General features: G+C 44.3%; 4 protein-coding genes, 1 long non-coding RNA gene, 1 other non-coding gene and 1 pseudogene across 11 annotated transcripts in view; 3 read left to right on the top strand and 4 right to left on the bottom strand.

Annotated features, from left to right (window-relative positions):
• Nucleotides 1–202,699: 202,699 nt before the first annotated feature.
• ZFHX3 (zinc finger homeobox 3) lies at nt 202,700–484,611 on the top strand. 5 transcript variants are annotated; one of them, XM_070062682.1, is made up of 10 exons: nt 202,700–203,112; nt 320,616–323,446; nt 327,347–327,843; nt 379,798–380,029; nt 437,281–437,388; nt 456,329–456,462; nt 456,580–456,780; nt 468,005–468,107; nt 469,487–474,928; nt 478,714–484,611. In XM_070062682.1, exons 2-10 carry the CDS (start codon nt 320,662–320,664, stop codon nt 480,327–480,329), a joined length of 11,118 nt encoding a protein of 3,705 aa, XP_069918783.1. In that variant the 5' UTR covers nt 202,700–203,112; nt 320,616–320,661; the 3' UTR covers nt 480,330–484,611. The 5 variants fall into 5 exon arrangements, with proteins under 5 accessions (XP_069918783.1, XP_069918784.1, XP_069918782.1 ...); XM_070062681.1 differs by lacking the exon at nt 202,700–203,112 and adding an exon at nt 230,073–230,209; XM_070062680.1 differs by lacking the exon at nt 202,700–203,112 and adding an exon at nt 239,726–240,622.
• Nucleotides 229,670–231,279, bottom strand: LOC138846541 (spidroin-2-like). Its single transcript, XM_070062556.1, has 2 exons — nt 231,254–231,279; nt 229,670–231,125 (listed from the first exon to the last, which is right to left on the bottom strand). Exons 1-2 carry the CDS (start codon nt 231,277–231,279, stop codon nt 229,670–229,672), a joined length of 1,482 nt encoding a protein of 493 aa, XP_069918657.1.
• Nucleotides 464,459–626,945, bottom strand: LOC127491372 (uncharacterized). 2 transcript variants are annotated; one of them, XR_011384077.1, is made up of 3 exons: nt 626,781–626,945; nt 539,868–539,931; nt 464,459–468,082 (listed from the first exon to the last, which is right to left on the bottom strand). It is a non-coding gene; the product is annotated as an uncharacterized lncRNA (long non-coding RNA). The 2 variants fall into 2 exon arrangements; XR_007920037.2 differs by having other exon boundaries at nt 464,459–468,130.
• A 118-nt stretch (nt 626,946–627,063) lies between these two features.
• Nucleotides 627,064–800,593, top strand: LOC127491334 (ubiquitin-conjugating enzyme E2 variant 2 pseudogene; annotated as a pseudogene).
• Nucleotides 640,142–640,519, bottom strand: LOC138846542 (small ribosomal subunit protein eS17-like). The gene has a single exon (XM_070062557.1). It carries the CDS (start codon nt 640,517–640,519, stop codon nt 640,142–640,144), a length of 378 nt encoding a protein of 125 aa, XP_069918658.1.
• An 81,439-nt stretch (nt 800,594–882,032) lies between the features above and the next one.
• LOC127491415 (U6 spliceosomal RNA) lies at nt 882,033–882,139 on the bottom strand. The gene has a single exon (XR_007920076.1). It is a non-coding gene; the product is annotated as a U6 spliceosomal RNA (small nuclear RNA).
• A 267,159-nt stretch (nt 882,140–1,149,298) lies between these two features.
• Nucleotides 1,149,299–1,153,433, top strand: part of PMFBP1 (polyamine modulated factor 1 binding protein 1) — a gene marked incomplete in the record, with an annotated part of 50,588 nt that continues 46,453 nt past the window's right edge. Inside the window, 2 exon segments of the mRNA XM_070062687.1 lie at nt 1,149,299–1,149,436; nt 1,149,875–1,149,946. Coding sequence (XP_069918788.1) covers nt 1,149,896–1,149,946 — 51 coding nt within the window.

Genomic DNA, 1,153,433 nt, shown 5'->3' on the forward strand with positions numbered 1-1,153,433 from the left:
TTCCATTTTCCATGCATGCACACGTTAGGATAGAAGAGCAATGTCATACACAACAGAAACTCCTCCATCAATTGTAAGTCCTCATTCGCTAATGCTGGGTCCAGCAGCACGGGCTTCTCCTGGGATCTCACCAGAGACACAGGATCTCAGGATCCACCCCAAGCCCTCTGAACCAGAGTCTGCATTTTAAGACCTCCAGGTGATTTTTTTTTTAAAGATTTATTTTATTTATTTGAAAGACAGAGTTAGAGAGGTAGAGACAGAGAGGTCTTCCATCTGCTGGTTCACTCCCTAGATGGCCACAACAGCTGGAGCTACGCTGATCCGAAGCCAGGAGCCAGGAGCTTCTTCCAGGTCTCCCACATGGGTGCAGGGGCCCAAGGACTTGAGCCATCCTCTACTGCTTCCCCAGGCCATAGCAGAGAGCTGGATCGGAAGAGGAGCAGCTGGGACTAGAACCGGAGCCCACATGGGATGCGGGCGCTTCATGTCAGGACTTTAACCTGCTGCGCTACAGCGCCAGGCCCCTCCCTCAGATGATTCTTAACTTCACAGTTGGGGAAACTTTGATTAGATTGTGTGGACCTCCGTGCTCATAAAAGCTAGGCCTCTGCGTTGTCCCTGCCAGGGCTGGCTCTGAGGAGGACGCAGCATCTCAAATGGGATCAGGTACCAGCGTGAGGCATTTACATATCAAAGCTGTCTTTTCTTTCTCCCTTTCCTGTGCTGTCTGCACTGTGATGGATATGGCTGGCCAGTTAGTAACGCAGAAACTTCCCGGGACTTGGGACGTTTCAAAGAAGCGGAAATTCTTGGGCATCTCCAATGGGACCTGGGCACAGCCTGGTGGTCTCAGGCTGCAGAGATGAGGATGTGGCACCTGGGTTCGTTGGAAATCAGCTGAAGGTTCTTCCTGAGCTACAGCAGTAGCTTTCTTCCTCAGACCCCCAGCCTGGACGTCACCTCCAGGCTCTTTCGGAATCCATTGTCCTGCAAATCCGTTGCCTGGAAAGTGGCCAGGACAGAGACTGCCTAACTTAAGTTACAGGCGGATTTCTTTCACTCTCTTTCACAATGGATTATTTGGCCCACGCTCGAGCTTCCCTCTTCTCCCACATAACCTGGTGGAGAGCCCCTCTCTCCACCGCCCGTGGGGAACCACTTCCTTCCCAGAGACTCCGGCCCTGCTCAGCTTTCCCTGCCTCCCACCCAGCCTCTCCCATCACCCTGGGAGCGCACCGTGCTGTTGGCAGGGGACTGTGGTGCTTCCTCTCTGGTCCCAGGCCATTTTTCCTAGGCTGCTTTTTTTTTTTTTAATTTTTTTCTTTATTTTATTTGTGGTCTCTGTCATTTCGTCGGGGCAAGGGGGTCAAGAGATCTGACACAAAGTGGGGGGAAATGTGAAATCTGGAATCTATCTTCCAGACGGCGCAAGAATAAAAATTCATGGCAGGACGGCAGCTGCTGACACGCTACCAAAGACATATTGCAGGTAGCATTATTTATTGTGGCAAGGAGTTCATAGAAGTGCTACCTCAAAGCACCCTGAGAGATCCTAAAAAGCCCATCTCCCATCAGGTAAGGCAGATTTATGGGGGCTGCGCTTAGAGAGGTCAGGAGGTACGGCTCAGGAAGCAGGCTCCTTGCAGAAAGCCTGGATTCTCTTAACATATTCAGTGCAGTGTGATTGGTTCAAAGGAGGGCTTGAGTCTGTAATGTTGACCATAAAATTGCAGTGACACGCTGCTTCAGATAAGAGGCCTGGAGGAAGGGGGCGGGGAGACCGCGGGTGCAGGCCAGACCTGAGTATGCGCTCATATTTTAGGTTAATGCACAGGGAGAGGATGGGGGATGGGACAGGGCAGAGGAGTGTTTGCACAAAGGAAAGCCGGACCCAGCAGCCTCCCCACATCTGTGCACACAGACCCGCGGGGACCCCAGGGGTCTGGGGTTCGCGCACAGCCACCCGGAGAGAAAAGCGTGTGAAAGCCAGGCCACCCAGTCTGACCTCACCGTTGTCTGGGAGGCCACCCTGGGAAAGGACGGCTGCCCGCACAGCCCTGGCCAGCTTGGTCAGGTGTTCCCACCGCCTCTCGGGCAGCCCCGTGCACACAGTGTCAGTGCCCACGCTGCCTGCTGACCAGCCTCAGATGCACACATCTCTCCACACCCTGCATCCCAACGCAAGCCCAGAAGCAAGCTGTGTGCTGCAAGCTCAGCAGGGCTGAGAACAAGAGGAGGCTGCCAGGCGGGGCTGCTGGCGGCCACTTTTCTGACGTCAGCATGGTCCACACAGGCCCAAGGGCAGCACGGGCAGCCGGGGCAGGTGCACCAAGGGGAGATGCCAGAGTCTGGACTGCTGTCTGATTCGGCAGCAGCGCCTTCTTCGTGTGCTTGCTGATCCTGGCCGGTGTCCCCCGATGGTGTCTGTGAGGCACCGCGTTTCCTGTCCCCATGGGTGGCCTCCTGGAGGTCACTCGGACATTAGGTTTAACTGCTGTCGGCTTTGCACATCTGAGTTAGAGCGATGGAATATATAAGGGGAAGAGACGGCCATCTAAATAATTGAGGTGATTATCTTTTTCTGAATTATTCAGCCAGGACCTAAATTGTCCTATAAATTCACAGAAAGGTAGGTTTTTGGTTTGAATTATACAGATAATAGCTTTAATTCTTCACTTCTCTCAAGCTTGTAGGTCCAGTTATAAAGTGTCTCATTGAATCTGACGTCATATAAGCTTTTGGTTCCATCTGTTTTTCTGTCTTGTTTTTGTTTTTACGATTTGTTTATTTATTTCAATGGCAGAGTTAGAGAGAGAGAGATCTTTCATATGCTGGTTCACTCCCCAAGGGGCTGCAATGACCAGAGCTAGACCTACCTGAAGCCAGGAGTCTGGAGCTTCTTCCAGGTCTCCCACATGGGTGCACAGGTCCAAGCAGTTGAACCATCTTCTGCTGCTTTTACCAGGCCATTAGGGAGCTGGATCAGAATTGGAGCAGCTGGGACACAAACTGATGCCCATATGAAATATTAGCATCACAGCAGGTGGCTTTATCTGCTATGCTTCCATGCCGGCCCCTGTACCTTTTTAAAATTTTTATTTATTTATTTGAAAGGCAGATTTACAGAAAGGGGGGTGGGGGAGAGATAGAGAGAGAGGTCTTCCATCGTTGGTTCACTCCCCAAATGGCTGCAATTGCCAGAGCTGGGCCAGGCCAAAGCCAGGAGCCAGGAGCTTCTTTGAGGTCTCCCACGTGGGTGCAGGGACCCAAGCACTTGGACCATCCTCCACTGCTTTCCCAGGTGCATTAGCAGGGAGCTGGATCAGAAGTGGAGCAGCCAGGACTCAAACCAGCACCCATTTGGAATGCCAACATTGTAGACAGAGACTTACCTTCTATGCCACGACATCAGCCCCCACTTGTTTTTCAATGTTCATCTCAACCAATTGTGCTGTATGAGTTGGTGAAAAAAAAATGGATTAAAAAGATAGCTTTACTTTGGTGCAAAAAAAAAATTGGAAATCCATGCCTGTTTTTTTGTAACATGCACTTATAGTGAACATACTGAAGACCCATTGTCTAGGGCAGGCCTTTGGGTCTCTGTTTTGGTTTGGAAGGTCGGTTTCTAGCGTGAGTTCTTGGGGAGGGGCCGTGAGGGTTCTTCCCCTTGCTGAATGAGCCTTGTCCAGGTGCTTACTTATCACAGCGGTGAAGCTGATAAAATGTCTCCATGGCATTTTGCGCCATCAGAATCCCCTTCATTCACTGGCATATTCTGGGGATCTCTCCCACCCGTCCTGCTTCTGTTAATGCTAGGTGCTCACAGCAGGCAGTCCAAGGCCTTGCAATTTTTCTACATCACTTCCAAATCCACCCTCCCTCCTCGCTCTGTCCTGAGCGACGTGGCCACTGGCATTGGCAAATCCAAGAAGACTCTCAGAGCCCCTGAGTGCCCTGGTCAGCCCTGCCCACTGGCCTCCACAGCCACTCTCCCAAGTAGCACGGTTGAGCCCCAGAGGGCCAACGCTTGACCTCATTAATAGAGAAGGGGAGAGGGCTAAGTGAATGTTTTCACAGCCTCCCTTCTCCCCAGGCCACCTGGAGGTTAGCAGGGCCAGAGGCTGCTCTCGAGTTCATAAACCTGTTAGGGTATTCGGAGTCATGATTCTCTTACTCAACTGTCTGTGCTTTTCCTTGGGACAGCTAATCCCTCAGCGTGACTGGTGGAAGCCGCAGTATTGATTTCTGTGTCTCTCTAAACCTCAGTTGTGTTCAACGCTTGTTAGACATCTGAAGGCTCATCCACCAGGCTCTGGGGGCAATTTGAGAGCGTGGCTCACCAGGCTGCTCTTGAGAGAAGTTTCTGTGAGGTTGCGGGCCACGGCAATCGAAGGGATTTTCAAATGAGAGGAAGAGAGGGGACGGAGGGGGTGACACGAGGGAGGAGAGGAAGAAAGGATAAAGAGAGAAATGGGGGAAACAGCAGAGAGAGGGAACAAAGAGAAGAAAGGAGAGAGATGAGGGGCTTTCTCCTGCTAATGGAAATCGTGTAGGGTTTTCATCTTCTCCTCCTTCAGCCTCCAGCGTCCCTTTATTAACAAACAAACAAAAAATGCATGTGTTAAGTTTTCTTATCCACATCGGCTGGGATGAGAAGAGGATGCCCACCTGGCTGGTGCACCTGTCGGGGCGCACCTGTGGGAGCCAGTGGGCTGTGTGCCCGCTGCAGAGCCATGTGGTGCAGTATCCACAGCCTGCGTTCAGGTTGCCTCTCTCGTGTGCAGTGCTGAGAGCCTGAGGACGCTCCTGCCGTGACACTTTGAGAAAGGTCCATGCAAATTCAGTGTCTCTTCCGGGTCGCCACCCGTCTTCATAGAGTGTTGCTTGTGGTGAGCACAGCAGAAACTAGCAGGCTAGCGTCAGGTGTCCTTGCGGGGAGTTGAATCACCAGCTGCTGGCCGTGACCCTCAGGGCCTTGGCCCTGATTTCTGTGCTTCCCTGGTCCCCCTGCAGATGCCCGGGCTGCATGGGCTGCAGGTCTGCTCACACCAGCAGCTCTCCACTGAGGCCACTGTGGCAAGTGCACTGCTTGGAGACCTGTGTGTTGATTACGCCCGGTCACCATGGATGCACGACTGGCGTCTACTGGTGGATGCTGCTGGACCCCCCGTGAGGCACAGAAAAGATCTGAACTGAACGTCCAGTGCGGCCGAGATTGGGGAACCTTACCATGGGCTACCAGTACAGAGGCTTTCCACCATTTCTGTCTTATCTGCATCACACTTTTATGTGAAACCCGCCTTTCCTCACTAGAAGTAAATCAATGTCACTTTCATGGTGTTTTTTTTTTTTAAGATGTTTTGATGTCCAGGCCATACCGTCCATTGTCCTCTCAAACCAAGCTTTCTGAGGATAAGCCCAAGAAAATATTTCTGAAAGTGCCCCACTGGCGACTATTACGAGTCTCAGATCTGAGACTGCTAGGAAATGGAGGTGGTCCCTTCAAGCTGCTCTCAAAATCCAGGTTCGGATGCAGAGTGTTTCGATCGGGATCCTGTTCTCTGAGCTGTAGAACTGGAGTGTCCGCCAGTCTGGCGCAGCCCATCTCACTGGATGCCTGGTCCCCAGGGGGCTCACTTCTCCACCAAGAAATCGCGGTCCTGGGCTCCTCCCCTAGCTGGTAAAGCTGGACCTCGTGGTAGAAGCTCCATGACCCGGGGCCCAGAGCCACCTCCAGGGAGGGTCCCCAGGGGCTCCGTGCCCCCGTGCTCTGGCATCCCATCAAACCTAGTCTCTGTGGGAGCCGCACAGCCTTTGGGCATTGCATGGAGGCCCTTCCCGTGACCTTGGAACATAGTCGGGAAAGAACAGTGGCAGAGGGATCGCACAGATCTGAAGTGAAAAAGGTGGATCATTTCATGGTAGCACAAGTCGCGGTCCAAATAACACAGAGCTTTCAGACAATGACGCAGACAACCAAGATTCGTGAAACCTGCTCTCTTCTTGCCAACAGACAGAAAGAGGCTATGAACTTACCCTCACACTTCTCACAGTTGTGAGCATGGCTCGGCCTGTGGGGAGCCGACTCAGGAACACAGCAGGGCCGACACAGTGGTACAACTGATAAGCGGCGCTTGGGGTACCCTCGTCCGCTCTTGGAGTGCTGGTTCCAGACCTGGCTCCCCCATTTCTGATCCCACTTCCTGCTAACGTGGACCCTGGCTGGCAGCTCAGGTGCCCATGGGAAACCCTGATGGAGTTCAGGCTCCTAGCTTTGGCTTGGCCCAGTTCTGGTGGTTGTGGGCATTTGGGGAATGAAAGAGCAGATAGAAGATCTCTCTCTCTCTCTCTCTCCTTCTCTCTCTCTCTGTCTTTCTCTTTCTGTCACTCTGCCTTTCAAGTAGGTGAAAATAAACTTTTTTTTTTTCAAAGAAGGAACATAGAAAACCCATCACTAGGTTAGCTTGCTTCCTTCGCACCCTGCAGCCATGGTGGGGTGTGGGGCACCCCACATCTACAGGGCTGCACGGCTGGCCCTCTCCCAGCCTGGGTCTCAGCCTGCTCCTCCCGGCTGGGGCGTGTTATTGGTTTTCCTCCTCATCTGCAGCCTGGGCTCCGGCCCCTCCTCATTATCATTACCTTCCCCGAGACTCTGGTCTGCCCCTCATCAAGATTTATAGCGCCACATTCATTAGGTGATACAATACTGTCAACAGAATCAGCGGTGGCAGCGGCGGCCTCATTATATCCGTGGTTAACCCCTGCTTCCCCAGTGTTGGTCCCTGTCAGGGATTTTAAATTCAAATTAAATTTTAATGCAGCTGCTTTGATGTTCGAGGTAGAACTGCCTAGTCAGGAGGTGGCAGGGGATGGGGATTCTATTGTTCCGTTTTTCTTCCTCTTAAGAACTCCAACCACATGTCCCTGGAAAACACGTCTTCCCGCCCAGAACAGCCACACCCTGATGCTGTGACTGACTTCATTTCTCGATTGGAAGAATGAATTAAGGCAAATGTATTTCACATGTGTAGATCATACCAGATTGTCCAAAGACCTGCGTATTGGGCCGAGATGCTGTACGTGGCCCTAGGGGCCAGTGAGAGAATCCCAGCCTGAGAAATCATAGTAGTCATAATTTATGTTTAGGGGGGAAATGAGTCACTTTGGAGACTTCTTGACATTAAAAAGAAATAGCACCCTTTTTCCAGGCCTTCCTCTCTTCGTAGCTCTCCCTAGGTGCACAGATACTGCTGTTGTGTGTGCTGCTTACTAAATGCACAGAGTTTTCCTTGTCAGGCATTTGTCAACTGAAGTGAAATTGTCCCAGCTGTATTCAAAGCTCTGTAAGGTGGAGCCTTTGCCATATCTCGGGCATCTTTGCAAAGCAGTGAAATGAATTTTCACTGTGTAACTGGCGTGTGACAGGTGCTTCTCTCCACTTCCTGTCTCTCCCTCGCCTGACCCTATGCTATGAGAGTGATGATCCCCCCTCTCAGTACAGCATTCCCACTGGTGTTGATTGTCCAGCCCAGCCCCTCACCAATGCCCTTGGCAGCTCCCAGCAGCAGAGTTGCCCATTTCAGTCACATGGTACAGACCCCAATGTCTGAAACACATTCCATGAGCTAATTGGCCTCTCTTGCTCTCAGTAGCAATCTCTCTTAAAATTGTTGGTCGAAGGAATAGAATGCAATGTACTTCATAAACAGCATAAATAAAATATAGCATAATATTAATGGCATCCTCACCACGTGCCGGGCATGTGCTAAGTGCCATCCCATGGATTCTGCTGAACAATGCTCCAATGTAAGGTTATTATCACAGATGCTTTTCAGAGGAAGGATGAGCAGCTGAGAGATTCTGTAACTTGCTCAAGGTTGCGTAACAAAGGGTCAGGATTTGAACCAGCTCTGCCATCCTCAGCAACCACACGCATTCTCTCTGCACTTGTCTTCTCTCTCAAAATGAAAACCCATGAGACACCAGGGCCATATCTGTCCAATTGGTGACTTTCTAAAGTAAGCAGATCGCAGATAGAAGGATGTGACTCACTTGCATCTTTACTTAATTAATTTTTAGTTATTTGAAAGGCAGAGACACAAAGAAAGAGACAGAGATTTCACAACCTCTGGTTCACTCCCCAAAGGCCCACAACAGTTGGGGCTGGGGCTGGGGCTGGGTCTGGCCAAGCTGAAGTCAGGAATGAGAACTCATTGCAAGTCTCTCACATGGGTAGCAGAGACCCAGTGACCTGAGTCATCATCTGCTGCCTCCCAGGGTGCACGTTAGTGGGAAGCTGGAATAGGAAGTGGAGACGAGCCTGAAACCCAGAGACTCTGCTATGAGATATGGCTTCACAGCAATGTCTGAACGGCTGTACCAAACACCTGCCCCATCACGCCCATCTTTAATAGTGTATCTTAATTTACTTAGTCTTACCCATTCAAGATACTTTATAAAAGGGGCCAAAACCAAGGGTTTTGTATATGTGTATGTGTGTGTATGTGTGTATTATATATATATATATATATATATATATATGTATATGAAGATTTATTTATATACTTGAAAGTCATAGTTAGAGAGAGGGAGAGATAGACAGGCAGATCTTCCTTCCACTGGTTCACTCCCCTGATGACTGCAATGGTCAGTGCTGGACCAGGCCAAAGGCAGGAGCCAGAAGCTTTATCTGGGTCTCCCACATGGGTGGCAGGGGCCCAAACACTTGGGTCATCTTCTGCTTCTTTTCCTAGGCCACTAACAGAGAGCTGGATCAGACATGGAGCAGCTGGGACACAAACCAGTGCCCATGTGGGATGCCAGCATTACAGGCAGCAACTTTACCCACTACACACAACATCGATCACAAGGGTTGTATTTTTTTGTATATGCTTAGCACACCTGCTGCATCCTTGTGAGAAGATGAGATTGCCAGTTGTCTGCTAACAGTGCCTGTTGAGGCCTAAGCAGGTTTTCTCTGGAATCAGTACCTGTATCACAGGCGTAGAAGAGGACTCTTCTTGAATCCGTTGACCCTTGAAACCGGGGTTTGCATCCTGACTCCACCACAGGCTTAGCTCAGTGACCTTGAGCAATTATTTAACTTTTCTTAACCAGGATTTTGTATCTAAAAAAAAAAAAAAACAGATAATAATCATCCCTGCTTCTCATGGCTTCTAAAGAAGCAAATGAGATGGCTGTGTATACAGAACTTTGAGTAGCTACTCAATGATAGGTACTCAATATGTGTTCATTGTCATTGTCACTGTCAATATTATTATTAACATTTTGCCCTAGGCAAATCAATGCAAAGAATCCATCCATAACCAAGTTTGAATACACAGGCTCCTCGCCTGATGTTGGGGTCATGTCCTGACAAACATATCCCAAGTTCAAAGTGTAGCAGATTGAAAACACCCCTAACACACCCACCCAACGTTACAGCTCGGGCTGGCCTATCTGATATGTGCTCAGAACACTTCCCTTTGACCTACAGTTGAGCAAAATAACCTCATACCAAGCCTATTTTATAATAAAATGATGGATATCTCATGCAGTTTACTGAATACTATACAGTACTGAGAGAGGAAAACCAGATGATTGAAGGGGTCCACTTTTGCAGCCTTGTAAAGTCAAAAACTCATGAACTCGCATCATTGTAAGTCAGAGACGGTCTGTAGATGACTGTGTGTCTTGGGTAACTGATACCGACCAAGGGCATGAATGCTAATTCTGCACGTCTCTGAACAAGGGTCTGGGGAATAGAGAAGCAGGAAACAAGGGGGGAGCATTAGGACAATGGTTGTCTGCTAGGTTTGTTAGGCCCTGCAATGTCCAAGCCAGTCCTGAACATGCTAAAAGGGAGTGATTTTCTAATTGTGCTCAGAGAAGTTATCTTCACATTAGGGCAGTAGTCTGCCCTCCGGTGTATTTTCCAAGTGAGGCCTGGAGACGCAGCCTCTTAGTGTTAGTTTTGCACACGCAGAGTGGAGCCCTTTCCACTTTCCAGTTCTCTCCTCCTGCCTTCCCTGAGTGTATTTCCGCAATCTTCATAATTCTGCTGTAACACTGCACTTATGCATCCTCCTACAAGATCTGAGCTTGTAGTGATGTTTTTCAAGGAGAGGGTTGGCCATTCTTATGCTTTTTTAGTTATGTCTGTTAAAAAGAAATTTCCTAAGCATTTAGCTGGTAATATGAGCCGATTGCCTGAGTTATTTCTGAACAGAATGTGCAAAGGTCAGGACGCGATGGTTAGGGGCACACACACGCACGCACACACACACACACGGGGCTGGGATGAAACATAGAAGTACGAAGCTCTCTGAGCTGATGGCAATCCGTGGCTGAGCCCTGCGCCCTCTCAGGGTGGCTGGGGCAGTGGGAACTTGGGGAAGGAGCTGCAGTAGAAGCTGCTTCCAAGAGGGCCTCTGCTCTTGCCACCCTCTGTCTCCCACCTGTCTCTCCTGCCCAGCGACCCATTGTTCTCCCAGCCCCTGAGCCAGGTGAAAAGGGGCAGCTGCTGCCCCAGCATTCTGCTCCCTAACCCAGGCCCAGCTCTTCCCAGGCTCCCACAAACCACCCCCGCACCGTCCCCCCCCCCCCCCCCGCCCACCAACCCCTGCCCGGCACTCCGTGCTCCGCCATGGGCTGAAAGCAAATGGATCTACTGACATCCTAAATGTCATTACCTCCTGGAAATGGAAACCAGGCAGCCCTAGGAATATTGCCGATGGCTCCAGGCAGCCCTAGGAATATTGCTGATGGCTCCAGGCAGCCCTAGGAATATTGCCGATGGCTCTGCGAGAATTTCAAATGCTGTACAAGAGGTTGTGGGCATCTGGAAAGTGTGTGGAACCCGACTGTAAAGTCAGAGCTCAATTCTCCGAGTCCAGGAGAAAGGTGTCCTAATGCACACGCTAATCCCGTAGGAAATCCACACCTTTCTTTATATACTTAGGCCAAGCCGGTGAACACCTTGACAGACAATCAAGCCTCATTTGCTGTCACTTCCTCGACCACTTACAAGACCACTTACAAGCTTACCTGCAAAACAGCCAGAAAACAACCCCCAAAAAAAGGGAAGCAGAGATTGGGAGTTGTCCTCCAACCCCCAGAGACTGGATGGCATAGAGGTAGACCTCGTCCAGGAGTGAGGCTGGGGATTTTAACACCCATATCTATCCACAACGGGAAGCCACAGTGGCTGACATTCCTGCCTCATCCATGGCTGCTGTGAGTTCCTCTTGGCCCCAGGCCTGCTCCAGAACACAAGGGTATGGACTGACTTCTCCCTGTCTGCTGTCTCCCAGACGGGCACATTGCCCAACCCCCCGCTGTAGTTTGGAGCATCCTCGTTTGGGGGTCGGTGTTCCGTGTAGTGATGGGCGTGACTCCTATGGCCTCCACATCCTAGAGCAGAGCTTCCTGGTTTGAGTTCCAGCCAACTTCCTGCCGCTGTGCAGCCTGAGAGGCAGCAGACGGTGTCCCAAGCATTTCAGACCCTAACCCCCATGTGGCTGACCCAGATGGAGTCCTAGTCTCCTGCCTTCCACCTTGCCCAACCCTGGATTGTTTGGGCATTTGGGGAATGAACCAGCAAATGGAAGATCTCGGTCTGTATCCCTCTTCCTCTTGCTCTCGAGTGAAATGAAAATAACTTTTTGGAAAACATAAGCAACGTGTCAACACTGTGGGAAGGGCCTGCTCAGCGAGCAGAAGCTCAGGGACCCACAGCGCATCACCCACTGCCTCGCTCGTTTTAGGACCTGCCAGCACATGCTCTCAACTTTGTAGGCAAGGAAGGTGGTGACACCCACATTCTAGCAAGGGCCTTCCCTCCTCTCCAGGGTAAACTCCCTTCCACAAATCTGTGAAGTCCAGCGAAGGCAGGTTGCAAACGCACAGCAACATATTGTAGTAAACACACCCAGCACAACCTGTCATTACAGCGTGGGGTACTTTCATTATGATGGCAGCCTGTGTTGTGACCAAACCATAAATGGATTTATTGACAGAAGTCACTGTTCAGAAACTGAATTGTGTATTCTGTTCCTGGGCCTTGCTCTTACAGGTGTTTCTCCTTAGGCAGCCAAGGAATGATGCAGAGTTTTCTAGTGAGTGTTGGATCTCATCAAGGTATAAGGATGAAATGGGATAATGTATGATCTACCGGCGGTCCAAATCCTCGAAGTCTGTTGGCCAGCACTCACTGGATCTATGGCCAGTTGGCTTTGCCAGTGCAATTCCAGGGCTGCTCTGGCTCCATTGCCAGTGCTGACCTCCACAATCTGCCTTGATTGATCTGTGCTGCTGTGGTTGCCCAACTCTGCTTCCAGTGGACACGTTCTTCCGGTCCATGTGTTGAAGTAGGCGTGGTCACTCATCTCTCCCTTTGAGATGACTCTGACCACGAAGCGTTAAACTTCAGAATCAACACTCCCCTCATTCATTTCTGTCACTCCCACATCCTTGGGGCAGTCAGCTCTCTGTGGCCTCCATGCACCAATAGCAGAAAATAGAGAATAGGATACAGTTCGTGAAGCTACAGGGGCTTTATAGACACTGGAATCTTGTCATCGTCATTCCTGCCTTCCGTTTGAATTCTTCATCCTCTTCTCAGAAATTCTGGCGGAAACGAATTATCCTCCTAAATACGGGTCTTTCTGTGGCGGTTGGTGTGGTGCAGAATTGAGGGCCCTGCGGAGCTGCTTCCAGGATGGGTGGGATTCAGTCTCGTCCACAGCTCTTTCTCCAGCTTTCCCGGCTGGGACTCCTGCTTTCTCAGAGACTCTACCCCTGCAGTGCCTTCTCACACCTGCCTCTCTGTAGCTGGTGTCCCCACCCCCACTTCCCCACCCCAAACCCATGCTCTGCCCCCTGTAGGCCACTTTGTAACACACACAGGGAATCTGGATTTTAAGCTTGGTCTACCGTTAGGCACAGCACAGTGTCTCACCTGTCTGTTCCAAGGCAGCTAGGATGATCTCTCTCTCTCTCTCTCTCTCTCAACCACACACTTCCCTGGTGGTCGCCCTATCTCAACCTGAACTCTGTCAACTTAGCCCTTTCCACAACAACCAGTGTGTTGTCTTTTTGAGATTCAAGCCCCCTATTGAACATCCCCAAAGGTCCCACCTCCTACCTTCAACCCCTGCACAGAAGCTAGGTGACAGGTGTCTCTTGGCATGAAACCGTTTGGGCCCCAGGGTAAGCCCACAAACAGCCTTAGGCTTTCTGTGGTGGCCCATCAGGCACTCCCACCCCCCAGACACACGTGGCACATAGAGAAGGCATTTGCAGCGAGAGAAGGGCCAGGCGATTCCTCTGAGACCCTCGGGACAGTGCTTCAGCTTGAGGTAGGGGAGGAAACCATGGCCATTAAGAAGATGCACTTTTAAATTATTGGTTCCCTCAGAAGGTTGAGTTTTCATGGGAGCCACGTCTGAGTGTTGTTTTGCAATAAGGCCTGGTGTATCTGTAACTCAGCAGTGTCAGAGGTCTGGTTTAGGGCTGGCAGTTGAAGCTGCAGACCCTGCAGTGGCCCAGAGCCCTGGAGCAGCATGGCTGAGACTCCTTTGCAGGCTAGGAATCGCGTCAGAGGTCTGAGACTTCCCGCTTCTCCCTGGGGATGCCTGCACCTTCAGGTACTCTGCGTGCTGTGCTCTGCCACAAATGTTAATCACAGCGAGGTCACTGCCCTGCTCCAAGCCACCGCCTTCCTCCTGTTCAGAACTCGTTTTCCTCTCCTTGCAGCTCTACAGGAGGCCGTGGCCGATGTTCTGCTTGGATTTTGTGTTTCAAGTTCTCCCCAGTCCATACCACTCCCCGTAGAGAGAGTAACACCATGAGCTTGAGCGTGGGCTTCAGCTGCGTCTCGGGACTTCCCCGCCATGAGGGCTTAGTCCCGTCAGCTCAGAGCCTGGCTCCGCTCACCCAGGGGGAGAGCCAAGCCCGAGGGAGACCTTTATTACAAAGGCAGATAAACAGGGTCAAGCAACGCTCATGGCAAGAAGCCAGACAAACAACCAGCACCTGAAAGTTCATCTCATGGTAGTGAGAGGCCCAGGGCCAGCCCCAAAGCCAGGCCCCGCGGCCCTTGTCAGGGTCTCACGGGTCTCTCGTGGGGCGGCATCGCCAACTGTTGTGCAAGAGCCTATCTTTTTTGTGTGCAATGGCCATGATGGCTTGTGATGGGTTCTGATAGTTAGAGACCCCTGCCTGTTCCTTCAGGTTGGGTCCAGCAGGTGCTCAGAACCCTGCTGCTGGCTGCTCACCAGAGAGAGAAAGAGAGAGAGAGAGAGAGAGGCAGATGCCACCCACACTGCAGCTTCCTAATCAGTGGCAAGCAGATGCTGTCCATGTTGAGATGTCACTAATATAAAAATTAGTGTTTTTCTCTTTCTGCCAGAATGCAGGATTTACATGAGCCCTCGCACGGATCTCTGGAGGACTGGCATATAATCTCATAATAAGGAGCCACCTCCCATGCTCTCCTGGGCTCCTGTGCAAGTCCCCACAGTCTTCTGTGTGCCTGGAATACCTTTTCACCTGCTTCCTGCCCACCTGTCTGTCCTCAGCTCTGCCACGTTTCTTTGGAGAAGGCTTTCCTGACCATTTATGGTGAGCTGCAGTCCCTCTCGGGTTCTCGTGGTTACAACACTGTGATTCTATACTCAACTCCACCATTTGGTTCTGGTCTAAGGATTAGGGGCTTTGCCAAACTGTAATTTCCACAGGGGCAAACTCCGCAGGCTGGTCTAAGCCTCCAGTCCCCTGTGCCTGGCACACACCGTGCTTGGCGTGCAGTGGGCACACAGTAAATACTTGTTGAGCCCTTGTGACGTAGAGAAATGAGCTTCTGTCTGTGGGGAGCAGCTCGGACTAGACTAAGTTACTGGAATTAAGACTTATTCTATGCATCTGCTCTCCTCTGTGGGGAGCAGCTCGGACTAGACTAAGTTACTGGAATTAAGACTTATTCTATGCATCTGCTCTCCTACAATATGGCGCTGGGAGAGGAGAAAACAGCTTCTACCCAGCTGCCTCCAGTTCAACCAATAAACTGTAGGACTTGCTCCTGATTGGAGAGCAGCGTACTCGGCGTGTGGGCAGCCGAGTTAGGATTGGCGGAGGAGGACTATAAAGGAGGAGAGAGACGGCATGCACCAGGAACATCTATGGGGAACATCTAAGGGAACCCGTGCAGCCCCCGAGAAAGCCGGCCGGCGGTGTGCCGCTCCCCTGCGGAAGTGGGGAATGCGGCCAGGGGGAACTGCCCTTCCACGGAGGTGGAAGGGATAGTAGCCAACCCGGGAAGAACCAGCAGCAAACCCGGGGAGGGCCGAGCAGACAAAAGAACAGCGCAGGGTCCTGTGTCGTTCCTCCACGAAGAGGGGGAGCGACATAATGGTGCCGTGACTCGGATAGGAAACCTGACTCGGATAGGAAACTTAGGACGGATAGGAAACTTAGGAGAGAAGAAACGGGAAGAACTGGGAAAATATCGGAGAGAGAGACTAGCAAACAGCCAAGGGAAAATACCGGAGAGAGAGACTAGCGAAGAGCCTAGGGGAAAGCCGGACGAGAAAGGTGCCGGAAGAAGCTATTGAAAGCCTAGGCATAGACTTGGATATGGACTGTGGGAAAGAAGTCAGGATTTGAAAGCGAAAGTGAAAGCTTTCATAGACTCGGATGCGGACTATGGCGGGGAAGCTAGGAGATTGAAGGCGAAAGTGAAACCTGGAGGAGGCTTGGACTCGGATACGGACTGTGGGGAGTAGCCAGGAGAAATGAGAGGAATATTGTTGGAGGAAAACTTGGGGAAGCATACCGGGTAGAGAGAAATGTTGGGGAGGATGAAGCCGCGAGTGCAGGCCAAGCCATCTTGGAATTCTTCAAGTCACCCCGGGGAGCAAGAGGCGAAGATCTGGAACCAGAGGCAGAGACGTGGGCCGCCAGAATTCGCCAGGTTAGTCCGGGGAACTTGGACTGAGTGCCGGTGGTGGCGGAAACATTCACGGAGGCCGCCGCGTGCAGAGAGAGCACGGGGCGTTGGCGCGGGGCCGTGGTGCGGGCGCGAGGTGCGTGGAGACCGCGGAGCGTGCGCGCAGAGCCGGGAACCCGCCGGCGGGGCGAGGCGCCAGGAAGCCGCGCAGAACTGTGAAGCCGCCGCGCGGGGCGGGCGCCGGCGGGGCGAGGCGCCGGGAAGCCGCGCAGAGCGCAGAGCCGTGAAGCTGCCGCGGGGCGAGGTGCCGAGAAGCAGCCTCGGGGCGGGCGCCGCCGGAAAGCCGCAGGGATAAGAGAAACAGAAGTTTGGAAGTAAAAGTGAGAGAAATGGGAATGTTGGCAGACAGAAGTAAAATGGGAGAAATAGGAATGCCCGGAGATAGAGAAATAGAGAAATAAAAAGGCCTCCCTACAACACTGCAATGTGAGAGCTTGGATTCGGTCTGCCTAATCAAGTGAGGCGATGAGCACCTGCGGGCAGCTAGCAGCTTATGCACCGCAGGTCACCGAAGACAGGCACGAATTAACATCAGTAAGGCTTCCCCACAATACAACAATATTAAGCTTGGATTCGGTCTGCCTGATTTAAGGCGGTAAGCGCCAGCAAAGCTCGACCAGAGTATGAGCTGCAGGTCACCGAAGATAGGCACGAACCAACACTAATAAGTCTCCCCCACAAAAAGGCAATGAGAAGGCTTGGATTCCGTTTGCCTGATAGGTTTTGTAAGCCCCTGCGGGCAGAGCAGAGCATGCGCTGCAGGGCACCGAACACAGGCACGCATTAGCGCCTAAAAACCTCCTCACAACATGGCGAAGAGAGGACCCGGATTCGGTTTTCCTGATTGATAGGACTTGTAAGAGCCTGTGGCAACTCTAGCAAGTAGAGCAGAGTGTGTGCCGCGGGACACCGAAGACAGGCGCGTATCAACACCAAAAAATAAAAAGAAAGGGGGATCTGTGGGGAGCAGCTCGGACTAGACTAAGTTACTGGAATTAAGACTTATTCTATGCATCTGCTCTCCTCTGTGGGGAGCAGCTCGGACTAGACTAAGTTACTGGAATTAAGACTTATTCTATGCATCTGCTCTCCTACAATATGGCGCTGGGAGAGGAGAAAACAGCTTCTACCCAGCTGCCTCCAGTTCAACCAATAAACTGTAGGACTTGCTCCTGATTGGAGAGCAGCGTACTCGGCGTGTGGGCAGCCGAGTTAGGATTGGCGGAGGAGGACTATAAAGGAGGAGAGAGACGGCATGCACCAGGAACATCTATGGGGAACATCTAAGGGAACCCGTGCAGCCCCCGAGAAAGCTGGCCGGCGGTGTGCCGCTCCCCTGCGGAAGTGGGGAATGCGGCCAGGGGGAACTGCCCTTCCACGGAGGTGGAAGGGATAGTAGCCAACCCGGGAAGAACCAGCAGCAAACCCGGGGAGGGCCGAGCAGACAAAAGAACAGCGCAGGGTCCTGTGTCGTTCCTCCACGAAGAGGGGGAGCGACACTGTCCTTTGTTCACACGGAACGTGTACAGCTGTCCCTCTGATTCCCTCTGTGAATCCCAAACTCTGTGGGATTTCCAGTCTCTTAGCTAAAGTGGTGTAGTATTTGCATGCAATCCACGTGCACCCTCCCATATGCTGTAAATTATCTCTAGATTATTTATAATACCTAATACAAAGTAAGTGTACATGCGTAGTTGTTATTCTGTGTGTTTTTCGTTTGAAATATTTTGTAGGATTCTTTTTGTTGTTGTTGTTTTTTGCCTCTTTGATCTGTTATTGATTGTATCCACCAGCTGTCTGTGAGTGTGTTCACACTCTCGGCAGTACCTACAGCCCAGGTGTACAATCTTACCCTGCAGTCAGAGTCCAGGGGCTCCTGGCCCCAACATTGCTGAGCCACAGAGGGGCTGTCCCAAAGCTTCCTGGGTGGTGTGGCACTGGGGGCCTGGGGCAGCCTTCCCTGCTGGCCATGCCTTCTGCAAAACCCTTCGCCTCTCCCTCCCTCCTCTAGTCCTGGCTCATGTCCACATCTGGACTCCTCCAGGTTGGCAAGTGAGTGGCCACTTGTCATATCTTTAGCCTTTGTCAACCAATAGAGCTGAGGCTGGCTTTGCAGAGGGGATGGGACAAGGAGAGCTATGCAGTAGTAACAGCTGAGGCAAGCAGTCTCTCTGAGCACCCAGGAAAAGCTTTGTCTGCTCCATCCTCTTGTTTAAAGAGATGCATGGGGTACAACACCCAGTGGTTTTTACTGCACCCAGAAAACACACAGACAGGTTCTCCCGAGGCCCCTGATTTGAATCACCCACTTACAGCCTCACCAAAAGTGCAGAATTGCTGTTAATGACAGAACTGCGTGCCTGCCTCTCCCATCTGCTCACAGAGCCATCACAGGACTCATGCCAGTCACCGGCCTGAGCCACACGTTCGATTTCTTTCCCCTTGGAGGGCTATGCAGCCCACGGCGGTGTCTTTGCCCCCCTCACTGTTGTGTTCTACAAGGCAGCAGGCAGCAACTGGGGGCCTCTGCAGCTTGGGGAGAGGGACCCCGCTTCCGCCCTGGTCTCAGTTCATCCCCTGCTTGCCTCATTTCTTGAAGGAGTGAGGTTGATTTGGTACTTTTGGGACTCGGTGACATTAATGTATCTGTTTTATGGAACACAAAGTCGTTCTTAACAGCATCCTAGATCATAAAAAAGGTGTAAGGAGAGACAAGGAGGATTTTTTTTCCCCCTTGAAGATAATAGCAGTCAGGCTGAAGAAGAGAGGGGTCGCACGGCTGCTCTGCGATTGGAGGTTTCCCCCTCGCTTTGACATTTCTGCAGTTTCATCAGAAATTCTAAATAATCCATGTGAAAATGGGTGGTTATTTACCAAAGATGTATGCACTGTGCGCGCCTGGAATGCACCGAAGACATAATCTTGGCTCTCGGAGCTGCCTTTGGTGTACGGCAAAAGCCGCCAACGGAGCCGCCTGAGACGATGGGGGAAACCGAGTTAACCGGTGACAGAGTCCCAGGGTTTGATAGCAGGAGGCCTGGGGAAATCCATCTCGGCTGCAGACAGCAGGCAGAGGAGCTAAGTAGGCACATCTGGCCGGCAGCTTGGTCCTGCCATGCTGCAGAGCCGGAATCCCGTGCCTTTGTGTTTCTCAAGCTGGTTCCTATTTGGTGTGGGTGAGGAATAGCATCTTCGGCTGTGGGTGCAGGTGCTGCAGGTCGGCGGGATTCTGTCCCTTCCATGTTGTCAGGGCGCATCAGCAAGCTCTCGGCACCTGGCCTCATTTTTCCTTTTTATGCTAATGACACAGGATGGAGAAACAGACTCCTATGCAAGGATGCTGAGTCGGGCTTCTGTCTGCAGCCAGGCGCCCTGGATTCCCCAGGCTGCACTGGCATTTGGGAAATAATTCCGGATGCCCTCCTAGGCCCCTTTTCCATCATCTCTTTCCCGTCTCTCCACCCCCTGCCTGCGTGGCCAACCGTCTGCCGCCCCCACCTTGAGGTAGCAGGCAGGAGCTACTGGCAGCACCCTCCCCCCCCAGCCCCCCCAGCTTCCTCCTTGGCTCCCTGCAGACATTGATGTCTAAGAGCAAATGTGCAGGGTCAGAGCCTTAATGGGGGCACGGGCCGTCCATCTCTGCCAGCCCAGATGCTCCGTGGCCGCCGTGCATCCTGGGAGAGGGAGGAATGGCACGACAAGGCTGCGGGGCACGGGGCTCCCCCTGAGCACAGAGGTTTGTCGTCCTGCGGTTTGCAGGGGCCTGGGGTCGACAGTAGGGTTTGAAACCCTCCTGCAGCACATGGCCTGGACAATTCGATTTCAAATTCTGCTCCTGTGCTCAGGGCCACAGCGTAGGGAACTGGAAGAACAGCTTCACGCGAGTGCACAGAGCCACTTCCCTCATCTTTGGCAGCCCCGTCCGTGGAGCTCAGAATCGCGGCTTTGCACAAGGTTCCTTCTCCTGGTGAATTTTGTGCAGCTTTGAAAATCAGATTTATTTGTAACAGAGCATTCCTCTGGGGATGTTTTTCCATTAGTGTTTTTATTATTTATTTGCATGGGTGTGACATACAGGAGGCGGGGGAGAGGGGATGTGTATGCATGTGTGTGTGTCTGTGTGGGAGAGAGAGAGAGCAAGCAGGCGTGTTCGGAGGAAAGGATTGGTTGGCTCTGTCTAAAGCATTTGTCTGATGGTCCCTTGCAGAAATGCCTGCTTGACAGACTGTCTCAGATCCAGTGAGGCAGAGGCGGCTTCTCCGGCACATATTGCAAATTCCAAAATGCATAATAAATACACATTTTACAAAAGCAATATGTGTTTTAAAATATAATATATGCAAACAATCGTATAAATCACTAGGCTTGACACGAGCCAGCCGAAGAGGCTTCTGGGGAAATGGTGTAGTGCCTGCGCGTGTGTTTTTAATAATGTAAAAATATGTGTAATATGTTTGAAAAACAACAGCCAAAAACCCCTTCTACCTGCCAACTTCACAATACTTATTTCCCCAGAGCCTGCTGTAGCCTCGACTCTCTGAGAAATAATAGGGGGCTTCAATAAAAAGTATAAATATGAATAAGATGTGGGAGCTCCACCCGTCTCACTCTGTATTTCCCTGAAGGACTTGACCAGCCCAGGCTTCCTGTGTCCAAAGAATATGCCTTTGATGGCCTTCACGCGCAGGTTTCTGTAGTGCTATTACGTGAGGCAGAGCCCCAGATGCCAGAGAGGCGAGGGTTGCACTGGGTCCCCGCCCTGATGTGCACGGTGGAGCCTGAAGCCGTTGTGCTGTGTTAAGGACTAAATGTCAACCTTGACCGCGAGTTTGTGCCTTTGTCAGCTGGAGCCACCCTTCGGATTATTCTTCAGGCCTGAGTTTAGTGTTTAGTGGTTGAATGGCGCTGTTCTGGTGTTGGGTCATAATGGTTACTATTGGGTTGCTGGCTCCCACGGAGGCCTCCACTGGGTCCTGCAGTCTCTACTAGCATTCCTGTGGATGCTGTGTCTCAGAGTGTGCCAGCAGCCCGGTCCTGGCCCAGGTCTGGTGCCAACGTCGCCTCCCACCCGACCCTAGCTAGCAAAATGAACTACAGTTGCTCAAGTGTGAGAGCCAAAATTTTAACATAAAAATGAGACCAGTGCCCAGAAAGGGTAAAATATGTTTATCAGGAAGAAATTTATTACAGAGTGCCTACAGAAAACACAGACTGCCTGGCTGCATTTAAATGAAAGGATATTCATTTCATTGTTGTTCCTAACCCAGGGGGGAGAAAGAAGCAAAGGGAGTTCCCAACAATGAAAGATTCTTTAAGTAAAGTATGATACATCTGTATGGTGGAAAACTATGGAAGCTCAGAGACCTGGAAAAGTTTTCATGATTGATTAGCAAGTGCGAAAATCACATCACAGCAGACCAACTTACGATGCTCCAAACTGTTCCGTACGTTAATGCTTTTGTGCATTGCTTGTTGATGGCTGCAGACACAGTGCTAGACACTCAGTGGGAGCTCATGTCCGTGTTTACTAAATAGCATAGTATATAATGATGCATTTCATATATACTAATGTTTGATGTAGATTTACATTGAAGAGTCTACCTCGAAATGCTAGCACTGATTGTCTCAGGAGGGGGATTAAGTACCCTTTTTATTTTTTCTGTTTGCCTAGCTGCATGTGTTTCAACAATCAGTAGCACGTATTTATTCAATGAGAATTTCCAAGTGTTTTTATAAAATATTTTAGTGGCCCAGGAAAATAAACTAACAATTAAGTGTTTCACACGTCTCTGTGCATAAAAGACACCAGGCAGTGGAAATATGCTGAGTCGAGGGTCCTGTGGCAAGGCAGCTCTACCTCCTCCCCTGCGGGGAACCCTCCGAGCTGGGTGCCCGTGCTCTCTCGTTTTCTGGGACCCCCACATGTTGGAAGTCTCCCCAGTTGGCACTAGACCTGGAGGGTTATCAGGAGAAGCCGGTGTTGGATTCCGTCTTTTCAATCCTTTCACACTGGGTCACGGCCAGAAGTGGCCACCACGACTCCTCCCTCGTGGCGTGGAAGCCATCGTGAGAGAAGGGCTGGGCTCAGCACCGGGAGCGCCACTCATCCTTCTTTTCCACGCCTGCCCTCCGTGCTGGCCCACCCAGGACCTTACGCGTCATTGTCCTAACAGACAGCCTCAGCAAGCAATGCCGAACAGCGGTGAGAATAAACCAAGCGTTGCCAAGGTTTTACTGGAACACCACAGCACTCATTAGCTTCCCTGTTGCCCCTCCATTTTGCCCGACAATGGCAGAACTAACAGAGACAGAACCATATAGTCCACAAACTCAAAAAAATTCTCCACCTGGCCCCTCACAGAATAAGTTTTACTTGAGGAGTGGACCTTGTCTCGTCACAGGTTAAGCCACCGTTTGTAATGCCCACGTCCCATACCAGGAGTGCCCATGTGAGTCCTGCCCACTCTGCACTTCCCGTGTGGTTCTCATTGCATCCTGGGAAGCAGCCGATGATGGCTCAAGTACTTGAGTCTGCCACCCACTTGGTAGAGGAGAACTGGATGAGGTTCCTAGCTCATGGCTTTGGCCTGGCCCAGCAATGGCTGTTGTGAGCATCTGGGGAGTGAACCATCAGATGGAAGATTTCTCTCTCTCTCTCTCTCTCTCTCTCCCTCCCTCCCTCCCTCCCTCCCTTCCTCCCTCTCTCCCTCTCTCCCTCTCTCCCTCTCTCCCTTCCTCCTCCTCCCACTCCTTCCCTTCCTGTGTGTGTGTGTGTGTGTGTGTGTGTCTGTGTCACTTTGCCTTTCAAATAAATAAATCTTTTGAAAATGTTTTACTTGACTTCCTTTTTTTTTTCTTTTGAGAGGTTGAGAGACAGAACAACATTCAGGCAGGCACCCAGAGCTTCCATGAACTACTGGAACTCGGCCAGGCTGAAACCAGGAGCCTGGAACTCAGTCCAGAACTCCCATGTTGGTAGCAGCAACCCAAGTGCTACCTCCCGGGATATACATTAGTAAAGAATCAAACCCAGATATTCTGCTATGGAACATGAGGGTTTTACCCACCAGTCCAATTGCCTGCCCCTATTTGATGTTTTATCATACATTTATTATCCATTTGTTTTTTTGTGTGACTTCTCTGTCTTGGATATAATATCCTTGAGTGCAGGAGTTTGGTTTTCCTAACAGTTTCTTCTTTAGCATTAAGAATAATGCCGCCAGCGCCGCGGCTCACTAGGCTAATCCTCCGCCTTGCGGCGCCAGCACACCGGGTTCTAGTCCCGGTCGGGGTGCCGGATTCTTTCCTGGTTGCCCCTCTTCCAGGCCAGCTCTCTGCTGTGGCCAGGGAGTGCAGTGGAGGATGGCCCAGGTACTTGGGCCCTGCACCCCATGGGAGACCAGGATAAGTACCTGGTTCCTGCCATCGGATCAGCATGGTGCGCCGGCCGCAGCAGCCATTGGAGGGTGAACCAACAGCAAAAGGAAGACCTTTCTCTCTGTCTGTCTCTCTCACTATCCACTCTGCCTGTCAAAAAAAAAAAAAAAAAAAAGAAAGAAAGAAAAGAAAAAAAGAATAATGCCCTGTGCACTAACTTCCCCTGCAGGACCTCTTTCCTGGAAGAGTTGTATTAAAACTATGTCTAAGTGCTCCCAAAAGATGTATCATTCTTGGGTGCTTCGTTAAAGTTAATTAAGTTTCTAAAAAAAAAAAAACCAGTAAAATTAACTTCAAGATGCACTGACTTTGAACAATCCTTGACTTGACTGTTGAGGAAGATTTTTGGTTTATCTTGTGTTTTGTTTTTTTTTTTTTTTACCATGCAAATTGTTGAACTCTCTACTTAGTGTAGTAGTATAGTGTTGGTCTTCTGTGCATAAAGTTAATTGGAAATGGATCTTGGTGGAAAATGGGAGAGGGAAGAGGAGGAGGGGTGGGAGAGTGGGGGGCAGAATCATTATATTCCTAAAGTTGTACTTATGAAATGTATGAAAACTGTATTCCTTAAATGAAAGGTTTCTTTGGGGGGAAAATAAATTTTTAAAAAGTAAAAAACAACAATAAATAAAAAATAGTGCCTGGCACACACTAGATACTCAATAAATCGATATTGAAAGAATACAACAGAGCATAAAATCAACACGTGAAGGAGTCTGTCTGCAGTGAACAGAAGGCAGGGAGAAGGCAGTCCTGTAGAACTAAACCACATTGCTGAAAGGGGGACAACGTATCACAATCATGAATAAACTCACCCATGGGAGGGCAGGGAGACTGCAGAGCTAACGAGATTGAGGAGGAGAGCACTACCGTAGAGCACTACCGTAGAGCACTACCGTAGAACTCGTAGGCAAACTGCAATAGCAAAGGCTGAATTGTGATCAGTGAAAATAGCATTCTGATATAAGCAAAAGACAGAGTAATTGTGATGAGTGCATTGGGGGCAAAGAGAAAATATAATGAACGTGGAAAATACTCTAAAAATGATCCAGTGTAGTCAATGTTCCTGTAGCAGAGAAGCCACAATGGAAATATTTTCTAAAACATGAGAGCCAAAAGGATTCTCAAAAGTAAGGAAATAGCAGCATTGCTGATAAAATAATAAACAACACACAGGTAGAGAAATACTAAACTTGAGCCATATTCTGGTTACAAATTTTAACCTGGAAAGGAAAAGGAAAATTGTTGTGATTTCTAGCCTGAAAATGCAGGGGAGGTTGGGTGGAAATCAGTTCTTTGGCTTTGCCAAATGTGTGCTTATTGACAGACCCAAGAGTAATGGCTTCGCAGTACCAGGGGAAAGAAATGGGGCTTGGGAATGGGAAAAAGGGAAAATTGTTGTCAATTTTACAAGCATGTATACAAATAAGACACACCCTAAAGTATAGACTTCTGAAATTTTGCTTACAATGATTATTTTTCATGTTGGCATCAGTTTTAGGTATCACTGTGTCGAAATTCTTGTTTTGTTTCTTTAAAGTTGATTTCTCCATCGTCTGCCCCCAAACCAGGCCAAGTAATCAGGAAGATTGCCTCTTTCACTCCTGATGTTTGTACTCTCTGATCAGTGTCTTCCCCAAGTCTTTCTTTGCCTTTTAATTTTGTAAACTACTTTAGTGAGGTATAATTGACATGTAAAATGCAGTACATATTTAATGTATACATCTCAATGAGTTTGGAAGTAAGTTTATACCTGTGACACTGGCACCACCATCGAGGTCATCAGCATGTATCAACTCCCAAAGTTCTCTCCTTCTCTCTCTCTTGTTATTTTTATTTGTTCATCTCATTAAGAGCACTCTCCATAAGATCTACTCTCTTAGCAATTTTATGGATGCAGTACACTGTCTGCTGTAGGCACTCACTGAACTACTATAGCTTTCTAGCCATCATCGCCCCATTCTGCTTCTCAGCCCAGCTCCTGACAACCACCTCTCTGCTCTCTGCTTCTGTCCATCTACATTGTCACAAATGGCAGGATTTCCCTCCTGTTGAGGGCTGGGTAATATTCCATTGTGTGTGTGTCCTACAAGTTCTTCATCCAGACATCTGTCAATTGATATTTAGATCGTTTCCAGATCTTGACTATTGAGAATAATGCTGCAAAGAACATGGCAGTGCATGCATCTCTTCAACATACTGATTTCACTTCCTGTGTACATATGCCCAACAGTGGGATTACTGGACATATAGAAGTCCTATTTTTACTTTTTTGAGTAGCCGCCATACTGTCTTCCATTATGGCTGTATTAATTTCCATTCCCACTAACAGATGCAAGGGTATCCTTCTCTCTCTCTACACCCTCACCAACACTTTTTTTTAACATGAACCATCCTAACAGGTATAAGGTATATAACTCATTGTGGTTTGATCTGCATTTCCTTGATGCATAGTGATGGTGAGCACTTTTTCATGTACCTATTGCCCATTTATGTGTCATCTTTGGAAAAACGTCTATTCTGGTCCTTTGTTCATTTTTTAATCAAATTGTTTATGTTCTTGCTACTCAGTTGCCTGAGTTCCTCATGCATTTTTTTTTTTTTGACAGGCAGAGTGGACAGTGAGAGACAGAGACAGAGAGAAAGGTCTTCCTTTTGCCATTGGTTCACCCTCCAATGGCTGCCGCGGCCGGCGCGCTGCAGCCGGCGCGCTGCAGCCGGCGCATCGCGCTGATCCGAAGGCAGGAGCCAGGTGCTTCTCCTGGTCTCCCATGTGGGTGCAGGGCCCAAGCACATGGACCATCCTCCACTGCACTCCTGGGCCATAGCAGAGAGCTGGCCTGGAAGAGGGGCAACTGGGACAGAATCCGGCGCCCCAACCAGGACTAGAACCCGGTGTGCCGGCGCCGCAAGGCGGAGGATTAGCCTATTGAGCCACGGCGCCGGCCATCCTCATGCATTTTGGATATTAGCCTCTTATTAAACACGTGATTTCCATATATTTCATCCTATTCCATAGGTTTTCTTTCTTTTTTTTTTTTTAATTGTTTGCTGTGCAGAGTGCTATAGTTTCATGTAGTTGTACTTGTTCACTTTTGCTTTTTGTTACTTATTCTTTGGGGGTCATATCCAAAAAAATCATTGCCAATAACTTTCGCTGTATTTTCTTCTGAGAGTTTTATGACGTCAAGTCTTTCATTTAAGTCATTAATCCACTTGGGGTTGCTTTTTGTGTATTGGTGTATGTAGATATTGTATGTAGATATTCAGCTTTCCCAATACCATTTATTGAAGGTGTGTGTTCTTTGTGCTTTTTTTTTTAAAGATTTTATTAATTTATTTGACAGGTAGAGTTATAGACAGTGAGAGGGAGAGACAGAAAGTCTTCCTTCCATTGGTTCACTCCCCAGATGGCTGCAATGGCTGGAACTGTGCCGATCTGAAGCCAGGAGCCAGGTGCTTCTTCCCAGTCTCCCATGCGGGTGCAGGGGCCCAAGAACTTGGGCCATCTTCCACTGCTTTCCCAGGCCATAGCAGAGGGCTGGATTGGAAGAATGCCAGCCAGGACTAGAACCTGGTGATGCCGGCGCCTGAGGCAGAGGATTAACCTACTATGCTGTGGAGGGGACCCTCTTTGTGCTCTTGTTGAAATTTAGTTGCCTTTGGGTTTATTTCTGGGCTCTCACTCTGTTGTGTTGTTTTTCCACAAGCTTTTGTAACATGTGTACTTGTTACCAGCAGATTACAGGAGCATCTTGGATACTTTTTTAAATTTGAGAGACAGAGATGGAGAGAAACAGACACAGGGAGAACTCCTATCCATTGGTTTGCTCCTCAAATGCCTGCATCTCTCAGGGGATGGAAGGGGGTCAGGCCAAATTTAGGAGACAGGAACTCAATCCAGACTTCCCACATGGGTGTCACGGACCCAATTACTTGATCATCATTGCTGCCTCCCAAGGTCTGCATGATTAAGAAGATGGAGTTGGCAACCAGAGCTAGATATCAAACCCAGGCACTCTGATGTGGAATGCAGGGGTCTCATCCGGTGTCCTAGCTGCTAGGCCAAGTGCATTCCCCTGAGATGCTATTTAATCAGTTGCAATATCTCATTTTGGAGGTAGTGACTGCTCCCGAGGCTCAGCTGCAGGACTCCGTTCTGAGAGGTCATTGTTAATAATGCATACAACCTCCTTTGAGCTGCAGCTCTCGAGCCACTTGTCTTGAGATAGTTCCCAGTTCCTGCCAAGCTCCTAAATATAGGTAATAACTCCATTGTTGGGAAGATCCCACCCTGCATGGATGAAATGATCTGGCTGCTTTCACTGTGCTGTGTAAGATCACGAGAGGTATAGCAACAAAGGAGTTATTCAGGACTGATCCCCTAGAGAGTTCAGTAGAAATTTCCATGGAGTTCCTCAGTTCTTTTGTCTTAAAATTATTTTTTCCTGTTTAAAAGACAGTGTTCAATGAAATATGAGCTTTTCTTCTTTTTCTTTTTACTGTAACTTAGTACATCACTGTCAGACTCCTAATATGGGAAGACTATAAATAAATTGTATCCTATTGACTCTGAGTAAAATAAGATACCCAATAGCCTTATTGGGGGCAGATAATATGCATCCTTTGGATGTCTGGTAACAAAAACTTGATTACTATTTGGGACTCGGTTTTCTGAAAATGCTTTGGAGATAAAAAGCCAATATCTTTAGTTCATTGGGGTCAAAACTATTTGAGCTTAAAATGTGTGCAAAATGAATTAACTCTAATATGGACAAAAAAAATCTGTTGTAGAAGATGACTCACATCTTGATGCATAAAGATTGGGAATAAGGTGTGTAGACAGGGAGGTTAAGACTTTCCAGGAAGTTGTATTCCATTCCACTGAGTAGTATGCCTTGCCCCTTCCTAATAGTAGCAAAATAATAATAATAATAATAATAATAATAATAATAATAATAGAAGAGAAGTGAACAGTCTTGGAAGCTGTACTCTGAGCAAGTAGTCACAGCTTTATCCCTCCATCTGCATGAACACTTCATCCAAAACAAATGTGCCAAGGTTGACTCAATGTTTTGACTGAGACCAACATGATAAGAATACAGTTACTTAACAGGAAATTTCCAGCAACAAAAATGTTGTCTTAACCAAGTAGACTATGAAGACCCATTTTTTTAATAATTATTTAGCTAAGAATCTTCTTTGGGTTTAAGTAATCATTTTCCAAATTAAAGAGAAAGAGTAAGAGACATAAGATTGCTCCCTTTTGGAAAGATGTGTCTCTCTCACACCATGAGCAAGGTGGACGAATTCAGAGATCAAATCAGAAAATCACCAGTGACTGCTCTGCCAGGCTTATTGGTGACCTGTAGACTGGAATGCTTTCACTGGGCAACAGCTGCAAACTGATCAAAGTCATGGAAATGTCATTCACCCTTCAGTTGTGGGAATTATCCTCTCTATAAATGTTGAGCTCTGAGGAAAACTCTGTGGTGCTTTTGGATCATAATAAAGATCTCGTGGCCCCAGTGAGAGACGAGTAGGGTGACAGTGCTGAAAGCCGGGGTGACTGGCCTTGCTCCGGGGCTTGAGCCACGGCGCTGCCCTTGAGAATGCTTCGCCATCTCAGGCAAGGTTAGTGTTAAGTAAAGCTGGGGTGACTTTCAGTTCATTCTGAAAATTAAATATTTTCATTAGATTGAAAACAAGGACATCACCAGGCATTTTGTCAGCCCTGAGATTTGACATGATTAAAACACTGAGGTTATACCAACACTGTTTTTTATGAGTCAACTTAGCGAGTGTTTGTCAAGCCCTTAGCCATGAGTCATTTTAGGAACGATCATAAAACATGAGGCAGGATTACGTACCATACAGATCCTACCCCAGTATGTTTAATGAGAACAATTCAGGATACCCAGAAATACTTCACAGTCTAACAAAACTCTGCCTGTACAGAAACCTTCCTTTGGGAAAGTCAGTATTTTCTGCATTTTTGATCTGTCTTCTGATTAACAAAATTCCTCCTAAACCTTGGAAGTTAGGAAAGAGAATGGCAGACAAGAGTCCTAAGGAACTCCCACGTTCTAGAATGGTTGTGCTGGAGCACATATGATGGGATGTTTGTGCCACCCCAAACGTTACCTCTCTCATGTAGAGAAAGATTCCCAAATTTGTGGAAAACTTGATTGTCTTAAGTGGTTCCCATGTCAGACTATGAAAGTATTTTCTGCTTTTGAAAAAATAAGGAAATAACCATAGCAGGAGCATGGCAAGGTAACTTCATATCGAAGCTGCTTCCCTCTGTATATCAAAAGGTCATATTGTTCACATTAAATGTATAGAATTTTGCTGGCGCTGTGGCACAGCAGGTTAACTCCCTGGCCTGAATCGCCGGCATCACGTATGGGCGCGTATGGGCGCCGGTTCTAGTCCCGGCTGCTCCTCTTCCGATCCAGCTCTCTGCTATGGCCTGGGAAAGCAGTAGAAGATGGCCCAGGTCCTTGGGCCCCTGCACCCACGTGGGAGACCTGGAAGAAGCTCCTGGCTCCTGGCTTCAGATTGGCATAGCTCTGGCCGTTGTGGCCTTCTGGGGAGTGAACCAGCGGATGGAAGACCTCTCTCTGTCTCTACCTCTCCCTGTAACTCTGTCTTATCAAATAAATAAAATAAATCTTTGAAAAAAAAATGTATAGAATTTTTACAAAGGAAGTATGCAAGAAAAAGGAAGAAAGGGGGTGAGTGTTGGCCTAGTGTTTAAGTCAACAGTTGGTACACCACATCCTGTACTGGAGTGCCTGGGCCTGGGCTCTGCTCTCAACTCTACCTTCCTGCTGGTGGCTCCCTGGAAGGCATCAGGTAATGGATCAGGTATTTGGGTCCCTCCCAACCACATCAGAGACCCAGATGGCATTCTCTGCTCCTGGCTTCAGCCTAGCTCAGCCCAACCTGTTGCAGGCAATTGGGGAAAGCCGGCAAATAGTGGCCTTTCCTTTTTCTCTTTCTTTCTCCCTTCCTCCCCGTCTTCTCCCTCCCTCCCTCCCTCTCTCTTTCTCACTTTCACTCTGTATCTTTGCCTCTCAAAATAATATTTAATTTTGTTTTAAAAATCAGAGAAGAAAAGTAACCAGAGGCTGGCACCACAGCTCACTAGGCTAATCCTCCACCTGTGACACAGGCACTCCAGGTTCTAGTCCCAGTTGGGGCGCCGGATTCTGTCCCAGTTGCTCCTCTTCCAGTCCAGCTCTCTGCTGTGGCCCGGGAAGGCAGTGGAGGATGGCCCAGGTCCTTGGGCCCTGCACCCGCATGGGAGACCAGGAGAAGCACCTGGCTCCTGGATTCGGATTGGCACAGCATGCCGGCCATAGCAGCCATTTGGGGGATGAACCAACGGAAGGAAGACCTTTCTCTCTGTCTCTCTCTCTCACTGTCTAACTCTGCCTGTCAAAAAAAAAAAAAAAAAGTAAGCAGAGAAATGGGTAGGGAGTTTCCTTACACTTTATTGATTTCAAAATTATGTAACTTTGTCCTAGATAAGCAATATTACTTTACAAAATTCAGCCACGGAAAAGCAATTATCACTCCGTTGCCTGGTTCCTAATCAAACAGCACAACCAGCTAGATCAGAGCAAACATATTACACAGGCAGAAACCTAAAAAATATAAATTGGAAGCCTCGTCTAGTAATTCCCCAATGTCCTCCTTTCTAACCCTCCTGTACCTACCCATAATTCTTCATTGTTACTAACTTTATTATGTTTTTAATTTTTATTTGAAAATCAGAGACAGGATCTTCCACCCACTGGCTCACTACCTAAATGCCTACAACAACCAAGCCTGGGCCAAGCCAAAGCCAAGAGCAAAGATCTCAATCCAGGTCTCCTATGTGGATAACAGAAACCCAAGTACTTGAGTCATCACCTGCTACCTCCCAGGGAACACATTAGCACATTGAGAATGGAGCCAGGATGAGAAACCAGACACTTGGATCTGGGGTGCAGGCATTCCAAGTATCGTCTTAGTGCACCCCCATTGCACTAACTTTATCATTAAGTGTAAATTCATTTCATGCATTTGAATTACTGTATCACTCTTAAAGGCATATAGTGAAGTCTTCATTATGCATGAAGGTTTTAGCAGATTGGAATTTGAGGATGTAGAAACAGAGCTCCGTAAACTTCCCTGGTGTGAGATGACAGTGTGAGCTTCCCCTGTGTACCTACAAACCACAATGACCTGAAGCTTTGGCAAAAAACAGTTATGCTTACAGATTCAAGGAGTCTCCTTTTCAGATCCTAAGAAGAAAATTACATTGGGCAGGGCGGGGAGGGGAGAGAGAGAGAGAGAGAATCACACACAGGCTCAACCCTCTCTGCACCAACATATAAAATATAGGAGGAGCAAGTTTAATATGTAGGTGGACTCAAAAGCACAATAGCTATCTCCACAGAACAGAAATACCAAGTAATGAGCTAGGCTACCAGACTGTCCATCCAGAAACACCTGCTTTGGGCTCCCACACCATAATGGAGACTAAACTGTGCTTGGGTGAATGGGGATTGGTAGGCTCTGGGCTTGAATCCAAAGGCTAGGGCTGCTGCCGAGAGGTACAGCTTCACAGGGGCTGTGGACATGGGAAGCAGGACAGTGAGATGACTTCCAGAGAAATGGGTCTGCTTTTTCATTGACTGGGCTGCAAGATTCTGCGTATCACAGTGGAGCAAAAATCCGATAACTGCTATTCTAATGGCTCGACTCCAGGCTGCTGGCTCAAGGACTAAGTGAAAAGTCACAAAACTCTAGACAGAGATCAATGAACTTAGAGAAACAAAAAATGAAAATTACATTCAAAATAAAACTATTTACCCAAATTTAAAACCATGGGAAGAAAGCTAATGTTAATAGGATTAGCAAGCAAAATACACAGGACATGAATGCTCTATAGTTACTATTTTGAAAGTGACGAAGAAATTAGTCTGGTTAGGATGTTCAAAGATTAATAAGAAATTGCACCCATTTGAACTGAGTTAAAAACTGTCATCTGGAAATAGTCATAAATAAAAACAGTTGAATATGTGAAAATTATTGGCAGTGTTGGAAATCAAAAATCATTGTCAAAATCACACTACAGTTGACTCATGTAATCCACACACACACAAATTAATGATTCCTAAAGATAGATTGTGAAGCACTAACTTATGTCTAACACGAATTTCAAAACAAGAAAGGATAAGAATTGTGAACTTTGTAAAATTAGGAATTTAGTTTTTTTTTTTTATCAATGCACTCTAAATGTAATAAAGCCACTAAAGCCAGACAGGATGGAGAATTGTAAATCAGGTCTTCTGTCGAGTTTATCTCCACTTTGTTGACTGACAGTTTGGTCCCCAAGATTGTACTTAAAAACCCGAATGCTACGGGGCCTTTGGGGTTCTTCCCTCTCTTGGAAGTCCCCTTCATGCCAGCTGGAGGTCTTCATTCTAATAAATGCTTTATCGCAAATAAATAAATAAAGCAACTAAAAATACTTTCAGAATAGACACATTATATTGAGTCCACCAAAAATAATAATATAGTAATAAAGGTATCAGAGAGAAATACAGGTACTTAAAAAAGAAATGAAAATTAGATTAACTACAGGTATCTCAGCAGCAGCAACAGATGCCAGAGACAGGAAGTAATAAAGACTGTCGGTGTGTGCTTTAATCCCCTGCTAAACTATTCTTAAGACTGGGAGGATGCAGTTCTTCTTGGAGGTGGGTAGATCAGTTTTTCAGCATCAGAGCTTTACTAGGAAAGGTTAATAGAACCTACAGGGGATTGTTGAAAAGTAAGAGAAAAAAGGAAATAAGTGGAAGATGTCAATAAATTTAACTGTTTGCTTTTTAAAAATTTTTGTTTTAAAATTCAAGTGTTAGGGGCCAGTGCTGTGGAGTAATGGGTTGGGCCTCTGCCTGCTGCAGCAGCATCCTATATGGTCACCAGTTCATATCCTGGCTGCTTCTCTTCCGATCCAGCTCTCTGCTAGTGGCCTGGGAAAGCAATGGAAGATTGTCCAAGTGCTTGGGCCACTGCACCCATGTGGAAGACGTGGAGAAAGCTCCTGGCTCCTGGCTTCAGATTGGCCCAGCTCCAGCCATTGTGACCCTTTGGGGAGCCAACCAGTGGATGGAAGACCTCCCTCTCTGTCTCTCCCTCACTTTATCTGTAATTCTGCCTCTCAAATAAATAAATAGATCTTTTAAACAAATTAAAGTGTTAGACAGCAATGACAAAGTGGAGAAGGGAAGGTTTCAAAGAATCAAGGGTGTATTGTAACACACTAAAGAGCCTGAGAGACACACTGTCTACATCTAGTTTTTGTTATAAAAATATACAGTTAAGTATGTATGTTGTTAGAAGTAAGGATAATTTCTAAAACAATAGATGTACAAACTATACTCCAAAACTAGTGCAGATCACAAGGCCAACAATTGATTGTTTGAAAAACTAGGAAAACAGACAAATATTTGTATAGAATAATTGATAAAGAAAATGAAACTTGAAAAACAAGTATTAGGAATAGAAAAGGGAATTCACTACAAAAAATTTTTAAATTTTTTTATTTATTTATTTTTTTTTTTTATTTTTTGACAAGCAGAGTGGACAGTGAGAGAGAGAGACAGAGAAAAGGTCTTCCTTTTGCCATTGGTTCACCCTTCAATGGCCGCCACGGCCAGCGCACTGCGGCCAGCACACGCGCTGATCCAAAGCCAGGAGCCAGGTGCTTCTCCTGGTCTCCCATGTGGGTGCAGGGCCCAAGCACTTGGGCCATCCTCCACTCTGGGCCATAGCACTCTGTGCCATAGCAGAGAGCTGGCCTGGAAGAGGGGCAACCGGGACAGAAACCCCGACCAGGACTAGAACCCGGTGTGCCGGCACCGCAGGTGGAGGATTAGCCTATTGAGCTGCGGTGCCAGCCAAGTTTTTAAATTTTAATAGTGATAATTTTATGCCAATACATTCAAAACATGTAGGATATTTCTAATTACCTAGGAAAATGTAAACAACATAGATTGTCTAAGTACTCAGATTTGCTACCCCAGACAACACTGCATTTGCAAAGTTTTACAGATTTTTACTTGAAATGTATGGAACTGAAATACCCCTAACTTAATATATTTCAGAGAATATAAAAAGAAATGGTCTCCAACTCATGTTTTGAAACTAAGATAATCCCAAGTCAGGCAAAATCAAAGCAAAACAAGAAATAGGAAACCAGCCTCATTTATGAGTCTCAGTGCAGAGTCCTGACCAAGCAAACAAACAAAACACTACCAAATTGAAGTAAAAAAATACGGAAATTCATACTAACAAAGAAGAGTTAATTTCAGGAGTTCGAAAATTGTTCATTACTCAAAAAATTGATAAGCTACCATCCTTAACAGATGAAAGGAATAACTCCATGAGATCATCTCTTTGAGAGAAAAAGTATTCAACCAAGTAATTTCTTATTCACTATAAAAATTCTCAGCAACCTGGATGTGAGGAGTTTCGTAAACCAATATAGGATATCTAACAAATTACACAGTAAGCATCATCCTAACAAAACTCCATGAGAGTCATTTTCTTTTGATAGGAAAAAGAAAATAATAATGGTAATTGTGACATATATATATTCATAATAGCGAGGGAATTTCAGAGAGGGGCTCAGAAAGACTAATGGAGTAAATTATCCCTATCAGATTATCAAACAGATTAAGAAGCCGCAGTAATTAAAGCTATTGGTTTTGCTAAAGAAATAGACAGATGGACTAGAATCCAAAAATAGATCTAAACATGAAATAAAAATATATCACATCAGTGAGTAATTGATTAGGTAGAACCACTGTCTATAATTTGGGAGAAAATAGTGACGTTAATAAACCCAGATACATTCCCTGTGAATGAAAGATTTAACAAAAGCCTACATGTTCATAGGAGAGAACGCAGGGGCGCGTGGCACTCTCAAGCGCTGCACTTGCTAACGTGAAGAAGCCACAAAGGCAAACGCTGATGAGTCCGACTGTGCCACCAGTGGAGAAAAGCTGAGTCAGCCAGTACACAGATGAGCAGCGAGGGGCGGATGCTGGCCAGTGCTGTTTGGCTTGTCCTGGATTCTACATTGTTGGGTTCACAGTGGGCATTTGATGAATTCCTCCTGAGATAAACGCGGGAAAACTGTCTTCAACCAGAATTGGACAGAGTGGACTCAAAGGGCTTTATTTACATTGTTACATGAAAAGAATCTCAGTGATACTGGTCATTAGGAAAATGAAACCTAGAATCACAGTGAGACACTTTTAGATACTTAATAAAAATTCTAAACCCTGCAATTCCAAGTGTTGGCAAGGAAGCGGAGCAGCTGTGCCTTGCATGTGTTACCAATGGCAATGCAAAATGGCACATCTCACTTTGGGAAATATTTGGAAAACTTTTTATAAAGTTAAATGGATGGGGGCTGGCACTGTGGCGTAGCAGGTAAAGCTGCCACCTGCAGTGCCAGCATCCCATGTGGGCACTGGTTCAAGTCCTGGCTGCTCCACTTCTGATCCAGCTCTCTGCTATGAACTGGGAAAGCAGTGGAGGATGGCCCAAGTCCTTGGGCCCCTGCACCCAGGTGGGAGACCCAGAAGAAGCTCTGGCTCCTGGCTTCAGATAGGCTCAGCTCCGGCCATTGTGGCCAACTGGGGGAGTGAACCAGCGGATGGAAAACCTCTCTCTCTCTCTCTCTCTCTCTCTCTCTCTGCCTCTTCTCTCTCTGTAACTCTGACCTTCAAATACATAAATAAATCTTAAAAAAATTAAATGGATGATCAGGGACCAAGTCATACTACTGCAAGGTATCTACCAGGGTACTTCAAGAAGTTCATAGAAAATTGAATTAATAGATGAGTTTATTTAGTGCAAAAAATGTTTAAATCCATGAGTGTGAGGGAGGGTCTTCCAAAAGTTCATGGGAAATGCACATTATGGAAAAAGCATGCATGGATTTCCAAGATTTTTGTAACAAATCAGCTTCTCTCTTAATTCCATTTTCCAGAAATTCCTTTTCTTTTTTAAAAAGATTGACTTATTGGTCGATGATTGATTGATCTGAAAGGCACAGTGATGGTGAGAGAAATAGAGAGGTCTTCCATCTGTGATTCACTCCCCAGATGACCACAGGCCAGGAGCTTGGAGCTCCAGCGGGGCTTTCCCCATGGATGGCAGGGACTCAAGCACGTGGCCCATCCTCTGATGCTTTCCAAAGTGCACAAGCAAGGAGTTAGAAAGGAAGAGGAGCAGCCAGGACTTGAACCAGCAGTCTGATATGGGACACCGGTGCTGCTGGCAGCAGCCTAACCTGTTTCACCACAAGGCTAGTCTCTCCAGAAGCTCCTGGAAGTGCAGACGTTTGTATAAACATTTGCCCACAAGAGGCTTGTACGTGAGTGTTCACAGCCGCATTGCATGTAATCCTAAAAGACAGACACAAGCCAAGTGTCCATCTGTGGGAGAAGCTGGCACACCCACACCCTTACTGAGAAATACAGAGAGAAACTGCTGACAGCGTCATGCAGAATTAAAGAAGCCACTAACCACAAAAAAATACTGAATTACCCAAGTTACATGCATTCTCAGAAAAGCCTAACAATTGGGACAAAACTCAGGTGGGAAGCTGCCTGGGCAGGGCAACAAGGCTGGCGAGAAAACAGGAGGGAGTGGTTGTTGGGTGTCAGCAGAACTGCTCTCTGTGGCATCCTGGCTGCTTACGTTTGTCAAGACTCATTGAACCATTCATTCTCTTTAAAGGGGAGACTTTTCCTGAATGTGTAGGAGACCTTAATAAGCTTGACTTTTAAAGACAATGAAATCAATTAATGGTAAATACTGAATTAGGACAAAGGGTGCATTCTTGGAATAAGAACAGGAGCCAGGTTAGATGACAGAGCTAACAGGAAATAGCCCGAGGGCTTTGCAGTCTGCAAGTGTGGCCAGCCCAGGTCCTTGGTTCTGCCACATTGTGTGCACAGTGGTGGCCTGTGCTGAAAGCCCAGCTGCTGCCCTTGGAGGAGGGTCCCTGGGCCCACCCTGTTTGCAGTTGCTGTCTGGGGTAGCTGCTTGGGCTCCCTGCTGTGCGCTGGCCTCCTTGCTAAGAATGTCTTCCAGTGCAGGTTCTCCGAAGGTCTCCGCGGTTATCCCTAACTATGGGGAGACTGCCACGTTGCGGGTTGCACCAACCCCTCATTTTGAAACAAATGCCTGGTAAAAGGGCAGGTGTGCCCTGGGCCCTCTGTGATTAGCTGTAATTCTTGGCAGAGTGCGACACGCTTTTTCTCCTGAATTCACGCAAAGCACAAGGCATTTGCCACGGTGCTAATTGCTATTGGCTGAAAACAAGCCATCCCAGTATGTGGGCATGAGGCAAGACAAAACAGATGCCAAAGCCATTCAGAGCAGGGCCCTGTGCGGGGCGCTGTGCCCGTCCCTGTTAGAGAACAGGTTTGTCTAAATGTCAGTCCCCCGTGGGTGGGGTATGGGGAAGTCCTGCTGGCTGGGTAACCGGGCAACCACACAGCCCTCCCCCTCCCCCTCCCCTGCAGGCACTTGCTGCTTGCTCTCTGACGTTCTGGGCCTCGTGTGGAGTCGGGGCAGTCACAGGCGGTTCCTGAAGTATCTTCCCCAACACTCTGCAAGACCCAGAATTTCCTCCTCCATAAGGGAATGATGGCACCCAAGCAAAGCCAGTTGTAGGCCATGATAACTCAGACCACCTCACTTCCTTACAAATGCAAGTCCAGGGGCCGGCGTTATGGCACAGGAGGTTAGGGTGCCGCCTGTGATGCCAGCATCCCCTCTGGGGGCCGGTTCGAGTCCTCGTGGCTTCACTTCTGGTCCAGCTGCCTGCTAATGCGTCTGGGAAAGCAGTGGAAGATGGCCCAAGTCCCTGGGCCCCTATATGCACCTGGCAGACCTGGAAGAAGCTCCTGACTCCTGACTTCAGCCAAGCCCAGTCCTGGCCATTGTGGCCATTATGGGAGTGAACCAGCAGATAGAAGATCCTTCCATCTTTCCTTCTCTCTCTCTAACTCTTCCTTTGAAATGGATAAATCTTCAAAACAAAATGAAAGTGCAGGAAAACAGCAAGATTCCTATAATTTACTGTGAGGGAGAAAAACACCACCTAGCCAGTTCCTGCTCCATGTTATTGCATTCCCAGCCTGCACCATAGATGTGTGCAGGTGGAAATATCTAGTAGGTGATATCTTCTGAAATCTCCCAAAAAATGGCAATGAAGAATAAATAATAGGAATAATATTGCTGCCCATGTTTATCAACAAACTTAAAGGTAGTGTGAGGGGACTTCATATATGGAAAAAAATTAAAGACTCTTCCTGTGGCCCGTAATTATCTCTCTTCAATTAAAAATCAAACTCCAGGCTGGTGCCGCAGCTCACTAGGCTAATCCTCCGCCTGCGGTGCCAGCACCCCGGGTTCTAGTCCTGGGTGGGGCGCCATTTCTGACCCGGTTGCTCCTCTTCCAGTCCAGCTCTCTGCTGTGGCCCAGGAAGGCAGTGGAGGATGGCCCAAGTGCTTGGGTCCTGCACCTGCATGGGAGACCAGGAGGAAGCACCTGGCTCCTGGCTTCGGATCGGCGCAGCGCGCTGGCCGTGGCGGCCATTTAGGGGGTGAACCAATGGAAGGAAGACCTTTCTCTCTGTCTCTCTCTCTCTCTCTCTCTCTCTCTCTCTCTCTCACTAACTCTGCCTGTCAAAAAAAAATCAAACTCCAGGAAAAGTATGTGGTATTGAGAAAATTCATGTAATGAAAGCTTATCACCATGAAGGTGAGTGGAAACTGCCTTGCCGAGTCTTCCAGAACCCTCTGGTTTTGACTGGCTTCACTCCTAAGGATCCAAGTCCGCTGCCCCTCAATGTTCCTCCAGGCTGGACCCTGTCCACTCATGGGGGCTTTAGCAGGCAGAGGGGTGCTGGATGCAGAGGTTTTGTGGCAAGGGGTCAGGGCTCAGGAGGGAAAAGACATCTGGCGGCAGTGAACTTGCCACCTGACATCACTTAGCTTTGTCTCTTCCGTATAAAAATGCCCAGTGATTTAGAGAACGCTCCTTTTTCAAGGCTGGGATGCTGGATTCATTCAGACCTGAGCCTGCTTAGACACCAGCAGGGAGGACTCTGCACAATTTCTGCTTCTCCCAAACCAAGTCAGAATCATTCTCCTGCTGCCGTCGGCTGCCCCGTCACAGTTAGGGGTGGCTGTGTTGAAGCCATATGTTTGCTGTTGAAGTAGGATCACCCCAAGACCCCGTGCCCTGGATCCTGGATGGAGTCACAGAAGCAGTGGGATTTCCACGAGAACCCAAGGGAGGGATGGGAATGGGAGGAATTTCTTGATGCTGTAGAAAAGGGGAGGACACCGTCTCTTTTTTTCCTTCCCTTCCCTCTATTCCAAGTCAAGCTTTTCTGCCACTGCTATGTTTTTCCCTCTTCGATGACACTGTGTTCTCAAGCCTTCACAAAAATATACTCAACCCACAAACCATGCTTTTCTGTTTCATCACCACATACTTGATTGAGCACAGGGTATCCTGGAAATAGTATAGTGGCATTGGAGTTAAGATACCTGGGTTCAAATCCTTCTTCTGCTTCTCAGTACCCACGCAGCTGCGGCCAAGCTGTTTAAGTGTTTGGACTTTGTCTTTCCATCTGTGAAATGGGGACATGATGATAACTCTCACTCCTTCGGCTCTCAGACACCTGGCACTCATGGCTGTTCATGTATTTTTTTCTTTTTTCTTTTTTTTAAAGATTTATTTATTTATTTGAAAGAATTATACAGAGAGAGGGGAGGCAAAGAAAGAGGTCTCCCATCCTCTGGTCCACTCCCCAGATGGCCACAATGGCCAGAGCTGCACAGATCCGAAGCCAGGAGCAAGGAGCTTCCTCCAAGTCTCCCACGCAGGTGCAGAGGCCCAAGGACTTGAGCCGTCTTCCACTGCTTTCCCAGGCTGTAGCAGGGAGCTGGATCAGAAGTGGAACAGCTGGGACAAAACCAGCGCCCATATGGGAAGCCGTCCCTGCAGGTGGAGGCTTTACCCACTGTGCCACAGCGCTGGCCCCCGTGTATTTCTTGAGCCTCATAGGGAACGTGTCATGTTGCATGTAAGTTTGCCTCAGAAAGATTGGTGCATAAGGCATGCTATAACATGTGTATCTCTGACCTTCCCAACTACCCTCCACCAATGCAGAACCTGTGACGATCAATTTATGAAGCCACTGGGACTCAGCAACGAATCCAGTGTGAAGTGCCTACTGGTGCAGGCCCTGGGCACTGCCTCCTGCCCTATGGTTGCATTTGCATTTGTAATTGCTGCCCAGCTCCATGCTGACACATCAGCAAGCAGCTCCGTTTTCCTCTTGGAAAACTTCACTCCCTCACAGGGTGGGGAATGTCCTGCCTGCAGGCCGTTTAAGGCCTGGAAAATCATTTGTTCTGGCCCTGCCAAGGAAAGCGCTGGTGGGACTCAAAATTCAATAGTTTTACAGCAGGCTACTTTTTAAGTTGGTAATTGTATATGGCCCGTGAGTGATGTTACGGATATCTAAATGGCCCTTGGCAGGAAAAAGGTTCTCCCCAAAAAGTAAGCATCCCAACATCCCATATCCTGGCTGCTCCATGTCTAATCCAGCTCCTTGCTAATGCAGCTGCGAAAGCAGCAGAAGATGGTCCAAGTGCTTGGGCCCCTGCCACCCATGTGGGAGACGGGAATGTAGTTCCGGGCTCCTGGCCTTGACCTGGCCCAGCTCTGGCCATTGTGGCCATTGGGGGAGTGAACCAGCAGATGGAAGACCTCCCTTTCTCTATCTTTCTTTGTACCTTTGCCTTTCAAATAAATAAATAAATTTTTGAAGATTTATTTATTTATTTGAAAGACAGAAGTACAGAGAGAGGAGAGAGAGAGATCTTCCATCTTCTGGTTTACTTCCCCAATGGCCACAATGGCCAGAGCTGGGCCAGACTGAAGCCAGGAGCCAGAAGCATCTTCCAGGTCTCCCACATAATGCAGGGGCCCAAGCACTTGGGCCATCTTCTACTGCTTTCCCAGGCACATTAGCAGGTAGCTGGATTGGAAGTGGAGCAGCCGGAACAGGAACCAGCACCCGTATGGGATGCTGGCATCACAGGCAGTGGCTTTACCTGCTAAACCACAACACCAGCCTCCAAATTAAAAAAAAAAAAAAAAAGAGTTAGCGGTTTGTTTTCAAACTGACTGCTTGACGGCCATGTTTCCTGTGCTCTGTTAGCAGTCAGCTTTGGGAAGTTCCTGTCTGCCAGCCACACCCAGGGACTGCTTACCTCTTCCTGCCCTTGGGAGGACCTGCTTCCTCCAGGATGCGGCTCCCGAACAGAACCTGCACTGCCTTCCGGGGTGGCCGAAGCGCTGCCCATCCCTACAGTCCTTTTTATCCCAATGCCCAGAACCGTCCGTCAGGTGGATGGATGTTCTCCACCCTGGACGGAAAACTGTCCGGGGGAATTCCGGAAGGGCCAACGAGGTCACGGAACAGCGTTTCCAGGGTGGTGACACATCTTCATCCCTCTTCCAAAGTACTTCCCAAAAGTACCAAATATCCCACAAGCTGGAGGAAGCCTGCCTCCCACCTGCATGGCCCAGGCTTCCCAGCTTGTTCCCAGAGACCTACTGAGAAACCTGACATTCCTTGAAAATCATGGTGGGGTTCAAGCAGGAGGGAATTCTGAAAACTGAGGCCGGCACCCAGAGCGAGGGAGCCAGCCCCAGGGAGAAGACACCAGGTGCAAGGCTGAGCCCAGCTCGCCTGCTCCCCTCAGCATCTCCTGCTCTGGTGAGGGAGACACACGCAGCCCCTCCATTTCTGAGTCCCCGCAGATCTTACCCTTGTCTCTCCCAAGTCAAGTAATTCTTTGTTAGGTGCCCTGGGCCTCCTGCTAACCAAGAGGTGCCGGAGCTTCTGAGACTCTGGTTGGAAGAACCTGGGGGCTTGTGAGGAGGAGCAGGCATTCCTAGAATCATCTTGATGAGGGCAGTTGGGAAGAAAGAGATAAAAGACAAAAACAAAAAAACCCTTCAACTTGGAAGCAAGGTGGATGGAGGAGGATAATGGGCAGGAAATTTCATGGCAACCAAGAAGACCCTCCTTTCAGTAGACAGTAGAGGGGAAATAAGTAGAGTGGGGGTGGAGGGGTGGGGACAGGGCCCCGTGCAGGATTCTGTGACTCACGGAAGTCACTCCCTGGTGCTCGGTTTTATAGAATGTTCTCCCCCTGTTACCTAGCTCTTTCCAGCCGGTGCCGCCTAGGTGCTCACCCTTAAGCCCTCCGGGACTAATTTAACAACAGTGTGACTTGTGTCTCCAGGCACGTCTGGACTCTGTGGAGCAGGAGGAGGCAGGAGGGCCCTGCCTTGCCCTCTTGGCTTTTGCAGGACAGTGACCCAAGGCGCGGGAGGCTGAGGGCCTTTCTCTTCTCTGGGGGTGGGGAGGGTCCCTCAGCAGAGGCAGGGGATGCTTCTGGGAGCTGAGGGACACGGGCCAGGCACTGTGTGAAGTGGGAGAGACAGTCTAAGTGGAGAACTGGTCACCCAAGACTTCCTCGAGAGGAGCGGTACATGAGCTTCTACGGAGGACACACCACCCCTAGGGACGCTCTGAGCTGAAGAAGTCAGCTGGGAATGCCTGGGTGCCTCGGGCAGCTCTTTCAGTCGGGGCCAGGTCAGCTGACATCTTTGTTCTGCCGGAAGCTTGGAAGTGGCTGGATGATCCGGGAGCCATCTCTCCTGCACCTGGCAGTTGGCCAATGGATTGGTCTGGTGGGCCTCCTAGGGCTTCTCTCCTCAGTTCCACGTGGTCTGTCATCCCCCATAGGCTGACGTGTGGAGACGGACCCCACTCCTGCATGGGAGGGGCTACACGGCATTTGTGCCCATCTGCAACCCAGCACAGCAAACAGTCCAGACAGCTCGGTTCCAGGGAGGAGCTGGCTGACAGTGCCAGTTGGGCAAACACTTCGTCTTCTCAATCTATTTTCATCTCTCTGTCTCTCATCACCTGGAAAATAAGAGCCAGGGGTTAGATAGTCTCTGAGCTATCTATGTTGACGATGTTAATGGTTTCTGTGTGTATGAGTGGACTGAGTTTTGTGGTCGTCAGCGTTCCGGGTGCGTTACGTGATGCCTTCACAGCAACCCGGGAAGTCTCCTGTTATGGGAGAGGAAACTGAGGGGTGGGGAGGTTAAATGATGTGCCCGTGTCACACAGCTGGACCTGTTTCCCTGGTGGCACCTCCAGGTGTCCCCTGGAGCATCACAGTTCTCACCGGAGGTGTTGAGGGGGAAAATGCCTCGAGTGTAACCTGTTGGCCTTGAGTCCCCATTTCCGTGGTCTCTTTGCCAAAAATGCACACCCTGAGTCTGGTCCTGGGAAATGTCAGACAAACCGAAAGTGAGGGATGTTGTAGGAAACAGCAAACACCAGGTCCTGAGAGACAAAGACAGAGACCTAGTGCATTTGAAAAGACGTTACAGGGACACGACATTTCAGTGTAATGATCTTAGATTTGGATCTTAGAACAAGAAATGCATATTTCCTCTTAGGCTAGTAGGACAGTGGATAAAGTTCGAATAGATACATGGATTAGAGTGTTACATCAATGTTAATATCCTGATTTTAGCAACCTTTATCTTATTATATAACAATATGTGTTTGTTTTTAGAAGGCTTTCAGAAGTGAAACCATTGGAAAAAATAGTAATCTGTGTGTAGCACACAAATTTTATATATATATATATATATGGAGAGAGAGAGGCAGAGAAAGAGAGAAGGAGGAGGAAGGAAAGAGAGAGAAAATGAGAATTATAATGCAAATGTCTAAAATGGGAGCATTTTGACAATCTGGGTGTACAGGCATTCTTTCCACTATTTATTTTTTGCAACTTTTCTGTCATTTGAAATTTTTTAAATTCAAAGAAAATATATATACACTGACATTTCAATAGATTTTGTCAAATTGCTTGCTATAGAAAATGTACACATTTTCTCTCTCCCACCAGCCATGCACCAGAGTGGCACTTCACAGTTACAAAGTGCATTCACACGTTACACCAGGAGAACCCATTACTACTCCAAGCAAGAGACAAAGGTATTTTCTCCATTTTACATAACAGAAGTTTCCAGAAGTGTAGACATTAAGAGTAGTGGTTAAGAACACAGTCTTTTGAAACAATAATTATATGCTATTTCACCCTGATCAGACTGGCAAACAAAGTATGAAAATACTGAGCGTTGGCAGAGATGTGAAGAAAGGAACACTCCTGTAATGTGTTGGAGGGAATGTAATTTAGTACAGTCATTTTGGAGAACAATGTGGTGCTATCTAATAGAGTTGAAGATTTGCACATCATACAATCTGGGAATCCCTTCGCTAGCTATATTTCCTAGAGAGATATTCATCCTTTTGCACAGGCTTACCCACATACACACACACACACACACACACACACACACACAGAGCCATGTTTCCAGCAGTATAACTTGCAACAGTGAAAAACACAAGACAAGTAAGTGTCCACTGAAAGGGGAATGGTAGAATACATTGTGGTCCACCTATTACAGTATAGCAATTAAAATAAAATAGTTGGGTGGTTCCCACATAGAAAATAGTTCTCACATAGAAAAACTCAAAAAATGTAGTGTTGAATAAAGAAAGCAAGTTGCTGTGTAAGACTGTAAGCTTTTTGTAAATTTTTAGTGTGCTTTGTGTTGTTTGTGGGCATACTCACATCCATGTGAGAAGAGTAAAAAGTCTTTCCCAGGGAGAATACGACACCAGCCTCAGCCGAATGGTTATTTGGGAAGAAAAGGTGTGATGAACAGGACCAAGGAATCTAAAAGGGAAATTCATCTCCATTCATAACATTTTATTACCCCCCCAAAATAGACACAAAGCAAATAGGATAAAAAATAGTAGCATATGTGAAACTGAGGTGCTGAATACACAATTGTTTAATTAGACTTTTTTGTGCTTTTCGGAGTGCTTAAAATATATCACAGCCAAATAAAAAAATGGGAAATAACGAACATGAACCTTGAGGTCAAACCACCCAGGGCTCAAGTCTTCGCCAACACTGATGGGTTGTGTCGTGTTGGAGAGCTTCCTTAACATCACTGGAACTCACCATGAATGGAGTGGAAGTAATGCTTACTTTGGAAAGCTGATGTCAAGACCGAATGTGATGACACACACAAAGTCCTGGAACAATGCCCTGAGAGAAACTCAAAATCAGCAGTCATTGCTGTTCTCCAGTGGTTTTCAACCCAAGATAATCTTGCCCAAGGCAATGTTTGCTTGTTCTCCTGGGAGGTTGGAGGATGGTGTTGGCATCTCATGGATAAAGGCCTGGGATGCTCCTGACAAGCAGAGACCCCCACATACACGACAGAGGCTCGTTCACTCCAAATCTCAATTGTGTTGAATCTGAGAAATCTTTGTCGAGTCCAAGGTCACCCAGACTGATCCAGCCAGTTCAGTGTTCTTGCCTCTGCATCATATAAGGTTGTGAGCTTGCCCTTTCTCCTAATGGCTACAGTCACTAGTCATTTACCCTCCTGCCAGCCCCAAGCTACACATTGGGTAAGACTGAACTTCCTACTGAGCAGAACTACCACCTGACATAGGGAAAATTTTCATTTATATTTCCTAAGTCAGTGAATGAGTTAGTAATTAACTAATCAATAAATGTAACCTATTTTCTTTACTTTTTTAAAGAAATTACTAATAAGAACATATTCTATGCATTCTATAGATGCAGTTCCAAGAAGACAACCACACTTCCATCCTCCCCTGTTCCCTCCCAATCCTCCTCCTTCTCTCCCTCTCTTCATCAGTTTTTGCAAAGACGTAATTTGAATCCACTCTATATTCATGGGTTTAGCTTGCCACTAACCATAATATTCAACAAGTAAAAAGAAAGAAGACCACAGTTCCACAAGAGTGTAAACAAGAGCTAAACAACAATCATATCCCAAAATATCCATTTCATTCCTGCACAGTTTTTGGTGTTCTGTATTAACTGCCACATATCAGTGAAAACATGTGACATTTGTCTTTTTGAGACTGGATTATTTCTCTAAGCACAATGGTTTCCAGTTGCATCCATGTTGTTGTGAAAGACAGGACTTCATTCTTTTCTATGGCTGAGTCATATTCCATAGTGTAGACAGACCACATTTTCTTTATCCAGTCAGCAGTTGACAGACATCTGGTTGATTCCATGTCTTAGATATTGTGAATCGAAATGCAGTAAACATGGGGGTACAGGTAACTCCTTCCTAGGCTGATTGATTTCATTTGAGCAAGTTCCCAGGAGTAGAATGGCTGATCATGTCGCAGTTCTATTTCAAATCTCTGTCTTCCATAACGGCCGTACTAGTTTACATTCCCACCAGCAGAGTATTAGGGTACTTTTTCCCCACATTCTTGATAATGTTTCTTGTTTCTTTTTTATTTTTGAATATTGTTGCTGAGTTTCTTGAGCTGTTTATAGGTTCTGGATATTGATTCTGTATCAGTTGCATAGTTTACAAATATTTTCTCCCATTCCATCGGTTGCCTCTTCATTTTGCTGAGTGTTTCCTTTGCAGTGCAGAAGATTCTTAGGTTGATGTAATCTCCTTTGTCTATTTTTGCTTTTATCACCTGTGCTTCCGGGGCCTTTTTCCAGGAAGTCTTTATCTATGCCAATGTCTTGAATAGTTTCCCTAATGTTTTCCTCAAGTAATTTGATGATATCAGGTCAAAGATTTAGAGCCTTGATCCATTTTGAGTTTATTTTGTGGAAGGTGTGAGGTAGGGGTCTTGTTTCATATGTCTGCATGTGTAGAACCAGTTTTCCCAGCTCCATCGTAAGATTGGCCTTTCTCCAGTGGTTGATTTCATCTTGTTTGTCGAAGATCAGTTGTTGTGAATGCAGGGATGAATTTCTGGGGTTTTTGTTCTGTTCCATTGGTCTGCATGTCTATTTTTGTGACAGTACAAGGCTGTTTTGAATATAACTACCCTGTAGTATGTCTTGAAGTCTAGTATTGTGATTCACTTGGTTTTGTTTTTGTTGTTTGAGATTGTTTTGCCTATTCTGAGTCTCTTGTATTTCCATAAGAATTTTAGCATCATTTTTTTCTAGATCTGAAAATAATTCCATTGGTATTTTGACTCAGATCTGTACATTGCTTTCAGTATTATGCATATTTAGATGATATTAATTCTTCCGATCTATGAATAGGGAAGATTTTTATCTTTTTTTGTGTTTTCCTCTATTTCTTTCTTTAATGTTCTGCAGTTTTCATTGTAGAGATCTTTCACATCTTCAGTTAAATTTATTCCAAGATATTTAAGCTTTTTGTAGCTATTGTGAATGGAACTGATCTTTTTTTTTTGACAGGCAGAGTTAGACAGTGAGAGACAGACAGAGAAAGGTCTTCCTTCCATTGGTTCACCCCAAATGGCCGCTAAGGCCAGCACACTACACTGATCCGAAGCCAGGAGCCAGGTGCTTCTTCCTGGTCTCCCATGCTGGTGCAGGTCCCAAGCACTTGGGCCATCCTCCACTGTCTTCCTGGGCCACAGCAGAGAGCTGGACTGGAAGAGGGGCAACCAGGACAGAATCTGGTGCCCCAACCAGGACTAGAATCTGAAGTACCAGGGCCGCAGGCAGAGGATTAGCCAAGTGAGCTGAGGCGCCGGCCTGGAACTGATCTTACAAGTTCTTTCTCATCCATGGTGTGATTTGTGCATGCAAAGGATATTGATTTTTGTGTGTTGATAGAGACTGTTAGATCCCCTGTATAGAATCATGCTATCTGCAAACAGGAAATTTTTACTTCCTCCTTTCCAATTTATTTCCCTTGGATTTCTTTTTCTTGCTCAATGGCTCTGGCTAAAACTTCCAGGACTATATTGAATAGTTTGGTGAGAGTGGGCATCCTTGTCTGGCTCTGGATTTTAGTGTCGATGTTTCCAACTTTTCCCCATTCAGTATGATGCAGGATATTGGTTTGTCATAATTGCCTTGACTGTGTTGAGGAGTGTTCCTTCCATACCCAATTTGCTTAAAGTTTTTATTGTTAAAGGAGGTTGTATTTTATCAAATGCTTTCTCTGCATCTATTGAGATAATCATATAGCTTTTATTCTTCAATGTGTTAATGTGGTATATCACATTTGTTGATTTTCATATGTTGAACCATGTCTGCATACCAGGAATAAACCCCACTTGGTATCACAGGTGAATTATCTTTCTGATGTGTTGTCAGATTCAATTAGATAGTATTTTGTTGAGGATTTGTTGCATATGTGTTCATCAGGGATATTGGTCTACATTTCCCTTTCTTTGTGATATCTTTTTCTGGTTTTGGAATTAAGTGAATGCTGACCTCATAGAAGGAGTTTAGGAGGATTCCCTCCCTTTTAATTCTTTTGAATTGTTTGAGAATAATTTGAATTGTTTGAGAAGTAATTGCTATAAACTTCCCTCTTAACACTGCTTTTGCTGTATCCCATAAGTTTTGGTATGTTGTGTGGTCATCTTCATTTGTTTCCAGGAATTTTTGAATTTCCCTTTTGATTTCATCTATGGCTCACTGCTCATTCAGGTGCATGGTGTTCAGTCTCCACATGTGTACATATTTTCTAGAGTTTCTTAAGTTGACAATTTCCAGCTTTTTTTGAGTTTGCTGAGATTCACTTTATGGACTAGCATATGGTCTAGCCTAGAGAACATTCCATGCACTGATGAAAAAAATATATATTCTGCAATTGTGGGATGAAATGTTCTATAAATATCAATAAGGTCCATTTGGTCCATAGCATAAATTAGTTCTGTTCTTTCTGTGTTGATTTTCTGTTTAGTTGCTTTGCCCATTGGTGAAAGTGGGTGTTGAAGTTCCCTATTACTATTGTTTTGGAGTCTGTGTCTGCCTTTAGATTCATTAACATTTGTTTTAAATAGCCAGGTGCCTTGGCATTGCATATACATTTACCAAAGTTACATCTTCCTGTTGAATTGATCCCTTAATCATTACATAATGCCATTATTTGTCTCTTTCAATAGTTTTTGTGTTAAAATTCGTTTTGCCTGATATCAGAATGGCTACTCCTGCTCATTCATTGTTGATTTCCATTAGCATGGAAGTATCTTTTTCCATCCTTTCATTTAAACCTGTGTGTATCTTTGTTGGTGAGGTGTGTTTCTTGTAGGCAGCAAATAGATGGGTCTTGTGTTTTACTACTTCAGCCAGTTTGTATTTTTAATTGGGGAATTTAGCCCATTTACATTCAAGGTTATTATTAATAAGTAACAACCTGGTCCTGCCATTTTTCCATAGATAATAGTTTTCTTTGAGTTTCCTTTGTACTTTTATTAGATTTTCTGCCTTCATATTTGTTCATAATTATGACAATCATTCTGTGTTTCTATGTGTAGCACATCTTTAAGAATCATTTGTAAGGTTGGACAAGTGGTGACAAATACTTTTAGTTTGTTTAACCTTCTTACAAATGAGAGCTTTTCTGGGTACAGTATTCTGGGTTGACAGTTTCTTTCTTTTAGAACTTAGACTATGTCTCTCCAGTCTCCCCTGGCTGGTAGGGTTTCTGATGAGAAATCAACTGTTAGTCTAGTTAGGGATCCTCTGAGGGTAATCTGGCATGTCTCCCATGCACATTTTAGAAACTTTTCTTTATGTTTTACTATAGAAAGTTTGACTATAATGTGTCCTTGTGAAGATCTGTTCATGTCTATGAGGAATTCTATGTGCTTTCTGTACTTGGATCTCCCTTTTTTTCTCCAAATTAGAAAAATTATCTGCTATTATTTTACTGAACAGGCCTTCTCTTAATATATCTTCAGAAACTCCTAAGACATGTACGTTTGGTTGTTTGAGAGTGTTCCATAAATCCTGAACACTATTGTCAGTTTTTCTAATTTTTTATTTCTTCCTCTTTTTTTTTTTTTGACTGAGATATTTCGAAGGATTTGTCTTCTAGCTCAGATATTCTTTCTTCTGCCTCACTAAATTCGTTGTTAAGGCTCTCCACTGTATTTTCAATTTGGTATGTTAACTTCTTCATTATTAATATCTCAGTTTGATTTCTCTTCAATATCTCTATCTCTCAGCAAAATCCATTGTGAATGGGTTTCTTTATCTCATGAATTTGTTTCTCTGTGGTTTTGAGCAATCTTAATTCTTTTAATTCATTTCCAGGCATTTCATCATTCTGTTCTTCACATGCTAATAGTAAATGCTGTGTTCCTTTTGTGGAGTCATATTGTCTGTTTTGTTTTGTTTCTTGTATTGCTGCATTTATTTTTAGGCATCTGTGGAAGCATTTGTCGATTTTCTCCTCTAGTGGCTTTTGTCTTTGAACCATGCCTCTGTGTCTTACTGGAGTGGCTGCTCCTTCAGTGGGCATCCAGAGGCATGTGGTGCATGGGGCCAGGGAGCTCTGGTTAGGGCTCAAGGGTGGGCAAGAGTCCAGGGTGACACCCAAGTTGAGTGTGGTAAGCCTGCTCTGTTATCGGCAGTGGGGAAGGTGTGATCACCTCTGGTGGCATAATCAAAGCCTCATCTCCTCTCTTCCGAGGTGATCAATGCCTCAGGTTAAGCCACAATGGCTGCAACCCTCTCCCACGCAGGTGCATAAACCACACAAAGGATCTGCGGAGCCCTCGCTGTGAACACAGAACCCTCTGCGGTGACCAACCCCAGGTGGTCACTGAACCCTGACCCTCTAAAGCCCGACACAGTGATTACCCACAGACCCAGCCACACCCCACACCCTGTCGTGCAGTCACGGAATTCCCACAGTCATAATGTGCGGGACTCCCACAGTCACAGGGTGCGGAGGGCCTGCTTTCAGCCCCGTGAGCCTTCCCCACGCAGGGAGAGCGCAGAGGCCTCCCCAGAGCCAGCTGCCTGGGGTGCTCCTCCACTTTGGCAGTGTGAACCTCAGACCCTGTGATAGAGCAGCAGGATGGGAGCACCTGCAGTCCTAAACGGGTACCCAGCCCCCTACGAACGCTCCAGGCCAGACTCAAAGTCAGTGGGGAAGGTGAATTGTTCCCTCTGATAAAATCACGCGTGCGAGAGCTGTCACAGCCTCTGCTTGCACTAAGGTGGTTCTGTCTTCTTGCTGGTTTACTGGGACCCTTTCGTGGGGATGGGGAGAAAGAAATGTGCTTTTCCTTCACGAGTTTAGGTGGGTACCCTGCCCTCACTAGCGCTCCAGGCCAGACTCAAAGTCAGTGTGGTTCCCAGTGTCTCCCTCAGGTGGTGTGACCAGTGATATGGGCTCCTGCAGTCTGTTCTCACCTCTCTCGGAACCTGGCGTCTCCTCCAGCCCCCGGCTGCTGGCATCACAGGCAGTGTCCCCGTGCACTGCTGTGTGCTTGTACTGTCCATGCTCCACGCATCTCTCTTCTTCCTGCAGGCTTCTCTCCAACTCTCCCCTGGGAACGCACTTCCTTCACTTTTATTCTGCTGCCTTGCCCTGTTCAAAATCCACACGTCTTTTCCCTAGTCAGCCATCTTGGAATCCCTTGAGTGTAACCTCTTAAGCCAGGAATAACTAGCCACCCTTCTTGGCATGCTTTTTCTGACTTCCCACTCCACTGAAACGAGGGATAGTTTGGCTTTCATTATCTTTTATAAAGAGAACCAAAAATCAAGTGAGTCCAACGTCCTCAGAACCCTGTAGCTCCTATCAGAGTGACCCTCTGACACTGTACCGACCAGACCCCTGACAGTGCAGAGTCAGGCCGAGGAGCTGCTCTGACGTCCCCAAGACACGCCTGGAGCTTGCGGGGTGCGGAACTCTTGAGTTTCACCTGACAGTGATGACACAACGTAAAATGAGGTGTTGGCCTGCAGCTGCCGAGCACATTCGATACTTCAATCTAATTTGATTCCAGTGCAGCCTATAGAAAGCACTTTTTGTTCTTTGAATGGAGTGTGAATCTTCCCGTGCGACTGGTTACTTCTTGCTTTATTACAGGCACGTGTTTGGGGAGCCCAGACGTCGTGCTTTCGTGGAGGGCAGCTTTGGTTCCTGCTGCCGTCTTCTCCACCGTAGCTGTGGACAAGGTAAGATCAGCTGCTTCCTGAACTCACTGTCTTCTCATGCTTGCTTTGGCAATGCTGAAGTGCTCAACAATCATCCCAAGGGATATGAAAATAAGCAAGTTATATTATAAATCGGATCATATTATAATTATAAAACATTTAGATTATAATCTAAATGGGGTCCAGTTTCTGCTTATGAGCATGCATGTCCAACAGGACTTGGTGCAGAAGAGAGTCACCAAATGGAATGTCACAGTGAATGCATAGGCACTCGAACCAGGTCTTGCTTCTGGTCCTAACTTTCTGCGTGTGACCCTGAGGAAGCTACTTGTCTGCTCAGTTTTCTCATTTGCAAAATAAGAAATTCAGACTGGGTTGTTTTGCAGGTGTTTCTTTGAATTTTCAAGTACCACACTCTGGTGAGGGTTGAAAGCCTTGACTTCTAGCAGTGATTTTCAAAGTGTGAAGGACGGTTCATTTGCTTCCTTGACTGGAGAGCTTGCTAAAAATGTGACTTCCAGATCCTCATCCAGGATGGGTGAGTCCAGATCTCTAAGGCTGTAGAGAAGAAATGTGCTTGCAGGGGATGCACAGTAATGTTTGAGAACCTCTGCCCTAACTGTTGACACCTGTTGTTCTCATGAAATCCAGTGCGTGAAAAGTGATGTGGTGCGTTGGGTCTGCACTGACCGGAAACCCTCTGGACTGGCGTTCGTAGGGTCCGCACCCGAGAGCGCTGGTGCCTCCTGCTTCTTGGTTGAGTACCACCCTCATCAACATAGTCTCCTACTCAGCGTGTCGTGTACCAGAGCTGGCTCTGCTCCAGCTGGCTCCAGTTGAATTTGAGTAGAATTCTTTTGGAAATCGGCCACTTACAGGCGGCCCCTCCCTCTAGGTGATACTCCGAATGTGACTATGTTGACCTGCGTCCCTTCCTGAGATCTTACAGTCGTCACTTCCTAATTTGCTGTCGGTCTTGCTACAGAGGGCGAGGCTCTGCTCCCAAGGTGTTGTCCCTGTGGCTGAAGGGATGCAGAATCAGGGAGGCCATGTGTGCAAGTGGAAACAAGATGGCAGACCCTAGAGAGAAGGGACTGTGTCCTGAGATCCCAGAACAGACAGCCCTCTAGGCTCACAATAAGAAAGTCACTCCACTTGTGTTATATCCAGTTCAGTGGCCAGCACAGGATTCCCGGGCATCCCAGGCTTTCTAGGTTGTTTGTCTAAACCCTCAAGGAGTCACAGGGACCCCTAAAGAGACTTACATCTTAGAAGAAAGCTAAATCCTGGCTTAGAAACACAAACAGGTCCTCTGAGCACTGCCTGTGGAGGCTCCCTGCCAGGACCGGCCCAGCTGCTCAGTGGGGTCACTGTTGGGCTTCTCTAGAGCTTCAGCTGATAAAATTTTCTGGCATCAAATAAAAGGAAATGGAGCCTAAAGAATATAGTGTCACTGTTGTCTGCTGTGGACTGGACATAAAGCTCTTCTCCCAAATCACAGGCAAGTCATTGTGTGTGATCTGTCAGGTAAAATACTAACGAGTAACAAGTGCCCCTTCATGAGAGAGCCACTCACCCGTAAAGAGCATTCCAGGCAACACCCACTGCTGGCTGGGGATGGATCTGGGCTTTATTTGATTTGGAGTTGATTTATTTGTTTGCCTTGCTTCTAGAACAGGATAACTTGGATTTAATGTCTCAAATACCGAATCCAATACTTCTAGGTTCACTGACTTGTTATTATTTAGCATTTATGAAGTATATGTCAATGCACTTGGCACTGTACAATGACTCATAAAAAGGCATGATCCTGGCTGTTGAGCATAAGCTTGCTATCGGTTGAATTTCTGCCAGTGTGGAGGAGATGGCAGCAAAGGTCTGGACACACTTTGTCTCCAAAGCAACTCGACATCCTGGTTCTTCATTGCGTTGGAGCCCAAACCCCACTCTGATGTCAGTATTCCAGTGCAGTAGATTCGGTGCATATCTGCTGACATTTAGGAAAAGCTTATAAAACATGGAGAGAATGATGGATGGTTGGATGGTTGAATGGTTGGGTGGGTGGGTGAGTGAGTGGGTGGATGGAGAGCTCTCTCCTCAGTAGATATCTCCCATTTTCTGTTTATCACTTCACCTGCACTTTTATTTATATATCTTACAAACTTGTGGTTATAGAGGTAAACATAAATAAATAAAAATAAACAGTTAAAATTCCATAGCCTTTAGCAATGAAGATGAGTTCATTACAGCCATGAGGTAGGCAGAAACATGAGAAACTGATAGCATAGGATCTTATAAAATGGTTAGCAGTTTTACAGCTTTGTCTATTTCTAGATTTTTTTTTAAAGTTTAATTTATTTGAAATGCACAGTTACAGAGAGAGAGGCAGAGAGAAAGGTCTTCCATCCACTGGTTCACTCCCCAGTGGCCTCAACGGCCAGTGCTGGGCTGATCTGAAGCCAGGAACCAGGAGCTTCTTCCAGGAATCCTATGTGGGTGCAGAGGCCCAAGCACTTGGGTCATCTTCTACTGCTTTCCCAGGCCATCATCTGGGAGCTGGATCAGAAGTGGAGCAGCCAGGACTCAAACCAGCACCCATATGGATGCCGGTGCCACAAGCAGAGGTTTATCCTACTGTGCCAGAGCACCAGCCCCAACTTCTAGAATGATGTAATGTGTTACCATTGGTGGGATCTTGATAAAAGGGTTCAGGGCACCCTCTGTAATACTTTTGCTTCCTGTGAATCAAATTATTCCAAGGAAGAATCCCATGAACTTCAGTCTCTCATCTTCATGTCACACCGACTGTCTTCACCTTCCAGTCTCTAGGCCCTCAGCTGATAAGTGCAGACTAGGTGTGTCCGTTCAGCACGTCCAACAAAGCAGATATCGAAACGGAATGCATGGGGCAGGCACTGTGGCTCACTTGGTTAATCCTCCGCCTGCGGCTCTGGCATCCCATATGGGCACCAGGTTCCAGTCCCAGTTGCTCCTCTTCTAGTCCAGCTCTCTGCTGTGGCCCAGGGAGGCAGTGGAGGATGGCCCAAGTGCTTGGGCCCTGCACCCACATGGGAGACCAGGAGGAGGCACCTGTCTCCTGGCTTCGGATCAGCACAGCACCGGCCATGGTGGCCACTTGGGGAGTGAACCAGCGGAAGGAAGACCTTTCTCTGTTTCTCTTTCTCACTGTCTATAACTCTACCTGTCAAAAAAAAAAAAAAACAGAATGCAACAAGCAAGAGATTTATAAGGTAAAAAAAATGTGCTTGTGAAGATAAAGCACCAGGGAACAGGAGTGGGCAGAGAGAGGCATCGAATTGCTGGGCAGTTCCAGCACCTGTGAGAGGAGGAGGGAGGAAGAGCATCGGAGCAGGTGCGGCTCGGAGCCCTCTCAGGCTGGCGAGGATTCCTGAGCAAGCATTTGCTGCTAGCGGAGCCCCCACAGGGGCAGGTGTGTTAGTCAGCATGACTAGAGTACCTGAGAGAAGCTGCTTGGAAAGGAAGAAGGGTCGGGCCGGCACTGTGGTTCAGGGGTTAAAGCCCCGGTCCGCAGCACCGCCGTACCTTATGGGTGCCGGTTCAAGTCCTGGCTGCTCCACTTCCAATCCAGCTCCTTGCTAATGTTCCTGGGATGGCAGCAAGAGATGGCCCAAGTGCTTGGGCCCCTGCACCTGCCTGGGAGACCAGGAGGAAGCTTCTGGTTCTTGGCTTCAGATCAGCTCAACTCCAGCCATTGCAGCCATTTGCGAAGTGAACCAGTGCATGGTAGACCCCTCTCTCTCTCTCTCTCTGTCTCTACCTCTCTCTGTAACTCTTTCAAATATATAAAATAAATCTTCAAAAAAAATAATGAAAGGAAGGAAGAAGGCTGATTTTGGTTTGTGGCTTGTGGTTCACAGTCAAGGTCAAATGGCTCCGTTTGGCTGGTCTCTGAAGAGGGTAGAGGGTGATGGTTGTTGGAATGTGTGTGGATGAACATTCACGTGGTCAGTGAGGACGCAGAGGGAGGCTGGTCCACTCGGCTTATATAACCAACCCCTTGCAAGGACTGTCTTCCCAGAGCGGGTCACTAGTGACTTGGGCTCCTCCCCACCCACTCAGGCCTACCTCCCAATACCATAACTGGGTTAATCTCCCACCCCCTTTAGTACCCTCAGCTTATGCGGGAGTTAAACATCTACGTGAGCTGGGGAGCCACGTCCTGGCCAGTCTGTAATTCAGTCATTGACTGGAACAGCCTGGGAGCAGCATGGCGTGGGACAGTTACTGGGTGAGTCCAAAAGTACCAGTTCAGCCAGAGGTTGTGCACTTTTTAAATTTTGTTTCAGTTTTTATGTGTTCAAAAGGGACAGAGGGACAGAGGAAGAGAGAGAGTAAACGCTACCATTCACTGGTTTACTCCACAAATGGCCCACAGTGGCTTGGGGGTCACAGCCAGGGACCAGGAACTAAATCCGAGTGCACCTACGGGAGATGGGAACCCAGTTGCCTGAGCTATCACTGCTGCCTCCCAGGAAGCTGGAGACAGGAGCCAGAGCCGGGTATTGAACTCAAGTCCTCCAGTATTGGATGAGGGCATCCTAGCAGGTGTGTTAACCTCTAGGCTAAACACAGCCCCTGGACAGCTTGTCTTCAAGGCAGATGTCAGCCAGACACTCCCGGGGCCACCACGCTAGGCAGCCTGTTTCCTGCCAGGCACTCAAGTGCCCTTGTCCCTTGTCTTTCCGTTGACCTGCTATCCTAACTCCCAAACCAGAGTCAGTTCCACCTACTTCTTTGTATCTGCTCCCTGCCTACCCAGGGCAGTGCAGAGAAAGGCAGAGAACTGAACCATTTAGCACACCGCACGTGGGTCTCAGCCAGTCTCCAGTGGCCCTCGCCGCTCCTCGGGGTGTGGATCCCAGTCACAGTTCTTCACTGTAATTATCTCAACCCTGCCCTACTTTCGCTGGGCTTCTGCACTGCTTCCCTCCTGGCCTCCCTGCGCTCTCCTCACCTCCCCCTCCACGTCTATAGCTTCCCTCCCCCCACCCCTCTCCTCAAGGGTTGGGGAAGGAAAGGTCATGCTCCCCGAAGCCTCTCCTCTCCAACTCTCAGATGCCTCCCGCCAGCCCCCTTTGGTTGCTCCAGCTGTCCCCCTTTGCCCCTGGGCGTTTTGTTGTTCTGCTCCTGTGGGTTCTCCCTCTTGGCCGATGAACCTTGGCTCCTGCGTGCCAAGTTAGACATGTTCTACATCCTTCTATGCCTTGGAGTGCTCCATGTGCACCCCTCCCTTCCTCGCTGGTGAGCCACGTGAGTGATGCTCCTTCCCCAGCCCTGCCCTTTTCTTACCCCTCCGTTTCGCAGAAGCTGCCCCCTCATGGGTCTCTGGGTCCAAACCCAGCATCTCGTCTTGGTGGACTTCAATCCTGCCCCCCACCCCCACTCCACAGTCTCCAGTCTTTGGCTTCTGGGTCACGCCGCTGCTCCCAGCTCTCTTCCTGTCTTTCTGAGCTCGTCTCGTCTGACTTCCTGTCTTGGTGTCTCGGCATGAGATGTTCCCCAAGACTTTTCCCCATCACTCAGGATTCTGAACCCTCCCTCCCCCCACATTCTCACCCATTCTCCTGATTGCCATGCTCTGTACTCTGCAGAGGTTCTGGGTCCCAGCTCTGACCGCCCTGTGAGGCTTAAATTCTCAGACTGTAGCCCATGTGTCTGGTATCCCATGCTGCGCCTGCTTGCTCCCCATCTTCTTTTCTCCTCCCAGCTTCCTATTTCTTTTCAATCTGTCAGCCGTTCAGACTAGAGTCTCGCCTCGCAGTCGACTGGACTGTAGAACGCATTGCCCTGTCTTCCCTCTGCTGTGTCTTTCCCACCCTCCCTATTCCCATGATCCTCACTACCTGTTCTGCTGGTCCTGTGGACTCCTCTGAATTGGCCTTCATACCTTACGTCTGCTCTCCTTCCAGGCCGTCGCACTCACTGATGACAGTTGTATTTTCCTAAAAGCACAGCTTTCATTATGTCCCTTTGTGCTGAAAACCTTTGATGGCTCTACACTGTATAGGATAGGCAACTCCTTCATGCCCAGCCACTAAAATAATCTCCCAGCACACTTTTGGGTTGTTTTCTTTTTTTAAAGGGTGTATTTATTTGTTGGAAAGGCAGAGATACAGAGAGGCAGAGGCAGAGGCAGAGAGAGAGAGAGGTCTTCCACCTGCTGGTTCACTCCCAGATGGCCACAATGGCTGGAGCTAAGCCGATCGGAAGCCAGGAACAAGGAGCTTCTTACAGGTCTCTGACATGGGTGCAGGGGCCTAAAGACTTGGGCCATCTCCTGCTTTCCTAGGCCATAGCAGAGAGCAGAATTGGAAGTGGAGGAGCTAGGACTTGAACCGGTGCCCATATGGGATGCTGGTGCTGCAGACAGTGGCTTTACCCACTATGCCACAGTCCAGCCCCACCATGTTTTTTTTTTTTTAATTTTTTGACAGGCAGAGTGGACAGTGAGAGAGACAGAGAGAAAGGTCTTCCTTTGCCATTGGTTCACCCTCCAATGGCCACCGCGGCCGGCGTGCTGCCGCCAGCACACCGCCCTGATCTGATGGCAGGAACCACGTACTTCTCCTGGTCTCCCATGGGGTGCAGGGCCCAAGCACTTGGGCCATCCTCCACTGCACTCTCTGGCCACAGCAGAGAGCTGGCCTAGAAGAGGGGCAACCTGGAAAGAATCCGGCGCCCCAACCGGGACTAGAACCCGGTGTGCCAGCGCCGCAAGGCAGAGGATTAGCCTAGTGAGCCACAACGCCAGCCCACCATGTTGTTTTCTAAATGTTTTTCTTTTAAACACCTCTTACTAGCTAGATAGTTCTTCTGGCTTCTTCCCATCTCTCAGTGGCCCCAAAAGAAATTTAAAAATGTATGTATGTGTTTGTGTGTGTGTGTGTGTGTGTGTGTGGTTGTTGTTAAAAATCTATTCCTGGCCGGCGCCACGGCTCAATAGGCTAATCCTCCACCTTGTGGTGCTGGCACACCAGGTTCTAGTCCCGTTCGGGGCGCCGGATTCTGTCCCGGTTGCCCCTCTTCCAGGCAGCTCTCTGCTGTGGCCAGGGAGTGCAGTGGAGGATGGCCCAAGTCCTTGGGCCCTGCACCCCATGGGAGACCAGGAGAAGCACCTGGCTCCCAACTTCGGATTAGCGTGATGCGCTGGCCGAAGTGCGCCGGCCGTTGCGGTCATTGGAGGGTGAACTAACGGCAAAAAGGTAGACCTTTCTCTCTGTCTCACTATCCACTCTGTCTGTAAAAAAAAAAAAAAAAATCTATTCCTATCTGTTTTCACTTGGAGTGATCAGCCCCCAGAAAGGAAGGTGAAAGTGGAGCACTGTTCTGCTTCTGCTCTTTCCTAGGGTTTGTAGTACAGTGGCAAAGAGCAAAGCTCTGGGATTACGCTGGCTGGATTCAAATGCTGCCTCCACAGACATGTGATTTGCTTCTTCAAGCCTTGGTTTCCTTGTCTACGAAATGGACTAATAACTGTGTCTATGCCGTAGATTATTCTGATGACTAAATAAGGCCGTACGCAGAACAGGCTCCGAGCCAGTGTTAACTGTTGTTATTATCATCGTCGTGATTGTTTTAACTGACTTGCAGTATGACGTTGTCCTCAGCTTAATTATGCACTGTTTTGGCAAGAGAGACTAACTTGGGAATTCTCTACGACGGGTGAATTAATATCCCGAGCTCTTCCACCAAGATGTGGGGATAATCACTTTTGTCCTTTAGATTACTCCTGATGGCTCCCAGAGGATTGGCAAACCAAGAGTTTACATTATTCTCGTAAGACTGGACTGTTTTTGAATTTCAAGGGAGCCCTGTAGACATAGAAACCTCTGGTCCCCCACACATCTGATAAGGTGTATGGCTTGGGTTGTCTGTGAGACCGAGGGGCTAACAAAGCAAAATATAGGAAGGGGGAGGGGCTACATTAGTCGAGAAGATTAAAAAAAAAAAGAAAAATTAGAAATTAAAAAGTTTTTATTTTAATTAGTATGGACATTAAAATGAATGTTGAGGGGCTGGCACGGTGGCTCACCTGCAGCGCCGGCATCCCATATGGGCGCCAGGTTCTAGTCCCGGTTGCTCCTCTTCCAGTCCAGCTCTCTGCTGTGGCCCAAGAAGGCAGTGGAGGATGGCTCAAGTGCTTGGGCCCTGCACCTGCATGGGAGCCCAGGAAGAAGCACCTGGCTCCTGGCTTCGGGTCAGCGCAGTGCCAGCCATAGCGGCCATTTGGGGAGTGAACCAACAGAAGGAAGACCTTTGTCTCTCTCTCTCTCTCTCACTGTCTATAACTCTACCTGTCAAATAAAAAAAATGAATGTTGAAACTGAACAGCTAGATACTTTCATGTTTAGAAAGCAGTTAACACCACTGATTTATATTATATACTTAGAAATGGTTAAGTTGGAAAATTTGAAAATATCTAAATTTTATCACAATTTAAAAACACAGACAAATCTGGTCAGGTAGAATGTATAGCAATTAATATTTTATTTCCTAAGTGTTATATTGGATGGTAGATGTACTTTTGTCATCTTCACACTCTTTAAGCACCTCTGTACAAGCACCATGTTTAGTATGGTGTTTTGTGGTGTGTAGCTGTGTATTTTCTTCTAATGTGTTAGTACTCACATGGTAAGTTACTACTAATGAGAGAAAGGTCTTGTACATGAAAGGGTAATTGACTGTCAACACGATCATATCACAGACATGGGAGAAGAACACCTGTAGTCACTGGAAAAAAGAAAAGGAAAGCAAGGGCTTGGTTTGAGAATTTTTGTGATCACACTTCCATGTTCTCCATGTTGATGGGTCTGAAAGTAGTCTCTCATTATTCTCTTCCTTAATTGTAATGAATTTGAGCACTGGTTGGATTTCTTTTTTTGTGAAGTGCCTGTTCACGTCTTTCGCCCATTTTTCTGTGGGCTTTTTCTTTCCCATTTGTCAATACTACTTGTTACAATTTTGTTTTTTCCAACTTAGTATCATTTGACAAAGTCTCTTTTAGTAATAGCAAGGACAGAATACAGACAGAATTCTTCTCAGAGCCTCTTTTTATAATTGACTTCACAGAGAGAAAGTTAAGGACTTCTTCAAATAACTGACAAACTGCGAAGGCACACCAAGTAGAAATATCAGCATTCCTCATATATTCCCTGAAACTTGTCTGCAAACATGAGGCTGTCTGCAAGTGGCAAGGATGCAGCTGAGATAGATCCGTCAAGGGAAGGAGACTTGTTACTGAGACCAGTGTGCCCACTGACACTTGTTAGCATTTCTCTGAGAAACAAAATACTGAGCAACAAAAGCTTAAATTGATTGAAATTGTTTCCAATTCTCAGTCTAATGAAAGTGCTTCGGGCTCTGGGCCAGAGAATAGATTTGGGCCATAGATTGAACCTTTTTCAGGGCCTTAAATTTAAATGATGAGAATTATTTTTAAAGTACCATTCTACTCAGTCTTCTGGAATAAAAACATGTTTTTCAGTTTTTTAAAAAAAAACTTCAGCATAGAATGGACTGCTCTGTCTTTGACCTCACTTACCAGGCCAGAAAAATAGACTCTCTGTTCTTGTGCTTGCTCAGTTTATAGGAAATTCACCCATTGGAACCTCCCTGATCTACAACACACACACCACACACAGGTAGACATGGTGCAAACACAGGTACAAACACATGCACACAAACAGGATGCACATACAATCACATATGCACAATACACAGCACATGCATACAAACACATGCACACATACACACAAACAGTATACACAGAGTATACACACATGCACATATACACACTACACACATGCACACATACAAACAGTATACACAGAGTACACACACAAGCACACGTGCACTCATACATACTACACACATGCAAATGCACATACATGCATACACACAAACAGTACACATATGCGCAATTGCATACACTCTACACACATGCACATTTATACACAGATACCTTACTTATACAATACAGACACAAAAGCTCATATGCACATCACACATAAACACATTACACACAACTACACATGAACATATACACAGAGACACCTTACATACTCTATACATATGCAAATATACATGTAGATTTATCACATGCATGTTTACACGAGACACATTACTTATACAAACACACACGCACATATGCACACATACACATGTTGACCCTTTGTGCCTGAAAAGCTGGAGGCACATCTCCACATGCATCCAGAGCAGGAAAGCATTGAATGTTATGTTAGAAAACTTCTGGAATCCTCCGCTTTTCAACTAGCCAAGAACAAAGGATCCATTTTTAGAATCACTAGTTTGTGCACCCAGAAACTGAAGTCAGAGGCAAGTTCCAAGAGTGAACAGTGTACCGAATGTGCTGCTTATTTTAAGGACATCCTTTGCGAAGATGGGGTAGACCTGCTTTAAGAGACAAGCATTTAGAAGGAGCACATGCTATGGGGGCGCTCTCCTTGTTTCTTTACTTTTCATAGATCAGATGACATTCACAGTAATTGTAGGGGCTTCAAGGGGTCGCTTTGGCTGTGAAAGACCTCTCTTCCATAGCAGGTGTCATCCAACTGCTTCCAAACACAGGCCCACCCAGCCCTTCTGAGCTCAGTGGGCGGCAGGGACCCAGCTGGCTGCTGAAGGGTCCAGTCATCCTGGATTCTGGATTCTGGGGTCTCGGTGCACTTACCCTGAGGCTTCCTGTACCGGCTCAGGACACACAGCTCCAAGTCCTGGTGGTGACCTCATGGATCCATGACTCAGGAGCCCTTCCTTGGCCAAGTTCCTGCAAACCCTTGGCCACGAGGACAAAGCCAGGCCCTTTTAGTTAGTCACCGACTGCCGCCCTGGGACCTGGTACTCAGGGTGCTTTGCTTCTTAGATGCCCATGGATTACCCTCTCATTCCTCTTGCATCAGGCGTGGTGGGCCTGCCGTCTGCTGGGGGTGAACACCTTCGCATGATAGCCTTCTTCCGCCACGCACTCCAGGGAGCTCTGCCCCGGCCCTGCAGCCAAGCCCGGAGGTGCTGCTGCTGAGTGTGCAGGCTCTGCTGCAGGGCAGCCAGGGGTTCCTCCTTCCAGTTCCCTCGGCACTTTGCTGGCTGCCTCGCGATTCCAATATTCTTGTGCACCCTCTATAGATGTCGTTGCTGAAGTTGGGGGGAGGAGGAGGACAGGGAGGGTCTCCAGAGACCAAGAAGAATTTCGGGTCCTGCAGAGCACAAACTCTCACTGAGCCAGTGCTGCTGCTTCCCACTCTGCAAAGCACCCAATGGGCCTGAGCCTCCAGGACCAAGAAAGACCTAGGAGGCTCCGTCCTGTTTACAAGCTTTCTTTTGAGGGAGGGCTGCCTGTGTTCTACAGTTACCCCCAGAGCTCTTGACCTCAAAAGGAGACCCATATCTCAGTGGAGCTAAACACTCCAGGTGTCCTGTGCAGTCTCTGAACTTCTCTAGTGTCTGTGGAGTGGCAGCCTTTCTGCTACTTAGGGGCTTTGTAAAAATGTACTTGAGAGGCAGGAAGAGTGAGAGAGAGATGGACACACACACCAAGAGAGCTCCCATCTGCTGGTTCGCTCCCCAGATGCCAGGGAGCCTAGAACTCAGTCCAGGTCTCCCATATGCATGGCAGGGACCCAAGGACTTGAGCCATCACCTCTACCTCTTGGGCAGGAAGCTGGGACTGGGAACGGAGCTGGGACTCAAACGCAGGCACTTGATGGCATGAGAGCGTCGTAACGACTGGCCCAAAAGCCTGCCCCTGAGAGGGCTTCTGTTATTACTGTTAATTCTCCAAAAAGTAAGGCCATTGCAGAAATGTTGGGTTCTGGATGAGATGTGGCAAAAATCCAGCTGAAGCCAACGGACAGCTGGTACCAAAGCAAACACAGTGTTGGACCCATCCATGGCTTCCTTGGTGCTGTTCTGTGTCTCAGGAGTGATGAAATCACCAATGCAAAACCCTGGTGGCGGCTGTTCACAGCGGAGCATTTACCCTCCTGGGGAAATGTCAGCTCCCTCCAGCAGGGGGAATGCTGCAGGCACGCTCCAGACACAGCGCAAGTGTAAGAGCTCCGCCAGCTGGGTGTGTCCGCTCTTAAACCTCTCACCTTGGCAGATTAAATAGTTGCAGATGTTTCAGGAGAATGAGTGTTCTGGTAAAGGGACAGCCTCTGTCCGCTTTGGGTCATCCGTTCAACTCGCTAGGAGTGGAAGGAGGTCAGGGGTGGGTGAGGAATGTGAACATAATGGAGCGCAGTCATGGCGATGGACGAGGACCTCCTGCCTCCCAGGCCTTCCAACACCTGCTGAGAAATACTGTTCTCTGCCCAGGCGTGAGCGATCTGTAGCAAAATCTATCTCTTACGTGATGGACTACGTCCACCAACCCCCCTCCCCAGGCCTGCCTGAACACTTCCAAAGCTTGGTCCTTGCTTTAATAATGCAACTCAGTTGGGCGGAGGTGTGTCCACAGGTGCACAACACTGGCTCTGACCTTGGTGCCTCTGCAGGCTCCACAGCAGTAGCCCCCTTTTGTCTGACCACACACGTCTGAGTTGCCCCACAATCCATGGTGCACATCGTGACTTGTCTTTCTGTTGTCACTGTCCTGGGCATAACTTCAGGCCCTTTGATCCATCGTGCCAAGGCACTGCCCACGTCTACAAGGCCTCCCCCAGGACTGCCCTCCTGTCCACCTCACCCCACTCCACCTCATCACTGCCAAGGTTACCAACACCTTGGAACAGTGCACAGTGCACATGGACTTGGTGGAAATTAACCAACCTTGCCGGCGCTGCGGCTCACTAGGCTAATCCTCTGCCTTGCAGTGCCGGCACACCGGGTTCTAGTCCCGGTCAGGGCGCCGGATTCTGTCCCGGTTGCCCCTCTTCCAGGCCAGCTCTCTGCTGTGGCACGGGAGTGCAGTGGAGGATGGCCCAAGTGCTTGGGCCCTGCACCCCATGGGAGACCAGGAGAAGTACCTGGCTCCTGCCATCAGATCAGCGCGGTGCGCCGGCTGCAACGCGCCGGCCGCGGCGGCCATTGGAGGGTGAACCAACGGCAAAAGGAAGACCTTTCTCTCTCTCTCTCTCTCTCTCTCTCTCTCTCTCTCACTGTCCACTCTGCCTGTCAAAAAAAAAAAAATTAACCAACCTCATCCAGTTTGTCTAGCACAGCCACTCTCATCCACGGCCCCATGATCAGTTCTAAGCTTTGGGGCTTATGCATCCAGCGGCATTTCCCTCTAGGTTCTTCCAAGGGAGCATCTTGCAAATTGCTACAGAGAACAGCAGGAATAATTGATCCCTTTTAAAAGGAGCATTCCTTCTGTTGTTTCTGTGATCCTCTGGCTTTGTCTTACGTTAGTGTGCTGCGACTGTTCTCTGCTCATGGCTTTTTATATGCATAGGCAAGAAACATGAAGAAATCACGCTCAGTGATTCGCGCTCTAAAAAAATCTTCTATGTGGCTGAAGCTATTAGCTGTAGTGAAGGTGATAACCTGCAGAGTGATGGCCATGAGGACGTTGCAGCGGAGACACGGGGGTGGCAGAGAGCTGACGGTTGTGAAAGGAGGGTGTGGAAGGGAAACCGGGGCACATGGGACTTTACTGTGTAGTCGGGAGCTGAGCTTCGGGGGCTGGGTCCTTCTGATCCTGTCCTAACTAGCCAAATGATGCTGTGTTGATTCAGTCCCACTCAGCCTGTTTTCTCCTCTATAAAATGAGGAAGCTGACTAGGAATAGGTCTCTTCGACTCTTAGCTTCCCTGTTTCCATGAACATGCATGACCCTGAATCAGCTGGGAATCCAGAAAATTCTTAGAGAAAGCGACAGTAGCCAGCTGCTGTTTGTGTTGTATCTTCTGCTGCACTGAGCACACGTTACCTCTGACTCATCACACCATCTCTCCTTTAATCTCCACACTCATTTCAAAAGCTGGGTGTTATGGTCCCGCGCCATGGAAGAGGGGCTAGTTCTCAAAGAGGCTGCCCAACGTTGCTGTGCTCACAGATGCCAGTCCTGCTGGTGCGAACCCCAGACTCCTCGGAGAGCCACAGGAAGAGCCTCCCCAGCCTCCTTTTAAACCCATCAGTGTCGGGACCTCACCTGCTTCCCCTCCCTGTCCACTCTACATTCCCATTTTACTCCTTTCCTGACTTAGAAAACCCATGCACATCTGCGCCTTTGGCTTGTGTGAGGACAGCATCGTGTTTAGAGTTTGGCATCCATTCTGTGCCACGAGATGGGAATCGATAAGAAAAACTGCAAAACATGATTGCTGAGAAGCTGCTCACAGTATGAAATGAGTGAAGATATGACTCAGTGGGCAAGATTTAGCCCGAACACGCAGCTGCGTGAGACATTCGCATGTCTCTGTTGGAGAAGGACCTCCACCAAATGAATGGAAGTGGGTTGGCTAAAAAATCTAGGCATAGCTCTCACAAAGCGTTTGCATGAAAATAAACTTCCATAATTCCATTTTTCAAGACGCTTTTCAAAGTAGCCTCATACAGGCACAGATGCCGCACAGGAGTCATCTGTCATTTTTTGCCGAGGCCACCTCTGCATCACAAGCCTTGGGGGGAGAAGGGACCTGGCATTGGGAGTCTTCTGCCGGATTTCAGTGGAATCTGATGGCCCAGCCTTCACGTCTGATCACGGCAAATCAGTTTTGCTTCCTTGAGAAAAATGCACCAACTTATTGGAGACGCCTGCTGAGTTACCGTCATTCACGTGAGAAGTTCTAAGAAAGTGCAGGCGATCCTCTGCCAGAACGCACCAGTGTTATACAAACAACATCATAATTGTGTGCAAGGCCACCCTAGTCTGTACGTGGGAATGAGCTAGAGCCCTGCTCTTTCATTGGAACATTGTGCTAGCACAGTCATTTCTCATTGCCCGCAGATTCCGTGTTGGGGTGTTCACCCACTCACTGAAATTTAGCTGCACCTCCAAAATCAATGCAGGTGGCACTTTCTTATTCACAGACATGTGCAAAAGAGTGAAAACTTTCAGTCACCCAACACACACAGTCCTGGCTGAGGTCTAGCCAGGCAGCACCCTGCCCCCTCGTTTCGTCTCTCACACAGCAAATGAGTTTTCACAGAGCCACGTGTTGCACATTTTGTGCTTTTGGTCGGTGAGTTCACTGCTTAAAATGCCCCCCCCCACCACCAAAGCGTATATCAAAGCACTGTAGAGTGTTCCGTAGTGCAAAAAGGCTGTGCTGTGCCTTACAGAGAAAGCACACGTGTTAAACAAGCTTCGCTCGGGCATGAGTTATGATGCCGTTGGCCGTGAAGTCAATGTTAAGGAAGAAGCTGTACGTTTAATAAGGTGTGCTCCGACAGAAACACACATTAACCATGGCCGTGTATTGATCAGTTGGTAAAAATGTTGTGACCAGAGCCTCACAGGAGCCGAATCCCCTGTCTGCCCTGGGGGCACCTGTTCACTGTTTCACTAAGTGGGTGTCAGTGGTGATATTACAGAGCATAGCTACTGCAGATAGTGAGAATCAGTGTATTCCAAATTTAGGAATTCCTGGTAAGACCTTGAGATCTTGTTGGGACTGCCAGCGAGCTGTGGTACTAACCGACATCATGCTATTTCCTGGTGGAAGATGAGAACTTAGAAAACCTTCATCATCGCTTGTTCTGCGATGGTCAGATTTTCTCCCTAATCAACTCCTCCTACCACCTGAGCCTTCAGAATCCATGCTGCTGGAAGCTACACGAAGAACCAGCCCCTGACCTTGAGAGTTTTCACCTTTGTTGCAGTGACCAGGCTGAAGGTGGTGAATTTACCCAGGTCAAACGGCAAGTGGCAACACCTTAGAAATGGCGAGGAAAAGAATCTGTTCCCCGAGGCATAACCTAAGAGAATCGGACCACTTTTCTAATAGTAACCTTGAACTGTTAATTTAGTGTTTCCTCCCAGGAACTCTGCAGAGGAAGTTCGGCTTTAGCCGGAGCTTCTAATTAACTCCAAAGTTCCTACCACATCAGCAAACACGTAAAGACCACCCCAGAGCTGCTCTCTCACCTGGCAGAAGCCAAAGAACTGATGGAGGTGCGAACTGCACCGTAGGAAATCCCTTTTTCGCTTTGGGAAATGGTTGCTGTATTTCCCTCAGGTTGATTATTTTGGAGGCCAATAATCTTACAGCTGAGAAAATACTATTTATGGTATTCAGAATTAAAATGGTCCTATTAATTTATTAAGCTTCCAGTTTATGTCAGGCCCTGTGCTGGGTGCTGGGAACACAGACATAAGAGGCATAAAAGGCAGGGTTTCCGCCTCTGAGTGTCTCAAGGTCAAACTGGAAAACGTGGTCCTTGTGAAAGGGGGGCACAGAGGGTACAGGCATGGGGATTGTGGCAGCACATGACCCAGGGTGGGACAGTAGGGGGGAGAGGACGTGGGTTCTTGCTGGAACAGGATCTCTAAGGTGGAGGAGGAATGGACTAAATGAGACAAGTCAAGTTGAACATTCCTAGTCAAGTTGAGACATGAGAGTAGTGGACATTCCATGACCCAGGGCCCAGAGTGAGGAAGGAAGACTTTTGAGAGAGAAGGCTGGGGAGGGGAGAGGCCTGGATCCAAGATTTAGAGGATTATAAAGGAGGATAAGACTGAGATAAAATCCTAGAGGAAGTAGCCAGGAGCAGAGGAAGAATAGAATAATGTCAGAGATGATAGGGGGCCAGCGCCGTGGCTCACTTGGTTAATCCTCTGCCTGCGGTGCCGGCATCCCATATGGGCGCTGGGTTCTAGTCCCAGTTGCTCCTCTTCCAGTCCAGCTCTCTGCTGTGGTCTGGGAGTGCAGTGGAGGATGGCCCAGGTGCTTGGGCCCTGCACCCGCATGGGAGACCAGGAGAAGCACCTGGCTCCTGGCTTTGGATCAGCGCAGCTCCGGCTACAGCCATTTCGGGGGTGAACCATCAGAAGGAAGACCTTTTTCTTTTTCTTTCTTTCCTTTTTTTTTTTTTTTGTTTGTTTGTTTGACAGAGTGGACAGTGTGAGAGAGACAGAGAGAAAGGTCTTCCTTTTGCCGTTGTTTCACCCTCCAATGGCCACCACGTACGGCGCGCTGCGACCGGCGCACCGCACTGATCCGAAGCCAGGAGCCAGGTGCTTCTCCTGGTCTCCCATGAGGGTGCAGGGCCCAAGCACTTGGGCCATCCTCCACTGCACTCCCAGGCCACAGCAGAGAGCTGGCCTGGAAGAGGGGCAACTGGGACAGAATCTGGCGCCCCGACCAGGACTAGAACCCGGTGTGCCGGCGCCGCAAGGCGGAGGATTAGCCTAGTGAGACACGGCGCCGGCCAGGAAGACCTTTTTCTCTGTCTCTCTCTCACTGCCTATAACTCTATCTATCAAATAAAAAAAAAAAAAAGAGATGATGGGGAAAAGAGTTTCATGGAAGACGGAGTGGTCAAGGAAACCCACCGATGCAGGGCAGGAAAGCACAGTGTCCATGGCCATTAATGACCTGGAGCAGTTCCAGCAGAACTGCAAAGGGGGGGTGAAGAGGCAAGTGTAGACCAGCTTGTGGGCACACTTGACTTTGAAGGGTAGGAGGGCAACAGGAGCAAATAGGCTCTGGGGAAGTAAGGGGGGATTCTGTCATTGCCAAGTGGAAATGAACCAGCTTTTAACTGATGGCAGGACACACACAGACAGGTTTCCCAGTTCCGCGTGACTGCAAATTTCAAGGTAAAAACCTCAGGGTGAGGGAGCTAGAGGGCCCTAGAGAGGATCAAGGATCAAGTAAGCCTTGGGTCAGGGATTCCAAAGAGGGATTTTATGAGAACCTGTGGAGGAGGTCAACATGGCATCAGATTAAGACCCCTGTGACCTGCCTCTCTCTCTCACTGGTTTTCAACCTGAGACAGGTTCTCTTGCAGAGCTGGAGTGTGCTCATTACGAAATAAGCCAAATACCCTGCACCTCCCCCGTGTCGCCGGTTGCAGTGAGAATTAAACGGGATAACAGGTGTGATGAGCACCTTGGAAACTGGGAGGCCTTATCCATCTGTGAGATCTACTAGGCCTTCTCTCTGCCCTGGCCATTAACAGAGTTGCCTCTTTCTGTTGAAGCTGTTTCAGGCACCGTGACAGACTTTATTCCAAAGTCCTGGCACAATCTTTCTCTTCTACAGATGGTTTTTCTCTTACCCAGTGGAGATGATGAGTTCTGTAGATACACAAGAAGAAAAACTTTAAAAAATCAAGCTGAGAAGAGTTAAAAGAGCACTAATCACTAACCATTTTAAAAATAGATGGAGGAGCCATAGCCAGTTAGCCATAGCTTACAATGCTGAGCAATGGTTTGTGCCCTGGCTGCTCCGATTCCTATCCAGCTCCCTGCTAAGGCACTAGGGAAAGCAGTGGAAGATGGCCCAAGTACGTGGGCTCCTGGACCAACACGGGAGACCCAGATGAAACTCCAGGCTCCTGGCTTCAGCTGGCACAGCTCTGGTCATTGTGCCATTTGGGGAGTGAACCGCAGAAGGAAGATCTCTCTCTCTCTCTCTCTCTCTCTCTCTCCCCCTCTCCCCCTCTCCCCCTCTCCCCCTCTCCCCCTCTCCCCCTCTCCCCCTCTCTCTGTAAATCTGCCTTTTGAATAAATAAGGTGAATGTAAAACAAAAAGATAAAAGGGATTAAACTAGGTGGAGATGTGCATGAACAGAACAGGCATGAGGCAGGCATGAGGCACAGCAGGTTGTCCCTCTGCTTGGGATGCCCACATCTCGTCTCACAGACTCTGGGTTCAGTTCCTGGCTCCACTCTGCATTCCCACTTCCTGCTAATGTGCACCCTGGAAGGCAGCAATGGCGGCTCAAGTACGTGGTCCCTAACACCCACAGGGGAGACCCAAGTTGAGTTCCTGACTCCTGGCTTTGACCTGGCCCAGCCCTGTTGTGGCATTTGTGGCAGGGGACAGAGGAAAATACCCTTCACCCCCTTTCTTCCTTTCAAATAAACAATTAGCAAACACACTGGTTTTTAGCTGTTTAATCTTTCCAGTGGTGACCCTAAGGGAGATAAGCTTGGTTGACTTGTCTCCTGCAGAGAAAGACGACAGTCCACCATGCCTGCTACGATGGCGCGGCCGTAGGGCAAGCAGGCCACAAGGATCCCCATTTCCTTCCTCCCCTTATGGCAATGCATTAGTCCTTTCCTGCCGGTCCAGTAAAACACACACTTCCAGCTGTTTGTTATGCTATTGCTAGTGTCAGTATTTTTCTAATTAATACAAAATAAAATAAAATAAAACACGTGTGCTAGGTATTTTAGACTAAAACTAAGATTGCAAACTGACAGATGCTATGGGTCAAAGCCATCTTTCCAAACGTCTTATGTAAATCATAGATTTTTTTTTTAAAGTGATATATTTTACGTTTAAACATACCAGCTTCTACCACCTCTTGGAACATGACGAGATCAAGCAGCTCGGGCAGGGCTTTTGTTGGCCACATCGCAGGTGGCCAGAGCTGAGAGCCTGTGTTCTCCAGTTCATCCCAAGCGCAGCACCCCAGCAGTGCCCACCGCTCCTGGGAACTTCAGAATGACCCACCCCTGATTGAAATCCAAAACCATTAATGTACAATGGAAGGGAAGGGATTGTTCCTAAGGATGGGGGGGTTAAAATAAGGGAAAAGGAAGTAAACTTTGCCCAGCCCAGATATTTGGAGTGGGGAGGCTGAGTCTCAGCTCATATATAGGGTCTTGCTGCTTCAGCTTGAAGCTCTACAGACATAAACATCAACTGTTTCCTTATGTGCTTCCTTCGTAGGACAGCGATTAAAATACAAAGAGCACTGCCTTCAGGAAAGCCCTAACACATAGCCCAGAAGAAAAACTGTATGACTTCAAAAGCTAATGCGATTACCCCAAAGATTCCCGAATGCTCTTATCCTCATACACGCAGCAAACTTTGGTAACCTGGGCCTGGAGGGAAAGACATCTGGTGGACCACACTTCCCTTTCTAGAGTTAGGAAGGTAGAGCTCATTCCAGGCTTGTTAATGCTGCCATCCTGATCACAGCCGGTCTGTGCCCGTGGAGGAAGAAACAGTGCCAAGCAGGGCAGCCTTTGGCCCTCATCAAGTGGGCTGTTGTCTGTGGGATTTCCTGTTCTCCAGCCCCAGAGCAGAGAGCAGCCCCTGCTCCCCACCCCCTACCCGGCTTTGGCCGTCAGGAGGCTTAAAGAGGATCGTTTGTTGTCATTACAGCCCCTTGAAGCCCTTCCTTCCCTTCTCATTAATGAATTTCCAGTCTTTCATCCAAAAACAAAAACAAAAAAACAAACACAAAAGAGGACCTGACAGAGGACATAGTTAAGTGGCTGGCGCGCATGGCTGGGCCGGGTTTAGAGAGAGGAGCCGGCCATTTACTGATTGCAAGCAAGGAGGGGTTGGCGTCCTTGGTTAGTATGCTAATTTCATCTCCTGCATTTAACATTCAGGTCAGGTTTGTGCAGGCCCTCCAGAGCGGCAGAGTCCAGGGATGGGTAGCTGTCTGCCTTGCAGCACTGAACACTCGCTGCATGAATTACATCAGTGCCCAAACACTCAGTGTGTGCCGACTTCACCCTCCCTCCCACAGAGACCACAGACACGGAGCTACACACAGGCACACACGCTGTGCATAGGATGCCACCGCACGCACATGCAAACGCTGCAGACACGGTCTCTGTGCATCCACAAGACAGGCAACGTGAGGTGACTGAGTCCTCCACCACTGGCTCGGTTGGTTCCTCCTCCCGTGCGCCTCCAAGGCTCGCTGTCGCAGGATGTTTCTCCTGCGCGGGACCTTTGGACTGCACTGGGGAGTCAAAAATAAGCAAGCGACATGAAGAGAAAAAGCCCCTTCGAAGGAGGATGTCTTCTCTCTTGCAGTCCCAGAAATCCTGTAAAAGCCCAACTCCACTCATGTAAGAGAGAAGCGTAGATGTCAGCGAACACCCAGAAAGGAGGAAAAGCCCACTTGTTTCATTCCTGGGGGTCCCCACTTTGTCATGTGTGTTGGCAACCTTGTATAAGAGAGTCCCATGCATGGCTAGCTTTGGACGCACCTTCAAGCCACACAGCTGGGTGACAACAGAAGCGAAGTCCCCAGCTAGCTCCCACATGGCGGTCCCAATGGCAGCGGCAGTCGCCTGGCGCGTTCTCCGGAAGCCCGGCCAAGGGAAAGCTGGATTTCCTCAACCTCCTTTCCTGGCATCTCTCGGTGACATTGCAGCAGCTTCCTGGAGGCATAACCAGCAGCTCCTACTATCAGAAGGCACATGGGGGGGTTGCTGCGAATGAACCGAAGCGATTTTGAGCAAGCAGAAGGTTCCAATTAAAAGAGAAGGACAGGTTGGTTTTTTGTTGCTGTTGTTGTTCGTTTGGGTTGGTTTGATTTGGGGTTTATTTTTCCTCCGAGTTTGACAGAACCATATAGGCTGGCATGCTCTGCTTCCTTCTCTGCACACGCTGGTGCTCCCAAGTCCAGTCCTCTCTACCCTCACAATACCCCACATCTGCCGTCAGGAACACCGGGCAACCCCGTCGGAGCCTCCCACCAGAGCGACGGGTGTTTCCTCTAAGCTTCGGACTTGATATGCCGCGATTTTTTTTTTTTTTTTTTTTTGGCTCTGGTCCAAGATGTTTTCCTGTCATCATCTCACCGTCTTTTCTAGTAATCCCTTTTTTAAACATTGCCAACAATTAGTCGGTTTATCTACACCAGCACCAGCACCGCCGCCCCCATCGCCACGCAGGCACACTCCACTGAGCCCCATCACTGCCTGGTTCTGCCTTGAAGTATAAGAAATTACAGCTTCTCATTAGCTGGCGAGCACGTTGGGAACGGCTTTGTATTTACTCACTTAGTAAGTGACGCTGGCTTTCTCACGATTTCTCCGGCCGCGTGCCATCAGAGAGCAGCGAGCTGTTCCCGCGAACCCAACGACCGCATCTCCTCCGCCAGGCTCTGCCTCGCTGCCGCTGCTTCCCTCCTTGCCTGTCAGCGAGCCAAGGAATCCCCCCCAAAGCTCTTACATGGGAGATACCACAACCGTGAGTCCCTCGCACAGCAGGTGCACCGCATTGTACACGCAGCGACGTGGGGGCTTCCTCCAGCATCCACAGCACCTGGCACCAGGTGTCCGGTCCGGGCTTCGTTCCTTTCTCGCTGTTGCTCCCTCTTGCTCTCGCACCCCGAGCCGTGCCTTCTCTCCTCTTTCTCTCCTCCTTGCCGTGTTGCCGACAGACAGCCGCAGAGCCAGCCCGAGCTGGGTCCCTTCTCGCTTTCTGTTATTTTTCCCCCTGCAGCAGACTTTGGCTGCAAGCTGGATCGCCAAAGACACACGACTCACTCACAATGAATAATCAATACGGATATTGATCCGGGGAAAATGTTTGTAAATTCCTGAAAGAGAATCAGGAGCAGGGGGCAGGGAGGCTCGTGTGGGCCGACGCTGCGGGGCTCGGGGGCGGCAGGAAGCAGAACCGCCTCTGGGTCCCCGAGTCCGGCTGGCTCCGCGGTGACGGGTGCGGGAATGCGAGCGAACGAGGGTGTGCGCGGTGAGGAGGGGGCTCTGCTCTCGTTTCTCTACAGCTGCTTTCCCCGAAGAATCAGGAGCCAAGTGGTGGGGAGCCCCCGCCAGCGCCATGTCTTGGCTGCGGGCCAGCACTGTTTTGTTTTCATTATCACACGCTACTTGGCAATTTGCATAAATACAGGGTTATTTTTTATCGTGTCGCCCAAAAGATAGAAGGAGAAAAAAAAAAATGGAAGTCTTTGTTGTGTGAACGAGGGGCTCACTGCCTACTCATCGGAGCTAAGGATTTCCCACCAAGGCAGTGCTTTGGAGCGTGAGGACCGGGCTCCAGGAGACACCCGGGCAGGGACGTGGTCATCGCACTGAGAAGGGAACACAGCAGAGACCCAGAGTGGGATTTACCGAGACCTGCAGGGCACTCCGCTTGGTGAAGCCAAGTATCAGGGACCCACTTCCCTCTGGGGAGGAGCGGAGACTTGGACAAGCCAGGTAGCCACCTGGAGCCCCAGCGTCCAACCCCTGTCCTGGTAAGAACCGTTACACCCTCTCAGCCGTCCTTGATGGAAAAGGCAGGCGGGACGGTGAACCCCGGCTTGCTTCATCAACCCGGGTCCAAACACGGAGCGAGTGGGAACAGGTGGATCCTTCCCTGGCGGCTGCCACAACCCGGCGGTTTGCCCACAAGCGAGAGGCTCCGCACCTCTCTTTATCCCCTCGCCTTTCCCCACAGCTGCGGGCACCCTGCCCAGCCCTCTGACATGCGCCTGCCCCAGTGAGCTCCCCTCACAGGGAGCCTGCAGCTTCCGCCTCACTCTGAGCTCCAGGAACGTGGGCACAGGGTGTGCACAGCTGAATGGCAAGCCGTGGGTGGCTGTCTGCTGCACGCTCCTTCTGGATGTGGAGGTGAAGCCTCTGCCCCCCACCCCAGGGTGGGGGCATGCTCCTGCGTCTCAGGGAGTGGCTCCGCATTTTCAAAACACCTTCCAGTCCTCTCCAGCCATGGGATGGTGGCCCCCACCACGCCTTGACACCCATTCTCTCCATCTCTGCTTGTGAAGCTTGGTCATAGAACTGGGACCATTCTACCTTTTCTCTCATTGCCCTGTCTCTCTCCTGGCCTGGTGACACAGCGATGTGTCACCTTTGAGATAGCCATCTGCAGCAAGACCTCCTCATGAGGAGTCCATTCCAACACCCTATCCTGAAAGGAGCTGTCTGGTTATCAGCCTGCAGCAGGGGCAGGAGCACTGACTTTTCCCTTCCCTTTATGGCTTCTGGTTGGCCCCCACGATGCAATTAGCACAGGAATTTATATCACACAGGCCTCTGTGTGTCACAGCTGCTCAAACCCGCGCATCAATCCGCCGATCGTCCGTCCTCCTGTGACACGGATAAATCACAGCACCAGGCCTCCCTGAGTGGGTCTACCTGTGAAGGTACACAGGAATATCGCAGTTCAAGGAGACGCCAAAAGAGAGTGGCTCCTGAGTATCAGCAGCGGGGGTGCCTGAGGATGCCCAAGGAAGTGGCTCTCCTCCTCCAGCCCTGCAAACGCACACAGTTCTAGTGGGTGTCAAAGAGGTGGCCAGAGTTGAGCGTCATGGTGGATTCAGAAGCGGCCTGATCATGGCACACTGTGTACTTTTTTCTGATCCCTGAGATGTTTATTGCAAAACTGTGGCACTTTTAGAAACTGACTCATTTCCTGCCTCCAGCAAATATATTCCTCCAAAATAGTGAAATTATTTTTAAAAGCTCCATGAGGAGAAATTCCATTATCTTCATTGGTATTCCATTTCAGTTGGGTTCAGTCTTGGTATTCTTGTACCCTTGCATCTATCTACACCTTCATTCCAAATTTATTCTTGCATTCATCAATCTCTAGCATCTCTCCACTCATCTGGCTATATCCATTTATATATAAACTCTTCATTCTGCTTCCCATCTATTCAACCATGTGCATCTCGCTATCCATTTTCTAACCATGTATTGATCTATGAATATCTTTCTATTATCTGTCATCTACTTGTCTATCCATTTGTGTCTCTATTAATTCACTCGTCTGTATTAGCCATCTGGTTTTCTATCTATTCATGTATCTAGCCATTCAATCATCTATCATTTGCTTATCATTTACCATTCTCTTTGTACTGTGTGCCTTGTGTTAGCTATGATCTTAACACAATCCCAGATTCACATTCTCAATCATTTTTAAGGTAAATGAGGTCCGATTTCCAAATGAACTCTAAAAATACTACATGCTTAGTTGTCTGGCTTCTAGGTCAATGAAAGCAATGTCAGTAAAATCACATGATTTTAGGTAAGTTAAAAACTACAATGTAGGGGGCCAGCGCCATGGCTCACCTGGTTAATCCTCCGCCTGCAGCACCGGCATCCCATATGGGCACCGGGTTCTAGTCCTGGTTGCTCTTCTTCCAGTCCAGCTCTCTGCTGTGGCCCAGGAGAGCAGTGGAGGATGGCCCAAGTGCTTGGGCCCTGCACCCACATGAGCAACCAGGAGGAAGCACCTGGCTCCTGGCTTTGGATCGGCACAGCGCCGGCCATGGCAACCATTTGGGGAGTGAACCAACGGAAGGAAGACCTTTCTCTCTGTCTCTCTCTCTCACTGTCTATAACTCTACCTGTCAAAAAAAAAAAAAAAAACACTACAATGTAAATACCTTATTTGTAAAGATTTATTTATTTATTCAAAAGGCAGAATAACAGAGAGAGGGAGGCACAGACAGAGACAGAGAGGTTTCTCGCTCCCCAGCCAGGGCTGGGACGGACTGAAGCCAGGATCAAGAACTCAGTCCGGGTCTCCCATGTGGGTGGCAGGGGCCCAAGCACTTGGGGCATCCTCCACCACTTTCCCAGGTGCATTAGCAGGGAGCTGGATCAGAATGGAGCAGCTGGGGCTCAAAGTGGTGCCGATATGGGATGCTGACACTGCAGGCAGCGGCACACGCCAACCCCAGGTGGACATATTTTATATTGGGTTTCTATTTTCCTCGCTCATAGAAGTGTGGAATTCAACTCCCTTTTAAACCATGACTTTGGAAGAGAGGAATTTCAGGTAATGTCTAAATATAAATCTCATTGAATCTGTTGTATTACGAATGGTAGCAAGTCATGCAAAGTGGTCCCATTCAACCCGAGTTGACTTGAGATTACTTTCATCATCAAGTAAACCAAGTAGCAAAGCCTAAAATGATTAGGCAGCTGTACTTGTTTGGATTCCTCCTGTGTCCAGGTTGGGCAAAGAGTAGCAATTTGAGTACTAAAAATAGATTTGTTTTCCTCATTACTTTTATTTGAAATATTTTCCAGCCTGGCCAAGTTCAACAGCTTCTCAGCATGGCCCCAAGTTCTTTAGCTCTAAGGGAAATGGGTCAAGCAAAACATTACTGTGTTGAGAATAAATGTAAATGAGCAAATCTCATTTCTGTCCAGGACCAGAGCCCCTGTCTGTCGCTCTGAGTGGGGCAGGGTGAGGAGCTTGGACTGGTTTCCTCTCTTTCCAGAGAGTCCCAGCAGCCTGAGCAGAACGCTCACTGAGGAGCGGATCCTGTCATCACCGCCACGCTGGCTGGCTCTTCTTGCTTTGCAACCAGCACTGTCAGCTAAGCATCTGCGTTTACTGGTTTGTTTGTTTTAACTGAACATGACAGGATTGAGGAGGAGAGCATGGCCGTTCTGGAGTTGAAATCTCCAAAGAGCAGGCAAGGACCCACACCCTACGGTCCTTCCAACACACAAGGACACAAAACTCACCCGGCTCCTTTTCTCCTGATCTCTCTGTTCACTCCATCACTGCGGTTCTCTGGATGCCGTCGTGGTCAGAAACCAGATGCTGTGACCTCAGCTCCCGTGGTGCGGCCGCTTGTCCTGCCAAGCAGGGCTGACCTCCACACCCAGGACAGAGGACCCACAGCCTTTTTAGGGGCCCAGGAAAGTATTTTGACTTCCTTTGGGATCATTTGAAGAGTAAGCCTTTAAGTCAAAGAAAACGCTGTAGCATAATAGTCCCGTTATTACTAATGTCAGTGTTCATCTTTAGATCAATACAGTTTTAAAACATAAGCTTTAGTTGTTCTTAGGGAAGCAGAGGCCCTTGTCAGCAAAAGTGTGCAGGGTCGTGAAAGCCATGGATACAGTGGTTCTGGGGTTAACCAAATACCTATAACTTGGTGGTCACGCGCAAAGAGCGCAGTAGTTAGAGCTCTGTTCTGAAATGGGAGCGCCTAGGTCTGTGTCCTGACACAGGGCAAGAAGCTGGGTGGGACACAGAGTACACTGTGTGAGTCCCAGCTCCACTCCTGATTCCAGGTTTCTGCTACTGCACACCCTGCGGGGGAGGCAGCAGGTGACGGCTCAGGTAGTGGAGTTTCCACTCCCTGTGTAGGAGCTCTGGATTGAGGGCCCTTCTCTTAGCTCCAGCCTGGCCCAGCCTCGGCCACTGCAGGCATTTGGGAAGTGAACCAGTGGGTGAGATCGCTCTCTCGCTCTCTCTCTCTCTCTCTCTGCTCCTCAAATAAGAATTTTGAAATAAATAACAGATTCGGAGATTTGATCCTTCCCTAATCTAAAACCATCCTGCAGAAATCGTATTAAGAGCCACAGGTTTAAAAGAATATTGTCAAAACTTTCTCTCTCCTTTTCTCTCTTTACTTTATTATCTCCTCATTTTTTTTGTCATTTAACTCCAATTATGAGATGCTAAGTGCTTTTGGAAATTTCATTGTTAATATCTTCTTACAGTGCTATTAACGTAAATCAAGTTTAATAGTGTCCCAGCAAGTGTAAAAGCAATCAAAAATTCAGTACTCACGAATCATTCTGTAATTTCAGCATAAAATGTTAATAGAAATAATACCTAATACCATAAAATATCAGTAAATTCAACTTTAAATATTCGTGATGAATTACTTCACTATCCTATAGCATTTGTGGAATACTCTGGCACGAGGTGCTTAATTGGCCAAGCTGTACCTCTGTCACGCTCAGATCGCCAGAAGCGCCCGCCTCTGCTGCACCCCTGCCGGCCGCTCCCAGCAGAATAAACAGTGCTCTGTAACGTTCCTTCACTGGAAACACGCTCAGCTGTTCCCAGTAAGGAAAAGTGACTCAGGAGCAAAGCGGAAGTCCAGTCTACATGAAGGACGTTGGATGCAGGTGAACAAGGATGCGTGCTCAATGCCGAGAGCGCTGATTAGTAGCCGTGAGACACTGTGTTCTGCCGGGATGGCTGAGACCCAGGCTCTGTCGTCGGCGAGCTCCCTGCTTACGAAACAGGCCATGACAAGACACACGCGGCTGCTGTTGCAGGTGGTGTCGTGCAGACAGCGGCTCCGTGTGCTGGTGATGGGAGCCACAGATGGACCGTCGTTGGCCAGCTGATTTTAAAGTTGAGTAGAGGAGAGGCACTTTTGTTTAAAGCAGCATGTGCTTTAGGTATGGTACTCGAAACTCCCTTGCCACCGAGTGGTCTGTGTGGGGTGGCATGCCGTCTCTGGGCGAGGAACACCACCATGTTGGGTGTGTGTGGTTTCCGGTTTCAGCTTCTTTGAAGTAAAAAGAAAATTTAAGGGAACTGGGAGGCCACCGGAGTGCAGAATCCTTCAGCCAAGTTGGCCTGCCGGTACAACAGTTTTTGGTAACCCGCCTGCATGTGTTCACAAAGTTAGTTCAGATGTCGTGGAAACAATGCGTGGTCCCCGTCAGTGCTCAGTTGATGTTTATGTAATGAAGCCATCAACTGGTTAAAGGATGAACTTCCCTGGAGAGGTTGGGGTGAAACACAACTGATCCTTAGCAGGACATCACTCAGTCGGTGGGGCCAAGGCTGCGGAGGGGCCGAGGCTGTAGGTTATTATCGGGGATCCCCCTGGCATGCTGTCAGCCTCACACGGTCGGATTTCCACAGGGAGTAGGTCACTCATTAGCGACGGGGATGTTGCTCAAGGAGCCCAGAAACAAGTAACACAATGTTGGGTCAACTAGAAGTCACATAAGCCATTGTGCTTGTGCTGCGATCTTACTAGCAGAGCATGCTGTTAGTGGGTCCTGACATGAGGGAGGCAACTTGGGGTCTTTAGTACCCCTAACTGAGTAGCTTGCTGTGGATCTGACCTCCAGCCATTGGCACTCATTCAGATATTTTAAGGGGTGGTTGTTTGGTACGGCACTTAGAATGCCTGCACCCCCTTTTGGAATGTCTGGGTTTGAGTCCTGGCTTCACGTCCAACTTCAGCTTCCTGCGAATGTGTACCTGGGAAGTAGCAGGTTTGGGCTGAAGTTCTTAGGTCTCTTTCCCCTGCGAGGGAGACTGGGTTGAGTTCTTGGCTGTGACCTAGCCCAGCTTTGACTGTTGCAGGTGTTTAGAGAGTGAACCACTGGATGAGAGCTCTCAGTTCCTGTTTGTGATTCTCATTTCTCTCTCTCTCTCTCTCCCCCCCGCCCTTTGTCACCCCTTTCCCCTCTTCTCTATTCCTCTGTATATCTTTCAACCAAATAGAATAAATACAAATTTTTAAAAGTCTTTTCAACCCTGGCTTCATTTAAAACTTGTAAAGCTGTTCAGAGAAACAGTCATCGAATGTCTCCCCTTTGTAGTGGAGTCAGTACAATCTGTGCTTGCCAAAAAAGGCCTTCCTGGTATCAGGACTCCCTCACGTATGCGATGTAGGTTCATGGATTTGTGAAAAGCAATGTTTGGAAGTACACTAACAACTTTTTAAATTTCATTATTTTTGCATATATAAAAATATATAACCAGCACAGAATTGCATGATTTCATGCATATTATCTCTTAGGATGAGGCTAAGTCTATTTAAATAAAATTGGGGGGGGGGGGCAGTGCTGTGGTATAGTGCATAAAGTCACTGCCTGCAGTGCCGGCATCCCATATGGATGCCGGTTTGAGTCCCGGCTGCTCCTCTTCCCATCCGGCTCTCTGCTATGGCCTGGGAAAGCAGTGGAAGATGGCCCAAGTCCTAGGGGCCCTGCACCCACATGGGGGATCCAGAAAAGACTCCTGGCTCCTGGCTTTGGATCATTCCAGCTCCAGCTGCTGTGGCCATTTGGGGAGTGAACCAGCAGATGGAAGATATCTCTCTCTCCTTTCTCTCTCTCTCTCTCTCTCTGCCTCTCTGTAACTCTGGCTTTCAAATAAATAAATCTTGTTTTAATTTAAATTTATTAAAAAAATAAATACATAAAATCAGGAGTCCATGGAAAGAAAAATAGGAGGTCCCAATGAGGGTGGTACAGGATTGGCAAAAAAAATCATGAAAGTGAGCATCTAATGATTGATGTTCAGGAAAACCAGCTTAGACTTGAAGAGATTGCTCTAAATTACAGTATTCGACAATTCAGCTACCTCCACCCTTCAAATTTTTTTCAAAGATTTATTTTACTTATTTGAAAGGTAGAATGATTGGACGAGACAGGTAGGATGAGACACGTGTGAAATGACAGAGAGAAAAAGAGTTTCCATCTGCTGGTTCCCTCCCCAAATGGTCACAAAAAGCCAGAGCTGGGCCAGGCTGACCCAGGGGCTCCATCTGAGTCTCCCACGGGAAGTGGTTGCAGGGGCCCAAGCACTTGGGCCATCTTCTGCTGCTTTTCCAGGCACATTAGCAGGGAGCTGGATCAGAAGTGGAGCAGCCAGGACTTGAACCAGTGCCATTTGGGATGCCGGCACCGCAGGCAGCAGAACTCACTGTACCACAGTCAGAAAAGCCTAGAAGGTAGCCTGTGGCTGTGTGAAGCAAGTCACCTTTTGCCTCTGGGCCGGTATCTACCACGCTCCTGTTATCTTTGTCCATCTGGTTGAAACATTCAGGCTTCCACCCGCAGGCCTTAGTTCTACAAGAACAACTGAGAAACAGGATGTATGGAGTGGCTTTTCATCAGCCTGTGTAGAGCGGGGTTCCTGTCCCATGTTTCTGCAGAATCCCGTGCGTCTCTAAGGGCCACACGGAGAAACGGGACGCCCAGCACTCAGCAGCAGCCCTTGAAGTTGACTCCCTTGCTCAGGGAGCTCAGCTCATCCTCTCTCCATGGCTCTGTCCTCAGAACGTCCCCTGTCAAGTGCACAGGTGCCATCCCAGGGAAGTGCTCCTCAGGGCATAGCTGCTTTGAACAGGAAAAATCTCTGACTACTCTGTATGCATGTTATACAGCTAAATCTTTTTCTTTTAAATATAGTTTATTAGGGGCCAGTGTTGTGCCATAGTGGGTAGAGCCATTGCCTGCAATGCCGGCATTCCATATGGACTCCAGTCTAAGTCCCGGCTGCTCCACTTCTGATCCAGCTCCCTGCTGATGGCCTGGAAAAGCAGTAGAAGGTGGCCCAAGTGCTTGGGCCCCGGCACCCACACGGGAGACCTGGAAGAAGCTCCTGGCTCCTGATTCAAGTCTAACCCAGCCCTGGTTGTTGTGGCTATCTGGGGGAGTGAACCAGCAGATGAAAGACCTCTCTCTCCTTGACTCTCCCTCAATCCCTCAAACTCTGCCTTTCAAATAAATAAAATAAATCCTTTTTTAAAAAATAGGGTTTATTCTTTTACAGCAGTGTTAGGTTCACAGCAAAATTGAGTAGAAAATATAGCGATGCCTCATACACTCTCTCCTACACATGCATAACCTCATCCATTTCCAAGTATCCTGCGAGAATCACGCAACTCTGGTGCCACCTTGGGAAATTCTCAGACCTCATGGTTTCCATTAGGGTTCACTTTTGGTCTTCTACTTTCTATGAGTTTGCTAAAATTTGTAACGACACATGCCCACCATTATAGTATCACAGAATTGTTCTACCACCCTAAAACTCCTCTAGGTTGTCTGTTCATCCCTCCTTGCCCCTAATCCCTGCAAACAACTGATCTTCCTACTGTCACCATCTTTTCCAGGATGTTGTATAATTGGAATCATACATTCAGACTGGCTTCTTTCATTTACAAAATGAAATTAAGATTCTTGCATGTCTTTTTGTGACATGAAAGCTTGTTTCTTTTCCACCCTGCATGACATTCCACTGTGTAGATATTCTATTCATTTACCCATTCGCCTACTAAAGGACATTTTGGCAGCTTCCAAGTTTTGGTAGTGATCAAGAAAGCTGCTGTGATGTGCTTTCACTTTGTGAACGTAAATTTTCCACTCATTTGGGTAATAACAAAAATCACAATTGCTGGGTCGTATGGAAGAGTATTTAGTTTTGTAAGGAGCCATCACGTTGTCTTCCACGGTGACCGTGCCATTTAGCATTCCCACCCGCAGTGAGTGGGGACTCCTGTTGCTCCACAGCCTCGGCAGTGTTTGGCTTTGTCAGTGTTCTGCAAGATGGCCGCTCCAACAGGTGTGCAGTCACAGCTCACTGATGTTTCGATTCACGTTTGTCTGATAACATGTGAGATAGAGCGTCCTCTCGTGTGCTTGTTTGCTGTCTTTTTATCTTGTTGGTGAGGTATCGGTTAAGGTCTTTGGTGCATCTTTTAATTTTATTCTTTCTCCTTATTGTTGAGTTTTATGAGTTCTTTATAAACTTTGGATGACAGCCCTTTATCAGATGGGCCTTTTGCAAATATTAACTCCCAGTCTCCATCCTCTTGGCAATGTCTTTCACAGACCAGAAACTTTTAATTTTCACCAAATCTGGCTTTCATTTCTTGCATTCATGGGAAATGGCTTTGACGTGTATCTAAAAAGTTATCACCAAACCCAAGGCTGTCTAGATTTTCTCGCACATCAATCTTCTAAGTTTTATAGTTTGGCATTCTACATTTAGGAATGTGATCCACTTTGAGTCAATGTTTGTGAAAGATGTGAGGTCTGTGACTGGATCCATGTTTCGCCTTCTCTATCCAGTTGTTCTGACATCATTTGTTGAAAAGACTATTTTCTCTGTTGTATTGGCTGTGCTCCTGTGTCAGAGTGAGTTGACCATATATGGGCTCTCCGTTCTGTGCCATTGATCTATCTGTCTGTCTGTCTGTCTTGATTACCGCCGTTTAATGATAAGTCCTCCATCTTTGTGCTTCCCTTTCAGTATCGGGTTGGCACCTGGAGTTCCCATTCTTTTGCATCTCCGGATAAACTTCAGGGTCATCGTGTCGATAACCGCAATGTAACTTGTAGGGATGTTGATTGAGATTGTGCTGAATCCATAAATCAAATTGAGAAGAACTGACATGCTGACAGTGTTAAGCCTTCCCACTCGTGAAAAGCCAACAGCTCTCCATTCATTTGGATCTTCTTTTCTGCCACCAAATTTTTGTAGGTTTCCTCGCCCAGACTCTATGCCTTTAGATTTATAACTAACACTTCATTCCTGTTGAGACTGAGGTAGACACTGTTGTGTTTGGAATTTCAGATTCTGTTTCTTCATTGCTGGTTTATAGGAAAATGATGGACTTTTGCATACATGAACCTTGTGTCCTGAAGCCTTGCTGTAAACACTTATTAGTTTCTGGATGCTTTTTGTCAGATCTTTTAGGTGTTCTACATAGAACAATCATGTGCTCAGTGAACAACAGATCTCGCTATGAAAGGGAAAGGAGTGATACCTTAAAGCCAAATACTGCAGGGTTTATTTACTATCTACCATTCAATGGTTCACTCCCCAGATGCCTACAGCAGCCGTTGCTAGGCCAGGCTGAAGCCAGGAGCCAGAACTCCATCCAGGTCTCCCAAGGGGCTGGCAGGGACCCGAGCACCTGAGCCGTTACCTGCTGCTCCCTGTGTTGTGCATTAGCAGGAAGCAGAATCAGGAGCAGGGCCAGGAGTTGAATGTAGACGTTCCAAGGCAGGATGCCAGAATCCTAAACAACATCTTAACTTCTGTGCCAGATGTTCACCCCCACATGCTTTGAACATGGATTATCAGGCTTAGTGTCTGATGCTCATATAAGGAGAGTTCAATCACACCTTGTAAGTATCTTGTTCATCTTTGGAAAATAACTATAACAGCAGTGGCTACTTCAGGATCTGTAGTTTCATGGAAGCATGAGGAGGTAAACGCAGGAGGCTCCTGGAAAACAGAGATGTGCAAAGAGTAAAGTTCAACCCCGAGTTGTACATAAGACAAGGAAAAGTAACCTATCTGTCTAGCCATGGAGGGTATACTGGAAAACATGGTGTGCTCATGCACTCATGTGTGTGCAGCCACATTGTGAAGTAGTACTTAAACATGAAAATACACATCACACATTGATAACTGATTTAATAAGCTATAAAATGGTATAGATAGGAGATTTCAGCTTTTTTAAACTTACAAATCACTTATTTCTGAAATTTACCATTTTACTATTTTTGGGCTGCACTGTACCACAGGTAACTGGGACCTTAGTAAGTGAAGCCATGAGCAAGCAGGGACTGCGGAATCCATTTATGGGAGTCACCCCACCCTGGCAGCCTTCTACTCATAGCTCAGTCTTCACAGCAGCTTCCATTGTATTCATCGCTCTCACTAATCTCAGGTGACATTTTTTTTTACATTTTTAAAAATATTTTATTTGTTTGAAAGGCAAAATAGCAGAGAGAGGCAGAGAAGCAGAAAGATCTTGCATTTCTGGTTTACTCCCCACTTGGCTGAAATGACCAGGGCTGGGTCAAGCCAAAGCCAGGAGCCAGGAAATCTCTCTGGGTCTCCCCCATGGGTGGCATGGTCCCTAGCCCTTGGACTCTTTTCTGCTGCTTGCCCAAGTGTGTCACCAGGGAGCTGGATCAGAACTGGGACAGCCAGTATTCAAACTGGTGCTCTGGTACAGCATGCTGGCATCACAAGTAGTGGCTTAACCCACTGCACCACAACACTGGCCTCTATTTTTAAATTCTTAAAAATATCTGTATCTCTCAAAAATAAAATGCATATTTGCATATGAATAATCTATAAAATAAAATATATGCTTATATATGAAGTTGCAAAAAAAATTCCACAATGTAGGGCTAGTGTTGTGGCATGACAGCTTAAGCTACCACTTAAATGCCAGTGTCTGAAATTAGAGTGCCTGTTCAAGTCCCGGCTATTCTGCTTCCAATCCAGCTTCCTGCTGATGCACCTGGAAAGGCAGTAGAAGATGGCCCAAATGCTTGGGGCTCTGCTACCCACATGGGAGACCTGGATGGAGATCCTGGTTCCTGGCTTCAGCCTGGCCCAACCCCAGTTGTTACAGCCATTTGAGAAGTAAAACAACAGATGAAAAATTTCTTCTCTTTCTCCCTCTCTCCTTCTCTCCATGTCACTCTGCCTTTTAAATTATTAAATCTTTTTTTAAAAATTTGCAAACAGGGGCCAGTATTGTAGCATAGTGGATAAAGCCACTGCCTGCAGCTCTGGCATCCTATATGTGCACTGATTCAAATCCCAGCTGCTCCACCTCCAATCCAGCTTCCTGCTAATGCTCCTGGGAAGGCAGCAAAAGACAGTCCACATCCATGGGCTCCTGCACCCACATGGAAGACCCAGAAGAAGTTCCTGGCTCCTGGCTACAGACCAGCCCAACCCCAGCCATTTGATTTGGGGAGTGAACCAACAGATGGAAGATCTCTGTGTCTGCCTCGCTCGCTCTCTCTCTCTCTCTCTCCCTCTCTTTCTCTCTCTCTGCATATGTGTGTGTGTGTATGTAACTCTTTATAACTCTACTTTTCAAGTCAATAAATCTTTAAAAAAATTCATGATTTGTGAATGTAGATATCATGGTGCTTTTATTTTCTTTTGGGTTTTTTTTTTTTTTTTTTTGCATTTTCCATATTTTCTACAATGGGAACATATGTCTTTTTTTTTTTTTTTTTTTTGACAGGCAGAGTGGATAGTGAGAGAGAGAGACGCAGAGAGAAAGGTCTTCCTTTTGCCGTTGGTTCACCCTCCAATGGCCGCCGCTGCAGCCGGCGCACCGCGCTGATCCTGGCAGGAGCCAGGAGCCAGGTGCTTTTCCTGGTCTCCCATGGGGTGCAGGGCCCAAGCACCTGGGCCATCCTCCACTGCACTCCCTGGCCATAGCAGAGAGCTGGCCTGGAAGAGGGGCAACCGGGACCGAATCCGGCGCCCCAACCGGGACTAGAACCCGGTGTGCCGGCGCCGCAAGGTGGAGGATTAGCCTATTGAGCCACGGCGCCGGCTGGGAACATATGTCTTTATAAGCAGAAAGAAGTCATGATATAATATAAAGATCAGTATTTTGACATCTCTATGCATAAAATAAGGCTAGACGTGTGTAGTTAGATGACAAAGCATGCTACGACAGCCTGATGTACAGAATTGCCATTGTTTATGAGCCATTTGGATTTTATTTTTGACAGGCGGTGTTAGTGAGAGAGACAGAGAAAAGTCTTCTTTCCGTTGGTTCATCCCCCAAATGGCTGCTACGGCTGGTGCACTGCCAGGATCCAGGTGCTTCCTCCTGGTCTCCCATGGGGTGCAGGGCCAAACACTTGGGCCATCCTCCACTGCACTCCCTGGCCACAGCAGAGAGCTGGACTGGAAGAGGAGCAACCGGGACAGAACTGGCACTCTAACCGGGACTAGAACCCGGAGCACTGGTGCCGCAGGCAGAGGATTAGCCAAGTGAGCCATGGTGCTGGCCGAGCCATTTGGCTTTAATGCCACCAGCTCTGTGATCCGATGAGCGTGTTTGTGTTGTAAACCTTGTTTTCCATTATGATCATGGCCATGGGATGGGATATTATGATCAGCCAAATTTTCTTTTTAGGAGTATCTCATATAGAGTAACAGTTTCCAGAGAATCCAAATATAAATACATAAAACGAAGGCAATATCAAAATAATGGGAGCTGCCTGCGCTGACTGAGAAGGAATCTCATAATCCGTGGTGCTCTTTTCTTTGAGCTTCAGGAACGTGTGGGCAGGGGAAGCATGCGTGAGAGTCGGGAGGTGCGTCCAGTTCAGTGTCCAGGTCCAGTCCCCCCGAGGACGTCCTGACCTCACCCCTCCTTGGTGACTCTGAGTTCCTCGGGTTCTGGAGCACCTGCCTCACCTGCCTCGTCCTTGGCGTTTGTCAGCTCCCTCCCCTGGCTCCACCCTTTCAGACTTTCATCGTGGACTTTCAAGTTGTGGCCCTCCCACCCCTACAGAGGAGGGGACACATTCTCAGGTCCAGTCTTCTGGGAGGTCAAGTTCAGGACCTCAAGTGCAGTGGGTTGATTACAGCAGTAGGGTTCTCCTTTGCTTTCTAAGGACCTTTATCCATAGTGAATTCCATGGTGAGCACCCCAGGGTTCAACCCTTGGGTTCCTTGCTCTTGGTAACAGTGCTGCTTCCCTCCTGTGGAGTTTGCTGCCTGTCAGATATGCCAGGTACCTCCCTGGAACACTGTTGTCCCCTGAGCATACAGTCCCCACCACACACACACACACACACACACACACACACACACCTGTCCTCAACCTCCACTAAAAAGAGTTCAGGTAATCTACTAACACACAGGGCATTCTTAGAAAAATTAGAAATTAGACATTGAAGGCCACTCTTCCACTCTTGGAAGACAAACTTAGGAAAAAAAAAAAAAACCAAGAATGCAACTCTTCTGGGCGAATGCGTCCCTATGGATCCTCGGTTTGCAATGTACATAGATTTTGGCTCCTACTAGACCCTGAACCGGATATGCAGCATGAAAGCTGCACAATGAACACAATGAACAGCAGGGATTCCAAAGGCAAAGAATTCTAGAGAATCCTGCATTTTATTTCTGGCCTCATGGAGCTGTTGAATGCACACCGACATGTTAAAGGCGCTGAGAACGTGTGGACACCAAGCCCTACTTAGCTTCCTTTAACATAGCATTTCTTGGCCAGTGCCACGGCTCACTAGGCTAATCCTCTGCCTTGCAGCGCCAGCACACCGGGTTCTAGTCCCGGTCGGGGCACCGGATTCTGTCCCGGTTGCCCCTCTTCCAGGGCAGCTCTCTGCTGTGGCCCAGGAGTACAGTGGAGGATGGCCCAAGTGCTTGGGCCCTGCACCCTCATGGGAGACCAGGAGAAGCACCTGGCTCCTGGCTTTGGATCAGCACGGTGCGCCGGCCACGGCGGCCATTGGAGGGTGAACCAATGGCAAAGGAAGACCTTTCTCTCTCTGTCTCTCTCTCTCACTGTCCACTCTGCCTGTCAAAAAGAAAAAAAAAAAACCCATAGCATTTCCCACTCTTTTTTAATGGCAGGGTAAGAGAGGTAGATGCAGAGAGACCTTCCGTTCACTGATGCACTCCCTAACTGCCCACAAGAGCCAGCGCTGGCCAGGCCAAAGCTGGTAGCCAGGAGCTCCATGCAAGTCCCCCACGTGGGTGGCAGGGCCCCGAGCACTTGACCCACCAGCTGCTGCTGCCAGGACGCTTGCACAGAAAGCTGGGTGGGAAGCAGAGTTGGTGGTGCTCCAGCCAGTGCTCCCCTGTGGGATGTGGGCGCCCCAAGCTGAGGTTTCACCCTCTGCATCACAACACCCCAGTACCTCCTTTAACAAAACGGTTTGCCTTCCACCAGCCTTTCCCTGAGAAGAGGGGACCCTTCTTCCCTTCAGCTCTCACCAGTGGATTTCTGGGTAAGGCCAGTGCAGAAGTAGCCACCACAGCCCTCGCTGCTCGCTGCCTCTTGGGCCATCCCTTTATTTCAGGACCTCTTGTCACTGTTTGTCGAGACAGTGGTGGGAAATCGCAGTACACCTCGGACAACACGGCTTTGTGGGTCCAGCAGGGTCTTACCAGTCTGCTGGGCATGTCTTGGTGGCTGTCCTGCCCGGTCAGTAGACCTCACACAAGGTCTCAGCTCCCTCCTGGTCTGCAGTAGGACACAGTCAGGTACTGCTGCACCACTCCCTATTTACTTAGTGTAATTCTTCCTTTATTTCTGGTCTGCCCAGTCAGATCTTCTAGAGACTTACAGGCCAGTCCATATTAAGGGATGATTGACATTACAGTCTGCTGATGGTATGACTTGTTCATACCAACACAAGGTCTGTGACTGTTGATATACTTCCAAAAGTTCACTGAAAATGAAGTTTGTTCTGGTACGAAATTTTTTGACATTACGCATACCAAAAGTTCACAGAAAATGTGTTATAAGAACATTACACATGAATTTCAAAACCTTTTTCAAAATATTTATCTTTTCATTCCATTTTCCGTGAGCTTTTCAGCGTCCTTTCATATTAATTGTGGTTACTGCAAAGAACAGTAAAAATCACATTGAAAAACCCAAACATCCACCCACGGATGGACAAAATGTGATATCCATAGAGTGGAATATTACTCGGCCATTAGGAAGGAAGGAAGCAGGTGTTTAGCTAGTGGTTAAGCCGCCCACGTGTCGCATCAGAGTGCCTGGATTCAGCTCCCAGTTATGGCTCCTGACCCCAGCTTCCTGATGACGCCAGACCCTTGGAGGGAGAGGTGATGGTTCAGGTACCTGGGCTCCTGCCACCTACATGGGAGAACTGGATTGTGTTCCCAGATCCTAGCTTCGGACCACCCAGCCCCAGTCATTGCGGGCATTTGGGGAGTGAACCAGTAGACTGGAGTACATTTGTTATCTCTCTCTCTCTCTTTCTCTCTCTCAAATAAATATTTATTGAAAAAATAAATGACGCCTTGATACATGCTACAGTACGAAGGGACCTTGAGGACACTATGTTAATTAAAAGAAGCCAGACACAAAAGGTAACATATTACATGATTCCATTTATATGAAATATCCAGAATAGGAAAATCCTTAGACTCGGATTCACACTGGAGGTTGCCAGGAGCAGAAGAGAGAAGGAATTGGGGTAGTGATTATTAATATGTACAGGGTTTCCATTTGGAGTAATGAAAAGTTCTAGAATTATATGGTGACAATTGCACAATATCGAATGTACTTGTTGCCATTGAGTTATATGCTAAAGTGGTTTAAATGGTAAATTTTGTTGTATTTAGCATGATTTTTTAAAGTCCAGTTAATTCTGAGAAATCTTTGTGCTCAATAGAGATTCTTCTCAGAATTAGTTGAGCCATCCCTCCAGCTCAGAATTATTCTCCATAATCTAAGATTTACTCATCCAAAAAAATTTCACTGGGCAGAGTAATCACCACATTTCCGTTGTGAGAGTTCAGAAGTGCAGTTGCAGGGTGGCATTTTATACAGCTCCTAAGAAGCCACCCGGGGTGCCTGCACCCCATCTCAGAGCACGTGGTTTGAGTCCTGGGCCCTCTACTTCTGATTTCAACTTCCGGTAATGTGCACCTGGGGACACGGTGATGCTGGCCCATGTGCCTGAGTCCCTGCCACCCACGTGGAAGACCCAGAAGGAGTTTCACGCTCTTGGCTTATACCTGACTCAACCCTGGCTATGGCAGGTACTTGAGTAATGAACCAGTGGATGAAATCTCTCTCTCTCCCTCCCTCTCTCTCTCTCATTCTGCCTTTCAATTAAATAAAAGTACAATAGATAGAACTTTTAAAATAATACAGTAACCTAACAGTGGAATTCCTTTTCATCCTGCATGTCCTAGCACACGAAGTAGTTTCCTTCCCGTTACTCAGAAAGGGCTCTGTCGTCTCTGAGTGTACGTCAGTATGGGTAAGGCCCCACCATGTGTTATGCTCTGCTCTGGGTACCCCAACCTATGGGATGGGCTGTTCCAAAGCTGCAATAAATATGCATTGGATCGGAGCTGTACCGTGTGTATCCTGGAATTGACACAAGACTATTTGAATCACCAATCAATCTCATTTGTTTCAGTCCTGGCATCTGTAGGTTAGAAGAATGAGGTTATTTTAGGTCACTACAAAGCCACCAGCAGGGGGAAGTACGCCAAGGGAAGCCCGGCCTGCCTTGTGGCCCCAAAATGTCCTGGGCTCCTCTGTAAACAGGGAGCCTTCCTTTGTGCCTTCGGTAGAGAAAAAGTCGCCCTATTGTGAGGCTGTGAGCGAAACAACCTTTAATCCTTGCAAAGCCCAATAATATTATGTATATTGACTGAAACCCCGTGGAGTGGGCCTGACGGGGGTTTTCATTACCAGGGTACATTGTAACCTAGCTACCTTTGAAAAGTAACCAACATCGAGAGGCACTTGACATTTGCAAAGTATTATGGGTGTCCTCTCCATGTCTTCTCAAGTTCCCAAATTGACAATGGTCTTAATTTAAAAGTTAAGCCAGGGGATCAATTGCTTAGTGTAGGGCCAGGCTGCCCTTTTTAAAACAAAACAAAAAAAATCCCAAACCCCTGTGGGCCGGTGTGACCTGACTTCCTCATTTGGCTCAGATTTTGGTGAGTCACATGTCGTCTGGTGTTTGATTTCCAAGGAAGGTGTCTGAACTCGAACGGCATGGTCGTGTTCCACTCCTCCAGGTGTTGCTGAGACGCACGAAGGCTGCGGCAGCTGGTAATGAGTGGGTGAAAATGAAAAAGGAACATAAGTAGCTTCTTTAGCAAATCCCCTGGAAATGACACAGAGCCTGGAGGATCGATAGCATCGATCCACCCAGGGGCTGCAGGCCTGCTCCGTCTGAGTCGTCAGCCACAGTCACAGCCCGGGGAAAACAGCAACATTACGGGCAACGCTGCGACCAGATCAGCGGGGAAAATCAAACTGGAGCCTGCTTTCAGCTCCTTCTGTTTGGGCAATGGCCATGGGCCAACATTAGAGCAAGGATCAGGCTGAAGTCCCCGGGGGAACTGAAGTGGGCTGTGGTCTTGCTTTCGGGAGGTATCTTTATGACCTCGGGTGATACATGCACTTCTGTCTGCTCTCATAGCCCGGATCACTCACAGACCAGGTCTCCTGGACTGGAAACTAGGGAGCCCAGCTGACTTTTTTTTTTTTTTTTTTTTTTGGAAGAGTCCAGACAAGACTGGAGTCTGTCCCTGTATCTTACGGAAACGAGGCAGGCCGTCATCCTTACCACGACAATTCAGTTTGTTTACTGTGGGTGAATACTGGGAATTCAAAGATGAAGCCTGATTCTAGACTCCAGAGTACACGGTCTTTTTGAGAGAGGCAGACATGGTGCCCACCACATCCAGCATGGCAGGTGCTGGTGGACAGACCCCAGGTGTGCTCTGGCAACCAGGAGGAGGAAAACCCATTCATTGGGGGAAGGTTTGGCAGAGACCATGATACTTAAGCTAGAGTTGCATTGGTTGGAGACCTTGAATGACACAGAAAAGAACTTGGATTTGGCCTGTACACAGCAAGAAGCCACCAAGTGAGAGACTCAGATAATCCCATGGCAGTATGGGGAAGACGGCTATCAGCTCTTGCCACAATGATGCTGTGTAACCAACTTTCCTAAAACCACGTCCCTGCGACCAACAAGCAAGCACCTATCTTTGCCTTGTGCATCACAAGCCGCTTGGGTTCTGTTGTGCGTGGCTGGGTTCAGCTGAACTCAACTGCAGGCTGCAAGGCAGGCTCAAATCAGCTGTAAGTGCCTCCTCATGCTTTTCCAACCGGTTGCTCTCCCTGGCAGGTCAACAGCATGTTAGAGTGTGAACAGAAAGCTGCGTGAGGTCTCCCTGCTGAATCACCGTGTGCGCATGCACACTCACTCACACGCATTCTCTGTGCCCAGCCAAGGGACATGAGTGAGCCACACCCACGCAGCGAAGAAATGGACTCCACCTTTAACAGGAAGAACCGCAGAGTCGCAAGGCAAGAGGTGCAGACGTGTTGCTCTCAGCCTCAGAGGGCATGAAGGATTTTCAGCAGTGATTCATCCTCCGCACCACGCCGAGGACGAGCTGGGGGTGGAGAAACCGCAGGCAGCCTCTGATATGTTGAGTATGAGGCTGCGTAAAACAGAAGGAAACAGTGCGCTGAGCAACACGGAGAACTCCTCTGAAGCTGCAGGGTCCTTCCAAGTTGGCCGCCTTGTATATTTAGAACAGGGAGAGAACTCCAGCTAGAACATTATTAAATGGCTGGTTGAAACATTGAGGAATTCCCAGTTGAATTACAGTCCTGGCGGCAGCTGCCTTCCAGACGCATCTGGTTTGAATTGGCAGAGCTGCTGGTGTGGGTGAGCCTTTCTTTTGAGTAATGGGCCTGCATGGAAGGGGTGGAGAAAGGATGGAACTGTTGTCATGAAAAATGGGTAGAGAGAACAACGGAGCTACTACTGTTTTGCTTTGCAGCACAGAAGTGGGCCTGTGGTTCTGGGCTGGAGGACAGATTCTTCTTGGATTACCGGGTCCCCTCGGCTTCTCTTGAGCTTGTCATACCCAGTAGATGCTGTCACATCACATATTTGGATTATGAATTGATTGTTTCGCTTTTATGGGACTGGTATAATTAGTTTCACATTTTTAATTTATAGCATCAGCTAAGCTTTTTAATCCGTTATTTATGGCAAAGAACTAAGAACTAAATTGCCTCCTGCCCCTTCGACAGCAAGCGTTTTGGTTCCGTGGTCTGTGAACAGTTGTTTGGCTGAGCCTTGTGGCCTGCGTCTAGGAAAACTTTTCTCACAGAAGAGCTGCTGCTGCTGCTTTGGATTTCTTCATCCTCCAGTGCTGAAAATGCTGCAGAAACGAAATGCCTCAAGTGCTGAAATGGAGCCATGGTTCTCTAAAGTTCTGATGTAGGAGTAGGTGAAGCTGGCAGCGACGAGATGCACAGGCCAGAAAGTCTCCAGGGCGTGTCGTGAAAGGCTCTTCTGTTTGGTTGTACTTTCTGTCTCGGGCCTCCTCTGCAGAACTCAGGTGTATTGTTATTTCTGGAAACAACTAAGAAATCTTTAACACATGAACAGTGAACTCAGGGGGCCCGGATGTGTGAGCAGAGGGTCTGCGCCATCAACCCGGGGTCTTGGAGACCAGACAAGAGAAGGACTGAGCGGAGAGATGGACTCAGAGAGCACCCCGCGATACGTCTAAGGTGATTCAACAGGGCGCCCGATGTATCTGGTCTGGCTTCGGAGAGCCCCTGGGAGGTTTTAAGATTCCTCCTCTTTTCCATGGGATTGCATAGATGGCTGCAGATAGAGTCACTGGGAGAAATAAATCCCGGCCCACTTGTAGGTCTGGAAAGGCGGGATCCCTGATACCTCACACTCAGCAGCATTGCCGAGATGGCACGAGGAAGCATGGATGGCTTCCAGACTGGGAGCCCCGGTGGCAGCGGGAGCTGTACGCTGCAATTCAGGCTTCATTCCCAACTTTGATCCTTTGCCCGAGTGGGAGTGTTGAGGGGTTAAAGATGCACACGGGGCTGTGCAGGAGCAGTTCCTACAGGACAGAGAGGACGCTGACACGGGGCTGGGGTCCTCCCCGCACCCCAGCCCAGGCTGAGGGGTCTCGTGTATACTCAATGGTAAAGAAACACCAATTGAATCGTGTGTTTAATGAGGTGTATCGAACATGTAATAAGATACACATCTATTAAACAGTTGTGAAATCTCAGCAAATATGGTCTTAATAAGGAAGGGTGCAGATGGCTTGCAGATTGGACCCAAGAACAAAGGCCGAAGGAGCTGATGGAAGGAACAGAGAGCCATCCTCTGAAAGCTGAGAAGACAGCTGATTTTCAGCCAGAATTCGATACATGCATCTGCATTCAACTGAAGCAGACATGGGACCCAGGCCCATAAAGGAGTCGATCGTAAACTTCAAAACCTCAAGACCAGGAGAAACAGCGACTAAAGTTAAAGACAGAAAAGTGGTTGCTCACAAAAACGTCACCAGTGTTTTTCAGGACACCTTCGGGCTCCAGCAGCACACAGCCCTCAACATCACTCGTGCACCCTTTGGGCGTCGCCGCACTGCCGCGTCTAGTCTAGCCAAGAATCGGAAAACAGGAGAGTCACATGATATAAGCATTGTTAACTTGTTTTTCTTTCTCTAGAAAGTGGTGATTATCATATTATATTGCAGTATGCTGGTGGAGTGACCTCAGTAAACTTGTGGAAAACTGACCGCCTTATCCTCGCTCACGTGGGTCAGGCTAGGAGTCTGGTTGGGTGTGATTGTTTGCCAAGAGCTTGGTGCTCAGAGTTCAGAGAAAATGGAGAAAGCAGAATTGGTGGAGGTGTGGTGCCCTGTGAGTGAAATCTGCAATCAGCAGAATGCCTTCGACTGTGTCTCCCAACCTGTCTCAAGGCATTGCACCCGAGGGAAATGAGCATCTTTGCTGAGCAGACCGGAGCAATCAGCATCCGGTGTGCTGTGGGCACAGGGGCTCTGGCCCCTTGGCCTCACCAGACCACCTTGAAGACAGAAGAATCTGTCGCTCCCTGTCTTCGTGGAGGAACGACACAGGACCCTGCGCTGTTCTTTCGTCTGCTCGGCCCTCCCCGGGTTTGCTGCTGGTTCTTCCCGGGTTGGCTACTATCCCTTCCACCTCCGTGGAAGGGCAGTTCCCCCTGGCCACATTCCCCACTTCCGCAGGGGAGCGGCACACCGCCGGCCGGCTCTCTGGGGGCTGAACAGGTGTTCCCCTTAGATGTTCCCCTTAGATGTTCCTGGTGCATGCCGTCTCTCTCCTCCTTTATAGTCCTCCTCCGCCAATCCCAACTCGGCTGCCCACACGCCAAGCACGCTGCTCTCCTCCAATCAGGAGCAAGTCCTACAGTTTATTGGTTGAACTGGAGGCAGCTGTGTAGAAGCTGTTTTCTTCTCTCCCAGCGCCATATTGTGGGAGAGCAGATGCATAGAATAAGTCTTAATTCCAGTAACTTAGTCTAGTCCGAATTGCTCCCCACAGAATCCTTCTCTCATCACACTTTGTGGGGAGCTGTGTCTCACATCCCACAGAGAAACTCTGAGCTTTAGGGATTCAAAGGTCATACATTGACCTTCAGATCAGAAATCATCCCAGCCTTGAAATAATCAAAAAGTGCACCCTAGTAGTAACCAATATGTTGATTACTTCCTGGATATCTGGCATTGTTCTGAGTGTCTACATGTTCTTTTTTAAAAAAAAAAAATATTTATTTGAGAGATAGAGTTACAGACTGAAAGAGGAAGACAGAGAAAAAAGGTCTTCCATCTGCTGGGTCACTCCCCAGAAGGCCATAACAGCCAGAGCAGAGCCAATCTGAAGCCAGGAGCCTCAGGAGCTTCTTCCAGGTCTCCCACAGGGATACAGGGGCCCAAGGACTTGGGCCATCTTCTACTGCTTTTCCAAGCCATAGTAGAGAGCTGGATTGGAAGTGGAGCACCAGGACTCGAACCAGCGCCCATATGGATGGCCAGCACTACAGGCAGAGGCTTAACCTGCTGTGCCAGAGCACCAGCCCATACGTGTTCTTATTCATTTAAATAGCACAATAACTATCAGGAATATATTATCATTTCCTCGACTTACGAAATTGAGGAGCACATGAACAAAGTCACATACCCAAGATCCCCTATCTGGAAGACGGTGACGCTGAAATTCAAAGTCAGCTGACCTGGCTGCCAAGGGCACAAGGGTGCCTCAAACAGTTTTGAAAGGAGTGGGCATTTGGTGCAATAGTTAAGACACCACCTGATATGTTCATATCTCACATCAGAGTGTCTGGGTTTGAGTCTCAGGTCTGCTTCCAATTCCAGCTTCCTACTAATGTGCACCCTGGGAGACAGCAGATGATGGCTCAAGTCATTGGGCTCCTGACCCATGTGAGAGATCCAAACAGAATTCCTGGCTCCTGGCTTTGGCCTGGCCTAGCCCTGACTGCAGCAGGTATTTGGTGAGTCAACCATTGGATGGAAGATTTGTTTGTATGTGCGTGTGTCTATCTGTCTCTCTACCTTTCAAATAAATAAATAAAATGTTTAATGCTTATGGAAAGTAAAATTAAAATATAAACTGTAAATGAAATTTAAATTTAAATAGATTTAAAATGAAATTAAACGATAAATTTTGGGATCTTATGCACAAGGGGTCTTCAGAAAGTTCATGGAAAATGCATATTAGGAAAACCATTCACATGGATTTCAAAAGGGTTTTGCACCAAAATGAGCTTATCTTTTAATTCCACTTTCCATTAGCTTTTTGCTGTACCCTCCTGTTTGTAACTGCTACTCCATATCACACTCTGCCAGGTTTTGATGGTGGTGAATCACATAACAAAGCACAGTTGTAGAGTGTGTTGTGGTGAGCACTGGAGATAGCCCACAGCCCCACGCAACAGGCACAGGTGTGGGGGCAGACAAGCTGAGAATCTCCTTGTCTCCAGAGACCTATAACCCATGTGTGCCTGGGTGCACCTGTGTGGAATTCTGCTCTACCTAACTATCTGGGATGGTCACAGCAGGGCAGTTTGTAAGAGAAGAAGAAACACTTCAAAACGAGGTGATGGATAAACGAGATGCAGAATTAAAATGGATAAAGTGCACACACTAGGCAAACTTTACGAAGTATAAAGTACAAGTGTATTGGTGACATGCAATGATATGTAAAAAGAAACCAATAAGATAGTATGTAGATTTGCTCAACTCATTTAATTTGAAAGATTTACTTTATTTATTTGAAAAGCAGAATGACAGAGAGAGGCAGAGACAGAGCGAAAGAGATCTTCCATTTCTTGGTTCACTCCCCAGATGGCCACAACGACTGCAGCTGGGCCAGGCCAAAGCCAAAGCCAAGAGCCAGGAACTCCATCCTGGTCTCCCACATGAGTGCATTGGCAAGGAGCCAGATCAGAAATGGCACAGCCAGGACACAAACTGGCACTGCAGTATGGGATCTGGCATCACAGGCCATGGCTTAACCCACTGTGCACAATGCCAGCCCAACTCATTTCATTTTCAAATGAGGATGTATACAGGGTACATCAAGAAGTTTGTGAGAAAAAGGAATTTTATGATATACATTTTTCATGAACATTTTGAAGACTCCTTTGTATGTACTTATAGAAAACACAGAATAGTAACCAAGTTTCTACAACTGTGATCTCGGTTATACCATTACAGAACTTTCGAGTTTTCCTTCTTGCCTATCTGTCTTCTCCGTAGTGAACATGGATAGCTCGAAGCTCTGGAAAAGTCACCGGCTGCGTTCCTACAGAACAGTTATTAATGTTCAGAGTCCATTTCGTTCAAAACATAGCTTCTCAGTGACTTTCAACCTTTCATTGTCGTTGCTTTTAGAGGCAAAATTCTTTCTCATAACTCTTGTGCAGATCAACTAGAACTGCTCTGACAGAAGCCAGATGTGAGGCCCAGAGCCCACCCCCTCCTGCCACCCCCTCCCCACCACCCCAGTCCTAAGGTTTCTCGTTCACAAACCACCCCCCTAGACCACTACACAGAGTCATGTGTGCGCGGAAAACTTGCTTTAAAGAAACACAACTAGTTAAATAACAAAAATAATAATAACAAGTGAGAAAAGTAATGAAAGCTCAATTGTTAGAAAATTGGTTCTTTGAGATTTAAATTTGAGTGTATCAATTTTTCCAAATACTGCTAGACATGAGCCATGAGGCGGCTCTTTCCATGTGGCCTAGCACACGCCCTCATCATGGAGACAGGCACATGTCTCCCAGCTGTGTAATTTCTGATGTTTGATTTCTGTCTCTTTCTATGCTGCCCTGTATTTTTTCTTTTTAAAAAAATGGGTTAATGTGTCTTCATCGGTAAACAAGGTATGTGACCACCCAGTAACAGTTCCTAAGTATCACTGGGCATGACTTTAAGAAAAGTCCAGGAAGAAGCCAATTCTCAGCACCTTGCTCAAGTTTCACGCTCTTGAACAGCCCAAGTCAATTGCAATGGCTAGAAAATGACTTTGGGGGCCTGGCTCTGTAACGTACCAGGCTAAGCCTCCTGCTGTGGCACCAGCATCCCACATGGGCGCCGATTAGCGTCCCAGCTGCTCTTCAGATCCAGCTCTCTGTTACGACCTGGGAAAGCAGTAGAATATGGCTCAAGAGCTCGGGCCCCTGCACCTGAACAGGAGACCTAGAAGAAGCTCTTGGCTCCTGGCTTTGCATCAGCCCAGCTCCAGCCATTGCAGCCATTTGGGGAGTGAACCAGAGGATGGAAGACCTCTCTGTCTCTGTCTCTGTCTCTCCCTCTTTCTCTCTGTAACTCTACCTCTCAAATGAATAAATTAATAAAAAAAAGAAAATGATTTTGAAGAAAACTGGGGTTTTTTGTTTGTTTTATTTTAATGCAATGCAATCCCTATCAGTTAAGGTCAAGGTGCAAACAGATCTGCAGCACTGTCCTAATGTAGACTTTGAGTCTAAAGCCAGGAGCCTCTTCATCTGTTTCCTTAAAATGGATCCAATATTCCCGGTTGCCCCTCTTCCAGGCCAGCTCTCTGCTGTGGCCAGGGAGTGCAGTGGAGGATGGCCCAAGTGCTTGGGCCCTGCACCCCATGGGAGACCAGGATAAGTACCTGGCTCCTGCCACCGGATCAGCGCGGTGCGCCGACCGCAGCGCGCTGGCCGTGGCAGCCATTGGAGGGTGAGCCAACGGCAAAGGAAGACCTTTCTCTCTGTCTGTCTCTCTCAATGTCCACTCTGCCTATCAAAAAAAAATAAAAATAAAAAATAAAATGGATCCAGTAGTCAACCAGAAAGAGGGGCTTTCAAAAAGTGGCTGGAAAAATAGGATGAAAAGAGAATATGCATTTTCCATGAACTTCCTGAAACGTTCATTGTCAAGGACAGAGCTGCGTAGAGTGAGTCATCATTCAGTCACGGCAAGGCCATGGTTTATCTGTGCCTCCCAGCTGCTCGGAAAATCGAAAAGCCTTTTGGGAAAAGAAAATGCTAAGACATCCCTACTCTTTGCACAGTTTTCTTGTCTGCCACCTTGGCTGTCCCCGCTTGTAAGAGTAGCCTCCTGGGTCTGAGAGAGGATTAACTGTGACACCACGAGTGCGGCTCGGCTGAGCGGAGTTGAAGCCATGTTCTGTATGCTACAGGTTATTAGGGTTAGCTGAAAGAATGTGCATTTATTTACTGAAGGTACTTTATAAATCAATACCTTGTTTTTGAATTCAGGTCAATAGGAATAGCTCTGAAACACAACCAACAACTACAGCAACCCTAAAACAGCACTTTCAACTTATCGATTTTTAGAAAAGTATCTTTTCCTGGCATCATTCACACACCCTTGATAGGCAACTCGATGCAATCAAAAAATTTAATGGATTTTTTTTTACCCCCAAAATATATATTTATATTTTTTCCAATGTGTCTTTGAATTGCAGCCATTTAGGTTCTCTGAAAAAGGTAAGTTCAGGGAAGGAGTGAAGAGGGGAAGTTTGCAGCTAGTCCTTGCCATTTGCATGGGGAGGCGTTCTGCTGACTCGGCACGACAGCTCCGCTAACGGAGAGCTATTTGCCGTTTAGCTTCATCCAGCCCTTTGGTGGTTTTAGATTTTTCTCTAAGGTTCTGAGAGACTTTTATTTCCTTCCATGTAATAGTGGGGGAAGGAGGGTCTTCATAAAGCTCATGGAAATGCACGTGATGGAAGAGCTAGGCATGGATTTCAGCATTTCTTTGTACCGTAATAACCTTATCTAAATTCCATTTTCTGACCAACACTTGAAGTAGCTTTGTGTTTATGAGGCACCTTAGCTGAGCGTGGTCTTGACCTAGGTACTTCAGGATACGAACACAGCCAGAATAACGCTTGCTGACTCCCTGGTCAAGTCTTCTTCATCTGGGCTGTCCGTAGACTCCAGGGTGCTAGGGACCCCTCAGAGGTGTTTACAAACTCACGTGTGTGTGTGTGTGTGCACGCTCTGTCTTAGAGAAGGGAGAACGTGCATGGTTCTTAGGCAAACCCTGAACCACTGCTCTACCACAGCAATTCCCTAAGTGTGACCCAGAAACCCCTAGGTTTCCTGTTAAGACCATTTGCATATTATTACAGCAATGTTATTTGCCTTTTACTCTCAGCCCCTCGCAAGTATTCAAAAGACTTTTCCACAGACTCCATGACAGGCAACATTATAACAGACTGAATGCGGAGTGCATCTGAGCATCGAACTGTTTTCTGCTAAACCAGATGGCTTACCATTACTTTGTAGTTTCAGAGTTCTTTGGGGAAGTACTGGTAAGAGTTTCAATGGTTTATCTGCATACTCTTACCCAGATTCTTTCTGTAAAATAACATTGTCTTCCCTAAGTATTTTATCCAGTATTTCCTATTATGAAAGTGCTATATGACTCAAGGAAAACACAAAAGCATAAAACAAGGCACCCATGATCCCACCAGCCAGGGATGTCCACCTGTGTGTGTGTGTTTGTGTTCTTTTTTTAAAAAGATTTATTTATTTTACTTGAAAGTCAGAGTTGTAGAGAGAGAGAAGGCCGCAACAGCTGAAGCTCAGTTGATCCAAAGCCAGGAGCTAGGAGCCTCCTCTGGGTCTCCCATGGGGTTGCAAGAGCCCAAGGACTTAGGCCATCTTCTACTGCTTTCCCAGGCCATAGCAGAGAGCTGGATTAGAAGTAGAGCAGCCAGGACTTGAACCAGTGCCCATATGGGATGCCAGCACTGCAGGTGGCGGCTTTACCCGCTACGCCACAGAACCTGTTCTGTGTAGCAATTTTTTTTTTTTTTTTGACAGAGTGGACAGTGAGAGAGAGACAGAGAAAAAGGTCTTCCTTTGCCGTTGGTTCACCCTCCAATGGCCGCTGCAGCCGGCACACCGCGCTGATATGAAGCCAGAAGCCAGGTGCTTCCTCCTGGTCTCCCATGGGGTGCAGGGCCCAAGTACTTGGGCCATCCTCCACTGCCTTCCCAGGCCACAGCAGAGAGCTGGCCTGGAAGAGGGGCAACCAGGACAGAATCCGGCGCCCCGACCGGGACTAGAACCGGGTGTGCCGGCGCCGCAGTTGGAGGGTTAGCCTGTTGAGCTGTGGCGCCAGTGTGGAGCATTCTTGACAATACATTTCTTTCCTTCAGTTTTCTGGGCATAATTTGCCTCTTTAAGAGTGGGTGTGCTTTTTATTCCTGCATTTTTTTTTTGACAGGCAGAGTAGACAGCGAGAGAGACAGAGAGAAAGGTCTTCCTTTACCGTTGGTTCACCCTCCAATGGCCACTGCAGCCAGGAGCTAAGACTATCATAGAAACAGCATTTTATTTAAACAGATTTTATTTAAATCTCCTCTTTTAAAAAATATGAATTTTTTCTGATTATAAAAATTTACACGGTCTTTTTTAAAAAGCTCTTTGCAAATATACAAAATTTTGCAGAATTAAGTCACTCTTCATATCACTAGCCAGAATAATCATGCCTATGATTTTGGTGCACTTTTTTGTGTCTACATCTACATGTATTGTTTCATGCCCTTGATATCAGATTTCTTGCAGTTTTATATTGTTTTTCATATGATAAACACATGCCAGCGGAAAACTTGTCACAAACATCAGTTTGTTGATGGAGTAGTATTTTATCATACCGATGTAACATTATTTATTAACTATCCCACTGGTTTTCATATTGTTTGCATTTTTCACAAACGTGAATGGTGCCGCTATGAATATCTTGGGCAGACATAAATCTTTTCCTCTCCTGGAAGTTTTTTTTCACTTGCATTCTCAAAAATGGAGTCATCTGATTTTCACTTGGAGGCTTCCATCAGGCAAACATGCATGGGGCAGGGGTCTTACAGCACAGGCAGTGAGTGGACAGCGTGTTCTAGAACAGAAGGAAAAAGGGGATCCTTTTTTCTGCCCAGAGTCACTTGGAGATTTATAGCGTCATTTGTGGGCCATACAGAATTATCAACTGAAAAATTAGCCTGCTATAGATTTATTGAATTTCAGGTGCTGCCTGTGGTTGCCTTGGTGGGGGGAGGGGGGGGTCAGCCCAGATGATGTGGACCTTATGGGGTCCACAGGCTGGGTATTCCCTACTCCTGTTCTAAAGCAAAGTGACACTCCCAGAATTCTGCTCAACAGATTCTTAGAAGGAGAAGTATGGGGACAAAGGGCTTGAGCATGCGTTTGGCTCTTTTATTGCCAAATTATTGTCCAACAAGTCAGCGCGGTTCCCACTCCCACCCGCCATACTGGAGAAGCCACTCTCCATGCCAGTGTTGGATTTTCTGTCTTTGTCACCTACTTGTTGCCTCTTCCCTTACCCCAACGTCTCCTCTTCCCCCCTCCCCACCTTCCTCTCTTCTGCTCTCCAAACTGAGTTAATGGACAAAGTGTCGCCCTATTTTAATGTGCATGATTTTGATTTTTACTAAAGTTAGAACCACTTTCTCCAGTGTTTGCTGGCCACTGTCTCTGCCTCTCTACTGAGTCACTTTTATTTCCAAGGTGGCAGCCTTGCCCTGTGCCCAACCTTAGTGTCAGGTCTGTAGCTGTGAAACCTGGGAAGCCAACTGGCCCAAGGGTAGTGAATTCATTCTTCTGGCTTCATTTGCCTATTTGCTAAGCAAATGAACTAACCAGCCACTGTTAGAAATAGTTCTGGCTTGAAATACAAAATGTTGAAACCACAAGTAACCTTCTCATTATACCCTCCACTGGTAAACACCCTCCTCCAGTCTAATTTGGTGCCCTGTAATTGAAGAGGAAAGTGAATAACGTAGGCTTCAAAAAAGAGCAGTAACAGAAGAGTCAACTAGAAGTTGGTCTTATGTAAATGGTTGGGAAGCTCTAGACTTCTTCAGCATCTGGCTGGCTCTTTCCTTTCGGTTGAAGCTTCTTGAATGTTCTCCATAGCCTTTTTATGTGTACATGGAGCAACATATTTGAGATAGTCTTGGATGACAAGGGACATGCCTAATTCTCTTTCTTCAATCCTCCCCAAGCAGACACTTGCTAAGCTTTCTCTTTGGTTGTGTATCAAGTATAGTGGCCATATGCTATGGGGAGAAAGGAGAGTGGGAAAGATGATGGCTAGAAACATTACTAATAGAAAAAAATATTGAATGTGTGACAATTAAAGGAGGTGACCCCAGATGCCTCTTTGAGATCTCCTGCTATGATGTAACCGAGCTCTGGCCTAACTAGGAAAGACAGTAGTCACCCATCAGTTCCCCTGGGGATAGAAAGAGATCAACACTGAAGAGGGAGCACCCTGACGTAAAGGTCTACACCCAGCATAGTCCTTGCTTTCCTGTGTTCTGTTGACCAGATCTGGTTGTTAACTCTCTCCCACGCCTCACCACTCTCAACAGCGGCTCGTAACGATGACCTGAGGGCACAGCGAGATCTTAAAGTGCCCTGTGACTCATCAAAGAAATATTAAATTAAATGTATTTTGTTGTAGCCTAATTCTTTTAAAATTGGTCATCCGCATGTGGGATATATGATAATCCCCTATTAATCCAATATTTGATTCAACCAGAGCAATATTTGAGAAATCCATTTCCCAACCCCCGTGACGAGTGGATGGTAGCTTTAAAAATGGAGCCGAGCGTCACCAACTGCCTCCCTCCCTATTGTGTGTAGCTCAAGGAATTTACATAAGCACAGTTGAACATAAGTTGTTTTCTCGCTCTGCAATAAAAGTTCATTTTTAAAACCTCAAATTGCGATTTGTCAAAGTCCATTTGCTGGTTCTTTAACAATTTCAGCCAAATTGTAAATTGTATAACTGTCTGCATCATTTGCATACGTAATCACGTTAGAGTGATGGTATAATCTAGGCACATCATTTATGAGACGAGGGAACAATAGCGAGAGCTTCCAATTCTTGGGCTACTCAGTCATTTATTACGTGGATGATGTTTTCTTTCTAATTTCCACCAAATGATCTCTTTTAGAATGATGAACACTAAGGGCTGCTCTCCCCTGTGTATTATCTTCACTGTTTTCCTAATCTTGAATTGAGAGCCGAGACGAGCACCATGTTACATGTCTACATCATACACACACACACACACACACACACACGGTAATTTCAGTCCAAATAATAATGCAAGAACCCAATGAGATGTCGTCTTCAAATGGTGCCCCTGTGTAAATTAATCTCTGGGAATAGTTGTTGAGTATTCTTTTCTGTGCATTGACAATTTGCCAATTGCCCGCTTCCTATTTTTAATCAATCTTGCAGATAATTTACCAGCCAACTAAATTGTTTTACTGGCCTATCACACTCCTCTAGTCGACAGAGAGCAAAAGTAAATACAATCAGTCTTGTGTTGCACCATCAGAAATTTATGATGACCCCAGGCAAGTGGCTTTCTGCAAGACTAATTTATGTGTAGTCACATCTGTCACTGTGGCACTTGGACACGTCCTCGGCTTTTTTATTAGTTATTCCTGGTAACAACCCTGTGAGATCACAAGGTGGGTCAGACGTGCCCTTTCTCAAGAGGCCTCTGAAATTGCATTATACACCTACATGTTGGGCCTCAGCCCTCAAGTCGAGAGTGTGGTCAGGATGGTAGACCAAGGTCACCTCCAAGTCCTAGCATCTCTGCCGGGCCCTGATTCCTTACTCTGCGTATTAATTCTTTCCCCCACAGTTGACTCCGCAGCCCAGAGTCATAAAACGATTTAGTCATGGTGAGACTAGGCTCCCTTGTGAGTTAATAGTTAACACAGACTCAGACAAACCTGGATTCGAATCCTGTCTTTTACTGGAGGGTGGGGGAGGGTGTCTTGCGACAAGTTCCCTAATTTCTGCAGTACCCACAGTCCCTTCAGAGATAAGGAAAACAATGCCTGCCCTGTTTAGGTTATTGTGAGCACTAAATTAATAACAGCTCCCCTCCTAAGCGTTTCCTGGGCAGGGCAGTCTGTGCTCTGCTCTGTACTGGCTGCGCCATAGCCTCCAGGGTGAGATGAGGTGGGAGTCCCCATAGGAGAGGTGCGGAGCTTCCACTTCAGCATCCACGTCCATCCTTTCAAATACAGTAGCCGTTGTTACGAGGATGCTACACGGTAGAGCATATCACCTCGGTTGTCTTTCTTTCCTGTCTAAAAACCTGCTGTTTATTTACTGAAAACATCTTGAAATTCAGAGAAGAATCTTTCTGAGTTGCAAAAGCACAGGTTAATGGAATTTTAAATAATTTTGGCTTAAAATACTAAAGTGTGGGCAGAGAGCAATGGATGGATCTATCTGCTAACTCTCAGAACAAATCCATATAATCACAGTTTTCATACAAGCTTGAAACTCACCAGATCTAACCCTCTCTCCTGGGTCATAGACACACAGTTGTCACCGACTCAAATGGGAATCCTACCCGTGGACCACTGAGCACAAGTAAATGGTATTTTGGTACATACAGGGCTCTCAGAAGAACCTGTATCCTGTAGCAAGTGTTTGCCAGTATTGCTACCAGGAGTATTGCCACACCCCTCCACCTTACTAGTTAGGTGTGACGGATAAGGCTCTTTATGAAAGCTAGGAAGATTCTCCTGTGTGGTCAGGAGTTGTTTGAATGACCTTCTCATTTTTGTGACCTGATGGTATCATGTAACTCCCCACAAATATTTCTGGAACAGAAACAAATGTGCACCCACTTTAGACAAGACATTTTAGAGATAGTGAGATGAAAGAGAATTGAGTCCCAACCTTAAAGAGCTTACCCTGTTGAAAGAGAAGGGCAGGACTGTCCATGCTGCAAGTCCAAACTGTGAGATTTCAAGTAACATGCATGCATGTGAAGTGCAACAGGACCAGATGGCTCATGGAACCTTCCAGAAGAAGGGACCTGACAGCAAGGTCTCAAAGAGTTAAGTCTTCCTTTGCTCCAACCGTCTTTCTCTCCTACTGGGCACTGAGCACTCAGTGAGAGGAAGATAAAGTTGGGTGATATGTGGTCTCAACCATCAAGGTTATGCCAGGCGTGTGGAAAAGACAGATACACATGGCGATCAATGAGTATGGGACGGTGGGGTAGGGGCTAAGAAAGGAGGCACCAAGAGGCTGTAGCAGTGCAAACGGTGGGCTTCTAAATTAGAGTGAGATCAGGGGAGTCTTTCAGGAGGAGGTGATGTTTGAACTAGCTGCAGAAGAACAAGTTGGGAAGATCAGGAGGCAGATAGAAGACAAGAAGGAAGACTACAAGCTGTGTCAAGGCAGCGAGGCCGAGGGGAAATGATGAAGGACGGAGCCTTGTGACACCACAGGGAGTTCAGAGCAGGCAAGAGGAGCCGGGGAGAAAAGCTCAGTCAGATGGGCGGGTTGGTTGGGACTTTGATGCAGGTGGAGGAGAGCCAAGGAGGTGGTCATGCCAGACAGTAGGACCAGCATCATCAAAGGCACAGAGTTGCGAGAAGAACGTGACATGAAAGAAAGCCAACGAGCAGTCCAGTGTGGCCGCAGCAGAGGGAAGCCGAGAGTTGAGACTGGAGAGGTAAAACGAGGCCAGAGCCCGTCCTCCTGCTGTGGAGTTCCTGTCTGGTTGGCCAGCTCTCGGTGTTACAGTGTGGTCATTCTCGGCCCGGCAGTCCGAGCATCCTCCCTGGCAGTAGTGAAGGTTTTACGACTTTGATTTTGATTCCGGGCCAAGCCGGCCATATGGCTGGGCTGCCTCAGCACAGAGAGTCTTTGAGCCATTTGCTCTGGGTAACGTTCATATTTTCTTCTCGGGCTTTAGATGTCTCTGCCTTGTGGCTTTTGATCGGCCTCATATTTTGGCCAACAGTCACTGTCAGAAAAAGATGGCTAGGAAATAAATACCTAAGAGTTGGTTGGTTCAGAATGAGCACATTCTCTGAGTGGTGTTCACTTTAGAGAATTTCAAGGGCTCAGGAACTTGCTTCTGGCCACATCTGTGAATTCCAACAAAGTTGGGATTCTTACACATCCCTGTGAGGGGAGGGCCAACCAGAGCAGTGCCTGGCTGTAGCGTCCTTAGTGAGTCATCAGAGCTTGGATGTTTGCATTTCAATGCCTTTTTTTTTTTTTTTTTTTTTTTTAGAAAATGATCATGTGAGTCACAGTAAAAGAAAGCTCTTCCCACTGATTTATGTTCCTGGTGTTTTCTGGGAATTTTGTTAATCTTCAGAGAACAGTGTGATCATTTTTAGATTGCATTAAATTCCTCAGAAACACTGCCATGCCATAAATGCCTTTCACTCTTCAATGTACAGCAAACATGAATAGCTGACAGCAGTTCTTCCAATAAGTTTTCTCAAATAAATGCCTGCAGTACACCCAGCCATTTTTTTTTTTTTTTGGTATTGTGGATGCTAGTGAACCCCAATACTTATCCTCTAGGAAATTTCTTACTGTGCAGAATTGCCTAAAACAAAAACAGTAAATCTTCCTCATCATCAGTATCTGTTAGGACTTTTCAGCTCCCCTTTGCTTGCTCTGTAGAGCTTTTCTTGGACCGAGGCAGGTACAGGGAGAAGTATGCAATGGGTTAGCAGCACTTCCTTCTCAGACAGATGGCAGAATCGTTACAAATCCCTGCAAATCCAGTGAACCCGCCTAAACATGCCAGATTCACTTCACAACAAAAGGAAGCCCATTTGAGACAGAAAGATTGTTCATGGACAAACGTGCCCCCAATTAATAAGGAGGTTTTTTTTTTGTTTGGGTTGAGTTTGGTTGAAACTAACTAGAATCAAACTCTACGAGCTTGTGCAAAAGTGGAAGCATATTAATTCATGTATTAAAATGACCGGTTGGGGTAGACATTTGGCCCAGTGGTTAAGAAGCCACTTAGGATCCCCACACCCCATATCAGACTGCAAGGTTACAGTCCCAGCTCCTCTGAGGCCAGCTTCCTGCTAATGTGCACCTGGCAGGCAGCAGTGATGGATCAAATACTGGTGTCCCTGTCATCCACAGGGGGAACCAAATTCAATTCACGGCTCCCAGCTTCAGCCTGGCCCAGCCATTGTGGGAATTTGGGCAGTGAACCAACAGATTGAAGATATTTCCCTGTCTCCCTCCTCTCTCTCTCCGCCCCCTCTCTGTCTCTCTTTCACATAAAATGAGAACAAATAGGAATTGTTTTAAAGAATGATGAAAGCTATCGATAGGAAGTTATAAACAGCAGATGAAAAACTCTCTGTGTCGTCTGCATCTCTCTCTTCCTTTTAAATAAAGTGAAAGTGTCGAGGGTTGGTGGCTTCGGGCTTAGCTGGATTCAAGAACTCAAATAGTAAAATCTGAATCGCTCTCCCACCTCCACCCACCCACTTTGGTTCTCTCTTCCTCTGTTTGCCTCATTTTTCCAAGCATGCTTTTCGCACAGTCGTCCCTATCAGCTCCAAGCTCGTGTGCTACCAATAAAACCTCCCCCAAAGCGAGGGAGTGCCCTGTGACAAGTGGCTCCGGCAGAAGTCCTGGATTCGATTCTCATTGTCTCAGATGGGGTGGTGTGGTGTCCAGTTGGCCGGGCTTAGCCAAATGAACTAAGAGCAGGGACAACTGCCTCCCTGGGAACTGAGTTCAGAGTGTGCGTTCCAAGGAGAGGGACAGAGCAGTGCAGGCAACAACCACTTCTCCTGTTACAAGTCCTCAGTGAGCCCTAATGTATTACAGCGATTATACAAGTCGTGTGAAGGACATCCAACAGACAGTAATAAATGTAACAGGTCAAAGACAACTGAGAGTTAAAATCTTACCAACATTTAGTTTTAGAAAGAAATCTTCAAATGCCACAGACTAGAGTTCCTTTGATTGGTTGTTTTCACCAGCTTCAACACATTAAGCAGTAACCGGGCCAGATGTGTCCTAAAGTTACTTTAAGTTTGTTTTTTTTTAACATCTGTAATTCTGTGAATTATTTCAACTTATTGTTGTTGGAACCATCTAGAAATGGTTTTCAGGGTGCCACGTTGGGAAGCAATATGGTATTATATAAACGATCTGCTAGTTATTGGGGTTTTTTTGAGGGTGGGGTGACTGTGGCTTCTCCATAAGGCCAATCTAAGAGCCCCTCCTTCTAAGGATCCTTTATTTAATATCCTTTTTTGTTTTTATTAAGATTTATTTATTTATTCAAAAGGCAGAGTTACAGAGAGGCGCAGAGAGAGAGAGAGAGAGAGAGAGAGGAAGAGAGAGGTCTTCCATCCGCTGGTTCACTCCCCAATTGGCCACAATGGCCAGAGCTGCACTGATCCGAAGCCAGGAGCCAGGAGCTTCTTCCAGGTCTCCCAGGTGGGTGCAGGGGCCCAAGGACTTGGGCCATCTTCCATTGCTTTGCCAGGCCACAGCAGAGAGCTGGATTGAAAGTGGAGCAACCAGGTCTTGAACCAGCGGATGGAATGCTGACACTGTAGGCTGCAGCTTTACCCGCTATGTCATAGCGCCAGCCCCAATTTTAATATCCTTTCCATAGTAGAAGTGAAGAGTGAATTCAACCCTGTCCTTGGGTGGAAGAGCACATCATTTTTCATGATTATTTAGTATTAAATTTTTCTTTCATGTTTATGAATACATAAAATGAAACTTCATGAAAGCATTTTACGGGTAAAACAAAAAGTGTTCCCTAGAAATATATAATACAATAGCTGCATAAATTTTTTGAAATTTTTCAAAGTGACATAATGAAGTCTGGGTGCAAGACTTTGGAAATTCTGCCAATCGAACATGTTTTATTACTAGGAGTCTAAATTATACCTTTTTTAATAAAATACACTTTTTTTTAGTGTATCTCCTTCTTTTGTAACACTGGTGTGTTTTTCCCAAATGAGTTCTCTGGAAGACACTGGTCATTTTATTCTGCTGTGTCCAATATGGGAACATTGTCTGTCCTTCTATTTTTCCTCATGTGGAACCTCAATTACAACAAAGGGAAACATGTATCTCACAAATTGACTAGAGTGGTGACTAAGCTTTGGATAGATCATAGTCAATCTGGCTCTCCCAGCTTTAGGGTTATTTAATAGGCTTTTACTATTACTTTTTTTTTTTAACCAAGTACTGCCAGCTCCAAAGCTGAGTCTGACTGCATTTCAAAAATGAAAGTTGCCTGGAGTCCAGCAGCCCGAGGAGGACGGGGCCACACCCACGTGGAGTGGCCCTGGCCCTTCCTCTCCTTGCAGCGTCTCCTCCAATGTCATGGCGCCTTGCGTCCACCATGGCCTCCTGGTGGTGCTTGTCTTAGTGATTTTTTTTTTTTTTATCATTCCAGAAAAGAGAGTAGCCGAGTCTCCAGCAGACTCAGTGATCTTACCTTGAGGTGTTAAAAATCGCTAAGGGCTGTAAGGACTTGTGCAAATTACAGCCATGTGGAGAGGCGTTGAAAAATCAATAAGTAATGAAATAGTACTGGAGTGAAGTAGCCAAGGGAGCGGTGGGTGGGAAGCTCCCAAGGACACTGTCTCATTTTGTCGAAAGGTAAAGGAAGATGTTCGGATGTGTTTCTATGAAGCGGGCTTTCTCAGGAACAGGAAGCAAAGCTTCGGGCGTAGAAGGCAGCAGTCGCTCCAAGAGCCACAGAAGCAGAGTGGGCTGTGAACTTCCGGGTGCTGTTGTCACGTCTTAGGGAGCCGTGCGTTTTAGTCCAGTAAAGCAGTACGTTGGCCATTTTCTTCACCATCTTAGGTGTCTGCCCCACAGCTGGTTCTCTATACCCTGGGTGTTCCCCTGAACCCCATTTCCTCCGCTCTCTAAGGGACCATCCACATTGCCTCCCCGAAAGCCACCCGCCTCCTTTCTGACCTTGCATTAAGGACGTCCCCCAGGAACATGGGTGGGCCTGAGCTTCTGCATCAGTTTCCCGGGGCTCCCACCCATCTGCGGGTGACTACATTTGCACGCCCCACAGGCTGAAACTCGCTATTCTAAGCCTATGACCAAAGGCTTCGTTTCTAATGGAACATTTGTGAGGTTGAGTCCCTGAGCTGATATTTGAAACTAATTGATTTTTTCGTTATTATTTTTGAAATTACGTCCTAGCCATGCTATTGCTGTTCACCACTTGTTTTGAGATTGAAAATCTAAATTTTTTGAAAAGAAGGTTGTGTTATGTTTGCTTATAGCCAAGCATTAGGGGAGGGTGAGGAATCAAATTCGGTGGACTTTTACGAGAGCCTGCTTACCTCCCACCGCTGGTCAAGGTCTGTGTCATCCCTGCCCTCTCGGAGGGCAGTAGGCGGCCTTCTCTCCTATCACGGCCATCTGGCACGTGGACGAAGCTTCTGTAGGCAAGGATGTACCGTCAGCTGCCGAACCGGAGCTCTGGCTCCAAAAGCAGGAACCATCAAGGTGTCATCCAAGAACTAACCAAAATCGTGGGATTACTTTTTCTTCTTGGAGCTTTCTGGTTCAGATGTAGCTTTTGGCCTTTGTTTCTCAATAGACCAGTGAGAACTGAAGAATGTCAAGCTCTCTTTGGGGCCAGTTGCTGTTATTCCAGCTATTGGCATTGAAGCTTTATATATCAGCCTAGAAAGGCAAGAATTGTCGGTGTTTATGCAGTTTAATGTCTTTTGATATGGTGGCTTACATCTTAAAACACCACAGAAGACACTCTGCCTATCTCTTTTCCTTTTACCAACACCTAAGTGCATTTGGAACACTGATAAAACAGGGTGATAACCATACGCTGGAAGGCACTAGGATTTGAACCAGCTGCCATTCCATCCTCAGCCCATTTGTTCTATGTCAAGTATATTTCCTGATAGTTAATGAACAGGTTCTCGTTATTTTTAATGCTCCAACTCTCTCCACGTATATCATGTAATATTAGAAATTAGGAAAAATGACATATTTATGAAATGTATATCTGTTATTCAAATCCCCCCAGAAAACTACTTTTCTCTAAAATATCCAGAAGAGTAATGAAGAAGTGGCAAATGGCTGAATTGTCAGTTCATCTGACTTTGCATGAACCCGTGTAATCCATTTGCTTTCTTTGGGCTCATCAGATTCTACAATGTCTACACAAGGGTGCCCAGATGACAAATCCAACAGACAGCAGCTGTGTTCCACCGGTGACACGCAGGGTGCTGGCCGTGCTTTGTGGACGTGCTCAGAGGGAAGCCTTCCTAAGCAAGCTGCTGCCCCGTGGCTCTAGCCGCACCGCAGTTCACCTCCGATGCGGTGCTCCATGGTTCATGACGCGGCAATCACAGTCATGAGCTGATGTGTCTTGGTCTTTGACGTGCTTGGACAGGAGGCCACAGGTCCCAAGAGGAAAGCACGCCAAGGCTCCGCTGTGTTCTGCAGGGGTTGGAAATGGATAGTGCACAGGCAAATGCATTAGAGTTGAAGAGGGTTTTGTTTAACGTAATGGTTTCAGAGACGCAAGCAATTATGATGGGCGAGAACTCCTTCAGTCAGAGGACTGGGTGGAGGGAGAGGCCCTTCTTAGGCCAAAGGTGCTGGTGTGATTCCAGGTCGTCCTACCACCAGGAAACACTAGGGGTCACCATATTAATACCAGTGTCCTAGCTCCATTGCCCTCCAGAAAGCCTACCATCACGGAATCCTTGGTGGCTCCCTGTTCTGGCGGTTGCTCAGAGCCTATGGCACACGACCATTTGCAGTTAGAGTCCCCTCTAAGCTGCTTCCTAGCGAATGGTGTTTTCCAAGGGCCACCTGCATGGATTGATCCATCATATTGGGCTAGATGTAATCACACGGGGTATAAAGACCAGTTACCCAAATAGGGAACATTTTCCTTTAGCAGCTGTGTAGACTCCATTCAGAGGTTCTGCTACAGCTCCGGTCTCTTAACACTTTTTCTCTTGCCAAGACTCATACTTCCATGGAACGTTGACTGAAACTTTCATGTCTCTTCCTTTGTCTTCAACTCTTTATATTTCCAGTTCCCAGTTCAGAAATCACTTTTCAAATGGGGCCATATGCAGTTGTCTGTAATCTACAGACAGGTTGCCACGAGGCTCCAGTCCAATCCCTTGCATCAGGATAGGGAAATACTGCCCCAGGTCACTGGGGGCCCCACCCTCACAGCCATGGGTCTCCACTTGCTCCTGTTGCATCGTACCCCCACCACCACTGCAGGCAGGAAGCTCACTGGGATACAGCCTCTGCTGCCTGGGATTAAAGAAGTTGAAGACGTGTGAACAGCACTGAAATTAAAAAAAAAAAAAAAAAGTAGTATTTCAAGGGCAACAGATGGCCATTGATGATAATGGCAAGATCGAGGCCCAGATCAAGGGCACTCCCAAGCTGAAATTAATTTGAAAGCTGCTGGTGTTTTTCACTCTCTCTTTGTTTTGATTCCATTGGTCTATTGAGTACCTCATATATAAAGAGTGTGCATTAGGCAGTACATACATACATACATACATACTTACAGCACACACAGACATACATGCACAGAGGAGGTGACCACAGTCTCGGCCTTGTCCTCGCCGCCCCTGCGACTACGTCCTGTCTTCCCCCACTGCCTCTCCCCTACCCTGCTGTGTCGTGGCTTCTTCTCCTGTACTTCCTCTTCTCCCTCACTCCGCTTCATTTACTTGGACTTGATAGTATCTGTTTATCTTCTCTAAAACTTGATTTTTGAAACTTTCATATCTTTAGAAAAATAAAATAGAGGGTGAGCATTTGGCTCACCCCCACTCTGAATGTCTAAGTTCATAATGTACACCCTTGGAGGTATCACTGATGGCTCAAGTGGTCGGGTCCCTGCCATCCAATAGCAGACCTTGATTAAGTTCCTGGCTCATGACTTTGACCTGGTCTTGCCATTGCAGGCATTTAGGGAGTGAACAGACAAATGAAAGCTCGTTCTCTCTCTCTCTCTCTCTCTCTCTCACCCCTTCCCTCCTCCCTCCCTCTTAAATACTTGGTAAATAAAAACTTTTGAAAGAGGAAATGTCGGTACTACTTTGACTTTTGTATTAGCCTTCGACCAGTTTCTTCCTGTGGGTTATCAACCCTGGACAGAAAAAAGCAAGAGGTACCCACTCACTTCCTCTTTCGAGCCATACCCTTGGTTTGGCGGGAAAGTGATTTAAGATATTTCTATGTCTCAATTTAATTTTGCAAAATCAATTGTAAAAAAAAGTGGAGAGGCCGGCGCCGCGGCTCAATAGGCTAATCCTCCGCCTAGCGGCGCCGGCACACCGGGTTCTAGTCCCGGTCGGGGCGCCGGATTCTGTCCCGGTTGCCCCTCTTCCAGGCCAGCCCTCTGCTGTGGCCAGGGAGTGCAGTGGAGGATGGCCCAGGTGCTTGGGCCCTGCACCCCATGGGAGACCAGGAAAAGCACCTGGCTCCTGGCTCCTGCCATCGGATCAGCGCGGTGCGCCGGCTGCAGCGCGCTGGCCGCGGCGGCCATTGGCGGGTGAACCAACGGCAAAGGAAGACCTTTCTCTCTGTCTCTCTCTCTCACTGTCCACTCTGCCTGTCAAAAAAAAAAAAAAAAAAGTGGAGAAATAAATCTAGAACATGCAAAAGGTGGTATTTTTTAAGTAGGTATTTGGGGAGACTTGAAATATACTTCTGACTTGAAAATTAAACTCTTGTGGGCCCAACCCTTAATTCCTACCAAATTACAGTGAAGTCGTCCAAGGTATAATCATATTGAAGGGTGTATTTGCCATTATTTGTTTTTTAATTTAAGTTCTTCCAAACCCTAGCCTATACACGCTGTACTTAAGAGAGTTCTTCATATAGCATGAAATAAGGAAGCTCAATGTGAAACGAGAGGTTCACAGCCTGATCGTCCGTTTAAACCTCCAGACTTGGGAATTCTTAACAAAGTGACCCTTGGCTCTTGGCTGCTGGCATGGGGAAGAGGCGGAGGCACCACTTCTCCCAGGTTCTTTCAGAGCACAGACAAGTTCACAATGGTGTGCATCAAAAGCCTACTACTCAAAAAAGAGGCTGCAGAAAATCTAGTTTGGTTTCGTTTGTCTCATATGTTTTCTTTCCTTTACGGACCTCCGGGTGATAGCAAACATCAGAACATTTTCTTTAAAAAAAAAAAAGCTTTATTTATTTATTTGAAAGGCAGAGTTACAGAGAGATATAGAGGGAGAGGGACAGGGACAGGGAGAGGCAGAGAGAAAGATCTTCCATCTGTTGGTTCACTCCCCAGATGGCCACAACAGCCAGAGCTGCGCCAATCCAAAGCCAGGAGCCAGGAGCTTCTTCCGGGTCTCCCACATGGGTGCAGGGGCCCAAGGACTTGGGCCATCTTCTACTGCTTTCCCAGGCCATAGCAGAGAGCTGGATTGGAAGAGGGGCAGCTGGGACTCAAAGGAGCGCCCATTTGGGATACCGGCACTGCAGGCGGTGGCTTTACCCGCTATGCCACAGTGCTGGCCCCCAGAACACTTCCTGATGAGATATTTTTCCTTACTTCATCCAGAGCTATACTTGGATGATCCTGATGACCTAGTAAATAAGAAAATGAAACAGAAATTCCTAAGGGTGATGAACCGCAGTAACTCCATGGATGGGCCGAAACCCCTCGATAACACGTGTGAATCTCAGGGCCTGTGTTAGCTCTTCTGCAGAGAGTGTCTGTAACGTTGCCCCTCTCCTTCCACGAGCCAGGGCCCCCCAGAAGCTTAGGAGCCCCCTGGATGAGAGTGGTCTTGGTTTGGTGACATCTTTCAGAGGGGAATCAGAATCCTCAGCCTTCTTCAAAGCGTGAGCCAGAAACATCTGATTAATAATAACAGTTGTACACCTTTGGTTGCTTACTTGGCACGTGATGCGTAGTCACGTAATCCCTACTGATTGGGAGCTCTTAGTATCCCCATTGTACTGCTGAGGGTGCTGAAAGAGAGAGCGACGCCGCTTCCCAAGGACCAGACAGGTGGGAAGGTCACGACCGGGCCCCGGCCCACAGCCCGGGGTTTGACCACCCGCCTACCCTCTGTGCTGTGCTGCTCCTTGACTGAACGGTTCTCCCAGCCAGCGGTTGTTCCTCTCGAAGCAAAACAGAACTAAGAGTCTCAGAAAATGTGAACACTAAAGAGTGAGTCAGAAGATAAACTTTAACTCGCTCCACCCCAGTCCTGACTCCCAGGAAATGGACAATTCAGGGGAGTAGCAGCGAAACACCAATGTGGCCCCACCCCATAAAGAAGTGGCAAGGGTCGCAGGCGGGGGTCTCTGGCCCAAGGAGGTTGCTTGATCATCACCCTTCCGCCTGACGTGTGCCTAGAACTTTCTACCCGGCATTCCACAGCCTCATTTCTCCTTTCATCAGATGCTGCCCCATTATTGCTCCTGGCAGGGAAGTCAGGGTAGAGATCACAGACTATAACCCTGAGGCCCAGAGAGGTGGTGCCTGCCTGAGTGGGGGTCAGGAGACCGGCGATAGCCAAGTGCTGGGTGTAGGACCGAGCTCCGCTCCACGGACCAGGCCAGTTCTCTTGACCCTGTTCTTGCTGCCTCACCCATCACTGTCACTCGACATTGGGGACAGGCACTGAGAAGAACTCAGATTCCATGTGCACCCCTCTCTCTGCAGGATGGCACCCCCAACCAATGCAAAGAACCTTCTTCCCATTGTGTCATTCGGGTAACTCAGTCCAGCCACTGTCAGTTCTCCAGCTTTGCACACGGGGAAACAGGCCTGGCAGCGGAGTTAGGCACAGAACCCAGACGTCAGCCCTTGTGGCATGTGACTCCCAGGCATTCACTCTTCACCCTGTGTCGTCCGTGGACCGTCCAAGGAGACAGGAAAAGGCAGAGGAAGGGGAAATGCATGGCCCTGTTGGTGTGATGAGCAAGGCTTCTGCCTTCTCTGAGGACAGGGCAAACGGAAATCTGTTTAAAGCACTAGGGCTTGAGGTTAAAATTAAAGAAGACAATTAGGAGCGATTAGTCACTGGGACTGGGGCTCCGTGGGCGTCTTCAAAAATAGGATTGGCTCTCACTGGCTTGGACCTGCTACGGCAGAGCCTCTTCTAGGCCTGTGATTCTGTGATTAACTCCTGTCCGGCAGCCAAGCTGCTGGCGCTCGTTACAAACAATGACCCCATTTCTTGGGCGCTGTCGGGTCGAGCGGGTCCCGAGGAAATGTCTTTGGCACCCGGTGATGGTGAAATGAACACCCGCGGCTGGCTCGAGATGACTCTCCCATCTTGGGTGCTCCGGAGGGGATCAGTGGCTCAACCTTTGTGTCCGGAAAGCCCAGGAAGCCGGGAGGGGGCTGGGTTGCAGCGCCTCTGAATGCATCCATTCACACCGTGGCACTTCCCAAGCTTTCATTCATTCTGAGGTCCTCAGAGAAGCTTCCTGAGCAGAGCCAGAGGAGCCAGGACCCGGCAGGGGGATAAGGTGCTTGGGGAGGAGGTCAAGGGAGATCGGACTCCAGGGAGCAAGGCACCCTGAACACCCTGAACTGGAGAGGCTCAGGGGCCGGGGCAGCTGAGGCCCCACCGCCTCCACGTCCCCTGGGAATAAGCAGGAAAGCAACCTGTACAGGCCCTGTGGGAGTTTCGCGAGGGCGGGGGGTCACTGACTGAGCCCCACAAACAGCCTTTCTGGGAGCCCCAGGACGCTGCACTGACACTGCGCTCAGTGCAGGCTCCTCTCTGCCTCCAACCCCTGTCTGCTCACGAGCTTCCCACAGCACCTGGGCCCGGGCCCACCGGCTCTGGGCCACACACACAGAGAGGCTCCTCCCGTTCCTGGGATCCCCTGGTGCAGCCCCATGAGAACCTGGGTTTTCCTCCAGCAGAAAAAAAAAAATATATATATATATATATATATAGCCACAGCATTCTCGCTGAAAGTACCTGGGGCAGGAGGGGTCAAGAAAGATGGGACGTATGGCCACTATAAAGGGGAAAAAAAAGAAAAAGACAAGAAGCAGGAGGACTAAAACCAAGTGGAGCAGAGGGAAGTGAAAGGAAGGAGTTTTGGTTTTGGTTTGGTTTTGGTTTGGTTTGGTTTTTCTGCAGCAGTTTCTCTTTTGGAGATCTGAAATCTCTAAGTGTGACGTCAAAGCTTTCTCCAAATGACTGGACACGGGCTTTTTTGTTGTTGGGTTGCTGTACTCTCGGGACCTATTGGGATGCCCGGATAAAAATTAATTAGAGGCTGTTTGGAGGGGCTTTGCAAGACAGCCTGAGGCTACGCTTCAGTCTGGTTGTTAGAAGCCACATCATCTCCGCCTCCTCGCCCAGCGAACAGACCTGCGTGGGGGCGGCCGGGGGCAGCTGCAGACCGTTCAACACAGACATCAGAACCGAGACTTCCTCCCAGAGAGATTACTTACCACAGACCAGTGGATCTACCTGCTGACAACCTCAGAAATATGTCTTGTTTCATTTGCACACTTTTCCAGGGGTTGCCCGGGCAGTCTGCAGAATCCTAACGCAACAGCTCCAGCAGAAGGGCCCTGCCTCCCCCATGCTCCCGAGTGTGACTTTGGGGAAGGCCGGGGATGACAGGCACCACAGCCGAGGCCAGATCCTCTCCCACCACGGATGTGGCTTTTTTATTTATTTTTAAGAGGAGTAACAGACCAAAAAGAGGGCTCTATTAAGCTAGCACATTTCTGCTGATCAACGGTGGATTATTTCAGATGCAGACAATGTGCGAGAAAAAAAATCCTTCTCGTCTTTATTTGCTCCCTTCCCTTTCCCTCTCCTCTCTCATGCACACATAGCCCCCTTCTACCTGAAATACTAGTTCGGTGAATGACCTTGGAGTTTGATTAATCGGGAACTGGCTCCTTAAATGCAGTTGAAAGCATGGTGGAGTCGTGGCCTTTCCTCAACCACAAGTGGCTCTCCTTGGCTGGCTCTGTTACCCTGGAGATGGGGAATGCAGGCGGGCAGATGCTCGGGTCCTCTTCTGAGGTGTCCCTTTCCCACTGTGAAACATCTTTGCCTTGTGGCCTACGTCGTGGTTAATGCCTGAGACACTGGCATCCTACATGGGCTCCTGTTTGAGTCCCGGCTGCTCCTCTTCCCATCCAGCTCCCTGCTAATGTGCCTGGGAAAGCGGTGGAGGATGGCCCAAGTGCTTGGGCCCCTGCACCCACAACAGCTTAACCTGCTGCACACAACACGAGGCCTGATATTAAGTAGTTTGGTGCAAAAACATGAAATTTGTGTGTAGTTTTTTTTCATAATGCACATTTTTCCCTAAGCTTTTTGAAGAATCCTCGCAGGCATAGATTTAAAATTTTCTGCATCAAAATAAACTTATCTTTTAATTCTAGTTTTCCTTGAGTTTTCTGAAGTGCCTCCTACTTCAAATCGCTCTATCTGCAGACCAGTGTAAAGCTATCAACTGGTTTGTCCTCAGAGTGTTTTCTGCGATGCCAGGAGTCATCAAGAGCTCTGTTTTATGGATGGAAAAACTGAGATTGCTCTTCTTTCCCAGGTCCAGAAAAAGGCATTCTGGGAGGGAGCTCAGAGAAAACTCGGCCGGCCTTCCCCTCTCGCTAAACTTAGCTGTGTGTGTTTTACTGCCTCTAATTGTTTCCTTGCGTCATGGTGGGGTGGGGGTGAAAGAAGCCAACGGGAACAATTACTGAAAGAAAAACAGTCAGTTTTCCCCCAAACAGCCGTTTCCAAAACGAACGCGCCAGCTGTGTCGGATGAAGTGGCACCGTCCTGCCCTCGACCCCGCTTTCCCAAAGGTGCGGTGTCCCCTTGACCCCAGATAAGGACGGGGCCTGACGGGGCCACACCTCGGGAGGATGCACGAAGACTCCCCTTGGAATGCTTCCTGCTGAGCCGGCACCCTGGGCTTCTTCAGCGTGGATGGACACAGGTGGCGGCGAGCCAGCCGACATCCCCTCTGTCCCTTGCTTGTGTGTCCTCACCCCTCAGCCGACAGGCCTGCAGGAGCCCACGGCACAGACCGACCACAGTGCCTGGCAAGCAGACTCATGGGGGAGCCCACGACAACCCCTCAGCCACCCACTCTCTGCCCGAGGGAGGGGAACGGGATAGGTATGGCCGCTTTCAAGATCAGGCCGCTCCTCCCGTGTAGGGCAAGGAGCGTGGCTGCACAAAGCCATGTGCTCTCCGCCCCGTGCCTGCTTTCAAAACCAACCAGTCTGCCTAGAAATCAGTCTGCAGCCAGCGTGTTGAGAACCGTGGAGATTAAAGATGGAAAAGACCTATGAAGTCTTCCAGATCACTCCCCAGGGCAGACGCATCCCCAAGAGAACATTCGTTAGTGCTGTGTCAGCCTAATTTCAAGTGTGTCAAGCAATGAGGACACAGAAGGAGAGCCAGTGGCGTCTGCCCACCCTGGTGAATGACCATCACATGGCTGCTCGCTGGCCTTTGGCGTGGCCAAAAGGGGTGTGGGTTCCCCCTGGGGCCTGGCCCAGAAGACACCAGAAGCTTCTAGAAGGTAGAGACTTCGGAGAACACCTTCTCTTTCTGTTGAGCAGGGTGACATGTTCTGTCTTTTGTGGCAGCCAGCGCTGGCCTGTCGGTAGACAGGTAGCCACAAGGGAAGAAGGGAGAAGCCGGGTGTCTCAGGATTCATTTCAAAACGAAACAAACCCTACCCCCGGGATCCAGCCCTTTGTCTCGCAGGCTTCCTCCTGGTCTTCCGTCCTGCCGGGGCTTCGCACTAGAACACGCGGTTCTAAGTGACACGAACATAAGGGCAGCTGGCCTTGCCACAGCGTGGTGAAGATTCCTGGGAAAATGCTCTTTACCCCGGTCCCCAGCTAGGGAGGAAGGACGTCACGGTTCCAGGTTGGAGCGACTTCCCCCAAGGGCCCATGGCTGCTCAAGCTTGTAGAACCCAGAGAGCAAAACTGGGGGCCCCGCGTGTTCTTCTCCCCCGTCTGTGTTGCAGCGATGAAGTCAACTGAGCTAATCCTACAAAAAATTCCAAATCCAGGCGTCCCAAAGCCCACCTCTGTCCTGTGATGGGGGTGAGGCGGGAAGTGACTCCATGATCCCAAGTGGACAGCAGGCCATGGTTTTTCTGCACGTAGAATCACAAGCCAGCACAGTTTCCTAACAGGAATGGGATCCGTCCAACAAGGCCCAGCAGCTATGGCACTGGGAGACACCGTGCCCAGCTGGGGTCTGGGAAGAGCATGGGGCTCTCGTTCTCGACTGGGTGCCTCAAGCAGATTGAACTTTTCAGCATTGACTCACAACTTGGCTGCAAGTGCACTTCTGAAGTCCCCCCACCCACCCACCCCAGGTTTCTCTTTGCCTCTAAAACATTATCTCAGTATGGCAGCTTTATTTTTTTTTAAGATTTATGTCTTTTATTTAAAAGGCAGAGTTATGGAGAAGCAGAAAGAGAGAGAGAGAGATGTCTTCCATCCTCTGTTTCACTCCCCAGAGGCCACAACAGCTGGAGCTGTGCTGATCCAAAGCCAGGAACCAGGAGCTTCTTCCAGGTCTCCCACATGCGTGCAGGAGTCCAAGGACTTGGGCCATCCTCTGCTGCTTTCCCAGGCCACAGCAGAGAGCTGGATCAGAAGTGGAGCAGCCGGGACAAGAACCCCCTATGCCACGGCACCGGCCCCAGTGGCAGCTCCTTTAAGTTCAATGCCAACAGCTTGTTTGGAGAGGGCGGTGGGGGTTCGGGGTCAGGGATTAGGATGCCAGACTGCCGTTGACGGTTCTCTGTAGGCCAATCTGCTGCGTGCATCAGCCCCATTTAAAAAAAAAAAAATCCCCCTTTCCTATCTGAGAAAAGATCAGAACAAGAAAATGTCAGTTTGAGAGCTGACAGAATTCTGATAAGGATGAACTGGAAATGGGAGAAGGGGAGGGAAAAGCGCTGTCCCCCTCAGAAGTTCTTAATTTCATGTTTTTAGACAAACGCGCCTCCCGCCTCGTAGGTGATGTTGCCCAAGCCGCTGCTGCGATTCCAGTTCCTCTGCTCGAGAGAAAGGCTTTCTGTCTGGACTTGATCTGATTTCTACGGTCTTTCCACAACCTTTCAAAGATCGGGAAGGGTCATCCTCTCTGGCCCGGGAGCTGTGAGTGCAGTGACTCCCACCAAATTTCTTCTAAGGCCTGAGACAGCTCCCACTTTCAGAAGGATCTATAGATATTTTTAGAGTTACAGAGATCATTTAAATTCTCAGGCTTAATTGAAGTGACAGAGTGGAGAATGGAGTTCTACAGATGGAAACGTTTTCCAAGTGTGACGACCTCTGAGTGCAAACTTAATACCCACATAATAAAGGCTTGAAGATAATACAATGGCCATTGTTTCTGCGGCTCTCTTGTTTTAACTGATGTAGCAAGTTTATCATTAAAGGAACTGGCTGGTGTTTTTAAATACAGGCTGTGGGAAACATCAAAAAGTGACCCCCATTAAAAGATATCTTTTTCATGAAGAAAAGGCCAAGTCCTTTGATGAATAGAACGTTCTCTGGGAGTTAAGTGCTCTCTTGAATTTTTCTGTAAGCGTTTCTGGAGGCTCGGAGACGGCCTGGTTCTTCCAGGACCATTCATTGAGCACCTACTGTATGCACAGGCACCTGTGGGGCACGTCCTGTCACCTCCTGCGACCCTCTAGGAGCTGGATGGCACAGACGTTGGCATCCACTGCTTACAGTTGAGGAGGGGCAGGCAAGGAGAGGGCAGACCCACGCAGGGTCCCCTGCCACGGTGGGGCGCACTCCTGGTCCACACCTGCCAGGGAGGCGGGGTACCCTGGGTGAGCAGGGCACATCCTTTCCTTAAGAATTCTGTCCTTTGTTCATTCTGTCGGGATGCCCTAAGTGTCCTGTATGCATCTAGTTTTAAATAAGTGATAAAAATGCACTCGAGCTGTTTTTGAATTTAACTGGGCATCCTGTATTTACATTTGCTACGTCTGGCGACTCCAACCTCTGGGCTCATGGGCTCGGACCAGAGGTTGGCCCCTTCTTCCACAAAGAAGCAAGGGCCTTCCCAGGACACTCACTTACTCCCTGATGCCACAAGCAGTGCATCTGCTAAGCCTGCGCTAGAGTCGTTAAGAGCAGGACTCAGTTAGACAAGGGTTCAAATCCTTGCTGTATCGCCTGCCTCTCTGGGCCTCAGGCTGCCTATCTGTAAAATGGGGACAAGGTTAATGCCTACGTCATAGATCTTGTGGGGACTTAGGGAGTGAATGTATAATAAAGCACTTCAGTTCCTGACACATGGTAAATGTGCAAGAAGTGTCAACTGTTTCCTGTGCTCTCATCCTCTTTTTTAAAAAAAGATTATTTATTTATTTATTTGAAAGGCAGAGTTACGGAGAGGTAGAGGCAGAGGCAGGGAGAGTAAGAGAGGTCTTCCATCTGCTGGTTCACTCCCCAGTGGCCACAATGGCCAGAGCTGCACCGATCCAAAGCCAGGAGCCAGGAGCTTCTTCCCAGACTCCCATGTGGGTGCAGGGGCCCAAGGATTCAGGCCATCATCCACTGCTTTCCCAGGCCATAGCAGAGAGCTGGATCAGAAGTGGAGCAGCTGAGACTCGAACCAGCGCCCATATGGGATGCCGGCACTGCAGACCAGGGCTTTACCTGCTTCATCACAGCGCCGACCCCTCATTCTCTTTTAATTTAAATATTTTCATTTTATTTGAAAGGCAAAGAGACACAGAGAAAGGGACAGACACAGAGAGCTCCTCCACCTGCTAGTTCTCTCCCTGAATGCTCATAACATCTGGGACTGGGGTTGGGCCAGCTCAAAGCCAGGAGCCAGGAACTCAGTCCAGGTCTCCTAAGAGGGTAGCAGGGACCCAAGAACATGAGTCTTCGCCTGCTGCCTTCCAGGGTGCACATTAGCACATTAGCACATTAGAAGTAAAGGAACCTAGGGGCTGGCGCTGTGGCGTAGCAAGTAAAGTCGCCGCCTGCATTGCCAGCATCCCATATGGGTGTCGGTTCCAATCCAGCTCTCTGCTGTGGCCTGGGAAAGCAGTGGAAGATGGCCCAAGTCCTTGGGACCTTGCACCCACATGGGAGACTGGGAAGAAGCTCCTGGCTCCTAGCTTTGGATCGGTGCAGCTCTGGCCATTGCAGCCACTGGGAAGTGAACCAGCGGATGGAAGACCTCTCTCTCTCGTCTCTGCCTTTCCTTCTCCTCTCTGTGTAACTCTGACTTTCAAATAAATAAATAAATAAACAGTAGAGGAGCCAGGACTGAGACCCAGGCCTCTGATATGGGTGCAGCTGTTCCAGGCTAGGACTTCACTGTTGAGCTGCACTCTGGCTCCTGCCCTCAGCCTCAGTGGGTCCTTCTAAAGCCTCGTCCTGCTCCGGTCTCCCCATGGCTTTAAAACTCACTCTGTCAGAGACAACAAAATTTCTTAATCTGGCATATTATCCTGTGTGTCCTGGACCCGCCATCCTTGCCAGCTCTGTTCCTGCTGTCACAGATAGGAGATAATCAGTGTGTTTGCTGGGACAGTCTGTTAAATGTAACCTTGAATTTGATTGAGGGAAAAAGTTACTTTTTTTGTTTTTTCGGTTTCAGTCCCTTTTCTCCAAATATGAGCTCACAGAGATTGGCCCTTTGGGCTGCCTCATCCTTACGGAAGTGTTCCAGAGACATTGGGGTATCCTAGGGCCCTACACGCAAGAGCGCCACCCGGGCACGGGCCGAGTGCTAGGGGGCAAGTTGACAGGAAGACACAGGACTCTCTCCCCTCCTCCTGCAGGCTCCCCCCACCCCCACCCTTCCCCAGAGCCCTCTGGGAGAGGACCCTCTTGAGGAGTAGCTTGGCAGTAGCCAGGCCCTACCCACAATGAAGGGATTTTACTGCCACTTCCTGATGTCCCTATTTTCTCGTCCAGCCTTTTCACCTTATCTGCAAAAGTCTCATGGATGGCCACACTGCTGTCCCTTCTCACGGGCCAGCGTTGTCCCTCTGTCAGCCTGCCTGGGTGCTGCCCTTGGTGGCCTGGGCCAGCAGGGGTATGCACCAGCCCCGGTAACACCACTGAGCACGGAGCAGACCCTAGGAGCCCAGGAGACAGGGCAAGGCAGGAAGGGAAGTTAGGTCAGGAGAGAGGGTGGGCACACAGCCTGCAAGCACCCACATACCACTCAGGGAGAAAAGCAGCAGCAGGCAGGTCTGGCGTGGCCCAAGCCAAGGACACAAACCAGGCCTCTTAATAGACACATGGCCCACACCCCGGAGGCCCTGCTCCTTAGCAACCCATGCCCTGGCTTAAGTCCTAAGTTGCTGCCAGTTTCACAACTGGTTTTCATTTAAAGAGCTGCAGGCCACGCTCTTCCAGGGCAAAGAGAATTTTCTGCAAACAGAGCAGAAGAACGGGAGCAGGGCGCCCCCACGGTCTGCAGGGCCAAGATGCAGAGCCACGCGGGGATCCGCACGCATGCGCCCTGGAAACCACTCGGAGGCGGCTCAGAGGGGCAGAGCGGCCGAGCTGCAAACATTACTTCCTGTAAGGAGAAAAATCAGAGAAGCCTGGCCCGGAGCGTTCCGAATCCGAGGCCCGGGTGTGATGTGTGCCCTGGCACGTGGAAACATCGGCCGTCTCCGGAGGCGGACGGAAAGAGAAGAGCTCAGAGACGGCTCCAGATGAGGATCCGCGCAGACAGGGAGCGGCTGACGCATCCCTTCGGGGAGGATAAAGCAAACAAGAGAATGCACACCTCACTTAGCAGTGACCCAGTTGCGAAAGCACAGGAGAGCGTGCCAGGATAATTATGCAGCAACTTTATTAGCCCCTGCTGCCTTCTCCACGGCCAAGTGTGAACCCCTGAGCGTTCTCATCGAGATCTTCACCTCCCCTTCCTCCCGGCCCCAAGGTGAAGATCAGAAGAATCCGAGCCTTGTCCTGGGTTTCTGTGCGTCGGTGCCTCTGAGGGGCAATTAGAACGAGGTGACTCCTCCAAGGGAGACAAAAACCCATGGCTTCGTGCTTGGAAAACCACCTTGCATTGGGTGTGCAGAACAAGGCACCTGTCCCTCTGGGGCATGCTGCACCGGAGGACCCGTGCATAGCAGCTTGGCACGTGGAACATCTTTGGCTGGTGCCAGGTGCCTTTACCCGGCCCACAAAATGCCCACGTGCACACAGCGGCCCTCACAGGAGCTCTGCCCGTCTCCAGCGTGCTGCTCTGTGTGGAAGGTGATTGTCTGCTTCCTTCCAAGCAGTAAAGCCTCTTTGTCCTGCAACGTTTTTGCCTGGTTCCCTTTGGGTGATGGTTGTGTATCCACTGCCAAAGCCACCATAGAAGAGAAATGGAACTTGCATTATGATGGCAAAATGTCACCCTGAGACCACTCCTAGACAAAGGAGCCAGTGATGATGTTGAACAGCACCCTGTGGGCTTCCCAAGTCCACAGACGCACACATATGCTGCCCCTATCAGAATGGGTGGTGTGGTTTGGGGTGTCAGTCCCACTGCTACCACAGAACTGGAAAGCACAATTCATGGGCTCCACAAACTAGTTGCAGCCTAGCTTCTAAAGCCCTCCTTTGGCGGTTGGCTCCCAGACATTCCCAAAAGCAGGTCTTTCTGGTTTTTTAAGACTTATTCATTTATTTTAAAGGCAGAGTTAGGGCTGGTGCCGTGGCTCACTTGGTTAATCCTCTGCCTGCAGCGCCGGCATGCCATATGGGCGCCGGGTTCTAGTCCTGATTCCTCCTCTTCCAGTCCAGCTCTCAGCTGTGGCCTGGGAAGGCAGTGGAGTGCTTGGGCCCCTGCACTCATATCAGAAACCGGAAGGAAGCACCTGGCTCTTGGATTCGGGTCAGTGTAGCTCCGACCTTAGTGGCCATTTTGGGGGGTGAACCAATGGAAGGATGATCTTTCTCCCTATCTCTTTCTCTCTCACTAACTCTGCCTGTCAAATAAAAAAAATAGAAATAAAGGCAGAATTATAGAGGGATGAGAGGAGAGAGAGATTTTTCATCTGCTGGTTCACTCCCCAAATGGCCGCAATAGCTGGAGCTGGGCCAAGCCAAAGCCAGGAGCTTCTTCTGTGTCTCCCATGAAGGTACAGGGGCCCAAGCACTTGGGTCATCTGCTGCTGCTTTTTCCAGGTGCCCATATGAGATCCTGGCATTGCAGGCAATGGCTTTACCCACTATGCCAGTGCCGGCCCCAAAGGCATGTTTGTTACTCAAGAAGAATATCATACAAAGATGTAGAATGACAGTAACCAAGTGTTGCACCTGCAGGGACCAGGATGGCATACAGACTTCTGTTCCCCTGGGAATACCAACATACAAAAACCAGGAAGGGTGCATAAAAGGAGTTTCCATAGAAAGCTTGTGGGCCAGCGTCACAAACCCCCCACCTCCTATGGGGGTGTGCTTCATGCCCACTCGAGTCCCCCACATCCTCTCTTCAGTACCTGCACCCTCAGGACCTCCACGGGCAGGCAGGGTATATGGAGCAGCATTCTGGATCCTTCTAGTGAGTCTAGACCAGACTTGAGAGCAAAAGCAAAACTAAGTGGGTAAATAAATGAGAGTGAACTAAGACGATCCCTTTGTGAATGGATCTGAGTCCTGACTCTCTTCCCAACACGCCTGTAAATTTCCCCTACAAATATTTGGGTCTGTGTATAGCAAATCTGACTTTTGTGGAGCAACTTGCTCTCTCGGTGACCCCTGGGTCTGGGAGTTGGCTGGAAACAGAAATGACTGGCCAAAGCCTGGATGGAATCGTCAGGGCTTGGTCCCTGCAGGCTTTGTTCTTCAATCTGTTTATACAGTTTCCCGTAGGAGTCTGTAATTTTAATCAGTAAATATCTCCCTTGATTTATCACCTTCTATTGACATAGTGGTAATTCAAGCAGGGGAAACGATGCTGGGCCTGCTGTGTGTTTTTTCCCCCTCATCGGGCCCAGCCCCTGTTTGATTTTTCTCCATCCTCTTAGGTAATTGGGCCGCCTCTGACACTGTCTGTACGACAAGGCTGTGGTCAAGGGTCAGCGAGTTCCCCTTCTGAAGGGCGGAACCCTCTACCAATCCCGACACAGCCCCGTCTCGAGTTGGCTAAAGCCAGGGCAGACAAACCGCAGACTGATAGGACCCAGTGGATTTCCTTTAAAAAGTAGAAATCCAACATGTGCACAAAGAACAGTTATTCACTCTAACCCCTGAGATGGCTCGGAGACCTCCTGTGCTGATTTAGTGTCTGCATTGGGCGGGGAGACCCTCCCTCCCAACCCTTCTGAGTGTCTCTGCGTCGGGCGGAAGACCCTCCCTCCCAACCCTCTGAAGCTACTAGCACACATGGGGTTGGATAAGACCTGGTACTCATTTCCACTTTTCATTAATCCACTTATTGATTTACTATTGTTACTGGTAATTGGTCACATTCTTTGGACACACGGTATCCTGATTTCAGTATCATATTTGACCAAAAATATTCACAACCTTCCTGTGGTCAAGATAAGGAAATAGGTGAGGTGGAGTTGGAGCTGGCTTGGCATACCTCAAGGTTCTGTGCTAAACTACTTGTGTTACCTATAGGTGGCCCAGAACTAAAAGGAATGGCTGACGTTGGAGTACGGGGTCTAATCCTCGAAAGATCTCAATGAACTGGAACAATGACATGTACCTTAAAATGATAAAAATCCACATAAAATGCTAACCTTTGTTTCCAAAAATCAAATACTGAGACACCAAACAAGACTGCTCTGTAAACGCCAGTTTTGTGAGAATGTGTTTGAAGGTCAGGAGTCCACAAGCACAGTAAGATGTTAAGTATGTAACTCAGGGCTACCAAAAATACTAATGAAATCTTGGCTTGTGTTAATGGGAGGATGGTTCCCTCCAACAACAGTCACATTGGAGTCCACTCTCAGTGAAGATTTTCATCATCTTATTCTCTGTAGTAGCTAGGACAGTGCCTCAGATGTGGATGGGGGGATGGCTGGTTGGCTGGATAAATGGTTGAATGGATGGACGGTTGGATCTATGGATGGGCAGATGGACAGATGGATGGACAGACCACAGAGGAAGAAATTGACCCCTGGTTATCGCATATATAAAATACTATCTTGACTTTTCAATGTCATATATAAAGGTAAATAAAAATAAAGTGGAATGTTTCAAGAGAAAAATGACCAGAGGGTGAAGGATTTAGGAATGATGCTGTAGATAAGATGATTTGAAGAAACTGGTCCATTGAATCTGAACTAGAAATGACAAAAGAGCCTTTGAAAAGAGGGGACTGGGAAAGATTTGGAGTTTTGAAGACTTGTATATGTTAGCGGGATTTAACTCATTCACACTGCTTCAGTGGATAAAGTTAAAAGCATGTGGAAAAAGCACTAAGTAGGTAGATTTCTGCTCAGGATAAGGAAGAAGTCCCTGTCAGTTAGCGGGGTCCCCTAGTGACTACAGGCAAGTAGCCTGATTCTACTGATGGGTCTTTCCCTTTCTTGCGTAAGGCTGACCGTCACAGGCATCCCTTACCTGTAACTGTTGAGCCTCCGAAAGTTATTGCCAACTCTCGCTGTTCAATTCTTGATTTAGTAGTTCTTTACATTAAATAGTTTCTGTGTCTATCTCTTCCACTAAGTTTAAAATCCTTAAGAAGAAGGCCCGTGCCTTTCTTGTTCTTTATACATCATAGACAGTCAACATTTACTTTACTTGTTGAGTTAAAAAAGACTTGGCTGCCTCTTTGATTCAAGTCTAACACCAAAACACTCATTTGATCCAGTCTGAGATCCGTGGAGATACAGACACTCGAATAGCAGTATGGCAGCCTGCGGTGGTCCAGAGCTCTACGTGTTTGGGAAAGGAGACATCTGTGAATCTGCTTCTCTGTCTTTACAGTAAGCATAGCTGTACAGGGATACTTCAAAAAGTATATGGAAAAATAAAATTTAAAGATCAATTTATTTTGGTGCAAAAATTTTTTGAAATCTATGCAAAGGATAGTTCTTGAAAATATTCATGGAAAATGTGTATTATGCAAAAACTATGTATGGATTTCAAAAAATTTTAACAAAACTGAGCATATGTTTTAATTCAATTTTATGCAGACTTTTGAAATTACCTTCATGCTCTCAAGATTTACAATACTGTGTACATAATGTTTCACATGCTTTCATATAAAGGTAATCTTTAAATTTAAGGTGCCATTATGGTCTCGTACAGACTGCATTAAAGAAATGTTTTCTTGGGGCCAGTGTTGTGGCACAGCGGGTTAAGCCACGGCCTGCAGCACTGACGTCCCGTATGAGCATGGCTTCAGGTCCACTTCCCATCCAGCTCCCTGCTGAAGTGGATCCAGAAACATTCTCTACTTCCCCTTGAACGTTCACATTCCCTTTTGTTCTCCAAGTCCCCAGTGTGAAATTCTAAACAGCTCATTTCACTAAGACCCATGTATCTGCTGCCAGCGGACTATCTTTGCATGTAGTGGAAAAGATCTTAATTTGTCTTCTAAAGAAATTAATAATTACCCGAGCTTTTCCTAATAACTCAAACCACAGCATATTGTAGTGTGAGGGTTATACACATTCTGTCGTCAGACCACGTTAATGGGACGGAAGGCCTGAAATGCACAAGATGGACTTGTGTCCGTGACTTAGTCACACTGATGACGGTGCAAATCCAGGTGGGGAGGAAGATGGAATGTGTGTTCTGTGGGGGAAGAGTCGCGCTCTGCAAGCCTGCGCTGCTCCTCCTTATGACATCGTTGCTTGCATGATGTGCGAGACTGCGGGCAGGGCGGAACCAGCACAGCAGTGGGAAGACTTGAGGCTGGTGTCCAGCCTGCCTCTCATCACGTTGCCACATTCTTTCCCAAACGTGGCAGCATCACGGTGCATGGGGAAGGGAAATGACTTCCAGAGAATTAGCAAAGTGCATGGAGCCTTCCGTGGAAAAAGAGGGGGCGGGGTGGTAACCAATCCATAAATAATTTAATAATTCGTACAAGGGCAGTTTTCTTCTTGGTTACGAGAGAGAGAGAGAGAGAGAGCAATTCATGAGGACTAATCAGAATACCCGTTCTTCCGCTCATGCCACACAGCTTCACATAACACGATCTACACGTGCGGTCGGCAGTGATGAGGATCAGAAATGCAAACTGGGATTTCACCTCCACCTGATTTCCTGATCTTGGACATTCATGGAATAATGCATAGGTATTGATCTCTTAATGGTAGATGCTGCATTCATTCACCCCAACCCTTCCAACTTGCCAGGTGAAGACACACTCCTCACTGCACTCACTCTGGGCCGTGCATATTCTATTATTTATCATTTACATATAAATGAGAGTGTGTGCTTCTCAGGAGAAACTGACCCAGGAGCAAGGGAAGAGTGGAGCAGTGGGAGAGAGATGGGCCGTGCCTGGGTGATTTAGAGGTTTTCTGTAGCCAAGGTCAGTAATGGCAGGGAGAGGGAATATGTAACAGGATTTGGAGAGAAGACCACAGCAGAGGAGACAAGGTGGTTTGGAGATGGCTCTGGCATTAGAAGAGGACGGTGAGGAGTCTCACTCATTCATTCATTGAACAAGTATTTCTTGCCCTAGAAAAGGGTGTTAGACGTAGCCCTGCCTTCAAGTAAAAAAATAATACTCGTAGGTGATCACAAATTAGAAACAGTGCAGTGAAGAATGCAAATGGGCTGGTACAGGGGAAGATAATGGACTTGGCTGTTAAAGGGTTGGGAATCGTTGGAGGAGACCTCTAAAGAGTTAACATTTAAATTTGGACTTGAAGGATAAGAAAGAGCCAGACCTACAAAGAGGAAGAATAAGTGACAGAGGCTTTTATGAAGGCCTTGAAGCAGGAGAGTCCTTGGCAAATTCAAAGATGGGAACTGTTAATGGCACTTACACCTATTGAGTCCCTACGGAGGGCAGCCCCTGGTCCCAGAGCTTTGTGTGTGGTAACGCATTCACTCTCCCCGACCCCAGGAGTAGGCATTGTCTGTCCTCACTCCACTGGCGAGGCAGATGAGACCAGCTTGGCTGGAGCAGAAAGGACAAAGAAGAGACAGCTGAAGACCAAGTTGGAGAAGTAGGCAGGGGTCAGGAGAGTTTTCAGGAGGGAGATGGGCTTAACGGATGGTTTGATTTTGAAGGGCTCTCTCTGGTCACCCATTGAGGAATAGGCCAAAATGGACCAAGGGAGAGCTGGAGGGACCATAGCGAAGGCGTTTCAGGCTCCCAGGACAGTCGATGTGGCTGGGCCAGGAAGGCTATGGTGGAGGGGTTGGCAGGAAGTGTGGGGCTGGGAACATTTGGGGCCACATTGAGTTTTGAGAGGCAAACAGTAGGGACACAGAAAGCAAACACACAGACTCCAATCTGTTCCCTGCTCCCATCTACCATTAAAGAGTGGGAGGGGAGAAAGAGTCGGAGAATAGAGTCCTTGAAATTAGAAGTCTTTTCAGGCACCCAAGGAAGACCCTGCTTCATCATGCTTAGATACAATCACCCATTGCCTGCAATCTGTGTTCAGCTGCTCTTGTTCTAACCTTGTTTTCCTGTTAAGAGGACACACACACACACACACACACACACCCCTTCTGATTGGCTGAGCATTTAGAAGAATCGGGAAGTGAGGCTTCCTCCTTAGAGCGGGGACGTCTCCACACAGAGAAGAGATCAGCTACCCAGAAACTGTGGTTACAGACAAGAAAAACAAAGACTAAAAAGTGGAGACCGCTCACCTGCGGGAAGCAGGTCCCGCTAACCTCCAGCAATCATTAACTCCGCTCAAGGCCTCCAGAGCACACACGCACTGGGGAATTCTAGAAGCCCACACAGCAAAAGCAAAGCTGATTTTCAGCATAGGGCCCAAAGACAGAAGCAAGGAGTGGACAGGGCGCAAGCATTTTAATTATCTTACGCAATGTTCACCCCAGCACCGTTCCCCCAACCTTGAAGGAGTGAAGGCCAGAGGATGTATGTGGGAACCCCTTCCTTCCCCATGGCACACCCGAGGGGCTCACCCCTACTTCCACAGTGTTTGCTTCATGAGCCTGGTTGGGTGAACCTGCGGCCGCTCGGTCACATGGGCCAAACCTGAGCATTGAGGCCTGCTGGGTTTCCCAGGCCACCGTGGTTGGTGGTAGAACAGTAGCTGGGGGCCGCCCCTGGCCGTCACGTGGTGCAGTTCCTCTTCTGTGTTTTATAGAGATCGGGGTCTTGACCTTGGAGTGGAAGAGAGCAGAGCCTGCTTACCAAAGTGTCTGGGAAAAACTTGTAAGGAAAAGCAATTGGAGATGAGGGAAACTGGAAAGGCCAAAGGCATCCGGGCCCTTCATCACCGCCTGGCCCAGCCAGACTCCCTGGACGTGGCCTTTAGAGCAGCCAAGTGGGCCCCAGTGAGCAGAGAGGAAAACAGCTGTGAACAGGGCCAAACGCGAGTGGGTGTGACAGCCCGTGGCCCCTCCGAGATCTGAAGATGCACAGCTCAGAGAAAGCACCAGAGCCCCTCCAGGGGAGGAGGTCACCAGGCGCCCCTAACCGAGTCTCAGGGAGAGACCGCGAGGGCGCCTGGAAAAGTCCTCCCGAAGAGGCCCCGACCCCAACCCGGCGTTTCAGAGAAAGCGAGGAATGTCGGGGAGAGCATCACGGGACCGAGGCTGGTATTTTCCCAGAACTGAGAGAAGCCGTCACACACGCCCTGCGCCGCGGCCCGCTGCCCCTCCCCGAGAGAAGTCCTATCAGGAAACAGCAGGGGGAGGAACGGGAAAGCCAGGAGAAGCACCATGAGAAATCGAGACGGTCGCAATGACATCTGACACCGCCAGGCCACAGCTGAGGGACGCGGGAAAAGTTTTAGGGCGACTGTCATTGACCCATAGTCCCTCACTCCTAACCTTGCTCTCCAACATATGTTTCTCATTTCCTTGCTTATAGCTGGTCCAAGCTAATGATATGTGTTTTGGCCGGGATCCCGTGCTCGGCACACAGCCGGTCTTGTTCTCATTGTCCGGGCTACTTACAGAAACCTCTTTCTCTGTCTCTTTCTCTCTCTCTCTCAAAAAAGCTAGCTTTAAAGAACAGTCAATATGCAAAACAGCCCCATGCTCTGCACAGCTACCATCTTGAACGCGGCCCCCGCCCCCCTCGCACACCCACCCCGTCAGTAGAGGCCTGGAGAGACTGCCCACGGGTGAAGGGTAAGTTCAACACAAAAGCAGTGGAAATTCAAACAAATTGGCCCATTAGAGTCTCACACGGCTATAAATACAGCTCGGCGCGGGCTATTTTGAGGGACGGTGGCATGGGAAAGTTCGGCCTGGAATCTCGAGTCTGTCAGAGGAGACGGATCTCCCTCCCCAGACATGGGAAGAAGGCTGGGGAAAGGTGGCCGTGGGGGCCGGTCGGCTCCGGGGTGACGCGAAGGTGGACAGGGAGCGGCTGACAGGGCCGGGGCCGCCGGGCCTCGCGGCTGCTGGAGGCCTGCACTCCGCTGTCACTCAGAGTCCACGACCTCCGAGAAAGCTGGCCGTGACCTTTGGCTCCTCGGGGGTCAATGGACCATTTCACTCTTCCTGAAGGAGCCGGCCGGCGAGTGGAGGAGGGGTGGGAACCAGCGTGGCCTGGCGAGGCAGGACAGGCCCCAGCCTGCAGCTGACCCAGCAGAGAGAATTTCAAGGAGGCCATTTTTTTTTTTTTTTTTTTTTGCCAGTCAGACCCCACCAAAGGGTGGCACCCAATGTGTACCCAGTATGGAATCAGGGGCGCTGTAGCAGGGCTACGAGGGCACAGAGGCCCCTAGATGAGAGGCAGTGAAATACACGGGCAGATGTCAGGAGCCGCTCGGAGTTCTTCCCCTCAGGGTCTGGCAACACCCAGCCCTTGACCTCCCACAGTTGGGCGCGAGTGAGCTGATGCCCTGTGTACCTGTCTGCTTTTCAGACCCCAGTTCCGCTTCCCAATCCCCTCCCTTCCTGACTTCCGGGGGCTGCTCTGCCTTCCCGATTTCCTGTGCAGAAAGCATACTGTGGATAATCCACTCCATCATCCGGTTTGAGCACCTACTGTCTACCAGTCTCTGGGTGCGGCACAGCAATGGTGCAAGCACAGCCTTGCCCTGCTGGGACTTTCCGCCCAGTGGATGCGTGTGATCCACCCCTGACCCTACGGTTTCCTCGACTGTGCATGCAAATTTGCTGGGACAGCCCAGTCTGCATCTGTTGTCCCGGGTAATTATTAATAGCGCTGCTTTTCACTCTCCATCGTGTCCCAGTTTAGAGGATGAATTGTGTGGCTCCTCTATCTAAAGTCCCTTTGCAGAGAGCACTTTTTAGGTAGGGAATCGAATGCACAGAGATAAAAGTGCCAAAATAGAGCATCCTCTATTTTCGAGGCTTTTTGTGAACTTGCAGAAGTCAAGAGTAGGTTCCCAAATTATCATGAAAATTGCTCTAGCAGATTAAATTTTAATTAGCTCAGGAACAGCCTCCACTGCGTTCTGGGCTTGAATCCCTGCCGCGTGCTGCAGCTGGTTCCACAGTCGCCAGCATTGTCTGCTCTGGATTTTCCATGATGCGTCTGAGGCCTCCACCGGACTGCCCTCTTCCACCAGCTGGGGCACATGAGGGCACTTGTGCCTCCGCAGACCAGAGAGGAAGAGCCCATTCCGGTTACCATGACAACACCCTTTCCTGAACAGCTCTGACTGACACTTCCTGGGGAGACAGGAAGTAAGGACAGGAAGACACCGAGGTCATTCTCTTCCCATGTCCAGCCTTTCCCACCTCCCAGCCCCATCTGATATTTGACCCTTGCTAGCTCAGAGCTTCTTCTGCCAGTTCCATTCAAAAGGCTGTCCTGTGGGTAGATAAGCCAGAGGAACCCCCCCAAAAATTCAATCATAACCCACAGAGAAGTAGTGAAAGGAAGTTGCTCCCCAAAGTTACGTGGCTGATTCGAAAATAGAAAACAAAATGATTCCTGAACTGTCTGCGCTTTCACTGTCAGCATCAGGACACCAGCGATCATTCAGCTAATGGCACTGGGTGCCTGCTGTGTGTCGGGCACGGGCAAGAGACTGGGTAGAAAATGTTGAATAAAAGAGACAGAGTCGCTGCCCTCCTGGAGCTTCCGGCATCTGAAGGAGACAAACATGAAGGCGATGATCTGACAATAAATATGTAACTACCAACTGCAACCCAACTTCAGAGTATAAGAAGGTGTACAACAAAAGTGCATGATTTAGGGGCTGACGCTGTAGTGTAGCAGGTGAAGTGACACTGCAACACTGGCATCCCATATTAGCACTGGCTTGTGTCCCAGCTGCTCCACTTCTGATCCAGCTCCCTGCTGATGGCCTGGGAAAGCATGGAGGATGACCCTGGGCCTACTGCCACCCACATGGGAGACCCAGATGAAGCTTCTCTCTCCTGGCTTTGGCCTGGCCCAGTGCTGGCATTTTTGGCTGTTTGTGGAGTAAACCAGCATATGGAAGAGCTCTGTCTCTCCTTCTCTCTCTGTAACTCCAATTTTCAAAATAAATAAATAAATATTTAAAAACAAAAAAAAAAGAGTGTATAATTTAGTTTTGAGTGGGTTAGTCAAAGTTGCTATTAAATCTAGGCCCTGAAGCATGAATGAGCAGTAAGCCAAGAATGTCTGTTGTCCATTTATATCAGAGACTGTGAGTGTCCACTATGCTGGACACAGCCTTTATGCTTTACTGAAATATTTCACTTTGTGACCAGAAGCATTTTTTGAGGATGATATTTATAGCCTGCATCAAAAATGATACCAGGGGACAGCGATCCCTCACTTCTGGATGGTGCGCAAAGCTCCAGGTGCAATGCGTAACATGTAGGAAGTGCTCAGAGCGTTCCACTCGCCTGTCGGGGACCGTCTGAGCAAATGCAGGGTCTCTGCGAATGCTGGCTATCTGAATCCCCAGCACCTAGCACGATTCAGAGTATTGTTACCATGTCATAGTGTTATGTAGTAAGTGTTCCGTATACACTGAGAGAGTGAGAGGCTGGAAGAACAAATAAATGGCCTTTTATAGGACATCTTCACCAATATCCTCTTGTCTCAACAGCGTATCATTATTGCACCTTTCTCAAGGTTGGGATGCCAACAGGCTGAACAGTGGCTCTAAAAATAATTATAAAATGTTGCCCAAATAAAGTTTGGAAAGGCCGACCAAGGAGAAGAAGCACTTCAGGAGCATTTGAAATAGCAGGAGGAAACACAGGCCACAGAAGTGCAAGGGCGCACGTGCCCTAGAGAAGGGGAGGACTTTCCAGGGATGGGGTGCAACCAGGATGGGTGGGCGGCACTGCTGGGAGGTGCAGCAGCCAGAGACCCTCAGATGGTCCCCAGAGTTTCTGTGGGAGGAGACGATGCACTTGACTGGATGGTCCTTGGCCGAGAGGTGGATACACCCCAAGATCCTGGAGGGGGCGTGGGCAGTGGGTCTGGGAGAATGTAGCAATGTTAACGGGCAGGTAGGATTAGGAAGTGTTTTGAAACAAAAGTAGTGATAAGAAATCCGAACTCTGTATTTCAGATCTCCGAATCTCACAGGTTTTAGACCAGATAAGGAAAGATTCTACATGGATGATTTTATATTTTAAAAGATTCTCTAGTCTAAAAGAAACAAGTCTTGGAGTGGCCATGTAGCCTAACACTCAAGATACCCAGGTCCCATGGATGGGTACCTGGGTTCAGTTTCTGGCTCCAGTTCTTGACTCTAGTTTCGAGCCAGCAGCATAGATAGCTCAGTGAGTTCCTGCAGCCCACGTGGGAGGCCTGAATTGTATTTCTTGTTCCCATCTTTGCCCCTCAACCAGTTCCAGCTGTGTGTTGTATTTGGGGAGTGAACCAGCAGATGGGTGCTTATTCTCTGTCTTCTATTCCACCTCCACACACACACTACCACCACCACCACCAAATTGATGAATTTATTTATTATTAATTATTTAAAAGAGACATTCTTGGGACAGGTGCTTGGCCTACCAGCTGTCAGCTTGGACACTCACAGCCATGTCAGAATGCCTGTGTTCAAATCCTGGTTCTGCTACTCACTTCAGCTTTCTATTTACATCCATCCTGGGAGGGACGTATGTGGCTGGGTCTCTGCCACCCATGTGGGAGACTTGGATTGAGTTCTGAGTTCCCAGATGTGGCCTGGCCTGGCTCTGACTATTGTGGGAATTGGAGGAATGAACCAGCAGATGGGAGTATTATTTCGTTTTCATTCTTTCTCTCTCTCTCTCTCTGCCTCTCAAGTAAATGAACTCTTAACAATAAAATTGAAAAGAGGCCAGTCTTACTGTAAAAGATTTAGACAAAAGAAGGTGGAGTTTTAAACATGGGTAGAAGTTTCCCTCATCAAATGTAGCGGTGGGAAGGGTCAAGTCACTACAGTGTTGGAAATCTCAGGTTTAAAACTCACATTAGGCTGGGGACGAACAGGCAAGCAAAGTGTCTGAAAAAGTTCAGGGAAGTAGAGGGAAACCCAGAGGCCAACGTTACTGCCCCTCGTGGGAAGTGCTGATGTCCGAGAGGATTTTCCGCCACGCAGGCCTGGGTGGAAAGTTGCTGCCCTGTGGTTCCCGAGCTGGTGACAAGCTCCGTAATTGTTCTAGCACCATTGTTTTTCTTTGCAAGCCTATTCGTGAAAGTACCATAAAATCGTCTTGCCCAACACTCTCAGTTTCAAGAAATAGGATACGTAGCAGGTCGGGAGAAATTATTGCTTTTTTCCTACTTCACGGCATCTTGGCACAAGTTCAGGGCTGAAATGGTTAAAATATCAGCACATTTCACTGGTCTTGGGTTACTCATAAACATTGGGCAAAGCAATTTCATTCAATCGCACATATTAACTGCTTAAGTTCTTCTCTCTGAGGATGTGGACTGTTATTTTATGCCAAAAGTCTCGTAATTAAGTTTGACATAAGCGCATGGATTAAATACGTGGCTGGGGGAGGGGGCAGCGCAGAATGGAAGGTTTTCTCTCCTTGCCTTCTTGCCATATGGAGACTGTAACCAAATCATGTGCAAAAAATTTTAAGAGAATTTCCAATCTTATTACTCAGTGTTGTTTATCAGGTAAATTTGAAGGCCAATACAGTGACTCAACCAGTTTTTCTTTACCCTGATTTAGTGGTAAGAACCACGACAAAGCATTAACCATGCGGCAGCCAGAGAGCCCCGACAGCGTGAGCTGTCACATGGCAGAGCAGAACAGAGAGGTATGGGAAGCTGTTTCGGTGAGCACAGCATCGTGGCTGTTGTTGCAGCCAACTTCGCAAACCGGCCTGATGCAGGGCCACCTCCCCGCGCTGCAGCCAAGGTGACAGTGCCGTGTGGCAGTGGCTCGCCAGCCCGGGAAGGTGTGCGAGGGCCTGAGGCTCTTAACGCTGATGGCACTTTCAGCTCAAGATCGTCCCTGTCTGAAGGGTTCTCAGGTGACTCTGAAAAGGCCCAAATCACTTAAGCAGCATAATAACAAATTTACTTTCAATTTCTGGCCATATTCATGAAGGTTTCTTGTGGTTTGAGAGAGGAATGCTCTTGTTCCTCCCTTCCTCAAAACAGCTGAAAATAGCTTTTTCAAATGTTTGAAAGAAGAAAACATCCTCCTTGAGTTTCCCCCAAGTCCGAAGGAGCACACAGGAAATTAACCCTATAAAGGAAGCCCAGCCGCTGGCTGCCCCCTCGCACCACCCCGCCCCGCCCCGCCCCGCCCCGCCATGACTGCTTCCCTCCTGATGGGTTCAGCCCAGGGTCCCGCCCAATCCCAGCCCTTTGTTGGTCCTCTTTTGATGGGTTCAGCTGGGTTGCCTGCTCTCTTGGTGGCTTTGTTCTCCCCTAACTCCCCTGGAGCATGAAGAAACATCTGAACCCTGCCACGTTCAGGTTCTTGATACGTAGCCAATTGCAGTTGTTCCCAGCTACCTTCTGATGCGTCCCCACTTCTCCACTCTGGATCCTTGCCTTTTGAAAGGCCATAGACCCGGAGGTTCCTACCGCTAGCATAGAAAGTCCCATCAATCTTGTCACGCTGACTTCCGGCGTGGATTTCTGACCATTTTAGCATATCTGTTTTTATTTTATAATGAGTGGCCCCAACTGAGATGGAATTGTGAGAAAGCTTTGAAATTCACTTCACGAGAGTGAGAATAATTTATATAGGCTCAATGCAACTCTCTATAGTCCCCATCTTTTGGGGTACTGTCTTACCATGTCTTTCCAAAGCTCATTCTGGGCCTTCCAGAAGTCTTCTCATTTCTTAGTTCATCTTCCAGGTTTTATAACTTGCTTTTCTGATCTTAAATGACATAAGCCTGTATTAAGCTCTAAGTCTTAATGTATTCCAGGCTTCCTGGGTTGTACTGTACTCTTTCGTATCAGCCCCCAATGTGGTTCACAGTATATTTGCCTTCAGTTCTGTCTGTATCATTGTTGAGAACTGTCTGGTTGTCTCAAATGACTTTCACTTAAAGGCTCCTTCCTCTTTAATAGCTCAGATAGTCATTTTTATTCCCAAAACTTACTCTTTAGGGGGCAATTCATAAGACACGCGCAAAAGAGTTGAGAAATGCAGACTCCCTTAGCTGAGCTTTTGGTTAGGCTGTGACAGGTGGTGAGAAAGACTGTAGTGGTTTGCCATCCTCCAAGTCTAGTCCAGTGACTTGAAATTAATGGAACTGACCCAGGCCATGCTGAGAGAGAAGGGCTTGTTCTGCCTTCTAATTGGATCAGGGACCTACCCAGCTCTGCCGTTTGGTTCTGTCGATATCTGATTCCCTCCACAACAACTGGAGGAAGAAGCAATAGCTGAAACACAGACACATGTCACCACAGGCCAAGTGCACGTAGTGGTTCTTGGAAGCCTGTTAAAACCTTTCTGTACCTGAGCTTGGCCTAGCGTTGTCCCCAGGTAGCTCCATCTGTCCTCTCAGAGGCTGGCTTGTTTTGCCTCACAGCTTGGGCAATGCCAGCTTGGGCCTTGCTCTCCTCCTGAGCCTTGTGTCTCCCTCCGAGATGCCCACAAATGAGAAGCTAAGATCTAAACAGGAGTGTTGCCGTGCTGAAGATCATGGTTGTTTCCCCTGCTGTTTGTGCATAGTGTTCTTTGTTTCCAGTCCCCTTGAGAATGGTTCAGAATTACACGACTCCATGCATGTGGAGGAGTGGCAGTGTCCAGCAACATGGCACATCAAGAAGACAAGCTCTGAACCCCGACTGCCAGGCTTCAGATCTCAACTGAGACATTTATGAGAAGCCCGACTTCAAGCCTGTTAATCCCTGTGTTTCGTCTGCCTCATCTGTACTGGGGAGGTAGTAGAAAGGGTTAAACCCATAACGGGTCAATGAGAGTGCTTGCTTGTGTAAGTCTTCAGTAAGTCTTGGCTAGAACCAAAACTGCATTCGGATTCCACATTTTCCAGTGTGGGTCAGCCACGTGTTTTCTGGTTGGCGGTGAACTGGCTTTTCAATGTCAGAGGTGCTTAGGCTCTCAGGAGGATGAGTGACGAGCACACCCATCCTTGTTGCTGTGTGCTTGGCAGGGTTTAAATACAACCTTGCTGCAAGTCGAACAGTCAACCCATGCATGACTCATAGCCCCATGTTATTTAAGGACGTGGAGATTCGGGAAATGAAAAAATCGGTATAAAATTAATAAACAAAATTTAGTTTCAATATTCTTATCATCTCCACTACTACACGTAGCAAGAAATTGCAGAGTCCTGATGTGGGCTCCAGGTATAAGCCGGAACAGAGACTCCCCAGCACTAACACCTGCAGCAAGGCTGTCAAACTCTGACTTTCCTCTGCCAGCTCGGGAAAGTTCACCACAACGCCTACCCCACAAGGCTGTGGCAAGAACTAAAGAGAGCAAAGTTTTGTAAATATAATCACTGTTACTGTCAACCAGATAGTGTCCGTTAACTAATCTGCGTTGAAATTAATAATATGAATTTTATTTATATTTATACAAAATGCTGCTAAATACCTTTGGATTCCATCTCCCCCCATCCTTGTGCATACCTGCCCTTCTCTGGTGCCCAGATGAAGCCACCCCCTCACATACACACACAACAGCATAGTAGACTTGCACTCTCCTGAACTGTTTGTCCACTTATGAGTGTGCTTTCCACTTGCTTGGGTTGAATCATCTGTTTCCAAGAGTCAGCAGACTATTTCTGTCAAGGTCCAGACAGCAAATATTTTAGGTTCTGCACATCACACTGTCTCTGTCCCAATTCCTCAACTCAGCTATTGCAACACAGAAGCTCCATGGACAATATGTTAATAAATGGACATGGCTGAGCTCCAATAAAACTTTATTTTCAAATACAAACAGCAGGCCAGTTTTAGCCCAGTGGCCATAGTTTGCAGTCTGTAATCTGTAGAACCCCTTTTACTGGTGCCTTTTCTTACTCACCGATTAGATCGGCAGAATGTCAAGGGCATGAGTGGCTTTTCAGTGTTTACAATGTCCTATTCCCCGTTTTTTTTTTTGGATCCCAGCACCCAGCTTAGTATATTCTTGTTGGGTTAAACCATCTCATAAGAAGATTATACATTAATTGTGAATAGCTGAACTTAGACAATCAAGCCAGACAGAGGGCCCAGAAGAGTTGAATCAAGAAAAAGAGACGTCTTGTCCCCCCTGAATGAACGATGGCCATCTGTGTGTCAAAGCCAGGAGCGCAGGAGAAACGCTGCCCACCAATCACTGTCAAGTCCAGAGGGAAATGCTGTGGAAAACACCTGAAGACCACATGTTCCTGGAATCTGAGCGCTGTGCGTGAGGAATGCCCGTCAAGCCAGGACCACGGTCGCCCGCCTCTGAACGCACAGACAACAGCCGTTCCGCATTCTCCTTGAATTCAGAAGCATTTCTGTATTGCTTCCCACTTAGCTCCATCTGAAAATATTTTTATTTGTAGCAGTTCTACACTCTGCACATACATAGAATTGAGGTTCAAAGCATCAGGGCCTGGGGTGAAGCTAAGTTCCAATCTCTGAGCCTTCGAGTAAATCCCTTAACTTCTGCCAACACCAGTCTTTCCTCTTGTGGATCAGAGATTTTATGAGGGTTAAATGAGACCAAGGCTACGAAGAACTTAGTATAGGGCCCGGGACTGGGTGGCCGCTCAGTAGTTACTAGCATGCAGTGACAGCAGCCAAGTCACAGGAGTAAAAGCCGCTTCTTCAGTTCATCGTAGAACGATTCCCCGGGCCCAGAATTCCACTCCTCGGTATTACCCAAGAGAAGTGAAAATGTGCCTCCATGTAGGAACGTGTGTGGATGAGGCAAAAGTCAAAACAACTCAGTGGCCACCAAATGGTAAGTGGATAAACAACATGCAGGTAGTTATTTCTACACAGTGGAATATTATTTGGTCATAAACAGCCACAACATTCTGATACATGCTACAATATGGATGAACCTTGAAAGCCTTGTGCTAATGAAGCAGCAGGCCTCAAAGACCACATATTGTGTAGCTCCATGTGTAGAAAAGGTCCAATACAGGCAAATGCAGAGAGACAGAAAGCAGATTAATGGTCGCCAACAGCTGGGAGGTGGGGTAAGAAGGAACAAGGAGTGACTGTTAACAGGCGTAATTTTAGGGGTGAGGGGGTGATGAAAATGTTCTAAAAGTAGATCAGGGCTATTGTTGCACAACTCTGTGAAATGCTAAAAATCTACCGATTTGCATACGTTAAAAGGGTAAATTCTATGGTATGTAAATTATATCTTAAGAAAGCTGTTATTTTTAAAAAGCATTTTCTTTTAAAAAGCAAATTAACTCAGCTGTCCCCATCAAAAATTAATCTATAATATATGTATTTTTATCCTTGATATGAGCTAGAAATTTGTAATTTAAGAATTATGCACACACACAAAAGAATTATGTACAGATACCTTTTAAAAGCAGATTAGTTATTACTGAAGTTCATGATGTTTAGGTGCACTTATTGGGATGTGCATACATGGCCTTCCTTTATAAACTCCAGCTAATTGTAAGTTACTCAAAGTCAACAAGTACGTGTTAAGGGCCTGCAGTGTGCTACACATTAGCTTCATCACAGGGGATATACGAGACCAGGGAGGAAGCTTATCGTTCAGCAGGTTTTTGCACATCACAGCCACTGGATTTGGTCATATCCCTCTTTTCTGTTGCTGGCATAATGTGTATTTCTACATTGTAGTTTGTGTATTTGTATGATGAGGTTTGAGTTCTATTTGTGAACCATCTCAATAAGAACAATAGGCAATCTGTAAGCTACACAAAGTCTTTTCCTCCAGTTCTAGAAGTGCCAGTCCAAATCAAGGTGCCAGCGTGGTCAGGCCCCTGGCTCCTGGGCTGCATGATGTGGTCAGCTCCCTGGGACAGCCCTCTTCTGGGCTGGAGCATCCCACCCTGAAATAATGGAAAGACCATGAGAGTTCCTTTTTTTGTCTATTTAAGATTTATTTGAGGCCGGTGCCGCAGCTCACTAGGCTAATCCTCCGCCTAGCAGCGCCGGCACACCGGGTTCTAGTCCCGGTTGGGGCGCCAGATTCTGTCCCAACCTCTTCCAGGCCAGCTCTCTGCTGTGGCCTGGAAGTACAGTGGAGGATGGCTCAAGTGCTTGGGCCCTGCACCCGCATGGGAGACCAGGAGAAGCACCTGGCTCCTGGCTTCGAATCAGCGCAGTGCGCCGGCTGCAGCGGCCATTGGAGGGTGAACCAACGGTAAAGGAAGACCTTTCTCTCTGTCTCTCTCTCTCACTGTCCACTCTGCCTGTAAAAAAAAAAAAAAAATTATTTGAAAGAGCTACAGAGAGGAGGACATGGGTGCCAATTCAAATCCTAGCTGCTCCACTTCTGATCCAGCTTCCTACTAATGTGCCTGGGAAAGCAGCAAGAGATGGTCCAAGTACTTGGGCCCCTGCACCCGTGTGGGAGACCTGGAGGAAATTATTTGAAAGAGCTACAGAGAGGAGGAGACAGAGAGAGATCTTCCATCTGTTGGTTCATTCCCCCAACTGGCTGCAGGCCAGGGCTGAGCCAGGCTGAGGCTAGGAGCCAGCTCCATCCAGATCTCCCACTTGGGTGGCGGGGGCCCACATACTTGAGCCATCTTCCACTGCTTTTCTCAGGCCATTAGCAGGGAGCTGGATAGGGACTTGAACTGGCACCGCAGGCAGCGGCTTTACCCACTTCATCACAGCGCTGGTCCCCAAGAGTCTCCTTTAAGAGGGCATTCATGCCATTGGCAGAGGCTCCACCCCCATGAACTAATTACCTCCCAAAGTCACACCTCCTCATACCATCACAATGAGGAGGTTAGGACTTCCACAGATGGATCCAGGGGCACACAAACCTTCAGTCCCCTGCAAAGACAAAGACTAGAGGTGGAGAAATCCTGAGGGTGGGGAGGTCTGGGATTCTTCCCTCCATCCCACCCCCTCCGCCACCCAGGACAGAATAAGCATACGAGGACAGAATTCTTGTCCTACTTCTCAGGCAAGGCAGCCCTAATATCCTTTCTTTCTTCAACTTGTGATAAGAGAGATACTCACTTGAAAGGAGCAATTAAGGAATGAGATTATGATAGCAGTAATAAGGGACATGCAAATCGAAGAAAGGCTTGAACCAGCCTCCAAGATTAGCAAATGTGACTGTGGGGAGGGAAAGAGGAGGGAGTAGAAACCCACACCTGCGCGGCCCCCTCTGGAATTGTCACCCTCGGGACTTTTTCCTGATGGCTTCTGGTGAACTTGGGCCACGAACATGTCCAAAGCAATTGACTACTCAGGAGTCCTGCATAAGACTCTTGACCAGAAAGGGGCTGTTGCTGTTGTACATCAGTTGATATTCACATAACCAGACAATGCCTTGAGCTTAAGGAGAGCTGTCCCACATACTGCAGCCGAGAGGGGGAAAGTTACCCGTGTGGTTACGGTTTGTTGTGCAGCTTTTGCCACATCACAAACCACCCCAAAACGTGGTAACTGAAAACCATACATCGCTTCTCCCAGTTCCGTGGGGAAGCTGGGCGTTTCTCCTGGCCAGAGTCAGCCTGACCCAGGAGGACACGCAAGAAGGGCCTCGCGTGCGTAGTGGGCCGAGACTTGTGGGAGCTGAAGTCGTTCTCTGACCCTCCCAAGGGGGAGCCCAAGCTACTTCACATGCTGGTCTCGGGGTTCAGAGGGCTCCAAGAGAACCGGCCTCCATGCGCAAGCGCTTTGCGGGTTTCACCTGTAACACATGGGCTATTGTCCCATCGAACACAGAAAGGTCTAGGGCCAGATGCTAGGCTGTGAGAAGGCACTGACCAAGGGCCTGTATCACAGGAGTGGACAATGTCTGGCTCCAAGCCACAGATGTGGAACATAGCATGGACCTCTAAAGGAAGTGGCATTATCCACTAATTTCTACTGGCAGAATGGCCGACGTTGGGTTTAAGGTGTGCATGTCTGAATACATGGGTTTAAACTTTTGTGAAAGAAATTCATTAGTGAGGGGCCTGTGTTGTGTGCAATGCTGGCATTCCACATGGGTGCCAATTCAAATCCTAGCTGCTCCACTTCCGATCCAGCTCCCTACTAATGTGCCTGGGAAAGCAGCAAGGGGTAGTCCAAGTACTTGGGCCCCTGCCCCCGTGTGGGAGACCTGGAGGAAGCTCCTGGCTTTGAGCCAGCCCAGCCCTGGCCATTGCAGCCATTTGGGGAACGATCTAGTGGACAGATCTCTCACACACTCTTTCTTCCTCTCTCTGTAACTCTGTCTTTCAACTAAATAAAAAATAAATGTTTAAAAAATTCATTAGTGTATGTAACTGCTATGATCTGGATAAGTCTCTGAGTCCCCCAAAAGCCCAGGTTAAAGGCTTGGTGCCCAGGATGCCACTACTGCGAGAAGGCAGAAACTTAATCCAGTCGTGGTGTCCGGGGGTGGGCCTGGCGGGAGGTCCTTGGGTCACTGGTGGTGTGACCTCGGAAGGAAGTTTTCACAAGAAGTCTGATGATAAAAGCCACGTTGGGCGTGTCTCCCTGTCTCTCTTCCTGCTTCCTGTGGTCCTTACCTCTGTACGTGCTCCTCCGGTCTCACAGAGGCCAGACCAAGGCGGCCACCTGGACCCCCTGACACCGGCCTGGGAGCCCCCAAACCTCCTGCCCTCCATGGTAGCTTCTCGCAGACATTTGTTGGAATGTTGACAGTTACACGGTAACTGCCAAAAGAAAGGAGAGATGGAAGAAAGGAGGGGAAGAGAGAGAGAGAGAGAGACAGGGAGGGAGGGAGGGGAAGGGAGGGAGGGAAGACAGAAGAATGGGGGGAGGAGGAGGGAGGCCTTTCTTGGCAAGTCCAGTTTCATCCCTTTGCCCCGTTGAACACCAGCAGTCTTGCAAGGCTCCTGGACTGCTTGGTTGTGAGCTGTCTTGGGCAGCAGCCTCCGGCCCCCGCACTCTTCGGGGATCGGATTTCCACCCTGTGGAGGTGCTCGCAGGGCGTGTCCAGCCCGCAGAGCAGCGAACACTTGGCCGCCGGCACAGCCTTGCGAAGACCAAAGACGCAGGGCAGCAACGCCCCATTCTGAGGACATAATTAATGTGCTGCTAATTTTTTTTTCATCAACAAAGGATTACCAAAATACCGCATGATTTCCTTCAAAAATGTGACCCTCCCTTTCCTGTCTCGTTTTTCTTTTCCTGGATCTGGACATGGTTTCCATTGGCCTCACAAGGCAGTTATTTCTGTTCATTTTCCTCTGCTCGTCTCGGCTCCCCGCTCTTGGGGTGTCCAGAAGGGCTCGTGTGAATTTTCAGCAGAAACCCACGGGGCGGATTCTGTCTCTCGGAGGCTCCCGTCGGAAACGCGTCTCCTCCTGCTGAGGCCGATGGCTTCCCCCGCTGCTCCCAGCAAACCTCAGGCTGTTATAAAAAGCCAACTAGCTAAATAATGCCGGAGGAATCTTAACGACTAGGGTCATTTGGCCAACAGCATTACACAGTTTTTTCCTCTCAGAATTGAAGCATTCGAAATTACAAATATCCCATCCAATTCAGATTTAATTACCACTGTTCAAACTTTGAGAAGTTTCTCAGTTTCAACTATGGAGAATGGGAAACAGTGAACGCCTGCCAGGGCTGGGGAGCTGACTTGTTTCTACGGGGGAGTAGCAGAGGCGTCACTGTTGCCTCTTCCTCGTGAAATATCTACCGTGGCCCGGCCCTGTCTGTACCAAACATCCCTGAGTCACCCGTGTCCCCACCGTGATCCTTACCAAGTTAACCTGTCAAGAGCCCGGATGTCCCTCGGGGCCACTCAGACCATAGTTTCCACAGCCAAAGCCATGTCTGAGGGGCAGGCACTTGGTGCAGCAGTTCAGACGCCACCTGCGATGCCCAGATCCCACGTGTGAATGCCTGGGTTCGAATCGCAGCTCCGCTTCCCAGTTCCAGCTCCGTGCTAATGCACACCCTGGGAGGCAGAAGGCAATGGCTCAAGTGTTTGGGTCCCTGCAACCCACAGGGGAGACCTGGATTGAGTTTCTGGCTCCTGGCTCCGGGGTGGCCCTCCCCTGGCTGTCGCGGGTATTTGGCGAGTGAACCAGTGAGTGGAAAACTGATTTCTCTGTCTCTCTCTGTTCCTTTCCAGTAAATTAATACATTTTTGAATGCCATGTCTGATGGCTGGGGAGGTGCACGCTTTCACAATGGCAGAGGGCCCTGCAGAGAAGAAATGCCACAGAAACCCCGTGGCTTAATAGTCACCGGGGACCCAAACACTCTTGAAACTGCTTGGCACCATCTGTTAGGGTAAAGAAAGGGAACTGATGGGCCAGGAACTTTGGGGTTTCCAGACGACCCCAGCCCTGGCTTGTCTTCATCCCCGTGGATGGCCAGACTCGGAACCAGCCACATCTGTCCCTGCTTCAGAAACGTGGCTGCTGAGAAGTGAGGCCGGGGCAGAGGCCCGTTCAGGGGAGCCCTGCTTGTTCCGGGGAGGCAGATGCCTCCACGAGGCAACGTTAACTCACCAAAAGGGCCCTGCAAATCCAGTGATAGTATTACTAGCTGTTGATTTAAGACATCTTTTTAAAATGTTTTAAATTTATTTATTTTGAAAGCTAGAGAGACATAGAAAGAGATCTTCCACCTGTCAGTTCACTCCCCAAATGCCTGCAACAGCCAGGGCTGGGCCAGGCCAAAGCTGGGGGCAAGGGACTTCATCCAGGTGTGCTGTGTGGGTGACAGGGACACAGGTACTTAAGTGAGCACCTGCTGCTTCCCAAGGCATGCATTCACAGGTAGCAGGATCAGAAGTGGACCAGGATTAGAACCCAGGAACTGTAAAATGGGATATGGGTATGCCAAGAGATGTCTAAATTGCTGAGCCAAATGCCTACCCCAGTAATCATCTTTAAAAAACACGCACACACAGTTTTCTTTAAGTACCCCAAATCATTTTATTAAACTAGAACTCTACACTTACCTATTAGGTGGTTTTTATAATGAGCCTGAGTTTTGTGTAACCAGAAAAAGTTTATAAAACCTTTTCTAGATATATCTACTCAGAGGTAACATGTCTGTACACACCCATAGGCACACACATGAGTGTACATATGTGCACATATATATTACACAGTGAGTTTTCTCTATCTGTGGGTTGTATAACCACGGATTCAACCAATCAAGGATTGAAAATATTTGATAAAAATTTCATCTACTGAACTTGTAGAGACTTTTGGTCATTGTTCTGTAATCGATACAGTAAAACAACTATTCATGTAGCATTTACATTATATCAGGTATTACACGTAATCTAGAGACTGCTAAAGTATGCAAGGGGATTGTATAGGTTACATGCAAATATGGCACCCTCACCAGGGACCTGAACATCTGCATATGTTGGGGTACCAAGGGAGGGGGTGTCCCTGAGGACACCCATGGATGACTGTATCTAGTGACATATCTACAACACGTGTGCAAATATAATGACAAGTATTTCACTCTGTCACTAGCACCCACATGAAGCGTGCTGCCTCTTGTCTGTGTCCGTGGGAGGCCGAGCGACGGGGATGAGGGCTGTGTTTCCACTCAGCGTCCTCTTTGCCGAGGGTCCCGGGGACTGGGAGCTGGTCCTGGTTTCATGCATTCTGAGCATCACTGAAGTCCAAAACCCTAAAGGATTATTTACCCGAAAGCGTGTGCTGCCTGGGTTTTGTGGATCGAGTGCAGATCTGTTTTAAGCGGACATGAAAACTGAAAACCAGTGCTCTGTGCTGGAATTCAGCTCACGCTTCTTGGGCGCCACAGTCGTGGCTTTTGATGTGTTCTGAAGAAGGCTCTGGCTGCAGACCTGCCCCTGCTCTTCACCCGTCGTTAGTAACGTGAGGTTTTCTGCAGGTCGAACCTTTCCTATTTCACTTGGGCTTCTTCCCCCGGAACCTGTTTCTATTTACAAAAGCTCAGATTGCCATGGTAACTATCACAAGTCCCTAAAATGTACGTTGCTTTTCCTGTACTCAACCTACTCCAGAATCACAACAAATGACCAGAGATTGCGCAACAGTCACATCCGGGGCTGTGGAAAGAGCCCCACCCCCACCCCACCCCAAGTCATTAATTTCTTTCCATTCTGTTGCCTCTTGGGGGAGACTGACTGGCAAGCCCGCGAGGACAATAAAATCGTCAGCCAGACTCTTGTTATTTCAGACGGGGAGTCATTGTCCAGGGGCTGTGCACGCCCAGTCAGCGGTGCAGGAGCGAGAAGTGTTGAAAAACGGAACAGGAAACAGATGCGAGGCATGGTCTCTCCAAACTCCAAAAATTCTGAAAAACCTCAGCCCAGCCTGGTGGCTTGGCCATTGAGACACCGCTGAGATCTACAAGTTCCACCAAAGAGAGGCCAGCTGCACAGGCACAGCCGGCAGCCCTGCCACACCGCGGCCAGAGCCTGCGTGGGCAATCCGGAAGGAAGCGAGAAAGCCGGGCACTTGCTGAGTCGCCCCGGCCACGACGGACAGACGGACCGGACAGGGGAGAGGCTGGCGTCTGTGTGCTGCTGGCCTGCACGCCGGCTACCCACGGGGAGCTGAAACCTCGGCAGCCACGTGGTGTGGGCTGCCGAAGCCGCCTTTCTTTGCTGAGAATGAAGAGATCCTCAGAGATAGGTACTTGCTAAGAGCTCAGTCCTTTCTGTTGGCTGCGAGGGAAGCTCAGTCTTTCAGGGCGCACGGAAGGAAAGCGAAGGGGGCAGAATCACTGATTTCTTTAAAAGGCAGGCACATTCAAGAACTCTAAGAGTTCTTTTTAAAATGCGCCCCAAGGTGCAATGATCTGTCTAAAAAAGCGACTCCTAAAAAAAGCAAATTGATTAATTAATTTAAAAAAAAAAAAGTGATTCTTCTGCTCAAGCCCAGAGCGCCTGGAGGAACGCACTCCCAGGCCTGGGCGTCACTTGGCTTTGCTGCGCCGGGAGAGCCGGGCTGTGCTCCAGCAACCAGAAAGTTGACCCCGCTTCCTGAGGGGAAGCTACAATCCCACCGTCCAGCTGACCGCCCCCTGACAAAGCCGGACAGCCAAGCGGTCCGCAGCTCCCAGACGCCCCTCCCCCGCGCGGCCGCCGCGTTTTCCCTGTGACCTTGCGCAGCCTGTGGTCAGGAAAGAGCCTTTGAACACCTCTCCAGAGCTGCCGGAGCAGGCCTTTGATTACCCAGCTCAGCTGGTCTTCCCCGCTCGCTGTTGCTCTCCCCTCCCCCACCCACCCGGTAACCCAGGCAGGTTTTTTTTTTTTTTTTTTTAATTTTAAGCAACCCATTTTTTCCCCCCCGCCTCTCTCTTTTTCATTTTCTTATAGCATCCTAAACCTCAAGATTCGGGTAACACTAATCCTGATTTGTTTAGGGTTTATCTGCATTATTAATTCCAATCATGTTAAAAAGAAGCGCCGGAGGCCCCAGTGTGTATACAAAGTTTGGGTGTTGGTGAAGGGAGCCAGCAATCCCTGAGAAACATGTTTTCTTTAGATATCTTTTAAATCCAAACAACTTTCTTTTCTAGTCTGAAAATATTCCTGGAGATGGAACCCATCCTTTACAATTTCATTTATTTTATTTCTCCCCCTCCACCCTGTTGATATCCTTTGAAGCTGCTTCTCCTGCATTAATCTGCACTTAATATGGATTTAAACATCTACAATGGAAAATAATTTGGGTTAAAAAATAATCTGCCTTGATAAAGCTTGAAAACCTCCCACAACTGTCACCATCTCCGACAGCCAGGAGCGGAATACGCACATTAAGAGAAAGGAAAAGAGGGCAGGGAGGGTGGGACTTTAGATTTGTCCCTTGTTCAGGATGCATTTGTGTTATTTTATATTCATCTACGTTAGGACCCACTGCAGTTAGCAACATCCAGGGTCGTGCTGATTAAATGACTTCATCGTCCTTCGGGACATTGGTGCCCAGGTTGTGCTGGAAATATCTTGTATCTGTCAAGGGAAGCAACCAGCACCCATCCATCTGTCTCTCACAGTAGCCACCACCCCCACCCCCACCCCCGTCCCTTCTCTCCACTCTGTCCCACCCCCTGCTTTGTGCCTGTCTGCTGTTGCATGGTGCAAGGCTGGAAATAGAGTTCACCTTTCTCTGGGAGGGCTCCCCGGCAAGGCCAGGGTTATCAAGCGAATTCCTCCTAGGTTTGGTTCAAGGAGCTCCTGGGGACGGAAACGTCCAAGAGAATGTAGAGGAATTCAGATGAGACCTCCGTCCCTGCATGTTGGCCTCAGCATGCAAGGCAGAGCTAGATGTGTTTTGATGTCCCAGGGACTTGCAGAATGAAATGAGGCTGAGTCCAAGGACTGCTCCTGCAGGGGTGGAAAATATGCTCTCCATTCCTGCACCTGTGGCAGACATCACTAATCAATTGCCACATTCTACCCACTGAGTAAGAGCCAGCATCTCTATCCTGATGTCAGATTCCACCCTTCTCTCAGTCCCCCCAGGCCTTCCTCCCATTGGCCTGCCGACCTCCATTACGTGGGCTCCTGGACACTGTCCTCCTGTGACATTTCTGTCCCATCCAGGGACCCTTTCCTAAACATCACCACCCTCATTTCCCCTCCATGACAACTGTCCTGATTAACCCACACTAATATTCACTCTGTGGCCCTCATCACTTTTTGTTTGTGTTGTGCATTTTAACAACATTTGCCTCTTTCCAAAGTAATGGAAATTTTGTAAAATACAGACACACAAAAAAGTAGAAAATTCAACATCATATCTCAGTCTATTAGGGTAGACACACTGGTGTATTTTGGTTTTTGAGTTTTATGAAATGTTTCTGGTTTTTTATTATAAAAAAGGTAGATACAACACACATATAGTAGGTGAATTTTATAATTTTTGTGTGTTAATTATGCTCTATAAAGTCCTCTTTTGTCTCTATATTGTATATAGAAAAGAGAATACATAGTATGCATCTGACCTTTTTTTAGACAGAGAAAGCTTTCATCTGCTGGCTCACTCCCCCAGACGCTTGCAGCAGCAGGGCAAGGCCAGGCCCGAGTCTGGAGCTGGGACTCAATCCAGGTCTCCGACGTAGGGGGCCGCCATGACAGCTCTCAGGGTATGTGTTAGCTGGGAGCTGGGACCTGAACCCAGGCCCTCCAATATGCAAAGCAGGCATCTTAGACAACTGCTTAACTGCTAGGCCCCTGCATTTTTGAACAAAGATAAAGGGTTCATATTTTATGCATCCTGTGTATAAAGTCTGTAATCATTGTGATCTGACAGCTTTTAGATCCTAAAGCACATAATTGAACAACCTTAGAGCATTTACCTAAATTTCCAGTATTCCAAAGATATCTCGTGTTTGTCCATTCCTTTTTACTTTTTGACACCTTTTTGAAATATAATTTACATAACATGAAATTCACCCAGTTAAAGTGTACCATGCATTGGTTTTCAGTATTTTACAGGGTTGCACAACCATCACCATATTCAATGTTAAAACATTTTCGTTGGGGCTGGTGGTGTAACTTAGTGAGTTAAGCTGCTGCCTGTGACACTGGCATTCCTTATGAGCACCATTTCAAGTCCCAGCTGCTCCACTTCTGATCCAGCTCCCCACGTATGTGCTTGGGAAACAGCAGAAGATGACCTAAGTGCTTTGGGCTCCTGCCACCTACGTAGGAGACCTGGATGGAATTTCAGGCTCTTGACTTCAGCCTGGCCTAATCCTGACTGTTGCAGTCATCTGGGGAGTGAACCAGCAGGTGAAAGATCTCTTTGTCTATCCCTCCCTCTCTCTCTGTAACTCTGCCTTTCAAATAAATAAATAAATCTTTTTTTAAAAAAATACACTTTTATCACCCCACAGAGAAATCTGCTCTTGCTCAACAAACTTCCTCCTGCCCCTGGGCACCCACATATTTTCTGTCTCCATGAGTTCTTGCATTATGGCCATACATAAGTGGAGTCATTCAGTAGTGGGCTCTTGTGTCAGGTTTCTTTAACATGGCTTAATGTTTTCTGGATTCATCCACATGGTGGCCTGCCTTTGTTCCTTTTTATCACCAAATAATATTCCGTTAAGTTCGCCTGTTCTGCGAAGTGTCTGTTTTGTGGTATTCTAGTGATGTTCGTTTCAATACTTCATGGTTCTGTGTGGCACTCAAATCTCCATGTGTGCACATTTTAGCTGTGCCAGTGGTTGTTTTTTGTGGAATTCTGTTGAATGTACAAAGAGATCCAGTCCGGCTCAACAGTCGCAGATTGAGTATGGATGTGTGCAAGGTTCTTTGCTGGAAAACACTGGAGATAGAGAGATGGATGGGCAGAGCCTCGGGCATCCAGAGGCTTCCATCTGGTTACATCGGGTCCAGAGAGCAAATCACATCCTGAATCACTCTGAAACTCTTCCCTTTTCCTTGATCTTTTAGTGTAAGCTCTTTGGGGTGGATGTGTACATGTTTCTCAAGTTCGTTTCATGCATTTTCTGTTGATTCCGTGCTTTAAGCCACCCCAAATGGAAACTCTGAGTTCTCTTTCTTTCTGTTATGATCACACAGTGATAGTGATGGCAGCTACCCCTTAGATGCACCAAACGATGTGTGGAGCGCTGTTATTCTGGTGTACTGATGAAGGGACTGAGGCTGAGAGTGAACAACTCACTTTCTGAAGGCCATCAGATGATAAGGAACAGGACCAGGGCTTGAGCCCAGGACTGTACGACTTCAGAGCTCACGTGCTTAACCAATGGGCCACACTAACCCTAAACTCTATGGAGTATCTTCTTGTAGCCAGTGGATATCGACAATGGTAGAAATCAAAACTCCCCAAAGGCTGCTGCTTATGCTTTGCATATGAAATCATCAAGGGGCCAGAGCTGTGGCATAACAGGTTAAAGCCCTGGCCTGCAGCGCCAGCATCCCATATGAGCACCTGTTAGATTCCTGGCTGCTCCACTTCCAATCTGCTCTCTGCTGTGGCCTGGGAAAGCAGTAAAAGACGTCCCAAGTCCTTGGGCCCCTGCATCCACATGGAAGACCTGGAGGAAGCTCCTGGCTTTGGATCAGAGCAGCTCCGGCCATTGCAGCCATCTGGGGAGTAAACCAGCAGATGGAAGACCTCTCTCTCTCTGTCTCTACCTTTCTCTGTAACTCTGTCTTTCATATAAATAAAATAAATCTTTAAAATAAAATCATCAAATGTCATCTTTGGAGGTTAGCATTATGGAATCAAACTGTAGAAAACGCACTTAGGGATAACAAGTTAGGAACCTACGTGCATCGTTTAATGGAGCAGTATGTCAGATGTAGCCTCTGCGTCCTGCAGCCACTTGGACTGTCCACCTGCTTCCCAAGACACACTTGACTGTGCTGTGCAGTCATCTTCAGCAACAAGGCAGGTTTCAGCCGAGAATCCACATATCATGATGAAGACACTCGATAAATATTAAATAATTATTATTTCTTTCACATGCACTGACAGGATAAAGTCCTGGTAAAGAGGCTTTAAGATCTAATTACTTCGTAGGCATTGAAACCAACTGCTGGTTGAAAAATTAATTGTGGAGCAGTCAGACACAGAGTTGTTGGTTGTTTTGAGCAGCGGTGTCACTCTGAAACCCCATGGAAGATGGGGAGCCATAAGACCATCGTGAGCAGAGCGAGAGAAGACGGACGCGCGGCCGGAGCTGAGCAGACCTCGATTCATTGACTGATGACTTTGCCAGATGACATAGGTGCCAACTCAGTGACCAACTGAATTACCTAATCATCAGAATATTGTCAGGGATATTTGGAAGACTACAAAGAAGATCACCAAACATGAATAAAGGCCCCAAAGATTCATAAAAATCACAAGATGATGAATATCTGTTACCAATATTGATATGTTGGGGTGAGTGTTTTACCTAGCAGTAAAGACTTGGGCTAGGATTCCCACACCCCACACTGGAGTCCTTGAATCTGACTCGGCTCTGGCTCCTGACTCTGGGAGGCAACAGTGATGACTCAAGTAATTGAATTTCTGCCAATCATGGTGGGAGACCATGAAAGAATTCTTGGCTCCTGGCTTCAGCCATCTGGCCATTGCAGGCATTTGGGGAGTAAACCAGCAGACCGAAGCTCTCTCTGTTTCTCTCTCTCAGTAAATAAATAAATAAATTATCAATGTGATAATGTTGGTACTAATAAATAATACATAATAATGATAATATCTCTATTGACTGTGCTATATTACATTAATGTAATTAATATATCAACAATAATTACATTTCCTGAGCACTAACAATGAATCAGGCCTTATTTCAAGCTACACATACATACATACATCTTTACATATATATATATAATATATAATATATATATATAATCTCACTTAATCCTTACAATAAATTGTCAAGAAAATACAATCATCCTCATTGTTTAAATGAAGAAATAGAACCATAAAAAATGATGTGGTCTGCCCAATCCCCCACAGCTGATTTAAAACAACAGCAAAACCAGGCCAGGCTTTGCCAGGTGCAGGAAGATCCGCTCACCTGTTCTGTCATCTCCTAAGAGATCACCGAGTTCCTAGAAACTTCCAGAATCCCCAGGGATCATCCAGTCCTCAGGTGAGGACTGACTGCTCCATGGCACCATGGCGCCAGCTTCCCAAGTTCTAACAAGAGCAAAGTGTGTGTGTCCAGCAGGGGGAAGCTGAGCTCCCTGGGGAATATCTTTTGCTTACACCTGCTTTGCATATTGGATTTCCACGTGCGAGAGAAGAGTGTTCTGTTGGTGCAAATGGAGGCCAGATAGTGAAAATCTGGGTCTTTGCTCTACACTATTTCTTTGTCACAGGGACTGGGCTCCGCTGTGGTGGTGCAAATATATTCACTTGTAATATGTAAATGGGTGCACATGGCTGTGTCCCAGTAAAACCATTTATCAAAGTGAGCAACGAGCCAGATTTAGCCGACAAGCCATAGCTTGCTCTGGTCTAAGTCATCCTCTGCTGTTTAGTGGAATTTGTCTAAACTTTCTAAATATGAGGCTCCTTCAGAAAGTCCCATGAGAAATAGAAGTAAAAGATAAGTTTATTTTGGTGCCGAATATCGTTGAAATCTATGCAGTGTTTTCACAACATGCATTTTCCGTGAACTTTTTGAAGACTTTTTAGATACATGAATTTCAAAAATTCTTTTGCATCAAAAAGACTTATTTATTTTTATCTGAGAGGCAGAGAAAGGCAAGACATAGAGAAAGAAAGAGAGAGAGAGAAGGAGAGAGTGCACACTCCCATGTGCTGGTTCACTCCCAAATGCCTGCAGCAACCAGGACCAGACCACGCCAGAGCCAGAAGACAGAAACTCTGTCTAGTTCTCCTAGGTGGGTGGCAGGAAACCAATTACTTGAGCCATCGCTGCTGCCCCCCAATATCACTATCAGAAAGCTGGAGTGAACACTGGAACCACGTGTTGAGCCCAGGTACTCTGATGTGGGATGTTGGCATCTTAACCATCAGCTTAACTGCTAAGCGAAACACCCGCCCCAAATTTATCATTTGGTTCCATTTCCCACCACCCTTCTTTCTTTTTTTTTTTTATTTTATTTATTTATTTATTTATTTGACAGGCAGAGTGGACAGTGAAAGAGACAGAGAGAAGGGTCTTCCTTTTTTCCGTTGGTTCAGCCCCCAATGGCCGCCGCGGCCAGTGTGCTGCGACCAGCGCACTGCGCGGGTGCAGGGCCCAAGGATTTGGGCCATCCTCCACTGCCCTCCCGGGCCATAGCAGAGAGCTAGACTGGAAGAGGAGCAACCAGGACAGAATCTGGCACCCCGACCAGGACTAGAACCCAGGGTGCTGGCGCCGCAGGCGGATGATTAGCCAAGTGAGCCACGGCGCCGGCCTCCACCGCCCCCTCTGAAATCCCACCCTAGGTGGTTCTCTTGCTTGCTCACTAATGAAGGTGCACTGTCCAAAGCCCATGCCACAGTTTAAGGGGCTAGCAAAAGGATGTGATTTGAATGTGGACTTTGTGCCGGGTACTCCACTAAGAGTTCCACATTTGAATTAATCCCTGCTGAAGCTGTACTGGATGGAGAGCGTAATTCCCTTTAACACAGCAGGAAACTGAGATGTGGAACTAACGCCCAGAGTCAAGCCAACATCTCACCATATTGACGTGGCCAAAGCCACATCACTTGTCCTGTCATATAACATAATGGAAGTCTGTTCTTCTATAGGAAAAACAATTCAAGTTCAGTTAATAACCCTACTTTGCTCCCTTGCCCTCCCCGACGCTTCCCTCTTTCTAAGTTAGAGACTTAAGGTCTAGTACTCCCATTTCTGTATGGGTTTTTCCAACGCATGGCAAACTTCAATAAGCTGTTCTTCTATTTTTGCTTTCTAGTCATTTATTGTCCATCTTGGCAAGTTGCATTGGTTGCATGATCCTCCATGATCTATATGCCTTCTATGAAGATCATTTTTAAAAAGATTTGTTTTTATTTGAGAGACAGAAACAGAGAGAACTCCCATCAACTGCTTCATTCCCCAAATGCCTCCAATGGCTGGGACTGGGCCCGGCTGAAGCCAGGAGCCAGAAGCTCAATCCAAGTCTTTCATGTGGTGGCAGGGACCCAACTACTTGAGGCATCACCCCCTGCCTCCCAGGGTCTGCATTAGCAGAAAGCTAGAATCAGGAGTAGAGCCCAGGACTTAAACTCAGATGTGGGATGCAGGCACCCTAACCAGTGTCGTAACTGCTAGGCCAAACACCCACCCCTAAAGATCACTTTGTATCTCGATACGGTTTTCCGTGATTTCATACTGCTGGGAAAGCTTGCGATTCTAAGACTTTAGTAAAAATCCTTTTCTTTGACTACCTGATGGCAGCACTAGCCTGGTTATGCCACCAACAGATGAGTCTAGTTTCTCCTTTCTGAATGGGTTAGGTTGAAAACTTGAGACTGGGCTATGGAAAAATTAGTGTGTCTCTTCCAAACACATGTATTGTCTTCTGGGACATTTGCATAGATGCCTTGATGTTACGTCTCTTTTCCACTTGCTCTGGGTTGGTTTCCGTGCAAGAACCAATGAGTCCCGTTCAGCTGGCAGTGGGAGGCTGTGACCTCCAGTGGTTAGCAACAGTATCGCCGTGTCTCTTGCTTCCCGTGAACGTCTATATGCCCACGATGGAATGGCGGTCGGGCTGCGTGTGAAACAGAGGAGAGATCCGTCACTTGTGGGAAAACTCAGCCATCAATAAGCACTCTGCACGCCCCTCCACTGGGGACGACCACAGCGCTGGCTCTCCATCAACTACCACGCCGTCTTCAGCTGTGATGGCGCGCTTGCATCACCTCTGAGACTGGCAGGTTTCCAATAAAGCCAACAGCCCCCTCCCCCAGGGTAAGGTCATCTGCGGGAGGCAGCCATTGTCTTTTCGCCCAGCAATTTGACAACAGTGTTAGCTTACACTCTATTAGCCAGCGCTACACCCTGACCCCTGACCCTGACATTGACCTCTGACAGCCCTCTCCCGAGGTAAACTCTGATCTTTCGAGGTGGCCCGCCCTGCTGGTTAGCACCAGAGAAGGGCTGTCAGGACCGAGGAGGGCTCTCTGGTCACCCCTGCTCCCATCAGGGTGTTTAAGGCTTGAAGTACAGAAACAAGCCAGAGCTGAACCCTCGATGGCAAAGGTGAAAGTTCAGAAGCATATCCATCAGCAGCTGTCACCCAAGGACGATGGAAGAACCACGGAAGCTTTCAGCGCAGGGATAGCCATTGTCTCCAGACAGTCCTGCCCCTTAATGGAAAAGACATATCAAAATATGGCTTACAAAATAGAAAATAATGGACCAAGATGTGCATTACACGAGGGTGTTAGATTGCAAGGTACTCTGCAGTGGGGGATTTAGATTGAAGCGTTATGCCAGGGTGGTTAGGTTGAAATATGGATTATCCTAGGAATGTTAGCCCAAGATGTGCTTTATAACACAGCCGTTAAATTAAGATGTACTCTGCTGTGCAGGCATTAGCCTGAGATGTACATTACAGCAAAGTTGTTAGGGGAAGATGTGGATTCCGCCGTGGGAGGGGGCGTAGGAGGGAAGAAAAACACCTTGGGTTAGAGATTATTCAAGGTTACAGACGTCTTCTGCATTAGCTGGGTTTCAGGGGTTGAATCAAGGAGTAGGAAAGAGTGGAGAGTATAATGACCCTTCCCGGCTCCTTTTCTCCCCAGCCAAACAATCTGCCACTTTCCCCACTTTTCCTGTTAGGGACTTAAAGGCCTCCCCCATCAATAAAAACATTAGCTCACTAAACAGCCTGATGGCTTTTCCTTCCAGGCTTAACCCTTCGGGGGCTGGGGTTTCCTTTGGATTTGTAAAGATATTGATTGCAGATAATGTTTGCCTTTCTAACTCTCTCTTCCTTGGACGTGATGGATAGGTTCAGGGCTGCATCTCGGCAGCCAACTCACCGCAGCTACCCAGGGAAAGGGGAGTGGGAGGCAAGGCAAGTGCTCAGTAGTTAACACCGTTTGCATCCTTTCCCTGGGATGAATGGGCAGAGACGCCCCGGATGGGGAGAAGCACCAGAGCTACGGTCACAATCAGTCAGCACAAGAGTTCACGTTCACTCGTTCCCTTTCTCACCCTGATCCCTCTACCAATATTTCTTGGGTTTGGCTAAGAGCATTTTGTAATTTCCAATTAATATCAGTTGCCGTCTTGGGGTTGGCTGCACATACTGTGGTTTTGTAAGTTTGCTTTTATTTATTGGAAAGAATGGCAGAGGGAGATAAAAAGATATTCCGTCTACTGGTTCACTCCTTAAATGCTTGCAGCAGCCAGGGCTGGGGCAGGAGGAAGCCGGGAGCCAGTGACTCCTTCTGGGTCTCTCACATGGGTGGCAGCGACCCAAGCACTTGAGCTGTCCCTGCTGCACCTCCCAGGGGTGCCTATTAGCAGGAAGCTGGATTGGAAGCAGGAGCAGGCCTTACTTTCAGGCACACCGATGTGGGAGACCAGTGTCCCAGGCAGCAGTCCAGCCTGCCCAACACCTGCTGTGGGAGTGTGAGTTGCGTTTGGAAAAACTCCTTTTCCGACTAGAGACAGTATTTTCTGCAGAGTGTTCCGCAGGAGTGAGTAATGGGCAGCTGTGTCATTGGCTTGTGACACTGGCTGCTTTAATAAATCCTCCCCTTGGATGCGACTCTTACCCAAGAAAAAGAAGTGAGGAAGGACGAGAGGGTCCTGTGGCTCGTGAACCACAAAGATCTGTGGAACATCTGTCCAACAGGGTGTGGTCCTTTCTTCTCTTCCTTAGCTCGGGAGACATCTCTGTGGCCATCAGCAGTCCAGCCTAGTGCCGCTGCCGGAATCCAAGAGGGAGCCCCAGCTTTCTTGTTTCTCAGTGGAAGTCAACCTTCCAGCAGGTAAGTCGCAAAGACCAAGCCTGCAGACGAGGTCACCAAACAAAACCCAGCAGGTCATGGGACGTTGCTGTGTTAGGAGACATCTCTGAGCCCGAGGCTCCCAGAAAGAGGTAGGCGGGCCTTTCTGAGTGTGTGTGGCCACCTTTCTCTGGGTAGGAAGTGAACGTGACGACACTGTGGCTTAGGTAGCAGAGGGGTCCCTCCTGCCCCAGTGTGGCGTCGCCAGCGATCCCGTGGTGGGGGGTTTCTGCTCCTGCGTCTCGGGGCACTTGCTGAAGGCGCGCTCTCTAGACGTCACCTTGCTCTCCAGCCTCATGTGTCTTCCTAGTGCCCTTTCCTGCCTCGCTTTCTGACCTCACATTTTCCTTAAAATAGGCAATGAGAGCTATTTCTGGTCTCTGACAAGGGGTCTGTCCAACACACTCCCATGGGATGTGGGAACAAACTTCAGACCAATCCTGGAGAAGAAAGAAAAAGGGGTTGGCTTATTCCCAGACTCGGGTTTTAAGCGGAGCTTCTCTTGGGCTGAGTGAACTATTGAGGGCCCCTCCCTCGAAGGGGAATCTCAGTGAATCTGCTTCAACGCTGCCCGAATCCACACCCCTCCCTCAGGAACAGCGCAGGTTATACCATGATGAGAGCACGGTGGCCCCCACCACTGAATTGCACTGTGACTTTGGCCGGTCCCTGGCGCTTTCTGAACCTCAGTTTCTCCATCCATACAATGGGGTATCTCCACTACAGGAATATTGTAAATATCCAACGGGCTCGCGCCCAGAAAGTGCTTCCTCTGTGCCTGCCGCAGCGTAATTACTCCACCAACAGCAGCTGTTAGCTTTATCATTTTATTACCATACCAACCATTAGCAGCGGCAATGTGCTGATTCACCACCAGCTCCCGTGGCGTTGACTCAGCGCACGGGACACTGCCCCTCCTGCACTCATGAACACACCTAGCTTTAGAAACACACGGTACCTCTTGGCCTCACTACTTTACCAGGCTCCTCGGGTTGTAAGAATGTTCTCTGTCCGGGAAGAAGGGCAGCCCTGCCATTGATGGGGGAGACAGATTACAAGGGCCCCACTGATGGGATATAATCCCACTCGGTGCTCCCTGGTAACTAGCCGTGATTACATTTCAAAGGTAACAGTTCATCTCCACTGTGAATATGGGCATGCAGTCCATAAATAGGGCCTAATGTGATCCGACAGGCCTGATTTCTCTAGATATATATTAAAACAACATGCCCAGTGCTGATGGCTCAAAGGTCCTGACCTTTAACAAGGACTTATGACGTAAGGCAACCTGCCCCAGAGAGCGAGCGGGCAGAAGGCCAGGGGGACAAGGTCATCAGCTAATGAAGTGGTCAGCATTGAGTTTCTGTCACTCAGCTGGTTAAGAGGAAACTGAGAGGGAAGTCAAAGAAAATGGGAACATTTAAGAAACAAAGGCCGGGACCACATGTGAGCTAATGCTCCGTAGGTGACTTGATGATGTCAATAGGCAGGGTGACAACGCGCTGCCCACCGGGGCCTTGTGCAATTTTGTCTGCTGCACACAGGCTGGTTGAGAGAGCGTTTGCAAGCAGATACGTCAGTATGGACCTAAGTTTGAATGAAAATAAGCAGGTGCTACAGGGCCCTGCTCCTGGGTTCAAATGTGCTCGACACAGTCAGGACCAAGGTCAAAAGCGTGGCTCAGAAGGGGCTCCCAGACCGATTCTTGCTGTGCACGGGCGGAGCACCTCCTGAGCTTCGGAGTCCTTTCTGGAAAACGCCTAGGAAAATCGTAGTGACAGCAAGTGTCTACCTGAAAGGGAGGTTGGCAGGACTGAGGGAGAGAATGTACTTATGGGGATCCACACAGTGCATGGCACAAAGTGATTGCTCCAACGTGGGCGTTTATCGCTGTCCTTCCGTGAGCTTGAAACGTCTGAAAAAGTGCAGTGAAGACTTGGAGTAAGCTTCTCCTCGCTCCCATCGCGACCCAGGCAAGCCCTGTGTCCAGGACCCAGTCCCTGAGGACTTTTTTGGGTCTGGAGATTCTAAGAGAGTTGCATAATGGTTCCTATGCCATCAACCAATGCTGTTATTTTCTTTCAAATATGGATATAATTTTAAGCTTTCATTCTGATTGTAAAGGTAGCAAACAATATCTTGAAAATGTAAGCGATTTATAAAAGCATAAAGAAAATTAAAATCCCAGCACCCAGGAGCACACAGTGCTGTTCTGGGCTTAATTTTAATCAGATGTCTTTTTATGCATGTATACATATACATGTGTGTATACATACGTGTCATGTATACATATGTGTCAACAGTATCATATGTGCTGTCCACAGTAACATAGCATGTCAGTGAATTATAGATTTACATGTTCCTTTTTTTAAAAGATTTATTTATTTGAAAGACAGAGTTATAGAGAGAGGTAGAGACAGAGAAAGAGGTCTTCCATCTGCTGGTTCTCTCCCCAGATGGCCACAACGGCCAGAGCTGCGCTGATCCAAAGCCAGGAGCCAGGAGCTTCCTCTGGGTCTCCCATGTGGGTGCAGGGGCCCAAGGACGTGGGCCATCCTCTACTGCCCTCCCAAGCCGTAGCAGAGAGCTGTATTGAAAGAGCAGCAGCCAGGACTAGAACTGGTGCCCAAATGGTATGCCAGCACTTCAGGTCAGGGCGTTAACCCACTGTGCCACAGCGCCGGCCCCTGCATGTTCCTTTTCAATGACCAAACTGCATTGCTGTGTTGGATGCACCACCATTGTTTAACCCGTCTCCCTCGGATGGGCAGTAATGTTCACAACGCTCTCGCAAGCATCTTTGTGCCTGGTGAATCTGTCCAGGTGTCTCCTTAGGGTGAGTTCCTGTGAGCTGGAATTCTCAGAGACCTGTCCTCTTCCCCAAAAGTTGATGTGGATTCACACGGAGCCAGGAGGGAATGAAGGGGCAAGGAGCAGCTAAGTCAGTTCCTAAGTCAGCTGAGGAGTCCCATCAACCCCAGCAACTGCATCCACAGGGATGGAGGGCGAGAGAAATGAGACTTTCATAACCCCGCCAGGAGGCATGTACTGGAGCGAGATGTTTTTCCTCCTTTTTCCACCTCGGACTCTTCTCGCCCACTCTTCAGGGCCCCTGTAGGTCAAGCAGCCCTGTCTGCATTTTGCGGGGCCACACTTCACCCCCTGGGCGCCCCAGGTGGACTCTGTCTTCTCCTGAATGGGTTTCCCTCCAGTTGTTTTCCTCTCTATGGGGCCTGTGGGTTGATTAACTTCTTTGGGCAGGAGTAGGCACTGGGTCCTGCCAAGCAATGAGTTGAGTTGGGTGATTACATTGCGATGTTTTAATTTGCCTTTGGACAAATTCTCATAAGCTTTCACGAGAAAATCTCCCATTAGATGTAGTCATTTAATTTAAGAACAGTTGGGAGAAGAAGATGAGCTAAGATAACAGATGGAGGAATGCAGATGTACGCCTTCGAGGGACCCGAAAGCACTTGGAGGATTTGGCATCCAGAGAGACAGAAGTTCAGCCTCCACCGCTTGTGTCCATGGACTTGAGAAATTGTCGAGAAATCATTAAAATACAGGGATTTTCTCGGATGACTAGCAAGTTTCATTAGTTTCTCAGGTTTGTAAAATCCTCACGAGGTCAACTGGATACTTTCCACACACCCCACATCCAGCAGACATGGACACAAAAACAACATTCAAGTACCCTTATAGGAAGGCAAAACAAAGCAAACAGTAATAGCAAGGCTGCTGTTAGACCAGAAGTTTCCTCTGGTCACTTTGCCACAAAGATAACTTTTTAAATTCCCTGCTTACTCTGGCTTCCTTCAAACAGATTTTCTGGCCGTCCTAATTTGGTGTTTGTATAATTCAACATCTATTATTGTTTGGGGACCATGGTTATTATTTTAATTATAATTTAAAGCTGCCTAATATACCCAGAGGTCACTGGGCACCTAAAAGAAATAAATAAAAACAACTTGCCATTTTTAAAAGCGGCATGTTTATTTGGAAGTCCCAAGAGCCACTCAACCAAGACATCATAAAACCTTCAAATAAACTACAACGGAAACAAAATAAAATATCCGTTCTTAATCTCCTTAGAAGGCAAGCAAGAGAATTGCAGGGACTGAAGGCTGGCATGAGAACGCGGCGGCTGATTTCTTCACTGGGTTTGGGAGCTGCAGTGCGCAGTTCAGCATTCGCACTCCATGGAGCAGTCGCATGGCCCTGGGCCGGGCTGGACTGTGCCTGGGTCTCGCTGTGAGTTTTAGCTAATGAGAGGCCAGTAGAACAGTGAGTGTGCTGCCCAGAAAAGGGGGACATGGTAGAGAGCCTCTTTCTACTTTACCCAGACAACTCGGGATGGCTCGTCCAGTATGGGGGCCAATAAAGCATTCTAGGGTTTCAGTGGGTCTGCTATTTGAAATCATGGCACTGCTGTAATACCAAAGTCTAGTGTTTTTACATTTAGAAGGCTGAATAAATTGCAAAACAGTTCCATAATGTTCCTACATGTGAGTTTCCGTAACAGAAAACAGCAAAATCATTTTCAAATCATTTACTGCTGGTGTTCTCCATGTAATCAAAGCTGTTATGGTTTGTTAAGCAACAGAATTATCTAGTGGGCAGGAGGCTTCTGCTGATCCAAGACCTCATAGCTACACAAGGATGCAAATCACCATTGTTACAGAATCCGCGGGACACACACAGAAAGGACTCTCCAAAGAAAAGCAGCCATGTCCCTCTTCCCTGAAAGAAATAAACTGTCAAGGTTGGGTCACCCCAAATTCTGAGAACAAGTCAGAGAGTGATGGTCCCAGAGGGGCAAAGAAGGGGCTCCCAGATATCTTGTTTCTTAAGAAAAAAAAAAGGAAGGGAGAGAGGGAGAGAAGGAGAGAAAGAGAGAAAGAGAGGGAGGGAGGGAGGCAGGAGAGAGAGAGAATGAAAGCCAGGGAGGAAGGGAAGGGGTTAGTTGATGCCCAGGCTAGTAAATACAAATGGCTATGTGGATTAAATATAGAATAGAAATAGTGAAATGGTGCTTTTTCTTTTCTTTCTTTCTTTTCTTTTTTTTTTTTTTTTTTTTTTTGACATGGGCCTACTATGAGGCAACAGGGAGAGGTGGGGACTGTGGGAAGCATGCCCAGCTATGGCTGCTGCTGTTCTACTCCAGCTCATGGTGCCCACACTCAGTGTAACCACGGTTTTCATTCTCTCAAGAGAAGCTGGGAAAATATTGATCTTTTTACGTGAAATTTCTCAAATTTTAAGTGTTGGCAGTTGATTTGATTCAAGCACCTACACTTGGAATTGTGTCTTATTTGATATGTACCAAATAAAAGACCTCTGTCTGCCACATGTGCTAACAGTTCAGAAGTTTGCAAGCTCAAGAGAGAGAAATGAGTAGTTTGGAACAAAAAACAGCAACAGGTTCTAAAGCGTGAAAGGGATCACTTATTCTCAAGAGTTCTTTTGCTGTCTTTGGATAAGGGAGAGTCTCATCACGTCTCTGAACTAATTCCCATCTATAAAAGGAAAAAAATCCCTTTTCTCTCTGAATCCATCCAAAAATTAAAATAACTTTTCATCTGTTCCATCCTTTCTCTCGGCAAGTATTGGGTTGATGAGTGACTCTGAGGGGGACAAATGTCTGTGGCCTCAGACTTCTGAGCGGGTGGCTTGCATGTCAAAAGGGTTTGGGAAGAGGAGTTTTTTGCAAGATTGCCTGGATGAACTATAATTTTGGTTCTCTAAGGATATGCTTATGGATTATTTAAAGATACTATCCGTACAGAATTCCCAGCACCTCACATTAAATAGGTTGGCATTCAGAGGGTATATCAGTCAGTTTTTACTAAGTAGCGATGCAGGGACAAGCATCCCTCTAGGATCTGTGGCTTGTAACAAAGATCTGTTTCTCACGCTCGGGTTGGTTTCCTCTCTCCTCCCCTTCATCTTTGCTCTGAGACTGGGCTGAAAGCACAGACCCTGCTTCAGACATGCTTGTATTAGAAGTGAGAGGAGAAGCTACATCACGGCTCTTGAAACTTGTGCTCAGAAGTAGCACACACCACTTCCTCTTGCATTTTATTGGCAGCCAGAGCGCGATGCGTGCCCCAGCCTGTGGCTGAGGAGGAAGGAGAATGATGATCCTCTCTTGGGAAAAGCAGCACAGCCCACCCTCCGTATCCACAGGTTCTGCACCCCTGGATTCAACCAATGATGGCTCAAACTTAATTTTTTAAAGTCGCATCTGTACTGAACATGACAGATGTTTTTTCTCGTCATTATTTGCTGGACAGTGAAGCATAACAGCTATTGACACAGCATTTGCACTGTGTTAAGTATTATAAGTTATCCAGAGATGATTTGAAGTTCATGAGAGGATTGCCCTGGTTCCATGCAAATACTGTGCTATTTTGTATAACAGACCTGAGCAGCTGCACACTTTGGTATCTGCAAGGGATCCTGCAATCCAAGGCCCTGCAGATGCAGAAGAACAACTATATTTAGGAACAATTAAAAAAAAATCTCTGACAGAGGGCATTGCCTCGGGGACTTTGAGAGGGAACAATTGCAGGGAAGCTCCCCAACAGCTACCTCTGGAAAAACAAAGCCAGCCCTCCGGCTCCGTTCTGACCTTGATAGCAACCAATGTGACTGGCAGTGCTTAAAAGCATGATATCTGCAGCCAGACCTCCTGGGTTCAGATTGTAGCTCCACCTTTACTCTGTCTAAGACCTTGGATGTGAGATTCAAACCTTTTATGCCTTCGCTTCCCGGGAGAAGCACAGCTACCTCACAGGGATCTTGGGAGGATTCAATGAAAGAAAATATACATGTGAAGGCCGGCGCCGCGGCTCACTAGGCTAATCCTCCGCCTAGCGGCGCCGGCACACCGGGTTCTAGTCCCGGTCGGGGCGCCGGATTCTGTCCCGGTTGCCCCTCTTCCAGGCCAGCCCTCTGCTGTGGCCAGGGAGTGCAGTGGAGGATGGCCCAGGTGCTTGGGCCCTGCACCCCATGGGAGACCAGGAAAAGCACCTGGCTCCTGGCTCCTGCCATCGGATCAGCGCGGTGCGCCGGCCGCAGCGCGCCGGCCGCGGCGGCCATTGGAGGGTGAACCAACGGCAAAGGAAGACCTTTCTCTCTGTCTCTCTCTCTCACTGTCCACTCTGCCTGTCAAAAAATTAAAAAAAAAAATAAAAATAAAAAATAAATAAAAAAAGAAAATATACATGTGAAGATAGATGATGATGATGATAGAGTGAGAGAGATCCAAACAGAACCCTTACAACAGTGTATGGCACCTAAATATTGACCATTACTACAACGGTGACTATTGGAAAGCCACTGGCCCAAATGCTTCCTTCTCTGTGGGATCAGAACACCTCTGCTATAGCTAAATTGCTTAAAGTCAAGTCCCATGTTAAAATGCAGGTGTTTCTGGGGATGCTAAAATCGTATGTCTTTATCAACCACTGTTTATTGGGGATTACGTTGAGAACAAGTTCCAACAGGAAAGAATTCAAGAGAGAATCATGGAGACAAAAAACACAGAATCTGGGAGACAGGACCCCACCTCAAATAAACTTTTCGCCCCTGATGGTTTTACCAAGAGCACCCCTGACCAGACCAGTGGCTCTCAACCTAGGTGCAATAGTTTGTGAGGGCTGTCACGACGCAGGACGATAGAAATGTATTTGCTCATAGTTCTGCAGGCTGGGAGTCCATGTGGCCTCCTCCTACTGGGAGGACCTCCTTAAAGTCCCTGTCTCCAACTCTAGTCACACACTGACGTCCTGGGGGTTAAGAATTCAACATAAGAATTTTGAGTCGGTAACACATTATGGGCCGTACTTTAGAATCCCAAGGGATTACGGAAACCCTCTCCTGGGCCAGTTACCTGGGACTCAGTGCCGGTGGGACTCAGGACCCCAGACTTCTGAAAGCTGCCCAGGTGCTCCCCACGCCCGGCGCAGCTGACCGACACGGGAGCCGATGGCCTTGCACAGAAAGCACCTGCGGTCTGTTTCTTGGTCCCAGTGTTGGTCCAGCACAGACTTTCATGAATCCACACTTCTGCATCATGCTCCTGCGGAACCGATCCAGAGAATGCGTGCTGACTCAGAGGAGGGAGAGATGTGGCCCACATGGAGCACGTTTCTCTCCTCCCCTCCTGATTGATCACTTTATACAATAATACAACTTTTAAAAGCTTGAACCTGAGCTGAGGCTGTGACTGTGACACAATTAATCAAAGTCTTCAAGAATCATGTTACATTATGTGCTTCAAGCATTGATCCGTTTCACTGAAACTTGGCCTGAAATGCAACCTAGACTCAGGATATTGGATCCATACGAAGTGGCCAGGGTGCTGGCGATTGCTTTGTGTCTCCACGCGATATGTGGGCCTGTCACGGAGCAAACCAAAAACAGGACAAATCCCAACTCATTAGACAGGACGTCAACCAGTCCCCAGCTTGCCCCAAATTGCTGGGAGTGGAAGTACAGAGACGAGAGCGCTGATTATGGTGTCTTCCTCAAACCTGCTATCACCGAGCCTGGATGATGATAATACCGCTCATCCACGAGTCTCAGTCTCCTTACCTGCTCCCGGATTGATTACAGACAATCTTAGGATCCCTGGCACCACAAACTCTTCCTCCAGGGAGACACGTTTGGGATCCTTTCTAAGACAAAGTGTTCCGGGACCAAGTGCAATGGCTTCTCTACTCACAGGAGCACTTCAAGCCGACAGCAAGGCCTCGTGTCTCTGTGCACCGCTTTCTAGTTAACCCAGCACTTCACCCTCCCCACACAATGGCCCAAGGAGGTAGGGGAGCCAGGATTTATGATCTCCCTATTACAAAAGTGTTGCAAGTTGCCAAGGTCATGGAACTGGTGGTAGAACTGGAATACCTGGTTTTAGGACTCGAAGTCTGTGGCTTCCGGCACCTCCCTGCCCCAGGCAACCTGGGAGACCACAAAGAAAACCAGATCTTCGGCTGGCCCTCCGCAAAATCACACTGTGGGCAAAGCTCCTTTGAAGCCTTCCTCCCCACCACCCTACCGCCCCACCGCCCTGCTAGTGCCAGCGCCTCCTCTTCTCCAGGCGTTCCCCCTCCCCGGGCCCTCCCTGGCCAGCCCACACTTGGGCTAGCTCCCCTGGTACACACAGCTCGCTCTGACACTGCCCTGTCTTCGCTGGCCCAGTTAAGAATCAGACAGACAGGCTTCAAAGGCCAGCTCGCCGCAAGACCTAGTTCCGTGACCTTGAGCAAGCCGGGTTGTGCTTTCAAGATTCCTCCTCTACGACACGGGTTTTTACTAGAACCCCTTCGTAGTCTGCATGGAAGACTGGACAGGCCCTGTACTTACAGCACTCGGAGCACGTCTGGCGTTTAGTAGGTGCTCCAAAAGGGCATTTACTATAGAAATCATTTGTATTGAGTAGTCATTCTAAATCATAGGTAGAAGCGCTAGCTTTTAAAAAAGGGTTTATTATTTCTTTGAAAGGCAGAGAGACAAAGAGGTCTTCCATCCGCTGGTTCATTCCCTAAATGGCCGTAACAACCAGGTCTGGGCCAGCCTGAAGCCAGGAGCCAGGAACTCCATCCAGGTCTTGCCCAAGCACTTGGGCCATCCTCTGCTGCTTTCCCAGGCCATTAGCAGGCAGCTGGATCAGAAGTGAAGCAGCCAGGACTCAAACAGGCACCCATATGGGATGCCACCGTCATCAGCTACACCGCAATACAGGCCCCTAACTAAGCTAATGTTGTGTATTTTGCATTTTCCCCCTGAACTCTTGTGACAACCCTCCGAAGCAGATGGTCCCACTTTACAGATGAGACCCAGAGAGGCCAGTCAGTGCCAACGAGGGGTAGAACCTGCACTGCGGCCTGGGTGGTCTGACTCCAGAGCCAGCACCCAGCTCAGGCCTGAAGCTCCGGGTGCACGGCAAAATTTAATATTGTTCTTCGACGTTTGCATTTTTAATGTTTATTTGTTATTTGTTTTCACATATTTAAAAGGCAGAGGAGAGCGAGAGCGAGAGAAATTTCTCATTCACTGGTTCACTCCCCGTGTGCTTGCAGCAGCCAAGACCGGGCCAGGCTGAAGCCAAGAGCCCAGAACCCCATCGGCATCCCAAGCAGCAGCTTAATCCACTGTGCCTGCCCTGACATTTCCATTTTGAATTGAGAATATCTTTGAATAAAAGAAATAGCTTAAGGAGACGGTAGTTACATGGCACGATCGTTCTGGATCTGTGGTTGTGAAATATCGGCCGTTACAGCAAAGAACACAGACAATACTCTGGAGGAGCGCTGTTAGGCTGTGGAGCTGTGCCCTGAACTGAGGCAGGAAGCAGCAGGTGCACGACCTCTCTCTGGCTCCTGTCGTGGTTTTGCTTTCTGCAGTTTTCAGTCACCTGCAAACCAGGCTCAGAAATACTAATGTTTGTCTTGACTCTTTCAAGATATTGTGGTCACGTAAGTTTTATTCTAGAATATTGTAGCTGTTCTGTTTGTGTTTAGTTATTTTCGTCTCTTACTTTACAAATCAAGCTTTAGCATAGGCATGCACGCAGAGGAAAAATCATAGCACCCCAAGGTTTGGGGCTCTCTGTGGTTTCAGGAACCTGCTGTGGGTTTTGGGTTCCCAAGAAAGATAAAGCCCCCTGTGCTTGAATTTGCAAATCAGGCTCCACGAACTGGTTTTGTTGTTGCACCAACAGGATTTACTCTGAACCATGAAACTATTGCTTTACTCTGTTACTTCCTCCTTATATACTTTACGTGGAGAAATGAATGAACCAAGGTCACCATTCTTTGCCCTCAGGTTAATCATCCCAGACAGAGTTGAGACCAAAAGGACCAAAGGGCTGGAGTGCCCAACAAGATGGGACGTGATGAAGAGCCCGAGAGCACAGAGCCGCCTCGGGAGACTGCGGGCCACGGCCCTGTTCCCAAACGTGGCCTTTCCCTTTGTTTTTTTTCCTCTACCTGGAACTTTCCACTTTAATTATGTGGGTAAGGGGAGAGCTCACCTTCAGAGCTTTCAGTGTGCAAACGCTGACACACTTCTGGGGAAGCCTGTGCTGGGAAGAGAGACCCCGGTGAACTTCACCGTGATCTGAGCTCTGTGCCCCTGCTCTCAGAGGCCTTGCAGGGAGAGAGAGGACTGGCCTCCACGGTGTGGAATGCTGGCCTCCGTCCTCACAGGGAGGGACTGCCAGCAGCACACATAGGTTAGCTGTTTTTCCCCTTTTCCTGGTTTTGCCTCAAACATGAGGAGGATGGTAATTAAAACCATACTTAAAATATTAAGTCCACTACCTAAAGGAATGAAGTTTATGAAAGTTGCTAAGCGTTAAGTGCAGAAACTCAAAATAGCATGAGCATACTCCCCTCGGCACATGCCCAAAGTGTGGGTGGAGAAGAGCCCGAGCGTGGAGACCAGCGAGAGGGTGCACGCACATGCACACACACACACACACGCGCGCACACATGTGCACACATGCACATGCACACATTGACACATGTACACATGCGCACACACATCAATACACTAATCTATCCATAAGGCAAATGCATTTCTCCAGTAGCTAGCATTCGACAAGCAGAGAGCACAGATGACCTGTCAAATATGGCATTTGGAAGGGCTGTAACTCAGCAAAACTGTAGAATGATCCCACAGAGGCTCAGAGAAAATGGGGACAAATACTAGGCATCACTTCAGCTTGCCCACACCCAGTTCCCACATCCGTCCTCTGGGGCCAGTGGTACCCACTTGGGGAGGATGTGAGCAGACAGGGAGATGTCCAGCTCAGGACCTGCAGCAAAGGCAGCAGGTGCAGGCTACCTGTCTCCTGGGGACTCCCACGGTGTTCAGTTGATAAGAGGGGAGCACCCTCCCTTCTCCACACAAGGCTGGGTGGGATTTACAGATGAGTCCTGGGAGTTTCCCACCGTGAGCAAGGAATATTCCATCACCATCTTCCTCTCCCATACCAAAGACCGTAAGGAAAAAGCAGCATGGTCTAATTGACTAAAGGCTGGGCCTGGGTTTGAATGATAGCTTAGGACATAGGACAACCACGTACCACCCCCACCCTGAGGTCGGGGTGCAGAATGAGTGTGACCGTGAATCACCACTCTCCCGGGGCTCTTCTCACATGGAGTTTGTTCCCAGTGGCCCAGGCTGCAGTGCCTGTCAGCAGAACAGAGACCCCCTTAGAGGACCCCTGGTGCAGTGAGAGCAGCTGCTACTCCCCCACTTGGCTTGAGATCCGCTCTGGTGGGTGCTGTCTGAGGATCTGGCACTGCAGGCAGTCAAGGGACGTCCAGAAAGCAGCAGAGACAGGTGTGATTTCCTTACGTGTTTTGAAGTTCCCTAAAGGATTATTTTTGGAATTTCTTGGACCACACTGCCTAGTGCATACAGGTGCTCAGTGTTTGTCAGCGAATCTGAATACGTGTCACCATTTATTGAGCTGCCGTTACGTGCGTGGTACTGTACTCCGAAAACATCCTGATTTTGCAATTTAATTTTAATTCCACAAGTCAAAGGGAGGCACTAGTGCTTACCAGGCAAGAGAACAGGCTCTGAGGCTGGAGCTAGCCCCATCCTCCATTCTAGCTGGCTAACATCTAGAGAAGTATTTACATTCTGTGAGCCTTGGTTCCCTCATCTGTAAAATGGACATAATGCAAAATGTACCCCCTAGAATTGCCATGAGCCCCCCCACACACACACACACATAATTGGATAGCACAGTGTGTAGAACTTCATCTAATGTGTTTTTTTGTTGTTGTTGTTTTATTTTCATTTTATTTGAAAGTCAGAAAGAAGAGACATCTTCCGTGTGCTGATTTATTCCTCAAATGCTTGCAACAGCCAGGTCTGTGCAAGACCAAACCACGAACCTGTAACTCACTGTAGGTCTCCCACGTGAGTGGCAGGAACCCGAGCACTCAACCCATCACCTGCCGTCTCCCAGGGTGCACATTAGCAGGAAGCTGGAAGTGGAAGATGCAGGGCTAGAACCCAGGCTCCGAAGCACACCATGCAGATGTGCTAAGTGATATCTTTACCTCTCCACCAAACACCCACCCTATAAGCAGTATCTTGAAAAACATGAGAAATGAGGCCATAACAACCCAGCAAGGGGCCGGCGCTGCGATGCAGCGGGTTAACGCCCTGGCCTGAAGCACCAGCATCCCATACGGGCACCAGTTCTAGTCCCGGCTGCTCCTCTTCCAATCCAGCTCTCTGCTGTGGCCTGGGAAAGCAGTAGAAGATGGCCCAAGTCCTTGGGACCCTGCACCCACATGGAAGACCCGGAGGAAGCTCTTGGCTCCTGGCTTTGGATCGGTGCAGCTCTGGCCATTGTGTCCAGCTGGGGAGTGAACCATCAGGTGGAAGATCTCTCTCGCCGGTTCGTGTCCCACCTGCTCCACTTCCTGCTAATGGCCTCAGAAAAGCAACAGAAGAAAGCCTGAGTGTTTGGGTCCCTGCCACACACATGGGAGACCTGGATGAAACACATGGCACCTGGCTCCTGGCTTTGGCCTGGCCTAGCCTAGCCCAGCCCAGCCCTCTGTGGCCAGTAGGGGAGTCATCCAGTGGATGGAAGATCTCTCTCTCCCTCTCCCTCTCTCCCTGTAACTCTTTCAAATAAATAAATAAATCTGAAAAAAAAGAAAAGAAAAAGTCAGCCTTGGGCAGGTGGAAACAGAATAGAAACGAGAGGCATGAGTCAGTCAGTAAGTTTATTCTCAACCCTGCGCTAGGAGATAAGCTGGGAGCCAGTACAGAGAAGTGGTTTGCTTTTATTTTTTAAAAAAGAAGGGAGGCTCTCTGGGTAGACATTTGGCTGTGTGGTTAAGACGCCCCTTGAGAGGCCAGCGTGCATGTGAGGGTACCTGGGTGCCACGTCCCACCTCAGCTCTCCGTTCCAGCTTCGTGTTAACACACACGGTGTGGCACACACAGCAGCTGATGGCTCATGTACTTGTCCTTGCGACCCATGTGGGAGAAACCCAGATGGGGTTTCTGGCTCCTGGCTTTGGCCTGGCCCAGCTCTGAATGTTGCAGGCATCTGGAGAGAGTGAATCAGAGGATGGAAGACATCTGTTTCTCTCCCCATAAACCCCGACTTCCAAATAAGTAAATAAAATTTTTGAAATAAGTTTGAAACTGGAAACCAAAGAAACAGAAAGTTCTCCAGAGTTGATCTACCTGGAATCCAATTCCTGTCTGTCTTTGATGAGCTGTGTGACCCCGGGAAATTCTTTCGACCTCTCTGAGCTTTGAGCACCACATTTATAAAATGAAGATAGCAACAGATCCTTCCCACAGTGGCTTTGAGAATGACCCAAGTTGTATCCACGGAGCCTTGGCCGCGCCTGCAGCCTGCGAGGATCCTGTGTGTGCTCATGTTTGTGCTTGCTCTTGCTGCCTCTAGGTGCCTTCTATGTAGATGCATCTCGATCGGAAACATTAAGACCTGGGTTGGCCGGCGCCGCGGCTCACTAGGCTAATCCTCCGCCTTGCGGCGCCGGCACACCAGGTTCTAGTCCCGGTCGGGGCGCTGGATTCTGTCCCGGTTGCCCCTCTTCCAGGCCAGCTCTCTGCTGTGGCCAGGGAGTGCAGTGGAGGATGGCCCAGGTGCTTGGGCTCTGCACTCCATGGGAGACCAGGATAAGTACCTGGCTCCTGCCATCGGATCAGTGCGGTGCGCCAGCCACGGCGGCCATTGGAGGGTGAACCAACGGCAAAAGGAAGACCTTTCTCTCTGTCTCTCTCTCTCTCTCTCACTGTCCACTCTGCCTGTCAAAAAAAAAAAAAAAAAAAAAAAAAAAAAAGACCTGGGCCAAGTCGCTCGACTACTAGGAACTGATAGAGCTAGGACACTGAAACTCCCCGCACCCGTCAGAGGAGAGTCAGTTGTTGCGAGTAACAAACAAGCTCAGAAACTCAGCCCCTGCCCTCCTCACTCGCACAAAGTCCCTCGCGGGTCTGGACGACTCTCCAGGCGCGACTTTAGCACTGCAGCTGGTGTCACTCATGTCCTCGTCAGCGCACGTGCCTGCAGGCCCAGCAGCAAGCGCTCCCGCCCCGGAGGCACAACCCAGTGCTTTCTGTGCTCTTCTCATTGGCCCGAGCAAGTGACGTGGGGCGTCACACTCCGGAGGAGGATTTGCGATGCTTCTGAGGGCACTGATGGCTAGGGAAGCAAGTCATCGATGAGCAGCACGTGCCCAAAGCCAGGCTCCAGCCACCCACCCTTGTGTGTCTGTGAGATGGCACCAGCCACGCTCACCTCTCCCCGCGGAGCTGGGTTCATCCGCCTCACTGAAGAGCCAAGAAAAGCCTCATCGACTCCTCCACACCTGCCAGCCCAGCCTTGCCCCCTTCCTGCCCACCCCCCTCCCAGCCTTCTGCAGTCAGGGTTGACAACCAGTGCCCGGGCGGCTGCCAACAGAGCCACCAGTCTCCACCCAGGAGCCCCCCTCACCCATCCTTCCCCGGGCCCGGGGGTCTCCTGTGTCTGAGCCCCGCTCCCCCTTGGGGTCTCAGTTCCAGGACAGAGATGCTGCAGCCACTACTTGGGAAGGCTCTGGCCCTAAAAACATTGAGTTAGCAGCCATTCGGCTAAGTGGAATTGACTTTTTATTGGCTTTCTTCTGCACAGCTGCCACCAGCTCAGGCAGTGGCCCTGCCGCCTCTTCTCTGCCTGCCAGGCTGCTGCACGTTGCCGGCGGCGGCCTCGGCTCTGATCGATGCTCACCGCTGGGTAACAGCGCCCGCCCTGGTGTGCATCGACCAGCCCCGTCTTCCGACAGGTAGTCAGCGAACTCGAGGCAATGGCTTGAGATAAACACCGCCTTTCACTGCAGGTGGATTTCAAGGAGGCCCCGCGCCCCGTCTCTTAGACAAGCTGGAATCATAAAGTCAAGATCAATTCCTCACATGCTTGAGATCCTAGGAGAACTTTCTTGCCCTCCTCCTGTCTTCCTTTTCCTCGTATGTCCTAAGTGCCAAACAAGACACCCAGACTGGGGACATTGAAAATGCCACTTGAGAAAATGCGTCCACGAGCCAACCCTCTTTCCTTGTGATGAGATGCATCCGGACGGCAGAAAACCGAGGGCTGCTGGGGCGGCAGCCTTGTCGCCGGGCAACCAAGCATCCTTCCAGCTTCCCCAGAAGGGGTCTCCTGGAGCCCTGCAGCCCCGGAGCTGTCACCACCTTGGGGGTGGGGGAGGCCGTCCTTCAGTCCTCCTCTGTCTGTGGTCCAAGCTGGCAGGTGCATCTGCCAGGAGCTGAAATTGCAAAATGGGCTGCTCTCCTGCAACTGGTGGTAGGATGTGAAGGTGATTCGACTTCATGACATTTGCATTGCAACTGGAAAGCACACGCCTTTTTTTCTAACATGCATACCAGATGTGGCTGAATGACACATCTGATACCATCATCCACCTGCTATCTAGGCCCAACCCCCTGTCTTGTTTCTCTTTCTCCAGTGCCCCTAAACACGCTGACCCTGTCAGTCTCCACACCCTGCTAAGCCTTCCCTCACAGAGCACAGCCAGTGTGCCGTCACTCCAACTCAGCTTCTATCTTTCAACCCTCTCTGCCTTGGTGCTTACCCCATTGCGGTATCCTATAGCTCGTCACCTGGTTTCAGCTGTTTGCTACTCTGTTTGGCCCTGCACACATTTTCTGGGGCTTAGCTTCACAGTCTGGCCTTCAAAGGCCAGCCCTTAGCTGTCTCTCCAGGCTGCTTTTCCCATCCTCCCCCACAAACCCCACACGCTAGTCCATCTCTTTGACTCGCTACTTCTTCATGCATTTTCCAGCTCTGTGCCTAAAATACAAATACCGTGCTGCACCTCTGCCATGGGCCTGAAATCCTGGCTCAACTGTTTATCACCTGTGTGACCCCAGTCAATTTATCTACTTCTTCCTCGCTTTCTCACCTGTGAAATGGGAATAATCATTGAATCAACCCCATTGGGTGGATATGTAGGTGCAGCTCTCAGCACCGGTTCCCACACATGGTGAATTCCTTGTAGGTTCTTGCACACCGTGATTGGTGTGACTTTCTGCACTCCTCCAAGCCACAGCTCAAAGCACATCTCCTCCATAAACAGTCCCTAGGTCACCTTAGCTGAAAACACTCGTTACCTTCTCTGCCCCCACAGCCCTTGGTTTACCCTGATCATATAATAACACTTGCAGTCAATAACGACTATTCGGCCCTTGCTCAGTTGCTTTTAAAGCCTTGGGCCGGCATGGGCACCGTGGCACAGGTTAGTGACCACCTGGAATGCCTTCATCTCATATCAGAACACTGGTTTAGTCCCGGCTACTGTTTCCAATCCAGCTTCCTGCTGATGCACTGGGAAAGGCAGCAGATGATGGATCAGATAGCAGAAGATGATGGGTGTGCTTGGGCCCCTGCCGCCCCTGTGGGAGACCCAGATGGAGCTCCTGGCTCCTAGCTTCGGTCTATCCCACCCCTAGCCATTGTGATCATTTGAGGACTGAACCAACAGATGGAAGATCTTTCTCTCCCCCACCTCCTCCCACAAACAGCAGAAGAGACTCAGCCCCCAGGAGAAGGCTCCTTCCAAGCCTCTGCTGGCATCATGTTTTCTTTTTTTTTTTTTTAATGATTTATTTATTTACTTATTTATGTGAAAGGCAGAGAGACAAAGAGAGACCTTCTGTGAACTGGCTCACTCACCAAATAGCCACAACAGCCAGAGCTGGGCCGGCTTGGAACCAGGAGCCTGGAATCCCATCTGGGTCGCCCATGTGGGTGGCAGAGACCCAAGTACTTGAGCCACCGTCTGCTGCCTGCCCAAGTGCACATTAGCAGGAACCTGGATGGGAAGCAGAGTGGGCAGGACTTGACTCCCACTTGGTGAGGGGAGGGGCAGAACATTGCAGCCTTTTTTTTTTTTTTTTCATTCTACCACACAGGACACTCCTTTCTGGAAAGATCTATGCCTTGACAAGTTCATGTCCTTGTCCTCATAACCCAAGTGGGAACAGCAGTGTGGGCCGGCCCTGTGTTTTGGGGGGGCGGGCGCGTGGTGAGCAGCCGCTGCCCTGCCTGCCTGTTCCCTGGGGTGAATGCAATTCTGAAAGGGCTGGCTCTCAAATCTCAGCACCAGAGAGTGGATTTTTTTAAAAATGAGGCTTCCATAGGATTTTTGAAAGAATCTTTGTTTCCTCCGGTTGCCTCTCCCTTGTTGTAAATGTTGACTCCACCCAGTGGCACACCACAGCCAGCCGGGTGTCTCCTTCCCAGCCTTCCGCACCACCGTTTGCTCGGCAGCCACGTTCAGCTCACTCTGCCACAGAAGGCAGAGGGGAAGCTTTGCCCCCTGCTCTCACTTCCTCCCTCCTTTTCTCCTGTCCTCCGGGAGCTCACCCTTGTCTGCTCGGTCCCGCTCAGTACCCCGCTGGTGCCCTCCTAGGAAGATGTTAGGAAGAGCTGTAAGGTCTGCCCAAAGGGTTGCCCTGTCCAGGCCCCCAGGCTGGGCACTGCACATGGTGGCCTAGGGAAGTAGTCCAGAGACCGGGCCCCTGGGAAGCCCCAAGACAGAAAATTAATATAAAAAGAGGTTGTGTGTGCATTTATATTTAGAGTTACTTGTGAGCCACACGTGGCCGAGCGTTTACTCACTGATTTCACAAGGCTGGAAGGGGTACCTATGAGGCGCTAGGCCCTGGAAGTAGAAAACAGGGCTGCCGATGGTCTCAGAGCGGGAGCAGCTCCTGGAGAGAGCATGGGTTGGCGCCAGCCGCGCTACGCGGGAGGCTGTGGAGTGAGGATGTTCGGAGGCCCTGTGCCCAGCCCAAGATGATCAGGGAAAACCTTCTCAGGCAGGTAGGTACTCAGAGCCATCCTGCAGAAACGCATTCAGGCCGTGTATATAATCCAGAATCTTCCAGAAGACACATTGAGAAAGTAAAAAACAAACAGGTGAAAATCATCTGAGTATATTTCATTCAACCAAACGTAGCCAAGGTATTACCATTTCACTATGCAATCAATATAAAAATTATTGAGATATTTTATATTCTTTTTATTGTACTAAGTCTTTGAAATCCAGTGCGTATTTTATACTTACAGCACATCTCAATTTGGATGCCAAATTTTCAACAGTTAAAGTAAAATGTAGCCCTATCAAAGCAATAAAGTTGTGTTTAACAGAAACATATTTTATATTGCTCCAATTTAAAATTTGTAATTTAAATGAAATAAAGTAGAATATTCAGTTCCCTACTGGCACTAGCCACATGCAAATGCTTAACACCCAGGGTGGCTGGGGACCACCATACTGGGGAGCAGGGGTCTGAAAGGATAAAGAGATGTGAACAAAAATAGTAAGGGGAGAGCAAGCACTTGGCACAGCAGTTAAGCCACTGGCCAGGATGCCCGCAGCCCAGTCCGAGTCCCAGGTCCACTTCCAATTCCAGCTTCTTGCTAATGTGCACTCGGGGAGGCAGAAAGTGATGGCCCAAGTACCTAGGTCCCTGCCACTCATGTAAGAGACCTGGATTGAGTTCCTGGCTCTCAACTTTAACCCTGTCCAGCCCAAGCTGCTGTGGGCATTTGGAGAGTGAAGTACCAGATGGGAGCTCTCGCACACTTTCTCTCTCTCTCTCTCTCTCTCTCTCAAGTAAATAAATAAATATGTAAGAAAAAATAAATATTTCATTTTATTTGAATATTTCAAATAAATAGTTAGAAAAGAAAATGCAGGGAATAGGGCAAGAAAAATACTAGGATGAACCAAAGTACATAAAATAGCACCAGGCTGGCAGTCTCCGTGGTTTAATATTCCTGTGATGTGGTGGCCATGGGTGTGAAATAGAGATGGGGCCTGAGCCAGAAGGGGAGGAACAGACAAGAGGCAGCTGTCCAAGGCCCCGAGTGCTCCTACAGAATCGGGAGTCACACACTTCATGGGTGTGTACTTGCTGTGAGCACGTTGAGCCCAGAGGGAGGGTGCTCTCAGCAGTGGGCCCTGGCTGGAGCCCCTAAAATCCACTGGCTATGAGCCTACCCTCCTGGTGGCCTAGGTCAGAGGCTCACAAGTTCACAAGGTAGCTTGGCCTTAAGCAAAACAAAGTTTGGTATAGAATGAATGACATGTGTATTTTCTTTGACATAGCAAATAGAAGTCAACTTAAACAGCTTTCACTGAGTGCTTACTGGCTCACAGAGAACATTCCAGAAGGCAGGAATGTCCAAAAGCAGTCCAGACACTCAAGAGTATGGCCAAGTGCCCCAGACTCTGCTTCTCTCCATGAGGTCACCCACAAGATTGGCCTTTTGCTCCCCTGGGAGTCACAGGGTGGCTGCCCACTGAGTTGGGAGCCCCACATCTTCTCGAAGTGCCATACCATCATTCCAAGTAGGGTTCCTGAAATCCACCTGATGGGAACATCCCAGGAGAGAATGCCCTCCCTTGAGCACATGTGTATGAGCAGGGAACTACCATGTGCTCCCTGGCTCGAGCGCCCCCGGGCCTCACCGCGGGAGCAGTGCATGGGCTGCGTGGGGGTGGAAGAAGGGGACTGGGACGTGGGTGCAGGGGGCAGCCCACCAGTGTCCACCCTGCTCCGCCTCTCCGACTCCTCAAAGTCCACTCTTGCTTACCTTCCACAAACGCCCACACCCACACAAAAATGCATGCAGCTCAGATGGAAAGAACTCAAAGGCTTCTACAATTAGTACCTCCTGGGAAACCCCTCTCCCCAAAACCTTGTGGTCCAGTGGGCTGGGGTTCCATGAGAAGTTACCCACCACCCTCAGGGCGTTCAATCTGGGGAAGAAAGAGCAGAGTGTAGATACGAAAAGCTCTCTGGGAAAGTGGCCAAGAGCACAGAGCAGGGAAGAGCACCTCCGTCCCTCAGGACAACTTTGAACATCCCTGAGGAAGGCCCTGCGGGGCAGTGGGTGGTCTCTGGGAAGATGGCTGGAGAGAGCCCACTCCCGGTTCACAGAGCCCTCCCGGGGCACACGAGCCCAGGTCACTGTCTATAAAGGCACCAGGGCCACTGGTGAAAGCTCTGTCCTGATGACCCAATCACCTGCCAAAACCCTTGCATCGCAGGTGGAGACTTCCATGTGTGAGTTTCAGGGGCGTAGCCAGTCCCCAGCAGGAGGCCAGAAACGGCAGGCGCCAACAGTTGTCACCCTTTCTTGCTTTTCTTTGGCAATACACACCGCACAGGATGTCAGCAGGCTGTTCACCTGTTCGATTCTAGACAACTCCATTAGGCTGCAGCCATAGCCACTGGTTTTGTTTGGTCATGCATTTGAAGATTTGAAGATTTCTCTTTCCAGCCCCAAACCTCTACACTGTATCCAGTTGCCTCGATTGCTGGCTTTCAAACTTCTTGGCTGTGACTCAGAATGAGAAATGAGTGTGCGTGGATTCATTTGTGTTTATCTATAACCAGAGCCTGAGCTTCTCACCACGGCTGCATCTACCCTCACAGCATGTGGCACCTACTGGTATTCGCTGTCCTATTCCATGGGAGGAAGGGAGGGAGGGAGGGGAGGAGAGAGAGAGGCCACTCCTGGCAACTCCACAGCCTAGGGAGTATTTCTTCCAGTACCTTCTAGTGCAAACTGGTGCTTCTCCAAGCTCTGAGGAATATGCCTGAAGATGAGCAAATCCCTGTTAATCTAGAATTCTCAAGGGACACCCCACCACTGCCTCTCTGGATGACCTGGACTCCCACAGGGAAACTCTTGAGGGTGGGATGTTCTTCAAGATACAAAGGCAGTGAGGACAGAGGCAGGAGGATGGAGTAGAGGGGAGAGGGCAAGACATCTGGGCTGGGCAACCCTGCATTTGGCACCGCCTCTATCCCAAACTGTGAACTTGAGCAAGCTACCTCTCTGCGCCTCGCTGGCCTCACCTGTGAAGTTGTCAGTAACAGTGGCTACTAAAATTACTAAAATCTGGCAGCTAAAGGGACGATGTAAAGCAGCCTGCACTGGGCTGATGTGGAGTAGGGGGCCCAATGTGTTGGTGTTGCATTCTAGAAGCAAGGAGATGCCAGAACACGGGAGATGCTGAAGGTAGCCAAGGGTGGTTGTGGGTTCCAGGGCCCCTGGCATCTTTGGGCAGAGGTGGACTCTGGGTCCCTGGGGTGAGACCCAGTGCGGCACTTCAGCAGTGTTTGCTGACACTGGGCAGTGAGAGCAGCCAGGACTGGGGCTGGTTTATTTTCCAGAAGCTGGTCCTGCCCCATCCAGGTGTCGACTGTCCCAAGGAAAAGTCATGCTCCGAGTTCATGACCAGTAAAGAGAGCCTAGGGAGAGAAGCTGAAGCCAGCTCCTCTGTGACTTGGAACTCCCTGGGAATAGCTGCAGCTGGCCTGGGAGCACAGGGCGGGAGCAAGAGTAGCAGACCCCTTTGCCTGTGGGCTGCCCTGTGACAAAGACAGGCCAGCCGTGCCCTTTGTGGGGTGGTGGGGCTTAGACCTTACAGAAAATCACCACGTGAGGCGGCCAAGCTTTTGACAACAACTCAGTGGATGATTGATAAAGGTTATTGAAAATGCACCTTCGGGTAAAACGCCAACTTAGCAGAGTGGGCATTTGGCAAAGCGTTTCAGATGCTGTTCGGGACACCTGCATCCCTTCTCCTGCCGCCTGGTCTGAATTCCAGCTGCTTTGCCTCTGGTCCACCTTCCTTCTCATCCACATCCAGGGAGACAGCAGGTGATGGCTCACGTAGCTGAGTCCCTGCCATCCATGTAGGAGACCTGGCCCCAGCCCCAACTGTTGCAGATACTTAGGGGGTGAACTGGTGAATGGAGGTCTCTGCCCTTCAGATACAAGACAATAAATAGGGAGGGGCTGGCACTGTGGCACGGTAGGTTAAGCCACAGCCTGCAATGCCAGCATCCTACGGGGGTGCCCAAGCAGCAGAAGATGGCCAAAGTCTTTGGCCCCTGAACCCATGTGGGAGACCCAGATAAAACTCCGAGTTCCTGGCTTCTGCCTGGCTCAGCTGGCCATTGTCTGGCCATTGCAGACATTTGGATAGTGAACCAGTGGATGGAAGATTTCTCTCTCTCTCCTTCTCTCTGTTTCACTGGCTTTCAAATAAATAATCTTTTAAAAAAAAAAAAAAACGTGAAAATAAAGATATAACCTTCCAACTTGTGAGACTGTTACCAAACTCAGAAAATGAGTTATGTGTATGTAAAATCCACCCCCGCCCAAGTTTCTAGAAGAATCCTGATGGTAGAGACCAGCACTTGATTGAAAGCCTCTTGAAACAGAGAAATGGAACCAGGACCTGCCATCTGCGTTTGGGTCCACTGTTACCTCTTCTAGAACATTCCTTCCTTGCATTAAGGGTGATGCTGCCCTCCGTGTCTCTTCCCGGGTTCACACAGTGGGTGTAGATGATTATGGCTTGTGGGGTTCTTGCTTAATTATAATTGCTCACATGAAAGCAACACCTTGGATGATGCCGCGGCCTCCTGCCTGTAATGAGGTGTGAGTGGACGTGGGCCGTCTGTCCCGGTGCCTGTAATGTCTTCATTTCTAAACAGCAGCTGGGTGGAAGCTGGCAGAGGTTTGGCTGCTTCCTCCGGCCTTTTGCTAATCCTCAATTAGAACTTGTTCTTAATTTCCCAGCCCACTTTATCTGCCTTCAGGATATGGCGAAAGGTCTGCTGTGCCATCCTGGGAAGTGCAACGTCTTCCTCCGCCGCCGCCCTCCCCACTTTGTGGGCGCCTTCACGGCCTCACTGCCTCCTCTCCTGTCCCCTGGCTCCCTCCAGTCGCCTTCCTGTCTCCCTGCTGTCCTCCCTCCCTATCTCTCTTCCTCCTTCTCCCTCCCTCCCTCCCCCTACTCTCCCTCTCAACCTCCCCTCTCTCCCTCTCTCTCTCTCTGTCTTTCTCTCCCCCTTCTTTCTCTTCTCCTCCCTTTCTCCCTCTCTCTCACCCCTCTCTCTCTCCCTCCCCCTCCCTCTCTCTCACCCCTCTCTCTCTCCCTCTCCCTCCCTTTCCCTCCCCCTCCCTTTCCCTCCCTCTCTCTCTCCCTCTCCCCTTCTCTCCCTCTCCCCCTCTCTTCTTCTCCCTCTCACCCTCCCCTCTCTCCCTCTCTCTCCTTCGCTTCCTCCTACCTCTTTCCTCCTCTCCCTCCCTCCCCTCTCTCTCCTTCTCTCCCCCTCTTTCTCTCTCCCTCCCTCTCTCCCTCTCTCTCACCCCTCTCTCCTTCCCTCTCTCTCCCTCCCTTTCCCTCCCTCTCTCTCTCCCTCTCTCCCTCTCCCTCCCTCTCTCTCTCCCTCTCTCCCTCTCCCTCCCTCTCTCTCCCCCACTCTCCCCTTCTCCCTCTCCCTCTTCCCCCTCTCCCTTCCTCCCTCTCACCCTCCCCCCTCTCCCTCTCTCTCTCCTTCTCTGCTCCCCCTCTCCCCCTCCCTCTCTCCCCCTTTCTCCTCCTCTCCCCCTCCCCCTCTCTCCCCCTCCCTCTCTCCCCCCTCCCCATCCCCCTCTCTCCCTCTCTTTCTCTCTCTCCCTCCCTCCCTCTCTCTGTCCTCTTGCTTGTCTTTCCTTCTCTCATCCTCTCTCCTTCCCTCACCCATTCTTCCCGGGACACATGAGCTACTTTGAGGCTGTCTGATGTGCTTGATCACTTTGAACGTGTGCCCAGAGACACTCAGGCAGAAGACAGACTTTGGAAAACTCTCGGCCAGCAGCAGGCAAGGTGCAGGCCTGCCGCAGGCACGCGGGCGTCCCAGCCCCACTGGGGCGGCAGCAGCCCGGGACCGGCAGCAGCCCCGGGGGACACTGAGCAGCTCTTCCACCAGCTCCCCTGATGCAGCAGGGAGGGGTGGTGCCTGGGTGCTTCTCCCTCCCCACCCTCAACTAGCCTTCCCCTTCCACCCCATCACAGAAAGGAAAGTGTTAAAAAACAATGCTTTGGGGATGGCCTCCTTGTCAGCCTTTCAGTATGGGACCAAGACTCCATCACTCATCCCCTCACTCATCCCCTCCCTTCTGCCTGCTTCTGTCTTCCTAGTTTATCCACTCCTCTGTGGTCTCGCTCTCGCTCTCACTCTCACTCGCTCTCGCTCTCTCTTTCACCCCTCTCTTCTCCGCTCTCCCTCTTGTCTCTCCTGAGATGATGAGAGCAGGGAGAAGTGGAAAGTGGGGCACACTGGAGGGAAGTTGTCACACGTGCCTGGGACATTCCCCAGGTTATTTTTAGAACACTCCTTTCCCTGGAGGGAAAGGATGGTGACACACCCAGACCCGAGAGTTCGAGAATTCACAACTGCACACCTGTTCCCCAGCCCCTGTAAAGGGAATTGTGTCCAGGACAATCAGTGGGCTTTGGAGCCAGGAAGGACCAAGGCTGAATCCAGGCTTCCTGAGCCCCAGTGTAAAGGTGTTGAGCTTTCTGAACCTCAGTTTTTCCATCTGTAAATGGGGTACAGTAGTGCTTCTCGGAGTTCCAAGAACTCAGTGAAATAGCAAGTATGGTAGGTGCTGGGACCACTGTCGGTATGCATGTGAGAATACGGGATTCGTGAGGACTTAAGATGGATAACACCATTTGGCAGGTGAAGTTCATGAGGATGTCGCGTTGTCTGTGTCGGTGGCTGTGTGGGGCTGGTGTTGTTCCCTGTGGCTAGCGAGAGACTCCAGGTCCAGTTTTAATCTGAGTCTGCTCTAGTAACTGCACTTGATTCTTGGATGTTTCTACACGCTTGCTTTCCCTTAGACCGCCTATGCTTGTGCTTATTTTTATTTTCTTTTAAGATTTACTTATTCAAAAGTCAAAAGAGAGAGAGAGACAGAGTTTCCATCAGTTGGTTTACTCCCCAAATGGCTGCAATGGCCAGGGCACGGCCAAGCCAAAGCCAAGAGCCAGGAGCTTCTTCCAGGTCTCTCATGTGGGTGCAGGAGCCCAAGCTCTTGGGCCATCGTCTGCTGCTTTCCCACACACGTTAGCAGGGAGCTGGATCAGATATAGGGCAGCCAGGACTCAAACGGGCGCCCATATGGGATGCTGGCACTGCAGGTGGAGGCTTAACCTGCTGTGCCATAATGCCAGATCCATAAGTTTATTTTGATACAAAAAATGTTGGAAACTCAAACATATTTTTATAGTATATATTTTCCATGAATGTTTAGAAGACTCCCTCATAGAGAAGGATTTCAAAATTCTTTGCTCCAAAATAAGCATCTTTTTTAATGATTTTGGTTTATTTATTTCAAAAGCAAAAAAAAAAAAAAAAAAAAAAAAAAACAGAAAAAAATTTCCATCCACTGGTTCACTCCCCCAAATGCCTACAATGAACAGGACTGCGCCAGCTCAAAGCCAGGAGACCAGAACTCCACCCAAGTCTCCCACATGGTGGCAGGAGTCCAGCGGCTTGAGCCATCACCTGCTGCTGCCCAGGGTTTGCATCAGCAGGTAGCTGGGACGGGGAGCGAAGCCCAAACTCTGACCCGGGGACTCTGATGGGGGATGCAGACATTCATGGCAGCCCTTGACCACTAGGCCAAAAGCCCACCCCAGCTTATCCTCTAATTCCGTTTTCCACAAACGTTTTCAGGTGTCCTCAGCCCTGCTCTTAGGTGTCTGCTGATCTGCTTCCGTGGTGATCAGTCTTCGTCCTTTTCTGTCTGGATTTCAGGGAAAGGAGGAAAGCTGCTAAGTACGGAGGGACAGGAGAAAGTGCAGAAATCCACGCGCTCTCCTAGTCCTTGGTTCTGTTGTAGCCCTGCTCTAAAGGCTGAACACATGAAAATAAGTGACACCTGCTGTATGCTCTGGGGGACTCCATAGTCTACACTTAATGCTTCATTCTGGGATCTTAGATTTGAGGATAGGAAAAACAATAGCTCTCAAGAAAAGTATTGAGACATTTGATGAGACTCAAATGGGAGCGGGGGTTGGGTGATATACTGATGTTAAACCTCCTGATTTAGAAAAAAAGTACTTGCAGCAGTACATGAGAAACGGTGTAAGGATGTCCACTGATTCACCGAAACTTTATTTATAAAACTGACAGATTGGAGACAGGGAAAATGCTCAACAACAAACAAAAGGTTAAATGTATTTTTGGTTTGTTCTTATTTTGGATTACCATAAAGCTCTCCCACAGATTGAAGTCGATATATACGAACATGGGAAGGTGTCCAGGGTGGATTGTCAGGGGAGAATGGAAGCGATTTGCGGACCAAAATATTTGTGGACACTCCCTCACTCGCTTAGGGTTTCTCGGCTTAATGACTGTGAATGCACGCTTGGCACATTCTGTTCGCTTTGAGTACAGTGCTCAGTCATTGGCGTGAGAGGTTCAGCACTTTGCTGTAAAGTAGGCTTCCTGTTGGAAGTTATGCCCAGCTGCAGGCTAATAGAAGTGTTCTGAGCCCATTTTTTACAACAAGACAGATTTATTTATTTATTTGAAAGGCAGAGTTACAGAAGCAGAGGGAGAGGCAGAGAGAGAGTTCAGTCCACTGGTTCACTCCCCCAGGTCATCCCAGCAGCTGCGGCTGGGTCAGCCAAAAGCCTGGAACTCCACGCAGGTCTCCCACGTGGATGCAGAGAGCCCACATGTTGGGCCATCCTCCACTGCCTTCCCAGGCTCGTAAGCAGAGAGCTGGATTGGAAGTCGAGCAGCCAGGGCTCTAACCAGTGTTCCTAAGGGCTGGCATCACAACCGACCCCTTAACTTGTGTGCCACCACACCAATCCTGTCTGAGCCCATTTACAGTAAGCTAGGCTAAGGTAGGTTAAGTGTACTGAATGCATTTTTTACTTATAATATTTTCTATTTATGCTGAGGTCACATGCTTACTATGGGTACTTCGGGACATAACCCCATTGCAAGTTGAGGTGCACCTGTAGTGTGATGATGTTTTTGTGATAAAAACCCTAACGCTACACAGGCACACGCACTCACACTCTTTCACAGTTGTATGTGTGTAGCAAAAAGTTTGGGGAAATGTTCAGGAAGCAGTTACCAGGCCGCTCTCCAGAAATTCCTGGAGTCCTGGGAAAACACCACCCAGCTGCACCTCTGAGTCCCTAGGTGGGTTGTGGAGGGTCCTCTTGGCAGCACCTTGTGCTGTAACAGCAGACATGCCTCCAGCCAACCAAAAGTCCCCAACCCGTGCCCACCACTGAGCCTGCCCTTCCGCATCCCTGGGAAACGCCCCCAACGTGGCCCCACATGATGACTAGTGCCACCCCTCCCCCAGCCACAGCCACCAGGCCTGCAGGGCAGGCAGGGTCATTACTGAGTTCCCATGAAGGGAGTGTTTATTATTGTTGTAGGTTTGATGCTGATCCCAAAAGGACCTAATCAACAGGTAATAAGACCTCCTGGGAGAGATTAGAAACCTCAACTTTAACCCTGATGTAACCACAGCAAAGAAAGCCAGAGCCACTACAGGGCTGACCCTGCATTCCACAGGGGCCCAGAGAGGTGCTGGGGGCCGTGCTCAGGGATGGGCTGGGAAGGGAGTCTGAGGGAGCCGAGCAGATGGCCCATTCAAAATGCAGTTTACCCGGGAATGCACCTCTTCCTCATCTTCATCTTCCTCCTCCTCCTCCTCATGCCTCATTGAAAACCTGCACTACATGCATGGGATGCAGAAATCAACAGGCCAGGGTGGGCACTTGGCCCATCAGTTAAGACACTGCCCAGGACCCCCGCATCCCACGTTCCAGTGCCTGCAGTCGAGCCCTGCCTCCACGTCCTGCTCCAGCTTCCTGATACTGTGCGTCCTGGGAAGCAGCAGGTGATGGTGCTACCACCTGGGCCCCTGCCACCCACATGGGAGATTCAGTGCCGGGTTCACAGCTTCAGCCAGGCCCAGCCCAGTTGTGGTTGACATTTGGGGAATGACTCAGCAGATGGAAGATCTCTCTCTCTCTCTCTCTCTCTCTCTCTCTCTCTCTGTGTGTGTGTGTGTGTGTCTGTCTGTCTGTCTGTCTGTGTGTCTACCTTTCAGATAAGTAGAAATAAAAAAATGAATTTAACAAATAAATGAATAAGCCATGATCCTGCCCTCAAGATGTTCACAGCACTGTGGCATAGCGGGTAAAGCCACCGCCTGCAGTGCTGGCACCCCATTTGGGCGTCGGTTCTAGTCCCAGCCGCTTCACTTATGGTCCAGCTCTCTGCTGTGGTCTGGGAAAGCAGTAGAAGATGGCCCAACTCCTTGGTCCCCTGCACCCACATGGGAGACTGGGAAGAGACTCCTGGATCCTGGCTTCAGACCAGCTCAGCTCCAGCCATTGCAGCCATCTGGGGAGTGAACCAGTGGATGGAAGACCTTTCTCTCTCTCTCTCTCTCTCTCTCTCTGCATCTCTGCCTTTCAAATAAATAAATAGATCTTTAAAAAAAAAAAAACAGGTGCTCACAGCTTGGGAATTCAGACTGACTCTGCTGGGTCCGGGCACAGGGTGGGAACACAGGAGGGAATTCTTGAGTTCGTTGGCTGAGACGGTAAGCGCCCCAGCAAAGTGCACTGCAGTGGTGTCTTGCAGTATGTAGCTACAGCAGCATCTGTTAGCTGGGCATCACGCACGCTTACATTTCAACACTCACTTCTAACATTTTTTTGTCTGTGAAGCTGCTGTATGTGCCTTTCTTTTCTCTTCGGTTAGATGTAAATATTTGAAGCTAGTAATTAGTAGAAAAAATACAAATTTAAGTGTTTGCTTTTTGGTACTGCCTGTGACTCACCTTTCAAGCAGTTAGATGGGAAGTTGGTCCCATATATTAGCAAACCGAATAAGGCCTACTAAGATAACACAGTCATGACCCATTTTTCATTACCCTTGTGGAAACCAAGTGCGTTGTTACATAACTATCGCATGAGAACACCCTTGAGCTGGACCAAGCAACCGCACACGGGCGACACAGTTGTGGTCGCCGATGGACGGCTGATAAATGCTTTGATGACTTACACTTTCCAAGGCAGCGTCCCCACGATGAACGATGGTGCCTAGGAGAAGACGTGATATCCGCAAAGGCTAACTCAGCCCCACGTTTTTTCCAACTTGGGCAGAATTGCAACAGCCTCTCGATATCGTTGTGCAAGATTTTGCATCTTGCGTAAAACTAACTGCAAATGTCATGTCAGCTGGGTCAACTGATTTGAGCAGGCCCAAAAGCACAATAAAGATAGTGAAATTGGATGGCGACACGCAGGCCTCTCGCAGCTCAACCTTTGTGTCCTCAGAAGAGCGTTTGTCCGTAGAGAAGGAGCCAGCTTGCTTAACCCTGGGTCCTCATCCTGCTGGAACAAAAGTCCTGGAAACCAGACACTGGCATCATGCAGAAACCGCTGTGCGTCTGAAGTCTTCGCAGAGCCGGCAATGAGTGCCGACTCCATTCAGAGAAAACGGGAAGTTAAGTTCCGCAGACTCCTGCTGGACAACACATCTAGGCACCCGGCCTCTGGCACCACGGAGTGTGGAGGGAGAACAGGACCCGTGTCCCTAGGAAGCTGGCGCGCTCATTGAAGGGAACAGGCAGGAGTGGTTGTAACACCCTGACAAGGCCAGGTGTAGAACTGAGGGAGCCCCTCATAAGCCTCGGGTACCAGGGGCCTGGGGAGGACTCAGGATGAGTAGCTGGGTGCTCATGGCGGAGGGGATTCCCTGGCCCTGGGGCTGGGGTTCCAGGCAGAGGGCGTGGCACCTACAGAGGCACAGAGAAGAGGGAAGGCTGCAGCCAGAGAAACCTTGCTTATAACGATCTTGGAGGCCAAGAAAAATTTTTGATCTGGAAAGCCATGAAATCTATTTTTTTAATTTAACAACACACTAACAAATAGAATGCTAGAAAAATTACAGCGGTGGGCAAAGAAACATCCATGAATGGCTGAGTGTGAAGATGTGGCATTGTTGCACACCCCCGTTCCTCCCACTGGACGCCGGCCTTGCTCCTGTGTCCTCGGAACTGCCCAGCCACAGACCTGGCTGACAGCTGTCTGCCGTCAGGGAGCGCACAGTCAAGCGAATGACGCACATATATTCAGTCGACTGTGTGGTGATGGAAGCAAACCCAAAACACAACAGGAATGCGTGAGGAGGCCCAGGAGAGCTCCTGAACCAAGTGATGGCTCAGCTGCCTGCTGAAAATCAGCCAGGGGGCAGCGCCATGGCGCAGTAGGTTAATCCTGCACCTGCGGTGCCGGCATCCCCTATGGGCATCAGTTCGAGTCTTGGCTGCTCCTCTTCCAGTCCAGCTCTCTGCTATGGCCTGGGAAAGCAGTACAAGATGGCCCAAGTCCTTGGGCCCCTGCATCCACGTGGGAGACCCGGAAGAAGCTCCTGGCTCCTGGCTTCGGATCAGCTCAGCCCACTGCGACCATTTGGAGAGTGAACCAGCAAATAGAAGACCTCCCCCCCTCACCCCATAACTCTACCTCTCAAATAAGTAAAAATATTTTTTTAAAGATTTATTTTATTTATTTGAAGAGTTACAAAGAGAGAGAAGGAGAGGGAGGGAGGGAGGGAGAGAGAGAGAGGTCTTCCATCTGCTGGTTCACTCCCTAGTTGGCCACAACAGCTGGAGCTGTGCTGATCCAAAGCCAGGAGCCAGGAGATTTCCTCCAGGTCTCCCACATGGGTGTGGGGGCCCAAGGACTTGGGCCATCTTGTACTGCTTTCCCAGGCCATAGCAGAGAGCTGTATTGGAAATGGAGCAGCCAGGACTCGAACTGGCACCCATATGGGATGCCGGCACTGCAGGCAGCAGCCTTACCCACTATGCCACAGTGCCAACCCCAGTAAAAATCTTTAATAAAAAAATTCTCAGGAAGTATCTTGATAGGGGCCGAAGACAGGAGCAGGAACTCTCCAGAGAGCTGCCCCAAGACAGGCATGGTCTGGTTGAAGGACGAGGGAGAGTCTGGTTGCTTGAGTGCCTGGAGGCTGGGGTCCTGAGATACACCTAGCCCAGGATTAAGCTTCACCCAGAATTGTGACCCAAGGGTGACTTCACCAGGATGCAAACTGAGGAGCACCAGGGCCCCATGGCTACCATGCAGTGAGCACCCAACACGCTAGAACCCTAATCAAGAACTCTCATGTGTCCTTGGCTCATGTCTCCCTTGGCTTTCACCAATGTATTCCTACTCCCCTTTTGCACAAAAGTAAATTGGGGCATACCAAGGATAGGAAGTTGCTCAAGTTCACCTAATAAATGATAGAACTGGGTTCTGACCTCAAGCCCAGGTGTTTGTTTTATTTTTAGTCTTAGCAAATATAGGTAAATTGAAAGAGATACCAAGCAGAGACAGGCTGGCTGTGCTTATGTGAAGGTGCTTTGGAAAGCTGAAAAACATAAACAAACATCACTGCATGTGAGCGGGTGGCCTGTGAATAAGAAATTCCCTTGTTCAATTCAATTCAACAAATAATTGTCAAAGCACTCAACGTTATGTAAGGTTCTATGCTACAGGAAAAGCCAAGGGGACTAACAAAGAAATTTACTTTTGGAGCTTCAAGTCCAGTGAAGAAACAGATAAGGATGCATAGGTATTTTCCACAAAGTGGCTGGGAAATACGTGTTGGGAAGTGAGGGGTCCCGAGCCTGAAGCAGCAGCATTGGGGATGCACCTGACAGAAGCTCACAGGATGGGTCCAGGTGGGGATGGACGACACTGAGCAGGGGCGGCCAGTGGGGTGAGGATGACAAGAGGGTCGGGGTTGGAGGCCTGGGCTCTGCAGAGCAGCAGTGTCATTAACAAAGATAAAGAGGTCAGGAAGGCCTGACTGCATCTCTGTCTGCGAGTGAGACGGAGTGCGGAGCGAAAGCCGAACTTCCAGGAGCCCTGGATGGACTGTTCTTAGAGGAGTGCTTCTTGTCACTCTGCCCCTAGGAGACCTCTGGCCCGGTCTGGAGACTCTGCGGGTTGTCACACATGGGGCAGGGGATGCTACTGTATCCAGTGGGAGGCACCATGGGATCTCTACAGCCATGGATCAGACCGTGTCAACTCTTGAATGTATAGTGGCTGATATTGATTTGTTCATTGTATAAATTCTCTTTAGCACTTACCTTGGGCTACAGACCATTCTAGAACACCAGGGCCATCCATCTGCTGCCCTCTTTTTTCTGCCCTGTCCAGTCCTCCTCTGCTCACCATCCCAACCCTCAGAAACTAGGAGAAGGAAGATGATGGAAACAGAATGAAACACAGCTGGTTGGTGGAGCCCTGGAAATTGTCCAGTGCCCCTCCGCTGAATGCTCCTTACCCACGTTCATGGCTGATTATCCTGGTGAGATGGTGAACTTGTACATAGTATCCGAGTCCTCCGGACAGTGTTCCCAGGAAAGGGAATTCCTCTGAAAGAGCCCCAGCTAGCCAGATGCAGAAGCTCCCCAGGATGACAACAGCCATGGCAGGTGCTGATGGTAGACCAAGCAGCCCAGACGAGCCTGAGCACCTGAGCTGTCCCTGCTTCTTCTCTCCCCCGACTCCACGCCTGTTACTGCTAAGCATCGGACACACAAAGCTCACCTCTTAATATTTCCAAATGATACTGTGTTAAGAGCTTAGCTGTCTGGTAGGTGACAAAAGTTTTTTTAAAAAAAATAAATAAAACAACCCTGAAAACAAGAATTGCTATTCAAAGCAAAGTATTATTTTAGGGTGACATTATTTTTTAAATTCACAGTTTTCATTTGTTATAACATGTAGCAGTTCTGTGAACACACAGATAAGAGGATACAATAGATATTTGACAGTGCAGTTCTCAGAATATTTGCATATCCAAGAGATTATTTCAGCAAGTATACTTAGGCTGACCCTATTAACCATTCACAATATTTTGTCTTGAATCCAATTCACACTCTATAGACATGTCCAATTCACATTTCAGCTCTTACACTATTTTCCCTTTTAGACTTTATATTAGGAAATAAATCCATAACATCAAATGTCATGACAACATCTGCTGTGGCTGACATGATTGAAAGGGAATTTTACTCATCCCAGGTAATTCTGCTGCTTAATTTGTTCTGTAGTGTGCCTGAGAAGCCAGCTGTTCCGTCAAGTCCAGTGTAATGAGTGGAGGTCCCCAGTGCAACTTCGCCACCGGGCCCAGCCTTGGCAGTGCCACAGGGTCACTACAGGCAGTCCCCTGAAGCCAGAGTGGACGGGATGACTGGACAGGGCTTCCTGGGCATGCCGGCTTTGCCATGTGTGTGCAGGCAACTCTGCCAAGCTAGCAGGCAGATCATTCAGGGTATATGAGGGTATCTCCGAAAATTAATGGAAAACCTAAGTTTTTGTAGTGTAAAAGCTTTTTGAAATCCATTCTTAGTTTTTTCCTGGTAAATTAGCATTTTTCATGCGTGGTTTTCAAAAAAAATTTTTTGCACCAACGTTAACAGCTTTCAATTCCATTTTTTCCATTCACTTTTCAAAGTGCCCCCTTGTCTACTGTGCAATGACCTTTTCTGAGAAAATATAGGACAGGAGCTTAGCCACTTGTGTACCCCTGTTCTCAGCAGCTAAAAGGCAGAAGCAGCTCTAGTGTCCATCAACAAATGTGTGGATACACAAGCCGTGGCTTATATATCCAGTGAAATATTAGTTAACATAAAAAAGAATCAAGTTGGGATACATGCTATGACACAGATGCACCTTGAAAACGCTATGCTAAGTGAGACAAGCCAGACACAAAAGGACAAATATTATATGAAGCCATTTATAAAAAAAAAAAAAAAAAAAACAGAATAGCAAATGCACGGAGACAGAGAGGAAAGGAGAGGGTCCAGGGGCTGAGGGGGAACAGAGTAGCAACTGATTGCTTAATGGGTACAGAGTTCCCGTTTAGGGTGGTGACAAATCTTGGAAATAAATAGTGTCAATAGTTGCACAACACTGTGAACTGATTAATGCTACTGAATGCTACACTTAAAAAATGGATACAGTGGTTCATGTGACATTGCATGTATTTTACCATAGTGAAAAGTTAAATGACTTGAAATATATACATACATATGTATGTATATGTGTGTATATATATATATGTATATATATGGCCAGATAATATATGTATATATATGGCCAAAAGCAGCCAATTCAGTTGAAAAGGATCACGTGGCCGCTGGGTGGTGCAGCAGCTGAGCTGCCGAGTGGGACGCTGGCACAGCACCCTGGAGTGCCTGGCTTCAGGTCCCACTTCCACTTCCAGTTCCAGCTTCCTGCTGATGCCCTGACTGGGGGGCAGCACAGCAAGTGATGGCTCGAGCACCTAGGTCCCTGCCACCCATGTGAAAGAACCAGATAGAGTTCCTGGCTCCTGGCTCTGGCCTGGCTCAGCCCCAGCCACTGTGGGAATTTGAGGAGTGAACCAGCGGATGGAAGATCTCTCTCTTCTTTCTCAAATAAAATAAATTTTTTTAAAGAAGTCTTGAAAGCTATAAATGGAAAATTAAACAGACAGAAAGGAGAAAAGACAGAAGCGGTGGTCTCAAAACGGCTCTCTGCAAGCTGGCTTGGAAGGCAGCACAGTGGCTCTCGTCCTCCCGCGCAGCTCACCCTGCAGCTGTGTGGCTGCTGACAGCGTGGCCTCCGTGGCTGACTGCAAGCTCGCAGCTCCTACTTTGAGGACGAAGGTGCCCGGCTCCCTCGGCTGGGTTCCCATCTGTGCCAACAGGCCTGACGTGAGACGAGCTTCTGGAAGAAGCCTGTGGCCAGGCGAGCCGCTGCCTCCAGGAAGGTTCTGGCATGATGTCAGCCTCTGCCTGCGCCTGCCCTGCGTCCCCACCACGTGCTGGGAGTCCTGTGTTTTCGTGGGCTGAAAAAACATGAAGGGACACAGCAGGCGCACCCGTGGAGGACAGAAGGGCAGTCCCCTGAGCTTTGAAGGACCTGCCGCCCACCCTGCTGGCCCCTCCCGCTTCTCCCTGCTGCCCTCCGCGGACAAGGGCTGCTTTCGGAACCCGTGCTAGGCGCCCGAAGCCGGCGCAGGCAGGCAGCGGAGCAGGCGGGCGGGCAGGAAAGGGTTTCCAGGTCCCCAGGGGCCGGTAATCACATCCTCCAACCAGGTGCCGGCAGTAGGGCTCTTTGCTTCCAACCTTCCTGGCCCAGGGCCAGCGTTTCCAGGCCTCCCTCCGCCCCACGGCTCCTTCCCGTCATCTTTCCACCCAGAAGCCTGTTAACTGTTTTCCTGTGCTTTTTATTCCTATTTCCAGGCACCCCGTGTGCGTTAAACTTCAAAGAAAGTTTGCAGCAATAAGCACAAGGCTGTAACAAGTGGAAGCGCCAAATGGCCGTGCTGAGAACCGTTTGTTAAAATGAAGGGGCTGGGACTCCTTTTTTTTTTTCTTTCCTCCTCTTCTTTCAAACCAAGTTGCATTTGTGCCTGGATCAAGTTGCCCGGTATCAATCCTGAAATTTGTAAAGATGAAAAGCAGAACAGCCACCCAATATTTAAAATGTGAAATGATTATGAAATGGCACCAGGCCAATGTTTATGAATCATTGAATATGATCATAAAATCATAAAAAATAATCACCAAAAGGTAAATAAATTACCCGGCTTACTGCGTATTTTCACGTAGGGCCTGACACAAAAGCTGCGCCATGAATGATTTATACCTGTTTTAACAATAATACTCATTTTACTGAAAGACGGTCAGCACTTGGACTGCCGTGGGCAGCGTGCCAGTTGTCGAAAGGTTAATGTTTCAGCAGCAATACATTAAATTATGAATAATACCGGTCCCAAAATGGAAGGTTATTAGCTCAGTGTGCTTAATTAGCCCAGCTAGAACTGTGCCATCAAGAAGCAGTGCCCATTACTTGAGCGGTAGCTCTGATGGGCCAGGGCAACATCGCTGGTCCCGGAGATAGGCAGTGTGTGGGCGTGTCTTCTGTGAAACCGCGTCTCCAGGGCTGGTTCTCGGGAGGTGGAACCCGCCTATTGTTTATCCTCAAGGACTTTCCAAAAGCAAAGAGGAGATTGCCTGGATAAGCTTGGTGTTTGGCAACACAGACGTGGCTCAATCTGCCTCCATGTCTGTTTGCTGCTGCTGCTGCCCCTGCGCCCTACCAAAGAAGTGTCAGGTACGAGGCACAGGTGGGCAGGACACGGGCACTCTTCCAACACAGGTGCTTACTGAATGGCTGCTACATGCCCAACACTTGCAAAATAGGAAACAAACATGTCTTTAGATCCACTCGAGGGAACAGATAACCAAGTTGAACAACTAACCATGTGGTTCTTGCGTTAATTACACTCACGTGACTGCTATGGAGCGTGGCTTTAGCATGCCAACACCTGGCTAGGAGTTGGGGTGGGGTTCTTGACAAGAGCTACGTTTGCTCTCTTTCTAGAGGGTGGGTAGGAATGAGCCGGGTGAGTCTCAAGGAAAGGACCTTCCCGGGAGGGAATGTTTTAAACCACGCCTGGGTCTCCAGGAGGAACGGAGCCAGAGCAAAGTCAGCCATTGCTTACATGGAGTATTGGCAAACCACCTGCTGGCCAGGGCTGCAAGAGAGCTGCTGGGCACCTATCTTGTGTGTGCATGTGTGTGTCCACGCTCAACCCCACAACCCTCCCCATGTGCTGGGCCAGTCCTGGCACTGCCCTGCCAGGTGCTACAGTTCCACACTCACAGGCCCGGGGCTCACCCGAGCCGTGCCGGCCCCACCGCTGGAGCTGAGCTGTCTGCACCGCCGCCCACCGCTACTTAGTACTATTAGTAGCTTGTTTTTCTAAGCCCTAAAATTCATTTTCTTTTCCCGCCTCGCTTCCAGAAAAATAAATAAAAGTGAACACATCACTCATTTAAGACGAGGAATGGAATTTAGGTTGCGTTTTTCTTTCTATTTTTATGATTAGTTAGAATTTTCCTGGGAACGCCGCCAGGAGGGCATTATGGTGAGATAATGTCCTGTATTTAATCGGTACTGCAATGGCGAGCTGCGCTCTGTGGGGAGAGGCCGAGCTAACGCATCCTACTGTCCCGTTTTCAGGAGACGACCGCACAGCGCAAGATGAAGACGAGACTGACAAGTGGCACAGCTCCAGGCTGGAGTGACGGCCGGCGAGTGGACAGGGTGCGGTCGTGACCCCAGCTCTGCTCGCAGGACCTGCTGGCCCGGAGAGCCCTGGAGACTCCAACTGTGTGAACAGGGCCCCCAGACTGACCAAGGTGACCAGCTGGCGTGCCGCAGCTCCTGGACTTTCCCAGCGTCTTCTTCCACACCTGACCGACGTCTCTTGGCCGGAGCACGCTTGTGGCTGTCACACGTGCATCTTTTCCCTTTGCAACCCAAACACCATGTGCCAAGGGAGGCCCGAGGCCTTTAACTGAACCTGGAGGTCAGCACCAGGTAGGACCAGAAGAGCTCCTTCTCTCTGCGCGCATGCGGCCACCCCCAGCTCCCCAGTACTGGTGCTGCAGGCGAGAGCGGGCGCTTGGCAATTAGCTGAGCCGATCTTGTTGGCACCGTTGTTTGGTCCTTGGCTGACAAATGAAAGGCTCTCTGGCTGTGCTGAACAAGGAAAGGCCATCTTGGAGAGACGCCTTAGCGAGCTGTCTGAGGAGAAGGAAGGAAAACGGGAGCTTGGGGGCAGAGAGGGGCGTGTTCACCTGGGAGAAGGGGCGTTCACCCAGGGAATGGCGGCAGGGGTGCAGATTAGCCTTTGTCTGCAAATGGTGTGGGTGGCCTGGAAGGCCGGAGCGTGGTGTGGCGGGCACGCAGAGCCTTCCGGATTTTACTGTTGTCCCCATTAAACCCGGGGTCTGCAGGAGCTACTGCACAGGTGAGGGATGCCTCGAGCAACCCATAAATAGCGGAGTGAAGACAAACTGTTTATTGCTTAGCCTCATGAAGCCCATATAAACGCTCTCCCAGGGGCGCGAGAGCAGGCGCGAGCGGGAGCCGGCCCGCGTGTGTGTCCCGGGAGCGGCATCCCAGACACCGCGTTCGCGCTTGGCTTCCTTCTATGAAGGCGCCTGTTTGATGGCGCGTCCTGGAACAGCTCATAGCCGGTGCAGCAAACCCTGTGCACAGACAGAGCTTGCTTTTCCTCCTTCCTTTTCCTGTTTGCGGGGAGAATGAGGCCTTTCTCTCCTCGGCCCCTCGCGCTCCCCAAAGTTGTCTCACGAGGTCATTGCCAGCTGACAGGGCTCCTTTCAGTGCCAGGTTTGGGTGGAAACAATACGCTGCTTTCTGGGGGGCTGGTGAGGCCTTGGGCCTGACCGGCCGGCCCTAGATTCAAATGGGCTGTTGTTTCCGTCGGTTTCTTCAGACAGCTGGCTCTCTGTGGTGCAAAACTGCAGTCTTCATGCATGGGCGTGTGTGTGTCTGTGTGTGTGTGTGTGTACACGTGTGATATCTACATGCCAGCGGGGCCAAGCAAGGGAAGGGTGATTGGAGATCTTCGGGTCTGGTGTTAAGCCAGGGTTGGCCACTCACTAGCTGTGTGTCCTTGGACACGTTATGAAGTTACTTACTATTTAGTGTCCTTAATCCCGGCTCGTCCATCTGTCATAGCTTCACGTGCACACGTTCATGGGCTCTGTGATCACGAGGTGCCTGTGTGACTGTATTCACCAGTGAGCTTGCGAGCCCTGCACTGAATGCCGTGGAGGTTGGCAGAGCTGGTTTCTGAGAGCTGAGGAGACGTGTTGAATGTCCTGTCGACGGTCTCCATCACGGGCTTTATTGGTTCGCCGAGGCGAGTGGAGAGCAGTGAGAAGTGGAAGGAGCCTAGCTCGACGAGTTCTAGCATCTTGCAAAATCCTTATAGGTCTTCGCAGGGTTTCCAGCGGCAGTGTTCTTGCGTACCGCTGATTTAATATTTGGAGAACCAAGCAGCGCTTTCAAAAACTGTGTTCTGGGAATTTCTGAGTGAGGGCCCCGTCCTGCAAACTCCTGGGGCTGATGAGGACCACCAAACAGACGAAACCAGGTCACGGAAACTGAGGTTGACTGTTTTGAGTCGTTGTGAGGAATGATCAAACCCCGCAGGAAACGGCTAGCGTGAGCGACAGGACTCAGGAAGGCCGGTGCCTGGGATGCTGGGAGCCGTCTGGCACAGCCAGGCAGGCTGCTGTTGGCTGGCTGTGCAGGAGTGTGGCCCACTCGGCACAGTGTGCTGGCCTTCCAGGAAGGTAAGTCACTCACTGGTCCAAGAAAGAGGGATTCCCTGAGGAGCCGCCAGCGAGGACAGGGAGAGCCAGCCCGGGAGCAACCGAAGGCCACGCCAGCTCCTGTGTGGACCTCCACGCGGTGGGCCCCCCCACGCTGCCTGGCCCGTGTCCTTTCTGAAAAAGGCGGACTGTCGCTCCCCCTCTTCGTGGAGGAACGACACTAAACCCTGCCTAGGCTTCATATCCGAGTCACGGCACCATTATGTCGCTCCCCCTCTTCGTGGAGGAACGACACAGGACCCTGCGCTGTTCTTTCGTCTGCTCGGCCCTCCCCGGGTTTGCTGCTGGTTCTTCCCGGGTTGGCTACTATCCCTTCCACCTCCGTGGAAGGGCAGTCCCCTCTTCGTGGAGGAACGACACAGGACCCTGCGCTGTTCTTTCGTCTGCTCGGCCCTCCCCGGGTTTGCTGCTGGTTCTTCCCGGGTTGGCTACTATCCCTTCCACCTCCGTGGAAGGGCAGTTCCCCCTGGCCGCATTCCCCACTTCCGCAGGGGAGCGGCACACCGCCGGCCGGCTCTCTCGGGGGCTGCACAGGTGTTCCCCTTAGATGTTCCTCTTAGATGTTCCTGGTGCATGCCGTCTCTCTCCTCCTTTATAGTCCTCCTCTGCCAATCCCAACTCGGCTGCCCACACGCCGAGTACGCTGCTCTCCTCCAATCAGGAGCAGGTCCTGCTGTTTATTGGTTGAACTGGAGGCAGCTGGGTAGAAGCTGTTTTCTCCTCTCCCAGCGCCATATTGTGGGAGAGCAGATGCATAGAATAAGTCTTAATTTGAGTAATTTAGTCTAGTCCGGGTTGCTCCCCACAGCGGACCCTGCTCTCTGCCTGGATACAGGGGTCTTTTTTGCTTCTTTCGGCTCCTTTTCTGCCTTTTTCTCTTCTCCCTTGCCCCCTCCCCTCCCTTCCTCCTCCCACAAACCTGTATGGGACACAGCCTCCATGACGGTCACGGAGCTAGCACCCCGTCCTCTTCTATCAGTACTCAGAGCCAAAGTACTGAGTTCACAGTACTTTCCTGCCCTGAAAATATCATCACGTGGACAGATAGCCCCGCATGTGCTGTAGATGGAGTTGTGTGAACGTGGAGTGCACAGAGTGGGGAGAAAGGAACTCGGCCCGGAGGGGACGCTCAGAGGCTGTGTCAGGCTGACACTGACGCAGAGCGGGCAAGGAAGATGCAGGCGATGCGGGAGCCACCGGTAGATCTTTTGTGCACTGTGCCTGGAACTGGAGAAGGAAGCAAGGCTGGAGATGAGCCTCAGCATGGTGTAAGTTCAGGAGTATTTCCTCACCCTCTATCTGGCAGTCAACTGCCCAGGTCCGGACGCTCCGGCTGGCGGAAGCTCCAGATCCTGCCAGTCATTAACAAAAGAGTCACGTGCGTTACGAAACGTTTCCTCGCAGGGCAACATGGCATCTCAGGCCCTGGGTCTGCAAGGAGCCTGGGTCATCTATCCTGTCTAGGAATGAAACGTAAGCCATGGGACTTCTGCCGTCAGAGACCCGCCGCGGGACGTGGCAGTCAGTGCCGGGTTAGTGGGCATCGTGGCCACCCCATCTGTGGTTTGCTCCCTGTGGGGTCCCTGATGTGGTTACATTAGAGACTTTGTTCAGTGACGCAGTTGGCTTCGTGTTGGCCCAGCTCTGTCCTATTTGATTTCTCCTTGGCAACAGATTGTGTAGATTAGGAGAGGCAGGTCTGTCATCAGGAGGAGAGACACAGCCTTTGCCTTTGGATGTGTGTGGGTGTCTGAACCTGGGGCCATGTTTCATCCAAATGAGGATGCCCTAACCAACCCGAGGGCCTTCCAGCAAGCCACACCCTTCTGCTTCCCGCTCTTTCTGACTACACTCTGTGTCTGCACCCCCACCTTGAATACCAAGTGAGGTGAGCCCCCTTTCAGGATCTCAGGAGCCTGGAATCCCCCTGCAACTGGCCAGCACCATCAAGATCAGACGGCTGGCCTTGTGATAGAAGTGACACCTTATAGCCCTGCGCCCTTCACACTGGCCTCTCTATCTCCTTGGTGTCCGTAGTCCATGCACTCCAAGACCCACTTGATAATGGTTTAAATTTTGTTCAGTTACCTAAGCACATGTCCGCACTACCTATTCTGACCTGCCATACCTGCCTGGTCCCCAAAACCTCCAAGGCTGCATTCCTGCTGGTGGCTTTGCCCCATGCATGCCTCCTTTCCATACCTAGACCCAACGCTGAGATAGAATGCATTCAAGTGATGCCTCGGATAGTCCAGGCTGTGTGTTATCACAGAGCTGCTAAATACAAGTCCTGGAAACATAAGAAATGGAAGCATGGCTTGGCTGATCACCTTTCTTGTCCCTTACAATTTACAGCATTGCCTGGTCTTTAGTAAGATCTCAGAGTGTGCTGGAATTTGGTGACCCTATCTTTTACTCCTGGTAAGGGCCCAGAGTGACACAAGCAAAGTAATCTTCTCCATGAAAGACGAACAAACGCCACTTGCTTAGAGAGTCTCATAAGATTCTCATCTGTCGTGTCCCAGTTTTAATTAGAGTTATAATCATCTCTCAGGGGGTATCTCGGGGCTTCATTGAATCTACCAGCTTCCCCTTGATGCATGAAACTCGTGATGTTTAAAATATTGGCCATATCAGAAATGATAGCAGTGTGGGAACAGCGTAGGGGGGGTTCAGGCGGAAGGACTTCCCCTTTCACTCCAAGAGGATGAGCTGTTTTTGGAGTCAGCACAGAAAGCAGCACTTATGCCAGGTGGGGTTTGTTCCACGTCTGCCTCCCATTCCTGAATCATCACGGTTCCCAGTTACATCTTTAAAAGTTGTCATTCACAGCCCATATATGACCATGAACATGGCTCACTGGTGCTCCTTACAGGATCCTACTGAGCGGCCGCCGCCTGCTGCGCTGCCATCCCATATGGGTGCCAGTTAGAGTCCCAGCTGCTCCACTTTCGATCCAGCTCCCTGCTAATGCGGCAGAAGATGGCCGGAGTGTTTGGGCCCCGGCCACCCATGTGGGAGACCCAGGTAGAATTCCAGACTCCTGGCTTCAGCCTGGCCCAGCTCTGGCTGTTGCTGCCATCTGGGGAATGATCCCATAGAAGGAAGATCTCTCTCTCTCTCTCTCTCTCTCTCTCTCTGCCTTTCAAATAAAATAACAAATAAATCTTAACAAGAGAAGATCCTACCGAGCTGCCTCTCTCCATCGGTAGAGAAGGAGGCTGCCCCCAGTGGATGTCATCGAGATCCCCTGCAGTCGGCTGCCCCAAACGCAGGCCTATAGCCGTAGAGAGCATCCCAGAACTCTTCTACTTCCATTCAGACTGCCATCCAAATCCGTCCACTGGGTCAGGCACTCAGGCCTGGCACCTTTGCCTCGCAACTATCTTCCTGTGCTGTCACCTGTGACTTACTCCCCAGATGCACAGCAGGCAATTAGGACCCTTTAAAATGAACCAGCACTGTTAGCTTTGGGGCCGGAGCCACAGTCCTAGACTGAGAATGCCCAATAGGGATGCTCCTGATACTGGTAACATGAAGTTTTATTTCTTGATATTGCCATTTTGAGTCAGATAATTCTTTGTCGATGGAGGGAGTCTGCCTTGTTCATTGTACTATATTCGTTTGTACCCCTGATCCTTACCAAAAATGTCTCTGGAAACTTCCAGATATCCCTGGGGTCAGAGGTAGGGGGGGAGTCACCCCAGGTGGGAACCGCTGCCTTAGGCTTCTTGTGGAAGAGGGGTGTGGACCTGGCTGTGGGCTTCTGCTCAGGGAGTGAGAGCTAGAGTATCTGAGCAACTCGTCTGGCTTCTAAGAAACAGGAAACACATGACCCGCGAGAAAGCCGCTCAGCCCATGGAAGCCAGAGGCCCTGGCCGCACTCCTCACACCTGCTCACCGCTCTGTCTGATGTATCAGAGAGTCCCTCGGTGTGTGACCAGTCCTGATGTCCAGGAAAGCAGTGACACAGAGGGAAGCTCCATTTCCTTGTCCAGCTCGCCCAGGTCCTACTGATGCACTCAGTGTCGTCACGGGGCGTCTCATCAGAAGTAAGATCCTTAAAGAAAAACCTACTGCATGCTATGCTGACTTAGATGACTCCACTAAGGCAATATTTTTTTTTTTTTTGTAAAACCACCGTTCCTGTGTCTGATTTGGCCCTTACAACAGATCTAAGGAAGCTGTGATGTTTCAGAACTGTGTCATCACTTCTTAGTGTTTTCATCACACTGCATTTCAAAGAATGTCTTTTTCCAAGGAGCTCAGTTTTATATGCAGTGACTAAGAAAGTGTGGGGATCAGGGAGCTTTGTCCAGGCATACCACTTCCCTCATGCCTTCGAAACACAGTCTGCCAATACTCACAGTAGGGTCGGCTTTCATCTTATATAAAAATTGGAAGTAAATTAGTGGGAATAAAATGTAAAATTCACTCATTCATTCAAAAGAGAAGCTGCTGAGTAGAATACTGCACTAACTCTGAGATATTCAGAGGCATCTGACATATAACCGGGAAGTCCAACAGCTCTTTATCTGGTGCTAGGGCCAACAGGTGGATGACAACACATATAATTACAGGTCATTATGCCACGGCAAAGACGTGGAAAACAGGGCCACAGAAAACAGTGGCCTCTGCACACTGAAGCCCATTGCTTGACCACAGATGGTGGACACGTGTGTCAATGGCATGACCCATGAGAACACTTTGCTACCTTCATGAACAGGGTTGACATGTACCAGTCAGTCAGGGAAATGTAGAAGACAAAGAATGGGTCGAGTTTAGCAAGATGTTTGGTAATATATATGAGAGTACTTCCAAAAGTTCATGGAACATGGAACTGAAAGCCTGAACTTATTCTGGTGGAAAACTTGATTTTAAAATCCATGCAGTTTTTTTCATAATATGCATTTTCCAGGTGTTATGAGAAAAATTGCACCCCCAGATTTTTTGCACCAAAATCAGCTCCCACTTTTAATTCCATTTTTCCACGAACTTTTTGAAGTACCCCTATAGTAAATTGATGGTTTGACCATTTATCTCATGGGAATGAAGAAGAATGAGTTTGTTAGTATTGGCTGACTAATTGGTGCCAATGTGGAGGACAGTCATTCTGTGCTGGGACATTAAGGTTTTGGCCTCTTATTTTTTAAAAAAATTATTTATTTATTTATTTACTTATTTGAAAATCAGAATTACATACAGAGGTGCAGCAGGTTAAGCATCCACCTGCAACAACTGGCCATTCCATATGGGCACCAGTTCTAGTCCCAGCTGCTCCACTTCCGATGCAATGCCCTGCTAATGCACCTGGGAAAGACTGCAGAAGATGACCCAAGTGCTTGGGCTCCTGCCACCCATGTGGGAGACCCAGACGAAGCTCCTGGCTCCTGGCTTCAGATGGAAGATCTCTGTCTCTCTCTCTCTCTGTAATTCTGCCTTTCAAATTACTAAATAAATCTTAAATAAATAAAGTAGCTGAGATAGCTTGGGCTGCTGCACAAAATATCAGTGGCTCGTGGTGAGGGCTCTCCTGGGGTGAAGCACAAACATTCAGTCTCTGACCTCAAGCTTGGCGGGTCACCCCAAAGCAGAAGCTGTGCCAGCCACTCTGCACGCTGCGTCTTGGAGGTCCTCGAGTGTATGGAGGAATGTGGAAGAAGTGAGAAGCCAGGCCGCTGTGGTGGAGCGAGCAGACGTGGGCCACTGACATTTCCTCTTGGGCCACGGCCCTTTAAGAACAGCGTCAGACTCGCAACAGGAAGGCACAGGGACTCAGAACCAGGTCATGCGAAGCGCAGTTGCAGGAAGTGGCAGTTCCTAGCTCAGAAAGATCAGAGAGAGGTGGACGGCACAGGAAAAAGGGTGTCTGCACCAGGGAACCAAGCTTGCTCTGTGCGGCCTGATGCTAGGAGTCACGGGCTGCCACAAAAAGGGCGATTCAGGCTCCACATAATGACCATTCTTCCCGAAGCGCCGGAGCCATCTCCGGCGCTGGAGTTGTCCAGACGCAGCTGGGGAACGCACTCGCAGGGTTCTTCAGTGAGTCTGGTCGTGAGTGGGAAGGGGCAGTCCATCAAACAGGTGGGAGAGTCACCGGAAGTGGTGGTGTCTAATAAAAACAAAGAGAGCAGGGGTAGGTTTCCGCAGGGAAGTGGGATAAAGGCAGACGGCAGTGGTGGAGGTAGGCCATGGGCAATGCGCCGGGGAGACGTGAGTAAGTGGAGGATCCAGGGGTGGAGGGACCTCCAAGGATTGGGCCACACTGAAGCCAGGATCCAGGGGTTTCATCCAGGTCTCTCACATGGGTGCAGGGACCCAAACATGTGGACCACCTTCCACTGCTTTCCAGGGCACACGAGCAGGAAGCTGGTTTGGAAGTGGAGCAGCCGGGACTCGAACTGGCACCCATATGGGATGATGGCACTGCAGGCAGCAGTTTCAACCCTACACCACAAGGCCGGCTCTGACATTTCCAATGTTTATGGGAAGCAGTGGTGTTGATCTGCATGAGATTTACCACATTGACACAATGTGAGAATTTGCCCTACCTATTCTTGAAGCCATGTAATTCAGAAATCTCTTCAGATAATACCCAAATCCATGGCATGCCTCTGGGACCAGGCTTGTGACAGTAGAGGTTGTATGCCTCAACTATTTACTACTTCCTAATTGTTTTTGCCCAAATGGTCCCCAAACATACCTTAAACACTAGCAGAAACACCTTCTACTTCTACTACAACTAAATTTTTTGAAGGATATAATTGATTACAAGGGTATTTGTAATTAGTGGCTAAAATAGGACATTTTGTTTTCAGGAATGTGGCCAAAGGGTGGCCATTTGGCACAGCTGTTAAGATTCTGCTGGAAACACGCACACTCATATGGGAGAGCCCGGGTTCAAGTCCCAGCTCTACTTCCACTTCTAACTTCCTACTAATGGCACCCTGGGAGGCGGCAGGTGATGGTTCAAGTACTTGGATCCCTGCAGCCCACATGGGAGACCCGGATGGAGCTGTGGGCTCCCAGCTTTGGCCTGGCCCACCCCTGCCTGTTGTGGGCATTTGAGGAGTGAACCAGTAGATGAAAGATCTCTGCCTCTCTGCTCTTCAAATAAATAAAAAGTAAAGGAAAAAGAAGTTGGGGAGACCAAAGGAAAGCAGAAACCATCCTTTTGTTTTTAAAAAGAAAAGGGGAAGTTTGTAATATCCTAATCTGGAACTTTATCTGGAAAAAAAAATGCTTGCCGAATCATTTCTAGAATACTCTGTAGTGAATACAGTGTTGGGAACTCACGTCACTTGACAGAACAAGTCCTGTCAAACTGATTCATTTCCTTCCATGAAAGAGTAACAAGATTTCAGCAGATTGAGGGGAAATGATAAAGATAATCTGTGTTTTATTTAGCAAAATGCTTGAACCTGCTCCATCCCACCTCTTGGTCAACACATGCAGAAAAGTTGGGGATTAGTTGAGCTGCCGTCCTGGGGTCCAGATTTAACCACACATCCCTTTAGCCCAACAGCAGGGACGCTTACCTGAGCTCCTTTAGGGGGAAGAAATGACGGTGCCTCCCCCAGAGGGTCTTGGAGTGTGGACGAATGGATCTGATGTGCTTGGCATTCAGGGTGTTGATTGCTCAGATATGCTCAGAAGATCAGCTGGGAGTCTGTCATTTCTAGAAAATGAAGTCTGTGCTGGCTGGTCACCGTCCTTTAAGAACCCTGCACCCACATCCCTCTGAAAATCCCCCCGCAGAAGTTCTTGAGCGCTGTGGTTCCCAGGTTTCTCCATCACCAATGGGGGGCAGAGGGTACACAGGAGGAAATGGTAACTTTGAAAGCAAGGGAAATGGGTGGGGAAATAAATCTGTCATGTTGTCAAGTCCAAAGGGGCAAGGCACTCTGGAAATTCTAGGTAGCCTGGGAAAGAGTCTGTCCTTCCTAGGAAGGGCCAGAGTGCTACTTTGTTGCTGACTTGCTGGGTTTGCAGATCCTTCTTCTTGAGGACGTCCAAGCACCTGAACAGCACTTGTGGCATCTTGCACTATTCATCTTCACAGCACCCCTCCTGAAGGCATTTCCTTGCAATCCTTGTATTTTGGTAACTTTAAGGCTAGAATGGTGTGTATGGGGGACCCAGACATGAAAAAAGTTTATCCTTGATCTTCTTTCTTCATCTCAATATCCTGTTTCCCGGAACTAACATATTTCAACTTAGAGCCCTGGAACATGTAGGTATTTAAAAAGTTTATGGAAAAATAGGATTTAAAGATAAGTTTATTGGGGTGCAGAGAAATTTTGAAGATGATGCATTTTTCCCCAGTCACATTTTCCTTGAACTTTTTAAAAACGCTTCATACTCAAAAAGAACTTCTCAGTTCTGCGAAAGCCCCTCTCGTTCATATAGCAAGTTCATGGTCGGATCCTCTTACTCCAGCTCTGCCTTGCCAACCAAGTAGCATCAGGATATTATTAACCATTGCTGAAGCATGTCCTATACCAAGCGTTGTGCGTGACACTTTGTTTCTGCCCTCTCAATCCTCCAACAACCCCTTGGGTGGGTGCTGCTATTTCTAGCTGACAAGAAGACACTCTGAGGATTGTATGACTGGCTGGAGTGGCAGAGGTAGGACTGGAACACGAGACTTTGGTGATCTTTCCATTCTCTTAAGGTCTGTTTCATTTTTAATTTTAACAAAAGATCAAGTAGTTTTTCCTTATGTTTATTGACTTTTCGATGTGTTCAACTTTGTTTATTTGCTTCTATTTTACACAAGGATCATGGAAAATGGAGTTAAAAGGCAAGTTCATTTTGGTGCAAAAAAAAGTGTGGAAGCTATACTCCTAAGGGTCTTTAAAAACATTCATGAGGCCGGCACCGTGGCTCAACAGGCCAATCCTCCGCCTTGCGGTGCTGGCACACCGGGTTCTAGTCCCAGTCGGGGCGCCGGATTCTGTCCCGGTTGCCCCTCTTCCAGGCCAGCTCTCTGCTGTGGCCAGGGAGTGCAGTGGAGGATGGCCCAAGTGCTTGGGCCCTGCACTCCATGGGAGACCAGGAGAAGCACCTGGCTCCTGCCATCGGATCAGCGCGGTGCGCTGGCCACAGCACACCGGCCGCGGAGGCCATTGGAGGGTGAACCAATGGCAAAGGAAGACCTTTCTCTCTGTCTCTCTCTCTCTCTCGCACTGTCCATTCTGCCTGTCAAAAATAAAAAAATAAATAAAAAATAAAATAAAATAAGAACCATTCATGAAAGACCTGTCAAAAATAAAAAAATAATAATAAATTAAAAAAAAATTCATGAAAGAGATGAGTATTTGGCATAGGGGTTAAATGGCCACTTGGGATGCCTGGATCCCCGTACCCATCCACAACTTGAAATGCCTGTGTCCGAGGCCTTCCTCCACTCCTCTCCAGCTTCCTGCTAATGCGATCCCAGAAGGCAGCAGCTGACAGCTCGAGTGCGTGGTTCTCTGCCACCTACGTGGGAGACCCAAAATGAGTTCCAGGCTCTTGACGTTGGGTTGGCCCAGCCCTGGTGGTTGTATACATTTGGGGAGTGAACCAGTGGATGGGAGGATAGAAGACCATCCCCACCCCCACTCTCCCTCTCTTTCTTGCTGCCTCTCAAATCAAATACACAAGTAAAAATTAAAAAGAAAAGGTCGGCCGGTGCTACGGCTCACTAGGCTAATCCTCCGCCTGTGGCGCCGGCACCCTGGGTTCTAGTCCTGGTTGGGGCGCCGGATTCTGTCCCGGTTGCCCCTCTTCCAGTCCAGCTCTCTGCTGTGGCCCAATTCCTTGCTCCCTGCACCTGCATGGGAGACCAGGAGGAAGCACCTGGCTCCTGGCTTTGGATCGGCACAGTGCGCCGGCCGCAACGCGCCAGCCGTAGCGGCCATTATGGGGATAAACCAACGGAAGGAAGACCTTTCTCTATGTCTCTCTCTCTCTCTCACTATCTAACTCTGCCTGTCAAAAAAAAATAAATAAATAAATAAAGGAAAAAAGAAAAGGTCACGAAGGGGCAGGCATGGTTGCCTATGGTTAAGGCACGAGTTAGGATGCTCATCTCCCACACTGGAGTTCTCAGGTTTGAGCTCTGGGTCAGGCCTCTGACGCCAGCTTCCTGCCAATGCAGACTCTGGGAGGCAGCCATGATGGCTCAAGTACTTGGGCTCCTGCCAGCCACAAGAGAGTCCTGGATTGAGCTCCTGGCCTAGCCCTAGTCATTGAAGGTACTTGAGAAGGAAACTGTCGTGTGTGTGTGTGTGTGTGTGTGTCTGCTTCTCAAATTTAAAAAGTCATGAAAATGCAGAATTTAAACAAACTGTGCATGGCTTTAGGAAAACGTATGCACCCCCCCTCTTTGCACAAACACATTGAGGTTCCCTCGGATATTACTGGGCATACACCATCTCTGGCTTCTAGTCTGTCCTCAGCTGCTAATAGCTCATCTCTGATAGCTTATTTACTTTGAGAGAAATAGTAGATAACTAAATCCTATCTTTCAAAAACACACAGATAGTTAAAAAAACAATCATCAATCCACTTTCTGTTATTGTTATGTCATTTTAGCCCAGCCCATAGGGTCAGCAGCTGAGATTGGTTCTTTTAATAAGTAGTAATAGAGTGATTAGGCTTTTTAAAACATTAATCCGACCCCAGAGAAACACTCCGTAAAAGTCCTGAGGGTTATTCCTTCATTCTTTCTTGCTTATGTCTCTGGGCTCAGGACTGTCTTCACCCTGGAGTCACTATTTGCAATTCAGTGTCGTCATCACTGCCATCATCGTCGTCATCATTGTCATTATCACGATCATTATCCCCCCTCGCCATGGGCACATCACTGAGCACCAATTAGCACCGTGAGCATTCATGGAGATGCGTTCAGGGTAGACTCCATCTGGCGCTCTGCTCAGGGAAGCAGGCGGGGCAGTTCACACCATGAATACAAATCTGCCCGCGTCTTTCCATCTCATCACAGGTACCGAGACGGAAACAAGTGGGTCTTGCTGATGGGATTTTGGTGCCTGCATGGTTATAAAGTGATCCAGAGGTGTGGGTGTTGTGTGCAGTGGGCTAAGCCAGAGCTTTGGACACACACATCCCACATCAGAGTGCCTGGTTGAAGTCTCGGCTACTCTGCTTCTGATCCAGCTTCCTGCTAATGGGCCTGAGGTAGCAAGTACCTGAGTACCTGGGACCTGGGACAGCAAGTACCTGGCCCAAGTACCTGAGTCCCAGCCACACACATGGGAGACCCAGATGGAGTTCCAGGCTTCTGGTTTTAGCCTGGCTCAGCCCAACTGTTGAGGGCTGTTTGGGCAGTGAACAAGTGATTAGAAGAACGTTCTCCCTCTCTCTCTTTCAAATAGATAAATAAATAAATAAATCATTTTTAAAAATTGATGATAACTGACTAGCATAGACTCCAGTGACAGAGCCATCTTACACCTGCAGCTGGATGTGTGGCACTTGCACTCCCCCTCCACCGTCTTCTATGCCCAATTCCTCAGGGTTCTACAGAGATCGAGGTGACAAGAATGAGACCAGGACCCTCCAACACGACTCTGATTTGAGTTTGAAACCCACAAACATCATTGAACTGGTCCTCAGGTATCTGCCTAATAGAAAATGCACAACAGCCAGTCCTTGACCTGTAACATTTGAAAGTTAAAAATTAAAATGTATACAAAATATTTAGAAAGTTCCAGACTCCCGGCATGTCTCAGGAGGATTTAGAGGCTGAGAGTGCCAAAGAGATCCTGTGTGGCCAGGTCCCGCGGCCAGACCCCTCTGCCAGCACTGGAGCTCACTGAGTGGAGGGAAGAATGCAACCTCACGCACTCCGAGTTCTCTCCTGGCTGGTGCTGGGGCCTTTCAGCTGGCCTCTGTGAACGCGGCAAGCCCCAGCTCCAGGTCTCGGTAGGTCTTCCTCGCCATGCCATGTCTCTAACACTCTGGGCAACGCAGTGGCGACACGCCCGGCGAGCTCTCCACTTTCTCCCACAGGGGCGGGACCCACCTCTGCAACTGGTGAGGATTCTGAGTTCACACTTGAGCAATGATGACCTCATCACCTCACTCTGCCCCCTCCCCCACCTCCAAACTAAAAGGCAGCTAAGCCCAGGAGAAGACAACCTTGGGGCGGGGGGGGGGGGGGTGGGGGGGTGGGGTGGGGGGGGTGGCGGAAGGGCAGCTCCGGGTTCCCTTCGATCCCGTGTTGTGTCACCCTCTGGCCTCGTGACCTTGCTGCCCGCCTTGAAAGCATTTTCCAGGGGCACCACATCCCCCCCCCCCCTTTCTGCGAGGGTCAGTCAACAGCGTAAGGCTCGCATGTCTTTATTAAGCATGTTTCCTAAACTGCATGCTTTGGCTCCGTGCCCATGTGCACCAGGAGAGCTCCAGGGAGCAGGTGAACCCCAGAGCCCTGCCACATGGCTCCTCATGGAAGTAGCCTATGAACACGCAGGAGGCACCTGCGCTGCCCTCTGCTGCCCTCCTGGATACCTCCAGGGTTTTCCCGGCTCCCTGCGTCCCTGGCTGGGCGCCTGCTGAGAAGCCAGCTCTGTCCCTCACAGAACAGGGCCGGGCAGCTGCCCCTGCAGCAGCAGAGCGACGGCAAAGGCAAGCTGGGCGTACTCCCTGCACACCAGGGCAGGCCAGGACCTCGGGTCCGGCTACGGGGAAGGCAGCAGTGACGAAAGCCTGGGACGCAGACCGGGAGAAGAAAGGCTGTAGATAAATAAGGCATGTTTGACCAAACCCTCAGCCCCTAAATCTCGAAGGCCACTGGAGCAGGAAATTGAATGGCCAAACGGGAGCAGCGCGCTCTGCCCTCCCCCCACCCGTGGCCTGGCCGGTTTCCGAAGCCTTTTTAGATTTTGATTTTTTTCCCATTTAGAAACCTCAACCATAAAGGAGAAGCGTGTTTTTTCAAACAGCATGGAGACTCGAGTGGGGGACAGATCTGAAAGGGACTGAAAGAGGAAGGGAGACTTGCTGGAGAAGGCAGGGGGAAATGCAGGGGGAAACGCATGCGTGTGCAAGAAACGAGAAAACAAAGGCAAGTGTGGCGTGAGAAAGACGCGCGCTCAGGGCAGCAGGCGTGATGTGGGAGGGAGGGTGGCTACCGGCCGGCAGGCGGGCAGGCAGGCAGAGCTGGCTGGGAGGCAGGCCGCACATGTGGGAGAGAGACAATGATGTCAGCATTTCCTTCTGGGGTGGTCACGTGGGCCCTTCCAGGTAAACAGACTGGAAATAGACTCCATCAAGGCAGCGCCCGCTGGGGGAGGCGGGAGCCCATCTCGCCCCGCCCCCTCCTCCCTGCGCATCCTCCACACGCAGGGTTCCAGGTCTCAGAAGCCGATTTTATGAGCCAAGGACTGGGGCCCGGAGAGGGGGAGCTGTTTGCTTTTGTAATCAGCCTGAGGAGGTTAGAGAGAGTTGGATTTTCAGTGGGAGGGAGGTGGGGCTGCCTGGGAATCGGGGCTTGGATGCTGCCTGTGTCTCGGGCCGGGTCTGCACACCCTCCGGTGTCTCCTTTTGGCCTGGGTCAGATGGATCTAGATGAAGGCTGGACTGGCAGGCCGCGGGTTAGAAGGAAAGGATCCGATGCTGTCATTATCAGCATCAGGGAACGGCAAATGCTAGGAGACTGAGCCAGCCAGCGTGTGGTGAAGGGTGCAGTATCTGACCACGGTGCCACAAAGGGGAACCGAGACCCACCCCTGCCCAGGCCAGAAGAGATGAGGTGACAAGTCCCAGTGACTTGCCCCCAGAGTTCTTTTTTAAAAAAAAATTCTATGGGAGGTCCCCCACACAAAGCACAGCAGAAAGGGACTCCCTAGAGACTTGAGCTGAAAAGCAAGGTAGATGGCTCAGCTCATTTTCCACCTGGAAGGCTTTGGTCGGGGGTGGGGTGGGGGTGGGAGTGGGGTGAATGCCTTTTTCTTCAAATTCCTGGACATGGAGCCATGGAAGCTGCACAGAAATATCTCATTAGGTCACTGTTTGAATAATTTTGTGTGGAAGGCACAGACCTGATTTCGGTCACAGTTGTCTGTCCTCGTGGACATGTGGCCAGAGTCCCTGAGAAGCATCGCTCACACCGTCTCCCTGCCTCAGCACTGAGAGGCGTCCTGGGGTAAATCCTGCATCCAGGACAGTCCCAGGCCGACTGGACGAGCTGGGGTTCCTCCCAGGAGACCCGCAGCCCGCATCTTGTCTAAGCAGACATAACAAGGCATCTCCCCTCCAGAAAACACAACCAAAGCCCCTCTCACTCTCTTCCCCTCCTAGCCTCTCTGCCCTCACCCTTCCCTGATCGGTTTCTAGCAGGGAACATGGTGAGACAAATTTGGGCAGACGTGCCTCTGGGGATGGACTTAGGAGCTGGCAGACAGGAGCTAAATTAAAAGTTGGCCTTAGATGCACCTGGGGAACAAAGGAGGGGGAAAAACTAGGCACTGTTGCTGTGCTTCCCACCCCCACCTCCCTTATGCGGTGGGGTGCAGGCAGAAAGGTAGGGGTCCAATCAGTGCACACAAGTGTACTTCCAGTCCTTGGGTTAAAAGATAGATATTTGATACCCTTCTCCATTAACGAAATACGTCACTCGGACATGACTCTCAGCCCAGAGTTATTCTTGCAGCATTATGTAATTGGATTGCCTAGTCAGAAGTACTTCCTTAACAAGCCTTTCAGCCACCCCTCCGCGTGGGCCTGGCTGGTCCTGCCCGGTCACACACACGGGCTTGCACAGCTTCAACCCAACTCAGCACGGCGAGGAGAAATCGGCCCACGCCTACAGGCTGTGCAGAGCCACGCCAGGGAGTGGTCCGGCGCCTGGTAAGACCTGTGCAAGCCAGCGTTGGCCGGAGATTCTCCCGTGGCTGAGCCTCAGGATGGGCAAGGGAGGCATTTTTGTTCAGAGGGGGCCGCAGGGCTGCGTCCACACACACACTTCCCTACCCTAGGCTTTGCCGAACTGACCACTGGGGCTGGTTGTGGCACAGTGCGTTAAGCAGACTGGTTCCAGTCCCGGCTGCTCCACTTCTGATCTAGCTCCCTGCTAATGCCCCTGGGAGGCAGTGGATGATGGCCAGAGTGCTTGGGCCCCTGCAACCCACATGGGAGACTTGGATGGAGCTCCAGGATCCCGGCTTCAGCCTGGCCTGGCCTGGCTGTGGTGGCCATTTGGGGAGTGAACCAGTGGGTACAAGAGCTAACTAGTGCTCTTTCTATCTATCTATCTATCTATCTATCTATCTATCTATCTGTCTGTCTGTCTATCTATCTTTGCTCTGCACTGATGTGACCAGGACACCCCCAGGAGGCCCACCTTTGGGATGCCACTGCCCTTATTCCCCGTTTACTGGATTTCCTAATATTTTTCACCCGTGGCTGGTCACCTGATCATCCCTTCCTGCCGGCCCTGCTGCCTCACAGGAGCAAGGAGCTTGTCTCAGCATCAGACGTAGTTTAAGAACACTTACACAGAAACATAAAAAGGGCTGGTAGGAGCCTCTGCTGTCATGAGCAGTTCTGAACTTCAAATCCTGGGCTCCACAACAGCTCCACACATTGTCCCTTCTTCCCTTGGGAGCAGCTCCTCAGGGCCCACCAGTGACTTGTCTCCCAGCCGTGCGTCCAGCCCTGAACCCAGGCAAAGCCCAAGGGCGGCCCCGGAACACGTGTCGTGCCCTGCTTCAGCCTGCTGGCACTGCACTTGTATCTCTGGTCCTCCCTTGGGTCTCCTGGTTCTCTGCACTCTGACAAGAGGCAGCTGGCGGAACAGAAATAGCTTTAAAGCCCGGCAGACCTGGGTCCTAATTCAAGCTGAACCACGTAATTAGCTGTGTGACCTTAAATAAGTGACTTAACCTCTCTGAGTCTGGCATTCCTCATCTATGAGACGAGACAAATATCAGTTTCCCAGGGCCCCTGGGAAGAACTGAAAGCGACTGCATGTAAAGTGCCTGGCAGGCAGCAAGCACATAGTGTGTGCACAACAGGAGGATGAGAGGAGAAAGGGGCCACCTCGCCTGGCCCCTGTGCTCAGCGCCTTCCCCATTCCTGTGTCCTAGTTCTTTGAAAGTGCTGAGTTGAATCTCACCATCACTGGGGGCGGTGCCTTTGGTCCCAGGCTCCCAGACATGCCCAAGGCTATTCCTTCCTGGAAGCTTCCACCTGAAAGTCAGGTCCTTACCTGCTCCCTTCCAGCCCCGGGCTGCCGGCAGACCCCTCCAGGGCTGGGCACCAAGACCGTTGTATCAGCTTGGGTTTTTCACCTGCGCCGACCTGCCTGGGAGGGGTGGGGGGCACCCAGTGTATGTAGCAAAGGGACAAGGAGCGAACGTGTGGGCTCTCAAAGGTGGCTCGCTGTGTGACCTTGATCTCTGCAGCTAAGAAGCGATCGCTCTAACTCCCCCGCGGGCGGCCCAAGGGCAGACTGAGGTACAATCAGCTACCCGCGCAACCACAGGAGGAGACCCGGGAAGAGAGGTTCCTTGGAGATGGGGGCAGGCAAGAGCCAGCCCCGAGGGGTTCTCCAGCCCAAAGTGCAGGCGCACCAGGAGCCGGCCATGCTGGCCGTACCTGGAGGGCCCAGGGTGGGGCGGAGGAGGGCCCGAGGCAGCGCGCACCGCTGCCCCACTTGGCAGGAAGCCCTTCCCGAAGACTGTGAGTTTAACCTTTAGCATTCGAGCGTCGGGGCTTAAGTGTGGCACTGAGCGAGTCTCCCTGCCGCAGCGTTCCCAGCAGCGGAAAGAGGGGTCGGCACCCACCCGCCCGCTCTCCTCTTTCTTCCGGGGCAACCTGACAGGAAAGGAGGTGTGCGGCCCCAAACCCGCAGACACAGGCTCTCCTGGAGGCCGCCCGCTGCCTGGCCAGCCGCGCCTCAGTGGCGAGCCGAGCAGCCCCGAGGGGGTCTCCATTCCCAGTTCTGCTCTTGGAACCGTCCTCCTTCCGCAGGCCTCGGCTGGGAAGGGCTGCGTGAGACTCCAGCCCAGGGTCCTCCCCAAGTCGGGGATAGGACCCTCGAGTCGGCGTCTTGCGGGGGAGGGGGTGGGGCCCCTGCGGTCCAGCACAGGCTGGTGGGGCGCGGTAAGGGCGGCAGGAAGGGAGGCGCAGGACGAGCGGCCCCAGGTGGGGAGTCGGGTGCGGGGAAGTCAGGTGCTGGGGCCTGGGCGGTGCGGACTCGGGCCACCAGCTGCGCCCTTGTGCGCCCACTCCTTCCCAGGCCGCGGCAGGGGTCGGGCCCCTCGCCTGGTGGGTTTTCTGGGCACCCGCAGGGGCTCAAAGAGGGTGATCGAATTGCTCCGCCCCGGGGCCGTTTCCCCGCCCCAACGAAGAGCCGCGGGGCCAGGCCCCGCGCGCATCTGCGAGGGGCGCCACGGTCCCAGGGCAGCGGCTCTGCGCCGGCCGGAGCGCCCCAGCCAGCGTCTCCAGGGGCCGGAGCGCACGGGCTTCTTTCCGGGAGCCAGGAGCCAGCAGGAAGCAAGGGTCCCGAAATGGGGCTGGGTGTGTCAGACATTAGAGATGCGCTCGGGGAGGCTGGGGGCGGTCAGCACCTCGGGAAACTGTCTAGAGGCTGTGGTTCGTCGAGACGAGGTGGGGTGCGGGGCCGGCGCCTGGCCTCTACAACGCCCAGCCCGGGGAGCCGGCGAGCAGACGCAAAAAGCCTGCGTCCTACACCCGGGCCGGAGGACCCCGGCGTCGAACGTCCCTGCCGCCCCGCAGAGCTCTGGAATGAAACAGGGAGGCGGTGGCGAGGGCGCGCCGGGGACCTCGGCTGGGAGGGCAGGCAGCCCGGCGGGGGGCCCAGCGAGTCCACGCCGCAGCCGTGCGCACAGGCCTGGCGCGCTCGGGGACTCCTCGGGGCCCGCCGGGCTGCGCCCTGCCCTCACCGAGCGCGGGCCCCGAATTTCGTGCCGCCCGCGCGCGGGAAGATCGGGTTCGCCTTTTTCTGCATTTCTAAGAATGGGAAACAAACGAATCGGAAAATTTTTGCTTTGGAAAAATATGTTCGATGTCGTTTGTTGCTTAAATTGTCCTTGTAATTTTTTCCCCCAACTTCATTTGAAGAGAGGAAGAAAGTTGATGCGGGTACCATAGCGCGTTTCTCTCTAAACTGTCCCTTTAGACGTGCGGGCGGTTACTGCATGTGTTTTCTAGGGCGAAGAGAGCGAAATACAGGGGGAGGGAGGGGGAGGACTGGGAATATCTCTCTTAAATCCCATTACTGACTCCGAGGAGAGGCTCGCAAAACTAGGAGAAGCTGGTTCGTCCCCTACTGATTTCCTGCACTTCAAAGATTTCCTTTGCCCCTTAAATCAGAAATATTATGGCGCTAGGTATTTCTCGGTAAAAAAAAAAAAAAATTCACACGTTTCTCCAGAATATGTACGCGGTATAGGTTCTTTTCTCTTTTTCTATTTTTAAAAATATTTCTCAGCCAAAAAAAAAAAAAAGAGGGGGGGGAGGGGGTGGCTGAGGCACTCCCTTCCCTGGCCATTAAACAAGCCGAGCCTGCTTGAGACGCGGGCATGGGGGATTGCTCAGCCGCGCGTTCTTCCATTAGCGCCCGCCTGCGTGTGTGCGTGTCAGCAGCGCACGTGCCGCCGTGGGCACCGACTCCCCGGGCCGGGTGGACGGGAGCCAGGTCTCAGTTGTCCGCTCCCGGCCCCCGCCTGCGCCTCGCGGGCTTCCCCTTTTTCTGCCTGGGGCTGGCCACGACGAAACCTCGATCACTCCCCCAAGTTGTGCCCTTGGAAATCCCTACCGCGAGCGCAGCCGGGCCGAGGGCCTCCTGCCCTCCAGTCGTTCACTTTGTTGCGGGGTGAGGAGCTGACTTCTCTCTCTCCTCCACCCGCCCCGGGCTTTAGATGTGGCGCAAACTTAGAGTACCAGGTCAGCGAGGGGAGCCCGCGCCCGTGGTGCCCTCGGCGCAGGACCCGGGAGAGCCACGGGCGCCGCGCCTGCTGCCCCACGGCGGGATTCCAGATTTCCATTGCAAAGGAATCGAGGAAGCTGGGGATCTGCCCCCAGCGCTGGACCTGACTAGCTGTCCTGCCTTTCACAGTGCGCCGGCCGCGTATTCCAAGTGAAGGGCGGGCGTTATCATTTGGAACTCTTTCAAGGACCCTGGCGCTCCAAGTTGGGGCTAATTCTTTAAAGGTTTTACTTCTGAGAAACGGAGAGGAGAGGGGATGAAACATATCCAGAAATCCGTATACTGGGGATAACGCTCAAGAGTAGGAATCCGGAGTTCAAAAGAAAAAAGGTGGGGGTTTTGTTCCCTCCCCCTTGCCCCGGGGCTGAAATCTCTCAAGGTGCGAGCTGCCGATTTGGTTTGATTTCCGCGGTTTGGGGTCTCTGTCAGGGTTGGGGGCGGCCAGACTCCACAGACAGACCTCAGCTGTCGTGCGAACTGGCTGCTCTGCTCTTGGCCCTGGAACCAGAAGTTGCAATCAGGGTGATTCGTCCTCACCCCGGTAACTGGAGGGAGCGCATGGCGGAGCCTGCTCCGGCCATGCCCGAACACACCCCTGTCCTGTCCGAGGAAGCCTCGCTCACCACACCCCTCCACCTGCCTCGGGTCCTCCAGGGACCTAGTTCTTTCTTTTGGTCATTTCCAGCCAATTCTTGTCCCACCCCAGACTCCTTTTTCTTGGAGTAACTTTCCAAAAGAGCTGTCATGGTCTGTGCGCCCTACCTCACGGCCAGGGATGGATCCAGGAAGCTCTTTGTCAGTGAGAGTCTCTTCCTGGGCACCCAGCCCACCCCTGGAGCCCCCAGGACATCACCTGGGGGCAGAGACCCACATCCTGGCCAGCTTCACGCTGAGCCAAGACCAAAAAGAGGACTTTAGACGCTTTGCCCTTTCCCGGTGAAACGGCTCAGAGATAAATCAGAATTTGGTTTTTGGTTATCTTTCAAGCATGAACAATATTTTGACAAAAGTATCCTCTGAGCTCTGTGAGTAAAGAAAGCTCTGCACCCAGACCACAAGCATAAAGCAAGAAGCTGCATGTAGTGGACACCACTGTGTACATCTGCCCACGACTGGGGCAGACATGACCGGACTCTGAAGGGCTGGCCCCAACATCCAAACCCCCTCTCCCTGCCTGGGCCATCCTTGTTTTTCACAAATGGGGGTGCATTGTTTACCCAGATCCCCACTGCTCATGCCCTGGCACATGGAGGGTGAACTTTCTGATTTGCTGGTTGCTGCTCAGGGCAGAGCTGTTTAACCATAGGAACCAGCTGTGGATGCAGCAAGTCGGGGCCCTCAGAAAAACTGCACCCATCACCCCTAGGACAAAAGGGAGCCCACTGTGGGGTGTGTCTGGGGGTCAGTGGGTGGGCTGCGGTGGGGGAGGCAGAAAGATGGAGCGCCACGTGCCTCGCCTGCCTGCCTGCCACTCTCTCTTGCTTCTCCCTCTCTGCCTCATCTTCTGCCATTTCCAGAGGCAGGAAAAGGTGATCTCGGACTTGACCCCTAAATCACAGCTGCCGGTGGCTGCACCTCGCGCCGGGATGAGCGCAGCCCCTTCCCCTGGCTCGGCCAGCTTAACCCTTTTCTCCCCGCACGCGTGCGCGCGCAAGTACACACACACACACACACACACACACACACACACACACACGGCGCCTCTGACCCCGGCACCGTGCACCGCCTGCCTATTCGGCGCGGCACCTTGGATCCTGGGCTGAGACCACAAAAGGTCGAGACTGCGGGGCGCATTGAGCCTGGGGCACGGGTCGGCTGGCTGGCCCGGAGCGCAGCCAGGGAGCCCGAGAACGCGCTGGAGTTAGCGCAATGAGGAGGGATGTTTGGATCGTGTTAACTACCCAGACAGATGCACTTCGGCATGTCTGCATTTATGGAATCCATATGTTGTCGTGGCAAATGAAAGGACAGCAACACGTACATACAATAGACTTAGAATAACAATGCGCATTCAAAGAGGGACCCGCACATTCCTCGCCCTCCAACCCTGCTCTTAGATCCGGCGCGAAGAGTTAGTTGTACAGACAGGCGTCCTTTCAACCTCGCCTGCCTCCACGCGGGGTTTGCTCTTTTCTTCCACCTCTCCCCCCTTTTTTTTGTTTGTTTCTGTGCCCCCAGTCCCCCTTCTGTAGAAAACCCAGGGCCCAGAGCTAGGGTCTTTGGAAGTGAGATCCCTGCTCACTCCCTTCCCCCTGAAGACTGGCCCAAGACATCTTCAGCCCTCGAACCAAATAACAGCTGCTCCCACTGCAGCCCTGGATTCTCAGCATTGCAGGGGAGCAGACTTCCTCAAATTCACCGTCCACATCTTCATCTTTAAACCCACACAGCTACGTTGTGTTTGCAAAGAAGTGGCTTCACACAGCTCTGGAAACACGAACCCCCAACGAGACAGCCCTGGCAGAGCTCCAGGCAGACCTGCCTTTATGGACACCTTGTATCTGGGTGTGCACCTCTGTATTCACCAACACACAGATGCAGAAACATCTGAAGTCATCCACATGTATATTTAGGAGCCCTTTCATGCACGGACCTTTGTGTTTATATAGATACATATATATCCATTCATTTGAGCAAGAGACAGAAATGTACACACCAATGCCATATTTAGTTCACACCCCACTTTCCCTCCCTACTGTAAATGCCTTAAAAACAGATTGGCTTGAAATGTTCTGCTCTCTTGCCAGCTAAAAGGTTCTGAATTTCTTGGTCCCCCTTCTTCATTTTGTACATAAAATAATCCATATAGATGCTGGATTATCATCTAAGCATTATTCAATCATACAAGCTTGGTACCTCTCCTCCTTGTAACGAATTCACTCGGTAAAATTAGCATAAGTATTTACCAGATTAAGCTGACATTTTCCTATATTGCAACATGAAATACATTTATGTCCAGAATTCCCCCTGAACAGCTTCTACCAGCGGAGATACTGACTTCCTCCGCACTGCTTTATATAACAAACAAGCTACAAGTTCACTCCTAGTACTATTTACATTTTCAAAGAAAATAAATACATAGTATTTAAGTGATTTTTCAAGATCTACAAGGAGAAATTTAATTCTGCCGCATCTTTAAGAAATAAACTAACAGATTTATGAAGATTCGTGAAGACAGATAAATAGGAAGCAAACACACTCCTGAGGGTCTGAGCGATTTTCCTTACCTGATGTATTACGGACAAATTCAGAATTTACCAGTGTTCTTTCAGTCAGCTACATCTTACACTGCCCTGTACTTTGGACTGAAAGGGAAAGAAAAAAGATTAACTGTTGCCAAATGAAAAATCTAAAATAATAATCACAAACCGGACAAACGGAAGGTAAAAATATACAATGGCTACAATAAAGATAAATATTTATTTAATCAAAGTAGAGGTTGTGTTGGACTGTAGGAATGTTTCATCCTTCCCTTAAAAAAAAAAAAAAAAAAAAGGCAAGAAAGAAAAAAGCCAGAGTCTCTGCAGGCTGCGGAGAGTCCCCATTGTCCGGGGCCATGGAGAACCCAGAATGGCATTAACCTCACAAAAGACACATTGTGCAAGGGACAAAAAAAAGCCCCTTCTTCTACAATAACTTTTAGCTTTTTTATTTTTAGAAAATGACAAAGGTTTTGCAAGCACTGACTGGTGAAACCTGTAGCAAGCCAGGCTGGACTTGGCGTTATTGATCAGCTGTCCCGCATGGAAAAGCAGCCAGGAAAACTTTGAATGGCAACCCAGATTTGGCTCATAGAGAGGAAACCCCCGAGTTTTCTAAATGTATTTTCTTTTCTTTCTTTTTTCCCCCCCTAAATAAAACAGCATTATTCCCAGAGTGAATTCAGAAGGATTAGATGAAGTAGACCTGCAAAATCCTAAACCGGTTTTCTCCCCCTAGTCTTGACTAAGAAGCTGCATGCTCTTAAGAGCATTGGAAAATCTCTCAAAATGAAGAATTACTTTCTGATCAAACAGATTTCCTGATTAATCTCCAAATTCCTTCCCAAATAAATAATCTTGGTAGGCTGGGGCCACATTTTTTTTTTCCCCAAGAACAATGTTTTAGCGTGTGCTCCCTCTCTACCTAGTGTTACAGGGTTTGCTAATAATGCCTTCAAAAACATAAATGTTGCTTTTACATTTGTTTGCAGATCACTTAACGTGCAGATTGTATTTTATTTTACTCCAGACATTGTAATTTCAATGGTACTAGTTCATATTTAGAACTTACATAAATACATACTTGTCATTAAAAAAAAATCTGTGGCAGTAGCAGTGACGCTGAGGCTAGGATTTGAAGAGGGGGAGAGAGAGAAGGGTGGGGGGGAGAGAGAGAGAGAGAGAAAGAGAGAGAGAGAGGAGGGAGAGAGGAGAGAGAGAGAGAGACTCTTGTTCTTCCTGCGTTTGTTTGCTTGCTTTTTGGAGGTCTCCTGCACCAGCCTAAGTGATGGCTTTGATGTACTGAGAATTGGTGCAGGAGCAGGGTCCCTGGCTGCTGTCTTTGAGTCCAGGGATCTCCTGTGGGCTCTGGTGGGATGTACCGCTCCTAGCCTTTATCTGAAATCCATCCTCTCCCTTCAAGCCCTTTGACTTCAAGACTGTGCTCCAAACTCTTGGAGGTAGCTGGTGGACTTTTTTTTTTTTTTTTTTTTTTTTTTAGGGCAGGGGTATGTACTTTCCCCTCTTCCTACACTCCAGACCTTTCCTCGCTATTTAAATATATTGGCTTTCTTTCTTACGAACGTAGTCTGAAATTATTTTTCACTGCCTTTATTACATCCCCGCTTTTGATGGCAAAATAGCTTCCTGTGTTTTGAAAACATCTGCTTTCCAGGTTTTACACGAGAAAATTGATTTTACTTTTCTCTTAAGTCCAGAAAGGTAGAAAGTTAGACTTGTCTCCAAGTGCAACTTTCCCTTTTCTTGTCTTTCCTAAAGTTACGCCTTTCAGTTCTGATTCCCTTTCCTCCTTTTATTCCTTCTACTCATCACCCCCCCTCCCTCCCCTTCTAAAGAACCGGAGAAGATTGATTGCGTCTTATGTCAGAAGACAAAATTAACATATTAGATATAAATTGCCTAGGCTATGCTACGTGTTAAAGTTTTCCCCCTATTTTCTTCACGCATCCTCAGATTTGCTATTTAAAGTGGCCCCCGTTCGGAGTCTCCGCTCCCTCCCCTGCTCCTTCGCTGGAAGCTGTCCCACTCCCATGATCAGCACCCTCTTCTTTGAAGATGCTCTTTTCCTATTTAATTTAGACACAACCGCATTTGCTGGAAAAAAAAAAAAAAAAAAAGGAGAGAGAAAGAGAACAAGAAAGAGGGGGGGGGGGAGAGAAAGGAAAGAAAAAAAAATCTTAAAAAAAAATCTTAGCCAGGTTCCCATTGTTGGCTGCGTGCGCTCACTCCTGGGGTGTGTGTGTGTGTGTGCGTGTGGTGTGGCGTGGTGTGTGTGTGTTTTTAATACATGCATAAACTTTGGGTGCCTCTCTCCCTCTTCCCAGCCTCTTCTCCCATCCTCTCTTCCTGCTCTCTTTGCTCTGCTCATCACTTTCCCCTGGTTTTTTTTTTTTTTCCCTCCCTTCCTCCCCTCTGCCTCCCTCCACCTCCCCCTTTTCTTTTTTGCTGAATCTTATTGATCCAGAAGGTGGCTAATTAGCCCTTCCCGTCGTGCCTGGGTAATGAAGCACATGCGCACTGAATTAATCACAGCCATTTTTTGCAGGAAACTAATTAGCAGAATAAAGATCCAAAGACTTTTTTTTCTTTTCACTCATCAGCTCCCACTTCCAGCGCGTCCCCTCCGACCGCTGCAGCCACCGCCGCCGCCGCCGCCGCCTCCTCCTCCTCCTCCTCCCGGCCGCAGCCGCCGCCGCCGCCGCCGCCGCCTGCTTTGCATCCCAATTACAGCCTAGAGCCGCTGCCGCCGCCGCCGCCGCTTCTCCTCCGTGGCCCCTGCCCGCTCCGGGGGCTGTAAACTCCCCGCCAACCATGCTGCTCGGCGGCAGCGGCGGCGGCGGCTCCGGCTCCCCGGCTGCGGCCGCCTCCCGCCCCGGGCTCCGCCGAGCGCGCTCCAGCTCCGCCGCCGCCGCCGCCGCCGCCAGCAGCGCGTCCTCCGCCGCCGCCGACCCCCGCCAGCCGCCGCTGCTGCCTTGATGGGCTCCGCGGCCCGAGCGCCTCTTTTCGGGATTAAAAGCGCCGCCAGCTCCCGCCGCCGCCGCCGCCGCCAGCAGCGCCGCTGCAGCCGCCGCCGCCGGAGAAGCAACCGCGTAAGTGGCAACTTTTCCCTCTTTTTTTTTTTTTTTTTTTTTTTCCCGCCGCCGCCGCCGCCGCCTGCTCCTCCTCCTCCTCCCGCCGCCGCCGCCGCCGCCACCGCCCGGACGCGGGGCTCCTCGGGGCGCCCGGGCTGCTTTGCATGGGGCTCGTCCTGCCCCCTCCCGGCTCCCGCGCCCGGCCGCCGCCGCCCGCGCCCTGCTCGCTCGCTGCGTCCCGCTCGCCTTCCCCCTGCGCCAAACTTTCTCTTTCTCTTCTTCTTCCTCCTCCTCCTCCCGCGCCGCCGCCGCCGCCGCCGCCGAGCCCGGGCCGCCCCCTCCTCCCCGGCCCCCGCGCAGCCGCCGCCGCCGCCGCGACCCCCGGGAGGGTGGAGGCGCCCGGGGCGAGGCCCGCGCGGCGAGTTTGGAGGCGCCGCCGGGCAGGGCCGGCCGGGGCGCGGGCCGAGGGCGGGAGGGCGGCCGGGGTCCCAGCGCCGAGACAAAGGCGGCGGCCGGCGTGTGTGTGAGTGTGAGTGTGTGTGTGAGTGTGTGGAGGGGGGGTCCGCGGTGCCGAGCGCCCCCGCCCCCGCCGCCCCCGGCCCCCAACTTTGCCCCACCCCGAGAGGCGCCGGGGCTCCGGGCTGAGCCGCCGCGCGGGGCGCGCACCCGGCCCGGAGCAGTGGCCGCGGCTGCCGCCGGCGGGCGGGCGCCGTCCGCGCCGGGGCTCCACTTGCCGCGGCGGCCGGAGCCGGACCCGAGCCCCGGGCCCCGGGAGGGGGCGAGGCGGCCGCGCGGTCGTCCACCTGAGCGCTGTCCGCCCTGCCCCGCCGGCGGCGCCGCCGCGAGCGCCCGCAGGGGCTCTGCCCTGGACGCTAGGGGCTCCCGGGGGCTCGGGGCTGCGCCGCCGGCCAGGGCCAGACCCAGCTTGGCCGGCCTCGCTCGACCGGCCGAGTTGAGAGACACCGGAGGATTCCTTTTTTTTTTTTTTTTTCTTTTTTTTTCTTTTTTGGCTCACGAGAATCTGGGATTGTTTACGTTCGGTTCTGCACTCTGAGCCCTCACCCGGCTCCACGAGATGCGAAAACCATGTTCCTGAATTTTACATCATGCATTTTAATGTCCGTCCTTTTGCATATCTGTTGGAGAGTGGATCCTAGCGCCTTTCATGCAGTGTGTTTAAATTGTGTTTGGACTCGATGTTCAGAGGCTTCTTGTGGATCTATTAAATTAAAATATAAAAATATTTTACTTTGCCTGCGAATTAATCTGTTGCTGGGATCTGACTTTTGTAAGATGTTGTGCAATATCTTCGACTGGAGCAAATTCTTTGATTGCAAATGCTTTCAAAAATCACCCACTCTTAACTTCGCCCCTTGTTGCTTTGAAGTAGGGTAAATATGATAATTTTTATTGGTCTCAATTATTGAAACTTGATCTAAGGGCTCCATGGAAGAAGGAGACTGACTGCCTTTTTGTGGCCTCCGGTTGTAGTGAGTTTTAAAAGAGGGTTTGTTAAGTACCTTTGAAGAATATGACAGATGCTGATGGCTCGGCTGTAATGCAAATTGCAGGACATAAATTCACTTCGGAATTAAAAAAAAAAGAGGCTCGGCCCTTTCTGTGGGGGACGGTCGGGGATATATTATGTTTTTTTTCTGCTTTTTGCTCGCTACTTTGGGAGAATAGCTAGTTGCACACGGGCTGCTTTGGAGGTGCTTGGGAGATTGGGGAAGGCAGGGATTGATCCCCATCTGCATAATCAATAGGGCATTGAGTTGCAGCCGTGTACCTACATTACTGAACATTTCTGTGGTATCTACAGCGGGGGGCTCCGCCGCCTCGCTCCCCACCTTGCAGCGGACACAAGGCGCCAGAACTGACGGCCCAGCTCCCCGGAACGATCTAGGGGAAGTCCATTCCATAGTGGCTCCTTTTCAAACTCCTTCATTCCACTGGAGTTGTGTGTGTGTGTGTGGTTTTTTTTGGGGGGGTGCATTTGTTTACATGTGTGGAGGTCAGGTGCTGAGCCCCCACGGAGCAGATATCTTATGGACTGAGGGCAGTCCAACGGGGTGGGAGTTCGCTTATGGCGTGACCACTTCTGAAGTCCTCTTCTCATCTGTGGTGTTAGATTTCTTAGCTTGATGCGGGTACATTAGAGACAGGAGTGCAGGAGTAACATACTGGAGATGGGAGCAGTGTCAGCTGCTCAGAGAGAGACACAGTGTGGAAAGCGTGGTGGTAGGTGAATCCATATTTGGAGATAATTTTGGAATAGTCTAGCAAATGGTGCACGCACAGGATTTCGTAAAAGTGTGCACGGCGTCAGTTTTGAAAGGGTTGCGGTCTGGGGAGATGAGGTGTGGGCAGGAGAGCCCACTGGAGGCCAGCGGCCTCCTCTGTCTGCCTGTCTCCTCCCCTTCCCTCCCTGGGCTTTAGTTTTTAATTACTTAATGCTGAAACGCACAGGGCTTATATAAATATTTGCAAATGCTCTTTCCTATTGATTTCTCTGGATAAACTGCCCTGCTCTGGTCCAGAGAGGAGATGATCAGATCTGTGGACTTTTTAAACATAGAAAGCCTCTGGAGGAGAATTGGTCCGTGTGTGTGTGTGTGTGTGTGTGTGTACATGTGCACGCGTGCACGAGGGAGCTGGAGGAAGGTTTTGGGGGGCTACAGGGAGAATTCAGGCTCTTGGTGGTGTGGGCTGAGAACTGGGCTGGAGTTGGCCCTGTGGCCTGGCAGTCTTGACTGATGTGTGTGTGTGTGTGTGTGTGTGTCCGTGCACACTGTGTAGGTACTACACTGGGGGAGTAGGAATGCATATGCACATGCTCCCCCCCCCACATTAAATATGGAGCAGTTTTCCAAGGTTGGGTGACTGCCTTCTCCTCGGGGTCACGTTGAGTTCGAATCTGACCCATGCTGCAGGAATCCTGCATTGGGGAAATAAAAGAATATACTGCGCAGGGTCAGGTCAGCTGTCCAGAGGCCAGAACCCCTACAGCTGCTTTGATTTTATTTTTGTGGGTATATTTTAGACTCCTCCTGACGTGTCACAGACTGTGCCTTCGCAGTCTCAGGTGCTGGGTCTCAGGCTTAAAGGCACCTAAGCCTCTGCTCCCAGCAACAACAGAAAACCGATGGTACTGACTTGGAAACAAAACAAGAGAGGAGGGGGAGAGTGGGAGAAAGAAAAAAAAAAAAACCACCCTATTGAGTCCAGTCAAATAAGGTTGGGTCTCCAGATCCAATTACAAAGCAGCTTTGAATATGCAAGACAGTGCACAAGACCAGTTATTCCAGTTACAACAAACTATTAAAAAAGAGAGAGAGAGAGAGAAAAGAAAAGGCATGTTTAGGACGTAATTTGTTAGTACAAGGAAAAGAATCCCACATAAAGCTGCCTTTTTTCCTCCCTCCCTTTGCTGGCTTCACACAGAACTCACTCACCCTTTTCCGAAGCGCCTACTGTAGAGGTTCTTTTATTAAAATCTTTTGGATTTAGGAAGATCGCTGCGAGCAACACATTTTCTGTATTTTTTTCCCCTTTATCTTGGAGGGGAGTTGGCAGGGGTTCTGTGGTTTGCAGTTACACAATATGTTATCATGTTTTTAATCACTAAATCATTGCAGTGGTTATAGATTTACAGTCTTGGGGTATTACAGAGAGGAGCAACGGTGGCTATATATATGCTTTTAAATTACACCAATGTAAACTGCATGCCGCAGCTGTGACTGTGGGCGGCCGGCTGCAGTCTCCCACCCCCCTTACTTCTTCCTCCCTCTGTGATTTTTTTTCCCCCAAATTGGTTGTTTTGCTTAAAATAAGCTGCCCTCTCCCCTCCCCCACAGGCTTTGTCTCTTTGGCCTCCTCCTTCCCCCAAAATTAATTTCTATTTCAGACCTCAAACCCCAGGTAAGCTAGAGCTCAAACTGGTGAAATAAAACTTTGGATCAGAAAGTATAAAATAGTGATAATCATAATGGTGTTAATAAAATAATGACAAGTGCGGGTTTCCTACGAAGTCCTCTTGGTTCCCATGCCGACCTCTTGCATGGGGATGGATGGCCCCTTGCGGATCAGAAGGTGGGGTGGCACGGAGGGAGGGGAGGCCAGGCCTGTGTCCCTGCGAGGCCACTTTCGGCTTCTGTTTTTCATATTATTATGTAACAGAATCCTTGGCAGCATTAAAAATTCAGTATTACAAGCTGATTGTAATGCTGCCTCATTAGACAGCGCTGTCTGGCCTTGTATTAAGTGAAACCCGGAGCATGGCTTTTAGATTATAAACACCAATAAATATTAAGGGTCAGCAGAGAGGGGGACAGCAACTGGGGTTTGGGCCTTTCCTGCTGCTCTCCTCCCACCCCCTCCATGTTCTTCCCACCCTCCCCCTCCCCCCCTTGGTAACTGTCATGTGCTTTCTTGTTGGGATGCTGGTGTGTGGACCCTGGTGACATTTTAGGAAGGCTTTTTATAGAGTTATCTTGTGTACACAAAAGGTTTGGAAGTTTGTTTTGTTTTGATCTGCAGTAAACAGGTCCTTCACTTTGCTGATGTCATTTCCGTTCATATTTGAGTTGTTTATTGTGCTGCTTTGCAGGGCCCTCGCCTCCCTCCCCCCACCTTGCTCTGCAGCGGGAGCCTGCGGCTGCTCGGAGAGGGGGGGACGCGCTGCCGAGCCGCCAGGTCTGGGTTCAAAGGCTGAGGGTCGCGTGTCTTCGCCTCATTGCAGGGTTTGCCCGCTGGGGAAGACGCTCCCAGCATCAGATCGTCAAATCTGGTTAAACACTCGACATGCACTCGCCCTGGTATTTCCCTGGCACTCGGTGATTCATCTCGGCTTCCTTTCTTTGTAGCACCCCCCCCCCCAAACGCCCCTGCCACACCTTGTCTGTGTCTTTAATGCATCCTGATTGTCCACTTCCCTGGACCCCTCCCCCCACAGAAACCCTTGTAGGGACGACTTTGAGACTTTGATTCAGTTGCAAATCTGAACCTGGCATTAGCGGACTTCATGCTGTGAAAAAAAGAAAATGTTGCAAGGCCTTAACCCTGAGGCCTGCCCGCCACCTTCCACCCTAGTGCGGTCTGCTTCCCCCTCTGCGCCCTGCTTCCCTGGGGAGGTGAAGGCCATTGGGTGTGACTAGGAATGCCTGCGCTGTGCGGTGCCTCTCGCTGCCATGTGCTCCCCCTCCAAGACAAAACCGGAGGCTAGGGGAAGGGAAGAGGAAAAACTGACTGCAGGCCCCAAAGGCTTTTCCCATAATAGGATGATGGGTTTTAGGTGAAAAAAAAAATATGACTGTTTTGTTCTTTTAGGTTTAGAAATAACAGGGAGAGAGGGAAAAGCAGTCATTAGGAAGTTCCCCGAGCTGCCTTCCAACTGAGGCGGGTGAAAAATGAAGCAGCATTGACACTTGGCTCCGTGCGAGAGCTCCTGTAACCTCTCCCCCTGGCGTGGCCCTGGCCTTTTGTTCCTGGAGAACGGAGCTAAGGTGCTTTTTCTCCCAGACCACAGGCAGCAGGCGAGGAGTCCCCCTGTGTGCCTTGCCTTTGGATGGCTTCTCATGGTTATTGTCAATGCAGATTCCCCAAACAATCGCTCCAGCGAGACACCAAAGCAAAAACATTTGTCCTATTTTTTTAACCTCTTTGTTTTAGGTTTTTTCTTTCTTTTTTATCCATCCTTTAATTCTCACAGTTCCTATTTGTCTGCAGAGACACAAACGGAACAGCGTGAAGCACATTTTACCGTAGGCCTCACTGCCGACTGGAGCCGCCTCAATAGAAATCCAAATTCTGAAACACTGGCGGACTTGCAGGATATGCGAAATTTCAGCTCGGGGCTCTGAAGTCAGATTAGCCCAGATTTGGAACAAAAATGCGCTACAATGAGAAGATAAGAAAACGGGATTCTGGAATGATTTGGCGGAAAGCCTGCCAAGGGTCATCTTTTGTTTATCTTCTAGTGTCCTGCCCCCTACTTAGAAGGAGCTGCTTGATAGCAAAGAATGCAAACCCACATGCAATTCTTGGTTTAAGACAAAACCCTGGTCCTGGCGGTTTTGGGTTTTGTGTCAGATGCAGGGGTCACGTGTGCAAGAACTGTGGGTATAGACTGTGGAACTGATACTGTGTTGAGACTGATTTTAAAAACTAGGACTTATGTAGGCAGGCAATGTCCCCTCCCCCTTTTTTTCCTCTCCTGTTTCCTCTTCGCTGTCTTCTCCCTCCAACCTGCTTCTCCTCCAAGGATTCAGTGGTGTGTGCCAGGCCCACAGTAAAGGGATGTGTCACACAGCTGGGGACGGCCCAGGAACACCTCCAGACAAAGCGCCCCTCTCTCCTGTAATGTATGGATTCTGATTGCGACGCTGTCCTTAAGCATCTGTCTGCCTTTTCATTAAAATTCTCAATTTCAAGGTTTAGAAACACAAATGTAAGAATCCCCTTGGGTATCCAAGTCTTGCATGGCAAATTCCCTTTGCCCTTTCAGAAATAATATTTTTGTTTAAAAAGAGAGAGAAAGAAGGGGGTGGGGGAGAGAACCAGCTCTTTATGTAGCATTTAGAGCTCTTTGATTTTTGTATTTTCGCTTTCTGAAAACTTAGGCTTGGTAACTTGAAATTCACTTGATTTGGAAAAACTCTTCCAGATCATGGCTTCAAAAAAAAAAAAAAGTTACTCATGTGTGTCTTTGGTGTGTGTATCATTGACAGATTTAGGGGCCGAGCTAGGGAGGAGGAGGGTGGGTGAAGAAAGCAGATAGCGCATCACCTATGATTTGGGGGTAAAAACTAATCTATGGAATTAGCACTGCCTCGATAGATGGAAGCCTTGAGGTTTGTGTCAGAGAGCTGTGAATCAAAACAGCTGTGTGTAGGCCTTGGCGCACCAGCCTGCCGCGGTTAGGACGGCCAGTGTGGGCTGCCCTGGGGAAAGCCTGACCGGAGAGCCTGGCCACCCAGTGGCACTCAGACCCCTGAGCACAGCGTCCTGGAAATGATGGGGTGAACTCAGGCCACGGAACCAAATCCGGCTCCCAGTGTCTCCTTGTTTATCTCGGGGACATTTGTTTTTGTTTTCTTGCCTTCTTCTGGGTTTCTCTTTGCTGGAGCCTCCAGGTTATGGAAGCACCACTGGTTTTTTTTTAAAAAGTCCGCGTCGCGTGCATGTACCATTGCCTAGGAACAGAAGGATCTGGAAGAGGAAACAGATCCCTCTAACCCAGGGGTGCTGTGGAAAGAGAGCCCAGGTTGAACCAGAAGGCAGAATGCTGACACGCACTGTGTCTTAGCGCCGAGATCTATTTACCTTTGCTGAAGTGAAACGGTAGAGCGGTGGCGAGAGCGAGTGTGTCTGTGCAGAGGCAGGAGCAGGTCTGGCTCCGCTGGAGCGCTGTGATTCACCAGCCGGCTAAGCGTTAGGGGGCAGGCCTCTGGCTTGGAGAGGGGAAAGGGCTCGCGTTCTCGGATTCATTTTTTTAAGGAATATTTATCCTTTTGGCTGTTGCCAATTACGCCCTCCAGAGGCACCGAGACTGGGTATGGGGACGTGCGAGGGACGAACTGCCTGCTTCGTGAGTGGGTTTATTTGTCAACAGCTCAGGGATGGAGCGGTGAGCACGCCAGCCTGCTGCTGCCGGCTAGGCCAGGCCGCTGAGGCTCTCCCATCACAGGCGCCCGGCCTTCGCCGAGCCGCAGGCCAGAGTCTGCGGCGTGCATTTCAGAGACACTGTTGATCCGGCCTGCAAGTGCCAAAGTTGCAGAGGCTCTCTGGAGAGGGCCTGTTGGTGTTAGCAATGACAGTAACTCTTAGCCAAGGGAACACCCCGGCTTGGGCACAGTGCCTGATCTTCAGGGTGGCACCCAGGCCCTCCGCTCACCTGCCTGTGCGTTCGTTACCTGTTAAATTTGTGCTGGCAACAGAGGCAGGCTGGAGTAGGCCTCACCGCGTGTGTGGCTGGCGCTGGGCTAAGAGAAAGAACAGAGACCCAGGGTCACTCTCAGTTCTACTGGTCAGGCCTCCGGGGTGCAGGAGGCGGGCCTCTGGGTCAGCCTCTTGGGACCCTGGCAGTGTCCGGGGCCCTGCCCAGCAGCCTCTGCCTCCTCCGAGGTCACTTTTATAGCTGGTTCGTTGGGGCTTCTAGCTTTCGCTTTTTAATGTGGCTACCGCAGGTTCATGATGTCACAAGATTGGGAGGTGGTCCTCTGTGAACAGGAATTAAAGCAAAGCAGCCGTGTTGGGTTTTCTGGGAGGATCCATGTTTTCCTGGCATCTGGATGATGTCAGGTTGGCTGCAGGTTGGCTGCCTCCAGGTGAGGCCCGGGGAGGGGGGGCTGCCATCTTCCTTTTCCTGGGCGATTTGCAGGGGCGTCTCGGCATGGCGGGCATCACCATCTTCATGTATTATTCATGGTCAGTTTTTCAATTACATTATTAATCGGCCGTCTTTAAGGTGTTCTCAGCTCATGTGGCTAATAGAAATAATAGTGTGTTTTGAAAACACCACCTGTTCTGGGGCCTGAAGTGAGGCTGTCTGGAAGCAGCCTCCACTTCTCCCTCGGCCCCGCCCCCGCACTCTCACGTGGGCCTGAATTTGGCTTGTGCCCTCCTTTGTCCCTCACCGGACATGATTCCCCAGAGGCAGGCTTTGCTCCCTGGGCCCTCGATGAAAGTGTGTGTGTGTGTGTGCGCGCGCACACGTGTGTGCACGCGTGCACTTCCCCTCCTGGAGTCTCTTTTCTGGACTAAAATGTAGACAGGGGCTGCCTGTCCCCAACAGGTTAGCGATTTCCTTTCATTTGAACCCATATCATATTGTGCAGAGTGCCTTCCGCACGGGGACACGATGCTTGTCACCAGCCCTGCATCCCCCTGCCTGCTGAGTTAGCGTGTGCTTAATGCTAATACGATTCCATACATACTGCTGCTCGCCTCCTGAGCTTATTATATTTCTAACACTTGCATGGTTCATTATTGTGCAGTAGGAAAAGACTCTCCAGGCTGCCGAGGGCAGCCGGGTGGGTGGGTTGTAGAAAGGGAAGAAGCAGGTGCATTTCTGTGCCGAGAGCATCGTGAGTGAGGGTGGGATTTTGACAGGGATTTTTCGCTGGTGCCGCCTTCGCCCGATCAGAACCGGGACAGTGAACTTGGGGAGGTGCACAAAGTGCCCAGCACGTTAAATGCAGCCCTGGTGGTGGAATTCCTCCCTTGGAGGGGGGCACAGTGGACGTCCTGTGTGAAACGGCGTGGCTGTAGAAGGCGAGCCTCTAACCGCGAGCTGAGTTTCTTTGCGCGTCTTTTCTTCCTGTCCTCGCATTCTTTCCCTTTCTTTTTTTTCCTTAAAAAAAAAAACAAAAAACAAAAAACAAAAACTATCCCTCAAGTCAGTACAGGGCTGGGGATGTTTTCCTAAGTTTTTGTCGCCGCACAGCACAAGTGCTCCGTGGACTGTGTTCGGAGGGCGCGTGTGCGTTTGCAGCGCGCGGCTGTCCATATGGGCCGCTGTCCGCGTGTGAGAGGGGCCTGGCCGTGACGCGGGCGCGGCCCGGGGACCCGCGGAGGCTCCGCTTCGGAGGCCCCGAGCGGCTTGCTGCGGCCGAGGGCGCGCCCCTTTCTTCTCGCCCCATGCTAGGCCGGCCCCTGACTTTTGATGAGCCAGGGGTCAGCGCCTCGGGGAGGCCAGGGCTTTGTTCCCGCCAGGCCGGGGCCCTGGGGCGGCACGCGGGCCCCAGTCCCCGGGCGGGCGCGGCCCGGCCTGGCCCAGGCCCGTGCCCGGAGCGAGCGCGGCCGCCGGCGTCCTGGGTCCCCGGCCTGCTCCCGCCGCGACTGTAGATGTCGGGCTCTGCCCGGGGAGCCGAGCGGCGGCGGCGGCGGCGGGGCTGTGAGTTTCAAATTAACCTTCCGCTTTGTTGCTGTGTAATGTGGATCCCCCAAGGCCCCCCGCCCCGCCCGCCGCCCTTCCCCGGGCCGTGCGCGCCGCAAACTGCGAGTTGAGCTTCATTTACATAAAGCGATTCCGGGCGGGCGGCCGGCCGAGGAGGAGGCGGCGGCGGCGGCGGCGGCGGGCAGGCCGGGGCCGGGCCGCGAGCGAGCGAGCGAGCGTGCGCCGCGCCGCGCCGCGCCCCGTGGGTGAATCCCCGCCGCGCCCCGGGGACCTCCCTGCCGGGGACGGGCGCCCGCCGGCCCGGCCGCCGCCATGCGCCCCGGTCCGCGGCCTCGGGCCCCCTTGCGCCGGGCCGCAGCCACCCCGGAGCTCCGGGGGCAGCGGGAGGTGGGGAGACAGCCGCCGCGGGTGGGTAAGTTCGGGGCTCTGGTGCGGCTGGAATTTGCCGTGGTCGCGCGCGGCGACGGCGCCGCGGCCCCTGGACCTGCGAGTGCCCGGTCCCCGCGGAGGTGTGCGGAGGCTTTCGGTGCCAGGTGAGTGCAGCCGCCCTCCCCCGCCGCGCGCCGCCGGCCTGGAGCTGCAGGCAGGTGCCGCGAGTCTTGGCTGAACTTCCCATTCGCTCGGGGCGTGTGGGGGAAGGGCAGGCTGGATGCACTTGAACTACCCGGCTGCAGTGGGAGCCTGCCTGGGGTGAGAGCGCCTGAGTTCTGCTGGGCGTGGGGTGAACAACCCTTTCCTCCTGTCGCTTCCTTGCTCTGGGCACCCCCGTCTCCCCCATAGTCTGCTTTCAGATTAGTTCCTGCCTTCTCCGTTCTCCTGCTCTCGGTGCCGTTCCTAAGTTTGGGGTCCCTGCCAAGCCCCCCTCCCCCAAGACGCACCCCTGTCGGCCCGACAGCAGCGGCTGGTCAGTTGGAAGCGCTGTAAGCGACGTGCTGGTTGGGGAGTAATTAGAGGGGTATGGGAGCCCGAGGGCACCTTTGGAGCTCTCCTGTCCACCCTCTAATTTGGGTTTGTTCTAGCTCTGGAAAAACCGGAGCCGCCTTTCTTTCTTTGCCCCGGGCCGGGTGTGGTGGGGGTGGGGGTTCTGGAAGGGGGAGCTGAGTTTTCTTTTCTCTTTTCTTTTTTTTTCCTGCTCTAGGGTGAGGGATGCCCCGAGTTAGGCCCACAGCAGGAAAACCAACCGGTCATCCTGTGCTTGCAGGCACCAGGGTGCTCTCTGGAAAGTGGTCCTGTGTTGCCAGGGGGAAGTGCCTCAGCCCACCACAGCAGCACCGAACCTGGGAGCAGGTGAATGGGGGGGGGGCAGTCCTCCCCCACCCCCTACCTGTGCCGGTTAACAGGCCGGGAGAGGTCGGGCGACCCTGCTTCAGGCTGAGGCCTGCTGAAAAGGCATCGTGCAGTGACAACAAACATGAGCCTTGCAGGTGGATACTGAGAAAGTCACACGGCGTCATCTTATTCCGTCCCGTGCTTGGAGATCCTGGGAGACAAGTCCCAGCATAAATAGAGCATAACCCAGCACTCACCTAGCCCGGGCACCTTCTCCGCCTTGCCACCGAGCAGCAGGTGTGAGTTTGCGGAGTTGGTCCCTGGAGTCCCCTCATTCCTCCAGGCGGGAGGTGTCAAACCTTCATGTTCTTTTAATGACTGTGGTTTCTGGATAGGTTTCAAGGGAAACCCTAAAAATCACGAGTTTCAGTAGGCTGGGCTGGAGAGGGAAGCTCGAGTGCTGAGGCAGAGGTTGCACTGGGCAGGAAAGCCCACAGCTTCCAAGGGAAGCGGGTCGGGAGGGCTGCACAGGGAGCCAGGCCTGTTCCTTGTTAGGAGCCTGCGCTTCTGCATCCATCTTGTCACCCCGAGGTGCAGGGCTTCTCAGGAGCAGGCATGGGGTGTGAGGGAAGTCAGGGCCTGCTCCAATCAGTAACGCAGGCGTTTCCAGGATGGGGTCTTTGCAGAGAGGTGCCCCTGCAAGCCCCCTTTTAGAGGGTGTGTGGCGGTGAGGACCAAGAGCAGCTTGTTTCCCTGCGTGACAGGACCGAGGAGGTTGTCTCAGGTTTGGTTTCCAGCACAGTTTTCTGAAGGCATGTGAAGTGCCTCTCTTGACGGGCTGGGGCCACACTTGGCTCTTTTGATTTAATTACACAACATGGGACAGATGCAGAATGCAGAAGTAAGCACTTTCACACTTTAAAGAACAGTCCTTTTGGAATCACCAGTAATTAAGTCGCCTGGACACCTTCTGACTGTAGGTCATGGGTCATTCCCTTTCCCAAATCTTTTTTTTTTTTTTTGATTTATTTTATTTATTTGAAAAGCAGAGTTATAGAGAGAAGGAGAGGCGGAGGGAGGGAGAGAGGGGGAGACAGAGAGATCTTCTATCTGCTGGTTCACTCCCCAAATGGCCATAATGGCTGGAGCTGGGCCAGGCTGAAGCCAGGAGCTTCTTCTGAGTCTCCTACATGAGTACAGGGCCCCAAGCACTTGGGCCATCTTCTGCTGCTTTTCCAGGTGCATTAGCAGGGAGCTGGATTGGAAGTGGAGCAGCCGGGACTCGAACCAAAGTCCATAAGGGATGCTAGTGCTGCAGGCAGCAGCTTAACCTGCTATGCCACAGTGCCTACCCCACTTTTTTTTTTCTTAGATGGCTGCACTTTCTATGGGATAGAGCTACTGTTTTCCATTTCTCCTGAAAACAGTTTTGATTGACAGGCAACTATTGAGAAACACTTGGTAACGCATCCAGAATAAAAAAAAAAAAAAAACAAAAAAAAAAACAGCTGCTTCCCCAACTACCTGAAACTTTAATTTTGTTTTCTTCCCTTCTGTCTTTTGTTTGCATAAGCGAATGCCCAGGGAGGGTAGAAGGGCCCCAAATGAGATGGTGCTGCCAGCAAGCCTCTCTCCGGCTCGGCTCTCCGTGACAGCGCGGTGCCTGCCTTCCTGCTGTTCTGAGGTTGGGTTTAACTGCTGTGGAAACCCCGGCCAGCTGGACTGCCCAGTGGCAAGGAGCCGAAATACGCGAGATTTCAGTTTTCATCATTGTGACTTTAAGTGATCAGTACCAGACACTCCCAGGGCTGGCCTGGCTCACCTTGGGTGACCCAGAGCTGGTGAGTTCGTCAGAAAAAGTCTGTGATTACAGGCTGCTAGAAGAGTAGTATCTGGACTGGTGGTGGTTTGGCTGTTCTTTAGTTCTGGTCAGAAGTGGAGTCCCGGGAACATGTTCCTGTTGTCGCTGTGTGCTGTTGCTTACAGAATACGCTGGAGGGGTGGCTTGGGCTCTGTGTCTCTCTCCCTCTCCTCTCTCTTTTCTTCCAACTATCAGTGTAGCCCAGAGGGTACCCAGAAAATTAATTTTTTGAAGAGTTGCAACAGTTTCATCTTAAAGGTGAATATTTCAACGGCAAAGCAACATTTTGTAACAGTGCAGGGGCTGTGCTCTTTATGCTCCCCGCTTAAGAGTAGCTTACTGCTGGACCCACAGGACTTGGCCTTGGCTGGTGGGGAGGCACTGGTGATTCTGGCCTGAAGAAGCAGGCTTCACCTCACACTTGTGAGCACAGCAGGACAATGTACCTGACCCTGGACGTCAGGAACCTCGAAAAGTACAGTATGTGCTGTGGTTTGTACTTCCATCGGTTGTTCAGACGGTTGCTTGCTGTTGATCTGGCCCATTTCTGTACTGTTTGGGCCTGTTGGCCCCTCCTGGTTCCCAGGGCTGGTGTAATTAGCCAGGTTGGGGGCGTTACCCAAAGAACACCACAGGAAGGCAGATTCCACCATGGGGAGCCTCAAGGGGGCATCCAGATGCTCCCCTAGGAGAGTTTGCTTCTGGTGGTCCAGCTCTGGATTCCCCATCCTCTGCTGGAGCCCAGGGAAGCCGGCAGCCAGTCTGCACAGTGGCCAGGCAACGGGAACTCCTGGCAGGAGGTGGTCCCGGTGAAATTTCAAAGGTGCTTGTTGTGTGCAAAGCACAGTGTACCACGTCCTTAGGCCACTCAGGCGGAGAAACACACAGAAGCTAGGGTTGCGTCAAACTGCCCCGAGGGAGAGACCCGGGCAAAAATCTTGGCTGTCTGGCAAGCTACTTTCAAAATCCAGATTAAGGAGAAAAACTACCAAATCAACAACTGTCAGATTGCTTTTCTCTATAATTTAAAGTTGGCTGCCAGATTGTTCTCTTTGAACATGTGCAAAGTGACACTCAGATGTGAGAGGGCTTGGGGGGCTGCTATGGTAAATGACTCCTGTATGGACAGGCGCTAGGGAAGGAGGCCAAAAGCAAGGCTTAGCGGCGATTGACAGCAGCATTGTGCTCACTCTTCAGAAGCGGCCAAGCCACTGGGAGGTTTTCTTGTTCTGGTTTTCTTTCTCTGGGTCAGGGGACAGGACAGTGTGGACCAGGCAGTGGCCTAGCAGTGACAGGTGTGTTTCTAGAACATTCTTTGCACAAGGATGGTGCCCAGGCTTCTTGTTGTAACATTTTAAAGGTGATTATATTTTTCTTTGATGTTTCTGCCTTATTTTTTTTTTCTTAACCTGAAGTACTGGAGTTTTCTTTCTATTCTTTCCTCTTTTTTCCTTTAAAAGGACAAGGGTGCAAATAAAGATCGGGAAGGAGACATCGGAAGTTGCGAGGTGATTAGTTGGGCTCCATTTCAGAGCGAGATTCCTTGTTTGTTGATTTTAACCCTGGACAGGGCCTCTCCGCAGAATGCCTGGGCTTTCTCTGCCTGTCCACCAGAGTGTCACCACGCGGCCTGCTCCTTGGCGTGGGCATGAGTGTGCCTCTGCAGAGGGGCTTTTGCTGGCCACCCATATCCTGGGGCCAGAGTGTCCAAGGGGTTCACATGCTCACTCCTTGATTAATGTGGGGTTTTTCCATCCTCTGCCTCCCCGAGTCAGGTCTCCAGGCCTCCAGGGAGGGGAGGAAGGTGGTGGGCCCAGCAAGTGCCGCCTCATGCCCCTGCCTCTGCCTCCCTGGGCTGCTGGTGGTCTGGGAGTGGAGCCCCTGGGACGCCTCGCAGGGCACCTCCCTGGGTGAGTGGGGCAGGGCTGGTTCCAGCCACAGCCTGACCTCAGCGGCTTTAATCAGTGATCCTCCCGAATGTACTTTTCAGTGGGTGTCCTCAGTGGGTGTCCGGGGGCAGTGGTCAGGAGTTCGCGGAGTCCCTTGGGCCATCTGTAGGGAGCTTCTGTCTGGGGTTGGGAAAGCCGGCTCCGCTGGGCTCCGTGAAAAGACGGTGGAATTTTCATCTGCTGCTGATTTCACGCGCTGTCCTGAAAGCGATTTCGGCCACAAACCTTTGATCTGGGGGTGGGACCCCTGCCCCCCTCCAGGCCTCTGGAGGCAGGAGGTGGCGGCTGCTCTGACCTTTTACTTTGTCTGTATTGGTGGTTGGGGGGGGGGTAGTTCGGGAGTAGGGTGAGTTCTTGGGATGGTTTGAGGTGGCTGAGCCTGGTGGGGGCCCCTGGGCACGGAAGGACTGAGCTGCTCGGGATTCCTGGTGCTGGGGGTGAAGGAGCAGTTCAGACCATTTCTGCTGGTCCCTGACCCTGTCCGTGCTCTGCCCTTCTGTGTTAAGGTTCCAGATCGGAGGCTCTGTCTCCTGGGTGAGGCGCTGGAGACAGCTTAGCTGCCTGCAGGAGACCTGGTTTCAGCCCCCGCCCTCCGCCCCCCGCCCCCACCCCTGTGCTGTCAGTGCCTGTTCACACGGAGAGGTCTCCCCTTAGTGTCCCAGCAGCTTCTGAAAACGACAGTCTGAACTCCTGCAAGTCTATACAAAGTACGTCTGTGTGGACGTGAACTCACCTGCTTCCCACTCTGATGGTCCCTGAGTGACCTGTCTTGGACACTTTCTCTCTTCCTGGCCTGTGTGTGCTAAGGGACACGTCTGTGCCCCAGCCTCACCCCCTGTTTTAACAATTTTCCTTAACTGCTCAAGAAGCTGCCAGCCCTCTTGCACCTTTGCAGGCCCTGCTGCCTGCCTGAAACGCTCTTTGGCTCAAGGCCTCGGTTCTTCCTGTGCGTTTGGCTGGTTGGGGAGCCAAGTTTGCTTCCCTCGCGGCAGCTGCGTGATTTCTCTGTGGGATGTTTGCATCCGTGTTAAAGCGTCAAGTCAACTCTTGGGCACTTGAGGAAGAGGCCCGTGCGGTTCAGTGTCCGTGCTAGGGGGTTGATCACGACTAAAGCAAGTGCTTCCCGGTGCTCTGCCTGGTTATCGGATGCTGATAGGCGATTATGAGACTCCGAAAGCCTGTACCTGCCTGTGTGGTTCTGTGTTGCTTGCTTTTTTCATAAGATGGTATCTTGCCTGCTTTTGGAATGTCATTCTGGTTAAAGAATGGAAGAAGTGAAAATAGTAAAGGCTCCCCCCACCTTGTCCTTTTTCTCAAAGAGGAAGTTGAAGTTGGTTTTTCCCCCAGTAGATGTTAACCCCGAGGTGCCTGGGTGGGGCACGCAGGGGGCTTCTGTACCTTTTGAGGAAAAGCTCATCCACTTGCTTTGCTGCCCTTGCTGGAGGAACCCCGAGCTGCCCGGACAGTGGAGGCTTTGCGTGACAGAGGTGGTACCAGCGCAGGGGAGGGAGGCGTGACAGAGGTGGTACCAGTGCAGGGGAGGGAGGTATGGTCCCCCCCCCCCCCCCCCGCCACAAGAAACCTGGTTGGGGCCACACTCAAGATCAGAGCTTGGGTTCTGCGCTGGCCCTTGAGATGCAGGCTCTGTGGTTGACACTTTCCCAGGTAGAAGCAGAGGTGAGGCACGAAGGCCGGCTCAGGAAGCTGGCCAGTTCTTCTCTCTGTGGCCGCTGAGACCGTCTGGACCGGTCACCTGGCCTCTCTGAGCCTCGCTGTGTGAATCTGTGGAATGGGCATGACACACACCTTCTATTTGTGGTGGGAATTCTGCCTTTTCACACGGGTTTGTCCCTGTCCTCTTATCTTGTCCTTTTTTATATTGATGCTTACTGCCCCTGGCCTCTGCCACCTTTCCTTCCCCAGCAGCCTGGCAGAAGTGAACAGAAAGGTGCAGTGTCTCTTACGTCTTTTCCCCCTGGGCCCGGAACAAAGCTACGTGCTGTCGACAGCCCGCAGTTGTGTCCGGGAGTGACGGGGCTCCTGTAGAAGCCGGTGGCCCTGTCCTCCCCAGCCCTGCCCTATGCGTCCCCTACCCCCCACCCCCAAAAGCTGGCAGGCGGCCTTCTAAGTGAGCAGCCCACTCAATGACCCACCTAGAGAGGCCTTCCTGTCTGGCTTGTATATGCTAATAGGCCTGACTTGTCCTGGCTTGTTTGTAGTGATTTGTGGAGGCATTTATATGCAAATACTATCAACTTGCTGAGTTAATTATCACGTGCCTCCCCCCACCCCTTCCCACGTGGCCTCGCCGCCTGGCTGGGCTGTTTGCGTTCAGCCCTGCCGGCCTGCTGCTCTTCTTGCCTTGGCCGCCTCCATCTGTTGCCCTGTCCCCTTCCTGTACCAGCAGGCCCGGTCACAGTTCCTGCACTGCTCCGCTGCCCCCAGGAACCTGGGCCTCATCCGCGGCATCCCTGCTGGGTGCAGGGAGGCCTGGCTCCCGTGGCACCCCGTTCTGACCCAGAGCTGTCCAGACACCCCAGCCCTGGACTCCACAGGATCAAGTGGTTGCAGTTTCACTTTTATTACTCTGTTCCCACCACAAAAATGGCATCCCTTCTAGCCCCCGTCCCTGGAGGCCTAAGTCTTCAAGTGACTCAGGCCTGGTCGTTTCCTGGCTGGGCGTGGGGCAGTGGACATCCAGGGTCATTGCTCGTGGGCGGGGGCGCTCTTGGGCACTGCAGGAGATGGGTCACGTCCCTGGCCGCTGCCCCCTCGCGCCTGCCCCTGTGGCAGTCAGAGCTGCCTGCAGGAGTCCTCCTGTCTCCTGGGTCTTTGACGTTAGACCTGCGGGCTTGCAGATTGCCTGTGTCTCTCTGGGCCCCTCCTCCCAGGTAGATGTACTTGCTGCCTCGCTCTGCGTGTTGGGCCTGTCTGGTCTCACAAGGGGCCATTTGCTTAATTTTAAGGTCTTTCTTGTTAGTACTTGAAAATGAGGGCTCTGCAGCAGCCGTGGCCCTCCTGGTTTAGATGCGCAGATCCTGCTTACTTCAGTCCCTGTCCCCCCTGCCCCTGCCTCTGGCTTCCTGCAGACACTGGGAGGCAGTGGTGATGGACATCCCCCCTTCCCCCCCATATCAGGAGCAGTGGAGTAGGAGAGAGTTGGAGGTGGTCACAGGTGCTCCTGTGGCATCCTGTCCAGTTCAGAGTCGGAGCCTCATGCAGCATTAGGGCTGACGTGTATGTTTAATACCGTGCATGATATGGCCATGACGTCTCATGTCAGCGCCTGGGCCTGGCCATGTTTGCAGTGCTTAGGAGCCACTTGTGGGTGGCGCCCATCTCACTGGACAGTTGGGCTCTGGGATGACCCCAGTTCTTTTCTGTGGAAAGCCAGGCCGTTTGCTAGTTACTGAGTCAGGGAGAGAGTTTTTTCTTCCTGGCTTAAAAAAAAAAAAAAAAAAAAAAACCAAAAAACCAAGATGTGGGGAGGGGGGACACTGTGTTTCTTCTCTGCAAGGTTGGGCCTTGCGCAGCTGAGGAGGTAGAGCAGAGGCTGAGGGAGCTGGACCTGTAATCTCTGGGGGAGCTCCCCTGGCCTCCGTCCGAGGAGGAGGCCATGTGGGCGGCACCCTGGACCCGGCCTGCAAGGAGGGTAACTATTCCAAGGGCTCCAGGTTGTCTCACACCGCACGGACTAATGGTTGGGGTTAATTTTGTGTACAAGGTCCCTTTTGTTGGACAAGGGGGTGAAAGTCCACAGCTGTGACCGGAAACACGGGAAGGGCCTACTGGGATGACCTTGTTTTGGAAGGGACTCCATGGAATACTAATGGCCGAGGTCTGAGACAGGTGATGTATGTGTGTGTTTGGGCCTGCAGATAAGGGGAAGAGTATTTTAAAAGTTACTTTAGTGCAACCTCCCTGATAAGCGTGTGCCTGGGGCCAGTCAGGATTTATGGCCAGCTGGTAGTTAGGGCTGTGTGCTGGCCTCACTTTATCTGGAGCCCAGGCTCTGTAGTTTGACTGGTAGTGCTGTTTGTGTATCTGTTTGTTGGTGGGGGAGGCTGGGGTTTGATATCGGAGCTGACCCCCTAGTTGATGAGCAGCATTTTGGAATAGACAAAGGCCTGTTCAACGTGTCTGCTGCTGTGTTCCCCCCGGGGCCGCGTTGCTCCTGTCCATTGTGATGGTCTCACACACAGAGGCTGTGCAGAGTTCCCGGGAGCCCCCAGGCCTGCCAAAGATGAGGGGCAGGCAGGAGGTGTGGAGCCCCAGGTCTCTGGCGTGTCAGAGGTGAGCTGTTCACTGTGGCCTCTGGAGTTACTGAATGTGTGCCTGCAGGCTGGCCAGCACACCCAGTGCCCTGAGGACGACCACTTCAAGCTTTTTCCGTGCAACCGATGAGCAGTGGTATCTTCTGGTCCCCAGTGTGGTCTTTCATCCCTGCCCTGAGCCCAGGTCCCCCCAGAACTGCCTCTCTCACAACATAGAGATAGAAGTTTTCCTGGGGTGCTTTTGAGCTGTGCCTGGGTGCTCTCCTCACTAGCTGGACCCCTGGGCTTTGTTCTTGGAAAATGAGCTGTGTTCTGGAGCCTTTACTCATCGGGCTGGCATCTGGGTGTTGCTTAAACCTTGCATTGTTTCTGATTTGTCCTTGCACAGTCTAGTTGGAGGCTTTTGTTTTTTATTTATTTATTTTTTACTTGGAGGGCAGTAGGCTAAAATGCAGAGTTCTGATTGGGGCCTTGCTTGTCGGTAGGTTGGAGTAGGACGCCTGTGGGTGTCTTTTCTTTGAGGGTGGAAGACGTGGCCCTCAATTCCTTCACACCCTTCACTTTACGTGTTCTGTAAGCCACTGCCATCTGCTTTTAAAAATTTATTTTTTTCGTTTGAAATCCTCAAAGACAAAGGGGACCTGGAAGCTCAGACCTGTCCTGCCACATTCCTGAGTAATTTGGTTTTGATTAACCCAAGGAGAGAAGTTGGTTTCTCCTAGCGACCGACCCGAGGGGATCAAAGCGCCAGGAGGGGCAGTGCCCCCGATACCGCCGTCCCCTCCTCCTCCTCCTCCCCCTCCTCCCTGTGCCTGCCCCCCGCCCCCTCCTCTGGGTGCCTTTTCAACCTCCCCCTCTTCTGAAAGCCCGGGCAGGAGTTATTTCCACTTTCTGACTCCACTCCCAGTGGAAGTGTGTCCTAGAGCATCGGATGGCCAGGGCCAGAGAAATGCAGCCCCCTCCCCATCTCCTTTCTTCCTAAACTCCTTTTCCCCTCACAAAGCCGTGGCGCACATTCCAGTGCTAATCCTGCTGCCGGAGGAATGCAAATGGCTGTAATTGTGTGCCCCTGGACGGGCCTTCCGCATCTGTGCAGCTTTGCTGCTTTGAGGAGGTGGCTACAGAGTTCATTTACATGGAGAAACGAGCCGCCGGGCCTGTGATCCCCAGTGGTAGAATAGCGCTTACTAATCGGGAAGGGGCCACATGTGCCCGCCCCCCCTCCCCACTCACTGTGTGTGTGTGTGTGTGTGCGCGCGCGCACGCACGCTTGTGTGGCATATCTGTGGTACCTGGTACATACGTGTGGTGTGGTGTGGTGTATGTGTGTGTAGCCTGGTGTGTGTGTGTATATGGGCCCCAGCTCCTGCTGTTGGAATTTTATGGGAAGTTAAAAAGGGAGAACTCTGCTCTTGACAGTAAGGAATTTACCTGAAGCAGGAGACAAGCCCTGTGTAGGTTAAGCCTTGAATTGAACTAATAATAAACAACTTTTGTGTGTGTGTGTGACTTTGAAAGCTCATCGTGGTTCCTGAAGCCATGGGTGACACTTCGGAAGGGGATCGCCCCTGGGCAGGTGCTCGTGTCATCTCACCTGTGCGTCCTTACCATCCGTGGACAGGTCACGTGGGCGCTGAGATTACGCAGCCTGATGAGAAGCGTCGCTCGGGGGTTGGGACGTTGCAGCTTTAGGGGGACGTTTACCGCAGACCCTAACAGTCTGCCTCAGTGATGTCCAAGAGCCTGAATCTGAAGTTTAAAGGAGGGCGAGGCTCTTGTAGACCAGTGGGAACTGCATGGGATGCCCTTTCGGAAATGAAACAAACAGGTGGAATGAGTTGCAATGATGGATTCCATTTAGCTGGTGTATCCGAAATGTTACCACTTGGACGTGTAACCAATCTGAAGGAAACTGTTAAGGAGGTCATTTTGGCCTGGAGACTCTGGCTTGGGGTATATACTTGCTGCACTCATGCAAGTCACATTTCGTGGTGGGCAGTGTGGGCCTAGGTCCTGCCCTGAGCTTGTGGGAGACGTTCCTGGATGGAGCCGAGTTGCTAGTGGTTCCCTGTGATCCACTGCTTCCATTGACCAGGGCTCAGGGGTGCAGGCTGTCTGCACACAGCTCCCCTGACAGCCTCGTGGGATTGTTCACAGGCAGGAATGTGACGCTGGTGGGCAGACGTTCCGGAAACCATTTCCTGGGACCCCCCTTTCCCGTGACTCAGGACCAGCCCTGGCAGTAAGGCGTTGTCCTGCTCTGGGGCAGCCTGGCCCTCACGAGTGGCAGAGACTTAGGCTTCACGTGCCTGTCCTGAGCTTGCAGACAAACAGATGCGCCATCCTCTGCTGCAGCATGGGTGTGCGACCTGGAGGCCTTGGTTCCTAGGAGGTCAGTGTGTTTTCCCTCGCTCCACCCCATCCTGGCGTCACACTGGCTTCCGGGGGCCCACGTGGCACGCTGTTGCTGGGAGGAAGCTTTCATTCGCAGGCTTTGGGCAGAGTCACCCGTCACAACAAAAAGCCCTTGCTTCTCCTCTCCTCCCTTGGGATGCATCAGGATTTCCCATTTCTCCCATTACCTTCGTGCCTTGGACTGGACACCTCTCTCCCTCGTGTAGGGCTTGTGGGCATCTCTGGTTGGCCAGAGGGTGTGCTAAGGAAAAATCAGAAACAGCTTTGCCCGTGAGGACATGGGATGTCACAGAGGGGAGAAGTCCCAGAGCAGGAGTGACTTCCCAAAGCCAGGTAGCAGAGGTGCGGCTGGCTTTACAGCTCTCCCCAGCAGAATGGCAGGGCGGACTGGCTGCTGGCTGCTGGCAGAACGTACCCTATGGAGAATGCCCCTCTGAGCGGCAGGATAGTGCAGGGGTCCTCTCCCTATCCAGCTCGCCTTAGCTGTCAGGGTTCCCAGGACACCCGGCCAGCCTCTGCAGATCCCAGGGCCTCCTGCAAGAGACCAGGGGGATTTGTGTCCTTGGTAAACTGAGAAGTGGGTGTGGATTGGGGGCTTTGGGGGAGGGGAGGTATCTAATTCCTTTAACAGGCCGGTCCCTGGGCAGGCAGGGAAGAAAACTGTGAAAGTGTGAGGTGGAAGGGGCCTCTGCTGGGGACACACACTGCCTTGCAGCTGTCTGAGGACCCTGGGTGAAAAGTTCAAATCTGCATTTAAAAGGAGTGCCAGGGTTAACCCGCCCCTGCCCTCCAGTCCAGTGGAAACCTCGCCACTGAGGGCTGTGGTCAGGAATCCCCAGGACAGCCGGCAGCTCCCAGTTCACTTCCGCCCAGACCTGGCCGGGGGGCTGTGGGGAGCCAGGAGGGGACTGTGGAGGAGCAGGAGTGGCGGAGGACTAGCCCTGGGAGGAGGCGTGCGTTTCCCACCAGGTCCAACTCTGGGCTGGAAGGAAGCCGTGTGCTTGTGCATTCCCACTCAGCAAGGCCTCCCCAGGCCGGCGTGGGCTGTGGGGTGGTGCCTGGTGGCCTTTTGGTGGAGGTGGTGGCGCCTGCGCCCGGGATGGGCTGCTGCCCTGCCTGGTTCTTGGGGTCTACGGTGCTCTGCTGGGCCCTGCTGTGGATCAGGTCTGCCAACCCCTACGCCCCACCCCCACCCGCTGGCCTGAGTAAGGGACATTCTGATATTTTCCCGAAGCTTCCATGGACAGAACCAGGATGAGCCTGGTGGGGTCCCAGGGGGTCCAGGTGTGGGGAAGGGAGGAGGGAAGAGAGCCCAGATCGCATGTTCCATGCTGTGGAGGGACAGGGTCCACCTTCTCTCTCCGTCCCCCGCCTCTGACCCCAGCTCCCCTGCACAGAGGGAGGCTGCACCACAGCCCTGCCCGGAAACCCCTCCACTCAGGCCCAGATTTGTTGACTTGAGCATTAGGTGAATGTAAACAGTTCAGCCTCTCCGATTTTATATCCCTGAAGGCTGCGAGTGTGAATACAAATGGGTATCAGGCCCCTGCTGTTTCAATGGCCCTCCTCCGCCCCTCCTGTTGCTAACCATCAGGTCTTTAACCTGCCCTGAGGAGCAAGTCTTAGGTGAGCAGGAGGACCCCGCCCGGCGCCTTTGTCCCCCCACCCCCCACCCCTGCCCTGTCTTCATTTTCAATGCCCAGTCTTGAGACAGTGGTCTTGGGAGGCCCCGTTCCTGGAACTTTGTGCTGGAGAGAGCAGAAGCAGGACTCTGGGATGTCTGCTGGGTCTGAGCTTCTGTTTTGTAGGTTTCCCTAATTTTGTAAATGCGCTTGTGAATTTGCTCACAGCATGAAAGCAACTCCACCCCTCCCACCCCCCACCCCAGCACTGAAAGGTTCTGTGGGGATTTAGCTTTGGGGGCCCTGGAAGCAGAGTGACCAGCAGGAATGAGCCTGCTGGGCTGGTGTAACACTTTCTCTAGCTTTTGCCTCACTGGAGAAGGACACTCCCCGCGCCCCCACCCCCACCCCAACCCCCCTTAGGGGAATCTTAGGAACTCATAAAGTGTAGAAGGCCGTGCCAGGTCACTTAGCCACAAGGTTCTAGAATGTCCATTCTGTCAGGGCGTGGCCATTCCTTCTGCAAGTCCCCGCGCCCTCACTCCCCTGCCCCACCCCCCCACTCTGCTGCACACCCCGCCCTGCAGTTCCCGCCAGGGGCTCCCTTCTTCCCAGCCAGAGGGCCAGCGGACGTGACCTGGGCTCCCCGCCCAGGATGGCCGCATTCTGGTTCCTGCGTTCAAGGCCCGGGGAGTCCTGCTCTCTGCGGTGGCTCTGAGTCCAGTCACGCCATCACAGGGGCATTTTAATTAGCAGTGCCTTAGTCATTAGTGAGTTATTGTTTTTGTCTGGAAACACTTAAGTACTGTTTACTCGATGTCTCCACAGAATGCAAAACAGCAATTAAACAGAAATTTGTTGTATGAGACGGGGACCAAAATGGATCCTCCAAACAGAGGAGGATTGCCTTCCTCTTCGGCCTCCTCCTAACTGGAACCCGTCTGTGGGCCACAGGCCCTCTTTTCCTGCCCCGCCTGTCTCCAAGTAGAAGTACCCATGGACTTGCTGTCCTGTGTCCCCTTTCTTTGGTAAAGTGTTAGTGCTTCCTCCCCCATCCTGCCCCGACGACTTCTCTGTTGGCTACCTGGCTGCCTGGGGCGTTTCAGAACCGTTACTTAGGAAGATTGATTATGGTGAAATTGTGCACCTGTCCTCACATGATGATTCCTGGAACTTGAGAATATTTTCTCTTTGCTCCGTGTAACCAAGTGCTGTTGTGATTCCGATGACTGACTGTGGGCTCCTGGGAACGTCGGGTTGCCGGCATAAATGTCCCTTTTACTGAAAAAGAGATCTTTTTTATGGATTGGTAAAAAGGCGAAAATGAAGAGTTCATGCCGAGGTTGAAGGGAGAGGTGGCAGAAAGGAAGAAGAGGGGCTGGCGGGAGCAGTGGATGTGTGTGCCCTTCCCCCCAACCCAACAGCAGCTTCTGCTTTGGTGGGGTGCTCCCCTCCCACCCCAAGATCCTGTTAGAGGAAGTGAGTCATGGAGAAGGCCCAGGGACCTGTAGGGGACAGGTGAACTCTGACTGCGTCCCGTCGGCCTCCTTTGCAGGAGACAGACGGGCATGGAACTCTGCCCACCAAGTTCATCGGTTGGGACCCCTGCTTCCTCCCTGCTGTGGCTGTCATCTCACACTGCCTGTCTCTTCTTCTTTTTTCTCTTTTCCCTTCAAACAATATCTTCTGACTTCCAGATTTCTGATAAATTGATAAGAGGCCTCGCGTGAGTCAACAGAGCTGTAGACACTTTGCCAATATAAGCCCGGCTCTATTGATCCGCCAGTAAATTAAAGTCTTACTTAGAGGCTGCCGATATTTCTAATCTCCTGCCTCACCAATTACGTCCTCCTGGCTACCTGGAAGGAGGGCTTGAGCCTTTGAACCTTTTTGTTGTGGCTGGGAGGGGGCTGCTCCCCTTCTGTGGTATCGGGGGGCCTGGCCTTGTCTTCCTGCTAGGAGAAGGCGGTGTGTGGAGGAACGGGAGCCAGCATCGGGCCCTGCATGGAATCTGTCTGTGCTCCAAGGTTCTTGAGTCAAGATTTCTGCAAGACAGAAGTGGTCACCAGCGACGTCATGTCCTGGGGTGCGCTCTCCCTGGGCGGGCTGCGTGTTCTGATGCTAAGAGAGTGGATACTTTACTTTTATGTAAATATTTATTTATTTACTTGAAAGAGTGACAGAGGTACACACACACACATACACAGAGATTGTCCATCTGTTATTTCACTTCCCAAATCTCCATAACAACCAGGTCTGGGCCAGGCTGAAACCAGAGGGCAGGAACTCTAGCCAGTGGGTGGCAAGGACCCAAGTCCTTGGGCCATCTTCCTCTACCTGCCCAGGCACATTAGCAGGGAGCTGGCCCAGAAGTAGAGCCGCCAGGACTCGAACTGGCAGTCTGATTGCGGAAGCCGGCATTGGAAGCAGCAGCTTAACCTGCTGCGCCATGGTGTCAGCTCCTTCTGACTGTCACTTCACCGCGTGGCTGGCCTCTCTGCTGCGGTGGCGGTGAGCCAGAGCTGCCTTAGAAGCGTGCTGTTAGCATTTATCACCCCAGAAACCAAAGTGTGCAAAGAGACTGGGGAGAAGGGGAGGCCAGCAGCGGGGTGCAGAGGACAGGGGCTGGCCGGAGGTGGGCACATACTGCTGGGCTTGGCTTGCTTTCAGGGTCACTTTGCATGGAACAAGGTGCAGAACCTGTGTCTGCGCTGTGACTCCCGCCCCTGGTCTGCCCTCTGCCACGCCCCGCTGTCACTCGGTTGAGGCCGCGGAGCAGTCTTGACTGCTGGGATCTCCACATTCGGCCGTGGCTGTGTGAGCAAATCGTTCGTCCGATAAGCTCCTTTCAAGTCCTGTTTATGCCGTTGGCTTCGGGAAGAAATCTCCAGATAAATGCTGTGTTCTCTCTAATACTCCAGAGCGAGAAATCAATGGCAGGGATGATTCCTCCCCCGGCCCAGCGCGCGCTCCGCAGGCGCTTCCACCTCTGGCGTCACTTGCAACGGTGACAAGTTCCAGGCCCGGAGTCCCCGCTCCTGTGCAGCCGTCTGAGGAGGGCGCCTGCCCGGAGGACGAGCAGCAGGCGTGGACCCTGTGACCTGGCTGTGCTTGTCTCGCTCTGCTTCCCTCCTCTGCTTAACCTGCCAGTAGGAGGAGTTGCTGGTGGGCTGGGGCGGGGACTGTGGGAAGCCTGCCAATGGGGCTCATCAGCTGGCTGAGTTAAGGAGCTGGTGCCAGGGGTTCAAAGCCCCCCCCCCTTCCAGGCTGAGGCCCGGGACAGCTGCACCCCCCAGGCCTGATGATGGCCTCATCCCACGGTCACTTGGCTGAGGGCGTGAAGAAGCTGTGAGACAAGGAGCAAGCCCGGGAGGTTGACCCTGCCCTATGTTTGGACGGCATTGTATTGGAGGAGGTGTGGATCTTGTTCACACCTGTCGAGGCTGGCTTTGAGAGCAGTTTGGAACAAGACTTCTGTTGTTGCCCCAAAGGTTCCTCGGCTCACAACAGAGGAACTTGACTGTAGCAACTTGTTAATGTTCAATTAGGCAAATTCTGGGCGCCTGGGGCAGTGGAAGGTGGGGAGGGGAGAGAAGCCCTGGCCCCTGGCTCCTGGTTGCGGGGGTGGGCACTGGGAGCTGAGGTCTTGGCTAAGCTTGAAGCTCACCTGAGCTGGGTGGGGAGGAAGGCTGTGGTTCCTCTGCTTGAGTTGAGGTGGTCGCCCCCGTTTGCTGGCACGGCTGGTGCTCCACACCCCTGGGTGAGGCCGGGGCTGAGTGTGCGTGATGTGCACCTGCCTGTGGCCTGGTAGGAGGGAGGCCCCAACACGGAGTGTGGCAGCTCCCCCACTCCGCACTGTGTTGCCCCAGGACCGTGGTAGCACCTTGTTCTCTTTGGGGGATGGGAGCCTGCCTGGCCTCACCTGGGTTTGTTTCCTGGGTTTCTTCCGGACCCAATTCTTCCCAAATGACTGTCCGGCCCCTGAATGGACTGCGGCAGGAAGGCCGGTGCTCTCTGATGGGGGCCTCTTTGGAGGGACTTAGGTTTTCCCACGTGGCCAGGGCTCGCTCTTGGCTGTCTTTACAGGGTTGACAAAAAAGGAGGAGGAAACTTGGGACCAGAGCACTACTGTAAAGAGGAGCTAGAAGGTCCCTGAGGGGCTCAGCCCCTTCCTGTCCCCTGGGCCCATCAGCAGCCTGGAGCGGGTGGGAGGGGGTGCCCCCACCCCCGTCCCCTAGAGCCTGCTGTGAAATACTGCCCGTGTGGCAGCCTCTCGCCCCGTGTGAGCGATGAGGAGTGCCGGTGCCGGGCAGTGTATTAAACACAAGTTGAGCGCAGGAGGGGCAGTATATCACAGGAGAGAGATAAGCAAAGTTCTCTGATAGTGGATCAATAAAGGTTAGTGACATCATATCTCAAAGTGAGGGGACCTGCTTTCTGCACAGCCATTTATCAGATTCCAGCCTGGAAGGGCGTTAACCCGTTTCTGGCCAGTGGTGGTGTTGCTGGACACAGACCTGCGTTGCTTCGTGCAGGTGGGGGTGCAGGGAGGGGCAGGGTGTCCCTCGCCCAGCCCTGTGCTGTTGGTGGACGTGCCTTCTGCCTCGGGCCTGCGAGCCGGCAGTGGCTGGGGCATGGATCTCGTGTGCGTGCTTTTGCAAGAATTCCCACACAAAGCAGTGCTTCTGCTGAAGTCATACTTTTTCCTTTTGTATGATGTATTTTATTTATTTGAAATGCAAGCGGCAGAGAGGGAGGGAGAAACGGAGAAAGAAATCTTCCATCCATTGGTTTAGTCCCCAAATGACCGCAATGGTTGGGACTGGGCCAGACTGAAGCCAGGAGCCTGGAACTCCATCCGGGTCTCCCATGTGGGTGCAGGGACCCATGTACTTGGGTCATCTTCTGCTACTTTTCCAGGTTCATTAGCAGCGAGCTGAGTCGGGGAGCAGCCAGGACTTGAACCAGCCTTCTTACGGATGCCCGTCATGGCCTAATGTGCTACACCACGGCACTGGCCCCAAGGCTGACGTCTGAGGACGATGTCTGTGTGCTGTGGCGTGTAGCTTCATTGGTGTCACCTGGGCCCTGGGTGTCACGTCTGCTGTTTGACAGTCATGTAGTTTTGCCTGGGTGGGAAAGTTAAGATTGTCATCAGCCTGCGCTTGATCCACAGTGGTGCTTTTTGGCTTGGTGGTGCCCTGGGTATGTCGGATTGGCCGAGGCACTTGGGATTGGAAAGCGCAGTCTGCAGGCCACGTGTGTCCCAGCGCCGGTTTTCCTGTGGCCTGTGAGCCCAGCATGGTGTTTATGTTTTTAAATCGTGGGGGGAGATTAGAAGTACAATAATATTTCGTGACACACGAAAATACTAGAGACCGTATTTGAGTTCGTAAGTGTTGAATGGCAAGCAGCCACGTGGGTTTGTGTTCGGTGCTTGGCAGTGTGTGTGGCCGTGTGGCCGAGCGGTCGCTGCGAGAGGACGTGACCCAGAAACATTGACCAGGCTCTTGAAAGAAGTTTGCTCTCCCCTCTTCTAGGTCCTGATCTCACACATACTGTTCCCTGCACGGTGGCCTTGGGTGTGTCACTTTACCCCTGGTCTTAGGGATAAAATACGGTCCCCTGCCTGTTCCTAGGTGTTCCCAAAGTCAGAGGGACAGAGGAATCAGAGGTGGTTTGGACAATAAGCTTCGATTTGCAAGGTGTTTCCCTTTTTTTTTTTTTTTTAATTTATTTATTTGAAAGAGTTGCAGAGAGAGAGAAAGAAAGAGATCTTCCATCCACTGGTTCACACCCCACATGGACACAGTGACCAGCACTGGGCCAGGCCAACGTCAGGAGCTTCTTCCAGGTCTCCCATGTGGATGCAGGGGCCCAAGCACTTGGGCCTTCTTCCGCTGCTTTCCCAGGTGCATTAGCAGGGAGCTGGACCGGAAGTGGAGCAGCCGGGACCTGAACTGGCACTCATGTGGCTTTACCCACTAAGCTCCAAGGTGTTTACTTTTACTAGCTGGAGAATTGGCTCATTTAAACCCTCCTGGGGCTGCTGCAGTGTGGGCTTGGGAAGGTGGCCTCTGGCACCTTGGCCGGAGCTCTGCCGAGGTTGCCTGGTGACTGATCTCACTCCTGTGTTGTTTCCGGTGAAGTTTGAGAACCCGTGGGCTTGTGTCTTAACCAAGCACCTGCTTTTCCCTTTGCAAAGGGGATCACTTCTCCCCAGCAGCTGCCCAGAGTTTTATCCTTGAAGAGCTGGATCTCTTTCCTTCCCACCGGTGGCTTATGGACATGGAGAAGCGGGCCTCTTCCTGTAGGTCTCTGACTGTTTATCTTTTCGGCCGGGCCTCAAGAATCCACCGGCCGGGGTGCTGCCCTTGGCAGGGGCATTTCGGAGATGCCAGTTCCACGGCTGGGGGGCGGTTGGGCGAGGGATGGGGCCTGAGAGTGCAGCCCAGCGCTAATGGGAAGGAGTATTTCATTGAGGAAGTGCAGGTATCAGGAGCGTGTGATTGTGCTGTCAATACGGCCGTATTGAGTCCGTGAGAGCATGCACAATGCAGGGAAACACTTAACTCACTTGTGCTACTTATTGAGAAGCCAATAGCAATTTACTTGCTGACACTTGACGTCCAATCCATCCCCAGAGGGGGAGCTCCTGCACACCACCATGGTCTCGGTGGTCGGCCCCTGCTCCTCTCCGACCCTGGGGGTCTGCCTGTGTGTGCGTGTGCAGGGGCCGCCTGGCAGGCAGGGTGGTTGTGGGGGCTGGTCCTGTTTAGCTTCATAGCTGACAAGACGTTTCTCTTCCTGCTCGCTCTCGTACTTGTCTCCTTTCAACAAGTGCTAAATGATTGTCTCCGTTCCTCCCTGGGGTGTGTGAGTTTTCTGCACGTGGGAATTTTGTCCTCCTCTTGCCACATAAAAGTGAGTTGCTTAAGACGGATCCACGAGGGGATTATATGTGGGAGAGGCAGTCAGGGTGGGTGGTGTCGTGAGAGGGAGCAGGGAGCCTCCCTGTGGCCAGCTCCTGGGGCACGTGTGACTCCAAGGTGGCTGGCATGGCATGTCCTCCTGAGCTGCTTGTGGGGAATCTGTGCACGCCGTCCAGCTGCAGGGATTATGCTGTGGCCACATGGCTCGGTGGTTCCCGGGCCTCACGTCCCGGACCATGCCCTGAAAGTCTGTGTCCAACACAAAACCCTACGGAGGTGACCGGCCCCAGGCTCCCTCCCGTGGCTCCTCTGGACTCCAGGCTGTCAAGATTGGCTGCTGCCTGCATTCCTAAGCTGTGGGGGCTTGGTGCCCACGTCATTTGTATGCGTCTTACCCGGACATGTCTGCAGCCACCGTGTTCAGGAATTGGGCTTACCTCAGACCCAGCCGCCATGGGTGGTGCCTGTCGCCTGGGGCTCTGGGGGAGTGGGGAACAGGAATGGCCTGTGTGGGGTGGTGAGGCTCCGTGGAGACCAGCCAGTGGTCCAGTGGAGTCTACCACCTGCAATCTTGAAGTTGCTCCCCAGTTCCAGAAACTTCCATGCCTCCCATGTGGGTAGCAGGGGTCCAGAACCTGGGCCATCCTCTGCTGCTTTCCCCAGCACCTTAGCAGGGAGTTGAACTGGAAGCTGAGCGGCCGTGACCCAAACTGGAGCGTGTATGGGATGCCGGTGTCACAGACGGCTCCTCACCCACTGCGCCGGAGTGCCAGGCCTGAGGCCCTGCGAGCGATACCTGTTCTCCAGTTGGACCCAGGATACAGAGTGGACCTGCGAGGCAGCCCTGCCTCTGCTGTTTGCTTAGCACCCTGCCGGGGCCGTTGTGGCCCAGGACAGGTGCACTGTTGAGATACGATAGTGTGCACGCTCTGTGTACTGATGTCTTCCTCTAGGAAGAGAAGAGCACTCTGTGGAGGCCACCCTAGTGGGTTACAGGTGGGTGGCAGAGGCTGGTGCCCCCAGCTAGTCTGTCTTCCATGGAGCCTTGAGCCCCATGCTCCCTGTACGGTCCACCGTAGACAGGGCCATGTTGCTCTGGGACCAATACCGTGGTATGTGTTGCTGTAGTGTCCTTCCTCTTGGTCACTGTAGGCTCTCGGGTCAGTGTCAGGAGTGGCCAGGTGGCCCGAAGCGTGCCTGGTGGGCTGGAGGCTGTGGAGCTGCCCCCACGGCGCTCTTCCGGCCATGGATTCCAGAATAACAAAGGGACCACATGGAGGAAGGCTTCCTTGAGTTCCCCACTGCGGGTGTGTAGACTGCGTGAGAAGGCAGTGCCCTCCAGGGCAGCGCGGGAGCGAGTCTCGGAGGCACTGATAGACCACTGGGGATGGTGGGAGGTACTCGCTCATTCAGACCCTGGTGCTGCACTGAGCCCTGGGGGAAGGTCCATGCTGGTCCTGGCTGTTCCTAGGCAGGGGGTCTGGGTGGGCTGCGTGCTGTCCAGGCTGGGTGTTGTCCAGGCTGGGTGTGGCCAGTGTTCAGGTGGGAAGGCCCTGGCTCGCATGCCTTCTGGAATGGATGCAGATGGTCCTTTGGTCTTCGAGAACCCTTCAGAGCCTGTGGCTAGGAGGTAGCAACTGTGGGGAGCTGACTTGGGCTTACCTTAATTCGCCTGAGGCTCAGTCTTCATTTGTGTCCTCACTCTCACAGGCCACCTGCAGGCCCAGAGCCCCTGCTGGCTGAATCACTGCGGCAGGGCCCAGCGGAGCCCCTCCACCCGTGCCCTGCCCCTTCAGGCAGCTTCTGTCCCAGAGTGCAGACTCACGGCCTGTGGGCGAGACTTGGTGTTTTGCTCGGCACGTACTGTTTTAAAAATTGGAATATTTCACATAGAAATCTGGGTTAAGACCTTCTCTTTTAAAAAAAGAAAATCGGTGGATTTTGGGTCTTTGGGGCAAAATGTTGGCCCAAACAGGACCATGGCTGCCTCTCTTGGATGGGACACAGGTCTTTTTTGGTCACCAGAAGCCATTTCATTCCTTCTTACTTTACAACCTTCCACCCCCCCCTTTTTTTTTTTTAAGATTTATTTATTTATTTGAAAGGCAGAGATAGAGAAATCTTCTGTCCCTTGGTTCACTATTCAAATAGCTGCAGTAGCTGGGCTGGGCTGTCTGTAAGCCAGGAGCCTGGAACTCCTCCTGGGTCCCCACCATGGGGAGCAGGGGCCCAAGCACTTAGGCTGTCTTCCGCTTTCCCAGGTGTGTTAGCAGGGAGCTGGATCAGAAGTAGAGCAGCCAGGACTTGAAATGGCACCTGTTTGGCAGGTGGCGGCTTAACCTGCTGCACCACAACACCAGCCCCTACCCCACCACATTTTACTGTGTCACTTCCTGTTACCGGGCCAGCTTTGCTCATCATGGGTGTTACCTGCTTAGCCCTTTAGCCATGTGCTGTCTGTGGTTGCCGAGGGTACGCCGTCACTGGACAGAACCTGGGCGATTTTGTCTTCCCCCAGGGAAGGTTGACAGCCTGGCGACCTCTGTGGCTGACAGGACTTGGGGAGTGAGGTGTTGCTGCATTAGGTGGAGGCCACAGGTGCTGCCAGACACCTGTGTGTACAGGACTGCTCCCTTCACCTGCTACGGAAAATGTCCTGGTCTGGGTGGCAGAAGTACCAGGCTTGCAACACCTGGTTGCTTTCCCTAACTTGTGCTTGTGCTCCGGGACCTGCAGTGGCTGCCGTCCACCTCTCGTCTTGTGTGTGGCCTCTGGGAGGCCAGCCTGGAGCTCTGGTGTCAGTGCTGTTCTCAGGCTGCCCTCTCGGCCACACCTTCCTGCCCTTGACCTTTCGCTTGGCAGCCTCTTCTGGGTCTGGCACTGTTCTGCGTACTGGCAGTATTGCAGCGGGGATGAAAAAAAAAATCTGCCTCCCTCTATATATGTAATTGGTAAATAAAATACAGTGTGAGATGCTGAGAAGGAACAAGATGGGGGGGACAGCAGCACCCTGCAGGTGGAGTGAGGAGGGCGAGGAGCGACCTTGAGAGAGGGGTCGTTGGAGCAAGGCCTGGAAGGAGCGATGCAGATGGAGCTCTGGGCAGAGAGAGGTGATGCCTTCAGCCCCTGGTGGGGTGGCCATCGGGGTGCAGCGGGTAAAATCCCCACTTGGGCTGCCTGCATTCCGTATGGGAGTGCCTGGTGAGTCCTGGCTGCTCTGTTTCTGATCCGGCTCCCTATTAATGCACCTGGGAAGGCAGGGGAAGATGGCTCAAGTGTTGGGCCTCTGCCACACGCACATGGGAGACCTGGGTGCAGTTCCAGACTTCCGGTTCTTTTGGGCATTTGGAGAGTGAACCAGCAAATGAAAGATGCCTGTCTCTCTCTCTCTCACGATGATAAAACTAAGTGAACTTTTAAGAAAAAGGTTCATTTTTTTTGGAAGGTGGAGTTATAGACAGAGAGGACACAGATCTTCCATCTGCTGGTTCACTCCCCAAATGACCTCAGTGACCGGGGCTGGGCCAGGCTGAAGCCAGGAGCCTGGAACTCCATGCAGGTCTCCCATGTGGGTGGCAGGGACCCAAATACTTGAACCGTCTTCCCCTACGTTCCCAGTGCATTATCTGGGGGCTGGATGGGAAGTGGAGCAGCCAGAGCTGGAGCTGACGCTCATGGGGGCTGTTGGCATTGCAGGCAGCAGGCGCTAGTGTGTGCGGCAGGAGCGAGAGTGGGGAAGGGACGGCCGGGGAGGACCTGGGAGGTCACTGTGAGGCTCCCGCCGCCGCCCTAAGTGGGGCAGATGCTGTCCGGGACTTCACTGTAGGAGGAGCGCAGCCTGACTCGGGTTTGCTCAGTCTCCCTGCGGCAGCTGCGCTGGGGTGGGAGCAAGGGATGCTGGTGGGAGCCAGCCAGGTAAGAGGTGGCTGGAGGCTGGGAGGCTGAGAACGAGCTGTTGGCAGGGCCCGCTGCCCCTGTAGGTCCCAGCTGGCCTCTGAGGGCTGCTGCAGTCTCCCACGTTCCTCACCTTGGAGCTTGCTCACTCCAGCGTCTGCCCCACGTGCATGTGGTCTCTGTCCCTGTGGGGGTCTCCGGTTGTCCTCCTGCCGTCACTGATTGAATGCCAGCTGCACCCCAGTGTGAGCTGGACTTGGTGAGCTTGCACCTGCAGGCCCTTCCAAGGTCTGGGTGGACGTGAATGTCAAGGCAGGCACCTGCAGCCCAGTGCAGGCGTCCATCAAGAGGTTCCTGGGAATGGGCAATTAAAAGGTGAAGTTATTTTGGTGCAAAAATTTTTGAAATTCTACAAAATCATGGAAAATGCATTTTATGAAACAGCTATGCATAGATTTTTTTTTAAAAATTATTTATTTGAAAGGTAGAGTTAGAGGCAGAGAGAGAGAGAAAGGTCTTCTATCCTCTGGTTCACTCCCCACATGGCCACAATGGCTGGAGCTGCAGTGATCTGAAGCCAGCACCCAGGAGCCTCCTCCAGGTCTCCCACACGGGTGCAGGGGTCCATCCTACTGTTTTCCCAGGCCACAGCAGAGAGCTGGATCAGAAGTGGAAGAGCTGGGACTCGAATCGGGACCCATATGGGATGCCAGCACTGCAGGCGGTGGCTCTACCCGTTATGCCACAGCACCAGCCCCTATGCATAGATTTTTTTTATCACTGCATTTATTTTACATGTATAGAATAAGGAAGTTTGAAAAATATATTTTAGGACAAAATATAATTCCAAATTACTATGCATAGATTTTTTAAAACTTTTTTTCATCAAAATGACATACCTTTGAATTCTATCTTCCTTGAACTTTTCATGTCCCTTTGTATTTGGAAGGAGAATGCAAGACAGGAGGGGAAGAAAATTCGGGGTGACTGTAAGATTCTTGACTTGAGTGGCTGAGGGCCGGGGCACAGGACTGCTGTGGCCTTGCCAGGCCCTCAGCCCAGAACCTCAGGCCTCCCGCCTTTGACTGTGTCTTGCCTCCCTGCTCCAAGCCCCATCGATCTTGCCTTTTATTGAGTTACTGTATTTCTGCTCTATCACTCCTTTGGCCTCTGAGTTAGCCGCTCAAATGTTTCACTGTTTAATTGTGAGAGGGTGGGCGTGGTGCCAAGTCCGATTGAGGAAAACGGGGAAAGTAATTTAAGAGGCTTCATTTTTCAGAGCCCCTGGGCCTGCTGGGTAGGGTGTGCAGGGTGGGGACACGACTTGTTTCCCAGGTGGGAAACACCCAGGCTGAGTGTCTTAGGGGGTCACCTAACAGTGTGAACCCTCACAGGCAGGCGGGGTCCCTGGAGGGAAGGGTATGGGACTTCTTCATTTAACTGGACTGGAGTAGGACTAGGTGGACAAGGACCAGCTGGGCCTGTCCCTACCGGACTTTACCCTTCCCGCAGTAAAACATTTGCGTGGAGATGCGGGGAAGACATGGGACCCTGCAGAGTTGTTGAGATGGTCTCATCATTGGAGGCCTGGACCCATCAGCTGCAGGTGATCTCAGGGTCAGAACCCTCTACTGAAGGCAGAGGGAGCGGGGCAGCTGGACACACAATGGCTGGTGCCACGTGTTCTGCATGGCCGTGTCTTGAGTATTGCAGGGGATGACCCATTTTGGGGGCCCCTCTTGGCCCTTACGCTGTGTGTGGGAGACCTCATAACACAGCAAAACCGTGTCTTCATTCTTGGATGAAATGATCGGCACGTCAGCCCCCCATCGTGTTCCAGGGCGGTGCTTGGTTTGATCCAATCGGAAACTCCGTCAGGATCACGGTGTGTGTCCAGCCAGTGGGAAGCTGCTGTGTGTGGTTGGTTAAGTGTGCCCTAGATAATGTCAGGGAAGCCCCTGGTGCCTGCGTAGAGAACTTGCTGGACCTGGGTGCTGCTTGGGCGGGGGGCCCACACTCCTGGTGTCCCCCTTCTTTCTCCCTGCACGAGCTCAGCGCTCACACCAAGGGTGTGAAGGATCTGTGTAGCATGGGATGTCCGGGTGGCCCTGTGGAAAGGTTGAATAAAGAGTATGGGACCTATGAGGAGCTGGAACTTCCATATATATATATTTATTTATTAAAAAAAATTTTTTTTTGACAGGCAGATTGGACAGTGAGAGAGAGAGACAGAGAGAAAGGTCTTCCTTTGCCGTTTCTTCACTCTCCAATGGCCACCACGGCCAGCGCGCTGCGGCCGGTGCACTGCGCTGATCCGATGGCAGGAGCCAGGTACTTCTCCTGGTCTCCCATGGGGTGCAGGGTCCAAGCACTTGAGCCATCCTCCACTGCACTCCCTGGCCACAGCAGAGAGCTGTCCTGGAAGAGGGGCAACGGGGACAGAATCCGGCGCCCCGACCGGGACTAGAACCCGGTATGCTGGCGCCGCAAGGTGGAGGATTAGCCTAGTGAGCTGTGGCGCCGGCCACTTCCATATATATTTAAGAAGTGTCTCTGCTTGCCAAGGATGTTGGATGGTTCTCTCTCTTCTCTTGCCCATGAGCTCAATAAACAAACAGTCCTGGTTGCGGATCAATGGAAGAGATCTTGAGAAGGCTGTGGAGATGGGGAGAGGGTGGGGAGGCCCTGTGTGCCCTGGACGGTGGGAGACCAGGGCCATCTCTCTAGGAATTGGCTCGAGGTTTAGATTGCAAAGTTGCTTCCTATGTGTCAGGATGAGTCACTCTCCAGGTTCATGCCCTGTGGAGCAGGAGGGCAGACGCAGCCAGCACGGAGCGGGTCATTGCGCGTTGGGGCAGGTTAGGACAGGCCACGTGCTGTGCCTTCCAGGCTGCAGAGTGGTGAGGAGGGGTGTGGGGGCTCCAGGCCAGGGCCTCCAGTGCAGGCAGTGGGAATTACAGAAGGGTGTGAGTTCCTTTAGGTCAGTGGGGCTGGGGCGGGGGACGCTTGTCATGGCCTGGGAGCCCTGCCGCACACAGCACCCCCACATGCCTGTGCACACACGTGTGCACACGTGCGTTGAAGCTGGTAGCAGGTGCACACACGCACTGAAGCTGGAGGCCCCTCCCACCCTCCCACTCCCTCTCCCTCTACCCCACCCCCTGCTGGCTGGCTGGGGGCTGAGTTGGCCAAGGCCGTTTGCCTGAGGGTGTGAAGTGGGAGCTTGGTGGCTGTTGGCAGCCTCAGCAGCACCAGGCCACTTCTCCTGTGAACTGGGCAGGGAGGGCTTGGTAAAGTCCTGGTGGCTTTTGCTGCTTAATTCTTAGGGGCTCTCGGAACTTGCATCCAAGGAAAGGCAAGGACAAGAGTGTGATGGAGTGCAGCCCCCGGCTTTGGGGAGGGACGGGCGGTCTGGGAAAGCCGGGTCTTGTGGCCCTGGAGTCTGCATTGGCCACACTCTAGGGTGCAAACAGAACTAGGCAGCACGTTCTTGGTAATGAGGAGGGTGGGTAACCCGTGAATGGCAAGAATCGAGACTTTCAGGATAAAATCACGGTGGGCAAAGCCCTGGGAAGATTGAGGAATGATTTCAGTGATGGTGGTTTATAGAGGCTGGCTCAGTCTGTAGGGCAAGAGTTCAAGGTGAAGAGAATGAGCACACAAGTAAAAGTGTCACTTAACGTTCTAGTCGTTTATTGTCTAGAATTACTTGTGAGGATCAAAGCCATGAAAACACAGATTTCAGCTGAATCTTGGAAAAGAAGAGCGTGGAGGTGGGGACTAGGGGAGAAGGTGAGAAACCAGGGATGGGAGCAGACAGTGCAGTGGGAGAGCTCGCGGGCGCAGTCCTGGGCAGGCAGCAGGGACCCTTAGCCTGCCGTGGTTCTGCTCATCGCTCGCCCCGGCCCCACGGAAGGGGCCTGGCACGTGGAGGCGCTGCGACATTTGAATGCACAGGTGGACAGGCCTTGACTGTGGCGGTGTTGGGCTAGCAGAGGTCCATGTGGGGGACGGTGTTGTCCAGCGTCCTGAGGGTAGAGGGGTCAGCGAAGAGGTTGTGCTAAAGATCAGAAGAAGAAGGAGGTGTTACTTTGCCACGGCATTGGTGGGGAGCACCGGGAAGTGCTGGTGAGAATGGTGTTGGCAGGGCTTGGATGGCTTGGCCTGGGGGCAGGACTGTTGGGGTGGGGGTGGGCAGGAGAGGACCTAGAGCCCCTTGAGATTTTGCTTGAGAGTGTTCCCTGCTCTGTGGGCCGTGGAGGGTGTCTCCCAGGACGTAGCCTGTACCTGTATCCCGGAATGAAAACGCATGTAACACTCCCTGCCTCCCGCTCGCCATCCGTGTGGGAAAGCAAACCCGAGTCGCGTTGGCGCGGGTGCTGGCAGTGCACCGGCCTTCGGGGTCCCTTTGTCTGTTGAAAGACACACCAGGGACAGTCAGCTGACTCGCTAGGGCTGCACACCTGAACGTGGGTGGGGTCCTCAGTGAGATGACCCCGTGGAGGTGAGCGGGGCGGGCCTCCACGTCTGTGGGAGAGCTTTCCGAGTTCACGCAGAGGTCACGGAGTGACTGTGAATGGACATCGGACAGAGCGGGAGGCGTCCCGGAGTCCGCTGTGTCACGGGGCCTTTATAGGAACGCCATGTGTGAGTCACACGGCGAGGTCTGAGGAGGCTGCGGTTCTGTCCTGGGGCTGGGTTATTTTGGGGGATGGTGGGAGAAGCAAGAGGTAATGAGCGGTTACCTGGTCAGGGCGCATAAAGACGTTGGAGCTGGCCCAACCAGAAGCCACTGTTGCCAGAATGAACCTTCTTCTGGGACTTCCGATGTTCATTGTCCTCTGAAAGAGACCCGTTATGGACGGTGGTTAATGGTTCCATAACCACCCACTATGGACACTGGTTAATGGTTCCATAACCTCCCACTATGGATGCTGGTTAATGGTATTGAAGCTGCTTCGTCTTCCCCAAAGCAGCGCCTGGTGCCTGTGCACTAAAGTTGAAGGTTGAAGCCTCACTGAGGAATTGTAGTTACCGCAACCCTAGAAACCATCCCATAATACTTTGTTAATCTCTAACATGAAGAGAATGGGCTCAGCTGGGAAGGTGTCCACTGACTGGCAGACCAGGAGAGAGGACCAGTGTGGTGCCTGGGTGGGTGGGTGGGGGTTGGGAACGGGTCACGTGACTTGTGGGTGACCGACAGCAGGGGTAGCCTGGAGTAGGAAGCAGATCTCCGTGGGACCCTCCTTTGCATAGGCAGTCAGAAAGCGTCTGCACAGAGACAGGAAGTGGCTCTGCAGCAGCACGTCCGTCCGTCCGTCCATGTGTCTGGCCCAGCTCTGTGTGGGCCGGTCAAGGCGCTGTGCCTCGATTTGGTCAGCAGTGGCCCGTACCTGTGTGGTGTGTGAAATCCAGTCCTGGAAAGCTGGCTCCTGTGGAGGTGTTGGGCAATTGGGGCCGGCCGGCAGCCAGCTTCTGATGTGGTTGGCTGCCTGGCTCGCACCTCTCAGGTGCTGCAGAGATGGCGAGATCCAGTGGCCCCAGGCTACCACCGAGGTGGGCAGGATGCCACTGCCTCCCAAGCCGCCTCCTCTCTTTGTCCTCAGGAGCCCAGCAGGCACGGCCCAGCTTTCCAGTTCTGCAGGCTGGCTGCCTGGCGTCATGGCGGGGCTGCAGGTCAGCCCACTGTGCGTGCGATGGGCTGGCCGCGGTTGTCTTGGGCCGGCGCTGCGCTCGATCCATGAAAGGAACTGCGGATTCGGGGTTCTTCCGTGTGGATTTTCCAGCCCGGCGACTCCTGTTAGAGACGATCAAAATGTAGCACGTGAACGTTCCTCACTTACCTGTTTCTCTGGGATAATTATGAATTGCGGGTAGAGTAGGCTGGCGTGGGAGTTTGTTTTTTCCTAATGCTGAGATCCCTCCCTGAATGTCACGTGTAGCCCTCGCTTCTGGCATCAAGGACATCGGGTTCTGATTGGTGGTGATGAGGGGAGGGGGCTCTGCTACCCTCAGGGTCTCGGGAGGTGCTGTGAGCCCCTGGCAGGCTCGGGGCTTCCCGGCTGCTCTGGGTCACCGTCACAGTGCGCCTGTCTGTCTGTCTGCCTTCCTTCCTTCCTTCCTTTCTTTCTCTCTCTCTCTCTGTCTCTCTCTGTTTCTCTCTCTCTCTCTTTCTCTTTCTCTCTCTTCCTCTCTCTCTCCTTCCTTTCTTTCCTTCCCTCCCTCCCTCTCTCTCTCTCTCTCTCTCTCTTTCTTTCTTTCTTTTTTAGATTTTTATTTTATTCATTTGAAAGACAGAGGGAGAGAGAGAGGGGTCTTCCATTCTGCTGCTTCATTCCCCAGATGACCACATCAGCCACAGCTGAGCTGGTCCAAAGCCAGGAGCCAGGAGCATGTGGGTGCAGGGGCCCAAGGACTTGGGCCATCTTCTACTGCTTTCCCAGGCCATAGCAGAGAGCTGGATCAGAAGTGGAGCAGCTGGGACTCGAACAGGCATCCATGTGGGATGCCAGCACTGCAGACTGGGGCTTTAACCCGCTGTGCCACAGCGTTGGCCCCAGTGCCCCTTTTTTGAGCATTGTTGAGTTTCTGTTGATGCTCATCAGTTGGCCACGCCTCACACAGCAGGGATTGATGGTCCTGCCTCTGGGGGCCAGAGGTCTGGGCTCAGCCTCAGCAGGTCCATGGGAGGATCCATTGCCTGCATTTTCTGGGTTCTGGAGCCACACACAGCCCTTGGCTCACAAGGCTTCCCTTGCTGCTTTGCATCCCATTTCCATCCTCACAGCTCCTCCCTTGACCCCGCTGTGTCCTTTGTTCTCCCTGTATGGACCACTGTGGTCGTGGCAGGTCCTCTTGGGTAATCCCAGGTCCTCTCCCTTGTCTCCGATCCTTCGGTGGATCCCATCTGCAGAGTCTCCCCTGCTCTGATTAGCATGCGCCCATCGGGGGGCCATTCTCAGCCTCCCCAGAGCCCCCAGAGGGGATGGGTGCTGTTGATAGAGAAACCCCCACATGGCCCTGGAGCTGGGCAGTTTGCAGGGCTGAGTTCAGCTGTACAGCACAGTGCGGACTCGTGCAGCTCTCCCCGGCCCGGAAAAGGAGTTGATCCTAGAAACGGGGCAGGAGGCTGTGAGGTGGAATTTGGTAGCCGCTCCCATCCCAAAAGTAATGTGACATTGTTTGGGGGAGGAAAAGAGAGTGTTTACAACCAGTTCCCATGTGGGTCTGCGTCAATGAAGAATCAGGCTTGTAGGGGTCAGAGGCACCGTGCAGCGGGGAGTCACTCAGCTCCTGGGGGCCCTAGAGCCAGCCTCCCTGCTGCTCGCTTGCCCTCCTGGCCCGGGCGCCTCCCTCTGCATGTGGCTGCTGCTCAGAAATGGGTCCTCAGTGCCTGGGGGCTGTGTGTGCTGTGGGACCCTGGCTTCGGGCAGCCTTTAGGGGACGGGGAGTCCTGAGGGAAGGGTGTTCACAGGTTTGGAATCCTCCATGGGCGCATCGTCTGTCAGAGGTGCTGTTGCTGACACCGGTCCATTCCTGGGTCGGTCCCTGGTGGTGCCAGCTTCAGCCGTGTGGGTTTGCCGTGTTGTGAGTGGCCTTACTAAATACCTTCGTGGATGGATGTGGTCCTGGGTAAGGATCTTAAGTGCGTTTTGGAACACGTGCCTAGATTGTATTTCATGCCCAGGTCTCAAAACCGGAGTTGGAAATTCCTTTTCTCAGTTGCCAAGATTTAAGATGTAGGTGCTTTCCACCAAGTTCCAAGGAGGACCCGCAGGTTGAAGGCCACCTGCAGCCCTAGCACGTGGCTGCCGTGGGACGTGGGCCTCAGGGCCCCGTCACAGTGCAGGGGGTGAGCTGACAGGGCCGCACAGACGGACCGCAGCGTCGCTCTGGGTAGATGCACTGACTCCAGCAGGTGCTCTGGTGTCGCCAAACGGGAGGTCAGGTTCTTGGTCGGCGGTGGCTTCAGAGCCGCGCTGGGAAGTCGACTTCTTCCCGTGCCTGTTGTTGAGTGGTTCCCACAGTTGGTTCCAGCATTCAGCCTGGAGTGCTTTGTGCTTGATGAGCTGCCAGCATGCTGTTCTCCCAAGACGGTGTTCCAGGAGTGGCGGGAGTGTCTTCCTGCTCGGGCCTGGGGTCTGCCGCCAGCTCCCATTCCTGGTGCCCCAGCGTGTGTGTGAAGCACCCAGATGACACCAAAGCCGGGCATCTCACCAGCGGACATCGTACTCCTCTGTGTTTATTATCCCAGCGTCACTTGGGAGAGTTAGCTTCAGTCTCACGTGTCTACAGGAGGTCCCATGATTGAAACGTGTTCGGTGTTAGCCAGAGTGGGCTTTGATTTGGGTTAAGTCCTTGCTTTGGGTAGAGCCTATGTGGCTGCCGGGACAGACGGTGGCTGGAGCAGAGCTGAGACTGCTGGCTGCCAGCTCTGTCTGTCCGTCCGTGAGGTGTCTCGAGTCAGCTCCCCCGAGAAGAAGAGGCTGAGATGAGGAGACCTGGTTCTGCAGGTCAGCGGAGCAGGTCGTGCCCTGGGCTGCTGTGTGCCCAGCGCTCTGATAACACCGCTTTTTCGCTCTAATGCGTCTGAAATGTGGGTGACACTGTTAATTACGGCGGGATTAGCACAGCTGCTCTGCTCTGCCCCTGTACTTTGACACCTCTGCTTTGCTTGGGAGTGACCACAAGGGCGGTCATGTTCCTGTTTCCGAGTCAGAAAGTGGAGGGCATGTCGAAGAGCGCACGGGATGGGTGCTGGAACTCCCCGGCGTGTGGGCAGGCGGGATGGACAGGCACGTCCCTTGCCAGGCACTGGGGGCATCTGTCCTGTGGCTTGTCCCTAGCAGATGCCGTGGCTGTGGGCTTCCTTCCTCCCCGTGCCCTGTGCCCTCTGGGGGTGAGTTCTAGAAGCCCCCGTGTGTTGTGTTCCTTTCTGAGTTTCCTAAATGGGCGGGTCCAGCGCAGAGCGCGTCCTGACCTCGACCTCCAGTTTCCTGCGATGCTCATGGCCTCGCTTTTAAGACCTGGATTCCTGAGCTTTGGTGCTACCACCTTATCTTTGCATAAAATATTACGGATTTTAAGTAAATATATGATTACATTTTCTATTTTTTCCCATATCCAGGCTGGTGTGCTCATTTTTCATCCAGATGGAATGAATTTTTTTAAATAGACGAGGCATTAAATAACCACATCTCACTAATAATACTCCCAAGAGCACATAACTTGGTAGTGTTTGCAATTACACACAATGTAATCTGTTGTGTGTGCAGGCGTGTGGATTTCTGTTTACTGGCATCCTTCATTATTGGGTAACATAATATACAGAATTTCCCAGTTGCAGAAATGAGAGAGTGGGAAACAGATTTCTTCCACATAAATTGGAAAACTGATTTATGGTTTTTGTTTTTTCTTTTTCCTTGACAAAGTTTGTGGGGAGGGAGGGAGTTGGCAAGGTAGAACACTTATCTTCACAAGTTCACTCGGTGAATTTGGAACTGAATTTGCCAGAAGTCATAATGAAGAAGCCGACAGCAACTGAGGTGCACGATGCTTAGCCCCAGGAAGATGCAAGAAGCTGGGCGAGGAGGTGGAGGGCCCTGGGATTCACTCCAGCATCTCAGCTGCAGCGTCCCGGGTTTCAGGTGTTTTTTTTTTTTTTTTTTTTTTTTTTTTTTTTTTTTTTTAAGATTTACGTATTTATTAGAAAGGCAGAGTTACAAAGATGCAGAGATAGAGAGAGGGAGTGTGTGTGTGTGTGTGTGAGAGAGAGAGAGAGAGAGAGAGTGTGCAAGAGAGCTGCTGGTTTACTTTCCTGCAGCAAATGACTGCAACAGCTGGAGCTGGGCCGGTCTGAAGCCAGGAGCCTGGAGCCGCCTCTGGGTCTCTCAGTTGGGTGTAGGGGCCCAGGGACTTGCACCATTCTTCTGCTGCTTTCCCAGAACATAGCAGACAGCTAGATCGGAAGGAAGTGGAGTGGCCGGGACTCAAACTGGCGCCCATATGGGATGCCGACACTCTTCAGATCCTGCTCTCTGCTATGGCCTGGGAAGACAGTAGAAGATGGCCCAAGTTCTTGGGCCCCTGCACCCACGTGGGAGACCCGGAAGAAGCTCTAAGCTTCCGATCAGCGCAGCTCCGGCCATTGCAGCCATCTGGGGAGTGAACCAGCAGACGGAAGACCTCTCTCTCTGTCTCTACCTCTCTGTAACCCTTTCTTTCAAATAAATAAAATAAATCTTTAAAAAAAAATGACAGTGTGGTTGCAGCCTTGTTCCGCATTTAGAAAATAACACTTGTTGGGGCCAGTTTCGTGGGCTACCTTGCTGCGGGTGTCCTGGATCTGAGTTTGGTTAGAGTCCTGGCTGCTCCACCTCCTGTCCAGTTCATGCTTAAGCTCCTGGGAAGGCAATGGGGGATGGAGCAGGTGATAGGGTCCCTACCACCTGTGTGGGAGACCAGGGTGGAGCTCCTGGCTCCTGGTTTGAGTCTGGTCCAGCCCTCTCCATTGTGGAGGTCTGGGGGTGAACCAGAGGCAGGAAGAGCTCCCTTTCTCTCTGAATGTGTATCGTTTTGCATTTCAGATGAGTGGATAAGTTACTTTTATGTCTGTGTATCTTTTCTGTTCCTTGAAGCTCTCACAGCTTCTGAAGTGCAGCATTTCAGATCCTCCCTCTCCCCGCCCTGCCCCCTGCCTCTCTCTAGCCAGGGATGCCATCGCGTTGGGCCTGGGCCTTGCTCACGGAAACAGACTTCCACGTTTCAGCAAAGGAAGTATGGCCCTCGCTTTGGTTATGTACTTGGATCCTGTATCTGCAAAGGTTTTATTCCACTTACTGAGACACAGCTTTGCTTTCTGAATTAATTTTTAAACAGGCAATATATGCCTGTGATGAAATTTTCAGAAGGCAGGGAAGACTCTTCCCCTCTGCGTATATTGCTTGCCTCTGAGTCTGCCTTCCCCCAGAAGCTGTGTAGCATCCCCCTGCGCAGAACACCTGTGGGTGTGGCCAGCATCCCGCCACACACCAGCACATCAGAAAGTTCATGAGAAAATGACACTAAAAGCATTTTAGAGCAAAAGAATTGAAATGCATGTGTTGTTTTTTTTCATAATAAGTATTTTCTGCGTATTTTTAAAAAGATTTATTTTGAAAGAGAGGGAAAGAGAAAGATTTCCATCTGCTGGTTCAGACTGCAGATGGCCACAATGGCCAGCACTGGTGCAGGCTGAAGCCAGGAGCTTCATCTGGGTTTCCCACGTGGGTGGCAGGGACCCAAACACTGGCCCATCTTCTGCTGCTTTTTCCAGGTCATTAGCAGGGAGCTGGATTGGAAATGCAGCAACTGGGACACGAGCCAGCACTGATACGGGATATCATTGTTGCAAGCGGTGGCTCAACCCTTGATGCCACCATGTTGGCCCCTTCTGTGGACTTTTTTGGGGAGCAGGATTAATTATCTACTTGAAAGACTAAGTGCTTTTACATGTGTAAGAGAGAGAGCTCTTTCATCTCCTGGATCATTCTCCAAATACCTGCAAGTTAGGGCTGAGGCGGGCCAAAGCCAGGAACCAGGAACTGCACCCAGGTCTCCCCAGTGGGGGCAGGGCCCAGAGTACTTGGGCCATTATCTGTTCCATCAGCAGAAAGCTGGATCAGAAGCTAAGGAGCCTGGACTGGCAGAGACACAGTGACAGCGTGTGGGCTTCCCAGGCGTGGCCTCACCTGCTGGGCCGTGGTGTCTGCCCCTTCTGTGAACTTTGGGAAGACTCTCATTTCCGTAGATTTCAGAGATTTTTGCCCTAAAATAAAATTCCCTTTTAATTCCATTTTCAATGAACTTTTCTAAGTACTTTTACCCGAGTGGTTATTTTTACTATTTTAACATTCAGGAGCTTTCCTGTTTATAAGGTTTTTTTCCTTTGCCAGAATTCACTCATCTTTCAGAGGGTTTCTTTCCCTTGGAATTCTTACTCTGAGACATTAATGAGATCCAGTGACTTGAAAAATTAAAACTCTTCTGGAATCACACTTGAATCAAAAAATGAAATTGTTTTTGTAGCATCATTAGGAAATACTGAGAACTATTTTGAAGGTACAGGTTATTTCTAAAGGGATATTCAGGGGCACATTCGTAGCTTTCAAGCTTCTCATTGTTAAGAGAATGAAAGTAAACGAGTCAGGTCTTCAACTGAAAGAAAGAATGCTATAAGCCTAAATTCAGCTGGCAAAAAGAATTACAAGATGCAAATGATATCAGTGAGTTAGAGAAACAGACAAAAAATTGAACTGGTATTTATTGGGGAAAAAGATCCAGGAATGGATGAAGCTAACTTTTGTGTGTATTAAGAATAGAAAACCCCAGGGCACAAAGTAAAAATGAACTGATGGGATAGAGAAAGAGTAAGACGTTATGATACAATGAAATAATTGCCTTGCATTGTAAAATGCAACAGTGTTGAAAGTACAAAGTTGAAATTCTCAGCGACATGGATGTCTCAGGGAAATGATTCAGAAGTTTGGAACTTTAAAGCAGAAACTATTGATGAAAATGAATTTTAAAACTAATACTTGTAGAATCTCAACCCCGGTCTTCCACATGGGTGGTGGGGACCCACGTACTTGAGCCATCACTTAACTGTGACCCGTGCACTTTGATATGGGTTGTGGGGTCCCAGGGGGCTTCTGAACCACTAGACCCAGTGCTCACCCCAGATTCAGTGGTGTTTTCAAAGAATCGTAACAAAATAGGATTTATCTTAGAAAATTAAGAAGGGCTTAGTTATCAGAGCATGTTCTCTGGAAATAAGAAAGTAGGGTAAAGAAGAAAAACGTAGTATGTATTAGTAAAAGAATTTAGTAATTTCCACTTTTATTCCTTGTTTAGAATTTTTAAAAATCTAGTGACAGAGGTGCCTTGGCTTGATAATGAAACCCACAGCTGACACCTCAGACTTCATGGTGAACCGTGAGAGGCTGCATTGTGGAACTGGGATCAACCCATAGACTGCCTGTTGTACTCATTTCTTTCCCCTGCCTTATCACATTGGCCAGCATGGACCAACCCAAGTGAAATAATAGTTTAAAAGATTGGGTAAAAAATATTTGTAGGGGGCGCTGCGGCGTAACAGGTAAACTGCTGCCTGCAGTGCTGGCATCCCATATGGGCACCAGTTCGAGTCCTGGCTGCTCCACTTCCAATCCCGCTCTCTCCTATGGCCTGGGAAAGCAGTGGAGGATGTCCCAAATCCTTGGGCCCCTGTACCCAGGTGGGAGACCCAGAAGAAGCTCCTGGTTTCAGATCTGCCCGACTCCAGCTGTTGTAGCCCTAAGGGAGTGAACCAGCAGATAGACAACACTTTTTTCTCTCTTTCAAATAAATAAATAATCTTAAAATTATTTGCAGCTGTTCTTGTCTTCTTAAATCACTTAAAGTACATTGAAACTGAATTAAGTGAAGAGTTACAATGTAAAATTAAAAAAAAAAAAAACCACCCAGCTTTCTTACACACTGGAAGAAACCAGATATACTTTTAAAAAATTCTGCATGCCGGGCACCAACAGCCAAACTTAAATACCTGTGACAAACTGAGAGAAGGTGTGTGCAGCAGCTTGCCACATCAGGCTTCTCTCAAGTGTCCTTCATACACAAGAAGTTCCTAAAACCAGCGATGGATGAAGAAAGCGGAAAGTGTGTAACATGTGTGGGTGTAAGTGCAGGATGTCCATGTGAAGAGCCACACGGTACCGCATCGGGTTGCCTTAATTGACCACTAGCGAGGCTGTTTTCCACCAAAGCTCTGTCATAAAGCAGGGGTGCTGTTTTGGTGAGTGGGCAGGAAAAATAGGTACAGCCTTTCTGGAGTATAGTTAGGCAGCGTGCATCCAGAAGCCTTAAAATAAGACTTCTTTACCTTTGTCTTACCGTGAAGTCTTACTTGGCTCTACCTTTTCTTTAAAACGCAAGAATGTTGGTTTGTTTTTTCATGTACCTGAAAGGTGGAACAGAAAGAAAGGATGCAGCTGGAGAGAGATCAGTCTGATCTTCCGTGTCCTGGTTCACTGTCCAACTGCCCGCAATGCCAGGGCTGGGCGTGTTCGAAGCCAGGACCACCATTTGGGTCTCCCATGTGGGTGGCAGGGGCCCAGACAATTGAACCATCACCTGCTTCCTCCCAGGCTGATGAGAAGGAAATTGAATTGGAAGCAGAGTAGCCGGGACTGGAACCTTCACTCCAGGAAGGGGTGCAGGCGTGCCAAGCGTTGGCTCATCCTACAGTGCCTCAGTGCCCACCTCTTCCTCCCCACCCCTCTCCTCCCCCCAGCCCTAGCATACGTCGCCTGCTAAAATATCATGGAACTTAGATGTGTGTGACCTGTGTTGTTTCACAAGGACAGGGACGTTCACTGATCTGTCACTCATGTCTGGAACAGCACTGGTGACTTAGCGCCACTTCTAATAAGGAAGTCGTCAGAACCATGCAAAAGAAATGTGTAATAAATGAAGACATTCATAACAGACATTTATCTTAGTGAAAAATGGAAGCGGTGCAACCATCACACAGGGGGTTGATGTGGACTGCGGGGCCTCCATATGGCAAATTCTTACGTGTCTGTTTAACACTCCTGCCTTGTGGTTGTGACTGCGGGAGAACAGCCATGCGAACTGAACGGAAGGAGGCTGAGTGTACTGCAGCGTCTCGGCTTAATTTTAAAAATATGCATAAAGGAGAAGCTAATGAAGAATACAATACAAGCAACAGGGTTAACAGAGTGGCTCCTTCTAAGGAGCGGAAGTACAGACTACTTTTTAAAAATTTTAGTTTAATTATGTTCATTTTATTTGAAAGGGGGAGAGAGAGAGAGACAGAGACAGACCTCCCATCTGTTGCATCATTCCCTAAATGGCAGCGGCAGCTGGCCCAGAGCCAGGCCAAAGTCAGGGGCCTTGACCTCAGGTTTCCCACCTGGGAGGCAGGGCCACAAGTACTTCCATCATTTGCTGCCTTGCAGGGTTCACGTTGTCAGGAAGCTAGAATGGAGACCAAGACTGGGACTTGAACCCAGGCACTGAGAGATGGGCTGTGGGTGTCCCCAGCGGCGTCTCAAGCCTGATGTCTGCCTCCAGGCTGCTTTCAGTACTCTGCTTTCTGAACTCTGCGTAGTGGGTGTCTGGGACTTCTGTAACCGGAGGACGTAGGCGCTTGGCCGTCGGAGTGAGCGTGGACTGCTTTGGAGAGGGCCGGGCTGTGGATGGGCCTTGGAAGCCCTTTGTCTATTACTCAGCCTTGTGAATTAGCAAGAACCTACTTTAAAATAAAAATTAGGAAGAATGCTTCACAAGATGTCCTCAAGCTCCTCGGCCTTAATCATGTAAGGTGTTTACCGTAAGCCTCTGTGGTCCGCGTTTGTAAAAAGAACGGCAGGTGCAGGGAAGGGCAGGCTTGTGGCTGCCTCGCTCCTGGTGGGCGTGTCCGCGCTGTGCTCCTGCTGGGTCACAGATTGGCCAGGTAAACACGGATGGCAGCACAGGCGGGTGGGGCGAGTGCTCTTAGGGAAAGGAGGATTTGTTTCCCATCTCTTGTTAACCACGGACGGTGTGTCCATCGAGGCGTGATGACTGAGCTTCGGGCCTCAGGTGTCGGAGACACTGCCGAGGTGCAGGTGCAGGGTCCGGTGTGTGGAGCTGGCAGCGTTTACCTTGGTGCAGCTGAAGGGATTGTCCTGGCCAGCGAATCAGAAGCCCGTTCGGCATATTTGGGACGGAAGCCTCCCAAGTTCCTTAGGAGTCGTGTGCATCCTGGCTGGGGGTCGAGCTTTGTTTTGGTGCTCCGTGACTGGCTGTGGTCTCGGAGTTTCGTTCTGTAGAAGGGGCCCCTTAGAGTGGATCCTCTCTTCCCTGTACTTTGAGCCCGAGCATTCTGAAGGAGTCTGCAAGTCTGAGTTTGGGGGTGGTGCAGGTGGGTTCTGTTACTTTGTAGCTCATGGACCAGAAGGCGAGCCTGGCAGCCACCCAGGGGTGGTGTGGACCAAGAGGGAATCCCAGCCCTGCCACCCGCCAGCCAGCGCTTGCCTCGCCGTCTGCAGAATGCAAGACTGTGCTGTCTACCGTGGAGTCACAAACCAGTCTCAACCCTACTGGCTTCGGACAGACACTTAGGAGCTTACTTTTTTTTTTTTTTTTTTTAAGTTCTATTTGTTTATTTGTAAGGCAGAGGACAGAGAGAGTGAGAGGCAGAGAAAGAGAGACCTTTCATTCGCTGGTTCACTCCCCAAGTGGCTGCAACAGCCAGAGCTAGGCCAGGCCTAAGCCAGGAGCTTCTTCTGGGTCTCCCATGTGGGTGCAGGGCCCCAAGCACTTAGGTTGTATTCTGCTGCCTTCCCAGGAGCATTAGCAGGGAGCTGGGTCAGAAATGGAGCTACCAGGACTCTGGCCAGCTGCTCCTATGGGATGTCGGCCTCTTGGGCTGCGCCACAGCCCCAGTTCGGAACACTGTCTTAGGCTTGCCATGACTCTGCCTCCGGATCTCATGAAGATGCGGTCAAGGTGTTGCCCCGACTCTGGTCTCATCTCAAGACCCGGCTGGGTGAGGACCCGGCTCTCAGCTGGCTCATGTGGCTGCTGACCGATGTATTTCCTCAGGGATGAGTGGGTGGCGGGCTGGAGGCTCCTTCAGTTCTTTGCCACATGGGCCTCCTACAGAGCAGCCCCCAGGTAGCACTTGGCGTCCGTTAGGGAGCACCAGGGAGGGTGCTGAATACAGAGGCTGGGTCTCTAACCCCGTGCCCGGAGTGACATCTGTTAGGCTTCCCTCCTTCCCTTTGTCTCCTGTTCAGAAACGAGACCCTGTGTGCAGACAGCTCCTTCCCAGTGACAGAGCACTTCACAGGGCCTTCCAGGCTCTGGCTGCCCCAGGCCCGGTAGGGACCGAGTGAGGGGCTGCCGGGTTCAGCTGTCAGGACCACCTTAGTTGTTCCATCCTTGCTGCAACTCCCCGCCCTCGTGTCCCATCGTAAAACCTGCTGCACCTAAGGAGTGGGTGGGCTTCACAGGGACCTGCCAGTGGCTCTCGTCCCGCTGCCTGGCACCTATCCGCCGTCTTCCTGCTGTTAGCCCTGGCGTTGGCTGCTGGGCCCCCCTTCTCCCTCCCAGCCGTGGCCCTGCGTCTGCTGGGTGTGGCGAGCGGGGTGTAATTCGAGAGGGAGATGGGTGTTTGGCCATGAAAATGTGCAGTGTGTTGTCACTGTGGGTTAGGCAGCCGTGCAGGGAAACACCCAGGAGCTCCCGGAGCTGGAGGGGGCTGAGCTGAAAGGCTTCCTGCCATAGCCCCTTTCTGTGTCTCAATGCCGCCACTTAGCAAGCCAAGGGGAGGCCCGCCTGGCCTGGCACGGCCTTTGGTCAGGGGATACTCCAGCGGGACGAGCAGGGTGCCAGACATTGCCACAACCCTAGGAAATGAGTAAGGAGGAAAAAAAAAGAGGAAAGCAGAGTCCTCCCCTTAGAACAAGCTGCGCTTTGTGCAGAACGGACTCCAAATATGAAAAGACCATTGTTCCCAGATGGCTCTTTAATTCATGCTCCCTACTCACACCCATCAGCTCGCCAAGAAGAGCCAGCTCCTTCCTTCCTTTCTCCACGTGCTCTCCATCCCTTGCTCCGCTGCCGGGGGTCAGGGCCCAGGCCTGGTAGCTCTCGGGGCTGGGAGGATACTACTGACAGGTGTGGATGGGCAGCGGGTGCTGTCCTCGGCGCCCGCCCCAGATGCTTCCTAGGGTGAGCCCTCCACCTGTTGGAGAGCAGCCCTCTGCTTTTCCAGGTTCAGGAGCCTGGTTTGTCCCTGTGGGGCTCTGGGAGCACAGCCCGGCCTCAGCCTGTTCCAGTCCCACCCTCCAGAGCCCCGCGCACACCTTCTCCGCCTGTAGCCAAGACCACGAGCTGGAGGGGAACCGGTCTCCCGCGGTTGCCCTGCTCTCAGAGTTGAGTCTGGATGGAGGAGTCCCCGGCAGTGCTGGGTTCGCCAGTGTCGCTGTCTAGATCACGTCCTGCACTGCTGTGGAGTGGGGGGCGGCGCAGATGCCTGGAGGGGAGCTGGAGCTGCCGTGGTCGTCTGTGGGCTCCTGTGCGGCGCCTCCCTGCCCTGGCATGGGAAGCCCTCTGGATCCGCCTTGCCCAGGTCTGGCTGAGACACAGAGTTTTCTAGTTGATAGTTGCCACAAGAATGCCTGAAAATTTGATCTCCCCCAGAGCTTTGTCTCCGCCTGTGGTAACTAGTCAGTTTGCTGTCTGTCTGTGCCTTAAGATTCTGCAGGCGTGGCCTCTGTTGATGAGTCTGTCTCTTCCTATAAATAGTGTACATCGTGTGTGATGGGGGCAGAAACAGCTCAGTGTGATCTTCGGTTTGGCCACAGTGGGGGCATCTCAGGAGGAGGTGTGCTTAGCTGAGTGGTTAAGATGACTGCATTGTGCATTGGAGAACCTGGGTTCTGTTCCCGGCTCCGGCTCTTCCGTCTATCCAGCTTCCTGTCGGTGGCTGAGAGGCAGCAGGTGATGGCTCAAATGACTGGGCCCCTCCCACCCACGTGGAAGACCTGGGTTGAGGTGCCAGCTGTGGCCTGGCCTGGGCCAGGCCATTGTATGTGTCTGGGGAGAGAGCTGTCTCTCTGTCTTTGTGTGTGCCTCTCAAATAAATAAATAAATAAAACTGAAAATAATGGGAGTGTCTCACAGTCAGGAACACCCATGTACTGTGATGCTTTTGTGGCCACCACAGGGTTAACTGTGTGTGTGTTCATGCAGATGGAGGATTTTCCAGTTACAAGGTTAGGAGGATTTTAAATTAAGAAACCCTGGGGGCTCCACTTCAGTGGTGGACAAGCCCTCGGGAGATAATGGGAAGCATCCAGATAAGTGGTCCAGGAGGTTTTGGAAGTCTGTTGAGCACAGGCCCGGCGGCCAGCCTCTTTCCTTGATGTGTCACCCCAGTATCGCCGTCAGTGCTGGGAGTGGGGCGAGCGGGCAGAGTCATCACCACAGCAGAGGCAGCTCCAGGCCCTCACCTGCAGAGGAAGCTGGAGCCCGGCTCTGCTCAGTGCGAGGCGGTAGCTGCCGGCTGCCATGGCTGCTCGGCCCCCGAAGCATGACTGGGCCACCCATGTCTGTGCCGGGAGCATGCGACACACACCAGAGTCGCAAGGCTTAGTAAGGAAGCAGCAGTCAGGCATCTGCGGAAAATCTAGATGGATACCATTTGAAGTAACAGGTAGACATCTGGGGTTAAATCAGTTGTAGGAGGGGCCCTCCAAATGCTATGGAAGGCTGGCACCACGGCTCAATAGGCTAATCCTCGGCCTTGCGGCGCCGGCATACCGGGTTCTAGTCCCAGTTGGGGCGCCGGATTCTGTCCCGGTTGCCCCTCTTCCAGGCCAGCTCTCTGCTGTGGCCAGGGAGTGCAGTGGAGGATGGCCCAAGTGCTTGGGCCCTGCACCCCATGGGAGACCAGGAGAAGCACCTGGCTCCTGCCTTCGGATTGGCGAGGTGCGCTGGCCACAGCACACCGGCCGCAGTGGCCATTGGAGGGTGAACCAACGGTAAAGGAAGACCTTTCTCTCTGTCTCTCTCTCACTGTCCACTCTGCCGGTCAAAAAAAAAAAAAAATTAAAATGCTATGGAAAAGTGGAATGAAAAGAACCTGTGTTTTCCACGCTCCATTTGAAGCCTCCTGCCCCAGTGTCTGCGGTTAGGGACGCGGCTCGCTCCCCTCGTGGGTGAGGCATGGCGGAGGAAGGGAAACCCAAGCCTGTTCTGGCGATGGTCATGGGCCCCTGGGCTCTGTGGCTGATTGTGAGGGAGGCGATCTGGGTTCACACACCGGGGCGTTCCTTAGTGTGCATCTTCCCAGCTATGCAGAGGAGGACCTGCCCTGTAGACCCCCCGAGGCGTGGGTGCCTTCAGGTGAGCAGGGGACAATTATGGGACCTTACTTCATGGGGAGGGGTGAATCCCCAGCTGCAGCAGCCCTCCAGGGCAAAGGCCTCTCTTACTCAACTTGTGAGACCTTCAAGGGAAGATAAGGATTGCTCAAACGGACCTCTGGACCGTCTGACTCCATTGTTCTCTGCTCAAATGGACCTCTGGACTGTTGGTGTTGTGGCACAGCGGGTAAAGCTGCCGCCTGTGATCTCAGCATCCCATGTTAGCGCTGGTTCGAGTCCCAGCTGCTCCACTTGTGATCCAGCTCCCTGCTAATGCACCTGGGAAGGCAGACAAGGTGTTCCGAGTACTTAGGCCCCTGCCACCCACATGGGAGATCAGGTTGGAGTTGCTGGCTCCTGGCTTCTGCCTGGCCCAGCCCCAGCCCCAGCCCCAGCCCCAGCCCCAGCCCCAGCCCCAGCCCCAGCCCCATCCAATGTGGCCATTTGGGGAGCGAATCAGTAGATGGAAGATCTCTCTGTCTCAGTGTCTGTCCTTCTTTCCCTGTAACTGTGATTCAAATCTTTGTGATGGGGAGTGGAGACCCATGGGGGTGACAGTGTCCCACAGAGCCTGTCCGTGGGCCTGTGTGAGCAGCCTTTCGACCAAGGCAGAATTTGAGTTCTTGTGATGAGCTTTCTCAGGCTCCCTCGGGGAAGGAGGGTCTCTGTTCAGCAGGGCCCAGCGATTGGTTCAAGAGCACCAAGATCTCGTCCCTGTGGCTTGCAGTGTCTGGCCTCGCCCTTGGCTCTCAGCAGCGGAGGGGCCATGAGTTCACCATGTCACTTCTTGGTAGTAACGTCCCGAGGGCCAGCAGGGCTGCCAGGCCTGAAGCCTCACTGAGCTTTCTCTCAGCTGGGCTGCTGCTCGCAGAGGACTGGTCAAACCAGTCCGTATCTGGCTGATGATTATCAACAAAGTAAACTGCACTGCACAGCCAGCTTGGGTTTACCGGGTGAAACTGCCACGGCGCCGGGTGTGCGTTCACCGGGCGTGCGTGTGAGCCGTCGCAGCCGTTCCCGCACAGAGAAGCCCCGGCCCCCACCTCCCCGCCCTGTGGACTCACAGTGGCTGTGAATCTGTTCCTGTCGCGAGCTCGCTTGGTTGCCTGGAGAGCTGATGGGCAGTCGTTAGCTTACTGGTACCTGCAGGTGTCTGGGGAACCACGTGGGGTGGGCCTGCTTGGTGCTGTGGATGGAGGTGCACCCAGTCACACGAGGTGGAAAGCACCCTGCAGGAAACCGTATCTAGTAGGGCCCTCGGAGTGGGTCCTCACAGTGAAGAGGAAAGCCGGGATGGGCCAGGGCCTGTAAGCAGAGAAAGGAGAGACCCTGGAGTCGAAGGACCCGGGGAGCCGGGGGTCACCTCCATGGCACTTGTGAGTTCAGTTTCTGCCATTCTGAGTGTGTGCTTCTGTGACCCACTTGGTAATCTCTGAGGTCAGTTGGCCAGCCTGGGACTTTCCCGGAGTTCACGATGAGGTGCAGAGCCGCACAGGGTGCCAGCTCCCTGGTTTGTGGACCGACTGACTGACAGCCTTTGTGTGCTTCCTGTTAGAGGAATGTGGGGCCTGGCCCTGGGGACAGCAATATGACAGCTGGGATTGTGGGTGTGATCGGGGGACAAAGGAGGTGTCCATCAGAGGGGTCTGTGCCAGCGGTTTAATTTCCTTTATTTCAGGAGTGGAAGTTATTTAAATTACTTTATAGACTTCCTGTTTCCTCCCAAGAGCTCATTAAGTCCAGGCTGTACGGCTGCCTTGCTGTAATGGAGCTCCTGGGCCTGCAGTTCCCATTGTGTCCTCCAGGGCGCCTGGATCAGAGAACAGAACCGTAATGTGTGGGAGACTCCTTCACCGTGACCCTTGGAGTCCCTTACACTTGACATTGACGGTCTTCCTCAAGGATCAAGAATTTCCTGGCACTCTGGACTCTAGACTGTTCTCTGAGAATTGCCAGTTTCACTGTTCTGTTATGTAAAGTGGCAGGCATAGCTCAGCCCCCCGCCCCCCCAGGGTTGGGGACCCTGTCTGTGTTTTTGGTGCTTGGAGTGTAGCCTTGGCCTAAGTGGAGGAGTAGGAGCAGACACCTGTGCGGTGAAGGCCAGGGATTCCCACGGCACGGGTGGCACTGTGGCTTACCTGGACCCTCTGTTTTGTGACCTGTGAAGAAGGACTTTCAAACAGGGATTCAAAAATTGTACTTCAGCTTTCGAGAGATGGGTGTCTGGCTACATGATTTACCTTTCAGCCTACCAAGAAAATGATATCACCTGACCAGGAAGCACCCTGGCTCCTTGTACATCCTTAATTGTTCCTTCAGAGAAACCTGCCCAGCGCGCTCTTCCGCAGATCCCCAGTTAGAGAGGGGTTAGGAGGCGAAAGAGACGGCGTCCACATCAGCAAGCTGTCGCCGGCTCCCTGCAGATGTTGGCTCAGCTGTAAGGCGGGGAAGCCCACGCGGCTCTCTGTACCTGGGGACAGGTAGAGAAGGTGGGAGGCGGCCAGGCTGCCTTCCTTGCCTCAATGGCCTATACTCTGTGCCCTGAGGCCCTGTTACTGTGCCGTGTATCCCATTGGTAGTCAGTGCCTGTTCAGTTCCGGCAGATCCAGAAAATCTTGGAGGAGTCCCGGGAATGACCATACCTGGGGAGGGGTCAGGGGACCTGGTCTTTTCTAGCAGGCAGACGGCACTCTGTCTAACGATGGACATGATACAGCGACTTCCTTACATACAGCCCGAGTCAGGCTTGCCTGGCTGGGTGACTGCAGGTCTTAAATATTTGCTTGCAAGGTTAAAGTCTGTAATTTCTTCATAAAGAGTTCTAAAATAATGACGATGACCTGGTAGGCAAAATTCCCTTGTATTTTCTAAGAGCTTTTGATAAGGTCTCTCATAAAAGATGGAGAGAACAAAACCACAGTGAGACGCGGAGTCCTTGTTGTGGATTAAAACACGATTAAGTGACGGGAGCTGCAGAACACTGGTGTGGACCCCGTGCGCGAGGCGGGGCGAGGTTAACCCACGGGCGTCTTGGAGTCCGTGTTCGGGGTTGTGCTTATTAAGTATGTTAATTGCTTGGAGAAGGAAAATGCGGGGTGAGTCTGTGCCATTGGCTGCTGCCACCCCGGTTTTTATAACTGAGTTCCCGCCGGAGTCTCTGCAGCCGTGGCTGCATTAGGGGCCCAGGCGGCGCAGAGGAAATGAAGTTGGGGGAAGTCTTCGATGTCATTCAGACCGGCAGCGGCAGAAAGGGCGCAGCGCGGGCCCGAGGCCACCTGTCCCCAACAGCCTGCGGGCCACAGGAGTGCTTGGGGCGACTGCACTGGAGAGCAGTGGCTTCTTCAGCACAAAGCGGATCGTGGATGTGGGAGTGGGGGTGGCTGGGCTTGAAGGACGAGGGCTTGGTTTCGGGCAGTCGATGCAGGTGCTGCAGCATGTCCCTGCCATTTGAGAGCCGGGAGGGACACATGTGCCGCCTGTGTGACGGTGTTGGTTTCTGGGATCTTGGCGCAGGCAGCCTGCTGTGTGAGGAGATGCCCACTGTTTGGTTTCCCAGGGGGGACTTTGCACGTTGTTCTCCACACGTGGGACGGTGGTGTGGGCAGCCAGTGGAGCAGCCCGCCCGCCCGCCCGCAGCAGGTGACTCCACAGATCCCGGTATCTGTGGTCTTCTGTGAGGTGGACGAGGGTGTGCAGGCCACTGGGGGCGAGGAGTGATTGTGAGTAGACCGGTGAGGGGTGTGGGCTGTGCGTTGTGCAAGCAGGCCCAGCCCTGGAGCCGTCGGGGTGAGGCCCGCCTTCTTGTCTCTGTGGCCTCTCAGCTCTCAGGCTCCTCGACGGTGCTCCATCTCTGTGTGAAAGTTCTTCTGTGCGTGGCCATGCACCTCGAGAGCTTGTCCCTGCCTGGCCGGGCTCTGCCGTTCTCCCCCCACCGCCCCTCTCTTTTCTGTACCAATTTCCTGTCGAAGCTGTCCTTCTTACCCGGGTCCCACTTTAATTAAAACCCGGGAAGTGCTGGCCTCCCTCAAATGTTGCTGAGTCCCTCTTTTTGCCCTGGAGCACTTGCCTCTGTGTGGGTTGGGGTCCCGCGGACAGGGCCTCCCGGGGAATTTTTGCAATCCTGGTCCAGCATAGTTAGAAGCTGCAATTAGTCGGGGCTCGCTAATTACCCCGCCTGGCATTAGATGGCTTTACAGAGGCAGCCTGGAGCCTGTCGGGAGAGGCCAGCCGGAGGTCCTCTCACTGAACAGCCCTCTTGTGATAGCTGTACCAGGAGAAAGGCACTCATGGGGGCAGGCTGGGGAGCCGCCTTCGGGAGGGACCTTGCTGGGGGGAGGGGAGAGGCAGGAGTGCTATTGATGACCAGAGGTCTGGAGCCTGATAACCCATCTCGACCTTTCTCAGGGAGCCTGGAGGGAATTCCCAGGTGCCTTTCATGGGGAGGCGGGGCTTTAGCGAGGGGCAAGGAGTTGGGGAGGAAACCCCAGCCTGGCTTGTCACTGTCGTTGCAGTGGGAAAGATGGGTGCAGCCGCGGCCCCTGGCGGGTAGCGAGCTCCCCCAGCTCAGGGCATCCTGCCTGCTGCCTCTTGATGCCGCCTGCGCCGCGTGGTTGGCTTTATGCTGGTCTTCTGTTGGGCCCCGCTGAAAGCCGTAAGCGCCTGCTCTTGAGGATTCCAAGAGGGGATGGCCGAGGAATCGCAGGTAAATGGGACAGAGCTATGATGGGAGTACGAGATGCGTACCTGTAACTGCCCAGGGTCGTCCTGCCTGTGGCCAGTGGCGCCGGCAGGGACACCTGGAGAGGAACGGCTGCAGGCCTCAGTACAGGAGCCCCACTATCCACTGGTTCCTCTTCTGCATTCCAGTTACCGTGCTCAACTGTGGCCCGAAAATATTACACGGAGAAGTCCAGAAATCAAGACTGCCTAACTCTGAAATAACTTTTATTCTTAAAAAAGATCTATTTATTTATTTGGAAGGCAGAGTTACACAGAGAGAGATCTTCCATCTGCTGGTTCACACCCCAAATGGCTGCAGCAGTCAGGGCCAGGCCAGACTGAAGCCGCGAGCCAGAAGTTTTATCCAGGTCTCCCAGGGGGTGCAGGGCCCCAGCACTTTGGCCGTCTTCTGCTTTCCCAGGTGCATTAGCAAGGAACTGGATCGGAAGTGGAGTAGCCAGGGCACAAACCAGAGCCCATGTGGGCTTAACCGGCTGTGCTGCCACAACTCCAGACTTAAAATAACTTTTATTATAATGTATTGTTGTAGTTCTATTTTATTATTACTGTTAATCTCCTACTGTGCCTAATTTATAAGGAAAAAAGGCAGTGTGTGTAGGGTTCAGTACTACACGGGGCTTCAGGCATCTGAGACCCATCTTGGAACGCATGCCCTGAGCTTAAGGGGGGCCCTGCTTGTTTGCGAGCCTGGCCTGGCTCTTCCTTAGACGCGTGACTGCTGGCGACTCGCTCTTCTCAGAGCCTTGGGCATGTGTGTAGGGTCTGAGTGTCACTGCTAGGCACTCTCTCCTCTCTTTGTCTCTCTGAGCATTAATAGTAACACTTACTGAGCAGCTCCCATCCTGAATGCTTTACTGTCTCCGTAATCCTTACAACCATACGGGGCACATACGATCCTGGTGCCCTTTAAATGTGTAACGAATCTAAGCCCAAAGTAGGTTAATAACTTGCAGCTTTTAAATGACCTCAGTGCCGTGATGCCAGCCCAGAGCATAAGCTCTTAGCCATTGCTGTACTACATAAAACTGTAGTAATGCTATATTGCGTTAGACCATACTGCTGCTACACTATACACTACCACTGGATTGTTCAGTATGCTGTACTCACACTGTACTGTGTCATACTTTATACTGTACTAATAGTGAACCAAACTCAAAGTGGATACCGACCGTATACCTTGCTATACTAATACTATACCATTTGCCATATGCTATACTAAATCTGTATGATATGTATATGGCATACACTGTATCATATCGTATACTGACCTGGTTCTGGAGAAGGCTGATACTCTATTACATAGCGTGCTAGGGCTCTGCTGTATCTTACTGGGTATTACACTGGTGCTGTGCTCTGTACTGTAGTCTCCTAAAGCTGTAAGGCTTTGCCGAGTGGAGTGCGGGACTTCCTTGTTGTGTTAACTCCGTGCCCCCCTGGTGTGTGCATGCGGGATGTGCTGTTGGGAGAAAACGCCACCTAGCAGGGCTGGCAGGAGGTGGGTGTTCCGCCCCCGCACCCGGCAGCTGCGGCAAGGTCCCAGGTGCTCACCTGGGTCGTGAGCTGGGCCCTTGCCTGGCTGGGCAGGCCTGGCCTTGGCCGTGGCTCCCTGGTTCTCACCAGGGCAAGGTCAGTTCATGGTTGGCAGGGGCCTGGGGACAAGGGCACGATGTGTTAGGTTGATAACGTTCCTGCTGTCAGAGACATGGGCCCCGGAGCCCCTGAAGAACATCCTGTTCTATCTCTACTCGGGGACAGTGCGTTTCCCCGGCTTCAGAGCCAGGCCCTGGGGGACGCGGTGTCACCCACACCTTGGGGATTGCTGAGGGACAGTGCTGGGAGGTGTAGCATTCCCAGGGAGGAGTGCCTGTCTGGGCCCTGCTGGGTTTGTCTCACACACGCACAGAGGGAAGAGGAAACTCCTGCCCTGAGTTGGGCCCTGAGTCGGGAGAGATGGCCGCTGCTGCGGCAGCCCGGTCAGGGACAGGTTTGGAGAGCAGACTTTCCACTCCAAATTCCTGCTCTTTGCCTGAGCCAGAGCAGCCCCAGGCCAGTGCATGAAACCAGCTACGCAAAACTCAATTGTTCCCGAACTTCCACCCGCTGGCGCTGACTAACACCACTTCCCCTCCTGTAACGCCATGTTCGCATAATTAACGTATAATTTGATACCTGGAAATTCGTGCTGGGTGGAGTTGGCAAGGATGACTCAGCGGTCAGCAATCCAGACTCCAGGGTTCTGGAACTGTGCGCGCCGCCTCCCCATCTGCCGTTACTGCGAGCTGGTTTGGCCAGCACCCTGACGTCCTGAAGAGACCGTGGCCGACTGACAATTCAGTGGGTTTGTAGCTCTGACTGCCCACTCGTCCACTGGGCTTGTTCTTAGCTTGCTTCTCCTGTGGACTGGGGGCATTTGAAGCCACCATAGTTGATTTCATTTCCTGCTTCTTTATCAAGACAGTGGCATCAGTATTCAAACATGCAGTAAGTAATTATCAGTGGAGAATAAAGATGAAAAATGACGACGATTTTACAATTTAAATTTATAGTGTATGCTGATGCTTATAAGTTTTGTAGGAGAAATTATTTACTGTGTTGGCACTGGGCTTACTGTGAGGGAATCCTGGTTCCTAATGTATGTGTGATACCTGCCCATTTAAAGGTAGAGTGGCCGCAAGTCCCCTGTCCCCTTGCTAAGAGTCAGCAGCTTTGAGAGCCGACCAGGACGTCTTGGAAATGAGAGGAGACACTCAGAGCGGCACAGGTGGAGAGTTGCATGTGGCGTGAACTCGGAGGAAGGAGGAGAGCAAGTTCCTTAAACAGCAGCGGGAGATGGGTGCCAACTCTCACCTTGGCTCGGCCGTCACAGCGGGATGTGAGGGGTCCATGCTCCCTCCAGGCTGCGGGGAAGGTGGGAGCTGCAGGAGCGGCTCTGGCCTGGCCGTTTGTGCCCTGTCCTGCATTGGTGCTTGTGAGCCTTTCAGGGTTTGAGAACTTGACTTTGGAAAGCTTCTAAATTTGTTCCTAGTGGGTTGATTTATTTTGTTGAGGTCAAATTAGAGCTAATGGCCCTAATGGTTTACAATGCTCCTAAATGGTTCTTAGCACTTAGGCAGGCTTGGCTGGCCATTGTGGGCGGGTTTCCAAGTGTGGACCATACCATTCTTAGGGTATATTTTTTTGTGAAAGTCATCGTTGAGAGCCCAGCTCCTGTGTGCAGGCAAGGCTAAAGGGTAACAGCAGAATTGATCACACTTAGCGTTCAGTTTTCCCTTGGTGTCAGATCCAGGGAGGTGTTTGTGACTGCGGGCCCTGTGGGGCCGTGTGCCTCAGGTGGACACCAGCTTGGAGTTGCGTCGATGGTGGTGGCTTGTCCTCCTCCACCCTGCCTACGAGTGTGCTATGGACTAAGTGCAGTGAAAGGGGAGCCTCATAGTTCCTCCGGCCATTCCTTGTTGCCAAACAGATCCTGTGAGAACAGGTAACCAGGTTAAAGCAATCCCCGGCGCATCGCTTCCAGCCGTGCCGTGCTTTCTGTGAGTTCATGGCAAGGTCTTTGGCGAAGGGATTAGACTCTCCATAAAACTGGCTCCAGCTCTCTGATTTCGGTGTGATTGGGAGTAGGTGGGGCAGAGTCAGGTGTCTCCCAAGGAGCTGCGTGTCTCTTCAAGTCCCCGAGATTAAACTGTGTGTGCGTGTGCACAGGCACGCTCTGTGGCCATTGACCTTCCGGGGCTGCTGGGTGTAGCCGAAAAAGGCAGAAGATTGGGGAGGAAGAAGCTTCCTTGCTTGAATGGAGGCGACGGTGGCCAGAGGCAGACAGCAGCACTAGTGGATGCTTTCTCCCAGCTTTGGGGGAAGAACAACGCAGGGGGACTGCTTCCCGGTCGTCGTGCCTTGGCCCATCAGCTCCCCCCCTTACACTGCTCTTGCGGTTTTGAAGTTCAGGTCCAGCTGAATTCTGTTACAGGCAAAATTCTCTTGGCTGCTGTGGACTGAGGCTGTTGAGGCTTGAGTGAGGATGGGAGCTTGCTCACGGGGGCGCTGCTGGGTTCCTTCTACAATTTGACCCCCTTTCCTGCTCTCTCGCATTCTGCAAGCTCACCTTCCGCGTATCTGCAGAGCTCTGCCGTACTGAGGGCTCCCTGCTTCATCTGAGAATGGACTCGCTGGCTGTACTCGTCCTTGAGCAGCTGGACCCATGTGTCTCTAATCTGTGAGATGCCCACTTCTGCAGGGGGAAGCCGCCACGTTGCAGCTCATCTCGGAAATACGAAGACCTGGGTCTCAGGGTCCTCAGCCAGGACCCGGACCAAGAAAGAGTTCATGGCCACGGTTGGCGTCCTTGGCATGATGGGGGTCACGACCCGTGCCTCACCGAGCACCGAAGTCACCCTGACCTGTGTTGGCGGGAACGCGTCTCGAGTCAGTGGGTGCTTGATGGTGCTCAGTTAGGTCCACGGCCACCAGGTCCTCCAGAGAAGTTTTAATTACAACCCGTGGTGCTGTGGTTTCTTCAATGTGTTGTAGCAAATGGATGTCAGCCCAAGGAGCCCTGCGCGAGCCCCCTCCATCGATAAAACCCCGTAATTATCACGTGGCGGACTCTAAGGAGGAAATCTGAAGGCCTGGGCTGTCTGGGCGGCCGGGCTTCCGTCTCCGTTTTCCTGAAGTCGCTGGCGGGGTGGGGGCAGCGGTGGAGGTCCGGGTCTTGCAGGCTCTGCCTCTGGCGGCCCTGGGCAAGGCCTGCCCTTTGGTGGTGGGCACAGGGGCAGCAGTGTGGGGGAGGGTGATGGTTAGGATGGAGGGTCTTGCAATGGCAAATCTTTATTAGTTCTGTAAACAGCTTTAGGAAGCGCTAGGAGCATCTTGCAGGGACCCTGCAATTATCATAATAAACAGTTTTATCATCTGCTTGGCAATCAATATTGCGGCTTATGCTGCTTTAGTATCTCAGTGGTATTGATTACCTTAACAACTGTGCTGCGGTCCGCTTCCATTAACCCCTGCTCTGCCGGCGGGGCTGTGCCTTGGGCGCTTCAGACGGGAGACTGCGCTGGTCGAAGGCCAAGCGAGTGCCGGAATTTGACAGCTGGCCAGGGAGTCAAGCGCAGCTTTTATCTGAAAGTGCCCAAGAGAAGGAAGGGTTTTAAACAGGGAACCTGGAAGCAAATGCAACTTTTCAAAGACATCTCTCTCTCTTTCTCTCTCTCGGTGTGTGTGTGTGTAGGCAGTGTATAAAAGAATTAGAGCAGTGAGGTTTCTACGGTGACTCAGGAATTTGAAGGCTAAGAGCACAGATTGCCAGCCTTCCCACTCTGGGTCTGTCCCTGTTCTGCAGCTGGCTGCACCCCCCTGGGGCAGGCACTGTCGAGTGCAGAGTTTAATTGAGGACTGCGGCCCTTGTGCAACAGGCGTTCCTGGGACTCTTCGGGCGTTTGTTGCGTGACCCATGCTTTACTTTGAGAGAGAAACTACTTATTTGAGGACACGGAGTTCTAGGATTCAGGTTCCCCTGGACAGATCATCATCAGACGACAGAGCGCTGGAGATGGGTTTTGGTGCCGTCCGAGATGGTATCGCCGTCACTGCACGTCCTGTCTCTGGTTAATGTTTACATTCCCCTTTCCTCGTGATGAAATGAAGGCGACAAGGACAGTTGGCTCTCGGGAGAGTGACTGAAATCCAGTCCCCCGACAAAGCCAGTAGGCAGACCTTGTCATTAGGGGTCAGGTAGTATTAGGTGACTGTCATGCAGAAACTGTTGGGACAGAGCCCTGCAGTAGGACCATGGTGATGTGTGCTTGCTTTAGTGAGGTTTTGTCTCTTTTAATCGCTCTTTTGTTTTAATGAGAGGTGTGTGTGTGTATGGACATGGACATGGACATGTCCCTGTATTTATGGGTATGTACAGTTATCCTATATGCACGAACATATGTAAATACATACATGAATGTACGCTGTAGGTGCATCTGGACACACAGGTGAAGTTTATATACCCCCATATACATACATTCTGCTGCAGCCTAGGGGTGAGCTTGCACCACCGTAGCAAGGCCCGGGCTTCACTGGAGACTATCATTAGGGACCAGCATTGCAGGTGCAGCCACTCAGGTGATGTTCACCTGAGCGACCCTGGCTTCTACCAGGAACTCATCTACCATAGGTCATGAGTGCAGTTTTAGTTTGTGAATCCAAGTGTCACAGAGTCACTGGGGAATGGGGAGGGAGGAGGCAGTAGTTGGACGCGAAAGATTGTGAATTGGATGACAGCTGCCACTTTCCCGCCTGTCCTACCAGGCTGCAGCCTGTGGCTTCCTTATCCCTGTGTGACTGCCCAGGGGAGTCAGGAGCGAAACTTGATCAGATGGGGAGGAATCCAGCAGATGCCTGATCAGGATGAGGGCTGGAGGCAGAGCTCTGGGAAGTGCAGGCAGGGAAAGGCCCAGGGGGTTGCAGGTGTACTGGATTCCTGTACCTGAGGGTAAAGCCCCAACTTGCGAAAGGTCTGTGGGGTCCAGGCAGCAAGCTGTTTGTTGGCTCTGCCTGGTGATGCCGTGATGGGATCGGACCTCGGTATCGAGTCCCTGGCTGAGCAGGGCCGTTCTGTCTGCCCAGGAAGGGGGCAGTCCTACACGTGCAAGTAAGGAGGCCGACCTGTGCAGGAGGGAAGGGCCCCAGGATTTAAAAAAAAATTTTTTTTTCATATTTTAAAACCAGAGCATTTCTTGCTTAATTGTTGCAGTTCTTGGGGTTAGGTGCTGTTGCTCAACAGAATCTGTGTTTGAATCTGCGATATGCAGTGTTGAGGTGTGTCATCCGGCCAGTCCCTCTGGGGTTTGGTCTCTTTGCCTGGACACTTCAGTCACATGTCCTCTTGCACTTGGCGGGGTGGCCACATTTGCCACACGTAACTTCTGAAGGAGGTTGGCCTTGGAGCTGCAGCGGCGGTGGGATGTGTGCGTCTCGTTGGGATGCTGTCCAAGAAACAGTGGCCTTCCCTTCATCATCTCTCTGCTGTAGCCAAGACCAATAAGGGGCCCTGGGTTTAGTGATGGGTCTGGTCCCTGCTCAGGCCAGGCAGGTGCAAACGGTCATCTGTGCGTGCTTGGAGAGTTCGCATAGGACCGCGGCTTAGCAGAGCCCTCCCTCTTTTCTTTTTAAAGATTTATTTGAGAGGCAGAGAGAGAGAGAGAGAGAGAGATCTCGCCCATCTGCTGGTTCACTCCCCCAGTGGCCACAATGGCCAGAGCTGTGCTGACCTGAAGCCAGGAGCTTGGATCCATCCAGTACTTGGGCCATCTGCTACTGCTTTCCCAGGCCATAGCAGAGAGCTGGATCAGAAGTGGAGCATCCAGGGCTTGAACTGGCGCCCATATGGGATGACGACACTGCACGCAGTGGCTTTACCTGCTACGCCACAGCGCTGGCCCCAGAGCCCTTCCTCTTGACCCCAGCATATGAGGTCACCCTCCTCCCTGGCATGTCAGAGATCCCAGTCACTGACGCCCCTCAGCCCTGCTTTATCCAGCCTACCTTGGTTGCATAAATTTCTGAAAATGGTCCTCAGATCCACCTGCAAAGCCCAGGGGTCATTCCCCTGACTCCGATACCTTGGTTCTAGCAGGACAGGGACTGGGGCTCCACGGGACTCTGCCACAATGGCGGAGGGTAGCCGCCAGACTTGCGGAGCGCGGGACATTCGCGACAGGAAGGAAGCTGCTTTTCCTCTCTTTGGTGTCACGTGGGTCGTGGTGCAGTCACTCTGAAGGTCACGTTACTCGATGCCCTCACCTTGAACTCTGCACTGAAGTCACTCTGAAGGTCATGTTACTTGATGCCCTCACCTTGAACTCTGCGCTGACAGCACCCTGATGGGTTTTGCCTCATTCATTCATGAAGCACCCTGGGTGTCCGGGTCCGTATGGGCTGCTTCTGCAAACCGCTGTTTGAGCTGAGTGCTCAGCCTGTCTCCACTGGCAGGCTTGCCTGCGAGGCAGAGGGCACTCTGGAAGGAGCTGTGCTCATCTGCCTCTGTCTTGCGTTGTTTGCATGGCCACATATCCTGCCTCCAACAGGTAGTGCCTTCCGGGTCTGTACTGTAGGCCCCCAGCCCTCTGCCCAGTGGGCGTGTGTGACTGACTTAGTGTCCCCCCCCCCCCCCCCCCCCCCCCCGTCAAGAAGCTCGTCTGGGTGGAGCCACTCAGTGTCTGGTGGTGTTGGTAGCTCTGCTCTGCTTTGGAGGTCTGATCAGTGAAATCCTGGCTTTGGGTCTTTGCTATTTAGATGAAACGTGTGTTTTGAGGGATTTGGAAGCTGGGGGTTTTCTCTATGCTGCAGTTAGAGCTTTGTGCTTACCGCGCCTGTGTCTCTGAATTGAGGGATGTCTTCATACAGAAAAGAGTGTTGGAGTCGCAACGTGGGCACGGGGCCTGGTCCTAGCCTTGCAACTACACTGCTGTGTGGCCTGGAGAAGGGAACGCAATGTTTGAATTTTTTCCTAACCTCTAAAATCAGAAACTTGATTCCCATTCTGTCTGTTTGGGGAAAAAAAAAATGGCTTGGAGGCCCTGAGCCTCTTAATATGAGATTGAGACTAAAGTCTCGAAGAAAGCCAAGGGACCCTGTGCTGTGCTCCTGGGCGGGGGGCTGGGCGTGGTCCTGGGGGGGGGGGGCTGGGCATGATCCAAACATGAGGCTGCTGTGAAGTGCATTGGTGCTGAGGTGGGAGATCCTCCCCAGCCCTGCTTGATAAATAAACATCTTGTGTAAACTTGCCAGAGATGTTAGAAAATATTTTTTTAACCCATGAAATCAACAAGTAGAGGTTTTTATCAACGGATGCATTTTTTCTGTCCTCAGACTTTGGCTCAAAGCTCCATTAGCACTCACGGGCAGACTCACCTGTGCTTGGTGCTGACGGTGATGGGCGCCGTGCCATGGCAGGTGCGTGTTCTCTCTCACGGTGCTCACTGAGCAGTGTGCTACTGCTGCCGGCCTTCCAGGGATAGGAGGAGGTAGGGCAGAGGGCATAGCAGGTGCTGATTTTTATTTTGAGGTTTTAAAAAATGTATTGATTTTAAACAGTTGCAAAGAGAGGGTGAGGTGCGCATGTGTGCCAGTGGCAACTTTGTCAAAGGAAAAAACAGGCAGTTGTTTGGTGTAGCAGTTAACACGCTGCTTGGTATGCCCACGTCCCACACTGCAGTGCCTGGACTCAAGTCTGGCTTCATGTCCAAATTTACCTTCAAGCTAATGCTCTCACACAACTCCATCACCTAGATTTAATAATGAGCTTTTCATTAGATTTTTTTTAAGGTTTGTTTATTTGAAAGAGTTACAGAGAGAGAGGGACAAAGATCTTCATTCATTTGTTTAGTCCAAATGGCCACAGTAGCCAGGGTCTTGGACAAGCTGAAGCCAAGAGCTTCAAACTCTGTCTAGATTTCCCATGTATGTGCAGGGGTCCAAGCACTTGGGCCATCATTTGCTGCCTTCCCAGACACATTAGCAGGGAGCTGGATCAGAAGTGGAGCAGTGGGGACTGGAACTGGCGCTCACGTGGGACATGGGTGTCTATGTCGGGTCACCAGTGGCAGTTTAATCTCAGCGCCAACTCTCTTTCAATCTGTTTTGTTCACAACTGAAACAGTTTAAGCAGAAGTTGAGTGACACTTCCTCACTTTCTAAATTGTTCCATAACAAAATGGACACATTCTTAGCATCACGTAATCCCGGATTGCACCGTGGACTTAGCTGCCTGTGCTCAGCCGGTTGGTCTTAAGAATGGGTTTCCAAGTGCAGTCTGTGTAGCGCCCTGAGTTGTTTGGTTCTTAGGTGTCTTTTAATCTAGAGCAGACCCTTCTCCCCCCAGCCTCCATGCGTGCCCCCACCCATGCAGCAGGCCTGTGGATTTTGATGGATCATGGAGAGTAGCTAGCTGTGTGAAAGAGAAAGAACCCTGTGGGTGTGGGGTGTGACCATGCCAGGTCCTCCTCCGAGCCCTGCCGCTGACCAGCTTTTGACCACGACCAAGCCACCAGCACCCTCCCTGGTCATCTTTCTTCCCTGCCAAAAGAGGAAGCAAGACTGGACAGCCTTGAACTTGAGCCCTCTCACTGTGATGTCCCCACAGGTGTCACATAGTCAAGGCTGCAGGCACTGCTCGCCGCCAGTCTCACCTCACTTGGGGCACTTGAGAAATTATTGGAGCTAGACGAGAGTGGCTCGTTTTCTCTTGGGCACTGTGCGCCGGCACCCGAAGCCAGGTTTGCGTGCTTTCCTTCCGGACTTTTGGAAAGCCTGAGCCAGATTCGTGACTCACCATGCGGGTTTTCGCTGAATGTGTTTGAAGCTTCACTTTTGGCTTAAGTTTTTCTCTGTTTTTCTTCTGTCTGTCTTTTGCCCTGGCCTGGATTCAGGCTCTAATGTTGCCTTGCGTGTTCCCGTGAACAACATCCGTGAATGGGTGTGTGCCGAGCGCTTCTCCGAGACTCTCAAGTAGTCGGTGAACACGCAGAGGCCGGGCCCCTGTCTTGTGTCCAGATGAGGTGTTCAGGAAAAGCCTGCTTGCGAGATTTTGTTTTGACACATTGTCATCACTTGGGCTTTTAAAGTTGTCCACGTTGGTGGTGAGGAGGTGTTAGGAGCAGCATTCATTTCATGGTTGTGGCTTGGTTCTTCCTGCAGCCAGTTTTTCCCTGCGGCAGGACGGCCCGTTGCGGGTCTGGTGAGCACCTGGCTGTTGGTGGCTTTTGTACAGCTTGTCTTCTTGAGTAGTGCTTGGCTGTTTTTTTCCATGGGCCTTTGGTGAGTGAAGCAATGTTTGCTGGGCAAACAGTTGGAGGGGATCTTAACGGCTAAAACAGTAGCCATTCTGTGCGTTCCGGACCGAGGCTCACCTGTGGTTCCACGGGACCACTCTGCTTGGGGTGTCAGGATGATGAAGGTGGAGGGGTTGTTATCATCTGCTGCGATTGGACAGCTGTGCCAGCCCTTCCCCCACACTCAAGGCTCACCTCTGTTGCCGATTCCCAGTCAGCCTCCGCGGTTTCTGGGAGTCTGGGTTGACCCCTCCATGAGACGTCGGTACTCCAGCTGTCTCCTGTACATGCCTGCACCTCCACCTCCTTGCCCGTCTCAGGGCGGAGGGAGAAAGGCGTTCCTGTTAGAGGGTTGTGCCTTGCACCCAGCACACAGTAGGCACTCAGGAAGCGCTGGGTGCTTCTAGGACATACTCGCTACTGTTGCTTGGTGGCCTCCTCTTGTGGGCTGACCCTGGCTTTGGTTTTGAGGGGCTGCAGCGACTGAGTGTGAGGGATCCTGTTCTGGAGCCGACAGAGGAGAGCTGAGGTGCCCGCGTCGGCTCCAGGAGTCCTGCTGACATTCCTGTCCCAGGCTGACACTGTCCCGAGCCAGCAGCTTGGCACTTGTCCTCTCGTGGCCATTTTGCGGTGGACACTTCCGGCCCTTGGCTGGGCGTGGGCTCGGTCCAGAGGAAGACATGACCTCCGGTGGGGGGTGGGGTGGGGAGTGGGCTCTGGGTGTGGCTGGGAAGTTGAGGCTCAGGGCTTGTGAGTCTTCTTCTAATGGAATTTCCCATCACTTACTGCCCTGCTGATTTCTGATCAATGAAAATGAAATTGCATCACCTCCTCAGAGGCTCCACGTATGCCTGCTGCTTCTAGCTGTGTCAGTTCCGGTAAAATAATCTCATCAGGCGTGTGAGAGGGTAATAGGAAATAAAAATAAAAACCCACAATTAGCAAGAGGCCTTGCAGCTGAGTAACACTTTCCATCCCAGAGGCAGAAAGGGCTGGGTCGAGAGAGCTCGGGAAAGCGTCCCTCCAGGAAAAGGCAGTGTCCCCTAGGCCCCTTCTTCTCCCTTCTTCTCTCTTTCTCATCCCCTGAATTTCATTGTCCCCTTACCAGGTGAGGATGGCTTGAAATTGCGCACGGGTGGTTGGATGCTGCCCGGCTTCCGGGGACAGCCGACGGCCCCGTGGTGAGCACGTGCCGGGGTGGCGTTGGCCCGTCTCTTTCTCGGGTCCCCCACGTGTAGGCAGTAAACAAGCTGCAGAAAATTCTGGCGTCTCTTAGTGACGTGTACGGAGAGCGAGTTTTCCTCTGATCAGGGCCGGGGCGTCTGCTTGGTCTGGGGGCAGCCGGAGGCCGAGCTCAGCTGGTGGAGTAGACTTTCCAGAGGTGGTTCATTTCCGTTCCGAGACTCCAGCGCTCCCGTTCGTGGGCCGCGAAAACCTCGGCTGCCCCCGCTGCGTGACTCTGTGCAGCCCCCAGAGTGTGTCGTGAGCACGTGGCTCTGTGTCAGGCGTTGTTGGCTTCTGTGAATGCCTGGGAGTGCGGCGAGCGTCTGCCCGCACCAGCCCGGCATCTTTCGGTAAGACCTGGGGGAGGGCGGACGCTGTCTCTGGAACTTCCTGCTGCCTGTGTGTGTGGAGCTTGCTAAGTCATAAGGCCCAGCCCACAGAGGAACCAAGGCCAAAGAAGCCAGGCTGGGAAAAGAAAGGGCCTGCGTGGATGTGGGAGCCTGTGGGTTCTCCCAAGAGAAGGCCAGCGAAAACCAGGCTGTACCCCCGTGGTCTCACAGGAGGAGCAAGCCACACGCAGGCCGGTTGGGCGGTTCTGGTTCTCCTGGGCGGTTGTGGGACAGTGTGCCCATCATCCCGAGAGCAGAGCATATCAAGGGCTGTCAAGAAATGGCTGCCCTCAGTCCCCCACAGTGGACCGCCGCTTGGATTGTGGCAGGCCCCTGGGAAGGCTTTTGAGCATCTGGGGCACTGGTGCAGATGAACCAAAGTCTCAGGGCCTCGATCTGCCCTGCCCTGAACTGTGGGGCCTCGGGGCCGTTGCTTGTCTTGCCAGGAAGCTGTGTGCTGTGACCGTGGAGCCTGGTTCTTTGAATGTGGTGGATGTCAGGCCACAGGGACCACCCTGGGACGTGGAAGGACAGGCTCTGGCATCCTCAGAGTGGGAAGACCCCTGGATGGTGGCGTAGATAGGGTGAATCCCAGCAGCCACATAGGGTGCTGTGTGCTGCCACCACACCCCTGATGGGTGCCTGCAGGGATCTCAGGGGAGCACACCTGCTGTCATGGGAACCAGAAGGTGGGGTCTGTGTTGATAGCAGGGACGCTGTGTACGTTGTAGGTCCTGCATAGATACTTGCTGTGTGTCCCCAATCACCAGCGGCCGTGGAGGGCGGAGATCAGCATCACGCGTAGGATCTTTGTTACAGCTAAGGCTGGTAGAGCCCAAACCCCCGCAGTCTCTGTGTGACTGAAGCCAGAGAACTTGGCCCTATGAAGCAGCCATGTTTGATTGCTTTCCCTCAATCTCTGGGATCTGCAAGAGGAACGTCCAAAGTTTTCTCTTGTTCTGGCGCTAAGATTAGAAGCTTGGGTGGACGGTGTGGTGGGGTAAGCAGAGCCTGGGGGAGAATGGAGAAGAGGGTGCAGTTTAAGCTTGGGTGGAAGGTGTGGTGGGGTGAGCAGAGCCTGGGGGAGAATGGAGAAGAGGGTGCAGTTTGAGAAAGGAAGCCAGCGATCTTTGTATTAACATGCATTTTTCATACATGTGCGTGTTTGCACAGATGTTTCTCCTCTCTCATGCTAGACACTTAGCACAAGGTCTTGATCTACATTGATCACGTTTTATGACTTGAACTGGCAATTTCTCCCCCAGGACCAGACCTAACCAGGGTGTTCAGGAAGCCATTAAGGAAAAATATGTAACCACACTTATTCCCAAACTCAATTGTTCCATCTTAGCAATGCTCAGATGAGTGACTTTCAAGCATAATTAATCCAAGTACTATTTAACATGGCCTTGGTCATTCTTCTTAGCAGCTGTTGACCCAAAAGTAGCAGCACTGGGGCAGCAGGCAGGAGAAGGCCCCCCTAAGTGCCATTTTTGCTGAGTTTGGGAGAGCGTGATGATGACCCACAGAAGCCTGGTTCCTTGGGTGGCTTCTGGGAGGTGGAGGAAGTGTGAACTCTTGGGACTTGATGCCTTAGCAAAACATTTCCTTTTGTAGTTTCACCCAACTACCAAGGCCACTCTTGGAAGTGGCCAGGGGTAAATGGGTCTCAGTAGGTTTTTCTTGATTAAAAGTAGCAGTGCTTATAGTGGACTGCATAATTATCGTGTGGGTTGGAGGGGGTGCTGTGAAGAGGAGAAGGTGTGACTACCGCCCCTCCCCCTGCCCTTTGCCTTCTTTTGTTGAGTTTTCAGCCTTGGCATCGGGAGTCTTGATCTCACACTGGTAGCAGAGTCTGGGTCCGCCTCAGCCCACCCTGAAGTGCTCAGGTCCTGGTGCTGATTCTCGCCACAGCCCTCCTTTGCAGCAGGGGAATCAAACTTGGAAATAACTCCCTAGGCCCCGAGGGTTTGCGGACTACCTGCCATGCGGTTCGCACCTCGGGGCTCCAGGTGGCCCGGTGCGTGACTTCGGAGGGAATTGTGTGTGCCGATCTGGGGGCAGGGTGAGGGAGTGCCGGGGGACTCGCTGTGCCCGCGTGGCTCGCGCCGAGTGTCGAGGAAGCTCAGTGCCCACAACCTGAGGAGTTCTCTGCAGGTGCCTGGCCAAAGTGTGCAGCTCTGTGGTCCTGGGAGACTGTGCGTGTGTGGTCTGCCTTCACAGGGACGGTGCCCTCTTCACACACACACACACACACACACACACACACACACACCCGCTTCCTTTCCCACCTTATTTAGTGCTCTCTTTTGCTCCCTATTCCTTGAAAAGCCACGTGAGTTCACGAGCCAGGTTGATGTCAGGGGCCGCTTGCGTGTGCTTGCCTCCCTGTTCACAAGCCTTCGCAGCCCAAGCCTTGTTTGCTTTGTCACGCTGCCAGTTCCGGAGCCTCGTGCCAGAGCAAGCTGCTGAGGGTGAGCCCCCCTCCCACCAGGGGGCTGGCTTCCCGCTGAGGGGAAAACAACCCTCCCTCTCCAAGGGGTCCTTGCGGAGCTGCCTGCTGAGGGAGACTTCGCTTCCCCCAAGGCCACCGCAGCTTCCCCACTGTCCCTGGGATACGAGTTAGTGCAGTGGCTGGAGAGGGCACCTTTCCTCTCCCTGGGAGTCACGTGGGGTTTCCCAGGTGCTGGAAGTAGCTGCCACTGAGCCGCAGAGAAGCAGCTGCTGTCCTCTTGCGCATTTGTCCTCACGTACATCAGATGTCTGTAAAAGAAGTCCTAAGGCCAGGGGCTGCCTCTCCCTGCATTCCCAAAACTGCACCTGCAAGCAGAGATTCTGCCCAGGTTTAACTTGGCAGAAAGAATTGTGCTGCCTTGCTGGCGCTGCGGCTCACGAGGCTAATCCTCCGCCTGCAGTGCCAGCACCCTGGGTTCTAGTCTCGGTTGGGGCACTGGGTTCTGTCCTGGTTGTTCCTCTTCCAGTCCAGCTCTCTGCTGTGGTCTGGGAAGGCAGTGGAGGATGGCCCAAGTGCTTGGGCCTGGCACCCGCATGGGAGATCAGGAGGAAGCACCTGGCTCCTGCCTTCGGATTGGTGCAGTGTGCCGGCCGTGGCGGCCATTGGGGGGTAAACCAATGGAAAAAGGAAGACCTTTCTCTCTCTCTCTCTTTCTCTCTCTCTCTAACTCTGCCTGTCAAAAAAAAATAATAATAAATAAATAAAAATAATTGTCCTGCCTTGTGTCACAGCGGGCACCTCCATTGAGACGCATGTTCTGCTTCCGGGCCACCTGATAAGAACTCAGGGCCCTGAGAGCTCGTCTTCCCACCCCACCAGCGAGCGCGGCTTCGATGGCCCCTTTGCAGGAGCCTGGGCCCCGGGAGAGTCACTGCAAACTGTGCGTCCTGCCTGATTTTCACGAACGTCCCGCCACCCCAACGAACAGAGTTACTACGTTTAGGGACTTGCTTAGCTTCCTGGATTTCTGTTGTTTTGACCAGCTATTTGAGATGGCCAGAATGAGGGCTGTCTCTGTAAGCGTCAGTGATTTTTGGAATAGGAAACGATACACCTAATTCTGTCTGCCACAGAAATACTGGAGTAGAAAGAGTGCCTAAGCATCTGAATGATTGGGACTTTGATTTTTTTTTTTTTTCGGTGTGATGTGACGTCACACGTTCTCCACTAAAGCTGTTTAAGATGCTTCCTTGAAAGTGCTCTGTTTTGCTTTTTATCTTGCACATTGTGCCCAGCCCTGTGTGAGGAGATGAACAGAAGGACAAGCTGATGTTTGCTCTCAGGCATCTCTTGGTCAAGTGGTAGAGATAAAAGTAACTGAGATGAAAGAAGGAGCGATCCTTTCAATGACAAGCAGCTTGGTGATCCTCACTGCAGGAGTGCAGGGAGCAGAATTCTTCATGCTTGACTCACGGGACAGGATGTCACTGCATGCGTGAAACTTGAGTTTGTGTTTCTGAAGACCGGTCTGAGGTTTGGGTACAAGTTGGGGAAGGGAAAGGATATTCAAAGGACCTGGTGCTGCAGAAGCAGAGACAGGGATGCACAAGAGCTGGGGACGTGGTGGGGAGCTCGGAGGGAAGTGACAGAGATGATCGGGTAGTGCAGTAGACCGCCCTGTTTCTATGGCTGGAGTTTGTCCTGCTCAGTCCTTAGTCTGAAGATACTAAGTGGAAAATCAGCAGTTCCTCGGCTTTAAGTTGTATGCTGTTCTGAGTAGCATGGGGAAGCCTCGTGCCATGCCATTGCGCTCCCTTGGAATGTGACTCATCCCTTTGTCTAGCCTAGCTGTGCTTGTGTGCGCTGCCTGCCCGGTGGTCACCTAGCGGCTGCCTGGGTTGTCAGCGGACTCTCAGCATCTCAGTGCTTGTGTCCAGAGCACCTGTATTTTACTCTCTTACACCATCACAGCTCTGAAGCACAGGAGCCGTGGTGCAGGCAGTTCAGGTATGCCCAAGACAAGCCATACTGCTTCCTTTCAGTGGAAAGGCCGAGAAAGAAAACAAAAAGTCATGTGCTGAGCCTGCTAAAATTAAGATCTACAAAAAGAACAAATTTTCCAGCCATGAAAATATGAAGAAGAAAAAAAAAATGTTACTAGTTTTGTAGTTGAACCTCAAATTGCGTACATTACAGCCAAAGTGCTTCCTCAAGATGGAAATAGCACTGAGTTACAGGACCTGGTTCTGGGTGAGGTTTCCAGCTTGCGCTGGGGGCGTTGGAACACATTTCCTGCAGGTAAAGCAGGCTACTCTAGAGTGGGGGTAAGATCTTAGAGAAGACTGAGTGTTTGGGGAGTTGGTTCTTGGATGCGAGAGGCACCAGATGAACTTGACACTGGGAAGGCTAGACTCACCTTGCTGTTTTCTGCAGTCAAGGATGGTACCAAATGATCCTTCCAAAGAGATCAGGGTAGTTCCCTGTGGACAGGTGGAGTCCCGCCGAGTTTTGAGAGATGAAGCTGGCCACTTAGAGCAGGCTGTGGTCTGCTGAAAGTATGAGACGCGTGTTCAAACGCTAAGTCCGCAATGGAGATTTTTGTTTTGGGAGTCAACTCATAATTTCAGTAATTGAAACCACAGAAGTAGTTAAGGTAGTTGATGTACAGAGATAAGAGCAGAGAGCCAAGGGGAGAAAGTGTGATGATGTTTAAATGCTATAGGAGAGCAGAGGAGGGGTTTTCTGTGGGTTGAAATGATAGAGAACTTTATTGAGTAAGTGGAAGAGTGTATCCATGGAGAGCTGTAGCAACGGGGAGAGGAAGGCAGGGTAGACATCACAGAGGAGGGGGAAAAGAGCAGGAAAGGTTGTCTGTGAATTTTAGGAAGTCTCTGTCAGCGGTTTTGAATGCCAAGGAGCTTGGAGGACGTGAAAGCGGAAGAGAAGTCACCGACCAAGACCCAGAGAGCGATGCTGATGTTGGAGAAGGGTTAGGTCTTGGAGGTGTTGGGTCTTCTGACAGGTGTCAGGCTGTCACTCCCGAGCACCTGGCCCTGACCTCTGAGTGTGTTTATTACATCCCACAGTGGGTCCTGCGGCACAGGAGAACGTGCACATGCGCGGTGCACTTCCGCCCTCTGTAGTCGTGCAGGGCAGGGGGACTGGCCCGAGCCGAGAAAGGTGGGTGCTGAGAGGCTGGAGCCGTGAGTGAGGCGTGCTCGTTTGAGGGAGTCGGCATCGGAGAAAAGGGTGAAGGGTGGGGGGTGAGGTCCGAACTGCAATGTGAGCAGCTGGGGCTCCATCCAGGAGCTCACGGCACAGTGGACGGTTCCAGGGAGTCCAGCGGAAGGGGTGGCCAGTGAAACCTTGCAGCACCCTCTCACTAGTCACTGTGGAGGGGACTGTGCAGCTCTGCCATGGAAATGAGAGGCGGTTCACAGAGAAAGGGCACTTGCTGGTGAGTGTCTGCAGGCGGGCTCCGTTTTACTTGCAGAGAATTGAGGTTGAGAGGAATGCCCTCTCTCACCTGTCCAGTTAGAAACTTTTGGAAAAAAAACGAAGTGATATCCACTGTTGAGGGTGCCAAGAATTCATGTTCACGTGCCAGTGTGAGTGGGAGTTGGAAGGACCTTCCTAGAGGGTGCTCACGTGTGCCAGAGAGCGTGACGTGTTCCCAGTGTCTGAGCCAGAAACTCTCCTTTGAGGTGTGTGTTAGGGAATGTGATGTGTTAGGGCCTGGATATAGAGCACTAAGGGAGGCTTAGCTGGTTTCAGAGATGGCTAACCTAGTGTGCAACTCGTGGGAGATGCTCACCCCCATGCCCCTGAGTTTCCTTGTCTGTGAAGTGGGCTACCTCAAGGATCAGAAGAAACAGATTCTTTAAAAAAACAGTGCTTTAGCACCGTACCTCGTTCTACTAGGGGGCTCTGCTGTTCATTTTTATTATTTGGTTGTTAACATCTGTTCAAAGATTTATGGGTATTGATTGCAGAATTTACAGCAAAGTATTGCCAATCGTTTAGATGTGGTAATAGCATTTTTGTGAAATCACACCACATCCATGCAGTGCAGTATCTGTGCAGTTGCTTTAACTTAGGAGGAGTGTTCAGGGTCGCAGGAAGATCTCATACTGAGTTACATGAGAAGAGCAGCCCCACGAGGAGCGGTGCAGCCTGAAGCTGGCAAAGAAAATCTCTGGCCACCAGCAAGCAGAGGCAAACATCCTGAGAAGCTCTCTGCCACCCATGATTTTCTAGTTGTCTGGTAGAATTGTGATTAATTCTTGTTTTTTAATTTGAGAGAGAAATAGAGCTCTCTGATATGCTGGTTCTGGAGCTGGATCTGTCCAAAGCCAGGAGCCAGGAGCTTCCTCTGGGTCTCCCATGTGGGGCCCAAGCACTTGGACCAGCTTCCACTGCTCTCCCAAGGCACATCAGCAGGGAGCTGGATCGGAAGTGGAGCATCCAGGACTCTGACACCCACATGGGATGCCCGCACTGCAGGAGGAGGCTTAACCATTTATGCCACTGTGCTAGCTCCCCAACCATTTTTTTTTTAAATGATGAACTGTTACACTACTTTAATCAGGAGAAGTCATCAAAAATACACTGATATCAAGAGATGCCAGATGGAATCTGTAATCGTTTCAGCTTTCACTGTGCAGCCCAGGAGCAGGAATGGAGAGATCGAAAATGGTCTCTTTGGAGAGGGAGTTTGTGGGCAGTCGGGAGGAGATGAAGTTCTGGTGCCGGTACAGGGATCATTGAAGTGTTGGCGGTGATGTGTGTGGAGAGGTGTCCAGTTTAACTGCAGAAGCACCAGGGGATGGGTGGGGATTGCAGTGAGAGCCAGGCACCTGCCAGGTGGGAGGTAGTAGGTAAAACTGCTGAGTTTGACTGGGGTGGGGGTAGGAGCTGTTTCCAGTGTGTGAGGGGATTGGGGCTTCATGGTGATTCAGTCCCCATCAGGAGCCTCTTTCAGACCAGGAACCAGCAAAGGATGCTGGTCTTTGATCTTGGGGATGTGGTGGAAAGGCCTCCACGTGACCCAGGGGGGATGCTTAAGAAGTACCCAAGTGTTGGGATGCCAATACTGAGTAGCTGGTTAAATTGTCCGAAGTTTGTAGAAAACAATGGCATGCAGGTAATGGCTGGTAGCTCTTGGTTTTGTTACTGAATGTATGGATTTGGTTGTTGCTGGACTGTGGATGTATGTGTGTGTATACATTTACATTTGTTCTATTTATTTGAAGGGCAGAGAGAGGGAGAGATATTGAGAGTTTGAGATCTTCCATCCATTGGTTTACTTCCCAGTGCTTGTCCCGGGTGGGCCTGGGCTAGGGTGAAGCCAGGAATCAGTTACTCATTCCCAGTCTCCCATGTGGATGGCAGGAACCCCAGACCTTGAGCCACCACCTGCTGCCTCTGAGGGTGCACATGAGCAGGAATCAGGAGGAGAGCTGGGATTCACACCCAGGCACTCTGATGCAGGATGCCCGTGTCCTGTGTTCCTAGTTGCAGACCCCAGTGCCCACCCCCAAAACAGTGTTGACTTGCTCGTAGGACCAGCTCTTCTGTGCAGCACCTGCAGCTTGGGCTCCTGGCTTGTGCCTCTCGTGCTACCCCCACTCCTGCTCTGACCAGAGTGTGCGGTGACTGCGGCTTCCCTGTGGAATGGACTGAGCGGGCAGTTTGCACTTGAGGCTGATTGATATTCACACTGGAAATAGCACCCATGCACTTATTAGCAAACACAAAGCCCAGTGCCTGGACACTTCTTTGCTGTGCCTTCTGGGCAGTGGCTGTCCAGCAGCACAAGGGACCTGTGGAAGCACCGTGCTCTCTGGCCTGGCCACAGCTACAGTCATTCTTTAGGATTCTGGGAGTAGCGGACAAGCAGGTGGACTCTCACCTTTCTGTGTTTTAACACTTCCTGGCTTTGCAGCAGCCATTGACAAACTGTGTCACTGTGTTAAAGCACACAGTGGGATTGGATTCGGTTCTGCACTGCATTCCCAGTTCCACAGATGCCCCCGTCATTGTCTTTGCCCACCTCGGCATCTGGGTTGCCTTTGGGGGTGTTTTTCGTAAGGAGGTGAAGTTACTGGGGGGAGGGGATGGTGTATTTGTTGATGTGTGTTTTTCTCTCCAGTGAGCTCTGTCCACTGCTGGAGTTTGTTGTCTGTGGTGGCTGCTCTTGTCTTTTTATTTGGAACTGCCTTTTGCCAGGTAGGGAAGTCTGTCCAGAGGCGGGGTCTTGAGTGTCTCCGGTAGATGGCTCCGGGTTGCGTTACTTGAAATTCCGCCCGAGGTGCACTGGCCCTCGTCTGCTCCAGCTTGAGGGCTCCACTGGACACCTCTGGGCGAGAGCACGGGAAGAGCAGCTTCCTGTTCCTGACTCTGTTCACTGCCTTGTCCAGCCCCCGGCCTCCTCCCTCCCACCAAGCTGTGCCAGGAATCAGTTTCCCGTAAAGAGCACATCAGGGCTCGGCTGTTCATGCCTGCTTTTGGAAGTCCCCTACATGGTTTTCACTTTGGGCAGTTTATTTTTTCATAATTTCAGGTGTACGGGAAAGTTGTTAGGATTAAATGATTCTGGACCCTTCCATCCTGACTCCTCCCATGCTAACATCATGCCATGCCTCTGTGTGTGTGTGTGTGTGTGTGTGTAAATACGTGTGTATACACACATATACCCACTCATGCTTTCCCCAAAACATTTGAAGTTTGAGACATCATGCTCACAGGTACATATTTCTTCAGAACAACTCATTCTCCTAGATAACCACATCATTTGCATCCAAATTAGGACATGAATACTCATTCGTCTACCGTTAGCCTGTTTACAGACCGTATTCAGATTTTGCCAGTTGCCCCAGTTTTGTCCTTTATAGAAAAAGAACATCCCAGGTAATGGTCTCTGTTGCATTGTATTTTTCATATTCTTGAATCTGAAACATTTCTTCAGTCTTTTTCATATCATTGACATGGCTTGCTTTTATAATTTTTTTTAATTTGTGTTTACTTGTTTTTAAAAAATTATTTATCTGAAAAGCAGAGTTAGAGACAGAGGGGTTGGGAAGAGGTTGATTGACGGGTATTTCATCTCCTGATACACTTCCTACATGCTTGTAGTGGCCAGAACCAGAGAGAGAGAAAGATGTAACCTTTCTCTGCTGTTTTACTTCCCAAATAGCTGCAACAGCTAGGGCTGGGCAAGATGGAAGCCAGGAATTCTATCTGATTCTTCCACATGTGGGCAGGGGCCCAAGGTCTGGGGATGTTTCCTGCTGCTGTCCCAGGCACATTAGCAGGGAGCTGGTTCAGAAGTGGAGCAGCCAGGTCTCCAACCAGTGCCCCTGTGGGATGCTGGCCTTTTAGGCTGCTGCCCAGCTAGCTGTGCCACAAACGTCGGTGCCTATTTGTTTGAAAAGCAGAGACCGAGAAGGAGAGAGAGAACTCCCCTACCCACTGGTTCCCAGCAGCGGGGCTCCCAGGCTGAAGCCAGGAGCTGGGACCTCAATCCTGGTCTCCCCCGTGGCTGGCACTGCTATCTCTGAGCAGCGTAGGACATTCTGTAGACTGTCCTTGGTTTGAATTTGTCTGATGTTCCTTCGTGATTAGATTCAGGCTCTGTGTCTTTGGCAGGAGTGCCGGGGAGGGATGTTGTGTTCCGGGTGCATCCTATCAGCAGGCACGCGGTGTCTCTTTGTCTCCTTGCTGGTGGCGTGAACTTTGAGTTCTGACTCAGGTGGCGTCTGCCAGGTTTCTCCACTGTGAAGTTCGCGTTTTCCATTTGTAATTAATAAGCATCTGTGGGGAGATGCTTTGAGACTGTAAAACTCCTGTCGCTGTTGAAACTTCCCTCCGTTGGTTTTAGTGTCCACTGATTATTTCCTGAATGAATAATGATGGTAGTTACTAAAGGGTGATTTTCTAACCCCATAATTCTTGTTACGTCCGTTAATTGGGTTTCTATTCCAAGGAAGAACTTTGCTTTCACCCTCTTTTTTTTTTTTTTTAAATGAAATTATGTATGCGTTGTGGTGCAGGGGCTTAAGCAGCCATGTGGGGCCCCAGCATCCCAGATCAGAGTGCCAGTTCAAGTCCCGGCTACTCTGCTTCTGATCCAGCTCCCTGCTGATGCATCGGGAAGGCAGCTGATCATGGCTTAACCACTGGGCCCTCGCCACCTATGTGGGAGACCTGGATGGAGTTCCGGCTCCTGGCGTCAGCCTGACGTAGCCTAAGCCGTTGTGGGCATTTGGAAGAGCAAATCAGTGTTTGGAGATTTTCTCTTTGTGTCTCTAGTTCTGTTTCTCTCTGTTGCTCTGCCTTTCAAGTAGATGAAAATAAACATTTTTAAAGAAGCGTCAGATTAGCGAGTTATTGTTTTATGTGCTGTCCTGCAAACCTTTAGGCCCACTTATTTTCCTGCTCGAATTGCCCCTCGTGTGCCTCTGCAGCCTGGTGCTGTGCTATTTTTGCGCATCTTCCTCGCTCTTTGAGCACAAAGATGCTCCCAGCTCACTTTGCGCTGTCCCTGCACTGGTTCTGGAATTGGCCATTAAGAAAAAAAGAACTGGCCATTTGTCCAAGGAGCCCTGGTTTCATTTGTTGGACGATTGCACTGGACATTTCTTAAACTAAGAAAAAAGGAGAGGAATGTGGTTTAGGGGTCGTCTTTTTCCTTTCCATGTGTTACTTCTCCCATGACCTTAATTTCCCCCATTGTTTTATTCAGCAATTATTAAGCAGTTATGCTACAATTATGCTTGGGGGTAGCGGACACAAAATGACCCTTGGAGCATGAACTGGTGCTGGTCCTGGCCTAGTGGCAGAGACAGGCCAGGCAGTGGATCTGCACAGCTGTGTGGTCACCCAGATGTGCAGTGTGCCGCCGCGTGTGAAACACGGGAGAAGGTGACATCTGCTTGAGTAGACGCAGTTCAGTGCTCAGGAAATGGCCAGACGCTTTACTTTTTTTTTTTTTTTTTAAAGATTTATTTTATTTATCTGAAAGACAAAGTTACAGAGAGGCAGAGTGAGAGAGAGAGAGGTCTTCCATTTTTATCATTAATCAGCTTCATTTTTATCATTCTGAAGTTTCACGTTGTTTGGGCCTTTTGTTCCAACTTGTCCATCTACTTTGTCAAGATGCCACTGTCAGGGCCAGCGCCGTGGCTCACTTGGTTAATCCTCTGCCTGCGGCGCCCACATCCCATATGGGCACCAGTTCTAGTCCCGGCTGCCCCTCTTCCAGTCCAGCTCTCTGCTGTGGCCAGGGAGTGCAGTGGAGGATGGCCCAAGTGCTTGGGCCCTGCACCTGTGTGGGAGACCAGGAGGAGGTGCCTGGCTCCTGGCTTCAGATCAGCACAGGCATTTGGGGGGTGAACCAACAGAAAGAAGACCTTTCTCTCTCTCTCTCTCTCTCTCATTGCTAACTCTACCTCTCAAATAAAAGAATAAATTAGCTAATTTAAAAAAAAAAAGACGGCACTGTTGAGTGTTAGTTCTTCCTCTTGGCTTTGTGTGTCTGCAGATTTGGGTGTAGGCTTGGCCTTGTCCCTGAAATTGCTGACTTACAGGAACAGAAGACAGACATCACAGTCTTGAGGCATGTTATCAGATACTCCGACCTTCAATTGCCACTTCAGGTCATGGCGTTGGCCAGCTTCTAGCTGTCAGCCGGACTTTGTTATCGGAAAGACATTTTGCTTTCCTGGATCTAAAGAAAGACACCTTTTGGGATACCTTGCTGAAATCAAAACCAGCCTTTGTTGCATGTCTCAGATCCGGGCGTCTGCATAGGCTATGGTCTGGTTTATTTTATGTGTTTTCTTAGCACCTACAGTTAACAGCTACTTCCCAAGGATTCTCCCAGAGACTGCTGAATGCCTTCTAAGCCTATACAGAACTTGTGATATGCCAGCTTGGCCTCCCAGCTTCAGTGCCTGTACTGTGTCCACAGTGATGTGTGCACACCACACACTGGCCTCCTCCCTCACTTCATGTGACTTCTGAGTGATTTTGATGCTCCAGTATTCTGTTTAAGAAATAGGTGTTGGTGTTGGTGCTGTGCTATAATGGATTAATTAAGCCACCATCTGCAGTGCTGGCATCCCATAGGGGCACTGGTTTGCTTCCTGGCTATTCCACTTCCCATCCAGCTCCCTGCCAGTGTGCCTGTGGAAGTCATAGAAGATGGCCCAAGTCCTTGAGCCCCTGCAACCACATGGGAGACCCAGAAGACACTCCTGGCTCCTGGCTTTGGCCTGGCCCTGCCCCCGGCCATTGCAGCCATTTAGGGACTAAACCAGCAGATGGAAGATCTCTGTCTCTCCTTTTCTTTCTATAACTCTGCCTTTCAAATAAATCTTAAACAAAAGAAAAGAAGGCCGCCGCCGCGGCTCACTAGGCTAATCCTCTGCCTTGCGGCGCTGGCACACCGGGTTCTAGTCCCGGTCGGGGCACCGGATTCTGTCCCGGTTGCCCCCCTTCCAGGCCAGCTCTCTGCTGTGGCCAGGGAGTGCAGTGGAGGATGGCCCAAGTGCTTGGGCCCTGCACCCCATGGGAGACCAGGAGAAGCACCTGGCTCCTGCCATCCTATCAGCATGGTGCGCTGGCCGCGGCGGCCATTGGAGGGTGAACCAACGACAAAAGGAAGACCTTTCTCTCTGTCTCTCTCTCTCACTGTCCACTCTGCCTGTCAAAAATAAAAAAAAAAATAAATAAAAGAAAAAGAAAAGAAATGGGTGTTAAGGAAAAAACAAGGTCCAGTGACCTGGAGCACAAACCCCACAGCTGGCCTATCTGGTTTGCTACCTCGGGCAGCCTCAGTTTTCCCATATTTGAAATGGGGATGGAAATGGCATCCATCTCCTAGAGCAGGCACGAGGGTCGGAGTCCTGTCGTACTCAATGGCCTTAGCAGTGCCTCACTCACTAAGGGACGGCTTCCATCTGAAGGCTTTAATTTAGAAAGCTTTAGGAATAAGGGCACAAAGCAGGAAATGATGCCACCTGTCACCCTGTCCCCTTGAAATCACCTTAATATAAATCTCTAGCATTTCCACGTGCATGTCTATGTGTGCGTTGTTCAATTAGCATCCATGTGATCATTTTCCCACGCTGCAAGTAGTTCTTTAAAGGAATCATTTTCCTAGCATCCCGGGGCGCTCTTTGCCCTGTGGTTTGTTTAGAGTCTGCGTTAGCCTGGTTATTTCCAACTTCCTTTGCCCTGCCGCGGATGCAGTGGTGAGTATCTTACATCTCCATGCGTCCCAGTGTTGTTTCCTCAGAGCAAGTTCCCAGCTGCGGGAAATGCACAAAGGGCATGTGCATTAAAATATTTTAAAAATTAAAATTTCCTGATGGGGTAGAAATAGAGATCTTCATCTGCTGGTTCACTCTCGCAAGTGACCACAATAGCCAGGGCTGGGCCAGGTCAAAGCCCGGAGCCTGGAACTCCCTGCTCATCTCCTCTGTGGATGGCAGGCCATCACCTGCTACCTCCCCAGTTGCACGTTAGGAGGAAGCTGGAATTGGGAATGGAGCCATGACTGGACCCCAGGCAGGCATCCCAAGCAGCATCCTATCCATGGGCCAAACGCCCACCCCAGCGTGTGTGCCGGGGGCTCGCTGCTTCTCCCTGCAGGTAGCGAGTCCCTGGAGGCCCTGGAGATGGGGCATCCTCACCCACGCTGACGTGATGCCACACATGGGTTATTCACAGAGGCAACAGTTTCACTGTCTCTATTCTCTCTTTGTTTTTCTTTCCTTCCCCTTTGTTTCCCTTCTTGGTTTTCTGCCAAACAGCCTCTTGTGAAAGGACCGCCTAATTAACCCTGTGCTAATTAACAATTTAAAATTACACAGTGCAACTGTTCATGTTTAATTCTCTGGGAGCTGCAGCAACAGCAGGAGCCCCCTCCCCTTCCTCCCCCGGCACCCGCTCCCCACAGCTTCCCAGTAACTGTTGCATCTCTCCCAGCCCTGTCTCCTTATAGCAAGGGGCTGAGCCTTTGGAGTTGAAGAGGGGGAACAGTGCCTGATGAATGGGTAGCTACAGGGCAACGGGGTGGGGTTGGAGCACTGTAATGTTTGCAGAGTAAAATTGATACATGCAGGGGCCGGCGCTGTGGCGCAGTAGGTTAATCCTCTGCCTGCGGTGCTGGCATCCCATATGGGCACTGGTTCTAGTCCCGGCTGCTCCTCTTCCAATCTAGCTCTCTGCAATGGCCTGGGAAAGCAGTGGGGGATAACCCAGGTCCTTGGGCCCCCACACCTGTGTGGGAGACCCAGAGGAAGTTCCTGGTTCCTCTTGGCTTAGGATCAGTGCAGCTCCGGCCGTTGTGGCCATTTGGGGAGTGAACCAGCAGATGGAAGACCTTTCTCTCTGTCTCTCCTTCTCACTGTCTGTAATTCTAACTTTCAAATAAATATAAAATTGATACATGCAAAGGTAGGACTTTGCAGAGGGGAGTTATAAGCTGGGAGGTGAGCCGGCGCCGTGGCTCAATAGGCTAATCCTCCACCTTGCGGCGCCGGCACACCGGGTTCTAGTCCCGGTTGGGGTGCCGGATTCTGTCCCGGTTGCTCCTCTTCCAGGCCAGCTCTCTGCTATGGCCAGGGAGTGCAGTGGAGGAAGGCCCAGGTGCTTGGGCCCTGCACCCCATGGGAGACCAGGAAAAGCACCTGGATCCTGGCTCCTGCCATTGGATCAGCGCGGTGCGCCGGCTGCAGCGGCGGCCATTGGAGGGTGAACCAACGGCAAAGGAAGACCTTTCTCTCTCTGTCTCTCTCTCACTGTCCACTCTGCCTGTCAAATAAATAAATAAATAAATAAATAAGCTGGGAGGTGCAGAGGTTGAGGGGTTCTTGACGAAGGTGTTCGAACTTTGCTTTTCTCCAAGTTTAACAGCTAAGCAGAGTAGGGACGGGGAAGGTGTACAAATTCTAGCCAGGCCACTCTTACGTCCTCTTTGTAACTGCCTTGTTGGAAAGATGCATGTGAAAATCTGCTTGAGGAGGGAGCCGGCACTGTGGTGTAGCTGGTACAGCCACTGCCTGGGATGCCGGCATCCCATACTGGCACTGGTTCTTGTCCCGGCTGCTCCACTTTGAATCCAGCTTCCTGCTAATGGCTTGGAAAAAGCAGCGGAAGATGGCCCAAGTGCTTGGGCCCCTGCAATCCATGTGGGAGACCCAGATGAAGCTCCTGGCTCCTGCTTGGCTTGTGGCCACCTGCGGAATAAACCAGTGGATGGATAATCTCTACCTCTCTCCCTCTCTCTAACTCTTTCAAGTAAATAAATAAATGATTTTGAAAGAATAAGTCTTGAGGGGCAGGTGTTTTCCCTACCTGTTCAGTTACCCACATCCCATATCAGAATGTCTGGGTTCGAGTCCCAGCTTCACCCTCAGTTCTGACTTCCTGTTAACGCACTCCCTTGGTGAGCAGCAGTGAAGACACGAGTTCTCGGGTCCCTGCCACCCACATGGGAGACCTGGATTCATTGTCCAGCGTTTAGCTTTGGCCTGGCCCAGCCCTGGTGGTGGCAGGCATTTAGGGAATGGATCAGCAGACGGGAGCATGCTCTGTGTCTGCCTCTCTGTCTTTGGAGGTCTCTGTCTCCCTGCCTTTTCAATGAACAGAATCTTAAGGGAGTCCTTGAAACACACACACAGTAGTGGGATCTTGTGCAGTACTCCTGGATGTGCATGAAGAGGATTTAGGGGTAACCAGTGGGAGAGAAGTGGCCTGTGGCAAGGGGTGAGGAAGTGCGAGTTTGCATGAGGGCTGGCCCCGGATTGGGTGAAGGACTGGGCTGGGGCGCAGAGCCCGGGGGCCCCGAGGCCAGGCGTGCACACTGGGTGGCGGGTCTGCTGGTGGAAATGCAGGGACCTGTTCGGTTCCCAGGCTGCCCTCTGTAACTGCAGATCATTGATTTTACGGGAAACCGTGTTTACAGACAGAGTGCTGATCGACCTGCCGAGTTGACTTCTGCCTCCTTAAGTAAGAACTACCTTTTTCTTATTGACTGGCTGATAAACAGAGCGAGAGTGACGAGAGTGATGGCCGCCGCTGGGTGGGTGGGAGAGTGGTGGATGCCCCAGTCCTTGAGCTGCAGGATGGGACAGGTGGAAGAGATTTGCCTCTGTGCCACTCGCCCCTCTATCCCCATCTGTGCACCCCCAGGGGCACAGGTGAGCGGGAACCTTAGGTCCAGCCTCCCCTGGTTGTCTGGCAATCCAGGTAGCATGCACAGGTGAGTTGGAGATGTGGTGGCAGGGAAGGCCTCACACTTTAAAGCACTCCCCAGGGATAGTGTGAAAATTCAGGTTCCGATGGGGTGGGGACTGCTGAGTGTGTGCGTTTTCCGCAGGCTCTCAGTGAGCACCAGCTAGTAGGCTGTGAACCACACTTGGCATAGTAGCCTGAAAGCAGGTCAACATGGACGAGAAGAAGCCTGGTGCAGGCACCCACCTGTGTTCCCCCCACCCGTATCTGTTTATTTTTTAATTGAAAGAGTGACAGAGGAAAAGGGAGAGACAGAGACAGAAAAAATGAGATACCTTCTGAGGGAGAAAAAGAGTGATGCCTACCAGCCAGGCTGGGCTAGGCTGAGGCCAGGAGCCAGGAATGCCATCCAGGTCTCCCATGTGGGTGGCAGGGACCCAGACACTTGAGCCGTCATCTGTGGCTTCCCAGGCACACTAGCAGGTGGTTCGCAAGCAGAGTAGCTGGAACTGGAACCAGACACTCTAATGTGGGAGGTAGGTGTCCCAAGCAATGGCTGTGGCCTGCTGTGCCACAAGCCTGTCCCTGTCACCTGTACCTTCACAGGCCATCGCCCGTGGACGGGTGAGCCCTAGTAGCCCCCAACTTGGGGTCCTGTGTCTTTCAGAGGTGGGCCCAGTGCCCTGGCCTGCCTTGGATTTGAAATCCATGGGAGTGAGTTTTAAGGAGTTCAGCTCCTTAGCCGGACAGTTTGTGGGGAGGAGGAGGAGGAAAGCCCACCAATTAATTGGTAAACGCTTGCAGGTTTCTCTGGCCCAGCCCAGGCTGGAGAAGAGATTGGCTTCGCTGTCGATAAACAAGTCCCTGGTGCAGCATCAAAGCCGTTCTCCTTTATCAATCGTGGCCTCCCCTTCCCGCATGTTCCTGTAACTTACCAAGCATTTATGACATTGATTTTACAATCGGGCTGTTAACCCTCCCACCCCTTCAGGCCTGCTAACCTTTTAGGCCTGAGCTGTCAATCACTTGTCAGCCAGCCAATCAGCAGCATCCTTAGGAAGCGTCTCCCTGCATTCTCACCTGTATCCCCCTCTCTCAGCCTTGCAGGAAGGCCCTCTTTAGTGTCCTCATCTCTGCAAGGGGAACTGGTGGTCACGTGCGCTGAGCTTGCAGCCTGAGCTGTGGGGATGTGGGTGTCTGTGCACATGGAGTTTAACAAAATTGTGGCACATCCTTCCAAGAAGTTATTTCTCCTGAGAGTCCGGGTTATCCTGCCTTCCCAGTCTTTTCCCGAGGGGGAGCTGTTGGCTCACTGTGCAGTCAAAAATCAACATATGGGGGAAAAAAGACAAGACAGAGGTTGTGTTGTGGGGGGAGGGGAGAGAGCCAGCCCGGGGAGGCCTTGGGTCAGCGAGGTGTGAAAGGGATGGGGAGTCCGAGGGAGGAGGAGCAGAGGAGGGGCGGCAGGGGCCGGGGGCTTGGCCAGGCGCTGAGCTGCGGTGGTCACCTGCTGCCCTCCCCGGGGCCACGTTCAGTTCCTCCCAGGGTGTGTTCCGTTCAGTAGCATGGAAAAGCGCCAGGCTGAAGGGCAGTTGCTTGGGCAGCGATTGATGGCTCAGAGGCAGGTGTGGGACCGGGGTTCCCCAACTGAGCTGCCATCGCGGACTGTCACCAGGCGCATGGGCAGGGGGCGAGGGTCCTGTTGGCGCTCCCTGCAAAGACCCATCTCCTCGCCTGCGCCTCTGTGTTTGGCCTGTAGCCTGCTTGGTCAGGGGCAAGAGGGTCCTCCCGGCTGGGGTAGAAGGCATGGGGGCCAGGAGACCTGTCTTGTCTTGAACTTGGTAGTGGTCAGGGTGGCCGTCGGGCCCACGTTGAGAGTCAGCCCCTCTGCTTTACTGCTTGGAAGGTGGGACCTGTGCCCGCACAGGGACTCAGCCAGGGCTGTCCGGACAGCGTCCCCAACTCTGCAGCCCCTTTTCCTGGGGGTACTGGGCCTCCCTGGTGACCACCACAGAGGGTGCCGTCAGCCTCCGGGACATTCGCCTTAGCTGGCCCCAGGTGCAGCTGGGGCCTCCATTGCTGTGACCTCGCCGCGCGCAGGAAGCAGCCCAACCCTCGACCGCTGGGACTCTGTGCCCATCACCCGCTCGAAGCTGGGCTGGCCGAGGACGGACGTCGAAGCTGGCCTGAAGCCCGACAAGCCTGCTCCCACTCCCGCTCGCCCAGGCCCTGACCCGCACCCGGACCCGGCTGCCGCCTCGCCCGCTCTCTGGCCCTCTGCGGGCTGCGTCCAGGGCCCGCCCCGGTGCCGCGTGCGCTGTCTTCGTGTTGTGGGTGTGGACAGAAGCCTCCTAGTGGGCTCCGTGCGTGCGGGACCTAAGCCTCGGCCCTCCTAACCTCTTTCCTTTCTCTCTCTCTCTCTTTCCCCTCTCTCCCTCCTCCCCCTCGCCTTCGCTCTTCAGGTCCGATCCGTACTGGGTGCAATGAAAGCTCCACGCAGGCCTTACCATGGAAGGCTGTGACTCGCCCGTCGTCTCGGGGAAGGACAATGGGTGCGGGATCCCTCCGCACCAGCAATGGACTGAACTCAACAGCGCCCACCTCCCCGACAAACCCAGTAGCATGGAGCAGCCCGCAGGCGAGAGCCACGGGCCCCTGGACGGCCTGAGGGCCCCCTTCCCTGAGCGCCTGGCGGAGGGCGCGGGCCCGGCCGCGCCGCCCGCCGAGCCCGCCAGCAAGGAGGTGAGCTGCAGCGAGTGCTCGGCCTCCTTCGCCAGCCTGCAGACCTACATGGAGCACCACTGCCCCGGCGCGCGCCCCGCGCCGCCCCTGCGGGAGGAGAGCGCCAGCGACACCGGCGGCGAGGAGGGCGACGAGGAGAGCGACGTGGAGAACCTGGCGGGGGAGATCGTGTACCAGCCCGACGGCTCCGCCTACATAGTGGAGAGCCTGAGCCAGCTGGCCCCGGGCGGGGGCGCCGGCGCGGGGGGCGGCGCGGGCGGCAGCGGCAGCAGCGGCAGCAGCGGCAGCAGCAGCGGGCCCCTCGCCTCGCTCTTCCTGGGCTCGCTGCCCGGGGCGGCGGCGTCGGGCCCGCCGGGGGAGTCGTCGTCGGCGTGCGCCGCCCCCGGCTACCCGCAGATCATCAACACCTTCCACATAGCCTCATCCTTCGGGAAGTGGTTCGACGGCCCAGACCAGGCTTTCCCGAATACCTCAGCCCTGGCGGGGCTCAGCCCCGTCCTGCACAGCTTCCGCGTTTTCGACGTGCGACACAAAAGCAACAAGGATTACCTGAACAGCGACGGCTCTGCCAAGAGCTCCTGCGTATCCAAAGATGTCCCCAACAATGTGGACCTGTCCAAGTTCGACGGCTTCGTGCTCTACGGCAAGAGGAAGCCCATCCTGATGTGCTTCCTGTGCAAGCTCTCCTTCGGGTACGTCCGCTCCTTCGTGACCCACGCGGTGCACGACCACCGCATGACCCTGAGCGATGACGAGCGGAAAATTCTTAGCAATAAGAACATCTCCGCCATCATCCAGGGCATCGGCAAGGACAAGGAGCCTCTCGTGAGCTTTCTGGAACCAAAAAACAAGAACTTCCAGCACCCCCTGGTTTCCACAGCCAACCTCATGGGCCCCGGACACAGCTTCTACGGCAAGTTCAGTGGCATCTGCATGGAAGGGGAGGAGGCCGGCCCCCCCGGCCCCGCCTCCTCGGGCCCCGAGCAGCCCCAGGCCGGGCTCTTGACCCCCGGCACCCTCTTGAACCTTGGCGGGCTCACCAGCTCAGTCCTGAAGACGCCCATTACCTCAGTCCCCCTGGGGCCTCTGGCTTCCAGCCCTGCCAGGTCCTCAGAGGGCAAGGACTGCGGGGCGGCCGAAGGGGAGAAGCAAGACGCGGGCGACGCCGACTGCTTCTCCGAGAAGGCAGAGCCGGCTGAGGAGGAGGCAGAGGAGGAAGAGGAGGAGGAAGAGGCGGAGGAGGAGGAGGAGGAAGAGGAGGAGGAGGAGGAGGAGGAAGAGGAGGAGGAAGACGACGAGGGGTGCAAAGGACTCTTTCCGAGTGAGTTGGACGACGACCTGGAGGACAGGCCCCACGAGGAGTCTGGAGCCGCAGCGGGCGGTAGCGGCCAAAAGGACCTTGCTCTCTCAAACCAAAGCATTTCTAACTCCCCCCTAATGCCTAACGTGCTCCAGACCCTGTCGAGGAGCACGGCTTCTACTAGTTCTAATTCCGCTTCTTCCTTTGTTGTCTTTGATGGTGCGAACAGGAGGAATCGTTTAAGCTTTAACAGTGAGGGCGTCAGGGCCACCGTGGCAGAGGGCGGCAGGAGGCTGGACTTCGCCGACGAAAGTGCCAATAAAGACAATGCCACAGCACCAGAACCAAATGAAAGCACGGAGGGCGAGGACGGGGGCTTCGCCCCCCAGCACCAGCACGCTGGCTCCCTCTGTGAGCTTGGGGTCGGGGAGTGCCCCTCGGGGAGCGGTGTGGAGTGCCCCAAGTGCGACACGGTCCTGGGCTCCTCCCGCTCCCTGGGCGGCCACATGACCATGATGCATTCTCGTAACTCGTGTAAGACACTCAAGTGCCCCAAGTGCAACTGGCACTATAAGTACCAGCAGACGCTGGAGGCACACATGAAGGAGAAGCACCCGGAGCCGGGGGGCTCCTGTGTCTACTGCAAGAGCGGGCAGCCCCACCCCCGGCTGGCGCGAGGCGAGAGCTACACGTGTGGTTACAAGCCTTTCCGCTGCGAGGTGTGTAACTACTCCACAACGACCAAAGGCAACCTCAGTATTCATATGCAGTCCGACAAGCATCTCAACAACATGCAGAACCTGCAGAACGGAGGTGGGGAGCAGGTGTTCAGCCACTCGGCCGGGGCGGCGGCGGCTGCGGCGGCCGCAGCGGCCGCGGCGGCCAACATCGGCGGCGCCTGTGGGGCCCCCTCGCCCACCAAACCAAAAACCAAGCCCACCTGGCGCTGCGAGGTGTGCGACTACGAGACCAACGTGGCCAGGAACCTGCGCATCCACATGACCAGCGAGAAGCACATGCACAACATGATGTTGCTGCAGCAGAACATGACCCAGATCCAGCACAACCGGCACCTGGGCCTCGGCAGCCTGCCCGCGCCCGCCGAGGCCGAGCTCTACCAGTACTACCTGGCCCAGAACATGAACCTGCCCAACCTGAAGATGGACAGCGCCGCCTCCGACACCCAGTTCATGATGAGCGGATTCCAGCTGGACCCCGCAGGGCCCATGGCCGCCATGACGCCTGCTCTAGGTGAGGCTGTCTCCACGTGTGTGCACGTGCGTGTGTGTGTGTGTGCGCGTGTGCATGGCAGGAGTTTGGACTGGGAGTGTGGCAAATGGGCTGAGCTGGTTCTCTTGATGCGTAGATTTTTGTCTTCCTCAGTTGCTGTGTAAACTGGGGTATCTTAAAATCAAGTCACCCCGCCCTGAGAACCCCTGGAACTCTGCGGACCAGTGGACAATTTCATGCCTTCACAACAGAGATGTGATGGAACTGAGGCTGTGGAGGGCTGGGGTTGAGATTCGAGTGTGTCATCCAGTTGTTGGCTTGTGGTCAACCTTCCTTACTGTTCTCATTTTCCTCCTCCTCTGTCTCTTGAAAAGTCGCCATCATCACTCCAGACTTCTGGGTCCCATTGAATCCTGATTGGAACAGGAAACTGTAGGTGGGATACTCATCTCCCTACAAGGGAAGAGGACAGCTCTTTCAGTAATTTAACTAGGGACGGTCGTCCCCATAGGACAGATCTGCGACCACGACTGGTTCTGCGCCTAGTCCGAGGCCGCCCAGACCGGGTTCCCCAAGGCTCCCCGTGGGTTTCCGAGGCTCTCGATGCAAGAGACGTGTTCATTTTCTTTCCTTCCTTGTGTTGTGGATGAGTTGTTGGTGATTAGCATACTTGGGACTTAATTGGGAATTAAATTGCTCTGGGGACATTATATTGAGTGGTATGATAGATGAAAAATGAATAAACTGAAAAATTGTCCATCAAAGAAAGCGAGGTTTTCTTAGAAGCTGGATCCTGGCTCATGGAGCCTCCACTGGTTGCTGTTAAAATCACCCTCGTTAGTGAAGCCAACTTGGCTGTGTCCACCCCCTGTCCTCTCCAGTTGGCTTAATATTTGGAGAAGAGGAGCAAGCATAGATGAGGAAATTTCAGAAGGTTTGTGGAAAGCATTCGTGATTGCAAAAGTGCTGCCTGAATTTCAAATATTTTTGTACTCCGTTTGCATGAGCTTTTGGAAGTCCCCTCGTACTGAGAATGACAAGTCCTTAGGTAGGAGGCGTCGTGGACACCTGGTAAGAAAATCCAGCCGTGGGTCTCGTGAGCACCCGTGCTGCTCCTGTCCCGCTTCCCCCGTTCTGGGGTCTCCGTTCCCTGACCCTGCTGACTAGCCCTCCTGGGAGCAGCGGCGACTGCCCGTTGCAGGGTGTGAGGAAGTACCTGTGTCCTGGGAGGGCTTAGGTGGGGGTGGGGGACACACGCCACCTGCCCTGGCCTTTAGGTGTGTGGTGTTTCGGTGCTGCCCTATTGCTGATAAATTGCATTTCAGAGCTTTCAATTTTTTTTTTTCTGCTGTGCATTTAAATTTGGATCCTTGGTACTTGGGTCTTGTTCTCCACTTTGAAGCGTTCACCTGTTGGCCCTGCATGAGCAGGTGTTTCACCGACTGGTTAACCATGGATGCGTAGGGGAAAGTCATCTTGTGTGTCTCCAGGCTGAACCGTGCGTGCCAAGGGTTGGGCCTCTGCACTGTGGGGCTTGTTCTTTCTAAAGACAGTAGAAACAGGAGTTTTCTAGTCTGGAGACAGATACGGGGGTAAATCAAGCAAAACGTGGGTGGAACGAAGGCTCGGAAAATGGATGGGTTCCCACTGTGTCAAAGGGCGACCTTCTCATTGACCTTGAAATGATGTCACTGAGACTGGAGCCGAGAAGCGGGGGAATGCTTGACTCTACACCGCGTGTCTGTGAGTGGGCTTCTGAGATTTCCAAGCCCCGCGTGTGGTCCTGGGAGGAACAGTTCTCAGAGGGGGTCCCGGCGACTCAGGTCAGCACTCGCCTGCCTCTCTCCCACTTGTATCTCATCAGAAACGGGGACTTCTTCCTCTCTTCGGTGTGTGGACGTCTCATTTTCAGTCAGGCTTGCTGGAAGCAGGTGGCAGCTGAGTTTCTTTTTAGAGCAGCCGTGATGTACTGAAGGTTAGGTTTTATTAAAAAGTGGGGAAGATCTCTGATGCTGCAGGTAGTTGGCATCAGAAACAAATATGTGTTTGCTCTTCGTCTTCCCTCGGGTGGCTCCTGCTTTGAGTGAGCGCCGAGTGTTCTGTGGGTGTTTTCTGCGGGTGTTCCCTGGCCCTCGTCCCCGTCCCCCGGAAGGGACGGAGCTCCCCCTGCGGCCCTCCTCCCTCCCCCATCATAGTTCTGGCTCCTTCCAGCAGGGCCCAGAGTCTCCCAGCACAGGCCACCAGCTCAGCCCCATCTCTTTCACTTGCAGAGCCTCAGGGAGCCTAAGTAAGAAAACCCTTAAAAAAAAAAAATCACAACTTTTCTTTGATGAGCCGCTCATTTGGATTCTAATCAGTCGTAAAAAATAACCTCAGCCCAACCACATGTAAAAGGTCAAGTTTAAATATCATGTGGGGCTGGGGTGGGGTGGAGGCAGACCTAATAGCTCCTGTGTAAGCTGAGGGGAGAGGCAGAAAATAGAAGCCAGTGCTCAGCTTTTTGTGTGGCTGTTTGCTTCGAAGGCTGCTCTTTCCAAGCCTTGCTTGTGATAGAAATAAGATCTTGCTCTATTAATTTATTGCCTGCAAAGCGGATCCTTTCCTTGGTCCGCGCCGGGGAGTTATGGACTGGAACAGCACAGGGGTAGAGGGGGCAGGTGGTCTTTCTGGGACACTTTTTCCAGGACTGTGAGCTGACCCCCCCATTCCATTTACTGAATGTATAACCTGGTGACTGCTTTTCTGTCCTTCGGCGGAGAAAACATTGGAGCGTCTGTGACAGTGGGCTCAGCATGTGGTGGACGGGCGAGGAGAGTCCTTGGTTGACAGCCAAGGTGCAGCTCTGTGTTGGCCGGGGACTGGCAGACAGCATCCATCCTATGGATGACCTGCATTTACAACTGCAAAGACTCAGAAAAGGGAGGCTTGGAAGAGGACGGGGCAGTGACAGACAGCGTCTGGACCCAAGGGGCGTGTTAAGGAGTAGAGAGGTCATCCCGGAAGTCTTGGGTTCAGAGCTGTGCCAGACAGCGCCGCAGTCCCTGGCCATTCACGGCTGTCCACGTTCAAGTTGCTTAAATAGTTTTTTGTTTATTTTCATTTTATTTATGTGTGAGAGAGTTGGGGGGGAGAAGTCTTCCATATGCTGATTCACTTCACAAATATCTAAAGCAGCTAGTGCTGGGCCGGGCTGAAGCTAGGAGCCTGGAACTTAATCTGCTTCCTCTGCATAGGTGGCAGGGACCCAGCTACTTGAGCTATCACCTGCTGCCTGCTGTGGTTCACATGAGCAGAAAGCTGGATTGGAAACGAAGACAAGACTCAAACCCAGGAGTTCTAAGCAGTGTCTTAACCACAGTGCCAAATGCCCGCCCACTGAGTTTAATGTAACTGAAATGAAAAACTCAGTTCCTTGGTTGCACTAGCCACATCTCGGGTGCTGACGTGTGTTGAGCCACGTGGCCAGTGGCAGCCTTGTCAGAGCAGCCAGTGCAGAAAGTGCTGATGTGTGACGTGCTTTCGCTACATCTGGAGCCCAGTGGGGCTTCCCCATACAGGCTTGGTATCTTACATCACAGTCATAAGTCATTGCCAGCCTGGGGGAGTCTGGTGTGTCAGGTTCTCCTGTATCCAGCACATGATGGGTATGGGAGGGGGGATGGGCCGAGATAGTCAAAGGGTTGTAGTTCTGGCTTTTTCCGGGTGTTCTTCTCCTAAAGATGGAAGAGAGAGCGTTGTGTGCATCTCAGAACATGTGCAGGGAAAATGCAGACTCATCAAGTGGGCTTGTCTTGTTTCCCCCCCGACTGGCAGCGTCTGACCACTCGCAGGGTGTTCTCCTTTCCTCCTTGGCCCTGGTTGAGGGTGGCGGAGGGCTGGGTGGAGCCTGGCCTCTGACTCTTCCTCTCTGCTTCCCTGCAGTGGGCGGTGAGATCCCCCTAGACATGCGGCTCGGGGGCGGGCAGCTGGTGTCGGAGGAGCTGATGAACCTGGGCGAGAGCTTCATCCAGACCAACGACCCGTCGCTGAAGCTCTTCCAGTGTGCCGTCTGCAACAAGTTCACGACGGACAATCTGGACATGCTGGGGCTGCACATGAACGTGGAGCGCAGCCTCTCGGAGGACGAGTGGAAGGCTGTGATGGGGGACTCCTACCAGTGCAAGCTGTGCCGCTACAACACCCAGCTCAAGGCCAACTTCCAGCTGCACTGCAAGACGGACAAGCATGTGCAGAAGTACCAGCTGGTGGCCCACATCAAGGAGGGCGGCAAAGCCAACGAGTGGAGGCTCAAGTGCGTGGCCATCGGCAACCCGGTGCACCTCAAGTGCAACGCCTGTGACTACTACACCAACAGCTTGGAGAAACTGCGGCTGCACACGGTCAACGCCAGGCACGAGGCCAGCCTTAAGTTGTACAAGGTAAGGCTCGGCGACCAGGGGCACCTGGGAGACAGGGGAGGTATGTCGGGGAGGGATGGGGCAGTCCCTGTCACAGCCGGGTTGGCTGCTGAAGGTAACATGGCATCGGGAGGGCAGGGGGCCTCTGCCTTGTGAGGCAGACGTGTGGTGATTGTCTTCTTCCGGTAACTCAGGGGGCCAGTGTCGTTTCCAGCAGCTGATGCTGCCTGTGGGCCTCCTGTCCCTCGAGGGTCTTGCCGGCTGGCTTTGTCCTGCCTTCGAGTAGGCTTGCGCACACCGTTGCGCTCCCAGGAGCTCCCTCTGGCCATCATGCCTGCTGCTCTCTGCTTCCATCTCCTCATTTTCTTATTTCTTCTCTCCTTTGTGCCCCTGCGGTCACTCATTCATGCAGCCAGCAGGTGTATACTGAGCAACTTCTGTGTATTAGGCACTGCATCAGTGCGTGAAATAGACAAGGCAGCCTTGTCCTCCGAGAGCTTCCATTCTCTCAAGGGTGGTGGACGATAAGCATGCTGGACAGTTGACACTGTGGGCTGGGAGGTGGTCAGGGCGATGGAGGGGAGTCTTCTTAGTTGTCTTCCTTTTTCTGGACTTCACCCGTTCTCCTCTCCCTGTAGTCTCTCCTCATCCTCTCCTCGTCTTCCTTTTCATTTTTTTTTTTTTTAAAGTAATTCAGGAGGCAGAGATAGAGAAAAAAAAAAACCCACTGCTGTTTGGCTCCCTGATGCCTGTGGTGGTCCTGGGCTGGGGCCTGCAGCTGGAAGCAGGGAGCTCAATCCTGAACCCTCCTGTGGATGGCAGGAGCCCAGCTCCTTGAGCCACCGCTGCTGCCTCCCGAGGTCCACATGAGCAGGAAGCTGGAATCTGGATGTGGGTGTCTCAGCCGCTGGGCCAGACGCCGGCTCCCTTTGCTTCTTCCTTTCCTCTCCCCCACCCCCCAGTCCTCCTCTGAACTCTGTAGACAGCAGCAGAGCGGGAGGTGCTGCGCATCCTCTAAATAGTCCTTTCACTCGCACGGCAGAATTGCTCCAGACGCTTCTATTGATTTTCGCTGGACTTAAAGCCTCACCTTTTTCTCTAATCATCCCATAATGGCTTTAGTATGAACCATCAGGTATGAATCGCCATAAATCTTCCCGGCCTCGTTCCGCGCCCGCGTGCCCCTTTTCCCAGTCCTCACTTGGGTTCTCAGTCCCTCCTCTCCCCTCTGTTGTCGTTTCTGGCGGCTCTGGGTCCCTGCGTGTGTGGTGCCACAGCTCTAGAGCTGGTCTCACCCCCTCTCTGCTCATCGTAGCTTCCCCCTGACCATGGCACATCAGGAGGACCTGTGGGCGCCTCCCCAGGCTGGTCTCTGCAAGGTCCAGCCCTGCCATTCATCACACACTTGCTTGTTCCCAGGGTGGTTCGAGGCCTGTGTGGTAACACAGGTGAGGAATCATTGTGGGGGAAAGAGGAGAAAGCAGGAAGGAGGCTGTGGGGACAGAATGCTCTGGAACTGCCTGCTAAGGATGCAGCGGAGGAAGATGTGGGCGCCACACCGCCAGCTCCCTTAAGTGGCCCTGGCTTCGTTTGATGCCACCATTGCAAGAAAAGGCTGCGTGCAGGGGTCTGAAACGGCCACAGGATGGAGCTGATGTGGCCGAGAAAACCTGCCCGTGGAAAGGAGAATTTCCAAAGGACCCGACAGAGTAGCATTTTTGCAGAGGCCTCAGTGTGCCCACCGAAGGTTGCCTGCCACTTTGGTGAAGGTCGGTCAGAGGTGGCATGGAGCGGGCGTCTTGCTCCCAAGGCGAGAGCTGCCCTTGCGGTTACAGTAGGCACCCAGTGGCAGTCAGCTCTCTGCCGCCTCTCTGCGGACCGAGTCCTGGATAAGGGCGTAGCAGGCATCAAACTTCGCTCCCCCGAAGATTGGAACCTGGAACCTGGGACACTGGCTGAGAATATCCCATTTTTGGTCCCCAAACCATGTCCACAACTCCCACCTGGGGACTCTGGGTGAGGTGCTTTCTAGTGACGGGTGTGAGGGAAGCATTTTATTTGTACTATACATTTTGTTTTTGTACTATACCGGTCCCAGTCACTTAACCTCCTGGGCCTTAATTTGTGTTTCCATTTCAGGTGGAGGAAACTCCTGCTCCAAATTTGCAGGGCAGATAGAAGGCTCCCAGGTGTCGGGGTGCAGGGTGGGAGGTCGCACCGGCCCCTGACGGGGAGGTACTGGGGTGATGCGTTTGACTGGCACCTCCCTCCAGGTGACCACCTGGGAGGCTCAGGCAGTGCTCTCTGCATTGGGAGCTCAGGCGGTTCGTCTGGTCCCATTACTCCTTGGGTAGTGAACGCCCCTCTGTTGCTGAGGCCCTGTCATGGGGGTGGGGGCCCTGTCAGCCCCTCCTGGATGACACAGGACTTTCCTTCTAGCGTTTGTCCTGAGCCCTTCTGTGTGTCTGTCCCTGTGACCTTGATAAGCTGCTGTGGCCACCGAGAGGGGCTCCTCGGCCTCGAGAGTCCCAGTGTGTGGATTTGGGGTGGGGGTTGGAGGTGGTCTGCGCCACTTTGTCCCTGGGCCCCGGCGTGGCCGGTAGTAGATGGACATCGACTGCATGCTATTTTTCCTCCTGCTAATGTAATCCATTAGCCCCGCATGCATAATCAGGTTTAGAGCACAGTTAACTGGATGTAATCGAGTTCTTCACCGTCTGCTGCAGCGAGCACTGCAGATGTAGCTGACCCCCGGTGGGCGCCCGGCCGCTCACCCACAGCCCCGTCCCCGGGCCGCCCCGCCCCACCCAGCCCTGTCCATGTCCCTGGCCCGGGAGGCTGCGGATCCTGCCCCGGGGCTGCTTTCCGCTGCACCTACTGCACAGGGCGCCGTGAATCTGGCTTCTCTGCTGGGTCTCCCTGGTAGCTGGGGGCTTTCTCTCCCATCCTCTTCCTTATTTGCATTGGTGGGGATGGAGCCCCCAGCTCAGGACATGCACGGCGGGTGGCCCAGCTTCCTTTGTCCTTTGCCCTCACAGCGATCAGAGTCAGAGCTGTGGATGCCATCAGTGCTGGTGCCAGGCATCCCTCTATCTGAAATCCAGATGCTCCAAAACCTGCAACTCCCTGAGTGCCAGTGTGATGGCGCAAGAGGAAAATTACACAGCTCGCCTCCTGGGATGGACCGCAGGCAGAGCGCAGGCAGGCGGCATGGCCCAGTAGGTGCGGCTGCTTGGGACTCCCTCCTCATCCCACGTCAGAGTGTGGTTCAAGTCCTGGCTCTTCCACTCCTGATCTAGCTTCCTGCTGATGCATCCTGGGAGGCAGCAGATGGTGCTTGGGTCCCTGCCACCCACCTGGGGGTCCTGGATGGAGTTCCAGCCTCCTGGCTTCAGCCTGGCCCAACCCTGGCAGCTGCAGGCATCTGGGGAGTGAGCCAGTACACGGAATATCTGTCGCTGTTCCTCTCTTTGTTTCTGTCACTCTGCCTTTCAAGTAAACGAAATATAAATAAATAATAAAAAACCGGAAGGATACTGAATGTATTGTGTGTATACGGCATATATAGAACACAAAAGAATTGTGTGTTTAGATTGGGTCGTGCCCAAGATCACTCATGTATATGCAAACATTTAAAAGTCCGGAATAACCTGAAATCCAAAACACTTCTGGTCCCAAGCGTTTCCACTAAGGGGAGTCTAACCTGCCACTTAGCTTCGTCCTGGGACTGAACTTGCTGAAGGCATGAGATGGCTTTTAGTATCGAAACCACAGAGGGAAGGGCAGACACCAGGTGATCGTATCTCCACTGCTTGGAGCTGTCTGGCCCGGGTGACTGTGTGAGAGCAGCGTTGCATGGAGGATAATATTCCAGTGTTCTTCCCCCCTGCCTCCTGGGAGAAGAGCAGGGGAGGGGTGTGGGGGAGGGGAGAAATCGGGAGCCCACAGTGTCTGATGGAGAAGCCCTTTCCGTTTCTCTGGAGCCCTGGTGACGGCAGTGCACTCCTGGTTGGGTTCCTCGGGCTGTCTCTGGTCCAGTCTCTTGTGGTTTTCGTTGCTATCCTGCCACCGGGGGGTCCCTGTGATCGGTGGGTTCAGCAGGAAGATCAGAGGCTCCCATGGAACCTCACAGCTGGGCCGGTGCTTGCTGTCCTCAGTGACTGCCTGAGACAGAATGGAGAGGCACCTGTATCTCCCCAGGGCTGGAACTCCAGGAGCTTCCGTCCACATTCTTCTGGTTTCTCATGCATACGTCTATCCCACTCCCGTAGCCCTGCACTCGCCGAGATGTGGGGTGGCCAGTACTGCCCAGTGCCTGACCTCAGCTTCCTAGGGCTGCCAGCTTCCGTCCCCGGTCCCTGGAGTGTGGGTGCCAGCTCTCCTGGATTCACCTGGCCCTCCCAGCCTCCTCATGGTGGTGTCTGTTTGGGATTGGGGGTGGGGATGGAGTGGAAAGGCAGGTGGCAGTCAGTGCACAGCTGTCAGCTGTCAGAATCAGGTTTGTCCTTTGATGTCTTTCTTCACCTGAGTGTCGTTGGCTTGGAAATCCATCAGCTTTACAGGTAGATGAAGACCCCACCAGAAAGAATTCCCTGGATGTGTTGCCTTTCGTTGGCTTTCCCAGTCATCTTTTTTTTTTTTTTTTAAGATTTATATATTTACTTGCAAGTCAGAGTTACACAGAGAAAGAAGGAGAGACAGAGACGGGGTGGGGGGGAGGGAGGGAGGGAGGTCCGTCCGTCTTCTATCCACTGGTTCACTCCCCAGATGGCTGCAATGGCTGGAGCTGTTCTGATCAGGAGCTCTTCCGAGTCTCCCATGTGGGTGCAGGGACCCAAGGACTTGGGCCATCTTCTACTGCTTTCCCAGGCCAGAGTGGAGAGCTGGATCATAGTAGAGCAGCCAGGACTTGAACCGATGCCCATATGGGATGCTGGCACTGCAGGTGGCGGCTTTACCTTCTACGCCACAGCACCGGCCCCTCCCATTCATCTTACATTATACACAGGAGGGTTGTCTGCCCCACTGTTGGGTCCCGGCTGCTTGTGAGCTGCCTCAACCCAGGGAGGCAACCAAGAGATAGGAAGCCAATGTCCAAGCCAACTCGACTTGGCTTACAGGAAGAGGGAGAGTCTGGCACCGTTTGCTAACACACACGTGTGCACACGCACTTGGCCCATCTCCCACACAGTGGCCTGTTCTCTTGCCCTCCTCTGAGGATGGTGCCGTGTGTGGGATGTGAAAAGCCCTCCCTTGGGCTCTACACCACTCCAGAACCATCTCAGTTTCTTAGCACCAGCTTCAGACAGCCGTTGGGGCTGCCTGCTAGCGGGGTCTTACAATCATCACGTGGTGGATAGGCTGATCACAAGATGTAGAAAAGGACAGATTGCAGCGTGCTCTGAAATGGGCCTTGTTTGTGCTCCTTGATGGGTTTTCTGGGGGTTGGGGGCGGCATGGGGGTCTTGGGAAGACGACTGTACCCTGCATGCCCCTGGGTGTTCACCAGCGGCCCCTGTCTGCTCTGAGAGCCAAAGGCCTATATCCTCCAGGGAGGCGTCCCTCCCCCAGCTGGCCTCTGCCGTCCTGTGGCTCCTTCTTGGGAGTGCTGCGGCCGGTGTCGTCTGGTTCACGGTGTGGTTCCGAAGCCATCTTCCTCCCTGCTCTTTCTCTCGTTAGGGAGACTTGTTTTAAGTGCTGCCTTCTGCCCCTCTTTCCTCCTACCTTGGTGCCGTGCACCAAAGAACAAAAGGAGGGGGTGTTTTCCTGGCGGTGACAGAGAAGGTGTGAAGGCCAGGTGTTTGAGGTTGAGCACATTTAGCCTCCCGTGTCCTCCTCGTCCTGGAGTGGCTGGGGCTGTGCTCACTTGGTGGCTGGGGTGGGCAGGTTGTGGGGTTGCTGGGCTGGGCTGGGCTGGGAGGGTGCCCATGGCCTGATGGGTCCATGCCTGGAGACTGGGCAGGCCTTGGAAGTTCTTCTGGCCACCTGTTAACTGCAAGGGGACTCTAGGAAGAAGGAAAGAGCAAATCTTTCAGGGTAGGCTCGTGCCAGGGCTGAGTTCTTCCATCAGAGCATAGAGCCATGCGTGCCGCCAACCGTGCACAGTGTGGTAGGCTGGTACCTCGCTGGGGCAGTTTCTTGCCCCGTCCTCCTCCAGAAGTGTCCCACCTACTTCTAGGTGTCCCCTCCTGAGGTGCTGTCTTGTACACCTGGCCAATGCCGGCAGGTGTAAGCCTTGCCTGCATTTCTCTGCTTGCAGCTCTGTGCACTCTCATCAAGGAGCTAGGGCCAGGGATGCTTTGGGCCCCCGCTCTGGGTACCTACTCATGGAACTGAAATCGCAGTAGGTGTGCCTTCCTTGAAAAGGCTAGAACTTAACAGGCCACTTGTTGCAAAACCAGTTTTACAGCCGTTAACCATAGCACTTTTATATTCTTTCTAAATGCTAGTATTTTTGTTTCTCTGTCTCCAATCTTTTTGTGGAGAGTTAAAAATCAAGAGGATTCTTTTACCATGTCGTGATCATTTCTAACAAGGTTGGTGTTCTGTGCTCGGCCAAGGGTAAGCTGGTGATCCCAGGTGGATCCCCGAGTTTTGATGGTGAAGTAACATGGATAGTGCATGTTCACTGGGAAAGGTGTGAAAAAAAAATTTTTTTTTGCACATAACATAGGCATTTCACAAAAGTATAAGATTGATACAAAATTGGAATTACATCCTGTCTACTAAGCCTCAGTCCTTTTTTTATATTGTGTTTTCAGTCATTTACAAATGAAAGTCCCTTTCCCTACTCTGACTTGTCTCTCCAGAAGCGCACCACAGATACATTTAGTTAGATCCTTTGGGCTGGTTTGTGCTCATGCAGACAGAAGTGTGCATTTGTATACATGTGTGTATATGCATACAAGTGGCCCCGGAAGACATGTCTAAGTACAGACGATTGGTACACTTTCAGCTTTGTCATACAGCTTCTGTCATGGACATCACTCTAGGTCCTTCCCTACACATCTTTCACTCTTTTTAATGGCTGCCCGGATTTCCGTCGGCTTTCCAGTCTCTCGTCGCTGCGCGGGGCCCGGGGGTGTGCAGCCAGCGTGCGTGGTCCCTCAGCGGGAGGTTGACCACTGTGGCCCCACCCCAGTAAGGGAGGCCCGGATCCCTGCCCGCTGACCAGTGCATTGTCAGCTTGGCAGCCTTCTGACGTGGCTCTAATTATGAGGTGGCTGAATGCTTGATGTATTCGTTCACCATTTTTTTCCTTGGTGGTTTTCCTGTCTGTGCCCTTCGCTCATTAGTTTTCTTCGTTTTTTTCCTTTTGCTGATTGGTTTACAAGAGCTCTTGGTTTCTCTGGGCCGCCAGTGCTGTGTGCTGTGGGTGTCGCAGTCATTTCGCCCAGGTTTGTGTTGTCTTCCACTTGGCTGCTATTGCATCCGACGTAGAGAAACTCGCCCTTTGTTTCACATCCGCGCTGCTGGTCTCTCTGTGCTTCTGACCCTGCGCTTTTCCACGAGGTGCTGTCTCCCTGCTAAGATGGTCGAGAATAACTCGCACCTGTGGAGAGCTGGTCTCAAGTCCGGGTGCACGCTGTTGGACCTGCTGGATTTCCAGTGACATCAGTTTCGTTGGTTTTTTTCAAATGCGGAAACTGAGGGCACAGAGAGGTTGCTGGTCGCGAGCCAGTGAGAGCCGCTGGCTCCGTATCAAGGTGCGGGCAGCTTGGCGCTGCTTCGGCACCATTACTCCTGTTTACACCTTGAGTGTGCAAGGGGCGTGCTGCGTGTCGTGTGTGTGCATGTGTGTGTATGCACACGTGTGTGTGTGCGTGTGTGTGTGTAGGCCTCCTGGTACGTGCAGGGCAGGTTAGGACTCTTCCTTCCACACTGCAGGGCTCCCGCGCAGCATTTCCTTAAACACGCATCCTTTCCCCGCCGCCCACAGCAGCCGCCTCCTTGTTGCTGGTGCTCTCACTCTTGCAGGGTGCCTTGGGGTGCAGGTGAGGTGGCCTGGAGGGTGAATGTTGTGTCCCAGGGCTCCGGGGAGGAGGAAGAGGCTTCACAGTGCCCAGGGCCTGTGGATGGTGAGGAAGCAGGGGTTTGGACAAGGAGCTGCCCTGGGGCCGGCGCTGGGGCGCAGCCGGTGAAGCCGCTGCCGGTGATGCGGACATCTTGTGTGAGCCTTGGTTTCAGTAGCCCGTTGTCAGGATGCTGGAGCGCAGCCCAAATGCCAGGCTTGTGTGCCCCACACCTTCTTGGGGGAGATCTCAAACTCCCCTGGACCCCACCCTCATCGACAGGGAGGGGTAGCGCTTGTGGAGTTGCTTGCAGAGAGACTGCTGCCTTCCTAGGGCTGCTCCTTCCGCCATGGGAGGCGCTTGCTGGGGACGTCCCCGGCATCCCAAGTGGCTGCTGTGCTTCGCTTGTCCTAGGTAGACAGTGTGCAGGGCAGCTGGGTGGGAGCTGCCGCGTGACAGGCCCGAGACGTGAACTCAGTTCTGAATCCTTTCAGCTTGCTGAGGACTTGGACTCAAAGGGCAAATTTGAATACTTGCCGTCCCAACAGGTGTTTCTGGTGTTTTGTTTTGAAAGGGAAATTGTAAGGGAACAATTAGGCATTGTCAGGAAGATTGTCAGGAAAAGGCGAGGGTTTTGAAATAATTACATAATACACCTGAGCCATATTCTTTATTCTGTTTTAAACATAACTGGAAACTATAAATACCATTTAAGTGTAGGGTGGGAAAGGCTGTTACTATGAGAGCCGTTTTGGTAGGACTGAGTAATTTTATACTTTAATAAAATGAAATTTCCAGTGCTGTTTTTTTTTTTTTTTTTAATAAGTAACCAGGATGTAGGATGGAAGTTGAACGTTTTTCATGACAGAAAATCTGTGGCTTGCCGAAATGACGGGGATGACTGAAGCCAGTGGCGTTAGGGAGGAGACCCCGCGGTGAAGGCTCCCGCGGAGGCCCGGGGTCGGGCTGCCAGCCACGTCGCGGGACGCCCAGTTAGGTGATAAATCTCCAATCCATGGCAAATGATGTCTCTCCTTAAATAGACTTCGTGCCTCCATGCCTGAAGCCCGCATCTGCTATGCAGCCTGTGTTGCACTGGGGAGCCCTGCCTTGCAGGTGAAGAAATGCAGGGGTGGGGCGGGGGGAGAGAGAAAGTGAGAGCAGGTGCCCTGCTAGGAAAGCCCCTTCCCAGTGCTTCGTAGCAAAAGGAGAAGTTACACGCGCCTCGAATGCTGACTGAGGTTTTTGTTATTAGTAGGAAACTGTCCCGTCACGTTTTCACATTTTCCGAGTTAAATGCATTCCCTATAATGAAATATATATATAAACACATATATATATTTTGCTGTCTCCTTTTGTTGAGATGCTGTCTGTCACCCAGCCAGGCAGAGGCCAGGTTCTTGTCCTTGGGAGACAAGTAAGTGCAGAAGAGCACCTTCCCATGGTTAACTCTGCTTACCAACCCTGCTGGGCCCGGGCTGGGGATCTGTGCTGGCTGCAGCTGGTGAGTCTGTAACCTGTGTTTGATTCGGTTTGGTTTGGCTCAGGGCATTCTCAGGGGAGTGTGTTCTGCTGCAGCGTCCATGTCGGTGGGGTGGGTCCCCCACACGGCAGGCTTTCCTGTTCACATTCCTTCTTTCTTCAGAACCTGTGCTGTGTCTCAGGAGCGCTTTGTGGCTGAGCACCTGTCAGGGTGGGAGCTGATGAAGGGGTGATTACGCTGAGGGCGAACCAGTTAGCAGCAGTGTGGAGCTGGAACTGTGTTTCTGGGATGCTCTTATCCCCTTACACCTCCTCCCAGCCAAGCGACCGCCTGTGGATTGGCGATGCCTGGGTGTGTCTGACAGTGAGGGTCCCCCTTTGTTGTCAGAGGAGCCCTGTTGTCACCAGCCTGTGGTTGATTGCGTGACCTTGACACACCTGGGTTTTCCTGTAGTCTCCATGGACGTGGACGCATCCTCACACCCTTGGGACAGTGCGACAGTCTTTCTTGCTGGGGTTCGATGTTTGCATCCTGAGCCCTCGAGTCCTTTTGAGGGGCTTGGGTGGGAGCTGTTGTCCCTGTGGTGGTCTCGCAGATGGATGCCACGCAGATTGGTCTGTGCTGGGGACTGTCCTGGTAGAGCAACCCCATCCTGCGTTAGAGCCCCACCTGCTGATTTCTGACAGGGCTCCTTTGAGCCGACTGTTTGCTTTTCCAGGCCCTTTTGGAACTCTTGTTCTGGGCCCGGGAAGGCTCTCTGATCAGAGCGGGTGTTCTCCCTCTGCTGGGGCCACTTGGGGCCTCGTGTGTGTGAGGTTGCAGGGGGGAGTAAAGGGTCACTCCAGAGGCTCACATTAGGGGAGGCGTCCCTGCTCCAGGGTGGTTTCCAGCGTAATCTTGCTGTGCATGGAGCCGTCCTGGCTTGCATTTCCCCTCTGCCACCATCTCCCTGTTTTTTGAAGTCTTTCAAGGCACGAGACACCTGGGGAATGTTCCTGGCTCTTCATTCCCCGTGGCACTGGCCCCAGGACTGGTCTTCTCGATGCTAGTCAGTGAGTGTGGCTACAGAGCCAGCTGTGGGAGTGGATCTGGCTGGACCTGTATGTGGCTGTGTGTTCTGTTTCTGGTTCTCAGATTAGGCTCTGACCACCACCACCACCACCATCATCATCATCATCTTGCCCAGATTGCATTTCCTGTTGGTGATGGCTTCAGCAAACAGTTTGTCCAGGAACAAGAGTTGGCCTTGGCCTGTGTCACTGTGTTCCGACCTTGAATCCAGACCCTGTTTGCTCTGGCTCCGTTATCGGTGGCCGTGAGCCTCTGGGGGCTCGGAATTTCTGCCAGGGTCAGACTCGGGCATCTGCAGGTTTGCCTGGAGGGGCGGCTCTTCAACTATGGGTGGTTTCTCCATGATGCTCCGCTCCCAGGGGCCCCCAGAGTCTTGCTTCTGCCTGGCTCCCTGAGACATCCTCTCACGCCCCCTCTCTGCCTGGCCTGCTCGTCACTCCGCCTGCAGTGTGGCATTTGTAAGAAAATCTCACCTGGGGAGGTTTCAGGCAGCAGCAGCGGCAGAGCCCAGCTCCGCTGAGGGGAGACTAATGACACAGCTAATTAATGCAACAGATGTCATTTTAAGTGCTCGTTTCTCTGTGACTGGGTTGCACGTGGCTGAGGTCGCTGAGTTAGGCTTTGGTTCCTGTTGGAAAACATCAGCATGGAAGGCAAAGCCTGTCCCTGCCTCAGCGGCGCATCCCTGGGATTCCAGAAGACTCGGCTCCAGGACCCACAGCCGGGGTCTCCTCCACCTGTGGCACGTTTGGCCTGAGCTGATCTCTGCCTCAGGTGCTAGCTGTTTCACCAGCTGAGAACCCAGCATTTCAGCAAAATTCTAGAAAATGGAATTCAAGGATATATTTATTGGGGCATCAGCGATTTTGAAATGTATGCACACTAAGGGTCAAGTTCATAGAAAATGCCCATGAGGAAAAAGCTGCGCAGGGATTTCAGTGTTTACCCCCCCCCCCCCCCCCCGTCTTTTAATTCCATTTTCCCACACACATTTAGGAGTGGCCTCAGGGCGATGGCCCTCCCTGTCCTGGGCATCTCGGGAAGGTGGCGCAGGTGGACACCAGATGATGGGCACCCTTTTCTCCCTTTGCTTTCGTGTCTTTACTGAAAGCGGGGCTGTTTGAGAGGAGTGCGGCCAGGGTGGGTTTGGAAGGTGCCCTCTGGGCAGCCCATGGCTAGGACGTCTGGGACCCAGGGATTTGTTAAGGATCTCCTTAGTTCATGCATAGGGCAACAAGTGTCCTTGATGGTGGGGGAGTGAGTGAGGAAGGAGGTGGTGTTATCCTTTGCTCCCTGTTCAGTGGTGGAATTGGAATGGACGGGTGGAAGGCGCTCTCTTCTGCACGTGGTCCAGAAGTGGCTGGAGTGACCAGGAGGCCGTGGACCTGCAGCTGGCAGCCTGTGCACAGGCAGACAGGTCACTCGCTGGGGCCGGCTGCTCCTGCCCAGGGCCACACTCAACGATGCTCACCCAGGAAGTGCATGCAGCATATCCTCTCCCAGCTGCTGAATCCGGAAGTGCCACGTCTGTACTGACGCAACGTGTTACCTGTGTCTTCTGTGTTGCCACATCTGTCCACGGTGTTCCAGCCCCACGTGACTCACAGCGGTCTGTGTCAGGCCCCTTCTCCACCTCGCTTCTCCTCCTCCTCCTCTTCTACGTTCTGCTTTGTGAAGCAGATTCTTTACTTCCTTACTTATCTGAAAGGCAGAGTAACAGAGAGGGAGGTCTCTCCTCCAGGTGGAAGAAGCCCAGTGCTTGGGCCATCCTCTGCTGCCTCCTAGGTGCGTTAGCAGGAGGCTGGATTGGAAGTAGAGGTGGCCTCCTGTCCCAGGCCCTCCAAGCAGCAGCTTCAGCCACTGTACTACAATGCTGTCCCCTGACTTCTCCCCTCTGTTCCTTGACAGCAAATGTTCCAACTCCTTCTAGCATTGGCCCAGGCCGCCTTTGTTTTTCAGTGACTCTTGCCAAGTGTCTCATTCAATCCAGTTTTTTTTTTTTTTTAAAGCTTATTTGAGAGGCAGAGTTTGAGAAAGAGAAGGAGAGACAGAAAGATTTTCCATCTATTGGTTCACTTCCCTAATGGCCACAATGACCAGGGCTGGGCCAGGCTGAAGCTAAGAGCCAGGAGCTTCTTCCGGGTCTCCCATGTGGCTGCAGGGGCCCAAGGACTTGGTCATCTTCCACTGCCTTTCTAGGCTATCAGCAGAGTTGGATTGGAGGTGGAGCAGCCAGGACTTGAACCTATGCCCATGTGGGATGCTGGTGCTGCAGGCTGTGGCTTTAACCCACTGAACTATAGTGCCGGCCCCAGTCCAGTGGGTTTAAATACCATCTGCCTGCTTGCTAATGACGCCTGCATCTCTGTCTCTATCCTTGACTTTTATCTGTATCCATCTCCATCCTGGACGTTGACAATTGGATGCTCAGACCGACACCAGCCCGGCAGAATGTGCTCCTGATTTCCCCCATGCCCTAGAATCTGGTACAGCCGCTCCATCTGCACAAATCCAGGGTAGGCAGGCATACCTTGGAGTACAGGGGATGCCACGTGGGGACCGGGGCACTCCACACCTCTCTGCAGCCCCGTCACAGACTCTGAGTTCTGTACTCCTGAGTTCACTGTGGTGTTGCTCTTCCGGGGGTCTTGTGGATGTTTGGAAGGGTGTCAGCAGGTGTCACCTGAGGGTTGGATAGTGAAAGGTGGGATCTTTAAACCTGGAGTTTAGAAGATTGGGTTCAGCCCTAAAACAACGTCTCCATCTCTCTCCTTAGAATCTCCTCTGCCCTTCCTGGACAAGAGGCTGGTGTCTAAATAAACGATGCTTACCTAGTCCAGTATTTGGTTGCCTCGGAGCCCTCTGAGAACATGTTCTTGGTGGCCGCCCATCGTCACCGGAAGAAACTCCAGCCTGCCTCTCTCCTCCCGCCCCATGTTCAAGCCACACAGCCTTGAGTGCCTTCTGAGAGCAGTTTCATGTTCTATCTTTAGGCAGTGGCTTTTCAACTTTGTGATTGTGATCTAAAAAGATGTACATTGTATACTGTGACCCAGCATGTGGGTGTGGGTAGACATTTGTATGTGTGACTGAAACAAAGTTGTATGAGGTAATTTTGTTCTCACTCCTGTGCCACATTCTGCTACTTTTTATTCTCTCTGGTTCTGGGGTGTTTAACACATGCTGCTTATACTCCTGACATTGATTTCCTGATCCCCTAAGGCAGGGACTCGCAACCCAAGGGAGCTGCAAACCAAGGTGCATGCCTGGCCCGCCCCTCGAGGTTCTAGTCTCTTTTTCTGTGAGATGCCTGGGTGCAGCTGCATGTGAGCCACTGAATTAGTGGATCACAACCCACAGCTTAGAAACCATTGCTTTCCAGCCTCCAACGGAGGAAGTGATCCTCCAGTAAGACCATCATATATGGATGCAAGGGCCACTCAGGTCTGTAGGGAGGTAGAGGAAGGGAGAAATCACAGCCAGTGGGCTAGGTCAGAAAATCCAGCTAGGAGAAGGGGGAGCTGCAATTTCAGCAAGATCAGAAGAGGGCAAGCCGGGTGGGGCCAGAGGCAGATGCGATTCCTTCTTCCCTGTGCCAGAGCTCAGGCCCCTGCACTAAGCTGCACAGAGCAGCCGGAGTTTCCTTTCCTGCCCTTGTGGCTGCTGTGACGTCTGAAGGAAAACCAGTCACGAGTTACACATTTCATAGTAGTCACACTGGGGTTTGTGCCTTTCTGCCTTTTTTTTCCTGGTAAGGAAAGCTGTTAAAATAATTTGAAAAAGTTCTCCACACCCCATAAGCAAATGTTAAACTACAGTGACTACGTACTATGCTGAATTCTTTGGACGAGGGAATAAAATATACTCTTGTCTACATTTTACTCTGGAATGCATCAGAAATATGCACTGGTGGCTGGAGAATGCCCTGGACAGATGAACTGCCCAGAATCTCTTTGTGACCTGGGTGGTAATATGCGTCTACTATATCTCCTGGTCTTTAGAATTGAAATGTTCTTAGGGAGAGGGGAAGGAACTAGAAACAGAGCTCTTATCTGTTGGTTCACACACACACACACCCAAAATGCACACAGCATTTGGGGCTGGACCAGGTAGAAACTGCGAGCCAGGAGCCCATTCCTGGTCTCCCATATGGGGGCCAGAAACCCAGCTCCTAAGCCATCTCCTGCCGCCTTCCAGAGTACGCATCACCAGGAGCCTAGAATGGAGATCAGAGCCGTGGCTTGAACCCAGGCCCTCTGGTCTGGGATGCAGGCATCTTAATGAGCATTTTCGCTGCGGGCATCCTCACACAGTGTGCACTGCCTGGCTGAATCCCAGAACCTAATGCCTGGGTGTTCTTTCCCTCTGAACTCCATCACGTAGATGCCGTGCGCTGGGACAAGGTGTGTCCTACACCTCTGCCCACCTCCCTTGCACCTGCACTCGCCATGAAGGGAGGATGAAGACAGGGCTCCCACGAGTGGTTTCTGTCTGTGTAAGTGGGGGCATAGGTTTTACTGGAGACAAACGCTCCTAGGTATGGGCACTAGTGTAGACTAGTGTAGCAGAGACAGTGGATGTCCCACTGGCTCTTGGCCACTGCAAAGTTACTTGGATGCCCATGCGATGGCAGTTGCCAAGCCTGAGTTCCCTCTTGCATCTAACTTCGGTCACATAAAGGAAGTAGGGGCGTGTCGGTACCTGCGGGGAAGTTCTGTTTTTGTCGCTACGTGTTACATAGATGGCAGTGGAGTCTCAGGCTCTCTGTCCTTAAGGCACCTTAGGGATGCCCACAGAGGGGGCATACAGGTAGAGCACCTGGAGAAAGGGCACTCTGGAGTGCTTGGGTTTTTAGAAGGGGAGAAGCCCCTGGCGTCAGGCTGCTGGGTTTGAATCCTGGCGTCTGGGACTTTGGCAACTGCATTCCTCTCTGTTCATCATCAATAAAATGGGCTAATAGAGCTACCTACAGGATAGGGCTGCGGAGCGAGTTGAATGAGATAATACATGGACTGGCCCTGCAGTGTAGTTGGCATGTAGGCCCCGTATGTGTACGTCTGTGTTCAGTGTGTCCTATATTCCTTGTTTTGATTTCTCTAAGGAAATATTTCTGAATGCCACTCTTGTCTTGATGGAGTTATTATCTTTCCATTGCAGTACTCCAGTACTCTCTGAAACCATGCCTTTTTTGCATTCTTCTTCTTCTTCTTCTTCTTTTTTTTTTTTTTTTTTTTTTTTTTTTTTTTTTTTTTGAATTTACTTTTATCTATTTGCAAGGCCAAGCAAGAGCTAGCGAGTGACAGAGGTCTTTGATCCCTTGGTTCACTCCCCAAATGCACACACCAGCAGGGGCTGGGCCAAGCCAAAGCCAGGGTACAAGCACTCCATCAGGGACCGACATACTTGAGCCGTCACCCGCTGCCTCCCAGTGTGTGCGTGAGCAAGAGCTGAGTGGGAAGCCAAGGCAGGACCGCAGTGGGGGACGTGGGAGTCAGATGGTGGCTTGACCTGCACGACCACACCCGTGGTGTTCTGACTTCCCGAAGGCCGCTTTTCTGTGCATCTGCCTCTGCATTACAAGGGCCACACAACTGGACTTACTTGACAGTTGGCGTGTCCTTAGCTTGAATGTGGAGGATAGAAATCCGGCCAGTGGGTTTGTGGTTTACTTGGGTGGAGCAGGCAGAAGGAGTTTCCCTTCCGAGTGTTGAGTGAAATGGCTCTCAGGCAGGACTTCAGCCTGGGCCTGTCTTCAGTGGTCCCCCTGGAAGGACAGGGTGCTCAGACACTCACCAAGGTCTCTCAGGCACTGAGAGCACGTGCGTGCGTGCATGCGTGTGTGTGTGTATGTGTGTATGTGTGGGGGGGGGGCGGGAGAGAGAGGGAGAGGGAGAGGGAGAGGGAGAGAGAGAGAGAGAGACAGTGTTTCAAAGGGATGCCTCTGCCTCTCCTGAGTGATGCAGCAACAAGTGAGTCCTGGGAATGAGGGAGTGGCCAAGCCCGCCTTTATCTCATCTTATCCCTGAGGAATACTGAGGCGTCCTCAGCCCGGGGACAGGGCGGTAAAGCTGCTTGCACTGACACTTTTATACTGTCGTCCCGCACACCTGGGAGACTGCAGCACTGGATTTTTTTTTTTTTTTTGATAACTTCCCAGAGGTTTCAGTACATACCTGGTTCCCTTATGCAATCAAAGTAAGATGCAAGGAAGATTTTAGGCCTGGAAATGAACACACAGTATACAGCACCCTCAGACCTCTTGCTACTTATTTTTTCATTCTATTACTTATATAAAAGGTGGCACCTCATATAAAAACACCGGTATAGTCCAGAAATGCACAGCTTGGAGGGTAAAGATAGAAAAATGAAGGTTAAATTCTAGTTAAACCAGAAGATGCTAGACACTTTTTATTTATTTATTTGAAAGAGGATTACAGAGAGAGAGAGAGAGATCTTCCATCTGCTGGCTCACTCCCTAAATGGCCACAATGATGAGAGCTGGGCCGATCCGAAGCCAGGAGCTTCTTCTGGGTCTCCCATGCTGGTGCAGCGGCCTAAGGAACTGGGCCATCCTCTGCCGCTTTCCCAGGCCACAGCAAAGAGCTGGATTGGAAGTGCAACAGCCGGGACTTGAACTGGTGCCCATATGGGATGCTGGCACTGCAGGCAGCAACTCCACCTGCTACACCACAGTGCCAGCCCCTAGATACTTTTTTTTTTTTTTTTTAAAGATTTCTTTCTTTCAAAGGCAGAGAGAGAGAGGGATCTTTCCATCTACTGGCTCACTCCCCAGATGGCTTCAATAGCTGGGGATGGGGCCAGGCCAGTACTTCTAGGTACTAGAAGCCTCTTCCAGGTCTCCTACATGGGTGTCTGGGGCCCAAGCACTTGGGTCATCTTCCACTGCTTTCCCAGGCCGTTAGCAGAGAGCTGGATTGGAAACGGAGCAGCCAGGACACAAACTGGTGTTGCAGGTTGCAGCTTAACCCGCTCCACCACAGCGCCGGCCTCACAGGTGCCCTTGTAGATGTCGTATCTGTGGCTACATACATCGGTAACCTTGGTGTGCCAGAGAATCTGCAAGGGGGCTGGCTGCTGGGCAGAGTGAAGGTGAGCAGGCTCTGAAGCTGCTGTCCCCACCTGGCCTGAGTGAGTTCATTTATGCTGAGAGCTGCGTGTCCATCCGTGGCCGAGATGACTTCACGTTGCCTTAGGAGCTTGCCTGAATGTTGACATGGGTGTGCCGAGTTTCCATTCACGGCACCAAGCACCTGCAGTCAAGTATGCAAAACTCTCTCCATGGCAACCCTCGGTGTGCCATTAATTTTAAATATTCCAATTTTTTTTTCTTCAAGCTGGAACTTTCTTTTTTAATTACCCACCCCTCTTCTGTCCTATTCATACGTGGGAAGTTAATCTCCTCAGCCACTCAAGTTTCGAACATTGTCTGGCTTGCCCCCTCCTCTTTTGCAAGGCGATTGTTTTTTTTCCCCTAATGAAATAAATGGCCAACCCTGGGATCTCTGATTACAGCTCTGAGTCAACAAGTGGGCGGAGCTGCTTCCCTTCTTGATTTGAAAGAAGCTAAACTTAATGGGAAGCAATCATCTTTAATACCTGAAACACAGTATGCAGGACAGAAAAGTCTCAGCAGATTCACTGCCGCCCTGCGACTAGATCAGTGTGAATACATCTGAGGTGGACTTGAGACGCGGAGCAGGTCTGTCTGGGGAATGGGGACCTGAACTGGCCCTAGCGTGAGTTTGGGCAACATAGGTTTCATGCCAGCATCCAGAGGTGTGTAGGGAACATGTTCATGGCTTGCGCTTGGAAACACCTATGAGAAGAAACGGAAACCCACGGCAATGGCACATTAAGTTTGCAAATTGGAGCATAAGTGAAAAAATGCAAAAGAAAGTTTTGCATCCAGCAACACGCATTTCACATGTGGTAATTATTGCTGTCAAACATGATATTGCAGTGGCCCATGTGTGAGCGGCTAAGCCATTAGTCTGGGTACCAAATTTCACGTTTGACACCTCTCCTGTGCAAATTGGATTTCTTACTGACCCATAGGTAATCGTTGTGTAATTCATTCATGACCATAGTCCTCCTGATTTTGGAAATAGCACAGGCATGGTTTCTGTTTTCTTTTTTAGTAGATCTTACAGATCTTCCCCCCAATGTCACCTCTGACCTGGCAGTCACTGTTGGCAATGGCTGGTTTTGTTTTGAAGCCTTGTAGTTTGACATCCTTGGCGGTGATGTCTTCGAGGCATTCCTGCTATTTTGTGCGCAGCCCTCGTCCTGGTCGTGTCGGGTGTTGGGGACATTTGGCCTCGAGCCCCTTCGGAATCGTGTCGGCAAGAGTGAATCATGCCAACGCCGCTGTCTCCCCCCTCCCTTCCTCTTTTCCTTTTCTTAAAGTTTAATGTTCACTTCCGCTTTTCCTCCCTCCCCACCCCCCAATGCTAAGTAGTTTGGCAAAGATTTCATGTGCAGAAGGATCCTCACGAGGCTCCCTGTGTTCGTGTGGGGGTCTGGAGCCTGGCGCCCCTCTGCCCCTGCCGTGGGCTCCGCATAATTGCTGCGGTCTCATTTCCCACAGCTGACGAGGATTATATCAGCTTGGTTTAACAGTCTCATTTTCTGCTCCCAGCGCACACTTGTTTTAATGTGTTTCGGTTAATGAGGTAGAAGAGAGAATGAGGTGTCACTGTTTACACACAGACAGCTGTGCGGGGCCCTGGCGCAGCCCGTGTGGCCCAGGGCATCCCCGTGGCGCATGATGCGGCCCACAGCGCAAGGACGCGGCTTTCTCGTGGCCCAGGCACATGACAATGATAATGAATCAAGCTCTGCCAGGTTGTCTCACCGATCCCGCTCCCTTGCCTAGATGAGTGTGTGAAGACGGAAAGGTTCAGAGCTTGGGGTGCAAGCTCAGGGTTTGTGCTGCTTGCCGTCACTCCGAGACGAACCCTTCCCACGCGAGGGGTCCCAGAGGAGCCACTCCCGGCGTGGCCGCTGAGTGAGAGACATCGGCGCCGTGCTGCGCTGAGGGCTGTAGAAGAGGCATTCACCGGTGGTCTCTGGGGCTGGGGTCTCGGTTGGGTCAAGACGTTGTTCTCTCTGCTGTGTGACTCTTAACCCCGGGAAGTTGGGAGCCTGTGTGAATAATGGAGCCAGTGGTGCCGCCACCCTTGCAGTCCCTCTGTGTGCAGGCCTGCGAGTGGCCAGGACCCCAGACCCAGAGGCCTTTGGTGTGTGTTTGCATCACCAGCTTCTGGGTGTCCGGGAAGTCCGGGGAGCACCAGCGGATCAGTGCAGGGTACCCTTCCCTCTCTGTACCAGCCTAAGCCATTTTGTCACCTGCACCCACGTGTGGCGAAATGTGCTGTCGTCTTTCCCACTGCCTCTCCCTCCATCTTTCAATTCAGCCCCTTCCTTTCCTTCCCTCCCTCCCTCCCTCCCTCCCTCCCTCTCTCTCTCTCTCTCTCTCTCTCTCTCTCTCTCTCTCTCTCTCTATGTGGAGAGCCCTAAATGGTTAAACCTGTTGCCTGGCCCTGGCGCCGTGCCAGCCCCATAGGGCGCTGCGCAGGCTGGAGGCCCCCCGCGCATCCCAGCCTCCCGAAGGCACAGCGGCCGTGGGTTTCAGCAGGAATTAAACAATTACTAAGTCTTAGTCCTCCCCACCTTCCGTGGATTGACTCTATAAATTGTCAGCCTGTTGACATTTTAATGCGAATTATGTCATGTGGTATCCCCTTTGATTTCGACATGCCTCAGTTTGTAAATACATGAGCCACTCAAAGGCTTGTGGTTAGTGTACACTCCGGAGGCCTCGGGGTGTTTGGTGGGGGAGAGCGCGCTGGAGAGAGCACACTGCTGGGAGTGTGCCTGGCCTGCAAAGCCTGTTACAGCTTCCTGGGGCAGCTCTGGGGGCGCACCGTGCCCAGGGCCTGCTGCCAGCCCTGCGCCATGCTCTGTGCCTCTCGGCTGCTCCCAGTACCCTGGCCAGGCCACTGCCTTCCCGTCTAGGTCATGGGGTATATTTTTAAAGATTGTATTTATTTATTTGAAAGCAGAAAGAGAGAGGGGGGAGATGGGGAGAGGGGACATCTCCCATCCGCTGGGTCACTCACCAAATGGCTGCAAAAGCCGGTAGTAGGCCAGGCCAAAGGCAGGAGCCAGGAACTCTGTCCTGGTCTCACGCGTTAGTGGCAGGGGCCCAAGGATTTGAGCCCTCATCTGTTGCCTTCTCAGGCACACTAGCAGGGAGCTGGATTGGAAGCAGAACAGTCAAGACTCGAACCGACGCTCCCATAGAGCACGCCGGCTTCACACGTGGTAGCTTAACCCACGCACCACAATGCCAGCCCCGTCCTGGGGTATGTTTGTGAGGTGCTTGGATGGCTGAACTTTCCCCCAGCTCACCTTGAGGTTGTGTCTTTCCTGTTGAGAGGTGTGATGTCTGCCCAGCACCGAGTTATTCTGATTCCCAGGCAGCTCCAGGGACTGGAGGAGCCTTCGCTGTAGCAGGTGTTTTTGCGGAAGGGCTCGGCTGTCCTCGTGGGAGAAGGATGGGGAAGAAACCTGGAAGAGGGGACCCAGAGGGGTGGGAAGTAGAGAAGAAAGGTGCAGCGTCAGGGACGGGGCGAGGCATGGAGGAGGAACTGGAGCTGCCGCGGGTCTGGATTCGGACAGTGCAGTTCTAGGGGAGAAAGGCGGACGTGGATTTCCCACCAAGAGCCGCTGAGAAGCCCTGTGCTAGATGATTCTCCAGCCCCCATGCTCACCACCCATTTGGCTGCCTGCTGGTCTCCTTATTTGAGAGCCTTCTTTACTTGTCCAAGCCCTGAAGAAGCTGGCTTCTTGGTGGTCCCTTGAGGGGACAAAACTGGGGACTGGCCGCCGTGAGGTTTGACTTAGGTGGGACGAGGCTCCCTGGCCACAGGCGGGCAGTGCTCTCTGCTTGGGCCCAAAGGGCAGTGAGAGCTGTGTCCTTCCCTTGTCTGAGTACAGCCGCTGCTGGGCCTGCCATCTGTGCTGGAATTGGCTGCTGTACAGAAATGTCATGGGATCTTTCACGGTCATGGGTGGTCGGGACCTAGTTCCCACGTGCTGGGTAATTCCAGTTTCATGTGTGAATAATGCCCATATTAAAGCAATTAGAGCTATACATAATCTGGGAGGGAAGAAGGGACCCACATTCCTGTTGCCCAGAGATGCTTCCAGCCCATTCGAGAAAGGTCTGCCAACGTCCTCGAGGGTTCAGAAAACTTTCTCAGTGGATCCTGTACTGGAGTGCTCTTTTAAGGAGTTATAAAAAAACCAGAAACGTGAAGTTGCTACGGATCCCTCCCTTGGCTTTTCCATGGATTTTTGTTGGCTTTTGTTACTTGGGGAAGGAGGTAATTGGGAGACGGGGGGTAGTGAGTGAGTGTGTGTGACACAGAGACAGGGAACAATACACACTTGTTAGTTCTGTGTAGGTGGTTACCATGGGCAGTTACATTGAGTTGCTCTGTTACGTCTAGCTTTATGTTTAGCCATAAGGACTTCTGTGAAGTCAAATAATGACGTTAGGATAATCATGGCCTATAAGAACATTACTCCTTGCTAATGAGAAAAAAAAAAGTGCAACTGATGGATGTGTGTCCAAATTAAGATAAACAGTGACTTCTAAGGAAAAAGTAAGCCCTGTGCTTTTTTTTTAATTCATTTTTAATTTCTTTTTGAAAGGCAGAGAGAGAAAAGCAGACAGAGAAGGATCTTCCATCTACTCATTCCCTAACGCCCACAGTGACTGTGTGGGGCTGGGCTGGGCTGAAGCCAGGAGTCCAGAACTTGTTCTGGGTCTCCCACATGGGTGTTGTGGATGCACCAACATGGGCCAACATCTGTAGCCTTCTTTCATAGCTGGAAGCTGGCATCAGAAGCAGAACCAGGACTCAAACCCAGGCCCTCCAGTAATGGAATGCTGGTGTCCCAAGCAGTATCTTTTTTTTTTTCCTATTTACTTGAAAGGCAAAGTGACAGAACGATCTTCCTTCCTCTCATTCACTCCCTAAATGGGCCACAATGGCCAGCCTGGGCCAGGCTGAAGCCAGGAGCCAGAAACTCCCATCAGGGTCTCCCACATGCGTGGCAGGAGTCCAAGTACTTGGGCCATCTTCCACTGGTTTCCCAGGCACATGAGCAGGATGCTAGACTGGAAGTGAAGCAGCAAGGACTCAAATTGTGCTCTGATACAGGAGGCCAGTGTTGAAAGCATTGACAGAACCCATTGAGCCACAGTGCCAGCCCCCCAAGCAGCGTCTTAATTGCTGTGCCAAATGCCTGCTCCAAGCCCTGTGCTTAAAAAAAAATAAAAATAAAGGAGTGTAAAATATTGTTTGCAACAAGTAAATAGAACAGTCACTCTCTATATTGTAGGGTGTATAAAATTAACCCTTAGAAACATCCTTTCAGAATCAGATGTGGACCTTTGTGTGAAACTGACAGATGTTATGTGACTTGGGAGGACCGGGGAGTAGCCGGCTATGCCTCTCCTGGTTTCACTCATGTCTTCCAGACGCTGTCAGTCCTGTGGGCTCTGCGTGTCCTGGGCTCATACCCACTCAGCCTATTGGGCAGTTGCTCAGGGGAGCCCGAGGCTGGGGGCGGGGGCAGAGTTTCCCAGCTCTATGTGTGAGACAGATTATGGACAGTTGTAGAAGTGGGGTGTGTGTGTGTGTGTGTGTGGTGGTGGTGGTGGGGAGTTCAGTTCATTTGCCTCCACACCTTCTTCTTTATCACCCATTCTTTGAAAACTGAAGGCACCTCAAGGTAATGGAAGATAATGGAAAGGCACCAGGCTAAATGCATACAGGTTGTGGGCTGCGCTTTAGCAAAGCTGGGAAGTGGCGTCAGCAAGATCGCCTATCCCTAATCTGTGGCCTGTGTTCCTGGCATCACTGCTATGGTTGGGGGCTGTTTATCTTGACCCATTCACGCCTGTACCCCCTGAAACATTCTGACCTTCAGAATTGTCTTGTCCTTTATTGAGTTACAGACATCAAGATGGGTTTTTATTATTGAACTTTATAAAAAAAATAATAAGGTATAGCTAGCTCGCTGTGTGATGGCATAATTGACAGGGTACAAACGCCCTTGACTCGCTGTAGCCGAGCTGAGCGTGGGGCTGCATTAATGGTGGGTGAGGATGGTGCACAAGGAGGAAGCCGGCCGGCCCCTGGGCAGCGCGGGGAAACGGGCAGCTGAGTAACTCACAGCGATGGCTTTGTGTGAACTGCACATTCCAGCTTGTTCCAGCCCCACAAGTTATTTGCATAGCACACAAAGCACAGATTGTACAATACAGGTATCGCCGGCACTGGCGGTTGAGCACGTCTGTGAAAGAACCTGTGTGTCCCTGGTGGAGGATGTTCTGCCCCAAACTGCCCCAAACTGTGACTGCCCACAGAGCTCAGACTTGCTGTTGGGGGTGCCCGAAGACGACCCCTGGACGTGCTCATTCCTCGGGTCTAAAAATGCTTTTGGACGAAGGGTAGCAGGAGATGGGATTGAAATCCCATAGGGAAGAGGTGCCTGGAGGAGGGCAACCCAGGTTAGCTTAATGAGAAGAGAAGAGGGAAGTTGGGGGGAGGGCGGGGGAGGAATGGGAGATTGAACAAGAAGGGTTTCTGACAATTAACTAATTCTCCTTGCTCTAACCCATGACAGAATTAATCACACATTAACACAGTGACAGCAAAATTAATGTCATATGCAAATCAATAGTGCAGGCTTGGCATTCCACAGCCCGTTGGCTCCATAAGACTGGCGTCACAGTGACACCCACCGAGCCCCAGCCCCTGTACGGGCCTGGTCCCACCCCAGCCTTGCTCCACCTTGGAGTGTCTGGGCAACTTTATAACTAACGCGACATCCCATCGAATCCACTGGATGCAAGCGGCTTAGGTGAGACCCATACCCAGTTTTCCAACTCCTCTGGAAGCAGGGTCAGGAATAACACAGGCCTTGGTTGGGAGCCCTTGGGCTGGCCCTAGTGCTTTTTTGCCGCTGCCCTGGCTGGCCGCCCCTTGGCTGGTAGGAAAGCAGGGGGCTCTTTGCTTGTGTCATTCCTGGGAAGTGACCACAGGGCTCCGGAGGTGACGTGTGGGAGATGCTGTATCAGGGATGTTGTTGTTGGCGGGAACAAGGAGTGGTGGTAATACAGCACAGTCCTGTCCAAAGTCGTTGTAGTTTGAGTTTCCATCCACAAACTACATTGTTTTATGCGGCTTCAAGGAGCTTGAACCTGCAGAAACCCACTCTGAAGGAGAAGCTGGGAGCCTCTGCTCATGCTGATGAATGACTGCATAGAGAAGGAAGAGCAGGGTGTTTATTGCATTCTCACTGCTGAGCTTTGTTCCCTGGGGCAGGCGCGGGCTGGCCCGCTGCGGGGATGTGCCCGGCCCACTTGCGCATTCACCATCCGTGATAATGATCGTGTCGATGCTTACTGAGCAGTAGCACCGCGAGCTGGGAGTGCTGCTGGACATGAAGACGCAGGCCTACCCGAGAGGGGCATCGTGGGAGCCGCGGGACGAGGCCGTTCGAAGTGGGATAGAAACAGTGAACGGTTCCCGTTGATCGCGAATGAGTATTGGCATTTTCTTAGTGGTGCTGATTCCCTCGGCTTTTTCATTAGCTCCCACTTCATCTGCCACCAAGAAGAGAGACTTGAGATTGATGAGGTCACGGCAGAGATCCGGGGAGCCACGGTGCTGGCTGTGAGATGGTTTCAGTCCCTGGGGGTGCCCGGGGCTTTCTTCAGAGGCAGGAGCCAGTGTGGGACTCCTATCCCGCAGCCTGAACCCAGATCCTGGAAGATCGCTAACCTAAACGTCCATCGCACACGAAGTGCCGAGTGTGAGTGCAGCAAGGATGGAAGCTGTGGGCTTTCGTGTATTTGATCCTTCTCCTAGTCAGAGGCTGGCTTGTGTGGACGTGTCCAGCGTGGACACACACGGGTACACACACCCCCACTTAGGTATGTGCGTAAATGTGTCTGCATTGGCTTGCACGTATGGGCCAGCGGCTTAGGTATTCCTCATTTCATCAGTCCTCACAGACGCTTTGCCGTGCGTGGACGTAGCGCTCTATTTAAGACGCCTGGTATGCACAGAGCAGGAGGTAGGTGGGGGGATTCTCCTCCGTCCCCAGGTGTGACAGGTGGTTGCCTTCATGTCATCCGTAAAATGGAGGTGTTCGCCTCACAGAGGGATTAGATGTGGTCGATGGGAAGGCATTCTAAAAACTACCCAGTGTGTGGCAATCCAATGCAGATATGTTACGATTAATGTGTGATCACACGAGACCATGTCGTGGGAGTAGAACCAGGCACTTGGGAGAGCACTTCAAATGACAGCCCCTCTCCCCCGCCACAGCCTTGGGTGTGTGGGTCGTACCCAGGCCTGTGTGGTGCTTACTCTCACTCCAACCTCTCTCTCTCTCTGTTTTTTAAAAGATTTATTTTATTTATTTGAAAGAGTTACAGAGAGAGGTAGAGACATAGGGAGAGAGAGAGAGAGCTTCCATCCTCTGGTTCACTCCCCAAATGGCCACAACAGCTGGAGCTGTGCTGATCCGAAGCCAGGAGCTTCTTCCGGGTCTCCCACGTGGGTGCCAGGGCCCAAGGGCTTGGGTCATCCTTTTCTGCTTTCCCAGGCCTATTAGTGGGGAGCTGGATTGGAAGTGGAGCAGCCAGGACTCGAACTGGCACCCAAATGGGATGCTGGTGCTGCAGACTGCAGGCTGGGTCTTTAGCCCGCTGTGCCACAGCACTGGCCCCTCTAGTCTCCCTTAAAGAGGACAAGGAGCTGGACCTTTTCCAGGGACTCCAAGGCCAGCCTTTCCTCCCAGTGCTGTAGGGAAGGGATCATCTGTGTTGCAGGTGCCACGCCTCCCCCTGGGCATCCACTGGCGTAACGGGATGATCTTACGCTCCCAGGGAACAGACAAATGGCAGTGGCCAGGGGAGCACACTTGCTGCCTGTGTGGATCTGTGGCCTGCTGCCCACGCCTCCGTGGCAGGGTGTGGGTTCAGCCATGTGGTGAGAAGCAAATGAGAGGTGAGGAGCTGCTCCCTCTCCCCGCAGTGCTTTTTAGAGGACCTTGGGAGGCAGGCCTGCTTTCGTTCTGCCGCTGTGCGTGTGGCCATTTTCCTGTTTGTCGGGATGGCCTTGCCTGGGATACCGTCTGCTGCCTGTGAGGGTTGCTAGGAGACGGGCAGAGGCCTGTCTCCTCTTGGCTCAGGACGAGGCCCGAGCCAGCGTGCTGAGTGCTGGGGCCGGCACACCATCCACCCTCTGCTCTCCGCTGGATCCGTTCCGTGAAGGGCCAGGGCACCGTGCAGAGGCGTTTGGCAAGGGAGACCACGCCACAGCCACTGTCTCTGATGTCCTGCTTGTGTTAGCATTAAGCTGCCTTCATGAGCAAATGCAAGGCGCCCCAAATGAAAATGAGATTCCTGGTCATCTTCACCCAGGGTCTTTCTCGGGTCCCCCCTGAGCAGACCACATCCCCTGTCTGCCCTCCAGCCCACCGGTCTCTCCAGGCAGCCCCTGTGTGTGGCTGCTGCTTCCTCAGCAGTGCCTTAGCTTTTGGAGGAAAGGGAAAGCTGGGTGTCTTTGACTGTGGGGTCTGGGAAGGAGGCAGCCGGGAGCGCCTCGCTGTGGGCAGCCTATCCGGGTTCCTGGACGCTGTGTCTCCTGGAAGCCTCATTGATGATGTTACGTGTAAGCTTCCAGTGCTCTGAGCATCGTGGACGTTGCGGTGGGGGAAGGAGTGAGCCAGGCTTGTGGTTCAGAGGTGGGCTCTGGGTGAGAGGCAGAAGTTCTGCTGGGACTTCCCTCTGGGTGGGTTTAGAAAGTTGTCTTCCACTCTGGGAAGCCGCCCTGCAGGCTGCGTGGGACAGGCAGCTTCCTGCTAACTGCTGAAGTGGATTGTGTCCCAGGCCTAAGGGAGGCCATGTTGATGACTGTGGGTTAGTCTGCTTTTTGCTGTTGTTTATCGAGATGTGAGGTGGCCTTATTGCGCCTCAGTATGTGAGACATACTCTTCATTCAGTTGCACTTTAGGTTGGTAAGCTGTTCAGTGGGACTGATGAATATGATTGCAGCCTGTCTTTGTAGCAGTTTGCTGTGCCGCTGTTACAAGTGATGGTGTGTGTATATTTTTCTAGTTGAAAAGATTCCCTCAGCATGGTATGTTATATATAGAGATTGTTCTTTTATTTTTATTTTTTTGTAGAATTGCAGTTTACTATATGTGTAGATTAGAGATGCCAAGGTGGATATTGCTAAAAAGAAAATCCTCATCTTGGTGATGAATTTTTTTCATTTTGACCGTTTTGGTCTGAGATATATACACACACACACACATACATATGTGTGTATATATATATTTTTTTTTTCTTAAAAGCCATTAAGGGGGGCATGATTTTTGGCATAGTGGCAGAGGTGCTGCTTGGGACACCTGGACTCCACATTAGAGGTCCTGGCTCTGAGTCCGGCTCTGTTCTGTACTCCAGCTTCCTGCTACTGGGCACCCAGGGAGGCTGCAGATGGTGGCTCAGGTATCGGGTCCCCACCATCCATGTGAGAGACCTGGACTGAGTGCTTAGCTTACAGCTTCAGCCCCTGCCAGAGGGCATTGTGGGCACTTCGGGGGCAAAACAGCTGATGGGAAGTCTCCATCTGGCTGTCAATAAAATACGATAGAAATACGTTTACAAAAGCTATGACGACACCTCGGTGCAGGAGTTTCCAGACCTGTGTGCACATCAGGATGAGCTGGGGAGCCCTAAGGCGCAGGTCCCGGAGTCCCCTCTGGAGAGATGAGGCCCCTGAGTGTGCAGAGGGCAGGGCTGTGGCTTCTCCTCATGCTTGCGTCTTTGACAGCGCCTGGGAAGCGCTGAACCCAGTGAAGGAGTATCCTACAGAAATGCCTCCGAAAAGTGGCCCCTGGGTTTCTCTGGATGCTTCCGGCTCCCTGCACAAGTGAGTCCGAGGGCGTGTTTACCTGTTGGGAAGCCCTGCCTTTGTGTTGGAAATCTGAATCCGTCTGCTCTACCACTGCTGAGGGGCGGCATCTGTGAGACAGCTCTCCCTTACGGTGCATCATGTGGTAGAATTTCAGGGACGCTGTGCATGCTTTGTCATTGATTGACCCCTTTTCTTTTCTTTTTTTTTTTAAAGATTTATTTGAAAGAGTTACAGAGAGAGGTAGAGACACAGATGTCTTCCACCACTGATTCACTCCCCAAATGGCTGCAACGGCCGGAACTGAGCTGATCCGAAGCCAGGAGCCAGGAGCTTCTTCCGGGTCTCCCATGCGGTTGCAGGGGCCCAAGGACTTAGGCCATCTTCTACTGCTTTCCCAGGCCCTAGCAGAGAGCTGGATCAGAAGTGGAGCAGCCGGACTAGAACTGGCACCCATATGGGATGCTGGCGCTTCAGGCCAAGGCTTTAACATGCTGTGCCACAGCGCCAGCCCCGGTTGATTGAGTTTTCAAGATTTTGCAAGGTGTGATTTTTGGGGTGTCACTGAATATTTTTCCGGCCTGACTGGTTTGTTAATGGGGCCGTCAGCTGTTCAGCTAGCTGCCCCTCTTCTTTCCGTCGCCCTCTGCACCCTGTGGTGCACAGCTCGCTGGGGCTTGTGACTGGTCTTAGTGGAAGGGGTTTTCGTGCCTCTCACCAGTGTCACCTGCAGGCCTGGGTGTGCCCATGGACACATGTGTCCAAGCGCTGACCTTGCAAGTCGTAGTCTTCCTGCTGAGGCCTTGCTGGCATGGATCATAGGGCGTCTGTCCCCATTCTTTGATGAGGACACCCACTTCCTAATCTTTGGCTCAGCAGTGGCATCAGACCCTTGGCTCCTGAGGAATACATGGTCCTGTGACGGTGTCGGGGTTTCGTTACTGCCTCTGTTTTTGTGGGACTGACAGACCAGGCCTCCCTGTCCCCTACACCTGAAGATTGGACGTGACCCTTGTCACTGTTTATTCCATTGTATCAGTGGGTTAGCCATCCTCCCACGTATGTGATGCCTGGAAGTGCAGCAGTGAAGTGTGTGATTTTCATTGATTTTATTTTTGTGTATGTTCAGCGGTGCTCCATATTTATTGTTAAAAAAGACTGGGAAATGCAGAGAAACAAGAGCCACCAGAACCATTCTTGTTTGACCCCCTGGAGGTGGCTTTAATTTTGAACACTATATGTGATTTTAGCTTATTTTCCCACCCAGGTGTGATGTTAGGGATACTGTGTGTATTTCGTAACTGGGCTTTGAAAACTGAAACATGTGATGCCTCTTGGGTGGCAGTCGTTGCTTTCCTACACCCTGCCTGTGGGCAGCAGCACAGAGGGGCACGGGGCGGCGTCTGATTGTGCGCAGTTCTTCACTGCTGCAGACACTTGAGTGCGCGTGGAACGGGAAGTGTCCCACAAGTGATTGCACCGCGTTCCAGCACAGGTCGTCGTGGGCAGCACCGTGGATCACGTACTTTGAGATTCCCAGGTTGAACACTTGTGTATGGTGGCGTCTCTGCAGTTTCTCTCTCTCTCCCCTCAGCGAAGCTTGGAAACGTGTTCCCGGGCCAGGATCACGTTCCCTTACACCCACTCTCAGTTTTCTCCAGGTTTTGTCTTTTGACACTTAGCTCCCTAATCCATCTGGAGTTTATTTTGGTCTATGTTGTGAGGCAAGGACCCCTCTGTGTTTATTTTTCCTCAATTAGGGATCCGGCCCCGCCCTGTTGGACTAAGCCGCTCACTCGTCCTTTCTTGCCGCGCCCAGAAGTGCCGCTGAATGACACCCTGGATTGCTCTGGGTCTGTTCCTGCACCCTCTCCTGTTCCGTTCGTTTGCGTTGACGTGGACCCGTGTGGGACTGCCTTCGTTATTTCGGTTTGCACTGCCTGGTATCGAGCAGTTCTCACCAGTTGTCCTTCAGAAACTGTGTTCCTTTCACCTGTTTATTCCTTTATGTGACGTTGAGACTTAACTGAGCTGGGCTGACGGCATGCCCTCTGCCTCCGTCTAGTCAGAAGTGTTGGCCAACAGGGGTCAGTGGGATCCTTGTGTTTTCCTGTCGCTGCTTCCCTCCAGGTTGGCTTTGGTTCGTGATTGGAGTTCTCTGGGCCAGTGAATCAGGTCCTCCGTGTGCTGATTGTTGACAAGCATCTCCTGAGAGCCAGACTCCGATGTCGCTCATCTTTGATAGTCCCCTGATCTGCCAGTGCAGTAGTATCCATAGCAATTGCCACCTTATTTGGGATACAAAGTGAAGGTGGAGAATTAGGGGAACAGAGAAAATAGTCTCTTGTTCTATACTTGGTGAACTTCTATTCTAGTGATTCATGGTTCTCTGTTTTTTGTAAGGCCATAGTTCTCTTTTTTAAGTACTTACAGACATCTGCTTAATCATTATAGGTTTTGGCCACATATGACGTTCCAGCCCATAATTTCCAGGTCCTGATGCCTTTAAAAATGAGAATGTGTACCTCTCTTCAACACTGCTTTATTTTTATCTGGATGAGTCAAAACATTAAAGTGCACAGAGAAGAACACATTGAAATGTTAAGCAATTACCTTGAAGGTGGTTGATTCTTAGACTAGGCCCTAAAAGTGTGCCTGGTGTGTAACGACCCTCAGATGTTAACCACTGTTAGACATCGCTGTGCACCTCTAAGATGACGATGGGGGGGAGGGAGGGAGAGAGAGAAAGGGAGGGAGGGGGGAGGGAGGGAGAGAGAGAAAGGGAGGGAGGGAAGGAAGGGAGGGAGGAAGGAAAGGAAGGAAGGAAGAAAGAAGGGAGGGGGGTAGGGAGGGAAGGAAGGAAGGAAGAAAGAAGGGAGGGAGGGAGGGATGGGGGAGGGGGGAGGGAGGGAGAGAAAGGGAGGGGGGTAGGGAGGGAGGGAAGGAAGAAAGAAAGAAAGAAGGGAGGGAGGGAGGGATTGATTTCCCATCCGCTGGTTTACTCCCTAAAGGACTGCAGCAGCCAGGGTTGGGCCTGGCCGAAGTCAGGAGCCAGGAGCTCCATCAGGACGTCCTGTGTGAGTGGTGGGAACTCAAGTACTTGAGCCTCCACCTGCTGCTTCCCAGGCCCGCTAGCAGGAAGCTGGATTGGAAGTAGAGGGGCTGAGACTTGAACCAATACGCAATGTGGGTGTCCCAAGTGGGGCCTTGACCCACTGCACCAGAGCGCCTGCCCTGCTGCTCACGGCTTCATCTGCCTTTTCCTGGGGCAAAGGCTGATACTGAGTCAGTGTTAGGAATTTCGAGGAGGCGGCAGGCCCTGCCTAAGCTCTCCTGGTCCTGCCTTGCGTTTCTAGAAGCAGCTGGTTTCTTTGCTTCTTTCTGATGTTAGCGTGTCAGACGTCCAGCAGTGGGAAGAAGGCACGTCCATGCCTGTATCCTTGGAAACTGTGGATCGGGAGGGCCGCGGGGGGAGTTTCTCCTCCGTCTGGCTTTCGGTCACTTCGGTCTGACCTCTGTGTGTATGACTGCGTGCCGCAGGGAACCCTCAGAACAGTAGAAAAAGTCAGTGCTCTTGGTGGAGGGGTTTGTGTTGTCTGAGTAACTTACCAGGAAGCAGTGTGGCCCCTGCATTTTCGGCATCTTCCTTACCTGTCGGTGGTGGGAAGGCCTGTGTGGAGCTCAGGTGCACTGTTTTGTGCACCGCTCTATGGAGAGGAAGCACAGCCAGTTAGTGTCGAGCCCCTGCCCCCCCGCCCCCCCCCCGTCTCCTTAGCCTTGTGGGGCTGACACTCTGAATGCCACTTTGGGGGGAGTGCTGCGGTGCTGTCCACTTTGACGTTCCAGGATTTTGGAATTCTGTATCAAGAGTCGGGGAAACCGAGAGGCCCCTAGTCAGCATGGGCTCTCTAGAGCTGGTTGGCCTGAGTTTGAGTCCTGCCTCTGCCCAACCCCCCTCCCCCACGCTGTGTTAACCTGAGCTAGTGATGTCACCTGTTTGTGGCACTTTTCCCGTCTGGAATCGGCAGTGCTTACACGTCCACAGCGCCCTTCCGGGTGTGAGCTGAGGGCACTGCAGCTGTTGGCATTTCTTCATTCTTTGTTGAGAACCTAAGTGTTTAAAACAAACACAACACACTCTGGCTTTCAGGATAGATAGCTCCATTCCATCAGCCCCTGGGCATGAAGAGCAACTTAGCCTTTTTACAAGGTTTTAAAAAATTTATTTATTAATTTGAAAGGCAGAGTTACAGAGATAGAGGGAAAGACACAGATCTTCAGTCCACTGGTTCATTCCCCAGATGGCTGCAACGGCCAAAGCTGGGCAGGGCCGTAGCCAGGAACCCGGAACTCCATCTGGGTCTACCACATGGTGGCAGGGACCCAAGTTCTGGACCAGGTACACTAGCGGGAGCTGGATCAGACTGGAGCAGCTGGGACTAGAGTTAGCACCCACATGGGATGCCGGAGTTGCAAGCAGTGGCCTAAGCTGCTGCCTCACAACACCAGCCCTGGATATTTTTATTTTGTGGAACACATAATAAGCAGAAGTGGAGCTGAGCTCACTCCCCTCCCTGTGAGTGGGGCTGGGACTGAGTGACTCACTTGTTAATGAATGAAGTGCAGAAAGGGAAAAACCATCACTCCCCAGTGGGGCAGCGAGGCCACCCTGCCTTCGCTAAGGCTGACCTCACCAGTGACAAATCAAGGGGCTGTCACGTGCCCCTGATGGGATGGACGGGAAAGGTGCTTCCCCCACAGTGGGAATTTTCCAGAAATCCACAACTTGGGTCTAATGGTGAGAAAGCATCAGACAGACCCATGTCTATGGGTACCTGACCAGCTAAACTCAAAGCCCACAGGTCAAGACAGGCAAGGAAGGGTGGAGGAAGAGAGTGAATGTGCCTGTGGGGTCCTCAGCAGGAGGACTGAGTGGGAGGACTGGGGTCAGCTGCAGGAGGCCAGTAGTTTAGTGCTGACGTCATGGTCATCGTGAGGTCTCCATTTTGACAGAAGGTCCCGGTGTTCAGCTGGAGAAGCTGAGGTTCCAGGAAGCAGACTGAGGGCAAGTGCAGACGCTGTCCTGTCTTCCCCCTTCTTGTGTGCACCTGAATATTTTCCAGAGCACAAAGTCACACTAAGACCTCCCCATGATTTTAGTTTCCTTTATAGAGACATTTAATGAGTTTAGAAGAGTCGCATGAAACAAGTGGGAGCCCCCGTGCCTGCCTCCCGTTCTTTCCTCTCACCTGCCCAGGAGAGCGACTCACAGTAGCTGGTGATCCAGGGGCAGGTGTTTAGACACCCACATCCCAGCTAAGAATACCTGGGTCTGGTACCACAGTCTGGCTTCTGACTGCAGCTTCCCGCTAACGCAGACCCTGGGCATCAGCAGGTGATGCCTCAAGTGGATGGGTTCCTGCCACCTGCGGGGGAGACCTGGATTGAGTGTCCAGTGCCTGGCCCAGCTTCAGCCAGCATGAGCACACGGGAAGTGAGCCAGTGCTTGGGAGATCTCTGTCTCTCTGCTCCTCAAATAAGGCAAACCAGACCTCTGAGCACCTTGTAAACATTTTCATTAAAGATCTTAAAATTCCTGTTTTGCTCTCGCTCTAAGGATACGCCTTAGATGCTGCATACTTTTTCATCTTTGTACGACAGTTAGCCAGCAGTCGCTAATCGGACATGGGTTGGTGCTTCAATAGGACTCATTTAAGGTGGTGTTTGTTTAGCCAGTGCTTAATTTTATTTTCCACTTACATTTCTAACCCATCCGGGTCCCGTTTAATATCGCCTCCGCCCTTGCCAGTCTTTCCAAAGCCTCCCAAATTAGCATCATCTGAGAATTTAATTAACTTGCTGTTTACTAACCCTCTCCTTTCAAGATAATTAATGAGGATGTTAAGTGACACTGGGCCTGACACCACTCCCTGTGGCACCTGAGCAGGCACCGACCCAAGTGGGGCCTGGCAGGTTGAAACCAGCCCACCCCCACACCCGCTTCAGCCCCTTGGGTGCAGGGATGGAGGGCAAACCTTTGCTTCAAATCCGGCTTCCATGACTCGCCTTTTATCCACTCGTTTTCTGCTTTGTTAATTAAAAAGCCTCATTTTACTTAGAGTGGAATGCTGATTTTTTTGTTATTCCCTAGACAGAGTCTACATTACCAGGCTTGAAATTAACCTAGCTGAGAACGTCCGTCTGGTGTTACAAGTCCCTTTTGTTTCCGTGGCAGTGCCAGCGTAGGTCTCCCTCAGGTTCCCCCCCCCCCCCCCCGGCTGTGCGCCTGCTTCGGGTAACCAGAGGTCACTGGTCTTGAATTCAGCACCATGCACTGGGATTTTCTGCAGTGACGGAGGAGTTCCGTGTCGGGCTCACCGTGGTGACCACGCCCCATAGGTGGCTGTTGAGCCCCTGGGTTGTGGTTTGTAGGGTCCAGGACCTGAACTTTGTGTTGTCTTCAAGGTCAGACGTCACAGGGGCTATGGTGGCTCCGTTGGCCCCTGTGATGTTCGTGGCCTTTGATCTGCCTTAGTGGGGTGGTCCGTGGCAGGACGTGAGCCCTGGCAGCTGCCACTCTGTGCCCGGCAGCTTCGTTCTCCCGGCGAGCAGGTAAACGGATGGCCTTGCCATACTCAGTGAGCTGTAATTAGGAAGGTAAGTTTTCTGAAGGAAGAAGATGTTACTCTCCAAATCCAAATGTAAATGACTTGGATTATCCGTGTCACTGAGCGCTTCATTCAAGCAGATAATTGAGAATTGACAGTGTCCTTTTCCCTCAATTACTTCCTGATAGTTCCATGTGCTGCAAAGGGAGGAACATGGGACTGCTCTTCAATAGCTGTGTTAATGTCCTCGTTCATTCTACCTGTTTCTACCAATTAGCAAACACGAACTCCTGTGGCAGCACCAGGTTGGCCTCCCCTGGCAAGCTGTGTGTGTTCCTGACTCCTCTCCCGCCTCAGGCCGGCCGAGCTCAGCTTCTCGCCTTTGCTTGTGCCGCGGGCAGGCTGCCCCAGGGCTGGGAGACCTGCAGTTGACGGCTGGGACCCTGGCTTGCTGGGGCCGCCCTGTGCATGCGTGAGGGAGTGTGGAGTGAGAAGAGCCAGCTCTTCCCCCAGCTCCCTGGGCCTCGAAAATCTCAGCTGTGTGGGGAAGGGACAGATTTTAGAATGTGTGACGTTAATTAAGACATCTACCCTCCGAGGGTGGCACAGCTAATACGCACAGCCCTGCTGCTTGCTACCGATGTGCGTCTCTGACTTCCCGCCCTCCTCTGTCCACTGAACTGCCGAGAATGGCATCTGGCCACTCCCCGTCCTCCCACCCCAGCGGTCACAGGTGGTTGTGAGAATCGGTTGAACCCCTGAGTGGCCCAACCCTTTGAAATCTTCAGGACTTGGTGTGTGTAAGATTGTGTTTATTTCCAAGTCCAGGCTGCCTGATCGCTCATTCTTCAACGGGAACATCATTTATGGCCTCCTGCTTTTAAGAGCAGCTTCGGAGGTGGAGCATGGGGCTTCGGGAGACACCCGGGGTGACAGTGACCCTAACTCTTCACCTGTTTGGTTTTGTTCCCTGGCTGTTGAAACCTGGATTGTTTTCAGCTACCGGAGGGCATAGAAGAAGCCGAGATTTTGTTGTTGTTAGTAATTCCATCATTTGGTTAGGTAAACGTGGGGTCCCTTACAGGTATTGTTACGCCCTGGGTGAATGTTTAACCCTGGTTCACCGGCCTTAGTCACCACGGTTGCAGGGTGAGATGCAGAACTTGAGACACAGCATGCCACGTGATCCAGACTGCTTGGGACACAGTTCTTAGGTTTGGAAGCAGGAAAACAAGGGAGAAGTTAAGCTTAATTATCATGGAATCATTGGGTAATTTACAGTAAGCAGGTTCTTTTTTTTTTTTTTTTTTAAAGAAAGGATTTATTTATTTATTTAAAAGGCGGAGTTACAGAGAGGGGGAGAAACAGCGACAGGATCTTCAATACACTGGTTCACTCCCCAAGTGCCTGCAACAGACAGGGCTGGGTTAGGCCAAAACCAACAGCCAGGAACTTCTTCTGGATCTCCCACGAGGTGACAGGTGCCCAAGCACTTGAGCCAGCTTCTGCTGCTTTCCCAGGTGCAGTAGCAAGGACCTGGATCAGAAGTGGAGCAGCTGGGATTTGAACCAGCACACATGTGGCATGCCGGTGTCACACAAGGCTTTACCTGTTGTGCCACAGCACCGGCCCCAAATGGTTTTTGAGTAACCACTGACCTTCTGTTTGAAACAGCTAATTATTACATCCAAAGTTCGCAAGCCTGGCTTTTATTTTTGAAAGTTGTGAGTGACTTAGTTTGCTTAGAAGAGAAAGAAAGAGGGTGAAAGTGACAGAGGAGGGGGGAGTATTTCTCTACTCTTCATTGCATTTCTGGATAAAGTTTTTTGCAGCTTTAGATCAGGCGCAGCATATCATTGCCAGAGGAAGAGAATCTGGCTGACTGCTTGTTTTTATAAATAAAGTTTTATTAAAACACAGTTACGCCTACTCTTACACATACCTGTTACTACTGTTCTGTTGATGGCACAGTGTAATTGATGTCATGGGGTGGTGTGGGCCCCAAAGCCTGAGGTGTGTGCTGTTGGGACATTCATAGAAGAGTGTGCCAGCCCCTGGTCTCAGTAACAGACGTGCCCCTTCCCAGGGCTTGTGTTGCCGTGAATCCCAGGGAGACCGGACTGACCCACGCATCTGCCTTACACACGCCATTATTGGCAGCTTGGTTGGTGCTGGTGTATTTCTGTGAGCCTGAGGATTTGCTTATTAGTTCTGGAATGCAGTGCCCCCAGTTTCACGGTAACTAAACCTGCATCGGCCTCACGCTCCCGGGCCGTCTCCCTGTGTCCGCGGCAAGGACACTGCCGCTGGTGGCTGAGGTGCAGGTGCTTTCGCCCCGAGGCGGGGCTGTGGCTCCACAATCAAGGCAGTCCCCTCTCCTCGTAGACAAGTGCTTCCCAGGCGCTGTCCGCTGGGCGCCCCCAGCCTTCCGGGAAGCCGGTTCTTCGCTTTGCCGTCCACATCTCAGTCCTTGTCGGGGACGGAAGGGTGAATCGCTGAAGGTCACGTCATAGCAGAGCCCTCTGGCAACGTGTGTCATTGTGTGAGTCATGTTGGCGCTGGGGCGCTCAGCTGGCACCAGCGGGATGCACACCCAGAGGCAAGCCCGGCCTCCTAACAGCTCTCTCCACACAAACTCTGATGATTTCATTAGTGAGGTAAGTGGACGGGCCATCAAGTAATTAATTTGCCTCTGTGTGGACGCAGGACCCCAGTGAGAGCTGATGGTGGGACGGCGCTCGGAGCCTTGGGGATCCCTTTCCCCCGAAGCTCATCGCCCAGCAGCTGTTCACTTCTAAGCTGCCTGTGCCTTCCAGGAAGCACAGACACCCTGATTAGCTCCAGGAGGCTCAGGGCCCCTGCACGAGGGCTGTGTTACTTCCTGTCCTGCAACCTTGGAGGACGGCATAGTGGCCAAATCCACTCTGCTCCACGTGGCTCCTTGTCCCCATCCCCCGGGGGCCTGGCTCTCAAGTGTCCAGCGCCAAGCAGAGGGCACACGGTCCCTGCTTTTAGGAACTTTCCCTTTGAGTTGAGGAAGGTGCCACTTTCATAAAGCTGGTAACTGGTGCTCAGGGCAGAAGGAGGAGATGAGTGAGCAAGACTCGGAGCCCAGAGGAGGACCACTCAGTGCAGAAGGAAATGGGCGCTGGCGTGCGGTGCTGAATGGGAGGATCGCGTCTGGCTGGGCTGGCGTGGAGAAGCATACTGGAGGGATACCACCAGCCAGTGCATGTCCTGACACGCCTGACACACACACATGCATCTTCCCCACATGCACATGTGTCCACACCCATCCCCCCCACATGCCTGCACACCCATACACATGTTCACATACACCATCCCACCACATCCACACACATGCCCACACACACATGCGTGTACACCCACACACGTGTTCACATACACCATCCCACCACATCCACACACATGCCCACACACACACATGCGTGTACACCCATACACATGTTTACATACACCATCCTACCACATCCACACACATGTCCACACATCCCCCCATGTGCATGTGTGTCCACACACACCTGTGCACCCCGTGACGCATGTATATGCACATCCACACACATGCCAACATGCCAGTGTTCACATGCACACACGTACACAATTCACATGCACATGTGTGCCATATCCATGACATGCATACACATGACATGCGTGTGTATACACATACTCATGTATACAGGCATGCACTTGCGCTTCGGCAGTAGACACAGTCACAGGCGCTTGACCACACGTGTCCCCATACAGACGCGTGGGCATATTCACACACACATGAGCATACGTGCACTCATTCGTGCACAGAGGAGACAGTTGAGGGAGGTGGAGTCGGTCACTCCGCAGGAGACAGGCTGGTGCGGGGGAAGTGGGGGATCTGCCTCTAGAGTGGAGGGCCTTCCCACGGACAGGGAGTGAGGACAGCATGGAAGAGGTACTCTGGCTCTGCTGTGTCCTGGGGGCGAAGTGTGAGGACGCGGGCAAATGAAAGCCGCAGGAGAGCCCAGCGGGGAAGCACAGGTGCTGCCCAACGCCGCCCTGGCCGCTCTTGGCCCTGGGCTTCCCTAGGGTCATCTGGAAGGGTCACTGGGGGATTTCTGGTTTAAGAGAAGAAAAGCTCCCCAGCTGTGTCGCTTCTGCAGAGCAGGCTACTGGCTTGTGTTTCCAGGGAGATGCCCCCCGCCCACGGGTGTGGCTGCATATCCGAGAGCAGGCACAGCCAGGTCCCTGTCCAAACGTCCCGGGTCCTCTCTACCCCCAACCTCCCCTACTCCATCCCAAACTCTGCTGCTTTGTGCAAAGATTTTCCCAGTTGCTGGTATTTTTAGAAGCAGGTTCTCTTGTAGAGAGAGTCCCCAGCCAGTCACGCTGGTCTTTCAGGAATGGAGAGGCCTGTGGGTGGGTGTCATGGCAGGCACGGGCGTGGGGGCACTGCCCTTGCTGAGCCCTGCCAGCCGGTTCGTGGTGCTGTGGAGGCCCAGCCGGGAGACGGCAGAGTTGTAGCTCCGGTGTGGAGGGGAACGTCTTCCAGATGGAGGTGTTGTCAGCCCTCCCTGGGAGTTATGTGTCGTTTCTGCCTGTGCAGGAGGTGTTAGGGAAGGTTTCTGAGTGGGAAAAGGCCTCAAGACCAGGGAGAGCAGGGTGGGTGCCTGATGTGGGAGCTGCCACGGGGCTCACTTCCTCATGGGGTGGGGGGTGGAGTGGAGGATGGAAGCTGGGCACGGGGGAGGGGTTGGGCCTGAGATGGGATGGGTCTTGAACATCAAGCTGAAGCCCAGGAAGGGCCCCAGCATGCTAGAGGACTTGCCTCAATGGGCAGCCTTTGGCTCCGTGAGAACCATGCCGAATCCTGGGGATGCAGGGATCTGACGTGGGCCCACCTTGAGATGCTGCTCATGGGTGGCAGGGAGTGAGAGGCTGAACCTGGGAGGTGGGGAGCCCCTGGAGGAGATGGGGCCTTTGCATGAGGGAGGGGCCGGTCTCTGTAGTGGTCTGTTTGCTTCTAGTGTGCTGACCCACCAGACCTGTGCTGAGACCTGCATTCTCAGTGTAATGTAGTCACGATACGAGATTGCTGACTTTGGAATTTCAGAGGTGAGACCCCCCCGTCATGGTCTGCTCAGCGACCTCAGGGGCCTATCACGGGGGCTGTAGGTTCTTTGGTTTCCTGAGACTCATTCCCGAAGGCCTTTGTGGGGAGGTAGATGGGCCAGAATCTGTAGTCCTTCCTCCGAGGCAGAAGTTCGTGGAAATAGTTTTCTGGATCTATCTTTGTACACTGAACTATTCCTCATCAACTCCGTAGTAAGCGGCCAGCGTGCCCCTCCTGGAAGCCTGCCATGGGGAACCCATCCCGCACCCCGAGTCTGGGGGCGGCAAAGCCTGCGTCGGGGTCACTTGGGCAGCTTGGTCTCACCCAGGCTTCTGGGCCTCGCTTGCAGGGTTTGTGCAGACGCAGGGCCCAAGAGCCGGCAAGCCTGCCATTCCTGGGGGTGCTGCTGCTCCCCGCCCTGTGATGGCCGCCTCTGGGAGCAGGAGCTGCTGGATTCTCACGAGGACCTTGCTGTGGCGAGGCCTCTTCCCAAGGGCTTCCCCAGCGGGCGGCCTTCCCAGGCTGTCAGGAGCAAGTGCAGAGACCCACGGCGGCCTCGGGAGAGGGGGAGAGGGAGGAGGCTCTCCAGACTCCCCAGGGAGCCCTCCCTTTCAGCCTGGGGAGAATTCGGACTCTAGCCATTCTTGTGGTGCTGCAGGGTGCTGGGCTGTGAGCAGTGACAGGCGGGACCCCTGACGTCCCACCTCCCCAGCTATGAGGGAGCAGCTGTCATCCAGACGACAACTTGGTCTCGGCCTCAAGACGGAGCAGCACGTTCTCATCCATGCTCAGTGCCCACCCGGCTGCCGGCCTTTCAGGGTTTATCCTTGTGCACCGCTCCACCTCCTGCCCAGTGCCCTGGAATGTGGAGACAAGGGTGCTGATGTTGAGCGAGGGCCGGAGGAAGCTGAGCAGACACCCAGAGGTCTCCCTGCCCGAGTCTGCGCTCAGTCTTGGCGTTCACGCCCACTGGAATGATTAATTGATGTCCTCCATTCTGCTGGACAATTAAGGAAAGCAGGAGAAGGAGGGAAAAGTCTTCAGTTAGACCTAATTTGGCACCATATTGTTTTCTGTTAATCTATTTTGTTTTCTGTCCGTCCGTCCCGTGGGACAAGTGCCTTGCTGCTTGCTGAAGCATGCATAACTAATGTCCTCATTAAGGCCTGATCTGTTTATCACGGCCATGCTAGGAAGCCAGCCTGCCAAACCTAGGCGCAAGCTGGGGGCTGTTCCCTCCCTCTGGGCCTCTGCCCCACCTCATTAAGCTGGTCCGGGCTATTGATTGGGAGCCTGTGTTTGGAAGAGTCTCCCTCACTCCATGCATTATCTTGACAGATTGATCAGACCTGATTGAGAACCTCTTAAAGGAACGAACAGCTGTAATGGGAAAGTTGGAGTCTGTCATCCGTTAGGATGATTCTGGGAGCCAGAAGAGCAAGGCTGACATCTTGGAGCAATTGTATTTACAATTAACATGGCTGAAAACGATTGCCTCTATTGATCCCCCCTTCCTGCAATTACAGCCCCATTGTTTACATTCCAGCACTTCAGTTATAAAAAGGAAATTCAATAATTATTGCATTATTTAAAGTTAAAGTGCCAGAGTTTGCTGGCTGCGCTTGCTGGTTGATTTAACGTTCGGTAAAATCCATGCTGAGCTCTCCATCTTGAGGCCGAACAATATCGGCTTTTAATGAGACTTCAAAAGGGTAGGGGGGGAAGGAGAGCAAGACCCAGGGCGCAGGGTGTTTGTCTGGGTTATTTATGGGGGGAGCCCAAAAGCAGAGTGAAGAAACCAGCCGCGTCCACACCGGCGAAGTTGTCCCTCTCGCACGTGCGGGTCCCTCCTGCCATTGGCTGTCTGCTGGCGTCTGCTCAGGGAAGCATGCTTCTCTGTTTGCTCTGTGGGTCCCTTGTCGCCCTCCTACCTGTGTAACTGTCTCCTTCCACCTTCATCAACACCCAGGGAACTGGAGGAGAAAGGCCGAGGTGTCGGCAGTGGCCGGAGTGGTCCACGCCAAAGGCGTTTGTTTAGAGAAATTCCCTCCCCTGCCCCATCGCTTTTCCATTTTCTCTTTCAAGGGAAAAATGAAATAAGATTTAAAAATATATTCAGCCCCTCTTGAGAGAGAGCAGCCAGCCCTGGGGGTGCTCAGTCTCCCCAGTCCCTGGCACGCCCCCTGCCCCCGTCTTCTCTTTGGTCAGGGAGCTCTGGGTGCCCAGAGGAGCCTCTGGCTTCGGGCACTAAAGCCGTGCTCTCCACAGCAGCGACCAGAAAGTTCAAGAGATTGGGAGGAATTTTAAAGACTGTTTTATTTTCCTTGTGTTGGGTTGAAAGTCTTCCGTGGGCTCGGTTCCAGCAAGGCGTCTGGACAGGTGCACTCAGCAGGAGGCAGAGCAAGGAACGGAAAAATGATGCCTCATGCTTCGCCATCAAGAGTCATGCTTCCAGCCGCAGCCCCGGGCTGCTGCAGACTGCAGGTGTGAGAGAGGGGGAGCGAGATGAATAGAGCCAGCTCTGACTTTTATGGAGTATGTGGAGCAGGCTGGTGGCGGGCAGCTGCTTCCGTGCGACTTTTTCATTAAGGAGGTGAATTCTCCTGTGCAGGTGTTGCGTGATTTATCTGGTGTAGTGTGCTGGACTCTGACAGTGTCTTTGGGAAAAGGCACACACAGATTTTTAGGTCCAGGAAGCCAAGTCTTCAGACTCGGGTCTCTCTTCCATGGCAGCTTCTGGCTGGTCCATAGCAGTGGTTCTCAAAGTGTGGTCCCAGGCCTGCGGTGGCAGTGTGACCTGGGAATGGTTAGAAATGCCAATTCCTGGGCCCAGCCCAGACCCGCTGAATCGGAGCTCCTGGGGTGGGCCGTGATCTGTGGCGTCACAAGGCGCACAGGTGCTTCTGATGCGTGCCCGAGTTAGAGAACCGCTGAGCTAGAACGCGGTTGCGTCATGAACCACCAGGCCCGCGGCGTCGTACCTGCCTGTCCGCGATGACGAAGCCAGATGCGGTCTCGCGGCACAAAGACTGTGACGGTGCACAATGTTTGGGTAGTCGGTCACGTCTTGCCAAGGATTTTTACGTAAATGTGCCCATGTGGTTTCAAAACCTGTCTGTGAGGAAGGCAGGGCAAGCGTCAGTGTCTCTGGTTTGCACATGAGGTAATGCACCTGTTTTGACCACCAGGCGAGTTGTGGTTTGTGTGTGTGTGTGTGTGTGTGTGTGTGTTGTTGTTGTTGTTGTTTTGTTTGTTTTTTGTTCCTGCTCTGTGGACCCTCATGTGCTTGGAGATAAAAATCAGCAGATCCTTGGGAGTGGATTTGGGGAGTCAGGGGAGTGTGTGTCAGCCGTTTGAGCTGAGTTCCCCTCCCCCCCCTTAGTCCTCATCTGGGATGTTGGCCAACAGGATGAAGTGCAGGGGCCGCATTTTCATCATGGTGGAGCTCTGATCCAGTAAACAGATACGGTTTGGTGGCAAGGCCATGGACTTGAGGCTTGGATCCCGCTCTACCAGCCGCTGACTTTGGCTGAGCTACTGAAATAGGAGGAAGAAGGCAACCCTGTGTGTGCTGCCCCCGCTCTGTGTTATAATTTCTGTGGATCACAATTTCTTTGCTACCAAACACGGGGTTGAAGGCGTGATGAGAGGGGACAGCACGTCAAGGAGATATGTGAATGAGGTCTTCCCTTCTCTGCTTAATGCCAAACGCAAACTAATTGGAAAAATTACAAAAGTAATAAATCACACCAGCCCTATTTATTGGAAAGGCGGTCGGTCCGTCAGGTGTTGGGTGTTTTAGGTGGGGTCCCACCAGTGGTGCTATGTGGGGGTTCAGTTACCGTCCCAACGCTGCACCGCAGGAAACCGAGGCACACCACTGTGGCTGACCTGCGTGAGGGCGCACAGCTAGTGGATCGTGAGGGAAGGTTGTCCACCGGGCTCCTCCAGGGCACACCCTGCCCCAGCGCTGCCGGGAACTAGCCTAAGCACGCACCGGGCGGCCTTCACACCGGCTCACAGGGGCTCGCAAGTAGCGCCAGGCACAAAGCACACCTCAGGGAAGGTGGGAGGGGCTCGTGTGGGGCGCTGGGAGTTGCAGGAAGTTTTTGGCGGGAGAGTTGGGTATTTTCCTCCCACATACACAGGTCAGCTTCTGAGCTCCTCACGTGCTCGCTTGACCCTCCTGGAAACCAGCCCTCACTCAGCTGGCTTCGGGGTGCTCTGATGGGCGCCTTCCTTAGGGAGGACCGAGCCCCGCTCCCCGTGTGTCAGCAGGGACTGCTTCCTGGGGTTCTCTGAGCAGGGGTCAGTGAAGGCTGTGGCGTGCGGGTGCGGCGTGCCCCAGGGTTCCGGGTTCGTGTTCTCGCATGAAGACTCGTAGCCAAGCGGGCATCGCCCATCCGTTCTTGCAGATTGAGAGTGCTGTTTTTCCTTCCAGGGCCAGGAGCGCTGAGACTTGAGAATCAGGCAGTGTCATACACTTACGGGAGAAGACGCAGGAATGGGCCATCTCAGCGGTGGCCTCAGAGCCAGCAGCTGTGGCTTGTTCCGGGGCCTTGAGGAGCCTGGCCTAGAAACCAGAAAATAGGTCGGAGCAACCCAAACGGATGGATCTAAAGGAACGTTTTTGCTTCCTTTGACTTTTTTCTTATAAACCGTGGTTGGGGCTCGTATCTTAGAGTGTCGGCAGGGCTCCTACGGTGCAGCAGGACTAAATTAGCATGTGCCAAGGACGAGGGCATGAGTATATGAAAAGCCAACATTTAACAGAAAATACGTAGATATATTTAGGTTGATCTTTCATGTGTCTTCCTGAAAATGTGCCGTTAAATTTGAAACTGTAGCACTGATGAGAAAGTTCGCCACCCTCACTCACGCCTGGTCGCATGGTACCCAAAAGGAACGTGTGTAGGTGTTCGAGGGACGTTCCTGAGCCTGGGAAGTCTGGTGTTGCAAAACGTCCCTGAAGCCCGGGTAGCGCAGGTTGATGGCTGTCACTTCGAACGCAGCTCCAGGTCCCAGTCCTGTTTCTCCCATGCTCTGTGAGACCCTGGGGGTCCACGTGACCTCTTGGAGCATCGCCTTCCTCCAAGGACCTGACCCCACGCTGTCTGCCTCATGGAGCTGTTAGGAGAAAACTCTGAACACGTGTGTCTTCGCTGCACCAGCAGTCAGTGCTGTGTCACGGAGGGTGGAGAGTGAACACTCGCTTAGGTGTTCCTTGTGTTCCGTGGGCTGATGCTGGGGAACCGGCAGGCTCACCTGGATCCTCCTCTTCCCGTTCCTTCCCGCCAGATCTGCTGTTCTGTAGCCATGTGGTCTGCTCCCATGGTTTTTAGCATCCTCTCCCCTGCCTCAGCCGGCACCTGCTGTGGGGAGCGGTTTTACCCTCCACGTGCCCTCTGCTGTGGGAGACCTCCGGTGTCGTGGCCTGGCAAGGGTTGGAGACAGGCTCTTCCACCTGCTTTTGCCCGGAAGCCTGTCAATGCCCTGAGGGGGGCCTTCCAGAATGTTCCATGGGAGGAGCGGGGAGAGTTTTTCCCCTCATTGGGAAGCGTTTCGGGGACAGCCCCTCTCTGCCAGAGAGCTTTGCCGTCTTCCTGTGCTCTCCGCCGATGAGGGCTGGGTTAGGGCTGCCTCGCGCTGGGAGAGGGTGGGCTGAGTGTCGATGGTAACAGGTGTTGCTCCCCGAGGAGGCTGCCTCGGTGGCTCGTGTGCGCGCACCCACGTGTGCGTATCAGAATGTACTTTGTCCATTTCCACTTTAAAGGGGAGGCTCTGACAAAAGCTGATCAATACTTTGCATTCCATGCATGAAGAACAGACGTTAGAAGTTTCCTCTGGCCAGGGAGGAGGGGGGAGCCGGGGCCCCTCCAGATTTATAGAAATCGATGTTCTCTGACAGAAGTTGGTTAGCTTTCCTGGGAAACAAGTAACAGGAACACATTTTTTTGATTTTCACGATGAATTATTTTCTAACAAGAGCCCTCTTTGACTCTCGGTGTTTGGCCGGGGTGAACGAGCGCCACATATTAATGGGATAGAGTCCCACAAAGCAGCGCAGCCCGGCCGCTCTGCCTTCTTCTCTGTTTTAATTATTAATTTGCTTTTTGCACTTGGCTTTATGTGCCAGGCTCATCGTGGGAGGTGCCTCAGCGCAGTGAGCGCTTTCCTTTGCTGAGTTCATCTCCCTGAACCAGATCTGGAGAAGTGGCGGAGATGGACGCGAGACCTGGATGCTCCCACATCGGGGGCCTCTGGGTGCCATGTTGAGCTGCCCCAGGATGCGAGGGGCATTTTAGCATGCAAATAGTCATCCTGGGATTGGCAGGAGGCACACACCAGGGACTCTGGCCTGCCCCAGTGAGCCCACCCCGGCTGCGGTTCCAGCAGCTGGCACTGACCACCTGACGTGTGTCCATCGTCTTCCTCGTTACTTGAGGTGCACACGGTCTGGAATCTGCTGCCCAGTGGCCATGTGGAGGGCGTGACATTGTTGCACTCTTGTTTTGCTTCCATTTAAGAGTCAAATTGGGCACTCCCTCCCTTCTCAGAGGTGCCTCTGTGAACATTCGGAAAGCAGGTCCTGTAGCCAAGCCCAGAAGTTTCTTTCCCTGGAGACCACTATACCTTTTAGCTCATCTTTTCTGTTCCTGTGCAGGTGCATTAAAAACCAGTCATGGCCATGGTGGGGTGGGGGTGGGAGGCGATCAGGGAAAACTGAAGTCCAGTTCAAGGTCATCCACAGAGCTGCCTGACGGGTGCTTTCGGGGACCTCCGTGGCCACTCTCGTTGTTCAGCATGGTTGGTCTGCCCATCCTGATTGACGGGCTGGTGGTGTTTCCTCATGAGCAGTTTGTAGGCAGCTGCTAAGTTTTGCTGAGTCAGCCAGGGGCCCTGTGATGTTCAGTGTCCAGGTGGTCTGCTCCCATGGTGGTGTCAAAGTGGAAGGGCACCTGCCGTCCTCACACGCCCATGGTGTGTCCTCTGCATTGCCTCCGTCTGTGTCTGAGTCACCTGCAGGCCAAGCCCCTAGGGATGGGCATATTCTCTGTGTTTACATCTGTGTGTGTGTTTGCATGGTGTCTCCCTTGTGTGTGTATGTGCGTGCGTGTTTGCGTGGTATGTCCTGTGTGTATGGGTTTGCATGGTCTCTCCTAAGTGTGTGTGTGTGTGTATTTGCATGGTGTCTCCTATGTGTATGTATGTGTATGGTCTCTGTGTGTGTGTGTGTGTGTGTGTGGTGTATGTATGGATTTACACGGTCTCTGCTATGTCTGTGTGTATGTGTATGTGGGTTTGCATGGGGTGTGTGTGTGTGTGTGGATTTGCACTGTCTCTCCCGTGTGTGTGTGGGGTGTATGTATGGATTTGCATGGTGTGTGTGTGTACTTGCACTGTGTGTGTGTGTGTGTGTGAGAGAGTGTGTGGTATATGTATGGATTTGCATGGTCTCTCCTGTGTGTGGGGTTGGCATGGTACCTGTGTGTGTGTGTGTGTATTTCATGGTCTCTCCTGTGTGTGTGTTGTGTGTGTGTGTGTCTGTCTGAGGCAGGCATTTACATAGCATCTCTAGTGTTGCAGATACTTAGAATCAAACTGAAACCAAGCCCCGCCAGCCGGGCTCAGCAGCCAGTTTTCTTTGGATCCCTGGGGAGCACGCGTCACAGTGTACTAACCACAGTTGAAGTTGTTGTTCTGTGTTCTTTCAAAAGTACCGTGATGACCTAGTGGAGGACCGTGGTTAGGAGTCATGAACACAGTCAAGACAAGAAAAATACGCAAAACACAATGCGGCCCCCTCCGCCCCTGTCGGGGGGCAGAGGCAGAAGGCTTGGGGAATTCGGCGTTTGCATGGGAGAAGATTTCCTGCCTGGCGAGGAGAGCGGGAGCTCCGGACGGAGGCAGTGCCTTTCCTGAGTGTACCCCTGGGACCTGCGCCTTGGTGGATTCTTCATATATTCCAGTGAATTTAATTAAATACATTGTGAGCCCAATTGAGGGTATTCTAATTAGCTGGGTCAGGAACAAATTATTCTCCTTCCTTCTCCAAATGAAAACATCTCTCTTCTGCAGCCTGCCCTTAGGTGCCCCGCCCCCGCCGCTGCTTCCCATTGCGTGGGTTCTCAGGCTGCAATTCAGTGGATGTGGCCAGGGTGTTGCTGGGAAGGAAGAGAGGGTGGGCGTTCTGGCCAGCAGGGTCATGAATGGACCCACCCTGTCGGTCTGTTGCCTGTTGCTGTAACCAGGTACCCATGTAGTTAGCATGTAGTTAGCTCACGGTTGTGGTTACTGGATGTCCAAGATCAAGTGGCCCCATCTGTCAGCCTCTGAGTGGCAACGTGATGGATGGCTTCACCGCGAGAGAGCGTTTGACCGGGAGAGACCAGGAGCCAGACAGAGGAGGGGTTTGGGGCCAGGCTTGGTCTTCTGCACCATCCTGCTGTTCTGAGAATTCACGCACTCTGTGAGACCAGTGTTAGTCCAAGGCTAGCACCCGCAGTAACCACAACACTAGGCTCTGTCTCTTAGAGCTGCACCACCTCTCACGTCCCCACCCTGGGGACCAAGCTTCCAGCAGGTGAGCCTCGTGGGACACACTCAAACCACATCCATACTGTGGCACCCGCTCAGTGCCTGGAACATGAGCAGAGGGTATGGCAAGGGTCAGAGGTTAGGACGCTGCCGACAGCTGGGGGTCCTTCTTGAACTGTAGATGGGGCAGCCTGCAGAGCAACAAGAAACTTAGAACAGCTTTTGTTGCATGCGGGTAGCAGTTGGGAGGCCCAGGCGGTGAGTAGAAGTTTGGAGTTGTGATGTGGACAGTAGAAGCAGGTGTCTCCTAGAGCAGTCCAGACAGAATGTGTGCTGGTTTGATTTTTGAGTGTCTTGCAGAATGAACTCAGAGTGGAAAGCAAGCCTTGAAGATTGAGTTAAGCTTTCATACATGTCTAAGAACAGACCCTTCACGTCCCCGTGTACCGTTGCTGCTGGACAAAGCTTTGTCTTAGCTGTTGTGTTTTATTTTAAGCAGGGGTTCCCACGGGGGTGCCTGTGTCCGTTCAGGACTCACACAGCCCTGTCACCCAGGAGCCCCTGGATTCGAGGACAGGAGGCTTCCGGCGTCTCAGTACCCATCTGACTCTTTGTGGTGACATCATCCTCTTCACTCGGATGGGAGAGACCCCGGCATCGGGGATGGCTGTTTAGAAATCAGGGCATTAATGCAAGGAAATGGTTTTCCATGAGCAGGTCAAGGGGGTTTGGCAGTATGGCCTGCCTGGTTTGCTCTGATTTCATGGTTCAGGGTGCCTCCATGCTCCCTTGGTGGGTCTCACCGCTTTGAATTCCACGGTTCTGTTCCGAGTCTCACTCTGGTCTCAGTGACCCTCAGCCGCAGCCCCCGGCTCTTGTGTGTTCCTTGCTCTTCACTGCCAGGCAGAACTCTTGCTCTGGTTTTTGGCTTTTGAGGGGCTTTGTGGAGATGATGGTGGGGTGCACATGGGCAGCTCATCCTTTACCTTGACGTCTGCCCCATCAGACCCGCCATTGACCCTGTGTTGAAGCCTCCAGGAAGCCCTGTGTTGGTGCGTTCCATCCCCCTGAAGTTCCCTGCAAGCAGCAATATTGCTGGGCAGACAAACTGCAGATAAATCTTTAAAGGCAAGAGAGTTCAAGTTGATTCAAGAAAACAGCCTGTTGCTGTCGGTGTCGTCTGTTCAGCAGGAGCGTTGAGCTCTCTGGTCTTCCAGCTCCCTGAGGTCGGGAAGCTGTTCTGGGGCAGCCATTCCTTGCAGGGAGGTGACTTTGCCCCAGGGCTCTGCACCTGACTGTTGAGTCACCTGTGGCAGAGGACAGAGGCGACCGCTCTCTCGTCGCCTTCGAAGCCCTTGGCGTCGCACCTGCTGGCGGGCACGGCCTCCTGCGGAAGCACTTGGGCTGCTTCACACGGCTGAGGGCCTGCGCCCGTCTCTAGCGACATGACCCTGGCAGTTGGTGCAGTCCCAGTTGTTCTTCCAGTAGGGTGCAAGCGTGGATTCTTCACGCCTTTTCAGCGAACGTAGGATGTGCGCTTACGCACGTGCACGTGTCATCAGACAGGAAGCACCCCAAAGGCAGCGCTCCCAGTGTGCCAGCTTCAATGTCCTCCGTGGGAAGCTGGACGGGAATGTGCAAGCAGGCTAAGAAATGGCGGACGTGGAACAGAACCAGTGTGGCCCAAAAAGCAGGCGAGCCACCCACCGCGGTCCCAGGATGCTCACCGTGTATTGAGTCTGGGGCCTCGGCAGAGGCGCCGGTGACGGGCCGGGTGGGAGTTGGTGGGGAACAAGGCAGAAGGAGCAATGCCCAGGCTTCCTAGAACCCCTGCAGGCCCGAAAGATGTGCGAGAGATGAGCCCCGGTCCCAGCGCTCGCTCTCCCACTGACTTGCCGGGTGCTCTGGGGCAGGTTACTTAAGCTTTCTGGGGATTGTTCCCCCTACTTCCTGGGCACCCAAAAGAATTGCTTCTCGCCCTACGAGGGTCGTTTAGAACGAAGGGTTAAGCCTCTGTACACCCAGAGTGTGCAGTTCCCCGTGACGGAAAAGGGTCACTGTGTCCATCGCATTCTCCCCGAGGGTGGGTGAGTGCCGATCTACCGTCACCTCCGAGTCTCCTGCACACAGGAGTCCCGGGCCTGCTGCCCGCCTCGAGGACTCCTGCCATTTGTCCATTCTGAACTTGAATCCCACGTGTGTCTGCTTCCCGCCAGCCCAGATGACCTGTGATAAGTCAGGTGTCCTAGAGATACTGACACAGAACTGATTTGGAGAAATGCAATTCTCTATCTTTTTTTTTTTTTAATGCGGAGGGGAAACATTTGGGGTTCTCTCAGTAGATTGTAGTTTTAAATAGGAAAACTTGAGTTTCTTTCTCGTGAAAAGCCAGACAGTAGCTTTGGCTGTGTGGGACTGAGCTGGGCCGCTGTGCAGGTGCGGTGACTGAAAGCTTTTCCCGAAGGAGGGTCGGCCGGGTGCTCACCCGCTAGTCCCTACCGCCCTCCTGTCTCTTTCACAGCGGTTCTACTCCCATGTCCTGATGGCAGCCTAGACGGGCCATAAATCAGTGAGCGTAGCTGTGTTCCAATAAAACTTTGTTTATAGAAACAGAGGGTCAGATTCGGCTTGTGGGCTGTAGCTTGCCAACCGCTGATCTAAATAAAGCAGGACACTTTGGCGAGCCTTTCATAATTGTGGCAGAAAATTCAGTGTGTTTTTTAACTCAGAGTCCATGGGTCGGGACCAGAGAAGTGCCCAGGCCTGACTGTGAGGCATCTGGCAACACTGGAACATCAGCGCTTCAGGTGCTCGGGAGCTGGGGACCGCCAGGAGGGGCCCTTTGGTTGGCAGACTACCAGCCCTGCAGAGCCCCCACGGAGGGACGTTTGGGGGACGGAGGAATGAGGACTCAGTGCTTACCCTCTAAGCTGCTAGAGGAGGGAGCCTTGGGGAGCATGGCAGCCACACACACACACACACACACACACACGCAGTGCCTGACGATCGGCAGCCGTCCCCTTGGCCGTGGAGCTGTGTCTCTCGGCCGCATGCCTCTGACTGCCACCAGGACAGGGCAGGCTCCAAGCGGCTGACCCAAGGCGTGTCCCCTCTTCTTTGTCCCTCGCAGCACCTGCAGCAGCACGAGAGCGGCGTGGAGGGCGAGAGCTGCTACTACCACTGCGTCCTGTGCAACTATTCCACCAAGGCCAAGCTCAACCTCATCCAGCACGTGCGCTCCATGAAGCACCAGCGCAGCGAGAGCCTGCGCAAGCTGCAGCGGCTGCAGAAGGGGCTCCCGGAGGAGGACGAGGACCTGGGGCAGATCTTCACCATCCGCAGGTGCCCCTCGACCGACCCAGGTGAGTGGGAGGCCCAGGGCTCCTCTTTGAGGGAGACGTTGCGGGTACGTCTGGCGGTGACGGGCCTTGGGGGTGTTCAGGAGGGATTCTCATGGATCCGTGCTTGTTGTTGGCACCTCTTTTCTTTGGCTCCTGCTTCCCAGGGAGCAGGCTGACAGCAGGTGCTCTGTCTTGTCCCAGAATTCCTCCAGCACGTCCCGGAGGCCGGATTTACTGGCTCAGGCCCCCCAGAGCGGATGCTGGCTTGTGCATCCCAGTAGGGAAAGAGTTGGCCGCCGTCAGGTCTGGTCTGTACAAATGAACTTCGGAGATCAACGCCGTAATTACTCTGAAAATTATGTTGGTTGCTGGGAGGCCTGGGCCGGCTCCTCAGCGTCCAGGCTCTCTGGGGGAACTCGCCCCTCCTGCCACCTCCTCTGCGGTCCCCCTCGTCTCTGCCTCCCTGGCTCGGCCTTGCTACCCTGGATCCCAGTGGGACCTCATTTGGTAGAACCCCTTCTTCTCTTCTGCTTCTTCAGCCTTCCCGTTGCTTTCTCTGACCTTGGAAGCACAAGACAGTTGCTTGCCTCTTTGTAAACAGGATCTCTCCCGTATCCTACGACCCTGTTCTCTCCCCAGCAGTGTCTTCGGGATTCTACTGAAAGACTGCTCTGTGTTGCCTTCTTATCCACCCCTGAGCCCACCAGGGCCTGTCTCTGGCCAGCACACCCCACCTGGACAGGGCACCGCCGGCCGTCGATGTCCCCAGCCCAGAACCCCCCACCGCTGCTGGTTCTTTGCTTGTTGACCCGTTTGAGGTGCTTGCCTGGACCCTTCCCTTGGCTGGCACGACATGTTTCCCTCTCTTCCCTTTGCTGCTCTGACTGGCCCCTGTGTTTGGCCCCCGTCCTCTGCCTGCAAGACCTATGCTGTCACCGTGCATCGGGCCCCGGTCATTGGTCCCGAGCCAGGGGAAGCTTTGGTTTCCTGTGGTTGCCGGCTGCCCTCGCAGGCATGCTCGCTCCTGTGCCTGGTCCTGCCGTGTGGCTGACAAGCCCCTGGCTCCCCACACAGGCTGTGCTCCTCTGGCTACATCTTGGGGCTCCATCTCCCCAGCACCTGCTCAGCCCTTGGGCTACCGTGGCTGTGCCAGTTTTCAATTTTCATGTCAAGGGAGATGAAGAGCTGCACATGCCTTCTTTGTTTTTCTTTTTCCTAAGATTTATGTTATTTATTTATTTATTTTAAAAGATTTATTTATTTGAAAGACAGAGTTACACAGAGAGGAGAGGCAGAGAGAGAGAGAGAGAGAGAGAAGAAGGGAGGGAGGGAGGGAGGTCCTCCATCTGATGGTTCACTCCTCAATTGGCCGCAATGGCCAGAACTGCTCCGATCCGAAGCCAGGAGCCAGGAGCTTCTTCTGGGTCTCCCATGCGGGTGCAGGAGCCCAAGGAATTGGGCCATCTTCTACTACTTTCTGAGGCCACAGCAGAGAGCTGGATCGGAAGTGGAGCAGTCGTATCTCAAACGGGCGCCCATATGGGATGCCGGCACTGCAGGCCAGGGCATTAACCCACTATGCCACAGTGCCAGCCCCTATTTTATTTTTTTTGAAAGGCAGAGTTACATAGAGGCAGAGGCAGAGCCAGGAGCTTCTTCCAGGTCTCCCCCATGGGTGCAGGGGCCGTAGGACTTGGGCCATCTTCTACTGCTTTTCTCGATCCATAGCAGAGAGCTGGATGGGAAGTGGAGCAGCCAGGACTAGAACCTGCACGCATATGGGATGTCGGTACTGCAGGTAGCAGCTTTACCTGCTGCACCACAGCGCTGGCCCCTGTGCATGCCTTCTAAGAACCGGCGCATCCTCCCACAGGCCCCTCTGCCTGGGTCTGGCCTGGGTCTGGCCTGGGTCTGCCTGGGTCTGGCCTGGGTCTGGGCCTGGGTCTGGCCTGGGTCTGCCTGAGTCTGGCCTGGGTCTGGCCTGGGTCTGCCTGGGTCTGCCTGGGTCTGGCCTGGGTCTGGCCTGGGTCTGCCTGGGTCTGGCCTGGGTCTGCCTGGGTCTGCCTGGGTCTGCCTGGGTCTGCCTGGGTCTGGCCTGGGTCTGCCTGGGTCTGCCTGGGTCTGGCCTGGGTCTGGCCTGGGTCTGGCCTGGGTCTGCCTGGGTCTGGCCTGGGTCTGGCCTGGGTCTGCCTGGGTCTGGCCTGGGTCTGCCTGGGTCTGCCTGGGTCTGCCTGGGTCTGGCCTGGGTCTGCCTGGGTCTGCCTGGGTCTGCCTGGGTCTGCCTGGGTCTGGGCCTGAGCCTCTCCCACGCTGCTTCAGTTGCCTCCATCTCTCACAGCCCCTTCCGGGACTGTTTGTTGCTGTCCTCGTGTTTCAGTCATTGTCGGTCAACTTTTAGCTCTGGAAGGAGAGGATGTTACTGCCTGCTCCTCCTCTTCAGACCCACCCCCTCGTGGCCACTTGCACACATGTGCCGTCCACAGAACCCAGGCACCACGCACACCAGCACGCCACATGACCACAAGCATGGACGCTGCACACCCCACAAATGCGCAGGACGCCATCCCCACGTACCCATACCCTGCACGGGCTCACAGCCCCACTGCAAACACAGGTACGGCACACACTCTGCCCCACATACACTCACTCACACACACACAGCCGCGTCCACACGCTCCCGTGCCCCCTCCCACACCCTCCAGCCCTCCCTCTGCCCTCCGCCTTCCCTTCCCTCTGTCTTCCATTAGGATGAAATAATAATTTGGGGTTATATTAATATTCAGTGTTTTCATTATTATAACTCTATAAATATTAATCACAGCTGAGCCATGTAGAGTTTTATAATTTCGTTTACCTTCTTGTACAACTTTTTGTTTTCCCTGGTTTTCCTGGTGCCATGATTAATTCATGCTAACCTTGCTGCGACAGCTCTTGTCTTGTCAGCTTTTGCTGCCTCTGGGAGGCGCCCCTCCCTGGCCCGCCCACCCCGCCTCTGCAGGCTGTCCCACCCCTGCCCTGCTCTTCTTGCCACCCCCCTCTGCATCTCTTCCCTTGCCCTCTGTGGGCTGTCTCTGTGCCCTTGTCTGGGTCATCCCACCATCCCTGTCCAGGTCACTCAGTGTCCCTGTCTGCGTCTTTTCAAGACCCCCGTGCCGGTCGACCTGCTCCCTCTGTCCAGGTCACCCGCTGCCCTGTGCAGTGAGTCGGCCACACACAGAGGTGAGGCCGCACCATGGTTTCCCAGTAGCTCCCGTGGGAGGAGCTGAGGTCTTCCCACAGCACCCAGGCCGGTTCTCCAGGTCAACCTGTCTCTTCTGGAACGTGCTGTTGGGCCCATTTTAGTTTCTGTCACCCCTAGGTCGCTGTGATGCTGTCCCTTCCGTCCCAGCCTTTCTCAGTGCCTTTTCTGGTCACAGTTCTGTGCCTTCCTCGGTGGGGCCTCCACATCGTCCTGGAGCCCGTCCCTGGGTGGTGGTCAGGGGCGCCACAGACTCATGGCCACGCCCGGGGACTGAGCGCAGCGCCGCCTGCAGCCGGGGACCCTGCTGTGCACCCAGTGTCCGCACCACCCCTGATGCTGCCGCCTCCCGAGTGGTTCCTGGGGTCCTCCTGCCTTCTGGCAGCTGTAGACCGATTTCTTCAGGGTCTGCAGGGTGTTTCTTTGGCCAGCTCTGTACGCATCCTTGTTCTGATGGTCCGCGTAAAGTGTGTGTCTTCCACTCTCGAGTCTGATTGGCTCTCCCGAGAGCTCCCTTTCTGTGAGCGAGGCTCTCCCAACCAGAAGGGGCACGGCTGCCGCGGCTGTGGGTCCCGGTCGTGTGCGCTGATGCTGCCCGGGAACCACGGCCCACGCCCCTGCCTGTGGCTTTCCCTCATTTGACGCCTGTTGGGGTGCTTCCCCCTTGTGTGTGGGAGCAGCCCCAGTGGCGATGGCCGACTTCCTCTCTGGCGTTGTCTTTGGCCTGGAGTCCTGTATGTGACTTGTTCCTCCCTGCCCAACCCCTGCTCCCCTCCCCCACAGGCACGCCAGGGAAGTGCGTGCTGTGCAGATGACAAAGGTGATAGGGTGACGGGCACAGGAAACCCCTGAAAGAAAACTCAGGTTGAAATTCAGCCTCCTGTGCCCAGGAATGGGCTCTCGAAGACGTGGGCGAATCCTTGGGAAAACGGGCACCCTGGGCCTGGCGGGCTTGAGCCGGTTAAGGTGGTCGGTGCCACAGCTGCTCACCAGGGCCCCAATTCCCTCCTCTCTGATGTCATGATCGAGACGTTAGGCTTTATGCTTGCAGTGTGGGGAGTTAGGATGCCTCCGTGTGCTTTCCCGGGCCCCTGCACTTGGACCCCACACTGCACGTCTGGGGTTGGGCCATCTGGAGCTTGCCGTTCTGGAGTTTGGTTGTTACCTGCTTAGATGCCGGTGTATTTTCCCCTCCTAAATTTCCTTTTCTCCTCTGAGCTCTGTGCACCACCAGGTTGTCAGCTAACGCCACCAGACGTCACTTCCTCTCCTTGCCTCGCTCTGACCCTCTTAGGGCCTTCCATGGTATCAAGATTTTTTCCTCGCTGGGGCTGCTGGAGTGAGCTGTTTTCTTCCCTGGGAATGGCAAAGATAGGATCTCTTCTGACTCTGTCTGCAGCTTAAGTCACGTGTCTGCTGGTCGGTCAAGTTCACGAGGACGTGTCAGTCTGGGGGAGGGTGTCCAGAGACAGGAAGTTGCAAAGGCTGCCTCTGGCCTTCAGAACACTGTGACGCTGGCTGAGGTTTCTGTCTGCCTCCACTGGCTGCGTAACCCCTTAACAGGTCTCGTGGCCTGATGTGTGACATCTGGGCCCTGGCCGCCATGTGCTGATGGTGAGGCCCTGTCCCTGGGTGCCCTGTGGTGGTGGAGCATTGCCTCGAGGTCCCTGGGCTGCCTGAGTGTCGTCCTCTGTTTTCATGGGGACGTGTTCTACCCTCACCCTGTGGTACACGTGCACGGTGGTGGCCATTCCTAATGGACAAATGACATTCTAACACACAGCTCAGAGGAAAGAAAGTGATGTCTCCGGTGAAGCCCTCCCCCACCCCCAACATTGTTCTCTTTTGACTTGTATTGGTTTTTTAAGTTTTTAATTAACTTATTTAGAAGGCAAAGAGAGAGAGAGATCTTCTATCTTTTGGTCCGCTTTCTGAATGCCTGCAAGAGCAAGGCTTGGGCCAGGTGGAAGCCAGGGACCTGGAATTCAGTTCAGATCTCCCATGTAGAGTCCAACTACTTGAGCCAGCACCTGTTGCCTGCCAGGGTGCACATTAGCAAGAGGCAGAATTGGGAGTGGAACCGAAACGGGAACCCAGGCGCTCCAGGGTGGGGTACAGTTTAGCTGCTGCACCCAGCGCCTGCCTCTTGACCTTGATGTTGGGTTGTTGCCCTGGCTTGGTTAGAATTCGGCCTTTCCTTTTATTTTTTTTTTTTGACAGGCAGAGTGGACAGTGAGAGAGAGAGACAGAAAGGTCTTTCTTTTTGCCGTTGGTTCATCCTCCAATGGCCGCCGTGGCCGGCGTGCTGCAGCCAGCGCACCGCGCCGATTCGATGGCAGGAGCCAGGCACTCCTCCTGGTCTCCCATGGGGTGCAGGGCCCAAGCACCCGGGCCATCCTCCACTGCCTTCCTGGGCCACAGCAGAGAGCTGGCCAGGAAGAGGGGCAACCGGGACAGAATCCGGCGCCCCGACTGGGACTAGAACCCGGTGTGCCGGCGCCGCAAGGCGGAGGATTAGCCTAGTGAGCCGCGGCGCTGGCCGGCCTTTCCTTTCATTCCTACCTGCACAACAGGCTTCGTGGCCTCATGTCCTGGCATATGTCCCTTAGTGGCCAGCACCAGCTGTTTGGTTCCCCTGAGTTGAGCAGAACCTCTGGGAAGATGGAAGGTGTACATGGGCAGCTGGTGTGTGGCATCAACTTCCCAGTTACCTTAGTGAAAAGTCGTTCCCAGCTCCCAGGTGAAACTGTCATTAATTTCACTCTCAGTGCCCTGGGCTCTAAGAACACAGACCTTCCGTCGCCTTCGCTGGCCTTTCTCGCCCTCTTCGTTTTGTCCATGCCTCATCCTCCACACGGCTGTTCCATGTGGCTGGTGACCTACACACGCTTCACATGCGTGCAGTTAAGTGTCATGTTCCCTGTGGAGGATCTATTGCATTCCAGACTCGGTGTGGGTTGGGGGACAGCTCGTGTTGCCTTGGCTTTCAGCACAGAGCCCCTGGTGAGTGCACTGGCCACCCATTCAAGGTACCCGGCAGTGGTCGGTCAGTCCCTTTGAGGGGGCGCCATCCTTCAGGGTGGAGGGAAAGATGGTGTCCGCTGTGACTGACCCATCTTGCCATTTAGGGTGCTGGCTGCTTGGGGTCAAGGAAGTGGATGCCGCTGGCAGAGAGATGTGGTGTGGGGGCCTGCCTTTCCTGAAATGCCCCCCGGCTTCCCTGAATAGATCACTTCTCAGAAATGAAGTTTGGGGAGTTCTCCTGAACTCACACAGCTTAAGCTGAACAGAAAATACATCATTTTCTGCTTTCTTATCTGCCTTTGTTTTTATTTTTCAGAATTGGCATAAGCTATCCTCTAAATGAAGTTCATCTTTTTTTACGAACAGCTAAATTACATACAATTTCAGCATAATTTTCCTCATAAGCCTAAAATATGCTGTGGTCAGTTCTGTGATTCTCAGTGTTGTTTCTGTAAAACCAGCCATGCCCCACCCCCTTTTTGCTCCGCGTCTTGCTGACAGGGCTCGGGGAAGGCATGGGGGTGCAGTGTCGCTCACTAGTGAGGTTGAAGGTCAAAGTGCATCAGAACAAATTGGGATAATGGACATTTTGAGCATCAGTGGAGGAATGGAGAAAATAAGACTTCGTTGTAATAAAAGACTACTTGGACAAGGATTGTAAGTTTCACAGGGCTTTTTAGAAACAAAGCTGTACCTTGCAGAGATACAGAGAAATCATCCTGTGTCTATGAAGAGAAAGAATACAATGTTTGCAAAAGAAGAATAGAGTTTGCAGAATACAGGGAGCTCCTTTTTTAAAAAAAAAAGATGTTTATCTTTCTTCTTTTGAAAAAAAATTATTTGTTTATTTTAAAGGCAGAATGTGGGGGTGGGGAGACAGAGATCTTAAATCCACTGGTTCACCCTGCAAATGGCCACAACAGTTGGGACTGGGCCAGGCCAAAGCCAGGAACCAGCAGCTCTGTCCAGGTCTCCCACTTGGGTGTAGGGGCCCAGGTACTTGGCCATATTGTGCTGCTCTCCCGTGTACGTTAGCAGGGAGCTGGCTCCAAAGGGGAGCAGCCTGCACTAGCACTGCAGATAGGATGGCAGTGTGGCAGGAGTGGCTTCACGGCCAGCCCCACTGGTGTTTTCCTAACAACTAAGAACGGCCGCTCTGAGCGAAGCGTGAGGTGTCCCGGGTGGAATCCGTAGAAACCAGGAGTTTCTTTCTGATATATATATATATATATTTTTTTTTTTTGACAGAGTTAGACAGTGAGAGAGAGAGACACAGAGAGAGAGGTCTTCCTTCCGTTGGTTCACCCCCCAAATGGTTGCTGTGGCCGGCGCACTGTGCTGATCCGAAGCCAGGAGCCAGGTGCTTCCTCCTGGTCTCCCATGGGGTGCAGGGCCCAAGCACTTGGCCATCCTCCACTGCCTTCCCGGGCCACAGCAGAGAGCTGGACTAGACGAGGAGCAACCAGGACAGAATCCAGCACCCCAACTGGGACTAGAACCTAGGGTGCCGGCGCTGCAGGCGGAGGATTAGCCTAGTGAGCCGCGGCGCCGGTAAGACCAGGAGTCCCAAGCACACCGCCGGCGTTGGCGTAGTGGTGGTGTGCTACTTGATAGAGATCCCAGCAGCCTTGCCGACAACATACCCAGGAAGTAAACCTCCGTTGTCTGGTTTTCTGTTTGTGAGTGTGAAGCGTGCGTGGTTTAGTTGCCGAGTCTCCTGCATTCTGCATTCATGTGGAGAGGCCAGGAGTGGTTCTTGGGGTGTACCCTGTCTTGTTTTTCTGTGGGAGCAGAGTCCCTGATTTGCCTTAATTAGTCCTCTAACAATCTGCAAAGGTCAGTGCCAATTGCCTGTTCATTTACATTTGTAATTGTGATGGCTTCTGATTACCTGTTCCTCATCCCATCCCTCTAAGTACATGCTAGTATGTCCTCCCTCCTCCTCCACACACACACACACACACACACACACACACAGTCATGAAAGCTGCAGACCTGAGCTGCGTGGTTCCAGAAGGCCGTCTTGGAGAAGCTCTTGCTTCTAAGTTGGGAATATGATGAAGCCACATCTACCAGCAAGAATCCATCACTACCAGCAAGAAACCCGAGAGCCATTGTCTAGGAGCCTTCTTGACCTGGGTAATTAAGGGCAATTCAGCTTTTCTGCTGCCTCTCTGCAAGATATGCGGATGCGTGGGCCTGCAGGAAGGTGGACACATGCAGAGTGCCTGTTCGCTGCAGTTGGCTGCTGCAGGCTTTCAAGGGTCCATCTGGAGGGGACGTGACATAGCCAGGTGCCGGTCTTGGCACTGGGTCCGGAGTCTGCAGCCTCCTGCCTCCCCTGAGCGTCTTACCTGTCTGTCTGCTGTGGGAGAGACCAGCACCTGCACTTCCTTAGCAGTCACCGGTGACCCTGGGTTGCTGGGGTTCCATTCATGTTCAAGATCCACCATGCATGCTTGTCGCGGTTTTCTGGGCTGGTCAAAGGCACTGGGGTGTTTGTGTTGCTCAGTGTCTAATACTAAGCACTGGCTCTCGGCTGCCCTCTGATTAGCCTTGATGGGGACACCAGCGTGTCTTCCGTGCTGTCCCCTGAGTCATACTGGTGTGTGTCCTCGTGGGCAGATGTGGCCCCCTCGGAGAGGCGCAGCACTGTGGCCAATCCCTAGTGGTCAGGGGGCAGGGGATCATGCCAGGTGGCACAGCAAAGAGATAAAAAGGAAGAAAGATTCCTGCTGATGGTTACTGGGATTAGGTGAGATCCTGTAGGGCGTGTGTGTGTTGAGGAGTGAGCAATGGGGAGGGGTCCACTAACCAGAGCCTAGAGACACTGGGACTGCCGATCTGCAGCCAGGAGCCAGGTGCTTCTTCCTGGTCTCCCATGTGAGTGCAGGGCCCAAGGACTTGGACCATCCTCCACTGCCCTTCTGGGCCACAGCAGAGAGCTGGACTGGTAGAGGAGCAACCGGGACTAGAATCCAGTGCCCATGTGGGATGCTGGTGCCGCAGGTGGAGGATTAACCAAGTGAGCCACAGTGCCGGCCCCCCAGATGTCATTTTGAAGAGCTGCAATGACAGGTGCTCCTGTGACCTTCAGGAATGTCCCGGGAATCCACTTCTGGGCTATTTCCAGCCTACCTGCAAGTCGCTCCTGTCCTTGGAAGGGTCTGTAAGGGATTGTAAAGAAATAGCTCAAAGACTTGCACATGTTCAGGGACCCCCTTCACACTGTGACCCTGTTGTAAGCATTACAGTCCCAGGTGACACCCTTGAAACGCTGGTGGTGGAAAGTTGCATGGCCTTGCTTGTCACCGTCGGCCCTGCCCCACTCCATGACTCCTGGGCTTCCAGCTCCTTTGAAAGCTACGGGAAGTTTTTCCAGCTTTCCCATATGTGAATATGTTAAAAACAGTTTCTAAGGAGTTATTTATTTATTTGAAATGCAGAGTTAAGAGAGAGTGAGCGAGTGAGCAGCAAGATCTTTCATCTTGTGGCTTACTTTCCTAATGACCACAGCACTACAGAGCAGGGCCAGGCTGAAGCCAGGAGCAGGAGCTTCATATGGGTCTCCCACATGGGTACAGGGGCCCAAGGACTTGAAGTATCCCCTGCTGTCTCCTAGGGTGCACATTAACAGGATGCTGGACTAGAAGAGGAGCATCCAGGACTCAAACCAGCGCCCATCTGGGATGCTAGTTTCACAGGCGGTGGATTTCCCGCTGCACCACAGAGCTGGCTCCATGAATAACATTCTGAGTTCAGTTTCTCTGTCATTCCTGTACTAGAGCGATTTGAAGCACTTACTGGTGCCATTGGGTTCCTGGCTACCTCTGTGGCCAGTAAAGGTTTGTAGGATCATTTAGGATGTGCTGTTGGCCAGCACTGGATTCCTCGCTGGTTGCCCTTAGGTTTTCACTGGCTTGGGCAATTTTTTTTTAAATTTACTTTTTAAGGAGTATGAATTTTATGTACAACTTTAGGAATACAGGTATTCTTCCCGCCATACCCGCCCTCCCGCCCACACTCCTACCCCTCCTCCTCCTCCCTCTCCCCGTGCCAGTCCCATTCTCCATTAAGATTCATTTTCAATTAACTTTGTACACAGAAGACCAACTCTTGACCAAGTAAAGATTTCAACAATTTTTGTGCGTACACACTCACACACACACACACACACACACACACACACAGAGTTTGAGAACTGGTTTTACAATTAACTCTGAATATAGCTCATTGAGGACAGATATCCTGCATGGGGAGCATGTGCACAGTGACTCCTGTTGTTAATTTAACAATGAACACTCTTAAGTATGACATCACAGACCACCCGAGGCTATTGACATGAGCTTCCCAGGCTCATGAGGCCTTTGGAGTCCACAATCTCCATCAGTGTTTGGACAAGGCCATAAGCAAAGTGATAAAGTTTTCTGCTCCCTTTAGAGAAAAGTACATCCTTCTTGGATGGTCGGACGAGTTTTGTGCTGCATCCCCATAATATGCTTTGGCTGTGTTCTGACCTGAGAGTTATTTATTTATGTAATTTATCTATTTGAAGTACAGAGATCTCCCTTTCACTAGTTCACTCCCCACATGCCTGCAACATCCGAGTCCAGGATTCAGGAACTTTAAAAGTGTCTCCTGTGAGGGTGGCAGGGACCCAGGTACTCAAGGCGTCAGCAGCTGCCTTCCAGGGTGTGCATTAGCAGGAAGCTAGAGTCGGGAAACTCAAGTCCAGGCACTCCGATATGGGATGGAGTATCTTAGCTGCCCACATGCCCACTACCCCTGGCTTGAAATACGGGACCCATGGGGCCACCTGCTTTTTGCTGACCTGAATTGGGGACGGGGGTATAACATTTCTTGCTTTCTCTTTCTGCTTCTGTTTTTCAGTTTGAGAAAAATGTGTCTTTAAATAGGCATTTAATTTCGGCTTTGCCACTCACATATTATTCCATTAGCAGTTTTGAGGGACTTTGAATGAACTTTGTAAAGATGTGGTTTTCAGAATGCATGCTAAGGGCTTTGTACAGTTCTATACCTTAGAATGGTCTTGAAGCCTTCTGTGTATATGTTAATCAAAGGAGCTATTTATTGTTCTGAAAAGATCCTGACCTCTGCTCTACTTAGAATACTAAAAACTGGACAGTATGTGAGTTTTTTGTTTTAACCCAAGATTTTATCCAGAATAACCATTTTTGTTATGAAGCCACAGAAGAACGGGTCCCTTTTTCCTGTCACCCCTGTCCCTGGTTTTCAGCCGTGTGCTCAGAATAGGGTGCTTCCTGGTGGGTTGTGTTGGGTGCTGGGACTGCCATAACACTACTGCGCACACCTGGTGGTATCAATAGCAGAAATTATTGTCCTGCAGTCTTAGAGGCGAGAACTTTGAGATCAAGGTGTTGGCAGATTTGGTGGCTCCTGAGGCTTCCCTCGTTGGCCTGCCGAGTGTCCCGTCCCGTGGCCCCTTGTCTGTGTGTGAGCAGTGTGGTGCTTCTGGGAGGGGCCAGCCACCCCGTGGAGTAGGGCCCATCCTATTTTAGCTTAATTGATTCTTTGAAAGCCATGTCTCCAAAATAAAGCCACGTTTTAAAGGACTGGGTGGGTGGATCTTCCTTCCTTCCTTCCTTCCTTCCTTCCTTCCTTCCTTCCTTCCTTCCTTCCTTCCTTCTTGTTTGTTTGTTTGTTTGTTTGTTTGTTTTAAAGGCAGAGTTAACGGGAGAGAGCTCTTTCATCTGCTGGTTACTCCCCCAAATGGCTGCAGTGGCCGGGGCTCGGTCAGGCTGAAGCCAGGAGCTTCATCCCGGTCTCCCATGTGAGTGCAGGCACCCAAGCACTTGAGCCATCCTCTGCTGCTTTGGCCAGGTGTGGGTAACAGGGAGCTGGATCAGAAGTAGAGCAGCTAGGACTCGAACTGACCCTATGAGATGCCGGTCTCGCAGGCGGCAGCTTTACCCTCTGTGCCACGGTGCCAGCCCCCCAGAATAATTTTTCAATTTAGTGTTTCCATATACTTTTTGGAATACCCTTGTGAAAGCAGGCTGGTGTTAGGTTCATGTGGATGGCATCTACAGAAATAGGACCCCTCTCTGCTGCCCGCAGGCACTTCTCAGGGTGAAGCAGCGTGCAGTGGACGTGTGCGTGGGCTCCGATGGCCTTGGCTTCGGCTCCGGCTGGGGTAAATGCCCCCCCCCCCCCCCGGAGCCTTGCGTGCTCTGTGACCTGTCAAGGTGCACAATTCTGTATGGTGTCGGTTGTCTGGGCTGCCGTGCGAACACTTCCTGTTGCTGGAGGTATCGGAAGACTTAGCTCTCCTTGGATTTACCCTGCTCCGTGTCAGAAGCTCCGTGGTGAAGGTTATATCGAGGCCCCAGGGCGTCAGTTTTCACCCGAGTAACGCTGAGTGGAGGGGGGCCCAGCCCCTGCTTTGTCCCTGGGGATTTTGTGTCTGTCTTCATCCCCAGTGCTCATCTTTCCTCAGGGCAAGCCTTGGGTGTGGGCATCACAGCGAGCAGGAAGCCGCAGTGCCGTCGCCGGGTGCCCAGCAGCGGCAGGTGCCTCGGGCGTCCAGTCTCCCACTGGTGCTGTGTGTCTCTGCGCCACGTGGGGTCATTTCTTCGCTGCCCCAAGTTCCCAGGCTGGGTCTCGGAGCAGAGGCCCAGGCTCAGGGGCCGCGTGCCTTTCCCGCCGCATCCCAGTTCCTTGTCCTGGTGCACAGGCCACACTCGGGTCTGCAAAGCAGTGTGTGTGGCCCCTTGCTCAGTTCTCTGAGGACAGAAAGGAAGAACTCCTAAGGCAGCAGCGTGGACAGGGGGAGCTGTTGTCCGTGATTCCGCACACATCCAGACGGCAGCCCCCGTCTCTGAGAAGCGGGGATGGCTTGCGTGGTTTCCCTGACACCCCAGGCCCTTCTGTGGTTTTCTTGAGAGAATCGATTCCAGAAGAATGGGGAACCCAGCAGGGGGAGAGGGGAGCCTCGGTCTGGCCGCTGCGGGCAGAGCTCCTCTCTCGCGTGGTCTCCGGTCGGGCACCAGCACCAGAACCCTGTAATGAGGATGTGGCGTCGGGCCACCTGGTCCGACCTGGCGTGTTCCTAGGGTGTTACTGGGATTCGGTGGTGGGTGTTAGCTGGACTTCAGGTTGAATGATTCAGAAAGCAGCAACAGCGGCTTCATGGGCAGTACAAGAAGGGAGAAAATCAAAATCAGGGGCCAAGACTTTTGGAAAAGAGGGAGAAGGAAGGTATGAGGAGCGCAGGGAGTGCTGCAGAGTTGGGGGGTGACGGGACCAAGATGAGGCGCCCAGCGGGGAAGAGGACAGTATTTGATTTTCCTCGCTGCTTTTGGAAAAGAGTCAGGCTGAGCAGGATGTGACTGATGGGAGCGTAGAGGAGTTCTTTAATCCTCAGCCCACGGGCCGTGGCCCTAGCGTGGCCAGGCGTAGCTCTAGGATCAGGGGGATCTGCCTGCAGGAAGAAAGCGCAGAGTCTGGACTTCTCCCTCCTAGCTGAGGGGAGGCAGACTCCAGTGAACAGATAGAGCATGTCAGGTGTGCATCCTGCTGTAAAAATAGAGCAGGGAGCAGACTGGGGGTGGGGGCAGGGCCCTGCAGAGTTCTCCCCTGCAGAGGTGACATTGGAGCTGGCCAGGGAGGAGGTGAAGGATGCAGAAAGTGCAGACAGCCTGGGCTGGTTGCAGGGCCAGGAAGGGGGGCAGAGGGTGGAGGGGAAGCTGTTGTCCCAGCAGCCTGGTCCTGTGGTCCTGGCAAAGGTGGGCGGAGACTTGCACTGTGCTACCATCAAGATGGAACGTCACCGAGAAGGTCTAAGCCAGGCAGAGCGCAGCGTGATTGACGTGTTCAGATGGCTCTGGACGCTTGGACATCCCTGTGGCTCAGTGAATTGTCTTTCCACTCCTCTTGTGGTCACTCGCAGGCCAGGGAGCGGGTGTGGGCCTGGAGGAGGACTGAGTCACCACGTCTCCAGAGTGATGACAGGGGCACCTGCATGTGAGAGGGGACTCGGGTCAACCCTGGGCCCCAAGGAAGTCAGGTGCAGGTTTACCTGGGATCGGCGGAGCTCCGTGGGCTTGTCCTTTAGCCCAGGGGTCGGCAAATTTTTGTGCCAAAGGAAATCGGTCCAGTGACTCATTGCTCAAGTGTCAAAACCAGGAGATGTCTGTCCTTGTGCCATGAGGAGGAGCTGTCCCCACCACAGTAGAAACACCCGACACAGATGGTGAGAAACCAGGCGTGGGCAGGTGTGCTAGGCGATGACTGAAGCCAGGTGGAGCATCACCGCCTACCCCCCACGCCCTGCAGGGGTCACGTCCTGCACAACATCTTGGCGTAGCAGATGGACAGCATTCATAGCCAGGACAGTGTTTCATGTCAGCATTTGCTGCTGTAGCCCCACAAAAGCGCATCTCTGTTCTTGGGCGACCCAAGGGCTGCGAGTCTTGGGGAGGGCTCATGACCTGCCTCTGACAGACAGACCTGAGCTGGTTTTGCCGCCATTCTCCTCTCTGCACACCCCAGGTGGGTCTGTAGATTTCCTTAGAACACTTACGACCTGGAGGCTTTGTGCGTTCTGTGCTATTTTTTAAAGATTTATTTATTTGAAAGACGGTTACAGAGTGGTAAAGACACACACAGAGAGGGTTTCCATCTGCTAGTTCACTCCCCAAATGCCTGCAATGGCCAGAGCTCAGCTGATCTGAAGCCAGGAGCCAGGAGCTTCTTCCGGGTCTCCCACGTGGGTGCAGGGGCCCAAGGACTTGAGTCATTCTCCTGCCTTTCCAGGCCATTAGCAGGGAGCTGGATGGGAAATGGAGCAGCCGGGACTTGAACCTGCACCCATACGAGATACCAGCACTACAAGCAGAGGCTTTAACCCGCTGCACCACAGCGCTGGCCCCTGGGCTTTAATCAGGAATCTAGACTGGTTCTTTGTTTTGGACTTTGGGGGGGGGGGTAGATGATGTGCGGAGGTACCAGCACCTTCCTTGACACACAGGCACGGGGGTCATTGCCTTGTGATCTTTTTCACCAGCTGTTTTCAAGGAAGCACCCCCACCTCCAGGGCTCCTGTCCCTGTGGGATTGTCAGGCTGCTGTTGGAAGACCCTGGAGGAGGGAGAATGTTGGCAGCTTTTGTGGATGTTTGGAAAGAATGTTTTAACTACACCTGGATGCCGTGTGTTGTGAGGACAAATTTAATTTGTTTTAAATATGTGGCCCTGGGCAGCCTTTTCTGTTTGTTTCTTCAGGGAGGAGAGGAGAAGATTGAAAAGCAGCAGCAAGCGGTAGTTTGCATTCGCTTTCTTGCAGGTTGGACCAGCCAGCGGAATGGAGATCATCTCTAAAGGATATGAAAGGCTTAATCATTTTAATTTTGTTTTTATTAAAGTTTATCGTAACGTTTTTTCCCCCAATGTGCCCTGGTAGAACTGAGGGAGAGACGAGGAGGTAATATAAATATACAGAAACCCCCAAGCAGTTGGTTAATGGAACTCCCCGGTGGGAGGCCCTGTCGGGCGGGTGGCCGGGAAGGGTAGGCCGACCGGCGTGGGCTGTGACAGCGCTGGATCGTGGCCACATCTCAGGAGGCTCCATTCCCCTTCTGCAGATGCTCCTTGTGCGAGCTCGGAGCTTTCAGTGAATGGAAGGAGAGGACCTGCCGCGGGTTCTCAGAGATGGTGCCTGAGCCGCTGGTAGCTGACGAAGTCTGGATGCAGAGCACGGCAGAAGGCACTTGTGTCGGTGCTCCCGCCCCTCCTCGCCGGAAGCGTTGGAAACAGTGCTGTAGCCACAGCCCAGGAGCTGCAGGCAGACGTGTGATGGTGTTTATATGAAATAACACCGTGGGAAGCAAGGAGATGGAAACGCCATCCTGTTAATCGGGGTGAAGCGTGCGTAACTGGGGTGGGAGGTGGGCAGGACTTCGGACTTGTTTTCTCTTTAGAAAAGGAAAAAAAGGGGCTTATTCCCAAAGTTGATTCATTTGTCAAAAATCACAGGAGTGGAGACTGGATGGTGCCACGTCCTCTCGCCTCTGCGGCCGTGAGGCCCTGGGAGCAGACGGGGTGCTGCATCGCTAGAGAGCGCTGATGTTGGCTTCCCCATTCTGTTTGCCCAGAGGCTGCAGATTGGACTTAGACGGTTGAGAGATTGTCTCAAGCAGTGGCATGAAAGCACTGTCGTCTGGTTAAGCCCGACTTAAACTGGCAGTTCGCCTAACCCTGATCCATGCCGGTCTTTAAGTTTTTGGTTGGGCTAGGGCTTTCCAGCGCATTGTCTGCTGTTTCTGGGGGCAGCGTGGTTTGTGTATCAGAGGAGAAGCAGCTTCGACTCCAGTTCCTCAAATCAAGGAGGGACTGCACTGGGCAGCTGTATAATGTAATAAGCTCTATAATATATATATGTACATATATGTAATATATATGTATGTACATAATGATGTAATAAGCTGTATAAAATAATAAGCTGTATAATGCCACTGCGTGGCACCTGTATAAGCGACAGTCATGGCCCTGGTAGGCAGATTGTCTACACAGTCACATGTTCCATCAAGGCCCCCTTGGGACCGGAGGACCCTTGGGATGCCTGGGCTGTGGCTGCCGGAAGTGAGGGCTTCCAGGAGGAGCTATGTTGGATCTGAGGCCTCCCTGAGGGCTGGACCCAGAACCATGCCAGGTCTCCCCTCTGAGAAGAGGGCCCAGCTTACAGGCATCTGCACGCCCTGCTGGCTGCGGTCCAGGCTGAGGGGTGTGCCAAGGGCCCCAGTGGCCTGTAATTTGGGCATTCTTGTAGGGAGTCACCTGAGCCAACAAGGGGCTGTTTGCTTGGCTCCTCGCAGCTGGTGCTCTGTGAACACTGAACGTGAGCAAACACGAGTCCATCTGGTTCTCTGCGGGCTTCCCAGTGGGAGCCCATCACCAGCGGACGAGGCAGCTCTCAGGGTGAGGAAGAGAGACCCAGCCCCGCTGCTGTCCAGGGCTTCTGTGTGCAGACAGTGTGCTGTCTGGTAAAAGGGCGTGGGCTCGTGCTCGTGAGGCTTCAGAGACGGCGAAGGCAGAAGCGGGCGCAAGAATGCAAGAGGAGTCTTGCGTGTGGTAGCTTCAGCTGTGGATGAAAGACACGCGTGAGGAATTTCATTTCTCTGCATTCCTGGGGACTTGACAGAGGGCTGTTAGGTCCAGAGAGGAAGCCCCTGCTGGGTGAGCAGGCGCCCGGTCTCCGTCCGTCTTTCCGGGTGACCTTGTCACTAAGGGCCTCTCACCTCCTCCTGGTCTCAGGATGGCTGTTCCAACGAGCGCCTGTTGGGAAGACATGGGGCAGAGGCCAGGGCGCCACCTGACTCTGCCTCTTTAAAGAGCCTCCCCTCAAAGCCCCACCCACTTACCTCCTGTCCAGCTCATTGGCTGGGACTTGGTCATGTGACCATTCCTTGGGCGTACCAGGTGGAGTTTTTAGCTGAGGCTGTTGCACCCTCAATGAACACTCTTGTCTGTTACCAAGGAAGAGCAGTTACTAGGAGGGCAGTGACAAGTCTCAGCCACAGGTGACTTCCAAGGTAAGGAGAGGTTCAGAGAACTGTGCTGCGATTATGGAGTGGAAGAGGGAGTAGCCATTAAGAATAGTCTTGATTAATATTTTAGCGTGTGGAAGAAAGCTCCATCAAATGGGGTGGAGAGAGCAAGATACAAAACCGTATATTATAGGATTGTCGTCGTGGCCTGAAAAAGGCATGTCTCGGTGCACGGAGATGTTGTCCCTGACGGTGGATGGCTTTATCTCCTTTGTACTTTTCTCTGTTTTCAAGATTTTCAACAAGAAGGCACTTAATGGTTTTATGATCAGAAAAAAAAAATTTCGCAAACTTGAAGTGTAAGGAGCAGAGAACCTGGTAATTATGACTTCATATATGAAATACACTCGATGGGCGAAATAGGATGAGCAGTAAAGGGAAAGTCTATAAACGCGAGGCAGTAATGGGTGCTGATGAGTGGCCGCGGCGCCGTGGATTGTCCGAGAACAGATCGCATCGTGCTAATGAGAGGCTGAAATGACGTCTGCCGGTTCTCACCGAAGAGGGAGGGTATCCAGGTGCGAACTTCTGCCCGGGGGGCTCCTTGGGGGCTTCCTTTGCCTTCTTGTGCAGGCTGTTGAGTGGCAGTTGCCCCCTCACTTTGGCATTGGAAACCTGGGGGACTTGCATGGATCTTTGTAGCTGTTCATTAGACCTTGTTTGTTGTAAACACTGCTTGTTGTGGGGGAATGTGGTACCGTGGAAGAGGTGACCTGTCCTTGTGAAAGACACACACACACACACACACACACACGTGCACGCACACAGCAGGTTTTGAGGTGGTAGGTAGGAAGTACCAGATGGTGGAGCAAGACAGTCGGTGTCTTGGCCTCTGCAGATGTGAGGAATGTACCCACACCTGGTGGGATGGGCGAGTGGAGATGAGTGAAGGAAGCCAGCCCAGGGGTGGGAAGGACCCGCCTGGTTTGGTCAGGGGCCAGTGAGCAGGCCCCTGTGGCTGGAGAGAGGACCTTGAGCAGGGACCAGACATCACAGTCCCGTTTTCTTCCCTCTCTCAAATCCAGTTTTTCCCCCCACTCCCCTAATAAAAGAAAAACAGGATTGAAAGTATGAGCATCATAGATTTATTAAAAACAAATACATAAAACCTCCTTTCCCATAATCTTCTAAACAGATTCAGAATCTAGAGAGAAATGTTCACGTGTAAACCCTGAATAAAAGAAAGAAATAGGAATAATGTATTGATTTTTTTTTTCACTATTTGTGTTTAGGGAAAGTGCAGGTGCTGGTAAGAGCTCTGTTTTTATTAACATTTTCATTAATAACACAATAAATAGTAAATGAAATTTGCATGTAATCTAAAATATTTATGCATGATATGTATAATTGCAAATACTTAATAGAAAAATTACATAATTAGACTAGAGATGTCAGAAATCTTACTTTCAATTTGTTCTTCTTTTAAATTTTTTATATAATTTCAGACTTATAGAAAAGTAATGAACATGGTAAAAAATTTTTACCCAGATTTCCCAAGTGTTAGCATTTGGCACTTGATTGATTGCATTCGCGTTTCACATTCTCATTCTCTATGTGCAGATGAGGACGAGAACCCAGATATAGATATATTCAGTGGTTTTTTTGAACTGTTTCTGTGTAAACTTCAAACAGAGTGCACCTTGATCTCTAAATACTTTAGTGTGTGTTTTCTAAAAGTAAGGACACTTTTACCTAACTGCAGGGCATTAGCATCAACACGAAACTGTTGGGTAAGCTACAGACCTTCTTCACGTTTCCCCAGTAGCGGCCTTTATTTGAAAAGAATATTCTAGATCACAAGTTCGATCCAGCCGTCCTGGCTCATTAGTGGCTGTGATCGAGGATAGCTCCTCTGTCTTTGCTTTGTCTTTTTGTGACCTTGACATATCTGAAGAGGCCGGATCACTTATTTTGTAAAGTAGCCATCGGTGTGGGTTTCTCCGCCATTTCCTGGTTATTAGAACCAGCTACGTGCTTTGGCAGGAATTCTAATGAGTCGGTGGTTTGTTCTCCCAGTCTGTGATACAGAGAGGTCCCTGGTACCGGCTTGTCTGTCTCTTCATGGGTGGGGTCAGCTTCCGTGTGACGATTCCTTCTAGGGTTATCTGTTATAAAGTTACGCTTCTCCCCTTTGTCATTAATGAGACTTTAGGAAAGAGATTCTTTGAGACTACTTAATGAGGAATTGAATTTTTAAATGAGATTATTTTGGAAACATAGAACTTAATAAAAATCAATAGGGAGACATAGTTGGCAAATGAAAGTGGTGGCCTTAGGTTTGTTCTCTCGTGTGCTTTTTGCTGCCTTTTCATTGATTGGGAAGTTCAGCAGACCAGAACGTCAGGAGAGCGGCAAGAACTTTTTAGAGCGCCGCTGCTCTCTGACGGCGCGGAGGCGGCGCGGTGGATTTGGGAGGCTGTGGCGCTGTGAGGAGCAAGAACATGCCTTCTCTGGGCCAGAGCAGGGTCTGGGGCATGTGCAAGTTGGTACTGTGATAAATCTGCGTCTCTTCCTAATTCTGTTGTTTAAGGAAAACCAGCCACCTTTACCGTCGGCTAGAGACGGCTCTGGTGGGCTGGGCCGTGGCGCACGCGGAGACGTTGCCAGCTGTCTAGCGGCACAGAGGGAAGTGAGGGCCCTGGGACCAGGCTCCCTGCTCAGGGTCACTGGTTCCTCAGTAGGTTTCTTCTTTAATGTGGAACTTATATTGTTGTTTTTTCCCCCAAGAATTGCTTATGTATTTGTAAGTCGGGGAAAGGGTGAGTTGGACAGAAAGAGGGAGGCCTTCCATCTGCTGGTTCCCTCCCCCAATGCCACAATGGCTAAGGCTGGGCCAGGCCAAAGCCAGGAGCCAGGAGCTTCTCCAGGTCTCCCACATGGATGGCGGGGGCCCAGGCACTTAGGCCATCCTCTGCTGCTTTCCCAGGTGCATTATTGGAGAGCTGGACTGGAAGCAGATCAACTGGTTCATGAACCAGGGCCCAAATGGGGTGTTGGTGTTGCAGGCAGCTTTACAGCCACGCCACAATCTCGCCCACTGTTTTTAGATGTAAAACCTGGTAATAGTATTTGATTACCTTTCCACGTTCTCTGCCAAATCTGGGAAGAATTTGAAGTCCTTATTCCCCAACCATCCGTCTCCCTCCTCTTTCTCCGGAGGGAGCAGTGAGAATGCAGATCTCTGGGCTGGGACGACTCGGGAAATCCGGGCTCAGTCTCTCTCGGCTGCCAGCTTTTCTGTCCCTTTGTCTCTTAGAAACACAGCTTTCTGATTTCCCTTGTTGCACAGAATCGTTGCCAGCTGTGTTGGTTCTCCGTGCTTGGAATCCCCCATTCTTCCCTCTTTTCCTCCCTGGAGGAACGTGTCTCTCCTTGGCTCTGGAAGCTGTACCCATAGAAGGGCCCATCTCTGATCCCCAGGGGGAACTGAGTCCTTGAGCCTGGTGAAACCATCGAGGTAGAGGATTCGAAGGGGAAGGCAACCTGCCTTGTGCCCGAGGAGTTCAGGCATTCAATAGGAAGACATTGCTAAAGATGCCGTCGGCACAGACTTGGAAAACCTCGCATCGACCCAAGTGTGGGGACCAATGGACTCTCTCTGTGGCCACGGTAGATCAGTAGAGGGGCAGAAGAAAGATCCTGGTGATGTTAGGAGGGGAGGGACCGTGTTGTCTGAGAAGGAGAGCATACATCCGCCTGTCCAGGGGCTGGGGGCTGCTGGATACTGGTACCTGGCCAAGTCATGTGATCACTGCTTGTTTAAATGCAGCCTGCCCAGCGGAACATGGAAAAATTTGAAGGTGAATGTCACGTAAAGAAACCGGAGTGTCTGGGGTGGTGGAACGGAAGGTGTTAAGGATGAGACACTTGGTACCATGTACGGGGTTTCTTCTGGGAGACGTGGGGAGCGAGCAGTCGAGGGTGATGCAAGGGATTGGGCTGGGGTCCTGGGTGGGAGGGAACACAACAGGAGTGACACCGGCGAGAAAGGAGGAGGAGGAGGAGGAGGAGGTGTACTTTGAAACCCCTCCCTGCCCACTTTTCTAAATGAATAGAACACTTAATCTGGACCACGGAGTCAGGTACATAGCAATAATTAGGCACTGTTTGTGTATCTCACATTGTTCCAAGAAGATCCGACTGTCCTGTTGAGCTGATTATTTAATAGACACTCACTGTTCCTCCCTGAAATAACAGCCCTCTATGGGGCAGGGCTCGCTGTGTGCCCCACTGACAGCAGCTCAGCCAGTCTCGGCTTCCTGGACGCCATCTTGCCGGACTCCCGTGGCTTCCCTCGTGGCCCCTGCGCACCTGAGCCACGCGTTTCCCGTGGTGTGTTTCCATTACTGCTGCTTCAGTCCGCAAGCTCCCTTCTCGCCGGTGAGTGAGAAGTGCCCGGAGCAGCTGGCTCTGCAGGTGCGTGCAGGGAGCCAGGAGTGTTAGCTGTCTGGTCCCACACAGCAGTCACTTCCTTTTCTTTCTGGAAGCAGACTGATCAGCTTGGCAGGCAATGACTGCATGAGCAAAAGCAGATGGGCCACCCCCAATAAATGTGGGTCACGCGTGTAAACCATGTCGCACGTGAGTGGAAGCCGAGTGTAGCCACTCGAGACTCCCCCGGGCCCCCGCTCCTCCTCCCGGACTTTGGACCTGGCTTTGTTCGGTTCTCTGCATTCTCGGGGTTCAGGGGCGCCACGCTAAAGACAAGGCCCTGGTTTTCCTCCTCAGGAACAGGCAGGATGCATGGGTCCAGCACTCTGTCGTCTGGGCGATGCCGTTCTAGACTCTGCCCTGCCCCCGTTACAAGGTGCTGGTTTGTCTGAACTTCACGTGGCTCCCCAGAGCCGTCGCATAGCATGCTAGGGGCAGTGTCCTGGGTGCTGCTGAGGGCGCGCCAGATCTCCCTTGAGGCCCCCGAGGCTTCACTGTGGACCCAACTGGCCGCCAGCGGGGAGCATTCGTGGCTGTGAGATGCTTTCTTAAGTGCTAGATAGGCCGTCCCTCCTCCAGAATAAGAATAGCAGCCCTCTGGTGCCTGTTTTCAAAACTTCACTGTGGGTGTGGTGGGTTGGCCATGGGGCTGAGACCCGCTCCTCCCACCACCAGCGGTGCCAGTGGTTCCTGTCCATAGAGCTTCCTTTCAGACAGGCCGTAGATCAGGGTGTTCGCTGCCTGTCCTCTGCCTCCCCGGTTTTTATGTGACTTGAGACAAAGCCAGGGTTGTGCCTGGGTTGTGCCTGTGTGGGTGATGGGCCGGGGGAGGGTGGGTGCTGGGGGGTAGGTTCCGTGAAAAGCTGGCACTGTGTGTACTGAGCTCAAAGTGCACTCGCTCTGAAGACCCTTTAGGGTGGCAAGAAAGTGCCTTGGAAGTGACCTCTGTCCTGCTCGGACCCAGAACCCATCTCAACTTAAGTCCCTGTGGCTGTCCTCTTGCCACACGCCATGAGCGTGGGGGGCCCTGCCTGTCCTCCCTGGCTGGGAGAGCTTCTCACGGTCACCTGGGAACTCAGACCCCAGCCTCTCTGAGCTCAGGGACCTCCCTCAGGTTCTGTAACCTGGGCGTCCCTGACCTTCTCGAACAATCTGATCAAAGAAAGGATCCCTGACCCCAGAAAAGGGTGTGCTCCCCCAAAACTCAGGCCGCTTATCTCATGGGCTGCCAAGTGCACAGAGCTGCGGTCCTATTACTTGTGGGAGGGGATGCGAAGGCCCACTGCGGGGATCTGCCCGTTCCCCCTCCCGCAGTGACAAAGGGAGACGGCGCCTGGCCTGGAGAGTGTGGCCCAGGTCAGCACACGCTCTTCTCTGCCGTGCACTCTGCGGCCCGACCCCCCCTCCCTCTGTTCCTCTGCCAGGGCAGAAAAGTGAGTCCCATTTCATTTTGGATCCTTTGATAGGACAGAGCCCTGGCAGGTTTTCAGTCTGTCCACAGTGATGGCTTTGTTGCTTTCCCCCCTGCCTGCGCTGGGGCGGCCCTCAGCTGTATCACGTTGTCTTTCTGTTCTGCAACCCCTGTGCCCCCCGGTCCTGCCTGGGGGCGGGGTCTGGGGGCTTGAGCCCGGAGCAGCTGGCGGCCATGCTGGTGTTGGGCAGCCCGGTCAGCTTGCCGTTTACCCCACCCTCGAGCACAAGAGGAGCCCTCTCCAGACGTGAGCGTCACGTGAGTGGGTGGCATAAGAGTGCCCTCAGCCCATGGGGAGCGCAGCCCCATGAAGGGCTTCCTGAGCAGGACGGGACCTTGGCCAGCGCTGGGACTGAGAGGAGCCAGCCCTGTTGCTCGACCCTCGTGGCTGTTGCCTGTGGAGGTGACCTTGACCCCTCTGGGATCAAGGTTGACCCCTCTGCTACTTCATCCAAGTAGCAGCATCGCTTTTGCTGGAGCTGCCCACTAGACTGCAGACCGAGGCTGCTGCCCTGGGATGGGAACACTGGGCGAGGGCCAGGTCCTGGCTCATCCTTGGAGCTCCCGGGAGGGTGAGGTGAATGCTGGGGTTTACACAGCCCATGTGCCCCTTCTGGCCCAACACAGAGCCACCATGCAGGCGAAGGCAGCAGCACTTGTAGTCTACCAGGGGACCGAGTGGGCTTGTCTGTTGGGTGAGGGTCACTTGGGTCTCAGAGGGATCCCAGCTACAATTACCTTATCCCATGGCCTCTGCCCCTTCTGATCTGCCTGGCCTCAGCCAGGTTCTCATTCTTGTGATTCCAGCTCTGCCTGCACAGGACAGTTCTGTAACTGAAGATACTTGTTGCTGGGACTCTGGGACTCATTCTGGTCCCAGGTTCGCTGCAAGAATATAAATGCACCTCTTTTAGATTCTTGTGCTAATGTCTTCTATTTAAAATAATTAAGATGGTTCAGCTGTCTGTCACTAGCCTGAAAGTAGGAAGGAATACACAATCACTTGTTGAAATAGTCTTATGGGGAGACCACTGTTTAATGTCTGCTCAGGCTGTCCCGGCTGCAAGTGCATCGGCACACATCTTTATTTGTGTCTTCTAGAATTCTGGGAGGGTCTGTCACTTTTCAGTTGGCATCATCACGACTCGTAAATTGAACACCACTTCCCCTCAATTGCCCTAGGCTCCATCTTCAAAACGGTAACATCTGGATGTCTCCAAATAGCCTCCCATGGGAATGATAGATGGCTTTCATTCCTGACTCAGACTCTGAGTTGGGCCATAGCTCTTGGAGCAGGGATGGGGGACCCTGATGTGTGTCCCCCATGTGTCCTGGTAGCATGGGTGACCATGCAGTGAGGCCCTGGGGCATGGGCCATCTTAGAGGTCACCTCACCTGCCCTCCTGCCAGCATCACTTGGGGCTGTATTCACAAGTTGCTAGAAAGATGGCAAAGCCTCAGGTGCATGCCTTGTGGTGCCTGATGGTCTGGAGTGGCACGGGAATGAAGGCTTTGATTCCTGGGGTGGGACGGACACTCCCTCCAGAGGCCACGCCGGTACAAGGACCACAGCACTTTGAGCCTCTGCTCTGTGCCTGGTGTGGCCGTGTTTGCCTGTGTGTCTGTATGTCTTCTAAGTGTATACAAGGAAGCTTCCTGCATGCTGGCACCTTCAGAGCCTCCAGGGACGTGGTGGTAAATGTGGGTGGCCAGGCTGCAGCTCCCAGGGGGCTTACAGGCAGGCAATAGGAAATCAATGTTAGGCAAAGCATTAAAATTGAGTATCAGGTGGGATGACCAGCGGCTGACTGGGTGCAGATTACAGAGTGGTGGCAAGAAATGGAGTTCAAAAAACCTTGTTATTCGACAGTTCCAAACACACACGCAGGTAGAGAGAACCACCCTGTGGGCCCATCCCTAGTGGATACCAACTAAGGGCCAGCCCTGTTTTACCTGTCATGCCCACTCTCTTCTCCAGATCGTTTCTCTGCTATGTCATTTCAGTCGTATTTCATTTTTGTCACTGTTTTAAAACACAGCTATAATAACATTATCAGACTTGTAACAAATATCAGTACATAAAGTCCTCAAAGACTCGGTCAGGAATACGTCTTCCCGCAGCAGTGGGTTTATCTAGACCCAGGTGCAAGCACAGTTGTGCGTTATCAGCGATGGGGTTGCCTCTCAGATCTCTTTGATGTCGAGGTTTCTTTTCAGACTTTCTCTTTTCTCCCTGCAGCTTTTGTTGAAGTAACCGACCCCTGTGTCTGGTGGAAATTCTTGCAGCCTGGATTTTGATGAATGCAGTTCCTTGATGTTGTTTAACATGTTCTTCTGTCCCTGCATTTCCTGGGACGAGACCATCGCAACTGGCGACTGGATTTGAACCTGGGCCGCTGGTACTTGGGTCCCCAAGGTGGCTTTCCGGGTGGCCGTGTGTCTTCTCGGGAGTGTTGGTGATGTTAGCAGCTGCCAGTGGTCATCGCCCAAATCTCCTGTTTGATTTGGAGTTAGCCCGGTGGTAATGTGCTCCTTCTGTCGCTCCTTTATTTATTAGCGGAGAATGTTGGTCACCAACTGTTCGGTAACCTTGAATCCTGCAGAGGCAGGTGAAGAGCCGGGTCCCTCGCCTGTGTTTAAGGTTGTAACTTTTAGATTGAGACCTGATTAGACTCTGTGAGGAACACTGGAGGCTGAGGCCCGAGGTGGTGCAAAGGCCCTGAGGCAGAGGAAGACCAGCAGAGTGGGCGTGTCCTGGGGAGGGGTGAGGCAGGTGGCACCAACTGCTGGGTGTGCCTTGAGGACCCTCAGTGACCTCATGTGTCTGAGCTTACCTTTTGGGTGCACAGTACACAGTTGTTCACACGTGGGAGATCTCAGGGAATGGACATCATAAAATTCCACAGGAAATTGTCGTATCTGTTCTTGTGTGGCAGTTGAAAAACACATGGTCGTGGATGAAGCCCCTGCCTCTGATGCTGACATGCCATATGACCACCAGTTTGAGTCCCCGATGTTCCACTTCTGGTCCAGCTCCTTGCTAACGTGCCTGGGAAAGCAGCAGATGGCCCGTGTGCTTGGGCCCCTGCCACCCATGTGGGAAACCCAAAGGGAGTTCCAGGCTCCTGGCTTCAGCCTTGCCAAGCCCTGGCCGTTGCAGCCATTTGGGGAATAAACCAGCAGATGGAAGGTAGTGCACACTTGCTCGCTCTCTCACTCTCTCCGGCTCGCCCTCCCTCCGGCTCGCCCTCCCTCCGTCTCTCCCTCTCTCCCTCTCTCCCTCTCTCCCTCTCTCCCTCTCTCCCTCTCTCCCTCTCTCCCTCTCTCCCTCTCTCCCTCTCTCCCTCTCTCCCTCTCTCCCTCTCTCCCTCTCTCCCTCTCTCCCTTTCTCCCTAAGTCTGCCTTTCAAATAAATAATTTGTTTAAAAATGCATGGTCTTTGCTGTTAGATTTTCTGGTTATGGAATCTTTTATATCTTAGGGATTTCATTTTTTTTCCTTTTTAAATATTTTATTTATTTAAAAGGCATGGTTGGTGACAGGGAACGAGAGAGAGATTTTTCCATCTGCTGGTTCACTCCCCAAATGGCTGCAATAGCCAGGGCTGGGCCCGCATGAAGCCAGGAGCCAGGAACTCCATCCAGGTCTCCCACGTGGGTGGCAGGGGCCCAAGCACATGGCCCATTTGCCACTGCTGTCCCAGGTGCATTAGCAGGGAGCAGAATTGGAAGTGGAGCTGCTGGCAGTGGAATGTGTGCCCTTACAGGATGCTGCCGTCTAAAGTGGCGGCTTTACCCACTGTGCCACAACACCAGCCTCAGGGATTTCACTTTCGTAGGTAGAACTTTGCTCTGGATTTCAGCTTTCAGGGTTTCCTTTAGGGGGTGACGTTGTTCTCTTGCGCTCATAAGACTGACACGCTGAGGTGTAGGGGTTCGTCGGTGTAGTGAAATGTGTGTGAGGGGAGGGAAATCCTCTCTCCCTACGGGCTGTGGGGAGCAGCGGGCTGCAGGGCAGGGCTTGCCTTGGTCTGCTCTGTGTGGAGGCCCACACGGCACCTTCACCCCGTGTGCCGCTTAGTTGCTGTCTGCTCCATCCTGGAGGTTGGGTTCACCTCCAGTGGTTACTGTTGTGAGATTTTCTTTTCTTTCTTCTTTTATTTTTTTTTTAAAGATTTATTTATTCATTTGAAAGAGTTAGAGAAAGAGAAGGAGAGACAGAGAAATCTTGCATCCACTGGTTCACTCCCCAAATGGCTGCAGCAGCTGGGGCTGGATCAGGCCGAAGCCAGCAGCTTCTTCTGAGTCTCCCACATGAGTGCAGGGCCTCAAGCACTTGGGCCGTCCTCTGCTGTTTTCCCAGGCGCGTTAGCAGGGAGCTGGATTGGAAGAGGAGCAGCTGGGACTCGAACCAGTGCCCATATAGGATGCCAGTGCTACTGGCAGTGGTTTCACCCACTTCGCATATCGCTGGGCCCTGTTGTGAGCTTTTCTATGACATGCTCACCGGAGAGATCTAATGCCCCTTTGTGCTCGCTGACAGTTTTTACAGAGATGGAAACATGCAGAAAGTGGGCGTGTCATGTGTCAGTCTGGAACAAGACAGCCCTGTGGGTGTGCAGGCAGTTTGTCCCAAGAGTTCCAGAAGAGCCGTGTAGACATATCTCAGCACGAAGGACCAGGTGCCTGCCCACTGGTCAGCACACTCTGCACAGGCACGGGCTGGTGCGGGCAACCTGCAGAAGCCAGGTAGTGGCTGTCAGCCAGTGAGTGGACAGACGGAGGGAGGCAGCAGCTGCTGGGCGTTGGGACGTGAGAAAGCCCAGGCTGTAAAGTCAGCCTTGCGGTCGCTCACACAGATGCATACGTGTGTGCGCGTGCACGCACAAGAACTCACCCTTTGGTGGTGTTAGACAAGGGGACCATCCCCGAGCGTTGTCAGCGCGGCAGCCAGGCTCACTCAGAGGCGGGAGGCGAGGGGGTGTGTCCTTGTGCGGAGGCCTGCAGTGTGGCAACCCCAAGGCGGCATTTACAAGTCTTTGAGTTCTGAAGGAGGCAGGTTTGCTGCGCAGTTATGTGTGAGCATGTTCATCTTGCTGTGTGAACCGGGATGTTCGGAAGGCCCTTGGTCATATCGGCACGAGACAAGACGCTATCCATGGGCTCCGTGTGCCTCCCTGCTCAGAACAGAGGGTAGGTTTTCTCAGTGGGAGCTGGAATCGGGTTTAAAGAGTGGGTGACAGGCGTCGTGTCACAATTTCAGCGTGGATGACCTGGGCTGGAACGAGGGGCGTGAAACGACTGGGCTGTGGAGAGTGTTCTCGGGACTCGCCACCCCTGGCGACGCACGATCTCTTCCTTTAAAATGAGCCTCCCCGGGCCAGTGATGGACAGCAAGCTAAGTCACCACCTGGGGTGACGGCTTGCTTTTTGGAGGACCAGTTCACATCCCTGGTGCTCTGCTTCTGATCCAACTTCCTGCTGATAACGTGCCTGGGGAAGCAGCAAATGGTAGCCCCGGTGCTTGGGCCCACGTGGGAGGGGACTGGCCCAGCCCTAGCAGTTGTGGCCATTTCAGGAGTGAACCGGCAGATGGCCGATCTCTCTCTGTCTCTCCCTCTCTTTCTGTGTCACTCTGATTTTCAAATAAATAAAATCTCTTGTTAGAAAGTGGGCTTCCCTTCCTCTTGCTGCTGCAGCCTCTGCTGTTCCTCACTGTTGTCAGCGGACGCGCGTGTGCCCCTGTGCCAGGTGGCCAGGCTCCCGGCCCCAGCGCCCTTGGAGCTAACTCGGCTGTGCAGACGGCTGCATTCCCTCTGATGGAGAGCCTGCCCCAGTCCTTGAGGACAAGGAGCTCAGGCCTGCGGCTTCTTCCGTGGTGGTGTCTGTGAAATTCAAGCTGCAGTTTGAATTCTCGAATGTCTTTATTTCCCTCCATGGGAGGCAGAAAAAAGTGGGGCCCTGGGCACGGGCCACCAGCCGTGCATAGCTGTGAAGGAGGTTGGGGGAGGAACACTGGGGCAGCCTTGGGCTGTGGAGTTTCGGCTCTTGCCCCAAAGTGGCCTCCCTGGGATGATGATGGTTGTCATGGAGATCCACACCCACGGACTGCCCTTTGCCCCATTTCTGCCCACAAAGAGTGGAATCCAGAGAACTTTCCTGCCTCCTGGACACGTGGGGAGGGGCGGGGCTGGTGAGAGCGAAGATGGTGAGCTGTGGCCCCACTGTGTGTTTCAGGCAGTCGTCAGTGTCATCCTGTTGATGGCAGTGCCCATCTGGGGGTTGCTTAAAAAAAAAAAAAAAAAAGCAACTTAAAGTAGACAAGTCTGTGTTCTCAGAAGCTGCAGTCACGTTGCATGGCTGCCTGGGTCCAGTTGACATGGCGAGGGCTATCAGAAGCCCAGACAGGGAGCCAGAGATGCGAGAGGGGGAGCGAGGTGGCCTGGGAAAGCCTGCTGCTGGCCAGCCCGGAGTGTGCGCCTGCTCGGTGGGCTCGGGAGCTGAGCATGAGAAGCAGATGGGCGCGGAAGTGGCCCGGACATGGCTATCTAGAGGAGCTCCCCGCAGCTGCGGTGTTTGGAGCGGCCTGAAGCAGACCTGGAAGGGAGGCGGACTCCGCGGGGCCCAGGGCTGAGCCGCCTCTGTTGCCCGGGTCGTGGCAGCCCCGGCACATCTGGGGCCGCTGGGGCCACATCTCTCCTGCGCTCTGTGCAAATTGGAAATGACTAACCTTGCCATATTTAGTGCAGCGCTAACGGCTGCTCGCCTCCAAGGGGTAATCACGCAGGCATAAATTCGGAAAGTTGCTAAGCTATGAGCAGTCTTACGAGCATTAAAAGTGTCCTCTTTGCCAGAGAGGTCATTCATAACTTGGCTACCCTGCTGATGGACAGTCAGTGATATTGATTGATTAATGTATAAAAGCACCAGATCCATTTGCTTCTATGAGGGAGAATAAAGTGCAGTCGACTCTCTCTTTATTTTCACCTCATCCTTTTGTTTGAAGGACGCTTCCCCCCTCTTTTTTGTTTTGCTGGCTAGGTTTAAGGGGGTTACAAAAAGCCGTTTTCTGCCAAGTAATGTGTTCACAAAGGGAACATTGATTCACATCAGTGTCGCTTGAATTACCCTTAAAGGTTTGCCAAGGAGTTGCTCTTATATTAACCTTCTGTGTGCGAAGGAAGAAAGAAATAAATAAGTCATAAAGTCAGCCTCGTAACTTTGGATTTAGTCTTGGACTTGATCTGAAATCCCCTCCACCGTGGCCGGTTGCGCGAAGGGCTTTGAGCAGAAGGGCCTCTGTTGCAGGGGCATGGGATGGGGGTGGGGTGGGTGCCCTGGCCGCCAGCTCCCAGAACAGGAGGCAGAGTGTGCGTCCCAGGCAGAGATAGTTCTGATTGGCTGCCCGTCTTGGCGTCCCCTTCCCTACGCTGTGGCAGTTTGCAGGATCAGCTCGGGGAGGCCGCAAGGAATCCCTTCCTTTGTCAGCAGGAGGAAGGGTTTGGGTGTGGAAGGCACCTTGGCTTCTCAGAGCCCGGGGAACCAAGCAGCCAGCCTCCTGCACCCTCCCGAAGTTGCCTTGTGCTTTGTCAGCGTGGCGGGATGGCGGTCTGAGGTTGAGAGGGAAACAGAACTCCTTTGCTTCTGTTCACTCCAACTTACTGTTGCTCAAAACAAAACAAAACAAAGCCACCCCATTATCCAGGCCGTCGGAGGAATTTCCTGTTCTTGAAAAACCCACGTGGGGCGGTGGTGTCTGAGACCTGAAGCGTGCTGCGCCCCCTGGAACTTGGCAGGCCGCAGGGACCCAGCGTCTGCCAGCCGTGCAGCCCCTGGAACTTGGCAGGCCGCTCGGAATCGTGCATCCGCCAGCTGACGAGCTCTGTCGCTGAGGTTTTTCTTTCAGGGACTTGATGAGAAATGGCCGGGGGGAGAGGCCGGTGCTAGATGTGCATGAAGCCGTCGGTCGGTGCTCGCCGGCTGGCTGGCGTGGGTTCTTCATGATTTCTTGTTGCTGTCGGCAGGGTCGGGAGGATTTTAAGGAGGCTGGCAAGCAGGGGGATGTGGACTTGAGGATCTGCAGGCTGCCTTTAACCCTTGGGGAAGTGCAGTCCGAAGCCTTGCTCCCAGGCGTCAGTGTGGAGGTCTTGCTAAGTGCCCTAGTGGCAGAATGACCTTCTCTTTTGGGCATCTGTATGCCATCTTTTTTTTTTTTTTTTTTTTACAGGCAGAGTTAGACAGTGACAGAGACACAGAGACAAAGGTCTTCCTTCCACTGGTTCACCCCCCAAATGGCCGCTATGGCTGGCGCGCTGTGCCAATCTGAAGCCAGGAGCCAGGTACTTCTCCTGGTCTCCCATGGGGTGCAGGGCCCAAGCACTTGGGCCATCCTCCACTGCACTCCCTGGCCACAGCAGAGAGCTGGCCTGGAAGAGGAGCAACCAGGACAGAATCCGGCGCCCCAATCAGGACTAGAACCCGGGGTGCCGGCGCCGCAGGCGGAGGACTAACCTAGTGAGCTGCGGCTCCGGCCCATCTGTGTGCTTGTGATGGCAGCCAGGGAGGGAAGGAGGGAGGGAGAGAGAGAGAGAGAGAGATCATCCATCTGAGAGGTAGCTTCCATGTGCTAGTTCACTCCTCCGATGGCTGCAACATCCAGTGCTATACTGCATGCAGGAGCCCAGAGCTCCATCCGTGTCTCCCACGTGGGTGGCAAGAGGCCCAAGCATTGGGCCATCATCTGCTGTTTTCCCAGGTGCATCAGCAGGGAGTTGGACGGGAAGTGGAGCAGCCAGGACTTGAACCAGTCCTCTGATATGGGCTGTAGTGTCACAAGAGGTGGCTCATCTTGCTGTACCACAACACAGGCCCCCTGTCTTTTTTTTTTTTTTTTTAAGCCAGGCCCACTTTCATGGCAATGCCTACCTTCCAAAGGGTGAAGGTGCCTCCTTCTGTGTTCCTTCTGAGGCCGATGTGGGTAGGGAAGGAATGACTGCTCATCACTTTGCCACTCTAACATCAGTGGTCACTGTGGGTGGCCGGAGCCCCAGAGGCGTGTGCCCTGTGCTCGGGTAGTGTTGGAGTCAGATTTCACTGGGAGTCTGGGCCCTTGGACGTGGGCAGCCGCCAGTCAAGTGATGGGAAAAAATAGATGGTTTTCCACCTCTCCTGGATGTGGCTTGGTTGGTTGAAGATCTCTAAGCTCTTCAGAATCTCTCCCAGTTGCTGAGTGAGCCGGCTGCACCTGGCCTGTGCTTTGCTAGGGATGTAGCTCTTCACTTGGAAGCCGGGGAAGCCCCCCGCAGCTGCCTGGGCTTAGCGTGACACCCCGAGTAGTCTCCTGTGCAGACCCAGGGAGCGCAGGGTCCGTGATGGTTTAGGACAGGTAGTTGCTTCAGTCTCATTGGCTTTTTTTTTTTTTTTTTAAAGATTTATTTATTCATTTGAAAGGCAGAATTACAAAGAGGCAGAGGCAGAGAGAGAGAGAGAGAGAGGTCTTCATTCCGCTGGTTCACTCCCCAGATGGCTACAACGGCCAGAGCTGCGCTGATCCGAAGCCAGGAGCCAGGTGCTTCCTCCAGGTCTCCCATGTAGTTGCAGTGGCCCAAGGACTTGGGCCATCTTCCACTGCTTTCCCAGGCCATAGCAGAGAGCTGGATTGGAAGAGGAGCAGCCGGGACTCAAACTACAGGCTTACCCACTATGCCACAGCGCCGGCCCCTCATTGGCTTCTCCTTTGTTCCGCAGTGCGGTAGGGGAACCACAGACAGACAGGTACAGCATCTAGGTTTATAGGTACATGCACACTTGCCATCAGTTTTCTTTCTCTCCCTAACAGCCAGAGTTCTAAATGCTCATTGCTAAGCTAAACCCAAGATGCAGGTGAAATGCTGGACCATATGGGGAGTCAAACTAACTTTACATAATTGTTTCATTAAAACCTTGGTTTTCTAATTGTGGTCTAAACACACGGGCCTCTTGCTAATGAAAGGCAACCTGTGTGCTTGGAGTTCTAATGCACAGCATTTCGTTTCCATTTTTTCTTTTTTTCTAACTTGAAAATCAGCATTTAAGTTGCCACCCTAAGGAAGGTGGCAGGTGGTATTTTTGCTATTGGGAGAGAAGTTACACAGTTCCTTTTGTCCATCCTTGTTGGAGACTTATCTAGGCCACAGTTGCTTTTCTTATTTCAAATTGCAATGAATCAGGGGCTGGCACTGTGGCACAGCAGGTTAAGCCACCACCTGGGAGCCTGGCATCCCATATTGGAGCACTGGTTCATGTCCCGGCTGCTCTGCTTCCAGTCCAGCTCCCTATGAATGTGCCTGGGAGGGCAGCAGAGGATGGCCCAGGTACTTGGACCCTCACACCCATGTGGGATACATGGATGGAGCTCCTGGCTTTGGCCTGACCAGTCTCACCCAGTGTGGCCATTTGGGGAGTGCACCAGTGGATGGAAGATATGTCTCTCACGCTCTCTGTCACTCTGCATTTCAAATAAATAAATCTTTGTTAAAAATTGCAACGAATGAGGTTTGTAAACCCTTCCTCTCCTAAAATGACCAGAAAGCCAGAGAAATGCCCATACCCTAAGTTTCTTTCGTGTGAGCATTGTTTTCCAGGGTCCTGATGTGGGAGCTGGAATGGGTATGTTTGAATGCTTGCTTTTTAAAGGGTGGGGTCTGATCCTTTATCGGCAGGTGAATCTTGGAACGCCTTTTTCCTCCTGCCCTCTGCTGAGATAAGAGGAGCTGGCTCAGAGGCTAGACTGATCCTGAACTCATTCTCTTTCCTCTATCTCTGAAAGACGAGTTAGGATTTGCTGTAGTAAAAATGACTGCTTCACCCGCCGTCTGTCCCTGTCCCAAGTGTTTCTGCCTTAGTGGCCGGTCTCTCTGTGCAGGGTCTCGACTCCGTGGCTCCTTTTTAGGAGCGGCTGCTGTCACCTGGAGTGCCTCCCCTCTGCGCTCAGGCACACAGTTTGCACACGCGTCCGCGCGCCCCAGCAGCGGGCGATCCTGACGGTGGAAAATGTGGAGATTTATCACCAGGTCTCGTTTTCCCCATTGTCTGCCATGACGGTTGTGACTGATGCGGAGGTGGAGCCGTTTGCTGTCCGTCTGCAGTGAACCCCGCCTCCCGGGGTTGATGTGACCGCAGTGTGGAATGTGTTCTGGGGCGGGGGGAGGTTGAACATGGCAAATTACAGCATAAATCTTACCCCTGGGCCCCAGCCCTTGCTCTTGAATTGGAGCATTTCTGTCTGTCGTCGGAAGGTTTTGCTGGCTCCGTCAGCCTTGGGTGGACCCATGATGGGAGGTTGTTGTTGGCATTGGCAATGGTTTTTCCATTTGAACTTGTCCCCCTCCCTCCGCCCCTCCAAATTTGTGTTTTAATTTTCTATTTCCTAGGTTGACTTTTTTCCCCCCTTTTCATTCTGACACTAATTATGCCAGCCGCATTGGGAGCGCTCACTGCTGGGAGGGACCCGGCTAAGTGTTCAGAAGGGCTTTAAAAACAGGCTGAACTCTTTCTTAATGAGGCTCAATCGGGCTCTCCTCCGGGTGGTTTTGTTTTGCTGATGTGTCAGTTTTTCGAGGATTTAATTGCGCTTTTTTTAGTATTAGTCTTTGAAATTGGCCTATACAATCTTGCTATAAAATAAGGTGTTTTCTTTATTTTTTTTTTTTTAAAAAGCAAAGAGTGAGTCATTTTTGTTTCCTCCCTTTTACTGTTGTTCGAGGATTGCACTGTTCGTCGCCCCAGCCGTCTCGTGAGCGGCGCGGCGCCGGAGGGGCAGGTGTGGCTGTGTGGACTTGGCTGATCTGGAGGCCTCAGAGGCAGTGCCCACCCGTCTCAGGCCTTGCATCTGCAGGGCCGCTCTGAGCACGTGGCTTTTGCCTCCCCTTCTGGCTTTGCTCCGGATGGAGAGCAGGGAGAGACAGGTGCACAGCTGCCCTTTCTTCAGGTGTGGAAGTGCTGCGTTCCCCCCGAGCACCTGGAGTCCTCAGTCTGGGGTGGGGACGGGTGAGGAACAGAAGAATCCCAGAGACTGAGGCAGGAGGCGGCAGGCAGGGCCGGGGAGAGGAGCAAGGCCGTGTTCTTGATGCTGTTATGGTTATGCAGTAGGAAAACATGCTTGAAGCAATCAGCGTGAAACTCTTAATTGCTCTGCTTGCTTCTTCTCTCCTCGTGGGACAGATCGTGCGAAAGCTGGAGCTGCCAGGGCCCCGCGTGTTAGCACACTGTCCCTGCTGCACACAACTATTTTTAACTGGTGCTTTGTTTCGCGAAGATGCACAAAGCTTTTTCTTCCCTCCTTGCCGTCTTCCCAAGGATGCCAGTGAACAGCAGAGGCAGGGGAGAGCAGTTCACTTCACTCGCCGGGTGCCTGGCTCTCCCCTGCTGCCCTGCCTCACACTCTTTGGGTTTCTTCATTCCCTGCCTTCAGCATGAGCACCCCCACCCCCCCGCCCCATGCATCTCGGGAACAAACCAACTTCCGGTTCCCACTTGCCCACCCGCTGCAGCGTGGCAGCTTCCCTCCGCGCCTCACCCTTCTTATGTGTGTCTTCCTCCTGGAGATTTTCAGTCCCCTCTCACGAGGGCGTAAAATCCAAGAACCAGATCTCAGAGATTTCAAAATAAAATAAAAGTAAACTCTGCTTAAAAAACACTTTAGCAGGAAAGCCAGGCTAATTGTAAATCAATGGGTCTTAAAATGCAGCATCGATCCCCAGTTAGCAGTTTGAAGGGGAGAGCGGTAATTACTGCACCAGAAGGTAGGTACTTTTTCCTCTTAGTAAGTTCTGGGCAGAAGGAAGGCTCATTAGGGCAGCACTTCGGAATCCGAGTAATTAGTTTAAAAAGTACTTTTGTGGTGTTATTCCCTTGGCCGGAAATTATTGGCGTCTTCGCAGATTTGTAGGTCAATTCTGATAAGATTTGATTTATTACTGTGATTGGTGTGGAAGAACCCTGATGGCTGCTCATGCAGGTGAGAGGGTCCAGGGAGGCGTGGCTCAGAGTCTCAGGAAGGAAGCCTGGTCTTGGCGTGGGTGGAGTTTGGTTCTGTCATGATTCCTGTTGGTGACCCCTAGAGTTGTGGAGCCAGGGCCCAGTGAGCACCCCAGTGTGCCGTTCCTGTTAGACCACTCAGGGCCAACCTTGCCGTCCCTCAGCTGAGCGAACCGAGTTAAAGAGGTGACGTTTTTGTCCAGGCACATGTTGACGAGATGGTTCGGTGACAGAGTTGGGATGTCACACAGCCGTTTCGCATTGGCCGAGACTGCTGTCCCAGAGGGGTACGTTCCGGGAAGATGTGGCTGGAACCTAGCAGGCACACACCAAGAGATGTGTGTAGCTTTGGAGAGGTTGCTTCTACGCTCTTGTCTTAGTGCGGGAAGCAAACTACCATGAAGGCGTCATGCCTGGCCGGGGACAGCCGCCACTTGGAGTCTTCACTGTTGCAGAGAAAGCAGGAGCCCTCTTGAGAGGCCTTGGCCTTGCTTCCGTGGGGTTGCCATCAAGAGATCCGTGTCTTTCCTCATTTTGTGTTGAGAGGACAGTGCAGGACACAAGGCAGGACTTTGAAGTCGTCGGTAACCTGAGTGCCGTTGTGCGGCTATTTGCATGTTGGAACATCATCTTTCCACGCCGGGGAGCATTAAGAGCTGGTTAACTGCACGGGAGAGTGTGCTGTCGTCTTCGAGCTGCGAGGCTTTCGCATTCTTAGGAGAAGCCGTGGTTCTCTCCGTCGTCTCTCGAGGGAGGCTCTCCGAAGAGCGCGCTCCACTTCCACTCCAGAGCATCAGAGGGAACCGCGGCCGCTCCGCTTCCCCCGTGGGACTCTCTTTCCCAAAAAATGAAAAGTTGGAACACAGCGTATACAGGCTTTTTTATTATTTACTATAGTTACTTTAGGAGTTGGTGTGGGTAGCGTTTATTTATTAAGTCAAAAAGCGAGAACAGAATCGATCAACATTTTGACAAAAACTAGAGTTGTGGAAGCCATTAGGTAATACTGTTTCTGTTTTGTGTATACATTTTGTTTTGGTTCGTGTTTATAGAAAATCCTCACTCCCACGGAAGTAGTTCTAGTCGGCGGCTTTGAGTAGCGCGCCCTGCGGTCCCGGAGGAGTTGTCGATCAAGCAGAGACCGCACAGGTTTTGTGCTAAGGTCTACGCAGAGACCCGTCAGCGTGGCCGTGCAGCTGGTCTGGCCCCCATTGCGTTATGTCGTGGCATATTCCGTACTTGGTCATACTTTCGTATTTCAGGATTTAAAATGAAGTTGGAGTCAAACTTTGCAGGACCCCTGCCGTAGTTCGGGGTTCCCCAGAGAGTACTGCAGACTACACTGTGCTCTGGGAACTCTGCTCTGGGGGACGCCACACCTGCTCCCGGCGGAATCCCCGAGCGGCTGCCGGGAAACCGCCTTGTGCCGAGAGCCTGATGAGGGCCGCGTCTGGTGTCGCCCTGTCCCCCTGCAGAGCGTGTGCAGCCTTCCTTGGCCCAGGAGGAGTGACCGTGTGGGGTGAAGAGGCCTTCGCCGTCCTCCTGGGCCTCTTGCCCGTCTTCTCTCTGCTGCCCGTCCGCCTCCGCCCTGAGTGGGTGGCCCCTGCCCAAGCCATCCTGTCCTGTTCAGGACCCTTCTCTCCTGTCCTGGGACTACGCAAGTGCTGATGTTCCACATGGAAAAATGGCCCGTTCCTTTTATAAATGAGGACTGACACTTCTGCTGCTCATCCTGGGAGCTCCGGGCTGTGCGTTCAGATGCTGAGAGTTACGTCCCCGAGCCGGGTCCCGTCAGGGCCTGTGCTGTCACTGCGTGGCCACCGAGGCCAGCTTCCTTTGCGGTACTTGTACTCTGTCTCCGCAAATTCAGTGTTCCTGCTTACAGGGCTTGTTAGTAGCATATGCACTGCTGAGCTGAATAGTGGGTTTTGCTCCTTTTTAAATTTCAAATTAATTTTTTTCCTTTTAGAAGCATTTAATATTTTAGCTACTGCCTTTTGGGGCAAATTCTGTCCTCCCTCCCACCCCCTGCCTTTAAGATGTATTTATTTGAAAGGCTGGGCCAAGCCAAAGCCAGCAGTCTAGAACTCCATCTGGGTCTGCTATGTGAGTGCCAGGGGCCTAAGCATTTGGGCCATCTTCCGCTGCTTTCCCAGGCACCTTAGCAGGGAGCTTGGATTGGAAGTAGAGCCCCCGGGACTTGAACTGGCACCTCTGATAACGATGCCAGCGTAGGACGCATTGGCTTAACCTGCTGTGTGTACCACAATGCCGGCCCTGCAGTGAATCTTTTTAAAGAGTGTCTTGGGGGTTAGGCCAGAACTGTGGGCACACCTATCTGCGGTGTCAGTGCCCTGCCGTCCCCTGGCCACGGGCACCGTGCTGCTCTAGAGGCCTGGTTCTGCGGATGCAGCCTGTCCCCTGAGCCTTTCCTAAAACAACCTGAAGACTCATTGCTGCCCAAAGACATTTTGTTCCCCAGCTACGATTTTACATTGATACAGACATGGCTGAAGTGATTTATTGCCTGCATTTCAGCAGACTCTGGACTGTCACTCTGTGCAGGGACTCACCTTGTATGGTGATGGGGGAGTGCCCTTTTCCATCCTGGAACTTGGGATTTAAGATGGGCAGTGGTGTTTCCATTCAGAGCCTGTGGTGGAGGCTCTGAGTGAGGTGGATGCCTTCAAGTGTGGTCAGTAGGGACTGGCGTTGTGGCGTAGTGAGTGAAGCCACCATGTATGTCGCCAGCATCCCATACGGGCACCGGTTCATGTCCTGGCTGCTCCACTTCTGATCCAGTTCTCTGCTATGGATTGAGAAAGCAATGGAAGATGGCCCAAGTCCTTGGGCCCCTGTACCCATGTGGGAGACCCAGAAGAAGCTCCTGGCTCCTGGCTGTTGCAGCCATTTGGAGAGTGAGCCCGCAGATGGAAGCTCTCTCTCACCCTCTCTTTCTTTCCCATTCTCTTTGTAACTTTGCCTTTCAAATAAATAAATATTTAAAAGCGTGGTGAACAGATATGACCATGTCCCTGGGAAGCAGCGATCTGGGATGGCCTCCCGGGATGGGCACAGGCCTGTTGAGGGTGGTTTGTGTTTTCTGGCTGGGCCTGCTGTGGCCTGGGGAGTTGTCCAGAGCCCGATCTGGGGACCAAGCTCTTTCCATCGGTGCCCACTGCAGAACCAGCTGACCTGGGGGCTCCTCCTGGTTGCCCTGACAGTCTCCACACCCCTCCCCACTGTCCTTGTAGCCCGTGCCCTTGCAGGGCATGGTGCGTTTGTTTCTCTGCAGCATGGAGAGGTGATTGTCACATGGGCGTGTGTGTGTGATTTTTTTTTTTTTTCGATTGATGAGCCCCAAGTGGCAGAGAGACCATCTGGAGGTCAGCAGAGAGCTGGGGATGGTAAGTACAGGCGTGCTTGGTGTGGTTCTGTCTTCTACCCCTGAACAACCAAGGAACCGAATGGCAGCCGCTGGCCAGGAATTGATTGCATTAATTGATTTGCCAATAAGAGAGCTTGTTACGTCCGCCATTGGCTAGGAGGCCAGCTGACAAGTCCGCTGATCAATGGCGCCAATGAAGATTTCATCCATTAATGAGCAACATGGTAATTAATGTTATCCGTAAACCAGTTAGTCTGGGGAGCTGTCGCACCAGGGAGTACAGTGAGTGGCAGCGCCCGAGGGTGGGCAGGCAGCCACCCCGTCTGGCCTGGATTGGGGTCTTCTGGCAGGGTCAGGAGGAGAGAACAAGGCCTTCCACTCTGGAGGGTGCATTTCAAGTGGAGAAAGTCAAGTTCAGAGCCCTGGGCAGGGCTGCAAGGAGACTGAGCCTGCCGGGCCCCATACGCAAGTGTGCTGAGCCCCCTCTGGTCCCCATACCTGCTGGGAGGACCGCAGGGCGTGCCTGTCTCTCCCAGCTCCGCTAACAGCACAGCTTTCCCACGCGAGTCTCTGCGGGGCTTTTAGGGGCGTAATGGAATGGCTGAGGCCCCAGTTACTCTGGTCCCCGCTGGGCATGCTGTCCCCAGGGACACTCCCATCCGTGGCTCACATGCACTGCCCTGTGTTCTGGAGGGAGGGCCAGGGCCTCTTCTGGGAACCATGAGCCAGTGGTAAAGTAATTAACATCCCCACCCCACCCCCACCCCCCCAACCCCACCCCTGGGTTTCAGTAGGAAGAAAGATTTTGCTGGAAGAAAGAAAGAAGGAGAAGCAGACGATGGAAAGCTGTGCCCTTTTCCTTCCCCCCTGGTTTTGTGAAATGACATCAGTGGGTTGTTTGCCAAGCATAACCTGGCAGCCTGGTGGCTCTGCCTGACTGCCTGAGATTTCTGGGGACCGTGCGGCTCGCCAGCTCCAGCCGTGGCAGCGTGCCAAGGTGACGTTCCGTGACTAAGCAGAAACGAGGGCGAGGGAGAGAGGGAGGAAAAAGGTATGTGTGGTGGGGGAGCTGGGAGAAACAGTGGTCCCGGGGTTGGGGGTGGCAGGGGAGACCAGGAGGCATGGCAGGGGGCCTCTGTGCAGGCAGGCGGCTGCCCGGAGTGCACCCTGGCGGGCCGGGGAGGGCTCCTGTGACACTGGGGCGTGAGTGAGTGCGTGTGTGTGTGTGTGTGTGTGTGTGTGTTGTAGGGAGCTCCAGGGCAACAGCCAGAAACAGAGCCTGGGAGGCGCTCAAGGGGTCCAACTTGGGAGGGAACCAAATGAGCCCAAGGGAAGGTGACAGCCCAGAGGGCCTGGCACCATTGAGAAGGAGGCTTAGGGAAGCTTTTATCTGCACCAGGCCCAGTGGATACTCCACAGCGGAGTTTCCTTTCCATTGTTAGGTATTGACCCTCAGAGACCCCTTGTGGATTCCCTAATTGAAAATTAATACTAGATCAATGCCACGGGCAATTTGCATATTGATCATAAACAACTTTGAAGGCACCGAGTGTGCGGCAGATCAATAGGGCTCCTGAACAGGCTGCAGAGCGAGCACCTCCCAGTACAGTGCACTCCGAAGAAAGGTTAATGATTTGGGAAGTTCCTAACTGCTCAGCCCAGGCCCCGCCCCGCCCCGCCCCACGCCGCACCGCGCCAGGCCTGTGCTGCCTGCCTGCCATTGCCACTGTGCCCTCCCCCACGTGAGCAGAGGGAGGATGACTGTGCTGGAGTGAGGGAGGGGCCGGCCGTGCGTGTTTTACAGTTGCCTTTTTTGGTGCTGGATGAAGTCTTGGGGCAGTTTATTCTGGGAAGCGCACTGTAAAAGGCAGCACAGCCAAGTCCGCAAAACACCGTTCTGCAGATGCTTTGCGTGGCATGACGTGGAGGGGAGGAGCCCGCCGTGCCCGGCCTCTCCCCAGGCTTCTGAGCAATGTGGAAATCCACCTGACTTCGACCCTCACCTGCGCTGAGTGTGGCCCGTTTTGCTTCCTGTTCACATGGCCTCTGTGGCTGGCTTTTCCCTCCTCGCTCGTCACCACCTCCTCCCTGCTTTGCACCTTCTCGTTTCTGTCTGGCTTGCGACCTCACCTTTCCCAGTGTCCCCAGCAAGCTGCCTTGGGGCTCCTCCCTGTGTTCCCCTTCCCGACTCTCTGGGCCCCACCTGTGTTTTCCTCTCTGCCTCCAACCTGGCCCAGATCCAGCTCCTCCTTCCTGCTGGCCATGGAAACAGTGTGTGGCCCAGCCGCCCCATGAGTACCCGGAACTTGCCCAGTCCTGTCCAGCAGCACAGCCCAGGATGTCCTGAGATTTTGAGCCCTCGAGGGTGGTGGCTCTCATGGCAGAGAGATGTGTGTGTCTCAGTGTGGGGAGACAGCTCTTGGGTGGGGGTGAGTCAGCCTGACTTCCCTCCAGGAGAGCAGCCTGAGGACTGTGCAGCCCCCTCCCCCACTCCCCCTGCACCCCGTGTCGGAGGAGTGAAGGGGCGGTGCAGCTGCAGAGGAGGGAGGGTGGCGCCTGGTATCCAGGTGGGAGGTTCTTTGCAGTACGCCAACCCCTGGGTTTCTGGGAGTCAGGACTGTCCTCACGCTGGCCAGTGGCGGGGAGCGGGCGGCGACCCCCTTTCACTGTGCATTTCTGCACCTCAACTCAGCCCTCCCAGCCCCCAGCCCAGGGAGCAGAGGTTATGTCTTGTCGCCGTCTATGTCTGTGTTTTACGTGCACAAGTGTGTGCACACAGACTAGACGCATCCCACATGCGGCTTCCGGAGCAAAGAGGGGGTGGGTCTGGGGTCCAACCTGCCCCGGGCGAGAGGTAGTGAGGGTGAGTGCCTCATTCTGATGCTCACGAAGTGCTGCAGGTGTGAGCCGAGCCTTGGCCCTGCGGTGACCCCAGGCCTCCAAGAACCTGTCCCTAAGAGCTGCCATGGTTGGTCTCGCACCTGCTCCCTCTCCCTACACCCACGGCTCCTCCCGCCCCAGGCCTTTGGCCACTGTTCCTGTCTGCCTGGGAGGCCTCCTACTCCGGCGGCCCCCATACCCTGCACCCTTCGGGTCTGCGTTCACTACCCCATCCCTGAGCGTCCCACACCAGTGCTGTCGGCCTTGCTTCTGTCCCTTTCCCCGCTGCGCCCAACTTACACCCGGTTCCCTTGATCTGTCTGACATACTGGCCCCCGGCACAGCGGCAGCTCCTGCTGTGTTCACGGCTGTGCCGTCAGCAAGGCTCTGAAGAGGGGCTCTGTGGACAGGTGGGTGAGTGTGACTCTGGCACAAGCAGTGGTGTGTGCCCTCCCCGGCATAGCCGTTGAGCAAGCACCTTGGCGTCATCGCTGTCACTTCCAAGCTCCGTGACCTTTGCCAGTGGTTTCCTTCTCCTCTGAGCCAAGCCTTTGCTTGCTCATCTGTGCAGTGGGAGTGCTGGTATTTTCAGTTGAATGGTGATTGTGTTGTTAAGGCTGCGTTGACCTGTGGTCCTGGTTTTCCTGGGTAGGCTCTGCGCGGGGAGACTGCACAGGCAGGAGGAAAGGGAGGCAGCTGGTGTTTGGCTCAGCTGGGTCCTGCTTGCTTAGTCCTTTCCTTTCTCTGTTTGCCGTTCGGGAGTTGAGATTGGGTTAAAAATGGCAGCCAGAGCGCAGGCTCCTAGGGCAGGGTAGGGGCTGCCTGGCATGGAGCATGGGGGCCTTGGGGGTGGGGTCGGACAGCCCGAGTGGCTTGATCCAGGGCCAGGCGTGGCCGCAGCCCTGCCAGTCCATCGAATGGTCCCGTGCATGTGATTCCTTCATTATGGAGCCTTTCATTGACTTGGCTGCGCTGTGCTGATGAACTGAGACTGGGGACAAGAGCACGTAATTGAGGGAAATAAATTCCCATCACAGGCCTGGCTGCAGCCTGGAGGAAGCACTCCCTGCTCCTGGGCACCGGCGGGGGCGGGAGGTGTTCCCAGATCCTGCTGCTGCCCCCTGTGCGTCTCCCCCTCTTTCTTTCCTTCCTGGACCCCTCGCAGGCAGGGAGGGCAGGGGTGGGGAGGAGTGAGCACATCTCTCCAGTCCTGCCTGTTTTGCCCTGTCTTGTTCCCCAGGCACACCTGCGCTCTCACGGGGCCTGTGCCCCTGTCTGTCTGCCCCGGCTCTGCCTGCCATCCTCGTAGCTCTGTGAGGACAGAGGAGGGAAGCACTCGTGCTGCCGTCACCTTTCATTCAGCCGGGAAACGAGGCAGGGAGGGCAGCGCGGAGGTTTCTGGGGCTACGCACTTGGGTCTGACTCGACAACAAGTCAGGCCTGGGATCCCAACACCACCCTGACGCAGCTCGCTCGGCCTGAAGGAGCTTGAAATCGAAGCCATTCGCATACAGCTAAACCAGAAATCACACAGCCGGCCACGTGGTGTAGCCAGCGTGCGGGCGCACACGTCTATGTGATGCATTTTCTAAAAACCTGAAAATTAGCAGCGTGGGTCACCCGAGCCTCTGAAGTTGCTTGTTCCTCATCATTGTTTAGAGCAGAGGGGAACCCACACACCCCCACCCCCGCCTCCCGAAACCCTGCCAGTATTTTCTGGGCCTTAAAAACCATTTCCTGGAATGCCGAGTCGTGTGTGCCATGGGCTGGCAAGGCACACAATGGCGGGGCTGGGTGGGGGGGGGGCGTTGCCTCAGCTACCGAGAAGCATGGGTGGCGTGGAGGCAGAGTAGAAAAGAGATGGAGAGCCCTCACTTGACACCCTCTGACCTCAGCCGGTGCGGCTGAATGCTGGAGAGCCAGTACTGAAATTGCAGTCACTTTAGATTATTTGGAGCGAAGAGAGGCAGGGAAAAAAGGGTCTGTTGACTCCAGGAAGCTGAATTCTTCCTCTGCTGAAAAGCTTATTAGTGGAAGGGGAAAAAGCAATTACTTGGCTTTTGCTAGTTCTCTGCGGCTGGGATCCGGGCTGTGACAGCAACCTGGTCACCAGCGCCTTGGGCCTCGCCCTGGATCCTGAATATCCTTGCTGGGCACTGCCCCACGCCGTGTGTGGGACCCTCCCCCTCGGGGAAGGAGCAGGAAGGAGAGGCGGGTGCCAGTGAGTGTGCAGGAGCGGAGGACAGAGCTGGGACTCGCACTGCCGCGGAAAGGGGCGCTGCTGTTTGGGGGGTACTGCATGGTCCCCGCGGAGGACGTTCACAGGAGCCCACCGGCCTGCAAAGCCGGACTCCGGGCTTCTCAGAGGCTGGTCTTATTTTTGTTGGGGAGGGCAGCTTTGTTTTTGTTTCTGGTGAGATCAATTTTTTTTTTTAATTATTTTTAATTCTCCCTACGCTGTTTGTCTCCACATGTAAAGACAAAGCAGACATTGCTTTGACCCACGGTGACACCACTGTTGGAATCCGTTTGCCTCGGCACCACAGTGTGGCCCGAGGACGAGTGCTGAAGAGCCAGCAGGCAGGGAGCAGCGCTCCGCCCGGAAGCCCGTGTGTCTGTCCTTGCTCATGTGACTGTGTCACTGTCACCTTGACCTCTGGCTCCCACCAGGGCTGCGTCCCTGCTGCAGCTGAAGAGCCCCCGCTGTAGGCTGCCTGCCTTAGCACAGGACCCTGGAGCCAGCCTCCCCGTCTCCGGTCCCCAGTCTCTTAGCGGTGGGCAGCCTCCCGCGGCCCCCCACACAAAGGCAGAGCTGCCCGGTGCCCAGGTTTCTGCAGGCAGCCAGCGTTCCCTCTGCTGGGTCTGTGGTGCTCATCTCCATCCTTTGTGCCCCCTCCTGCTTTGGAGACTTCCTCGAACACCAAATGAAATCCTGATTCCGCCGCCGAGCCGGGGTCTGCCCGCACTCGATCCGCTGCACCGTCAGCCCTTGACCCTTTTCATCTTGCCTGGCTTCTGTCTTCATTCTTCAAATGCTTTGTCTGGAAAGCTCGCTCCTCTGTCTCCGTTTCCATTCTCCTGGAACGTTTCTTGATCTTTCCAGCCCTTCACCAAATTTCTCTTGTACTTGAGTCAATTCACAAACTCCTGGCAGACAGAAATTGATCTTTTTTTTCCCCCTGCCGTAATATATAATTCATTTTAAGAAACAATTTTGCCTAGATTTTTAAGTTGCTAATTTGTTGCTGTCTGAATCCTTCTCCTCACCCTCCTCAGCCCTCTGATTCCATTTCAAGGTGGTGCTTGTTAAGCAGGGAGTCACTTACTTCACTTTCTCCTTCCTGGCCACTGGTCGTCTCATCCTGTAACACTGTGTTGCTCCTTGCCTGGCTCCCTTCCCACTGCAGGCTGCTTAGATCCTCTTCCTTTCTATAAATCTTGACCTTACAGAGTGAAGCCAGTTCTGTACTTGTTCTGGGTCTCCTTTCCTACTTCAGTCTCACCTCAGGGTCCATCTTCCCCTTGGAAAATGTTGCAACCTGTATCAACCAGGGGAGTATTTGCTACAGTGTAATTGGTTGCTCCAGGTTTCTATAAATCCAGGGTTGCTGCCAGGTGCCTGCTCCTGATCGCTGAGCTGTGATTTCTGCGCAGGTCTTGATGGCTTTCGCGTCCCAGGCTGTGCTTTCCCTCTCGTTGGCCTCACGCGTGTGTTGTATTCCAGCGTTCAGTCCATGAAGGAGTTCCGGTGTGAGTCTGGAATCTAAATTCTTCTTCCTGTGTTGTTTACCTTGAAGATCATCTTCCCTGTGTACAGCTGAGGTACAGATGTGGGAATGCACAGCTGCACATATCTGGCGGGGAGAGTCTGATGGGTGGTGTTGCTTTTCAGCGGTTGCTGGCCTTGTTAGGTCTACAAAACACCTTAGAGGAGGAGAAGCTGAACAGACACACGTGGTGTCCTGAGACCGAGTCAAAGACAGCATTAGGAGCTCTGCACGCTGGGAGGAGGGGGTGAAAGGGGTGTTGGGGTGGCACTGCTGTTAAACCTTAGAGAAAGGCCGTTTCATTGCGTCAAACCAAACCGTAAAACATAGAGAGGCTTTGGGACTGAACGGCTGCTGTCACTTTTCGAAGTTTCTAAAAAGGGGGAGGATCCAAGAATTTCCTCTGTCTCCAGGCAGAAGAACTGTGCAAGGTCCTGTTAAAAGCGACAACGAGCGAGCAGTTCTGTCGGCTTCCCCCGCCCCCACTGGTACAGGAACACTTTGGAACATGAACCTGTGGATTTTCTCCGTCGCTCAGCCTCACTTTCTTTGCACTTGCCCGGGAACCATCAGCCGAAACCCGCTGCGCTGACTGCCTGTTTGTTTCAGACTGAAGCGCGTTTAGGGACTTGATGGTTTTGGAGGATGGCCCAGTTTTTGACTTTACACGTGGAGATGCAGCCTCAACTGTCTCGGGTCTGACCATAAATGCTCCTGGAGGAGCCAGCCTCTTCTCCCCTCGCACCAGGCAATGCGGGGTGGGCCCCTGAAGGCTCCCCGGGATGATCGGAGATGGAAGAGTGTTTGCCGCGGCCTGCGGGATTTGTACACATTGCTAGCGTTGCACTCTTGGCCGTGCAGTGCTGTGCGTACACAGGTGACCTTTGTGCATGCTTGGGTCTGGTTGAGGGAGAACAGGTGTAGCTGACATTTTTCTGGGCGCCACATTGCCTGAAGCTGGCTCGATTTCTGTTCCCCAGATTTGGAAAGTGTCAGCCTTTGTGTGTGCTTTGTTTTTATGAATCAGCTTGTTTTTACCAGCTGTGCATGTAAGTGGCTTATGATCATGCAAAGTGAAGTACATTGGCAGGCATGCTCTGGCCCTGCAGCCCGCCGGTGGGAGGACCCTGAACTGCGTGCTGCACAGGGGTGCAGCTCTTTTCTGAACAGGTGAGAGCCTCTTCAGACACCGTGGACTTTAGAGTACGGCAGCAGACAGGCTGGGAATTCGAGGCCCACATTGGTATCGTCACGTGACTCAGACCTGGCAATCCTGTTTTTTTTTTTTTTTTTTTGCCATGGTGTGCTGTTTGTTTCAGTGGTCAGAAGCAAAATGTTTATACCTCCTTTTTCGGTGTGTTTGCTTGGCACGTCTTTACCTCCCGGATTCCATGCTTACCTGTAGCTGTCAGAGTGTCTCCCTCGCAGTGCCGTGTGTCTGGCCCGCGTCCATCACTGCTGATGTGCCCGTTAGGAGAGCTGTCCCACGGGGTTTCACTTACACCCATTAGGTTCTAATCACCATCATTTAATATCGCTTCTGCTACATCCTGCTCATTTCCCATACACCTTCATTTGTGTATAGATGCTTAAGTACATGTATAAGCGTTCCTCGGCTTTTTTTTTCTCATTCATGTATTTCCAATTAAGATAACTAATAAAGAAATATATGATTTTTTTTTTTTTGGCATTAAATGTGAAGTCTCTGACAAGCCACGTCAGCTTTGACTCAGGAGAGAGATCCCAGTCTTCTTTAATGGAAACTGTTAAATTTTCTGTTAATTGACTCTCTTCCTATCACTCATGTGTGTTTATCTGTCTTGTCTGCTCCCCTCCGACGGTGGACGCCTGGCAATGTTTATTTGCAGCTGGCTGTTATGGAAAGAGGGATGCGTGCGGGGACTGCTTCGGCCTCACACCTGGAATGTTAAAAAGCTTTCAGGCACATCTGTCCTGTTGAGAAATGTCCTTCTATAGAGGAGGGGGCCCGGAGGGAACCGGCACCCCCTCGGGGAGTTTCCGTCCTCCCTCCCTCCCACAACGGTGGGCTCCCATGACATCTGACCGCGTAGCTGGAAGACACCTTACTTGATACGGCCTCCTGCAAACAGCGTTTTGCTGAGAGCCAAGCCCAGAAACCTCTTTTTCACCCAGTGAGTCCTCCCTCTCCTTCCTTCTCCCCCAGGAGACCGTCTCCTAAGGCAGCTTTCTTGTCCTTGACCGCTGAGTTCCCGACTTTCAGATCTTGCCTTCTCCTCTTCCCCGGTCACGTGCTGGGTGAGAATCGTTCTTCCCTGCTACTCTGTCTCTAACAGAGGTGCGAGGACGCCCCCTCGGTCTCAGGGACCTTCTGTTTGGCATGCCTCTTCTTTTCCAGAACGTTCCAGTCTGGTGTGAGGTTAAACTGCACAAAGTACTGTTTGAAAGAAAGGAGGAAAAGAGAAAGGAACTTGTCAGGATGCATTTGTTAGATCACGTTTTAAATGAAGTACAATTGAAGGTAGTTTTTGTCCAAAGAAAGGAAAAACCCCTGCAAATCCGCTGAGCTCCCAGTGAGCGCGCCTCCTTTGTCGTGGAGCTGACATTGAAGTGTAATTTTTCATGGTTATTTGGACTGGAAAATGGGGGGGGGGTGTGGAGGGAGAGATGGGCCTGCGATTATTTCCCATAAATGACAACACAATCACATCACGCTCTGCTACAAACATGCTCGGGGAATTTGCCTTTTTGTTACATTTCATGTGTGAAAGGAGCAGCCCCGGCCAGGGCTCTGTGTGCACATCTAGGGCTGCTGTTCCCTGCTGGGTCCTGCACACCTCGGAGTTCGGGGGTGGACGGAGCGGGGCTGCTTCGGCCGCACCGACTCCCACCCCGTCGCGGGGCTGGGTTTGTGTTTCACACTCTGGAACTCACACCTTCCTGCTGTGTGCGTGTGTGCGTGTGTGCGTGTGTGCGTGTGTGTGTGTGTGTGTTTCCGGAATCTTCTGTGAATAGCCACCAGGCGAGTCAGCGACATATTTAGCTCCACTGAGCTTTGTCCCCGTACTTGGGCTTTCATCCTTTCTGGATGTCTGCAGGGGGCAGCCCAGGTGCTTCGGCTAAGAACACAGATAAATGGAACTTGTTGCAATGCTGGCTCTGGGCGTTTCCGCCCTTCTTCTCCTCTCTTGACCCCCACCCACCCCCTTAATTCTGCCGTGGTTTTGACAAACTGTTCCGGTGACCAAATGGCCTTGCCTGGGAGAAGAAAAATGGCAGGACCCGGCCCTCACTACCCCACGGCGGCGTTTGTCCCCCCACACCGCGTGCCGCTCTGTGCTCTTCCCGCAGGAGGGTGCGCTCCGAGAGGGGAGCTTGTCTCTGGGAGGCCCCAGCGGGCTGTGGGCACCCTGGACTCTCCAGGCACGCTTGCCTGCCAGTGCTGCAGTCAGAGGTGAAGTTCAGCACAGGGGTGCACGTGGAAACGCTCCCCCTGCCCTGGCTGGCGCTGCGGCCACGCCAGACCTCGCTTTACCCAGTGGGGGCTGAACTCGCACGGGCCGCAGCCCGGGGCCCAGGCTTCCCATTTTTCTTGTTTCTGTAAACAGTGGCGAGATCTTCAAATATACAAAAGCATAAATGGCCTCTATTCCCCAATTTGTCATTTTTAATAATACCCAGAGTTGCCTTCAGAGTGTTGATCCTTACAGCCTGGGTCGGCGGGTGGGGGGTGGTGGGGAGGCCCAGTCCCTCTACCCTGGGCCTTCCTCATGCTGGCTGGAAGCTGTTGGCGTTCAGCCCTAGGTGTGTGCGCTCAGTGTGGATCCCCAGTGGTCAAACCAAGTCCCGGGGCCCAGTGCTCCCCGAAAGGATCCATGGGAGAAGGAGTTTGTCCTGGGGAGGCTGCGTGGCCCTAGTCTTGCCCACGGCCCCTCCTGAGGTTGGCGGGGCTGCAGTGAGTCTGGGCGCAGGTTATCTAATAAAACAACTGCTGTGCGCTTCGGCCACTGTTTGTTAAACCATGGTGGGAAAATTACCTGCTGTGCGCTGGGCTGACCACTGCCTGGACTGGGAGAGAGATGCCCCCGGCAGGCCTAGCAGAGAGCCAAAGCAGGCGACAGAGGCCTGGAGCAGGAGACAGCCCCTGCCTTCCCCAGGCTCCGTGTCTCAGACTCAGACTGAGGAGTGGAGTTTGGAGGGACCCACACAAGCAGGGGCGCAGGAGGCCAGGTGGCCGTGTCCATGTGGACAGTGTGCTCTTGACCGAACGTCTGGAGTCTGTCATTGCCCTGCAAAGCGGGGATACAGACCCCTCAGGAGCAAATGCCTGCTGTCCCTCCCCCACCCCACGTGTCTCTTCCCCCACCCCATCGGCTTCCTGCCTGCACTCTGATGGCTTTATCTTGGCGCCCAGGCCCTCCCGCTTCGGCTTTGCCAGTCCCTCCAAGAATCCGTGCCCTGCTAAGACGACACAAAGTTGATGAGCAGTTTAAACAAACAACCAAAAATTCAGTGGTTATCCCCAAAGGACTTCTGGCATCTATGAGAATGGATAGGCCCCTGACTAAGATGCCCTGTATAAGGTTTATTAAGAGAACGCTGGAGCTGGGGGCATTGTCACCCTGAAAACCCAACCATCAGCTGGACGTGAATGCTCACCCAGGTTCCAGTCAGGTTGTTAGGGCTGGAGAAGCAGCGCGGCATAAAACCAGGGAGTGGGCATTTGGGAAGGTGTGCTTGGGAGTGTTGCTGGCAGCTTTTGACACTGAGGAGCTGGGTGCCACTGTGCAACAAGGATATAGCCCAGGGTGCCTGGAGAGGCACCTGCTGGTAGGGCCTTTGTCACCATGCAGTGAGATTTCATGTGGCAGAATGTCACAGGGGGAGGATGGCATGCTTAGCGTCCTAGCCTGCGTTTGCTGCCACAAACCTGGCTTGGAGATCGAACTCAGGACCGCAGTTGATGAGTTGGGAAAAACAAGGTGCCCATCCGGTTACTCGTTGCCGTCGGAGCAGAATGGCAAGGCACTGTGTTTCATTTGAAATAGGTCCCATCGGCCCTGGGAGTCATCTTTTACATGGTGGGGTTTGATGCAACCTGTCTTTGCAAAATAAAGCGCGTGCGTTCTCTGGGGTACCTGCAGCCAGTGGAGGTGTCCCGTGGAGGACAACATGCCGAGGAGACTGGACACACTAGAGACTCCTGCCCTGGTTTTTGCGTTGCACCAGCCAAGGCTGAGGGAGGACAGCTGATTGGCTGGAGCCTAGTGCGTCTCAGAGTCGGGTGCCCACACAGGTGGGGGTGGAGGGGAAACGCAGGGAGGGAGCACCTCCGTGAGTCCTCCCCTCTGCCCAGTGCAGGCGCCCCAGCACAGGCCACTTGATTCTGCCACCCTGTCTGTCACTCCTGGTGGCCAGGGTGTGCCTGGCCTTTCCTGCCTGCTTCAGTGGTCTCCCTGGGGTTAACTAGGTTGGAAATGGGGAAAGGAATGTCTCTAACCCTATCTTCAAAGTAAGCACATAGCTTGTTATTATTATTATTATTATTATTTTTCCCAAAGAAGAGGTCCTATATACACAATTAAAACTTGCTTCTGGTAAACCTCATTCCAGGAAAGATGAGCTTTTAACAAAAGGCTTTTGACAGCTGCAGGCTATTTCATTTTTTTAATGCCGAATGAAAAATCAATACATTTTTCTGGGTTATACATATTCAGAACAGGCCTGATATTTCCATTATAATGGAAAGTGGGTGTCTCTGCACATCTCGCCTGTCAGAGCTGCACCACCGCATTTTCCAAGCCACTGCTAAATATTTCAAACCTGATTTGATTGTGGTTCATGACAGCTAATGTTTCTCAGCTCTTGAGCGTGCCGACAGGCAAACGCACTTCTATTTCACCCCAACCCTGAAACACTGCCTCCCCCCCCCAAAAAAAAAAGGAAAAGGAAAGAATAATTTCATTCTTCGGGGATCACAGATTGGTGTACTATTTAAGTAACATGATCATGTGAGAGCCCTGGGTACAGACACCCTGATTCTTAGGAGAATTTCCACATTTCTGTCACATCGAGGCACTATGGGCGCTTTGTCAGGTTTGGGGAAGGTTTGAATTAATCGACATTATCCTGTTAAGAGTTGGGAACAGAGGGACTAGTCTTAATCATTGATTGACTCCCTTCCCTCCCTGCCTGTAAGTGATTTGTAAAACACCCCCAGCGGACACACCCCCCGACCCCCACTGTTGCGGGAACAGCACCGTTTTTGAACTGGAATGTGTTCTTGGGCGACACCTTCGGGGACTGTGTGCCACGGGCTGAATGCCGACCTCGTGCTGATGCCACCTCTCAATTTCTGGCGTCTGCCTGGTGCCCCTTCCACAAACCAATTTCCAGGATGTTTGTAAAATGCTTACAAATCCGCATGGGCTTGCCAGTTGGCACGTGTGCCTCCTCTGGGGGCAGACTTGACCGCAGATGGAGGAGACCTGCAGGCACCTTGACCCAGGTGAGCAGCAGACAGTGTATTCAGGGAACAATTTGCATTTGTGGTAAGCAAAACCACCTTGATGGAAGGGAAGTTTTCTGAGGCTGGGGGATGCCCCGCAGAACGCAGGCGCACCCTCGTAGGATGTGTTCATCTGCTGGAATTCTTACACCCAAGGCTCTGCCCTTCGCCAGAGACAGGAGTGCCGGAGCAGGCTGGGTCTGGCCCCGAGCTGGCGAGTGCTGTCTGGGAGATGGCGGTTGTAAAAAGGAGGTGGTAATGGAAACAGATGGTGTTACAGCCCCTCCGTCCCATTCCACATGGAAGTGAAAGGCGCAAGGGGCTCCAGCAAGACCTCATGGTTTTTCAAGATTTGTTTCAGTTTCCCTAGTGCTGCAGCATGCAAATGTGTGGGAAGCAGAGGGGACGCCCTGGCTGTCGAAATGGGACTCTGCAGGTGACAGAAGCGCCTTCCCCAGGCCTGGCTTGCGCTGGGCCTGCTGCCTCCTGCCAAGAACCAGGGTGGGGCAGGCGGCTGAGGTGACCTCTCTGCCCAGTTTCTGACCGCACACGTTCCTGGTGTGCTCTGCTCAGGCCTGAAATCCGTAATGCTTTAGGAGAGGATGGGTTTGATGTGTCTGTGTCAGCCTTGAACGTGGGATGGTGGCTGCAGTGTGTCTTGGTGTCTTGCTCTGAGTGACAGAATCTTCCAGATACAACCATACTTGTCCATCAAGTCTTCCCCTGTTCCTGCCAACTACGGGTAGCCAATATTACAGGCCAAAAAAAAGAAAAAGCCTGGCTTCTGTAATGACCCCAGCCAATTGCCACAGACTTCCATGGTCTGCGGGAGATACAGCTCCCTGAGCAGGCATGTCTCAAATGCACGTTCCTGGAGGGAACTGGCGCTGGACAGCAGCCCCGGGAGCTTGTCGTGGAGACGTGGATCTGAGCCCCTGCTTCCCACGTGTCTCCCATGCAGAGAGACCAAGGCGTTCCCCATGGGTGCCCAGGGCCGGGCCCTCGATGAGGGGACTTGCTTTTTGCTTTCAGGACCAATAAAACATTCCCTGCTTTCCAGGCCTCATGGGCCTGAGCTGTCCAGACAAATCCACAGTTTATTTCCCTGTGTTTTAATCATTTCTCTGCCTTTTTTGGTATTCAGAGCTCACAGTTTTCCGGTTACTGTCAGCTTGGGCTTTCATCCATTTTAAAGGGCTATTTTTCCTCTTGCTCTTGATGAGGATGGTATAAAGACAGATGGTGTAACTGCTTATGAATGTCCTATTTCTCCAGGAGCAGACAGTTCACTTGAAGACGTGTATTATTTCCACATGCTCAGGTTAGGCGGCCCAGACTTGCCTACCTCCTGCTGCCAGCTGCCCTTCCCGGCCTGGCCTTGCGGAGGGCGACACCTGTAGGTCAAAGGTGGAACTGCAGAGAGGCTCCTGCTTAGAGGAATGGGACCTGCTTTATGGCTGCGGGTGAGGTCACTGATCACTTTGTAAAGGGAGATGGCCGGTCCCCGGTTTCTTAATCATTTCTTCTTCCACCATGTTTATAATAGCCATTTAGTGAATGAGTCACAGATGATAACATTAAACCTAGGAATTCAGGAAGAGGCCTTGTTTTGTAGATCTTGAAAGAAAAAAAAAAAAAGCAAAGTAAGCTCCTGAAATAACCTCTTTCATTTATCCTCTCGTTGGAACTTAGCTGCTTCATTTTCTGCTTGCAGTGGGCCAGGGAGGGAGGAGAGCCAAGGCCCAGGTGAGCTTGCTGAATGAGGGCCCCGAGAGTATTCACCAAGCATCGTGAGGTCTCCTTGCTCCTGGTCCGTGATCTGTTCATTCTGTACGGTCTCTGTCTCCCACACAGATCTGCTTGAAAAGGCCCAAACACTGGATTAGTGCTGGGCGACCACAAGTTTTTCACCTTCTGTTTTGGTAACCACAGGCCACAAAATGCAGGAGAAAGGCGCTGGCCCCGGGCTGGCCGTGCCCTGGTAGTTTCCTCCCTTCTCTGTTGGCAGACACTGTTCGTCACCACCTCGGGGTGTCTCTGGTTTGTAGGTGTCAGGCTGTCTCCATCCAAGGTGGGGTGTGTGTGTGTGTGTGTGTGCGCACATGTGAGCTTGTGAGAGATTGGGGACATTAAGACATCTCTTTGCCAAATCAAATTTGAGTCATGATCAGCACTACAGATATTTTGTATTATAGCATGTCTTGGAACAAATGAGGCTGTTTTAGTGACCTAGCTGATTTGGATAGACCCAGTTTAGTACCAGTTGATTGACTGGATGCTGATATTACCAAAGATGAATTTTATAAATATAGCGTTGAACAGTTTTGTCAAAACCTTAAGCATGTGTATGGAGTATCTGCCTGGATATAATTAAGAGAGTCTGTGTATCATACTGTGTAGCTTGCTTGTTATCACTCAGCCAGTTCACGTGCATTGTCTCTACCAGATGTGAATGATGTTAGTATGGGGCTGTATATCTGACTGGGAGCTATGATTGCCTGACTTCTCACTATTAGGGTAGGGTCAGAGGCTTGCTGGTGACTTTACTTGGCAGTCAGACAAAAAGGAGACATAGAAATGATATGAGGAATACTTGTTTGGAGGTGAAAATAAGCTGTCCCAATGTCATCTGTGGTCCCAGTGCTGCCTCAGAAGCCCCCTTGTTGGTGGTAATGGAGAAGAAACGGCCCCTGACCTCTCGTTCAGTTGTCCAATTCTTGGAACTCCAGAATCTTCCTCCAGAGTTAGGAAAACTGTCTTCAGTTTTAGGAATCTTCTGAGATCAGTGTACTTTTCACTCTGTTTATATCCTTTTGGGGTAAAATTGAGAGATTATCATTTGGGGGTTCAGAGGCCCAGCGCCTGTGGGAACACTGACGAGTACAGGTGGGGTTGGAGAGCTCTTTGGTGGAGTTAGAGTCCCCCCCCCCCCCCCCAGTGCAGGGTTTTGGGTTGAACTCGATTTCCTGGCCCCTGCTGGGGCTGGCGTGGTGCTGGCCTTGGGTGTCAGACGTGGGCATGCTCTCAGAGTCTCCTAGTCATCGCGTTGGTATGAAAACGGTTCTCACCTTGGTCTGTCTGCTGTCTTCATTCCTTTAGCCCAGTTTTACTGAATGCAGGTTTGGATGATGTTCTGAAGGACCAGGAGAGCCTCAGTTTCTTTCCCCACGCATCTGGTGTGTCTTAACCCCTTCTCCACCTGGGCAGGCGGCATTGTACTTCATAAAATCCTACTTTGGGGAATGGCCATTTTGCCACCTTCATGACAACACCAGGGACTGAGCTGAGTTAGTTTTGAACAATTATTGGGTAAAGAATGGAATGACTTCAAAAAGAAAGTGTATGGCTCTGTCTCCCTGTCTCCCTTCTCATGCCTGGCTCCAGGAGGCATGCCTGTGAGATGCCATTTGGTTTGAAGAACTCTTTACATTGATAAACTCCTAGCAGGGATAGCCTGTGCCTCTTCAAGACATGATTGTCTGCAAAAAAAAAAAAAAAAACTTCATGCTGGTTGGACACATGCACTGGCCCTGTGGAGCTGACGAGGGGTCAGCAGTGGGGTCTGGTCTGGCCCGTTGGCTGGCCACCCGAGGGAGGGAGCTAGGCAGGAAGGTGAATAAGTAGCCACTTCCCTGCATTCTCAAGTCTGAGAGACCTGCCTGCTGCACCATCAGAGATTCGGATAGTGTTGCTGCCTCAATAGGGTAGATTTTCCAGTTAGAAAAGCTCAAGTGAGGCACTCAGAATCCATCTGGAAATGCCGTATGACCACACGTCTGGAGTGATCCTCAGCCTCATACCACCTGCTTCCGCACACCGTGCTGTCCGCTTACAGGCACAGTCAGGCTCGCAGGGGCCCTGGGAAGACAGGCAGGACAGAGGCACTGGAGACTGTGTTTTGTAGTTGGCGGTCCTTTGGAATAGAGGCCAGGAGTGCTTCGTCTTCTGGTTCTAATCCGTGACATTTGTGCTTTTCTTCTGTTTCAGAGGAAGCCATTGAAGATGTTGAAGGGCCCAGTGAGACGGCTGCTGATCCGGAGGCACTTGCTAAAGACCAGGAGAGTGGAGGCGAGAAAGACCAGAGCAAGTGGACAGGTAGTGCACGTGGCTGCCTCGGACCGCCCATGTCCCTGCCCTCCAGAACGAGGCCAGCGAGTCTGGAGCACATCCTTGCTTCATCTTCCCAGAACAAGTCTGGACTCCGAGCGAGTGGGAGAAGGGTTTTGTTTTGTTCTTCTTCAGTGGCCATCTTGATTCTTGATTGTCCTTTATCAAAGTATAGTAAGGAATTTTTAAGGTTTTTCAGTGGCTCTGAAGCCCACTTGTTTCCCGAGTATCCAGGTGTCGGGCCCTGTGCCTGGCACCTGCTGGGACTTCAAGGTCACCTCTCGTCTTCTTGGTGGTGTTGTAGGCCCAGGCCCCTGTCCTACCTGCTGCCACGGGCACCCCAGGGTTGGTTCTCTGCCCCCCCCCCCCCCGTCTCAGTCTCAGAATGGTCTGAGGGGATCAGCAGTGAGGGGTGGACCCCGTCTTGCAGCTGTTCTCAAGGCCTGCTCCTCGCCTGGGGCAGGCAGCCACACGTTGGAGTCCACCCAGAGGGGAGGCAGGCAGGCAGTGCAGCCGCGCAGGGAGCCGTCTTCCCCATGGTCAAAGAAATTAAAGAAGCCCAGACGGGAAGTGCTATTTCTGGAAAAGCTGCTGTTGAGAGAAGGGGAACAGCTATTTCTCAAGATGATAACATTTCCGTATTGAGGGAAGGAAGAGCTGAGACTCAGGAGAAAAGCTCGGATTTTTTGGAGGAGGAGGAAAATCATTTCTGAGAAGATTCATCAGCCCCAATAAGTCTCCCAGAAGCCACCACACTGATGAGTGGAAGTGATAGGGCAAGCGACAGAAATGCTTGCATTTGGCGAACCTGATTCTTGCTACTATTATTAATATTATAGCACTTGGATTTTTTTTTTCTTTTGAGAAAATATTTACCTTCTGGAGCCTGTATTGGTTGGGCCTTTGTTACTTTTCCAGGCACGACTGTTCTTAAATCATGTTCAGTGTTGGCCTTCGGTATTTAAACAAGATACAGAATCTTGGAGAGAGGCCAGAGGAGAGCAGTGAAAATGACTGAAGGTTGAGAATTACGGCCTCAGAGACGAGGCTGTAGAAATTGGGGCTGTCAGCCCAGAAAACAGAAATGTGGGAGGCAGCGAAACAGCTTCCAAATATCGGGGGGACCGGGTGGAGCTGGCAGTGTGGCGCTCCTTGGCGTCTCCCGGGAGAGGCGGACGGCACCTCCTTGCAGCTGAATGAGTGGACGGGCATGCCAGGCAGATTGCACTGTCCACACTGCCCAGGACTCTGCTTGGAATCGGGTTCTGTGGTGTCCAGTGGCCTGTACTCGAGAATAACGCTGAGGGCCCGGGCCAGGTTGCCAAGCAGGATCTACGAGGCAGGATCAGGGAGCAGTGGGTGCCTGTGTTCAGAGACCCTGGGAGGCAGGATCAGGGAGCAGTGGGTGCCTGTGTTCAGAGACCCTGGGTGTGGAGGGGGGAGGGTCACTGGCCTGTGGTGTCTGGACTAAGCTCCTGGTTTTCACTGTGACACTCGGGGCAAGCTACACAGACAGTGCAGGTGGCGGTGAACCGCAGCTGCCTAGAGGAGGTGAGCCGGGGAAGGGGCTTCACAGACACCCTGGGAGGACAGGCTGACCTTGTGGGCCACTGGGTGTTGACCTGATTTGCGTGCTCGTTTCTGGTCCTGGCTCTGCCGGCCTGAGCCATGTGACCTTGCTTGAGGCACCTGAACCTTTTTGTGCCTCAGTTACCTGCCGTGAGATGGGGGATTGGGAGCAGTGCCTCCTTCCACAGGACGGCTGTGAGGACTGTTGGACTGTGCCATGCCCAGGACAGTGCCTGGGATACGGTGAGCCCTGTAGGAGTGAGTTTCCGTGTCTCAGAGTTGAGTTAAGTGAGAGGAGAAGTAGTAGTGGGTTCCTACTGGGTCCTCCATTTGGATGTGACACTGTTTCCAGGCAGCATGTGGCTTCTGGGGGTTTTGAGAAACTGGGGATCACAGAGTAGAAGGCCTCAGTGAAACCGTTCCAGTGAGAAGTGGTTCCTGTCTTTGCTACATTCTGTGTGCCAAGGGCAGTATGAAAGCAGTAACAAGTAGCCACTGCTGGCAAAGCTCCTACTGTGTGTGCTGCCCGGGGCCAGGCAGTTGACAGGTGTTTCCCTAACCGCTGTGTGCAGTTGAAGGCAGGCTTTGTTGGGGCCGCAGGTCAGTCTAGTCTCTGAGTGAGCATCTAGTGTCCAGAGGGACTGTGTCTTCCTAGTGCTCGTGGGTGTGCTGGGCCACAGGGTGGCTACTCAAAGATGTGAAATGAGCACCCTTAAAGTGAATATCCTTTTTTATTTATTTATTTTATTTATTTTTTTGACAGGCAGAGTGGACAGTGAGAGAGAGAGAGACAGAGAGAAAGGTCTTCCTTTGCCGTTGGTTCACCCTCCAATGGCCGCCGTGGCCGGCACGCTGCAGCCGGCGCACCGCGCTGATCCGAAGCCAGGAGCCAGGTGCTTCTCCTGGTCTCCCATGGGGTGCGGGGCCCAAGCACTTGGGCCATCCTCCACTGCACTCCTGGGCCACAGCAGAGAGCTGGCCTGGAAGAGGGGCAACCGGGACAGAATCCGGCGCCCCGACTGGGACTAGAACCCAGGGTGCCGGCGCCGCAGGTGGAGGATTAGCCTATTGAGCTGTGGTGCTAGCCAAAGTGAATATCCTTAATCAGGCCTGGGTTTCTCATGCATTCAACCAACGGGCCTACTTCATCTTCACCTCCAAAAGACTAAGAAAGATGGACTGCAAGTAAAGGAATAACTCAGAGGTCACCTTGGCAGGCAGCAGCCCAGAGATAAGGGCAGGTTCTTTCTTGACCCTACGGGTGGCGCTCTTGTGCCCCGAAGCATGATTTTGCCTGTAGTGTGTGTGTGTAATCATAGGCTTTATTCAACTACTCGGGCCAGTTTCATCTTGGAATCAGTACAGGTGCCAGCAGCCTCTTCTGAGCTTTCTTTGAGCTGCTTCATATTTTCCAAAAACAAGCTGCGTTTCTTCCATTTATTCCCTAAATTGAGCTGTTCCTATCTGATTAAATGTGACAGGGAGTGCTTCCTCCTGGCAGATAAATAAATAGTGATTTCACAATTTGTTCTGTTGATTAGTGGCTGTTCATGATGCAGATTAGTAATATTTCAAATAGGCCTGCATAATTGGCATTTTCTCAGCTATTGATTATGTAGTTTTTCGGGTTTGTGCAGGAATGGCTAATCTTTACTAAAATGTTTTAGTTTCAGTGTGCTTTTACATTGAACTGGGACTTTCGATTTCCTCTCCTGGTGTTCCTCCTCAGGAATCTTATTTGGACAAGAGGCCTTTTACCTTGGGTGCCAGCAAGACAGGCAAGATAGTGATATGAATCCCGGCAGGTCAATACTGTGGTCACTGCCTGCATCCCTGCCCTGTGCAGGGTCCTGGGCAGAGTTCCACTGCTCACAAGCTCAGTGAGATGACAGGCCTCGTCTCCTGGGGATCCAGCCCTCTACTGGGGACTCCAGGAATGCCCGTAGTCATAAGAATGATGTTCCTGTAGGTCAGTGCTGTCCCGTGGACGTCTCTGGGCCCACAGAAATGTCCCACACCTATCCTGTGCAGTACAGGAGCCGCTAGCCACATGTGGCTCTTGAGCATTTAAAATGCGGCTGGTATCACCACCGAGGACTCGATGTTTAAGTTCCGTAGAATTCAAGTAAATATAAATTTAAATAGCCACATGTGCAGCTGCAGATAATCAAAAAGAACAAAACTATCGCTGAACAAAAGGCACCCTTGGTATCCTAACTTCGAGGTTAACCCTGTGCTTCCCACCTGTCCTTGCCAGCAGGCATGGCTCGCAGGGGCTCCTCTCCACAGCCCCTGGGGAGGCCAGGTGGGCAGGGGGCGGCCGATGCCAAGGACACTTGTGTGTGCCGTGATCGGGGGTGGGGGCAGGAAGCACAGATTTGTGTCTGACCTCATCTGACCCTTGCCCACTCTCTGAATCACCTGCTGTAAATAACCACCCTCCCCCCAACAGCGTTTTGCACGTCAGGAAGCTGAGCGCCCGAGTGCTCTAGCAAGTTGCCAGAAGGCAAAGTCAGGTTTGGCAGTGCGTTCTGGCTTACCAAAACTGAGGCCGGAGCGAAGCCTCTTCATGGTGTGCCATACCGCCTCTCTGCCCATGAGCTCTTCCCACCTAATCATTGGATCTGCTTTTCATCCCTGGCCCACGCACGCTCCTGGTTGTACCATGGCAGCCAGGTGTCTTGTTGGCATGGATACACCTTGTAATGAGCCAGTATCAGGCTCAGTCTGGAAGCAGATTGGTGACGTGGCAAGAGCAGTCTCAATTCGGAGTCAGGACGTCCACCTGGAAGCCTGAGTCCCTTGCTGAGGAAGCGTGGCTAGGTGACCCCCTGAGGTTCCGTGCTGGCACACGCGCAAGCAGGGTCATGTCAGGGCGGGTCTGAAGCACTCTCGTGGGCCACTGGAGGGGGCGGGGCGGGCAGCTTCTCCAGCCCCTCCCCTAGTGTGCAGCCGTTTCCACCCTGCAACTTTGTGGTTTTTTTCTTTTGAAATATGCAAAATGACCCCTGTTCTCCTTACCAGACTGAATCTGAGCATGTGTGTTCCATGAAGAGCCCCTAGTGTCAGCGATGAGCAATGATTAATGCAGTGATTATCTAGTCAATCATTAATTGCTATAAATTAAGTGATATACAATTAGTGTGATGCTTTATCACCAATGATTGGGGGGGAGGGGAGTTGAACTCTTGGCAGAGAATCCTAGCAAGATGGTCGTTTACGTCTTGTTGCCCGCAGGCTTTCCAACCACAGAGCCCCAAGCTGGGTGTGCTGAAGGGAATTGGAGACAGGATGCCCGGCAGCTATTGCTGCCTTAAGAAAAAGGAGCCAGGAATAGCCCAACTTAAAGTGGCACCATGATCGTGCTCCAGAAATCCTTAACTTGTGTTCATATTTGTATTTTTGTAAGAAAAAAAAAATGCTAGAATTGGTAGGAATGTACTTTGTTTTCTTTTTGTCCAGAGGAATGGCCTGAAGGGACTTGACTTTATTAGTTTTTTTTTTTTTTTTTTAAATCCATGATGCTCACCTAGCACAGAGCAGTCAGTGCAGTGGAGCGTCCCCGATTGGAATCTATGGAAGATGGCTATTCATGGAGGTAGTAATGGGCTGGCGCGGTCTCGGCCACTGCCAGAGAACAGTGTGCTTACGGGATACGGCGCTGGCAGGCTTGATTTCAATCGGAGTTGACATGTTTAACATAAATGTATAGTGTATGGCTCTTGCTGCATATGAATAATTCCTGCAGACTCACTGCCTTTCTAATTACTGAGTTTGAAAAAAAGCAGGTCAGGCACATCCTGGTGGAAATCTATTACCAGCCCTCCCCCTGTTCTCTCTGTTGTTTACAGCTTTGTATAAATAGAGATGCCGTTGTATGGGGAACTTAGTGCCTGCAATGTGATCTGTGACAGAGAATGGAAAGGGGCTGAGAACAGATCTTGCTGCCACTTCTTCTTCTTTTTTTAATGGGGTCCATAAAGATAAAAGGTATGTGTTGAAAGGAAGCATCCTGTGCTAGGAGCAGCACTGGGCTGCCAGGAGTCTGAAGCCCTGGTTCAAGGCCAGCTTCTCCCACTGAGATTCTCCTGCATGACCCTAGGTCCCTGGGCCTCAGTTTCCAAATCTGTAAAACAGCAGATTGGATTGAATTGTCTTAATTAAATTAATTAAAGTTAGTTGGTTCTGAAACTCTGAAGAATCACAGTGTGAGGAGGGTACTTGTAGGCTGGGACATGTAGAGCCTGGAGCCGAATGATTGCTGAGTGAAGCCGGGCCGCTGGGAACTTGTGAGGATTCCCTTAGGGGCTCCCGAGTGGCTAGTCAGTGCAGTGTGGCTCAGGAGTCTGGATAACGTGTTCAAATGGGTTTCTCTGTGACAGTCAAGGAGTAGAGGCCACCAAGCCCATGCTCCTTGGTGGGCTGCCCAGCTGCCACGTGCTCTGACCTAGTTCCTGGCTACTCGGGCTGATTGCACCATGGTGTCGCATCCAGGGGGATGAGGACATCTGTGGCGGGGGCCCTGGTGCTGCCCTGGAGCCGTGGAGTGGCCGCCCATTTCCCAGCCCTGCTGGCTGGAAGCCAGGCCCCTCACCACCACCTCACCTCTGCAGAAACCTTCGTGGAGAGCTCCGTGTCCTTCCTGCACTTGGCTTTGTTTCTCCAGCTCAGCCGTAAGTCTGTCTCTGCAGTGGCTGTGTGTGAGGGGCTCTGGGTGCCCAGCTCGCATGGCTCCTTTGTGGTTCACATTCCTGCAGTGGAAACTGGCTTTGCGTTTTCGCACTCAGATGGGAATTGTGTGGCTCTGTCAGCTTTTCCAGACTTCACTCGTTCCCCTTCCCCCACTCCCCACCCGTGGTTTTTTCCAGACCACTTTCCGTTTAACTTGGCTGCTTGAAGTCAATGCAGGCAGAATTTCTGTCTCACAATTGAAAACAAACCATGAACTATTTTTACGTTGGGAAGCAAAAATAGATAATAGGGTGTGGTGTGTATCTGGACTTGCCTGAATTCCAGTAATTCAGAGGTCCTGGCTTTGAGGATTTATATTGTAAGGCTTAGATATCTAAGCACAAGCAAAAATGTAAGGAACTCTTTTTTTAAAAAAAAAAAGATTTGTTTATTTGAAAGGCAGAGTTAGTGTGCAAGAGAGCACATGCAAGAGATCTTCCATCTGCTGGTTCACTCCCCAAATGGCTGCAAAGGCCAGAGCTAGGCCAGAGCTAGGCCAGGCAGAACCAGGAGCCAGGAGCTGCCTCCAGGTCTCCCATGTGGGTGGCAGGGTCCCAAGTACTTGAGCCATCTTCCACTAGCACACTAGTAGGGAGCTGGATGGGAAGTGGAATAGCCAGGACTTGAACTAGTACCCATATGAGGTGAGAGTGTTGCAGGCAGCAGCTTTATTTGCTGTGCCACAGTGCCAGCCCAGAACTCACTTTCTAGAAGTATGATATGTAATCACGTAATTAGGGCACAGTGTGATGAGGAGTGCCATCAAGGTATAGATGAAGTGCAGGAGAAAATGTAAATTAAGCAGCAAATCATTGTTTATCGCTGTAGAAAATACCTTATAGATTTGTATATTCTTAGAAAGTGGCTGTGTTAATCTTCAAGTCTTTGTTCCAGTTTTAGCTTTTGTATTGATGGGGAAGCACCTTTGTTATTAGAATCATAATCATGATTTTTTTAAAAACACAAAACCATGGTCTCTTTTTCATGGGGCTGTCAGAGCACTTTTTTTAAAAAATTGTTTATTTTTTGAAAGGCAGAGTCCCAGAGAGGCAGAGGCAGAAGCAGAGAGATACCCTCCATCCACGTGTTCACTCCCCAAGTGGCCGCAACACCCGGAGCTGATCCGAAGCTGATTCGATTTGGAGCCACGAGCTTCCTCTGGGTCTCCCACGTGGGTACAGGGGCCAAGCACTTAGGCCATCTTCTGTTTTCCCAGGCCATAATAGAGAGCTGGATCAGAAGTGGAGCAGCCGGGACTCCAAATGGCGCCCATATGGGATGCCGGCACCGCAGGCAGAGGTTAAGCCCACTGCACCACAGTGCTGGCCCCCAGAGCACTTTCATTAGACGGCTGCAGTCCTCTTGGGTCTGACGGTTTCTTGATTCTGCAGCTTAGAGACGAAGACCCACAGATGGGGAACTCACAGATATCGGGGTTGTGATGAAACCCCAGCTCGCCTTCTTAGCTGGCGATATGCTCCCCACACTGTGAAAGTGAAGAACGTGTAACTTAGTCGCTTTCTTTTCTGTGAAGATTGCGGAAGAACTTGAAAATCTCGCGCTTCTCCTGCTGTCTAGCAGAATTGTCAGCTATTCATGGTGAGGGCTTTGTGGCGTTTGTTGGTGTTTATAACCCCCAGCACCCAGCAAGTGCTCAGTACTGTTTGGTTGGTTCACCGATGATTACTGCGTAAACAGTGTGTCCTTAGTACTTTAGAGTCCAGGTCCTTCTCCCTGGCGTGTTGTGGCCAGCGCGGCCGTGAGTTACTGGGGTCATTCCACGCTGATACACAGAAAAGGCAGATTCAGAGTGCCTGTGCTTGTCCCGAGAACCAGGCCTCACTCACTCTGGGCATGTGGCCCCACAGAGACCCACGTTATTTTCCCGATAAGCCTAAGAGTGAAACCAGGTGATGGTACTTGAGTTTCCGCCGCATGCTATGCGGCAGGCTTCGTAGGCCTGATCTCTTGCTAGCCCTGCAGAAACCCTGAGAGCAGATGCTGTTACCATTGACAGGCAAGGAAACCGGAAGCCCCAGATCACACAGCCGGAATCCAAACCAAGGTGTGACCCACATCGCAAACCACTGTGCTTCCTCTTTCTTCGCAAGCTTTCCTTGTCTTTGCTTTCATTTTATTTGAAAGGCCGAGAGAGACAGTGAAATCTTCCGTCAGCTGCTGTATTTCCCAAATGCTCACATTAGCCAGTGCTGAGCCAGGCTGAAACCAGGATCCCCGAGCTCAGTGTGGGTCTCCCATGTGGGTGCCAGGGCCCTACGTACTTGAGCCGTCACCTGCTGCTGTCCAGTGCTGCCTGCACAGGAAGCTGGGATTGAAAGCCAGAGCTAGGGACTCGGAGGCAGGCACTCCAGGATGGGAGGCGGGCATTCCCAGCAGGGTCTCGCCCGCTACGCCAAATGCCTGCTCCCACCCCACCCCACCCCCACCTCCTCTGTTACCTAACAAGAGGAGCGCCTGCCTTTGGGTAAAGAGAATGTGGCCACGGGAGGACAACGGGTGGAAAACATCATTTTCTAAGGAACCTGAAGAGCCTGCCAGAGGTCGCTCATCCTAGGCTTCTGCGGGGCGAGGGAAGGTCTGAGTGCAGGGACTCCGTGTGGACTGAGGAGCCCTCAGTCGGCATTTCTCAGTGTGGGACTTGGCTGGGTCCTGTAAGAGACACGGAGAAGGTACCTTCAGTCTGCCTGGTGCTGAAACTTTAGGGAAAGGTGCAGCCTTGCTCCGGGGCTCTGAGTGGTCGCTTCCTTCCCTGAGTCCCACGCTTGGTGGGTCCTGGGAGCAAGGATTTTCTGTGCAGCAGTTCTTCGTCACCTTGTTGGACACACACCCGCATTTTGTGCTTATTGTCTCGAGTGCAGTCTCACCTTTAGGTGAAGGTAGGTTGGGAGTGGAGGGAGAAGCAGCAAGAGTGTTATCTTCTGGTCTCTGGGAGTCTGTGCTGTGTTGGGGCTCAGAGAGCCTGACCTAATTAATGTTTGATTCGATGGAGTCTGAATGAGCTTCTGTTAATTAACTTTGGCCTGGTCCCAGAATGGCTCATGGTTTTGATCTGTGTCTCACACCCCTGAGCTTTTTCCTGTGCCATTCCAGGGGTCTTAGAGTTTTCCTTCTGACTGGGGCTGCCTCCGTGTCCATGCTCACCACAGGCCTGTCCTGAAGCCAGAAGGCTGCACGCCAGGTACAGACCCTGCAGCAGCCCCTAACTGTGGTCACAGCTGCGCGTGGCGTCTGTCTACAGCTGTGGTGCTGTGCCGGCAGGAGGAGATAGGGACTCTAGGGGAACGTAGGAGAGGCCAGAGGCAAGTGGGCTGGCTGCATATTTGAAAGTCAGGAATCAAGAATGCGTCTCCGGGCCCTCTTGTCTGGCCTGAGCTGGCCTCTGCCGACAGTTCAATGTCTGCAGGTTATTAAGTAGAATCATAGCTCATGGTGACCTAAATGAGGTGGTAGCTCTGTTTTTACTGGTCATTCACAAGTCTGACACAGTAGGAGCAAGGCGTTTTGAGCCTCAAATGCAGGATACCCTTTTGGGAGCTCAAATCAGTGTAGTTAAGCAGCCTTATGCATATTTCAGCAAGGAATTAGTGCAACAGATTGGTACTTAGCACCATTTTCTCCCCAAAGATGTAGAGCAAGCATCAGCAACCACAGGTCAGCCTGGGCTCCCCACCCCTACCTCCTGGCTTCCAGAGCTTGCCACACTGGCTGCCCACTGAGAAAGCAGCACCCTCATAGCATGGCACCTGGCACCCCACTTTCAGAGTGCCGGCTCCTATACACATGGGCTGGTGTGGAGCTGTGCATCCTGGCAGGGTGTGGCTAACAGCCTGGAGCAGATGTGAGCCGTGGGAGCTCAGGCCAGGGAAGCCAGCTCCCAAAGTGCCGCCTCTTCCTGCAAGGTGGGGACAGCGCACAGGTGTGCAGCCTCTTCCCACAGAGGTTCTTTAGGACACGCAGCAACAGCGAGGTTTCCACGAACAAGGCCGACTCTTATTACTGTGGGTTAACCATGGGAGTTGTCCCTTCCAGCCTTCTGGCTTGGAAACTGTGTGTTCTAGAGGGAGCCATATTTAATCCTTCTCCTGGGGCCTGAGGGCACAGCTAGATCTACGCTTTGAGAGGAGGCCTGGTTTTTATCCCCTGGTTTCGATGAGAGTATCATGTCCTGTGAAACACAGGAAAGTGGACTAGCAGATCGGCCCATGCTTACCTGGCCCTTGATTGTAGTTAGACTTCAAAGCCAAATGGCTGCTATCAACTACAGAAAGCTTTGGCTCTCACAGTTCTCAAAGTGTGGTCGCTAGACCTTGACTCTGACCTGGAACTTACTGAAAATGCACATTCTGTGACTGAGAACTGCCGAACGGGAAACTGTAGAGGTGGGGCCTTCCATCTTGGTTTTAATGAGCCCTCCAGGGGACTGCCACACACTCTGGAGTTTGAGAACCTCAGGGCCTCCGTCTCGGTGACAAGCATGAGGTCTGGGGTCTTGTGCTTCTGGGCAGCTGAGTGCTGAGGCCCTGCCGAGGGGGAGAGGTGCCCAGCTTGCCTGGAAGAGGCACAGGCAGGCCCTGGCTTGCAGCACACGGGGTCATTGCTGGGAGGACTGGTAGTGGGAGAGCAATGGTCAGCAGCAGGGTCACGGGGAAGAGCAGTGGCAGACCTGCGTGTCTTCATCGGAACTGGTTAATAAGTAACACAAGGGTGAGGGATACTTGGCCCTCCCTGGACCACTCTTGCAACTTCTTGAAAAGCTGTTGTTTACAAATAGAAAGGAAAATAACAACAGTACCTGAGAGCTGTTGGCTGGACTTTCAGACTGCTCACCTGTCTGGTTCCTATTTGCGTTTCAGGAGAAGAATACCTGGTCCTTGCTTTCCTTTAAATCCTTTTCAGAAAGAAGAGTGTGCTGAGCTGACGAGAGCTGTGTGTCGTGCCATGCCTCTGCAGGCAGGTTCTTGGACTTTCTGGATAGGTGGCTTTCTCAGCACAGGAGCAACGTACCCTGTGGCTCCGGAGACAGGCTGCTTGGGATCTGCTCTTCTTACCCTCACGAGGCAGCGCGTCGAGGCAGGTCACATGCTTCAGGCAGAGAGGAGAGAAGCCCCAGGTTTTTTAGCCATGCACGAAGACCACCGCCAGCCTGGTGTGCACACGCGGGCCTCTGCTTCAGGCACGTGCCCCCTGTTCCTTCGTGAAGCATCTTTAAGTGCTTGGATTGAGGCGGAATGAGACTCTGCATGTTTAAAGACCAAGTTGGCAGCAAAGCAAACTCCTTAAAGGAACTGTTGTCCTCTGTATTAGGGGAGGAAGGGAATGCAGCCAGACTCTGGCCTCTTGTCAAGTGTGCTAGCTCCACAGAAGTTGAGTACGAAAGCCCAGCCTGACCTCTGCAGAAGGAATTGCAAGGAAACACCCGGAGTAGCCTCACTGTCAGCGACGCTGTGAAGGTCACAAGGTCCAGAAGCCCAGATGACCTTGTGGAAATGCCCCCTTTCTGTTTGAGTGTGAGTGCATGAGACGCCAAGGGAGAAGGGCCATGGATGGGAAGGGCCCACTGCACCTTCCATTTAATCTAATTACAAGTCTGAGCTGAGTGGCTGTCTTCTGGTCTTGTGAAACATCTGTGTGGGATGTGCTGGGGTGGTTATCCCAGCTCAGACACTGAGGACGCAGTGTGTGAGTTTTTTCTCCCCCATAGTCAATGAAGATAGCGAAGAGACTGCTGTAAATTCCTGGGGCAGGTGGCAGGCTGGTTTACGGAATGCAAGGCGATGAGAACCTCTGGCTTACGGAAAGTAGCATGAATTAATAATCATTTAATTGGCTCCTCCATTATGTTGCTGGTTTGGGAGATGTGAGTTTCGATGGAGGGGCTGTCAGTGATACTTAGCTAAGAGTCTGACGGTTGAGAAGTGGGGGTGGTGGCTGCTGTTGGTCTCTGCGAGGATCAGATGTCAGGCAGCATCTCAGGTCCTCCGTCGGCTCACCTTGGGACCCACGAAAGGAAGAGGATCAGCACTTTGGTGAACACCACCTCCAAGTGCCTCTCCACCCTGAAGAGAGGAAATGCAGAAGAAACTTCGGAGCCATGTGGACAGCAGGCGGCCCCTACCCAGGATCTCCTAAGTGGGATCCCTGGCCAGAGGGAGACTGGTCTGCGGCACAGGATGTCCACGGTGCCGGCAGCCCCACTGGCGTGTCCGGGGACAAGTCGGTGAATTTTGCTCAGGGGATATAGAAAGTAATTCTGCTAGTACTTTGGTTTTTGTGGAAGGCAAGTCGATGTCTTCGCTGGTGATAAGAGGAGGCTGAAAATTAGGTAACATTCCAGTGTTAATCCATTTCTAATTTTTCTTCAGATTTCTCATGAGGCAGAACTCCATGCTCACCTAGCCTCAGAGCTGTGTGGTCCATGCCACTAGATGAGGTGTGTGCAGGCGTTAACCCCTGGAGTCGCAAGCACAACTCGTTCATGTTTTCCGTGGCCAGAATTTCAGTGACTTGGGTCTGGAGTTTGTTAGTGAAGACTGGATTGGGTGAGAATTTGTTCCAGAAGAGGGGTTTTACCACATGAAGCTACAGGGTACCAAGAAGGTTGAAAGACTGTTTCTGCCACACTTGGCCATTTATAATCCAGCTAAGTGATACTTTTCTTACTTGTTCTTTAAAGTAAGGTACACATGAAGTTTGGTTAGCCTGGTTTAAATTATTCTATGTGCTTAGAACATAATAAAACCACTTTCTGAAAATTACAAACAAAACTTGCCTGAAATCAGGTGGGCTCTCTTCTTTTCCCTACTCTCTCTAATTAGTATGAGTAGGCAGGTCACTGATTATTGTTGGAGGTTAAATACTTATCAAACAAACGAGATAAGAATCGAAGGGTATCTGGAAGTTGACATCACCAGGTGTAAAGGATTTCCCCCTCATGGAAGCCATGCATTGACAGCCATGTATCCATTTGATAGCAAATTCCTTTGCCTGTCATGTTGAGGAACTTAGAGAAGAAAATGGAGACTGCGGAGTCAGGCCTACCACTGTCAGTATTTGTCTTTGCCAGTTTTAGTGGCCTACGCATCACAGCTTAAGAGAAAATGGTGGCTCTTGGCCCAGAAAACTGGGTTTGAATTTCCTGAACTCTGTAGCAAGGACTCCCCAGTCCTCTGTGGCTCACCAGCAAGCTGGCCAGGGCAGCCGTAACTCCCCGCAAGCCGACCAGCGCTGTTTCACTCCAGGGGAAGTTGGTGTGGCAAGGAGTCCACAGCGTCTGCTAGGTTTCAGTGAGTCTGACGTAGCATTCCGTTGTCACTGTACTCCATTCTCCCAGCTTCACAGAGTATGTCCTTTGTAGCGCATTCACTCGCATTTAGTGAATATGCCATGTTTAGATCCCTTTTGAAAAGCTAGGAGCCCAGTGTATTGCCTGTGGAAGATTCATTGAGAGTTAACAGATATTTTCATAAAACTGCCAAAATGAGAAAAATTGCTTTTACCAACAAAGTAAAAGATATTACCTGATGTTTTGCACAGTATGGTTCCAAATATCAACTCTTGGAGGGACAGTTGAATTTCAGTGCAAAACTATTTCATTATATATTAACAGCAGTACAGTGGCACAGTGAACTGAACAAAAGGCCCATGATGCCTTCTGTCATCTAAATATGATACTCATTTTGTTCTAGTCTTCCCCCCAAAGATGGATGGATGGATTGATTATTTATTTATTTATTTGAAGATGCCAGAGACAGGGAGGGACAGAGGGAAAGAAAAGGAGTTCTCTTCCATCTGCTGGTCTACTCCTGAAATGTTGGCAACCGGAGCCCGGAACTCCATCTGGGCCTCCCGCGTGGGTGGTAGGAACCCACGTACTTGGGCCATTATCTGCTGCCTTCCCAGGCACATTGACAAGAGGCTGGATTGGAAGTGGGTAGCTAGGACTCACACTGATGCTGATTGGGGATGTGGGCATCCCAACCAGCGATTTAATGCACTGTATCACAATGCCTACCCTCTAATATTTTCTTCTAATGTCTGTTTTTTCCATGGCTGTAACATGGTATGTGTAATTCAGCTTTTATCTTCTTTTCTGATTTATATTCTTAATGATTTTTTCCATATTGCTTCAAAGCTGTTGTTCTAATACCCTATAGAATGGTTGCACCATTATTTATATCTTGCCCTGTTGTAAGATGTCTAAATTGTCTAAATTAATTGTGTTATTGTAAATAACACCGTAGATCATAACCTTCAAGATATTGTTCTTTAAAATTTTGAGAGAAAGAGAAAGAGGAAGGGCCAAGGCTGGAGGTGGGCCAGGGCTGAAGACCAGGAAACGGGAACTCACTCTAAGTCTCCTGCCATCACGTATTACCTTTCCCGTTCCTTGAGCCATTATTGCCTCCTAGGAGGTGTAGCGGCAGGAAGCTGGAGTCAGGAGCTGGAGCTGGGGACTGAACCCAGGGACCCCCAGTTTGGGTGCAGGCATCTTGAGTGCAAGGCTGACTGCTTGCTGTGAGATGTTTGGTTTTTTTGTTGTCAGTGTAAATCAGAGTTTCCAGGCACTGATTGTTTAAACTGTGTCTTATCTCTTGAGCACATCTATTTCCATTTCACTAACGTGACATCATAGCAGGCTTAGAATGACCAGTAATTAATTTTTTAAATGTTTTTTTTTCTATATTGTGACATCTCTGCTAGAATTTAAGTTAAAGTTTAGAAAAGGCTTCAAAGCCAAAAACTACAGTACTTTGTCTCTTGGTATTCATTTACTTACAAGGACAGTGTATGCTAGTGACAGAACTGGATAGATAATGATTTGGAGACTCTGGCCCCTTTGATGTTGTTCAGGGAGCAGCAGCTTCAGAAAACTTTGTGGCCTGTATCAGACCCTCAGCGAGCATGTTGATGCGGAACTTGCACAGCTCTCAGCCTGCCTGGAGAAACTGTGCAGACCCTGGGACTGTGTCTCCATAGGGGTTACCGTTTTTAACATGTGAAGGCAAGCTTGGGATGGCCCTGTGTCAGCTGCAGTGGACCTAATTCTTAGGAGCCACCCCACATCACCCAGGGAAGCGCAGTGAAATGGCGACTGGGTGCTGATGGAGTCTCTCGTAAGAATGACCTTGCTAGCAGTGGCCAGTGTTCACTCCTAGGCAGATCTGATCTAATAAAGATGAAGGCTGTCTTGGATAGAAGGGACATGAACCCCAAAGTTTGTGCCCCAGGGCACGCAGGATTTCCTATTTCATAGCAAGGATGTGTGTTACTGGGCAGAAAGGGGAGAGAATGAGTGAGTGCTGATTCTATTTTCTAAAACACGTTATAATGGCTCCTTAGCTCGAGCTCACAAAAGAAGCTTTAGAATTCCAGAGCAGTTTGTGTTGGGGGAAAAAAAAAAAAAAGGTGATGTAAGTTTCTCCTCTCCCTGCAAGGGGAAAGAATAGTGGCTTCTGAAACCAGCATTCTCACCTCTGCAACCGCGCCGCCATTCATCGTGCGTTCGGCACTGAAGGAGAGGATGGATCTTTTGGTCCTGTGAGGAGACTTAGGCTGTGCTGTCACTGTGCGTGCTTTCCGGCTCCAGGGGAGTGAGATGAGTTGGGTGGTCTCATCCTCAGTGCACGCTGATTCGCACTACTGAGCAGCTGCACAAATGACTTAGCCCACAGGGGGAGTGACAGGCACATCGAGAATGGTTACAAGGCAGCGTTGTGGTTCTGTCAAAGCAGGTGCTGGTGCAGCTCACAGACTAAGAGAAGGCGGGGAGGAGTATTTGACATATAATATGTATCTTGGTTTGCTTCTGCTGCAAGGAGGGGCAGATACCAGTTCTTTCCTAACTAAGCCCCAAGCTTAACCCAGTGCCTTCGGTTGGGTGCGGAAGGAAGGTGAAGAGATGGCTGTGACAAGCAAGCACATAAAGTATCGTTTGATGTCTCTACCCACGCCACCTTTAGAGTGCATTTGAAGAGTTGATACATAGACAAAACCATTGAACAAAAATGAAAGTGATGGAAAATAAGAAAGTGTCTGGGGGCAGGCGGGACTTGCATCCCTGAAACGTTAACGACTGTGGCAATGGCAGTGTTGGGAAGGGCCCACCGCACAGCAGGGTCTGAGCCGTGTGATGGAAGGTTCCATGGGTCTGTGGGAGGCCAGGAGCTGGGAAGTGGGCCATGGGGGACCTGGTTTAGAATGTTGCAGCACCTAGTTAATCGGCAGCCAGTCCATCACATTAAATATCCAGCCGTCACGTATTACCTTTCAAGTGAAAATGAATAACTCCCATTAAGAGCAAAATGGGTTTGAAGTCGATTCGAGACAGATTAAAGTACTGTTATGAATGTGTGTGTTGGGAAGGGGGTGGGGGCTGTGTGTAATATGCTTGTCCTTGTACTTTTTAAATAATAGATGTCTTACAAACTTACGTAGACCAGGTTACCAAGATATTGGGGTTAAAGGTCATAAGATATGCATTCTGGGAAGAACAGCAACTTCCTGGAACATTACCTGCATTTGGCATTTATTTTTCAGAATTATTCTGTGGTCTTAGGATTTCAATGAATGAAGTTCATTTTCTAAAATTGTCAGGGTAGATGATTGGTACAGTGATTAAGACACTGCTTGGGACACCTGCACCCCGTATTGGAGTGCTTGGGTTCAGTTCCTGCCTCTGCTTTTGAGCCAGCTTCCTGCTACTGCATACCTTGGGAGACAGCAGGGGCTGAATGAAGTACTTGAGTCCCTGACACCCATGTGGGAGACCTGGGTTCAGTTCCAGGCTCTGAGCTTTGGCCTGGCTGCTCAACCCTGGCTGGTGCAGGAATTTGGAGAGTGAACCAATGAATGCAAGACATCTGTCTGTCTGTGCCTCTGCCTTTCAAATAAAAATTTTCTAAAAGTAATAAAGTACACATCTGTAATGACAGCATCTTGGTGTCCACATCAAACAAATGTCAATGTGGAGCATAAAGTGGAAGTACTTACTAAATAACTAGAGAAGGTGAGACAGCAGTTTTGGCAAGGAATAAAAATCAAGCTTCATAAACTAAAAACCTGAGTGCTGACTCACATTATTTTGATGACGACAATAGGTACATATTTTTTAACACTATTTTTTTTTAAAGATTTATTCTTTATTTGAAAGCCAGAGTTACAGAGAGTCAGAGACAGAGAGAAAAGGAGAGGTCTCCCATCTGCCAGTTGACTCTCTCAATGGCCGCAATAGCTGGAGCAAGGCTGATCCAAAACCAGGAGCCAGGAGCTTCTTCTGGGTCTCCCACGTGGATGCAGGGGCCCAAGGACGTGGGCCATCTTCTACTGCTTTCCCAGGTACATTAGTAGGGAGCTGGATCCGAAGCGGGGCAGCCGGGACTTGAACTGGCGCCCATATAGGATGCCTGTACTCAGGCTGTGGCTTTACCCACTATGCCACAGCAGCATTCTTAACACTGTTTCTTTTTAAAGATTTATTTATTCATGTGGAAGGCAGAATAACAGAGATCTTTCATTTGCTAGTTCACTGCCCAAATGGCCACAACAGCTGGGCCAATCCAAAGCCAGGAGACCAGAACTTCATTCCTATCTCCTACATGAGGGGCAGGAACTCAAGTACTTGAGCCATCATCTGCATTCCAGGTGCATTTGTAAGGAGTTGGATGGGAAGTGGAGTAGCTTGGACTTGAACCTGCAATCAAGTATAGAATGCAGCTGTCCCTGGCAGCGGCTTAACCCACCACACCAGAACATGTGCCCTTCTCATTTTGGGGGTTTTAAAGAATTCTTACCGCTTTAAACAAAACTGTGGAAAATGGAGTGCTATATCCAAAACAAATGAAAGGGCCAGCCCTTGGATACTGACCAGGTTTCAGTACAACCGGATCCAGCCATCCTGGGATTAGCATTTGCCCCGGAGGAGCCCTGCTTGTCCTGGTGCAAGCCTTCGCCCGGCGGATTGCTCCTGAGATCTGCCAGGTCCTTGTCCTCCCAGGACTCCTTCCACCATTGCCATGCCTGTTTGCTACTCAGGCCTAATGTGTTTCCTCCTTAATTACTGTTTTGTTCCTTCCGTGGTGTCAGCCAGAAGGTTGAGATTGTTTTCCACGTATTGATATGCAGATAGACACGTGAGCCTCCCTCAGATCACATTTACCAGCTGGCCTGTGCGTGAGGGCTGTGATTCCACAAGGTGGGAAAACAGGGCTGGGAGCACACAGAATGGCAGACCTCTGAGGCGCAGGCAGCTGGTCCTCAGGTTGACTTTGCTGGCTTCCCTCGGCCCTCCTTCCCCTGCAAGCCAGCAGACTGTGTCGGGGGTAGGGGGAGGTCGGAACAGATGGAATTCAGTGTCATTCAACGCCAGATTCTTTCATTCCCGTTCTTTCCCTTCTTTTCCTAAGGTTCGGTTGTTAAATTCAAGGTGTGAGGCACACTTGTTTCTTTTCCAGCAGGCGAGGTCAGTCGGTCCGGATGTTCATCCTTCTTGAGTCTTGGTGTTTTGCAGAACTCCTGTTGTACAAGTGAATGTTGCTTTTCACTCCGCGCAAACACTCTGCGAGCTGCCTGCTCTGGCCGCCGTGTTGCATCATCTACTTTATCTTTCTAGCATCATCCAGCCAAGCAGAGAAGGAGCTGACAGATTCTCCTGCAACCTCCAAACGCATCCCCTTCCCTGGCAGTTCGGAGTCTCCCCTCTCTTCAAAGCGACCCAAAACATCTGAGGAGATCAAACCGGAACAGGTGAGAGCTCAGTGGGATCTGCGGGTGGGGAATGAACTTCGGGGTGGGTGGGCTTGGGGCAGACACAGTTGCCGACAGGAAGCAGACTGAGCCAGTGCGCGGGCTGTGTTCCCACAGATGTACCAGTGCCCCTACTGCAAGTACAGCAATGCTGACGTCAACCGGCTCCGAGTCCATGCCATGACCCAGCACTCGGTGCAGCCCATGCTCCGCTGCCCCCTGTGCCAGGACACGCTCAACAACAAGATCCACCTGCAGCTGCATCTCACCCACCTCCACAGCGTGGCGCCGGACTGCGTGGAGAAGCTGATCATGACGGTAAGACAGCCAGGAGTGGGGTCCTGTCATTTTTATTTCTGTAGGGGTCAAAGGTGACACAGCAACAAGGCAGGATCATTGCTGTTGAATGGCAAAGCCAGCACAGAGCTGGAAACAGCAGAAAATGATCCTGGCTCTGTGGCCTCTGCTGTACTGTACCTGCCTTCGGCTTGGCATGACTGTGGCCCTAAGTGCCAAGCGTGACCTTCTCAACATCCTGTCTCCTCGTCGCCCTGCGGTGTGGGTTAACTAAGCGTTTCTATGAAGAAATCGCAATTCCGAGTCTCCACACCTTTACTGAGCAGCCATGATCTAGGGTAATTTTGTATCATTTCACTCACCCTTGTAAACAAGTCGTTTTAAAACTGGTTTCCCACTGGGGAAGGCATTTGGCCTCGGTAGTGGTTAAGATGCTGATTGGAACGTCCACCCTCCCTCTGGTCCACCTGAGTTCCATTCCCAGTCTGGTTCCTGATTCTAGCTTCCTCTCAGTGCTGGGAGGTGGCAGTGATGGCTCAAATGGGTAAGTTCCTGACACCCACGTCAGAGCTCTGGAGTGAGTTCGCAGCTCCTGGCTTTGGTGTCAACCATTCTGGGCATTTAGACGGTCAACCAGCAGATGGTGACCCTCTCTGTCTCTCTCCCTCCGAGTCTGTGCTTCCCAAGTAAAGAAATCTTGTGTTCCCATTGGTATGTGAGCAAACAGGCTCAAAGAAGGTGACTGACTTGATGCCATTTGTAAGTGGTACTGTTGAGCTGTGAGCCTACGTTTTTCCACTTGAGATGTAAGCCCTGTAACAGTTTCCCAAGTGGATGCTTGGTTCTCAGCGCAGGAGTGTAGACAACTGGATGTACTGTGTTGACTCATGCATGTGAGCTTCGCATCTGAATATTTTGCTACACCTGCATGTTTTGAAAGAAAGGTTCTAACTGGTCACTGCTAACAAATCTCAAAGGGTTAGTGCAAAGATTTAAATCCAATCATAACGTGGTCTTTGAAAATGCTGTAGGTGCTGATAATGTCCTCCCTTCAATTACATTGGGACTGCTTTGAAAATCCTTTTCCAATCACTAGAGGAAAAACCCCCAAAGAATTAGTCTCATCTCCAACTTCACATAATTTCAACAGTGGTGTAAGAGTACTGAGTTAATTTGATTGCTTTTTCATGTGCAGAGTTCCAGAGAGGTAGTCTATTCAGAATTCCATGTCATAATGTGCAGGTCACAGACACACCACCTCTTCCATTGGGTTACGCAGAATTAATCTTGTGAGTGATGTGTGGTCATGAGGAACATACAATTGATGATGCATCCGAGAACTTTACCAGCCAATGGAAAACTCAGAAGTGACCTAGCATGAGTTTCCTTTCAGAGCTCTTTCAAGTATAAATGTTTTCCATGCACAGTTTCCGAGGTTAGAGATCGCTGTGGAGAGAGTTAGTGGAAACCTCCCCCTCTGGATGGGTGGGTTTCTGTGTAAGGGGTTTCCCCAGGCCTCATCTCATTTCCCAGCTGTTCACCTTAGAACCACGGACATCAGAAGAAGTAAAAAGAAGACAGAGGGGGGACAGTGTTTTATGTAACTACCTTTTTATTTTGTTCAGGTGGTAATTTTTGCTGTTTTGTGTAGACTTAGTGTTGGAATGTGGGCCTATAGTGATCTGCATCACTGTTCGAGCACTAGAACTTTCATTTTTTTAAAAAAGATTTACTTACTTATTTGAAAGAGAGAGAATGAGAATGAATCTTCCATCTGCTGGTTCACTCCCCATAAAGCCCCAATAGCTGGAGCTGGGGCCGGGCCAGGCCACAGCCAGGTCTCCCATGTGGCTGTCAGGGCCCCAGATACGTCCATGGCTTTTGCCAGGCCATTAGCAGGCTGGACTGGAAGTGCAGCAGCTGGAACACAACTTGCACCCGTACTGTATAACAGCATTGCAGGCAATGGCTTTCCTTGCTACGTCACAATGCCAGCCCCCAAAATTTTTTACATCCCTGGGGCCTACAGTATCAATTATGTTTCAGATCTCTATTGTTTTATTTATATATATATACACACACACACATATATATAAAAATAAATAAAAGATTTATTTTATTTGAAAGAGTTACAGAGAGAGGTAGAGACAGATAGAGAGGTCTTCCATCCGCTGGTTCACTCCCCAAATAGCCACAATGGCTGGAGCTGCGCTGATCCGAAGCTGGGAGCCAGGAGCCAGGAACTTCTTCCGGGTCTCCCATGCGGGTGCAAGGGCCCATGGACTTGGGCAACCGTCTTCTACTGCTATCCCAGGCCATGGCAGAGAGCCGGATCAGAAGAGGAGCAGCCGGGACTAGAACCGGCGCCCATATGGGATGCTGGTGCTGCAGGCCAGGGCTTTAACTCTCTGCGCCACGGTGCCAGCCCCAATTGTAATGTATTTTTTAAAGATTTATTTGAGAGGCAGAATTATAGACAGAGGAAGAGACATAGAGAAAGGTCTTCCATACGCTGGTTCATTCCCCAAATGGCCACAATGGTAGGAGCTTCACCGATCCAAAGCCAGGAGCCAGGAACTCCTTCTGAGTCTCCCAAATGGTGCAGGGGCCCAAGGACTTGGGCCATCTTCCACTGCTTTCCCAGGCTATAAGCAGAGAGCTGGATCAGATGAAGAGCAGCCGGGACTGGAACCAGTGCCCATATGAGATGCTGTTGCTGCAGGCAGAGCTGTAGCCCACTATGCCACCATGCCAGCCCCTGTTAAACTTTAATAACAGCAATAGCAAGGTACATTTCAAGTAGGCTGCAGGTCACTCTGAATCTTCCTCATTTAGCAACAGTCTTTAGGGGATGATTATTGCTGCTATGTTTTCTTAGGTACCGACTGCTAAGATATTTCGGGGACTTACTCACTTGTGCCTTTGTCTGTAGTGATTCTCAACTATAGCCATACTGGGTTATTCTGTGCACACTGAAATTTCACATCTACTCTTAAAGATCCTCCATGACATGCAAAGTAGATCCCTGAAAGCAGTTAGTAAAGACTGTTCTGGAACTCCTGACAATCTAATTATTGCAGAAGAGAAAGTACTTTCTAAAGGGCGTGGCACTTTTATAGAAAGTCCTGGACCTCATCTTTGCACAGAGACAATAGAAGCGTTTTCTAGACATTGTTGGAAAGTGTGCAGATTGTGGGAAGTGTGCTGGTTAGGAGAGGTTGGTTTGCTAGTAGCAAGACAGAGCTAATGGACTCGGAAATCAAGTTGGAAGTTACGGGAAATGTAATCATGTGTTTCACTTTTTGCCTAAAGGCGTATGTGAGGATGATTTTCTACTTTCTCTTTGTATGGGAAAGTGGAGGCATGACATCATTGGCAACACTGCATTGGAGCTTCCAGCCATGAACATGGTTTGCATTGAGCCATATAAGGCTTTTCCACCTCAGCTGTTCAGTTCAGCAGGAAAAGATGCGCAACCAGGGTTAGAGGACAATTCTGTCATCCCACAGAGTGAACCCAGAATCCCACTGGAGGACTGGAGGACTGATTTTGGCTTCTGCTCCAATGAATCAAAGCCCATGCCAGTATCCTTCCTCTGAGAAGTTTGGTATTAAAATAGAATTTGCAACTGTTTTACAACTAAGTGATTAGAATGAACCTGTGGTTAAACAATGCCTCTGGAGGGTGTTTGACTGTAATTTTATGAGAAAATTGACCCTGGGAAAGTATTTGGTTCGGCTTTCCGACAGTATCTCTGCTTCTGGCCAACTAGTGCAGGGAACTCCGAAAACAGCATGACGAGGAAGGTCTCAAATCGCATCTCCATTTTCCATACGGTATCATTAAGGCCAGGGCCATCCATAGTCATTGAAACCTCCAAGAGAAGCAGGTTATGCCTGCTTTGTCCCTAAGTGGTGAGCATCAGCAGCAGCGAGAGCAGTGAATCTTCTTCCCTCCCCAGCAGGCTGACTGAGTTAGGTGTCGTTAGCTGCAAAATAGGAAGAGCTGGCAAAATCTCCCGTAGTTGATTCCTGGCAGACATGGGGTGTGTCCAGGGTATCTAAGCTGTAACTTCTGGTAGATATTTTTTTTTTTTGCTCTCTGGATCCAAAGTCTCAGGATCTAGCTTGAATTGGGTTTCAGTCCTTCTAAAAGTAAATTCCACCCTGATAAATGGAAATAGATTATTTTCTACACAATGTCTTTCTGTACAGTTGTAAATGGAGAGCGTTTTGAGGAGGCTTCATTTAATAATACCTTATCAGACAGCTTTCAGGAACCTGCAGTGTCTAATATGTCTGTTGCTATGGTAACAGCTGCTTGCTTATGCTCTGCATCTCATATCTATGTCTTCCATGGGCCCCCTTCTTTTTAATGAGGAGGGGGCTTGAAAAATATTCTCCACTGGGAACAATTGCAGTGCTGGCCTTCCACTGTGGAAGCCACACCCACAGCACTTCATTCTGCTTGGCGTATTGCTAATAGAGCTCCAACTGGTCCTTTGCACACATCACATGAAAGAAGCAAATCTCTGAAGCTTAAGGGAGCTAAGTGCCTCGCCACCCCTAGTGGGCAGCCTGCCCCTTGGGCCAGTTTCGCATCACTAAGTCCCACCTAGTCTGACCTATTCAGAGAAGCTTCAGGTTTCCAGCTGGTGGAGACGTGGGAGCTGCTGCTCCATGCCCCTGCTTTCCAAGTCTCTCAGGGAAGGTGGGGTAAGGGCATGGGACACAAGTTTCTGGCCCCTGAATGAGAAGAGGAAAGTCCATCTACAATGCATTTCACTACTCTTAAATTATTCTAACTGATCTCTGTCTTTCTCAGTGACAGGACACACCACTGGGATCCTGGCGCAATAGAATAGGGGAGTTTGCTTTGTTCCCTAATGACTTAACAAAACATGACCCCACAGAGATAAGGACTGACTCTCTTGAGCAGCTCTGACCACGGATCCTTTAGCCCTCTGGCAGTTCTTTAGTATTTTGTTTTCTGTACATGCAGAGATTTCCCTTCCATGTCCCTGGCCCTGCACTGCCTGCAGTTCTCTCAAGTCTCTTTTTGGGCAGCCATCACTTGTCCTCTGCGGTTTTTAGGTCGGTGTCTCTGACTTGCTGGTGCTCCGTGTTTGCTTATGGGTCTCTGGGACAGCCTGTCTGCACCCTCCCTCCCCTTGCTAGGGCTCCCAGGTGGCTACTGGCCCTGGGGCCGTCACACCCACCTGGGTACCAGCTCTCTCACTTTGTCTCCATCTCAGAGGAAGGTAATGAAAATAATCGGGCTTCATTAATTCCAAGCCCTGTGAGATGATAGCCATTTGGAGCCTGTTTGCCAATTAGATGGTCTAAATTAGAAGTGACCTTGGTATGCTGCCACTGCTTGCCTCTCAGAGTCTAATGAAGCTTTTCTCTCCAATTCATCTCCTCCTCAGCTCCTCTCTGAGGATGACCGTTCATGTGTTTCCTCTCTACTCCCCCCCACCCCCTTACTTCTTTTTCAATTGTTCTCATTCTCACCTTTTAAAATCTGGTTCTAGGCAACGTTTGTTTCTGGCTCATGTGAGTGTTAACGTGGCTGTTCAGAATTTTTTCAGAGTTTTATGTATTCAAAAAACCAGGCACACAAAAATAAACAACTGGATAAACAACCACACAGAAGCCACTTTAAAAAGGAAGGGAAGAGGTTGTTCAGTGGGTACAAAGTCAACAGCTAGGAGGAGGGAGTTCTGCTCGTGTTGACAGTGGGTGGTGGCTACAGTCAACACTAATATATTGTATACTTCAAAACAGAAGAGAGGATGTTCAGTGTTTCACCACAAACCATAAATACTGGAGGTGATTATGATGAAATAAGTTCTATCCATCAAGTGTATATGTATCAAAACTTTGTACTCTTAGGCCATAAATCTGTGAAATTACTATGTATCAACAAAGAAGTTAAAGAAATCGAGTCAAAGAAACAGGTCCTCTAGACCCTATGGTCTAGCATTCAGGTTGGCGCATTTAGAAGGCAGTGTGGGGTGAGCATTTGGGATAGCGGTTAAGACAATGCTGAAGATACCTGCTTCCCGTATCAGAGCTCCTGGATCTGTTGCCTGCTTCTTACTCCTGATTGCAGCTTCCTGCTGGCATGGACCCAGGGAAGCAGTGGTGATGGCTCACGTTGTATTCTTACCACTTACTTGGGAGACCTAGATTGAGTTCTGGGTTCCTGGCTTTGTTCTGGTTGAGCTCCAGCCATTGTGGGCATCTGAAGAGTAGATCAGTGGATAGGAGCCTGCTCATTCTCTTCCATCTCTTCAATAAATTGTTAAAAAATTTTAAAAAGGCAGTAAGGGGTGGGGGGTGGGGTGAGAGCTAGGTAGGGAGATTCTGAAGATCTGCTGACCTGCCAAGAAGTGCCTGGTTTGTCAGCTACAGTTGTACAGAAAGCAGCTAGTGGACCCCAGGAAGAAGAAAAATACCAGGACTCCCCTGGGAATAGTCACTTTGGGATGTCCCACCAGCTGGACTACGCATCCCTGAAAGCAGTTAGATTTTAACTTCATGTTTCTTGGACAGAACCAATATCTTGTTCACGGAGCAGAGACAGACTGGCTAGGTCTGTGCAAGGGAGGTCTGTGCCTGAGCCTTCCCCTCTTTCTTCTGTTGTCCAAGGTGAGGCTTCCTTGGGAGTCTGACTTGGTAGATGAATGCTTTGACATGAACAGTGGGACTTTGAGAAAGAAACCCCTATTCAAGTGAGCAATGTCAAGACTGTAAGGGTAAGGGTCTCAAAGAAACCAGGTTCAGCAGTGATTTCTACTTTCCAGCACAAATGTGTTGGTTACACAGATCAAGCTTGAATAAGCCTGAGAGTAGCCTTGAGACCAGAAGGTGAGTTTGTATGAGCCATGCCCTAAGAGCCAAGCAAAGTATAACTGTGGCTGTCCAGGGTGTTGTATTTGGCCATTCCAGATCTGTGACCTGGGTCAGCAGTGGGAAGAAATGCTGTACTTAGAACTCCAGCTTCTACCAAGAGAGAGTGAAGACTGGCAGCCTCTCCCAGGTGTCACAGTGGGGACCAGGCCCACATCTTGACTCTGTGCTCTATAAGCTCTGTGTTTGAGGCCACAGGGCCACTTAACTCCTGGAATGAAAGTCTTCCACCTTAATCAGCACCATGAAACTTCTATTTCTATTGTTATATGAGGGTACTTTAGTAAGTTCAGGGAAAATGCACATTACAAAAAGAACCTATGCATTTCTGCACCAACACAAGTACCTTTTAATTTCATTTCCCATTAACTTCTGAAGTATGTACCTTTGTCTAAGAGAACTGGTTAAAGAGGAAGACTTTCATCATTGGAGTACAGCTCCACATTTTTCTTGTTCCACATGAGACCTGTTTATCAGGAGCAGGTTAGACCCAGTTTGTCTCCATGCTTTCAGCACCCCCGCTCAGCTGCTGGTTTCTTCCTATGTACCCATCAACTCTGCATTCTCCGGGAGGAATGGAGCTCACTTGGCTCAGAAGGGGTAGGGAGGAAACAGGTGGTGTCAAGATTAGCGTGGAACTGCCCTTTGCCTGAGCCTGGCCAGTCTTGAGAGACTCAGATGCCAGGGAAGCAGTGGCTCTAATCATTTGAATTTTCCTAAGCAGAAAAACTTGTTTTACTTTTTGGTAAGACCCTGCATTGACATTTTCAGGTCACTCAGTGAGTATGGGGGGGGGGCATAAATCACTGTATTCAGTGTTTAGGGATATACACGTCATTAGAAGACCCAGTCTACATGGATGGTACAACCATCCAAAACAACTCAGCATTTCCAAAACAACTCAGTTACTGAGAAGGAAGAGCCTTGAGTGACTTTGTTTATACATCCATTTGACCACTATTTATTTACTAAACATTATACAGGGTCCCCGTGCTGCATGCTTGTGGGATAAACAGAGCAAAACAAGGTCTCTGTCCCCAAGAAGCTCACAGTCCAAAAATAATTCACCTTTTTAGAGATCATTAAGCCCCTTAGAAAATGTGCTCAAAGCTGAGATTCCTACAGCAAGTCATGTGCTCAAACCTCAAACTTTTTTGTTTAGCTTGTGAGTCCATGGCTTGGGGTATAAATGGAGTAGGAGAGTGGGCAGCTGGAGAGAAGAGGAAGGGGAGTAGGGGCGGGAGAGAGAAAAGGAAAGCTAAGAAGGTGCACACGTGTATTTCTCTTCCCCAGGTAAGGGAGCTAGGAATGGGCCTCTGCCTCTGAAGGTGGAGCACGCTTGGGAAGGCCCTGGTTATGCTTTAACCTCTTAAAACCTGCACACTGCAGTGCTCCTGGCGGGGGTGGAGGTGGCAGTGGGACCCTTACAGAACTGTGTTCAGCAGAGTAGTGACCGCCTGTCCCACTTTTAGCTGTCCATACGAGACTGTGGTTGGAATGATGTGAATTTTCCAGTGAGTTTGGTAGGCAGATCTGATTGGAAAACAAAGGCAGTGCCAAGGCAGGTGCCTCAAGGTCCCGATCCCGATCCCGATCCCCGATCCCTTTCCTCAGTGAGCTCTGTTAGCAGGATTACGTTTTGGCTCTGTGGGGGTGGAAAAGCAGGCACAATTTGAGTGAAAAGCTTTGGAAGCTGGTAGGAGCGGAAGGAGCAGGCCCAGGCTTGGAACATGAGTTTCTAAGAACTGACTCTGGGACCATCAGGCAGCCCACACAGCAAGGCAGCTTCCATTGTCAACTCCGGTGCACACGCATCACCCAGGTAGGCTTCATCAGGATTTCTGTGTCTGAGACTCCCTTTAGGGGTCCTCTCCTTTGCCTCCTGTGAAATTCTTGCCTGTTTAAATTTCATACACCAAACCAATTTTTTTTTTTTCAAGGAGAGGTTGAGTATACTGTAGATGAGAAGAGGCAGGTAGATAAAAGTACTTACTTAAACACATATGGGGCAAGACTTACAGGGTTGGAGGCCCAGATTAAGATGCAGAGGAGCATGTGAGGTTGATGATTATATTTCGGGGAGAGTTAATTGATGGAAGGTGAAGGCAGACAAAGAACCGCTGCTTACTGCCTTCTTGAATCCCAATCAGGAATTATGATTAAAGTCGCAGCGAGACAACAGAGGGCTGATGAATTGGTGTCTTTTTTTTTTTTCTTTTTTGCCGTCATTCACACTTGATTGACTTCAACCTTTCAAGTGCAAAAGTCTCTCTTTTCCATTATTATTCATAGCCATCTGAGTTTTTCTAATTAAAGTGTATGAAAACAATTACTGATCCGTCGTACTGAGTCTGTTAGAGGGGATGTCTGCCTTACTGTAATGCCTATAAAAAGCCCACAGTTTTCTATAATGATGTGCAGCTGAGGTGTTAGATAATTTTATTCTTTTTTACTCTGTAGGGCTTTTTTTTTTATTTCTCATGATTCATTTTCCATAATTCCTAAAGATCCCAGGAAAGGACTGCTCCTGCAGCTACAACCGAGAGGAGGTGGGGGGGAGTCTTTTTTCCTTTCCCTTTCTCCCCCTCGCACCCCCAACCTTGTGCTCCCCCTCGGCTGAGGACTATAAATTAATCGGTGACCTTTCACTTCTTGGATTCCCACTGGACCCCCCAACCACACTGGTCAGAAATGCTTTCTATTAAAAAGAAAATAGATGGAATGAGTTTGGCAATCTCCATTCCATTCCTAACGATTCATCAACAGCTAGCCTTAACCAGCTGCTGACGTGCCGCGTGTGAGGGTGCAGATGTCCCTGGGAGCAGGAATGCTGTGTCACACGTGTTCACCGGCCGTGCACCTGCTCTTTGCAAACACGGGGGCTCTGAGAACCTGTCTCTATAGTGCCTGTTGCTTACTTTGTGTACCTGTTGGCGTTGGTTGGGGTTGCTGAGATAATTCTAACATCCCTACACGTGATAGAGGAGTTACCTTTTTGGTGTTGAGGGGGGCAGTTTTCTGGTCTCCTCTAGGCATTGAGCCTATTGCTGATGACACCGGTGAACATGTCTGCAGTGACTAAGGACAAGGACAGGCTCTTCAAACCATTCAAAACTTCAGTCATTTATTAAAAATACTAATTTTGAACAAGTATCTAAGTGTTGTAATCTCTGCTATTTCAAACCCGTGTGTGCTGAGAAAATAATGCCTCCAGCTGGGGCTGGGTGCCATGTAGAGAGAATAGAGGTGACTGTACTTTTCTGTGCCTGTAACCTGTAGGTCAGTTCCCTTCTCAGGCAGTCATCAAATGGGAGACAGTTTCTAATTCATTTGGAAATATCATCATCACTAACCTGCCTACCCCATAGCAGGTCCGGGGGCTACTGCTGTATGTTTAAACAAAGAACCTTTTATTCTTACATTGGATACTGAGGGCTGCTTATCACATTAACACAGGGCAAATGACATCTTGTTTGGACAGGCTTCTGACCAGGTGGCAGGGAGGCCTAGAGATCTAGGTCTGAGGATCTGGCTTAAAAATTGTAGGTATCTGGGTCCAGGCCAGTTTCAAATGTGCTATATTAGAGAGCAATGCTCATGGTCAAGGTGGGGCAGCCGTGTTGTAGAATGCTGTGCAGGCTACCTGCAGAGGCTGGAACACTGGCCAGATGTCCCCTCTGATGTCGTCTGCCTCCAAAAGAAATTCAGGCTTGAGTGAGTGAGTCAGGAAAAACGCTTGTGTGCATTTGATGTCAGTTTGTAAAGGGTTACAAGATGTTGTTTCCTGGAAAATCCGCCAGTGTGTCTGGGTGTCCTTAGCCTTCCCTTTGTTCTCTTCGCTCCTTCTCACCCTTTTCTTCACTCTTACTCCCTCCTCTTCTTGCCTGAATACATTTTGAAAACAGTACTACAATGCTCCCTGCTTCAAGATTACAGTGTACTTTACTAGGTATGATTTAATTAGGGCCCTTATTATGTTTTCAGCAGCTTAAGGTGGGCCTTTCAACTTATCCACCTAATTGGTTGCACAAGAAGTTTCACAGCCCATGACAAAACATTGTCAGTGATCAAAGTCAAAATTCTGCATAAAGGAAAAATATTAATAATAAGATTATTCTTCAAGTGTGCACTGCTAATTATGTCCAGAATGTAACCGTAGAAACACTTTTGACTGATGTGAGCTTTGTCTAATAAACATGAATCTTCAGTGAGCTATGAAAAGTGACACCTTCAGCTTTATACTGGTGAAGGCTAATTTCGCTGTTTAAGTAACCGTTAGACCGTTCCTGTTTGCGCCCTTCCTCTCCCTGTGACCCTCCCTGTGTCCTCAGGTGACCACCCCCGAGATGGTGATGCCCAGCAGCATGTTCCTCCCGGCAGCCGTTCCAGATCGAGACGGGAGTTCCAACCTGGAAGAGGCAGGAAAGCAGCCTGGTCAGTGTCAGCATTCTTGACCCCTGGGAATGGAAACAGAATAAAACTGTGGGTGAAGACGTTCATGGGTGAGGGTTGTGGCAGTTCTTGACAGTACTCCCAAGCTCCGTGTAACTATTCAGGAGATGAGGGGCACTGTCATCATGGCATGCTTTCATGAAGTATAAAAAGCGAGAGAAAATGTTGGTGCGGACACATGGTCCCCAAAAGTGTACAGTTAGGAGTGAATAACCAGAGACTTGGTTGCTGGTCTGCAGACCCAGTATCCTAAGCCGTCAAACACTGCATCTCTGAGGATCTCACCGTTAGGGACTTGATTTTGGAGGGCGCTGGATTGTCCTTCCAGGAGCTGCCTCTGCACAGGGTCTTCTGGGATTGCCAGAGGGTGAGGTGTAGAGGTGCTTGGAAAACCCAGTGTTAAAGACACAAAGTACAAATTGCTGGGGCCACAGAGCAGTTGCCAGATAGGTCACTAGATCTCTGTGAGGCTACGTCTTCCACCCATTAAAAGCACCTAAGATTTAAGTTAGGAAGAGTTCAGCCTCACTACTGCCCAGCCGCTCCTCTTACGATTGCTCCATATTGGGCAGTGGACAGATATCCTGGCTGTAAGTCAGGGTATTTATAGGTGTGATGAGTTCATTGTAGAAAAAACCCTGATAATTGAATGATCTTTGCTTATTGAATATAGATGAGAATTGAAATTCCCATTATAACAACAAATCAACATTCCAGAATTTCTTACGTTACAGTGGACAGTTCTTGTAACTTCCCCACAACTGAAGACAGCATTAATTCACATATTCTGTGACTCACTAATTCACTGTTATAAATTGTTACTACATAAAAGTTCAAACAAAAAAAAAAGGGGGGATCTCGTGTAAAATCAGAAACCTTCAACTTGAGAAACTGAGGATTCTGAATCAAGCAATAAAAATAGATCTGTGATGCAACACAGGCCTATTACGAATTGGAACTTGGTATTTTTTCCCATCTCTTCCTGTACACCCTGTTGATACTGTGTACAGAGATACTTCAACAAGTTTGTGGAAAATAAGAGTTAAAAGATATGTTGATTTTGGTGCAAAGCAATTTTTGAAATCCATGTATATGAGAGGGCTTAAAAGACTATGAATAATACATATTATTAAAAAACTACATACGGATTTCAAACTATTTCTGCACCAAAGTAAACTCATCATTTAAGTCTATTTTCCATACACTTTAGGGACAAAAATGAAGGGAGGAGGCTCCAGACAGAGATTCCGTCATTCAGGTTGGGGTACGTTGCCCATCATCAGATTCTGCATTCACTGGGCCTGGGTGCCATCCCTGAAACAAAACGGCCTTTACCTGTGGGCTTGATGTTGTTTTTACAGAAACCTCAGAGGATCTGGGAAAGAACAACGTGCCATCTGCGAGCTCAGAGCACAGTGGAGATCTGAAACCCTCTCCTGCTGACCCCAGCTCTGTGAGAGAAGACTCAGGCTTCCTGTGCTGGAAGAAGGGATGCAACCAGGTTTTCAAAACTTCCGCCGCCCTTCAGACGCATTTCAATGAGGTGCACGCCAAGAGGCCTCAGCTGCCTGTGTCAGATCGTCATGTGTACAAGTATCGCTGTAATCAGTGCAGCCTGGCTTTCAAGACCATCGAAAAGTTGCAACTCCATTCTCAGTACCACGTGATCAGAGCCGCCACCATGTGTTGCCTTTGCCAGCGCAGTTTCCGAACTTTCCAGGCTCTGAAAAAGCACCTTGAGACGAGCCATCTGGAGTTGAGCGAGGCTGACATACAGCAGCTTTATGGTGGCCTTCTGGCTAATGGGGACCTCCTAGCAATGGGAGACCCCAGCCTGGCGGAGGACCACACCATCATTGTCGAGGAAGATAAAGAAGAAGAGAGTGACTTGGAAGAGAAACAGAGTCCGACAGGCAGTGACTCTGGGTCGGTCCAAGAAGACTCAGGCTCAGAGCCAAAGAGAGCACTACCTTTCAGAAAAGGCCCCAATTTCACCATGGAGAAGTTTCTAGACCCTTCTCGCCCTTACAAGTGTACTGTCTGCAAGGAATCTTTCACTCAAAAGAATATCCTGCTAGTGCACTACAATTCTGTCTCCCATCTACATAAGTTAAAGAGAGCTCTTCAAGAATCAGCAACAGGTCAGCCAGAACCCACTAGCAGCCCAGACAACAAACCTTTTAAGTGTAACACTTGTAATGTGGCCTATAGCCAGAGTTCCACTCTGGAGATCCACATGAGGTCTGTGCTGCATCAAACCAAGGCCCGGGCAGCCAAGCTGGAGGCTGCAAGTGGCGGCAGCAACGGGACTGGGAACAGCAGTGGTGTCTCCCTGAGCTCCTCCACACCCAGTCCCGTGAGCACCAGCAGCAGTAACACCTTTACCACCACCAATCCAATCAGCACTGGCATCACTCCGAGTTCCAATTTACTGAGCCAAGTGCCCCCTGAAAGTGTAGGGATGCCGCCCCTGGGGAATCCCAGCGGGGCCAGCCTCACTGCGCCTTCAGAGCCCAAGGAGGCCAATCGGAAGAAGCTGGCAGATATGATCGCATCCAGGCAGCAGCAGCAGCAGCAGCAGCAGCAAGCACAGACCCTGGCCCAGGCCCAGGCCCAAGTTCAAGCTCACCTGCAGCAGGAGCTGCAGCAGCAGGCTGCGCTCATCCAGTCTCAGCTGTTCAACCCCACCCTCCTTCCTCATTTCCCCATGACTACCGAGACTTTGCTGCAGCTGCAGCAGCAGCAGCACCTGCTCTTCCCTTTCTACATCCCCAGTGCTGAGTTCCAGCTCAACCCCGAGGTGAGCCTGCCAGTGACCAGCGGGGCGCTGACGTTGACAGGCACCAGTCCTGGCCTGCTGGAAGATCTGAAGGCTCAGGTTCAGGTCCCACAGCAGAGCCACCAGCCGATCCTGCAGCAGCAGCAGCAGCAGCAGCAGCAGCAAAGCCAACTCTCTCTGTCCCAGAGTCACTCTGCCCTCCTCCAGCCAAGCCAGCATCCCGAAAAGAAAAATAAATTGGTCATCAAAGAAAAGGAGAAAGAATGCCAGAAAGAGAGGGACGGTGCTGAGGGAGCAGAGGGCAATGGGGGAGCAAGGGAGTCGCTGCCAGATGCCTTGAAGCCCAAAGAGAAGAAAGAGTTGGCACCGGGGGCCAGTTCTGAGCCTTCCATGCTGCCTCCACGCATCGCCTCCGATGCCAGAGGGAACGCCACCAAGGCCTTGCTGGAGAACTTCGGCTTTGAGCTGGTCATTCAGTACAATGAGAACAAGCAGAAGGCGCAGAAGAAGAATGGGAAGACAGAGCAGGGAGAGAACTTGGAGAAGCTCGAGTGCGACTCTTGTGGCAAGCTGTTTTCCAACATCTTGATTCTAAAGAGTCATCAAGAGCATGTTCATCAAAATTACTTTCCCTTCAAACAGCTTGAGAGGTTTGCTAAACAGTACAGAGAGCACTATGATAAACTGTATCCCCTGAGGCCCCAGACCCCAGAGCCGCCACCCCCTCCACCGCCGCCCCCTCCGCCCCCTCTCCCCGCGGCGCCTCCTCAGCCAGCCACCACGCCAGCCATCCCCGTGTCGGCCCCGCCCATCACTTCGCCTACCATTGCCCCAGCCCAGCCTTCTGTGCCACTCACCCAGCTCTCCATGCCAATGGAGCTGCCCATCTTCTCGCCACTGATGATGCAGACGATGCCCCTGCAGACTCTGCCGGCGCAGCTGCCCCCTCAGCTCGGGCCTGTGGAGCCTCTGCCTGCAGACCTGGCACAGCTGTACCAGCATCAGCTCAATCCCACCCTGCTCCAACAGCAGAACAAGAGGCCCCGCACCAGGATCACAGATGACCAGCTCCGGGTTCTGCGGCAATATTTTGACATTAACAACTCTCCCAGCGAGGAGCAGATCAAAGAGATGGCGGATAAGTCCGGCTTGCCCCAGAAAGTGATCAAGCACTGGTTCAGGAACACTCTCTTCAAGGAGCGGCAGCGTAACAAGGACTCCCCGTACAACTTCAGCAACCCTCCCATCACCAGCCTGGAGGAGCTCAAGATAGACTCCCGGCCCCCTTCGCCGGAGCCTCAGAAGCAGGAGTACTGGGGAAGCAAGAGGTCCTCAAGAACAAGGTTTACTGACTACCAGCTGAGAGTCCTCCAGGATTTCTTTGATGCCAATGCTTACCCAAAGGACGATGAATTTGAGCAACTCTCGAATTTACTGAACCTTCCAACTCGAGTCATAGTGGTGTGGTTTCAGAATGCCCGACAGAAGGCCCGCAAAAATTACGAGAACCAAGGAGAGGGCAAAGACGGAGAGCGCCGTGAGCTTACGAACGATAGATACATTCGAACGAGCAACTTGAACTACCAGTGCAAAAAATGTAGCCTGGTGTTTCAGCGTATCTTTGATCTCATCAAGCACCAGAAGAAGCTGTGCTACAAGGACGAGGATGAGGAGGGGCAGGATGATAGCCAAAATGAAGATTCCATGGATGCCATGGAAATCCTGACGCCCACCAGCTCCTCCTGCAGCACCCCCATGCCCTCGCAGGCTTACAGCGCCCCGGCACCCTCCACCAATACGGCACCCTCTGCTTTCCTGCAGCTCTCAGCCGAGGCTGACGAACTGGCCTCCATCAATTCAAAAGCAGAGGCGAGCGATGAGAAACCAAAGCAGGCTGAACCACCCAGTGCGCAGCCAAACCAAACCCAAGAAAAGCAAGGACAACCAAAGGCAGAGCTGCCGCCGCAAGAGCAGCCTGAGCCGAAGACCAACCTGCCCCAGCAAAAGCTCCCGCAGTTGGCCTCCCCCCCTGCCTTACCCCAGCCTCCTCCACAAGCACCCCCTCCCCAGTGTCCCTTACCCCAGTCGAGTCCCAGCCCGTCCCAGCTCTCCCACCTGCCCCTCAAACCCCTCCACACGTCAACTCCTCAACAGCTGGCAAACCTACCTCCTCAGCTAATCCCCTACCAGTGTGACCAGTGCAAACTGGCCTTTCCATCCTTTGAGCACTGGCAGGAGCATCAGCAGCTTCACTTCCTGAGTGCACAGAACCAGTTCATTCACCCCCAGTTTCTGGACAGGTCGCTGGACATGCCGTTCATGCTGTTTGATCCCAGTAACCCCCTCCTGGCCAGCCAGCTGCTCTCTGGGGCCATACCTCAGATTCCAGCGAGCTCCGCCACTTCTCCTTCAACTCCCACCTCCACGATGAACACACTGAAGAGGAAGCTGGAGGAAAAGGCCAGTGCGAGCCCCGGTGAAAATGACAGTGGGACAGGAGGAGAGGAGCCTCAGAGAGACAAGCGCCTCAGGACAACGATCACACCCGAACAGCTGGAAATTCTCTACCAGAAGTACCTGCTGGACTCCAATCCAACTCGAAAGATGTTGGATCACATCGCGCATGAAGTGGGCTTGAAGAAACGTGTGGTCCAAGTCTGGTTTCAGAATACCCGGGCTCGAGAAAGGAAAGGACAGTTCCGGGCTGTGGGCCCAGCACAGGCCCACAGGAGATGCCCTTTTTGCAGAGCACTGTTCAAGGCCAAGACTGCCCTCGAGGCTCATATCCGGTCCCGTCACTGGCACGAGGCTAAGAGAGCTGGCTACAACCTAACTCTGTCTGCGATGCTCTTAGACTGTGATGGGGGACTCCAGATGAAAGGAGATATTTTTGATGGAACTAGCTTTCCCCACCTACCCCCAAACAGTAGTGACGGTCAGGGTGTCCCCCTCTCACCTGTGAGTAAAACCATGGAGTTGTCTCCCAGAACTCTCCTTAGCCCTTCCTCCATCAAGGTGGAGGGGATCGAAGACTTTGAAAGCCCCTCCATGTCCTCAGTGAATCTGAACTTTGACCAAACCAAGCTGGACAACGACGACTGTTCCTCTGTCAACACGGCAATCACAGACACCACGACAGGAGACGAGGGCAATGCCGACAACGACAGCGCAACGGGAATAGCAACTGAAGCCAAATCCTCCTCTGCGCCCAATGAAGGATTGACCAAAGCAGCCATGATGGCAATGTCTGAATACGAAGATCGGTTGTCGTCTGGTCTGGTCAGCCCAGCCCCAAGCTTTTATAGCAAGGAATATGACAATGAAGGTACAGTGGACTACAGTGAAACCTCAAGCCTTGCAGACCCCTGCTCCCCAAGTCCTGGAGCGAGCGGGTCTGCGGGCAAATCTGGTGACAGCGGGGATCGGCCTGGGCAGAAACGTTTTCGCACTCAGATGACCAACCTACAGCTTAAGGTCCTCAAGTCATGCTTTAATGACTACAGGACACCCACTATGCTCGAGTGTGAGGTCCTGGGCAATGACATTGGACTGCCAAAGAGAGTTGTTCAGGTCTGGTTCCAGAATGCCCGGGCGAAAGAAAAGAAGTCCAAGTTAAGCATGGCCAAGCATTTTGGTATAAACCAAACAAGTTACGAGGGACCCAAAACAGAGTGCACTTTGTGTGGCATCAAGTACAGCGCTCGGCTGTCTGTACGTGACCATATCTTTTCCCAACAGCATATCTCCAAAGTTAAAGACACCATCGGAAGTCAGTTGGACAAGGAGAAAGAATACTTTGACCCAGCCACTGTACGGCAGTTGATGGCTCAACAAGAGTTGGACCGGATTAAGAAGGCCAATGAGGTCCTTGGACTGGCAGCTCAGCAGCAAGGGATGTTTGACAATGCTCCCCTTCAAGCTCTTAACCTTCCCACGGCATACCCGGCGCTCCAGGGCATTCCTCCTGTGCTGCTCCCGGGCCTCAACAGCCCCTCCTTGCCAGGCTTTACTCCATCCAACACAGGTGAGTTCTGCTCAAGGTGATCCTCCTCAGTATGAGACTCAGCGTCGAGGTAGGGGCCTGGCACCCCAACTGAGCTGCTGTGCAGGTGGGAAGCTTCCCTTTCTAGTTCTTGATGAGCACCAAGACTTAAGTTTCCTTCTGTTGCATCTCCCCAGTGCCAGCATACGTGGCTCTTAGTTAGTTCAGGATGGGACCTCATGGTTCTAACGGTCACCTCCAAAATGACTCATGCCTTAATATTGAGTAGCAAAACCAGGGTGTATGCTATAAGCAGGAACCTGAAGGTCTTGGCATATTAATTGCTGGAAAATTTTCAAGAAAGAGATTTCTATCATAGACCTTCATTCAGTCCTTGTGGAAATGCCAATCCCAATTAGGTAGCTGTTGCAAATAGAAGATACCAAATGGATGCTTGTTCAAGTCCCAGCTGTTCCACTTCCTATCCAGTTCCTTGCTAATGTGCCTGGGAAAGCAGCGGAAGATGGCCCAAGTTGGGGTCCTGTCACCCACATGGAAGACGTGGACAGAGTTCTGGGCTGTTGGCTTTGGCCAGGCCCAGGCCCAGCCACAGTGACCATTTGGGGAGTAAACCAGCAGACAGATCTCTCTCTCTCTCTCTGTCTCCTCATCTTTCACTTTGCCAAGTAAGTCAACCTTTAAAAAAGACACCAGATTGTTCTAATTCTAGATCATACACTGTGCAAACTGGTCCAAGGCCTCAGCTTTCTTCAGAGAACTGCTGTGGCAGGAGTTACTCCTGGGGGTCTCTTAAAACAGTGGCCAGATCAGTCTCTAAGGGGACTGCCTTTCAACTCAGGTGCACTTGCCAGAAATTGTGTACTGGGTAGTGTGCTTCCTAGTTCTGCATGTCTCTGTAGGTCCCCCAGACAGAAATACTAAGGCTCCTTTTAGGGGTCCTCCGTCCCCATGTCCTTTTGCTCATCTTGCTTTCCTCCTCACACCCATTTAGAATCATGAGTATTTAATACTCTTATATTCTCACTTAATAGGGAGTTTGCTGTTCTTGTTTCTCTTACCCTGTCCTCACCCATCTAATTGGGATTGAACTGTCTTTCCTAGATTGAGCTTTCACATCCAGGGTCCTGTGAGGCTTACAACAGCCAGCACTGACCAGCACATGTGCACCAAAAGCACCTTTGGTGTCTCCTTGCCTTCAAAGACGTCCATGTGCTCAGCAGTGGAAGCACCTCTGCTGTTTGTCAGAGCAGCCCTAGTTTCTTGATGACTTAATGTCAAGTTTTATGATTTTGGCAATGTTTAAGAGAACATGAGGCTACTGCATCCTGGTCCTGTGTATTACCCAAAGAGAACAGGAAGAGAAAGCATGAAAACCTAGAAGTTGTTGCTTAAATGTCTTGGCAAGTAAAGGCACAGAGTGATGTGAAAGCCAGCTGGACGTAAGCCCAGAGAGAGGCTATGGGAAGTGGCCAGGGCACCGAGGTATCCTTGGAGCTCAGGACCTTGGCAGAGGGGCTTGGGAATGCCCACCATCAGTCATAATACTGTAGACCAAAGAGAATCAGGATGTCTGATCTATTCCCCTTGTTTTACAGATGAGAAAACTGAGGCCCAGAGAGGTCAAGACCATTCAGCAAGCTAGGGTAGGAGCCAGAGCTCCCGCCCAGGCCTCCGGGCTCCCAGTGCTATGTGCTCCTTCCACAACACCCAATATGAGCCAGTCAGTCAACAGGTATATGTTTAGTGCTGCTCAGGTTCTGACCACATAGAGTGGACTGAAGAAAGAAAGATATGCTTCTACTTACTCGAGGCAGACAGAGGTGCCCCAGTTACCATCTGACCTGGCTGTACTGCACCTCTCCAGAGCACTGCATCTGGGATGGGAGGGAAGTAAGTAGTGTTCATTAAGCACTGGTCAGGCCTAATGCTAAGGTCTGTCTCTGTGATTTGAACAGCCATCTGTTGTCCAAACCGAGGTTCTAAGAGGTTGCCTAGACAAGGTCACCCATCTCATGTCTGTCAGCCATAATCCACACAGGGTCTGTGGGGTCTACTATGTGGTTATTTAGCTACTGTACCTACTATGCTTGGTGCAGAGCCTGGTAAATAAAATCTCGGATGGAGGTACACACAGCCATCTAAAGCATTTTGGTCCTCATCTTTCTCCTAAAAGCCAGCCTGAAGCTATGGGGAAAAGAACCCTCTAGCCATTCCTTCCTTGCTCCACTGATCACTTGGAGCAGGCCCATTACCTACAGGTAGAGAAAGCGAGAGAGAGCCAGGTCCCAAGTTTCTAATTCGTGCTGCACACCCTGCCTTGCCTGTTTAACAGACTAGCTTTTCTTCAGTTTTAGAGTCGAGTCCCTCACGTCTCCTCTGATAACCTAATCCCAGTGGTCTCTCAGCTGCTGCGGGAGAGCAATCACTGATGCCGGGGGACACTACCCTTCTTGACCACCCAGTGTTAACGGGTGCTTGGCTGGCAGTGGCAGCTTGAAGCAACCTTGTTCCTCCTGTCTGCAGTGTAAGAGGGTTTGATGGACCAGTGAACACTGCACCACTGCAGTCGCACTAGGTCTGGGCCTGCCTCTCAAGGACAGTGTCGTGCTGTGAAACCCCTACCCCGTTTCATGGTAGCATGGTTCACGTGAAACGCTGCAGGGGGCTGGAAGATCTTTCTGAGTTGACATTTCAGTGTCCTCTGAAAGGAAGGGATGAGTGCTGATTCCTCGAATGTGGTGAACACAGAAGTGTGCTGAGGGATGTTGCTCGGGAGGTCTTCCCAGCTCCTCTCTCTTTGGTGGCATGTAGTCATTCAGCACACTTTGTCTGCTGTCCTTCCCTGCCACGAAGTTTGGCGTAACGTCAGAAGGCACCCACCAGGGGACAAGTGAGGCTGTGGGGTGGGTGAAGGCTCTGCCGGTAGTGCTGGATTGGGCCGACTATGATAGCATATGGGTCTGGTGACGCAGTCACGGATCTGCACACCCATAAGCAGCAGTGCCCAGAGGAGGTTATGCTGCCTTAAGGACTGATATGTCAGCACCTTGAGCTGTTCCACTTTGTACGCTGCTTTTCTCTCCCCTGCCAGATAATCTCTGGAGCCTCTGCAGCCGTCAGGGGCAGGAGGAGGCTGCTCATTTCTCCAGCCGACTTCAGGAGTCTGTTCCTCTACGGTTGCATCCTTCACCAGACTCGCTGAAGCGGATGTGCTGGGCCAAGGCACTGGAGCAGCTTCCCCTGAATGGGCTGCTTTTACGGCTCCCCAGGCCCTTCCTCCACACTCTCCCATTCAGCGACAGCAGCACAGAGGAGGACAATGTGTAGGGGCTGTTTCAGTTGTCTGTGGGGCCTTGGGGCCTTGCCAGGTTCCTTGCTTTAGCCCTGTCTCCGGTTGCCTCTGCTCTCCAGACGACTTCTGGTGGGGCCTCGTGGCTCTACTTTTTCTATGGCGCTTTGATGAAGGCCTTGGTTTCAAATGAGTCCCAGCTGTAAACAGCTAGTTTTACAGATGAATTGAGTTGGGCAGAGTGAATGGTAGCTGGCAGTGTGTGGCAGAGAAGACCTGAACTAGTGGATGTGGCAGGTTAGGCACGAAGTTGTTTAGCTGAAAGGGGAAGTGGAGGAGCTGACCCAAGGCTAGCCAACATTGAGCCTGCTGGTCTAGTTTTGTGCAAACTGTATGAGAGGGTCCTTCAGGCTGAAATCTTCACATTTAGGCTCGGTGTCAGTGACACAGGTGAAGCACCGTGGGCTTCAGTCTTACCTCCCGGACTGACGTGATTTCTCTGTCTCGTTCCTTTCAGCTTTAACGTCTCCTAAACCGAACCTGATGGTTCTGCCCAGCACAACAGTTCCTTCCCCTGGACTCCCCACATCTGGATTACCAAATAAACCGTCCTCAGCATCGCTGAGCTCCCCAACCCCAGCACAAGCCACCATGGCGATGGCCCCTCAGCAACACCCCCAGCAGCAGCAGCAGCCCCAAGTCCAGCAGCCTCCCCCGCCTCCAGCAGTGCAGCCACCACCCACGCTCCAGCCGCAGCCGCGCAAGGACAAAGACAGTGAGAAAGCAAAGGAGAAGGCACACAAAGGGAAAGGGGAGCCTCCGCCTGTCCCCAAGAAGGAGAAAGGAGAGGCCCCCGCCGCAGCGGCCACAGTTTCAGCCCCGCTGCCCACCATGGAGTACGCAGTGGACCCTGCTCAGCTGCAGGCCCTGCAGGCAGCCTTGACTTCAGACCCCACAGCGTTGCTCACAAGCCAGTTCCTTCCTTACTTTGTACCAGGCTTTTCTCCTTACTATGCCCCCCAGATCCCTGGCGCCCTGCAGAGCGGGTACCTGCAGCCTATGTACGGCATGGAAGGCCTGTTCCCCTACAGCCCTGCGCTGTCGCAGGCCCTGATGGGGCTGTCCCCCGGCTCCCTACTGCAGCAGTACCAGCAATACCAGCAGAGTCTGCAGGAGGCCATCCAGCAGCAGCAGAAAGTGCAGCAGCAGCAGCAGCAGCAGCCCAAAGCAAGCCAAACCCCAGTCCCCCAGGGGGCTGCTTCCCCAGACAAAGACCCTGCCAAAGAATCCCCCAAACCAGAAGAGCAGAAAAACGCCCCCCGTGAGGTGTCCCCCCTCCTGCCGAAACCCCCCGAAGAGCCAGAAGCAGAAAGCAAAAGTGCGGACTCCCTCTCTGACCCCTTCATTGTTCCAAAGGTGCAGTACAAGTTGGTCTGCCGCAAGTGCCAGGCGGGCTTCGGCGACGAGGAGGCGGCGAGGAGCCACCTGCAGTCCCTCTGCTTCTTCGGCCAGTCTGTGGCGAACCTGCAAGAGATGGTGCTCCACGTGCCCACAGGCGGCGGCGGCGGCGGCGGCGGCGGCGGGGGCGGCTCGTACCACTGCCTGGCGTGCGAGAGCGCGCTCTGTGGGGAGGAAGCTCTGAGTCAACATCTCGAGTCGGCCTTGCACAAACACAGAACAATCACGAGAGCAGCAAGAAACGCCAAAGAGCACCCTAGTTTATTACCTCACTCTGCCTGCTTCCCCGATCCTAGCACCGCATCTACCTCGCAGTCTGCCGCTCACTCAAACGACAGCCCCCCTCCCCCGTCGGCCGCCGCCCCCTCCTCGTCCTCCTCGTCCGCTTCCCCCCACGCCTCCAGGAAGTCTTGGCCGCAAGTGGTCTCCCGGGCTTCGGCCGCGAAGCCCCCTTCTTTTCCTCCTCTCTCCTCATCTTCAACGGTTACCTCAAGTTCATGCAGCACCTCAGGGGTTCAGCCCTCGATGCCAACAGACGACTATTCGGAGGAGTCTGACACGGATCTCAGCCAAAAGTCCGACGGACCGGCGAGCCCGGTGGAGGGTCCCAAAGACCCCAGCTGCCCCAAGGACAGTGGTCTGACCAGTGTAGGAACGGACACCTTCAGATTGTAAGCTTTGAAGATGAACAATACAAATGAATTTAAATAAAAAAATTAATAACAAACCAATTTCAAAAATAGACTAACTGCAATTCCAAAGCTTCTAACCAAAAAAAAAACACAAAAAACACAAAAAAAACAAAAATAAAAATAAAAAAAGGAAAAAAAAAGAAAAAGCGTGGGTTGTTTTCCCATATACCTATCTATGCCGGTGATTTTACATTCTTTTCTTTTAATATTTAAAAAAAAAAAAACCCTAACCCTGTTACATTGTGTCCTTTTGAAGGTACTATTGGTCTGGGAAAGGAAGTCCGCAGGGCCTCCCTAATGTCTTTGGAGCTTAAACCCCTTGTATATTCGCCCCCTTTCAATAAATGCCCACGTCGATAGCACAGAGGAGTCCGGCACGCACTGTATGGGAAAGCAGTCCACCTGGTTACAGTTTTAAACTTCTTGCTATCTTAGCATTCAGATACCAATGGCTTGCTAAAAGAAAAAAAGAAATGTAATGTCTTTTTATTCTCAGGTCAATCGCTCACACTTTGTTCTGTTTCCAGAATCATTGTTTTGTATTTTTTTTTCAGTTCCTTTTTTTTTTTTTTTTGGTTCCAGAAAAATTTTTCTTGTTAATTTAAAAATGGGCAGAAAGTATTTGAGAAAAACAATGTGAACTGCTTTAGCTTTCTGGGGATTTTAAAGGATAGCTTTTCTGCTGAAGCCAGTTTCAAGGGGAAAAGTTAAGCACTCCCACTTTCAGAAGAAATAACCCACACACACAAAGAGTGTTGAGGACTTGTAGCTTAAAAAAAGTAAGTTTTAAAAACTGACTTTCTGTATTTATGATAGATATGACCATTTTTGATGTTGAGTAGATTGTTGCATTGGAAATGAACTGAAGCAGTATGGTAGATTTAAAAGGAAAAAAAAAAAACCTTTTGTGTACATTTAGCTTTTTGTATGGTCCAGCTGACAGCTCCTCATTTGATGTTGTCTTGTTCATTCCTAGCAGATAGATTGCAATCCATTGATTCGCCTAAGCTTTTCTCCCTTAATTCCCCTCTCTTTCCTTTTCCCACCTCCCATCCTATAATCTCCCCTTTTGGTAGCTGCCTTCATTTCTTAGAGGGTAGCTGCAAAATTATTTTATAAAACTAAAAAAAGAATTTCAAAGGATTCTAGGGGTCAATAGGATCCTCACAAGATTATTTTTGGTTGGGGAGTTGAAACTTTTTAAAGGCATACTTCTAGTTACCTATGTCTGTTGGCCTTGTGTGTTTACTTTTATTTATCCTTCCTTTGGCCTTTCTCTGTGTCCCTTCTTTTCCTCTGTTTGGTAGACACTTCAAGTATTCTTTTCCTAAGAACGGCAAGCTAGAGCATTTGTTTCATTTTGTGTAATTGGGCCATGTACTTTTCTAAAAAAGTTTTTGGTTAGGGGTTTGGTTTTTGTTTTGTGTTTTTCTTTGCTCTCTCAGAAAAAGAAATTTCATGCTTTAAATAAAATCCAAAGACACACCCTTTCGCTGCTGATGCAGGAAAAAGGGAAAGGGTTCTTGTTACTTGAGAATTTGTTTCTGATTTAAACAAGACTTAGTTTGATAAAACAAAGAGTAAAACAGAAGATTCCCAGGTTGTTGTGTGCCTCCTCTGCAAGCAGAGAGGCAGCTATTAATGACAATTCCACATACCAAAAGACACATTTTTTACTTCCAAGTTTTGTCCTTGTGTTAGGCAGTCGGAGCGGCGAGTGATCCAGAGCACAGCCAACAACGAAGCAGATAGCAATGGGCAGAAAGCGAAAAGGAGCCGCACATGCGAGGCACTCGTGTTTATGTTGATATCCTGGAACACACACCACCACACCACAGACACCCTTTCTCATCTTTAAAAACAAACAAACAAAAAACAGTCTGAACTTTGAAAACTTCGTGCTGCTAAAACGTAGATTTTGGAAACAAATAGATGCTTTGCTGTTTCACTTTCATAGCCAAATGTCAACTGAAACAATTCCCCCTTGCCCCGGAAGTGTGAAACCCTTCTCCCCTCCATTCTCTTCCTTCCTTAGGTTTCAAAGGGAACTTTGAAGACTGTGAATACAGGTTCCATTGGTCACCTTTCCGGCTTCTTTCCCCAGTGCTGAAGCCACTCATCGACTTTGCAAAAAGACTGGAGCATTCCAAGATCTGAAAATGGATTTCTTTTTTTCTTTTTTCTTTTTTTAGCCGGGACTATTTTATTTTTATGAATTTGTTTTTAGTTTAATGAAATAGATCCTGAACTGTTGTACATATTTCTAACTAGGCTGATGCACAGTGCAAATTTTTTAATTTTTTTTAAGTAGAAATACTAAAGAATACCATCTAACTATTCATACCAGTATCGAGTTGTAGCATAAGGTGTCAAAAACAAGTACGCAAAACATTTACGGTTTTAACAAGCTATTTGCTTTTAACCAGAATTCTTGTATTTTCTCCCTGTGTTTGAGATGAACATTTTTAAATTTTAAAGTTGTACAGTTTTTTGTTTTCCATTATTTTATCTTGTTTGTAACTCTATGAAATATATATATATTTTTTGCCATTTAACTGTTGTATGTTACTCTGTGTCTGTATCATATAGAAAAAAAGTTGTTTTGTTTTTGGTTCTCTTTGTGATACCAGTTAACAGTTTAACACTAGCTTTACCTGTCATTCTGCTAGGTCTTCTCTGAAAACTTTGTTTTTAAAAACAATGATATTGCTTGGTAATAGTGCAATTTCTATCCCTCTCCTTTCCCCTCACCCCAGCGTTAAGTTTCTTCTTTGTCACTGTGCCGTCCCCTCCCAGTGGTTTCAGTGTTGTGTTGTTTTTGTTTGTTTTTGAGCTACTATGCCATCCTCCCTCTGTGAGGCAGAGTGACTGTCAGTGTTTTGTTATGCCATGCCTTGACCGTGGGTGTGTTTGGCAACAATGAGGTGGCTGGGTACATAGGCTAAGCTTGTGTCCACCCACTAGCGTTCCCCAGAGGGTGACTGTTTCAACGTGGAGTGGGTTGCACACTTTCCAATTGTCCTGTCTACCTGTAGGTTCATTCAAAAAAAAAAAAAAATGTAATTCTCAGCACTAACCCAGAAGTAGCAAAGCAGCCAGAGATGTTGAAAAATAAGAGGTCAAATATGAGCTAGTCAGATTGTGGGCTGACATCCACCTTGGCTTTGACTGGTATCATTCACAAAGCATGAGTTTACTACAAGGCTCAACGGTTTAGACTGATCTCACTCGGGGAATTGACTCCTGTCTGCTATACAGTAGGTAGTTGAACAGGATCTCTCAACTCACTTTTTAACTTAGTTCTTCACCTCCACTTTACTTCATTTTTTTGATTGTTGCTTTTTTCCCCCCAGTATTCCACAGTGTGGGTTGGTGCTGGACACGGTTCTGTCACAGCACCAAACTGATCCACCAAATCGGAGTTATTTCACCCATCCTTCCAAAAAGAAACTTAAGAAAAGTAAAACACGCACACACACGGAAGAGTTTAGTACATCAAGGAAGGGTTTTTTTTTTTTTTTTAATTAAAAGCTATTTAAATAGATGAATGTGGCCAAAGTTTTACACAATTGAAGATAAAGTAAAACAGACGGCATGTGTTTAAACCTGAGTTTATCAGGCATGGCAGGAAAGTTTCAGGAGAGAGAGGCAGTGACCCAAGCCAGTGCACTTGATGTTCATGGACATATATTTTTTTTAAATAAATTAAATTAAAACATTTAAAATAGAAGCATAAATTGAGTTGGCTGTTTGTTGGCGCTGAGATACTGCCCACTGTGAAACAAAGCTTTGACTAGTTTTTTTTGTTTGTTTGTTTACTTTCTTCAGGGGGGAGGGGGGCAAGTTTGGGTAGGAAAGAAAGCATAAATGAACGTGACCCTGAGGTGAAGAGGTATATGAACAGCCTTTGCAATGTACAAAAAAAAAAAAAAAACAAAAAAACAAAAAACAAAAAAACAAAACAAAAAAGAAAAACAAAAAAAATAGAGCAAGTGAAACCAAAAATGATGTTCTTGGTGTTTTTCTATAATGTAGTCTTGTTAGCTTTTTTGTTACTGTAACAATGCTGATCTTGAACTGTACCAAAATACATGGAGACTAACAGAACCACATGGAACTTTCAAACTGAAAAAAAAAATTTGTCACAAAAACTTTGTTGTCATAGTTAAGTTGATTGTAGATGGTAATTGAATATACTCCTTTGAAAATATTTCATCAAGTATGTTTCTTGCTCATTGTGATACATTAAAAAAATATGAGCAAAAGTTCTTGTCTCTGTTACCAGATTTTGTGTGTATGCATGTGCAGTGAATGACAGAGGAGGTTAGTGGTTGGAAATGTGTAAATTTAAACAGTATCTTACGGTAGTATAGGCAGTACTTGTTCTAAGATACACAAGGATGTACACAGGGTCTGTAGTGTTTCTAAATACCCTGGTCCTTTGAAGTTTGAGCCTGGACAGCACTTATTTCTTTCATTGGGAGCAGTAAGTCTGACATCTCACAGAATATCTGACCCCACGATGCCCTAATAGCCCCTAGGTTTTTGTTTCTGTTTTTTTAAAGATTTATTTATTTCAAAGGTAGCACAACAGATTTTCTATTTGCTACTCCATTCCCCAAATACCCCTCAACAGCCAGGACTGGGCAAGGTCAAAGCAAGAAATCAGAAACTCCATCTAAGTCTCCCATGGCAGGGTGGAGTGGGGAGGGCAGAAACACAACCACATGAGCCATCATCTGCTGCCTCCCTAGCACATAAGCCGGGAGCTGGATCAGAAGAGCAGAAAAGCCAGGACTCACACCATGCATCCAACATGGACCTCAGGCATCCCAGGTCGGGGCATAATCCCCTGCACCACAATGCCCACCGTGCAGATTTTCAATTCAGATGTTTATGGGAAAATTTTAGATACCTGGCAAAACCAATGCAAGGTTTTGCTGAAAGTCACTAGAGAGGTAAGTTCAACACTCTGAAAAGGGAATTGGATCTATATGACAGGAAGATATGAATGGTATGCTGAATTAAATGGATGATTGAACGCACTGACCTGTCCCAGCACAGGACTTTTCAGAACCCCTGTTAGAGCAGAATTTGACACAGGAATAGTCTGCACAACAGCAGTAGCATTCGTAAATTCCTGCATACAAGGAAGTACTCAGTCCTCTTATCAAAAATTGTCCCTTAACACAGAAAATGCCTGAAATTCATTAATAAGGAATACATCCAAGATCAGGCCCAAAGGCCTTCCGTTCATCTCTAATTTATAGCCACAGCTAATAAATAATTTATAAAACTCCAGCAGCTGGACTTGGATGGGACTGCAGGCTGGCGGTGTCCTTGCAAGGTCTGCATCATCTGCCCTTGGTCAACAGGGATATTTTTTCCCAAGAGTTAAACGACAAAATCCTTTGCTATGGGCTGAGACAGCCATTGTTAACCCAGCCTTTTTAGTTCCTGCAGCAGGCATCAAAGAAGAATCTCTGACCCTATTAACTCAAAATTTCAAAGAATTCTAGAAATGGCACAGGCATTACAAGTGCTCAGAGACGAAAGCTGGTTCCCTGGCCAATGCTTGAACCTCTGTGCCGAACAAGTAGTGCCACGGTCCCTCTTGGCACCCAGGTCTTGCCGAAGGCACTGTGGCTTGCTTCTGGTATTCCTGCAGAAGCTGATGGCTTCTATCTTATCATGCTTCATTGGTCCACAGCTGTGTCACTGACCTCATGCCACCTCATGAAAAGGTACAGTATGGTACAAATTGTTCACTCCCAAAGCCACATCTGCCTTTCTGAGCTACAATTATTTTAGGATCTGGCAAGATTGCATTGAGACTTTTTAAATGGAACTAGTTTTGTGGAGAGGTTTTGCTGCTTCAGCTTTTTGGAAGAAGGTGACTACCATTCAAACTCTTCCACAGTTAAATTTTTAACAAGAAAATAAGACAAAATTCTCAGTGATAGCTGAGCTGCTTGTATCAGAGAACTGCACCTAACTTACATCAGGAGGGGTTGGGTAAGAGCCCTGAGATCTTTCTGTTACTGGACAGGCATTTTACTCTTGCAATCTGGCTTCAGTATCATGCTCATGTGGGTATTAAGCTCTTTGGAATTAATAGGTTCTCACCTCTCTCTGGAAAAATGTGAAATGGCAACATCTTAAAATGGTTGATATGTGTTGGGTACCTGTTTCTAATTTTGCTTTAAAGAAATGTCTCTAGTCCCTGGCCCCCATTATAGACTAATGACCTCCCAAATCTCACTTTTAACAAGTTGAGACTTGGAGTTACAAGAGCGCAAGCAGTTTAAGAGTCAGCTTGAAGGATGAGAAGTTTGCACCTGATGCTCTGCCCTGCAGTCTTAGTTACAGCAGGACAGCTGTGCTTGCTCACCTCTGTGCATTATTACTGGAGGTAGACCAGCCAAGGTTCTGGTAAAACTTTCTAAGAAGTCAGTGCTCTCAGGATCATTAACATAGAGACAGTTGGCCATTATTCTCCATGATGAAGGTGGGTGTTTTCCTCCCCTCCATCCCTCTTTCCTTGCTCCTGCATTTTTTAAACTAGAGGCATATGTTCCTAAGATGTCTTCAATAGTTATGCTTGGTTCCTCTGAATCTGTCTCCTTGAGTTTTTAAGTTAAAGGCAACCAAATTAAATTTGGTTTTGATCCTTTATTAATTTACTACTGCTTAACTTCTTACCATATATGGAAGAGATGGACAAACAGGCTATTTAATCTACGTTTTTGAGTCCCTTATTAACATGGGAAAGAAAACTTGGGAGATCAACTTTTTTAGTCATGGGCCAAGATCACTTGACCTTGAATTGAGTGCTAGGAAGCAACTATGCTGGATAACAAATGAGAAGGGCATCAGTAGCTATTCCCTGTAAAGTTCAAAGCTGTTAAATACTCCCTCTTCCTTGTCTTCCTACCCTCAGTACACTACTCTTCCCTAAGTCCTATTATACATTGCTACTGTCTTTTGAACCCTCTGTAATGCCTATGGTAGGCAAAGTTGGTGATATCCATCCCCAGAATTCAAGACAGTGAAGAGAGGGGGAGAGGAACCAACCATGTGTTTATTAGCCTTTGTTCAATGCTCCTTACCATCACTGTATTATTTCATGAGAGATGCCAGAGAAGAGAAGTTCAGAGTGTGGGCTCCAGAGTCAGACTGATGGGCTTCAATTTCTGGCTCCACTATTGTGATCTTGATTGAGTTACTTATTACCATTATAAAGTGCTTCATAGGGATGTGACACATTGTCTGGTACATAGTGAGTGCTAAATGCTGGATCTTACTATTACTGTCAGTATTAACTTTTCTGCAGGCCCCTCATAACTACTGTTTTCTAACTCTCACTTTAGTTCTCAGAGGGTCTGAGAACTGCAGTTTCTAAGTCCCATCAAGCTTCTGCTGTGTTCATTTCTGATGCTGACCTGCTGCATGTACTTCAGAGGATGTAGAGATCCTTGAGGAGGTTTGGATTCTTGAGTTGTACAGGAGTACAGTAAGGCAGTTTGGATTTCAGGACTGCATCAATCAACCTGGAAGTGATTAATTTGGTCATGAGGAAGAATGGACTGTAGTTTGCTTTTATTTGCAAAAGTTGGCATTTCTGCTCATGACTTCTGTGAAGAGTGATTAGCTCAAATGTATGGAGCCACAGAACAGAGTGAATGGAGTAAGTGGTGACAATTTGCCCAATGCCTGATTCCAGGCAGGTAGATAAACAAATATAGAGCTATAGTATCTGAAATGCAATTGTGGGCCGGCGCCGTGGCTCACTAGGCTAATCCTCCACCTGCGGTGCCAGCACACCAGGTTCTAGTCCCGGTCGGGGCGCCGGATTCTGCCCCGGTTGCCCCTCTTCCAGGCCAGCTCTCTGCTGTGGCCCAGGAGTGCAGTGGAGGATGGCCCAAGTGCTTGGGCCCTGCACCCCATGGGAGACCAGGATAAGCACCTGGCTCCTGCCTTCGGAACAGCGCGGTGCGCCAGCCACAGCGCGCCGGCCGTGGTGGCCATTGGAGGGTGAGCTAACAGCAAAGGAAGACCTTTCTCTCTGTCTCTCTCTCTCTCATTGTCCACTCTGCCTGTCAAAAAAAACCAAAATGCAATTGTGAAACTAAATGAACTGTAGCAAAATGAAACTAAGAGGAACACACAGACAGGAATGAAGCAAGAGGATCTCTCAACCCCCAAACATAGGAAGAGGCTTTTTAAAATACTCTTATTCTAGTAAACTGAAAATCAAACATTTGGAAGAGGCAGGGGAAAGAATGCCAGCACAGAGACAAGGTTTTAGAAGCATGTTTCCATTAATAGTTTGTATATAAGAACTCTTCAATATATAGGCGTTAGGCGAAGACTATGGTCCTCTTTGTGAACCCTGTCTATTCTTAACCAGGAACTATGATGACCTTTGGAAACAAAAGCTGCTGGGGCAGGCATTTGGCACAACAGTTATGAGGCCACTTGGGATGCCCATCTCCCATATTGGAGTACTGGGTTTGAGGCCTGGCTCACTTCAGATTCTACATTCCTGCTAATAAGCACCCTGGGAAGCAGCCAGCAATGGCTCAAATGTTTGGGTCCCTGCCACCCATGTGGGAGATCCAGAATGAGTTCCTGGTTCCTGACTTCGGCCTGCCCCAGCCCTAGCTATTGCAGGCATTTGGAGCATTAAGATCTCTGTCTCTCTCTTGCTTTTAAATAAAATAAAAATTTTAGTACTTTAAAGATGGTGTTCTGCTGTTGCCTCATCTGCACTGAATCCAGCGACAAATCTATTCATCGTTTTAAAATGTATTTTTTTCTGTAGTTTTTAAGATTTTCTCCTAAACTGCTAGTTTTATCATATCACAATTTTATAATGACGTGCCTTGTTGTAGTTTTATTTATGTGTTTTGCACTTGTAGTTGTTGAGTTCTTGGATCTGTGGGATATTACTTTTTATCCAAACTGGCAATTTTAAAAATTATTTATTTATTTGAAAGAGTGGTGTGGTGGGGGAGGAAAGGAAGAGAGAGAGAGAGACCTCCAATCCTCTCATTCACTCCACAAATGCCTGCGATAGCTGAGGCTGAGCAAGGTCAAAGCCAGGAGATGGGAACCCCATCTAGTCTCGGTTATGGCTGGTGGGGACCCAAATACTTGGGCTATCATCCACTGCCTTTCCAGGCACATTAGCAGAAAGCTGATTGGAAGCCAAGTAGTTGGAACTCCAATCAACACTCCAATAGGAGATGCACATGTCACAAGCAATGGCTTAATCCACAGCACCACAATTCCTTCTGCACCCAATTCGCAATATTTTGGCCACCATTTTATCAAACATTTTTTATGCTCTTCATTTCCCCCACCTTTTTCCACCAGTAACTCCAATCATACAGGTGTTAGGCTATTTGATGTTAACTCAAAGCTTACTGTTGGCTGATTTGCTTATTTTTTACTCTTTTCTCTATGTATTGTTTTGAGCTTTAAGAAGTTATTTATGGGGCTGGCGCTGTGGCCTGTTAGGCAAAGCCTCCACTTGTGGTGCTGGCATCCCATATGGGTGCCGGTTCGTGTCCCAGCTGCTCCTCTTCTAATCCAGCTCTCTGCTATCACCTGGGAGGGCAGTGGAGAATGGCCCAAGTACTTGAGCCCCTGCACCCACATGGAAGACTTGGAATAAGCTCCTGGCTTCGGAATGGTCCAGCTCTGGCTGTTATGGCCATTGTGAGAGTGAACCAAGAGATGGAAGACCTTCCTCTCTGTCTTTCTCTCTGTCTGTAATTCTACTTCTCAAATAAATAAATAAAATCTTAAAATAAGTTATTTATCAGGGCCAGTGTTGTGGAGTAGCAGCTCTTGGATGCCAGTATCCCATATGACACAGGTTCATGTCCCCACTGCTCCTATTCTGATCCAGGTCCCTGCTAATGGTATGGGAAAAGCAGCAGAAGATGGCTCAAGTGTTTGGGCCACTGCTATCCAAATGGGAGACCTGGATGAAACTCCTGGCTCCTGGTTTTTGCCTGGCCCAGTACTGACCACTGTGGCCATCTGAGTGAATCAGTGGATGGAAGATTTTATCTCTCTCTCACACTCTTTTTCCCTAACTTGTTCAAATAAATAAGTCCTTTTTTAAAAAGTTATTTATTTGCTTATTTGTCTGAGAGACAGAGGTCTATCCATTGATTCACTCCTCTAACGCTCACAACAGTTGGGGCTGAGCCTGCTCAAGCCAAGAGCCAGAAACTCAACTCCCTGCCAGGACTTAAGCACTTGAGCCATCACCTGCTGCCTTCCAGGGTGTGTAATCAGCAGGAAGCTGAAATCAGGAGTGGAGTGAGGATTCAAACCCAGGCTCTCTGGTGTGGGATGCGGGCATCTCAAGTTACACCTTAACTGTTTTGCCAAATGCCTAACCCCTCCGTGGTTTATTGGGAATACTTTAAAATCCTGTGACTTGAAGTCTACTTATCTTTCCTATGTACCTTTCATTAATCCCATCCAGTGTATTTTTTTTCTTCTCAGACATTAATTATTTCATTTCTAGAAGTCAAATTTGGCTCTTTTAAAAATATCTTCCGTGTCTTTCTCAATTAACTTTTGAAAATATAGAAAACAATCATAATAATTATTTTACTGTCATTTGCTGCTAATTCTGACATCTGATGTAAGTCTTCAGTAGGTTTCAGTTGACTGATCATTCTCATTATGGGTTGTATTTTCTTGCTTCTTTGTGTGCCTAGCAATCTTTGATTGGATATCAGACACTATAAATGTTATCTTCTTGGGTGCAGATATTTTTGTATTCCTATAAATTCCTGTAAGCACTGCTCTGGGATTCACTCAATGTAGCTGGAAATAGTTTGAACCCTTCAGGTATTGTTTTTAATTTTGCTGGGTAGGGCCATAGCACTATTTAGGAATTATTTAAGCTTGTTTTAAAACACAAAAAATAGTTCAGGGGTGTATCTTGTGGCATAGTAAGTTAAACTGCTGCTTTCACCACCCACATCCCATAAGAAACATGCTAGATGGAGTCCTGGCTACTGTACTTCTGATGCAGCTCCCTGCTAATGTGCTTGGGGAGGCAGCAGAGGATGGAAGAAGTAATTGGGTCCCTACTACCCACATGGGAGACCCAGAAGGAGTTTCTGGCTCCTGGCTTTGGCCTGGCCCAACCATGACTGTTGCATACATTAGGGGAGTAACCCAGCAGATGAAAAATCTCTATGTGTCTTTCCTTCTCAATTAGTTTTCCTTTCAAATAAATAAATCTTTAAACATAAATAGAAACCACTTCAATGTATTCCTTTGCAGAGATAAACTTTTTAGTCTAATTTAAATATGGTTTGTGGGAATCCACTTCTTTAAAAGTGTAGCTCTCATTCTAAGATGAATTCATTGCACTGGGTATACTATATAGGAGACTGATAAAAACCAGGTCCCAGCAGGCTAGTCATTTTGCTAAACTAACTTATATCTTCTGTTTGTATGTTTATTTTGGTAACACGTAATTCTTACTTAATTGAAAAAGAAGTGCAATCAGATAAGTCTGCAAGGAAAACCTTAAATAGCCAATAGGTATTCATGAAACTGAACCAGACCTCGTGAAACAGCTGACACTGGCCGAGGTTTTACACACTCTAATTGTGGGGCTTGGAGGCTGGGGAGCAGACAAAAGATCTCTGCTAAGATGCAAAATGGCTAGAACTGAAGTTCTCTTTTAGGATAAAACCGTACAACAAGAATTTTCAGGCAAGAGAATTCAGACTAAGCAAAATAAGGACAATAGGAACCAAAGAAAGAGAAAAAGAAAGTGTGTTGTGAGCCCACATACAACAGAGAGGAGGAAAAGATCAGGAATTTGTAGATTGTGAGACCATATTTCTGATCACTCCATGAAAAACAAAAGAAGCTAGCAGTATCACCGGGGTTCTGAAGTTTAAAAAGTTATCCCAAATGATCTATTCCTCAATTAGCTTGAGCTAATTCACAGAAAAAGAATGTAGTTGAATTTCACTCAAAGTTTTTATAACAAAAAATAGCAAGGAGCAGAATAACATTCCACTAGATAATGAAGGAAAGACATGCCCACAAAATAGACAGAAGTCTTATAGTCTAATATTTAAAAATGAGCTAAGACAAAAACAAATTTTAAAAAGACACAAACAGCAACAAAACTAGAAAAATCTACACAATTACCATTTTTTTTAATCCATTAAAGGGCTGAGATTAGATAACAACAAGGACACCTGAATTTCCTTCCAAGGAAAAGGGGGACTCATGACTGTCTCGCTTCTAGCAGAGCGCAAGCAGCAGCTACTGTAAAAGCCTGTAAGAACTCAACTACAAATTTAATACAATGCCCGAGGGCTGATGCACCAGTTTGGAATAATTGAGGTGGGGAGCAGGTGAGTCTTCAAGTGAGTGTTACAGTCACTTGCAGCTCTTTTCTAAGGGCCTCGAGCAGGTGCTCTAGAAGTATGGGACAGGCCTTCTGGAAGTGATCAGTCTGCAGGGAGATGGGCACTAGCAGCTCCTGGCTCCCTGGACCTTTCTGTCCTACCAAACAGAACTGTCAGAGGGAAGGACAGCCAACATAGGGCTTCCAGGTCACAAGCAGAACACACCTTCTGGCTGGGGGAGAGAAGAGAAGGGAAAAACAAACAAACAAACAACTCTATACTTCTGGGACACGAACAGGGGCAGGAGAAGGCTTTGGGCCCAGAAACCCACACCAATACGCAGCAGGTGTCTACTACTAGTGCAACTACTCAGCCAAGGAAGAGTTTTCTTCCACAGAGAAGGAAAAGGAACACTGAGAAAGGCTTCTTCCCAGGATCAATGTGCCCAGAGTCTTCCTAAGACTGAGGCTGTACGTAGACAAGAAAAACATCCCCCTCTCCTCCCACTATGAGCCTAGCACTGATGGAGAAAAACCTTCTGAAACTCAAGAATCAATCCACAACAGAGCAACAGCACCTGACAAGTAGAGGACTTTGAAGTCGGCCTTATACTACTGAAGTCAACTCTACTGATTCCAACACTTAAAACAGAAAAGGCATATCTGTTTCTGGGATAAGGGCTTTTTACTTTACTCCCTACTGTTCTACACACAACCTCATGAAAAAATAAATAACCAAACAGCATTATTACATATGTAAGAATATGACATCATCTATGAAGTTACTTTAAAAATAACTTAACTAATTAAGGCTCTAGATGCAATTATCAACTCCCAAGGTGTCATGGGATGAATTGCATCCATCATTGCCCTGTAAACTCCCATGTTGAAGTCCTAATCCCCAGTACCTCAGAATGTGACTATATGTGGAGCTAGGCTCTTTCGAGTGATAAAGTGATGTCATTGGGGTGTGACTTAACCCAATATACTCAAAATACACTATAATATAATCTCAAAAATGAGATTAAGAGACAGAAATGCACAGAGGGAAGAGCCTTTGGCTAAGGAGAGAGGCCCAGTGGGTTAAACTAGAACCTGTGACACTGGCGCCCCATAAGAGGACCAGTTCAATTCTGCTCCACTTTTGATCCAGCTCCCTGTTAATATGCCTGGGGAAGCAGTGGAAGATGTCCCAAATGCTTGGGTTCCTTCACCCATGTGGGAAACATGGATGGAGTTCCAGGCTCCTGGCTTTGGGCTGGCCCAGTCCTGGCTGCTGCAGCCATCTGGGAAGTGAAACAGAGGACAGGAGATCCCTCTCTCTGTGTCTCCCTCTCTATGCCTTTCAAATAAATAAATCAATCTAAAGAGACAGAGGGAGGGAGGGAAAGGTAGGGGAGGGAGAAAGGAGGGAGAGAAAGAGAGAGAGAGACTCCCTCAAGGGAAAAAAAAAACAACCTTGCCAATATACTGTCCTTGGACTTGTAGTCTCTAGGCTGTGAAGAAACAAATTTTCATTGTTTAAGCCCCACACTTCCAACTGTGGCATTCATTTCAGCAGCCCAGCCAACTAGTACAGGAGGTATTTAAGAATATTTAACTGCAACTATAGCAGAGGAATGCAATAACCAAAATGTAGAGTCTGTGGAAAACTCTATAGATTAAATGAGTGGATTTCTTTATCAAATAAACTATGAGGAGTTAGAAGGAAACAACCTATACTTTAAACGCTACCTAAAAATTGTAATACAAATGGCAGTGCACTTGGATTTTGATTCAAACTATAATTTTTTTTCAAAATTATGATATTTAAGACAACAAGAAATCTGATGACTAGGAACTTCATAATATTAAGAAATCATAATTGAGGGAGAAGTGGTATGGAAATTGAATTCTGAGGGCTCCAACAATTAGAGGATTCTACCAGGAGATGCTTCACACAAGTCAGGACCCCAAGAGGTTAAATATAACCTTGTCGTTGAGGTAATTCCACAGGCAGAACAGGCTTCTCCCAGACTTCAGTTTGGGGTCAAATTCAAACTTTAAATTTGAGTTTTTGACTGATGGTAGCCCCTGTATCTGACACAGCAAATGTAAAGCTTATCTAGAAGAAGGTACATTCATCATATACCTAAAATGATCTCTTCAGATAAACTTCAGAGTATCCAGCTCACAAACATAAACAAGGACAAAGGAAATTAGACTCTACAAGTGAGTGAGAAACAACTGGTGAGACTTAAATTTTGAAATGATCAAATGCAGATCATTAAATAAGTATGCCAAACATATTTTAATAAAGGAGGGGCCAACACTGTGGCACATTAAAGCCCTGGCCTGTAGTACTGGCACTCTATATGGGCATGAGTCCCGGCTGCTCTACTTCCAATCCAGCTCCCTGCTAATGCACCTGGGAAAGCAGAGGAGGATGGCCAAGTCCTTTGGTCCCTGCACCCACGTGGGAGGCCAGGAGGAAGCTCCTGGCTACGGATTGGTTCAGCTCTGCCACTGCGGCCATTTGGGGAGTGAACCAGGAGATGGAAGACCTCTCTCTCCTTGCTTCTGCCTCTCTCTGTTTCAAATGAATGAAATGATCTTTAAAAAATTAAGGAAAAGCTTGATTTATCTTCACTGGATAAAAATATAACACAAAAATAATTAAAAACACAATAACTGAAATTAAAGATTCAACCAAAGAGTTGGACCTAGAGTAATACTTAGTGAATTGCAAAACATTTCAGTTTACCCAAAAATGCAGGCAGAGAAAAGAAAAAATAGAAAATACAGCTGAAAGAGTAAGAGATTAGACTTTGGTAAAAAGCTCTGAGATATATATTTATTCAGTGTCTCAGAAGCAGAGGAGAAAAAGGATAGTGAAGAAGTGTTTGAAGGGAAAATGGCTGAGAATTTTCTAAGAAAATGAAAGACAGAAATCCACAGTTTCAAAGTCCAGTAGAAGGTGAAAAGAACAAAAGAACTATGCATACACCTCATACTGAAAAGCAGAAACTAAGGCCAGAGCAAGCCTGTTCTTCAAAGAACCTTTAGATAGTCAGCTGATTATGCAATCACAACAGAAGACAACAGAATGGAATCTTCTTCCTGCAGAAAGAAAGAGACTTTTCAATATGCAATCCTTTACTCAGAAAAACACAGATGTAGAATGAAGGCAAAATACACATTTTCAAATGAATACAAAGAGTTGAAGATGTACTTCAGTTTGACGAAAAATGATCCAAGAGAGAAGATCTGGTACAAAAAGACATAAAAATTTTAAAAATATTAAAACTGCACAGTTATCTAAATAAAGATGGTATGCAACATTGTTGTATAGTTTTAAAGGCTATCTAGAATTTAAATATACATTGTTAGCATTTTAAATTAGGAGAGGATTTAAAATCTCCTGAAATTCTTATATTGTTCAGGAAGTAAATATAAGTACTGGGAGCCAACAGGCTTTCACATTTTTTTTTCTTTATTTTTTGTTTGATAGGTAGATTTAGACAGTGAGAGAGAGAGACAGAGAAAGGTCTTCCTTCCGTTGGTTCACCCCCCAAATGGCCACTACGGCCAGCACACTGCGCCGATCTGAAGCCAGGAGCCAGGTGCTTCCTCCTGGTTTCCCATGCGGGTGCAGGGCCCAAGGACCTGGGCCATCCTCCACTGCCTTCCTGGGCCACAGCAGAGAGCTGGACTGGAAGAGGAGCAACCAGGACAGAATCCGCGCCCCAACCAGGACTAGAACCCGGGGTGCTGGGCCACAGGCCAAGGATTAGCCAAGTGAGCCTCGGTGCCAGCCTTCATATGTTAATAATGATGGTTTCACTTCCTTTAAGTTTTATGCATCTATACATTTATATTCAAATACTAAAAATTACAAAGGGAGAGCTGAATATTTAATCAGTTCAATACATGTTCTAAAAATTAAGGCAGCATTCTATTAGAATAAAGCGTTCCTCAAAAAAAAATCACGTAAGAAATACAAATTATTTTGGTACAAAAAATTTTGAAATCTGTGCATTTTCTCTTTTCCAATATGCATTTTCCTTAAACTTTTTGAATATGGGCAGGTTTCACAATTTTTTGTACCAAGATAAATTTTTAATTCCATTACTACAAACTTCTTGGAGAACCACTGTATATCCACTAGTAAAACTGAAACCCTTACGCTTTTAACAGAAGGAACAAATCCTTGAGTACACATGTTTTTACTTGCTTTTCTTAGGACAGATTTATTGAAGTATAATCTACATATAATAAACATCATCCTTTTTAGGTGTGCAATTCTTTAAGTTCTGATAAGTGTATACACTGTGTAATCACACTAAAATCAAAATCAAAATACAGAATATTTCTATTGTCACTAAAAATCTCCAAGCTTTGTTGTTAATCCTCTTCCAATCCCCGGTCTGAGTAACCACTGATCTGTTTTCTTTTCCATAGGTTTGTCTTTTATAGAATACAATATAAACAGAATTATACAGTGTGAAGCCTTTTGTGTCTGGTTTCTTTCACTAAGTTTAAGACTTTGGAGATTCATCCACGTTGTTACATGTATCAGTAGCTACTTTTTATTGCAGAATAGTGTTTCATTGTGTGGCTATACCATGATTTAGCTATCCATTCATCAGATGCTAGATATTTTGGTTTTTTCCAGTGTTTGACAATTTTTAATAAAGCTGCTTTTCATGTATAGATCTTTGGGTGAACATCTTTTCATTTCTCTAAAATAAATATCCAGGCATGGGGTCTCTGGATCATGTAGTAAGCTTAACATATGATTTTATAAGCGCCTTCCTGTGGTACATGGACTCTAAGATAACTCCAAATTATCCTAGTCTCTGAGAATTTATGGTTTTATGTAATCCCTCCCCACGAGTGTGGCTGGGACCTATAATTTGCTTCTAACCAATGAAATATAGCAAAGGTAATGAGCTATCCCTTCCATGACTAGATTACATAGGATGGTGACTTCTTTGTTACTAGCAGACTCTATTATCTCTCTTCTTGGCTTTGATGAAGTTAGCTGATATATTGCGTGGTCCATTGACAAGAAACTGAGGGCAACCAACAGGCTGCTGTGAACTGAGGCTTTCAATCTGACAGCTGCCAAGAAGTGAATCCTATCAACACCCACAGGAGCTTGAAAGAGGATCCTTCCCTATCTGAGCCTCAACGGAGACCTCCAAATGAGACTGACAGCTTGACAGCACTCTTGTCAGAGACCCTGAAGCAGAAGACCCAGTATGATAATAAATGTGTGTTGTTCTGGACTGTTAAACATGTAACATTTCTTATGCAGCAACTGATAATTAGTACACACCCTAACTGTTTCCTAAAAGGATCATGCCATTTTGTACTTCCACTAGCAAAAAATGAGAGTTCCAGTTGCTTTGCACACTGGAAGAGTTTGATATTGAAAGGTTTTGTCAATTATAACATTGGTATCCCATTTTAACTCATTTCCTTTATGACTAAAAATTTAGATAATTTATTCATGTGTTTATTTTTCAACTACCTTATTACCAATGTATTTTAAAGAACAAAAGCTTTAAATTTCAAGTCCAATTTGTCAGCTTTTCTTCTGTGGTATTTATTTTTGGTGTCTTAACTAAGACGTCTTCATTAACCAAATATTTTCTCCTACCTTGTCTTCTAGAAATCTTAGTTTGAGGTTTTACATTTAGGTCTAAGAGTCATTTTGAGGTTTTGTTCATCATGTGAAGAACAGATGGGAGGGCACACTGTGGTACATGGGGTTAAGCTGCCACCTGTAGTTACCAGTGTCTCATATGGGGGCCAATTTGAGTCCCAGCTATTCCACTTCCAATGCAGCTCCCTGCTAATGTGCCTGGGAAAGCCGCAGCAGATGGCCTAAGTACTTGGGCCCCAACCATCTATGTGGGCAACCTGGTTGATGAGACTCCTGGCTGCTGTCTGCAGCCTGGTCCAGCCCTGGCCATTGTGGCCATTTGGGAAATGAAACAGCAGGTAGAAGATCAATCACTCGCTCTTTCTCTTCATCTCTCTCTAACTCTGCCTTTCAAATAAATAAATCGTTAAAAAAAAAGATTGGGGTTCATCATCATTTTTTTCATTTATGAGTTGATATCCAATTTTCCCAGTACTAGTTGTAGAAAATATTATAAATCCTCCACTGAATTATCTTGGCATCTTTGTTAAAAATAAGTTGGTCACATATATCTGGAACCATCCTGGACTCTTACTTATGTCTCTCTCTATCCAAGCCAACACCATATTGTCTTGATTACCATAGCTATGTCAGAAGTCCTGAGATACTGTAAGTTTTCTAATTTTGTTCTTTTTCAAAATCATCACTTCCCTCCAAGACTGAATGTCATATCAATACAAACTTCAATGACCTAATTCTAAAATGCATATGAAATAAAACAGACCAAGAAACACTCTACTAATCACAAAAAAGAAACAAGGTGTGATATTTTCTACAACCAGTTACTAAGACATGTTACAGAGGTAATTGAAAGAGTATAAACAACGCATACATGAGCAAACAGAACAAAAAGGATGGAACCCCAAATCAGACCCACATATATGTGGATAATTAATCTATGACAAAAGTAGCAATTTTAAGTGGTGTGAAAAGAATGAATCTTTCACAGGATGTACTGGAAAACTGAGTATCCTTGTGTGAAAACGTGTAATACCAAACTAATGTAGTATCAGTTTCAGGTAGACAATATAACTAAAATCTGTTTGGGTAAAATAACTAAGCTTTCAAAAGACAACATATAGAAGAACAATTTCAAGACCTTGGAGTAGAAGTAAATGTCTGTTAAAAATCATTTATGACAAAGAAATGCTGAGAAATGTGACTATATTAAGAACCTTTTCAGCATACCAAAAGACAGCTTAAAGAATAGGAAATGTGGCCGGCGCCTCAGCTCACTAGGCTAATCCTCCACCTAGTGGTGCCGGCACACTGGTTCTAGTCCCGGTCGGGGCACCGGATTCTGTCCCGGTTGCCCCTCTTCCAGGCCAGCTCTCTGCTGTGGCCAGGGAGTGCAGTGGAGGATGACCCAAGTACTTGGGCCCTGCACCCCATGGGAGACCAGGAGAAGTACCTGGTTCCTGCCATTGGATCAGCGCGGTGCGCCAGCCGCAGCGCGCTGGCTGCAGCGGCCATTGGAGGGTGAACCAACGGCAAAGGAAGACCTTTCTCTCTGTCTCTCTGTCTCACTGTCCACTCTGCCTGTCAAAAAAAAAAAAAAAAAAAGAATAGGAAATGCAAGCCATAGAGTAGGAGAAAGCAATTACAACATGTGCAACTAGCAAGGCTTATTATTCAGGATGTACAAAGAACTCCTACAAGTCATTAAGAAAACAAGAGACTAGTACATAAATGAGCAAAAACCCTGAACAGGCATTTCACAAAAGAAAAAATTCAAAAAGTTCAATTAACATATGAAAAGATGCTGAATCTCCTCAGTAATCAGGAAAATACAGATTAAAAACACCATGTAATAACTACTATACATCCACCAGCTTAGATAAAAATCTGATAATACCAAGTAATGGTGTAGATTTGGAGCAGCAAGCACTCTCATAAACTAATGGTAGCACTGTAAATTAGATACTATAGCATCACTAAAGATGGAGATATGGATACCATATAATCTAGCAATTCCAATCCTATTTGTTTACCCCAGAGAAATTCACTAACATATTCTACACACAATATAAAACATTCTTCCTAGCAGCACTTTTTGTAAAGGACCAAGGTTGAAAACATTAATTTTATAAAGTTATACCCCCCCCTTTTTTTTTTAAGATTTATTTACTAGAAAGTCCATATGACAGAGACAGAGAGAGAGAGAGGCTGTCCATTCACTGGCTCATACCCCAAATGCCTGCAACAGCTGGGACTGGATCAGGCCAAAGCCTAGCGCCAGGCACTCCAGCCTGGACTTGAAATGGCACTCTGGGGGCTGGTACTGTGGCACAGTGGGTTAATGCCCTGGCCTGAAGCACTGGCATCCCATATGGGTGCTGGTTTGAGACCTGGCTGCTCCACTTCTGATCCAGCTCTCTGCTATGGCCTGGGAAAGCAGTAGAAGATGGCCCAAGTCCTTGGGTCCCTTGCAGCTGAGTGGGAGACCTGGAAGAAGCTCCTGGCTCCTGGCTTCGGATTGGCACAGCTCTGGCCGTTGCGGCCAATTGGGGAGTGAACCATTGGATGGAAGACCTCTCTCTCTCTCTCTCTCTGCCTCTCCTCTCTGTGGAACTCTGACTTTCATATAAACAAATCTTAAAAAAAAAAAAAAAGAAAGAAAGAAATGGCACTCTGACAAGGGGTGCAGGGATCCTTAGTGTCAGCTAAGCCCACTGCACCCAAACACCCACCCCACTTTCATGCATCTTTTCATACTTCATTACAGCATGTGTTTCGCCAAGAAAATTTCAGCAAGGTTAAAACAAAATCCACACAAATTGCAAGACTTCCCTACTGGAGCTTTTTACTTTGAAAATTCATAAAACAGGAAAAGATATCCTGTGATTTCAACACTGTATTGTGAGGAAGGACATTTATAATTATTAATTGGAAGTGGGATCTCACAGCATACCTGTGGGAACATGTACACACATATTCATGTGCACAAACCCACACAGAAACACATGGAGAGGGGGAGAAAAGGAGAAAGAAAAGCAAGCAAGCTAAAGAGTGTGAGTATGGCACTCAGATTCAGAATAGGGTTTGAGACAGCAGGGTGAAGATGAAGCCAGAGAACAGAATGAGCAACCTGGGGATGAAAACAAGAGCGTGTATGGTGAGCCTGGAAGAAAGAGGATGAAGTGAAGTGTTTTCAGCTGAATCATTTCTAACTGCTGCATAGGTTGTTCTTTCTTCCATTTTTCTAGCATTAAAACATTATTAAAATTTTACTCAGTGACTAAACATATTACTAAATAAGAACCTCTTTCTGATTGTCTCTATTTTTCCTCCTGTGAGTACTGTCATCCAGAAAAGCTGGGTACAAAAGAACCCCATAGTAATTCACTTACAGTAATCTAAAGGAACAGAAGTTTTTCAGAAAGACCTTAAGCTCTACAGTGTGTCACCCACTTCATGATTCTTGTATTTAAGTGAAATGGGTGGTAGTAAATCTTCAGGTTTATGGGCAAGAAATGCCTTTATCGCCAATAAACATCAGTTTCAAACCAAAAGTAGCTCAGTAACATTCTTTTACATATTGTCAAATTACCTGTTAGATTCCCAAACCAAAGTAACTATTCATCCCTAGTGTGTAAGTTTACTATGGCATCACTGTACCAAAAATGGTTAAAACCAGGAATGTGACCTGATAAAATTTGGTCCAAAGAAGTAAGTTGGAGCTATAGGAAGCAAGGTGTATATTCAAACCGCTTCTTTATTGAAATAAGCTTGATATGTATAGGTTTTCTTGACCCACTGTGATATTAGGATCATCTGGTATGACATATAATTTTTGTTTTGTAATGGTTTAAATAATCTTTTTTTAAAAGGTTTATTTTATTTATCTGAAAGTCAGAGTTAGAGAGAAAGAGAGAGAAACAGAGAGAGCTTCCATCGCAGGTTCATTCTCCAAATGGCAGCAACAGCCAGGGTTGGGGTAGGCCAAAGCTAGGAGGCAGGAGCTTCTCTGGGTCTCCCATGTGGGTGCAGGGGCCCAAGCACTTGGGCCATCTTCCACTGCTTTTCCAGGTGTATCAGCAGGGAGCTAGATTGGAAGTGGACTATCCAGGACTAGAACCGGCACCCATATGGGTGCAGCAGCTTTGAATGTTGCACTACAACACCAGCTCCGTTAAATATTTTAAAACACATCTTAGAGGCCAGCACTGAGGCATGGTGGGGTAAGCCACTGCTTGTGATATCAACATCCCATATTAGAGTGCTAATTCAAGATCTACTTGCTCTTCTTCAAATCCAGCTTCTTCTAATGCACTTGGGAGGCAGCACATATGGCCTAGGTACTTGGGCCCCTACCACCCACATGGGAATCCCAAATGGACTTCCAGGATCCTGGCTTTGGCCTGGCCCTGCCCTGGCCATTGCTGCCATTTGTTGGGAGTAAACCTGTGGATAGACTTCTCTTTCTCTCTTTAACTCTGTCTTTCAAATAAATAAATATTTTTTAAAAAGAATGACATTCATCATAGCTTTTTCTTTATTTTTGAATTTAAAGGTTTATTCAGTATAAAGACTGATTGTGTTAGCACTAAGAAATTCTAAATTCTTAGCAAGAATTTACAAATTCCTTCCTATACTTCTATACTTAAATACAACTCTCACAGCTAAAATTTATGAAGGTGAGTACTCAATATCAAAGCATATTATTTTATTGAATTTTAGGTTTGGACTCAGAACTTAAGCTGTGCTCTTCTCTACTGAGTGCCAAAAGGAGTGAATTACTGCAGATTCTTGGCTGATATGGTAGAGAATTTTGTCAATGGTCACTGCCCCTTTGGAGACAAGTAACATCCAAAGGCTGAGTATATATATTTTTAAATAACCACCTCGATTTTGTCTTCTCCCTGCTGTAACTGAGAAATTATGAATGATGTCACTGTACAATAGGGCCCGCTCTGATTGCCCATGAACAACTCTGGCAACAATATGAGATATCCTCACCTGAAAAGCAACGAGTTCTTCAGGACCCTAGGAATGGCAGCCAAAGGGGTGTCAACAGCAATACCAAACACAGGAAAGATAATACAAGAGTGCCTCAGAAAATTCACAGAAAAGGAAATTAAAAGATAAGTTTATTTGGGAGCATAAAAGTTTGCAATCCATGCAGATTTTTCATGAAACATATTTTCCATGAACTTCAATTTGAAGACTCTTCCACATGCAATGATTTTAATTTTTTTTTTGATCAAAATAACCTTATCTTTTCATTCCCATTCCCACAAATTTTCTGAAGTCCCCTCATAGAATAGTCTGGGACATTAAGGATATCCACTTTGGGTTAAATTTGATAGCTCTCCTAATAGGGCAAAGCATTAAAAAAAAAAAAAAAAGGCCGGCAGCTATACTAAGAAGAATGGATTATCACGTCTAATTATGTGAGAGTTTTGCTAGCATTACCTACTTAAAGGTTCCCTTTCTTCAGATAAAAACCCCTTCAAGTCATTAATGTGTTTTGACAGGATACCTGCTGAAGTATTGCAAGATACCAATGAGAAAGCTCTTCCTTGGTCTTATTAACAAATTGTCCCAATAGTCGTCACACACAAATAGGAAGTGACTAACACACTGTCGCTGCCCTTTATTCACTTCTGTTGGTGGCTTCTTTGGACCTTTTCTAGAATACATCAACCGCTCAGCACCTTCCATTCTGTGCAGAAATGAGGACTAAAGAAGTGGAGGGGATCCTTGTATGACTTTCATCTTCTCAGAGTTCCTCTGTTTACAAAAGCAAACAATTTGAGAGACTGTAAAACTTGAAAAAGAGTGCGGTATCTGTGTATGAGGTCCCCAGAGAGGCCATTTAGTGTATCTGTCTGTCTTAGGACAAGAACAGCTCTTCAAGGTGTCTGAAAGAAAGGTGAAGGTCTTAATCTCTGCATGGACTGGTCCTCGATGTGGGCATATGCATAGTGTCTAGCTCTTTTGATATCTTGCCTGGGAACAAAATTTTGTCAGCTGTGCAGGAACCAGGTTACCATGAAACATAGTGAAATAACCCATAAAGCATTACTATTTATCAGGCAGAGCAAAGTAACCGTTTCCTTTAAATCTGCTTTTTTTCCTTGCTTTTTTCTTACCTAACCAGCTCTTCAACCTGGGCTGGAACTGATTCGGCCTTTACAACACTCTGTTACTGTTTGTTCTTTTCTCTAATAAGCACAATGGTTTACTCCCTTTCGAGGCGGGGCTCCATGTAATGAGTCAGTGCTTCTGTTAACTCCAAGAACTCTTAATTATTTCCACCATTTTCTCCATGTGTTTCCTTCGCTGACTGTGTGAATCAGAGGCAGGCTGCTGGCTGTCAGAGACTGGAAAAGTCACTGGCTTTCCTTGTTGGCAGAGAACTGAATTCTGCTGCGTCTATTCATGGATGGAGTATCCCGTCTCAGAGTTTGTGCAGTGCCTTCTGTTTTCAGTTTACTGGTGAACGGGGCACATCATAAGAACTTGGAGTGCAGCGAAAGCCAAATCAGACTTGACAGAAAATTATTAGCAGGGTACAGAAGGAAAAAAGATCCCCCTTCCTTTCTGTAATCAGGTTAATATGTGCATGGAATGTTTCACTTAAAAAGGTAGTGTGTTTTGGCAAAGCTGGTTTCTTAAGTAGAATTTCAGTTCCCATTATGCGAGGCTATCCATTGCCGCGCTGGCAGGGCCTTTGATCAGTGAACTCAGTGGGGGAGAAGGGCACAGGCACATTAATAACTTCAACATGTGGCCCTTCGGCCCAGCTGTACCCTCGACTTGGAAACAGGCCAACTGGAAAGGGGTTTCTCAACATGACCTGCATATGCATATTTTGGAAAGGGGAAAAGGGAAGGCAAGGGCTCAAAGAAGGAAATAAAACCAGATTTTATGGTAGTTCCTCGTCTTGTCCCTGTTACCTATTTGGGGCATTCTGCTACTACCAATTTGGAGCCTATGGACTCTGGCTCCATCCTCAACTTTTACTATCCTGATTCCTAATGTTTTCAAGATTAAAGCTGCTGTTTTAATTTACATACCAGCTCAGGACAAGGTTGGAGAGAGGCAGGAGAGGTAAGAGTCTGTAGGGATGAGAGATTAATGGGAACCAGGTGCCTGAAATAATAGCCCAGGGTCCATTTTGCCAGAACTGTCTCTTTTGCCCTTTCCCCCGTATTGGTATTTTTTGACTGTTTTATTTTTAACAGTCATGGCTTTGGGCCCCATTACATTTCCCCTGCAATCTACAGCCTACCTTGCTCCTTTAGTGTGTGTGTCCCTATATTATTCCTTTCGTTTTCTTCATCAAGGATGTTCACTTTCCTGTCCGGATGCAACCCTGCCACATCCTGAAAAGGCTGCTAGTCTACATCATGGTCATAAGCAGACTTGACTTCTTTTCACAAGTGTCTTTGCATCAACAGCCTTCACCGACCTTCACCTCTTATTCTCTCTCCCTTCTCCTCTTCCTTCTTAACTCTTAGAATATTAGCATTTGCCTGATCCATACTTTCCATGCTTCCAGTTCTCTAACTGCCTGATAACAACTTGTCACACTGATTAGCAGGGAATGGTCCCAAAGGTGCGATGTGTTACCTGAGGGCACTGCACAAGTTCAGACACAAATCTGATTTCTGTAACAAAGGCCAAAATAACAATCGCTTAAACAAGAGAGCAGCTGAGTTGTGTCTCATGTGACCCTCCAAGCATTAGCCACACGGGGCTGCAAAGGTAAATCCTGCATGGTACGGACCCCGAGTGCCATCCTTTTGCTTTCTCAGTTTCAACACAAAGTCTGCATTTTCTAGCCTTGGAATGCTTCTTCAGCCCCTGTGCCCATGTGCACAGAAAGTGAGAGGAAGAGTTCATTTTAACAGTGCTAGGTTATAATCATTATTTCTCATATTCTGATGCCCTGAATCTAAGCATTTAGGCACATTTACTTGCCAAGAAGAACTGGAATATGATTTCTCTGTTTTCTTTGCCGCAGAAATCTACTTATTAGCATTCTGTCTCAGACAACAATGGGGGTTATGAAATTGAGAAATAGTTATAAAACTCAACCAGTATAGATATGCAGTCTTCTAGGAAAAAGTGAGGACAACAGAAAAGAACAGGTAATAACAGTGTGATGGTCATGTTTTCTTTTTTAACTACTGTTCTCTGATCATCTCACTCACTTATTCATTCAAGAAACCAAGCATGCCATGACTGTACAAGGCTCTGAGCTTACAAAAGTGCTCCCAATGTAGACCTTGCCTTAATGTTTTTTCCTGCAGACATGTGGAGGCACCAGGCAGGAACACAGATTTGCATGGACATGGTGTGTTGAAGAATGGGGAGACTTTCATAAGACGCTGGTCAAAGGCTTCCACAGCTGATGAAGGGGAAGAAAGCCAAATAGAAATGAGAAAATAAAAAGCCTTACATGTCAGTATAGGGGCATTCAAATTTACCCTAGGAAAGCAATAGTGAGAGACTAAAGATAAATTAGCAGGAAATACATGAATGGATTTTGTTTTTAAAGGTATGATTTCTCTATAAAAGCGATGCTTGATCTGTTTGACTACATGAAAAATATGCTGACACAAACATGAACAAAATCAAAACACAAATGACAAAATGAGAAAAGTACTATCCACACTTGTAACAGACAAGGGGCTAATTTCCTCACATAATAAATCAAAACAAACAAACAAACAAAAAACTAATGACCAGGAGTCCAAGAGAAAAGTATGCAAAAGATTTGAAAAAAATTACTAATGACTTTCAAATATAGGAAACAAGCTCAATTTCATTTTAAGCAAAACAAACACTTGATATATTACATACAAAGTTTGCTAATACACCTTACTGGTGAGGGTTTCTGCAAACAGGCACTCAACACAAAAAGTGTTAGTTCAAAATGAAAGATTTTAAATTAAAACAAAGTTAATCCCCACTGTGGAAAAAGCCTCTAAAAAGCGCCCTCATTAATTCCTGCTTCCTGACATTGACGTCTTTGTGTAAAGCCCACCCCTTCACAGTGGGCTGGACACAGTGATGATGATGTTCTGCTTTTTTTAAGAACTGTTACTGGAAAGGCAGAATGACAGAGACAGGGGAAGAAGGAGAAGTGAGAGTGAGAGAGAGAGAGAGAAATCTTCCATCTACTGTTTCACTCCCCAAACGTTCTCAACAGCCAGGACTGGGACACCCTGAGGCCAGGAGCCAGGATCACATGGGTGTCGGTGACTCAAGCGCCTGACCCATGATCTGCTGCCTTCCAAGGCATATTATTAGGGAACTTGGACCAGAAGCAGCAGAGTCAGGATTCTAACCAGCACTCTGACTCGGGATGCAGGCATTGAAAGTGACCACTCATCCCACAACGATTCTCTTCTAGTCCAAAGAATCTAACAAAAGACAAAGAGGTTATTCTGAAGTTAAGTTACAAAAGGACAGTGGCTTCCAATTTGCTCATTCTGACCTGACTCTTGCCCTCTTCCTCACTCTGAGGAATGCCCGTTGTTGAGTGCTTTTGTGGAAAAGTCCACACAGAAAGAACTGATGTCTCTAGGCAAGAGTCAATGAAGACTGGAGGCCTCCCAACAGCCAGGTGAGTCTGAGGGAGACTGTAGCCCCAGATGACATTTTGATTATAGCTTTAAAGAGCCTGAGGATCTGGCTTACACACCCTTGATCCCTGCCCAGAGAAACAGAAATATAAATGTGTTCTGTGGAGGCCACTACGCTTTGCAACAGTCCGTCACACAGCAATAGATAACTAACATGGATTTTAGTACCAGGAAATGGGTTGCTGCTTTGGCTGTGGAACCAGGCGGTGGGCAGTGGCTGGGAAGATTCTGAGGAGCTTAAAGGAAAGTTCACAGGGTTAGCGCTGTGGCACAGCGGGTAAAAGCCCTGGCCTTCAGTGCTGGCATGCCATATGGACACTGGTTCTAGTCCTAGCTGCTCTACTTCTGATACAGCTCCCTACTACTGTGCCTGGGAAAGCAATAGAAATGCACCCAAGTGGGAGACCTGGAAGAAGCTCCTGGCTCCTGGCTTCAGCCTGCCCAGCCCCAGCTGCTGCAGCCATTTGGGGAGTGAATCAGTGAATGGAAGACCTCTCTCTCTCGATCTCTCTCTATCTCTCTAATTCTACCTTTCAAATATATTAATCTTTTTTTTTAAAGAAAGCTTAAAGTGATGTGAAGACACATAAGAGAAATTTCACCTTTGAGAAAGTTGCTGGTAAAGGCACACAAGAAAACGAGGAACATTTTATGGGAAAGTAGTGGAAGTGGGATCCTTTGTAAGCATTGGTGGGAAGCTTAGCAGTATAACGAGCACTCAAACAGTATTTTACACTTTATGTTCTGTGTGGGTGCAAACTGTTGAAATCTCTACTTAATATATACTAAATTGATCTCCCGTATGTAAAGAGAATTGAAAATGAATCTTGATGTGAATGGAATGGGAGAGGGAGCAGGAGATGGGAGGGCTGCGGCGGAGGGAAGTTATGGGGGGGGAAAAACCATTGTAATCCATAAGCTGTAATTTGGAAATTTATATTTATTAAATAAAAGTGAAAAAAAATAAAGTGATATGAAAGGGGCCAGTGCTGAAAAAAAAAAAAAAAAAAAAAGAAAGCTTAGCAGTAACAACGGCCTTCAGTAATAAGGCAAGCAGGATATGGGTTGAAAGATCTCTGTAACCTAGCTGAAATACCCAAAGTTAAGTTACTGCCTACTTTTTTTCTTGCTGTTTATGAGTAAAATCAGCAAAATCTGAGAGCAGGAAGAAAACTGGAAGGAATAATGGTTAAACAAAAAGCAATCAGAACTGGAAAACTGGGAATATGGCACAGTAAGGAGCCTCAGGAACTGGTCTCCCTACCTAGAAAACATTTGGCCCGGCAGTCTCTCTGAAGTAACTATTTTGAAACTGTAGTCCACCAGAAGGTTTGCAACTTCCAACAGAAGGTTAGGACCTTAAATTTCGGTCAGTTTCAGTTCCCAGTTTGCTAACAGCCCATTGCCCACCTTTGTAGTCCCATCACAGGCCACTGTCTGCCTTCCAGCAGCAGCTGGGGGGTGGGGGCAAAAAGAACTTCTCCTTGTATACAAGGATCTGCACTCTGATGGGTGATTGCATCTTCTGATCACAGAGGAGCAGATACAGACAGGAGAAGCCATTGTTTCAGTCCTTACCACCACTGCTAACAGCCCTCTGGAAGAAGCAACTTCTAGGAGATTTAAAAGGCTGGAACATTTCCTCCCTCCACTTTTATCTTCACCATTTTAGGAGCCAAATATTTAAGGACTAGAATTTTCAAAAGCAACTGTAAATACAAGAGAATTTAGAAAGTAGCTACACATATCCAAGGAAAGGGTACAGGCTCAGAAAAAGAACATTTGAGAAGGGATTAAATTTACACCTCAGGCTGATCCTGGCACAGAGACAGACTACAGTGCCTGCCTGCACCCGTTCTCCTTACCCACCCTCCTAAGCAAATCCTAAGAAAGGGGGAACCTGACTTCCAGAAATTTCAATTTTAATAATTAAAAAGCTTAAAAAGAAAGAGGAAATCACAGCTCATTCAAAGGAAAAAATAAATCTACAGAAACAAATCATTCTTGAAAAGGAACAGATGTTGGAATTACCAAAGACTTCAAAACAACTTCAAAACAAAAGGTGCTCAAAAAACTAGAGGAAGACATGTGAAAAAAATTTTAAGTTATTAATAAAGTAGAAATTTCAATAAAGAAATATAAAATACTGTTTTAAATTGGCCTGAAAAGCACAATAACTGAAATGAAAAATTCACTAAAGGGAGTAAAAAGATTTCAGAAGGCAAAACAAAGAATTGGCAAACGTGAAGAGACATTAAATTGTTGAGACTCAGGACAGAAAATATAGAAGAAAAGGACACAGCTTGGGTTGCAGCTCAACACATGGAACCTCACAATTTGGGGCGAGAAAGGAACAGAGATTATCTGAAGAATTTAGAGCTAAAAATTTGACTAAAATTACAGATATAGACATTCAAGAAACTCAGTTATCACCAACAGAATGAACCTGAAGAGGCTCATGCAGAAATCCATTATAATCAAACTATCAAAGCCAAAGACAAAACCGGCAGTGCAATACAAGAGAAGCAACTCATCACAGGCAAGTAATCCTCAATATGACTACAGGAAGATTTTTCATCAGAAACCTTGGCGGCCAGAAGGCAGTGAGCTGGTCACATTCAACATGCTGAAAGAAAATCTATCAAATCAAGGATTCTATCTCCAGCACTGGCGTTGTAGCGTAGCAGGTTAAGCTGCTGTCTGCAGTGCTGGGATCCCACATGGGTGCCGCTATAAGTCCCAGATGCTCCATTTTTGATCCAGCTCCCTGCTAATGCACCTGGGAAAGCAGCAGAAGATGGCCCAAGTGTTTGGGCCCCTGCACCCATGTGGGAGACCTGGAAGAAATTCTTGGCTCCTGGCTTTGGCCTGACCCAGCCCCAGCTGTTGTAGCCATTTGGGGGGTGAACCTGCAGGTAGAAGACCTTTGTCTGTGTCTCTCTGCCCCCCACCCTGTAACTCTGCCTTTCAAATAAATAAAATAAGTCTTAAAAAAAGAGAATTCTATCTTCAGCATAACTGTCCATTAAATGTAAAGGAAATAGGAACACACATGCAGATAAACAAAAGCTGAGAAAGTTCATTATCACTAGACCTGCCCTTCAAGAAATGGTAAAGGGAGTCCTTCAGGTTGAAATTAAAAGAAACTAGAAAGTAGGAGCTGATGTTGTGGCTCAGCAGGTTAAGCTGCCACCTGCAATGCCTGAATCCCACATGGGCACCAGTCTGTATCCCGCCTATTCCACCTCCAATCAAGCTCCCTGCTAATGCTCCTGGGAAAGCAGCAGAAGATGGCCTAAGTGCTTGGGACTCTGCAGCCATGTGGGAGACCCAGAAAAAGCTCCTGGCTCCTGCCTTCAGCTTGGCTTTTAGTCCTGGCCACTGAAGTCATTTGGGGAGTGAACCAGCAGATGGAAGATATCTCTGTCTCTCTTCACTCTTTGAAATAAGTAGTTAAAACATGGGGAGGGGAGCGGAGCGAAGAGGAGGGGAGGGGCGGGGCTAGGAGATCCAAGATGTCTGAATAGGATATAGCCACACTAACTTAAGCTGCTCTGGATATGAAAAGAACAAAGGAAGGACCACTTTTGTAGGTAGGGGTCTGACTGATGGAAATTTTCAGCAATGAAGACTCTGTGGGGCAAGAGGTGAGAAGACAGAGATACCACTGCAGTTTGCTGCCAGCGGCGAGCTGCCGTCTTACCACGTCAAGGTAGGAAGAAATTGCTGCATGCCCCACCACTGCTCACTGTTTTAGCTGAGAGGGAATTCTGCAGTCACCCACCTTTACTTCAGCCTGCAGAACTGACTGGGAACTGAGCAACTGCTGGTCTTGGAGCAGGGTACTATACATCACTCCCACAGGTGCTATACTTGGTAGCAAAAAGACAGGCAGTGTGCCTCTGTTCTGCTCCTATCAGCATCACAGTCACAGTCAGGGCAACATGTGGGGCAAAGGATGGATCCCCTGCAGCCTGCAGCTGTGCGAGTTTTGGGGCATCAGCCCCAGAGCTATGCTCACCTCTCTGTGTGAGCCAAGGGCATTCACCTTTGCTTCTGGGAGCACATACCAGAATCAGCCCACAAAGAAATCTGCTGCCACCCTGGAAAATCTGAGTAATGACTCCCCTGTACCCTGCAACATGAGGACTGTAACAATCTGTCCCAAATTTCTCAGTGCCACTGTCTCAGGTGTCCACCTGTCTGGACTCATACCCTTCAGAGTAAAATTTCCTATATACTTTATAGTCACAATGCAGCGCTGGAACAGGCTTCAGTTCACATCCCCTAGCCCTAGGACTAGGGCTGTTGGCATTATAAGCCACAGCACCAGCTGGATGCTCTTGACAGGGACCTGAGGAAGGGCCCATCCATATCACACAGTTCTAGAGCCACAGCAATTGATGCCACAAGTCAGGCTTGGCAGTAGGACAAGGGGACAGTCACCCTTTTTTCTCCCAGCACCAAGAACAAGGCCCTGGCTACCACATTCATGAAGACACTGACACCGAACTCTCTGTGGACCAAATTTACAGACCCAAGGAAACCGTTATTTATCTCAAAGTCACACTTCTATCTCTATGAAATGCAGCAAACTAGACCACTATGTCACTTATAGACACCACAGGCACTGATTAAGACAAAAGAAATCACTCACAGACTACACATCTAGGCTCACCTAGAACCAAAGCCCAAACGACAAACCAAGTAATACCCTGCATTCCAACTAAATCATCAAGTCTTTTACAATAAAACCTACTCCATAAAGAAGAAGGCATGAGTATACCAAATGGGCAGACATCAACATACAGACACAGGAGACATGAAGAAGCAATGTAGTATGATACCTCTGAAAAGAACACAATAGTCCTGCAGATTTAGATCCTGAACTGAAGGAAATCTTCAAAATGACAGAGAATTCAAAATAATGATTTTGAGGAAACTCAAAAGAATACAGACAGATTAAAGAAATGAGGAACTCATGAGTGAAAATATTACTAAGGAGGTAGTAGTCATTAAGAAGAACTAAATAGAAATTTTGGAGATGAAATCTTCAATCAGTGAAATAAATACACTTAAGCTGGTGCCGTGGCTCACTAGGCTAATCCTCTGCCTGCGGCACTGGCACCCCAGGGTTCTAGTCCCAGTTGGGGCACTGGATTCTGTCCTGGTTGCTCCTCTTCCAGTCCAGCTCTCTGCAGTGGCTCAGGAAAGCAGTGGAGGATGGCTCAAGTACTTGGGTCCTGCACCCACATGGGAGACCAGGAGGAAGCACCTGGCTCCTGGCTTCGGATTGCCACAGTGCGCTGGCCGCAGTGTGCTGGCCGTAGCGGCCATTTGGGGGGTGAACCAATGGAAAGGAAGACCTTTCTCTGTCTCTCTCTAACTCTGTCAAAAAATAAAAATAAAAACATTTAAAAAAGAAATAAATACACTTGAGAACTGTACATCAAAATAGACCAAGTGAAGAAAGAATTTCTAACCTTGAGGACAAGAATTTTGAATAATCCATTAGACAGAAATAAAAATACTTTAAAAGAATGAAGAAAGAAAGTCTATGGGGAATATGGGATACTATTAAATGACCAAATATCCATATTATAGGGATTCCTGGAAGAGAAGAAAAGGAAAAAGGCACTGAGAACCTGCTAAATGTAATAATAGTTGAAAATTTCTCAGTTCTTGAAAGAGACATGGACATCGAGATACAAGAAGCTCAAAGAACCTCAAGTACACTCATCATAAAAAGGTTTTATCCGAGGCATATTCTCATCAAATTGTCAAAAGTTAAACGACAGAATCCTAAAGACAGAGAAAAGCGCCAAGTTACATATAAAGGAAAACCAATAAAATCAACATCAGACCTCTCAATGGAAACCCTACAGTCCAGAATAGAGTCAGATGATACATTCAAGGTCTTAAAAGAAAATTACTTCAAACCAAGAATATTATATCCAGTGAAGCTATATTTCCAAAGTGAAAGGGGGGAGGGCCGGCACCGTGGCACAGTAGGTTAATCCTCCACTTGCGGCGCCAGCATGCCATATGGGTGCTGGTTCTAGTCCCAGCTGCTCCTCTTCCAATCTAGCTCTCTGCTATGGTCTGGGAAAGCAGTAAAAGAGGGCCCAAATCCTTGGGTTCCTACACCCACATGGGAGACCCCTGGAAGAAGCTCTTGGCTCCTGGCTTCAGATCTGCCTAGCTCCTGCCATTGCGCCCATCTAGGGAGTGAACCAATGGAAAGAAGACCTTTCTCTCCGTCTCTCCCTCTCACTGTCTGTAACTCTACCTCTCAAATAAATAAATAAAATTTTAAAAAAATAGTGAAAGAGAAATAAAGTATTTTCCAGATAAGCAAAAACGAGAATTCCCCACCACCTGACCAGCCTTACAAGAAATCACGAAAGGTATTCTGTATCAGAAGTAAACATCATGGCTTGTATTGTGGCATAGCAGGCAAAACCGCCAGTTGCAATGCCAGCATCCCACATGGGTGCCAGTTTGCGTCCCGGCTGCTGCAATTCTGATCCAGCTCCCTATTAATGGTCTGGGAAAAAGCAACGGAAGATAGCCCAGTTCTTGGGCCCTGCCACCCACATGGGAGACTTGGATGAAGCTCCTAGCTCCTGGCTTTGGTCTGGCCCAGCCCTGGCTGTTGCAGCCATTTGGGGAGTGAACCAGTGAATGGAAGATCTTGTTCTATCTCTCCTTCTCTCTGTACCTCTGCCTTTCAAATAAATAAATAAATATTTTTTAAAAAGAAGATGAAAACACATGATAATACCAAATTCATTAACAGAGCAGGTAGAATCATTATCCAATCAACAAAATGACAGGTCTTAATTATTATCTATCAATACTAACTTTGAATGTAAATGGATAAAATTCACCAACCAAAAGACTTAGGTTGGCTGAATGCATAAAAGACCATGACTCCAACATATGGCCTACAAGAAACTCACTTCACAAAGATACACACAGATCAAAAGTGAAGAGTTAGAAAGAGATATACCAGACGAACGGAAACCAAAAGCAAGCAGGTATAGCTACCCTGATATCAGATAAAATAAACACAAATCAAAAACTATAAAAAGAGATAAAGAATGACACTATATTTTGAAAAAAGATTCAATTCAGCAAAAAGATGTAACAATCAATCATAAATATATACGCACCCAACACAAGACCACCCAGGTACATAACAGCAAATACTATTAGACTTAGAGAAAGAGAGATTCTAATACGGTAATAGTGGGTGGCTTTGACACCCCACTCTTGTCAATGGAAAGATCATCCAGAAAAAAAAATTAAAAAAAAAAATAAAGTTACATCGGAGAGCCGGCGCCGCGGCTCACTAGGCTAATCCTCCGCCTAGCGGTGCCGGCACACCAGGTTCTAGTCCCGGTCAGGGCGCCGGATTCTGTCCCAGTTGCCCCTCTTCCAGGCCAGCTCTCTGCTGTGGTCAGGGAGTGCAGTGGAGGATGGCCCAAGTACTTGGGCCCTGCACCCAATGGGAGACCAGGAGAAGTACCTGGCTCCTGCCATTGGATCAGCGCGGTGCCATTGGAGGGTGAACCACTGGCAAAAGGAAGACCTTTCTCTGTCTCTCTCTCTCGCTGTCCACTCTGTCTGTCAAAAAAAAAGATACATCGGAATTGAAATATAGTATTGGACAGATGGACCTAATAGACAATTATAGGACATTTCATCCAACAGTTACAGAATACACATTGTTCTCAGAAAAACAAGAACAAACCAAGTCCAAAATCAACAGGAGGTGAGAAACACTAAGGATCGGGGCAGAAACAAGCAAAATTGAAACTAAAAAAATAACCGAAGATCAACAAAATAGAGAGTTGGTTTTATGAGAAGATAAACAAAATAGATAAATCTCTTGCCAGACTATCAAAGAAAAAAAAAAACAGGAAAAACTCAAATAAATAAAATTAGAGATGTAAAAGGGGACATTATAACCGACACCACTGAAATACAAAGGATCATAAACTACTATGAAGAACTACATGTTAATAAACTGGAAACCTTGAAAAAACATATAAATTCCTGGATTCATATAACCTACCAAGATTAATCAGACCCATAACAGACCCTAAACAGACCCATAACAAGCAGTGTGATTGAAGCAGTAATCAAAAGTCTTCCATCAAGGAAAAGTGTGGGACCTGACTTTACTACTGAATTCTACAAAACATTCAAAGAGGAAAGAACTCCAATATTTTTCAAACTATTCCAAAATATTGAACTGTATAGAACTCTGCCAAACTCCTTTTATGAGAACACCATTACTTGATACCAAAACCAAAGACAAGAGACAAAAAGAAAACTACAGACCTATGTCTTTAATGAACATAGATGCAAAAATTCTCAAAAAAATACTAGCAAACTGAATCCAAAACCACATTTAAAATATCATATATCACAATCAACTGGGATTTATCCTGGAAATGCAAGGGTGGTTCAACATTTGCAAATCAATGAATGTCATAAATCATATCAATAGAATGAAGAACAAAAACCATATGGTCATCTCAAAAGATGCAGAGAAAGCATTCAATAAGATTCAACACCTCTTCATGATAAAAAATCCTTTCACAAATTAGGTATAGTAGAAACATTCTTCAAAATTAAAAGGCTATAAATCACAAACCAACAGCAAATATCTACTGAATGGGGGAAAAACTGAAGCATTTCCCCTAAGATCTAGAACAAGGAAAGATGTCCACTTTTGCCACTCTTATTCAATATAGCACTGGAAGTTTTAGCAAGAGCAATTAGGAAGGAGAAAGAAGGGCATCAAAATTGGAAAAAAGGAAGCCAAATTATCTGCAGATAACATGATGTTATACATGGAAAATGATAAATACTCTACCAAAAAACTGTTAGAATTGATAAACCCATTCAGCAAAGTTGCAGGTTACAAAATAAATGTACCAAAAATAGGGGCTTTTTTGTATGGTAATGATAAACTCACAGAGAAATCAAGAAAGAAATTCGATTCAAAATAGCTACAAAAACCAAATATTTAGGAATAAATTTATTCATTTATTTTTATTTGAAAGGCAGAGAGAGAGAGAAAGAGAGAGAGAGGGAGAGGGAGAGAGAGAAATATGAATCCATGCACAAAGCTGGATCAGAAGTGGAGCAGCCAGGGCTTGAACCACTGCCCATATGGGATTCCAGTGTTACAGGTGGCATCTCAACCCTTTACAACCACAATGCTGGCTCCAGGAATAAATTTAAACAAAGAAGTCAAGGATTTCTACAATGAAAATTTTCAAACACTGATGAAAGAAATCATAAAGGACACAAAAAAATGCAAAGATATTCCTTTCTTATGGATCAGAAGAACATCATTAAAATATCTATACTATCTCAAGTAATCTACAGATTCAATGCAATTCCTATCAAAATACCAATGATAATCGTTAAGAATTAGAAAAGGCAATGGCAAAAATTCATATGGACTCACAAAAGACACAGAATAGCCAAAGTGATCCTGAACAATAAAAATCAAGCTGGAAGCCTCAGAATAACTGAAGTCAAAGAATACTACAAAATTCTAGTAACTAAAACAGCATGGTACCAGCATAAAAATCCATACACAGATCAATAGAACAGAAAAGAGAGCACAGAAATTAATCCACATACATATAGCCAACTGATTTTTGACAAAAGTGCTTAGACCACAGAGTAGAGTAAGGACAATCTCTTCAACAAATTGTGCTGGCAAAACTGGAGGTATATATGTAGAAGAATCAAATTAGATCCATACCTCTCACCATACTGAAAAATCAACTCAAAATAAATTAAAGACAGAAATTTAAGACCCAAGATTCTGAAGCTGCTGGAAGAAAATGGAAACACTCCAAGATGCTGTTATAGGGGACAACTTCTTGGACAAGGCCCTCAGAGCACAGGAAACAAAAGCAAGGCTAAATAAATGAGACTATATCAAACTCAGAAGCTTTTGCAAGGAGATGATCAACAGAGTGAAGATACATCCAATGGAGTAGGAAAAATACTTGCAAACCTCCTATCTGACAAAGCATTAATATCTCAAATATATCAGCAAGTTAAAAAATTCAACAACAATAAAAACCAATCAATCCAGTTGAGAAAAGGGCAAAGGATTTCAACACAGAATTGTCAAAAGAAGAAATGCAAATGGTCAAAAAATCTATGAAAAAATGCTGAACATCATTAGTCATCAGAGAAATGTAAATCAAAACCAAAGTGAGGTATCACCCCACCCCTGTTAGATTGGGTAAAATGCAAAACACAGATAGTAACAAATGCTGATGAGGATGTGGAGAAAGGAGAACACTTATGCATTGTTTGTTGGAGTGTAAATAGTGCAGCCGCTGTGGAAAACAGTGTAGAGATTTCTTTAAAAACTAGAAATAGACTTGCCATATGATCCAGCCATCCTACTACTGGGTATATACCCAAAAGACTTGAACACAACCTATCAATGACATACTTGCACCACCATGTTGTAGCAGCATTGTTCATAATAGCTAGAATTTGAAAATCAACCAAGGTGTCCATCATCAGAAGAATGGATCAAGAAATGTGGTATATATACACAATGGAAACATATGGATAGACCAGTGGAACAGAATAGAAACACCAGAAATCAACCCAAACATCTACAGCCACCTTATATTTGATCAAGGATCTAAAACCAATTCCTGGAGCAAGGACAGTCTATTCAATAAATGGTGCTGGGAAAACTGGATTTCCACATGCAGAAGCATGAAGCAAGACCCCTACCTTACACCTTACACAAAAATCCACTCAACATGGATTAAAGACTTAAATCTATGACCTGACACCATCAAATTATTAGAGAACATTGGAGAAACCCTGCAAGATATTGGCACCGGCAAAGACTTCTTGGAAAAGACCCTGGAGGCACAGGCCATCAAAGCCAAAATTAACATTTGGGATTGCATCAAATTGAGAAGTTTCTGTACTTCAAAAGAAACAGTCAGGAAAGTGAAGAGGCAACCGACGGAATGGGAAAAAACATTTGCAAACTATGCTACAGATAAAGGATTATTAACCAGAATCTACAAAGAGATCAAGAAACTCCACAAAAACAAAACCAACAACCCACTTAAGAGATGGGCCAAGGACCTCAACAGACATTTTTCAAAAGAGGAAATCCAAATGGCCAACAGACACATGAAAAAATGTTCCAGATCACTAGCAATCAGGGAAATGCAAATCAAAACCACAATGAGATTTCACCTCACCCCGGTTAGAATGGCTCACATGCAGAAATCTATGAACAACAGATGCTGGCGAGGATGTGGGGAAAAAGGGACACTAACCCACTGTTGATGGGAATGCAAACTGGTAAAACCACTATTGAAGTCAGTCTGGAGATTCCTCAGAAAACTGAATATAACCCTACCATACAACCCAGCCATCCCACTCCTTGGAATTTACCCAAAGGAAATTCAATAGGCAAACAAAAAAGCGGTCTGCACCGTAATGTTTATTGCAGCTCAATTCACAATAGCTAAGACCTGGAATCAACCTAAATGCCCATCAACAGTAGACTGGATAAAGAAATTATGGGACATGTACTCTATAGAATACTATACAGCAGTAAAAAAACAATGAAATCTGGTCATTTGCAACAAAATGGAGGAACCTGGAACACATCATGCTGAGTGAAATAAGCCAGTCCCAAAGGGACAGATATCATATGTTCTCTCTGATCAGTGACAACTAACCTAGCACGAAAAAGGAAACCTGTTAAAGTGAAATGGACACTATGAGAAATGGTGACTTGATCAGCATAGCCCTGACTGTTGATGAACAACTTAATACTTTATCCCTTTCAGTATTTTTTTTGGTTGTTCTACTTAATACTATTGGTTGAATTCTGTAATTAATACACAGTTATTCTTAAGTGTTGAAACAACTGAAAAGTGGTCACTGTTAAATATAAGAGTGGGAATAAGAGAGAGAAGAGATGTACAATTTGGGACATGCTCAATCGGACTTGCCCCAAATGGTAGAGCTAGAAACGTGCCAGGGGATTCCAATTCAATCCCAGCAAGGTGGCATGTACCAATGCCATCTCACTAGTCCAAGTGATCAATTTCTGTTCACAATTGATCATAATGATAGGACTAAGAGTCAAAGAGATCACATAAACAAGACTAGTGTCTGAAAATACTAACCAGTAGAATAAAAAAAAGGGAGAGAATGATCCAACATGGGAAGCAGGATACACAGCAGACTCATAGAATGGCAGATGTCCTAAACAGCACTCTGGCCTCAGAATCAGCCCTTAAGGCATGCAGATCTGGCTGAAAAGCCCATGAGAGTATTTCAGGCATGGAAAGCCAAGACACTCTGGCAAAAAAAAAAAAAAAAAAAAAAAAAAAAAAAAAAAAAAAAAAAAAAAACAACAAAACAAAACCCAAAACCCTAAATGACCTAAATGAAAGATCTCTGTGAGTGAGATCCCAATGGAAATAACAGGTCATCAAAGAAGGAGGTACCTTTTCTGAAGGGAGGAGAGAACTTCACTTTGACTATGAGCTTGTCTACATATGATCAGAGTCAGCGAACTCAAAAGGCTTCCACAGCCTTGGCAACTCATGCAAGAGCCTAGGGTGATTACTGATGCCATAAACAAGAGTGTCAATTTGTTAAGTCAACAGCAGGAATCAGTGTGCACTTACTCCTCATGTAGGATCTCTGCCCTTAATGTGCTGTACATTGTGATTTAATGCTATAACTAGTACCCAAACAGTATTTTTCACTTTGTGTTTCTGTGTGGGTGCAAACTGTTGAAATCTTTATTCAATATATACTAAACTGATCTTCTGTATATAAAGAGAATTGAAAATGAATCTTGGAAGGCGAGAGGGAGCTGGAGAGGGGAGGGTTGTGGGTGGGAGGGAAGTTATGGGGGGGGGGAGCCATTGTAATCCATAAGCTATACTTTGGAAATTTATATTCATTAAATAAAAGTTAAAAATGAAATACATATCAAAAAAAAGAAAGTGTGATATATATACACAATGGAATATCATTTAGCTATAAAAAGAATAAAATTCTGCCATTTGCAGCAAAATTGATGTAACTAAAGGATTATCATGTTGAGTGAAAAAAGCAGGGTGCAGAAAGACAAATACTAAATGTTCTCCCTTATATATGGGAGCTAAAATTTGAAAGAAAAAAAAAACACGAAGAAATGTCTGTGTGTACCAGTACTGCTGCAAATTTAGTTTTGTAAAACTTTATTTTATACCTATGCCAAACCAATGGTTCTAGTCCCAGTTGTGGCGCCAGTTCTGTCCTGGTTGCTTCTTTTCCAGTCCAGCTCTCTGCTGTGACCCGCGAGTGCAGTGCAGGATGGCCCAGGTCCTTGGGCCCTGCACCTGCATGGGAGACCAGGAGGAAGCACCTGGCTCCTGTCTTCGGATCGGCGCAGTGCGCCAGCCGTGGCAGCCATTTGCGGGGTGAACCAGTAGAAGGAAGACCTTTCTCTGTCTCTCTCACTAACTCTGCCTGTCAAAAAAAAAAAAAAAAAAAAAAAAAGGTAAAGAATGATACACTGAGGGGCCAGTGCTGTGGCATAGTAGGCTAAGCCTTGCCTGCAGCACTGGCATAACATATGGGCACCAGTTTGTGATCCGGCTGCTCCTCCTCTAATCAAGCTCTTTGCTTATGGCTTGGAAAGCAGTGGAAGACGGCCCAAGTGCTTGGGCCCTTGTACCTACATGAGAGACCCTGAGGAAGCTCCTGGTTCTTAGCTTCGAATCGCCCCAGCCCCTGCCATTGCAGCCATTTGGGGAGAGGATCAGTGGATGAAAAACCTTTCTCTCTGTCCCTCCCTCTGTTTGCAAATCTACTCTCAGATAAATACACTAATTAAGTAAAAAAAGAATGTTACATTGGGCAAAGCCACCACCACCTCCAACGTTGGCATCCCATATGAGTTCAAATCCCAGCTGCTCCACTTCCAGTCAAGCTCCCTGTTAAAGTAACTGAGAACACAGCAGAAGATGGCTCAAGTGCTTTGGCCCCTGCACCCACATGGGAGACCCAGAAGAAACTTCGTGCTCCCAGCTTCAGCCTGGCCCAGCCCCAGGGCCATGTGGCCATCTGGGGGAGTGAACCAGAAATGGAAGTTCTGTCTCTTCTCTCTCTCTGTAGCTCTGTGTTTCAAGTAAATAAAAAATAAATCTTTTAAAAGAAAAGAAAGTCATGCTACTATAGTTTTAATGATCTGTGATTACTTTAAAAATTTACTGTATATGGGTGAAATGGTCATTTTTCCATTCCATTATTATTTACAGTCATTATATATATTCTCACTAACCTGGGATATTTTTGCTCTTTACTTGTTAAACTTATTATTCAGTGAAGTATTAAGCTTTTTTACCATGGTGTAAATTTAAAATATGTTATCTCAGGAACTAAAAACAAAAGAGAAAGTAATGGAGAAGGAATGGGGGAAGGGAAGAAGAGAATATCATTATGTTCTTAGAATTATATTTACAAATCACATTGAATCTGTTAAAAGCTAATTAAAAACTAAAATAAAAAAGTAAAAAAAGAAACTAGAAAAAACATGAAGCTATATGAAGAAATAAATATATCAGTAAAGCTAAATATAGGCAGTTATAAAAACTAGTGTTATTATAGCTTTGATCTGACATTCCACCTTTTGTTTTCCTCATGATTTAAAAGACTGATTAAAAAAAACAAGTATTATTCTTTTGTTTTTGGACATACAATGTGTAAAAATGTGACACTATAATATCAATAACTGAAAGTGGGTAGGGACAAAATTGTACAAGAGCAGAGTTTTTGTAAGTTACTGAAGTTACCTTGATAGAAATTCAAATTAGAGAGTCTTAACTTTAAGGATGTTAACTATAATTATCCATGTTAATCAAAAAGAATATAGTTACAGAATACAGATCAAAGGAAATGAGAAAGGAACTAAAAAATTTCACTGCAAAAAGATGAATTAAACAGAAAAGAAGACAATGCAAGAAACGAGTGATAAGACTATCATAAGATATAAAGAAAACAAACATTAAAATAACGTAAGTCGGGGCCGGCGCTGTGGCATAGTGGGTAAAGCTGCCGCCTGAAGTGCCAGCATCCCTTATGGGTGCCGGTTCGATTCCCGGCTGCTCCACTTCCAATCCAGCTCTCTGCTATGGCCTGGGAAAGCAGTAGAAGATGGCCCAAGTCCTTGGGCCCCTGCACCCATGTGGGAGACCTGGAAGAAGCCCCTGGCTCCTGGCTTCAGATCGGCACAGCTCTGGCCGTTGCAGTCATCTGGGGAGTGAACCAGTGGATGGAAGACCTACCTTTCTCTCTCTCTCTCTCTGACTCTCCTTCTCTCTCTGTGTAACTCTGACTTTCGAATAAATAAATAAAATCTTTAAAAAAATAATGTAAGTCTATCCTGTGTAGATAATTAATCATAAATGGATTAAGCTTTCCAATAGAAAGGCAGAGCTTGGCAGAATTTTTTTAAATGATAAAACTATAGATTATCTGTAATAGATTCACGTTAGATCCAAAGACACAAACAGGCTGAAGGTAAAAGGATAAAAATATAGTCTATGTAAACAGTAACAAAAACAGAGCATGGGGCTATATTAAAATTAGACAAAACAGACTTTAAAATTTTTAAAGATTATAAAGGACAAAGAAGGACATTATATGTTAAAAAAAAGGTTCAATTCAGAAAGAAGACACATTAATAATCAATTTGTACACACTGAATAACAGACCATCCAAATATACGAAGAAAAAATTAACAAAACTGAAGGGATAATCAGACAGTTCTACAACAGTTGAAGACCTCAATACTCCACTATCAGTAAAGATTTAAACAACACAAAGTAAGGAAACAGAGGACTTGTATCACACTGTAAGCCATAAGATCTACTATATATACTTACTCAAAAATAGCTTATACATTTTTCTCATGGGTATATGGACATTCTTTAGGATAGTTTATATATTGGGGCATAAATTAAATCCTAATAGATATACAAAGATTTCATGCCAAATGTCATCTCTGACTGTAACAGGATGAAGTTAGAAATTAATAACAGGGGCCAGCACTGTGGCATAGCCGGTAAAGCCGCCTCTTGCAATGCCGGCATCCCATATGGGCGTGGTTCTAGTCCCGGTTGCTCCTCTTCCGATCCAGCTCTCTGCTATGGCCTGGGAAAAGAGTAGAAGATGGCCCAAGTTCTTGGGCCCTGAACCCAAATGGGAGACCTGGAAGAATCTCCTGGCTCCTGGCTTCGGATCTGCCCAGCTCTGGCTGTTGCGGCCAACTGGGGAGTGAACCAGTGGATGGAAGACCTCTCTCTCTGCCTCTCATTTTCTGTATGTAATGCTGACTTTCAAATAAATAAATAAATCTTTAAAAAAAAGAAAATAGATAGAAAATTGAAAAAAAAACCATAAACTTGTGGAAATTGAACACCACGTTCTTAAACAACAAATGGATAAAAGAAATTACAAGGAAAGCTAGAAAACACTTTAAAATGAATGAAAACAGTAACAAAACATACTAAAACTTATGGCACACAGCAAAAAGCAGTGCTAAGATGGAAATTTATAGCTATAAGCGTTTAAATGTAAAAAATCTCAAGAACCTAAGTTTACAATTTAAAAGACTAAAAAAGAACAAATTAAACCCAAAGCTAGCAAAAGCAGGATACATTAAAGATTACAGCAGATATAAACAGAGGCTAGAAAAATAATAGAGAAAATTAACAAAATGAACAGTTTCTCAAAAAGATTAGGCAAACTGCCAAACCATTAGTGATATTGACTAAGCAAAAAAGAAGACTCAAATTACTAAAATCAGAGATAGAGTGAGGACACTAAGAAAAGGAGTAAAGAGAGTACTATGAACAACTGTAGGCCGAAAAACTATTTAACTAGAGGAATTGGACAAATTCTTAGATGCACAAAACCTACCAGGACTGAGTCAAAAGAAATAGAACATCTGTATAGAACAGCAGAGATTAAATTGACTATCAAAAATCTCCCCCTAATAGCCCTAGATTTGATGGCTTCCCTGGTGAATTTTGCTGAACATTTAAAGATGAATTAACACAAATCCTTCTCAAACTTTTCCAAAATAGTGGAGAGTATACTTTCTGACTAATTCAATGAGACCCTCATTATCTAACACAAAGGCAGACAAAGATAGAAGACTATAGATCAATATTCCTTTGAACATTGATGCAAAAAATCATCAAATTACTACCAAATTCAGTGACATACCTAGTGTACTCTCATATATCATGACTAAGAAGGATTTATTCCTAGAATGTGTTCTGTGAATATCAGTTACTGAAATATACCACATTAACCAAATAAAGAGAAAAAACACGATTATTTCAACTGATGTAGAAAAAAATCATTTGACAAAATTCAGTGTCTTTTCATTATAAAAACATTAAACAGACTAAGCATAGAAGAAAAGAACACATTAAAATCATACTCAATGGTGAAAGACTGAAACCTTTTTCTCTATGATCAAGAACAAGTCAAGGATGCCTGCTTTTAATGCTTCTATTCAACATAGCTTCATAAGTTCTAGCCAGAGCAATTAGTCAAAAAAATGAAATAAAAGGTCCTCATGTTGTACAGAAATAAGATCATTTGTGAACAGACGACTATATATATAAAAACGTTAAAGATTATACAAAAATACCTTTTAGAACTAATAAATCAATTCACCAGACTACCAGAATACAAAATCTGTCGCTCCTCCACTCGCGGAGGAGCGGCACCAGGCCGGACGCTGTTATTCCCTCGCTGTTGGTTTTTTCTACAGTAAAGCAAGCACAAGTAAAGAGAAGAACGAAATAATGAGCTCCCCAGCGAACTCTCCACCAACTCTCCACCCCCGAACTCTCCACCAGCCCGAAGACAGTAGTTGTCCCAGAAAGTGCAGTTGAGTCCCCTTTTATAGTCCTCTTCCACCAATCCGTGCTCCTCTGCCCGCGTGCTGAGCACGCCGCTTTCTTCCAATCAGAGGTTGGGTCAGCCCCTGCAGCTCATTAGTCAAATTAATGAAGCAGCTGAAGCCGCTGTGTAGGACTTGTTTACTCCCTCTCAGCGCCATGTTGTGGGAGCCGGGCCCTGCTCCCACAAAAATCAATACTCAAAAGTCAGTTGTCTCTATACGCCAACAGTACACAACCTGAGAAAACAATTCCATTTACAATGGCATCCAAAAGAATATTTAAGAATTAGATTATCTAAGGAAGTGCATGATTTATAGAATGAAAACAATAAAACATAGATTAGAAAAATTGAAGAAAACACAAATAAATGGAAAGCCATCTCATATTCACGGGTTGGAGAACCTAACGTTGCTTAAAATGTCAATACTACCTAAAGGGATGTACAACTTCAACGAAATCCCTATCAAAATCCTAGCAACAGGGGTGGGCACTGTCATGCAGCAGGTTAAGCTGCCCCTTGGGATACCACAGCCTACATAGGAGTACCTGTCTGAGTCCTGGTTACCCAGTTTCTGCTCTAGCTTCCTGATAAGGTGCCTGGGAGGCAGCAGATGATGGCTCAAGTACTTGGACCCCTGCCACACATGTGGGAAACCCAGATGGAGTGTCTGGATCCTGGCTTTGACCTGGTTCAGCCCTGGCTGTAGCAGGCATTTGAGAAGTGAACCAGCAGATGGAAGTCAGTCTTTCCCTCCCCCTCCCCCTCCTCCCCCTCTCCCTCTCCCTCTCCCTCTCTCTCCATCCCTCCATCTCACTCCATCAATCTGTCTTTCAAACAAATAAATAAAACCATAAAAATTCCAGTAACATTTTTAAAGAGATAGACTAATCCTTCCTCAAATTTATGTGGAATCTAAAGGGACCCTGAAAAAGAAATACAATCTTACTACAAGCTACAGTAATCAGAACACTGTGGTACAGGCATACAGACAGATATACAGACCAAATGGAACAGAGATCCCAAAGCTAAACCCTTGCATATATGGTTGTTATGGACCAAATAGTGTCCTCCACAAAATTCGTATTTTGAAGCCTTAACTCCTTATTTGAGTGTACTGGAGACAGGACCTTTAAGGAACTGATTAAGGTTACTTGAAGTCATAAGGCTGGTATCCTAACCCAGCAGCATTGGTGTGTATAAGAAGAAAGGACACCAGAGCTCAGGCACTTGCTCACTCTCTCTCTCTGCCATGTGAAGACTCCAGCAAATAAGCCATCTGGAAGCCAGGAAGACAGCTCTCACCACGGTCCACCATATTCACACCCTGACCTCAGACTTCCAAATAAATTTTCCGTTGCTTCAGTTACTCAGCCTATGGTATTCTGTCATTGCATGCCAAACTAATATATGGTGATATGATTTACCACAAGGGTATCAACATCATTCAGTAAGGAAAGGACAGTCTTCAATAAAAGTATGCACTCACATGCAAAAGAATGAAGTTGGATTATTATCTAACACTATGTACAAAAATTAACACAAAATGGATTGAAGGCTTAAACATAATAGCTAAAATTATAGCACTATTATATCAAATATAGGATAAAAGTGTCATGACATTGGACTTGGCAATGATTTCTTGGCTATGATAGTAAAGGCATTGGCAACAAAAGAGAAATATTTGTAAATCACATACCTGGTATATTCAAAATACATGAAGAACCTCTAAAACTCAACCATCAACAACAAATAAACAGATGACCCAATTCAAAAATGTGCCAAAGACTTGAATCAACATTTCTCCAAAAAACGCATACAAATGGTCAATAAACAAATGAAAAGATGCTCAACTCAATTAGTTGTTACAGAAATGCAAATGAAAACCAAATGAGATATCCTCTCACACTGAGCAGAATGGACACTGTTTTAAAAAAATGTTGGCAAGGACGTAGAGAAAATGGAAGTTTGTATACACTTGGGGGAAAACTAAAGTGGCGAAGCTGCTATGGAAAACAGGATGGTGGTTCCTCAAAACCTTCAAAACAACTGTCAGATAATCCTGCAATTCCACTTCTGGGAATGTACCCAAGAGAAATGAAAGTCAAGAGGGGTCTGTCTGTCCACAACAGGCAAAAGGCGGAAGCAGCTCGACTGCCCATCTACAGATGAACAGACAGGCAAAATATATACACATGCAGTAATTCCGACATAAGCTACAGCGTGGGTGAACTGTGAGGACATCACACTAAGTGATGTAAACCAGTCACTAGTAGACAAATACTATATGAGTTCACTTAATGATGTTCCTAGAATAGTTAACTTCGTAAGGACAGGAAGCAGAATGGGAGATGTTGAGCACTGGGGCAGGGGGGAAAGGGAAAGTATTGTTTAAAGGGTACAGAGTTCCAGTTTCCTAAGACGAAAAGTATTACAGATATGAGTGGTGGTGATGACTCCACAACCACTTGAAAGCACACAATATCACTGATGGCATTCACTTAAAAATGGTTAGGATGGTAATTTTTATGTGTTTTTTACCACATTTTGAAGAAAAAACTTTTAAAAGAATCAGGACTTGATGGTTTTGAAACTCTCACTCTCTCCCAATTTAAAAGGTGCTACCAACATTAAGAAATGGATTCCAAGAAAGGTGTATACCCTAAGAACTGCCAGGAGAATCTTTACGTAAAGGTGGAGCCAAGAATGTCACCAAAAACGCAGATACAGAAAGATGAAAGTGGCACCCTCAGAACACTATTCAGTCACACAAAGAATCTTTTTGTTTTTGTTAAAAAAAATTTTAGGAAAATGCTTATTTTCTCATTTATTTTTATCAATTTCAGAGTTATATATCAATGGGGGAATCACAGTTGACAACTTACAAATTAGATACTTAAATTGACTGATACCATACCAATAAAATTTTACAACATGACCCTAGTAGTCAAGCTCTCAAATATCTTTTTTTTTTTTTTTTGGCTTTCATTATCTTACAAAGGATCTTTTAAAAAGATTCAAGGTTTGCTTCACAGTTCCTCTCAAATAGTAGGGTCTTTCGGAAGCACAAGAACTTTATCAATCCTGGCTGACACCTTAATCAAACCTTGTGAGGGACTCTGTCCTGAATGATACAGCTAAACTGAGGCTGGATTCCTGATTCAAAAAAGCTGTGAAACAATAAATGTTGTTACATTTGAAAGTTGTTACAACCTGCTAGGTCACCAAGGCCTGATAGAACCCATTAGGCTACTGGGCCTGAACTCCCAGGCCTGATGAAACTGGACGCAGATAATCTAAAGGCTAGTGGAATGTTTATTGCTCAGTAAAGCCTGACACCTGGGGACATCCCAACCTGCTAGGACAATGCACTGCAAACCTAACCAAGAAGCTTTCCTGCACATCTGCCAACTGCCTCATCAGGTTCCCTGTGGTACTCTTGCACTTCCCCCAACAAGCTGCTCAAGAAGGGACTCTGATGCTCAGATGAATGCAGCCAGGCTTCAAAGCCCCTGCTCTCCACCCGGGCATATTTGTTACAATATTTATAACAAATATTGATGTTAATTAAGTTATTTGCATGGGAATAAAAGCTTAAGTTTCCAATTCAAGGAAACTAGAGGGTACCAACAAAAAATGTAGCTAACAAAAGTCTAAACAAGGAAAAGGATAAAACACAAGAAAACAAAAAATTAGAATGGGGAAAGAATAGATTCAAAGAAAATGTAAAACAAATGATAATTACTTGGCCCAACTTCATATATTTGAACATATTCTTGACATGGATGTATTTTTAGCAAAACATAAATTGTAAAAATATACCCCTAGGGGGGCCAGCGCCGCGGCTCACTTGGTTAATCCTCCACCTGCGGCGCCAGCATCCCATATGGGCGCTGGATTCTGTCCCGTTGCTCCTCTTCCAGTCCAGCTCTCTACTGTGGCCTGGGAAGGTGGTAGAGGAAGACCCAAGTGCTTGGGCCTCTGCACTCACATGGGAGACCAGGAGGCAGCACCTGGCTCCTGGCTTCAGGTCGGTGTAGCTCCGGCCGTAGTGGCCATTTGGGGGGTGAACCAACAGAGGGAAAACATTTCTCTCTCTCTCACTCTCTATCTGTCAAATAAAATAAAAAAGGAAAAAAATACCCCTAGAAGATAGAGTAAATTACATATATGAATTACCATAGGAAAAAAGTTTAATGATCAAAGAGCTATCCTTTCCCACACAAGGCACAAAGAAGGAAGACTTCTGTAGTTCACTTTTTACTACTACTAATTGGCAGTGTTATAGAGGGAGGAGCTGATATAATTAGGTGTAATTAGGGAAAAGAAAGAAAAAGGAGGTATTATATTGTAAAAGAGGGAAAACTTTCATTATTTGTAGAAGGTACACACCTGTTAGGTTTCTTCAGGTTCTGAAAGCCACACATTCCATCACTAGCAAGACTAATCCCATCCACACATCAGGTAATATAAAAGGCTGCCAGCTTTGAGTGGGTTCAGGAATAGGAAAGAGCTCTGTAGAAGCCACAGACCATGGTTCAAGTGGCCCAGTAACTTGAGTCATACAATCGCAGATCCTATGTGTAAGTATCAGCTGTGCTAAAAGGTACAGCGTGTTTGTAGGAAGCTTTAAGACAATGTACGTAGAGCCCGGAGTCCTGAAGCAAAGCCACAACATCTGTAACATAAAATTATGTGACAAAAAAAACACACAACAGCTTCTGACATGGTAATAACGGAACCTAACAGAGATGGAACATTTGACCATGGGACACCTAGTTACCCTGTGTCCAAAACTGCTGAACTCAGTGTCATAAACTTAAGTCAGCTCACAAGCAATCCATTTTAAGAGGGAAATACCACATACAGGATAATTATGAGCATAATCCCAGGACACACATCATCCATCACACTTCACCAGAGCCCAACTATGGCCGATGTACACCTATGTACAACACACCAATATACAATGCACCTACGTCCAATCATATGAGAGAGGTAGATAAAGCACACGTTTGAAATAATGAATGGGTTAGACTCAAGCCAAAAGTAGGTGGTGGTGGTGGCTATGTTACAGTCTCATTTGGGGCAACCTTGAAGGACTGTGAAGAGAGAATATCTTCCAGATCACTGCTTCAGGCAATGGTCATCCACTCTGTGTGGAAGTAGAGTTGCTTGTGGCAAGAATACTGGAGGCTACTTCAAAAGTTCATGGAAGGGTGGGTGTTATGGTGCAGTCTGAAGGAACACCCACACTGTATACTGGAGTGCTGTATCAGTTTTGTTTGCTCTGCTTCCAATCCAGCATCTTCCTAATACATTTGAGAAGGCAGCAGATGACGGCCCAAATACTTGGGTCCCTGACATCCACATGGGAAACCCAAGAGTTCCTGGCTCCTGACTTCAACCTGGCCCCATCTAGGGAATGAACCAGCAGATGGACGGTCTCCCTCTTTCCCTCCTTCTGTCTCTCTCTTGTTCTACCTTTCAAATACAATAAAAATAATAAATAGATAAAACATTTTAGAGTACTCTCACATGTGGATTCATAGGCAATAAGAAATGACCTGGTCTATGGGACTCAGATGGGGAGTCAAGGAGATCTGCAGTTGAGACATATGAACAGGCTGAGAAAAGCCAGCACAAGGTGGAAATATCTTTGTATCACACAGTAATGCTCACCAGGAAGCATCCATCATGGAAGGAGCAATAACCAATCAAGCAAACAAAATGACTTGGTGAGTTAGTATTAGCCAGGTTTTGTCACTGCATACCCAGCCTGATAGTTCCTGAATGAAGTGACCAGAGTGGCAGAGATGGAAGATAAACACAGGCTCGGAGGCAGGGACTCTCATTATCCAAGACCAATACAGCTACTGTTGTCTCTGATACTAGGGATAACTTTGGTGCTGCCACAAATCCAAAGGGCAGTTCAGTTCTATTATGGTTATGAAGATGTATCCTGAAGTTTCTCAATGTCACAGTCCAAAGCAGTAATCAGAAACCCTTTTTCATGAGAAGATTTCACATGGGACCACACTCGTTGTTCATATGGAGCACCTGAAGTACTCCTTGCTGGAAAGGAGGCAAACTCCTAGCAAACACTGCCCATTTTTAAGTACACAGCACAGAAGCCCACTGACTTCAATTCTACCCATTGTTTTGCTTTTGCATGTATACTTGGTCCACAGAGATATTTACCTTTCTTAGACTATATTTTGATATTTTAATATTTTGCTAAATATTGCTGAGTGTTTTTTAAAAGCTTTTATTTACTGAATGCAAATTTCATAGGTACAACTTTAGGAATATAGTGGTTCTTCCCCTTACACCCACCCTCCCACCCCCACTCCCATCCCACCTCCTACTCCCTCTTCCATCCTGTTCTTCATTAAGATTCATTTTTAATTTAACTTTATATACAGAAGACCAACTCTATACTAAGTAAAGATTTCAATATTTTGCACCCATAATCATACACAACATATAAAGTACTGCTTGAAAACAAGTTTTGCAGTTAATTCTCATAGTACAACTCTTTAAGGACAGAGGTCCTACATGGGGAGTAAGTGCACAGTGACTCCCATTGTTGATTTAACAATTAACACTCTTATTTATGACATCAGTGATCACCTGAGGCTCTTGCCATAAGCTGCCAAAGCTTTGGGAGCCTTTTGTGACCACCAACTCTGTCAGTATTTAGACAGGGCCATAAGCAAAGTGGAAGTTCTCTCCTCCCTTCAGAGAAAAGTACATCCTTCTCTGATGGCCCTTTCTTTCCACTGGGGTCTCACTCACAGAGATCTTTCATGTAGGATATTTTTTGCCACAGTGTTTTGGCTTTCCATGCCTGAAATGCTCTAATGGATTTTTCAGCCACATCCAAATGCCTTAAGGGCTGATTCTGAGGTCACAGTGTTACTTAAAGTGATTGTCATTCTATGAGTCTGCTGTGTGGACTGCTACCCATGTTGGACATTACCTCCTTTTTAATTCTATTATTACTACCAGGTACTTGATGGTATTTATATGATCTTTTTAACACTTAATCTTATCTATATGTTCATTTTCACACTTAATGTGATCACTTTAACAATTAAGATGGCATTTTTACCCCCAATTTTAATGGGATCTGGAGTCCCATCACAAGTTTTTTAACTGTACCCTTAGAAGTTCGGTCCATAGGACTGTATGCAGAATTATGCATCTTTATAGTTACAAACTTCCTCCTCCCTTATTCCCCCTCTTGTTTTTTTACTGGGATCTATTTTCAATTGACTTTATATACATATGATTAACTCCATGTTAAGAGTGCTGAATGTTTTATATCATAAATTTATAGTTATTGTGATTAAAAACTTCCTAACATGAGCATTTAAAATATTAATTATTTAAGGAATGTTTTTGGGCAGGTTAAAGGACATTTAGAAAATAAATTGGATCCCTACTTCACATGTGTCACTAAAATAAATTCCCAATAGATTAGAGATTTAAAATTTAAAATAAAACCACTGAAATATGAGGAAGACTGTAGGGTACATGAAAATTTTTTGACAGAACACACGAAGTGCTAAACATAAAGGAAAAAATAAGCTTGATTACATTAAAATTAAGACCTGTGGGGCAGGGGTTATGAAGCAGCAAGTTAAACCACCACCTGGATGCCAACACCCTATATGAAGTCCCACCTCTGCTTCCAATTCAGCTTTTGACTAATTCACCTGGGAGGAATCAGATCGTGATCCAAGTACCTAGGTTCTGGCGACCCAGCGGGGAGACACGGATGGATTTCCTGGCTCCTAGCTTTGTCCTTGCTCAGTCCTTATCTACTGGGGACACTTGGGGAGCAAACCAACAGAAAATCTCAATCTCTCTCTCTGTTACTGCTTTTCAAAAAAAATCTTAGGAAAAGAAAGGATAACTTTGATACTGTTAAAAATTAAGAATTTGTATTAGCAAAAGACACCATTAAGAGAGTTGAACAGCTGGGGCCGGTGCTGTGGTGCAGTGGGTTAACGCCCTGGCCTGGGGCGCTGGCATTCCATGTGGGCGCCAGTTTGAGACCCGGCTGCTCCACTTCCTATCCAGCTCTCTGCTGTGGCCCGGGATAGCAGTGGAAGATGGCCCAGGTCCTTGGGACCCACGTGGGAGACCAGGAAGAAGCTCCTGGCTCCTGGCTTTGGATCAGTGCAGCTCCGACCATTGTGGCCATCTGAGGAGTGAACCATCAGATGGAAGACCTCTCTCTCTCTCTCTGCCTCTCCTCTCTCTGTGTAACGCTGACTTTCAAATAAATAAATAAATCTTTTAACAAAAGAGAGTTGAACAGCAAGCCATAGTGGAAGAAGATATTGCAGTTTATATATATAATAGAGGACCATATCCTAGAATATACATTTTTATGTTAAAAAAAAAACTAAAAAACCTCCTTTTTAAAACATAAGAAACTGAAATAAGTATTTCATACAATATGGTATAACAGAATAGAGTAAGCATGTGAAAACATACTGCATATAATTTTTCATCAGGATACAACTAAAATTACAATAAGAAACCACACTCACGAGAGTATTAGTTAGGATGTGGAGACAATGGCACTCTAACAAAATTGCTGGTGCAGCATAAAGTGGAAAAAGCACTCCAGAAAACTGGCAATATCTGATAAAGCTAACTTCAGGTCTATCAAAATTATACAAATCAGGTCATAAGCTTACATAAAGTCACAAAGAAAAAAAGGCAAGAAAGGGAAGAAAAAAAGAAAGAGAGGGAGGGAAGGAAGGAGGGGAGGGAAGGAAGGAGGAGAGGAAGGAGGGAGGGAGGAAGGAAGGGCATCTGTGGTGAAAGGCTTTGTTCCTTGCTGTTCCCTGGCTTTTCCACCGTCCCCCAGGTCTTCAACAAACACACCTAGGCCTTAAATGGACCTTAACACTTTCTCTGGTTCAATGTTATTTATATGTATTTAAAATGAAAGACTTAATCATAGCATTAGTCCTAAGTTGATTGTTGAGGTATACTTTAACCTTAGTAAAAGACTACAACTGAAATATTGAATCAGAATCAGAAGCTGAGACAGGCATTTGACTCAGCGACTGTCATGCAGGTCAAGTTGCCTGTGTTCCACATTGGAGTGCTTGGGTTTGAGTCCTGGCCCCAGCTCCAAATTCCAGCTAGCCACCAATGCAGACCCTGGGAGGCAGCAGGTGATGGTTCAAGATTTTGGGTCCCTGCATCCACATGGGGGAACCTGGATTGAGTTCCTGGCTCCTGGCTCTGGCTCTGCATCTGCTGTTGTGGGGGCATTTCAGGATATGAACTAGCAAATGAAAGATCTGTGCATCTGTCTCTTCTCTTTCTCTTACTGTCTTGTTTACTCTCAAATTTTTCTATTAATTTTTAAGACAATATATTTTTAATTTATGTTAAAGGATTAATATTACACTAAATAAAAAGGTCAACAAATAAAGTTATAAGATATAGTTCAGCAGGAATATAGTCAAGGGCTACAAACAATAATCCAATGAAAAGATGTTCACCTTCACTCACATAAAGTAAATTTTAAATAATCAGACTTAAAACTATAGTGGTTATACAAATAAGCATTTTTTAAAAAGATTCAGGAGATGCATTAAAGTATTGGTGGTTATTTTATGATTTCAAATTCGAAATAATCCTTTCCAATACACTGGAATTATCTTTTAACCGATCTGTCTTGCTCCTATTTCTTGGTTGAAATCTTCAGTATTCCTGACTGTAATCAGAATTCAAGGCCACAGTTTTACCCAGTATTTATTTTGTTTATAATGTCATCTATCATCTTAGAGCCCTGACAAACCTCATGTCAGTGGATCCACTAACCCTGCTGATAATTTATTACTGAAGGATAGCATCTGAGAGGCGGGTGCTGTGGTGCAGCAGTGTCAGCTGCGGCTTGTGATGCTGGCATCCTCATCACAGCACCAGGTTCGAGTCCCATAGCTCAGCTTCCTATCCAGCACCCTGCTCATGTGCCTAGTAAAGTACCTGGGTCCCTGCACAACGCATGGGAGACCTGGATGAAGTCTTGGTTCCTGGTCTCAGCCTTTTCTAGCCCTGGCTGCTGTGAGTATTTGGGGAGTGAACCAGCAGATGGAAGCTCACTCGCCATCCTCTGCCTCTGCCTCTGCCTCTCCCTCTCCCTTTGTGTGTTTGTCATTCTGTCTTTCAAACAAATAAATAAATATTTTTTTAAAAGAATCTCATCTGAAACCAGTAATCTTAAATTTAACATAGTTTTTTTTTATTCTAGAAAATGCTTTTAATTCCTGTTGCTTACCAGGATCTGAAGTTACTAAAGTTTATAATCCTTGTGTTCACTGAGTACTTCAGTTTAAAGCTTTTCTAAACCTACATTGTGTTTCTGGTGAAGATTTGTTTATTTATTTGAAAGGCAGAGTGACAGAGGAATAGACACAGAGAGATCTTCCATCTGCTGGTTCACTCCCCAGATGACGGCAACAGCAAGGCTGGGACATACCAAAGCCAAGAGCCAGGAAATCCATTAGGATCTCTCTCACAAGCATTGTAGGGACCCAAATTATTCGGACCATCACCTGCTGCCCTTAGGTGCATTAGCTGGAAGATGGAAAGCTGAGGCTGGACCTCACACTAGGCACTTTGATTTGAGAAGTAGGCCTCCCAGGTGGCAGCTTAACCTGCAGCACAAAAATCCCTACCCTGTGAACTCTCATCTTCTGGGAAATGCTAAACTGCTGCTTACACTGACAACCACTGACTATCCCATCATACAGAAGCACCAAAGCCAACGATCTAAATATTTACTCCTATGATAATTAATACTGCCATACCAATCTGTTAATAGGTCTTGCTAATACTGTATTAGGGCTTAAAAGGCAAGCATGGAGTGTTCTATTAAAAAGCAGCAACTTAGAAATCAGAGATATTTAATATGTATTATTTAATAATAATAATAATAATATTCATCTTAGAGGTCCTTCAAGTAATTAGGGATCCTTTTTCAAACACTGAAAAAATTTTAGTGCCTAAAAGAGAAGACGACTGAAATTCCAGTAAAAAGCTTGAACATTTCAAACAGTTTGCTGGAACAAAGTGAAACAAAGAAATCTCCCCAGATGGCAACCTTTTCCCCAGGGATCAAGAGGCTTGGGCACGGACAGGGGCAAGTAGGAGAGTACTTCCTGGCTCTGAACCTGCAGGAGAGCTTTTTCCTGACTGATTAAAGAAGCAAAAAAGGGTATGAATGAAAGCAATGTGGCCAAATGAGAGAAAGGGTTAGTAACGACTTTTTTCTTCTCCTTAAGAAATTTTAGGGTGATTTTGCACATGTGGAAATATGCAGGCTTCTGCAGCACAATTTCATCTCAGACGTTGAAACTGTGAAACATTCTTCCATACGAGCAATGAAGACAAAGCATCCTTAAGTAGCAATTAATGTATTCAGATAAGTTACAAATAATTTTAAGTATTCAACTCTATGTATACTGTATACATATTACATACATTATGACATTGCTTTTTATCAGAATTTGGTTCATATTATGTTACATACCCTACCACTCATATTTATTAACTATGACCTGGTTTCCTTTGTTACTCTTCTTATTAAAAAAATACTCCCAAAGTTTCAGTTTCTTGGATTTTCCTATGTTTCTGAGACTGTTCTTCCTCACTTAAGGTCCTGCTTTCTGTCTCCAAGCCTGGGCGGAAGAGTTCACAACAAAACATTCTGAGCCAGGGAATATAGGACAGAACTGGCCAGGAAAGCCCGAGTGGAGGCAGTGGACATCAAGACTTGAGTACGACGGCAGTTGTCAGGGATAACACAGAATCCACCCACCTCTACCTTGGCCATTGTGGAATACGAACTTCCAGCTGGACTATTGCTGGTATTAGTCTTCACTTAATCTTACTGAATAACAGACATTAGTTCTGTGTGTTGATTTCAGACAGGATAGAAGATGATGAGGATGTTTCTTAAAACTGTCACTGTGCTTATGTTATTCCCATTATTCTCTTCATCCTCAACACAGAATTTATGTTTAGCCTTCCACAACTGATAAATTTCTTACAACAGCCTTTGCACACCTCTCTGGAATTCTCTTTACCCAAAACACAATTTGGGCACTCTTTTTATGAACAAGTAAAACAGTATATGATTAAAATTCATATGAATCGCCAGGGTAATTGTTAAAAATAAAAAACACCAGTTTCTACCTCTGATATACAAAACTAGAATCCATGGAAGGGACAGGTGATTCTTTATTTTTAAAATATCTCCAAGTGATATTTTGATGCTGTAACTTGATACACAAGGTCATAGTACTTCTGGTGTGTGTGTGTGTATGTATATGTGTGTGTGTGTATATATATACACATATATACATATATATGTGTGTGTGTGTGTGTGTATATATATATATATATATATATAGTGTGTCTATAACATCCAAACAGAACATTTTTGAAAATCAAAGAAGGGCTACTAACACTTCATTGGCTCATCTTGCAAAAACAAACATTTCCGGGCAATCAGGATACAAGGTCATCCTAATTATAAATCACCATCTTCCTCCACCTCGGCCCTTTACCTATTTTTTAACAGCGTTGAGATAAAATTTTCATACCATCAGTATATTCATTTAAAATGTCCAACTCGGGCTGGCACCGTGGCTCACTTGGCTAATCCTCCGCCGCGGCGCTGGCACACTGGGTTCTAGTCCCAGTTGGGGCGCCAGGTGCTAATCCCAGTTGCTCCTCTTCCAGTCCAGCTCTCTGCTGTGGCCCGGGAGAGCAGTGGAGGATGGCCCAGGTGTTTGGGTCCCTGCACCCGCATGGGAGACTGGGAGGAAGCACCTGGCTCCTGGCTTTGGATTGGCGCAGCGCCGGCCGTGGCGGGCATTAGGGGAGTGAACCAACAGAAGGAAGACCTTTCTCTCTCTCTCTCTCTCTCTCACTGTCTATAACTCTCTTTCTGTCTCTCTCACTGTCTAACTCTGCCTGGCAAAAAATAAATGACTAAAATGTCCAACTCAGGACTAGCATTTTGGCACTGTGGGTTGAGCCACCACCTACGATGTCAGCATCCCATCTGTACACCAATTCGAGTCCTAGCTGCTCCGTTTCTAATGCAGCTCCCTGCTAATGTGCCTGGGAAAGTGGAAGATGACCGGGTTGGTTGGGCCTTTGCTACCCATGTGGGAGATGTGGATGGAATTTTAGGTTTCAGGCTTTGGTCTGGTCCAGCCCAGCCCCAGCTGTTGTGACCATTTGGGGTGTGAACCAGTGGACAGAAAATCTATCTCACTCTCTCTCTGTAAGGTTCTAGTTGGTGATTTTTAATTTTGCAACCACTACTCAATCAATTTTAGAACATTTTCATCATCCCCCATACCCTTCAGCAGTCACCCACATCTCCCTTGCTTCTCTTAAGCCCTAGGTAAACAATCATCTAGTTTTTTAAAATCTATGGATTTTCCTATGCTTGGAATTTCCTATAAAGCAAATAATACAATAAGTAATATTTTAAGGCCAGCTTCTTTCATTTAGCAAAAATGTTTTCACAGTTCATCCGTGTTGTAACATGTATCAGTGTTTCATTCTTTACAATTGCTGAGTGCTCAGTTACAAGGCTGTATCACACTATATTTATTCATCCATCAGCTGACAGACTCCAGGTTGCTTCCACGTTTTGGCTATCATGTATGAATGGTGCTGCTGTGAACGTTCATTGAGAAGTTTCTGTGCAGACATTCCTCTTGGATATCCATCTATGTCCCCCCAACGTTTGTCACCCCGATGCAATGCACTGACCTTGGAGGGTTCTTAGTAAGAGTTTTCACAGGCGTGTAGGAGAACAGGAAATCAGCGTGAAGACCTGAGAGGTAGAACATGATCTCACTTAGATTATATGATATAGCGGTTTTGCCCTAAAAATACACTTACACCCCTTCTAGAAATGATTCCAATAGTTGTTCAGAAATAAGAGTGGTTGAGGAAATGACATAGGTGGGGAGAAAGCAAACCTAAAGGATCAACAAAAATCCCTGCTGGGCTACCAGGGAGTCTTTAGGGTCTCAAGTCATTTATCAAAGAGCAGATGGACCAATATATTAAAATTAGTGTAAACGTTGCAAAAAACTTTGTTCTCTGACCAAAGACTTTCATTCTGCATCTTGAATAAAAAGTTCTAATTTCCAGTGTTAATGGTTTACTTACTGCTGACTTCTTTAATTTAGTCATTTCTTAAAATTCATGACATTGGCAGGCTGTTCAGGGAATGTATTTAACCTTACAAAGTTCTACACATAGGACTAATAGTCTTATGTGAAGAACGACACAGTAAAGTTAGTTATGTTAAAGTAAAATCAATACCTACAGAAGAGAAAATTAGAAAGGAAACCACTGATTTTCCTTTCCTCTTCTTCCATGTCACAAGACTGAGCCAGTTTGGAACTTTTAGGAATCATTATATTATAAAAGTCTCCAGGTTTCCACTCTAATGGGTTCCAGGTTTTCCTGCTATGGGGATGAAACTAGCAGACTTAGTAAATCCTTATTTATTTGTCCCAAAGGCCTGGCAGAACTCTTTCTTCTCTGGTGCTGGTTTCTATTCATTCACTGCCTCTTCTCAGGTTCTTTGGTTGCCCATCATTAATCTTTCAAGCTACAGCTGGGTGGGTTCAGAACAAAACCATCAGAGGAACTAAAAAATGAAATATTTACCTGCACCAACAGGGGGGAAAGACTCATCAACCTTATCCTTTCAGTGTAATCACATTCTTATTTTATTCACTTTCAAGATAGAAGACAGGAAACACACAAACACACACACACTCATTCTCTGTTTTTTAAATATATATACACATACATATATTTTGTACTATCTATTCTCATTTGTAATGAGGTGTAATATATAGAGCTCAGTTAGTTACCATGGAGACACTGGTTCTCTGTTTCTTATCACAGAGCCACACTATCGTCTGGTGTCAGCCAAGGAGGGATGACAAAGGCCTCCCCAAGAGCCTAGCTCTGCAATTACTGAGCAATCAAGCGCCTCCTTTAATAGAGCACATCCAGGTATACATGGCTCCTTGCTCAGCACTGTCTTGTCTTCCCTTTTAAACTTATACATAGCAGGATGCAGTTACTGACTATAGACATTTTCCTCTGCTGGATGGCCTGTTTATTCCTAATTTCAATGATATTCTCCGGTTTATATAACAGAGCTCACTAGCCACTGTCCTCATTATTTTTAAACCTCTCAATTTTTCAAATTGTTAATAAGTATTTTCTTTTGCAGACATACAGTGATCTTTTTGTGTATGAGTCTTTTTTTATGATTTGTCATTAACTGGCAAAGTGACAGAGGGGATAAAATGAAAATCAGTCTCTAAATTTACTCTTAGTCCTGAGTTTTCCCTAATTTCTGTAACCAAATCACTAAAGTCATTAATAAAGAGGAAAAAATCTAAATGACCAGCATTCATTCTCTGTCTTCTGGTAGTGATATAAATGAGATGCTAAATCAATCAAATGCATATAATGGGAAGAGAAATAGGCTGAGTTCTTTAAAAGGATTTTTATTGTGTTTGGGGGGGATATTCCTCAGATTTGTCTTGGATGCTCAGACTCAGACATTCTCAAGTCACTTGGGAATTTGAAGTGAAATAGAGTATGGACTGAGGCATTCAAATTAGCCTGAATCTACTAGTGTAGACAGACTTCTTTAGTAACAGCTCTCTAAATTTTACTTTGTGTTCTGTCTATAAGGTTATAACATATATAGCTGTATTTGATTTTGTTCAGAAGTTCTACAAATTCACTAACATGCTCTTATCTCTGAGACAGAAGAAATAGGTACTTAAAAAGCGTGATGGGGAGAGATGGAAACAGTGAGATACTAAAAATATACATGACATGGCCAATGCTGTGAGTAAATTTAAAATCCACGTGAGAAAACAGCCTTACACTTATGCACCAGGCTCAGTAATAGGAATGAAATAGCAAAGATATACAACAACATAAGTGTTTTGGGCAGGATCAATCCAAATCTAGAGTTATTGCTATCTTTTGAATGTGTCCTCCAAAGTTCACATGCTGAAAACTCAACACTCAATGCAACAATGATGAGAGGTGGGATTTAATAGTTGATTAGGCCGTGAAGGCTTTACCCTCATGAGCAGAGAAGTGTCGCTGTCCCAGGAGCGGGTTAGCTTTGCTGGAAGAGGCTTCCTGATAAAAGGATGAGTTCAGTATGTCTCTGAATTCATTGTCTTTGTGTCTTCCACCACGGGTAGACAGAGCATGAAGGCCCTCACCAGATGTAGTCCATCAATCTTAGACCAGCCTCCAGAACCATGAGCCAAATCAATTCCCATTGTTTATAAATGACTCAGGCTGTGGTATTCTCTTATAGCAGCTCAAAATGCACTAAGACAGGAAGATTTAGTGGAAGAGGTGAGATTTGACATTAATCTTGAAGAATGGAAGGAAGAGGAAAATATATTCTAGGCAAGGAAACAGCAGAAGCTAAAATGCAGTAGTGGGAATGGTCTTGGTCTTCCCAAGAGAACTGTGATAATGACAGCATTACTGAAGCAAACTATTTTTGAGTTTCAAGATGATGTCTAGAATCAGTTCAGGTGGTGATATCAGCTTCTTCCTCTCAGATCAACCCCCAAGGTGCTTCCCTACTCACTTTGTGGGGTTCAGAGATAGAGGAGGAGTGTAGGAAGAAGGTAGGAAAGAATAAAGAGGAAGAAGAAGGGGGTAGAGAAGGGAAGGAGAGGAAGGGACGAGACAGGAGGGAAGGCAAAGGAGGGAGAACAATTACATTCAAAATGACACAAAAAAGAAATGAAAAGCAGAGGTTGCTTTTTTTTTTTTTTTTTTTTTTTTTTTTGCAGGTGGAGAACAAAGAAGGTTTTCACAGGCAGAGTGTGGACACATTCTATGCTATATGATCCCCATATGCCAGGAATGTCATTAATTAGATAGAAATGAAGGACTGGAGACTTGCCAAATGCCGCTCAGGAGATCAAGGGCTACACACTCATATGTTTTCACCTATGCTCTGGAATCCTTAGCATAGCAGCACAGTATGTATAGGCTTTGTCAGGAGCTTGACAGGAGCTGGAATCAACAGGAGGGTTTTAACAGATAAGGTGAACCTGGCATTTGTATTACCGAAGGATGGATCCATAAATATACAATGTCTCTGAGCTGGACACTGGATAAAAAGATACTTGAAAGTCAGCATAAAAGTTTATTGGGCTACTTGAAAACATTTGCAAAAACATTTACTGAGAGGTGTTTGGAAAGAATGAAGACCTTTGTGGTAATATTAACAAGACGTGCTCCACAAATATGACCTATTTTGACTATGTGCCGAGCACCAAGTCTGACCTCACACAATCCTACCAGACAGTCAACTCCATACAGGACAGAAGAAAATGAAGTCCAAGACAGGTGAAGTCAGCTGCCCAAATTCACAAAGTGGTACGTACAAGATGGAACACAGAGACCTGCACCTATTATAACAAAGGCAGGATATGCTTAAAATAAATATATAATTATTGTAGCATCTATTTATTCAGGATTTTCCTCTCTTTTAACCACTTTTGATAAGGTTACAATGAGAAGGCATTAATAAAATAACTCATATTTTCTTTGTAAATACAAGCCAGGAGATAAAAACCAGAGAGGACATTTCGGAATACAGGAGGAACAGAAACAGTGCTCACAGGCTCTTCTTAGGATGTCAGAACAAAACAGTCAGTCAAGTGAATTTTGTCCCTTTAGCTGGGAAGAACCTTTGTGGTAGAGATGGAGAGAGAGAGAGAGAGAGAGAGAGAGAAGTAAAAAAAATTTTAGTAATTCTCATCTTCATTTATTTGCCATTTTATGGTTACAAAATTACAAATTCTGGGCCTGGCACCGTGGCCCTGCAGGTTAACACCCTAGCCTGGAGCGCCAGCAACCCATATGGGCGCCCGTTCTAGTCCTGGCTGCTCTACTTCCAATCCAGCTCTCTGCTATGGCCTGGGAAAGCAGTAGAAGGTGGCCCAAGTCCTTGGGCCCCTGCACCACATGGGAGATCCGGAAGAAGTTCCTGGCTCCTGGCTTCTGATCGGCATAGCTCTGGCCGTTGCGGCCAATTGGGGAGTGAACCATCGGATGGAAGACTTCTCTCTCTCTCTCTCTGCCTCCCCTCTCTCTGTGTAATTTTTCTTTTTTTCTTTTCTTTTTTTTTTTTTTTTTTGACAGGCAGAGTGGACAGTGAGAGAGAGAAAGGTCTTCCTTTTTGCTGTTGGTTCACCCTCCAATGGCCACCATGGCCAGCGCGCTGCGGCCGGTGCACCGCGCTGATCCGATGGCAGGAGCCAGGTACTTCTCCTGGTCTCCCATGGGGTGCAGGGCCCAAAGACTTGGGCCATCCTCCACTGCACTCCCTGGCCACAGCAGAGAGCTGGCCTGGAAGAGGGGCAACCGGGACAGAATCCAGCGCCCCGACCGGGACTAGAACCCGGTGTGCCGGCGCCCCAAGGCGGAGGATTAGCCTAGTGAGCCGCGGCGCTGGCCTCTCTGTGTAATCTTGACTTTCAAATAAATAAATTAAAAAAAAAAAAAAAACAAGATTACAAATTCCATGATCTGGGTTTCTTGTCACTCCTTGAATATGACAAGTTTATTCTTATCTCAGGTCTTCGCACTATTTGTCTCCACTTGAAATAGATGACTAACTTCTTAACACCCATGTCTCAGCTCAGATGTAAATTCCTCATACTTATCTCTCTTCATAGCACATAATACTATCTGAAATTGTCTTTTTAAAAAATATGTATTTATGTATAAAATTTTATTCATATGACTATAAAGTTGTATTCATTACTATAGCTCCATTTTTTAGAGGGGTCGTTGGCACATGTAAGCACTCAGTAAATATTTACTGAATGAATGACCACATACCAGTTAATGGGAATAGGGCACAACTGCTAATGCTCCAAAATCTAGAAAGCACATACATATATTCTATAGTCAATGTCACCACTAGGGGTTAATCTGCATATAAACTGGCTATATCAAAATATCTAAAAATCAGAGAATTTGATTTACTATCAAATTTTTACTGACTTATTTTTGCAGGAAATCCTTCAACTCTATTTAAATTTATTTAAATTCTTGGCATAGCTGTGTGCCCAGTTACTGTCCAAATTCCCTTCAAAGCACTGGTATGAAGGACTTTTGGAAAAATAAAGAAGAGCAACAAAATGTAAGTTATTTCAATGAGTTTTGAAGTTTTTATTGCCATTTCCAACAGACAATAAAACTTCTGTTTTCATTTGCCAGAAATGTCCGTGTAAACACTGAAGTTTTTATTTCTGCTTTTCTGACTAGTACAAGTTATACTGCTCTGAACAGCAAGAAAAGAACACCATGGTTAACAAATGAAAAACAGCTGGTCAAAGCAGGTAACTTCTTTGTTTACAATCCAGAGTTCCTTTGGGATTTTCTGGGTATTTGAAGAGAGAATGACATCCACAGTTGAGAATTCATTCTCACGCTCTTGCATGTGCACAGGTTTTTTCTGCTCGTTTTTCCTGGAATTACGAACACGCCCTTCATGGGTTTTATCGCATTCCCGTTTTGCTGGTCTCATGTTATGCTGAAGGATTGGCAGTCTGAATGCACATCCCCTCCCCCCACCCTCCCACTACAAGGCTTGGCAAGAATCAACACAGGAATATTTGCATTTGGTAGAAGATAAAGGTAGCAAACTCCTAACTCTAGGCCGAGAAGCAATTACACTGGAAAACACTGAATTATTTGTATCCCTACTGCCAAATTTTTGTTTTGCTTTGTTCTTACTTTCAGAATGAGGCTTAGGTAATAAATACAAGAAAATCTCATGTTGGATTTCACAAGGTGATCTCAGTTCCTTCCAATGGGAGTCTTAACTTTAAGATTTGTTTGTTTATTTGAAACAGTTTCAGAAAAGCACAGTTTCAAAAAAATGCAGAAGCCAGGAGGCGGAGCTTCTTCCAGGTTTCCCATGTGGGTACAGGAACCAAGCATTTGGGACATCCTCTGCTGCTCTCCCAGGAGCATCAGCAGGGAGCTGGATTCAAAGTAGAACAGCTGGGTCTCAAACTGGCACCCATATGGGATGTCAGCTCACAGGCAGCAGGTTTATCCACTATGCCACAACGCCAACCCTGGAAGTATTAACTTTTATTTATTTATTTACTTATTTGCTGGGCTGATGGCTTAAGGTTTTCCTATGGAGTCTTTCTTTTTAAACAGAGGCCATAGCTGTCATTGTTTTCTTGTGCAGATTTTTGTTCTTAATTCCTCAAGGAGTTCTGTTTCATTATTAGGATATTACACATTATTTCAACCCTCTTTTCACTGTAAGAAATTAAAACAGGTATTTGATGCCTTGGATGTATCTGTTGGAAAGGAGAGTCCCAGTCATGGTGTTGTTTCTGGTCACAGGAGTCCTTTCCAACAGACTGTAAATTACTAATCATTCTCTTTTTGGAATGCTATTATTGTGAAGGAAGGCATTCCCCAACACAGCATGTATATCTTGGAAACATCTCTAGCAATTTCATCTTACAAACTTGTAGTGTGGTTCATTTGCCTGGGCAAAGGGTGTTTTAAGCAAAACACAATGTTTAATGCATTGTATGAAATTCTTTTAAGGAAAGCTTTTGTCTTTTTATCACCACACCAGAGCAGGTGCAAGGTGATAAGAAAAAGCTGATCGGATTAACACAGGGCAGTGCTTAGTGAACTATGCATGGGTAAACAATATGGTAAGGAGAACCTTAATAAACTCAATAATGGCATCAGGAAATTACAATAGAACATAGAAAATAGTAATACAAGAACACATCTTTGGAAAGCTATGCAAAGTCTTTGAGATTACCCCAATGTAAAGAAGTGCCCTCTAGCTTTAGTAGCACCTAAAGTTAACAAATCCTGGTTTTTATCCTTTTTTTATACTTTAGAAATCTTATTTTTAAAACATATGAATTAAAGAGTAACAGAAAAAAAATTACAAAGATGTGATGGCATCCAAGAGGTACATATATCATCAGGAAATAGTGAGACTAATGAAAAAAGGGCTGACTTCTGGTCCTCAACAATCAAAAGTATATAATTACATGACTTTTCATCTGTATCACATTTTTTTTCTATAAAAAAGAACTGTGGATCCTGGGTTTCGGCACCAAAAAAAAAAAAAAAAAAAAAAGAGCTGTGGATAGGTGGTGTTACTGATGATGAAATAAGTATACTAACATTTATTCAACCAAATATTTTCCTTTATAGGAAAAAACCTGGGGAAATTATATACTTATTTCACTGGTAAACACAGTACACATTTTCTATTTTTCAGATTTTGCATTGCCTTTAGCATCAGCTTAAGAAGCCACTGGAAAAAAACAATTTCAACTTACAAATTCTCTTTTCAAACTATTCTTAATTTTAAATAAAAAATGTCACCACTTTGGTCACTAGACTTAGGTTCTAATTACTGTGATAGTATCAAAAATAAAAATAACATCAATCCAAAAACATTAAAAAATTATTAAGTACACTTTCAGAGGACCTTGCCTTCAATTTTTCATTTTTTTATTCCCTTAGCCAACGCTTCAGTCCTAGCCACCAGGACCTCTCTTTCAACTGTGCCTCTCTGGCAGTCGATTGTCCACAGTACTCTCAGCAGCACCCTCTCAAAGTATAGCTCCTCTCATTCCCTCCTGCTAAAAAGTCCTCAGTGGCTTCCAATACAAGAGGGAAGATTTTCCACTCTCATCTTCTAACACTTCTATAGTGCTTGCTCTGTGGCAGGCATCGTTCTAGATGCTTTATATATAGAGTTCCTCAGCTCAGTCCTGTGAGGGAGGCACAAATATTATCCTCATTTGACATAAGAGAAAATCAAAACACAGAGTCAAGTCACTTGTCAAAGGACAGTCAGCATGCTTCAGCGCTGAAATCAGTACAGAGACTCTGGCTCCAGCCTCCTATTTCTGCTTCTTTTCCTATCTCATCCACTCGTCACCATTCTCTGATACCAGGTACTTTTCTACCTTTGATCTTTGCTTTTAATTCTCTCTTTACCCATGTGCTTTCTTCTCTTATTTTCCTGTCTCCGTCCATCAAGACCCATCTGAAATGGACACTTTGCCCATTTCACAGCACACTTCACTTAAACTATTATAAAATCATATTTTATCCTATATTAATTTATAACACTGTCCCCTTTCAGTACTCATTGTTACCGGCACAAAGGAGATTGGCAGGCAATTGCTGTAACTAAAAATTAATGAACTACTGGATGTAATCATGGTATCGCCAAAAAAAAAAAAAAAAAAAAAAAAAAAAAAAAAAAAAAACCACAGGCACTCAACACATGTCAACTGGTTTGAAAAGACAAGTATATTCAAAAGGCTAGACTAGAGACTCTAAGGGCAATTTCAGAACTGTTTGACACTGATATAATAAATAAATAGCATTATAAAATAACGTTGAAAACGAGAACACATTTTTATGGATGCAGCTCTCCCTGAGCACCTGCTACACGCCAAGCAATGCAAGTTCGAGGTGGGGCTGGCACTGTGGTGCAGCAGGTGGGGCTGATGCTTGTGATGCTGGCACCCCGTACTGGAGTGCCAATCTGATCCTAGGGACTCTACTTCTGATCCAGCTTTCTACTAATGTGCCTGAGCAGGCAGCAGTAGATGGCCCAGGTGCTTGAACCCCTGACGCCCATGTGGGAGACCTGGATGGTGATCCTGGCTCCTGACTTCAGTCTGGCACAGCACTGACTATTGCAGCCATTTAGGTAATGAACCAGTAAATGGAAGATCTCTCTGTCTCTCTGTCTCTATTGCTCTGCCTTTCAAATAAACAAATAATCTTTTTAAACAGAGTTAAATAAAAAGAACTACACACATACACACATGTGTTCATACACATATTATATATCAGTCTAGCCTCCTCATTTTTTAAAAAGATTTATTTTATTTATTTGAAAGAGTTACAGAGAGAGGCAGAGACAGAGAAAGAGGTCTTCCATCTGCTGGTTCACTCCCCAGATGGCCACAACGGCCAGAGCTGCACAGATCTGAAGCCAGGAGCTTCTTCCGGGCCTCCCACGGGGGTGCCAGGCCCCAAGGACTTGGACCATCTTCTACTGCTATCCCAGGCCATAGCAGAGAGCTGGATTGGAAGAGGAGCAGCTGGGACTAGAACCGGTGCCCATATGGGATGCTGGTGCTTCAGGCCAGGGCTTTAACCCGCTGCACCACAGCACCGGCCCCAAGCCTCCTCATTTTTTCAGGAAAGAAATCTAAATGGGAAAGTAAGACTGGGATTTCATATAAAATATAAGATATCACTAGGGATTCTTATAAATGGGAAAGTATGATTGGTTAAAAGCCTTTAAAATATATACCAACTGGACACAGGTCTCCCTTCAGTGGGGATAAACAGGAAGGACCCAAAGATAAAGTCCTAAAAGCAATGAAGTATAATGGATACACTCCCAGGGATTTACAAGAAGAAGAGACTCTTGTGTTTTCTATATTTATAATGTAATCACTACTATGTATGGAATTTATGGGAAGTTAAGATTCCTCAGTGAAAGGTGCTATACTAGTTTAAACTATGAACAACGATGACAGCTTTGTCTGCCATAAAAAACAACGAAGCTTTAATACATTGCTTAAGGGGTATGTTTGAAGCTGTGGTATTCCCTAGATCTCCATATGAAAATATCCTTAAAACAACGTCCAGGTTTTTAAGGTGTGCAGATTTTTCTTCTTTATTTCAACAGATACTTGCACTTTTTCTCTTCTTCCTATGGAATAAGCCAAATCAAAATGTCTTTTCCTTTAGTTTTTGTTTGCTTAATCAAGATGATTTTCTTCATGATTGATTATAAAGGCTGTGATTACAGTATCAAATCTGTCAAAGAAACAATTTAATGTAAAACATTAACAATTTAGCAGTGTTTAAGTCTAAAACAATATAAAAACTCTGCATTTAATAAGGTGAATGAGGCTGGAGCTGTGGTATATTGGGCTAAGCCCTCGCCTGTGGCACTGGCATCCCATAGGGGCACCAGTTCATGTCCAGCTGCTCCTCTTCCAATCCAGCTGTCTGCTATGGCCTTGAAAAGCAGTAGAGGATGGCCTAAGTGTGTTGGCACTGGCAACTGCATAAGCGACCACCTGGAAGAAGCTCCTGGCTCCAGGCTTCAGTTCAGCATAACTCCAGCCATTGCAGCCATTTGGGGAGTTAACCAGTAGGTGGAAGACCTTTCTCTGTCTCTCCCTCTCTCTGTTTGTAACTCTCTCTTTCAAATAAATAATAAAATATTTCAGAAACAGAATAAGGTGAATGCATTTTCTCTCAATTGCAAAAGGAAGTTCTGGTCACCTTTATTATTTATTATTATATATTATGGTAAAGGGAAATACTTTGTAAGTCTTTATACAGTTTTTTAAAGGTAGTACTCCCTCTTTTTTTAATATTTATTTATTTAAAAGAGTTACAGAGAGAGGTAGGCCCAGAGAGAGAGGTAAGCCACCTGCTGGTTTGCTCCCCAAATGACCACAACAGCCACAGCTGAGCTGATCCGAAGCCAGGACCCAGGAGCTTCTTCCCAGTCTCCCACACAGATGGGGCCCAACAACTTGAGCCATCTTTTACTGCTTTCCCAGGCCATAGCAGAAAGCTGGATCAGAAGAGGAGCATGCAGGATTGAAACTGGCGCCCATATGGGATGCTAGCACTGCAGGCTGGGGCTTTAACCCACTGAGCTATAGCGCCAGCCCCTTTTATACACAGTTGATGGCCAAAACAAGACCATTTTCTGATGAGTTTATAAAGGTCACCAGCTATTATGAAACCAGAAAAGATAATATGACAACAGAAGCAAGACACACACTAGTAGGTAATAATTGTAGCTAAAACTTTGGGGGAAAATAGAATCAGAGAATTGTGTGGCAAGAGGGGACCATATTAGAATTTTGTCTTTTCTTTCTCTGGAAACACATGTCCACACACCCATTCTTGAAAAAACTAAATTTTTTTGTTGTTAGCCTCTCACAGATTCTATCATCCTCTTGTCATCCACGCTGTGATTATGCTGTTTAAGTCTACTTCTCTTCTTCTGTACTGAAGATGAAGAAGAAATAGCAGCCACTCTCTCTGCAGCGACAGCCTTTCTGTACTTGAGGGATCATGTTTAATCACTCATCAGCCTTATTATCTCCAGAATAAAAACACAGTAGAGGGTGTTTCTTAATGATGTGGTTTAATGTTGACCCACACATGGCATTCAAAATCCTTATAATCAAGTGGGGGAAGAGGAAAGAAAGGTACAGCAAGCAAAATGGAATGGAGAAATAATGGCTAAAAAGGCAAAAGGTAGAATAGAGATTCAAGATGATCAAAAATAAGACTGGGTGAGTGCTTCTCACATCCAAGACACGACTCAGAGTGCTTTGCATAGTCCCCTCCCTCCTCCTCTTAAAAACTCACTGAATGTATACTTTGTGTCGGGATCTTTCTAAGTGCTTTTCATTTATGAACTCACATAATCTTCAGAACATCCTGGGGGCAAGAGTATTCCATTCAGAAAAGACGACTGAAACATTTGTTCATAATACCTTCATCGAGCTGGTACTTTCTATAAGGCAGATATTATTTCCATCTGACAGATGAGAACACTGAGGATCACTGATTAAATGACACGCCCATAATCACAATAGCTAGGCAGGGAGGGACCTAGGATTTAAACCCAGAATGATCTGATTGCCAAGTACTTTTTGATTATGTATTTAACTTGATTGAGAGAAGAAAATAATTAATGACAAGCAGCAGCACTTAGAGTGTTTATTCCATTTCAGGTACTCTTTGAAGTATATGTACTAATGTATTTAATCCTCTTAACAACCCTGAAAATGGGTACAGATGAGGACAGTGAGGTACAATGAGACTAATATACCCAGGGTCCTTCAGTTGTGAATTGGAAAAGTCCTCTTCAAATCTAGGAAGTCCAGAGCCATGCTCTCATCCCAACACCATACTGATTCTATAATTAAAATACCAATGGGAAGAAATGTTTTGGGATTTTAAAGATTAAGAATGGTCTCACAGGGAAATATATCAGGGTACTTCAGGAAATTTGTGAAAATTACATTAAAAAATAAGTGTGCTTTGGTGAAACAGATTTTGAAAGCCATGTAGTTTTTCATACAGTGTATCTTTCTGGAACTTTCTGAAGACCACTTCTGTGCATGGAACCCTTGCTGAACACATCTGGTGGGCACTGTGAAGTGCCATATACATCAGGAAGAAAGCAATTATTTCCCCCAACTAGACCAAGTGCTAAAAGAAGACAGTCTTCAGTCATCAGCTTTCAGTTGAGGAAAATCTGCCTGCAAGGTTGTCTGAGGTCTTTGTTGGGAAACGCACCAGAGCTCCTCTTCCACAGGTGTTGATTCCAACTGCACTCCCTCCTATAAACACTCTGAATGTTAATCCCTACCTCACAGTGTGCGTCCCTAGGAAACTCACTCATGTCAACACTTTACATAATCTCATTTAACTCGTAGGAGCCTATGAATTAAGTACTGTTATCCTCATATACCCATTTTAGAAATGTAGACACAAAGACCTAACTTGCCCTCCTTCATAGAGCTGGTCAAGAATGAAGGTGGAACTTGAACCGAGGTTGTCTGATCCTGGAGGCTGTACTCTCAGCACCGACATGATCAGATGCAAAGGGAAAGATGGCAGGTATTCAGACAATCATCTGCTCAACAAGAATTTCACATGAGAAACAACAAAGGCATTCTTCGAGAAACATGGATCCTGAAGAAAAGGAAAATCTAATATTTATTTTTAAGGCATAGGTAAGAAAAGCAGTTGGAACGGCTTGAAAAGTATACAGGGTAGCCTGACACTTTTTCCTCTAGGCCTTCTACAACTTATTTCTTAGGCAGAGGGAATAAATGATATAATTCCTATTTGATAAAGGAGAAGATAATAGTCAATTAAATACATACCCTTACATATGAAATTATTTTAAATTCCAAGAGATAAGCTTTCATTTTCCAATACGATATGTTTATCATTTAATACATCTGCCTAACATCTTTCCTTATATGGGGGAAGTCAAAAACATAAAATGCCAGCAAATACCCTGCCTTTAACGAGAAGTTACAGAGTATGCTATCTATCTACAATATCCTAAGAGATATGGAACGGTGTTAATAGATGGGATGGGGAAAGAGGGCTGAGGAGGCACACAGCCATAGCTTTGGCCTGACTTAATGGTACAGAATCACGGATTCTACCCAGTCTTCTAAATTTCCATGTACTTTTATCTTTTTAAATTTTATTACTTTTTTCAAGGCAGACAGATAGGTTGAAGACATACACAAATCTCTTGACTGATATGTAGGCTTAAACTGTGTACAATCCACTTTTCAAAATTGTACTTCTTTCTTTGTAGGCACAGATAATCTTCTGTATTTCCAATGGTGGGAAGAGAAAAATTGCAACAAAAACATCCAAAATATTAAATTTATCTTTTCGGTACTCGTGTGTTCCAGGTGCATCTTTGATCTCATCTAAAATCTAAAGTAAATCTAAAACATACTCAGGACATAAGAGGACCTGAAAAACCAAGTTCAGCGAAAATGGGATGCAGTTAGCAAAGATTACATGCATCAGTGAACTGTACTAAATTGAACACTTTTAAATGCCAGAGATTTTCTCTGTGAAACTGGGGAGTTTGAAAGAAAAATCAATAATGCTGGGCAAGGGAAACCCACTTCACACTTCTCTAATTAGTCACAGCAGAATCTGGTGGATTTCCATATTACAACTGGATCAGACTTGTGAAATTGGTTTTGATCCCTGACTCACTGATACATCTTCCAGAAGAGGTTTCCCTCCTGACAATCAAAGACTTTTCAACCTTGAGTGATCCTGAAGATCACTTTTTCAGTTTGCACCCATCCTCCCTTACATTCCATGTCTGTCTCATGTTGACTACAGCAAATCTCCCTGGAGTTACCCTATAAAGCTCCACTTAAAAGAACAGGCAAAAGATCTTCAAACTGGCTGGATTGAAGTCCAGCTTGAGCCTTCAAAATCTATATTAGTAAGTGAAACCAGGCATAAAGAGGCAAAGTTCTTCAGATCTTTTATTTTTTAATAAATCGAATAAATATTGGCCATATTGTTTATATTAGGGCATGAACCTCTCTGTGAAGTCACTGCTCAAGTCTAATAATGGAGTAGGTAAAGGGTTTCTGTATTTTTCTGAATAATCAATACCAAAGCTGATGATGCAAATTTATTTGAACTCCAGGGAGCATATCCTTTGAAGTTCTGGGAAATTTTTAAATACAGTGGGCAAATCAATAACTGGACAAAAACATCTCTGTCATTGTGATCATTTTTATTTTGAGAGGACATATATCCTTAAATGAAATCTTTCACTCCTTCTAGCCTCAAATAATTTCTCTTATGAAAGGAACCATCAATTGAACATGAAACACCTTTCTTGGCCATAATTAGAAGTGGTACAGAGGTATCTCTCTGAATAGGATGACTCCTCAAGTCCCGAAGACTCTGTCTCTTTCCACTCTTTGTAAGGCTTTCGTATTTTTCTCCTTTTTCATCAATTCACATCTAAGTTTTGGAGCCGGAGCTAACTAGGATGGTTTGAGGGCATTTTCAGGAGGCATTCTATTGGCCTGGTTTGGTGGTATGTCCTGTTTGAAAGGGGATATATCTATGAGATTAAAAAAGATATATTTTTTCATTACTGCCTATTTTCACAGTCCACTAAGCAAAAATATAAAGTAATTCTTTTTCTTACCCCCATTTTCCCTTTCTCCCTTCGTTCTCTTTCTTCCCCTGTGGAGTTCAAATTAAAGAAAGGTGAAAATTGAAGCTGTTGTACGCAAGGCAATTGCAACATGCATATTTGATTTTTATGATGGATCTAAATTGCTGAATAAGGCCATGGAACAAAGGGAGACTGCAGCTTCCTGCCCATCACATGCAGCCACTGAATGCAGAACAAAAGCTTCGGCCATTAGGGGCTCAGCAGGGAGACACATTATATAAATGACTTTGTCTTCTCTGCCCCCTCCCCCCTACTGGGTGCACTGGACAGGGATGGGTGTGTGTGTGTGCATGTGTATTATGATTTGCTAGGACAAGAGATAAGAAATCCTGGGAGCAGCAATGGGAATAGAAATGAACAGTGCATTATGATTCAAAAGGGCCATGCTTTATGCACTGGACCAGTGTGGCTTTCAGTGCTGTGGTCACAGCGCCACCTAAGATAATGACTCCCCTGAGGAACTTAGTATGCTTTCAGAGTAACCTGTAGCTTTTCCTTATACTGATTTCTTTCTTTTATCAAGAATGAAGCAGAAGGAAAAATCCCTACAAAAATAAAAGCTTTAGTATTATGAGGTAATTTCCACACGTGCCTAAAGAATAATTCAACATACAATTCACAATGACACTAGTTTCCTAGGAAAACAAACTCTGAATCCCCCTTCCAGGATCAAGGTAGGAAAACAGAAGATATATCAATAAAAATTCCAAGCTATCACACAGCAGAGTCAAACTACTTTTATGAGGTTCCCTGTGGTGATGACTTGAATAGGTATTATCAATTCACCTGGCTTTAAACACCACCAATCCTGCACATGTGGTGAACAACGACTGCATAGAATTCTGGTTTGTAGAAGGATTTTAATAAATTTCACAAAGATCAATCATTTCACTACTTCTAATTCCATGGAAAGAGGTAGGGAATAAGAAGGAACCTCTGCAGTTTCCGAGTTGCAGCACAGGATGGTTAAGTACATTATTGAAGGTGACATGGTGAATTGGGAGTAGGTTAGGTTGAAATCCAGGTCACTGGATATCCACTTCTACCCCAACTACTATTGCACATTTCACGGGAGGAAATCTATCAATGTTAAGTTTCCACCACACAAACTGCAAGGATATTCCCTCCATCCTCCGGCTCTCTAACACAGTTGAGAACATCTGACCCAAAATAACTGTAAGCCCTTCAGTTATGTGTTGTAGAACCAGAACCGAGGGGTCTTGCAGAGAGGGAATCCTAATGACAGATCAACATGAGGGTACACAAATTCTGAAATCACCTCATAACAACTGAAATGTATAAAGCTAGCTAAAGGACATGCTATGAGACAACTGCTGTTTATCACATACCATAATTACTGTATAAAAATGGGCAATTCATTTAAAATACAGTTAAGTCATATGACTTATATGAAAGCTAAGAAGTTATGAGTGACAGTGGGTTGTCACTGTAGAGTAACTCAGTTCTGAGCTAGAGTTCACTGAGTTACCTTTTTTTAACCAGTTCTTTTGGTTTTCACTTTTTAAAGGTTCAATTTTTCTCTTTCTCTCTCTCTCTCTCTCTCTCTCTTAATGGGTAGGAAAGGTCTCAAAAAAACTTATGTTTAGTGGATTAAGGAAAGTAGCAAGACTTACGCTCATCAATAGTTTTAAGTAACTAGGATGAACAGATAGTAAAGCACAATTTGTAACCCTGCATAGCCAGAGATGGGAGGCTCACAGTCAGTATGGATTAATACAGCGATGGATGCGTATAGAAAGAGATTCCTGTATAGGCATGCATTTCTTTGGGCATTTACTTAGTTACTAATAAGGGCTAACTCTGATTCCATGTGCTATGGATTCTGTGAGAATAAGACAGTCATGGTCTCTGCCCTAAAGAGAATAATTTATCTTACGTGTGTCTGAGGGTTGCAGAGAAGATTTTAAACAGCTATACAAATCCCTACATTGGTTAACATATGACAAGACATGAAGAGAATGTGCAGTGCTCTATCAGAATGTGAACTGAGAGGACCTGCCTTAGTCTTTAAGGGAAGACATTTAAGCTGAGGCAGGAAAGCAAAAGAGATATGCTCTAACGACCACCATTTCACTTCAGAGTATATCTCAAATATCAATTATAAATGAAAATCAAGGAAATGCTGCTTTTCTTTAGGTTCTTTCAAACTTTCACCTCTCTTTTATCCTATTGAAAAAGCAAACTTTGCTATTTTGCTTAAAGTAAAACAAAGTATCAGTTTGGCAATCAGCCTTTAGTAATTCAAATTCAATTTCTTTAGGGTAAAAGTCAAAAGCTACAAGGTGATAACTGTGCTGTCACTAGCCACATGTGGTCCATTACATTTAAATTTATATTAAATAAGGTTCAAAATTCACTTCCTCAGCCTCACTAGACACACTTCAAGTGTGCAATAGTCACTGTATAGGATACTGTACCTAGAGACTATTAAATTAAAATTAAAATAAACAGGCAGCTCCTCAACTAAACTGGCCATACTGCAAGAGCTCAACTTCAAGCAAGTAGCAGCTTTCACAGTGAACTGCACAGACAGCATATTTCCACCACTGCAGAAAGAGCTATGGGCAGCACTGCAAGATTGGCTGCCACATTGTTCCCTCCCGAAGGCTTCTGTCACTCCACCATTCTGGAATCCTAGATGCTCCTGTGCATATTCCTGGAACACTCCTGCCTCAGGCCTTTGCATAGTTTGGTCCCTGCATTCCTCTCCATGCCCATTTTGCATCACAGTCCCCAATAACTTGTCTCTTTCTTAGCCACGCCAACCCTCTTTTTCACGCCATCATGCCCTAGGTCTCTCTCGCCTCAGGTTATCACCTTTCCCTGGAAGCTCCTCCCTTCCTCTTCCACAAGGCCTTCAAACATTAGCTCATTGAGTTTGAATGAATGCATGCTAAGGAAAAAACAGCCAATCTTGCTTAAAAGAGTATATTCTGTGCGTTTTCTTCCATGCATGGCAAGTACCCAAATTTCAAAGAAAGATTATACACAGTAAACACAAAACAATGATGGAGGCTGCAATAATTTGGGAGGTGTGATGTACATCTTTCAGGATACTAAAAAACAAAAAAGTACTGCTCTCCCAAAGAAAAACAGGTATTTGAAGAAGATAATCATGAAAGATATCCATATTACTGTTGATCTGAATTTTCTAATATTCTACTGTAATCATACATTGTTATAAGAATATTGCATTTCACTGCAACATCAAAAATTGTTCTGCTCCAGTGCAGCGAACACCCAGGAGGGAGACTGTTCAAGAACAAGAGTGCTTTTTTTCCCTTCCAGGCAGACTAAATTCTTGGTTCCAACTTTTGCCCATTCTGTGATCCTGAGCATGTCACCTTACCTCTCTGAACCCCAGCTGCCAAATGAGTATAATATTTGTATATACTATGTAGGGTGGTTGGGAAGATAAAATGAGATAATGAATGAAAATATTTAATAAATGAGGGTTTAAGATGCATATGCCAAAATGGCCACATTTAAAGCATCAGAGCTACCTGAGATCTTAATAAATAATTATTCTAATTCTTATTTTTTAATTTGAAAGTAAAGGATTTTAGTTTAAAAATTCAAAGGATGGCTTCTAATATTGGGTTTGCTCTGAAGAACACTATCTTGAAAGTAACTTGTCCTCATACTCTAGTGATCAATATTATCTCTAAAAAATTAAATTTATTTACATATTCAACATATTTTGTGGATCTTCTATCAGGCATAAGGATAATGTGTTTAGCAGAACAGATATTAATATCTCTTTTAGCCTTAATAATCTAGATAATTCCTGAATGCTCATCTAAGTTACCACCTGTCACATACATTATTTTCATTATGCCAGCAAGAAAAAATTTTAACAAATGACTTTTACTTAATGGATGGACAAAAAGTATTTTTATAAGGGTATTCTCAGCATGTTGAGAAAACAAAATTTAATTATTACATAGATTTGTTGTATAGGGGTGGGTATTTAGCACAGTAGTTAAGATACTGCTTGAGAGGTCCACATCCCATTTTGGTGGAATGCCTGTGTTTAAGTTCTAGCTCTACTTCTGATTCTAGCTTCCTACTAGTGTGTACCCTGGGAGGTCACAGGTGATGGTTCCTATAGTTGGGTCCTGACCCCCCACATGAGAGTAATGAGTTTTGGATTTCTGGCCCACTCCCAGATGTTGTGAGCATTAGGGAGTAAACTGCCAGATGAGAGGCCAGCGCCATGGCTCACTTGGTTAATCCTCTGCCTGCGGCACCAGCATCCCATATGGGCACTGGTTCTAGTCCCGGCTGCTCCTCTTCTGGTCCAGCTCTCTGCTGTGGCCCACGAGGGTAATGGAAGATGGCCCAAGTGCTTGAGCCCCTGTACCCACATGGGAGACCAGGAGGAGGCACCTGCCTCCTGGCTTTGGATCAGCATAGCTCCGGCCGTAGAAATCATTTCAGGGGTGAACCAACGGAGGGAAGACCTTTCTCTCTGTCTCTCTCTCTCTAACTCTGTCAAAATTAAAATAAATAAACTGCTAGATAAGAGATATCTCCACCCTTCCACTTCTTCTTTCACAGTTGTCTTACTCGTTCTCAGACACACACACACACACACACACACATTCTGTGTCTCTGCCTTCAAAATTAAAAAACAAATTTTAGTTCATGGAAAATGAAATTAAAACATAAATATATAAAACAAAATGGATTAGTTACATAAAAGACAATATAGCCTTATAATGGAATACTATGTAACTATTAAAACTGCAGAGACAGAAGTATATTTACTGGTACAGAAAGATAAAGGATACATTAAAATAACTACAGAAAGTAAAACAAAGTATATTTTCACATGAAAATTTTTTTGAAATCCATGCACGAGGCATCTTCAAAAAGTTCATGAAAAACGCACATTATGAAAGAAGTACAAATGGATTTCAAAAGTTTATTTTAGTACAAAAAGTTTTGTATTCCATTTTCCATTAACTTTTTGAAGCATCTTTGTAATCACGACAGATTGGTACATTTAAAAGGCTTTAAAAAGTACTATGTAAAAAAATTACATAGTGTATAGCTGCATAAGCAAAAAGAGTGAAAGGACATGAAAAATGTTGTTTTCTGGGGCTGACCTGTGGTGCAAGTTAAGCCTGTGCCTATGGCATCGGCATCCCATATCGGCGATGGTTCTAGTCCTGGCTGCTCCTCTTCCAATCCAGCTCTCTGCTATAGCCTAGGAGACCAGTGGAAGATGGCGATGGCCCAAGCACTTGGGCCCCTGTACCCATGCGGGAGACCCAGAGGAAGCTCCTTGCTCCTGGCTTCGGATCGGCTCAACTCTGGCTGTTGCGGCCATTTGGGGAGTGAACCAGCAGATGGAGGACCTCTGTGTGTCTCACTGTCTGGAATTTTACTTTCCAAATGAATAAAATTTTAAAAAGGAAAAATGTTATTTTCTGTATTAGTGGGTCTCAACTGTGTCTCACATTAGAAATCATAGGAGTGTGACCCAGATCTTCCAGCTGATGGACCATCTCTCTGTCTCTCCCTCTCTCTAACACTTTCAAAATAAATAAATATATCCTAACCAAAAAAAAAAACAAAACAAAAAACAAAAAAAAACAAAACTGTGATTATGAAGTGCCATATTTCTCCTTTTTTGTCTTGTCAATTTTTATTATTTTGAAGCTATGTTATTAGAGATTTACCCATTCAAAATTATTTTAGCTTCCAAGAGAACTAAATATTTGTAATCATCACACTTTAATCATTATTTTTTTTAAAATGACTTATTTGTTTTATATGAAAGGCAGAACTACTGAGAGACAGAGATCTTCTATCCACTGGCTCACTTCCCATATGGCTACAAAGGCAAGAGCTGGGCAGATCTCAAGCCAGGAGCTTCCTGTGGGTCTCCAACATGGTTTCAGGAGCCCAAGCACCTGGGCCATCTTCTACTGCTTTCCCAGGTACAGTAGCAGGAAACAGAATTGGAAGTGGAGCAGCCGGGACACAAACTGGCACCCATATGGGATACCAGCATCAGAGGTGGCAGCTTTACCCGCTATATCACAGTGCCAGCCCCAATGATTATGTTTTTAATGGTGACTTTATATGATATTAACACAGCTTTGCCATGTTTGTTTTGGTTAACATTTGTGTCATATTTGTTCATTATATCATTGGCCCCAGTACTTCACCTCATCCATTATGTGTGTCCTTTGCCATGTGATGATGTTCCTTCTTCTATAGGCATAGAGCACCTCCCCGCCCACTGTCTTTGGATACAGTCCTGTAACTCATTTTGCCTTGAAATGTTAGTAGCTGCACTGTTAAAAGAGCCTTGCATGTGCTTGTTCAACTGAATTTGCAAATGTTTCTACCATCCCATGAGAAGAACATTCCCTGATTAAACTGTAGTTCAAGGATCAAGATGCATGAGAAAGAATAAGCTATTTTTGTTTTAAGCCACTGAATAAAGAGCATATTTTATATATATATATATATATTTATATATATTTATATATATATAAAGGCTAAAAGATGATAGCAGTTTGAAGTAAGGTATTCTGGTAACAAAATCTAAAACAGGTGATGTGATAGCATACATGGACTCAGAAAGCAGTTTGTACAAAATTGAAATAGGAAGCTGAAAAAATGATAAGAAAATAGTCACAGGAGATTGGAAAAACAGTAACGCATGTGCTGGCAAAATAACCAGTAGAAATGTATGGAATAATCTGAGAGAAAATTACATAATAAGCTCATAGAGTTCAGGTGGTAGGATCTGAGGGAAAATATTGAGCATACAGGCTGCTTCTAAATGCCCTTGGTAAACTACTGGAGGAAAGAGACAACATCAGAGAACATGTGGTCTGCTTCCGAGTAGAATTAAAGGAACTAGGAAATGCACAGGTATTTCAGGATTGGAAAGCAAAACTGTTTCCCACAAAATAAATACTACAGCCATTAATAGACAGCTTCAAGGGATGAGTGTACGGCACAGTGGTTAAGGCACCATTTGGACATCTGCATCAAGTCCCAGTTCCACTTCCGATTCCAGCTTCCTGCCAATGCATAGCCAGTGAGACAACAGATGATGGCCCTAGGTACTGTGGGTCTCTGCCACTCACGAGGGAGACTCAGATGGAATTCCCAATTCCTGGTTTCAGCCTGGCCCAGCCATGGCTGTGTGGGCTTTTGGGGAGTGAAGCAGCAGATAGAAGATTTCTCTCTGACTGATGATCTATCTCCTTGCCTTTCAAATAAAATGAACAAATTAAAAAAAAAAAAATTAAAGAAAAAAAGAGCTCCAAGAAGACCAAACCCAGACCACTAAATCAAGCAGTTGACTATAAGATTGCTTGTGAAGATTTGTGAGTAAAGTGGTGTCTCACAAATCATCTCCACTTGGGTAAAAAGGATGACTTCTAGAAATACCAAAGGCATCGTCTAACAGAATTATCATGTACCTCCAAGTGCTTATGATTTAAGTCTAGACAGATTTGTATGACTTAACAACAACTGTGGGTGTGGCTCCTGGTACATACAGTGGCTTGAAAGCAAGCATATGAAAACCCAGAAAGTTTTTGTGAGATGAATTAGGAAAAGCAATGCAAGCCTGGACTAAAAGAAACAGTGATAACTTGAAGTATAAAGTACTTCTGGGGCACAGAATTCTGGGAATGTGCTGGGAGAACAAACATCAGGAACCCATGCCATCATCTAGACAATAGATGTACTGGTAGGCTCTCTGCAAGGTACCTATTTTGAAACTCTGAAGCTATTTGAAGGGTTTTAACTTCCATGGGAAGACAGATAGCTAACAGTGATCTTAGTGAAGTGGCAGGTAGCCATCCTCAAGGCCACCAGCTCCCAGGCTCATGTCAAGCAGCGTGCATACAACTGTGATAGCCAATGTGGCCAAGAAGGATCCTTAATACCAAGAAAGAGGAATCTTTTTTCTGACTGTTGATTGCTGCTGATAGTGGAGGGACAAACAGACAAGCAGCCATTGCTGCAAACCCTTCCCACTCCAGCTGAACGAACTTCTGGGGGGATTCAAAGGCCTGACACATTTTGTCTGCCTAACATTTTTTCTTTTACCCTTTCAGGAGTCAAGTATTTTTAAACTGAGGCATTAAAAAGCAATGCAACGTATGAGTGACTTAGAAAGCCTTGCAAACTTTCCAAGAAAATTACAGGCTCAGAAAAGACCCTAGAAGATCTCAAGTTTAAACCTCAAGCTGTGGCCAGCGCTGTGGCATAGCGGGTAAAGCTGCCGCCTACAGTGCTGGCATCCCATATGGGTGCTGGTTCACGTCCTGCCTGCTCCACTTCTGATCCAGCTCTCTGCTATGGCCTAGGAAAGCAGAAAATGGCCAAAGTCCCAGGGCCTCTGCCCCAGTGTGGGAGACCTGGAAGAAGCTCCTGGCTCCACATCAGCACAGTTCCAGCCATTGCGGCCATCTAGGGAATGACCCAGCGAATGGAAGACCTCTCTCTCTCTCTCTCTCTCTCTCTCTACCTCTCCTTCTTTCTCTCTCTCTCTCTCTCTCTCTCTCTCTCTCTGCCTCTCCTTCTCTCTCTCTGTGTAACTCTGACTTTCAAGTAAATAAATAAATCTTAAAAAAAAAAAACCCTGAAGCTGATACCCAGACACAGTACGTATTTGGGGGCATTTGGCCTCCTGATTAAAGTGCTGGTTAGTTATCCTCAGGTTCAATACCTGCCTCTGGCTTCTGACTTCAGCTTCCTGATAATTGCAGGTCATTGAAGGCAGCAATGAAGCTCAAATAATTGGGTCCCTTCTACCCATGTGGGAGACCTGGATTGAATTTCCAGCTCCCGGCTTCAGCCCACATCAAGGGCCAATGCAGGCATTTGGAGAGTGAAACCAGCAGAAGGAAGTTCGTTCTCTCTTTCCCTCTGTATCTCTAATAAATAATTTTTAAACAGCGGTAAACCACTGAGAATGATTTCCAGAGTTAAAAATTCAGTTTCTGTACAATTATCAACAACAAAAAAGTCACTAGATCTGCCTCTCATGAATTGGCAAAAGAAGTACTTCAGGTTGAAATAGAAGGACAATAGAGAATAACAAAAAGGTGTAAACAGAAATAAAGAACTATGCAAAAGTAAATATATGGGTATTTTAAAAAGTCAGTGACTTTAGTTGTGTTTGATACACAACTTGAGAGACATGTATTAAAAAGAGAATGGGGGCCAGTGCTGTGGCATAGTGGGTAAAGCCACGGCCTGCAGTACCAGCATCCCATATGGGTGCCAGATCTAGTCCCAGCTGCTCCACTTCCATATCCAGCTTTCTGCTATGACCTGGGAAAGCAGTGGAGGTTGGTCCAAGTCCTTGGGCCCTTGTTCCCACATGGGAGACCTGGATGAAGCTCCTGGCTCCTAGCTTCCGATTAGCTCAGCTCCAGCCATTGCAGCCATCTGTGAGTTTACCAGCAGATGGAAGACCTTTCTCTCTCTGCCTCTGCCTCTCTGTGACTCTGCCTTTCAGATAGATAGATAGATAGATAGATAGATAGATAGATAGAATCTTTCCCCCAAAAAAGAAAGAATATCTGAGCTAGAAGACAAATCTTTGGAAAAAACTCAGATCAAAAATATTAAGAAGAAATATGAAAAATTAAAAACAGTGTTGGAGATTTATTGGATGATAACAAATGACCCAACGTATGGCTCATAAGAGTTCCTGAGGTTGTGGAAAGACAGAATAGACTAGAAGGCTTATTCAGTGAAATAAGTACAGAAAACTTCCTTAATTTGAAGAAAGAAAGGGACATCCAAATAAATGAGGCACACAGAACTCAATAGAATGACCAGAAAAGATCTATACCAGGACACATTGTGGTCAAACTGTCCACAGTAAAACATAAAGATTCTAAAATTTGCATGAGAGAAACAGCAGATTACTCATAGCTGATTTCTCATAAGAAACCCTACAAGCTATGAGAGAATGGAGTTATACAGTCCAAGTCTTAAAAGAAAAATAACTGTCAACCCAGAACATTGTCCTTGCAAAGCTTTCATTTTTTGAATGAAGGTGAAATAAAGATCTTCTATAGCAAATAGAAACTGAAAGAACTTATCACTACTCATCCAGTCTTACAAATGATGCTTCAGCATGTGCTACATACAGAAACACAAAACACAGAAAGGTACTCATAATTATGAAAGAATACAGAAAAATCTCCCAGTAAATGTATAAAGGAAATCCAAACCATACAATAATATATTTATGGAAAAATGGAATGGCCAAGTCATTAAATATCAATAATAACTTTGAATGTTAATGGCCTAATTTCTCCAATTAAAAGAAACAGACTGGCTGAATGGATTAAAAAATAAGACCCATCTATTTGCTGCCTACAAGAAAAAACCCTACCAGCAAAGATACATGTCAACTGAAAGTGAAAGGATAGAAAGATATATTCCACGTTAACAGAAAGTAAAAATGAACAGGTGTAGCCATTCTGATATCAGACAAAATAGACTTTAACATATAAATTGATAAAAAAGATAAAGAACGGCATAATGTGATGATTAAGGGATCAATTCAGCAGGAAGATGTGATTAAAACAAATGTATATACACACTATGCGAGGGGGCCTGGCTATTTAAAAGAAATGTTAATGGATCTATAGGAGACATAGATTCCAATATAATAGTAATTGGGGACTTCAACACCACACTTACATCAATGGACAGATCAACTAGACAGAAAATCAACAAAGAAACAACAAAGCTAATCTATATTATGGACCAAATGGACTTAACTGATATCTGCAGACCCTTTCTTCTTCTTCTTCTTCTTTTTTTAAAAGATTTATTTTATTTATTTGAAAGACAGAGTTACAGAGAGAGGTGGAGACACAGAGAGAGGTCTTCCACCCGTGGGTTCACTCAACAGATGGCCACAACAGCCGGAGCTGTGCCTATCTGAAGCTAGGAGCCAGGAACTTCTTCCATGTCTCCCACATGGGTGCAGGGGCCTGAGGACTTGGGCCACCTTCTTTTGCTTTCCCAGGCCAAACAGAGAGCTGGATTGGAAGAGGAGCAGCTGGAACTAGAACCAGTGCCCATATGGGATGCCGGCGCTTCAGGCCAAGGCTTTAACCTGCTGTACCACAGCACTAGCCCATGCAGAACTTTTCATCCCACAGTTGCAGAATACACATTTTTTTCATCAATGCATAGAACTTTCTCTGTGGTAGATGATAAGCTACACCATAAAGCAAGTCTCAGCAAATTAAAAAAAAAAAATCAAAATCATACCAGGCATCTTCTCAGACCACAGTGGAATGAAGCTGGAAATTCATAACCTATAATTCTCCAGAAAATATGCAAACACGGGGAGAATGAACAACATGCTTCTAAATAAACAGTGGGTCATGGAAGAAATTCAAAAGGCAATAAAAAATGTCCAGAAACAAATGAATATGACAATATAACCTATCAAAACTTAAGGGAAGGCTGGTGCTGTGGAACAGTGCATTAAAGCCCTGGCCTGAAGCGCCAGCATCCCATATGGGCGCCGGTTCTAGTCCCAGCTGCTCCTCTTCCAATCCAGCTCTCTGCTATGGCCTGGGAAAGCAAAAGAAGATGGCCCAAGTCCTTTGGCCCCTGCACCCACTTGGGAAGACCTGGAGGAAGCTCCTGGCTCCTGGCTTTGGAGCAGCACAGCCAGCCGTTGTGGCCAATTGGGGAGTGAACCAGCAGATAAAAGACCTCTCTCTCTGTCCCTACCTCTCTGAACTCTGTCTTTCAAATAAATAAAATAAATCTTAAAATAAAAAAAAAAACTTAAGGGACAGAGCAAAAGCAGTGTTAAGACAGGTTAGAGCAATTGGTGCCTATATCATGAAATTGGAAAGGCATTTAAAAATGAGCTATCAACGCATCTCAAGGACTTAGAAAAACAATAAACCAAATCCAAAATTACTAAGAGGAAAGAAATAATTAAAATTAGAAAATAAACAAAATTGAAACAAAATACAAAAAAAATCAGTGAAATGAGGAGCTGGTTTAAAAAAATAAAAAAGAGCACAAAATTGATACACCATTAGCCCAAGAAAATCCCCAAAAAAGAGACAAGACCCACATCAATAAAATCACAGATGACAAAGGAGATGTAACAACAGATACAACAAAAATAAAAAGAATCAACTGGAATTTCTACAAACAGCTAGATGTCAACAAAATGGAAAATCAAGAAGAAATGGCTGGATTCCTAGATACATACAATCTACCAAAATTGAGGCATGAATACACAGAAAACCTAAACACAAAAAAAACCCACAGATATTGAATCAGGAATAAAGACCCTCCCAACAAAGAAAAGCCCAGGATTGGATGGCTTCATGACTAAATTCTACCAGGCTTTGAAGGAAACTAATTCCAATTCTTTTCAAACTATTCAAAGTAATTAAAAGGGGGGAATCTTCCCAAACTCCTTCCTTGAGTTCAGCATCACCTTAATTCCTAAACCAGACAAAGATATGAGAAAGAGAATTAAGACCAATATCAATGAAGAACACAGATACAAAATCCTCAACAAAATACTAGCTAATTGAATTCAACAACACATTAGAAAGATCATTTACCCAGGGTAAGTGGGATTTATTCCTGGTATGCAAGGATGGTTCAACATTCACAAATCAATAAAGGCAGTACATCATATTAACAAACTAAAGAATAAAAGTCATACAACCAACAAATTTTTGAAAAAGGAACAAAAATCATCTCTGGAGAAATGACAATCTCTTCAACAAATGGTCCTGGGAAATTTGGATCTCTGCATACCGAAGTGTGAAACATGACCCCTACCTTACACCTTATACAAAAATCAACTCAAAATGGATCATGGATCTAAATCTATGACATGATACCATCAAATTACTACAGGAAAACAGGGAAACTCCGCAAGATATTGGCATAGGCAAAGACTTTTTGGAACAGACTCCAGAAGCATAGGCAATCAAAGCCAGAATAGTCAAATGGGATTATATCAAGCTGAGAAGCTTTTGCTCTACAAAAGAAACACTCAGCAAAGTGAAGAAGCAACTGACAGAATAGGAAAAAATATTTGCAAACGATGCAACTTACAGAGAATTAAAATCCAGAATTCATAATGAGCTCAAGAAACTCAGCAACAACCAAACAATTCCATTTAGAAATAGGCAAAGGATTTTAAGAAGCATTTTTCAAAAGAAGAAATTCAAATATTCAATAGCCATCAGAGAAATTCTAATAAAAACCAGAATGAGGTTTCACCTCATCCATTAACACCTCTCATACAGAAATCGACATAAAATGCTGGTGGCACTCTGGCCTCAGAATCAGCCCTAAAGGCATTCGGATCTGGCTGAAAAGCCCATGAGAGTATTTCAGGCATGGAAAGCCAAGACTCTCTAGCAAAAAAAAAAAAAAAAACAAAACAAACAAACAAAAAAACCAAACCAAACCTAAATGAAAGATCTCTGTGAATGAGATCCCAGTGGAAAGAACAGGTCTTCAAAGGAGGAGGTACCTTTCTCTGAAGGGAGGAGAGAACTTCCACTTTGACTATGACCTTGTCTAAATAAGATAAGAGTCGGTGAACTCAAAAGGCTTCCATAGCCTTGGAAACTCATGACTGGAGCATAGGGAGATTACTGATGCCATAAACAGGAGTGTCAATTTATAAAGTCAACAACAGGAATCACTGTGCACTTACTCCTCATGTAGGATCTCTGCCCTTAATGTGCTGTACATTGAGATTTAATGCTATAATGAGTACTCAAACAGTATTTTTCACTTTGTGTTTCTGTGTGGGTGCAAACTGTTGAAATCTTTACTTAATGTATACTAAACTGATCTTCTGTATATAAAGAAAATTGAAAATGAATCTTGATAAGAATGGAAGGGGAGAGAGAGCAGAAAAGGGGAGGGTTGCGGGTGGGAGGGAAGTCATTGCGGGGGGGAGCCAATGTAATCCATAAGTTGTACTTTGGAAATCTATTCATTAAATAAAAGTTAAAAAAAAAAGAAAAAAAATGTTGGTGAACCAGGATGTGATGGAAAATGTACCCTAATCCACTGTTTGTGGGAATGTCAACTAATACAACTATTGTGGAAGACATTATAGAGATACCTCAGAAATCTGAAGATAGATCTACCATATGACCCAGCCATTCCACTCCTAGGAATTTACCCAAGGGAAAAGAAATCAGCATATGTAAGAGTGATATGTACCCTCATGTTTACTGCAGCTCAATTCACAATAGCTAAAGATATGGAATCACCCCAAATATGCATCATTTGATGACTAAAGAAACTATCATATACACATACACATAAATATATATAATGAAATACTACTCAGCCATAACAAAGAATGAAATCATGTCTTTTGCAACAAAATAGGTACAAATATAAACCATTATACTTAGTGACATAAGCCAGTCCTAAAGAGATGAACAACATATATTTTTCCTTGATCTACAGTAACTAATAGAGTAACAAAAATGAAATGTATAGGAGTGAAATTGACATTCTGAGAATCAGTGATTTTTTTACAGCCCTTGTCTCTACTGTTGTCCAACAGTATTTTTTTCTTATTATTTGTTGAACTCTTTAATTAGTGCTGGATCATGTGAACATAAAGTAAACTGAAAGTAGATCATTTTAAAAATTAAGAGACAGAACAAGAGAGGAAGGAGGAGAAAGGGTGGGAGCATGGGCCAGAGGGAGGGTATGGTGGGAAGTATCACTATGTTCCTAAATCTGTATATATGAAATTTGTTTACCTTAAATAAAATATAAAAGAATTGGTAATACTGTACAAAGTTGTAAACAAATTCAATGCAATCCTTATCAAGATTCCAATGACTTTTTTTTTACTTTGCAGAAATAGAAATATCCTGGCCGGCACCATGGCTCAATAGGCTAATCCTCCACCTGCAGCGCCGGCACACGGGTTCTAGTCCCGGTCGGGGCGCCGGATTCTGTCCCGGTTGCCCCTCTTCCAGTCCAGTTCTCTGCTGTGGCCCAGGAGTGCAGTGGAGGATGGCCCAAGTGCTTGGGCCCGGCACCCGCATGGGAGATCAGGAGGAAGCACCTGGCTCCTGCCTTCAGATCAGTGCGGTGCACCGGCCGCAGCACGCTGGCCGCAGCAGCCATTGGAGGGTGAACCAACGGTAAAGGAAGACCTTTCTCTCTCTGTCTCTCTCACTGTCCATTCTGTTAAAAAAAAATAGAAATATCCTTCCTCAAATTCATACAGAATCTTATGATACTCGATAAGAAAACAAACTTTAAAAAGAGATGGAAAAAGATACTACAGGGGTAGACTTCTGCCCTAGTAGTTAAGATACTATTTAGGGGACTAGTGTTTGGTGCAGTAGTAAGGTCTACATAACATATCAGAGGAACTGGGTTTGAGTCCCAACTCCGTTTTTGATTCAAGCTTCCTGCTGAAGACTTCCTACTGGGAGGCAGTAGGTGATGGCCAAAGCACTTGAGTCCCTGTCACCCACATGAGAGGCCATGAATGAGGACTGGACTCATGGTTTTGGTCTGGCCTAACCCAAGATGTTGTGGAAATTTGGGGAGTGAACTAGTAGATGGGAAATCTTTGTCTTGCTCTCTCTTGCACTCTGCCTTTTAAATAAATAAATAAATTTTTCAAAAACTCAAGATTTTTAAAAATAAAGAAGCATAATCATCACATAAGAATATTTTACTTATTTGTTTTGAAAAGATAAAGTTTAGAATATCCATGTCCCACATCAGCATACCTGGGTTGATTACCTAATCTCCGGACCCTGATTCCAGCTTCCTGATAATGCAGATCCCAAGAGGTGGTAGCGATAGTCAAATAATTGGGTTCCTGTCATCAACATGGGAGACCTGGACTGAGTTTCTGGCTCCCATCTTTAGCGTCCCTACTTTTGAGGTCATTTGGGGAATGAACTTCTTTCCATCCACTTCTCAGTCTTTGTCTCTCTCAAATTAAAATATCAAAAAAAAAATATTCCAGATAAATGATAACCAAAGAAGAGCAAGAGTGGCTATATTTATAGAAAAAATAGACTTTAACTCAAAAACTTAAAAAAACAAAAAAGATTATGATAAAACAGTCAATATATCAAGAGGTTATAATAATTTTGAATATATATGTGTGTAACATTGAAGCATTTAAATATATAAAGCAAGTATTAATAGATGTAAACGATGAGACAGTCTGCAATATATTAATAATGGAGATGTCAATATTCTACTTTCCTAAGGACAGATGATATAGACAGAAAATCAATAGGGAACAATGGACTTGAACAATACTTTAGAATAAAAGAAACTAACAGACATGTATAGAAGACTCCATTCAACAGCAGCAAAATACAAATTCTTCTCAAGTACGTAGAGAACATTATCCATGATAGATCATATGTTAGTCCACAAAAAAAGTCTAAATAGATTTAAAAAGATCGAAAACATATCAAGTACATTTCTATCTATAATGGAATGAAATCAGAAATCAATTACAAGAATTTTAGAAAAATCACAAATACATAGGAATTAAAAAAAATAGGCTCCCAAACTATCAATGGATCAAAGACAAAATAAAAGGGAAATTAAAAAAAATAACTTCAGACAAACGAAAATGGAAACACAACATATCAAAACTCATGGAATACAGCAAAAACAGTGTTAAAATCAATGAATGTCTATATTAAAAAAGAAGATTTTAAATAAATAACATTGCATCTCAAAAAACACTAAGAAAAGAAGAATTAAGTCTACTGTAAATAGAAGGAAAAAAACTATAAAAGCAGAAATAAATGAGACTAGAACAATATAAAAAGATCAATGAAACAGTGTTGGTTCTTGACAAAATAGACAAAATTAAAAACTTTTAACCCAACTAAGGAAAAAAAAGAACTAAAGCTGCTGGCGCTGCAGTGTGGCAGGTGAAACCGCTGTCCGCAGTGCCAGCATCCCATACGGACGCTGGTTGGAGTCCCAGCTGCTCCATTTCTGATCAAGGTCTCCGCTATGGAAAACGGTAAAAGATGGCCCAGGTACTTGGGCCCCTACACCACGTGAGAGACCCAAAAGTGATTCAGATCACCCAGCTTCGGCTATTGTGGCCACTTTGGGAGGGAACCAGTGGATGGAAGACCTCTCTCTTTCTCTGTGCCTCTGCTTCTCTGTAACTCTTCGAATAAATGAATAATTCTTAAAAAAAAAAAAACTAAAAAAAATGAGAAACGAAAGAGGAGATAATACAAATGATACCACAGAAATACAAAGTGTCATATGCAGCTACTATGAGCAATTACATGACAAGAAATTGGATCACCTATAAGAAATGGATAATTTACTAAAAACATACAACTCGCTAAGACTGATTCAAAAAGGCACTGAAAACCTGAACAGATCAATAACAAGTAAGCAAACTGAATCAATAACACCAATTTCTCATCAAAGAAAAGCCTAGGACAAGATAGCTTCATGGATAAGGACTATAGGCACATTAGGGACAATGTCTATGTTTGGACCTATGCACACACTTTGAACTGTGCACAAACCCAGCCTGCTCTAGCTATCAGCTTCATTCATACAGTAAGGACCTGAGTGCACCAGGCTCAAGCACTACTCAAGGTGTCCTCACAGGGACAGTGGCTAGGATTTCTATGCCCAGTGTAGCATACTGCTTGGGGTTCCTGACCCTACAATGGACAACAGTTACGGTTTCTGTGCCCTGACCTACCCAGCACCAGTTCTGTGCTCACTCCTGTGAACAGTGGCTGGGGCATGTGTGCTCTACCCAATTCTGACCCAGGGCCACTTCCATAGCTCCATTGCCTCCCTCAAGCAAGAAATGGCGGACAAGGACTGCTTGCTTAGCCCACTACCAGTGCTCTGGGGGCTCCAGGGTCAGGCAGCGGCTGTTAAGTCCATGAGCCCTGCATGTTCCCTGTACCAGCCCAGTCTGACCCCAGCACCGGTGCTGCTCTCAAAGCTCCAACCCCTGATATGAGTAATGACTGGGATTCTGCATGCCTGGTTCACTCATAGCACTGACAGGACCTGATTAGAACACCAGCACAGCACCTCACTTTAGAGGTGACTGGAGGACTGTGTGGCAGGGATCCAAGCAACTCCACTGAGCCCCATGAGTGCACTAAACCCTCATTACTGCTGCCATTAACTATAGAAAAAGTAGGCATAGGTAGACCATATATGTAACTAGAACTAAAGCCACAGTAGCCTACTAAACCAGCAAAGACCCAAATTCATGAAGAAGCCTTCAATTCACGAAAGCAACCCTTTAAAAGCCAAAGAAACAACTGATCCCTCATATGTGTAAAAATCAACAGAACAACCCAAAAAGTATGAAAAAGGCACTATGATATACCTAAAGCAACACAAAAACACCTAAAGATCAGACCACAAAGAAAGGCAGATTGATGAAATGCATGCTAAAGAATTTAAAAGTATAAAGATACTCAAAAAGATATAATTCAAACAGCTAAATGAAATTAGGAACTTTATGCATGATAGGAATGAGAAAGTCAGCCAAGAGACAAAGATTTTGAAAAAGAACCAAACAGAATTAGAAAAGAACTTAAGTCAAATAAAAAAATATAGTTGAAAGCCTCAGCAACAGGCTACAGTAAGCAGAAGACTATTTAAACTTGAAGACAGATCTTTTGAAATAGCTCAGATGATAAAACAAATAACAACAATAAAAACAACAGGAACAGCCTCTGTGAGCTTTGTTACATCATTAATTGAGCAAATATTTGAGTTTTGGGCGTCATCAAAGGAACAGAATAGTCTCAGAAAGCCCATTTAGTGAAATAATAGCTGATAAATTCTCCCAGTCTGGAGAAAGATATATGGACAGCCAAGTACAGCAAGCCCCAAAGATACAAGACAGGCAGGGCCAGAAAAGAACCTTACAATAAATCACAGTCAGACTCTCAAAAGCACAACACAAAGAGAGAATTCTGAAATTTCTAAGAAAAAATTACCAGGTCTCTTTTAAGGAAATGATTTTTTTCAATAGAAACCTCATAGGACAAAAGGAAATGGAAAGATGGATTCCAAGTTTAGAAAGAAAGAAAGTTGCAAATTCAGGATACTTTACCCAGTGGAGCTATCTTTCTGTTTTTATTTTTAATTTTAACAAGGTGAAAAAATTTCATGTATTTCATATATTCAGATTTAGGAGCATAGTGATACTTCCAACCATACCCTCCTCCCGCCCACACTCCCCCCCATCCTTTCTTATTCTTTTTTTTTTTTTTTTTTTTGACAGGCAGAGTGGACAGTGAGAGAGAGACAGAGAGAAAGGTCTTCCTTTGCTGTTGGTTCACCCTCCAATGGCCACCGCGGCCGGCGCACCGCGCCAATCCGATGGCAGGAGCCAGGTGCTTCTCCTGGTCTCCCATGGGGTGCAGGGCCCAAGTACTTGGGCCATCCTCCACTGCACTCCCTGGCCACAGCAGAGAGCTGGCCTGGAAGAGGGGCAACCGGGACAGAATCCGGCACCCTGACCGGGACTAGAACCCGGTGTGCCGGCGCCGCAAGGCGGAGGATTAGCCTAGTGAGCCGCGGCGCTGGCCCTTATTCTTTATTATAATTTTTATAATAACATATTTTCAGTTTATTTTATAATCATAAGCTTAAACTTCACTACATAAAGAATTCAACAAATAATAATAAAAAAGCACTGTTCCATAACAGTAGAGACAAGGGCTGTAAACAAACAAATCTCAAATGTCAATTTCATGCATGTACTTCACATTTTTGTAGCCTATTACTTAAAACAGATCAGGAAAACAAATTATATTTGTCTTTTTGGAATTGGCTTGTTTCACCAAATATAATGGTTTCCAATTGCATCCATTTTTTGGTAAAGATAGGATTTTATCCTTTTTTTATGGCTGAGCAGTACTCCATAGTGTATATATACCACATTTTATTTATCCAATCATTGGTTGATGGACATCTGGGTTAATTTCAAACCTTAGCTGTTGTGAATTGAGCTGCAGTAAACATGAGGGCACAGATCACTCTTTCATACGCTGCTTTCATATTCTTTGAGTAAATTTCCAGGAGTGGAATGGCTGGGTCATATGGTAGATCTATCTTCAGATTTCTGTGGTACCTCTATACTGTCTTCCACAGTGGATGTACTAGTTGACATTCCCACCAACAGTAGATTAGGGTACCTTTTCCCTCACATCCACACCAGCATTTTTTGTTTGTTGATTTCTGTATAAGAGCCATTAATGGATGAAGTGAAACCTCACTATGGGTTTTTATATTTTTTTCAAGATTTTATTTATATTATTTGAGAGTCAGAGTTACAGTGAGAGGGAGAGACAGAGAGAAAGGTCTTCCTTCCATTGGTTCACTTTCCAAATGGCCACAACAGCCAGAGCTGCACCGATATGAAGCCAGGAGCCAGGTGCTTCTTCCTGGTCTCCATATGGGTACAGGGGCCCAAGTACTTAGGCCATCTTCCACTGATTTCCCAGGCCATAGCAGAGACTGGAAGTGGAACAGTCAGGACTAGAACTGGCGCCCACATAGGATCTCTGGTGGCTAGTGATCCTGCGCATTTTTTCATGTGTCTGTTGGATATTTGAATTTCCTCTTCTGAAAAATGCCTGTTAAAGTCCTTTACCCATTTCTAAATGGGATTGTTTGTTTTGTTGTTGCTGAGTTTCTTGAGCTCATTATAAATTCTGCATAGTAATCCTTTATCAGTTGCATAGTTTGTAAATATTGTCTCCCATTCTGTCAGTTGCTTCTTCACTTTGTTGAGTGTTTCCTTTGCAAATGGAGAGGGTGAGGGAGAGGGGGAAATGGGTGAGGGGAAGAGAGAGAGGTAGAGGAAGAGAGGAGGAGAGGGAGAGAGAGCGGCAGAGGGAGAGGGGGGAGGGAGAGGGAGAGAGAGAGAGAGAGATTGATTTTCCATCCGCTGGTTCACTCCCCATATGGCTACAATGGACAGGGATGCAGGCCAAAGCCAGGCACCCAGAACTCCAATTTTGAGTCCCACATGGTTGTCAGGGGTCAAACACTTAGGCCACTGTCTGCTGCTTTTTCAGGTTCATTAGCAGGGAGCTAGATCAGAAGCAGAGCTGCCAGAATTTGAACCAGTGGTCCAATATGTGATGTAGCATTGCAAATAAAGGTTTAACCTGCTGCCTGTCTGAGAAATAAAGTATTATTAAAATGTCCATACCACTCAAAGCAATTTTAAGGTTCAAGATAATCATCATCAAAATATTAATAACAGTCTTCACAGAATTAGCAAAAACAATCCTAAAATTTATATGGGAGAACAAAAGCAATCTTAAACAAAAAGAATTGAACTAGAGGTTTCACAATATCAGATTTCAAAACAGAGAGGTACTGTTAAAAAAAAAAAACAGCATAATATCAACATATAAAATAAACACATAAACCAACAGACCAATGCAACAGAATAGAAATCCCAGAAATAAACCCAACCACCTATATTAATCTCTAACAAAGGTGCCAAAAACACTCCACGGGGAAAGGACAGTCTCTTCAAAAAACTGTGCTCAGAAAATTGATTTTCCACATGCATACGTCTGAAACAAGACCCCTTACTCTTTCCATAGCAAAATTTACTAAAACTGGATTAAAGATCTAAATATATGGCTTAAAATTATGAAACTACTGGAAGAAAACAAAGGAGAAACACTTTAAGACATTAGTATAGACAATGGATTTTGGGTAAGACACCAAAAGCACAGGCAATAAAAGCAAAAGCAGACAAATGGCACCATATCAAACTAAGAAATGTTTGCACAGCAAAGAAAACCATGAAAAGAGTGAAGAAACGACCAAGAGAATGGGAGAAAATGTTTGCCAACTATTTATCTGTCAAAGGATTAATATTCAGAATACATAAGGAACTCAAAAATTTCAACAAAAAATTTCAGTTAAGAAGTGGGCAAAGGATCTAAACAGACAATTTTCAAAAGAAGAAATTCAAATTTTTAATAAATAAATGCAAAACAACCAGTATCACTAGCTATCAGAGAAAGGCAAATAAAATCTTCAACGAGGTATCATCTTACTGCACTTAAAATGGTTATTATCAAAAAGACAAAAAACAAACACTGGTGAAGATACAGAGAATAGGAAATCCTAACATACTGTTTGTGGGAATGTAAACTAGTCCTGCCATTACAGAGAATGCTATGGAAGCACATCAAAAAATAGTAGAAAGGCCAGTGCTATGGCATGGTAGGCTGGACCTCCATCTGCAGCACCATCATCCCATATGGGTGCTGGTTCATGTTCAGGCTGCTCCTCTTCCAAACCAGCTCTCAGCTAATGGCCTGGGAAAGCAGTGGAAGTTGGCCCAAGTCCTTGGGCCTCCGCATCCACATGGGATACCCAGAAGAAGCTTCTGGCTTCTGATTGGCCCAGCTCCAGAAGTTGTGGCCATTTGGGGAGTGAACCAGCAGATGGAAGACCTCTCTTTCTCTCTCTGCCTCTGCCTTTCTGTAACTCTGCCTTTCAAATAAATAAATCTAAATCTTTAAAAAAATAGTGAAAATAGAGGCTATCCTTGTGCCATAGTGTGTAAAGTGTTACCTACAAATCTAGCATTCCATACAGGCACCAATTCATGTCCAGCTGCTCCACTCCTATCCAGCTCCCTGCTAATAACCAGGAAAAAGCAGAAGATGGCTGACCCATATGGGCCCCTGACCCCCAAGTGGGAGACCTTGAAGAAGCTCTTGGCTACTGGCATTGGCCTGGCTCCCTCTTGGCTGTTGCGGCTACTTGGGAAGAGAACCAATGGAGAAATGGAAGATATCCCTCTCCCTCCCTCTCTCCCTCTCTCTCCCTTCCTCTCTCGCTCCCTCCCTCTGTAACTCTGACCTTTAAATACATAAATAAATAAATCTTTAAAAAATAATAGATTTACCTTATTGTTCAGCTATCCCACTTAGGAGTATTTACGGAAAGAAAAACAAATCAGCCTATCAAAACAAATCTTCACCCTCATGCTCACTGCAGCACTATTCACAATAGCCACAATATGGAAACCACTTAGATGTACACTGATGGATGATTGGATCAAGAAAATGTGGTATGTAGAGAAAATAGCGTATTAATCAGCAACAAAAAGAATGAAATTCTGACATCTACAGCAAAATGGATGGAACTGGAGATCTTTACATTATGTGAAACAAGCCACACACAGAAAAAGAAGTATCACATGTTCTATCACATTTGTGGACATTAACAACAGAAAAACATATGGTCGATATAAATCTAAAATAGTGATCACTAGATGCTGGGAAGGGTGGAGTATAGGGAATATTGAATAATAGGTACAAAAACACAATTGGGTAGAGGTAATGCATTCTGGTGTTCACCAGAAAAGTAGGGTAATTATAGTTCATTATAAAGGAAAAGGAAGGACTGATTGTCTTATGTTATTTGTTTAAAGTATAAACATCTGTTGAAATACTGCATTGTATCCCATAAAAGTAAGCAGGTACTTCATAATAATTCAAAATTTTAGAAGTTTTTTTTAAAAAAAAAACACTCTTTATAGATAATTAGAAAAAAATACATAATTCCCAGTGGCATGTTAAGACAGTTTCAATTTCTCCTTGAAATTTTAAATGTATATAGCCAGTCCTCATTTACTTTTTGGTTATCTAAGCTGTAAATATTAACTTCTATTAAACTTAACTGAAAAGTTAGTTCCTTTTAACCACTTCATGTTTGTAAATATTGTCTTATTAATTTCATTTTAATATGATCTTGAAATGCAACACCATTTTCTCACATAGACTTGCTAGAAGAAATAGAAGTATATAATTGTATTCTTTCAGCTGTATTTTCCAGGTAGCATAATTTTGATCAGTTTTTTATTTACCTACTATTAGTCTCTATCTATTGCTTAGCCATCTTCATAAATGTTCTTCACAGATCCTGATCTTTTAACCTAACCTCATTGCAATGCATCTTAGCACTGTATTCATCTTCTCTGAGTCTTCATCTTTGGCAGAAGATGACCTTCAATTGTATTGACCTATTCTCAAGGGATTTTGAGCCAATGACTTGGTCTGCTCCCTAAAACCAATGTATTTTCTGTCCCTGCCCTATAAATGACTCTTTGTGAAACTATGAAATACCAAAATTTAAACAAATACAAGTCTAAACTGCATGTTACCAGGGAAAAATAGCCAACAAAGTTAAAAGGGAATAACTCAAGTAACCAGGAAATTGAGAACCATACTAATCAGGCCCTAAAAGTATTTTTATTTGGCATGAACTGCATGAATTCGCTGTCTACTTGATTCTGAATTCCAAACATAATTGTTTCATGCTCTACTCTCTACTTGTAAAATATTCCTGAATCTAAAAATTTACTGTTCATACTCGATATCTATAGTACTGAGTTTGATAATAAAAATACAGATTTTCAAAAATGTGCTTAACACCTATGTTTAAATTATGTTCATATTTAGCCTGTGCTTTTTGTTAATTATCACTCCAACTTTTCCTTCCTAGTATTAAAATCAGGGAAACCTGTCCATCCATTCTTCTCATTCAAAGTCTATTATTACCCAATTTCTATCTGAGTAACAGTTTATACTAAGATTTCCAGTAATAGGCTCTACATGTCTTTGTGACTTTCCTCATTAGCAGTTGATGATTGGCAATCTCTCCTAGTTATATGAGTGGTATATTAGGTGAAAAGACATAATGCTAGAGTGAAGGCTAAGGTTTAACAAATGGAATCATTATCATTCATTAAGCAAAAATTAATATTTGATTTGGTAAAATTTCATGTCTTTGGGGCAGTTAACTTTTATGTACTTGATTCACACTTTTTATGGCAATACTGAAAGAAAAATCTTGCAAGAAAAGTGTTAAAATCAATGAAATTTTGGAGAAAAGTGTCCACATTAGAAAACCATTGTTATAACCATAAAATCTCAGAGGTTTCTTACATTGTCTTGGGCTCATGAAAGAGCTTAAGATATGAATTAAGGATTGAGAAGTTTTCTCTTTCTCATAAAAGTGAGATGATAAAAAAAGATAAGAAGAGCAGGATTATTTGGTCTCCCTGCCTTCCATGATGCTCACCAAATGATGTTGAATAAAAACAATCAAAACAAATCTACAAGATGTTTTAAACATTTAAATCACACTTTTGTCTGCTGCATATTTTTTCCATTGTTCAAGGATTTGCAGTGGGAAAGGAAGCACCGCCCCTGAGAAACCAACCCAGAACCCATCATGATTTGTGCTTCGTTTGAAGTCTCTGAGGCTCATTAATGATACCTATGACTTTTTCTTTGTTTTTTTAGGAAGGCAGAATCCAGCAATAACTCAAATGCCCAGACCTCTCCCCAGACATCATTTTTCTAACAGTCCAAAAGGAGCTGATTCAAGGTCAGAGGTCATAGGCTGTGCTCCATTTGCCAGCTGGCAGTAAGCTCCAAGGACAGAGGGTGCAACAAGCGTGACGATTCCTCAGGATGCTCATTCACACAGCATTGAGAATATCCCCACGGATACCTCAGAAATACTCATTTTATCTCAGTTTGGAGTGTTGGGGAAAAGAGGATCAATTTTCTGGGATAGCCTTGCAAAACTTCAAATGCTATGCTGCCATATCACTGAGCCTGACGTAATTTTACAGTAACACAATAAAGCTTAGGAGAGGAAAAAAAATTTATTATAAACATGATACACTCTGTGACTCAGAATGGAGCAATACTGACTTAAGGCAAACATTTGTAACCTCAGTAGAGGGACAAATACTGACTGCTATAAGCACTCTACCTGGAGTGACAGGAAAACTCCTAAGTAGAGGCAAATGGTATTAAAAGGTTGATCTACAGTTATTTGGGGTGAGCTCTTTTGTCTCTCAAACTTCTTAAAATTTTGTGCAATGGTCCCATACTATATCTAGAATTTGACTCTTTTTCCCTTCCTAAATGGCTAAACTGAGATGCTGTGTGTAAGAAATGGAAAGTGACAAGATATGACCGAAGCATTGGAAATCAATCCAAACTAAATGTGCTTCTTAACTATAAGTGAACAGTTGAAAACACTCCTCTTTTATAGCCATGGAGATAAATACTCTGTTTTTATTAGGAAAAAATTGCTTTGGACTGAATAAAGTCATTTGATTAACAAGTCAAAGCAGATGGTTTATTGATGTTTCAGAAAGGAGTTTACAAGGTCTAGTGAAAATAGAGACTCAGCTCCGAATTAACAAATTACCCTGGTATATGGGACATTGACAGTTCACTGCTAATAGATTTATGGGTTACTGCTGGGTGTTTCATCCCCATTTGTTTTATTATGATAAAATATTGGGGCATGAGTAACCTATAGCCTTATTGCAATATACTATATTGACCTTTGGCCTTAAGGACCTGACAGCAAAACTATGTATTAGATTTTTAATTTGTCTTAATTTAACAATATCAACATCAGTGCTGTGTGGTTTATTTTGAAGAGGCTATTCAGTGTAACTAATACACAGCATGCTGGATTAGGATTTGCAAGAACACAGTAAGTTCTCAGAGGTTACAAGAGTCACGTGTTAAGATCCAAAAATCCCTGGAAAAATGACTTGGGGTATGAATAAAGAAAATGTAAAGAATTTCACCATTCAACTCAGAAAGAAATGTTTCTTGCCTCTGGAGAAACTTAGTATTTGAAATGAATCTTTTAATTCCAATCTTATTTTTAATTTCTCTAAGTTCATATTTTTGACTATAAATCTATCCAGAAATTTCATACAACCTGATCTTTACTCATTTTTCCATTTTTTTACATCTTCAATTATTTAGAACAGTTATTTTATAGTCTCTATTATTAAAAATTGTTGGGCATCTAATTCAGCTATAGGATTATCAGCTCATTTTTAGAAAAGTTCTATTTGTGGAAACTCTTAGTCAAAGGTTAAGTTTTCCAAAATCTTTGCTGTTCTGTTTTATCAGTGCTGCAAGGATCTCTCAAGCCTAGCTTGACTTTTTATGTCAATTTCTCAGTTTTGGAGTTTCTGAACCAAGCAAGCAAGTTAAATCTGACTCCCTAAACAAAGTAAGTACAAGCCTGCGGCTGTGGATATTTAGAGGAAATCAGGTACTTCATAATTTTCTTTTTCCACCCTCTCCCCTTAATCTTGAGCCAGAACTAGTCAGACAGCCCTAGAGTTAGCTGTTTCTTTATCATCTTCATAATAGGCTTCTGGGAAATACTTTTACTTACTTTCTTGTTAGCTCAGTCATGCATTCAAAGGGATTTTTTAAAAATAGTTTACCCGGAAACATTTTAGGGTAACAAATCTACAATACTGTCAGGAAGAGAAGTCAGAACTTTTAGAAATGTCTTCCTTCTGGGTGTACAGGCCTGCCACAGCCCCAGTGGGAAACTTGTGGAGATGAAGTATCCCTTTTTAAAAGGCTCTCTGGTATCATTCTGAGCAGCAATTTAGGATTATCAGAAAATCCAAACTCAGGGTGTCACTGAGGCAGGGACAGCCCCTGGCAGCAGTCTTGCAACAAGCCTCAACTCTGGGTGCCACCTAGTGCTGAAGTGGCAGCAGTGTCTACAGGTTTAGAGAGAAGCAGACTGCTTAGATTTCTGGTCACAAACAAAACAAGATTACAAAGCCTGGAAAAAGCAAATCTTCAATGCACAGACAACGTTATATGTCAACAAATGCCAAGAACTTTCAGAGAACAATAACTTCACCTAACAAACAAAATAAGGTAGCAGAAACCAACCACCTCATATCTGATACTGCCAAATACTCAGAGAAAGAATTTAAAATAGCAGTTTTAAGGAAATTAAATGAACGTCAAAATAATAGAGAAATAATTTAATACCTTAACAATGAGATAGAAATAATTTGAAAAATCAAACAGAAATCCTTCAAATGGGAACTATACTAAATGAAATTAAAAGCATGATGGAAAACATCTACAACAGGTTAGATCAAACAAAAGAAAATATCAATAAGCTAGAAGACAAGCTATTTGAAAATACACAGAAGAGAAAAAAGAATCGAGGAATGATGAAAGCTTACAGGAATTTTGGGAATACACAAAAAGAGCAAATATCTGAATAACGTGTTCAAGAGAGAACTGAGAATATCAAAGAGGTAGCAAGTAAATTCAAGGAGATAATTACTGAAAACTTCAGAAACCTACAGAAAGATAAAACTACCCAGGTACAGGCAGATCAGAGGTCGCAAAGTAGATTCAAACTAAGTCTTTCCCAAGACATATTATAATCAAGTTCTCCAAGGTTAAAGATAGGGAAGATGCCCAAGCTATAAAAGAAGCAAAAACAAAAAGGGGTGGGTGGTCCCCATTTGCGTGACTTCATACTTCTCAGCAGAAACCTTATAAATGGGAGGAAGCGGGATGAGACTTTCACTGAAGGAAAACAACTGCTACCCAAGAGTAATGCACCCAGCAAAATTACCCTTTAAATATGATGATAAAGGCATTATTCCCAAACAAAAGCTGAGAGAATGTATCACTACCAGACCTGTCTTAGAAGAAATGTTAAAGGGAGTTTTTTCAATAATAGAAACAAAGAGACACTATAGAGTAAGGAGAAAATATCAGAAGATAAAAAAACTCACTGGTAAGGATAGTTATAGAAATACAAAATGCTCTGATACAGTATATATGGTTTGGGAAGTATTTACATTTTTAGTGTATTAAAAAGCAAAACAATATTAAATCATTAATATGTTAAGAGATAGGCAATACAGAGAAGTAAAATGGGACATCAAAAATTTTAAATGTGGAACAAAGTCTAAGTATAGTGCTATTTAGTTCTTAGCTTTTTTGTGTTTCCCTATTTTTATAATTAATTAGCAGTTGGTCTCATTTCAAAATAGCTTGTTATAACCAAAATATGCTTTTGTAAGCCTTATTGTAACCAGAAAACAAAAAAAAAAACTTTTAATAGTTTAACAAAAATAATAAGCAAGGAAGCAAAACATATTACTAGAGAAAATAAATCACAAAGGAACTTTTAAGAGAGGGATAAAGAAAGTAAGTAATGATAATAAAACTAGAAAACAAGTATCAAAGAGCAGTAATTAGAGCTTACTGTCAATAATTAAGTTAAATGTAAATGGATTAAATTTTCCAATTAACAGATATAAAGTGACTAAATGGATATAATAAAAAGACCCAACGTTATACTGCTTAGAAGAAGCCCACTTTAATTCTTGTTAGTATTAATTAATAAGATTATTCTGTTTATTTGAAAGCCAGAGAGAAAGTAAGGGAGAGAGAGAAACAGAGAGAGAAAAAGAAAGAGAGAGTCTCTTCCATCTGCTGGTTCACTCCCCAAATGACCACAGTGACCGTAGCTGGATCAGGTCAAAGCCACGAGCCTAGAACTCCATCTGAGGATAGTAGGGGCCCAGGCTCTTGGGTTGTCTTCTGCCACTTTTCCCAGGAGCAATAGCAGGGAGCTAGATGAGAAGTGGAGCAGCTGAGACGTTAACTGCCAGTCATATGGGATGCTGGCATTGCAGATGGCAGCTTCACTTGCTGTGCCACTACACTGGCCAATCACTTCACTTCTAAGGACATGCATGTCCTAATAGCTAAATGATGGACTAAGTCATTCCTTGCAAATAGAAACCAAAAGAACACAGAAGTAGTTCTATTTCTATCAGATAAAATAGACTGAACTGAACACCAAAAAGGAAACCTGTTGAAGTGAAATGGACACTATGAGAAACGGTGACTTGATCAGCATAGCCCTGACTGTTGATGAAAAACTTAATACATTAAAAAAAAAAAGATAAAATAGATTTTTTAAAAAAAGATTTTTTAATTTATTTGAAACACAGAGTTACAAAGAGAGGTGGAGACAGAGAGAGAGATCTTCCATCTGCTGGTTCACTCCCCAGATGGCTGCAATGGCCGAAGCTGCGCCGATCTGAAGCCAGGATCCAGGATCTTCTTCCACGTCTCCCACGCTGGTGCAGGGTCCCAAGGACTTGGGCCATCTTCTACTGCTATCCCAGGCCACAGCAGAGAGCTGGATCGGAAGTGGAGCAGCCGGGACTAGAACGGGCACCTGTATGGGATGCTGGTGCTTCAGGCCAGAGCTTTAACCTGCTGTGCTACAGTGCCGGCCCCGATAAAACAGATTTGCAATCAAAAGGTATACAAAGAGACAAGGATGGTCATTATACAAAGAGGAAATAACACTTGTAAATATATCTGTACCCACTATTGGAGCACCTACACAAACAAAACAAGTATTAACAGACCTAAAAAAGTGAAGGCTCCAAAACAATAATATTAGAAGACCTTAACACCCAACTTTCAGCGAGGATATAATTGATCATTCCTAGAGAAAATCAGCAAAGAAATAACAAGAGTCAAATTGTACCTCAGGGGTGGGCACTGCGGTGCAGATTAAGCTATAGTTGGAGACACCAGCATCTCATATCACACTATCTGGTTCAAGTACCAGCTACTCTGCTTCCAATGCACCTTTTTGCTAATGCGTTCCCTGGGAGGTGGCAGATGATGGCTCAAGAGCTTAGATCCCTGCCATTCAGGTGGTAGACTCAGTTGGAGTTCTGTTTCCAGGCTTCAGCTTGGCCCATCCCTTGCTATTGCAGGGATTAGGGGAATGTACCAAAGGATGGAAGATGTTGGTATTTCTCTCTCCATCACTCTGCCTTGCAAATAGATAGAAAATATTTTTAAAAGCTCATGAAAAATAGGATTCAAAGATGTTTATTAACAACAATTAAAAAAGCTGTATCCTAGATCAATAGGACCCAGCAGGCATCTACATAACATGCCCTTCAGCAGCATGAAACATTCCCTAGGATAGATCACAGAGTCAGCCACAAAACAAGTCAACAAATTAAGAAAAACAGAGATCATGTTGAGTATTTCTTCTGACCACAATGTAACAAAACTAAAAATTGATTTTAATTTATTTTAATAAATAATTTAATTTAATACATGACAACTGAACATCTTACTTCTGAACAACCAAAGGATCAAGGAAGAAATCTTAAAACTTCTTTAAATAAATGAAAATGGAAACAAAACATACCAAACCTATGGGATACAGCAACAGTAGTACTAACAGAGAAGTTTATAGCAATGAATGCTTACATCAAAGAAGCAAAAGATTTCAAATAAACAATTTATCATTGAAACTTAAGAAATTAGAAAAACAACAAATCAAAACCAAATTTAGTAGAAGAAAATAAAATTCGGAACAGAAATGAAGAGTTACCGCTCCAAAAAATCCAGATTAATGAAACAAAGAACTAATTCTTTGAAAAGATAAAGAAAATTGACAAATCCTTAGCTAGACTAAGATAAAACAAGAGAATATTCAAATATGTAAAATCAGAGATGGGGCAACCATAGACATAGATTCTGCTCAGGAAGCCTGTACCCTTATCAGAGTGCCTGGGGTTCAAGGCCCAGCTCTGCTTCTGATTCCAGCTTCCTGGTATTGAACACCCTGGAGGCAGGAGGTGATAACACAAGTAGCTGGGTACCTGCCACCCGTGTAGGAGAACCAGACTAAGTTCTTCACTCCCAGCTTTGGCTTGGCTTATCCTTGCTTACTGCAGGCATTTGGCAAGTAGACTAACAGATGGGAGTTATTTCTCTCTTGCTGTTCAGATAAAGAAAATAAATAAAAATTAAAATCAAAGATGAAAGGGATACATTACCACTGATACTACAGAAATATCAAAGAATAATTAGACACTATTATAAATAATTATATGGCAATAAATCTGATAACCTAGAACAAAATGGAAAAATTCTTGGACACATATTCCGTTCCAAGATCAACTCACAGGGGCCGGTGCTGTGGCATTGCAGGCAAAAGCTGCTGTCTGCAGTGCCAGCATCTCATATGGGTGCTGGTTTGAGTCCTGGATGCTCCACTTCCAATCCAGCTCTCTGCTGTGGCCTGGGAAAGCAGTGGAAGATGGCCCAAGCCCTTGGGCCCCTGTACCCATGTTGGAGACCCAGAAGAAGCTCCTGGCTTCTGGCCTTGGATCAGCTCAGCTCCAGCCATTGTGGCCAAGTGGGGAGTGAACCAGCAGATGGAAGACCTCTCTCTCTCTCTTTGCCTCTGCCTCTGCCTCTCCTTCTCTCTCTGCATAACTGACTTTCAAATAAATACATCTTTAAAAAAAAATCAAATCACAAAGAAATAGAATACCTAAACATACGAATAGTGAGTACTAAACTAAGTGTACCATCAAAGAAAATGCTAGGATTTGATGCCTTTGTTACTGAAATCAACCACTCATTTAAATAAGAGCTGACATCCACTCTTAAATTATTACAAAAAATATAAGAAGGAATTCTTCCAAACTCATTTTACAACATCAACAGTACCATGATACCAAAACCAGACAAAAACACAACAAAAGCAAAGTAACAGGCCAATATCCTTGATGAACACAGACACGAAACACATCAGGAAAATACCAGCAAACCAAATACAACAGCATATTAAAAAATTATTCAACATATTCAAATAGGAGTCACCCAGGGATTCAAGAATGGTTTAACACATAAATCAATAAACCTAATATATTGCATCAATAGAATGAAGGCTAAAAACCGTATCTCAGTAAATGTAGAAAATGCATTTGATAAAATCCCACATCCTTTCAAGATAAAAATTCTGAATAAATTATGTATGGAAGAAACACATCTCAACATAATAAAGGTCATATATAACAAACCAACAGTTAACATCATACTGAATGGAATGAAGCAGACCGTTTCTAAGATCTGAAACAAGATAACAATGTGTATTTTTACCATTTTTATTCAACATATTAATGGAATTCCTAGCCAGAGCAATTATGCAAGAGAAAGAAATAAAGGGCATCCAAACCGGAAAAGGGGAAGCCAAATTGTCACTGTTCGTGAATGAAATTATCTTATATAAAGAAAATCCTAAAACCTCCAGCAAAAAACTATGAGAGGTAATAAATGAATTCAGCCAAGTTGCAGGGTACAAAGCCAATAGTGAATTATCTGAAAGAAAATTCAATAAAGCAATCCAATTTCCAATAGTTACAAAAAAAACACCTAGAAATGAATTTTACCAGAGAGGCCAAATATCTCTACAATGAAAATTATAAAGTACTGATGAAAAAAATTGAAGAAGACACAAAGAAATGGAAAGACATATTGCTTTTATAGATTGGAAGACTTATTATCATCAACATGTCCATAATAACCAAAGCAATTTATAGACTGAATACAATTTCTATTAAAATGCCAATAACATTCTTCACAACTACAAAAACACTAGTTTTCATAAGAAATAAAAGATCTCAAACAGCTAAAGATATTAAAAGCAAAAAGAACAAGGCAGGGAGCATCATGCTACCTGACTTTTAAATATATTTCAAAGCTGTAATAATTAAAATAGCATGGTATTGGCATTAAAAACCAATACACCCAAAGGGACAAATATCATATGTTCTCTCTGATCGGTGACAACTAACCGAGCACCAAAAAGGAAACCTGTTGAAGTGAAATGGCCACTATGAGAAACGGTGACTTGATCAGCCCTTGCCCTGACTGTTGATGAACAACTTAAAACTTTATCTCTTTTAGTATTTTTTTTTGTTCTACTTAATACAATTGGTTGAACTCTGTAATTACTACACAATTATTCTTAAGTGTTGAAACTTAACTGAAAAGTGATCCCTGTTAAATATAAGAGTGGGAATAAGAGAGGGAAGAGATGCACAATTTGGGACATGCTAAGCTGACTTGCCCCAAATGGTAGAGCTAGAAACATGCCAGGGGATTCCAGTTCAATCCCATCAAGGTGGCATGCACCAATGCCATCTCACTAGTACAAGTGATCAATTTCTGTTCACAATTGATCATAATGATAGGTCTAAGAGTCAAAGGGATCACATAAACAAGACTAGTGTCTGCAAATATTAGCTGATAGAATAAAAAAGGGAGAGAGCGATCCATCATGGGAAGCGGGATACACAGCATTCTCATAGAATGGCGGATGTCCTAAACAGCACTCTGGCCTCAGAATCAGCCCTTAAGGCATTCGGATCTGGCTGAAAAGCCCATGAGAATATTTCAGGCATGGAAAGCCAAGACTCTCTGGCAAAAAAAAAAAAAAAAAAAACAAAAAAAAACAAAAAACAAACAAACAACAACCCTAAATGAAAGACCTCTGTGAGTGAGAGCCCAGTGGAAAGAACAGGTCATCGAAGGAGGAGGTACCTTTCTCTGAAGGGAGGAGAGAACTTCCACTTTGACTATGACCTAGTCTAAATATGATCAGAGTCGGCAAACTCAAAAGGCTTCTATAGCCTTGGCAACTCATGACAAGAGCCTAGGGTGATTACTGACACCATAAACAAGGGTGTCAATTTGTTAAGTCAACATCAGGAATCACTGTGCATTTACTCCTCATGTAGGATCTCTGTCCTTAGTGTGCTGTACATTGTGATTTAATGCTATAACTAGTACTCAAACAGTATTTTTCACTTTGTGTTTCTATGTGGGTGCAAACTGTTGAAAGCTTTACTTAATATATGCAAAATTGATCTTCTGTATATAAAGATAATTGAAAATGAATCTTGATGTCAATGTAAGGGGAGACGGAGCGGAGGGGGGTTGCAGGTGGGAAGGAAGTTATGGGGGGGAAGCCGTTGTAATTCATAAGCTGTACTTTGGAAATGTATATTCATTAAATAAAAGTAAAAAAAAAATACACAGACCAGTTGAACAGAATACACACCCAAGAAATAAATCCAGGCATCTATAGCCAACTAATCTTTGATAAATGTGCTAAAACACGCAATGGAAAAAGTACAGTATTTTTAATGAGTGGTGCTGTGAAAACTAGATATCCAAATGCAGAACATGGAACCAAATCTCTCCCCATCTTTCACCTCATATAAAAGTCAACCCAAAATGGATTAAACACCTAAATGTAACACTCAAAATTCTGAAAACACTAGAAGAATAAAAATAGGGCCAGTGATGTGCTGTGGTAGGCAAAGCTACCACCTGTGATGGCAATATCCCATATTGGCACCATTAAGTATCCCAGCTACTCATTTCCAATCTAGCTCCCCGCTAATGACCTGGGAAAAGCAGAAGATGGACCAACTATTTGGGAACCTACCACCTACATGGGAGATCTGAATGAAGCTCCTGGCTTCAGCCTAGCCTAGTGCTGGCCACTGCAGCCATCTGGGGAGTCAACCAGCAAATGCAAGGTCTGTGTGTGTGTGTGTGTGTGTGTGTGTGTGTGATGCCCTCCCTCTCTGTAACTCTTTCAAAGTAAACAGATAAATCATTATACAAACACACACATACAAGAGATACTTCAGGACACAGGAATGAACAAGGATATTTTGGATCAGTCCCCAACAGCATATTTTCAAGCTACACATCTGACAAATGGTTACTGCCTAGAGGTGGGTGTTTGGCACAGTAATTAAGTTTCTGCTTGGGAAACAGAACACTTCTTCCAGATACAGGAAAGATTAAAATAGGGATAAGAAGCTAGCATTGAAGAATAAAATAATAGTTTGGATTTTTGTTCAAGAGATCATGGATATGTTTCAGAAAATATCTTAATCTTATTGAGTATTATCTAGAATAAATTTTTAAATTATTTTTCTTACTTTGTGATTTTTGAATACTATTTATTACAAAGATGAGAAGTCACTTGGGAATAGAATTTATGAGGTCCACAAGAACAATTATAAAGTACAAGCAATGAAGTTATTATTCCCTTGTCCACACAGTAAATAGAGACTGTATTATTGACATTCTTATATCTATTTTGAACTTTAAAAATTTGCTTTGAGTATTCCAAGGATAGTCAGGCACAGATTCACTTAGAAAAGATGTTATTTCAAAATTTAAATTGTAGTTTTGTAAGTATGGGAGCAAGATTACTAAATGGGAAAACTAGAACACAGATAGTTGTATTCTTGCATATTTAGTTATTCCAAAGAACTTTCACTCTTGGTAACTCAACTAGTCATTTTAATATGGGATTTTTATTCAGCTTTGACACTGTGGTTCATCATCTGATGAGATCTGCCTATTGTTCACAATCTCTGATTCGAAACAAATACATACACATCCTTCACTCTGGAGCTTTCACTCAGTTCTGCCAATTTATGAATTTATTGTTTCATATTCACTTCCAAAAAAATTAAAAATGAAAGAAATGTAGTTTAAAGAACATGTCTATTGTATTGCGACATTTTCCTTCCTTCTGAAGATAGAGGAAGAAATGAAACAGTGAAGCAGTTTAAAAATTTATTCTATAAATTCAGTGTGAACTGCACAAGAACAAAAAATCATCCCTACATTTTGAAAATCTGTCTACCAAAAAATGAAGATGATATTTTCCTTAGGAAAATAAAAGGAAAAAGGTTGACTTATTTTGAATTGCTAGAAGGGAAAATATATGAAACCAGGTAGTTGATGTTAATTTGCACCAAATTTTAGCTCTTCAGCAGTGCTGAACAATATCTGCATCTGAGGATGACATAGTGATGAATGGGACAGAAATTCATCTTTTATTGCCTCTCCCACTTTTTCTCAGTGACTGGTGGACAGCTGGATACAGAATTCTTATGATTTGTTCTCTAGCCCTTTTCCTCCTCTACTGTAATAGGATCTGCAGAAATAATTTAAAAGGCTGAAAGACAATTTAGTGTTCTCTCTAAGCTTTCTTTCTCTGTCCTCTTTATACATTACACATGCACTAGGTAACCCCCCACCCCCCAAGCAAACTAATTCTGCCATAAAATATTTCTGGTATTTATTCTTCTAATCCATCAACTGTCCCCAGTGTTATGTACAAGGCTTCAGATTAACTCTGATGCATGTTAGTCTTCTTGGTCTTCTCTTCAGACTTTACTTTGTACCATTTATTCTTTTAAAAGGTGCTGTGTTCTTTACTCTCGCTCTCCCTGTCTTTCTGTTTGTCTGTGAGAGAGTTATTATATAAAACAGAATTGTTTTTTATTAATTTTAATTTTATTTTTATTTTTTGACAGGCAGAGTGGACAGTGAGAGAGAGAGACAGAGAGAAAGGTCTTCCTTTGCCATTGGTTCACCCTCCAATGGCCACCGCGGCCAGCACACTGCGGCCGGCGCACCGCGCTGATCCGATGGCAGGAGCCAGGTGCTTCTCCTGGTCTCCCATGGGGTGCAGGGCCCAAACACTTGGGCCATCCTCCACTGCACTCCCTGGCCACAGCAGAGAGCTGGCCTGGAAGAGGGGCAACTGGGACAGAATCCGGTGCCCCGACCGGGACTAGAACCTGGTGTGCCGGCACCACAAGGCGGAGGATTAGCCTAGTGAGCCGCAGCGCCAGCCATATAAAACAGAATTGTTGAATCTTAATTTTTATTCTATCTTAATATTTCATTCCAATTCTTACTCCTTAGAAAAATAAAACTTCAGTGATCATTAAGGCTTTAAATATTTGAGTACTTTTTTTTATAAATGGAAACTTTTTTTTAAATGATAGACTTGAAAGTGAATGTAAAGACTAAGAATAAATAAGGCTTGTTAAATGACATGACACATCCAATGTAAAATGTAAGATAAGAAGATGCTCAAATAGCTAAAACACTGGGCACACTGCTATGTGACGCTGGAGCAGAATCTGCTATCGTGCAAGGACAGAATACTGATAATGTGATATGAAGTCTACAGAGTTAGCCTTAAACAATAGAGAGATGCAAGACTAAGCATTTTTGCTTCTGTAAAATCACATCTAATGAGATCATGAAAATGTTTCAGAAGGGTAGTGAAGCACTTTGAATTATGGCAATCTTTCAGATCAGAAGTGATTGCCATAGCTAGCATTCTTCCATTCCTTCTTTCTTCTAAGTGATATTTAAGAGTTGAGATGTGCTCATGCAGAAATATACATTGGGCCACCAAGTCAAAGCAAGAGTTTTAAGAGTAAGAGTTGTGATCAAAAGCACTAGTAGATACTAGTGCCAGCCTAAGTGAGGCATGGAATAACTTTTTAGTTTAACCAAGTCCTCTAAACAGCTACAGGATGAAACCAGAACCATACCCCAATTTTTGCCACTTGCAAATTAGCATCAGTTTCCTTTTATAGTTACCCATGCCATGTCCTTCATATTGAGCTGTTACCAATTAAGAGAAACGAACATATATTTCAAGGTAGGAAGGAATTTGGTATTTTGTAGGTCCAAATGAATCACATTTATAATGTAAAGGAATATGGCAGTTATAACTAGATACAATGGGATATTATTGAAAAACAAACAGTGAGGGGCCGGCGCTGTGGCTCAGTGGGTTAACACCCTGGCCTGAAGCACCAGCATCCCATATAGGAGTCGGTTTGAGACTGGGCTGCTCCACTTCCCATCCAGCTCTCTGCTATGGCCTGGGAAAGCAGTGGAAGATGACCAAAGTCCTTGGGCCCCTGTGCCCATGTGGGAGACCCAGAAGACGCTCCTGGCTCCTGGCTTCGGATCAGCACAGCTCTGGCTGTTGTGGCCAACTGGGGAGTGAACCATCAGATAGAAGAGCTCTCTCTCTATCTCTGCCTCTCCTCTCTCTGGGTAACTCTGACTTTCAAATAAATAAATCTTAAAAAAAGGACAGTTAAAATGAAGAATATAATAGCTACCGTAAAATAATTTATAGTTGGAAAAAGAATAGAAGGATGGTAGAATTTTGAAAAGCTTAAAAAAGAGACTTTAAAAAAAAACACTTCCATATCATATTAAGTGTACAAGAGGGGCAGGTGCTGTGGCATACTAAGCTAAGCTTCCACCTGTGGCACAGTATCCCATATGGGTGCCAGTTTGAGTCCTGGCTATTCCACTTCTGGTCCAGCTCCCTGCTAATGTGCCCAAAAAAGCAGTGGATGATTGCCCCAGTGCTTAGGCCCCTGCAACTACGTGGAAGACCTGCAAGAAACTCCAGGCTCCTGGCTTCTCATAAGCTCAGCTCAGGCCTTTTGGGGAGTGAATCAGTAAATGGAAGACTTTTCTCTCTGTCTCTCCCTCCTTAACTCAGCCTCTTAAATAAATAAAATAATTTTTTTTAAAAAGCATAAAGGAAGGCAAAATTAAATGATTAGGTAAAGACAGTTGTTGAAAGAAATGAATAACACCAACACCTGTAGAGTAAATTCAGAAGAGGAGAGAATAAAAGGATACAGTATACTAATTGCCAAGGAAGGAGTGAGACAGGACCACATCATAGCACAACAAAGAAGATTTCAGTAGAATGCGAAAATAGCTCTTTTGCTTAACTACTGTGAACAGAATAATAACAAGAATATCAAAAATATTATACAAAAGCCAGTCACTGAAGTCAATTGTTGAAGAAAAAAACTACAAAAATGGTTATTAGAGATTGGAAAAACAGTTATGTTTACAGATTTGTATATAGTAGGTTCAAAATGTTTAAAAACCTTTATAATACTCATAATTAAACTTACAGTTTAAGTTTTGTTATTGTTCTCTAACAACAAAAACAAAAATCATTCACTTTCCACATTCTCAAGATAACAGAAAATGAAATTTTGTATATAGCCTGGCACTGGCTTCATAAAAACTATAAACTCAGAGAGTCAAGATGGCAAGCAGAGAGGGAGTTTATTGTTCTAGTCTAGGGGAAGATAGTTAAAAAGAAAAAAAAGTGGTGAGTCTACAGTCTCAAGGCAGAGTTAAGAGAGAAAATGACAGAGGAAAGTTCACGCAAATTAGAGGGACACTGTGGACCTATGTGGAGGGTGTGGATGCACTCAACTCAGGAAACCAGCAGCTGAGAGCCTCACCAGCAGCTTTGGAATGAGGTGAGACCAGACTGCAACAGCCCAAGCCACTGGCAATAAAGCTGCGGGAAGAGCCTGGTGGGAGTCTGGCTTGGAGTCCTGGGGGGATAGTGTACCTGCTAACCTAGAGGGGAAAAAAGGTGAATAGTTTCTCTCTCCCTGAATACCCGGCACCAGTATCCTGTAACTAGCTCAGAAAGGGCGGGCACCATTTTGGACATACGCAAGAGTTGCACCAGCTCATATCCATGCACTCAGCAACCGGCCAAGAGGAGATGCCAAAGTCTGGTTGAGAGAACTGACAGAGAGCTGGGAGATTGTGACTGTGGGAGGCTTGTGTGCCAGGACTGTGAAAACACTGTGGTGTGGCTGGGACTTTAGGCAGTCACTGTGGGAGGCTCCCTTGCTCAGGGCTTCCTGATTCCATGGTGAAGGTCATTGCTGCAGGATCTGTGCTCACATTGAGGACTGCATAGATCCTTTGTGCGGCTAGCGCACTGCACCAATCCGAAGCCAGGAGCCAGGTGCTTCCTCCTGGTCTCCCAGGCAGGTGCAGGGCCCAAGTACTTGGGCCATCCTCCACTGCCTTCCTGGGCCACAGTAGAGAGCTGGACTGGAAGAGGAGCAACCAGGACAGAACCGGCACCCCAACCACGACTAGAACGCGGGGTGCCGGCACCACAGACGGAGGATTAGCCAAGTGAGCTGTGGCGCCGGCTGTGCAGTTTTTTTTTTTTTTAAGATTTATTCATTTATTTGAAAGTCAGAGTTACATAGAGAGAGAAGGAGAGACAGAGAGAGAGAGAGAAATCTTCCATCTACTGGTTCACTCCCCAATTGGCCATAACGGCCGGAGCTGGGCTGATCCAAAGCCAGGAGCTTCCTCCAGGTTTCCCACGTGGTTGCAAGATCCAAGGATTTGAGCCATCTTCTATTGCTTTCCCAGGCCATAGCAGAGTGGGATCACAAGTAGAGCAGCCGAAAAGTCATGAACTGACGCCCACATGGGATGCCAGCACTGTAGGCAGCAGCCTTAACTGTGACGCCGCAGTGCTGGCCTCAATTTGTGTGGTTTTTGTGGGAGTGCAGATGAAAACTGTACCAAATGAGCTAGCACCAGGGTATTGATCTCCTTCTTGGACAGGAGGTGAACATGAGACTACTCCAACAGAGTTGAACAAACCTCCCCTCTGATTTAAAGAAAAAAAAGATTACCACGCCCAAATTGGGTGTCACCTTAGACACTCCCCTCACTCTGAAGCACTAAACAGAGCTCCCTGATCATACGCAGCACATGCCTCTGAGAATTCACTGAAAGAGCAGACACTCCAGTAAGCCACAGAGAAATAGTTCAAAGAAAAAAGCCATCAGAGAGAAATAAAACAAAAAAACAAAAAACCAACATGAAGCATCATAAATGACTAATAATAAAAGCAGCAATTCAAGAAACAAGAATGAGGAAAACAACATGACACCCACAAAAGAACACAACACTTCAACACTAGAATGTGAAGATGAAGAGACTGATGAAATACCAGAAAATGAATTCAAAAAACTGATCGTAGGATTACTTAGAAGTAATCAGAAGCAAATTCATGAACTAAGGAAATCCATACATGACATGAATGAACATTTTCCCCTTGAAATTGAAAATTTAGAGAAATCAAAATGAAATATCGGAAATGAAGAATTCAATAGAACAAATAAAAAATATGGTGGAAAGCCTTAAGAACAGACTCAGTGAGGCAGAAGAAAGAATATCCAAGTTAGAAAACAAATCTCTGGAAATTTTACAGTCAGACAAAAAAAAAAGAAGAAGAAGAAGGAGAAGAAGAAATCAGAAAACCAAAAACCAGTGTTGGAGATTTATGGGATACTATCAAATGACCCAACATAAAGGTCTTAGGAGTTCCTGAAAGTGTGGAAAGACAGAATGGATTAGAAGGCCATTCTGGTGAAATAATAACAGAAAACTCCCCTAATTATGTCCAAGGACAGGAAGCACACGCAACTCCTAATAGACATGACCACAAGGGACCCTTACCATGATGCATTGTAGTCAAACTCTCCAGATAAAACATAAAAAGATTCTAAAATATGCATGAGAGACACACCAGATTACTTTCAGAGATCTCCAATTAGACTCACAGCAGACTTCTCATGAGAAACCCCATAGGCTAGCAGAGAATGGTGAGATGTATTACAAGTCTTAAGAAAAAAACCTGTTAACCCAGAATACTGTACCCTGCAAAGCTCTCATTTATGGATCAAGGTTAAATAAAGCTTTCCATAATAAACAGAGATTGAAAGAATTTGTCACCACTCATCTAGTCTTACAAAAGATGCTTAAGGATGTGCAACACACAGAAAAACAGTCATCATTATGGAAGAAGGTGAAGCCAGAAAATCTCCCAGTAAAAGTACAAAGAAAATCCAAAGTAAACAATAGGAATATTTATGGAAAGAATGGAAGGGCCAAGTTGTTACCTATCAATAGTCACGTTGAATGTAAATGGCTTCAACTCTCCAGTTAAAATATACAGACTGGCTTAATGGATTGAAAAACAAAACCCTTCTATTTGCAGTCTACAAGCAACACATCTCACCAACAAAGATACACGCATATTGAATGTGCAAGGATGGAAAAAGATATTCCCTGTTAACAGAAATCAAAAAAGAGTTGGTGTAGCCATCCTAATATCAGACAAAATAGGTTTTAACACAAAATCTGTTAAAAAGACAAAAAAGGGCACTATGTAATGATTAAGAGATCAATTTAATAGGAAGATGTGACTATTGTAAAGGAATATGCACCTAACTAAAGGGCACCTGGCTATTTAAAAGAAATGCTACTGATCTACAGGGAGACATAGAATCCAATACAATAGTAATGGGGGACTTCAATAATCCACTTTCAGCAATGGTCAGATCAACCAGACAGAAAATCAGCAAGGAAGCAACAGAGTTAGTTGATATTATAGACCAATTGGACCTAACAGACATCTACACAACTTTTCATCGTACAGATGCAGAATACACATTCTTCCCACCAGTGCATGGAAATTTCTCTAGGATAGAACACATGCTAGGCCATAAAGCAAGTCTCAGAAAATTCAAAAAAATCAAAATCATACCATGCATCTTCTCTGACCATAATGGAATGAATCTGGAAATCAACAAACTCAATAATCTCTAAAACATATGTAAACACATGGAGAATGAACAAAATGCTCCTGAATGAACAGTGGGTCATTGAAGAAATCAAAAAAGAAATCGAAAAAATTATGGAAATGAATGAAGATGAGAGTACAACATATCAAAACTTATGAGGTACAGCAAAAGCAGTGTTAAGAGGAAAGTTTATAGCAATTGGTGTCTATATCAAGAAATTGGAAAGGCATAAAATAAATGAGTTATCAATGCATCTCAAGGACCTAGAAAAACAACAGCAAACCAAACCCCAAACTAGTAGGAGAAAACAAATAATTAAAATTAGCAAAGAAATCAACAAAATAGAAACAAAAATAATTCAAAAGATCAGCAAAACGATAAGCTGGTTTTTTAAAAAACAAAATTGACACACCATGGGTCCAACTAACCAAAAAATAAAAAGGACAAAACCCAAATCAATAAATTAGAGAGGAGAAAAGAAATATAACAGATGCCATAGAAATAAAAAGAATCATCAGAAATTATTACAGAGAGCTGTATGCCAATAAACCCAGATACCTAGAAGTGGATAGATTCCTGGACACACAAGAGCCATGAAGTTGAGCCATGAAGACACAGAAAGCTTAAACAGACCAATAACCAAGACAAAGATTGACAGTAATAAAGACCCTCCCAACAATGAAAAGCCCAGGATCAGATGGTTTCACGACTGAATCCTACTAGACATTTAAAGAACTAGCTCCAATTTTTCTCAAGCTATTCAAAACAATTGAAAGAGAGGGAATTCTCCCAAACTCCTTCTATGAAGCCAGTATCATCTGAATTCCTAAACCCAGAAAAGATGCAACAAAGAGAATGAGAACTATAGACCATTTTTCCTGATGAAAATAGATGGCAAAAATCCTCAACAAAATACTAGCCAATTGATTCCCAATAGCACATCAAAAAGTTCATCTGGACCAAGTGGGATTTATTCCTGATATGCAGGGATGGGTCAACATTCACAAATCAATCAATGTGATACATCACACTAGCAACAGACATGATTGTATATATAGGGGATTCCATCAAATTGAATTGAGAAGCTTCTGCATTGCAAAAGAAACACTCAGGAAAATGAAGAGGCAACCAACAGAATGGGAGTAATTATTTGAAAACTATACAACTGATAAAGGATTAATAACCAGAATATATAAAGAGATCAAGAAACTCAACAACAACAAAGCAAACAGCCCCGTCAAGAAATGGGCAAAGGACTTAAACAGACATTTTTCAAAAGAGGAAATCCAAATGGCCAACAGACACATGAAAAAATGTTCAGGATCACTAGCCATCAGGGAAATGCAAATCAAAGCCACAATGAGGTTTCACCTCACCCCAGTCAGAGTGGCTTTCATATAGAAATCAATAAACAGCAAATGCTGGAGACGATGTGGGGAAAAAGGTATCCTAACCTACCATTGGTGGGAATGTTAACTGGTACAGCCACTGTGACAGACAGTATGGAGATACCTCAAATATCTATATATAAACCTACCATATGACCCAGCCATCCCACTCCTGGGAAATGAAATCAGCATTTGTAAAATATCTGTACCCCCATGTTTACTGCAGCTCAATTCACAATAGCTAAGACACAGAATCAACCCAAATGCCCATCATCTGAAGACTGGATAAAGAAATTATAGGATATATACAGCACGGAATACTACACAGTGGTTTAAAAATGAAATTCTGTTGTTTGCAACAAAATGGATGAAACTGAAAAACATTGTACTTAGTGAAATAAGCCAGTCCCAAAAGGACAAATACCTTATGTTCTACCTGATCTGTGATAACTAATACAGCACCTAAATGTAATTACAGAAGTTAAATTAACACTTCAAGATGCAATGACTTTGAACAGCCTTTGTCTCAACTGTTGAGGAACAGTTTTTTTTTTTTTTTCAATTTGTTGAGCTGTTTACTTAGTATGGAGTTAATCATATGTGTTCAAAGTCATTTGAAAATACATCTTAGTAAAAACAAGAATGGGAATATGACAGGAAGGAGGAAGAGGAGTAGTGTGTGGGTGGGAGGGCGGGTATGGTGGGAAGAATCACTATATTCCTAAAGTTGTATTTATGAAAAGCATGAAATTTGTATCCCTTTAATAAAAGGTTTCTGGAAAAAAAATTTTTTACACCATCATAAATCAACACTAAAGGCAGTCAGGAGTTTGGTGTTAACAACTTACAATAAATTACAGGAAAAGTAATTTAGATTTCAGACTATATTGCTGATTTTATATGAAATAATCTAGTTTTTACACTTAAAAAGAAAATGTATACACTCAGTGCTACTGCATATGTAAAGAGCTAAGAAAAAAGTGATTAACTGATTATAATCTACTCTAATTTTTAGTAAATAAACCCACACCAAGTAAACTTCATAAACTTTTCAAAGTGTTCATGATTTACTTAATAAAAATTTAAAAGGGAGAGAAGAATATTTCAATATTGTCATACATTTTTAAGGCCTAATTATTATTTATTATGCTCCCTGTGACACTGAATAGATTACAAAAATAATAAAATTATTATGGCTTATATGACAGAGACTACAAAGATGACATGGAAGTCCCACCATTTCACTTTTGTCACATATTGCCTGATAACACGCTGTTCCAGTGAAATGAGTAAAAAAGAAAGTGAACTTAAAGCTCATCATACCACATGTTAGAATTTGATTAATAAGTCAGGAATAAAGAATAGTGATCTATGACAAAAGGAATGATAATAGAAAAACCATAAGAAAGGAGTTAAATGGCACAATACTTTTTTTCTTATCAGTTTCTAAAATAAGCACAGGCTATTTTAAGAACCCCCCCCCCCCCCACAGAGCATATCCCCAGGGTTTATGCACAAGGAAAAAGTGTGACTCTTTTGAAACATTTTATCCAAATTCTGTGAAAATATAGAGTAGTCTTGGGATAAAGTGAATTGGAAAGAAAAACAAAAACATTTTAGGCTGGTACTTGGAGATATTTGAAGTACTCTAGGGTACTTCAGCAATCTATATGGGAACACTGATTTAAAACATACAACAAATTCTATTATGAATACCTTTATAAATGTCAACATTACTATAAAAGAAACAAAAACTCAGTGAATTCATATTATGACCTAAGGATTAGAGGATAAATACCAGATGACGTTTTCCAAATGATCCAAGTGCTCTTATATTTTGTACCCACAGTTTAGCATATGTGCTTTTTCTGCACTGTGTAGGAAAGAGAATAAAATAATAAAAAAGGAACATAGAGATCTAATTTTATGATTAGGATATGTGGATGGCAACAATAAAACAGGAAAACATGGGAATCTAATGCCATGGTTAAGAGAATTCTATAATTATTTTAATACTTGATAGTTTAAATCAAAATATAAAAAATATGGGGCAATCATCTGTGTTCAGGAAGCAATCTTTAAAAGCACTTTCAACAGATTAGTCTTCTGGGTTATAAAGAGAGAAGTCTGTATCACTGACCATTTCAAATGCAGCACTCAAATCTCCACATCTTTGTGACTCTATTTAGAATAATTACATGATAAAATTGTCATTCATGATTAAATTTCAGAAAAAAACCATTCATTATACATTAATCACTCAGAAGTCACTTTTTAATCTTTTTTGTTTTTATTATTCACATAGTATTTGCTTTTTAATTTTTTTATTTAAGGGCCAGCATTGTGGCATACCAGGTAACACCACCTCCTGTGACGCCAGCATCCCATAAGTGTACTGGTTCGTGTCCCTGCTACTCCACTTCTGACCCAGCCCCCTGCTAATCGCTTGGGAAAAGCAGCAGCAGATGTTCCAACTGTTTGGGCCCTGCCACTAAGGTGGGAAACCTGGATGAAGCTCCTGGCAACTGGCTTCAGCACACTGCTGGCCATTGCGGCCATCTGGGGAGTGAAACAGCACACAGAAGATCTCTCTTTCTCTGTCTCTCCCTCTCTTTAAGTAACTCTTTCAAAATAAACAAAGAAATCTTAATTTTTTTTTATTTGACAGGGCAGCAAGGATAGGAAGAAAAAGGGAGGAAATGAAAGGGAGAAGCTGGAATTAGGAGCTAGAGATCGCTAACGAAGTCAGCCACCCTGATATGCAAGTGTCTTAACAGTGAGAAAAATGCCTGTCCTTAGAAGCCGTTTAAATTACAAAATATTATATTGTAGAATTTCCATAAAACTTTAAAACAATAAGGACTTGAATCTGTGAAAAACAGAAACAAAAAATTTGAAATAAGGAAAAACCTCTTTGGGAAATTCTCTGAAGAGACAGCACAATTGAGGGATTTAAAAGAGTAAGACATACTAGAAAAGCCAGAATCAGAATTATCCATTTATTAAAATGAAACAGTAATTCTATCTGTCAAATGACAAACTCCTAGACAAAAGGAGTACATCAATAATTCCGACCTTAACTTCCACAGGAATACCAATATAATATTTCCCATCATTTTCCAAGTAATACCTAATAATATTTGTTAGAACCCAGGGAAAACCTGTAGAATGTGATTATGTAAGTTTAGGTGATAACCATGGTTCCTAACAAACTCAGGGAACTCACTACATTCAGATGCAGTACAACTGAGAAGTTGCTAAAACATTACACATGTTGTGAACGTCAGAGCCATGGTAAGTTACAAGGGATCTTAGAAATCTGTCATTTTTTGAGATTTGGAGTACAACTGATAATCACTCTCCCACAAAACAGACTTTCATATTACTTTTGGAGCTAAATAGCATGCTAGTTGAGCTATAAGAATTACAAAGCACAGGTCTTATTTTTCTTGTGTTTATATTACAAAGCAGCATATTCTTATTGTGAATCTACTGACTATACTCACAATCGAACAGTACAACATATTTACTAAAATTGACATTGAAAACCAACATCAGAATCAAAAAAATCCAGACATATCAGCATATTCCCTCAGATAAATCACTCCAACTTTTTCCCAGGCCTTTCCTTCTAAACCATACATGTATATATAAGAATATAAGTATGTGTGTGTGTGTCATAACTGTTCAGGACAAAATTTTATAACTTTGCTGACTATATCAGCAAAAGGAAATTATTTCTTCTTATGTACATTATCAAGAATCCAGAGCTGTTGCTATTATACCTTGGCAACAGTAAGCATGTGAGAAGTAAAACAAAATTAAGTAAAATCTAACTTGAAGTTTGCAGATATAAAAAATTTTAGCAATATAGAGTTTACTTAAAGGTGCCAGAATTATATGACATTATTCCCATTAATTTCTATGTAAAGATCAATGTATTACAGTAATGGCAGTTGGAGGGAACAAGGATAACGAAACATATAAGTAAATTTAGGAATTTCTTAGTGTGTTTAATTTTTACCAGTTCATAGCAGAGAGGGCCAAGAATCCTAGGCTAAGGCATTGGACCTTAAGATGAAATTTAAAGTGTCAGGAAACCTGAAAAAGTGGTGGAGTCAATATGAGAAATCTACCACTTACAATAATAAAAACACTGAAGCAAAATTCAGAGAAGTCTACAACTTTGCAGAAAAATGAACAGACTTTTAAAACCATTATACTACAAAAACAAAATAAAAACAATTTCATTATCATTTTACCAAGCTTGTATCTTACTGTAAAAATATCTTGTGGCTAAGATTATTTTTCCATTTTGAGATGTTACAAAAACCATTTGAGGAACCCCACCAAATTGGTAAGGCCCAGGATTCATGGGTGTAATTTTTTTTTTTTTTTGCAGAATATTTGGGAAGTTATTAAAATGGAAGACAACTGACCCTACATAAGGTCAGAAATCATTTTTTTTTTTTTTTTGACAGGCAGTTAGACAGTGAGAGAGAGAGAGACAGAGAGAAAGGTCTTCCTTCCATTGGTTCACCCCACAAATGGCCGCTATGGCCTGTGCGCTGCACCAATCCAAAGCCAGGAGCCAGGTGCTTCCTCCTGGTCTCCCATGTGGGTGTAGGATCCAAAGACCTGGGCCACCCTCTACTGCCTTCCCAGGCCACAGCAGAGAGCTAGACTGGAAGAGGAGCAACCGGGACAGAACTGGCGCCCCAACCGGGACTGGAACCCAGGGTGCCAGCGCCGCAGGTAGAGGATTAGCCTAATGAGCCACGGCACTGGCCTAGAAATCATTCTTAACCATAAATATTCAAAATGATTCCTAATATCTTTGCTTTAACAATGTGAAAGATTTAACAAAAAGATGAATTTCAAGGGAATAGTGCTGGTTTCTCAGAAAGAGATATAGATGTTAAGACCTAAATAAAAATCAAAAAATGCTAACAAATAATAAAAATTAAAAAATGCTAATAAGGGTATTGAGGAATATGTGACTCTCTAAATAAATTAATTTCTAGGTGAGCAAAATTCACTGGTAAACTATTCCATGCTTTAATTAAGTGGATATGATCGGTTTACTATTGAAGTTACTATTGAAATGCCTTTGAAAGATGAATAAGGATTAAGCTATGACAGGGTTACCTTAAGAAATATAAAAAAGACAACCTCTTGGGGTCTGCTCTTTAGAAAATACTGAATGCCATGAGCTACTTCAGGTATAGGAACATCATGTTTTTTATTCCCAATCAAAAAGTTTTTCTAAGAACTTAATGATAAATATGCATATTCCCAGCTTTTTAACCTTTCTACTCTTGAGTTCAGAGTTCTGCACTTTATAGAAGACCAAGTTATTTAAGCAAGAATAATGATCAAGTACACCATCTATGCACCTAGAGCATGAAGTGATGGGGCAGTTCCTGTTGGAGTTGTGTATTAAACAAAATTTAAATTTTATATCGAAGAGGGGGTATCTCCACATTAAGGAATGTTTACTGAAAGCAGATATGTGATGTTCTATTTACTTTTATATATTTCAAAACAAACTGCCATTGTATTCTATAAGCATTGAAGTAGCCAAATGATTAACACAAAATATTCTCAAAGCACAGGAAGGGATCTTAGAAATGATTTGGTCTCATCCTCCATCCAATGTAGGATTCTTTTCAGTTTCTTATAATAAAATATAATTTTATTCACACTGTTTTCTCAGTTTTATGGGAGTATTCCTGCATCCCTAAGCTCTTCATGACTTTATTATGTACATAAGGAGGCAGCTGAGCAAAATCCTCAAATGTTCCTTCTAACTCACTGATTCTTTCAAATTTTTTGTTAGTAGGAACTTACTGAGCCTAAACACCACGCATAGCTTCATGATTAATATTTTCATTGCAAATTTAAAGATATAGGTATTCTTAAACCACAAAAACTCAGATTCAAAGACTTTTTGTATTGAACTTTTTTAAAAAAACTATTTTATTTCACATTTAATAATAACAAATAATCATCCAGAAAAAATATTTCTTCATTCATTAATCTGAATGCCTCCTTGCCAATGAGTGGTACCATCTGGGATCACCTGATTTATGTTGTCATTATTGGAATAACTCACCGCTGTATCAATTCAGATGTACGGTTTATTTCTTTCAGTTATGCATTTACATCTCAACTACAATACACTTCTCAGGTATTACTCTTGTTTTTGCTCTTTGTTCAATAGGTGCTGGTAGGGGCATATGCCTGTCTTTGCAAATACTTAGTATATCCATCATAGTTTTAGCAAGTAATCAAGGGAGCCTACACATAATTTAACATAAATGGAAATAACATATTAGAAAGAATCAATTTTTAAGTTTAATTTGAGAGAAAAGGGAGAAGGCTAAGGTGAGTTAGGTAAGGTCTTCTGAGGCTCAGTGTTAAGTTACATGTCTCACAAAGGAAGGGTCACCTACATGAGAATATCGAGTCGAATCAGCAGTTACAAATGGAAAGACTTGTGAAATAGCTCAATATAACTTGCTGGAGATGAATATACTTGTCCGCAGTGTTCTAGGGCTAGTAATCATTTTTATTACTACTTCTATTTTGTCGACACTAGTTAGGTACCAACTTGACACAAAATAAGTTCTGTCTTCCAGATGTCCTTTCACTAGAGATATGAAGAACAGATCATTCTTTCTCTGACATGCAGTATATGTGGCCATAATCTTCAAAATCACCATATCATAAATTCATATCTACTTTGTTATTCATTTTCACCCTCAGGTCTTTTGGATCATTTGATGACTTTCAGACCTCACTCCTCTGAACACCTATTTTGTTTTATTGTTTTTCTCCTAATGCAGCAATAGTTTCTACTTTGGAGGCATAGACTCTCATTTGTTATTTCCACTCCACATTTTGAAGTTCTCTGGGTACCTTTACAATGCTTTGCTGCTCTCACTGCTATCTGTATCACCTCCTAATTTAATAGCATCTGTAAATTTCATTAACATGATTTCTTCTCCATTTTCTACACCAAGAATGGAGTAACATAACACTGACCTTTGCAGTACCTAGACACATTCTTCAACTTGATACACTGCCTTTTGTGGCTTACCAATATTTTTGATGGCTCTCTAGCCAGTTTTGAATCCATGTAATTCTACTTATAATCAGGCCAATTTGAATGAACTGTGCACAGTTTTCATGAGATGCTGCATGAAATGCTTCATTAATGAAATACTACAACTACTGTATTTTTTCAGTCCAGCTCCATCTTTATAATTTTAGTGGATTATATTTACTTCCTTTTTAATATGTGTATGATTCTTTTCATGTGAATACACAATAATCTTATTTTTTGACCACTCTAACTTTTAACTTCAGAATCCTTTTAGATACACAGAAAAGGTACGAAGATAGCGGAGTTCCCTTATACTCTTCACTCAACTTCTGTTCAAATCTTCTAAAACAAGACAAATTTGTCAAAACTATGAAATTAACACTGATATAACAATATGATTAACAGAATCACAGAATTCATTCTGATTCTACCTGGTTTTCCAATACGGTCCTTTTCTATGCCAGCATGATTGCGTATCACATTGCATTCAGTGGTCCTGTCTCCTTAGTCTCCAAAGATGCTTGACAGTTTCTCAGTCTTGATTTGTCATTACTGCTATAGATGGAATATTTGTGTTCTCTCCAAAATTCACGTTAAAACTCAATCTTCAAGGGTATTTGGAGGTGGGGCTTTAGGGAAGGGATTATGTCATGAGGGAGGAGTTCTTGTTAATAGGATTAGTGCCCTTATAACGGAGACCCTAGGGAGCTTCCTTGTCCCCTCAGCCAAATGGCTCACAGCAGGACAGAGGTCTCTGAGTCAAGAAGCAGGCCCTAATCAGACACTGCATCTATCCAGGACATGCCTCCATCTTGGATTTCCCAGCCTCCAGAATTGTGAGGAGTCTATGTTTGGTGTTAATACACCACCTAATCTATAGGATTATGTCATAACCAAAGACAATTATGTTGATACTCTTGAAGGATACTGGAAAGGTATTTTGAAGAATGTCCCTAAACTGGGGTTTGTCTGATGTTTTCTCATTATAAGTCTAGGGTTATTAGAAGACCACCAAAAAGGTGGTGTAAAATACCCTTCCTCAGGGTAAATTGCATAAATAGCACGTATCACCAGTGATGTTAACTTGGATTACTTGGTGTCTCCTAGGTTTCAGCATGGCAAGTTAGAATTTTTTCCATCTATGTATTCCTTGTTGGGATTATTATAATGCCATTGAGGTGGTAAAAACTAAGTCTTAGATTAGGGCAAAAACAAACAAAAAAACCAAAAAGATTTTTTATGCATAAAACACAGACAATACAAACAGTATATATATAGGTACATGTTGTATTTGTGCTAGATTTCACTAGAGCAGGGAGGATATTAGGAAAATATAGGCTCCTGCATTCAGGTGAGGGAAATAGTGGAAGGGCAGTGCTAACAAAAATGAAACAAAGACACACAAATACTGCTCTAGGACAAAAGTAAGCAAGCCGATCACTAAATCCAGACCATATTCAATGAGAAGGGACTTCAGCTCTCCCAGGAGGAAATATTCACATATAATTGGTTTCTTCTGTAAGAATACCTTTTTTAAAAGTCACCATTTTGATCTCTTTCACTATCAATAGTTTGGATATATGCTTTTGTGTGAGTTTGGATCTTTCAAGAAGCAAATCCCACCTTGAGATCAGACATGCAAAAAATTCCTTAGATTTACCCATAAAAGGTAAAAGGGAGAGATCAAAGGAAAACAGGAGAATCTTTGGGCTGTGAGGTAGGTCTAGTACTACAATGGAGAAAAGGAATGAGGCAGGACTGTGTGGCAAAAGGTTCAGACTGCAAACCATTCTAAGGAAGCTTCACCTAGGCTGATAGGGAGTGCTTGAACCAAAGTATACAAAGCTGGCCTGCATTTCCCAGGAAAGGATCTGCGTTAGAACCTTTACCAAAGGCAGACACTGCTGGGAAGGATCACTGAGGAACCATGGTCTTGGCAGGAATGAGGAGGTGGGTTCTAAAGAGCAGCACCTGGGGTGATCAGTCAGCAGATCTAAGCAGTATATTTTCAAGTTCACTGCTGACCTAATTTTATAGTCATACAGAAATACTTGAAATTATTTTGGTAAGCCTATCCACCTCCGTGGAAGGGCGATTCCCCCTGCCACTTTCCCCACTTCCGCGGGGGAGTGGCACACCGCCGGCCAGCTCTCTCGGGGGCTGCTCAGATGTTATCTGGATGTTCCCCTTAGATGTTCCTGGTGCATGGTGTCTCTCTCCTCCTTTATAGTCCTCTTCCACCAATCCCAACTCTGCTACCCACACGCCGAGTACGCTGCTCTCCTCCAATCAGGAGCAGGATCAGCTCCTGCAGGTTATTGGTCGAACTGGAGGCAGCTGTGTAAAAGTTGTTTACTCCTCTCCCAGCGCCATATTGTGGGAGAGCAGATGCATAGAATAAGTCTTAATTCCAGTAACTTAGTCTAGTCCGAGTTGCTCCCCACACACAGCTACTTGATGGCACTGTGGAACAATGAAAAGTAGGCAGAAACTAAGGAGACACAACCCTTTAAAGAAGGGAAACTAGAGGGCTGGCGCCGTGGCTCAATAGGCTAATCCTCCACCTTGCAGCGCCGGCACACCGGGTTCTAGTCCCGGTCGGGGCGCCGGATTCTGTCCCGGTTGCCCCTCTTCCAGGCCAGCTCTCTGCTATGGCCAGGGAGTGCAGTGGAGGATGGCCCAGGTGCTTGGGCCCTGCACCCCATGGGAGACCAGGAAAAGCACCTGGATCCTGGCTCCTGCTATTGGATCAGCGCGGTGCGCCGGCTGCAGCGGCGGCCATTGGAGGGTGAACCAGCGGCAAAAGGAAGACCTTTCTCTCTCTGTCTCTCTCTCTCACTGTCCACTCTGCCTGTCAAAAAAAAAAAAAAAAAAAGAAGGGAAACTAGAGGATGGGCCTTTGGCACAGCAGTCAAGACACCCTGGTGCACCAGCACCCCACTTCAGAGTGCCTGGGTTTGGGTCCTGCCTCCACTGCAGATTCAGCTTCCTGCTAATGCACATCTGAGGGGCAGAGGTGATCGTGCAAGTGCCTGGATCCCTGTCACCCACCTAGGAAACTAGACTGAGTTCCAAGGACCTCGCTTTGGATTGGCCCAGTCATGGCTGCTGCTGGCATTTGTGGAGTGCACCAACAGATGGAAGATTTATTTTCTCTCTCTGTTTCAAATAAAATAAAGAAATAAAAATAGAAAAATAAAGAAAGAAGGGAAGCCAACAGATCCTATCTATATTTATCTGGCTTTTCCAGTATGGTTACTCTCTGATCCATATAGTGCACTGGAACAGAACTTAAGTGGAAAGCAGCAGTTTTTTGGGTTGAGGAGTCACAGGTTTTAGTTTGAGGTTAATACAGCAACTGGCATTTTGAGATTCAATGACTATTTACAGCCTTTGTCTTTTCCATTGAGGAACAGTGTTTTCGTCTTCATACTATTTATTTAGCTCTTTTACTTAGTGTAGGGTTAACTTTATGATCATTAAGTAAACTAAAAGTAGATCACTGTAAAAATTAAGAGTGAGAATGGGAGAGGGAGGAGAAGGAAGGGTTGGAGTGTGGGCAGGAAGGAGGGTAGGGTGGAAAGTATCACTATTTTCCTAAGTCTATATATAGGAAATACATGGAGTTTATATAACAAATACAATTTTGAAAAAAAAAATAAATTAAAAATAAATTAAAAAAAAAAGCAACTAGCAATCAAAGGAAGAAATCTCCAAAAAGGCAAAGACTGGCAGGAGCAAGAGGGGAAGTTGCTTCAAAATCTGCATAATTCCTCCTCTCAAACCTTTGGGATTCCTGAACTACGATTATGCAGAATAAAATCAAGAAACCTAGAGCTAGGCAACACCTAAAAGGCTGAAACAGCTAAGTAAAATTTTAGCAGCTTCCCAGTGAAGTTGGGTCAGTTTAGAGGATGAGTTCCTTAAAATAAAGAGACCTGGTAAACAGTTCAAAATTTCTGTAAAGCCCAGAAGGGACTTAGCTGAAGAATAAGGTCCAGGCCTAAGACTAAGGAAAATACTTAGACAAATTTGAATAAATCCTAAAATCAAGCATCCTTATAATGAAGGAAATCACCAGTATACTAACTACTTGGTATCACAAGTTTGAAACTCTTCAGGGGAAGATAAAGAATCAAGATGCTCCCAAACATCATTTAGAATGGAAATACATAGTAAAAAAAAAAATACAGATAAAAGAAAATGTGGGGCTAGTGCTGCAAATCAGCAGGTTAAACTGCCAGCCGTTATGCCGGCATCCCATATCAGGGTACCAGTTCCAGTCCAGGCTGTTCTGTTTCTGATCCAGCTCCCAGTTAATGTGCCTAGGAAGGCAGCATTAGATGGTCCAAGCGCTTCAGCCCCTGTCACATACATGAGAGACCCAAATGTAATTCTAGTCTCCTGGTTACAGCTTGGTCTAATACCAGCCATTGCAGCCATTTGAGGAGTGAACCAGCGGATGAAAGATCTCTTTCTTGGGGCCAGCATAGTGGCACAGAAGGTAAAGCTGCTGCCTGCAGTGCCAGCATCCCATACGGGCACTGGTTTGAGTCCCAGCTGCTCCATTTCCAACCCAGTCCTCTACTATGGCCTGGGAAAGCAGCAAAAGATGGCCCAAGTCCTTGGGCCCCTGTACCCATGTGGAGACCCTGAAGAAGCTCCTGGCTCCTGTCTGTGGATTGGTGCAGCTCCGGCCGTTGTGTTCAATTGGGGAGTGAACCAACGGATGGAAGACCTCTCTCTCTCTCTCTCTCCCTCTCTACCTCTCCTTCTCTCTCTGTGTAACGTTGACTTTCAAGTAAATAAATCTTTAAAAAAAAAAAAGATCTCTTTCTCTGTGTGTCTCTCAATCACTATGCCTTTCAAATAAATAAATAAATATTTTTTTAAAAAGATACAGGAAAATATGAACCACAGTCAAAGGAAAAAAAAAAGATCTACAGATATTCTAGATGTTGGGATTAACAGACAAGCAGTTTAAACAGCTGTATATATGCTAAATAATGTACAAAGAAAGTAGGATATAATGGGTGAAAATGTCAGGAATTCCAGTAAAGATATGAAAACTGAAAATAAAATTAAATAAATATCCTACAACTGAATAATAAAATATCTGAAGTGACTGAATAAAATCATTAGATGAAGTTAATAGCAGATTGGATAGTTTAGAACAAAGATTTAGTAAACTTGAAGACATATCTCTAGAAATTATCTGAACTGAAGCACAGAGAAAAAAATATAAAATTAACAGAACTTCAGTGACATGCGTGATCAAGATTAAAAAATCTAACATTTATAATTGGAGTTCCAGCGGGAAAAGAAAAAGAAAATGGAGTAGAAAAATATTTAGTGACTATTTGGCCAAAATTTCTAAAGCTAATTTAAAAACATAGACCTGTATGTCCAAGACTCATAGAAAATCCCAAGAAAGATAAATACAAATAAAACCACAGATAGAAAGTCAAACTGCTGGAGACCCCAAATCATTTTCACTAAAATGGCAGTGAAGTCAAAGAGGGGAGCTCCTATCTTTCCTATAGCCAAAGCCAAGGCCTTGAAGGTCAAGAAGGCAATGCTGAAAAGTGTTCACATCAACAAAACAGAAGATCTCTACATAATCTACTTTACAGTAGCCCAAGAGACTATGGCTCTGGAGGCAGCCCAAATATCCATGAGTGAGTGAGCACTCATCAGAAAAGCAAACCTGAGCACTATGTCATAATCAAGTTCCCCCAACTACGAGTCTGATGTGGAGAATCCACAAGATATTCATTGTGGATGTCAAGCACAATCAGCATACATCAAACAGGCTGTCAGCAAACTATGATGTTAATGTGGTCAATATCAAAACCCTGATCAGGCTGACAGAAGTAGGAGTATGTTTGGCTCTTAACTATCATGCTTTGGAAACTGCCAACAAAATTGGGATCCTCTAAACCGAATCCAACTGGCTAACTCTAAATATGTGCTTTTCACCATTAAAACAACAACAAAAACTTAAAAGCAGCCAGAGGACCAAAAGATACACAGGGGAACAAGAAGAATGATGACTGACTTCCCATTAGGAACAACAGAACAGAGATCACAAACAACTTTTATCTCTATGTAATAAAGGGGAAAGTCACCCTAATATTCTATAGCCAGTAAAAATATCCTTCAAAAATTAAGGTGAAATAGACTGTGTCAGATAAATGAAAGCTTAGAGAATGTGTTAGTTTACATGGGGAAAAAAAGCTAAAGGAATCTCTTTATGTTGAAGAAATTTCACATAAAAATAAGATACATGAGGGGTCGGTGCTGTAGTGCAGCAGAAGTTGCGGCCTATGACTCCAGATCCCATACAGGAGTGCCTGTGTGTGTCCTGGCTGGTGTTTCAGATCCAGGTCCCTGATACTGTACCAGGAAAAGCAGAGAAAGATGGCCCAAGCACGTGGAGCCTTGCCACTCACATGGGAGACTCCAATGGAGGGAGTTCCTATTCCTGGCTTCAGCATGGCTCAGCCACGACCATCACAGGCATTTGAGGAATGAACCAGCAGATGCAAAATCTGTCTCTCCCTCACTCTAATTCTGCCTTGCAAATAAATAAAAAATAAAACTTAAAATATATGAGAAGGAATAAAAAGCACTAGAATTGTAAATATAAGACATAAATTCTCTAAAATTCTTTAAAAGTCAAATGACTTTTCCATAAACAATGCTCAGAAAACGGGAGACCCATATGAAAATGAATAAAGGTGAACCTTTACCTTACACCATACACAAACACAAAGATGGAGTAAAGCCCTAAATATAAGCACTAAAACTATAAAAAATTTAGAAGAAAACACAGGGAAAATTTTTATGACACTGTATTTGGCAATGACTTCTTGGATATGTTACCAAAAGCAAAGGCAACAAAAGACACATTGTACTACATCAAAATTAAGAACTGCTATGTGGACTAGAGTAGCGGCACAGTGCGTAAAGCCACTGCCTGCAATGCCAACATCCCATCTTGTGCCAATTCCTGTCCTGGCTGCTCTACTTCCAATCCAGCTCCCTGGTAATGGCCTGGAAAAAGCAGTGGAAGATGGCCCAAGTGTTTGGGCCCCTCCCTGTCACCATGTGGGAGACCCAGAAGCAGCTCCTGGCTCCTGGTTTCAGCCAGTCTCAGCAGATGGAAAATATCTTTCTTTCTGTCTCTCCCCCTCTCTCTGTAACTCTGACCTTCAAATAAATAAGTAAATGATTTTTTTAATGTACTATGCAGAAAAGGATACAATGACTGAAGAAGTAATTTATAGCATCAGAGAAAATACCTGAAAAACATGCGAGTAGATCTCACATACTGTTGATATTCAGAATACAGAAAGGACTCTGTGGTGGGCATTTGACCTAGCAGATGAGATGCCATTTAGAACAGCACATCCCACATTGGAGTGTCTAGCTTTGAGCCTCAGATCTGCTTCTGATTCTAGCTCTGGGCTAATATGCTCACTCTGGGAGGCACCAGGCATTGGTTCAAGCAGTTGTGTCACTGCCGCCCACAGAGGAGACCTGGTTTGGGTTCTTCCAGCTTTGCTCTCAGCAGTAAACTGTGGGCCTTTGGGGAGTAAACTAACAGATGAGAGATCTCTGCCTATTTCTGTGTCTGCCTCTCAAATACAAAAAGTAAAACAAATAAAAACTAAAGAATCTCTGCATCACAACAACAAAAAATAAATTTAAAAATTATTTGACTATACATATCTCCAAAGGAGATATACAAGTGGCAACAAACACATGGAAAGATGCTTAAGATCACTAATTAGGAAAATTCTAATAGAAACAACAATGTTACCTCAAACCTATTAAAATGGCTACTATGACCTTAAAAACTAAAAAATAAGGGCCTTAAAAATAAAGAAAATTCTGATACACACTACAATGAGCATGAAATAATGCAGTCAGAAAAAGGCAAATATTGTCTGATGTCACTATGCTAGTACCTAGAATAGTAAAATTAATAGAAAGTAGAGTGGTGATGGGGGAGAACAAATAGAAAGCTGTTGTTTAAAGGCTAGGGTTTCAGTTTTATAATATGAAAAGAGTCCTAGAGATTGGTAGAACAATGTGAATAACAAGACTGAAATGTACAAATTACACAATTTTAAGGTTATTTTAGTATGAGATTTTGTAATGTCAATTCAAGGTAGAATGCAATAATCTAAGTACATACACTGTACTCTACAAAGCAATTACTTAAAACCCCCCAAGTATTTAAAAGAATATACAACAGAAATAAAAAACACTCATTAACCTAAAGGTGAGAAAAAAAGGACAAATAAACAAAACAGAGGGGACAGCAGAAAACAACTATTACGTCAATGAACATAAATTCAAACAAATCAATAATTATAATGTAAATGAATTAACAATTAAAATTGCTGCTGTTCAAAAATATACTAACAAATTTTAACAGCCCATTTGAATACTTCTTCTAAAAACATGATTATAAATATTTGCATTACAGAAATGATGCCTCCATTAAGTCAATTCTGATTTTTCCCATGTATCATGGTTACATAGAAATCTGTATAAATGTCCATCTACTATTATAAACATTATAGATGTTTTAAAAATGCTTCTAATACAACAAACTGTTAGTGGCAATTTCCAGAATATAAAAATGATGATACAAAGCTAAGAAAATATCTAACAGGTGGATTGTTTTAAGGAGAAGTTTTCTTTTTCAGTGAATTGTAACCTTTTCTTCTAAATTCTGTCTCACTCTTTTCTTTCCAATTGCTTCTATGGTCTGTATGTTTTCAATTTTTATAGAGCTTATAAAATAGAATGTAACAAGACAGATGATCTCAATTTGTTATGAAAATTGTTTATATATCCACTCAGTTTGCAGAGTCAAGTTCATATAAGCAAACATTTTTTAATAGTGGTAAGGCAGAATGAAACAGGGAAATTAAAGCATTTCCCATACGTATATCACTATATATCACTCCTGTCTCTTTTGTAAGCTACTACATATCATTAATATAATGTTTGAGAACCCTTTCTGCATTCCTTCACAACTACTTTTTTAATTATCATATATGGCTCTCATCTTGGTGCTGCTAAAACAACAAAATTAATTTAAGATAGACAAGTAACTTTTCAACTGATTTTTTTGATGTTGTTCAGACAACAAAATTTTATAAGTCAGATATAATAATGCTACAAACTTGCTACTGTCCCAAGATTAAAATCACCTTAAGAAAGTAGCTACAGATAGCACGCCAATTATATTTTTTACCTGTTTCAAGTAAACATGATACTTCTAGATATTTTCTATTTTGGGTTGTGACACCTCAATAACTTTTCTGCTAGTAGTTCAAACATTAAAGAGTGGGGAGTGAACCAGCAGATGGAAGACTTCTTTTTCTCCCTCTCCTTCCCTTTCTTCCTCTCCCCCCCTCCTCTCTACCTAACTCTGATTTCAAAATAAATAAATCTTTAAAAAGCGTTTACATTACCCCATCTGATGTTTACCAATCTGCAAAAATGATGAAAAGTAACATTTAATTAATATTAACAACTACTACTGATAACAATATATGAGAAACTTTAAATCACTTTACATTCTCTCCTCATTTTGTCCTCACTAGAAAGTTGTGTGGTAGACACTATTGCCTCCATTTCCAGATACTAAAACTGACTTCAATGAACTGTTTGATAATATGCAATAATTTACAGTTGGTACATAATACAGTACTGAAACAGTATCAAAATTGAGAGTTCTACTGAATTTTGCCAATAACATTTCTAAAACCTATTAATATGCCAAACTTATAAAGAAAGTTTTTCTTTACTTTGTCTGAAATAGGCTGAAGCAGAACTCTAGGAAGTCTACCTGGAAATATATAGCTCACTCTGAAGAAATTTTGTAAAATGTACATTAGCATCAAAGAATCAAGGCTAAATCCTCATCACACCAAAACTATTTCCCAGTCTTCAAATTGGATACTAAATACAAGGAGAATGTTCTAGACTTTTTTGTTGACAGTTTTCAATGAGAAGGCTACACTGCACACATGTGAGGGTTTATTTGTTACTGAGGAAAAGCTTAATGTATCCCAACAAATAAAGTAATATTAATTATGCCTTTAGAGTTACTTATATACTGTTTAAAAGGTACTTTTAATTACCCTGCTTATACAACACAGAAGTCAGGTACTATGTTAACATCAAGCCTCCAGGTTTAGCATTACTTAGATATTCTATGCTCTGGACTCTTAGCTATAGAACCTTGTACTGCCAAATCTAATCAAACTTCTCTAAAACTAGGACAATTTTATTAAATTCTTATGGGAATTAGTTGTGTTTCTTCAGTATCTATCTCATCAATTTATAAAACAGAAGAATAAAATATTCATGCTGAATGGCCAGAATATTTACTCTCAAAGGAAAAATGTATCTGGAAAACCCAAATAATTTAATGTTAAAAATAATTTAATAAAACAACTCACTAATTGATAGGTTAATGCAACAATCCTCAAAAAAACAAAAACTAAATTGATTTCCTATTCATAGATATATAGACCTATTATTTGTGGTAAAATGCACAGAACATAAATTTACTATAATCTTTTTAAGTGTGCAAACTGGTAACATTCAGAACATTCACAGTATTTTGCAATCACCAGTATGTATTTCCAGAACTTTTCCATCATGCCAAATACAAACCCTTCTTACAAAGCAGTATCTTCCTATACTCCCTTATCTCGCATCCCAGGCTTACCTCTAATCTATTTCCTGTATTTATGACTCCTACCAGTTTGAATCATACAATATATGTACTTCTGTTTATATTTTGGATAACATGGTATTTTCAAAGTCCATTCATGTTGTAGCATGTGCTGTATTCCTTCCTTACCAAAGTTTCACCTTCTGCAGTTTCAGTTATCATGGTCAATATTGGTCCAGAAATAAACACTTCATGTGTTTTACACTGCAAGCCATTCTGGGCAAATACAATAAAACCCTGTGTCTTCCCATGCCATCACCATTTCATCCCCTTGGGACCTGAAATCCTCTTTGTCCAGCATATTCATACTCTATATGCTACCCTCCTGTTAGTCACTTGGTATTTCTTATCAGTTACCAAGTAGACTGGTAATTAACATAGTGCTTATTTTCTTTCTGTTCTTTTTTAAGATTATTTGAAAATGAGAGTTGCAGAAAGAGAGAGACACACACCTTCTATCTGCTGTTTCACTCCCCTAATCACCACAATGGCTCTGAAAGGGCCAGGCGGAAGCCAGGAGCTTAATCCAGGTCTTTCACACGGGTAGCAGAGGCCCAATGTTTTGGAACATCTTCCTCTGCTTTCCCATGACATTAGTGGAGAGCAGCCAGGACATGAACCAGCGCCCACATGTGATGCTGGTGTCACAGTTGGCAGTCTCACACATCACACCACAACACCAGCCCCTATGGTACTTATTTTCATATAACCCTTATGAAATAGCCTAAGGCTAAGTCACATTATCCACTGCACTTTATCTTACTATCCAGGCATTATATCATCTCACATTATCACAAGAAGAAGGGTGAATATAGTACAATAAGATATTTTGAAGTGTGTGCATTTGGCCCAGCGTTTGTCTGCATTCCATGTCAGAGTACCTGAGTTAGATACCCAGCTTTGGCTCCTGACTCTGGCTTCTGGTTATGTGAATCCCAGGAGGGCTTCCTGTCATCCATTTGGGAGGTCTACACTGAGTTCTAGGCTCCCAGGTTCAGCCTATCTAAGGATATTTGCAAACATCTGGTAAAAGAACCAGAGTATGGGAGCTCTCAGATTAAAAAACAAAACCAAAAAATTTAAAAAGGTATCCTGAGACGCTCACATTCATATAACTTTTACATATAACTTATTACAGTGTATTGTTATAATTAGTCTATCTTACTATTGCTGCTATCTCTTACTGTGCCTAACATAATTTTTTTTTTTTTTTGACAGGCAGAGTTAGACAGACAGAGAGAGACAAAGAGAAAGGTCTTCCTTTTTCCATTGGTTCACCCCGCCAAGTGGCTGCTACGGACAGCACGTTGCAGCAGGCACGCTGCTCTGATCTGAAGCCAGGAGCCAGGTGCTTCCTCCTGGTCTCCCATGCAGGTGCAGGGCCCAAGGACTTGGGCCACCTTCCACTGCCTTCTGGGGCTACAGCAGAGAGCTGGACTGGAAGAGGAGCAACCGAGACAGAATCTGGCGCCCCAACCAGGACTACAACTCGGGGTGCCGGTGCTGCAGGTGGAGGATTAGCCTAGTGAGCCGCGGCGCCAGCCTAACAAATTTTTTTTTTTAAGAATTATTTTATTTATTTGAAAGACAAAGAGAGAGGTAGAGCCAGAGAGAGAGAGTTCTTTCATTCCGGTGGTTCACTCCCCAAATGACCGCAGCAGCCAGAGCTGAGCTGATCCAAAGCCAGGAACCAGGAGCTTCTTCCAGGTCTCCCACGCAGGTGCAGGGGCCCAAGGACTTGGGCTATCCTCTACTGCTCTCCCAGGCCACAACAGTGAGCTAGACTGGAAGTGGAGCAGCCAGGAGCAGCCGGGACTTGAACTGGTGCTCATATGGGATGCCGGCACTGCAGGTTGGGGCTTTAAGCCACTGTGCCACAGAGCCGACCCCTGCCTAACATAAATTTTATCATAGGAATGTATGTGTGTACAGAAAAAAACATGGTATGTATCGGGTTCAGTATAGCTGAGGTTTCAGGCATCCATGAAGGGTCTTGAACATATATCCTTCACCTCATAGGGGACTACTAGAACTTCACTCCTTTGTACACCTGAAAAATATTCCTTTCTATGAGTTGATCAGTTAGTGGACATTAGGGTTGTTTCCACTTTTGGTTACTGTAAATAATGCTGTAATGAACATTGTTGTACATGTATCCATTTGAGTCTGTGGGAAAATACCCTATGAGTGTAACTGTTGTGTTTTACATTTTCAGGAATTGCCAAACCATTTTCCACTCCACTAGCAAAGCAAGAGAGGTCAAACTTTCCTACAGTTTTGCTAACATTTTTTTTTAAATAGCAATCCTAAATGGGTATAAAGTTGTATCTTAAAGCTTTTGATTTGCATTTCCCTCATGACTAATGAAACTGGCCATCTTTTCATGTGTTTACCAGATACATTTATATCTTCTTTGGGGAAATACCTTATTCAAATCCTTTGTCTATTTTAAAAGCTGGGTAGTCTTTTTATTGTTGAGTTGCAACAGTTCTTTATATATTCCTAGATATTATATCCTAACCAGATCTATGATTTGCTAAATATTTTCTCACATCTGTAGAGAACCTTCACTCTATTGATAGTGTTCTTTGACACGCAAAATGTTTAATTTTGTAGAAGTCAGATTGTCTTTTTCTTTTGATGTCTGTGCTTTTGGTGTCACTTTTAGGAAATCATTGCCAAATCCTTTACCCCTCCCTCTGTTATCCACAAAAGACCTCCAAGAAATGCAGGTTTGGCTAATGATGGGTACCATTAATATGATCATGACACTTTCACCTATCACTTTTTATTTCCTTTCTTTTTTTAAAAAATATTTATTTGAAAGGCAGAGTTACAGAGAGAAGGAGAGACAGAGTTTCTCCATCCATTGGTTCACTCTCCAATTGGCCACAACAGCTGAGACCGGGCCAGGTTGAAACTAGGAGCTTCACCAGGGTATCCCACATGGATATAGGGGCCCAAGGCACTGGGCTAGCTTCTGCTATTTCCCAGGTGCTGGATCCAGGGTACTTGATCAGAAGTGGAGCAGCTGAGACTCAAACTAGCAACCATATGGGATGCCAGCATTGTGGATGGAGGCTTAAGCCACTATGCCACAATGCCGGCTCCTGATTAAAAAGCTTACTTTATAATGGTATTCAAAATGGAAGCCCCCAATGGATTAGAAGAAATCTGAAGGGTTACTTCTTTAATACAATTACAATCTCTCACTATTTTTTGGTGGGGGGGCACATCTTAAGTTATGCTGCATCATAATCAATCAGCTGTTTCTTATCACCAACTTGTGTTCAACTGAGAGGAACCCCATAATTCTAGAGACGTTCCTCTAGTTAAGACTCAGTTTCAGAAGCCTCCCTATGCTCACCCCGCAACTCCTGCAGTTCTCATTTACATTAGATGGTGTCAATATTCTTGACACCTTTATTTTTTTTTTTTTTTGCTTTCTGCAGATTTTCTTCCCATCTTGTCTTTCGTGTACTACCTTCTTCAACATTCTTAAAAGGACAATACTCTCTAACTTTTCTTTATTGTCCTCATCTTTCTCTTTGCTATCTTAGAAATCATTACTATATAAAGGTTTTCCAATTTTTTCTTTACCCTTACTTCTTTCCCAGGATCTGAAATGGCATTTTTAACTTGCTGAATAGTTTCATGGATGAACTTTATTTCCTTCTAAACCAAATTCTCAGTATCTATTAATGGCTTATCATGCTACCTGTCACTCAAGATTTAATCTTTAGAATTATTTTTCAATCTCCCTCTTGCCCACTCACCATGGTCAACAGATCAGTGGGTTCTTAGATTGAGGTCTTAAACTGAAATGGATTAAAAAACCTAAATCAAAATCAAGAGAAAGGGTTGTTAAAAATGCAGATTCAAATGCTTCACCCTAGACTAACTGAAAAGGTTTTTAAGGATGGAGCCCAGAAATTCGCTTTTTAAACATCCCACAGAAGACTCAGGCACACTGCATTTTGAAAACTGCATTACATCAAGTTTCATCTAATTCTGCTCATTCTACCTTTCAGGGTCTCTCATCCATTTCTTTTTCCTTCCTACTGCCTCTATCCTAGTTTAGGGCTGCTTCATCTCTTAGCTGGATGTCTGTAATAGGATTTCCCTGCCTCTAGGATATTTCCCACTCTAATTTGTCCTACACACTGAGGTCTTATTAATCTTACTAAGTCAGAGCTCTGTTCATTTAATGTGACAAGAATTTATTGAGGGTATACTATATACCAGGTGCTCTAGGGCACTGAGCTCTGAGTAAGGCTGATCATCAGAATTACTAAGTAGGGGAAATCTTTTCAAAGCAAACTCTGCCACTTCTCCAGGCCTTCTAAATTAGAGTCATCAGCACGAGATATTCTTGCATATTTATAACAAATTGGGAGAAAATACACACATATGCAAATAACCACCATATAGTACACCAGTTAACTGCTGTTTTTAAAGACCAGCTGCCACAAAGAGATTCTCACTGCATTAAATATCTTCAGAAGCCGGCGCCGTGGCTCAATAGGCTAATCCTCCACCTTGCGGCGCCGGCACACCGGGTTCTAGTCCCGGTCGGGGCGCCGGATTCTGTCCCGGTTGCCCCTCTTCCAGGCCAGCTCTCTGCTATGGCCAGGGAGTGCAGTGGAGGATGGCCCAGGTGCTTGGGCCCTGCACCCCATGGGAGACCAGGAAAAGCACCTGGATCCTGGCTCCTGCCATCGGATCAGCGCGGTGCGCCGGCTGCAGCGGCGGCCATTGGAGGGTGAACCAACGGCAAAGGAAGACCTTTCTCTCTCTGTCTCTCTCTCTCACTGTCCACTCTGCCTGTCAAAAATTAAAAAAATAAATAAATAAATAAATAAATATCTTCAGTAACAACCCAGTTGAATGAAAACTTCTCCTCTTCTAATTTCTCATAGAACCTTTTCTACAACTTTCTTAAAGTCTTATTTTTATCATGCACTATAATTATTTTTAATTATCTCATTATCTCACTTTCTTTACACTTGCATTTGAAGATAGCACCTTGGTTTTATCAGTACATTTAGCATCAAAAGGAAATTTTGGGGACAAGTGTTGTGATTAAATTTCTGCCTGCAGTGCCACCATCCCATATAGATGCCACTTCATGTCCTGGCTGCTCCCCTTCTAATCCAGCACTCTGCTTGTGGCCTGGGAAAGCAGTGGAAGATGGCCTAAGACCTTGGGCCCCTGTGCCTACGTGGGAGACCCAGGAGAAGCTCCTGGCTCCTGGCTTTGGATTGGCCCAGCTCTGCATGCTAAGGCCATTTAGGAGAGTGGACCAGAAGATGGAAGACCTCTCTGTTTTTCCCTCTCTCTGTAACTCTAACTCTCAAATAAATAAACCTAAAAAAAGGAAATTTTTTGAGTTATTTACAAGATAACATGAATTAAAAAATTACTTGTGGGGCCAGCGTTATGGCATAGTGGGTACAGCTGCCACCTGTGGTGCTGGCACCCCCATATGGGCACCAGCTCAAGTCTGTCTGATCCACTTCCAATCCAGCTCTCTTCTATGCCTGGGAAAGCAGTAGAAGATGGTCTAAGCTCTTGGACCCCTGCACCCATATGGGAGACCTGGAAGAAGCTCCTGGCTTCAGATCGGCACAGCTCTGGTGTAGAGAGAACCAGTGGATGGAAGACCTCCCCACCTCTCCACCTCTCCTCTCTCTGTGTAACTCTGACTTTCAAATAAATAAATAAATCTCAAAAAAAAAAATGTGTATAGTAGTTCTCTTTTATCTGGAGGAATATGTTTCAAGATCCCAGTGGATAACTGAAGTCATGGGCAGTACTAAAGCCTATATTATGTTTTTTCTTATGTGTATGTACCTACCATAAAGTTTAATTTACAATATAGGCATGTAAGTGATTAACAACCATAACTAAGAATAACATAGAACAATTATGACAATATAAGGCAATAAAAGTTTATACTTTGGGGCCGGTGCCACGGCTCACTAGGCTAATCCTCTGCCGGCAGCGCCGGCACCCCAGGTTCTAGTCCTGGCTAGGGCGCCGGATTCTGTTTGGGTTGCTCCTCTTCCAGTCCAGCTCTCTGCTGTGGCCCGAGAAGGCAGGGGAGGGTGGCCCAAGTGCTTGGGCCCTGCACCTGCATGGGAGACCAGGAGGAAGCACCTGGCTCCTGGCTTCGGATCAGCGCAGAGCGCCGGCCACAGCGGCCATTTGGGGGGTGAACCAATGGAAAAAGGAAGACCTTTCCCTCTCTCTCTCTAACTCTGCCTGTCAAAAAAAAAAAAAAAGTTTATACTTTGGGACCACTATTAAATAAGGGTTATTTGAACACAAGCACTGAGATAATATAACAATCTGTTAATTCACATTGTTACCAAGTGACTAACTGGTAAAAAGATAACTGACATTGTGGGAGGGAACCAAGATTTCAACAGGCTACTCAGAATGGAATTTTCTACTTAATGTTTTTGTGTGCGGTTGACCAAAGATAAATGAAACTATAGAAGTAAAATTCTAAGTAAGTGGGTACTACTGTAGTTATACTATCTCAAAACAGATGTCCTTGTAAATTCTGAATATATGTTGACAAATTTGTAGATCTTAATTTCAGTATGGCACTTACTGCGGTTCCTTCAATACTGCAGGTATCCGAAAAGAAAATTAACTATTAACCAACAAGGTCTGGGAAAGCGTCTCTGCATATGTAAAAAACATACTTAATATGTTCAATATCCACTATAAGAGATTTGGAGTCCCAAAATAATAATATAGTAATTTTAGCAAATTGATGGTCCATTAATCAAAACAGCTCAAACTGGTGGTTTTTTTTGTTTGTTTGTTTGTTTGTTTGTTTTGGTGGTGGTTGAGGGGAGAAGGGCAGTCAACAGTTGCTGACAAATCTTAATCTGAATGCCTTATGCCTGGGCCAATATACTGATTTACTTCAGGTTCTACCATTCCCTATTCTTTTACACTTATCTAATTTATACATTCATGTCATCCATAGGTTTAAACAAGAGAATTCTTAATGGTGACAGTTAATTGCTCCCAATCAATTCGTTTTTCGAGTGCTTATACTGCTATGGGTTTAACTGTGTCTCCTTAAAATTTATGTGGAAGTTCTAGCCCCTAGTACCTCAGAAAGTAGTCATATTTGAGAAAGAAGGTCTTTAAGGTGGAAATTAAATTAAAATAAGATACTTAAGGTGGGTTCTAATCCAGTATGACTAAGTCCTTGCAAGAAGAGAGCATTTGCAGACAGATGTGCACACATACGTAGCAATGACCATGTGAAGAGACAGGGAAGAGACAGTCATCTACAAGTTAAGGAGAGAGGCTTCAGAAAGAAATCAATTCTGCCTACACCTTGATATTGGGCTTCCACTCTATAGAAGAATGAAAACAATTTTTATTGTTTAATCCTCCCCATCTGGTCCTTTGTTTGGTGGTGCTAGCAAACTAATAAAGCTACAAATTACACTCACTTAGGTACTTCTAACTACATCAAAACTTGTTTACCTTGCTCAAGACACTACCAGATACAGAAGTAAAAACAATTCTAAGTAGCTCAGACTCTAGAGGAGGCAAGTTATTAACATAAATAAGAAACATTATAAAGCATACAGCAAAAACACCAAATAAAGAATATATTTATAATTCTATAGGCAACCGAGAGAGGAAGTTTTGACTTTGGGTTAGATTATAAAAGATTCATAATTTGAGCTGAATCTTAAGAATAAACAGGATTCAACCAAATAGGAGAAGAAAATTACTAGGGTAAAGGGGAATACCTATTACTACAATGAAAATTTTTTTCCTTCTAAATATACTTCACTGAAGTTCAGTCTCCTGTTTCTGCTATCTACACTCTAAAATTATGTATTTTTAAATAGCCTAAGTACTAAATTTGGGTACTTTTTTCCCTGCCAGATAAATAACAGTTCAACTTACTTTGTTCAGTAAAATACTGACATCCAGAGGATACTTTGGTTCATTGCTAAGACCTCTGGCTCTTGCTAGGTTGGTTTTATTTTCACATGGTTTATGTAGGCATGAAAATGTTCCATGAATCAGCTCATGGAACATTTTCTTTTGAAAGCCTGGGTAGTTTTTGATCTCTTGCCTATTTATCAAATCTCATCACACTATAGGGCTCCACAACACAGGTGGCTTGTGCTTTCTTAAGTGCCTCTTCTTAAGAATATATTACTCAGTTCATCAATGTTTCATACCTAAGTATTCTAAGGTATTTAATTTTTTATTTAATGAAGTTTCAAACCTTTAGGCTGAGGAAGTTACTCAGACTATTTCATCTAAGCTGCTGGGAAAGTGCTCTGCAAAGCAGGGAGTTTTCAAGATGGAATTTTAAGAAAGGAGTTGGCAGGAGCCTAAACACAGAGAGACCTAAACTTTCATAGGTCGTTCCCTGCCTTAACTGTAGAGACTGAAATTTGTCATAAGTAGCTAAGTCTAAGTTTTGCTAAGGTTTTCTGCTTTATTTTGGTAACAAGAATTTCAAGAATTTAACAATGACTTTGTTAAAAGTTGTGATCTTAAAGCTGTGATTTTTTTTTTAAGGAATTTTATCTAGGGTTGATGTTGTGGCTCTGTGGGTTAACTTGGTCTTTGGAATGCCTATACCAGAATGCCTGGTCAGGTTTCCATCCAGCTTCCTGCTAATGGAGGCAGCAGATGACAGCTCAAGGGTTTGGGCCCCTAACACCCAGGTGGGAGACCTGAAGGGAGTTGCAGGCTCCAGGCTTTTGCCTGGCTGTTGAGGGCATTCAGGGTATGAACCAGTTGATGGAAGATCTTTTTTCTTTGTTCATCTCTCTCAAATCTTTAAACAGGAGAATTATGTCTGTAGAAAGCATTTTCTCCTCTTATTTCAACATTGTTTTCTTTCATAAATGAAATAACCTTAAGAGACCATCACTGTCAAGTGAGAGGCAAAAGGAGCTTTAACATTTGGCTTAAATTATTTTAGATGAAAACGATTCTCCTGAAGAAAGCTGGAGACTCAGCTGAATTAGTTTGATTCTTCTAATGGTTTGGTTCAAACCACAAGTGCATCTTACCATTTGCCTTCCGATTTTTTGGGCAACTAAGGCATTAAGTTAGAGAATCAATCAGAGTTACAAAAAATAAAAAGATGTCAGGCACTGGTCCGTTATCCAATTCAGGTGAAATTTTGGGGTCACAAAGAACCAGAATTGTGAATTTAATTGTAACTCAAAATGTAGCACAGACTACAGGCTGCAAAATGGGTTTAGTGCAATTTTTAAAAAACAGTGAGAAGTTACTGATTAAAGATCCAAAATTTCGACTTTTTTTTTAAAGCTATCAGCATGTGTGTGACAAACTGAATTCGGTGACGTTAACTTACTCTCGTAGAAAAAGCAGGCGGTAGTACCACACGCTTACCTTAGGCAACCAGCTTGCACTTTATAACTGCACAGGTAAATCGTTTGGTGAGACAGAAGGATAAAGGAAACGGAGCTGGTGCCCTTATCCTAGCACAGCACCAGCCCAAGTCCTCCCAGTCCACCTAGTCCTAGCAGGGCGGCTTTCCCGCCGAGTGTTGGCTACAGACCGGAAGTCACCTCAACCAGCGCCCCCGGAAGCCGTCGTCTTGGCAACACGGTATCCGCCCACCCTCTTGGCCTTAGCCACGCCCACTTTCTTGGTTGTCTAGGGACGGCCGGGCTTCGATTGGTCTATCTCCCCTTCACTCTGGGAGATGTTGAGAACGCTAGGCTCTGGAGACCGTATTCGAATCTGTGGCGCGCACAGTGTGCAAGGTGTAGCGTGCAGCCGGCGTCCTGCTGGAGCCAGCGGTCCTGAGGGTGAGCGACCGTGAGGGCAGCGCGACTGAAGGGCGGCCGGCGCTGGAGGGGCGCTGAGTCAAACAGGCGCCTCCAGTTGGCGGCCCTCAGTGCGCTGCGCGTCTTCGCTGAGGCGGAGGACGCCCTCCGGTTGCCTTCTCGCAGCCTCCCGTTTTCCCCCTCAGGACGTTGTCTTCGCGTCTCAGATACGTCACGGCTAGCTCGTTTCTGTCGCCCCAGAAGAAAGGCTCTCCCTAACGCTACCTTCTCTCTTCAGAAAGTGTTCAGCTCCCGTTTCTCCCTTCCAGAAGCAACGCTAGGGCCCCGACGTGCGTGCACGTCCCCCAAGTGCATTTTACTCCCCCGTGGTCTCTTCGATAGTTACGCCCCTCGTATTCGTCGCCGTTTTTATCAGAATGTGTGCGTGACAGGCAAAGCGTCTACCACACAACCTGGAGAACTTCCAGCTCCTCAGAAATGAGTCCAGAACGGTCCTCAGCTCGGAAGGGCGCTGCCGCCCTACTGGGGACGGCGTGGGGGAGGGGGAGAGAGGGTCGCGTGGACAGCAGCGAGGGAAAGCACTTTGTAAGGCGCTACAAAAAAATGTAAGTTATTGATGAGTTCCTGTCGAAAACAAAGATATTTCTTTGCTGGGGCCCTGTCGATGCATGCATTTCATATCGGGGTTAGGAATTTGTTCAGAGTGAAAAGAAAGCCAATAGGTCTGTTGGAGACCGACGCAAAGCTGTGAAAGCAGCTACTGATTGGCGTTGCCCTTCCCCTCTCTAGTACGTGCAGTGTCCAAGGATATTCGACCATTCCAGGAGCTTTGCAGACAGCTTTTCCTACGTCCCCTATCTGGGACTTTGAACATCCTCTTCTCTTCTACTTTAATGATTCAAAATGAGCTTTTGTTTTTACGGCCTCTAGAGTCGAAGTTAACTTTTCCCGTGTTTGAAGTCAGGGTTCCTCTTCAGAACCAGAAAAGAACATTGGTGCTCTTTTCCAGAATATAAAACACGCGATTTAAAAAAAAATCAGTTTCTGGGAGTTTACGCACTCCACATGTAAGTATAGATATTCCTATAACCCCAGTTAAGTTCTAGAAGCTTATTTCTGTTTTTAACAATTATTTATTTGAAAGTCTCAGAAACAGGTTCAGTCCCCAAATGATTGCAACAGGCTGGACTCCAGCTTTCACTCTGATAGGGGAGGCTGACGAGGCAAGTAGCCACTTAACCCACTTTGCCACAACACTGACCCCTATTTCTGCTTTTTAAAGAGCAGCAATGAGTAAGCAGAAAATCCAACGAAGGGTTTTACTTTTCCATATGTCTGTCGTTTAACTTCTGATTTGTTTGTCGAGACTTAGTTTTAGGGAGCTGAAGAATGAGTAAGCTGAAACATTCAGATAAGCACTGGTTTAAGAAAATTAGAGAAGTCGTGAAGTACTTGCTAGCTACAGAAAGGTCATTTAAAAATAAAAGTAAGAGTAGTAAAGGGTGTAGGGGCATGCACAAAAGAATTTGACAATGTGTTGTATCCATGATCTTTTTGAATTACCACAAAAAGTAGGAATATTCTTGATCAATATGAAGAGTAAAAATAATTTTTATAACTTAATTTTTCAGATATTAAAATTTTGTTAATTTCTACCAGCTTGTACTGAATATTATCTCCCCTATATTCTTCTGAAACATTTTTTTCATATGAGAGCTTTTGTTAACTTGAAATTTGTTCCTGTCTATGTTGTGAGGAATAGCTTAAATTACTTTTATTTTCATTGTTCTATTGCCACTTGGAAAATTATAACCTCTGAGCCAAGTCTGGCCTGCCACATGTTTTTGTAAATAAAATTAATGGAATACAGTCATCAGTTTTTAATTTATTGTCTTTGGCAGGTTTTGTGTAACATTGTCACGGTTGAGTGAGTAGCTGTGACAGAAAAAATATGCCCTTCTGAGCTTTAAATATTTACTGTCTACCCTTTTTTTATCGAGAAGTTTGCCAGCCCAGCATTAGGACATCCTTTCCCTGATAATTCATATTATAACTATACATATAATTTTAATTTGATACCTCTTCTTAGAATTTTCTTTTCTAACTTTTTAATTTGTCTCAGTTGTTAGTGGATATATAATACAGTATCTTCTTTAGAACACTTCTAAAATAAAGACTGAATATCCAGTAAACTGTTCCTCCTACTACTTTACCAAATTATTTTGCCTTAATTATTCATGGCCCTTTTAGCATTCATATAAATTTTATCATGAGCTTATTAAATACCATGAGAAATCTTTTTGGAGTTTGATAAAAATTGCATTGAATATACCAATTAATTTAGAAAAAAATTGTTATCTGTACAATTTTCATTCTTTCCATTCATGGACATAGTATATCCTGATGTTCTTTAGTTTTTTTTGTTTGTTTGTTTTGTTTGTTTTTGACAGGCAGAGTGGACAGTGAGAGAGAGAGACAGAGAGAAGGGTCTTCCTTTGCCGTTGGTTCACCCTCCAATGGCTGCCGCGGCTGGTGTGCTGCGGCTGGCGCACCACGCTGATCCAATAGCAGGAGCCAGGTCCTTATCCTGGTCTCCCATGGGGTGCAGGGCCCAAATACTTGGCCATCCTCCACTGCACTCCTGGGCCACAGCAGAGAGCTGGCCTGGAAGAGGGGCAACCGGGACAGAATCCGGCGCCCCGACCGGGACTAGAACCCGGTGTGCCGGCTCTGCTAGGTGGAGGATTAGCCTAGTGAGCCGCAGCGCTGGCCTCTTTAGTTTTTTAATATAATTTTGTAGCTATAACCATTAGTATTCATAAGGGAAATCTTTGGTTTTGGTTTGCTGTCATTGTCTAGTTTTAGAGTTAGGATAATGAAGGCTCACATCTTTAAATGATCTGAAGTGTGTTATATTGTGTGTTATATTCTCTTTCTTGTAATAGTTTGTGTAGGATTGGTATTAGATCTGTTAAATGTTTGATAGAATACATCCATCTAGACTTGACATTTTCTTTGTGAAATTAATTTCTTGATAAATAAGAAAATGAGTAAATCCTATTTGCATACAGCTTTAGCATTTCTAGCACTCTGTTTCTTCTTTGTTTCTTATGTTTTTCTTCAATTTCAAGAGCAACATTTATCATTGTTTGAAGTACAGGCTTATTGGTGAAGGTTTTGGTCAATGTTTGCTTAAACAAAAAAGACTAAAATGTTTTTCCTTAACTTTAATTCTAGAAAGATTTATTTTCATACTGGAAATAAAATTCTAGGTTGACTCTTTTAACAAGCTTTATTTATTTGAAAAACATAGTGACAGAGAAAGTGGGAGAAACAGAGGGAGAGGGAGAGGGAGGGAGAGAGAAATAGATCTTCCACTATCCATTTCATTCCTCAAATATCCACAACAGCGTGTGGACTAGAATTCCATCCTGATTTCCCACATAGGTGGTGGGGACCCAGGTACTACTGCTTTCCCACATGTATTAGCAGGAAGCTGGATTGGAAGTGAAGTAGCCAGGACTTGAACTCCAACATGGGATGTGAGCATCCCAAGTGGTTACTTAATCACTGTGACCAAGTTTAAGTATTTTTTTTTAACGTTTTTATTATTCTGTTGTCTTGTAGCTTTTTCTATTTTTTTTTTTTTTTTAATCTGAGGGCTGGTACAGGAAGGTATGGTTTGCTTCTTTGCCTCTTTTTTTTTTTTTTTTTTTTTTTTTGAAAGGTAGAGTTAGAGGGGCCAGCACAGTGGCACAGTGGGTTAACACCCTGGCCTGCAGCGCCGGCATCCCATATGGGTGCTTGTTCGAGACTCAGCTGCTCCACTTCCGATCCCACTCTCTGCTGTGGCCTGGGAAGGCAGTGGAAGATGGCCCAAGTCCTTGGGCCCCTGCACCCATGTGGAAGACCTGAAAGAAGATCCTGCCTTTGGATTGACGCAGCTCTGACTGTTGTGTCCAATTGGGGAGTGAACCATTGGATAGAAGACCTTTCTCTCTCTCTGTCTCTTCTCTCTTTGTGTAACTCTGACTTATAAATAAATAAATCTTTTTTTTAAAGGTAGAATTAGATAGAGATATCTTCTGTCCTCTGGCTCACTCCCCAAATGGCCTTAATGGCCAAGACAATCCAAAGCCAGGATCTTCCTCAGGGTCTCCCACATAGGGACAGGTTCCCAAGAACCTGGACCATCCTCTGCTGATCTCCCAGGCACATTAGATCAGAAGTGGAGCAATCAGGACTCAAACCAGCATCCATATGTGATGCTAGAGCCTCAGGCTTTAGCTTCACCTGCTATACCACAGTGCTGGCCTCAGCTTGTGGTTTTTAGTTATTTGTTTTTGTTTTTAGTTAGATATTTGGAATCATTGTCATTTTGTTCTTCAGTATCTAATATGTCTTTTCCCCTTGGTTGCCACTTTTTTTTTTTTATTTTTTTAGGACTTACTGAGATATAATTTACCTATGGTAAAACTTACCCATTTTAGGAATATAGTTTATGAATTTTGACAAACGTGAAAAGCTTTTGTGAACTACTACTACCAGAATTAAAACACAGAGTATTTCTCTAACTCTATAAACTACTCTCCCCTCTGTCATCAATTCTCTGTCCCTATTACTGGCCCCTAGCAACCACTGATGTGTGTTGTTAAAAATTTTGCATTTGGAGAAAATCAAAATCATGTTAATGGAATCATACAGTATAAAGTTGTTTGTGTTTGGCTTCTACTTGGTATTTCAGTTGGTGAGAATTTTATGATTCATCAGTGTTGTTGGATCTATCAATGCTTTATCCCTTTTTTGTGTTTGAGTACTATTTATAATTCTGTATCACAGTTTATTTACCAGTTAGGAGACAGTGGATTATTTTCTAGGTTTAGGCTGGTATATATAAACTGCTATAAACATTGGGCTACAGGTATTGGTGTCTCTGTAGATTTTTATTTTTGTTGAGTAACTACCTAGGAGTGAAACTACTAGGGCATATGGCAAAAATATATTTACTTTACAAAATGGTGCCAAAACTTTTCCCAAAGTGTCTGTTCTACTTATATTCCTATCAGCAATATGAGATAGACTCAGTTATTCTACATTCATATCAACTCTTGGTGCTGCTAGTAGTTTTAACTCAAGTGCAGGAATGGGGAATATCCCATCTTCAGGCTGTGTAAGGCCAACAAAATCATTTGGTCTGGCCCTGCCAACAGAACCACAGGCAGGACCTGAAGTTCAATAAATCTATAGTAGACTAACTTTAAGTTGATATCTTTGTATGGTTCACAAATAACATTATAAATATCCAAATGACCCTTGGCAGACAAAAGCTGTCCCACTCTTGATCTAGGGGAGTGTACTGATATTTCCTTGTAGTTTTAATTTAAATTTCTCTGAGATAATGATACAGAGAATCTTTCATGCATTTATTTGCTATACAAATATTAAAATATTTTTCCTAATTTTTTATAGCTTCATTGAGATACAACTGACACACAACAAATTGTAAAGTGTATACTTGAAAAAGTTTTGACAAAAGTGTATCTTCATGACACCATTATCCCAGACATGACGTGACGTGGATGAACTTCGAAAACATGCTGACTGAAAAAAGCCAATCACAAAAGGCCATGTATTGTATAAATCTGTTATATAAAAGTCCAGAATAGGCAAATCAATATACACATAAAGTAGGTAAGTGGTTGCTACAAACAGAGACAGGGAAAATGGTGAGTTACTGATATGGAATTTATTTTGTGGGATATAGAAAATGTTCTGCAATTAGATATTGTGATGGTTGCATGATTTTAATCATATTCCAAACTACTGAATTGCATACTTTAAAAGGGTGGATTTTATGGTGTGAGACCTCAACAAAACTTTTTTTGGAAAGGAAAAATATCACTAGTTCTGATCCATTAATGAATTGTTCAAAGAGCATTGTTTGTAATTGGACAAACATGTAAACTGAGTGTCCATCAGTAGAAAATGATTATCTGTATATATTCTCAAAATGAGAAAAATGAAGCTATTAAAATGATGAAGCAGGAGTGGGTGTTTGACATTGACTGCTGGGATGCCTACATTCCATATTATGGTGCCTCGCTACGCACAGCTTCCTGCTAATATGCCCCTCAGAGTCAGCAGATGATAGTTCAAGTTGTTGGACCCCTGCCAAACAGTTGAGTGACCTGGGATTGAGTTTATTGCTCCTGGCTTCAACCTGACTCCATCCAGACTTTAGGAGCATTTGGGGAATGGACAAGCACATGAGAGATCTTTTTCTCTCCCTCTCTGTCTCTGTCTCTGTAATTTTAAAAAAATAGTGATTCAGTGTTATAAATTTTGCAATCATAATTTGAGCACCAAAAAAAAGGTTTCAGAGAAAGTGAACAGATAAAATATGGACTTAAAGTTAACTATTTCAGAGAGTTTCTATGAAAATATATTTTGGATAGAACAAAATGATAGACCATGGAAGGGGTAAGTAATCAAGGTGTATTTTTTTTTCACCTGCAAAAGATTAGCAGTATTAAAAATGAGAACAGACAAGAGCCAGTTGAGAAAAGAATGTTAGGAAGACTGATTTGCGTACATGAAGTCATAATCATATAACTTCTTTTAAAGAAGTTGTGGGTTTCCTTTGGGAATACTACACCAAGGAAAAATGTAAAGTACAATGACCTGTAAGCAATTTCATTAATGCATATTTTGCAAACTGGTTCTTCTCTCTGAAGTCAAATCAATGTTTTCTAGGAGATTTTTGAGCAATATCAAGTAGTCTCAGAGGGAGGAAACCATAAGGATATGGAGTGTTAAGGAAAAGCTGTAAGGAACTCTTTCTGACATGGCATAGCGCCTAGTCAGCTGATGCCCTGAGCAATAGATTACACAGCCCAAATGAGGGTACTTTTTTATAAAACAATTATTGATATCAGATCCCATTCTAGTTTCAAGGAATTGTAAAGATTTGATCCTTGTCCTCAAAGAAGACAAAAATTTGTTCTAACTATACCATCAAGCCTGTTTTCTGGGAAGAGAAATTTTCATAAAGAGAGGGCTAAATAGGAGCTGTGAATCCAGGATCTGGGGTCATTTAAAAAGTGGTATCCAGTGGCCGGCGCTGTAGCACAGCAGGTTAACGCCCTGGCCTGAAGCAGCAGCATCCCATATGGGCACCAGTTCGAGACCTGGCTGCTCCACTTCCGATCCAGCTCTCTGCTATGGCCTGGGAAAGCAGTAGAAGATGGCCCAAGTCCTTGAGCCCCTGCACCCATGTGGGAGACCTGGAAGAGGCTCCTGGCTCCTGGTTTCAGATCGGCACAGCTCCGGCCATTGCTGCCAATTGGAGAGTGAACCAGCAGATGGAAGACCTCTCTCTCTCTCTCTCTCTCTCTCTGCCTCTCTCTGATGTGAGGAACAAAGGAGGCCCAAACCCAAAGGATTTCTAGAAACCCAGACCTACAGTAAATGGACAGTGACTATAAGAACTGTATACCACAATTTAAAAATATATTTATTTTACTTATTTGAAATGTAGATACGTTGCAGGGAGAGAGAGGGAAAGAGAAGAGGCAAACAGATCTTCCAACCGCTGGTTCACTTTCCAAATGACCACAATGGCTGAGACTGGGCCAACCCAAAGCCAAGACCCTGGAACTCCATTTGGATCTTCCATATGGGTTGTAGGGGCCCCAAGTACTTGCGCTGTTTTCAGCTGCTTTCCCTGGCACATTGGCAGGGGAGTTGGATCAGGAGTGGAGCAGCTAGGACTCGAATTGGCTGCTCATATTGGATGCCAGTATCACAGGTGGCAGCTTAACCGGCTGTGCCACAATGCTGGCCCCTGTGCAGCTTTATAAATTTGAAGACATTATCTATTGTATGTTGAATCGTGTTCCTTGAGCAGTATGTTTCTTAACCCCCATTATTTGTGAATGTGAACTTTCTTTGAAATAAGATCTTTGCAGATGTGATCCAAATTGAAATGAGGGCGTACTAGATTAGGGTGGGCCTAATCCAGTGACTGGAGTCTTTATAAGAAAAAGGAGAGGGAAGTTTGGATACAGAGACTCAGAGAACTGACATATGCTGAGAAACAGAGGCCTTGTGATGACAGACAGAAATTGTAGTTCTGGAGCTACAAACCAAGGAACATCAGTTATTTTCTGCACCCAAAAGCTAGGAAGAAAAAAGGGAAGGATTCTTTCTTAGACATATCAGAGTTCTGCTGCCAACTTAATTTGAGACTTTAGTCTCCAGAATTGTAAGAGAATAACTTTCTCTTGTTTTCAATCACTACTTCATAGTAATTTGGTGCTGCTGCACTAGAAGACTAATGCATTCTCCTCTAGGCAGTGGTTAGTTCCCAATAGCAATCATCAATAAAATAGTTTAAATGATAATGGCTGCTAAGCTTGCTTGGTACTGCATAAGAAAAAAAGACAATACCATGGAAATATTCCAAGATACGTTATGCTGTCCTAAGAAAGTTAGGAAAGCAGGAGTTTAGGCTTTAATTAATTCTGATTAGCTACTGTATGAGATTTTGGACTTAAGAACTGCAGGATAATGTAAGATTGAGTAAATGTAGGCATTTTAACTGTTCTGAAGATGAACTTACACAAGTACCTTGTAGTTGTTATAGAAATAAAGATGTGATTTCTCAAATATCATTCTAGAGGTAATGATACTCATCTGCTACTTTTTAATGATTTTTTTCTTACCTTTTTAATTGTAATGATTTAATTTTTTTCCTCTTACCTTTTTCTCTAGCTCTGAGAGAGTATCTAGAATTCTCTAAAAGTTTCTTTAGGTTAGAGAGGGATTGAAAATTTACATTGTCATGAAACTAACTTGTTAGAGCACACCTAGAACTAATTTGTAATATAAAAATAGATATTGGGGGGCTGGCGCTGTGGCGCAGTGGGTTAACGCCCTGGCCTGAAGCACCGGCATCCCATATGGGCACCGGTTCTAGTCCTGGATGCTCCTCTTCCCATCCAGCTCTCTGCTGTGGCCTGGGAAGGCAGTAGAAAATGGCCCAGGTCCTTGAGCCCCTGCACCCTCATGGGAGACCCGGAAGAAGCTCTTGGCTTCGGATTGGCGCAGCTCCGGCCATCACGGCCATCTGGGGAGTGAACTAGCAGAGGGAAGACCTCTATCTCTACCTCTCTCTGTAACTATTTCAAATAAATGAAATAAAATCTTAAAAAAAAAATAGATATTGGGGCCACTATTGTGGCACAATGGGTTAGGCTACCACCTCTGATGCTGGCATCTTATTTGGGTGCCAGTTCAAGCCCTGGCTGCTCCACATCTAATCCATCTCCCTGCTATTGCTCCTGGGAAAACAAGATGGCCCAAGTACTTGTTTCCCTGCCACCTACATGGGAGATCCAGATCAGGCTCCTGGCTTCAGCCTGGCCCACAGCAGGCCATTGCAACTACTTGGGGAGTAAACCAGCAGGTGGAAAATGTCTGTTTCTCCTCTCTCTGTAACTCTGCATTTCAAATAAATAAATAAATAAATCTTAAAAACAAACAAAAATAGATATTATTTTCATTCAAGGAAATAGATATCCAGAATTTGAAAATACCAACAATATATAAAAATTTCCTCTATATTTTTTCTAGAAAAGTATAAAAATTGCCTAAGAACTTAACATTAAATTATTAAAAAGACTCCTCCCATAATATAGAAAATAACTATTTCCTAAAGCAAAAAGGGAATCTAGAAAATTTAAGGTTATAATTAAATTGAAGCACTATCAGAGGAAATAAAGTGTATATCCAAATATCTTAAATCCCAGTAGTTTTATATTTTAAGAAAATGGTAAGATTCTTATTCCACCAACATGACAAAGAAGATAATCTTAAAAAAAAGCCATCTCTCGGGGGCGGCACCATGACATGGCAGGTAAAGCTGCCACCTGCAGTGCTGTCATCTCATATGGGCACTGGTGCAAGTCCTGGCTGCTCCACTTCCGAATGTTGGTTAAGATTTGGAGTAACTGCAACTTCATACATTCCTGAAGAAAAGGCAAAATCATATAACTACTTTGGAAAACCGTTTGACAGGTTCTAAGTTAACGTGAAGTTATTATCCAATAATACTACTTCTTAGGCTACCACAAGATTATAAATAAATGTTATTAACAGCTTTATTCATAACAACTCCAAACTGCAAACAACCCAAATGCCAATAAATGAATGCAGAAATAAATTTTAATACATAGATAAAAGCACAACAAAATATTAGTATCAATAATATAATGGGATAATCAGTGGAAGATAGCCCAAGTGCTATCCAGGCCCCTGCCACCTGGATGAAGTTCCTGGTCTAGCCCTGGGACGTTGCATCTGTAATGAAGGAGTACCACCTATTTGAAAAACCTGTGATAACAACTACCATTTCTCAACAAAATGTAAACTTATCTGCTTGAATACAATGGAAAAAAACCAAAAGCAAACAAAAACTTGGAAAAAGATTTGCACTGGTTGAATTTTCCGTTTTTTTTTTTTTTAATTTATTTTATTTATTTGAAAGGCAGAGTAACAGAGAGAGGGGGAGACACAGAGAAAGAGATCTAACATCTTCTGGTTTATTTCCCGGGTGACTACAATAGCTAAAACTTGGCCAGGCTGAAGCCAGGAGCCTAGAAGTTCATCTGGGTCTTCTGCATGCGTGGTGGAAGCCTTAGAACTTGGTCCATGTTCCACTGCGTTGCCAAGCACATTAGTAGGGAACTGGATTGGAAGCAGAACATCCAGGACTCAAGCTGGTGCTCCAGTGTGGGATGCCACTGTTGTAGGCGGTGGGTGAACCTGCTGCAACACAAGGCCAGCCCCAGATTTTCCATTTTTATGACTCTCTTTCCCTAACATACAGGCCTCAGAGGAGAACACATAGGGCAGCTAAAATTTGAATAGAATTTCACATGACTAGTCTGAATAACTAGACATTAGGATTTTGGACAACTCTAAGTATTTTTGTATAAGCTCTTCTCATATTAACCTGGTCCCTAAATTGAGCTTGGTTTATACAGTTTTCAAGCAATCCAACTAAATCTCAAAGATCTGATGAGAGATTCCAGCTGCTGACTATCATAGGGAAGACAACGTTGTGTTTAACTTCAATCAAGTTAGCTGCCCATAAAACAAAAATACCCATTTTCTTCAGAAACATAATTCAGATTCCCTATAACATCAAACTGTTCATAATATGATAAAATTATGACACCCAAATAAATGCTAATGTATGTTCTATACAGTAAATGTGAAAAAATCAATGGACTCTTAAGATGATTGAGATGTTGAGTTGGTCAACAGTGTAATGAGAAGTATTATTGTAGTAAAGTAGGAAGTAAGAAATCTCATTAGGAAAGTAGAAACTATGCCGGTGCCGCGGCTCACTAGGCTAATCCTCCGCCTAGCGGCGCCGGCACACCGGGTTCTAGTCCCGGTCGGGGCGCCGGATTCTGTCCCGGTTGCCCCTCTTCCAGGCCAGCCCTCTGCTGTGGCCAGGGAGTGCAGTGGAGGATGGCTCAGGTGCTTGGGCCCTGCACCCCATGGGAGACCAGGAAAAGCACCTGGCTCCTGGCTCCTGCCATCGGATCAGCGCGGTGCGCCAGCCGCAGTGCACTGGCCGCGGCGGCCATTGGAGGGTGAACCAACGGCAAAGGAAGACCTTTCTCTCTGTCTCTCTCTCTCACTGTCCACTCTGCCTGTCAAAAAAAAAAAAAAAAAAAAGTAGAAACTTTTTTTTTGACAGAGTGGACAGAGAGAGAGACAGAGAGAAAGGTCTTTTTCTTTTCCGTTGGTTCACCCTCCAATGGCCGCTGCGGTTGGCACACCACGCTAATCTGAAGAGAGGAGCCAGGTGCTTCTCCTGGTCTCCCATGCGGGTGCAGGGCCCAAGGACTTGGGCCATCCTCCACTGCACTTCGGGCCACAGCAGAGAGCTGGACTGGAAGAGGAGCAACCAGGACAGAATCCGGTGCCCCGACCGGGACTAGAACCCGGTGTGCCAGCGCCGCAAGGCGGAGGATTAGACTATTGAGCTGCAGCACTGGCCGGCAAAGTAGAAACTTAAAAAAAAAGAACAGAATTCTGGAATTAAAAAATAGGTCCCCAGTATACACAATTCACTGGGTAGGTTTTGCAAATGATTTAGCAAAGCTAGAGACAGAAATTATTCAGTCTGAGGACAAGAGAGGAAAAAAAATTAATAAAAAATTAACACCCACTGTCATGTAGGACTGTATCACAATGTTTCATCTACATCTTAGAGCTAGAGAAAGAAGAGTAAAAAAAAATTCTTGGAAGACATTTGAATAAAAATTTACCATATTAGTTGAAAGACAAATTTACAGGTTAAAAAGCACAGTGAAAAGCAGGGCAAATACAAAGAAAATGACAACAGAGTACATTCTACTCGGAGTATTTGAAAATCAAAATTAAGAGAAAATGCTAAAAGCATTTAGATTAAAAATTACAAAATACTTACTGAAAAAAATATGAATTACCACTTATTTATTATCATAAGATACATATCTGAAACCAGGGGAATGATATTAAATTATTGGGGATTAAAGAAAAAAGCCCCAAGTAAGCCTGAAATCTATTCAACAAAAATATCTTAAGGATGAAGGTCCAATAAACAAGATTTTAGGTATGAATTAGGAAATTTTCTTGGCTGTATGTCTTCAGTTCTGAATAGCCTTTATACTTTGGTTGATAATAAATCATTTTAAGTCTGGATTCACTAGTTATTCTGATTTATATGTCTGTTTTTTATGCTTATACCGTTACTGTTGTGAAATTAAGTATAATCTGTACGTTTTTAAGCCAATATCTAGTAAGTATCTAGTAGTGTCACTGCTCTAGCTTTTTATACTTTTTTTTTGCTGTTGTCCCAAGTTTATTGAAAATATGACAGCATAAAAGAAAGGCTCAAGTGCCTCAATGTGGTGTTTTGAAATTAATGCCAACTGTAGGCTGAGTGACCTGTAGGTTGGACGGTCTGCCATGGTCCAGAAGCATTTCCTTAGTGTCAGGATCTACTTTCATGATTTCCTGGTCTAGGATGGCGACCTCAGGAACAGTTATCTCCCCTTTCTCCTCCTGCAGCTTGATAGAGATGCCTCTCACTGGGCCTTTCTGAATGTGCTTCATCAGGTGAAGACATAACCTGCTATCTGGTTTTGGATCTTCTTGGGGATGATGGATATCTCTCCAATACCTACTTGTTGTTGTGGAAGTTGTTGTGATGCGTGTATTGCTTCTCAGTGATGCCTGGGCTGCTTGCTTTCTTTCTTTTTTTTTATTTAATGAATGCATTTTTCATTGATACAACTGTAGGAATATAGTGGTTCTTTCCCCTATACCCACCCCACCCCCAACTCCCATCCCATCTCCCTTTCCTTCTCCCATCTCCTTCTTCATTATGGTTCATTTTTAGTTTGATTTTATATACAGAGGACCAACTCCATATTAAGCATAGATTTCAACATTTTGCTCCCACACACACGCACAACATATAGAGCACAGTTTGGGAACAAAATTTGCTTTCCCACAATATGGTGCTGAGAAGGGAGTAACAACTTCTACACAGCTGCCTCCAGTTCAACCAATAAACTGTAGGACCTGCTCCTGATTGGAGGAGAGCAGCGTACTCGGCGTGTGGGTAGCAGAGTTGGGATTGGTGGAAGAGGACTATAAAGGAGGAGAGAGACAACATGCACCAGGAACATCTATCTGAAGGAACACCTGAGCAGCCCCCGAGAGAGCCGGCCGGCAGTGTGCCGCTCCCCCCGCGGAAGTGGGGAAAGTGGCAGGGGGAACTGCCCTTCCATGGAGGTGGAAGGGACGATAGCCAACCCGGGAAGAACCAGCAGCAAACCCGGGGAGGGCCGAGCAGACAAAAGAACAGCGCAGGGTCCTGTGTCGTTCCTCCACGAAGAGGGGGAGTGACATAATGGTGCCATGACTCGGATAGGAAACCTAGGCAGGGCTTAGTGTCGTTCCTCCATGAAGAGGGGGAGCGACATTTGCCTTTATTTTTATCTTATTACACTGTAAGGTGAGATATTTAATATAAAATATAAATGAGGCCACATCTTTGCCATATAATTGATGTTGGGGTAAACTGTTTGGTTTTATTTTAGATGGCTTGAGACAAGAGAGGAAATGTTAAATATATACACAAATGTTTCAATGTTAAAAAATTGAGAAATACTCATAGCTACAATGAGTCTTAGACCTCATCTCTCATTAGGAGGATTTGTTTTGGTGCCATATGTATTTTCAGTAAACTTTTTATTTTAAAACAGTTGCAAGTATAGAGAAATATTGCAAAGATAGTATAGAGAGTTCTTGTATGCCCAGAAGAGTTTCTCCTACTATTAATATATTATGCTTGTATTAGTATGGTACATTTGTTACAGTTAATAAAGTTTTATTGGTTCATTAATAATTGAAGTCTACAATATTATTCACTGCTATTGGTTGAGGTAGGTGTTTTTCAAGTTTCTCCATTGGTAGTTATTCTTTTTCCCCCTCTTTCTATTTTGTAATCTTTGGGAGGAAGATACTATACACAGTACACAATTAAGGAGTGAGGAGTTACGCTCTACCTCTGTAAATATGGAGTATCTTTGTAAATTATTTATAGTTTTTTCTGCGTGGAGGATTTGTGCATTCTCTCCCATTTGCTTATTCAATCACTTTTTTTTTTATCAGTGTACATTTATGGATAGTTACTTAATACTTTGGGTTATTATCCAATACTACTTTATTTTCTTGTACAGATTTTTTTCAGATTTGGACATTAACAGCTGTTTCATTTGTCTTCTGTGTCCCTTTGGCATAATTTCTTTCTGGGGACATACTTTTGATTATGCTATTTTGAAGGCAGATACACATTTTGATTGTTATATCACCTTCCTGTACGTAAGGAAGATGGGCAGGAAAGAAGTGACCAAAGCATAAAACTTACGTGAAAACCAGCAGTGAAGGAGAAGCCAGGGGAACAGTGTTGAACTTTTCAAATCATTAATTCTACGTCCTCAAGTTTGAAGTGCATTTTTAATGTAGTAGAGAATTATTGTTTTTTATTCAGACACAAAAATGGACCAGTCAACTTTTTGAAGGTCAGAGGAGGCAGGTGAGAAAGTAAAAGAAAATATTAGGGTTTCTAAAGTTGGTGATTGGGAGAATAGCACTGTTAATAGAAATATAAATGCAAGAGCAAACATATGTTTGAGGGATAAGTTAATGGAGATAGTTTAGGCCATAGCAATTTGAGAGAACCACAAAAAAGCCAAAATGAAGTTGTCTAGGTGTCAGGAATTAATGTACTAGAACTGAAGGAAAGTTTTTGTCCTGAGAAATATACTAATTCATTGACCACACAAAAGAGATATTTGAAAGTGTATTTATTTATTTATTTGAAAGGCAGTGCTACAGAGAGACAGGGAGGAGTGAGGGAGAGAAAAGGGAGAGGGAGGGTGTGGAATGAGAGAGAGAATATATAGATTCCATCTGCTGATTCACTCCCCTAATGGCTAAAACAGCCAGGTCTGGGCTAGAGGAAAGCCAGGAGCCAGAAATACCATCCAGTCTCCCATATGGGTGGTCAGAAACCAAGACTTGAAACATCTGCTACCTTCCCAGGTGCGTTAGCCTGAAGCTGAGTTGTTAAGTGGAGCAGCCAGGACAAGCACTCCATTATGTGTTGCTGGTGTTGCAAGCTATGGCTTAACCTGCTGCACCACAACACTGGACCACAGCAGAGATACTTGAAGTCATGTGTTTGGCAGAGATTCAGAAAGAAGAGAAAGGAAACAAAGATGTCTTAGACAATAGAAGGACAGAAGGTAATGTGAAGAAAATGACTGAAATGATCATACTTTATCTTTTATTTGTATTATGTATGCTTCTTGTATTGTTAAAACTTGGGCATTTTATCAATGAAAATGTTCCTAGTGGCATTTGTTGTAGTGTTAGATAAAATAGAAGCAACATAAAATATTCAGTACTGGGTGGCTTCCTTAGTGCCAGCACTGAGAGTAGTTAAGAAGACAGTGTGGACGTAATACTCAAACTGAGGGTCAGATCCTAGTTCAACCACTAGTAGTTGATTTCCCTTGGTACTTACTTGCTTTATGCGTCAGTTTCCACTTCAGAGGGCTTCACTGAGTGTAAAAAGTGTTCATGAAGTTCTTCAAACTGCCTGGTATGTTAAATAGTGCATTTTAAATAAATTATAAAGTGAATTATATAATTGAATAGCTTATCTTAAGCAATGGATGCAAAGACTAAGGACATGAACAACTATTTTGTCAGATGATGAGCATAATACATAATTCTATGTGATAACACCTCAAGGATAAAAATGAAATAACAACCACTACTTGAAGGAAACATGCTTAAATATGAACAGTGGATATAGGAGATATGGCAACATTTGTAGTTTATCTTTTCTTGTAATATACTCAAATATTTTTTCTCATTAATTTTTAATGGATTTTATTTTTTAAGATTTATTTTATTTTCTTCTACTTGAAAAGAGCAAGAGAAAGAGAAAGATATCTGCCATCTGCAGATTCATTCCCCACAATGGCAGGTCCTGAGCCAAGCCAAAGCCAGGAGTCTTGAACTCAGTCTGGTTTTCCCACATGGGTGGCAGGAGCCCAAGCATTTGGTTCATCATATGCTGCAACGTAGGATGCATTAAAAGGAAGCTGGTTTGGGGGCTGGTGCTATGGCACAGCTGGTTAAAGCCCTGGCCTGAAGCCCCGGCATCCCATATGGGTGCCGGTTCTAGTCCCGGCTGCTCCTCTTCCAATCCAGCTCTCTGCTATGGCCTGGGATAGCAGTAGAAGATGACCCAAGTCCTTGGGCCCCTGCAACCATGTGGGAGACCCAGAAGAAGCTCCTGGCTCCTGGCTTCAGATCAGCGCAGCTGCGGCCGTTGCAGCTATCTGAGGATTGAACCAGCAGATAGAAGTTCTCTCTGTAACTCTGTTTTTCAAATAAATAAAATAAATCTTTAAAATAAATAAATAAATCTTTTTAAAAAAGATAATCTCCTTTAAGTAAAAAGAAAAAAAAAGGAAGCTGGTTTGGAAGCGGAGTTACTGTGACTCAAACCTGCTCCCAGTATGGAATGTAGATGTCCCAAGTGGTGGTTTAACTGCTTCACCACAATGCTACTATTGGACTTTATTTTAGCTTTAGGTTCACTGCAAAGTTAAGCATAAAGTACAGAGTTCTCATACACTGCCTGCTCCTATACATGCACAATCTCTCCTACCACCAACATTGTACACCAGAGTGTCACATTTGATGAACCTGTGTTGATGCATCATTATACCCAAAGTCTATAGTTCACATTAGTTTTTACTCATGGTGTCTTATATTTATAATGATAAATGTAAAATGCCATGTATCCATGTTTTTAGTGTTATATACAATAGTTTCATTCCCCTAAAAATTTGTGGAAATCTCTGACCTTTTCTCTGTATCCATTATTCGCCCATTCTACAGTGTCTAATGTTTGGAATTATACAGTATGTAGCCTTTTCAAATTGGCTTCTTTCACTTAGTAAGACTCATGTGAAGTTAGTGCATGTCTTTTTGTGGCTTGATAGATCATTTGTTTTTAGTACTGAAAGATATTCTAATATATTGATGTAACACAGTTTATCCATTCACCTACTGAAGGACATCTTTGTTTCCTCTGAGTTTTGGCAGTTGTGAATAAAGCCGCTGCAAACATTCACATGTGTGTGTCATAAATTTTTTGGCTTTAAATTTTTAATTTTTGGGGTAAATACAAGTGAAATTGCTGGTTTTTAATGTTGAGTATACATGGTAGTGTCTCATTGTTTTAATTTTCCATGCTCTAATGACATGATGTTGAGCATCTTCTTATACCCTTACTTGCCATCTGTTTTTCTTCTTTGATGAATAATGTGTTCAGATGGTTTGCCCATATTGTTGACTTCTGAAAGTTATGTTCAAGAATTATGTTCAAGGATTGTCTCTGGTTTTGACAAATGCTTTCAGCTAAAAGATGTCTTTTTGGGTTGATGAGTTCTACTCAAATTAAATAAAGACAGTGTTACTTGTAGTGTCTCTTCCACATTCAGTAATGAATTTCTGTGGAAATGGGACTTTGACAGATTTTAACTTCTTAGACTGTTTTACTTGATTGTGGCTCTTGACTTTCAAGACTTCTGTGGTGGTGGGGATGGGCAGTACAGGCAATGCAAATACTCACTGTTCTTACGGTGAGAACCTGTTGTTTTCTTGAATAACAATTTTTTGGGTTGTTGCAAACCTCTGGTTAATTTCTAGTATTCTGAAAAGGTTGATTCTTATAGTTTTTTTAGTGTTCTTGTTGCATTTAGGGAGAAGATTTTTAGAGATATTTACTCTGAAATTGTTAGTTATCTACTGTCTTTTGTGAACAATGCCTTGAAATTTATAATTTAGTGGTTTAAGGTCTGGAATAAACTCCTTTCCTATGGAACAGGATAGCAAGATCTTAATTAATTGATCAGGAAATGTAATAAGCTATAAGTCTATCACGTCAGTTTATCTTTTTATTGATTCTGGGTCTAGATTAGCCAAACTTTGCTCTGTAAATAATGAGTGGTTAGATATCATTAGCATATAACCTTTAATGATTTATATCTTTATACTTAAATGATGAATTTTTGTTTAAATAACAGTTAATTCAATAATTTATTCTTCCACTGAGGATTTTTTGCTACCTGGAATGTCTTGACAAAATGGATATATTTGTTTCTTTGTTTTTTCTCCCTGTATGTTTTATAGGTAGTATAATATATTAAAGACTAGTGCTAGCTTTTCATTTTAATTTTCTGAAAGTATAGCAGGGATTTTTGACTCTGTATTGCTAGATTTTATTTTTTCTTTCCAGTTGTTACTTTATATGGAGTATTGTGGGGAGAGAAGAGTAGATGATTGATTTATGCGTGGTGAGTTGACTTGGCTAGACAAGCCATGTGTAGGTCAAACTGTTTGAAGGTGACCTGCTACCACTGTGGGAAGATTTCATTATATTTTCAATTTATTATGTTTAATTATACATGTACAACAAATGGGAGGTGTAAATGTAGATGGTTTTGTGGTGTTCCATTTAGTGTGATGGACATTTTGTCTTAAATGTCTACCCTAAAAATATCGGGGAGAAAAGTTTTCAGTCTGCCTGAATTTGCCATCTGTAAATTTATGCAAAGGACAATAATGTTAATCATTTAAAATTTTTACCCATATTGCCTTTTTGGGTTTGATTGAGTTATATTTGAGTTCTAAAAATTAGAATTCCATTTTACTTTTTCCTGAGGATGTATTGTAAAGTCCAAAATATGTTGCACAATTGTAGTTAAATCTCCTAGGTTTATGTAATTATTTTTCCAACCTATGATTTGTTTGGAAGAATGATAAGTGAATATTGGAATAGTTTTTTTTCCATCTGGTATAACTTTTATTATACAATAACTACATTAAAACATGAGACTTAAAAAAATGTAGACTGACCACTTTTCCAAAAGATAAAATGTTACATGAAGATCTAGTTTTTGTAAAACCATCTATATTTTATACATATCATGTTCTTTTTTGTTTTTAAATGGCATACGCTTGCCTTTTCAAAAAAAGATTTATTTATTTGAAAGGCAAAGTGACAGAGAGAGAGAATCTTCTATCCACTGGTTCACTCCCCAGATGGCCAGGGCTGGTCTGGGTCAAAGCTAGGAGCCAAGATGCCATCTGGGTCTTCCATTTGGGTGACGGGCCCATGTGCCATCCTTTTGCTGCTTTTCCAGGCGCATTAGCAGGGCGCTGGATCAGAAGCAGAGAAGCTGAAACTCAAACTGGCACCCATATGGGATGCTGGCATCACAGGCAGCAGCTTTACTTGCTGTGCCACAATGCCAACACCTAAACTGTAACTATTAAAAGAAACTCAGTCTTGGCTGGTGCTGCGGCTCAATAGGCTAATCCTCCGCCTGCGGCGCCAGCACCCCAGGTTCTAGTCCCGTAGGGGCACCGGATTCTGTCCCGGTTGCTCCTCTTCCAGTCCAGCTCTCTGCTGTGGCCCGAGAGTGCAGTGGAGGATGGCTCAAGTGCTTGGGCCCTGCACCCACATGGGAAACCAGGAGAGGCACCTGGCTCCTGGCTTCGGGTCAGCGCTGTGCGCCGGCTGCAGCGCACTAGCCGCAGCACACCGGCCGCAGCAGCCATTGGAGGGTGAACCAACGGTAAAGGAAGACCTTTCTCTCTGTCTTTCTCACTGTCTACTCTGCCTGTCAAAAAAAAAAAAAAAGAAGAAGAAGAAGAAAAAGAAAAAGAAACTCAGTCTTTTAACAAGGATGACATCAAAGGCATGACCTTCACATCCATTGATAAAACCTAAAAATTGATCAAAATGTGAATTCAGAGGGAATTTCAACAATGGATCAAGTATCTATGAAATCTCTTTCAGTTAAACTTAATATCATATGAAAAAAAGTTCCTTCCTGCAGTTCTTAATAGGTCCAAGATACCTACAGTCAAGTAGAAAGATAGAAGGAAAAGGATAAGGTAACAAATTTAAGAATGTCAAGGAAAGACCCATGGGTACGGCTGTTAAACTAGAGATTTCAGTGAAATAAAACAGACTAACATTGCATGTTTTGACTTAGTAGATACACAATATTTTTCCAAAATGGTTGCACCAATTTACATTCCCACATATAGTTTATCATCAGTCTTTTTATTTTTGGTTTATTTTGGGGTTTTATTAGTAGTGATTAGCATTTCTTTGATGCCTCATGAGATTGAGCTTACTTACATTTTCTGAATATTTGCATTCGTTTTTTGGCTAAAATGTCTATTCTTCACTATTTTTGTTGTTTTGGTTGTTTGACATTTAAGTACAGTAGTTGTACTTAAGTTTACACTTCAAAGAATTACCATTTTGGGGCTGGCTCTGTGGCGTAGTGGGTAAATTTCGCCACCTGTGGTGCTGGCATCCCATATGGGCACCAGTTCGAGTCCCAGCTGCTCCACTTCTGATCCAGCTCTCTGCTATGGCCTGGGAAAGCAGTGGAAGATGGCCCAAGTGCTTGGGCCCCTGCACCCACGTGGGCAACCCAGAAGAAGCTCCTGGCTCCTGGCTTCGGATCAGCACAGTTCCGGCCATTGTGGCCAACTGGGGAGTGAACCAGCAGATGAAAGACCTCACTCTTTCTCTCTCTCTTTGTCTCTCTCTCTCTCTCAGCCTCTCCTTCTCTCTGTGTGTAACTCTGGCTTTCAAATAATTAAATCCTTAAAAAATTATCATTTATTTTACATATGTAAATACATTCAGCTCAAGATATAAAACACTTCTAGCATCTAATAAGATTTCCTGTGTTCATTTCCAGACATAACTGGCCCCCGCTTTTTTATTTTTCCTTTAAAGATTTATTTATTTACTTGAGAAGTACAGTTACAGGCAGAGAGAAGGAGAGACAGAGAGGTCCTCATCTGCTGGTTCAGTCCCCAGATGGCTGCAACAGCCAGAGCTGGGCCCATTCACTGCAGGTGGATGCTTAACCTACTCCTCCACCCCAGCAGCCCCATCACTGTCCTTTTTCTTCCCAGAGATAACCACAGTTTTGTTGTTGCCAACTTTAGTTTATTTAAAAGTATATGCTACTTTGTGTCCATTTTTTAATTTAAAATCAATGATGTTATTTTTTGTAGCGATCTTTTACTCATCTTCATTGATGTACAGTACTATTATATGCATATACCACAGTTTATTCTCTTCTTAGATATTGAGATTATGCCTAGTTTCTGGCTATCCGGATTATAGTAGCTATGGGTATTCATACATACTTGAAGGAGGTTAATTTTTCTGTTTTAGTGGTTTAAAGATATAGATATTTACATGGATTGTTTTGCTTAGATCTTCCATGTCCTTTTCTATTTTTTTTTTTTTGTAAATCCATTTTGTACTAAACTATGGTATGTTGATGTCTTCTATTTGATTTCCTTCTTGAATCTTTATTTCTCTGCAATTCTGTTTTATGAGAGTAGTTCCTATGTTATTCAGTGGATAGATATTCATAGCTATTACGTATTGATTGTGAATTGGGGGCTTTAGATCACAAACTATTCTTTTTGTACATAATGATTTTTGATCCCAATTAATGTCTACTATCGGGATTACAAAATCAATTCATTTATGTTGAATCTTCTTTCCATCTCTCCCTCTCCCTCTCCCTGCCTCTCCCTTTCTCTCTCATAACAATTGTCTCATAACGTCTTTTCTTTCATTTTACCCTCTTTTGTTTCCTAGCTGTTTTCATGCCTTTGTTCAATGACACATATTTTTAGTGAACCTTTTTCTCCCTTGGGAATTTTATAATTCATTCTTCATTTCTCAAATAATACTGTCTTTTTCTTCTTAATTTCTTGTATGAGACCAGTTACCTTTCATTTTACATATTCCTCAATTTTGCCATTCTGTATGAATTGTTAAATGTTTATGTCTTATTTTCGTTAACAAGGAATCCCAGTTTATATGGAATGAGGGGGTTTATAAAGTTTATTCTTCTCTATTTTGTTATAATGAAGAGAATTTCTTTAATTTATAGTGCTTTTGTGTGTTTGGTGGGGGGGGAAGGTGACAGGATTTAGTGTCCCTCATATTGTGATTGTCTTTTATTTCTGTAAGACCATTGCTTTATTTCTTATTTTCTTCTTGTTACTTCTCTTTACTACCAAATATCAAAAGGGTAGCACTTCTAAATCAAATCTCCTCTTCCCTAGAAGTGATATTTTCCCAAGATTGTCTATTCTGTTTCTTGCAATTGCAAGTCCTATCCTTTTGATTCTAACAATAGCAAGCATTCTGATCTAACAGGCCTCAGACCTGATTTTAGGATTTTTCATTTTCTGGTACTCATTTTGTCACTTCCAAGCCTTGCTTCTCCTCTCCTCTTTTCTACACGATCTCTTTATCTCTTCTCTAGCATGGGCTCCAGAAATGGTTTTTGCATTTTTGTATTCATTTCTCTATTTGTATGTTTTTAAAGTTCAGCTTGTTCTTTGATTACCCTATAGATGTAAGTATTTTTTTTCACTCTTTTCTTTTTAGAGTTTTGTGGTGATTATGTGGAGACATTTGGAATTAGATATTTTCCAATTATTTTATGGGAAACTGGAGACCTTTTCCATTTTCTTGAAAATACTAGTCAAAGAATTCTTGAAGTCCAGATGTCTGATGGTTTGAATGCCTATTTCTCCTAAAGTTTCTTTCCTTTATTTTTTTTCTCTCATAGTTTTTTTTCTACTAGTAAGCCTTATAATTGTCAACTGAATGTCAGATATTGAATGCAATATTTTGAGAAACTGGATGATATTATCTTTTTGTTAAGAGAGTTTGTTTTGCTCCTGGCAGGTAGGTAAATCATGATGTTTTACTAATTATTCTTCTTTAGGGGGTTAGTCTGTTCTTGATTAATTTGCCATAGCCTTTCCACTGAAGTTTTTTTTTTTTTTTTTTTTTTTTTTTTTACTTAATTTGTGTATCTTTCAAACCTTCTAAACCTTCTAGGTCATTTATTCTTTTTTTTTTTTTTTTTTTTGACAGGCAGTTAGTGAGAGAGAGAGACAGAAATGTCTTCCTTCCATTGGTTCACTCCTCAATGGCCGCTTTGGCCTGCACACTGCACCGATCCAAAGCCAGGAGCCGGGTGCTTCCTCTTGGTCTCCCTTGTGGGTGCAGGGCCCAAGCACTTGGGCCATCCTCCACTGCCCTCCCGGGCCACAGCAGAGAGCTGGACTGGAAGAAGAGCAACCGGGACAGAATCCGGCACCCCGACCGGGACTAGAACCCGGGGTACCGGCGCCGCAGGCGGAGGATTAGCCTAGTGAGCTGTGGCGCCGGCCGGTCATTTATTCTTAATTTCTTCTTCTGTGGAGATATTTCCACACTGCAAAAAATATTTTAAATAGATTTGGTTATTTTATAATCTATGTTTAATAATCACAATAAATGAAATCACTACAGGTTTGTTTTTGTTAATTCTTTGCCACAATGCTTTGTTTCTTCATGGACTAATTATTCTACTGGATAACATTTGTGTTTGCTTTATTTAGTGTACCACCAAGGGAAACTGCGAATTGGGCACTATTTTATGCTTAATTTTTTTGTTTTGTTTTGGTTTGATTTGGTTTTGTTTTTGGACCTATTCAGATGATGCGAATTTGGGCTATTTATCTACTTGAGAGACATTATGGTTGCAACTGCTTAGGGTTCTATGTTTTCCCTGCTTTGCTTAATGCCAAGGCAACTTCAAGGCAGACTGTGTTTGCAGACTGCTAGGCCAAGATTGCTGGGACACTTTAATGTTAAGTGGAGGTAACCCTTTGAGTATACACCTTTATAAGAGAAAAGGTTCCTCTTAGGTTTTTTTTTTTTTTTTTTTTTTTTTTTTTTTTTTTTTTTTGACAGGCAGAGTGGACAGTGAGAGAGAGAGACAGAGAGAAAGGTCTTCCTTTGCCATTGGTTCACCCTCCAATGGCCGCCGCGGCTGGCGCGCTGCGGCCGGTGCACCGCGCTGATCCGATGGCAGGAGCCAGGTACTTATCCTGGTCTCCCATGGGGTGCAGGGCCCAAGCGCTTGGGCCATCCTCCACTGCACTCCCGGGCCACAGCAGAGAGCTGGCCTGGAAGAGGGACAACCGGGACAGAATCCGGCGCCCAGACTGGGACTACAACCCGGTGTGCCGGCGCCGCAAGGCAGAGGATTAGCCTAGTGAGCCGCGGTGCCGGCTCCTCTTAGGTTTTAAGGTAGTGTTTATTTTTGTTTTCTCTATCCTTCATTCCAAAATCTGTAGATCTAAGATTGTGGTCAAAATGGCTGACCATCATATAGCTTCAAGTAGATTCAGCACTCCGTGTGCCGTCTCTAAGTTCCTACTTTCACTTGGATTTTAGATAGGCAGTCTTACTCTTTTTTTTTCTTTTAAAGATTTATTTATTTATTTGAAAGACTTACAGAGAGAGAGAAGGAGAGGCAGAGAGAGAGAATGGTCTTCTATCTGCTGGTTCACTCCCCAACTGGCTGCAATGGCCAGAGCTGTGCCGATCCGTAATCAGGAGCCAGGAGCTTCCTCTGGGTCTTCCCAGTGGGTGCAGGGGCCCAAGGACCTGGGCCATCTTCTACTGCTTTCCCAGGCCATAGCAGAAAGCTGGATCAGAAGTAAAGCAGCCAGGTCTCAAACCAGTGCCCATCTGGGATGCTGGCACTGCAGGCTGCGGCTGTACCCGCTACGCCACCATGCCGACCCTTGCAATCTTACTCTTGTAGACTTCCAAATGCTCTGAAGATATTTTTGCATTTTTAGTTGTTTTATTTGATGGAATTTGTACTCTAGTCCTCCTTGTTGGCTAAAACAGAACTTTTTATTTGATTATAAAACTCATAGAGCTATGTATCAAGTCTTTTTCACTTAACATTTTCTTCATATACATGCACAACATAAAGTTCATTTTTACTTTTGGTGTGGGATTGTACTTATTATTTCTAACATTCGTGAAGCCCTTAAATAGTTTTCATAAGGTCGAGATTTAGGTAATAATCAATTTATCTGAGATATTTCTGTAATTCTAAGAATGTATTCATATGTAAGTCAAATTTTCTTTAATAGTGGAAAGTAAATAAAGATATAACATGAAGAGCAGGAACAGTCCCCCCGCCTTTTTTAAAAAAAAAGATTTATTTTATTTATTTGAAAGACAGTTACAGAGAGAGGTAGAGACAGAGAGAGAGAGGTCTTCCATCCACTGGTTCACTCCCCAGATAGCTGCAATGGCCAGAGTTGCACCAATCCAAAGCCAGGAGCTTCTTCCAGGTATCCCATGTGAGTGCAGGGGCCCAAGGACTTGGGCCATCTTCTACTGCTTTCCCAGGCCACAGCAGAGAGCTGGATTGGAAGAGGAGCAGCCGAGACTCAAACCGGTGCCCATGTGGGATGCCGGCGCTTTAGGCCAGGGCTTTAACCAGCTGTGCCACAGTCCCGGCCCCTAGTTCCCCTTCTAACTTGTTTACTCCTTAGTTCTCCATTGCCTGAGTGGTTAGACATTTGTTAAATTGATAAGTTTTTTTTAAGAATTTGTGTACTCATGCTATTAAGTATTCTAAGTAATTTCTTCTTTTTTATAAGATTTATTTTTATTTTATTTGAAAGGCAGAGTTAGGAGGAGAGAGAGAGAGAGACAGAGATCTTCCATCTGCTGGTTCACTCCTCTAATGTCTTCAATGGCTGGAGCTGGGCCATGCCAAAGCCAGGAGCCTGGGTATTCTGAGTCTCCCACGTGGGTGCAGAGGCCCAAACTCTTGGGCCATCTTCTGCTGCTTTCTTAGGCTCATTAGCAGGGAGTTGGGTTAAAAGTGGAGCATCCAAGTCTCGAACTGGCACCCATAGGGCATGCTGCATCTCAGGCAGAGGCTTAACCTGTCACTCTACAATGCCAGCCCCTCTAAATAATTTCAAAATTGATCTTTTTTAAAGCCTGAAGCCCCAAAGATAAGAGCCTGTTTTAAGGTGATTTTAAAATAGATTCCTATTATGAAATAGTATCAATAAAGGATGACTAAGATAGATATTTTATGTTAGAGTAATACATAATTTTAATGTTTCAATAATATTTGACTTTGTAAATAAATATTAAAAGTAATCATCTCAGCCGGCGCCGCAGCTCAATAGGCTAATCCTCCACCTTGCGGCACCGGCACACCGGGTTCTAGTCCCAGTCGGGGCACCGGATTCTGTCCCGGTTGCCCCTCTTCCAGTCTAGCTCTCTGCTGTGGCCAGGGAGTGCAGTGGAGGATGGCCCAAGTGCTTGGGCCCTGCACCTGCATGGGAGACCAGGAGAAGCACCTGGCTCTCAGCTTCGGATCAGTGCGGTGCGCCGGCCACAGCACGCCGGCTGCAGTGGCCATTGGAGGGTGAACCAAAGGTAAAGGAAGACCTTTCTCTCTCTGTCCACTCTGCCTGTCAAAAAAAAGTAATCATCTCATGATATTTTTAAAAATTTGCTGTCTTCTTTCCCCAGAAAGCATAGTAAGTGAAACCATCACTCTTTTCTAATCTTCATGAATAATTTCTTACTGGCCTTGGGTGAGAGGCTATTTTCAAGGCCATCACGTGATATCTGCAAAGGTACAGTTTACATCTTACAGCCTAGGCCTCTTGTGAAAGCACTTCTAAATTATGGAAGCAAAGAGTTTATGCTTGATCTTTGGATAATTTCAGTTGTAGACTTTAGAATGAAGCAAGTAGCAGAAAAAAAGGATCCTTATTAGAAGCATAAAACCTACTGACTGCATCTTGGCCAGTGTTCCCTTTTTTCCAGTAAGCTGTCTGCTATACAGAGGTGTATAACCCTAATGGCTTGTTGTATGCCATTAAAAGGTATTGTACACTCATAAAAGAATGACATTTTGATCAATGCTGTTAAAAGAATTACTGTCTTGACACAGAAAAGCTTTCCTGCTGCAAGTTTAAAAATATGCCTTTAAAAGCTTTTTATTGAATACCTTTGCATCCCTCAGAAATGTGCCATTTTGGCATGAGGTTACTCTGAAGTATTCCACATTATAACTTAAATGTAAAACCTCCTATTTACCATTAGAAGAGGCAAAGTCAAACAGGTATTTCCCTACCAAATGGAGCTTAAAGACTTGGTAGCATCTTAAACCACTGTATCTATCTAAAAATAGGATTTTTGTAAAGAGAAAGCTGAAAACTAAATTATTCCTTTTTATTTTGTGAGGTATTGATTTTTTCATGCTGTTTTGTTTAAACTTTGTGGTTTAATTTCCCTTTGGATTTAGGAATTATGCCTTTCCACCCAGTTCAGAAATAGATCTTTTCTAATCACCTGGGAATTGGTTCTCTTAAATGGTGATATGTTAGATGTGGTTTTCTGCTGTTTCTTTTTCTTTTATTATATTTTTGATTAGGAAGTTTTGAAAACCATGTCATAATAGACACTATCTTCCAAAGCTAAAGTTTTTTTTTTTTTTTTCTGTACACAGCTGATCTTTTACAGATTTTTAAAAAGGTATCATTGCATGGGCTGGTTCTGTGGTGTAGCAGGTAAAGCTGCCACCTGCAGTGCCAGCATTCCAAATGGGCACCAGTTCGAGACCTGGCTGCTCCACTTCTGATCCAGCTCTCTGCTATGGCCTGGTAAAGCAGTAGAAGATGGCCTAAATCCTTGGGCCCCTGCACTCACATGGGAGACCTGGAAGAAGCTCCTGGCTGCTGGCTTCAGATTGGCAAAGTTCCAGCTGTTGCAGCCATCTGTCTTTTTGCTTCTGCCTCTCTGTAACTTTGCCTTCCAAATAAATAAAGAAATCTTTTAAAAAATGTATCTTTGACTTCCAAATAAATAAATCTTTAAAAAAAGTATCATTGCTATAATTTTAGCTTTATTTTATACTTTTTAACTTTGCCTTCCGAATAAATAAATAAATCTTTTTAAAGAAGTATCATTGCCATAGTTTTAGCTTTATTTTATACTTTTTAAGCTGTTTCCTATTACCTAATATGTGACTTTATTACTTTTTTTAAACTTATGAATTCATTTAAAATCTGATACTCTGAAAACCATTATTTTCTTAAATAGTTTGATACATGGATGTTTATTTACTGGATATGTCTGAAATTTTATACTTTTCAGATCTGATGTTTAATCCTGATTTAATGAACTTTTCAGTGATTTCAGGGTGTGGATGTATTTTAAGATAGATGACATTGATTTTTATATAGCAAGTTAACTTTGTCAGTAAGGGATGACTGTGTTTATTACTACACTAAACGCCAGGTAATTTATACATATTTACAATCCTTTTTTTTATTTTTTATTTTTTTGACAGGCAGATTGGACAGTGAGAGAGACAGACAGAGAGAAAGGTCTTCCTTTTTCATTGGTTCACCCCTCAATGGCTGCCACCGCGCTGATCCAAAGCCAGGAGCCAGGTGCTTTTCCTGGCCTCCCATGCGGGTGCAGGGCCCAAACACTTGGGCCGTCCTACACTGCCCTCCCGGGCCACAGCAGAGAGCTAGACTGGAAGAGGGACAACCGGGACAGAATCCGGCACCCCGACCGGGACTAGAACCTGGTGTGCCGGCGCCGCAAGGCAGAGGATTAGCCTATTGAACCACGGCGCCAGCCATATTTACAATCCTAAAGCTTGTTACAGTTTTCAGGTGCCAGGTTGTGTGCTGAAGTAGTCCCCATGCCTCACAAAAGTTAGAGAACTCAATCAAATGATGAGTAATTTGTGGAGTTTGAATTCAAACATATGTAGTCTGACTATTAGCTATTGTGCTATTCTAATCTGTTTTATATTTCGTCTGTTTGTTTTAGGTGGTATTATCCCAGTTTTAGAAATGAAGAACCCAAACCTCAGACAGAGTAAGTACTTTGCAGGATGATATAGTGATGGAGTGGCGGAGTTGACATTTGAAATTAACTCTATTAGATTTCAAGCTATATTTGCTATTATGGCATACTAGCTACTTTTCCTTCAGTCTTTTCATTATACCCCTTCCTCTTAATTACATTTGTGTATTCAAACAGAGTAATTATTAGCAATCTTAGAAGAGGAATTTGTCTCATGATTTTTTTAAGTTATTTAATTAAAAAGCAGAGTTATAAACGGAGAGAGAGAGAATTTTCCATCTGCTGTTTCATTTCCTAGATGGCCACAATGGCCAGAACCAGGCTCGAGCTAGGAACCAGGAACTTCTCAGTCTCCCACATGGGTATTAGGGACCCAATCATTCGGGCCATCTTGTGCTGCTTTCCCATGACCTCAGCAGGGTGCCAGGTAGAAGCGAAGCATCCAGGGCATGAGTGGATTCCCATGTGGGATGCTGGCGTTGCGAGTGGTGGCTGTAATTATGGTTATATTAGGGTTATATTATAATATGACCTGCTATAATTATGACATGGGCCCCTGACTCACAATTTTTTTTATGATTTGGAGAAAAGCATATTGAAAAGACAGATAATTAGACTCTCAGTTGTGGATTCTTGACCTATCTCTGATTCTGGCCATATGAGTTGTACTACATGATTTTAAAGATTTCCTCAAACTTTCGATATAACTTGACTCTATTTTGATTTAATGTTTACACCTGTTCTTTTTATTTTGGGTACAATTTTATCTCTGTCACCCATTAGATACTAAATTTTATGAATGTTTTCGGGCAGGAAGCTCTGATTTTCATTCTTCACTTATGTGATTACATCTAATGTTGAAATTCTATGAGAAGGAATTCCACATAAAGAAGTAATCAATTTTATTTCAAAGACACTCTTTCTTTTAAACTACTTAAGAGACTCATAGTTTTTACAGTCAGATAATGATTGTGGAGATTTAGATATAAGAGATGAACAAAACCCTGCTTTATAAAACAATGTTTCTACCAAAGAAGATAGAAATAGGCAACTGCCAGCTTCAAAGTTCTTGTCAGTTCTTAACTGTATAGCAATGCTTTTAGAAATAATAATAGTAATAGATATTGATAATTATATGTTGTTATACTAAGAATTTTGCATACATTTATTATTTAGTACTCATGAAAATATTGTGCAATAGGTGCTGTTTTTTTTTTCTTTTTGAAGATTTATTTATTTAATTGAAAGAGTTGGAGCCAGCGCTGTGGTGCAGCGGGTTCATGCCCTGGCCTGAAGAGCCAGCATCTCATATGAGTGCCGGTTTGAATCCTGGCTGCTCCACTTCCAGCACATCTCCAGCCGTTGCAGCCATTTGGAGAGTGAACTAGCGGATGGAAGACACCTCTCTCTCTGCCTCTCCTCTCTCTGTGTACTCTGTCTTTCAAATAAATAAATAAATCTTAAAAAAAAAAAAAAAAACTCAAAGTAAAAAAAAAAAAAGAGTTAGAGAGAGCAAGAGACAAAGGAAGATCTTCCATCTGCTGCTTCACTCCCCAAATAGCTTCAATGGCCAGGGCTGGGTCAGGCAGAAGCCAGGAGCCAGGAGCTTCACCTGAGTCTCCCACGTGGGTGCCAGGTGCCCAAGGATGTGAGCCACCTGCTGCTGCTTTTCCCAGGTCATTAGCAGGGAGCTAGATTGGAAGTGGGGCAGCTGGGAAATGAGCTGACACCTGTTTGGGATGCCTACATCAAAGACATCTGCTTTATCCACTATTACCACAATGCCAGCCCCCCTCAGTAGATGCTCTTACTATCTCCATTTTACATACCAAGAAACACAGATTTAATAAAGTTAAGCAATTTTCCCCAAGGTTACTTTGTTGATAAGCAAGTGAAACTGATATTAAAACCAATAGACTGCTTTAGTCATTTTCCTAGTATTTAGAAAATGTAATCGTTTTAAGAGGTTACCTGTGATAAATGCTTAGTGATATGATTCTGATTTAAACATGAGAACTTTTAGAAGGGAGTAAGTGTGATAACTTGTGAAAAATGGCAGTTTCCAAGTTCTGAGATTTCTTTCCTGCCATTTACATATATTACTGATATAGCCATGAAACATATAATGCTACTGGACAAGTGTAAAATACCACTTATTTTCTGAAGATTTAATGACTTCATTATGTATTTCAGAAAAATAGTGTTTGGAGTTTGGGGTATAAATGGGTGAGAGTATGTCTGTTTTAACAAACAGAATCACATGTATTCATTGTGTAGACTGGGATGACTATTTTAGTTTGCTTAGACTGGGTTTTCTGGGTCATGAAACTTTTAGGACTAAAACTAAGAAAGTCTTGGGTAAACTAATCCAAATATAAACTTCAAAAAGTTCATGGGAAATGTGCATTATTAAAAAATTACTCATGTATCTATCCCAAAAATTGCACCAAAAATAAGCTCATCTTTCAATTCTATGTGTCCATGGTCTTTTGAAGTACCCTTGTATGTAAATACAGGGATATGAATTGATTTCAAAATATTTTGCACCGAAATAAACATCTTTTAATTTCATTTCCCATGAACTTTTTGAAGTACCCTCACATTTATATGTAGATTTGTGTAGGTTTTTGTGAACATATAATGGTCATGAGTGAGCTACAGGGAAACCAGATCTTTCAGAGAGTTAAACAGTCCTGAACTCAGACTGATATTTGTCTATTTTTATTAACAGAAAGCTTAGTCTCTTGTGTTTTCCCCATTTCAGATAACCTTTTCTTGTCATCTAAGAAATTAATTTCTTTGTTGGAATCATTGCAAGTAAACTTGATAGCAAGAATGCTGTTATTGAGGCAGCTTACACAGTGATTTGCTAAGTACAGCTTCTTCATAAAAGGTGAAGCAGAAGTCAATTTATCGATCACTACCAGGATTTCAGGAACCTGTTGAACTACCTAATTTTTCCCCCTTCTTCTAGAAGCTACTATTTCTGTTTCTGTTTATATCTTAGCCTTTAGTTGATTCCTTTGGAAGCATATTTTACTTGTATTCTCACATCATGTAAACTTTTTTCTTCATATTTTCTTTTCTCTAGTGTACAGTTGGAAATATCAAAAAATGATTTTTGGTAAAGACACAAGAAATTGCCATAATTTACCTGTTTTTTACTTATAGAAATGCCAATTTCATATAATTCGCCTAATAAACTTACCTTTTGGCTATGTGGAAATTCTAGGCTACTAACAAATCTTTGTGGGATATAGTTCATTGAAATTCTGGTTAATATTAAAGAACTGAGAAAAATTTTAGGTTACTCTATGCTGTCCATTTGATAAAAATAATTTCAAAAGGTGTGATTCATATGGACAAACTGAACATTACATAGCCATTAATATTAGACGGGCTTTAAAAGTTCATATTAATCAAATTAAGAATAAATTTACCTTTTTTCTCAATTTTTTAAAAGATTTATTTATTTATTTGAAAGGCGGAGTTACAGAGAGACAGAGGCAGAGAGATTGAGAAAGAGAGAGAGAGAGAGAGATCTTCCATCTGCTAGTTTACTCCACAAATAACTGCAGCTGGCAGAGCTGGGTCAATCCAAAGCCAAGAGCCAGGAGCTTCTTCTGGGTCTCCCACGTGGGTGCAGGTACCCAAACACTTGGGCCATTTTCCACTGCTTTTCCAGGCCATAGCTGAGAACTGGATCAGAAGTAGAGCAGCTGGGTCTCAAACTGGCACCCATATGGGATGCTGGCACTTCAGGAAGTGGCCTTACCTGCTTTACCACAAAACTGGCCCCCTCTTAGAATTTTGACTCATGATATTCACTTTAAGCTATAGTGAGTTATATAAAAACTTCTTTCATGGACTCAAACATGAAATTGTTGTTATACTTTAGAAGAAACAAATACAGGATGTCTCTTTCTGCCCTTTGGACAATCAGTTAAAATTGAGATTTGCTGTTCCAGATAGTTTAAGCACCTTAAACAAACATAAGGAGTAACTGAATTTTTTTTTTAAAAAGACATGCAGCCAGTTACTGTTTGTCTCATATGCTAACTATCGTGCTTTTGAGATTCTTTTATGTATAAAATTGCACATGTGAATATTTGGTCTTAAAAGCTTTTTTTTTTCTGCTCTCCTGCCTCATTAATCTCACCTCTTATCTAATGCTTGGCCCAATGAAAAAAAGGAATCTCCTTGTGGTTCTTAGGGGTACAGTAGACTAAGCTATACTTAGAATTTTGAGTTAAAGCAATTTCCCCACTTAATAGAAATAATAACCTACTGTAGAATTTTGAGTAATTAACTGTAGATTTAAAACTTTTCGTATCTCTTAAACAACAGATTTAGAGCTAGATATATCTTTCAACAGTGTGTTTCAAAACTGGAATTCCTGTCTGTGTTACAATTTTTTTCCATCATGATCTCTTTTATATACTTCTTGCAAGTATCTTGGTGTAGCTCTTGATCTTCCTTTGTTATCAGTATACAATATTTTGAGTACCCTCTATTATGAGGTATTTTACTTAGTCTTAGGTATTTTTCATAAGCTACTCCGTGACTATTAAGAATAATATTATCATACATACTAATTGTGATTTCATAGACTTTTTTCAGGAACAAAACATTATGATTATTAGTACCATTAAAAATAGTTTTCTGAGTCACTAGAACATAAATAATTGTCATTGTTATGAATTATATTATGAGGTAATGGACCCAAATATAATGAAACATGGTTCATTGCTCTAATATGTCTAACTTGAGTCTGTGCTAACACACTTTAGCTTATGTCTCTCTGGCTTACAAATACATAAAAGAAAATTGAAAGAAAGAAATAGGATATAGCTGAGCATTCTTGAATCCCTCTTAATGTTGATCTATAAACTAAACATCAGGCTGTATCTACTCATTTAAAATTTAGTTGCATATTATTCCAATACCTAGATGTAATTGCTGTCTGAAGAGCAAGACTACTTAATATTTGTGCAAATTATCTAAATAATTACCTTATTTTCACCTTTGGCATACTAGCTGTGGCATAATAATATTATATGTAATTTTAGAGAGTTTTTATTTTTTTACAAGAGTTATTTATTTATTTGAAAGTCAGAGTTAGAGAAAGGGGAAGATGGAGAAACAGATTTTCCATCCTCTGGTTCACTCTCCAAATGGCCTCAACAGATGGGCTGGGCCAGGTTAAGGCTTGGAGCCAGGAGCTTCTTCTGAGTCTCCCACATGGGTGACAAGGTCCCAAACACTTTGACGATCTTCCACTGCTCTTCTCAGGCCTTTAGCAGGGAGCTGGATCAGAAATGGAGCAGTTGGGTCTCAAACCTAAACCCATATGGGATGCTGGCATTGCAGGAAGCACCTTTACTTGGTATACCATGATGCCGACCCTCAGGATTTCTATTTTTTTTTTTTTTAATGTAAGCATCTTTTTTTTTTTTAAAGTTTATTCATGTATCTGAAAGAGTAATAGAAAGACAGAGAGAAAAATCTTGTATGCACTGGTTCACTCCCCAAATAAACACAGTAGCAAGATCTGGGCCACACCAGAGTCATAAGCCTGGGGCTCAGGTACTTGGGCCATCTTCTGCTGCTTTCTCAGTCACATTAGCAGGATGCTGAATTGGAAACAGAGTAGCTGGGACTCGAACCAGCACTCCAATATGAAATACCAGCATACCAAGTGGCAGCTTAACCCTCTGTGCCTCTATGTTGGCTCCCCTAGAGAATTTTTAACGTCTAGAGTTTCTTGAGTTGCCTTTGTGGTTGCTGAATAAGGACTTGGACTCTTTCTGAGTATGATCCTGATATTTTGATTAATTATATTGCTTGGACAGTGACTGACAGTCAAAGTTGATTTGATTGGTCCCTTAAGTTTCTCTGTTTTGAATTGCTGAGATTTAAAAACTCAATCATATGCTCAGAATTTGCCGTTCAAACTGACAGTTCCGATAGGTTAGATGGTACAATTACCATATATGCAGTAAGTGCCTTGTTATTGCTGTTTTATTTCCTTCCAAATCTAGGTGGAAGCTGTGGACTCTCAAGGTGAAAAGCTGCAACATCTATCTGTTGCCTCCACTTGGCTTTCATTTCTCTGTCGAGTTTCCAGCCCTGTATGCTGAACTGTTCCAGTCACAGCCCTAAACTCAGTGCTTTTCAGTAATGTTTTGTCAGAAAAAGTCTGTCCTCTTTGGTGAAATTGAAATGAGTAATAGTCTTTTGACACTAGTGGCAAGTGGCTTTCACGGTCCACAGCAGATCTAATGAGCTACAGCTGTCTGCTTGGAAATTCAGCTTTCAATTGTCTGAAGGAATCTCTAGAAAATAGACTTGAGTTTCTTTGTGCATCGAAACAACAACAACATAATCCAACTTATAAATGTGGTGTAAACTGCTTTGTAGACTCTATTGCAGCCCACAAAGTTTTCCAGTTTCATCTGTAATAGCTACTTTTTGTAGAAACCTTAAAAAATGAATGATGTAAGCTGTTTGACAAGGTACTTATGCATCAGGAACTCAATTTATGGTATGTTAATTCTACAAGATCAGTTGTGCATTCATATTTAAGAGCAAGGAAATTATATAAAACTATATGGCATGGATTATTGTACCTTGATCTTGGACTATCACATTCATTCTGCATAGTCCATGAGTCTTCAAAAAGTTTGTGGAAAATGTTATGAAAAAGCTACACTTGAATTTCAAAACTTTCACACCAAAATAAACTTTTTTTAAAAGTATGTAATTTTTTAAAAGATTTATTTATTTGAAAGGCAGAGTTACAGAGAGGCAGAGGCAGAGGCTGGTTCACTCCCTCAAATGGCTGCAATGGCCAGAGCAGGGCCTGTCCAAATCCAGGAGCCAGGAACTTCTTGTGGGTCTCCCATATGGGTGTGAGGCTCCAAAAATTTGAGCCATCTTCTGCTTTCCTAGGCTATAGCAGAGTGCCAGATCAGAAGTGGAGCAGCCAGGACTTGGATCAGCACCCATATGGGGTACTGGCATGGCTGGCGATGGCTTTACCCACTCTACCACAGCGCCAGCCCCAAAATAATCTTCTTTTAATTCCATTTTCCTCAAACTTCTGGAAGTATCTTGTACAACTAAGAATACTATGATATAGGATTAAATTGTATTTCATTAAAGCTTATAACAGAGTAAGATAGACATGTCTTTCAGTAGAGAATCCAATATATAAGCACAGTCATACTGAAGGATTAAGGTTGCAACCTTGATTATTTCTGATGTTCTTAGAATGGAGTGTAGTTTTTCATGTAAGAAAATAACTAGACCATTTTGTCTAAGCTGTTATAAGAGATTGTTCTCTCATAACCCTCCAAGGTTGAAAGAACCCCTGTTTTTTTTTTTTGTTTGTTTGTTTGTTTGTCTTGGGGTGTTTTGTTTTGTGTGTGTGTTTTTTTTTTTGTTTTTTTTTGGTTTTTTTTTTTTTTTTTTTTTGGACAGGCAGAGTAGACAGTGAGAGAGAGAGAGAGAGGTCTTCCTTTTTCCCTTGGTTCACCGCCCAGTGGCTGCTACGGCCGGTGCACCACGCTGATCCAAAGCCAGGAGCCAGGTGCTTCTCCTGGTCTCCCATGCAGGTGCAGGGCCCAAAGACTTGGGCCATCCTCCACTGCATTCCCGGGCTACAGCAGAGAGCTGGCCTGGAAGAGGAGCAACCGGGACAATCCGGTGCCCCTACCAGGACTATAACCCAGGGTGCAGGCTCCACAGGCAGAGGATTAGCCTATTGAGCCATGGTGCCAGCCCAGATAATGATCTTTTATGAATTAACTAAACTATTTTAGTGTATTAATTTTAGGAAAGAGTTCTCTGGAAATTGTTTGATCATTATTCAGAGGGGCAGTTTTAGGGGCTATTGATGATTATTTTCATATCAAATATAAGAAAACCTAAAGCCAAACATTGCATGACCTAATTTGCAAGTAGAACTGCCAGTGACTTCTACCAGCCAGTTTTTACTCTGCTGTGGTACATCGGAAAGGGGGGTTGTCATTGCTCTTGAGAAAGAGGATACAGGTAAAAGGAAGCGCATACAGAGAAATGTCATTAAATAATGGATCAGTGGAGTCTCTACTGAGGATTGTAGCAGTTGCACTTCTGCAGTATAGTGACTAGAGATTGTCTACTGAAGTGTGAACTTTCTACATCTTGAAGTAGGTACCACTTCTTTGAATATGAGAATCTTGATACCAGAAGGCATGAATCAACACAGTTGCTGTGATGCACAGAATGGTTTAGTGCATAAAGAGAATCAGCAAGGGGCTTCCAGAAAAAGAGTGACAGAACATGAGCCTTTAAGATAGGATTTGTATGGCAATGTCTCCGTTATCCAGAGTCATTCTATAGTAAGGAACATTGGAAGTTAACACCAGAGTCACATTATAATTTGTAGAATGCATTTCTTGTATATTTGTATTAGTTGATTTTAAAATAGAGTTAGAAAATTGTCACTTTCCCAAGAATAGAGCCTGTAAAAAGCTAAAGAAGACAGAAGAAACTAGAACTTATTAAGAAAGGGATTGTTATTAAGTTCATAAATTGTATTAGACCCCTTATTTTTCTTTCACTTAATCCCAATTTTTAAGCTGTTGCATCCCTCATTGTCTTCTCTTTGTGTATTCAATGTATTTTACAGCTTTGTTGAGATGCACCATACAACTCATTCATTTAAAATGCACAATGCAATGATTTTTTGCCTCTGTAGAGTTGAGCAGCCATCACCACAATCAATTTTAGAACTTTTCTGTTATCCCAAAAAGAAGCCCCATATTAATTAGTAGTCTTTCTGTATTTTCCCCCAAATACTTCATCTCTAGGTAGCCACTGATTTATGTGATCTGAGTATTAAAAGTTGTTGATTTGAAATTGCCTGAGCCTTCCAAGGATACTCTGCTTTATACCATTTGATTGATTATACAGTTGCAATAAAAAAATCTGTGACTCTTCTCTTTGTTGACACAAATCTTATAAATCAAAGAGGGTGACATTTAGGTGCTTTTTAGATATATCTAATTATACATAACTTCGTAAACATGATTTTCAAGAATTTGTTTTTATCATAGATAAAGTGCTATTAAATATACCTTCTCCCTCAACTCTGTCTCTGATCCTTAAAGATTCAGAATATCGATCTTTTCTGCGTCTTGGAGTTTTTGGACTAAGAGGATCTGATTCATTCTGACAGCACTCATAAGACACTAATGTATAACTTAGAAAACAAATTATTCAGTATAATGTAAAGCATATTTGCCAAACAGATTAGACTGTATATCCTTTAAACAATAGATTATTTTCCTATAAATAAACTATATGGCAAGCCAAAATATTATCAATAAATTGCCTTGAATGTGTAGAACCAGAGTAAGAGGCTAGTTATATAGTTCAAACATAGGGTGGCTCCACTCCCTTATAGTCAGACTGATAGGCAGAATAATGACCCCTACACACACTAATGATGTCCATGTCCTAATACCCAGAATCTATTACTTAACATAGCAGAAGGAACTTTGTATATGTGATTAAGTTAGACATGTTGTGATATGACAAATTGTCTGGCTGGGCCCAGTTTGATCACAGGGGTCCAGACAATTAACCTTTTTGTAGTGAAAGAGAGATGGGGCTATAGGAGAACTAGACAGAAACAACATGTAAGGACTCAACAGACCATTGTTGATTTTGAAAATGGCTGAAAGAACCAGGAGCCAAGCAATGCCGTTGGTCCTCCAGAAGCTGGAAGGGAATGGAGTAGTTTCTGCTCTACAGCCTTCAGAAAGGAATACAGCTTTGCTGACACCTTTGTCTAGCCCAGTGAGATTCATTTCAGATTTATGACCTATAAAACTGTAGGATAATAAATTTGCATTGTTTTAAGTCACTCAGTTTGTGGCAATGTGTTATAACAACAGTAGTAAATTAAGACACAGACCTTTAGATTTTTTCCTGTATGAATCCAGTAGGAAGTCTCAGGCAAATCCACTGTACTGTGTCCTAAAAACATGTTAAGTGTCAGCCTTGCCTCAGTGACTCTTCTTTCTCTGTGTCTCAGGTGCCTTTTTCAAAGTCCTTTCTGGACTTATCTATTAAAACACATTTAATAAGAACATGGACTTGAGAGTTAACTGAATCTGTTTGAATTCTGATTTTGCCATTTTCCTGTCTATGTATCCTTTGATGTGTGACATAATATTCTAAGATTTGAGTTTTCATGGACAAAATAAGGTAAATAATACCTGTCTTTCAGGGTTTTTGTCTGTTTCCTTTCTCAGGCTCATTTGTACAAACAACATAGGTGAATACTAACCCCATGAAAACAGCAGCTCAGGAGTCACACACCCTCATATTGGCAGAGAGGCTGTACTTTGGAGCTTTTGTGGTGCCCAGCACCTTTATGAGCAGGAGCCTGAGTCTGAGCCTGAGCTGAAAATGGAGCTGAAGGTACAGGTGCAACCTGGGCCTGTGCCTGGGCCTTCAGCTTGTTTTGGGCCTGGGTCCTAGGCTTGGTTTGAACTTTGGCCTTGCCCTTGATTTGAGGCTTGGCCTTCGCCTTTGCCTTTGACTAGGACAGCCTAAGACCCTTAACAATGTGGGCACAAGTATGCTTCCCAAGTTTGGGATGAGAAATGCAGGCAAGTTAATTGAGCTTTTGGCTGACACTCTTTGAAATCACAGGCTTAACTTCCTTAGGCTTGACAAGGGCCTGACTGCCTTAGGATGTGCACTCATATCCTTGGTGTGTTGGTCTGCATCTTCTTCAGTCCCTTCTTGTGTCTCTTGGCAAATTATGTTCCTCAGGAGCTTGGGATCCACCTACCTCCTTAAGAGATTGTACTTTTGCGATTGGGGTTTCTTGATGCCATTTCTGTGCTATTTTCAGGACTGGCCGTATGTGGTGTGGAGCCTGGACTTAGTCATGTCTGCACCATAACCCATCATTCCCAAAGCACATGGGGGCCTGAAAAAGCTTAGGGTTGTTTTAAGGATAAAATGAAATAGTGTATGTAAAGTGGCACAATATTTGATACATAATATGCATCTAAAACATGATAGCTGTTGTTATTTTTTAAGGGCTAAAAGTGGGATTTGCCAATGCTGTAGATTGTAACCCTTACTCAAATATAAATATATTAAGAACTATTGGTACAACTATTGTGTTTAGGAGACTATTCCATAGAATTGTCTCTGTAGCCATCTGGCCAATGATATTGATGCTTCTCACCAAAAGGATTATTTTTTGAAGCTGTAATGAGTAGGTAGAAACTGCCTTTGGTTTATGGTGCAAAATATAATACCTCTTTATATTCCCTTTCTTCTAGGAGATTATGTGAAATAGAATGAATTAAGGCAACCTGGTATTCTGTTTCTATAATTAAAAAATAATTCCTTAAGATAGGAATTGTGTCTAGAGTTTTTAAAAATCCCTAAAGCCTGGCAAATGGCTGAGTTGTAATAGGCAGCAATAAATGTTTATTGAACTGAACTAAATTGAGTTCTAAGCAGTTATTCTTTCACAATTTGTTCTGAATTCATCCTTTCTGTTGCCCTAATTTAGGCCCTTAGTTTTCATGCTTAGTCTATTACAGCAGTTTCTGAACTGCTGCTCTTTTTTGCCAGTTGTCTTTTCTCACTTTAATTGGTCTATCAAAGTACCAGCAAATTAGGCAAAGACTACTGTACATCGTGTCCTCTCTGACTGACTTAGTCTTCTTTGTCTTTGTACCATTGCTTATGGTGTGGTAGCCATACTATTTACCTGTTACCTCCCAACATGGCATGGTATACTTAAAAAATGATGTTTGTGTATCATAGTGGGTAGCAGTCCCACCATCTTATAGCTGAGGCTTTAGGCCCCAGTGGCTAAAGAGAATTTTGTCTCGGTACACCTGTAGTCTGCTTTAGACATAACAATGTACCTTATCACGTTGAGAGACTGCTTGATCTAGCATTTGCAAATGGTTACCACTGGATTTCATTCTGTGTTTTACATACATGTTTAATGAGCACCTACTCTGTGCTTTCTACTCTGGGGGGACATGAGAGCACTGAGTCCACTATGTTCCTATTAGAACCTTCAGTTCCAGGCAGACAGATCTGTATGCTGGCCACCAAATGGGGCTTCTGTATTCCTCTCATCGTTGCTTGTTTCTTTTACTGTCTTGAATAATCTGTGCTTCTTTCATCACCATCTGTTTAAATCTTCATCCTGTCTTCTCTGTGATGCTATCCCTAATATGGTTAAAATATGGCACTTCCATGTGTTGTGTTCTCTGTTTCCTTTACCACTGATTCACCCAGTTTTTTGCCCTCTGTAAAGTCTAGATTCATTCTTTTTTTTTTTTTTTTTTTGACAGGCAGAGTGGACAGTGAGAGAGAGACAGAGAGAAAGGTCTTCCTTTACCGTTGGTTCACCCTCCAATGGCCACCGTGGCCGGCACGCTGTGGCTGGCGCACCGTGCTGATCAGAAGGCAGGAGCCAGGTGCTTCTCCTGGTCTCCCATGCGGGTGCAGGGCCCAAGCACTTGGGCCATCCTCCACTGCACTCCCTGGCCACAGCAGAGAGCTGGCCTGGAAGAGGGGCAACCAGGACAGAATCCGGCGCCCCGACCGGGACTAGAACCCGATGTGCCAGTGCCGCAAGGTGGAAGATTAGCCTATTGAGTTGCGGCGCCGGCCAGATTCATTCTTTATATTAATTCTTGTTCTGTTATTTTCTGTATTATATTTGTTAATTTTTTCCCTTTTAAACATGTTCCTCTGTTCCTGTTTTCTAAAATATTTACCCAGTTCCCTCTCCACACAACTTTATGTTATATAACATATGTGCAATATTTAATATGATACAATAATATATTCATTATGCAGACATATTTTTGGCTCTTACTAGGGTCAGATATTATTCTAATAGCTTTACATATATTTAATATATTTCATCTTTTCAACAGCCTTATAGGTATAAAATATTTTTTATTCTCATTTTATAGATGAGGAAACTGAGGCATAAGTTACTTGCCAAAAATGCTACAAGTGTTAAGTATTATTGCCTTGATTAAAATGAAATCAACTAGTGCAGGCATTTTTCACTTGAGAACTCAGGCTGAGAACCATTCTGTTCTATTATGCTGTAAACACATATTTATGTGGATGAATAGGCCACTGCATACTAGTATTAATATTAATTTTCAACATTTACACTAAGGTAAGATAGACTATGTTAATATAAGGATGAAATAAGTTGTTATAAGGAATACAAAACCTGGAGGATTTAATGATGTACTGTCAGCAAATGGTGAGTATTACAAAAAAATCAAAACTGAATACCATTATTTGTAGAGCTTTTACTATTTGCCAAGAATAGATAGAACATCTGTATGAACTGAGTACTTTACATAAATTATCTCACAGAAACCTTACCATAATACTCATGAGTAGTGACTATTATCCTAATTTTATAGATGAAGAAAAATGTCTTAAGTATGTTAAATAATTTGCCATAGAGTTACTAAGCTGGGAACCAGCAGACCTAAGATTGGAACCTGGTTGCAACTGCCCTCTATTTTCATTGTGCTGTACTGCCTCTCTAATAAGAAGGTGCCCTAGGCCGGCGCCGCGGTTCACTAGGCTAATCCTCCTCCTGCAGCACTGGCACCCCGGGGTTCTAGTTCCGGTTGTGGCGCCAAATTCTGTCCCGGTTTCTCCTCTTCCAGTCCAGCTCTCTGCTGTGGCCCGGGAAGGCAGTGGAGGATGGCCTAAGTGCTTGGGCCCTGCACCCCCACGGGAGACCAGACGGAAGCACCTGGCTCCTGGCTTTGGATCGGCGCGGTACGCCAGCCGAAGCGGCCATTGAGGGGTGAACCAATGGAAGGAAGACCTTTCTGTCTCTCTCTCTCACTGTCTAATTCTGCCTGTCAAAAAAAAAAAAAAAAAAAAAAAAAAAAAAAAAAAAAAAAAAAAAAAAAAAAAGGTGCCCTGGCCAAAGAGCAGGACACAGGCAAGCAGGCTATTGGCTATTGTTAAAGCAGGCTATTGTTAGAATGCAGTTAACTTTGTGCTTAATTTTGAAAAATTGTATTGTGATAGTGCTAATTTGCCCTTCAAATTTGAAGGTGGAATATAGCCAATATTCTGGAATAAACCCAGTAAAAGTAATATTTGTTGTTGATAAACCTTTACTTTCTGGGTTTATTTTCTTTTGTGGTTCAGCTGTATCTTGTATAACATATACATGGTTAATAGCATTTATTTACATCCAGAGGTGCTTTATGATGTTAAGAGAAGTGTTTGTACTCAGGAAGTGAGTACTATGTAAATACTATATTTTAGTTCTTAGTGTGAACATTGACATGACACCATCATGTTTTTCTTTTATGGCATCACACTTTTCTTTGTCATTATTTTTCCCCTTTGACTGTGACAAAGAACTGACTCTGATGATGTCAACTCTTCATTGTATCTCAGTGGCTTAGGCTACAAATGTGGTTTCTTCTGTCTTTAATTAAACTTTTTTTTTTTCCCGGTGCTGTAGCTGGGAGCGGTATGTTGACACAACTCACTCTTGTACAGAACAGATTAAAATGTCAGTGCTCTAATGTTCTCAACCATGGGAAAAAATATTTGGGGTATTTTATTTATAACTTTTAAAAGACTCTTCTGTGGAGAAAGATTACTTGTAAGATGGAAAGCCAATTTGACAGTTAAAGGAACAGAACTCTAATATTAGTCTAACCAAAAATAGAGGATGAAAAGTATGAAATATTGGTGAAACTGTTTTCTAGACATTTAGAACACATCTTTCTCTCTATTTTCATCTTATTTTTCACTTCAGAGCATCTTTTAACTCCCTAATGTTCTATTTAACCCTCCCAGATGCTATCTACACAGAATATTGACAGTTTTTTTGCAAAAGGTACTTAGTCATTATACTAAACACATATATTATGTAGAAGAAGACTACTAGTCAAAGACAAATCCAGTGATATATTTAACCTTTAATTTTTTAAAGATTTATTTGAAAGGCAGAGTGACAGAGACAGAGAAGCAGAGAGAGATTGTCCATCCACTGGTTTACTCCCTAAATGGGCATCACATCCCAGGCTGAACCAGGCCAAAGCCAAGAGTCAGGAACTCCATCCACATCTCCTATATAAGTGATGAGACCTAAGTATTGGTGTCATCTTCCAGTGCCTTCTCAGGTACATTTGCAGGGAGCTGGATCAGAAAGAATCCAGGACTCAGTCTAGCACAGAAGGGATGCTGGTGTTTTAAATGGTGCTTTAACCTGCTGCACCACAACACCAGCCTCCTAGTTAGTGAACCTTCAAGTTAGACATCTGAATGCATCTATTTTTGCAATCAAGTTTTTAACATTTGATAGCTACTATTAGTTAATAGGCCAACAAATTCAAGATGTCATAGTTGAGACCCTTTTCTACATATCTGACATAGGTAAGATCTAAGCCATGTCAATTTACAATGGATGCCATGCAAGTTTCATGAGTAAAAATCATAGTAAAGAGATGGGGCTTGCTCTAAATTGATAAGGTATGGCCTTAATAATAGGAACTAAGACTTATGTGACTTTTACAATGTATCTGAAATACTTATGTCTATATGTATTGATTATTTAAGCCTCACAACCCTGAGTACATTAAATTATCCATTTTACAAATAAAAAAATTGAGGCAGTAAATGTCAAGTAATGTGCACAAGGTGTCACAGAATGTAGAGAGGCAGGATAGGAATCTAAGGGGTCTAGTTCGATAATTTATTCTATTAGAATTTCTGAAAGTTTATTAACTTTTGATATTGTGTATTTGGGAAATACACATTTTAGTGATGTTGTTAACCAACATGTAATATTGACTAGATGAAAATAAATATGAAAAAACAAGAATTCTTTTTTACATTTATATGGTAGGAGGTGCCAAAGTGCCCAGTCTTCAGCGTACCTTAATTAGCAAAGAAATATTGATTGTTTTGCTTTGTCCATATAAAGGCAAAAGGTAGCTTTCTAGAAAGGCAGACATTAGCATTCCAAGTGCCCACTCCATACTCCTAGTTTTGGAATTTAGCTGCCCTCTAGCAGACCATCTGCCTTTAAGACCTTATTTAGAGATTTGCCTGGTTTGAGCTGTCCCTTGGGCTAACAGCTGTGGAATCTGCATTTCTTTGGCATTTCTCCCTTCTATGTAAATTACAGATGTGCTTTAATGCCCTTTTGGACTGCTTTTGGGAAAAGAGGAAAGAGAAAAAGCTCTTTTTCTTTTTAAAGGGATCTATCATAGGTTCTAAGTAGAAAGAAATACAATTACAGAGTTTTCACTTTATGTTTCTCTTCAATCTTTGCAACTACTCCCTACAGCTTTTCTGCTGTGGGATCAATTTGTTGGCAAGGGTTATTCAAACATGAGTAGAATTTGTGTCCTCTTTAGATTAAAGTGCTAAAGCCAACAATAACAATTTTCATGTGGGAACTGGTGCTCAATATCTAAGTCAGACCATACTTGGTGGTCTGTAATTTACTCTAGATTAAAAACATGCTTTTGAGGGTAGAGAGGGTCTTTTTCTGGGTTTTTGTTTGCTCTCATTTTCAATCTTTCAGTGACTTTGTTTTTAATTTGGGGGTGGGAACTAGTGCTTGAGACATGTAATAGAGTTCTTTTAAAAAATTAACATTTGTATAATTTACAAACAGGTAAAGAATTCTGAATTATAGTTTAATGAATTTTGCATAAATGTAACTCAGTCCTTTCATGTTCACTTAGATTTTATTTAACTTTTACACTTTTTCTCTTATGGCTGAATAGTAAAACCATATAGTTTTGAAGACTCCCACTTAGTTTAGATTTTGGATTTCAACCTCAGTTGGACCCTAGTGTTATGTCGCAATTTTTCTCCATTCATCCTTCAGCTTCCTTTCCCACTCTCAGTAGTTATTGTGGGGCTTATCCTGTGCCCTTGGCAAGTGGCTAAGACCCTAATGGTGGAAATTTTCCAGCACCGCCCAGAAAGGCAGCCTGCCTGACTTTCAGGGTGACTGTGGGACCACAAGAAAATGAAACTGTACTGAGTTATGAGGAAGCTACCCTCTACACATAAGCTCCTCAAATCTTATCCCCTGAGCAGCAGACTCCCACTGCCCTGTGCACTGCTCTTTCTAGTGTATTTAATAAATTGGTCTTTACTCACTATTCCTGATGGCTCTGATAAATTCTGTCATTACTCGTTACACTGGCCCCTGTCTTTTACTTCCCAAGACATTTTATTGGCTCCTTTTAAAGACTTTACTTTTTATTCTCTCCTTTTGCTTTCTTAACTGAGGACTCTTGGCAAATGGCATGCCAGTTCAGAAGGAATTGATGGCTCTTGGCCAGGGCTACTCCCTTGTGGGGCTAGAACATCTCCATGCCTGGGCACCCCATACCAGAGTCCCTTGGGGCCAGGGACCTCAGGTTCCTTTCAGTCTTTCAGTGTATGGCCATTGTTGCACCTCTGGTAATTGATGACTCCTGACAAGATTACTCCCCAAAGCAGTCTGAAGGCTAGAGGGAACCAGATAACCAGATCAAGCTGCCATACCCAATAGAGGGAAAAAAAAAACCCTTACCCTCAGGACTATGAGGGTGGTCCATGGTCCTGAAACTCAAGGATTGTGACTCTTTAACCCTGGTAACTCCTCAGTGAGTCAAAATCTAGACCTCATGTTGCCATTCTGGCTGTGCTTTCTTGTGGCCATAGTCCCCTATTCTGACCTTCTCTCTTGACTCTTCCTGTTCTTTATGTCACCAAACCAGATGATTTCCCATAGCTATAAATTGGTGAGTCTCCTGTGACTAACCCAGTTGTTGACCTGGCCTGGCCACCTAACATCATTGGCTTTTTTCTTACCAAAGAAGTGCCATTGGTTCCCCTTCCCATGGGCCGAATGCCCTCACTGGAACTGGACACCAAATTAAAGTGAGTCTTCCTTTCCAAGGGTTTGCACTGGTTGCTCCTCGGCTGGGCTGTTCTATTCTAAGTGTGAGACATTCTTCCTCTCTTTCTTCAGACTCACTCCTGGGATGATTCTAAAAACTGGAAAAAATTTGACCCGCAGACCTTACAGAGAGGCATCTGGTTTTCCTTTGTAATGTTGTCTGGCCACAATACAAGCTTCCAGAGTGGGATGTCTGCCCCTTGAATGGAACTCTTAGCTACAAAATGTCCCTCAGCATGATCTCCTCTGTTGCAATCTTTCCAATGGGTTCAAGATTTTCTTATGTTCAAGTTTTCATGGCCATATTCTTAAACCTCGGCATTTGCATAAACTGCCAAATATAGTTTGCTAAATTTCATGGACCAAAAGACCCCTCTGAGATAATGGATGGTTCCTCATTTACCCTCACCCGAAGACATACTCCTCATGATGAGCCAGTTGCTCCTCTGCCTTATCAGGACCCATTCTCTCCTTCAAAAACCAGGTCAGTCACTGCTTATGATCATCAAGACCTGCCTTCTCCCTTTTACCAATATAATGTCTTACCCCTTTGCAAAGTGGCAAATGCAGAAAGGGGGACCATCAGTGTTCACGTTGCTTTCTCCTTGTCAGATCTATCCCACAGAGAGGCTAAACTTGGCTTTATTAGCCAAGACTCTTCTCACTTTATAAAATAATTTCAGAGACTAACAGTAGCCTTTGATATGACATGGTAGGATATCTGTATTATTTTCACCACATATTGCACAAATGAGGAAAAGATCTGCATCTGACCCAGCAATGGCTGATGAAGCTCATTCCCTAAACTCTGAAGATACATGGTTGGGCAGAGATTTAGTGCCAGTTGATGGACCCCCACCCCCCCATTGACTTATTAGGATAAGGATCTGGGCAGGGAACACTGAAATCACATGTTCATATATTTAATTGAGGACACGAAAAAGGCCATCATAAAACCCGTCAATTATATCAAAGTGGGAAGTTCTACAGGGGGCCTAATGAAAACCCCATCCTTTGTCACTCTAGACTGGCCAAGGTCATGCAAAAATGCACTTAGATCCTGAAAGTCAGGAAGGCCTTGCCATCCTGGCTATCAATTTCATCAGTAAGACCTAACCAGACATTAGACATTAGACAAAAATTGGACCAAGGATCACAAACTCCTTTCTCTACTTTGGTAGGAGACCTCAGAGACTGAAAGGAAGTAGAAGAAGAAACAGAGGGCAAACGATAGACTCAATATATGGCATCTACCACTGCTAGTTCCCTGCACATCCACGTGTCCACGGGGTGACCAATGGCTATAGAACCAGTATCTGCCCAAGTGCCTATGCAAGGTAATCCAAGAGAATGGCAAATGCCCCTGACTTTTTCCTTGATTTTAAAGAACCCAATAAAAAAGAAGGGGCAACTGCCTCCTTCTTAACTGATGGGTCCCAGAGGCTGTGCTAACTCTGTATCTCAATGGTTGAGCCACAAGCCACCCTGGATGTGGCAGGTAAAAAAAAAAAAAATAGAATTCTTTGTATCATGATGGTCACCTACTCTCCTTTACTACTTTCTCTGGACCCATATTTCAGTCTTAAAGCCCCTTACTGGCATAGATGGCCAAACCAAACCCGGGCACTTCACTTTCCCTTTTGTGTGCACCATAGGAGATTATCTTTACTCATACCTTCCTTGTCCTGCCAAATTGTCCCACCCCTTTACTCAGAAGGGGCATTTTGACACATTTCACACTAACCTTCCCTTCAACTCATGTGTCCTTTACTGTCACCATTGGCCCCTAATGCCACAAACCTGCTACCATTTTAAACCTTTGGCACACCTGCTATCTACACATATTGAGCTTGGGGGTATGTCCAATTTGTCCTAGTCCATGATTGGGCCTTAGTCACCATGTACCTAGACATCTATACTTTCCCCCATTTCTGCCTACATGGAAGCATGAGTCCATAGTTATTGTTCCAGGATACAGCCCTCAAATAGTTCATTAAACAGTTCATTACCTGAAGTGGCAATCTCTTTGTTCCAAAGGTACCCCTGTTTACACACCTGACTTGTAGCAAAGAGAAATCTTTTCCCATTTACACTTCTAATGCTGCCTCCTCAGGAAGGGGATCCTTAGTTGGTTCCTTAAATAAAGACCAATGGATGGACATTGTGGTATAGTGGGTTAAGTCGCCACCTGCAGCACCACCGTCCCATGTAAGCACTGATTTGAGTCCTGGCTGCTCCACTTCTGATCCAGCTTGATGTTAATGCACCTGGAAAAACTGCAGAAGATGGTCCAAGCACTTGATCCACTGTACACACGAGAATGATCCAGAAGAAGGTCCTGGCTCCTGGCTTTGGCCTGGCTTACCCCCAGGTATTGTGGCCATCTGGGGAGTAAACCAGCAGATGGAAGATCTCTCTCTGCCTCTGCCTCTCTATAACTCTGTCTTTAAATTAATAAAATAGATCTTTTAAAAAAATAAAGACCAATGCCAGAACACCTTCAAGGCAGGTACTCCTATACCCAAAAACACTTTTGTTTAGGTGAATCCTAAAGATCTTCCTCACAAGCAGGTCAAGAATTTTATTATATCTGTGGACCTATACCTGTTAAGATATAATTCACCTACAATTCTTCCACCCTAACCAATTTCTGCTAAGGATGCCCAATACAGGGATCCATTAATATCTCCATTGTTGCAGGTTCAAACAACTGTCACCTTATCAAAAGCTCAGTGCTTCCCAGTTACCTAGGACCCAACCAGGAGTGTTCTATACATATTTTTTTTCTTTTTTTTAAACTTTTATTTAGTAAATATAAATATCCAAAGTACAGCTTTTGGATTATAGCGATTTTCCCCCCATAATCTCCCTCCCACTCACAACCATCCCATCTATCACTCCCTCTCCCATCCCATTCTTCATAAGATTCATTTTCAATTATCTTTATATACAGAAAATCAACTTGGTATATACTAAGATTTCAACAGTTTGCACCCACACAGATATACAAGGTATAAAGTACTTTTGAGTAGTAGTTTTACCGTTGATTCACATACTACAACACATTAGGGACAGAGATCCTACATGGAGAGCAAGTGTATAATAACTCCTGTTGTTGATTTAACAATTGACACTCTTATTTTTGACGTCAGTAATCACCTTAGGCTCTTGTCATGAGCTGCCAAGGCTATGGAAGCCTCTTAAGTTCACAAATTCCAACCTTATTTAGACAAGGCCATAATCAAAGTGGAAGTTCTCTCCTTCCTTCAGAGAAAGGTACCTCCTTCTTTGATAGCCTGTTCTTTCAGCTGGGATCTCATTAACAGAGATCTTTCATTTAGGTGTTTGTTTGTTGTTTGGTTTGGTTTTTTTTTGTTTTTTTTTTTTTTTTTTTTTTTTTTTTTTTTTGTTTTTGTTTTTTTTTTGCCACAGTGTCTTGGCTTTCCATGCCTGAAATACTCTCATGGGCTTTTTAGCCGGATCTGCATGCCTTAAGGGCTGATTCTGAGGCCAGAGTGCTGTTTAGAACATCTGCCATTCTTTGAGTCTGCTGTGTATCCCGCTTCCCATGTTGGATCATTCTCTCCTTTTTAATTCTATCAGTCAGTATTAGCAGACACTAGTCTTGTTTATGTGATCCCTTTGACACTTAATCCTATAATTATGATCAATTATGAACTGAAACTGATCACTTTGACTAGTAAAATGGCATTGGTAAATGCCACCTTGCTGGGATTGATTTGGAATCCCCTGGCACATTTCTAGCTCTACCATTAGGGGTAAGTCTGAGTGAGCATGTGCCGAACTGTACATCTCCTCCCTCTCTTATTCCCACTCTTCTATTTAACAGGGATCACTTTTCAGTTAAATTTAAACACCTAAGAATAATTGTGTGTTAATTAAAGAGTTCAATCAGTGGTATTAAGTAGAACAAAAAAATACTAAAAGGAATAAAATAGTAAGTTGTTCCTCAACAGTCAGGACAAGGGCTGATCAAGTGATTGTTTCTCATAGTGTCCATTTCACTTCTACAGGTTTCCTTTTAGGTGCTCGGTTAGTTGTCACTGATAAGGGAGAACATATCATATTTGTCACTTTGGGACTGGCTTAGTTCACTCAGCATGATGTTTTCCAGATTCCTCCATTTTGTTGCAAATGACTGGATTTCATTTTTTTTTTACTGCTAGGTAGTATTCTATAGAGTACATATCTCATAATTTCTTTATCCAGTCTTCTGTTGATGGACATTTAAGTTGATTCCATGTCTTAGTTATTGTGAATTGAGCTGCAATAAACACTGACTAGTGCAGACAGCTCTTTTATTTGCCAATTTAATTTCCTTTGGGTAAATTCCAAGTAGTGGGATGGCTGGGTCATGTGGCAGGGCTATATTCAGGTTTCTGAGGAATCTCCAAACTGTCTTCAATAGTGGCTTTACCAGTTTACATTCTTTGAATTCCCACCAACAGTGGATTAGTGTGCCTTTTTTCCCCACATCCTCACCAGCATCTGTTGTTGATTTCTGTATGTAAAGCCATTCTTATTAGGGTGAGATGAAACCTCATTGTGATTTTGATTTGCATTTCCCTGATGGCTAGTGATCTTGAACATTTTTTTATGTGTCTGTTGGCCATTTGGATTTCCTCTTTTGAAAAATGTCTGTTTAGGTCCTTGGCCCGTCTCTTAAGTGGGTTGCTTGTTTTGTTGTTGTGGAGTTACTTGATCTCTTTGTAGATTCTGGTTATTAATCCTTTATCAGTTGCATAATTTGCAAATATTTTCTCCCATTCTTTCGAGTGCCTCTTTACCTCTCTACCTTCTTTTGCCATACAAGAAACTTCTCAATTTGATGTAATTCCATTTGTTAATTTGGGCATTGACTGTCTGTGCCTCCACATCTTTTCCAAGAAATCTTTGCCTGTGCCTATATCTTGCAGGGTTTCTCTGATGCTCTTTAGTAATTTGGTGGTAGCCGGCGCCGTGGCTCAATAGGCTAATCCTCCACCTTGCGGCGCCGGCACACCGGGTTCTAGTCCCGGTCGGGGCGCCGGATTCTGTCCCGGTTGCCCCTCTTCCAGGCCAGCTCTCTGCTATGGCCAGGGAGTGCAGTGGAGGATGGCCCAGGTGCTTGGGCCCTGCACCCCATGGGAGACCAGGAAAAGCACCTGGATCCTGGCTCCTGCCATTGGATCAGCGCGGTGCGCCGGCTGCAGCGGCGGCCATTGGAGGGTGAACCAACGGCAAAGGAAGACCTTTCTCTCTCTGTCTCTCTCTCTCACTGTCCACTCTGCCTGTCAAAAAAAAATATAATAATTTGGTGGTGTCAGGTTGTAGGCTTAGATCCTTAATCCATGTTGAGTGGATTTTTGTGTAAGATGTAAGGTAGGGGTCTTGCTTCATGCTTCTGCATGTGGAAATCCAGTTTTCCTAGCACCATTTGTTGAATAGACTGTCCTTGCTCCAGAAATTGGTTTTAGATCCTTGATCAAATATAAGTTGGCTGTAGATGTTTGGGTTGATTTCTGGTGTTTCTATTCTGTTCCATTGTTCTATCCATCTGTTTCTGTACCAGTACCATGCTGTTTTGATTATAACTGCCCTGTGGTAAATCTTGAAATCTGGTGTTGTGATGCCTCCAGCTTTGTTTTTGTTGTACTGTATCGCTTTAGCTATTTGAGGTCTCCTGTGCCTCCATATGAATTTCAGCATCATTTTTTCCAGATCTGAGAAGAATGTCTTTGGTATTTTGATTGGTATCGCATTGAATCTATAAATTGCTTTTGGGAGAATGGACATTTTGATGATATTGATTCTTCCAATCCATGAGCATGGAAGATTTTTCCATTTTTTGGTATCCTCTTCTATTTCTTTCTTTAAGGTTTTGTAATTCTCATCGTAGAGATCTTTAACCTCCTTGGTTAAGTTTATTCCAAGGTATTTGATTGTCTTTGTAGCTATTGTGAATGGGATTGATCTTAGAAGTTCTTTCTCGGCCGGCGCCATGGCTCAATAGGCTAATCCTCCGCCTTGCAGCGCCGGCACACCGGGTTCTAGTCCCAGTCGGGGCGCCGGATTGTGTCCCGGTTGCCCCTCTTCCAGGCCAGCTCTCTGCTATGGCCTGGGAGTGCAGTGGAGGATGGCCCAAGTGCTTGGGCCCTGCACCTGCATGGGAGACCAGGAGAAGCACCTGGCTCCTGGCTTTGGATCAGCGTGATGCGCCGAATGCAGCGCAATGGCCATGGCGGCTGTGGCGGCCATTGAATGGTGAACCAACAGCAAAAGGAAGACCTTTCTCTCTGTCTCTCTCTCTCTCTCTCACACTGTCCACTCTGCCTGTCAAAAAAAAAAAAAAAGTTCTTTCTCAGTTGTGGCATTGTCTGTGTATACAAAGGCTGTTGATTTTTGTGCATTGATTTTATATCCTGCTATTATGCCAAGCTCTTCTATGTGTTCCAATAGACTGTTAGTAGCGTTCTTTGAATCCCATAAATAAAGAATCATGTCATCTGCAAAGAGGGATAGTTTGAGTTCTTCCTTCCCAATTTGTATCCCTTTAATTTCTTTTTCTTGCCTAATGGCTCTGGCTAAAACTTCCAGAACTATACTGAATAGCAATGGTGAGAGTTGGCATCCCTGTCTGGTACCAGATCTCAGTGGAAATGCTTCCAACTTTTCTCCATTCAATATATTGTTGGCCATGGGTTTTTCATAAATTGCCTTGATTGTCTTGAGTGATGTTCCTTCTATACCCAATTTGCTTAGAATTTTCATCATGAAAGGGTGTTGTATTTTATCAAATGCTTTCTCTGCATCTATTGAGATAATCATATGGTTTTTCCTCTGCAATTTGTTAACATTGTATCTCACATTTCTTGATTTGTGAACGTTGAACCGTCCCTGCATACCAGGCATAAATCCCACTTAGTCTGGGTGGTTGATCGTTCTGATGCATTGTTGAATTCTGTTGGCCAGAATTTTATTGAGGAATTTTCATCTTATGTTCATCAAGGAATTTGGTCTGTAATCTCTTTCTCTGCTGCATCTTTTTCAGGTTTAGGAATTAGGTGATGCTGGCATCATAGAAAGAATTTTGGAGGATTCCTTCTCTTTCAGTTGTTTCAAATGGTTTGAGGAAGAATTGGAGTTAGTTCTTCTTTAAATGTCTGATAAAATTCAGTAGTGAATCCATCTAGTCCTGGGCTTTTCTTTGTTGGGAGGGCCTTTATTACTGATTGAATTAATGTTAGAGTTTCTCTCTTGCACATTTTAGAATCTTTTCTTTTTTTTTTTTTAACTTTTATTTAATGAATATAAATTTCCAAAGTACGAATTATGGATTACAATGGCTTCCCCCCCATACCGTCCCTCCCACCCACAACCCTCCCCTTTCCCACTCCCTCTCCCCTTCCATTCACATCAAGATTCATTTTCGATTATCTTAATATACAGAAGATCAGCTTAGTATACATTAAGTAAGGATTTCAACAGTTTGCTCCCACACAGAAACATAAAGTGAAAAATAATAGATGATTTTTTTTTAATGATGATGAAGTCAGATCAGACCTATTGTCATGTTTAATCCCAGTGAGAGTCAAGTTGGGAGTTGATAGTTTTTTTTTGTTTTGTTTTTTTTTTTTTACAGAGGATCAGTTTAGTATGCATTAAGTAAAGATTTCAACAGTTTGCACCCCCATAGAAACACAAAGTGAAATATATTGTTTGAGTACTCGTTATAGCATTAAATCTCAATGCACAGCACATTAAGGACAGAGATCCTACATGAGGAGTAAGTGCACAGTGACTCCTGTTGTTGACTTTACCAATTGACACTCCTGTCTATGGCATCAGTAATCTCCCTATGCTCCAGTCATGAGTTTCCAAGGCTATGGAAGCCCTCTGAGTTCTCCGACTCTTATCTTGTTTAGACAAGGTCATAGTCAAAGTGGAGGTTCTCTCCTCCCTTCAGAGAAAGGTACCTCCTTCTTTGAAGACCTGTTCTTTCCACTGAGATCTCACTCACAGAGATCTTTTGCCAGAGTGTCTTGGCTTTCCATGCCTGAAATACTCTCATGGGCTTTTCAGCCAGATCCGAATGCCTTTAGGGCTTATTCTGAGGCCAGAGTGCTATTTAGGACATCTGCCATTCTATGAGTCTGCTGAGTATCTCACTTCCCATGTTGGATCACTCTCCCCTTTATTTATTCTATCGGTTAGTGTTAGCAGGTACTAGACTTGCTTATGTGCTCCCTTTGACTCTTAGTCCTTTCATTATGATCAATTGTGAACTGAAATTGATCACTTGGACTAGTGAGATGGCATTGGTACATGCCACCTTGATGGGATTAAATTGGAGTCCCCTGGTATGTTTCTAACTCTACCATGTGGGGCAAGTCAGCTTGAGCATGTCCCAAATTATATATCTCTTCCTTCTCTTATTCCTACTCTTATGTTTAACAGGGATCACATTTCAGTTAAATTTCAACACTTAAGAATAACTGTGTATTAATTACAGAATTAAACCAGTCATATTAAGTAGAACAGACAAAAAAACTACTAAGAGGGATAATGTATTAAGTTGTTCATTAACAGTCAGGGCTATGCTGATCAAGTCACCGTTTCCCATAGTGTCCATTCCACTTCAACAGGTTTCCTTTTTGGTGTTCAGTCAGTTGTCACCGATCAGGGAGAACATATGGTATTTGTCCCTTTGGGACTGGCTTATTTCACTCAGCATGATGTGTTCCAGATTCCTCCATTTTGTTGCAAATGACTGGATTTCGTTGTTTCTTACTGCGGTATAGTATTCTAAAGAGTACATATCCCATAATTTCTTTATCCAGTCTACCGTTGATGGGCATTTAGGTTGGTTCCAGGTCTTGGCTATTGTGAATTGAGCTGCAATAAACATTAGGGTGCAGACCTCTTTTTTGTTTGCCAATTTAAATTCCTTTGGGTAAATTCCAAGGAGTGGGATGGCTGGGTCGAACGGTAGGGTTATCTTCAGGTTTCTGAGGGATCTCCAGACTGACTTCCATAGTGGCTTGACCAGTTTGCATTCCCACCAACAGTGGGTTAGTGTCCCTTTTTCCCCACATCCTCGCCAGCATCTGTTGTTCATAGATTTCTGAATGTGAGCCATTCTAACTGGGGTGAGGTGGAACCTCATTGTGGTTTTGATTTGCATTTCCCTGATTGCTAATGACCTTGAACATTTTTTCATGTGCCTGTTGGCCATTTGGATTTCCTATTTTGAAAAATGTCTATTGAGGTCCTTGGCCCATCTCTTAATTGGGTTGTTGGTTTTGTTTTTGTGGAGTTTCTTGATTCTTTGTAGATTCTGGTTATTAACCCTTTATCTGTTGCATAGTTTGCAAATATTTTTTCCCATTCTGTCGGTTGTCTCTTCACTCTCCTGACTGTTTCTTTTGCAGTACAGAAACTTCTCAATTTGATGCAATCCCAAATGTTAATTTTGGCTTTGACTGCCTGTGCCTCCTGGGTCTTTTCCAGAAACTCTTTGCCTGTGCCAATATCTTGAAGGGTTTCTCCAATGTTCTCTAGTAACTTGATGGTGTCAGGTCGTAGATTTAGGTCTTTAATCCATGTTGAGTGGATTTTTGTGTAAGGTGTAAGGTAGGGGTCTTGCTTCATGATTCTGCACGTGGAAATCCAATTTTCCCAGCACCATTTATTGAATAGACTGTCCTTGCTCCAGGAATTAGTTTTAGATCCTTGATCAAATATAAGTTGGCTGTAGATGTTTGGGTTGATTTCTGGTGTTTCAATTCTGTTCCATTGGTCTATCCATCTGTTTCTGTACCAGTACCATGCTGTTTTGATTACAACTGCCCTGTAGTATGTCCTGAAATCTGGTATTGTGATGCCTCCGGCTTTGTTTTTGTTGTACAAGATTCCTTTAGCTATTCGAGGTCTCTTGTGCCTCCATATGAATTTCAGCACCATTTTTTCCAGATCTGAGAAGAAGGTCTTCGGTATCTTGATTGGTATTGCATTGAATTTATAAATTGCTTTTGGGAGAATGGACATTTTGATTATATTGATTCTTCCAATCCATGAGCATGGAAGATTTTTCCATTTTTTGGTATCCTCTTCTATTTCTTTCTTTAAGGTTTTGTAATTCTCATCATAGAAATCTTTAACGTCCTTGGTTAAGTTTATTCCAAGGTATTTGATTGTTTTTGTAGCTATTGTGAATGGGATTGATCTTAGAAGTTCTTCCTCAGCCATGGCATTGTCTGTGTATACAAAGGCTGTTGATTTTTGTGCATTGATTTTATACCCTGCTACTTTGCCAAAATCTTCTATGAGTTCCAATAGTCTCTTAGTAGAGTTCTTTGGGTCCCCTAAATAAAGAATCATGTCATCTGCAAAGAGGGATAGTTTGAGTTCTTCCTTCCCAATTTGTATCCCTTTAATTTCTTTTTCTTGCCTAATAGCTCTGGCTAGAACCTCCAGAACTATATTGAATAGCAGTGGTGAGAGTGGAAATCCCTGTCTGGTCCCAGATCTCAGTGGAAATGCTTCCAACTTTTCCCCATTCAATAGGATGTTGGCTGTGGGTTTTTCATAGATTGCTTTGATTGTATTGAGGAATGTTCCTTCCAAACCCAGTTTGCTTAGAGTTTTCATCATGAACGGGTGTTGTATTTTATCAAATGCTTTCTCGGCATCTATTGAGATAATCATATGGTTTTTCTTCTGCAGTCTGTTAATGTGGTGTATCACATTGATTGTCTTGCACACATTAAACCATCCCTGCATACCAGGGATAAATCCCACTTGGTCTGGGTGGATGATCTTTCTGATGTGTTGTTGCATTCTATTGGCGAGAATTTTATTGAGGATTTTTGCATCTATGTTCATCAGGGATATTGGTCTGTAATTCTCTTTCAGTGCTGCATCTTTTCCCGGCTTAGGAATTAAGGTGATGCTGGCTTCATAGAAAGAATTTGGGAGGATTCCCTCTTCTTCGATTGTTATAGTTTGAGAAGAATTGGAGTTAGTTCTTCTTTAAATGTCTGGTAGAATTCAGCAGTGAATCCATCTGGTCCTGGGCTTTTCTTTGTTGGGAGGGCCTTTACTACTGTTTCAATTTCTGTCTCAGTTATGGGTCTGTTTAGGTTTTCTGTGTCTTCCTGGTTCAATTTAGGTAGGTTGCATGTGTCCAGGAATCTATCCATTTCTGATAGGTTTCCCTGTTTGCTGCCATACAAGTCCTTGTAGTAATTTCTGATGATTCTTTTTATTTCTGTGGTGTCTGTTGTTACATTTCCTTTTTCATCTCTGATTTTATTGATTTGGGTCTTTTCTCTTCTTTTTTTAGTTAGTTGGGCCAATGGGGTGTCAATTTTGTTTATTTTTTCAAAAAACCAGTTCCTCGTTTGGCTGATTTTTTGTAATGTTTTTCTTGATTCAATCCTGTTGATTTCTTCTCTGATTTTAAGTATTTCTCTTCTCCTACTAGATTTGGGTCTGGTTTGCTGTAGGTTTTCTAGATCCTTGAGGTGAATAGAAAGCTCATCTATTTGGTGCCTTTCCAATTTCTTGATGTAGGCACCTATTGATATAAACTTTCCTCTTAACACTGCTTTTGCTGCGCCCCATAAGTTTTGGTATGTTGTGCTGTTATCCTCATTTACTTCCAGAAAGTTTTTGATTTCTCTTTTGATTTCTTCTATGACCCATTGTTCATTCAGGAGCATGTTGTTCAATCTCCACGTGTTTGCATATGCTCTAGCGATTCCTGAGTTGTTCATTTCCAACTTCATTCCTTTATGGTCTGAGAAGCTGCATGGTATGATTCTAATTCTTTTGAATTTGCTGAGACTTGCTTTATGGTCTAGTATGTGGTCAATCCTAGAGAAGGTTCCATGTACTGCTGAGAAGAATGTAAAGTCTTTAGCTGTAGGATTGAAAGTTCTGTATATATCTGTTAGATCCATTTGGGCTATAGTGTCGTTTAAATCTACTGTATCCTTGTTGATCTTCTGTCCTATTGATCTGTCTATTTCTGAGAGTGGAGTATTGAAGTCCCCCAGTACTATTGTATTGGGGTCTAAGTCTCCCTTTAAGTCCGTTAACAAATCTTTTAGATAAACCGGTGCCCTGTAGTTAGGTGCATATACATTGATAATTGTTATATCTTCCTGTTGAATTGATCCCTTAATCATTATGTAGTGTCCCTCTTTGTCTCTCTTAACGGTTTTTGTGGTAAAGTTTATGGTGTCGGATATTAAGATGGCTACGCCCGCTCTTTTTTCATTTCTGTTGGCATGGTATATCTTTTTCCAGCCTTTCACTTTCAGTCTGTATGGATCTTTGTTGGAAAGATGTGTTTCTTGTAAGCAGCAAATAGATGGGTTTTGTTCCTTAACCCAATCAGCCAATCGGTGTCTTTTAACTGGACAGTTCAGGCCATTCACGTTCAATGTGACTAATGATAAGTGGTAACTTTGCCCTGCCATTTGCCATGATAAGTTCTAATATATGCTTTGAATTCCCTGTGATCTTTTGCTGTGAGGTTTCCTTCCTTGGTTTCCTTCCTTTACCTTCTTTCATATTGATGACCGTGTTTCTGTGTTTCTGTGTGTAACACATCTTTAAGCATCTTTTGCAAGCCTGGACGAGTGGCAACAAATTCTTTCAATTTCTGTTTGTTATGAAAAGTCTTTATTTCACCTTCATTCACAAATGATAGCTTTGCAGGATATAATATTCTGGGCTGGCAGTTGTTCTCTCTTAGTACCTGGGCTATATCTCGCCATTCCCTCCTAGCTTGTAGGGTTTCTGATGAGAAGTCAGCTGTGAGTCTGATTGGAGATCCTCTGAGAGTAATCTGATGTTTCTCTCTTGCACATTTTAGGATCTTTTCTTTATGTTTCACTGTGGAGAGTTTAATTACAACGTGTCGTGGTGAGGATCTCTTTTGGTCGTGTTTATTAGGGGTTCTGTGAGCTTCCTGTACTAGGATTTCTCTGTCCTTCTCCAAACCTGGGAAATTTTCTGCTAATATCTCACTAAAAAGGCCTTCTAATCCTTTCTCCCTCTCCATGCCTTCAGGAACTCCTAGAACCCGAATGTTGGGTTTTTTAATAGTATCCTGAAGATTCCCGACAATATGTTTTAGATTTCTAATTTCCTCTTCTTTTCTTTGGTCTGACTGTATCCTTTCCTGTTCTCTGTCTTCTAAGTCCGATATTCTCTCTTCTGCTTCTCCCATTCTGTTTGTAAGGCTCTCTATTGTGTTTTTCATTTGATCTATTGAATTCTTCACTTCAGTCACTATCCCAGTTTCCTGTTGTACTAGTTGTTTCGTTTCATTTTGATTCCTCCTTAATATTTCATTTTCACGAGAGAGATTTTCTATCTTGTCCATTAAGGATTTGTGTAGTTCAAGAATTTGTTTTTGAGAACTTCTTAATGTTCTTATCAATTTTTTGAGATCTGCTTCTTGCATTTCTTCTATGTCATCATCTTCATAATCTTGAATTGGGGTGTCTTTTTCATTTGAGGGCGTCATGGTGACTTCCTTGTTTTTATTACCTTGGTTTTTGCGTTTGTTATTTGGCATATTGGAGATATTTGGTTTCTTCACTGTGGTGCTTTTTCTTGTTATACTATGACTCTAGATTAAGTGGACTATCTGTTTTTGATGGAGACTTAGGGCTTGAGATGGGTGTGGCCTGAGAGCTCTGTTTGGTGTGCCAAAGGTAACACTCCCAGGTTGGGCGTGGTAAACCTCTCTCTCTCTCTCTCTCTTTTTTTTTGATTCAAAAGGGAAGTAATTCCGCACAGCTGAACGAAGTTGGAGGTAGTTAGCAGGCAAATGATATACCCACAGGAGCCAGAGATCAGAAGCTCTTTCCCAAGGACCACACAGGGAATCTGTTCGGCCCTCGGAGTGGGCTCAAATTCTCCTTCAGTCTCTCACTGGGTTGCCAAAGTTACGGAATTGTAGCGTCTCTGGAGAGTGCTCACGTGAATTCCGTGAGTTCTCTCCCCCACCGTCTCTTTTTTCACAGTCTCAGTTCAGTAGCACCACAAATTTACTGGGTCCTAATCTCCTGTTAATTTGCCCCACCCAGAGTCAGGTTTTTCTGCTAGGCTCAGGGCCGGTGCAGACCTGAGGTCGCTCTGCTTATGACGTATGTCCAAGATGGTGCCTGCTCTTTGTCTTGCTCGCCCTTGAGAGGTGAGCGGAGAGTGAGAAACCCGTGTCCGTACCAGTCACCTTTTTTTTCCCTCTCTCTCTCTTCCAGTTAGCTTGGTGAAGTCCCCCCCACCCCGGGGGTCATTCCCTCTAGTCTCCTCTCTCCGCTTGCCTGCCGGTGTCTCGGGTTATTGAGGTTCAGCTCACCTCGCGTTCCAGCGCTGGTGTGTTGAGTCTGCCGCTGGTGTCCCGAACTGTGGGCTCCCACGCTCTCCATGCAGGTCCGCTCCCCTTCCAGCGCCGATGTGTGGACTCGGAGCCCTGGACGTCCCAAGTCTCTCCACTGTTGTCTGTGTGGCACGCACTCCCCTTCGAGCACTTGCGCGCAGACCCTGCAGCTTGCGCAGCTCGGTCCCGCAGCTCAGCTTCCGCGGCTCAGTCCCGCGGCTTGGTCCCGCGGCTCGGCTTTCGCGAGGTGGGCGACCTTGTTCTCCCAGTAGGTCCTCCGATTCACGACCACTGGATCCAGAAGAGTTTCCTCTGCAATATTTTCCTGGTTCTTTTTTCTGAGGCTACCGTAACTCCCCTTTTATTAAACTCAATTTTCCCGGACTATCGGTGCGTGCCCTCACTATTCCGCCATCTTGGCTCCGCCCTCAGTATCTTTTCTTAATGTTTCACTGTGGTGAATTTGATTACAATGTATTGTTGTGACTATCTCTTCTGTTCATGTTTATTGGGAGTTTGATGTGCTTCCTGTACTTGGGTGTCTTTCTCCAAACTCGGGATTTTCTGCTAGTTTCTCACTAAAAAGGTCTTGTAATCCTTTCTCTGTCTCCATGCCTTCAGGAACTTCTAGTCCCAGAATGTTGGTTTTTTTAAATAGTATCCTGTAGATTCCCAACAATATTTTTTAGATTTCTAATTTCCTTTTCTTGTCTTTGGTTTGACTGTATACTTTCCTGTGCTCTGTCTTCTAAGTCTAGTATTTTCTCTTCTCTCTCACTGATTCTGTTATTTTATTTTATTTTTTTATTTTTATTTTTTGACAGGCAGAGTGGACAGTGAGACAGTGAGACAGTGAGAGACAGAGAGGAAGGTCTTCCTTTGCCATTGGTTCACCCTCCAATGGCTGCCGCAGCCGGCACACTGTGGCTGGCGCACCGCACTGATCCGAAGCCAGGATCCAGGTGCTTCTCCTGGTCTCCCATGGGGTACAGGGCCCAAGTACTTGGGCCATCCTCCACTGCACTCCCTGGCCATAGCAGAGAGCTGGCCTGGAAGAGGGGCAACCGGGACACAATCTGGCGCCCCGACTGGGACTAGAACCCGGTGTGCCAGCGCTGCAAGGCGGAGGATTAGCCTATTGAGCCACGGCGCTGGCCTGATTCTGTTTTTAAGGCTCTCAACTGTGTTTTTTATTTGTTCTATTGAATTCTTCATTTAATTTTGACTACTCTTCAATATCTCAATTTCATGTTCTATTAAATTCCTCATTTCATTTTGATTCCTCCTTAAGGTTTCATTTTCATGAGAGAGATTTTCTTTCATGTCCTGCATGGCAGTAGTTCATGCATTTGTTTTGGGTTACTTCTAAATATTTTTTTTTTGACAGGCAGAGTTAGTGAGAGAGAGAGACAGAGAAAGGTCTTCCTTTTCCATTGGTTCACACACACCCCCCAATGGCCACTGTGGCCGGTGCGCTGCGGCTAGCGCACCATGCTGATCCGAAGCCAGGACCCAGGTGCCTCTCCTGGTCTCCCACAGGGGTGCAGGGCCCAAGCACTTGGGCCATCCTCCACTGCACTCCCAGGCCACAGCAGAGAGATGGACTGGAATAGGAGCAGCCGGGACAGAATCCAGCGCCCCGACTGGGACTAGAACCCTGGGGTGCTGGCACCACAGGCAGAGAATTAGCCTGTTGAGCCGTGGCACCGGCTCTAAATATTCTTATCATAAATTTTTTGAGTTCCACTTCTTGCGTTTTTTCTATCTCATCATCTTCATAATCTTGTATTGATGTGTCATGTTCTTTTGGGAGTGTCATGTTGTTGTCTTTGTTCTTGTTTCATCAGTTGTTGCATTTGTTGTTTGGCATTTTTAATTGAACTGTCTGCTTTCAGTGACTCTTAGAGACTTGTGGTGGGTGTGGCCAGAGAGCTCTGTTCAGTTCTTCAGGGTTACGGGAGTGCCTAAGGTGACACACCCAGGTTTGGCATGGTAAATCTCTCTCTTGCTCTCTTTTTCTTTAATCAGAAGGGAAGTGATTCCGCTCAGCTGAATTCTTCTCCTCGATGGTGATCAGTGCCTGAGTGCTAGCCCCAGTGAGTATAATTTGTCTGCTCTGTCCCCAGGACCACACAAAGGATCAGTGTAAGCTCAGATTCCCCTGCAGTGTCTCTTACCAGGTAGCCAGGGCTGCCCAAGCTTGTGACGTCTCCCACCAAGACTATTCACGTCTCAGCCACACCATGAGTTCTCTCACACATCCTCAGTTTTTTTTTTTTTTTCACAGTCCCAGTTCATAAGCTCCACACTTTCACTAGGACTTAGTCTCCTAATATTACTCCTCACCAATGTCAGGTTTTTCTGTTAGGCTGATTGCTGGGTGTAGCCCTGAGCTGGCGCAGCTGTTACACATATCCAAAATGGTACCTGCTCTATTAGCTCCTACACTTTTGTCAGGTGATTGGAGAGACAGAATTGTGTCCATACCATTCCTTTTATTTTTTCTCTCCTCTAGTTAGACTAGTGTATTTTCTCCCACGGGGCTTCAAGCCTCGTTCCCTCTAGGCTCTTCCTGCCACTTTTCCGCCAGTGTCTTGGGCTACTACGGTTTCGTCTTACCTCTCTTTCCAGTGTTGGTGTGGAGCCTCTTGGAGCTAGAGTCCCGAGCTGTGGGTGCCTGTGACCTCCACATAGGTCCACCATGTCCCTCTAATTATGGAAGAGTTTCCTCTGCCATTTTTCCCCCCTGATTCTTCCCTGAGACTACACTATCTTCACTTTTATTAATCTGTCTTCTCCCAGACTATCAGTAAGCTTCCTCCATACTCCCGAGTATTCTATACATATAACAATTCAATGCATCACTCATAAGGGACCATCCTACCATTTTTCCCTTGGTAGGTGCTAATTTGGCAGTCCAAGAACGAACTCTCCAGGGCCAAACCTGGATTGATTTCTCTCACTGTCCTATCTGAGGCCTAGAGAGACACATACCAAGCCTCATTCCCACTAATAGATCCCTACATCCAGCCTAGCTACATGACCTCACTGTGAGCCAAACTCCCAGATACCCAAGTGTCGCTCCCCCTCTTCGCGGAGGAACGACACAGGACCCTGCGCTGTTTTTTTGTCTGCTCGGCCCTCCCCGGGTTTGCTGCTGGTTCTTCCCGGGTTGGCTACCGACCCTTCCAACTCTGTGGAAGGGCGGTTCCCCCTGCCACTTTCCCCACTTCCGCAGGGGAGCGGCACACCGCCGGCTGGCTCTCTCGGGGGCTGCTCAGGTGTTCCCCTTAGATGTTCCTGGTGCATGTTGTCTCTCTCCTCCTTTATAGTCCTCTTCCACCAATCCCAACTCTGCTACCCACACACCGAGTACGCTGCTCTCCTCCAATCAGGAGCAAGATCAGCTCCTGCAGTTCAGTCAATCAAATTGGCGAGAGGCAGCTGCGTAGAAGCTGTTTCCTCCTCTCCCAGCGCCATATTGTGGGAGAGCAGATGCATAGAATAAGTCTTAATTCGAGTAACTTAGTCTAGTCCGAGTTGCTCCCCATACCCAAGGTCTTTACCAGATACATGGCCAAAATGCTTAATTAGCACTTCTGCACTTGTGGACTGGATGATGCTCCCTGGGGTATGTCATTCCTGATAGCACCATAGCTTCAGAAAATGCTACACTCTCTAATCTTGTCTACAGCAATTCCTGCCTTGTGTAAATAAGCAACTCCCTGTTTCTCCCCACCTCAGTTGGTCTGAGTGTCCTTTTGAGAGCAAGATGCCTGGCAACTGGAAGTAGCTCACTGAGTATACAAAACAACTCAAACAGGAAGTGGCCCCAACCCTCGGAGAAACTGCTTAGGGTCTGACCCAGATAGAGGAACAATTGGATTCACTGGCTGCAGTAGTCCTTCAAGATCAACAAGCCTTAGATTTGTTAACTGCCAGTTTTCAGGGTATTCTTTTTTATTTAAAGAAGGAATGCTGTTTTATGTAAACAAATCAAGACAGGTACCACAGCACATAAAAATCATCCTTGCCGGAGCAGATTTAACAGACCCTGGGTTTGGATTCTCAACTCCCTGGGTGGAAAACATAGCTTCTATCCTTCTTTCATGCTCCTAGTTGTTGTTCTTCTCCTTCTCCTTTGTCTCCCTCTCCCTCTCTTCCTCCTCCTCCTTCTCCTTTTTTTTTAAAGATTTGTTTATTTATTTGAAAGTCAAAATTACAGAGAGAGAGGGAAAGACAAAAAGGGAGAGCCAGAGAGAAAAATGTCCCATCCACTAGTTCACTCCGCAGATGGCCACAACAGCTGGGGTTGGGCCAGGCTGAAGCCAGGAGCTCCTAGGTCTCCCACCTGGGTGGCAGAGGCCTAAGCACTTGGGTAATCCTCCACTGCTTTTCCCAGGCCATTAGCAGAGAGCTAGATTGGAAGTGGACTTGAACCAGTACCTATATGGGATACCAGCATCATAGGTTGGTGGCTTTACCTGCTATGCCGCAATGCCATCCCCTGGTTATTCTTTTACTATCTCTCCTCCTTATCCTAAATCTTGATACTTCTCTTCTGAACAAACTAATTCAGCTTATATTCTCCAGCATACAGCAAATCTATTTCCAAATGGTAATGTAATAAGGATACCAACCCCTTCAATGTCAGATTCCTCCAGATGCTGTCACCTATTTTCTCCCTGGATAACACAGGTACAGATTTCCAGAATGGATCACCCCTTCTTCCCTGAACCTCTACCACCTGCTGAATCTTTGTAGCCAGAACTTCAGAACACCAGAGACCAGCAATCTTAGGCAGGTTCAATGTGACACCCCTGTCAAGCAGGAAGCAGTTACGAAGGTAGAGTTTGTCCACATGCCAAAGGTCTGTCATTGTTGATCTGTCAGGGAGGAATAATGGGCTTTGTTGGGGCACTTGGTTGATGGGAAAGTCCCTAGTGGGGCAGTGGAAACTTCCCAGCTTCTCACAGAAAGGCAACCCACCTGATGTGTGGGAAATGGGTTGGACCACAAGAAAACAAAACTCAACTGAGTTATGAGAGGAAGCTGCTTGCCTGATATGAACTCCTAAAATTGCAGCCCCTGGGCAACAGATTCTCACTGTCCTGCCCACTGCTCCCTTGCAATTTATTTGATAAAATTATCTTTACTCATTTTACCTGAATTCATTCACCTGAATTCATTACCTGAATTCATTCACCACCTTTGACACCGCCCCAATTAGTCACTTCCCACAACAGATATTTCAAACCTTCGTTACTATCTTCAAGACTTCTTTCTTACTGTTTCCTTATTAGAAAGTGAATTTCATGAGAACATAGAAGGATCAGGAGGGAATTCCCTTTTCTTCCTCCCTCATTGCTCTCCAGTATTTAGCAACAGTACCCAGACCTACCCATCCTTTATTCTTGCCTGTCTAAAGCTGTGCTCTCGTCCCCTTCTGTCTGCTCACTGATATTATCAATGTATCCCTTTTCCCTGTTACTCTTTTATATTGACTTATTCTCAATTATATATACATGACTGAAACCAATAAAAAAATAAGAACAAGGTAATAAAAATCCACCCTTCATCCTGTGCCATTCTCTAGTTGCTACCCTTTTTCTGCTTTGCCTCCCAATCAGGCTTCTCATCACTGTTTCCACTTCCCCATCTCTAATTTATTGTTTCTAATTTGTAGGCTAGATCCCACACTAAAATTATGTTTATTAAAGTCATTGTGATTTTTTTCTAAATCTAGTAAACACCTTTTTGCTATTCTTAAAACTTCTTCCTTGATGTAATTTTCTCTGATTTTCCTCTTCCTCTGTAGCCCCTCAGATGCCTTTTATGAACTCTGGTTTCTCTGTGTATCCCTTATATGTAGGCATTTCTCAGGATTCTGTATCTATCTGTTTAAATTTCTATTATATGTGTCTTGTAAGAGATCTAGTTTGCATTCACATTTGTTACTGCCCGTTCCTCTAAAATCTTGATACTTACTTCTTTATTTTGAACTTATCTCTTAATCTTCAGCTTCATGGAATCAATAATCCACCTGACAGCTGTATTTGTATGTGTCAAAGGCATATATGAAAAATTGATATCATGCTCTTCCCTAGACATGTCCCTAGCCTAAAGTAAACCTGCTTCCCTTCTTGTAATCTCTGTCCTAGTTGGTGGCAGCTTCTTTGCCAGGCACCAAGTTCTAGGGGTATAGAGCTACAAAGATATTTTAAGATAAGGCCCCTACCCTTAATCACATAGACAAATAGGAGTTCACTCCCACAAATGGCCACAACAGCCAGGGCTGAGCCAGGCTGAAGTCAGGAGACAGGAGCTTCAACCAAGTCTCCTACGTGGGTGTCAAAGGTCCAAACACTTGGACCATTTCCACTGCTTTCCCAAGCCATTAGCAGGGAGCTGGATCAGAAGCAAAGCAACTGAGAAATAAGCAGGCACTCATATGGAATGCTGGTGTCACAGGCGGCAGTTTTATTTGATACAGCACAACACAGACCTCCACATTGTTGTTGTTAATAGCTTTATTGACATATATTCATATGCCATACAATTCATCCATTTAAAGTATATGATTTATGATTTTAATATATTCATAGAAGTGTCTAACCATTACCAGAATCAAATTTAGGATACTTTCATCATCTCAGAAAGAAGCCCTGTATCCATTAGCAGTCACTCATCATCTAACTCTACCTCACCTCTAAGCAACTGCTCTTCTACTTTCTTTTTCTATAGATTTGCCTATTCTGGGTATATATGGTCTTTTGCAACTGTTTTTCACTTACCAAATCATTTTCACATCCATCCATGTTTTAGCATGTATTAGCACACCCTTTATATAGCTGCATATTTCCTTACATAGATAAATCACATATTTTTATCCATTCATCAGTTGATGGACATTTTGTTGGTTTCTATTTTGAGTTATTATTAACAATGTTGCTATAAAAATTGATGTGAAAGTTTTTCTGTAGACATTTGTTTTCATTTCTCTTGGGTGGATAAATAGGAGTGGAATTGCTGGGTTATGTGATAACTCTATATGGATTTTAACTTTTTGAGGAGCTGCCAGAATTTTCTCCAAAGCTGCTCTGCCACTTTAAATCCACTCCAACAATGTGTTAGGGTTCTAGTTACCCCTGATCCATGACAACAGTTATTTTCTGTTTTGTTGTTGTTGTTTTAGTAGTGGTCATACTAGTGGGTGTAAAGTGTGGTGGTTCTGAATTGCCCTTTCCTTTTAGCCAAGGATGTTGAGCAATTTATTATGCACTTGCCAAGCATTTGTATATCTCTTTTGAAGAAATGTCTGTTCAGATCACATTTTAAAGTTTTAGTTATTTACCTTCTTATTATTGAGTTATAAGATTTCTTTATATATTTTAGGTACAAGTTTCTTATCAGATATGTGATATATAAATATTTTCACCTTCTGTAAGGTTGTCTGTTCTCTTCATTGATAGTGTCCTTAGAAGCAGAAGTTTTTAAAATATTAATGAATATTAAAATATGATTTCTTTGTCCTATATACTTTTGGTGTCACATCTAGAAACCATTGTCCAATAAAGGCCATAAATTTACCCCCTATATTTTCTTATAAGAATTTTCAGTTTGGTTCTTTTCACTCATATTCATATATATGACTCCTATTTTTTTAGTGTCTTACTGTGGAAGGCTGGTTTACTAATCTATTTCTTCTTCTTTTTTTAAAAAAAATATTTATTTATTTGAAAGGTAGAGTTACAGAGAGGCAGAGGAGAGAGAGACAGAAGTCTTCCATCTGCTGGTTCACTCCCCAAATGGCCACAACACCCAGAGCTGAGCCTATTCAAAGCCAGGAGCCAGGAGCTTCTTTCAGGTCTCCCATGTGGGTGCAGGGGCCCAAGGATTTGGGCCATTTTCCACTGCATTCCCAGGCCATAGAAGAGAGCTGGGTCAGAAGTGGAGCAGCCAGGATCCAAACTGGCACCATATGGGATGCCGACACTGCAGGTGACAGCTTTACCCACTACACTATAGTGCTGACCCCATGGTCTATTTCTTCTTCTCCTTTCTCCTCCGCCTCCTCCTCCTCTTTCTCCTTCTCCTCCCCTTCCCTCTATCCTCCCCCCTTCTCCTGCTTTTCTTCCTCTTCCTCTTCCTCATTTGTTTATTTACTTCAAAGTCAGAGTTACAGAGAGAGAAGGAGAAGCAGAGAGAGAGAGAGAGAGAGAGAGAGAGAGAGAGAGAGAGAGGTCTTCCATCCACTGGTTCACTCCCCAGATGACTGCAACGGCCAGAGCTGTGATGATCCAGAGCCAGGAGCTTCTTCCAGATCTCTCAGGTGGGTTCAGGGGCCCAAGGACTTGGGCCATCTTCTACTGCTTTCCCAGATCATAGCAGAGAGCTGGATTGGAAGTGGAGTAGCCAGGACTTGAATCGGCACCCGTATGGGGTGCTGGCACTACAGGCAGCAGCTTTACCTGCTACACCACAGCACTGGCCCCCTCTATTTTTTCTTAACATAGGTATTATAGCTGTACTGCTGTATAATAATAAGCTCTGCTTTGGCTGCTTCTATTTTTTGTTTTCATTCATCCAAAATATTTTCAGATTTTCTTTGATTCGTTAGCTATTTAAGATCATGTTATTATTTTTCATATGTTTGTGGATTTCCTATTTTTTCTGTTACTAGTTTTTAGTTTCAGTCCATTCTGTATGATTCCATCATTTAAAATTATTGAGATTTATGGCCTTTTATAGGACCTATTCTGGATAATATCCCATATCCATGAGAACAGAATGTGTATGCTTGCTGTTGAGTGTTGTGTAGACATCTCTTAAGTCATGTTAGTTGACAGTGTTGTTCAGGTCTTCAGTTTCTTTGTTGATTTTCTTTCTGGTTGTCCTGACGATTATTATAGATGGGTATTTATATCTTGAACTATTGTTTTTTAATTATCTGTTTAGCCTTTCTATTTTGTCAGTTTTTTCTTCCTGTAATTTTTTTCCTTTCTTTTGGCTCTATTACTTAGGAGCATATATGTTTGTAATTTTTTTTAAAGATTTTATTTATTTATTTGAGAGGTAGAGTTACAGACAGAGAGAGGGAGAGACACAGAAAGGTCTTCCATCTGCTGGTTCACTCCCAAATGGTCACAACATCCATAGCTGGTCTGATCAGAAGGCAGGAGCCACAAGTTTCTTCCGGGTCTCCCACACAGATCAGGGGCCCAAGAACTTAGACCATCTGCTACTGCTTTCCCAGGCCGTAGCAGAGAGCTGGATCAGAAGAGGAGCAGCTGGGGCATGAACCAGGGCCCATATGGGATGCCAGCGCAGCAGGTAGAGGCTTAGTGTACTAAACCACAGTGCCAGCCCTCCGTTTATGATTATTAAAATCTTTCTGATGAGTTTACTGTTTTTCATTATTAAGTGTTCTTTTTCCTGTCTTAACATCTATTTTGTAGTATTAATGTAAGTACTTCAGCTTTCTTATGGTTGTTGTGGCAAAGACACTTTTTCATTCTTTTACTTTCAATTTAATGTGTCCTTCTGTAGAAAACATACAATTGGATCTTTTATAAAAAAAAATCTGGTTTGCCAATCTCTGTATTGTCATGAATTATAATGGTAAATTTGTGTTGTAAATATTTGATTGTTATTTTTGTCTAAGTAAACCCCACAAAATACAGTGATGTTGATGGAAGCTTCATATGGAGTACTTTCTGAATTTCTTCTTATTTGTACCTGTGCTAGCATTTTGAATGCTACCACTGTTACACCAAAACCGAAGTGTTTTATGTAAGGTAGGTATCTAACAGAAATAAATTCTCCAATTAACTTTAAAACCAGAGAGTTTGGTGTTGCTACTTGTTAGATCATATTCCTTCGAGTCAGTAAATTGTGTATGTGTTAGAATTAAGCAGGATTTTTTTCCCCTTTGGTAGAAATATCTCTCTTCTAACCCCAAGAATATTAAAGTTTTGGTTTGGGGATTGCCAGGAATAGCTTTACTTTGTATGGATAATTAACCATATTGAGAGAGCAAAATAACATAATTTATTTCCATACTATAGTAATAATAGAACAAGTCCTATTTTTGGAATTTCATGTTTTTTCCATACTTGGATATAATACACAAGTTAATAAGAGAGTGGCTTCCTCTCACTAACTTCAAGTTCCACCATGGAACTTGCTTCTGTGTGGAAGGAATTTAACTCATTTTCTAAATAATTTTTTAGCACAGGATGTTTAGGTACTTATTTTTCTGCAGGGTACAATCTACAATTTGTTAGTAGGAAGGTAAAGTATAGAATCCCTGCTTTTGTTGATCTAGTGCCTTTCAATCTAAACTGTTCCTTGGGGGTAAGCTATTTTTCAATTCCATTTTCTTCCCTATACTCTGAAAATGATAATTATAGACCCCATAGATATGAGGTAACTTCAGTGTTATTGCCCACTTCTTTAAAATTGGGGATTTTTGTGGAGATAGGATACTAGAAAAGAAGAATAAAATGTAATTAGAAGAGTTTTAAAACCTAGACTTCTATGTGGTGACATTTAACAGCAAAGCTAGAAAAAGGGTTTGAGGTACTGTTTCCATTTAATTCTTGGTTGAGAATATTCAATGTTCCATCAGTTGCTTTGCATTTCTTAAGTAATCAGGACAAAGTGTTCAAATTATGGTCCTTGAGAGTGTTTGGGGCTCAGTTATGTATTGCTGTCAAATTTAATTGTTTGGTCTATGTTCACTAGAATTGTAAAGCAAAATTAAAAGAGCACTGAACACTAAGTATTTTTGCAGGCAGGCCCTGCCATTTTTATTTTTGTTCAGAAGCTATTAAGCTTGAGGGAGAATATAAAATCTCCTTGACACTCCTGGGGAGCTTCCAAGATGGCGGAGTAGGGAGGAGGCTTACTGCTCTAGTCAAGAAAATAGTTTTTAAAAAGTGGAGAGAGTGCAGTTTCAGGGAAGAGTTAGGGAGGAAACAGCAGAGGAAACCCTGCAATTAGAGGGACACAATGGACCTATGAGGAGGGTGTGGATGCCCGCCACTCAGGACCCCAGCAGCTGAGAGCTACACGGTAGTGTTGGAGATTGAGATGAGTCCAGACTGCAGCAGCCCAAGCTACAGGAAGAGCCTAGAAGGAACCCGGCTTGGAGCCCCATGGGGTATAGTGTACCTGCCAAACTAGAGGAGAAAAAAGAAAGAGAGGCACGTTTCTTTCTCCTGGATCACCTCTCAGTGGCAGCTGGTAACAAGCCAGTAAAGCAGGCACCATTTTGGGCATATGTAACGGCTGTGCCAGCTCATGTCCGTGCCCAGCAATCAGCCAAGTGGAGACCCCTGACTCTGGTGGGGAGAACTAACAGGGGGCTAGGTGCTCCTGACTTCAGGAGGCTTGTGTGCACAGACTGTTAAAAAAAAAAAAAAAACAGGTTGTGTAGGGAGGATTCACAGTGTGGCTGGGACATGGGGAGTCACTGTGGGAGACTCCACATGCTCAGGGCTTCCTGGTTACCTGGTGAGGGACATTGCTGGGGGATCTGAGCTTACACTGAGGACTGCACAGATCCTTTGTGTGATCTTTGGGACAGAGCAAACAAATATTATACCTACTGGGACTAGTGCTCAGGTACTGTACTCCTTTGAAAATAGGAGCTTAGCTCAGAAGATTAAACCTCCATTCTGATAAAAAAAAAAAAAAGAGAGAGAGAGAGAGATTTACCATGCCAAACCTGGGTGTATACCTTAGACACACCCTTCACCTGGAGAACTGAACAGAGCTCCCTGGGGCAAAACCCACCACATGCCTCTAGATATTCACTGAAAGCAGACTCTCCACTTACTACAGAGGCATGGTACAAAGATAAAAGCCCCCACAGTGAAAAAACAAAAATGAAACAAATGAGTATCTCCACAAATGCCAAATAGCAAATGTACCAATTCAAGAATAAGGAAGACAACATGATGCCCTGAAAAGAACACAATACTTCAATACTAGATTGTGAAGATGATGAGATTGAAGAAATGTAAAAAATGGAATTCAAAAAACTGATCATTAGATTACATAGAAGTAATCAGAAGTAAATGCATGAACTAATGAAATCCGTACATGACATGAAAGGAAGTTTCTCCCACGAAATTGAGATCTTAAAGAGAAATCAAAATAAAATGAAGAATTCAATAGAACAAATAAAAAATGCAATGGAAAGCCTTAATAATAGAATTGGGAAGGAGAAGAAAGAATATTGGAATTAGAAGACAAAACACAGGAAACTATACAAACAAGAAACAAGAAGAGGAAATTAGAATCTAAAAAACACTGTTGGGAATCTATAGGATACTATTAAATGACACAACATATGGGTTCTAGGAGTTCCTGAAGGTGTGGAAAGAGAGAAGGGAGTAGAAGGCCTTTTTATTGAAATAATAACAGGAAACTAACCTAATTTGGAGAAAGAAAGGGATATCCAAGTACAGGAAACATATAGATATGTATATATATATATATATACATATCATATAGCACATATAGCATATAGCATAATATACGTGTCCAGAAAAGATCTTAACCACGAAACATTGAGATAAAAAAAATTCCATAAACAAACCAAGATGACAATACAGCATATCAAAATTTATGAGAGACAACAAAACCAGTGTTAAGAGTAAAGATTATAGCAGTTGGTGCCTACATTAAGAAATTGGAAAGGCACCAAATAAATGAGCTATCAGTGCATCTCAAGGATCTAGAAAAAAAAAATCAAATGAAACCCAGAACTACAAGGAGAAAATAAATAATTAAAATTAGAACAGAAATCAACAAAATTTAAACCAAAATAACAATACAAAAGATCAGCAAAACAAAGAGCTGCTTTTTTGGAAAAAAAAAAAGCAAAATTGCACACTGTTGGCCCAACCAACCAAAAAAAAGGAGAGAGAAGAACCAAATCATAAAATTAGAGATGAAGAAGGAAATGTAACAACAGACACCACAAAAGTAAAAAGAATCATCAGAAATTACTACAAAGAGCTGTATACCAACAAACTGGGAAACAAAAGAAATGGATATATTCCTGGACAAATACTACCTACCTAAATTGAGCCCTGAAGACACAGAAAGCCAAAACAGACCAAAAACCAAGACAGAGATTGAATCAGTAATAAAGACCCTCCCAACAAAGCAAAGCCTAGGACCGGATAGCTTCACTGCTGAATTCTACCAAGCGTTTAAAGAAGAACTAACTCCAATTCTTCTCAAGCTTTTCAAAACAATTGAAAGGGAAGGAATCCTACCAAACTATCCTATGAATCTGGCAATACCTTAATTCCTAAAACTGAAACATATGCAACAGACAAAGAGAAACACAGATCAATTTCTGTGATGAGCATAGATGCAAAAATCCTCAACAAAATTCTAGCTAATAGAATCCAACAACACCTAAGAAAAATCATCCACCCAGACCAAGTGGGATTTATCCCTGGTATGCAGGGATGGTTCAGCATTTGCAAATAAAGCAATTTGATATAGCACATTAACTAAGTGGAGAACAAAAAACACATGATTATGTCAGTAGGCAAAAAGAAAGCATTTAATAAAATACAACATGCTTTCATGATGAAACTCTAAGCAAATTGGGCACAGAAGGAACATTTCTCAACACAATCACGGCAATTTATAACAAACCCATGGCCAGTGTCCTATTGAATGGAAAAAGTTGGCAGCATTCCCACTGAGATCCAGTACCAGGCAAAGATGCTCACTCTCTCCGTTGCTATTCAGTATAGTACTGGAAGTTTTAGCCAGAGCCATTAGGCAAGAAAAAGAAATCAAAGGGATACAAGTTGGGAAAGAGGAAGTCAAACTATCCATATTTGCAGATGACAAGATTCTGTATATAGGAGATCCAAAAGACTCCACCAAGAGACTGTTGGAACTCAAAGAAGAGTTTGGTAAAGTAGCAGGGTATAAAACCAATGCCCAAAAATTAACGGCCTTTGTATACACATGTCGCTCCCCGTCTTCGTGGAGGAACGACACAGGACCCTGCGCTGTTCTTTTGTCTGCTCGGCCCTCCCCAGGTTTGCTGCTGGTTCTTCCCGGGTTGGCTACTGTCCCTTCCACCTCCGTGGAAGGGCGGTTCCCCCTGCCACTTTCCCCACTTCCGCGGGGGAGCAGCACACCGCCGGCCGGCTCTCTCGGGGGCTGCACAGGTGTTCCTTCAGATAGATGTTCCTAGTGCATGTTGTCTCTCTCCTCCTTTATAGTCCTCTTCCACCAATCCCAACTCTGCTACCCACACGCCGAGTACGCTGCTCTCCTGCAATCAGGAGCAGGTCCTGCTGTTTATTGGTTGAACTGGAGGCAGCTGTGTAGAAGCTGTTTCCTCCTCTCCCAGCCCCATATTGTGGGAGAGCAGATGCATAGAATAAGTCTTAATTCCAGTAACAGTCTAGTCCGAGTTGCTCCCAGTTGCTCCCCACATACACAGATAAAGTCAAGGCTGAGATTGAGCTTTTAAGATCAGTCCCATTCACAATAGCTACAAAAACAAAAATCAAATACCTTGGAATAAACTTAACCAAGGATGTCAAAGATCTCTACAATGAGAATTACAAAACATTAAAGAAATAGAGAAGATACAAAAAATGGAAAAATCTTCCATGCTCATGGATTGGAAGAATCAGTACCATCAAAATGTCCATTCTCCCAAAAGCAATTTACAGATTCAATGCAATACCAATCAAATACCAAAGATCTTGTTCTCAGATCTAGAAAAACTGATGCTGAAATTTAGATGGAAACACAGATGACAAATAGCTAAAGCAATCTTATACAAAAAAAGAATCCAGAGACATACCAATTTTAAGACATACTACAAGGCAGTTATAATCAAAACAGCATGGTACTGGTACAGAAACAGATGGATAGACCAATGGAACAGAATTGAAACACCAGAAATCAATCCAAACATCTACAGCCAACTTATATTTGATCAAGGATCTAAAACCAATTTCTGGAGCAAGGACAGTCTATTCAACAAATGGTGCTAGGAAAACTGGATTTCCACATGCAGAAGCATGAAGCAAGACCCCTACCTTACACCTTACACAAAAATGCACTCAACATGGATTAAGGATCTAAGCCTGCAACCCGACACCATTATTATTAAATTATTAAATTTATTATTATTATTAAAGAGCATCAGAGAAACCATGCAAGATATAGGCACAGGCAAAGATTTCCTGGAAAAGACCCCAGAGGCATAGGCAGTCAAAACCAGAATGAACAATTGGGATTACATCAAATTGAGAATTTTCTGTACTGCAAAAGAAACAGGAAAGTGAAGAGGCAATCGAAAGAATGGGAGAAAATATTTGCAAACTATGCAACTGAAAATGTATTAATAACCAGAATCTATACAGAGTTCAAGTAACTCCACAACAACAAAACAAGCAACCCACTTAAGAGACGGGCCAAGGACCTAAAACAGACATTTTTCAAAAGAGGAAATCCAAATGGCCAACAGGCACATGAAAAAATGTTTAGGATCACTAGCCATCAGGAAAATGCAAATCAAAATCACAGTGAAGGTCACCTCACCCTAGTAAGAATGGCTTTCATACAGAAATCAATAGACCACAAATGCTGGCAAGTATGTGGGAGAATAGGTACCCTAATCCACTGTTGGTGGGAATGCAAACTGGTAAATCCACTAAGGAAGACAAAAGGTAGATAGCTCATGAATCTGAATATATTCCTACCATACGACCCAGCCAACCCAATCCTGGGAATTTACCCAAGGGAAATGAAATCAGCATATGTAAGAGATATCTGTACCCCCATGTTTATTGCAGCTTATTTCAAAATAGCTAAGACATGGAATCAACCTAAATGCTTGTCAACCAAGGACTGTTTAAATAAATTATGGGATATGTACAATATGGAGTACTGCATAGCGGTAAAACAAAATAAAATCCGTTCATTTGCAACAAAATAGATGAATCTGGAAAACATCATCCTTGGTGAAATAAGCCAGTCCCAAAAGGACAAATACCATATCGTCTCCCTTATCTGTGAGCTCTAATAGAGCACTTAAAATGAAATCCGTAGAAGTGAAATTAACACTTTGAGAAGGGATGACTTGAGCTGCCCTTGTCATGACCGTTGAGAAACATTTTCATTTTTTTGTTTTTGTTTTTTTCAGGATTTTTTTCATGCTATTTATTGAACTCTTTACTTAACATAGAGTTAATTATATGCATGTGAAGTCAATTGGGGATGGATCTAAGTAAAAAATAAGAATGGGAATAAGAGGGAGGAGGAAATTTGTAACTATAAAGCTGTATAGTTCTGCATACATTCCTATGGACTTATAAGGGTATAGTTTAAAAATTTGTCATGGGACCCCAAATCCCATTAAGCTGGGTTCTAAAAATGCCATCTTTAATGTTAAAGTGATCATATTAAGTGTTAAACTGAACATATAGATATAGTGATCATATTAAGTGTTAAATTATTCATATAAATAAGATCAAGTGTCTGATATTAATAAAAGATGGAATTATAAAGGGAGAATGTTCCAACATGGGAAGCAGTACACACAGCAGACTCATAGAGTGGCAATCACTTTAAGTAACATTCTGATCTCAGAATCAACCCTCAAGGGTTCCTTAAGGTCTGGCTGAAAAGCCAGTCCGAGCATTTCAGGCATGGAAAACCAAGACACTGTGGCAAAAAATGTTCCACATGAAAGATCTCTGAGTGAGACCCCAGCATAAGTAAGTGGCCATCAAAGAAGGATGTACTTTTCTCTAAAGGGAGGAGAGAACTTCCACTTTGCTTATGGCCTTGTCTAAATACCAGCACAGTTCGTTGACTCAAAAGACTTCCATACCCTAGGCAGCTCTGGTGGTCACTAATGTCATACATAAGAGTGTTAATTGTTAAATTAACAACAGGAGTCACTGTGCACTAATTCCCCATGCAGGACCTCTGTCCTCAGTGAGTTGTATTGTGAGAGCTAACTGTAAAATTAGTTCTCAAACAGTTTGTGTGTGTGTGTGCGTGTGTGTGCAAATTGTTGAAATCTTTACTTAGAACAGAGTTGGTCTTCTGTGTATGAAGTTAATTGAAAATGAATCTTAATGAAGAATGGGACTGGCAAGGGCAGAGGGAGGAGGAGGAAGGATGGGAGTGTGGTGGGAGGGCAGGTATGGTTGGGAGACTAACTATATTCCTAAAGTTACACTTATGAAATTTGTATTCCTTAAAAATTAATTAAATAATTAACAAAAATCTAATAAACACTTTGTTATTTCTTGTGTTGGTGATAATTTATGTTTTTCAGCTAGAACATGGTTTCATTTTAACAGTCTGTTGGTTTAACCTAATCATTTTTTACCATTAATGGTTTTGTTAATTATGAATAAAAATGCCTCATATAGGATCTTAATTCGAAACTATGAGTACATTCCACTCAAGAACATAAGGCATCACTGACTACTCATTAGCTGATATTTTCCCCTTTTGCAATATTTTTTACATTATGTGCCAAAGACTTCTGTGACAAGAACTACCTAACAACTTACTACCTATTAGTCAACTAGTACTCTCACTTAGCTTTCTAATTTATTTTTATATTCATTGTTGAGATAATAACTTACAAATAGTAAAATGCACAAATTTTTAGAGTACAGTACAATGAGTTTTGACAAATGTATACTCAAGTGTAAGTATTACCCTAATTTAAGTACATTCATGACTGTAGAATGGTCAACAGGTAAGTGCTTTAGTTCTAAACCTCATATGAAGAATGTCTGCTTTTTTGGATCCACTGTTTTTTTTTTTTTTTTTTTTTATTTAAAAAAAGAGTAGTTTATTTCTTCTTAATGCTTTCATAATTTCTAAATTTCTTACAAAGGATTTATATCATTATCATGATCAGAAAAAATAACATTTGGAAATTTAGATGAATGTCTATGCTGTAGTTAAACAGATGTAAGAAAATAAATATTGCTTCTAAAAATTGAAAAAGTAAAAATAACATTTGTTTTAGAAAAGCTCCTATATCAGGTATATTTTTCAGGTTAAGTTACAATAGTAAAAGCCTAACTATTAAGCATTATTGTGAACCCACTACTTCACATGAAATATCACATATTATCCCAATAAAAACTGAGAGACATGATAATTGTTAGCCCTATATTTTAGGAGATAGACACAGAAAAGTCATAAAAATCTACCTAAAGATCACACAGTTTTTAGAACAGCTAATACCAAAATTGAGAATAAAATACCTAATCACTACTAAACAAGAAACTCTAAAATATTAAATAGAAGTTATTGAAGACAACAAAAACAGGAAGAACTAAAATACTTTTAAGAGTGGGTTCACTTAAAATAGGTAAAGCAAACTATAGAAATCTCCATACTATGTTTGAACTTATATAATAAATTATGACCAACAAATGTTCAAGAAAGTGATTATACCAAGATCTTATGATAACAGTCTTTCATTTTGGATTCTTCCTTAACTATTCAAAATAAGCAGAAATTTTTTTTTTTTTTTATGGTCAGTTCATCTTTTTTTTTTTTTATCTTTTATTTAATGAATATAAATTTCCAAAGTACGTCTCATGGGTTACAATGGCTTCCCCCCCATACCGTCCCTCCCACCCACCACCCTCCCCTCTCCCACTCCCTCTCCCCTTCCATTCACATCAAGATTCATTTTCGATTATCTTAGTATACAGAAGATCAGCTTAGTATACCTTAAGTAAGGATTTCAACAGTTTGTTCCCACACAGAAACATAAAGTGAAAAATAATAGATGATTTTTTTTAAATGAATATGAAATCAGATCAGACCTATTGTCATGTTTAATCCCAGTGAGAGTCAAGTCTAGTATCTGCTAACACTAATAAATAAAGGGGAGAGTGATCCAACATGGGAAGTGAGATACTCAGCAGACTCATAGAATGGCGGATGTCCTAAATAGCACTCTGGCCTCAGAATCAGCCCTAAAGGCACTCGGATGTGGCTGAAAAGCCCATGAGAGTATTTCAGGCATGGAAAGCCCAGACACTCTGGCAAAAAGATCTCTGTGAGTGAGATCCCAGTGGAAAGAACAGGTCTTCAAAGAGGGAGGTGCCTTTCTCTGAAGGGAGGAGAGAACCTCCACTTTGACTATGACCTTGTCTAAACAAGATAAGAGTCGGAGAACTCAAGGGGCTTCCATAGCCTTGGAAACTCATGACTGGTGCATAGGGAGATTACTGATGCCATAAACAGGAGTGTCAATTTGTAAAGTCAACAACAGGAGTCACTGTGCACTTACTCCTCATGTAGGATCTCTGTCCTTAATGTGCTGTACACTGAGGCTTAATGCTATAACGAGTACTCAAACAGTATATTTCACTTTGTGTTTCTATGGGGGTGCAAACGATTGAAATCTTTACTTAATGTACACTAAACTGATCTTCTGTTAAAAAAAAAAAAAAGAAAAAGAAACTATCAATTCACAACTTGACTCTCACTGGATCCACTGTTGGTATCATCTATCCCAGGTTTCCCTAGGACATAGATTCTGAAATGGGAAAGAATAACTTACAGAGTGTTTATGAAGGACTGCCCATGGAGTTGACACCTATGGAAGCAAGGGAGGAATGCAAGAGTTGACAGAGGGAGAAGTTAAAGTGGATGAAGGCCAAATGCCAGCCTGCACTAACCCCTGGTGAATTCAGGAGTTTGATTGTGTTTACGAAGTTGTTTGGAATTAGGCAAGGAGGTCATGCCTTTATATTCCCATGTTGATAAGTCATTGGTTCCAGAGTGCCCAGGGAAGGAACCTGAGTCCTTTGTGGAAGGGCCTGCCAGATGATGGCTATACACTGACCACTTTCTCAGTAGCTGTGCAACAAATCCTTCATCTTAGGGGAATCTGGAAAGTTCATCACATGTCTTCCACATCATGGTTAGAGAAAGGTTGCTTAGGATCACTGGTGTTTTTATTCAAGTCTGGAGGGAGGAAAAAAGAACTAGAATAAATAGTAATTTACAATGAATACAAGAAAATTTAAAAGTTATCTACTTATTTTAAGCTTGCCCTGATCAAGTTTTTTGCAAGGTGTTTTAGATTTTATTAATTCAAGAGATTTTGAGATACTATGTAATGGAATCATTTGCCCTTTATTTTATTCACCTGATAGCCAAAGCCCTTTCTGTGTGGGAACTCCTCTGTATGGGACCAAGTTCATCTGTCATTATAGAAGCTGAAAATGCAAGACTCTTGCTTTCTTAACCTTCTGGGGAGATATGCAGGACTATGAACAAACATAGGAAGTTCTGAATAAGTCCTGGAGATGTGAAGGACTCATATTTTTTAAGAGATAGATTATGACAGCAGAAACACCAAGGGCCAATACCCCCTTTACAGAGGCAGCAGTGTTTCTATTACAAGATTTCACACTTAGGTGGGGTCAGCAGTGTAAATACCCAGAGCCAAAGACAGTAGTGTCCTCCCCAGGCTGATTCTGTGGTATGCTTCTTTGTCTGTATTTGTGACTGGATAGCCTATCTGCTACATTACCTGGGATTGATATCTGTTGCTTGCTCTCCAAAATTTCTAACATAGCATACCCGGTACTCTTGTGGGGAGACTGATGCTGAACAGAAAGTCAAATCAGTGATACAGTTGCAGTTGTGATGAGTGGCATGAAGTAAACAAACCGTGTAATGGGATAAACGGGGGAGGGTGATGCTTTATGTGGGGCAAGGGAGCCTTAAGTAAGGTCGACACAGCACACTGATTGTGCTGAGACCAGTAGGTTGGGAGGAAAGGTGATATGAGAAGAGAGATTGAAGGGGGAAAGGGAGTGATGAGAAAGAATTCTGCAGCCTGAGATGATAGCAATTGTATAGGTTGTAAGAATCAACTTGATTTAACTAGTAAAGGAGCCAAAAGAAGCACAGTGGTTGTTACATATGTTTGTTTAGATAATTTAATAGTTTCTATTTTAATTTGAAAACCTATGTTATAATTCATCTTTGGTTTAACTCAATGGTGAACACCACAGTTTACACTCCAGACTGTTTCTGATTGATTGCATTATAATCACCAAGAAAGTTTTCTATAAATACAAATTTATGACCCCATTCATAGAGAATCTAATCAGTTAAGTTTTATAATCATTAGGGTTACACTATGATTTCATGTAAAGTAACACTGTTTGTAAAGCAATATCATACTTTTATTTTCAGGTAATGTACCCAGGAGTAACAGTTCTGGAAAATTAGTTAGTGGATTAGCTAGGCATGTAAAATTGACATATGGCCCTTTACTTTGTAAATATAAAGCTTTTATTTAGCTAGAAATAAAGAGATATCAGCCTTTCATTCATGAAAGTTTGCCTTTTTATATTAGTGACATATGTTAGTTGTATTCCACAAGGTTAATATATAAATGAATGTATGGTTGCTAGCTATGTCCTAGAAGGTGAAAATTCCAGTAATATTCAATATTAAATAAAACCCCAGATGCAAATAGATTGAATCTTGGTCTGAAAAGTCTCGAAAAATACTATGGATCTGCATAAGTGGTGGCTAATTTGAAGGGAACCCTAGTCTAGTTTTTTATTAACAGATATCATACCAAATATATCAAAGGGTCAGTCTAGTTGATTAAAGAACTATTGAGCATAAAGCAAGTCGTGTTTAAATTATGAAACTTCTGATGACTTAGAGTTCTTCTAATTGAGAATGGGTGCATCTTGGTAGAAGCCATGAAAGGAAGCCAAGAGAGACTATTTCCTTTGCTCTGCTTATCCTGATCACAATCATTCAATTTGTCCCAGTGTATAAATTTGCACCAAAAATACCCTCATTTAACATAGTATTCAACTGTGAAAAAACTTGTTTTTCTACGCGTTGTGGTCCCCAATATGTTGTCTACTCATCATTATCACACTATTCCTTTTACTTGATAGTAAACCTGGTATTTCTTCCTTAAGCATTTCTTCCCCTTAATGCTCATAATATAAAATTTTATCTTCAAATAGAAACAAAAATGGATGAATTTTGCAGAAGGGAATATAGTCCTTCAATAAAGTATGATAACATATAGTGCCTGCACCAGCATGGGAGACCAGGAAGAAGCACCTGGCTCCTGGGTTTGGATCGGCGCAGCGCCATCCATAGCGGCCATTTAAGGGGTGAAACAACAGAAGGAAGTCCTTTCTCTCTGTCTCTCTCCCTCACTGTCTATTTCTACCTATCAAAAAAAAATAGTGATTTATTATTATTTTAAACAGTTTAGTAAAAATTTCAAAATTTTATTTTAATCTCCATTATTTCAACCATTCACTGTTACTAACCACATCAACAAGTTCAATGAAATTTTTAAATACTTTTTTGAAACACAAAAGAAGTCCTGAGATCACTGAAAAAGAGTATCCCCACCACTTTAACTAGCACTGGAATATATCCTCACAACCTTGTCCATGGAAGGTCTCTTGTTTCAGTTTGATTTTCACTACTTATTTTCTTCCAGTGCCAATACTTCAGATAACACAAAGACCTCTACTGGGGACAGGAAATAAAGTAAGGAGGCATGAAGCTGCCTGAAATTTTCTGTTTCCTGAAATTGTTAGGAAATCTCAGAATATATCTTTTGTTTCTACAATTCTGACTTGATATATTTTAAATCTACATAAGTAGTAAATATATTTAAAATTTATTTTCAAGAGAGCAAGTGAGAAAGCGCTCTCATCTACTGGTTCATCCATAAATGCCCACAATGGCTGGGGGTATGAAACCAGGAGTGAGAACTCAGTCCAGGTCTCCCATTTGTGTGGTGGGAGCCAGAGCCTGGAATTGAACCCAAGTAATTCAATAGGGAACTGTTTAAAAATGTCATTACCAGGGACGGTGCTGCAGCGCAGCTAGTAAAGCCGCCACCTGCAATGCCTGCGTCCCATATGGGCACCGGTTCGGGTCCCAGCTGCTCCACTTGTGATCCAGCTCTCTGCTATGGCCTGGGAATGCAGTGGAAGATGGCTCAAACCCTTGGACCCCTGCACCCACGTGGGAGACCCAGAAACAGCTCCTGGTTCCTGGTTTCAGATGGGAGTGATCTAGTGGATGGAAGACGCCTCTCTTTCTCTGCCTCTGCCTCTTCCTGTCTGTAACTCTGTCTTTCAAATAAATAAACAAATGAATCTCTTTAAAAAATGTACCAATGCCATCTCACTAGTCCCAGTGATCAATTTCTGTTCACAATTGATTATAATGATAGGACTAAGAACTAAAGGGATCACATAAACAAGAATAGTGTCTGCAAATACTAGCTGATAGAATAAAAAAGGGAGAGAATGATCCAACATGGGAAGTGAGATACACAGCAGACCCATAGAATGGCAGATGTCCTAAACAGCACTCTGGCCTCAGAATCAGCCCTTAAGGCATGCGGATCCAGCTGAAAAGCCCGTGAAACTATTTCAGGCAAGGAAAGCCAAGACACTCTGGGGAAAAAAAAAAAAACCTAAATGAAAGATCTCCACGAGTGAGATCCCAGTGGAAAGAATGGGTCATCAAAGAAGGAGGTACCTTTCTCTGAAGGGAGGAGAGAACTTCCACTTTGACCATGGCCTTGTCTAAATATGATCAGAGTCAGTGAACTCAGGGGGCTTCCATAGCCTTGGCAGCTCATGACAAGAGGCTCAATTTGCCATAAACAAGAGTGTCAATTTGTTAAGTCAACAACAGGAGTCACTGTGCACTTACTCCTCATATAGGATCTTTGTCCTTAGTGTGCTGTACATTGAGATTTATTACTATAACTAGTACTCAAACAGTATTTTTCACTTTATGTTTCTGTGTGGGAGCAAACTGTTGAAATCTTTACTTAATGTATGCTAAACTGATCTTCTGTATATAAAGAGAATCGAAAATGAATCTTGATATGAATGGAAGGGGAGAGGGGGTGGGAAAGGGGAGGGTTGCAGGTGGGAGGGACGTTATGGGGGGCCATTGTAATCCATATTCTGTACTTTGGAAATTTATATTCATTAAATAAAAGTTTAAAAAAATGTCATTGCCATTTGCAAGAATTAATATCTTACTAAAATATTCATAGATAGTGTGGGGACTTTATAAAAAATTTTTTTAAATTTATTATTCATTTATTTCCTTGAAAGGCAGAGTAGCAGAAAGAGAAGTGGGGTAGATCTTCTATTCACTGGTTCACTTCCCAGATGGGCACAGCAGTTGGAGCTTGTCCAAACAAAGGTAGGAAATAGGCACTCCATTTGGGTCTCCTACATGGGTGGTAGGAATCCAAGCGCTTGAGCCATCACCTGCTGTTTCTCAGGCACATTAGCAGACAGCTGGATCAGAAACAGAGGTAGGACGGGATCCCAAGTGCTCCAGTGTGGGATGCTGGCATTCCAAGAGGCGCTTTAATCCACTGTGCCACAATGCCTGCCTCTCTTGTGGATAATTTTAATTTCCCATTAATTGGAAAATTGTTCAGTTGAAGCATTTTTTTTTACTTTTCCAGGGGATCAACTTTTTACAGTTTAACTAAGCTACCTTCATGTTCATAAATATACTTAAGGCATCAGAACATCTGAGAACCAGAGTTAGCTTTTAAATAAAGTTACTATGTTAAGTAAATACAGTTACTGTTCTCTGCATAAAGCAATGCCTTAACATTTTCCCATATGTTTAGATGGAAATCATCGCTAGAAAAAAACCATTGCCAGTGGATACTACTTAGGAGGAGAACAGAGGAAAAGCAAGATAAAAAAGGAAAAGTGTGGTATCGGAGGTAGTTATTTTGTAGTAGCCAGTGAGTATATTCAAAATAATTTTAAGGCTATGATAGATTTCAGGAGACAACAAACAAGTAAATGTGGCTGGCAGATCTCTATTGTGATTTATTAGTTAACCTGGTTAATCCTCTCACTAGCATGCTATGGACTCCTCTGAGTTTGTGAGTGATGTTGAGAGGAGAGTCAAAAGCTATTTGTTGATCATGCCAGCCATGTAACAGATGCTGGTTTAAGTGCTTTCCTTAATTTCTTTTTTTAAAAATAACTTTTTATGTTCAAATAAGTTAGATAGAAAGGAAAGTTGCGAAGGTAGTATAGAGAGTCCACATGTACCTCTTACGTGGTTTCACTTTTCCCTTATATTGTGATCACATTGCCTGTTTATTTCAGTCCTTGCAAACACCCTTAAAAGAGGAAACTATTGTTTTTTTTATAAGACAACACTATTTGCATACTATATGGCATGCATTATTTTAGGGTATCCATAGGGATACATTTGTAACTAAGATGGTATGCCTGCCTTAAAGGAGTTGTAACATTTATATAATTCATTCTGGATAATATGATATCAAATTGATAGCATTTTGTTCTTGAAGGAAGTCATTGTGGAAAAAGTGTTGACATGTCTAACCATATAGGAAGTAATATTGAATATCCCTATTCCCATTCCCAGATATGCTTCCTCAAAATTGTGAGATCTAGTTAACTCCAAACCTTTTAACTTAAACTTTGAGACAAACAGTGGTATAATGTTAATGTATGAGTTTACATTACTGATCTCCTGTATACCCTGTTATATTTATTGCTATTTCTTGTCATCCTTTATTGCTTTATAACTGCTTTAATATAGCGGCTGTGATGGTATAGGTTATATGAAAATACAGTTTTCAGCATCAGAAAAACTCCGGGTTAAATTTCAGTGAGGAATATAGCCTGCACCTCCATGACCACACCCCTGCTGAAGATGCTCCTGTTCCTAAGGGGGTCACTGACCTTCACATCCAGTACAGAGGATGGGAGGGAAGGGAAGAAGTACCTGAAGTAATAGGTTAGCCACAGAGAGACAAAAGAATGATCAGAGCACTTAGAAGCTGGAGGAAGCTTGTGAAAAAATAGGCAAACTGAGCTTCTTGTAACAGGGATCCCTGCTGTTCCCTATTTGCAGTGTGGCAAAGCAAACCAGGCCCCTATGGACTCTAATACTAAAGAATGAATTATGGACCTGAATAGTAATGTGGTAGTGCTAATGATTTCATCAGTGACTATAGTCTTTGTCATTCTTCTTTAAGGGTATGTGTGTGTGTGTGTGTGCATGTATGTGTTTGCAGACACTATTAAATATTTGTTTAAAATGTAAATTATAGCTTATAAAATGATTTATTCATCATGAATCTAGTAGAGTGAGAAATGTACCATATAGATATATTTCCACAAATATACTGTCTGAATAAACAAGTAGGAAACATTATTAATTTTTTTAGTTAATTCCCATTTACCTATTTTGTTAGTCTGATACTTTTTCTGGAAATCTTTCAGACCTTTCTTCAAATTATTACATCAAAAATCAGAATTTTTCACTTTTCTCTTTTGACTTTTTTCATTTTTCTTCTAGCTTTATTTAATTCACTCCCCATACATTAGTTTTTATCACCATATAAAATTGATCAGGTTTCTTTTTTTAAATATTTACATATTTTTCAGAAATTGACATTTCAATGTGTATTATTTTTTAGTTTTGTTAAGTGCTTTTGCTAGCAACTGTAATTTTGAATAGAATCCCAGTTGATAATGGGACTACTCTTCTACTATTAAGACTAAATAATATAATAATCACTGTTTTTATAGGCATGCAATTGTTACTTCTGCTGATTGATATCTGTTTTAATTCAAAGTTCATTTTAGCTTAGGAAAAAATATTTATGTGTTCTCATACTTCCTCATCTAAAATATTCTTTAAGAATGTTCATGCTTTTCATGTTTTCTATCTCTTATTTCTATGACATCAAAGTCCTTGGAGTATTAGTAGTGTTTCACTGGTTTTCTGGAATCTCATGATCTTCTTAAACCTTATCTTCAAAAAACTAGCTTTACAGTTTTCTAATATTCTTTTGTGGAATCCTTCAGGGACTTAGAATCGTAGTTCTTGGGACAATCAAGAATCGTTATTCAGTCTGTTCTTAAGAATGTCACATGGGTCAGCATTTCACTGAAAATAAATATTTCTTAGTTTTAAGGTAAAAGGCACACCATTCTCTTGATATTACAGTAAATACCAAGCCACAACCAGAGCCCACATGGAGATAGAGATAACAATATCATGTGGAAAAAGTGCATAGATGAGCTGTTCTCCTCAATTTATGTGAAGACTTATGTGAGAGAAATGTTTCTAGAGAAAATGTACATCCTCCAAAGAATGTCTCTTCTGTCCAGAGTACCCTTTGCTATTGACAATAAACAGCAATTTTGAGCTACTACTTGTGTTCAGATCAACACAAAATGGAGAATTACTAGTTATCTGTAAATCTGGGTTGTCATCTGGATAATTTGAATTACCAATCTATTTTTTATTCACCTACTACTGGGGCATGCCCCTTGTGCAAGTTAAAGAATTTGCATTTCTGTTTAGTTTGAGACTTCTAAGAAATCTCTCTTCTTTTCTACAAGGGGATAGGGATAATTTAAGGTCTGTCATGGAAGCTTACTACTTTATCTTATATTCTGAATACTGCTCTTTGAGTTTAGACTGCCAATAATTGTCTCGTGGTTTTCTTCTAGAAATCACAAAAGCAAATAATTCTGTTTCCATATTTCTTAAGTGCATATATGCCTTTCAAATATTTGGTTGAAAACAGAAGACTGTTCCTGTCTTGCTCATCTGGGTAAAACTCATTTACTGTTTTTCCTTTTAAACTGTTAGCTCAAGTGACCTTACGCACGAGTCCCAGCTGTACATTAGCATTGCTTGGGGATGTGTTTGTATCTTTTGTCTAAAAATACCCAGTCGGTAGGATTCATGATCCATGAAAGCTAATTGAAACAATTTCTCTTCAAGTTTTGGCAAGCGAAGCATGCATTATAAGCATTAATATCTATAAATTGAATTGTTAATGAATCTAGACACTAATAATGAATGCAATTTTGCAGGCTTAACTAGAAACACTAAAATTATCAGGATCTGGAGCAGAATTTTCAATCATTTTTGCTTATTAAATAGCAAAGCTATGCTTTTAATAAGCTAATCATTTTTATTTGACCCCATAGGAGTAGCTCAGTTGATTAGAAACAGGTTTCTAAGTGCAAAACAATGTTGTTTTTCTGTTACTGTTTTAACCACCAAAGCACTGAAATTTTAAGATTGATATTTGATCTCATAGCCTGTGTCTTCTAATCACATTTGTAAATGCATTCAGGGCTTATGGAAATATTTATTTATTCCGTTTTTTTCTGTTATATTGTGCACCTCATTGGTGTGTATGTGTGTGATGTATTCTTGTTTTTAAAGCGGTGTCACAATCAGTTTCAAAAATGTTCTCATTTTACATACAAACATTTAAGAAGATTATATTATCAGGGTGATAAAATTTTGAACTTCTTGGTTACTGTTGAGATGTCTTCATTATTTTCAGAGACTTAGTAACTATTCTGAAGTATATTCCCATCTGAGTATCATCCCCTAAAACTTTGGATAACCCTAGTTTAGAAAGCAGCAAAATCAAGCAGATAATGTTAAGCGACAATGGAGTGCTTTCTCCTGAGTGCTGGAATGACTCTGAGGTAGTAAGCCATGCACTTAAGGGCACACTTCAGTGCATTTCAGTACCATACACCAAATAGTTCCCAAGTGGCTTGAGAGAGTTAATGCACCTTCCTGTGTCCTTTCATTTACTGCCCAAGAATGTCTTAAGCACTAGAGAAAATGAAACAATAATGATGAGAACTGTAAGACATCTTTGTATATGTTTTCATGGAGGTGCCTGAAGTTGGAATTAAAAATGTTATCTGATTATTTCTTTTCCTACAAATCTTAAGGATATTGTCAACTGCTTAAGCTTGAACTATGAAAAACTGAAACTTCTACCTTGAATCTGATAGCAAATATGGATTTTGCTTCAGAAGTTGTGGGTAATTTTATGGAAAGGTAAATGGGAAGGTTTGTTAGGATTATTTGGTATTTTTTTGCTTTAACAACATTGCATATTCTTTATGAAGACAACGTTTGAAAATGTATACATTTAGGTTGATAAGTGTGTCTGATGTGTATCATGGAGAATTCCTCAAATATTCTGTATGCATGCCTTGCATTACCATTTATAAAATTATTTTTAAGATTTGTCAACACTGATGTGATAATTATACACTTGCACTTTTGTTTCTGATAGCTATTCACTTAAAGCTTATATTTTGATTTTCTTATAAATGGCTTCATCAAAATGGCAATTGATCAAGCATTTTGTACTACTTTTCCCAAAATGAATAGTCTAGGGAAAGCTGCCTAATCATAAAACTTACAGAAAATGAAAACCAAAAATCTTTCCCCCCAAACTATGCAGAGAACACTATGTCTTTGTTAATAAACTTTTAGTACTTTCTGGAATTTTGATCGCGATTATAAATTGCTTCTTATGGTGAATTTCATCCATTTTTTTTTACCTGTCAGATAAAATTGGGTTGATTATATTTTTCACATTAGCAAATATTATTAAATATTCCCCAGATTGCTTCAGAAGTTGTGGGTAATTTTGTGGAAGGGTAAATGGGAAGGTTTGTTAGGATTATTTGGTATTTTTTTGCTTTAACAACATTGCATATTCTTTATGAAGACAACGTTTGAAAATGTGTACATAAATATATTCCCCAGATTGCAGTCCTGCCTGGATTTGTCTACTTATTTTTATTGACTTCAGGGACACATAATTTCAAAAAGTCTATTATCAAATCTTCTGCAGAATTGCCTAAGTTAGTTGGCAAATATTTGATATGAGTTAGCACTGAGATAATGTATGCTCCTGTTTGATCAATTTCATAGAAATTAACTACACCTACAAATTTTAATAGGAATGATCACCCTGTTATAAGTGTTACTGATGGGTGGAACAGAGCAGATATGTTTATACCTTTTTTGTTGTTCAAATTTTTGACAAAGTTTGCTATATTAGTTTATTTTTAAAAATAATATGTGGTGTGCTGGTTCAAGTCTCAGCTGCTCCACTTCTGATCCAGCTCCCTGCTGGTGTACCTGGGAAAACATCAGAAGATGGCCCAAGTCCTTGGGCCCCTACATCCACATGGGAGACCAGGAAGAAGATCTTAGCTCCTGGTTTCAGTCTTGCCCTGTCCTATACTTGTGGCCATTTGGAGAGTGAACCAGCAGATAGAAGATTCTCTTTCTCCCTTTCTTTCTCTCTCTCTCTAATTGTACCTTAAATAAATAAATAAATAAATAAATAAATCTTTCTCAGAAGTTGTCATTTTATTTAAAAAGAAATGTTAAGAGAAAATTTTGTTAGAAGGAGATATACTGCTATTATCACTATAATATTTTATTTTACCCACATTCTGTTTCTCAAAACTTTTTTTTAATATTTTTAATGTAAATACCAAACTGTGTGTTACATTGAAAGACTTACCTCATTCCAGGATAGAGTTTAGTTGAAAGGGTATCTCTAACACAAACATTGTCTACTTCTGATGAGTGCTTTAGGAAGATAGCATCCTATAAAAGAAATTAAACTCAATAAATTAAACATGAATAAAATAATTTTTGTTACAAGCTTAATTCTTGACTGCCAGCTTAAAATATTCTTTAAATTCTGTAAAATTGTAGGATTTAAAGCTTGTAGTTTTCAAAGTCTGTTCCATAGGAGCTGGCTCTGTGGCATTCTTAGTAAATTAGCTGCTTGAGGTGCTGGCATCCCATATAGGTGCCAGTTTGAGTCCCAGCTGCTCCACTTTTTTTTTTCTTTTGACAGGTAGAGTTAGTGAGAGAAAGAGACACACAGAGAAAGGTCTTCCTTTTTCCGTTGGTTCACCCCCAAAGCGATCCGAAGCCAGGAGCGATCCAAAGCCAGGAGCCAGGTGCTTCTCCTGGTCTCCCATGTGGGTGCAGGGCCCAAGGACCTGGGCCATCCTCCACTGCATTCCTGGGCCACAGCAGAGAGCTGGACTGGAAGAAGAGCAACCGGGACAGAAAACGGCGCCCCAACCGGGACTAGAACCCGGGGTGCCGGCGCCGCAGGCAGAGGATTAGCCGAGTAAGCCACGGCGCCGGCCCCCAGCTGCTCACTTTCAATCTTGCTCCCTGTTAATGTGACTGGGAGAGCAGCGGAGTGTAGCCCAAGTGTTTGGCCACAGTACCTATGTAGCAGAACCAGAAGAAGCTCTCTGCTCCTGGCCAGCTCCAGCTATCGTGGCCATGTGGGGAGTGAACCAGTGGATGGAAGATCTTTCTGTCCCTCCTTCTCTCTATCTAACTCTGCCTTTCAAATAAATAAATAAATCTTAAAAACAAAACTTATTCACTATCTTTTAAAAAAACTATTCCCTAACTTATATATAGAAATTACAATGTTAGGAATGATTATACACCAAAGATAATATTTAGAAATAACTAAGAACCAATATTCTTCTCTTTGGATCTTCTGCTGTATATTTTACACAGTTATCTTCCTTTGACTTACAAGAGAAAGGAATCAATAGAAACTTTCACCTAGCCATCTAGATATACCAGAATGAGTAAATTACATTATTTAGAAATTATGATTGCTTATTAATACTGTTTATTCTTAGAAATTCCCTGGGTGCATTATATTCTTTAGCCCACCTTTTTCTGTTGTTGTCATTGCCTATTAAACCCTTTGCATTATGGTACAAGCTTAAATGTGCGTTCTAAGACTATCTATTAAAACTTTGTTTTAACGGCAGTAGATTAATTTAATATTTTTCCTATAAAATAAGTAGTCTAAAAGTTGATAATTCAGAGCTGGTTAACATCAAGGACCCAGGTTCTTTCTGGTAACTTCTTCTTTTATCTTTAATTTGCAGCTTTTGTTTTCCTACTCATAAAATGGGTATTCCAATGGCAATACATCCTAGGTAAAAAGAAGGGGAAAATAACAAATGCAAAAGGTGAAGTTCTGTTGTTAGACTTTTTATCAGGAAAGGGAAGCCCTCCTCAGAGACTTGTATATCTAACTGGTTAGTAGCTGTGAAGGAACCTAGGAAGGCGAATTATAAAGAAAACTTTATGGCTCTTTTTAATGGCTCATATATTCTCTCTCCTCTTATATTCTTGTTTATTTTAAAAGGCAGAGAGGGCTGGCGCCGCGGCTCACTAGGCTAATCCTCCGCCTTGCGGCGCCGGCACACCGGGTTCTAGTCCCGGTCGGGGCGCCGGATTCTGTCCCGGTTGCCCCTCTTCCAGGCCAGCCCTCTGCTGTGGCCAGGGAGTGCAGTGGAGGATGGCCCAGGTGCTTGGGCCCTGCACCCCTTGGGAGACCAGGAAAAGCACCTGGCTCCTGGCTCCTGCCATCGGATCAGCGCGGTGCGCCGGCCGCAGCGCGCCGGCCGCGGCGGCCATTGGAGGGTGAACCAACGGCAAAGGAAGACCTTTCTCTCTGTCTCTCTCTCTCACTGTCCACTCTGCCTGTCAAAAAAAAAAAAAAAAAAAAAAAAAAGGCAGAGAGAAAGAGAGCTCCCATCCACTCATTCACTCCACCAAATATTTATGATTGTTGGGGTGGGCCAGGGCTGGGGCTAGAGCCAGAAGCCAGGATACACTCCATCTCTTCCATGTGGGTGGCAGGAACCCAATTACTTGTCACCTCCCAAGGTCCACGTTAGCAGGAAGCTGGAGTTAGGAGTGGAAACAGGAGTCCTATCCAGACATTCTGATATAGAACATGGGCATCTGGTCCATTGTATTAACAATGGACCAAACGCCCAGCCCTAATATATTGTCATACTTAAATTATCAAAGTGTGAGATTATATGGTAAATATCTCACTTTTGTATCACATTTCTCTCATTCTTCCTCTTTCATGCCCTCGCCTCCCTCCCCACAATAAATAGCCACTGATATTAGTCTCTATTTTGTCCTTCTAGAGATTTTTAAATGTATTCACTGATTAAAATGTGTGTGCTTTTCTTTGTTTTTAAGCATAAATGATATAGATAATATCTTTAACTGATCACATAACTGCCCGAATCAACCAACCAAGATTCTTTTGGTAGGGAAGAAGGGACAGTGAATATTGTGACAATGATAGCATTTGCCACAGACTGTCTTGCTTTGCTTTGTTTTTGTTTTTGATCTGCGTTGAGTCTAGTAGTATCTAGATAGCAGTGAAACTATTGATTCTACTTAGCAACTGACAAAGGCTAAGTGTTCTTCAGGAAAGATACTTGTGACTTCTGTATAGCACAGTGTCTTGTGTAGAAAAGCTGATCAATAAGTGTACAAAATGGAGTGAATGATGTTTTTCCCCCATAACTTCTTATCTTCAACAACTAAGGAAAATATAGAAACCAAGGATCCATGCTTTTTTCCAATCTCTTCAGCCTCCAGATGCTTCCCCTTCTCTGGTTCAACACATTATTCAGTCAGAAATCCTGATGACTCTACTTTCAAACTATATTTGAAAGACCTCACCTTCCCCGTCTTTATTCCTGTCCTGGGCCTGGCTGCCATACTATACTCTCTTGCCCATATTCCTTTGGTAGTTTCTTTACTCATTTCCTTACTTCCCTTCTTTCTCCTTAAAATCCATCTAAAATGACCTTTAAAACAAATTATTTATCTACATAAAATTCTTTAGTTGCTTCCAACTGTAATTAGAATAAAATCCAATCTCTGAAGGGAGGAGAGAACTTCCACTTTGATTATGGCCTTGTCTAAATAAGGTCGGAGTTTGGGAACTAAAGAGGCTTCCATAGCCGTGGCAGCTCATGACAAGAGCCTCAGGTGATCACTGATGTGAAAAATAAGAGTGCCAATTGTTAAATCAACAACAGGAGTCACTGTGCACTTACTCCCCATGTAGGATCTCTGTCCATAATGTGTTATACTATGAGAATTAATGGTAAAAATAGTCTTCAAACAGTACTTTATACTTTGTGTGTGTGTGTGGGTGCAAACTATTGAAATCTTTACTTAGTATATACTAAGTTGATCTTCTGTATACAAAGATAACTGAAAATCTTAATGAAGAAATGGGATGGGAGAGGGAGTAGGAGATAGGATGGTTTGTGGTTGGGAAGGTGGTTATGGGGGGAAAAGCCACTATAGTCCAAAAGTTGTACTTTCCAAACTTATATTTATTAAATAAAAATTTTACAAAAGAAAAAAGAAAAGGGGGTGACTTTGGGTAACATGATTGACAGGATATTAATAATATAACAGGTAATATTACCTAAAGGTTCATTAGCTTATTCTCCTTAATTTTGTATACATATGAAAAGCTCCATAATACAAAATTTAAAATAAAAGGCTATAAAATTAAAAAAAAAGAGTAAAATCCAAGGACCATTCTGAGGCTCACAAGGCCTTGATGATGAGATGTTTGTCTTACCTCTTCATTGCTTATCAGTCTAGGCTCTCTCTCTGTTTCTTGAACAAAGAGCTTTTTCTTGCCTCAGTGTTATCACATTTTCAGTTCTCTGCCTGGAATAGTCTTCTCCCAGATGTATACAGGGATGCCTGCCCAGGACTCAGCTCATATGAGACTCCCTCCTGGCAACTTTGTTATCTATACAATCCTTACTACTTATACTTCATTTGCTATTTCATCACTCCTTTATTTTCCTTATAACACATATAACTATCTAAAATAATTACTTATATACTCATTAATTTTTGAATTTCCCCCAGAAAGTTCCATGCATGAAGGTATATTGGCTACCTTGCTCTTTTTTTTTTTTTTAAATTCACTTCTTACCACTTTTCTTTGTTTAGGAGTGATAACATTAAAGCATACAAAAATCACTTCCTTGGATAGTAGAATAGGGAGAGGGTTTACTGCTCTAGACTAGGGGGAAGTTAGTTTAAAAAAATTTGGAGAGAGTGCAATCTCAGGGAAGAGTTAGGGGGAAAACCGCAGAGGAAACTCCATACAAATTAGGGGGACACTGTGGACTTATGTGGAGAGTATGGAGGTACACAACTCAGGACCCAAGCAGCTGAAAGCCTTAGCACCAGCTTTAAAAGGTGAGGTGAGACCAGATTACAGCAGCCCAAGCCACTGGCAATAACGCTGCAGGAAGAGCCTGGCATGAGTCAGGCTTGGAGTCCTATGGGGGACAGTATACCTGCCAGCTAGAGGGGAAAATAGGGGGAGTGCATTTCTCTGTTCCCGACCACTCAGCACCTGCATCCTGTAAATATCAGAGAGGGGGCAGGTGCCAATTTGGACATATGTAACAATTGTGCCAGCTTGTGTCTGTGTGTCCAGCAACCAGTGAAGAAAAGATGCCTGAGTCTGGGTGGGAGAACTGACAAGAGGCTGGATGCTTATGACTCTGGGAGCCCTGTTTTATGGGACTGAGAACACTGTGGCTACATGTGAGGGTGCAGGTTGTGGCTGGGACTTTGGGCACTCACTGTTGGTGGCTCCACATGCTGAGGGCTCCATGATTCCCTGTTGAGGGTCATTCCTGTGGGATCTTTGTTCACACCAAGAACTGCAAGGATCCTTTGTGTGGTTCTTTTGGCAGCGTGAATGAATATTGTACCCACTGGGGCTAGCACCCAGGCATTTGTCACCTTGGAGGAGAGAAGGTTAGCATGACACTATGCCAACAGAGCAGATTAAACCTCCCCTCTGATAAAAAAAAAAAAAAGAGAGAGAGAGAGATTTACCACGCCCAATTTGGGTGTCACCTTGGACACTCCCTTCACTTTGGAGCACTGAACAGAGCTCCCTGACCATACCCAGCACACACCTAAGGGTATTCACTGAAAGATCAGACATTCCACTAATCCACGGAGGAATAGTCCAAAAATAAAAGCCATCACGGGGGCGAGGGAGTGCCAACCAATATCTCCACAGATGCCTAAAAATAAACACAGCAATTCAAGAAGCAAGAATAAGGAAGACAACATGATGCTTCCAAAGGAACACAACAACACTTCCATACTAGAATGTGAAAATGAAGAGATAGATGAAATGCTGGAAATGGAATTCAAAAATCTGTTTGTAGGTTTACTTAGAAGTAATCAGAAGCAAATCCACGAATTAAAGAAATCCACACATCACATAAATGAAAGTTTCTCCCATGAAATTGAGATTTTAAAGAGAAATCAAAATGAAATATTGGAAACAAACAATTCATAGATCAAATGAGAACAGACTTGATGAGACAGTAGAAAGAATATCCAAGTTAGAAGACAAATCTCTGAAAATTTTACAGTCAGACAAAAAAGGGAAGAAATTAGAAAGCTAAAAAACAATGTTGGAGATTTATGGGATACTATCAAATGACTCAACATACAGGTCATAGGACCGATGAAGGTGTAAAAAAACAGAATAAATTAGAAGGAATTTTTAGTGAAATAATTACAGAAAACTACCCTAATTTGGAGAAAGAAAGGGATATCCAAGTACAGGAAGCACATAGAATTCCTAGTAGAAGTGACCACAAGGGATCCTCACCATGATAAATTGTAGCCAAACTCTCCACAGTGAAACAAAGAAAGATTCTAAAATGTGCACAAGAGAAATGCCAGAGTACTTTCAGGGGATCTCCAATTAGATTCATAGCTAGCTTCTCATCAGAAACTCTACAGGCTAGGAGAGAACGGTGAGATATATCTAACTCTTAAGAGAAAAAAGTCAACCCAGAATACTGTACCCTGCAAAGTTCTTATTTATGGATCAAAGTGAAATAAAGACCTTCCATAACAAACAGAAATAGAAAGAATTTATCATCACTCATCCAGCCTTGCGAAGGATGTGCTACACACAGAAACACAGAAACATGGTCATCACTATGAAAGAAGGTGAAGGCAGAAAATCTCCCATTAAAAATACAAAGGAAATCCAAAGTAAAAAATAGGAATATTTATGGAAAAAATGGAAGGGCCAAGTCATTACCTATCAATAGTCACTTTGAATGTAAAGGGCCTCAACTCTCCAGTTAAAAGACAGACTGAATGGATTAAAAAACAAAACCCATTTATTTGCTGCCTGCAACAAACACATCTCACCAACAAAGATGCACACAGACTGAAAGTGAAAGGATGAAAAAAGATATTCCATGCTAACATAAACCAAAAAAGAGCTGATGTATCCATCCTAATATCAGACAAAATAGACTCTAACCTGAAAACTATTAAAAGAGACAAAGAAAGGCACTATGTAATGATTAAGGGATCAATTCAGTAAGAAGATGGATCTGTTATAAATGTATATGCACCTAGTTACAGGACACCTGGCTATTGAAAAGAAATGGTAATGGATCTAAACGGAGACATAGACTCAAATACAATAGTAATGTGGAACTTCACTACCCCACTTTCACCAGTAGACAGATCAACTAGACAGAAAATCAACAAGGAAACGAGAGTTAATTGACGCTGTGGATCAAATGGACCTAACAGATATCTACAGAACTTTCCATCTTAAGCTGTAGAATACACATGCTTCTTACCAGTACATGGAACTTTCTCTAGGATTGACCACATGCTAGGGCATAAAGCAAGTCTCAGCAAATTCAAAATAACTCAAAATTATACCATGCATGTTCTTGGACCACATGGAATGAAGCTGGAAATCAGCAACTCAAGAATCTATAGCACATATGCAAACACATGGAGACAACAACATGCTTCTGAATGAACACTGGGTCCCAGAAGAAATCAAAAGAGAAATCAAAAAACTGTTGAGGAACAGTTTTTTTTTGTTTTGTTTTGTTTTTCTTTTCTTTTCATACTATTTGTTGAATTCTTTACTTAATATATTTAATCATCTGTGTATAAAGTTAACTGAAAATAGATTTTAGTAAAAAATAAGAATGGGCCGGCGCTGCGGCTCACTAGGCTAATCCTCCACCTTGCGGCGCCGGCACACCGGCTTCTAGTCCCGGTCAGGGTGCCGGATTCTTTCCTCGTTGCCCCTCTTCCAGGCCAGCTCTCTGCTGTGGCCAGGAGTGCAGTGGAGGATGGCCCAAGTGCTTGGGCCCTGCACCCCATGGGAGACCAGGATAAGTACCTGGCTCCTGCCATCGGATCAGTGCGGTGCGTGGGCACGCTGGCCGCGGCGGCCATTGGAGGGTGAACCAACGGCAAAAGAAGACCTTTCTCTCTGTCTCTCTCTCTCACTGTCCACTCTGCCTGTCAAATAAATAAATAAATAAATAAGAATGGGAGAGGGAGGAGGAAGGGGGATGGGAAAGCTAGTGGGAGGGTGGGCTGGTTGGGAAAAATCACTATGTTCCTAAAGTTGTATTTAAGAAATGCATGAAGTATTAAATGTTAAAGGCAACATATAGATAGGTCTAAGTGTAAAAGGGATGATATAAATAACATCAATTACCTGGTAAAAATAATAGAATTATAAAGGAAGGAAAGACCAACATGGGAAGCAGTACACACAGAAGACTCCTAGAATGACAGTCGTTGTAAATAACACTCGGACCTCAGAATCAACCCTTAAGGCTACCTGGTCGAGCTGAAAGACCTGCGAGAGCATTTCAGGCATGGAAAGCCAAGACTCTGTAACAAACAATATCCTACACGGAGGATCTCTGTGAGACCTCAGAGAAAAGAAAGGGTCATCAAAGAAGGATACACTCTTCTCTGAAGGGAGGAGAGAACTTCCACTTTGCTAATGGCGGTGTCCAAATACTGAGAGAGTCTATGGTCACAAAAGGCTCTGATAGCCTTTGCAGCCCATGGCAAGAGCCTCGGATGATCACTGACATCATATAAAGAGTGTTAATTGTTAAAGGAACAACAGTAGTCTCTGTGCACTTGCTTCCCATGTAGGACCTCTGTCCCTAATGAATTGTAATATGAGAATTGACTGCAAATTTTCTCCCCAAACTGTACTCTATATGTTGTATGTGTGTGCAAATTGTTGAAGTCTATGCTTAGCATGGAGTTGGTCCTCTGTATATAAAGTCATACTAAAAATGAACCATAATGAAGAAGGAGATGGAAGAGGAAGGTGGGATGGGAGCTGGTAGAGGGGTAAGGGGGAAAGAACCACTGTATTCCTAAAGTTGTATCTAAGGAAAAATGCATTCATTAAATAAAAAAATAAGAAACACATGAAGGTTATATATATCAAATAAAAGGTTTCTAGGGGGAACAAAAAGAAAAAATTACTTCATGGAGCTTTTACTTGTGAGTCTATGTACACATGTGCATCTGTGGATGTAGGAGGATAGAAAATAACAAGTATATAAAACATAGTCTCTTAAACTTAAGTGCTGAAACAGGGAAGGGATTGATGATTGTTTGAATGTTAGCAGTTTTCACTTTCTATTTGCTGTTTTCAGAATAATGTTGCATAATATTACACCCAAAAAATTAGTGGCTTATAAAACCAGAAATATTTGTCTGTAAGTCTCCTAGTGTTCTTTTTTTTTTTATTTGACAGAGTTAGAGAGTGAGAGAGAGACAGAGAGAAAGGTCTTCCTTCCATTGGTTCATCCCCCAAATGGCCGCCATGGCCGGAGCTACGCCTATCCAAAGCCAGGAGCCAGGTGCTTCCTTCTGGTCTTCCACGCGGGTGCAGGTGCCCAAGTACTTGAGCCATCCTTCACTGCCTTCCAAGGCCATGGCAGAGAGCTGGACTGGAAGAGGAGCAACTGGGACTAGAACCTTGCGCCCATATGGGATGCCGGCACTGCAGGCAGAGGATTAACCAAGTGAGCCACGGCGCCAGCCCCTCCTAGCGTTCTTATAATCCATGCTAGACTTGATTCCAGGCTATGGCTTGGGTTCAGGTGTGTTCCTTGTGTCTTCCATTCTTCTGACATTGGTAGAATACAGAATCATGTTATTTTTGATGGCATAAAGCACGAGTGCAAGAGACCAAGACTAGCAGTGCAAGCCATTTGAAGTCTTTGCTTGACTCACATCTTCTAACTCCCTAGTGACCAAAACAAGTTGCCTAGTGGACTGAAATCCAGAGGCTGAGAGGTGCATTTTGGTCACCATAAGGCCACAAGCATGGATATGTAATCCTGCTAGAGAGAAGTGGAAATTTGAGACTGATTATGTAATTTAAGGTCATTTGGGTAAAGTAGGAGGTGAAGGAGTAAACCGTGTGAATATCCAGGGAAGGGTATTCCGGGCAAAGGAAACAAGTGCCAGGGTCCTGTGGTGGAAATAATCCTGCTTGGCCCATTAGAGGAACAGCAAGAAGGAGATCAGTGTAAACAGAACAGCAGTGTGTGGAGAGGAGATTGTGGAGATCAGATTGTGGAGGATGGATATGTAGAACATTGTAAAGATTTTCTCAGAACAAGCCAGGCAATCAGTAGGATTTTGAGCAGAAAGATGGCATGATGTGACCAAAATTGAGCTTGACATGTAGTAATTGCCCAGTTGTTTGTTGAATTATTACATGCTGAAAGTAATTATTCTGACTTTAGTAAACCTTTCCAAAACAATGACAGATACTTAGAGTGCGAATAAAATAACCAAAGTGTTAGAAATGATAGTTGTTAACAGTAAAATAGAAACGAGTCACAAAAAGGAGAAATCCTGAAGAGAAAATGTAAGGTATTGTTTGCCAGAGAGAAAACCATTTGGTGGAATCTTTTTAGAACAAAGAAAGGCCCACCATGTTTGAAATTAAACTAGTTATGTAGAAAGTGAAAGACTGATGGTAACTATCCTTTGGGTATCTGAAGAGTTTGGAAGGCTTATGAAATCATGGCAAGGAAGTGATTTTAGATAAAAGCAATTTATTGCAACTTGCCAAAGGCATGTTACATTATTGGAAATAGAAGTGTAAAGGCCTGTGCATATTTTAAGAACTTCAGTACCCATAGAACTAAAAATTTAATTGGATTGTGATTATTTTCAGGTATGACCAACAGACATCAAACAAGAGTTATTCCAGCTCTGTAGCTATTGTTATCACGTGAGATTAAAAGAAATTTGCTGAGCACCTTACCAACCCAGCATTCTGTATCTCTTCCTGGCTTAGCTGGACTTAACCAGACATCTCTAAAGCAATTTTCTTTCCTTTACCTGTCTTCTATTTGAAAAAAAAAAATTAGGAAAATTATTTGAGAAGTAGAGGGGAAAAGGGGATGGAGAAAGAGAGAGAAAAAAATACCCATCTGCTGGTTCACTCCCCAGATACTTGCAGTATCCAGGGCTGAGCTAGGCCAAAGCTAGAAGCCAGGAGCTTAATCCAGGTCTCTCATGAAAATGACAGGGACAAGACTGCATAAGCCATCGCCTGCTGCCTTCCAGGGACTTTAGGGTCATTAGCAGGAAGCTGTAGTGGGGAATACAGCCTGGTACTCTGATATGGGATGCAGGCATCTTAGCCAGCCTTTCAACTCTTAGGCCAAACACTCGCCTCTATCTGTTTGATAGCATTTCTACAGGAAACTATTAAGGGATAGAATCAGTCTTTCAGAGACATTACATGTCTACTTTCTGGTGGAATATCCAAACTAGGCAGCCATGAAAAGCTTTTTAAATAATATGAAAATTTTCATTCTGAATAACTTTTGTTCAAGATTTATGATGAAAGTTCAACTGGTCTGAAAATTACAGTTGTCTTCTCATGCCCTGTATTAATTTTCTTCTGTTAATCAATTGAACATGACATTTGGTCAACTAAGACAAAATGTACAACTTCTTAGATGATGTAATTGCTCTTTTTCAAGCTATTTTAGTTTCAGTTGTAGGGGCAACATTGGTTCATAGTCAAACTCATTTCATTTTAGAGTCTGTCCTCTTAGCTAGCACAGTGTACTTCTTACCACACAGTTTTTTAAACACCATTATTAGACTTGATACTTTTTCAAGCAGTAATTATCCATATTTACTATCCTGCCATGTTAATGCCCTTGATCATTTTTGCTTTGTTCATTCCTTCTCATATTTTATTTTCTTCTGATTTTAGTACACCTTTAGTATTGCCCTCACCGAAGACTAGGGAGAGTTGAACTCTTTCCATTTATATGTTTAAAAATGATTGGATCTTGAAAAGACTGCATCCTATTTTTGGGACACTTCTTTCTTCCAGTAGAAAATCATAATAGATTACTGGTTTTTGTTCCAAGTCACTTGATAGACATCTTTAGTTAAAAAGAAAAAAAGCCGGCGCCGCGGCTCAACAGGCTAATCCTCCGCCTAGCAGAGCCGGCACACCGGGTTCTAGTCCCGGTTGGGGCGCCAGATTCTGTCCCGGTTGCCCCTCTTCCAGGCCAGCTCTCTGCTATGGCCAGGGAGTGCAGTGGAGGATGGCCCAAGTGCTTGGGCCCTGCACCCTATGGGAGACCAGCAGAAGCACCTGGCTCCTGCCTTCAGATCAGCACGGTGTGCCGGCCGTGGCAGCCATTGGAGGGTGAACCAATGGCAAAGGAAGACCTTTCTCTCTGTCTCTCTGTCTCTCTCTCTGTCTCTCACTGTCCACTCTGTCAAAAAAAATTTTTTTAAAAAAAGAAAAAAAAAGAGTTCAGTACTGCCAAAAGATTTTACTGTTTCTCCCCTCTGAAACCTGATGACGAGATATCCGAAAGAATTGTTTTTAGAGTTCTATTGGCAAGAGTTATTTTAATTGGAAGCATATATATATATATATGTGTGTATGTGCATGGACAAAACCAATGAATGATAAATAAAAGATAATCTAAAATATAAACAGTGTATTTTAAATCCCACCAACATCATTTTAGTTTTATATGTAAAATTTCTCATTAGCTTTGGCACTGTTTAAAGAATAATGAGAAGCAAAAGTAGTTGCTTCTTTGTTAGTTTGTGGTGGCTGGAAGTAAATTGAAAACATTTTTTAATTGATTTATAAGCCTGCTTTGGCTTTCCTCTGTGGATTCATCCTTTCCAAAATTTTTAAAGAAATTCAAATGAGATTTTGCTCACTTTGCACTTAATGTCAATCCATGTCTATTTAAAAAAGTGACAAATGGGTGCCTGTTCGCTTTTGTTACCTACTGTTGTAATGCTTACTTATGGCTAAAGAAGCCAATTATTGCCTTGCCTCTAAAGAGTGTGATAGTTTACCCATGGGTTAAGGAAAGAAAGGGATAAAAATTTAAATAGAGCATTTTATGAAAACTTAAGATTTCATAAGATAAGTTTCTCATACTAAGACTTCTATCATCATTTTTTCTGCATCAGTGGTATTATCAGAATAATGAATCAGAGAAGACTGTTTATTTTATAGGTGATTTTAATAAGGCAAATTTAAGTGCTTTATACAAAGATAAATGGTAAGTGACATCATTTCCTTTTTGAAATATGCATGCTATCCCAAGATTGATAGATTTAAATTTCTATTTATTAAAATAGAAAAGATATTTAAATAACAGGAAACAAAAGTTATCATTGTATTGGAAGAAGGTAAAAAAATCAGGAGAAATTATTCTAGAAGATAAAATAGAACCTGGCTATTTGGAGATTAAGTAAGATCACACTATTCTTGTGGTTCTGAACATAGAGGATAACTTTAATTTTAAATATAGTGAACTCAAATATTTTATCTGAAGAAAAGATAAATATTTAATTTTACTTCCTGGAAAGAATATTGCTTTTACATTTGTTCTTGACACAGTGAAAACACCATGGTATCACATTCTGACTGCTAGCTTTTGTGACTACGCCATTTGTATATGTGGTCATGAAGCAATTAGTGCACCATTTCAACATTTTTCTTCACGAATAGAGAAAAAAGAATACATGGTTGTTTGGGTGAAATCTGCAGGCTCAAAGAAAGATTCCTGAGTTTGGGTTACTGCAGCAGTAAATGGGAAATCCTATGAGCTTGGACCTTTTTAATCCCTGTAGTTTGCTGCTCCTCCGCACGCAGAGGAGCTGCACCGGACCGGGCGCTTGTTGTTCCCTTTTTTTACAAGTCCTTTCTATAGTAAAGTAAGAATAAGTAAACAGCAAACTCCCAAAGCAAGAATGAGTAGAGAGAAATGAGAAAGAACGAAGTAACGAACTTCCCCGCGAACTCTCCAACGCACTCTCCAACCAACCCACACCACCATGCCATCTCTCTCCTCCTATATAGTCCTCCTCTGCCAATCCTAACTCGGCTGCCCACACGCCGAGCACGCTGCTCTCCTCCAATCAGGAGCAAGTCCTACAGTTTATTGGCTGAACTGGAGGCAGCTGTGTAGAAGCTGTTTTCTTCTCTCCCAGCGCCATATTGTGGGAGAGCAGATGCATAGAATAAGTCTTAATTCCAGTAACAGTATAGTCCGAGTTGCTCCCCACAGTAGTTATATGTAAAGAAGAGGACTCTTGCCACAGTTGCTTTAGATGCACCGTGAGGGTAAAGAGAAAAGACCACAGAAGCTCTTTGCTTCATGATTGTCTTATCTAGATGCACAGTGACCTGCCACCTCCAAGGAGGAGACTAATACTGAAAATAGATTGTCTAAGTAACCTATCTAGGGCTTCTGACTCCAATTTTTTATTTTTAGTATTTTTTTTATTTTTCTGTCTCAATGTGTTTTTTGTTTTGTTTTGAAGTTTTTTTGTATTTATTTGAAAGGCAGTTACAGAGAGGGGTAGAGACAGTGAGATGTCTCATCAGCTGTTTCACTCCCCAAATGGCCACAACAGCTGGGATTGGGCCTGTCTGGCACCAGAAGCCAGGAGCTTCTTCCAGGTCTCCCAGTTGGGTGCAGGAGCCCAAGAACTTGGGCCTTCTTCCGCTGCTTTCTCAGGTGCATTAGCAAAGTTGGATCAGAAGTGGAGCAGGTAGGACTTGAACCTGAGTCCATATGGGATGCTGATGTTTTGGTGGTGATTTCACCCACCATGCTACAGTGCGACCCCTTGACTTCAGTCTTTTTGTTTGCTTTTGTTTTCCTTGTTTCTTTTCTTACTTTATGATATTTATTGCCTTTTTATAACTTAAATGTTTTTGAAGACCTGAATAGACATTTCTGAAGAATTTGTACAAGTGGCTAACAAGTACATAACAAGTATATGAAAAAATGCTCAACATTAATAATTATTAGGGAAATGAAGATCATAACCAATGTTTGGTATCACCTTACTGCTGTTAGAATGGGTATTATCTAAAAGACAAAAAAAAAAAAAAAGATAGCACATGTGGATGAGGATGTGGGAAAAAAGGAACTCTTACACACTATTGCTGGGAATGTAATTCAATATAGCCGTTATGGAAAGCAGTATGGAGACTCCTTGAAAGACTGAAAATATTACCACTATGCTAACCCCAAGATCCCACTAGTAGGCAAATACCCAAAGGAATTGAAATCAGTATGTCAAAATGATATCTGCCCCCACATACTTGTTGCAGTACTATTTACAGTTGCCACGATGTGAAATCAATGGAAACATCTATCAATGGATCAATGGATAAAGAAAATGTAGTACATATACACACAATGCAGTATTGCTTAGCCATAAAGAAGGATAGAATTCTGTCATTTGCAGCAACATGGATGAAGTTGGAGAACATTATGTTTAATGAAGTAAACCAGGGACAGAAAGATAAATATCACATTATCTCACTCATATGGAATATTAAAAAAAAAATCTCATTGAAGTAGAGACTAGCATTACCATGTACTGGGGAGAGGAAGTGGGAGGAAGAATGAAAAGACTGATTAATGGGTACAAAGTTACAGTTAGGAGGAATAAGGTCTATGTTCTGTTGCACAGTTTGGTAACTATACTTAACAAGAATGTATATTTCAAAATTGTGAGAAAGGAGACTTTGAGTGTTTTCAAACAAAGAAATGATAAATGTGGTAATGTATATGCTAATTTCCCTGATTTTATTTTAATGTATACATACGTTAAAACATCAAATTATTCTTCAAAAATACATAGTTACTATGCATCAATTAAAAATAAAGCTTGGCCGGCGCCGTGGCTCACTAGGCTAATCATCTGCCTTGTGGCGCCGGCACACCAGGTTCTAGTTCCAGTCGGGGTGCCGGATTCTGTCCCGGTAGCCCCTCTTCCAGACCAGCTCTCTGCTGTGGCCCGGGAGGGCAGTGGAGGATGGCCCAAGTGCTTGGGCCCTGCATCCCATGGGAGACCAGCAAAAGTACCTGGCTCCTGCCATCGGATCAGCACAGTGCGCCGGCCACAGCGGCCATTGGAGGGTGAACCAACAGCAAAGGAAGACCTTTCTCTCTCTCTCTCTCTCACTGTCCACTCTGCCTTTCAAAAAAAAAAAAAATAATAAAGCTTAAAAGTAGGTTTTTGAATAGAGAATATTTGCATGATATGAATTTTTTTCAAGATGTATATGTTTGAAAGGAAGAATTATAAACAGAAAGAGGGAAAGAGAGAGTTCTTCCATACTCTGGTTCACTCCCCAAATGGCTACAACAGCCGGAGCTGGGCCAATCCAAAGCGAGGAGCCAGAAAGTTCTTCCAGGTCTCCTTGTGGGTGCAGAGGCCTAAGAACTTGGGCCATGTTCCTCTGCTTTCCCAGGCTGTCACCAGAGAGCTGAATTGGAAGTGGAGTAGCCAGGACATGACTCAGTTCCTCTGTGGGTGTCAGTGCTATAGGGGAAGGCCTGACTTATTCCATCACAGCTCTGACCCCATGATATTAAATTGCAAAGGCCAAAGCAGTATTTCTTGAAATATAAAACTAAGTAAACATCCTTTTCAGAGGCAATCATTATTACTAGTTTTATCTGTGTTATTCCAGAGGTACTTTATGCAAATCTGAAAATATAATAGTAGATAGAAGGAATCTCCAAAAAGTTCATGGAAAATGTACATTATGAAAAAACTATAGCTGGTGCTGTGGCGTTGCAGGTAAAGCCGCCACCTGCAGTGCCAGCATCATATATGGACACCAGGGTGAGTCTTGGCTGCTCCACTTCCAGTCTGCTCTCTGATATGGCCTGGGAAAGCAGCAGCAGATGGCCCATGTCCTTGGGCCCCTGCACCCACGTGGGAGACCCAGAAGCTCCTGGCTCCTAGCTTCAGATTGGCCCAGTTCCAGCTGTTGCAGCCACTTGGGGAGTGAACCAGCAGATGAAAGCCCCCCCCCCTCTGCCTCTGCCTCTCAAATAAATAAATAAATCTTTAAAAAAAGAAAAACTATAATATAGGCTTCAAAAATTTTTTCTACCAAAATAAACAGATTTTTGAGGCATTTTGCATACATACATATTCTTTTTTTTGTTATTTCTTTTTTTTAACTTTTATTTAATGAATATAAATTTCCAAAGTACGAATTATGGATTACAATGGCTTCCCCCCCATACCGTCCCTCCCACCCACAACCCTCCCCTTTCCCACTCCCTCTCCCCTTCCATTCACATCAAGATTCATTTTCGATTATCTTAATATACAGAAGATCAGCTTAGTATACATTAAGTAAGGATTTCAACAGTTTGCTCCCACACAGAAACATAAAGTGAAAAATAATAGATGATTTTTTTTAAATTATGATGAAATCAGAGCAGACCTATTGTCATGTTTAATCCCAGTGAGAGTCAAGTTGGGAATTGATAATTTCTTTTTTTTTTTTTTACAGAGGATCAGTTTAGTATGCATTAAGTAAAGATTTCAACAGTTTGCACCCCCATAGAAACACAAAGTGAAATATATTGTTTGAGTACTTGTTATAGCATTAAATCTCAATGCACAGCACATTAAGGACAGAGATCCTACATGAGGAGTAAGTGCACAGTGACTCCTGTTGTTGACTTTACCAATTGACACTCCTGTCTATGGCATCAGTAATCTCCCTATGCTCCAGTCATGAGTTTCCAAGGCTATGGAAGTGCTCTGAGTTCTCCGACTCTTATCTTGTTTAGACAAGGTCATAGTCAAAGTGGAGGTTCTCTCCTCCCTTCAGAGAAAGGTACCTCCTTCTTTGATGACCTGTTCTTTCCACTGGGATTTCACTCACAGAGATCTTTTGCCAGAGTGTCTTGGCTTTCCATGCCTGAAATACTCTCATGGGCTTTTCAGCCAGATCCGAATGCCTTTAGGGCTTATTCTGAGGCCAGAGTGCTATTTAGGACATCTGCCATTCTATGAGTCTGCTGAGTATCTCACTTCCCATGTTGGATCACTCTCCCCTTTATTTATTCTATCGGTTAGTGTTAGCAGGTACTAGACTTGTTTATGTGCTCCCTTTGACTCTTAGTCCTTTCATTATGATCAATTGTGAACTGGAATTGATCACTTGGAATAGTGAGATGGCATTGGTACATGCCACCTTGATGGGATTGAATTGGAATCCCCTGGTATGTTTCTAACTCTACCATTTGGGGCAAGTCAGCTTGAGCATTTCCCAAATTATACATCTCTTCCCTCTCTTATTCCCACTCTTATGTTTAACAGGGATCACATTTCAGTTAATTTTCAACACTTAAGAATAACTGTGCATCAATTACAGATCTAAACCAGTCATATTAAGTAGAACAGATAAAAAAACTACTAAGAGGGATAATATATTAAGTTGTTTGTTAACAGTCAGGGCTATGCTGATCAAGTCACCGTTTCCCATAGTGTCCATTTCGCTTCAACAGGTTTCCTTTTTGGTGTTCAGTCAGTTGTCACCGATCAGGGAGAACATATGGTATTTGTCCCTTTGGGACTGGCTTATTTCACTCAGCATGATGTGTTCCAGATTCCTCCATTTTGTTGCAAATGACTGGATTTCGTTGTTTCTTACTGCGGTATAGTATTCTAAAGAGTACATATCCCATAATTTCTTTATCCAGTCTACCGTTGATGGGCATTTAGGTTGGTTCCAGGTCTTGGCTATTGTGAATTGAGCTGCAATAAACATTAGGGTGCAGACCTCTTTTTTGTTTGCCAATTTAAATTCCTTTGGGTAAATTCCAAGGAGTGGGATGGCTGGGTCGAATGGTAGGGTTATCTTCAGGTTTCTGAGGAATTTCCAGACTGACTTCCATAGTGGCTTGACCAGTTTGCATTCCCACCAACAGTGGGTTAGTGTCCCTTTTTCCCCACATCCTCGCCAGCATCTGTTGTTCGTAGATTTCTGTATGTGAGCCATTCTAACCAGGGTGAGGTGAAATCTCATTGTGGTTTTGATTTGCATTTCCCTGATTGCTAGTTACCTTAAACATTTTTTCATGTGCCTGTTGGCCATTTGGATTTCCTCTTTTGAAAAATGTCTATTGAGGTCCTTGGCCCATCTCTTAAGTGGGTTGTTGGTTTTGTTTTTGTGGAGTTTCTTGATCTCTTTGTAGATTCTGGTTATTAACCCTTTATCTGTTGCATAGTTTGCAAATATTTTTTCCCATTCTGTCGGTTGTCTCTTCACTCTCCTGACTGTTTCTTTTGCAGTACAGAAACTTCTCAATTTGATGCAATCCCAATAGTTGATTTTGGCTTTGACTGCCTGTGCCTCCCGGGTCTTTTCCAGAAATTCTTTGCCTGTGCCAATATCTTGAAGGGTTTCTCCAATGTTCTCTAGTAACTTGATGGTGTCAGGTCGTAGATTTAGGTCTTTAATCCATGTTGAGTGGATTTTTGTGTAAGGTGTAAGGTAGGGGTCTTGCTTCATGATTCTGCACGTGGAAATCCAATTTTCCCAGCACCATTTATTGAATAGACTGTCCTTGCTCCAGGAATTAGTTTTAGATCCTTGATCAAATATAAGTTGGCTGTAGATGTTTGGGTTGATTTCTGGTGTTTCAATTCTGTTCCATTGGTCTATCCATCTGTTTCTGTACCAGTACCATGCTGTTTTGATTACAACTGCCCTGTAGTATGTCCTGAAATCTGGTATTGTGATGCCTCCGGCTTTGTTTTTGTTGTACAAGATTCCTTTAGCTATTCGAGGTCTCTTGTGCCTCCATATGAATTTCAGCACCATTTTTTCCAGATCTGAGAAGAAGGTCTTCGGTATCTTGATTGGTATTGCATTGAATCTATAAATTGCTTTTGGGAGAATGGACATTTTGATTATATTAATTCTTCCAATCCATGAGCATGGAAGATTTTTCCATTTCTTGGTATCCCCTTCTATTTCTTTCTTTAAGGTTTTGTAATTTTCATCGTAGAGATCTTTAACGTCCTTGGTTAAGTTTATTCCAAGGTATTTGATTGTTTTTGTAGCTATTGTGAATGGGATTGATCTTAGAAGTTCTTCCTCAGCCATGGCATTGTCTGTGTATACAAAGGCTGTTGATTTTTGTGCGTTGATTTTATACCCTGCTACTTTGCCAAACTCTTCTATGAGTTCCAGTAGTCTCTTAGTAGAGTTCTTTGGGTCCCCTAAATAAAGAATCATGTCATCTGCAAAGAGGGATAGTTTGAGTTCTTCCTTCCCAATTTGTATCCCTTTAATTTCTTTTTCTTGCCTAATAGCTCTGGCTAGAACTTCCAGAACTATATTGAATAGCAGTGGTGAGAGTGGACATCCCTGTCTGGTCCCAGATCTCAGTGGAAATGCTTCCAACTTTTCCCCATTCAATAGGATGTTGGCTGTGGGTTTTTCATAGATTGCTTTGATTGTATTGAGGAATGTTCCTTCCAAACCCAGTTTGCTTAGAGTTTTCATCATGAAAGGGTGTTGTATTTTATCAAATGCTTTCTCTGCATCTATTGAGATAATCATATGGTTTTTCTTCTGCAGTCTGTTAATGTGGTGTATCACATTGATTGTCTTGCACACATTAAACCATCCCTGCATACCAGGGATAAATCCCACTTGGTCTAGTGGATGATCTTTCTGATGTGTTGTTGCATTCTATTGGCGAGAATTTTATTGAGGATTTTTGCATCTATGTTCATCAGGGATATTGGTCTGTAATTCTCTTTCAGTGCTGCATCTTTTTCCGGCTTAGGAATTAAGGTGATGCTGGCTTCATAGAAAGAATTTGGGAAGATTCCCTCTTCTTCGATTGTTCTGAATAGTTTGAGAAGAATTGGAGTTAGTTCTTCTTTAAATGTCTGGTAGAATTCAGCAGTGAATCCATCTGGTCCTGGGCTTTTCTTTGTTGGGAGGGCCTTTATTTCTGTTTCAATTTCTGTCTCAGTTATGGGTCTGTTTAGGTTTTCTGTGTCTTCCTGGTTCAATTTAGGTAGGTTGCATGTGTCCAGGAATCTATCCATTTCTGATAGGTTTCCCTGTTTGCTGCCATACAAGTCCTTGTAGTAATTTCTGATGATTCTTTTTATTTCTGTGGTGTCTGTTGTTACGTTTCCTTTTTCATCTCTGATTTTATTGATTTGGGTCTTTTCTCTTCTTTTTTTAGTTAGTTGGGCCAATGGGGTGTCAATTTTGTTTATTTTTTCAAAAAACCAGTTCCTCGTTTGGCTGATTTTTTGTAATGTTTTTCTTGATTCAATCCTGTTGATTTCTTCTCTGATTTTAAGTATTTCTCTTCTCCTACTAGATTTGGGTCTGGTTTGCTTAAGATTTTCTAGATCCTTGAGGTGAATTGAAAGCTCATCTATTTGGTGCCTTTCCAATTTCTTGATGTAGGCACCTATTGATATAAACTTTCCTCTTAACACTGCTTTTGCTGCGTCCCGTAAGTTTTGGTATGTTGTGCTGTTATCCTCATTTACTTCCAGAAAGTTTTTGATTTCTCTTTTGATTTCTTCTATGACCCATTGTTCATTCAGGAGCATGTTGTTCAATCTCCATGTGTTTGCATATGCTCTAGGGATTCCTGAGTTGCTAATTTCCAACTTCATTCCTTTATGGTCTGAGAAGCTGCATCGTATGATTCTAATTCTTTTGAATTTGCTGAGACTTGCTTTATGGCCTAGTATGTGGTCAGTCCTAGAGAAGGTTCCATGTACTGCTGAGAAGAATGTAAAGTCTTTAGCTGTAGGATTGAAAGTTCTGTATATATCTGTTAGATCCATTTGGGCTATAGTGTCGTTTAAATCTACTGTATCCTTGTTGATCTTCTGTCCTATTGATCTGTCTATTTCTGAGAGTGGAGTATTGAAGTCCCCCAGTACTATTGTATTGGGGTCTATGTCTCCCTTTAAGTCCGTTAACAAATCTTTTAGATAAACCGGTGCCCTGTAGTTAGGTGCATATACATTGATAATTGTTATATCTTCCTGTTGAATTGATCCCTTAATCATTATGTAGTGTCCCTCTTTGTCTCTCTTAACGTTTTTTGTGGTAAAGTTTATGTTGTCTGAAATTAAGATGGCTACGCCCGCTCTTTTTTCATTTCTGTTGGCATGGTATATCTTTTTCCAGCCTTTCACTTTCAGTCTGTATGGATCTTTGTTGGAAAGATGAGTTTCTTGTAAGCAGCAAATAGATGGGTTTTGTTCCTTAACCCAATCAGCCAATCGGTGTCTTTAACTGGACAGTTCAGGCCATTCACGTTCAATGTGACTAATGATAAGTGGTAACTTTGCCCTGCCATTTGCCAAAGATAAGTTCTAATATATGCTTTGAATTCCCTGTGATCTTTTGCTGTGAGCTTTCCTTCCTTGGTTTCCTTCCTTTACTTTCTTTCATATTGATGACCATGTTTCTTTGTTTCTGTGTGTAACACATCTTTAAGCATCTTTTGCAGGGCTGGACGAGTGGCAACAAATTCTTTCAATTTCTGTTTGCTATGAAAAGTCTTTATTTCACCTTCATTCACAAATTATAGCTTTGCAGGATATAATATTCTGGGCTGGCAGTTTTTCTCTCTTAGTACCTGGGCTATATCTCGCCATTCCCTCCTAGTTTGTAGAGTTTCTGATGAGAAGTCAGCTGTGAGTCTGATTGGAGATCCTCTGAGAGTAATCTGACGTTTCTCTCTTGCACATTTTAGGATCTTTTCTTTATGTTTCACTGTGGAGAGTTTAATTACAACGTGTCGTTGTGAGGATCTCTTTTGGTCGTGTTTATTAGGGGTTCTGTGAGCTTCCTGTACTAGGATTTCTCTGTCCTTCTCCAAACCTGGGAAATTTTCTGCTAATATCTCACTAAAAAGGCCTTCTAATCCTTTCTCCCTCTCCATGCCTTCAGGAACTCCTAGAACCCGAATGTTGGGTTTTTTAATAGTATCCTGAAGATTCCCGACAATATGTTTTAGATTTCTAATTTCCTCTTCTTTTCTTTGGTCTGACTGTATCCTTTCCTGTTCTCTGTCTTCTAAGTCCGATATTCTCTCTTCTGCTTCTCCCATTCTGTTTGTAAGGCTCTCTATTGTGTTTTTCATTTGATCTATTGAATTCTTCACTTCAGTCACTATCCCAGTTTCCTGTTGTACTAGTTGTTTCGTTTCATTTTGATTCCTCCTTAATATTTCATTTTCACGAGAGAGATTTTCTATCTTGTCCATTAAGGATTTCTGTAGTTCAAGAATTTGTTTTTGAGAACTTCTTAATGTTCTTATCAATTTTTTGAGATCTGCTTCTTGCATTTCTTCTATGTCATCATCTTCATAATCTTGAATTGGGGTGTCTTTTTCATTTGAGGGCGTCATGGTGACTTCCTTGTTTTTATTACCTTGGTTTTTGCGTTTGTTATTTGGCATATTGGAGATATTTGGTTTCTTCACTGTGGTGCTTTTTCTTGTTATACTATGACTCTAGATTAAGTGGACTATCTGTTTTTGATGGAGCCTTAGGGCTTGAGATGGGTGTGGCCTGAGAGCTCTGTTTGGTGTGCCAAAGGTGACATTCCCAGGTTAGGCGTGGTAAATCTCTCTCTCTCTCTCTCTTTTTTTTTGATTCAAAAGGGAAGTAATTCCGCACAGCTGAACGAAGTTGGAGGTAGTTAGCAGGCAAATGATATACCCACAGGAGCCAGAGATCAGAAGCTCTTTCCCAAGGACCACACAGGGAATCTGTTCGGCCCTCAGAGTGGGCTCAAATTCTCCTTCAGTCTCCCACTGGGTTGCCAAAGTTATGGAATTGTAGCGTCTCTGGAGAGTGCTCACGTGAATTCCGTGAGTTCTCTCCCCCACCGTCTCTTTTTTCACAGTCTCAGTTCAGTAGCACCACAAATTTACTAGGTCCTAATCTCCTGTTAATTTGCCCCACCCAGAGTCAGGTTTTTCTGCTAGGCTCAGGGCCAGTGCAGACCTGAGGTCGCTCTGCTTATGACATATGTCCAAGATGGCGCCTGCTCTTTGTCTTGCTCGCCCTTGAGAGGTGAGCGGAGAGAGAGAAACCCGTGTCTGTACCAGTCACCTTTTTTTTTTTCTCTCTCTCTCTCTCTTCCAGTTAGCCTGGTGAACTTTCACCCCCCCCCCCCGGGGGTCGTTCCCTCTAGTCTCCTCTCTCCGCTTGCCTGCCCGTGTCTCGGGCTATTGAGGTTCGGCTCACCTCGCGTTCCAGCGCTGGTGTGTTGAGTCTGCCGCTGGTGTCCCGAACTGTGGGCTCCCACGCTCTCCACGCAGGTCCGCTGTGAATCACGTGTTCTGGAAGAGTTTCTTCTGCTGTTTCCTCCCCTACTCTTCCTTGAACCTGCAGTATCTCCACTTTTATTAAACTATCTCTCCCCGGACTATCAGTGTGCTCCCTTCCTATTCCGCCATCTTGCCTCCTCCCCCGCATACATACATATTCTTTTAAAGGTACATATTTAAACATATTTTAATATTCATTATTTATTATTCCTAGCTTTTTATACCTTGATATCTTACAAAATGTCACATTAGTATCTACAAAGCTGCCACAGCTTTAAAATTTTTTATGATTTGAAATATTTACTTGAGTCAGCAAGACAGACATTTGCCATCTGTTAGTTTAGTCCCCAGATGCCCACAACAGTCGGGGCTGAGCCAGGCAAAAGCTAGGAGTTGGGAACTCTCTCCCACATGGATGACAGCAACCCAGGTACTTGAGCTATCACCACTTCCTGTCTCCCACAGTGTGCAGTAGCAGGAAGCTGGAATCTGAATTGAAGCCAGGATTAGAACCTAGGTATTTCAATACAAAACGTGGGTGTCCCAAGCAACTTTATTCATTACACCAAATGCCTATCCCATTTTTTAAATGAAGCATCATGTTCCAGTGTATAAATGTTTTAATACATAATTATTTTATCTAAATTATACATATAATTGAGATCATGTAGTTATGTAGTTTTTCTCTTAGTAGTCTAGCTTAATTCAGTTAGCATGATGTCCTCCAAATTCTTCCACATGTCACAAATGGTAGGATCTTCCTTTTAAAAAATGTTTATTTTCATTTTACTTAAAAGAGAGAAACAGAGACAGGCTTAGATCTTTCATCTACTGGTGCACTTCCCAAAAGCTCACAATAGGTAGGGCCAATGCAGGCTGAAACCAGGAGCATGGATCTCATTCCAGGTCTCCTATAGCAGGGACTCAGCTACTTGGGTCATGATCTGCTGCCTCTTAGGGTGCTCATTAGCAGGAAGCTGGAATTTGAAGCAGAGCATGGATTCTAACTTAGACAATCTGATGTGAGACTAGGAGTCTCTAGTGGCATCTTAACTTCTGTGCCAAGCACCTGTCCCAGGATCTTCTTTTTTTGTTTTTAAGTCTCAATAGTTGTGTGTGTGTATATATCACAATTTCTTGATCCATTCATCTATTTCCAGATACCTTGGTTGTTTCCATACCTTTCCTATTGTGAATAATAGTACAGTGAACATGAGAATATACATATACATCCTTACATCCTTACAAAGTGGCAATTTTTACTTACTTTGGGTATCTCTTAAGATACTGTTATACTATATCACATATAACTTTACAGCCCCCAAATTCTTTGAATAAAAAATATATTTCCCCATATGTTGTTCCTGTTCTGTGCTCTTATTTTTGTAGACTCAAGTTTACATTTGTTATTTTCCTTTAACCATGAAGAGCTTTCTTTAACATTTCTTATAGTATATGTCTTCTGAGAATTCTCTGAGCTTTTGAATATTTAGAATATGAAATATTTCAAAAAATATGTTAATCAAGATACAGATTTTAGATAATACTGTTGATGCTTGGTAGATAAAATACCAATTCGTTGCTTTCCCTATTCTTCACTCCTAACTTCCCTTGAAGTCAAATGCTTCATTTCTGAAGTACGAGATGACTGAAGCCAATAGCCAATTGGGAAAATAAGAGTTTATTAACCCTCCCCAGTCCACTTAAATGCTGTCTTCTTTTTTCCCCACTTTTATTTTTTACTGAGATCTATTTTCTTTTTTTTATATTGTTTTTAATTTATTTGACAGGTAGAGTTACAGACAGTGAGAGAGAGAGACAGAGAGAAAGGTCTTCCTTCTATTGGTTCACTCCCCAAATGGCTGCCACGGCCGGCACTGCACTGATCTGAAGCCAGGAGCCAGGTGCTTCTTCCTGGTCTCCCATGCGGGTGCAGGGGCCCAAGCACTTGGGCCATCATCCACTGCCTTCCCAGGCCACAGCAGAGAGCTGGACTGGAAGAGGAGCAACTGGGACTAGAACTTGGCACCCATATGGGATGCTGGCACCACAGGCGGAAGATTAACCAAGTGAGCCATGGCACCGGCCCCACTGAGATCTATTTTCAATACATTTTATACACATGTTATTAACTCTATGTTAAGTAAAGAGTTCAACAAATAGTGTGAAAAACAAACACTGTTCTTTAACAGTCAAGCAAGGGCTGTTCAAGTCATTGCTTCTCAAAGTGTCAATTTCACTTAAACAAGTTTCCTTTTAGGTGCTCTGTTATCACAGATTAGGGAGAACATGTGATATTTGTCCCTTTGTTACTGGCTTGTTTCACTAAAGTATGATGTTTTCCAGATTCTTCTATTTTGCTGCAAATGACCTGATTTTTTCTTTTGCTGCTCTGTAGTATTCCATAGTGTGCATATCTCATAATTTCTTTATCCAATCTCTGGTTGACAGGCATTTAGGTTGATTCCATGTCTTAGGTCTTCTGAATTGAGCTGCAGTAAACATGGGGGCCCAGATATCTCTTACATATGCTGATTTCATTACCCTTGGGTAAATTCCCAGGATTGGGATGGCTGGGTCGTATGGTAGGACTATATTCAGATTTCTGAGGTATCCCCATACTGTCTTCCATAGCGGATTTATCAGTTTACATACCACCAACAATGGACTAGGTATCTTTTTCCCGAAATCCTCGCTAGCTTTGTGGTTTGTTGATTTCTGTATGAAAGCCATTCCAACTAGGGTGAGGTAAAACATCATTATCATTGTGGTTTTGATTTGCATTTCCCTGATGGCTAGTGATCCCCAGCATTTTTTCATGTGTCTGTTGGCCATTTGGATTTCCTCTTTTGAAAAATGTCTCTTTAAGTCATTGGCCCATTTCTTAACTGGGTTGTATGTTTTGTTGTTGTGGAGTTACTTGATCTCTTTGTAGATTCTGGTTATTAATACTTTATCAAATGTATACTTTGCAAATATTTTCTCCCATTCTTTTGGTTGCCTCTTCACTTTCCTGACTGTTTCTTTTGCAGTACAAACTTCTAAATTTGATGTAATTACATTTGTTAATTTTGGCTTTTACTGTATATGCCTGGGGTCTTTTCCAGGAACTCTTTACCTGTGCCAATGTCTTGCAGGGTTTTTCCTATGCTCTCTAATAATTGGATGGTATCATGTCATAGGTTTAGTCTTTAATCCATTTGGAGTGGATTTTTGTGTAAGGTGTAAGGTAGGGGTCCTGCTTCATACTTCTGCATGTGGAAATCCAATTTTCCTAATATCATTCGTTGAACAGAGTGTCCTTGCTCCAGGAATTGGTTTTAGCTCCTTGGTCAAATATAAGTTGGTTGTAGATGCTTCAGTTGACTTCTAGCATTTCTGTTCAGTTCCATTGGTCTATCCATTTGTTTTTGTGCCAGTACCAGCCTGTTTTGATTATAACTTCCTTGTAGTATGTCTTGAAATCTGGTATTGTGATCCCGCCCTCTTTGTTTTTGTTGTATAGTATTGCTTTGCCTATTTGAGGTCTCCTGTGCCTCCATAAGAATTTCAGCATAATTTTTTCTAGATCTGAGAAGAATGTCTTTGGTATTTTGATTGGTATCACATTGAATCTGTAAACTGCTTTCAGAGAATGGACATTTTGATGATATTGATTCTTCCAATCCATGAACATGGAAGTTTTTTCGATTTTTATATATCTCCTTCTGTTTCTTTCTTTAATGTTTTTAATTTTCATCATACAGATCTTTGACCTCCTTGGTTAAATTTATTCCAAAATATTTGATTTTTCTGGTAGCTATTGTGAATGGGATTGATCTTAGAAATTCTTTCTCAGCCAAGCATCATCTGTTTACCTGAAGGCTGTTGTTTTCTGTATATTGATTTTGTATCCTGCTACTTTACCAAATTCTTCTATAGGTTCCAATAGTCTCTTGATGGAGTCTTTTGAATCCCCTGTATACAGAATCATGTCATCTGCAAATAGAGATCGTTTAACTTCCTGCTTTTCAATTTGTATGCCTTTGATTTCTTTTTCTTGCTTAATGGCTCTGGATAAAACTTCCAGGAGTATATTGAATAGCAATAGTGAGAGTGGGCATCCTTGTCCGGTTCCAGATCTCAGTGGGAATGCTTCCAACATTTCCCCATTCACTAGGATGTTAGCCATGGGTTTGCCATAAATTGCCTTGATTGTGTTGAGAAATGCACCTTCTAAATGCAATTTTCTTAGAGTTTTCTTCATGAAAGGGTGTTATATTTTATCAAATGCTTTCTCTGCATCTATTGAGATAATCATATGGTTTTTCTTCTGCAGTTTTTTAATGATATGTATCATATTGATTGATTTGCGAATATTGAACCATCCTTCTGTACTAGGGTGAAATCCCACTTGGTACAGGTGAATGATCCTTCTTTTGTGTAGTTTAGGTCGATTGAGAAGAATTTTGTTGAGGATTTTTGTGTGTATGTTCATCAGGGAAATCTTTTCTGGGTTTAGGAATTAAGGTGGTGCTGGCTTCATAGAAAGAATATGGGAGGATTCTATCCCTTTCAATTGTTTTGAATAACTTGATAAGAATTGGATTTAGTTCTTTAAATGTCTGGTAGAATTCAACAGTGAAGCCATCTGATTCTGGACATTTTTTATTGGGTGTGTCTTTATTACTGATTCAGTTTGTATATTGGTAATGATGGCTCAATTTAGGTAGGTTGTATGTGTCCAGGAATCTATCCGTTTCTTCTAGCTTCTTGTAGTATTTCTAATCTGTGGTGTCTGATGTTACATTTCCTTTTTCATCTCTAATTTTATTGATTTGTGTCTTCTCTCTCCTTTTTTTTTTTTTTTGGTTAATTAGGCCAGTGGTTTGTCCATTTTGCTTATTTTTTCAAAACACCACCTCTACATTATGCTGATCTTTTGTATTTTTTGTTTCAATTTTGTTGCTTTCTCCTCTAATTTTAATTATTTCTTTTCTCCTACTAGTTTTGGTTTGGTTTGCTATTGTTTTTCTAGATCCTTGAGGTGCATTGATAGTTGATTTATTTGGTACCTGTTCAATTCCTTGATGTAAGCCCCTATTGCTATAAACTTTCCTCTTAACACTGCTTTTTTGTATCTCATAAGTTTTTTTTTTTTAAAAAAAGAGTTAATTATTTATTTGAAAGTCAGAGTTGCACAAAGAGAGGAGAGGCAGACAGAGCGGGGGGGGGGGGGTCTTTCATCCGATGGTTCACTCCCTAGATGGCCGCAACAGCCGGAGCTACGCTGATCTGAAGCCAGGAGCCAGGAGCTTCTTCCAGATCTCCCACACAGTTGCAGGGGCCCAAGGACTTGAGCCATCTTCTACTGCTTTCTCAGGCCATGGCAGAGAGCTGGATTGGAAGAGGAGCAGCCAGGACTAGAACCAGCGCCCATATGGGATGCCGGTGCTTCAGGCCAGGGCATTATCCAGCTGTGCCACAACACTGGCCCCATGTATCCCATAAGTTTTTTTTTTTTATTTGACAAGTAGAGTTGTAGACCGTGAGAGAGAGAGACAGAGAGAAAGGTCTTCCTTCCGTTGGATTGGTTCACTCCTCAAGTGGCCGCTACGGTCGGTGCTGCACCAATCTGAAGCCAGGAGCCAGGTGCTTCTTCCTGGTCTCCCATGTGGGTGCAGGGGCCCAAGCACTTGGGCCATCCTCCACTGCCCTCCAGCAGAGAGCTGGAGTGGAAGAGGAGCAACTGGGACTAGAACCCGGCGCCCATATGGAATGCTGGCACCACAGGTGGTGGATTAACCAAGTGAGCCACTGCTCTGGCCCCTCCCATAAGTTTTGATATGTTGTATTGTCATCCTCTTTTGATTCCAGAAACTTTTTTGATTTCTTTTTGATTTTTTCTATGACCTGTTCATTCAGGAGGATGTGTTTGCATATGTTCTAGAGTTTCCTGAGTTGCTGATTTTGTTGCATTGCATTGTGCTCCTAGAAAATGCATGGTACTATTTTGATTTTTTTGAATTTTCTTAGACTTGCTTTATGGTCTAGTATGTGGTCAATCCTAGAGAAAGTTCCATGGACTGGTAAGAAGAATGTGTTTTCTGTGGCTGTAGGGTGGAAGGCTCTGTAGATACCTGCTAGGTCTATTGTTCTGTAGTGTCAATTAACTCTGCTGTTTCTTTGTTGATTTTCTGTCTGGTTGATCTCCTCATTGCTGACAGTGGGGTATTGAAGACCCCCATTACTATTTTATTTGAGTCTATCTCTTCCTTTAAATCTATTAACATTTCTTTTCGATAGCCAGGTGGTCTGTAATTAGGTGTATATACATTTATTTATTTATTTTTTGAAAGGCAGAGTGGACAGTGAGAGAGAGAGACAGAGAGAAAGGTCTTCCCTTTGCCATTGGTTCACCCTCCAATGGCTGCCACGGCCAGTGCGCTGCGGCTGGCGCACCGCGCTGATCCGATGGCAGCAGCCAGGTACTTATCCTGGTCTCCCATGTGGTGCAGGGCCCAAGCACTTGGGCCATCCTCCACTGCACTCCCTGGCCACAGCAGAGAGTTGGCCTGGAAGAGGGGCAACCAGGACAGAATCCAGCGCCCCGACCAGGACTAGAACCCGGTGTGCCGGCGCTGCAAGGTGGAGGATTAGCCTAGTGAGCCGCAGTGCCGGCCAGGTGTATATACATTTATAATAGTCACATCTTCCTGTTGAATTGATCTGTTAGTCATTATAGGGTGTCCTTTTTTTTTTATCTCTTTTAATAGTTTTTGTGTTAGAGCCTATTTTGTCTGATACTAGGATGTCTACACCAGCTCTCTTTTGGTTTCTGTTAGCATGGATTGTCTTTTTCCATTCTTTCACTTTCAGTCTTTGTGCATCTTTGTTGGTGAGATGTGTTTCTTGTAGGCAGCAGGTAGATGGATTTTGTTTTTTAATTCATTCAGCCAGTCTGTGTCTTTTAACTGGGGAGTTGAGACCATTTAGATTCAGGGTGACTATTATTAAGCACCGATTTGCACTGCTATGTTTCCATAAATATTCCCAATTTAGTATTTAGGGTATCCTTTGAGCTTTTATTGGGCCATTTTCTGCATTCATCTTCTTTCATAGTGATGTTCATGTTTCTGTAGGTAGCACATCCTTCAGCATCTTTTGTAGGGCAAGTAGTTACAAATTCTTTCAATTTGTTTTCAGAAGATCTTTATTTCTCCTTCATTCATAAATGAGAGCTTTGCAGGGTACAGTTTTCTGGGTTGACACTTTTTTTTCTCTTAAGACTTGTAATATATCTTGCCATTCTCTACTTGCCTGTAGGATTTCTGATAAGATGTCCAGAGTGAGTCTTATTGGGTTTCCTCTGAATGTGATTTGGTGCAAATTTTAAGATCTTTTCTTTATGTTTTACTGTCAGAATTTTACTACATTGTGTTGTGGTGAAGATCTTTTCCGTTGTGTCTGTTGGGAGTTCTGTGTACTTCATGTACTTGGATGTCTTCTCCAGATTAGGCAAGTTTTCTGTTATCATTTCTTTAAGAAGGCCTTCTAATCCTTTCTCTCTTTCCACACCTATGGCATTCCTAGGATCTATATCTTGGGTCGCTTGATAATGTCTTGTAGATCTACTGTGTTTTTTTAGTTTTTTTAATTTTTTTTGGTCAGACCATAGTATTTCTAGAATTTTGTCTTCTGAGTTCTAATATTCTTTCTTCTGTCTCATCTATTATGTTGTTAAGGCTTTCCACTGCATTTTTTATTTGATCTTTTGAATTCTTCACTTCTAGTATTTCAGTCTGACTTCTCTTTAATATCTCAATTTCTTAAGAGCACTTCATTTAGATTGTGAACTTGCTTTTGGTTGCTTCTAAGTAATCTGATGATTAATTTTCTGAATTCTGTTTCTGGCATATTTTCAATCTCTTCATCTACACCTTCTGTTATTGAAGAGTTGCCGTGTTCCTTTGGGGGGTTCATAGTGTCTTCCTTATTCACATTTAGGGTTTTTCCTTTGTTTTTCAGCATTTGCATATTAGTAGTAGTAGTAGTAGTAGTAGTAGTAGTAGTATTTTGCCAGTGGAGATTTGTGGTGAGGTTTCCCTCTGTTATAATCTGCTATGTGTCTGTGCATTGGAAGTGGAAGCACAGATGACCAACTACTGGAACCTTGCTAATTTCTCAATCGTGGTGGAGGCAGGCATGAAATTTGTTGCACAGGGTCCCACCTACTGATGGAACAAGCTCAAGTTTTTGATATTCAGGACTTCTTGTTGCAAGGCTTGTGTGACGGGGAAGAAATTCTTCTGAAATGTTGTACTTGTTCCTGGGTGGTGTTGTGGTGAGTTGGGCCCCCAAATTGATGGGCGTGTGCACAGGAGGCCCAAGCTACAGTCTCCTGGTTAAATTTGAAAATGTAAGCAAACAAGATGGCTTCTCTCAGCAGGCTGTAGGTCTGGGTTGGGAAAGGGATGAGACAGAGATGGGCAGCAGGGTGTCCAACCTCTCTGCTCTACTATACCTTCTCTTTTTTTTCTCGCATAGAAATTTATTTTTTTAAGATTTATTTATTATTTGAAAGTCATAGTTATACTAAGAAGAAGAGGCAGAGAGAGAGAAAGAGAGAGAGAGAGAGATGTCTTCCATTCAATGGTTCACTCCCCAGTTGGCCACAACAGCTGGAGCTGCACCAATCTGAAGCCAGAAGCCAGGAGTTTTCTCCAGGTCTTTCCATGCAGGTACAGGGGCCCAAAGACTTGGGCCATCTTCTACTTCTTTCCTAGGCCACACCAGAGAGCTGGATCTGAAGTGGAGCAGCTGGGATTTGAACTGGCACCCATATGGGATGCAGGCATTGCAGGCAGAAGCTTTACCTGCTGTGCCACATCGCCCCCCCCCCCAACACGTAGAACTTTAAAGCAGTTCTCCAAGTTCCCCCTCCCACTGTTGTTCTCAGCTATGTGAAACCCCGATTTCCCCTCTAACCTGGTGTGTTGGGGGCTGTCGTTTGCCACCCTGGTCGACACCTCCTCTATGCCTCTGCTGCTTCCCTTTTTTATTTGCTCTTTCAGCATGAACCTACCCAGTCTTTGGTGGTCTCCTGGGCTTCCTGTGGTGAATTTCCCATGGCTCTCTCTCCCATGTGTATCTTCTCTCCTTTTTAACTATCTATTTAGCCCTACATGACTCAGATTGTCCTGTTGCTATCCTGCCATCTTGGCACCCCCTCATACTGTCTTCCCTTTGCATTGTTCTAGTTACTAAGGAATACTAACTCATGTCAAATTCAGTGTGATTCCCATTTAGAAAGTTTCTAGTCTCATGAAGTATGAAGACTTGGTATGGTAATCTCAGCTGTCTCGTGACACTGTAAGCATCTTCTGAAAAAGCAGCACAGGAGTGTGACAAGACACTCTGCAAGACTATTGGGAGGATATATTTTTAACTCCTTGAACGCTGTGCGGTAACCAAAAGCTCTGATCTAACGCATGAGCAATTGGGACCATCGAGGAAAGAACAGGACAGGACAGGACAGGACAGGGAAAGGGAGGGAACAGCAGGGCAGGGAAGAGACAAAAAGGGAAGGGTTTTCAATTTGCACAATATTCATTTCTCTATTTTGTGGTTTCAGGTGTTTTATTTCTTGCTGTCAAGATAAATAACTTCAGCAAGAGTATATATACTGACCATACTTTTCTCTACCTTCCTTAGGGGATTGCTTACTGCTTCAGTGGTCTCTTATTCCACATTCATTTAATCAGGAAACACTGTCAATTTTACCTCTAAAATTAATACCAAATGTGACTACTTCCCCTCATCTTCAGGATTGCCCCTTAGTCCATGGTACTTTGATCTTTTATCTGAACTTCTATAGATGCCTCTTAATACGTCTCCCAGCCTTCATTCTTACTTCCTGTAAGTCTGTTTCTCACACATCAGCTAGAATCATCCTTTTGTAATCCATGTCATTTCATGTGTACTCTCTGCTGAAAACCCTCCAGTGGGTTTCCTTCATATTTAGAATAAACCAGGTTTCTCGTGGCATACAGTCCCCAGTATGATCTAATGATGCCTCTTACTACCCTTGTGTTTCACCCCTCACTCATTCTACTCCAGACTCACTGGCCCCCTTACTTTTCCTCAAAAAAGCCAAGTACACTTTGTTTTCTGGGCTGTATTATTGATTCCTCTGCCTGGAATATTCACCCAAATATTCTCAAAGTTGCGTTGTCTATTTATTTAAGTCTCTGCCCAAAACCATATCAGAGAGCACTGCTAACCTAATAGCTTTTTCCCTTTGTCCTTCGCTAGTATAGTTGCTCTGTATTTTTATCCCTAATAAATGAAGAGGCGTCAAGAATATTTGTAGAATTTCCTGTAGACTTCCCTTTCTGATTACATTTTTGTAAGTGGATTTTACACTTCTTAAGCAATTAGTTTACTATCTCATATAGTTTCAATGTAATCTGGCTCCCAAGCTCATATAGAATGTTAAACTCCTAAGTCATACATTAATGATATAAAGATGGAAACAAAGCAATTATGGTGATTTGAGACGTGGTGGAAATGGGAGGTCCTTTGGACTTTGGGATTTTCCATCAGAATTTAGTTCTTGTGAGTTCTTATAAAAGGCTGAGCCTGAGTGCAGCCCTTCTGTCTGCTTCCTAGCTCACTGTGAGCCTTCCTGTCACGTGCTTCACCATTGCCATTCTCTACCCTCATAAGGGACAAACCAACGGGATGCCTGATCTTGAATCGAATCTCCAAAGCTGTGAACTAAATAAAGCTTTTCTCTTTATAAAATAATTGCCTCGGATATTTCCTTATGGTGATGAAACACTAATACTCCATCTGAAGTAAGTCATGAATTGTGTAACTGCCAAAGTTACTGGAAAACTTTAGATTTGCAACCTACCTGTAGTTACATGCATACTTGCATTCTAGAATTTATTGTTGTGGTCTGTTTCCACCCTTATTTTCCCCTCTTGTATTTTCTTGTTTAGCTTATGTTCGGTGTTATATATTTTTCATATTGTCTTAAATTATTTCTGTAACAGTCAATAAAATAAAGATGTAAACCCCAATATTAGAGCATTGCCTACAAAAAACTGCTAAGACAAGATCAGTTCTATCTTCCATGTAGTCACTGTTTTTAATTATATAGGAAAAGAATATGTAGAGATTTCAATAATGTTATGTGAACTAAGGGAAAAGAATGTGACTCTTTAAGGTAGTGAATATCTATGGTATAGTATTCCAGTACAACTTTTCTGGAATTTTATTTCCCCATGAGTACTTGTAACATATCTGTTGGTCTCAGATTTGTCTTCAGGGTTATCTAGCTGTCTACTACCTAGATATGGTTCATCACTGATCTAGGCTGAGTTAATTATTTTTTATTTGACAGGAAGAGTTAGACAGTGAGAGAGACAGAGACAGAGAGAAAGGTCTTCCCACTGCTGGTTCACCCCCCCCCCCAAAATGGCCACTACGACCGGCACGCTACACCAATCCAAATCCAGGAGCCAGGTGCCTCTTCCTGGACTCACATGAGGGTGCAGGGCCCAAGCATTTGGGCTATCCTCCACTGAACTCCCGGGCCACAGCAGAGAGCTGGACTGGAAGAGGAGCAACCAAGACTAGAACCCCATGCCCATATGGGATGCCAGCACTGCAGGCAGAGGATTAACCTAGTGTGCCACGGCACCAGCGCTAAGGCTGAGTTAATTTGACCCAAGGTAAACGAATGATTTAGTGGGCCAGTGAGAACCTTCCCCAATAATTTTGGCTTTGGATCTGAAAGACTACAGTTGAAGCTATAAGATGTACATTTCACTCCTCCTGGGCAGCCATGGTTTTATTTATGTAGGAAAATGCCTGTCTGCAGTGAGAAGAACAAACTGGCCCATGGAAACATTAAAGATTTTGTAAAAAGTCTGTCCTCCTAGCTGTGTCTTTGCTCATCTTCTTTTCTTGATGTAACTCTTTCTTACATCCATTAGGTACCCTAATATTATTTAGTAAAATCCTCTTTTTAATAAGCGAGTTTAAGATAATTTTGGTTGCTTCTAACCAGAAGAGCCCTAACTAATAAAGTTATTTGTAATCAAGGTGAGTAGTATGAAGTACATTTGGATATGGAACCATACCCTCATCCTAAACTGCCTGAACCTTAGAGTTTAGCCGTATATCGAAAATGGTTATTCCTTAAATTAAGTTGTGAAAACCTGCAGGTTGGTAAGTGTTAAGAAATCGTAGTAATTTTTATTAAAACAGTTTTCACCAAGCTTAGAATATATCAGATTTTTTGTAGATATTTCATAATTCAATGCCTAGACTTTAATTGGAGGTAATGAAACCAGAGAATATAAATTCAGGAAATGTTTTTTCATTTAGATTAAAGAAAGCCCTTGGAATACAACAGTTTTGTGCAGTATACATTGTATCATGTGGCTGAATGTTAGCCCTGTCCCCAGAGACAAAGCTTTTATTACTGGTAGAGATTATAGCTTCAAGAGCTTTCCTCTTCCTTGGCAAACAAAATAGAAGAAAGGTTGTAGATGTTACCTTTAATTGGACTTTGAAAATTAATACAGTGAAACAGTGTTCTGATTTTTACCCTTTCACCATTGACCCTTTTGCCATAAACTTGATGGAAAGAGTCCAGAATACTTTTCTCAACTGTAATCTTGTTCTTTGACAAGATAGTGGTGTTAAGAATAAATTACTGGGACTGCCGCTGAGGCACAGTGGGTTGGGCATCTGCCTGCAGTAACAGCATCCCATATGGGTGCTGGTTCAAGTTCCGGCTGCTCCTTTTCCAATCCTGCTTCCTGCTGATGGCTTGGAAAAGCAGTGAAAGATGTCCCAAGTGCTTGGGCCTCTGTACCCACATGAGAGACCTCAAGCAAACTCCTGGCTCCTGACTTTGGATTTGCACAGCTCTGACTGTTGCAGCATTTGGGGAGTGAACCAGCAGATGGAAGAACTTTCTCTGTCTTTTCCTCTCTCTGTCTTTAACTATGTCTCTCGAGTAAATAAATAAATCTTTTTTTAAAAAATAAGAATAAATTATTGGGGCCAATGTTGTGTTGCATAGTGCATTAAGCTGCTGCCTGCAGCACCAGCATCCCATATAGACATCCTGGCTTCTCCACTTCTGATCCATCTCCCTACTAATGTACCTGAGAAAGCAGTGCAAGATGGCCCAAGTCCCTGGGCCCCTTCACCCACGCAGGAGACCAAGAAGAAACTCCCACCTCCTGGCTTTGGCCTGGCTTAGCCTTGCCTATTGTGGCCATTTGGGGAGTGAACCAGCAGAAGGAAGATTCTCATTCTCTCTCTCTCTCTCTTTCTCTCTCTCTGTCTCCCTCCCTCCCCCTCTATAATTCTGCCTTCCAAATAAATAAATTTTCAGAAAATAATAAATTATGTGCTCTAAATGGTGCCATGACTATTTGCATTTGAGAGGTTTTCTTTTAGTTTGTATACATAATGTATGTACAATAATACATAATGGCTTTTTATATGAAGTAGAGATTATTCAAATGAATGTAATGGGTAATCTTGTAACTTCATTTCTACCAATCTCAGTTTCCTCAAAAAAAGATGCTAGGTTCAGGAAAGCTGAATATTTTGGTTCTTATCTGCTTTTCTAAGCCCTTTCCATCTTCTCATTTTTTAAAGATATATTTTATTTATTTGAAATAAATAGTTACAGAAAGGCAGAGGGAGAGAGACAGAAAAGTCTTCCATTCACTGGAGCCGAGCTGATCTGAAGCCAGGAGCCAGGAATCTCTTTCAGGTCCCACTCAGGTGGGCCATCTTCTGCCGCTTTCCCAGGCCATAGCAGAGAGCTGGATCAGAAGTGGAGCATCTGGGACTCACACTGGTGCCCCTATGGGATGCCAGCACTGCAGTCCACAATGCTGGCCCCTCATTTTTTTTTAAAGATTTATTTATTGATTAATTTGGAAGTCAGATTTACAGAGAGTGAGGGAGAGGCAGATCTTCCATCCCCTGGTTCACTCCTCAGATAGCTGCAATAGCTGGGGCTTGGCCAGGCCAATGCCAGGAGCTTTTTCTGGGTCCTCCATGTTGGTGGTAAGGCCTTGAGTACTGGGCCATTTTCTGTTGCTTTTCCCAGCTAATTAGCAGGGAAATGCATCAGTGGAACAGCCAAGTCTCAAATCAGTGCCCATATGAGATGCCAATATCACAGGTTGAGGCTTTACCTTCTATGCCACAATGTTGGTCCCTCTCTTGCCACCTTCTAATGGTAGTGCAAATAAAACAGCAAAACAGATAATATAAATTGGTTTTAATAACTTATAAAGTGAAATTTTGGTTTCTCATTTATAAGTCAAATCACATATTTCCTCTATCTTCAGAACTGTTGACTGCACTAAGGTGAATGAGAGTCTTGAGTAATAATGACTTTGATTTCTCTCTAGGAGTAATGTTCCAAGCCAGCCATCTTCACCACAGCTCGAGAAACTTACTCTGCTCTTTGGGTACTCTTTTATCTCTAATAATCTAAGAGTCCAGGAAATGAACCAATATTTTTCCAGACTATACTATGATTCCATTTAGTGGCACTAATAGGTCCTATCCAAAGATCCCTATTTGCTGGTCAAACTTACCACACTTAACTGAGTCTTCAACTTGAACAATTCTTACTAGATTTGCATCTGGAATCTTGAGAGTCTGGTGTGCAAAATTATAAAGGTATACAGTTTGGATTTGGGCAAAACTGAGTAAAAATCTTTACTCCTTTCTTCAATGGTTTTGTGACCTTGAAAAAAATTATTTAATTTCTCCATCTTATTTTTCTCATCTAACACAAAATGTTGTAAGACATTTAAAGAGTATTCTATAGTACCAGGCATTTTTTGATTCCTTAGTATTCCTAACTCTATGATATCTCGTATTGCTATCTTTTTTTATAGATAAGTCATTTTGTTTTTTTTTTTATTTTTATTTTTAACTTTTATTTAATGAATATAAATTTCCAAAGTACAGCTTATGGATTACAATGGCTTCCCTCCATAATGTCCCTCCCACCCGCAACCCTCCCCTTTCCCACTCCCTCTCCCCTTCCATTCACATCAAGATTCATTTTTGATTCTCTTTATATAGAGAAGATCAGTTTAGCATACATTAAGTAAAGATTTCAACAGTTTGCTCCCACACAGAAATATAAAGTGAAAAATACTGTTTGAGTACTAGTTATAGCATTAAATCTCAATGTACAGCACACTAAGGACAGAGATCCTACATGAGGAGTAAGTGCACAGTGACTCCTGTTGTTGACTTAACAAATTGACACTCCTGTTTATGGCATCAGTAATCACCCTAGGCTCTTGTCATGAGCTGCCAAGGCTATGGAAGCCCTCTGAGTTCACCGACTCTGATCATATTTAGACAAGGCCATGGTCAAAGTGGAAGTTCTCTCCTCCCTTCAGAGAAAGGTACCTCCTTCTTTGATGACCCGTTCTTTCCACTGGGATCTCACTTGCGGAGATCTTTCATTTAGGTTTTTTTTTTTTCCCCAGAGTGTCTTAGCTTTCCATGCCTGAAATACTCTCATGGGCTTTTCAGCCGGATCCACATGCCTTAAGGGCTGATTCTGAGGCCAGAGTGCTGTTTAGGACATCTGCCATTCTATGGGTCTGCTGTGTATCCCACTTCCCATGTTGGATCGTTCTCTCCCTTTTTTATTCTATCAGCTAGTATTTGCAGACACTCGTATTTCTATATTTTATAATCCCTTCTTTTATCTTAAACTTTCATATAAATAACACTCTGGGACCAGTGTTGTAGCTTGGCAGGTTAAGCCACCACTCATGATACTGGCATCCCACAATGGAGTGTCAGTTTGAATCCAAGCTCCTTTGCTTACTCTCTAGCTTCCTACTCATGTTCCCAGGAAGGCAGCAGATGATGGTCCAAGTACTTGAACCCCTGCAACCCACAAAGGAGACCATAATGGAGTCCCAGGCTCCTGGCTTTGATTTGGCCCAGCTCTGGCTGTTGCAGAGTAGACCAACAGATAAAATATCCACTCCCCCTGCCCCATCACTCATCCTTTCAAATAAATAAATTTTTAAAAATAATAATGCTGTGTGCTTGGTTTTGTGATCTTTCAGTGTTTTTGCTTCTCTTCAGCCTTTCTGTTATGTCCTGTGTATTTTATCATATAAGAAACAAATTAGGGTTGGCGCCGCGGCTCACTAGGCTAATCCTCCACCTGCGGCGCTGGCACCCTGGGTTCTAGTCCCGGTCGGGGCGCCGGATTCTGTCCCGGTTGCCCCTCTTCCAGTCCAGCTCTCTGCTGTGGCCCAGGAATGCAGTGGAGGATGGCCCAAGTGCTTGGGCCCTGCACCCGCATGGGAGACCAGAAGCACCTGGCTCCTGGCTTTGGATCAGTGCAGTGCGCCGGCCGCAGCATGCCAGCCGCAGCGGCCATTGCGGGGGTGAACCAACGGAAAAGGAAGACCTTTCTCTCTGACTCTCTTTCACTGTCCACTCTGCCTGTCAAAAAAAAAAAAAATAAATAAATAAAAAGAAGAAGAAGAAGAAAAAACAAATTAAATCCTCAGCCTTTTCACAGAATTAGCCCTATAATGATCTACATTTGGAGCTACCCCAGCAACATCACCACTCTCAGACCCTTCTTGAGTTGGAAACTGATTTGTGTTTTCCATTGTACATTCTTTATGTCTGGCACATTGGTTGCTCAGTATTTTTCAGTTTCCCTTTTGCTGCTAATAATTTCTCATTCCTATTCTGTTAAAAATAATTCCCTTTGATGCAACAGTCATTCAACAGTATTGTTTCTGTTCTTGTCATCATTTTCTACCAATCTCGTTATGCTTTTATGTTAAAATAAATGCTCTACATGATAGTCTTTTCCCCTAATCTCATGTTCTGCTGTTCTAGATGTCATCAGTTTCACTGGAGACATGAAGGTCCTTGATGTTCTTAATTTTATTTATCCTTCTTTGTCATGCCACCCAGGTTGATCTGCCCCTGAAATCTTTTATCATGTTGCTCGAGTTGCACATCTATAGCCATAATCTCCTGTTGTTCTAGTTCACTCAGTCACTGTTCCCATTGCACTTACTTGATAGAACTGAGATTAGCAGTACTTTTGCCAGTGAAGTTCTCACAATCTAAAAAATCCTACAGTGTTTCTTATCAATACAGCTCTTTTTCTAAGGTTTTGTTTATTTGCTTGAGAGGACGATTTGCAGAGAGAGTAAGAGACAGAAAGGTCTTTCATCTGCTGGTTCAGCCCCCAAATGGCCACAATGGCCAGAGCTGAGCTGATCCGAAGCCAGGAACCAGGAGCTTCTTCCAGGTCTCCCACGTGGGTGCAGGGGCCCAAATACTTGGACCGTCTTCCACTGTTTTCCCAGGCCATAGCAGAGAGCTGGATCAGAAGAGAAGCCAGGACACGAACAGGTACCCATATGGGATACTGGCGCCAGAGACAGAGGTTTACACTACTACACCACAGCGCTACCCCAGTATAGTTCTTACATATGGAAACTTGAGCAAATTTCTGTTCATTTCTCCCAGTATCTTGATTTTTACTCTTTTAGCACAAGCACTTAGCTAAACCCCAGTGGTGAATTTGTTTGCTGTACTATATTTGCAGCAGTTCTTGTGTTCCTACTCATCCCTTCCACTATTTTTCCTAGAGCAAAGGTTTTTAAAAGTGAAAAAAGTATCACCTGAGAACTTGTTGGGAATGCATCTATGTAAAGCCTATCCTGTACTTACTAATCATAAACTCTGAGTATGGGTCCTAGCAATTTGTGTTTTAATAAATCCTCTGTGCTGTTTTGATGTACATGAAAGTTGGAGAACCACTGCTCCCAAACATTTAAATTAAACTTATGTTTCTTGCTCAACATTTCTATCCTACTATGTCTTTACTGTTAGTTGATAAGTGATCATTACTTCATAGAGAAAACTAGATACATCAGGTATGAGTTTTCTCAACTTCATGAACTGCCAGATGCTCTCTTTGGCTTTTCTTGCATGAGTGTGTGTGTGTGTGTGTGTGTGTGTGCGCGGTAATTTTTGGTTGAAAGCTGGATGTTGTTTATAGAACTGTAGAGACTTAGGTGTGCAGAGTGGAGTCAGTTTGTTCAGAAAATGAGCAAGGTTTGCATTTTGTTTTTACTTTGCTTTAAATTTTTGTGGCATTATCATGTGTTTAGGATTAGGACTAATTTTCTTGTGTGTTTTTTTGTCAATGTTACTACTCCAATCTGGACTTTTGTACTTCCTTACATTCCTGTACCACAGAAATAGGTTTTTCCTCTGTGCTTCTATCAGTATAGACTGTTTTTTTCCTCACTATATGTTTGTTAGCCTTGTAGTGAGTAGCAAGGTAGATACTCTATTACCCTGGTTCCACCTCAGTCTTATGTTGGGCCTGTGTACTTTAAACTTAGATATAGGAATTTCTCAGTGATCCTGTCCCTGAGAGAACTCCAGTGTTAAACATCCAAGATACTTTGCTATCCTTCTGTTCTTGGTTTATGGCTTTTTTTGATCTGCATGGATGATTACCTGGGTATTGCAACATATGACTTTAGCTCTGATTAATGCAAGGGAAATTATAATTTGTAGATTGTTGAGTTTTTTTTTTTTTTTTTTGGTGTGTGTGTGTATGTTAGTTTAGAAGTGATGCTTTCTCTGGTTTTGTGCATTATTAGTGAAAGCTGTTGTTTCCTCCCCAAAGTACAGTTTATTTATTCATTATCTCTACTTTATCACCTTTCATAGTAGTCTTCTCTCATATGGCTTGGCTCATCACACTCTCCAACCCCCTGAAAAGTTACCAATTACCTACTTGTTTAAATCTGATAGATCTTTTTCAAGTTTTATCTCTTGCATCTCACTTCCACTAGCCTTAAAATTGCCAACTTTATTTTATTCTTATTTCTTCCTTTTAATGTACCTTCTTAATTTTCATGTCACATTTAAAAGCAACAAAAATAGCATGTCATTACATAGTATTAATTGTTCCTAATACAAATAGTTTTTAAAATATAAAAGAAGGCTGGCACTGTGGCTCACTTGGCTAAACCTCCGCCTGTGGCACCGGCACCCCAGGTTCTAGTTCTGGTTGGGGCACCGGATACTAGTCCCAGTTGCTCCTCTTCCAGTCCAGTTCTCTGCTGTGGCCCAGGAGGGCAGCAGAGGATGGCCCAAGTGCTTGGGTCTCTGCACCCGCATGGGAGACCGGGAGGAAGTACCCAGCTCCTGGCTTCAGATCAGCGCAGCGCGGGCAGTAGTGTCCATTAGGGGAGTGAACCAACAGAAGGAAGACCTTTGTCTCTGTCTCTCTCTCACTGTCTATATCTCTCTCTGCCTCTCTCTCTCACTGTTTAACTCTGCCTGGCAAAAAATAAAAAAAAATATATATATAAAATAAAAATATAAAAGAAAATATATTCATAATGACACCAGTTAGAGATAAAAGCTTTTATGAACCTTCTGCTTAATATATCCAGTGGTTTTTCCAATGTATTTTACATAGAAGCATGCTTTCTTTAAAAAAAATACATTTCATGCTTTCATAACTGGCTTTTTTGTGTTTTCAGATGTCATCATTCATCTGAATTATGCAAAATCAAAACACTCATATAAATTATTATAATTCATTGAGCCAGTCACATAACTGGAAATAATATTGTTTCTTATTTTTCCTAACAGAATTCAGCAAAAAAGCTTTCCTACAGATAAACATTAGTGCAAATCTTATTTTATGAGATAGATTTCTAAAAGTGGTATTTCTGAGTCAAATGGGATTATATAGTTTTTTTAAAGCTTTCATTTAATGAATACAAATTTCATAGGTACAAATTTAGGAATATAATGGTTCTTCCCCCCCGCACTTACCCTCCCACCCCACTCTCATCCCACCTCCTACTCCCTCTCCCATCCCATTCTTCTCTAAGATTCATTTTTAATTAATTTTATATAAAGAAGACCAACTCTATACTAAGTAAAAATTTCAACAGTTTGTACCCACACTCACACGCAAAACATATAAAATACTTTTTGAGAACAAGTTTTGCAATTAATTCTCATAGTACAATTCATTAAGGACAGAGGTCCTACATGGGGAGTAAGTACACAGTGACTTCTGTTGGTAATTTAACAACTAACATTCTTATTTATGACTTCAGTGATCACCCGAGGCTCTTACCTTGAGCTGCTAAGGCTATAGAAGCCTTTTATGACCACAAATTCCATCAGTATTTAGAAAAGACCATAAGCAAATTGGAAGTTCTCTCCTCCCTTCAGAGAAAAGTATATCCTTTGATGGCCCCTTCTTTCCACTGGGGTCTCACTCAGAGAGAACCTTGGCGTAGGATATTTTTTACCACAGTGTCTTGGCTTTCCATGCCCGAGATGTTCTCATGGGCTTTTCAGACACATCTGAATGCTTTAAGGGTTGATTCTGAGGCCAGAGTGTTGTTTAGGGCATTTGTCATTCTATAAGTCGGCTGTGTGGCCTGCTTCCCATGTTGGAAATTTCTTCCTTTTTAATTCTATTATCATTACCAGGCACTTGATGGTATTTATGTGATCTCTAAACTTAATCCTCTCTATCTGTTCACTTTAACACTTAATATGATCACTTTAACAATTAAGATGGCATTTTTACCACCAATTTTAATGGAGTCCCATGACAAGTTTTTAAAATGTACCCTTAGAAGTAAGTTCTTAGGACTGTATACAGAACTATACAACTTTACATTTACAAACTTCCTCCACCCACTCTTAATTTCCCCTTTTACTTTTTACTGAGATCTATTTTCAATTGACTTTATATACATATGATTAGCTCTATGTTAAGTAAAGAATTCACCATACAGTATGAAGAAGAGAAAAGAAAAAAATAAAGAAAAACTGTTCCTCAACTGTCAAGAGGAGGGCTGTTCAAGTCATTGTTTCTCAAAGTGTCAATTTCAATTCTGTATCTTTCCTTTTAGGTGTGATATTAGTTCTCACAGATCAGGGAGAACCTATAGTATTTGTCCCTTTGGGACTGGCTTATTTCACTGAATATGAAATTTTCCAGATTGATCCATTTTGTTGCAAATGACTGGACTTCATCTTTTTTTTTATTGCTATGTAGTATTCCATAATTTCTTTATCCAGTCTTCTGTTGATGGGCATTTAGGTTTATTCCATGTTTTAGCTATTGTGAATTGAGCTGCAATAAACATGGAGGTGCAGATAGCTCTTTGGTTCACTGATTTGATTTCCCTTGGATAAATTCCCAGGAGTGGGTTGACTGGGTGATATGATAGGTCTGTATTCCGATTTTTGATGTATTTCCATACTGTCTTCCATAGTAGCTTTACCAGTTTACATCCCACCAACAGTGGATTAGGGTACCATTTTCTCCACATCCTCTTTACCAAACTGGGATTATGTAGTTTTAAATATGTCTTTTTTTCAAGTAGAGAATGGATAGGAGTTTTTTTGTAGCAGATTTATTGAGAAATAATTTACATATCATACAATTCAACCATTTAAACAGTAAACTTTAATGATATTTAGTATATTCACTGAGTTGTATAATCATCACTACCATCAATTTTAGAACATTTCTTGTACCCTAAAATTGAAATTACCTTCCCATTAATAATCATGCCACATACCTCCCAACCCACCATGACCCTCATCCATTGGCAATGACTATGTTAGTCTTTATCTCTAGATTTATCTATTCTGAAATTTTCATGTAAATGGAATCATACAATATGTGATCATTTGTTTAAATCTGTAGACAAAGTTGAGTAGAATTGTCATATTTATTTCATTTAGTTTTCTATTCATGAACATGTATCTCACTTCAGTTGTTGAGGTTGTCTTTGATTTCTTTCTTCAGTAGTTTGTAGCTTTCAGAATACTTATCCAGTACCTGTTTTGTTAGATTTCTATCTCTGTAGTGTTCAGAAACAATTAAAATGGCATTGTGTTTTTAATTTCAGTTTCCATTTTATATTTTTTGAGTATAGAAATAAAAAAAAACTACTTTGTATTTACTTTGTGTCCTATCACCTTGTTCATTTTTTAGTTGCAGGATTTTATTGTGATTGTATTTTGTCCTTTGTCTTTCTAATTCCTTGACATTTTCTACATAGACAGCCATGTACTCTGTGACTAGAGATAGTTTTATTTCTTCCACTCCATTCCTATGTCTTATTTTTCTTGCTTTATTGACTTTGCTAAGATTTCCTCACAAGTGGTCAGCAAGTTTATAGAATAATGAAATAAGAAGCATATTGACTGGAAAAGAAATCACAGCTAGATCTTTTTGAAGATATAGACAAAGTGATTCTAAAACTTATATAGAAAGGAAGAGAAACAAGAATCACTGTCATTTTGTACATAATTATTGAGTTTCTAATTTAGGGGGAAGCAATCACTCTTTCAGCATTAAAGTCTTCTTAGCTGTAGATTTTTCTCCATATTTCCTTTATTGAGATTAGTATGTTTCCTTGTATTCCTACTTTACTGAATTTCTATCATGAAAATATGTTGTATTTTGTCAAATGCTTTTCTCCATCAGTTGGTATGATTCTTTTTGGATTATTAGTATGATGGATTGCATTGATTAGTTTGCAAATATCAAGCCAGCCTTGCATTCCCATGATAAGCACCACTTTATAATGTTGCCTTATTCTTTTTATATATTGCTAGATAGAGCTTGCTAATATTTTGTTGAGTACTTTTGGTGTGTGTTTATGAAAGATTCCTGTCTATGAAAGATACTAGTCTGTGGTTTTCTTATAATGTGTTTGACTGGTTTTGGTACTTCCAGTGCGGAGGGTCTGCTAAATCATATTGTTTTAGTTACACAATTGATGTCTAGGAACCTGGGCCTAATGTGGTGTTCTTTATGCTCTGCAGCCCATTCAAAAGAGATAAACTTCCACATTATCTGTTAACTGGGTCAGAGTGGAATTTCTCTGTATACATCCAATATGAACAGATTTACCAAGTGTTACGTTTTTTCATTAATGTTGGAGCAACAAGGTATAACACATTGTCTTTTAATTTGAAGAAGGTATCCTAGCATACTCTACAATACTGGATCCCTGAAATTTTCATAATTGTGATGACTATATTTTAAGTTTTATCTCCTGCCCCTTGGATCACATTTTTCTTCCTAAGGCATTCAGTGGATTTGGTACTTCTGATCAATCGCTTTTGATTTATATAATGCATCCATGTAGTGATAAATATGATGTTACATGAAATGTCCAGATAATTCAGGTACCTTTTGACTGTATTGTGACAGAAAACAGAATTAACATAGTCTTGGGTGAAAGACTGACTACAACAAGCAAGCAAAATATGGAACACAGGATAAATCTGTTGCCTATTTTTGTACTGCCTATGAGATATGAACTGAATTTTTTTAGCATTTTAAATATTTGAAAATTGTTTTCTAAGGTAGCTTTTTGCTACAATGAATGGAGTAAAGTAGCCTTGACAGAGACCATATATGATATTCTCCTCATTTTGCACTTCTCTGCAGCATACTAAAAATCACGTTGGTATAGTCATAACCCATTAACAAAGCAGTATATCACACATATCATTATTATATGACATTTTAAAAAACCACCATGTGTATGCTTTGTGTCAAATCAAAAACTACAATGGAATTTTAATGTCAGGCTTTTAAGACAATATATTATAGATGATTTAGTTATTGAATTAGATGAAAATGTGCTGTTTACTATGCAATGACAGTATAATTATGCTAAAATAATACAGTATAGGTCAAGGTTACCATACCAAACACTAATCCAGTGTTCCCAACTCATAGGGAAAGCGGTGGTCAGTAAGATAAAAAACATTAAATGGAATACATCATTAACCAGATTTTTCTTTCCAAAAGAAAAAATGAAAGTGAGGCTATATTGAAGTTTCTAAGTGACCCTTCTATTAAGCAAGGAAAATTATTTACTGAAGTTGTGTTTGGTTGCAGTAGCTGAAGATAAAGTATATAATAAAATTAACATTGTAGAGATTATGAGCCTTTTCATAAGAAAAGATGAGAACATCAAGAACAATAGTCAGTTTTAAAACAAGGTTAACAAAAACAAAAAGGCTCATATTGCCGGCACCGCAGCTCACTAGGCTAATCCTCCGCCTGCAGTGCTAGCACCCCGGGTACTAGTCCTGGTCGGGGCGCCGGATTCTGTCCTGGTTGCTCCTCTTCCAGTCCAGCTCTCTGCTGTGGCCCAGGAGTGCAGTGGAGGATGGCCCAGGTCCTTGGGCCCTGCACCCGCATGGGAGACCAGGAGGAGGCACCTGGCTCTTGGCTTTGGACTGGCGCAGCACGCTGGCCGCAACGCACCAACCATAGTGGCCGTTTGGGGGGTGAACCAACAGAAAAAGGAAGACCTTTCTCTCTGTCTCTCTCTCTCTTTCACTATCAAACTCTGCCTGTCAAAAAAATAATAATAAAAAAAACCAGAACTAATCATGCCAAAGATATGTGTAGAACTGTAAAAGACTTAGACAGATTTACAAAAGTCATAAGATATAACCGTAGTTATTCATTGCGTTTTTTATTAGCATGTACTTTATGGGAAATACTTGAAATTATCATGTGTTGTTGAACCAGTAGTGTTAACAGTGAACTTCATTGCTATCACTGCTTCTGTGAATTTTTGTCAGAAATAGAAGCTGAATATCCTGAAATTCTTTATCATACAACAATTCAGTGGCTTTGCCATTGTAAAGTCTGTATTGTGAATTTTTGATCTCAGGGCCAAGATTAAAACTTTTCTAAATTAGAAGAATCTTTCTTAACTGCTATGTCAAATAGGTAATTACTTTGGAAATTAATTTTTCCTTCATATTTGATACTTTTTAAAGAATTCAGTAGAGAATCTCACTTATATTCACTGCAGCAGAGTTTTATAACTGCCTTTGTTTGAATCACATTAATATCAATTTATTTTGTACATAACCTATAATGTCAAAAGCCAAAGTAAGAAGTGAGATATTCATTCTCATACAGATTTGGAATGAATATATTTTCCAGGTTCAAACTACATTTCCAGCAAAAGATTTTGGACTTTAATTCAAGAGCAAAGAATATTTCCATATTTTAAAATCCTTTTAACTGTGTAATTGAGGAGTTTCCACCTAACCTTCAACTGGAACTGATAAATGTACAATGTAATGAAATGCTAAACTGTGAGGATCAAGGAAAGAATCTAATTCTATAAATGCCTTTCAATTAATGAATATGTCCAGTTAGCATCATATGCCCATGACTGACATCAGTATTGGGTAGTACCTGTCCATGTGGAAATCATTTTCAGAGATTAAATACGTAAAAATCTGAACACAAATCACGTTTAATAGGTGATTATTACTTTAATAATTGGAAATACTAATGTGGTACCTGTATTTAAGCAGAATTTTATATGTATATAAAATAATTCTATTTTTATTGTTTTTTAAATTTTAAAATGTACATATTTGACATAGAGAACAGAATGCTAGAAAGACTGAGAGAATATTCATCCACTGTTTTACTCCCGAATAGCCACAATGACTGGGTCTGGACTAGGGCTGAAGCTGAGAGTGAGCTCTCCCATGTAGTGGCAATTACCCAGTTATTTGAGCCATCATCCACAGCCTTCCAAGTTCTTCCTTTATAGGAAACTGAATTCAGGATACTGAGCTGGAAGTTGAATCCAGGTACCTAAGTGTAGAAATGGGCTACTCAACTGCTAGGCTGAATAGCTGCCCCCATTTTTATAATTAGTAGACTTGTATTTCCACAAAATTATGCTAAGTTGTTATTAATATGTTTCTAATATTATCAATAAAAGCTTTGGGACATTACATCTGTTTTGTTAAGTGAATACAATTTCCAGATTTGTAGACATATTTCATGTACCAGAGGCAGTGTTATTGTACTGTAGTAAAGATACCATATCTGACACAGCAAGAAAGGAATTTCTTTTGCAGGGATTTATTGAGGGAGTACTTTCAAAACAAAATTAGGGGCCTGCCCTTGTGGTATAGTGGGTAAAGCTGCCACTGTGAGTGGCGTCCCAAATGGGCTCCTGTTTGATTCCCAGCTGCTCCACTTTGCATCCACGTCCCTACTACTGGCCTGGGGAAAGCAGCAGGGTATGGCCTAAGTGTTTAGGCCCTTGCCACCCGTGTGGGAGACCTGGATGGGGCACCTGGCTCTTGGCTGCAGCCTGGCCCAGCAGCCATCTAGGGAGTGAACCAGCAGATGGAAAATCTCTTTCTCTCTCCCTCTAATTCTGACTTTCAAAATAAATAAATCTTTAAAATCAACAACAGCAAAAGGAAAAGAAAATGAGGGAAGTAGGAAAGGGCAAAGACAAAGAGCAGGCAAAGATGTCATTTCCAAAGTGTAGCCTCAGCTTTGTCTCAGGCAGTGCTCTGGAGAGTAAATGGTAGAACAGAATCATTCCTGTGAGACAGGATGACTTGGCTTTTATGGCCTCGTGTTTGTCTGCCAACCATGTGGGCTACCCTGAGGCAGCTGACTTTGATATCCCAGGCAAAAAGACTCAACGACAGGGTGAAGTTGATAATCATCAGTTTAAAATCCAGCCTCTAGCATTCTATTGTATTATACTGTATTTAGTTAGAACCTTAATAATTATATATTTTGATTATTTTTAGTTTTTGAACCGCATGAAGTTGAACATCATTCTCTAACAGAATATGTATTTTTTAAGCAATAACAAAATAATTAGTAAAACATGAAAAAGCCCTGGATTTGTCAAGTTTTTTTTTTTACTATGTAATGTTCATACTATTTAAGGATGAAATTTAAGTAAAGGGTTGGTTTAGAAAATGGCAATCTGTTAAAGTTGTTGCATGAGTATAGAAGTGAGAAATGGAACAAAAGCTATGCAGTGAAAAATGTGCTTACCAAAAACAAGTAAAGTTTAAATTTATTAGGAAATAAATAAATGTCTTAGGTATGCATGTGAGTTTTCTGATCCCCTAACAAATATAATGAAATGTAAGTATTTATTAAAAAAACAGGTTGAGAGATTCTCTTATTGACTTGTTTGTGAAGTCAGATCCATATGCCATAATTAGACCATAATAAGTAATTTCAAAGTATGTAAATACTCATAAATGATCAAAAGGCAGAATAAGACAATATGTAAGGGGATGAGCTTTTTAAAAGAAAAAAGGGAATGAGTGGGGCTGGTACTGTGGCATAATAAGCTAAGCCTCCACCCGCAGCGCTGGCATCCTATAGAGTTACCTGTTCCAGTTCCAGCTGCTCCTCTTCCGATCCAGCTTTCTGCAGATGGCCAGGGAGAGCAGTGGAAGATTGCCCAAGTGCTTGGACCCCTGCACCTTTGTGAGAGACATGCAAGAAGATTCTAGCTTCAGATTGGCTCAGCTCTGGCTGTTGTGGCCATTTGGGGAGTGAATCAGCGAATCAAAGACCTTTCTCTGTGTCTCATCTTCTTTCTGTGACTCTACCTCTCAAATAAATAAATAAAATCTAAAAATAAGTAAAGGAGTGGGCATTTAATCCACATTAAGATGTCCATGTCCTGTGTCAGAATGCTGGGATTCAATTCCTGACTCCAGTTCCTGACTCTTCCCCCAGTGGGAGACCTGGGTTGTGTTTGAAGAGTGAACCAGTGTCCTAGAGTTCTTTCTCTTTCAATCTCTCCATATCTTTCTCTGTATCCATATCTCTCTCTGTCTCTGTGCCTCTTGATAAATAAAAAATAATTTTGCAAAAGTAAAAATAGATAGTGGTATATAAACATAACACTAGGGACTTAGGTTAAAGGAAAATTTCAAGAAAAGAAAGCCACCAAAATTATTGAAGACATGTGACAGATATTTATGTCGAAAAATAAAACAACTTAGTAAAAAGAATGGGGTAGTATAAAATGGAAATGAATAACTAAAATGTCTGAGTTAATAAATTTTTAAAAGAAATATATTTTAGCAAATGGATAGACAGCCAAAATAAATTATTTTCATAAAATTCTCAAAACATTACCCATACACTTAGAAAATTGTATATAGGAGCTGCTAGAGTACCATAATGGTTTTTTTTTTTTTAATACCGGGATAATAGGTCCATGCATGATGTTGTTTCTGAAATTATATTTCAAAACACCCTTTTAGAGTCCTGACATATTTAAAAGTATTCATTAGTAGAGTAGAAGAATTTAAATATCCAATAAAATTTAAAATAGTTCTGTTCATTTCATTTGAATATATTGATCTCGGTTCAACTTACCAATCTCAAAATACTTAAAATAGAAAAATTCTAAATTAATCTTTACTCATTTAATATAAAAGAACATTTTCATTGTAAATTAGAATCAAGTCACTGTACAACATAATTCAAAATGAAGAATTTCTGATTATTTTACATCAGGAATATGAGGATTTTATAGGGAGGCTTCCATGATGTTTGTACACATTTGTGAAAAAAAAAAAAGTAGCAATTGTAGAAGGTCAGAAAATTGTCAGTAAAAGCTTTGCTATTATGCACAGTAGCAATCAAAAAGGTAATTTAGCACTAATATTCAAAAAAAGGAAAATAGTGATCCTGAACATGATTCTGTTGTTAGTCTGTCATCAGCCACTCCTAAAATAATGAAACAAATATTAAATGACAGAAAGATACATTTTAAAAAATATAGGAAGACTAAACATTTAACAGCATTAGATTTTTAAAAAATAAACAAATCATTGCAGAGAAACTTCTTTAATGATTTATAAGAGAGGATACACATCATGTTAATTAAATTTACAGATGATGCTAAATTGGATGGTGTTGACAAAAACAGTGAGGGCAGATAAAAGAGACTTAAAGTGGTTAGAAATATGGGCAGGAAATGAAATGTGATTCAACCTGGAAAAATGTAGCTAATACATCTGGGGAAAAATAATCAGAAACACAGCCATTCAATTGGCAGGATATACAGTACTTGGAAAGTAGTAATACCAAGAGACTTTGAGATGATAGTGGTAGCAAATTATATATGATCTTGTAATGCAATATAGCAGTGAAATCAGTCAGTGATATTTTAGTCTGTATATGCAAAAGCTTTATATAATGTGGCTGGAACATAAAAGTTATTTAAATGACATTGCTGAGATCACAACAGGAATACCAGTTTGGAGCATGTACAGACCTCAGATAAGCAAATTCACTATTATTCAAACTGAAAATAATGTGTAATGGTTAACCCATAGGAAAAAAAATAAAATATGTATTGTTTGTCTATCGCTGATGGAATATAGTTATGAAATATTTTAAAAGTATTTGACAGATGTAAACTTCATGAAAGTCAAATCATTTTTAAAGGTAGAATAAGGATTTATAGTTAAGTAATCGGATGAAAACTAAGTAACGGAAATTTAAGACTGAATCCCGGAAATGTTTTCTGACAGTGAAATCTATTAGTCTCTAGAATGGAATCCCTAGAGAGGTGGGGGCGGCAGGGGGAGTTCCATTGGTCTAGTTACTGGACTGGATCAAGGCTTGGATAACACGTTATTAACAATAACGACAACAACAAAGTAAAAACTAATTTGACCATTTTGTATCAGCAGGGATGCATACAATGACATTTTGGGGTCTTATCCAACTGTTGTATATGGTCTCAGACTTCTCTGATGTATTATGTCCTATCATTAAGGAACGCCTATTATTTTTTTAATGAATGCTTTCTAAAAGACAAGATTCATATTTTCCAGCTCATGGACTTCAATTTCCTGGATTATTATTTTTTTCTTCTAAGTCATTGGAATGCTAGAAAAGAAAACAGCCCTCCTTCTCCCTGTTGATGAGATATGGTCTTAAATATTCCAAGCTTCTTGGATCAAATCAGATGAGGTAGCTGAACTCTGAAGTCTCACTTATACCAGTGCATTGGAAACATATTTTTACTGCAGTTTTGCAACCACAACTATGCAATATATAAAAACTTATTCACTTCCTTTTCTGGGTTAATCCATGAGAGATTTTTACCAGATGGTGTCCTGGAGGTACTATTTACTTTTAGCAAAGCAGTATAACTGAGTTTGAAAAATATGAAGTATGCATTTCATTCTAACATTAAAACATTATGTCAATTGTATTTTTAAATTATCTACACTAAAGTTTGTCTGTAACTCTGTTCTGAGCAAAATGAATGTGGAAGTGGAATACTTTTAAATGAGAATCAGTTTTAACCCAAATGTGATTCTTCTAAGTAAAAATAAACAATAAACATTACAACATTTACCAGACTTTAAGTAAGAGATAAAGATATCTCTATAAATATATAGATATAGATAAATTGTATAGATAGCATATATCTAAATGTATATATTTTAAGGTTTAGTCATTAAACTGTATTTTACATTATTAGTCCCTATTATTATCTCTGTAGAAAGAAAATAGAGTTTCTTGTCTTCAAAGTGCTTAACAGTCTGGTGAAAGAAATGTGTGATAAGCAAATATAGGTGGTACAATAGCATATCAGTAATTTAAAGCATTAAGGTGGAAATTGGGTAGAAGGTAACAAATATATTTGTCTCAGTGGAGACAGAATCTGTTGAGATACAATAAAAATGAACTGGTGAAATGAGAATACAGATTTGGGGTAGAGAGCGTGTTAGTTAAAGCTCTCCAGAGAAACAGAATGAATAAGAGATAAATATATTTATCTTGTGGTTTTGAAGCCTAATAAATTGAAAATCTGTAGAACCAATGTCGCAGTTCAAATCCAAAGATTAGAAGTTGCTGTAAAACCAGCAAGAGCTGATGTCAACACTTAAAGGCCTTTAGGAAGGATAATTCTCTAACTCTGGAGAAAGTCAGCCTTTTGTTCTGCAGAAGACTTCAGCTGGTTGGATGGGACCCAACCACAGTACTTACTCTATTCAGCCTGTGATTTTAAATGTCAATCTCATGCAAAAATACCTTCCCAAAAATAATAGTATTTTACCAAATATCTGTGTGCCATATGACACACTCAAGTTGACAGATAAGATTAACCAACACACAGAGACTGAGAAGAATTCAAATCATAAAGAATAATTTAAGTATTTTAAGAGAGAAATAATGTAATAGAAGTAGCACCTGAGAACTATTCTAATGCAGTAAATAAAAAAGAAGGGTGAAACAGATCTGACTCCAGAGAAGTTGGGTAGCTGTGGAAAAGAGCTACCAGGAAGGAGAACATCTGAAAATTCATCTCTAAAGGGGGAAAGATTATGCCTAGATCAGGAGCTAGGAGTGTAAAGAGAAGCAAGTTGCATTTAAAGAGCTGTCTATCAGTGGGGTTCTAGAGTTTTAAGTTGAAATGGGGAAGTTGGGAAGATTATTTTGCTTTACTGTGCTTCAAAATGATTTGTTTTGTCCACCCTTGAAAAACCAGTTTTGAAAACCACAGTTTTATTCCACTTTACCATTAAATGTATTAAAATATTTTGATACAAATGATCAACTCTTTTTTGGTATAAATCTGATGTGGTATAGTATAATATATCACATCTACATAATAATGACATAAAAATTTTAGGTGCTAATAAGCCATCCAGGTAGAAGAGTATGTGGTTATGTAAGTAGAAATGAGTTGAAAACTGCCCACTTTTTCTTACTGAGTAAGCAGCATTGAACTAAGAAAGCAGCTCTTCCAATATTATGGAACTAGAGCTTTTAAATTTGGGAATTTTTATATGATTTATATGATTTTTGTTGCTATAAACAGAATATAAAAATGCCTAATACTTGCAATAAGGGGGGAAATCCACATAAATTATAGGTAGATCTTGACTTTACAACAATTTGTGCTTGTAAACAACATACCTTAAATCTAATTACAGAAGCAAAATTCAAACTTATTAAGTAGAATTCAACCATTTTTATCTTCACTAATGTAAGTCAACTCTAAGCTGTTATTACTAGATAGCCTGCCAGATACCAAACAATTCAACTTGCGTAATTTTTCTTTTTTTTTTTTAAAGTTTATTCACTATGTTGCTTTTTGCTATAACTTCCAACCTGTTTTTTCCCAACTTTATTGTGATTCTTTAGATGCCAAATTTTAGAGGAAGGGTGATAGTCTGAGTGGAAAGAGTGTGAATTCTTCTACTCTTCATCCACCAAAATAGCTCCAGATTATTTTGCTTTGTTGGTTTCCAAGAAAGATTTCTTTTGTCTATTCATAAAAAGCACTTTTGAAAACCACAATTTTATTTTATTTTATCCTTAAGTATATTAGAAATATTATTGTTAGGTTGGGCATTTGCAGTATCAGTTAAGCCACTGCTTGGAATGCCCACATCCCCTATTGGAGTGCCTGAGTTTGAGTCTTGGCTCAGCTTCTGATTCGAGCTTCCTGCTCTATATACCCTAGGAGCCAACAGGTGATGGCTCAAGTACTTGAATCTGTGGCATGCACATGGGATACCCAAATTGGCTATTGCAGTCATTTGGAGAATGAAACACTGTCTTTCTACCTTTCAAATAAATAAAAATAGATAATTTTAAAAGAAATATTTCTGTCAAAGATTAAAATAAAGTATATTCTAGATATTTTATAATCTTCATGTAACTTAAAATTAGAAATCTTACAAACAGTAAATTATAATTCCATTGTTTAAAAACAGCATCATTGAGATATAAATCACATAGAATTGAGCCATTTAAATTTATTGTGTCATAGTTTTTAATCATCACCATCAGTTTTAGAACATTTTCACTACTTACTCAGAATCAATCATTTTCCATTTCCCCTCAACCTCCAAACCTTCATTGACCTCAAATTTACTTTCTGACTGTGTGGATTTGTTTATTCTGGACATTTCATGTATGAAATTATAGATTACATGGTCTTCTGTTGCAGCGTTCATTTACTTTAGCACAGATGTTTGTGAGGATGTTTTAGCATGAATAAGTACTTCATTCCTTTTTATTGCTAAATAGTATCCTATAATGTGTGGATACAGTATAGTTTCTTGTTATGATTGCATTTTTATGCATTTAACTTATATTCAAATATTTAAAAACACACTACATGCAAGTGTTGAAGTCTCCCAATATGCTTTGTAAAATTTTCAGTTGATTCACTTACTACGATGAACAATGGAATGTACTATGTTGGATCATTCTCTCCCTTTTTGATTCTATCAGTTAGTATTTGTAGACACTAGTCTTGTTTATGTGATCCAATTGGCTCTTAGTCCTATCATTACGATCAATTGTGAACAGAAATTTGTTCACTTGGACTAGTGAGATGGCATTGGTACATGCCACCTTGATGAGATTGAATTGGAATCCCCTGGTATGTTTCTAACTCTACCGTTTGGGGCAAGTCAGCTTGAGCATGTCCTTAATTGTACATCTCTTCCCTCTCTTATTCCCACTCTTATATTTAACAGTGATCACTTTTCAGTTAAGTTTCAACACTTAAGAATAACTGTGTATTGATTACAGTATTCAACCAAAAGTATTAAGTAGAACAAACAAAAAAAATACTAAGAGGGATAACATATTAAGTTGTTCATCAACAGTCACTGCAAGGGCTGATCAAGTCACGTTTCTCATAGTGTTCATTTCACTTTAACAGGTTTCCTTTTTGGTGCTCAGTAGTTGTCACCAATCAGGAAGAACATATGATATGTGTCCCTTTGGGACTGGCTTATTTCACTCAGCATAATGTTTTCCAAATTCCTAACAGGGATCACTTTTCAGTTAAAATTTAAACACCTAAGAATAATTGTGTGTTAATTACAGAGTTCAACCAATAGTACTAGAACAAAAAAAAAATACTAAAATGGATAAAGTATTACCTTGTACATCAACAGTCAGGATAAGAGCTGATCAAGTCACTGTTTCTCATGGTGTCCATTTCACTTCAACAGGTTTCCCCTTTACTGCTCAGTTAGTTGTCGCTGATCAGGGAGAACATATGATATTTGTCCCTTTGGGACTGGCTTAGTTCACTCAGCATGATGTTTTCCAGATTCCTCCATCTTGTTGCAAATGACTGGATTTCATTTTTTTTACTGCTAGGTAGTATTCTATAGAGTACATGTCCCATAATTTCTTTATCCAGTCTACTGTTGATGGTCTTTTGGGTTGGTTCCAGGTCTTAGTATTGTGAATTGAGCTGCAATAAACATTAAGGTGAAGACAGCTTTTTTGTTTGCCAATTTAATTTCCTTTGGGTAAATTCCAAGGAGTGGAATGACTGGGTTTTATGGTAGGGTTATATTCAGGTTTCTGAGGAATCTCCAGACTGACTTCCATAGTGGCTTAACCAGTTTGCATTCCCACCAACAGTGGGTTAGTGTCCCTTTTTCCCCACATCCTCTCCAGCATCTATTGTTGGTAGATTTCTGAATGTGAGCCATTTTATCCGAGGTGAGGTGAAACCTCATTATGGTTTTGATTTGCATTTCCCTGATTGCTAGTGATCTTGAACATTTTTTCATGTATCTGTTGGCCATTTGGATTTCCTCTTTTGAAAAATGTCTATTGAGGTCCTTGGCCCATCTCTTAAGTGGGTTGTTTGTTTTGATGTTGTGGAGTTTCTTGATTTTTTGTAGATTCTGGTTATCAACCCTTTATCTATTGCATAGTTTGCAAATATTTTTTCCCATTCTGTCGGTTGCCTCTTCACTCTCCTGACTGTTTCTTTTGCAGTACAGAAACTTCTCAATTTGATGCAATCCCAATAGTTGATTTTGGCTTTGACTGCCTGTGCTTCTGGGGTATTTTCCAAGAAGTCTTTGCCAGTACCTATATCTTGCAGGGTTTTTCCAGTGCTCTCTAATAATTTGATGGTGTCGGGTCATAGATTTAAGTCTTTAATCCATGTTGAGTGAATTTTTGTGTAAGGTGAAAGGTAGGGGTCTTGCTTCATGATTCTGCACATGGAAATCCAGTTTTCCCAGCACCATTTATTGAATAGACTGTCCTTACTCCAGGGATTGGTTTTGGATCCTTGATCAAAGATAAGTTGGCTGCAGATGTTTGGATTGATTTCTGGTGTTTCTATTCTGTTCCATTGTTCTATCCATCTGTTTCTGTACCAGTACCATGCTGTTTTGATAACAACTGCCCTGTAGTATGTCCTGAAAATTGGTATTGTGATGCCTCCGGTTTTGTTTTTGTTGTACAAGATTGCTTTAGCTATTCGAGGTCTCCTGTGTCTCCATATGAATTTCTTTTTTATTTTTTTGACAGGCAGAGTGGACAGCGAGAGAGAGAGAGACAAACAGAGAGAAAGCTCTTCCTTTGCCATTGGTTCACCCTCCAATGGCCGCCACAGCCGGGGCGCTGCAGCCAGCGCACTGCGCTGATCTGAAGGCAGGAGCCAGGTGCGTCTCTTGGTCTCCCTTGGGGTGCAGGGCCCAAGCACTTGGACCATCCTCCACTGCACTCCCAGGACACAGCAGAGAGTCCATATGAATTTCAGCATCATTTTTTCCAGATCTGAGAAGAAGGTCTTTGCTATCTTGATTGGTATTGCATTGAATGTATAAATTGCTTTTGGGAGAATGGACATTTTGATTATATTAATTCTTCCAATCCATGAGCATGGAAGATTTTTCCATTTTTTGGTATCCTCTTCTATTTCTTTCTTTAAGGTTTTGTAATTTTCATCGTAGAGATCCTTAACGTCCTTGGTTAAGTTTATTCCAAGGTATTTGATTGTTTTTCTAGCTATTGTGAATGGGATTGATCTTAGAAGTTCTTCCTCAGCCATGGCATTGCCTGTGTATACAAAGGCTGTTGATTTTTGTGCGTTGATTTTATATCCTGCTACTTTGCCAAACTCTTCTATGAGTTCCAATAGTCTCTTAGTAGAGTTCTTTGGGTTCCCTAAATAAAGAATCATATCATCTGCAAAGAGGGATAGTTTGAGTTCTTCCTTCCCAATTTGTATCCCTTTAATTTCTTTTTCTTGCCTAGTAGCTCTGGCTAGAACTTCCAGAACTATATTGAATAGCAGTGGTGAGAGTAGGCATCCCTGTCTGGTACCAGATCTCAGTGGAAATGCTTCCAGCTTTTCCCCATTCAATAGGATGCTGGCCGTGGGTTTTTCATAAATTGCTTTGATTGTATTGAGGAATGTTCCTTCCATACCCGGTTTGCTTAGAGTTTTCATCATGAAAGGGTATTGTATTTTATCAAGTGCTTTCTCTGCATCTATTGAGATAATCATATGGTTTTTCTTCTGCAGTTTGTTAATGTGGTGTATCACATTGATTGTTTTGCGCACATTGAACCATCCCTGCATACCAGGGATAAATCCCACTTGGTCTGGGTGGATGATCTTTCTGATGTGTTGTTGCATTCTATTAGCCAGAATTTTATTGAAGATTTTTGCATCTATGTTCATCAGGGATATTGGTCTGTAATTCTCTTTCAGTGCTGCATCTTTTTCCGGCTTAGGAATTAAGGTGATGCTGGCTTCATAGAAAGAATTTGGGAGGATTCCCTCTTTTTCAATTGCTCTGAATAATTTGAGGAGAATTGGAGTTAGTTTCTTCTTTAAATGTCTGGTAGAATTCAGCAGTGAATCCATCTGGTCCTGGGCTTTTCTTTGTTGGGAGGGCCTTTATTTCTGTTTCAATTTCTGTCTCAGTTATGGGTCTGTTTAGGTTTTCTGTGTCTTCCTGGTTCAATTTAGGTAGGTTGCATGTGTCCAGGAATCTATCCATTTCTGATAGGTTTCCCTGTTTGCTGCCATACAAGTCCTTGTAGTAATTTCTGATGATTCTTTTTATTTCTGTGGTGTCTGTTGTTACATTTCCTTTTTTATCTCTGATTTTATTGATTTGGGTCTTTTCTCTTCTTTTTTTAGTTAGTTGGGCCAATGGGGTGTCAATTTTTTTATTTTTTCAAAAACACAGCTCCTCGTTTGGCAGATTTTTTGTAACGTTTTTTGGATTCAATCCTGTTGATTTCTTCTCTGATTTTAAGTATTTCTCTTCTCCTACTAGATTTGGGTCTGGTTTGCTGCAGATTTTCTAGATCCTTGAGATGCATTGAAAGCTCATCTATTTGGTGCCTTTCCAATTTCTTGATGTAGGCACCTATTGCTATAAACTTTCCTCTTAACATAATTTTTGGTATTTTGTGCTGTTATCCTCATTTACTTCCAGAAAGTTTTTGATTTCTCTTTTAATTTCTTCTATGACCCATTGTTCATTCAGGAGCATGTTGTTCAATCTCCATGTGTTTGCATATGCTCTAGGGATTCCTGAGTTGCTAATTTCCAACTTCATTCCTTTATGGTCTGAGAAGCTGCATCGTATGATTCTAATTCTTTTGAATTTGCTGAGACTTGCTTTATGGCCTAGTATGTGGTCAATCCTAGAGAAGGTTCCATGTACTGCTGAGAAGAATGTAAATGCTTTACGTGTAGGATGAAAAGTTCTGTAGATATCTGTTAGATCCATTTGGGCTACAGCGTCGTTTATATCTACTGTCTCCTTGTTGATCTTCTGTCCTGTTGATCTGTCTGTTTCTGAGAGTGGAGTATTGAAGTCCCCCAGTACTATTGTATTGGGGTCTAAGTCTCCTTTTAAGTTCCTTAACAAATCTTTTAAATAAACCAGTGTCCTGTATTTAGGTGCATATACATTGATAATCGTTATATCTTCCTGTTGAATTGATCCCTTAATCATTATATAGTGCCCCTCTTTGTCTCTCCTAACAGTTTTTGTGGTAAAGTTTATGTTGTCCGATATTAAGATGGCTACACCCGCTCTTTTTTCATTTCTGTTGGCATGGTATATCTTTTTCCAGCCTTTCACTTTCAGTCTGTATGGATCTTTGTTGGAAAGATGTGTTTCTTGTAAGCAGCAAATAGATGGGTTTTGTTCCTTTATCCAGTCAGCCAATCTGTGTCTTTTAACTGGACAGTTCAGGCCATTAACGTTCAATGTGACTATTGCTAAGTAGTAACTTTGCCCTGCCATTTGCCGAAGACATTTTCTAATATATGTTTTGAACTTCCTGTGATCTTTTGCTGTGAGGTTTCCTTCGTTTACCTGCTTTCATATTGATGACCGTGTTTCTGTGTTTCTGTATGTAACACATCTTTAAGCATCTGTTGCAGGGCTGGACGAGTGGCGACAAATTCTTTCAATTTCTGTTTGCTATGAAAGGTCTTTATTTCACCTTCATTCACAAATGAGAGCTTTGCAGGATATAATATTCTGGGCTGGCATTTTTTCTCTTAGTACCTGGGCTATATCTCGCCATTCCCTCCTAGCTTGTAGGGTTTCTGATGAGAAGTCAGCTGTGAGTCTGATTGGAGATCCTCTGAGAGTAATCTGACGTTTCTCTCTTGCACATTTTAGGATCTTTTCTTTATGTTTCACTGCAGTGAGTTTAATTACAACATTAGTGGTAAGGATCTCTTTTGGTCATGTTTATTAGGGGTTCTATGAGCTTCCTGTACTAGGATGTCTCTGTCCTTCTCCAAACCTGGGAAATTTTCTGCTAGTATATCACTAAAAAGGCATTCTAATCCTTTCTCCCTCTCCATGCCTTCAGGAACTCCTAGAACCCGAATGTTGGGTTTTTTAATAGTATCCTGAAGATTCCCGATAATATTTTTTAGATTTCTAATTTCATCTTCTTTTTTTGGTTTGACTGTATATTTTCCTGTTCTCTGTCTTCTATGTCCGATATTCTCTCTTCTGCTTCACCCATTCTGTTTTTAAGGCTCTCTAATGTGTTTGTCATTTGATCTATTGAATTCTTCATTTCATTATGATTTCTCATCACTATCACAGTTTCATGTTCTACTAGTTGTTTCATTTCATTTTGATTCCTCCTTAATATTTCATTTTTGTGAGAGATATTTTCTATCTTGTCCATTAAGGATTTCTGTAGTTCAAGAATTTGTTTTTGAGAACTTCTTAATGTTCTTATCAATTTTTTGAGAACTGCTTCTTGCATTTCTTCTATCTCATCATCTTCATAATCTTGAATTGGGGCGTCTATTTCATTTGGGGGTGTCATGGTGTCTTCCTTGTTCTTGTTACCTCGGTTTCTGTGTTTGTTGTTTGGTATATTGGAGATATTCTTTGGTTTCTTCGGTGTGGTGTTTTTTCTCATTATACTGTGACTCTAGATTAAGTGGACTGTCTACTTTTGATGGATCCTTAGAGGCTGTGATGGGTGTGGCCACAGAGCTCTGTTTGGTTCTTCAGGGTTAAGAGTGTGCCAAAGGTGACTCACCCAGATTGTTCTCTCACTCACTTGCTCTCTCCTCTCTCTCTCTCTCTTTTTTTTTTTTTTTTTTTTTTTTTTTTTTTTTTTGACTCAGTTGGCAAGTAATTCCAGACAGCTGAGTAGAACTGAGGGTAGTTGATGTATGAAATCTGGCCCCTGTGGGTATTTGTCTGCTTACCACTGGGACCACACAAAGAGTTTATGCAGCCCTCAGTGTGGTCTCAAATTTCTCCGCAGTCTCTACCAGGTTGCCCAGGTTACCGTGTTTGTGTACTCGGTGAGTTCTCTCGCCCCCCCCCCCTCAGATTTTCAGTCTCAGTTCGTTAGCTCCACACTTTCACTAAGTCTTAACCTCCTGTTATTTCTCCCCACCAGAATCAGGTTTTTCTGCTTGGCTAATGGCAGGCATCGCTTTACATATGTAAAATGGTGCCTGCTCTTTGTCTTGCTTGGCTTTGTAAGGTGAGTGGAGAGAGAGGCTAATGTCCGTGCCAGTTCTCATTATTTATTCGTTTTTTTCTCTCCTCCAGTCAGCCTGGTGAACTTTCCCCAGTGGGGCTTCAGGCCTCGTTCCCTGTAGGCTCTTTCTGCCTTTCCCCGCCAATGTCTCAGGTTACCAGGATTTTTGTCTCACCTCCCCTTCCAGCGCTGGCGCGCGGACTCTGCGGCTCAGCTTCTGTAGTGGCTTGGCTACTGTGGCTCGACTTCCATGCAGTGGGCGACCTTGCTCTCCCTGTAGGTCCTCCGTGTCACATCCACTAGATCCGGAAGTGTTTCCTCTGTAGTTTTTTCCTGAGCCTTTTACTGAGACTACAGTAACTTCACTTTTATTAAACTATCTTTTCCCGGACTATCGGTGCATGCCCTCACTATTCCGCCATCTTGGCTCTGCAAGCCATCAACTTTTAAGAATGCAAATGAGCCGGCGCTGTGGCTCACTAGGCTAATCCTCCACCTTGCGGCGCCAGCACACCGGGTTCTAGTCCTGGTCGGGGCGCCGGATTCTGTCCCGGTTGCCCCCCTTCCAGGCCAGCTCTCTGCTATGGCCAGGGAGTGCAGTGGAAGATGGCCCAGGTACTTGGGCCCTGCACCCCATGGGAGACCAGGATAAGTACCTGGCTCCTGTGTTCGGATCAGCGCGGTGCGCCGGCCACAGTGCACCAGCCGCGGCTGCCATTGGAGGGTGAACCAATGGCAAAGGAAGACCTTTCTCTCTGTCTCTCTCTCACTGTCCACTCTGCCTGTCAAAAAAAAAAAAAAAAAAAGAATGGAAATGAGATATTAGTAAGTTTGACCTGAAAAGATGAATAGGCTGGGGTCAGATAGTAGGAGACTTAATCAGGGGGTGCTGTTACAGGTTAGAGCTAAGCCATGAACAACATTAATTACAGCATAAGAATAGGATAAGTTTGAAAGAATATGAAAGAACCAGCCCACTGGATTGGGTGACATGTGGTGACTGACTGGAGTTGGAGAATGAGGAAAAGAGAGGAAGTAAAAGGAGTAAGATGTGGAGCTTATAAGAAAATAGCACTGATAGGGCCAGTTTAGAGTAAAATGTGATGAGTTTGGTTTTAGAAAAGAAAAAAGAAAAACCTTAAGCAGAGAATAATTTGCATCGGTCTCAAAGATGAATTCACATCATTCTCAAAGATAGTCAACTTGTTTTCAGAGACTTAATATTCCTTAAATATCTATTATATGCCAGGCACTATGTGGAATAACTTGTGTAGTTATCCTTTCTAATGCCTATGAATAACTGTGCATAGTAACTGTCCTTGTTTTACAGAAAAGAAAATCAAAATTCCTAGAGGTTAGTGAGAGGAAACTCACCACTTTAAGAATCTGATTATTCATTATTGGTAATTCATCCTCATATTTGTTACTCTGTAACTTCACTGTCCTGCTTCTGTTCTGTGAAGTTACTGAAAATGCTATAAAGTCTTTCCTCCTACCAGCACTCCCATCTTTCTTCAGATACTTGATATTATGTCTTTTATTAACCATATCTTCTTTTTTAAAATGTTTATTTATTTTCATCTACTTGAAAGTCAGAGTTGGGGATGGCGCTATGGTACAGCAGGTTAATACCCTGGCCTGAAGCGCCAGCATCCCAAATGGGTGTCGGTTTGAGACGCGGCTGCTTCACTTCCAATCCAGCTCTCTGCTATGGCCTGGGAAAGAAGTGGAATATGGCCCAAGTCCTTGGGCTCCTGCACCCGCGTGGGAGACCCGAAAGAAACTCCTGGCTCCTGGCTTCGGATTGGTGCAACTCTGGCCGTTGCGGCCAATTGGGGAGTGAACTATTGGATGGAAGACCTCTCCCTCTCTCTCTCTCTACCTTTCCTCTCTCTGTGTAACTCTTTCAAGTAAATAAATAAAATTTTTTAAAAGAAAAGAGAAAAATTAACAAAGAAAGATCTTCCATCTGCTGGTTCATTTCCCAAATCTTCTTAGCAGTTTGGGTGAGGCCAGGCTTATGCTGGGAGCCAAGAACTTCACCTGAATGGCAAGGGCCCAAGGACATGATCCAGCTTCTGCCTTCTCCCAGGATGCATCGAGAATGCTGGATTGGAAGCCAGGACTTGAACCAGCACGATGATAAGAGATGTGAGCATCCCAAGTGGTGGCTCAACCCATTGCACCAAAGCCCCTCTTAATCATATGTTCTGAAGACTAAACATCATAATTTGATTTAGCATGTCATCATCTAACTTTGGTGTCATTCACTGTCCTGTGTTCCTTCTTTGGATTCACTCAAATTTGTCATGGCCTTTATGCATGATGTCCAGAAAAAACCATATAGATGTTCCAAATACTGTTTCAACAGTATGGGACTCAGTGAACTTATTTCCTATCTACGCAGTTACTTGATATGCTGATGTGAAGATTAAATGGCATCCCTGGAGAAATTTTTAGCAGGAATTTGGAAATCTGGAATTGGTGCTCATTCATTTATTCAAAAGTATCTATTTCATACCTACCATTTGTCAGTTAATTAATAAGAACTCAAAATTATATATTTAGTGGTAATTGACCTTAGGAGAAGGTAGCATACCAAAAACAGATACTTGGATTCAGGATGTTTCCGACCGAATGACTTTCTCTGTGGAGAGATTGTGGAAAAGTAATGAGAGAGGGATGCTCAGTATCTAAATCAGCAGAATAGAAATAAAGAAGAGAGAGAATTTAAATAGGAAGAAATAGTTAACAGCGTCTGGAACATTAAAGAGGCATGAGATATGTGAAAAAGCATACTGGATTTAGCAGTTCGTATATTCTTTTTTTTTTTTTTTTTTTTGACAGGCAAAGTTAGATAGTGAGAGAGAGAGAGAGAGAAAGGTCTTCCTTTTTCCGTTGGTTCACCCCCCCAAACGGCCACTACGGCTGGCACGCTGCAGCTGGCATACTGCGGCCAGCAGGCTGCGTCGATCCGAAGCCAGGAGGCAGGTGCTTCCTCCTGGTCTCCCATGTGGGTGCAGGACCCAAGCACTTGGGCCATCCTCCACTGCACTCCTGGGCCACAGCAGAGAGCTGGACTGGAAGAGGAGCAACCGGGTCAGAATCTGGCGCCCCAACTGGGACTAGTACCCGGGGTGCTGGCACTGCAGGCAGAGGATTAGCCAAGTGAGCTGCGGGGTGCCGGCCAGTTCATATATTCTTGATTAATTTTTGTTTAATGCGAGCAGAATCAAACTTTCAAGAGATTTAAGTTTTAGTGTGAAAAGGAAGGAAGTATAACTCAATAAAAACAGAAAAAGATTAAGCTAAAGAAGATAGAAGAAACATATATAGATTTTGGGGGGTGTTAATGTTGGATTTCTTTTTTCCCAACAAATTAGTCAAGGTGACTCTATATGAAAAAATGAACAAGTCAAAATAACTGGGAAAATTATAAAAAAGTAGCATAATGAAGAAAGATTGTCCCATTCAGATATTAAGATAATATTAAGCTCTGTTGATTTAAATAGTATATTAGGAATATATGAATAGACAGATCAGTTGATTGAACAGAAAGTACAAAAGCAGTCTCAAATACATATGGAAATTTAGCATATAGTAAAGGTGATCTTTTGAATCAAGGAGAGAAAAGTGAATCATTCCATAATAAGTGATGGTTTGACAACTGGCTAATTATCAGTATACCCCAAAATGTTAGATTCTTAGACATTACCAAGAGTTTCAGATAGATAAAACACTTAAGACTGTAAACTAAAGCAGAAAAGTGCTAGGGTTAAATGCTGGGAGAATTGTTTTTCTATTCCACACGTGAGAAGTTCTTTCAAAGTAAGACATAGACCTCAAAAGTCATAATGGAGGGAATCAGCGTAGTGGCCCAGCAGCTTAAGCCAGCATTTGGGATTGCATTCGAATGCCAGCTGTTCTGCTTCTAACCTAGCTGATTGGGCCCGGGAAAGTGGCAGATGATGTCACAAGTACTTGGGCTCTTTCCATGTGGGAGACCCAGATGGAGTTCTGAATTCCTGGTGTTGGTATGGCCCAGCACTGAAGTGAACCAGAAGGTGGAAGAAAAATTTCTCACACTATGTGTATGTATGTGTGGGTGTGTGTGTCTGTTTCTCTTTGTCATTCTTTCAAATAGATATTTCTTTAAAAATCACAATGAAAAAGGTGAATTTCATTAAATAAAAATAAAAGAAAAAAATTCCATGGTTAAAAGAATACTATAAGCATAGTGAAAAGGCCAACTAAAAACTGTGGATATGTATTTATAGTTCTGTTTCTCAGATAAAAGATCCTTTAGTATATAAGGATTGTCTATAAGACAGTAAAAGAGGAATACCAACAATATGATAAAAATATAAACATACAGTTGATGAAAAAGGAAATAAATATATAATGATACTCAATTTTTCTTCCAAAAGTCTCTTCTGAAATACTGTTTTTCACTTTTCATATGGGCAGTGGTGACAATTTTGGCCACAAGGTCAGGGGTGAGGATAAAAAGGCATTCTTATACATTGCTAAAGGTCTAAGTTGGTAAAACCTTAAGAAAGCAATTAGCAGTTCTTGAAATTGCTTGTAAACATTCTATACACAAGAGAGTCTTGGCAGCATTGTCTATAAATCCCAAAAGTGGAAACAAGGTCAGTGTCCACTAGGAGAGCACTGTACCAAGAGATTCTCATATAATTCTGTATATAATTCCTAAGTAGAGAAGTGTTGTCATTATAACACAGATGTCATGGAGATTCTGGCCTGTTGTGTTACTCAACATGCTAATATCTTTATATCAAGTAACAGTTGCTTAAGTATTTTTTTTAACTGTACTACTTTGCCCATTACTACAGACTGAATGGTGTCTAGCAGCCTACAACCAGCTCTTATTGGTGAGGAACCTACAGGGTGAAGCTGAAAGAGTAGTGATCTAATATCTGTCTAGGTCTCCTAGTACAGACCTTGGGACATGCATGGGTATTTGAGTATAAGACATTTATTTGGAAGTTGATCTCTAGAAACTGAGAGGATTGTGCATGTCAGAAAAGAACAGGTAAATAGCAGTCAATAAAAAGATATAGTATCAAATTAAGGACACTTGTTCAAATAAAAAGATATAGTATCAAATTAAGGACGCTTGTTCATGAGTTCTGCAAAACAGAGGAAAATGTGTTTAAATGTTACTTAGGAGGGGTTGGCACTGTGGCATTAGTAGGTTAAGCCTCTACCTGTGGCGCTGGCATCCCACATTTGTGCTGGTTGATGTCCTGGCTGCTCCTCTTCTGATCCAGCTCTCTGCTAATGGCCTGGGAGGGCAGCGGAGGATGGCCCAAGTGCTTGGGCCCCTGCTCCCACATGGGAGACCTGGAAGAAGCTCCTGGCTCCTGGCTTCAGACAGCCCTGCTCCAGCCATTGGAGCCATCTGGGAGTGAACCAGTGGATGGAAAACCTCTCTCTCTCTCTCTCTCTCTCTCTCTCTCTCTCTATATATATATATATATATATATATATCTTCCTCTCTCCATAACTCTGCCTCTCAAATAAATTAAATCTTTTTTTAAAGTAGTTACTCAGAAACTGGAATGGTTTCACAAGACTTCCATCAGTCATTGGTTAAGAGTTTGAGAGTTTTAATATTTTTTAAGTTCCCTAGCCCTTCTAGTCTACTGCGTACATGAACAGATTGGCTTAGGGGAAAGCATTCCAACTCTACTAATTCATTGACTTCAAGCAAAAAGAGGAGGACAAAGCTAATATCAGCTGCAGGACTGTCCCCAAGGCTGAGAGGGTTAGTAGAAGAGTCTCTGGATCATTTCCTGGTCTGCAGTCTTCTTTCTTCAAGCTAACTCTCCAGTAGGATTCTTCATCATAGCCTGATTTTTGCAGAAAATGAAGTACTTCAGAGCTGTCTCTAGCAAAATTATCTGTATTTACTGCAATCTTGTAGATTAGGTGAAAGTCTAGTTCAGCTAGAAATGCCTGTATTATGAAGCTGTTAAAAAGCATTTTTTACAGATTTATTTTATTTATTTGAAAGGTAGAGTTAAGGGGAGAGAGAGAGAGAAATCTTCTATCTGTTGGTTCACTCTCCAAATAGCTACAATGGCCAGGGCTGGGCCAGACCGAAGCCAGAACCCAGGAGTTTCATACAAGTCTCTCACGTGGGTGCAGGGGCCCAAGCACTTGGACCATCCTCTGCTGTTTTCCCAGACACTTTAGCAGCGAACTGGATTGGAAGCAGAGCAGCCAGGACTCAGAGAGTCATGTGGTATGCTGGTGTTGCAAGCGGCAGCTTAAATCCGCTATGCCACAACACCAGCCTCATTGAAAAAGGTTTTAAAATGTATCAGCCCTATATGAATTATTGGAAATATCTCAAAGATAAAATGAAAAAAAAACACAACACGGAGTAAAGCAATGTAAAGAATATACATTTAAGAGACATATAGTGCCAAAGATTTATATTATGCTTCCATATTTTTAAGTGCCAAGCCAGTTACTAAATTTCCCAGGCATTCTTATATCTGAAAAGACTGTTACATCCAGGGACATATTTGCTGAGTGATCTGGTGACTTTGGGCCAGGCCATTAAGAAACAGTTCATCTTTTCCTTTCATTCCTCCTACAGCCACCCTGGTGAATGGATGCTGAAGTAAACACTGAGATACTAGACTATGGCAGAACTCGGGCCCTGAAGTCCACAGGGAATCTGCCCACTGACCATCAGACGGCCATGTGAGTGCATAAATAAACTTTCATTGTGTGAAACCACTGAGATTTTGGGTTAAGTTACTACAGCAGCTGGTATTACCTTAACTGAACAGTATGTTGCCACTTAAATCTATCTACAGAAAGGAATGAATCCATATATGCTTCTGTATGCCTTGAATGTGGCTGAAGAAATAGGTAAGAAGGTGAAGATGGTGGTTTATTGTAAGGGTGGGCAGTGTTCAGATTCAAATTATGAAGACATGCTTTTCATGGTTTGCCTTTTATACCATATTGTTGGATTGTAACATCTTGCCAAAAAATGAAAGTAAATACTTGAATGGAAATGGAGCAGGGGAGATATTAAAGGTATGAAAGGAATAGAGAATTCTGGAAGAGGTAAGGCGGAAAGCAAGTCAGAGACATAGGTGGTCACTTATAAGTTAGGAGATAATATTGATCCTCTAGTATGAAAGGTAGTGGAAATAGCAATTATATTGCCCAGGAGTAAAAAAAAATGCAAATGAAAAAATACTGAGACAAAATTTTTCATCTATCAGATGGATTAAAACCCACACAAGTTCAATAATATATTGTGTTGTCGAGGCTGTGAGGAAATAAGCACTCTCATATATCAGTGGAAGAGAGGGGAAAAAAATCTAGTGAAATCTGCCAAGCAGATCTTTGACTCATCAAATCCCCTCTGGTAATCTGCCCTAGAGGAAAATCTGCACAGGTCAAAAATGATAGAATCATACAAGGTGTTTATTGTAGTATTGTTGGAGGATTACAAGATTCAAAATAAGATTCCAGTAGTGGCCGGCGCCGCAGCTCACTAGGCTAATCCTCCGTCTTGCGGCGCCGGCACACCGGGTTCTAGTCCCGGTCGGGGCGCCAGATTCTGTCCCGGTTGCCCCTCTTCCAGGCCAGCTCTCTGCTGTGGCCCGGGAGTGCAGTGGAGGATGGCCCAGGTGCTTGGGCCCTGCACCCCATGGGAGACCAGGAGAAGCACCTGGCTCCTGCCTTCGGATCAGCGCGGTGCGCCAGCTGCAGCGCGCTGGCCGCGGCGGCCATTGGAGGGTGAACCAACGGCAAAGGAAGACCTTTCTCTCTGTCTCTCTCTCTCACTGTCCACTCTGCCTGTCAAAAAATTAAAAAAAAAAAAAAAAAAAGATTCCGGTGGTAAGGGACTGGTTGAATAAATTATATGAACTTTCTCTCTCTCTCTCTCTCTCTCTCTCTCTCATACACACTAGCGCGCACGCACACACACACACACACAATAGAGCTCTATGAATGGTATGGAAAGATGTCCAGAATACATGAAAGTGGTGGGAAGAAGGAAACAAAATGACATCAATGTGTTTGTTTTGTTACCTTTTGGAAGAAGAGTGGAAAAATAAGAATATATGTATATTTGTATTTCAATATGTTTTGTAACGAAACTAGAAAGCAACTAATAAAACAGTTACCTGTTGGGAAGAGTTTGCAGGAAATATGAAAATGGTAAAAGTGGGAGTAAGATTTTTTATTTTAAAAATATATAATTGACTGTTTAAAATCTTTTCATTATGTAACAGTTTCCATAATTATCAACACATGGTCCATCTATTTCATCTATAACTCCATACCATACCGCTTCTCTAGATTATATTAAAGTTGATCTCATGTTGTATTTGTCTTTCTGTGTCTGACTTATTTCACTTAACATAATCATTTCCAGTTCCATATGTTTCATGTGACATAGGGGGTAAAACTGCCACCTGCAGTGCAGGCATCCCATATGGGTGCAGGTTCGAGTCCTGGCTGCTCCACTTCCAATCCAGCTCTCTGCTATGGCCTGGGAAAGCAGTAGAAGATGGCCCAAGTTAACATTTTGCCATATTTGTTTTTTAGCATCCTCCCACTGTCTCTAATCCCTCCCCCCCTCTCTCTGTAAATATATATGAATATTCTGCAAAATATTTGTGGAAAATGACCACCATGAATAACCTCATAAGCTTCAAAATTTTTGCACAGAAAATAAACTTGTCTTTTATCTCTGTTTTTCACAAACTTTTGAAGTACCATTATATACTGATGCTTTTTGACTAAATCTATCAAATGATACATGCCAAATGTTTTTTTCTAGTTTTAATAATGTTTCTTTGTTAATTAGTTGGTGTTATGCTATGGGAAAAATTTTTCCTTCTCTCCTTTTAAAAAAACTGAATCAGTATGAACCTAGTGATTTCACACTATTTTAATGCCCTATTGTTCCCAAGGTTAGCCAGTAGAAACCTCCTCAAGCTGGCCTCTTTGTTCCTCTGAATCTCCCCATTGTCATTTGATTATTTTCTTTCTTTCTGCTGTAATGAGATGTTTTGGGCTTTTTTTTTTTTTTTTTTTTTTTTTGACAGGCAGAGTGGACAGTGAGAGAGAGAGACAGAGAAAAAGGTCTTCCTTTTGCCGTTGGTTCACCCTCCAATGGCCACCGTGGCCGGCACGCTGCGGCCAGCGCACTGCGCTGATCCGATGGCAGGAGCCAGGTACTTATCCTGGTCTCCCATGGGGTGCAGGGCCCAAGCGCTTGGGCCATCCTCCACTGCACTCCCTGGCCACAGCAGAGAGCTGGCCTGGAAGAGGGACAACCGGGACAGAATCCGGCACCCCGACTGGGACTAGAACCCGGTGTGCCGGCGCTGCAAGGCAGAGGATTAGCCTAGTGAGCCGCGGCGCTGGCCTTCAGGCTCATCTTAAACATTTCTTGCCTTAGTCCTTCAAATACGCATTTTCTCTAAGGAATCTTAGTTTTGTTTAATGCTTGAAATCATGATCTAAATATTGGGTATGCTTATTGTTCTCAGTTTAGGATTCTTCTTGTCCCACTATTGACTTTTTAATCATGTAAATGTAGTGCTGTTGTAAAAATCTTAATTTAAAAAATTTATACCTGGGGGGCTAGCGCTGTGGCAAACTCTGCCTGCAGTATTGGCATCCCATATTGAATCTGTTTTGAGTCTAGGCTGCTCCACTTTCCATCCAGCTCCCTGCTAATGTGCCTGGGAAAGCAGTGGAAGATGGTCCAAGTCCTTGGGCCCCTGCACCCGCATGGGAGAACCAGAAGAACCCTTAGGTTCCTGGCTTCGGCCTGGCACACCCCAGCCGTTGCGGCCATTTGGGGAGTGAACCAATGGGTGGAAGATCTCTGTCTTTTTCTCTCCGCTCTATATCTCTGCTTTTCAAATAAATAAATCTTTAAAAATATATATACCTGAAATCACATATCGATTATAAAGTCAAACGAATATGAAAATGTAGTATAGTGTCTGAAGAGGCACTCTTTGGAGTTGAATGGCTCTAGGCTCAAGTTTACCACTATCACTTAGAAGTTTTGTAATTCATCTTATTAACCTGTTGATTGGTGACAAATATTTATACCTCATTGGATTGTTGTGAAGATTTTTTAAAATTTATTTATTTATTTGAAAGTCAGAGTTAGAGAGAGAGAGAGAAAGTCTTCCATCCTCTGATTCACTCTCCCAGATGGCTGCAACAGCCAGGACTGGGCTGGACTGAAGCCAGGAACCAGAAGTTTCTGATTCTCCCACATGAGTGCAGGGGACCAATCACTTGGACCATCCTCTGCTACCTTCCCAGGCAATTCAGGCAGCTGGATCAGAAGTGGAGCAGCCAGGAGTCGAACCAGCACCCATGTGGGATGCTGACATAATAGGCATCAGCCTTACGTTCTATGCCACAATGCCAGCCCCTATTGTGAATATTTAATGAGATTAAAAATTAGTTACACATGATATACAGTTACATGTAGTTACTGCTTTATGAATAACTATGTTTATACTTAATGTATTACTGAACCTTATATTTAGGAAGTACTTATTGACTTGAATTATAAGTCTCTTAACTCTATAACTGTGAGATATATTTGTAGTGAAAGATTTTTTACTATTCCCTAAAAGCATGAAAAAAATTAGTCAAAAAAGTCATAGAAATGGGGCCAAAAACAAATTGAAGTTGTGCTTCAGCTCCAGGATGTTGAGTTGATAGAAAGTTGAGTTAACAATTCGTAGATCGGACTTCTTAGCTATATATGGAAATAATTTATTATAACCATTTGTTCTACATAATTCTAGAAATTAACAAATATAGTGTTTTATACTTTGGCACTTTAGAAATGGAAAATTAAAGTGAAAAGCAGGGAAAGTAGCGAAATAATGGATTTAACACTTCAATAAAACTGATTTTATTTATGTATTCTTATTTGGTTGTATTTTCTTAGTCCCCAGTAGTCATGAAATACTGTATTCAAATTATGAAAGTGGCCAATGATGGAGCTACCATCATTATAAATAGTATTCACTCATATTCTCCTGAATCAGTGACATATGAATGTATTAGATTGAAACCAACAAATGGGGAGAGCCAGTGCGGCCGTGACGGTGGATATTCACAGGCCTGGAGAGGACCTTTCCTCAGGGTGACTCTTGTTCATAAACCTTTGCCCGAGATTATTTGAATCAGCAAAAAGAATCAAATCTACATGAAGGGACTGCCAACATGAGCTACTTCTCTTCACATGAGCCATCTTATTCTTTTTTTTATTTTTTTGTTTTTATTTTTTTGACAGGCAGAGTGGACAGTGAGAGAGAGAGACAGAGAGAAAGGTCTTCCTTTTCCGTTGGTTCACCCTCCAATGGCCGCCGCAGCTTCTCCTGGTCTCCCATGCGGGTGCAGGGCCCAAGCACTTGGGCCATTCTCCACTGCCTTCCCGGGCCACAGCAGAGAGCTGGCCTGGAAGGGGGGCAACCGGGACAGAATCCGTTGCCCCGACTGGGACTAGAACCCAGTGTGCCGGCGCCACAGGCAGAGGATTAGCCTAGTGAGCCGCGGCGCTGGCCGAACCATCTTATTCTTAAGGTGGGGGAGAAAGAGAATTTTTGAAATACTGTAGGAATACAGAAAACATAAATAAAAACATTGTGGTGGATAATTGAAAGTCTATCTTCCACAGAGAAGTAGGTAAAACTATAGAAGGAAAAATAAGGAATTGAGGTAACTATCTGTAAATATTATTTATAAACATGTAATGGGAATTTTATGTATATTCTGGTAGTTTTTTAAAAAGTGAAATTAGAAGTAAGCTAAGGTTTTTCTTATATTTACTTTTCATTAAGTAGCATTAAAAAATCATTATTGTATGACACAAACTTGTGGAAGCGTGTGAAATCATTCTCAGAAAACAGTGCAGAATGTTACAGGTTTGTTGCTGCTCTAAACTTTTCAGTGGTTGCTAATGAACATTTCAACTTAGACATATAAAACCCAAATTAAATTGCATTAATTCTCAGTAGTAAAATGCTTGTTAATAGAATGTTCAAGTTTTCAATTTTCATTGCTTTTCAGAATCTAAGAGTAACTGAAATTATTCCTTGAAATGTAAAACAATATGTAGACTTTTATCTTTTGCTACTCACTACCTTATACACGATATCAGCCATGGTGGTAGTTTTTTTTTTTTTTAATGATTTTATTTATTTTCAGAAATTTATTTGTTTATTTGAGAAGTAGAGTTACAGAGAGAGAGAGAGAGATCTTCCATTTGCTGGTTCATCCCCTAAATGACTGCAATGGCTAGAGCTGAGGCAGTCCAAAGCTAGGAGCCAGGAGCTTCTTCCAGGTCTCCCACATGGGTGCAGGGGCCCAAGCACTTGGGCCACCTTCTGCTGCTTTCCCAGGCCAAGGCAGAGAACCGGATGTGAAGAGGAACAGCCAGGACAGGAACCAGCACTCATATGGGATGCCGGCACTGCAGGCAAAGGCTTACACTACTATGCCATAACACCAACCCTGCTAGTAGTTTTAATAGTGATATGTAAGAGGCAGCTTAAAGCACATCACAATTCCACTATTTTCTATTGCATGAATACAATGCAACACTTAGTGCTCAAAGCAGTCCATGCTGTTTTATTTTTTCATGCCATTTGCTCTTCTAGGAAAACCTGATTCTTCTGATCCCCACTTTTACACCCCAGGTCTTAATTAATTGACTTTTACTCTTACTGCAAAATAACATTCATATTACCTCTACTAGAAAGTTTTTACTGACAGCCTGCCACCATCCATACACTTTCTCCCATACCTACTGTGACTATGGAAATGCCCCAAATTTGCGCACTTTTTGCAAGGTGTCCGGTGCATAACAAATCTTCCCAGGCAGGCAAATCAATTAATTCACAGGCTTTTATTGGGGTTCCGCTCGACTTCCCTGGGCTGGGGAAGTCGTGCCTCAGAGATTGGGAGTGCTCCTTTTATAGATTCAGGGCATGGGGGTTAAAGGTTGAGAGGAGTCAGATCCTCATTGGTTGACCTTTAGGCACCTGCAAGGACCTTGACAAGGACTTTTCTTCCCTGGAAGTACAGGTAGGAACTCTTCATTCCCGGAAGTGTAGGCCTTCCCTCCTTGTGGATTCCAAAGCTACCACTTATCATAGCACCTTGAACTTCCTTATTTCCTGAATCTAATCCATTCCTTCAAGTAAACTGAATAATAATATTTTTATAATAGCCTGTATTGCTTTATCTTAGATGGAAGAAAGTGCAACCTATATAATTTGCTTAGGTTATTTGTAATACATAAAGCCTTCAAAAACTAACTTCTAGAGTGAGCATTTGGCTTAGCGGTTAAGATGCTGGTTAAAATTCCTGTATCCAGGATCAGTGCTGTGGTGTAGTAGGTAAAGCCACCATCTGCAGCAACAGCCTCCTATATGGGCATTATTTTGAGTCCTAGTTGTTCTACTTCCATCCAACTTCATGATAATGTGCCCAGGAAAGCAGTGGAGGATAGCCCAAGTCCATGGGCCCCACACCCATGTGGGAGACCCAGAAAAAGTTCCTGGCTTCTGGATTCAGATCAGCCCAGCTCTGGCCATTCTCTCTCTATCTCCTTCTATAGATCTGCCTTTCAAATAAATAAATAAATCTTTAAAAAAAAAAAAAAACTTACCTGTATCCCATATAGGAGTCACTCACTTTAATTCTCGGCTCTAGCTCTTCATTCCAGCCTGCTGCTAATGCAGATTCTGGAGGATGCATTCCTGCCACTCACTGAGAGATCTGGATTGAGTTCCTGGCCTCCCAGCCACTGCAGACATTTGAGGAGTGAACAAGGGGATGGGAGCATGCTCTTTCTTTTTCTCTCATTCTTTCTTTCTGCCTCTCAAATGGGTAAATTTAAAAAAAAATTAACTTTTAACCCATTAATGGAAATATTTGAACGTAGTATAAAATTATGAATACACAGTATCTGATGTGAACCCTTTATCCTATTATTGCAAAGAGGAGCAATAAAATGTAAATAAACATGAAATAATACATTAAATATGAATAATGTGAAGCACTTTTGAAATATAGGAATAAGAGCCTCTAATAACCTGTTCATTTGTTAAACCGTCAGGAACCATGGCAATATTATCCAAATCAGCTTTGGAATTCAACCAAAGGACAACAACAATCTGCGGGTTAGTTATTCAAGAAAAATGCTGAATCTCAATAGGAACAACAAGGTTTGTGGTGTTTTAACTTGCCTTACTTTCCTATTCATTTCCTAAGCTCCATAGTAACCTTGAAATAATAGCCTTTAATTGCCTTATAATAGCTGTGAAAACCAGCAGCCCAGCAGCTAGTGGAAAAGGCAAAATGAGGATAGAGCTTCCAAGAAGCCCCATCCCCAGAGAGCTGTTGCTTTTTAAATTGACTGACAACTCCCTGGAAAAGCAGTGTTTACAAGGCATGTCTTTGACCTGACTCAGTGCACACTCTGTGAGAAAAACCTCACTGCTGGTCCTATTTTTGAAAACAATTAGATGCAATTGTTTAACATTATAACTGCCCAAGACAGTGATTTTAGTTGAGGCCAAAAAAGGCTGACCAAAAAATGTAAAGTGAAAATATGGGAAATGAGATAACTGTAGTGGGCTTTGAAAATCTTCTAAATGTTCCCAGAGATCTAGAAGACCAGCACTTATGCAGGCGTTTTGCAGATGGAGAAAATGAGCAGCCATAGAACTCTCACCTCTGTTTGGACTTGATGGAGTGTGCAAACAGGAAGTGGTTGCTAAGGCAGAGCTGTTTACTCTGTAGTGATGAAAGCATGTGCCAGCACATACACAGAGTTTAATAGGGTAATAAGTAGTTTAAGAAATTTAAGAAAATTTTTGTCTAATAATTAGCTATATACTAACAAAATTAGCAGAGATTTAAGTGGTTAACATACAAAGAATATTCCAAGAAGGTTGGCTAAAATAAACAGCAGCAACAACAAGCCCTGTTGAGTGGATATAGAATGTAATTCTTAGAGTTGCTACATTATAATATTCATAATGTGGGTTTTTCAACAAAAAATATAAAAGGAAAACAGTAAATATAAGAAGAAATAGCACATAAATATAGAGATAAAAAAAGCAGTCCTCAGAAACTCTTGTTAGGAAGCCCAGGTGTTATATTTACTAGACAAAGGCTTAAATTAACTGTCTTAAATATCTTCAGAGAACTAAAAAATCCATGTCCAAAACTTACAGAAAAGTATGAGAACAATGTGTTACCCAATATAGAATATCAATTTTAAGAATAGCTACTATAAAAAGGAATGAAAGAGAAATTGTGTTTAAAAGTATAATAATTGAAATTAAAATTTCATTTTGGCGGTTGTCCCATACATGTAGCAGCTGCCTTGGGCTGCAGGTGAAGATGGTGGTTTCCACAGGAGTTAAAATTCCTCGTAGTTTTTGCTTGTTGGAAGAACTCAAAGAAGGACAAAAAGGAGTAGGTGATGGTACAGTTAGCTAGGGCCTTGAAGATGATGAAGATATGACACTTACAAAGTGGACAGGCATGATTATTGGGCTCCCAAGGACAAATTATAGAATAGAACATATAGCCTGAAAGTAGAATGTGGCCCTAAATACCCAGAAGCTCCTCCATCAGATTTGTAACAAAAATTAATAAGAATGGGATAAATAATACCAGTGGAATGATGGCTGCACAGAGCATACTAGTAGTAGCAAAATGGCAAAATTCATGTAGCATTCAAGTTATACTTCAAGAGCTAAGACGTCCAGTGGCGTCCAAAGCAAACATGAAGCTTCTACAGCCACCAGAAGAACAAACATAGAACAGTTAAGGGAGCTCAGACTTCCTTTAAATCAACAACCTTCTACTCATATCAGTGTCTTGACTAAACATCACAATGCAAAATATCCACACATTCAGTAAAGAATTCCAGCTGGGATACGTGACCTGGACATTTGTAATATATTTAATATATGTAATGTATGTATGTTTTCAGGTAACGGGAGGAAGAATGTAGCACAATTTTTCTTTCTCTTGTTGAGACACTGTCATTTAAACATTAACCTGGAGTGCTCCAACTAGGATTCAGGTTTTCAAGATGCAAGCATGGCGAGACATGTGAGATGGCAGTGGAAACGTACTTTTCTGAAAAGTAAAAATCCCAAGAAGGACAAACAGAATTGGCATGCTTTAGCCATCTTGCTTAGTGAAAGAGCTGCAGTTGACATTATTTAAAATAGCAGGTACAATGAATATTGTCACAAATTGTGTTAAATTTTAAAGTGGTGTGGGTGCTGACTAGTAGTATAAAAATATTTTCAGGATTATTTTGATACCTTTATTTATAATAAAAAAAGTTTGGGGGGGATCGATGAATTTCTGTTAAAAGCGGTTCCCATGTGTTGCATGTAACAGACATGGTAAATATTTGTTCACATTCTTTGTTTAACAAACCGTGCATTTAAGTTTAAGTGAAGTCAACAAAAAGGGTAAAAGGTATATAGATACGTGATTTTGAGATTAAAGTTAGTCCTAAAATGTAAATAAAATGTGGAAAGTGTCCACAAGAAAAAAGTATTCATTTATTTGGAGGATCTCAATCTCATATCTGAGCTGGAAGAAAAGTGAATTATTGAATGTAAGAATAGATAAACTAAGGTTCTCCAGTCTGGGGGTAAGAAAGACTAAGATTGAAGAAAAATGAACAGAACCTTAGAGATCTATGTGATGCTATCAAGCATACCAACATATGTATGAGAAGAGGTCTAGAAGGAGAGGACTGATGGGGCTAATAGGATATTTAAATAATAGTAATAGAAAAAATTTCAGATTTGATTAAAAATAATCTTTATACATCTTATACATCCAATAAGTTCAGTAAACCCCAAAAAGGATGAAAACAAAGACATTCCCACTTAGATGTCCTAGTCAGACTATAAAAAGATATAATCTCAAAAGCAAAATATAAAAATAGCCATCTTGTGCAAGGGCCCCAGAGTCAAATTAGCAGCTAAGTTTTCATCAGAAAGAACAGTTAAGGCACCACTTGGGATATCTGTATCCCAAATTGGAGCGCCTGATTTGAGCCCTGGCTCCTCTGCTTTATATCCATCCAGCTTCCTGCTAATGCACACCTTGGGAGGCAGCAGATGATGCCTCAAGTCCTTAGGTCCTTATCACCAACATGGGAGATAGGAATTCAATTCCAGATTCCTGGCCCAACTATGATTACTAAGGACATTCAGGAAGTGAGACTAATTGATAGAAATCTCTATTTCTCTCTGTTATCTCTTTGTCTTTCAAGTAAAAATGAAAAATAATTCTTAAAATAAAAGTATAGTAAATTATACTTAATTATATAATTATAAAAATTTGTTAATGAGCTTTTAATGTAAGGAGATGTAATTTGTATGACAGTAATACTACAGAGGAATTATTGGAGGAAAATTTGTGTGTACAGTTGAAATTCAGTTTTTATGCAGGTTAGATTGTTTTGAATAAAGATATTAATTGGAATCCCCAGAGCAAGCACTAAGAAAACAACCTTGAAAAAACTATGGTGAATGGGGCCAGTGCCATGGCATAGAGGATAAAGCCACCGCCTGTGGTCCCGGCTGCTCCACTTCAATCCAGATCTCTGCTATGGCCTGGGAAAGCAGTAGGAGATGGCCCAAGTCCTTGGGCCCCTGCATCCGCATGGGAGACCCAGAAGAAGCTCCTGGCTCATGGCTTCAGATCAGCACAGCTCCGGCCGACTGGGGAATGAACTAGCAGATGGAAGACCTCTCTCTTGCTTGCTCGCTCGCTCGCTCTCTCTGCCTCTCCTTCTCTCTCTGACTTTCAAATAAATAAATAAATCTTAAAAAAAAAAAAAAAAGAAAAAACTATGGTGAAGGAAGCAACAACAAAAATTTTAAATGATGGACTAAAAAAAAAACCTATTCAACCTGAAAGAACACAGTAATAAAAAAATATAATAGGGGCTGGTGCTGTGGCATAGTGGACCTAAGCCTCCATCTATGGCACTGGTGTCCCATATGGGCATCAGTTCAATTCCTGGCTGCTCCTCTTCCTATCCAGCTCTCTGTTATGGCCTGGGTAGCAGTAGAAGATGGTCCAAGTGCTTGGGTCCCTACACCCACATGGGAGACCCAGAAGAAGCTCCTGGCTCCTGAAGACTGGCGCAGCTCCAGCTGACTGGGGAGTGAACCAGCAGATGGAAGACCTCTCTCTTGCTCGCTCGCTCTCTCTGCCTCTCCTTCTGTCTCTGACTTTCAAATAAATAAATAAATCTTAAAAAAAAAGAAAAAACTATGGTGAAGGAAGCAACAGCAAAAATTTTACATGATGGACTAAAAACTATTTAACATGAAAGAACACAATAATAAAAAAATATAGTAAGCCTCCATCTATGGCACTGGCATCCCATATAGGCATCAGTTCAATTCCTGGCTGTTCCTCTTCCTATCCAGCTCTCTGTTATGGCCTGGGAAAGCAGTAGAAGATGACACAAATGCTTGGGCCCCAGTACCTGCCTGGGAGACCTAGAAGAAGCTCCTGGCTCCTGGCTTTGGATTGGTCCAGCTCCGGCAGTTGTGGCCATTTGGGGAGTGAACCAGTGGATGGATGGCCTTTCTCTCTGTCTCTCCCTCCCTCTGTCTTTAACTCTACCTCTCAAATGAATAAATAAATCTTTAAAAATATATATGATAAAGGAAAAAAACAAAAAAATTAAATGATACACTAAAACTGTGTAACATGAAAAAACATGGTAATAAAGGAGTAGAAGAATAAAAACATTACAAGATTTTAGAAAACAGTAAAGTGACAAATGTAAATCTTATGTTGTCAGTAATTTTTTTATCAAACATACGTAGATTAAACATTCCAGTCAACAAAAAACTTTACAGGATGGGTAAAGAAAATATAATACCTCCATATGCTTTACATAGAGGATATTGTTTAAATCCAAAGACACAAATAGGTTTAAAGTAAAGGATGGAAAAATGTATATGAGGCTGGCGCCGCGGCTCACTAGGCTAATCCTCCGCCTAGCGGCGCCGGCACACTGGGTTCTAGTCCCGGTCAGGGTACCGGATTCTGTCCTGGTTGCCCCTCTTCCAGGCCAGCTCTCTGCTGTGGCCCAGGAGTGCAGTGGAGGATGGCCCAGGTCCTTGGGCCCTGCACCTGCATGGGAGACTGGGAGGAAGCACCTGGCTCCTGCCTTCGGATCAGCACGGTGCGCCGGCCATGGCGGCCATTGGAGGGTAAACCAACGGCAAAAGGAAGACCTTTCTCTCTGTCTCTCTCTTTCTCTCTCACTGTCCACTCTGCCTGTCAATAAAAAAAAATGTATATGAGGGATCTTCAAAAAGTTGTTGGGGTCTGGCGCTGTGGCATAGTAGGTTAAGCCTTTACCTGTGATGCTGGCATCCCATATGGGCGTGGGTTCATGTCCTGGCTGCTCCTCTTCTGATCCAGCTTCTGCTAATGGCCTGGGAAAGCAGTAAAAGATGGTCCAAGTGCTTGGACCCCTGCACACACGTGGGAGATCTGGAAGAAGCTCCTGGCTCCTGGCTTCTGATCAGCCCGGCTCCAGCCACTGAGGCCATTTGGGTAGTGAACCAGCAAATGGGAGACTTCTCTGTCTCTCCCTCTTATCTGTAACTCAGCCTCTCAAACAATTCAATATTCTTTTTTAAAAAAGTTGTTGGAAAATATGTACTATGAAAAATTTATGCATGGGCTTCAACTTTTTTTTTTACTAAAATAAACTCATCTTTTCCTTTTTTTTCTTGAACTTTTTGAAGTATTCTCATACTACAGAAACAAAGAGGTAATGTATCAAGAAGGTATAGAAATTATAAACATTTAAGCACTAATAATACATCCCACAATATACAAAGCAACATAGACAGAGAACAGGTTATTCAAATATAGTAGTTGCAGGTGCAGTTGTTTGGCCACTTTGAATGTTCTCATCTGATATTCAGAGTGCCTGGTTCAAGTCATCGCTCATTTGCTTATTTTAAAAGCTTCTTACCATGGTTCTGGTCCCAGCTGCTCCTCTTCCAGTCCAGCTCTCTGCTGTGGCCCGGGAGTGCAGTGGAGGATGGCCCAAGTGCTTGGGCCCTGCACCCCGTGGGAGACCAGGAGAAGCACCTGGCTCCTGGCTTCAGATCAGCACAGCGCACCGGCCGTGGTGGCCATTTGGGGGGTGAACCAATGGAAAAGGAAGACCTTTCTCTCTCTCTCTCTCTCTCTCTCTCTCTAATTCCGCCTGTCAAAAACAAAACTAAACAAAAAAAACTTCCTACCAGGCCAAGATAGCTTCACTGAGAAATTGTAGCAAATGCTTAAAGAACAGTAACATCAAAACTTCACAAATGCTTTCAAAAATACCTGAGGAGGGAACACTCCCCACTTACTCTGTAAGGCCGGTATTGCCCTTTTACCAAAGCTAGACAAAAACATAAGAAAATATATTCCTAACCAGTAGTCTTTATGAAATATAGATGAGAAAGTCTTCAATAAAATACTATCAAACTGAATCAGCAATATTAAAATAATAATTTAAATATATTATGACAAAATAGGATTTACGTCAGGAATAAGTTTGGTTTGACATCTGAAAGTCCGTTAATGTAATATATCAAATTAGTTGAATCAAGGACAAAGATACCTGATTATTATAGATATAGAATAAGTGTTTGATAAAATTCGGCATCCTTTCATGATAAAATCACTCAGCTAGCTAGAAGCAGCCAGAAAAGTGCTCAACCTGATTAAAAGCCTTTATGAAAACCACACAGCTAATATCATCTTTTGTGGAGAAAGATTGCTTTTCAGAAAGATCAGGAAAAATATGAGGATATCTACTCTCAAATACTAGTATTTTACATTGTACTAGAACGTCTAGCCAGGGAATTTTATATAAATAATATTGTTGATATAAATATTGTTTATAATAATAATAATAACATAATAATATTGTTTATATAGATAATATTGTTTTCAATAAATTGTATAGAGTAACTACTAATCCACATGCAAAAAGATGAAATTTGGCTCCTACCTCAAACAATATCTCAAAGTGGATCCGGTTCCTAAATTTAAAGGTTAGAACTAGAAAACTTTTTTAGCAGAAAACATAGGAATAAATCTGTGTGTGTTTGTGTTTAGCTTTGACACCAAAGCACAAATGACAAAAAAAAAAAAAAAGAAGCAAAATGGACTTCATCACAATTAAAACCTGTGTTTCAAAGAACTCCATCAAGAAAATGAAAAGACAACCCACAGAACTGAAGAGATTAATTGTACATTATGCACCTCATAAGTGGCCTATAAAGGGAGTATATTCTTTAAAAAAAATCACAGCAATAAAAAGCACCAAATCACTGAATTTAAATCTGAAAAGGTTTTGAAGTTTTCAAAAGCATATATACAAATGATCAATAAACTTTGAACAATTAATAAAAGAAATACAAAGCAAGCATTGACAATGGTGTGCAGTAGTTGGAGCCCTCATATATTGCTAGTGGGAATGTAAAATGGCACAGCCAAGTTGGAAAGCAGTTTTCCAAAATGAGTTATCATATGACCCAATAAATTCCATTCTTAAGCAATGCTAACCAAGATAAATGAAAACATGTCCACAGAAAAACTTCTACACAAATATTCCTTCTCACATTTTTTCATTGTAGTCAGTGAACAAAAATATACTAGGAGGTAGAAATGGGGAACAAACCAGAGTGTTAGGGGTATGTCAAGACATTTTCTAGGAACTGACAGAACCAGTCATTGGTTTCTGGGTAGGTTCTGGGTAGCTGGGCAATATGTTTAAAGGAAATGGGGTCTTAGAGGAATACAACTTCTTCTGGTGGCCATATCCATGTTCCTGGATCTGAGTTGGGTGGGGTTTCCTTTTATAATATGGATAATACATCTCTTCTTGATACTTTTAATGATTCTTTTGCATAAGTTATTTGATTCTTTTTCTACACTGGAACAGATTCTAAACATGAAATCTCTTCAGTAACAACAGATGAAATACCTGAGAAATGATACTTTTTCTGTTTTTTAGAGGCAACTTAAGCCAGTAAATTTAGTCTCATTAATTGTTGATTTTTAAGGATTTTTTTGCTGAATATCAAAATAGGCTTTTCTCCATCTTCAACAATTTAAAAATATGGTAGTGGGGCCGGTACTGTGGCACAACAGGTTAAAGCCCTGGCCTGCAGCACTAGCATCCCATATGGGTCCTGGTTTGATTCTTGGCTGCTCCACTTCCAATCCAGCTCCGTGCTATGGCCTGGGAAAGCAGAAGAGGCTGGCCAAGTCCTTGGGCCCCTGCATCCGCATGGGAGACGTGGAAGAAGCTCCTGACTCCTGGCTTCAGATCAGCTCCACTCTGGCCATTGCAGTCATTTGGGGAGTGAGCCAGCAAATGGAAGACCTCTCTCTGGCTCTACCACTCTCTGAAACTCTTTGAAAAAATAAAATAAATCTTTTAAATAAATAAATAAAAAATATGGTTGTTATGTAATTTCATAGATGTTATGGGGTATCAATTGTTATGTGCTTTGAAATTCTAACACAAAATGAGAATATTACTTAGCATATCCAACAAAACACGTTAAAAATTAAAAGTAACATAAAAATCCATCAACTGATGACTGGAAAAATCAAAAATATATCTGTTCAATGAAACATTTGGGCATAAAAAGGAATGAAGAAGTTATACATGCTACAACATGAATTTTTTTAAAATGATTTTGTTTATTTACTTGAGAGGCAAAGTTACAGAGAGAGGGAAAGATAGAGGGAAAGGTCTTCCATCCACTAGTTTTCTCCCCAAATGACCACTATGGCCAGAGCTGGGCCAGTATGAAGCCAGGAGCTTCTTCTGGGTCTCCCACGCAGGTGCAAAGGCCCAAGCACTTGGGCCTTATTCTACTGTTTTCTCAGGCCATTAGCAAAGAGCTGGATCAGAAGAGAAGCAGCTAGGACACAAACCTGTCCCCATATGGAATACTGGCACTGCAGGCAGAGGTTTAACCCACTGTGCCATAGCACTGGCCCCCATGGATGCATTTTGAAAGCATTGTGCTAAATGAAAGAAGCTGTTCACAAAAAAACCATGTTGTATGATTCCACTTATATAAAATGTTTAGAATCAGCTAAGCAATAATATTTTGAATCATTGGATTTCTTCTTTTTATGGCTCATGTTGTTCCCTCCAGCCCTGCTACCAATTCCTATATATTCCTCCTGGTTGAAAAAGCCTTCCTTTTCCCTCAGTATGTTATTTGTTTCTTATGATATGTGCCAGCAATTATTTGAATTTTATTTAAATTATTTTGGCAGGAACCAATTTTAGTACATATCCTTAAATATATTTATGGGTGAATAAACATGACTAGTTTTTCTTGTCCCTAGCTATAGATACAAAGCCAATTTGGGAAATATTTGGCTACATATCACTACTTTTTTTCCCTAATAAGTCCACCACTTTACTGATCAACTCATATGGCCTAGGGACATTTCCTGATGTAGTATCCCCAGCGGTCCTTTTTAGTCATTCGGAGTTGGCTTCCAGCATGAGACCTGTTTGTCATCTATGAGATGAATGTAACTGAAGTCTAGAAAATGTTGGTGATGGTATAGAATATGACATTTGTTTCATTATATCTCTTGGAGAGCATGTCCATAAAAGGTAATTTATTCTGTTATATTATTAAAAATTAAATCTTAAACTTCCTGAGAAGTTAAACTTTAGTATAATAATAATAGTTGTGGATGGTTAGATTTATATAATGTTTACCTTCAACCTGAAAAATCCTCCTTTTTCTTTGCTTTTTGAAATTGGAATCATCATTACCAGGTGGAAAGAAACTGTTAACGTTTGGGGCTTAGCAGCTAAATGTTACACTCTGTCTCCCTCTCTCTTGTTTTTTTGTAATAATATTTTTCTTAAATCATTCAACTCTTGGAAAAGAGATGAATTAGTGTTTAAACTTGCTTCATTTTTATCTTTGGTAAATGGAATAGTGGCAAACAGAATTGCTTCTTTTGAATAGCAATGAAAGGTCAGAAGTGAAGACTTCCTATTTATTTAACTGTCATACTGAAAGGAAAACTGGAAGGATTTCTTTTAGTACAGTGTAATGTGAAAGTTCATAAGGTTAGAAATAATTTCCATCCCAACTTAAAACTCATAGGTAATTTTTTAAAAAGATTTAATTACGGTTGTCATTCCTGTGATTTCAACAGAGAAAGCAGTAGGGAGAATACCTCACTGAATGTTCTCCCTCATTCCTGAATAATTACTACATTCTTGAAACAATGACCTTGTCAGGTGACACTTTACTGGGAAGGCCAGAGAGCATATGATTTTCAAAGTGTTTGAATTCATGCATAGTAATTTCACCTTTTTAAAAAATGTAGCATTTCGACTAAATGAATCCTTTGACTTTTAGTGGTACTCTAATGTTGGCTCAAGTGAGTATTGCCCTTGATATATTGATTGAAAAACAGAAAAATCATTTTGAGCTTTGATGTTTGGTAAAACTTTACATTTATTGGTTCATGGCATTTTTTGTGTGTTAAAATATATCTCTAAAAAGAAAGATGGAGACTAATCAAAGCGGTGCTATTTGACTATTATACAAGTTAATAAATTAATATTTTGTTCTGATTGCTACAGAATTTTTGATAATAATAATCTTACACTGTAGATAAAATTCATTACTTACCAGACCCATCACCTTTCTTAGCAGTTACACCATGAACTTAGTGTTTTTTTTTTAAGATTTTTTTGCTTTATTTGAAAGGCAGTTACAGAGGGAGAGACAGAGACTTAGAGATCTTCCTTCCACTGGTACACTCCCCAAATGCAACAGCCAGAGCTGGGGCATAACAAAGCCGGTGTCTCTCACGTGTGCACAGGGTCCCAAACATTTGGGCCGTCCTCCACTGCCTTCCCAGGCATTAGCAGAGAGCTGGATCAGAAGTGGAGCAGCGGGGGGTCAGCACTGTGGCATAGCAGGTAAAGCTACCACCTGCAGTGCTGGTATCCCAGATGGGCTCCGGTTCGAGTCCCGGCTGCTTCACTTACAATCCAGCTCTCTACTATGGCCTGGGAAAGCAGTAGAAGATGGCCCAAGTCCTTGGGCACCTGCACCCACATGGGAGACCCAGAAGAAGCTCCTGGCTCCTGGCTCCTGGCTCCTGGCTCCTGGCTTCAGATCAGCACAGCTCCAGCCGTTGCAGCCATGTGGGGAGTGAACCAGCAGATGGAAGATCGATCTCTCTCTCTCTCTCTCTCTCTCTCTCTGCCTCTAAGTATCTCTGACTTTCAAGTAAACAAATAAAATCTTTAAAAAAAAAAAAAAAAAAAGGCCAGTGCCACGGCTCACTAGGTTAGTCCTCCGCCTGCGGCACTGGCACCCGGGGTTCTAGTCCTGGTTGGGGCACCGGATTCTGTCCCAGTTGCTCCCCTCCAGTCCAGCTCTCTGCTGTGGCCCAGGAGTGCAGTGAAGGATGGCCCAAGTCCTTGGGCCCTGCACCTGCATGGGAGACCAGGAGGGGGCACCTGGCTCCTGGCTTCGGATCAGCGCGGCCCTGGCTGCAGCGGCCACTGGGGGATGAACCAACGGAAAAGAAAGACCTTTCTCTGTCCCTCTTTCTCACTGTCCACTCTGCCTGTCAAAAAAAAAAAAAAAAAAAGTGAATCAGCCAAACTCAAACTGGCACCCATGTGGTATGATGGCACAGCAGGCAGAGGCTTAACCTACTACACCATAGTACCAGCCTCTGAAGTTAGTGGTTTTTATTCCTAAGAATTTAGTATATGGTTATTTATCTGAAAGTGGTATATGTTATGTATCAGATTTTTGAATTGTAAATACTATCACAGTATGCCTATCATTTCTATTTTTTCAATTATTAGAATATATAATGAACACTTTTGCCTCTTTCATTGTGCTCATATGTAAGACTCCTACCTTTCTATGTAGGTAAAAATGGAATTCTTGGGTCTATGTATATATTTAAATATATTAGATATTCCAAGTTGTTCTTCAAAGCATTTGAAGCTATTTACATCCCCATCCTAAGTTTTTAAAATTTTATTAGATCTAACTTATATACCATAATTAAATATCACTTGTATATATATATATATGTATATATATATAATTCAGTAGATTGTAGTATATTTGTAGAATTTTACAACTATTACCAAAATCTAATTTTAGAACATTTTCATTCCATCACCCCAAAATAAACTTTGTTTCCATTGGTGGGTCATTTTCTGTTACAGCCCCACCTCATTCAGTTTGCTTCTGCTCCCAGCCCCATGTAACCACCAGTGTACATTTATCTCTGTAGATTTCCTTCTCCTAACATTTGTATATTTGATAACATGCTGTACTTTGTCTCTTGTAACTGGCTGCTTTCATTTACCACAGTATTTCTGATGTTCATTCACATTGTAGCATGTGCCTGTGTTTCATTATTTTCTTTTGTAGAATAGTACTATCACATTTCATTTATTCATTATCATTTGATGGATATTTGGGTTATTTCTGCTTCCTGGGGAGAGTGAATAATGATACTATGAATATAGATGGATAAGATTTTTTATGGATATATTTTCATTTCTCTTGAGTGTATGTCTGGGAGCAGAATTAATCTGGATGATATGATAGCTATGTTTAACATTTTGAGGAAGTGACAAAAAATACCTACACTATCTTATAATCACCCCAGCAATATCTGAAATTTTCGGTTTCTATATGCCTTCTAATACCTGTTATTGTATCCTTTTATTATATATCCTTGTATGCATGAAGTGGTATCTTGGAGTTTTGGTTTGCATCTCCTTAATAACTAATGACTAATGAACATCTCTCCATATATTTGTGGAATTTCTGTATCTTTTTTGGAGAAATTTCTGCTCACATCTTTTACTCATTTTTAAAACTGGAATTTTAGTCTTTATTGTTAATTTTTATGTGTGCTTTACACATTTTGAATATATGTTCTTTTTCAGCTATATCATTTTCAAGCAGTTTCTATCAGTTACCTTTTCACTTGCTTGATGGCGTCCTTTGAAGAACAAAAGTTTTTAACTTGTTAAAGACCTATTCATTAAGTCTTCCTTTTATTGCTTATGCTTTTGGTATCATATCCTAAGACAGTGTGAAGAATATTATACCTATGTTTTCTTTCCTTTCTTTTCTTGACTTTTCTTTCTTTTCTTTTCCCCTTCCTTCCTTCCTTCCTTCCTTCCTTCCTTCCTTCCTTCCTTCCTTCCTTCCTTCCTTCCTTCCTTCCTTCCTTCCTTCCTTCCTTAGATTTGTTATTTGAAAGGCAGAGTTAAGAGTGGCAGATGCAGAGAGAGAGAGAAAGAGAGATCTTCCATCTGCTGGTTCACTCCCCAGATGGCCAAAACAGCTGGAACTGTGCCAATCCGAAGCCAGGAGCCAGGAGCTTCTTCCAGGTCTCCCACGTAGGTGCAGGGGCCCAAGGACTTGGGCCATCTTCTACTGCTTTTCCAGGCCATAGCAGAGAGCTGGATTGGGTGCCCTTACAGAATGCCACTGTAGGTGGCAGCTTTACCCACTAAGCTACAGCACTGGCCTCCTTCTGTTTTCTTTTAGCATTTTTATAGGTCTTTGATCTGTTTTGACTTAATTTTGTATATGCTGTGAGGTAAGGGATTGCATCATTTATTTGTATGTGGATAACACAGCACAATTGTTGAAAAGATTTTTCTTTCTTCATCAAATTATCTTGGCACCCTTGTTGACACTCAATTGACCAGAAATATATGGGTGTGCTTTTAGGATCTTAATTCTCTTTACTGAACTATGTGTTTATCCTTAGGCAAGTGCCACAGATTCTTGATTACTGTAACATTTTAGTAAGTTTTAGAATAAGGAAGTATAAATCCTACAACTTTATTCATCTTTCTGAAGATTTCTCAGAGTATTCTGGGTCCCTTGCATTTCCACTTAAATTTTAGGATTAATTTGTCAGCTTTTTCAAGAAAATATCTGGGATTTTGATAGGGATCCTTTTGAACTTTTGAATACATTAATTTTAGGAGCATTGATGTCAACAGGTCTTTCTATTTACTGGAAAACCATTAGATATCTTTCCACTTATTTTGATCTCTTAAGATCTTTTAACATTTTTCCTTTAAGGTGTAGAAATATGCCTTTTTCTTTTAACATTTATTTCTATATATTTATTCTTGATGATGCCATTTTAAAAAGAACTATTCACTTAATTTTCAAATATTATAACCCATATATTGGTAGTATATTGATATGCAGTTAATCTTTGTACAGTATATTGGTCTCATATTCTACAATTTGTTGACCTCATTTAATAGACCTAATAGCAATTTTGGCTGATTCCTCAAGATTTTGTATTTATAAATTCAAGTCCAAAGTTTATCCATGTAATTGAGTTAATTTCATTGACTACATTTTCACATCTTTAGATTCATGTTTTCCTGTTCTTATTTTATTTTCCTTTTTGATGTTACAATTTCTGCCTTTGGCCAGAAATTCTTCCTTCATTTATATTTTCAAATATTGCAAATGTACTTCTCTTAACTCTTTGTCAGATGGTTTCTTTTTTTTAAGATTTATTTTATTTATTTGAAAGACAGAGTTAAAGAGAGAGGTGGAGACAGAGTTTTTCCATCCGATGGTTCACTCCCCAGATGGCCACAATGGCCAGAGCTGCGCCAATCCAAAGCCACGAGCCAGGAGCTTCTTCCAGGTCTCCCATGTGGGTGCAGGGGCCCAAGGACTTGGGCCATCTTCTACTGCTTTCCCAGGTCATAGCAGAGAGCTGGATCAGAAGTGGAGCAGTGGGACTGGAACCAGCACCCATATGGGATGCCTGCACTTCAGGCCAGGGCTTTAACCCGCTGCACCACAGTGCTGGCCCCTGTCAGACTGTTTCAATTAAACTAATTTTACATGGAATGAAATAATTTTCTGACTGTCAATTGTTCATTCTGTTCAATACCTTTTTTTGTTTAAAGATTTATTTATTTATTTGAAAGTCGAGGTTACACAGAGAGAGAAGGAGAGGCAGAGAGAGAGAGAGAGAGAGGTCTTCCATTCACTGGTTCACTCCCTAATTGGCTGCAATGGCTGGAGCTGTGCCAATCTGAAGCCAGGAGCTTCTTCCAGGTCTCCCATGTGGGTGCAGGGGCCCAAGAACTTGGGCCATCTTCCACTGCTTTCCCAGGCCACAGCAAAGACCTGGATCGGAAGTAGAACAGCTGGAACTCGAACTGGTGCCAATATGAGATGCCAGCACTACAAACAGCGACTTTGCCCACTATGCCACAGCACCGGCCCCTGATACCTTTGTTTATAATAGATTTTTGTGAATTTTGGTTTGCAGGCCTATTTTGAGTGGGAGGTTTTATGAGCATAGTGTTCTTTTTATTTGACTTTGCTCATCACTCTCTATGGTGATTTTTCAGCTACCTGCATCTGGTTCCCTAACACTCCCATCCATAGGTTTTACAAAGACAGTTTGATGTTCAACCCAGAGTATTACTGGGTATTGATTTACATATTCAGCTACTGTATTTTCTTTCTTTTTTAAAGATTTACTTTGTTTGAAATGCAGGGTAACAGAGGAAGAGAGAGATCTTCCACCTCTTGGTTCATTCCCCAAAAGGCCGCAGTAGCCAGGTTTGGGCTATGCCAATGCCAGGATCCAGGAACTCCATCCAGATCTCCCTCATGGGTGGCTGGGACCCAAGTGCTTTAAACATCTTACATTGCTACCCTAGTCTGTTGGTAGGAAGCTAACTTGGGAGCAGAGTGTTTGGAACTTGACCAAGCAGTCCTATATGAGATGCTAGTATTGCAAGGGGTGCCTTAATCCTCCGCTCCACACCACAGCCCCACTGCACTCTGTTTCAGGTGAGCAGGAGCCCTGGACCAGCCCTCAGTGTCCCGTGTACTCTTTCCTTCCCATTTCTGTGCAACGTATGTTCTTACCTCACTGGAGCCCCACCTCTGGCTACCATCGTTTCTCTTTGGATCCAGCATGCCAGTAGCCTCAGCCCTGCACCCTGCTTTGAATTTCTTTTTCTATGTTGGGCCATGAAGGTTTATATCTTATTTCCAAGCCTGTTTATGCTTTTTGTTTTCTATTTTATACTTCATATGCAATCTTTTCTGTTTTGAGCAGCTGTTCCACTTCTGATCCAGCTCTCTGCTAATGTGCCTGGTAAAGCATCAGAGGATGGCCCAAGTGCTTGGGCCCCTGTACCCACATGGGAGACCTGGAAGAAGCTCCTGGCTCCTGGCTTCAATCTAGCTCAGTCCTGTCTCTTGCAACCAGAGGATGGAAGACATTCTTTCTCTCTCTCTCTCTCTCTCTCTCTCTCTCTCTCTCTCTCTCTCTTCCTCCCTCCCTCCCTCCCTCCATTTCTCTCTCTCTCCCTTCCTCCCTCTCCCCTTCCCCCCTCCCTCCCTCTGTCTGTAACTCTGCCCTTGAAATAAATCTTTTTATAAAAATGAATATTTTATTTACATTCTCCAGTGGATTTTCCCCCAACTCTCAGGAAAATCCTTTCGGTTTCAGTTAACAGTTGAATATTTATTTGCTATATGATATTTGCTATGCTGAACATTTTACCTATTTTATTCAATTACAGCAACCCTACAAAGTTTATATGATTGTCATTTTATAAAAGAATAATCTGAATCTTAGACTGTTTAAGAACTTGTCAGTAGTCAGTAGAACCAGTATTCAAATGTAGGTCTATCTCATTTGAGTCTGTGCTTTAAATAACTTTTTTATGCTTTTCTATTCTAATTGAGAGAAGTTTGCATTATATTCTCTTCTCCTTTCTGACAGATTAGTACAATTTTAATGATATTTTCATACAAAAAAATAAGAAATTAGAAGGGAACAGACTGCATGATTTCCTCATTAGGTCAGAACTTCAGCTTGTGTTTACTGTAATATAGGATTTCAGAATGTGTTTGAGGAACATTCCATGAACTGCTGGGATTTTTCCTAATAAATTATCATTTTTGCTATTGTTAGTGTTTAGGAGGTGGTGATGAGAGACTTTGTTTTTCCCCATTATTCCATTTTTATTATATGATATTAGTAGGTGACTTACAAAGAGGCATACTTGTGATTTTGTGGCTTTGGTATATTTTTTTAAATGTTGGATTAATCACAATAATTTTTTACAGTCTAAAGGAAAGCATCATTTTTTTCCAAGTTAATATTTCAGACTCTTGGTATCTGTTGTGTATGAAATCACTCCAAGAAACGAGACAGACGTACTTTACAGAAGGGTCAAAGATGGTGAGAGTTGTCATTACTAAACTGAGTAGTGTACTGAGAAGTTTTTAGCAACATTCCAAATATAGGAATTTGTGGATGAAGAATTAAACCTAAATCTCATGCCTTGCCTGAATTATTAACTAACTAAAATATGCCCATTATTTACTTAGTAGCAATTGTTAGGCCAGTAAGAAAAAAGGAAGCTACACAAACTTTCAATCTATACTAGGCAATTGGACTTACAGCTGAAGAATAATAATGACTGAGGCAAGTGCTTGGCTCAATGTGTTAAATATCTGGCCTGCAGCACCAGCATCTGAAATGGATGCCGGTTAGTCCCAGCTGCTGTACTTCCAATCCAGCTCCCTGCTAACGGGCCTGGGAAAGCGGCAGAAGATGGCCCAAGTACATGAGCGCCTATACCCTCATGGGAGACCCAGAAGAAGCTTCTGGTTCCTGGCTTCGGCCTGGCTCAGTCCTGGCTCTTGCAACTATTTGGGGAGTGAACCAGAGGATGGAAGACCTCTCTCCCTCTCCCTCTCTCTGTCTCTCCTCCTCTCTCTCTATAATTCTGCCTTTCAAATAAAATAATAAATTTTAAAGAATAATAATGACTGTATAAGAGTAGTGCTTATTTAAGTTTGTAAGAAATCAAGAATTAAGATAGCAAGTATTACAGTCAGGTGATAAAAAGGACATATGTGTATGCCAGTGCTTTACTAGGCTGACTAAAAATGAGTGAAACATTGAAGGAATATGATTTTAGTTAGATTTTTAGTGATGAAATAAGTAAAGAAGTATAGAATAATTCTTCATGGGTTGCAACTCTTTGATGAAATGAATTTCCTCTATGCCTTTCCTCTAATTGTGGAGATGGCTTATTGGAAATCTCAAGTTTGAGCTACTCAGACTCTGTATCCCATTTCTCTAGGGCCAGCTCAGCCCTTCATCCTGTCAAAGCAGATAAAACAGAACAGCTTGCAATTTGCTATAAAGGGGTCCTTGGGATGAAGCATTTTAATGTCCATAAAGAGTAGACAAGACCTTCATTTTTAAAGACTCCCATGGAACATTTCAAGTGGCATGGATTTGTCTTGGTGCCTTTGCCAAAATTAATAGATTTGGGCTATGGAATCGGAGGAAAGCTAAGCATTTAGGCCTGCTTATCAACCATTAACATTTTACTAAGTTTATTTTGGCTCACTTGCTCTAAAACTATCACATATTTGAGTAAATAATACCTGGATAAGAAAGTCCATTAATTTTTAGAACTGTGTCACTTAAACATAGGAAGAATACAGATTTACAAAAATACCATTTTACAAATAAAAATCATGTGTTGTGGTCAAGATAATACATCAGATTGGTATAGTTTAACCACTGTTTTTAAAATTTTTGACTCAGTCTGAGATTGAATTGCCTTTATGATTTCAAATAGCTATTCCAGCCAAGAACCCTGATGAAGAGATGGCACAGAAGGACTAGAATATAATAAAGTGCCACGTATGGTTTTTTGGATTCTTCTTATGCTTTGAGAATAGGAATATCTTAAGACTTGATGAAATGGTGCAATTTTATATTTTCCATTTGACTACTTTAAAAGGTTCATTGTCTTTTAATTAAACTATAGGGGGGAAGAGCAGAGATTAAAAGATGTAGTCCTTAAAAGGGGATGGCTTTTAGCTGCGAGTTACATGAGTGACGACACCCACTAAAGCAAGATGGAGTGCAGCAACAAATTTTTTTCCTTGAAGGCTCCTCTTTTCTGACTTTGGCAGTAATTTGGAGTTAATTGGTGCAGCTTCTCAATACAAGACTTTGTGTTTTATATTCTTTGATTCTTCCTTCTATCTCTTCCCAGCTGCTCTTTTATCTTCCCTTTCATGTAGTGCAATGCAGCTTAGACAACTAGATGTGATAATGATGTAAACTAGTTTAGGTGAGAAACTTGGATCAGGAGCAGTACATGAATATTTCCTATTCATCACCTGCTGTTTACTTTCCATAAAATGACTATCTCAAGTAGCACCTTCCTTGAATCTCACACTTTCTATTTTCACCCACAGGTGAAGGCCTATTTTCTCTTATAGTAAATTTATAGTTTTAGCAAGTGGTAAGTGTTTGGGTTTCTTTATTTGGAAATGTTACTGCCTGGTAGTTGTTTTGTTTTCCTTTGTCTGCATGAAGATTTTTTTTTCTTTGTGTCTTTTTCTCCCTTTGCTTTCTACTCCCGACATGTCCCCAAGTCGTTCAAGCCAGTGAGGCTGTGGTGACACCTTCTGGGCAGTGCTGGGAGTGAATTACAACCATGAGTTCCATGATGGTGGTGTACCAAAGAGCTGATGTATAATAGTAAATTTGATTTGCTTCATCAGAAGTAGTGATACAGCATTCTGCTTGTGCTTAGAGTTTCTAAAAATTGTTAAATATCAATGCTATTTCTTAGTAATGATCAGAATTTTTAGTTAGTTAAATAATAAACCAGGGGCTTGCCTGCTTTATTATTGTAAGGGTATATATGGTACTTGGTAAGGCCTGAAAATTAATGTTAACAGGTGAAGATTCACAACTCTGTGTTTTGAGAATATCACCACTGTACTATATTCTGTGTGTGTGTGTGTGTGTGTGTGTTTTATACAAAAGTATCTGCTTAACACGCCAGTGCTTTATGGTAGTGGTAAAATGTTTTATAGTCAGTCTTGGTAGATACAGTGTTATCTTGTCATCTGTCTCCACCATTCTTTGTCAAGCAGTGTAGGTTGAAGTTTCTCCAGGCTGGTACAGATGCATAAGGAGTCTTCTATGTAGCTTCTGTTGGAAATTAGCCTTTTTCTGAACAGACTCCTGTTTCTTCCACCTCTTGTTCAGTTGATTTAACTCTTATTTTAAAAGATTTTAAATAACTTTTTCATATAGATAGCATGAAAATAGTGCACACTAACCATTGCCAATTTGTGTTTGCTTGGCCTTTGCTTGGACTGTGTACATGTTAAAACTATAGGTTCCCATAAAATCAATAGGTAATTCTAGCAAAACTGTTATCACTCTCTCTTCAGGAAATTAGCTAATAATAGAGAAACTCATGAAGTTAGGTATTAAATAATTTTAAGACTTGCGAGAATGTTTCCTCTGCTATCTTACATAACTGAATAGAAATGTAGAACTATCAGGCAACAAAAGTGTGACTGTCAATGTAACTATAGAACTTCCCATCTCTATAATGTCACCTTAGAGTGGTATGAGATGGGGAGTATCCAAGAGACTAAAGATTGGTTAAAAGTGAGTGAAAACTGGCAATAAGAACATACCTACTGAACATATGATTGGAGCCAATTTATGAAAATCTATGGTTTATAAATGTGGTCCTACCATTATCTTTGCAAAAAAGGTATAGCATATAAAAATGAATTTAGAAATAAAGTAATATTAGGTTGTATTATTAGCAAGCTAAGCTCTCATAAAATTACACAGAAAAATATGTTTACATTATATACCTTATGCCATATCTTAGCTCTTTGTCTCATCCTTTGCTCAAATATTGCATATCCAGTGAGTAATATATGTATTTATATTTAGTTCAAAACCCATTACTTTTATTACTACTATATAATAAAAATCAAGTCAAAGACACATTGCAAACTGATCTCCAAACAGATGGTAGATAGCTGAAAAATAGACTAAAGCTATAATAAAATGGGAAAAATGTGTTCATGAAATTAAAAGAAAGCTTAAAATACTCAGGGTGTCAATGAGTAACAAAATATCATGTAGTAACCGTGGAGATGATGGTTTTATTTGAAGTGGGGGGAGGGAGGAGAAAGCTAGAAGGAGGCAAAAACACAATTTGGCCTAAAATTGAATTTCTCTGATAAGGCATTTCAGAAGCAGCTTGTCTTATTCACTCAGCAGCAAAATAATCATATGCGCTTTAATAATCTTTATTTTACAGGAGTGCGTTGCCAGGGTAACGGAATGTAAGCAGGGGAACAGCACCTTGCAGATCACAAAGGCAAATCTGTGGAAAGAAATTTCACTGAGTTTCTCTTTTCCTTGCCAGGGTAATAACGGCTCTTATTTTTCCTGCACTATTTAATAATCTCACATAGACATTCTTTTTCCTTTCCCTTTTTCATATCTGTTCAAAAATGGACAATAGCATAAATCAGGAACTGTCAAGCTCAGTGGGCTAAGCAAAAAACAGATGTTATATCTTTAGCATTTTTATATAATTATTTTTATTGCTATTTTACCGCTGTCTCCAACCCTTCCAACATTATTGTTGTTTTCTTCTCTCTGTAAACCAATCTGATGATAATATTCCAAGAAAGAGGGCTTAAGGTGGGAATTGGTATTCAGCTATGTTAATCTATATTTATTAACTAAGCTTGCTTGCATGGAGATTTTAAAGAGGAGATGATTGAAACTGAGGCACTATTTTTAGAAGGAAGTAAATTGAATTATAGTGAGTGGACTAAAATGCATTTAGGCCAGAAGCTGCAAAAATAATCATTTCAATATACTCGTGAACACACACTCAAGTATACATACACAAGGGAGAAGTTATAACCGAAAGGAAGCAGAGTTAGGTTCTTTCAGCTGTCTATAGGACACAGAATCTAAGAAATTGGCCTTTTTTAAATATTAACAAAATGAAAGTTTCCAGTGCTTTTTATAAAGAGAATAAAAACTGGCAATAATAATATGCCTACTAAACATCTTATGGGGGCAATTTATGAAAATCTATGGCTTATAAATGTTTTCCTACTATTATCTTTGCAAAAAGCTATAGCTTGTACAAGTGAATTTAGAAATAAACTATTATTGGACTGTAGTATTAGCAAGATAAATAAACGAACTTTCATGAAATTACACAAGAACATATGTTTACATGATAAAGGTTTGACTTCCACCAAGAATTTTAAGTTAATGCTCCTCTTAGTTTTAACATGCCCTCTGAATGCAAATCTGTGTAGTTTATATAGTTCTTTCTGTGGGTATGAAGGACAAGTATCATCCACAAAGTAAACTGTGCATGGTTTCATCCTAACATATTCTGAACTTTGATAAGATTTATTAAAGTGTAGTTTTTAGAAATTATTCTTTCTTACCAGGTAAATCTTGCACAAATACAAAACTTAAATTTATAAAAGCTACCCTAGAAATAGTTAATGGCAAAAGAAAAAGTAAAATTTGAAAATGCCAAGCAAAAACATGTTAAAATAGCAAATTACATGGAAAACAGTCCACAGTGTTGTAGCTAGCGTGTCTCTGATGTTCATGGAAGTGGGAAAGGGTCATGTTGAAATACTAAGATTTCTGCTATTCCAGAGGAATTCCAAACCCAAATGCTGTGGAAGTCAAAGCCTGATTCTCATTAAGCACAATTCAGAGTTCTAGAGATTTTTAAACCTGGCAGATTCTATTTTAGATTGTTTCTCCATATTACAAAACTATTGATTTAAAATCAGCTCCTGATTTTCATTTTACATAGAGTCATTTTATTTTGGGCTTTCCGGGAGCCACTATCTTCTTTGATGGAAAATCTATTATTGGACCTATCTGATGTTAATTATTTCTTAAGAGCCTATAAGTTCCCTAAGATAGTATTACCAGAAAGGCAGATATCCCCCTCCTTGAGTTCTTCTTGACCTGTAGATTCTCTAAGGAGAGTCCTCTGTGGAAGTAAGATTATTGGTTTTGTGAAAAGAGTAGCATATCTGTTTTGTTAGGATTTGAGCCTTTATCCCTGTTACATGAAAATCATCAACTCCACCACATTTTTAATTGTTATAAAGATGAGCATGTGGCTGCCAATAAAAGCTTGGAGATAGGGGAATACAGGTCAAATGGTGATCTCACTTCGGCTGTAAATATCTTCAGATCATCTGCTGATAGGGCGAGCATTTAGCCCAGGGAAAGAAGCTGTTTATAATGCCCATGTCCCATACATGCCTGAGTTCAGTGCCCAGCTGTGGCTGCTGACTCCAGCTTTCTGCTAATGCAGACCCAGGGAGCCAACAGTGACAGCTCAAGTATTTGGGCTCCTGCCACCCACATAAGGTTTTTAGATTGGGTTTGTGGCTCCTAGTTTTGGTATCGGCCAAGCCCTGGCTGTTGGGACAACTCAGGAGTGAACCAGCCAAAGGCAGCTCCCTGTCTTTATGTCTCTCTGCCTCTCAAAAAAAAAAAAAAAAAAAAAAAATCACCTGTCACTGTTTGGTCTTCCTCATTTAATAAAAAAATAATTATTTTTCCTTCTTGAATTGAGGCAGTTTTGGAACCACATGAGACAGAATCTTAAAATGAGACTCCCTATTTATGTTAGCTGAGGCCCTAGAGAAAGGATTTGAAGGTGAGAGATGAAAACACCATCTAGTTCTTACAGGAGGAGGAGAGGGAAATGAGTTATATGATTTTCAAGATATTTAACTATGTCAAGTTTAAAAAGGATTGAGAGTGTATGAATGAAGGAACAGATTGTTTTTAGAGAGACTAGCTACTGTGCTAAGTGTCCTATCATGCTTCCAAGGGGAAGGAATGGAGATGCATCTCTCTTCATATGAATTAGGAGAGAGGGGCTTTCAGGAGATTATCTGGAGAGCATAAATAGTGACTCCTGCCATGTCGGACTTGAATCTGACTCATGTCCGAGACTGATTGGCCACGTGTTTTGAAAGTGGAATGACAAAGAGATGGCTTTTTTAAGTGACCTGTATTCTTAGAGTTTGTAAGAACAATTGTTGCTTAAGTTTATGTCATGGAACAGAGGTGGTCCATGTGCACAAGAGAGATGATATAGATTGTCTTAGACCCATAGACCTGACTAGAAAGTGCCAGTGATCCCAAAAGTCAAGTGAATTACCATCTTTTCTAGAATAGTAAATGAAGAGAGAGCTTAACTAAATCAGATTATCTGCAGGTACCTGTCACATCCCACTTCTCCTAGTGTAGATGGTCAGCCTGTATTAGGACTGAATTGGAAAAAGAAGGTAGCTATAATTTTGATATTTTAAAGTTTTTATTATTTTGCTAAGATTAGATGTGCCAATGGTGTATTTTGATTACCTGTTAATGAAGAAAAACATCATCTCTATCTTAAATTTCATGATCAGACATGGGAAGCCCCATAGAATGAATTAAAAGACATTCTGAAAGTCAACAGTAAAGTTTCTTTATTATCCCCAAAGTTTTGCTTATTCAACTTAATGAGTGTGTGTGTGTGTGTGTGTGTGTGTGTATGTTGGAAAATGGTGATCTTGAAAGAATAGAAAAGTTTGGTGTTGGGAAAAAAAAAACATTGCCAATTTCTGTTGATCCTCAGATTATTATCTCTGGCTCCGGGGCCAGTAAGTCAATGCTTTATTCTTGGCCCTGTCCATACTTTAGTGAGAAGGTACTAAAGTCAGACAAAAATCATAGTTGTCAGGAAGATTTTCATTAGATTATTTTATCCATATACCCTTTTCTCTTCTTCAGAAGCCCTTCTACAGCTTTACTTGATGTAATATTTCCCTACTTTCTGTTTTTGCCCAGAGCTCAAGTAATGGAATCAAAATCAAGAAGCCTTGATAAACCTAAAAACTTGATCACATTTTTACTAGGTATCTGAACGTTCCTGATAGTATTTTTTAAAAATATTTATTTATTTATTTGAAAGGCAGAGTTACAGAGAGGCAGAGGCAGAGAGAGAGGGAGACAAAGAGAGAGATCTTCCATCTGCTGGTTCACTCCTCAGTTGGCCACAATGGCCAGAGCTGAGCTGATCCGAAGCCAGGATCCAGGAGCTTCTTCCAGGTCTCCTACGTGGGTTTAGGGGCCCAAGGACTTGAGCCATCTTCTACTGCTTTCCCAGGCCATAGCAGAGAGCTGGATTGGAAGTGGAGCAGCTAAGACTTGAACCCATGTCCTATATGGGATGCTGGAACTGTAGGTGGTGGCTTTACCTGCCACACCATAGCGCCTGCCCTCCTGATAGTATTTTTTGAAGGATATAATTGAGTTAATGCAGCTTTTAAAATTACATAATTAAAATAGATAGTATATATTACTGCAATGTTTCCATGGGTTAATACTCTAAATAATTTTTGATAAATTTTAAATATATAAACAATCTCTAAAACATTATCAAAACATTTGTTGTCATTATTGCTTCCAAGTTGCTTTCCTCAGGACACTTGATCTCTGAGTTTTGCTGGGTTGCTTGAACTATTGATATACTTTTTATTTAATTTCTCTGTAATTTTGTGGCTCCTTAGAATGTAAGAGAGATAATAACAGAAGAATATGCAAAGTGTGAGAAAACAATTAAGAGATGTAAGGAAAAACAGTAGTAAAATACAAACATGGAACTCTTTGGAGATTAGATAGTTGGAAAACACCTGGCCAGTGTGGCTGATGTACAAAAGGAGAGTTAACTTGAATGTCTACCTTCATAAATTAGGGCTCATCGAGCCCCCCCCCCTTTTAAGATTTATGTATTTTTATTTGAAAGGCAGAGTTACAGAGATAAAGAGATAGTTAGAGAAAGAGAGACCTTCCATCTGCTGGTTCACTTCCCAAATGGCTGCAATGGCCAGGGCTGGACCAGGCTGAAGCCAGGAGACAGGAACTTCATCCAGGTCTTCCACTTAGACCATCTTCTGCAGATTTCCCAGGCACATTAGAAGGGAACTGGATTGGAAGTGGAGCCAGCCAGGGCTTGAACCAGTGCCATATGGGATGCCAGCATTGAAACAACTACTTAACCTGCTGCGCTACAGCACCATCCCTTTATCAAGACTTTGAAATGGTTTTATAATGCCCTCTAAAAATATACTATCTTAATTCATACAGAACAATCAACATATTGTGTAAAGTCATACACACATACCCTGTAGGGGTACCTATAAGGCAACAGGGAAAAGTATATTATCTCATTCCTCTTATAATGTTTAATAATTCTTATTAGATGAATGAGACTTTTTTTATAATTTGTGAGGTGACTTATATTACAGTCTATATAAATGGTATGTATTTTCCTCCAAAGTTCATTTGTTTCATACAAATACAGAATTTTACTTACTATCAAAATTAGTTGCTACAGATATTACTAAAAATTGTATTTGAAACATGTAATCAAGGAAATTGCCTAAGTCTGTTCAAACATTTCTAAATGCTATTTTAATTGTATCACAGTGGAGCATACTAAAAAGAATGTCTGACTAGTTCAAGTCTTGGCTCTGCCACTTACTAGCTATGAGACTTTGCAGTAGTCACTTAACCTTTCTGAGTTTCTTCCTTATCTCACCAATAAGATGGAAATTGTACTTCTTCTGCTTAAATAATAGAAGTATTATAAAAATAAAGGTAAGGGTTAATATATCTACAGAGCTCTATATGTACTTTCTTACTCTAATAAGAAGATATATAAATAATATCTTCAATAAAATATTTACATATATCAATTTCATTAAATTAAAATATATATTCTTTTTCATGATGATCTTAAATGCACAGAAGTATCCAGTTGTGCTTTCTCCCTTCCATTACTGAGAAGTCTTTGTTACATGAAGATAAAAAGCATATTTTTAGTCAGCAGAAGGATTTGTCAGATCCTATAGTAAAGGGCAAGCCATGGATTTGAGGAGAAACCAGAATTTTAGGGATTTTCATTCATAAAAGAGAACGGGGTCAACATTGCTAGAACAGGGACAAAGGAAGGAATAATATTATTTAGAAGATTTCTCATAGAGCTACAAAGAGCTTTTCTGAGTATTCTACGTAGATACTGTAGCTTGCATTTGACTTTGGGATGATAGACATTATAATCACAGTTGTAGAAAAAAATGAACCTTTAAAAAAAGAAAAAATAATATTGATGTTGCTCATTTATTAAGGAACCCATATGCCTCCAAGAAAGACTATTAAGGAGCTGGTGCTGTGGTGTGGCAGGTAAAGCCACCACCTGCAGTGCTGGCATCCCATATGGATGCCGGCTCAAGTTCTGGCTGCTCCACTTCTGACCCACCTCTCTGCTATGGCCTAGGAAAGCAGTAGAAGATGGCCCAAGTCTTTGGGTCCCTGCACCCACATGGGAAGACCTGGAGTAAGCTCCTGGCTCCTGGCTTTGGATTGGCCCAGCTCCAGTCATTGCAGCCAATTCAGGATTGAACCAGCAGATGGAAGACCTCTCTCTGTGCCTCTGCTCTCTCTATGTAACTCTTTCAAGGAAATAAATATTAAAAAAAAAAAGAATATTAAAATAGGGAGGTTGTAATGTCTTTAAGCGTGAGGAGAATGTATTTCATCACAGACAAAAATATACGAACACTGGGGCCTGGCATTTTGGCACAGCTGGTTAAGCCACTCTTTGTGATGCTGTCATCCCAAATTAGAGCACCAGTTCATGTTCCAGCTGCTCTGCTTTCCATCTAGCTCACACTAATGTACCTGGGAGATCAACAAAAGATGGCCCAAGTACTTGGGCCCCTGCACCCACCAGAAGAAGCTCCTGGTTCCTGGCTTTAGCCTGGCTCAGTCCAGGCTGTTGTGGCCATTTAGGGAGTGAAACAGCAGATGGGGAAATCTCTTTCTTTCTCTGTCTTTCCTTCCCTCCCTCCCTCCCTCTCTCTCTAACTGTGCCTTTCAAATAAATAAATATAAAAAAAAGAAACAGATTTTAGAAATAATGTAATATTTTTTTTTTTTCACAGGCAGAGTGGATAATGAGAGAGAGAGAGAGACGGAGAGAAAGGTCTTCCTTTGCCGTTGGTTCACCCTCCAATGGCCTCCACGGCTGGTGCGCTGCGGCCGGTGCACTGCGCTGATCCGAAGGCAGGAGCCAGGTGCTTCTCCTGGTCTCCCATGGGGTGCAGGGCCCAAGCACTTGGGCCATCTTCCACTGCACTCCCGGGCCACAGCAGAGAGCTGGCCTGGAAGAGGGGCAACCGGGAAAGAATCCGGCGCCCCGACTGGGACTAGAACCCGGTGTGCCGGTGCCGCTAGGTGGAGGATTAGCCTACTGAGCCGCCCTGAGTGCCATTCACCCTATCTCTCTGTCCCTTCCTCCCTTTTTTTTTTTTTTTTTAAGATTTATTTGTTTTATTTGAAAGGCAGAGTTACAAAGAGAGACAGAGAGACAGAGAGAGCATCCATCCGCTGGTTCACTCCCCAAATGGCCACAAGGGCCAGAGCTGAGCTGATCCAAAACCAGGAGTCTGGAGCTCCATCTGGGTCTCTCATGTGGGTGCAGAGGCCCAGGGACTCAGGCCATCTTCCACTGCCTTCCCACGTTCATTAGCAGGGAACTGGATCAGAAATGGAGCAACTGGAACTAGAACCAGCCCCCATATGGGATGCTGGTGTTGCAAGTGGCAGCTTAACCCGCTGTGCCACAATGCGCAACACCCCCCCCACCCCCACCCCCTCTGAATCACAAGTAGTTGAACTTACTGAATAATTAGTTAGTAAACTGAACTGATAGGAAAATTATCATCTTGGCTATAGTTTCAGTCCAACATAAAGTACAAATAGCCAAAATATTTTAAACCTTGCAAATAGAAAGTATGCCAGAAATGTCAGCTAAAAGATACAAATTAGTGACTCCCTGAGTCATCAGCAAGTACTTGTCCACTTCCCTTATTTTAAGGATCTTAAACTAAGAACTGTTATCATGAAGTGAAAACACCAGGCCAAACAAGGCAAGGGCCTTATTACATCTTATGTTCAGTTAAGCAGAAGATTTCACAAAAAATCACATATTTGCATTCTTTTGCAGCATACCCTCATAATGCTTCTTCCCTTATTGAGGAATGGTAAAGGCTTATAGGACTTCCACACTCCTCCATAAATTAGCTTAGGAAATGTATGTACAGCCAATGAAGAAAGACTGATAAATAATCTTCAGTTCCATCATTAGTATTAATTATTACTTTATAATGTCTTCTATATGAATGATTTAGAAATTGTTTTCCAAAGGGTGGGAGAAATATCCCCCATGAACCCTAGAAATTTACAACTTGAATAGTTATTTTTATTTTTATATCCTTTTAGGTAAGAGAAATTCCCTGATATCTTCAGCTTGAATTCATGCTTTCGTAGCCCTTCTGTTTTCACTAAAGTAATAGAATGATGTATCATGGGCTGTGAGAAAGGCAGATTTTTGTTAATATGATCATTTTAATATTTTAAAGGTGATTAACTGAGATATTAGTAACATTATAGCTGAAAGTCTAGGTTGCAATTCAAAAGTATTAGATTATGTATGCCATTAGTGATTGCAGGGTCTTTGTGGCTATTGTGTTTGAAATGTTTGCTGACTTGTATGAGATCTCTTGTAATTTAAGGATGGATTTGGCATGACCTACTTCAATATAATTCCTATTAGTAACTCCATTGAAGTGTTAAATGATAAATCCTTTCCAATTTTTTCCTTGGATAATCAACTTTACCATATTATGAGAATGGAAATGGCTGTTGAAAATGTGTGTGTGTGTGTGTGTGTGTGTGTGTGTGTTTAGGCACCCATGCACACACACATGGACATTTGTGAGTTTAGTATTTATAAAGAGCATATATTTTGGACTTCATTTTGTCTCAAAGAATGCTATTTAAAACTGCAGTTGATCTTTTCCCTCATAATACAAGGATTTACAAAAATTCATTTTCATTTCAGGGCATATATATATAAGATTCAAAGATAATCACAAGACTTAAAAGAAATGATCTAGTTTCTTACTCTAAAGCAGAGTGACAATACATCTGTATCCTACCACAAAGTATCATGATGAGGGTGATTTATTCCAATTGTGATGATTCTTATCAGAAATAAAATAGGCTGTCTCTAAACATTAAATATGTTTATACCAAATTTTTGTATAGTAGAATCAGCTGAAAGTATTATAAGTGATCAGATAATATTTTCTTTGTTGAAGCAAAGATAGCTATATATCTTAGCTAATTACAAACCACTAAACTTAAGAATGTTTTATAGATCATTATATCTGAGAAGGAATGCAAAGAAGGAACACTAATGAAATTATACAAAGGAAATGGATGCTTATCATCATTATAACCAGTGTTTATTACTGACTGCCTTACCTCCTCTTCTTCACCTCCACTGCATCTTCCCATTTCAGGAGAAGGAGTGAATGTTTTTATGATTTTTTTTCTAATCAAGCTCCATTCTCTCCTATATGAACAATGAGGTGACAACCTACTTGTACGTGGTGGAGATTCTTAGCTGTTATGCCTATTGAGGGTATGCTCCTCTTTTTTTTTTTTTTTTTAATTCTCCTTTGGCTGAGAAGGAATTAACTCATAATCTACCTTAATTTTTACAAGGAAAGGTAGAAGTTGTTTTTCTTTGAATAAACTATGATATTTTCAACAGCTTAAATTAAATGATTTACTTTTTCCTGTCATGGTAACCCAGATTCTTCCATCTTTTGAGATGGAAACTGTCCTAACCCCATAACCTCAACATCACTATGAGTAAAACTCTCTAATTAAATGACTGTGTAGTGTGCACATTAGCATTGCTAATCAGCTCTCTGCAGTGGATTTGTATCTTCAGTACTGATGTTCATAGAATGTCCATTGACATAATTGCAGTTCTGTACCAGGACCTAGAAGTTACCATATTTAAAACCACAGGTCTGAATTTCTTAGTGTATACTGCAGTATATGGAAAATGTTTAAACTGTATTCAATTTTTATCACTAATTTGAGTTTTTATACAGTCTGTTTATCCAAAATGTTCACAGTGCTTAATGTTATGGTACACTGGATCTTTAGCTTAAAAAAAAAATCCCTTTCACTTATATTTAATGTATTTTTGTTTCTTCTGTGACTGAAAGGTAACCCTCCCTTTTGGGGGAAGATTTCTTTTTTTTTTTTAAAGATGTATTTTATTATTTGAAAGACAGAGTTACAAAAAGAGGTAGAGACAGAGAGAGGTCTTCCATCTGCTGGTTCACTCCCCAGATGGCTGCAACAGCCAGAGCTAAGCTGATACGAAGTCAGGAGCCAGGAGCTTCTTCTGGGTCTCCCACATGGGTGCAGGGGCCCAAACACTTGGTCAGTCTTCTACTACTTTCCCAGAGAACTGGATCAGAATAAAGAAGCTGGGACTCAAACTCACACCCATATTGGATGCCCGTACTGCATGCCTGCACTTTAAACTGCTGTGCCACAGTGCTGGCCCCAGAGGTTTCTTAATCTGTGTCCAAGAATAGCTTATAATTTCTGAAAATCACTTCCACCAGGCCTTTTGAATTCATTATCATTGTCACAAACAAATATTATTAAATGTCTACTGAGTTCTTGACATTATGTTGGGTGTCTCTGAGATAACACTAAAAACAGTAGTATTGAGAAATAAGAAGAAGATTTGTGTGAATATAATTTTATTAATATGTATATGTGTGAATATAATTTTATTCATATGAAGAAAATCATATGATTAGATTATATGTATATTCTTGAGTGAATGTGTGATATCTTCCTAATGGTTATAATCATGGCAAAAATATGATAAAGAAGTATATATGGAACATTTTCTATATTTGCTTCTAGAAACTAAAACAAATCCTTATGTAAATCTTTCTTAAATTAATGAGTTAGCGAGAACAAAGCAGAATATAATCACAGCAAATGACTTTAGAATCATTAGTTACTCATATTTGACACATACTCAACAGTATAGTTGAGTATAACTACTGAAGGAAGAAAAGAGCTTAAGATGATGTAAACTATCAAAATTATGTTTTTAGAAGCTCATTGGCAGTAAAATGACATAGCAAGGGTTTCACTGTATAAAAGATGACTGGCAGGGCCGGCGCCGCGGCTCACTAGGCTAATCCTCCGCCTAGCGGCGCCGGCACACCGGGTTCTAGTCCCGGTTGGGGCGCCGGATTCTGTCCCGGTTGCCCCTCTTCCAGGCCAGCTCTCTGCTGTGGCCAGGGAGTGCAGTGGAGGATGACCCAGGTGCTTGGGCCCTGCACCCCATGGGAGACCAGGAAAAGCACCTGGCTCCTGGCTGCTGCCATCGGATCAGCGCGGTGCGCCGGCCACATCGCGCTGGCCGCGGCGGCCATTGGAGGGTGAACCAACGGCAAAGGAAGACCTTTCTCTCTGTCTCTCTCTCTCTCACTGTCCACTCTGCCTGTCAAAAAATAAATAAATAAATAAATTAAAAAAAAAAAAAGATGACTGGCAGGTCCTTGTAGGGCAAATAGATGGGGAAAGAAGGTAAATGTAGTGTAGTAGTCAATATGAGAATATTGTGATTGTCTAAATGAAATCCTTAAATAATTAAATTCATGGATTTTTAGTGGGAAATAAAATTTGAGAAAAAGAACTAATGAAGGAAAGAAATGAAAAACAGGAAATAATTTATTCAGTTAATGCACTTCACATTTATTATGTACTTTTTTCTACCAATACTATGAACTGTGTGAAAAATACAAAGAGTTCTAAGAAAATTCCTGGATGAGCAAGTTAATCTAAATTTGAAAGCTTCCCCAGGTCTAAACATCTAGAAGTGCTTGATAATATGTAAAAAATACTTTTTTGAAAGCTGTTCTTGCAAGAAAGAGAGGAATATGCTCATGATGTGAAAATTGAGAGGGTTTTCTACATGGCGTGGTAAGTATGAATAATGATATAGGCTACCATGGGAATGGGGTTGGGAGTATATCTGGGCTTAAAGATATAGATTTTTTTTTTTTTGACAGGCAGAGTGGATAGTGAGAGAGAGAGACAAAGAGAAAGGTCTTCCTTTTACCGTTGGTTCACCCTCCAATGACCACTGCAGCCAGCGCACTACAGCTGGCACATCACGCTGATCCAAAGTCCAAAGTCAGGATCCAGTTGCTATTCCTGGTCTCCCATGCGGGTGCAGGGCCCAAGCACTTGGGCCATCCTCCACTGCACTCCCGGCCCACACAGAGAGCTGGCCTGGAGGAGGGGCAACCGGAACAGAATCCAGCGCCCCGACCGGGACTAGAACCCAGTGTGCCAGCGCCGCAGGAAGAGGATAAGATATAGATTTAATAGCCAGTCAAGGGCCAGCGCCGGGGCTCACTAGGCTAATCCTCTGCCTTGCGGCGCTGGCACACCGGGTTCTAGTCCCAGTTGGGGCGCCGGATTCTGTCCTGGTTACCCTCTTCCAGGCCAGCTCTCTGCTGTGGCCAGGGAGTGCATTGAAGGATGGCCCAAGTCCTTGGGCCCTACACCCCAAGGGAGACCAGGAGAAGCACCTGGCTGCTGCCATCAGATCAGCACAGTGCGTCGGCCGCAGCGCGCCAGCCACGGCGGCCATTGGAGGGTGAACCAACGGCAAAGGAAGACCTTTCTCTCTGTCTCTCTCTCTCTCTCTCATTATCCACTCTGCCTGTCAAAAAAAATAAATACATAAATAAATAAATATCCAGTCAAGATTGAGAGACATGGCTGGCGCCGTGGCTCACTTGGCTAATCCTCCGCCTGTGGCGCTGGCACCGCGGGTTCTAGCCCCAGTTGGGGCGCCAGAATCTGTCCCAGTAGCTCCTCTTCCAGTCCAGCTCTCTGCTGTGGCCCGCGAAGGCAGTGGAGGATGGCCCAAGTGCTTGGGCTCTGCACCCGCACGGGAGACCAGGAGGAAGCACTTGGCTTCTGGCTTTGGATCGGCGCAGGCTACCAGCTGTAGCGGCCATTTGGGAGAGTGAACCAATGGAAAGGAAGACCTTTCTCTCTGTCTCTCTGTCTATCTCTCACTGTCTAAATCTGCCTGTCCCCCCCCCCCCCAAATGGGAGACAAGATGTGGTTCCTACATGATGAACAAAGTTATAACTGAAAAGCTCTGTTAGGAAGGAACGCTAGGAGGATTATCAAATAACAGGGTATTTTTAAAAAATCATTCTCCAGCATAGGCAGATCTCAGGGAACATTTTCTTTTTTGGTCAGCCTGGGCTCTGTGTCAAATGGGTGGGAAAAAACCCCCATCATCATCAAAGATTTTTAATCATAGATGTACCCATTTTAGGTTTTAATATGCTGAAGAATTGACATAACTATAGTTACTGAGTATTAATTCTCCTGAGGTCCCTTATAGAAACTAAGATGAAAGTTATTTTTTGAAGGATGCACCCTCAAACCAAGGCTACACTGTTACTTTCTCAGAAAATGAACTGCTTAGCCTGCACTCCTTTTCTAAAAGTTATAAAATATGCAAGGCAACAGCCAACATAAACAAGAGCCAGTAGACCAAATACTCTATAATTAACTTCTAGTAAGATAATTGAACAGAGAATATAAATAGAAAAGTATAGGATTTTTAAAAAAAGAATAATCAAAACATAGAAGAATTTCTAAAAAAGAGAAACTATGATCAGTGAGAGAAACTAAGGAAAGTACACTGAAGACAACGTAGCTATAGAGACAGAAAATAGGAAGTGGAGCCCAGCAGATACCTCACAGGAGTTCCAGAAGGAGACCATGGAGAATGAAGGACAGATAATACTTTATTGAAAAGTAGAGGTTTTCCCACCAGTATTGAAGTACCTAAATTTCTATAGTGCATTCCCTTTAAATTTGGATATTTAGTGTGGTATCTATTTTATTGAGTGACCCTTGATTTAAACGTGATCCCACCTAGCTATTATTAAATCATGATTGCTGTTTAAAAATATTTTCAAAACAACCTAAAAGTAAAAGGGTCCACTTACTTATAGACTCTCTTTGAAAATATTACCAAATATGTTCAAGAATACTTCAAAATGTTTGTGAAAATATGAAATTAAGAAATGTTGGGCCGGCGCCGCGGCTCACTAGGCTAATCCTCCGCCTAGCGGCGCCGGCACACCGGGTTCTAGTCCCAGTTGGGGCACCAGATTCTGTCCCGGTTGCCCCTCTTCCAAGCCAGCTCTCTGCTGTGGCCAGGGAGTGCAGTGGAGGATAGCCCAGGTGCTTGGGCCCTGCACCCCATGGGAGACCAGGAAAAGCACCTGGCTCCTGGCTCCTGCCATCGGATCAGCGCGGTGCGCCGGCCGCAGTGCACCGGCCGCGGCGGCCATTGGAGGGTGAACCAACGGCAAAGGAAGAACTTTCTCTCTGTCTCTCTCTCTCACTGTCCACTCTGCCTGTCAAAAAAAATAAATAAATAAATAAATAAAAGAAATGTTTATTTTAGTGCAAAAATTTCAATCTATATATACTATTTTTATAATTTGAATTTTACACAAACTTTTTGAAGTACCCTCAAACTTCAAGCAATAGAATGTACTACAAAAAGAAGGACATCACGCTGAGTGAAAAAAGCCAAAAGTTGACATGAAGTATGATTCCATACACGTAGCATCCTCAAAATGGCAAAATTATAGTAAAGGACACATTCATGGTTGCCATGAGTTAAGGATGAGGCAGGGATGGGAAGAGAGGATTAGAATGACTTTAGAAATAGCATGAGAGATAACTTTGGGATTTTGAGCATTCCTTAACTTATTTAAAGTGATGGTTGTATAAATTTACACTTGTGGTAAAGTGATGTAGAACTATGCATACGTATCACACAGTGTAAGCTTTATGGTTTTGTTATTTTATGTGACTATGTAAGATGTAACCATTGGGAGAAAGTGAAGGGCGTCTGGGACTTTCTTTTGCTACCTTTCCATTCCTATGAATATATAATTATCCCAAAATATTTTTAAAGGAAAAATAAAAATACTGAACAATAATATCATGTAGGAAAGGGAAAAGATTTTGATTTAGGAGTCACTTTTAATGATAAAAGCTTAAATATATGTATTACAATATAATGTTAATGTATAATTTCTAAACCAGTATAAATAGAAAAACAGACTGAAGAAAATTGAGATGAATTTTATTTCTGGCAATGTAGTTAAGTAATAGTACCAACTTTGTACTATAAAAAGTTTAAATGAAGAATAAAATTTTTCAAAAACTTAATTGTCTTCATAAGTTGGTAAGAAAATAAGGGATATTCAAATCTAAAACTAAATAAAATGCAGAACCTGAATCAAGCAAGCAAAACAAGCTTTCACCTTGAAGACGTTTGTTGAGTTGAACCATGAGCTTGGGTTTTTATGACTCTCAAGGTGTGAGAAACAGGAGCCAAATCCAACTGCCCAAATAAATATCTTCTTAAAGCTGGAAACCCAAAAGAGAACGGCAATCTAAGATGAACTAAAAATAAGCCTATCCCATGTCCACATCCTCAAGGAGCCTGGATAGAAAACGCTGTCTGTAACCTTGGTGCTTTGTGAGAGGCAGGGGAATGCATATATCCCCTGAAAATTCACAACCACAAGCGAGGCATGCCATGAGTCTGTATCCCTAAAACTTAGAAAAATACTTCAAAAATTTGGCTGAAAATGAAGTAGAAGGATTAGTTTACTTTGATGTGAAAAAAAATTTGAAATCTATGCATATGAGGAATCTTCAAAATATTCACAGAAAGTACATGTTATGAAAAAAAATCAGTGATTTTCAAAAAATTTTGCATCAAAATAAACTTACCTTTTAATTCCATTTTTCCATGACTTTTGCAATACAACCACACTTTTGTGGTCGGAAAATCCTCAAGCCAAAATTTATTTTGAAGTATATTTACTTAAAATGCTTCAAGAATTAAAAAAGCCTTGAAAATAACCAGCAAATAGATTTGAAGAAAGCAACAGTTTTTAATAGTTACTAATATAATAACTGAAAGATAAAAATCTTTAAATAGATTTAACTGAGAAAAACAGATGATGGGAGACAATGCGCATTAAAAATATGTGAAGAAATTACTCATAATTGAAAAGAAGTCATAGATATTTGGAAAATAGCAAAGAGTTTAAGGGACATGACAAATGGAATGAAAAAAAATCTAACTTACATCTAATCAAATATTTAGAAGGGAGAATACAAGGAATGGAGCAAAAATAATGGCTGACAAAAAAATCAATTTACTGATTCAGGAATCCCAATGAGCAAGGGGAAATAAAGGGAAGTAAAGAAATTCCCTGCTAGAAACTTCATAGTGAATCTGTGGAACAATAAAGTCAAGGAGAAGATTTTAGAAACAGCCACGGAGAAAAAGATTAATGTCAATGAAGCAACTGTTAGGCTGACAGCCAATTTTCATGTACCAGCAGTGAAAGCCAGGAGACTGTAGAGTATCTTCAATACATTCAGAGAAAACAACTGTCAGCCAGAGTTCTATGACCATCAATGTGTTCTATGAAAGAAGGAGGAAAAGAAGACATTTTTAAATACTAGGAATTAGGGGTGGGAGTGTGGGTGGGAGGGCAAGGATAATGGGAAGAATAATTATATTCCTAAACCTGTCCTTATGAAATTTATATTCCTTAAAAAATAAATTTAAAAAAATGAATACTAGGCCGGCGCCGTGGCTCAAAAGGGTAATCCTCCGCCTGCGGCGCTGGCACACCGGGTTCTAGTCCCGGTCGGGGCGCCGAATTCTGTCCAGGTTGCCCCTCTTCCAGGCCAGCTCTCTGTTGTGGCCAGGGAGTGCAGTGGAGGATGGCCCAAGTGTTTGGGCCCTGCACCCCATGGGAGACCAGGAGAAGCACCTGGCTCCTGGCTTCTGATCAGCGTGGTGCAAAGGTCGCAGCACGCCAGCCGCAGTGGCCATTGGAGGGTGAACCAATGGTAAAAGGAAGACCTTTCTCTCTCTCTCTCTCTCTCTCACTGTCCACTCTGCCTGTCAAAAAGAAAAAGAATACTGGAAATTGATGGAATATGACACTGGTTAACTGTCACTAAAGGATATTAAAAACAAACTTTTAAGACTATAGAGTAATTATGCCCGGCGCTGAGGCTCACTGGGCTAATCCTTTGCCTGTCGCGCTGGCACCCCGCGTTCTAGTCCCGATCGGGGCACCAGATTCTGTCCCAGTTGCTCCTCTTCCAGTCCAGCTCTCTGCTGTGGCCTGGGAGTGCAGTGGAGGATGGTCCAGGTCCTTGGGCCCTGCACCCACATGGGAGACCAGGAGGAGGCACCTGGCTCCTGGCTTCAGATTGGTGCAGCACGCAGGCTGTAGCAGCCACTTTGGGGGGTGAACCAACAGAATAAAGGAGGACCTTTCTCTCTGTCTCTCTCTCTCACTGTCTAACTCTGCCTGTCAAAAAAAAAAAAAAAAAAAAAAAAAAAGACTATAGATTAACTATAAGTAGGAGATCTTTAATTCAAGAATGAATGAAACACACAAAAATGATAAAATTGTTTATGAATCTAAAGGGAAATTGTATGAACTGACACTAGTAAACGTTGTATAGTTGCAAACAAGATAGAGCTAAAACGCATGAGAGCAAAGCATATAAAGAAGGTACAAAGTGATAAAAATTAAAAGTCCCATGGCTGCCATATGGCAAGCAGATTAAGCTGCCACTTGCAACTCTGGCATCTCATATCACTGTAAAGATTCAGGTCCTGGCTCCTCAGTTTCTCATCCAGCTTCCTGATAACTTGTTGGGGAGACAGCTCAAGTGGCTCAAGTGTTTGAGTCCTTGCCACACATGTGGGAGACCAGGATAGAGTTCCTGGCTTCTGGCTTTGGCCTGGTCCAGACCTGGCTGTTGTGGCCATTTGGAGGGTGAACCAGAGAATGGAAGATCTCTCTGTCTCTTCCCCTCTCTCTGTTGCTCTGCCTTTCAAATAAGTAAATAAAGTCTTTTTTAAGAAGTTCCAAGGCTGCTGCTGTGGTGTAGTAGGCTAAGCCTCTGCCTGAAGCACTGGCATTATGGGTGCAGATTTTTGTACTGGCTGCTCCTCTTCCAATCTACCTCTCTGCTTATGGCCTGGGAAAGCAGAGGAAGATGGTCCAAGTGCTTGGGCCCCTGCACCCACATGGGACACCTAAATTAAGCTCCTGGCTCTTGGCTTTGGATCGGCTCAGCTCTGGCTGTTGCAGCCATCTTGGGAATAAACCAGTAGATAAAAGATGTCTCTGTCTCTCCCTCTTTCTGTCTGTAACTCTGCTTCTCAAATAAATAAATAAATCATTAAAAAAATTACCTTTAATATACAGAAAGCATTTATTTATTGATTTGGGGCTGTGAAAAAAATGATATATGTGCAGAAATTTCTATGGAATCACAAATAGAAATATAATGACAGGCTACTTTTTAACTTTAAGGAACATAGTAATTTCATATAGACTTTAAAGAGAAAGTGTTATTAGAGGTAAAGACAATTAGTGTGTAGTATATGTTTCAATCCACTAGAAAAATAAAACATTTCCAATTGTACATAATAGGATGCTTTAAAAATAAAAAAGCAAAAACTGACAGAAATTTAAGGAAAATATATTAACCAACCATTTTACCTGTTGTATAACATATCTCAATTTGTATGATTCATATAAATTAATAGTATAAATAACTGTGCTATTAAAGAGAAAGAACCCCTTACACATATTTTATAAATTTTTTTCCTCCTCAATCTTAATATGAGATTTTTTTTAACTAAAAAGAAAAAACTTTGTCCAGTTAACAGAAAGTAGGAAAAGACAAGGAAGTTCTAACAAAGAACAAAATAAAAGTAACAAGCAAAAAATAGACTCAAATGTTAGTTTCCAAAAATGTAAAATATGCTAATCTTCAGATTTAACATAATATAGTAATATTGTTTTGAAATTTACCTAGATTCTGCATTTATGAGGCATGCTTGAAATCTTAACGCAGAGAGAGAATAGGAGAAAAAACATGAGGCAGGCACTAGTAAAAAAAAGCTATAATATTTTTATATGGTCAATATTCCTTTTTTATAAAGATTTATTTATTTCATTTGAAAAGCAGAGTTAGAGAGAGGAAGAGAGATATCTTCCATCTTCCAATGACTCCCCAAATGGCTCCAATGGCCAGAGCTGGGCCAGGCCAAAGCCAGAAGCCAGGAGCTTCATGCAGGTCTCCCATATAGGTGTAGGGCCCAAGGACTTGGACCATCTTCTGCTGCTTTCCTAGCATACTAGCAGGGAGCTGAATCGGAAGTGGAGCAGCTGAGACTCAAACCGACACTCATATGGGAAGCTGACCTCACAGTGGAGGCTTAACCCACTGCACCATAACACCAGCCCTGCAGCACAGCAGTTTAAGCCACTGCTGGCTACTCCAGCATTGCATATTGGAGTGTTGGTTCAAGGAATTCCAGGCTCTTGGCTTTGGCCTGGCCCAGCCCAGGTCATTGCAGCCATCTAGGGAGTGAACCAGTAGATAGAAGATTCTCTCAGATTCTGTGTGTGTGTGTGTGTGTGTGTGAGTGTGTGTCTGTCCCTCTCTCAGCCACCTTTCAAAGATATAGCACAGTTAATCCAATAGTTAATGAATATGCTTTTCAAGTAAATGTGTGGTATTTGTAAGAACTTACCATATACTAAAGCACATGCAAGTCTCAACAAAAGTAAATATATCTGTATCTATATATCTATATCTAATTATATATGTATATATACATAAAGAGAGAGATTTAATACTGTTTTTCTAACCAAAATTAGAAATTAGAAATAAAAAAATAAAGGATGATCCAAGTACATCTTTTGGCCTCTAAAATTTTAAAACACATTTCTAAACTCATGAGTCAGAAATAAAAAATTATAATAGAAGTGTATAAATATTTAGAATGAAATAGTAACAAAACATACTATTTCAAAGTTTGTGAAGAGAAGCCAAGTAGATATTTAGAGAAGAATTTATGGCTAAATATTCAACTGAAGAAAAAGTAAACCTAAAAATGTTTAAGAAAGAGGCCAGTATTTTGGCATAGCAGATTGCTCCACCTGCGATGCCAGCAACCCATGTGTACACTAGTTCTTGTCCTGGCTGCTCTACTTCCAATCCAGCTCCCAGCTAATGGCCTGGGAAAAGCAGATGGAAGATCTCTGTTTTTGTGTCTCTGCCTCTCTCTCTGGAACTCTGACTTTCAAACAAATAAATAATATTTTCTTTAAAAGAAAAAGCTAAAGGAAGTAAATAAAGAGCAGAAATTAATGAATCCAAAAAACCAGAAAACATTGTTCTTTGAAGATGCTAATATAGTAGATAAACACACAGCAAAATTGGTCAAGGAAAGAAGAAATCCACAAATAGAATTAGGAAAAATAAGAGAGATATAAGTACATTAACAGAAGGAAATACAATTTACCAAGCATTGTTATCCTACAAACCTATTGCCTCTGTTGTCCAAGAGTTAAAAATAATGGCAGCTGATTTTTAGAATGTGAGCTGTGTTTGCAAGGCATTATTGTTTATGTTAAAAATGACACTTGAGGGGCCGGCACTGTGACACAGTGGGTTAAAGCCCTGACCTAAAGCGCTGGCAACCCATATGGGCACTGGTTCTAGTTCTGGCTGCTCCTCTTCCAAAACAGCTCTCTGCTGTGGCCTGAGAAAGCAGTACATGATGGCCCAAGTCCTTGGGCCCCTGTACTCATGTGGGAGACCCGAAGGGAACTCCTGGCTCCTGGCTTCAGATTGGCACAGCTCTGGCCGTTGCGGCCATCTGGGGAGTGAACCAGTGGAAGGAGGACCTCTCTCTCTCTGTCTCTACCTCTCTCTGTAACTCTGTCTTTCAAATAAATAAAATAAATCTAAATAAATAAATAAATAAGACACTTGAGGGCTGGCGCTATGGCGCAGTGGGTTAAAGCCCTGGCCTGAAGTGCCAGTATCCCAGCTGGGCACCAGTTCTAGTCCTGGCTGCTCCTCTTTCAATCCAGCTCTCTGCTATGGGCTGGGGTAGCAGTAGAGGATGGCCCAAGTGCTTGGACCCCTGCACCCACATGGGAAGACCCAGAGGAAGTTCCTGGCTCCTGGCTTCAGATCTGTGCAGTTCTGGCATTGTGGCCATCTAGGGAGTGAACCATCAGAGAGACCTCTCTCTACCTCTCTCTCTCTCTCTAACTCTCTCTCCACCTCTCTCTGTAACTCTTTCAAATAAATAAAATAAATCTTTTTAAAAAATATGACACTTAATACATAAATTTTGATGGGCTGGGAGGGCGGTCAATAAGTTATTAATACCTAATAGGAAATCATAGTTTTAAAGTTTTCAGAGTGCCATACCTGGAGGCTCTGCCTGTAGAATGATTACAGCGTATATCAGTGACTTCTGTGTCCTCTCAGCATGATCTTGTTCCCTTACATCCGAGATCAACTTCTTGGTGGCTGTGTCGCCTGTTCTGATGACTGCTTCTATAATGTCTGACATTGATTGCCCTGCCAATATGCTATGTATCCTGACCTGTATTCTGCAAAATAAAACTATTTATGCTATGTGTGGCCTATAATAATGAAATTAGTCTAATTGATAGTTTAGCTCACAAAACATCCCCTGTTGGGCGTGAATTAGTTTGTGCCAAAAAAAATTGAAAACTTAGCTGACACAGAGATTACCTAGATTTTCCCTTTTATCCCTATCTTTCTTCTCATAGGAAGCTCTCTTTGTTGATTTCACTAGCAAAATAATATGTGTGTCAAGCGTTTTTTATCTACTGAAAGAGCTACTAATGTGATAATATGTAAAAGCCTAAAGCACTTTTATTAAATAATCCAGGGCATGCATCTGAACTTGTGGTTAAGACACTGCTTGGGATGCACACATCCCATATTGGAGTGCCTGGGTTCAAGTCCCAGTTCTGCACCTGATGTCAACATTCTAGCATTTTAATGGACCCCCTGGGAAGTAACAATGATGGCTCAAGTACTTAATCCTTGCCTTGGGAATATGAAACCTGGAATGAGTTTGACTAGCTCAGGGGTGGCTGTCTTTGTTTCTCTACCTTCCAAATAAATCAGAAAAAATTGTAAGAAATTCCAATAAGAAAAGGAGCAGACACATATAATTCCAATAAGAAAGAGTCAGACACATACAATGTAATATATTATGTGGGCAAATATGAAGTTCTTGGGCCCTGCACCTGCATAGGAGACTAGGAGAAGCACCTGGCTCCTGGCTTCGGATCAGCGCAATGTGCCGGCTGCAGCGTGCCGGCCGCAGCGGCCATTGGAGGGTGAACCAATGGAAAAAGGAAGACCTTTCTCTCTGTCTCTCTCTCTCTCTCACTGTCCACTCTGACTGTCAAGAAAAAAAAAAAGGAAATAAGAGTAGAAATGTGCGGATAGACAAAGGGAAGATCAAGTAGGCCCTAGTATTTGGCTTTGGTTTTGGATGAGGCTAAGCTGCTGAAGGATTTTGGTCAGAGAGACCTTATTTGGCTATGTTTTAAAAGGATCACGTTGACTCAAGAAGATTCCTGTTGGTCATTATTATTTATGATTTGGAGAATATAATAAAACATAATAATAGTTAATATTTATGTGTTAGTAAACATTGTCTATGCTATGTTTTTCAAATATTAATGTATATATTCCTTACTACAAAACATGAAATAGGATCATAATCCACTAAGTGACAGAACTTGAGTTTAAACCCAGTCAGTCTTGTTACCGCAGAAGCAAAGGGTCCTTGTCTTCGCACAAGAAAGAATTCAGGCATGAGATGCTGACGCTGTAGATGTCCATTCCTTAGGCCCTTGTCACACACACACAAGCTGATTTCTGACTTCCTACCTAACAAGTCTGATTTTGCTACTTCTTTTCTTTCTTTTTTTTTTTTTTTACAGGCAGTTAGACAGTGAGAGAGAGAGAGACAGGGAGAAAGGTCTTCCTTTCTGTTGGTTCACCCCCAAAATGGCCACCACAGCCCGCGCACTGCACCAATCCAAAGCCAGGAGCTAGGTGCTTCCTCCTGGTCTCCCATGCAGGTGCAGGGCCCAAGCACTTGGGCCATCCTCCACTGAACTCCCAAGCCACAGCTGAGAGCTGGACTGGAAGAGGAGCAACTGGGACAGAATCCAGCGCCCCAACCAGGGCTAGAACCGGGTGTGCTGACGCTGCAGGCGGAAGATTAGCCTAGTGAGTCGCGGCGCCGGCCATGGCTTCACTACTTCTACTCTCAAGGAAAATACTGCCTCTTGGACATCAGGGTGGCATTATTAAGAATATATGGGTGTGGGTGGAGTGTGTATGTCTTTAAAATATCAAAAGCCATCAAGGATATAAAACCAATGAAGTAATGGAAAGAGTAGGATTGTTATGGAAATAAATTCCATGAAGAGTTTTAGGATAGAGAATAGAACTCATGCAAGATTATTGACTCGAGGGGGAGAAATGGCTTATAAAAGATGTATATGAAGAGAATTTTATATTGGAGGAAAACATTTCAAAAATGCTTCATTAAAAGGCAATTTTAAATGGTAAGAATGGGTTAAAATCTAAGTGGCTGTATTTGGGTAGGTGAGAATTGATTGCTGCTAAATAAAATTAAATTTTAATAATATCAGCAAGTATCACAAAGTACCCTCTTGGAAGACTGTTCCTCTAACACATCACAGTATATACTCAAAGTGTCTGCCTTAGTATTTCTTAGCTTGTTTGCTAGGTTATACTGGATTTCAAAGAGTGATTACATTTGAAAGGAAAATGTTTCTAGTGGTGGTTTAAGATACTTTTTTTCCTGTTTGATATTTAAACTAAGTCACTCAGTTTGAGACCATTGTGTCACATTTTCCACCCTTCATTCTCCTCAAGAGGCAGTAGTCAGGAGAAACACAAGTGATGAACTTTAGTAGCAGAGTGTGTGCTTACAAGAATCAGTAAAACACAGATTGCTTCATATTCTTACACAGTTGGAAAAAGGTAAGGCCCCTACATGCACTCCATATAGAGTGATCTGGGCCGGCGCCACGGCTCACTAGGCTAATCCTCCGCCTTGTGGCGCTGGCACATCGGGTTCTACTCCCGGTCGGGGCATGGATTCTGTCCCGGTTGCCCCTCTTCCCGGCCAGCTCTCTGCTGTGGCCAGGGAGTGCAGTGGAGGATGGCCCAAGTGCTTGGGCCCTGCACCCATGGGAGACCAGGAGAAGCACCTGGCTCCTGCCATCGGATCAGCGCGGTGCGCCAGCTGCAGCGCGCCGGCTGCGGCGGCCATTGGAGGGTGAACCAATGGCAAAGGAAGACCTTTCTCTCTGTCTCTCTCTCTCACTGTCCACTCTGCCTGTCAAAAAAAAAAAAAAAAAAAAAAAAAGTGATCTGAAGCTGGCCTTCAGAGTGTAAGGACATAGGCCATAATTAAAGCTTCCTTCTCCCATTCTAACTCCTTCTTTTACATAGACATCCTATAACTTTTAACTGAATGTTTTACAAAATCAACATCTTGCAAAGTAAGTGCAGTTTTGTAAGGAAATAAATACTGTCCAGAAGTTAAATTTCAATTTCAATAATGTTAATCATTGTTGCATACTGATTTTAAAAAGCCTACAGGCTTAAACTGTAGGTCTAATCCAGTTCATTCTAATCTTGCCATCTCTTGTCATCTCTTCTGATGACATAAAGTATCACAACTTCACAAAGAATGATTGAGGATTTGTATTCTAAATTTTTATTAAAATGTTTCTTGTCCCTGACATGAATTACTTATTTATTTAATTTAAGAGGGAAATAGAGTGAGAGAGTATAGTTACCTATAGATTCATGACCCACATACTCAGGACAGCCAGGACTGGACCTGGTAGAAACCAGGTCACCAAGGTGGGTAGCATGAACACACTTAATTAAGCCATTATCACTGCCACCAAGGGTTTGCATTAAAAGGAAGCTGGAGGCAAGAGCAGAGCTAGGTATTGAGCCCAGGGATCCAATGTGAGACTCTGAGACCCTAACCAATGTTTCAGCCACTAGTCTAAACACCTGTCCCATTTTCACACTCTCTGGCCTGACCTTTTAAGTTCATTTTAATTAATATCTTCAATATTTAATTGTATAACTCAATGAAAAACATTTATTGCCCACAGCTCTTTAATTGACCTTTTAATTGGATAAATACAGGCTGTACTTTGTGAATTCTCAATTTGCCAACAAGATCCTGACAATATTACCAGATTCAACATGTCCATTTTCTCTATTTCCAACTTTTATCTGCTTATATCTCATGGACTTAGTTTAGATGGGTACTATATAATAGAGGTAAGCTTTTAGAAATAAATTTAAAAAGCAGAAGATTTGAACCAGCAGTCCATTGCTTGCGAGTATCCCAAGCAATGGCTTAACGCACTGTGTTACAAGTGCCGCCCCTCCAAAATACTAAACAGAATACCAGCAAAATTAATCAAGCAATATATAGAAATTATTATAAATATGATAAAGTGTAATTTATTCCAGAAATGTATGTGTGGTTTAACATTTCCTAATCAATTTAGCCCTCATAAACACACAAGGAAAAAGAGAAATCAGATAATCCTCTTGATTTTATATTTAAATCTATAATAAAGTTCTATACTCATTTATAATAAAAACTTGAATGGAAAAGAACGTCCTTAACTTGATTAAAAAGAGCTACAAAACCCACAGCAGAGTTCAAAACAAAGATAACCATTGTTTTTATTTCTCCTCTACATTGCACTAGAGGGCCTTGGCATAGATAAGGCAAGAAAAAGAAATTAGAAATTTAAGCATTGAAAAGAATTAAAGAAAATTGTCATTATTTGTTAATGACCTATTAGTACATATGAAAAATCTAAGTGAATTTATAACCTTTATGTCTTTGGAATTATCCAAATTCCTTTTTAAAAAAATCACAAAAAGTGCTCTAACTATAAAGGAAATAATGAATTCGTTGAACTACATTAGAGTTAAGAACATCTGTTCATTAAAGAAGCTTAAAAAGAGTGAAAAATAAAAAGAATAAAAGAAGGGAGCAGGCACTGTGGCATAGCGGGTAATACTGCCACCTACAGTGCCAGCATCCTGTATGGGCACCGGTTCGAGTCCTGGCTGCTCCACTTCTGATCCATCTCCCTGCTAATGTGCCTGGGAAATCAGGGGAAGATGGCCCAAGTCCTTGGGCCCCTGCATCCATTTGAGAGACCTAAAAGAAGCTCCAGGCTCCTGGCTTTGGATTGGCCCAGCTCTGGCCATTGCAGCCATTTGGGAAGTGAACCAGTAGAAGAAAGAGCTCTCTCTCTCTCTCTCTCTCTCTCTCTCTCTCTCTGCCTCTGCCTCTGCCTCTCTGTAACTCTGCCTTTCAAATAAATAAATACATCTGTTTTTAAAAAGAGTAAAAAAAAGGTATACCACAAGCTAGAAAATATTTACAATAAATGATCTGATGAAACATTTATATCCATTATACACAAGTGACTTCTACCAATCAATAAGAAAAAGCCAGATGGCCAAAGAAAGAAATATACAAAAGATCTAAATAGGTGCTTCAAAAAGAGGATGCCCTATGGCAATCAACATAGAAGAAGAAACAGAAAAAGGTGTTCAATCTTACTAGATATAAGGGAAAGGCAAATTAACCAAAATAACTAAAATTCCAAGAGTTGGCAAGAAACTGAGGCATTTGAAATTCTCATACACTGCTGGTATGAGTGATTAAACATAAGTATAAGAAATGATTTGACAATAGCTACAAAGCAGAAAATGTGTGCTCTGTACCCAGCAGATCCTCTCCTTGATATGTATGTGTTTTCTAAAGACATGCTTTAGAATGTTAGAATATCAACTGGTTATCAGAAATGACCCAAATAGCTTTCTTTTTTTTTTTTTTTTTTTTTTTTTTTTTTTTTTTTTTGACAGGCAGAGTGGACAGTGAGAGAGAGAGACAGAGAGAAAGGTCTTCCTTTGCCATTGGTTCACCCTCCAATGGCTGCCGCTGCCCGCGAGCTGCGGCCGGCGCACCGCGCTGATCCAAAGCCAGGAGCCAGGTGCTTCTCCTGGTCTCCCATGGGTGCAGGGCCCAAGTACTTGGGCCATGCTCCACTGCACTCCCTGGCCACAGCAGAGAGCTGGCCTGGAAGAGGGGCATCCGGGACAGAATCCGCCCTGACCAGGACTAGAACCCGATGTGCCAGTGCCGCAAGGCGGAGGATTAGCCTAGTGAGCCACGGCGCCAGCCCAAATATCTTTCAACTTTAGAATGAATGACTAAATTGTGTTTAACTATACAATAGAATATATTAGAGCAGAGGTCTATAAACATTTTCTATAATGGACCACAAAGGAAATATGTTAGATTTGTCTGCTGTATGGGTTTATTTCAAGACTACTCACCTCTAATGTACATGAAAGCAGCCATAAGCAGTACTTAATAAAAGTGCTTAAGTATTTTTTCAAAAAAAATTTATCTATAGACACTGAAATTTTTTAAAGATTTTTTAAAATTCATTTATTTGAAAGTCAGAGGTCAGAATCACAGAAAGAGAGACAGAGAGAGTTCTTCCATCTACTGGTTTTCTCCCAGATGGCTACAATGGCCAGGCCTCAGCTAAGCTGAAGCAAGGAGACAGGAGCTTCCTCTGGGTCTTCTGCACAGATGGCAGGGGCCCAAGTACCTGGGCCATCCTCTACTGCTTTTCCCAAGTCATTAGCAGGGAGCTGGATCAGAAGTGGGAAAGTCAGGACACAAACTGCCACCCATATGGGATGCCGGCATTGCAGGCTGTGGCTTTAGCTGCTATGCCACCAACGCTGTCCCTGACACTGAAATTTGAAATTCACATCATTTTCATATATAATGAAATATTTTCCTTCTTTTAATTTTGAGAAGCTATTTAGTAATATAAAAATCCTCCATGATTCACAGGCCTTACAGAAATAGAAAATAGGCTAAATTTGTCTCTTCTACCATCATTTGCCATGCTTCTATAGTAGTGAGAATGAGTGAACTGTATCTACCTGCATCAACATGATTGAATTTCACACACTTTTTAAAAAAAGATTTCATGTATTTGAGAGGTAGAATTATAGACAGAGAGAGGGAGAGACAGAGAGAAAGGTCTTCCATCTACTGATTCACTCCCCAAATGGCTGCAGTAGCCAGAGCTGAGCTGATTAGAAGCCAGGAGTTTCTTCTGGGTCTCCCACAGGGATGCAAGGGTTCAAGAACTTGGGCCATCCTTCCACTGCTTTCCCAAGACATAGCAGAGAGCTGGATCAGTAGAGGAGCAGCCAGGACATGAACCAGCGCTCATATGGGATACCGGCGCTGCAGGCAGAAGCTTAGCCTGCTATGCCACAGTGCCAGCCTCTCACATACTTTTAAGTGAAAAGAGCTAGACACTAAGTAGTGCCTTACAGGATAATAATCCCAGTTATTTAAAGTTCCAAAGTGGGCATAATTAATCTATGAGGTTGGTAGCAAGATGAAGGGTTCTCCTTGAGAGATGGTAATAACTGAAAAGAATGAAGGGGCTTCTGGGACACTAGACAAACTTGCTGCTTGTTCTGGACATTGATTACAACAGTGTGTGCAGTTGGTGAAGGTTGCACCGAATTTGATGTGTACTATTCAGTATGTATATCACTTGAGTAAATTTGTCATTAAAATGGTGGCTGGCAACGTGGCTCACTTGGCTAATCAACCGCCTGTGGCACGGGCACCCTGGGTTCTTGTCCCGGTTGGGGCGCCAGGTACTAGTCCCAGTTGCTCCTCTCCAGTCCAGCTCTCTGCTGTGGCCCGCGAAGGCAGTGGAGGATGGCCCAAGTGCTTGGGCCCTGCACCTTCATGGGAGACCAGGAGGAAAGGCCTGGCTCCTGGCTTCGGATCAGCACAGCACACGGACCACAGCAGCCATTTTGGGGGTGAACCAATGGAAAGAAAGACCTTTCTCTCTGTCTCGCTCTCTCACTGTCTAACTCTACCTGTCAAAAAAAAGAAAAGAAAAGAAAAGAAAAAAAATTGGGAAACTGCTAGTTATGTGGAGTGGGAGAGGGAAAAAAGGAGGAAGATGAGTATATACAACAATAGTTTTCTACCAGAAAAAAAAAATGACAGAAAAGGCCCAGCTACTTGTGGTAGACTTTTTCCAATGGTTCCCTGAGAATTTATTAAATAATTATGTCAATGACAAAATTTTAAGACAAAAGAGGGGCTGGCGCTGTGGTGCAGCAGTTTAACACCCTGGCCTGAAGCACTGGCATCCCATATGGGCGCTGGTTTAAGACCCGGCTGCTCCACTTCTGATCCAGCTCTCTCCTATGGCCTGGGAAAGCAGTAGAAGATGGCCCAAGTCCTTGGGCCCCTGCACCCACATTGGAGACCCTGAAGAAGTTCCTGGCTCCTGGCTTTGGATCGGCGCAGCTCCAGCTGTTGCAGCCTATTGGGGAGTGAACCATTGGATGGAAGACCTCTCTCTTTCCCTGTCTCTGCTCTCTTTGTGTAACTCTGACTTTCAAAATGAATAAATAAATCTTTATTAAAAAAAGAAAAAAGAGACCCTTAGAAGATAAAATGATGTATGAGAATTGTAAAAATGGTCGGGGCCAGCGCTGTGGCACAGTAGGTGATCCTCCGCCTACAGTGCTGGCATCCCATATGGCAGCAGTTTGAGTCTCGGCTGCTCCACTTCCGATCCATCTCTCTGCTATGGCCTGGGAAAGCAGTAGAAGATGGCCCAAGTACCTGTGTGGGAGACCTAGAAGAAACTCCTGGCTCCAGGCTCCTGGGTTCAGCTCCAGCTATCGCAGCCATTTGGGGAGTGAATCAGCGAATGGAAGACCATTTTCTCTGTCTCTCCCTCTCACTGTCTATAACTCTACCTCTCAAATACATAAATAAAAATTTTTAAAAATGGTCATTTATTTGTTCTTACTGTTGAGGAAGTCCCCAGAAAGAAGAAATTAAAGAATGGATCAGTCACTAAACTTTAGCCTCATCTCTACATATGTATTGATTATTAAATTCCCTTCAATGTCCTTCAATCCTATTAATACTATCATTTTAACTTGGCCATACTGAGTCTCAACTGTGCAGCCTTGAGAAAATACAGTCTCTTCATTTTATGCTAAAGACCTGAAATTGAATTTTTATATCCAAGGAATAAAAATATTGTTTAGCAAAAAATATATGATATGTACTTAAATTTGACTTAAGCTCCCTCCCATTGATTCCATTGTATCAGTACTATCTGAGAGATTTAACTTGTTTGAAGGATTCCCACAATAGCCAGAGGCAGCTTTAGCAACAACACTATGAAATTTTCAACAATTTTTTAAACTAAGCAAAGATGGTGGGTAAAGCAAGCTATTACATAATTAGAAACCAGTAAGGGAGTTTTTACATTTCCTTTGTCGCCAGTGAGCTTCAGAATAACATAAATACTGTTTTTAAAAAGCTGGAGGAACCTACTTGCTGATCACTCTCTTACAGCTCCTTAGAGTACTTGCATAATGTAACATCAAGTTATTTTCCCTTGCTTTTACAGTTTACCTTCATTATAGCATAAATGAGAATTTTTTAGCCAGATTTCTTCTGTTTAAAGCCTGCTTTTTTTGTATGTATTTTGTCCTCTTGAATTGTCATCTTCACTCAGAAGCCAGCATGTAGAGACCATTCTAGATTGGCCTGATTTCCAGATTTTTTTTGTATTGAAAACAACCACCACCGCCACCCTGCTGCTTATGGCTATGATACCTGGTATTATTTATAGGTTTTCATAAATGGGAGGGGTGAAAAGGAAAAATATTACACAGTCTGGCCTCTCACTACCTTCTCTTTCTCTATCCCACCCCCCCTCTCCATGGAGAAGTTTAATTTTAAATGATAAATGTGGAAATTAGAGACCATCGAGAAAATCCAATTTGGTGAGGAGTTTTAAAAATCCCATAATAAACGCAGAGTGAAATGTATGATTTAATGCAGGGCGCCAATGGCTGCTATTATGGGCTATTAGCAAATCGGGGCTGAGAGTGAATCTTTATCACTCGGTGAGTGCGGGTTGGTCCTGCCTTTCCCTCTGCTATTGATTTGTAGCCGCTTGTCATAATGACACTGGGAAGCAATGAATGGAAGATGTGCTTTTGATAGGATTCAGGGGGGTCTTTAAAGGGGGGTAGGAAATTCAGCAAGTTTTCTATCTCTTCTGCCTGATTAGATTTTTTCTTCTTTTAAGAGCTTTCACATTCCAATAAAAATGCTAAATCAGCTCTGTACCAGAATTGTTAGGGTGTAAATAGCTAGTCACATTTAAGGGAGGAAAAAATAGAAATAGCAACCAGACTATACAACATTAGATGAATTTGACTTTATAGAAATGGAGTTGTGCATATATATGTGTGAACACATGAAGAGTAGCGTGAAAGAGTGTACAAGCTGATGCTATAAGGACACTTACCATATAAAAATACTCCTGTGTGTTCATAGATAAGTGATAATTGTCTCTGACAGAGTGTGATAGTATGTTTTGTATGAATGTGTCCACTGTATGAAGAAAATACATATTGTTTTTGTTTCTGTGTATGTATAATTTCAGAAAAGACACACAGAATGTAATATACTTTTGCTGATGATCAAGTAAATTAAATCTTCTGAATCTAACTGGTCATTGTGGAGATGAAATCAAAATTTTCAGCCTAGGGAAAACATACTATTTGAGAACAAAAGAACTCATGGGGTAAGCCAGTGGAAAAAAATTACTTCTCTATTGAGAACCTACATGAAAGTTTCTTCAGAATGAGTTAACTGTTGTTATGTGAAAATGATTGTGTGTAACCTCAGTTTATTCCTGACCATTTTTAAAAGAAAAAATTATTTTCTTTCAAATTTCTTTTATTCTGAGATAATGCTACGCATTAGGGTCCTCATCTTTGCATGCAGAAGTGCATGCATATAGGCAGGATGAGGCTGCAGCAATGGATTTTGCTAATGCAAGCATGGGGAGAAGAGTACATTCAGCAAACACATGACACCATTTTTTAGTTATGCTAAGTCATTAGCCCACCTTGTCACCTACTTTACCTCTCAGACAACTGTAGATGAGACAGAGTAACAAAAATATTCCTCCCACAGTGGAGAGAATACCACAAGATCCTTGTTAAATGCTTGTGATGATGATTCACCCTTACTACTTGGGAAATAATAAAAAACACCAAAATATACTGTTGCACTTAAGTAGAACCCAAGAATGAAAAATAAACCTCCTCTGAATCCTTAAAAACAAACTTATAACACAACTAGGTCTTCTAGCACATTGAAATATATTATGAAAAAATGAAAACTATAGGCCTGATTTATAGAATTCAACATCAGGAAGCCAAAAAACAGCTTCAAAAAAAAAAACTGTTAGCCTAACTATGCCTCACACATTTATAAAATAAATGTCATATTCTACATATTAATCTCACTGGAAGTGTGTATGTAATTTAAAACTAAATAGTAAATGAAATGGATGTTTATAGAGATATGCACCATCAACAGATAATGTTTAACAGTATTAGATCCTTGTGCTATAGATGGAGTACTTTGTTAGTTGTGCACACCTGAATGGACATTATGAGAGCATGCAACTTTTCAGAATTTGAGAACAATGCCCTTTTACAGAGAAGCTTTCACAGGCTGTACAAACAGCTGCCAGAGTTCATGTATTTCCATCCCCCAAACACTATGCCTAAATTGTGATAAATTAGATTGTTGCCATTTATTATGTATCATTTATTAAAAACTAATTAAAGGCATAAAGAGTCATTTCTCTGTTTTTCAGAGGCAGTTTTATTTTATCCCATGTAGTAAGTGATTATTGTTTGGTCTAAATATGGTGGTTTCATATTACAATGAATTACCTGTATTAAAGTAATAATACCATATGTTCACATAGCCTTTGTTCTCATGTAAAACATAATTAATCACTTCAAGAACACAATGAGGTGGTCGTTTCTATATATTATATGTAGTAAATTATTACTACCGTTACCAGACACAAGTAAGAGTTGAAAATAAAAGTGTGAATTTTATTTTTCTTTCTTCATAGTTATATAAAATATGGGATATATACCTCATAACCTAGAAAATTTCCAAACAATCTGTACTTTTCTTTACTAGGAAATCATGAATAACCATAATAAAATTTATTGTTGGTTTATTATGTCCAGTGGTCGTTTCTTCTTTCAAAGGAATAGGATGATCATTCTCCTACTACTGAAAAATTTAACTGGGGCTTCATAAGTAAGATATATGTATGTATATACTATGAACATTTTTTCTAACTGAGATTAACTCAAGTACATAAAATTAAATTAGAGTTAATTTACAAAGCACTTTCACATATAGTAAGTATAAATATCATTATTGCGTTAGCTTCTATGTCATTGACTGTCATAAAGATAAGTAGTAGAAGAAAAACAGCCCAGTATTTACACATATGAATAGAATGAGAGAATGAAGAAACTAGAGATTAAAATAAATCCTTGTTTTGTGTAAATGTTAAACTGAAAATAGAAGCAAGTAAACAAAAGAATAAAATAGAAGAAAGATTATAAATTCCTAGACATAAAAATATTAACAAATAAGAGGTAATAAAAATAGTGCATTGAAGAAACTATCAAGATAAATAGAAATGAATGTTAGGCAGAATTTAACCTAATGTTTTATATGTCCACTTACTTCTTTAAGCTTTTGTGGGGTAGCAGAAGAGCATGATCTTTTCCAAAAGTGTTCACAGCACAATAAAATTTCTATAAGCTCTGTACATTATCACACTAATCCTCCCATTGGCATCACTTCTGTGCGGTTTCTGGCAAGAGTTATTACCCCTGTTTGATGAAGAAGCTGAATCACAGTGGAAATCACTGACTTTGTCAAGGTCAGTGGTGAGTCAGGGACAGAAATAGAACATAGAGGGTTTTGTTTTTTACTTCAAGTATTTAGGTCTTCTTAGACCCATTTCTCTGTCTGTTGCTTTGGATTTGCTAGAGCCCCTGTTCTGTTTAGATACTTTTCAGGCGATGTAGGTAACACAAGCACCCAAGGAGCCATGTTTCAAAGATATTTTGTATCTAAATATTGTTCTACTCTAGCAACATTAGGATATATGCTACCTTTTCTTAGTACCCCACATTATGGATCAGTATTTTTAAACATATTTTATTTAATCACTATATCTTGTATAACTTTAACCATATTTAATGTTTGTAATTCAGACTAACAAACCCCTCAAAAAAAATAAACAAAAACTTAAATCTAATAAATTATGGACTCTAATACTTTCTTCAGTGTTCTTAGCTTCCTTATTCATGAAAAGACATTTTCAGAGATACTGTATTTACCAGTGTTCTGGGCCAAGTATTTGCTTGATCTTTAATTATTAAATAGAATGGTAGGAATATATAAACATACATACATACCTAGACATACCACACACATCTGTACATTAACATGCTTCTTAATAATTTCTGAATGTTTAGTTTTTCCTACTCTTTCTCACACTCTGTAATTCATGGTATGTGGGCTCTTTTAAAAGAGAAAAAATTAAGCCCAAGATAAAATATAGTTACCAGTCTCATACTTCAAATTCCTTGATATATATTAGATAATGAAAACAGTGATTAACTCCATTCCTTTAAATTTATTTGTGCTAATATAAAAAGTGTTTAAAAGAATATACTGCTGTTATTTAGTGCTGCATTTTGAAATATCTCAGGTTTTCTTTTTCCTGGAATTTAAAAATACTTTCACCTTTTAGAGAAATAATTTATTCTTCTTATGTTCTCCCCTCTGGGTTATGATTTGAGAATTAACAGAATTTTTACTGTCACCAGAAATAAAGGTTTCAATACAAGTAAGTTTTTGAAAATTTTTCTTAAAATACCACCAGCTTAAGTAGATAAATTTCCAAAGATTGAGAGGTTGGAAGAAATGGTCATCACTGCTATTTTTCTGCTAGAAAAAGAAAAAAACTCATGTCTTTTAAATACTGTGAGATATACTAACATTTCATGCAAATTATTTTCTTTAAAAAGTATCTTATGAACAAAAGCACATTATTTTTAGAAAATAGATGAACTCCATTTCAAAAGTTTCTTTTTTAAAAAACCTTACTCTTCAGTATAATGTTACAATTTTACTTAGGTGACACTACAATCAATGAAATTATTCTAAAGCATTATTTATCTTTGTCTCTTGGCTATGTTGCCAAAGACAACCAAGGTTCAGTATAAGCAGAACCATCATGAAAAAAAATTTTTGATATGAGAACATTTCATATGCAGGCCAGCACTAGAGGGCGCTCTTCAGCAGGTTGCAAGGTAGGGTCATTAATTACTAGTCTCAGAGCCTGAGCTGGTAATGGAGGTAAAGATTTGAGGAGTTGGAAGAAGGAAGGAAAATGTCATTTAAGCTTTTATAAGATTTCTATTCCTGAAACACTGGAAAAAATTCTCAGTATTCTTACAATACTTTGACTCTTAAAATACATTCTTAAAATTAAAGATTAATAATATTAGTTACCTCCATGTGGCTCTCCTTTCTACATGCATCAAGGGTGAAATATTTTATTGTTAAAATTAAATGCTATAATTTTTCCCTTTCCCATGTTTCTGCTTATTTCGATATTGTTTTCTACAGTAGATGGAAAGACAGTAACTTTTGCTACTTCATTTCTGAAAAAGAGAAGTATATTTTCTCTCCTCTTTTTTTAATGTGAAAAATCTGAAATTAAACCTAAAGTAACATTTTTTGACTTCTCTAGTAAACCTGTCTTTTGCTCCACTAATAGATGAAATCTTTTTCTTTTTCATTTGAGTTTGCCTATGCAGCCTCTTTGTATTCTAATCCCAGTGCTTTATTTCATTCTAGTCCACAAAAGGGATATCATTTCAAAATCATATCTTTTCTCTTATAGTTCTTCATTTTTTTTCTTTCTGTCTTTCCTTTTTCTTACATTTCATTTTTGCTTTGATTTCTTACACTATAAGACTACAGGAATGAGAGAACTCTGAAGCTTATTACCTCAGTTTTTCAGGCATACTGATTATATGTAAATAGTTGGCATGTAAATGTCTACCTGTAGTCAAGATATAATCAACACACCAGTAATGTTGAATGAATATAGTTGGAAGACAGCAAAGTATAAAAGTTAAGAGATTGCGCTATCAAGCTAAATCAGTTAGAATATTTACTGGCTATGAGACAGTGTATAATTATTAATATCTGCAAGTTTTATTTTCCCTGTCTATAAAAATGGGATGAATGGTAACCATACTTTAACCTGAATTGAAGACTACTAGAAATCTGAATACACATAATAATGCACACCAAGAACACTAAGCATGTTTGCTCTTTGTTATTCTTTGGGTTTAGCTGAGATTTACTAAATATTAATATTGCCATACTTATTTGATTTTTATGCAATGCCTTATTATTATAAAGTCTTAAAATTATGTACTTGAGGCCGGTGCCGCGGCTCAATAGGCTAATCCTCTGCCTTGCGGCGCCGGCACACCAGGTTCTAGTCCCGGTCGGGGCACCGGATTCTGTCCCAGTTGCCCCTCTTCCAGGCCAGCTCTCTGCTGTGGCCAGGGAGTGCAGTGGAGGATGGCCCAGGTGCTTGGGCCCTGCACCCCATGGGAGACCAGGAGAAGCACCTGGCTCCTGCCTTCGGATCAGCGCAGTGCACCGGCTGAAGCATGCTGGCCGCGGCGGCCATTGGAGGGTGAACCAATGGCAAAGGAAGACCTTTCTCTCTGTCTCTCTCTCTCTCTCTCTCATTTTCCACTCTGCCTGTCCAAAAAAAATAAATAAATAAATAAAGGAAGGAAGAAATAAAAATGAGGGTCAACACCAAGGTGAGGCTGGTTAGGTAATAGAAGTTAAAGAGGCACTAAATTATAGGTGCCAATCCTGAGCTTGAATAATCCTGAGATTAAGTAATTCCTTAAATTTTCTACCCTAGGCATTTATCTTGCCTCACCCTAGTCCTGGTCCTGATAAAACCTCAATTTTGTCTGATTTTTACCTTAAGTTATTAAAAGACTGTTTATGTATGGCTCAATGACCATGCAGTGTCTGGGCCTAGGAAAGTTTACAGAACTTTTTCCAAGGCTTTCCAATGTATAAACATTCAAATTGTTTTCACTGTTCAGATGGGATTCATAATAAAATTTCTTATATTTCTTAAATGTCCATTTGATATAATATCCTTTTTATTTTTAAAAAACAGATTTTGACCTAAAACAATCTAACTTTAGCTATTAAAACCTTTTTTGCAAGCAGTTTATCTTTGGAATAGTATCATCCATATTGAACACAAGTCATCAAATTTCAAATAACTAACCTAAAATATGAATTACCAGTGTTAGACACAGAATCTAAGATTACATGCAAATTTAGACTTCAGATAGCTACACTGAAATTTAGCTATTTTGGGCATTGTTAGGAGATACACATATTTAAGAAAAGAAAGACCACCTTTTTGTGTTCCCATGCCAGACTAAAATTTTACATCTAATCAGAGAATGAGAATTCCTGCCTTTCTGGGATATTATGTCCATATGCAACTGAATTCCAAAGCACTCTTTATGCAAGTAGTAGAAACACTTGTTCTCTTCATTGTTTTCATTTTAAAATTTAAACTCAATTAAAGCTTATACATTTGCCTAATTTGATCCCTTTTATGGAATTTTTACCAAATGTATCAGCAATTATAAACATGGAGTACTAACATAAGGAAAAAAGTATAAGCATAAAACAAGATTTCTTGGCTAGGTGATAGCACCCAAGGCTATCTACTTAGAAGGCTTTCCTAGATCCTTTTGATTTACAAATTCTTACCACTTAGTAAGCTTTCCTTTTTGTCTGTTTGTGATCTTTGTTGGATGTAATAAACTAACTTGGATTTTCATGTAGCCCAAGGAAAACTATGTGTAGTGATATTGATTGCTTTCCAAGACATGCTCCTTCCTGTGAGTCAAAACTGAAACCAGTTCCTAAACAGAGCAGCTGTTATAGACCATATTGTTATTGATATTTTTCAGTTATATAACATGAATCAGTTTAAGGTAACTGAGCAGCACATTAATTTCCTAAAATCTTTGTTTTCATTGTTTATACCAGATTAAATCTGCCATACTCTGTTCCTACATCACTGTATATACACAGTGTTGTAATCTGCTCAGAATGTCTTTAAAAGATATTGACTACTGTAGGTGCTGCTGTTTCTTGCTTAACCTAAGTTAAGTTGAGAGAGTCAAACGGAAAAGTTAGGAACTCAACTTAAGATTGGAACTCTGGGTCCTTAAGTTACTCCTCAAAAACTTACCCTCTTCCTGTGAAATATGAAAGCAATGATGGTACTTACTCTATAAAATTATGATGAAAGCAAAATAAGATACCATATTAAGATTCTGATTATTATTTGACAACAGAATGTTCATGAGAATTTAGTACAGTAAATGTGTTCTTTCCTCCATTTGGCCTTAAAATTACATGTTTTCCAAAAAATATTTATTTTTAACTATTGCAGATATTTTTTCTCCTAGGAGATCTGATCGATATTCAGGAATCAGTATGGGCCTTTGATTCTTAAATTTCTATCTCCAAATTTTTGTCCTTGTTGAAGTCTAAACATAACTCAAAATCAAAACTTCCAAAACTGAACTTACGAACTTTAAATTCCTCCTTAAACAAACAAGCAAACAAACAGAAAGTGGTTCTTTTGTCCTGTGTTCTTTATCATTTGTAAATGACTTCACTATCCCTTTACAGAAACATAAGAATTATTGTTGATAGTGATGTCAGCAGGATGGCCAGGTAGAGTGACTTGTCACTCACCTCCCTAACGAAAAAGACAACAACAATGAATATACAACTCCGTTCCAACTGGAGTGACTGAAGAAGTCTCCTGGGGAGTCATCTTCCTGAGGCTCTGCCATCATTCCAGCGCACTCACATGAGCACCTGCAGCGCTGTGAGCTCAGGTGCTGGGAGTCTGGGCATAGCGGAGCCACTGAAACTTCAGTGTCCAAACCTGCATATGCTGCACCACCCAAGGAACAGCGAGAGAGATATTCGCTAATGGAAGTTGGCTGGCCAGTAACTCCATGACACCCTACTGGCCACCTCAGCAGCAGCCCCATCAACCAGAGAGGCTGCCACACAAACAGCTAATCCATCGTGCCTGGACATACCACACTTAGCCTGACAGCCTGGCCAGTGGGGACTCTGCCCCTCAGAAAGGGGACATCACGCAGCTGGTCAATCTGTTACATCTGTGCACACCCCTGCCTGACCTTATGATTATCTCCACCTGCGGAGAGTCCACACAATTGGCTGTTCTCTACACACTGACAATGCTCAGCCCAACAGCCATCCCAGCTATGCCACACCCAGCAAAACTACCACTGCTGTCACATATCCTGCAGCCTAGGCCACTGACACAACTGCAGACATCTCTGAAGGGGATTACATGGAAGAAATTGCAAAGGAAAGGCACTCCTGCATCTAATAAGGATCGAGGATAACACACTGTACCCAAGCAACACCTTAGCACCCAACTACAAGGTAAGATCTCTCCCTACACAGTTGGGAAAGCAGACTGTTCTTCAGTTAACAGACCTAAAAGAAAAGGAAATTTACAAAATCTTAGAAAAGCAATCTAAAATCATAATTGTATGGAAGGTAAATGAGAATGAAGGGAATATAAACAAACAATTCATCGGGATCAGGTAAACAACTCATGGTCTGAAAGAGGCATCCAACAAAGAGATTTCACAAAAAGAAGCAAGCAGAAATTTTACAGGAGAATTCAGTGAATGAAATTTAAAAAGGATAATTAAGAACTTCCACAGACTAGGTCAAGCATGGGAAAGAATTTCCGAACTTGAAAACAGGTTTTTGAAATAACCCAGTAAGATTAAAAAAAAAAGGAATGAAGAAAGCCTGCAAGACTTATGGGACACCACTAAGTGAACAAATATTAGAAACTTCAGAAACAGAAGAGATGGGAAAAGGCATAGACAAGCTATTTAGGGACAAGCATTTAACCTAGCAATTAGAGCACCAGTTACGATGCCTGAGTTTCGTGTTGGGATGCCCACATTTGATACCCAGTGCTGGCTCCTGACTCTTGTTTTCTGTTCTTGTGGATCTTGAGATGAAGTACTAATGGCTCAATTACAGGATTCCTGTCACCTTCATGAGACTTGTACTGTGTTCCTTGCTTTCAACTTTGGATCCATTCATTTCAGGCATTTGCAGTGTGAATAGATGTGCTCACATGCTCGCTCTCTCTCTTTCTCAATTTCTGCTTTTAAAGAAAGGCAGACTTTAATAAAACAATAACTACAAACTTTCCAAGCCCTGGAAGAAATGCAGACATCTATGTTCAGGAAATTCAAAGATCCCCAAATAGAATCAACCCAACAGCTTCTTTTCTGAGGCATATTACAGTCCAACTATTAAACGTAAAGACAGGGACCAGCGTTGTGTAGTGGGTAAAGTCACTGCCTACGCCAGCATCCCTTATAGGGGCTGGTTTGAGTCCTAGTTGCTCCTCTCTGATCCAGATCCCTGCTAATGCGTCTGGGAAGGCAGCAGAAGATGGCCCAAGTATGTGTGCCCTTGCACTCACATAGGGGACCAGATGAAGCTCCTGGCTCCTAGCTTTGGCCTAGCTTAGCCCTAGTTGTTGCTGCCATTTGGGGAATGAACCAGTGGATGGAAGATTCATAGTCATTCATTCATTCTCTGATGGACGATTCATATTCATTCTTCTCTCTCTCTCTCTCTTCTCTCCCCGTCTCTGTCTCTCTCTCTGCCTAACTCTGCCTTTCATATTTAATTAAATATTTAAATAAATCTTTAAAAAAAAAACAAAGACAAAGATTTCTTTTTTAAACAATTTATTTCTTTCTTTGAAAGAGTTACAGAGAGGCGGCGGGGCGGGGGGGGGGGGTCTTTCATCCGCTGATTCACTCTCCAGATGGCCGCAATGGCCAGAGCTGCACCAATCCAAAGCTGGGACCCAGGAGCTTCCTCCAGATCTTCCCACATGGGTACACGGGCCCAAGAACTTGGGCCACCTTCTGCTGCTTTCCCAGGCCATAACAGAGAGCTTGATCAGAAGTGGAGCAGCCGGGGCTTGAACCGGTGCCCATATGAGATAATGGCACTGCAGGTGGCAGCTTTACCCACTATGCCACAGCGCCAGCCCCAAAGACAAAGATTTCTAAAAACAGCAGAGAAAAGCATCAATTTGTATGAAGGGAATCCTCATTAGACTGACAGCATAATTTTCAGCAGAAACTTTACAATCCAGTAGAGAATCGGATGATATATACAAAGTACTGAAAGATAAAAAACCTGCCAAACAAGAATACCATACCCAGTCAAGCCATCCATCAAAAATGAAAGAGAAATAAAGTCTTCCACAGACAAGCAAAAACTGTCAGAATCATCATCATTAAACCATCTTTAGAAGAAATGCTTAAAGAGGTTCTATGTCTGAAAATGAAAGGACAATAACATCATCAAGAATTATTATTGTTAATTTCCTCCACATATTTCCTTCATTATCAATTTCTGTTTAGTTTTACTTTATAAATATCTTTTGGTTTCAACCACTTCCGTCTATATCTACTGCTACTGCCCTAGGCCAGATAACTATCATCTTTTTCCTGGTATACTATAAGTGTCTCCTGTTTTTCTTACATTCATTCTTACTGCTGACAGTCATTTGTCGATATAACAACCAAAGCTATGTTTTTGAAATTTAATCATTTGTCTCCTGTTCATGAAATTCTTGCAAGCCTTCCTATTTCTCCTGGGATGAAGACTTCCATCTTTAGTTAGGCATTCCAAGTCCAGGATGTCACATGGTTTTCTTTACTATTTCCACCATAAATCATTATTTTTTTTAAGATTTATTTTATTTATTTGAAAGAGTTACAGAGAGAGGAGAGAGAGAGAGAGAGAGAGGTCCTCCATCTGCTGGTTCACTCCGGAGCTGAGCCGATCTGAAGCCAGGAGCCAGGAGCTTCCTCCAGGCCTCCCACGCAGGTGCAGGGATCCAAGGACCTAGGCCACCCTCCACTGCTATCCCAGGCCATAGCAGAGAGCTGGATCCGAAGAGGAGCAGCCGGGACTAGAGCCAGCACCCATATGGGATGCAGGCACTTAAGGCCAAGGGCTTTAACCCACTGTGCCACAGCGCTGGCCCCTATTGTTATTTTTTTAATTTTATTTATTTGGAAGTCAGAGTTATGCACAGAAAGAAGGAGAGGCAGAGAGAAGGAGAGGCAGAGAGAGAGAGAGGTCTTCCATCCGCTGGTTCACTCCCTGATTGGCCTCAACAGCTGGAGCTGCGCCGATCCATAGCCAGGAGCCAGGAGTTTCCTCCAGGTCTGCCACGCGGATGCAGAGGTCCAAGGACTTACGCCATCTTGTACTGCTTTCCCAGGCCATAGCAGAGAGCTGGATTGTAAATGGACCAGCTGGGTCTCAAACCAGCACCCATACAGGATGCCAGCACTGCAGGCAGCTTTACCTGCTATGCCACAGTGCCAGACCCTCCACCATATATCTTCTACACGGGATCTTGGACAAGCCTTTCCTTCTGTCTAAAATAATATTTTTCATCTCTTTCCTACTTTTCATATGTAACTTCTCATCATCCCTCAAATCATAGTTCAAAATTGAGTTTCAAGGAAATGTTCTCATACTCTCATTCCATCCCCAACAAACTGAATCAGTCTGCTGTATTTTTCTGTAGCTTTCTTTAACATTTTTATACCACTTTTACAAGCTTGATAATTCACTTATTTAATTGATTAATGATTATAAACTGTAATAGTGGCAATTATGTTTGTTTTTCCCTCTATTAAATAACCCATACTTAAAGTTGGTTAGAAAGCAGTAACTATTATCAAATGAAGGAGGAAGTAATCCAGCCTGACAAAGAATTGAAATATTATAGATCTTTAGATGTCCTGGAAACCTTACAAGTAGAAATCTTTTTTTTTTTTTTTTTTTTTTTTTTTTTACAGGCAGAGTGGACAGTGAGAGAGAGAGAGAGAGAGAAAGGTCTTCCTTTACCGTTGGTTCACCCTCCAATGGCCACCGCGGCCAGCGTGCTGCGGCTGGTGTACCGCGCTGATCCGAAGGCAGGAGCCAGGTGCTTCTCCTGATCTCCCATGGGGTGCAGGGCCCAAGCACTTGGGCCATCCTCCACTGCACTCCCTGGCCACAGCAGAGAGCTGGCCTGGAAGGGGGGCAACCGGGACAGAATCCGGTGCCCCGACTGGGACTAGAACCCGGTGTGCCGGCGCCGGCTCAGAAATCATTTAATCATATAAACTTTTCATGAATTATGAAGCAATGTCCCCAGATGTACCTACCCTTGACAAAAATTTTATCTTGGAAAAAGCTTCAACTGTGTAATAATAATAGAATGAAAGGCTGGGCCAGTTTTTAAATAAGCAACCACAGTGTTACTGACAATCAGTTGTATTTCCATAATTTCTGTTTACTGAACCATAAGGAGTCATTGCAATTACAGTTTATTATTAAGATTCAGTTACATTGAAGACTCGTGTAACTTCAGAGCTATAAATATATTTACTGTTCTTCAACTACCCTATTCCTTCATGTACCCACAGAATAAGTTTAGATACTTATATAAATATGTTTTTCTTCTCTTTTCTTTCTTCTTCCCTTTCCTCATTTACCATAGATTTATAGGTTAAGGTATTGAATGAAAGATGACAAAAATAAAATGTACTATCAAGTTTTAGAGAGATTATTCTATACCATAAAACAGAAAGAAAAATCAGAAGGCAGAATGTCTGCAAGGAGGAAGTGTTAGAAAGTGCTTAGATAACATACAGAGAAATGTACAAAGCCATATCCTAACAAAGAGAAAATCCAAGCCGGCTCCACGGTTCACTTGGCTAATCCTCCCCCTGCGGCGCTGGCACCCCAGGTTCTAGTCCCAGCTGGGGCGCCAGATTCTGTCCTAGTTGCTCTCTTCCAGTCCAGCTCTCTCCTGTGGCAGCACCCCGGCCACAGCGGCCATCTGGGGTGGTGAACCAACGGAAAGGAAGACCTTTCTCTCTGTCTCTCTCTTTGACATCTAAATCTATGTTTCTTGAACTCATCAGAGAGTTGAATTTACAAGGCAACCAAGTAAAATGAATTCTAAAGAATAACAATGCCGTCAAAGTAATGGGACACAACAATAGAAATCAGCTGTAGTGAAAGACACTGCTATTTCATGTCTGATAAAATGTCTGAAGATTTTCTTGAAACTGAGAAACCCTAACTGATAGATGGATACAGAACACCTACACCTCAGCTGCAGAGCTGTATCCAAACAGCAGATGTACCATGGTAGGCACCTTGGCAGTGAGGAGGCTAACCATGCGTTTTAGCAGATGACCTAGAAATCCCACAGAAGGTTTTCTGTATTTACACAAAGACATGAAAACCTGGGAAAAACAAAGCTGTAGAGGCGGAAATCAAATGAATGGCTGCCAGCAGCTGAAAGTGAGAGGAAGAAGCTGATTGCAAATGGGCATGAGGAACCTTCAGAGGTGACAGAGCTATTCTGTACATAGGCCCTGGTGGTGGTTTCATGACTCAATACATTTGTCAAAATTCATGGAACTGTAGGTGAAGTTACAGTATATAAACTATGTCTCGTTAAATGTTTTTTCAAAACAACACAAACCATATAAGACGATGTGGCATTTGACCTAAACTTTGATATAAAGAATTGACTATTTTGAATGTTTACACCAATATACGGAACTATGCTATCCTATCCATAAACCTGTGTATTGTTTTTCAATTATATTTTGTAAGATTTAATGCTGTCATCTAAAGTACTATCAGAAGTATTACATATAGGTCTTGTAGATTTACAGAATCCATTATGATTGATGATATTTGTGTCAGTAATATCTGTTTATTTTTTGATAGATATTTATGTCTTCACAAGTTTGTATCTGTGAACTACTATTACAAATGGCTCCTCTGACATCTACTTAGATAACTTAGGTTTTTATCATTTTACATTTTTAAATACAATTAATTATATCTCTAGTATAATATTAATGACTAACATTCATGGAGCACCTCTGGGCTTTAAGTATTTGTTGGTCTTCTAAATCATTACTTTCAACCTATTCTATTACAGAAAAGTATAGAATCAATTTATACTTGTAGATTTCTCTGTTTCTTCTTTTAAGTCTGTCAGTTTTTCTATCCTACAGTTTAAGCCATATTTATTTGGAATTTCTATGTCTTCTTGATAAGTGTTAACATTTTGAAATTTTTATCATTATGAAAATGTCTCTCTTTATCTCTCATAATATCCTGGGCATCTTTTGTGTTATATTTATTAATATGACCATTCCAATTTTATCATGATTACTATGTGAATATTACATATTTTCCATTTGTTTTCTTTTAACCTGTGTTTTTATATGAAATCAGATTTATTATAGACAACATACAGTTTGGCTTTTTTATTTATTCCAACAATCTCTGACTTTTAACTGGCCATTGCCATTTTACTTTACATTGCAAGCATTTATATTATCAATATAGGTGGTTAAAATCAAATTTTAATTTGTTTTCTCTTTATCACATCTTTTTTGCCAGGTTTTAGATTCCTTCAGTATTCCTGTTTTATTACTTCTATTGCCTATTCACCAGACATATTTGCTTATTATTGTAGTGGTTCCTCTAGAGTTTACAATAACATTTTAATTTATTTCAATATAATAGTTTGCTACTTCTTGTAAAAGACAACAATTTTATAGCAATATACTTGACTTCTCCCTCAAGCCTTTGTGCTACTGTTATCAAACATTTTACTTTATTGCTACACAGTTATAAACTATGTAATACAATGCTATTATTTTTACTTTAAACTAGTTCACACTTTATGTAAATGGCCTGATAGTAAATATTTTTGGCTTGTTGAGGCATATGGTTGCAATTAATCAACTCATCCATTAACTATGCATAATATATAAAAGCTTGGCTGTGGTCTAGGGAAATTTTATTTACGAAAGTTACAACAGATTTGACTATTAGGCCAAAGTTTGATGATTCTTACTCTCAGCAGACAATTGTCTTTTAAAGAGGTTGCACATTTTTTAAAAATTTATATTCATTCACATTTATTTTTGTGCTTTTACATTTTCCCTGTATACATCAAGTTTTTGCCAGCCATCAATTTTTTTCTTCTCATGAAGAACTTGTTTTAGTAATTATTTTTAGTTTAATTCTTGTTGCAGTGGAATTCCTTAGCTTTTGTTTATTTGCAAATGTGTTTATTTCAGTTTCATCTTTAAGTGCTATTTTTACTGAATATGAAAAATAAGAGTTGTGCCAAAAAGTAAAATATACTAATATAATCAGTAATATTTTCCCATGAAATATACTTATTTTTCATAAAATATATGTGTATGCCTGTATGTTTAAATGTTTAAATGAGTTGATAAATGTTTAGGAGGTTATCCATTTTAATTTATAATATTCTAAAAAATTATTTAGTACACACATATAATAACTATTTTGGAATTCTTAATTTTTAAGAATTTAAAGAGGTTTTGAGACCAAGAAGTTTGAGAAATGCTACCTTAGGTAAGCCCTAGACAGCTTTTTAAATTTCTTTCTCCTCCTCATGGGTGCTCCTCATGGGTGCTCTGTAACCCAGGCTCTCCCTAAACTTTTGTCTCTGTCTCCTCAACTACGTGCAACTGTACTGCTGTGCTTGGTTTACCAGACCTGCACTGTGATCTGGAAAGTGCCTCCAGACAGATACTGAGGGAGCTCTGGGAACTGCCTTGCTTTTTTCTTTCTTTCAGGGATCATAATCATTCTATGCTGCCTTTTGTCCGCTGTCTGCACTAGTTTTTTCATATATTTTGCCCAAATTTTCCACATTTACCTTATCTTTCTGTGTTGAGGCGCTTTCCAGACCACAGCCTCGAAATGGAAAACCAAGCAAAACATAACCTAAGTCAAATCTAAAACTGCATTGACTCCTTTAGTCATTCAGCATGTTTACTTACGAACCCTGTCATTTAATTCTCACAAGAATTCTATGAAGGGACCTATCGTTTTTCCCATTTCCCTAGTAATGGAACTGATATTTTATAAAGGCAGTTTGTGGTTAAGACAGAATATGATCTCAGGTAGTCTAACCTCAGAGACCCAAACTCTCCATCACAGTATCTTCCATTGTTTAATATGTATCCAGTTCATATTATATTATCAAACATGGTTCTGAATACCAGGGGATACAGCAGTGAACAAGGCAGACAAAATCCCTGTCTTTACATAGCTAACATCCTAGTCAGGATTCACAAAGAATCAATTAGATAGGTGAATCATATTTCTGCAAGGGAAATATTGTAGAGAAAAAGAAAGCAATAGAGGAAAAATATAGAATATCGCTGTATCTTGATGGCTTTAATTAGGGTATTTAGGAAAACCTTCATTTAGAATATGATATTTGAAGGCAGTTGGCAATTAACTGTGAGGCTGTTTGGATATGGTAGATGCAGAGACTGAGGTAAGGATGTGCCTGGCAGGCTTTAGGGGTCAGCATTTGGCAGTAGAGTGTGCAAGAGAGAAGAAGCTGGTGAGATGAATGAGGTAATGGAGGCCTGATTGTGTAGAGCCCTCTAGAATCTTTGGTATTTACTCTGAGTGAGATGAGACTTTACTGGGTTTTCTAGCAGAAGAGTGACAGGAACACATTTCTATAGCCATTATGTTGTGTAAAAATACACTGTTCTTGAGTGAAGGATGAATGGGGGGAACAGAGAGACTAGTTAGGATAATAATCCAGGCAAAGCATGATAGCAATGTGGATGGAAAGAGGCTTGTTTTCTTTAACAGAATAACAGAAACAATATTGGTTATTGTAAAACAGTTTGTTTACTATTTTTGTTCTCATTTGTATTCAATTCCTTACATTAGAGTTTCCTCATCATATATCATCTGTCAGTAATTAAGTTATTCTTTGAGCTTCCCTGTGTCAATTATCATTTCTTTTCTTTGTTAATACTTTACAGATTTGGTGAATTTTAAAATAAATAATCACACCAACAAAAAAAGTTTCATTGCACCATTATCTACAAACAGTTAATCACATGCTGGGGCTTACTTCACACATATGCCATTTTGGCTGATACACACACCCCATGGAACCCATTGTTCATTGTTTGCAAACCTTGCCTGAGGATCCTATCTTTTTCTGAGGATTAACTCTATAAAGCACAGCTTGTCCCTTCTTACCATGTGTACATGGGAATTATCTGCCTTAAAGCAAAAGATTTCGTGAGACCCTGTTGGAAATAGACAGCTCCCTCTATTTCAGTTTATAGAAAAAAGCCTGACATCCTTGGTCATTCTTCAGAAACAATAGCTTTACCCTGATATCTAATTTTTCCTTGAGACAAACAAGAAAAAGTACAGCCTTGTCTTAAAGGGCAAATGGTGAAAACAAACAGAAAGCAAAGAAAAAAAAATCTATCATCTCCAGTTATCTGTGGAATTTTGGCTTATCCAGTTGTTAACAGTTGACTTTGGAGAGCTCATAATAATAGTCCTAGAATTATAGTTTTAGTCCGTTTTATTTTCACAGAAGTGAAATTGTCTTTGTCATATTGAGTTGAAAATTGAAAACACAAGAAGTTGGTACTCAAAACTACTAATTTACTGTCTTCATTAACACATCTCCTCCACAATAGTGCTTTGCACCTTGAAAAGAGATGGCCAAAAAACTGGCATTTGAATTCTGTTACTCATCTTGGGATTATTTTTTCAAACTTAACACAAATATTAATTGTGCTTATAGTTTGGAAGTATAGACATACAGGAACTGATTTCTGTAAATTCTTTCAGAATAGCATCAAATAGCAACAACTTTTAATGTTGTTTTAGGCAATAGATTTTTTTAAAAAATTGGTTTATTTATCTTATTGAATTTTTTAAAAAATTATTTATTTATTTGAAAGAGAGAGAAGAGAGAATTTCCATCCTCTGGCTTATTCTCCTAATAGCCACAATACTGCAGAGCTGGGCCAGCCTGAAGCCAGGAGCTGGAGCTTCTTCTGGGTCTCCAACATGGGTGTAGGGGCCCAACCAATTGAGCCATCTCCTGCTGCTTTCCCAAGCACTTTTGCAGAAGCACTTGGGATCCAGCATGGAGCTGGATCAGAAGTGAGGCAGACAGGACTGGAACCAGCACCCATATGTGTGATGCCAGCACTGAAGGAGGAGGCTTACCCTGCTATACCAGAGCACTTGCCCTTGGCAATAGATTTTAACTCATAAGACTATTACCAGTGTTTTTAATATTTTGTTTCTTACTGTTTGAATCCCAAAACTACACTCCAAAAATTTGGCCTGGATTTTTAAAATAGCTGCTTGATTTGGCCTTCTTAAGTGGGCTTAATCATAGATTTCTCCATTGTAATTGATAAAGATTACAAATAACATTTATAACAATACACAGTTGCCATTCTGAATGTATCCTAGTACTCTGGCTTCTAATAACAAGGATGTTGAAGAGTACATGTGATATGCTCTGTTATGAATGAAGAAGGCATCCTAGTTTCCCTTTAATGCCATACAAAAAAATTTAACAGCTATTTATTTTAGTTTTAAAGCCTATTCATTTTCACTATTGAAGTAACAGTTTCTGTAACTTTACCTTTTACTTCAGCTAGTCTTCTGTTTCATTTCATTTCAACATCTATGTGTTTATCACTAAAGCTTCAAGAGATGTCCCTAATTTGGGGATTTGGTAAATCGCTTTTCATCCTATCTAGAACCTTCGTTATTCTCAGTTTTCCAGTCAGAGGCATCCTGATTGATTCAATTTTTTCTAACCATTACCTGACACATTTATTTTAGTGACTTTTTAAAAGATCCATTTGTTTATTTTAAACGCAAAGTTACAGAGGAAGAGGGAGAAAGGGAATAAAGAGAGAGAGAGACAGAGACAGAGGGAGATCTTCCATCTGCTGATTCACTCCCTAAGTGGCTACATCAGCTGAGGGTGGGCCATGCCAAAGTTAGGAGCCAGAAGCTTCATCCAGGTCTCCCACATGAGTGCAGGGTCCCAAGCATTTGGGCCATCTTCTGCTGCTTTCCCAGGCACATTAGCAGGGAGGCAGATTGGAAGTAGATTGGCTAGGTCATGAATGGTGCCCGAATGGGATGCCTACACTGCAGGCAGTGATTTAACCCTTTGCACCCCAGTGCCTTCCTCTTTAGTGACATTTTATATTACATGTGTATGGTTCTAGGTCTGCACACATTCCAAACATGAGTGTATCATGGTTTCCCGTAAGAAGTTATTTTGTGAGTTTATTCTAAGGTAGTGTGCCTTTCAATGGTGGTAGAATTTTTTGTTGTTGTAATTTTGAATGCTGTTATACACTGAGACTCTTCAGGGAACATTTTAGTAAGCCTGTAAGAAAAAAAAGCGCTCATTAACATAATGGATTCCTTTTGAGCCTCTGAAGGTTGAAACACCTTAATTAGTTCATGTTTTCTTCAGTTTCATTTCTGACACTCATTCTTTATCTCTTTAGCCTATGAATTTAATTCTGACAAAAGTTATCTTTGTATGTTTACATTTTAATGTTAACTATGTTAACTGTTTCAGCTAATTTGGTAGATAAGACATTTAAAATAGCATTGGAACTATATATGCATTTATTTATACGTAATATATACAAAGTCAATTTCCTCAATACCTCTCATCTTAGGAAAGTTTTGAAACAAATTTTTAGTGAACTATGGCCTTTCATGTTTTAAAAAAGTGATTTACCTTAATATATAGGAAACTTTATATTTGAAAGAAACTTATCCCCAGCCATTAACCCAACCTTATTTTTAGGTATGTTCAAGTAAAATACCAATGAAATTTTCACTTTATCCTGTTTATCATTCAGTTTTATTATACTAGCCGTTTTCAGTTTTAAGATCAAGTAGCTCTTTTGCTATTTTTTAAAGATTTATTTTAAATATTTGAAAGTCAGAGTTACACAGAGAGAGGAGAGGCAGAGAGAGAGGTTGGTTCACTCCCCAGATGGCCACAATGGCCGGAGCTGCGCCGATCCAAAGCCAGGAGCCAGGAGCTTCTTCCGGATCTCCCACGCGGGTGCAGGGTCCCAAGGACTTGGGCCATCTTCCACTGCTATCCCAGTCCACAGCAGAGAGCTGGATTGGAAGAAGAGCAGCCGGGACTAGACCCGGCACCCATATGGGATGCTGGCACTTCAGGCCAAGGCTTTAACCCACTGCACCACAACGCCGGCCCCAAGATCAAGTAGCTCTTTTGCTATATTGATGAGATTTGGGGAGTGAGGAAACTTACACATCAAGAATAGTTGGATTATTCTTTCTCGTGAATAGAAGCCTTCAAATCTTGCTCCACAAAGCATCAAAGGAATGTGACATCAGGAAAATGGCAGCACAGGATGTTACAGTTCTCACCCACCCCCCACCCCCCGCCAGAACACTAGTGTTTATGAATAAGAAAGAGAATGCATTTGTGGGAGCCATAGAGTCTAGCTAAGAGGTTTCACCACAGTGATGGAACAAAAATCTGAGAGTAGATGCATAAAAGGGTAACAAGAGCACCTTCCTTCACATCACCTCGCCTCAGTGTAGAAGAGCTTCCAAAAGAGAACTGCTTGGCCTCTGATTTTTCCTGTAGAGGAAAGGAAGACAAAGTCATAGTCCGGGTTTTATCCATCCTTGCAAGATGCTGACCAAGAATCTGACTTCTGTCTGCCCCTGCCAAGAATTCACTGGGGATCTGAGTAGTTGTAGTATCTGGTAACAACTAGGAGCAGGGAAAATGGAATAGGAGCTCATAGCAGCTGGCACACAATTCTCAACAGCAAACCTCAAATACAGTTAACCAGTTTGTGAACTCTACCAAGAGACCTGTCCACAAAATTCTAACATTAAGATGACTCTCCTATGTACCCTTCTAACCAGTGATTCTGTGCCCCAGACCCTGTATACTCCTCTACAGGTAGCACCTTGTGTATCCCCATTTCACAACTGGTGCAACTCACACAGACCTCAATAGTAGGCACATGTGTTCACAGCCAGCTTGACTCTTCTGGTCAAGCAGGTACACAACCTTGGACACTTTAACACACTGCCCTGGGAAAAATAAATGGGACACTCACAACAGTGGGCCTGGATTTGCACTGAGACAAGGCACACAGTGCTGACTTCTTCCCTCAGAGGGAAGAAAGGAAGGGAGCAGGTACATGCATATAGTAAATGTCTGAGAAATACCCAGAATCTGCAACCAGACTCACTGGTAAGGGTCTTTCTCTCAACAAGACTGACAGAAGTGATACCTACTTTAGATAGGAAGACAAAAGTAAGACTTCAGAGGAAGACTGAGGAAATATGATCTGAAACAAGGACCAAAATAAAGCTCCAGTGGCTGACCCAAAAGAAATGGACTTATGTTGGTTATCTGATGACTCAGAATAATTATCTGAAAGAACTAAAGAAAATTACTTTAAAAAATATATATATATATATATATATATATATATATATATATTTGAGAGCCAGGTAGAGAGATAGATTGTCAGAAAAAGAGTTTTAATCTGGTTATTCATTCCCCTAATGTCCATAGTAGGCAGGACTGGACCAGACCAAAGCCGGGATCCAGGTCTTCCATGTGAATGACAGGAACCCTATTACTTGAGCCATCATTGCTGACTCTAGGGTCTGCATTAGCAGGAAGCTGGAATCAGGCATCAAATCCAAGCACTTCCTTATAAGATGCAAGAATCTTAACCAGTATCTTAACTACTAGGCCAAATGCCTGCCCTTAAATTTATCTTTAATTCCATTTTCCATTAAGTTTTTTATTTTTTTTTAATATTCCTTTGATTGATTTGAAAGGTCAAGTTAGAAGGAAAGAGAGGGAGAGAAAGAGAGAGGGAGGGAAGAAAAAGAGAGAGAGAGAGAAAGAGAGAGATCTTCCATCTACTAATTCATTACCCAGAAGGCCACAATGGTCAGGGCTAAGCCAGGCCTAAGCCAGGAGCCAGGAGCTTCATGCAGATTTCCCACATGGATGACAGGGGCCCAAGCATTTGGGCCATGTTCCACTGCTTTTCCAGGCCATTATTAGGGAGCTGGATTGGAAGGAGAGCAACTAGGACACAAACCAGCACACATATCAGGATGTCTGTGTTGCAGGTGGCAGCTTTACCCACTCTGCCACAACAATGACCCCCCATGAACTTTCTGAAGTACCGGTATATGAATATGAACTGAAAAACTCAATAGATAACTTAAGCAGTAGACTGAATCAAGCAGAATAAATAGTCAGTGAACTAAAAGACAAATAATTTGGATTTATAAAGACAGAGGCACAAAATGAAAAAAAGAATAAAGAAGGTGAAAAAATGCCTAAAGGATTTATGAGACATTATCAAGAAAACCAATAAATACATTGTGAGATTACCAGGAGTGACAGAGAAAGAGAAAGGAGCAAATAACTTCCTTAAATGTATAACAGAAAACTTCCAAAATCTGTAGAGGCAGGTGAAAATTCAGATTCATGAAGCTTAAATACTCCAAATAGGTTAATCATAAAGATATCTTCACAAGATACATTAAAATCATATTATCAAAAGTCTTAGGGTGAGCATTAGGCACAGTGGTTAAGACGCATCTTGGGCCAGCGCTGTGGCTCACTAGGCTAATCCTCCGCCTTGCGGCGCCGGCACACCGGGTTCTAGTCCCGGTCAGGGCGCCAGATTCTGTCCCAGTTGCCCCTCTTCCAGGCCAGCTCTCTGCTGTGGCCAGGGAGTGCAGTGGAGGATGGCCCAAGTGCTTGGGCCCTACACCCCATGGGAGATCAGGGAAGCACCTGGCTCCTGCCATCGGATCAGTGCAGTGCGCCGGCCGCAGCACGCTGGCTGCGGCCATTGGAGGGTGAACCAACGGCAAAGGAAGACCTTTCTCTCTGTCTCTCTCTCTCTCACTGTCCACTCTGCCTGTAAAAAAAAAAAAAAAAAAAAGACGCATCTTGGGATGCCTCATCCCATATTAGTATGCCTGGGCTAAAGCCCTGGTTTTGCTTCCAATTCTACCTTCCTGCTAATGTGTAACTCTGGGAAGCAGTAGGTAATGGTTCAATATTTGCATCTCTTACACTCATATCGGGGTAGATTGAATTCTGGTTTCTGGCTTTGACTTTGCTCAAGCAGTGGCTGTTACAGGCATTTGAGTAGTGAACTAGAAGATTGAAGATCGATCTCTCTGTCTCTCTTTCTCTCTGCATTTCAAATTACTGATGTTTTAAATTATGAGAAGTCAAAGAAAAAGAATTTTGAAAGCAGCATGAGAAATGTGACTCATAGGCTGGTGCCACGCTTCACTTGGCTAATCCTCTGCCTGTGGCGCTGGCACCCCAGGGTTCTAGTCCCAGTTGAGGTGCTGGATTCTGTCCCGGTTGCTCCTCTTCCAGTCCAGCTCTCTGCTGTGGCCCAGGAAGGCAGTGGAGGATGGCCCAAGTGCTTGGGCCCTGCACCCGCACGGGAGACCAGGAGGAAGCACTTGGCTCCTGGCTTTGGATTGGCGCAGCACGCCGGCCATGGCAGCCATTTGGGGAGTGAACCAACAGAAGGAAGACCTTTCTCTCTCTCTCTCACTGTCTAACTCTGCCTGTCAAAAAAAATTTTTGACTCATATACAAGGGACCACTACAAGACTATCAGTGGCTTTCTCAGCAGAACCCTTGCAAGTCAGGAAAGAGTGGGAGATATATTCAAAGTGCTGGAACCAAAAACTGCCACCTTAGAATATTATAGCTCATACACTGTCCTTCAGAAATAACAGAAAGATAAAGACTTTCACAAACAAAATTTGAGGAAGTATATCACTAGAGTATAAGAAATGCTAAATGGAGTTTTTCTAGGTGAAGTGAAAGGAAGCGTTAGCAACGTGAAAGCATGCTGAAATTCTGGTATAAAACTTATTAATAAAGGTAAAGAAATAATTAAATTAGGAGACTTAATACTATGTTGTGTGAAACACTTTTATTCTAGTCTGAAGTTATTAGAAGTACTTTTCTACAGTAATTTATGAACAGATATATAAAACAAAAAGATTTAATGGTGACATCAATAGCACAAAATATGGGAAGGAGAAAGAAAAAGTGCAGAGGTTTTTTTTAATAGAAACAAAATTACCAGCTTAAAATGGACTCTTACATCTATTAGATAGTTTATGTAAGCCTCATATTATTCCCAAAGCAATTCACAAGAGAGAAAGAAATCAAAGTATACTACCATAAAAACTCACCAAACTATGAAAGAGAACAGAAAGAGAGAAAGAAAGGAATAAAAAGGGACAAAATAGCCAGGAAAATAATTAACAAAATGGCAATAAGTCCACATATGTGAATAATTGCATTAAATATAAATGGATTAAATTTTCCAATTAAAAAATAGAGTAGGGGGGCCAGCATTATGGCATAGCAGATAAAGCCATGACCTGCAATGTTTACATCACATAAGAGAGTTAGTTCATGTCCTGGGTGCTCCACTTCCAATCCAGCTCCCTGCTAATGACCTGGGAAAAGCACCAGAAGATTGTCCAAGTACTTAGGTCCCTGTCACCTATGTGGGAGACCCAAATGAAGCTCCTGACTGCTGGCTTTGGTCTGGCCCATCCCTGGCCATTGTGGTCATCTGGGGAGTGAACCAGCAGATGGAAGATCTTTCTTTCCCTCTGTCTCTCCTTCTCTTTCTGTAACTGATTTTCAAATAAATAAATAGATCTTTTAAAAAAAAGGAAAAAAGCCTAAAGTGAATTTTTGTAAGCATTGTATATTTTATTTTTTCATCCTTTTTGTCACTTTTTTTAAATTTATATGCACTCAATGTTGGAGTATATAAATATATCAAGCAAATATTAACAGAATTGAGAGAAGCAGGCATTAATGAAATGATAGTAAGGAATGTTGGAGTGGACTTTTAGCCTAGTGGTTAAGACACTCACATCCCAAGTAAGGAATGTTGGAATGGACTTTTAGCCTAGTGGTTAAGACACTCACATCCCACATTGTGGTGCCCAGGTTCAGTACCCAACTCTGGCTCATGACTAGGTTTCTACTAACCAGTGCAGGCCCTGGGATGCAGAAGTGATGGCTCAAGTAATTGGGTTCCTGCCACCCACATGAAAGTCCTGGATTGAATTTCCAGTCCTGGCCCACCTAGCCATTGTAGGCATTTGAGTTGTGAACCAGTGCATGAGATCTCTCTGTATATCTTGCTCAACACACACACAATAAAAATTAATGAAAAAAATTTCTAAAAATACAGTAGGGGATTTCATTACTTCATTTTTTATAATGGATAGTTCATTGAGGCAGAAAATCTATAACTAAATGAAAAACTTGATTAATACTATGGAACAAATGGACTTGACAGAACAATCCGTCCAACAGCAGAATACACATTCATCCAAAGCACACATGGAATATACTCAAGGGTAAGTCATATGGTTAGTAACTTAACAAGTCCTAACAAATTTGTTATTGTACATAAAGAAAACGCTAACGACTGTATTGGCAAGTTGTTAAAACTAATAAATGCAGGGGATGGAATTGTGGCATAGCAGGTAGTCACTGCCTATGATACTAGCATCCCATATAGGCACCAGTTTGTGTCCCAGCTGTTCCATTTCCAATCCAGTAATGGCCTGGGAAAAGGAGAGGAAGGTGGTTCAAGTGTTGCAGCCCCCTACCACCCATGTGGAGCCCCCACAGAAGCTCCTGGCTTTGGCCTGGCTCAGCCCTGGCTGTTGCGGGCACTTGGAGAGTAAACCAGCAAATGGAAAATCTTTTTCTCTCTGTCTCCCCCTCTCTCTAACTCTGACTTTAAAAATAAATAAATAAATAAGTAAATCTTAAGAAAAATCTAAATAATTCAGTTAAGTTGTAGGATACAAAATCAGTTGTTTTCCATAACTAACAATAAGCTATCTGAAAAATTAAGAGAGCAATCCCATTTATGATAGCATTGTAAAAAATGAAAAATTTCTGGTTTTTTTTAAAGATTATATTTTTATTTACTGGAGAAGCAGAGTTACAGAGAGGCAGAGGCAGAGAGAGAGAGAGAGAGAGAGAGAGGTCTTCCATCTGCTGGTTTACTCCCCAGTTGGCCACAGTGGCCAAAACTTGGCCCATACGAAGCCAGGAACTTCTTCCGGGTCTCCCATATGGGTGCAGGGGCCCAAGCACTTGGGCCATCTTCTACTGCTTTCCCAAGCCATGGCAGAGAGCTGGATTGGGAGTGGATTAGTCAGGACTCAAGCCAGCGCCTGTATGGGAATCCAGCGCTGTAGGCTATAGACTTAACCACTATGCCACAGCACTGGCTCCTGAAAATTTTCAGTATAAGTTTAACCAAGGAAGTGAAAGATCTATACACTGAAACTATAAAACACTGATGAAAGAAATTAAAATACAGTAAAATAAATGGAAAGATCCAATGATCATAATTTGGAAGAATTAATATTATTAAAATGTCTAAACTATCCAAAGCAATCTAAAAACTAGCATAAACCCTATCTAAATTCTAACAACATTTTTCACAGAATTTAAAAAAATTCCCAAATTTATATGGAAGCACACAAAGCTCCAAAAAGCCAATGTAATTTTGAGTGAGAAGATCAAAGCTAACACCAAATGTATCACAATTGTTGATTTAACTGTGAGTATAACCATCAAAACAGTATAGTACTGGCATAAAACATGTGTAGACATATGAAACAGAATTGAGAGCCCCAAAATAAACCCAGGCATATGCTCATGTAACAAACTAATCTTTTACAAGGCACCAAGTGTATACAATGGCAAAGGATAATTTCTTCAGTGCATAATGCTGGAAACACTAGCCATCAATATGTAAGAGAATGAAACTGAACATTATCTCACAATCGACACAAGAATCAACTCAAATGGGTTAGAGAATTAAATATAGTACCTTAACGATAAAACTAATGAAAAACATAGAGGAAAGTTTCCTTGAAACTGATTGTACAATGACATTTTTGCATTTGATACCAAAGGCATAGGCAACAAAAGCAAAAATAAACAAGTGGGACATTATCAAGCTAAAAAGTTTCTGTAGGGGCAGTAATTTAGCACAGTGGTTGAGAGGCTGCTTGGGACACCATATCCCACACTGGAGCGTCTGGATCATGCCCTGGCTCCACTTCCACTTCCAGCTTCTTGCTAATGCATACCTTGGATAGCAGTGGGTGACTGCCCAGATGTCTAGGTTCCTGCCATCCACGTAGGAGACCCATATTGAGTTCTGACTTCAGCCTGGCCCAGCCCCAGCTCATATGGGCATTGGACAGTGAACTAGTAGATACAAGATTCATTCATTCATTCATTCTCTCTCTCTTACTCTTTCTCTCTTTCCTGTCTTTCAATTAAAGAAAGGTTTTTAAATTTAATATTTTAAGTATTTTAAAAGTTTCTGCATGGCAAAGGAAATAATAAAATGAAAAGGCTATCTATGGAATGAGAGAAAATATTTGCAAACCATATATGAAAGGAAGCCATGTCATCAATTTCCTCAAGAAAGAGCTAACATCACATTCATAGCAGCCTGTTATCTGAATCTCTACAATGACTTTGGGTAAGCAAATTGTATTTGGTGTTTCTCTTAAAGAATTTGTCGACTGTTTTCCACTTAAAGCTTTGTTTCTATTAAAACAATCATCCCTACTGAATTGAAACACTTTTGTACTCCAGAAAGCACTCACAATTTCTCAGTATTTTTATGGATAGAAATCATTCAAAATTCTAGTTTTAAAAAGGGGCCGGCGCCGTGGCTCAATAGGCTAATCCTCCACCTAGCGGCGCCAGCACACCGGGTTCTAGTCCCAGTCGGGGCACCGGATTCTGTCCCGGTTGCCCCTCTTCCAGGCCAGCTCTCTGTTGTGACCAGGGAGTGCAGTGGAGGATGGCCCAGGTGCTTGGGCCCTGCACCCCATGGGAAACCAGGAGAAGCACCTGGCTCCTGCCTTTGGATCAGCGTGGTGCGCCGGCTGTGGCGGCCATTGGAGGGTGAACCAACGGCAAATAGGAAGACCTTTCTCTCTGTCTCTCTCTCTCACTGTCCACTCTGCCTGTCAAAAAAAAAAAAAAAAGCAGTTGGGCAAACAGGTGATACAACAGTAAGAATATTGATCCAGGAGATAGGAGACCCAAATTTTAATCTTGATTCTGTTATTAACTATCTATGTGAACCTCAATAAATCATTTCACACCTTTAAATCTCAGTTGCTTCCTCTTCAGATTTGAGGGTCTTAAATTAGGTGATCTGATCTCTAGTGTGTATGACTCTTTAAGGAAAACAGGAAGTTCTTCTTTGAAATTATGTGGACTTATTTATCTCTTAGGAAAAAACAAAAATTAATTTTGTGGATATCCAGATCTAACATCTGATAACTTGGAAGTGAGCAGCAAATAAACTCTTGCAGTTCTCTGCTCTGTAATCCATTCCTCTATATTAGATAGAGATGGAAGAGTCAGAGAATATACTTATTGTTCACTGAGGATTTTTGGCAAATACAGGAATTTTGAATTGCTGTAACATTGCAGGATACTGTGTCCTGTTTTGCTAGTCTGGAAATTCACAGCTGACTTACAGATTTATAAAGCATTTGCACTCTCCATTCTTTATCAATCACTGACAAACTCATTGTTTTATAATGTACTTCTCTGCAAGCTGTTTGGGACTCATCGCCTGCATTGCTTTATAATCTATAAATATTTAATTCTTTAATAAACCGCTTATATGTAATATAAAATGACTGATGTTATTCTCTCACCCCTCTTTTAATAGTGCTACTATTTGCAAAACAATCCTTATTTTTTTTCTAAACAGCAATATGTTTCATAAATGTTTCACTTTCCTCTTCCTGAGCAGCAATTTATTCTGGGAGGCTGGTAGAATGACAGGCATGAAAACAGAACCTTGCCCCTAGGAGTTCAGTATAACTTCTTCACCCTCACCCTTTCCAAGCTGCAAATCACCTAGCCTTTCTTATCTATAATATGAACATAAAAATATACAGTTTATGTAAACACCTGGCAATTAATAGGCCCTCAGATATACTATTTCCCTATCTAAATATTCCACTCTGTTTGAAAAAGAACATCAAGACAAAATCAAAATGAGTGCATGTTCTTAAGTGAAAGATGACTTTTACGTAAATATGACATATAATTTAATGTTTATATAATAGTGATGAGTTATTTTAAACAATAAGCACTTTAAGTTGAGGAACCTTGTGTAACTTCAGCACACATTTGTGAGGAAACTCATGAGGATCTCCTCTAAACCAGGTGGATTTTTGGTACAGAAATGTACAGGCCAGTCTTTTATCCTTGTCCTTAAAATCTATATGATCAATCTGAGTGAGCTAATTTGCTTATTTGGGTCAAATTATTCCAGACTCTTGATCCCTGTGCTTGCCCTATTTAAATGAAACTTTTCCTTATTTGACAGGTAGTTTTTTTGTCTGTTCTACTTAATATGACTGGTTTAATTCTGTAATTAATACACAGTTATTCTTAAGTGTTGAAAATTAACTGAAATGTGATCCCTGTTAAACATAAGAGTGGGAATAAGAGAGGGAAGAGATGTATAATTTGGGACATGCTCAAGCTGACTTGCCCCAAATGGTAGAGTTAGAAACATACCAGGGGATTCCAATTCAATCCCATCAAGGTGGCATGTACCAATGCCATCTCACTATTCCAAGTGATCAATTTCAGTTCACAATTGATCATAATGAAAGGACCAAGAGTCAAAGGGAGCAGATAAACAAGTCTAGTACCTGCTAACACTAACCGATAGAATAAAAAAAGGGGAGAGTGATCCAACATAGGAAGTGAGATACTCAGCAGACTCATAGAATGGCAGATGTCCTAAATAGCACTCTGGCCTCAGAATCAGCCCTAAAGGCATTCGGATCTGGCTGAAAAGCCCATGAGAGTATTTCAGGCATGGAAAGCCAAGACACTCTGGCAAAAGATCTCTGTGAGTGAGATCCCAGTGGAAAGAACAGGTCTTCAAAGAAGGAGGTACCTTTCTCTGAAGGGAGGAGAGAACCTCCACTTTGACTATGACCTTGTCTAAACAAGATAAGAGTCGGAGAACTCAGAGGACTTCCATAGCCTTGGAAACTCATGACTGGAGCATAGGGAGATTACTGATGCCATAGACAGGAGTGTCATTTGGTAAAGTCAACAACAGGAGTCACTGTGCACTTACTCCTCATGTAGGATCTCTGTTCTTAATGTGCTGTGCATTGAGATTTAATGCTATAACGAGTACTCAAACAATATATTTCACTTTGTGTTTCTATGGGGGTGCAAACTGTTGAAATCTTTACTTAATGCATACTAAACTGATCCTCTGTAAAAAAAAAAAAGAAATTATCAACTCCCAACTTGACTCTCACTGGGATTAAACATGACAATAGGTCTGCTCTGATTTCATCATCATTTAAAAAAAATCATCTATTATTTTTCACTTTATGTTTCTGTGTGGGAGCAAACTGTTGAAATCCTTACTTAATGTATACTAAGCTGATCTTCTGTATATTAAGATAATCGAAAATGAATCTTGATGTGAATGGAAGGGGAGAGGGAGTGGGAAAGGGGAGGGTTGTGGGTGGGAGGGACGGTATGGGGGGGAAGCCATTGTAATCCATAAATCGTACTTTGGAAATTTATATTCATTAAATAAAAGTTAAAAAAAACAATGTATATGAAAAATGCTTTGTACATTGTTAAGTCCTAGACAAATGTAACCTATACTTGTAATAACGATAATTAGTTTAAAACACTTTTATTATAACCCTGTTAGTAGTTATGGCATATTTTTAAATCACAAGTACAAGGTATATCTTGCTCTGTATTACTAAAGGCCTTCTAAAACATTATAACTAATTTTTAAAAATTCTTAAAATAATACTCTTTTCAATGCATAAATGAGCTTATTAATTCTGGGTGAAGACTATAACATACTTAAGAATTAGTTTGTAATGTGACTAACTCCCTGATTATCCGTTTTGAATCTTAAAGTTTTTTAGTATTTAAGTTTTAAAGGAGGACATACTTAAATAATATTGTTTGACATCTATAATCTCCTGAAATATTATTCAAAAGATATCAAGGGAAAGCTACTAACTTGCTTTGGAAGCCAGAAACCATCATAATTAGAGTTAAACTCTACAGAATCTCTAGGTCTTTGTTCATCCAAAGCCTGAACTTTTTCCCTTTACATTGCTGCCCACTAAAATACGGGCAATCAGACATATTTCATTAGAACAGAAATGCAGTTGTTCATCTAGAAAACATTTCATATGTTTCCTTTGCGTGGAACATAAATATTACACAATACTCAAATTTGAAAGATATCAGGAAAGTACATACATGATGGTTCTTTACTTCTCATTCATTTTCAGATAAAATAACAACAAATTTGTCCATTAAAATAGTAATTTTAGATATTTTATACAAAGATAAATGGAAAATTTTAAATCTTCTTTAGTAACTAATGCTTAATGTAGGATATCCTTCACTTCATAGAATTGAACTCCTTATACTATGTTCTTTAAGCATATTAACCATTTATTTAACCTTCTAGAAAACAATATTTCTGTTTCTTGAGAATTTATGAAATACTTATGTCATGTATATATTAATATAAACACATATAAATACACACATAAGCATTGTAATAATTAGCTGATAACTAGCTAAAAGCTGTTAATCCCTCACACTGGACATTTGCTTTTAGTGTCTTCTATGAGTTTCCTAACTATAGATACAGCACTAATTAATGACAGTGTAATGTCAATAGGGACCTGAATGTGAGTGGAAACATGGTAGAAAGCATCTGGGTTGGCATAAAAATAGGGTAGAGTAGGAATTGCTTAGGGTGGATATTCTACAACTTGTGTGGCCAAGTAAGTAACACAGTTAATCCTCTGTGTCCATGGGTACTTCATTCATAGATTCAACCAGTCACAGATCAAAAATATTTCAGAAAAGTAATTGCAACTATAGTGAGTTTGTATTGATTTTTTTCTTGTGAGTATTCCCTAAACAATACAGTGTAAGTGTTATTTGCATAGCATTTTTGTTGTCTTCAGTATTATATGTAATCTGGAGATAATTTGAAGTATGAGGGACTTGAACATTGCAGATATGCTGTTCACGAGTGTTCTCTAACCAATTCCCTATGGATACCAAGGGATAACTGTATGTGAGGGTATTTCATAAAATTCATGGGAAGTGTGTATAATGAGAAGGAAGAAAGGGAGGGAGAGAGGGAGGGAGAAAAAGGAAGGAAGGAAGGAAGGAAGGAAGGAAGGAAGGAAGGAAGGAAGGAAGGAAGGAAGGAAGGAAGGGAGGAAGGAAGGGAGGGAAAGGAAGAAAAGAAATACATGTTCAAAGTCTTATTTTAATAAAAATTTACTGCATACTTTTAATTTCCCTTGCTAATAATCTGCATTCTCAGTAGATGGAAGAAATGAAAGGAAAACTAATTATCTGACCTAATACTGATCAACATATCAGAGTTTCTCACACAGGCAGAAAACATTACAATAGTCACTTAATTTTTTTAAATATGGAACGCTTCACAAATTTGTGTGTCATCCTTGTGCAAGGGCCATGCTAATCTTTTCTGTATCATTCCAATTTTAGTATATGTGCTGCCAAAGTGAGCACTAGTCACTTAATTTTAAAGCTAAATTGCTAGACTGGTGAATATTGGACATAATAAGACATATATCCTATAGCTACCTATATAATAACTTGGCCCCTAGCCAAACATGGCTATTTAAATTTAAATAAAATTCAAGATTCATTTTTTCTGTTGTGTTAGCTACTGGCTACCCAATTGGACATCATGTTTCAGTCACTGAAGGAAATTGTTTTGGACACTGTTACTATAGATTTAACAAAGGCAGATTTTTAAAACATTCAGATAGAGGGTAAATATAACTTCATGGACATAATCTCTCAATTTTTTATTTGTGTATCTTATATTTTTTTTCAAAGACAGAAGCCAGGGGTAGAGGGGTGGTAGAGAAACCACCTATCCACTGGTTTATTTCTCAAATGCCTACAACAGCTGGAAGTTGATAAGGATAAATATAATGAAAAACACACATAGAGACATTATTAAAACTGCTGAAGATGAAGGAAGACAGTCTTCAGTGAAGACAGTGTATTAGCTAGACAGCTTCAAAGAAGTAATGATAGGACTGACAGCAGACTTCTCAACAGAAATGCTGGAGCCCAAAAGACAATGGAATGACACTTTAAAATGAAGTAACTACTAATCTACGGTTCTGAACTCAGAATATCTTTCAAAACAAAAGATAAATTAACTTTGAAAATAAACAAAAACTTGGTGAACTTATCAGCATCCCTGACATAACTGAAATGCTAAAGGGAATTCTTCAGATGGAAGGAAAGTGATCCCAGAAGGAAACATAAAAATGGAGGAAGGAACAAATGCATGTGGTGTATATATGTAGGTGCTTTTGAAACAATTTTAACTTCACAATGAAAAATGAAGACATCTTTTGAAGTTTAAAATATGTAGACAATAAAATGCATATCAATAGTAACAGAAAAAGTAGGAAGTAAACAAAATGACATGAGTCTTAGGTTCTACTACTGTCTGGAAAGTGGTCTGAGTAGTAATTTATAATCTGTAGTAAGTCAGAGATGCATGATATAATATTTTGTGTAACAATAATAAAATAATGTATGACTTTCAAGATAATAGATAAATAAAATGAAAAACTGTTTAATCTTAGAAAATGCAAAAAAGGATTGAAAGAACAAATAGGAAACAGATAATGATGTATATAATTTAAAATATATTTACAATTACATTAAATATAAATTTATTCAGTTCTCCATTCAAAAGAGTGTCAACATGAATAAAATATAAAATCCAGGTAAGAAATATAATACAGAAAAGTTGAAAGTAACAGATAAAAAATAACCTAGCTACACTATCTATAATTAAGATAACTATATCAACATTAGACAAAGTAGACTTTAAGGTAAGAGATAAAGCTATATATGGCATAATTACTTAAATGCTAACTCAGCAGAATGACATGTTCATTCTTAATTTTATATGCCCTCCCTAATATGCCTACAAATATTAAAAGCAGAAATTGACAAAAACTGAAAAAATGCACAAATCTACATTGTGTTGTAAGACTTTAACACACCTCTTCTGGAAATCAATGAAACAAGTACACAGTAAAGAAAAGAAAATCACTAAGAAGATATGTGAACTGAACAGCATAGTTCTCAGACAACTTAGTTATATGTGTAACACTATGTCTAATACTAACAGGATACATTCGTTTGAAGAGGACATTAATCAAATTGACCATAAAACAAGTATCATAAACATAGAAAGACTGAATTCATTCAAAGTGGTTGTGACAACTAAAATCTAGGAAGCAATAACTAAACTTAGAAATCAGTAGTAATAGACAACTAAAATTGTGTGAATATTTAAAGATTTCAGGTTTAAGCCCTACAGTTCTAAATAAGGCAAAAGATGAAGTGATGTAGATTAGAAAATATTTTCAATCAAATAATAAAAATACGACATGAAAATTTGGGGATTTAGCCTAAATCTGTACTTAGAGGAAAATGTATAACCTTTAAATGTGTTTTTAGAAAATAAAAATGACTAAGAATCAGTGATACAAATACTTTCTCAAGAAATTAGAATATAGAGGCTGGTGCTGTCGTGTAAGATAAGCCTCTCCCTTTGGCACCAACATCCTGTATGGATGCCTGTCCAAATCCCAGCTAATCCACTTTAGATCCACCTCCCTGATATTGGCCTGGGAAAACAGTGGAAAATAGGCCCAAGTCCCTGGGCCCCTTCTTCCACGTGGAGACCCAGAAGAGGATCCTGGCTCCTGTCTTCAGATCTGCGCAGCTCCAGCTATTGTGGCCATTTGGGGAGTGAACCTGCAGATGGAAGACCTCTCTCTGACTCTCCCTCTCTTTGTCTGTAACTCTGTCTCTCAAATAAATAAGTAGATCTTAAAAAAAAAAAGAAATTAGAATACAAGAGAAAATGAAACCTAAGAAAGTAAACAGAAGGAAATAATCAGAAAAGAAACTAACTAGATAGAAAAATATGTAAACAAGAAAATCAGCAGCAGAATAGTAGTGCATTCAAGTCTTGAATTGAAATTATGTAGAATATATTTTCTAAATGCAGTGGTATTAAGTTGGAAATGCATACTAATAAGATACCTAGAAAACATCAAATATTTGGAAGTGTGTTAATTTCACACACTTCTAAATAACATATGCCAAAGAAAAAAATGACGAGAAATTTTTCTTTAAATATCAATTATAATGAATACACATCCTATGAAAATGCAATGAAACTAACACAATACTTAGAAAGGAAACATAGCTTTATACACCAATATTTGAAAGAAAGATGTAAAATTATCTTAAATGAATCTAGAGAAAGAAGCAGATTAAACCCAAATAAATAGGAGAAAGGAAATTATAAAATGAAGAATAAAAATCAAAGAAAATCAATAGCCAGAAGGTGATTTTTAAAAGACTGCTCAAGAAAAACAGAAAACATGGCGCTGTGGCATATAGCAGTGCCAGCATCCCATGTGGATGCTGGTTTGAGTCCCATTTGCTCTACATCCACTCCAGATCCCTGCTAATGCCCCTGGGAAGGTATCAGCGGATGGCCCACGTCCTTGGACCCTTGCATCCACGTGGGAGACTTAGAGGGGGCTCTGGACATCTGGTTTTGAATCAACCTGTCTCCAGCCATTGCAGCCATCTATGGAGTGTACCAGTGGATGGAAGAACTCTCTCCCTATCTCTCCTTCTCTATGTAATTAGTCCTTTCAAATAAAAAAATAAATCTGAGAGAGAAGGAGATAGATAAAGAAAACACAGATCATCATTAACGTAAATGAAAGAGAATATCACTGAATATGACAGACAATAAAAAGGGTAAAATGATGTTATAACAACTTAATTCCAAATGATTTGGTGACTAAAATGAAATTGACTTTTTTTTTGAAAAACACAACTTACTAAATTTGCCACAAAAAGTTAAAAGTAGTCCTAAGATTGTTTTAAGGGTTGGTCTGCCTATAAAGAAATCCCCAGACCTCATAACTTCACTGGTGAATTCTATCCGACATTTAATGACAAAGTAAACAGTCTTACACTAACTTTTTCAGAGTATAGAGGAGTGTGGGTTACTCTGCAACTTATTCTGTGAAGCCTACGAGACCTTGTTAACCATACCAAAGTCCTTCTAAGAAAAGAGTGTTATAAACCAGTTCTCATCTTCAATTCAAAAATCCTAAAATAATAGCAAGTCAAATATTGTAAATTTTTTTAAAAAGATTAAAATACATCATGATTAAGTGAGGCTTATCCCAAAATTACAAGGCTGATTTAATTTATGAAAATCATTGTAATTTACTATGCTAACAATTTTAAGCTGCTATTTGTTTCAGCAGAGGCAGAAAAGACTTTTGAGAAAAACTTTGTAAATATTTTTGACTTTTTAGAAAACTGTTAGCAAGTAGGTATAGACGGTAACCTGTTCCAGATAACAAAGGACATATTTTTAGTAGTAGAATTCTTTTTCCTCTGAGGTCACGAACAAGGCAAGGATATTCACTCACACCAGTCAACATTTCTATTTAAGATTATACTTGATTTCTTCACCAATGAAATAAAGCAAGTTAAAGAAAAATAAATAGTATGACTACTGGTAATGAGGAGATTTAAACTTTCTATCCAGAGATAAATTTATTGTGTTTGTAGAAAATTCTGATGAATTTTTAAAACTACTGTTTGTGTAGAAATATAGAGAAAAGATGTTAACATCTTAATGTATTAAAATCAGGCATAGTAATACTGGAAGAAAGAACAAGTAATAAGGAATAGTGTTTACTTATTTGAGGATAGGGTTAGGAACTCATGACTTAGAAGAAGAGAAGGATGGAGACTTTCCTTTTTCCATTACTTAAATTACTGTTATTTAAACACAGTGTATTATCTATTTAAAAATACATTTTAATTTTTAAAAAAGACTGAATAGTCACTTCCTCATCAATATGATTAAATACTGAGCATTTTTCAGTTTCCAAAACCCTCCACACCAACCATAATATTACTGTTATCAGACTATAGAAGTCAAGCAGCACAATGATTTCAGAATTATATATTCATTTTTAAAAGAAATCTTCCATGGGTCTATGCATTATATTATGCATTGATTTAAGCTATAATTTGACTTCTGATTACAGATCAGTCTCTTCACCATAGCTATTTATTGCTTCCTCACTAAACATTTTACCTGCATAGCAATTAAAAGTAACACTAAAATATTGAATATTTCCTTTTCCTTATTTCTCTGAAATATTAACCAACACAATGAAATAATAAAAATAGCATTACTAAAATATAATATTTACTTAATACTTATTATACATATGCTATGCTAGATTCTTTACATGTATTATTTAAAAATTTAATAAGCATGATTCTAGCAACAAAGATGGAAAGGATGAGGTTAAAGGCCTGAATAACTCAGATTAAATAGACATTCTCCACATAATCATCAATTCGCTGTATTCTGTAGTTTGATACACCGTAACAGTAGTTGAAAATTATATAACATTTGAAAAAATATGTGTGTATGTGTGTTTTAAAAGACTCATAAGTGGAAATTTTAGAGATGGATGATGAACTTCAGAATTTAGAACATACATAGAATTACAGTATGAAAGATCAGTTCCAGGTCAACGTTATGTCATCAAGTCCAAATCTATACAGATACATACATCAGATCAAAACTGTCCTTAGATAATCTAACAGAAATATTAAATTATTTTAACCTCAGCTGTGACAGTAATTTGAACTACGTCCACCTGACCAAGAGGAAATAACAAAATCAGTTTTTTCTGATCCTTTGAGACCATAATACTACTAGTCCAAATATTTTATCACTTTGGAATCTAACCAATAGGTTCATTCACTATTTGTCAATTTCTATTCACTGTAAATATACACTAATTCACACTTGCAATTCAACATTCTGAAAATTTCAAACAACTACAGTAATCAATAACCTGAAAATTAAATGCCATAAATATTATCAGGCCTCCTTTATCAACACCCAAATGATTCCATATGCTCTTTAGCAACGTATGACAGCACCAAGAATTCCCTCTTTCACAAATACCTGGACCAGGAAGCATTCTACTGCATCCCCAAATTAGGAGTAGTTGTGCTTTGGCTTCTGAGCTGTAGATAGCTGGGGGAACAGGCACCAAGTAGCCGCTGCTTTCCTCAGCCTCAGACCTAGAAGGGCCTCAATGCTCATCTTGGCAAACCCTTGAGAGCTCCCTGCTTCAGGAGCCCACATCTGAGACTAATGAAACCAAGATGGTTTCTGTAAACCTCCTGTGCTACAAAATGCCATGCAGTGGCTCAGAATGTACTCCTCTTCATGTTTTCTCTTCTCCCCTCCCTTCCATATCCGTGCCCTTGTTTAGTTCCAGTTTCCATTAGAAATTCTATTTGGGCAGCAAATTTCACAGATTGTATCCATCTCAATGCTGCCATGCAAAGAAAATACATCTCTCTGGCTCTTCATTTAAAATAAGGAAAAAATTGAAATAGCAAAATGCAGTAGTTGCTTTGAGCTATTTCCTAATGAACGTGTTTGTCCCATGAGCTGTAGTGTGGAGCATCTCCTCAGTGAGAATTCTTTATGCATATTAATATTATGCATGTTTTCCATGTGACTCTTTCTGACTTGCTCTCACCCCATCCTTTGAATTCATTTAAATAAAAATAATTTATATGGACATTCCTTCAGTCAGGATTTTCTCTCCCCCTTTCTTAAAGACATCCATAATATTTCGTTGATGCTGTGCGTCCAAGCCAAGTCATTATGCTTTTGCATATCATTAGGGCTTTATAAAGAACAACAGCGACATCTGCATGTGCCGCAGCGCCAAGGAGATAGGAAAATACCGAAAACAAAACTCCGTATTGGCTTGGAAGCTGTCTGGCTCTCTGTCTCCCCAGCAGCCCCTGCCACCACTATGGATAGGAGTAATTGTACAGTGTAATCACATCATGCCTAATCTGAATATTCATAGCAGAGACAAAGCTTTGGAGGATAAGGGAGGAGTGGGGATAATTTAAATATAAAGCAGCATCTCATTTCCAAATCAAGTTGTGCCAGTTAAACTATACACCAAGATTCAATATTAAACCAACATTGTTTTACAGTTTGGAAATTGGAAGTGAAGAAGATGGAGGACAGTGGCCTCAATGAAGAAAGGAGTGACATTATATTCTCATTCTTGACTAGGGAAAAACAAAACAACAACAGTGACAGAATAAAAATAGTTAAAAGTGATATTTGAAGAGTCACCAACAGTGGCTAACCAGCTGCTGTTTTACCAAGAATGAAATAGCCTATTGAGGAAGCTTTAAAAGCCCCCAATTAATATGTTGTGCATGTATAAGATCCACAAAGAACTCACTGTATTCCTTCTCCCCCCACCCAGATTCCCCCAATACTCACACGTTCCCTAACCACCACCTTTCGTTCCTGTCGGGTGCAGGAGAAAAAAGATCAGAGCTACAAAATAATTGACTGATTGCCTCAAAAGTGACAACATCGCTCTTCAAAAAGAAAGGACAAAACAAACACATACAAAAAGGTGACTGTTCATTAATGAAGGGCTAAATTACCGATGGTTTCTTCATTCGCTTTAGTTCATTACCCCCCCAAAGAAACAAATATAATCCACATGTTAATATTTCTTATCTTCGTTTTCCTTGTTTGTAATATGATGCTCTTTATTATTTTTTAAAGTGTTGATATTTGTAGAAGCCTCTGCCACTGCATTCCCCAAAGAGCTACTAGTTTCAACCCACTGGAGTTTATATTCCTTTAATTGTCTAGTGCAGGAACATTTCTGCTGTTTTTTAAAATATACCGCTCTGCAGGAATTAGAAGAATCCAAGGTTGTATCCAACTTCAAAGGTTTCCAAGTCATAATGATTTTAGCAAAAGTAGAAGACACATCATGGAACACGTCCCTGTTTGAAGATAAGCATCATAGGGACCTTTTTTTCTTCCCTTTCTCCCCAACTTTGTACTTCTCTTGGCTCTGAATGCCCCTTGCTAACACAGTTTAATGATATGCAAATGAAATATGCATAAAACCATTCTACTGTATGATGATTAAACACTGGAGACATTAACAGCGGAGGCTTCACTCTTTGTAATAATCCTTCCCGACCATCCACTTTGATTGCGGAGTTATGGAAACCCATAGCAGTTGGCAGAGAGTGGAAAGAGAGAAGGAAGGAAAGACGCAGGGACACATCACCCATCTCGGTGCTTCTCCCACTCCAGGAGAGGTTCCCCCCCATTTGCACTGCATTCCTATTGCTGTCTTTTGTAATCCATCCATGCAGTCGCACCACAGCGATTAACGGAAAAAAACCTCTTTTCTCTTAATGTTTCAAAGCTCATTAGCCAAACGATTATTCCTCATTAACAGCGAAAGCTCATTCATTAAAAGGAAGAATATGCCCAAAAGATGCCAGCGCGGTTAATCCTGAGTCCTGTAACTGGGCTGTAAATCCCACACTACTTGTATATTCCATGCGAAAGGGACACGCGCCAATCCACATTTAAAAAAGAAAACAGTTTGTGTGTTTTGTAAAATCCACAAGAGCAGCAATTAATATTCCCATTGAATGACTTTATTTTTTTTTTGTCTCTCCCTTTTGTTTCCAGTGCCTGCCCCTGGCTCCGCGCCTGGTGCCAACAGAACACCTTTCAGGATCCACAGCAACGCAGACAACGTAAGTACCAGCCGTCTCCTGAAACCCTTTTGTAGATTAAAAAAAAAATAAAAAAAAAAAAAAAAAACCACAACCACCACCTAAAACATAGAAACAAGCCTCTTTCCCCTTCTCCCCTGCATTATGCCACCAGGGTTTCCTCAAGTAGCCCCTTCCAAATCCCTCTGCCTTCAAGTTTGTGCATGTCTGTGTGGCATCCCTCCTCCTCCTTCACTCCCATAGTGGATCTTGTAAAAGGGCTTCAGATCGGCCCCATTCATCTCCCTGGTGATAGCAGTGAATGTAGATAAATCTCTGGCTGCCTGCTTGCTGCTGGAGTATGATTTTTATTTTGTCTTCTGTATATACCTGAGTCAAAAAGTGGAATGTATGCACACACATACATGCACATACACACATTCCTCCTCTCTCTGCCCTCTTCTCCTTTTTCTTACACATGCATACCTCCCACATAGGTGTGTATATGCATAAACATATACACCTATATACATACCCACACCTGTAACACAAACATATACACATATCTAAGCATCTAATTTGTCTGAAAATATGTGTATTTATATACACAGTCTTACATGTGTGTCTCTATGCCATCGATAGATGCCTATCTTTTCATTTATACCCATCTATATCTCCATTTAAATATTCCCTCTCTTCTCCCAGCAGAGGCTGTCTGCGATTGCAATCCAGGACTGTACAAGCGATATTCTTTCCTTATGATTTCCGTTTGTAGACCTTGATGCTTCCTCCCCTGCCTTCTTCGGAGCTGTAGAATTGGCATCTTTCCCTGAGGTTTTCCGAATGGCAAGTGGCACCGGCTGTGGCATGCATTCATGCCGCTTCCTATGGCATTTCTCTTCCGATGTCTGCTTTTTCTCTTTGTTTGTTGTTGACTAGGCTGAATGGTGTTTTCTTAAGTTAATTATAAATGAAGTTGAATAGCGAACAAGCCAACAGCTTGACCAAAAAAAAAAAAAAAAAATAGCCCCGCACAAGCGCCTTCTGCTGCAACAGATGCCCAGATCACCCCTGGCATGGGCAAACGGGCAAACGACTCTGGTGGTTGTTAATTTTTTCTGTTTCTTGCTGTATTTGTTGTTTGTTTGCCTTGTTTCTTTTCGATTTTTCATGGAGTCCAGGATCCCGGCCTCTGCTTGGAACGGAACAGTGTCATGGCGGAGACGACGGCCTTTGTCTTGCTGGGTGTGAAAACATCCGCTGTGCTGGCTCCACTGCGGCAGAATCAAGTTTAAAGGAAAAAAAGTGATTAAAGTCAGCTTTGTGCCTCTTTGGTGTGGAAGACCCCCAAACCCCAAGTAGCCGAGTCCCAGGGTCCGAGGAAGGGCATAGTTGGAGCAGCCTAGGCTGTAATCCTGGCACTTGCGCCTTCGGTTGCTGCTTGCTGTTCGCTCCTGGGGGTCTGGATAATCTCCCCTGGCTTTACCGCACTGTCTGGCCCGCAAACAGGGCCCCGTAACATATACCCGCTGCTGCTATCGCACGAAACTGTGGCGTTGCCCCTGAATGGATGGCACCGTGCCAACTCTTCTGCCATCCGCCCTTGCAGCTTTTTTCTTTCCTCCCTCCCTCCCCTTCTTCTCCTCCTCCCGTCGACTTGACGTTAATTAACACACGGGTTAATTGATTTTAAAAGCCGAAGAATTACAGTTAACTTTTCCCACAGGGTACAGACGCCAGCCGCTTGGCACACTCTGCCTTCCGCACTGGTGCAGGGGGGCAGGGAAAGCCCGCAGCAAAACCAGCAACTGCTGGGGGCAGGTTGCCTGCTTATTGGAGTAGAGCCGAGAGAAGTCGGCGTGGCACTGCCTCAGCCTATACAGTATCTGTAACCATTCCATATTTTGTTAAATAATCAAAGCACAGACCTGTCTTTCTTCTTCTTTCAAAATAGGAAAGCCCTTCAGAAGTTCAGCTAGAGGGAAAACACATCCCTCTGCCAGACCCTTTATCTCATCCATTATATACTTTTACCAGTAATAATTCTGAAAAACTGAACCTTTTCAGGTTTCATTTTTATTCTTATTTGTTTGGATTTTGGTTTTGGTGTTTTCTTTTTGATTTTGGTTATAAAGAGGAAGACTATCGCTTCCTTAAATATCACAGGCAGGCATAGGAGAATTTTTTTTTTTTTTAAGAAAAAGTTCTGTAAAGTTTTTCTCTCTATCTCAGTGTTTTGTTTTGTTTCTTTTCTTCTTGGTTCAAATGGGTTATTTATGGTGAAGGATTTCAATGATAAAGTAGATACACCGTAATTAAGGACAAAATTCATATGAAAGCTCTTTGTTTTTTTGTTTGTATGTGTGTGTGTTTCTGCTTTGTGTCTCCTTCACCCAAATTCCCTGCAGAAAATGAAAGCAATTGACGTTGTAGTAGGAAAGGAGACAGGCAAGGCTGGGAACTTGATGCTTTCACCTTTTCATGCTTTCATTTTATTTCATTTTGTTTTTTAAAAGCTTGCAGCAAGTGAAGCGACAAGAGGAATCCATTATGCAAATCATGTCACTTTGCATAATGTCTCATGACTGGAATATGCAAATGAGCTGTATAATTTATGAGTGCCAGTGTCTGTCTAAAAGTGTTTCACACAATTTGCAAAGTGAGCCTGAGAGACATGGCAAAGGCAGCTCTTCCAATTCCATTGACAGGAAAACTGTATGTTTTCCTACAAGTGCTCCTTCGTAATATTTTCAAGTGCTATTTAAGAGAAATTAAGGTTCCAAAGACTTTCCTCACACCTTTCATTAATTGGTTTTTTGCTTCAAAGTTTGTACAAACTTAGACCATAAAGCCTTAATTTTTGTATTAAAATTGGGAAAGTTATTTGAACCAAACTTGTTTGTATGTAGATTTTCTTTTCTGAAGCCAAGAATGTCTTAGAGAAGCAGACAGTTATCTATGTGTGTGAATCTGTGAATGCAGAAGAATGGTATTTCTCTTTTGGGTTGATTTCGTGTGTGTCCTGCTCTGTCTGATATTTTATAGTCTCTTAAATGTTTATTGATATAGAAGACCTGTACAGTCAATATTTTTCTCAAAGTATAATTCTATGTTCAAAGTAGTATTCAAATACTATTCAGCACAAAACAAGTCTAGTTGTCAGTGTAGTTGACCACTCCATCATCTCATTTGATGACTTATTGGAGCCACTGATTCTGAACCTTTTGAGAAATTATAACATCTTTGGTAATCTGACCTAACCTGGCCTTTTTTCATTTTAATCAAAAGTTCTGTGAAAGAAATGTCATAAAAAGATATACCAAGAAGACATAATCCTTGGAGGGCATGTCAAAAAAATCTTCTTAAAGAAAGTGAATTCAGTATCAACTCTGAAGGTTGAAGAAAAATTAAACAGAAGAAAGTATGCTCAAAAAGTTTGATGCAGGAAAAGAAGATTACTGCTTAAAAGAATTAAAATTAGGGGCCAGCCTTTTTCAATCTGTAAGTCTGCCTCTCAAATAAATAAATTTTAAAAAATCCTTAAAAATTATTATTAAAAAAACTAAACATAAGACCAGTGTGATGAGACTATAGAGCATGGATTACTATATCATTAGTATTGAGAAGTTAGCCTATCAAAAAGTAACTTATTCACTATCTGTGTTCATTTGCTCCCACCTGGTCTCATACCATTATTGTATGCACATATACTTCGAGGTTCATATTGAGAACCACTCACTATTAAAATACTTTCTTAGTAAGAAAAAAAAACTTATATTGTTTTAAGGCACTTGGGTTGAATCATCAGATTTCTGAATCCAACTTTATGTAACATATGCCATCTTTTAGTGACATTTTATTATCAATCAATAACTATTTAAAAAATAAAAATAGAAAACATACCCCAGTCATCAAAAGCAAGATACAAATTCTTCTCCAGTACACATGGAACATTTATTAACAAATTTTAGAGTTCCAGTTACACAAAATATATTCTCTGCCCATAAACAAACTGACCTAAAAATCCGTAACAGAATTGTATCTAGAAAATTAAAAAATTTTGGAAAGTCAACTAAGTTAAATTGGAATTAAATTAACTAAATTAACTGGAATTAAATTACATTTCCCTCTGACTGCCTAGGTCAAAGAATTGGCCTATGAAATATTTATCAAATGAACTATGAAAACATGTTAAAATTTTCCTAAGGTGCACCAAAAAAAATGTTCTTAGAGAGTAATAATCTTGAATGACTGATTTTAGAAACCAAGCAAGTTTTGTATCAATAATCTGTGTCTTAAGCAAGCAATGTAAACCCAAAACATGAAGCAGGAAAGAAATAAAAAAAAATAAGAGCATAAACAATTGAAATTGAGAAAACAGTACAGAAAATCAATATAGTCAAAAGCTGTTTCTTTGCAAAGATTTAAAAAATCAATAAATACCTAACTAGATTAAATGCAAAAATAAATGAGAAGATACAAATTAGAAAGACCAAGAATGAAAGAGAACATCACTAAATATCTATCAGGCATTGAGTGGATAAGTAAGCATAAGTAAATAACAACTTTCTCAATAGATTTGATAATCTGGATGAAATGGAGAAATTCCTTGACAGACTCAAACTGCCAAAACTCATTCAAGAAGAAATGACCACAATTTATGTCCATTAAATAAATGGAATTTGTAGTTTAAAAATGTTTCAATAAAGAAATCACCAAGACCAGATGCCTTCAGTGGCAAATTCTAGGAACTTTAATAAATCATGCCAATTCTTAATAATCTCAGGAAATAGGAAGGGGGAGAACACTCCCTAACTCATTTGATGAAATTTAGCTTTGCTCCGATGACAAAACTAGGCAAAATGTAAGAACATAGAATTCCAGGGCAATAATTCTCAAAGACAAAACATTCTTAGTAAAATCCTAGCAAATTACATCAAATAACATATCAAAAGAATGCTAAGTCCTGGCCCGGGCCTGGCTCAATAGGCTAATCCTCTGCCTGCGGTACCAGCACGCCAGTCCCCGTTGGGGGGCGCCGGATTCTGTCCAGGTTGCCCCTCTTCCAGGTCAGCTCTCTGCTGTGGCCCGGGAGTGCAGTAGAGGATGGCCCAAGTCCTTGGCCCTGCACCCTCATGGGAGACCAGGAGAAGCACTTAGCTCCTGGCTTCGGATCAGCTCCATGTGCCAGCCGTGGCCATTGGAGGGTGAACCAACGGCAGGGGAAGACCTTTCTTTCTGTCTCTCTCTCGCACTGTCTACTCTGCCTGTCCAAAAAAAAAAAAAAAAAAAAAAAAAAAATGCTAAGTCCTGAGCAAGTCAAATTTGTTCGAATAATGCAAGGTTAGTTCAGCATTTTACAATGGATTTGATTTACTATCTCACTAGATTTATAAAGTTTAATTTTGTTTATTTGAAAGGCAGAGCAACAGAGCAAGCAAGAGAGAAAGATCATACATTTGCTTGTTCAGTCCTCAAATGCCCACAACATCCTGGGCTGGTTCAGGCAGGCCAAAGCCAGCAACTCTGTTCAGGCCTCCCATACACGTATCATGGACCCACGTGCTTGAGCCATCATCTGCTGCCTCCCAGAGTGCACATTAACAGGAAACTGGATCAAAAGCAGAGGCATGATTTGATCCCAGACACAACACCTGCCCCTCCAGATTGTTTTTCAAATGACCATTTAAAAGTATGCAAGGAGAGTGGGGTAAGAGAACTGAACAGCCTTTCACGATAAAATATCTTTTTAACAAGGAATAAAAGGAAATTTCCTCTGCCAATTAAAGCTATCTACAAAAGAGAATGAATTAGAAAATAAAGGAAATAAAAGTTCCTTTATTTGCAAATAGATTTAATTATCTGCATAGAAAGACCAAAGAATTTATGCAAAAGATAGTAAAACTAATAGATGAGTTTTACAGTGTCATAAGATGTAGGTTCAAAATCCAAAGAGTAGTTAGAAATAAAAATGTTTTAAAGAAGTACAGTCAGAATAACATTAAAAAATGAACTATTAAGAGGTAAGCCTAAGAAAATCTGTTCAATGTTTATGTAATGAAAATTATAAACAATGAAGACAAAACAGGTATACCATACTCATGGATTGGTAGACTCAGTATCATGAATGCATTGTTTATTCCAAATTGATGAGTAGTTAATTATAATTCAATACCCATTAGAAACCCACTAGACTTTTTTTTTTAGAAATTGACAAGCTGATTCTAAATGTATAGGAAAAGGAATACAACAACCAAAACAATTTTGGAAAGAACAACTAAATTAGATGGCCTACATTTTCTGATTTTGTAATGATATATAAAAGCCACAGTAATCCAAACAGTACAATCATAACATAAGAATAGACTTTAAAGTTAGTAGTAAAAAAAAAAACAAAAAAAACAAACAAAAAAAAAAAACCATGCAAACAAAAACCCGAGAATCCTGAAATAGACACTTTTTTGGCAAATTATCAAGGATCAGTAAATGAAAACAAAACAGTGTTTTCAACATAGTTCTAGTACCACATGAATAAATAAGGAAATAATAACCTTTACCCCTACCTTACTATTTGAAAATATTAAGTTTAGGTGAGTCCCAGAACAAAACGAAAACCTAAGTAAAAAAGTACTTGGGAAAAATATAAGATAAAATCTTTGTGACTTTGGACTAGGAAAAAAAATGTATGACTGGAAGAAAATAAATATGAATAACAGATGAAGAATCTAGGTAAGCTCAACTTCAAAGTTGAAAACTTAGGCTGTTGTAAGTTAAATGAAGAAATTTTAAGCTATAAGTTGAGATAACATAAATCAATCTAAACCAGGCCAAAAATTACTAAAATTCTAAAAGATAGATTTAGTGGATGAAGATATTAAGATAGCTATTGGAAATGAAATCCGTATGTTCAAGAAGTTAAAATTCAAAAACATATGAGGTAGTGATGGGGACAATTATAAATACTGAATCTGTAGAAGCTAAAATTACCATGCCTCAAATTAAGAATACACTGAAAATAATTCATAGGAGATTGGATACTTCAGAAGAAAACTCATGAACTTGAAGACACATCAATATAAAGTTTTCAGTATTAGTCACAGTAAGAAGAATAATAGAAAAATAATGAAAAGAACATCAGTGAGTTAACACACAACTTCAAAAAAATTCCAAACAGTGAAAATTATAGGCCAACAGGTCCAGCTATCTCAGTGAACCCAAAGCACAAGAAACAAAACTACACTAAATCATGTTATACTCAAATTGAATTAAATTTTTTAAAAAAAGAACATTTTAAATGCAGCCTGAGAAAAGAAGGTGCATTACATACAGAGGAATAAAAATAAGAATGACAGAGACTGGCGCTGCGACACAGTAGGCTAAGTATCCGCCTGTGGCACTGGCATTCCATATGGGCACTGGTTCATGTCCCAGCTGCTCTTCTAATCAGCCCTCTGCTAAGGCCTGGGAAAGCAGTAGAGGATGACCCAAGTGCTTGGGCCTCTGCACCCGCATGGGAGACCCAGAAGAAGCTCCTGACTCCTGGCTTCGAATCAGCCCAGCTCTGGCCATTGCAGCAATTTGGAGAGTGAACCAGCAGATGGAAGACCTTTCTCTCTGTCTCTCCGGCTCTCTATCTGTAACTCTATCTCTCAGATAAGTAAATAAAATCTTAATAAAAAAAGGAATGACAGTAGATTGCACTGGAATTAATGCAAGCCAAAAGACAATAGAGAAACACCTTCAAAATATCAAAGAAATAAAAAGTTAAACTAAAATTCCATATATAGGAAAAAATGTCTTTCAAAAGCAAAGTTGAAATTCAGACTTTTTGACATGTATAAAATTGCAAAGAAGTCCTCATGAGTAGAGTTGCACTATAAGAAGTATTTAAGCAAACTTTTGAGGCAAAAGTGGAAAACTATACCACGTGAGTAAAAAGCCTTGGAATTTTTATAACTTCTTATTGCTTAAATATATTTAAAGATAAATGACAGTTTATAGCAAAGATAACAATGTATTTTTACAATGTGAAAAAATAAAATCCATAGCAAAAAAAGCACAAAAGAAATCAAGCACCTACGTTATTGAAAAGATACAAAAGGAAGAATTATAAAGTTTTCATATCATACATGAAGTGGTATAATACCAGGAATATCACTTGAAAATAGACTATAATAAGTTGAAGTTGTATGCTATTCCCTAAAAAAAAATCTAAAATGATATAGACATACAGTTAGTAAGTTAACAAAGGAGAGAAAATATTTACCAAAAAAATGCTCAGTTAATCTTAAACAGATAGCAAGATAACAGGATTAAACTTATTTTTTAATAATCATGTTAAGCCCAATGGCCTAAATGACCTGATTAAATGGCAGAGATTGTCAGACTGCAGAGAACAACAGCAAGACCCAAATACATGCTGCCTGCAATAGGACTGTCTTAAATATAAGTGTTAAAATGTTAATGGTTTAAAAGTTAGAAGGCAAGAATGGGTATACCTTATTACACTAATCAAATGAAAGCTGGAGTGGATATAATAACATAAAATAGTGTAATTCAGGGCTCATTGAGATAAATCCTAAAACGATGAAGTCATCCACTACTATATTTACTTGCTCTCTTAGAACAAGTACACCCCAAATTCCCTATTAATTGTGGATTCTGAATTTGAGAACTGGCTTAGGTCTGGAAACTGAGCAAGGAATTGGCTTTCCACTGAAGTGACTGCACATTCCTGTTCTTCTAATCTTGCTATCTTTTGAATATATTAGATTTCACACACACACACACACACACACGAATGGTCTTCAAAAGGTTCATGGAAAATGCATGTTACCAAAAAAAATCTATGTATGTATTACAATTTTTTGCCTCAAAATATATTCATACTGATTTGTTATAACATATCTGAATAGGCTCTAATTTGAAGCACTAGAAAGAATAAGAAATAATTTGAAAACACCCCCAATCAGAGTAATGTGAGTCCTGCTAAATTTGAAGAACAGACATCATATTTTTATGTTTGTTTAGAATAATGGTGAAATAATTGATGATTTATGAAAGATTGATGTGGACAATGTCCAAAAGAAATCAGCAGTTTATAAAAAGATCACTTATTTTAAGAAGGGATGAGACAGTGTTGAAAATGAAGCTTACAGTAGAAGACTATCCACATCAATTACCAAGGAAAAAAAATCATCTGCTCATGCATTAATAGAAGCAGAATGATGGTTAACAGTAGAAAAAATAGTCAACACAACAGATGCTTCAACTGGTTCAGCTTACACAACTCTGAAAAATTTCCAAGTAGAACAACTTCTTGCTCTATGGATGCCAAAGCTGTTATGCCCAGACAAGTACAGAGCTTTCAATGGAAATTTTTAGATAATGGAATCAAAATCCTATGGTATGTTTTTCTAAGAATTGTGACAGAAAGTAAAAAATGACTTTACCAAAGTGATCTTGAAGACAAAGCACAAAAAAAGCAATTGCTGCTAAGAGATGGAAATGTTCCAGTCAAAGAAAGAGTGGAGCATTTAAGAGAAGACATCATGGCAATGGTTTGGGGGATGCACAAGGCATTTGGTTGCCTTTCTGGAGGGCCAAAGAACCATAATATCTGCTTATTAAGAGAGTGTTTTGACAAAGTGAGCCTAAAATTTAAAGAACTCCAGGAAAAAACTTCACCACAGAGTAAAGCTGTTGATCATCCCTCTCAGCAAACAAGGACGCTTCAGCAAGTCACATCCCTGACTTGGCTTCTTCTGATGGCTATTGATCCTGAACATTTTTTTCATGTGACTGTTGGCTATTTGGACTCCCTGTTTTTGAAAAATGCCTGTTTATATCCTTTGCCCATTTCTTAACTGGATTGTTTGTTTTGTTGTTGAGTTTCTTGAGCTCTTTAGAGATTCTGGATAGTAATTCTTTATCAGTTGCATAATTTGCAAATATTTTCTCCCATTCTGTCAGTTGCCTCTTTACTTTGCTGAGTATTTCTTTTTCAGTGCAGAAGCTTCTCAATTTGATGTAATCCCATTTGTCAATTTTATCTTTGATTATCTGTACTTCTGAGGTCTTTTCCAATAAGTCTTTCTTATGCCAGTGTCTTACATGGTGTTCCCAATGTTCTCTAATAATTGAATCATATCGGGTCATAGAATTAGGTCTTTGAAACATTTTGAGTGGATTTTTGTGTAGGGTGTAAGGTAGGGGTCTTGCTTCAAACTTCTGCATATGGAGATCTAGTTTTCCCAGCATCATTTGTTAAAGAGACTGTCCTTGCTCCAGAAGTTGATTTTAGCTCCTCTGTTAAAGATAAGTTGATCGTAGATATGTGGATTAATTTCTGGAGTTTCTATTCTGTTCCATTGTTCAATTCTTCTGTTTTTGTGTCAGTATTAGGTTATTTCAGTTATAATAGCCCTATAGGATGTCTTGAAATCTGGTATCGTGATACCTCTAGCTTTTTTGTTGTTGTATAAAATTGCTTCAGCTATTCAGGGTCTCCTCTGTTTCCCTATGAATATCAGCATCAGTTTTTCTATATTTGAGAAGAATTTCCTTGGTGTTTTGATTGGTATCGCATTGAATCTGTAAATTGCTCTCAGTAGTATGAACATTTTGATGATATTGATTTCTCCAATCCATAATAAACATGGAAGATTTTTCCATTTTTTGTGTCTTGTTCTATTTCTTTCCTTAACGTTTTGTAACTTTCAGTGTAGAGATCTTTCACATCCTTGGTTAAATTTATTCCAAGGCATTTAAGATTTTTGTAGCTATTATGAATGGTACTGATCTTTCAAGTTCTTCTCCAGCCATGGCATTGTCTGTGTATACAAAGGCTATTGATTTTGGTGTGTTGATTTTATATCCTGCCACTTTGCCAAACTCTTTTATGAATTCCAATACTCTCTTAGTCCCCTATATATAGAATCATGACATTTGCAATTGGAAAGGTTTGACTTCCTCCTTCCTAACTTATGTCCCTTTGATTTCTTTATGTTGCCTAATGGCCCTCGTTAAAACTTCCAGGACTATATTGAATAGCAGTGGTGAGAATGGGCATCCTTATCTGATTCTAGATCTCAGTGGAAATGCTTCTAACTTTTCCCCATTCAATAGGATGCTGGCCATGGGATTGTCATAAATTGCCTTGGTTGTACTGAGGAATGTTCCTTCTGTACCCAATTTGCTTAATGTTTTCATCATGAAAGTGTGTTGTGTTTTGTCAAATGTTTCTCTGCATCTATTAAGATAATCATACGGTTTTTGTTCTTCAATTTGTTAATGTGATGTATCACATTGATTTGTGAATGTTGAACCTTCCCTGTATATCAGGAATAAATCCCACTTGGTCTGGGTGAATGATCTTTCTGATGTGTTGTTAGATTTGACTGGTAGTATTTTTTGAGGACTTTTGCGTCTATGTTCATCAAGGAAATTAGTCTATAGTTCTCTTTCCTCTGTTTTATGTTTTTTTCTGATCAGGAATTAAAGTAATAGAAGGAGTTTGGGAGGAATCCCTCCCTTTTAATTGTTTTGAATAGCTTGAGAAGAATTGGAGTTAGTATTTTAAATGTCTGGTAAAATTCAGCAGTGAAACTGTCCAGTCCTGTGCTTTTCTTTATGGGGGAGGGGAGTGGCCTTCGCTACTGATTTAATCTCTGTCTTGGTTATTGGTCTGTTTAGGCTTTCTCTGTCTTCATTGCTAGATTTAAGTAGGTTGTATAATCCAGGAATCTATCCATTTCTTCTAGATTTCCTGATTTTTTGGCATACAACTCCTTATAGTAATTCTTGAAGATTCTTTTTTTTTCCTTTGGTATCTGTTGTTACTTTTTTAACATCTGAATTTATTTATTGGGTTTTTCTCCCTCCTTTTTTGGGCTAGTCGAAACAATGGTGTATCAATTTTGTTCATTTTTTCTGAAAACCAGTTCTTCCTTTCACTGATCTTTTATATTTTTTATTTCAATTTTGTTTATTTCTTCTCTAATTTTAATTGTTTCTTTCTTCCTACTAATTTTGGATTTGGTTTGTTGTTGTTTTTCTAGGTCCTTGAGATACATTGATAGCCATGAATTTGGTGCCTTTCCAATTTCTTGATGTAGGCACAGATTACTATAAATTTCCATTTTAGCACTCCTTTTGCTGTATCCCTTAAGTTTTGATATGTTGTATTGTCATCTTCATTAGTTTCCAGAAATTGTTCATTTTCTCTTTTGATTTCTTCTAAGAGCCACTGTTCATTCAGGAACATGTTGTTCAGTCTCCAAGTGTTTGCATATGTTCTAGTGATTCTTAAGTTGTTGCTTTACTGCTTCATTCCATTGTGGACTGAGAATATGCATGGTATGATTTCATTTTTTTTTAATTTTCTGAGACTTGGTTTATGGCCTATCATGTGGTCTATCCTAGGGAAAGTTCCTTACAGTGGTTAGAAGAATGTGTATCTGCATCTGTAGGATTAAAAGTTCTGTAGATATCTGTTATGTCCATTTGGTATATAGTGTCAGTTAGCTCTGTTGTTTCCTTGCTGATTTTCTCTCTGATTGATCTGTCCATTGCTGAAAGTGTGATATTGATGTCCCACATTACTATTGTATGGAAGTCTATGTCTCCCTTTAGATCTATTAATGTTACTTTTAAATAGCCAGGTGCCCTGTAATTGGGTGCATATATATTTGTTATAGTCACATCTTCCTGTTGAATTGATCCTTTAATTATTCCATAGTGCCCTTCTTTGTCTCTTTTAACAGTTGTTGTGTTAAAGGCTATTTTGTCTGATATTAGGATGGATACACCTGCTCTATTATGGTTTTTATTAGCATGGAATATCTTCTCCATTACTTCACTTTCAGTCTGTGGGTATCTTTGTTGGTGTGGTGTATTTATTGGAGTCAGCAATTAGATGGGTTTTGTTTGTAATCCATTCAGCCAGTCTGTATCTCTTAACTAGAGAGTTGAGGTGATTTACATTTAAGGTGACTATTGATAAGCAATGATTTGGCCCTGCCATTCTCCCATAAATATTTCTGTTGTTTACTTTGGATTTCCTTTGTACTTTTACTGTGAGATTTTCTGCCTTCACCTTCTTTCATAGGGATGACCATGTTTCTGTGTGTAGCATATCCTTAAGCATCTTTTGTAAAGCTTGAAGAGTGGTGACAAATTCTTTGAATTTCTGTTTGTTATGGAAGGAAGGTCTTTATTTCACCTTCATTCATAGATGAGAACATTGCAGGGTACAGTATTCTGGGCTGACAGATTTTTTCTCTTAAGACTTGGACTATATATCGCCATTTTCTCCTAGCCTGTAGGGTTTCTGATGAGAAGTCAGTTATGAGTCAAGAAGTCAGTTGTGAGTCTAATTGGAGACCCTCTGAAAGTAATCTGTCATTTCTCTTGTGCACATTTTAGAATCTTTTCTTTATGTTTTACTGTGGAGAGTTTGACTACAATGTCATGGTGAAGATGTTTTCTGTTCATGTCTATTAGGAGTTCTATGTGCTTCCAGTACTTGGCTATTCCTTTATTTTTCCAAATTGGGTAAATTTTCTGTTTGTTTCACTAAAAAGGCCTTCTAATCCATTCTCTCTTTCCAAGCCTTCATGAATCCATGTTTGGTCATTTGATAGTATCCCATAAGTCTCCAGTACTATTTTTAATTTTTCTGATTTTTATGATCCAGAGATTTGTTTTCTAACTCAGGTATTCTTTCTTCTGCCTCATGCAGTCTGTTTTAAGCGTTTCTGCTGCATTTTTATTTGATCTATTGAAGTAGTCATTTTAAATATTTAATTTTGATGTCTCTTTTTTTTGACAGGCAAAGTTAGTGAGATAGAGAAAGACAGAGAGAAAGGTCTTCCTTTTCTGTTGGTTCACCCCCAAATGGCCACCACAGCCCACGCACTGTGCCGATCCGAAGCCAGGAGCCAGGTGCTTCCTCCTGGTCTCCCACGCGAGTGCAGGGCCCAAGCGCTTGGGCCATCCTCCACTGCCCTCCCAGGCCACAGCAGAGAGCTGGACTGGAAGAGGAGCAACCAGGACAGAATCTGGCACCCCAACCAGGACTAGAACCCGGGGTGCCGGCACCACAGGCAGAGGATTAGCTAAGTGAGCCGCGGCACCAGCCTTGATGTCTCTTTAAAATCTCAAGTTTCACGGGGAAAATTTTCATTTGTGTCATACATGGAGTTCCATAATTTGTGTATTTGCTTCTGATTACCTTGAGTAATCCTATGATTAGTTTTTTGAATTCTGTTTCCAGCATTTCATCAGTCTCTTCATCTTCACACTCTAATATTGAAGTATTGTGTTCCTTTTGAGGCATCATGTTGTTTTCCTCATTATTGTGTCTTGAATTTCTACACTTATTTTTAGGCATTTGTACAGATAGTTGTTGGGTTTTTTCCCCCTCTGATGGCTTTTATCTTTAGACTGTGCCTCTGTGGCTTAGTGGAGTGTTTTCTCTTTCAGTGAATACCCAGACGAATGTGCTTGGTATGGCCGGTTAGCTCTGTTCAGTGGTCCAAGGTGCCGGAATATCCAAGGTAACACCCAAGTTGGGCATGATAGATATCCCTTTTTTTTATCATAGGGGAGTGTTTGACCAGCTCTGTTGGCATTGTCTCACCCTCATCTCCTCTCTTCCAAGGCAACCAATGCCCAGGTGCTAGCTCAAGTGGGTGCAATATGCATCCTCACTGCCGTAAGAACCACACAAAGGATCCATACAGTCCTCATTGTGAGTATGGATCCCACAACAATGACCCACCCTGAGCAATCAGGGAGCCCCAAGTGGAGCCTCACACAGGGATTAATCAGCGCCCCAGCACACCCTGCACCCTCCCATGCAGTCACAGTGTTTCCAGATTCCCAGCATGCAAGGCTCCCATAGTCATGGGGTGCTGAGGTTCTACTTTTCCCTGCCAGACCATCCCATTCATAGAGTGGTAGAGATATTCCCAGAGCCAGCAGCCTGTCAGTACTCTGCCCAGGCAGCCTAAGTCCCAGAACCTGTGACATTCTGGAGGCTGGGGGCACTTCCCAGTCCTACGCTGATGCTCAGCACCCTCAGCCACATTCAGGTGTCTCCTTTTGGCTGGTTGCTGGGCACATGGACTTAAGTTGGTGCAGCTGTTACAAAAGTCCAAAATGGCATCCATCCTCGCTCAACTAGTCACAGGGTGCAGTTGTCAGGAGGTCAGGGAAAGAGAAACATACCCCAGTTTTTCCTGTAGGTTGGCAGGTACTCTGTCACCCACAGGGCTATAGGCCAAACTCACATCAGGCTCTCCCGCACAGCTTTATCACCATTGGCTTGGACTGCTACAGTCTGGTCTCACTTCAATCTCCAAAGCTGGTGCAGAGGCTCTCAACTGCTGAGGTCCTGTGTTGTGTCTGTGCTTGTTCTGTGACAAAGATCTACAACATCCCTCTAACTTGCATGGAGTTTCCACCACAGTTTTCTTGTAACTCTTCCCTGAGAATGTGCTCTCTCCACCTTTTTTAAACTATCTTCCCCTAGACTAGAGTAGTAAGCTGCCTCCCTGTTCTGCCATCTTGGAATCAGAATCTCATGAGTAAGTACTTTTAAAATTATATTTAAAATTATATTTACTTGTATCATTTTTCCTTCATGTCCTGCGTAGTTGATCTTCGGTATATAACAATAATTGAAAATGAATCTTGATGAAGAATGGGATGGGAGAGGGAGTGGGAGATGGGATGGTTGTGGGTAGGTGGAAGGTTATGAGGGGAAAAGCCACTATAATCCAAAAGTTGTACTTTCGAAATTTATATTTATTAAATAAAAGTTAAAAACACCCAATCATATTCAAAATCAATGATTAAAAATATTTTTATAGAGTTAGTGTGAGAGACAGAAAGGTCTTCCTTCCATTGGTTCACCCCCAAAATGGCCACAACAGCTGGAGCTATGCGGATCTAAAGCCAGGAGCCAGGTGCTTCCTCCTGGTCTCCCATGTGGATGCAGAGACCTAAGCACTTGGGCCATCCTCCACTGCCTTACCAGGCCACAGCAGAGAGCTGGACTGGAAGAGGAGCAACCAGGAGTAGAACCCGGCACCCACATGGAATGCCGGCGCTGCAGGCAGAGGATTAACCAAGTGAGCTGTGGGGAGCAACTCGGACTAGACTAAGTTACTGAAATTAAGACTTATTCTATGCATCTGCTCTCCCACAATATGGCGCTGGGAGAGGAGAAAACAGCTTCTACGCAGCTGCCTCCAGTTCAACCAATAAGCAGCAGGACCTGCTCCTGATTGGAGGAGAGCAGCGTACTCGGCGTGTGGGTAGCAGAGTTGGGATTGGTGGAAGAGGACTATAAAGGAGGAGAGAGACAACATGCACCAGGAACACCTGAGGAACATCTGAGCAGCCCCCGAGAGAGCCGGCCAGCGGTGTGCCGCTCCCCCGCGGAAGTGGGGAAAGTGGCAGGGGGAGCCGCCCTTCCACGGAGGTGGAAGGGTCGGTAGCCAACCCGGGAAGAACCAGCAGCAAACCCGGGGAGGGCCGAGCAGACAAAAGAACAGCGCAGGGTCCTGTGTCGTTCCTCCGCGAAGAGGGGGAGCGACATAATGGTGCCGTGACTCGGATATGAAGCTTAGGAGGGATAATGGTGCCGTGAGTCGGATATGAAGCCTAGGCAGGGTTTAGTGTCGTTCCCCTGTGAAGAGGGGGAGCGACAGTGAGCCATGACACCAGCCCCCTAAAAATTTTTTAAATCCATGTGATTTCAAGGGGTCTTCAAAACGATCGTGGACAATGCATGTTTTGAAAAACCTATGCATAGATTTCAAAAATAAGCTTTATAGCCGGAGCCGCAGCTCACTTTGGCTAATCCTCCGCCTGCAGCACCAGCACCCTGGGTTCTAGTCCCGGTTGGGGTGCCGGATTCTGTCCCAGTTGCTCCTCTTCCAGTCCAGCTCTCTACTGTGGCCCGGGAAGGCAGTGGAGGATGGCCCAAGTGCTTGGGCCCTGCACTCGCATGGGAGACCAGGAGAAAGCACCTGGCTCCTGGCTTCAGATTGGCGCAGTGCGCCAACAGTAGCAGCCATTTGGGGGGTGAACCAATGGAAAAAGGAAGACCTTTCTTTCTCTCTCTCTCTCTCTCTCTCTCTCACTCACTCTCACTGCCTAACTCTGCCTGTCAAAAAATATAAGTTTTATATATTTTTAAAGATTTTGTTTATTTATGAGGCAGAGTTACAGATAGAGAAAGAGACAGAAAGGTCTTCTATCTGCTGGTTCACTCCCAAAATGGCCACAACAACCAGAGCTGGGCTGATCCAGAGCCAGGAGCTACTTCTGGGTCTCCCATGTGGGTGCAGAGGCCGAAGTGCTTAGATCATCTTTCACTGCTTTCCCAGGTCATAATCTAGATCAGAAGAGGAACAGCAGAGACGCGCACCTGCACCCATAGGGGATGCCTGTGAGGCAGGTGAAACGTTAGCCAACTATACCACAGCGCTGGCCCCAGTCTTATATTTTAATTTCACTTCTCTGGACTTTTTGGAATGCTCTCATAGAATACATAATTAACTAATGGGTTTAGACCCCTAGCATTAAATATCCATGAATTGATACTGATATAAAAATCTTGAATAAATAAAGTGGGGCAAAAGGACATTTTTTCCTTATAGTAAAATTTTAATGATTAAATTTAGAAACTAATGGAAATACAAAAGCATTATTTGGAAAATACTGCAGAAATAAATATTGCAAGGAATAATCATGCCAATATTGTTAAAGTATGATAATACAGAGATTATATTTTACTTCTTTTATCTTAAATCATCTCCCTGCAAATTGTGTGTTAATTAAAAAGGGAAAATAATTACTGTGAAAAAGTCTGGAAGATATACTACATGTTGAGTTAGTGTCAACCATTATTGGGACATCTTGACATAAGATAATTCTTGATATTTTGTATCCTTGCTTATCATCTTAGACTTAACATTGTCATGGCAAAAATGCATAATCTCATTAAAATCATCAGAAAATTTCAGTCAATTGGAGAGATTTCTACAAAATAACTGATCAATATTCTTTAAGGATCAAAGTCATGGTGGGGGGAAGGCTGAGGAACTATCATCAGCTGCTGAGACCAAGGAGAAATCATAACTAAATGCAACCCCTTCCTCCTACAGAGCTAGATAAAGGATTAAGCCCTGCATTAAAGCCAGATTAACTGCTTTTTAAAATCTAATAGGTTATTAGGCCGGCGCCGCGGCTCACTAGGCTAATCCTCCGCCTAGCGGCACCGGCACACCGGGTTCTAGTCCCGGTTGGGGCGCCGGATTCTGTCCCGGTTGCCCCTCTTCCAGGCCAACTCTCTGCTGTGGCCAGGGAGTGCAGTGGAGGATGGCCCAGGTGCTTGGGCCCTGCACCCCATGGGAGACCAGGAAAAGCACCTGGCTCCTGGCTCCTGCCATCGGATCAGCGCGGTGCGCTGGCCGCAGCGCGCCGGCCGCGGCGGCCATTGGAGGGTGAACCAACAGCAAAGGAAGACCTTTCTCTCTGTCTCTTTCTCTGTCCACTCTGCCTGTCAAAAAAAATAAATAAATAAATAAATAAATAAAACTAATAGGTTATTGTTATAAATATTTTCACATATTCCATCAGCCTTCAACACTGTAGCAGAGTCTGTTATTTCTCCCTGTTCATGGACTATAAGTCTGTTTTCATGCCTTTTCCACTTTATCAGAGTTAGTGGTCAACAGCCCATTGAAGGGCTGGTTGGAGAAGCAGACGACACCGTACTACAAGAGAGGTACATGTAATCCATGATGACCACCTATCAAAAAAAAATCATCCTTTATTTTTAAACATAAACACACAGCTAAATATCACCAGATACATGAGGAAGATGAGCAAAATGAATATGAAAGATGAAAATGAATTATTGATTCTAGAAGAAATATGGATGATGTAAGAAGCAAAAGAAAGCTTTAGAACCTTAGAGAGAGTCAGGAGGATATGTTTCTACCCAAGAGAGATGTTACAGGCTTCCATGCAAAAGAGAAATCAGGGCAAAAAGGATTCTTAAAGGTTAAAAGGCAACACAGTTAAAACAGAAAATTCAATAGAATTGATAAAATGACAAGTCACTGACTGAATTAATCATGGGAAAGGAAATTCTCCATAACAGAGCAAAACGACATAGAGATATAAATAAGTGGAAAAGAGATGTGATTATCAACATTTGTCTCATTGTCAGTTTTCTTTATTTTAACACATTCCTTTAGATTTTCTTAGCCTTTTCCATTTGGAAAAGGAATCTTGCATTTGTTTTTTGGTTATTCCATGGAAGAAATAAACTTAAACATTAACAATATCCAAGGTATTTAAAATAGGAAGTAGCTCTTCTGTACTCATCAATTTTCTGTAGTTGTTTTACCATTGCCTTTCCCATAGCAGAATGCTTGTCACTTTACTTTAAGAGCAATAAATTGTTGTATAAAAATTAGCGCTATTGAAAGTATGCCCTATCCCTACCATCCTTAGTCTAGGTCTCCAGGGATAACCATACCTGACAGATTTCTGTGTATTTTTAAAAGCGTTTTCTATAAATGTACACCTACATATGTAAAATGTTGAACAAAACTGGGATTGTAATTATTTTTCAAAACATTTATTTGTTTTTATTCAATAATGAAGCTTTGGAATCTTTGCATGTCTGTATCTACGTACCTAACTCATTTTTAACAAGTATGTAGGGTTCTACACAGTTAATGCAACATACTTTAACCATTTCCAGTTGATGAACCTGTTTTACTGTAACAGTAGTTATGATTGTACTTTCAGGTTTTATTTACATCAATCATTCATTCTTTCATGTTACTCCAAGTTATTTTTTTTAAGATTTATTTTTATTTATTTGAAAGAGTTACAGAGAGAAGTAGAGACAGAGAGAGAGGTCTTCCATCCACTGATTCGCACCCATATGGCCACAACAGCTGGAGCTGAGCCAATCCAAAGTCAGGAGCCAGGAGCTTCTCCAGGTCTCCCACAGGGGTGCAGGGGCCCAAGGACTTGGAATATCTTCTACTGAGTTCCCAGGCCACAGTGGAGAATCATTGAGCAAACTTTAGATTTAAAGCTGCCAAGATCTTTTCAGTGGTATTCTCATTGCTGTCACAAAAATCACACCTTATTTCATGATGTATGATTTCCCATTTTAATGTCTCTGGAGAAATAAAGACATTTACTAACAATTTGAATATAGGATCCTTTAAGGTATCTACAACTCTTCTCATGTTTTCCAATGATTTATCCATACCTAATTCTAGATAATTTTCAGTGACTATCAAGTTGTTTTAGAGCATTCAATTTGTTGCTGTTTTTATAGGCTACTTTTCTCCATTTGTACTCATACTTTCAGTCTTTATATAGCTAATTATATTATGTGATGAAAGTAATAAATGCAGTAGGCATAAGCAGTATAAGAAACAGATAGTTTGGCTTAGCTACAAGAAGAAGTATCTGGCAGTGCAGAGGGATCACTTACTGTTACAAACCTTCAGCAGGGTAGGCAGCAGTCATCCTTTTATAGAAGGAGTGAAGAGTCCAGGGCGGTGGAGTGAGTCGCCTAAGTGGAGGGGAGTTAAGATGATTCCTAATGCACATATACTTCAGATGAAAACTCAAGAGTTTACAAGCAACAGACCCTCACTGAAATATTCTTAAGGGTCAAACCTCAGACAAAAAGGTCAATGACCCCAGAGAAAAGATATGTGGTACAGGCCGGTGCCGCGGCTCAATAGGCTAATCCTCGGCCTTGCAGCGCTGGCACACCAGGTTCTAGTCCCGGTCGGGGCACCGGATTCTGTCCCGGTTGCCCCTCTTCCAGGCCAGCTCTCTGCTGTGGCCAGGGAGTGCAATGGAGGATGGCCCAAGTGCTTGGGCCCTGCACCCCATGGGAGACCAGGATAAGCACCTGGCTCCTGCCATCGGATAAGTGTGGTGCGCCGGCCGCAGCGCGCCGACCGCGGTGGCCATTGGAGGGTGAACCAATGGCAAAAGGAAGACCTTTCTCTCTGTCTCTCTCTCACTGTCCACTCTGCCTGTAAAAAAAAAAAAAAAAAAAAAAAAAAAAAAAAAAAGACTGAATTTAGCCATCCAGATTTGCTCTCTTGTGTGCATAACTGTGAGTATTAATGATACATTCGTTGCCTAAACCTTTTTTTTTTTTTTATCTTTTATTTAATGAATATAAATTTCCAAAGTACGACTCATGGGTTACAATGGCTTTCCCCCCCATACCGTCCCTCCCACCCACAACCCTCCCCTTTCCCACTCCCTCTCCCCTTCCATTCACATCAAGATTCATTTTTGATTATCTTAATATACAGAAGATCAGCTTAGTATACCTTAAGTAAGGATTTCAACAGTTTGTTCCCACACAGAAACATAAAGTGAAAAATAATAGATGATTTTTTTTTAAATCATGATGAAATCAGATCAGACCTATTGTCATGTTTAATCCCAGTGAGAGTCAAGTTGGGAATTGATAATTTTTTTTTTTTTTTTACAGAAGATCAGTTTAGTGTACATTAAGTAAAGATTTCAATCGTTTGCACCCCCATAGAAACACAAAGTGAAATAAACTGTTTGAGTACTCGTTATAGCATTAAGCCCCAGTGCACAGCACACTAAGGACAGAGATCCTACATGAGGAGTAAGTGCACAGTGACTCCTGTTGTTGACTTTACAAACTGACACTCCTGTTTATGGCATCAATAATCTCCCTATGCACCAGTCATGAATTTCCAAGGCTATGGAAGCCCTCTGAGTTCTCCGACTCTTATCTTGTTTAGACAAGGTCATAGTCAAAGTGGAGTAAACCTTTTAAAATAAATAACGTTTACCTAAAACAAATCTTAAGTCTATTTGTCTTTCCAAAATGTTTTGTAAATCCGTTGTGGCAGTAAAACTTAATCCAATCCAAGAAAAATAAATTTACACTGCTTTTTCTTAATGTAGGAAATCATTTTTAACCTCTTCTTTCAGTGGTTATGGGATATTACAGTAAAATTCTAAGATCATTTCTCTATATTCCTCAAATAACGATCTTCCTGGCCATGCACAAGGCCTAAGGGTTTAATAAGTATGTTAATTCTTCCTTCAGGGTTGGCCTGGAGGTTAAAGTTCCTAATGAGCCAAACAGAGCTTGCAAGTTGGAAGAAGTAAGTAGATCAAGTATACTTGCAAGCTTGAGATTACTGGATGATCATTCTATCTCATATATGAGAAAGTTTCAAAGAGCTCATGAAAAAATGGAATTAAAATATAATATACATTTTTTCATGAACTCTTTGAAGCCCCTTCACACTAAATCCATTTCTGCTTTGTTGTTATTGCTTTATTTTTTTTCATATTTTAAAGCTCTATTATAACCACACTCTTTGAATATCTGACAAATTATTACTAATTAAAACACCTTCTATTATTTTCATCCAGTTGTTTTGGTAGACATTTTACATTCTATTTCTTTTTGCTTTTTAATTTACTCCAAACTAGCTTCCTATTTTTTAATGAATAAGATGAAATAAAGGAGGGAAAAATAATGATGTGGAAAAGTCCATTTTCACAATAAATATTTCCTATGGCATATCTTATAGCAATAGTTATCATTTCCATACCTGCTAGTATTTTATGTCCTTTATATATTAGCCATTATCCCCATTTATTAACTGGCTTTACGTTTTACTGGGGAGGAGCAGTGTATGAAAGAACAGACTCCCTGAATTTAAGTAACTTGCCCAATGTCATACAGCTAGTAAATAGCAGAGTAAGTGTTAATAACTAAGAAGCAGATTCAAACTCATATCTCTCCAGCCCTTAGCCAGTGTTTTTTCCTTAGTGCCCATATTTCTCAATCTGGGACTCCTGAATAGTTGGAATATCCCTAAATGTCATCTGATGACAACTTTTTCAGTCTTTCAACAAATGTTTATTGAATGCTCATTAAACACCTGAGACACATTTTGGGTGAAAAATAAAAAAGAGAGAGAGAGAGAAACTGTTATTATTCTATGAGTTAAGACTGGAAACATTGCCACAATGGCTGATTAGAATTGCCATCCACAAGAAAGGGCCAAAACAAGGAAAAAGCAGCAGCTGTTTGAGTAAAGTAAGACAGAGCATCAGAGTTCAGTTGAGATGTGGCAGAAAGTTTGTTGAGCACAAAGATGCATGATGGTCTTAAAAAGAAGGGAACTAAGCACACAACATCTACTGTTCTGTCTCTCAAGATCAAATTTGAACCAAGAGGAACTTAGGGTGATAAGCAAAGAGCAAATAGAAGGCTCTGGAAGTCCTCCACTCATACCACAGACTCCTGAGGCACTTACCTCTGGAGAGCCCTACTGCCCCCACAGTCCATGATCCCACCTTGGAGAGCTTTAAGGTTACCACACTGATGGATTTCTCCCAGAGAAAGAATCAAGTCAATCTCATGTCCCTCAACCAAGCACTTGCTGCCTGCAACCATCTTGAGACACCCACCTTCCCAGAATTCTGTGTAGCAGTCAGACAGCTGCTTCTGGTAGATTTGCCATTTTAACCCTGTGAACCAACCACAAAGCCCTGTTCGCCCTCATGGACCCACTTGGGCACTCCACTGTGAGTTGCTCAGCCTGCAGAGGCCCCCTGCAAAAAAAAATGGTCCTCACCCACCTCTCTATTGCTCCGTGTGCAACTAGGCAAATCTGTTGCTCCAACAAGCATACAGGTTGCACTGACCACCCTCCACTGCCACAGAGCATCCACTTGGCCCCACCCAACCTCAGCATTGGAATGTAGCTGGGAAGCCTTCTTTAAACATCTCAGCCTAAGTCCAGAAAAGCAGACAAGCATCTCCACCCAACCACCCATGATCCCAGAAACAACCAAGGAGCCTTGCCTGAGGCTCCTGAAAATTACCTGGGTATCCCTCCCCTCCTGTGGCCCCCAAGAAGCAGTTGAGCAGCCCACTCTCAAAAACTGAGCCCACTAAGTCTGTGAGAAACAGACACGTACCCTTCCCCACCCACCCTGGGCCCTAGAAAACACCTCTGGTCAGACCTCACTGAACAGACTGATTCATAGAGGCCCCACAAAATTAACTCTGCAGCCCTAGGAATCTAACAGGTGTTCTGTGCCCACTGGTGCAGCCTGACTCCAATGCATCCATAAAACACTGACAGGCAGCCAACCCTACTAGCAGGAGGAGTGTGCAACAGCCACCTGGACCCATCATGGTAGCCCCACCCTCACATCCACAGAAAATGATAGGTGCCTTAAACACACAAAGCTGCCAACAAACCTGCCTCACCTAAGGGAGCTATATCCTAGCTGGCAGATTCCAAAGCTTCTCTGACCACAATCAGATAAAACTAGAAATCAACTAGAAGAACTTTAGAAATGGTATAAATGTGGTAGGAATAAACAATAGTCTCCTAAACAACCAGTAAGTCAACAAAATCAAAAGAAAATTTTAAACATTTCTTGAAACAAATGAAAATGTAAACATAATATACCCAATGTAATGAGATCCAATAAAAGCATTACTAGGTGAGACATTTATAGCAATAAGTGCCTACCTGAAAAAATAACAAAATTAGCCAACTCAAGCAACTAGAAAAGAACAAACCAAGCACAAAATGAGTAGAGGGAAAGAGATGAAGATTAGAACAGAAGCAAATGAAAGAGACTTTGAAAAATACAAAAGAGCAATTTAATGAAGAGTTGTTATTTTTAAAAAATAAACAAAATTGTTACACATTTAGCTAGACTAACCCGGAAAAAAGGAGAGAAGACTCAAATAAAATAAGAGATTTTAAAAAAATTGCAACTGATGTCACAAAGATTTGTAAAGAATTGTTAAGGACTATATGAACAACTAATGGCAACAATTTGGAAAACCTAACAATGAAATTTCTGGACACAGGGTTGGCACTGTGGTGCATCAGGTTAAAACCCTGGCCTACAGCCCATATGGGCACCAGTTTAAGTCTCAGCTGTTCCACTTCCAATCCAGCTCTTCTGCTAATGCAGCTGGGAAAGCAGTGGAGGATGGACCAAATCCTTGGGCCCCTGCATCCATGTGGGAGACCTGGAAGAAGTTACTGGCTCTTGGTTTTAGATTGGCTTCACTCTGGCCATTGCAGCCATTTGGGGAGTGAACCATCAGATGGAAGACCCTTCTCTTTTTCTGTCTCTACCTCTATCTGTAACTCTGTCTTTCAAATAAATAAATCTTTTTAAAAAACTCTGGACACATATAACCTGCCAAAATTTAACCATGAGGATACAGAAAACTTGAACAGACCAACAAAATAATGAGATTCAATCAGTAAAACACACACACACACACACACACACACACAACAAAGCAAAGCCCAGAACTGAATGACTTGACCATTGAATTTTATAAAACCTTAAGAGAATAACACATGCCAGTTCTTAGTGTGTTCCACAGTATTGAAATGGAGGGAACCCTTCCAAAATCATTCTCCAAGAACAGCATTACCCTGATCAAAACCAGAAAAAGGCACAATAGAAAAAGAAATGTATGGACCAATATCCCTTAAGATAGGTGCAAAAATTCTCAACATAATATTAGCAAATTATATTTATTAAATAAAAGTTAAGAAAACATAATATTAGCAAGCCAAATCCAACAACACATCAAAAATGTACTGAGATCAAGTTGGATTTACTCCAGTGCTGCAAGGATAGTTCAATATATACAAATTGATAAATGTAGTACATCACAGAATGAAGGATGAATTAGCACAGAAAAACAGCTAATGAAATTCAATATTGTTTCTGGGTAAAACACCTAAAATTAAATGTTAATGGATGTAACTCAACACAAACCCAAAATCTACATCATACTTAATGAGAAAATGCTTAAATCATTTTCACTAAGATAATGATGTCCACATTCATTCATTATCCAATAAAGTATTGAAGTATTAGCCAGAGTAGTAAGATAAGAGAAAAAAAATAAAAGGCATCCACATAGGAAACAAAGAGATCAAATTATCCCTGTATGTAGATGGGATGATTTTATACATAGAAAAATCTTGGTTGGATGTTTGATGAAAAATTAAGGTGCCACTTGGAACATCTGCATCCCATATCCCTGTGCCTGATGTGAGTCTTGGCTCCACCATTTCCCAACCACCTTTCTAATGTGTACCCTAGGAGACTTAGACTGAGTTCCAGACTCCAAATTTTGACCCGGCCTGCCGTGGTTATTGCAAGCAGTTGGGGAATGAACTACAAATGAGCAATCTGTCTCTCTGTTTCTCTACCTTTCAAAGAAAATGAAATAAATTAAAATATATAGAGATAAACCTAAGGATGCCACAAAAACGTTGGGATTGATTAATTCAGTAAAGTTGCAGAAAACAAAATCAAAATTTAAAACTCACTAGCATGTTTATACACTAGTAATCTGAAATTGATGAGAAAGAAATCAAGAAAGGGATCCCATTCACAATATTTTTAAAAAATACACCGAAGAATAAATTTAACGAAGAATATGAGTGAGTCTACAATGAAAATTACAAAACACTGATGAAGGGAATTATAGAAGGCATAAAAAATGGAAAGCCATCCTATATTCATAGATTGAAAAATTAATATTTTTAAAATATCCATACTACCCAAAGTAATATACAGATTCAATGTAATTTCTATCAAAATATCAATGATATTCTTTACAGAAGTAGAAAAGGTACTTCCAAAATTTGTACAGAAACACAAAAGAGTCCTGTAGCCAAGCAATAATGAGCAAAAAGAACAAAGCTGGAAGCATTACAACTTGGCTAAAAACTGTTCAAAGGGGTAATCACCAAAACAACATGATGCTAAACTTAACACAGGTGCTAGGCCAGTGGAACAGAATAGAGAACCCAGAAATAAATTCCATTCTTTACAATCAACTGATTTTTGACAAAGGCAACGAAAATATTTGTACATTAGAGAAAGGAAAGTGTCTTCAGTAAATGATACTGAAAAAAACTGGGTATCCATATACAAAAGAAAAAAAATCCCTTTCTCTCACCATATACAAAAAGCAACTCAGAGTTGATCAAAGACTTAAGTATTAAGACCTGTAATATGAAAATACTAGAAGAATGTATAGGGGAAACACTTCAAGACACTGGTCTAGACAAAGATTTCTTGTATATGACCTGAAAGGCACAAGAAACAAAAGCACAAATTGGCAAATGACATTACATCAAACGAAAACAGCCTCTACACAGCAAAGGAAACAGCAGAGGGAAGACAAGCTACAGTTTGGGAGAAAATGCTCGTATTTATAAACTATTCATTTCCAGAATATATAAGGAACTTGAGTAACTGAACAGCAAAAACAAACAACAACAAAAAAACCCTAAATAATCCCAGTTAAAAATGGACAAAATATCTGAATAGACTTTTCTGTAATGGGACTATCCAAATGGTTAGCAAGTATATGAAAAAATGCTCAACATCACTAATTGTCAGGGAAATGCAAATCAAAACCACAATGAAATCATCTCACCCAAATTAGAATGACTATAATAAAAAAGACAACAAAAACCAAGCTGTATGTGGGGAATTGTCAGGTGTAAATTAGTACAACCATTAATTGAAACAGCATGAAATTCCTTGAAAAACTGGACATAGAACCACTATTCAGACCAATAGTCCTAGTACTAGATATATATGCAAAGAAGTTGACAGATTAGTGTCTTTTTTAAAAGATTTTATTTATTTATTTTACAGGTAGAGTCACAGACAGTGAGAGAGAGAGAGGTCTTCCTTCCGTTAGTTCACTCCCCAAATGGCCGCCACGGTTGGCGCTGCACTGATCCGAAGCCAGGAGCCAGGTGCTTCTTCCTGGTCTCCCATGTGGGTGCAGGGGCCCAAAGCACTTGGGCCATCCTCCACTGCCTTCCCGGGCCACAGCAGAGAGCTGGACTGGAAGAGGGGCAACCAGAGCTAGAACCTGGCACCCATATGGGATGTCGGTGCTGCAGGTGGAGGATTAACCAAGTGAACCATGGCATTGGTCTCCAGAGTAGTGTCTTAACCACTAGGGTAAATACCCACCCCTTGAATTTTACTTTAAAGTATATTTATATTTCTTACCTTTGAGAAACACTTCACTATGCAGCATTGTCTCCCTCTAAATATAAATTATTTGCTAAAAATGAGATTATTTGAATACCTTTACTATGCCAGCTGTAAATTTATTGTTTGATTACCAAGTTACCAACTGGTAGAGTGTTGTCTTTTATAAAAAATATAATCTGCAACTATCTAGTCTCCATTTGTAATGCTGCAAACAAGTAGTAGTTATTAAAGCTGGTGACCCACTTCAAACTGTATTGCTATTTCAAAAGCTCTGTAATGGCTGGGATATTTTTATACATGTTTTTCCTCTACTAGCATTTAGTCCAGAATAGCAGTTGTTCTGTCCTTTGCTTTATTTTCATGTTAACACTTTTACTACTAGAAGTTCACGAATGTTTGAATGTAGATTTTTAAGAGGGGCAGACGTTTGGCACAGAGGATAAGACTTCACTTGCGATGCCAATATTGCACATCAGAGTGCTTGGATTCAAGTCTCAGCTCTGCTTTCTGTTCCAGCTTCCTGCTAATTTTCACCCTGTGAGTTAGCAAGTGATGGCTTGAGTAGTTGGGTCTTTGCTACCTCTGTGGAAGACTCAGATTGAGTTCTGGGATCCTGGCTTTGGTCTGGCCCAGCTATGGCTATTGCAGGCATTTGAGGAGTGATCCAACAGATGGGATATCTCTGTCTCTGTCTCTCTTGGTGTCTTTCTGTGTCTGTGCCTTTCAAATGAATTAATTTTTAAAATAGAATATTAAGAGACTTGATTGAAGCTGACTTAACTTCATAACTATAACTTAAATTTAGTGACAATGTGTTTTGCCACGGCTAATTTGGGGATATCAGTCTGAGCACATGTTTACATCATGGCACTGAAAAAAAATTTCAAATTCAATATTAGACTTCCTCATTCTTAAAGTTATATCACCCTGCTGTAACTATAAAGCTTTTATTTAATAAATATGAATTTCAAAAGTACAACTTTTGGATTATAGCGACTTCCCCCCCCCATAACTTCCCTCCCACCCACAAACCATCCCATCTCCTACTCCCTCTCCCATCCCATTTTTCATTGAGATTCATTTTTAATTATCTTCATATACAGAAGATCAACTTATTATATACTAAGTAAGGATTTCAACATTTTACACGCACACAAACACACAAAGTATAAAGTACTGTTTGAATACTAGTTTTACCGTTAGTTCTCAATGTACAACACATTAAGGACAGAGATCCTACATGGGGAATAAGTACACAGTGACTCCTGTTGTTGATTTAACAATTGACACTTTTATTTATGACGTCAATAATTACCCGAGGCTCTTGTCACGAGCTGCCAAGGCTATGGAAGCCTCTTGTGTTCACAAACTCCTACCTTGTTTAGACAAGGCCGTAATCAAAGTGGAAGCTTTTTCCTCACTTCAGAGAAAGGTACCTCCTTCTTTGATGGCCCGTTCTTTCCACTGTGATCTCACTCTATAACTATAATTAAAGCCATTTAATTATATGCTTTAAATGAGTAACTTACATAGTATGTGAATTATATCTTTTTAAAAAAAATTTTTGTTTACATAAGGTGAATGAATTTCATATATACAGATTTAGGAGCATAGTGATATTTCCTGCCCTATCCACCCTCTAACCCTCCCTGCTTATTCCTTTCTTATTTTGGCTTTTAACTTTACTTTATCTTTTTTAAAATATTTATTTGGGAAGCTGAGTTACAGACAGAGGAGAGACAGAGAGGTCTTGCATCCACTGGTTCACTTCCCAAGTGACTGTAGTGGCCAGAGCTGGGCTGATCCAAAGCCAGGAGCCAGGAGCATCTTCTGGGTCTCCCACATGGGCACAGGGGCCCAAGCACTTGGGCCATATTGTACTGCTTTCCCAGGCCATTAGCAGAGAGCTGGATTGGAAGAAGAGCAGGGGAACACGAACCAAGCCAATATGGGATGCCAGTGCTGCAGGTGGAAGCATAACCTACTACACCATAGCACTGGCCCCTTTTCTTTTATTTTTACAGTGACATACTTTCAGTTCATTTTCTAATATAACTTAACCCCCACACTAAGTAAAGAATTCAAAAATTGTAAGAAGGAAAAAAAAAACACTGTTCTCAACAATGTAGACAAGAGCTGTAAACAATAAACAAATCTCAAAATGTCAATTTTTCTCATATACATTACATTTGTTGTACTCTATTAATTACCCCAGATCAGGGAAAACCTATGGTATTTGTCTTTTTGAGACTGGTTTATTTCACTAAGCATACTGGTTTCTAGTTGCATCCATTGTTTTGCAAAAGATGGAATTTCATTCTTGTTATGGCTGAATAGTATTCCATAGTGTGTAAATACTAAATTTTCTTTATCCAGCCATCAGTTGATGGATATCTGGGTTGATTCCATATCTTAAATACTATGAATTGAGCTGCAGTAAACATGGGGGTACAGATAACTCTTTGATATGGTAATTTCATATCCTTTGAGTAAATTTCCAGGAGTTGGATGGTTGGGTCATATGGTAGATCCACCTTCAGATTTCTGAGGAATCTCTATACTTTGTCAATATGGTCGTACTGGTTTACATTCCCACCAGCAGTGAATTAGTGTACCTTTTCCTTCACATCCTTGCCAACTTTTATTGTTTTTTTTCTTTCTGCATTAGAGCTATTCTAACTGGGGTGAGGTGAAACCTCACTGTGGTTTTGATTTCCATTTCCCTGATGGCTAGTAATCCTGAGCATTTCTTTTTCATGTGTCTGTTGGCCATTTGAATTTTACCCTTTGAAAAATGCCTGTTTGGGGCTGGCGCCGCGGCTCAATAGGCTAATCCTCCGCCTAGTGGCGCCAGTACACCAGGTTCTAGTCCCAGTCGGGGCACCAGATTCTGTCCCGGTTGCCCCTCTTCCAGGCCAGCTCTCTGCTGTGGCCAGGGAGTGCAGTGGAGGATGGCCCAAGTCCTTGGGCCCTGCACCCCATGGGAGACCAAGAGAAGCACCTGGCTCCTGCCTTTGGATCAGCGCGGTGCGCGGGCCGTGGCGGCCATTGGAGGGTGAACCAACGGCAAAGTAAGACCTTTCTGTCTCTCTCTCTCTCTCACTGTCCACTCTGCCTGAAAAAAAAAATTTTTTTTAAATAAATAAATAAATAAATAAATAAAAAAGAAAAATGCCTGTTTGTGTCTTTTGCCAGTTTCTTCACTGGGTTGCTTGTTTTGCTGTTGCTGAGTTTCTTGATATTTTATAGATTCTGGATATTAATCCTTTATCAGGTGCATAGTTTGCAAATGTTTTCTCCCATTCTGTTGGTTGCCTCTTCACTTTGCTGAGTGTTTCCTTTGCAGTACAGAAGCTTCTTAACTTGATGTAATCCTATTTGTCTGTTTTTGCTTTTTATTGCCTGAGCTTCTGGGATCTTTTCTAAGAAGTCTTTGCCTATGCCAATGTATTGCAGTTTTCTCCATGCTTTCCTCTAGTAATTTCATGGCATCAAGTTGTAAATTTAGATCCTTGATCCATTTTGAATTTATTTCTGTATAAGATGTTAACGTAGGGGTCTTGTTACATACTTCTGCTCTCAGAGATCCAATTTCCTCAGCACCATTTGTTGAAGAGACTGTCCTTTCTCCAAGGACTGATTTTAGCTCCTTTGTCAAAAATTAGTTAGTTGAGGATGTGTCAGTTGATTTCTGGGGTTTCTGTTCTATGCCATTATTCTGTATGCCTACTTTTGTGCCAGTACTAGGCTGTTTTGATTACAAATGCCCTGAGGTATGTCTTGAAATCTGATATTGTGATGCCTCCAGCCTTTCTTTTGTTAAGATTGCTTTATTTTTTGAGATCTCTTGTATCTCCATATGAATTTTAGCATTGTTTTTTTTTTCTCTAGTTCTGAGAAGAATGTCATTGTTGTTTTAACTGAGATCCCCACTGAGTCTATAAATTGCTTTTGGTAGTATGGGCATTTTAAATTAATTCTTCCAATCCTTGAGCTTGGAATATTCCTCCATTTTTTGTGTCTCATTTTTTCTTTCTTTAACGTTTTGTAATTTTCATTATAGAGCTCTTTCACCTCCATGGTTAAATTTGTACCAGGTATTTAAGATTTCTGTAGCTATTGTGAATGGTGCTGATATTTCAAGTTCTTTCTCAGCCATGGCATTGTTTATGTATACAAAGGCTAATGATTTTTTACATTGATTTTATAACCTGCAACTTTACTAAATTCTCTTATGAATTCCAATAGTCTCTTAGTGGAGTCTTTTGGTTTCCCTATACATAGGATTATGTCATCTGCAAACAGGGATAATTTGACTTCCTGCTTTCCAATTTGTAACCCTTTGATTTCTTTCTTTTCTTTTTTTTTTTTTTTTTTTTTTTTTTGCCTAATGGCTCTAGCTGCTAAAGATTTTGATAACTATATTGAATAGCAGTGCTGAAAGTTGACATCCTTGTCTGATTCTGGATCTTAGTAAAAATGCTTCCAATGTTTCCCCATTCAATATGATGCTGGCTGTGGGTTTATCATATATTCACTTGATTATTTTAAGGACTGTTTCTTCTATATCCAATTTGATTAAGGTTTTTATTGTGAAAGAATGCTGTATTTTATCAAATACTTTCTCTGAATATATTAAGATAATCATATGGGTTTTTTAAAAAGATTTATTTATTTATTTGAAAGGCAGAGTTACCGCAATGTAGAGAGAGACAGAGAGAGAGAGAAAGTGAGAGAAAGAAATCTTCCATCTACTTGTTCACTCCCCAGATGGCTGCAATAACCAGACCGGAGCTTATCTGAAGCCAGGAGCCAGGAGCTTCTTCCAGGTCTCCCACACAAGTACAGGGGTCCAAAGCCTTGGCCATCTTCTGCTTTCCTAGGCCATAGCAGAGAACTGGATTGGAAGTGGAGTAGCTGGGACTTGAGCCAGCACCCATATGGGAGGCTGGCACTGCAGGCAGTAGCCTTACCTGCTACGCCACAGTGCCGGCCCCAATCATATGGTTTTTACTCCTCAATTTGTTTATGTGATGTATCACATTTACTGATTTGCATATGTAGAACCATCCCTGCATAACAGAGATAAATCCAACTTTGTCTGGGTGGTGAATTATATTTTAAAGAAGCTATTTTTAACATTGGATCCTTCCAACAGCCTATTTCCATTTACAATCTTATCTTTTGTGAGATTATTTTCTTATACTGTGCATGATAAGCATTAACCCAGGTGCCAGCATTGTGGTATATCAGGTAAAATCACCACCTGCAATGCTGGCATCCCGTAAAGGCACTGGTTCAAGTCCCAGCTGTTCCACTTCGGATCAAAATCCCTGCTATTGCACATGGGAAATCAGCTATTGCACATGGGAAATCAGCAGAAGATGGCCCTAGTACTTGGATCCGTTCACCCATGTGAGAGATCTGGATGAAGCTTCTGGTCCTGGCTTTGGCCTAACCCAGTTCTGGCCATTGTAGCCATTTGGGGAGTGAATGAGTGGATGGAAGATTCTCTCTCTCTCTCTCTCTCTCTCTCCCTCCCTCCATCCCCACCTCCCCCTCCCTCCCTCCCTCCCTCCCTCCCTCCTTCCCTCTTTCTCTCTCTCTTTCTGCCTCCCTCCCTCTACTTTTCTCCCTGTAACTCGGGCTCTCAAATAATTAAATAATAAGCCTTTAAAAAATTTCAAAAGTATTAACCCAAAAGTTCAATGTTATATTTCCATTAAATAGTCACATTCCTTTAAAGGTATCAAGGAAAGAAAAATGCAAATTTTTTTTCTCTGTGTTTTCCCCCAAATAATTTCAGATTCTCTTCATTCTTCCTATATAAATTTCTATCTGATTTTCCTCAACCTGAAGTATTTATATTTTCTGTAGTACAGCTTTGCAGATAACAGGCTCTCTCATTTTTTTCCTGAAATTGTGTTCATTTTGTTTTCATTTTTAATTGTTTTTCCCCAGATATGAAATTCAAATGTAACAGATTCTACATCTAGCATTTCAAAGATGTTCCATTATTTTCTGCCAGATATAGTTTCTGATTAAAATTCAGCAGTAATTTGTATGACTATTTTCCTATTTGTAAATATCTGGTCTTTGACTCTCTTTTCACATTTGAATGTTAGATCCTAAAAAGATAATGGAAAATTTCTTGTCTTTCAGTGTTGTAGTTTGGTAACAATATTAGACAAAATAACTAGTCATTTATTGTGGGCTTGCAAATGTCACTGTTTCTAATTTTTTTATGATGGTCATTTTTTTCAAGGAGAATTTTTCTAAGCTCCTTCCTTGAAGCTCCAGGATTCTTGGAGCCATACTGGGGAAAGAAGATGGTGTGGTCACCATTTAGTATATGTTTTTAACAATCTACATGCTTTCAGATTGAAGACATGGTCATTAGCCCAATCATGTCCCAGTTCAAAGTCCCACGTGTTCTACCTTTACAAAGAGTAATTCTGTAGTCTTCTGTATAGGTGAAGAAGGGCAGTTTTCTCAGCTGTATGGTCAGTGAAAGATTTGAGTAGTTCTAATTCCTTCTTAAAAAGATTTTAATGTTCCTCACTGTTTTCTGCCTTAGCCATAGTCTGACATTCAATAGCACCTAGGCCCTGTAATTCCTGTGTGTCTATGAAATTCTGTGGTACAAACTGACTTGTTACTGAACTTTCTCTCCTACTGAGGTAAGTTTCCATTCTCAAAGCTTTGTTGTGTCAATTCCCAGTAACCCGTCTTCTTCCTAGCTTCTAAAATTTTAATATTTTCTCCTGTTTTCTTTGGTCTTCTGGGTTTATTCCTTTTTCATCTTTCTTTTGTCATTTTAATATTTTCAGAGTGAAAAACTGGCATGTTTGTGTATTTAAGCCACCATTTTTAACTATAAACTTACCTTTATCATCTGTTACTTGGGACTATTATGATAACTTCTTATCTAATCTACCTATTGTTATTCTTCCACTCCAATTCATTTTGACATTTGTCTTTCCCTCCTTTACATGGTTCTACTTCAAGCTCTCATTAGACAAACACCCAGACTTAAAGAAAATTTAATTCATATCAGAAAGGAGCATGTGGAATGCTCTATGTAAATTCTAGGTGGCTAGAATTCTTTATAGTCTGTAAGTATAAAATACTTTGTTATCTGGAATGAGGTAGAGAATTCCAGATAAGAGTGGTATAAAATGAAACATACTTAGACTTAGAAAGTATAAGATATATTGAAGTAGTGGCAAGTAACCCTTGTTCAGTAGGATATACAGTATCTTGGGGGTAATATGGCAAAGTGTGAGAGGGCAAGATTGTTAATACTTTTAATGTCAAACTTTACTGTAATAAATGTGTTAATGTTGTTTGAAATTTTAATTTTAAAAATTACCACTACACTGCAAAATAAGTTAAATTTATCAAGTTATTTGATACAACTCTTCCAGCAAGTGAGTAACTTAAATAACTTAAAGGTTAGTGTTATGGTTTAAAAGTCACAAAAAATCATTTTTGCTTTTGGAGTGTTCTTTTTTATGGACTCCCACTTTTCCTCCACCATATTCCCATAAAGGTACAGTTAGTTAGAACTTAAAAAGTTCTATTCTTCTAAAGAATGGAAAAGCATATATTTGGTTTTTCCATGTTTTTAGTGGAGTTGGGCAAAGAATATTGAGATTAGAGATTTGGTCAATCAAATAACAGCTTCGCTACAAGTACTTGGAGACTCTGGAAAAAAGAGAGAAGAAATAGATTGCTTGGTTCCTATCACTAGCTGAGTGTATACATAACAAGACAAGTTTTTCCCTTGAAAGCATTGTTAAAAAAGGGGCCAGTGTTGTGTCCCAGCAGATTAAACCACCGCCTGCCATACCAGCATCCCATAAGAGCAACAGCTTGTATGAGCCCTGGTTCGAGTCCTGGCTGCTCCACTGTCTATCCAGCTCCCTGTGCCTTGGAAAGTAGCAGAAGATGGCCCAAGTACTTGGGCCCCCGCTACCCACATGGGATACCTGTATGGAGTTCCAGGCTCCTGGCTTTACCCTGGCCCAGCCCCAGTTGTTGATGCCGTTGGAGTGTGAACCAGCAGATGGGAGATCTGTCTATATATATATTTTCTCTCTTTCCCTCTTCTTTCCATCTCTGTCTCCCCCCACCCCCACCCCATAACTCTGCCCTTCAAATAAATAAATAAGAAGAAAGAGAAAGAGACAAGAGGAAAAATTCCTTTTGTTCTTGAAGAGGATACTAAAAAAAACAAACAAAAACAAGAGAAGGGAGAATGGTTTTAGTCACAGCCATAGTTAACTCTAGAAACCCCTTCAAACTTATCCACTCTGGTACTACAGTCAGGCTGAGAAAAAAATATTTGTGTGTGTATGTTTCTGCACTCAAAGATCTGAGTCTTGTTTTTCGTTACATGAAGACCCAGGTGGGAGAGCCTGGTGCGGTGGCACAGCAAGTTAAGCTGCTGGTTGCAAGAGTGGCATCCCATATTGGTGTCCTAGTTCAAGACCTGGCTACTCCATGTCTGCTGCAGCTTCCTGCTAACATGCCTAGGAAAGCAGCTGAAGATAGCCCAAGTACTTGGGCCCTTGCCACCCATGTGGGAGACTAGGATGGAGTCCCTGGTTCCTTATTCTTGGCTTCAGCCTGTCCTAGTCCTGGCAGTGAACTGGGGAGTGAACTAGCAGGTAAAAGATCTCTCTTTCTGTCTTTCTCCCTTGCCCGCTTCATCACTCTACCTTTCAAATAAATAAATATTTTTAAAATGAAGCATTTATAGGCAAGTACAGCTGAGCTCCTTCATGCAGTGGAAGGTACTTCCATACTGAGTAGGCTTGCACTGGGCAGTGTGACCAGGTTTTCAGAAAAGGGCCATGCCCAGTTTACTTTGAATCATCCATCAGAAAACAAGGAATATGACACCAGAGTATTTTAGCAGTAACAGCAGTGATTGTTCAGGGGCTGCCAAATCCAGCTCCCTGCTAATGTGCCTGGGAAGGCAGCAGAAGATGGCCCAATTGCTTGGTCCCCCCTCACCCACATGGGAGACCCAGAAGTTCCTGTCTCCTGGCTTTGGTGTGGCCCAGCTCCAGCTGTTGCGACCATTTGAGCAGTGAACCAGTGGATGGAAGATCTCTCTCTCTCTCTCTCTCTCTCTCTCTCTCTCTCTCTCATCTCTCCCTTTCTCTCTGTAACCCTGCCTTTCAAATAAGTAAATTAAAAAAAAAAAAAAGGTTGTTACTGTCCTCTTTGTACTTATGAGGAAATATAAGAACCAATTGCCTGAGGGAACATCGAGTCTCTCAAATATTACATTGTATTTGGAGAAAAATTGTGTCCATAGAGGCCAAATTTTGCAGATGGGAACTCCTGTTTGCTCAAAAATCCTTGCTGACGATGGAAAGCTGTTTAGTTTGTCATGGAGCAGGCTTTCATAGTGCGGAGCAGTAATAAGCAAACTAACGCATTTACTGTGTTCAGATGCTACCACGTTTATTACAAAAACCCATGGGTTCAGCAGTGCATGTTCAAATATGTGTATGTATATAGCTAGGGATGTTTGTTTTTAATGTGACTTTTAACCTTCTCCATCTGCCTTTCTTGAGGAATTTCTCTGTTTTTCCACAAACGACTAATTTCAAGTGATTATAGAACATGACAGAAAATAAATTATAGGCATGATCAGGAAATTTTATTGGATTTTAAAATAAGCTCGCTATAACCTGTAACCCTTCATCTTTCTCCTTCTTAACTTCCTTTTTATTTATTTATTTATTTTTAAAGATTTTATTTATTTGAAAGGCAGTTACAGACAGGCAGAGGCAGAGAGAAAAGAGAGAGAGATCTTCCATCCACTGGTTCACTCCCCAAAATGGCTGCACTAGCTGGAGCTGCACTGGCCGGAACCTCACTGATCTGATGCCAGGAGCCAGGAACTTTCTCCAGGTCTCCCATGCTGGTGCACAGACCCAAGGACTGGAAGTGGAACAGCCGAGACTTGAACCGGCACCCATATGGGATGCCAGCACTGCAGGCCCCAACTTCCTTTATTTTTAATGCATTGTGCTTTTTTTCTACTTCATGGCACTTTGTATTCTCATACTTTCTCTTCTCTCCATTCATGTAAATCTTCTTATGATGAATCTCTGATCTTGGCATGGTCCACTCAGTCAACAAGGAATAGTACATCAGACAGCCTCCCCCACTGCGTGATCACAAGCAGCCTCTGAGTAGGGACATGTGGGCTGGAGAGGCTTATTTTCTAAGCGCATACAGCTTTTTTTCACACTTGACAATTAAAAAAAATGCTTTCCCTGTTCTGTTTACATATGTGCTACTTATGTTTCCTTGGTATTTTTATAAATATACATATCTGACCATTTCTTTTTTGGGACATTTTGTCTAGCCTTCATAATTTATTTGTGGACTGCTAGACAATCATATCATTTACTACCAGCCTGTCCAAAAATTACTTATAACCTCTGGAAATTCTTAAAATCTTCCTTTTTGTAAGTACTATGTTTTCCATTACTGAAATGATTCTTGAAAACACTCCCATATATCCTTTATTCATATTTGCCAGTTGATTCGTTTTCTGTGCCCCAATGGCTCTGATCATTGAATCCCAAACGAGTAACCCAGGTACTCCTGGGCACTGCAGCCAATTCACAGAGGGACTAAATTATATTTTTAAAGTTTCGAAAGAAACAGCGACATCTGTTGGGCATGACCTGAATTACTATTAAGTTGAGACTTCTTAAGCCTAGAGGCACCTTGAAAAAACTAGGCCACACAAAAGATTCCAGATTGGAAAATTGGGAATCTCTGTCATGACCATTAAAATATATTTCATATCAAGTTAACATTTAACTCTTTACACAGTTGAGCAAAGCATTTTAAGTATATTATTCAAATGTTAATGAGTACTTACTAAAAATATAAAAATTTTAATGAAAACACATCTATCATTCGGATGCAATTCATTGACTAAATTAATTTTACTTAGAATTTTGCTTTGCTTATGTAAACCTTGAGAAAACCTGTTAATGTAAATCAACATGGAATCAGGAAGAGATTTATTATAGCAGTGTCGCCATTCGTTGAACTCAAATACCAAATATATTAGCAAAGAGTTGGAAGGCCACCATCTTTGTAGAGGATTTATTGTGTTGTCTCTTCATTGACTGGTAGCCATTAGCAACATGTGGCTATTTAAATTTAAATCAATTAAAATGTTAAGTTCAGTTCCTCATTGTAGTACTATTTCAGGTGCTTAGTAGCCATCGTGCTGGACAGCATGAATACAGAGAGTTTTCACCGCTGTAGAAAGCCCCATTGTATGTCGAGGGCTCAATACGTATACTATGCTGGACAGAATAGCTCTCCATCACTGGAGAAATTCCCATTGGACAGTGTTGGTCTAGATGTTGTTTGTCATCTTTCTCAACATTTACACTAGTATTTTGAATTAATTTTTAGTGATTTACCTTTTTTTACTCAGTTTTAATTTAAATTCTCTCAATGATTTGTGCAGCGTTTGTTCACTTTTGCTTTTGTATTATAGTCCATTGTATGAATATACTTTATTGATTTTCACACACACAGGACAATTTTTTTTCTTTCAGTTTTTCATTATTAAAACCAATGCTGCTATGAAATTCTTCTTAGTGTCTCGTGGGCCATGTGCAGATTCCTCTGAGATATATGCCCAGGAGAATTTCTGTGTCACGGGATACTTCCATCTCTAACTTTCCTGAATGATGCCAAATTGCACTTAGAAGTGGGTAAACTAATCCACCCTCTCATCAGCACTATATAATAGGTCTGACTTCTTCAGGCATTATTTTGAATTAGATTTGGCTATAGTTCACAAAATCAAGGAAACAAATGAGTAACAGTGGCTTAAACAAAAGAAATGTTTGTTTCTCATCATGTAAATAAGGTTCAGAGGTAAGCAATTCAATGTGTTGTAGTGCATAGAGGATCATTAGGGTTCAAGTCTTTTTGCTCCACAATTCTCAAGTTGTGTTTTTTCTCCTCATGATACAATGAGGCTGCTTGATCTCTTGCCGTCACATCTGCATTCAACCTCAGAAGGAGGGATAGAGGAAGAAAGTCATGTTTCTTCTACCTGAATTTAAAAACACATTTTGGAATGTGAGCAGTCTACATTTGCATTAACTCATTAGCTGTACCTTAATCACATGATCATACCTATCAATAAGAGTGACTGTAAAATGAATTTTTATTCCAAAGTGATTATGTGCCTATCCAAATATCACTGTTTTTTCTGTTAGCAGAAGAGGAAGATAAGGTGTATTATGGGACAATAAGTGATTTCTTCCACTTTCCACAAATTGCCAACAGTTGGTATTATCATTCTTAAATTTTTGTTTGTTCATTTTTTATCTATTTCATAGGTATAAGCTGGTATTTCATTGTTTAATTTATACTCCTTAATTACTGGAGAGGTTGAGCATAATTCTTATTTTATAGCCCATCTGGATTACAAATTCTGTGAAGCAACTCTATTTCTTTTGTTTGTTTTCTTCTGTTTTATTCTTCTTATTTAGTTTTAAGAACTTATTACATATCTGAAATAGTGCATCCATTTTTCCATACATTTATATTTAGATATTTTACTTATAACAATTTGTAAAACTCCAGTCTGAAATCTTCATCTTTTAGCTAATGAGTTCTGTCCATCTATTGTAATTACTAATGTGTCAGTATTTCTGTCTGCCACATTGTTTTATGCTATTTGTTTTACCTTTTTGTTTAGTTTTTTTTTTTTAATTTCTTAGCTTCTTTTGAGTTAAAATATTCGTGTTTCCTTTGGTACTCCTAGTGATATAACAGTTATTTACTATAATACTATTAAATGGTTATATTCTAAGTTCTGACATTAAATAAAAGGTTTCCAGGTTAAAAAAATTGTAATATACATGCATATGTAAAACATCAAAATAATCAAAATATTTACCCTCTTTCAAGACTGTGTAAAGATTTTCAGAATATTTAACTCAATCTTCTTGTAGAAAACTTTTATTTAATAAATATAAATTTCGGAAGTACAACTTTTGGATTATAGTGGTTTTTCCCCCAATAACCACACTCCCACCTGCAACCATCCTATCTCCTTCACCTGCTCCTGTCCTATTCTTCATTAAGATTCATTTTTAATTATCGTTATATACAGAAAATCAACTTAGTATATACTAAGTAAAGATTTGAACATTTGCACCCACACAGACACACAAACTATAAAGTACTATTTGAAGACTATATTTTTACCATTAATTCACATAGTACAACACATTAAGGACAAGGATCCTACATGGGGAGTAAGTACACAGTGACTCCCATCGTTGATTTAACAGTTGACACTCTTGTTTATGGCGTCCGTAATCACCCAAGTCTCTTGTAATGAGCTGCCAAGGCTATGGAAGCCTCTTGAGTTTTAACTCAATCTTGTTCTGTGCTTATTTACTGTTGTCCAGTGTCTTAATTCTATCTTATTTTTAATATCAGAAATTATTTTTGGAGTGTTTTATTTTTATGTAATTTCAAACTTTATATAATTTGAAATAGCAATGTCATATCTTTATAGGAATATTAGACATAGAACAGCTCATCAGACCTCCTTTTTTTTAAAAAAAATGTTACTTATTTATTTGAAAGTCAGAGTTACACAGAGAGAGGAGAGGCAGAGAGAGAAAGAGAGAGGTGTCTTCCATCAGCTGGTTCACTCCCCAGTTGGCCGGAATGGCCTGAGCTGCACCAGTCGGAAGCCAGGAGCCAAGACCCGGGTCTCCCACGTGGGTGCAGGAGCCCAAGGACTTGGGCCATCTTCCACTGCTTTCTCAGGCTAGATCAGAGAGCTAGATCAGAAGTGGAGCAGCTGGGTCTCAAACCAGCACCCATATGGGATGCCTGTGCTTCAGGCCATGGTGTTAACCCACTGCACCACAGCCCTGACCCCTCATCAGACCTTCTTTATCTTGCATTACCTAAAAATTTTAAGACAACTTTTCTGTGCTTTTAGTGGCAATTATGTATCTTTCTTTGTAAAATGTCAGTTCAATTCTTTAGCCTTTTGTAATTATTGAATAATTATTTTAAAACTGAATTTTTTGGGAAGATGGATTGGTTGATTTGAAAGAGTTACAGAGGCCAGCGCCGTGGCTCAATAGGCTAATCCTCCGCCTTGAGGCACCAGCACACCAGGTTCTAGTCCCGGTCGGGGCACCGGATTCTGTCCCGGTTGCCCCTCTTCCAGGCCAGCTCTCTGCTGTGGCCAGGGAGTGCAGTGGAGGATGGCCCAAGTGCTTGGGCCCTGCACCCCATGGGAGACCAGGAGAAGCACCTGACTCCTGGCTTCGGATCAGCGCGATGCACCGGCCGCAGTGCGCCAGCCGTGGCGGCCATTGGAGGGTGAACCAACGGCAAAGGAAGACCTTTCTCTCTCTCTCTCTCTCTCTCTCTCTCTCTCTCACTGTCCACTCTGCCTGTCAAAAAAGAAAAGAAAAAAAAAAGAGTTACAGAGAGAGAGATATCTTCCTTCTACTGGTTCACTGGTTCACTCCTCAAATGATGCAGTGGTCAGGGCTGGGTCAGGTGGAAGCCAGGAGCTTCATCAGGGTATTCCATGTGAGTGCAGGGGCCCAAGCACTTGGGCCATCTTCCACTGCTTTCCCAGGCACTCTAGCATAGAACTGGATTGGAAGTGGGGCAGTCAGGACATGAACAACTCCCCCTATGGGATGCAGGTGTCACAGGCAGTGGCTTTACTGCTAAGTCACAATGCTATCATCTAAATAATCGATTTTCGGTTGTTCTTTATGTAATCTAAACACAAGTCCCTAATCAGATGTTTTGTTTTTGAGATTTATTTGTTTCTTTGAGAGGCAGAATTACAGAGAGGGAGAGACAGAGAGATCTTCCATCTGCTGCATTACTCCTCAAGTGGCTACAATGGCCAAGGGTGGCCCAGGCCAAAGCCAGGAGCCAGAAACTGTGTCTGGGTATCCCGCATGGGTGCAGAGGCCCAAGCACTTTAGCCATCCTCTTCTGCTTTCCCAGGTGTATTTACAGGGAGCTGTATCGGAAGTGGAGCAACCTGGACAGGAACTGACACCCATAAGGGATGCTGGCACTGTGGGTGGTGGGTTCCACAGCATCTGCCCCAGTTTATGTTTTTAAGATATTTGCTTCGTAGTCTGTGTCTCATCTTTTTTTAGTGTGTCTTTGATAATTTTAACAAAGTCTTCTTTTATAAGTATTGTCTCTGTGTTCTAAGAAATATTTACATAATCCTTCTTGCTTACTCCCTTCACATACACACCACTAAAAAGATTCTCCAGTAATTGTTTCTTAGACATTTGATGATTTTAGCTTTTAGATTTAAGCCTCTAATCAGTCCCATCGAGTAGCTGGGGTTTTTTTTATAATGTTTTTTGTCCAGAAATTATAATACCTTCTCTGCAGAATGGTTTGCCTAATATCTACTACATTGTTACCTGAAGTGAAACCCTAATTTTTAGTTTTGGTAGAGCTTTATTGATTTATCTACCATATTCCCTTTTTGTTTGTTTTTGTTGTTTCTTATTGTACCACATACCTTTTCTTTCTTTCTTTCTTTTTTTTTTTTTTTTTTTTTTTTTTTGGACAGGCAGAGTGGACAGTGAGAGAGAGAGAGAGAAAGGTCTTCCTTTGCCGTTGGTTCACCCTCCAGTGGCCACCGCGGCTGGCGCACTGCGGCCGGCACACCGCGCTGATCCGAAGCCAGGAGCCAGGTGCTTCTCCTGGTCTCCCATGGGGTGCAGGGCCCAAGCACTTGGGCCATCCTCCACTGCAATCCCTGGCCACAGCAGAGAGCTGGCCTGGAAGAGGGGCAACTGGGACAGAATCCGGTGCCCCGACCGGGACTAGAACCTGGTGTGCCAGCGCCACAAGGCCGAGGATTAGCCTATTGAGCCGCGGCACCGGCCTGTACCACATATCTTTTATCTGGAGTCATTGACCTTTTTGTCTGAGGTTTGACCCTTAAGAATATTTCAGTGAGGGTCTGTTGCTTGTAAACTCTTGAGTTTTCATCTGAAGTATATTCATTTTAGCATCAGACTCTAAGGATAATTTCCTGGAAATATCATTTTAGGTTGCAAATTATTTTCACTCAGCAATCTAAATAAATTTATATATATTTTTTTTTAATTTATTTGACATGTAGAGTTATAGACAGTGAGAGAGAGAGAGACAGAGAGAAAGGTCTTTCTTCTGTTGGTTCACTCCCCAAATGGCTGCTATGGGTGGCACTGCGCTGATCCAAAGCCAGGAACCAGGTGCTTCCTCCTGGTCTTCCATGCGGGTACAGGGCCTAAGCACTTGGGCCATCCTCCACTGCCTTCCCGGGCCACAGCAGAGAGCTAGACTGGAAGAGGAGCAACCAGGACGAGAACCCAGTGCCCAAGGGATGCCGGTGCTGCAGGTGGAGGATTAACTAAGTGAACCATGGCGCCAGCCCCCCTCTAAATAAATTTTATTCCTGGTTTCTACTTGTCATTGTTACTGACATTGCTATTGAGAATTTAGATATCCGTGTTGTTTCTTTCATAGCAAGTTGTCATTCTGTCTGGTTTCTATAAAGATATACTTTTCATATATGGTGTTTTGCAGATTCGGTCTGGTGAGGTATGAAGTAATATATGTACATCATATATATATTGTTTATCCTGCTTCAAATCATTATACTTCCTTATTTTAATAATTTGTGTATTCTAACATTTCTAAAAATAACTAACAGTAATTATCTTCTTGAGTTTTATTATTTTATTATCACTTCTAAAGCTATAAACAGGTAGATATTAGAACTTCTCTTTGTCTCCTCCATGTACCATAATTTATTTTTCTTTTCTTTCATCTTTATGTCTGTATGCATCATTCTGGCTAATTTCTTTAGTTTAATTTTCTAATTCACTAATTCTCTCTTTATCTATGTCAAATCCAATACATTACCTATCTATTTAATTTTAAATTTTAATTAATTTTATGGCTGAATCTCTTCAATACAGGTCTACCTGGTTATGTTTGAAATCTTGTTTTTTGGCTCTTACATGTATTTCTAGTTCCTCACTGATTTCTTTAAAGATGTTAAATATACTTGTTTTACATTTCAAATTATTTAATTCCAGTACTTTAAATTCTATGCTTTAAACCAGATTTTCTTCTTGTTATTTCTGTTGGCTCTTTTTGTAATATTTTGTTTCCTTGTGGGTTTTGTGCATTCTCTTTTTACTTTCCATCATGAGGTCAGGTAAACTGGAAAACTCAGCAAATTCTATGAAGTCAGATTGAGAATGCATTTTCCTGGGATGGACTTAGATTTTCTCCTTATGGATACCTGGAATGCACCATCAACCAAAGATTAATTTCTCAGCTTGGCTTTTTTTTTTTTTATTCCAATTTAGTGTGGTTTCAATCCTCATATCCCCATGACAGCCAACGGATGATTGTGATTTAGGTGCTCATATGACCTGGTTTGCCCCTAACAGTCTCAGTTAATGCCCTTTTTCTTGGGGATAATTATTAATAATGCCCTCTTTCACTCTCAGCCTGTTTCGGTTATAAACTATATGTCACCCTGCTAAGTATACTAAGATGATGGACTTATTGTCTATTCTTGCCATACCTAAGGCTGAACAGATGTATTATTTTTCCATTCACAAAGCAGAATTTCAAGGTCACTGTTTCACTGAAAGTGTGTCTCTTCCACAACCCTGATTTCAGTTGAGGTGTCCACTCCAGTTCCACAAACAAGATCACTTTAGGTTTCTGGGGGTCGGCAGTTGCTCTCAGGGCAGCTTCTTGCTTTAGTGTGTTTACCTCTCTGGATCTGAGCTTCTGCTTAGTTCTCTTCCTCTAAGGATTCTTCTTACTTTACTGTGAACTCAGGAATATATTTAAAAGATGTTGTAAATCTTTTATCCAGTATGTTTAGTTGTTTCTTTGCAGAAAGTTACCCCCCCAGAACCTAATCTATGGACTCCTAATAAATACTGATTTTAAAGCGTGTGATATTAGAAGAGCCAGTTTTTTCTAGTGTAGAGGTAGCCCAGATATTTCAAAGAGCAGGTTTCCTGCTTGAGAGCTCTCACGTATCCCACTTTGTTGAAATTTTACTTGAATGAAAAAACTATTTTAAAATTATCTTTTCGTGTTTTATATTCTCTAGATAAGAACTGAGAGGGATGTGTGTTTGGCCTAGCAGTTAAACTACAGTTGGAATATTTGCACCGCATATTGCAATACCTGGCTTCAAGTCTTGTCTCTGCTTCCAATACCAGCATCGTGGTGAGGTGCACCCTGGGAAGCATCAGATGATGGCTCTCATAGTAGGTTCCTTGCCACCTACATGGGAGAGCTAGATCAGGTTCCTGGCTTCCAGCTTCTGCCTAGCTCACCGCAGCCACTAGGGGCATCTGGAGAGTAAACCAGTAGCCGCAAGTGTCCTGTCTCTTTCATTCTGTTTCCCTCTCTCAAATAAAATTTAATAAAAAAAAGAACTGACAGCATTTAATATAATCACTTTGCTTTTCTAATAAAATAAATAGACAAGTACCAGCATGGAAGATTAAAAAGATGCTGTTAGCATAGACGTTTTATCAATGAGTAAACTGAGGTGCATAAAGGTTAAATAACACACCCATGTCCCACTATGAGTAGGTGATGGAGATGATAGTCAGACCCACAGCAAGCCTGTCTCTGATACGGAAGCCTTAACAACAACCTTAACAACAACCCCGTGTCATAAGTCTATGCATTCTTCCATTGCAGTATCATAAAATATATGCCCATGGGAAAAGAACTGCTTCATTGTTATGTGCCATAGCCTTCCTACTATTTTGGGAGTTGATAAATATCTAAGTCACCACATAAAGAATAAAGAATACAAAAGGATAGAGAAAAAATGTCAGTCTTGTCATATATTATTAGACCTTAGGAAATAGAGTCTTTTTAATAATAAATCATTAAGATGTTGCATTTTTCCATCCTTTATGTCTTTCTGTTCTTTCTTGCTGGAAGGCTTTCCTGTTTGTTTACCTGAAAATTTCTTGTTTATCCTTTAATAAGCTGAAGTTATTTCTAAGCTTAAAGTATTCTCCATGAATTGTATCCTCCCCATAGATTTGCTTAGACAAAATAAATGACTCAATCATATGTTACCATAGCATTTTTGCATATTTTGTAACACTTTTCAGTTATTTTAAATCACCATTAATTATATTAAATCACCATTTTTATAGGTGAAAAGTGTTTGAGTGTCAGCAATGTCATATGGCTCAACCTAAATTTATTACATATACACAAACAAAATAGAAATACGAATAGGGGCCAAGTGTCATTTACTTTTGTTTCTTTAGTGTCTGGAAATATGCATAAAGTAAGATTGTTGACCTGAATGAGCAAACACTGAAAACAATATTTTAAAATATTTAACACTAACATCTACTGCATGGATAGCAACCAATCAGAACAGATACTGTGTTAAACAACTGCTAAAACATATTATAAGTTGCATAACAGCCCAGCGTATGCCAAGGGTACATACAGAATAAGACTTCTGGGGTTTTAGTGAACCCCCAGGTGGAGTTCTGATCAACTACATTCAGTGCTTGAAAAGTACTTTATAACAATGCCACCAAATAACAGTTCAACCTTTAGTGATCAAACCCATCATTTTCTTTTTTTTTTCCCCTAAGAATAGTCCCCATTTTCTCTCTTTTAAAAAAGTATTTATTTGAAAGGGGGGCGTGTGGAGGAGAGATCTATTAGTCCATTGATTTACTCCTAAAATACCTGAACCAGCTAGGGCTGGACCATGCCAATGCAAGAGCTGGGAACTGTACCTTGGTCTCCCGTGTGGTTGGCAGGAACCTAAGTATTTCAGCCGTCATCCACTGCATCCAGGCACAGTAACAGGAACCTGAAGCAAAACTGGAAGCAAGACTGAATTCCAGGCATTCGGATACCGTAACATCCTCCCCAGAAATCAGAATTGTCTGCAGTAACCAGTTCTGTCTTTGAGCATGTCTCGTTCCTAGAAAAATCTTTCTTCCAACAGATACTGCATCTGTCTTTCCTAACTTGCATCCACAGAGCCAAATTATATGATGAAGGATTTCAGGACAAGTCTCTTAGGCCTCTTAATAATTCACAGATATTTGAATATAGCTATCAGATCAGCCCTCATGTCATTTCTTTTAAAAACCAAATGTCCTTGATTTTTTAACCAATCCTGATTGTACATGGTTGATATTCTCCCACAATATGGTATTCTCACCTGTAGTGTCCAGAGCTGAGCCTCGTATTCCTGGTAGAATATGACCAGAGCAGAGGAGACCAGGACTGTCTTTGTCCTTCAAGCCCATTCAGGTCATAGTTTGATAGCAAGCTGCTCATGGCAACGGGGACACACTAAGGCCTTTTCTGTGGTATACAGTAAGGGTATAAGCCAGTTCTGGGGGTCCATGCTATGGGAAGGACAGGCACTACACTTGCAGTACTTAACCTTATCTATGCATCAGAACTACTAATGCTAGAGTAGTAGACAAAAACTATGTTTTTAGAAAGCACAAATGTTTGAGTTCCATAGCAGACCTGCTTAGTATAGCAGTCTAGCTGTGAGGTCTTTGAAAGGATGTGAGAGACAATATAAAGAAGTGGTTAAGAGTGCATGCTCTGGGGCTAGAATGCCTGGATTTGAAAACCAGCTCAAAGAATTGTGTAAAATATTTAAACTCTCTGTACTTTCTCATCTCTAGAAAGGTATAACGTCCTGAAGGGGATATTGTAAGGATTAAATAAGTTACTATAAGTGAAAAACCTAAGAACCACATACTACATGCCCAGTGAATATTATCTACGCCTGGTGATCTTTGTGTCTTTCAGTCTCTACTGCTGGTTGTCATGCACAGACTGAGAAGGCACTGACACAAAACAAACCATGATGGTCAGTCACCTCTGTCAGCAGGCACTGATTGCAAGAATTCCTAGTTCTCTCCCTCACCTTCTGCTTAGCACAGCGAATTCCTGGAAGCTTCAGTTCTCACGTGGCCATCAGGACACAAGTGCTGCTGAGACAGTGCCTCTCCTTCCCCTCACTACACTCACCAGATTCTCTGGATCAGTGTTCTTCACACTTCTGACTCTTACAAGCTACCTTGAATAAATTGATCCACAACATATATTTGCCTTACATTTTGTATTATCAAGAAAGAACACTCAGGGCCATCTCTGTGGCATGGTGGGCTAAGCCTCAGCCTGTGAGGTTGGCATCCCATATGAGTCCCAGTTCAAGTCCCAGCTGTTCCTATTCCAATCCAGCTCTCTGCTATGGCTGAGAAAGCAGTAAAAGATGGCCCAAGTGGTTGGACCCCTGCACCCGCGTGGGAGACCTGGAAGAAGCTCCTGGATCCTGTCTACAGATCGGCTCAGCTTCAGCTGTTGCTGCCATTTGGGGAGTGAACCAGTGGACGGAAGACCTTTCTCTCTGTCTCTCCCTCTCTCTGTCTGTAACTCTTCTCTCAAATAAATAAATAAAATCTTTAAAGAAAATACTCAAAGATTATAATCACACCTATGAAAAGAAAACATTGTTAATGTTAAAGGAGTAAGAAGATTGTAATCTCAGGATAAATAATAAGCCTAATAAAAATCACCTTAAATCTACTACATCACTCTTTGTCTATAATTATAGTTTAATTGCATGTGTTTGCTAATTATGGGTGGGGAAAATTTCTTAATAAGCATCATCACTTTCTTTGCCGGATCCCTCACTTGCATTCCTAATTATTGCATCTGTATAGAGAATCTCTAAATTTGGTAAAAGCTGCCTTAATAGGAAAAATATACCACTTTTGATTTATAATGAAGTTTTGGTAAATTTATCATGCTTCTGTTTCTTCTATTTACTTAGCTGAATTCTTTTTGATTGTTTATTTTAGAAAATTTTATAGAATAGAATATCTATATTTTAGAACAAAAATAACATATTTCCCCATTTTCATTCAAAAGTATGTTCTTGCTAATGAAAATTCCGCTGTTTAAACACTGAGAAAATATTTGTCAGTAGTTAATGCTTATAGAGAGACCAGAACATTCTTTCCACTATTAATCTATGGATAAGGGAAGGCCCATTTCTTAAGTACACACAGAAGAAAGAATAGAAAAAATACTGGCTATGACACCAAATGAATTGCTTTCCTCCCACACTCCTGTGCCCTTGTAACCTAGGGCATGTAGAGCAGGCTGGCAGCCATCACATTACAGATTTAAAAGTGCTGGAATCTCTCGGTCCTGTAGCAGGTTTCCTGATGGATTGGTGAGTAATGTACTTGAAGAGTGCATTACTGAGCTCTAGACTAATGGCCACCTCTTGCCCATGGCCTTTATGGTAGATCATTCATTGTGCTGCCTCATCAGCTTCCTGCCAGTCTGTATCTGGCATGAGCACTGCCTGTTCCAAAGCTGATTAATACCCTGGGAATGAGTCCCATTGCAGGTCTCAGTGTGGATTACAGAGAAGTAGAAATGTTCTGGTGCAATGGGGACAGGATAACTTTTCTTTGATAAATAAGACAGAAAAACATTGTTACTTTATATATTGTTAAAGTAGAAATCCTCACTAATTATAGATTTGCTACATTGTTATTAATTATTATTAGAATGTTAATAACACACATTAAATATCTCTCTTTGCTGCTTTAATCAGCACAAAGGTATCATATTTCTTCAAATTCAGTTTCCTGAAACTGAGAAAGTGAAATAAGACACAAGAAACAAAATCAAACAATAGAAAACCACATGTAACTCAAGATTAAGTGCAGACCATAATTCTGGGAGAATGTGGGAGAGAGGGAGTCAGTGATGACTGGAGGACTAAGAAACATCATGGAGAAGATGCAAGTTAAGCTAACTTTTAAAGCCTAGAATTAAGGTCAGCAGAAGGGAGGGTGGGTATGCCAGGTCGGAAAATAGCAAGAGCAAAAGCATAGAAGTATTAAAGATCATGATGAGTTAATGGACTAGAAAAAGAACAGCCTGACTAGAGCAAGGGAAATGGGATTTCAGAAGCAGCAGTAGAAAATCAAGTATTGGCTGACAGAACTTCTGATTCTGGCCATGTGGCAAATTAGATCACCTGAAAATCATCCTACTATAATGACCTAGATCTGTTAGATAAAATGTAATAAATTTCCTTTGGCATGTATAGCCAGCCTTCCAGAAAAAATGATAAAAATATACAGGAATCAGAAAAGATTTAGAAACTTCAAGAAAGAGTGGTAAACGTGTACTGAAACTGTAGCTACCCTGAGAAGTTGGATCTGATGAGAGATTGATTGTTGGCCTTGGAACTCTAGAAGCTACGATTAATACTTTGAGTGGACCAAAGATCAGGCCTTGAACCCACATCAGCCAAGGCCTGACATGCTACTTGCTTTGCACCTACCCCTGTTAATGCTAGGACCTTTATAGCCCAAGTGGTACAACACTAAAAAAGGCTAGTCTAGGGGGTAAGAGTACACCTCTTGCACAGGGAAATGACACCAAAGCTTGTCACTCTGTATATGGACTGAGAATAAACATTTTTTATTGAGAATAATAATAACAATGACCAATTTCCATAACATCTATGTTGTATGTCTTTAATGAATTATTCCTCAATAAAGCACAAAGTCCAGATGTTTTCATGAAGGAATTCAACAAGTCTTTTAATGACCAAGATGATGACAATGTTCTAAGTAGTTAAAAGCATTGAAAAGGAGGGGAAATTTTCTAATTCCTTTTATCAAGGGAAGTATAATGCTGATATCTAAGCCGGACAAAGATGGTACAAAAAAAGACTATGATGGTCTAATATTCATATCCAATGAATACTGACGCAAACATTCTTAACTAAATATTAGCAAACAAAATCCAATAACACATTACCACACTAATAACTACAAAGGGGTTGGCATTGTGGCACAAATAGTTAAGCCATGGAGACTCTGGGATCCCATATTGCAATGCTAATTCAAGTTCCAGCTGCTCTGCTTCCAATTCAGCTTCCCAGTAATGCCCCTGGGAGGCAGCAGAATAAGGTCCAAGTACTTGGGACCCTGTCACCCACATGGGAAACCAGAATGGAGCTTCTGGCTCTGTTATGGCACTTAGAGAATGAATCAGTGGATGGAAGATTCTCTCTCTCTCTCTCTCTATCTCCCCCCCATCTCTTTTCTTGCTTCTCTGTTTCTCCCCCTCTAACACTCTGCCTTTCAAATAAATAATTTTAATAAAATGAACTACATTAAGAAAATCATACTCTCTGGTCATGTGGGATTTATTCCAGGAATGCAAGGTTGGTAAAACATTAAGTTCATTAATATTATACACAATACTTATAATTGTAAGGAAAAAATCATACAGTTACCCTAGAGAGACTTAAAAAGCTTTGATAAAATCTACCACCAATTTATGGAAAAAACACCAAAGAAAATATAAATTGTGTGGTATGTTACGTGACATATGCACCATTACTATATTGATAATAACAAAAGCCTATTGTGTCTTTTTCTAATTTCCCTCATTCTGCTCATTCTCAGCCTGAGGCAACTACTGATTTATCTTTGTCTTTAACATTGATTTTCATCTTCCAGAATTGTCTACAAATGTGTGCTACAGTATGTATTTGCCATATGTATCTTTCAGTATGGTTTCTTTCACTTAGAATAATTATTTTGCAATCCATCATTTGTTCCATATATCAATACTGTATTACTTTTTTTAAAACTTTTATTTAGTAAGTATAATTTTCCTAAGTTCAGTTTATGGGTTACAATGGCTATTTCCCCCCCATAACTTCCCTCCCACCCGCACCCCTCCCTTCTCCTGCTCCCACTCCCATTCCATTCACATCAAGATTCATTTTCAATTATCTTTATATACAGAAGATCAATTCAGTATATATTAAGTAAAGATTTCATCAGTTTGCACCCACATAGAACATAAAGTGTAAAATACTGTTTCAGTACTAGTTATAGCATTTAATTCACATTGGACAACACATTAAGGACAGATCCCACATGAGAAGTAAGTACACAGTGACTCCTGTTGTTGACTTAACAATTTGACACTCTTGTTTATGGCGTCAGTAATCTCCCCAGGCTCTAGTCATGAGTTGCCAAGGTTATGGAAGCCTCTTGAGTTTGCCAACTTCGATCTTATTCCGAAAGGGTCATAGTCAAAGTGGAAGTTCTCTCCTCCCTTCAGAGAAAGGTACCTCCTTCTTTGATGGCCCCGTTCTTTCCACTGGGATCTCACTCGCAGAGATCTTTCATTTAGGGTGTTTGTTTTGTTTTGTTTTGTTTTTGCCAGAGCATCTTGGTTTTCCATGCCTGAAATACTTTCATGGGCTCTTCAGCCAGATCTGAATGCCTTAAGGGCTGATTCTGAGGCCAGAGTGCTGTTTAGGACATCTGCCATTCTATGAGTCTGCTGTGTATCCCACTTCTCATGTTGGATCGTTCTCTCCATTTTTTATTCTATCAGTTAGTATTCAGACACACTAGTCTTGTTTGTGTGATCCCTTTGACTCTTAGACCTATCAGTGTGATCAGTTGTGAACTGACATTGATCACTTGGACTAGTGAGATGGCATTGGTACATGCAGTCTTGATGGGATTGTATTGGAATCCCCTGGCATGTTTCTAACTCCACCATTTAATACTGTATTACTTTTGACAACCAAGTGATATTCCATTCCACATACCATACTTTGTTTATCTATTCACCTTATGGTGGACAATTAGGTTGTTTCTAATTTTTTTCTATTATATTTAAGATACTATGGGCATCTATATTTAAGTATTTTCTGTAGCTTTACTGAGGTATAACTGATAAATAATATTAGATGCATTCAAAGTATGCAACATGATGATTATAATACATATATATTGTGAAATGATAACCACCATTTCAGGACATACTACAGGGCAGTTATCAAAACAGCATGGTACTGGTACAGAAACAGATGGATAGACCAATGGAACAGAATAGAAACACCAGAAATCAATCCAAACATCTACAGCCAACTTATATTTGATCAAGGATCCAAAACCAATCTCTGGAGTAAGGACAGTCTATTCAATAAATGGTGCTGGGAAAATTGGATTTCCACATGCAGAACCATGAAGCAAGACCCCTACCTTTCACCTTACACAAAAATTCACTCAACATGGATTAAAGACTTAAATCTACGACCTCACACCACGAAATTATTAGAGAGCATTGGAAAAACCCTGCAAGATATAGGTACTGGCAAAGACTTCTTGGAAAATACCACAGAAGCACAGGCAGTCAAAGCCAAAATTAACATTTGGGATTGCATCAAATTGAGAAGTTTCTGTACTTCAAAAGACACAGTCAGGAAAGTGAAGAGGCAACCAACAGAATGGGAAAAAACATTCGCAAACTATGCAACAGATAAAGGGTTGATAACCAGAATCTACAAAGAAATCAAGAAACTCCACAACATCAAAACAAACAACCCACTTAAGAGATGGGCCAAGGACCTCCATAGACATTTTTCAAAAGAGGAAATCCAAATGGCCAACAGACACATGAAAAAATGTTCAAGATCACTAGCCATCAGGGAAATGCAAATCAAAACCACAATGAGGTTTCACCTCACCCCAGTTATTATGGCTCACATGCAGAAATCTACCAACAATAGATGCTGGAGAGGATGTGGGGAAAAAGGGATACTTACCCACTGTTGGTGGGAATGCAAACTGGTTAAGCCACTATGGAAGTGAGTCTGGAGATTCCTCAGAAACCTGAATATAACCCTACCATTCAACCCAGCCATACCACTCCTTGGAATTTACCCAAAGGAAATGAAATTGGCAAACAAACAAGCTGTCTGCACATTAATGTTTATTGCAGCTCAATTCACAATAGCTGAGACCTGGAACCAAACCAAATGCCTGTCAACAGTAGACTGGATAAAGAAATTATGGGACATGTACTCTATAGAATACTATACAGCAGTCAAAAACAATGAAATCCGGTTATTTGCAACAAAATGGAGGAATCTGGAAAACATCATGCTGAGTGAACTAAGCCAGTCCCAAAGGGACAAATATCATATGTTCTCCCTGATCAGCGACAACTAACTGAGCACCAAAGGGGAAACCTGTTGAAGTGAAATGGACACTATGAGAAACAGTGACTTGATCAGCTCTTGTCCTGACTGTTGATGTACAATGTAATACTTTATCCATTTTAGCATTTTCTCTTTGTTTTGTTCTAGTACTATTGGTTGAACTCTGTGATGAACACACAATTATTCTTAGGTGTTTAAATTTTAACTGAAAAGTGATCCCTGTTAAATATAAGAGTGGGAATTAGAGAGGGAGGAGATGTACAATTTGGGACATGCTCAATCGGAGTTGCCCCAAATAGTGGAGTTAGAATCATGCCAGGGGATCCCAACACAATCCCATCAAGACTGCATGTACCAATGCCATCTCACTAGTCCAAGTGATCAATTTCAGTTCACAGTTGATCACACTGATAGGTCTAAGAGTCAAAGGGATCACACAAACAAGACTAGTGTCTGCTAATACTAGCTGATAGAATAAAAAAGGGAGAGAACGATCCATCATGGGAAGCGGGATACACAGTAGACTCATAGAATGGCAGATGTCCTAAACAGCACTCTGGCCTCAGAATCAGCCCTTAAGGCATTCAGATCTGGCTGAAGAGCCCATGAGAGTATTTTAAGCATGGAAAGCCAAGACACCCTGGGGGAAAAAAAAAAAAAGACATAAATGGAATATCTCTGCGAGTGAGATCCCAGTGGAAAGAACGGGGCCATCAAAGAAGGAGGTACCTTTCTCTGAAGGGAGGAGAGAACTTCCACTTTGACTATGACCCTTTCGGAATAAGATCGAAGTCGGCAAACTCAAAAGGCTTCCATAGCCTTGGCAACTCATGACTAGAGCCTAGGGAGATTACTGACGCCATAAACAAGAGTGTCAAATTGTTAAGTCAACAACAGGAGTCACTGTGTACTTACTTCTCATGTGGGATCTGTCCTTAATGTGTTGTCCAATGTGAATTAAATGCTATAACTAGTACTGAAACAGTATTTTACACTTTATGTTCTATGTGGGTGCAAACTGATGAAATCTTTACTTAATATATACTGAATTGATCTTCTGTATATAAAGATAATTGAAAATGAATCTTGATGTGAATGGAGTGGGAGAGGGAGCGGGAGATGGGAGGGATGTGAGTGGGAGGGAAATTATGGGGGGGAGCCATTGTAATCCATTAACTGTACTTTGAAAATTTATATTTACTAAATAAAAAATAAAAAAACTTTAAAAAAAACAAGAAATGATAACCACCATCAAATTAATCTCCTCATCCTTCATTGTTCATATTTAATATTGTGTGTGTGTGTGTGTGGTGAAGATATACCCTTTTAGCCAGTTTCACATCAACGGTACGGTGTAACTAACTACAGTCAAAGAGTTTTACATTAAATTCCCCAGACCCCATTCATCCTATAAGTGAAAACCTTGTACCCGTTGATGAACATCACCCATTTTCTCTACCCCCGTGCCTTGGCAAATAACAATAGATTCTACATATAAGTGAGATCATACAGTATTTGTCTTTTTATATCTGGCTTATTTCACTTAGCGTAATTCACTCTATCCATACTGTCATACATGGCAGGATTTTCTCCCTTTTTTAAAGCTTAAAAACCTGTTGTATGTGTGTGCCACAATTTCTTTATTCATCTATTATTGATGGACATTTAGGCCCTTTCCATATCTTGACTATTGTGAAAAAGTTGATGAACGTGGAAATGTTCTAATCTCTCTGAGACAACTGATTTCATTTCCTTCAAATACGTGCCACGAAGTCAGAATTCTAGGTCATATAGTAGTTCTGTTTATAATTTCATTAGGAACTCCATACTATTTTCCATAACAGATATACACAGTTTACATTCCCACCAACAGTATACATGGGTCCTTGTCTCCACACCCTCACCAACACTGTTATCTCTTGTTGTATTGGTAATAGCCATGCTAACTGGTGTGAGGTGATATTTCATTGTGCTTTTGATTTGTATTTTCCCTGATGCTTAATAATATTGAACACCTTTTTATATCCGCTTTAGCTATTTGTCTGCTTTGGAAAAATATCTATTCAGGCCTTTAGATCATTTTAAAATCAGAATTCTGATTTATTGTTTGGTTATTGATTTATATGAGTTCCTTATATTTTTTGGATGTTGACCCCTTATCAGATGTATGATATGCAAATATTTTCTCCCTTTCCAAAGGAATCATTTTCATTTGTTGATAGTTTCCTTTCCTGGTGCGGAAGCTTTCTATTTTGATGTAGTCCCACTTGTTTATTTTTGCTTTTGTTATCTGTACTTTCAGTGTCATATCCAGAAAGTAATTGCCAAGACCCATTTCAGTGAGACATTGTGTTTAAGGAGTATGATTTCACATGCTTACATTTAGGTATTTAATACATTTTTAATTGATTTTTAAGTTTATTTTTGTGTATGATGTTAGATAAGGTCTCAGTTTAATTCTTTTTCATATGTATATCCAGTGTTTCAAGTATCATTTATCAGAGATACCAGCATTTTTCCATTCTGTATTCATGGTGGGTTTATTTCTGGGCATTTGATTTGGTTCCATTGGTCTATATGTCTTTTTTATGATAGTAATATAGTACTTTGATTCCTATAGCTGTGTAAAATAATTTGAAATCTGGAAATGACTCCAGTTTTGTTCATGTTCAAGATTGCTTTGGGTTTAGGGCCTTTTGTTCTTTCATTTGAGTGTTCACATTTTTTTCTATTTCTGTGAAAAATACCATTGAAATCTTGATAGGGATTATGCTGAATTTGTAGATTGATTTGGGTAGTATAGACATTTTAACAATGTTAGGTGTCCCAACCCATGAACACAGGGTCTCTTTGCACTTATTTGTTTCATCTTCACTTTCTTTCATCAGTGTTTTATAGCTGTCGATGTGCAGATGTTTCACCATCTTGGTTAAATTTATCCTATGTATTTTTAGTTTTTTAGAATCCTTGCTCTCCTTTTGTTTATTATTTGCAAGATTATCTTTCACTCTTCCTTCTCTTTAAGGATAGATACCATTTAAAAGTGAAGGTGTGGAAAAAGATATTCTATCAAGTGGTGATTAATTTTTTAATACTTTCACTGTATCATTCCATTACTTCCTGAACAACAAGGTTCTGCTGAGAAATACACCAATATCCTTATGAAGATCATCTTGTATGTCACAAATTATTTTTCTCCAGCTGCTTCTCTTTGAGTTTTGACAATATGATTGTATTGTGTGCTAGATTATTCTTATTTAGAGTGATCTTGCTTAATAACTTTTTTTTTTTCGACAGGCAGAGTTAGACAGTGAGAGAGACAGAGAGAAAGGTCTTCCTTTTCCGTTGGTTCACCCCCCAAGTGGCCGCTACGGCCGGTGCGCTGCCAGGAGCCAGGTGCTTCCTCTTGGTCTCCCATGTGGGTGCAGGGCCCAAGCACTTGGGCCATCCTCCATTACCCTCCCAGCTACAGCAGAGAGCTGGCCTGGAAGAGGAGCAACCGGGACAGAATCCGGCGCCCCAACCGGGACTAGAACCCGGTGTGCCAGTACCACAGGCAGAGGATTAGCCTAATGAGTCGCGGTGCCAGTCAATGACTTTCTTTTTTTAAGATTTATTTATTTATATTTATTTCTTTGAAAGTCAAAGTTGCACAGAGAGTGAGAAGGAAAGGCAGAAAGAGAGAGAGACGTCTTCTATCTGCTGCTTCACTCCCCAATTGGCTGCAACAGCTGGAGCTGAACCAATCCGAAGCCCAGAGCCAGGATCTTCTTCTGGGTCTCCCACGTGGGTGCAGGGGCACAAGGACTTGGGCCATCTTTTACTGCTTTCCCAGGCCATAGCACAGAGCTGGATCAGAAGAGGAGCAGCTGGGACTGGAACTGGCGTCCATATGGGATGTCTGCACTGCAGGTGGCAGCTTTACCTGCTACACCACAGTGCAGACCCCGCTTAATAACTTTCAAGTTTCATCAGTCCAGATGTCTATATCCTTCCCAAATTTTGTGAGATTTTCTGGCACTGTTTCTTTACATAAGATTTCTTCCCCCTTTCTCTTTCACTTCTCCTTTTGATATTTCCCTAATGAGTATATTAACTTGTTTGGTGATTTCCATAAATCTTCTTCACTCATTTTAATTATTTTCTTTTTGTTTTTTAAAATTTTTAGTTTCAAATTACCTGTCTTCAAGTTAGTTGATTTTTTTCTTCTTTATTATTGAGTCAGTTGTTGAAGTTTTCTATTGAATTTTTCTTTCCTGTCATTGTATTATTTAGTTATGGGTTTACTGAAGTGTTTTTTAATGTTTTTATTCTTTTAATTTCTTTGTTAAACTTGTCATTTTGTTTAACTTTGATTTCCAGATTTCATTTAATTTCATCTGTCTGTATTTTCTCATATCTTATTGAGTATCTTTTAACTTGATTATTCTAAAGCTCTTGTTAGTCAATTCATTTATTTCTGTTTCTTTTTTAATGAGTTACTGAAGCTTTCTTAGTTTCCTTTGATGGAGTCATGTTTTCCTGATTCTTTGTAATCCATGTAGCCTTGCCTTGGCATCTATACCTTTCAGGGAACAGGCACCTCTTCCAGTCTTTACAGACTGGTTGCAGCAGGTTGAGCTCCTCTCCTATTGGTTCATATGCCAGTAAGTTTGCCTCCAGACTTGTAGTTGGATAGAATTGGAGCTGGATCTTCAGTCCCTGGGTTATAGTTGGTGGGCCTGTGACAATGACCTTGAGTGTATGTGGGTCCTTTCTGCTCCCTGGGTGGATAGAATTTACCCAGGACCTTAGTTGCTAGGGCTAGTTCTTGTAGAAGGGGACACTCCAGGGTCTTCATGACAGGTCTATTACCAGGTACATGGAGGGACACAGCTCCCACTAGATCCCTAACAGGGGTCCCTTCTGGTCACAGCATTTAATTTGATAGGTAAAACTCTCCCTAGTCCTCAGCTGAGAGGGGTTACGACTGAGACATAAGACTTTCAGGATCCATTGCTAGAGTTGAGGTCTGCAGGCCTGCCCCTAGGAGCACAAAAAACCATATTTTCTACCAGGTTCCTTTATGGTTAAGACCACTCCTAGACCATGCATGAGAGGGACTGAAACTGAGTTACAAGGATATTTCAGAATCCACAGTTGAACCAAGGTCAGCAGGCCTGCCTCTGGCAGCGTGCATGAATGTGTCTCCCACTGGGCTCCCACTGGGCTCCTGAGCATTCGGAACCACTACAGACTGTGGCCAAGAGAAACCAGAGCTGGGTCTCAAGCCACCAGAAGATCCAAATCTGGGACCGAGATCAGCAGGCCTTTCACTCAGGCATAGGCTTGTAGTTCCTTTCTTATTCCTTGACGGGCGATGCAGGCAGCAGGACCAAAGATTAGTGGGGCCAAGGCCAAGTCCACAGTGGTAAAGGGTTAGTTCACGGTCTGTAGCCAGGACTGCGGGCATGTGGACCTGGGCCTACCTTTTCAAATTGGCTCCCCTCAATCTTGGTCTCTACTAGGATTTTGCAACTTCAGAGCTCAAAAGCTTCTCAATGCTCCAACCCCATTGTTGATAGATGGTTGCTAAATTATTGTTGTTATAAAGGGATACCAGCAGGGGAACTGCTATTCGGCCATCTTGTTGTCATTTCCTATACACTTTTTTCTTTTATAGGTCATGCTTTTGGAGTCATTAAGAAATCTAAACTTAGCCTGGGGATACAAAGATTTTTTTTTTCTATTGCATTTTCTACTAGAAATTTTAAAGGTTTATAATTTATACTTGGATCTGTAATACATTTGGAGTTACTTTTTGTTGATTCTATAAGAGACAGATTGAAGTTTGCATGTACATATCCTGTTGTTCTAGGATAGTTTATCAAAAAATTATATTCTAAATTTCTTGTGTGTGTGTGTCTACTTAGGGACTCTTCATTCTTTTCCATTAATCTGTTTGTCTATATTGACAATAATACTATATACTATATTGAAAACAATGCATTATCTTGATTACTGTAATTGTATTTAAGTCTTGAAATCAGAAAGTTTTAAAATTGTTTTTGCTTTTTGATTGACACATCACACATGTGATGTGTATTTACATGGACACACTGTAATGGATGTACATGGACACACACTGTAATGGATGTACATGGACACACACTGTAATGGGTGTACATGGACACACTGTAATGGGTGTACATGGACACACTGTAATGGATGTACATGGACACACACTGTAATGGGTGTACATGGACACACACTGTAATGGATGTACATGGACACTGTAATGGATGTACATGGACACACACTGTAATGGATGTACATGGACACACTGTAATGGATGTACATGGACACACACTGTAATGGGTGTACATGGACACACACTGTAATGGATGTATATGGACACACACTGTAATGGATGTACATGGACACACTGTAATGGATGTACATGGGTACACACTGTAATGGATATACATGGACACACACTGTAATGGATGTACATGGACACTGTAATGGATGTACATGGACACACTGTAATGGATGTACATGGATACACACTGTAATGGATGTACATGGACACACACTGTAATGGATGTACATGGACACACACTGTAATGGATGTACATGGATACACACTGTAATGGATGTACATGGACACACTGTAATGGATGTACATGGACACACACTGTAATGGATGTACATGGATACACACTGTAATGGATGTACATGGACACACTGTAATGGATGTACATGGACACACTTTAATGGATGTACATGGACACACACTGTAATGGATGTACATGGACACACACTGTAATGGATGTACATGGATACACACTGTAATGTTCAAATCAGGCAAGCATATCTATCTACATAAACATCATTTTTTGAATACATTCAAAATCATTTCACTTTTACAGGATGGGTTTTAGACTTAATTGTAAGACTAAGTAGTTTTAATCTTCGGAATTTGTTCTTTCAAAGTTATTTTGGGGGCCAGTGTCGTGGTCCAGCAGATTAAGCTGCTGCCTGCAAAGCCAGCATGACATTTGGGCACCAGTTCATGTCTTGGCTGCTCCACTTCCAACCCAGCTCCCTACTAAGGGCCTGCAAAAGAGAGCCTATGAACCTGGGCCTCTGCACCCACATGGGAAATGCAGATGAAGCTTCGGACTCCTGGCTTCAGCCTGGCCCTGCCCCCCAGCAGTTGTGGCCATTTGGGAAGTGAACCAGTAGATGGAAGATTTATGTCTCTCTCTCCCTCTCTTCCTGTCTCTCTCTGTGTAACTTTGCTTTCAAATAAATGAATCTTTTAAAAAATGTTGTTTTGCTATTCTGTGTCCTTTGCATTTCCACATGAATTTAAAAATGGTATTCTCAATTTTTACCAAAAAAGCGTCATGGAATTATCATGGAATTGCATTTTATTTTACTGATAAATTTAGGGGAAACTGACAAATTAATATCTTTCTCTCTCCCCAAATTGCTGCAATGGCCAGAGCTGGGCCAGGCCAGAACCAGGAACCAGGAGCTTCATCCAGCTCTCCCACATGGGTGGTTGGGACCCAAGTACTTGGCCATCTTCCACTCATTTCCCAGAGGCTCAATTAGCAGGAAGCTGGATCAGAAGTGGAGCAACCAGGACTTGAACTGGCACCCATATGGGATGCTGGCATTGCAAGCAGCAGCTTAATGCACTGAACCACAATGCCAATCTCTGACCTCTCTTTAATACTGAGTCTTCTAACCCATGAACGAACTATATTTTTTCTATTTATTTAGATCTTCTTTGATTTCTTTTACCAATGTTTTATGATTTTCAGTGTATAGTTCTGGTCCATTTTTTCTCAGATTTATCTCTTAGTTATTTCATATTTTAACACTATTGTATATAGTTTGATTTTATTTCAAATTCTGTCTGCTGCTATCAGCTATCACAGATATATATTTTTGTGTGTGTATTACTCTATTTTTAAATATTTAATTTTATTTCTTTGAAAGGCAGAGTTTCAAAGAGAGAAACAGACTCGAGAGAGATAGAGAGGGACAGAGATGGAGAGGTCTTCCATCTGCTAGTCACGCCCAAAAGACTGCAGTGAGCAGAGGCTGGCCAGGCCAAAACCAGGAGCCAGGAGCTTCATCCAGATCTCCCACATGGTTAGCAGGGACCCAAACACTAGGGCCATCCTTTGCTGCTTTCCAAGGAGCTGGATTGGAAGTGGAGCAGACGGGACTCAAACCAGCGCCCATGTAGGATGCTGGTGCCACAATGCCAGCCCCTATTTGTGTATTAATCTTATATCTTGCAAAATTACTAAACTCATTTGTTAGTTTCAGTATCTTCTTTGTAGAATACATAAGATTTCCTTCAGAGAAAATGATAGTTTGTGAATAAAGAATTTTATTTCTTTATAACCTAAATACCTTTTATTTCCTTTTCCTGTCCTGTTCTGTGGCCTACAACCTCTGAAGAAAAGTGGTGAAAGCAAACAGCATTGTCTTGTTTCTGTTCGAGCATCAAGGGATTTGCTTTCTCTAATAACATATGGTATGATGTAGGTATAAATCTTTGCATTTTTTGTAGATGCCTTTTTTAAGTTTAAGTAAATTTCTTTTATTCCTAGTTTTCTGAGTTTTTTTTTTTTTTTTAGGAAATTATAAATGGCTGTTGAGTTTTGTCACCTTCATTTTTGTTGTTTGAGATAATCATATAATCTCCGCCCCCACCCCTTCCTTCCTTCCTTTCTCTCTTTCTTTGATTTCTTAATATGGAGTGTTATTTTGGCTAATGTTTGAAAGTTAAACCTAGCCTTGAATTCATCATAGACTATCCCACTGGGTTACTGTGAGTTGTCTATGTACATATTGTTATATTCAGTTTGATATAGTTCTGTTTTAATGTTCGCATCTATGTTTGTGAGCAATATTCATTAGTAGTTTTCTTTTCTTGCAATGTCTTTCTTCAGTTTGTAGAGCAAGTTAATCCTAGCCTCATAAAGTAAGTTGGAACGTAGTTTCTCTTCAATTTTCTGGGAAATTTTTATTTCTTTAGATGGTTGCTAAGATTCTCCAGCAAGATAAAATTTGAGCTTCAAGTTTTCTTTGTGGAAATACTTTTAAAGCAAATATAATTTCTTTAGTAGAACTTTTTGAATTACTTATTGCTTACTGAGTAAGCTTACTGAATAAGCTATGTTAATTTGTGTTTTCCAAAGTTTTTTCCATTATTCTTAAATTGTTACATGTATTCCTATAAAGCTTTCAAAAATAGTATTCCCTTGTTATTCTATTAGTTTAAGTGGAAGACTATTAATGTCACTTCTTATCCCTGATTTTTGTAGTTTGTATATTCTATCTTTCCTTCCTGATTAATATGACTACAGACATCAATTTTATTGATCTCTCTAAAACGCTTAGTCTTATCATCTTTTGTTTCTTTTTCTCTATTTTATTTATTTCAGCTTTCATCTTTATTAGCTCTTTTCTCCTCCCTATATTAAGTTACACTTTTCTCTTTTTTTAATTTAAATTTATTATTTTATTTTATTTTGAAAGACGGAGAGGGGTAGATAGGGAGGGAGAAAGAGAGGGGGGGGGAGAGAGAGAGAGAGAGAGAGTGAGTCTTCCATTCACTGGTTCACTCCCCAAATGGCTGCAACAGCCAAAGCTGAGCCCATCCCAGGAGCCAGGAGCTTCCTCTGGGTCTCCCATGTGGGTGCAGGGACCCAAGGACTTGGGCCATCCTCTGCTGCTTTCCCAGGCCATAGCAGAGAGTTGGATTGCAAGTGGAGCAGCCAGGACTCAAACCAGCACCCAAATGGGATGCTAGCACCGCAGGCACCAGCTCTAACCCACTGCACCACAGGGTCAGCCCTTGTTCTTTTTCTTAAGGTGGAGGCTGAGATCCTTAATTTGAGAATTTTATTCAATACAGGCATTTCTTGCTGTAAATATCCCAAATTGTACTTCAGATATAGCCTATAAATTTTGACAGTTTTTGTATTTTTATTTTCATTCAGTTCCAAATAATTTCTAATTTCCCTTTGGATTTAATCTTTGACCTACAGCATTTTTTTAAACATGTATTATTTATTTTCCTAATGTCTATAGATTTTTATAGTATCTTTCTATGAAGAATTTCATGACTTAAGTCCATTATTTTCAGAGAGCAAACTGTCTTTTCCATTGTTCCTAATACCTTTGTCAAAGATCAGTTGGCTGTAGATGAATGGGTTATTTCTAGAGGCTCCATTGTGTTCTATTGGTCTATGTGTCTGTTTCACACCAGTACAATGATGTTTTCATTATTCTAGCTTTGTAAAGATTTGTTTATTTGAAAGGCAGAGTTACAGAGAGGCAGAGGTAGAGAGAGAGAGAGAGATCTTCCATCTGTTGGGTCACTCCCCAAATGGCCACAATGGCCAGAGCTGTGCTGATCCAAAGCTGAGAGCCAGGAGCTTCTTCTGGGTCTCCCAGGCAAGTGCAGGGACCCAAGGACTTGAGCCATCCTCCACTGCTTTCCCAGGCTGTAGCAGAGAGCTGGATCAGAAGTGGAGCAGCCAGGACTAGAACCAGCGCCCACATGGGATGCCAGTGCTGCAGGCCAGGACTTTAACCTGCTATGCCACAGTGCCGGCCCAGCTTTGTAATAGATTTAAGTTGGGTAATGTAATGCCTCCTGACTTTTTTTTTGGCAATTTTTGCGTCCACATAAATTTTAGTCATGTTTTTTCTATTTCTGTAATAAAAATGCAGGTTTTTTTTTAAAATAAAGAGCCATTTTTATTTGAAAGACAGAGTTACAGAGAGAGAGGGAGAGAAAGAAACAGAGATATCATCCATCCACTAGTTCATTCCTGAAACAGCCGTAACAGCTGAGGCTATGCCAGGCTGAAGCCAGGAGCCTAGAACATCACTCCCAACTGGGTGTTGGGGGCCCAAACACTTGGACCATCTTTTGCTGCTTTTCCAGGCACATTAGCAGAGAGCTGGTTCAGAAGTGGAGCACCGGCCGGCGCCGCGGCTCACTAGGCTAATCCTCCACCTAGCAGCGCTGGCACACCGGGTTCTAGTCCCGGTCAGGGCGCCGGATTCTGTCCCGGTTGCCCCTCTTCCAGGCCAGCTCTCTGCTGTGCCAGGGAAGGCAGTGGAGGATGGCCCAAGTGCTTGGGCCCTGCACCCGCATGGGAAACCAGGAGAAACACCTGGCTCCTGCCTTCAGATCAGCGCAGTGCGCTGGCCGCAGCGCGCTGGCCGCAGCGGCCATTGGAGGGTGAACCAATGGCAAAAGGAAGACCTTTCTCTCTGTCTCTCTCTCTCTCACCATCCACTCTGCCTGTCAAAAAAAAAAAAAAAAAAAAGGAGAAGAAGAAGAAGTGGAGCACCAAAACTTCAGCCCAAAACTTCAGCCAGCACCCATGTGAGATGCTGGCATCACAACCCGCTGCACCACAACACCATTCCCAACTCATTGGTATTTTGATAGTAATTGTATTAAATCTATAAATCACTTTGAGTAGTATGGACATTTTAATGATGTTGACTCTTCCAATCCATAAACATAGGGTGTTTTATGGTGTTTTTCCATTTCATTGTGTCTTCTTTAGTTTCTTTCATCAATGGTTTATAGTTTTCATTGACAAGATCTTTAACCTCTCTGATTAAATTTATTGCTAGATATTTTTTGGGTGTAGATATTGGAGGTGGAATTGGTTTATTTTTCAGATAGTTCACTATTGGTGTGTAATAATGCTACTGATTTTTGCACATTTGACTTTGTATCCTACAACTTTGCTGAATTTGTTTTTAGTCATATCATCTGCAAATATTGACATTTTGGCTTCCTCCTTTCTAATTTGAATGCCCTTTATTTCCTTCTCTTGCATAATTGCTCTAGGTAGGATTTCATGTTAATGGATTTTTTAAATTTCTTGTTAAATTTTTCCCTGATCCATTTGTTCTTCAAATTAAATAGTAAGAAATTAGACAATAAGTTGTCTAATTTCTAGGTATAAATGTAGCTTCCAGTTTTACTTGTTGATTTCTACTTTTATTGCATTATGGTCAGAAAAAATAATGTGATTTTTTTTAAAGATTTATTTATTCACTTGAAAGACAGAGTTACAGAGAGGAAGGATGCAGAGAGAGAGAGAGAGAGAGAGAGGTCTTCCATCTGCTGGTTCACTCCCCAATTGGCCATAATGGCCAGAGCTGCACCAATCCAAAGCCAGGAACCAGGAACTTCTTTCCAGGTCTCCCACGTGGGTGCAGGGACCCAAGGACTTGGGCCATCTTCTACTGCTTTCCCAGGCCATAGCAGAGAGCTGGATCAGAAATGGAGCAGCTGGGACTTGAACCAGCGTCCATATGGGATGCCGGCACTACAGGCAGAGGCTTTACCTGCTCCACCACAGTGCTAGCCTGATTTTTATTTTTAAAATCTGGAGAATGTGCCATGTGCTGTTGAGAACAATGTGTGCTCTATAGCTGTTCGATGGAATGCCCTGTGAATGTCTGTCAGGTCCAGTTGATGTAGGATGCAATTAAATTCTGCTGTTTCTTTGTTGATTTTCTGTCGGATTGACCTGTCAGCTTCTGAAAGTGGGATGTTAAAGTTCCCTATTATTAATGGACTGGAGTCTCCCTTTAGATCTGTTAACATTTGTTTCATGTATTTGGGTGCTCTGGTATTAGATGCATATATATTTACAACTGTTATTTCCTCTTGCTGGATTGAACCCTTTATCATTTTATAATGACCTTCTTTGTTTTTACTTTTTTATTCCAAATTTGATTTATCTGATTGATGTTTGGCTAGTTTTGCTTTCTCTTAGATTCCAGTTGCATGAACTATCTTATTCTACCTGCTAGATTTCAATCTCTGTGTTCAGAGGTGAAGTGAGTTGCTTCTCATCAGAATATAGTTGGCTCTTTTTTTTTAATCCATTCAACCACTCTGTGTCTTTTAATTGGAGAATTTAATCCACTAACATTTAAAGTACTTATTGATAGGTAAAGTTTTACTATGCCACTTTGATTCTTGTTTTCTGATTTTGCTATAGTTCCTCTCATTTCTTTCTTCCTCTCTTAGAATCTTTCTTTATAGTTAGGTGACTTTTCTCTAGTAGTATGTTTTGGTTTTTTGATTATTGTTTTTGTTAAGTCTGTCACAGATTTTTGCTTTGTGGTCACAATGAGGTTTACAGATAACTTCTTTTGGTTATAATGAGCTATTTTGACATGGTCCAAATGTAGCACTATTCATAAAGATACCTAAAGAAAGGGGAAAATAGAAAGAGAAAAGAAGCACTAATAAAGCACTCGACAGTGACACTCCATTCCTGCCCACATTTGGACTAACTGGTGTTCCATTACTTCCTTCTGTATTGCCTCTGAACATTTCAGTGTAGTAATTATTGCTTTGTTTTTATTCTTCACACTAAAGGTATGAATGATTTGCACACCACATTAGAGCGTTTTGAAATGGTATGTATAGTTACTCTTACCAACGGTTCTAGTATTTTCTTTTTTAAAAGATTTATTTATTTATTTATTTGAAAGGCAGAGTTAGAGAGAGAGAGAGAGAGAGAGAGAGAGAGATCTTTTAATCACTGGTTCACTCCCCAAATGGCCAATCTGAACCTAAGAGCTTCCTCAAGGACTTGGACCATCCTCCACCACTTTCCCAGGCACATCAACAGGGAACTGGATGGGAAGTGGAGCATCCAGGACCCAACTCAGCACACTATGGGATGCTGGCATTGTAGGTGGTAGCCTAACCCACTATACCACAGCACTGGCCCCATAGATTCTAATATTTTCTTATTCACTAGCATCTTTTTATTTTAGTTTGAAAAATTTCTTTTAGTGTTTCTTGAAATACAGTCTTGATTATGATAAATTATCTCAGCTGTTGCTTGTTTGGAGTATCTTTAATTCTCCCTGATATCTGAAATACAACTTTGCTGAGTACAGTATCCTTAGCTGGCAAATTTTCCTTCAGTGTTGAGAAAGTCTCATTCAGCTGCCTTCTCTCATAAGGCTTCTGCTGAGAAATCTGCAGTCAGACAAATTAGGACATCTTTATACATTGTTTCTTTTCTCTGGCAGCTTTGAGAATCCTCTCTGTTTTCACCTCAGAAAACTTGATTGTAACACATCCTGGAGTAGACTGGGTAGAATCTGAGTGGTGACCTTTGACCTTCCTGTAGTTGAATATTTGTATCTTTCTCTAAGTTTTGGAAATTTTCTGATTTTTCTCTTTGAATATGCTTTCTACCCCTTAGCACTATCAAGCTCCCATGTTCCCAAATAATTCAAATATTTTCTCACTGGATAAACTAAAAGAGCTTCCATATTATTCCATTTACCCTTCCATAGTTTGAGATATATTTTACTATTAAATACTAAAGTATTTTTATTTATTTATTTTTTACCTAGAAACTTTTTACTTAAGGCATAAAAACTTCATGCATTTCACATATACAAATTTAGGAGCATAGTTATTCTTTCCACCCCACTCTGTCTCCTGTCCACCCTTCCACCCTTCTCCCTCCTCCCTCTCCTATTTCCATTCTTATTTTTTACAAAGATTTATTTTCAATTAACTTATTTTTTTATTTGACAGGTAGAGTTATAGACAGTGAGAGAGAGAGAAACAGAGAGAAAGGTCTTCCTTCTGTTGGTTCATTCTCCAAATGGCCGCTATGGCCAGCACTGCACTGATCCGAAGCCAGGAGTCAGGTGCTTCTTCCTGGTCTCCCATGTGGGTGCAGGGGCCCAAGCACTTGGGCCATCCTCCACTGCCTTCCCGGGCCACAGCAGAGAGCTGGACTGGAAGAGGGGCAGCTGGGACTGGAACCCGGCACCCATATGGGGTGCTGGCACCACAGGCAGAGGATTAACCAAATGAGCCATGGTGCTGGCCTCTCAATTAACTTTATACACGTAAGATTAACCCTACACTAAGTAAAGAATTAAATAAATAGTGTGAAAAAAAAGAAAAGAAAAACTGTCTCTCAACAATGGAGACAAAGGCTGTTCAAAATCATCGCATTTCAAAGTGTCAAATTCACTTCTATAGATGACCTTTTAGGTGCTCTATTACTTACCATGGATCAGAGAGAACATATGGTATTTGTCTTTTTGGGACTGGCTTATTTTGCTAAGTATAATGGTTTCCAGTTGCATCCATTTTGTTGCAAACGACAGGATTTTTTTTAAATGCTGTGTAGTATTCCATGGTGTGTGTGTGTGTATATATATATATATATATCCATATATATATATATCATGATTTCTGTATCCAGTCTTCAGTTGACGGACATCAGGATTGACTCCATATCTTAGCTATTGTGAATTGAGCTGCAATAAACATGGGGATACAGATAACTCTTTCATATGCTGATTTGATTTTTTTTGGGTAAATTCCCAGGAGTGGAATTGTCTTGGGGCTTGTGCTGTGACATAGTAAGCTAAACCTCCACCTGCACCTACAGGCATCCCATATGGGTGCTGACACATGTCCTGGCTGCTCCACTTCCAAACCAGCTCTCTGCTAATGGCCTGGGAAAGTAGAGGAAGATGGCCCAAGTGCTTGGGCCCTTGGATCCACATGGGAGACCCAGAAGAAGCTCCTGGCTCCTGGCTTCAGATCGGCTCAGCTCCAGCCACTGTAGCCATTTGGGAAGTGAACCAGTGGATGGAAGACCTTTCTCTCTGTCTCTCCCTCTGTGTAAATCTACCTCTAAAGTAAATAGATAAAATCTTTTTAAAAAATCAATTGTCTGTTAAAAGACTTAGAAAAAGTCTTTTTTTTCTTTTCCTCTCTTTTTCCAATGTTCTTTGCTTTCTATAGATTACAGCTCCTATTTAATATGATTTTCTTTCAATCTAAAGAACTTCCTTGGGGCCGGCACTGTGGCATAATAGCCTTGGCCTGTGGCACTGGCACCCGATATGGATGCCAGTTTGTGTCCTGGCTGCTCCTCTACTGATCCAACTCTCTGCTTTTGGCCTGGGAAAGAAGAAGATATCCCAAGAGCTTGGTCCCCTGCACCCTCATGGGAGACCTGGAGGATCTCCTGATTCTTGTCTTCTTATCAGCTCAGCATCAACCATTTTGGCCATTTGGGGAGTGAACCAACGAGTGGAAAACCTTTCTCTGTTTCTCTCTCTGTCTATAACTCTTTTTCTCTAGTAAATAAATAAAATCTTTAAAAAAAAACTTCCTTTAGAATTTCTTATAACGTGATTTTCTGTTAATTAATTATCTCAGCTTTTATTTATCTGAAAAAAAATTTTCCCTATGAAGAATCTTCTCACTGACTGGATTTCTAGAGTGACAATTTTTTCCTTTAGTAACTTTAAAAATATAATTCCTTTTCCTTCTACTTTTATTGTTTCTTGTGAAAATTCAGTCATAATTCTTAACATCGTCTTCCATCTGGAACTTCAATTATCTATGTGTTAATTTGCTTATATTTGTTACATGAGTCACTGACGATTTGTTCAAGTGTTTAAAATTTTTTTTAATCTCTGGATCATTTCTCTAAACTTGTCTTCAAATTCCTTCACTCTTTCTCCTGTAGTGTCCATTCTGATGTAGTGTCCATCCAGTATCAGATAATTTATTTTTAATATCATAATTTATTTACTTTTTTAAATATTTTTTTATTTATTTATTTGACAGGTAGAGTTACAGACAATGAGAGAGAGAGACAGAGAGAAAGGTCCTCCCTCCGCTGGTTCACTCCCCAAATGGCCTCAATGGCTGGAGCTGTGCCGATCCAATGCCAGGAGCCAGGTGCTTCTTCCCGGTCTCCCATGCGGGTGCAGGGGCCCAAGCACCTGGGCCATTCTCTGCTGCCATCCCGGGCCACAGCAGAGAGCCAGACCAGAAGAGGAGCATCCGGGACTAGAACTGGTGCCCATATGTGATGCCGGCGCCACAGACGGAAGATTAACCAAGTGAGCCACAGTGCCGGCCCTATCTGGTCCTTTTTTAATGTTTACACTTTTCTGTTGAAATCATCTTTCTGTTCATCAATTCTTCCCATTTTTTTCTCTAAATGTTTGAACATATGAGTTTTAAAGTCCTGGCCTGTACTTACTATCTGAGACATCTGTCAATTTGCTTGTTAATGTTTTCCTCTTATTTATGTATCATTTTTTTTGTGTCTTTAAATATCTGATATTATATGCCAGACATTGTTGAAGGATGGAGACTTAAGTATACATTGTTTTATTTAAGTTTTTGCCCAAGAAGGTAAACATTTCGCTGTAAAGATGAAGAGGTGATAATTCAAACTTCATGACAGTTCAAGTAAATCTGTGGCTGGCCATTAGCTGTGATAAAGATTAATATTACAGGGCCAGTGCTGTGGCATTAGGGTTAAAGCCCCAGCCTGCAACACTGGCATCCCATATGGGCACTGGTTCGAGTGCTAACTGCTCCACTTCTGATCCAACTCCCTGCCAATGCACCTGGGAAAGCAGCAGAGGATGGGCCAAGTGCTGGGGCCTCTGCACCCATGTGGGAGACCCAGAAGGAGTGCCTGGCTTTTTGCTTCAGATCAGCTCAGCTGTAGCCGTTATAGCCATTTGGGGAGTGAACCAGCAGATGGAAGAACTCTCTGTGTCTCTACCTCTCTCTGTAACTCTGTCTTTCAAATAAAATAATAAATCTTAAAAAAAATTGACTTAAAAAACAATTAATGTTACCTCCACAGCCCAATCCACAAATTCTCAGGTTGCCTCCATTAAAAATCTAATCTCTTTTCTTTTTTATCAATATTTGATCTTAAAGGAATGGGGCTGTAATTTTGTCTGTTTTCCATTCTTTATGTTTAGCTGTACTGGGGCTCTAGGTTCTAAGCACTACAACAGTGTAGAAGATTATTCAATTTCTTTTTTCTTTTGAGCTGAGCCTGCCTTCACTGCAGCTCCCTTAACAAAATCTGGGGAAAAAAAAGAATTATTATGTCAAGTAAATTCTTAGTGTATATAGGGTCCTTCAGATTCTAATCTTCCCCCAATACTATTACTTACTAATACTAATACTTACTATTGCTAGTTCCTTGACTGAGTTCCCTTTGCTTCATAGACTTTTCTTTCTCTTTTTTTCTTTTTGTTGTTGCTTTTAAAGATTCCCTTTTCTGGACATGAGTTCAACAACACTATCTTGCATTCACCACTCTTTAATTAGTATAATATAGTTCCCCCCCAACTTTAATATGAATTTTCTTTTTTTTTCTTGTTACCAAGGGCAAAGCCCACCCATGCACTTTTACATGCTAGCTAGATGCAAAACTGTGTGTTCATTCTTACATGCATTTTAGGGCAGTCCTCCTAACCTCAAGGGTATCTACAACAAAAGGTCAGGAAACATAATCACAGAGAATTTAGTTATTATTAGAGAATGTTAGGAAGAATGACATAACTAGATTTACTGTATAGGAAAATTCCCTAACAGCTGTATATTTCCAGGTTTAAAGTGGTGAGTAGAGAGTGAAGTTCATTATAAGATGATTTTTATAATCTGGACTAAAGACAATAACCTAATTGAAATCTAATGTAGAGAAATATAGAAGAGAGAGCAATGTTAGAAATCAAGACCTGTACATATGGCAGTATGGATGCAGTAGTACGGAAATTAAAGAGAAAAATAAATTTAAGAAAGGGAAAGCCAATTATGAAGTTTGTTTGCATAATACACACACATATATAATATATATTTATATATATTATATATATAAAGTCCTAAACTAGAGTGGCATATCAGGAATTGAGATGGAAAAATACCAATGCTAAGCAATAATAATCTTAATAAGTTTATTCCCTTCCATGTTATAAAGATGCACGTCATTACCAGTCAAAGGATTAATTTAAATCAGTGTCAAGTTTCATCATAGATGAAGTTGCTATACACTTCTAGCATTTGGCACTATATTACTAAATGATTATTTAATGTGAAATAGGAGAATAAAAGGAAAATAAACCAATTAAAATGATTAAAAGCTTGATTGCATCTGGTTACAATTAGAATCCAAGCTAATAAATAAAACCTCATAAAGTCTGAAAAGTATTACCTATTAAAATACTTAAGTTGGGAACAGAATTATGGTTTCAATAATGTAAAAGAATAGTGCAATTAAATATACAATTATAAAAGGTAAAAGTTACTACCATAGTTCAAAGAATTTTCAGCTATAATCATGAGAATATTTTTCTAGATACATTTATACTTTTCTTATACAAAGAGTTTATCCAACAAGAGTATGAATACTGAACTATCCTGAATTAGAAAATATTATGCTTGTTGGTAACCTCAAAGTTGGCTACTCCAACACTTCACCTGCTGTCACCCTTACCTGAATAGCTAGGCGTGGTTAGGGGAAAATATACAAATACAATCATGCTGACTGGGCTCATTGAAAATTTTTCTACAGATCTTAAATTTGTAGAAAATTGTTTTCAGTATTCCTCTTAGCCAGTTACTTCATTTCTTAGAAATTAGAAACTATCAGAAAAGAACTGTTTTCTCTCACAACTAAATCTATCATCTAGACTCCATCTTCTTTCATATTATGATTGGCACATCTCCATTCTCAACTAAGGTCAATGCCTTGATTTATGAATTGAATCCCATCCCTTTACTGAAAGCCTTAGTCCTTGCAATTATATACCCTCTCATACATCATCTTTTCTCTTTCCTATTAGAATCATTTTTTAAAAGTTTTATTTGTTTGTTTGAAAAGCAGAGTTACAGAGAGAGAGAGAGAGGTCTTCCATCTGCTGGTTCAATCCTCAAATGGCTGCAATGGCTGGAGCTGAGCTGATCTGAAGCCAGGACCCAGAAGCTTCTTCTGGTCTCCCATAAGAGTGCAGGGGCCCAAAGACTATGGCCATTTTCAGTTGCTTTCCCAGGCCATTATCAGGGAGCTTTATTGGAAGTGGAGCATCCAGGGCTAGAATCAGCGCCCATAGGGGATGCCAGTACTGCTGGCAGTGGCTTTACCTGCTGCACCACAGCACTGGCTCCTAGAATCATTCTTAATTGTATACAAATATGCTATGGTTACTGCCAACTTAAACAAAACCTTCCTTCATCCCAATATACCCTCCAGTTAATATCCCATTTCTCTGCTCTCTTTTCTAAGAAAACTCATCAATAGTGTTGTCTATATTTTCTGACTCCATTGATTTCACTGTCATCCCCCCATTTTGTCTATTATGCACTCCATTCAAGTGCATTATTCCACTGGAAGTCTCTTGTCATAGTAACCAGTGACTTCAATTTTGCAAATCACATAACCACTTCTCACTTATTTTATCCAAACTCTTGGTGGCATTTTATACAGTTAATTACTTTCTCCTTTTTACAGTGTATTCTTGTTTTTGGTGATGGTGGTTTCTGTTTATTCTGCTGTAACACCGGCCTTTCCTTTTCAGTGTTCCTTCTTTTCCTCTTCCTGATATCTACTTTTTGAAGAGACTTAGAACAATCCATGCTTTTTCTCATCCAGTTACGTGGCTTGGAATGCTATCTGTGTGCTTATATTCTTCTTTTCAGGCTTATGAGTATCACCCACCCTATCAACTCTTGCACGTCTGATTGTCATCTCAAATTTAAACCTGGTCAGAAGGGAGAGTTCTCTTTCGTGTTTAATCTGTTCTCCCTTCAGTCTTCAGTTAAAGACCTCACCATTCACTCATCCAATTGCTCAGTAAATCTTAGGACTTTAGCTACCGTCCTGAATCCCTTCACTTGCCACCTCCAGTGCTACCAGTTTACCCCAAGGCACCATAATAATCTTGCATAGTCCTCTGTGATAACCTCCTATCTGATTTCCTTGCTTTCATTCTGCTCTCCCAAACCTATCTTTGAATCTGTGTTTACACAACACTGGGAGTGATTTTAAAGTGCCTTTGAATTGCTTCCATCATACTAGGATGAAATTCAGATTCCTTAATGTGTCTAATTCTGGATACTGCCCTTTTCTACTAGGACTCCCTTCCCTGTTACTCTACTTCCACCACATTAGCTGTGCTTGATTTTTTTCAAGTGTGCCAACATTGTTTTTGTTTTGAGGCTTTTACATTCATTCTGAAACACTCAATCCCTGAGTTCACAGGACTTGCTCTTTAACATCATTAATGTACCAGCTTGCAAGTCACCTCCTAAGCGACAGATCACAGTGTTGCAAATACTTCCTCTTAACAAACTCTTCTAGTTTTCCTTCACAAAGCTTATGGATACCTGAAATTATATTTTTAATTTAACTATCTGCCTAATTTTTCTGTTTTCTTTCTTTCGTTCGTTTTTTTGTTTTGTTTTGTTTTGTTTTGTTTTGTTTTCACCTTCACCAGAAAGTAAGCTCTGCCAGTGAAAGGACACTTTCCTACCCACTGCTGTGTCTCCCACATCTAGACCAGTACCTGGAACACAGTGAGTACTGGGTAAATTAGGCTGAAAGGTGTCAGGACATAAGTCAGGTGGCTAATCAAATCATAATTAGTTGGTTCCATTGTCTTCCTGTGCTGACCGGGGCCATACTAAACAAAAGAGCCTTCTGAGAATGGAATGCTCTCATTCAAAGTGATTCCTGCATTCTAGTCCGTATCGGAGAGCTTATTCCAGTACTTGTTAGAGATTGGGTGCAAAAATTCTCAGTGCTCCCTGCTAGTCAGCTCGTTTGCCTGTTTCTGTGGATAGTTACTGGCTGTTAGTTTCTGCTGCCCTGTCTCCATCTAACTTGCCTTACAACGGCTTGCTTTTAAACTGAGGATTTTCTTTGCTTGCTTTGCCATCTCCTTGCTCTGCTTTTCTTTCTTTAACAAGCACAACAGCATGCGGCTGCATCTTCAAAGAGTAAATTAATTCCGTCCGCAAAAGGGTCAAGTGCTAGAAAGTGCATAGCCATGCAGTTTGCATGGCAGGATACAGAAGATATGATGCTAATAAGATTCTAAGATGAGAACAGCAGACTGTCTCTCGGGATTCAGATGAAGGGGTCTGTAAATTTTAAAAGAAATGGTCTCCGAAAACTAATGATGTCTGCTTTCCAATTCATTAATAATGTGGAGTGGGGAGATGGGAGTGAGATCCAGGCCATGCTTTGAAATATCAAAATGTAACGAGGAAGAAAACAGTGAGAGCGATCTCAATGGGGTCATAAAGCTGGGAGATGGAGGCAAACTGAGAAGATGCGGTGGTGTATATGGAGGGGAGGGACTCCATCCACCCCATGTGTGTATATTTATGTGCATATAGTACCTTTATCTATAAGCCAGTAGATAAAAGTTCTTCTGCTAGAAAAAGAAAATACTGCAACATTGATAAGGCTTTTGCAATTTTCATATTTAAGGTGACTCAGAGAGAATATTTCAAGTATTGTAAAAACATGTCTAAGCCATCTACCTTTGCATATTTACAAATCCTGCCCTTCACCTCTTTGCATTGCATACAAGGAACTGAGTAACAAAAACCTCAACCTTGTTTGTAGTTAATAGTGGAAGAAAAAAACCCTCAGGCAAAGCCTAATGAACCAAGAGCAATTCTGAGCTCTCCTCTGTAATATTTGCCGAGGCAGTGTCTTTCCAAGGGCTGCCTGGACATAGCGTGTGACCTTGCTGCTTTACATCATTAAAATTTCCCATTACTGGAATGGTGTTTGCATGGAGGGGCCGTTGTGCAGATATTATGGCTGAGTTTCTCCCTGCTGCAGCTGGAGTTTGCACTAATAGAAAAAGCCTCTCTGCTTCAACAGTTCCCTCGAGCTAGGAGGTGTGCAGCAGCAGGAGAGTTTAGCTTCAGCTTTTATTTTGACAAAGCTATTACATTTTGCAGATTGAGGTTATGGTCTTTCCTCCTATCTCTGTATTTTATCTGCATGATATTTTCTGATCTCCCTTTTAAACCCCCATTAGTTACGATTGAGACTCTGGGGTGGCAGCCTGCCTTGGAGCTGTGATACCGTCAGCTTTTCTTACAAGCCACTAAATAGACTGACTGATTCGGTGGGGTTCAGTCATGTGGAACCTTTCCAAAGGGCCTGGTCTCAGAAAGGAGACCCTTGTGTGCCAGACAGAGGCCTGGGGGTTACTGCAACCCTCAAGGGACCAACAGTGTTGAAAGCAAAAGTACAGCTTCACTCTCCAGGGCCATCCGTTCTGTCAGCCATGTCCTCCTCCTGAGCGTCCTTTTTCCACAGGTGGCCTGCAGTGCCATGAAACTGTGGAAGTTGACAAAATTGGTGACTTTTCCAAACCCTCAGCCCATCCTGAGCCTGTTTTTCTACCCTACTGCCCTGGATATTCTGCTCCAAACTTGGTCTCATCCACAGTCACATCTCTACCATTTTCATACAACTCTGATCTTAAGATTTTAGCAGAAAGTTTCACAACAATGAGCACTGTTTCCTGGAGGGGCAGAAATATCTCAAAGTATACATCTCTAAACTGTTGAGAACCAACTGAAAGATTCCTTGGCCAGCCCTACCCAAGTCTTTCAACAAACCATGGCCAATCGAGAGATTTTGTACCCAAAGCTAGGACTCAATTTCTAAAGCAAGATGGTGTGACCATTTCTTTATCCATGGCTTTCCTATTTTAATTCCTCCCAATAAACGCTGCTGAGGCTGGGAACAGAGCAGAGCCACATGCTTCGCTTTATTCTTCCTCTTGAATGTGTGGGATGTGGCAGTCTAGAGTGGGGGCCGTCACGGAGAGGGGTTGTAGAGGTGAGGAATTTATTTCCCCGGGAAATCTCATTAGCAATGCAGTGCCTGTTTTTCATTGAGGTTTCTGCTCCTTGGCTTTGTTTTCGGCTGAGTAACCGAGCCTGAAAGCCGTCTGGTGACTCACAAAAGGTCACGCTGAGAGTCGGGGGCACGGACCAGAGCACGCTGCCTACCTGTGATTGATGTGTATTAAAGCTGTCTTGAGCCACTCATAAACACAGCAAGAATCCTGTTCTCTTTTCATCAGTGCTCTTGACCGAGACTTGATTTACTGTTTTGAAATCAGCTGCTCCTCCAGTTCTCTACAATAGCTTATTTAATAGCTTGTCATAACAGTTGATGACAATTTGGAAAAGCTCACATATTCTATATATTTTTTTAAATTGACTTTGCACTATTTCAGGTACCAAGCCTTTATAAAACAGTCTAATTGTTCTCTGAGTGTTTGCTGACCTAAAGGAAAGTGTTGATGAATCAAACCCTCCTTTTCTATCTATGAGGGTATTGAGATGTGTATTCAATATTGTAACAAATCAGTGCTGAAAATTGGTTCTATGTCCCCAAGGCTACTTACCTCAAAAGGTGAAATGGCAGAAGTACCTGCTAGAGAAGACTGATCAGCTCTGCTATTCTTTGATAAGATTGCTTTAAAGTTTGTATTAAGAAGTGATTGAAATTGGATCCGAGTGTTAGAAGTGACAGTACAGTTCTCATACTGATAAAGGACAGTAAGAATCATCTATATTTATTCAGCGGGTTTTGTTGTTTGATACGTGTGCCTAAATGATAATGAAGTTTAAAACTGATATCAATATGACTGAGAATAGTTACTTAATCTTAAAAGAAGTATGTGCATGAAATATGTAAGATTTCTCTGAGACACAGTAACAGTTATAAAATGATCTCTGGGTTTCTGTCACACAAGTGGAAGACCCAAATGAAATCTCTGGCTCCTAGCTTCAGCTTAACCTAGACCCTGCTGTTGTGCCCATTTGGGGAGTGAACCAAGGGATGGGAGATCTCTCCTCCCCAAAACTCTCTTTCTCCCTTCCTCTCTCTCCCTCTCTCTCCCTCCTTCGCTCCTCCCTCCCTCCATCCCTCTCTCCCTGTCTGTCTCTTTGCCTTTCAAATAAATAAATGAATCTTTAAAACACACGCACAAATCTCTTTTTCTGATATTTTTACTTTAATGTTCTGGGCAGGTTGAACTGCTCCCTAACCTCCCAATAGCCATTTCCACATTTGTGTCTGGGAATGCCCCCCCTCCCCGCCCAGTGATTTTTAGAATATCTAGCAACACATTTGGTAGATACAGCAACCATTCAGAATGGACTCACTAGTGTCACAAAACATATGCAGTCAGTGCCACTATATCATAATGTCCAACTGAATACCAGCCCCGTTCCTTATTCATATACTTATGTACAAATCTTACTTATCCTTGAAGTCTTGGCTTAAGGTTTTATTCTTTCATGAAGACTTTCTTGCTCTATAGAGTCTTTTTCATGATTCTGAATTTGTACAATAGTTGCAGCCTGTGCCTCCCAATTGTCCCTCTATCATATGTTATTGTTATACTACTGTGGTATACTATATATGCTATTGTCACTCCCCATAGCACAATGTTGCATATATGTAGACATTTCTATAATGTTTTTAACATGAAATATTCTGGTAAAAATATTCAGAGATGATGTTTAAGGTACTACATTTTTCCTTTATGGACTTGTATTTGTTACCCATATACTCTATTTTCTTTTAGAAGAACCACCTGAAAAAATTACATTTCAGCAAAGAACTGTGGCATCAGGACAACATCATTGGTGTCTCTTCCACAACAAATTTTCTTTAGTCAGATACCCTGGACATTTTCCAGTTGGGAAGAAAATTTTCTTAATACTTTAATTCGAAATGGAATTCTGAGTGAGATCTGCTACAGCAATGGAACAGTTCGGTTTTCACCAAAACCAATGGCAAATTGTATATATTATAAATGATTCTGTATATATTAGGTCATAGCTTCAGATTTAAGTAGCATATACAATATCTCTTCAGCACAGAAAAAATAAGTCCCCCCAGTGCCAGTGTTTGGCTTTTGTTGAAAGTTTGCATTGATTATTTAAAACCAGGGATGTGATGTTTTTGCCTCCATGGAAATAGTGCAAGAGAGTCAGGGTTTTATTCTAGCCCTACTGTGAGTTATTATCAAAGGGTCTAGTTAAATAAGAGGGGTTAGATTTTGCCAAGGTTTTTAGAAATGAAAAGCAGAGATTCTTTGAGAAAAACTGTGAAGGGAGGACCCCGAATGCTTTGGATATTGTCCCCAGATGATGGCTAATGTGTTACTTTTATAAAGCTACATTAGGTATCAGGGTCTTGTTAAACAAATGTGAGTAAGTGGAGAAATTACCGGTTGCTTTCTGGAAGCAACTAGGATAAGCGATTTTAGGACAGTAAAAGAAACATCAGAACAGAATTAAGAGAGCTAATTCTAGGCCTGGCTCTGCTACAGTCTCTCTGGTCAAACTGAAGTGGGTCACTGTACCTCTCTAGGCCCATTTCTCATTTACAGATTAAAAGGTTTCACTACACTAGGCATCTTTCAGCTAACATTTACCATGACAGTCATCTTTCTTAGAATGCCAGCGCTTCCCAAATTTCTGTTCTGTCCTCTTCATGCTGCCTCTGTATCTGATATTTATTTTACTCTGCTGAATCCAGCTACTCCTTCTACTTACACACTCAAAAGTCAACAGAAATAAGACAGAGAGAAAATTTAAGCCCTTACTGGTTACCATAGTCCATATTTTATTTACTATAAATATGCCCTTGTTTATTCAGTGTCTTTATCTGAAAGCCCCTTGAGAATAAAGACCATGCCTTCGTAGTTTATAGTATATTTTAAAGCACATTATGTATTTGGAAAATATTTAATGAAGGTAATGATATTGACATCTTGAATTGAAAAGTAATATTCCTTTTTCTACTCTGTTAATATTTCTTAATGCATAGCAGGATATTCCTACTTGTCATTAACTCTACTAGTTCTGGTGGATTCATTTGGTTCAAACCAGTGTCAGGTACTTTTATAACACTGCCAATTAAAGCCATCTGTGACTGTATTAATTTGGTTTGACTTATATCTTATTGCAGAGTGAATTTAGAAGCTACTCAATTATATGCAGTGTATGCGATTATCTTCTCTTACATAAATGTAAATAGCCTTAGCAGAAAACAAAAACTTTTTTTATATGCTCCTAGAAGGCTTCCTCTTACATCTAGGATATATGATCATACCTAGCTCCAAGAGTATCCAGGAAATTGTCTCTTTAACCACTTTAACAATTATAGTTGGAAGAAGGCAAGAAAAACAGAGCTCAAAAATGGGTAGTCAATAAACAGCATCTTTAGTAATGCCCTAAATACACAATGCAAAAAGTTAGAAAAAATATTAAGATCAACCCAGTTTGGATGGATAGAATTAAGCAGCTAAAAGTAGAAAATAATTAAATAAACAGAAAGCATTAAAGGATTAGTTATTTTTAACATTTAATTATTTGAAAGGCAGAGTGACAGAGGAAGGAGAGACAGAGAAGAGAGAGATCTTCCATCTACTAATTCACTCCCCAAAGGCTCACAACAGCCAGATCTGAGCCAGGCCAAAGCCAGGAGCCAAGAATTCAGTTCATCCAGGTCTCCCATGTGGGTGGTAGGAACTCAAGTACCATTTGGGGAGTGAACCAGTAGATAGAAGATCGATCTCTCTCTCTTTCTCTCTCTCTAATTCCATATTTCAAACAAATAATAAAGTACTTATACCATCTTTTACTGGTGCCCAGGATCACTGGGCAGGAAGATGGATTGGAAGCCAAGTATTTGGGATTCAAATCAGCACTCCACTATGGGATTAGCCCAAGCTACGGCTTAACCCACTATGTAACAACACTCACCCTGAGGACTTTTTATTAACTATTAGCTATTTCCTTAAAATCCAATTTAATTGTGAAAGCTCTGTGAATTCTGATCAAGAAAAATAAAAGAGACACAATCAACAATAGGGCATATAAATACACTTTTGTTTCAATTGTAAAAGAAAGCTAAGTATGAACTAAAGCCAATATATTTGGAAATGTAAACAAAAGGATAATTTTTCTATAAGCATACTTGTTATTAAAAAAAAGAAGAAGCATAATAGTATCATAAAATGAATTAGAAGAGTAATCAATGGGGGCCAGTATGGTATAGCAGGTAAAATCAACACCTGTGATGCCTGCATCCTGTGTGGGCAAGAGTTCATGTCCCAGCAGCTCCACTTCTGATCCAGGTCCCTGCTAATGGCCTGGGATAAGCAGCAGAAGATGATTTAATATCTTATCCATGTGGGAGATGCAGATGAAGCTCCTGGCTCCTGGCTTCAGCCTGGCCCATCCCTGGCTCTTGTGTCTATCTGGGGAGTGAACCAGCAGATGGAAAATCAATCTCTCTCTCTCTCTTCTCCCCACACCAAACGCCCCTGTCTCTCCCTTTCTGTAACTCCGCCTTTCAAATAAATAAATAAATAATTTTAAAAAATGAGATCAGACCAGCGCCACGGCTTACTTGGCTAATCCTCCGCCTGCGACACCAGCAACCTGGGTTCTAGTCCTGGTTGGGGCACCGGATTCTGTCCCCGTTGCTCCTCTTCCAGTCCAGCTCTCTGCTGTGGCCCTGGAGGGCAGTGGAGGATGGCCCATGTGCTTGGGCCCTGCACCCACATGGGAAACCAGGAGGAGGTGCCTGGCTCCTGGCTTCAGATCAACACAGTGCGCTGGCCGCAGTGGCCATTTTGGGGGGTGAACCAACAGAAGGAAGACCTTTCTGTCTCTCTCTCTCTCACTGTCTAACTCTGCCTGTCAAAAAAAAAAAAAAAAGAAAGAAAGAAAGGAAAAAAAAAGAATGATCAAAGATTTATCCTTTAAAAAACCCCAGACCAGATGGTTTTACAAGTAAATTATATTAAAACTTAAAGAGATAATTTCTGAGTTATATAAATTTTCTAGAATAAAAAGAAAGCTTCTCTATTAACTATGGATAGCATAATCTTATCTATTAATCTATACAAATAATAATTAACAGCAAGAGTGAGCCAACTGAATTTATGAGAATATGTTTAAGTCCTAAATAAAGTATTAGCAAATCAAATTCTACACTGTATTAAAATAAAAGAATGTGTTTCTAGCTGATATAAGATTTAAAATAATTATTGATTAAAATATATTTCTGGAATGGAAGTTTAGTATTAGGAAATTTATTGATTTAACACATTTCATGATCACATTAAAGTAAAAACCTATATAGTAATCTTAAGAGATGACAAATAACTGATAACACATATTTCTAACTAAATGAAATTTTAAAAATCTAGTAAATTAAGAAAAAATAAAACAAACATCTTAATCCAATAAAGGTAATTATCAGAAATCTACAATAAACATTATAATTAAAGGTATTTGGCAGAGATGGCTGATTGTACCCCACCACTCATTCTCTTCTCTCTTAGTAATGTAAGTTCTGCTTTTTAAATCCAGGTTCATGGCTGCTGAGAATAAAAAACTACATTCTTAGTTTCCTTGGTCACTGTATGTAGCCTTGTGGCTAGGGTGGCTATATCTGACCAATGATACATAAACAATGGTTTTAAGAGCAACTTCAGGGAACAATCTTTGTCAACAAGGATGAATTTCAAAATCCCAGTGCATCAAGTTCGAAAAGGCTATATGCATCTTGAATCCAAGAATATAAATATTAAAATCATACAAGTTAATAAATATAAACATCCCTTAGAGGTGCACATAGAAATCATAAAAATGTGAGAAACCTGCCTGAGAATAAACCACACGATATCAGAAGGGATAGGAATGGAAGGGGCTAGTGCTGTAGCTGTATTTGTAACATTTTATTTACTTAAAACTAACAAAAACAGTAGCTAAAGAGTTCTGATTCAAATGTGGCAAATGGGCCAGCATTGTGAGATAAGCGGACATCTACAGTACCAGCATCGCATGTGAGCACTGGTTTGAGTTCCAGCTGCTCCACTTCCTATCCAACTGACAAACAATATGCCTGGAAAAGCACTGGAAAATGGCGCTGGCACTCGGAGTCCAGGCTGCTGGCTTGGCCTGACCCAGCTTTGGCACTTGAAGCCATCTGGGGACTGAACCAGTGTTTAGAAGATCTCTCCCTCTCTCTCTCTCTCTCTCTCTGTAACTCTCTCCCTTTCAAGTAATTAAATTAATCTTTTTGAAAAGGAAACAAATGTGGCAATCAATAGCTGTTAAGATTTAGGACATATTTAGGACAAATTATTGTGTGTGGTTTTCTATGTGTATAAAATATTGCATAATTTTAAATTCTTAGTTGTCTAAAAAGGCTTTGTATGCAAAAGTAAGTCAAAATAAAACAGCAGAGGTGAATGCAGAAAGAGGGAAGAGAATTCCCAGCCACTTTGCTTTGTTCTTCTCGGTTCCAGGGTGATGGAACGTGTCTGAGCCGCAGGGCTTGGCCTAATTGCTTCCTCCCCAAGTAAATAAATGTCCCAAAGCAAAGGCTAAAGGTAGTGACTTTGATTTGTCATATCCCAGAAATCGTTCTCATGAAGGAATCAACTCAGATGCTCTATTACTAGCCATGGATTATTAAATGACTGCAATCAAAGTAAAGCCACCCTTATACCTTTATTTACCACAGGGATTTTGTTGTTGTTGAATTTGTCAAATAAAGGTAAATCAAAAGAATAGAAAAGTTAGATGTAATACAGCCCATTTGTAAAGAGCAACAAAAGCATAAAACTCCTAAGAATAAACCTAATAAGAAATATACAAATCCTACATGGAATAAGGAAATTATAAAAGGAAACCTAAGTAAATGGAAAGGTAGTCTATCTGCTCCCTAGATGGAAACATTCAAGGTTTTATAGATATTCTCTCCAACTTAATCTACACAATTAAATGAAATTCCAACAAAATGTTACCAGTAAGTTAAATCTCAGATTCATCTGAAAAGCAGTCTCTGGGAAGATTTTAAAAAGACAATGAGGAGAGGTAATACATGTCAGATATCTAAATTATAAATATTTTATAATTGAAACAATGTAGTGTTGACAGAAAAAAAACAATATAATAAAGGGTCCAGAAATAAATATATAAAATTTTAATATAGTAAATATTATATTATAAATCAGTAAAAATAATATATAAGCACATAATATGTACCGTCAGCCCTGTGTATCCATGTATTACACACCTACAGATTCAGTCAATCCCTGAGAAAAAATATTTGAAAAACAATTGTATCTGTACTGAACATGTATAGACTTTTTTTCTTGTCAGTACTCAGTAAACAATGTAGCATAACAACTATTTACATGCCATTTATCTAAGTAATGTAGAGATGGTCTAAAGTATTTGGGAGAGTTGAGGTTGGCATCGTGGCACAAGTCATGCTGCCTTGTGTGACCCCGGCATCCCATTCGGGGTGGATGTTCTGGTCCTGGCTGCTCTGCTTCCAGTCAAGCTCTCTGCTCATGTGCCCAGTCTTGGGTCCCTGCCACCCGAGTGAGAAACCCAGATGGAAGCTCTCTGCTCATGTGCCCAGTCTTGGGTCCCTGCCACCCGTGTGAGAAACCCAGATGGAATTACAGTCTTCTGGCTTCAGCATAGCCAAGCCCTGGCTATTGGGGCCATTTGGGGACAAAACCAGCATATGAAAGATTGTTTCTCTCCCTCTCTCTCTCTCTGTCTCTCTGTCTCTCTCTCTCTTCCTCTCTCTCTTCCTCTTTCTCCCTCTTTGTCTTTTTCTCTCCCTTTGTCACATGCCTTTCAAGTAAATAAAATAAATCTTTAAAAAGGTATATGGGAGAATGGTCATGGGTTATATGAAAATACTACACCACTTTATATGAGGGACTTGAGCATCCATTGATTTTTTTTAAAACTTTAACAATTTTTTTAAATTTATTTGAAAGGCAGAGTTAAGGAGAGAGAGAGAGAGAGAGAGAGAGAGAGAGAGATCTTCACCTGCTGGTTTACTCCCCAAATGGCTGTAATGTCTGAGACTGGGTCAGGCTGAAGCCAGGAGCTTCTTCTGGTCTCCTATGCAGGTGCAGGGGTCCAAGCACTTGGGCCATCCTTCATTGTTTTCCAAAGCACATTAGCAGGGAGTTGGATTAGAAGGAGAGCAGCCAGAACTGGAACCAGTGCCCATATGGGATGTCGGCACTGCAGGTGGCAGCTTAATCTGCTGCACCACAGCACTGGCCCATACATCCACAGATTTTGATATCCATGGGGATCCTAGAACCAAGACATCAAAGAACGGCTGCTAATGACTATAGTCTAACTCTGACATTCACAAAGAGCTAAACACAATGATAAAAAATTATCAATCAGAAGAGATTATAAGAAAAGATTTCTCTATGGTGCACAGAGCCTTGTTAAGCTAAAAACAAAACGTAGAAGTCATGAATGAATAAATGTGCAGGTTGAGACAAACTGGGAGATAATTTGTGCAACATGTATAATTAAAAAGGGGTTAAAATCGGAATATGTAAAGATATCCTTAAATCGATAAGAAAAATCCAATAAAAGTAAGTAAATAATTAAAGATAAATATAGAATCATATAAAATGAAAACTAAAATGGCCAATGCACTGATGAAAAGGTTTTTCATCACATTAGTAATCAGGCAGAATGTAGATTGAAAAAAGAGAGTGTGATTTTCCAGTAGATTGGCCACTACTTTAAAGATTAATAATTCTTGATACTAGCAAGAACCTGAGGAAATAGATAGTCTTGTACACCCATTACCTGTTCCTTCTGCTTTCCCCTTGTTCACTCCAGTTTTGCTCTACTGGCTTCCTTGCTTTTCCAACTACGCTTCTCTGTCCACGTTGGCTGTTTTCACTTGCTGTTCCCTCTGCCTCAGATTACTGGGTGGTTTGCTCCAAACCACCTTATCACTCCTGGTGCCTCTTAATCTGTTTTATTTTCCTCCACTGTGGTTAGATAAGTGGGAGGCACATAGGTTAGGTTGCAACTGAATGAACTTTTACTGGAATGAGTGAAAAAACATGCCACTGATAACAGCAGAAATTGTTACAGATTTTCAGGATATTTTGCATTTAATTAAACACTAAAACAGATAAAATGTGATTATTCTCTGGCCCAGCAATTCAATTTTTAGGTATATATTCTTAATAAATACATTTGTATACAAAGAAATAGGTACAAGCTTAAGAAAGTTTATTCCATGCAACATTATTTTTAATAATAAAAAGAGGATGGGCTTGTGACACAGTAGCTAAGCCACTTCTTGGGACTCTCAAATCCCTTATTGAAGTGCCCGGTTCAAGTATTAGCTCCTCTTTCCAATTCTACCTTCCTGCTGCCATGCACCCTGGAAGGCAGAAGATTATGGATCAACTACTTGGGAATCTGCCACCCATGTGGAAGATTAGATTAAATTTCGGGCACCAGCCTGAGGAGTGAACCAGTGGATGTAAGATCTCTTCCATCTGTTTCTCTGTCTCTTTGGCTTCCAAATAAAATGAAAATAAATACATAATTTTAAAAATAATTAAAAAGAAACAACATAAATATCACCAAATAGGGGACAAGTAAATAACATGTGATGTATTTATGTAGCACAATACTATGCAGCTTTTATAAAGAACAGAATGGATCATATCTACTGTATAGAAAGATATCCTGAGGTTCTAATGTGAGGTAGAAAAAAAATTTAATTTTTAATTTTCAAATCTGAAAAATATCTAAATTACAATCTTATTTATAGAAAGAACATAATATGTGGGTATAGTTACAAATATACACATGTATTATATATTTAAACACATACAAATAAATATGTGTTAATGCAAATATGAGGTACAGAAGGTATACACAAAATTGTTAATAATGTATTAACTTTTCTCTGTAGAGAGCAAGAGTTTGGGTAAGAGGATATCGTGCAGGAGTATATTGTATACATTTCCATTTTTTTTTATAATAAGGATATATTCATGTATTATATTTTTAATTAAAAATAGGATGTCTCCAAGGTTATCTGTTTCCATTGTCAGTCTCACTCATTTGTATCCTGAAATGCTCTCTTGGGTGGCAGTGAATGCGATGAAGTAATGGCCGCTGTGCTGGGGATTGCCTTTCGAAGGATCCTTGTGCTGGGGAACATTAGTCAGCCACGTGTGCCCCCGTGGAAAACCATGTTCATGCCCATTGTTTCATTTCCTCCCACAGCATCTAGAAACAAAAGAAGCCTCATGTTCCCTTTACTGTGGTCACAATGCACCGAAAGTGCAGGAGAGGGCTTTTGTTTTTGTTTGCTTTTTTCAGTATAGACACATTTCTTACTTACAAAATCGCTCTTTCTGCTGTATTCTGAGTAATTTTAAGTAAATAAATGTTTCCCTGCTAACAGCAAATACAGTGAAATAAATTGCCGGTCTCAGTGTGTGTAAATGAATATGTGGCAGTCCCTTCTTTTAACTCTCACTGTGGATCAGAAAATATAAGATAATATATGGCACATTGACCTCACCTTTGCAGGCCTTTATAAACCTTTCCTTATGTATATTTATTCTCAGTTGTTGCACTGTTTCTTTCCACTTATACATGAACGCATTTATGCTAACAAATGAGAACACATACACACACAGAGACACACACAGAGCCAGAACTGCCTGTCTCAATGCCCGGCTTCCTCTGGATAAGCAATGCTTGACCTTGCATCTGTATGCCATCAGCATCCTTTTAATGACTTCCAGGGTTACAGCTCACTGACCCATGGGGTAGTGACAACCTTTTGGAGCAGCTCTGTTTAAATCAGATCTCCTCCTCTTCCTCCTTTTCTTCTTGAATTGACAGGTTAGAATCTAGTTGATAGGGTATGAGAAGGAGGAGAATGATTTCCATTCACATATATTAATAATGATAGAAATAACTAAAATAACAACAATGAGGACTGATGTGATTGAGCACTTGCCATTTGCCAAGTCCTATTGTAGACATTTTATGGGCCTCATTTAATCTTCAGGACAAATTCACAAGCCAGATGCTATCATTATTATTACTATGTCCATTTTACAAATGAGGAAAATAGGTGTTAAGATATTAAATAATTTGCTTAAAGTTACACAGATAGTCAAGTGGTATTAGGTGGGATCTGAGCACAGGTAGTAATGTAGTAATGATAAAAACTCTGAAAAAGGGCCGGCACTGTGGCATACGTGGAAGGTTAACCCACCATCTGCAGCACCGGCATCCCATATGGGCACCAGTGTGTGTCCCAGCTGCTCTACTTCCAGTCCAGCTTCCTGCTAACGTGCCTGGGAAAGCAGTAGAAGATGGCTCAAGTACTTGGACCCCTGCACCTTGTGGGAGACCCAGAAGAGGCTTGAGGCTCCTAGCTCCTGGATTCGGATCAGCACAGCTGCATCCATTGCTGTCATTTGAGGAGTGAACCAGTGGATGAAAGCTGTCTCTCTGTCTCTCCCCGCTCCTCTCTCTCTGTAACTTGGCCTTTCAAGTAAATACAAATAAAGCTTCAAAAAAAAAAAAAAAAAACTCTGAAAGAGCTAAAGGTCTGTGTGAACTCTTCTTTGATATTAATTTATTTGATATTTTTAAGTTAATAAAATTGTGCCTCCTTATAAAAAGTGAAAATAATAAAATAAAAAGTTGTACCCATGTAAAACTGATCATCCGTCTCATCACATACCTCCACTATCATTCTTCATGAAAGTGACTTGACAGCCTCGGGTTTCTCCTTCCAGGCTTTTCTGTATTCATATCGACATAAAGGTATGCATACACTAACAAGGGGATCTGGTGGGGTAGGGTGTTTCCCAGATTTCATTTCCTTGTATTCTTGGCTAGAGTTGATCACAAGAGAAAGTTATCTGAGATTTGGAAGGCAAAATTGAAGTACCAGACATGATTAGATCAAGAAGACTGGTGTAGAGTTAGATGTCATAGCAGCCTATACACATTTTTGTGGAACTACTAGCTCACCATATTGGCATGATGTAACAGATACACCAATAGATTCTCCAACTCACAGAGTTTTTCTTCATTCAGTTTCTTCTACTCATGGTCTGCTCCATGACCAAGGAAATCAGCTTCCACATCATGGAAGTTGGAGGTTTGCAAAAAGTGAAAAGACAGGCCCGCGCCGCGGCTCACTAGGCTAATTCTCCACCTAGCGGCGCCGGCACACCAGGTTCTAGTCCCGGTCGGGGTGCCGGATTCTGTCCCGGTTGCCCCTCTTCCAGGCCAGCTCTCTGCTGTGGCCAGGGAGTGCAGTGGAGGATGGCCCAAGTGCTTGGGAGACCAGGAGAAGCACCTGGCTCCTGGCTTTGGATCGGCACAGCGCGCCGGATGCAACACGCCGGCCATGGCAGCCAACTGGGGAGTGAACCAATGGAAAAAGGAAAACCTTTCTCTCTGTCTCTCTCTCTCTCACTGTCTAACTCTGCCTGTCAAAAAAAAAAAAAATTAAAAAAACAAAAACAAAAGTAGACACTTTTGTGTCTGTGCCGGTGCCGCAGACAGAGGATTAGTCTAGTGAGTCGCAGTGCCGGCCAGTGTGTCTACTTTTGTATTAATTTGGGAGAATTACTGTTTTATCATCTTTTGTCTCTATTGTGAATAAAATACAATTACTACTTTTTTATTTTTAGGCCCATATTGCTAAAATATAGAAATCTGTATTTTTTACTGTTTATATCTAGCCCCTTAAAAATAATTATTTTATTAGTTCTATCAGTCAGGATTTCTTTTTTTTTTTTTTAAGATTTTTATTTATTTATTTGACAGGTAGAGTTACAGACAGTGAGAAAGAGCGACAGAGAAAGGTCTTCCTTCCATTAGTTCACTCCCCAAATGGCCACAATGGCCGGAGCTGCGCTGATCCGAAGCCAGGAGCCAGGTGCTTCCTCCTGGTCTTCCATGTGGGTGCAGGGCCCAAGCACTTGGGCCATCCTCCACTGCCTTCCCAGCCACAGCAGAGAGCTGGACTGGAAGAGGAGCAACTGGGACTAGAACTGGCACCCATAGGGGATGCTGGTGCCGCAGGCAGAGAATTAACCGAGTACGCCACGGTGCCAGCCCCAGTCAGGATTTCTTTTGAGAAGCAGAACAACTGGTGTCATGGAATAGCATTTAACTACAGGAAAAGACCTCACATAGTTAGGGGATATTTGGAAGAATGGATTCAAAGTGGAGTTGGAGGAACAGAGAAAAATCACTAATAGTCCTCTTTAAGCTGGATTCATGGAAATTTGGGAAGCTACGTATATCCATGTATCAGAGGCAATGTGACGAGGAAACGGCAGAAAATTTTCTGAAAAGCTAGCACCGCTGCACAGCTCCCTTTTGTGAAGTTGGCAGTCGATCGTCTGCTGGAGGACCTGAGGTTACTTTTGCTCAGCAGGTCTAGGAGGCAAGAAATGGAGTTGGATATGGACTAGTAGAGAACAATGACAAACTGGAATTCACTGGGCACCTCTGCATCTGTCTTTCATCACATATGCCCCAGATCTTCAGAGATAACAGACTGCGTCTGCCTTCCAAGTCTGATGTGATTTCTGATTTTGGTCTTCTCTTGGACAAAACTATAAAGGGAAGGACTTCTAGAAAACATAGTTCCCAGTGTAACCTTGTTAACATTGAAGCAATCCTGCACTCTTGAGTCAGTAGCTTCTTTTCCAATATCTGCCCATACAAGAAGTCTCCAAGGGGCAATCTTGTGGCCTAGATAGTAAAGCCACCACATGCAACACCAGCATGCCAAATGCTCAATGGTTTGTGTCTTAGCTTCTAAACTTCCGATCTGGCTCCCTGCTAATGGCCTGGGGAAAGCAGCAGAAGATGGCCCAAGTGTTTGGGCCCCTGCCACTCACGTGGGATGATGTGGATGAAGCTCCTGGCTTCAGTCTAGCCAAGCCCCGGCTGTGGTGGCCATCTGGGGAGTGGCCAGCAGATGGAAGATCTCCTTTCTGTAACTCTTTCAAAATAAATGAATAAATCTTTACAAAAAAGATAAAAGAAGTCTGCAAAACATCCATAGAAAATGCATATTAAGAAAAAACCTGTCTAGTCCCGGCTGGGGCGCCGGATTCTGTCCCAGTTGCCCCTCTTGCAGTCCAACTCTCTGTTGTGGTCCGGGAAGGCAGTGGAGGATGGCCCAGGTGCTTGGGCCCTGCACCCCTATGGGAGACCAAGAGGAAACACCTGGCTCCTGGCTTTGGATTGGCACAGTGCGCCAGCCACAACACAATGACCATGGTGGCCATTTGGGGGTAAACCAATGGAAAAGGAAGACCTTTCTCTCTGTCTCTGTCTCTCTCTCACTGTCTAACTCTGTCGAGAAAGAAAGAAAGAAAGAAAGAAAGAAAGAAAGAAAGAAAGAAAGAAAGAAAGAAAGAAAGAAAGAAAGAAAGAAAGAGAGAGAGAGAGAGAGAGAAAGAAAGAAAGAGAAAGAAAGAAAGAGAGAGAGAGAGAGAAAGAAAGAGAGAGAGAGAGAAAGAAAGAAAAAGAGAGAGAGAGAGAAAGAAGGAAGAAAGGAAGGAAGGAAGGAAGGAAGGAAGGAAGGAAGGAAGGAAGGAAGGAAGGAAGGAAGGAAGGAAGGAAGGAGGGAGGAAGGAAGGAAGAAGGAAGAAAGGAAGGAAGGAAGGAAGGAAGGAAGGAAGGAAGGAAGGAAGGAAGGAAGGAAGAAGGGAGGAAGGAAGGAAGGAAGGAAGGAAGGAAGGAAGGAAGGAAGGAAGGAAGGAAAGAAAGAAGGAAAGAAAGAAGGAAAGAAAGAAAAAACCTGGGCTGGCCCAATGGCACAGTGGGTTAATCTTCTGCCTGTGGTGCCAACGTCCCATATGGGCACCGGTTCTAGTCCCAGCTGCTCCACTTCCAGTCCAGCTCTCTGCTGTGGCCTGGGAAAGTAGTAGAGGATGGCCCAAGTCCTTGGGCCCCTGCACCCGTGTGGGAGACCAGGAAGAGGCTCCCGGCTCCTGGCTTCTGATCTGCGTGGCTCTGGCCCTTGTGGCCATTTGGGAAGTGAACCAGCGGAGGGAAGACCTTTCTGTCTGTCTCTCCCTCTGTCTGTAACTCTAACTCTCAAATAAAAAAAAATAAAATATTTTTTTAAAAAAAGAAAAAACTGCTCGGAGATTTGAAAGTTTTTGCACCAAAATAAAATTATCTTTACATTAAAAAAATGTATTAATTTAAGTTGGGAAAAGAGAGAGTGAGCAAGCACCCCCATCCACTGGTTCATTCTCCAAATGCCCACAAGAGCCAAAACTGGGCCAGAGGAATCTGGGAGCTGAGAATTCAATCCAGGTGTCCCACATGGGTAGCAGGAACTCAATTACTTGAGCTGTTACCTGTTGCCTCCCAGGGTATACATTGGCAGGAACCTGGAATCAGAAGCTGTAGTGGGATACTGAACCCAGGCACTCTAAGGTGGGATATGGGTATCCTAACCCGCAGCTTAACCACTAGGACAAATGTTGGCCTCTTAACTTGTATTTTAATTCCATTTTCCATGAATTTTTGAAATCTTCTTGTATTAGTTAATTTGTTGCCTACCTACAGTCACTAGATTCTCCAAGAAAATGTTAAAATAATAATTAACATCAATGGCCCTTCCTAAACACTTGCTTTAAATTGAATGATTTTAGACTTTGTTATTGAGAATAATACTTTCTGTTAGCTTCTGGAAAATTACTTACATTGTATTTAAGCAGATTCCTTCTCCTTATTACTTATTAGGAATGACTTTTGAATTATATTAAATACTTTGTCAGCAACTACTGATATAAGGATTTCTTTCTCCTTTTGGATTTGGTGAAGTGATGGATTATGTTGATAGATTTCCTTATATTGAAATAATCTTTCATTCCTGGAATAAACCTTTCTTGATCATAATGCATTATTTTCGAGATACATTGCTGTTATTACATTTAACTTATTTATTCATAAATGGGATTGTCCCTTTTAGCTTTCTCTGTGTTGATTGTAGAACGTTTTTCTGGGACACTTCATTCTGAAGACTCAATAATGTGAGTATATCATTTGAGGCAATAATAGGTGACCAGCAGGATAGGGAATGAGAAGGGATTCAATGTTCACTCACAACAGCTTTCCCATTGGTTGACCTCTAGGTCCTGAGATAAATTACTCACTGTGCAACTGATCTGCAATCTCTCATGGCTTTCTCTCCAGCATGTTTATTATTTCATTACACACTCGTTAATGGGAAGGACCATCTGCTATGATGTTTTCATATAACAGATTTAATTAGTCATTTATTTTGTGCTGAGAACACAGAGGAAGGTATTCAATATAAAATGTTCTCCTAAAAATGCTTTTTCTGCATCCAGTAGGAAATAAGTGCCATTTTTGAAGGCCATCCCCTCAGCATAATTATCTATACAACGTTAAAAACATAACATAAAGACCAGGAATTCAAGTTTTTCTTACAGGTCAAATGTAGTGATTTCAGTAAGTTTTTATTAAGTTCATTCCATTATCCTGATGTTGTCATTAAATAAAAAAAATAAAATCTGCTACCCCACATTCCTCTAAATATGCAGATAGGAATTGGAATTACTGAAAGCTAGAAGGGATCTGTGTACTTGTGCAATTTGTACAGTCTATTTGCTGTGAGAGAAAGAGAAGGGTAGCCTTATATCTTTCCTACTTGCCTTTGTAGGAGACAAATAGATATAAGCTTGTGGGGCTAACATCAGGCTCATGTTGGAAAGGCTCAGAAACAGAGCAAGGACTTTCAGGGGTCAAAGAATCCATAAAGGCAAATTGGTCTGCGCCTGCCTCAAGCTGTGGTGTTAATATTAGTAGACAGGATGCTGTAGAAATGTGAGGGAGAGAACTATAAAAAGTGATATTTAAATTGCTATGAAGCTTGAATTGAGCCCTCTCCCATTATTCCAGAATCATTACTAATATGAAGGAAGCAGAGAGAGACAAAAACCCAATGAAAAGCCGTAGGAAGCTAAAGAACACATGAAAATCCCAGCTGGTGAATAAAATCTATCACGTTGGCAAAACAGTGCGAGTGAAAAATCTTTTAAACATGCATCAGCTGCAGGGGCTGAACGATGAGAAGTGCGGGAGACCATGATGATGCAGGGGAGAACTAAGGGGCTCTCAGACGTACCCCTCAAAGAAAAACCTACCTATGCTCTGTTGAGCCATACACCATTAGAGTGAGAAGGCGAGCTCTGCTGCTAAAGACACATCTTTCCCATAACGTGTATATCAAAAAGCTCAGCAGAGACGTTATGGCTCAGCTCCTTGAACTGAGTAAAGTGAAATGAAGATTAGATGTTAAATAGTTTTATTACTCTATTGTTAACAAATCTCAGTGTCCATTTGAATACATTGTCCTTTCTACCAAGTTGGCAACAAAATAAAGATTATCACACAGGTAGAATATTTGGTTTATATTTATTGATCACCTACTACATGGGAAGCTACCAAGATGAATCAGACACAGACAGGAACTTCCAGGACTAAAAGTTCATGTTTGAGAGACAAATAGTCATATATAAATAATACCAAGTCCACAGTAACAAGAATAACAGAAGAGGAGAATTCTATCAGACTGTATGTTGGGAAGGAGGGTGTGAGTTAAGATAAATAAACAGGATGGGAAAATGATAGTTTATCTATCATTCCAGTGTGGTCTAGGAGTTCTCATTCTGACTGGATACTGAGGAGCTAGTGACCTTCAGCAGATCTCTGAGATTTCATTTTCACATTCATAACATCAAAGGGTTATTCTATAATGATTTCTCATATCCTCTTTACAATGAAGTGTCTAATTTTATTATCCTATTTACATAGCAGAATGGCAAGAGCAAAATGGTTCTCAAAAATGGACTTTAAAAATTTTGTCATAAAGTAGTTTTAATAAAGTATTTCAGATTACTTTCTACTGCATATTCCTTCTTCCTGTAAAGGTCTACAACAACACATTGGGAAGTCAAAAGGGGGCTTCTCTCAATGTAGAATTAGATTTTGGGGAAAGAAATGTCAAAACATAAAAAATACAAAGAATAATATAATAAACACTTATATTATATACTTTAAAAATGAAATGAAAAATTACACATAGAACTAAAGCCCACATAGCCACTATCTCTCTACCCAGTTCTCTTATTTTTACTCTGCAGAGACAACTACTGGAATTTTTTGGCTTCAAATTCATTATCATGTTTTTAAAATACATGTATATTATACATAGATTATTTAGTATTTTTTAAAATATCATATATTTTAAAATCCTTTTTTTTTTTGCTTCATACTCTTACTACTCAATACCTTTTTTTAACCTATCCATTTGACAATTCAATTTTTTTCATTGTAGTATAACATTTCATCATTTAATTACCCTCTTTTTTATGGATTTTGGATTATTTTTAAATGTCTGATAATATAATCAGTGCTATAGTGAAGACACATGTACACAACTCTTTCTATATATGCATGAAAGTTTCTTTAGGACATATTTTCCAAGGTGGGATGACTTATTGTAGGGATGTTTGCTTCCGAATTTTATTAGATACTGACATATATATCCCAAAGTGGTTGTAGCAGTTTACCACCAGAGGTACTTGAAGTCTCCCTATTCTTAGCAACATTTGATATTGTCTGATATTTGAACTTCTGATAGTCTGGATGAAAAAAAAAGCTACCCTATCATTGTTTTTCTAGTGAAAACATTTTTTGGAATGTGTTTATTGATCAAGCAAATTTATTCTTCTGTGAGCTGGTGCTCCCTTCTCTTTGCCAACTTTTATATTGTTAGAGAAGTTGTAATTTTTAAATTTAGTGATTTAATCTTATTTTAGAAAGGCTTTCTCACTTGAAGCAACTCTAATAGACTGAGTTTGTTTTTCTTTTGTAGGTCTTTAATCCATCTAGAAAAATATTACACGGGAACTGAGGTAAGGAATCTTTTCAACTTTTTCCTCCATAGGACAGACAATTATCCGATGATACTCACTGAGTAAGTTGGTCCTTCAATTCAAAGATTTGTGAAGTAATTTCCTTCGAACACTAAATTTCCATTTATGCTTGGATCTGTGCCTGGGCTATAATTTATCCATTGGTCTATTATATGTATATATTTTTATTCATTATGTGATTAGCTATATATATATATATATATTAAAGATTTATTTATTTATTTGAAAGGCATAATTACAGAGAGGCAGAGGGAGAGGGAGAGAGAGAGAGAGATGGAGAGAGAGAGAGAGATGGAGAGAGAGAGAGAGAGGTCTTTCATCTGTTGGTTCACACCCCAGATGGCCGCAACAGTTGGAGCTGCACTGATCCAAAGCCAGGAGCCAGGAGCTTCTTCTAGGTCTCCCATGTGGGTGCAGGGGCCCAAGGATTGGGCCATCTTCCACTGCTTTCCCAGGCCACAGCAGGGAGCTAGATTGGAAGCAGAGCAGCCAAGACTAGATCCAGCGCCCATATGGGATGCCGGCACTGCAGGCTGTGGCTTAACCCACTATGCCACAGTGCCAGCCCCAGCTATATATATTTTTAAAGATGTATTTATTTGAAAAGCAGAATTACAGAGAGAGGACGAGACAAAGAGAAACCTTCCATCCACTGGTTCACGCCCCAAATGGCCACAATAGCCAGTGGGTGGGTCAGGCCAATGCCATGAGCCTGAAGCTTCTTCTGGGTCCCCCATGTGGGTGCAGGGGCCCGTGAACCAGGGCCGTCCTCTGCTCCTTTTCCCAGGTGCATTAGCAGGGAGCAGGATTGGAAACAGAGCAGCCAGGACTCACACCAGTGCCCATATGGGATGATAGCACGTCAGGCGGTGGCTTTACTCACTGTGCCATAGCATTGGCCCCAACTTTTTCTTCTCTTAATCACAAGTAATTAAATTAGTGATATTTGAGAGAAAGTAACGTTCTCACCTTTCTCCTGGTTCTAGAGGAGTTCTCTGTCTCAGCATGGGAGGCATTATCTGCTTTTCTGTAAGTTTTCCCGAGATCTTCTTTAAAACAAATGTGGTAGAAGACCAAGTGGCCACCTTGTTCTATGATAGAAACTTTCCTGTATGATCAGTGTACTCCTTTTGTTTTAGAATTGGGGCACCATCATATTTTATTTCACTCACGATTTCTTACACTATTCTTGAATCTACCCTACTTTCTATCTACCTTTTTTGCTTATCTTAATTGGCTTTCTAGAAAATTTCTGAAGGAGCGGTTTGATCTCAACAGGATCTGTATGACATAAAAAGTCATTTCAAAGGATTAGGGAAAAGGTATCTTGAGATCTCTGCACAGTCCTTTTAAACCATACTTTTTGTTATTGTTTTGTTTTGTTTTTGTGCCAAACCTTTTGATATCTAGCCCAAGCCCAAATTTGTTCTTTCATTCAGTAAACATTTATTAATCAAGGTACTTTTCTAAGCACCAGATGAGATACTAAATGAATAAGTCAAAGTTCCTAAGTCTGTAAAACTTAACTACCACTGGGGAAATGAAACATTATATTCTGGCTGCCAGTATTTATATACTAGTGCCTAAAAGAACCAGAAGCTAAGGAAGTGCCTTAAAATAAATACAAATTTTCTGAGGCAACAAAGGAAAGTGGAATTTAAATTGGGAATTTGAGAATTTTTTTAAATGTCTACTTATTCATTTTTATCCACTTGAAAGACAGAGTGACAAGGAAAGAGACAGAAAGAGTTCTTTCTTTTGCTGATTAACTCCTCAAATGCCTGCACCAGCTGGGGATGAGCAAGGCAGAAGCCAGGAGCCTAGAACTCAATCTAAGACTCCACGTGGGTGACATGGCCCAAGTACTTGAGCCGTCATCTACTGCCTCACAGAATGCATTGGCAGGAAGGTGGATCAGAAGTAGAGGTATAGGACTTAAACTGGACCACCAATATAAGATGCACCCCAAATTGTTAGTTAATGTGCTTTGCCACAATGTCTGTCCTGGGAATTTGAGGATCTCTAAAAGTAGAAATAATGGAGAAGAAATGGGATGAGCAAAGATATTTGTAGAAATTCGGGTATCTGGGAAATAGGGGATTTGGTAATTTTGAGGTAGAGTTCTTCAGAGCAATAAAGGTTCAGACCAATGAGTAGAAGGCCTGGAACTCTTGTATTTAATTTGAAGCCAAGTGTAAATCTTCAGAAGATTTAAACATGGATGACAGACTAAAACAGTATTTTGAGAAGGTTGATTAGAGGGGTGCATAAAGTGGTATGGGACTGATTTGAGAAACTTCCTGAAGACTTTATAATATTGTATTTGAGGTACTAAGGGTTATACAAAAGGTAACAAAAGCACAGAGAAGAGAGGGGAGACAAATGTGGACCTATGCCAAAGTGGTAGAAGCATAATCCACTGGCTGGTATTCAAAATTGTGGATTCTAGTTTATTACTAAATTATACATGTGTTATAATTTAGTTATAACCTTTGGATTATGGTTTTCCTGGGGTCTACTTTGAGCAAAGGATGGTAGAGCAAAGTGTGACCATAAAACGGCTGTCTTGCTGTCTGATAGAAATATTTCTTCATGGTGAGAGTGAGCAGAGTTAAAGCATCTTCAAGAAAATGAGACATATTAGAGTATCTGTTTCAAGAGAAATTTGTAATGAGAACTTTGAATCCAGATATCCAAATCTACAGCAAGATACATAAAAATTTCTCTGTTTTCTTGTCTTGGGAGATGGGTCAATATCTACTCTAAGTCCTTGCAAGGATTTGAGGTCCAATGACATCATACACATGAAGTATCAACACAGGAGGAGGTATGTATTAAGTATTAATTAGTGTTAACCCCTTTTACTTTTCCTAGCTGCTATTTCCAATCCTTGGAAAGACTGATTTTGAACGAAAACTCAGAAACTTGTGTAAGGATACTTTGAAAAGTTCGTGGAAAATGAGATTCAAAGATCCTGCAAATTTTCCCTGAACTTCTTGAAGCTCCCTCATACATGTATACTCCAAGATTGTTTACTTGGATTGGTATCTTCTACATTTCACATTTTTGCAATCAGTTTTACAAAGTGCCATTTGGATGAATTAGAAGGACTACTTTAGGGGCCGGCACTGTGGTATAGCAGACAAAACCGCCACTTCCAGCATCAGCATCCAGTGTGGGCATGCATTCTAGTCCCAGTTGCTCCACTTCCAATCCAGCTTTCTGCTATAATCTGAGAAATCAGTAGAAGGTGGCCCAAGTTTTGGGCCCCTGCACCTGCGTGGGAGACCTAGAAGAAGCTCCTGGCTTCTGGCTTCCAATTGGTGAAGCTCCGGCCCTTGAGGCCCTTTGGGAAGTGAACCAGCAGTTGGAAGACGTTTCTCTCTGCCTCTGCCTCTCTATGACTCTGCCTTTCAAATAAATAAATGAATCTTAAAAAAAAAAAAAAAAGAAAGGCTGCTTTAACTGAAAATTTCTCCTCATTTCAAATGAAAAACTTGAGGCTCATGTGGGTACAATAAATCTAAAAATGACCAAATTTTGAACAGAAAGTACTCTATACAATAAGCATAATTTTTAAGATTCTAAATTAACTCAAATTGTTTAAATTTCATCTTCATATTGCTTTAGATTATAATTTAACAAAATTTATTTAATCAATCTTCTATTGAAAATGGCCCCTAACATGTTAGTTTCAGTTTAGTCTTATTATATAGTTTATAATGTGTGTGAACAAATCCAAGCATTCTGACTATTGAAAGAAAATTTGCTCAGATGGCCATTTGGTGTAGTGAAGTCTCTCCCTTTGGAATGCCTACATCCCAAATTATGGTGCCTGGTCTGAGTCCTGGCAACTCTGTTTCCAATCTAGCTTCTTAGTAATGGGCATTCTGGGAAGCCACAGGTGATGGCTCAAGTAGCTGGGTCCCTGCCACCCACATGGGTAGCCCAGATTGAGTTCTGGGCTCCTGGCATTGACTTGGTCCAGCCCCAACTGTTGTGGGCATTTGAGGAGCAAAACTCTCGGCAAACAATATGTAAATGAATATGTGCAGATGGTTATACTCCAGTAAACGTTTATTTGTGACAAGAGACGATAGCCGTATTTGTTTCATAGGCTATAGTTTGGCTAGTCCTTGCGCTATACCAAAGAAAGTCATTTTTCTTAACATTTTTTTTTTCCAAAGGCAGGAGCCAGGTGCTTCTCCTGCTCTCCCATGGGGTACAGGGCCCAAGCACTTGGGCCATCCTCCACTGCACTCCCTGGCCACAGCAGAGAGCTGGCCTGGAAGAGGGGCAACCAGGACAGCATCCGGCGCCCCGACCGGGACTAGAACCTGGTGTGCCGGTGCCGCTAGGTGGAGGATTAGCCTAGTGAGCTGCGGCACCGGCCCCTTTCTTAACATATTTCTGTCTATATGGTTTCAGCCTTTTCTATCTTCTGTAATGCCCCAAATCTCCCTAGTTCTACATCTAGCAATGAGTCCCCAGTGTCGCTTACCCTAAAAGCCCCAAGTTTTATTACAACTCAGCCTTGGAGAGAAGGATATGAGGCAAGGACCCATACCTGTGCCCATTATGGTGAAATTTATGTCGTTAGGGGAATATTTATGAAGGGCCTTAGAGCAGTGGGAGTCAGTCAGTGCTCCACTGCCTGTGTCAGAGATGCCCTCACAGGAGATCTCACACAGAGGATGGGCTCTGATTTCAGAGGATAAGAACCTAGCCTCCCATGGAGGTCTCAGCTGGAACTATTGATTACATCGTAGAACAAGATGAAATTGACAGCACTGAGCCACCAGCATCTAAATTCTATGCAGGGAATTTTGTGCCAGTCAGCTGTACTGATATACCATGCCATGTTAGCATGTGTCTTGGTTTCCCACCCCCTGCAACTCTACCAAATTATTCATGTTGCCCTGATTTTCCTACTCTTTCTTCTTCTCTGGCATTGTTTGTTTGTTTTATGTGTGTGAACTGCTTTGGAGACCTTCCGCCACCTTTCTGACATGGCTAGATCAGGAAGAGTAGGCAGGTTGTGATTGGAATCTTAATAACCTGTCAAAACAGAGCATTTAAATCCTGTTCGTGTTATTTTTCCTTCTTTCCCACGGAACACAGATTGCCAGGAAGACAAATAGGAGAGGCCCCTTGGTATTTTTTTTTCTTGTTTGTGTGATCCTGAGGGTTTTGATGAACTGGCCTTTGCAAGTTACATTGAGATTGTTCAAGCCAGCTTCAACTGGATCTGACTTGCTTAATGATTTGGCAAGGATCCAAAGGATTGGAAATCAAAACAAAACAAGAAAGAAAAAACAACTCAGATAAGATCAGCATACATCACGACAATAAAATCATTCAGTATCTTATCTGGTTACTTATTATAGGTTGTGCAGTGGTAGAAATGGAAATAATTTACTCTGGCCACTCTGTGTTACTGTTAAATCATTTATGTGCTGTGAAAGGAATTGCAAACTGTTGAGACTCAAACATCCTCTAATTGCATTCTCCCAAGGAGTTCTCTACCACCACCTCCAGTTCTGTTTCATATTTTAAACATTTTCTTAGAGCATGAGCTTTATTACCCTTGTTCAAATTCAACAAGACTTACTTGTCCAGATGGATCACCATCAAGAAATACAGTAATGCAAAATAAAGCTACTTCTGACATTTTTATAATATGATATATAATACAACATGAGGTATTATACTCTGTAATAATTTTTAATTTTTGAAAGAGCTCATTCTTTGGGGACCAGTTAATACATAATTTCTTAGATTTGAGAGATAAGGCATTTTTCAAGTATTATTTTAATTGAGCTCTGGTCCTTTTTGTCCCCTATCAACTGTGAATCATATAGGAATCTATCAAATCCTATTGGGTGGCAAATTACAGGCCAAGAAAAAAATTGGTTCACAAGTCATATCTGAAGACAAGTAAATTTTAATCCCTGCCCTCAAGGAGCCTGCGGTTTAATGGGGAGAGAGAAAGTACACAGAAAATATAATATAAGGCAAAAAGGTCATAAACTTAAAAAGAGGTGATGCATCATTGGTGTTGGAAAGAACAGGTAATAATAATTATTGTACCAGCTACATTTATTTACAATGTGCTCTGTTTTCTATACTTACGTGTATTTTTTTTTTTTTTCAAAAGAAACAGCTTTGAGATGCAATCCAATGTACCAAAGAAGAGAAGAGGCTCAGGGAAATAAATCAGGAAAGGTTTGCAGCTACTGGGTTGTAGACGTAGTAAATCATGAAAGTACATCACAATAGTGGAAATATTGGGTCATGGGAGATGTAAAGTCTAGTTAATAGGGTATTGAAATAATCCATAGTATACTGACAGAGATTGCACCAGAACAATGGGCAATGGCGATAGTCAGTAGTAGAGAATAGTGGAGAGCAGAATATCCATGAAAGTTTTAGAGGGCAAAATAAAAAATGGGATTTAGAAACTAATTTGCTAATACGGAACAGAGGAGAATGAGTCAAAGATGATTGTAATATTTTGGGCGCCAATGAGTAGGATGATAAACCAGGGAGGGAGGAATTTTAAGGGATTAGCCATCTTCTCCGGGCACCCAAAGCACACAGCATATCTCTCTGTTCTCCACCCACATCACACTATTTGTGTAGTTATTTGTTTATGGATCTCTTTCTCCCATTAATTCTGAGCTTGTACCTCATGGTTTGTGTGGGGAGCAACCCGGACTGGACTAAGTTACTGGAATTAAGACTTATTCTATGCATCTGCTCTCCCACAATATGGCGCTGGGAGAGAAGAAAACAGCTTCTACGCAGCTGCCTCTTGCCAACTTGAGTGATGACCTCCAGGAGCTGATCCTGCTCCTGATTGGAGGAGAGCAGCGTACTCGGCATGTGGGCAGCCGAGTTGGGATTGGCGGAGGAGGACTATAAAGGAGGAGAGAGACAACATGCACCAGGAACATCTAAGGGGAACATCTGAGCAGCCCCCGAGAGAGCCGGCCGGCGGTGTGCCGCTCCCCCGTGGAAGTGGGGAAAGTGGCAGGGGGAACCGCCCTTCCACGGAGGTGGAAGGGTCGGTAGCCAACCCGGGAAGAACCAGCAGCAAACCCGGGGAGGGCCGAGCAGACGAAAGAACAGCGCAGGGTCCTGTGTCGTTCCTCCACGAAGAGGGGGAGCGACAGTTTGTAAATTCCAGCACCCAAGATTGTGCTCCATAACAGTGACTCCTCCATAAACATCCCTGTAGAATAAACTTTAAACATGTTAACATAGAAGTATTCATTGCATAGCAAATATGCCTGCAAGCAGTTAAACATGCAATGGACATCTTAGAACGCCATCATGTTATAGATGTTCATTATCAGAAAGAAAAAGTATTTTTCAATACTGAGATCAGGTTTATATTTTGAATGAGAATGTGAAAAAACAGAAAACTGAGTAGAAGTGGGGTTAAAGAAAACAAGAGTGAGCAAGAAGAGGGTATGGAAGTAGGATTCATAAAGTGACATCTTTATTTAAATGAATGGCTGATTGATGATGTCAAATGTTAAATATTGGGGGGTGTTCTAATAGTCTACAAGAATCCAAAGGAAATTTATTTTTTGATTACTCACTATATAACCACTATTTTTAAATAGTATATTTTAAGAAGTAGTATAGATGCTATATTAATTATAAGGTCTGTTAGGCATTAAGTTTTTTTTCTTTTTAATTTTAAAGAAATATTTGTTTATTTGGAAGGCAGAGTTAGGGAGAGTGAGGGAGGGAGAGACAGAAAGAGAAATCTTCCAAGTGCTGGTTCACTCCCCACATAGTCTCAACAGCCAGGGATGGGTCAGGAGCTCATTCCTGGGCTCCTACATAGGTGGCAGGAGCTCAAGTATTTTGGCCATCTGCTGCTGCTTCCCAGGCATATTATCTAGAAGCTGAATCAGAAGTGGAGCAGCCAGGACTCTCTGATATGGGATCCCTTGCCACCAACGGTGTCAACCCACTGCACCATCATACTGGCCCCAGTTTTCTTTAATTAATGTATATATACTCCTCAGGGGAAAGATAACACTTCTACAGCTAATTAGTTCAAATGAAACTACTTAAAACATTGAAATAAGTTAATCATAAGCTATCTCATTTCAAAACACCTTCACTTAATCACTCAAATTTGAAATAAAAATTAACTGAAACTTCCTTGAAGTTCACCATTGTAACTTTCATCTTAACCACTATATTACAGTGCCATATATTCTCTGTTAAGATCTCTTTTTCTAATCTCATAGCAGGTCCTGTACTTTTTCCTTTTTGGATGAGTTCTGAAGTCATTTGTTGGGGAGAAATTCAGCAAAATGCCCCCACTTAGCTGTCTTTCATTTGTGTTTAAAACATCTAGAATGTACTCATTATCCAGCCTTCTTTAGTGTATTAAATTATGAAAACTGACTCCAAACATCTTTGCGTATATTATTTTGAAAATACAATGCTTTGTTGCTGTTCTCTTTTTAAACGGACACAAAAGAAAGACTTCATCTCCTTAGAGAGCTATGAACTCAGACCATTAAAGAGAAGGACCGAGCAAAGTTATTAGCATTGTAAGTATATTATTCTTATAATGCATCATAAGAATAAACAATAGAGGATTTTATTAGGTAAAATATTCCCTATCTATTTGGTTGTATCACAAGGTAATTGATACATTATAAGATACGTTCTCTTTTCATGCATTCTGAAGTCCACGTTTCTCCTCAAATAGGAGGTATAGTAACCCTAAATTACAACTAGAATAACATTTTAATATCGATAGGCAGGCCAGTGCCACGGCTCACTAGGCGCCAGCACCCCGGGTTCTAGTCCCAGTCGGGGCACCGGATCCTGTCCCGGTTACTCCTCTTCCAGGCCAGCTCTCTGCTGTGGCCCGGGAAGGCAGTGGAGGATGGCCCAAGTGCTTGGGCCCTGCACCCACATGGGAGACCAGGAGGAAGCACCTGGCTCCTGGCTTTGGATCTGCGCAGTACGCCGGCCGTAGCGACCATTTTTGGGGGTGAACCAACGGAAGGAAGACCTTTCTCTCTCTTTCTCTCACTGTCTAACTCTGCCTGTCAAAAAAATATATATCTATAGGCAGAAAACTTTAAAATTCAGTAGATGGGATAAAATCTAGGTTACATACAGGCAAATAAATAATTAGTGCCATGGAAGGCAGTAGTGAGAAATTCATGGAAAAGCAAACAAAGAGTATAAAAGGTCCATAAAAGCAGTCCAGAAATGGAGGATCTGTTATGAGGCTCTGACTCATCTAAAAGTAGATCCATAGGAAACAAATAAAAGAAACAAAGAAGAAAACTTTATCTGAAAAGGTAATAATCTCTTGCAATAATCTAGAAGTCAGAAGTCAGCAGTCTTCATGTTTAAATTGCACCTTGAATAGTAAACAGGATAAATAAATGTAAAACTACAACATCATGTTACCATGAATCTGCAGAACAGAAGAGACAAAGAAGAATCTTGAAACCTCCATAGAGAAAAGATAGATTCCCTAAAAACAAAAGGCGATTTAGACTTCCAAAACTTTTTGAAATGGAAACAAATGCCAGAATATAATAGTGTCTGGGAGAAATAGTTGTCCATTTAAAATTTTATACTCAGCAAGACTAATATTCAAGAAGAAGGAAAAAATGTACAGAAAAGGATTCAGAGATAACAAACAAAGCTAATCCTGAGGGAGGCATGAGATATAAGAACTATAGGTAGCATAAAAACTGATAAGTAATATTGTTAATTATAAAAATGATAGTCTAAAAGCAAGACAAAAATAACAAGATGGTGGGTGGTGTAATTTAATGGGTAATTTAACCACACACAGACCTCTGTCACATGTAAAAGGAAGGCAAATGTATCTAATAACGTATTATTTTAGTATAGTATATTTAGTATATTTATAAATTAACAATTTATGATTTTCATCCCTCAGAAGAAGAAGATAATATGGAAAATTTAAACCTATATAGTATGCAGATAAAAAAGGAGAGAAAATAAAATGAACAGAAAATATAAAGTTACAGGGACCAGCGTTGTGATAAAGCAGGTTGAGCTGCTGCCAGAATTGTATCCCATATGTGCACCTGTTAGTTTCGGCTTCTCCACTTCTGATCCAACTCCCTGCTAATACACCTGAAGATGGCCCAAGTACGTGGACCCTTGCCTTCCACATAGGAGACCCTGATAAAGTTCCAGGCTCCTGACTTTGACCTGGGCTAGGCCAGTCCGTTTAGGGAGTGAACCAACAGATAGTAGATCTTTCTCTTTGTCTGTCTCTCCATCTCACTCTGTAACTCTGTCTTTCAAATAAACAGATGAATCTTTAAAAAGAAAAAAAAAGAAATAAAATATAAAATAACAGTGAAGAAATAAATCCAGATAGAACAGTAATCACAATAAATATATAACGAATTTATTGAACATGTTGGATTCTGTAGGATACAGTGAAGTAGCAGGCTTGTTTTTCTCTCAATAAAGGCTTTCACATTCCTGTCTGATCTGCTCTTTCTCAGATCTCATAGGGGTTTTTGTTGTTGCTACTTTCAGGTGCTGACAAACAAGCTTCATTTTCAGGTAGTAAAAAAATCTAATTCTTTCTAAATCCAAACTTGCATCTCTCATCCAATTTAAAGCTTCTACCATTTTGCAGCTCAGTTCTGACCAAGGCATGGGAATTTGCAGTGGGAGCGTGTCTCATGGTTTGTCTTTTTGTGACACCTTCTTGCTCTTTCTCTCCTTCCCTGGAATTTGGGCTGCCTTTGGCTCCTCCAGGACTACGCAGGTGAAGGTAACAGGGAACTCTGTTATAGCTGTAAGAAATGCCTGCCATCCGGGAGAGGTGTCTGAAGGATGATTCTTTTTAAGGAGTACTTTGGTGGATTCCTCAGGCAGCCCCCTACCATCACCACATCCTGCTGACTCTGGGCCCTGAGTAACCTGTGGTGTCACTGTAAAAACCACTCAGTTCCCTGAAGCTGTCATGGACTCTCCTGTGACTTCTGATGGCCAGTTCTTCACAGCAGCTTCTGCTGTGATAGTACACAGCTATTTTCTACTGAGGTTGCTTCTCTCAGGCAGGCAGGAAGTTCTCCTAGGAACCGCCTTTCAAAGTGGCTTTAATCTGTTTGACCTCTGTGTCTGCTTGGCTTCTGGGAAATCTCCTTGGTTCACACACAGTGGAAGAGGGTCTTGATGGTGCAACCCTTTTTCTTCAAATTGCCTCAGGGCCAATTCTAGCAAGCCCCACCTGGGCAACCCTCAGGCACCAGTCTCTCTGGCCATAACAAATTCAGGAATCTTAGGTCAGATTCTCTAGAAACTTCTCTCTTGGCTTGCATACAGATAAGAACATTTACAAGATGTAAAGAATAAAAACTAGGGAACAAATTAACAACAAAATGACAATAAAATAGATAAAAGTGTGTTTTATAATTACATACTTTACAGGTAGAACAATCTATATGGATAAATCTCAAATACTTTGCAGGAGAAAGCAAGTTGCAAAATTATATAGGCACTGTTAATCCAATTATTTAAATGGTCAAAGATGTATCACTGCCCTATTGTTATGTGTATGTGCACATATGTGAGATATGTGTACATGTCAAGGTATACAATCATGACTTAAATAGTATGCACCAGAATTGTGGCCACCAATGGAGAGGCATAGAGAAATGAAATCATGGAATGTTACGCAGAGGGCTTCACCAGTACCTATAATGTGTTATTTATATAAAAAAAGGAGAATGAAATAAGGCAAAATGTTGGGATTTTGGTAAAGATAAGTGGGCTACATTTTCCCTCCACTCCTCTGGCTTCCTTGAGGAGGTATTTTTCCACAAACATGCTTCACGCTTAGCCAGTCTTCGTCTTCCCTCACAGGTGGACAAAGTCATCTGACTAATGTGTTTGAGAGGAACTCAGCACTCCTCTTAGCCACACCCTTCTCTGCCCAAAGAATTTTCATTTGCAGAAAGCTTGTGCTCTGCTCTGTTGTTGACTACGAGGTAAGTGTAATGTCAGAAACCTGGAAGAACTCTAGATTCTTGGGAAGCATGCAGTAGTTCTGTGGTAAAGTATTAGGAAGCTGATTGTTGCTCCACACCCAAACCACAGTTTTCAGATTTACCAGAGATAAGCTGCCATTTAAATCTGCATGCCTTTCTTTCCCTTATTTGGTTTTTAGAACTTGGAAGGGGAATGTGTATTGTATGTTGCTGCAAACACTTAAGCAATATCCTTCAACATAGACTTTATTGGTTATACAACAGATTTTATTTCTATCTGCCTGGCTTCTGTGTCTCTCAGAATTGAGTCGCAACTGGATAGAGAGAAAATGGGTGAATTTATTGGCCCTCAAACTTCAACAGTAAGTACAAAGATATTAGTTACATTATTCTCTATATTCTCTATATATTTTCATGGTGAAAAGTACTTTAAAGAGATATATGCTGTATGAAGGTTATAAATAATTGTGGAGATTATATATATATGAATTCATGTATGTGTGTATACATATTGTAGAGAAGTTCTAGCTTTCACTCTGAAGTTTTGCTGCTTGAGTCTACTAAAAAATTGATTAATTAACAGGATAAAAGGCATCCAAATTTATTAACATGCACATGTATGAGGTAGTCACACAAAATATGAAACTAAAAGAATGGCCAGATGGTTGAGGCTTAAATGCCTATTCACAGGGAAGAGGGAAGCAAGGGACTACAGGCAATTTTAGAAGAGCTAGTACGCTATTTTTAGGCAAGAGAATGAGCCTGGAGAGCAGACAGTGGCCTGAGTCAAAGACCCTCTGAGCTTTAGGTATACTGTTTCTCAGTCTCTTGGTGTGTGATATTAGCTTTATCTTCCCTGGTTAGTGAAATTTCAGTATCAAGACTTGAAGGTAACTGTGTTCCTCTTTGGTGGGTCTGGTCTTTAGGGAGATAAGGGAACTTCAGAGAAAGCCCCTTTCTGCATTGCTATTTCTCAGGTGCTCCCTATTTGAAGTTCAAAGTGATATATTTTGAGGTAGTTTTCTGAGCCCTAGTAGATAGGAAGATACTTTAAAAAGTTCATGAGATGCAATTTTTTTGCACCAAAATGAACTCATTTTTAAAATTCATTTTCCATGAACTTTTTGAAGTACCCTTGTGTAACATTGTCTTGGTTAAATTCATCAAACTTGTAATTTCTTCAAGCTTTCTAGTTCCTTCCCTTTAATTCTCCTACTTTGTTGTTGTCCTTTTGACCACATTTCTGTACTTTCAGGACAAGGGCTTTTCTTGCAGAAAAGAAAAATCTAAGGTGAAATTAGAAGGTTTAATCAAAGCTTTCTAGACAGCTTGAACAATCAGCAAACATTGAACTGGACAAAATGAAATGCCATTCAAATGGAAACAGCCAGAGCTTGCAGTTTTCCCCAACAAAGAACATGATTCCGTACCTTACTCCCCCTGTAAACCACATACTTCTTCCAGCATTGAATGTGAATGAAATTTGGGTAGTTGGCAGAAGGGGGTTTAGAGTAGCAAACAGTAACACAACATTGCTTCCTAGTTGCCGCACAGAATACAAGTCATTATTTTTCATTGACAGTACCCAGAGACTATTTGAATTTGTAGAGGTACTGCTCTGCATCTTTATTCTTTTATTTTTTGGCAATGGTTTTCACTTCTTAGAAACTGGCTCATACTTCAGCCTGTAGATATGTCCCAGTGTGTCATTTTTAACAACTATGAGAGAAACAAAATATACTTCTGACTTAGGAAAGGAGGTCAGAGAAGAGAGAGCATGTGCCACAAGGACTTCTACATCTAGAAAGAAAAAATAAACACAAACTGGTTTCTTTCACAGAAGGCTTGTGTGGTGGGTCATGTTCACAACATGGTAGATTTATTAATTATTGCTCACAGAAGGGCATTTTGGCCATTTAAAATGCTGAAGTGTGATCAGTTAAGCTGGCCAAATTATAATGCTTCTAGAATTGACTATTTTCAGATAGCTCCCCAAATTTTATAGCTACCAATTTGAAATGCAGCAAGAATATGAGACATGTCAGTTATTTCAATAATAAATTCATTGTTCTTTTTCTGAAGTTGAATTTAAAGGAATAAATCCATATTCTGCCTTCTGAACTGTAATGTCCAAATGTTATTAAAATATAAAATAATCTTTATTCTTAAGTACAATGTTGTGTTTTTGAGGGTATTTTTTTTTTGGTAAGAGAACCTAAGTTCACATTTTCTCATTTCTTTTTCAAATACATTTTATATTTACCATCTTTCTTAGCATATAGAAGGAAACAGGAGTTTATTTAGAAATAATATAGTGAAAGCACTAGATGAAGAGGTATGGACAAGATTGAAGGAAGCAAGAAAAATAGTGATGTACCCAGAGAATAGAGTGGAACTCATTACCAGCCATCCCTGAACCTGAAGGAACAAAGGGAGGAATGGTATTCACCAGGGTCCCTTGAGAGGTGAGCCATAGAATAGCTGTTAGATAAGAGTGTTAGCCACAGACAATGCCTGCTACAACACTAGATCAATAATAAAACGGGGATGAAGTGGGAAGAACAAATACTCAGATCTCCTCCTACCTTTCCATCTCTTGTTGGTGCCTCTAGTGTATAAGGAAGTCCAGATGATGTCATTAATGTGAGTAGAAGTCAGCCTTCAAGAAAATAAAGAATGGATTTGCGAATAAACACGATAACCAATACACCATCATTTGTCAGTTACACCCAAGTATCCACAAACTCACACTTTAGTTCATACCAAAAGTTATTTCTAATATTTTATAAGAATGTAATAGGGGAGTGTGTTTGGCTCAGCAATTAAGATACTTTTTTTAAGATTTTTTTTAAAGATTTATTTTATTTATTTGAAAGACAGAGTTATAGAGAGAGGTAGAGACAGAGAGAGAGGTCCTCCATCTGCAGATTCAGAAATTGCTGGTGGACTATAATCTATAGGATTTGATGACAGATTTGAAATGAGAGAGAAAAGGAAAAGTTGAGAATGAGGCTAACTTTGGAGGCCAGGTCGATTGCCTCACCATTCATTAAGATAAAGTAAATGTAGAAGAGCAGACTTTAGTGAGAAAAGATAATGCATCTGCTCGCAGACATGTTCAATTGGAGATGCCCGAAGGAAATTTCTGAAGATAAGTTCAATGGGGAGAATTCTGATCAGGATGGCTCAATAGGCTCATATTTTGACATATATGCTCCCAGTAGACACATATATACATACACAAATAAAAGCAAAAATTAGATTTAGAAAGGAGAATTTAAGAGCTACTTAAATGAGATAAGTACCCTGAGGCCAAAAAAATGAAACAAAAATTAAAATTATTGGGTGATATGAAGAGTTAAACCCATGGATCTGTAGAGCTGTGGATACACAAACAGGGGAGTCTGGGACCCCTGGCTCTTAAGGATGACAGGGACTAAAGTCATTGTTCTTTGGAAGAATGCAAACGGGAATTAAGTTCTTTCTGAAACCAAGGACTGAGGTGAGGACTCCCCATAGCCCAAACAGTGGCTAAAGGAAAAGCTGCTGCTAGCCCCCACCTGACACTTCAAGACAGAGTAGACAGTCTCAATACTAGAAAATAGACTAATCTTTCAACTAACTCAGTGATTCATATGGTGATTTCCTTGATATGGCTTGGTAGAGGGACTCCCAACCCAAAACTTAAGTCTTGGTTTTCAACTTGGAGCCTTGAGGAATTGCCTGAGTTCAATTACAAGCAATTGAGAAAGAAGAAAAGAAAAAGTTGGGGAAAAAAACCCTGCCACTTCAAAAGATATTCCATACAAAAATCCCAAAACATAAATCTATGCTAAAGAAAACAAAAAATTTATCAGAACATGAATTCTCAGTGACACTGGTTTAATAGCTTACTTGAATAAAGACTTTAAAAGACCACCACAAGTGTGGACATTTGGCCTAGTGGTTAAGATGGGAGTTTGGATGCTTGCCTGGTATGTTGGAGTGTCTGGATTCAATACCTGGCCCCAGCTTCAGACACCAGTTTCCTGCTGATGCAACCCTCAGAGGCAGCAGTGATGGCTCAAGTTGTTACGTTCCTGTCACTTAGATAGGAGACCTGCATTGAGTTCCTGGCTCTTAGCTTCAGCCTGGCCCAGCCCTAGATGTTACAGTCCTTTGGGTAGTGAACCAGTGAATGGCAGATCTCTCTATTTGTCTTTCTCTATCTGCACCTCTCTGCCTCTTAACTAAATAATTTTAAAAAATAAAATGCCACTGCACACACTTCAAAATGGCAAAAAATACAACACTAAATATTGGCAAAAGCCAAGGTACTGCTGATAGGTATTTAAACTAGTTCAACCATTTTGGAAAACAATTTGGCAATATTTACCCAAACTGAGTGTGTGCATATCTTATAACCCAATAATTCCTCTCCTTAGTATCCACTTAACAAAAATGAGCACATGTATGTACCACACCTTGTACAGAGTAATCATAATATCACTGCCAACTGGAGATAGCATAAATGTCCAACAATAGTGGAGTAGATGTTTTTAAATGTATGTATGTAATGAATGGAATATTGAACAATAATGAGAATAAGTGCAGTACAGCTATATGCAACAACCTGGATAAATCTCACAAGCATAATATTGAGTAAAGACATTTTCTTGTCATCAACATGAAAAGTGAAATGATATTTGTTACATGAGTTAAAATCTCTAAAAGATAAGGATGGGGAGCCAGTTTTCCAAAATAAATATAATTGTTTTTGGCACCTCAAGATAATTTTCTTCAAGTTTTCATAAAGAGAACTCTGTATAGTATAGTAAATGATGTTGAAAATAACAATGATAACATTTCCTTATCTGCTGATGGCCTACCAGAATACATTTTAGGAAAAGAATTATTGTTACAGAATGTCAAGACGATAATATGAGGTTCAGACAATGACACGTTATATACAATTTTATTTCAAAAGCTAAAGTTTTCCAGTGTTTCTATCTTGCCTCAAGCACAGTATCTCAACTGTTAGCCCTGAAATAGAAATGTTCATTGTGTGTCCAAAAAGTATATTCAACAGACAGTTAAGGGGGTGGAATGTCAGTAGATGTCCCTCTTCCACCAAACTTCTTTCAGATTTTACCTTCCTAAGGCATACACAAAAGCACTAAAGGATGAACATTTAATTATATTTACATTTTATCTATTTTTGTGCCCAGCATTTTTCATGTACTCTGTGCTATCCCTCTGGGTTCAACATGCCTGATTATCAAAAACCATCCCTTAAAAGAACAGGTCTTCAAAGAGGGAGGTGCCTTTCTCTGAAGGGAGGAGAGAACCTCCACTTTGACTATGACCGTGTCTAAACAAGATAAGAGTCGGAGAACTCAGAGGGCTTCCATAGCCTTGGAAACTCATGACTGGTGCATAGGGAGATTACTGATGCCATAAACAGGAGTGTCAATTTGTAAAGTCAACAACAGGAGTCACTGTGCACTTACTCCTCATGTAGGATCTCTGTCCTTAATGTGCTGTACACTGAGGCTTAATGCTATAATGAGTACTCAAACAGTGTATTTCACTTTGTGTTTCTATGGGGGTGCAAACGATTGAAATCTTTACTTAATGTACACTAAACTGATCTTCTGTAAAAAAAAAAAAAAAGAAATTATCAATTCCCAACTTGACTCACACTGGGATTAAACATGACAATAGGTCTGATCTGATTTCATCATCATTTAAAAAAAATCATCTATTATTTTTCACTTTATGTTTCTGTGTGGGAGCAAACTGTTGAAATCCTTACTTAAGGTATACTAAGCTGATCTTCTGTATATTAAGATAATCGAAAATGAATCTTGATGTGAATGGAAGGGGAGAGGGAGTGGGAAAGGGGAGGGTTGTGGGTGGGAGGGACGGTATGCGGGGGAAGCCATTGTAACCCATGAGTCGTACTTTGGAAATTTATATTCATTAAATAAAAGATAAAAAAAAAAAAAAGAAAACCAAAAAAAAAATAATAAAATAAAATAACATATGCAAAAAAAAAAAAAAAACCATCCCTTAGAAGTGCTCTTAAAACAGAATTCAGGCCAGTGCCGCAGCTCAATAGGCTAATCCTCCGCCTAGCGGCACCGGCACACCGGGTTCTAGTCCCGGTCGGGGCGTCGGATTCTTTCCCGGTTGCTGCTCCTCCAGGCCAGCTCTCTGCTGTGGCCTGGGAGTGCAGTGGAGGATGGCCCAAGTGCTTGGGCCCTGCACCCCATGGGAGACCAGGAGAAGCACCTGGCTCCTGCCTTCGGATCAGCGCGGTCTGCCGTCCACAGCATGCCGGCTGCGGCGGCCATTGGAGGGTGAACCAACAGTAAAAGGAAGACCTTTAGACCTTTCTCTCTGTCTCTCTCTCTCACTGTCCACTCTGCCTGTCAAAAAAAAAAAAAAAAAAAAAAAAAAAAAAAAAACACACAGAATTCAGGCTCTGAAGTCAGCCCCAAGTTCAAATCCCCATGCCCATTTATTGGTTATGTGGGCTTGGACAAGTTACAGGATGTCTCATGAACCAGTTTTCTTAAATCTAAAATATGAGCACTACTACTTACCATAGCCGCTGCTCACTGGCACATAGTGGATTTTTCATTACTGCCTGCATCACATTTTAAAACCTCACCAATGGTTAATTTTTCTTCTATGAGAGTAGATTTTATATCTTAAAATTAATAAAATCCATTCATAGACAAGTCTTGTAAGATGGTGAATGATTAAATCAAGTAATACTGCCTATGACTTTTAAAAATGAGATGCTAAGGGGCTTGTTTTCTCATGTGTCTTATGTACTGACACTGAGAGCAATTCCATAAGAGAAATTCCAAAAGATGCTTTAGCAGCGATTAGGGCTGGTGGAGTTAGTGTGTAATCTTGTGAGGCGACAACTTCACCACGTGATGTGCGAATTCTGATTTCTTATTCTTATTCTGGAGTATTCTCCAGCTTTGGCTATACTTTATAAGCATTTGCATACCCCCTTCTTTATCCTATTAAATATTTTTCCTAATGGATTTTTATTTGAGGTTGCAAATGGATTTTTGTTTGAGGTTGTACCTTTTTTTCCACATACCACTAAACCCAAGAGACAGAGACAGGGCAGCTTTGTGCTCCTGGACTTAGATTCAAAAAGCATGGCTAGAGGAGGGGGAGGTCAGAAAATAGGTTGTTATTTTCATTGCTGGCAATTTAGATTCAGAGGCATTTCACCTGCAGTTCCCTCAAGTGTTGAATTGAATAAAAGTAGTCCCAGAAACTGGGAAAGGGTGATTGGGGGAGGGGCTGTGAGCACTTGGAGCCAAATGCAAAGAGACAGGTAGCTTGTAAGTGAGCATCCTCACTTAGAATAAAAACCCTAAGAAGCCTGAGAGCCAGCTTTTACTGAAACAAGATGCTGCCGTAGTGAAACAAAACACAGACTGAAATCCATCCACACAGCACAGTAGTGTGATGACTGTATGGATGCCCCTCCAACAGGTCTGGCTATGTGAATGAACGAGAGGCAGGATGAGCACTGCCGCATTTGCATCTTCCCTACATGGCCATGACACCCTTCACGTGCATCTGTACCAAGAATGACTGTGTCAATAAAGATCTACTTTGTGTTTCATTCAACTAGCATCTACATTTGCACTGAACCAAGCACTGTGACAGACAGATTGTATACCGGAGGCTTGATGTTTACAGAGATGTAATATCCCAAATTGCTTTTTTAAGTCAGTTTTGAGTTTTGAGCCAGTTTCCCTTTTGAGTCAATTTTCCTAACAAATATTGTTATACATGGTGGTAAGCCTCATAAGTTACCCCTCAGTTCTTTTTAACAAATAATATGCCATAAGGGTAATACAAATACAAAAAAATGAATAGAAAGTCATGCAGAAGGAAAACTAGAAATTTAGGTAGAAAAATATAATTGGATACCAATTTATCCCTTTATGCATGTAATCCTTTAAAAATGGCTAAATTAGTAAAATAAGGAAAAAGATGAAAATTAAGAGATACATTTCTTATGGGCATTCTAATGTGCTTCCAAGATTGTAGACATTCATCATACCTAAGAAAATCACCTAATAAAGAAAATCACGACTTTCCCTTTCATGCAGGTAAATCTTGATCAAGTTCATTCTAAATGAAAAGTAATACTTTAGGTGCTGTAAGAGATAAAGAACTGTTCAAAACAAGGAACCCTCATTAAAGTGCTGACAGTTTAGCTGAGGACATAAACTATACATGGTGCAGAAGTGTTTTAGCATGAATGCTGGAACCAGAGCAAAGCTGGAACTCAAGCCCAGGTACTCCGGTATGAGATGTGGGCATCCCAAGTAGTATCCTGATCATTAGGGCAAACATTCATCCCAGCCTCCATTTTTAATACAAACTCTGTCCATGTCTACCAGGTAAATAACCATCAGAAAATTTCTTAATTGTTAGAGCTTTGATTTCCTAACCTATAAAATGGGTATAGCAGTAGCTACTTAAAAAATTATTGTGGTGCCCAGCATTGTGGTGCAGCAGGTTAAGCCACTGCCTGCAATGCTGGCATCCTCTATGAGCACTGGTTTGTGTCCCAGCTGCTCCACTTCTGATCCAGTTACCTGCTAATGTGCCTGGGAAAACAGCAGGATATAGCCCAAGTGTTTAGGGTCTACCATCCATGTGGGAGACCCAGATGAGGCTGCTGGTTTCATCTTGGTCCAGCCCTGTTCATTGCAACCATTTGGGTAGTTAACCAGTGGATAGTAGATTTCTCTCTCTGTCTCTCTCTCTCTCTCTCTCTGTCTCTCTCTCTCTCTCTTTCAAATAAATAAATATTTTAAAATTATTTTGGAGATTAAATGAGATCATGCAAATGATTTGCCTAATAAAGTTATAAAGTAAGTGCTTAATTGATTATTTCCATCCCTTACTACAATTGTCAGGAGAACTGAATAGAGTCATTCTATTGGGCTGGCTTGTGAGGAGCAGATATTTGAATTAAGATCTTGAAAATGTGTTAGGAGTAAGGTCTATTTTATTTTACATTATCTTTTAACTATCCAACACCTGAACTCCCATCTAATAACTGGGTCATTTTTTTCCTCATGTATTGTAGGAAATGCCAGACACTCATTTTCCAAATCTGTTTGCAGCTAGACTTTTGACAAATTAGCTCTTGAAACTATTAACAATACCCTTCTACTTCTGTCTTGACATTTCAACACTGGCTTGCACTTACTAGATTGCACATTACTAAAGGCTGAGGTTCTTTGTACCCTTACACTACTTTTCATATTATATATACCACCTTTCCTACCCACATTTTTATTAGTTAATTAATTTAAATTATTGTTGGTTGCCTTCATGATTTAAAACAATGTCTTTTTTATATGTCTATTCCTTGATTTGTTATCCCTTGAGAATAGATTTATCAGGGCCGGCTCTGTGGCATAACAGGGTGAGCCACTGTCTGCAGTGCCGGCATCCCATATTAGCAATGGTTTGAGTACCAGCTGCTCCTCTTCTGATCCAGCTCTCTGCTAATGTGCCTGCCTGCGAAAGCAGCAGAAAATGGCCCAAGTGTTTGGGCTCCTACACTCACATGGGAAACCTGGATGAAGCTCCTGGCTCATGGCTTTGGTCTGACTCAGCTTTTATTTTTGTAGCCATCTGGGGAGTGAACCAGTAGATGGAAGGTCAGTCTCCCTCTCCCTTGGCAATTTCCCAGGAGTGGGTTGGTTGGGTCACATGGTAGGAATATATTCAGATTTCTGAAGTATCTCCCTACTGTCTTTCATAGTGGATTTACCAGTTTACGTTCCCACCAACAGTGGATTAGGGTACCTTTTCTTCCACATCCTCGCCAGCATTTGTGATCTGTTGATTTCTGTATGAAAATTATTCTTTCTGGGGTGAGGTGAAACCTCATTGTGGTTTTGATTTGCATTTCCCTGACAGCTAGTGACCCTAAGCATTTTTTCATGTGTCTATTGGCCACTTGAATTTCCTCTTTTGAAAAATGCCTGTTTAAGTCCTTTGCCTATTTCTTGACTAGGCTGTTTGTTTTGTTGTTGTTGAGTTTCTTGATCTCTTTATATATTCTGGTTATTAATCTTTTATCAGTTGCATGGCTTGCAAATAATTTCTGCCATTCTGTCAGTTGCCTCTGCACTTTGCTGAGCATTTCTTTTGCAGTACAGAAGCTTTTCAATTTGATGCAATCCCATTTGTCAATTTTGGCTTTGATTGCCTGTGCCTCTGGGGTCTTTTCCAAGAAATTTTTCCTATGCCAATGTCTTCAAGAGTTTTCCCAATGTTGTCTAATAATTTGATGATATCAAGTCATAGATTTAGGTCTTTGATCCATTTTGAGTGAATTTAAGTGTAAGATATAAAATAGGGGTCTTGCTTCATACTTCTGCATGTGGAGATCCAGTTTTCTCAGCACCATTTGTTGAAGAGACTGTCCTTGATCCAGGCATTGATTTTAGCACCTTTGTCAAAGGTAAGTTGGCTGTAGATGCATGGGTTGATTTCTGGCATTTCTGTTCGGTTCCATTGGTCTATCCTTAAGTTTCTGTACTAGTATCAGGCTGTTTTGATTATAACTACCCTGTACTATGTCTTGAAATCTGATATGGTGATGCTTCCGGCTTTGTTTTTGTTGTATAAGATTGTTTTAGCTATTCGGGATCGCCTGTGTTTCCATATAAGTTTCAGCATCATTTTTTTAGTATCTGAAAAGAATGTCCTTTGTATTTTGATTGGTATTGCATTGAATCTGTAAATTGCTTTTGATAGTATGGACATTTTCATGATATTGTTTCTTGTAATCCATGAACATGTAAGATTTTTTCCAGCTTTTTGTGTCTTCTTCTATTTCTTTCTTTAGTGTTTTGTAATTTCCATCATAGAGATCTTTCCATCTTTGGATCCCCTATATATAGAATCATGTCAGTTTGACTTCCTCCTTCCCAATTTGTATCCCTTTGATTTCTTTTTCTTGCCGATTGGCTCTGGCTAAAACTTTCAGGACTATGTTGAATAGCAGTAGTATGTTTTACTGTGGACAGTTTGACTACAAGGTGTCATGGTGAAGATGTTTTCTGTTCATGTCTATTAGGAGTTCTATGTGCTCCTAGTACTTGGACGTCACTTTATTTCTCCAAATTAGGAAAGTTTTCTGTAATTATTTCACTAAAAAGGACTTTAATTCATTCTCTTTCCATAACTTCAGGAACTCCTAAGACCTTTATGTTGGGTTGTTTGATGGTATCCTATAAATATCTAACACTGTTTTTTAAGTTTTCTAGTTTATTCTTTTTCGTGGTCTGACTTTAAAATTTCCAGAGATTTCTAACACAGATATTCTTTCTTCTGGCTCACCAAGTCAGTTCTTAAGGCTTTCTACCATATTTTTTATTTGATCTATTAAAGTCTTCATTTCCAATGTTTTGTTTTGATTTTTGTTTAAAATCTCAAATTTGTGGGAAACATTTTCATTCATGTCATGTACGGATTTCTTTAGTTCATAAATTTGCTTCTGAATACTTCTAAGTAACTTTACGATCAATTTTTTTTTAAATTCTGTTTCTGGCATTTTGTCACTCTCTTCATCTTTACATTCTCATATCAAAGTGTTGTGTTCTTTTGGCCCCCTTATTCTTGTTTCTTGAATTTTCATGTTTATTTTTAGGCATCTGCAGAGATACTTGTTGAGGGTTTTTTGTTTGTTTTTTCCTTGTGATGGCTTTTATCTTTGGACTATTCCTCTGTAGATTGGTGGAGTATCTGGTCTTTGAGTGCAAATCCAGAGGCACGTGCTGAGTGTGGCCCTGGAGCTCTGTTCAGTGCTCCAGGGTGAAGGGAATATGTAAGACAACACCCAAGTTGGATGTGGTAAATCTTTTTTAACATTTGGGAGGTTTGCTCAGCTCTGTCGACATAGCCTTAGATTCACCTCCTCTCCTCAAAGGAAACCAACGCCTGGGTGCTAGCCCCAGTGGGTAAAATTTTCAACTGCACTGCCAGAAGGACCACACAAAGGATCCGTGCAGTACTCGGCATGAACGTGGATCCTGTAACAATGACTCACCAAGGAGTCAGGGAGCCCTAAGCATGTGGAGCCAACCAGAGTGACTGCCCAAAGTCCCACCACACCTTTGCCCTCTCGTGCAGCCAATGGCTGCATCGGCCGGTGCGCTGCGGCCGGCGCACTGCGCTGATCCGATGGCAGGAGCCAGGTACTTTTCCTGGTCTCCCATGGGGTGCAGGGCCCAACCACTTGGGCCATCCTCCACTGCACTCCCTGGCCACAGCAGAGAGCTGGCCTGGAAGAGGGGCAACTGGGACAGAATCCGGCGCCCCGACCGGGACAAGAACCCGGTGTGCCGGCGCCGCTAGGCGGAGGATTAGCCTAGTGAGCCGCGGCGGCGGCCTTTTTTTTTTTTTTTTTTAACTATCTTCCCCTAGACTAGAGCAGTAAGCTTCTCCCTATTCCACCATCCTCTGCTCTTCTTCTCTTAACTTTTTAAGTTCTAAAATTTTATGAGGCTATATCCAGGTTTGAGCCATCATTCTCTTGGATATTCAGTAGCTGCTTTTAATCCAGAGATACATGTGGTTTTATTATTCAGGGAACGTGTTCATTGTAGTCCACTATTTTGATAATTGTTTATTCCTCTCAATTATATTTATTTTTTTCCTTCTGGAGCTTCTTTTACACATATGGTAGACTTCCTGTTTCTATCTTCTTTGACTTTTGACTTTTTCTTCATGTTTTCTTTGTCTTTTTATTCTAAATTCCAGATTTCCTTATCTTCAGTTTTCCAGTTCACCAACGCAGTGTCCAGCTATATGTTTCATCAGTCAACGCAACCAATGAGTTTTTTATTTTTGAAATTATATTTTAATTTCCAAGAATTTCTTTTTGTTATTTTTTGGTCCTTCCTTACAGTATCTTGTCTTACTTAAAATACAATACGCTCTCACATCTACCTGAGGATCTAAGTTAGTGTTCATAAAAATTCCTTCCTGTTTTCTCAAGTTTTCTTTTTATTCAGGATAAATTACTCTTTTATGTATTTGGGAATTTCTCTTTCATTTTGTCGATTCCCTTCTGATAGTTAATGTTCCTTTATTGTCCGTGCATCATTATGGATTCAGGGTCATGGTTTCCTTTGTAGTCAGAATTGCTATTTTCCTAGAAGTCCTTTCTAATAAAAAAGGACTTATTTCCAGTTCCATGTAAATCACTGAGTGTGTTTTAATAGACAGGTATGGAGCAGGCAGGTTATGTGGAAACTTCAGTGAACGTAAAACTAGGGGGCCTTTCTCTAGGTGAGGCACTGTTTCATGCCCCATTCCTGGGTGGAATTGTCCTTCCTTTTTATCTCCTCTCTGTGTTACAGAAGTGCTCGGGCTTGGCTCTGCTTTTCTGTTAGACACCAGTGCCTTCCAAAGAGCCATCCCTAAGCAGACCCATCACCTTCTTCAGAGAGTAGATGTTGGGCTTTAACCGGAGAGCAGAAGCTTCTACTAACAAATACTTAGTTCACACAGGGAAAAGACAAAGGCCCCACCAGTTTCAGATGCTGTTCTTTGGTAAAATATCCAACTCCTCCTATTTATAATTGTTCAAAATAACCCCACCTATTTCTGGGGATGTGGAGTTGTTTCCTCTTATTTTTGCTAGCCTAGGCTTATCAGCTATCTTTTTCCTTTCTTTCCTCTCCTCTCCTCTCTTTTTTCTTTTCTTTTTTCCCCTTCTTTCCATCAGTCCTTCTTTCCTGCCAATCTACCTAGCTGTCTACCTACCTATCTACACACACACACACATACACACACAATACACATATTCGTTTTTGTGCCTTTTTTGGTAAAAAAAATCAGATATGAAAAACTATATGGAACAAATATTTAACGTAGTGAATTATTGTAAGGTAAACACTTTTATAACTACCACCTAGATTGAGAAATGGTACTCTATCTGTAACCTACATGTCCCTCCATGTTCTCCTTCACTACCATAGCCCTCTTGGTTTCTCCTGCTTCTGATAATAGACATTTGCATTTCTTCATTTTTTTTTATCCAAATACACATACCTGGACACTGTAGTTTAGTATTCTCCATTAAAAAAATAATTTGACATATCATTAAACTAGCTACAGTTTCTCCCTCCATACCTCTCTTTTCCTTACAATTTATTTGTTGAAGAACCCAGGCTGCTTTGTCCATAAAGCTTCATAGTTTGAATTTTGCTGGCTGCATATTCATGGTGCCATTCAGTGTGTTCCTCTGTCCTCTATTTTCTGCAAGCTAATAGCTGGATCTTAAGGCTTGACCTTTGGTAATTCAAACCCTTTGATAAAACTGTAGGCAAATTAAGTTCTTCCATTAATAGTCATATAATGTTTGGGTTTCGTTCTTTCTAATGTATGTTAACTACCATTAATGCTCAATGCTTAGATCCAACAGTCCATTGAGCATTGAAAAATGGTGATATTATCAGTCTGTTTTGTTTTCATATACTAACCGGAACGATTTTATAAAGAGATGTTTCCCCTCATCTATCATTTGGATATGTAGTGGAACAATTTCTATAAAAAGGGCAAAGTAAGTGCTTGATACTTTATATTTGTTTATTCTGTTGTCAAGATAATTAATTAATTTCCTGTTACCCTCAGAAAGTGATCAATTGGTTGTTTTTACGTTATATAATTATTAATTCATGGTTTTAAATATAATTGAAAGATTCCAGTTCATTGCAATTCTTACAATTATTGAAGCTCTAAATATTCTCTCTTTGCCTATGAAACAAAAAACTCTTGATTTCTTACTATTTAGACCCTCATAGTTTTTGATGAGCTGCCATGCTATCTATTATTATATTAGAGATTCCTGTATGCTTCCTGCCACAGACCTGGAATCAACCATTTTTCAAACGAACTGTTTTCTTTTAGTGGAAAATAGCATTTCAAGACCTCACTTTAGGCACTAAAGATTCTTTTTTCTTTTAAGGTAAAATTTTTAGTACTTCTAATTTACTTATTTATTTTCATTTTATTTGAAAGGCAGAGAAACAGAGACAGACAGACATACAGATGGAGATAGATCTGCCATCTACTACTTCACTCTACAAAATTCCTGCAAAAGCTGAAATTGGGCCAGGCCAAAACCATGAATCCAGAACTCAATGGGTGAAAGGGAACATGGTATTTTAGCCATAGCCTGCTGCCTCCCAGAGTGTGAATTAGTTGCAATCTGGATTGGAAATGGAGTAGTCAAAACTCAAACCAGACACTCCAATTTGGGATATAGGTGTCCCAAGTAGTGTCTTTTTTTTTTTTTTAATTTTTATTTTTTGACAGGCAGAATGGACAGTGAGAGAGAGAGACAGAGAGAAAGGTCTTCCTTTGCCGTTGGTTCACCCTCCAGTGGCCACCATGGCTGGCGCACTGCGACCGGCGCACTGCGACCAGCACACCTCGCTGATCCGAAGCCAGGAGCCAGGTGCTTTCTCCTGGTCTCCCATGCAGGTGCAGGGCCCAAGGACCTGGGCCATCCTCCACTGCACTCCTGGGCCACAGCAGAGAGCTGGCCTGGAAGAGGGGCAACCAGGACAGCATCCGGCGCCCAGACAGGGACTAGAACCTGGTGTGCTGGCGCCGCAGGCAGAGGATTAGCCTATTGAGCTGCGGCGCTGGCCCAAGTAGTGTCTTAACCACCATGCCAAATGTCTAATCCATGAGCACTAAAGATTCTTAATGCTACTGAATTAATCATTCTTTCAAACCGTTTTCAGTGAATTGAGCTATGAAGTGTGTGTGTGTGTGTGTGTGTGTGAGAGAGAGAGAGAGAGAGAGAACAAATGCATGTGTTTCCTATAACTACATATACATTTATTTGGTTACATATTTAATTTACTATATATTTTCCATGTAATTGTCTCTGATATATAGAGATAAAATTCCTCATGAGTTGTTTGTATTTGCAATTCATGTTCAGGATACAGAGTTAATTTAAATGTTCTGTGTTAAGCCCACATCATCTTTATTCCCTAATAAAAATTCTGTTCTCAAGGACACAAGGAATGACAGAATTAGAATATCTCAGAATCACTCATTTCATTTATCCCATTTCACAATTATCCAAATACTATAGAAACCATTTTTATTATCAAACACACTTAAACATACTTTTGCATGTTATCCCATTTTTTTCTGCCTCCCCTAATTTTTGGTAGTTGTACTATATTAACATTTTCAGATTAAATAGTTTTTATTTGCTATCATCTCTCTTTTTAACCTCCACTTACTTCTACAGGCAACTAAATATTCATAGTTCTGTGTTTTTCTAGCCATTTTAATAATCTAAAGCTGTTCTCTAGCAGATACCTTAGAAAGAGCTCATGGAATCCATTTCTCCAAGATTTTACATATCAATAACATTTTGTCTATGCCCCTTTATAACTTAAAGGTCAGTTTTGCTGGATATAAAATCTTTGACTCACATTTTTCTTTCCTTGAGTATCTTAAATACATTATACTCTTAATTCTGGCATGAAACACTACTGTTGAAAGTCTGATGATAGATAATCTAAAATCCTTTTTGTCCTTTCTTTTCTTTTCTTATTTTTAAAATTTATCTTCTTTAGACTTTTAATTCTCTGAAGACCTTGTTTCTTGTGTTTGTGTAAATATTTTAATGACTTAACAAATATTTTATTGGATTTTCCCTATGTGTCAGGCACTAGGAGTGTAATGTTAGGCAACTCCACATGCCCAAGGTTCCAGCCATAAAGGAGCTGATATAACATTGAAGATCGATCTTTAATCAGAGATGTCTCAAGAGTGCCATTATTGACATTTGATGCTAGATAATTGTTTATTGTGAAGGTTGCACTATGTACTGAACAATATTTATCAGCCACTAACCTCAATTTATTAGCTGTCACTAAGACATTCCCCTTGACACTCCATTTTGACAACCAAAAATGTCTCCAGACATTGCCAAATGTTTCCTAAAGGGTCAAAATCACCCCTGGTTGTGAACCAGTGAATCATAGAATCACATAAATTTGTATCAAATTATAAGTGTAGTAAGAACTTCCACCTTAGTAAATAGCATTACTCAATCTCTTGGACCAAAAATCTTGGAGTCATTTTTAACTCCTCTTTCTTTCACACTCGTGTCTAATTTACCAGCAAGTCTTGACTCACCATAAAATGCATCCTTATTCTGGTGCTTCCTAACACCTCTGCTGTCCCACCCTACCTTAAGAAATCAGTTCTAATCTGATAATCTAATACCCTCCTAATCAGTATCTGTTTCAACTTTTGCTTCCCTGTGCTCTTTTCCCCGAAGATTAGCCAGAATTAGCCTTTTATAATGTACATTGTATAATGTCATTCTCTGCTCAAAATCCTTCAGTGATTCTTCATCACCCCCAGTATAAAATATAAGGTCTTATTTTCTTATATTTTATGTATCTGATCTGCATAGCCCAGCATGATGTGGCTCTGGTCACCTCCCTGAACTCATATTCTGCTATTCTTCCCCTTATGCACTGTACTAGCTACACTAGCCTTCTTTCTGCCCCTTAAATATGTCAGGCATGGCCTTCATCCTTGAGATTTGTACTTGCTATTCCTTCAGCCAACAATGTTCCTCTCTCAGATATTCCAGTAGTTCATTCCACTTCTGCTCAGATGTTACCTCTACAAATAATGCTTCCCTGGCTGCCCTGTGTAAAGTAGCAGCACTATCACTCTTTCCCTCTAACCTTGTTTTGTTTTCCTCCTGCATTTATTGCTACTTGGGATTATAGTATATGTCCTTGTTTATTTGGTTGTGTCTCTTTTCAGGACCCAAAACAGTGCCTAGAATGTTGTAGGTCTTCCAATATTTTGAATAAATGAGTGGATAAGAAAAAAGAGGAGGAGAACAAGAAAATGACACCATCACCATCCAGTGCTGTGAGGAATTACTCTACTCAAGTAGAAACAACAATGAAAACCATTTTGAAGAAGACTGTAAGTTAACTAGATGGGGGAGGGAATGAGAGGTATTATGCTGTAGGAGAGAGGAAATGAGAATAGGAGTGACAGTCTTCCAAACAGAGTCTGTCTGTGGATAGAGGACTCCTAGTAGGTGCAAACTTCGCAATTAAAAGGGAATGAAAAAAGGTCATTGTAGCGAGTTAAAAACCATAAGAAGTAATTGAAGTGTTTTAAACAGAGAGTGACATGGTAGGATTTGTGTATCAAAAGCACAATTTGTACTGAAATCAGTAAACATTGCTGGGGCCAGTGTTGTATAGCAGATGAAGCCACCCCATGTGACACTGGCATCCCACATGAACACCAATTTGGGTGCAAGCTGCTCTACTTCTGATCCAGCTCCTTGCTGGTAGCCTGAGAAAAGCATTGGAAGATGGCCCAGGTGTTTGGGCCCCTGCCACCCACATGTAAAACCCGAATGTGGCTCTTGGCTCCTGGATTTGGCCTCACCTAACCCTGGCCATTGTGGCCATCTGGAGAGTGAACCAGTGGATGGAAGATCTCTCTGTCTCTGTCTCTCCCCATCTCTCTGTAACTCTGAATTTCAAATATATCTTTAAAAAAAAAAAAAAAAAGATTGCTTGAGGTCAAGAATCAGATCCTAGGGTTAATGCTGACATCCAAGAGAAAAACTGTGGTAGTTAGGACTAGAATGTAGGGAAGACAAGTGCTACATGTGTTTAGGAAGTAAAATAAGCACATCTTGTGATATATTGGGTGTTTAGGAAAGTAAAAAGAGAAAAGAAGTCAAGATGACTTGGGTTGTATCATAGAATAGGGTGGACAGTAGTGCCTTTAACCAAGGCAAGGAAACACCTAGAGAGGACTGGTGGGAATGGGATATGGCGAAGGCTCTGAGTTTTGTTTTGTTTTGTTTTGTTTTTAAGATTTATTTACTTTACTTGAACGAGTTACACAGAGAAAGAAGTGGAGAGAGAGAGAGAGAGGTCTTCCATCCAATGGTTCACTCCCCAATTAGTCACAACAGCTGGAGCTGCACCAACCTGAAGCCTGGAGCCAGGAGCTGCTGGGTCTCCCACGTGGGTGCAGGGGCCTAAGGACTTGGGCCATCTTCCACTGCTTTCCCAGGCCATAGCAGAGAGCTGGATTGGAAGCAGAGCAGCCAGGACTCCCATATGGGATGCCGGCACTGCAGGTGGCGGCTTTACCCGCTATGCCACAGTGCCGGCCCCCTGAGTTTTGTTTTATACGAGGGGAGTTTAAGGGACCTTTGAGGCAGCCAAGTGGAGATGCCCATTAGATATCTGAATGTAAATGCACAGGGGCTTAGAGGAGAGGTTTGGGCTAGAGAGAAAAAAATTGAGACTCACCTGATAAAGGTGGGAACTGAAGCTATGGACATAGCTAGCATTTAGAAAGCATGGCCTGAGAAAAGAAGAAAGCCTAAAACTTAACCTTGAGGGACATTTAATAACCAGATGGAGGAGGAATCTCAGGAACCTTAGAAAGAAAATGTATGAGGAGAAATGAGGGAAAGCCTGAAAGCCAGGAAAGAAAGTATTTATCTCTATGAGAAACTATGATGGTATTTCTGTGGTGGGTTACATCGATATTGACCTATTTCCAGTCCTGAATGCTAAAATGGAACATGTTGGTCAGGCTTACAGATGAAGATACAGAAGAAACCACACACGATAGCATAGGGTATTAGCAGACATCACTTAAGTCAGAGACGTCTATCCCGTGATAACTAGATGATAACACCTAATTTCTATTGGTGCATTCGCTTTTCCCAGGCTGCCCTTGCTTCTAGCCTGCCAATGACAGTGGTGAATCCACAGTTGAAAACTTACGCTTAAGAGCTTCAAGTTGTGTACTTATTTTTAATTATGTTAATATACTATCAAAAACAATAAATAAAACAATTAAAAAACGTGTGTTGAGATGACTCATTTCCATTTTTAAGAAAAGGGATGTGTCATTTTATAGATATTGCTAGATTTCCCCCCTTAAGAGCTGAACCATTTTGCATTTCTGCCAACAACCTGTGAAAGTACCTGTTTTATGTGTTAGAGTTCCCCAGAGGAAGAGTACAAATAGGGTGTGTGTGTGTATGTGTGTGTGTGTATGTGTGTATTTCTCAGGGGCAGGCTGATATTTTAAAGAAATGGCACATGTGATTATGGGGGCTGGCATGTCCAAAATCCATAGGGAAGGCTGAAAAGTCCAGCAAAGTTGATATTACAGTCTGGAGTCTCAAAGAAACCTAGAGGTAGATTTGGAGGACCTCAGTCCTTCCTCTCAAGGCCTTCCACTGATTGGAAGAGGCCTACGCGTATTGTGGAATGTAGTCTGCTTTTCTCATAGCTACTGATTTAAATCACATCTAAAAATACTTGCACAGAATCATCTAGTCTGTGTTGGAGCAAACAGCTGGACCCAATAACCTAGCCAAGTTGACACATAAAATTAACCATCACAGGACATATTTCCCCATATACTTGCTAGTAGAATTGATTGTCAAATTTTTGGATTTTTGCCAATCTGAAGGTAAAAAATATATCTCAATATGGTTTTAATTAACATTTCTCTTATTGTTAGTAATGTTCAGCATCTTTTCATGTGTTTAAGAAAATAATATGTAATTCATTTTTCTGTGAACTCTCTGGTCATGTGCTTGTTTTTCTACTGAGTTGGTGTTTTTAATTTGAATAATTCTATCATTTTTGAAACTGTTAATCTGAAAAAAAAACATGGTATGCTTTCATGGAGACTGAAGGAGGGATAGGTACTTGAAATAGATGAAGCTTTAAGGAAGAATGGAGGAGATCTCTGTCTCAGTGATTATTTGCAGTATCTTTTGGGAATTTCTTTTTTTAATTATTGTCACCTTGGCTTTCTTCATCCTGATCATTCTTTCAAATAAATTTCCTTCCAATTCTAAAATACTTAGAATTTTTTAAAAATCACATTTATTTGAGGCGGGGGATGGGAGAGAGAAGAGTGGGGGAGAGAGAAACAAGGGAAGAAACACTTTCATCTACTAATAAACTCCAAATTTTCACAATGACTGGTGGTAGGCCACGTTGAAGCCAGAAGCCAGATCTAGGTCTCCTATGCAGATGGCAACTACTTGAGCCATTACCTGCTGCCTCCTAGGGTATACATTAGCAGGAAGCTGGAATTGGGGTCAGAGCGGGAGCTGTAACCCAGGCACTCTGATGAGACTGGGCACATTCAGGGTGTTTTGGCCACAGACATAACACAGGCATTCTGATATGGGATGGCAAGCATCCCAACCAGCAAGTTAACTGCTAGACCTAGCTACTACTCCCAGTGCTCTGGATTTTAATACCTCTCTGATCTGATCTTTCACTACTCTTTATCTTCCTCTCACTTTGTCTTCCTCTTATTCCAGACATCTGACCTCCTACTGATTGTTGAACAGACTGTCCTGTCACAGAATCTTTGCATTTGCTCTTGCCCAGTCCCAGAATGCTCTTTTCCTAACTGCCTTCTATCCAGTCATCTTCTCAATGACTTCTTCCCTGGCCAGTCTACCTAAAATGAAGAGCTATACTCATGCCCTTGAGGAGCTCACAGTCTAAAGTAAAGTAACTTTAATACAAATAAAAAATAATAGCTTAAACGAGGTAAAGCAGAATTTCAAAAGCGAGAGAGACAAAGGAATTCAAGATTGATTTGTAAGGGTGAGTTATATTTTAATAGATAGTGACCTATATAATAGACCTACTTACTGGGAAAGAAAATGCAACTAGGTAGGTTCCCATCTGTTCACCCACATAACAAAAATAATAATTTAAAATTTGCATCTCTTTATTTTTATTTATCTGAAAGGCAGACAGTGTTCTCCTGTCCACTGATTCACTCCCAGAATGCCCACAAAAGCCAGGGCCGGACCAAACTGAAGCCAGGAACTGAGAACTCTTCTGTGCCTCCCTTATGGGTTTCAGCATTACCCTCTCATGGTGCTCAGTAGCAGGAAGAAATCAAGAGTGGAGTAGAGCCGTGATTTAGATTTGGGCACTCTGATATGGCATGTGGGCTTCTCAAGTGGGGTCTTAACTAGCACACCAAATTTCTTTCCCTGAAAATGTTATTCACTTCATTGGTTTTTTAAGGGTTAAATGAAAGAATAAATACAAATCATTTTGCATAGTTCATGAAAAGAACACAGTAAATGTTCACTTTAAAAATATCTCTTTAAAAGTTGTAGCAACTGACGTGGACTGGGAGCATTGGAAATCAGTGGGACACAGGAATAATAGAGCTGGCAGCAGAAAGATTTTAGAGTGAGAACTCTAATTCAGCAAACATTTATTGAATATATTCTACTTGTTAGGAAAAAATACGAGAAAATGTTACTAGAAGCTGAAACTAACTTTGTGGGTCCAACAACTCTCTGTTTCCTGCTATATCCCTAGTGTCTATAAAAGAGAGGCAGGCACATAATAATTGGTGCTTAGCAACCATGGAATGAACATACCTTGTGAGAGTGTTGAGAAGAGATTAGATGATTCCATCTCTGCAGAGATAAATAGAAGAGAAAGAAAAAAATACTAAAATTTCAAAGCCTCTGCTGTGTGTGTGTGTGTGTGTGTGTGTACTTTAATAGGTGTGTTTCTGAAGGACAATGCACATGAGTTATGTGGAGGCAGGCTGGGGCAGTGGAGGAGGTAGAGAACTCTTGCCATTTTTGTTATTGTTGTTTTTAAAGATTGACTTATTATTCGAAAAGCAGAGGCGGGTGCCGCGGCTCACTAGGCTAATCCTCCACCTTGCGGCACCGGCACACTGGGTTCTAGTCCCAGTCAGGGTGCCAGATTCTGTCCCAGTTGCCCCTCTTCCAGGCCAGCTCTCTGCTGTGGCCCGGGAGTGCAGTGGAGGATGGCCCAAGTGCTTGGGCCCTGCACCCCATGGGAGACCAGGAGAAGTACCTGGCTCCTGCCATCGGATCAGCACGGTGCGCCGGTTGCAGCGCGCTGGCCGCAGCGGCCATTGGAGGGTGAACCAACGGCAAAAGAAGACCTTTCTCTCTGTCTCTCTCTCTCTCTCACTGTCCACTCTGCCTGCCTGTCAAAAAAAAAAAAAGAAAAAAAGAAAAAAAAAGAAAAGCAGAGTTACAGAGAGAGAGGAGAGACAGAAAGATCTTCCCTCTGCCGGTTCACTCCCCCAAATGGCCACAACAGCCCAGGCTGGGCCAGACCAAAGCTAGGAGCCAGGAGCTTCTTCCAGATCTTGCGCCTAGTTTCAGAGGCCCAAGGACTTGGTCCATTTTCTACTGCTTTCCCACACCCATTAACAGGGAGCTGGATTAGAAGTGGAGCAGCTGGGAGTTGAACTGTTGCCCACATGGGATGCCATTGCTGCAGGCTGTGAATTAATCCACATGCTGTGCCACAGTGCCAGCCCCAGAGAACCTTTGCCTTCTATAATAAAGTAAGAACAGGTAAACTGCTGGAGGAGGAGTCTAGGGGAAAGAAAAGAGGGAGAAAAGGAGTTTTGGAAAATCAAGAAAGGCTGTTATAAAATCCTTATCCCCACCAAAATTCAGAGTGTTCACACTAACATCCTATGTGGGTAGTTCATATAAACCCTTTGTGTAACACCAATTTCAATTCCTGGATTCGTCCTGTCCAGGGGGAAGGGACAGGCCAAAGGAAGTTTAATACAAGTGACACTAAAATACATGAGGGATAATACCTCCAGCCAGTTCTACCCAGGAATTCGCAAAAATCTGGAGAAGGGGAATTCCCATTGAAATAAGGATTGGGAAGAACAAATGACTTGAAAAGGAAATTTCAAATGTAGAGTGACCTTGGCTGCTTTGAGGGTTGCACCTAGTACCCTACTGGCTAATTCTGATCCAGGAATCACCTCCACCAGAAAGAGATCTCGCGATGTTCTTTATAAGTAGGTTAGGTGCCCCTCCTGGGTACTCTCCCATCACTTTGTCCTTATCTGTATCATTCCGTTATCCTGTAGTGTAATTATCTGGCTTTTTTTTTCTGCCTCCCTTATTAGTCTGAACATTCTGAGCTAGGCAAAGTCCAAACCCATCAGCATCAGTGCAGCAGGAGTCAGACATGCTTGTAAAGAAACCCTGAGAACCATTAAAGAAAGGAGTCAGAAATAACAAAATCCAAATGCAAAATCAGATTAATAACTAGACCAAGGACGCAAACATCAGAGACATTTCAAGGGTTCAAATGCAGCACTGTGGTATATTTGTGAGACCCCCCCCCCACCATGCAGCCATGTTAATTGCCAGACCTCTAAAATGAATGCTATGTGGTCTTTTTTCTGTTGTACTTGGTTACCCACCTTCATTTTCTGAGAATTTTCAGAAAAAAAAAAAAACTCAAAATTTCAAAAATCACAGCAATAGAAATAATATCTAAATTCCTTTTCAGAAAAGCTGTGTTTGTTCTGAACTCTCCTCCAAAGAATGGACATGAGCTTCACTCCCACAGCCTTAACTATTTAAAACACACACACACACACACACACACACACGAGCAGCGGTCTTAACACAAAGCCAAGTGTCTGCTGTGTGTCTTTGTGTTGCTGACAGGATTTGTGAGGGTTTTTTTCCACTATCTTTACTCTCTTGCCATCAAAAGGGGAACCAATTAGACCAAATAATAATATTTAAAATCTGCCAGCCCTCGGGAGGCTGAAATGAAAATCTAAATCTGCCATGCGGATGCTTGCGAGCCTGTGTTCTGTGTGTGAGCAAGGACCCTCCCCAGCCTGCAGCTGTATGCATTACCAGCGCCTGGACCTAGCAGAACTAATTATAGAGCGAGCTCACATTTTCTGCATTTGAATGTCACTCCTTATATTTGTTGATGCAAGTTAGAATCCCTCTTCACGGTCCATGTCATATGAGAACAAAAACAGAATAGCCTAGAACACAGCGAAATAGCGTAGAATACTCAACATGTCCTTGTAACCGCCTACACAAAGCAAAAAGGGTGTGCAAGGGTTTTTAACATGTGAAGTGTTTGTACAGAGACTAGGACTGCAGTGACTGTGTGTACAGAAGAATTAAACAAATGACAAAAGCAATTTAAAGAATTTGTGTGTATTTTGTTGCTGTAATTTCTCTCTGTATCTGCTTCTTTCTTTTTTTTTTTTAACTTTAGTTTGATCTTTTGGTAGGAGAATACAAATTTTAAGTCCTTAAAGAAAGACATAAACATAGCTTTTAACATGGGCTAAATACTATGCATTGCTTTTATTGCATTAGCTAGAGAGTGTGGTACTTTTTTTCCTTTTGTTGCAGGCAGCTCTGTGTACATGCACATTTATCAGGATTAAGGGCCACGTGAATGCTTTCCTGCATGGCCATCATGTGTGTTTCTGCCCTCGCACAGCCATTTGTACAAGTTTATATGTGCCTCAATGTGGCCGTGTGCAAAGGGAAAGGATTCCTGCTCCATTATTCCAAGCAATTAAACTCCGACAGCACAAGGATGGAGAGGAGACCCTGATTTCCTTTCCTTTGCAGTAATTGCCTCAGCAGTCATCTTTGATCAGAGAAGAGCAGAGGAGGAGAGTCCTGCAAGTTGACATCCCGCGTATAAATATATACATTTACATATATGGGGGCAGCACAGCTCCACAGCTTTTTACTGACGTCTCTGACCTGCAACCATTGTAGCTCCATTGACACCTCATTTAATTGAATCCTTCCCTAGCAGTGAGGAAGCCGGAGGACTTGAAAAGGGGAGGGAAGTGGAAGGATGGGTAATCAAGGCAGACTTTTCTGCCTGAATGTCTAGAAATGACAGGGAAGTAATTGCTTTTGAAAAGCAAAAAACAGAAATAGCACAATTTGTTCTATTTAGCAAGATGCTAAAAGGGGATCAAGATATGGGGATTTTGCCCCAAACATACAAAATCCCAACTCAATGAATAAAACTGATTAGGATTTCTGTGCAAATAGGAATGAAAGGGTATTTTTAAGAAAGCAGAATAAAGAAATAAAATGCAATCCTAAGAAAGAAAGAAATCCAGTGGCTTTTCTGGTTCAAAATGGCCAGAGACAACATAAGATATTTCTGAGCTCAGAGCCACAGCACAGCCCCTTTTGTCAGTTTCAAATCAGCCAGTCAGAGGGTCAAATCAGTTTAACCTGCTTCTGTGACACATCACCCGCCCGCTTGACCCGAGAGCAGCCTCATTTTTATGGATACAGAAGCTCCCGGTGTAATTCATTCCCTGGCACACCCCTCTCATTCAGTTGCCTGCCTTTGCCACAAAGGTACACTGAATATTTTCTGCTGGCTGCACTGAGGAGATATCACTCTGCTTCCTGCTTAATGCAGGAGTTACCCTGCCGTACAGCTGAAGAGTAATATCTCTCCTACAGCATTAATCTGGAGGTCCGGATCACCCATGCAAATTAGCACGTGTCCATAAACTCAGAGGCTTAGAGAAATCAATCTGGACCTTGAAGAATGAGCAGGTTTAAGAAAAATAAAACCTAAAAGGGATTTTATAACCTTTGTCTTCTTTGTCATCAGCTCTCTGTTTTCTGTTTTCTTTTGTTAATGAAACATGAGAGCGCATGCACAGCAGGCACCTGCTTTGCCTTTTGGTTTTGTAAATGCTAAAATGAAAAATAAAAAACCAGTGTAATAACAGTACATTGCTATATATAGCACCTTTAGAAATCACTCCCACAAACATAGTTAAATCTGTTTAGACCTCTCAATGACCACATCTAGTAGTAATAGCTGCATTTTTATGTATACAAATGTATACATGGTATGTATATACCTTGTATACAAAGCAGGAAACTGAGTCTCATGTGGTTCAAAGAACTAATACAAATTCTCACTGCTGATGAACAGCAGAGCAGGCAGTCCTGAAATACAGCCATTTTGAACCTTACACAAGAGAGTCTTCAGAAAGTTCACAGAAATTCATATTATAACAATATGCATGGGTTTCAAAATTGGCAGCAAAATAAATTCAGACCAAACTTGCTGTAGCATGTCTGAACAGGATCTGGTTTGAGGCACTAAGAAGGGTAAGATAGTAGTTTGAAAAGAGCCCTTATCTGGGCAGCATGAATTCTGCTCAAACTGAAGCAAGAATAATTGTATATTCTTTGGATGGAAAAATGGTGAAATTGTTGGGCTTTATTTAAAGTTCATGGGCACAAAGCACCCAAAGATAGCAGCAATTTACAAATGAACAATTCATTTTAAGAGAGAAAGTATGATGTTTCGTTTATTATTTAAGAGGTGGAGAGACAGAAAGAGAGGGAGAGAGAGCTCCCATCTATTGGTTCACTCCCCAAATGCTCATAACAGCTGTGGCTGAGTCAGGCCACAGCTGGAAGCCAGGAACTAAATCCAGATTTCTAGTAGGTGACAGAGACCCAGCTGCTTGAACCATCACCTGCTGCCTCCCAGGGTCTGCATTAGCAGGAACCTGGAATCAGAAGCTGGAGCTAGGACTCAAACTCTGGTTCTCATGGGGCATGGGCATTGTAACCAATAGGCCACACACCTGCTCAGGAACAAGAGAATATGGGAGATGAAGCCTGTAATGGCACATTACCCACCTCAATTTGCAGCAGTCTTGTTCATGCTCCAGTTGAAGAGGACTGTTGATTAGCAGCAGAAGCAATAGCTAATACCATAAACATACCAGTTCTAACTGAAACATTAAGATGGAGCAAACTTTCTGTTCCTTAGGGGCCAAACTGTTGTACCCGGACCAATTGCAGACAAGAGCAGAGCTCTCAGTGGAAATAGTAAGCAAGTGAAATCAAGATCCTGATGTATTTCTTCCAAGAATTGTGACAGGAAATAAAGAGTGATCCTATAGCCAAAACACAATCTAAGCTAAGTAGTGGAAGCAGTCCAGTCAAAGCAAAAGCAGCCTTGTCAACAGCAAAGGTCATGGGTGAGTGCACTTTCTTCATCATCAATTTATGTATCTTATTTTTTCATAACAGGTTGTAGATGTCGAGAATCCCTGCATCTTTCACCTTTGAATCCTCATCAGGTGCAGTACACAGAGCAGGCAATCAAATGAGCATTTAATGAAGGAACAGACAGATGAGTCCTACTTTTGTCATTACTTTTTACTTTTTAAAAATATTTTTGTCTTTTTTTATGTGTTCTGCAGTCTCCTTTGGAAGCAAGCTTCACCAGTCCATAAGAATGCCACTAGAAATATAGATGAGGTTTTTCTTTTAACTTGGATATATTCAGAGGCTAAAAATATTCCTGTACATAAACAGAGTGATTTTGTATCTCTTGGTTTATGGATTGAATATTTTTTAAAGATTTATTTATTTATTTGAAAGTCAGAGTTACACAGAGAGGAGAGGCAGAGAGAGAGAGAGAGAGGTCCTCCATCTGCTGGTTCACTCTCCAATTGGCCGCAATGGCTGGAGCTGCACCCATCCAAAGTCAGGAGCCAGGAGCCTCCTCTGGGTCTCCCATGTGGGTGCAGAGGCCCAATGACTTGGGCCATCTTCTACTGCCTTCCCAGGCCATAGCAGAGAGCTGGATCAGAAGTGGAGCAGCCAGGTCTCGAACCGGTGCCCATATGTGATGCTGGCACTTCAGGCCAGGGTGCTAACCCACTGTACCACAGTGCCAGCCCCATGGATTGAATATTTGTATTCTCCAAAACTCACATGTTGAAACCTTACCCTCCAGTGTGAAAGTATTTGAAGACAGGACCTTTAGAAAGTAATTAGAATTACCTAAGATCATGACCGTGGGACCCTCTTTATGGGATTAGTGCCCTTACAAGAAGAGACACCAGAGAGTTTGTTCTGTCTTGCTAATGTCATACATACATGTCATGTCTTACATGTTACACATGCACGCATGGAGGAAAGGCCATTGGAGAACAGTGGAGAGGGAAGCTATCTGCAAGCCAGGAACCCTCACCAGGAACCAAGCCTACCACACCTTGATCTTGGACTTTAAGCCTCCAGAACTATAAGAAAATAAATTTCTCTTGTTTAAATCACTGGTATTTCGTTATGGCCATCTAAGGAGATTGAGGCTGTTGGGAATACTTTGGGCAGAAAATAACGAAAACTCAAACTTAGTTTAGTATGTAATAAAGATATTTAGTCTCACATAGTAAGAAGATGTTAGGAGAAAAGTAGTTCTAGAGATTCAGCAATATTATCACAAACTCAAACCCTATTCATCCTTCTGTTCAGCTATCCTCAAGAATATTGGCAGATGTTAGAGAAAATTGGATAGACATTGGTGAGAGAAATGCCATACTTTTTGGGAATTATAATAGACAACCCTGACATGTTTGGGTGTGATTTAATCAGATGGTTTTCTTAAGGTGTGGAAGACTAGAGGCATCAAACAAACTGATGTTTTGATGGGTTAATGTCACAGCTGAAGGGCATAGGGGTCAATGCAAGTCCCAATGATACTAAGTTTAAGGGAAAAAATTAGGGAAGGGCTCATTTGTATTTGAGGAATGATAAGTTGGAAATGTCTAGTAGGTAATCAGAACTATAGGAGTATGAATAGAACAGATAAGTATCCGGGGCATAGAGATGATTGTGAAGCTGTGAAGGTAGACAGAGAATTGGAAACCTGGAAGTCAGACACTCAGGTCCCCAGTGCTCCTCTGGATCACTCACTCCCTTCTTGGAGCCAACTTTGCCTTGTATATGTCACATGCTTTGTCTGTAAGTATTTCACACAATTATAATGTCATTATTTTTCAGTAAACATTTATCAGTCAACTAATATATGCCAGGTACAGGTATTATTAACAGCAAACAATACAAACAGTGGCTAAATTTCAGGGGATATATGAAAGTAAACACATGAACAAGGAAATCTCAGGCATGGATAAGTTCCATGAAGAAAATGAGATAGCATAATGTGAAAGTGCATGGAGTTGAATAGGTCTGTATCAGCAAGGGTGGTCAGAGGACCTGAATGATGAGAGGGAGGCAGCCATGTGAAGAACTGGCAGTGAAATGAATTGGCGTTCAAGGCATAGCACCCAGGCTGAAGCATAGAGGCCAAGGGTGAGGACAGAGGGACATTCACATGCTTCTTTATTCATTTATTTCACAACTCTTCGTGAAGGTTCTACTCTTCCAGGTACTGAGTGACAGTAGTGAACAGGCAGAGTTCCTCCACAGAGAAATGACACAGCACCACATGAATAGCCAGACCCTGGGAGGTAGTAGGGAACTTGTGGTTTCTTTGGTTGTGATGATGAGTTCCTGGAGGGTTCTTATTATTGGAGACCCACTACTCAGTTTATGTTTTATCCATTTCCCCATCTACATTTTCTTGCTAGACTCTGAGGCTCTTCAAAGGAAAGACCATCTTGCTTACCTTTGAACCCCACCTGCAGTGTCTGTCTCTTAATAAGTGTTTGTTGAATGAATGAGTCCATTATAAATGTCTGTCTCCTGAACCTAAGCAAACTGCTTCAAAAAGAGATACCAAAATTTCCTCAAAAAGTTAAACATAGAGGGGCCAGCGCTGTGGAACATCAGGTTAAAGCCCTGGCCTGCATTGTCGGCATCCTATACAGGCGCCAGTTCGAGTCCTGGCTGATCCACTTTTGATCCAGCTCCCTGCTAATGTACCTGGGAAAGCAACAGAGGATAGCCCAAGTCTTTGGGCCCCTGTACCCATGTGGGAGACCCAGAAGAGGCTCCTCGCTCCTGGCTTCAGATAGGCTCACCTCCAGCCATTGCAGCCACTGGAAAATGAACCAGCAGATGGAATACCCCCCCTCCTCTGTAACTCTGTCTTTCAAAATAGATAAAATAAATCTCTTTTTAAAGTTAAATATAAAATTACTCAGCCATCTCATTCCAAAATAATTGAAAACAGTCAAATAAATATTTGTATATAAACATTAGTCACAATGGCTAAGAGGTGGAGACAACCCAAGTGTCCATCAGTAGATAAATATATAAGCAAAATATGGTATATCCATATAATGCACTATAACTCGGCCAGTAAAACAAATAAAGTTGATATGTGATTCAACATGAATGAACCTCAAAAAACACGTTAAATGAAAGAAATCTTGACACCACAGGTCACATATATGTGATTCAGTTTATATGAAATATACAGAAAAGGCAAGTTCATGGAGACAAAAGCAAAAAAGTGGTTGCCTGGGGCTTTGGGGAGGAAGGAATGAAGAGTGACTTGTTAACATGTGCAAGGTTTCCTTTGGGAGGTGATAAGAATGTTTTGGAACTAGCTAGAGGTGATAGCTGGACAGTATTATGAATGTACTTGATGCCATTAAATTGTACTTTAAAATAGTTGATTTTATATTATGCAAATTTACTTTGATGAGAGAGAGATGCTATTCACGTTAAAGTGTAAGAAGATTAATCCTATTTTTGAGATGTTTTACAGGAAAAAGGAAGAGAGATATAGGAGGATAGATAGGCCCTTGGCTCAGGAGAATGCAAAGAAGGAAACAGACTGAGGTGCCAGGGAACTGAGAAATACGAGGCCTGAGAAATAAGAGGCCCGGACAAAACCCTATGGTGAAGAAGATTTAGCATTCACTCTCATACAGAATACTCCAAGAAGCCCTGTAACTAGAAGAAATATGATACATGACATAGTCCATGCTCCCTCTTTACTAATGAGGTGATGAGCTCATAGCCCAGTAGTGGAAGCTAATTATTAGGTATAACAACCATGATTATTTTTTCTGTATTAATAGTTTAAAATTATCCACAAACTTATCCTTTATTTTTTATTTGTAGCTGATATGTGCCAGGCATTCAGTAAATGAGTGTATTTGCTGAGTTCCAGTTTCCCTAATTACAGTATGTGTGTCATTAACTCCCAATGCCTGATAATGTTGCCAAGAACTCCACGTGACACAGGTTTATTACTTTTTCTAGGTCTGAAGTCTAATCACAAATTTGATCAGTATGTGTGTATGTGTATGGATGAGTGATTATTTCTTCTATGAGAGCTATTTTAAAAATTATTTATTAGAGAATACATTCTTAAAGAGGCAAAGACAAAAGAATCTCGGTGAAAACCTTCTCTGTGTTTCCCACCCACCCACTCACCCAGTTTTCTTTCCACATTGTAATCCAAGTTTCAGTTTTTGTGTATCCTTTTGTGTCCTTTTAGACATTTTTTGCACATACAAGCAAACACATATGATACTCCATTTGTTAGACAAATGACAAACTCTACATCCCATTCTGCGTCTCTTCAGCTTTTGTTATTTATTATATAATATATCAAGTTCTTACACATCAGGATCTTTCTTGACCCTTCCTGTCATCTAGTTCATTTTTCTGAAATGATCCCAAAGAAAGAATTTCCTATGTAATTGTCTTCTGTATTTCTACAGTCTTCTGGTTTCCTATTTTGTGAACAAACCATTATTTATTTAACTATCTCCTACTGATGGACTTTTAGGTGGTTTCTAATCTTTTATGATGACAAAGCATAGCATGTATTTTTCACATGCATGTAGGTGCATCTGTGGGATAAAGTCATAGAACTAAACTAGACTTTCTAGGTCAAAGGGCATATGCACATGATTTTAATGGGTCTTGGAAAATTATATCTCATGGAATTTGTGCCAAATTCCAATTCTACCATCAGAATATATAAAAACCTACTTTACTATACCTTTACAAGTATATTATCAGTAATATGAGGATTTACCAATTTATTAAGTATAAAGTGATATCTCATTGTAGAGTTCTTTTTCATTTCTCTTACTATGAGTAATATTATTTCTTTTAATATGTTTGAAAGTCATTTTATTTCTTTTCTTGTGAACCGTTTGTCTATTTTCCATTAGCTTATTAGACTTTTAGATGTTGATTTATAGGATCTTCTTATATATTATCAAAATTAGCCTTTTGTCTGTTTCATGAGTTATAAGTTTTTCCCAGTTTGTCATCTCCTTTTACTTTGCTCATGAGATTTTTTTCCCAGCCCTGGCCATTGTAGGCATTTGGAGAGTGAACCAATGGATGGGAGCCCTGTTGCTCTCTCTACCTCTTAAATAAATCAATTAAAAAAATTTTTTTTAATTAATACAACTTGTTTTGAAGTCCCATGAAGAAAGAAGTTCTCTTTCATCCTCTGTGCTTCATAAGGCTCTGAATGACTTTGCCTCTATTTAATCCTATGAAGGAGGACTTAGGGACATTTATCCTACCCCAGGTTCTAATATAGGGTAGAAACATTTGGGCAGTTTAATTTTTCTCTATCTTTCATCTAAGAAATGGAGATATTATTGCCCACTGTGCAGCAGCTTTCTAACACTAACATGAAATGAAATAATGGTCTGTCAGGTAAACTTGAATAAAAGATAGTGATGATGGTCAACATTTTACAAGGCAAAGGTAGGTGAAATTGACCTCATTCCTTCTGAGCTTGATCTCATCTAATTCCAGCTAAGTGTCTCCTTGCCAATCAACTTGCGCCTGGGTCAGTGAAGGAGTATCCTTTAGTTCATCCAGAACCCCAGCTCAAGCCCTCTGGTAAACCATTGCTGTGGGGCCATTACTTATTCTTAGTCCTTTTGTGAGGCATAGGAATAATTTTTGAAACAGTAACAAGAAAAAAGTTTCTAATAAAATAATGAGCCTCTCTTATTTTGAGCTTCCCTTTGAAGCTTGCCACCTCTCTCCCATCATGGTTTTTTGTCCACCATTTAAAAGGCCAGTGTCCTCAATTTGTGCCCAGCTGGAAAGAGAATACTGAGCTGAAGACTGCAAAGAAGCAAAGAAATCACACTGGGATGATATTTTCCTTTTTGAGGTATTTTAACAATCAAAACAGAAGAAATGTCTTATGAGCTGACCATCAGTTTTAAATATGGAAAATGTTTCCTGTCTCTGGGGCAGTTGTTATGCCCATATATATTTGATGCCATTATCAGAGCAAGTGAGAGACTTATTCCATATAAATAACGTATTTAACATGGAAAACAGAAAAACAATGGTTGCCTCCTAAGTCTTAACATATGTCCCAGTGTCCTGCACATTTGGTAAAAAGTTGTACTTTTAACCTCCTCCAATTTGTTTATTTTTTCATAAAGCCTTGTTGTTGTTTTTTTTTTCATGGCTTTGATATCTTCTTTCACATCTTTACTTCAAGCACATTAATTTGCAGTTTCTACTTGATTGTTCTGTTACCCAAAATTCTTACACAGGTATAAATCTGTTTTCTTTATTATTCTCATTCGTGGTTTTTAGTTTTGTGAATGTGTGTTATACCATCAACAGGGCTTTATCTGCAAAATCTTAGGTGACCTAGATGACAGTGGAGCTTCCCTGAATAGTTTTTGCATTTGCTCCTTCCAAGTGCCACAGGCGTATTTCTGGGCTGAGATGAAATTTTATTTTAAATTTTCAGCTTAGAGGTTTCTGAACTTGCTGAAAGGTAAAGATAAATCTTCAAACCCTGTAACGGTTAGTCACCATTCTGAGGGGAGACTTGTTTCCTGTTCAAGGGCCAATTAGAGAAAAGTATTGTTGTGACAACAGATAATTTTCTCTCTAGGTCATTCTTTTGCATTCTTTTTTTTTTTTTAAGATTTATTTATTTACTTGAGAGGCAGAATTACAGAGAGAGGTCTTCCATCTGCTGGTTCACTCCCCAAATAGCCACAAAGGCTGGAGCTGAGCTGATCTGAAGCCAGAGACCATGAGCCTCTTCTGGGTTTGCTGTGCAAGTGCAGGGGCCCAAGCACTTAGGCCATCTTCTGCTGTTTTTCCAGTTCACCAGCAAGGAGACAGATTGGGAGAGGAGCAACCAGGACTTGAAATGGCACCTATATGGGATGCCAGCGTCTCAGACAGATGTTTAACCTCTTACATCACAGTGCCGCCCCCCTCTTTTACATTCTTTTAAGGGTCTCAATTTTGTGTGAGGATCACAGCTCCAACTTGATAACTTCCATGGGCCCTTGTCCTCAACAGGCGCTAAAGCTTGAGCCGTGCTCCTCAAGGCCGACGTGTATCTATTGGCTTACTGCTCTTAGTTCTCTCTGAACTTGGCGCTTGAGTTTCCTAGCTGCAAACACAGCCCTTTATTTAAAATAAAGTGTGTTGTATGTTATTCAGAGTACCTTAATATTTTTAGTGGTAGTGTTTTGAGTTATCTTGTCCACCATGTGGCTGGAAATGAAACTGTCAATTCATTCCTCATGTTGCAGCCAGAGAGACCTTTTCAAAATCTAAATTATGATCTCATCACCAAACTTACATAAAATACTTGAATAGCTTCCCAAGAATCTTAGAACAAAGAATGAAATCTGTAAGGTCCTGAATGAATTGGCCCTTAACCATTTCTCCGGCCTCACGTCACATCATATTCTTCTGATCGTCTATGTTCTACTTACACTTGGGTTCTTCTGATTCCTGCACCGTATCTTACTCCTCCTTACCATGGTAACTTTCCTCATTATGTCCCCTCTTCCTGGAACTTTCACATTCCTCAGTGCACTTACTCTTCAAATCGCCACATAGTCGTACAGGAAGCCGTTGTGTAGGTCAGCTTCCTCTGGCACATGTGTGTATTGCCTCAGACACCTCTCCATTATTATACTTATCACAATTGTACTTCTACATTTATTTCTATAATTATTTTATTTTTAAGATTTATTTATTAATTTGAAAGGCAGAGTTAGAAAGAGAGAAAGACAGGGAAAGATCTTCCATCCACCGGTTAACTCCCCAAATGTCCACAATGGCTGGAGCTGGGCCGATCCAAAGCCAGGAGGTTTTTCCAGGTCTCCCAAGTGGGTATAGGAGCCCAAGTACTTTAGCCATCTTCCACTGCTTTTCCAGGCACATTAACAAGGATCCTGATCAGAAGTAGAACAGTCGAAGCTTGAACCAGCACCATATGGGATTTACCTGCTATGCCACAGCACCAGATTCAAAATTATTTTATTGAAAGCTCATGTACTAGACTACAAGGTTTATGAAGGCAAGAGCCTTGTAGGATTTGTTTACTCTTTTTTTTTTTAGCAAAAAGTAACACTAGCTTCTATATACTTTGGTATTGACGCAAAGAATTCTAAAATCTCAATCATGAAACACCATAAAACTTATTCCTCTTGCCATAGTCCATAGCACATTAGGCAACAGTGCTCCACCTGGATCCCCAGAGACTCAAATTGTACCCCCATCTTCAACACGTCACCATCAGCATTACATTCGGAAGGGATTTGATGAAGGATCATGTGGGAGGTTTTTGAGAGTCGGGCCAGGCATCAGGCCAGAGCTTAATTACAATGTCCCATTGCAAAAGAGCTGGGAAGTATTAATTACCCATTTGCCCAAGAACAGAGAATGGTTAAAAACAAGCACTCAAGCCGTTTCTACATCGTTATATTTTCAGTAAAGGTTAATTCCTGACCATAGGAGGTTCTTGATAAACACAAATGAATGAATCAACCAAGAGATGGGCAGGTGGATGGTTTTATTTTCGATTAGTGGTTCCTTGATTCAGGCAAAGACCATGTCTTCAATATTTATTATGATATTCTCACTGCTAATGAACTTTGTTGGTACAAGTTCATGCAAGAAAAAAATGATTACCACTCTGAGAGTTTTCATGGAGGAAGTTTAATATGGTGAATTTTTAAAGAAGGGTGTGAAAAGCAATTGAAAAAGCAATTTAAGACGTGAACTTATGAAAGCATGGGATAGATATGGGACAAAGTAGAAGGAATGATACAGGTAGTATACATATGGTTGAGAATAACAAAGGAGGAATCAATGGTGAGAATGGAGACTGTTACAAGGGTGACACCTCACTAACTTAGTGTCATCTAAATGCATGTCTGCTAAGTTGCAAACACCATCATTTTTCTCTTTTGATACACTGTAGTCTTACATCTAGGAAAAAGGGATCTCTTCAATGAAATAACACCATTCCTCCTCCCATCTTTATCTTTAGTGTTTAAAATTAGTAAAATGTGCATAGGAAGTATGTATTTGGATTGGCCAAAAGTTGCTATTACAGAAGGCATTTTGCCCCTGACCGTGCAGAATGGAAAACCAAACTAGTTCCAGCCCAAGCTGTCAGGCCAGGATTTCGCCCTAGCCCTTCTCCAATCAATACACAGAAATGCCTGGTGCCACTGGGAGGGAGCTGCATTTAAAAAAAAAATGAGTGAAGTAGGATAGCCAAAATCTTTACATTCTTTTTCTCTTCTCTACAGCTTTCTGCTCAGGGATGGAGGCCACCCTGATAGCTCCGGACGGGCAGCTTGAGAGTGCCACCTCCCTTCCCCCTAGAATGGGATCAGGGCTACAAAAATAGCTGACCCAACAGCATAGGCTTCCGAAATGCACTGTCAGAGTTAGTGACAGGGGAGCTGCTCTACCTCTGGGGCTACAGCAGTGCAGTGAGCTTTAGTGGATCAATACTTTAGTCTTGTCATGCTAATTGCTCATTGGTTGACATTCATGATCCTTCCTTGCTCCCTCCCTATGTAAACTCTTTACAGCTGGAACAGCGAGATGCAAAAATCCCGCGCCTTCAAAGCCAGCTCCTGCAGAAGAGAGAGGGCCTGGCAGCTGAGGTATGGTACCCCCCCCCCATTTACTGCTCCCCCTGAAAAAAAGCTTCATGTGTGTCTGCATGTGGTTGCTTGATAGGGAGACGCATGAAGAAATGCCTGGGATAACTCTCCTGCAACATGTAAATGGTATTACCTTTTCATAACAAAACAGTATCGCCTCCTTTTATATACATTTCCCCCCCAAAACAAAACAGACAACAGGAAAACATCCACCTGTTCTGTGAGGTTTGTTGTAGCCCTTCTCTTTGGTGAATGTGTTGTTCTCCACCACTTCACAGTGAACATGTACCTGCACTGTCCTTTTTGCTCCCAGACTAGGGCATGTCAGACCAAGCTGCTGTGAGTGTGTGTGTGATCACGCCTACCATATTGGCTTCCTGTCCCTGGAACATCAGCTTTCCTGTCTGGCTGAGCCTGTCCCCACAACCACTGTTGCCACTGAGACCACCCCAACTCCTATCCTGTAAGCTTCAGGCCTGTGCTTCAAAGGGTTTTGTAAAGCCGTTTAGTATTAATTGATTTTTTTTCCATTTTTTTTTTCTTTCTTTCCCTGGGCGGGTCAATAGCTGGATGCTTCAGGAGCAGAGGATCTATCAACTGCAGACCAAGCCCAGGGAGACGCAGACAAACCTGGAACAGTAACCCAGCCAGCTTCATTTGCTCCGATGGAACTTGGTGGCGAGACAGCAGCAGGACAAGTGGCACAAGCCATGAGGCAGGAAACCGACTCTGACCCAACCCTTGAGGTCCGGTAAGTTTCCTCACTTTTGAAAAGTGAGGCAAATAATAACCAAGTCTTTCTTTTCTTAAAAGGGTCGGCAGCATTTCAGCTCATTTAAGTTAATGAGCTAAAGATCAAAATAGAGAAGCCCAGAACATCTGGGAGGTTGGAGGGGTAAAGGGGGGTGAGATGGGGATTCGTGGAACATACAACGGCTAACCAAACTCTGATCCTAAGGTGAGCCACTGCAGCCAAGCAGATGTCCTGGGCATCGATCCCTGCATCCGGTTATTGATTTCCTCTTGGGGCCAAGAATGGGGTAGACCTATGGAGGACAAGAGGGGGACCGACACACTCCCGGAGGGCCAAGGAGCCCTAATCGGTGATAACAGTGTTAAGTGGTCAGCCTGGAGATGAGGTTTGTTCAGATCTATTGATCTGCACTCCCCTGGGATATAAATCCATCTGAATTTGCTTCCGTGGGTATAAATATTTATAGTTAAAATAGCCTGGGAGCCTCTTACAAGCACAAGGAGAGTGGCCCATCCTAGTATAAGGCTTGATATCAATCTGTCCCACCTCTCGACTTTGTATACTCTTTTCACTCTTTTGCATCTGTTTATGCATCTCTGTTCTCTGTTTTTGGACCCTATTTTGCTCACCATCTGAGTGACAGACACAATGTCACAGGCTACCAGAAGCCAGAAAAAAAAATCCATTCTTTCTGAACACAGCCTCCAGCTGAGGAGGGAGTGCTGCCTCCCCCAGTCAATGCTACCAGTTTCGTGTGCATTCAGGAGCCTGGACTCAGAAAGGAATGGGTTACAAGTGTTTTCAGAAGGATAAGGAGATTTTTTTTAGTTGTTGCTCTGTTTTCCTTTTTATTGGGGCATCAGTGTGGATCCAGTAACAAACAGGCTTTGTGGTATAAATATGTTAACTGCTGCTGAGACCCTTCTTTGTCTGGTTTATGGTATTAAACCTAAGAGAACAACATGAAGGGCCCCACATTCTTGTTTCTCAGCACCTCATAAACCTAAACTCACAGGAAGTGAACAGAGGATTCCTTACCTAAGAGAATGGAAAAAGAAAGGATTCTGAGAAACTCGTGGGGTTAAGGGGGAGGAGGCAGAGCCCTTGAAGGCAGCTAGCAAGACCAAGATCATGGACCAAAGCTTTCAACTAAACAGAGAATCTTATAAAGGACTGGAACCATTCAGCTTCAATTTTTTAAAATTTGGGCTGAAATTGGGTGGGACAGAGAATGGTCCATGAAATCAGTCACTGTGTTCCCTAAACCCTCATCTGACTTAGTGTCCAGGGTAGTCTTTTAGGTGTGGGAAATTGTGACTGTTTGTATCGGGTGTCTGCCTGGCTTCAGCACTTATATCTTGAACTGTGTGACTTAGGATATATGCCCTTGGCAGGTTTCATTAATTTGTAATCTATGCCTACAAAATTGTTTCAGGAATTCTGAATCTTACACTTCTCGGGGTGTGTGTGAGTATGTATATACTATCTACGATGTGGGGCAAATCCACTGGGTTTCGCTTCCCCTCATTTTAAAATATTCAGTCACTCCAATCTGTGTGTTCAGTAGACGTCAGACTGTGTATATTTGTGCAGGTGTCGGTACTTAGGGGGCAGTGAATATAAGCAGGCTAGAGTAGTGTTCCACATTTCTGTACTATTCGCATCATCTGTTGTCTTTCCCAGATGCGTGTTAAACGTTGCTCCTTTTTTTCCCTTTTTATTCAGAGATGGTTGCAGAATTCAAATCTAGCTCATTTGCCTCTTTTAGCACATGATTGAGAGTTACAGACTATTCCAATTGGCAGTCAATGGTCAGCATTTTGGACTCCATTTGGTTTAGATAATTGATATAGAATAAAAGTCTAACAGATATAATCACAATAGCCTTGGCTTAAAACTGCTTCCAAGCATACTTGAGGTTGAAAAACACTTCAAATTAGAAGTGGAAGAATATTCTGGTTAGTAACTTGTATGCTTCTGCAGTAATGGAGAGAATTGGAATGCAGCTCTCTTTGTCTGATTTATATGGTGACACTCAGGATGTGAAAGGTGTATTTTACTGTAGAAATAAACTTTCAGCATTGACCTAGAGAATGGACAACCCTGACTGGTGCTTAAATCCTTCTCTGCTAGCTTATAATGAAAAGTGTAATTAGTAAGAACAGATTTTTTTTTTTTTCAGAAAAGAAAATCCTGAGATCTCTCTTTCTCCCATTGTTTACAATATTTGTTGATATTGGCTTGCATTATTTCTCTGAACAAGCTTATTTGAAGAAAGTGATCTGAATTTTAGAATTAAATGTCCTCTACTAATTAAATGCATATATTCTGTGATCTTCGTACCCTAAATCTACATAGCAATACATAAATTCATAGCTGTCTTGTGCTACAGGTCGTTTTTGAAAGCTTGTTGCCAGATGCAGGGAAATAGTTTTATTATGGAATCACCTATTCACTTAAGATTACAAGTTGCATTGTCTACAGTTTTGTAGAAATTTAACTCCTACATTACAGATATATTCGTATGCTACATTTTATATTATATAGACATAGATATTATTTTTCAATTCCATTTTTCTAACAAGTTTTATCTTCAGTATATTTTACAATGCAAAGATAGACATTGTTATTTCTATATTCATAACACAAAATGTAATGTGGTATCTCGCTATTTCCATATTAATAATATATGTATTATATTTAAAATCTTACTAAGCATCTTAACATACTCATCTTATCCTTAGTGAAAACTTATAAGTTAGAGCAAGAGTCATAATCTCCATTGTACCAATAATAAAACATGCACAAGGTGACACAGATATTAGAGTTAGACTTAAAGATGTGACCTGATTCCTGCTCCAGTGCCTTTTCCACAGCACCAGCTGCTCACGTCAGTGTTCTATAACATTTTGGCATATTTTGCATTCCCAGCATCTATTACAGCTGTTGAATAGAATACATAGCAAATGTTGGTTCAGCTAAATGACACTTGGCGCTCTACCCGTACAAGAGAAGGTAGCAAATAAGTATTCCAGGCTCCTCTGGCCTTTATCACTCTGCAACCTGCCACAGTCTGATGTCATAGCAGACCGTTTTGTTAGCCCTAGAAACTCTGTGTGAACTATTAATTAATACATTAATATTAATGTATTATTAATATTATTAATGTAAACTATTAATGTGCTTAATAAGTTTATTCCCCAAGAACTTGTCCCTATTAAAACATGGTGAGTATATATTACTCACTGCATTTCACAATACTGTTAAGTACATGTTTTGTCTTCATACCTACCAACATTTACCTTTAAAGAAATATTTGAAACATAAAGGTAAAGTGCTTAAAATCAAGTATAAGCTTTTCTTTGTCCTGGAGTGACTTTTGCCCCTCCCCCAAATTCCTCCCTTATTCAGAATTTTTTTCACCTTCACTGTGTCATGGACACCATTGCCAGTCTACCCTAGATCTGAAGACCATGAACCCCTCTCGGAATAGTTCTTTTAAGTATATAAGATATATGGAATTACAAAGGAAACAAACTTATATAGAAGTTCAGTTATCAAGATATTAGAACCAGTTAAATGCCCAATTTCTGGTATGATAACAAGGGGACTTTTTATTAACACATTGAGGTTAATAAATAAGGTTCATAGGGGCATCTACCACTATAATTTCAAGGCAGTAATGAGCATAAGCGATATTTTGAAAAACCTATCACAATTTCTGATATGGATATGATATGAAAATAGCTGTGATTTCTGTTAGTCATAGTGTCACTGGTTCTGTGAATATGACTGTAGTTTTTCCCTACATTTATAATTAAAGGAAATGCTAAATGTGTTTTTCAATGTTAGTGAAAATCACAGTGTATGTTTTTTCCCATTCAAGTTCATAGACCCATTGAACTCTATTCATCCACTTGGTGGGGTACTCAGTGAAGAACTCCTACTCTAGCTAGTTTCTGTTCATTTTTCAAAACTCAACTGAAACATTGTATCTTCTCAAGAGCTTCTTCCCCCCAAATGGAGTTAACACCACTCTTCTGTGCTCCAGGAGCATGCCATATCCTCTCCAGCCTAAAACTTAACACACCATACAACCTGCTTCAACTTAATTGGCTGTTCTTCTTACAACAATACATTTTTAATGATTTTGCACAACATTTGGCATATAGCAGGGGCTCACTTGTCACTGGGAGGAGGAAGGAAAATTCAAAGAAAACCATAGACCACAGACTATGATCTTTAAAACAGAATATCAAAGTCAGGTGCTTGAATGTTTTCTTGAGTCAAATTTTCCATCAATGCTATTTTCATACCGCAGGTAATATTGATGTCCATATAGATCTATTCTACTTTTTCAGTGCAACTCTAGTCTCCTAAAATCATGATCCCATATTAATGATACAATAATGACAACATACCAGTTTCAGAACTGTTTTTATTTTGGATTTTCATTAATGCTGACAAAGGAAAGGGACATATAGGCATGGAAAAAAGGGATTTCTTCATATCTTGAAATTTTTAGGACTTTATCAGTTAAACTTACAAAGCTAAGACCATTAATTTTAGGTCACGTATACAATATATAAAAATTATCCCTTAAATTCTATGTACTTGAAAATTTTCATTATGCTTCTTTATGAAATAGAACACTAATAATAAAAGGCTCCTAAGCCCTCAGCACAAATATTTTATGTAGGATAAGCAAAGATGCTTATATACAGAAAGGTATACTTCCAGTCATGTACTCGACTTCTTAATATTAATGTCACATAAAAACCAGGATTTATTCATGCATGCTGACTTAATTTTATATGTACCTCTTCCTTCCTAGTAATAAATACTTGTCAATTCTACCCAATGAATGAATATTCACATACCAATGTGAGGCTGCATATTTTTCGGCTACCAGTTGATTTTGATCTACAATGAACTTATTGCAGTACTAAATGGTAGAGATCAGAATGGAGATAAAATTGGAAAAAAATTTATGACCATCTTTTATTATCTACTATCTTCTATTCAATATTTCTGTGCATCAGTGAATGTTAAACCAAAGTCTTTGATTAACAGTTCAATGACATTGGATATACCCCTATAGAATATCTTATTGAAATATATTAGTCAACCTGAAAAATTTGTTAACAAATTGAATCTGATTTATATAAATTTCTAAAATCTTAACTTGGATATAACTTGTTTCATCTCATCATTTTATAAGACACTGGCTAAGTATACTATATATGTCCTAAATGTGGTATTTGATCAGTCATTGGTAAGTATCCAGAAACTGATGCTAAAACATCCTGCTGGCCTACCCTTGTTTCAATATTCACAGCCCTTCATTTGCTGCAGCAGAAGGGTGAAAGCAGTGCCCTTCCCACTCACATTCCTGAATGGAGTATTGGTAAAATAAAGAAATACTGGATAATGACTATGATGATAAATAGGGAGAAGAAGCTCAATGGAACTATGGGTAAAAGAATTTATCTCAAAGGGTCAATCCATATTTGAGCCTCTACCTTTTGAAGGAAGCCCTAAAGGGCCATAATTTATATTCCTGTGATTGGGTTTCTATCTTTTTAAGGATCTTACTTATTTATTTGCTTGCTTGTTTCTTTGAAAGCAGAGTGACAGAGAGAGAGGGAAACAGGGAAAGAGAGAGATAGAGAAAATTTCCCTCTGTTGGCTCATCCCCCCAAAGGCCATAACAGCCAGTATTGGGCCAGGCTGAAACCAGGAGCCCAGACTTCTATGTGGGTATCCCATATGGGTGGCAAAGGCTCAAGTACTTGGACCATCTTGCACTACTTTCCCAGATGCGTTAGTAGTGAGCTGGATCAGAAGCAGAGCATCTGGTCCTCAAACCAGAGCTCCAATACGAGATGCTGGCATTGCAAGTAGTAGCTTAATCCACTATACCATAATGATAGCTCCTGTATTGGGTTTCTAAGGGTTCATAATTGATTGCATGCTCTTTTACCTGTTACATGCTGCTGCTTTCTGATTTTATCATTCTTATTTTATCATTTTCCTCATTCCTGTTCTTTTGGAAAGATCTTATATTTTGAGATTACTATTAACCTAAACTTATGGGTCTTTCCTTGGGAGAAAAGTCAACCTTAATCTAAAATATGAGGAATACTTTTAGAAAGGAGAAATTGATTTAGATACACATAGAGAAAGACTAAGACTTTTTTGAAAATAAATATAAGCATTCATAATGGAGATGATAATGTTAGTATTACAGGCAGAGTGTGATATTTCTTATCACCCTTAATTTATGCAATGCAGTACTCATCTTTCCCAGACAGAAGGGGAACTGTGGTTCTGGAAGCACAATTCCACAAGAAGAACAGAAAAGACAGCTTAACTATCATATTACTCTATATAACAAAAACTTATTTTAGAAGAAATCAGTAGAGGTCTGAGAAAATAGAATGTTTTCAGAACCCATAGCTTGAAATGACATTTGCATTCAAGGGATTTGCTTTGAATTTAAAAATCAGTAGAAATTATTTTTAATAATCTGAACTTCAAAGATTATTTGTAAGTTGCAAATATTTTCTGAACAGAAAAAAAAAACATTTTCCCCGTAATTATCATCTCCTGAAATTTAACCTTTGTGCCTAATAATACGATGGATCAAATATGAAGAGAGGAGAGCTGAAAGGATGTGGAAGATAATGAAGCCAAGAGTCAGAGGCAGCTTTGGGGATGGATATAGGACAAATCATTCCAGACAAATGTGATCACATTACGAGATTAATGGATGAAGGGAATGCACTAGAGGTAATATATATGGATTTTACGAAAGCATTTGATACACTGATCCATGAATTTCCACTTGCAAAATTAATTCAAATTGGGTAGAATATGTGCACAGTCACATAGATTGAAAATTGGCTGAAGGACCATAAACAAAGAGCAGAGACAAATGTTGCTCCCTCACATTTAGGTGGAAGACAATGTTCACTGCATTCGTGAGGACTAATGTCCACCTTGGTATTATATAACCACTTCACTAATGGTCTAGGAAAGGGGGAAAAATTCTTGTACTTTGACATGGGAGGTATTACAAACCAAATGTGATTACAGCGCAAGAAAATAGTTAAAAATAATAGTAGAAAGCAAAACTAAATAAACATGATTAAAAAGGACTAATAGAACAATGGAATACTAGAAAAATAGCTATGTATAATTTTCACTTTAGTTGCCAAAACTGTGACTGGGAGAAGTGCATTTAAAAATCATGCTATCAAATGCTGATGTTTTTATTTAGTTGAAATCTAACATGCTGTCCCCTGTGTGCTCCAAATTTAAATTTAAATTTGTCCAAATAAATTCTTAGAAAAGCTGAAGGGTCTAAAGGAATTGATTTATAAAGAAAGAATTTAGTTATATCTACTTAAATGGATAACTATTGAGGTATCAATAATTTACCCAATTTCTCCCAATATGTGATGAACACAGGACAGATAATCATCTTAAGTGAACCTTGGTTTATTATAGCAATCTTTCCCAAAGTCCAGGCCAATTAATATTATTTCTGATTTTGTTATTAAATTTCTGAAATAATATGAAGTTTTATTTTTTAGAACCCAAATGAACTCATAAAAAGTAGACTAGATAAATTTATATTTTCCTTTTACAAAGAGCAGGATCGTATTTATAATCAAAGCCTTTTCACGTTTACCATGTCATCCAATCTTCTTGACCACCCTGTCAGGGAGGTATCATCCCTGAAATTATAGTTGAGAAAACAGGCTCGGGAGAACAAGTGACCCACCCAACACAATGCTGTTAACAAATGACAGTCATTATTAAAGCCCCAGTTTTGTGGATACCTAGTCTTGAGGTCTTTTTAAATACTGTTTCTCGTATGTGCCATGAAAGATATATACCAGATATATAAGCCATATACTAGGGTCTAAACTTGACTTTGCTTGTCCTTTACTGAATTAGATATAGAAATGGAAACGATCTAACATTATATCTGTGACACAGAAGGCACTTAATACTGTTTAGCTGCTTTTCTTTGCTTTTACCCTATTTATAAGTTCTTCCTTCAGCAGTTATCAAGCACCTGGTGGGTGCTGGACACTGCCCAGCTGTGTAGGTCAGTCATTTTAGTTCTTTTTCAGTTCAGGGCTTCCAACTTAGACCAGAAGCTCCATGATAGAGGATCCTTGTTGGCCACAGTGTCTGCAGGACCTGGCACATACTCACATAACAACTTGGTGAGTTAGAGAGAAAATGTCTGGCCTCACGCCTCCACTCTTCCCTTGAGCTTTGGCCAAGTTAAAGCCTCATGTGCCCACTTCCTTCCTTCCTTCACATAATACCAAATGAAATGAACAATGTGCCTCTGTGTAGCCTGAAAGAGTAGGGGGAATGTCCTGCACAGGGGCATAAGGAAGCTGGATGATGAGTGTGCTTCTCGAGATCTTTGGTTTATTCTTTGATTTCACCAAATCACTCCTAATCTCTATTGCTATAATTCATAACAAGTACCATACTACAGTATTTTGCTGCTGGGTCACTCTTTGTCTAAGGGGAAGGGACAGACCTTCAACTTCTCCTGTGTTTGTACATAGAAAATTCTGTAGAGGGGCAGCAGGAGCCCATGATTTGCAGCTTTTGGAGAGCATCTTTTCCTGCAAACCTGGAAGGAGATTTGAGTAGGGAAAGCTTAGATTATAGAAAAATTTGGAGCTCCTTTAGTGAGTATGCCCCGTCTAAGGACATGTGAGTGGCATGTAGCTCAGGTAGTCGAATACAACACAGAAGCCCCACACACTAAAATGTAGACAAGGTAGGACCTGCCCTGTGCCACCCTCTCCTCCTATGGCCTTCAGCAGTTCACATTCCCACCAAACAAAGGCAAATGTGGACATTCTGCTTGAGAATATTTTACTTCAAAGATATTTCCATCCACAATTGAATTAGTATATTATTTTCAAAAAGAATAATTTTGTTATTTCCAACCCTCTTCCCCTGTATTGGGCTTATTGCAGTTGAGTGGGTGTACCTGAAGTCCTCAGTGCAGTGTCAGGTGTAATTTAGCACTGGGAGATGAATTATGGGATTGCCCTTTAGGAAAAGGCTGGGAGCTCAGCCCTGCCTGTCAAATAGGTCTCTGCCTTATGGCAAACTCTGCAGGTGAATGAATCAGTATTTGGCATATCAGCGTTTCATAGAGCCCCCATGCTAATGTCTTTTTGAAATGAAACCGAGAAAGCTGTTAACCTCAGTTGGCCGGGTGTCCCCTCTGTGACCGGGATAAATCATCAATGCAGAGGCTGAGAACTCTGTTCGTACTGCTCTGCAGAATGAAAGCCGAGGCTGTGGGGGATCTGATGGGAGGAGCCTTCAAATATCAGAAAACTGAATAAGGATTTTTCTCTCACTTAAAGAAGAAATAGATATTACTTCTTGCTTCCTGATTCAGCTATTATAAAAGCATTTAGAATAATTTTATTTAAATATGTATCATATCAAATACCATGTTCAAATAGGTATCATATGTACCTGTTCCTTTTTTCCAAGCCTTTGATCTCTCGTATAAATGTGAATGTGTATATACCATACACAAAGAGGCTTCAAGAATTCATGGAAAACAGAATTAATTTTATTTGGTGCAAAAATTTATTTAAAGTCCATGCATTTTTTTTTTGCAGGGGTAGTAAAGCAAAGTTTATTAAAATACATTCCAAGAGAGGAATGGGCCAGTTAAGAACATGAGCCTCTTTCTTCCAGGTTTGGGGCTTTTATCCCTGAAGCATGAGGGATGTTGACTAGCTATGTGGTTGTAATGCTCATAATTGTCATTTTTACTCAATTTATTTCTTAAGGAATACAAAAATTTTATGTACAACTTTAGGAATACAGTTATTCTTCCCACCATACCTGCCCTCCCACCCAGACTACTACCCCTCCTCTTCCTTCTCTCCCCTTGCCAGTCCCATTCTCCATTAAGATTCATTTTCACTTAATGTTATACACAGAAGACCCCAACTCTATACTAAGTAAAGATTTCAACAATTTACACACACACACACACACACACACACAAAAGTGTTCAAGAACTAGTTTTACAGTTAACTGTCATAATACAACTCATTGAGGTCAGAGGTGCTGCATGGGGAGTTAGTGCCTAGTGACTCTTGTTGTTAATTTAACAATTAAAACTCTTATGTATGACATCAGTGACCACCAAGGCTCTTGACATGAGCTGCCTAGGGTAGGGAAGCCTTTTGAGTAGACAAACTCCATCAGTATTTGGACAAAGCCATAAGCAAAGTGGAAGTTCTCTCCTCCCTTTAGAGAAAAGTACATGCTTCTTTGATGGCCACTTCTTTCCACTGAGGTCTCACTCACAGAGATCCTTCACGTAGAACATTTTTTGCCACAGTGTCTTGGCTTTTCATGCCTGAAATGCTCTCACAGCCTTTTCAGCCAACCAGAAAGCTTTAAGGCCTGATTTATCCTATCTAATATTATTACCAGGCTCTTGATCCTACTTATATGATCACTTTAACACTTAATCCTATCTATATGTTCAATTTAATGCATTGTATGATCACTTTAACAAGTAAGATGGCATTTTTACCACCAAGCTTAATGGGATTTGGAGTCCCATGACAATTTTTTAAATGGTACTCTTAGAAGTAAGTTCATAGGAATGTATGCAGAACTATACAGTTTTACAAACTTCCTCCTCCCTCTCTTATTACCACACTAAGATCTATTTCCAATTGAATTTATACACATGATTAACTCTATTTTTTACCAAGATCTATTTTCAGTTGAATTTATACACATATGATTAACTATGTTAAGAATAGTATGAAGAAAAAAAAATGGAAAAAAAAAGAAACTGTTCCTCAACAGTCAAGACAAGGGCAGCTCAAGTCATCCCTTCTTGAAGTGTCAATTTCACTTCTACAGATTTCATTTTAGGTGCTCTATTAGTTCTAACAGATCAGGGAGAACATATGGTATTTGTCCCTTTGGGACTGGCTTTTTTCACTAAATATGATGTTATCCAGATTTATCCATTTTGTTGCGAATGACCAGATTTCATTTTTTTTTACCACTGTGAAGTATTCAATAGTGTACATATCACATAATTTCTTAATCCAGCCCTCGGTTGATGGGAACTTGGTTTGATTCCATGTCTTAGCTATTGTGAATTGAGCTGCAATAAACCAGGGAGGGGGAAATAGTGCAGATAACTCGTTTGTTTACTGATTTCATTTCCCTTGGGTAAATTCCCAGGAGTGGGATGGCTGGGTTATATGCTATGTCTATATTTGGATTTTTGAGGTATCTACATACTATCTTCTAGTGACTTTACCACTTTATATTCCCACCAACAGTGGATAAGGATACCTTATTCTCGATATGATCACTAGCATTTGTTCTTTGTTGATTTCTGTATGAAAGTGATTCTAACTGGGGTGGGGTGAAACCTCATTTTGCTTTCGATTTGCATTTCCCTGACAGCTAGTGATCCTGAACATTTTTTCATGTGTCTGTTGGCCATTTGTATTTCCTCTTTTGAAAAATGTCTGTTTAAGTCCTTTGCCCATCTCTCAACTGGATTGTTTGTTCTGTTGTGGTGGAGTTTCATGATCTCTTTGTATATTCTGGTTGTTAATCCTTTATCAGTTGCATACCTTGCAAATAATTTCTCCTATTCTGTTAGTTGGCTCTTCACTTTGCTGAGTGTTTCTTTTGCAGTGCGGAAGCTTCTCAATTTGATACAATCCCATTAGTCAATTTTGGCTTTGATTGCCTGTGCCTCTGGAGTCTTTTCAATGAAGTATTTGCCTATGTCAATGTCTTGAAGAGTTTCCCCAATGCTCTCTAATAATTTGATGGTGCCAGGTCATAGATTTAGTTATTTAATCCATGTTGAGTGGATATTTCTGTAAGGTGTAAGGTAGGGTTTTTTAAAATTTATTTATTAATTTATTTATTTGAAAGGCAGAGTTACAAAGAGGCAATGCTGAGAAACAGAGATATCTTCCATCCCCTGGGTCACTCCCCAGATGGCCCCAATGGCTGGAGCTATGTCAATCCAAAGCCAGGAGCCGGGAGCTTCTTCCAGGTCTCCCACTTGGGTGCAGGGGCCCAAGGATCTGAGCCATCTTGTACTGCTTTCCCAGGCCATAGCAGAGAGCTGGATCAGAAGTGGAGCAGCCGGGATTCAAACTAGTGCCCACATGGGATGCCAGGACTGCAAGCTGCAGCTTTACCCACTATGCCACAGCACCAGCCCCTAATGTAGGGGTCTTGCTTCGTATTTCTGAATATGGAAATTCAGTTTCCCCAACACTATTTGTTGAAGAGACTGTCTTTGCTCCAGGGATTGATTTTAGCTCCTTGGTCAAATATAAGTTGGTTGTAGATGTTTGGATTTATTTCTGGGGTTTCTATTCTGTTCCGTTGGTCTATTCATCTATTTCTGTACCAGTACTAGGCTGTTTTGATTATAACTGACTTGTAGTAAGTCTGGAAATTTGGTATTGTGATGCCTCCGGCTTTGTTTTTGTTGTACAGTATTGCTTTAGCTATTTGAGGTCTCCTGTGCCTCCATAATGAATTTCAGCATGTCTTCATGGCTCAATTTAGGTAGGTTGTATGTGTCCATGAAACTATCCATTTCTTCTAGGTGTCTCAGTTTGTTGGCTTACAGTTCTTTGTAGTAATTTCTGATGATTCTTTTTATTCGGTGGTGTCTGTTGTTACATTTCCTTTTCCATCTCTAATTTTATTGATTTGAGTCTTCTCTTTCCTTTTTTTGGTTAGTTGGGCCAATGGTGTGTCAATTTTGCTTATTTTTTAAAAAAACCAGCTCTTCAAATTGCCGATCTTTTGTATCATTTTATTCAATTTTGCTGATTTCTTCTCTAATTTTAATTATTTATTTTCTCCTAGTAGTTTTGGGTTTGGTTTGCTGCAGTTTTTCTAGATCCTTGAGATACATTGATAGCTTATTTACTTTGTGCCTTTCCAATTTCTTGAAGTCGGCACCTATTGCTATAAACTTTCTTCTTAACACTGATTTTGCTGTATCCCATTAGTTTTGATATGTTGTGTTGTCATCTTCATTTGTCCAGAAATTTTTTGATTTCTCTTTTGATTTCTGCTATGACCCACTGTTCATTCAGGAGCATTTTGTTCACTCTCCATGTGTTGGAATATGTTCTAGAGACTCCTCAGTTGCTGATCTCTAGTTTTACTCCAATGTGGTCCAAGAAGATGCATGGTATGATTTTGATTTTTTTTTAATTTGCTGAGGCTTGCTTTGTGGCTTAGTATGTGGTCAATCCTAGAGAAAGTTCCATGCACTGCTGAGAAGAATGTGTATTCTGCAACTGTAGGATGAAAAGTTTTGTAGATATGTTAGGTTCATTTGGTCTATATAGTGTTGATTAAATCTGTTTCCTTGCTTATTTTCTGTCTGGTTGGTCTGTCCCTTTCTGAAAGTAGGGTATTAAAGTCCCCCATTACCATCGTATTGGAATCTATTTCACCATTTAGATCCCTTAACATTTCTTTTAAATAGCTAGGTGCCCTGTAATTAGGTGCATAAACATTTATAATAGTTACATCTTCCTGTTGAATTGATCCCTTAATCAATATATATTGCCCTTCTTTTTCTCTTTTAACAGTTTTTGCATTAAAGTCTATTTTTTCTCATATTAGGATGGCTACACCAGCTATTTTTTGTTTCTGTTGACATGGAAAATCTTTTTTGCATCCTTTCACTTTCAGTCTCTGTGCATCTTTGTTGGTGAGATGTGTTTCTTGTGGGCAGCAAATAGACGGGGGTTTGTTTTTTAATCCATTCAGCCAGTCTTTGTCTTTTAACTGTAGAGTTGAGGCCATTTACATTCAAGGTGACTATTGATAAGTAATAATTTTGCCCTGCCATTTTTTCCAATAATATTCCTATTTTTTATTTTGAATTTCTTTAAAACTTTTACTGAGCCAGCACCGTGGCTCAATAGGCTAATCCTCCACCTTGCGGCGCTGGCACACCGGGTTCTAGTCCTGGTTGGGGCACCGGATTCTGTCCCGGTTGCCCCTCTTCCAGGCCAGCTCTCTACTATGGCCCGAGAGTGCAGTGGAGGATGGCCCAAGTGCTTGGGCCCTGCACCCCATGGGAGACCAGGAAAAGCACCTGGTTCCTGGCTTCGGATCAGCGTGATGCACTGGCTGCAGTGCACCGGCCATGGTGGCCATTGGAGGGTGAACCAACGGCATAAAGGAAGACCTTTCTCTCTGTCTCTCTCACTGTCCACTCTGCCTGTCAAAAAGAAAAAAAAAAACTTTTACTGAGAGATTTTTCTTCCTTTACCTTCTTTCATAGTAATGACCATGTCTCTGTGTTTCTGTGTGCAGGATATCATTAAGCATCTTTTGAAGGGCTGGGCTAGTGGTGACAAATTCTGTGAATTTCTATTTGTTATGGAAGGTCTTTATTTCACCTTCGTTCGTAAATGAGAGCTTTGCAGAGTATAGAATTCTGGGTTGACATTTTTTTTCTCTTAAGACTTGGGATATATCTTGCCATTCTCTCCTAACCTGAAGGGTTTCTGATGAGAAGACAGCTGTGAGTCTAATTAGAGATCCTCCTAAAGTAACCTGGTGTTTTTCTTGTGCATGTTTTGGAATCTTTTCTTTATGTTTTACTGTGGAGAGTTTGACTACAAGTTGTTGTGGTGAAGATGTTTTCTGTTCATGTCTATTTGGAGTTCTATGTGCTTCCTGTACTTGGATATCCCTTTCTTTCTCCAAATTAGGGAAGTTTTCTGTTACTATTTCACTAAAAAGACCTTTTAATCCTTTCTCTCTTCCCACTAATTCAAGAACTCCTAGAACCCGTATGTTGGGTTGTTTGATAGTATCTTATAGATTCCCAACAATGCTTTTAGTTTTCTAATTTCTTCTTGTTTTTGGTTTGACTGTGTAATTTCCTGTGCTTTATCTTCTAAGTCCAATATTCTTTCTTCTGCTTCACCAATTCCGTTGCTAAGACTTTTCACTGAATTTTTTATTTGTTCTATTGAATTCTACATTTCATTTTTTAATTAATTAATTAATTTTTTTGACAGGCAGAGTGGACAGTGAGAGAGAGAGAGACAGAGAGAAAGGTCTTCCTTTGCTGGTGGTTCACCCCCCAATGGCCACCGCGGCCGGCGTGCTGCGGCCGGCGCACCACGCTGATCCGATGGCAGGAGCCAGGTGCTTCTCCTGGTCTCCCATGGGGTGCAGGGCCCAAGCACTTGGGCCATCCTCCACTGCACTCCCTGGCCACAGCAGAGAGCTGGCCTGGAAGAGGGGCAACTGGGACAGAATCCGGCGCCCTGACCGGGACTAGAACCTGGTGTGCCAGCGCCGCAAGGCGGAGGATTAGCCTAGTGAGCCATGGCGCCAGCCTCCATTTCATTTTGATTTCCTTTTAAGATCTCAATTTCATGGGAGAAATTTTCTTGCATGTCCTGTACAAATTTCAGTAGTTCATGCATTTGCTCCTGATTACTTCAGCATTTCTGGAGACACTTGTTGGTTTATTCTTTTTTTTTTTTTTTTTTTTTTTTTTCTGTAGCAGCTTTTGTCTTTGTACTATGACTGTAGATAAGTGGAGTCTACTTTCAGTGAATATCTAGAGGCCTGTACTTAGTGTGGCCAGGGAACTCTGTTCAGTTCTCTAGGGTGAAGGGCATGTCTATGGTGACACATCCAGGTTTAGTGTGGTAAATCTCCTTTTTTTTAAAATCAGAAGGAAATTTTATTCTGTTCAGCTGAGCTCCTCTCCTAAGGAGACCTTTAAGGAGCTCCTCTCCTTTAAGGAGACCAGTGCCTGAGCACTAGCCCCAGTGGTTATAATATTCATCCGCTCTGCCCCAATGATGGACCACACAAAGGATCTGTGGAATCCTCAGTGTAAATTCAGATTCCCTAGCAATGTCTCTCATCAGGTAACAGGAAGCCCTGAGCATTTGGAGTCTCCCACTATGACTTCCCAAAGTCCCAGCCACACTGTGAGTCCTCTCATACAGCCTCCCACAGTCATGAGCTCCCAACCCCCTGTTAATTCTCCCCACCAGAGTCAGGAGTCTTCACTTGGCTGGTTGCTGGGCCTGGACACCAGTTGGCGCAGCTTTATGTATGTCCAAAATGGTGCCTGCTCTATTGGCTTATTACAGGATGCTGTTGTAAAATAACCAGGGAGAGAGAAACGTGTCCCTCCTTTTTTTTCTCTTCTGGTTTGTCAGGTACCCTATCCTCCATGGAGCTCCAAGCTGGGTTCCCTCTAGGCTCTTCCTGCAGCTTTATTGCCAGTGGTTTGGGCTGCTGCAATCTGGTCTCACCTCACTCTGCAACACTGATGCATAGGCTCTCGGCTGCTGGAGTCCTGAGTTGTGGGCATCCACGCCGTCATGTAGGTCCACTGTGTCCCTCTAATTTGTGAAGAGTTTCCTCTGCCATTTTCTCCCTAACTCTTCCCTGAGATGCACTCTCTCCACTTTTTTTTGAACTATCTTCTGGACTAGAGCAGTAAGCTCCCTCCCTACGCTGCCATTTTGGAACTCCCATGCATTGTTTTTTAATGATACATATTTCCCTCAACTACCAGGGTAGTTATGGTTCCTGACTTGGGACTCTGTACTACTTCTTGAATATTTTTTCAGTATTCAGCTTCAGGAAACAACCTTATGAAATCCTCATTATCAACCTTGTGAAGCAGGAATCATTATTTCTAGTTTTATATCTGAAGACACTGCTGTGCTTAGAAGTTAAGAGAGAATGGATGGAAAAGTTAATAACTAACCCAGAATTTCTCAGTCAGTGGCTGTGCAACCATCACAGCCAGATGCAATGTCAGGTAATGAAAACCTTTCCCTGAAAAAAACAGTGCAAAGAGACATTTATGACCTTGGCATGTAGGCTCCCTCTTGCCCTGAAGGCTCTTGACTGCTTTCTTCCCCAGCTTCCCAAAAGGAAAGCTGTTTAATATTACTCACATCTTCAGTCCTTGATATTTACAATAAGCTGTACAATTGCTTTTTATTAGCTCCAATGTGCATGCTATTCCCTTTCATAATTTGCTTTCTTGAACTTTATAAACTGGCAAAGGATAGACAACCGTAATTAAGGCTGATGACTTGCAGCGTTCAGGAGGAAGATGGAGCAAAATGCTAGGATTCTCAACCAGCAAGGAAACAGGCTAGGTGAAATGGACAGCAAGGTGTTTAAAAGGATTATGGATTCACGATAAAATTTACTCTTCCGAAGTTCCTATATTCTAGAAAAGAATTTTGAAAGCACATTAACTATAAAAAGGCCAATAGAAGGTCGATGGGCATGTAAGCATCATGCTTAAAAAAGCTTTCTTGCTAGCCATATTCATTCTATGGAAGGGAGAGGGATCAGAGTGGGAAGGAAACCAACTTACACTGACAGAATTCAGTCACTAATGAGGTACGAGATGTAAAGGTTTGAGGACCACTAATGGGGATCCACTCAGATCATTTAACAGACATGAGAATCTGAAATTCAGAAGTGCTAACCAATTTGCTATAGGCCACAAAGCACATTAGGTCGAAGAAGTCAGACTTGAAGGCTGGCGCCGTGGTTCAATAGGCTAATCCTCCACCTGCAGTGCCAGCACACCAGGTTCTAGTCCTGGTCGGGGTGCCAGATTCAGTCCCAGTTGCCCCTCTTCCAGGCCAGCTCTCTGCTGTGGGCCGGGAGTACAGTGGAGGATGGCCCAAGTGCTTGGGCCCTGCACCCCATGGGAGACCAGGAAAAGCACCTGGCTCCTGGCTTCGGATCATCGGTGCGGTGCGCCGACTGCAGCACGGTGGCCCCTGGAGGCAGTGCGGTGGCCCCTGGAGGGTGAACCAATGGTAAAGGAAGACCTTTCTCTCTGTCTCTCACTGTCCACTTTATGTCTTTACTCATACTGCAACTATAATTTTGAAAATACTCTGCAGCTTCCCTTATATTATATTTGTTCATGGATCTGTCATCTCTAAAATATGAATTCCATAAAAATGTATTCACTAAGGTGAATGAAGGTGCTAAGACACCTCCTCACACCTAGCACGATAGCTAGAAATAGCAGGGCTCCCATAAAAGTTCAAGGAACTGAATATCAAACTGAAGTGGGCAGGCAATTCTGAATTTCACATAATCTGGCAAAGATAAAGATCTTGGACTTTGATTGAAATTTAAATCCTCTCAAATCTTATTAACCTGTGTTTAGAGACTGATCTGATTAGAAAATAACTTAAAAATCTTTTTTTGTACTTATGACTAACTAGTTAGCATTTGCAGTGATTCAGAGACCCTCCCCTCCACCCAGTGTTTTTTCTCCCTGTGAATCCACTGAAATTGGAATTAATTAATTTTATTTTTTGTTCTTTAATAACAATTAATCAGAGTTTCATGGCAATTTTGCATTTTTTTATATCTCCAAAAGTAAAAGTAGATGCAGGACCAGAAATCATTCCTCAAATGGCAGAAACAGAGATGTAAAAAATGAAGTTATTTGCTTTGCCCATCAAGGAGTTACACTGATAATAGGAGGTGGTTTGCTTTTGAACCTACCCAAAGGAAAATTACAGTTTTTTCCAATTGAATATAAAAATTAAATTCACAAGAATTTAATGTTTTACATGCCCAAATGAAAACCTCTCAGATCAGAAATGGCTCTCAATGGAATTTTAGAAATACACTCATGATACATTAAAATTTTTAAAACTGGCTTTGTCTTCCTCTGTTTGATATCAGAGGAAGAAAATTAAACCACAGTTGATTCACATTTCTACCAGAACAAGGAACTTACGGAGTATCCCATGGAAAGAGGAGCTAGCGATAACACAACAACCTAAATCCATCCTCCCAAAAAAAATCCCCAAATTAAATTTCAGCTAGTAAATTCAACCCTTGCCCACCCCTCCCCTTAATAGAAATGGAGGTGACAAATTGTGCTGCATCTCCTTGGATTTCCTTGTTGTCACTTGAGCATGAAAGGGCCAAAAGAAAGGAAGGAAGGTGGGAATGAAAATAAGAGAAAATCTGCAATTTGTTTAGCACCAGATTGGTAACTATCACAGGTCTTACTATCACCCATGCTAGAAACAAGTGGAAATCCCCTACCCTGCTTCTTTTATCCCGTAAGAGAATCCATGTTGAGAGAGAAATCTCATATTGTTCGCTCTCTCCACAATGTATGTACTGGGGAAATATTTCTCCCAAAGGAGCTCTAAATTTCTTCTGATTTGGTTTTAATAGACGGGCTGCAATAAGTCTTTTCTGTGGATCACTCAAGTGAAGGAGACAAAAAGGAAAAGAAAATTGACAAACACTTAGATGTAGACAGAGGGGGAACTTGTAGGAGTTTGGACAGCTTTCACTCTCTCAGTTGGGCTCTACCAAGAAAAGAGGTTAGCGGGCAAACTACCTTTTTTTTTTTTTTTTTTTTTTTTTTGTAGATAAAGTTTGATTACAACCCAGTCTTACCCATTCATTTGCATACTGTTGTGGCTGCTTTCACACCACAATAACAGAATTGAATAGTTGTGACAGATTGGGTGGGTATTGTGGATGGTGGATTACACTCCAGTTTGTGTTTTAGCTGATCCACTTCCCATTCTAGTTCTCTGCTAATGGCCTGGGAAATTAATGGAAGACGGCCATCTGGGGAGTGAATTGATGGATGGAATCAATCTCTCTCTCTCTCTCTCTCTCTCTCTCTCTCTCCCTGCCTCCCTCCCCCCCGCCAATAACTCTGACTTTGAAAATAAATGAAAAATCTTAAAAAAAAAAAAAATAAGACAATCAAACCCTTTACAGAAAAAGTCTGCTGACCTTTGCTAAGGTCATCAACCCTAAGCTAATAAAAGAGATAAGAAATCTAAATGAAAGTATAGATCTCGATAAAGAGTTTACTACAGATTATATAGGGCCAGTGATTAACATAATATGTAATGGCCGGCGCCGCGGCTCACTTGGCTAATCCTCCGCCTGTGGCGCCAGCACCCCGGGTTCTAGTCCAGCTCTCTACTGTGGCCCGGGAGGGCAGTGGGAGACGGTTCAAGTGCTTGGGCCCTGCACTCGCATGGCAGACCAGGAGGGGGCTCCTGGCTCCTGGCATTGGATCGGCACAGCGCGCTGGCGGTAGCAGCCATTTGGGGGGTGAACCAATGGAAAAAGGAAGACCTTTCTCTCTCTCTCTCTCTCTCTCTCTCTCTCTCTGTCTAACTCTGCCTGTCCAGAAAAAATAGTATGTAACACCTTTGTAATAATATAAAATGTCGGTTTAGTTAGGACTCTGTTCAGCTACAGAACAACAGTAAACTAAAGAAATAGGCTTTATTTCCCTCAGGTAAGAAGACTAGATGGCATTGATTCTTACAAAAGTATCTTCAAAGAACCAGCCTTTTCCTTCTATGATGTCAGAGCCAAAGATGCTGAGATTAATTGTATTGGCTTTTCATCATACAGTATACAAGATGGATGCTATTGCATCAACCATTATGCCTATGCTCAAAGAAGACAGAACACAAAACGGAGAAGGATCATGCCTTCTGTACCATGGCTGTCCCCAAAGTCCCCTCATACCTCTTCAGTAAATAAAGGCTTATATCTCATAGCCAGATAAGTGCCACAGCAACCCCTCACTGCCTGTCAGGCTAGGGAAGCAGGCATGTAACACTTCTACCTCTATGGGGAAGGGCTATAAAAACAGGGAGTTGGGAATTGTTCCAGGGTATCCAATCAACAATGTCTTCCACAGACAGTTTTTCTCATTTTAGGTGTATGGTCACAGCAGAATGATCATTGAATATTTTTAAGTGACCAAATATATTGGTGGTTAAGTTCATTATTTCCTTTCCTCCATATCAAAGAAGTTATATCCAAATAGGAACTGCAAAGTCTTATCCAAAGATCTCTTGAGGACCCAGTTGAGAAGAGCTGGGGACAGGGCATGTAGACATTCTGGAATAACTAGGGTGCCCTCAAAAATAGATGACACTTTGTATTGTTTTGTTTTGTTTTGTTTTTTTAAAGATTTATTTACTTATTTGAAAGGCAGTATTACAGAGAGAGGGAGAGACACAGACAGAGGGAGATCTTCATCTGCTGACTCACTCCCAGAATGGCTGCAAAGGGCCAGGGCTGGGCCTGTCTGAAGCCAGGAGCCCAGCTTTCCCCAGGTCTCCCACATGGGGTGGCAGACGTCCAAGTACTTCGACCATTTTCTGCTGCTTTCCCAGGCCATTAGCAGGGAGCTGGATTGGAAGTGGAAAAGCCAAGACATGAGGCCGGCGCCACAGCTCACTCTACTAATCCTCCACCTTGCGGCGCCGGCACACCAGGTTCTAGTCCCGGTTGGGGCGCCGGATTCTGTCCTGGTTGCCCTCTTCCAGGCCAGCTCTCTGCTGTGGCCAGGGAGTGCAGTGGAGGATGGCCCAAGTGCTTGGGCCCTGCACCCCATGGGAGACCAGGAGAAGCACCTGGCTCCTGCTATCGGATCAGCGCGGTGCGCCGGCCGCAGCGCACCAGCCGCAGCGGCCACTGGAGGGTGAACCAACGGCAAAGGAAGACCTTTCTCTCTGTCTCTCTCTCTCACTGTCCACCCTGCCTGTCAAAAAAAAAAAAAAAAAAGACATGAACCAGTGCCCATATAGGATGCAGCATCACAGGCGGTAGCTTAACCCACTTCGCCACAATGTTCCCAAGATGACACCTGTTCTGTTAGCTCACCAGATGGTTCTAATTGGATTGGCACAGGGTAGAATTATGGCTTATCTTATAAACAGTCTTTCATTTGGAATCTGTGTTAAGGGTTAGGTGTTTGCACCATTTCCTATAACAACATGAACACAGCCACTTTAGGATAATCATTAAAATAATCCCTTTAAATAGACAAAGTAATGAGATAGGTTCATAATCTATAGGAAGAGTTAGTCACATTTTTAGCCTTACTGCTTTCAGAGCTTTTATATCTGTGCATATATTCAAATTTTATTTCTAATAGAGAAGTTCAAGTTTGAGTCTTACTAGTTTGAAACACGTTACATGAGTAGTATCTTACAGTTTAATGTCGTTGTTCCAGCCATATCACCTTCATCCGTAAATTTACTGCATAGGGCTGGATCTTACACCCTCGTTAAACAACCAGACAACAAAAGTAATCATATTTTGGCAGGGATATGATTTTAGCAGATGAGTTTTTCCATGGTTCTGTTGGGATAATAAAACAGCAAACTAATTTCTTCTTCTTTTCACAAGGAAAACAGAGCACTTCACAGATTTATCACCGAGAGCATTGAATGCAAGGAATGGAAAAGCCAGTGGAAGTAGGGGTTGGTGAGTGGTGAGGTTAAACAGCAGGAAGCCATTGCTCTACCTCACTCCAAAGACCAAGGGAGGAAGTGGTACTACCAGACCCCAGAGGCCAAAGTCTGGAGACTAGAATCATAGAATGTCTGTGTGGTAGAGCTGGAGCTACAGAGGGAACATAGCCAGACCTGGAGACCTATGCTGAAGCAGTTTTTCCCTCCCACGTACCATTTTCCTTCAAGCTCCTCTCAGCACCTATACCTAGCTGGAAGGCAGTTGACTTGTAAGCCTGAAGATGTAGTTTGTAAGGGTTCAGCTCCCAATCGTACAGAGCAGAACAAGAGAGCGATAAGGGATGGGTTTGGAAACAAACAGACCCAGAAACAGTACAGAAGCTCTGAACCCTCCCCGCTTTCCCTCTCATAGTTGAAAACCTATACTTTGGTGTCCAGTTATTATTAAGTTGTGCTTCTGAGGTATCTGGCTTGAGATCTTTCCAGTTTTGGTTGGGATGGTCATATCAGGGCATTAACATACGTATTGCATATCCAGTGGATGGTAAACACTACTAGACTCTAGGAAAATAACAAAATAGAAGACAAAATTCCTGACTAGATGTAATTTACCCTTACCATATAGTCAGAGAAGACTTCATAAAACAGGTGAGTACTGGCCGGCGCTGCGGCTCACTAGGCTAATCCTCCGCCTAGCGGCGCCGGCACACCAGGTTCTAGTCCCGGTTGGGGTGCCGGATTCTGTCCCGGTTGCCCCTCTTCCAGGCCAGCTCTCTGCTGTGGCCAGGGAGTGCAGTGGAGGATGGCCCAGGTTATTGGGCCCTGCACCCCATGGGAGACCAGGAAAAGCACCTGGCTCCTGGCTCCTGCCATCGGATCAGCGCAGTGCGCCGGCTGCGGCGGTCATTGGAGGGTGAACCAACGGCAAAGGAAGACCCTTCCCTCTGTCTCTCTCTCTCACTGTCCACTCTGCCTGTCAAAAAAAAAAAAAAAACAACAACAACAAAAAAAAAAAAAACAAACAAACAAACAAAAAAAAAAAACAGGTGAGTACTAAAACAAGAGGTAGAAGCCTTCCCCACAGAGGAGCCAGGAGGATTGTTTAGGAAGAGGGAATAGCCTAAAGATGGGGGAAGAACATTTTGCATGGCATTTTATAGTTACCTTTAACAGGAACGCAGTGTCTGGATGGGCTTGAGTGACAGAGAAGTCAGTGAAAAACTGTGGAGGTCTGACAGGGGGCGCTGAATTTGATCAACAGAGAACCATAAACCTTCCACGTAAAAGATGCTGTTGACTACAGCTGATGCCAGCAAGGGTGCTAGGGACATATTGGTATAATCTGGTCAGGAGGTAAAGAGTCAGGTGTTGAACTTGAGGCATCATAATGTGGAGGTTGAGAACAAAGATTCTGAAGCAAAACAGCCTTGGTTCAAATCTCTGCTCTACTGCTTACCCAATCTTGCTCTGGAGGACAAAGCTGATGATAGTATGCCCCCCTTTGTGGGGTTCCAAGCATCAATTTTGTGCCTGACACATGATAAATGTTAGCTATTATTAAAATCATATTAGAGGATGAGCCTACCAAGGAAGGAATAGAGAAAGAGTAAAATGCCCTTCAGGCAGCTCAGATGTGTATTTGGAACCGTTTGTAATCTAAATTGTACTTGAAACCACTATGAATGCATAAACTCCCTGCAAGATTGAGTTTAGAAGAAGGAAAAACAGAGGGCTCAGGACAGACAGAGGAAGTAATAGAAAAAGCAGCCAGGGAAATAATAAGAGAATTCTGTGGACCAGCATATTAAAACCTCAGAGAATAATAAAGCCTTACAAAACATGGTCTCCTGGCAGGATATTGAAAATTCTGGATGAATGTCTTCTGTTCAGTTTGCTGAGCTGATTCTCTCCTTGTTCTGGCCTAGGCATTACCATCATTGTTGCAGGCTGCAACATTCTAAATAATACTACTGGAGTAACAGCTGAATTATATGTTGGGTCAGTGTCTGTCATTGGTGAGCATTAGAAAACTAAGTGATACATTTTTTTAAATCATCCACAGGGAGTCAAATGTACATCTCTAAATCTTCCAAGGGGGCTAATTTGGCAACTGCAAGAGCACAGTGTTACCTCTCTTGGTACCAGATCCATATCACTGGTACAATTTCCTTGTTCCCCACTGGAAGCTGAAGACAGTAAGGAGGAGTCCAGGAAATAAAGATATTACCAACACGGCACAGAACAGCCAAAACTTTTGTGAATGGTCTGCCATCAACCTGATACCAGCTCTGGCTAAAGCTGTACATCTGTATGACTGTGTGGTTATCATTCCTGAAGTTTGTAGTGAACGGTGGAGTGCTGGCCTGGGGATACGGATAAGGAAAGAAAGAGAAATGGCAGATAGATTTATTATAGCGTTTTGTGTGTTCAGTTTCTATTTCTACTTAAAAAACGGATTGCAGAAATCCATTTGGTAGCAGCCTAGAGAATATCCCCGTCTGTGCTTCTCCTGTAATTGAAACCAGTAGGGTTAAAATGCTGCTGGTTACAGAGGCCACTAGAAACGGGGAAGAAGCTCAGATCTCACCAAGGAGATCAAAGAAGTTGAATCTTGCAGGTCTTGAGGCTGTGTGTCCTAGTCAAGGGGGAGACATTTCATTTGTTTTCCTTAAACGCCCAAGAGTACTTAGTCTGTATTCATCAAATGAACCAACAATGAATTGTTTGAAGAAGAGCCTAGGAATTGTTTCATTTCTCTGTAATTAAGGTGACCATGTAATTTGTATTCCAAACCTTTTATTGAGAGAGTATACAATGCATATGTTTGCCGCAACAACAGACATAAGCTGGGACTGTCCCAGAACGAGTGGATATGTAACCATCCTCCTTGTAACCCATTTCAAAACTTTTAAATTCACATGGTAGAGTAGTTAAGAGCACAAACCCTGGAGCCAGACTTACTAAATCCTAGCTCTGCCAACAGCTGTGTGACATTAATATGTCACTTAACTTCTCTGCAGTTCAGTTTCCTTATCACTGAATTGGGGCATAGTAATTGTTCCTATCTCCAAGGATTAGAGTATAAAGGAGTTACTATGTGGGAACACACTTAGAACAGTTCCTGGTAGATAGTGCAAGCTAAAAAAAATGTTTATTGTTCTTGTTATCTCACACTCAGGAGTAAGAAACCTAATCCTCCAGACCTGATGTTCAGCCTTCTTGCCCCATGCCTTGGCATGGAAGGACATTCAGCAAGTGTTTGTTGAGTGAATAAATTAAAAGAAAGAAGGAAGGAAGGAAGGTAGGAAGGAAGGAAGGAAGGCAGGCAGGCAAGAGCATGATTTCTATCCTTTACTTTTCTCTTTTTCTTGAACTATCATTCTTTCACACCTTCTAGGTTACTTTGAAGTGCAAGAACACTGATTCCATGAAAAAAGTCTTTCAACCTAGCCCTTACTATACACTAAAATCCCTTGGTTTTTGAGCTTTTCCGATACTTGCCTGGTCTGTAAGCAACACTGGCCTGTCCTCACCATCTATTTTGCTACCTTCTTTCTCTCCCAAGCGGGTAGACCTTTCTGGAGAAAGTTATATCTTGTCAATTAAAATTAATTTTGTCAACTAGTACTATTGCTGTCATCTCAACAAGTCCTATTAGCAATCCTTTAATCCACTCTATCATATTCCCTATAGATAGCATTTTCCCATCTCTTAAGCGTGTGGCCCACTCACCCACACATCTGTCTCAGGAGCTGACCTGTTTTCTGCTTCACTAGGATGATATGCTCTACCATGAACTTCAACTGCCTCTTTTCACATCCAAGGGATTTATTACTCTTCCTGTTACTTTCTTGCCTGTCTCAGAGGGAAAAGTACCCCATCTCCTCTTGCAAGATAATACTTCTCCCTTCTTGCTTTGATCTATATCTATCCCTCTTCCTTCCCAAGCCCTGTTCCTCCTGTTATCCCACTCTGCTGTTGTCCATAAGACTCCCAAATCCATGATTACTTCACTTTTACAGGTTAATTTGCTCATGTCTTTTCTACCTTACAAGAGCAGCAAAAATCTTCTTGTCTCCTATTAGTTACCAAACTTGTCAAAAGAATAATCAAGAGTTGCTAGCCTCTCTCACTAAACCCTTCTAAAATGGCCTCACGTACCACTAACTTGAAATTGTGCTCTCATAAATTACTATTCACATTCTAATGCCTATATTCAATCACACCTGGGTCCTTTTCCTCTTCAGTCTCTCTGTAGCATTTTATGTCATGATTACCCTCTCCTTGATGAACACATTCCTTGGCTTGGGTTGATCTTGGGGACCCTCTTCCTCTCTAATTTTTTAAGATTTATTTATTTATTTATTTATTTGAAAGTCAAAGTTACAGAGAAGGACACACACACACACACCTACCTTTCTGTCTGCTGGTTCACTCCCCAGATGGCCGGAACGGCCAGGACTTTGCAAGCCAAAGCCAGGAGCCAGGAGCTTCAATGGATTCTCCCCTGTGGGTGATAGAGATCTAAACACTTGCCATCTTACACTGCTTTCCCATTAGCAGGGAGCTGGATTGGAAGTGGAGCAGCGAGGACTTGAACCAACGCCCCTATGGGATGCTGGTGTCATATCAGTTTTACCCATTATGCTGTAACACTGGCCCTCTAATTTGTTTTTGCCTCTTCCATCTTCTACCCCCTAAATATAGGTACTCCCTCAGTGTCCAACTCTTCCATATTTTTGACCACTCAACTCCCTTAGGCTTCTCAACCAATTTCTGGGCCCTTGACTACCTTCTCAGGGCAGATGGCTCCCAAATCTATATTCATAAGCCAATACTGCAGGTCCACATTTCCAGCATCCTTTTGGATGTCAACGTTTACTAAAGGCTGGGTTGTTTTCCTCAACACATTCTCCAAAACCAATTCTATATCTTGGGTTCCTTGTCACAGGTGATGGCATTTCCATCCTCCCATCCCATCTCCTAGTCTCAAAAGTGCAAATTATTTTTGTCTTCTTCAGTTAATTTGTCTTCAGGTTCCAGAAACTTTACTTTCACCCCTCTCAAACCCATCATTTTCTTTTTTAAAAAATGGCCATACTTCCTTCCTCACTTCCTTAATCCCCCTCCAAGTCTATCCCTTTCTTTCTATGACCACAGCCACTCTCCTCGATGTGACCTCTTGTCTCAGACATCACAACAGCCTGAAACAGCTAATATGTTTTTCGATCTATTCTTCTCTATTCTGTTCTGAATCTTCCATCACTCCATTTTCTGATAATGCTTCGTGTACTACATATGAAGGCTGAAAACTCCACAATCTGGGCCCTCTAATTTTCCTAGAATTAATTCCTACTGATGGTCTTTGTACACACCACTCTCCAGTTATTCCATAGTTCATCTTTTTCAGAATAAATTCCACATTTCCCCGCCACCACCACTAAGCCACATCTTTTTCCTTTTTGTAAGGCTGCTGTAACAAAGTGCCACTTACTGGGCAGTTGAAAATAATATAAATGTATTCTTTCCCAGTTCTGGAGGTTTGAAATCCAAAATCCAGGTATAAGCACAGCTTAGTTCTCTCTGAAGCTTCTCAGGGAAGAACACTTCCTTGCCTCCTCTAACATGTGGTAGTTTCTGGCAATCCTTCATGATCCTTGGCTCATAGATACAATATTCTAATCTCTGCCTCTCTCTTCACAAGGCCTTCTCTCCTGGTAACTATGTCCAAATTTCCTTCTTATATGGATACCAGTCATTGCATTAGGGTCACCCTAATTCAGTATTTTATCTTAACTTGATTATATCTACAGATCCCATTTCAAAGTGTCCTTACACTCTGTTATGGTTTGAATGTTTATGGCCCCCCAGAATTCATATGCTAAAATCCTGACCCCCAAGTTGATATTAGGAAGTAGGACCTTCAGGAAGTAATGAGTTCACAAAAATGAAGCCTTCATGATGTGACTAGTGGTCTTATAAAAGAACACCGCTAGCCGGCGCCACAGCTTACTTGGCTAATCCTCTACCTGCGGCGCCGGCACCCCGGGTTCTAGTCCCGGTTGGGGCACCAGATTCTGTCCCAGTTGCCCCTCTTCCAGTCCAGCTCTTTGCTGTGGCCCGGGAGGGAGTGGAGGATGGCCCAAGTGCTTGGGCCCTGCACCCACATGGGAGACCAGGAGGAAGCACCTGGCTCCTGGCTTTGGATCGGCGCAGCGCGCTGGCTGCAGCTGCCATTTGGGGGGTGAACCAACAGAAAAGGAAGACCTTTCTCTCTGTCTCTCTCTCTCTCACTAACTCTGCCTGTCAAAAAAAAAAACAAAAAAAAAAAACAAAAAAAAAACACCGCTGCTTTCTATCCGTCACATGAGCATTCAATGAAAAGACAGTGGCCTGCACTCAGAAGAATGCCTTCAGAAGAATCTGAACATGTCATAACCCGATCCTGGACTTCCAGTCTCCTGAACTAAGAGAGACAAATGCCTGTTTGTGAGCCATCCAGTCTCTGGTGTTCTGTTACTGCAGCCCAAGCTGACAACATAAAAGAGTCCAGTGCTTAGAACTTCAACGTATCTTTTTGGAAAACACAAAGCAACTCAGTGCTTGTCTGCAGAAGTGGAATTCCTTCTTCATCCAACATAGTTGAGCAAAATCTCCTGGTTAATTTTCACCTCTGCCATGAATTTTCTCATAATCTCTCTAGAACCCTTCCAAGAGAACATTGTATTTGCCTCTTTTGTAGCATAGGTATTTCTATACATCTTCTTTCTGCTGCTAAATTCTAAACCCTTCAAGACATAGGACATACGTGTTCATCTTTGCATCCCCCTAAAAGCTTAACAAAGTGCCTTTTGCTCATAAACTCACCTTGTTAAAATCAAATTAAAATAAATTTCCTTGTAGATAAGAATTTTCAACCATTCTTATATTTTTGTCACTTCAAATAATTTTTCACTTCCATCATTAAATTTAAATGTTGGCCAGGCCTGAAGAATTTCAATCTAGACTTAATTTTCATTTAAACATTTCAATACTGATGACATCTCTCTCTCTCTTTTTATCTTTAAAAAAACAACTCTACAAATTGGTTTCCATAGTTCATTTTTCTTGCATAAATTTCTTCCTCAAATTATTTTTTTCAACTTCTATTTAATAAATATAAATTTTGAAAGTACAACTTTTGGATTATAGCAGCTTTTCCCCCCATAACCTCCCTCCTACCCATAACCATCCCATCTCCTACTCCCTCTCCCATCCCATTCTTCATCAAGATTCATTTTCAATTATCTTTATATACAGAAGATCAACTTAGTATATACTAAGATTTCAACAGTTTGCACCCACACAGATACACAAAGTATAAAGTACTGTTTGAGTAGTAGTTTTACCATTAATTCGCATAGTACAACACATCAAGGACAGAGATCCTACATGGGGAGTGGTTGCACAGTGACTCCTGTTGTTTATATAACAATGGACACTTTTATTTATGATGTCAGTGATCACCCGAGGCTCTTGTCATGAGCTGCCAAGGCTATGGAAGCCTCTTGAGTTCACAAACTCCGATCTTATTTAGACAAGGCCATAGTCAAAGTGGAGGTTCTCTCCTCCCTTCAGAGAAAGGTACCTACCTCCTTCTTTGATGGCCTGTTCTTTCCACTGAGATCTCACTCACAGAGATCTTTCATGTAGGCCTTTTTTTTTTTTTTTTTTTTTTTTTTGCCACAGTGTCTTGGCTTCCCATGCCTGAGAAACTATCTTGGGCTTTTTAGCCAGATCCAAATGCCTTAAGGGCTGATTCTGAGGCCAGAGTGCTGCTTAGGACATCTGCCATTCTATCCTCAAATTATTTTTAAGTTAATATTGAAGGTACCCTGAATTCTGTTGGAATGTAATCATCTGGCATCCGGAAAATGTGTCAGAGGGTGGTCAAGGAAACCTGACTTGGATCTTCAACTTGTTTTATAGGCAGTATATTGGAAATTGAATCAGCATAGTCAATCATAGGTACTTTGGGGCCTAATTTTATATTTTAACCATGTAAATGATTCTTTATTGTATGTAGAGTTGTTATAACTAATATGGTATTCCCAATCCCATATTAATTTGTTTTTGATTTCTATAGCTCTTTAAAAAATCTGAAATAACTCTTAGACCTTCATTAAAATATGTAGCCAGACTAGTTTTTCATCTAGAGTGTCTGCATATGTTTACGTGTGAGTTTGTGCATGTGTGTGTGTGTGTATGTGTGTTTATTCGTGGAAAGGCTAGAATCTGATTAATCTCCTTAACAGATTGAGCACATACACAGCAAGATCATTCAGACCATGGGCTTTTAGTCAAGGACATGTTTCTCTTTTTAATGCATATTGGGGACTGACTGACAGAATTACTAAGGATCAGCAGTCATGAGGAGAAAAGGAAAAACAAGTGAAATGGTAGGCTGAAATGGTGTTTGAGGGCCAGTTTCTCTGCATGTACTCCCTCTGCTGAAAGGGTCCTAGGGGCTGTGGGGAAATAGGCAGCCTCTGGGGCTGTGAGCTAATGTGGCACTGCTGCTGTTTGCATAGCTGCACAGCCCTAGGAGAGACCTGGGAATGCTGGCTTGAATTCCAATGAATATTTACAATTACACTGCTCCGGAGCAGAATGCAATCACAGCGCTCCAGTCTACAGGTTTTATGCATCAAAAGAAAATGAGAGGAGAGCAGCAAAAATGGAGTTGCCTTTGGAGAGACTTATAAACACAGATCTCACCGCTTGTGGCAGAACTAAAATGCTTTATTTCTGATAGGAGCAATTTATTCTTCAGGCACCTTCCTTGATAGTAGAAAGCACCCGACTGGGTTTTGAAGTGAGAAAGTCTTCAGCAGATGGTTTTTAATTCCAAGCAAGAGAAAGGCATGGAAGGAATTGTATTGCATCATTTTGATTTTGTTTTCTAACAGTAGACCCTAGAGAAGGGTGGGAAAATCCCTAAGCCAGTTCACAAACCTCTTCTCCTTTCCGTTTGTATTTTTGTCCTGTTATTACAGATCATCACTTTCCTAGGGTAGCCCTGGGAAAATCCACTACCATTTTGTATCCCCAGTTTAAAGCCTATGGGTAACTGATTGTCAGTAATGTCTGTAGTCCCCTCGCTCATTTTTTCTCACGAGCTGTTGATCCACACCAAAGATTCAGAGAGAACTGGATGGGAAAAATTAGTCAGATCACTTGAACACAAGGAGGTGATTTTTTACTTTCAGATGTGCCAGAGTGGATGAAATTGAATGTTTTAAAAGGACTCCATCATAATCTAGTTTTGTGGTTCACCTAACTAATCTCTTGGACTATGAAGATTTATGCTGGGTTACCATTTGTGAGCATCCAGGGATACTGCACTGAGCAGAGGCCCTCAGCTACTCACCTGTACTTTTACCCAGTTACCAGCTCATTTTTCTCTTGTCAAGATGCACTGTCTCCCATTTGTCTACCTGATTGTTTATCCCTCCTACCTATATTCCACTCATCTTTTCATATATCTACACATCCACTTACTTATATATATTCAAGCTTGGAACAAAGGGAGTCATGTGACTGTCTAGTGGCTATAGAACTTCCCTGAAGGAAGGATTTAGAGGCAGCAATCTTGTGAGAATGAGAAGCTGTTTGCATAGTGCTTATGTATGACTGAGAAAATATTCATCATTTATAGCAAAGAATATAGGAAAGCTGTTGGAGATATTGTGAACACAAACTTTCCCCTTTCCCCAACCTCTGGTTTGGCGTATCCACTGTGTCAATAACCATCTGAGAGTCTAAGAAGCTAGAATCTGAGAATGAAACATGCATTCTCAGATCTACCAATGGCCAATCACACAAATACAGAAATATATCATATTAAATAGAGATAGCACATATTTTTGGTAAACTTTAGAATCTATACAAGAAACTAGAGGACAAATAATAACAGTGCTTAGGAGCAAACAAAAGTTTGTAGGATAGTCAACAGAGATGGGTATTCTGCTGGATAAATTCTTTGGCCAATACTTTTCAAAGCTTCTAAAAGGGCTTTTCGCCTGCAGAATAGCCAAAGGTAGTATAATTGTCTTTGGAATAACTTGTGCATAGTTGCTTTATGCGTACAGAGAGGAATCCATCTTTATTTCTTCCCAGAGGTTCAGGCCCCCCATCTGTAACCTTATAATTTTTATGAAGAAGGTTTCAGCTGACTCTTTCATCTGAAGATAACTATATAATAATACAATAGAAGAGGATGGAATAGGTATTGGTAGCTTCTTTGAAATCTTGTCCATTGTGCTAATGATTCATAGGCAAGGGGGATCACTTGTATATTTCTATAGAATTATTCTAGGTTTTTATCATTTTTCCCTCTGCTAAAAACGCGCTAAGTAAGTAAAGTCATAATAACTAGCTAAGTAATTGCCTCCCCCACTGATGTTCAACTTCTGTAGCAACTGGGTTCGAGTGGAAACAGCCAGAAAATGATTTTTGTGAACTCAAGTGAAGCTCTAATGATACCACCACATAAGAGAAAAACTACCCTCATACAAAAAAAAAGTTAACATAAAGAAGATTGATATCTAACAGAGGCCCTTTCAACCCTGCAGGCAATGGTGTTTTCAAAAGTTTGCAAGGCAACTATTTTATCTGGTATTGTTTGAATGTTCAGATGTCCCCCAGAAGTACAGATAACATTTTTTTCTAACCTTGAAATAGACATGCAATGGAAATTGGAAATAATGAGATTTGCCTGTACATTTCTACTGGGATATCAGTCCTCACCGGTAGTTGATATGCCAAGATGTAGGTCTTTGGTCCATTTCAATCATCAGTTCGCCTTCCAAAATTATGAGGTTGTATTGGTGATAGTTCAGCTTTTATTGTTTTAGAAAAAAAATTCTTAATTTTGTCTTTATAGGCTTAAAATCTACCTGGATTCCTATATCCGAGAAACTATGAGTCTATCACATTACCATTCTATGTTTATGTGTACATTTACAAAACATATATAAAATATACTATACCCAGAGGCATAAGGAAACCAACATTTGTTGCAAACATACCACATACCAGACCTGATGTTTGGTATATTACAAACTTGCTCTCATTTTAATCCTCAAAATAAATATCTATGATCAATGTGATTCCCATACTATAGACAAGAAATTAAAGTTCAGAGAGTCCCTGAACCTCTGACCTTGACAAGGATTCAAACCCAAGGAGAAAGCCAAAGTCTTTATAATGTTAAAGATCTTGTATTCACACACACCCTACCTTACATCTTGAAGTTTATTTTCTATTAGCTTCTCTCCTTTACTCTCCTCCAACCCTGCAGCCCTGCTCCCACCTCCAGGCCTTTGCTCGTACTGTTCCTTCCACATGAAACCCTTTTTCTCCCATATCTAAATGGTTCATTCCCTCATCTTCCATGATTTGACTTGAATATCACCTTCTTAGTGAGGCTTTTTCCTGATCATCCTATTTGTTTTTTATTTTTTAAAGATTTTTATTTTATTTATTTGAGAGGTAGAATTATAGACAAGAGGGAGAGACAAAGAGAAAGGCCCTCCATCCACTATTCACTCCCAAATGGCCAAGATGGCCAGAGCTGGGTAGATCCAAAGCCAGGAGCCAGGAGCTTCTTCCAGGTCTCCCACGTGGGTTCAGGGGTCCAAGCACTTGGGCCACCTTCCACTGATTTCCCAGGCCATAGCAGAGAGCTGGATCAGAAGTAGAGCAGCCGGGACTCAAACCAGTACCCAGATGGGATACTGGCACCACAGCAGAAGCTTAACCTACTGCGTCACAACACTGGCTGCCTGATAATCTCATTTAAAACCATGATTCACAACCCACTCCATTCCCAATCCTCATACCCTGCTCTGTCTTCTTTTCCTGAAATATTTCACCTCCTATTGTCTGTTCATTTGCTAGAAGGAATGTTCCACTAAGATATACTCACATGCTTTTATCTCCTTTGTTCTTTTTATTTCCTCTGCACCTAGAACTGTGCCTAGCACATAGAATGTGCTCATTATTTGTTGACTGAATAAATCAAAAATCCAACTGACTCCAAAGCTGTGCTCTTCCCTCAATAGCCCCCCTAATGAACTAGTAGAGATTTACTTTTTAAATATTAATATGAATCTCTCCTGCCACTGCCTAACTTCCCATTTCACCAAATGATAGAGAGCAAATCCTCCCCATCAGCTTCCTGGCTTATGTTTTATGTGTTTGAGTGTTAGGGAGGATGGTGAGACATTGTTTGGGCATTTCTGTTGTATAGGGGGCTATGGAAAGATAACCCGGGGTTCTGTGTGAGTAAGAGGCTAGAGCAGCCAGCCTTCCAGTTACCTAGGAAGGGAAGTGACAACTCTTTCTAGTCAATCCACAAGCAGCATGCTGAAAGTCATGTGCTAAGTAAGATTGCACACTAGAGCCTGGGGGCAGACAAGAAGCTCTTACAGCCTTGTAGCTCTGCCCCCTTGTAGCCTCTCGGGCCTGAAGACAAGGTCCATGCTCTGCTTGACATTTGCAGTCTTGAGGGATGCAAAAGAAGTCTGAGCTTGGATTACATTTCTAGGTGGTTAAAATTCAGAATTTCATAATGAAGACTCACAAGGCTTAATGGATTTTGTGCTTTGCTCTTACCCTTGGGTATTTGTTGAAATTCAGCATGGAACTAATTCATCTTTGAAGCCATCTTAAACTTTCTAATAACCCATAAGCTTGTTGGAAGAAAGGCAATGACAGAAAACAGCTTCTTATCATTTCATTGGTGTAGCTCTTTGTAGGCCTCAAATGAACCTGCTTTTTTCACTTTATTCAAAAATGTATGTGTTGGCCTGTTTGTCAGAAAAATAGCTAGATACAAAGCCCATCTAAAGAGTTCAGTATGTACATACATACAAATGTAAATGTGCAAGCTATATATCCATCTCCTTGCAGGCTTTTTTCGAAGTGTGTATCTGTATGTGTGTATGCATACATACCAGCAAGAAAGTAAGGTGTTATTTGTTAGTTTTAGGATTCAAGGCACTTTTTATTTTCTTTGTATGTCTGAATATTGTTCAGATTTTCTACAGCCATATTATAAAAGCAATTAATGTTATCAATAATGATAGAATTGTAGAGCTTTTTGCTTTGAAGTTCTATAGGAGGTTTTCCCTGTGTTCACTATGTTTCTTTGAGTCTGTTTGCTTTGTCTTAAGTCCTATCAGAAAACTTAAAACAATGAAAATATTTTACTTATTAAAAGTACCTTCTGATTTTTAAAAAATCAATAATACTCTTAATTTTTTCCAGAATAAAAGTAATCTTTTTTTTTTTTTTTTTTGACAGGCAGAGTGGACAGTGAGAGAGAGAGACAGAGAGAAAGGTCTTCCTTTTGCCATTGGTTCACCCTCCAATGGCTGCCGCGGCCGGCGTGCTGCGGCCGGCGCATTAGGCTGATCCGAAGCCAGGAGCCAGGTGCTTCTCCTGGTCTCCCATGCGGGTGCAGGGCCCAAGGACTTGGGCCATCCTCTGCTGCACTCCCAGACCATAGCAAAGAGCTGGCCTGAAGAGGGGCAACTGGGACAGAATCCGGCGCCCCAACCGGGACTAGAACCCGGTGTGCCGGCGCCACAAGGCAGAGGATTAGCCTATTGAGCTGCGGCGCTGGCCAAAAGTAATCTATTTTAAAATCATGCACTCATTTAGTCATTAACCTATTGGGAAAGGTTGGTGAAAGAATAGGACAATATTTATGAGCCAACAATTTAGATGCAGGATTAATGTCTACATTTAGTTAATACCTTCATGCCATTCCACACTGTCATCCATAATTACTTTTTAAACCCATAGAATGCAGTATGCTATAGCCAGGAGATAGAATGCAGTAGATCAATATATATACTAACATGAAAATGTGTTCATAAAATACCATTAAGCAAAAAAAAAAAGTTAAAAATAAGGATATATGTAACTGCTCATTCTGTTTTTTATATATACATGGAAAAATCCAAATGGATGTGCAGTGAATTGCTTATGATGATTATTGTTAGGACTGGTGATTGATCTTTTTCCTAAATTATTATTATTCTGCGTTTTGTAAATGCTAAAAGTTAAATAACATTATAGGGGCCAGCACTGTGGTGCAGCGGGTTAACACCCTTGCCTGAAGCACCGGCATCCCATTTGGGCGCCAGTTCGAGACCTGGCTGCTCCACTTCCGATCTAGCTCTCTGCTATGGCCTGGGAAAGCAGCAGAAGATGGCCCAAGTCCTTGGGCCCCTGCACCCACGTGGGAGACCTGGAGGAAGCTCCTGGCTCCTGGCTTCGGATCAGTGCAGCTCCAGCCAACTGGGGAGTGAACCAGTGGATGGAAGACTTCTCTCTCTCTCTGCCTCTGCCTCTCCCTCTCTGTAACTCTTTCCAATAAATGAATAAATCTTTTAAAAAATAAATAGCATTATAATCATACTTTAAATATGTCCATCTACTCCATAGTTCTAACATTCCTTTTGTAAGTTTATAAAAACTACTGACACATTATTTCCATTCCTGGAATTCAGGCAGATTAAGCTCACAATTGTCTTCCAAAAGTGTGCAAAGTGCCTGACCCACAGTAGTGATGAGTTTTACAATTAGTAATTACTGAATAATCACAAATACGTCAGAATAGTATCTCATTTTTTAAATTTTTTGAGAGATGGAGAGGAATGGATGGATGGATGAATGGATGGATTACTCTCATCCATTGGTTCACTCCCCAAATACCTACCACAAAGCTGGGAGCTGAGAGCTCAACCCAGGTCTCCTGTGTGAGCGGAAGGGACTCTTCTCCTTGATCTCTCAGCACTGCCTCCCATTGTTCTGCAGCAGCAGGAAGCTGGAGTCAGAAGGCAGGATCCAGACTGGGTATCACACCTACAGACTCCAGTGCAGGCTGCGGGCATCTTAACCTCTAGGCCAAGTGCCTGCCTAGTGTCTACTTCTAATGAAGGTTAAAACAACTCACTAAATCTTTCTTTATGTTCTGAAAAATACTCTTTTTTTTTTTCTCTAAGAGCTAATAAAAATATACATCATGTAGCAATACTTTTTTTTTTAACTTTGGGGAATGGATCCATAGCAAATACTTCTTGTCTCCACCCCCCCGCTTCTCCCCATTTATTCATCTATTTCATGATTTTTTTTTTACTTTTTAATGTTTACCAGAGGTCCTGAGGTGGCATCCAACCTACTGTCTCCTCAACTTCCAAAAAGAGAAAACAAAGACCTAGCAGGAAGAGACTGAAATGGAGGCACCTACTTTCCAGCTCAGACTTTAAGAGAGGTAAACCACATATCTAATCCTTCCTAATAGGTTCCAGAAAAAAACATGGATGGAACTTCTCTTGATCTTTTTTTTTTTTCTTACACAAATTTAATACTTTGATCGCTTACAACAAAAAAGCATTATTTAAAGAAACAGCACAGGTCACTTTTATTATATACAGCTCCATTAGCAAGATACTACCTTGAGTAGCTGTTTAAAGGGATCACACTTCAAAAGGTAATTGACCTAAATTCTTCTTCCTGCTCTGCACTCCGATGAGTCTTCTCCATGTGCAGCCCTCCCGTGGATCTTACACATGGAAGAGATACAGTAGGGTCCTGGGGAGCATGAGAATCTAGGCCACTGTGATTAAAACTAATTCAAACATTATTTTAATGCCTGTGTTTAGTTTGCTAAAAATTCTCAGCTTTAGTGGGTGCCTAAGGGCTGACAGCTCCACTCTGGAATGAATCAGGGATTGATTTATAGAGGAGAACACTTTAAAGTGATTACACCTGCTCTGGTCCCATCTGGTTGGGATATGCTGAAATGGAGTTCTATGTATCTGCTTTCAAACTGTTTTGGTCTGAATCATGCAAAATTACAAAAGACACATATCTAAAAGAAAAAGCTGTGCTCTAACCATTAGCCCCATGAGCAGGCTAATGCTATCTAATTTCTTTTGTTAATCTAGTCAAGAAATGTTGGGGCACATGTGGAGTCAAATGGAGTCAAAACTCCATTACCTTATCTGGTGATATTCATATTCAAGGTCCATATCACCTTTGCCACAATATACATTTTAACTTGTAAATTTAAATGATGTCTGTTAGTGATATTCTTCAGCCACCTGATTAAAGTTTTTAAGATTTACTGAACATCGAACTAAAGTTTTAAATATCCAAACCATTTCTTGGTTGTAGAAATATTGTCAGCACCAACTAACCATTGTTCCAAACATCTTTGGAGCAAAACAGACTCAGAGTGTCTTTGGTACATGATCTTCCTGGAATGTTTTGTGACTTTCTCCCATTATTTTGGAAAATAATATTGCTGCTATCATTTCAGAGCATTTCCAGAAGCAGATTTGGCCTTGAAGTTCTGACTCATTTATAAAGCCATATGCTGCAAATCACAGCTTTCTGTTCTGTATACGGTGAACAAAGCAGATGTTTGGTTGGAAGACTGTTATACCCCTATATTACCTGAGATTGTATGCTAGCAAAGAAAGGCGTGAGAAGTAAATGTTTAATTAATTCTCTCATTTCTATTATGTGGCATCATGTGAGCAAGTTTTCTCATTCTGTGTTCCTTAAAACCATAGCTGTTACCCTTTAAATTATACAATTAAACATGATTAAAACATAGAGATACACATAAAACCTCTGATACATAAAAATGGAAATGGCTAAGAAAAGGAAGCAAAATAAAGCTTGGTTGGGTCCTGAATTATGTGAATGTGGGCAACAGCCCATGAGAAGTCACGTAGTAATGAGGTCAAGAATGCTGAGTAATTCAACCTACCCTTGGATCTTGATTCGTGATTGTCCAAAACTAATATTTCACAAGCCACATTGCACCTTGTCACTGAGGCCTATTTCTGCTTCAAGATAATGTCCAAGTATTAATTGACTCAATTTGGTGTAAATTACCTAATTGGCTGCAGTCACTTCAACTTGAATGTGACATTTTGGACTGCTCTTAGTCACGAGGATACATTCCAAGCTCGCGCAGCAGACTTGCTCTTTGTGATAATTGTAGCTGAAGCCTGTGTTATCACTGAAGCTTATTATTTTGCAAGTTGTACACTCAGCTTTTTGTAAAAATTGAACTGTAAGGAAAAAATCCCTTAGGAGGCTTCTTTTCCTTCCTGGCTTTTCTAAAAAGCCCAAATGAAAATGACCAAACAAAATACTGTGTGATTGTGTTTAAGTGCAATTAACTACACACCACCTGATAAAATATCTTAGTACTATGAATTAAACAGAGTTCCTCGGGTCTCTGTGCTCTTTAGATTTTGTGATTATTCAGCTAACCAAATTAGTGCTAGTTAATTATATTGGCTAAGGGCAGTCTTTCTATTTGGGGAAATTGTGTGCCTCTTCATCAGACAGGTAAACTAGGAGTAAGAAGTCTATTTCCTGCTAGCATTGTTATTGGCTTCTGTCTTGTACCTGAGCAATGTGCCTATGAAAACAGTAAGTTCATACCCTCACAGCATGAGGGCATCAAACTGGATATCTTTCTCATGTTGGCAATACTTTGTATTTTTGTAGTGCTTTATAGTTTCAGGAGAATGTGCCTTCCCTTCCTTGTTCGCTTTTTTCCTTCCTTCTGTATTTATTGAGTAAATAAGATAATCTAGGCCCTGTGCTGGGCACTGAAGATACAGCAATATATGAAATATAATCTTTGCCCTCAAGGAGTGCCCTGATTAAGCAGAGGAGAAAGAGGAATAATGAATCAATGATAATCCGTTTAGAGCACCGTTTGGCACAGCAGATGAACAGACACTTGGGACATCCACATTCCATATTGGAGTCCACTTCTGCTTCCAATCAAGATTCTTACTAGTGTGCATCCTAGGAGGCAGTATTGATGGCTCAAGCACTTGGGTCCCTGACACCCATATGGGAGTTTCATTTGTAGTCCCTGGCTTTAGCTTGGTCCAGCTCTGGTTGTTGTGGGTGTTTGAGGAATGAACCAGCAGGTGAAAGCGAAAGCAATCTCTCTCTCTCTCTCTCTCTCTCTCTCTCTCTCTCTCCCCCTTCCAAATGAAAAGAAAATAAATAAAACCTATATGACTCACCATGTGTACTACAGAAATGTTGAGAAGTCAGAAAACTTCACAGAGTAACTTTGGGGCCAGACCTTGAAAGATGAATGGGTGTTTATAACTGGAGATGGAGGAGTGATGAGAGGGGCTGGAGAGGTAGTTATCCCCAGCAGTAGGCACATCAGATGTGAGTACATGAAGATGTGAAATATGTGGATGAAATGGCAATGAAGACTTGCCTGAGTGTCTGGCATTTGTCATGGGGTGCTTTATTATTTCATCTCAGTTTTTTCTCATGGGAGCCTTAGGAGCCAGGTGTTTTTCCAGTGGCAAACTAGTATCCTGATTAATAGAAAACCTATGCCGTTGTAAGGTTCCTCCACCTACCACTTGTCAACTGTAGACAAGTCACCAAGCCTCTTTGAGCTTAGACAAACTTCACCTATTTCATACTTCTCTGTGAAACAGGAATTTGATATTAATGTTATTGTTCATTCAGCAATAATCCATTACTGTTCTGTTAATATACTTTCCCCAGGCACTGGGCATTAACAGCCTATGAGCGTTAACGTGACAAATTGTAGTCTCTTCTGTGGTACAGAAGTACTCCGTGAGTGCTTACCACACTATCCAGCATGGTCCATCTGCTGCAATGGTGTCGCTTATTCTGCTATTCTGCCATGATATCTCTCTCCATTTCTCTCCCTCTCTCTCTCTCTGTCTCCCTCTCTGTCTCCCTCTCCCTCCTTCCCTCCCTCTCTCCCCAGCCCCCTCTCTCCCTCTGCCATTCGTTTGATCCACAATGGCTAACAAAAGATGTTCAGGTGCGGGCACTGGAGCAAAGAAACAAGAGTACCATGCTGGGTGTTCTTGTTCAGGTGTAATAGCAGCTCGACTGAATTTCAAGGAAATGGTCAGAGAGGGAGAGAACATCCATCACAGACTGTTAGAAAGTGGTAGCAGGCTGATTTGGGAAAGATGCCATCTGAGCAGAGCCTGTTAGGAAGACTACACTGTCCTCTAGAAGCAGATAGGCAGCGGACTTGGCTGCAGGGAAGCTGTGGCCTCAGGGACCTGGAGGGAGCAGAGTAGCCATTGTCAGCTATTGCCATGATACCAGAAACACGTCTCCATAGCGCCTATGTTTTCAGACCATCTGCAGCACTAATTCAGGTACTACACCCTTTTCCTAAAATAATTGTACCTCCTGTGCCAAAGAGGGTAAATAGAGAATTTGTGGCTCACTAGAGTGTAATGTTTAAAAGCATAGGTTCTGGGCTGGCGCTGTTGCTCACTAGGCTAATCTTCCACCTACGACGCTGGCACACCGGGTTCTAGTCCCGGTCGGGGCGCCGGATTGTGTCCTGGTTGCTCCTCTTCCAGTCCAGCTCTCTGCTGTGGCCTGGAAGGGCAGTGGAGGATGGCCCAAGTGCTTGGGCCCTGCACCCACATGGGAGACCAGGAGAAGTACCTGGCTCTTGGCTTCGGATCAGCGCAGTGCGCAAGCCGCAGCGCACTGGCCGCAGCGGCCATTGGAGGGTGAACCAATGGAAAAGGAAGACCTTTCTCTCTGTCTCTCTCTCACTGTCCTCTGCCTGTCAAATAAATAAATAAATAAATAAATAAAGTAAATAAGAGCATAGGTTCTACAGCCAGGCCATCTGGGTTTGAAACCCAATTTCACCATATCACCTGGTTATTGAACCTCACTGAACCTCAAATTCCCCATCCTATAAAATGGGGATAACAATACTATCTACCTAGTGGAGTTGTTAATGATAATAGAATACTTGTAAAGTGCTTAGAACAGCTCCTAGCACATATTAAATGCTCAAAAATTTTAGCTATAATTATTGTACTCACTATTGTTATTTATTTCTCTGTCTATAAAATTAGGAAAATTGACTAAATAATCCCTGAGGTCCCTCCCAGTTCTAACATTACCTGAATTCATAAATTCCCTCTATTCCAGGAGAGAATTGTAACTCTGAGGGTTTGACTGCTTTCACTAGGGTTACATGGAGAGTGAGGAGTAAAATCTAAAATTGGAATTGGAACCCAATCGGAACACGTTCTCATGCCTGTTTTGTTTTGCCCTTTGATGTGCCCAAAACAGAGGAGGGCACCATCCACAGGGCCTCTTGCTCCTGCACCCCTGGAGCCCCAGAACCTCAGGCCATTTGTTTTCTTTGGTTTCTTAACCCCTTCCTTTCTTCTGAAAATCAAGAAGCAAAGTAACAAGCCTCTGAGTGAAACGGGATTTCTTGCACTGGAGGAAATAAAATCTAGCATAAACTTACACCTAACGGATATTCATTCTAGCATTTGCAGCTGAAGCCTCTGCATTGGTCCCCCTGGCCATTAGGAAATTGATAATCCTTTTAGGAGAGTGAAAGGATTTTTCCACTCTGTGTGAGGAAGACAAACCCTTGGATGTGGCCCTTTGTCTTCACTACCCTTTGCGCTATTGGTTTGGTTTGGTTTGGTTTTTGGTTTTGTTTGTTTGCTTGTTTGTTTGTTTGTTTGTTTTGTGGCTGGAATCTTAGCCATATTGTTTTCCTTCTGGGGCAATTATGAAGGCTCTTCAAGGGCTCAGAGAAGAAGAGGGGAAGAGAGGAAGGAGATGGAGGAGAGGGGACATGTTCACAAGAAACTGACCTAACCTTTAGTGGCAATTTGGGGCAATTTTTGCTTTTGTATTCGTTCCTACATTTCACAGCCCATTTGCATGTAGCAGGAGTGCTAGTCTCTCGCTACTAGGAATGAAGCTTTGCTCTTTGTTTTTTACCTCTCTTTTTTCTTGTCTCTGTCCATTTCGATATCAAAATAATCATTACCCTCTTAATAGCTGAAATATCTGTGCAGAGTTTTCATTTCTTTTGGTAAGTATTTTTCATTTGACTAAACTGATTTCATCAGAGGAGGTTAATGTGATCACTTTAATTTGCAAAATTTCTACCTCCTTTTATTCCTTCTGCATTTGATTTTAAACACACATTTAATGATTCTTATGGGTTGTGTTTTGGCATCAGCTGGAGATGCAGAATAGGCTTTAGACAGTCTCAGGATTTGATTATGACCAAGGAGCCACTATTCCATAAACACTGAGAATAGGAAATTATCTCTACAGCTGTTTGTTAACGAAGTCGAAGGCTAACCTTTAGGGCTCATTAAAATTCCACTGATGAAAACTCTCGCACTGGTCTCTCACAAATCTATCCCTGTGGTATGAGTGCTGGTGTGTAGAAATTGGTTTAGGCCCTCCCCTTCTGCCCTCCCCTTTAATCTCTTGGTCAGGTTTAGGCAGAGATTTTTAAAGCTTATAGATTTCTCTTTTTCCCTACTCAGAGTATGTGTTGTGAATCCAAACAAACACGACTGACTGCGTAACTATTATTGAGCCACTTTGACCAGGCAGTCCTGCTTGATCTGTTTTTCTCTATCTATAAAGGAATGAAGTCACTGGTTCTGGGAGTAATTAAGAGGGCAAAAGAGGGACATGTTTTCATACCTGACAGGAGATGTAAACATGGAGACAGGGGCGAAAAATGACAAAGCTCCAATATACTGCACAATCGGCAGAATACAGTGGGTTGCTTTAATGAAGCTATTGGCTAAATGACAGTTGAAACACAGTCATTCTTGGAGAAATCCCTGCCTGGTGACAGTGACCACTCTCCTGTCCTGCCAGAAAATAAGACGTCCCCTCCCAAATCCTCTCCAGGTGCACCACGTGCAGCAGAGCGTTGGAGTTCACTTGGTACATCTTTATAAAAGAAGGATGCTGTTGAGGGCACAGGCATCACTGTTATTATCACTAAACAGATGGAAAATAATTGTTGATGGAATTTGTGTTTTAATCGTATTAATGTGTTTGGCAGGGAGATTCACCTAAGTACACAATTCAAAGCTTGCCTTTGATCTGGGTCCCTTTGGGGCATTTTCCATGACTGATAAACTGCTCCTCTGAGTTCATAGGCAAATGATGAAAATGATAAAAAGAAAAGAATAAGAAAAAAGCCAAGCACTAACCTCCCATTTGGGTATTTTGTCTCCTTGGAGAATCAGACAAGCTGGCCAGACTTGCAGTCATGCTGACAATTCAGCATCTATCTCACCCAGTTATCCACCCACCCACCGCTCTGTAGGAATGCCCTCATCTCTCTCTCCTCCCCCCTTCTCTAGTTCCCTCCTTCCCTTTGCACGCAAACACACACACACACATGCTTGATGCATGAATTCATGTGCTCTATCTTTTCAAAGATCCCTACTGCCTTTTTATATGAGCCAGTTTAGATGCTTATAAAGTATTAATCGACAATAGCCCTTACACATGTTTTCTGCTCTCACCCGTCACACATTTCTCAGTTAGCATTATAACATGACATGATAGAAATCAGAAGCTTTCCTTTTTTAATAAAAATGAACATTCTAATTGTGAACCAATTCATCTTCTAAATATTCTGCTGTAAAAAAGGCTGAATGCAGATGTAGGCAAAAGCAAAGCCTTTTAGCTTGCCAATTTCCCTCTTATGAGACCCAAAGAACAGAAGATAGTGTAGAAAATTTGATGGCCACTAGAAAAAAGGGTTTCTTACATTCCCATTTCAGAAGCAAATCCCCATTTTCCTACTCCTGGGATGGTTGATCAGACCTTTCCCTACTCTCTTAGAATAAAGAGACCTGACGAGGTTTTAAATTCATGGATGGATATTTTTGTTTGTTTGTTTGTTTGTTTGGTGAATTTTTCCCTTTCAGTCTTTCTCCTCTGCAGAACACAACTAGTAAATGATTGGATCTTTGACAGAACAAAGGTATTTTTGATGGGCTCTGTAATCTAGTGCGTTAATGCGCCCAGTCCCCTCATTGTCTTGCTGTCTGATCCCATCCCTTCTGCCAGACAGTCACTGCGGGATGAGTCACTTTTAATGTCTGATAATCAAGGTGAATTTTCAAAAAGCTGCCATTTTGGAATTATATACTATATCACAGTGTCAGGGATGAGAAGAGGAGGAAAGATGAAGGAAAGGCTAAGATGGACACCTACTGCACGTTTGGAGAACTGCAGGCCACAGCCAGCATCATGTCGGATGATGTGTCCAGAGGGTCCAAGTCGATCAAGGCGTACATAATGAGGAGGAGACTATGTTAATTATAAATTAAAAATAACTTCTATGATAATGAAGATTATATGCACAGGAGAAAAACGTCTTAGTTAAAACAGACTGGAGGGATGGAATTAAGCACCAGTCATTTGGGGGGTATGAATTCTGTACCTACTGAATAGATTGTGGTCTATTAAATAACCCAATACAAACTTACATTTGAAAAAGAATAGACGTGAATTGGAGCTGGCTCTGTGGAAGCTGTATTGTCTGCTGTCCTTATTTAAATCAACATCAGCCAAGGGACGTTACCTAGCAGATGAACACAGCCTGCTTTCGACGAGGGAGACTGAATATTTCTGCAGTCATTTAATGGACTGAAACCTTTATCCCACCCCACCGCACCCCCATGAAATATGAGGGAGATATTGAGAACTCTGGACAAACAAAGGCCAATCAAGTATTCTTATGAGACTCTGACTATTTAAATATATAGTGGCCAGTGCCTTCTCTAAGGTAATTAACTAAACCCACAGTTTTATATTGTGGCTCTGGGAATTTTTTTTAAATTACTGGCATTGTATTAAATAGTAGGGTAGCTGAAGGAAAATGATACAATATGAGAATAGCCTGCTACTTCTGTTTATTATTCAGAGAAGTGAACACCTATAAATAGAAGCAGGATGTTTTGACTAGGGAAATACTGTCCTCATTACAGCTGAGAGATGCTGGGGCGATTTAAAGCTGAAGCTTCAAAGCTTTGTCCTGTTTTATAAAAGCACAAGGGTTTTCAGGGCTGCGTCTGTGGCCGGTCATAGTCTGCAGGTGCGTTCTCGATCCTGGGGGAGGGAGGGAATAGCATTTCCGAGAAGACTATTTTGTAACCATGGTGAATGCTTACATATTTCCTCTAACAGAGGTATTTAAATACCTATCTTCTTCAACACAAGTTATATTTACAGATCATTATTGGTATTTTCTATCAAGGAAGTCCATTTTCTCCCTGTCTCCCTTCACCTTTGTTTCTCTCTCTCTCTCTCTCTCTCTCTCTCTCTCTCTCTCTGTCCCCCTCTCCCTCCCTCCCTCCCTCCCCTCCCTCTCTTTCTCTCTCTCTCCCTCTCTCTCACACACACACACATACACATACACACACATACAGAGAGAGACCAGACTGTTGTAAAATAATCAAAAAATTACACAGTCACTGTGTTACTGTTCTAGTGTATATAAAAGAAGATTCAGAATATAGACAATATTTTAGATAAAACTGACCCCTTAGAGATCTTTTGGTAAAGCCCTAATTGTTCTAACAAAACAGAAAAGTGACTGCTCCGAGGACACTCGGAGAGCGGCAGATGCCGGGTGAGTGTCTAGGCACCTAACCTCCAGGCCTCCAGCTCTCAGCTGCTGCAGCCTCTCTTCCCATTAAAGGAATCAGGTCTCTGCTAGACTGTGATTCAAGCACAGACATTATGATAAAAGAGAAAAACCCAAGAAATACATAAAAATCATATGCATTTTCAACCAAGATGCTAAGGAATAAAATAGAATGTAGTAGGAAATGAAGAAAAACAAGATATTAATAGAACATCTATTTTTAAAAATGACCTGCCTAGTTAGGAATCCTGTTAAAAGGCAGATTAGTCCTTCTTTTAAGAAAGTAGTAGAGACATATGGCACCAACTAGGCAAGAAAATGTTACTTGCAAAAACCCACAATGCTTTATTTCTCTTTGTATATTTTCATCAGAAATATTAGAATAATTCAGTAATATTCAAGCATGTGGTCACTGAGCTCTTACCTAGGATCTGTAAATTCGTGATACAGCTAAATGTGGGAAGGAGCCAACATTTCCTTTCATCTAGAACTAGCTCCTTAGAGGAAACACCCTGCCTTGCTCGCTGATATGACCTGGTAGGTATAGCTGCATCTATTTGTATTTCCCTTCTGGTGTGTTCTGTCTCCCATGTGACTAATCTCTAGCTGAAATGTTCTATACATTTTTATTAAAATACCTCCCTACTGCTTGGGGACCCTGATATCCTAGACAAGAAACCCCTGTACCCTCAAGTATATCTCCTATTTTAGTGTTAAATCTCCTGGATTTTCTTCACAAATACCCAATGATAATAGGAACATTTTTTGAGGCACTAGATGATAATAATGATAAACCACACATTATTATAAACCAGAACAGGACCTTCCAGTAGCTCTGCTTTTCCTCCTAAAATGATCTAAAGAAAGACGTATCTATAGAATTAAAAAGTAAAACTAAAATCCTTTTAAATTGAGAATGTGTTTTAGCATAATAAGGAATTTGAGGTAGATAAAGGAAGGGATAAAAAAACTGTCTATTGTGTAAGAAATCTTAACAAATAAGATGTACGATGGAAATGTGGCAGGCAATAGACAGTGAAAGGATTACAGAAAAACAAATTGTGATTCTTTCAAGTATCAAAACAAATAGCCTTTCATAGTCTTTCCAATCCTTGTTTTTACTTTTAAGAAAGAAAAAAAATGAAGAATATATATGCAGCTGGTGGGGTAAACATGGAAACAGGCTATCTTTATTTTTGTCCTGGAGATTGATCAAGAGTGTTAATGGGACTTCCATTTCAAAGATACTTCGAGGAAAAGGTTTCTCAGCTTCAACATTAATAGCATTTCAGGCTGGATAATTCTTTGTCAAGGGTGAAAACAGATATGGGAAAGGTAGTGCCCCATGCATTTTAGGATATTTAGTACCACCTCTGGCCTCTATTTACTAGATGACAATAACCCCTTTCCCTAGTTGTGGCAATTAAAATGTCTGCAGACATTACCACATGTCTTCTGGAAAGCAAAATCCCCGTAAGTTGAAAAAAATCACTGAATTAGAGTGGTCTTCATGGGGCTGGCACCGTGGCTCACTTGGTTAATCCTCTGCCTGTGGCGCCGGCATCCCATATGGGTGCCGGGTTCTAGTCCGGGTTGCTCCTCTTCCAGTCCAGCACTCTGCTGTGGCCTGGGAAGGCAGTGGAGGGTGGCCCAAGTGCTTGGGCCTCTGTACCCACATAGGAGACCGGGAGGAAGTGCCTGGCTCCTGGCTTCAGATCGGCACGGCTCCAACCGTTGCAGCCATTTGGGGGGTGAACCAACGGAAAAGGAAGACCTTTCTCTTTGTCTCTCTCTCTCTCACTAACTCTGTCAAATAAAAAAAAAAAAATGATCTTCATTAGAAAAAAACTCAGTTGTCTCATGTTTTGGAGATAGTTTTTGTCCATATAATAAAGCCTGTATTCAAGTCTACAGGGAGGCATAGTTCAAAAAGGAGAGAGCTATTGATTTCTGATGTGTACAGTTGGCCAGGATCAAGTAGATACAGCAGTAACTACATTTCTGAGAGGTATGTTAATGCCAACCAAATATTTTGAAATAAGTTAAAAGAAAAACTCAAATATATGGAAAAACGCTGCATAGTCATGGATAAAAGTGGAAGACATAATACTATCAAGATGGCAATACTTCCCAAACTGATCTACAAAGTCAATAAATCCCTTTCAATATTTAAACTGCCAGTTTTCAGAAATTGATAGGCGGGTCCTGGTATGCATATGGAAATGCAAGGAACCCAAAATAACCAAAATAGACTTAAAAAAGGTTAAAGAATTTGTATTTCTCTATTTCAAAATTGCAGAAGTCAAGACAATGTGATGATGGCATAGAAATAAATAAGAATAGGTAAATGGAATAGACATGAGAGTCTAGTAATATACCCTTATGGCATGATCGATTGATTTCCAAAAGTGTGACATGTCAATCCAATAAGGAAAGAATGTCTGATCAACAAATGGAGCTGGGACAACTGGAAATTCACGTGTAAAACATAAATCATACACAGAAATTAACTCAAAATAGATCATAGAACTAAATGTAAGAGTGAAAATAATGTGGGCCTGCACTGTGGCATAGAGAGTTAAGCAGGTGCCGGTAGCACCAGCATCCCATATGGGTGCCAGTTTGAGTTCCAGCTACTCCACTTCTGATCCAGCTCCCTGCTAATGTACCTGGGAAAGCATTGGAAGTTGGCCCAAGTCCTTGGGTCTGTGCAGCCCCGTGGGAGACCATGAAGAAGCTCCTGGTTCCTGGCTTCAGACTGGCCCAGCTCCAGCCATTACAGCCATTTGGCGAGTGAACCAGATCTCTCTCTCTCTCTCTCTCTCTCTCTCTCTCTCTCTCTGCCTCTGCTTCTGCCTCTTCCTCTCCTTCTTTGTAACTCTGCCTATGAAACACTCAATAAATGGCCAACAAGAACACAAAAATATACTCAGCATTTACTGTCATTAAGGAAATATAAATCAAAAGCACAGTGAAGGGGCCGGCATTGTGGTGCATTAGGCTGATCCTCCACCTGCAGCGCTGGCATCCCATATGGGCACCAGTTCTAGTCCCAGTTGCTCCTCTTCCAGTCCAGCGCTCTGCTGTGGCCTGGGATAGCAGTAGAAGATGGCCCAACTGCTTGGGCCCCTACACCTGCACAGGAGACCGGGAAGAAGCTTCTGGCTTCAGATCGGTACAGCTCTGGCCGTTGTGGCCATTTGGGGAGTGAACCAACAGAAGGAAGACCTTTCTCTCTGTCCCTCTCTCTCACTGTCTGTAACTCTACCTGTCAAATAAATAAATAAAATCTTAAAGAAAAAAAAGCACAGTGAAATATCACTTCATACTAAGATGATTAAAAGATGATACCAAGTGTTAGTGAGGATTGAGGATGTAGAGAAATTAGAACATTCACACATTGCTGGTGGGAGTTAAAATGGCGCAACCAACTTTGGAAAACAGTATGCCAGTTCCTCAATATGTAAATAAATAGTTACCAAATGACCCCAAAAAATGTACTCTTATGTATATAACCAAGAAAATTGAGGATGTTCATATACATGAGAACTGTACATGAAACTTCATAACAAAATTACAATAACCAAAAGTGAAAACAACTTAAGTATCAATCAACTGGAGCCAGCATTATGACATAGCAGGTTAAACTACCACCTACGTCACCTGCATCCCATATGAGTGCCACTTCTGTTGGCTACTCCACTTCTGATCCAACTCCCTGCTAATGCACCTAGAAAAGCAGTGGAAAATGGCATGAGTGCTTGGGCCCCTGCTGCCCAAGTGAGGTAGAAGATTCTCTGTCTCTCTCGTATATATATTTAGGTGTGTATGTGTATATATATGTATATATATACACACACACACATTTGTTTGTATATATATGTGTGTGTGTATGTATCTCCATCACTGCCTTTCAAATAAATAAATAAATAAATAGATCTTTTTAAAAAAATTTCCATCAACTGATGGATAAACAACATGCTCTATACCCATACAATGGAATATTATTTGACTGTAAAAATGAGCGAAGTACTGATATATATATATATATTATTTATTTGACAGGTAGAGTTATAGACAGTGAGAGAGAGAGACAGAGAGAAAAGGTCTTCCTTCTGTTGGTTCACTCCCCAAATGGCCGCCACGGCCGGCGCTGTGCAGATCCGGAGCCAGGAGCCAGGTGCTTTCTCCTGGTCTTCCATGCAGGTACAGGGCCTAAGCACTTGGGCCATCCTCTACTGCCTTCCCGGGTCACAGCAGAGAGCTAGACTGGAAGAGGAGCAACCGGGACTAGAACCCGGTGCCCATATGGGACGCTGGCACTGCAGGTGGAGGATTAACCAAGTGAGCCATGGCGCCGGCGCCCAAGTACTGATATATATTACAACGTGGATGAACCTTGAAAGTATCTTGCTAAATGAAAGAAGCCAGACTCAAGGTCACAGATTTTATGACTCCTGTTATATGAGATGTTTAGAATAGACTAATCTATTGAGATAGAAAGCAAAGTGAGTGGTTGCCAGGGGCTGGAGGAAGGAAAGAATGAAGAGTGGCTGCTAATAGGTATAAGATTTCTTTCAGGGGAAATAAAAATATTCTAAAATTAGTAATAATGGTCATATAACTCTATTCTAAAATAATTGAATTATACAATTTAAATGGTTAAATTTTATGTTATGTGAATTAATGCTCAATAAAGTTATTAAAAAATGATGAAAGACAATAGTATTGGTGATCATTCTTTTTAGATGCCAATTGATCATAAAGGTGCTGTATTCCATCCAGTCCATTCAAAACATTTATGTGTTGTATATTTGTGACAGGAATCTAAATGTATCATAGTCCAACAAGGATATAGGATGACTATCTCTTCTGAAGCTTTAAGCCAAGTAGAACTCATCTTTTTGTGGATTAATATTTGCCTTTTTTGGGGATCCCTCTAGTGCTCACCCAAAATATTTCTTTCCTACAGACTTGATTGTGCTTGAATGAGAGTATCACTAAGTAGTTTCAGTCAGGGGTGGGGATATTGGTATGTGTACATATAATTTTTGTTGGAAGACATTATCCTGATGAAGAGTTTTTAGCCTGTTTCCTTACCAGTGGGAGGTGTATATGCATACTTGACTTAAAGTAAATTGGACTTTAATTTTCCCCTAAGCAACTTACAGAAATGATTTATGTTAATACAATGGGAGCCACTTTATATTATAAATTGCTTTATAAGTTTTTAAATTTTCTTACAATTCTTATAATCATGTGAACAACATCTGTACCTTGTACAAATTACTTTGTCTGCATATTTCCCACCATTTTTCCATCATTTGTAAATATGTCTATCTCTGACACCAGACCATGTAAACAGAAAAGACATTTTTTTAACTTTCATCTCCAGTGCTAAGAATATGTTCAAAGTGTGTTTGTTGACCTGAACTTCCACTTCACGTGATTTTTGTATTGTCCTGCTTGAAGCCTATCTCCCCGAAGTCTTCTCTCCTCTGACCCCTGCATGTCAGTCCCCTCAAATTATGGTTTGGTCTATAAATTAATGCTTGTCTCCTCTATGAGTTACATTAATTGCCTTACTTCTAAAGTTAGCTTTAACCATCATTTTGCCACTGTCTGTAATGATAAACAGCCTATGAGAGTCATGTTAAATATGTCTTGTAATGGGATTTCAAGCCACATTGTAAGGCCAGATTATACTGTGAATAAGATTTTAAAGATAAGAAATAAAGATATCTGTCCATTCTTCTTTTGACCATACTTCTTTCATCAATATTTCTTGGCTCATTTAACCTAAAACAGTTGTGAATCTGAGAAACTGAGGTCTACCATCTGATGTTTAAACACAAGCTAGGCATGTCTTTTCCAGTGAGAGACAGTTGTCCTTGTATTTAGAATAAGGACAACAAGAAGCTTGCATATAACTTGCACCTGATGGATATTTATTGTTCAATAAAGGCTAAAGAAACCTGCCCTATCACTAGTGTTTCTATCACAGTGACTGTCAGCCTATCAAAGCAGACATCATGATAATTGATTGAAATCTGATGGGGATGGAGGGACATTCTTAATGGTTGATTGACTGGAAAATCCATCACTAAACAATGCAGTGAACATTATAACCACAGCTTATTTATTCCTTGATGAGGGATTTTAACACACCCAACCATTGTTTTTCTAAAAGTTGACTTGGGCTCACCAATTTAATAGGTATTTTTTAAGGGATGTGGTTTCAACTTGACCTGACTAGAGACAGAAGTTTTCCAAGGTCCTATCAGCCTTGGGAATGTTTCAGTCTTTGTGGGAAAGATATAGGAACATCAATTAGCAGGTTGGTGTATTCCCAAGAGTCTATCTTTGTTAGGAGAATCTTTTCAATTGTGAATAAATTCTTAAAACAGTGGTATTCAAATTGTGGTTCATGGACCAGATCCAGTCTCTGAATTGTTTGTTACTGGTTTGTGGTGAAATAAATTAAAAACTTAAGAATGAGCACCAAGAAAATTTTACAGCAGCTTGACAGTAATGTTATGTCTGTGTAATCAAGTTGTTAAAATCAGGTCTTGGATTTTGTATTTCTTTTATATTTCATTTTTCTAATAATTTTATTTTAAAATATTAGTTCATGATTCGATATATTTGAAAACCGACTGTTACTATAGTTTGAGCAACACTAATTCAAAATATCATGTCTCACCTCTGCTTATTTGCTAATCTTATTTACCTTATTCCAAGCTCCAGACTTCATTTCCTGTTCCACTCACTGCCATTTTCCCTGAATATGCTAAATACGAGATTGTTTCCCCCACCCCTTTTAACCTGTAAGCAGTATATGTGTTACAAGCTTGAGGAACTGGCACTTTTCTCATGCAAAGCCCTTACTTGTGGGGCTTAGGGAGAGAGTGCATCATCATGGTCATGAAATTGAAGAAGCCTCCTTTTAATTATTTTAACTATGTATTTTTCATCTGGGGGGATAGAAGAGTTTGTTCCAACAAGGTTGTGACTTTAACTCTTGGAATAATCGAGCTAAAATAGGCTTTAGTAAATTATCCTCCCCCTGGCGCGTTCACAAAGACCACGTGGTCCTCAAGACGCTGGGGAAGTTCATCTTAATCTGCCATGCCCTTCCAGCATTATCTCCACATCGTCTCTGCACAATCCAATAAATGTCGCTTCTCCACGAGTATTATTTCAACTGAACTGATATATCGTTCATTGTTACATTTCATTTGATTCTTGTGCCAAGCAGTCAACCTGTCTCCAGGAGAACTATGTTTAACTGATTATGTCTTAACCTATGACATCATATTTTTTAAAGAACATGATTTGAAGACATTGATATCTATTGCCATTTACAGTTCCTTTTCATTCAGATTGATATATGCATATGACAGGGATGTGAGTGATGGAATGCAAGGAGCAGGATGAGAATCCGAGAGCTCAGTTGAGAGGTTACGGCGGTGATTCAGTAGTGACAGTCGTGGAGAAGGATGAGCAGGAGAGATTAAGTTGTCTTAGAGCCATTTCAATTCTTTCTCACTTTCCCTAAAAGTATAAGATTTCTATAGTTATGATTTCTCTACCATGAGATTAAATGGAATAATATTTTTAAAGATTTATTTATTTATTTATTTATTTGAAAGGCAGAGTACAGAGAGGCAGAGAGAGAGGTCTTCCATCCACTGGTTCACTCCCCAGATGGCTCTAATGGCTGGAGCTATGCCAATCTGAAACCAGGAGCCTGGAGCTTCTTCCAGGTCTCTCATGCAGGTGAAGGGGCCAAGGACTTGAACCATCTTCTGCTGCTTTCCCAGGCCACAGCAGAGAGCTGGATCAAAAGTGGAGCAGCTGGGACTCAAACGGGCGCCCATATGGGACACCAGCACTGCAGACTGGGGCTTTCACTTGCCGCGCTGCAGCACCGGCCCCCCATTTTAATTTTTTTTAAAGATTTATTTATTGGAAAGGCTGAGTTACTGAAGGTAGAGGCAGAGAGAGAGAGAGAGAAAGTTTGGTTATGTCTTAATAATTTGCTTATGTGCATTACATGATTTTGTGAAAAGTAAAGCCAATCAGAGATCAGTTTAAACATTTCCTGAAGTTGGAACTCTATTCTCTACTGTAGTCCAGATTATCCAACTTCTCTGCATCGAGCTCTCTTCATTAATAGTTTGTAAAAGCAAATCATTGTAAGTCTTAGTATTTTATGTGTGTCATCCCATTTGATTCATTTTAATCATCTCATGACCCCCTAAGAAGTATCATTAAACCCATTTACAGATGGGAAAATAGGTTCAGAAATCACATGTATAGAAGTAGCTGAAGTCACCATCTATTAGCCCTGTGTCACCATTTGGTAAAATGTACTATTACATAATAATATTTTTAGGGCCCCACTCTATACTAGTCACCCCAAGTGGTGATACTGTAGTGGGAATCTCAGATAGAGACACAGGACACCAAGGGTCTTAACAGCAAAACAGCTTTTAATCTTGCCAGCAGACACAGGGGAAGGTTTTGTCTCCAAATTCTGGGTCCTGAACAAAGCAGGGCATTGCCTCATATACCCTAACACAAACCACTTTAAGTTTTCTAATACATATTCAATTGTACAACTTCTGATTGGATATCTTAGAGCTACAGCACTACTTACAACTGTCACACAAAGTCACACCTTCGCTGCAGTTGACCTGGCTGCACTGCTTTAGTAGACCTAGTTGCATTGCAGTATTTCTCAGAAAGTCCCTCCACCTCGCTGTTCCAGGAAAGCCCCAGCTTGAAAGCCTCTACAGTTTTTGCCTTTAGCTAGGATTTGTTTTCTTCCCTATGGGGAGGGGTCCCTGCCACAATACCACTGCCGGCCTCAACTAAATCAGGCATAATCAAAAATAGCCAATTTTTGTTTCAAAATTTGGCTGCTTTAGTTTCATCTCCAAACACAACTTACAAATGCTAACGGACACAGAAAAAAGTCGTCTCTCAAATGATAGTACACATTTATTTTTGGAATAAATCCTTCCAAGGATATATTAAGAAGCCCTTTTGATCCAGTAATCCTACTTTATCAGAGCTATCCTAAGGAAATAATCAAGAAGCACCTCAAAAATGTATTCACAAGTTTACAAGTGAGGAAAATGGCTTTAGTGGACATCTTCCTTATCAGACATTGTGCTGGAGATGGGGAGTAATACTGTCAATAAAATACAATCTTTTAAGAGTTCACCATCAGGAACATCAAAGGAGAGGTGACATCACCATGATAGAGAAGGTGACTGAGAATCCTGGAACAAGGAAGAGGAGTATCTCATCAGCCTGGATCAGGGAAGGCTTTCTGGAGGAAGTGACATATAGGCTGAGCCAGTTGTATGTGCTGGACTTGGGAAGATGAGCATTAAGGACATTTTTGACAGAAGCAAGGACGTAAGCAGAGTTGTTAGAAAAGAAATTACAGCAAGATCTTTCAGGAAGGAACTGTTTGCAGATGTCAGACACCACGTCCTGGTCCCTTCCTTCTGCCCTGGGTCAGAGTTGCTCCCGATGTGTTCAGAGCAGCCTTAGTGTGGTTTTGAGAGGCTTTAGGAGCCTATGTAAACAGAGGCAGGAAACAGGGCTGGGAATTGGTCCAGGCTCTGAACCTTACGCCTACCACATCCAAGTTCCTTGGGAAGTTTTACTTAGAATATTTAACAGAAGAGTTCCGCTACTGAAAACAAAGTCTGAAAACCTTTGATGGGGAATTGCAGAAGACTGTTAAGTGCAGAAGAAATGTGAGTAGATATATATTTCAGATAAGTTAGATTGGTGGCTATTGGAAAGATACTTCACTGATGTTTATTTACAGCTGGAAACAACCTAAATGTCTGATAATAATGTGTTAAGATAGTAGTAAATAATTGCCATTAATATTGGTGCTGTGTGCGTAATACTAAGTACATGTATAATCTACATCATTTAATCTTGATAGAAACTACATGCAGTATCACCAATATTTTTCACAGAGGAAGACTAACACTTGGTAAGGGCACCAGCCCTACTCTATCCCAGTTGTTAAGGAGTGGGTCTCCAAGTCTGTCCATTTTTTTGTTCTGACAGGTTGAGAACGAGACAGGGGAAGAGAGAAACCACACTCATCCACTGAATCACTCCTCAAATACCTGCTATGGGTCCCCATCCAGGATTAAAGCTGAGAGCCAGGAACCCAATTCAGTTCTCCCATGTGGATGTCAAGAACCCAGTCACTTGAGCCATCACCAGGAAGTGCATTAGCAGCAAGCCGGAGTCAGGAGCTGGAGCCAGGAATGAAACTCAGTCAATCTAACATGGGACATGGGTGCCTCAATCACTAGGCCAAACACCTGCCCCTCTAGCTCACTCTTAAGGGCATGCCATTCTACCTCCTGAGCTATGATAAATGTAAATGGAAGGCTATCATACAACTCTTAGAAATTACATTCTCAAAGACAAGTGATGTGAGGGAAATATCTATAAAATACTGTCATTTTAAAATATAAATACAAAAATATATAAGGAATCATCTCAATGTTATTAACCACACTAAAATGTTAAAGATACTTATCACTGGATGATGGACTACAGATAATTTTCTTTCTCATACTTTTCTCCCAAATTTTCTAGAATGAGTATGTGTTCCTTTAGTTATTGGAAGCATAACAAAAAGTTATCACAAAAACATTCAAGGTGAATTGCTGCCATCAGTCATCCTCACCCTAGACTCAGGAGGAAGGATCACTTCTTCAACACCTTTCAGAATAACAGTTCAGACTCTCATCTGTGTAAGATGTGAGGGAAGTCAGCCTGTACTAATTATTAGCCATATAACCTTGACATTAACTTCTCGGGATCTCAGTTTCTTTGCCTATTAAATGAGGAAGTTAAGCTATATAGTCTTTATAATTCCTAAAACCACTACATTTTATAGGATTTTTTAAGTACAAATGAAATTAGGCAGAGAAGCATAGAGGAAATACATTCTTCCTGTGTTAGTTACATTTTCATGGGCGTTTTGGGAGCATGGGTTCTGTGATTAGGTCTTGGCCATCTGATTATGCGATCGTATACTCAGATGCACCCACCTGCAAGCACATCTGGGTACTTTCACAAGCATGTTTCTCATCTCATCTTCACTAAAGCCCTTTGAGGTAATCAAAGCATTATTATCTCCATTTTTGCTGATGTAAATCAAGTAGTTTAGGAACTTGCAAAGGGTCTCTCCTGACATACTGTGGCCAGGTTCAAATCCAAGTGCTTTGTGAATTCTGAGAATAAAGTATTATTAGTTCAGATGCGGAATTTTTGTTTGTTTGTTTAAACATCTCAACTACCTACTATATTTGTTATAAAAAATAGATGTCACAGTTTATGCCACGCTGTATTTTGTATTCTTAGAAGAGACAAGTCACTTACAAAGAAAAAATTCTGAAGTTAAAGTGAAGAATGATGTATAAGGGACAAATGGGAGCTTTTGGCAATATCTGTATCTGTTAGTGAGAAGCAAACAAGACATTATTATAAAATTGCAAATGGGGGCAGAAGCAGTCACTTTTCATTAGTGTCCAGGCCACTTTCGTGAAAATTAACCCCAGAAATACTTTACTAAGCAGTAGAAGCTTACGCACCATTTGGACCCTGACAGGACCAGGGTAGTTAACTCTTTCCTACCTTCATATGCATGAAAGAGAATAAATCAGTCCAAAGTCACTGGCTGTACTAATTGCTCTAATGCTCTAATTATTAATCATTGGAAGCACTGAATAAGACCTGAAGTACCCAAAGATAGCCGTGGTGTAAAATAATCTAATATCCAAAGAATTCCCAGAGGAATACTCAGACACTGCTCATAAAGCCTGTAAGGTGTAGTCTCCAGCTGGGGATGACCATGTTGAGAACATACAGCACTGAAAAGAAATTGGGCAGAGTATCCCAGAGCATCACAACGCGCATCTGTGACCTTCAGATGAGAAAATAAAATGCAATGATTTGTGCATCTTCAAACCAGGCTGATTTCGGGATATGTTACGATTCACCTATAATCCATAGGCTATATAAAGAGGATTATGTTTAATAAGAGCTTCTAGGGTTTTCTGAGGGGCTACTGACTTCTTAGATTCCCTGCTATCCTGTAATGTGTGAGTGACCCAAGTTGGGAACCTTGATCTCAGAGGCTAAGTGAAACAAGGAGCCTTAGGCATGACATTATGCACTTATGCACTAATTTCCTTTCTTTGCATTTTGGGGGTGTGGGTAAGAGTTCATGATTTATCCTCTTTCAATGTTGAGTGGCTATTCTGAAATGTTCTGATTCTTTGAAGAATGTTGATAAAGGATGATGGAGCTGAGGCCACTGAACTTCTGGTTCAGTGTTCTTTGATCCATCACTGTGTCTTGGAAGTAAATTAAATCTACAGGTGCCATTCTCCATTGTTATAAGCAATACTATATGTATGTTTATATAAGTAACCAGAACAAACAAAATAGTGTGTCAAAAACACTTACATTTCATTGTAAAGTGTAACAAATTTTAGAGAACCCTTTCTATGGGCAAGGTACAAGTTCTATGGGGGACACAAATAAGGGATGGTTCAGGAGCTTGGACTCTAATTGGGTGATAGATTATTGCATGAATTGCAACCAACTGGGGTGTAGGAGACAATGTGATAATTGCTATGAGCAAGTCAGTCATTCAACAAGTTTTGGCAGGCACTGTGCAAAATCCAACAGAATTGTTTCCCTCTTAAGCAGTTGGGGGAGGAGTAGAGGGCTAAGTCATGGAAGTTTTACAGATATGAGTGCTTAAACTGGGTTGTGAAGGAGAGGTTAGGTCAGACAGATGAATGACGAAGGTGTGACAAAGGTAATGGGGGATTCAAAGGCGTGGGAAAGGTACAGAGGGTACTTGGGAAACAGTAGTCTGATTGGGCAAGAGTCAAAACTGTGTATTAAGAAAAGGAAGAGTTTCTGAGACATGTGCCAGAAAAGACAACTTGTTGCCAAATTTCAGATGGCTAAACTGAGAAGCCTGAACTTTATTCTGTAGGCATCAAAGGCTTAGGGCCGAGGAGGGACAAGATAGTGTCTGTAAGACATTACATCTGTCCCAGAGTAAAGAAGGAGACATTGGTGAAGGGGAAACTCATTAGGAAGCTTTCGCAAGAGCCTAGACAAGAGAAAGCCAAATGAGGGCAGAGAATGATAGAAATGATAGATGGATCCAGAAGACGTGGAGGACATAGAATTCACAGAACATGATACCTGTTTGGACACAGGGACAAGGAGAAGAGAGAGGTAAAGCTGAGGCTTATCAAGCGTCGGTCAGCAGCCTCCCATATTTTTAAATGGGTTTGCTTTATGCAACTTTGGAGGTATCAGTGTGATATCACTCTTCAATAGTCTGGGCCATGTGTGTTCACTTCCTTTCTGCTCTCAAAATCTGTCATCTGAAAGGGTGTGAAAGTCATCCTGCTTGGGAAGAGTTTACAGTGTCACCTTTCCCACGTTTGTCCTTCAACAAATATGTATAGATAAGCTTCGGGGTAAAGACAGGACCCTATAAGAAGGAAGTTTCTAGTGTTAACTAATAAATTGTCCGGTGTGTTTCTCTTCATGAATTACCAGTTTCGAAGTTTCCAGACGTAATTCTGAACATTCAGCAGACCTCCCATGGCACATCTCTGGTAGTTCTTCTACGTTTAGTCCTTCTTCTGTCCAGGGTACTGGCCAGACCCAGTATGTTGGCCTTCACTTAATGATTTGAGCAGGTGACTTACTAACTAGGAAACATTTCATTCTCATGTTTTATATATTTCAAACTGTACCTTGACCCAGCCTTGTTTATCACCAGGGATGATGTTCAAAATACTGAAAAATTTTTTACAGAATAGCCATTGACTGGTCATAAGAAACACCATCTGTAAATAACTGTTAGGGCCGTATCAGAAAATCCAGATGCGCTTGGATAGTGACATCATCTGGGTTATTAACATCTTTCAAGATGGACAAGCAGGCCGGCGCCGCGGCTCACTAGGCTAATCCTCCGCCTAGCGGCGCCGGCACACCGGGTTCTAGTCCCGGTCGGGGCGCCGGATTCTGTCCCGGTTGCCCCTCTTCCAGGCCAGCCCTCTGCTGTGGCCAGGGAGTGCAGTGGAGGATGGCCCAGGTGCTTGGGCCCTGCACCCCATGGGAGACCAGGAAAAGCACCTGGCTCCTGGCTCCTGCCATCGGATCGGTGCGGTGCGCCGGCCGCAGCGCGCTGGCCGCGGCGGCCATTGGAGGGTGAACCAACAGCAAAAGGAAGACCTTTCTCTCTGTCTCTCTCTCTCACTGTCCACTCTGCCTGTCAAAAAAAAAAAAAAAGATGGACAAGCAGATCTGCAGTCAAGAATTCCACCAAGTTTTTTAAAAGATAGATCAAAACAGAATGAAAAATAAAAGCGTAATTCTGCCCTGTCACTGAATTTCCCAAGGTTCCTGATGCCAGTCCACTAACTCTTGATCCATAAGTGCTTCGCAGGTGAGGTAGGGAGGAGGAGTGGAAATTCTGTGATGTGATGCACTTCCTCACCTTAACCTTTCTTCCTTGCACAGGAAGGTTTTCCTTAGTGCCTTTGAGTGTCTCTGGAGGCAAGGAAGCCAAGCTACCACTCTGCTTGACCAATTGCACTCCACTGCTATTCACAGCCTGGCGAGGTTGTTTGTCGTGACGGGCTGGCCTGCCTCTTATTAATGCTCAACATTGTCCACTCCCCCTTTCATTTGAAAGACCCAAATAAATAATTTTAAATACCATCTCTAAGGCTACAGCTGTCCCCAGAAATGTAATTCCAATTGAATTCCTACTGCTCCTTTAAGAGCCAACTTAAATGTCACCTCTGAATAATACCTGCTAACATTTACTCAGCAATTACTGTAAGTCATGCACTTTGCTAAGGATTTCTTGTGGATTTTCTCATTTCTTTCTCAAAAAAAAAAAATCTCTGTGGTAAGTACTAGTGTTGTCCCCATTGTACAGATGTTGAAACTGAGAAGTTAAATAATTTACCCAACATCTCATAGATGGTAGTTCAGAGAGCCGATCGCCCAATGCCTAGGTCCTGAGAGCTGTCACATGGTACCCACTCAATAAAACGCCTCCTTGTTTCCCTGTGCTCTGCATTCCAGGCAAGTCCTTTACCATCACCCTCACACTTGGGTGACTTACCCAGCACCTGTCTTCCCAGACTCAACAAGCCCACCATTGTATCCTCCTGGCTTATCACCTGGCACATTGCAGGTGCAGAATAAATATCTGTGGAAGGGAAAAATAAAAGGAGGAAGGGAAGAACAAACAGGCTTTCTGGTTTGAGGTTTGAAAAATACAGTGACCCACGCTCTCCTCCCCAAAATGTACTTTCAAATGAAAAGAAGCAGAGTCATTGAGAGCCGCACACATCTTAGGTTTAAAACACCAGGCTTGTGATCCCAGTTCAGCCAATTTATCAGTCAAGTGACTCCCACAATTCACTTGAATTCAAACCTCAGTTTCCACATCTTACACAATGGTTTTCCTTGTTTGGAATTATGAAAGTTATATGAGCTGAGGTAGTGAATGAGTGCCTGCTACTCAGTAATCGTTAACTGTGGGTCGCTGAAAAAGAGAGAGGAAAGGTTGGCATATTTCATATCTTATAGAGGGATGTGTAGGCATCACTGATATATAACCCATTGCAGAGACCAAAACCTCTTTTGAGTGATTAGGCCAATTGGCTATATGTCTAAACATTAAAGTATGACATATGCAAGTATCAGGAGCATCTATTTTATGCCTCAGTGCCAGCTTTACCGAAATGTGTATCCGTTTATATTGATAATGAAAGTGCATGGTGCCGCTCCTGGTCAGAGCGATTCAAATGCCTGTTCTTTTCTCCTCCACCCTTCCTGCATGCTGAGAGTCAGTATTTCCTCCCATGGTCTCCCTCCAGCACCCCCCACCTGCCTGTCACTTTTCAAAGACAAGCTCCTCAGAATGAAACCTCCGCTTTCTTTGTTTTCCTGGTTTCCATTTTGTATCCTAAAATATTCACTCCAAGTTCCGCTTGACAGACGTCCCTAATCTAATCTCCACGTCTGCTTTCTAATTTTCACAGTCAGGATAAAACAAATAGGTTGGAGTTAATTGCCGGAGCAGCGGGCCGGAGCTCTGAGCTGTGATTTATGAGCTGAGTGGAGGCGCTCTGCAACACATTTTTCTTAATTTATTTTTAATGAGTCTCTCAATTAATTTTCTTGGAAACATCTTAATGATGTTGGAGGCGGGTGTTAATGAGGTCTGCACCAGCTCCTAATTTTGCATATTTTAAAGTGCCTAATGTCATCTTGCACCCTTTCTTTCCATTTCAAAAAGAGGAGGGGCAGTGAGATTGTCGTTGAATGGAGAATTTTCACTCTTCATGCCTCAGTCTTTGCTTAACATTTCAGACTTTCTGGGCTTATGTGTGTCTCCGAGCAATCACATGCTGTCAGCTCCCTTCCCCCACCCTTGCTCTCTGAGTCTGAGAAGCTGCGGCAGGGAAGGGAGAGGCACAAACCTCAGGAAGTGGAGAGTTCTGGGGAACAGAGGGTAGCCCTGAGTGAAGAGAACCAGAGAGTGTTTTTCCTAGATGATGTCACTCATCTTAAAGCAGTACAGGTAGAAGAACCAACATAAGGGATGTCTCATTGGCATGTAGTCATTCATTCAGAGCCCTGGGTCTCCTGAACGTATCTGTAGAGCTTGGGGCACCAGATTTATAGGGCAGGAGCCCTGTCTACCTTGCATCCTGCAAGGCCCAGAGAAAAGCACCTGCGTACTGTCCCTGAGTCCTCTCTGATAATCTTCAATTCCAAAGACAGTTCCAGCCCCCACTGAGTCTTCTCCACTCTTCATTCTGTGTTTGCTAGTTAAGAGCTTATTTTTCTGATCAAAGAGCCATTAAATCCTGTAGACACAAAATTTAGGAAATGTAAAAGAATGTATCAAATAAGGGAAAACCAAATTCTGCCTACAGACAGACAGTTATTAAAAGTATGGTTTGGTTCCTTCTAGACATTTTCTTCTGCTATTCATGAGCACTTGGATTTAATTTATGAATTTGTGATACTGAATATTACCTTTTCCATTTAATATTATAACATAAGTAACAAAATTTGTTCAAACATCATTTTAATGGCTGTTTAATATTCCATTGAGCAGATTTGTCGTAATTTACTAAACCACTCCAGTGTTGCTGGGTACCTATGCTAATTCTCAAATGCTCTCACAAATAGTTTCCGATGAACATCTCTGTATAGAAAGGCTTTTTTCAAAAAGTTAGGAATTATTCCCTTTGGAATAGCCTAGGGAATTACTGACTTAAACAGTATAATTCTTTTTAAGGCTCTTCATGTATATTTCCAAGTTACATTTCAAAAGATTATACCAGTTTACTTCCAACAGAATACACAAGTGTGTCTGCTTCGTCAGTCTTGAAAGAGCATGGAGCATTACAGTGGTAAAAAATATTTGCTACATCGGCAGATGTAAATGCATGTCTTTAATTTCTCCACTAGACCCCTACTTGAGTAGAGTTTCAGTTATATTGAATGCTGCTTTTGCTATAAAACTCAGCATACGAATGACCTCAGCATAGCCAAGACATGGGTGCTTCTCCTGTTATGTAGCAGAGACTCAGCAAATGTGTGTTAAATTGACTTGGCCATGAAAGGGGATATTGAGGATCTATCTCTCCCTTGGTACCCCTAGTTCCTGTCCTCCCTGCTGTCTACTCCTCATAGCCTTTCTGTTGATGACTTCAAATCTGTATTCTATCCCTGTTCTTTCTACAGACTGCTGACCTCAAATCTCCTACCACCTGTTATCCACGGTGCTTTCTAGAATATTCTGTACATAAGATATAAAAGTTTAAATAACCATGCCAACTGGGGAAAAAAAGTGTCCCTCCTCTATCTGGATCTACCAGTGTCCCCTCCAGCTCTGTGTTTTCAAAACTGAGTGCATATCTCTCTCACGTTTCCCATCTGGTGCAAAGATGCTCCTCTTGAACATCTCCTATTGGCTTGAGATGTGGGAGCCTTTTACAAGGCAGCCACCTCTTCATAGCCCCTCAGTACATGTCTGTTCAATCAGTGAGCATGTCCTGTGACCATGTCTACCCACATCTTTTTTTAAAAAAAGGATTTATTTATTTATTTGAAAGTCAGAGTTACACAGATAGAGAGGGAGAGGCAGAGAAGGAGAGAGGTCTTCCATCCGCTGGTTCACTCCCCAGTTGGCCACAATGGCCAGAACTACACCGATCCATAGCCAGGAGCCAGGAGCTTCCTCCAGGTCTTCCATATGGGTGCAGGGGCCCAAGGACTCGGGCCATCTTCTACTGCTTTCCCAGGCTACAGTAGAGAGTTGGATTGGAAGTGGAGCAGCCGGGACTTGAACTAGCGCCCATCTGGTATGCCGGCACTACCGGCAGTGGCTTTACTTGCTATGCCACAGTGCCAGCCCCTACCCACATCTTCCCTTCCATTCCTGCAGTCTTTCTTCAGACTCATGTCTCACCTAGACCAATACAAAGATCTTCCAGCGTTCTTCTGCCTACAACCTTTCTCTCCATGCTTTATGCCCTGGGGCTTTGGCTCTTTTAAAAAGGGCCCTATAGTCATTATTTCTTCTTGTACATCAGGTAGAATGCATAATCTTCAGTATATCATTGGGGTTTTAATGCCATTTGAACTCCCAGTACATTATCCGTTTCTCAAATATACTACATACTTTGTTCAGGTGTTTCCTTAACCTGGGATGTCCTTTCCCCCATTCTCCATGAAGGCTTATTCACCACATCTGGTGCGTACTTAGCACACAGTAGATGTTTAGTGAACATTTGACAAGTGAAGGTAAGGCAGAGACATCTACAGAAATGTGTTTGCTTTGAAACTCTTAGCCATTATACTTTCTGGAATATTCCATACATTAAGATATATGTTTATACCTAAAAGTTTAAATAACCATGCCACCTGGGGAAAAATATTTTCTAAAGGCATTTCTGTTTTCCCATAGACTCCATTGATTTATTACTCTACATTTCTTAATTTCTATTAAAAACATTTTTGAGGGTTTTCCCCACTAATTCCTTGTGCTTGGTATAATCTTTGTCAGAATATTCCCCAAGAAAAGACCAGAGATTCCAGTCTTGCAGAGTAATTGGTTGAGATGATTCAGTACACACCTGTGCACCTAAATATCTAGTAGTCTTACAGTTAAAATAGGATCTTCCAAACATGATCTTAAAGGAATTTTTTTAAAAAACTTCTCACTAATAACAACTATTCAACTACAATTTTGTGAGTCAAGTGTTTGGCCCCCAAAATTTGTCAAATAAATTAATAAAATTGAAGTGAAGCTCTGACATCAAAGGCATTGTTTTTGGATAGTTTTAGGCCCAGGATTTACACAGGAAATGAACAGAGACCACCGGCAGAAGAAAGCTAGAGTACATCAGTAGTTTTAGATATGCTGTTGAAATGATTGGCTTTCAGTCCCAAAAAAATATTATGTGTCTTCCCTGATCTGGGGTAACTAACAGAGTACCTAAAATGTAATGTATTGGAGTGCAATGGAAATTTTGAGATTCATTGACTGTTTACAGTCCTTGTCTCTTCTGTTGAGGGGCAGTGTTTTTTTTTTTTTTTCTTCATACTGTTTGTTGAACTCTTTACTTAGTGTAGGATTAACCTTATGATCATTAATTAAACTGAAAATAGATCTTTGTAAAAATTAAGGGTGGAAATAAGAGAAGGAGGAGGAAGACGTGTTGGAGCATGGGCGGGAGGGAGGGTAGAGTGGGAAGTATAACTACGTTCCTAAATCTGTGAATATGAAATACATGAAACTTGCATAACTTAAATGAAATTTTTTAAAAAGAAAATTATTGGCTTTGAGGCCTGCATTGTGTAGCAGGTAAAACAGCCACCTGCAGTGCTGGCATCCCATATAGACTCCAGTTTGTGTCCTAGCTGCTCTTCTTCTGATCCAGCTCCCGGCTAATGTGCCTGAGAAAGCAGCAGAACATGGCCTAAGTGCTTGAGCCCCTGTACCCACATGGGCGATCTGGAAGAAGCTCCTGACTCTTGGCTTTGGCCTGGCCCAACCCCAACCATTGCCCATTTGGGGAGTGAACCAGCAGATGGAAGATCTCTCCCTCTCTCTCTCTCTCTCTCTCTCTCTCTCTGTGTGTGTGTATGTAACTCTGACTTTCAAATAAATAAATCTTTAAAAAAAGAAAATGATTGGCTTTGAATATGACATATCATGTTACTATTTCTAGTATTAGCCACCATATTTTAGAAGTTTTTAAAAGATTTACATATTCATTTGCAAGACAGAGTTACAGAGAGAGACTGATCTTCTATCCAATGGTTCTATCCAATGGCTGCAACAGCAGGGCCAGGCCAAAGCCAGGAGCCTAAAACTCTATCTGGGTCTTCTTCATGAGTGTCAGTGGTCCCAGCGGTTGAGCCATCCTCCACTGCCTTCCCTGGCACATTAACAGGGGGGCTGGATTGGAAATGGAGCATCCTATTTTATACTGTCATTAAATATATCCCTTTTCATTTAAATTTTTTTTTGCTTTTCTAGAACATTATCTTAGTAACATTAAGTTTAGCTGTAAAAAAATAACCTCAAATTTCAGAGAAATGACTCATTTCTTTCTTGATCATCCCATTTCTAGTCATACAGCCCATCAGAGCATTCTCCTGGTGACTCAGGAATCTAGGCTCTGGTCCTGTAGGGCATTCTTACTGCCCTCCACTGGATCCTCTGTGTTGGGCTCACCAGTGAGTGAAGGGAGTCCTTAAAGGGTTATGCTACACACCTCCCAGACCAGGCATGGGCATGGTATACTTTATCTTAGTGGTGTGCTACAGCCGAATCATTACAGCTCCAAGAGCAGTTTTATTTTTTTTAATTTTCAGCCATTTTTCAAGCTGGTTGTTAAATACAGACATTATAGATTGAATTCCTCTTATCTAAAATGCTTCAGACCAGAAATGTTTCAGATTTTGGAGTGTTTTAGATTTTGGAATGTTTGCATCAACTTTCCAGATTGAGTATTGCTCAAAATGTTTAGGTTTCAGAACATTTTGGATTTTCAGATTAGGGATGCTCAATTTACATTAGAAAGTTAAATTATGTAACATATGATTGAATAAAAACTAAAGTGATAATTATTCAAATATCATCACTTCCTATTTTCCCACATTTTATATATCTGTACTTGAGGTTATTTGTGTCTCTTGTATCTGTAAGTGAAAGACTACAATTTTGGATACTGTGCATCTATTTCTGACTCTGTAATTGGTGACATAATGTTGGTAGTTTGAAATCAACTATGATGGAGGTATTTACATTGGTAAATACTACAAATCAGGACTTGATTTATCATCTTGTTGATTTTCTACAGGACTTCTAAAAGTCATATATTATTAATAATCCAGATAATTAAAGCATGTTATATCTATAGTCACTACATTGTAATTAGCACAAAATGTTGAGGAAGTATTCTTCCAATATTTGAAAACTATTAACTAATTCAACAAAGAAGCTGCCCACATTACTGGTAAACAGGTGAAAGAAAATCAACCAATATTCACATTGATATATTTGTTTATCTATACTTATTAATCAGTTGTATCCATAGGTTGGCCATAACACAAAAATTTTATAAAAATCAACTAAAAATTCTAAAGAATCAATCAACTATAAGCTATTTTAAATATAATGGTAATATTAATTGTAAATAATATGCTACACATCACTTATATCAGCAAATATATGATGAACTAAAGAACATGTGCATGTTATTTTTGGAGAGCCAATCATTCAACAGTTTATCAGTACACCATAACCTCTAACTATACTCCACTGTCCTGAACTTGATTTCACCTAGATGCAAGGATTGAAAAGTAATTAGTTTAGTTCTGGGTGTGTCCCACAGAGGGCTGGATATTTGTGAGCACCAGCTGTTCTTTCCATAGTCCACCTTTTTGGTTACTGAGTATCTGTTTCTTTCTTCTTCCCACATGTAAAACATACACAACTCTCCCCATGGGCAGCAACCCTAAATCCCATCCAATAACTGTGTTCCAGTTTATATTCAAGATCTCTGTGTAATACAAAGATCTTTCTGTCATGTCAGATGTGACTTTTCTTGGCATGGCAACCAGTGAACTAAAAAACGTTATCTTCTCTCCCCTCAGTCTGTACAGTGCAGTGAAGCGAGGTAACTACAATAATTGCAATTACAAATTCCTTGTCAAAAAAAGGAATGAAAAGAGGGTGTACTTGAGTCCCTGGTTCTTTACAAACGCTGGGATCCTATGGGGCAGGCACAGTGAAGGTCTCCTACCCTGACAAGGACCTGATTCTTCTCTTTGAGAAGAAATCCCTTTGTGAGTAGGTTACAACTGAGATGAGTGTTGGAAAGTTCGCCCCCATTGGGGAACTGTATACATTTAACAGCCTCTCTGGCATGCTTTCTGCTTACGCTGGGGAGGCTAAAGGTGTTTTGTGTCTCAGGCAGACAAAGGCTTCTTTAGTCCAGGCTAATGGTTTCTTTACAGTAGAGTTCTCTCAAAAACTAGTATAGGCTTTGACTCTGTTTGCTTCCCTGTCCATTCTATGTATCCATAAATACAACTGCAGATACAGCCCAAGTGTGGTTTTCCACCCTGCCTCATTTTTCTGCTTGTCTCACCAGACCTGTATCATCTGCCCTGTACTGTTTAGGGTCTGAAAGCAGGAAGCTTTTCCAGTCCTTTGGCACTGCAAACATCTGGACTCTTAATTTTCATTTATTTCTACTTACACACCTGCTAATTCTTTTCTGAGTTCACCTCCTTAATATCTCACAAAGACTGTCAATAAAAGCCAACAGACAGTTCTGAGAGTCTGTTTTCTAGATTCTTTCTCTAGAGCTGCAAGCTTGAAAGGAAGATATTATGACTGTTGGATTACCACAGGTAGGTTTTACTGTTGCATATCAATAGTTTCCTCTTTCATCTGCTAAAAATGTCCTTGACACTCACTGCCTGATCACAAAACCACTGTCACATATTTTAGATTTTTATTAGGGAATCATCTCACTTTAATGTTCTAATTTCTATATTAATCAAATGGGATAGGCTAAACTGCGGAAACAAGGAGATTTTAGCAGCTTAGTACAAAATAAGTAGCTTCAACACAATAAAACTGTTTATGCCTAACAGAAAATCCTGGCAGATTTTTGTGATAGGTCCGCTGTCCTCCTGGTAGTGATTCTGGGATGGAAGATTCTTCTCCCCACTGACTCCTTGACCCCTGGAGTTTCCTCTGAGTACTCAGCATTGGATCTCCTGCATTCCCTTGACCAGCAAGCAGAAAGTGTGGAGGATTCCACGTGATATTAGGAAACAGACATAGAAGGGTGTGTATCACTTACACCCACTTCCCCTGCCATTGGCCACCAATCGTGGTCTCCCAAGCAAAGGAGCTCATGAGCTTTAGTAGTGTACCAGGAAGAAAGGAGGAAACAGACACTGGGTAGCAACTACATCTGTACACACACAATGAGGCTAAGTTAACTAACATCTTTGTCCAGTTTCTGACCAAAACAGTGATCTTAAAATGCCTGAAATTGTTTCCTAACTTCTTCCATCCGTCTTCGCTGTTAGAAATTTCCAGTATTTTAGTTTCAGCATCCTTTTTTATAAGCCAAAGAGCTAACAGAAATTATTTTCATGGAATTGATATCCCATCACTTTTACTATCTTCTATATATTAGAAGCAAATCATTAATTCCAGCTCAAGAGGAAGGAATTATACAATTATATAAGAGCATGATTACCAAGAATCTGAGATCATTAGAATTCATTTTAAATAAATGCCTGCCACACCCTTTTATTTTTTATTAGAGCTCTCTTCCTGTCTCTTGCTCTAATCTGTTTTTTTTTTTTAACTTTTATTTAATGAATATAAATTTCCAAAGTACAGCTTATGGATTACAATGGCCCCCCCCATAACTTCCCTCCCACCCATATCCCTCCCCTTTCCCGTTCCCTCTCCCCTTCCATTCACATCAAGATTCATTTTCAATTCTCTTTATATACAGAAGATCAGTTTAGCATATATTAAGTAAAGATTTCAACAGTTTGCACCCACATAGAAACACAAATTGAAAAATACTGTTTGAGTCCTAGTTATAGCATTAAATCACAATGTACAGCACATTAAGGACAGAGATCCTACATGAGGAGTAAGTAAGTGCACAGTGACTCCTGTTGTTGATTTAACAATTGACACTCTTGTTTATGGCATCAGTAATCACCCTAGGCTCTTGTCATGAGTTACCAAGGCTATGGAAGCCTTTTGAGCTCACCGACTCTGATCATATTTAGACAAGGTCGTAGTCAAAGTGGAAGTTCTCTCCTCCCTTCAGAGAAAGGTACCTTCTTTGATGACCTGTTCTTTCCACTGGGATCTCACTCACGGAGATCTTTCATTTAGGTTTTTGTGTTTTTTGTTTGTTTGTTTTTTTTTTTTTTTTTTTTTTTTTTTTGCCAGAGAGTCTTGGCTTTCCATGCCTGAAATACTCTCATGGGCTTTTCAGCCAGATCTGCATGCCTTAAGGGCTGATTCTGAGGCCAGAGTTCTTGCTCTAATCTGAACCAGTTAATCACTAATCCTGCTCTCAGCTGATGTTCTGACTTCCCTTCACTATTCCTGAGTTGGAGGCTCTTACTTGGATTCCATGTCTCCTTTATTTATGTATTTTTTTATTTATCTGAAAGGCAGAGGGAAAAAGGATTGATGGATAGATGGATGAAAGGATGGAAGGAAGGAAAGAAAGGGTAGAAGGAGAGAGAGAGAGAAAGAGAGAGAGAATGAATGTTCCATCTACTTGTTCACTTGCCAGATGTGTGCAATTAAGGAAGTATAGACAAATAAGGCCATCCAATTTATACAGAGAAGAAACTTCTTGTCTCCTGCCTGGAGGATAGATGCCTTGCTGCTAGTGTTCTGTGCAAGTACAAGAAGGCCAATTGTTCTTATCACCAATTTTTAAGGATTTATTTATTTATTTGAAAGGCAGAAATAATAGAGAGAGAAGGAGAGAGAGAGAGAGATCTTCTATCCTCTGGGTCACTCCTCAAATGGCCACAACATCTGGAGAAGTGCAGGAGCCAAGTACTTGGGACTTCTTCTACTGCTTTCCTAGATGCATTAGCAGGGAGCTGCATCAGAAGTAGAACAGCCAGGCCTGGAACTGGAACCTATATGGGATGTCAGCACTGCAGGCAGAGGCTTAATCTTCTAAACCACAGCACTGGCCCCACTTGTCATTGATTTTATCCAGTATCTATGCCTAAACTTCCAGCCCTTCATCTACATTACCTTTAAATGAACTTTAGGCTGTGGCTTCCTTTACCTTGCTGAATCATCTCATTGCTTTCTAACCTCCAAAAATCTGTTGAACTTTCTTATCCAACGGATTACTTCTTTCATTCTCTTTCTATAGTGAGATTATCTTTTCAGAAATTAGTGTATATTCACTTTAGTAGGTCTCAGATGCAAGCAGAGGTAAACACATGTAGTCAGTTGACCATATTTCATCAAAAGGCCTTTATATTTTATTTTAGGATTTTAAGATCATCTTGGATAAATGGAATGATGTTTACTGAGATCTGGAAGCCTGAGTTCTTTAGAGTGAATGACCTGAGTGAGTCTATCTACCAAGTAAATGTCTTTCCTCACTACCATGCAACACCATCAACCATACAGCGTGCCACAGTATTGAACATTTTTCACTTACCAGCCAACTGTCCTGAGCAAAGCCAATCATGAATTAATTGTTTTCCTTTATCCCTGAACCTTCTTTTGTCCACTCCTGTCACATAAATCGATGTTGACATGTCCTTTGGATACTTTTGTTAATACTAGAACACTTAAATATTTCTCTGCTGAATTTATTTTAATGTGAAATTTACTTGAGTAGAGGGAATATTTAGATAGCTCATGGTACCCTCAGTATGAAAACATTTGTTAGAGTCACAAAATCACATCATTAATAAATTCACTTAATGAACATTAAGTACCTACTACATACCAGGCACTGTTGTTGGCATTGGTGAGTCAGCAGTGAACAAAAGAGACATAGCCTCATCCCTCCAGGGCTTATAGTCTCACTGGAGATGGTAAGTAATAACTTAATAAGCATACTCATGTGTGTCAGGTGATTTCAATGATCATGAAGAGAAATAAAGCAGAGTAAGGTGAGTGACAGGGTGCTATTTTATAGTGTGTCCAGGGAAATCATCTCTGATTATGTGGGACTTAAGAAGAAACATGAATGATTTTCATTTCTTATGCCAATACTAAAGAGAATTTGTGGTTGTGAATTAACCAGCCCTGCCCATCACAGATATAGAAAAGAGCTATACTTGGTAAGAGCTTTTAAGTTTCACTGAGTCTTTGTTTTTATGGCTGATGTCATCCATAAGCTTCATGCATGTCATTCTTTTCTGTTTTTAACCCATATGATTTTGTTCGTTAAAATCATACAATAATTGTTACTTCCTCACATAGATTGAACTTTACATCCAAAGAAATCAACATGGTTAAATTGGTTACTCTTTATCACGAGGTGTAGGCATTATTTTCATTTTTGTATGAAGAAACTGAGGCACAGAGACCTAAAAGCACAAAAGTCTCTGGTAAAATCACAAAAAATTTAAGCCTTGTAACTGTAAGTCTAGTTGGTTTCATAAAACCTTAGTCACGATATTGCTGTAGGGATTGAATAAGACAACTTCTCTGAAAAGTGCCTACACGCCCTTAGGTACTCTGTAGAGTTCCTTTTTGCTTCTTCATCCTTTTGCTTGCAGCTGATGCCTGGGGTGATAAAAACCAACCCTTACCACCATTCAGTACCTGGAAGGTAACTTGCCTCCCTAAGAATCCACTTGGCGGGCATTTTCTTCCTTCTGTGATTGTAGATAGCCCCCCCTTCTAGCATACATAGTAAATGTCTTGGTAATCTTAGGCTACTGACGAGCTGGCTACTGGATCATTTTAGTGAACATTTAGTGGCCATGGAACTACTTAACATTTGTCCTGCGAAGTCCTGACTAGCAGTGCTCTGGCCGTCATAGGGAAGACTTCATTTCCTCAACACTCTTTGTTTTGTTTTGAGTCATTAGTGACCCAGTATCCATAGGAGTGAAACTGCCCCAGGTTTCCTCACAGTCTGTCAATCTCTGTTAAAATCAGAGAAGGCTGAAAAATGAATTCTTTTTTGTCCCCATCCGAATGTGGCAGCTGTATAATTTCAATTAGCAAAGCCTGAAAAAGAACGTTATGTCAGGAGTAATGAAAGCAGGAGGGCTTTCCTTGCTCACCTCCACCCTCCCTCCCAACTGAGGTTCTGTGGCATCCCCTAGCAAGGCTGTGGAGTTTGGATTCTGGGGAATTCTGGTGCCTGTGGCTTTGATGTAGACCTCTTTTCAAACAAGTGACAGGACAGGAAGCCCAAGCCTCCAGGAAGGATTCATTTAACTTTTCAAATCTGAAAGTTAGCTTGCAGATCAGACTTGTTTAAACCAAAATGCCAACTTGCTCACTTCAAGCCCTTGCTTTTTCCTCTCCGTAAGCAGCCTGCTTTCAAAGCTCCTCCCCTCCTGCTGGGGAAGGCCAGTGCCTTTCTCCTCTATCAAATAAGTATTTGTGCTGCTTGTTACATTAGAATCTCTACCAACAATCATAAGTTTTCTGTGCATTAGTAAGGGTCCCAGCAGGAAACAGAATTCGCTCCTCAGGGTACAGATAACAGATTGAAGGAAGAGGCTACTGAGAGAGGTGAGAAAACAAGCAAGGAAAGGCACCAGAGACTAGGGACATCAGGAAGCTGTTACTACCCTAGGTTAGAAGGAACAACAGAAAGACATGGCGTTATCAGAGCCAGTGAGAACTCAGGGAGTGGCCCGGTAGAAGCTGTAGTCATGGAAAAACATGACCTGTGCAGAGAGGCTGAAGCAGCCTAAGAACAGGGAAGAAATGTCCTGCTGCCTCAGTGTCTCCCACATGTGCCTCCCATGGCCCACCCAGCCCAGACAGTTAGCTATCATATCTTGTTTATGGGTCTTGTTTCTCTAGCCATGTGTAGCCAACTTGAGGGTCAATATTATGTCTTACATTTGCTCTGTATCCCCTGGAGCTTAACCTAGTATTGAGGGCACAGTGCTCAATAATGCTCTTGTTATATTATTTGAGCATAATTAGCTATTAAATTGGGAAAAGAGATATTACTGTATATTATACTGTATCTATGATATGATAACAATATATAGTGATAACTCTAAAATATATGCAGGATATCACTATAATCCATGAGTGCTTCTCAACCTGAAATACAGAAAGGACTCTTTTTAAATAAAAGTAAGGCAGAGTGAGCCAGTGAGAAATGATAGTTAATGGGCATATTTAGCAGAAACTTACATAAAATGCAAAGCCAACATACCTGGATGGTTGGAGTACAGGTATAGGTGTACTTTGCATATTAATTTCTAGACAAAAGCACTCTCCGAGAGAGGTGTATGAAAGGCTTTCTTTAAGAGGTTAAGTGATGAAAGAAACGTGGTTTCCAGGAAGAAGACTCACCAGGCCTGAGTGCCCAGGCCCAGCAGGCTATGTGGGATCTGTTTTAGAGCAAAGCTGTGTTGAAAAGCAGATAGCAGTGAAACTTGAAACTAGGATTCCAGCAAAAGATTTGCAAGCTCAAAACCAGTTTCATCACTATTTTCTCCCAAGACTTCATTCGCAGTCTCAGTTTCTCCCTTGTGAATAATCTCCTCCTCTCCTCAGGCTGCAGGATTGACAGATGGGGACCAGTGTAGGACACGTTACCTACCTGGCCCAGCTAACAAAATGACAGGTCCCTTGGCTCCTTCTAACCCATATGGTACCAATACCTGAAAAGTATACTTCCCTGTATTTGTTTAAGTAAATGCTAAGGTGATTAACATGCTGGCAAGAAACAAACCCATTTTGTATCAGTGACAAAAAGCCATGAATAACACAGAATGATTAACTTTGATTAATTCTGTCAGCAGTGTGTGTTTATTCCAGCACATTTCAGAAAATAAGCTGCATTTTTCCTTTGCCCCAGATCATTTCTGAGCCATCTGTTTCTACCAATTCACCTTAAACTTATGATTGGACAAATACAATCAGAGTAGAAAATTGTATTAAATTTAGTAAACTTCTTGTGGAGGTGGGGGTGGTGGCACTGGAAGATCATAATGTAAGGTACTCATATGTTCCCATGCAAAAATGCCTACCAACATGGATTCAAATATTTTTTAAAATTTATTTGAGAGACAGAGAGCTGCCAGACAGACTGGGTCACCCCCCAAATGCCCACAAGGGTCCAGGCTGGGCCAGGACTGAACCAGAGCTGGAGACGGGAGCCAGGAACACAATCCAGGTCTCTTGTGTGGGTGATAGGTAGGAAGCCATCACCACTGCCTCCCCGGGTCTGCATTACCAGAAGCTGGAATCAGGATCCAGAGCCAGGATTCGAATGTAAGCACTCCAATGCATGACATGAGTGTCTTAACCACTAGGCTAAACACTTGCTTTCCATTTTTTGGGTTTTTTTTTTCTTCAGTTTTTTTTTTTTTTTTTTTTTTTTTTTTTTTTTTGACAGGCAGAGTGGACAGTGAGAGAGAGAGACAGAGAGAGAAAGGTCTTCCTTTGCCGTTGGTTCACCCTCCAATGGCCGCCGCTGCAGCCGGCGCACCGCGCTGATCCTGGCAGGAGCCAGGAGCCAGGTGCTTTTTCCTGGTCTCCCATGGGGTGCAGGGCCCAAGCACCTGGGCCATCCTCCACTGCACTCCCTGGCCATAGCAGAGAGCTGGCCTGGAAGAGGGGCAACCGGGACAGAATCCGGCGCCCCAACCGGGACTAGAACCCGGTGTGCCGGCGCCGCAAGGTGGAGGATTAGCCTATTGAGCCACGGCGCCGGCTTCTTCAGTTTTTATAATAACATACTTTCTGACAGAAAACCTGATTCACATAAAGTTCCATAGAGCTATCAGGAAGATAATAATTTACTAGTCTGCTTTACCTATGTTAATGTTAGCTACAGCCACCATCACCAGGTTGAGTTTGGCTGAAAGCAGTGCTTTGAGAGGCCATGTTAAGATGCGAATTCTCGGCTGGTGCCTCGGCTCACTAGGCTAATCCTCTGCCTGTGGTGCCGGCACACCAGGTTCTAGTCCCGGTCGGGGCGCTGGATTCTGTCCGGTTGCCCCTCTTCCAGTCCAGCTCTCTCTTGTGGCCGGGGAGTGCAATGGAGGATGGCCCAAGTCCTTGTACCCACACGGGAGACCAGGAGAAGCACCTGGCTCCTGGCTTCGGATCAGCACGGTGCGCCGGCCACAGCGTGCAGGCCGCAGCGGCCATTGGAGGGTGAACCAATGGTAAAGGAAGACCTTTCTCTCTGTCTCTCTCTCACTGTCCACTCTGCCTGTCAAAAAAAAAAAATGTGAATTCTCAAATTCCCCAGATTTGGATACTCACTTTACTGGCAGTCTGGCCTTCAGAAAGTCACTTAACTGTTAGGATCACAAGGTCACCATCTACAAAATGGAAGTAACAATAGTCACACCTAAAGGACTGGAAAGTGGTTGGAACAGTGTAAATGCTCATATAAAGGTTGCACATGTTTTAGCTCTTATCATACTACGCCTGATGTATTCAAGAGAAACTATTGTTCCAAAAGGAGTCATCCAGTTATTGCTGACCATTGGTAAGAGGTTTGCTCAACATGTGACCAACAATCCTCCAGTGACGTTGTACCTCTGTGCTGTAACAGCCCCACACCAGCATGTCAGCCCTTCAGGGGTATAAGAAGTGGGGAATGTCATTCATTTCTAGTAGTCAGATTACTTTTAGAAATCAGGGAAAAGATCATTTAAAACCTAGTCCCCTGTTTTTAAAGTCTCCCCATGAAGCCTCCAATTCTCTGTTGCTAAGCTAGAAGGCCTTGGTCCTAGGCCAGAATGGCAAAGTCACGGCCCATTGACCCTGAGGATGGCATCCTGACTGGCACTAGAGGATGACTGGTTAGTGCAGGAGCTTGTTTGCCTGCCAGACTATGTGTGCTCAGATGTTCGGCTTCCCAATACAGCAGCCACTAGCCACTGGGGATAGTCAGATTTAAATTAAACAAAATTTCAGATTCTGTTCTTCAGTCACGCTAACCACATTTCAAAGGCTCAAATATCACTTGTGGCTGGAGCTGCCTCACTGGGTAGCTGGAACATCTCCATCAGAGCAGAAAGTTCTGTTGGGCAGTGAGGCTGCTGTAATGCCATCATTTAGGCTGGCATGAGGTCTTTGAAAGACTTTTGCAACACATACACAGGCAAATGACGGAAAGAGTACATCAGGGCCTAACCAGGGAGCACAGCAATGTATCTGTGTCACCAGGGTCAGGGTCTGCCTTTACAGTTTGGCTTCATTATCCACAGGATACTGGTGCCAGGACCCCCTGTAGATACTAAACTCCTCTGATGCTCAAGTCCCTTATATAAAATGGCATAGTATTTGCATATGTATGTACATCCTTCTGTATGCTGTAAATCATCTGTAGATCATTAATACCTAACATAATGGAAATACTGTGTCCAGAGTTGTTATATTGTTTAGAGAGTAATGAGAAGAGGAAAAAAAAGTCTGTTTATGTTAAGTACAGATGCAACTTTTTTTTCCAAATATTTTCTCTCTGAGCTTGGTTGAACCTGCAGACTCAGAAGCTAGCAACACAGAGGGCCAACTGTATATACAAGACACACCTAAGGTTGGGACTCTGGGAACCTAACAAACCAGACTCAGACTCAGTCCTGCTCCTAAAGAGCAGGCAGATTCAGAAGATAGTAAAATGCACACGAGTGACAGGATTAGGAGCGGACGGAGACTGTTTTGTAAGAGAGGTATACTGAGGCTTCTCGAGTTCAGGGCAAGAACAACTGCTTCCAGTTCAGGGAAGGAGGCGTGAGGAGGGGCGGGAGACAGGAGCAGAAGGGCGCAGAGGCACAGAAGCAGACGGGTCCTGTCTGGCAGAACCGTGTCCTCCTCTCTCAGAACAACCAGCCCCAGGCTCCGAGTGGGACCCCCCGCCGACTGACTGATTACCTCGGTGCACCCTGCTGAGCAGTGGGGGATTAATGTCCTAGCCCAATTGCCCTCTGTTTTGATTAAGGGTCAGTCCTAGGAAAGAGAATCCATTCTAGCAAGTTAAAGCAGGGTATTAAATGACTTCGGAATTGCCAGGAAAGCTAAAGAAACAGACAACTGGATTGAGCTTTCTAGAGTGACTCTGAGCACCAAGCTCCCAGGAAACTCCTGCCTCATTTGAGATCAGGAAGCCACTCTGATGAGGAACCAGTACAATTAGGAAGCGGCCACCATCCACAGTTGGCACAGGTGCTGCCGGAGAATCAGCAATCCCACAGCACACGGCTCCAACTCACCCTCACCTTCTGCACTTCCCCTGGTACCTCTAGTGGCAGGGTTTAAATCACAGACCTCTGGGTGCAAATGCCCCTGGGAAATAAGACAGCATGCAAAGCAACGGCTCCTGGTTTTCCAGGCTCCGCAGAATGGGGAAGAACGTTGAGAAGAGTAGGAAAAGAATGTATTTTCTCCCAACCTACCACACCCTCAGGTCCCTGTCCCCACCCCCCGTAACGGGAGAAGAGGCCCCCAGTCTTATTCCAGGGTGAACAGAGCAACTTGCAAAAGTTTGAGCTCCAGAGATTTTCTGCTAAAAGCAGAAAACAAGAGACGACACTCAAAATCATATATACAAGGAAAAAAATCTTGAAAATGCTTTAAGAAGACTGAGTGTCCTTTAGAAATCAGTGGCTCAGAACTGTGCAATCTCTTTGCGTCAAGCAGCCACCATGATTCCTAGCTTTTTGCAAAGGACTGCAGGAACCAGTGGGCTATAGACCATCCCACCCAGCCACATGCTGATGAAGACTGAGGGAGGCTATTCTGAGAGTGAATTTCCACGTCTGAAAAATGCCAGGAAAGCAAAAGAAACAGATGCTAGTTTGAGCTTTCAGGAATGACTCTGAAAGTTGGCACCCAGCTTCTGGTTTTGTCAGATCAGTCCCTGCTGAGGAAAGCAAACAGCAGGTAACTGTAGAACACACCTGTCTTAGAGCAGCTATTTGATGTTAGCAGGCTTTGATTGTCAACCAAGCAATTTGCTTAGGATTTGGAAACAAAGGAAGGAGATTGTCAAAAGCGGGAGGAGCAGGTGACATGCAGCATGTCTGTGTGCTCCCAGCAGTCAAGAGGAGAATGTGTGAGCGTGAGGGAGAGATTGGCACCAGGGGTGGTGCACTTTGGCAAAGTGACAGCCTCCTGCGGGGTACTAATGGGATGTCTGCAACAAAATGCCAACTCTATCCCAATGAAGTCTTTTTTTTTATTTAATGAATGCATTTTTACATAGATACAACTTTAGGAATACAGTGGTTCTTTCCTTCATGCCCCCCACCCTACTCCCTTCCCACCTCTCATTCTCTCTCCCATCTCCTCCCAATGAAGTCTTGATGTTGCTAAAGACTGCACCAGGAAATGAGTCTAACCAGAGGTGGGGAAGGACCGAAGGAGAAAGTGTTCGATTCTTAGAATGGTTGGGGGAAAACATCAGCAAGGATGCCATGAAGGATGCCAGCCAGACAGTTTATAATTACAGTGACTGATATATTATTGATGAGTTTGAACCTACCTCTCCTTCAAGATACAGCTCCATTCTTATGTCAACTCATTCATTCATTCATTCATTCGGGAGTATCTACGCAGCACCTCCCATATACAAGACAAACAATGAACCACGTCAACCGTGGTATCCACAGGGAGATGAATGATAGGAGCAATCGTCTCTAAAGTAATTTTCTCTGATATGAAGATAAGACAGATAACCCCAGTACAAGATAGCAGGTGAAATAAAGTGGTGTGAAAATTCCAGGATGAGAAAATTCCTTCAGTTTGATGGAGACGAAGGAGGAGGATCTGGAAGTTCTGCCTAGAGGCTGAATGATCTCAGGCAAAGTCTTCCTGAGCACCAGATGTTCAGGCCCCAGTGTAGCCTACATGTGGCCAGTACCTCCATGTGCAACCTTGTGTGGTTGTCTTTCAGAATATCCAATCTCATTTATATCTAACTTAAATAATAAGCTTTGAAAGTGTTTTTCATTAATTGAGATAATATACATTAATAAGGTGGTTAAGGAGCTGGAATTTGTGGCATAATGGGTTAAGGCACTACCTGTGATGCTGGCATCCCATATGGGTGCCAGTTTGTGTCCTGGTTGCCTCACTTCCAAACCAGCTCTCTGTTGATTGCCTGGGAAAGCAGCAGAAGATAGCCCAAGTCCTTGGGCCCCTGCACCTACATGGGAGACCTGGATGGAGCTCCTGGCTACTGGCTTCAGCCTGGCCCAGTCCTGGCCGTTGCAGCCCCTTAGGGATTAGGCCAGTGAATGGATGGAAGATTATCTCTCTCCCTTTCTCCCTCTCTGTCAATCTGTCTGTCTGTCTCTCTCTCTCTCTGAACTCTGCCTTTCAAATAAATAAAATAAATCTTAAAAAAAAAAGTTTGTTAAGCCAGATAGTAGTAATTAGCCTTTTTCCTGGGATGAAAATTGGCCCAGGGAGAAAGATACGTGTTGTGGTTTAATATAATCTGGAAATACAATGCAGTCTGTTGATCAACCTCCATGTTAAAGGATTGGAATTGGCAGCTTTGTTTGAATTCTTTTATTATTTATTTGAGAGCCAGGACCTTCATTATTCTAGGAAGTTTTCACTATCATGTATGGAAAAATTACTTTTGAAAAATCACCATTTGTTTCTAATTATAATATCAAAAAATCATACATTAAAAAAATACGTCACTTCATCTGAATTAAAAGCCAGATGTAATATAGAAATTGTTGAAGATCTCTCTAACAACTGTTGGGAATGAAGAAAACCTATAATGAAAATATAGACGTAGTTCCTACAGTCTTTGTACCTCTCAAATTTCAACTTAAAATTAAATCCAAATTGAATTATTTTAAGGATAATTGTTCAGCATAAAATTATGAACTCAAATTAGCATCCTGTCACTCTCTCAGGGGAAGTCCTGAGAACTCACAACATAGAAACAAATCTTGGCTTTCTCATTAGACACCTCCTGGTCAGTATTAAAGCATTTCTGGGGAAAAGGCTGGAAAAACGATGACATAATCTTATACACCTCTGGCAGTCTGAGAGTTCTGAAGATCTGTCCCATGAAGGGGTGGGGTGAGAACATTTAGGCTGTGAAGCAGTAAGTGAAGGACAATAGACAACTGTCCAGATATAGGAACATGGTTGATTTTTTTTCTTTTTCTTTCTTTCTTTTTTTTTTTTTTTTTGACAGGCAGAGTTAGACAGTGAAAGAGACAGACAGAGAGAAAGGTCTTCCTTTGCCATTGGTTCACCCTCCAAATGGCCGCTATGGCCAGTGCACTGCGGCCAGCGTGCCGTGCTGATCCAAAGCCAGGAGCCAGGTGCTTCCTCCTGGTCTCCCATGGGGTGCAGGGCCCAAGCACTTGGGCCATCCTCCACTGCACTCCTGGGCCACAGCAGAGAGCTGGACTGGAAGAGGAGCAACCAGGACAGAATCCAGCGCCCCAAGCGGGACTAGAACTGGGAGTGCCAGCGTCGCAGGTGGAGGATTAGCCTAGTGAGCCGCGGCGCCGGCCGTCATGGTTGATTTGAAGCATCCACAGACCCCACTAAGAACAGTCTTAGGTGTGTCACTAGCAGTTTGCAGAACTGAGCCCACAGGCAGCTCCCCTTTCCCAAGGCAGTTTGCTGTCCCCTGGCCTGGTGTATAGTGTCCAAGGAGACATGATTGCTTCATTCAGATACAGCCCTTCACTAAGTGGACTTACTCCTTGCCTCCCTAATACGGAGGTGGCAGGGAAGAAAGCACCAAATACTCCAGTAGTTCTGGATGTGCAGCCAATGTTTACAAGTATTCAACTCAAGTCAAAATCTTGTACTTCCAGAGTATACATCCAGATAGCTCAGAGGAAGGTCCTACACACTTAACATTGCAAAATGACCACCAATTATAGTGCAGCGATTAAGCTATGGCTTGAGACAACTGCATCCCATATCAGAGAGTCGATCTGAGCCCTGGCTCCTCCACTTCTGATCCAGCTTCCTGCTAAGGCATCCTGGAGGCAGGAGATGATGGCTCGAGTGCTTGGGCCCCTGCCACCCATTTGAGAGACCCAGATGGAAATCCAGGCTCCTGGCTTCAGCTTGGCCCAGCTCTGGCTGTTGCAAGCATTTAGGAGAATGAATTGGCAGATAGAAAAATATTTCCCCCTCTCTCTCTTCTTCTCCCTCTCTCGATCACTCTGCCTTTCAAGTAGATGAAAATAAAGTAAACATTTAAAAAATAAATAAATAAAATGCCCACCTACTTTCTGTCTTCCCATTTGACCAATGGTTATCAAATACCAAAGCATTTGCATCATAGGCATATGCTATGTCAGGGTTTTCTCCCTGAGCTGACAGGTGAGCCAAACAGATTGGCTGAAATAAAGGGAAATGGGGCCTTCGCGAGGCCTGACAGCAGAGCAAGGCGTGACGCTGGGAAACTCTGGGAAGGCCTGAGTTCAAATGCTGCACTGCCACTTACTAATGTGTGACTTTGGGTGCCTCAGTTTCCTCCTCTTTAAAATGAGGTTATGCCTACCTCATTGGGTAATAGTGAACACTAAATGACTCCTTAAATCTCATAATGTGCTTAGAATGGGGCCTGGCACCCAATGAGTGCCATCCAAGAGTTAAATAGCATGACTACTGCTACTACTGCTGTTGTTGTCACTGCCCTCTGGTTCCTGTAGGCAGTTGAGCTCACAACCCCTGTCCTAGAATAGCAGTTCTTAACTGGGAACAGTTTGCTCCCCAGGAGATACCTGCCAATGTCTGGAGACGTTCTTAGTTGTCATGATTGGTGGGGGTGTGCAGACAGCTACTGGGTACTAGAGAGGTCAGGAATGCTGCTACACACCTTAGAGTGCACAGGACAGCCCTGCAGCATAGAATTACGTCAACTGTGCTGACGTGAGAAAGGCTGGCCTAGACGCGCCACGTGTGCACTTTGCTCTGAAGTCTTGCCGCTCACCCACACATGTTGTCAGGTCTTAGAATGAGGATGCAAGTTGCCTCTGTAGTCAGAACTTCTAGATTTTTTTCTCTGCTCCTCTTTTTTCCTCTCATCCTCTTCCCCATTCACTCTTCCCAACCCTTAGAATGCTTTCTTAGTACCTGGAGAGTGCTTCTGCCTTCATCTTTAAGGACATTAACCGATGCTCCTTAATAATGGCTCCCAAATTCAGGGGCCAGATAGTTTGCAGTGCAGGCGTCTCCAGTCACTATTGAGTGTTTAGCACCCTCAGCTGCTAGAAAGCAAAATGCTAACAGTACCTCCCATTCATTTAAACTACCTAGAAAACCTATAGCATACATTTCCAAACCCTTTGGGGACTGGTGATACCCACATTTGAACCATTGTCCTAAGAGCTTAAGTTTTAGTAACGTAAAAACCAGAAAGACTTTTGCCATGCCATCCATTGACCATTACCAACCAAACTACCTGCTTGTAGGAAAAGAAGAAAACTATTAAAATAGAGAAAGAAAAAAAATTAGATTGATATATCTAAATGGCTTCATTTGGGTTACTTTTGTAACAGACATTCATCTTAAGAATCCATAGAGGGGCTGGCACTGTGGTGTAGCAGGTAAAGCTGCTGACCACAGCGCCATCATCCCACGTGGATGCCGGTTTGAGTCCCTGCTGCTCCACTGCAGCTCTCTGCTGCGGCCTGGGAAAGGAGTGGAAGATGGCCCAAGTGCTTGAACCCCTGCACCCATGCGGGAGACCAGAAGCACCAGGCTCCTGGCTTCTGAGCAACTCCGCTCTGCTCATTGCAGCCATTTGGGGAGTGAACCAGCAGATGGAAGACCTCCCTCTCTCTCTCTCTCTCTCTCTCTCTGCGACTTTGCTTTTCAAATAAATATACAAATCTTAAAAGAAAAAAGAATCCATAGAAACTTGAAGCAGTACAGGTCAGCCAAATAACCAACAAACTGAATGACTATATGGGGCCTTCCAAGAAACCCTGTTGATATGTCCTTATCCTAACCGCCAGTGTTACAACTCTTGTTCATTGCTAGTTAATGTGTCTGCTAGAGTCTGAACTCTGAACCCATCCCTGTCTCTGTAGGACAGGGTAGGGAAGTGGATCTGGAATGGAGAGAGGTACAGGATGAGGGAAAGACGTCAGCTTCTTCTATTACATGTCAGCTGAACATGCAAAGGCTTGTATTTGGGCAGTCAACAGGGAGGGCTACGTATCAACTTCCAACGCCACCTTCTCTGAGTTCCACTGTTTCTGAAGCAAGTTTGGACAGCAGGAGAACCAGCCCTGCCTTCTTATTTGCCTCCTGGATTCACACTTTCCATGAGAAAAGATTGGATTGGGTCAGGTTGTTTCCATTTGATCTGGAAAACTGTTGAATCTACATCAGATTTGTTCACAGGCATCTGGCTCCTTCATGCTCAACCCAGAGACCGTGGCTTCTGATCAGGCATCCCCCTGCTTCCTTTCAGCTGTGGGCTCTTTGTTTACATCCATATAGTATATAGAAAATGGTTCAGGGAAAAGCCTCTTTGGACCATTTTCCTGAGATGGAACCAAGTAAGAGGCAGGCACTTTAGCCCTCAGCCTGTCCAGTACCTCATAGGCAGTGGAGAAAACCCTGGACCAGGTGCCCTGAGATCTGGATCTTGTCCTTACTCTGTGAGATTTTGTTCTAGTTCCAACCTTCTTAGATCTCAATTTTCCCATCTATAAAATATATTCCACCTACATCATGGGGTTGCTGTGTGGTTCAAAAAAGGTAATAGTTATGAAAGTACTTTGAAAAGCTATAAGAATTGTAATAATGTTATTCCTTGGCTATAGATTAACGAATGTAATAAAATTGCCAGCACTGGTGTTAGCATAATAGCACAGATTGTCCTTCCCTTTAATGAAATTCATCATGGATAAAATGCTCCAGCTCTTTCCTGACATTTGTTCGTCATCTTTCTTCGGTAGGAGGCAGTGAGGCTCAGGTACCTGCTCCTCTGGTAAAGGTTCCAGAAAGACAGTCTACCTAAAGGGTGTTGTTGCTTAGATGTAGATTAGACATCTTCCAATGCACTCATTGCCTGACCAGCTCTAATAAGAGATCAGCAAGTGTTTTAGACTATGAATCTGAAATGATGCTCTAGTATAAATCAAACCAATCTTGATTATAAAATATATTCATTTTTGTGAATAGTTGGGCAATTTGCCGATTACAAGACAGTGCTTCTCCATCCTAGCCAGAGGGAGCTTGCACTGCCGTAACGTCCCCAGAAGGCACAGGCAGGCTGACTCTCTGGGGCCACTCTGCTGCCCTGCTCTGCGGATGGGCAGGTATAGGAAGGGGCTGTCTGACGAAGGCCTTCCAGAGGATCCATCGTGGCTTACCGTGCTGTGTGCTACCAACAGCCTGGGCTGCGGTGTTTGTCTTTCCAGATCCAAATGTCACACTGCTGATAGAAAATTCATTGCAGCACTCCTCTTCATTTCCTCTCTGGCTGCTTCTGTCGCATCAGCTCCATGAAGATTTCCATAGTTACCAAGCTCTCTGTGTGGACTCAGAGCTGCCCACCAGCAGCCTGTCCTGGTTCCACACGGCCACTTCTCTTCTTGACTTGGCCACACATTCCCCCTTGCAGCACAGGGTAAGAACAATGGCTTGGTACGAGCTGAGTAAGTCATTTGCAGCGACGTTTTTCTCCCTTAATAAAGGCAGGCACTGCAGAAAGCACCTCTTTTGTCTCAAAAGACCTTTCCAATAATCTCCCTATGTTTTTAGGGTTCCTTTTGCTTGACCTTTAGCATGGCCTGACTCCTGCCTTGTCTCCATTTAGCTATTCAAGCAGGTTTTACATCTTTTTAAAACTGAAAGGCAGTGGGCGGCGGCGGGGGTGGGGGTGTCATCAGAGGGCTAGGACCACGTAAAGACTGTCAGACAGGGGAGCCGCTGCCTCCTGCTTGAAACACAGGCAGACTGCTGACAACACCTGAACTGATGGGAGAGAGGTGACCTTGGGTTGCAAACAAAGGGCTAAGTCCCCGGAAGGAAGCCTGCTTCCTAGTTCCCTGCCACAACACAGCACTCACCCTGGGCAGCACGAGAGTGCGAGAGTGCAGAAAACAAAGGCCCATTTGGCATCTCTGATATCATCTTTGGAAAGTGAATAAGACAAATAACTTAAAAGGGGCAGGGGAGATCGATGACGCTGCTAACTTGAGACTGTCCATATGAGAGACTCTGATTTATCAGCCTTCATAGGAGCTGATAAGCTCTCGAAATGAGTGTTCTGTGATGGGCGGCTGTGCCTCCTGGTCGCTGTGTGGCTCTCCTGGTCAGGGCTGGGGGAGGTGACTGTGACAGGGACTGAAAGTACACACTTGGATGCCGCTATTCACTGACCTGTGGGTTTCTTTTATTGTGGTGTGGCTGTTCATTGTGACGTTCCAAGGTACAGCCCAAAGCTGTTGGGAATTACATTTCAGGACAGGTTTGGGGTGGAGGAAAAAAACTGAACGTGCTGAAAGTGGAGGCCTGTCAATTTTTTTGTCCATGTTACTATGAAAGCTGTGTTCCTTGCAACAGCAGAGTCAGAGAAATCGTGCAGCCATTTGGAAAGGAGAAGGGCAGTTCTCCCCAGGGCAGGGGGATGTGCAAGATCCAACTGGGAGAGGGAAGCTATTATTAAAAATAAGAATAAGAAAATAGAGCTGTAAAGTGGCGAGTAGTGGGGCTGCATATTGGTGCTGAACAGTATCTGAGCACCGGCTGGGGCTGCCTGAGTAAGATTAAAATCTGCAGGGAAATTTTGTTCCTTAGCACTGGCAGAAATTAGGAATAAATTCAATTGCATTCTGCACAATAGCTGGAAGCGATTGAGGTTAAGTGGCCTTGCTCTCTGATGTGTTAGTATTACTGAGCACTCTCTGCTCACGTGACTTGGTGCGATCTGCTCTTGGAACACATCGCCATGGCAACTGATGATTTCTATTACAGTACATTCAAGTTCACATTCTAGGCCTGTCATACGCTTGGAAATTTCCAGTTAAAATATTTATTTATGAAAAAGGGAAAGAAAGAAAAAAGAAAGGAAGGAAGAAAGAAAGAAAAGCAAGGCCACCCCCAGACTCTTTCACAGATAGAAAACCAAAATATGCTGCCAATACAGAACAATTTCTCTGCAGACAAGAAGAGAATGCTGCATTTAGATGTTGCCACCAAACAAAAAATGTCCCTGGGGTGACCAACTTTGCAGGGAGGGGGCAAGTGGGAATCTTACCTATGGTGGTTGGTGTGCAGGTGTGCTGTCAGACTGAATGCAGAGTGACAGAAGTGCCCTGAAAGACCTGCAGATGGGAGTTTGCATTTGACTCTCTCTCTAAGGTACATGTCTGCACTCTCAGCCTCCCTCTATGGTTTGCACCACTTTATCTCAGGCAGCAATCAGCTGGGAAAGAGCTGCCTTCACCCCTCAGGCGTGAGGAAGGGATGGGAGGATCTCTCTTGGTGGGACAGCAGTCTGGTGTCCCCAGGGCTTCTCAAGGCTGATCCCCACAGAGGGGGCGGATATCCTGGAACAGAACATGGCAGACTGCTCTCTCACGAAAGCCATAACATGTTCCGTGATGGGGCTCCTTGTGGCTTTCTGCAACTCCTCCCAGGGACTGCCCGTGGAACTCCAGAGACCCCTAACCCTTTTAGGAAGTCACTGTAGGCTTATTAAACCCACAGGCTTCTCCCCAGACAGTGTCAGACAAGGGTGAAGCATTACTTCTGTGCCATGCACTGAACAGGGACAGGTTACTAACAGGGCCTCCTGGTTTCTGTACTTTTTTGCCTAGTCAAGCACATTAATTATGTTAATGAAAGACTTCCCAGTGCTTTTACCATCAGAAGCTTCCCAGTGGCTGCAGTGACCCTAGGTGCCCAATTGTCTGCTAAGGGCATCCCATGACTCACAGATGGTTCTCTCTCTAGCTATTATAATCTCTTAGATTTTATTTTTATTTATTTTGCATTGTGGCTTCTGCTGAGTCTGATCAGAATCATATGCTGGTTCATAGCTAGAACCCATGTTGTATAGTAGGGCATGTTGTATAGTAGAACCCATGTTGTATAGTGTTTCCTGAACTTGTCTGATCCCAAGAGCCCCTCAGAACCTCAGTCCTGGGGACCGGCAATGTAGTGTAGCAGGTAAAGCCACCACCTGCAGTGCCGGCATCCCATATGAGCATCGGTTCAAGTCCTGGCTGCCCTACTTCCGATCCAGCTCTCTGCTATGGCCTGGAAGGCAGTAGAAAATGGCCCAAGTGTTTGGGCCCCTGTACCCATGTGGGAGACAGGCTTCTGGCTCCTGATCAGCCCAGCTCCACTCATTGCAGCCATTTGGGGAGTGACCAGCAGATGGAAAACCTCCCTCTCTCTATCTCTGCCTCTGCCTCTCTGTAACTCTTACTTTAAAATACATAAATAAAAATCTTTTTTAAAAATAAGTAAAATAAAATACATATTCCTGAACAGAATCCCCAGGGAAGAGGCCTGGGAATCTGTATTCTCAGAATCGTGCAAATATGCAGTCTTGCACTTGTATAATGGAGCCTTTCAGGAATGTTAGGGCTATCTTTCAAAAACTATTCAATTGACCTGCTCTTATTCCTCACCATTATTGGTACAGAGTGGGACAAAATTAGATTGAGAAATATGAAAGAAATGTGAAGAGTGGATCAATGGCAGTAGTTCTGGAGATTCCCCAGTGGAAGAACAAATGAACTCAGTGCTGTTTTCTATGCAACCAACTAGTTATCCCATATGTAAGAAAGTAACTTCTTAAAATTCAGATTAACCAGTATGTTAGTCCAGCTGCCCTAAGAAAGGAGTACTGTGCATGTAGCACAAGTACCACTGATTGGGGCTGGGAGTGCATTGTAGGGTCCAATTTTTAGTCTCACTCAGCAACTTTGTCTTTGCTACAAGACAGGTGTTATGTTTAGAGATTGCTGACTGTGCATGTAAGAGAATGTGTCGAAGATGGCATCTCTAAAGCCAGAGACCTGGCCAGGGAAGTACCTGTTCTGTGTTCATCTGAGAGGATACCAAGCATAGAAGAAGCCCCTGTACCTTGTACTTTGTATCTCCCTGTTCTCCTTACAGGAGTGAGTGTTTCTGGGCATGCAGCTCTTTTGGGAGACTCTAGATAAAGCCTTTGGTGTCAATAACAACTTAATCTTTCCTAGGTAGGGGGGCAAAAGGTGGGGGGTGCTGAACTTTCAGTTGTTCTGTTGATCTAAAAGTGTGTGTGGTCATATAAGGTGGAATCATGGGCAAGTGAGAGAAATTAGAGCAACCACCATTAGTTCCTGAATCAATAAAGAGTTCCCCCAAAACTCCTACACAGAGAGATTTTGTAAGCTCGGAGAGAGAATAAGAGATTGATTTTTAAAAACCCTGCTAACGTGTGGATTCATGAATGTGCAAGGTACTTTTTTAGATTGTAGAGTAGATTACAGACCTCTAGGCCCCACCCAGCCAAGGAAAGGCAGAACCCCCCAGTCCAGGATGGCTCTGGCCAAGCATAGCTCAGGCTGCTGCCTTTGTATGGGGCAGCAGCATCACCTAGTGATGCTGCAGTTTAAGTACAAGCTCTTTTCCTGGGAACTGTCCAATTTTATCAGACTGCAGTAAGATCATTTATCCATTTAATAAATGACAGTTTTAGTATATATAATCCCAAACTGAAGATGACCCCCCCAATCCCATTTTTATTTAGCCTAGAATTCATTCTGTGACTGGGTAGTACTTGAGTTTTTCCACAAAGTAACATGAAAGAGCCTATGGCTGAGCTCATGCCAGGCAGGATGGATGGGGGAGGCAGGAGAGGTTAGCATGGTTGAAAGGAGGCTGGGTTCTTGTGCAGTTCAGGTCCTCCAAGAAGCAGATGCTGAGATGGTGTTAGAAGTGCAAGGGGTATAGTGAGACATAAAGGGAAGAGGGAACAGGGTAGGCAGGGAGAGCCTTCAGATTGCATGCATGTCTGACGTTTGTCAAAGGAGGAGAAAGAGAGAAAAATGAGGCAGGAAGAGTCCTGGACAGTGATGCAGCTTGGAGAACAGCTTGGTCAGCCCAATAGGACAACCGAGTACAAAGATCACCTATTGAGCAGTTCCACATTGGCCAGAAAATAAAAATGGGGGCCTGATGCCACTGCTGTGCCCGTCATTGGCCAGAAGCTGCCCTGGAGACACGTGCAGCTGGAGGCTGTCAGCTAACTGCACTCAGCGGTGGCAAGTTCTCTCTTGAGGGAGACTGCCCAGCGTGCCTCATGGTGCTGCAGACTGGAGAAGCTGTCCTGAATCACACATTCATTACCTGTCTAGGAGAAACGTACATTGTTGCATTTAAATGTATGAGTGTAAAATCTAGCACTGGTTTTCATTCCATTAACTAATGTAAACTAGAAAGGGGAACTCCTGAGCAGCATTTATGAATCTTGCCTTTATACAGAGCAAGCTGCCTGCCTTCCACAAGGTGTTTTCTGCCCAGGAAACCAAGTTTGGTGTCAACAACTTAGAATACCAACAGCACGTAAGCTTCTTTGCCAAGGATGGATTTGGGTTTGCAAAGTCTATATCCTGACCAAGGCCTAAATGGTGACCTCACATCTCTACTGATTCTCCCCCTACCCCCATTAACAGACTGATACCATTGACCACGAGGTGCCACTGCCCGGGTGATATGACTTCATCTCCATAATTAAAAACTTTAAGTAACTTGCTCAAGTTCAAAGATTTTCAAAAATCCAATTTGGATGAATAAAGAAATCCAGATAGCACTACATGCAAGGCACAGAGATTTCAAATCACAGTTAAGCTACAAGGACCTAGGATGCCTTGCATGAAAATTCTAAGGAGCCGCTTGACAAAGAACCTTGGAAAGATCTAAGAGAGGAAGAAAGCCCACGGCAGATATAAAGAAAGGATGAGGAAGAGGGGGTGGGCACTCTTTCTAAGGCTCATCCAGGAAAGAAGAGAAGAGCAGCAAAGAAGGCAGAATGGCACAATGAGTTAATACTGCCGTGGAAGTTAGAGGCAAAGCAAACGGGCCGGGGAGGGGGAAGCATGGGCAATAAAGTGGCTGGACTAATAAATGAGAATGGGAGTGAAATTAATGATGACTCTGAGTGGCAGAGATACTGAGCAGTTCTTTTAAATTGGTCTTTAACAAGAAAAATAAAGAAAGGGAGCATAGATAATTAGGAAGTAATGAAGACCTTTAAATATAGATGTTGAAATAAACCAGGTAAGGGAATACTTGAAAACATGGCACAATATGTAAATCATCAGGTCCAGATAACACACGTTTCCCAACCTTCGGGGAATTAGTTAATGAACTTGCTGAACTGCTGTACCAGAGACCAGAGGCTCCAAGAGACCAGAGGCTATAAAATGAAAATATTTGACCAATTTTTTACCAGGTTAAAAAAAATGTGGTCTTGATAATTACTATACCTGGCACTATATACTCTCGCCCACCTAATGATAAATAGAATTAGAAATATCAAACCACCTGGAGGAAAACATGGAGGCGGGGCAGTCAGGGGTGGCAGAATGCTTGCTCCATACTGGTAGGAGCTGGTATGTACTGGTATGTACTGGTATGCAAGGGGTTCCAAAATGTTCATGAACAATGGAACTCAAAGAGAGGCTCATTTTGGTGGAAAAAATGTTGAAATCCACACGTATAAGAAAAAATATGCAAGGATTTAAAACATTTTTGCAACAATGAACTTATCTTTTAATTCAACTTCCACAAACGTTTTGGAGTGCCCTTGTATGATAAGGAGTAATATACATCTAACTTCTTGTTAAATGAAACAGAACATATTAGGGGGCTAATTATATTTCTGGTTTTTTTAGGCTTATATAAAAACCAGTGTACATCTCCAAACAGCACAAAAGGGGAATAAAAAAAAGTCTTCCTAGTAGATATCAATCTATGATGGTAAATTTTCCAAGTGTAATCCACAGGTGGATAATGGAGTCTAGCAGTATAAAAAATCTCCAGATTGTCTCACTCACTAATAATTATTCTTTTATTCTTATAGAAAAATTAAAAATGCAGAAAGCAATAATAATCACCTAAAGCCTTGCCACTGTGTATAGCATTTGGTATATTTACAATCACAATTTTCCCAATTAAACTAAATATATGTTATTCGTATAAAACTTATATGGTCTTGCACATAGGAAAGTCCATATACATATTATATAACTGATTTTTCCTACTGACTGTAACAGACATACCCTTCCACTGTTATGAATTTGCTTCATAGTTATTTAATCAACAATTTTTGATTATTTAGATTTTTTATTTTTCCTCTTTTTTTTTTTAATTTTTGACAGGCAGAGTTAGACAGTAAGAGAGAGAGAAACAGAGAGAAAGCTTTCCTTCTGTTGGTTCACCCCCCAAATGGCCGCTACAGCCAGCATGCTGTGCCAATCCGAAGCCAGCAGCCGGGTGCCTCCTCCTGGTCTCCCACGTGGGTGCAAGGCCCAAGCACCTGGGCCATCCTCCACTCTTTTCTTTTTGCTCTGACCAGTAACTTGGCAGTTAACAGTGTTAAACAAATATATTTATACACTTATTCCATTCTTTCCTCAGAATAGAATCCTAGAAGGGGAATTGCCAGGTCAACTGTATTTTTTAGGACTTTTGTTCCATATTGCTAAATTACTTTCAAGAAAAAAGACAGTTAACACACCACAAACAACAAGTGAAACTGCCAGTTCCCTCATATGCACACCAACTGGATTTAATAAGCTTTTTAACATTTTTAACATCCTATAACAGTTGAATCTGGATCAACAAATAGGACAAAACACCTGAGGAAATTTGCATACTGTCTAAACTGGCTGTAAGCTGGGGGACTCTCTCTCCCTCATCCTCTCCCTCTCCCTCTGCCTCTCCCTCTGCCTCTCCCTCTCCCTCCCTCCTTCTCGTTTCCTCTCTCCCTCCATCTCTATCTTTCTTTCTCTTTCTACTTAGGGTGAAATATACGTATGTAATAAAAGTATTTTCTCATCAGATAAAACAGATACAAACTGTAGTATGGTGGTGAATTCTGAGAGGGAAGGCGGCAGTCAGAAATGAGACAAGAACACTGGATGCTGCCGTAACATTTCCACATCTTACCCGTGCTATTGTTCTGTTCTATAAGCGACATATGTGCTGTGGACATGTGAATCAATCAGCAACAGAGACGGGATCCAGCACTGCATGCTTAGTACCTAGCAAATTTCATTTTCTAGTACTTCAAATAGTGCTGTAATGTCACCAAGAGTGGAAGCAGTTTTTCCCTGCTAGTTCCGGGCCTTCCCGATATCTTAATGGCTGAGTGCATGCCGCTGAGAACACTGTGCAGACACTCTCCCGAGAATTCCACAATTCCCTAGAGAAGCAGCTGTGCCCTCACTGCCTCGAGCAGAGAATTTCTCCCTCTGGAGAATGAACCAGAATAAGCAACAGATACAGCTTCTGGAGGAATTCCCTAAGGCTCAAGGCCATGACCTTACCCAGGCTGGTGTACTTTTCTAAAAATAGATCCCCAATTCTGGTAAACTATTAGAGGAAAACAGCCTATTTTTAAAGGAAAGGTCCTAAATAGCTATATCATTTTGCTTAAGCAATGAGCCAAGTCGTTTCTAATGAGGTTGTAGCATTACTGGAAATAAGAGATATATTTAAATAAATAGCCCATATATCACCCCAATAAATCACGTGAAAAATATTCTCTAAGGTACTAAATGTATTTTTAGTGGCATGTGCCTGACTTTTCTGGAAGAAGAAAGATAATCCTGGAACATTTTGAGAATAAACATTTATCCAAATTAGTAGTCAAGACACTAGTAAAATTGTTTTACATTTTCTTAACACCTTTAACTATACCTTATGCCTCAGAAACTATTTTTCCTACCTTTAATAAAATACAGAATGTGTCTGTAAATTAGAAGAAATACGAGAGCAGAAACTTTCTCTGACTCAGTGAGAAATCCTATCATGGCCCTGTTACCTCAAAGCCTGGGGGCAGGATGGATGGCTGGATTTGCGACACTTCCTAAAATGATCTGCACACCAAAAATTTTTAATTTTTTTAATGACTGCATTTCCAAATATTTTTAAAATCAGTACCATATCCTTTTTTTTAAACATTCACAATAAAAATGTAAATAAGGTCCATTTATTCAGTCAACAAACATGCTGAGAGACTGCTGTGTGCCTGGTATTCTCTTGGGGACACACAGGGCATCCCTCAAAGCCCACATGGTCAGGATATCTTATAAAGTCCCCTGTATTAAGTCTGCATCTGTACTATCTATGTGATGCTCACTGCCTGGAGGAAATAATCGTCACTTTGTGTGCAGCACAGGGTACCCAGGTCCAGCATCCATGGGGAACAAATTCTGTCCCTCCATCCTACTCACTCAGCCGCTGCTTCCCGCGTCCCCCATCCCCCCACCCACATCTGCATCTGACACTTAGCTAGGCTCACCATCTTCCCTCCCCTTCCATTCCTTCTCTTTACCTCCCTTTTCTTTTTTTCTTTTCCTCTCTCTGTCTCCTCCTTTTACTATAAAACTAGGAAAATGTTAATGCCACTCTTACCTCCCAGGAACTCTTCATCAACTACAATGTAACCTCGCTTCTCTGTTCTGCCCACCCTGTGTGCACTAAGGTCAAGAGTGGCCTCCTCAGGCCAGCGCCGCTACTCACTAGGCTAATCCTCCACCTTGCGGCGCTGGCACACCGGGTTCTAGTCCCGGTCGGGGCGCCGGATTCTGTCCCGGTTGCCCCTCTTCCAGGCCAGCCCTCTGCTGTGGCCAGGGAGTGCAGTGGAGGATGGCCCAAGTGCTTGGGCCCTGCACCCCATGGGAGACCAGGAGAAGTACCTGGCTCCTGCCATGGGATCAGCGCGGTGCACTAGCCACAGTGCGCCGGCTGCAGCGGCCATTGGAGGGTGAACCAACGGCAAAGGAAGACCTTTCTCTCTGTCTCTCTCTCTCACTGTCCACTCTGCCTGTCAAAAAATAAAAAAATAAATAAATAAAAATTAAAAAAAGAGTGGCCTCCTACTGTACCAGAAAAGGCTTGAATTTCCTTCTCTTACTTGAACTTGGCAGCAGTAGCCACCCAGACCCTGCCATCACCTCTCTGCCTTCTCCCCTTTGCAGAGGCGCCTCTTCTTGTTATCCTTCTGGGGCCTCTCTTTCAGCTCTCTGCCAGCCCCCTTTCTCTATCCATTTCTCCAGGATGGACACTCAAACCCCAACCCACGTGACCTCTACTCCAGTGCTTGCTGGCCTTGGGGTTCTCTCCATGGGTCACATGGCATGCAGCATCCTTGGAGTGCTGTCCATGATGTCCTTCCTCATCTCACCCATCCCTCTTTTCTCTCTGCTCAGATCCCACTCATCTTCAAGGGACTGGCTTAAAGAGCAAGTTGTAGTGGCTGAGGGCAAGGACTTTGGAGCCAGATAATGTGGTTTCACATCCTGGCTCTGCATTGAGGAGCTGTGAAATCTTGGGAAAATTACTTAACTTGTCTGAGCATTAGTGTCCTCAACTACAGAATGTGCGTGAGAAAAGTGTCTGCCTCCAGAAATTGTTAGGAAAACTAATGAGGTAATATTTGTGAAGTCTGTGGTGTGTCAGCATTAAAAATATTTTCCAAATGCCCAAGCTTTTAATCACCTCTGACCAGCCCATTTATTGCCATGTATTATACATTTTGGGTAAATGAGCACCTGTCCCAGTCGCCTCTATCCCACCCTGGCACAAGGCATTCTTATATGGATGGGTTTTCCATGGCAAGTTAGGGAGGTCTTTTTGGCAGAGGTGAGGTTGGGTATTGCTAGGCACCAACACATTCCATTCCCCCAACTGCTTCAGCCCAGTGAACTGATCAGATGACAGGAACCATAATAGTGCCAAGCCCAATTAATCCAAACCAGAGTGGCATACCCTATACATTTCTGTATCACATCAGTTAAGTTTTATTTTCCATCCTTCATACCTGCTTCTTTTTCTGTGTATAGTTAATCAGCCTTATATTTAAAACATGAAAAGCCTATAAAACATGAAAACCACAAATCCACAGTGCTTTGTTCAAGAATATCCTATTTAATCAAGAAACCTTCCAAAGTAACTCACTTAATGCAGCCACCAGGTGCCAGGTGGTTATATGTGCTTTAGGGGATGGCTAGGGAGTATATAAGAGAGAAAAGCTACCTTTCTCTCTGTCTCTCTCTCTCACTATCTAACTCTGCCTGTCAAAAAAAAAAAAAAAAAAAAAAAAAGAGAGAGAGAGAAAAGCTTACTCCCTACCCTTGGAAGTGGGCTCACAATGCCATCTCTGATTAGAACACATGGTCCCCCTCCTAAGCAGGCATTTTTAGAGTCCAAAGATGTTCCCGTAACCCACTAATGCATCTGTACCTTTAATTAGCCCAATCGAGCATATAACTCGGTAAAATCTCTCACCTCTTTTGCTCCTTTCAACTAATCTCTGAACACTTCATTTTCTAGTAAGCTCTCACTGTAGAACAAGCATAATGAAATGACCGATATTAACCCATTGTTAGATTAAACAAAGTATCTCATTGGTTGATGGCATTCTATATTATTGAGGTTTGAAATGGGTCCTATCTTAGGATGAAAACATTTGGTATTTGCCTAATGAGACCATTCTTGTACCTACAAAGGAAAAAAGACATTGTAGTAAAACATTTCTTGTTAATGACAGCATGTTCAGCACTTCCTGCTCAGCCACATCTGTGGGTGAGGCAGGTTTTTCAATATTAAATGCTGCAGTTGGGCACATATTCTTAGGAGATATCTGATTGGCTACTCCCCAAATATAACTTAAATTGGCTTAAAATAGAACAATCACATGCTAACCCGGTAGCATTAGCAACTCTATTAACAGCCAATTTCACATCCACACCAGAGGGAGTAAAAGGTAATTTGCTCATTATCAACACCCTCCGGCAGTGGAAGGAAATGACTGTTCGTCAAAAAGTATTTTCCAGCATAACAATAGCTGCACCCATATGTAACCACCCCCTTCTCTCTTCCCTTCCACGACATAATCACTGAAGAACAGCTATAGGAAAAAGACTTTGAAGTATAAACAGGTTTGATGTAGGTAAGTCTACCACTTCTCTCCAATATCAACCCCTCCTCCATCTCACCTTGACCCTCTAGGGTTACCAACAAAATGTTCAGCAAGTCATCCTACAGGGTTCAGGATGGATCCCAGTACAACAGAAATTGGTCTAAAGAGAAAGGTTTTCAAGTCCCAAACTACTAAACTAGTACCTCAAACTACTTTAACCCAACCAGTTGAGCATAGGCAGTTCTTAGAGTCCACTGCCACCAACTTTAAACTGCAGGCATATCTAATGATTGAAGAAAATACACCATTCAGAACGAACCACAGCATTGTACCAACGATAGTTATAAACCTCACCCACCACTGATCTTCATTTAGTAAATATTTCTTTAGAAACTAGGTTATCTTGTTTGTTTTTACTCAGTACTTAGTAAACCTCTATAGGGTGTGTTTATATATTTGGAAATAATATACTATTATAGAGATAAATTAATTCCTGTCTAGCTCTTTAGGCCACTATTTCCTCTTCCTGCTTCTGTCTACCTTGTCTCATACACATAAAAGTGAGGCCAGTCTGTGTGAAGCAACTTTTAATGTGTCATTCCTCTGCTCCAAATCTTCCATGGCTCCCATTCCAGGCTCTGAATGCTAGCATCTGAAGCTCTTCACAACCCTGACCCTTCTACTCTCCCAGCTCTAGCTGGGAATTTTTGTTTCTCCTCAGTATCTTAGGATACAACCCATCTTCATTTATCAGGATCAAAGGCAAGATCAAATCCTTCTTGATCATTCCAAAATAATCCACTGCACTTCTGAACAGCACTAGCCCTTTGGGACACTCTGCAACTTCAAAGTGGATTACAAGGGGGCTTCCCTCAGAACTTGAAAATGACAGAAAGGTTGTTCCGGGAGAGATAAACCATACCCAAAGTCACCTTCGACAGACAAAACAGCCCTCAGATCTGTAAAACCTAACTGGACCATAGTTGACTGTGGAAGAACAGAGTTTATCATTCTCATGATGTAGGGGAGAAGGGAAATTTTCATCAGCGAGGGAAGGGAATGATGCCTGGACCCTTCCTATGATGAGGGAGCCTTGGCCAACAGAATGAGTATCAGTTCCGTTGAACAGATCTTCGCTCTCTGGACAGCTACATGATCCCATCCTAGGAAGCTGACATTCGTCATTGTATTATTTCAGTGTCCATTATTTCTGATTCTGTCACCTAGAAACCTCTTTAGTTTCTCACTTTTGTCTACAGAGAGAGAATGTGCTGGCCTTGTGAACCAAGATTTTTACAGTTCCAATAACTGTGATTTTTTTAACACTAAATTAATTATATGGCCCTCATTCTTTCAACGAATGTTATTGAGTATCTACTCTGCGCCAGATACTTGTCCACATACTTGAGGTAAGATAGTGAACAAGAAAGACAATCTCTTGATAAGGAGTTTACAGTCAAGTATGCCCACAATTCTAACATAGTAGGATGACTACCATGGTAGAATGTTTAGGGGATCAGGATGGGAGCACAGATTTACAAAACCCAGGCTTGGAGAGCCAGAGAATACTTTAGAGGAAATTATATTTACCATAAGTTTTCAGGGGTCAGCTGGAGTTAGCTAAAAGATGGTGACAGGAGAGGAATGGAATGACACATATAGCACAAATAGCATGGGCCAGAGGCTAGGGATATGCCTGGAAAACAATGTAGTTCAGTAGAGCTGTGTGGGAAAGTGTGAAGAATGGTAGGGATGAGGGTCAAAAGTACTGGACAAGGATAAAGGAAGTCCCATAACCCAATTCTCTAAAACTTTATTGTATGAGAACAATGAAGAATTATTACAGGATTATGAGCAGGCTAACAACATGATCATTCATTCCTCCAATTTCTCAAAGAATGGATATGGCATTGGAAAAGAAGAGGGCCAGTAGAAGATTTATTTAGAAAGTACAATAGGCAGGCTTGGTGAGGGATGAGTTGATTGGAAGTTGAAGTGAGTAAGAGAGAAAGAGAGAGAGAAAAACCAAAATGGTGCTTGGATTTCTAGGCTTGAACCAACAGAATGGGTGGTGGCACCTTTCTCTGAGGTGGCAAACAGGAATAGTTAAAACACAACTCCAGAGTTGGGTTATCTGAGTTAGAATCACTGCTTTATCACATATTACTATGTAATCTTGGACAAGTTATTTAATCTTCCTGTGCCCTTGTCTCTCGTCAGTAATGAAAATAACCAAAGCACCTTTATCACAGAGTTGTTATACAGATTGCATGTGTTAATAATGAAGTGTTAAGAATAATGTCTGGAATACAATAAATGTTATATGCATTTGTTAAATAAGTAAAATCGATATACAGGAGAGGAAGCAGTCTGGCATAGTGTATTAGGTGTTTGGTTTTGGAGAGGTTGAATTGTAGAACAGTTGGACATAGCTATCTAGAAGGTAGCGTGTACATAAATGTAGAGCTCCAAATGGAGAGAGAGTTAGGCTGGCGATGTCGTTTTGGGTGAAATCCTCATTCTGCTGTCAAGACTCTGGATGGTGCAGGGGAGGACAAGAGAAAGAGAAAGTAGGAGACTGTTTCAGGAATGGCCGCAGGAGACACTTGCTGAGAAAACGGAGAACAGTCAGTCAGACAAGCAGGAGGAAAACCTGGCGAGTCTCAGAAACCAGGGACAGAGAATGTTCCTAGAAAGTGATTCTGGAAGCAACCAGTGCTGTCAAGTTTGTCAAATACAATGAAGACCAAAAAGAACCCACTGTAGCTAACTAAAGAAATTTGACCTTGGCCAATCAGAGTTGCTGCCTCCCAGGGTGGAAGTAGTGAGTAGGGCCAGAAGAAGGTGGCACAGGAAATGTAAGGAGCCAGCAATCATAAATAATTCATACATGAAGACGAATGGCAAGGTGCCAGCAGGGGAGAGGGGAGGGTGAGGCAACAGGGGGGTCTTGTTTTTTGTTGTTGTTGAATAGAAGACACTTGAGCAAGTTTTACTGCTGTTATGGATTATTTGTGTCCCCCCTCCCCAAGATTCATATGTTGAAGTCCTAACCCCTAATACCCAAGAATGTGACTTTATTTGGAAATAAAGTCATTGCATTAGTGATGAAGATGAAGTCAAAGTGGAGTAGAGTGAATCCCTAATTTTAAATGGCTGGGGTCCTTATAAAAGGGAAGTTTGGAGAAAGACTTACAAACAGGGGGAATAATATGTAAAGACGAAGGCAGAGATTGGTATGATAGGTTTACAAGCCACAAAAAAAAAAAAAAAAAAAAAAAAAAAAAAAAAAAATTGCCAGCCAACCACCAGAAACTTAGGAGATGCATGGAACATATTCTCTGTCACAGCCCTCAGAAAGAACCATGCCAGCACCCTGACCCTGGGGTCAGCCTCCAGAGCTGTGGGACAATACATTGATGTAATTTGAAGTCACCCAGTCGTGGCACTTTGTTATAGCAGCCCTAGAAAACAGACACAGGTGTGAAAGAGACATTCGCCATTGACCTTATTAATCAGGGTCCCAGCTAGAAGTAGATAGCATGCTCAAGCCAAAAATATGTGAAATATTTTATAAAGGGACTAGGCACAAAGGTATTGGCATAGTGTAAGGAAGCTACAAGACATCATGCAGTGCCTCTGTGAAGTAAGAGCAGACCTTGGTCACCTCCAGGACTCAGGGGCCAGGAGAGGGAGCAGACCTGCAGTAAGCAACAGAGTAGCCCCTTGGAGAGGCCTTGAGAGACCAGAGTCTCAGGCACTCCTGGGGACCTACCAGGGAGGATCTGAGATGTGCATGCAAATACAGCATGTTCTTCTTTCCCTCTGGTCTCCTGCTAACACTCTGCACCAGCCAAACCCACCAGAGCCAGAGAGCAGGAGAGCTGGTTGATACAGTACAAGAGTCCACCTCACCTAATGGGCACAGTGATGTGCGGGATAAAGAGGAACCTAGCCCAAGACCTTTTTCACATTTTGGGAGCACATGACTACATTATATATTCAAATCTTTAAATTTTAAAAATGTGAGTAAGAAGACCCAGCAGAGAGAGAGAGCTACAGTTACAAGGTAGCTCTGTGTGATGCCACCTGCAGGAGGGAAGTGGGCCATTTCACAGCACAAGTATTCTTGTAGTTGGTTGTGATTGTACATTTCTGCTTCACCTACTGTATACTGGGTTCTTGGCACTTTCAAATTATTAAATAGATTCATATTTATAGTCTGTGTTTCTCATTTTTCATCTTTGGAAGTATCCATTGAGAGAGATGTTTCCCAGTATCACCTAACCTCTTGACTTTTGAAGTAACTGGAATGCATCTCTCTTCTTCTAAGCTGCCTTTGAGATACACTGGCGACCATAAAGAAAACAGATTTGGTTTAAAATGTGGGCTCATAAGAAGCAAGAGGTGACTCTAAGACAAGCTTCTATTTACAGCACAACTGGTAAGAATCATTTCTTTTAACTGTAACTATAAACATGTATTTAACCAAACCTACTATAAAATACTAAAATATCTAAATTAATACATGTTGACATGTTATCTTCTTTTATATGCTCCCACACCAAATTTAGCTAATGTGTTATAAAAGTTAGCACAATATCTTTGATAACAGTAGCAAGCCTTTTGTGATTAAGGCTGGCATTCCCGTGTTTACAGCAGTTCACCTTGGGGCTTTGCAACCTGAATACATTTTAAATCCCACAAAGAAGGACTGGCTATGGGAAAATCTTTTTAGTCCTGAGATTGGCTTTCCCAGATGACATTAAGGAGTTGTTTTGTGATGGTCCACCTCAGAAGTCTTCAGCTTGTCATCCCATAACTGGGGCTATCATATATTGGTCCCCCTGCTCTGGAAACAAAAAGATCAAATTTGGAAGTCAGCCCAGCCCATGTGACTGTCTTCACACTGTATTATTTATCTTTGATGGATAAAAGAGTGGGATGCAATAAAATACAGAAATTTTCATAAAGGGAGGACAAGGCTGCTCATGGATAAATCATTTGAGAAAAATCAGCATTGAGCTTCGACCCAATTTCTCCCTCACATGAATAATGGGATGAAGTGCAGTAGATAAAACAGGCCTCAGAGAGCATTGGTGGGGGGCAAATAAGGAAACTGGGCGAGTCAGAGACATGGCTGTACTGAGGTGACAGGTAATCCAGAAATGCAGAGTTCAGCATCTTCCTAGGTGTTTCAGAGGTGGACAGCATTATGGGAAGAAAGAAAATGCCAAGAATTTTCAAACAAAAAAAAACAGAAAGCTAGAGACAAAATGGAAATGAAGCGTACCGTTTCCAATCTGACGCACTGCCGTGATAGCCAGCAATCCTTACTGAGTGTTTCTGTGTTTTTAGGTCACACCCGCATGCTGCCAGGCACAGGAATGTGTTCATTTCTTCCATTCATTTTGGGGGCAGAATTCCCTCTGCAGCCTCCTTGCTGTCACAGCTGCGGGAGCACTGGGCTTTCCTCCCTGTTGCCACTGGAGCACTTGATGCACTCTTGGTTACAAAGCGCTGGACTGCTGCTGCCTGCAGTCAATCCATTTAGCCGAAGGCCTCTGATTTGTTCACATTTACTACAACACATACAGAGGGCTAGAGGATTTCTTTTTTTTTTTCTTTCTATTTTTTTCTTTTTCTTTTTTTTTCTTTTTTCTTTTTCTTTTTTTTTTTTTTTACTATTGATCTGGTGCTTTAAGAGGGGAAAAAATCTCCTTGGCTGTCTAAACACTATCGATCCCTGCTTGGGAGTCGCAGCAGAAGTGTAGAAAGGGCGTGGATGAATTGAAATTTCATTTCCGACAACTTGTTCCTGTTATTTTTACCCTTTTGGATGGGGAGAAACACGTTGCCGCGGCTTCAGTCAATGTGGTCGATAGCTCCACTGAGAAACTCAACACGGTTTCTGCCAGAGGTTTGGCAATGAGACATGATGTTGGATTTAGAGAGTGTGAAACTGAAGGATGCTGGTGAAATGCATGAGGTCTTAACACCAAGCAGAGGCAGAACAGGTGGCGTTGGGCTCCTGCGACCTCGCAGAGCCGTGGCTTTGAAGAAGAGAGGGATCACCGAGACTCGGAACTCCACTGTGTAGAAGGGGGCCTGAGAATTCACACAAACAGCTTCACCCGGGTGCCAGTGCCTTGCTTTCGGCTCTCAGTTGCCTGCCCCAACAGCCAAGAGCGGAAGATCCTTTCCAGCCAAAGCGAAGTTGCCGGCCTTGCAAACAGCACTGTGTTGAACTTTCACACAAGAAAGCTCAAGAAAGGTCAGGGAAAGTGTCAGCGCAGAAACAGGAGCCCCAGGCCCACAGGGAGCTTGAGGGCAACACTGGGCACCCAGGGGTGTGCGTCTGCAACCAGGGGCCGCAGGAAGCTCTCCCATCCCTTAGGCACATGGGCTGGGAGGTGGGGCGTGGTGCCAGCAGCACCAGCTTTGTTCTTTTATTAGATGTTCAAAGAATACAGCAGAGAATCAGCTCCCCACCCCCACTTTCTAATGGCGACATCTGGCATTTATGCAGCCATATACCTTTGATCTTAAGGATGCCAAAGCACTTTACAACCTGCTCCAGTGCTAATGGCCATAGCAAGCGTCTTACAGTAAAGCTGGCCAAATCTTCCCCATACGAGTTCCCTCTTCCCAGCTTTGCAGTACACGCACAGTTTTTCTTTCTGCAAGGAAAGATTCCGGTTTGGATCCCAAACTCCCCTTTTGTTTGTCATTTTTTTTTTTTACAAAGTTTGTATGGGAGTGACTTTTTTTTTTTTTACTGAAAGTATTTCATAACCATTTCTTAATAAACAGTATTTCATTTACATTTCCAATTATCTTATAGCCCCATTTCTGCCCCTCATCCCCATTCCTCCCATTCCAGAAAAAGACGGAAATGTTCTGTACTCCTGGGAGCCAAGAATCTGCATTGCGGATGAGGTTGCAAATTCAGACACAATAAACAGAATCAAGAAAAACTGAGCTGGCATTTGACAGAAATTGTAAAATGACACTCAGAAATGTTGCTCTGTGGAAATTACTGATATTAAAATATAAATCAGTGTCTTGTGTTTCCCGTAGCACCAGAGGCTCTATTAGGTTATGCAGTTTGATTGCTGAGCTGAACCTAAGAGACTTGGCAGTTGAGTGCTGAAGTTATCACAAAGTATTTAACCCTTATCCTGCTGGAAAGCAGGCACCGTGGCAAAGGCCAGTTGCTCGTATTGCCTCCAAAAGGCCTTGACTTTTTCATTGAACCCTTTAAAGCTTGGGTGAAGACTAAGATGGGGAGAGGAAATAACAGAATCTGGAAAATTCTTTCTCAAGATAAGAGTTTTGATGCATAGTACAAGGCAGAAAACAGCCAAGGGCAACTCAAGAAGCAGCTTCTACATTTTAGAATTTTACAGAGTTGGAAATATGGTCTCTGTTATGTCTGTGTTATTTATCTAATTTCCATTACAACTCTTTAAGGTGGGCATTATTATTCCAGTTGTTTGGATGTGAGAAGTTAACTGGCCCCTGGTCACATGACTCTAGTTAAATTGTGAGTCCTGATTCCTAGAAGAATTAGCTGGCAAGGAAAGTGCAGGACAACTCTGGAGCACCTTGTGATGCCAGCTGCTCCACTTCCGATCCAGCTCTCTGCTGTAGCCTGGGAGAGCAGAGGAGGATGGCCCAAGTCCTTGGGCCCCTGCGTCCACGTGGGAGACCTGGAGGAAGCTCCTGGCTCCTGGCTTCAGATCAGCGCAGCTCTGGCCGTTACAGCCAGCTCAGGAGTGAACCATCGGATGGAAGACCCCTCTCTCTCTCTCTCTCTCTCTCTCTCTGCCTCTCCTCTCTCTGTGTAACTCTGACTTTCAAATAAATAAATAAATCTTTAAAAAAAAATCAAAGAAGAGAAGGAGCATTTGAGAAAAATATTTGCAGAGATTGAAGAATTGGTCATGATGCAACAGAGATTCCAAAATGTGCAGCAGAAGCAGCTAGTGGAGGTGCTAGAAATGCAGAGTGAGTCACAGAGAAGTCTCTGTGAGAGGAGCTTAGACGATTAAGGGTACTTGGCTATTTGTATTAGATTCATCTGCATGGAACAGAAAGACACACATTAACAGTGACTTAAATGAGATAGAAATTGCTCTCTCTGTCCAGGGTCAGCGTGGTGGTTCCACATCATTAAGGACCTACACTCCTTCCATTTGTTTAAGCATCTCCTCATATTCCAAATGGCGTCTGGAGCACTAGTCATCAAGTCAACATTGCAACCAATTAGGGAGAAGGGAAAGAACAAAACACTATCTCTAAAGACTTCCTGGAAGTTGTCCCAATACTTCCTTCTCCATTACATTGGTCAGTGCATACAGCCATGCTTATTAGCAAAACAGACTGGGAGATGTAGTCTTTGAGACGAGTATAAAGACACTCCACTAAAATCGGGGTTCTGTCACTAAGGAAGAAAAAGAGTATATATATATTGCAATACACAACTAACAACCTCTGTGAAAGTTACCCAAGTAGATAACCATAGGGAGATTTTTACCTGGATCAGTGAGTCTGATAAACTCTAGAACCCATCTCTTGTTCTTCATGGTCCTTCATATCTTCTGTCCTCCAAAAGCCACTTTCTGGGGAGACCCAAATAGCCTTATTTTCTCTCCAAAGGAGCCTCATGCATGGATTTGGACCACAGTCCAGTGTTCTTAATATCAGGTTCCTATTTTCTCTGTTATCATGCAGAACTCCAAACCACAGCAAAAGCCAATTCCATCATCATCTCCTCTTAACAGTTATCTCCCCACATTAGATGTGCCCATCTGTCCAGGAATTTTTCTCTTTTATAACTGGATTTGGATCCAAAACTGTGGACTCTTCATGCCAGACCTCCACAAACTATGGCTCCATCCATGCATTCTGTATAGAAATAATTTGTTAGACGAGGAGAATCCTGGTCCATTCATAGTTTTCACATTTTTTTAAAAGAGAAAATGTTGAATATCCCTCCATCATTTCAGTAGCTAAGAGCTCCAAGTTTCATCCCACTTTTTTCATTCATAGGAAGTAGAACATTTGAGAAAAATCTAAAACACAGCACAAGTAAAGGAAAGACCTGTGGCTGAGTATAGGTAAATCTAAGTGAGTTGTTTGATTAACCCCCAAGAATACCTTTAACTTAAAATGGAATAGTGTCTCTTTCCCAGAAAACCCAGAAACATGTTCTAGATGAGGAAATTTATATCCTTAATTGTCTCCCATCCAAGTTATAAAGCAAAAAGAAATCAGCAGTGTCACTCTAAGGCCAGTAGTTAATTATTTTCCAAGGAAGTGACCAGTTCTTTGGGGAAAGCGCTAGCATCAGCCATCTGGCCATGGCATTTGTGTAGCCTGATGGCACAGATGATGTATGAAATACTGACTGAAGAGTTTCCATCTTGCCCCAGTCGACCTGTGTTTCAACGAGCATGTTCACTTGTGCCCTTTTTCCTTCTTCTCCCCAAATTAAACAAAGACACTCTGAGTTAGGAAGGAGAAGAGATGAGGCATTGGAACATAAGCAAGAGAATTTCACTCTAGTGAGATCTACAAGATGGAGCAAAAAGTGGGGAAAATATTAATAGATCCCCAGAAAGGTTTAGTGATCCATTGTCAGAGGGACTTTGACCAATGCCGGGAGAGTGAGCAGGATCCTACTGTCCTATCCCCTTTTTCCAGCAGCTTTCAAGGGGAAGCCTAAAGTGCTGGTAGAGAGTTTATGAGACCAGGCTTGTGTGTGTGTGTGTGTTTGTCTGCACCAGGAACATGGAGGAACATCTTTCGAGGGCCAGAAAGGGCCAGCTAACTCAAAGACAACAGGATGAAGAGGATGCAGTATACGCATCAGAGCAAAGACAGCTCGGCACACTGGAGAGAGACGCTCATGACCTTGGATCAAAAGCTGGAGAGAGACGCTCATGGCCTTGGATCAAAAGCTGTTCATGATACCAGGATCCACAACAGGACCTCAGAATTCAGGTACACTCTGGCAAGTCCTTGAAAATATTGAAGGAATCACAAACTAATTAATTTTTAAATGAAAACAGTCCTTTCTCAGAAATAATTAAGATTATGTTTCCTGCCACTTTATGGAAGTGGGGATCAACAAACAGGTTGAATAATAGAAAAATAGTTACTTTTCCTTTGGACTTTTGAGTTCATACTAGTTACACTGATCACCTATGTGGGGTGTAGCATCAGATGTCTCTCAGAAATCTGTCGGTGCTTCAAGAATATGACTGAGAAGAATTACAAAACAGCACCAGATGCACTACTAAGGTTTTGTTTTGACTACATCGTGCTAATCTGGGCACGGCTGTCATCAAGAGAAGGCCTACTTAAAAAGGCAGAAGGCAGCACTTTTGGAAACAGGAAAGCTGTTCCCTGAGCATATCTAGCAGAAAAAACATGGAGAAAAGAAAAGAGTTCTCTCCTCCCTACAACATATTTGTCAGGTCACACTCCTAAGAGAGCACCGTGTAGATTCATGTGCTCATTCCATAAAGCATTTGGGGCTGTCTCAAAGCACTCTCCCTTATCCATCTGGCAAACATTACTGTCAAATGCATCTAAAATTTGTCATCTAACCCTTCCATTTTTTCCACCATAAACACTTCCAAATTGCCTGCTGCTCCTGCTCATGACTCACAGGATTCCTATGTCTCCTTCATGGAACAAAACTCAGCTCTGTGTTTTTCCTCTGACCCGCTTTACGTAGTAAAGTCCAATATATTTTCATTCAAATATTAGACCCTATCATTTCCACTTTCCCTTCCAAATACCCTTGGCCCTTCAGCTATAGTCATGTAACTCCATAGTGGATGAAACCATCACAATCTAGAAAATCATTTTTTCCACCTTTTGAACAAAACTTCATTTGATTTAAGAACAATCTCCTGACTATACAATGGATCTGCCTATGCAGAAATGTTATCTCTAAGGATATATTTGTACCATTACAACATTTATATGGTACTTGATCTGAGTTCATAGTTGCTAATAAAGAAAGATGTCCATCAGGATAGAACATTGAATCAGTAAACCTTAGAGCTAGAAATTCCTTATAAGTTATTTAGTAGAACCCAGGCCCCCCCTTCCACAGTTTACAGAGGCAGAAATGAAGGCTCAGAGAGATGAGGGTCTTCTGAAAGGCCACTCCTCAAATTCGGTGCTAAACCAGGTTTAGAAGCTTGGTGGCCGACAGCCCTGTTTTACTGTTATTTTATGCCACACTATTTTCTATCTTCTTGATTGGAAGTCATTGTGATGTTCAACAGTATTTCTTTTGGGGGACAGAGGAGGTTAGGAATGGCCATGTGATTTGTTTTGGTCAGTGATATGTGAACAGAAGTGAAGTGTGTGACTTCCACTTTAAGAACCAGTAGGGATTCACCAAGTTCCCTTTCTGCTGCCATGGCAACGGGCAACCTACTAGATAGTGAAGGTTCCACCAACTGAGGACAATGAGGAGCAGAGTGAGGACAATGTGGAGAGGAGCCCCAGGTGACTCATAAAGGACGGGTAGTGTGAGTGAAAAATAAGCCTTCCTGGCTTATAACCTCTGGGATTTGGGGGTTGTTTGTTACCGCAGCATCACCCATTATATCCCTACTGGGTAAGACTAGCCACACCATCATTCCCATGATGCATCTCTGTGCATGAGATTTAAAAGCGTATACAATGCAGAAAATTAGAATACAACTCCATAAAACATTCCAAATTCCACGTGTCACCAGCATTCTTTCTTCTTCTTGTCTTATGTTAGGGGTTGGGTATGTGGTTCATTACAAAGAATGAGTATTTTGATAGCTTCTCATTCTTGGAACTGTTCTGCAGGTAAGTGCCTGGTGGAAATTTTCTCTAGTCTTAGAGTTGAAAACATAATGAATTACATTATTTTAATAAGTTCAGTGCATTATGACCTCAAAGGCATCATCCTGTACTTACACACACATATGTATACAAAAATCTTAGGTTTCCTTGGAAGCTTTCTTATCTAGATAATTCTCAGCACTTATTTCCCAACTTTACAAGCATCAACGTTATGGCAAGTTGTTGCTTCAGAAACTTCTGATCATTGGATATTTCAAAGAAATAGTTCTAAACTTAGTGGAGGATCCCCATGGAGCAGTAAGAGAGCCTGTGTGGCCTTGGGTAAGCGACAGCTTCTCCGTGTCTCAGTGTCTTCCTTTGTAAATGAGGACAGCAGCAGGACCTGGCCTGCAGAGCTACTGTGAAAGTGAAGTTGGGTCATGTATATCTTGGCTAGCCCATAGTCACTGTGTAATTTAACTAAATCTGAGTCGTAGAATACTAGAAATCTGGGAAATGAGCACCATTCAGACCTTGTGCTTCCCAAAAAGCGTGAATTCAGAAACTGTTTGGTCCACCAAGTAGTAATTTTCTGGAAAAGATGTAAGACAATGGTCCTACCTCCTTGGTGAAGGGTTTAACACACCTTTGAAAACAAACAGATGGATAGGCAAGTATGTATTTTCCAACCCCTCTGCTGACAGCCTGGATCCAGCTGGAAAAAATCATTAAAGGGTCAGGGTCATTTATACTTCTCCTTGTTTATATGGACTTTTTCAGGTTTATAACAAAGCTCAGAAAATGCTAAAGCTTAAAGGAGAATTGAGAGCTGCCAAAGAACTGAAAAATGAGGTAAGACTCCTAACCTGTCTACTTACATGAAATTGAGCCTTTGTTATAAGTAACTTCTTTTAAAGGTTCACAATTCCAGATTATAGTCATAAACATTACAAAATATCAGAGACAAAAGTGGGCACAAAGCATAGCCTTTAAGAGCCCAAACTTGACTTGGGTGAATCTGTGTTCATTATCTACTAGCAGTATAACACCGAGCACGGCACCTGCTTTCTCTGAGCTTCCCGTGCCATACCTAAAAAAAAAAATTGAATGAAGAACACATATTTCATGGGTGTGCTCTGAGTATTAAATAAGATACTGTCTATAAAATGTTCTTAATAAATAATTGTTATCAACATTCTGTCTTCATCTGGACTGATATAGAAATGGAGTGTTCTCATTAGTCTAAAATTTTGGTTCAACCATTTTTGAATATGTCCTAACTGTTCCAGAAAGGATTGAAAAAGCTGTTTTAGTTAGTACACACTTGTCCCACATGACATATGCTTTTAAGCAGATCTCTCCGTAGAGATGAGAGCTGAGCTGCTGCTGCTGCTGCCTTTTTTTTTTTTTTTTTTTTTTTGACAGGTAGAGTGGACAGTGAGAGAGAGAGACAGAGAGAAAGGTCTTCCTTTTCTGTTGGTTCACCCCCCAATGGCCACTGTGGCCAGCGCACCACACTGATCCAAAGCCAGGAGCCAGGTGCTTCTCCTGGTCTCCCATGCAGGTGCAGGGCCCAAGCACTTGGGCCATCCTCCACTGCACTCCCGGGCCACAGCAGAGAACTGAACTGGAAGAGGGGCAACCAGGACAGAATCCGGCGCCCCGACTGGGACTAGAACCTGGGGTGCTGGCACCACAGGCGGAGGATTAGCCTATTGAGCCGCGGCGCCGGCCAAGAGCTTCTTCTTCTTTTTTTTTTTTTTTTTTTTTTTTTTTTTTTTTTTTTTTTGAGATTGATTTATTGGGCAGGTATTGTGGCACAGCAGGTTAAAGCCCTGGCCTGAAGGGCTGGCGTCCCATATGGGCGCCAATTCTAGTCCTGGCTGCTCCTCTTCCAATCCAGCTCTCTGCTGTGGCCTAGGATAGCAGTGGAGGATGGCCCAAGTCTTGGATCCCTGCACCCATGTGGGAGACCTGGGGGAGGTTCCTGGCTCCTGGCTTCAGATCGGCACAGCTCTGGCCATTGTGGCCATTTGGGGAGTAAACCAGCAGATGGAAGACCTCTCTGTCTCTACCTCTCTCTGTAACTCTGTAACTCTCTTTCAAATAAATAAAATAAATCTTAAAAAATTGATTTATTTATTGAAGGCAGAATTACAGAGAGGCAGAGGGAAAGACAGAGAGAGATTTGGTTCACTCCCTAAATAGCCGCAATGGTTGGAGCTGCACCAGTCTGAAGCCAGGAGCCAGGAACTGCTTCTGGGTCTCCCGTGTGGGTGCAGGGGCCCAAGCACTTGGGCCATCTTCTACTGCTTTCCCAGGCCATAGCAGAGAGCTGGATTGGAAAAGGAGCAGCCAGGTCTCGAACCAGTGCCCATATGGGATGCCAGCACTGCAGGCTGTAGCTTTATCCACTACATCACAGCACCGGCCCTGAGCAACTTCTAAAACATACTTCTGCCCCTTTTCTGCTGGATTACTGAGGCCACATGAGACTTGCTGCCATTTTTGCAGGGAACAAGGATCTGGTTCGTATTTCCCAGAAGGCAATTCCTTCAATAAACTGTTATCTTTGGAACACCTTTGATGGGCCAGGCAATGTTCTAGGGGTCAGGGATAAAGCACTAAACAAAATATACAAAGATCCCTACTCTCACGAAGCTTACCTTCTACTATCCAAAGATATGATGCTATGTGGGAACTGCCCAAGTGCCAACAAAGTTCAGCCCACATTTCAGAGGTGGCTGGTATCTGCCATACGCCAGGCATCTCCTGCACTGTGTACTTACCTGTGCAGTATGCCCATGTTTAAAGGATTTAGAACACAGCAAAATAGACTCATTCTCTAATATGTAAACATAATTGTTTCCAAAATTTTTGCTCATAGGCAAAACTTTGTATAAATACCTAACAACTCCCATCATAAGTAATTCAAAAACTGTAATATTTCCATAAGTGGGAAAATAAATTCAAGGAATCCAATTAGTAATAACAATATTAATGTTTGAAATTACTGAAGATAACAGCTTTATTGCACAAGTGTAAAAATTTCTGAAACAATGTTAGTTTTTTAAAGTTTCACACTCTTAAAAGCATAACTCACACATTAAATTGACCAATGTTGTGTGGTTTTGGTATTAGTGATGATTAAAAGTAGTTTCCATCAATTATTGAAGATTTGTCCTCAGAGAAATAACTTCCCTAAGATTATGACCTTTATGGTATTCTTGGTTGACTTCAAAATAACGCTGGCAACTGCCACACAAATTTCACCATGTTTTCTTGCTCAAGTGCCAAATCCCTGCGAATGATGTCATTCAAGGCTTTGTAATACTTGTGGACCCTGAAAGTGTTGCTACATTTTAAGCTGGAATTTATCATAAGCTTCCCCCAAGAAGTATGGAACTGTCAATTCACTGAGGCCCAGAGTAAAATCTCCTCCCCTCTTTTGAAACACACATTTGAGAAGACATGCTCTTTGACAAAAGCCCTTTTTAATCAATACAGAAAGTTTGCATCAGTCAGTAAGCCATTTTCCATGAATGGTCATGGATATGGTAGCAGCTGCAAGATCAGCACTCATCATGTTACCTGTAGGTTGAGAACTCTGTGTTGTCATATGCTCAAAGCAGAGTGACCAGGTCCCAACCCCATTTAAGCAAAACTGAGCATCTAGGTGCATGGCTTATGTAAATGAAAACTCACCTAGCAGTGGAGGCTTGTGATTTCTGCCATCGTTAATGACTTCAGAGCCAGGGCAGGATCTGATGGTGCCTGAGGGTCAGCATTTATGACTCTCAGCGAAGCTCATGCCCCAGCACTTGTTACAGAGCTATGATTGATGAAATGACAGATTAGATATATCCCCGCTGAATCTTGATACTCAGAAGACATCTGCCTGGAATCTAGCCTTCATAAAGTAGATAGGATTAAAATAGTTTATAGCTAATATCTGTACAAGATACTGGCAAGAAATTAGATTTACTAGGAGGCCAGTAACACTTGCCTATCTGGGGTTCTGAGGTGAGCACAGCCTTGTCTTTCAATGACCTATAGTTTTAAATGAAACGTGGTCCATGGAAATCATCCTAATGTTTTTCCAGTGTTTTCACTCCCGTACATCAAAACCACTGTATGATTTGGTCCTTAGGAATGAATGGTTGGGTTTTGATTTGAGGAGCAAATACCATTTGATATCAAGCAAAACACATTCATTATTCAACTAGTTTAGGAAATCCTCAAAGAAAGATGATTTATTCTAAATATTTTATTTTATGAATGAAGAAATTGCCTCAGAGACTCAAAGCCAATGCTCAATGTCCAAATTAGATGAGATTAT

The sequence above is a fragment of the Oryctolagus cuniculus genome, chromosome 18, assembly GCF_964237555.1.
Source record: "Oryctolagus cuniculus chromosome 18, mOryCun1.1, whole genome shotgun sequence".
Classification (NCBI taxonomy): Eukaryota; Metazoa; Chordata; class Mammalia; order Lagomorpha; family Leporidae; genus Oryctolagus; species Oryctolagus cuniculus.

What these genes read in the sequence shown, in the direction of transcription:
- LOC138846541 (XM_070062556.1), bottom strand. Translation starts at nt 231,279, where the DNA reads ATGGTTTTCGCATCTCGTGGAGCCGG. An exon ending in TTCGCATCTCGTGGAGCCGG is followed by an intron (nt 231,126 to 231,253) that starts GTGAGGGCTCAG and finishes CGGTCGAGCGAG; the next exon opens with GCCGGCCAAGCTGGGTCTGG.
- LOC138846542 (XM_070062557.1), bottom strand. Translation starts at nt 640,519, where the DNA reads ATGCATTCATTAAATAAAAAAAAAGAAAGAAAGCAAGCAGCCCAGGCA.
- ZFHX3 (XM_070062682.1), top strand. Translation starts at nt 320,662, where the DNA reads ATGGAAGGCTGTGACTCGCCCGTCGTCTCGGGGAAGGACAATGGGTGC. An exon ending in AGACCAGAGCAAGTGGACAG is followed by an intron (nt 437,389 to 456,328) that starts GTAGTGCACGTG and finishes TTATCTTTCTAG; the next exon opens with CATCATCCAGCCAAGCAGAG. An exon ending in TGGAGAAGCTGATCATGACG is followed by an intron (nt 456,781 to 468,004) that starts GTAAGACAGCCA and finishes CTGTGTCCTCAG; the next exon opens with GTGACCACCCCCGAGATGGT.